General features: G+C 40.6%; 5 protein-coding genes, 3 long non-coding RNA genes and 3 pseudogenes across 16 annotated transcripts; 4 read left to right on the top strand and 7 right to left on the bottom strand.

Moving 5' to 3' along the window:
- Positions 1–140,200: 140,200 nt before the first annotated feature.
- On the bottom strand, positions 140,201–143,524 carry C27H8orf48 (chromosome 27 C8orf48 homolog). Its single transcript, XM_045810859.2, has one exon. The coding sequence runs from the start codon at positions 143,325–143,327 to the stop codon at positions 142,548–142,550; it is 780 nt and encodes a 259-aa protein (XP_045666815.2). The 5' UTR covers positions 143,328–143,524; the 3' UTR covers positions 140,201–142,547.
- Positions 143,525–190,258: 46,734 nt separating this feature from the next.
- On the top strand, positions 190,259–591,538 carry DLC1 (DLC1 Rho GTPase activating protein). 7 transcript variants are annotated; one of them, XM_045810850.2, is made up of 18 exons: positions 190,259–190,482; positions 204,559–205,703; positions 296,556–296,705; positions 311,264–311,404; positions 389,680–389,713; positions 562,177–562,248; positions 567,583–567,664; positions 574,216–574,279; positions 576,375–577,798; positions 578,257–578,433; positions 581,119–581,278; positions 581,399–581,597; positions 583,321–583,534; positions 585,118–585,232; positions 585,826–586,044; positions 586,835–587,052; positions 588,017–588,190; positions 588,945–591,538. In XM_045810850.2, exons 2-18 carry the CDS (start codon positions 204,684–204,686, stop codon positions 589,063–589,065), a joined length of 4,584 nt encoding a protein of 1,527 aa, XP_045666806.2. In that variant the 5' UTR covers positions 190,259–190,482; positions 204,559–204,683; the 3' UTR covers positions 589,066–591,538. The 7 variants fall into 7 exon arrangements, with proteins under 7 accessions (XP_045666806.2, XP_045666805.2, XP_087712587.1 ...); XM_045810849.2 differs by lacking the exon at positions 190,259–190,482 and adding an exon at positions 191,108–191,361; XM_087856461.1 differs by lacking the exons at positions 190,259–190,482; positions 204,559–205,703; positions 296,556–296,705; positions 311,264–311,404; positions 389,680–389,713 and adding exons at positions 420,022–420,290; positions 565,177–565,314; positions 565,675–565,680.
- Positions 591,539–607,235: 15,697 nt separating this feature from the next.
- Positions 607,236–627,380, top strand: LOC148107638 (uncharacterized). The gene is made up of 3 exons (XR_015721979.1): positions 607,236–607,374; positions 608,945–609,043; positions 625,203–627,380. It is a non-coding gene; the product is annotated as an uncharacterized LOC148107638 (long non-coding RNA).
- Positions 627,381–637,265: 9,885 nt separating this feature from the next.
- TRMT9B (tRNA methyltransferase 9B (putative)) lies at positions 637,266–699,286 on the bottom strand. 3 transcript variants are annotated; one of them, XM_087856464.1, is made up of 5 exons: positions 699,147–699,286; positions 667,844–668,041; positions 657,042–657,196; positions 650,251–650,424; positions 637,266–645,033 (listed from the first exon to the last, which is right to left on the bottom strand). In XM_087856464.1, the coding sequence occupies exons 3-5, from the start codon at positions 657,193–657,195 to the stop codon at positions 644,000–644,002; spliced, it is 1,362 nt and encodes a 453-aa protein (XP_087712590.1). In that variant the 5' UTR covers position 657,196; positions 667,844–668,041; positions 699,147–699,286; the 3' UTR covers positions 637,266–643,999. The 3 variants fall into 3 exon arrangements, with proteins under 3 accessions (XP_087712590.1, XP_045666813.2, XP_087712589.1); XM_045810857.2 differs by lacking the exon at positions 699,147–699,286 and adding an exon at positions 698,452–699,038; XM_087856463.1 differs by lacking the exon at positions 699,147–699,286 and adding an exon at positions 698,269–699,038.
- Positions 686,878–699,115, bottom strand: LOC148107639 (regulatory solute carrier protein family 1 member 1-like; annotated as a pseudogene).
- A 64,853-nt stretch (positions 699,287–764,139) lies between the features above and the next one.
- On the top strand, positions 764,140–768,712 carry LOC148107640 (uncharacterized). The gene is made up of 2 exons (XR_015721980.1): positions 764,140–764,874; positions 765,034–768,712. It is a non-coding gene; the product is annotated as an uncharacterized LOC148107640 (long non-coding RNA).
- Positions 768,713–851,891: 83,179 nt separating this feature from the next.
- On the top strand, positions 851,892–890,541 carry LONRF1 (LON peptidase N-terminal domain and ring finger 1). Its single transcript, XM_045810874.2, has 12 exons — positions 851,892–852,695; positions 863,755–863,873; positions 864,862–864,984; positions 874,694–874,843; positions 875,361–875,601; positions 875,702–875,798; positions 877,046–877,160; positions 880,164–880,285; positions 882,606–882,764; positions 882,858–883,020; positions 885,590–885,742; positions 888,009–890,541. The coding sequence occupies exons 1-12, from the start codon at positions 851,981–851,983 to the stop codon at positions 888,165–888,167; spliced, it is 2,316 nt and encodes a 771-aa protein (XP_045666830.1). The 5' UTR covers positions 851,892–851,980; the 3' UTR covers positions 888,168–890,541.
- A 65,050-nt stretch (positions 890,542–955,591) lies between these two features.
- On the bottom strand, positions 955,592–957,797 carry LOC123800915 (aspartate aminotransferase, mitochondrial-like; annotated as a pseudogene).
- Positions 957,798–971,441: 13,644 nt separating this feature from the next.
- Positions 971,442–981,426, bottom strand: LOC148107641 (uncharacterized). The gene is made up of 3 exons (XR_015721950.1): positions 981,122–981,426; positions 980,899–980,980; positions 971,442–972,096 (listed from the first exon to the last, which is right to left on the bottom strand). It is a non-coding gene; the product is annotated as an uncharacterized LOC148107641 (long non-coding RNA).
- Positions 981,427–1,004,681: 23,255 nt separating this feature from the next.
- PRAG1 (PEAK1 related, kinase-activating pseudokinase 1) lies at positions 1,004,682–1,055,385 on the bottom strand. Its single transcript, XM_045810855.2, has 6 exons — positions 1,055,100–1,055,385; positions 1,050,474–1,050,979; positions 1,046,572–1,048,406; positions 1,026,015–1,026,169; positions 1,014,007–1,014,764; positions 1,004,682–1,006,905 (listed from the first exon to the last, which is right to left on the bottom strand). Exons 2-6 carry the CDS (start codon positions 1,050,801–1,050,803, stop codon positions 1,005,724–1,005,726), a joined length of 4,260 nt encoding a protein of 1,419 aa, XP_045666811.2. The 5' UTR covers positions 1,050,804–1,050,979; positions 1,055,100–1,055,385; the 3' UTR covers positions 1,004,682–1,005,723.
- Positions 1,055,386–1,086,689: 31,304 nt separating this feature from the next.
- On the bottom strand, positions 1,086,690–1,087,393 carry LOC123800926 (14-3-3 protein sigma-like; annotated as a pseudogene).
- Positions 1,087,394–1,153,433: the final 66,040 nt, after the last annotated feature.

A 1,153,433-nucleotide genomic window follows, 5' to 3' on the forward strand; every position in this document is an offset into this window, starting at 1 on the left:
CTGGGTGGCACAGCGGTTAAGTGTCTGCCTTCGGCTCAGGGCATGATCCTGGCGTTATGGGATCGAGCCCCACATCAGGCTCCTCCACTATGAGCCTGCTTCTTCCTCTCCCACTCCCCCTGCTTGTGTTCCCTCTCTCGCTGGCTGTCTCTATCTCTGTTGAATAAATAAAATCTTAAAAAAAAAAAAAAAGAATAACTGTCCTATGGATAAAAATTACAAACTTTGGACAATATATAAAAATCAGATATTGAAGAACAACAAAGAATTTGGAGTGGAAAATGCACCAGGTGAGAAAAACATGTATGCTTTTATCTTGAAGTCACACTGCAATATTTATCCAGCGGCGTGGATAGAACTGAATCAGAAAAACTTCAGTCTTATTGGCTTGATGTGTCAGAGACTGGGGTTACAGAAGAACTGTAAATTGAAGGGAAAACACCATAGAGCATGGGAACCACAAAAGGATAGTTCCCAAATCTGAATATAAATAAATATAAATCGCCCCCCAAATATTTTCCTGAACTCTGAATTGTGCATGGGAGAGACTCCATGTATCCCAGGGAAAATAGCAGCTTAAAGACTGAAGGAAGTAAAGAGCTACCCACACTGCAGGAGAGACACAGTTTGGAGTTTGAGTTATGTCACATTGTAGGCATTTAGTAAATACCTCAGATTTCTTTTCTTTTTTTTTTTTTTAAGATTTTATTTATTTATTTGACAGAGATAGAGACAGCCAGCGAGAGAGGGAACACAAGCAGGGGGAGTGGGAGAGGAAGAGCAGGCTCCCAGCAGAGGAGCCTGATGTGGGGCTCGATCCCATAACGCCGGAATCACGCCCTGAGCCGAAGGCAGGCGCTTAACCGCTGTGCCACCCAGGCGCCCCAATACCTCAGATTTCTTATAAACTCACACTAACCAGGTGTAAAATCAAAACTATAAAATCAAGGATCTCAGTTAGTAATTTAACTGCTTGCTAAAATAGAACACAGTATCATTTAGAGAAAAAAAAAAAGCCTCCATAATTTATAATATCCAGTATTGAATTTTAAAAAATACTAGACTTGAGAAACTATGGGAATGTGAATTTTAAAAAGCCAGTGAAAATAGATCCTGAGATGACACAGATATTAGAAGTGGCAGATTAGAATCTTAAAGCAGCTATTACAAACATATTCAAGGTCTTAAAAGAAAATGTCGTCAGATGAGTGATGGCGAATCTCAACAGAGAAATGGAAACAATAAAAAAATAAAATTCGAGAGAGGAAATGTGGAAATAAAAATGATTTTTTTTAAGTTTGAAATCACCAGAAAAAGGAACAATTGACTGAAGACAATCTATGCGACTCTAAAGAACAGGGAGAAAGTATTATAAAATTTAAAAAAACAAAAGCCTCCATGAGGTGTGGAAAAAGTGTTATGCACTCTAATTTGAATAAGTTGAGTTTCAAAGGGAGAAGAGAAAAAGAATGGAGTGGAATTATATATATATATATAAAAAATGTCCAGGAGTCTCCCCAAATTGTTGAAAGCTACAATTTACAAATTGAGGAAGCTCAACAGACTACAAGCAGGTGAAACAAAAAGTAAACCACACTTAGGCACATAGTAGTCAAACCACTGAAAACCAAAATTAGAGGGGAAAACATTAAAGCAGCCAGTGAAAAATGAAGCATTGCATTTTGAGAAACAATGACAGGACTGGTAGCTGATGTCTAATCAGAAACAAAGAACAAGGGGCTGCCTGGGTGGTTCGGTTGGTTAAGTTTCAGACTCTTGATTTCAGCTCAGGTCGTGATCTCAGGGTTGTGGGACCAAGCCCCATGTGGGGCTCCATGCTGGGCATAGAGCTTGCTTAAGATGTTCTCTCTCCCTCTCCCTTTGCCTCTCCCCTAGCTCACACATGCATGCTCTCTCCCTCTAAAAAAAAAAAAAAAAGGAAAGAAAGAAAGAAAAGAAAAGAAAGAAAAAGAAAAAAGAAAGAGGCAAATAGACATAGATCTATATCTTTAAAAGTGCTAAAAGGAAAAGAAATAGAGATCAAACAATGCTATTTCTGGTAAATATCTTTCAAAATCAGAATGAAACAACATTTTTCGATAAACAATAGCTAGAATAATTCATTGCTATCAGTCCTGCATTTCATCAAATGTTAAAATCTTCCTTCAGACCAAAGGTAAATGACTCCAGAGGAAACTGAGAACAACAGACAGAATGAAGGTATTATGATCATGCATAAGTATAAAACACTCTTCTCTTCTCCATTCTCCTAATTTCTCTAAAAATTAACATACTGTTTAAAGTAAAAACTATCTTGCATAAGAGGTTTTAAATGTATATAAATCTGAAGTATATGACTCTGAAGAAGAAACATGCTAATGGATTTTTCGAAGCTCTAGATTTTATATGCAGTAAAATAACACTAAGTAAACAATGATAAGTTAAGGACATAATAACTGAGTAAATACAATGGCTAAAATGCTGAGAGAAAATTAAATAAGTTAGGTATATTTTAATTAAGCAGAATTATAAAATTAAGTGAAATAATGTATTTAATTAAATATGTTTAAACAAAAGAAGGAAAGAAATTTAAAGAAACATATATAGAATGAAGGAACAACAAATTGCATCACAGTAGACTTAAATACAAACATGAATAATTACCCTAAAGGAAAATGTGGTAAATGGGTTCCTTGGTGGTGCTGTTGGTTAAGTGTCCAACTCCTGGTTTCAGCTCAGGTCATGATCTCAAGGTCATGAGAATGAGCTCTTCATTCGGCTCCTTACTCATTGTGGAGTCTAGTTAAGATTCTCTCTCCCTCTGCTTTGCCCCTCCCACTCATGCTCACTCCCTCCTTCTCTCTCTCTCTTATATAAATACATAAATCTTTTTAAAAAAGAAAATGTAGTAAAAATTATAATTAAAAGAGAGATAACTTGAATAAAAATGTGAGATGCAACTAATCTGCTATCTATGGAAAACATGGCTTAAATATGCAGACATACATACTGATGAAAAGTAAAAAGAATGGAAAAGAATATACCATGCAAACATTAATTATAAGAAATGAATCAAAAGAAAATCATAAACCAATATCACACATGAATACAGACCTAAAAAATTCTTAAAGATATTAACTAATTTAAGAGAGTGATATTTTAAAAGAGCAATACATAATGGCAAAGTGGGCTTTATTCAAGAATGCAAGGTCCATTTATCATTTGGAAGGTGATCATTATAATTCCATAGTAACAATATAAAAGAGACAAATCACATGGTAATGTCAATAGATACAGAAAAATTACTCAACAAAATCCAACAGTAATTTATGCTAAACATTTCAATGAACTGAGAAAAGAAACAGCTCAGTCTGAAAAGGAGCATCTGAGATAAACATATCTAACATCATAATTAATGATGGTAGTCAACACTTTGCTTCTCAGATTAAGAAAAAAGAAAGAATGCTTGTTTTCACACATTTATCAAGCATTATACTGAAGATCAAGGCCAGTCCAACAAATCAAGAAAAAAGAAAGCAGTACATAAAAATTTTTTTACAAAAGTTAAAAAAAAATATACTGTAAAAGCTAGCATTAGGTGAATATAGGAGGATTATGGGACATAAAACATAAAAATAAATTGTTATGTTTTCATATAGGAAAGAAAAATATGGTACATAAAATTAAGAATAATTTTACTTAAAATAGTATTGAAAATTGAAAATCTTTTAGGAATATATTACACAAAGACACATAAGAACTTTGAAAAGCACAAAAAGATTACTGCAAATTTAAAGAAATCATAGAAAAGTAAAGAAATATACAATGTTCATGGAATGGAAGATTCAACAATGTTGAAATGTTAATTCTCTCAATATTTATGTATCAGTTCAACTCAGTCCCAACAAAAGTATGCCAATAAATTTGACATCTTAGAAATAATGGACAAATTCCTTTAAAGATGCAAGATTTTTGTAGAAACTAACAGGATGCTTCTGATTGTTTTAACAAAAACTCGAATGACCTAGAATAGCCAAGACAATTTTTAAGCAGAAAAATAAAGTACACTTCCAAATTTCTGTAATAAGTGCAGTAATCATGATCATGTGGTATTGACATATGGACAGACATGTAGATCAGTGGGACAGAATGGAGAATGCAGAAATAGATAGATATATGCATATATGGTCAACTGAATTTCAACAAAGCTGCTAATATAATCCAATAGATAAAGGATTGCTTTTTAATATGTTTTTCCTGAACAACTGCATATCCACATAGAAACAATAAACCTTGACCCTTAGCTCATAATATGAACAAAAGTTAATTAGAAATAAACTTAATTATGGAAGTCCATAAATTAATGACCAAACATTTAAAAAGACATTTTTCCATAGAAGATATTTGAAATAAACTCGTAAAAGGTCTTCCAATATCAATAGTATTGGTGTTGGTGTCAGTAAGGATAAGAAGCATCTGGAACTCATATATTATTGGTGGGAATGTAAAATAGTACAACCATTTTAGAATATTCTTTGGCATTTACTTTAAAGGTTGAACATATGTTTGCCATATGACACATTCTCCTAAGTATTACCTAAGAAAAATAAAAACATGTCACAGGAATTCGTATATACAGTATCTATATTAGCTTTATTAACATAACCAAAAAGTGAAACCAACTAAAATGTCAATCAACAGATGAATAGACAAATACATTTTAATGTACACATAAAATGGAACTTTACCTAGAGGCAAAAGGGGATGAACTACTTACATGACAACCTGGATAAATGTTCAGAAATAAGACAGATTTGAGTACATATTGTATTATTTCCTTTTTTTTGAAATTCTAGGGGGAAAAATTAGTCTTTGATGACAGCAGATCAGTCTTGTTAAGCCAGTGGTGTGATGAGGTTCCAAGTGAGGAAGAGGTACCAGGCACCTTGTTGGGGTGATTTAAATGTTCCATATCTTCATTGTGACAGTTGTTTCACAGCAGTATACCTTTGACAAAACTCATCAAAATGCCTTAAAAATAGTCTGGTTCACTTGGAACTCCACAGTCTGTAAGATATATTGGAATGAGTGCCAGTCCTGGGTCCCAAGAGCTCAGGGTCACCCAAGGACCTGAACCTGTCCCTTCCCTGGGAGGTGGGGTGAGTGTGTGTGCTAACCTTGAGCCCAGTGAAGACCTCTCTGGCCCCAGTGGTAATCTGTGAATTTTGGGGGAGCATGAGTGTGGGGGCCGTACCTCTCAGGGATTCCAGAAACTGAGCTCCCACCAGCCTGAGTCAGGCAGCTGCCTCCTTTCTCTACCCAGTTCTTCCAGCATTAGAGCACTTGAAGCCACAAGCAGGGAAGGGGTGGTCCCATTCCATGGACTCTCTTGTCCCTTCCATCATCTAGGGATCCAAGACCCAACCCCAGGAAGGCATAATATTTTTTGCATATAAATTATACTTCCAATAAAACTGACAAAAATAGCACACCATTTCATGCCCATCAAATTTACAAGCATATTGGCAAGGATGTGAGGAAATTGGAAACCTTGCACCTGCTAGGAAGGTTGTAAAATGATACAACCAACAGAAAAATTTCCCAATATCTAGTATATCTAAATTTGTCACATCTTACAACCCAGCAATCCCACCTCTAATATTATAGCCTTGTGAATCTCTCACTCATATTATACACCAGGAATAAAAATCAAGTATTTTCACTGAAGCATTCTAAGTACAAACAAATAACTAGGAATTTATCGGGTTTTCAATAGTGAAATGAATAAATAAGTTATGTTCTTTTCATGCAAAGGAACAGCACACAGCAGTTGAAATGAGTGCTCTAAATCTTCAAAATGAAAAGATCTGGAAAATATAATACTGAGTATTAAAAAACAGCATAAAATGCTAGATAAAATAAGGGCAGCAAAAAGAACCAGACAATCAAATAGAGTAAAGGGAATTTTGTTTTAAATGACAGGGTTATTATAATTTCTTTATATCAGAGTGACATTGATCCAAACGAAAGGTAAAAAAAAATTAATGTTGCAGGAATGAATGTAAAGGGAGGGGCAATTTCAGGAGCTACATTCTTCAGTATGAATTCAACGCACAAAAGGAGAGCAAGGATTTCATAAGCCTTTCATAAACACTAACGGTGTTATCTTTTTTATGTCATGCATATAAAACCTTTCAATTAGAAAAGAAATTTAAATTGAAAATGTAAAAATTAATGTTGAAGTAAGCAAACATCATTTTGGTTGAAGAAACATTCAAAATAAGAGATGAGACAAAAAATGGGATGGCTCATTGGAGGAAATTTTTACTAGATATGAGTATTTGGATTTCACAAGTGAAGTAATAAGGAGACACTGTAGATTACTGCCACTCTAAAAGCATTGCTTTTAAATATTCTCCTAGGTTATATCCTTCCAATTAAAAATTTTGCAGACTCAGGTTTATGAAAATACCTGAGGCAAAGCTTTTGCAAACATAATCCATCTAAGACTAGGTTTTGAGTCCTTCCCACATTGGTCTTAACTTACATGATTTAAAATACAGAAAAATCGAGATCACTAGCAAATAGTTTAGCTCTGTGGGGATATGTTGGGTTAAATTAGGATAATCAGTCTACTAGTACATTTAGATTCTCAACCTATTGATATGTGATTAATTAAGAAAGCTTTACCCTCAATTAGTTCTTGGATGCAACCTAATGTAGAGGCAGAAACATTGCTTAAGTGATTAGGAAAATCTAGCTGTACTCTGGTCTCATTCAATAAGCTTGTAAAAAATTGGGCACGCACATAGGAACTATAGATACAGTTATTCCAGATAATAAACTGAAGCAGTTGTTCTAGACATTTAACAGGCCAACCATCCACACATTTTAGTGTTTCCTTTATATAAAATAAAGCCTACTTCAATTCTTCTTTTAAAGTTCATTTTTATAATATTTTGCATAATAGATCCCAAAGGTTTGGAGGAGAAAGATTAATAGCTAAATATATGATCTGTTTTTTAATTTGCTTCAAAACATATCGAAATATACATTTACATGGCAAACTATGAAAGTGCTGAAGAAACCATCATATGCTACAGAAATGGACTAATGCTGTTCTCAAGGATTTCCAAAATGATTATATGTGAGAAATAAACAGCTTTTATCCTATAATACAAAGACCCCTTTGGGCACTATAAGAGGACTATGAATCCATGTGAGCACCACGCTTTGTCTGTAAACTGATCCATTGTCTCTTGCATACCTTTACATACTGCTGGGTTTTTCCCTCAATTATTTATGAAATACAAAATTAGTAAAATAACATTTTAAAATATTTTAAATACTGAGTAGGTTTTAATAAGTCATTTATCCCCAAAAAACCATAGCCTTAAGATGTAATTGCTATCAACTAGAGGGTTAAAAAATTTATTTTTTAATTTTATAATGGGGGTTGCAATCACTCTAAATCATATAATCTCAATTAAGATTACATCATAATAAGACTGAACACTAGTATTGCCTCTCCCATAGGCAGATGACCATGTTAATAAACCTTATTTACTCTCTTCCATGACCAAATGGTCACCAGTCCCAAATGTCTCTTAAATTCATGTCTCATGTTCCATTTCTACTGGATCCGCCCTAAAGACCCTCTGTATATCTCACTTATGGATTCTACTTGCTATGTATCCCTCTCACGCAACATACACTAGATGAATCTAACATAGTGATTCTCTATAGTCAGTCAGAAAAAGTCAAACAGAAGGGTATTTAATATTTGGTATGATTAGCTTCTGTTTCATTAGTCACAATCAATCATATTTTATGCTGTGCTTGTAGGGTGTTTTTCAGCAAGCTTTACCTGCTTTATAAATACTGATGGATTTTTTTAAAAAAGCATCTCTCTTGGTGGGTGAGCGAGGCCACTCAGCCTTTTTTCATGTATTCATTCATCAAACACACATCCATTTTTTGATTAGTTAACATATTTCAAGAGTGGCCAGGGTATGAGGAATACAAAGTGAGTAAGAATAGTTCCTGTCCTTATAGACAATGAAATACATACTTTCAATATAGTTTGATAACTTACATAAGGGAAATTTTTAAAAAAATACTTAGAACACAGGTTATAAGATGAAGAAATGTTAGCCTTGTAGTAGACAAGTGGGTAACAACATTCCAGGTAGACAGAAATAATTTATGCAAAGGCATAGAGGATAAAGAGCCAATTATAGTAGTCTGACCTTATCCACAGGGAGTTGCTCCAAGACCCCCAGTGGATGCCTGAAACCATGGATAGTACAGAACCCTATCTATGCTATGTTTTTACATAAAGTTTAAGTGACAAAGTTATATGATAAAGTTTAATTTATAAGTAGTATAGTAAGAGATTAACAATAACTAATAATGGAGCAATTATAACAATATACTGTAATAAAAGTTATGTGAATGTACTTGCCCTTTCTCTCTTTGGGTTGTGTGAGATGAGAAAATACCTATGGGATGAGTCAAGTGAGGTGAACTACCACCGCATCTGACATGGCCTTAAGTTATCATTTCACCTTCTGATGATATGTCAGAAGGCTGACGATCTGCTCCCAGACCAAGGTTGACTGGGGGTAACTTCAGAAAGCAAAACCACCAATCAGGGGGACTACTGTACAAGTACTTTGGTATGGCTAGAATGGGGCAGAGGGAGAGCTTTACTGCGACAGTCAGGAAAGTTGGAACAATTGGCAAGGACGAGACATAGAAACCCTTTTATGCCATTACAAAAACTGGCTGTTACACTGATGGCAAGAAGGAACCATTAAATGATTTTAAGTTGTTGATTGACATGGTTAGATTTGGTTTTGTTTTGTTTTTTAAGAATATTCTTGTTGTGTTTTGTAATGTGGATTTGAAAAAGAAATGCTGAGGGCAGAGAATCCTTTGAGGAAGCTACCATGGGAAACACGAGAACAATAACAAAAAGTTATAATAAAATAGAGGCAGAGAGGACAGTGTTCACAAAACTGGATACTCGACTGGAGGCAAGCACGTTTACTGATGTAAATCGGGGAACAGATTTGAAAGCATTAGATCAGTGAACAAAATGTAAGTTTTGGTGGTAGACATGTTAATTTGAAGTGCCAATGATAACCTAAATGAAAGGCACAGTAAGCAATTAAATATGCAGATCTAGAGTCAGAGTAGGGACCATTCACCAGCTCAACCCAAATGTGCACTGGCCCATGTCTAACACAGCATCACCAAGCCGGGGGCGGGGGAATAAATCCAGCTAGGATTGCTATTTCTGGCCATGTCTCCATTTCAAGGGGGCAGTTTACTGCTGTGGCCAGAAGGGTCAGCATTCCACTGACTTCTCAGTGTGTCCATTTCTTTGGCAGCGCAAATTTCTCTGCCTTAAATCATCAGACAAATTAATCTCTAAGGCTCCTTCTTCCACTGCAGCATTATTCTTTCAGTTTTGGCAACCACAGGAGCTATTCCTGTTGATGCCAACTAATAGACAAGCATTTCAACAATGTGTTCCAATACCCATTTCATTTGAGCAAATGAAGAAGCAGGCTTGTGGTTGGCAATTTGTTTATACAGCATAAAAAATAAATCAAAATAAGGGTACTGGATTTTACAAGTCTGAAAGGTGTGATGACCTTCAGGAAAGATTGAGCTAGAATTTCTCTGTTGGTGTTTTAGGGAAGTGATAACCATTTGATGTAGCCAGGAGATGATTTAATGCATTGCTAATGTATTTAACTCTGGTGAAACCAATCCATATTCCCACAGTATCCCATTGTTAGGAAAACTTTAGCAAAGATGAAACATTTTTCTCTGAAGACCCTTAGTATTATAACAAGATAATTTGATGAGTACTGAGTTGATAATTTTAGGATATGGAGGCCATCTTACATATTTTTGACTCAACCTGAATTTCTAAACTATCTGGTCATAATAATGTCCCTTGTAGATATCAGACACAGACTGAATCAAACCCAGCTCTCTCTGCCAAGTTCTTAAATCCTTTCATGATCTGGCCCCACTCAGAGATGGATTTACCATGAAGGTAATGAAGTTTAATATTCAGGAAGACCCCCGCCCCCAGCACTGTGTTCACAGTATCATATATGAAATTGACAAAAGTGAAACATTTTTTTTCTACATAGTTTTAGGATCACTGATCTTCCGGCCCTTCCTCCCATTTGTCACACTTGCCCTCATGTCAGGTGGTGTTGAAATGACTAGGGATTTGGGGGATCCAGCTAAAGGGAAGGTGAGCCAACAGCACGACACTTACTTTGTGTTTAGTGGGGTGTTTCTGTGCAATTCAAACTCACTATTGTGCGTAATTAAGTTATCGCCAGCCACTGAGGAAAACAATGGCCTCAGGAATACTTCTGTCACCCACTGTACCAACTCACCCAGTGTCAGTGACAAGAAATGCAGGGTCAGGTGACATGTAGATGTCCTATAGTGCCTGCAATCAAAATATGAGTGTAGTGGAGGAGAAACAAGATTGAAATGTACCAAGGAACATTTTGTGTAGGATTTTCCAATCCTCAGTAATTTAAAACTGTAAGCAGAGGATTTATTTCTCATGGGCCCCTAATCTAACTCATTAATAATGAAAAACAAAATGTTCAGGCTAGAGGAAAAGCAGAACTATCTTTCAACCTTTTCTGCACAAAATACTTCAAAATCATTATCACATGAAGAGGCGATTCTAGAGGATTAAATCATGTAGGAAAAAAATACTGTCATAGAGGCATGTCTGGCATTAAGTAACAAAAATATCATACATTTTTCTGGATTTTCATTAGCTTTTCAGATTTGTGGTTTGTTGTAGTTACTTTTCTTAATCCCAGTAAGTATTTCATGTCATAACTGAGATAATATACAATCATATTGTCAAATCAGACTCCTAGAATTCAGAAATCATATCTCACAAAAAATTCTATAGATTAAGCAGTTGTGAGGTAGTGACAAAGCAGACAAATGGCCAGGACTTCTAATGCAGCTCCCCAGGGATGTTGTTCTCACGTTTGGGTCCAAGTTAATAAGGATATCAGTAGGCAAAGTGAGCAGTCCCCTCACTTATAGAGAAACCCATTATAATCCTAACTAATCTTCATTTTATACATAAAGTTACATAGTTCATGAGACATTTTCCAGTAAATTCATAGACTCCAAGTTTATTTGCCATAAGGGCTCCATAAAGTCAAATTCCTTGTGCATGTATTTAATACCCCCCAGTGACTTTCCACCCTTAGAGTGTTTTTTATTATGCCATTGCCACTTTATCATTGATTTTGCTGGCTTCTCCATCTCTATTCAAATTGCTTTGATATCACCCAAGACACGATGGGTACTTCTCACACTAAGACTTCTCTGATGTGGGTAGTGTTCACTGCTGCCTGGTAATAAGCTGACAACTGTTTTCTAAGGGTCTACAATGAGCAGATATTTCAGACAGTTTACAAATGCAAAACCCAAGCTGTCTTTGCCATATTCCATTTCCGCCAAAGCTTTTGGTCTACATATGAGTCATACATAGTTATGGTTCATAACAACCAAATAGGACTGCCTATACCATCTTCTCTAACTCTTAAATCCTTTTTTCTGTTCATGACCCTCTTTCCTTCCTTCCTTCCTTCCTTCCTTCCTTCCTTCCTTCCTTCCTTCCTTCCTTCCTCTTATAACCTATTGACTTTGTGAAGAGTTGCCATCAGGATCCTAGAAGAGGAATATTACACCAAAACCTGAATAATCCTGTGGGCCTTCTAGTGTCTTCCTTATTGGCAGGGTCTGAGAACTTATTTGTCAGTTACAGGAATGTCCTCAATTATTCCAGTCCACATAATTCCCAGGAATTTCACAGACAAAGCCAAATCTTGCATTTTAGCTGGATATGTCAGCCAGCCTCTACTTGTCCTCCAAAGCCTCTTCATCTGCAGCATTAGTGATAATCATGTCATCAATGCAGCATACTAACGTGCTCTGATGGTTATCAAGTTCAAGTCCTACCTCATTGAATTGTGGCCATATACCTGAGAATTCAAATTTCCCTGTATCAAAACAGTGTATGCATGCTGATTTCCATCCCACAAGACTGCAAATTGCACCTGGCTGAAGTCCAAATCTGGTATGAAAAGAATGCATCAGCCAAGCAGGTAACATCATACAGTCCCCACCGGCCTACTGCACGTCCTGGGTAGTCTTACTTTGTCAAGTCTTTTGATTGCTTCAAAGGAACCACATTGGCTAATGCTCAATAGTCTAGTATTACCCTCTAAACACTGTCTTCCATAAGTACTGGTCACACAGGGCTATTACAAAGGGAAAGAGGGATTAAACCTCCCACCCCAACCGTTCCTTGATGAGAGCAGCAATTTCATTTCTCTCTTAGAATTCTCCATAGCTTAATGTTTATTACTACGAAGACTTGGTTCCAAAGATTACCATGGCTGATTAAAATCGCATGAAAGATGGATTTAGCACATTTTTTTGGTAAAGAATAACATCCCTGATTTGCACATAATACCCACCCCAAGCATTCACTCAGGGAAAGGGAAAGAAATTATCCCAGTCACATTTTCCAAATAGTAATTCCACCCTACGTTGGTTCCCTCCAGCTGTGCCTCTAATCCTCCCAGGTTTACTGGCATGCCATTCAGAGCACAGTTCCTACACTCTTTACCCCCACCACTCCAATATAGGAATTATTTCACACTGGGCACCAATATCTAATATTCTTAAGAAAGCTTTGCTTACCAGACCCAGGCCGCTTGACCTAATCATTGCATACCATAAAATCTCTTGTCAGAGATTAAGCAAGCAGATATTGGCCTTTCAGCCCTTGTTTTTCAGAATTTATGGCTTAGCCTTTAATGGAGGGATTAAATTCCTCCAGACAGGAAAGCTAGAGAAAATTTACCATTACACTTTAAGAGGTAAGACTCAGGCTGAGAAAGCTCCTTTAGTTTCATCCACTACAGTTTGCTGGTGGGAGACCATCCAGACGCCTTTGCCCATAAAAGTTCTGAGCCTCTTAAGGATCAGCCACAGCCCAAATAATCACTTACATTCAGCAATACACAGTGTCAGCCTCCTCATTGCTATTTCTTTTTTTAAGATTTATTTATTTATTTATTTATTTATTTATTTATTTATTTATTTATTTAGATAGCACAAGTCAGGGGCAGGGCAGAGGGAGAGGGAGAGGGAGAAAAAATCTCAAGCAGACTCATGCTGAGCACTGAGCCCACACAGGGTTCGACCTCATGACCCCGAGATCACAACCCAGGCTGAAACCAAGAGTCCCATGCTTAACTGACTGAGCCTCCAATGTACCCAATTGCTATTTCTAAAAGACCATGACAATAATTATTCTCCAGGCTTTTCTAATGTTTTTTTTAACTGTACTAATGCTTGAGCAGAAAGAATCCCCTTGGGGTTCTACAGTTACTTGAACCTGGTTTTTAGACACTTTTATAATTTTTTGATTAATTAATAGTCCTAGCTGACTTGCAAATGAAAGTAACATGTCTCCTGATGATAGAAGAAACATGAGAAGCTTTCTAGAACTGAAAAATCTGATCTTACTGATTTCATTTTTTTCCCACTGCCACCTACTCTTCTTTTACAAGTCCTGCTTTTATCACGACTGCTAGCAATGGCCAGGAATAGAATATTTCATTAATTTGCCCTTTTTTCCTGTTATGCCTTGTCTATCCATTTAGTTATCTCCATCAGATCTGGAAGGATTTCCTAAAAATTCCACTGACAAGACTTATCCCAGTAATATGCTTTGGGTTTTCACCATTTCATACAAAGGTCAGTAGGCAGCTAACTTGGCATCAAATCCTCATCATATTTTCCCCATTTTTCTTTCCAAAATGATAATAAATGGCTGTTGTGATTGGTGGATCTGAAACATGACCCTGTTTAATGCACAAATCTGAAATAACTCGAAGGATCACATTGTCAAATTAGACACACAAACCAGAGATGTTACCCAGTATCAAGCCTTACTAATGAAGAATTTGAGTAATCATGAAGCTCAGGCAAAGCAAAGAGGTCCAGGGTCTCCAATACAGCTCCCCACATGTGTTCTGGTCTATATTAATGGGTCTCCAAGTGATGTGTGTAGTCACACTCCTTACACAGAAGGAGGCATTCTTGGCACTAAACATCTCCATTTTATATTCAGATAGCTACATAGATAATGTAACAATTCCCCAGAGCCATCCCAAAAAACTCAAATTTCCATGTTTGTTAACCATAAGCCATCCTAGGGAACAAGACTTATCCTTTAAAAACAGCATTGCAGGGTGCCTGGGTGGCTTAGTTGGTTAAGTGTCCAACTCTTGATTTCGGCCTATGTCATGATCTCAGGATTGTGAGATGGAGTTCCGCATCAGGCTCTGCGCTCAGTGGGGAAATCTGCTTGAGATTCTCCCTCTCCCTTTGCCCCTCCCCCTGCTTGTGCTCCCTCTCTTGCTTTCTCTCTAAATCAATAAGTAAAATATTAAAAAAATAAAAAGAATAAAAAAGCATTCCAAACCTAATAACTCTTCTGTTAGTGAATACCACTGGTTTGCTTGCTAAGAGACCTGTCATTAACAAGTTTCCAGTGAAATTTGATGAAGTCACCATCCTTCATTCCAGGAAGCAGCCCTTTGCCTGGGAAAGGGGATAGAATGGATTATAGACCTGCTGCTTACCATTTACTTGACCATGACTAAATTTGTATTTGTAATCTTGAGGGGGTTTTTTTCCCTAAAAAAGGGGGCTCCCAAATGATATCTTTCAAATTCCCCAAGAATAGGATCCATCCCTGCCTCTGCTATATGCAAGAGAAGAGTTACAATACATTCCCATCCTCTGTCTCCTCTCGGTTCTGGTTCTAACAAACCTTTCCTGCTGCACTTCATCCAGCCTCCTCCATGCCCCATTTTCCCCATTTGCACTTGACCTTGCACTCCCACGTACTCACTGCCTGCAGCTCTCTACCTCCTTTTCTAGGGCAGATCATTCATAGCTTTCAAACTTCAGTTTTCCCTATACAAACTTTACTTCTGCTGCCCCTTGCAAATGTATCCTTTCTTTGAAATGTCATTGCTTATGCAAACTACTTGGAAATAACATTAACAGAAGTTACATCAGGGCCTCTGGGTGGCTCAGTCAGTTAAGCATATGACTTTTGATTTTGGCTCAGGTCATGATCTCAGAGTTGTGAGCCCCATGTCAGGCTCTGAGCTTAGTTGGAGTCTGCTTTTAAGATACTCTTTCTCCTTCTCCCTCTGCCACTACCCACCCTCCACTCATGTGCATGCACTCTCTCTCTCCCTCTAAAAAAAAGAAAAGAAAAAAAGAAAGAAAAGTAAAAGCTATATCGATTGAGTGCTTACGATTTGCCAAGAACTTTTCTAGGCAACTCACAGGATTAATAACTATATCAACTGTACAAAATAATAATATTGTGCATTTTATAGTCACTTAAAATGCATGTCTTGCTTTGTGTTTAACTACCTTCAAAGTGCAAGATCCTTTCACCATTCCATGGTGGATTGACCTTATTCTGCTTCACCATTTTCTGTTATGGCTTTATTTTCATATTTCTTAACTTTCCTATTAAATATTAAACACATTCCAGGCAGTACGGTGCATCTTTATCTTAATATCCTTCTTCACATTGGATAGTGTGCTATCCATGTTATAATAATTTAGTAATACTTATTGAATATATACATGAATAAATGAATTAGATAGTAAAAGTAAAGGCCACATTTTTTGCTTATTTTGCAATCCCTGAAGAGGAATATAGTATAAATATATCTATAACTTCTTGTTGGCTGAATACATGTTCTGAATGATATATTTGTTATATGTACTTATTTATACATATACATTTATCCATATTGTGTATATATTTGTACATTATATATTATATGTATTTTTTCACTACTTCAGTAGACACCCAAAACTGCAGAGACGTGAAAAAAATAGGAGTTTTATTTCTCTCTCATATAAAGCACTGATCTAGTAGGCTGAATTTTACCTTTGATCAATTAAGTCATAGTGACCAGAGAGATGGGATAAGTTCTGCCATTCTTAACATGAAGCTTTCACACTTACTGCAGACATCACCATTTCTAACCAGAACTGAGGTAAAAGCAGTAGCCCAGAGAAACAGAGAGCTTTCAAACAAGCAATATGGAAGTTAAATACATCAATTCTTTTCCCATTCTGTTGGGAAAAGTATAGTCCTATGACTATAAGAGCAGACTGGAAAATGTAGTCCCTGGCATCTCTAAGGTGACAATACGCCAGGCCAAAACTTGATCTTTATGTGGAGGCTGGAATAGGCCAGGTTATGCTTGATAACAGGCAATCCTCAACTCTCAGTGACTTACAAGAACAGTTTTATTTTTTACTCATTCTCCATGTCCATTATGGGTGAACTGGGAGCTCTGTTCAATGCTTTCTCTATGTCCTTACTCTGAGATCCTCACTGCTTGCACAGCTGTTCTCTGGATCTATGCCAGATGCTGCAATAGGGACAAAAAGAATCTAAAGTGTCTTTCATTTATATGGTCTGGCCCGGTAGTGATACATCTTACTTCCATTAAAAGTTCACTGGCTAAAATAAAATAAAATAAAATAAAATAAAATAAAATAAAATAAAGCTATTAGCCAGACCTAGTCTTAAAGTCTTTGGACCCAGAAGATAGAGAACTGTTAATATTCAGCAAGCAGCAATGATGTTTACCACAGTCTAGAAAAAGTGAAAAATAGAGTTGGTTTATAACTAAAAATATTCAACCCTGGCTGTCCCTGCATCTAAAAGAGGTGATCAATATAATTTTTTTAAAGTTAGATGCAAATAATAGGATTTCACATTTTAGGATTTGTATGATTTGCGAAGAGAGAATTTTCATAGGAGATAGTTGATAATTGCTGGTCTTTTACCCAATATCATATCAGTCCCAAGATTTTCATTAGGGAATAAACTTCCTCCATACTGAATCATATGGTTTGGATGAACTGAGTTTTTACTCAAATCGGATGGGGGACATTTATTGGTCTAAATCAATCAGCATAATCTTATCCACTTGATCATAGTGATTTGATTCAGAAGTGGGCATGTAACAAATGAGTCCAATTAGCATAAAATCAGAATTTTAATTTTAAAGTTGAGGGAGAAACACACTCTCCAAGTATAGACAAGAAAGAGGTAGCCTTGGCAAATGTTAGCACCCATCTTTCTGAGAGGGTCCACCCGCACATGAAAATTATTATTTTTGACATTGTTCAGCTGCTAAATCAAATCAACCTTAAGTTGTATTACTTAATAGAGCTTATGTTCAATCTTCTGTTACAAAATAAAGTCCTAAGCAATCAATTTGGCCTATAAGACTTTTAGCAACTTGATACAATCATAAGAAAAATAAGGGTTTATAAATCAAAATAAAGAAATGTTACTTAAAAGAAGTGACAATAGAGCTTCTCTTAACAACCATGTTGAAAAATAATTTGATGAAATAAACCAACCCACTACTTTTAACTGTATCTCTGTGTTTTGCCAAGTTTTCCCGTAGAAGAATTAATGACTCTACTAATTACAGAGAACATTTAGAATTCTTGAGATAATCTGACATAAAGATAACAAAAAGAAATAGAACATAGAAAGACAGGGGCTTGGCAAAAATTGCAAAAATCTGTGGGTTATGCAATTGACTCTTCCCTGTAAGCAGCTGACCCCTCCACAAATTATATCCAATGAAGTCCTCTAACCTGATGAATGTTTCCTATCAGAGATTTATTTTTGTAAATGAGTTCCACCTCAGGGTTTAGGTAAGGTAGAAGCAAAGCTCCACATAGAGAAGCCAGAGCCCAGGAGGCAGAGAAGACCAAGAGAACATAATTGCACCTCAACCCTAAGAATTAGCAAAAGTTTGTGTGAGGGCTTTGGACTGAGGCATGATGAAAGTTAGAAAGAAAGAGAGATGTTTGGGTGCTCCAAGAAATTAAAATGTCATGAAAAAAACCTAGATTACATTGCAAGTTACATGAATGGAATGATTTTACTTTTTCCATATTCTTCATTTCCAGATTCAACATAAGGGAGCAGATACTTTTCTTTTTTCCCACTAAGGAGCATTAAGATCAGCAGTGATTATTCACAAAACCAAACACATGCACAGTGTGTACACATGGATGAGAAGTAGTGGTCCAGAAGTATGCTTTCAATGAGCAAGGCCAGGAGTCAGGAGTCTTAAATGCTCTCCAGATTTGCCATTAATTAGCACAGGGAGCCTTCCTGGGCCTTATACGTGAGGGCATAGCATAAAGTCACCTTTGGCTCTACAAATCTGTGAATATAAATAACTTGAATGTGTGACATTTAATATTTATCTCATGCCTACTATCCATGCCAGTTACTCTGCTAGCCTTTGACAATATACTCTTAACCTATTTGTATATAGCATTCTAACTTTCAAATCCCTTCCCATACACCCGGTATTTTCCTTGTAAAAAATCTTGTGCGATAGGATGACCAATTAATAGTATGCCCATTTCCCTGATAAGGAAACTAAGCCAGAATGAGGGCAAGGGATTTGCCCAATGGTGGGTAATCAATAAATGGTTCAGCCAAACTAGAAGCCAAGACTTTTTATTCCAACCTAGGATGTTGGAACAATAACCACCAAGTAGCAAAAAGCTTTTTATTGTCCCAGAAAGAATAATGAGTGATAGAGAGAATAGATGCCCTGTGATGCCATGAACCAAAATGGAGTTATCCTGAAGAAGCAAAAATGCTTAAAAAGAGAATAATTTTGTTGAGGCAGACAAGTTTGCAACACATACATGCCAGCATTTTTATGAAGGAATAATATCTCAGGTCTGACTGAAGTAAACCATGGTCATAAGTTACAGTGCCTAAACTTCAGTGAATTTTTAAAAATATATCACCAACCATAGATTAATCCCCAAGGTCAACAAGCACTGTTTGAAACATAGGAGAGCAATCCAGAGACAGATGACTCCAAGGGAGCAAGCACGTCAAGATGTGAGTGGTGACAGGTGAAGTGCCACGAGGATCAGTATGAAGACCGTGTTGGCTCACTTTTTTTCAGACTGGGGAAACAGCAAGCAGTAAAAATGACGAAGTTTGCAAATGCTAAAAAAGAAAGGAAAAAAGAAGGAAAGCAAATCCTGAAGCAAGGGGGTAAGTTAGGAGAGCATACCTAAATTCAGAATAACTTGGACAGAACTAGAGCCCAGAGAAATTACTTACTGACTAATGTAACTCAGCATGAGCAAACAAATACAAAACGATAAGGCTAGTGACAAATATAGCATAACAAGCAAGATGCAGCAATTATGAGCAGACTCTGTATCCTCTTGAGGTTCTCAGGTACCCAAGGACGGAGCGCTATGGTAAATGAGGCAGACGCTGGATCACTGCCTGGGAGCAACAGCTTCGACCTATCAATCTCGACTGTTAGGGATGCAGAATAAAAAGGGGGCCTGGTTCCATAGCTCTGTTGCATGGTCCGCAAGTTCCTGGTTTTATTATTGCCAGATTTTAATTTTTGCCTGCTGTCACCTCTCACCTGCAAAATATTTTTTATTTTATAAAAGTCAGAATGAAAAGGTAAGGAATTTATCAAGTCCAACAGCTTTGCTTTATATGTGGAGGAGATTGAGGCTCCACACCAATTTTTGTAAATTTAGGAGATGGATTATATAGTCGCTTTGGTCCTATCAATATCTCTGAAACTTTCAAGAATGCATGAATCTCACTCCACATGTCTGCCTGGGACTATAACCTCGTCATATAAGGCAGTAACAAGGGAATACCTTCTACAATATGGATGCCTAATCCAAGCTACAGGAATTCTTAGATTTATTCCAAGTGTCTATAATGCAAATGCAATGTCTACAATTTTAACTATAATGAGCATTATTTTTGTGCCTATATTCGGTAAATGGAATTAACATTTCAACCAGAATTAGAAATGCCAGATTTAGTAGCTTCCTCAAAAATATGTTACTTGCTATAATTTCAAAATTCCCTTACAATTTATCATGGCACTTGTTACAACCATGCTATGTCTAATCCTGCTTCTGTGTCAAAGCGACTTCTGCTTAATAAAAACAATATCCCATTTTGTCCCTTTCAATGAGGAAGAGGACAGCAATCCTTGGAGGTGACTCCAGCAGTAGCAGAAATCCAAAAACACTGAAAAAATAGCTCCATTTTATCCTGGTGACAGCAGCACCCCCTAAAGAGGCATTTTGGTTGAAAGAGCCATGGGAAGTGGAAGTTTGAAAGGGGGAGCTTTTGTGAAAGATGGGGAACATGAGATTGGGCATTGTTGGAAATCTCTATAAATAGCTGCAAACATTGCTTGCCCTCCCCTCTCCTCTACCTTCCAAGTCCACTGAAACTCCATCAGGTAGTCCTATATCTAGCCCGATGTGGAATATCCAACACCAATAAGAGACCAGTAGGGGCACCTAGGTGGCTCAGTCGGTTAGGCATCAGACTCGCTTTCAGCTCAGGTCATGATCTCATGGTCATGAAATCAACCTCTGATTCGGGCTCCCTGCTCAGTGTGGAGTCGACTTGGGATTCTCTCTCTCCCTCTCCCTCTGCCCCACCCTGCTTGTGCATGCACACTCTCTGAATAAATAAAATAAAATAATAAATAAATAAATAAATAAATCTTAAAAAAAAAAAAAAACAGTAAGAGACCAGTAATAGCTGACTGAACCAGAAAGAGTACCGCTTTAGCCCCTAAGAGGGCAGCCTTTACTTAGCTCATATGATAATGGGGACCTCACATAGCCAAATCTTAACCTCTATTTTTTAAAGAAAAGCTGCAAATATGTTTTTTTAATGTAACATATATAATTTTTAAGACATCAGCAATCAATTCAGTCTTATTTTTTTTATTCACTTGGCCTGTTTATTCCTGTTTTTAAGAGGCAACTGATGGTAGTATTTGCAGAACCAGAAGGCTCAGTCTTATTTTTAAGGTACTGTATTAGCCAAACAGCATGTATCTGCAAGCCATTTGGGCCAGGATACATTCCCAATCTACTCCAAGCCAGAGTGTGTTAAGAGAATCTGTTTCTTTTTTTAATACACCTTATGACGACCTTGGAGGAGCCAATACCCTATAGGATACACTGTTTCCCAAAACTATTAGGGTTATGAAAGTGGAATTTTTCTATGATTCATCATTAGAATTTGTTAAAAGAGTGACAGGAGGCCTATAATCATCCAGATCACCTGACACCAGATTTTAATTTTTACTTCCACAAAAAAAGGAGGAAAATTAGATTTAGATTTTTAAGTAAAATTATCACCCTACAAAAAGCAAACAAAAGGTATCTTAAGTACAATCATTCTAAAAATAAAACATTGGCCACTATAAATTATTAAATTCTATTTGAGTATCAAATCTTCGAATAGAATAAAATCATAACATATGAAACTAATGTTCACAATGATACCATTATCTTTAATATGAGATCTTATAAGGTGATAGGCAAGGAAAGGGAAAGCATTGGAGTGAGCATCCTTCAGCCAAGAAGGATGAATCTTAGGTGAACAAAATTTCTGTAGCTAAAATGTAAAAGGGGCACCTGGGTGGCTCAGTCGGTTAAGCATCTGACTCTCGATTTTGGATCAGGTCATGATCTCATGGTCAGAATCAAGCAGCACAGGGCTCTATGCTCAGCAGGGAGTCTGCTTGAGATTCTCTCTCTCCTCTCCCTCCGCATGCTCTCTCTCTCTCTCAAATAAATAAATAAATCTTTAAAAAATCTTAATAAATATACAAATAAAATATAAAAGATTTACTTATAAATATTATTTTAGATCTTAGTTGGAATAGCATTTCTCAGTCTGACACTTGTATTAATCAATGTATGAATTAAAAATCAACTCTATGAAACCTAGGTTTTTAAAATTTATTGTTTTTATCCTCTTCCTCAATTTCTTACATACCCAATTTAGATGTAGATCGTTTGTTCTTTTCTGTTCTTGGAACACCTCTCTTGAAAGAGTACAAAAGTGAAGGTTAAAGAGTAAGAGTAGGAAGGACAATAACTTGTCAGTATCTAATTTTAAATGTTACCCCTGAAATTAGTATCATTATACTAGTTATTGCATTTGTATGATACCATAGGCTTAGAGTCCAAATAAAATTTGTTTGGAATCAGAAAAACCAGATTTCAGAGATAAATGTTATAATAAAAATATACAGTTTGACTTGCACATAGTTTTTAAACTGATGCCAATTCTTACTGTGATTTCTCATAGTAACAGGTGGGAAAGTAGGGAAGATACAGCTAGTTTTCCCCAATATTTATTCCCTCCTCGTTAAAAACAAAAACAAACCCCTGCTTTGTGTCTGAGTGCATTATCGCTCAGAAAAAAGGCTGCATTCTCATACTCCTCTCCATCCAGGTGTGGCCATTTTGCCAATTTCTACTCAATGGGGTGTGATCATAAGTGATTTGTGTTAACTTTTGAACCACACCATTAAAATGACGTGTGTCCTCCTCTCATCTTTTCACCATTTCCTTAGGTGGAATGCAGACAAGGTGCTGGGCCACCTTGAACTCTGTGAGAAAAGGCAATGCCCTAGAGATGGTGTAGTAATGACATAGAATGAGCCTAAATCCCTGGTACAAGGTCATCTTTGTGCCACCCACACTCACCTAGTTATGGCCAGACCACACGCAGTGCAAATTTAGGTCTATGTTATAGTAACTGAATATTCTAATAAATACAGAATTTGATTATAAAAAAAAATCAAGAATAACTAGCAATTATCATCTAGAAGTCAGAAACTGCAAAAAATGAAAATCAGTGTCTTTATTATGCCGTGGAGGAAGCATTTGGGGGAAATTATCTGCAATTGTTGGGGGGCAGACCGTGTGTCTCTGAGCTTGAGAAATTATGTGGGAAAATCACAAAATTGGTATGTATTCATTGTTTCTTGGCACTCCAACAAAATTGAACAAGAATGACTAAGATTAATGCTACCAAGTGTATACAATGAAATTGAAAGGAATTTGGTTTCTTTCTAGATAGATTTTCTCACTCTGCTATCTGAAATCTGAGGTGACCAAGAATCTTCGAATCTGGGGCATTGCAGAATTAATGAAACCAACTGAAATAATATTAAGAAGTGGCTCTGAAAAGATAATTTTAGCAGGAGGTAAGTCTGTGGCCCAGAAGTTTTCTCCCATACAAGCCAAACAATGTGAGCCAACTGAACAGCTAAAAATCAGATTAAGATTACTCCTTTCTCACCTCAGTCTATTTTCAGATGGCTGATTCTCTCTTTATGTTCACTCTGGGTATGACTTGTGCAGATTAATTCACAAGGAAGAACCTTCCAGGCAACAGTATGAGGGACCACAGATAGCAATAAACAAAATAGATTCTTCCAGGGAGCAAACCAGACGGCCTAACTAAGGAATTTCTTCAATTGCTATCTCAGGGCTTTTCTATTCCTGTCCAGTAGTCCATGATATTTTATATGGATCATTGATTGCTGGTATTTTCCATTCTTGCCTTTACCAAGTAGAAGCTTATAGTGTGGTTTTCCTATTCCATCATCATTATATATTGGATGTGCTGGGGGGCAGATAACATATCATTTAATTTAGAGGTGGTGCACTTGGAGGAGCACCTCTTTCAAATATCTAAGACTTTTAGTTGAAGATGGCCCTGGTAAAGAAATTTGGGTTATCTTTCTTGGGGAGGAGTGACTGTGTTCTTTACATGGGAAGAAGAGAATGCATCGTTATTTGTGGTCAAAAGGATGCATTATGGTAAAGACTATTTGTTTCCAAATACCTATCCTTCCCTTACCTGAGGGTAATAGATAATTAGATTTACTAATAGATTTTTAGCTGCCATTTTTAGTTGCCATAATCTTTCTAAATTTTCTCAATATCCCCAATATCATTACGACAAAGCCTTGGCCAATGACAAAAGCAATCTAAATGCCCATCGACTGATGAATGGATAAATAAAACACAGGCACGTCCATATAATGGAATATTATCCTGCAATAAAAGTGAATAAGGTCCTGATACAAACTACAACATAGATGAACCTTGAAAACGTTCTGCTAAGTGAAAGAATGAAGTCACAAAAAGCCACATATTGTATACTCCATTTATATGAAATGTCCAAGATAGGCAAACCCATAGAAAGAGAAAGTAAATTAATCAATTTTAGAGCTACAAAAAAAAAAAAGCAGAAGACAAAAAAAAAAAAAAAAAAGTAATAACTTGGTTGCCAGGGGAAGGAGGTAGTGGTTTTTTGGTGGGAGATGATGGGAAGAGTCTGAAATTAGGTAGTGGTGATGTTTGCCCAACTTTGTGCTTATACTGAAAATCACTGACTTATGCACTCTATGATTTTTTTTAAAGATTTTATTTATTTATTTAAGAAAGAGAAAAAGAAAGAACGAGCACAAGTCAGGGAAGGGGCAGAATGAGAGGGAGACTCCCCACTAAGTTGGGAGACTGATGCGGGGCTTGATCCCAGGGCCCTGAGATCATGACTTGAGCTGAAGGCAGACACTTAACCGACTGAGCCACCCAGGTGACTCCACATTCTACAATTTTTTAATGTAAATTTTATGTTATGTTAAATGTATCTCAATTTAAAAAGAAGAAGAAGAAGAAATACAGGCAACTTCCTGGTCTTGTAAAGAAGGGGACGTGCCCTCTGTTTCTCTTCCCTTCAGCTCCCAGGCTGGAATGTAAACATGCTGGTCGGAAGTGTCTTGGGTATGAAGATGAAGGCAACTCACTAAGCAGAGAGTAAGACAGAAGCAGCTTTAGGTCTGACACCACCATGTTAAGCAAGCAATCCTAGACAGCATCCTCCTGGACAGTCAGGTGGAAGATAATTACAATTCAGTTTAGTGCAAGCCCTTGTTTTTTAGGGTGTCTGTTACAGAACACAAACCTTTATTGTATTTCAGGAATTAAAAGGAAAATGACATAACTTTCAGAATTGCTGGTAAATTGTCACTATTATCTTTTAAATTCTGTCCAACCATCCATACAGAGGTTGAGATTCTAAACGGAAAGCATTTCAAGAGAGGCAGAGTAGCGCTGTGTCTGGTGCGTAAGCTTTGATGTCAGACAATGCTACACTGGAGTCCACCTCTGACACTCACTCCCCATATGACTAAGTTACTTAATCCCCCCCAGCCGTATTTTTCTCACCTGGAAAAGAAAAATTGTAATAATATCAGCTTGATGCCTAACAGAGAGCAAGAGCTCAATAAATGGTAGATTTTAAAAAAAGAAACAGCACTCACACTTGGGGTATTGTTCGAGGCTTTGATTTTTCTTCCTATATGCAAATTTTTCTCCAGGGAAATTGTTACTTTTATTTCTTTATCTTGTGCTTTTCAAATTCTCCATAGCTCTAAAATTGATTGCTGACCATACAATGAAAAATGGCTTTTTGATAAATGTTCAATATTACCAATTAGGAAATGAATAGTAGTCAACAGTTGTGATTTGTTATGGCTAGTAGTATTAACAACTAAATGAACAGGCAGAATAAATCAGATATATTTGTAATAAGCTATTTTTTAAAGCAATTCAAATTAGATGACCTTTTATATATATAGTCTGAAGATAACAGTGCTCTTGAAAAGTTGCTATTCATGCCCATGAGACTTGCAGAAACCAAACTGCAGTCTCCAAAAACCTGTGCCATTCAGCCCTGATGTATGATGCCAAGTTGCAGTTGGCAGCCAAGGGGGAAAAGTGCTAAATTACTGTACTGCCTGACACTTTTAAATGAACCTTAAATGAACAATTCATCTCTTGAGCTCAATATGCTGTAAGCATGTTACAAAATGAAACCTAAGGAAATGTCTAATCAAGAAATTTTCCTAGTCCAGATAATAAAAATTATTCCAAATGTGCATTAAACCAATGGATAAACTCAACATTTTATGAGGTACTGATTATTCAGTCTATTCTAATTTGTTACAACATTGTTAAATCAATTTATGAGTCTGACGGTTCTGACTTCAAGATTTGGACTTCTGTAGATTATTTTTGCATAAATATCATAAATTGCACTATCATATTAAGTAAGGAAGACGAGAGGAGTATAACCAGAAAACAAATTCCGGTGGTTTCCCCATTTGCTCATACTCTGAATGAAGACTAGGCTAGTCCTTGGTTCCTTAAGTCACTAGCAGATCATCAAAGCACCTCTTGCCACTATGATCACAAAACACAGAATCAGTTGACTGTTCAAGTCAGTGTAATAACTAATAAACTGCAACTTCATTTAAATACGTAGATGGTATATATATACAATGAATATTACTCAGCCATCGGAAAGGATGAATACCGACATTTTGCATCGACATGGATGGAATTGGGGGGGGATTATGCTAAGTGAAATAAGTCAAGCAGAGTCAAGTAAAGTGTTTAGCCTCATACCCAGCACGTAAGAGATTGCTCAATAAATACTTCTTATTTTTATTATCAGTATTATATATGTATTTGACCATCACATTTACTTTAATAATAATAATATTTGCATTTAAAACTCTTGACTAGTATAAAATATTTAAAACAATTTGAAATACAAGCCATGCAAAATTTATGCAATAAAAAAATACTTGACACCTTAGTTGATTAGTTCCTATTACAGGCATATTTACTGCCCTCTGGTGGCCATTGTCCTAACAAAAGAACCGTTACTAAAAAATGTAAAAAAATTTTGAATCATGGTTTCTTAGAAAATGTTATCAAACAATCAGAGGAATCACTAAACATAAGCAATTATACCTTTCCATTTGATTCTGAGAAACTAAAAAGTTCTACCTTATAAAACCATAATAATAGAAATTTGTATGCTTTTAAAAGGATGCATCTGGAGAACTTTCAAATTAGAGTCAGGAGACTGTCACAAGACTGTAGTTTTGCTGTCAGCTGAACACTTTCCCAACTGAAATTTGACAAATGACTGAATTAGACCAGTGTTTTTGTAAGGGTTGTTTTCTTCACACGTCTGGCCAAAGTTATATGGCTGTTTTTAGGGATACATATGCCAGTCTTACTACACATCATCATCATCATCTTTTCTTGACTGTACATCTAGCCTAGTTTCAGCCCAATAGTAATTCACAATGTTTCCATAAAATTTTCATATCAGTGTCAATATCCCAAACCTGAAAAGATAAAAACATTAATAAAAAATAAAACATGACTTTGTGTTTTCCATTAACACACATCCATCAGTCTTGATAATTTTTAAAAATAGAAAAATTATGGAGAGATATGTAGAATTCTGGATTTAAGTGCTGATTTTTTTTACTAATCCTTGAAAGCATCTTTAAAAAATTATTGAAGTTAAATATCAGTAAGATCCGATAAATTCTAGGGAACTTTCTTTCATTAATCTAAAGAAATTTTTATCTTGCAATTTCTTATCAAGTAGATTCCATTATGAATTTTAAATATTAGTACATAATGATGTTTTCAATTTGTATAATTGAAGAGTATATTTCAGTGGAGATCTTTTAAAATATTTTTATACTGTTGACATGGTTTAAATGAGCACCTCCTAAAAGTTAAGAAACATGTACTAAATAATCTGGCCAGGTTTTCAAAACCTGATCCTTTTTCTTTTTTAAACTAAAAAGATTTTTTATTTTTTCCTTCTTCCTGTATAGAAAGCAGTTCATATATTTTTCTTAATGACAATTTTCAACAGACCATATCTAAAGCAATAAATGTTTACTGTAATGGCTCAGCTCTCTTGCATGCAGTTTAAATAATCTCTTAAATCTCTGTTTCTTCAATCTCGTTGTTTTTGTAATATGAATTACTGTTACTATAATGACAATTTAAAAGGTACACACATTAATCTGATAAGTTGTTAAAGCTCTTACACATCCATAAAACCTTTTAATAAGAAAAAATAAATGAGCAGAATCCACAAAACTAATTCAAATTAAAATTAATCGCACAATGATCACTAAATTGCTGGTTGAAATTTAATATAATATGGTTCGGAGGCAGGTCCTTTGAAAGACAGCTGGTTCACCCCACTCGAAATTGGTTGAGGACTCTATTCTCTCCCCTATTCAAACCCCTAGGAAAATTTGTTTCATGTTGAAAATCTTGACATTTCTTAAAACTTTGCTGATAGATAGATGCTATGATTTGTCTATATTCAGAGTTTCTTACCCCCCCTTCTGAACTATAATCTGCCCTGTAGTATCTCCATCAATAAGAATCTGATGAGTACTGAATTAACTGGAATGCCACCTCCATGTGTATCAATCTATATGTTTATGCTGCAATGCCGTCATTGGCTTCTTCCTCAACTTAGAATGTTGATAATGCAAGTTAATTTATTATGCCTTATGACCACTTGCTGATATATATTTTACCTGCAGCAGTTTTAAAACTGACCCATAAATTCTTTGACAACTCATTCCATTAAGTTATGGTATCTATATCCCCTCCCTCTAAATCTAGGCTAGCCTTCGTGACTCAACAGAATAAAATCATAGAATTCTGCAGAAGAAACACTGTGCGACTTCCAAAGCTGGGCCACAAAAGATGCTGCTACTTTTCTTCTCCAGTCACTGGAATCCTCATGCTTGGAGCCATGAGCCACCGTAAGAACTGCTCGAAGAAGCCCAGTCCACCAGAGAAACCATGGGTAAGTGCTCTGGTTGAAAGATCCAGTTGCTCATTTTATAGACATTAACTTTTGTGCATTAAATTTAATTTTGGAGTCACATAGCTTAATATTGTGTTATTAAATCCTTCCCCCTTTGATCAGTACACTTTCTGAGATTTTATCAGGAAAAATAGTTGACAATGAAAGAACAATATTTCTAAAATTCTACTGTGGCTAATTATTAATAGAGTAAGTTCCGGAGTGTTAACAAAACACAATCTGGTATAAAACATTGCCCAGGGGCCTTGAAGACCCCCTGGAGGATAACTTGAAGAATCCAAACAAAAATCTTTTAAAAAGCCGATACTCTATTGTGTGGTATGTTTAATGCTAAGTATGTGTCTTTATCCAAAAAGGGTTAGAGACCGAAGGGACATTTTTTGTTTGATACTTTCGACATGCATTATTAACTTAGTCATTTGGACTTCTATGTGTTTAGCAACTCACCCAGGAAAGCTTCTTGTGGGAATTACTATATCTGAACAGCTATAATTCGACTGAATTAAAAAGATAATTGGGAAGAGGTAACCGTTTCACCTTCCCATACCACTCAAACCTAGGTAGGTAAAAAGCATAATGCAGGCTTGAGTTTTAATACTTAATGAGAATAGAATGTTGGAATAAGCAAATTGTTCTACCCTAAAATTATGAGAGAGGATATTCTGAGTCACTCTTGGCACCTGGTCCAGCCTTCTTAAACTTCTAAAATTATGATTATACACATTCTGCCTTTCTTCAGGAGGCCAAAATTCCAAAAAGGAAGAATAAAATAAAATTATTCTCCTTGACGTAAATAGATGTTAGTTGATGATAATTGAAAACACCTTCACTCTGTCTAATCAAATGTTTTGTTCTTTTCACCATCCAAACATCTAACCAAATCTGTCTTCAAAGTACATGGGTTATTTATTACATATATATATATATATATATATATATATATATATATATATATATATAATATATATATATATATTTTGTCTAGTAGTAGTATAAAGTCATCTGTAAGCATATCTACTCCTAAAAATTTGCTTCTTTGGGACTGATATGAGCAGGTTTCCAGGGGCATCAGTGACTCCAAGCACAGGGCTGAGAGGCAAATGCTGCCAGTCCAGTGAAATCCTCTCAGATGGAGAGAACCAATACCCTGAACCACAGGTCGGCCACCAGCGTGAGGCGTGCTGGTTGGGTTCTGCGTGTGCTTGCGTATGTATGCGTGTGTGTGTTTGTGTGTTTCAACAAGCATCAGCGCGGTGTCTTGAATTCTCCTTTCAATGTGTTATCTGCTCAGCATGAACATGATCATGAGAAGCAAACATTTCTAAAATTTTGTTCTTCATCATGAACAAAAATTAAATATACAAACCAGAAAGACAAGCAGACATGTCAACTGTTATTTACTTAGTATCACATATGTGCTTTTCTGATAGTAGACTAAGTATTTTAGATAAAGCTCAATCGATCCTGAAAACCCTGATTTTGCAGAAAAGAAAGTGAACCTCACTGAGATGATGCGATTTGTCTTTATATAAAAGTGATGGGTTGCAACAAAAAGAAGGGTTTGAACCTGGCTCTTTCTGATCTTAGTGTCATATTATACTACAAAATAATTTTAATGTGCAGTCCAGGACATAGTGAGATCCTTTCATTTCCATCAACAAAAATGTGACAGAGGCTCCTGGGTGGCTTAGTGGGTTAAGTGCCTGACTTGATTTCAGCTCAGGTCATGATCTCAGGGTCCTGAGATGGAACCTGAGTAGGGCTCTATGCTCAGCAGGGAGTTTGCTGGAGATTCTTTCTCTCCCTCTCCCTTTGTCCTCTTCCCACTCTCTCCCCCCCTCTCTCTCAAATAAATAAATCAATCTTTAAAAAAATGTAACATAAAATCTCTGAAGAAAGTTCTATCAATACTATATTTTAATTACATATGAAACAGTTTACCTTGCATAAGTCCCCCTAGGTTCATGCACTGCAACTTAATTCTTCTCTGCAAAAATCCATCAATGTGTAGTTTCTCTGTGAGAGGTGAAAGTAACCTTATCTAGGCTGGTCTATTGCAGGTGCCAAGGCTCTAAAACTTCATACTTAAAAATATGTATATTTTTATCCATATTATTTGTATTTCTGTTGTCTTGTGAAAATTTCAAAATGAAAATAAAAAAAAAAGTTCTTCAATTATAAGTGAAGTTAGATTGACCTGATATACTAGTTATTGAACAGGAATATGAAAAAAAATCTATTTTTATAGTCATTGACAGATTTTCCGAAGTTAAAGTTTAAAAACAGAAACTGTAATGTTATTATCCATTATTAAGACACATTAATATATAGAAAATAAATTTTCAATTTTTAAAGAAACGCATTAATATATTTTAAAAGTATCAATCTATCACTTTTTCCTTTTATACTGTAATTTATATTAAATTTTTAATTGTGACTTAAATAAATTTTACTGACATTACTGTATGTTAAAAAGTCAGTAAAAAATTTGCATTTTTTTCTGGCCATAATTATAATTTATTTCATCTCACAGTTATTTTTTTAAAGACTTATTTATTTATTTCGGGGGGGGGGAAGCAGACTCCCCACTGAGCAGGGAGCTCCAGGCAGGCTGAATCCCATGACCCTGAGATCAAGACCTGAGCTGAAATCAAGAGTCGGACTCTTGACCGACTGAGCCACCCAGGCGCCCCTCCTCTTACAATTATTATTGCAAATAATCATGTCATAGTAAAAGAAATACCAGCTCCATTAAACACGCCACTCCTGTGAGGTATAAAACATGCTTTTAATAAAATCTTTTTCTATTTAGAGTAGTCAGAAAGGATTCTGTTATTTGCTACGATGAACTCCAACCTATATGAAAAGATAATAAAAGGGATGTGTTGAAAAGAGATCTCAAAGGCCCAGAAGACTTTCTTCAGGACTGCCCCAACAGAAAGAAATAAAGGAATGGCAAGAGTATTGTGATTATTATGCTTTGTTTCTAAGACTCAAACAATATTACAATTTCACCTCATATTGATTTTTAAAAGATAGCAAATACTTCAGAGTCAACCCTTTCCAAATTTCCCTTTATCTGGAAGACCTCCATCCAACCAAGTAGTGATAGTAATACTAAGTACATTGAGGCTCATTTACGTGTCATATGAATAAAGCATACATTTTTTGCCTTCCAGGGATTTACTAAGTTATTTGGGCAGGAAGGCACATACATTAAAAGGTAAAAATTAAAGTTGCATGGTTTAAAGGGCAATATGCAAGTTTGATAGGATTGCTCTAATCATAGTAAAATATTGAAAGTTTTTAAAATGTGTATTACTATTAACTCCCATTATTCAACACTTAGTTACTCTATTAGGCAGAAAGTTCTATGAATATCTGCTTTGTATTAGAAATAATAATAATGGTGATAATAGCAAACATTAATTGACTTTCTTTTGTGCTAGATACTCTTCCGTGTGCTGCATATGCTTGACTTCATGAACACAGATTATTTCGAACCTTGAGGTAGCTTTCCACCTTAAGGAAATGAAATCACTCAATCGTTCAAAAAATAGAACCCCAAATGAATAAGTGCGTTGACAATCCTTTCAAACAAATGCTTTTTAAAGGTAACACCTTTTATAATCAATATTATTCATTTACTAACTTCTGTGGATAGCTTTACGCATTATGGATACATTTGATGTTAATGCAGGTGCTAGTTTTTCTGAGGACAATGATAAACAGGCAAGAACAAAATAAGGAGGTACACTTTGGAAGAGACAAAGAGATCACAGCTTTAATAAAACAATGCGCCCAATTGGGAGTCAACTAAAGATGAGATATTAAATGCTGAAAGGTCCGGGGGCCAATATTTAGAAATAGCTAAGAAAGTGAGTATCCAATCTTTGAGTATCTCTGCTCATTCTCTCAAATCTAAGGCTTATATAGGAGGTCAAAGTTTGGAAGTAAAATTACATTGCACCGAAATACGTTCTTTAGCAATTCTTGTGTCTGCTTCTTGAGCATTTTGCCACCCCCTCCGCTCCTTCTCCACACAGATGCCTAAATGCCTTTGAACTCCTAGCTTTGCTCTTCGCCTCAAAGCCTCTCATCGTAAAGCAACAGATTAATTTAGTCAAATGATAAAATAAATAATAACACAAGTGTACGAATTCCCTCTTTCATATAAAGTGTTTGCATTTTTTAAAATTATACACAAAAGTCCATTGAGGGGTGCCTGGGTGGCTCAGTTGTTAAGTCTGCCTTCAGCTCAGGGCGTGATCACAGAGTCCTGGGATAGAGTCCCACATCGGCCTCCCTGCTCTGCTGGGAGCCTGCTTCTTCCTCTCCCACTCCCCCCCTTGTGTTCCCTCTCTTGCTGTGTCTCTCTCTGTCAAATAAATAAAATCTTAAAAAAAAAAAAAAAAAGCCCATTGAGATTGTTCCAAACCAAAATTACAAGGTAAGTCTTCTCACAAGGAGAAAATTTCTAAGAAAATTCTAAGATCCGAATTTCAGAAAAGAGCAGTTGAGCTCCTGCTCCAGTGAAAATATTACTTTTACTTTGTAGATTTAACCAGAATCTGATTCCCATCCTCATGCCCACCTCAAAAATATCAATTACCTTAAAGCTCTAGTATTCCCCATAAACAAGAGGAAGACAGACGTCTCATGTCAGCCACTGCTACTTCCGGTTATTCCTCCAACCCAGGTTAAATGCTATTTCAGACTCATATTACTCATACAACAGCCTTTATCCTCACTCCTCAACGCTATCATCCATATCATTGAAAGCAATGCTCTTTCTCTTTAATTTCTAGCATTATCATCAGTGACTTCAATATCCAAATTAATGACTAATACATAATCCTGACCTTGTAGTCTTCTGATCTCATCTCCTATGGCCTTCAACTGTTCTCTATTCTGTCTCCTACTCACATGGTCACTCTCTAGTTACAGCTTTCAAAGTAACTCCACCTCTGTAATCCAGGCCTACACCTGCCTGACCACAATTTCTCTTCTTCCCAGTATTGTTAATCAGTTATTCTCATTTTATGCTATATTTTTACCTACTTAGTTCTCTTAATATCCCTTCTTTCTTTATATTTAACAGCCCTTAACTACCTTGACCTCTTTTCCTATAGAGCAAAAATTCCGCACCCTATCCCTTTAATAGAGCTCCCTCTACACAATTTCTTCAACTTCCTTGCTCCATTGGACCTCTGACACTCCATTTAAAGGCCAACCTTGTTTAGGTCTAATTGCCTGGCTTCTTTGTTTACGTCTGCATTTCTGGGAGCTGCTGGAGAATATCTCAGGTAGATAGTTCTGTGCCTCTATAAATTTGTGGTCACTGACCTCACTGAAAGAAAACAATTCCCAGAAATGTTTATTTCCTACTTGAAATCTTCTTAAAGTTCCCATCTTCATCACCTTTCCATCAACCTCAAATTTTATCTGACTTATTACACTGCAAAATATGCATACATCATAGAGTAACTTCTATAATTCCCACAATAAGCATATAAGCTCAACTTATTCCTTCCTGCTCTCTGCTTTTATAAGTGAAGAGCTTACCCTCTTTCTGTCCAAAATTTTCATCTTATCCTTGTGATCCCATTTTCCCCCAGGTCCCCATGCATATATTCAGCTCCTTAGAGACTTCAGTTTTCAAACACCCATTTCCTTTCCACTCCACTGGCTATTTATTACCTCTCAAATTGACTCAGTTCTTCCTCCAACCAAAGATGAAACAAAATTTATCCTGCAGTCCCCATCTCTCTCCTCCCTTCATAATCAAAGTCTTTAAGGGTTTTTCTACATGCACTCTTTGTAATTTCTCATTGTTCCTGCTTCCATTTCTCCTTCCAAGTTTCTCATGGATATTAATGGCACCAGCTCCCACTGATTCAAGAGAGCCAATTATGTGTTTCTTTTCCCAACTGCACCAGGATATAACACTGGTGGCTCAAATATAAATAATGGCAGGAATGTTTACCCCAGAGAAACTGGCAAATGCTACAAATCTAAGAATCAACTTTGTTTATTTACTGCTGCTTTGTTACCTGCTGTCTGTCTTCTACTAACTTCCAAATGCCATTTCTCAGTACTTCTCAGATGTTACTGTATACATACTAACTTTTCATTCTTTCTTTTCATACTCAGAAAGTCAACATCATCCATGTACTAGGAATTCTCACAATGTACCACTGGCCCCAAACTCATTCACAAATTGAATCCAAATTCCCAATGTTCCTCTCCATTTAAATGGCTTATGCACATGTCAACTTCGATATTTCCACAATGGAACTCCTGTTGTTTCCTTCACAAGATTGGTCCCCTCTCTAGGCCTTCTTCGGTAAATGACTTGGTTGCTCAAGCAAGAAACCTGGGTTTTGTCCTTGATTTTTTGGTCTTCCTCCACCTATCAGTGTAATCCACCTCCTAAGCATTTCAGACTTCTTTCCATCCCACTACGATTGTCCTATAGACATTAACTATAATCTGAATTACTTCAACAGGCTTTTAACTTGTTTCTTTGCCTCCAGAATTGTTCCAGCCCAATCCATTACCTACACTAGAAGACTGATGTTTTTTTAAACACACACACACACACACACACACACACATTCAGAATCCTTTCATAGTCCATAGTTCATAAAGTATCTTTTACTCTGGCCCCTAATTACCTGCGGGGGTTCATCTCTCTTCTAGTTCAGTATATGTATGTCCCAAAATGTTGACATACTTTTGCGTCCTGCGCTGTTTTTCTGCTTGTTTTATGCCATCACTCTCTACCTCCCAAAGTCCTTGGCTGCCTTATATCATACTCATTGCCTCTGACTTTTAATCCACTCATTGCATTTCTTTCTAAACTGTTATATTTTAATCCTGTGTTAGCTTTCTATTGCTGCTAATTTCCACAAATAGTGGCTTGAAACAACACAGATTGATTGTCTCACAGTTTGGTAAGTCAGAAATCTGACACAGGTTGCCCTGGGCAAAAATCAAAGTATCAGCAGGGCTAGGCTTCTTCCTTAGGCTGGAGGGGAGAATCCATTGCTTTGCCTTTTATAGATCCTAGGAGGCAGCCTTGGCTGCTGGTCCCCTGCCTCCACCTTCAGAGCCAGCCACAGAAGATGGAATCCTTCTCACATCCTATCACCTGGCCTTCTTTCAACATCTCTTCTTTGCTGACTGACTTTCCTGCCTCCATCTTCTACTTTTTGTTAATGTATGGTTGGATTCAGCTTGCTAATATTTTGTTGAGGATTTTTGCTTCTTTGTTTATCAGAGATAATGGTCTACAGTTTTCTTCTTTTGGAGTGTCTTTGTCTGGCTTTGGTACCAGGGGAATGCTGGCCTCATGAAAGAAATTTGGCAGTTTTCCTTCCTCCTCTATTTTTTGGAATGGTTTGGGAAAGATAGGTATTAACTCTTCTTTAAATGTTTGGTAGAATTCACCTGTGAAGCCATCTGATCCTGGACATTTATTTGTTAGGAGTTTCTTGACTCCTGAGTCAATTTCATTGCTAGTGATCAATCTGTTCAAAATTGCTATTTCTTCCTGATTCAGTTTTGGAAGGTTCTATATTTAGTCATTTCTTCTAGGTTGTTCAATTTATTGGGATATAAATTTTCATAATATTCTCTTATAATCCTATTTCTGTGGTGTTAGTTCTATCTTCCACTTTTGAGGACTTTGGGATTACATTGGATCTACCCAAATAGTTCAGACTAATCTCCCATTTTAAGGTGCTGAACTTAATCACTTCTGCCAAGGCCTTTTATCTATGTAAGGTAACATATTTATAAATTTTAGGGATTAGATTATGCACACCTTTCGGAGCCTGCTACAGAGCCTCAACTCCGTCCTCTCACTTAAGTTCTGTGTGTTTAGTGTACGTCATGAATATTCTATGATGACAGTGCTTTCCCACCTAATTGAAGGTAAAACCCTGCATAAAACTCTAAATAGTTTGTAGATACCTAGGGCTATAGCTAGAGACACAAAATACCACGTTTCGTCATTTTTATTATCACAGTCACAGAGAGCTAGAACAATGTCCAAACGGTGCGGTCTCCCCAGGGTTGCTCCCTCTGTTCTTTTCTGGATTGACCAGAGAAGTGAGGAAATGTCCTCTGAAAATCTTTTAAAATGAGTAGTATTTCTAGTTGGTTTCTTCTTCCAGCTTTATGGAGCTATAATTAACATATGCATTCTGTGTTTACTTCACGTTTCTTATGTGCGAACTTCAGACTTTATTAAAATGAGTGAACAGAAGACATAAATTAAAAGTTTTAAATTAACAAAACTTGTTTCCTTAAAAAAGGGGAGGTAAATTTTAATCTGCTTACTATGGCTCAGTGAAGCAGCTCCTAGTCCTAGAACTCAGCTATTTAAATGGTACATTTTTTTTCTAACCAGTATCAAAGCAATTTAATATGTGATTGGATTTTAGTGATTCTTTTTTTTTCTTTAAGATTTTTTATTTATTTATTTGAGAGAGAGTGAGGGAGAGAAAGCACAAGAGGAGGGAGGGTCAGAGGGAGAAGCAGACTCCTTGTTGAGCAGGGAGCCCCCACAAGGGACTAGATCCTGGCACTCCGGGATTGTGACCTGAGCCACCCTGGCACCCGGATTTTAGTGATTCTTAGCATCAGAATCCACAAGTTCATTCATAATTTTCTGACCATTTTTGTGATGCCTTTTATATTTATTAGAAACTCCTAAATTTGACCTTAAAGAGTTATATAGAGCCATATTTTATTTTAATAGAAATTTGTATGAAAATGCATTAGTGACTTCAATGTGTATGAAATTCTCAAAGTGTTATTTCTTTTTTCTCTTAGAAGGAAGAACTTCCACAGTTATTCCTGAATGTCACTAAATTTTTTTTAAATTTACTTCAACTGTTCCTAGTCTCAAAAAAACAAAAAAACAACAACCCCCCCCACACACACACAACTTTCAAAACAACCTGGAAAAAAAGAAAAAAATATATACATATATAGTTTGGAAGTAGTTGTTTGATACTGAAATGAAGGATAGTCACTGAAATATTTACACATTTGATACACACTTTTTCTCAAATTGCCTAAAGGCAAACATGGTGCTTGAAACAGAGTCTGGAGGTAATCTGAGTGAGGTGACCAAGTTATTGTACTTGTCAAGAAAAGTGTATATTTACATCACTGGAAAATATTCAGCTTCATTCCAATGACTTTACCCTCCACATTCCCTTCTCAATGATAAATTTTGTCTCTAAATGACTATGTTGCCTGTATTTTGTTTCCTGGTGATAGAAATAGTTCAAATTAGAATGAAAGTTTGAATCTAGTTACATGACGATAATCTATGTCCTTTTCAGACAGAGAAATATGATAAGCAGACATGACAAGAGTTATGGTGTTGATATCTCTTGAGCAAGACTTTATTTCTTGAGATTTTTTTTTTTTGCTTTTTTTTAAAGATTTTATTTATTTATTTGACAGAGAGAGCAGGAGAGCACAAGCAGGGAAAACAGCAGGTGGAGGGAGAAGCAGGCTCCCCACTGTGCAGGGACCCCAATACAGGGCTCAATCCCAGGACCCTGGGATCATGACCTGAGCTGAAGGTAGACAGTTAACCAACGGAGCCACCCAGACACCCCCTCCCTTTTTTTTTCCTTTTTGTCTTGAATGGTACAAAGTTTAGAATAAACCTTTAATAATGGCATCACTTCTTCACTTACACTTGACTGCATAAGATTTGTGTAAATAGTTACAGGGCGGGAGATTCTGTAGAATTATCAAGGTAATATGTTTCAAAATTCAGCAAATGGTAAAGTAATAATCAAAAGCTAAATCAAAGCGAGGAAGAAAATATTATGGACTGTTGAAAAATGATGTTAACTTTGTCAATTCATTAGACTATCTGCAAAATGGCAATACTGGGTAAAATCATCATTTTGCAGAATATTGCTTATAGAAAAATGATGTTAACTTTGTCAATTCATTAGACTATCTGCAAAATGGCAATACTGGGTAAAATCATCATTTTGCAGAATATTGCTTATAGAAATGAGATTTCTTTACAATTTTTAACTCCATTAAACGAGTATAGCTTGAGGTCTTTAATTATTTTTTACTGAATCTTGCAGTTTCTAGTTAGTGATTTCTCCTCAAGTTATAAAACATTAATGATCATTACAAGCACTATTTCACAAACTACAAATTAAAGTTCTATAGCATTTTTAAAAAGCCCAAGTGGCTACTTTTCCAATTACAAAGCAGCTATTTCAAACAGTTATTACATGAGAAGTTTCTAAGTAAAATCACAATGGAAACAAGGTAAAAATTAACCATATGATTCCAGCCTGAAAACATCTTAGATGTGGTGACAGCCAAATCTTTCCATGGGAAGTGGCCTTTATACCTCCCCATATTGGACTATGTTTCTTTTTTCTCAAATTATCTTGCAGAATCAGTGAGTTCCTAAAAAGAGGAACACACCCCCCAGAAACTGGAAAAGTTGCTTTTGGCAAAACTCTGTCACATTATAAAAAGAAACGTTTCTTTTTTGCATTCTGCACCCTATTGTGAAGGCTGCAGCCGTACAAAGAACACCTGAAATGTGATGCTGTCGTGAGGTATAATTCAGTTACAAAACTGAGGGTTTTTTTCCTATTCCCTTCCCTTTCCTTTCTGAAAACGCAAACTGGAAATTGAGTCTGTATTTCCTGTCTTAAAGAGGGCTGTAGCAAGAAAGAAAAACAAGTGGGGCTTCTAAATAGTTCCATTTCTGACTCTCACAGTAAAAGATGCAATTAATTGTCAATCTTTATGATGTTTTAAATTACATTTTCAGAAAAAAAGATCAGTTTTTAAAAATGGGATTACACGGATGAGGTTCCCATGAACTAAATATTGAAAAAAATGAAATATTTATATAAATATAAGAAAGATGTTTAGGTAAATATGAAGAAGTATTTCCTATTTTGATGTGGAAAATTACTACCCTTGTCTTTTACATTTAGGTAAGTGTCTAATAAAATATTATCTGTATCCATCAGGGTCCAGTTAGGAAATACCAACAAAACCAGTCATTTGAACACAGAAAATTGAATATGAAGAATTATTATTTTATAAGAGGGAATTAACTGATAAGAAGTCCAGAGAGAATCTAAAGACTAAAGGAGTAGCAGGTGTAAGTGGCAGCCACTTCTAGGTCTGAAATGGAGTATCCGCGAAAGAGAATCTCAGTAGAGAACCACATCAAGACTGATAGTATTCAGAACTGGTTGGAGAAAGGTCAACTGTCAGCCACCTGACAGCAGAGAGTTTTGCTGAGGTCTTGCACTCCAGGCCTGGCAAGCAGAAACCACCCAAATGAATCCCAGCAGCACTCACTGAGAAGTTACCTGCTGGGAAGAAGGGGGTGGGGAGCTGACCCTTGCTAGGAAGCCACCTGTGGAATGAGAACAAATCTCACTAGAAAGCTCTCTCTAGGGTTCTGGCAGAAGTTGCCAAGAAGCCACCAGCTGGGATGCCCACCCCTGAGGGGCCTGCATGCCAGGGGCAGCTCAGCGGCACATCACGAGAGCAAAAGGGAAAAGCCACTAGATTCAGGAAGAGAAGACCCTTTTTCCCATGGTACCCTTCCAGAGCCTTCTACCATAATGCTTGACATTCGCCACCCGTTACAGGAGAACTGTTTACAGAGTCCAGCTCCAGTATCACAAAGTAGGACAAAGAAAGGTGGCTTAGGGGCGGAGAAGAACTCATTGATGACAGGCACACCGTGCTTCCACGTGACTTCCATTATAATTCTGTAGGCATAAAGGAAGACGAGCATATGTTTCAAAACTCTGCATGTCCATCTACCATTTATACATATTTTGGAGTGTGTGTGTGTGTGTGTGTGTGTGTGTGTGTGTGTGTGTGATTAACACTGAGGAATGCATGCTTCTGGCCACCTCATTTTTTAGACGAAGCTGCATGTCAATAAATTGCAATAGATGATAAATAGCAGTAGATAATACAGTTGATAAACACTGAAAATCAAGAGGAAAGAATGACTGCAAGCTTTTTTCATGTGATAACAGAACACTATTTAACAAAGCCCCCCAAGAGTCATCGGAGCCTCTGGTGGAAACATTCTATGTGCTATTAATTAAGGCTTACACTATAAAGTTAGATATGAAATTTAAAAAAGAAAAACTGATGAGATTCAAATAACTTTTGTCTTATAGAAATGATTTCCATATGGCAAAGAAGACAAACCCAGACTCTATGGCTTTATTTCCCTGTATAGGCCATTATAGCAGTTTGCTCTCTGAGCAAACTTATTCCATATACACATATATGCACTTAAAAAAATCTTTTTGCCTCATTCTTATTTCAAGATGAATTTCTACACAGACTAGATATGTTTTTCTGAAAACCAACATATGAATTATACATTTTGAAAATGATTTGAAATCTTTTCCTCAACATTTTCAGGAAAAGTTTATTTTGTAGTCTTAGCCCAAATTCACTGAGTTTTTGTCACTGAATTCATCCAGCATTCCTAATTCTTTTTTTCATACAGTGAATTGCTAAAAAAAAAAAAATTAATGAACTGGATTTCTGGTTGGATTTCAGGTCAGATGTGCTTAAAGCCAGAGTTCTTCCTCAGTATTTGATTTTTTCCAATATATTTATTCAATACAGATAGGTGCTGCATTTATATCTACTGGTTTAAGTTCTGTAACATTTCACTTCCAGTCTTTTATTGTGGTAAATTGTGTTTTGCTTTCAATTAAGCATTGATATTTTGTATTATCTGGTCACAGCCAGGAAACAATGCTGTAACTGAGCAACCAATATTTGTGTGTAGTTTTCTGTTCTTAGGATGTTTTTGTTTGAGTATCAGGGTTAACACTGGCCCCATAGAATAAGTTGGGAAGTGTTCCCTCCTTTCTATTTTTGGAAAAATTTGTGAAGGATTAGCACTGCCTCCTGTTTAAATGTTTGGTAGAATTCACAGTGAAGACCTTTGGGCCTGGGCTTTTCTTGTGGACAGTTTTTGTTTATTTTGTTTTGTTTTGGTTATCCTAGTTCGATATCTTTGTGATAGGTCTATTCAGATTTTTTATTTCTTCTTGAGTCTGCTTCAGTAGTTGGTCTCCTCCTAGAAATTTATTCATTCTTTCTAAATCGTCTCATTTATTGGCATGTAACTATTCATAGTGATTGTTTAAATCATTTGACCATTATAAGGTACATAGTAATATTACCTCTTTCATTCTTAGTAATTTTAGTCTTCTCTCTTCCTTCTTAGTCAACTTAGCTAAAGATTTGTCAGTTTTCTTGATCTTACTTGAATATATTTTTGTTTTCACTTATTTTTTTTGGTTTCTTTTATTTTCTCTACTGGTTTTCAATGATCTCATTAACTTCTGCTGTAAACTCTAAACTGTATTATTTGCTTTCTTTTTTTTTTTTTTCTTTGAATCTATTTACTCTTCTTTTTCCAATGTCCTAAGGTAAAAAGTTAGGCTGTTCATTTGGGATTTTTTTTTTTTTTTTTTTTTGGACATAGATTTTTTACACCTCTTAGTTTCCCACCAGGCATGGTGCTACCTGCATCCCCTAAGTCTTGATGTCCTATGGATTCATTTTTACCCATGTTAAAGTTTTTTCTAATTTCCCTCATGAATTTTTCTTTGACCCATCAATTATGTAGGAGCATGCTGTTTATTTTCCACACATTTTTGAGTTTACCAAATTTATGTTAGCTTCTAGTTTTGTTCCATTGTCTTTGAAGAACATACTTGGTATTATTTCAATCCTCTTAAATTTGCTTGGGCTCATTTTATGGCCTTGGATATTGTCTATCCTGGAGAATGTTCCATGTGCTCTTGAAAAGAATATCTGTTCTGCTATTGTTGGGTAGAGTGTCACAGTTGTCTGTTAAGTCTGATTTGTTTATAGTGGTGCAAGTCTTCTATTTCCTTGCTGGCCTTCTGCTTGGTCGTTGTCTCCATTATTAAAAGTGGGGTATTGTTGAATTTCTATTTCTCCCTTTGTTACTTTATATGTTTTAAAGCTCTGTTTTTAGGTGTGTACATATTTTTAAGTGTTTTGTCTCTCTGATTAATCGACCTCACTATCGTCATAAAATGTCTCTATCTGTAGCAATAATTTTTGTGTTTGTATTCCTCCTTTACTCTGACTATTTTTTTTCATTAAATGAATATTTCAGTGTAAGCTTTTAATTTCTTTAAGGGTTTTTTCTGCCTTAAAATATTATTTCCTCAATGGTTGCTCTAGGCATTTTTAAATACATCTTAACCTACTAGAATCTAATTTAGATTTATATTATATTAATTCCATTGAGCTATAGAAACATTACTCCTATATAGATTGATGTCTTTTCCCCCTTTTTGTGGTATTATTATTGCACATATTTTACCTATATATGATACAATCCTGCCTATACATTGTTGTAAGTATTACTTTATATAATTTTATTTATTTTAAAGAAGTTGAGGGAAGAAAAGAAAGTATATACTTATAGTATTTATAGTATATGTATTCATATCTTCCTATATAACAGGGTCTGTTTGTCCCTGTGGTTTCAGTTGCCACCTGGGATCCTTTCATTAGCCCAATACAACTCTGCCTTTATTCACTTCCTTTGTGTAAATAACATTTCTATATGTTATAGACTAAACAATACAATTATATATACTGTTTTATACAATTTATTTTTAAATCAATTCAGAGAAGAAGAAATAACTCACCACTTTTATACTTCCCCAACCTTCAAGAATGAAATCAAATTTTGTCTAAGCCTTCATCTATGAGTCTGACTGACTTACCAGTTGGGAATTCATACTTAGATGTTAATAAAGCAAGACTAACTTGAAGAGATGAGGATTCAAGAAAAAAAATGTGCGACCATCTCCATCTTTGTCCTCAAAGCATGAAAGAAATTACAATTTGAATGTGTTAAGGAGTCACGTCCAGTTAATATTTATCAGTCTTTAAGAAAAAAAAAAACACTTCTGTATGCTGAAGTTCGATTACTTCAGTATAACTAAACTAAATCAATCACTTACACTGTTGTGTATTGAAAAAGAAGCATTCGATTTTGATGCCACAGAGTAGCATAAGGATTTCAGACCCATTTCCCTGGCTGATTAAATAGCACATTTATTTGACAATGGAGGGGAAAATAAATGACCTATAAATGTACCGTCCAGTCATGTACTTCTGTGACTTCAATAGTCACAAACATTATTACTCCATCTCCTCAGTTTTATTCTATTTTTTACTGAAATGTTAAAATCAGATATTATGTGTGGAAAGAATAAAGCTTTTATGGAAACGTAAAAAGAGGTTTTATCTGAAATAAGCAGCACTTCTCATTTTACAACCCTGATATCAAAAGAGGCTTACACCCTGACCTTGCATTTGAAAGGATGCTGTCTGTGGTGTGATAAAAAGTCATGGAAGGATTTAGCAGACTTGTAGGTTCAGGCACTAGAGTCCAAGGGTAAAAGATGCAAAAGTAAAAATATTAAAAGTAGAATGACTCCTTCCCTCTGGCAAAATCATTGCCGCCCTGAAATAAAAATTAACATCCCAATTCTTTCAAGGGAGACCCTCTGATTTTTCCTCACCATAGCCCTGGGGCCATACCCAAAGCCATCCTCCTTCTAATAAGGGATCAGGGTTACAATGAATATAGGAACTACAGAAGGAGCAGAAATACAAATGGGAATCCCTCTAAGTTTAAAAAAGACTGGTGAGGAGGTCTACAAAGGAAGGGCTAAAAAGCCAAACAAATAAATGTGGTGCAACTTAGAATAACAAAAAAGAGAAATATAAATTCAGTATATCAGGAAAAACAAAATGTGTTTCCTTAATTTTTGACACTTTTTTTTTAAAAGATTTTATTTATTTGTTGGACAGAGAGAGACACAGTGAGAGAGAGGGAACACCGGCAGGGGGAGTGGGAGAGGGAGGAGCAGGCATCCCACCGAGCAGGGAGCCCAATGTGGGGTTCCATGCGGGGCTCAATGCAGGGCTCAAAGCAGGGCTCGATCCCAGGACCATGGGATCATGACCTGAGCTGAAGGCAGACGCTTAACAACTGAGCCACCCAGGTGCCCCTTTTTTGACACTTTCTAACCTAAAGCTGGACGGAGTCTGTGAGCTCATCTAATCCTACTCCGATAGTTTTCCAGACAAAGAAATTGGTGCCTAGAAATGTTAAGTTTTTCCAATGAACATTACTTGAGATTCTTCTGAATCTCAGTTTTAGAGTAATAACTAAGAAAAGAAAACTAATACAGTAGAAAGGGTAGAGACAGAAGTTTAAGGAAAGAAGGTGTATTAAACATTAAAATAGCTAAATTTAAATCTATATTGCTTTCTAGATATATCCCAATTTGCTAAAAGAAAAATAAATCAAAGTATTAATTTTTTAGATGTTTATGGTGGTTTATAAAAGTGTTTATAGACTAGAAAATATCATAATATTATTTTAGGAAAGGACTACTTGGTTAATGTAAAAATACTGCACTTTATTTTTGATGTGGTGTGTAAGGGTAGTACCAGACACTTTCCACTAAGGAAGCAGGATTACTTTGCAATAGCTTTTTTTTAATGGACAAATAATAAATGTTAATTTCTGACAGCTAAAATTGAAGAAGTTGATGAAGAATTTGGAGACGATTCAACAATTTAAGTTGCATAAAATCACACCTACAAAGATGGCTAAACCTAAGCAGATTATTCAGGTTAAAAAAAGGAAAATTGATCTTCAATTTTCTAAAGGGATTTTACCCAGAGGATGACTTAGCATCCCTTTACCATTAAAGAGAACATAACAAGAGAATCGCTGTTTATAAGAGAACAGAAAATACGGGGAGAATATAAGGAGCATGTATTAGAAAGCTCACTTTCTATACCTTATCTCATCCGTGTATTATAGATACTTGAAGTTAGAAAACAAACAATACAAGCTGGTACATACATGTAGCCAGAAGTATTATGTTAGTGCACACGCTTAAAAAACCTACAAATTCTAAATTATCATTTTCCCCTGGAGATCTACAGAAGTAATGTCAATAAGAGGGATCAGGTTGTAATTATCTTTCCCAGAATAGATATTTACTGGTATACAGTCATTAAAATGAGGAATTATTGAAGCACTAAGAGTTAAATCTCAAAAATGTGACTTATGACACCTCTAGATGGATTTTCGTATGCTCTCAGCTATCTCTTGAAAGTATAAAATCTTCTTGGAAATCAATGGGAATTTATTCACATCTTTAACATTGAGGCTGGCATATCATGTTCTAGATAAGTAATGACTAGTACATCTTAGAGATTCAATAAATATTAGATGAAGTCCAGGGCTAGGCAGAATTATTCTTTTTCTGTTTTGAAGGGACAGAAGGCCCCATTTAGCTCCAAGGAAGGCTGCAAATGTGTTACTATTGCTGCACTTTAACACTCCTGCTAAAAATGGAGTTCAGTTAGAAAATAGGGGGCCAGGGGCCCCTGGGTGGCGCAGTCGTTAAGCGTCTGCCTTCGGCTCAGGGCGTGATCCCGGCGTTACGGGATCAAGCCCCATATCAGGCTCCTCAGCTATGAGCCTGCTTCTTCCTCTCCCACTCCCCCTGCTTGTGTTCTCTTTCTCGCTGGCTGTCTCTATGTCAAATAAATAAATAAAATCTGAAAGAAAGAAAGAAAGAAAGAAAGAAAGAAAGAAAGAAAGAAAGAAAGAAAGAAAGAAAGAAAGAAAATAGGGGGCCAATGCACATTAGGTAAGCTGCTAACACAGTCTCTGACACCCACCACACTGTAATTACAATAGCAGACCCACTTCCTCACTAGCAAAGCCACCTAAACTGGATCACTCCTTTATATTTTTATTAAGGTTATTACTATTCATAGCAAAATAAATCTAGTTTGCTCTCCTCTTTTCTGAAATTCTAAGACTTATTTTCAGTGGCTGCTTCACAATCCACATCACTGGGGCAAATAACATTTGCATTTTAAGAACTTTTAACTCAGAACAGAAGCCAACATAATGTCTCTAATTAGAATAACACTGGATTCTGAACTATGAAATTATAATGCCCTATGATTTCAGAAATTGTCTCAAATGGATCTGAAGGGAATGGACTAGACATAAGAGATTAGAACTAGTCACTTGATTTGTTTATATAAAGTCCTTTGGTTAATTTAATTCTACTTTTGCGATCACAACAACAAAATCCACTGTTGCACATATGTTCATAGTATTATGTACACCGCTAAATGTCATAGAAAGATAATAGAAGGAAAGTCAGGTCAGCCTAGATTCTATCTTCAATGGTTATTCTGCAAACAGGCAGTCTTATTTTCAGCATCTCCAAAAGATATAATACTACTTGGGTGATGTGCTGGTATTTACTGATATGCCCCTGCGTGTTGTTTTTAGCCAGCATCACTTCTGATCAGTCGGTGCTCATGTCGTTTATATTGTTGAATGTTTTGAATTTTTTGAGAAATTAAATAGATTTTGTCTATATAGTTTCAATAGTTAATTTCCTCTTTCGCACTTCATTTATTATGTAATGTATAACACGTACCACACTTTCACATGCAAATTGTATATTCTTTGTTTAAGATATGAGTATTGGAAGAAAATAGTCATATCACTCTGAATATCTTCTTTTTTTTAAGATTTTATTTATTTGAGAGAGAGAGAAGGAGCACGCATAGGGGGAGGGGCAGAGGGAGAAGCAGACACCCCACTGAGCAGGAAGCCGGACATGAGACTCGATCCCAGGGTCCTGGGATTGTCACCTGAGCCGAAGGCAGACGCTTAACTGACTGAGCCACCCAAGCGCCCTCTGAGTATCTTTTTGAAAAATATTTTATTTATTTATATTAGAGAAAGAGAGAGAGCCAGGGGAGGGTGCAGAGGGAGAGAATTTCAAGCAGACTCCCTGCTGAGCGCAGAGCCTGACATGGGGCTTGATCCCACCACCTGAGATCATGACCTGAGCCAAAATCAAGAGTCGGTGTCCCAACCGACTGAGCCATCTAGGCGTCCCTCGCTCTGAGTATCTTAAAGCAGTAATTAACCTCTTACAAACACATAAGGATGAAAGTTCAGTCAGTGCCTCTCTAAAGCAACGTTCTAAGTGGCCACTTATACTTACTGCTATGAAAAGAAAAGACATTTTAATATATTCTTTACTGGGTAAATATTAAGTAAAATAGATTCTTTTTCTACTTTATTTATTACGTTACTTTAAATGCTCGTGATAACTCGTAAATTAGAATTATAACAAACATATTTCTAACCCAATTGCTTTAGAAGTACTATCCTATTGCATGTCATTCTTCTCCATATTTTTGGTTTTCCAGAGGTCTTATGCAGTGCCTCTGAAATGACTGTGATTTAATAATTCAGACATACTGCAAAATAATGAGAATTGTAAACTATGTTGGCTGTTTAAAACTCAGAATACTTTCCAAAGATAGCAATCAACTGCAACAAGCAGAAAAATTTAATTCATTATTCAGAGTTTGACTGCCACCTACAGGGCTATTTTAGTCTTGTTTTCTGCCATTTCTATGATCAATACGATTAAATCTTCCATAATTAGATAAAACTGGGGGCAGGGGGAGAGACTTGTGAATAAAGTCATTTGGTCCACTTAAAGACTTCTCTTAAGAAAAGTTAAATGATCAGTCCTAAAGCTCTATATGGGACTTATACATTGATTCAGTGTTTATTGAGCTGTGGACTAATAAATCTCTTTTACATGATAAAATGCTTAAAAGGCTCATTTTAGGACCACAGGACAAAGCCTACATATAAAGCGATAGGAATTCAATGCAACTTATTCCTGTAAATATTGAAAATCTTAATTTTAATAAAACTACTAAATGCTTAAACCAAGGGTACTGATAGGCAGTGGATGGAACACATGCAGTTGTCCAAGACACATTACAAACAGCTTGAAGGGGAATAATAAGAAACTATTTCCTTGGAAATGTAATAATGTCATCACACCTGGAACCTAAAACAAACTGTAAGAAATCAAGTCTATGATGCGTACTGTATCTGTCTAGGCACGAGCTAAACCACTGTGCAAACCATAAGATTACCAAATACACTCCTATGGCTGCTAACTTGCGTGACTGCTGTTTCTTTAGCAATTACGGCTGTAGCCTTTCTGTCGTCTTTCCTTCTAGACAGGGTTTATGGAGATACCCTGCTTCCTGGCAGCATCCAATGCAGAGCACAGCATCCCTTCCTTAGATTGTCCCCCAAAACACCCAACACAGGCCCACGTTATATAAGGCATCATTCCAGCATCTGCTGATTGAGATGCCCCCACGGTTCCCCTTGGTGTATGTTTCCTTTGCTGCCACTGAGTAATAAGCCTAAACTGAGTCCAGATCATAGAAGGTTTTGTTTTTCAATAAATCACATCCTCTTTGCTATTTTAAAAAGTAAACTATTTTTTTATTTATTCAGTAGATCCTCTACTATCTTTTCTCCAGCACCTTGGCTCTCACCCATTTCTAATTATTACACTATAATTTCCACTGGATGGATTCGTCACTATGGTAGAATTTTACAGAAATAACCAAAATTATTCACCCCCCTGAATACGAGCTCCTGTGTGATGTGATTTTTCAGCTCTCCTATTAAGAGGTAGAGTTTATTAAATGGTCACTGGTCTTGTGACTTGCCTTGACCTCTAGAATGTGTTAGAATGACGTTGCCAGTCACCAGCCTAACTGTCCAGAGACGTTGCACACTTGTGTTCTCTGGCGTGGAACCCTGCACTGCCATGTGATAAGCTCTGACTCGGTGAATCAAAGACCAGGAGAAGCAGAAACAAGCCAGCAGGCATGACACAGCGGAACTGGCTGCTGACTGCAGACATGTAAATAAGCTTAACCAACACAGAGGCAGCCAGACCCAAGGAGCCCAACCCCAAATTCCAACCCCCACACCCATGCAATAAAGGGCTGAGGCTCAGTCACTAAATGTTGTGGTGATGTGTCCTGTAACAAAAGTTATCTGATGTCATCTCAGCAGCCAGTTTCTATTTTGCTAAATTTATGATTTTGCTTTTATCAAATTCACAATTTATATCTACTGACTTGGTAATATATCACTCATTAGTTCAAACAGAGGCAACCACGAAAAGTGAAGGAATAATGCCATGCGTATCACGTGTCCCATTAGTTTGCCTTACGTCAAACAGTCAACATGGAAAGTTAAAATTAACATACTTCTATTGAAAAGGATTAGGTTTATGGAAACTCTGAATAGCACAGGAAATAGACTATTAGTGTAAACAGCGGGCTTGCAGTAATTTACTCATTTGATTGTTTACAATAACCTATAACCGAAGCTTCTTTCAGATGAGCTATTGTGGTTTTCCTCATTATCTTTTGGTGCTTGATTTTAACTTGCAGGTAGAAATGTATGGGTTATAACTAGTAATAAGCAAAATGGTGCACTGATAACATGGCACTACTTTTAACCTCAAAGTCTTAGCTAATCTGGAATTACCAAGCTACGTTTCAAAAACGTGTGTACCTTTGAAACACAGCATTATGATGCGGAAAATAACACACTTCCTACAACCTACTGTGAAACCCAAACATAGCACAAAGTGTGATGCAGGAAAAAAAAACAAACAAACTATTCTTTGCTCCAATGCTGTGCAGGTGGAGATACAGCTGCTCTCCTCTCCTCTCCTCACTCTCAGATGATGGTTTGCACCCTATTGAAATCGGAAGAGAACTTCCACAAGGTCTTGCCATCCCATCTAATCTCCCCTTGTCGCTGTGCCCACACCTGGCTTCTCCTTGATTACTGTGAATGAACTCCTATCCTAAATCATCTCTTTTAATTTCCCCCATACGTCTTTAGTCTTTCCGTGAATTTCCACTAGAGTCTCCTCATTTTCCAGAGCTAATTCCTGTGATATTCGTATACAAATATGGAGGAAACTAGCGGTAAGCCATGGTTCTAGCACAGTCAATTGTTAGAGCAATGGGCTGCCATCTCTCCTGTGACGATTACCCTCTCTCTACTAGATCCTACTCACAGCACAGAATCCTGTCTTCTCTCCCATCTTCCTATTAAATAGTATCTCTCCTGACCCCATGTACTATGCCTGCTACACCATCATTTTATTCTTAGATAGAAAAATCTTTAAATTACTGGCTAGAACCAACTTTCATCCTTTCATTTCTATTGAATTCACTCTAGTGAGGCTCCGATCAATCCCATGCCACTGAAACCACATTTATCAAGATCTCCGGTGATCATTATGTAACCAAATCTAGTGTCCTAATCTCAGTCTTCAGTTTATTTGGCCTATGGCAAGATTAAACCCTGTCAAAGTCTCTCTTTTTTGAAACACTTTTATATTTCTCCCCACTTGGCTTACAGGGCATCACTCCTGGTTCTTTTCTATAATTCAGTGGCCCCTCTGTTTGTCTCCCTTGCTGTTTCCGCATCAGCTCATCAACCACTAAATATTTAAATAGCCCAGGGCTTAGCTCTAGGATCTCTTTTTAAATATACTCACTTCTTAGGTGGGCTTATTTAGTTTTATGGCTTTACATGCTGGTGTGTTAACATCTTCCATATTGTTTTTAAACCTAGAACTTTCACCTTCAAATGATGGTATTTGATTAATATATTGCCTAACACATATCCTAATCACAAATGTTTTTTAAAGCATGACATTTTATGACTTAAAATGCCATGATGAGCTCTGACTTCAGACATGATGGAGGAAGGTGATAGGCAAATCTTTTCCCCAAAAACACGACTATGAAGTTGGATGGACGTGTCAAAAGCAACCATTCCAGCACTTGGGAAACACTTTCCCAAACAGAAGCAATTACTCATAAAAACTACTGAGCTTCAGATATGAAGAACATTAGTGTATGGAGTTCTTAGCTGGGGCTCCCAGGCCTCCCACGGCCCCAAGCTCTGTCAGGGCAACAGTTTAATCAGAACAGGACAAGCTATGAAAACCAGCAGCTTTGCTGACTCTGCAGAGGGAGCTTCCTTGATTTAGCTTACTTCTTATCTGTTTGAGTAACAATCTCAGTGACAAGTGAACAGGAAGACCCAATGGCTCTGCTAGGCTGAGGTTATTATCTACTTTGGAACAAACAACTAACCAGTTAATGCTATGCCAACACAGTGGGATGCCGTTCAGCAATAAAAAAAAAGAATAAAACGTGGGGGCCCCTGAGTGGCTCAGCTGGTGAATCGTCTGCCTTCAACTTGTATGATCTCGGGGTCCTGGGATCCAGCCCCACGTTAGGCTCCCCGCTCAACGGGAGTCTGCTTATCCTGCTCCCTGGGCTACTCTCCCTCATGCTCATGCTTCTCTCTAATACATTTTTAAAAATCTTTTTTAAAAAAAGGATAAAATGCATGTTACTAGGGATTAATCTAGAAAATATTATGTTAATGAAAGAATATATATGCAAAAGAGTGTATACTGTATGGCTCCATTTTTGTCTAATGCCCAGAAAAGACAAATTTATAAAAACAGAAAGCAGACTGGTAGTTGCCTAGGGCTGTGGGTAGGACCAAGAACTGACTGGTTGGGAACAGGGGCTTTTTTTTTTTTTTTGATGATGAAATGTACTCAAGTTCAATTGTGATTTTAGAAAACAAACACAAATACTTCCTAACTCAGTGGTTTTCAAAATGAGCTGCTTAGTTATTTCCTAAAAGAATTTTGGAGATCTCTATACTCCATCATACATTTTTAAGTTAATACCTAAAATTCTTTATCATAAATTTAAATCAGTTCAAAGGACTTCTGAGGTAAGGTAAATATTGGCATTTTAAAATAAAACTCATATCACACTCCTTTAAACTTTATCCGCTGGATTCTAAATTCACTTTAATTATACATTTGGCAGAACTAGAACAGCATATCAACAGCTGAAAGAGAAGAATTAATCCCCATTAAACGAAGCCAATTTTTTAAAGTTCTGGGGCATTATGTTTAACATTGCATTAGGGAACATTTTGCCCCATATCTCTTCACAAGCAGCGGTTCTGATTTTATGAATGCAGTTTAATCTACCTTGTGGATATTAACAGCAAAACAAGGGAAAACATCAGCCCATGAGTAAATGAGGGGCTAAGCAAACAGTGTATTAATAGTTGTTGCTACGTACATTTCTTAAATATTATTCACAATGTCTTCTCTTAAAATTAATATATATTCAGTAAGTACACAGAGGGATTAAGTACTACATAGAAAAATTATTGATGGTTGACAGCAAGAAAACTTGCACCCAATAAAACCTAATAATAATAATAATAATAAAACATAAAAATGGATTTAATGTCTGCAGCAATCTCTTGGAAAAGTTAATGAAGAAATAAGTCCAGAAACTAAATAAATTTTCAAGAATACAACTGATTTATTTCTAATCTGTGTTACTTCTGTCTGAAGAAATAACACTGATCTGTTAGAATTAATGTGGAATTTCTCCTCTTCCTATTTCTTGAAATCACTGGAAGTCTGAAATCGAGATACAGACAAAGTCTCACCAAGTGCTTCCTCACTATGAGAATGATAAAAATGCAGGGCGTGCACTTGGAGCACATGGGTATCTTGCATCATGCTGTGTTCTGCAAATCTTGAAGTTTTTAGGATAGATAAATAGATGATTCATGGAGCCTTGAAATGAGTTTGCTTCCTAGAATAAATAAGAAACTTCTATTTTCTTACTATTTTTTAATGATGTTCTCTTTGTTGATGTTCTCTTACTCTAGGATAGAGTACAGAGAGAGAGAGAGAGAAGTGGAGGTAGTAGAGAAAGCCAGATTGGGTGCAGAGGGACACTGAGCTGCAATTTAGGTCCAGCAACAGCCTCAGCTGAACACGTGAGGAATCGGGAGGTAAATTTGTCAGTCTTGGGATGGGCATGACCCTGAGTAGGGAACCTGGCCGCTAAAGACACTATTTCAGAAGCACTCCCAGATGCTAGGGCCCATCTTTCTTTCATTCGGCATCAGAGTACCTCATCACATTCATCACTCTATACATGGAACCCCTTAGAAAGTTCTTGGATAGCCCTGAGAACACATGTACTCCATTTGTGAATGCTATTAATACCTCATTTTTTTGCAGTTAAGGGAGCATTTTATCTGACAATGCTCATATGTTCCTGGATTTGGAGAGGGATTAAATGTGGTAGAAAAAGGAGGGTCAGTGTGGCAAAGGGGACAGTTATCGACTCTGTGATTCCTTTTCCATGTTTCTCTCTGTCTCTCTTCTCTCATTATCTCCTCTATAAAACGAAAGTTTAAACAGCAGAAATCTGCCCTTAGAACAAGACCAAGACTGGAGTTGAAGAGTACGTTGTGGGGCCTTGCAAATAAGACAAAGTGTTCTTTTGAGAAGGTAGTGCAAGAGGGAATCAGATGTCAAAGATTGCTGAGAAAAAGGAATGTACTGATGGGATTCTGAGATAAATTTAGAAAGCTCCAGGAGTCATGCACAGAATGTAGTTATTTGAAGATTTTATTCTGAGCCAGTCTTATTCAAATTATATAGGTTTAAAAATAAACATTTCAGTAGTACAAAAGATGGACTGAAAAGACCGAGTAAGAGCAGAAAACCATTAGGATGTGAGTGTCAGGATTCAGGGGAGTTGATGGGGACCATGAGGGTAGCCAAGAAGATATGTTAAAATCAGTGAGACATAGTGATCTTTTGGAAATGAGTGGATGAAAGGGATGAAAGTCAAAGTAGATCTAAAATTTCAAATCAAACAGAGAGAGGAATGGGAAGAATACCCATGTGGAGGGAAATATTATATGCCTAATTTTCGACACATTGAAATTTGAGTACAAGTCAGCGGAAACTAGGCATAGATCAGGGCTTAGAAGAAGACAGTTTCTGAAGAAAGAGGTTTTAATAAACAGTAATCATACCGAATAAAAGAAACACAGTAAGTTTTTAAAATATACATTTCCAATTTTTGATTTTTCCAGTTTCCAGAGAAGATAATGGACCCATAAAGATGTCATTAATAATGCTTCTTCAAAAATGTTCTACCCAAGTTCATTTCACTTTTAGTCTTTCAATCCTTAAACTTCAGTTATCAATATTTTAATTAACTATAACTTTATTATTTCACATTAATATTAGTCATGTTTTATAATTGTACTTTCATGAGTAATAAATCAAAATACGTATAAAATATAATTTTTAACGTATAACTTTGGTTGCAATACAAGGTGGGAATATAATTTTTTGAGATTTGACAAGTGATTATAGTTTTTAATATTAATTCCACTTAATGCATTCTTCTTATCTATGGTACCATAAATTTGCTCTCACCCTGACATTTATCAAATTAATAAACAATGAATACAATGAGTTTAACTATTGGAATTAAAGGTTTTTTGGACATTATGTGTGTATCAAATTCTGGCTGGACACACTAACTAAAATTACTATTCAATCCATGTAAACCAAATGCTTTTAATTATTTTTTTAAAAGTATAGATAATCCTCCATATGTATCCTATACACTTGATTAGAGCAATGTGCTTGACAAAAGATTTTAATTATTCTCAAAGATAAAAAATGATTTTAATTATAAAGGGTAATTTCAGTAGTACATTTATTCTGTAAGGACTGAAATCACACGTGATTTGGAAAGATAAATGGAAAAATGTTTTTTGAGAAAGAATCTAAACACCCATCAAAGTCTAATGATAGATTTATTAATGGATTTATCTTATAGTGCAAAGCTGACGATTTGCTAACCCATACGCACAGATGTGGCCTTCTCTAAGGGAAATCAGGTTGACATAGAGAATTTTAGTGAATGCTCAGTACTCTTTTCATCCCCTTCCTCTATAAAACAAGTTTTGCTGAAGTCTGAACAGGTAAATAACAAATAGGTACTAAACACTAACTTGTAAAATATGAGTGCTGTATTTTATTATTTTATTTTATTTTACTTTTTAAGATTTTATTTCTGTATTTGAGAGAGAGAGCGAGAGAGCACGAGGGGTGGGAGGGGGAGGGAGTGAGAGAAGCAGACTCCCTGCTGAGCAGGGAGGCCAAGGCAGGGCTGGATCCCAGGACCCCAGACCACGACCTGAGCCTAAGGCAGACACTTAACCGACTGAGGCACCCTGGAGGCCCTGAGTGCTGTATTTTAATGCAGGGGGAATAATATAAGATGGATGTGTAGTGTCAATGTCTGGGAAGCTTGAGAGGAAACCCTGGGACTTCTGTGATCTGTAGATTCATGTGGAAAAAAATAAAACTTGTGCATCAAATCATACAAAAAGTAATTCCAGATGAACCATAGCTCTCAGTAAGAAAAGCAATAGAATAAAACTTCCAGAAGATACTATAGGAAAATATCTCCATTGCCTTGGTATAGGAGGACTTTTAAATATATATATATATATACATATGTATATATATATATATGTATATATATATTTATATACACACAAAAAGCATTAACCTTGAAGGAGAAAATCCATGGCACGAGCCACATTAAAATTAAGAAGTCTGTTCATCAAAATATATCATACAAAATACATCATGCAACTCAAATAACCAAGAAAAGCCTCATATCGAGGATGTTTCAAAAACTCCTATGAATCAATAAGAAATGTGTAGCCAACATAATAGTAAAATGGGCAGGAGGTACAAAGAAGAGACAATTGAAAATGTGCTCAAACTTCATTAGTCATCAGGAAAATTCTAATTAAAACTTCAATGAGATATCAGTACATGTGCACCAGCATGGCTAAAACTGGAAAAAAATGGCACCACCAATCCCTACCAACAACTTGGAGCAACAGGGACTCAGCACTCCTTGGAGGTGAGTGAATGGGTGCACTATTTAAAAAGAGCATTTTATTCACTGCAAATTTGAACAGACGTGTAACACACAGATCCCACAATCTACTGCTAGGTACATTACCAACAGAAATATACATATTGACATCTACACATTTACATATACATAATGACTCCAATTAAATATGTTTCCAAAGCAAGGAAAACTAAGCTATTCTATTAGAAGTCAAGATAATGGCTACATTTGGGAAGAAAAGGGGTTTAACATTTGGGAGAGGTCATAAGAGGTGCTTCTAGACTGTTGTCAACGTTCTATTGTGACTGGGACAGTGTTTGCATGGGTGTTCACTTCATGGGAATTTATCAAACTGTACACGTGTATATTTGTGTTCTTTGCTATCCTTAAGAAAGTATTTCCAAACCAGAAAATTTGTTTAAAAGTTAACAACTTTTGGGGCACCTGGGTGGCTCAGTTGTTAAGCGTCTGCCTTCAGCTCAGGGCGTGATCCCGGCATTAAGGGATCGAGCCCTGCATCAGGCTCCTCTGCTGGGAGCCTGCTTCTTCCTCTCCCACTCCCCCTGCTCGTGTTTCCTCTCTCTCTGGCTGTTCTCTGTCAAATAAATAAATAAAATCTTTTTAAAAAAAAGTTGACAACTTTGCTTTTTAAATAAATATTGATCTATTTGCAAATAAAGAGGAAGGTTTCTTGCCTGAACGGGCAGATATTTTGGGCTTAAAAAATATTCCTTCAGTGCCTTATGTGGAATATAGAAACCCATGCCATTTCACAAAACAGAGATCAACTGAATTTCACTTATTACAGGGGTAAGTGTGACATTAACAAAACAGAGAAAAAGAATTCCCATGCAAATTGGAGGTCATCTGAGCCCTTACCCATATCTTATCTTCTTCATAGAAATTTGTTTAATTCTGTGAAGCCTGTTAATTCCAAAAATGAAGGATCTCGAGAGCCTTCAACCTCAGTGCTAAATTTTTATTAGGAAAGGTATTTTTCCTTTGCATTGTTTGATAGAAATCCTGCTCTGCAAAAAAATAAAATAAAATAAAATAAAAAATCAGATCTTAGAGTCAAGTTCCTTTGAGAAATACAAAGTAATATTTTTAGAGGCCAAATTCATTTCATGTCAGGACATAATGCTGATTAGCAGCAGACAGGCAGCCTGAAAGATTGTATTTAGCAGATTAACCCGAGTCCCCCAAAGTGCCACCCACCACTGAAACTTTTTGTGAGGTGAGCTGAGAGTCCTTAGTTTTCAGGGATGCAATTGGATGCATCAAGACCTACACTTGTCTCTGAAGTAAGACCAAAGACTGAATTCCGCTCTGAGCAAAGCAAATCAATGTGAAAAGCAGTCTCTTTATTTTTTATGTCTCATGGGTAATGGTAAAATGTTGAGTGAAAGAACTGATGAAACCTTTCTAGGTTATTAAACTGCCTAGATTGCCCTTGAAACATGGGGCCCAAAGTCAGTTATTTCTGTAGGACAGAATGTTGAAGTCTGGGCTTTGAATTTGGGGCTTAATAGAGCATTAAGACATAACAAGGTAAGTGGAGAGCCAGCCAGGCCTTGAGCATGAGCCAAAATGGTTATTGGAAGAAATCAGACCCTGCCCATGGGAAGCATTCAAACCAAAATGAAACCAAATTGACTTCCTGGACTGGCCAGTATCGCAAAGAAGCAGACTGCATTGCACCGTCCCGTGCATTCACAACCAAAGCATCAAGTCAAAAAATAGATTCCGTGACCTTTTCTGCCCATAAAATGTAGTCCGCTGTGGTACAGGACTGCATACAACATGAAGATAAATCTAGTTCAATTAAAGAAAACCCCAAAGTGCTGTGAGGGAATGCTGCTTCTGGCTGGTAATCCCATTCTTAGTCATTATCAGGCTGGCCATTCACACGTGAAAGTCGTCTCCAATCTAGAAGTTACCTCACCTTCCAGCTGCCTCCCTGGAAAGCAAGGCTGTACCATTGAGGAAAGAAGCTCCTCTTGAGACCCCTCCCAAATCATCCAGATAAGGTCATTCCTCAGTAGCTCAGCCCATCTGGGGCTCGCACTTTCCCCTCTGAAGGCGCAGTGTGGTGGCAGTTTGCTTCAGGGGGCTGAGAGTGGCAACTCAGCAACACGTCAAGTGCTGCTCTGGATACAGCAAATTGCAGGAGTTTCTGTTTCCTCCAATTACTCCCAGACAGTAGCTGTGAATCTCTACTACGAAAATACTAGTGGAGGCTTAGTGTACAAACTCATAACCATCCACTGTCATTCTTACAGTAAGTGGAGGTGCATTTAATATACTGCAATTATATATCCCCCAAATTATATCTCCTGCTGTTGAAGATTTTAAGGATTGATTGATTGAATGAGAGAGAGTATGTCCACGTGTGCACACACGAGTGGGGGCGGGGCAGAGAAAGCGAATCTTCAAGCAGACCACCCCCGCCCCAGTGCTGAGCCCAATGTGGGGCTCAATCCCACAACCCATGACATCACCGCCCCAGCCAAAACCAAGAGCCCGGCGTTGAACCAACTGAGCCCCTCCAGGAGCCCCAGCCTGCTGTTGATGATTTTAGATCTTTCTTTAACTCCACCAATTCAATGTGTTATTATCAATTTGTAGAGTTGTTATGTGTTTAGGCTTACCCACAGGTCTACCATTTTCAGAGCTTGATACTCTTAGGTCTTCGTGCGGGGATCATTTGTCTCCTTCCCAGACCACATTCGTGAAACATTCCTTCAGTAGCGTCTACAGGTAATAAACTTTCTCAGTTTGTAAGTCTGGAACTGTATTCGCTCTACCCTTATTCTTGAAACATTTTTCCCAAGTCTGTAATTCTAAATTGATGTTTTCCCTCACCCTTTTAAATCTATTATTCCACAGCCTCCGGCTTCTTTTGTTGCTACTGAAAAGAAAGGCGTCAGCTTCACTTCCACTCCTGTCTGTGTAACCCATTTTTCATTCTGACAGCTTTTAAGAGCCTTAATTCTTTTTCTGCAGTGTCTGTTTTACATAGATGGAATTTATCTTAATTTTACTGGGTATACATTTTTCTTCCCCATATCTGAGGCTTATTATCTTTAATCAGTTCTGGATATTTATCAGTATTTGTATTTGTATTTATATATGTTATATATCTTTCTTTGTGTTTCTCCTGTCATTTACTCATAGAATTCAGATTATACCCATATTAGCCTGTCTCACTCTATCTTCCAGTTCTCTTTATACTGATGGAAAACAAGAAATAAATGGCCCGCTCAAATTTAAAAAATCCAAAGAGAACAAAATATCTATTTAAAAGCTGGACAGGGGCTCCTGGATGGCTCTGTCAGTAGAGTGTGGGACTCCTAATCTTGGGGGTGTAAGTTCGAGCCCCACGCTGGGTGGAGAGATTACTTAAAAATAAAATCTTTTTTTTTTTTTTAAGATTTTATTTATTTATTTGAGAGAGAGCGAGCTTGGGCATGCAAGAGAAAGCACTCAAGAGGGAGAAGCAGCTCCCCGCAGAGCAGGAAGCGGGATGCCGGACTCGATCCTTGGACTCCGGGGTCATGACCTGTGCCGAGCGCAGCCACTCAACTAACTAAGCCACCCAGAGGCCCAAAAATAAAATCTTTAAAAAATTTAAATTTAAAAAAGCTGGACAGATAAAGGGGACCCAGGACACATGCAGCAACCAAGTCTAGCACTAGCAGACCTATTAACATCATAGGTCCTAAGGAGCAAGGAGAGGGAGCGGTTTCCAACACTCAGAGAGACAGAGAGCTCTGTGTTGCAGTCACCTTGTGATAAGCAATGACTTTCTGTGGAAAAACAAAGTTAGACTGAGTCACCCTGCAGGGAGAAGTCAGAGGATTAACTCTCATTCCATCTATCTTCTCCCCCTGCTCCCATCGTCTGCCAAGGTTCCACCCTGATCGGCTCCAACTAAAAGCAGAGGGCATAGGATGTAGTCCTTACAAGTCGTCCTGGCTCAGACGCAAGGGTGGAGTTTGTCCTGACTTTCTCCTGCTTGTGGTTTTTATTGTGGGCTTGTGTTCCTTGAAATATTAATTGTAGGAGTTGTTTAAGCCTGCGTTTAAGTTCCTTTCTTCTCGATTAAGTTTGCCCTTGCTTTACCTAGGAGACAATCTTATCTTTTGGGGGGAACTGCTATGGGTTGATATTTGTATCCCCTCCAAATCTATATGCTGAAATCTTAACTTCCAAAGGTCTTGGTTAGCAGATGGGGGCTTTTGTGTGGGAGGTGTTAACGTCCGGAGGCTAGAACCTTCATTAAGTGGGATTACTGCCTTATTAAAGGGGCTCCAAAGAGATACCTTGCCTCCTTTTGCCGTGTGAGGATACAATGGGAAGCCTGTAACCAGAAGACAGCCTTCACCCAATCATGCCAGCACCCTGATCTCAGACTTCTTGCTTCCAGAACTGTGAGTAATAAATTTCTGCTGTTTATAAGCCGCCTAGTCCGTGGTATTTTGCTAGAGCAGCTCAAACAGACCAAGACAGAAAATTGGTACTGAAGGTGTGGCTGCTGTCGCAAATACTTCGAAAAATGTAGAAGTGGCCTGGGCATTGGATTATGGGCAGAGCCTGAAGATGCACATTTGAAAAACCCTACGCTGCTTTGAACAAGTGAAAGGCTAGGCTGCTGAGGGCTCAGAAAAGAAGAGCCGAGAGCTGTAGAGAAAGCCTCAGTCTACTTAGAGCATGACTAAGGGGTCATGAACAGGATGTTGGGATGAATAGTAAAGGCTATTCTGATGAGGTCTCGGAAGGAAATAAGGAACACGTTATTGGCAACTGGAGGAAAGACGATCCTCGTTATGAAGTGGCAAGGAGCTTGGCTGAATTGTGCTTGTGTCCCAGTGTTTTATGGCAGGTAGAACTGTGAGCGATGAAATTGGATATCTGGCTGAAACCACTTCCAAGCAGTGTTGAAGGAAGAGCTTGGCTTCTTTTGAATGCTTACAGTAAAATTCAAGAAGAGAGAAATGATTTGGAGACAGGGATGGTTAATCAAAAAGGAAACAGAACTTAAATATTTGGAAAATTTTCAGCCAACCATATTTAAAGAAATAGAAACCATGTTCATTAGAGAACACAAGGGGTTGTGGCCAAATTTGGGAGAGATTGGTATAGATCAACACCTCAACAGAAACTAGGAGCTCTTCATCAAGGTGGTGGGGAGATTGGTCAGCCATCTAAACAAGTCAAAACCTATTTTCCAAGTCAATGAAAGAATGACCCTGAAGGCATTTCAGAGATCTTCAGGGCTGGCCCTCCCACCACCCATCAGTGGAGCAGAGAGGAAGGCACCCACAGGGAAAAAAAAAAAAAAAAAAAATCCGAGGAAGAGCCTCTGCTGCCCCAGAGCCATCTCACATCCCTGGGTTCAGCTCTAGAATTCCAATTCTGGCACCATAATCCTCAACTGCCCAGGTCTGGTGCCAGTGATGTGGCCGCCCCTCCAGAGCGTGCTTTCTCCACCATCTTGCAGAGTGCAAGAGCCACAAAGGCACAGCTGCCTCCACCTAGATTTTAAAGAATATCCTGCAGAGCCTCCACCCATGCAGAGGGCTGCTATGGGGGTGAGACGACTGCAGAGCCGCTCTGGGGCATTGCCCGGCGGGGCCACGGGAGCAGGGAACGGTCCTCGCGAACCACACACTAGATCTGCCGGCGCGCGATTCCAGTCGCACCAGGAGAATTACAGCACGAGCTGTGCCTGGCCGAATCCGGGGGACAGCCTCCCAGAGCTTTGGGGGCTCAACTGCAGCCCCGGTGACTCCAGAATGTGGGCCACAGAGTCGAGGCGGATTGCTTCAAGCCTTGGGGTTTAATGTCGTTTGCCTTGCTAGGTTCGGGTCTTCCTTTGGACCTGTTGCCGCGACCCTCCTTATCGGTGGCTTCGCTGTATCTGTGGTTTCGCTTTCCGCAGTTTCATCATTAACTCCAGCTGGAAGCAATGCTCCTCTTCCGGCTTAATCACCGGAAGGTCTATCTTCTCTTACCTCTACGCCTCAATGCCTCGCGAACCTCGCTTCCTTCGTCACGTGGGCATTTTATCTGCTCCAGGCGTCGGAAGAAGGAGGGTGAGTGCAGTACAACAATTTATGGTACGATTTTATTATTGGTTATCGTTGCTGATCTCTGGGCTTAGCTGACAAAACTCTAGCGTCGTTGTGTAGGTATAGGAAAATACATAGTACATAAAGGGTTTGGTACGAGCTGGGGTTTCAGGCATCCCCTGGGGGCCTTGGAACTGATCCTCCGAGATTAAGAGGAACTGCTGTATGCCGTTTTTCTTTCCTATTTCTCCCTTTGATAATAGGAATGTCTATCCTGTGCCTGCCCCGCCATTATCTTTGGAAGCACATAAAGTTTCATCTGGATTAACAGTTTCATAGCCGGAGAGCCATTTGCCTTAGGATGAATGGTATTTTGAGTCTCCCTCATACCTGCTTTCGATGAATCTATAGACGAGACTGGATGTGGACTTTTGAGTTGGTCCTGGAACTAGATAAGACTTTGGCTGCTCTTGGGATGGAATGAATGTGTTTTCCATGTGAGAAAGACAGGACTTTCCAGAGGCCAGGGACAGAATGCTATGGTTTGAATATTTATGACTTCCCCCACCAAATTCCAGTGTTGGAATCTTGATGCCAAATGTGATGGTATTAGTAGGTGGAGTCTTTGGGAGTTGTTTAAGCCAGGAGGGTAGAACCCTAATAAATGGGATTAGTGTCCTATAAGAGAGGCTCCAGAAAGATCTCTAGGCCCTTCCACCATAAGAGGATTCAACAAGACATCTCTGGCTATGAACCAGAAAGAGAATCCTCGTTAAAAGATTATGGTGCTGACACCTTGACTTGGACTTTCCAGCGTCCACAACTGTGAGAAAAAAATGTCTGTTGTTTATTACCCAGTGTTACTTTGTTATAGAGGCCTAAACAGACTAAGACAAGAACACTAAGCAATCTAGCTTGTTCAGGCCATACAGGAGTTATGAAATTCAACTCTAAACATTCATATAGTTAGGAATTCTGAGGGGTATTTCCATTTTTTTAATACTAATTTTTTATTATGTTATGTTAGTCACCGTACAGTATATCCTTAGTTTTTGATGTAATGTTCTATGATTCATTATTTGCATATAACACCCAGTGCACCATGCAATACATGCCCTCCTTAATACCCATCACCGGCCTATCCCAGTCCCCCACCCCCTTCCCCATCTAAAGCCCTCAGTTTGTTTCCCAGAGTCCACAGTCTCTCATGGTTCATTCCCCCTTCTGTTTACCCCCCCTTCATTCTTCCCTTCCTTCTCCTACTGATCTTCCTATTTCTTATGTTCCATAAATGAGTGAAACCATATGATAATTGCCTTTCTCTGCTTGACTTATTTCACTTAGCATAATCTCCAGTCCCGTCCATGTTGCTGCAAATGTTGTGCAATCATCCTTTCTGATGGCTGAGTAATATTCCATGTATATATGGACCACATCTTCTTTATCCAGTCATCTGTTGAAGGGCATCTCAGCTTCTTCCACAGTTTAGCTATTGTGGACAGTGCTGCTATGAACATTGGGGTGCATATGGCCCTTCTCTTCACTATGTCTGTATCTTTGGGGTAAATACCCAGTAGTGCAATTACTGGATCATAGGGTAGCTCAATTTTTAACCTTTTAAGGCACCTTCACACTGTTTTCCAAAGTGGCTGTACCAGCATCAGCCACAGCAACCTTTTTCATGACACATCTCCAAAGGGAAGGGGTATTTCCATTTTTGACTACTCCATTCAGAGACTAGATTGAGATATACAAATACTCATGCCACCTCTCTCTGTAGGACAGATTGGCTTAACTACAGGATTCTGTTTCCTTCTGGGGACTCCAGCTTTATTTGCAAATACCTGATTCCTCATCCCAATCTATTTACACCCCAAGATTTGTACCCCCTGCCTTATTTGTGCCACCAAGTCTTCACAGACATTTTCAAGACTAAAGCTATTGTCTTCTTCTTATTCTTTTTTTTTATTAGCTCTATTGGGATATAATTGATCATAGAAATTGTGTATTTTTAGGATATACAACCTGATGTTTTGATAGATGTATACATTGTGAAATGATGCCATAGTCAAGCTAGTTAACGCATCCATCACACCATCTCAGTACCATTCGTGTGTATCTGTGTGTGTGTGTGTGGTGAGAACACTTGAGACTTACCCTCATGGCAAATGTCAAGTATATACTACAGTGTTATTAATTGTAGTCACTGTGCTGTACTTTAGACCTCTGAACTCAGTGTTTGGAAACCTGTTAGAATTTGTACTTTCTCGTCATTTCTGTTCTCAAAGGAATTCTCTCACCTTCCTGCCCTCCCCACCTATGCTCTTGGTTTTTTTGTTTGTTTATATCTGTGTTCAACACTTTTAGGAACACTGAAGTATAATCGTTTCTCTGAACATCCAGTCTGCCATACTGCTTGAGAGCAAACTCCACATTCACCTTTTGAAACTTGGTAAATGTATTTGATAAATATGCTTTGAAAAAAATGCTTGAATTCCCATTTATTTTATGAGAATTATATGTAGTTACTATCCATAATGGCCAAATGAAACGTATTTTTTTAGTCCTTGGTTCCTTGTTTCTCATATTGATCTTATTTTGCAATGTCTGAACTGTCCTGACGAAGAATCACAGGCAGTCATAGTGATCGCTTGTTCACCCCAATCACAAGAAGGCTGTAGCTCCCACTTTCACCCACTGTCTGTGGTTGTGGCTTTTCTAATGCCACCCCCCCCTCCCCGGAGGTGGTAACTTTCAAAATGTGGTCAGGAGACCATCTGGTTCACAATCACCTGGGACCCTTATATAAATGCGGACCCAGGGTCCTAAAAGCTGATAAGGATCATTACATTTTGGAATAGGTCTCTAAATGATCAAGAAGAGTCACTGAATTAGAAGAATTGTATGCAAGCACCTTCATTCTCTTTCCTAGTAGGTGCCTTGGAAAGGGATTTAAATATTGTTAGGTGGTAGCAATCATGCCTTCCTATGGAAAGTATGAACTTCTGAAAGTCCTCTGACTTTCCTGTTGAAAATGATTAAATGCTTAGTTCCAAATTCATCTTTCTTTTTTTCTATAGAGCATATGGATATTATTCACACTCTAAAATTGAAAAGCTATGAAAATATCACTTATTTAATATGGCACCCTCCCAGTACATTTTAAAAATCTAAAAATCAGTGTGAGAGAGACCAGGGGAGAAGGCTTCACGAGGCCAGTAGGACTTGAGTCAGTCGTAAGGGCGGATGCGTGAGAAAGGGTATCACAGAGGGGATCAGACGCATGCCGCAGAAGCAAGGTGCTCATGCAGCGTGGGAAGAACAGTGAAGAATCCCAACCGAAGTAAAGATCCTATTAGATAAAACAGAAGATCAGACGAGGCCGGACTGTGGAGGACCTTATACACTAGCTTTGGGACGCACTTGGGAATTTCAGCGTCTCGCAGATCCTGTAGATTAGCTGAACCACACCCAGTCCCATCCCCCTCATTCCCCGTTCCCTCCCACTATAGAGTGTATCAAGGATGCGTACTCAGTTCCCAGAATCACACTTAGAGGTGGTTGGGTGAAAGAGTTCATGGCAATGTGGTGTAAGTGGAAATCGCCAGGAGGTTTCCAGTACATCCTCCGTTTTCCTAAGAAAGGAGCAGAAGGAGGTGGCACAGCCACCTTTCCTCTTCTTCTTATTCTGAACATGGACACAGAGTTTGTATCCATCATGGGCCACCTCGTGACCATAATATTGAAAGCATTTACCTGAAGATAGAGCCACCCTGCTAATTTTGGTGGACATTGTAGATCAGCTGAACCAGTGCCAGCAGCTGACCTCTGAACTTGGGATAGAGGGAGAAGAACACACCCTTATGTTTAAACCATCCTTGGTTGAGTTATCTGTTAGATGCAGCCAGACACAGTCCTAAATTATACTTTATGAATGCGGAGAGTCTGACTTAATCCGCAACATTCTCGGGAAAGAAATGTCACTCTTTATTTTTCAAAATGGAACTGAACCTGCTTCGATCTGCCAGATGCCCAACTGGTAGAAAATTTAATGTCAGCTATGTTTGGGGGATTCCAACTTCTCCTTTTAGGCATTTTATTTTATTTTATCTTATTTTATTTATTTTTAAAGATTTTATTTATTTATTTGACAGAGAGAGACAGCGAGAGAGGGAACACAAGCAGGGGGAGTGGGAGAGGAAGAAGCAGGCTCCCAATGGAGCAGGGAGCCCAATGAAGGGCTCGATCCCAGGACCCTGGGATCATGACCTGAGCCAAAGACAGATGCTTAACGGCTGAGCCACCCAGGCGCCCCTCCTTTTAGGCATTTTAAACAGTCATAAACATTAGAGGAAATAGCCCCATATATTCTTTCCTCAGTAGTTGTCAATAATATGCCTCACGTACATGCTTCATTGGCAATCTTGGCCTTGAAGTCTTCTGTTGTAGCTCCCAACAGGTCCTACTCTTCAGTTATTTTTGGCATCTTGCAACAACCAGAAGCACTGTCATGAAACACTCAGAGTCAGATCAGGGAGTTGTACTTAGATACTCACAAAATCCATGGACGTCTCATCTGATTTCTAGGCTGAGGGCAGGTCTCCAGCTATCTCTCAGCCAAACTATTTCAGATCTCCAACCAAATAATCTTTGCCTCCAACCCATCCCTTCTGGAATGATTGTCCCTAAAACCCCCTCAGTATGCAGAAGCTTTGAAGAATTGGATATCCGTAGTCTTTAGCTTGCCTAGCAACTTTGTTTTGGCCCCACAACATAAAATCTCCTAAAGCACAGGGCAAAAGGAAACTTCATTTTTGGAGATAAGGGAATTGGTGGTGGAGAGAAAAATTAAAGAGTAGAAAACATACTCCACTGTCTTAAAAAGTTACTGAGTCATCCCAGGTCGTGGGGAGTCATCAAAGATGTTTTAAGCAAGTTAGCAGCATTTTAAGGATGGTTAACCCGGTGGTAGCAATAGCATTCATCAGGAAGGATAACTCTTATGTTTAGAGTCAGAAATTTTATAAATATGTGTTTCTATTCGAGCCAAAGAAGATTATCAGTTACACACAAAAAGAACACCGAAATATGATCATCTCCAGATGTTCTGATACACCATAGTCAAAAACGGGAAACAACCCAAGAGTGCACGTGTAGGTGAAGGGACGAGCAACATGTTGTATGTGCACACGGCCCACTATTGCTCAGTAATTACCGAACTATTGATATGTTACAATATGGATGGATTTAAAAATAAGTATGTTGAATGAAAGAAGGTAAACAAGAAAGAAGGTACATACTGTTTGGTTCCATATATATGAAATTCAAGATTATACAAGTTAAGCTATAGTGACAAAAAGCCTATTCAGTGGTCGCCTAGAGCACCGAGTGGGTGTGTGGAGGGTCAGGAGAAAGGATTATATAAGGGCACAAGGAAGCTTTTGGGGGAGACAGATATGTTCACTATCTTGATTTTGATGATGATTTCATGAGTGTATATGTATGTCAAAATTTATTAAATTATATACCCTAGAAGTATACAATGTATTATTATGTCAACTACCTCAAAAATACTGTTGGGGAGCCTGGGTGGCTCAGTCAGTTGAGCATCGGACTCTTGATTTCAGCTCAGGTCATAATCTCAGGGTCATGGGATCTCGAGCCCCATGTGGGGCTCCACACTCATTGGAGAATCTGCTCGAGATTCTCCCTCTCCCTCTCCCCCTGCTCATGCTCTCTCTCTTTCAATCTCTCTCTCAAATAAATAAAATCTTAAAAAAAAAAAAAAAGATTCTTTCTCTACCTCTCCCTCTACCCCCATCCCCGTATGTACTCTCTTAAAAAAAAAAAAATTTTAAAGGGTGTGTTTTTTGTTTATTTTGTTTATTTTTATTTTGTTTTTTTTTTTTTGTAGTACTCTTAACAGTTCTTCTCAGGGCCACTGGTTGGTTGTATCACCATAATTCCTAAATACAGTTCAAGCTACAGCCAACATACACATTTTAATATGTTTAATATAAAGATTTTTCCTCTTTTACTTTTAGAATTTTGTTTCCTGTTTCATAGACTAGAGTTAACCCAGTTTCTGCTCTATTTTCTCATGACCTTTTTTACCCCCTTCATACCAAGTTGATTTGATTTCTCAGTGTATCTGTAAAAAGGAAAAGGGGAGTTTTATAAAACTTTCTTACTGTGTAAGTCATTGTATTTTGTAATTATACGTAAATGGGTAAATGGAGTACTTTGATTCTGATTACTATGCTAGATGCTGGGGATGTAAAGGTAAATAAACCAGTCCCTGTGCTGGAGGATAAAAGCTAGTTACATCATAATATTCTAAAACTGATGCAAACTTTTACATTCAGATATAAATTCATGCATGCAATACCCTGCTCTGTTTATAGGTGGTGAAGTTAATATACATTCTGTTGGAAGGATTATAGCAATTATTTCACCAGAAAATGCAGAAATAAACAAATAAAAAGCCTTAGTCAAAAGATAACTTAGGTAGAAAAATATCTGGGGTACAAAATTCAAATTTTGAAGGTCATCCTAGTCTCTCTTGATATTTAGACCTTATTTTTCTGGCAGTTCTCTCCTAAACTCTTAGGAAATTAATTTAAACAGAGTTATTACTAGCATAGATTAGTAACATATGTGAGTATTTAGTATATATTAGTATAATATGTATTGTTAATAAATATTATTGGTATAAAATAATTATATATTATAGTTATTATATATTTTATTTATTCAATTAACATAATTATTATGTAACATACTCTGCTAGCTCTGAGGAGCTGAGGATGAATCAGACTTGTCTGAGCCTTGGAACTTCAAACTAGGGAGGGTGACAGAAACACACAACATACACACACAACCATCACACACACAATCTTAATAACTGTGAATACTGGGTACTTCATATATGCTTCATGATCTGTAAGCTTCAGAAACACCCCTTAAGATAGGTAACGTTATCTTCATTATAAACTAAGAAAGGGAAGCACCTAGACTTGAAGTAACTTTCCCTGAGGTCACACAGCTAGTAGCGATGCCTGTTACCGGGAGCTACCTGCTATAGTGTAAGAAAGAGGCTTTAAAGTCTAAAAACTACACAAGCAATTGTTGGGGACAAAAGGCCAGCATATTTGAAATCATGTATTTTCTGGAAGATGTTGGATATGTTGTTATAGTAACTGTGCTAAAGCCAAATTAGCATAAGTAGTATAAAATAAATATAGACAAAATGTGAAAGGAGCATAAAGAAAGGAGTTAATAATACCTTAAAAACACATTAACTAACATAATTTTTAAATATGGGCAAATATATAAGTGAAGCAAATGACTTCAAAGTCGATGCATGTAACTCCAATTATTTTATTAAAAATAAAAGTAATAAAAGTACAAGATAGAAATTCAAATAAGACATTTTTTAAATAATACACCTTTACCTCCACTAAGCCTTTGCTCCAAAGTAGACAGTGTTGAGTTAAAATGTCAACATGTATAATATCTTCTATTAAACATGTACAAATATATACACTTACATACACATTTCGCATTTGAACTCAGTAATGCAATCATAATGTTCTGTATCTTCTTAGATTTTCTAATCTTAAAACAGCTTTCATTTCAGAGTTATTTCATTGTTTTAAGTTCCACAGTGTCTTGCTGCATGGGTATATCACAATATATGAAGAGAATGAGTTATTTTTCAAAAGCTGATGCTTATTTGTAACTCACAAGAGCTTGTCTTTCCACATCTTTGGTAGGCTTGTCTTTAGTGTCAGCCTCTTGAATTTCCAGTAGATGGCGACATGACAACATGCTAGGAAACATGAATTGCTAATTGGACGTCCAAGTGTTTAAGTCAGCCGAAGGACTGTCTCCTTTCCAAAGTAAAAACAAAAACGAAAGAAAACAAAAAACAGCTTTCACAAATGCTATTCTGTCGTGATTTAAGGGTGATTTTGAACAAAATAGCACAACATAATCTGTGGTTCAATCTTTTGTTAATTGAAAAGCCTTGGAGGGGCGCCTGGGTGGCTCAGTCAGTTAAGCATCCACACTTGATTTCAGCCCAGGTTCTGATCTCAGGGTTGTGAGATCGAGCGCCACATAGAGTTCTGGGTTCAGTGGAATTCTGCTTGGATATTCTCTCCCTCTGCCCATCCCCCTCAAATAAATAAATCTTTTAAAAAAATAGAAATTAAACACCTTGGAACTGGGTCCTAACAATAGGAAATGGGTCAGCTGAAGGATCTGAGCACCGTAAAGTAGTAGTGGTTTTTAATGGCTCTTTATTAGTGACAGACCATTTTCACATACAATATCGCAATCAGTCCTCTCAAAGACCCTATAAGGCAGAAAGTCAAAAGTTATCTTCATTATACAGACAAGAAAACTGAGGTTCTCTTGCTTTGCAAAGGTTTAGTCCCAAAACAGGGCTCAAGTGTCTCTTCTGTCTCCAAAATACTGAGCTACTCCCAAGCCATCAGTGCATTTGCTGGAGGTATTACTGTTTTGGTGTTGGTTTTGCTCACTCGTTTGTGCATGGGAACTATACAGGATAACATTTTTAAGATGAGAGAATACATTATTAATATGCAGCTGGTACAACCAAGATTAAATCTCACCCAGTTGACAGAGCAGGAAAGAAAAGACAAAGAGAAAGATAAAGGAAAATCAGAAGGGAGTACAGGGAAAAAGTAATGAAGGTGGAAGAGGCAAGAAAACTGCAAGGACTGAAGGAATGAGGAAAGGGGGTACAAACTGAACAGACTTTCCTGTGATGTTAGAATTGGTACCGAACACTGATTACTCACTCCACTACTCACATGCCAAGCCTGATGGCCACAGCCCACAGAAATAGTGTAACTGCTCTTCTTCGTCTTCTTTTTTTTAAAGATTTATTTATTTATTTGAAAGAGAGAGAGAGAGAGCGCACGAGAGCACAAGAGGGGGAGGAGCAGAGGGAGAGGAGGACAATCAGACTCCCTGCTGAGTGTGGCCCAAAGCAGGGCTAGACCTCATGACCCTGAGATCGGGACCTGAGATCATTGACCTGAGCCGCAGTCACACTCACTCAACTGACTGAGCCACCGCGGCGCCCCATTATTGCTCTAATTCTTCAGTGTCTTTAGGGAGTGTGTTGTGTGTGTGTGTGTAAAATGAATGACAAATATATATTGAGTATTTCACTTACAAATGGGCAGGTAGAACCGGGTTCTTTAACAGGGTTTGCCCCACGTTTTCCAGTGAAGTCAAGCAATTTAATCCTCTTAAGTCCTGCTTCTCATCTGTAAAATGAGACTTTGCAATACAGAGTTATCGCGAGCCTTAAATGAGATTGTCACATAGCAGGTGAGCAAACGCTCATCTCAGTGTGGCTGATAACACAGTGCCTGTGTATTTTGGCACTAAAGCCCTAAGCCGGTGTGATCTGGCCCTTGTTTGTTTCTCCAGCCTTATCTTGTCCCCGGTTTCTCTTCAGTCACAGAAAAGACCATGTCCCTCCCCATGTCCCTCCGGGTTCTTGTTTCCTTTGTTTTGTGTGTGTTTACTTCACTTTGCTCTTTTCCTCTTTAAGCCCCTTTTCATCCTTGGTTTTTGTTCTTGTCTTGGGGTTTTTGTTTCGTTTTGTTTTTGTGTGTTTGTTTGTTTCTGGTTTCCTATACACACCAGACTGTAAGCAGCAAGGTTCTCCCCCAGCATCAGGCACCCAGCTCATCGCCCAGAGCCTAGTATGTGTCACATATTCTGTTAATATTACCATGTGAAGTGCATCGCTTCGGACTAATTGGTCTGGTGGTGTCTCTACTTGCTAATGAAGCAATCCACTTCTCTTTTGACCAAGGACCAGCTAAAACTAGGTATCCCATCCTCTCTAGTAGACCAGGGTGAACTCCGCTTATCTTTGCCACGATGTGTTAGAAATTTCAGGCCACGAAGAAATGGGTGAGTTCATCTCTGTCCACGTAAGCTGGGCGGTGTGCTGATATGGCCTACACAGCTTTCCGTGCCCTGCCAGGGTGGGATTCTTCACCATCCAGGACCCCCAAGTGCCCAGGGCTCACTTAGTCAGGGGGCTGGTAGGACTAGTTAGCATTGACAATAGCTACATTTTATGTGGGAAATCAGCCAACTGCTTCAAAGTGAAATGTTTTCTGATTACTTTTATTACCTCCCTTAGAGCAGAAATTTTCAGTATATCATCTACCCACTCTGCTCTCACCTTAATGCAGGTTAAATGGTGACATCCCATCACACACTAATTTGAGACACTAAACACACTGAATATCTTTAGAGAACCATAAAACAAGCAGAATACTTTGCAGACAAAGATGCTTGGAGCAGGAAACTCCTTAGGTGTACCAGTTTCCCCTCTCTCAATGTTATCTACATTCCCGGAAGTGATCTTCACAGCCCTTGATGCATCTTATTTAAGAATAATAGGCAACAGGGCGCCTGAATGGCTCAGTCAGTTAAGCAACTGCCTTTGACTCAGGTCATGATCCTGGAGTCCTGGGTTGAGTCCCGCATCGGGCTCCTTGCTCAGCGAGGAGTCTGCTTCTCCGTCTGCCCCTCACCCTGCTCTCATGTTCTCTCTCTCTCTTAAATAAAATCTTTTGAAAAATTAAAAAAAAAGAATAATAGGCAGCAGTCATAATTAATGAGATAATTCCAACTTTTCCACCAGGAAGGAAAAAACAATCACTGGGTAAATTCCTGAGTGTTCATTTCTATAAGAGGAGATTAGACTGAGCGTATCTCATAACTAATTCCAAACTTGAATACTAATTCTTGGTTGCACCTTAGAAAAATCCTGAATCTTGCTTTAATAAATAGAAAGTCACTTTGTAATTTGACTCTGATCATTGTTTAATATGAGTCTCCTGCCAATGTTCCTTGATCTGGGAAAGGAAAGGAATGAGCAAAGCCTCCATGTCAGTTGTCAATCTGTTTTTTCATCCCAGCCCTCTCTCTAAAGTTTCCACTTGGATTCCAACATTTCCAAATAGTACGTAAGGCACAGAGCTACAGCGTACCTGCCTTATATCCCCATTAGGTAAATCAGAAAAAACAACTACTACAAATTGAGGCACAGGATAGACATTTTCTTGCCCTGAAATACAAAGGGATTCTTACTGTAACCGGCATCCAAGACCATAATTGTTTTCTCTATATTTAATAGAATGTTATTTTATTTTGTGTGTCTACAAATTTCAAAGATATGCAAGGGATCAAATGCAAATGCATTAGCACACTTTTGTAAAACCTTCCTAAGGCAGGAGGAGTGCCTGTGGTATAAAACTTACCACAAGGTGACACTCTTTCTTAACGGAAACTTATTTGAAACTCTAGCTTATTCTGAAGTGTTAGATTTCCAAACTGGGACTGGAGAATTCACTGTATTATTCCCTGTCTCCAATAATTACATTAATTGGGTATTTTGGTAGATTAGTTGATTCGTTTTTAAGTGACAAAAGCAATTAATTTGGCTACGAGTTTTAATATATGCGTTCCTTGGAAATGATGGTATTGCAAAAAGGTTTTTCTGAATATGAAGGGCTTTGATTAAGGAAGGGCTTTAGTAGGAAGGTCCAAGAGACATGGGTTTGAATTCCAGCTCAATTGGTTTATGCCCTGAATAAATTGAAAACTTGTTAAGCTGAATGAGTCAGAATTACCTTGTCAAGAAAATGGTCATCATTGTACATTCCTCATATAGTTGCTTTGATTATTAAATTAGGTAATTTACATAAACACAGAACATAATAGGCTTTTAAAAAGTTCACCCTCATGCACATACACACACCCTTAATGCTAATATGTTCCTAACCTGTCTCTGTTTTATAATGACTTTTTCTTATTCTCTGTGATAAAAATTACATTAATCTGCTTCAGCCTTTTTTTTTTTTAAAGATTTTATTTATTTATTTATTTGACAGAGAGAGCCAGTCAGCGAGAGAGAGAACACAGGCAGGGGGAGTGGGAGAGGAAGAAGCAGGCTTCCTGCGGAGCAGGGAGCCTGATGCGGGGCTCGATCCCAGGACTCTGGTATCACGCCCTGAGCCGAAGGCAGACGCTGAACAACTGAGCCACCCAGGCGCCCCATGCTTCAGCCTTTTTAAACCAAAACCTTTTCTTTGGATCATCAAACCAAGGAAAAATCTATATTGTATTTAGGATATTAGGGAAATCTCTCATATTTAGTCTCATATCTGTCGAGTGCCTACCGTTAAGCCAGACACCTATATTCTACATGCTTAAGAAATAGCAGTGAACAGAGAACAGTACCTGCCCTAATAGGGATCAGATAATAAATATGCAAATAGAGAAGAGAAGGTAGTGTGAAAACCAACTGGTATAGAGCAGCTAACAAGGCTTCTTGAATGGGCGATATTTGAGTTAAACCAAAATGTTGAGAAAAAGACAGTCTTACTCAGAGGTGAGGGAAGAGAATTACAAGAACAAAGAGCATAAAGAGTCCTGACAGAGTAAATCTCTTGAAATGACTGAAGACAGGAAAGAAAGCCAGTGTGACAAAAGTGTGATGAATCAATGAGACAGTAGAGGGAGAAAGGTTGAAGATGCATATAAGGACTAGATTGTGCAGGGCATTGAAGATTTTATTTTGAGTTGAGATGTCTCTGGGGTTTTAAGCGAAAAGTGACTTAATCTAAGAGTTGTTTATGAGGGAACACTTTTCAGACCATGATGAAAACACTGGGAAGATTTCTCAGTGGCATTAATATTCCCCCCCCCCCCCAACACGCTATATATTTTCTCTACTCACCAGTAGAATGTAAGTAGATGTGACATTTGTCTCTTCTGGGTTAGGGCCTTTAGGAAACTGATGAGTTGTCTCCATTCTGTTTTTCCTCTTAGACCAGAAAACAAAGGTCTACTTAGACTGAGGGGCTGGGGGAGCCATAAGATGGAATGACTAATTTCCCTGAATTGCTGGATAGAAGAAAGCACCCCACCAAACTGAAACACTCTCATTAAGCTGTTTCTTTACTCCATCCCCACCTTCCTTCACTTTTCTGCTATAAAGATATTTTTCTTCCATGAAGTGCTATTCATTCCCTGCAGGATAACTAGACCCTCAATGATCCACTGCTCAAAGTCATTCTACTCTGTGAAATCTTAGCTTTCTCGTGTGTCCTGCATTTCATCTCATAGAACCTTTTTGCCTCTCTTTTCTGCCCTAGAGAGTTGGGGGGGGGTGGGGAACTAAGAGTTTAGTGATTTTGCCTGAGGGATTCTTTTTTCCTCCCTTTACGGATCAAATGCCATTCTTCCCATGTGTCTTTGCCTGCTAGCAAAGGAGCCACATCTGCTCTTGTCATGGAACAAATAACTAAAACTGACTGATAAGTTGCAGAGGATTCTGGGGCTGATAGAAATCCTATCAATTTTTGTAGGATGTATCTCCTAAAACCACTAAGGGAGGAGTTCAGGTGATGGGGGTCAAGGAATTATAAAAACTAAGGTGGATGTTATTTTACTTGTTGAAAGAGGTATTTGTTGAAAGAGAAATCCAGTGTTGAATCAGATATTTAATAAGGACATGGAACAAGCAGCTGAGAATTTAGAAGTGAAGTCATCTTCTGAAGTATCCAAACATTTGACCACAAACTGAGTTGAATAAGGGAAATTATCCAGGTTATTATAGATTAAGGTAGATGCCCAAGATTTCCCACACATCCCTGCTAAAAGGAGTCTATTCTAATCTTAGAGGGTCTAGACGGAATCTTCTGAGTAGACCAAAGTTCTCTGCTCATGGTTTAACATGTTTGGTGAAAAAGAGATTAACTGGAGGAAAGAGCAAGGAAGACATTAAGGAAACACTGGAAGGGGAAGGTATTTCACTAGAGGTTCGGAATAGTAGATGGTGAGATTTAAGAATCCCTGCTATCATGTTTAGTTCTCAACGTAGCCTAATGTCTGGCACATAATCGCTGCTGAATTCATGTAAATGGATGGATGGACATGTAGATGAACCAGTGATGACTGAATGAATGAATAGGTCAAAACGTATATCATGAGCTCCTTGGTTATCAACATGGAAGAGAGATGGAGATGGAACTGCTCAGATGCAATTAATGGTCCTCACTTAAAGATTTGGGTATGTCCCCTGTCCTCCTGCACCTCGTACTTCTTTTAAGAATCGTTCTTCACAATGCACGTTGTCATGTTAGGGAATGAAAGCAGAGCACTGACCAGCTTACGATTACCAAGGTGGAAGAAGAAGGAAGTGCAAAGCAGTATCTCAAATCACCTGGAGCGAAGGTTCTAGATTCGTAAGGAGGACTACAACATAAAGAAAGAAAAATATATAATTTAGCCTCAAAAAGATGACAACTAGAAGGGAGTTTTTGAAAACATACGGATATGATATTTGGTGTTAAAGAAAAACCTATTTCCAGTTCAACGCCTGCTTCACAGCCAACTCTGCCTTCTGCGCACCACCTATGCATCAAGACTGTATTCCTTTTTCTCCACTAGAAATATTAAGTACTTCAGCACCATAGTATGGTAAAAAAAAAATTGGCCTGTGGCTTCCTATTAAGAATACCTGTCTTTCAGAAGAAAAGTATGCTCCCACAACCATGTAAGTAATTTTTGGAACACAGCCAATAACTGGATAATTGAAAATTGGTTTATAAATAACTTGCCTTTGCTTAACAAATGCAAAGTTGATTGTCCTAGATATATGAAGTGCTAATCTTAGGGAAAAACAACACAAATCAAACAGTGAATATTTTTAAAAAGAAAGAAAACAATAAATTTTAAAATGTATATGTGGCCAGAATATTTAAAAAAAAAAATTTTTTTTTTTTTTTTTTTGAGAGAGAGAGCAGTGGCGGGGTGGGGGGCAGTTGGAGATGGGGAGGGACTTTTAAGCAGGTTCCATGCCTGGTACAGAGTCCTACTCTGGGCTAAATCTCATGACTCTAAGAGCATGACCTGAGCTGAAATCAAGAGAACGACTCTTAACCGACTGAGCGACCCAGGAGCCCTTTAACCCTTTTTTCAATAGTGAGTTTAAAGAGTCCTTAGCAATACTTACAAGCAACTTATCTGGTGTATTTTAAGTACAATAATGTGCTTAAGACGTATATTTTAATTTACTTTCCTTTTAATATAATGTCTGACTTAGAAATGCCTACCCTGAGTCCGGATCTTGGCTTGTGCCTCAGTTCTCTAGATTACCCCTAGATGGCAATACCTCATTAAAATTATAATAGTAGGTACAAGGCTGCTTAGACCCTGATCCAGAAAAATCCTGTTGAATTAAAGTGGCAGGTATGTAACCTCTCTATATATAATTTGTCTCTTAAAAGACTGAAAGAAAGGTAGTTTCTTCCTAACCAGCAAGATCAAAATGGAATGCTCACTCTGAGCCCACGTTGACCGGCTGTGGATGGTTCACTTGACCTCAGTGAATTTTCAGTCATTGATTTGACCACTCTTGGACTCACCTGGATTTTAGTTCAGTTTTCTTTTTGTTCTTTGCAGTAAAAGTTGGATGTTTTAAGATTGCTTTTCTCTTTGGCTCCCCAAGACTGATGTTAGATTTTCTGGTAGTCTGATGACTGCATAGCCGAACGGAGTGAGCTCCTTGATCATAAGACACGAGACAAAGTGGACTGGAATCTTTGTGACCTTAAGCTAGTTACTTAACCTCTCTAAGTTGGGTTTCCTTATTAGTAAGATAGGGATAATAATATCTAGTTTGGAATGGGAGTGGTGAAAATCAATGAAATATAGCATGTAAAGCAGTAAGCAGTGTCTCATACGTTAGAAGCTAAATAGTAGCTATTATATCTCTGTCTGATTTTCAGTGTGAGTCCTGCCAAATGGCCACCCAAGAACTAATCTAACTGGATAACATGAGGTGCTCCTCTTTTCCGCCATCATTTTACGTGTCACCTTGCAATCTCCATTCATTCTTCAGGAATTGGCTATAGTTTTTCTGTTGAAGATTTTCTGATTTCCATAATCAAATTAAGCTGTCCATTCCCATTGCTTCAACCAAACTCTGTTGCAACCTTGCCATGGTGTATCGTTACTTAACCTGTTTGCACATCAGTGTCTTCCAGCTGACCGTGAACGTCACAAAGTCAGGAACTATATTTTATGTATCTTTGCCTTCCCAGTGCATAGTATAAAGTACAGCACATAGTAGGTTCTCAGTAAAGGTTTGCATGAGTGAGTGAATGAATACCCTTTCACAGACCCCATCTTGACCATGTTTTAAATCTCGTAATTCCCACAGTCCTTTTTGAGTGGATTGCAAAATCAGTCTGCTCTGCACTTTTCCCAGGATAGTGGGAGGAATTGCTTATCTAGTCCCTTTGATTTGGGGCCAGAAGGAATTACTTTTGGGAAGATTGCCCTGCTGGAAACAGTAAACCTTTTACTCTTTTTTTTTTTTTCTTGATTTCCCTTTCAAACCCCCTTTGTCTTATCAAGCTGAAAAGGATGTAAGCCATGTTTCTGTGCCCACTAAATGCTCCTGCCAAAGACAAGAAAGGAATAGACAAAATTGGAATATCCTAGTTAGATTTCTGGCACTATGAATAATTGAGCTTTTTGTGCTATGATTTAATTTTTACAATTAAAAAACAGAGAAAAGAACTGCCAGGAGTTGAAAAATTCCCACTGCTGTAATAAAACCTATTTTCTACTCTACCAAATGTAATCTGACCAATAATGTGTTGAAAAAAAAAACCATGGCAGTTACCTGGCATTTTGGAGATTAAAGGATTAGATGGATTGACTGTTCCATTTGTTTGCTTTTTGTTTTTCTTTCACTTTTCAACTAGAAGTTGTGTATTTTACCTGATGAGGTTCAGTCATTTGGTTAAGTAGAGAAGTAGTCAACCTTTCTGTGTTCAACTAACATTATTAGTCATAGCTTTTTAACTGGTTGAGATGTTAATTACCTCCTATACCTCATATCTTCCTGATTGTAACCCAAATCCATTATCTGGTGGAATGGGTCACACCATCGTACATCTTGGCCAAAATTTTCAAGTGGCTTGGATATACTGGAGTGATTTAACAGGAACTTCCTATGTCTAGAAGGCTTGCAAAAACAATTTATTAAAGAAAACTTCAAAAGTTGGGATTAATTACCAAGTGGAAAAGCGTTTTTAAGAGTAGTGTAATGAGGCATAATAAGATATTTTTAATACCTAAAGTGTAACAGGTATATAGTGGTTGGTAGTCAGCTTCAATTCCATAGGGAAGGGTACTTGACTACAGGCCATCATGGCCTAGGAAAGGCAGGGAGCACACCCTCCTGCAAGGGTGTAGTCAAGTCCAGCAGTGGTCTCAGCGTATGCATGCAAATGGATATCCCATAAGGAGAGATTGTTTAACCTTTTGAAGATTGAGTTCTATTTTTTTAAAATTGACTCGAAGTGGTTTGGAGGCACCTTTGCATGACCTTACTTGCCAACCCATCCTAATTCTAAATTACAAACACACATGTCATGCATAGAAAAAGTTTTAGGAAGAAAAAAACTTCATGTTCAAATCAAGGGTTAACTTCTAAAGCTCTTGTCTAAGGAGTTCAGAAACTAAGCACAGTATCAGACAGTTTCTTTGGACCACATCTGATAATCTAGGCAGCTTATGTGCATCTCTCCTCCTTCTCTCCTCTTTTCCAGTTCTCAATATGTTTTCTACATCTGCATGTCTTATGATTTGGAGGTTACTAGTATGTAGCCACGTGGGAAAGGCAATATATTCCACAGTAATTGGTTCTAATTGATGTCACACCAAATTGTGCTTCTCCCTAACACACAACAATTGGGTATAAATACAACTTAACTGAAAGAGAAACAAGAAGGCAGATAATAAGTGTTGGTCTCGGCCAGTTTCCTAGAGCAACCATTGCTTTCCTCATGCCCCAACCATTTGGTGTTTCCGTGATTTTCACACATTTTTGGGTCAGATACAGTTATCTTCTTTGCAGTGGAAGTGGGTTATATTAAAATGCTAAAACAAATTAAAAGAATAACTTACTCAGAAAGTACCCTTGAGTAAATACATGGTGGTTAAGTATTTCATAGTTAATCATTAAGAAGATTAGTTGAGATTTGAATAATACAAATTTTATAGAGAGAGGTCAAAACCAGTAATTGTGTGACAGGTCAGAGAAAAAATGAGGAAGTCAAAATAGAAGAAACCAACCTGAGGAGTCAGAATTTCATAATGCCTTCCCAAGGCAACTTAATCAAAATTAATTTCAAAGTAAAATATCCTGATTCAAGAGCATGATTTAAATGTCTAGAAACTAGATAAAAGTAAAAGTTTAATAAAAACTTACATTTTTTTTTAAGTTAACATCTCTGATCAGAGTTTGCATGTTCCTTTCCTTGGTCCCTCAGAGATGTAAAAGTTCTTGGATTGCTTTCAAGTTCATGCTTCGACAGTCACATGCTGTAGAAGTTATTATTAGCCAAGAAATAAGAACACACCAATCCATTTTGTGCAATCCACTTTGTGCTCTAGAATATAAAGATTGCCAACCATATGGACATATTGCTATAAATAATCTTGAGTAATAAAGATCACATTTTTTTCAACTTTTATACAAGTTATTTCAATTAAAAATCACTCAAAGGTTAATGGATAATCTGACATCAAGAAATGGCAACACATCAAACTTCATTAATTCTTACACTTAATAATATAAATGATTGCTATGTGATTTATCACTAACAACTATTGAGTATCCCTAATATATAGTGAATTGAAACCTCATACTACTGAATAATTATTTGATGTTAACAAAGAACAGATTATATTGAGATCTTGTGCAATTTATAGTACATGTGATTTTTATTAGTGCTTGGCTTGTTGCTTCCAAAATTCTTCCAAATTTTTTTTATTAAAATTGTTCTGAATTGAGTTTAGTGAGCAAGATGAGTTCTCATTTTATTATCAAAGTTTCCAGCACATAATAATAAAAATCTGTGATGTAATTGTATAAATATCTCCATTGCCTGGCAATGAGAAAGAACATAAAAATAAGATAAATAATTATCAACTGAAACACACTCCAGAAAATTATCACAATGTTTTTCTTTTATCAATTCTAAATCCATTACTTTTTTTTCACCAAAGGTAATAGAACATTCCTACCTATCTGGATACAGATATACTTTTTATTACATTGATACTTTTTAATACCACTGAGAAGTTATTAGACGGACATGTTAGATATATGTTAGGAAAAACAATTCATAACAACTACAAATCTTTCAACATACCTTATTTTTCAGAAATTATATTACTAATTGGCAATAACAGACCTTTAATGTAAAAAATGTTTATCCAAGAAATACATGAAACATACATGTGCTTTAAAAATGCAGACATTTCTGAAAAACGTAGGATGAAAACAATTATCTGCCTAATCACTGTTTTTCTCCTGGCTTCCAGAGGCAAAAACACTTTGTTGTTCTGAATTCTTCTGGAAGTTCATTTCTGAATCAAGCGTTCATATTGATGCTCTTGATTTATTGACTGTAGACATTGTTGACTTTCTGAGAGGAGATAGAAGAATTTAGCTCACGTAAGCCACATTTTTCCTGCTCTTTCCCGCCTCATAGTGACTTCATTGCTTACAGATGCTTCCCTGATTGCTGTTGCAAGTTTAAATAATCAATTTAAACCACCTATTCTTGATCCATTAATCACAGCATCACTTTATCCTTGCCTGGTAGAATGAGGAACTTACCACTTCTACTCTTCCCTCCACTCTCCTGCCCCTTCCACAAATGATTTCTGCTATGTCTTTACTTTCATTCTATCATCAGAGTTGAAAATATTGATATTCAATTGTATCTAGTTAATCTCTGAAATGGATCCAGTAGTGGAGTTTAACAACAAAAAGTTGCCAAATTGCCACTGCACCTTAATTTTATTCTCAAGTTTTTCTAAATTTTCCATCATTTTAATTTAGATCATAATTTTTCTCCGAGAGGTGACTCCCAGATATTTTCATTAACTCCTCTCATTCTGTTTTGCTGGACCAATGACCTAACTGACCATCTGGGAGTCCCATTACTTCGGGCCGGAGTTACTATTTCCTGAATCCCAGTATCTTTCTCTTCCATGTTTTGCTAACGGTCATTCCCAAAAACGCTAAAGAAATGGTAGAAAGTACATTTTCTGAGATTATGCGTATCTGAAAATGACTTTATTTTACTCTCATATATGATTAATAGTATGTCTGGGTATAGAATTCTAGGCTGGAAATAATTTTTTCAGAATTTTAAAGGCACCATTGTGTTGTCAGTTAATAATCTGTACTACTCACAAGACTGATATTGACTGAGTTTTGTTTCTTTCAAAGTTATCTGCATTTTCCCTTACAAAATTATAAGAAACATTATTTTATATCACTTGTATTCTTCACTTAAAAAAATTTTTTTTAATAGCTTGAGATTGCAATGATGCTATAAATCTCTTTCCTTTTCTGTCAGCATTTCTAGTCTTTGTCCTGCACTCAGGATGTTAACCTCAATTTATTTCCCAAGACTTCATTTTTATCTTGCTAATTGTATTTTTATTACCCAAGAGATTTCTTATTTCCTAATAATGCTCCCTCAAAAATGTAGCTGAGAATACATATATGTATCAAAACTCATGGAATTTCAAATGTGTGTATTTCACTGCATGTAACTTATACTTCAATAAGGATGATTTTAGGGTATTCTGGGTGGCTCAATTGGTTAAATGTCTGCCTTTGGCTCAAGTCGTGATCTCCAGGTCCTGGGATGGAGCCCCGAGCTGGGCTCCCAGCTCAGCAGGGAGTCTCCCTCTGCTCCTCCCCCTGCTTGTGCTCTCTCTGTCTCTCTTTCTCGAATGAATAAATAACATATTTTTAAAAATTAAATTTAATTTAAAGGAAAAAAAGATGATTTTATAAGGTGGAAACTATCCAGTTAACTCCATTTCCACTGGTAACTTCTCTTAACTTTCTCATTCTTCTGAACTATTTTTCTTGGTGATCTCTTTGCTTCTCCCTTTATCAGTCTTGAAAATATCCTCCCCATTCAGTAGTAAACAACTTTTAACACATGACCCAGATTGTGTTACGTTTTCCAGCGGACACAGAATAGTATCTAGACAACTTGGCGTAGACCAGGAGGTCTACCTATTGTCTGCCCTTCTCTCTGACTTCATTTCATGGATTATCTCTCTTGTTCACTAAGTTTTGATAATAGAGGTTTTTGTTTTTGGCTTGGTTTTGTTTGGGGGTAGGTGGTTTTTTGTTTGTTTGTTTTTGCATATGTTAAGCTCATTCCTGTTACTTTGACCTGGAACTCATTCCTTCTGGCAATCTGCACACCTGCCTCCTCATGATATCTCACCTCTTCAAGGAGGCCTTACCTGACCAGATTATGTGAAGGTCTCCTCCATTCACCACTCTACAGCACTTAGCTCTATCTAAAATAATCTAGTTTTTGGTCTCCCCTCAGCAGAAGAAAGCTTCGTGATTGGTAGTGTTGTCTTTATTTACACGTATCTAATATTTTGTGACATGCTCATGTATCAGCATTTTATCAGCACCCACCCCCATATTATCTATATTAATCACTGGATCATACAATCTTGATCTTTAAAAAAAATCCTAGATAGAGTATGCATAGTTTTGGAGCCAGAAAGACCTTTGGAGTAATTCTGGGTCTCCACTTATTTTGTGATCCTTGGTAAGTTAGCTTTATATGTCTAATCAGCAAAATGAAAAATTATATTTGCTGTGGAAGGATTACTTGAAGAAATTACATGACTCTTTAACTTGATAGAAAAATAGCAGTTGCTAAATAAATTAAGTCATCTTCCCTATCTGCACTTATCCATTCCCAAGATATTGATGGAACACCTGCTATCTGCCGTTAGAGTTCCAGGTCTCCATGAAAGAGTTTCTCCTTCGTGCAGGAAACTTACAACCCTCCAATAAAAACTGTTCCATTTTTAATCAACATTAATGTTAGGATGTTTTAGTTTACGCTAGTGGGAAATTTGCCCTCTATTATCTTCCCAGATTCTTCCATATGGCAGGCTTGTGACAACGCTTTGTTTCTTCTAAGTCTTCTTTGCCCCAGCTTAAATATTCCCAATTGTAACGAGCATTCCCCATATGATACAGCTGCTATTTTCTGGGTGAATTCCTGTTTGTCATTTTTCCATGTAGTGCTTATTGCCTAGAACTTCACAAAATTCCCCATGTGTTTTCACACTAGGGCATACTGGAACAAGACTGTCATCCCCTGAGTTTATTTTACTCGTCATCACATTAACTTTTATTTTTTCAAGTGGCATCATATGAAGTCTCATGTTGAGAGGCTCCTACATCTTTCCACATATGTTTCTGTTAAATAATGTCATCTTAATGGTGCACTTTTGCAGATGACTTTTTGTGCAGTGATTCAAGATTTACAAGTTCCTTAATACATTTCAGGCGAAAAGATTTTACCTGTGTCCTATCCTATCTAATTTTCTATCATTTTAAATGGGCAACAAGTGCAAAAGTGGAGAACATTCTCAGCTTTTCCCCCAGAATTTGAATAATGGTGAATGCTAACCATGATGTAATGCATCTTGGTGTTCATCTCCACTCACTGAAAATGAAGTTTTGAAAATATTGACGTCTGGGCTTTATGCGTGTGTACTTGTACCATCTGGTGGATGGTATTTCCTTCTGGAATAAGAGAATTACATAGTACTCTAGGAAGGCAAGTTTGGCACACATAGCCATAATTATAGAACAAAATGAAAAGAACAAATTGGTCAGTAAATTTCAAATCTGTATTTATTAACAAACAAGTAATAGATGTAAACATCTGGAATGTGTAACCACTGAAACAAATTTAAATCTAATTCTTAAGTATGTCCTTATTTTCTTTTCATTAAAATTGATATTTTGTGGTATAAACTATTGTATTTTATGTTCATATTACAAATTCAGAGACTTCATTTATTGGGGTAGTTTCATGCTTAAATACATTATTTTCAGTCAGCATCTTGAAAAGCAGCAATTGCTCTAAGGTGTTAGATTAACAATTTTTTTTTTTATGTTTAGCAATACTTGTATCTTTTTTTTTCCTTTCCAAGTTTTTATTTAAATTTCAGTTAGTTAAAACATAGAGTGTAATATTAGTTTCAGGTGAAGAATTTAGTCACTTATACAACACCCAGTGCTCATCACAACAATTGCCCTCCTTAATCCCCATCACCTTAATCCATCTCCCACCCACCACCCCTCTGGTAACCATCAGTTTGTCCCCTTAGTTAAGAACCTGTTTCTTGATTTTCCTCTCTTCCACCCCACTCCCATATTCATTTGTTTTGTTTTTTAAATGCCACATATGAGTGAAATCATGTGGTATTTGTCTTTCTCTGGCTGACTTATTTTGCTTAGCATTAATACTCTTTAGCTCCATCTGTGTCATTGCAAATGGCAAGATTTCATTCTTTTTTATGGCTGAGTAATATTCCACTGTATATACATACTACATCGTCATTATCCATTCATCAGTCAGTGGACATTTGGGCCCTTTCCATAATTTGGCTATCGTTGATAACGCTGCTATAAACATCGTGGTACAAGTATCTCAAGTTAGTATTTTTGTATCCTTTGGATAAATACCTAGTAGTGCAATTGCTGGATCTATAGGGTAGTTCTATTTTTAACTTTTTGAGAAACTGCTATACTGTTTTCCAGAGTGATTGTACCAGTTTGCATTCCCACCAGCAGTGCAAGAGGGTTTCCCTTTTTTGCATCCTCACCAATACCTGTTGTTTCCTGTGTAGTTAATTTTAGCCCTTCTGACTAGTGTGAGATGATATCTCCTTATAGTTTTGGTTTGCATTTCCCTGATGATGAGTGATGTTGAGCATCTTTACATGTGTCTGTGGCCACTTGGATGTCTTCTTTGGAAAAATGTCCATTCATGTCTTCTGCCCATTTTTTAACTGGATTATTTGTTTCTTGGGTGTTGGGTTTGGTAAGTTCTTTATGTATTTTGGATATTAACCCTTTATCAGCTATGTCATTTGCAAATATCTTCTTATATTCTGTAGGTTGCCTTTTAGTTTTGTTAATTGTTTTGTTTGCTGTGTAGAAGCTTTTTATTTTGATGTAGTCCCAGTAGTTTGTTTCTGCTGTTGTTTCCCTTGCCTTGGAAGCCATACCTAGTAAGAAGTTGCTATGGCTGATGAAAAAGAGGTTACTGCCTGTGTTCTTCTCTAGGATTTTCATGGCTTCCAGTCTCACATTTAGGTTGATAAACATTTTTTTTTAAAGATTTATTTATTTATTTAAGAGAGAGAGAGAGACAGAGAAAAGGGTGGGCAGAGGGAGAGGGAGAGAGAATCTCAAGCAGATTCCCTGCTGAGTGTGGAGCCCAACGCAGGGCTTGATCTCATGACCCTGAGATCATGACCTGAGTTGAAATCCTGAGTCAGACGCTCAACCAACTGAACCACCCAGACGCCCCAGTTGATAAGCATTTTTTGAAGGTAGGAACATTGTGTCAGTTTTTAACTGAATCTAATTCTGTATTGATAGTATCTCTAGGGATGGAACTCAACTTTATACAGACTTTTATTGTTTTCCTTATCCCCCCACCCTGAAGCAGTCATATATGAGTCTTTTAAAATATAATCACCTAAAGTTTATTGGAAAACTATGAAAAACAAATTCGTTAAGTTATGGCATATGGTTGACATGGGTTGTTTTTGCTTACCTAGTGCATATTTCATCAATTTCTGGTATAACAGCTTAATTTTCCTTTGGTTAACCTCACCTACCTCAGTTTTAGTCCATATGGATTTGTTGGGACCAAACCCATCTCATACGCAAAGTATGGGAAGGTGATGCACACCTGGCCAAAGAGTTTATCCCATCCACTTAGCGATCAGGTATAAGGAATGAGCCGTGGGCATAAGTTAGAAAAATAAGCATCATTCCTACAACTTTTGTTGGAATAGGGAGAGAAGATCCATGTGTTTACTGAGATTACCAAGCAAGTAGGATATAAGCACAGGCATGTTGGAGAGTATTTTTGAAATCACTAGGAAATTATACCTAAATGTGAAAGCCCACAAATAGAAAAATATAGCTGAGAGATGGAGAGATATTTCTAAAGATATTATTTCATCATTCAGATCTTGCTGTACCTGAAAATCTATTTCTGGACTCTTTAGTTAGTGAGCCAATAAAGGTCCTTTTTTCTTCTTAAACCATTTTAAATTGGAATTCTGCCCATTTGTAATGGAAAGGTGCTGATTAAAACACACTGCAGCTCTCCAACCACTCAGTTTTCCCCAGGCCCTAGCCCCACTCTGGACAAACATTTCCAAGATAGACAATTAGATTGCCATGATAGTTATGTGCGGCTTCCAATACCCCCCCCAACAAAATATAGTTAGGTTATAGCAAGATAAATGCCAATTTCACTACATTAAATTAATTACAGTAACAATTAGAAAAAGCTGTAGTCCTCATGAGCAGGAGACAGTAGAAGCAATCCGTCAATGAATCTTTCAGCCGGAACAGTGATCAGAAAATTATGGCCCATGAATAAATCTAGCCCACCACCTGTTTCTATAAATAACTTGATTAGAACATAGCCTAACCCTCCCAGAAGACTGTTATTGTGCCACAATGGCTGAGTCGAATAGTAAAGACAGACACCCTATTATCTGCAAAACCTGAAATACTCACTATCAGCCCCTTTACAGAAAAAGTTTGTAGATACCACTACCAATGGATCACCAGCTGCACTAAAAAGGAATCAGATGTGGCCTTTATGAGCTCATAAGTAGCATTTGTCTGATCTCTGGAGCCCAGAGTCCAAAGCTACGCTGAAAATGTGTGAAGCTCAAACAGTAGCCAGTTATCTGCATTTGTATTTTAATAATCATAGCAAAATCAGTTAATCATACAACTAAAGGGACGGAAAAGGTTTTGCTAATATTTCAGGATATAAAAAAGTAATAATGTATGGTATTTCAATAGTTGAATCCAGATCATTAAATAACTCATAGTCTAAAATGGGAATTCTTATGGTGTCCATATCTGGCATAGGAACATTCAGTGCCAGCCATTTCAAATGGTTTTTATGAATCCCAAAAGAAAAGGGGAAAAAAATTAATTTATGTAAGACTATGTTGAGGTTTTATGTACAGCTATATAATGTAGGACTTCTTACATTTTTAGTATGCAGAGGGAAAAAAGATTGGAAATAACTTTCTTCTGCTATAAAGGTATCTAGAAATTTAGATCACTGAGTATTTTAACCCAGAGCTTAATTCATGGGGCTTCTGTGCTTTTGCCAGTAAATCTGTCTATGGTTGCAAAAATACATCATGATTTTAGAAGCCTGTATTTACAGAACATAAAACATGAAAATCTGCATGTGGCTGTTTTCCTCTGTGACTCTTATGCCTTCTCTGCTGGTGGAAATCTAGCAGAAAGGACAACTTTGGGGCCTCCAAAAAATGTCCCATTGATACTTCTCTTGGGAAATTTTCTGCTGCCGCCACTTAGGGAAGAAAAAGAAACATCTTCTCCAGATTTCCAGTCCATTGACCAGGGGTCTTTAAATTTTCATGCTATAATAATTATTGGGTTCTATGTCCATTTTCTGGTACCCCCTCCCAGAGATTCTGATTCAGTGGGTCTGAGATGTGACTTAGCCATCTGTATTCTAACAAGCACTCTAAAACGATTCTGACATAGGCACTGGAAGGCCTCTGTTTTAAAAAACTACTGCATAAACTTTCCTGCTTCCAAAGTAATGAAGTTTCATATCTGGTTGTATTTTAATTTTTGCTGTTAATCACAAAATGCAGAATCTCAGTAGCATTTAACAATAAGCATCTATTGTTTGAATGGCAATGAGTTGGGTGTCTCTAAGCAGCTCTGTGTATGAAGGCTGGGTTTGCTTGTATGTCTGGGGTGGGCCGACCAATCTCCTCATCCAGACAGGCTTCCACTGACACGACTGGGGCATCGCTCATCCTCCAGCAGACTGGCTCAGACACGTCCCCATGGTCATGCAAAGATGCCAAAGAGCAAGTAGAAACAGCGTAGGTCTCTACAGGCCGAGGCTCAGAACAGACTTGCTGCCACTTCCACCTAAACTCTATTAGACAAAGCAAATGACATCGTCAACTCAGAATTACAGCCTAGAAACATCTTTTCTGACACTTTAGTGGGAAGAATTGCAAAGTAGCCTGACAAAGGGTATGGGTACAGAGAGAGGTGAAAAATTGAGGCCATTTTGCTGTCAGCCTCTAAGAAATACTGAAAAAGCTCTGGACTGGAAGTGAGTAGTGAGCTGAGCCATTAATTTTATTTAGGGGGACTTGGGCTTGTGGATATGCTAATTCAAGGACATTTCTAGAATTTACATACAATGGAAGCGGAGCCGCATAACCTCTTCCTATCAAGATACTTAAGCCTATGCTGTCCTTATTTTTCCCTGCAGTACAGTGATGTATAAACAGCTGTGCAAGTTCTCACTGAGTATAAATACAACCTTGAACTTGTAGTAACGGAATACAGTGCCATGTATCCAACATGTTTGAGTTTATGAAGCCATCCAAGGAGTCCAAGTAAATAAAGGGTTTTATATGAAATGTGAAGGGTCTCAAACAATAGTTCTGAACATTTTTAAATATCATCCATTTAAAAATCAATGACTTCTTATTGTGAAAAATCTTAAGATTCCATATTTTAGAATGCATGATATCCTGGGATAACATGAGCTTAAGTTCCAAACTATGATAAAAGATACGTTTTGAGTATTGAGAGAACATATATTTTCAAAGCAGGATGTGAAATATCAACCACACATTATTTTATAGTTTTTTCTTGAATTGTTTTTATATTCTGGATAGATATTAACTGTAGCTCATCCTTATGTATTAAGATACATCATCTCAAGACTTGGATCCCAAATAATTGTATTCCTTCTGTATATATGCATATTAAAATAATAAGATTGGCTTTCTTTAAACAGTTCCTGAAATTGATGTATCGAAATTCAGTCTGGTTTTTGTTTTTGTTTAAATTCATGTGGATTAATGGAATTTTGCATTATAAAAATACCAATATATCTTTATTTTAATGAATTACCCAGTACTCTGAAAATTGAAGCTTCTGTGTACATAACATGTAAATATTTAACAGAAATCATTTTGACACGGACATAAATCAGTGCTGGGAGAGTCACTGCTCTCAAAGTAAATACAGAGAGTGAAAAGATAAATTCTTAGTCTTGTGCCTGCTCTTGTCGTGGGAGAACATGAGGACCTCATTATCATAAATAGACAACTCTTTCTTGTAAACTCACATGATCTCAGACATTTATAAAAATAGAAATTACTGGCGATAAATTCTCTTGACTTGGAATGCCACCGGAGACCTTCTGCTTAGGATTTCTTTTTCCGAAGTCCTTCCTAAGTCCTAATAATCAGGGAAGTTTCTAAGAACAAACGGGAAGGGGCAGAAGGGCTGATAGGACTGGGTGTTGAAAATCAACGTTTTCATTTCAAGAACATGTTTGTTGTTAGTAAGAGTGCAGCATCCTTACCTCATTTTTGTTACGTGGCTGGAGTTTTTACCAGCCTTTCAAAAATGCCAAGGGCATCTTCCAAGGGTACAATCAATTTGTTGATTCACTGTAACATCAAAAACAAAGTGAACAAGGTAAGAAGGCCGCTGCTAATTCGGAGCTATTTCATGATGAATTAACTAAGGCAGGTCCCTCTACCAAAAATGCCAACCACAACTGCCTATCAAATCACCACCTTACTGTAGTTCTTAAGATCTTGAAAGGCTTTACGATTTTTTTGTTGTTTTGAAAAGTTACTTTAAAAATGTAACAGTGACTGCAGGATCTGTCCTTGAAGCTTCTTATGGAATTACAGTTGCTACTTAAATTAATATGGTGGTACAGAATAGATTACAGGTTAGAACGAAGTGATTTCCAAAGAGGGATGTGAGAACAACAAAGAACACTTATATCCGATCTTAACTGGAAAGGATTGCAGACTCTCCAGCAGGAGGCTCTTTTGCTGTTCGGACAATAAAGGACTGACCTTAGGTTTATTATGTGCCATTCGTATTGGGCACCCTTAATGTATAAGTTCCCCACAGAAACCTGGGAGCGTGTGCTTTTCCACTGGTTGGCTTCCTAAGCAGTAAATGAGAAGTTCCATGGGAGCAGGGAATTTGCTTGTTCACCTCTGTATCAGTGTGACCCAAAATCCTTTTGGCAAATAGTTTGGGCACAACAAATCATCAAAGGACTGAATTACAGATTTTAGTTATTTTTAAGTTCCCTGCAAAATTGGTGATTTTATCACATGTGTACAGTTCTCATTTAAGGGTGTGCTCGGATTGCATAGTTATTGGCTTGAGACAAAGATTTAAGGCGTTCATAACAGGACCTTTTAGAGATAAGGTTTACATTTAATCTTGACAGCAGTGAACATTTATTCCTCATCTACCCACCATCACCAAGAAAAAATATTTGCCAATTTTTATATCATTATTGATTAGAAGGAAAACAAATCAAAACCATCTGAACAGTTTAATAACAATGTTGCTTAACATTCTCTACTGACTCAGTCTATACCTGGGTCTGAGTAATGAAGCTCAGTAAGTATAAACGTATCCTATGATTGAGACTTCATTAAAGCAATGTTAAGCACATGGAGGGCTAATGCTGCCCAGAGAAATTTCTCATAAACACGTAGGTTAGGACAGAAGTCAGTGCTTCTAAAAATCCCTATAGACTTCTAAGCCATACCCAAAAAAGCAAATATGAACCTCAAGAGAGGCATCCCCAATGGGACAGTTTCACAGGCCACTTCAAAATAAAAGCCCCTTGAAGGTCACCTCTGCCTTCTAGTCCTAAGCCTGTGGTCCAGAACCCGTGTGTCCTTACCCATATCTCCTGAAGGGCTCTGTAATGTTGAGTGAGCCAATGGCTAATAAAGACTCAGTAGACTTCCCTGGAGTTCTCTGTCCACATTCCACTTCCCCACCTCTCCTTGCCCTATGCAATCTAGGTTTTTTAATTTCTCTAGGTAAACAATGGCTGGAAGTGGGGAAAACAGTTAAACTCCTTTGAAAGATTTTAGCTGTTTCTTCCTCTGTTCTCCATTTGTCCCTAAACAGCCCCAAGGCAAATACCTCCATTACCCAAAAAACCACATAAACAAATTAGTAACGTTAATTAAGATTTTTAAAGCTCAAACTACACATACCTTTGATTTTTTATACCACTTTATTGAGGTATAATTGACATAAAAAAGTTGTAGATATTGAATGTATACAACTTGATGAGTATAGACATAACCTGTATCATGAAACCATCACCACAGTCTATTCCATAAACACAGTCATCACTTCCAGAGGTTTCCTCCTGCCGCCTTTTAAAAATTATTATTATTATTATTATTTTTATTAGAATCAAAAAGTAGAATGGTGGTGGCCAGGGACGGGGGGGGGGCGGGGAAAATGTAGATGCATTAGTCAAAGGATAGAAAGTTTCCATTATGTGAGATGAGTAAGTCAGTCCTAGAGATCTTCTGTACCACACAGCGCCTACAGCTAGCAACACTGTACTGCATACTTAAACATTCAGTAGGCGGGTAGGTCTTATATTAAGTGTTCTTATCGCACACACAAAAGTTAACTGTGATTTGTATTAATTCTTTAGTATAGCTCTGTCATGACTTTTCAGTGAACAGACTGCAGTGAATAATTCTAGAAATGTTTGCTTAAAAATCCCTAAGAAATGTTGGCCTGTGTTTATTCTTTTTTATTTGGCCTTTCCTTCAAGAAAAATGTGTACTAATTTAGGCAGGGAATTTGATCCACAGAGGAAATACATAAGGATGCTGAGGGAGAAACGAGCCAGGCGCTTGGATTAGCTTAGCAAAATCTAGAAAATCTGTAGTGTGGGAAAACTAACAAGCAAAGAAAAACACATGCTCTAAATATTTTACAAGTTTAAAAGCCAATTGTTGACTGTGAAGGACTCAGTCCTGGTAAATCTCCAAGCTTCTCTGCTTTCCATTTCTTCGGAATAAACTTAACAAAACAAAACAAAATATGAACTTAAAAATTCTGACATCATGTTGTTTTCTATAATCTAGTATCATAATCCTAGTCTACATGTTATTAATAATGTACAGTTTCTATCACATATTTTACTGTGTATCATAGTGTATTCACTTCTTTGAACTTTTCTAATGTTATAAATTGGAATATGTTTGTATTTTTCATTGTCATGAGAATATTTCTAGTCTTACAGTCTTAAAGATCTAATTCTTCATTCCTGTTGTCTGGATAGCTGATTTGGTTTTCCTTGAATGGAGAAAATTCTCTTTACGGGTGAGAAAGGAGCACGAACAAGTCCATCTGGGGATTACGCTGTTCCTCTCTTGTACTAGATCTTCTGTATGCCCCTACCCCCGGATCCACTCTGTGTTCTTCTCCCTCAGCTCAGTGTGGACTTCAGAGAAGGGGCCCTTACTTTCTGACTTCAGTTTTATTTGAATGGAGAACACCAGCAAGAGAATAAAGGGGGGGTGGAGAATGGGGTCAGGGATTTAACCTCCCTTTTCCCTTCCCCGGAGGGTCACCTTGGAGACCAGCAACTTCTTTCAACTAAGGAGATAATAGTTAATGTCAGGACCCCTCTTCACACAATCCCCCCCCCCCCGCCGATCTGTCTCTCCCCCCCCACCTTCCCTCTCTTCCCTTTCTTTCTCCCCCTCCCTTCCTCCCTCCCTCCCTCTTCTCAATACCATAATCTTAATATCTTAATAGCCCTGGGATTCTCACATGCTCTCTCTTAGTTCCCTTACATCTAACTTATTTATATCTTTGAAAGTAAACTAAACGTGCTTCTTCCCTAGTTCTCCAACCACTGCCTTCTTCCTTGCTCTAACAATCAGTAAGAGCCTTTTACTTATTGAAAAAGTAATCTACTTCCTCTGCCTGCAAGTCCTCACTGCCCATCACTGCCCCACTGGATCTGCTCTCACTGGTTGTGGTTGGCGTCCACACATCTAATCCTCTCAAAATAGCCTTCCTTACCCTACTTATGCCCTTCAAAGCCCAGGAGAATATTATTCATGCTTTCTTTCTCAAATAATTTTTGGTTCAGCTTCCATCATACCACTTTCTTCTATTTCCTTAAAAGCTTTTATCTGATACTCCTAGCTTAAATGCTATTGTGTTCCAAGTCTCTGTAGCCATCACTCTAATTCTATATGAGTGCAACAGTAACTATGATTTTTAATGACCAATTACATTCTGAGACTTCTTAAATATCTAATTCCAGATCTTTTTGCTAATTCGAGGCCCGTATATTCAACAGTTTCATTATCAGTTCTGATTTGATACCTTGGATAACTCCACACAAACATGTCTATTTGTTAACCCATCTTTATCTCCATCCTGTCTCTTCTCCTGAATCCTCTTGCTTAAGTAAATATGAGAACCATCTGCCCGGGGAACAGAAGACAAGAAGGCAAGAACAGTGGATTCTGGGGCATGTCACCCAGATCCTCTCTCTAAGACCAGAGTTGCTACAAGAATGCTGACAGTGTACTGATGAGTCCCTCTCCAGAAAGTGCCCTTAGCTAAAGGGAGCTTCTTTGCCCAAGGTTATGGCCCTTTCCCAGGGACAGCCCATATCCAGTGATTGTTAAATATGGAGGAACAAAGGCTCACCCTCCTGTTTCTGTTGGGGACAACTCTGATGGGTTATCCAGCCCCAGATCACCAGTAGGATCAGTGAAGTCCTCTACTGCAAGCACATCATAGTTCAACTTCTCACTCTGCCCAATCCTGCTTTCCTCAGTCTCTTACAGGTTTTATTCCTGAGAGCACTCCTCACTAAACTGCCTGCACAAAATCTCACCTCAGCGTCTCTCTCTCTCGGGAAACCCAACCGTAGAGAACAGGAAGTCAGTGCCAGTCTTCCTGACCCCATCTTTCTTATCTCCTTCCTGCAATGGGCCACACACTCTGTGAAGACTCTCTTCTGAATAATCACCCTTTCTCTGAATCGGCCTTAGTTTAGATCTCCATCACTTATTATCAGTATTGCCACAATTATCTGCTAACGGTCTGCCTGACTCCAGGTTTTCTTTCCTCCATCTTATCTCCACTCTGCTGCCATTAGTGACCTTTGCAAGTCATAAGTTCCATTGCATCACGCTCGGTTCAGTTCCACCAGAGAGCTCTCATAATGAAGCGAATTGAATTCTTGCCTGCGTCTGCAGCATCTCAGACCTTTTACTTACCTTACTACCATTACCCCTACTGTTACTATTACTACCAGTGCTGTTGCTGTGACTTCTGCCACCACCACTCCCACGCACGCACACTCACTTACTCAGAATTTCGAAAAAGTCTTATAGCTCTGCTTTTCCAGATAGTTCAAGCTACTTTGTGTTTTGCTGTCTTTGAAAACGCTAGTTCTTCTACCTGGAGTGTCTCCTTTATATGCCCCATGTTCCGTCCTTCACCTATATTTTCTCTAGCTCTTAACCTTTCATAGGTGCTTCTTGTTAAAATGCAGATTTGGGTTCAGTAGATCAGGGACTGCGAAGATAGTGCTACTAGTCAGGGCACGATACTCGGAGCAGCAAGGTCAAGTTAACTCTTACTCATTTGTTCGAAAGCAGACATGCAGAGCTATTGGTCTTTAGTAATGACGCCTGAGGAGGAGCCTTTTTACCCCGATAGCATTACTGGATACTGTTCGTATTCTCCTATAATCCAAGGGACATTGCTCAGCCATAGGGAAATATATCATGTGAGGTGCCTCTTTGTCGTAGTTGTTCTCCCTGCTGGCAGTGCCACTGGTTGTTAATTATTTTACGATGGCAGTGGGCTCTAAACGAGTGTCACCTACGAAGTGTCACCAGTAACAAAAAAAGAAAATCAATATGCAAGCAAAAAACCCCCTAGAATTAATTTAAAACATCCCAGGCAAGTTAGAGAGATATAGCTGCAACCTGTCAAAGTTAAATGAACATCAGAGGTAAGCAGCCGTAGGGGATACCGTACATCTCTTCTAGAAATAAGTGACCATTGCCTTAAAAATGTCTTATCAATATGACATCAGGCAAGCTACTAGACTAATGCTGTCATTCTTGGAAATTCATGAAATCTGAATTACAGATTTAACTTCCTTTATTCTATTTTATTTTATTTTTATTTTTAAAGATTTATTTATTTAACAGAGAGATGGCCAGCGGGAAAGGGAACACAGGCAGGGGGAGTGGGAGAGGAAGAAGCAGGCTCCCAGCAGAGGAGCCTGATGTGGGGCTTGATCCCAGGACTCTGGGATCATGCTCTGAGCCGAAGGCAGCCGCTTAACGACTGAGCCACCCAGGCGCCCCTTAAGTTCCTTTAATACCGTTCTATTAACACTTAGATATTTCATCTTTTTTTTTTTTAAAGATTTTGTTTATTTATTTGAGAGAGTGAGAGAGAGCATGAGCAGGGAGAGAGAACAAAGGGAAAGGAAGAAGCCGACTCCCCACTGAGCAGGGAGCCTGATTGGGGTGGGGTGGGGGTGCAGCGAGCTCAGTCCCAGGACCCTGGGATCAGGACCTGAATCGAACACTTAACTGACTGAGCCACCCAGGAGCCCCGTATATTTCATGTTAGTAAAACCATCATATATTTGCTAGTGAGGTTTTTGTAGTAGGTGTTCCAGGGAGAAGATGGAAAAAGGATAGGTCACAGAAAAACTAAACTGGAAAAAAATCAAATTTACAATAATAATAAAGATAAATAATAATCAAAATATTATTATTAAAATATTAGGAATAAAAAATAACTATGGCAAAAGAACTGTTTCACCAGAAGTATATGATAATTCTGAATTTTTATGCATTTGAAAACCTACCCCCCAAATACATAGAGTAAAAACTGATAAAACCATCATGAGAAATGGATAAATTCATTGTCATAGTTGAAAATTGTCAAAAATGTATAGGTCAAGTTAAAAAAAAAAGAGTTGGGAATAATTGAATTGGTTTTAGTATCTTTGGGCCATGTCTTGCTAAATCTCCCTCTTTTGTTAACACTACCATGGTGGTGACGGTTGGTGTAATGTGGAATCCTCAGAGGGCCCTGGAGCGAGTCTATCTGTTAGTGGTGGACCTAAGGAGATTTTTGGTGGTTGTTTTGAAATAAAACCATCTGTAACTTTAGCTGGGCCCCAGCTGGGTGCATTTGGCCTTCGGCCAATTAATATAGCCATTAAAATTTTTTTCCAGTTCATCTTTGCTTGACTCATTCCTTGAATTTGACTAGACTTTGACTTTTTTTTTTTTTTTAATACCAGAACTTGCCCTTTCGGGGGATGGCCCTGAATAATTGCTTTAAATCTTGAATGGACAGAACAGATTGCTTTCTAAATGAGGGCTTCCTCTGCTTTCTGAGTGGGGCTTGAGCTCAGAGGCAACAACTAAGAGAGGCCATATTTTCTTGAGTCTTTTCTCTGTCACGTTAGGAGATGAGTGAGAAGCTCCCCTTGCTTCTACTCTCATCGACTCTACCATCCGACATCACCTCAGACATGCCCTTGTCAGGTACCCAGTGAAGGGGGCTCTTCATGTGGAGGGGTATTTCTTTGTATTTACACTGCCTGTTACATATGAATCACCAGTGTTCTCCTGAAAAGTTATGGGGTGTTATTCCTTGAGGAGAGCCCCCCTCATCTTTTTACTAGAGATCATGTCACAACTACTGCTTGCCTGGTCTTTGGATGGTACCACTGTTCACTTTCTTTACCTGGCTAAGCCAAGGTAGCTTTTCTCCACAGACTAGTAAGAACCTAAGGGCAAACTGATTTTTCCCCATATTTATTGAGGTATAGTTGACAAATTGTATAACTTTAAGGAGTGCAACACCATGATTAGATATACATATATATTGTGAAATGGTCACCATGGTAGGATTATTTAACACATCCATCACATAGTTATCTTTTTCCCCTTTGTGATGAGAACATCTAAGATCTTCTCTATTAGCATATTTTGAGTATGTAATACCATATTATTAAAAATAACCACTATGATGTACATTAGGTCTTCAGAATTTATTCATTTTATAACTAGAAGGGTGTACTCTTTGACCAACATCTCATTTTCCTCACCTGCCCCCAACCCAGTGGAAAGAAGATACAGTGGAAAGAAGTCCTCTTAGATGTCAAGACAAATCTGAGTAGGTTTGGAAGATTTGTAAGAAGATGCAAAGTAGCCGTCATACATATCAAGGATTATCAAAGTGAAAGGGATTTCAGTGAGGCTGCTCAGCTCCTAAAATGTTCATTCTCTCCCCTGGGCATGGCCTGATGGTTTAAATAGTAGATGAGCTCCTGGACTACTGGCACTATTTTATACCAGTCCACAATGGGAGGCCTATTTTCTCGTTTACCTGTGGGTCATACTATGCACTCTTTGGCACTCTGGACTCCTGCCTTGACACACAGATTTTATTTAGTGTTATAAATCTGCCATCCTCCCTCCCAACACTCTTTAAGCCCCCTTAAATGGAATATTTATAGCTAATGCCCTTCTCTGCCATCAACTTAGAAAATCTATATGCAGGCAAGCACACAAATACCCAGACATACACATACCTTATACAAATATAACCAGTCTACTTTATATGTGCACGGCCTAGCATATCAACAACAACAAAAATATTTTTATAGCTCCTCTGAAGTGTAGGTGAAGTTATTGTTCAACCCTATGGGTTCAACCCCTAAACCCTTCCTTCCATTGGCAGGGGGAAATAATATATCAGAATCAGCTAGGGGACATTTTTACATCAGGCAAGTTCTGTCTGGAAATTCAGATAGATCATGCTTACCTGTTACCCAATTTAAAAATCATATCCACTTACGCCACTTTTGTTGATGGACATGTTTATTGACTATGTTAGGGCAGGGGAAAACACTGTCCTATTTTCTGATTCTGTAATCCTACAACAGTCAATTAAACTTTTCTCAGAATCAATTCTCCTAATTACGAAAAGGAGCTAAACATTTTATTCCCTAATGTTGCTTAGTAATTGGAATTATGAAAGCACTGTACTTTGAGTCAGATACATGGTTTTTAGTCTTCATTCTGTCATTAGCTAGTTAGATAGCATCGATGAAGTAATTTCTTCTCTCCAACCCTCAGTGACCACTCAATCAATCAATAAAACAGGCAGAAATACATAAAAGCAATTAGACTAGATTTTTTATTGTTCATTTCACAAGCTATATTCTTTTGAGAAGTCATGAAATCATCCCAACATAAAAAGGCATAAATAATGATATCATAAGCAACTATGTTCTTAATACCCATGTTAGAAACACAGTTGAGGCCTCCTCTGAACCTCCCCCCAATATATTCCCCATTGTATTTACTTTTTATCATGGATTTATTTTTTATCATTCCCAAGCATTTCTTGGTCCTTTACCATATATGTATGTATCCTAAACCATCACTTCCTATGAATCATAGCATGCTGGTAAATTCCTTGACAATTCGCCTTTTCCCGCTTAACATAATATTTGTGAGACCCATTCAGGAGTCTATATTAAGTCTTATTGACTCATTTTTCACTGTTTGTATTACTTTTGGTGGACATACCACAATTTATCCACCCATTCCCCTATTGATAACATTTCATTTTTCTGATTTGCTAAAACTCACGATGCTACTGTGATTACTGCGGTACAGGTTTCCTGGATTTGTCGTATGTATGTCTAGGGATGGAATTGCTGGGACATAAATTATATATATTTTGATATATATAGATCTCAAATCTACCAGATTATGACCAGCTGCTCTCCAGCCCGGTTAAATCTATTTATATTTCCTCATCAGTAAGAAGAAATCCTGTTGCTCCCTATCCCCACTATAACATTTGTTATTGTTGGACTATTTAGATCTTTCCCAGTCAGAGGCTGAGGAATGGCAACTCTTTGTGACAAATTTGCATCTCACTGATTTCTCCTGAGGCTGAGCATTTTTTTTTCATGTGTTTGTTGGCCATTCCTGTTTCCTCTTCTGTGAATCACCTTTTCATATCTTTTTCTATTTTTCTACTTCATTGTTTTCTTTTTGTTTTTGATTTGTAGTTTCAAAAGTTTATTTTGAATACTAATCTTTGGTAATTTTTTTCATTCCAAGTATCTTCCTCCAGACTGCTCCAGTTTTTTCATTTTTTGTTGTGTCTGTTGCTACCCAGACATTTTTAGTTTTAACCGTCAAATTTACTAATCATTTCCGTTAGCATTTTTACTTCATTTGTCTCGTTTAAGAAATACTTCTCACCCCACATTTTCATAAATGGTCTACTTTCTTTTATTCTAAATGCTTTAAAAGTTTTCTTCTGTTTCTTTCTTTCCTTCCTTCTTTCTTTCTTTCTTCCTTCCTTTTTTTCCGGGGGCGGGGGGCGCGTATTTACAATGCCAACTTTGTCATTGATGAAGTTTCTATATATGTCAGAGCCAATTCATGGGATTTTTATTTCTCTGTTATTGGCCTGTTTGTCTCTTTTGTCTATATTGTCTTATTCAGTAAAACTTCATAAATCTTGCTATCATAGGACAAGTATGCCCCCTAGGTTTTTCTTTAAAGTATTCTTATCTCTTTTGAGCTCTTTCATCTTTTTAAATGTATTTTTAGAGTCATCCTGTCAAATGCCAATCAAACCCCTATCAAGATTTCTATTAGAGGGGTGCTGGGTGGCTCAATTGGTTAGGTGTCTTTCGGCTCTTGAAATGATCCCAGGCTGGGATCGGGACCAGCATTGGGCTCCTTGCTTGGCAGGGGACCTGTTTCTCCCTCTGCCTACAGCTCCCCCTGCTTTTGTTCACTCTCTCTCTCTCTCTGACAAATAAATAAATAAAATCTTAAAAAAAAAAGAGAGAGATTTCTATTAGATTTGCATTACCTTTATGGAGAGAATTGGTAAAGAATTGACATTGTTATGAACTTGGTTGTTTTTCTCCATGAACATAGAATATCTCCATTAATTTTAAATTCTTTATATATATATATATTTATTTTCTTCAATATATTTTAGTAAAATATATTCTTCCCACGTTGTTTCTCTGATCTTATGATTGATTTTATCCTAGGTACTTTATATTTTTTGTTGCTGTTATGAATCATATATATGTTTTCAAAGGTTTTTTTTCTTGAATGTAGTAAATTATTTTTGTAGATTGTGTATCTAGCAAATTCAATTTATATTTCATTTAAAAATTTCTGTTATTTGTGCATTCTCTTTCTCTTTTTCTTTGAAAAAAACTTCCAGATTTGACTACTTTTTGAGTCTCCTTAAAGAGCTAGCTTCGACTTTGTTAATCCTCTCTGTTGTAACTTTTTCTGTTTCATTCATTTCACACTTATTTGTTGTTATTATCTTTTTTCTACCATTTCAGGTCTATTTTGTTTCTTCTATAATTTCTTGACTTGGATTTTTATGTCACTAATTTTTAGATAACCTTCATTTCTAATATTTGCATTTATGGACATGTATTTTTCTAAGTATTACTACATTTAATATGTGTTAAAAACAAAATTCAGCTGAGTAAATTTGAAGATGTAATTGGCTTTATTAAGTGATTCATGCGTCTGGCAGCATCCCATCTAGCAAGTAGAGGGGACCTCTGAGAAGTTGTACAAAATAGAAATTTTGGATAGGAAGGAGGATGGTGCCAGAGGTTATTAGCAAAGGGAAAGGAAAGGATTGTTTTAGGTAAGGTCACTTTTCCTTCTTAGGGGGAAGAGCGGGTGTCTAATCAGGCAGAGTGCCCTATCTTCCTTTGGGGATGTAGAGGGCCCAAGTAAAGGATTGCTGCATTGGTACTGACCAGAAAAATCCAGAATCATTGGCTTAAAATTCCACTCTAGGAGTGATTGAAACTGCAATTAAGTCTTGATTTGCTGTCCTGGGGGCAAGTGACTCAACCTTGGGACTGGTTTTCCTTTTGACATAATGCAGTAATTTACTATTATTTAATCATTAGTATTTTATGTAAGTAAACATATGTGCATAATGATATTTTGTTCGTGAATAAAGAGAATATGCCCTTCTTTTCTCCAGCTATGTCCATTTCATAAGCTGGTTAATTATGCTGTTCAGATCTTCTTTATGAATTTTTATCTACAGTGTCTATCATTACTGAGAGATGATGGTACAGTTACCCCGCCAAAGAAGAATTTTTCAATTTTTTCTTACAGTTCTAATAATTTTGCCTGTAAATGTTTGTGATACAATAAGTACAATCTAGTTTGCAATTGTTATACTTCTTAGTGAGGTTGGGCCTTTTATTATTATGCAGTAGTCCTTTTAATACCCATTTTACTTTTTTGCTCTATAGTATATTTCCTTACAGGAGTCCAGTCAGTCCAATTTTCTTTTGTTAATATTTGCCTGGCTTATCATTATCCCTTACCATCAACCTTTTTCATCCTTTAGTTTTAGATGGGCCTTATGTATTCAAGCTAACAATCTCTCTCTCATAACCGACAGTGTAGTCCGTTCATATTTATGGAGATCATTGATAGTTTTGGGTTTGTTTCTACTGTCATTACAGTCAACTTAGGTTTTTTTCTCTATTCTCCTTTATCTGTCCTGAAGTATTTTTTAAATTATTTTTAACGTTATTTTCTTTATTCATTTAGAAGTCTTATGTTCCATCTTTCTCCTGGCCCATTGCTCCTTTAGCCTTAGAAACTTTACCCACTCTATTTGTGGCCTGTGCAGATTTATCTTACTTAAAAATATATATATATATGTGTGTGTGTGTGTGTGTGTGTGTGTGTGTGTGTGAACTCAGCTATGCACTTAAATTTTTAAATTTTTATTTTATAAACAGTATTTGGATTTTTTGTTTTTTGTTTGTTTGCCTGTTTTTTATTGGGTAGGCTTTTCTTCCATACCAGTCCATTCTGTTAGCAGAAAATCTTCACCTTGTACTCCCTTTCCTATTAATGTCTCCTTCAAACTGATCAGTTGAGTAATGAGGAAGGTAACTTCCACCTCTGGATAGTGGAGACTTAATGATTATTAAGACAGAAGGGAGAAAGTCACTTTTTTTCCTGTTTTCTGACTGTCCATATAGATATCAGTAATCAAAGCTTATATGGAGGAGTAGCTCTCTAAAACACATTCTGCTCAACTCCTGTCAAAAATGTTGGTCACAATACCTTCTCGTAGACCGTGATTCTCTAAGGGCAATGAAAGAATGTCCTAGGGGGGCCTGGGTAGCTCCGTCAGTTAAATATCTGATTCTAGAGGTGCCTGGGTGGCTCAGTCCATTAAACATCTGCCTTTGGCTCAGGCCATGATCCCGGGGTCCTGGGATGGAGCCCCTCGTTGGGCTCCCTGCTCAGTGAGTCTGCTTCTCCCTGTCCCCCTGCCCTTCCCCCTGCTCATGCTCTCTCTCTCGCTTTCTCAAATAAATAAATAAAAACTTTTAAAAATAAATAAATAAATATCTGACTCTTAATCTCAGCTCAGGTCTTGACATCAGGGTTGTGAGTTCAAGTCCTGCACTGGGCCCCACGCTGCGTGTGGAGCCTACTTAAAAAAAATAAAAAATTTAAAAAAAAGAATGTCCTATATGACTTCTAAAAATTGTTCATCTCTCAATTATGTTGAGAAAAGAAGACAGAATGATTGTATGTACTTTTTCTGAAAAATCATTTTTAGAAACTGTTCATAGATTCTAGGGCATAGAAAGATGATATTTAATCCACTTTGCAGCCAGCTACCACATGTCAACCTCCCTGTCTTCCTAACAGTTTGAAATCTATGCTTGGAGCCTTGATGATGGTGGCAGAGACAGTTAGCTCACTGCCAAAGTAGAATGTTCCCCTTCCATGGTATAGAAGATGTTCTTGGAAGTGGCCGAGCAATGGGGAGCTATATTCCCAAGTCCCCTGTCCTTTGTAGACAGGTCAGACATTGGATCTATTTCTTACCAATAGAATATGAGTGAAAGTGATAGATATCCATTTCTAGACTGAGGTAGTTAAGCATCAAATGTGTGACATTCCTCACTCTTTCTGCCTTCTAGAAGCTTGATGGTGTCAGGGTTATCTTGAAATTATAAAATGGTAGGATCACAAGAGGGAACTCTGAGTCATTGCTTGGAGGAGAGCCATCTAACTCATTCTTGACTGTGACAGGAGCAAGGAACAAACATTTTTTATATTAATCCACTGAGATTTGGGAGCTGTTTATGACAGCAGTTGCCTAATCTAGCTTGTATAGTGACACTTTTTTTTAACAGGAACCTAGTACCTTAAGCCTTCAAAATTCATTGCCATTACTAGTTGCTTTTGGGTAAATATCCCCACATGGTAGGTGTTTGCAGTGAAATATTTCATATTTTTTTGCAGTGAAATTAAAACTGCATATTTTGCAGTGAAATATTTCATATCTTTTAGCTTTCAGGTTTTTTTTTATGAATAACTTTCAGGTAAGAGTTAGAAGTTTGGAGTTAGAAGTATTTTTTAGTGTATTTGGATATCGAAGAAAGTAAATTTGTTATTTGCATTCAGTTTGCTCTGTGATACTAATAGGGTAAATTAAATTATTGTTCAACGTGGTGGTAAGTAGATCCAATTTCATTATTTTAAGTGGTACTTAAAATGCTTCTAAGTCTTCAATCATTTATTATCTGAGACAGCAGATAAAAATATACTAGTTTTTCTTTTTTCCCTGTGAATGCTTATAAAAGTAAGGGACAGCTGTGTGTAAGAGATCAGCTTTAAAATATCTAGTCCAATAACTGTAATTTTACTTTTTAACAGCTGGATAAAAATTAACCTCACCTTTAAATAAATTCATGAAAATTTACTCAGTTATCTAATAATATTCTAACTATTTTATAGTTAGAATTTTATGTGAGTGCAAAAGAAAAAAAAAGATTTAAACAATGATTTAATCTATTAAGCTCCTGGTGCAAACCTCCCTCTGGGCTCACCCAATATTCCAGAAAGGAATGTGTGAGCTTTTCTGCAGACCTACACTAAGTGAGGGTCCAACTTACACCACATATTACTCAAAATAGAACTGTTTACCCTCCACTAAGGTCGTGATTAGAAGCTGTATTTGCTCATCAGATTTGAGCTGTCTTTTACAATATCAGGATGCAATATCCATAGTGCTTATTTCCATGGTATATTGTAAATGAACCTGCAAGGACGGATCATGTTCCCGTTGCTTAGAAATTCTGCTTTTATTTTATTTTTATTTTTTTAAAGATTTATTCATTTATTTTAGAGAGCGTGAGAGAGGGCACAAGCAGGAAGGGCAGAGGGAGAGGGAATCTCAAGCAGACTCTGTGATGAGCCTGAGCCTCAGCACGGGGCTCAATCTCACCACCCTGAGATCACCGCCTAAGCCGAAAGCAAGAGTTAGATGCTTAACTGACTGTGCCACCCAGGCACCCGAAACCCTGCTTTTAATATGAAGCGAGGATAGAATTAATTCACCTTATAAATCACCAGATTATTAACCCCATCTAAGTGATGATTTGTCTGAATTAATAAGAGTGTTATAATGGAAAGCCAGGCATTTTCCAGATGGGACATGTACACCCTTAGAAACATATAGGATCATTAGATTTTGTTATGATAAAATGAGTATATTAAAGCATTAATTAAATAGTTACTGCCATTTATTAGGCAGCCTGATGTGTCAGGAGTTGTGATAAGTGATTTATAAGCATAAACTCATTTGATGTTCACAGCATCCTGCAAGCTGAATTCCTATTTTATGTAAATAAATTCAGTCTCTAAAAGGATAAATAAATTTCCAAAGGTCACAAGGTTAGTTAATGGCAAAACTAAAATTTGAACATTGCTTTCAAAGCTGGTTCATTTTCCACAAAAGCACACTGCATGCCTTTCCAACTATTTGATACATTTCTATTTTGAATTGCATATTTTGTATTTTATTTACACAGAATTTAAATATGTTTTATATTGAGGTACTGATCCTGTTCCATATTGTTGGAAAAGGGGAATACTATAATTGTTATTAATTGTTGTTCTAGGAGCTGGTGACTCTAGTTTTCTGGGGCATTAGATATTAAACTACTGTAAGACAAAATTATAAATCTGTCTCTCAGTAGAAAGAATCCCAAGCAGGGAGTCCCATCTGGTGAGGTACCTCTGACACTGGCCATTGCCAGCCAATGTCAGTCCCCTTCTCTTTCTCTACTCACATTTCCGATGGTGGATATTCCTTAATTCTACAGATAGAAGTGGTCACTACCTGAGCCCCTACGGTTGAATCCTCAGTACCAGAAGCCAATTCTAGTACCTTCTTTCTTTTTGAGAAGTGGTTAGACTCAGTCAAGTCTTCAGGATGGGGCTTCTACAAAGCCTTTGCTTTCCTAAAGTTGATGTGATTTCTTGAGCTGCTGTAGTCATAGGATGGGTATGAGAATGGACAGCATCTAAGGATCCCTGCACAGAAGGTGGAAAGAACAGCTTCAGTCTGCTTGATAAAACTGTGTAATCTTTCTCAGCTCCGGTGTTCAGATAAGTAGGTCAAAAGTGCTAATACCTGATTATCCTAAAGGTACAGATTCCCTAAACACACAGAGCTTTTGAGAAGATAAAATTAGAGAATAATCCAGTAACATGTTTAGAACTAAAGAACTTCAAAATGTACATTTTATAGGCTTAATTTTCAGTATTATTTTAATATTTCAAACAAAAAAATCAGTAAAATAAAGAGATTTTTCCTGTGCCTATGTTAACATATTAGGAATAAAAGCAACATTTTGAATTCGTTCTTCTAGCTTGGGCTTTTTAAGTATGTCTCTCTAGGGCCTCAATAAATAAAATGTATGCTGTTCTCACACGTAACAGCTCCTTTCTGCCTGCTGAAATTCAAGCCAATGCAAATGTCACTTGTCCCTTCCCCCCCATACCCACCCTGGTCCCTTCTACCCAGGGAGGCCAGACTAGCATTAGGAATGAGGAGGGTAACTGGATAATGAGGAACAAAGAAGAGAGGGGATTTCTAAGACATTGGGTATAGAAATTGGGGTAAAAGAACTCTTTACCAAGTTAGATATGGTAGATATCTAGCATCCAGATAACTCCTTAAATCCAATTTTAAATAATATCATTAATCCTGTGGCTTAGTCCAGAAGGGGCACAGAAGATCACTAGGATAATAGGCTTTATTCTTGCTTTAGACACAGAGAGCTTCTAACAAACCCAGCACCATGTGGAAAGCATTCTGGTGTTCTTTTTTCATAAAGAAAAACTAAAGACACAATCACATGCTTATAATTCTCGAAGCGCTTTAAAGATGCTGTGAAATACAAATTGTCATTTCTAATTTCTCAGTATTCAGGGAAAAGGATTTGATTTCAGGCCTCCAAAAAAAATGTTCACTTGCCAAATATAAAATGAGCCTTCTCCCAGGTATAGAAATGACGGCAGTTTCTTCTGGGACACTGTCTCGATTATGAAGTACTTGGTCTTTTTTTTTTTTTTTTTTTGATCTTTTCTATCATACTGCAGACTGAAGCAGAAGTTAGAAGAACAGCTGCTAACCATATAAAAAGATTGTCCATTTTCAAGGAAAAGGTATATTTTATGAATTTAATTTTCTCTAACAGAAAACATATAATCCACCTACAAAATGAAATATGATGATTTAATTAACATCTAACTATACCTTGGCCACTAATGGATACAGTGTTCCTTAACCAGTGTCAAATTCAGAAAATGCTGCTGCCAGATTAAACCTCTCTAAAGGAGAATAAGAAAATATATGTATCTAATCCATTTATATCAGGAGAAATGACCTGGGGCAGTAATGTTATTTTCTATTAAGGTAATCTGGAAAGTGGATGGAAACCAGTTAGACAGTAATTTAATATAAGCACAACACAGAACTCAGAAATGAACAAATTTATTCCTTTACTGAAGAATGGTTAAATGGTACCTTTAAGCTTGTATTTGATCTGTGAAAATTATTTTCAAAGCCTGGAACACTGTCATTTTATGAACATTACGTCAAAGATTATTGAGAAAGTATTCCAAAACAAATTTAAAGGACATAATTCCTCTTTAGCGATCATAAAAGTCATTAGGGGAAAAAAGTCATTAGAAAGCCATCACCTTGACTTACATATTTACAGTAAAAAATTTTTTTAAATTAAGCTTAAAAGCTTTTACTAAGGGGTGCCTGGATAGAGCACTCATTAAGCATCTGCCTTTGGCTCAGGGCGTGATCCCGGCGTTCTGGGATCGAGTCCCACATTGGGCTCCTCCACTGGGAGCCTGCTTCTTCCTCTCCCACTCCCCCTGCTGTGTTCCCTCTCTCGCTGGCTGTCTCTCTGTCATATAAATAAATAAAATCTTTAAAAAAAAAAAAAGCTTTTACTAAGAATCAAATGTGTGTGCGGTATAGAGAGTAACACATTTGATCTGAGCTACTCCAGAGCCCTGAGTGCCGTCCTGCAGCTCAGCACCTACATTGTGACTCTGTCTCTGTAATCCATGAAATAAGAATGATACTCAGCAAAATAAGGAGCCTCCAGGACCCTGCTCCAAGGATTATGACCAACATTCATTCCAGTTAGTTGTCTCAGCAAACCTGCTGCTAAATATTCTGAATATCTCTCCTTTATCTAAGTATGTGATTAGGTGTATAATAGATAGTAGATACATACATACATACATACATACATATATAAAGACATAGAGACACAGATACATAGTAGATACATACAGACCTCTATAAAGACATAGAGACACTGACAAATATGCTAAAATCCTAGTAGTGATCTGAAACAAAAAATATTTAGAAACATTTTGTTTTAAAACAACCAGGACTTTGGTATTGTTTACTCTCTGTGTTGGTTTACTAAGATTACGGCTATCTCCAGTACACTAGTGTGTGTGTGTGTGTGTGTGTGTGCGCGTGTGTGTGTGTGTGTGTTTGCAACTATCCCAATCCTAAGCATTCTACATCCCTGACTTCTAACACAATAGCTTTCATATCACCTCCTGTGTCTTGATCTATGTCCCATCAGATGGGTATTAAAGGGGGCACGTATTGCAGTGAGCACTGGGTGTTATACGCAAACAATGAGTCATGAAACACCGCATCAAAAACTAATGAAGTACTGTATGGTGACTAACATCATAATAAAAAAAGGATTTTCAAAACTTTTACAAATTGATAGAGGCCTTTTACGAATTGGGAGTTATGTGTGGGTTTTTCACTCTCCCTCACATTGTCCGAAAATAACCCTTAGGTGTAACAAAGATAGAATTTGCTTGAAGCAGGAAGGAAGATACTTTTACTTGCATGCCGCTTCGCAAAACTGATACCTCATATTTTAGCTTTAGCTTTTAATATAAATGTAGAGATTTTGTTGAACTGAATAAAGAGATCATTTGATTGTAGGAGAGATATAAATTGAGACCTGTAGTAAATTAGTGCTTCAGAAAAAGCTTTGCATAAAAAAGTAAAATAAATAGAAAGGCCTGTTAAGAGCTTTCAAAAGCTTCTGAGAGAATATTTGTAGAAAGAAACCCATTTTTATGCAGAGAATATTTTCTTGTAAAGAAGGCAAGTAAGCCAATTGAATAGGCATAAAAGGAAATCAAGAAAAAAATGTCCATAGGTTCAGTGCAGTCCTGCGTGGTAACCGAGGATGAATGAATGGTGAATGTTAAGAGTTCTTCAGGTTCTAAGATTTTAAGATATGTTTGATGGTTATGCTGATTTACAAAGTCACACAAGCCATATTAGAATATAGTAGCCCCCCACCCCAAAGCCCCCAGCAGATGCTTAAAAGTACACATACTACTGAACCATATATATACTGTGTTTTTTCCTATACATACATACCTAGGATAAAGTTTAATTTATGAGTAGACACAGTAAGAGATTAGCAACAATAACTAATAATAAAATAGAACAATTATAGTAACATACGGCTATGGAAGTTCTATGAATATGGTCTGTCTTTCCAAATACCCGATTGTACTGTACTCACCCTTCTTCTTGTGATGAAGTGAGGTGATAAAATGCCTACATAATGAGATGAAGTGAGGTGATGAGTAGGTCCTGTGATGTAGTGTTAGGCCACTACTGACCTCCTGACAATCTATCAGAAGGGGGATCATCGGCTTCTGGAAGGAGGTTTGACTGTGGGTAGCTGAAACCTCAGAAACCAGAAAGTGGAAGCATGAGTAAGGAGGCGCTACAAGCGTACCTTGTCTTATTGTGCTTTGCTTTCTTGTGCTTGCAGGTAATTGTTTTTTGCAAATCGAAGGTTTGTGGCAACCCTTTGTGAAGCGAGTCTATCAGTGCCATTTTCCTGACAGCATTTGCTCACTTCGTGGCTCTGTGTTATACTTTAGTAATTCTCACACTATTGCAATTTCTTCCATTATTTTATTTGTTAAGTGATCTGTGGTCAGTGATTACAACTCACTGAAAGCGTAGATGATGGTCATCAGTTTTTAGCAAGACCATATTTTTAAATTATATACATTTCTTTAGGCATAACACTATTGCACACGTAATGGAAAGTATAATGTAAACACCATTTTTATATGCTTTGGGGAACCAAAAAAAATCACTTTATCATGATACTGATTTTATTGCAGTGGTCTGGAATCAAATCTGCTCTACCTCCAAGACATGCCTGTACTGTAGATTGATATTTCATTTATTCCATTACATTTTATTGATTAGAATATTCTATAAAATGGAGAAGGAAGTAAAGCTTAATCATACATTTCACTCAAGAAATGTTTTTTGGGGTCCCTGGGTGTCACAGTCAGTTAAACGCTGGACACTCAGTTTTGGCTCTGGTCCTGATCTCAGGGTCACAAGATCGAGCCCCACGACAGACTCTGCATTCATCATGGAGTCTGCTTGAGATTCTCTCACTCCCCTTCCTCCATACACACACTCTCTCTCTCTCTCTCTCTCTCTCTCTCAAATAAATAGATACATAAATTTTTATTTTGAAAAAAGGAAGTATTTTTTTCAATGCTGACTCATTGCAAAACCCTGTTCAGGATGCTAGGATACATCAGTAAATAAAACAAAATCTTCTTTCTCATGGAGTTTATAGTCTGTTGGGTGAGATAACTAGTAAACAAAGAAATGCATAAATAAATGCTAATGAAGAAAAAATAAAAGGTAAGAAGTGTATGATGAAGGGTGTATTTGCAATTTCCAGGGGTGGTCAAGAAAGAGCCCACGGTTTAGCTGACGTTTGAACTGAGAACTAAATGCAGAGAAATCCATCTGGGTGCAGGGTATTCCAGGACATTGGTCAGCAGGTCAAGTTCCCAAGGCAGGAGTGCCACTGACACCTGCCTTGGGGTGTCCCGGACTCCCGGAAGGCCAGTGTACCCAGAGAGTGCCGGGAGCAAGCGGGGAAGTGGAAGAGAAGAGTAAGTGTTATGTAAGGTCAGAGAGCTGGAGTGAGAGGCCAGGCTATTGTCAGCCATCTAAAAGATTTTTATTTTATTCTCAATGAGGTTGAAAGTTAAGAGAGAATTTTTTAAGATCCCTTGTTAGAGTAGGAGGATATTGGAGGGTCAGGAGAATAACATGATATGACTCATCTTTTAAAGGAAGGGCCAGGCTGCTCTGTGGAGAACAGACCGCAGGACAGCGGTGTAGGAAAGGGGAAGCCAGTTAGGAAGGTTAGCTGAGGCTCCGCTATGCTAGGGCGTAGCGGTCCAAACAGTGAGGTTGGATTATGGATATAGACTTAGAAATTGACAGGACTGGGTGAAGAACGTGTGTCAAAACAAGTTAGAACTATGTAACTGGAAAATGCAACTCTCAGATAAATCAAACAAAATGATCTGATTTGTAATATAGAAATGAGATGTATGAGTTTATATATACTTTTGGTGAAAATAATATGCATAAATCACCATAATATGAAGAAATGTCTAACAGATAACACTGTCCTGAGTTGAATAAAGTAGCTCCCCAAATAGTGAGCTCCTCCCGTCATTAAATTTTTCAAGGCAGAGACCATGTGTATCCCTCTACAGTGTTGTTCCACGCACCTCTGGTATCATCAGGTGAGGGATTATACTGTTTGGACTTAAACCTTTCTATGGTTTTCATTCCAACAGGGGGGAAATTAGGAGAAATGAATATACAATGGAAAAACTTCAAAGAAATGAAAGATACATTTTATTTTCCTGTAATCTCTGTTTCAGAATATCCTCTGTACCATAAACTTCAGTGAAATATATGTCGGTTCCTGCACGGATGCATGAATACACCCACAGCAGATTGTACATACAAAACCTTGGTCAACAAATAGAGAATGCTTTCATTGTCTGCAATAGCATTCCCTGATTGGAAACAGTCCCTTGGGTATTCATTACTGAAGATAAATCCCACCCCCTTGAAACTGCGGCTGCCCTTATCCCTTGAAACTGCGGCCACCTCACTCATGATTATCAGACAAGACGTTGCTGGTGAATCCATTTGTTCTGCTCAGCTGTAGTCCAACACAGGTGATTAACCAGGTAAAACTCTTATTCTTCCTTTTATATTTAATATCATATAGAGCAATGTATATATGCATTATTATGTGAGAGGTTTGCATAGTAACACGTCTCTGAAAATGTAGTCATAATACTTTACTCATGAGCAGACATCCTGTAAGTGGAGAAAATGCCTATATTTAAATATACATTAAAAAAAAATCTTGAGATGCGTAGGGTCACTTTCTTATATTGATTGAAGTTGCATTTGTCTAAAAACGTGTAATGCTTTCTTGTGGAAGTATGAATTTTGAACAATAATGGACAGTTGCGGTGCTCTGTTATGTAACTATTTAGAAGTATAATTGCTGCTGCATAGTTCGAAGTGAAATATTTGTTCAGTTTAAAGCAGATGATGTGGGATTTGCATTTTCATTTTTGTTTCCGTTTCCATCATCTTATTGAATAATTTCAGTACATATATCATAAAGTTATCATTGTTGTTATTGTATTGTGAAGTAGTCTTTATGTATGTTTATGGTTATTTTGATTAGAAAAATTAATTTCATAGTGTTCTTTTCTATCATAAACTTTTCATAGTATTTGATCAGAATCTATTAAATAAATCATTTGCGTCTCCTAACAATTAACTAATGTGCCAAATAGATCCAAGCATTCTCAGAGAAATCTGTTAGCAAGGTTATGTTGTCTAAAGGAGTAGCTTTTTCAAAATGCAGAGCTGCTTAATCAACAATGTTACAAATGAAATGATTGGTTGCCTTGAGGTTGAGAGCTAATTGAATGAGCAGGCAGTGTGTTTTTCCTTACAGCAACCTAGAACGCTAATGGATAAGCGAATTCTTTCTTCCCTAAAGTAATTGCACAGTCATCCTTAATTTAAAATCACTTGCATTTACTCAATTGTTTTCAAACAGGGCAAAGGTCCTGAACAGTGGTACTGGAGAGATTGAAATTGTCAATATGATGTTGAGTGTAGGACCTTTCAGTGTAAGTAATTAAAATTTACTATGGATCTTTTTTTAAATGTTATGTTGAATATACTATCTACTATGATTAGCAAGAAAGCTAATATTACCACAAATTGACCCTAATTATGATCTTATTAGTTCCTCCGGTTGATTCAATTGCTTTTCTGTTGCCGCATCATGTAAGAAATTCTGAATAAAATGTTAAAGAAAAAATTCAGTGATTCTCATCAATCAAACTCTGCCTAGATTAGCAAATTGTATTTATTTTTTAAATATTGCTAAGACTCATACACCAATAATGATGTTAGAAACTACATAGGATGTGTGACAGTAAAAGTCAGCACCCTAATGCCTAGATGAGAAAACCAAGCCCATACTTCCATTACTGTCTTTCATGCACAAGAGTAAATAATTGGAGGTTAAGTATTACTCTGTATGTTTTTAGTGTTTCATATTATAGACAATGTACAGAGCAAGATATTTTTTGCATTTTATTAAACAAAACTGTTCATTCTTCGAACTGTTTTAATTAATTCATCATCTGAAATTTAGCTATCTTAAAATTCAGCATGTTTACTTGATGTTATATTAATAGCTATGCTATCTAAAGTATTGCCACCTTAAAACCTTGAGTATCTTAATTTCTAGGGTCTTAAAATAAGTCTTCAGCCTACCTAGCAAAAAGACCTGTCCCTTAAAATCCAATTGTATTATAATGTTGTATGGTGACAGATGGTAACTACACTTACCTCAGTGAGCAGAACTTAATGTACAGAATTGTCAGGTCACTATGTTGTACACCTGAAATTAAAATAACGTATGTCAGCTATACTTCAGTTAAAAATTTCAATTATATTATCAGTACAAGTGGAAATGGTCTGATGACAGAAAATTATATTTGCTGCTGATGCTTTTATCAAAACGAATTTTTAAAATACAGGAGAATACAAAGGCCTTCCCTGAAGCCTTCACAGAATTGGAAAGTATAAAAAACTAAAATTCTTGGAAAGAGTAGGAATTTGAAACGTTTATTTTATTTTTGTTTCTTTGCTCAGTAGCCTGGAAAAGTCTTGATTTTGCCATAACTTAAAAAAAAAAATCTATGAAGAATTTTGAACATATACGAAAGCAGAGAGGCGGTGTAATGAACTTGTAGGTAGGTTGGACCAAGCGTTCATAATCAGCACATGGGTCCATTCCTGCCTCATACATCGCCCTTCAGTCTGTCCTAGTTCTCATCTTATTTTGAATTCTAAATGTCGTATAATTTCATCTGTAGATATTCAGCATGCATTGATAACAAATAAACTTTTTTCTTTAAAAATGTAGTTGACCCTTGAACAACATGGGTTTGAACTACATGGGTCCACTTACATGTGGATTTTTTAAAGTAAAAGCAGTATAGTACTGTGTTTTCCTTATGATTTTCTTAATAACATTTTCTCTTTGGCTTCCTTACTGTAAGAATACAGTGTATAATACATGCAACATTAGGAAATATGTGTTTTGGTAGGTTTCTTCTCAATAGCTATTAGTTTTGGGAGAGTCAAAAGTTAGACGTAGATTTTCAGCCATGCGGTGGGTTGACACCCCAAACCCCCAAGTCGTTCGAGGGTCAACTGTACTACAATAACATGATCACATTTTTAAAAATAAGCATCCTTAATTATCACCAAATAAATAGTAAATGTTTAACTCTCCTGTAGTCTCCTACCTGTCTTCTTTTTTTACATTTTTTTTCCCGGGATCTAAATAAAGCTCACACGTGGCAATTCATTGATTTTTTTTTCAATTTTTTAAAAATCTATAAATCCTCCTGTCTGTCTCTTTTTTTCCTTACACTTTGTTTAGAAGTCTCTGGATTTTCGTCTTGTAAGATTTCCATCTGGACTTTCTGACTGTAGTATCACAGTGTGACTTCTGTTTCTCTACCTTCTACCTTGTAAGTTGCTATTTGAGTCTAGAGAACTGCTAGATTCAGGGTCTAGTTTTTGGCCGGGAACTTCCGAGTTGGCTTTGTGTTCCTCCGTCAGGAGACACTTAGCATGTGGTTGTTTTTCTGTTTTGTGATACCAGCAGCCATTAGTGTTCAATGTTGTGTATTTTGTTTTGAAATGTAAAAACATAGAGCTAATTCTGGAAAAACAGTGGGCACATTGAAGATACTTTTGGAAAAACAACCTAAGATGAAGTATGAATATCACTTCTGGGTTAATTGGCTGGCAAAATCACCAAAGCAGGGTTGTTGTTGTTTTTTTTCTTCTATATGAACTGCAGCTTCTAGAATTTAAAATTATATAGAGTAAAAATTAAATGTCTCAGATTTCTAAGAAAATGCACACCCAGTTCCTTTCTCTATTCCCTTTTCTTCTGTTTTTTATTTCTTTGTTCTATTACTCTAGCTCTTCAGGGGACACTTAACCAAGTTTTTCAAGTTGCCATGTCATATACCAGCTTTATTGTTACCCTGATTATTCTAACAAGTACTTCCCTGTGAATATTAACTTGGTTACAATAGAAATGTTTCTAGGAATCAAAAAGACGGCATGTAGCCTGAAAAGTAATACTTGCCCTACTTATAGTGACCTGAAAAATACCACTCATATGCTAAAATGCCAACTTTTAAAAAAAGATTTATTTATTTTAGAGAGAGAGAGAGTCAGGAATGGGAGGAGGGGCAGAGGGAGAGAGAGAGGGGAAGCAAACTCCCTGCTGAGCAGTGAGCCCCATGTGCTTGGGATTCCATCTTAGGACCCTGACATCATGACCTGAGCTGAAACCAAGAGTTGGACACTCAACCAACTGAGCCACCCAGGTGCCCCAAAGCCAACTTTTTTTTTAAAGTTATATTAATGGACAGAATATTTTATTATATTAATAGAATATTTTGAGATCATTTTCTCAGGCAGGAACTTTGCATTAAAATATAAGATAGCATTTGCTTTTGGAAGATAGGAATTGGAGCTCAAGAACTAGTCAGAAACCTGATTCCTCGAATTAAAACATGGGAAGCCAGACCTAGAGCAAGGCTAACTTATTGGTGGAAGGCTAGGCATTATAGTGGAACTGCTTGAAGCTGTCACTGAGAATAACATTAAATAAGACCCAAAAGGCATCTTTCAGGTGGGGTTTGTATGATTTTATCTTAAGAGATTTGATGAAAGTGGAGTGCCATTTTTAAAAGTGTATAAGACCCAAAATAAATAAACATGTACTTGTCAGAAGTACTAAACAAGCAAAAAATGAAATACAACTTAAATTGGGAAAGTATCCATGATGATTTTATAAAATGGGCATTGCATATAAAATGAGTATATTCCATTTAGAGTGGTTAAATGAGTTTACACTGCAAATAGGCAAATACTTGCAAATGAAGGGCCTGATCAGTTGATGCTTAAGAATGTATGTATGTACACAATATGAAAATAAAATAATGAATGGGGTGCCTGGGTGGCTCAGTTAGTTAAGCGTCTGCCTTGGACTCAGGCAAACTTAATTGATAAATGTGTGTTCTAATTGCTCCCCAGACCAGCCTTTCCTCCATCTTTCTCCCTTTCCTCTGGCTTTTCTATTCCCTGAGATGCAATAATATTGAAATTAGGCCAACTATTAACCAACCGTGGCCTGTAAGTGTCCAAATGAAAGGAAGAGTCTCACATCTCTCACTTTAAATCAAAAGCTAAGAAATGGTTGAGCTTAGTTTGGAAGATTTGTCAAAAGCAGAAATAGGCTGAAAGCTAAGCCCCTTGCGCCAGTTAGCCAAGCAGTGAATGCAAAGGAAAAGTTCTTGAAGGAAATTAAAACTCACTCCAGTGAACACAGGAATGATAAGAAAGTGAAAAGGCCTTATGCTGATAGGAAGAAACTTTGCATAGCCTGGATAGAAGATAAAACTAGCCACATTTCCTTAAGTCAAAGCCAAATCCAGAGCAAGGCTGTAACTCTCTTCAATTCTGTGACGGCTGAGAGAGGTGAGGAAGCTACAGAAGGGAAGTTTGAAGCTGGCACAGGTTGATTGATGAAGTTTAAGGAGAGAAGCCGTCTCCGTAACATGTAAGTACAGCATGAGGCAGCAAATGCTGATGGAGAAGCTGCAGCAAGTTGTCCAGAAGACCTCGCTCAGATAATTCATGAAGATGACTATGCTGAACAGATTTTCAGTGTAGACAAAACAGCCTTATTTTGGAAGATGAGGCCACCTAGGACTTGCATAGCTAGAGAGAAGTCAATGCCTGACTTCAAAGCTTCCAAGAACAGGCTGACTCTCTTGTTAGGGGCTAATGCAGCTGGTGACTTTAAGTTAAAGCCGAAGCTCACTTACTATTCTGAACATTCTAGAGCCCTTACGAATTATGCTTAATCTACTCTGCCCGTGCTCTATAAATGGAGCAACAAAGGTGGATGACAGCACCTCTGTTTACAGCATAGTTTATGGAATGTTTAAGCCCACTGTTGAGATTTATTCATCAGAGAAAAATAGTACTTTCAAAATACCACTGCTAATTGACAAGGCACCTGGTCATCCAAGGGCTCTGACAGAGATGCACAGTGAGATGAACGGTGTCGTCATGCCTGCTAACACAACGTCCGTTCTGCAGCCCATGGATCAATGAGGAATTTTGGCTTTCAAGTTTTTATGAAACTTGAGTTTCATAAACAAGTATTTATGAAATACATTTTCTAAGACTATAGCTGCCATAGTGATTCCTCTGATGGATTTGAGAAAAGTAAATAAAAAATCTTCTGGAAAGGATTCACCTTTCTTGATGCCATTAAGGGCATTCATGACTCAAGGGAAGAGGTCAAAATAGCAGTATGAACAGGAGTTTGGGCGAAGTTGATTCCAGCCCTCATGGATGACTTTGAAGGGTTCAAGACTTCAGCGGAGGAAGTAACGGTGGATGTGGTGGAAACAGCAAGAGAACTAGAATGAGAAGTGGAGCCTGAAGATGGGGCTGAATTGCTACAATCTCATGATCAAACTTGAATGGATGAGGGGTTGCTTCCTATGAATGAGCAGAGAAAAGTGGTTTCCTCTTTTTCTTTTCTTTTTCATCTTTCTTTTTAAGTAGGCTCCATACCCAGTGTGGAGCCCAGTGTGGGGCTTGAGTTCATGATCCTAGATCAAGACATGAGCTGACATCACGTTAGACGCTTAACCCACTGAGCCATCTGGATGCCCCAAAAGTGGTTTTTTGAGGGACTCCTGGGTGGCCCAGTCAGTTAAGCATCTTCTTTCAACTCAGGTCATGATCTCAGGGTCTTAGGATCAAGTCCCGCATAGGGCTCCTTACTCAGTGGGGAGGCTGCTTCTTCCTCTGCCTGCCGCTCCCCCTGCTTGCGCTCTGGCTCCCTCTCTCTCTTTCTCTGACAAATAAATGAGATTTTTTCTTAAAAAAAAAAGCAGTTTTTTGAGATGTAATCTATTCCTGGTGAAAAGACTGAGAAGATTGTTGAAATGACAAGAAAGGATTTAGAATATTCCATAAACTTAGTTGATAAAGCAGCAGCAGGGTTTGAGAGGAATGACTCCAATTTTGAAAGAAGTTCTACTGTGGGTAAAATGCTATCAAAGCATCACATGCTCCAGAGAAATCATTTGTGAAGGGAAGAGTCATTCAGTGGGAAAACTTCACTGTTGTCTTATTTTAAGAAATTCCCACCTTCAGCAACCACCACCCTGATCGGTCAGCAGCCATCAGCATCCAGCAGCAGAAAGGTTGTGACTTACTGAAAGCTTACGTGATGGGTAGCATTTTTTTTAGCAATAAAGTACTGTTAATTAAAATATGTCAATTTTTTAGATATAATGTAGAGCATATTTAATATACTACAGTATAGTGCAAACGTAACTTTTATATGCACTAAGAAACCAAAAAATTCATTTGACGCACTGTATGGCAATACTTGCTTTCATTCAAGTGCTTTGGAACCAAACCAGCCATCTCTCTGAGGTCTGCTGGTATAGTTCTTGAGTGGAAATGTTGAGTCTCATTGAGACATTTTAATTACTTCAGGCTTTAATTTCCCCTAAGAATTCCTTTATTTATTTCCTCTTACTTACGGTTTCAGTCAGTGAATTCTATTCCACCCATGCCGTAAGAGCGTTTGTAAATTAATTGAAAGGTTATCAGAGGAACAGGCGTGTCTCTTCATAGTACACTTACTTAAATACAAGTCCATAAAGAAATAATTGAGAATTGCATGATTTGGAGCCCCTTACAGACTGAATTTTTGGCACAACTCCTAAAAGAAGTGAAGCATATTTTTTTTACTACCTTCTAATGACAGGGCTTAAGGGTTCTTGGGATATGGCCATCCGGGTCAGTGTCACCAACTAATAAAGCTGGGGAGTGCCTCTGATGCAGGCGAGGCTCCTTTGCAGATGTGCACATGGTGAGGACGCTAAGCCTGAGCAGAGTGTCCGATAGGCCCATACCTCGTACGAACTGATACACACACAGCAAGTTCAAGGTTTGTTTTCCTTTCTCAAATACATATTTTACTTATTACATAAGGATATCGATAATGCTTTTCCTTTCTTCAGAATTGTACTGGCTATTCAAGGACCTTTACATTTCCCAATTTAGAATCAGATGGTCAAGGTCTACCAAAATATATATATATATATATTTTTTTTATTGGAATTAAATTTACATATAAATTGCCTAGAATTGACATTGCAATATTGAGTCTTCTATATGCTTAGTATATGCATCCATTTATTTAGATCATTGTTAATGTCTCTCAATCGTGCTTTATAATTTTCTGGATAAATTACTTCTACAACTTCTATAGTTTATTCCTAGATATTTATGTTCTTGGTTTATCCTTAGTTTCTGCCTTCTTCATCAGTATTTGGCAATAAATTTATAAAAGAAGTTGAGATGTTCTCGCATCTTTTTGCTGGAATATTTTGGCTAATATAAAAATGTTAGTAAAAAACCACCGGAGCCCAGCTTCTATTTTACTGATAAACAATTAACAAAATTTTCCCCATAGATCTTGCTTTGTTTTATCTTATCCAACTTACTTTTAGTAATTTATTATTGTTCTAGGGCATTATTCTTCTTATCTGGATGTATAAAATTGTTGACATGAGTTGGCATAATGATTTTTATAGTTCTTTAATCTCTCCTGCTCTGGTGAATATATCTACTTTATTACTCCTAATGGCATATTTTTCTTTTCTTTCTTTTTGTTTTAATCACACATCAAGGGAATTTTTATTATTGATATTTTTTATAGAAACAGACCTCTTCAATCCATATGCCTCTTTGTTTTCTGAGTCACAATTTTTAACTGACATCTGTGTTAATTTATTTCGGCTACTTTTATTTTGCCTTATTTTTGGTAATTAAGTTAAATGTGTACTTTAGCTTATTTTCAATTACATTTTAGTTACAGGAAAAAAGTTTTAATTTTCTCAGTGTAACTAAAACATGGATTATTTTTACATTCATATCCTATACAGAATTTCATGTTTTCTTATCCGGGATAATTAAAATGTTAATTTTGCAACTATTCCCAGTGGCAAAAAAATTATTTCCTAATTATTTTTCAAAATTTCAGCTTGTTCATAGTGTGAGGCAAAGTTGATATAATAGTATACATGAGGGAGTTGACTTGGGGTTGATATATCGTATTGTAAGGCCACTGCCTAAACTGATTCATCACATACTGATTATTAAGGCAGAGTAAGAAAAGTAATAATAAATTTTACTTTGAGTCGTTGAAGAAAAATACAAATGTGTATCTTTGTATGTAAATGTAAATTCATTAGTGTCAGCTTATGAATTGAAGTAAAAGAACGGTAATTCACTTGTATGTTTTATTTAGCCAAGAAAGTCTTTCTTCAAAGAAAATAGGTGATGAATATGTAAATAGTAAAAGTGACCACAGCAGAGCTACTGTGATTGGGCTCAGCAGAGATGGGGAGGGATGGGCTTGTCCAGTTCTCCCCTTGGTCTACTCAGAGGGCAGCCTTTGAAAGAGTTCTAATTACCAGCATGCAGAAAACACTCTTATATTTGAAAAATCACAAGAAAGGAAAAACAGTGAAAATTTAGTTGGATTTCACTTTCTTCGTTATACTTCTCTGAAGGATCATAATTATTTTCATTTGACATTGTAATAATTCTATAAGAAATGATATTATGATATATATTCTAATTATACATAAAAATTTGAACACTCCAAAAACTCAAGGAAGTAAGCTTCTCCATAAAATGAGAAAAGGGAAGCCTAGTGAGGTTTATTTAGACAAAGGCCAGACCACTGCTGATGGCAGAGTAAAATTAGTCATCAGACTCTTTATACCTCTTTTCTTTTTCTATATAAATGCCTTTAATTCCCAATAATTTATTCAAGTCTGCACTCCACACAAAAGTAGCTAAATTTAGTTGTCTTGTGGCTTTCTAATTCTCTATATTATGTAATTTCAAATCTTGCATGTAGCAATTCAAATTAAAATAGGTCCGAATATGTCTATAAATGTGTTTTTTTTTCCTCAGTCCTTCTGTATAGTTATGAAGTGTATTTTGAGTAGGGACTTCCAAGAGAGCAAGATGTTGATTTTGAATAAAAATATCTTCCTTAAATATATATCACTTCATATATCATAATATCATTTCTTATAGCCTGGTTGATGTCTCTCATGTTTGTGCATACTGCAATTCTATTCAAGCTCTTATCTTCCATCACACACACACACACACACACACACACACACACACACACACGGATTTTTATCCTATTGTAGATATGTAAAATAAGAGTTGCTTATTTTAACTAAAAAGAGTAAAATATTTAAATTTATCAGTATGCTGAAAAGTATGGCCCAAAAAATAGGATGATGTTTTAGGAAAATTGTTTTAGTCTTAACATGGCATTAAAATTCATTCACGTGGCCACAATTAGCAGTCTTAACAAACATTGCATGATTAATTCTCATAAGTAATGGGAGAAGCAAAGCAGATGGCCCAGTCACTTTTTATGTCATTCCTCTAGTTTGAAAATTGTCCAGTGTCAGCTATAATAAAAACTTGAGATGCAAGCTGGAAATGCATCCATCTTTCATCTGTTTTTTCTTTCCAAATTAAGTGCGGATAATTTGTTTCAGCATGTTCAAAAATAATATCAATAAATTTGGTAAGAACTTTGGCTCCAATAATTCAAGTATAACAGTATTAAATATATGGCCAATAAAAGTCCAGGGGGGCATATAATATGGAAAATTAAATTTTCCTTGTCCTTGCTGGACGTCATATGAGGAACAAGATGACACCACTCATCTCTCCTTCATAAAGATTTTTATTTATTTATTTATTTGACAGAGATAGAGACAGCCAGCGAGAGAGGGAACACAAGCAGGGGGAGTGGGAGAGGAAGAAGCAGGCTCACAGCAGAGGAGCCTGATGTGGGGCTCGATCCCACAACGCTGGGATCACGCCCTGAGCCGAAGGCAGGCGCTTAACCGCTGTGCCACCCAGGCACCCCTCATCTCTCCTTCAAACAACTGAAAGCTCAAAAAAAGAAGAGAGTGTATTTGCATCTGAATTTATAGGTCAGAGTTCTAGAAGCTTGTTTTAGATCCGTACCCCACCCCCACACAGGGTAAGCAGGCATTTAGTGCAGTAGAACAGTTATATGATTCTAAAACAGTTACCTCTGTAGGTAACAATTACTAAGACATTGGCTATGGCAAATGTTTACTAAGTATTTCTTGACCTTTGACTTCTTAGCATGGCCATAGTTTGTGTGAAGGGTTCCACGTGATTACTTTTAGCTTCTTGAAGCCAGGGTTTTGGAAGGAACCTGAAAGGAACTTTCATTTGAACGGCTCTCCTACGTATCCCAATAAGTATCCCCGTTCTCCTCTCTGCCTCCTTTCTGAGCTCATCTTCCATCATTCAAAACACAAGTGGTCCTGAAAATCCCAGGGCTGCTCCTCTGCTAACTTTCTAAGAAGTTAAAGCATTATCTTTTCCATGAAAGCATCAACTAAGTTTAAGACAGATCTTTAGGAATCTCTTTATCAAACACTTGAGAAGGGTTGGGACCTTTCCACAGAATTTCTGTGGCAGAACCTGAAATTCAGAGACCCTCAAGGCCAAAGGCACTCACTGCAAGGTGTGATGAGCCACAGCAATGGAAAGGCTCTGCCAAGAAAGGCCACCCTTCTGTCTTCAAACTGTTTCCAACCTCACCATCCTACTACTTCCAGAGGACAAAGTAATAATGACATAGAAGACCACATATAAGAGTTCCTAATACTTTCTCTTCTCAGTCAGGAACAAAGTTTGTGCTGAAGCAACCATCCAATCAGACTATAAAATGTGATACTATTGAAATTAATTTATTCACTATTTTAACTTCCCCACACATAGTCTTTATCATTTGCATCTCAAGAGAACCTAGGGACGCCTGGGTGGCTCAGTCAGTAAGGTGTCTGCCTTCAGCTCAGGTCATGGTCCCAGGGTCTTGAGTTGGAGTCCCACATCGGGGAGCGGGGAGCCTGCTTCTCCTTCTGCTTCTCCCCCTGCTGTGCTTTCTCTCTCTCTCTCTCAAATAAATAAAATATTAAAAAAAAAGAATCTATACAAAGTGGATCATTTGTTATAGGTGTATTACAAATATGTATTTATTTATTTTAAGGTTTATTTAGGGAGAGAGAGAGCACATACAGCAGGGGGAGGTGCAGAGGGAGAGAGAATCTCAAGCAGACTCTGCACTGAGCACAGAGCCTGACTTGTGGCTCAGTCCATGACCCTGAGATCATGACCTCAGCCACAACCAATAGACATTTAACCGACTGAGCTACCCAGGCGCCTCTAGGTATATTAAGAATATTTAATTCAGGAAATTATTAAACCCATCAGATATATGTCTGAAGATGCATGTGTACATACATGGAAAGATAGCATATACAAAAGGAAGAGGTTTCTTAATGTTGTATTTTTCTAGATCATCTTTGAGTGACATACTCAGAAACAAAAAGTCCAGTGCCATAACATGCCATGATCATAGGTTTCTCACAATATTTACTGAAACCATTTTATTTAGGTTGATTCAACATTCCTGAGTCTATGGAGAAAAAAGTGCAGTTCTATTTAAAGATCTTCTTTAAGATACTGAAACACAGCAAACCAAAGCAACGTTTGGCACTGTATTAATGACACATATTTTTCACAATTAGTAATCTTTCTCTACTTGAGAGGATGTTTATGCTTAATGTGTATCTCTGGTAGTTACCAGCATATCTTTCACCAACATTTCTTCAACTCAACAAGAGTCAAAACATTCAACAAAGTCAGTGTATGTTTCTTACATTTTTCCTTAATCATTTCTTTGATGGTTGTAAAGTATCTTTGAAGACTTCAAGATTAAAAGTAAATTTTAATATTTATTTGATATTCATCTCATTCCTGGCCAAGCTATTCAAAATGCCAAAAGCGGGACATTTTGATGCATTGCTCCTTATGAAAATTCCAAACACAGAAATGACTTTTGATGTACTAAAACATATGTTGTTTCTGTTAACCTGTTATTTCCATTAGTCCAAGTATTCACTGTTGGTTTCATAGTTAATATCCTTTCATGAAAATGAACACATTAATAATAAAAGAGTCAGGAGGAGTGCCACCTGACATCTAGAACACTGCTCTCTTTCAAAAAGAACATGCTTGTGATTTTTACTAGCAAAAAAATTTTAAAGTTACTAAATGTGCCTTTGATTGGGGAAGAGGGGCAAGAAGCATCTCTAATTTCTTTCTTAGTGATCTTCATGCCTGTGGCTGCAAGAGAAAAACGACAATTTCACCAATGACCTTTAGTCATTCCGCTCAGATTCTCTAATGACTGAAGAGATAAATAGTGTCGGTGATTCAGACTATCCCATTTTTTCACAAGAAATAATGATATTTTTACAGAAATACATAAAAGCCACAATAAAATAGGAATCAAAGACCGGGAGTCAATCAAGTGTCCAATCTGAAAGGAGTTTTCTCAGTGTACAAGTTTAAAAGTGATGGTGACAAATTGTTGACTTAGTGTGTGTGAAATTTTAAAATAAAATAAAAAATTAGGTCATTGTTCCTAACTTGCATGAAAACCTTCTGCAGTGATCTCTAGATTGCAAGTATATGTTTCAAAGGTGGTCAGAATATTGTTTTGAAAAGTCAACGATAGGAAGGTTAAAGACCCTGGATTTAGAAAAATGGAGGGTAATAGACACCTACGGAGAAGTACTGTGCAGAAAATTGAAGAGCTCTGTGAAGCATAGATTTGTGGAAATTCCCTCAGAATGCAGGCAAGGAGGTACAAGTGATTTGGGAGAGAATCTGGTATAATGTTAGGATAGACAGCAGTGACAGAAGCAAGGAATTCGGCTGTTCCCCCAAAAGAAATCGAAACATTGGCTGTCGAATCAACAAATACAGAAGACTCTTCTAAACTGAATACAGGCCTAAGTAAGCCAAATTCTGCTAGGCAAAACCAATAAAAGAGGCCTGTATCTCAGAAGGTCATGAGGATTTTATTTGTTTAAGTCAGGAAGTCTTATATTTGGGCTTCGTGTTTATTTTGTTCAAGTTTTATTATTATCATATGGTAAGAGGATTTTTACATGAGTATTTTCTCTCAATTTCTTGGCTTGTGCTTTGTCACAATATGACGATTTCACGCTGGTGTCCAACAATGTCTCCATTATGAGCACACCCACATGGATGAAGTTAATTGTCCCCAGGACAGCCTTTCCTCAGGGACGTGTAGGACTGATTTCCTAATCAATTTTTAGTGTAGCACTTCTAAGTCTAACTAATAGCAATAGGTCTGCTTTACTAAAATTGTCAAATCAGGTTAGTCCCACAGGAACCCACTTTGAGAAACCCAGTTTTGCATCAGTCAGGAGGTGCTCCGGGACACCGTAAGAATAACCCTAGGGGCTCCTGGGTGGCTCTCTTGGTTCAGCTCAGGTCATGATCACCTGGGTCATGAGATCGAGCCCAGAGACCTGGGCACCGAGCTCAGTGGGGAGTCTGATTGAAGAGTCTCTCCTTTTGCCTCTCCCCCCCAAATCAATCAATCAATAAATCTTTAAAAAAATTAAATAGCCCTATTAGGTAAGTGACTTAAAACAACAAAAGGTTTATTTCACATTGGAGGCACATATCTATTGCTCTCTTTTATGTTGACCCATCTCTCCCGCATCCAAGCTGGCAGGTTGGTAAAGAGTGAATTGATACTGGGGCACCTCAGTGGCTCAGATGGTTAAGCATCTGCCTTCGGCTCAGGTTATGATCCCAGGGTCCTGGGATCAAGCCCCATGTCGGGCTCCTGGCTCACTGGGGAGCCTGCTTCTCCCTCTCCCCCTGCTCATGTTCTCTCTCTCTGTATCTCTCTATCTCAAATGAATAAATAAAATATTTTTTTTTAAAAAAAGAGTGAATCAATACTTAAAGCTTCCATCCAGAAGGGACACACATCACTTCCTCTCAACATGATCGGTGCAAATCAGATGGTCACAGTCCATTTCAGGGGAGCAAAGAACTGCAATCCTACCATGTGCCTAGAAGGAACACTGGAAATAGTTGATGGACAGAACTAATGGCTACCACATGTTCCCAGCTGAATTTAAGCAGTTAAATTCTCTGCTGCTCCTAAAGTGGGTGTGCTGATAAAAACAACTAAGGGATCCAGGCATTCGGAATTAGGGATGCCAGATTCCCTCTCCAAAACACCTTCTCTTGGCCTTCTCCTCACAGAATTGATGATGGCTCTTATTAAAAATCACGTCCAACTGGAACACGGATTGGGTGAAGTGCGGTAGGGAATACTGCAGTGAAATTCAGAAGAAATTTAAACAACTTTGCTACCTCAGACCATAATATCTTATTCATACGCTGAAGCTAAATCCCTTAAACAGGAATAAAAAGAAATAGCACTCAGGCTTGGAATATTTGGGAAGAAAAGGGAGGGGGCATGAGGGTGTGACCCTGTTTAAAGAGCATGACTCAGTAAGCTTTCTGGGATTAATTACGAGCAACAGATTCAAATAGATTAGTTGAGAAGCTAACGTGACCAAACCTGGTTAACGGAGATTGATCATTGCGTAGCCACTAAAAAAAAAAAAAAAAAAAAAAAAAAAATCCCAAGTCCCCCAAAACTGTGCTATGAGAAGCTGCAGGTTCAGGCAGTTGGGTCTTCTGCTGAATTGCTCCCAGTGCCCCTCTTACAAGTAGCGCTCAGGGACGTAATGAGAGAAATCTCTGCAGTGGGATGAACCTTGGCTGAAGGATTGGCTAGCCACGATTCACTTCATAGTTTCAGCAAATGTCTACTTATAAAAAATGCACTCCAGATGAATTAAGGAGCTAACGTTTTTATATCAATTTATAAAAATGGAGAAAAATACATTGGTCAAAAATTGAAAAAAACATATTAGATGGACAAGAATATTTAAAATATTTAAAATATGTAATAAGATATTTAAATATTTAAAATATTTAGTACCTTCAAAAACTAGTAAGTTTGAGGGCACCTAGGTGGCTCAGTCGGTTAAGCATCTGACTCTTGATGTCAGCTCAGGTCATGATCTCAAGGTTGTGAGACCAAGCCACATTCTTTCTCTCCCTCTCCCTCTCCCTCTGCCTCTGCCCCTCCCCATCCCTGCTCATGATCTCTCTCTCTCAAAAAAAAAAAAAATTCAATAGAAAACTAATAAGTTTGACTACCAAAAAATGAGAGAGATATCAAATTATAAATGAAACAAACAAAAGACAAATGGGCGAGGAAATTCAAGCATTATAATAGTCTGTGTCACTAAGAATGAAGTTTTTATAATTCAATAAAAAGTCATAAATCACCTAATAGAAAAAATAGAGGGAGGAGGCAGAATACTCGAATTAAAATTTTCTAAAAGTCATTCCGAAAGTCAATAAATATCAGACCCTCTACCCCACGTAGCTACTTTTTTTTATTCTACATACTTGGTCTCCTTGCTCTTTGGCTTCTAACTGTTGGATTACCCAGGGGCCTTATCTTTTATCAACAGGTGGTCCCCATGTGACCCCATCCAATTGTAAGGCTTTAATCACCATATGTCAGTGAATCAGTATCTGATCTCTCCCTCCAAACTCCAGATATTTATATCAAACTGCTGATTTTAGATCTCCACAAATACATTCCAAAGAAGCACGCATAAGCATCTGGGCTAAGAATGGTTAAGTTTTATAAACTAACACCAGCCTGTTGTTTAGACAGATGAAGGATAGCCTAATGAAGAATATGGATCATGTGGTTAAAATACAAAGAAAAACTTGGCAAGGCCTAGCTTTGGTATTTGACTTCTCACTGTGCACTAGCAACCCATAATTGTTATCAGATTCTGTTTTATGTTGAGTGGATATGGTCCAGAACTGTGAAAAATATCTTCTCTTATAGGAATGTGAGGGCAATCTGACTCTATCTATCACCTGACCTGGTCCACTGCCCTGGGGTAAACTAGCTTGTTAGGCAGGTGACCCTCTCCTTTCTTACTTATCTCAAAACTGTGTGCTTGGTCACAAAACAAAAGAACTTCCTTAATGTGGAGCAAAAGAGTAGCCATGACCCCTCCTAGCCCCCCATATTTCTCCTAGTCTAATAAATATCATTTATCCATGAAACCCAAGTCCATATCTTTAGTCTGTGAAAACAGCTGCTGAGATAGTCAAGTAGCCATAATTTCTCAATCATTGTACATTGAGCCAAAAGTTCAAGGTAAATGGTACCGAGATTTTTATTTGAACTTTTGTTTAATACTGTTTCTGTCATTTTTATGGAATATACTTTAATTTTTCTACTTTATTATCCAATAAAATTGGGGGTTTTAAATATGCTATACCCCCAAGCTATATTTTTTTGTAGTGCAGTGAATTTATATTTAATAGTCTTACGTTGGATGAACATGGCAATTACAATTTTTTTACTGCCTGCAAAACTTTCATCTTTGCTCTCTTTCCCTGGCTCTCAACGACTGTGGAGTAAATATATTCACCTAGATGTCATACACAAAATTCAAAATAATGATTTCTTCTTCCTTATGCCAAACCTCTCTGTTTCCTGGAGTCTCTCTTTCAGGTAATCCACAAAGTAGCTTAAGGTAAATAACATACTTGATACAAGTTTTTCTCTTTTGATCAATTGGTCACCAAAATTTATCCATTCTATTATCCCCAGTATTTTTCTATTTTCCATCTGTCTTCTCTGCTATTACCTGATTTCAGACCCTCATAACTGATCAGTTAGTCTAAGACAATGAGTCTTTGCAAAACGTAGCTGTAATTGGAATTACTGGCATTCGAACCAAAGATTTTAAAAATCTGGGGTTGAAGTCATACCTATATAATAAAGGTCAGGGATTTTGGATTTTAGTCTCCATAGGAATGATGTTACCAAGGCAGTTTTAAAATGTTAACCTGAAATTATATAGACATATTGGTATAAAAGTATAGTGCAGTCAGAGATAGAAGGAAAAAGTTATTCTAATTAGGACATGACTTGATAAGGGTCTAGCTATCATAGTTTTGGAAGGGAAATTTAAGGAAGAGAATGAATTAGCAAATTACTGACAGAAACTTGAAAGATTGGCTAGCATATTATTTTAGTTGTCTAATTGTTTTATTTAAATATCAGCATATAATAAAAGACTTCATTTTTACTTCCCATATAAATAGGACCTACTGCTTAAAGAACCAGCATTTTAGTTCACAACATTGCCCAATTTCAAATATAAAGTCAATGCCACATCACCAGTCAAAAGCAAACTCTATTTTTGATGTTCAAAGGTTTAGTTTTATGTTTGAAAAACACACCAATGCTTTGAATTCTATAAAGCTCTTCAAACAAAAAAAAGAACATACATGTCTCTTCCACATTTATCATTTTGTTCAGCAGAGTTTTGTTTGGAAAATGTCTATGATATCCAAAAACAAAGTTCCAGATGGAGGAGGTGAAAATAGACATATGTTCCAGCTGTTTTTAATCTCTCATTTTTTGGCTATAGTTAAAATGAAACACACCCTCTAAAAGACAGAATTGTCACTTCAAATGTGAGGGGTTCATATAGTGGCCACTCACAGACTTCTGAATCTTCTAGTAAGAATTGTACCTTGCTTGTCCATTCTTGTGTATAGGGCACGCATCTGTGGGCGCGAATGCTCGTGTGAGTATGTGTGTATAAACAATTTCCCTGAGTCGATCTTGCTCTGTGGGTGGAATGGCTACTTATGTGCACTTCCAACACCCTGCTAGACATACATAAAATCCTAAGTTTAAAAAATTCCTGGGGCCCTGGGTGGTGTAATCAGGTAAGCCTCCGACTCTTGATTTCAGCTCGGGTTGTGATCTCCGGGTCGTGAGATCTTGCTCAGCCCCGAGTCTGCTTGGGATTCTTTCTCCCTCTCCCTCTGCCCCTCCTGCTCCTGTTCTCTCGCTGTCTAAAATTAAAAAAAATAAATCTTGAAAAAGGATTCCTCTGTGTACTGTGGATACAGGTGGCTCTTCCTTAGCTTTGGCAGATTTCTGTTTTCTGGTAGCTTGATCATAACTAGGTAAGGAACAGTTTTTAGAGAATTCCACTTTAACAAGTCTTCCTTGACCAGTCTCTGCGAGCATCTCAGAGTTGGTGTATCCCTCTGGCAGTGGAACTGTGTCTCCAGCATCCTGCTGTGTTACTGTAGTGACAGTTTTGCAAGATGTTACCATCGAAAGAAACTGGGTAAATGATACATCAAATCTCTCTGTACTATTTCTTAGAACTGCATACGAATCTACAATTATCTCAAAATAACAAAAATGTTAAACACTCAGTCCAATTATTATGCTCTCAAGAGAACAACCTTCTTTTATCTTTAATATCTGCTGAAGACATCAGTATGTACCTGATGGGAACATAGACGTCGACTTTGTTCTTCCCTTCCACCCCCACGTTCCATCAGTCTTCGGTCCTGCTGATTTACTTCCTGTTTCTAGAAACCATCTATCTCTTCCTCTCTTTCTCTTTCCCACTGCTGATGCCATGTTTCAGAGCATTATTATCTCTTTCCCTGATTGACAAAACAGCCTCCAAATTGATCTTCCTGCCTCAAGCCTTATCATTCCAAAAACGTGCAGCTGTATATTATATTCTCTTGGGAAGCTTTTTAAAAACCCTATTGCCAGGGGCACCTGGGAGGCTCAGTTGGTTAAGTGTCTGACTCTGGCTCAGGTCATGATCTCAGGGTCCTAGGAGTCTGCTTCTCCGTTTCTCTCTCCTTCTGCCCTCCCCCAACTCATACTCTGTCTCACTCTCACCCTCCCTCTCTCTCAAATAAATTAGAATAAAATAAAAATACTATTGCCAGATCTCCACCCCGCAACAATTAAATCAGAATATATAGAAGGAAAGTCTGGGCCTTGGTTTATTTTGAAAGCTTCTCGGGTAATCCTAATGTGTAGCCTGGTTGTAAATTATTACCTTGAATATCTGTCTTCAACTTAAGATTCTAGAATGAAATTCTGGGCATTTTATTCTTCTGCTTTGCCACCCCCTCTGCCATGGTTTGAGTTGTGTTCCACCCCAGATTTACATATCGAAGTCCTAGCTTGAAGTACTTCAGAATGTGACTTGCCTTGGAGATAGGGTCTTTAAAGAGATAGTCAAGTTAAAACGAGATCATGGGGTGCACTGGTACGATAGTCATCCTTATAAAAAGGGGACATTTGGACACGGACAGGCACATGGAGAGAATGACATGAAGGCAAAGATTGGGGTGATATGTCTATGAGCCAAGGAACATAAAACATTGTCAGCAAATCACCAGAAACTAGGCGAGAGGCAGAGACAGATTCTCTCACACAGCTTTCTTTCCCCTTTTCCCTGAAGAATCAATATTTTGCTAAAGAATTAATAAGTTACCTGTATGGCCAATACTATAAAATGAAAATATTAAATACCATATTATGGTGTTATCTTGAGGATAGCGGTTGCAAAATGTTTTGTTTTGTTTTTATCTTACCACCACTTCGTTGTGGAAGAAAATCTCCCCCGGGGTGTGCATTAACACATCCTGACTTTGGAAAAGCTGCCATCCTAGAGCAGTGATTACCTCCAGAGGCTGTAGAAATGTCTTTCATTAAGAGATGAAGTTAGGGGCGGCTGGGTGGCTCAGTCGGTTAAGCGTCTTGTCTTCAGCTCAGGTCATGATCCCAGGGTCTTGGTATCGAGCCCCATCTCGGGTTCCCTGCTCAGCGGGGACCCTGCTTCTCACTCTCCCACTCTACCTGCTTGTGCTCCCCCCCATCGTGTCACATAAATAAATAAATCTTTATCATTAAAAGAGAGAGAGAGAGAGAGAGAGATGAAGTTAAATGGATGGGGTCTTTTCTCCAAACTTCCCCCCACTCCCCCCGTCACATGGGGCTTAGAATTTTTCCATCTATTCTACCTACTTCGCATACACACATAAACACACATAGAGGTGGTGGTTTTCTTTCTTTCTTTTTTTTTAAAGATTTTATTTATTTATTTATTCGACAGAGATAGAGACAGCCAGCGAGAGAGGGAACACAAGCAGGGGGAGTGGGAGAGGAAGAAGCAGGCTCATAGTGAAGGAGCCTGATGGGGGGCTCGATCCCACAACGCCGGGATCACGCCCTGAGCTAAAGGCAGACGCTTAACCGCTGTGCCACCCAGGCGCCCCAGGTGGTGGTTTTCTTAACGCACTAAATTTTTTTCTAGGTGACTTTGATGTGCATACTCTAAATTGCGTGAAATACAAAAAAAATTTTTTTTAGATAGGAAGACAAAATTAAAAAAAAAAAAAGATAAGGAAAAGGGGAGCTCAAAAAGGGAAATGGGCATTTCGAGGCCCAGCACCCCTGGTTAAATTCCAGAAAATTACTTGTTAAGCTGGTGACTTCTATGTCTTTAACACAGTCGAGAAGTAGCAGTTGCCACTCTCTGTAGCCACAATATTAAAATGAGCCCAATGTCTTCTACACCTTTTTGGGATTTGGAGGCAACGTAGTCCTCATTTATCAATTTTACTTAAACCTATTTATGCTGTCATTAAAAATCGGCCCATCTTGAATTGGGGCCCTTATAACAAAGGGCTCTAGAATCTATTCAAATTACAGTACAGTCTTTCTGTCTCCCTGCCCCCTGAGAATCATTCCCTGTAGAGGCTCTAGCAAGCTCCTCTCATACTTCTCATACTTCTTAAAATTTCTGGACCACCCATAGATTTTTGGTGGAGAACTACCCCTCAGTTCCACGAGAGTGGCAGTTGGGGGCTGCATACCGAGCTCTTCTGGAAACAGAGGTTCTCACAGGCCCCGAGTCTGTGAAGCTCCGTACCCTTCTGAGGGTCATGAGGCAGCACTCTACCAGCTCAGCACGGATACTACGGCCTCCTCGATAGGACAGACATGTCACCTACAAGACGGAGCAAAGTCTGCACCCTTTGGAGTATTCCACCTACAGGAGCGGGTGCCTCTTCTGGCCTCAGTCCTTGCCAGTTGATAGGTGCTAGAGGAGGTGACGCCTGTCTCGAACCCCCGGCTGTGCGGGTAGCCCTTCAGGATCAAATGAGTGAACAGCAAGGGCAGTATGTTCCCTTGATGGACTATATCAAAACTACCCACAATGGAGTTTACTGGAGAGCTGCTCCTTTTAATTCCTTAATCTGAACATCCTTGGTAAAGATTGGGATCCAGGGGCCAGCCAAGTTGGCTGAACTTGAGGCAGTCATCTCACCCTGGCCAACAGTTGGCTCCATCCGTGCATGCTTATGGACTCTTGGGCCATTGCCAGTGGTTCCACCAATGGTAGCAGCGGCAATTACTTATCCAAAGCTTCTCTCTTTGGCAAACATAACTAGGGAATCTCTTGCCTCACAGACGCTCAAAATGTAAATCAAGGTTACATATTAAAGCCAGTATGGGCTTCACTTTATCCACTTTGGAGCTCCAGGCATTGTTAGAAGTGACCACTTCACTTCTAAAAGTTTACAAAGCTGGGCTTTTGGGCAAGGGATTCAGTGGACCTTCCACCACCCTCAGCAGTCTCAGGCTACAGGCTTCAGAGAGCATTATGATGGCATCTGTTAGCAAGTTAAAATTTAATTAAAGGCAATATGGTGTATGTCCCTCATCAGTCATATACCACGGGTGGATTATAACAACAAGTTTGATTCCATTTTTGATGTTTGACAGTCAAAACTTTCAAGCCCTACCCTTCTGCCCTGCGTTCGGGCTAGCGGATAAGAAAGCCCAGGTGTTCCCTCATTTGTTACCGGCAGGACGTTCAAACCATGCTAGTCCCAGCCCACAAGTGGGAATCCTCACCTCAGCCCCACTCTCTAATCACAAGAAAAGCCAAGCCAGTCTTTTCCTTCCTTTTGAGCCATTTTCAGATCTGCTTGGGAGCCTGCCCTGTGTCCCCCCGAGAAGCCCTCATTGTGTGAGTAATAAGCCTTTTCATCACGTCTTAGACATTGTGTGGGGCCATCAGTCGTGACATCCAAAGCAAAATTTTGGTAGGACAACCCACAGCGTACTTTCTCCTAAACCTCAGTTCATACCTCGGCAAACAGTGGGCTCAATGAAACTAGGCTTTAGGATTATTTGAGCTGCCCTGATAGAGTCTGTTGCAAACTGGAAAATATCTGGATTCTCTATCCCGAAGGTTATTAATCAACTTAGAATAGAAATTCAGCTGTCTTTTCCTTTTCTGTTTCTTAAATTAACTATTTGTGTAATTTTCATCTGTCAATTCCAAAGTTAGGGGAGAGCCCACACCTTCATAGAGCCACAATTCGTATTTCTTTGCAAGTTGTTTAACTATGTTGCTGCAGAAACAACTAAGTTACTATATTAGGTTTCATCATGAAATAAACTAATATGTTTAAAATGGGAGGTATTCTGAGCTGGGTGTCCCAAACATTCCTAAACAGTTCTGAGATTGGAATTTGAATGACTCAGATGTTCAGAACTGAACTTTCTTTTCTCTCAGTCTGGCACATCACTTACTTCTGTTTCAAGGATTTCATTATTACAATGTTTGTTAAATGCATAGAGATTTGCAGATGTAGAATTTTTTTGATAAAAAAATCTAGATGACAAAACAAACTAAATAGATGCATGTTTATGTGATTTGTATATTACAGTTACATAAATTCCATATTTGTATCATCCTGTCCAAGTTGCTGGATACATTTTTAGTGCATTGGGGAAATATGTGGTTTCTTAGCATCTGCTCTGATGGCCTTTCCTTTCTGGCTATGCTGGAATCTGAGCACAGCTCTGAAGAGCTTGGAAAAAGGATATTCATTCCTTTTGAATATATTCAGAGACAATAAAAAATTTTGTTCAAGTTTAGCAGCAGGAATTTTTACCACCCTTCAAAATTGCAGAAAGTCATGAATTATCTTTAAAATTAATAATTCAGATGATTTTTTCCTATCTGAAAATGTGGATTCCAAAGAAATATTTTTATGTTCTATAAAATGAGTTCTGTATTAATTAGTCGCATACTTCTGGAAAGAGGTCTTTTCAAAAACATTCTGCTACTTTGCCACTGAGAAAATGTATGTATGTTCATGATGAAAGGGAATCCAATACATGGAAAGAGAAAGAAAAAGTATAGAAAACAGCTACACAAAAGCAAAACCTTGACAGAAAAGAGCATGCCAGCAGTTTACTTTTCTTATTTTGGTGCAAAAGAGATACTAAATCTCATGGTTTTGATACACTTATTTATTCATCCATGAAGCTTCCGTTGAGCGCCGTCATGCTCAGCTGTGCTAAGCAGCATAGATACGATGTAAAGTCTTGGCACTGGAGATGCTCACGATCAAGAAAGAAAGAAAAACATATTAAGACACAAGTGTCATAATATGAATTTATATTAATGCCTTAGGAGCATAATTAATTCTGATTAGTCATTCTTTTAAGGTCATGGGATGGGTGCGACGAAGGTGAGTTTTTAGGCTGGGTCAAAGAGTCCACCAGAACATATGATCATCTCAATGGATGCAGAAACAAAACAAAACCGTTTGACGAGATCCAACATTTTTTATGATAAGACATTTGATAAATTTAGAAGGGAACTCCCTCAACATAGGAAGTCCATTTATTAAAAAGCCACAACTAATATCATACTCAATAGTAAAAGACTGAAAGTTCTTCCCCTAAAACCTGGGACAAGACAAGGACGCCTGCTTTCTCCACTTCTATTCATAATAGTACTGGAAATTAGAGCCAGCGCAATTAGACAAAAAAAAAAAAAAAAAAAAAAAAAAAAAGAAAAAGAAAGAAAGAAAGAAAGGTATCCAAATTAGAAGGAAGAAGTAAAATTATCTCTGTTCACTGATGACATAACCTTATAGTTAGGAAGCCCTAAAGAATCCATTAAAAAAAAAAATGTTAGAGCAAATAAGTGAATTCAAGCAAACTTCCAGGATACAAAATCAACATGCAAAAATCAGTCGTACTTTTATGCAGTAGCAGTGGACATCCAAAAAGAAACTGGATTGGAAAAAAATTCATTTATAATAGCAAACAAGGGAATAAAATACAGTGCTTAGGAATAAATTAAACAAAGGAAACACATAACTTATACACTGAAAACTATAAAACACTGCTGAGAGAAATTAAAGAAGACCTAAATTAATGAAAAGACATCTTGTGCATGGATTGGAAGACTTAATATAGTTAAGATGACAATACTATCAAAGCAATTTACAGATTCAATGCAGTCCCTATCAAACTTCCAATAGCGCTTATGACAGAAACGGAAAAACCTCATCCTAAAATTTATATGGAATCTTAAGAGACACTGAATAGCCAAAACGGTCTTAAAAAAAATAACAGAGATGAAGATTTCACACTTACTCATTTCAAAACTAAGTACAAAGCACAGTGATGAAGCATGGTGGCACCAACATAAGAGTAGACATATAGACCAATGGGCTGGAGCTTAGTGTCTAGAAGTAAAACCTCACATTTATGGTGAACTGATTTTTGACAGGGGTGCCAAGACTATTTAATAGGGAAGAGCAATCTCTTCCATAATCGTGCTGGAGAAACTGGATATCCATATGCAAAAGAATGAAGCCTTATTTCACACCAGAAATTTTAAAAAAAACTCAGAATAGATTAAAGACCTAAACATAAGACCCAAGACCATAGGACACATAGAAGAAAACATAAGGGCAAATCTACATGACCTCAGACTTGGCAGTGGTTTCTTAAATATGACACCAAGAGCATAGACAACAAAAGAAAAAGTAGACAAATCTGACTTCGTTAAAATTAAAAACTTTTATGCACCAAAGAACACTATCAAGAGACTGAAAAGGCAGCCCATAAAACGGGAGAATATGTTTGCAACTCATCTATCTGATAAGGGTTTCATATCCAGCATATATAAATGACACCTTCAAGTCAACAAAATAGTCAAAACAACCCCATTTATAGCATGAGAGGCTATGGACTCTGAGAAACAAACTGAGGGCTTCAGAGGGGAGGGTGGGGGAATGGGATAGGCTGGTGTTGGGTAGTAAGAAGGGCACATATTGCGTGGTGCGCTGGGTGCTATATGCAACTAATGAATCATCGAACTTTACATCAAAAACCAGAGATGTACTGTATGGTGAATAACATAATATAATAAAAATATTATTATGAAAAAAACCCAACAACCCCATTTATAAAACAGGGAAAGGTCTTTGAATAGCCATTGCTCCAAAGATGACACACATATGGCCAAGAAGCACAGGAAAAGATGCTCAACCTCAGTAGCCAAATGCAAATCCAAAGCGAAAGGAGTACCACTTCACACCTACTTGGATGGTTATATTTTTTTTTAATGGAAAATAACAAGTGTCGGCAAAGGCACAGAAAAACTGGAACCGTTGTACATTGTTGGTGGAAATGTAAAGTGCTAGAACTGTGAAGATAATTTGGTAGTTCTTCAAAAAGTTAAACATAGAATTACCATGTGACCCAGTAATTCTGCTTTTAGATATGGACCCCAAAGAATTGAAAACAGGTGTTCAGACAGATATTTGTATGCCAATATTCATAGAAGCCTTGTTCACAATAACCCAAAGTGGAAACAACGCAAGTGTCCATCAGCTGATGAACGAATAAACATCTGATGTCCATGCATACAGTGGTCTAGTATTCAGCCATAAAAAGGAATGAAATTCTAATACATGCTACAATATGGAAGAAAGTTAAAACAGTGTGCAGTAAATAAGCCAGACACAGAACAACACATATTATGATTCCACTTATATGAAATATCTAGAATAAACAAATTCATAGACATGGAAGTACATTAGAGGTTACCAGGGACTGGGAGGAGGAGAAAAGGGGGGGTGGTTATTGCTTAATGGATCTGGAGTTTCTGTTTGGGATGATGAGAAATTTTTGCACATTGTTAATGTAAATGCCACTGAATAGTACAAATTACCCATGGCTAAAATAGCAAATTTTATAAACACATACATACCATCACAGGGAAAAAAACAAACAAAAAAAAAAAAAACAAAAAAACAAGGTACAGAAGAGAGTACACCATAAATTATCTTTGGTGTATATATTTGCATAAACACTGGAAAGATATAAGAAACTAGCGTAAGTGGCTACTTACAGTTAACATGAATATTCAGCTCATACACACTAATTAGGTTGTACTGGCTAAAATATAGGACTACTCTGTCCTGATTGGTAAGTGGTCACTCCCCAGTTCCCTGAATTTCTTCTACCTCTGCTCCCATCCTGGGATACCTGATTGTCCTGTGCTCCAGCAAGTAAAGAGTTAACTCTGGCAGGCAGGGCTCTGGCAGCATAGTATGAAGTGGGATGCTAACAGGGTGGCAGGGAAATTGTACACTCAGCCTTTTGACATCCTTTTGATTGTTTAAATCATGTAATGGTATTACCTATTTACTATAATGAAATATAAAAAATTTTTTAAAAGAGTATACCAGCTATAAAAGGCAATTAAGAGACTCTGAGCAACACAAATGCATACTTGTAAACCATAGTGGCACAAGGAATGAGAGAGCTCGGGGAAGTACAAGTTTTGTGGAGAGGCTTAAATATGGGGGAGGGGGTATCAGGGGATAAGCACAGAGGATGAGATTAGACAGGTAAACGTGGGCCAGATATGAAGGAACATCTATGTGGCATTAATTGATTCGAGCTATTTCTATTGCACTGATAAATCATTTACTATTTTTTTTAATGAAGGGAATAACTTGAACAGGTCTGTGTGTTAGAAACATAGTTCTGACAACTGTGTAGGTAATGGAGTGAAGAGGAGAGAAGCCAGGAGTGAGAGGGCTGAGATGATGAGGAAAGTGCTAACAAGACGGAAATAAGAAGTCATGGTCAGAGGATACTCAAGAAGAATGATCCAATGGTCTTGCTGAAAAAGTTAGCTTGGGGGTTGTTAATAAAAAAGAGCAGGAACAAATAATGACTCTAAGATTTCTAGCTTAGTTTACAAAGGGGGTGGATTATGACCTTTAATGGGGAATTCTAAATGGGAAATTATTCAGAATTTTGATTATGTGAAATGTGAATATATTGAGATGGCAAAGATAAAGCATGACATAATGTGGATTTCAAATAAAAAGTTAATATGAAAATGGTAATGTTTTCCATTTTATTTAGGAATGACTAAGAGGAAATATGCTAAGTTCTACAGGACAAAACTATCTTTATACATAAATGAAGGTCTAAACTCAGTCTTAATTAGAATATGATACAAAAACTATTTTATGCCGTTTTTTACAAATTTAGTTTTGACTGTGATAGCTTAGTTGTTAGACATGTAGAAAAATGACCTCTAGATACTGTCACTAATTCTAGGATTTATATTTTTATAGAGAAATAACAGGATTTCTCAGAAAGCCATCTAACGCTTTTCCCAATAAATGTATTTTCATAATGCAATGGTATTCTCGAGGGGGTGGTATTGTTTCATCAGATGAACGAGAAAAGTTTCATAAAAGCTTTATGAACAAAATGACTTTTTAGAGCACTCTCTGTAACATTCTTCCCTGAATTCTGTATCTCCCTCCAGCTACGCCCTTTCTCCCCGCACAGCTAGACTTCGGGGAGTATGTGTATTCATAGTCTTCATCTCCTTACCTTACATTTACTCCTCAGTCCACTTTGTCTGTCTGCCCAGTTTCCACAAGTGAAGTGGCTGTTGCTAAGGTCAACAGAGGCTAACACATAACTAAATTATCTCACAGGCACTCTCTGTTGCATTAGCATACTTAGCCCATCCTTTTTGGAATGTTCTCTTTCTTTGATCTCTGTAACACTACACATTTCTGGCTTCCTTTATCCTTCTATGATGGTTTCTTCTCAACCTCCTTTGCTGGCTTATTCTCTTCCACCCAGTCATTAGTTGCTGAATTTCTCAGGAGTTGCTCATAGACCCTCTTCTCTCTTTCCACTCTTTTCTAGAAAAGCTTACCGTATCTTTGACTTCAGTTTCCAACTATAGGTAGTGATTCTACCCCACGCTTTATTTCAAATCTCTAGGCATGACCTTTTCTCTAGACTGCAAGCATAAATAACCAGCTGTTTCCCAACCTTTTAATGTAAATGTTTTAGATATACCTTAAACTAACCATGTTCAAATAATCACACTCTTAAATCACTACCATCAAACAAGATCCTTTTCCAATGTTCCTTTAATGATACCTTTCATCCAAGTGCACAAGTCAGAAGCTTAGTAACATTCTTAACATTACCTTTTATTAAATCCCATATCCATTTCTTCACCAAAGACTGTTAATTATTACCTCCTAAGTATCTCTTACATCTCTGTACGTCTTTCTATCTGTACTGTCAAACCCTAGTCTAAACAACCAACATCTCTCTCCTGGATTGTTGTAAGCACTGTAGTATACCAACTACAGCATTGCCTTCAATAATCTGGAAAAAAAAAAACATTCTGAATGGAGAGTTTTTAGTCCACATATCTGTGAAGGAAGCATAGTCAAGTCTTAAATTAGTTTCCAAAGTACCTATAAAAATGATGATTATTCAGATATACAACAGAAACATTTATGCACATTACACATTATCATTGGTAAACACTATCTCCTGTTTTGGTCAAGTGGTAGAGAAAAGGTGAGTGACAAGTATTTTTTTTCATTCTGCCACATCTGCTCTTTCAAAACCATAGTATCTGATCTGACTTTTCTGATTCAGTCTTTTCCAGATTATTCTGGGGTCATCAGAAAGCCTGGGAAAACCCTCCTGATGTGCTTCTCCAATAAGGGTAAGAAAGTCTTTGGTATAAAGATGTTTGTCTATTTTCTCTTGGAGTAGAAGTGACTCCAGTAAAGTCTTCTTCTGTCGCAGAAAGACAGATTGGGCCAGTTCTCCTCTTTTTCTGTTGCAATGGGGACACCAAGAAGAAATGTGTTGCTTCGCTGTCGCCACCTGTTTTGGTGTGGTCCTCATGTTTTTTAGGTAGATTCTGTTCAAAAGTTCATCAGGGACAGTACAGCTTAAGGCATCTATCTTTGAAGCCTCTGCATCCAGTCTAAGCTGTGGCTTTTTATGTCTGCTGCTCTTTTTCTCCTTAGAGTTTGCTCTGTGACGGATCAGGTTTATCTTAACGGCACAAAAAGACTGCAGGGCATTCAGTTCTTCATCAGATACCCGAGTGATTTCTGCTTGAGGTTTAGTGTCTGATTGGTACTGTCCAGAGTTAGTTTCTTTGCCCTTGAGATAGTTGATCCATTTTCTACTGAACTTCGTTTCATTATTTTTGTAGTCTGAAAGCTCAGATTGTTTGTGTGCAGTCTTTCCACTCTCAGGTGTGCTCCCGGAGTCATGGGGCCAGGGCTGCAGTCCTCCAGAGGGGCTGAAAGAACTGGAACTCTGTACCTTATCAGTAAAGGTCTCGCCAGAAAGGTCTGCCATAGTCCTGATGTCCGTTTGGGCCAGTTCCCCTCGCTCTTCTCAATCCCTAGGCTTCTCAGCGAATGGCTGTCACTTTGCATCAGACTCGGCTCCTCATCTGCTCTGCCCTGATTTAGACAGGCTCAGGAACTAGTCAAGCCGGAGTCCACAGGGGTCGGTCTCGGAGCAGGCGGCTTAGCAAGGATCCTCTTCCGGGCTACGCCTTCCCGGCTGCCTTGGCAACGAGGGCGGGCATGCGCAGTGGGTACTGGCGCGGAGCTCCTCCTCTTTCCCCGCCCTCCCGAGCGCAACCTCTGCAGGCGCGGCACAGGCGCAGGTCCTGCTGGCTTTGCAAAGCGGAGGCTCCGTTTGCTCTGTAGCGGCTCCTCCTTAGTGCTGTTTTAAGTACAAAATCTAACAATCCTTGAGAAAAGCTGGCCAACTGTTTTTCCTCAGGGGTCTCACAAGTGTACGTGTGTGAGGCCAGTGGGGATAGGCGGCCTCAGACTAATTCGAGAATGTATGACCGGCCAAATAAACAACAAAAATGCTGGCCAAAAAGCGCAAGCAAAAACACATCTGCAGGCCATGTAGCCAGATCACCTATATGTAGACTGTCTTAGAGCAATATCGAAAGACTGAAACCATCCTGCAAGACTCCTGCCTGCGCATCTTGCACAACTTTCTGTGCTCCGGTTTTCCCAAACACGGGTTCTCAGGTTTTGGTTCCGGCAGTTCCTCGACTGGCACGTCAACACCCCTTCTCTTTATAGGATTTATTACTGCCCCTCCTTCAAGTCCCATTTCCTCGGGAAGGGCTTCAGAGCAACCCTGCTGCCCCCAAACTCTTTACAGCCTTTCTTTCATGGTTTGCAGCTATAAGATGATGCCCCTCACCCCATCACCCCGTTAGGTTAAAAACTCCATGAGGGCAGAAACCAAGCCTTTGTTGCCCAGCACTCACCAGGTACGTGACACATTAGAAGGCATTGGATGAATCTGTGAAGTAAATGCACTGAATGACTGTGAAAACAGAAAGAAATATAACTTCACACAGATCAGTGTACTTCCAGCTCGAGAACTCCAATCTTTATCTTTCTGAACCCCCCCATTTACTCTTTTACCCATGACATATGCCTTTAAAACAGCCTTTTTAAAAACACAGTAGAATTTTATTAATAACTGTTCTCATGAATTATCATATGTTGTCTCTGAAGATTGACTTTTTCTAGGTCTTAATAAATATTTGAGTCTACGTCTTACTAAGTATCTGAGATAATTTCAAGAGAATGGGCTCTCTTGGTCAGATCTCTCTCTCTCTGTCTCTCTCTCTCTCTCACGCAGTGCTGTTATTCAGGTCTAGCCGGATATATTTAATGTTATTCCAAAAAATGTTCATCTTGGCGATGAGTCAAAGGTCTGAAATGTTCAAAAAGCATCTCTCAAATATGAACCCGCTTCACATTGATGATAAAGAGATTGCAACTTCATGTATTCAACCCAGATAATATTTTATCATATCATGTTGGTCTTTAAAAAGAGGTAGCAGATAATTTGTGGATGGTTCCAAGTGATTTCCAGCATCTCAGGGGCTCAAGATTTTCACTTTTTATTTTTATTTTAAAAACCTTCCTTATTCTCTATTTATACATAATTCATCATAACCCATATTTTCCCCAAAAACATTGATCAAAGGAGCTATACTTTATAATAAAACATATTCATATCTTCTAATTAGCTAACTATTTTTAATAACTTTATCCTATATATTCTGTTATTAACTTTTTTTTTTTTTGGTAATAATCAGCATGACTGACCCAGTAAATTGTTTAATACTCCAGCATGGGTGTTTTCCAAGGCACAGTCAGTCACAGTCCTTCCAGGGTCCTGACAAAATCTAAGGTTAGTGGAACTTGTCAAAACCTCTCCTGGCCCTCTTGCCTGGGCCTTGGACACCCATGAGTACTTTGGCTCCCTCCTGTATACTGGCTCTTTTTCTTTCACAAGCGTGTGTGAGAAGTGCCAGAGAGAATGTACTTTGGCACACACGGCATAGCATCCATCACTCAGGTGACTTCCTCTGGCAAGCTTTCCTCCAGAAACCTCAGGCATCTCTTAGGGGCTGATGGGAATGTTGGGGTCCTTTACAGAAGGAATTGTGGCTGAAGATTGCCTGGAGTGGGGTGGGAGGAATAGGAAGTAAAGAGATAAATCAGGTGCTCCTGGCTTAACCCTGTGATGGCACGACTTTTATTGCCTTGCAAACACGGTCTCTTCCTTCCAAGTTCTTAATGGGGAGCAGGGCAAAGCTCTTTTTCCAGCTTTTCCTCAGCAATCAAATGTGCTTTACAGCTATGGGGCTTAACCCCAGAGAGAGGTCAAAATAAATTAGTGTTTCTGTCTGATTCCCTTTTTCTCTTCTTTCTCTTTTCTCAGAGGGAGAAGGACACACTTTCAGTTTCTTCCTGTTCGGCAAGCACTTCTCCCCCTCAGGTATCATAGCTCCTTCCTTCTCAGGTGACATTTAGCCTGTACCCCTTCCTGGAGCCATTGTGTTCAGGGTACCAGGAGGGAATCTAGTGTATGAATAAGGGAAATTAAGCTGACAAATCTTTCAACAATATTCTACCCTTTATGTAACCTTCTCAGCACTGTACTTGGTTCTGTGGATCAAGCAAAATGAAATATTATTTCTTCTCCTAAGGCTCTAAGATGAATGTGTCAGAAATCTCACTGTGAGAAACAATGTTTGCAGAGTAAAGAATCTTAACATCACTCATGTTAAATAATGATTTCAACTTAGAGGACAGTACTGGTTCTTCATTTCCTTAAAGTGTTTTTTCCTCACAAATATCTCAATTTTTCCATCCTTTTTTTCCTGTGTGTCTTCTATAATTTTTCTAAAATTGATTGTCTTATGCACAGTTGCCTTTTACTTTAGTAATTATTATCTTGCAAAGGTAATATATGTTTATTGTACTTTAAAAGATAAGCCACCAATATTGATTTCAAGTAAGTTACCTGAATTCTGATGTCCCAAAGATTATACTATAGAGACTTATAAAACGTTTTCTATTTTTCCTTGAATAATTTTTGCTAATAGAATCTAGATTACATTTTTGTTATATAAACTATTTTCTTCAATTAGTAATAATATGGCTTTTGCATTCAATTTGTAAAAGTTCTTTTTCAACATAATTTCAACATATTTGCTTTGTTTAGCTAATTAAATTATTTAGGCAGAAGGTATTTCCAGGGTTTTTTACTCCTCAGAATGATCAGAATGAATGTTTCTCAAGTTAAGTCTTTATATACATTCCTAGCTATACATTTATGATAAATTCCAGAAATTGTAATTGATGGTCAAATGTATGTACAATTTGAAAGCTTTTAAGATATTAATTCTTCCTTGCACTTTTACCCCCTGCTGTAGTACGTAAAATCTAAGATATAATATTATTTTATGCATAAATACTTCAGTTTATAACTCTAGTAGTTGAGGCCTTTCTAAAAAGATAACGACATTATGATGAGTATCACATCTAAAACTAATAATTCCTTCATATCATCTAATAATTATTCTGTATTCAAATTTCCGTGTCAAAAATGCCTTTTTGCAAGTTGCATGCTTGTATGGAGGTCTGTTCACTGCATTTGGCTGATAGGGCTCTCAGAGCTCTTTTACTCCCCAGTTCTTCTCAAGTACAAACAATTTTAAAAAGGAAAAAGAAAAGAGCAGACAGAAATTTAGCTTTCTTCTCTGTATCTACTATTCTGTTCCCTGTAGGCAGTCATTAAAGTTTTTGGCTTATTCTTCCAAGTTTCTTTTTGAAGTTATACATCAATATTCATTTGTACAACCTTTCGTACTAAAAAATATATTCCACGTACTCTACACACTGCTTTGCACTTTCTTCTTGCTTTTTTCTTAAAAACGTATCTGGGATATCACTTCCCTTCGACCTATACGCACCTTCCTTGTTTCCCTTTACAGCTGCGTTGTATCGGAGGAAGGTGCCGCAGTAATTCCCACATTTTGATGAGCATTTTGGTCTTCTAAGGAATCAAATTTTTCTTAGCATTTGGAAAGCTATATCTCCAATAAGATTTCTAGGACTGAAATTAGCAAATCGAAAATTCAGTCATGTGAGGTAGTTTTATTTTTCTTTCTTTTTTTAAACATATTTCCAAATTTCCCTCTATGAGGGATGTACATTTTGCATTGCTGCCAGCCATGTATAAGAAGAGTGGTTCCCAAGAGCCCAGCCATCAGGCTATGTACTCAGATTTATGAATTTTTGTACATCTAATGGATGAGAAATGGTATCTCAGTGCGATCTTAAATTGAATTCTCCTTATTATAAGTGAGATTGAACACCATTTTATATGTAGAAGGGCCATTTACAGTTATTTCTTGTGCACTGTCTATTCATTTTACCCATTTTTTCCACAAGACTTTTTATTTATCCTTCTGAACTCTTAAAAAAGCACTTAAAATCACTTTAATGTTGAAAATATTAACCATTTGTCTATGGGATAAGTCCCAAATGATTTTCCCACTTTGTGTTTTTATTTGCTTATGCTGTTTGCCATGCAAAAGTTGGCTTCTTTATTTCATGTAGCAAATTTATCTGTTTCCTTACTGTTCTAGAATTCTTAATCTTATTTAGAAAAATTTTGTCTACTTCCATATTATAAATAAAATCACTCGTGTTTTCTCATAGTATTTATGATTCTTTTTCTTCTCTGTGTTAGCATTCTAATCCATTTATAGTTTCTTCTCTAATATGAAGAACGAACCTAATTTTATATTTTTCTGTATGGCTATCCAGTGATCCCAGCCATACTTCCCAAAATGTTCTTCGTCAACCCACTGCTTTTAGATGCTGACTTTATCATAAATTCCCACACACACTTAGTTTTTTTTTTTTTGTTTCATTGTGGGTTTTTTTCTGGAATATCAACTTTAATACATTGGTCTGCCCTTCTGTTTCTGTATACCAACACTATACTGTTTTAACAGACTCTGTAATATGTTTTAACTTCTCATAGGGCCAGACCCCTTTCCTTCATTTTCGGGAATTTCTTATGTGTTATTTCTTTATCTTTCCAAATGAACTTTATAACCAACCTGTCTTGCTTCAGGATAAAAGTAAAAAAAAAAAAGTGTGTATATATATATATACATATATACATATATATATACATATATAAAAGTGTGTATATATATATATATATATATATATATATATATATATATATATACACAGTCTTTTATTATAATACTCTAAGTTGATAAACATTGAGGAATGTTAAATTGGGTCTTCCTACCCAGAAATATGGCCTGTCTATACAAGTGTTCAAGTGTACTTTGGCATCTTTCAGTTAGTTTACTCATTTAGGTCCTTTATGGATTTTATTTTGTTTTATTTTATATACTTTTATGCTAGTGACCGTAAAGGAGGTTAGTTCTTCCACTATATCTTGCAGCTGATTATTATTTACTTACTGGAATGCCGTTGACACCTGTGTTTTTATTTTATAGCCTGCTAGTTTAGTAAATGTGTATTGTTTATAGTAGCTGTATCTTTGTCTTGGATTTGTAAAACATATATAAACCTCTGATAGTTGAGAAATGGTTTGGATTTTGAAGAACAAAAATGATCTGTGTGACATAGAATTGTCCTATAAAATGCTACCATAGCAAAGCTCTGATAGATGGATAGATAGATAAAATATTGAAGAAATTCATCAATTAATTTTTTATTTGTGTGGTATATTAATTTGCTAGGACCACTATAATAAAATATCACAAACTGAGTGGCTTAAATAACAGAAAATGCCTCATAGTCTAGAAACTAGAAATCTGAAATCAGGGCATTTCCAGGGCTGGGTCCTCCTGAGGGCTCTGAGGCAAGGGTCTGTTCCAGGCCTCTCTCCTTGACTAGTAGATGGCCGTCTTCATGTTCATATGGTGTTCTGCCCATATGCATGTCTGTGTGTCCAAATTTCACCCTTCATAAGGACACCAGCCATTCTGGTGTCCAATATTGGCATCCTACCTAATGACCTCATTTTAACTTGCTTACCTCTGTAAAGACCAGATCTCTAAAGGGATACACATTCTGAGGTACTGAGGGTTAGGACTTCAACAGAGGAATTTGGTGGGGTTGCAAGTGAATCCATAGCATGTGGTTTTTATGAAAAACAGATTAAAGGCTAATTTAATGGTCTGCCTCCAGGCTAGAGTTTATTGTAAAACTGCTTGTGATTTGCTAAGTGAGAAAAATAGAGTAGTTAAATACAGTGACTTAAGAAAAGACCAACTGCTTTACAGGTGTAGGTAGGGCTACATTCTAGCGAGTAAGTTCGACTTTGTTAATTAAGAAGTATCTTTGTTTTGGATGAAGGCCCTTGGAGGCCTTGTGAATACAACTTACATTCTCTGATACTGTTACAAACAGGACTGGGCAGACTTTAGAGAGAGACGCTCACTTTAGTGTTTTAAGTAAGAAATTATTGCTCTTCCTGGAAAATAAAAATTTAAATTTTTAATTTTAAACAGATCTTTTAAAATATTTTGATTGAAAAAAAATAAAATAGGGCACCTGAGTGATTCGGTCCCTTAAGGGTCTCCCTTCAGCTCAGGTCACAGGTCAGGATCTGATCTTGGGGCCTGGGGATGGAGCGGCTTCAGGTTCCCTGCTCAGTGGGGAACCTGCTTCTCCTGCTCCCTCTCCCTCTGCCGCTCCCCCCCCCCCACCTTGTGCATGCTTTCTCTCGCTAATAAATAAATAAAATGTTAAAAAAAAGAAAAAAATAAAATATTTTGATCGGTATATTTCAGGGTTTTTAATGTTTTTAAGCACTGATTTCCCACTGCTCCATCGGAGTATCTGGGGAAATTCCAAACAAGTTTAGGGCAGAAATTACTCAGTTATTTTAGAAATAAATAGCTCCACTATATTTAAGTGCACCAGTGGTGATATTCTTTACAACAAGTAATGTTAAATATGAATTTGAATTGTATGATTTCCTTTACTATTTTTCTTGAAAATTCCCTGATAACAACATGATATATAGGTTTTCTAGCCTTATTTACTTCCCCTTCACTGTACTTCAAATTGAGAACGATTCTCAGCATCTTTGTGCAATTTTGTGAAGTTAGGTCCCTGGGCCTCTGGGCAATACTATTTCATACTGATATTGGCATCTAGGAAATTAATATAAATCAGAACCAAATTATCATACATTCCTCTTCAAAGCACAGAGGATGTATGAAATGCATCCAGAAATAATGTCATTAACTTAAGTTTGAGTTACATAGTTTTGTGTTTTCTTGAGGGCCAGAGGTCTGTAACTCTGGATGATGGGGAAAAAGATTGGAATTCACAGCGGTTTTCCTGAAAACTACTACATAGAATGATTTTTCTTCTACTCAGTATCTTTGCAAAGCATTTTACTGTAATTTTCCTACTTACAAAGTAAGCTTTCACTGTAAAATGAATATTCATATGATTGCATAGGGTTGAATGACATAGAAATTGCAAATAATTTCATTTGAGACCAATATTTCTGTAGAACTATTTTATTGAAGTGTTCAAAGCAATCATAAAAATCTCACTATGCTCTGGAAAGACATCTAATGCAATAAATTGAGCTCACAGACTTGACTTATTTTATCTCCTTATTTTAGATAGGCATTTTCCAAAAACAAACTCTATCACTGAAGAATGTAAGACTGTTTCTTTAGAGCCTTCCATGCTTAACTTGAAAGCTGTCAACCCAGGAGGCTGAAACAGAGCAAGATTATGAAACCTGAGTGAATAGCTCATTCTTTGCGCCCATGCCCTTGCTGCGTGCTGCCCCGTGGTACAAGCCTGAGAGGTCTGCACTGTGATAGCTAATGAAGCACTTCCTTTATGTCTCACTGACCAGAACTCTTATTTGAAGCCTGTATATTATGCCACGGAAATCTCACAATATCAGCCTTTGTTCTAGCTAGCAGAGACTGTTTCTTGTCCTTTCTGTGGCTACATTTCATGCATCAGACTTGTTAGACCCTTTACTAATAAGTGTGGCTATATGCCATTAAGCTAATTCTCGCTGTTTGTAAAGTTGTAGAGTTTGTTTTTGTCTGCCCCTTTTTATTACTACATCCCCCAAAGCCAAGAGTTATACTTCTGAAATCACATGGAGATAAAAGCGTGGAGGTGAAAGCCACTGAGCCTCCCGCAAGTCCCTCCTCTTTATTAAATATGTGATAACAATTAACATTATAAGAACAAGAACAACCATAAAATTCATCAGGAATGAAGACAATGACATCAAATGAATCAACACTAATTAGACTACCTAATCCTAAGTAAGAAGTATTAAACGTGGTCCCCTTGTTATATTTTAATATATTATTCTCATACTGTGTTATGTAATTGGACATCTCCCTTCCCTCGACTACTACTATATCGATAGGCCCCAACGCAAGCTTTGATAAAGTGACCTAAAGAACAATCGGGAGTGATTGCCGCAGCTGTCTATAAAATATGGGCTTCAGTTAACCTAAATACAAACAAGTTAGAAGGTTCATTAGCACTGATAAATTTTAAGAAGAAAAAATTATGAACCCTTTCCCCAAACTCAAGTTCTATCAGCTCCTTCATTTTTGTTTCTTGTAATATAATAGGGATAGCAGCCCCCATCTCTTGGGTGCTGTTAACGATTAAATAAAGGAATATAGACTAGAGCTTTGTTACCCAATACCAGGTAGTTGCGATCACCATCCTTGCGATTCCAGGGTAGATTTAATACGGAAGCTGAAGACTGAGATCCTTCTAGTTGGCTCCTACATTATGAGTAAACTAATTGTTAACAAGCATTCTACTTTTCTGATTCTGATTTTTTGCCTTTGTAGTCCACCCATCCAGTAAGACTTATCCAAAGCACTAATACAGTTAAATGTGTAGAAATACTTTGAACAGCAAATAACTACAAACACACAAGTTACTTCCTCAATGAAAAAAAAAAAGCGGAAGTAATTAAAGCACAGAAATTCTTGGGGTACCTGGGTGGTTCAGTCAGTTGGGCATCCAACTCCTGATTTCAGCCTAGGTCATGATCTCAGGGTTGTGAGATCGAGCCCCACATTAGGCTCTGCCCCGGGCATGGAGCCTGCCTGATATTCTCTCTCTTCCTCTCCCTCCGCAACCCCCACCTTAAAAAAAAAAAACAACCAAAACCAGGAATCCTTGAGCTCTACCATCTCAACATTTCTATCATCTTCATATTTTTTTCTAGTTGTCTGATCTCCCAATTTTGGTGAGATCAAGCTTTTCAGGTCAATAGAATATAAATGTCAGAAAAGTCAATCTCAAAATGCCAGCCATTGTTCTGGCTAATAGAAGCTGAATTCTTTCCTTTACTAAAATCCATGTACCACATTTGTTAAACTCTTTAAATGCAAATATATTTCCCTGCATATAATTTATTTTGCTTTCCTCCTCTCTTCATATTTTTATTTTTAAATTTTTTTCTCTTCATATTTTTAGATTAAAAAATGTTTTCTATCAAATTTTGTAATCTTTGGTTAAGGAAAGTACTGTTAGTGCATAAGGCTATCATCTGAACTAGCTTCAGATTTTGATTTCATGTTAGGACATACGTAATAACATTATAATATATTCACATATTATAATCATAATAATAATAGCATGAAATGCAATTATGTCAGACCTATAGTTTTTCTAATAATTGTTGAATCACCTCTCCCCAACACCTATTAAAATATTTTTTAAAGTATACCAGTAAAACTATTGAATTCTAACAAAAAATTCTGAAATAATATCCCTTTTCCCCATTCGTCACCTACTATTTGTATTGCTTAGAAGTATGTTAAAGATTCAAATTAATTTTGGAGTGGCAATTGTTTGGAGTGGGAATTGAAAATTACAATTTTGGTTTCTGCCAACTTTTTTTTAAAGATTACATGTAGATTTTCATTTCTAAGTATTTCACTATATCATAGGAGAAGATATCTAGGTGTCTATTTAATACATGACAAGTGTATCTGAACAAAATGATTAACTAGGGTAAAGAGAATTGTCATGGTACTTTGCCAATATTTCTGGCAATTTATGTTTGAGTTTTAAATTCTCCACTTTATTGGATGTTACTTAAAGTGAGTACTGTTTTTTCCATCTGTTTGGCCTGTCCGCCCCACCCCCACCTCCCAGCATCAAACTATCTCACAGTCATTTCTGCCATGGCCCAGTGACTCAGCAACATTGTGTTCTAAGGCATGCGGAGCAAAAGGAATGCCAAGCAACATACTTCCACCTATGTAGTACTCTCTTTCCCATAAAAAGACAGCAGATTTTTTAAAAAAACAAGTAATTTGATTTCCTATGCTTTTTTCTACTGTTACGAAATATCTGGAGATGCTTGTGCCATCAAAAGTCTAGAATTATTAGATATTAATGTAATTGGGTAATAGGAGTATGGTCAAGAAATGGTGGTTATGAGGTTAGAAACTCATGAAACACAGGAAGGAAACCTGCGCATGAGTCAAGGAGTCTGAATCCTTGGGATCATCCATGTGTCCTTCCTCTCCGCAGATCCCCCCAGTCACAAAATCCTGTCCTGACCGCCCCCCCCCCCCACCAGGCTGCTTCTCTTCAGTCACACCCCCGACACTGACATCCTTCACTAGATCCAGGGCACCTGTCTTCAAGTTGGCCTCACAACCTGTACACTCTTCCCATACCCTTCACTTCCTTTCTCCCTTCCTTCCACTCCAACACCTCTCCGAATAATTATCCACATTGCAACTAGGGTAGAGCGCAGCTCCCCTTCTTATTGCTTCTCATTGGTTTGTCTGGGCTGGAACCATAGCTGACATAAGTTGGCTCTTTCCGATTGAAAACAAAACAAAAAAACAGTGAAACATTTAGGATAATAGTTACTAAGGTCTCTATATAAAAAATACTTGAGAAAGAAGGAGAAAGGAAATTGCTTAAGCACCTGAAAATTCCCCTGAGAAAGAGCCTAACACTCAGTATTCAACAGCAGCTTTCCCCTGTCTCTTACCCATTGTCTTCACTGATTACTACCCATCCTTCAGGTCTCGGCTTATGCATCATCTGAGACAAACCTTTCCCTTCAACCTCTACTGCTTCTGCTTTCAGGAAACAGAATACGCATGCAGCAATGACCACATTATAAATAAGTCTACAGCGGTGTCGTAGGTTCACGGTAGGTCATAACTGGTAGACTGTAAGCCCTGCCAGGACTGCAAAAAGTCTGTCTTCTTCACCATTAAGTTCTAGGTCTTGTACATATCAGACCATCAGTACATTTTGAAAATAATAAATGAATTAGATGATCAAATCATTGATTTGTTGGTCTGCCAACAGAGGGCAGCATCTCCGATGGCTTCCTCCTGAGAAGTAAGCCTAGGCTTTCCCTGCTTTTGTGTTGCATGTAATACTGAGTCAGGTACTTGAAATAATTGGCCCGCCAGGCCTCATTCAGTAGAAGGCACACCAGTTAAATGGCCAGCCTGTGTCCACATTGGCATGTGGCCTGGCCTGAGCAGCAGCGTCAGGTGGTGCAGCCCAGTGACCTCTGCCCCAAAACCCCTTAGCAGGAGACTACAGGAAACAGCATCACGAGGGAGTCCTCCGAAGAGGCAGTATACTGGGAAGGCACCAAGCATAGGCCCCAATAGCTTTTCTCAAATTCCTCTGTGCTTTAAAATCACCTTTTAAAATATTGGGTGGTAGCCAGACCACCCCCAATGATGATTAAATCAGAATCTTTGGGGGGGGGCGGTGGACCCAGACATCAGTATTTTCTTTAATGCTCTAGGGGATTCCAGTGTGCAGCCACGTTACAGATCCTACACTTCAGGACCCTATTATCAGTGTTTTAGGACCAGGAGCGTTGGCATCACCTGGCAGAGTCTTACAAGGGACATGGTCCCTCTCAGACCAACTGAATTGGAATTTGCACATTAAAACAAAGCCTTCCATAATTCCTATGCATGTTGAGGCTTGAGAAGCACTGCTCTATGACACCTGTTCTAAATACCCTTTTATAAATAGCCCCACTTCCCATTACTACAGTATGCTAGGCCAGTACTCTTTCTCCTCTCTCTTTCTGCCATTTGCCCTTCTCCCCCATCTCTGCTCCAGCCATTCAGACCTACAGTTGCTGGATGTGCCACCCTCTTTCATTCTTAGCAAATTGGTATTTTTCACACTATAAAATACTTTAAACATTCAGAAAGTTCAGACGACAGATATAACTAGAACCCTTGCACCCACCACTAGCATGCAACAAAAATGATTGGGTTCTTTGTCGTTAAAAAGCAAAAACATGCTACAGATAGTAAAATTAAAGCTACCTGGTCATCCTAACCAGTTTTATTCCTTACCATTCCTCCCCAAATGTGTTCACTACTCCAAAACTGGTATATTTTATATCTTTCCAAACATGCTTTTTTTTTTTTTCCGCTTGGAATAACATAGCAAATAAAACATACAAGAAGCTTGACCTCAGACAGCTTATATTCTACTGTTTGGAGACATATAATCATAATAAATCAGTGAATTACATGAGAAGGTGGTATGTGAAATGGAGAAAAATAGAGCACAGAAGACTGTGAGCGAGGAAGCTCTGAGGAATTTTGTCATTTTAAATTGGGAAGATCTCTCCAAAGAGATGAGATTGGAACAGACATGAAGGAGGTCAGGGAATGAGCCATGAAGTTGGTGAGGAAAAGCATACAGACTAAGGGAACGGCAAGAGCAAATGTCTTCCACTGAGAGCAGTCTGGCATGCTTGAAGAACAGCAGAAGTGTTTGGGCTGCCTAGAGTAGACGCTAGGAATTGGAGGTTAATAGTGGAGCATGAATTGAAAACCTTATCATGTAGGGCCTTGTCGGCTCTTATAAACTCTTTGGGATTTGCTGTGAGTGAGAGAAATAGCCATTAGAATATTTTGAGCAAACATTTTAACAAGATATAGCTGGCTGCTCTGACAGATTTTAGGGGAGGAAGGGGGGAGTATTATGGTGTTGGAGTACAAAGATAGAAGCAGCAAAAGTCCAAGCAAGAGATCACAGTTTCTCAAACCAGAATGGTAGCAGTGGGAGTGGTAAGAAATGGTTGTAGTTTAGAGATATTTTGAAATTGGAGCTTAAGAGATTTCTCAGTGGCGTTGGGCATGAGATGTGAGGAAGAAGAGAGTCAAGGATGAGAAACTGGAAGGATTGAGTTATCAGTAATGCAAATAGAAAAGATTAAAAGACAAGCAATTGGTGGGGAAGACTGAAAGAGCAATGTTTGGAAATTTTAACTCTGAGATGCCTCTTGGACACCTAAGTGGAGATTTCAAGTACATACTCTCATATATAAGTCTGGAAACCAAGGAAGAAGACGGATGGCGATATAGAAGTTTGAAAGTCATGTGTATATAGATAGTTTTCAAAACCATGAGGCTGGATGAGATCACAAGGAGAGTGTTTATAGATGGGAAGATAAACAAGCGAGCCCTGTGGACTCTAATATCGAGGATAGGGATATGAGGGGATCCAGCAAAGAACACTGAGAAGGAGTAGCAAGGGAGATTCGGAGAAAACCAGGAGGACGTAGTGTTCTGGAAGCCCAGCGAAGAAAGTATTCCAAACAGAAGGAAGTCATTAACCATAGCAAATGTCCTTAAGCTAGATAAAGGCTGAGAATCAACCATCAGACTTATTAATGTGGAGGACTTTGGTGACCTGGACAAGAATAACTTTGAGTTAGGGGGATCAAAAATTCATGGGAACTAGTTTTATAGAGAACCAGAAGAGAGAAAATAGAAGCAATGTGTGTAGGTAACTCTGTTGAAATGCTTTGCTATAAAGGGAAACAATAAAAAAAAAAATGAGAAATAGCTGGAGGTGCAAGTCGACTCAAGAGAGGATTGTTTTTAATATGAGAGAAAAACAGTATGTGAGCATGCTGATGAGAAATCCAATCAACTGGGAAAATATGCAGAGGCAGGAGACAGGAAGAGAAAGGCAGGTAAGAGAGGAAGGGATTTAGTACATGCATGGAAAGGCTTTAGAGAGATGCACAGATACTTCATCTAAAATAATAGAAAGAAAGGTGATGTATATATACGTAAAAGCTGCTGGTACGTAATTTGCAATATAATGATTTATAAAGGTTACTTCATTGATCGTTAATAATCAGTGGCACATTAGTAGCTGCTACTATCAAAACTTAATATGTTAAGGTTCTGTGGGTATTGGTAGCTATTGCATTAATGAGACTAATATTGTGTAAGCTGAAGTAACAAGATTTTAGTTTGCTGTTCCTATTCCTAATTCTGTGGCTAGGTAATGACAGCCAGCTAAATTCCTTAAAAACTACTGCTTTACCTTGAACGGAAATCTTTCCTCCAATATACCATTATAGAAGGGGATGAAAGAAAGGAGAGGGTAACCCTGATCAACCCCATGATCAACACCCAGACTTGTTTGTAGGCAAATCAATTTTAAGAAACAAATATGAAGCCAGATTCCCTTAAAATTCTCTGTGCCTACATATGTCTAGAAAATCTTTCAGTGCTCCCAGAGATAAGTGTGTGCAAATTGAAGACCATCATTTGGAAGAATGAGTGCTAAACTCAAAATCTAAAAGCTCAGTTCTGGAGTGCCTGGGTGGCACAGGTGATTAAGCATCCAACTCTTGGTTTCAGCTCAGGTCCGTATCTCAGGGTCATGAGACTGAGCCCCACATAGGGCTCTTCACTCAACATGGAGTCTGCTTGAGATTCTCTCTCCCTCTCCCTCTGCCCCTCCCACTCATGCTCACCCTCTCTCTTTCTCTCTCTCTCTAAAATAAGTAAATAAATCTTTAAAAGCTCAGTTCTTAGTCTTGGCTCACTATAACCCACTGTATAAATCACTTAATTCACTGAATCTTAATTCTGTCTTTGCAAAGTAGGTGAGTTGGGCTAAGACAATATTTTCCAAAGAATTCTCAAATTAACATTCCCCGTGAAGTGTTCTTAATTAAAGAAGTTTGGGAAATGCTATAAACTATGCTGTTTTTGCAGTTAATACAATGCACAGTGGTAGAGTGAATTCACTGAGAATTCTTGTATGAGAAAAAACTGTTTATCTTCATTTATCCCATTGATTAGTTCTAGACTAATTCACTGTAAAAATGTGAGAGTTTTTTGTGTGTTAAAGAACAGATTTAAAGGATCTCTGAGCCAGAATTTTCTATGATCCTTTCTAGCTGTATAGTTCCATGATTTAAAAATATATATGTATATTTATTTTTTAATTAATGTATAATTAACATACAGTGTTGTTTTATTAGTTTCAGGTGTTAATATAGTGATTCAACATTTCAGTACATGCCTCAGGCTCATAATGATAAGTGTACTCTTAATCCACTCTACCTACTTCACCCGCTCACCCCCTCCCAACCTCCCCTCTGGCAACCAGCAATTTGTTCTCTATATTTAAGAGTCTGTTTTTTTGTCTCATTTTTTTTTCTTTGTTCATTTGTTTTGTTTCTTAAATTCCACATATAAGTAAAATCATATGGTATTTGTCTTTCTCTGACTGACTTATTTCACTTAGTGTTATACCCTCTAGATCCATCCGTGTTGTTTCAAATGGCAAGATTGAACTCTTCTTTATGACTCTGTAGTTCCATGATGAGACATGAAACATGCAGCTAGATTCAAGTCATAACTGTAGTCAACAATCTGATTAAATGAGTCATCTATTCGATAGGGTTTAAGCTAATTTTAAGACCGCTAAAGCTGCCTTAGAAATAACTAAAAGAATGTATGCAATATTCTGCTCTAAGATTCTGTTATTTCATTTCTTTTCTCTTTCTACAAAGTGCTTCTGCAGAAAACCATATGCCTCCATATATTTATTTCTTCACCATGGGACAGGAATAAGGATTATCCTCATCCTTAGTATTAAAATTCAAATCATCCTTAAACATCTCAAGCGGATCATGCCAGACCTCAGTCTTGGTTAGTGTTTCTCTATTGTATGGTTAGGGTAGTTGTCTGGCTCTCAGATCAGATTTTGGAGTCTCAGGGATGAAGATACATCACTTGTTTTTCTAATCTCAGTACCTGCCTGGCACCTCGTAAGCACAGTAAATATTTCTTTCATGAATATAGCTGTTTCTGCCTAGCCACATGGATTTTAAAAACATGCCAGATAGTCATCTTTGAAAACAATGGAAAGGAAAAAAAAGTATAATGCATTGCTAGACTGACTTTAAGCTCCAGTATTTTCCTGTGATCCTTGAAAATCTGAATGTATTACATCCCTAAATTGCCTTTGTCTATTTTGGCAGTAATACTCTCAGAGTTCTTTTGGAGATTAGTTTAATATGACCTTCCATTCCTGAAACCATGCAGGCCTATTTCAATCAACCTGTTCTTTTCCAGATGTTTTCTCTACCACATCCTTTTTATATGGTTTAAAAATTTAATCCCTCTGCTGTTTAATGTATCAACCTTTTTTAGACTAATTGTGTCGCATATATGAACTGTGTGTGTTAAGTACACAGCAATGATTCTGTGTGATTTCACTGGAATACTTCATGGATGTGTGGAAACACAGATAATTGAAATGTAATCATAGGGTTAAAGCAGCTAAATTTGCTTACCTTACCTAGTTCTTTGTAGTACATTTTAAAGAATTTTCGGCTCAGATGGAAGTACTTTCTAGTACAGTTTTTAACTTTGTGCAGGATAATGAGCTCCCAAAGAAAAGACTTTTGAAAAAGCTATTAACTTTCCTGTAACACAGTTATGTTACCTGACCTTCAGTGTTTTCTCCTAATACTTAGAATCCCATTAAGACTGATTATCAAACATAACAGACTTTAGAAGATTTGACTTAATTTCTACTTAAGATGTTATGTCCTTGCTGTGTTTTTACTGCTAATTTTTACCAGCCCCAGAGTAAGAAAATCAGTCTTTTTTTTTTTTAAGATTTTATTTATTTATTCGACAGAGATAGAGACAGCCAGCGAGAGAGGGAACACAAGCAGGGGGAGTGGGAGAGGAAGAAGCAGGCTCCCAGCGGAGGAGCCTGATGTGGGGCTCGATCCCAGAACACCGGGATCACGCCCTGAGCCGAAGGCAGACGCTTAACCGCTGTGCCACCCAGGTGCCCCCAGTCTTTTTTTTTTTAATAAGGGGAGACTTACTTCTTGGTTTTTAATATAGTTGGTCAATTATAACTAAATTTAAAGGAAAGGGAAAAGCTCAAAAAATTTGGGGAAATAAAATATGAAAGAGAAGAGTTCTTTTACTGAAAAAATAATTACAATTGTAATTTCATGCAATACATTCCAATATTCTTCTGGAACACAAAAAAGTATTTTCTGAAAAGAGAAATTCTGTTGTCAAAAACATGGGAGATGCTCCCTATGACTCAGCTAAAAAAATTAGTTAACAATAATACAAATCTGAAGAAACTAGAATGTGTTTGTTACCACCAATCTTGTTGTTTACCAATATTTTGTCATAGAAATACACCATATTTCCAAAAAAATTTTTAATTAAAAAAAAGAAATATACCATATTTCTATGCTATCGAGAAGTGGTGTCCTCTTAAGATATGTTATCAACTAAAGCCGTAGTATTGCTAATCCACAGAAAAGCTGGTCGGAGTAAGTATAGTTTCTTATACCGCCAGTACACCAATTTTTATATCAAACTTCTTTTTTCCAGAAGTGATAAAATTTAGGCATATTTTTATAATTATATTATTGTGCTTAAGGCAAATATTTGACATTATGTGAGCACCAATGGTATGCCAGGTGGTTATACTAAAAAGAATTACCTCAGGTTTAACTGAGACTATTTTTCTTGAAAAAAATATAAACAAGGCACATTAACTTTGAAGAAAAATGTCTTAGCAATTGATGTAAGGCAATTGAATATCTCTAATGGAACTGGAGTAAAAGGATGGGGGTGAACTCATTCATTTAATAATTCTCTACCATTTTCAGATGAATAATCCTTTGGGACATCTAAGTAAATGCCTTGAATATCCCTTCTTTTACTTTTCTAAATATTTATTTTGTATTTCTTATTTAAAAATTCCTTAATGTTCTCCATCATCTTCATACTTACTTGTGTATTCCAGACCCTCACATATCTCTCCAAATCTCACCCCTTATTTTCCCTCTGGAAACTAATTCATTAAACCAGTTTAATACTGGATGTTTGGCTTACAAGAACAAATGAGATAGACCCAGAAAGACAAATACTAGTCAAGTTGTGTGAGTGTTAAAAATAGCCAATATGGGAGTATAGAATGCTCTGGAAACATATAATAGAGTTAGCTGATCCAGTGTGTGTGTGTGTGTGTGTGTGTGTGTGTGTGTGGTGGGGAGGACAGTTAAGCTTAACATGAACTAATAACAACAGCAAATATGTCCTAGGCACTATGTCAATATATATATTAGCACTTAACTTCCGGTACTCAGTGTTTGGGGACTTAATATTAGCATTTCATATTTTAAGTCTTATTTTTGATCAATCTGTGTTGAAGTGTGGGGTGCTTGAGAAAATTTTAAAGAACTATTAACACTTGAATAGAATCTTAAATATGACGAAATTTCATTCAGAAGACAAAGGAGAGATAGTCCAAGAAAGGCAGCAGCCAGTGAGGAATTAATGAGATATAAGGGTGTTTTAGGAAATGGCAAGTATTTCGAAATGGTTGAAGTGTCTATGGAGATAGGTGCTAGGAACAGATATTAGAGAGAGCAGAGGAGGCAGATATATGAAGGTGGGGATTGAGGCAAAGGCACAAATAGAGGCTAAACATTTAAAAATATAAGTCAAGCTAGCAAATACTTAGATAAAATATGTTGTATTTCCCAACCTCAACAAATATGCCTTCTTGATGACTGCTGCCAGCAGAGGGAAAACCCACAAACCTTCATGACGTTGAGAGCAATAGGATGTAACCACCTTTCCTTGGAGAACAAAGAGCAACAGATGGAACGAAGTATTTCCTTAGCACCTGAAGAATGTTAGTCAGGAGAGTGATATGTACAGTTATAGGTTACGTTATGTCACTGACAGAAGTACCCATTTTCTTTGTTACATTTAATAAATGTGACTTGTGATGTGAGTAGCCTTTTAAGTTTTGAGTCCATAGCAAGAGAGCTCCTCTTACCCAAGTCTATGTGAAGGCATTTTCATATAGTGCTGAAGGCTTTGAGTTCTATTTGTAAAGCCATGGAAAGATCAACATTTGATCAATAATAAGAATCTCTAGGGGCGCCTGGGTGGCTCAGTCGTTAAGTGTTTGCCTTGGCTCAGGGCTTGATCGCAGAGTCCTGGGATCGAGCCCCACATCAGGCTCCTCCGCTGGGAGCCTGCTTCCTCCTCTCCCACTCCCCCTGCCTGTGTTCCCTCTCTCGCTGGCTGTCTCTCTCTCCGTCGAATAAATAAATAAAATCTTTAAAATAAATAAATAAATAAATGATAAGAATCTCCAGAGGGTTATAAAAAAATCTGTTCAGTTGTTTATCATGGGTTCTGAATTAAAAATACTATTATTTCCCAGCTAAACTGATTTTGATACAAGGTAATACTTCTATTATTATATCATCAGGTTTCTGTCCGATAATGTAAAATTTTCCTCATTATTTAAGTGGAGCAGTCATATGCAATAAAAGTAGTTGATTCATCAAAGGATCTTAAGAAATTACATGTCATAGGTATTTAACATATGATGATTATTAAGCTAAGAGTGTGTTTCTTCTCTACAACTTAATTTAAGAAGAAAGGCCTTCTCCAAAGACTTCTTCACTCTAGGATACATAGAGTGTCTATTTCAGGAAATGGAGGGTTGTTTTAACAATATACAGCATTCCAGAGACTCTTGCCAAGTTATGACAGAAACCATGAGTGATGAATAAAATATGGAAGATGGAAAGAAGCCTAAACCTGGGATATAATATTCCAAAGTGATTAGGGCCAATTACTAAGATGTCGACCCCGTTGGAAGCCTAGCCTATCTTCTAATGCTGGCTTTCATTATCAAAGGACAGTACAGACTGAGCGGACCCTACAATAAAAGACCCAAGAGAACAGGGGGCTTTGGTATTTCCTTAGTTTGCATGAAACTTCAGCGTGGAAGGAGAATGACATGTTGGTGATTCATGGATGAACCAGTCATATTCTGTAAATGAGACATCTGGAAGGTGATTTCAAGTTGCACCTTAAGCATAATCTTGTAAAACTCTGCAGCTAAATATGGCTTTTAAAAATGTTCCTCTGTTGAATCCAATATAAAGGATGTAATTCAGTCCTGTTATGGCTTTTTAAAGTGTTCCAAAATACTTCATCATATTAAAATAGTTTTTCAAGATTGAGATTCATAAACATTTTACATTGCAACTGATTAAAAGAAAACAAATTCTTGAATTCTTGGTCTATTTTTAATGCTAGAGAATTAAATTGCAGAATAATTTCAGGCCATGAAATTCAATGGGTATTTAGAATTTATGGCAGTCTGCAATTATTGCTGAAACAAAGATTAATGACCAATATGAGAAAAGCATTACATCTGACAAGCTGACCATGGGCCTATAAATAGCACATCCTTTACAGGATTTTCAAAACTATTTTTGACTTTATAAAAAAATAAGAATTCCAAAAAAATTGTTTTCTTAATCCCTTCCCCTATTCTCTTCAACATATCTTTGAAGCCAACGTACACGTCTAATGACTGTATACAAACCATTGTGCTTGGCTGGCATCCCAAAGAGCCTTTAAAAAAATTAATAAAGTGAAAATGGTTAATATTTATTATGTTTAGTAGGGTTTGTAGCATTTTATTCATCATAAAGTATGGAAACACTGGTTTCCAAATTGCTTATTTGCTATCCATGATAGCATAATAATTCTAAAGTTACTTTTAACCTCCTAGACAAAAGATAGCAAGCAAATAGAGTCTTTTTTTTCAAATGTGATATAAATGATATCTTAGCATAAATGGTTCAGCCAGGTGTAGAATTTTAATCTGCAGATTCCAGATTCAGTGCCTTGTCATCATTAGTATTATCATGTGGCTAAACGCTCTCTATATATGGTATAAAACTAGAACTGACAAAGTGTATTTAAAATAGAGTCCAACACTACCACAAAATCCATTTATAATAGACTGAAGTTTTAAGAGCAGAGAATAAGAAGGATAAACCTTGTCCATATCATGTACCATGATTGAATCCTGAGAATGCAGGAAGCCACTGTGGGCCCCACTTTTGGCCAGGAAAGAAAGAACTGGCAAGCAAAGGCAGCTTAGAAAAAACTCGAAGCTTTCCTTCATGGCGTTCCTAAAGTTGAAGCTTTTTCAGTTCTTCCCTTTATAGACACTTCTCTCTTACCTTTCAGTCAAATGGTCTGCTCTGATTAAAACAGGGTATCTGGAAAATTTTGATCATATTATAAATGGGGACTTAATGAAATAGTAGTTCTGAGAACTCAAATATTTTGTTTCTAAATGTTGCAACTTAAATGTAGTTACATATGCTTACATTTATAGTTAATAGACAAATTACTAAGTGCCTGCTATGTGCCACATGCTGTCCTAGCACTGAAGATACAACAGTGAACTCAACAAAAACTTGAAATGCCAGCCCCTGTGGACAGGACCTCAGGCCCGTACAGTTCCAGGGGGAGCGCTGTTAAACCGTAAATCTGTATGATAAGCATCCCCCGAAGTCAACAGTGTGCTGACCATGTAGCCCTTATGTGGCCACTGCTCTGCTTGGAGGACATGTCACATCCCTCGTTTAGGCAGCATTACTGAGCAAAGAGATGGCGAAGCGTATTGTCCAAGTAGATTTCCCAAAAGAAATAAAGCTTATTCCAAAAGGTGCCAGAATATTTTTGACTACTTTAACGGACAGCTTTTCTAAATGGATTGTACACTTTCATGCCTTGTTAAACAGAAGAGACTGATTAGACTTAACTTATTCTTAATGACTCCATTTCATCATCTTGAACATAGGCTATTAGATTGTGCTAAAATTTGGTGATTATTCTCAGGGGCATGAATCATGCACAATAGTATGCAATCACTGAGCAGCCCCAGCTGCTACACTTTTCAGTTCTTTTGTCCGCTCTCTGTAATCTCTCTCTTTATGGTGTTGGTTCTCAGATCCTCCCATCCCTGCACCTACCGCAGGTTTCATTTTCTCATGCTGAAGTACTGTGTTTAATCTACTATGTAGAGATAAGCCAGAAAATCAAACTTGCCCCAAGCAATTATATATACCATATGCCAATTATTTTTTAAATTTTTAAAAAAGATTTATTTATTGAGAGAGAGAGAATGAGTGAGTAGGGGGAGGAGCAGAGAAAGAGGGAGAGACAGAATCTCAAGCAGACTCCTCACTGAGTAGCCCAACCTGGGGCACGATCTCAGGACTCTGAGATCGTGACCTGAGCCAAAATCAAGAGTCTGACACTTAACCAACTGAGCCACCGAGGCGCCCCAACCATATACCAATTATTAAGATCATGAGGAAATACATAAGAAAAATTACTGACAAAAAAAATTTTCAGTTTGGCTGCTCCAAGCCTTAGTAGTATCTCTGGGTTGCAAATTGTTGCATTTGTCAGCTAAATAATGCATTAAGGCACTTCCTATTTGCACGTGTGTGTGTGTGTGTGTGTGTGTGTGTGTGTTCATGTGTGTGAAAGAGTGATAGAGACAATGATAGAAAAGAGTGAAATTGATTAATTTGTGTGCATATATACAATTTATGTATCTACTATACATGGGCTTCAAATGATATAAAATAACAAAATAATTATATTTGCCACTCTAAGATTGTCTATCTGTTGATGATATTGATTACTGCATTGGCTGTTTGATCTAAGTTACCTATTTCTGAAGTTAAGGAAGTTTATAAAACAAAATGTCATAATTCTACAAGGTACTACTTTAGGAAAGAAAACAAAGTTATATTTTCTCTAAGTGTAATCTCAAAAATGTTTTCCCTGCTTTGCATTTATTTTTTAATTAACTATATTTAAAAATAAGCGTTCCTAAACACCAGCCATATGCAAGACATAGTAATTATTAGAACGAGCAATATTAGCTGCTTCTTCTTTAATTTAAAACATTATTGCCAAGTAGAGTTTATCCACATGTAAAGCTAGTTCATGATTAGAAAATTGATCCATGTAATTTATATTAACAGCAAAAAGAAGAAAAACCAGTAAGAATTATGTTAAAGGCAGAAACATTTGACAAATATATGTTGAGTTAAACTTTAATTAATAGAAAATTCTAAGAAATCTACAAAAAAGCTATTAGAATTAGTAATTGATTTAATCATGTCTCAAACTATAATAATATACAAAAATCAGTTGTGTTTTTATATATTAGCAACAACCAATTGAAACTATAAAGAACAGCATCAAAAATATAATTACGGGATCCCTGAGTGGCTCAGTCAGTTAATAGTCTGCCTTTGGCTCTAGGTCATGATCCCAGGGTCCTGGGATCGAGTCCCACACCAGGCTCCTTGCTCAGCAGGGGGCCTGCTTCTTCCTCTGCCTGCTTCTGCCCCTGCTTGTGCATGCACTCTCTCTCACAAATAAATAAATAAAAATTTAAAAATATGTATAGAAATACTTATGGATAAGTTTAACCAAAAAAATAAATGGAAGACTTATAACCTAAAAACTATAAAACATTGCTGAGTGTTTAAAAGACCTAAATAAATCTAAAGACATCCCAAGTTTATTGATTGAGAAATCAAGTGTATAGAGGTGTATTTTCCTTAAACTGATCTACAAATCAAAATTTCAGAAGACTTTCTTTTAAAGAAAGTCATAAACTGCTTCTTAAATTTATATGAAAATTCAAAGGACCTAGTATAGCCAAAACAAGTTTTTTGGGGAAAAAAAGACTTACTATAAAATTACTATAATAAGACAATATGGTATTGTCGAGAAGGTAGAATTATAGACCAGTGGACCAGAATACAAAATTCACAAAGAGACCCACACATATATGGTCAACTTAATGTCAACAAACATGCAAAGTCAATTCAGTAGTTAAAGGATTATCTTTTCAACAATCCTTTGTTACTAAAAAAATCTATATATCCATATGCGATATAGATTGATCAGTCGATCAATTGATCTTGGCCCTCACCTCACACAATATGCAATAATTACCTCTAAATAGATTATAACTTAAATATAAGAACAAGAGCTATAAAACTTCTACAAGGAAACAAATGAAAAAATGTTTGTGATCTTAAATATTTATTAGATAAGACAGAAAATTTTCAAACCAAAAAAGAACTTCATCATTATGAAAAACATTTGCCCCATCCAAAGACACCCAAGAGATAAAAGGAAAGACACGGGCTGGGAGAAAATACTGAGAAAATATATGCTGATAAAATATTTGTATTCAGGGTATATTAGAGATTTACAACTCAGTAATAAGAAAACACAGAACCCAAGTAAAAAATGGGCAAAAGATTTGAATATATAATATTTGAATGTACAATATACACTTCACCAAAGAATATCGATGTCAGATAAGTACATGAAGATATTCTTAAGACCTTTATAAATATGGAAATTAAAATCAAACTAGATATCACTACACACCAATTAGAATGACTCAAATTTATAAATCTGACAATACTAAATGCTTTCCAAATATAGAGCAACAATCTCAGAGATTGTTGTATAAGCAAAATAGTTCAGCCACATTGAAGAACAATTTGGCAGTTTTTAAATATAATTAAATACACACTTAATATATGATCCAGGGATGCTATTCTTAGGTACTTATCTAACAAAGAAAACATATTTTCACCCAAAGACTTGTGTATAATGTTTGTATTAGCTTATTTGTTAGAACTAAAAACTGGAAACGGTCCGAATGTCTATCAGCTTGTAAATGGATAAATTGTGGCATATCTATATAACGTGGTACTACTCAGAGATAAAAAGGTTGACTTACTGCCCTGCATGGCGATCCAGATGACTGTCAAAACATTATCCTGAGAGAGATCAGATCCAAGAGAAAATATAATGTATTTATTTCATTTGTATAAAATTCTAGAAAAAGTGAAACTCTTTCTGACAGAAAAAATACCAATAACTGCTAGAGCCAGGGACTGAGAGAAATGAATAAGGGAACTTTCTGGTATGAATAAGACATTCTCTAGCATGTTTGTGGGGATCGTTATAGGAATTTTATATTTATCAGAACTCATTAAATTATACACTTGAAATTGGTGACTTTAATTGTATGCATATTATAACTCAACAAAGCTAATAATAACAATAAAGAAGAATTAGCCTGTTAAATTGTTCATTTGGTAGCACAGTAATATGGAATATCAGAAGATTGTGATGGTTCTAAACAGTTAATCTGCATTTTATTATATAAAAACCAATAGCAGGGAGTTTGCTAATCCTGAAAGGACTATCTGAACTCCCGTCCTGGTTTTCATCTGTGATCAGTGTCTATCCGGACATTCAAAACTATGTCTTTAGATTGCTAGTTGAACAAATCCCCAGATGAGTGATTGGCATGTCCAAGACATCACTAACTAACTGGTTCAGGTTTCTTATCTTGTCTTAGCCTCATTGCTAGCCTCCAGGAGAATTAGTAGAATACTTCAAGCCTACGAACATTTTGGTGACAACAGGAATTGATTGACCTGAATACATGCTTTTTGATCAATACTAGCAGAGGAAACATGTGACATGTCCAAAGCCTATGATTTGTCCTGACACCATTTTGTGAGGGATGGTGCTTATCTGGTTTATTCAGTTCAAGAATTGGAATGTTGAGTGGGATTTTCTGTTTAGTAACACACTTCAATCATCTCGCTTTAATCATATCTAGAGAGGTTCATTAAACTTGGCATTTCATAAAGACCACAAAAGCCGTTTGCTTCCAAGAATTGAAATTTTACTGTGGAGTGGGATGTATGGATGATAAGTGGAAGTTTAAACCTATTTTTAGTCATAGCAAACCTTTATTGAGATAGTAGTGAAGTGCTTACCTGGGACCGTGGATATGTGAACTGTGTCTCCCACAGAGTTTTAAAAATATGCCAGTGGTTAGTGTTCTAAAAAGATCTTTCTTCTCTTTACTGCTGCATTGGAAAAGATTTGAAAGTATATCCTAGCTTTTGCCAAGAAAATAACAATAATTTTCTAAATCAGCACTGCCTGAAATCGTTTTTGCCCTATCACCCCATCCTTCCCCAATACTTAGAAATCATTCACTCTGTGAAATCTTTCAATATTTAAATTTTAAAATGCACCCCCACCCCCACACCCGCCACTCTTCAATTCCTCATATCCAGGAACAAAAACAATAAAACCTATCACTGGCTGACCTGCCGAGGTTGTGATATTTAAACTGAAAGGCATTTCGTGGGCATTCTGCGTCAATCACTGGCTAGGAGAGGAAGGCTCCCACCTCAGGGGGCAGGTTGGAGGGAGGTCATTGAACCTGTTCTTAAAGTAGCTCTCAGCTTGCTGATCTCATCTCAGCTTTCACCAGAATACAATTAAAGAGATCTTTGAACAAAAGCAGAATTAAATGTTACCAATAATCTATATGAATAATGACTATGGCCAAATATATAGTAGGATGCAAAATCATTCAAAAGAATAATATTTTATGATTAAAAATAGAGACGTATGGAGAACAAAACAAATGTAAATGCAAAACACAATGACAATGTCGAATTGCCATGTATTTTTAAGTCTGAGAAGCAAATGCAAGAACAGGAAAGATTTTATGAGATGAAATTATCTTTTGAAGGCAAAAGAAAAAAAGATCTAATTGATAACATTGTTATCCACGTAGCTGGGCCGCAGAGGGGAGGACTGTTTCTTCAACCAGTATGTACTTTATTCACACATAGTACGGTGATAATAAGTGAAGAGCTGGGTCAGCCAGCTTGAGGTTCAAACCTGTCTTTACCACTTACTACCTGAAGAATGTTGGGTACACTACAGAGTGACCCTAAGCCTCTAGTTCTCCATCTGTAAAACGGGGCATTCATCTCACCCTGCTGCAGTGTTTCAGGAGGAGGACTGATGGGAGACATGCAGTCACACCCACTGATACACCATACATAGACAGCACTGGGGTCAGCTCCCCATTTCACTGGCCAAGGACACACACAAACTTCTAAAGCAAAATGGCCACACAGCGTTAAGAGTAGCTGCAACTTACTTAAGTATCGTATCCCCGCTGCCTTCAAATTCCCTAACAAAGACACAGCTTTGCTCTTGATACCACCGGCAAAGAGTGGGGTCTCCCCAGATCTGGAAACCCTAATTCTTAGTATGCTCCTGTCCTTTTATACTCAGTGCTTACATCAGCATTCCAGAAGCGCCTGCACAAAATAGATGTCTTCCCATTTACAGGAATGTTTATAAACATTGGGTCCTCCAGGTTCCTAAGACACATTCAGTCTCAGCAAGTCCCCTTCTTCACCTGGAGGGAGAAGGCAGCAACAGCGCTCAGTAGCCATATCTCTGCTCCCACTTGCCAGCATTTTGGACTACACTTAATAATACTGGATGCAAAGTTGAAGGTTGCTAAGTGAGTAGATACAGAAAGTTTTCATCACAAGAAAAAAAAGTGTCTTTGTAGCTCTGTGGTGACGGATGTTAACTAGACTTATTCTGCCATTCTGTCATTTCACAATGCAAATTTCAAATCATCATGTTGTGACTCTAAAACTAATACAATGTTATATGTCAATTACACCTCAATTAAAAAAAAAAAAAGACCAATTCCCCCAAGGAGCTTGGAGGGTCTTGTGAGGATTAAATGAGATAATCCTGTAAAGTTTTAGGCACATAGTAAATACTCAATATCAATTATTTAATAATAACTTTAAATAATTATTTAATAATTATAATTATTAAATAAGTATTTAATTATTTAAATAATATTAACTATTTTTATTCTTCATAGAGTCTTTAAGAGATTTAAATGAGGTAATTGATGTAATATGCCCAGCCCAGAACTTGGAACACACCAACCTTCCAAGAGTTAGCTGTTACCACTATTACTGTTAGTACTGTTCTTGCTGCTGCTGTCATCAGTAGAAGCCCTCACTCTGCACTGATCCTTTGCCTAAATGTGCCTCAATCTCCTAGCCTGTGTGCCCTTTTTCACTAAAACCTTGACTCAAGACTTGAGATTGTTTTGCGGCTTTAACAACTTGTACTATTTTTTTTTTTTAGATTTTATGTATTTATTTGACAGAGAGAGACAGCCAGCGAGAGAGGGAACACAAGCAGGGGGAGTGGGAGAGGAAGTAGCAGGCTCATAGCGGAGAAGCCTAATGTGGGGCTCGATCCCAAAACGCTGTGCTCAGGCCCTGAGCCGAAGGCAGACGCTTAACGACTGCGCCACCCAGGCGCCCCAACTTGTACTATTTTTGATTGAGGAACTGAGTGGAATCCTCAGCTTGCATTTCCAACATTCCCAGTATTGGAAGACCAGTCTGGGAGGTTCAGCGGTGCCATTCGTACTATTTTACAACGCTATGTGTTCCAATGATTAGCTGACACTGAGTGTACCACGTGATCGCGGTTTATTGCGGAGGGTGGAAATGACAGAACCAGAACGCAGCTGCAGAAAGGGATGCTTGACGTGGTAATAGAAAGAGAGAGTGCTATCTTCCTTGATTTTGTTCTCTTGATCTAGAAACAAGTGAGACCTTCTAGCTTGAGTTTGTGCTGCTATACAGCAGACTAGTGTGTTTGTATTTGCCATTATGATTTTTGACTAAGGATTTAATGTGCTTAAAATAGAAGCTTAAAGACTTAGAAATATACTACTTTATTAATTGCATGACTCCCAATTTTTATAGATCCTGTCAAAGTATATTGGCTATTTTGTTAAAAAAAAGATGCTAATGATTTAAAATTCCCTTACATCGGATAATACCCAAATACGATGTGTGTTCCAAAAATAGGGTAACTTTGGGACTGATTCTTAGGTGCGTGGAAACCATTTTTGACATGCAGATGGTCTAGTACTTCAGAGTTACAAAGGATTGATAAGAAGATTGAAGATGCTCTAAATATGTTTATTATTTCGTCATGTCATATAGAGATCCAATATCCCTTCTCCAAAAGTTGCCATTGGCTTAATGGCTGTAGGTCATTGTGCAAAGCTGCGCTGTGATTTTGAAATTCAGAGGTTCCCCAGGACATTGGAAGAAGGCTGTGACCATGGGCAGCGTAATCTGGGATTAGTCCTGCCTTGTAACTCACTAACTGCCTGTCAGGGTGTAAAGCATTTAATCTGCCGGGACCTCACTCTGATCATTTGTGAAGGGGAGGGGGGTGTCACTGCCTTGCTGCTTTACATAGTTAATGAGAGTAAGTAGCTAAGTAGCCAGCTAAGTAGCTCCAAGAACCTTGTTTCTTAAGATTTTTATTCCTCCTTCATTGTAGTTTCTCCTAAAAACACACACATCTTTTGCCTACCTCTGAGATCATCCAACCAAAGCCTTGAACTTCATAATTCTGCTCTGTGATTATAACCTATAATCCTTAGAATTCCCCACCCCTCCAATTTTACCTGTCACCTCTCATGAGAGAACCTCCCGACTGTGTGTCTCTGTGCAGTCGGATTCTCCTGGCTCCACGTTATGTAGGTCATGTGCCTCGCGTTCTTCATCAGTCAGTATCTACAGCTTACTTCGTTGGCCATCACTGGGGTATAAAGAGGGAGATACTGTTTATTCTTCTTTGCCGTTCGTGTCATTGATGGTACAATGAATCTCCTTTCCCCCAAAACTAATTTATAAGCTACGAGAGAGCCAGCTGCACCTGTTACCTCTGCACAGACATAGTAGCCTGGTTTTTAGGGGCCCGCAAAGGTCTTGTTCACAGTGATGTAGGTCTGCACCTCCATCCACAAGTCAGTATGTATAGCTGGTCTTATAAGGCCAAGAAGGAACTATATAGAACGCTGAGTTCTCAAAATCTAGTGATCAGATAAGCAGAATCATACAAACCAATAGACATTTGGTCATGGCTAATAATATACTTCAGACTACAGAGGACTGTATTGTAGAATCATCCCTACGATTGGTATCCCAATGTGTAGCTTTTTGGTTTGCTTTATGAGCAATCCTACCCACTACCTCATTTAAATCTTGCTACAACCCACTTTGATAGTGTCAGGCGACAAAAGCCACGTCCCTGGGGCTGACTTTATGAAGGAAGTTATTGTGTAGACACGTACTCTAATTCTTAGATGTTGGAATTTGCCTTTATAAGCATTTTCTTGAGAAGGTCTAGTCCGTTTCCTTATCAGCCAGTAAGCAGTGTATAGCAGCAGATTCAGTTTGTGCCTGCAATGTGTCTACCCTGAGTTTCAGGGAGATCCGGATACTCTTATCTGGTGGCATTTCTATTTCCTTCTCCCTTATTGTGAACCACCCCCCCCCCAAGCTTTTGTTCAAATGCTGCTTTTATATAGACTTCCTTCCCGATGACCTGTCTAAACTAGTGCACGGGCGGGCATGCCTGCACACACATGCACACACACAGACATACACACAGTGCACACATATATACAACTATTTAGTCCCTTGCTCTAACTTATTTTTCTTCATAGCAGCTGCAGTCAGAATTAATATGTATTTACTTGCTCAATGTCTGTGTTCCTCTTTAAAATATAAAGGGGAGGGGCTTTGTCTTGTTATTGATCTGTGACCAAACCTTCGTCAGTGCCTACATAACGAATTTGCAGTAAATATGTACTGAATAATTGAATGGATGATTATGAAGAAATAAGGCATCTCCTGTAATTTATATGAGTGGGAGTCATTGGACCAGGTCAGTTATGGAGGGTGGGCAGCATTGCAGGGGGCAGATAGGATGTTCAGTGTAAAGTCACCCAGATTTTCCTCCACTACAATCCCCAAAGACTCACAAAAGAGTGCAACAACAAAACTAGTTTAATAAAAATGAAACTCTGTAGAAGACTATAGGAACAAAGTCCTGGAAGAATCAATCCTGCAGTTTTCACCACTGAGAGAGAAGGCAGTGGCTTTGGAGTTGACCATGGCTGACTCTGGCTATGACAATGACAGGTAAATATCCCCGTGAGTGTGTTCCATGCCAGGTCAGCGGAGTGGTGGCATCTTTTCTGGAGATCAGTATCTTAACTTCCACTTAGGATCTGTAGGACAGGGAGCCACCCCTTAGCCTTATTTGAAGCAGGAAAGGAAGAAAATGGTACTAGCCCTATTGGAGCCAGGAGTTTGCAGGAAACACAGGCCACTTTCCAGGGACTTCCACAACAGTGTGTTCTAATTGTGTCCCCAAACTGATGTACTCTGCAAAATCCAAGTTACAATGTGCTGAGCCTTCTGTTGAATTATAATTGGTGGGGGGTGTTGCATGTGTGTGTGTGTGTGTGTGTGTGTGTGTGTGTAAGAAAAAAAGGAGAAAAATACGATCAAGAGAAAATATGCTCCTTATAATTAATGAAGTAAAAGGGGCATAAACACCTGAGATGTTGACATCCTCATTGCATACATCAAAAATGGTGAAGAAGACACAGTTAACTAGCCTCATCAAGGAAAGGTTTTTAGAGAAATAGGTGCTGTATTCTGGGAGTGCTAGCATAAATGGGAGTCAGTTGAACAAGACCTAAAAAGCTTAGAAGGAATTTGGAGATAATACTCAAAAGGATGACAATAAGAAAAGGAGTCATAAAGAATCAGAACTATAGAAACATAGTATATGAAATATTTGTGATGGAGGAGATTTTAAAAGTCCTCTTTGGAAATACATGGTTTTGGTTCTTGGTCCTTACCACCTACTGTTTGTTTCTTAAGTATTCAGAAATTCAACTTCCTTGTCCACAAAGAGTGGGCTAGTGTTGTTCACTTTTTACGATTATTTGGAAGATTAAGAAGCTAAAGGAAATGAAAGTTACAGTATGATATGTGGGAGCTGTAACTAACATTATTTCCAGCCACTAATTTTACAAATGAGGAAACTGATTAAATGTTAGCTCTTTGCGAATACTATTTCCACTACATTTCAAATATATTTTGTCCTTCCCTTACTATGTGCTAACTGTGGAAAGCAGAAACTACTAAAAATTGGAGAACATAGAAAAATATAAGCAAAATTCTATTACTCAAAGAGAATCACTGTTCTATTTTTGATATATTTTCTCCAGTGTTTCTCTCTATGGATAGATCTTTGTGAGTTTTTGTTTTTACTTTGTGGTGGTTTTATTGCCTCCCATTTAGAGTAATCGGCATTCTAAAATAAGCTTTATTAATGGGGCAGAATATTTTAACTAATGCATACTCCAAGTTTATCTGACAAGAATTCAACAGGTTCTTTCCAAATTTCACATGGAATTATGCTGCCATCAACAACTTTGGATATAATCTGGAAATAATTGGCATTTAAGGTATTTATTCCTTCTACTTACTTTATTGCTTTCAGTTTATAAAATTGACAGATTTCAGATTAATATTGAAGAGAACTTTGTTAATGGTCGAGTACAGTAGTTCAGAGATGGAGAGATGAGGTGCAACAGGACGAGAAAGTATGGTGAGAAGTAGAACAAAGACATATGGAAAGGCAGTGGTTAAGAGCTTGGGCCTTGGAGTCTGACACACTTCCCAGTGTGAGAACTTTGACAGCTTCAGCCTCAGTTACCTTATCTACACAAGGAGCATATTAATAGATCCTCGTTCCTAGGATTGCTGTCAGGTTTACATGGCAATTCCATACAGCCCTGAGAATAGGGCCTGACAGTTAATGAGCACTCAATACATATCTGTTATGATTCCCAATGTTTTAGTAACAAGAAAGAGTCAGGGAAGACAGTTCCAAGTGGAGACAGGATTGAATGATGGCTTCCTCATTTTAGGAGAAGTTGAAGTGCATGTAAGTATAGAAGGAAAGAAACAGATGAAGAGGGACGCTGAGAGATGACTTATCCCGAAAATATTTTTTAGCTTGGCAAAGTTGTGTTCAGAAAAATATTTTTGCCAGTATTCTCTTTCCCTTTCATTTTCTTATTCCCATTCCATCCCATTAAGTAGATATTCCAGTGCTCCTTGCCCCGAGGGTATGTGGGGAGAAAGCAGAGAAAGGAAGCCTCTTTGGGCTTTTGCAAGAAGCCCCTGACTCGTGTTTCATTTTGTTTTGCTTTATTTTATTTTATTTTATTTTATTTTATTTTATTTTATTTTATTTTATTTATTTTATTTTATTTTATTTTATTTTGACTCTGGGCTCTAGATGGGGGACCTTAATGAATTCAGAGCCTAGGCAAAAGATTTTAGAGAAAAATATCCAGGCTAGAGCAAGGTGTCTGCCCTGAGACAAGAAGAGCTTTTCTTGAGCTGGGAGGAGGGAAACTTGTCACTAACCAACTGAGCAACTGGAGCAGTCACCTAAGCTGATTGAAGTCCCATAAATGGATTTTTTTTCAAATACCAGAAATATATAGTGTTTTTTGTCCCTTTGTAATATATAATAGGTCTTTCTAAAACTAAGTGGGCAAAATGTTTTGATTTATCTTACTTAGAGATAGCAGGGGTGAGAATGGTTCCTGTGCTCACTATATATAGCACAAATATTTATTTAGAAGAAAGGATAAAATTTCATCCACATCTTAACTGACTTTCTCCCTGGGATTTTAGCAAAAGAGAAGTTATAGTTCATTAAAGTCCAACCATTATTATTAATATTACCATTACCACCACCTCCACCACCACTACTACTAACAATAATAATAAAAATACTAGATATTGCATTTATAGTATCAAGTCTTACCTTAAATGCAGCTAAGTGAACATCTCAAACTTATAAAATGCTGTTAGTCTTCTTGGGCCGCCGTAACAAAATACCATAGACAATAGGCTTAAACAACAGACTTTTATTTCTCACGGTTCTGGAGGCTGGGAAGTCCAAGATCAAAGTGATGGATGGTTTGGTGCAGGTTAGCACCCTGTTCCTGGTGTACAATGACCACCTGTGTGTCTGTGTCCTCACATGGCAGAGAGAGAGCTCTGGTGTCTCTTCCTTTTCTTATAAGGGCGCCAATCCCATCATTATGCCCATGAAGAGCCCCACCTTTGTGGCCTGCTCTAAACCTAATTCTGTCCAAAAGGCTCCATCTCCAAATACCATCACGGTAGGGGTCAGGACTCCAACATATGAATTTGGAGGTTGGGCAGGATGGGGACAAAGTTTAATCCATAGCAAATGCCAAAATATGTACGTATCTAGTTTGTTGGGGTTTTTTTTAGGCAAACTGCATTTGGTGATTCCAACATTAAATTCTGTAATAGGTTGGATCTGAAACTAGATTTTGTTTGTATTCAAAAATCTTGATAGAACACACTCTTCTTTTCCTTATTAAAATATGAGTACTAATGTAAAATTGGAACAAGATGTCATCTGATTTACTATATTTTGGGTCAAGTGGTGAAAGAAGTGTTCAGACAACCTGCCAGGTTCTGTTAGGTTACACCCAGAGCTTCACGGTTTAAGACAAATGCAGGCTGAAATATTGACTCATAGACATGTGGTCTGGCTGAAGTATGTGCTGCATGTTTCTGGAAACACACACACACACACACACACACACACACACACACACACACACACACACACAGCCAAGAAACACAGAAATGTCTTCAGAGAATGAAAGCGAAAACCTGAAACTGAGTATCTTGTCCTACCAATTTCCACCATCTCTTAGAGAAGCAATTAGGTATTTCCATTGTGGTTTGCATTTCAAGGAATTTTTAAAACTCAGCAGTAGGCGAGTTTCTTTCTCTAGCTTCTTATAATTCCGTTTTTCTTAAGAAATGAACGTATTAGCTTTATGACACCCGCAGTTGGTAGGTAAACACAGAGCACTTAGAGAAAGCATATAAACATGATATGAGAAAAGAAAAATAAGACATTGGTCAAGTTCAAATAAAGTTGCAAAACTGCCCTCATCTTTTGACTTTTGCCTTCCTTCCCTCAGACGCCACGATGTTTCCTTCCAGTTTCCCGAAGTACAGAACAAATGCTCAGGCCCTCTGTGCACAGATGCGCCCCTTGTTCTAAATTACCCCAGCATCTCCCCTGACCCCACCTCCTCTGCCGTTTACACTAATCAAAATTCCTATTCCTTCCAATGTATGGCAGGAGAAAAGGATTTAATTAAACTAATGCTCAAATGTGATTTCTGATAGCCTTCCATCCCTTCTCTCCCTAGCTCTTAACTGTGTGGTGTTAGGAACAGAACCATGAATAAGACATGGCCTTGTACTCACAGTAGGAGAGTCAGATGGGATTCAATTTAGGATGCAGGCCAGTAGCATATATTTATAGTACAGGAAAAACTAGGACTCTGGCAGTGACATCCCCATTGATTTACAGGATTTAGTTGTTTCATCTTTCTGGAAGGATACATGTTCCCTTTATTCTTATCTATTTGCCTTCTTTTGCCCTGAAATTCTTCTCCCTGTTGCAGGGAATGGCTTTCCTACATTTGAGTATTCAAGGGTATTCCTCTCACAATTCTCCTTTACAATAGTCCCCAAACATGAGGCATGTCTGAATAGAAGTATAAATAAAGCATTAAGAGAAAACAGAAAAGAGAGTAAGTACAATTTTTGGATCATCTGGGAAGGTGTTTACAGAAAAGCAGACATTAGAGTTAGGCCTTAGAAAAACAAAGATTTGGAGTGAAATTTTAAGACGACGTTTACTTAAAATGGAAAATAAAACAATACCAAATGATTATAGGGTACCATGCATGTCTACATATTTATACAAATATCAGATTATAAAATAATTGGTGCAATTATTTTTAAATGGTCACAATTATCTTCAAAATCCTTAACAATACTGAATCTTGCTATAGGTGTTCAAAAACATTTGTTGTGTTTAATTGATCATCTTTACTCTAATCAACATTTGGGAAAAAAATAGATTAATGCTAACAAAACTACTTGGCCCACTTGAAGAAAAATATTTCTTCTAATTCACTTATTTGCTTACATATCTTGCACAATCTGTAGTTTCTCTCTTCTTGGTGTTAAGCTATAATTATCATTATTACTGTCTTCCCACTAAGAGAAGCAAATAATCATCTCTTCATGTCTATTCAGACAAAAGCTAAAACAATTTTTCTTACTTGCAAATTTGGGGGCATACATGGTAGGAATAGCATGATTTTTTTCTCAAGAGTTTCAGTACCATCAGACTGGCTTCACTGACACAGAGCCCAAAGGAAACAGAGAGACCATCACTCAGGGGATTCTATCTCCAAGTTCAGTAAGTCTGTTGCTCAAAATGACTTTGCATGTGGAGTTGTTTTTGTCCTGAACTTTAAAGTCAAATGTCTGTGTTTTTGATAGTTCACACTTTCTACTCAAAACCCAAAATATTATTTTAACTCGTTAAAAATCTTGCAGCTCAGCAAGGCCCCAAATAAAATAGCTACTGTGTTCCTGTGATTCATTTGTCTACATAGGAACTTGGCAACCATAATCGACACTCTACTTTGGCCCATGAATAACTAATATAAGTAGAGGAAACTCTCCTACATTTTATTCCACAATAGTATTATTTTAGTAGTGAAATTCAACCTTCCAACATAAGGATAGAAGAAACGTATTATGACACATGTTTAAAAACTCTTTCAAACTGTGTTTCTAACATTTGAATTTTGGCAAAGATTTTGCTACATTCTGCCCAACATACTTTTCTCCAACCTAAAATGAGATAATGTGATTTCACAAAAGCTTTAATTTTTAAAGACTGTTTCAGGTTTTCATTTTTCATACTAAATGGAAACCTCATCATTGAAATTCATGAAAAAACAACACTGTTGTGTGTTGTTTTATCCAAGAAAATAATTAAGACCAGGATATAGAAGTAATACTATATAAATGTGTATATGTCCTATTGGCTCTTGAATAGAATTTCAAAAGTTTTTGAGAGTTTAAGAAAGAATTGTTTATGTCGTTTCAGTAAAAGGCAGTTCTAATTGTGTTCTTTATTTTTAATGGTTAACATGCCACTCCTATCAAGGCTGAAAATTTATAATCGAAATAATGATTATTATTGGATGCCCATGTAGACATATGTACTGTTATGCTTATACTTAAAAAATGGCTGAATTCAGTTGTCAAACATTTGACTAATATCTAGTTAATATTCATTTTGAATATAAATGATCATCCTACTGGTATGAAGAGTTTAAACTGGATAATACTTAAAAATTCCAAGAGTAGGGTAACCTCCGTTCCAGTAAATATTAGGTTGCTCAGTGGGAATCCTTTGGAACTAAGGACTATCTAAAGATACGCCTCTAGTTTATATAGAATAGGTGCTATTTCTTCCTTCTTGGAAGATAACGGTGAACATTTTTCAGTTCTCTGGACCTTAATCAGATAATTCATCTATGAAAACATTATAAGAAAAAAATAATACACATTCTTTTTTAAAGTATTTGTCAAAATGGACTATATGGTTAGCCATAAAAGAAATTTCAATAAATTCAAAAATTCAGATTATCCATAGTATGTTTTCCAACCATAATGAAATTAAATTAGAAATCAATAGCAAAGATAACAAGAAGAGAAAAAAACCACTATTTCTTTGGGACATAGGATGCAAAAATTCTTAACAAAAATTTTGCAAATTCAATTCAAGAATGTATATATCATATACAAGATAATTATACATCATGACAAAGTATCCTGAGAATACAAGATTCCAAGTTTTGTTTAACATTTGAAAATCAGTCAAAATGTGGCATTATTAAAAGACTAAAAAAGAAAAACTTTATTCACACTTTAAAGAAAAGTCTTATTCATAAAAAATTGGGGGGCATCCCAATATCCTTTCCTGAGTAAAAAAAAACATACTCCCAGCAAACTAGAAATAGAGCAGGTCTGGATTTCTCAACCTCAACATCGTTGACATTTTGAGTCAGATAATTTTTTGTTGTGTGGGAAACTATCTTGTGCATTGCAATATGTTTTGCAGCCAGGAGCCCACCACTCTGCCCCAGTTGTGATGACCAAAAATATGTCCAAACATCTCCAAATATCCCTGGGGAATAACATTTCTTCCAGTTGAGAACCACTGGAATAGAGAGAACTTCCTTAATCTGATAGAGGCATCTACAAAAAAATCATAATTAATGGTAATAGACCAAATGCTTTTTCCCTTAGATCCAAGAAAAGGCAGGAATGTCCACTTCACCAATGTTATTCAGCATTGTAATGCAGATTCTAACCCATGGAATAAAGCAACAAAAACAAGAAAGAAATAAAAAGTATTCAAATTGGAAAAGAACATGCAAAACTTCCTTATTCACATACAACATAAGCAATTAGGCAAAAAATCTTAGCAATCTTCAAAAAGCTACTAGAACTAGTAAGTGAGTTTTACAAGTTTGCAGGATACTAGTCACTGTACAAAAATAAGTTGTGTTCTAAACAGTAATAAACAATTAGAAATGGAAATTTTTAAAAACATCATTTACAGTAGCATCAAAATATGAAATATTTATAGATAAATCTGACAAAAATGTGCAAGACTATTAGAAAAGTATAAAACACAACAAGAGGAATTAAAAACCTAAATAAAATTTGAGATACATTGTGTTTGTGGAACAGAAGATTCAATATTATTAAGATGTTCATTGTTTCTCATTTGATCTAAATACCAAATTGATCAAGATCCCAACGGGCTTTTTTTTTTTTTTAGAAATGAAAAAGCTGCTTCTAAAATGTGTGTGGAGATGCAGTGGTCTAGATTATCCAAAACAACTTTGAAAAAGAGCAAAGTATGAATATTTACCATACTTGATCTCGAAATTTACTGTAAAGCTACAATAATCCATACAGTGTGGTATTATGAAAGAGACAAATAGATCAATGGGAAAGAGTTTAGAAATAAAACCACGCTTTTTGGTCAATTGATTCTTGTTAAAGGGACAAAGACAATTCTTTGGAAAAGTATTATCACAAATGGTGCTAGGATAATTGGATATCCATATTTAAAAAAAGAAAAAACCTTTGATCCATACTCTCATCATATAAAGAAATTAACTTTAAACATATCAAAGAACCTAAATATAAGATCTAAAATTATAAAACTTATAGCACAAAATATAGAAGAAAATCTTTGTGGTCTTAGGAAACCTAATTTCTTTACCATAAGACCAGAAGCACAATCCATAAAAGGAAAAAACTGATAACTTGTTAATTTATAAAAATTAAAAACTTTTACTCCCCAAAAAAGCACTGTTAAAAATGAAAGACAAGCTAGAAAATATTTTCAATTACCTGATAAAGGACTTGTATGCAGAATATATAGAGATCTCTCACAACTCAGTAATAAGAAAATCAACAAATCAGATTTTTTTAAGGGACAAAATATTTGAACAAACATTTCACTAAGGATATACTGATGATAAATAAGCATAGGAAAAGATACTCAGCATCATTAATCATTAGGAAAATCCTTAAGAGATACAACTATGCCTCTATGAAAATGACTAAAATTAAAGAAATGAATCATACCAAGTGTCAGCATGCATGTGGAAAAACAGAAGTTCTCAGAAACTTGTGATGGAATATAAAATGGAAAATCTACCTTAGAAAACAGTTTGGCAGTTCCTAAAAAAAGTTAAAAATCTGCCTATCAAATGAATCTACCATTCACTCCTAGGCATTTATCCAAGGAAATGAAAGAATACATGAATATGAAGACTGTACATGAATATTCCTAGAAGTTTTATTTGTAATAGTCAAATAACTTTGCCCCAATGATACTGTGCCAAATGTGCATTAGCAGATGAAAGGATGAACTGTGACTGATATATCCCTACAATGAAATACTATTCAGCCATGAAAAGGAATGGACCATGGATACATGCAACAGCATGGATGGATCTCATATAATTAATTATGCCAAGTGAGGAATCCAGAAGAAAATCCATACGTAGGATTTCATGTAAATAAATATCTAGACAATTTAAACTACCTGCAGTGACAGAAAGCAGATCAGCGGTTGGTTGGTGCTAGAGGGGGAGCAAGGAGCAAAAGGAAGGGATGACAGACGGGCACAAGGAAACTTGAAGGTGATGGATACGATGTGTTCATTATGTCAGTGGTGGTGACGGTATCACAAGCATGTGCATTTGTCAAAATCAATCAATTTGTAGACTTTAAATATGCAGGGTTTATTGTGTGTCCATTATATCTCAATAAAGATAAGAAAAAAACACAGGAGAAATGCCAAAAACAACAAAATCTAGAAGAATTGAGAGATGAATTGAGAAATAGAGATGAAGAAATTAGCAGAAGGGCTCAGCACTGGAAAACAACAGCAGAAATACAGTCTCTGAAGATGAGACACAAAAGCAGGATGTTTGTTTGCAGCTTTCAGGGTTGGAACTGGATTGCACATGCCACGTGGAAGAGTCCTCCTGCCCGTGCTTGGACCAGGTTCCATCAGAGAAATGCAGGAGGTGGGATTGTACAATTGCACAGGCAAGCATAGTTGCAAAGTTTTCATGGTTTTTGCTTCTCAGCTACCACCTGTGAGGCAACTATCTCTTATGGGTATAATTTTTAGGTGACTAAGAACAAAAAAAATAATTTTAATTTGTATAATAGTGAAAACCATAATAGTGGCTCTCTGGGGTATGCCGAATGACTAACTGAATCATATTGAACAGCCGCTAACGTTTTCACCTGTATCACCCTCACCTATAAAATCAGTCTCTGTGCACTTAGATCCAAAATTCTTTCGCCTATTCAAAAGTCCACTCCAATATTTCTCCACTCTACTCATCATCATCTTCCCCCTCCTTGGGAAGATAGCATACTGATGGAAAAAATAATTGCAAGCATCCTATTAATTTTCCCATCCTAATGGAAGCTTCTCATGGCCCCTCACCGTTACCCTGCCATTTGTTTGCTCCCCTTTGCAGGGAAACTTCAAAAACGTTGACTCTACTTGTATCTCCAGTTCCTTTCCTCAAATTCTCTTTTAAAACATGCTAATTGGGGTGCCTGGGTGGCTCAGCCAGTTAAGCATCTGCCTTTGGCTCAGATCATGATCCCAGCACCCTGGGATCGAGCCCTGCGCCCTTGGGCTCCCTGCTCAGCGGGGAGTCTGCTTGTCCCTCTCCCTCTGCCTCTGCCCCTACTCGTGCCCTTGTGCACGTGTGTGTGCACGTGTTCTCTCTCAAATAAATAATCTTTAAAAAACATGCTAATTAGGCTTTTGTCCGTATGATTCTCTGAGCTCGTACCTGTCATTATCAGTGGTGACTTCTACATTGTTAAATGTGATGGTTAATTAGTTCTTTCTCTTGTTTGTTTGTTTATATTCCCTGTTAGGGATCTCAGTCTTTTGCTTTAAATTTCAACTATATGCTCAAGGCTTGTGAATTTATTTCTCCAGCTAGACCTCTCTTCCAAACTAAAATTCATATACCCAATTGCTTCCTTGACATTTCTATTAGAAATCTGTGGTAGATGTCTCAGCTGTAATATGTCTAAAACTACAATTCTGCTTGATAGGATGCAAAATTTGCTCTACTGCTAGCCTTCTGCCTTCTCTTATTCAGATGATGGCAACTCCACCCTTGAATTGCTCAAGAAGCCTTTCCATCTCCTCTTTTCTTCTCGTGTAGCAAATTTAATTCTTCAGGAAACACTCTTGGCACTAAATGCCAAAGAAAAATGTTACCCCTGACCTTTCTCACCTCCATTTGAGCCACCATCCATGCCTCTCACCTAGATTACCTCCTAATTGGCCTCCAGCAGCTAGAGTAACTGTATTAAAATGTAGAGGAGACCTCACCACTCCTTTGCTCAAAACCTGACAAGGACTCTACTTTTCAGTCAGTCAAAGTCATTACAAGACACTACCTAACCTGTTCCTCCTTCCCTCCTTGAGGGCATCTTCTAGCTTTCTCCTTCATTCCAGCCACCTTGCTATTTTTGGAAATGGCCAGGCATAGTCTTCCTTGGGACCTGTCTATTCTGCCTGAAAATCTGTGACCCCCAGATACCTGTGTAGCCATCTCCCTCATCATTTAAAAATCTTTACTAAAGAGTCCCTCAGTGAGACCTGCCCTGATACCTCTTATTTAATCCTGTAACGCAATTATCTCTCAACCCTCACTCCCCATATTATTTATCATGCTCTACATTTTTTGCTCTCCCTAGTAATTATCCATATACTATATAATTTACTTATTTATTATGTTTATTGTTGATCACCAACCTCCTACCTCCCATTTAAGCTCCTTGAGGGCAAAGTTCTTTCATTTGGAGGGGGAGGGGTTGGTTGTTTTTAATGATGAATCCCAAGTACAGAACAGTACCATGAATATAAGAAATGCAATTAAATATTAAATGTGTGGATGGATATTAAGTATATTTCCTTATTGTGTATGCTGAAGCTCTCAAATGGTTCTCTTTTAAGGGGAAAATATAAAAAAGTATATTTATATTTTAATAGGAATGGAACAGATATCCCTTCAAGGATACAAGCTTTTGTAACCACTTCATGACCTCCCTGCCTCCCGACACTGGTGGGCCGGGAAGGTGGCCTGTACTGTAGAATAGAGTATGGGGTAAACGATGAGGTCAAATGACTCTCAAAGGGTAGAGATTTAACTGGATCATATTTTACTGAGGAGAAGGAACCTGGACACAGGCAGTTTCACCTCTTTCCCAGGTGAACAGAACATGTAAGAGGCAACATGTGGCCTCATTCTCTTCCTCTGTGGCCTCACACATTTCTGTGAGAGAAGCTAAAGAGAGTGTAAGCTCTAAGCCGAAGGTGAAGAGGGAACATTTTTTTTTTTAATAGAATGAAGTTACAGGGACATTTTTAACCATGAAATGAGAATTTTGGAGAATGTTAACATAATGCTTAGCAAGGATGCTGAGATGTGCTGCATGGTGATATTAAGTTTTCACAGAGAACAAATTCCTTGTATGACATAGAGCCTCAGCCTCTACTGGCCGGGCACACCCAGACCTTTCTGAAACAAGTCAGGCGTGGCTTGGCATCTTCATGCTTCTGCGAGTATCCTGGCCCTGCTGGACAGGCAAGGAGAATTATCAGTTTCCAAAACCATATATACTATTACGCTTGAGCCAATTATAATTTTTTAATATTTGCCAAGATTGAGGGGGTGCCTGGGTGGCTCAGTCGGTTAAGTGTCTGCCTTTGGCTCAAGTCATGATCCCAGTGTCCTGGGATCAAGCCCCACATTGGGCTCCTTGCTCAGCGGGGAGCCTGCTTCTCCCTCTGCCTGCTGCTCCCCATGCTTGTGCGCTCTCTCTCTGTCAAATAAATAAATAGAATCTTAAAAAAAAACATACTTGCTAAGATTGTTTTCCAAACTATTGGAAATTTATCAAGATACTTTATAGTTATTCTTGGGTTGTAATAATTTTCAATGAAGGGAAGCAATGAACACAATAACCCAAGAAACAGGTACAATTAGATTTGGAGAATTTATATGACTTTGCTCCTTTTGTTAGTTTATCATCAAACTTAATTGTGTTCCTTTAATAAATACTTCTGGATGGATACTAAATGTTTAATGAAAGTGGAGTATCAGAAGTTTGACAAAATGGATTTTTAAAAAACGAATAATGTACATGAATATTATTATATGCAAACTACAAAATTGTATTTTTTTCCTAAGTGGGTGTATGTCTATCAAAATGAACCTATTGGAAGAAAATACATGTAAAAAATACTTTAAAAATTAACTAGAAATCCTGTCAAATATATTCTGTTTTTATTGCTTTGACATACAGGTGGTAACTCCAATAAGCTGCAGGCAAAGTCGTGAAATACAGATTTTTAGAGGATTAATTTTCATGGACAAAATGCTCCTACATTTCTTACACTAAGTGTACACGTGTGGGTACTTCTGGAGTGCTGTAAAGACACCCATTCTCTCTCTATGTATATTAATTACAAGTTCATCATTCTAATGATGCTATTCTTTCCTACAAATGGAAAGAATCAAAGCCTACTTGCACTCACAATATCACAAATGTTAAATGTGGGTGCTGAACTAGTGATGTTTGCTACTCGACTTACAAAGAGTAAAACAGTCTTTCCACAGAATAGATCTCCCTTTGCACAGCCGAGGGGCTGTTGGACTGCATGAGAGTCCTTGAGCAATCCTGTAGAAGAAATCCAGGGACAGATTTCCTGAAGACTGGGAACTGGCCAGTCTGTCACAGCCAATGTATATTATTTAGATCATAGTACCTGGGAAGAAAGTTGATCTTCACAATAACTTCTAAGCCTTATTCTGCTATTCTTTCCTATAAAAAAAAAAGTACATAATTTCCCCACCAATAAAACTGTTCCAAATGCATACATTGGTCTCAGAGTTCAAAAGATCGATAGATTTTTTTTTTAATTTTCACAGAACAATGTAAAGATGAGAAAGGACAATAATTTAAATGGCAAAATAATTCTAGTTAAAAATGAATACTACACCAGTGATAATGTCTAATGGCTCTACATGGACTATCATCCCTAATTTTCAAAAATCTTTAGATCCAGAGGCTAAAACTGAGGCTTACACAGCTTAAGTAACTTGCATGGGGTCCTTATGGTTGTTAGTTTTGGAACCAGACTCCTATCTTGATACTCTACTTTCAGCTTTCTAACTGCCTCTATGCCATATTTTATTAGTTTATCTAGCATAGAGTAAGAAGCAAACATTTAAGGGAGTGATGTATTTAGATTTACATGTAGAAAGGAGAAGGGGACAAATACTTTGGACCCCTTCTATGTGCCTGACACCATGTTAAATATTTAGGAAATTATCTCATTATTTATCTTCATACTCATATTTGGTTAAGTCTTTATGAGAATATAAGTACTGAGATTTTTTGGAGTCAGGCAACTGAAGGATGAAAAATAAGTAAGAGTGATTAAAGATTTGGGAAGTTATCTTTCTAATAATAGAATAAAGCATGAAGTCTTACTTGTTTAGAGAAGAGAACATTAAGGAGAAAATTAGTATTAGGAGTGTCTAGATATTTATAAAGGCATTTATAAATGTATGTGAATAGGGTTTGTTGTTGCCTCAGGCCAATATAAATAGGAACAAGGCTAGATTGTATAAGGAGAGATTACAGTACTCATGAGGAGAATCTAGCTAAGGAGAATTAGCAGTGAGCTAATATTTATTGAGCAATTACTATCTACAAGAAGACCAGAGGACTAGGGGCAGAGATAGAGATAGAGATAAACAAGTTATTTTAGGAAAGAACTTACATCAGTTCTCATTCCATTCTGCTCCAGTGTTTTCCTAAGGGAAATAAATATAAATTTATAAATATATGTGTATATAAAGCTAATCCTGCGTTCCAATCTGTGAGTTATGTGGAGTTGTCCCTATTTTTAAAGGGGAATCTGAAACTCGGAAAGTTGAAGAAGTCTTCCCAATTTCGCATAGCAGTTAAGTGTGAGTCAAGCGAGGCAGTGGAACTCTCAGAGGGAGGGGAGAAGACACAAAATCGAGAATTAGAAAATCTGAGTTCTGGTGTGGACCTGGTCCCCCACTTGCCCTCATGTGATTGAGAAAAATAATTCCACAAACTTCTAGCGCTTTATTTTTAAAGTAAAAATAAGAGCACATTCAAAGATTATTGGGAAGATTAAATGGGCATGGTTTCAGTGGAAGTATTTTCAATCAATATGAATATAGTAGCTCTTCAAAGGATTTAGGAGAGTATGGACTTCCTTCTTGCCGTATGTTTGAAGTTTAAATTAAAGGAATCTAAGTGCTCATTTGTTAATCAGAGATGTTTTGATATAAACTTTTAAAACTTACTTCTGCCCACATGTTTTGGTTTGAATGCTTCTCACCTTCAAATTCACATACAATATGTTAATCTTGCCATTTCCTATTTTTCCCTCGTAGTCCATGCTTTGCATGAATTTTGAGAGATTTTAATTATCCAATAAGAAAAGAAATAGCAGCTATCATATCATACTTCTTTGAGTTACCACTTACCCAGTATTCTCTGGGGATACTAAAAAGATGGCCATTGTGATATCCAAGTATCTGTCAGTCTTTATAAAAACTAAACCCAACTGAAAATAAAAGCGAACAATGCAAACTACTTACAATGTCAGAGATGTACAGAGTGGATCTTAGGACTAAAAAATTTTGTATTTCTTGTAGCTGTCTCTATGTTACTCATTTATCATATTGAAATTAGAATTGTTCTTGTAACTCCCATTATGGGAAATCCCTAGGAATTTGTAAGCTGCGCATACCCAATAATCAGATTAATCTAATCGCCAGTCACAGAAAAAAAATGCTTAAGTCATAAACAGCAAGAGAATCCACTGATTGTAAATAAAGTAGAAGGGAGACATTACAGAGCAATTTCACCCAAGCAAGATAATTAAACTCAGAGATACTGTTTCCTGTTTCTCTGGTATAAACAACAAAGCTGCTCCGCTGGCCTCTCCACAACCTGGATGTCCCAAGGCCACATCCCTCTTCTTTCCTTCCACTTTCCCTAAGGAGAATTCTGGGTCATAAAGGAATGAGAATTGGTATAACTTCTTTCCTGAAAGGACTTGGGCTTCCTCTGTGTTGATATTTGTGTCATCTTATTATAAGACAAGCTAACATCTATTATTAATTGATGCACTAATTAAAGCCATACTTGCAGTTTCCATTAGCTTATTCCCTAAATTCTCCAGAGTTGGCTGTCTGGTTTTAATCAAAACCAAATGGTAGTCCAAGTTCCCAGCCTGGAGCAGCTAGGAGGAAGTCATTCAGTGGAGGCACAAGAAAGCAGAAAAGATAAACAGATGATAGTTCACAAAATTTGTGTCGGACAAAGGATGCAGATACCGTGAGCTGCTTTGGAGATGTGATTCAGGGACCCTGTCATGCTAGATGGAAGACGTTGCAAGTGGTTAATGTCAGCAAGACTGTAATAGGATCAAGATGGAGTCTGTCTTCGGCTTTCCCAGCACTGCGTTTGTGTGACTGGAGGATTCTGCCTGGAGGTAACGCTGCATGTGCCATGACACGACCTACTTTAATTCTGTGAAGGATTCCTGGGATGGGAGAGATTTGAAGACCACATTCTATTTACTGGCTTCTTGGGATTTTACTCACAGATCCTCTCAGGTACAGGATATAGGGCTGCAGCATTTTAAATTGTAAGTAGTGTAAAAGAACCAAAAAAAGTTTTCCTATTTAGGGGATGACAGTTTTAAAACTCTAAATTCATCTTGCTTTCATAAGAGATCTTTTGACAGGAGAACGGCAAAGGTATTTTGATGATGTTGTGCATATACATTTAATAGAGTGGGAAAGCTGTAGAGGAGGGAGAAAACTGTTTTCTTTCCTTTCTTTTCTTTTCTTTCTTTTTTTTTTTTTTTTTTGAATTCATCAGCAGTGTGGGATAGAGAAAGCTCTACGACTTTATGACTCTTCAGCTAATCACCTCGAGAGCTTTGACAAACTCCCTTCGGTTCTGTGTAAAATCAGAACTCCTAAATCGCCCAGGCGGGCTCTGCTCTGCCCCCCTCCCTCTGCTTCGTGCACTCTTTCTCACATGCACTGCTCAGAGGCAGGAAATGCTTCCCAGGCAATCTGGGCCTGCTTGTGGAGGCCCCTTTCGCAAGACATCAGTCTGAATTGAGTGGACAGAAGTCACTAGGAACGCCTCGACAGACTCCGGCTTTAGCCAAGGCTCCCTCCAGCTGCAGAGGGTGTTTTCGTGAGAATCACACTCTGCGTAAAACTGCTTAGAATAGAGCCATGATCTCAGCCATGAAATGTGAACTTATATTTTGGAGGAACTCACGGGGACGGACTTCTCTCCTAGCCTGAGTGTTGAACAGTGTCATGCCTGGGCGTTTCAGCTGCTTGTTGTCTAGGTAAGACGCTCTGTCTTTGTATTTTGAGGCGGTCTTTGAGGAGGCAGAAAGTTTGACAGAAATGTTACCTTCTTCACTCAGTGGTGGTTTCCTACGTTTGGGAGCTAAGCTATGAAATTTAGAAGTGGAAAATGTTTAGGGAGGAGAAAACTGCCAAATTGTTTTAGCACAATGTCAATTCTAAAATAGGCTCCAGAGAGGGTTTACCGTTTTCCTCCATAAACTAAGATTTTATTTTAATCCCTTTTTTTATCTTAACTTTTTTATGAATATGACCAGGTTTCCTATTCCATGGCATAATACAAAACAAATACATATTCTCACACTAAAGTGTGAGGTGTAAAGGATTTCTTTTGATCTCCCCTTCCTTTGCCAACAGGGAGAGTAGATAGCACCAGAGTGACTTTTCTTAATAATGAATCTCCGAAGACTATTCTGTGTGTCACGTAAAATATGAAGACTGGACTCCTCAGAATTTCCCCAAACCAGTTTCAACCACAGTGCAGGCTGCTAATGTACAGCTTAAAGGTTTCATTAAAAAAAAAAAAAAGTAAACACATGAAACTTCAAAAATTATTTCTATCCTAAATAGTATTTAATCTTTCAAAAATTTAAATATTAGAATTGGATTTAGTTTGTATTAACTTTCTTGGATTCCCTGCTCAGGTCATATTTGTGTGAACATTTCTGAGGAATTGAAGTAAATCTCAATGACAGCGACATTCAGTATTATTATTATTATTTTAAGGCAACCGGAAATCACTGCAATCAATGAAAAACCAGTCATGTATTCATAATTCATAGAATCATAAAATTAGATTTCCACTGGGCTATAATCTCTTTAAGGTATCTTAAATCTCGAAATGTGCAATATATGAAGAAAGAAATCTAGCAATGACTGAAATAAAATGGACTTATAATGCCTAACATACTGTTGCATTCATATTTCTGAAGATTTAAAAATGAAAATAATTATTTTATAGAAGCAAAGTAGAATGGTATGTGAAGGGAATAGATATTCATGTATATTTCCAAATCAGTTAGATGAACACAAAACATAATAAATGAAAGATGAGAGCTGTTTGACAGTTGAATCATAAGAAATCAAGTGTTTTAATTCTAAACTTTTACACAGTACAAGGTGACCATTTGTTGTATTAGCTAACTTACTATTGGATTCTATGCTAGAATAAGTTACCTAGATGTATTTTAACCATTCACTAACAATTTAAGATGTGTTAAAATTTTTAAATAAGATTAAAAATTGATTGTTCAGCATGTGAAAAATAAAATTCTGGCTTATCTGAATTATGATTTAATAAAATCCCTGAAAAGAATTTCAAGGAAGGAAAGAACATAAGAGATCACTTCTTCAAACACTGTCCTGAGGTTGCCACAAGAGAGCTGAGGAATGATTCGAAAGGGACCTATCCAAGGTCACACCGCTAGCTAGTTGAAGAGATGACAGTGGAATGCCACTTCATAATTCAGAGATCCTTATATGTACATCATCTTGGTCTCAAATAATAATTATGCAGAATGAAGTATGAATATGTCCAGTAGAAGGCTACTTTCAGACAAAACTGTAGTACCTCTTTAAAAAACAAGAAAGGCTCAAAGCTGCCACCCACGTACAGTATGGGGGGGGGGGAATCATGGTTTTAAGAAAAGAACCAAATTCACCTAACTGATGAAATTTTCTCAGATGTAAAAGTTTTCTTATGCCTTCAACAAACACTTCAATGGAGTAACTCACTGGTGACGGTTTTGTTATATTTCATGTTTATGCCAAGAAAATCAATGCATGGGCTAATAATTAAATTAACTTTAAACTGATGTTTCTTAAAAATATAGGGCTAAAAAGGAGCTTGTCTGCTATCCTCATATTCAAATGGTATCATAACCAATCTGTCTCAACCAGCAACATTCACAGATTTTACTACCCCACATCAGAATCGGTTTAAGGATCTCATGTACCCAGACATTCTTTCTTTTATCTAACCTACAGCTCTACTGCTATAGCCTATTTCCAGTTTTATGGGTTTTTCCTCAGTGGAAATATGGAAAACCTAAATGGACATAAGAAAACAGAAGTATACATTTGTGGGCCAAATAAAGCCAATTCCTTTCATCTTCCCTTGTACAGCTTATTTTCAATCCTTTAATTGGTTCATATATCTACTCTGAGCCTTCTACAAAGTCCTTCAGTTGTAGAATATAGAATTTCTTGCAGTATATAAATAAATGACTGGCGCAGTGTAAAAGGAGAGAGTTGGCTGCTTCAGCTGTATCATACTTCATATATGACAGTGTATGTTGTCATGCAGGCTGAACACTGCCCTTTCCAAGGCAAGAACCTTTCTCATAAAACTAATCTATGTCATTTCTAGCGCATGCCATTTCTTAGACAGAATGTGTGTCATGATCCTTTTTCCCCCATTTTTATGAACCAGATTGAATTTCCTGATGTTATTATACTTAAAAGATGCACTGTTCAACACTTTCAGTGTCTCCATCCTACACAGTATTGGAATGAGGAATCAATGGAGGAAAACAGTAGCCTATATAACTGCATGGTTACTAGAGAGCTTAGCAAAAGAGAATACATCATTTTATTTTTTTTCTTAAGGATCTTATAATTTAAAAGGAGGATTTTTCTGACCACCCTTAAACCTGCCCATACCGTACACCTCACTGTAAAGACTATGGGCAAGCTTTAATCTCACTCATAGAGATTGGGTCTTGTAGGCTTTAAACTAGTCTACATTTGGGACATTCTAAGTTCATCCTTTGTTTTGAGCTTGTTTCTTCTTGGAGAATGAATGAATACGTGTATGATCTTACAATAAGAATCTTTCTGTAGAAATCATTGGAATACAACAAATTTCCAAAGAGTTGGCCTAGATCTGGATCAGAGAATTTTATGATGAAAATAGAGAAATGTCAGTAATTGTACATGAGAATTTAAAGAGGATGAGAGAAAAGTAAAAACCCCCAGACTTGAAGGAGTTGGCATGACTGTTGTACCTTCTCTCCCCATGTGAGTGGTAAGTGCCTTATGTCCACAACTTAAACCAAACAAGTTTGGAAAGAAGTCCAACTCCCGACTGACTTTGGTGTGGATATAGGGATGCAACATTTACTTCCATGGTTCTATTTTGGCATTAAATTGCTAGTCAGTTCATAGAGTGTGAGAAATAGATGGACTTAGTTTTAACGAAATTAAACAGAATAAAGGTGAAGTGTGGACCTCGAGACCCAGTTAAAAAGAGATTGTTTATTTTATTCAGTAGATTACACAGTATGTAAGTCAACTTGAAAAGATTAAATAAGGACTCCCATGCAAAAAAAGTGGGAAGGCAATGTAAACCGTGTACATATGAATGTGCTCATTATTGAAGATAGACGGGTAGAAAAAATTATTGTACCAGCTAATGTTTAAAAAGGTTGTTTTGTATTAGACTGGATTAGCAAAGTGTTTTAGCAATACAATTCAAATACTTCAAAGAGAAAATCAGTCCTATAATGGAAATGAGATAGAAAGAAGTATCTGATAGATTAGAGCAAGTTTAGAAATTCAATTAATATTGCTTTTTATTCTCAGCAATTAACATAGCCTAGCATGTCAGATGCTGTCCATACCTGTTTGTCAATAAATGTTTGTGGAATAAATCAGAGAGAAAGAGGAGAGAAAGGAAAGCAAAACTGGTGATAAAGAGTGGGCATTGTGGGACTTTTTTTTTTAATTTTCCAGACATCCTGTGATGATAGAATAATTTTTACAGGGAAAAGAGAATAAGAGGTTGTCAAGAATCATCAGAACCTGAGGCCAAAGGTTAACAACAGTCTCATAAGATGACATTACAGATTCATTAAAAACCAGAAGGAAGGATGAGCATCCATCCAGAAATAGTTTAAAATTAAAAGTTAACATGAAGCCAGTGACAGCAGAGCACTAGTGAATTTTCCACAATTTAAATAGGGTGGTGAACTGAAAAGCTCATGGGCAGAGTCCAAAAACTGGCTCTGATTTGCATCTTCGCCACTTGATGTTCTGTCATTTGAAGCACGCCCCATAACTACTTTGAACTTCTGCTTTTTATTGATACAGTGAAGAAAATAATGAAAACAGTTATATCACTGGGTCATTTTGAGCATTACATGAGATTTTATATGGGCAAATTGCTTTGCACACAGTATAACAAACAAATCTTTGTTCAAAAAAGCTTAGGTCAATTAGTCAAGGAAGGAAGAAAGACTCATGGTGTTTCACATTTTGGTCAAATTGCTCACATCTATATTGAAACAACATGGGCATGCGAGGGATAGTTGCATTTTCCTACTCAGCCATGGATTCTGGGTTAAGATCACTCAAAAATTAGAGGAATCATCGTTGCCATCAGTAGCAGCAGCATCCCCAGAAGCAGCAGCAGCATGTCCTTGAACATCTAGTGAATTCTCACAATATGCAATGGATTAAATGTTGTAAGGGTATCATTAGCTTAGTATTATTATTTTAGCTTAACATTATGATTTTCCCCTCAACAGCTTTTCATTATTCCCATTACAGAGGTGAGAAAACTGAGGAAAACAAAACTTAGGTAACTAATCCAAATCACCAGGAATAAAACAGTGGTTCTTTAACAGGCATCTTACCTTCACAAAAAATGGAGATGATAACTTTTGTCCAGCAGTAGGGATTTGACCTTGAGCTAGTTACTAAGTCCTGCCAGAATTCCTCCCTATGAGATAGTGATAGCAACTACTCCATGGAGTATTTGTGAGTACTATTACCAAGGGAGATAGTGTAAGTGCAATGCCTGACCCACAGTAAATGCTTAGTAAATGGAAGTCCTTCGTTACTGTTACTATTATCATCATCATCAAAAGTTTTCAGGGTGCCTTCTGCTAGTTGGGTATATAGAGGAATACTTGGTAATAAAAACAGGCTCAACTGTACATAGGTAGATGACTAAATAAGATGAGAATTATAGATATTAAGCACAGCAGGCAAAGTTGATGTTAGAGGCATCCCTGGTAAGATACTGACCTAATAGAAGTAGCTAAGTTCCCAGTGATTTCATGTTCCCAATTTCAGTGAAAGTTGTACTTACTTGAATGAGTGAAATCTCAGTATCCTGTTGGCACCTAGCAATCCAAGCACCTGTGTGGATGTAGCCGTATCTCTTATTTGCAGTTAGTGATTACTGTGTCTACCGTTAGAGGGTTCTTAGAAATGATAGCAAAGCTAAAAATAGAAAGGGGCCACTTAAAGCAACGACACATCTCACCATGCTGGTGATAAAGCATTATAATCCGTGTCTCTTGTGGAATAGAAATGCTGCTTTGCCATTCAAAAAAAAAAAAAAAAAAAAAGCAAGCAAGCTCTCGATGAAAATTTAACTCTAAGCTATTTCCTATTACACGAAAAATTTCAGCTGAAACAAGTTTAGAGCAAAGGCAGTACTTTTCTTTGGTTATAAGGGGTTTTGTAGAAAAACAGATGTGAAGGCAAAAACCCAAATGGTTAATTATTAATGAATTTATTTGCAGAAATATCTAAGATACAGTGTAGTTCTAAATGCTCAAAGGATTCTGCCTAGGATGGAACACTATCATTGAGAAAACCGTGTACTTCTAAAAAATAGAATAGGGAAGCCCAAAGCAAATACACATACCCAGAAATTAGTGCATGTATCCATGATGCAATATTGTTCCCCATGACTGTATGAATTTGGGGATCTTTTGGAAACCAGTTGACCCCCAAAAGGTCTTAGTGACCTCAGGCAAATATGAAGTATTCCAAGATTTCCTCAAATTACATGTGGGTGACTTAGAAAATGTTAAGAGACTCTGCAGAGCTGGCTGACCTGAGCTGTGAAGTGGTAATAAGTCAAACATTGCTAATATCTGGGCTCCTCCCTGCAAAAAAATAAATAAATAAATAAATAAAAAATTAGAAATTACTGAGGCTGCATTACATAGCAGGAAGCTGAAGGGAAAAATTGGGCGCCACACGAATAATAATTTTTACAATTTTAGAAACCTGCTTTTTTATGAGGAGCTGACTTCTAGCAAACTGACAGAGTTCATTTTCACATTTGCTTAATTCCTGGAATCTTTGACTCTGAAAGTGAAGAAGAAAATTTCGAAGTTCGGTAAAGTTGTGATATACATAAAAATAGATAAATATTAAAAGAATCTTTTTAATTCAGGTACCTACTTCTTCCTTTTTTTTTTCTAAAGACCAAAAATGATGGAAGCTTGGTGTCTCTTTTGGGAAAGGTTATATACTGCTTATTCCAAGGATTTAGTTCATTATGGGTGGTATATTCTTTAAGTTACTAATTTTTTTATATCCAGACAGCCTAAATACATGAAAGCTATTTCATATATATTTTAAGCTTCACCAATTTACCAATAAAGAATTTCAAAAGTTTGTTTTCCACAGACAGCTAATGAGGCATAATGAGTAAATTCTAACATCTGACAAAATATGCGAAAGTAGATGGGTAATGAATTTGTGAAGAATTAGGATGCAGATTGCTTCCAAAGAAAAAGATGAAATCATATGGAGATAAATTCATGCATCATATTATTAAAGGTCTCTTTCTCCCACAGTCTATTTCTAACCCTGTCTGATTTGGATTAGACACCATGAATATTTTAAAGGAAAAGCACCAATTGTCTTTTACTAAAAGTTGGCTACTCTGACCCTTGACTAGACTCATAGAAATGCTTTTTTAAAAATGTGTTATCTTTTTTGGCTATTTGTTCATGCATGTACATAAAGGAATTAGGAAAAGTCCTATCTGCCTACGCCTTCTCACTGCTCCTGAGCATCTTGTATATGAAACATCAGTTTGGCAATGAAAAGTGTTCCTCTTCATGTTATCACTGAGCTGGGGAGCAGCGGAAAGATGCCCAAATGTGCACAATTTGGTCTGCTAGATAATTTATTCTTTGACAGCGCCATCAAGAAAATGAATTTCATTCTGGCCCCTGCAAATGCTCACTGTAATGAAGTTTCACTTTGAAACTAGTGAGCACACGTTTGAAGAACTGTATTAAGTTGTGGTCGTGTCTATGTTCTTCCTTCTGTTCTAGCTAATTCAGTTCATAAGTAGTTTGGGGGCCCTTTCTGTTTGCAAATGTGACTCCCTGAGAGTAGGCTAAGACACATGAAGATCTCAAATCATGATAGGATGTTCAGATTCCCAGTCTCTCCATTTCACTGATTTATCATATTAGCAACAAAATGGGTCAACGTAGAAATGTTCTTTTCTCAGTTCAGATGCATTCTTTATTCTTGTAAGAGTGCATTTTAGAGAGTTGAAACCACTTGTAATTAAAAGGAGGTTATTTTCCCCGTATCTTTTCTTCTTCCTCACAGTGACTGAGAATATGCTATGTGGTAGATATTATACATAGATATGCTTTAAAGCAGTTGTAGAAGGAAAACATGATCTAGAAATTTAACATGGGTGGGTAATTAAGAAGAAAGATCCTAAGGGAAACCAAAGCAACTGAGGCCACCTGAGGAAAGAGAAAAATAAAGAGAAACTGTCACTACTATTATGTTTTTATTTTCCCTTCTATTAAATATGTAGAATCTGTATGAAGGTGTTTAAAAACAACCTGGAAGCCAATCATGTGTGTGTGTGTGTGTGTGTGTGTGTGTGGTGTGTATACATATATTTTAAATTTTTTATTTGTCTATGTGTATGCATATCTATGTCTATGTATGTCATTTGTCTTATGAAAGGGTAAAATGAGATACCCACATTTAAGGGTTTAAGGGGTTGAATGAGAAAAGTTGCCATCTTTCTAAGTACTATGATGAGGTGTCCAGGAGAAGTTGCAAAATAATGCATTTACTCAATTAAGGTTATTTACATCTTATTTTTTGTATCTTAAAACCTCTGGTCAGGTAACATTTTAGAAGGCTATGGCTAAGAGGATTACTAAGAATATTTGTCCTGACTTGCAGGAGTTCTTAAAAGGGTTGGGGGAGGAAAAAGGCCATTAAAAAAATCACCAAGGAATCTTATGGAAAACTGCATGACATTATTGGCCCCAAATAAATACCCAAACTGGCACCTTTATTGTGCTAATGGAAGGAGGAAGATACATTTGTACTTATGAGGCGGTGGTATGGCAAGGGCTGAAGGGAATACAGGGAATAGTTGGGTCCTATTGGACATATAATAGAGGAAATGTAGACATATTTACATATCAACTCAATTTTAAGATTACTGCTCTGGAATATATTAAAATTTAGATTAAATTTAGATTATTATTTAACATGCTTCTGAGATTCAGAAATTTTTCTTTGTCTCAAGCAAATTATATTATAGAATTATAACAATTTAAATTGTTTTTAGCTGTTATTCCTATTTAGCTGTTATTCCTATTACCTTCATATTTCTAAACAATATGATTATACTATATTTTTTCCCATTTTAGACATTATCTGTTAAATTCCTGTTATGGAAAATGAAGAGTCAGTTCTCTGAGACTGTTCTTCCCAGCATCCCTAATCCCATCCCGTACAAACATTTTATACTTCAAAAATAGTTGCTTTCATAATTTTTTTTATTAAGTCAGTATTTGCTGTTTGCATTATTTTGCTGAACAAAAAATTCACAGCTAAGCCAGGTAGTGTACTATGATTATATTTCCTTTCTTTTAAAACCCTGTGTTTCCTGGAGGTAATAACTGATTTTTAGTTTTCTATGTAAATAATCCTAATTCTTCCACCTAAATTCCTCTCATTATTTCCATGGTTTTTTCCTTAGAGACATCTCTCGTAGAGAACTTTAGGATTTATGTGAAATGATTGCCTGCTAGGCCTGCTACATAAATTTCATCCTGGAAATCCCATTCCCTGGTCTTCTTGTTGAGTTTCTGACTCCCTTGTTACCATGTCTTTTCCATTTTATGTATTCTCTTATTTGGGAGGAACTATCCCTCCAGTAGCTTCTTGAGAAGAGGAGGAAATTTTTAAGGCTCCTCATATAATTTTAAGGTAGAAATAAGTTCCCATCAGAATTTTGAAGATATATTTGCCTGTCTTGTTTCCAAATTTGCTATTAAGAAATCCAGTAACATTGAGATTCCCAATGCATAATATATAACCTCTTTTCTCTCTTTCTCTGATAACATTTATATTCATTTGCTAACCTCTAAAGTTCTGAAATTTCACAATAATGTTTCTTTGTGTGATCTATTTTTATTTCTTGTATTACTGCGTAGTCCACAGATTCCCTTGAATCTGAAGACGGGTCTGTGAAATTTTCCGAAAAAAATTTTTTTTCTAAATCTCTCCCCTCGATTTTCTCTGAATGCACCTGAGAAATGTGGTTCCCCTCCAGGGTGTCAAATGGGTTTTCAAATTGTTAGTAATTCTCTGTAGTTTATTGTTGCCTCTGCTTTCTCTCCCAAAGAGGTGATTCTAGAACAGTGAAACTCTGAACTTAGCTCCCATTTGATCTGGATGTTGTGGAGGCAGAAAATTTACCACAGAGGGCCTCGTTTAGGGTTTTTCTCCTCTGGAAGCCCTACCTAACATTTCTGTCATCCCACACCACTCACTATTGAAAAAAGAAGGAATGGAGGAAGGGAGGGAGAGAGGAAGGAAAGGAAAGGAAAGGAAAGGAAAGGAAAGGAAAGGAAAGGAAAGGAAAGGAAAGGAAAGGAAAAAGGAAAGGAAAGGAAAGAAAAAAAAAAAAGAAAAAGTAGGAAGGAAGGGGAAGCTAATGACCCTCTGCTTTATGTTAAACTTTACATGGTATTTGTGGCCATGAGAAGACTTATTTTTTCTCTGCATGAGTTTCTCCCATAAAATTGTAAGCTCCTTTAGGAAAGGTGGAATATATTATTTAGGTTTATACTACCAATGTTTAGCAGAGTATCTGTGGCCCCCTGGGCACCAAATAAACAAGTACTGAAGAATTGATCTTGGCCAGGCAGCATTTCTGTCAGTTCTTCATTACTGCCCCTTGATTTCAGCAATAAGTGCTTTATTTGCATCGTATTCTCCCAGGCTGTAGAATGAGCAATGGTGATTATTATCGGAATCTTCTTCTCTAAGGACAATTGCCAGGCCAAAATACATAGTATGCATTTATTTCAGAAGCAGGTGAAAAGGAGAGCGTGATCATTTGATATGAGATATAGGCCAGTGATTCTCAAACTAGAATGTCTCCAATTGCTGTTGTCATTTAGTATAATAATGTTTAATTTCAATTAAGTTTAGAATACTGCATGGCATAAAATGCTTATGTTAAGGAGTGGTGTTACAAAATTAACTCAAATAATATGTTTGAAATTAATTCATGTCTAAACATCTTATGTACTAATATCACAAAAAGCAAATTTGGACATTTTACAAACATTTTCCAGAATTGTTACAACATTAGAGGTACATAGAGTCTCTTGTAATATTAATATAGCGGTGTTTGAACACATGCATTTAAGAAGTGAAAAATCCCCATGGAAATTCACTTCATAAAATCAACACCCTGCAATGACCTACACTTTTCCAGATCCTTCATCCAAATCCTCAGCAGCTGAGCTCATTCTGAATGGAAATGCACAAAAAGGATTACCAATGAAATATAATTTCGTTGAAATTTGCAAAATAGATAGCCGGTAGCTAAAAATATAATTTTAAGGAGAGCAATCTGGTGAGGAGACTGATAGGGAAATATCAGGTCTTTTACAAAGACATCTATAACTTATAGGATGGATTCTAGTCAATTCAGATGATTTAGAAAATGAGGCCAATATGCTCAGATGCGACTGACAATAATCAAGTACTCCTTCTTCTCAATACTTTTCTGTTCAGGCTTTAGATCATGGAGACAGATTTTAACTATAGATTTTATAAACAGAATTTCAATGGGAAGTGTGAATAACAAAGTTTGGAGAGAGAAGATTTTTAAAAAATCTATCAGACCACAGGATATGGAATGAGCACCAAAAATGTAGAGATGATGATCATAAGGATAATTAGGAAATTCTATGTCTTTGAAAAATATAGACACTATACATTCACAGGAATGGTTTGGAAATGTCCAAAGAACCTAGATGAGCAGGACAGACGGAGTTAATGCTTTCATGTGCTCAATCTACCTAATTTACAATGTCTCTTAGCAACTAGATGGCTTCAGAACTTGTTGAACTGTCTTCCTTTGACATTATAAAAACACTTATCTATTTGCCAAGGTTGAGTGAAATAAATTAATATTATGGTAAGGTCCTGAGGGTAAAACTTTTATGTAATCTGTCCCCCAAGGAGTTAACAAAACTCAATTTCTTTTTAGTAAAAGAAATGAATCGAGAATTTAGTCTCAACTTAAATGTAAATGTGGCTTAGGAATGACACAGTAATACCACTTGGCATTTCTTAAGTTAGCCTGCTCTCTCTACACTGGATAAAAATAAAGAAAAGAAAGCATCTAAAACAGAACCGCCCTATTACAACCCAAATTTGCCCATGAAAGCAGAAATTTTCTGGCCTGCATCTATGCGTTTTTTCCACTTTCCGTAGCCTCCCACACTATAATGACTTATGCATGGAATTCGGGGACTTTATATTTTCTTTTGAGTGCAAAATGAATGCCAACATGGAAAATGTGCAGGCTGACCATTTTCAAATGGTCACAGACCTTTGAGGGAACCCGATAGTATCCAGAAAGATATTTGGTCAGGCTAGGTTACCAAATTCTAGTACATTCCTTAACTCCACTGGTCTTCACAGAATGGGAATATTTACCTTTATGGCAAGTGCTTAGTCAGAATAGCTTGAAATTTTTGGTAGGGACTCAGAATCCTTTTCAATAGACTGAAGTGACCCCAAACCAGCACAGCAGTCAATCTTGTTTATGGCCGAAGTCAATAAGCCAATCCATGTTATGTGCTGAAAGTTCTTGTGTGGAGGAAAAACTAGAAATGTCTGCTCTTTTTAATGGGATTTTTCTTTTATGGTCTAATAATTTGGTTTCATTATGGAACAACATTTGGATTAGTTATTTTTGTAAAGTTCAGTTTATGTTGGTATAATTTGTTTCCTTGAACTAAGGGTTTGAATAATTCAAGGCAAAAAGGGGAAGACTACCTGGAATGTGTTTATATTCTGCCTTATCTTAGGCCTGGTTTTCTGGTTTACTTACATTTTTATGGCCAAATTCTGATAGCAGTATACAAACTAAACTCCTTAGAAGCCAAAAAGAATGCGACTGAAATTTCTGAGGAATTGTCCCAGTTGTTTTATCATGCTCACATCTTCTTTTTGGTTCACTGTATTCCTGCCGGAGGAGTTTAGATTTTATACATACTAAAGCTAGGTGGAGGGAAGGGGCACAGGTAGGATATCATTCCATGGAGACAGTAAAGTTTGTTGGCTATCTAAGTTAGAACCAGGGCCTAGTTTGAATGGGGCGTACTTCCGGGATGTATGACCTTGGGCAACTTATATAAGGTCTCTCAGCTTCAACAAAATGAGCTTGCTAGCAAGTAGAAACAGTGACAGCATGTGTGTAAATGTATTTATCCTAAGGCATGGCCAATGGTCTGTGTAACACTTTCTTATGAATTACGTGTTAATAGGAGCTAAACTAGATTATTCCATGCTTCTTACTCACTCCCTGGAGTAAATACATTCTGAGAGTTTGGGATCTGTGTTAGCTCTTTCACAAACTAACACATTGCACGTGCTGTCTCTATGGCTCAAACTGTGCATGAACAGTTCCCTGGTGGCCTTTGCTGCAATTCAAACCAAACAGCAAATAGATTTCTGTAAGAACTTGTGTTCACAAAAATAAAGCACGAAAGCATGGAAGCCAGAGCAACGAGTTTCTTCTGGTGTATTTTTAAGTACTGCAATGCAAATATGTTCTTAAGGGAGTTTCGAACATTCCATACTTATATCTTCATTCATTAGTAGGGCAATTAGTCCAGCTGCTTTTAAAGTGTTGTCATTGTTTTTTGACCAGAAATATTAAATATGAAATTTTGTTCCAATATTAGGCTACTTCTTAAAGAAGTAACATCATTAAAACTATTAAATAGAAACTTTATAAGATCTCTTACTTAATATTTCATAGCACAGATTAAATGGTGTCTTTTCCAAGATATATTTTGATCGAGAATGATGATCCTGAACTACATATATTTTTTAAAATTTTTTAATAGGTGGGGAAATGACAAAACTCACTCTCATCTTCAATCAGTGCATATGAAGTCATCTTTCATCAAGTTCCATCTCCTCTAGTCTCATTCGGAACGTATCTCTCTATCTGTTGTTAAACTACGATGACATGTCTGTAGCTATCAGAAAGAGAAGCTGGGAAGAACATGTGACCCAATGGATGGGACAGCCTTTTAATTCTGATGATTATAACCCAGCATGTCATCATGGACTAGTAGCTGACAGCTTGCAGGCAAGTATGGAAAAAGATGCAACTTTAAATGCGGATCGTAAAGAGAGGTGTGTTTCATTACCAGACTGCTGCCATGGTTCAGAGCTGAGAGACTTTCCTGGGAGGCCAATGGGTCACATTTCAAAGGAGGTGGATGAAAATGACAGCCACGAAGGTGAAGATCAGTTTCTTTCTCTAGAGGCTAGCACAGAAACACTAGTGCATGTTTCTGATGAGGATACCGATTCCGATCCATATGTTACAGATGATAAACAGATTTTTGCTACCCAAGGACAAAAAATATCAGACCAACATAGCAACAGAGGAGCAGGCTCCTCAGTAAAGACACTGCCCGTCATGGAAGGTCACCAGAGTCACTCCTGGGGAATGGCTGATGGAGCAGACTTAGCACTGGTCGAAGAAAGGGGGGAGAAAAAAGTTGTAGGCATTGTAAGTAAAAGCCTGGAGCTTTGTAATGATATCAGCTTAAGTGAAATAAAAGATGCATCTAATAAAATAAATGCATGTGACTCTTCGAATGTGAAAGATATCGTGCCCGAGAAGCAATTGCTTAATTCTGCTGTAATTGCTCAGCAACGGAGGAAGCTTGACTTCCCTAAAGATGAACATGAAAGAAACACCTGCAGCGCAGTACAGGATGAGTTCTCGGCCCTTCCTTGCACGGACAGAGGGCTGCCGTTATTAAAAACAGATTCTGGAAGCTGCCTTCTGCAGCCTCCTTCCTGCCCTAGTGGAATGTCAGCTGAAAATGGCCTAGAGAAGAGTGCTTTCTCAGAACCTCAAAACAAAAGTCTCCCAAAGGTCAACTCAGGAGATAGCATGCAGTGCATACACTTAAAGGAAACTCTGGCCACCCAGGAGCCCGCAGATAACCCAGTCAGGCTTCGCAAAAGAAAGGTAAGACACACGCACCAATCATCTGGCTTTGGGGATTTCATAAATATCCTTGTTGCCGTCCCTTATTATTTTGCTCGGATTAAAGAGATGCGTGAGTGTTTCTTTTGCCCTATAGTGTAGCTGCGTAACTCAAAGTGTCTTCTTGGAGAAACCATCAAAATCTGTAAAAATTAAAATATCGTAATAACCAATTCATCTCGCTAACAGGATTTATAATAGTTTGTGAACATTGTATTCTGGAATTGTGTTGAAGGCAGAATTGGTTTCACTTTCTTTAATTGGAATTAAATAGCCACCAGATAGCTCATAGGTCAAGGCCTGTCTGATGAGTGTTCTCTAGTTTTTAGAAAGAAAGAAAGTCATGGTATTTTCTTCATTTAATGTCAATTATTTGAGTTTATTACTTTTTCCCTTTAAAAAGTATTTTTATCATAAAGGGCTATGCATAATGTGAAAAAAGACCCCTTTACATTTACAAAGGCATTACTATCCCCTACCCCCCAAATATGCTGATGCTATTTTAAATAATACTCTGGCACATTTGCCATCAATAGATGTATCAACTTTTCTTTAACTCTTCACCAAAAAGAGCCAATAACTGAAATTATTTTTGATGCCAAGGCCCCTTTGACTAATCCTGTAGGTGCCAGATTCCCCTAAGAAGTTTCCAAGTGAGAGAAGCAAAGATTGGAGTTACAAGAAGCATGGCTTAGCTAGTAGATTCTTGGCCAAAGTTTGTCTTATCTTTAGGATTTTCTCCAAATTCTTCCAACAATGTAGTGCTTTACAATCCTGATATAAGTACAAATATAATTTCTTCTATAAATCCAACATGGTCATTGGCATTGAAAACTCCCTGCAGATTGGACAACATCCTTCCCCTTCTTTTGATATAATATTAGCCCTTAATTGCAATTCTCCTAACACAAAACCAGTGGTCCTAGTTCTGTTCAACTGGGGCTATCTACAATGAGGAAAAAAACTATCTCTAACTCTCTTTGCGGTTAAAAAAAAAAAAGTCTGGTTTCCATACACTGGTTTTGCTAACAAACTGGATCAGTAACGTGTCATAAGTTAGTTTAAATGAAGTCAAAGACTTGACAACAAAGATCAGTGTGCTCAGATTATATGACAACAGAGCATTCTGTGCTTCTGGCAAGCTTGTCCTTCCTTATATATTGTGTTAAAATATTAATGTTCCATAAAGTTGTCATGATTGGCATGCTCTGGTCACTTTTTCAGAAATGTCCATTTATCCTATCAAATCTGTTGGGAATGCAATAATGACATAAGAAATTATTAACTGACCTATGACATAGCTCCTCTAAAATAAGACAAACCCTGCCCAACTGCCGACAGAAACATTAAACATTCCAGAAACATATGCTCACCACTTGGACATTTATATCAATACTAAGAATGCTGGAAAGAATTTGCTCTTGGACATGTCACTATAGCATGGCTACATTATGAGAGCTGTAATTATAACCTATTTACAAGTTCTAACTTAAATATTCTATTTTAAGCATGTCATCATTCTAAAGTGTTATGGCATTGTCTGGTGGAATATTGGCTTTGACTCTACAGCTCATTCGGGATGCTTTGTAATAAACAGATTAAATGCACAATTTCAAGTTTAAGATTTACTCTGGAAAGGTATGATTATGGGAGAAACTTCTATAATCAAAGTCCGTAGGAATTTCTATTCTCTTTTATACTAAATGAATATTAAAATAACCTTTGATGTGGCAATTAGCCATTTTAGAACTTAACCAAAAAAAATAGTAAAACAAATTCATGAAAATATTTGGGCAGAGGTTTTCATCATTATATGTTACTGACAAAAAAAGAAACAACCTGAATTGCCATCAATAAAGAATGTTTAATCATTGCCATATATATACATATATATATATATATATGTATATATATATATATATATAGTTGGAATGCCATGTAGCCATTAAAAAGATACAGTGAGGTCTGTGTGCATTAACTGAATAATGCTCATGAGTGTATGTGGAAGAGGCAGTAGCAGACCACTATGTATAGCACATACCAACCTTATAGGACAAAATGTGTATATAGATATAAATAGGGACATAGGTATAAATCTCTCTGTATGATTAAATAAGACTATGCAAATTCTGGCTAAATAGGCATAAAATTGTTAATAGCAGTTACTTTGAAAGAATTGAATTGAAAGTGTAGAAGCAGGGGATTTTCACCTTTTATCCTATATAATTTTTATAAAAGGTGATAGGATTATGGGTATAATTCATACAATGAACAGAAGTACAAAAACAAAATAATATTAGATACATAAACTATTTGGAGCATTTTCTTCATGGCACAAAATGACCCCTTATATAGTTATGATTGTCATCACTTCTATGAAATGGAGACAGGGTATTTATAAAGTTTTTCAAAATATTGACAAGAGTTCCAAACAACTGTTCCATTCCTAATGCCAGTGAATGTCATTTAAAACAGATAAGCCTTTTGGGGAAGACACACAAACCACATTTTCATGTCTAAGGTGTTAGGTACCAGATGCCGAAAAGAATTTGCTTAATTGTCTATAGCTGTAAAACTATTTGTCAGCCATGGTGATAGCTTTAAGATTAATGCATGTAAAGGTGAAGTAGAATATAAGCTAATAAAATTTTAGTGAGAGAACTTTAATCAGCTTATTATCTGACGGTCATATGAGTGAACCAAATCCTTCACTGAATTTATAAGCATGTTTTTTTTTGGGGGGGCAGGATATAATCAAGAGTCTAAGACTTAAAAAAAAAGAAGACTAAAGTAGAGCTTCTAAGAGTGATCCTCGGAATGTACTGGAATAGCACTGTACTAGACATATCATTGTACTTTAGATACACATTATCATTCCTTGAAACCTATAAATCTTGGCAGGCATTCATTATTTTGCATGATGTATTTTTTGTTGTTTTCCAGCATTATTTCTGGCCATCAAGGATAGCTACACATATATTTATGAAGAGTCTCAAGTAGAGAGGACTGCATTTGTGTATATATAAATATGAATCTTCTAAGCTAATAATTCTCCTAAATATGATGAAATACGTCATTAAATTGAAGCCACTGAAATCGAAGGAAAACCAAGTAGATTAGGAACAGACGTGAGCAAATGAGTCAGAAGGTCGCATGGCATATGACCAGCGCTTATAGAGCGTGGGTGGGTCTTTGGGGTAAGGCAGCTGGTTAAGAGCAATTCTCAGAGACAAATTCCACAGAAATCTGGAGGAGGGAGTCAGTCTAAGAAGTGGTCTCTTTAAACCAAATGAGATGTGAAGATGGAAAATATGTAGGGAAAGACTTGAGGTTAGACTTTTTTAAAGAACTAGTGTATTTGTTCTTGATGGTGGTTAGCTAATTAAAGAGAGTTCAAAATTCAGTCTTCTCTAGAGACTATTTAAATAGTTCCCAAAGTTTTACATAACCATGATAGTTTTATAAATGTATGAACATGTTTTTATTTGCTCACATAAAACATAAACCATATTACAAAGCAATATAAACTCCAAAATATCAAGCAAAAATGATCTGAACCTTGAGAAGACACCTAATTCCACATTCGAACAAAAATCTCACATTCCAACCATAAACTAAACTCTGTCATTTATGCTATAGTTTTGACTGCCGTTGTAGAAAACCAGCATAAAAATGACTTAAACAATATCTTTTTTCTCACATACACATAATAATTGAATATAAATAGTTCTGGGCCAATATGTAGCCTATATGTTTTCAAAGCCCCAGGTTCCTTTGATGTAACTGCTCTACCACCTTGATCACTTATCGGTAGTCAAGTCAGTGGGAAGAGGAGAGAGTGCAGGGTTGGACACACTCCTGTGTAAAGGCAGAATCCAGAAGGGACACACTTCTTTTTCCCTCATATTTCATGTGCTAGAATTTAGTTGCATGGCCACACTTAACAATAAGGGCCGAGAAATGGAGTCTGTATTCTGGATAAGCAGGTGTCTGCTATAAATTCTATTATCAAAGAAGGAGAAATTTTATAATGAAGTATAACTCATAACATTAAATATGTTGAAGAACAACACCGTACCATAAATCTATTCCAGTATATGATGGCATGTCGTGAAAGGAATAAACAGGCTGCTATATGTCGTGTGGTATTTTCTATAAATACTTGATTTATTTCACACTTTCTGTGTTAAGAAACAATGAACCATGAGAGACTGTGGACTCTGGGAAACAAACTGAGGGCTTCAGAGGGGAGGGGGGTGGGGGATTGGGATAGACCGGTGATGGGTATTAAGGAGGGCACATATTGCATGGTGCACTGGGTGTTATACGCAAATAATGAATCATGGAACATTGCATCAAAAACTGGGGATGTACTGTGTGGTGACTAATATAACAAAATAAAAATTATAAAAAAAAAAGAAAAGAAAAAAGAACAATTCAAAGTGATGCTGACCAAATGCTGTATCTTTTTTAATGGAAAACTTCCCAGAAGCAAAACATTATATTGTATATACTGTACTTTATCTCTGGACAAATGTAATACATTAATTAGAAATAACTGATAAAATCAAGTATTTTCTCCTTACCCTATCTCTAAAATATGTATAAATTCAGGAAAAGTACACTCATACTTAAAATGACTTTCTCATTCCTTCTATGACCTTCTTGTTTTTTTCTGTCTCCTGAATGCTTATGTGGGAGCCTTGTAGCATGAGGAGGCTGTCATTGACCAATGCGTGACATAAAGAACATAGTAAATTATGCAAAAGATAGAATGGACAAAGATAGGAAGCCAGCTGGAAGAATTTAAAAGGGAAGGAAAAAATTGTCTAAGAAATAAAAAACGAAAAGATAGTTAAGCTAAGGCCTTAAGATATGTTGAGTGAAAGCAAGGACTAGTGGGAGAATTAGAGTTTGTTAATAAGCCTAGTATCATTTGACAAGGAAGGAAGGAGTAGAAAGCAAGAAAAGTGTGTGTGTGTGTGTATATATATATATGTGTACATATATATATATATATAGCGTTGCAGATAGATTCATAATAACAGTATGATTTTACACTAAGTTCACACGAGTTTTAAAGACACAGTCTTGTTGAATAGATTGCATTGTTTTCAAACTTTGTTTCCCTAGGTCAAGGATTAGGGCTGGCAGAGAAGTCATTACCCAATGGAAAGCTGGCATGTAGATCAATAACGTTAGGTCTTCCCAGCCATATTTTAACTGGGTTAGTGTCCCAGGTACATCTGGTAACTTCACTAATAGCTCATTGTGTGTTGTTAGGCCACTGAAATCCATCAAATTATTTCATGCCATTTAAACTGGCTTTTGCCTTATAAACAACTAGAAAGCCAAAAACATATTTGCAGATATTTGGGGCTCAAATATATTGCCTCCTAATAAACATGATTCCCCTAAAACCATGTAGAAATACAAAAAAAAAAAAAAAAAAAACAAAACCCAAAAAAACCAACCCCAAACCAACCCACATTCAATTATATGATAAAAGATAAACCAGATATAGTGTCTGATAAAACCAATCAGTAACAAATATTGAGCATTTTCAATATCTCAAGCCCTATTCCACGTATCTGGTACACCACTGCGAGCCAGATAGCAGTTCCTTACATTGTGAAGCATATAGTCCCTGAAACACTGCTGGAGTTACCAAGTAAGACTTCTGTTTGACTAACATGTAAGGCTAGCGTCACAGGGAGGTGACAGTAGTGTGAGAGAAAGAGAGAAGCGGTGGGGCACAGGAAGAGGAGGAGAAGGAAAGGAGAAAGAGAAAGAGGAACGGAGAGAAGGACAAGCTATGACAGGATACCAAGAGAAGCCCCAGTCAATTGCAAGGGAAAGCAACAATAAAGTCCTTGACAAGAAGTGGATTTGTGGCAGGCTGGAATCAGATCCTATTTCAGCATGATGCAGTTGTGGTTATCACCAGCAGGAGTTTAACAAGGAGACAAGGAACATGAATTTGAGTCCAGTGATTATAGAGCAGGTGGAGATAAATTATTGTTATTATCAGTTCCTTTGAGGAACTCCACTGAGTAGAGCTAGCCCTCCGGGGCTGTATCTCCACCAGGCTGAAGGTGAAGCCCCCATTGAGCTTCTATTTCAAGATCCTCAAATAGTTTCCCTGGGGGGACTTTGCTCAGCCAAATTAGTTGCTTGATTCAGTCTTCACTCATAGAAGACGCCTCTCTTTTATAACGTTTACTACAAAATCATTCGATCGCACCACTGCTAACTAAAGCATAAGCTTGGTGGGGGCAGTTTTGTGTCTGTAGCATTTCAAATATTTATCTGTATCATTCAGCCCCGGGCTTAGACCTCTATTCATAAGTGTTTGAATGAATGAACAGTCCTGTCATGGTAAAGGATTTATTTTCAGAAGACAAAATCAGGTGCCTACAGCCCACTTATAAAAATGCAGAATTGGAGCCATACAAACCACATTAGAAACCAGATATCCCATGCTTTGTACCATAATCTCCTATCTGTGCTCCCTGCTGGTTCCATGCTAAACCAGAGCATGATGGAGGAGGGAGAAAAGGACTATGTAAAATCTGGGTCTCTGAGGCAGCCTTCAAGTTTGATTATTATTACTGTTGGTCTCAAAACAACTAATTCATTGTAAATATTCCACCACAGAGAAATCTGAGGGGTTAATGTTATTTAGAAGCTACTCAGTTATTTCCAGAGAGGAATGGGCAAGAGTAAGTGTAGAGAAGGAAACTATTAGAATATCCATTCACATTGATTTTTAATGTATCCTTTAATTTTATATACATTTTTAAAAGATATATATTAATACAAAAGTATATATGTTACAGTTTATAAGTAAATAACATACACATGGTCACTGAGGAGCACATGATCAAAAAGGTTGGGAAGCCACTGGTTCAGAAATTCTCCAACTTTTCTGGTTTATGTCATTCTGAGGAAGTTGGGGGTGGAGTGGAGGGGAAATGACAGGAAAAATAGAGTAAGAGATTGAAAGACAAATGAGTAGGAGAGATTAAGGGATTTGTTTAGAAGGTGTCAGACAATAGTAAATTTCTTTGTAATTTATATCATGAAAACCACATAAAGTAGGGAGATTTGCTGCCAGGTGCCTCTAAGGCAGAAAAATACACACTGAATGAGAGCAATTAGATCTGGATGTTTCTTGTTCCAGATTTTTTTTTTTTTAAAGTAGTTATGATGTGTGATGGGCCTCTGATCCAAGCAGTGACTTGGACCCAAACTGCAAATTTACATTATTAGTAACAAGATCATTAATAAATTCACATGACTCAACATTAGCTTTTATTGGAACAAGAATTAATACACGTTTATGATGTTATTTTAAATAATTAATGGCTATTTCAGAGCCAGTTGCACATTAGAGGCTATCATAATGGTGTAACTGATTTAGTTTCTTCCTCATGGATTTCTGTTACTATAAACCAGGACCAACTTATTAATCTTTTAATACCAACAAAACCACCATAGGTTTTGGCTGCCTCCCTCGAAGAAATGCCAATATCCACAAAAGTTGGGATAACTAACATAGCCTACAGAACAGGGCCCTGCCTCTGTTATCTGGGCACTAACCGCAGTGATGCCAACAGACCCTATTCACTTTCTGGCTCGTGTTCTTAGAAGTAAAGTACTTATCCCTCCTGCCAACAAGATCTCTATTCCACAGATAATGTTCTGTCAAGAAAAGTATAGTGCTACTTTAGAGATAACCTTACAATTTTCAAAGGTAACATAAACAAATAGGAAAACATACTTTTATTCTTTTTTTCAGTTCTGTTTCTACATTGGCACAGGAATAAAACTAGTGATTCATGAAACTCTTTGATTTGGGGTTCTATTTTTTGAGCCACCGGAACTTGATTGTATATACATTCAAGGTTTTTATAGACATTAAAAGTTAACCCAGAGGCTTAAAAACAAAGTGGAAATAGCATTATTATTTGGTCTAGAAAATGAATAGCTTGGTCTGACCTTGATTTTCTTTTTTTTTTTTTTAATTTTTTTTATTATATTATGTTAGTCACCATACAGTACATCCCTGGTTTTTGATGTAAAGTTCGATGATTCATTAGTTGCATATAACACCCAGTGCACCATGCAATAAGTGCCCTCCCCACCACCCATCACCAGCCTATCCCATTCCCCCACCGCCCTCCCCTCTGAAGCCCTCAGTTTGTTTCTCAGAGTCCATAGTCTCTCATACTTCATTCCCCCTTCTGATTACCCTCCCCTTTCTTTATCCCTTTCTTCTCCTACTGATCTTCCTAGTTCTTATGTTCCATAGATGAGAGAAACCATATGATAATTGTCTTGATTTTCTAACCGAGAGAATAAGCTATTGATGAGGGAAAAGAGCACAGTCTAAATTGAAGGGTGTCATTTAATCTTCGTAAAGCTTATATGTCCCTATAAAAAAATGAAGACAACATTCTGTACATCATAAGGTTGCTAGAACATTAAATGAGATAGAAAATGTGATTAAACAAACTACCTGGTACAATTCCTGTAACAATCCGTTTTTTAACCAAAATTTGAGGTGAATTGACTGTTACATAACTGCAAAATTACAGAAAGACTCTATATTCATAGCATAAGTAGCAGTCAGGGTCAGTAGCTACTTTAGTTGGGAGATTTCGGGAGTGCTGCATGGCCCATGGTAAGCCTCCACACCGTCTACGCTATGGGTATGCATAGAACCAAGTAAGGAAACCAATGGACTCTGAAACCAAGTTGTTTCCCTCAGTTTAGCTTTGTAATCTTGTATGTTGCTGAACTTCTCTGTGCTTCAGTTTTTTCATCTGTATAATGGAATACTTCACTCTGTTGTTAGGAAGATTGAATGTTAATATATAGAAGTAATGAGAACAGTGCCTGACACATAGATAACACCATGGACTTTAGCTATTAGTAGCAGTAGTTTTTGTGGTTTGTTTTACTAAATTGTCCTATAGATCTGCAAATAAGCTGAATCGAGAATAGATATGGGGAAAGACTGACAAAATTTGAGAGAGCATTTAGAAAGTAAGTCAACCCACATGGACATCTTTGCTATCTAAATATCATTATATAGTAAAACCTGGAATATGCACTCATTGACTAAATAAATATTAAGTAGCTTCCCTTTCCCAGCACTTTGTCATGTGTGATATAAGATCTGGATAAAAATCATATATGCAGTATTAAAATCTATGGAGCTAGGAGTATTAGAGGCTAGCAGAGGGACCCTATCCCTGTGAGGAAGTCAAAGAAGGTTTCACCAAGTGATGCCTGAGCTGAGCTTTGAAGGGCGCAAAGGCAGTGCCCTTGTGAGAATGAAGGAAAGGAGTCTCTCTGTCCCCACTTTACTGTTTTTGAGAAGTAAAATTTTATTTTCTTTAAATACACAGATTTCAGTATTAGGGAGTAAATGAAATAAACAAATACTTCAAGAAAACCATTTTGTAAACAGTCACTTTTAAATGCTAAGGTGTCTTTTGCAAACTATTTCATGGTGATATAAACATCAAAAGCGGAGGACAGTACTTCATATGCCATACTTTAGCTTAGGCAAAGCAACTTTCTGTTTTCAAACTTATATTTTTAGTTTCTGGGCTCACTTTATGAGAGAGAGAGAGAGAGAAGAAAGAAAGAAAGAAAGAAAGAAAGAAAGAAAGAAAGAAAGAAAGAAAGAAAGAAAGAAAGAAAGAAAGAAAGAGAAAAAGAAAGAAAGAAAAGAAAGAAAAGGAAGGAAGGAAGGGAGGGAGGGAAGGAAGGAGAGAAAGAAAGAAAGAAAGAAAGAAAGAAAGAAAGAAAGAAAGAAAGAAAAGAAAGAAAGAAAGAAAGAAAGAAAGAAAGAAAGAAAGAAAGAAAAGAAAGAAAAGAAAAGAAAAAAGAAAGAAAGAAAGGGAGGGAGGAGGGAAGGAAGGAGAGGGAGGGAGGGAGGGAGGGAGGGAGGGAGGGAGGGAGGAAGGAAAGGAAAGGAAAGAAGGAAGGATGGATTTGATTTTGGCATACTAATGAGTCCTGAAAAAAAAAATGCTAGCTGTGTTAATTTGCTCCCAACTAGTATTTGGTTAGCAAAAAAAGTGAAATGAAGAACACGAACATTTGCTTGATGACAAAACATTATCGGGAGATGTACTCACAAAATGGTTCAACTCTAAAAGGGTGATGAGACAGTGATTCTCAATAATTTTCATACTCTCATAGATATGTAAGAATCGTCTGTGGAGTGCTACTAATAACTTTTTATGATGGGCAATCATAAGGTGATTTAAAAGCATAACTGACTAAAAACATAAGAAGTAAAAAAGCAAGAGAATAATTCCTTGTTTGTTAAAAATTCAATTCTGATTACAGTGTTTCACCTTCCACTCACATATTGGCCTAATGCACAACTGGAAATTTTCTTTAGAGTCACTTTGAAGTGGTACCCAAAGGTTCTTCAGTCAGAGTATAACAGATGAGAAATGTACTTCATGAATATCTGATAAAAGGTCAAATTTCAATTTTCATCTTCCCTGAGTTTAAATAAAGGAATTCTTTAATAGTAAGAGCCCACAGTCTCTCTGAGTGATGTGAATTGTCTGACAGATGACAATGTGTGCAGAGGACAGCACTCTGACCATGCTGTTCATCCTCTGTTACACAGTGAAAGATCGGGGCTCACGCTCAGTGTGCTGACAACAACCTTCATTTTCAACACTGTGATTTAAGTATTATTTAGAGTCAGTGTCAGTTTGTACCACAAAATCCATTCCATGAGTTTTTGAATGAGTTAAACTTTTCTTAAGAGAATTGTGAAGTGTACAAAGCCTATAGCAAGAATGTTAAGGATAAAATAAGTTTACTGAACAAAAATATTACATAGGTATATACATAGATGTAAATTAATATATATATATATATATAATACATATATAAAAATTACATGCCTGTATAAATTAATTTTCAATGTCTGCAGTAATCAGGCACAATCTGAGATGCTGTATTTGGCTTCCTGAAACAATACAGTCTTTATTAAGACTTGGAGTAGAGGATGTGACAAAAAACAGAGGAAGTAAGTGATCACTACCACAGGGACATTTGCAAGTTGGCTGGTGGTGTTCTACTCCCAAAGAAACAAATAGCTGAGCTCTTGGGTGCAGAGTTGTTATTTCTCACAGTATTGTATTTGCCATTGGGTATTAGGACTTTCATTTTTACCCATTTCTCAGTAACATCCCTTGTATTTTGTCTTCATTTTATTGTAAGATGGTAGCATGATGTTTAACTTCCTGTCACATGTTCATTTACCCAACAAACAGGACACTGTCCGCTTGACTAGACTGTTGTAGGCAGCATCCTACAAACAAATATGGGATGAAAGACAGAATTCGCTTTTCATAGGTTCATGGAATGTTCCAGCTAGAAGAGACTTTAAACATCCTTGCATTTCACTTTAACTGGAATAATGTGTGTGTATTGACAAGGCCAAGGAGCTATAATTTAGAGTGTTAATAGTGGTATGTCCTGTTACCAATGTAAAGTTGCTGCCCCACGGAGAAGATGCTGAGTTGCATATTATCATGGAGAAGCTATAATTTAAAAGTAATCAGAAAGAATTGGCCAACATCAAAATGTAACACAAACCTAATATTAAGGTTTTTTTGAACGATGAAAGGAAATGTTTTATCCTTCTATTTCAGACATTTGTCCACTTGGTGTGCAAAAAAGAAAAAAAAAACCCACAGCTTTAAGAATTTAACTACCATTTCAGGTATCTGCTGACGAGAATATAAAATAAATTTTTAAAAACTGAAAATAGATTCTAAAATAAAGTTTATTTTTCTCAGCTTCTCCTGGTCTCTAGTTTTATACTAAAAAGTTACTCTTTCCTGAGGCATGAATTTTCATGTAATTCAATTATTCTGTACTCTTTCCCTGTGATCAACACAGACTTTTATCATAAATATTATCTCTATCCACTTAGAAGTTACAAAGTGGTTTCTCTCAGATGTCTTCAGTGTTTGGGTTGAGGCATGATAAATTTTAAACAAGCTGAAAAGTATTTCAAACAAGTTCCATACTGTGAGCAATCATTGAGGAGGCAGGAGAGAAAGGAAATTAGCCAGCAGATTTCAGTATAATCTTCACACAAATTTTTTAAACATATTAGTGATTATGTAAAGCTCTAAATTTTTATATTTAAAATTTGACGTACACTAGAAACAGAAAGCATGCGAGGTTGTCTGTCAGCCTATTCTGGGCAACTTAAAATGGAAATAAATCTGTTCTTTACATGCAATACATTATAGTTATTGTAATCCTAAATTTCCAAACCTGAACACTGAGATCATTTATTTTATTGATAGAAAATGAATGGGATAGGCCGGTGATGGGTAGTAAGGAGGGCACATATTGCATGGTGCACTGGGTGTTATACACAACTAATGAATCATCGAGCCTTACATCGAAAACAGGGGATGTACTGTATGGTGACTAACATAATATAATAAAAAATCATTATAAAAAAAAAGAAAATGAATAGGCAATAGTCGTATTGCTTACAGGAAGCCAGTTGAGTATGAATTTTAATTTCTCTCACATAAATCTTTTCACTTTTAAGGGGCCCAGTTTACTCAGGAGATGTCAACAGATAAGTCACTATGCTGATATAGTGACATACACGTGAGCTGCTGCCCAACATCTGTGCCTCCAGTATTCCCTCCCAAAGTCTGAGCACTGTACAATACTTAGCTGGAGCTCCGGTTACTGTACAGATCACTGGAGCAAAACTTGGTGACGTAAAGTTGTTGGAGGTAGGGGAGGAAGGGTGGGGATGGTTATAGAAGGGCAAGGAGAGCTGCAGTCTCAAAGAAGGAAAATTTGTATGGTGTTATTTGTTATCAACGTACACTGAAGTCATGTAAAATCTGTTGTTGATGATGAGAGACTAAAACAGGATATTGCAAATAATAAAAATGCCCATACTGTGGTTTGATTTCCTACATAACATGAGGGCTCGCGGAAGAAATGTAAGAGTCAGTCTCTACTAAGAAGCAAGTAGTAGAAGTGTGTTAATAAAGCCTAGGAATCACTGGGGTTGGAAGGGAATGTAAAACAGCCACACAGTCATGCTTAACCTGCCAAAGAGGTGTAGGTAACACGTACAGTGAATAACCTTGACTAGGGATTTTTGTTATGGTGCTTCTGCACTTCAAAGCCAAAGAGTTATACTTGACACAGTGTTTTCAAGTAATTGTTACCGTCTCAACCACTTAACAAGAAAACTTAATTCTGAAAGAATTATTAGCAAATTCGCAAGTATTTTCTCCTGAGGTTGCTGGCCAGTCCACTTGCAGATGCCTGGTGATCTTGCTTCCACGTGTCAGTCATTATGTACCACCCCCTGTCAGGGGCAGTAGGCACCCAGGTGAGAAGCAGCAGACAGATTTTTCCTGAAGCGCACTACTGTTTGCCTTGGACTGCTTATGTTCAAAGTGACATATTTACCTTCTCCTCCTGCTCTGCCTCCGTTCTTTCTGCACAGAATTCCACTGCCACTTTGATAACACCCTTCTGCATTCCTAACCTTCTCATGAAACTTTTTGAAACCAAAAGAACTAAACAGGTACATATAATTAAGAGTGAGCCATAAGCAATATTCACACACCCCCCCAAATGTATAGCCCCATCCTTTCACTTAGGAAGGGGCTTAAAAAGTCAAATTTACTTTGGAGCAATGCCAATTAAAGTGTATCCACAGGAAGGAAATCAATCCGTTTGTAAAAGATGTGCTTCAGAAATTCAAAATGTTTATTATAAACGGTTGCTAGATCCATATTGCTACCCCTCCCCCCTCCATTTCTCTCTTTCTCTGTGCTCTAGTCATAGTGCCAGAAAGAAAGATCAGATGAAAAGTTGAGAGCTTTGGAACCCATCTTCACTTTAGAAACACTGAAGAAATACACCTGGGAGTTTAGCAGTAACTAACAATAGTTATGAATATAATTCTCCATCCTCAATATTTCTCATCCCTGTCCTCTTAATCCCCTCACCATCTCTTGCTCAAGTTACTGCAACATCATCCCAACTGATTTCTTTGGCTCCAGTCCTAAAACCCACAAATCTGCACTTCATGCTGCACTCCAAATTATCTTTATCCAATGCAAATCTGTCCCGTTTCCCTCCATGGCTTTAACATTCTAATATGCTAGACAAGGTTTTCAAGGACAGTCACATTCTGGGCCCTGTTCACCTTTGTAGTCTCATCTGTGCTTCTCCTCATCTCACATTTTTAGCCACATTAAACTCCTCTCAGTGACCTCAGTTCAGCATACACTCTCTCTCCCCCAGAAAGCTCCCCCAGCCCACCTTCCTGCCCCTGGCACTCTTCAGGTCACATCTCACATGTCCCTTCACTCAAATAGTCTCTCCTGAACCCATTAGACTGAATTGGCACCTCCTTCCTTCCAGGTGTCATCTGTGCATGCTGTAACACCCTGTACATACCTTAACCTAGCACTTAGCACACTGTTGGACCGGCCTATTCACTTACCCGTACGTAGTGATTGAATTGGGGAGCCCCCAAAAGTTTGTGCATATCCTAATCCGGGAACCTGCGAATGTGGCCTATTTGTGGAAAAGGGTCTTTGGAGATGTAATTAAGTTAAGAATCTCAAGATGAGATACCCTGTATGACTTGGGTGAACCCTACATCCAATGCCAAGTGCCCTTATACATGACAGAAAAGACAACAGACACAGAAGGCTATAAGAAGATGGGGGCAGAGATTGGAATTATGCAGCCAAGGAACACCTGGCGCTGCCAGAAGCTGGAAAAGGTGAGGAAGGGTCCTCTCGCAGAGCCTTCTGAGAGAGCACAGCCCTGCCAACACACTTTGATTTCCGGCGTCAGGAACTGTGAGAGAAAAAAGTTCTGTACATTGGGGGTGCCTGCGTGGCTCAGTCAGGTAAGTGTCTGACACTCAATTTTGGCTCAGGTCATGATCTCCAGGTCGTGGGATCAAGCCCCACCTCAGGTTCCTGCCTGAGCATGGAACCTGCTTAAGATTCTCTCACCTTCTCCCTCTGCCCCTCCCCCCAACTCTCTGCCCCCCCCCCCCCAAAAAAAAGGTCTGTACTTTTAAGACACTAAGTTTCTACTACCTTGTTAGACTCTGCCTCAGGAAACTAGGTAGTCCCCTCCTTAACAGCGGTTTCAGTTGCTGGTAGCCAATTGCCTGGGAAGCCGAGGCTCCTCCTTCTGACGCAGAATCTTGACGTCAGTAGTCGCCAGCGTAGCCCCCAAGGACTACGTCATCACCTCACGTAGTCTCGACTCTCGCCGTGTGGGCATTTTATCATCTCCTGTCTTCACAGGAAGGGTGAGTACCGTGCAATAAGATATCATGAGAAAGGGACAATATTCAAATAACTTTTATTACAGCATATTGTTAGAATTATTCTTTTTCATTATTATCGTGACTCTTACTGTGCCTGATTTATAAACTAAACTTTGTAAGAGGTATGTATGTACCGGGAAAAGCAGTACCTCAGGGGTTTGGTACTATACGTGATTTTAGGAATCCACCGGTGGGGGGCTGTTTTCGAACGTTTCCCCAGTGGGTAAGTGGTGGAGGTGGGGGGACTACTGTAGTACACAAACTTACACATTATACTAAATTCCTTGGAAGCAGGGACTAGCTTATCATAGTTTTGTCACCATTCTCGCCCTAATGCCTAGAGTGTGCATGGCATATAGATTGCACTTACTACATTCCCGTAGAACGAGAGATTGAGGGAGGACGGGCACAACACGTTGAGCATTGCCTTAATGTACAGGAATAATTCCCACTACTTTTTCACTCTCTTCTTGTTCCAGTTAAATCACTTAACTACCTCACATTATATTTCCTCATCTTTAATTTTATCTGATAGTTCTTTGGAAATTGTAATAAAAATAACTATAAACTATAGCCAATAACATGAGGGCACTTCTACAGAGACTGTAGCTTATTTTGTTTGAGAGATCGCATGCTTTCCATAATTATAAGTAATTATATGAAATAAAAACCCCTGAATCAATTCCAAGCTTTAAATTATCTCACTGCTTAATTTGAGAAAAGATGCTTCCAGTAAGATAGCATTGGTTTATTTACCAACTCCGTATTTTTATCTTTTTATAAGTAATACATGCACGTGGTCAAAAAAAAATATATATATATATATATATATAAAATGAAAGTTAAATTTCCTCTCTGACTAGTCCCATTTTTCCAAAGACTACCATTGTCAACTGTCTCCAATTCTGGTTCATTATCTAAATAACTATAAATATATGCTTTTTAAATATTTATAAATTGATGACAGTAGATAGAATTTACAATGTTCATTTGTAAAAGATGTTTCATTCATATATTTAACAAGTATTCTTGACTGCCATAACAGTTTGCTGGGGCTGTTGTCACACAGTACCTCAAACTGTGTGCTTCAACAGTAGAAATTTATGGTCACAATTCTGAAGACTAAAAGTCTGAGATCAAGGTGTCAGCAAGGTTAGTTCCTTCTGTTGGCTGTTCTGTGCCTCTCTCCTAGCTTCTGGTGGTCTGCTGGAATTTTTAGTGTTCTTGGCTTGTCAGAGATCACCTGATCTCTGCCTTAATGTTCAGATGGTGTTATGTGTGTCTGTGTCCGGATTTGCCCTTTTTGTAAAGACACTAGCCATATGGGAATGGAGGTCCATCATACTCTACTACAACTTCATAAATTGTCAACATATGAACGTGTGGGGTGGGGGGCACACAATTCAACCCATAACAATTGCTTATATTATGCCAAAAACAGCCGTTGTAATGGACTAAAACAATGGCTGACAAATTTTCTATTATCAAAAACTTACTTTTCGATGAAATTTGGTGTTTTTATACTAGTTCACAGTTTCTCCCCTGAACCTACCGATTTTATTATTTATGTATTTTTGTAAAAGATTTTATTTATTTATCTGAGGGAGAGAGATAGAGCGTGCGCGTGCGTGCATGGCGGGGGAAAGACAGAGGGAGAGAATCCCAAGCAGACTCCCTGCTGAGTGCAGAGCCCAATTTGGGGCTCAATCTCATGACCCTGAGATCATGACCTGAGCCAAAACCAAGAGTCAGATGCCAAACTGAGCCACCCAGGTGCCCCTTTTATGTAGTTTTAGTTCCTCTGGTATTTGCTTTCATGAATATGCCTGCTAAATAAAATGCTTATTTGTCCATTTGTTGATTATTTTAGGTAGTATTGTATTTCCATTTCAAAATATTAGAAGATTAGCCCTTATTTCTTGGTCTACCTCTTCTCCCCCATTCTGTGTTCTGATTTTTGTTGATAGTATTATTTTTATATTTTTAAAGTTTTAACATATACATTCTCTCTTGTGGCTAAAATTAATTGTTCCATGTTTAATTATAAAATTCAAAATCCACAGAGGCTTTATAATATGTAAATATATACTCCAGGAAAAAAAGAATTAAAACATTGAAATTGGACCACAGAGAAGCAGATGTAAGTCTTATCATTAAAAGGGAGATCACCAAGGCGTCAAGGTCTAATAGATTTTATTTTAAAATCCTTCTGATTTGCTCTCATTTTCTATGTCACACATCTTTTGTGTATCCATATTCTTTAGCTTTCTTATATTCTTATTTATTTGGTTGACATATGTCTTGAATAACTTTATCACATAGTTATGATTATTTTTTAAGTTCTTTTATATCCATAAGGGTTGTTATTTTTCCCATATTTTAATTAATTATTAAGCAGGTTTAGAACTCTAGGCTCTTTTCTTTTCTTTCTTTCTTTTTTTTTTTTTTGCCTTGATATTTGATGACATTCTTTGACTCTTCTGTGACCCAGTATTTAAGATATGAAGATCTATGCCTCACTGATAACATGTTTTTTTGTAACTTATTTTTAAATCTCCGGATGTTCTTAAGATATATTCTTTATCCTTGGAGTTATAAAATTTATTAGGATGCGACTACAAATATTTTTGCTTCTTTTGAGCACAACCTATTGTTTACTAAGATCATTCAATCTGAGAAGCTATGTCTTTTCATCAGTTTAGGAAATATTCCTTACAATATTTTAATGAGTACTCTCACCTCCCCTTGTTTCTGTTGTTTCTGCCCAGAATTCCTTTTAAGTGTTTTTTAATAACCTGTATCTGTGTCTCTTAACTTCTGTGTATTATTTGACACTTCTTTGTGTTTTTGCATTATTTATCCTGAGATTTCCTTGACTCACTGGACCAAATCAGCAGCTTGAATCTTCATATAAATTCATTTTATCATTCATTGTCCATTAACATATTTATTTCAATTCTATTTTTAACTTACATAGCTCTTTATTTTTGTTATTTGACTACCTAGTTGATAAACAGTTATTGAAAACTTACTGTGTGCCAAGCTTTCTTCTGGATATAAGAGATACAAAATAACATCTACACTCTCAAGGACTTACTTTGTAATATAGGAAAGCAGAAAATAAATCCAACAAATGAAAAGTAAGCCAACTATGGGGTAGAATGAACAAAAGAATGAACAGAATCAAAGAGTAGGATCTTAGAAGCCATGTGAAGGAACTGTTTCTAAAAGGGGAGTGAAATCAAATGTTTCAAATACTGTGGGTAGATCAAGAAGAAACGTGGCATTTAACAACATAAAGTCCATTGGCTTTCTTGTTCATAGTTCAGTGGGGGAAGATGCCTGCTTTCAGAGGGTTCAAGAGCAAAAGGGAGGATAAGAATTGAAGAAAGTAAGCAGAGCCAGCTCTTAAATAATGATTTAATATTTGCTGTAAAAGAAGATGAAGGAAGAGGGTGAAAGCCAGAAGAGGATGTGGAGTCAATAGAGAATTGTTTTTAATGTTTTAATGGGAGATATTTGGACAATATATTGGGAAGCTCAAAAAATGACCCAGTAGAAGAAATATCATTGCTACAAGAAAGGAGGCAGCTCTGAATGATGTCCTTGAACTGATAAGGGAGGAGGTGATCCAATGGCCTGTGGAGGGATTGGGCTTAGATGGAACTGAGACCTCATATGTGAAATGAGAGGGAAGGCGAAGCATGTGGAGTATGTTTTCTGCTTGCTCTTGTTCATGTTTTATAGATGGAGCATTCTCTTAAACCTCTCTGAGAACACTAATTATAGGGATAATTTAATGTGAGGTTTGGAGGTTTTTAATGTGGAGTTAGTATTACCTGAATTATTTCTTTCTTTGCAGAAGTCTTTCCCTGTTATTGATTTTTCTTAATGATTTAGTGGTTTTGGTTCCCCTTTCTTGTTAAGACTAAGGAAAATTGGATAGCATAGGTGACTGGTGTGTGACCTCCCTATCATTTTTGTAGGAATCCATGATTCTTGTAGGAATCATTTATCTCCACTTCTCATGTCTCCGTCCTATCCACACACTCATCTCAGCATTAGGAGGTACTATAATAAATTCCTTGCTATCTCCCTGGATCCAGTTTTCTTTTTCTCTTATTCTAGTTTATTCTATACAGTATAGCTAGCTATAAACTTGCTAAGAAGACATCATCACCGTGATGTTACTTCCCTTCATGACAAAGATAACCTAATATCTAGGTTTTTATCAAATGAAGATAATATCCCCAGCCTATAATTTAAAGTTCTCTATTTAGTCCTGGTTAAAATTTTAAGCTTACTCTCACTATTATAATGAGTCTTATAGAGACACATCACAAATCCATGCTCTCTGACCACCATGGACTCTTAGGGTCTCCTAGTCTCTATATACACCTAGTTGCCCTATTTCAGCATTTACCACTTAACTGTTTCAAATTCATTCCACTTTCTTTAACTTCCTGAAGCTACCTCTTCCTCCCTGAAAATATCTTCACTGAGAAAAGAAGTAAAATGAATGAAAATTAATCTTTTTAAAAATTTTGTTTGAAGGCGAACCTAGTAAGGGCCCTGATTTGGTGGTGCCATATGCATATCGAGGTTAGAGACTATGTATGTCCCTTTTGTAGGTTCGTTGATCAGTATGGTATAGTGAGAAACAGGGAGTTGTCTAGCAAATAGTTGGATGGATGGGATAGTTGAGTGAGTGTGTAGTCTCCCAGCCATAGTTGACTACAAAATTGTCTCCATTTTAGTATGATTGGTGTAAGAGAAAAGAGCAGCTTCACTTGCCATGTGTCTGGATGAAGGGGAAAAGATTCCCTTATGGTGATGTCTTCTCATTTCCACGAGTCCTCTGTGTTAATCTTCTTCAGTTTTATGAACAGGAAGGAGTGTATCCCATAATAAAATTACAATCGTTTGCATGGACATTTATTTTTGTTAATGTACTTGATCACTAATTCATTCATGTAACATTGTTTTTACCATCTATTATTTAGGCATCATGTTAGTTGCCTGGTAATCAAAGATGAAAACGTTACTATCATTCTCCTTAAGAAATTCAAAAAAACTTGAAGGATAAACTTTCATAACTCTAACTCTTAAGGAAAATACTCCATTAGTGTGATGACCATTCATCCTGTTTTGTCTGGCCACTCTGATTTATGCCTGTTGTCCCCACCTCCTGCCTACTTTGCTCCCCCTTTCACTTTCTGAAATGTCTCATGTAGGTAACAAATTAGATCATCAACTTACGTAGTAGCCATATTAAAAAGAATTGGGCTGTGGATGTGTATGTAAAAATGAAAACTAAATTTAAAGTTCTTACTGGCATAAAAAAAATCCTGCTGAAATTAGTAGAATATATTTGCTTTTGTTTTTAGTTTTCCTAATTTTTGGAAAACCTCAATCCAATCTGTTTTGATTGAAATTAAGCTTTAGATGACTGGTATAATGCTTTAAAAATATCATGGAAAATAAGGCTCTTCCAGCTGGATGTTCATAGAAAGCTGTGGAAATGCTAATATTCACAAAGCTATAAATGATACTAATTACATTTCTGAAGCAATACTAAAATACCTAATTATGTATTCTATTTAAAATTCAAGAACTATAAAATACTTATTACTTTCATTTTTGTTTATTTTTTTTGAAGATTTTATTTATTTATTTGACACAGAGAGAGACAGCAAGAGAGGAAACACAAGCTGGGGGGGGGGCGGGGGCGGAGGGAGAAGCAGGCTTCCTGCGGAGAGCAGGGAGCCCAATGCAGGGCTCAATCCCAGGACCCTGGGATCATGACCTGAGCCAAAGGCAGACGCTTAATGACTGAGCCACCGAGGAGCCCCTACTTATTACTTTTAAGTTGATCATTTCACCCATTACAATTCTTCCCTATAGCTTCTTTTTGCTTTAGGAGGCAACCTACTCACTTTCCTTATTCCCTTAATGGTAAACATACTAAGAACTGATTATCTCGTCGAAGTTTCTACACTATCCATTCATAATTCAGTGGAGAACTGGTTGTGAAATAATGACCCAAGCATGTGGGAACCACAAAAAATACAAGATTGAAGGTAATGATGAGTTTAGATTCATTCCCTTTTTAGAGACTAATTTCACTCAATGCTAATTAGTTTTCTGAGACGACATCCCAGTCTCTTTCACATCACGACTCAGTCCTTAACACCACATACCCAGCACTTGTCAATCAGCCTCAGGGTTTACATTTCCCCAAATTTATCTGATAGCTGAAATACACCAAGGAGTCTCCCCATCTCTGGAGAGATTCTGTGGCTATGGTAGTATTTTTCTTTTCATTTTGAAACTACTACTGTTTATAATCTCTATTTTCTATGGTTGCTATTCATAAAAGCATCTTTTTTCACTTTCTTTCTTTAATTCACTAAGTCAGTCCAAAAATCTCCATGGCTTCTGGGCACATGCTAAGAATAACAGGAAATTCATTATTGTAACCACTGTGTTTTAGCCAAAGCCCTGATAGGAAAGATGGCCTTTGCTGGGCCCTCAGAATCAGAAGACTAAAGTCCTTTTGAAGCAAGATCGAAAATCAAGGTTTTCTCCAGACTAAAGATTTTCAGAAATAAACTTTAATGATTAAGATATCTATACTGTATTGTAAAAAGCACCTTTTCTTCAAGTCTTTTAAAAACAAATTCCACCCTGATGCAACACAATTCAGTCAAAAAAGGAAAACCAGTTACAAATATTTAGAAATTTACTACTTTTTTTAAACTGAAATTATAATTTGGTCTTGTCTATTTAAAATGCCATTATAATTATGTCACTATCAAAATATGTTCTCATTTAATTAAGACCTGCACTTTAGTTGTTTTTTTTTTTAAAGATTTTGTTTATCTATTAGAGAGAGAGCAAGAGGGAGAGCACAAGCAAGAGGAGCAGCAGAGGGAGAGGGAGAAGCAGGCTCCCCATTGAGCAGGGAGCCCAATGTGGGGCTTGATAAGACCTGTACTTTGATTTGGTATAAAACTACAAGATACTTAGTGACCGAAAAGAAAACCAAAAAGGAAAATTTAGGCAATTATTCTCAGAGGCCTTTTATTCCAAGTAAGCGAAATTGACAAATTTTTGCGTAACTACAGAAGAGTAGCATAGAACCTGTTATTGTTTCTTATATTATAATGGAGGGGACACAGATTTAGCTCCTGGAAGAGTGTTCTCATTCCAGCTCTGACAACACCTGTGACCTAGAGCAAGCCTTTTTCCTCCTCAGGATTGTTTCCTCGTTGTTTAGTGAAGGTATTGAATTAGGAAATCTTTCTGTTCCTCCCAGCTCCCCATTTTTCTGATTCCCACATACTTGTTTGTTAGTAAATTGTGTTTGGGTCTCAATATAGTGAATGTTATTTATTTGTCAGTGTTTACTTTCAAACATTAGAATTTGTCACACAAAGTTGTCACTGCAATGGAAAGATGATAACCATGTCCCTAAAAAACAAGTACTTCAGAAATTTCCTTCTAAAAATCTATCTTCTCATCCCATGTAGATGGTTTACTCATAGATTTCACCTGAGCACTGAATGTCTGTCTCCGTCTGATCAGACTGCTGTAACAAAATACCATAGGCTAGGTAGTTTAAACCATAAACAATTGTTTTCTTACAGTCTTGGAGGCAAGAAGTCTGAGATCTGGGGCCAGCATGGTCGGGTTTTGGTGAGAACTCTCTCCCTGGTTTATGAATGGCCATCTTACTGTGTCCTTACACGGTGGAGAGAGGAAGCTCTGGTTTCTCTCCTTTTTATTATGGGGTTGCTGATTCCATCACAGGGGCTCTACCCTCATGACCTCACCTAAAACTAAGTAATTACAAAGACTCACCTCGTAATACCGTCGTGCTGAGGATTAAGGCTTCAACATTATTTGGGTGGTGGTGTGGGGTGGGGAGGACACAATTATTCAATCCACAGAAGTATCTCTCTTTACATATCAGGTCGTCATATCACCCTCCACCCCACACTCTGATGTTCAGCATCACACAGTCAGGCTCTTGGTGGTTCTCTAATTCCTTCATGTTTGTCTCTTCAACTATAACCTCTCTAAGGCAAAGACAGTTTTTTCTTTTTTTCCTTACTTTTACAGTGACTAGTATTTAGGCTCTCAGGAAATAATTTATTGATTGATAGATTGATACCTCTGTATTGCTGAGTAAATTATTTTACTAAAAAACAGTCAATAAATGTGTAAGGGCTGGCACTTAGCGCTCTGTTGCGATACTGTCACTAAAATTATGTTATAGCAATTTAATTATTTAGTAGCCAGTGTTTCTGTATCTTACGAATAAAGAATCTCTGCTATTAAAAGAAATGTTTGTGTCACCCTGATTTAGCAAATGGCATAGATTTATTTAAGACACCGGAATTCCCTGCCAGGGGCGCCTGTGTGGCACAGCGGTTGAGCGTCTGCCTTCGGCTCACGGCGTGATCCCGGCGTTATGGGATCGAGCCCCACATCAGGCTCCTCCGCTATGAGCCTGCTTCTTCCTCTCCCACTCCCCCTGCTTGTGTTCCCTCTCTCGCTGGCTGTCTCTGTCTCTGTCAAATAAATAAATAAAATCTTAAAAAAAAAAAAAAAAGAATTCCCTGCCAATTGCAGTCTGGGGATGGTTCTCCCCAATGAAGCATGACCCAGCAAACCATTAGGGGGTTCAGCTACGTCCTAGGAGACTTCAGCACTGAAGACTTCTGGAGACATGAGCCAAGTCTAATAATGTATAAAGAATTCCCAAGGATTAATGACTATTCGTTCAAGATATTTTATGAATTCTTAAGCAAGCATGAGTTAATTTCATACGTTTAGAGTAAGTTATAGAAAATTAAACATTGAATTAAAACAAATATTTCTGCAAAATTTCCAACTTCTCAGCCTCTCAGTCCCTTCCCCCAAGAAAATGAACAACCACTCCCTTCATTCAATATACGTATGTATATATGCATACTCGTAAGTCTGTATTGAGAACAGCGTTAGTTTCTTCTGGAAGGAGACTCAGATTCCTAAGGTAAAGGACACTGCTCCCAGTCTCTCAACTATTCCCTGGGAAAGTTAAAAATAAGTCCTGTTGAAAAAATAAGTTGGCACTTGTTATTTGAGAAAATTGCTTTATTCCAGGAACTGCCTCATGTAGCAGAAATTTATTTACCATCTGTGTGGACTTTAAAATTTTTCCATCTTAACTGATACACAACTGAAATAGAAACAGACTTTCCATGCGTAGGTTTTCCACAGGCCTCAATTTTTTAAAGGGTGTTAACTAAGAAACTTTTGGGATTTTTGTGGTCCCCAGAGTGGGAGAGCCCCATGACTGCCCCTCAGGTCCAAGATCTCCTTCTGGAGACAGGCCCCACACTGATGTCACCAGTGACTTCAGGTTGGGGTAGAAGGGGTGGGGGGATCTGCTAGGGAGCATTCCAGGGACTGTGCTGAAAGGCATTCTTTATTTTAAATGGCCTTTAGAACAGTTACCTAGCACATTATGTTCAAATAATAAAAATAAAAGTCCCCTGGGCAATAAATGACTTCTTCCTGAATTGCTTTTAAGTTATGTAGTCAGATAAGACAAATGTGCTTTCCTCTTTTTCAGCTGTATCAAAGGATTATTTTATTCAAATGTTTTATTAAATTTTTCCACAAGAGGAAGTAACTTTGTTCACTGAGGGAAAAAAAAAATGTGGTTGAATGGGTGGCTGAACACAAGTGGATTTATTGTTAGACCATGCTTTATATAAACTACAGAAAAATCAAGGGAAATCCATTTGCCACTTTTTATACAAAATAAGCTGCTCTGCCCGGATATTTTCCTACAGTATTGAGCTATTACACCATTATTCTGGAGGATAGAAACTGGAGTTGCTATATATATTTAATTCTCTTCACAATTAATGCTTTCCCTTCAAGAAAGCTCAACAGCTTTGGACCATTTGGATATCTCTATAGACGTTAGCAAAGCAGTATCACACTTCTCTAGACAATCAGTGTTAACTATTAGAAGGTCAAAATCATGTCAAATTATGTAGGGTATGTATTTAAATAATAGCTTTCAATCATTTCTTACTGTAAACTTTGATGTTAATTTTAACATTCAAACATAAATTTCAATTAAACTTTAAGATATGGGAAATTACACAACCTATCTATAATTTACCTTTTGTGAATTCCTATAATTTTTACTGTTTAAGCATTAAGTATGTGCCAGCACCAGACCTGGACTCTTTATATGCATTCTCATTTAATTGTCACAAAACTTACAAATTTGGTAAAAATTGGTAGATGAAAAAACCGAGGCCTTGACAAGTAACATACTTCCAGGCCACAGAGCAATTAAGTATCAGAGCTATTATTCAGAGCTCAGCAAGTCAGGCCTCCAATGCCCATTGTTCTCAGCATAGTATAGGCTATAGGATTTGGCATTAATGTGAAAAACCTAATTCTAATGGAATACGTAGGATTTTTTTAGAACAGCATTATTGATCTCAGCTTTTAAGAATTCATTTAAAATAGAGAAGACATCAGAACTTCCAACACTGTTATTTAGTTACAAAATTGAAAGGGAGGCACTTTCACTCTTTGACTTATGCATTGGAAAGTGGGCCTGTGAAAATGTAAAAAGCAGCGCTGCTATTCAGACTTAAAATCCCTGTCCAGTTCTTTCTTGCTCCCAGAAAACTGTGCTGCTGTATACAGTTCATAAAAGAAAGCGTAAGAGAGTGGATTCTGGAAATAGACAAAATTCAGTTTGATTCCTGGATCTCACCATATGTTAGATAGTGACACTGAGAAAGCAATTCAATCTGTTGGTTTTAGTCATCTATCTGGAGGGTTAGAGGAACAATGAGACGTAAGTATGGGAGACGATTATCATGAAATCTGTCACAAAGAAGGCAAATAAATGGTAGCAAAGCTGATGATGAGCTGACTCATGGAAACTGAGGGGCAGAGGTGGGCAGCACTAGGAAAATATGAGAAGAAGTACATATGTGACTGAATATCTAAGAAAGCAACAGTTGCTCTTACAAGAACAAAAACTCTGATCATGTCCTCATTCTACCTCCCCTCAGCATTAGTGTGGTACTGCTTTGTGCACTATTTTTCATGTTGTGATAGGTTTTTTTATTATGTTCAGTTAGCCACTGTATAGTACATCGTTAGTTTCTGACATAGTGTTCAATGATTCATTAGTTGCATGTAACACCCAGTGCTCATCACAACACGTGTCCTCCTCATGTTGTAATAGTGTTAAGGTAAAAAGAATATAAAATTGAGGTATAAAACAAAATCAAGAGTCCAGTGTCCCACTTAAATTGCTGCTGTATCTTGTGCAGATTAAGCTCTCCATGTCAAAATTTCTTCAGGGTATTTACCAACTTTGCTGCATTATTAAAATGCTTGGAAGGGAGATTTCTGCTTACAGCGGTATTGCCCTGAAGAAACTTCCTTTTTTAGTTAAACTAAACTCTGGAAAGAACAGATTCAGATGCCATTAGTCTCACAAAGAGTAAGAGGATCACTAATGAAGTACTTTTCTAAAAACACACCAACATGAGCTAGGGATAGTGGGAAGACCCAGAACCCTGATAGGAACCTGAGTAGTGGGCAGACAGGAAGAACAGAGTTGCCTCATCAACATGGCAACTGGGAAACTGAGTCTTGAGCGAGCCCAAGCTGCACTAGGCCCCTCAAGCTAGTTCTCCTAGCTGGTGGCAGAAGCAAAATAACTCTCTGGCAAAAAAAGTGTTCCCAATTCCCAACTTGGGCCCACAGAATTCCCACATATTAAGATAAAGCAATGAGCTTCAGTTGCAGATTACAAAACAGAAGACAGCTGCTAGGGCTGAGGGTAAGTCAGAGGGGGGTGATCAGATTTTACAAGGTCCAAGTTCCTTATACCTTTTCAGAAAATGGGGGTTGCATTAAAGTATTTTTTTAAACTTTAGATGTTATTATAATGTAAATTTGTCATGCTAAAAATAAATGATAAAATTTCAAGGAAAAGGGAATAGAACTTAGGTGAATAAATTTCAAAAAACAAAATGGGATACAAACAAAAAATCAGTTAATACCCAAGTAAAAGCAAAATATTAAAAATGGGATAAATAAAATAGAAAAATGTTATAACAGGGGCGCCTGGGTGGCTCAGTGGGTTAAACGGTCTGCCTTTGTCTGAGGTCATGATTCCACGGCCCTGGGTTGGAGCCCCACATCTGGCTCCCTGCTCAGCAGGGAGTCTGCTTCTCCCTCTTCCACCGCCCCTCTCCCCACAGCGTGTGCTTTCTTTCTCTCTCTCTCATAAATAAATAAATAAATAAATAAATAAATAAATAAATAAATAAATAAAATCTTTTAAAAAATGTTACAACAGCATCCAACTATATCACTAATCACAGTAAAGGGAAATGGATTTCAATAATCAAAAGTTTATTGTATGGAAGACACTCTAGTCAAATGCTATTTACAAAGATATGTAACGTGTAAGGATTTTTAAAGGTTGCAAGGTAAAGGAAAAGATAAAAGGTAAATACAAATGAAATACGGGCATTTAAGATAAAGTATTAAAATCGCCGCATTAAATTGTAAGTCACCAATATTGATAAAAGTTTCAGTTCACCATGACAATATAATAAGTTTAAACTGTATGCAACTAAAATGGACTAAAAATATATAAAGAAAACATTAACTAGGTAGAAATTTTGAAAAATCTACAATTTTGGTGGGAGGCTATCAGATTTCTTAAATAATGAAAATGCAAGTAAAAAATTAATAAAGCACCAGATTTAAGCAACACAATAATCACACTTAATATGATGCACATATAGAACTCTGTACCCAATAATTAGAACATATATATTGCTGTCATCACATATTCAGCATTTTGAAAATTGATACTGTAGCCTATGAAGTTTTGTCTCAACAAATTTCAAAAAATTGCTGTCACAGAGACCACATACTCAAACCACAATGCAATTAAATTAGACAATTAGGTTAGAATTTAATAATAGAAATTCCCATATATTTAGAAATTAAAACATATTTATACTGATAATTCAAGTGGTAAGCACTCATAATCGAAATTTTAAAAATAAATGATAAAGAAGATTGTGTACATCTAAACATGTGGGGGGTGCCAATAAAAGAGGTATTTGTAGGGAAATATAAAAACCTTAAAGCCCATTATAAAAGAAGAAAAGCTGAAAGGTAATAAGGCAGGTGTCTTAAGGATTAAGAAAAAGAATGATATATAAACCCAATTCAAGGGAGGAAATAATTAAGATAAAAAGAAAAATCTAGGATAAAAGCAAACATAAAATTAGGAGACAAAAAATTGATTATTTGGAAAATCTAAAATTAATATACTAACCTATGAAGTCAAGAGAGAGGGAACAAATAATATTACAAATAGAAAGTGGAATATAATCACTGATAAAGATTAATTAAAGAATATAATGTACAACTGTAGGTCAATAAACTTGAAAAATTAGACGGCATAGGCAAATTACTAAAAAAAATCACTGAACTCAACCAAAAAAAAAAAAAAATAATCTTATAATACTTTTAAAAATAATAAGCCTCTAAAATTCTCCTACAAAGGAAACACCCAACACAGATGATTTTGTAAGCAAATTATACTTAGCTTTCAAGGAACAAATCATTTCAATCTCTTTATAAACTCCTCCAGAGAATAGAAAAGAATAATCTCACTCATGAACATAGATGCTAAAACCTGAACAATTCAGCAGTATAAAACAAGATGAAACACCTTAACCAAATTAGCTTAATCCTGGGAATAAAAGGGTGGTTTGATATTAAAAAATCTGTATATATCATTTTAAATAATTATTTGTGGGTTACAGGCGGAAAAAGTATGATCATCTTAACAGATTCACAAAAATCATTTGGCAAAATCCAACATCCTTTTTTTTTTTTTAATTCAGAAAGTAGGAACAGACTAGAGCTATTTTAACCTAACAAAGTCACACTTATTTTAAGAAGAAAAGCCTACAGCAAACAGCATTTCTAATGGGGACACACTGTCATGTTTTCAACTTTATGCCAGAGATCCATACCAATATGGGGAGGGCAGTGGTAATAAAAGTCTAAGAATCAGATTTTTTGCAGATGCTATGATTTTCTACTAAGAACATCTGACAAAAATAAAATATTAAAAATAATAAGAGTTTAGCAAACCCACAAAAATTTAGAAAATGTATATTTTAAAATGTACTATTTATGAAAGAAACAAGAACTAAAAATTACAAAGAAGTAAGTCTTTATGTTATATACCTTTACATATTATACCTTATATGCAGGAAATAATAAAACTTTATTGAAAGATATTAAGGAAAATCTAAATATATGGAGGGATATGTTATACTCACAAATAGAAAGATTCAATATTGTAAAGATATCAATGCTCCCAAAATTGGTCCATATATTCCGTACAGTTAAAGTCAAAATTCTGTTTTTCAAGAAATGTGACAACTTGAGTCTAAAATACCTATGGAAAAGCAATGGACAGAGTATAACCAAGAGATTATTGAAAAGGTCATGCAAGGTGGGAGAACTGGCTCACCCAAATGTCAAACATTTTTAAACATATTGAATTAATATAATGAGATATTTATGAAGAAATAAACAAAATAACTAATGAAACAGTGAAGAAAGCCCAGAATAATCCCATGTAGGTAGAAATTCAATAGTATGGATAGTGTCCTTGAGGGAAAAGGGTCTGATACTTGGGAAATTGGTTATCAAATGGAAAAGAATAAAATTAAATTGTCTCTCCTTTCCCCTCCCCTCCCCTCCCCTCTCCTCTCCTCTCCTCTCCTCTCCTCTCCTCTCCTCTCTTCTTTTCCCCTCCTCTCTCTCCCTCCCCCCTCCTCTCCTCTCTTTCCCTCCCCTCTCTTCCCCACTCCTCTCCTCTCTTCCCCTCCCCTCTCTTCCCCACTCCTCCCCACTCTTTTCCTCCCCTCCCCTCCCCTCACCTTTCCTCTCCTCTCCCTCTGAGGTTCTAGATGGAGGATTAATGATTTAAATATGAAAGAACTTGAAATATTTTAGATGAAAATGTGAACAATACATTTATGACAAAGTAGAATAAAAAGGAATTCATAAACAACACAGAACACTAATTACATAAGAGCAGATGGATATATTTTGTATGTTAAAATTTAGAAATTATAAATTTATCAAAACGCAGTGTAAAGAAAGCATTTTAAAAAGTGCTTTCAAATACGAGAAATGCCAATTAAAATCACAGTGATTTTACACACTCTAGATTGGCACTAATTAAAAAGTCTAACATACCAGGTGTCAGAGTCGACTAGGATCAATAGAAACTTCTATACATTCTGAGTATCAGTATAATTGATATAACAATTTTAGAAAACAAGTTGGCATTATATCTTAAAGTTAAACATTCATGTACTCTAAAAATACTCTCACTCCTAAGTATATGCCCTCAGACACAATCTTGAATTTGCCCAAGAAATGTGTACAGGACTATACATTGTATTAATGTTCATAATAGTAAAAAAGTAGAAATAAGCTAAATATGCGTTTGTGAGAAAATGGATACATTGTAGAATATCAACACAATGGCATATTGTCCAGATATAAAATAAATTAAGCTCTTCAACCCATAACACTAGGTGTTTGTAAAATAATGTTGCTGAGAGTAAGGGAAGCAAGTTTCAGAAAACTACAGAGTTCAATATGTTTATAGAGCTCAAAAAGATAACTAAATATCTTACTTAGGTTAACACACACATATATATACACAATTTAAAACCTCTTTTTTTTTTAAAGCAAGGGAGTAAAAAAACAAAACTAAGAAAACTTATCAGAGTAGAGGAAGACAAGGATGAGATAGGAAAGGAGCATATAAATGGATTCAAATCACTGGTAATGCTCCAGTTCCAGAGTGAGGTGGTAGATTCACAGGCGAGTCACTGTAATAGTGTGCTTTGTAATTTATGTATCTGGGGCACACATTCCAAATCAACTGATATATTAAAATACAATAAAGAGATACTTAAATATGATCACAAATGCGAATGTGCTTTTACCATAAAGATTTAGAGAAATTTTTATTGCGGTGTTCTAAATTACTGTGTTTGAGATCTATCTTTCCTAATTCCTTTGGAAGCTGATTAAAGGGAAGGGTTATGACAGAATTCTCAGTGACACTTGGTAATATGATACCTGAATGCATCAAGTTGATGAAGAAAAAGAGAGTGTCTACCGTTGCCTTTTGTTTACATGTGTTGCTTTTTCTCTTGTGTGAGTCTAGATTACATCTGACCATGTGCACTTGGCCACAGCACTACTAACCCCCCTAGAATAAGACAAAGGTCCCTCTTCCCAAGGCTCTCAGGGCTTCAGGAAGCTTTTATTCTCTGTGTCCTCCAGCACCAACCCTACAAGTTGCCCCAAGGCCTCACCCCACCTCACTAAAAACCTTGAACTTGAGTCTTGACTCTGGGGAAAAACTTTCGCTGTATTCAAATTTCATCTTTTTTCTCCTTCCTTTTATTTTAGTTTATCTCCTTCATTTATTTTATCCCTTGGACTGTAGAAAAGGAAGTAGTTAGCTGCCATTTTTCTCCTTCTGGCTCGTCTGAGCTCTTTCATGTCACCACAAATAGAACTGCAACTCTAGTCCCAGATGGCTCTCTTTCCCTCATAGACAACTCTCTGGGGAAGGTTGATAATCCCAGTCTTAAAAGACATAGGTCCTGGGAATCCAGCAAAATGTCAGGTTTCTGTTTCCTCATCAGAGAATAATAAGCCAAAAATAATAACTCTAAACAACTATTAGAACAATGTTGCTTCCTTATGACCAGAAATGACCAGTCCCAACTTGGAGACAATGGAGCACACAAAGCTCTTTTATCTAATCTACATGAAATCTACCAAATTCACTTGTTTCAACAGGCCTCTCCAAAGCTAAACAAAATTAAAGCTTTTTCATAAACAAATACCTGTAACAAATCAATGGGAAAAACAAAATAGTGAATATCCATGTAGTATGAATACATATCAGATTACAGTCTTTTTACTCTTGAAGTGGACCTGAAGAAATTAATCTACATTTTATCAGGTCATATTTTTAAAACATCCCCTTTCTACGATTACTCTCTGTTACTTTATAGCAAAGAATTCAGAATCACCCCAAAGCAGTTGTTGTTCTTTGCAACTAATAGAATCTGAAATTTTTAGTCATAATCAAGTCCCAAATTCCAGTGATCTTATTCCCAAAGCATGAAAAACCTGATACATATTCAGTCATACAAAATTGCCATGCCAGATAACAACAGTCTTTTGGGAAGTTTCTTGAATGCTGACAACCAGATAAAAAGCATCTCGTGAACTCCTTTGCTTGTTTTTCTAATGTATAAGAGGTTATCTTGAATAGTCAAGATATTTCAATTCAAAATTGCCAGATGTACATTGTCTGCAGTGACAAAAAGAAGGGCCTGTTACTTCTGATTTATTTTTATTCTTTGCACTAATGCTACCAATGCATCATAATGACCAACAATAAAACTATGGGGTTATGGGAGCCCGGATGTAGTACTGCAACTAATAAAACATATGTTTAGTGATCTTCTCTAAAGACTGTGGGTAAGAGTGAGCTTCAACACTCTGTAAAGTTACTTTGATTACAACCCTGTTCATTTATGCTTTCAGAAGGGTAATATACTGAGATGTAAAGAATAGACACATCTGGGACACCTGGGTTGCTCAGTCAGTTAAGCATCTGCCTTCGGCCAAAGTCATGATCCCAGGGTCCTGGAATTGAGTTCTGATTCTAATTCCAGCTCCCTGCTCAGCGTGGAGCCTGCTTCTTCCTCAGCCTGCTTCTCTCTCTCTCTCCCTCCCTCCCTGTCTCTCTCCCCTCTCTCTTTCTTTCTCTGACAAATAAATATATAAAATCTTAAAAAAAAAAAAAAAAAAGACACATCTGCAGTAAGAACAAGTTGCCAGAAACAAGAATGCAAAGGTATTTTATTCTTCCTATTCAGGATAGAGTGCCAACTAAGTTCTGAAAGAAAAGGTCCCAGGAGAATGTGGGTTTTTTAATTACCCTTGGCACGTATGGTATCTGTTACTATAGACTACAGGATGAAATGGCAGCTAAAACATTGGTAGATTTTTAATAAAATTATCTTGAATAGATTTGGGTAGAATGTGTATGGACTAAGTTGAAAATTTATTTGCTGAATGATAAGACATATATACCCAACGGCCTGGCAGCAAGTAGTTATGTGTCCTCCCAGGAAAAGTCTAGAGTTGAACAACAATAAGAGTCTCATTCTGTCCCATCTGTCTCTATAATGTGGCTTTCTCCCTTATAGTGCAGATACAGAGCAGGGTGGAAAAGGAAGAAAGCTCCCAGAACTAGGCTTTCTCTCCACTACTGCTAAGGCAGATGAGCTAGATGTTATCAGAAATAAGTGTCCCCCTGATATTGTTGCTTCTAGATGCACAGAAGCATACCACTGTATGTCTTTGGTAGCGTCTTTGCATACCATGTCTATTGACTTGTATGTAAATAAAGAAGAAAAAAAGCACAGAAAGCACATTGGCATTGGAGAGAAGGGATGACCCTCATGCCAGCTCTACCACTAACTTGCTCTGTGATCTTGAGATAGTCAGTGAAACCACTCCTTGTGGAAAAAGGGACTGAATATAATACTTTGCAAGGGAACTGAGCACAGGTTGGGAGAAATGCCTTCTCTGAAGGACCATGCATAATTTGAAATCAGCAATAAATATAATTTTGTGTTTGAGAAAGGGACAAACAACTATTGTTTTTTGTTTTTTTAAATATTTATTTTTATTTATTTTAGAGAGAGAGAGAGACAGAGATTACAAGTGGGAGGGGTAGAGGAGGAAGGAGAGAGACTCCCAAGCAGACTCTGTGTAGAGCATGGAGTCAAACATGAGGCTTGATCTCCACTACCCTGAGATCACCACCTGAGCCGAAACCAAGAGTGGGATGCTTAACCGACTATGCCACCCAGGTGCCTCTGTTTTTTAAATTTATAATTATTAAAAACTATGGAAGATAAACTCTACAAAAATCTAGCCTGATGGATAGTGATAGAATATTTAATGATTATCATCGGAAGGCAGAAACATGCCCAGGGCAGTAGGAGGGTTGAGAGGGAAGGCCAAGAAGAGGCCGAAGATGTGAATGTTTTTTTAAGATGTGGAAGAAAATTACTATGTATTTTTAAATATGGAGAAATGTTGTGTGGACTGATGTGCTGAATTTTCACATAAAGAGATGGTAAATTCATCCCAAGACACCTTGGTATGAGATGCTATTTCAGTGGTAAGATGTCTTCCATTATTATCACATTATTTCTACACATATTTTTACATCCAATGGACCCTGTTTTTCACTCACACTGTGAAACATGACCACCATATTCCACAGAAGAAAAGAATGGAATCTGTCTTCAGAATCAATGCTCGTAGTACTAGTGGTTGTTGTTTACATTGTGATTCCTAAATATGCCTGGCCTTAGTAACAGATATCTACTCAACTGTGGTAATCCCTTTTATCTTTCAAATAACAGAAGTGTGCTATCAGAAAACATGGGAGGAAAGTCTCTCCCTGTGTTTCTTAATTTTGATCCATACCATCACCTCCCCAAGTATCTCCCTAAGTCTTCTTTTGTCTGTTCTCTGAACCCTATTCTCCCATGGCTGTATTCTCATACCTTTAGAGTGACACTCATTATCTTGAGCTGTAAATTTTATTTGCTTTGTCCTTTCCCTGGTAGATCCTCCAAGGTAGAGACTTTTTTCTTTGCCTTTGCAACTCCAGTGCATAATCAGATCTAAATAACTGTGTCATAATGACTAAATGAATAGATGCATAGAACATTTCCAGTGAGTTTGAGGAAAACGGTTATGGAAGTCTTTTAATTAGACAACCAACATTTGCTGAGCTTTTATCACGAACAAAGAAGGCACTTCACAAGGAGCTGCAGGAGATAAAAAGCTGCTATGAAGAGAAGAAACACAGCCCTTTAAATACCGTGAGACAATTAGACAGGCCAGCCCTTTTCAGATATAAATGAGTACAAGGCAGCATATTTTACAAACCTGCAAGGGTTACAGACAATATATATCGGGGTGAGGCAGCCTCACTGGCTGCTGACATTCATTTCTTCACGTGTTCATCAATTCTTTATGGAGTGTCCAATAAATTCCAAGCACAATCCTAGATGCTAATCTTGTGGCAGTGAGCAGAATCATCTGGGCAAGTTTCAGAGGGGGCAGTATGAAGAATTTGAATTTAATTGGAGGATGGGTAGGCTCAGGAACAGGCAGACAGGAATCAAGACGGCATTCCAGGCACATGTACACAAAGCAATACCGGGTGAGTGGAGGGGGTGTTCCCCAAGCCATCCTTCTCCTCATAAACTTATAAAAAGAATTGGGCACAAAAATCTTTTTATAGAGTATGTTATGTGGCATTGTAGTTTTAGTATGCTTATTCACAGGAAGCAGTTTTTCCATAACATTTCCCTTTTCTAGAAATCAAAGGGGTCACTATTTAGACTGGATAGGAAAAGGAAATCATAATAGCAACCCTTCATTAACTTCACTGTGCAGGAGAAGTAGGTCCAGGATATCAGCATCCCGTCCGCTGATGCCTGTGAGCTGAGGGTCCTGTGGACTAGAGAGCTTGTTGCTTGCACTCCCAGTCCGTAGACCTGCCCCGTCAGGAAAGCACAGTGCACTTTCAATGAACAAAAAGATAATACTTATTTCTCTAAGAGCGTGCCCAGTAATTAGCCTCAAAGGAGTCACTTGGTCATTTTACAGCTATGAGGAAGGAAAAGGAAAAAACATTTAGAACTCATTTATTGACACAGTTATCTGAAAAATAAAATCAAGAAGAAAGAAATCCACAACTAGGAATCTTTTTGAAAGGACCACCTTCTGACATTGGGAAAGATCCAGATGAGGTCAACACCCTCAACTTCCTGTCCCAGAGAAGAGAGAAAAAAAGACAGAGAATGAAAGAGGGGGAGGGAAAGAAAGAACTATGAAAAACATAGAGCTTCACAGAACTTAGAAATTCTCCAGAGATAAAGCAAGAAAAAAGGGGACTTTCAAGAGAACTGCTTTTTAGAGAACTCTTAGAAGTGCTACATTTAGAAAATCAAACTGTAGTTTGTTGGTTGTTTAAAATCATATTCTGTTAGGAAAGAATCCTTATTCATTAGCTGGTCACAAGAAATAGATTGATCTGTGGTCGTGGAAGGCTAACATTTTTAGCTGATTAGTCTGTTAGTTGAATTTTATTCTTCAAAAGAAGACTTCATATTTTTATAGACTGTGCTATTTTACAAAATTGGTTACCCAGTTAATAACAAATACACTTTTTGAGGATTTCTACCAAAAGTAATAAGCACACCTTTTTTTCTAAGTGAAGAAAAATTGTGAGCTTGGATTTTAGTATTTACACATGACAGGGGTAGGATAGTGGTAGAAATATCACCAAATCTGGTTTGAGGGGGGAAAATGTAATTATAGATTTAGCCCGTTTCAAAAGGTCATTTGAAGTACTTTGAACTACTGACGTATGAAGTTGTCAGCAACATCTGTGATTTCAAAATTGTAGTAGTGACTGAAAATCAGATCACTGTTTTCACATATTATACAGCATGAGCTCTGTGTAACAGGGAACAAAGTATTACTTTGGAGTTTTCTGAAATGCCAACTTAGCATTTCAAATGACAAGGGAATTCTTTAACAGGCTCACCCCATGTTAGAACATTTTATTGACTATATCTTATCAAGACTCCAAAAAATCAAAACTTCAATTAGTAGAAATCACAGTGGGCTGGAAGTTAGGGGTTCTGTGTTTTAATTTTTACCCAATTTGACCTTGGGAAACTCACTTTATCTTTTATATAGATATGTCCCTTATCTATAAAGCATGGGAGTGAGACTAGATTGTTAAAGCTCCCTCCAACTCTAAAATTATGGATCTTGCCAAAATTGCTCCACTGAAGTCGCACACCACACCTAATGGTAATAGACATATACTGCTTAAATTTTGGCCAGAATTTAAATTCTTAACTGATGACATTTGATTGTTGTATATCCATATATGACATAAACTTGATGTTCCGTAGTCCCTAATATCATTGTGCTTTGTTTTTCAAAGGCTTTTTAATAGCCCTCTCCCAACATTGGAGGATTTTTCTAGTGTTCACTGGTGACCTAGAGACTTGCACGGAGGGTCACAATTCTCATACAACTGTTAATTTACTGTTCAACCTTGTGGTTTGTGTTGGTTCTCCTTGAAACTATTCAATACTTTAATAAAGTGTTTTGGAGAAAAAGACAAATGATGATAATTTGGAGAATGATGAATAATTGCTCTTTTCAACCATTCTCACACTATACCATAATACAGAGGCAAAAAGTAAAGGTCGAATTACTTCTTGGCCAGGGAGGAGGGGAGAGTGTGGCTAAAACCACCAGATTCCCAATGAGGGTTTGTGTGAACTTTGTTTTTACTTTCAGTCTCACTTAGCATTATTTGTTTATCCTTGCATTCCCTCTGGATAACTGCTTGTATTTTATTCTCCTTAGTATCCTTAGAATTTCCTATAACACCAAATTCTTCAAGTAAAGTAACTACAGTTGTGCTGCTCTCTTAAAAATAAATATTATACTACTTCTCTCTTTTTTTTCTCTCATGGCTAATATATTTATAAAATTATTTTCTACTTCATTTTATATCTTTTGTAAGATAGATCTCATCTCTGGGTTCATCACTCCTGATTTAACATCTAAGAAACTTCTATTCATTATTATAATAATATAATGTGACAGGAGCATATTTCATAATATATAATCATATTTGTTTGACAGGAGTATGTTTTAAATAATCTAACAAAATGAACATAGGAATGGTAGCTTTCACAGTAATCTTGTTTTGGGGTGCCTGGGTGGCTCAGTCAGGCCTCCAGTTCTTGGTTTCAGCTCAGGTCATGATCTCAGGGTCATGAAATTGAACCGCATGTGGGGCTCCCTGCTCAGCATGGAGTCTGCTTCTCTCTTCCTCTCCCTCCTTCTCTGTTCCTCCCCCTGCTCTAGTACTGTCTCTATCTCTCTCTCTCTCTAAAATAAATAAATGAAATCTTTAAAAATAAATAAGTAAAATAATTTTGTTTTATTCTTTTATTCAGTAAACATCAAACAGTCTGAGTGGGGCATAGTACAGGATTTAGATATGGAGTCACAATACGCTGAGGAAGGAGAATGCATTTTAAAATGTTGAGTTCAGGGCACCTGGGTGGCTCAGTCAGTTAAGGCTCCAGCTCTTGGTTTCTGCTCAGGTCATGATCTTGTCGTTGTGGGATGGAGCCCAACGTTAGGCCCTGCGCTCAGCATGGAGTCTGCTTCAGATTCTCTCTCCCTCTCCCTCCCACTCACTCTCTCTCTCAAATAAATAAAATAAAATGCTGAGTGCAACCAAAGAATCATGCACAGAAATAGAAATGTATCAAGAGCAAAGATTTTAAATGCAATTTCTGAGTTTAGTGTAGATCATCTAAGCCACAATTAAGGTCATGTTCTAAAAATGGACAATGTTTTCAATTGTGACAACAACAAATTAAACTAAGCAGTGCAGCCATTCAAACCTATTGATAATACTGCAGATTTAATTATGTTGTCTTAAACTGATTTTCTGCAGCTTAATATAAAGGTGGAACAGTCTGTGTGAGTACCTAGAACAGTACTATAGTAGGTGCTCAATCAATGTTAGTGGAAACATGTTTGGATCTGATCCCAGCTTTCAGACCTGAGGGGCCACAGAAACCATCTTATTTGAGGGATCTACCAGCTATCAAATCCCATATGAAAGAAATATAAGCACATAAATCCTGCTTTCAAGGGCAACGTAGACAAGGCTGAAAACCTTTACATGTGAAACTGTTGGCCTATAAGCACTGCTGTGTGATGCTGGTCATGAAAGCAAAAATTATTGTGAAGAAAAAGGCAATGTGAATAGAAACAGTAGAAGGATGCAACAAAAAGGGACCATCTAGAGAAGAAGAGGCCCAAATGTTTATTAACTATATGGAAGTATCATGCAGTGCTTCTACAATTTCACTTTGCCTGGGCTGTTTTATCTACCTTGCTTGATATAGTTACTTGATAACATTGAAAAATTCAGTAAATGTCCTGAGTGCTCCTAGAAATACCATTTCTATAATATTAAAAAGACCCTTTTGAATTCTTTGTGGAAGTCGGTCATCTTCAGAAAGTAAACAGGCAGTGAAAAAAACCTTGGACTTAATTTTGAGAACTAGGTCAAATCATTTCTCCTTGAACATCAGTCCCCTTGCCAGGAAATGAGGAGAAGACCTATCTACTTTTGTAGACCTCACTGATCTGCTAAGGCAGTGAATCCTGAAGTAAATTTTTGATAAAAATCAACTGGAAACTTATTTGAATACATAATGTCTTGGGTCAGTCATCCAGAGATTCTGGTTTTAGTATGTCTGGAGAGGGGCCCAACAATATACAGTTTTTATAAGCATCCGTTCCCACCCTTGCTATACCAAAGTAGATGGTAAAGAGATGATACTTTTGTAAATATTGTCTTTTAGTATATGACAGAGGCTATAGAATAAGTACTGTACGTAACACAAATTGGTCTAAAAATATACAGGCTCAGAGACCCCTTCTGAAATTGTTAGAGATCCATGAACTCCAGATTAAGAACACCTAATCTAAGATTTTTCTGTTACCAAAAACTCTGTTGTGTGATACCTGGAAAAGAAATGATGTTTTTCCTTTTTTGGACACAAAGCTTTTTTTTTTTTCCTTTTTAGTAGTTGCCATCTCATTTAATATCTATCATTTCAATCAGTTTGTACCTTTTAAAAATTTGGAAATAAAGGCTAACCAGAAAGTCCCCCAATTTTTAAAAATTTGGTAAACTCATTCATTTGTTCATTCATTAATACAAGATATGTTGTATCCCAAACACTGTTTGGTTTAGGATGCAAGCAATAGACAAATCAACTATAAAACAGACAAAACGTCCTACCCTCATGAAGCTTACATTGTAGAGACACAGATAATATAAACAATATATAAATAGAATATGTAGAAAAGTATATAGTGATACATGAAAATAAGGCAAGAAAAATACAGGAAATGCAAGTTTAGACAGGGTTGCCAAAAAATGCCCCATTGAGGTGACATTGGAGTAAAGACCTAAAGGACACGAGAGAATGAGCCAGCTTTGCTGGTGTGGCGTGGGTGAGGAAGCTGCAGAGTTAGTGGACACAACTAGCAGGAGGGGCTTGAAATAGGAGCTGTGGGGCGGTGTGGGGGGATGGGTGTGGCTGGAGCAGAGTGAGGTAGATGAAGCCTACAGGAGATAAGTTCCAAGAAGTGAGGATCTTTGGGACCCATGGCTCTTATACTGAATGTCATGTGAGCCTTTGGATAGTTTTGAAGAGAAGAGTAACATGATATGATACTCACATTTTAACATGCCAGTCAAGTATGTTTCTGTGTGGGCAATGAGTGTACAACATACACAAATGATTTTGTGTATCTGAACACAAATGATACTGTTTGCACAGCATGCCATCACCTCCCTTTTCCTTTACCAAGGGAAAATATTTTCATGCTTGTAATATTTGTTTGTAATAGTAGTTATTATTATTAACAAATGAGTCATTTCACCTAATTTGAGGTGATGAACTGTCTACAAATTCTGATATAAAACCTTTGTCTAACTAGATTGTTTACTGTTTACTAATTCGGTCATTCAAGAAGTAATTGTTGGGAGTCCTCCATGTGTCAGGTACTTGGCACATGGGGATTCAGTAGTGAATGAAACCAACAGGATCCTAGAGTTGATAGAAGTCACAGCCACATTTGTCTGTCCTTAATAATCTATACCACCTATGTACCCCTCAGCAAATTGTCCCAATACTGCACATTGTACAAATATTAAGCTCTTTCACAGCCCCTTTTCCATTATGTACCCCTCAAGCAGTTTTGTTCCAAGTCTGACTCCTCCTTTCTCTGTAATATTGCTGGAATTTGATCATTACTATGTGAGTGTATTTGCAAATATAGTATTCTAAGAAGGCAGTGACTTATTTTTTCCTTAGTATGTGTTTCGGCCAACAGAATCAAAATTTTTCCCCAACCACTTTTTTACTTTCTCATATTACATGCTAGTTTGCTTTTATAAGATTTTTTTTTTTATGCTCATGAAACTATGACCTTGTATAAGTTTCCCAGGAGACATGATTCTCAGCATTTCGTTGGACAAACATTTGTTTTTTGTAACTACATGAACAAGCCAAGCTGCACGTAGTCCAAATAATTCTGCCTTTTTCACCACACTCTTTTAAAATGCCATATTCAAGAAATACTAGTATAATGACAACTGAGACATTTTAATTTTATCATTTAACCGTGAGAAGGATTTCAAACATTGGCACATAGAACAAAATAATTTAACAATCTGAGAAAGGCTTTTCAGCGTCTTCCCAATTTTTGGTTGTCAGCTGAATGGACATGAAGAAATATGAAGGCAGTCATATTTTGCAACTTCAGAATGTATTTATTTTCTTAAACAGCTGAAATCAATATCTTTTACATCCTAATGCATATTTTAGCAGATATTCTAATATGTATTTCAGCAGATAAAGAAGTCGTTTTTGTAATTATCTTTATAAAATAATAGTGTTTCTACAATGGTAATGAAATACTATTGAGTTTCAAATTATAGGAAGTTGAATAAAAAAGAAAACCTAACCAGGGTAGTGGCATTTCTATAAATTCTTTTGAAGATAGTCATGAGATTTCCAATGAGATATGCTTTCTTAAACCAGAGAAATGAATTGGTGGTTTAGTTTAGACTCAGTAAACATTTCTCTCTGAAAAAAACAAAATACTCTGGGCCATCTATTCTGTTAGTAAGCAAATCAGGAATTTCTCTATTTTCATAATTACAACAAACAAAAACAAATATAAATGACTACTTTATTAATCTTTTTTGACAAAATGAATATTTTAGTTATTATATATTCATAATTATATTTCATTCCTTTTTATTTTACAAATAGTTATATATATATTTTTTAAAGATTTTATTTATTTATGTGACAGAGAGACAGCCAGCGAGAGAGGGAACACAGCAGGGGGAGTGGGAGAGGAAGAATCAGGCTCCCAGTGGAGGAGCCCAATGTGGGACTCGATCCCGGAACTCCGGGATCACGCCCTGAGGCGAAGGCAGACACTTAACGACTGCGCTACCCAGGAGCCCCAAATAGTTATATATTTTAAAAACATTTTCATCTACTGATGGAAATATTGAAGAGATTCATTGTGATGTGGGCTAGTCACTTACCTGTTTTTCAGTTCTTCTGTTAAAATAAGGATTAAGTTGCCTGATAGGTTATTGTTAAGAACAAGTAAGGTAATTACTGTGAATTCATTCTGAAAGGAATAAAAGCAAGAAACTATAGGCCAATATTGTCATTTCATTATTATTAGTCATATCACAGTCATTCTCGTTTGGAAGATGCAGTTGGTCCAACTGTGGATGTAGCTGAGCAAATACAGCTGTGATAGATGATCTTGCCATTGGAATGTCCCACTGAGGTAACCCAGCAGCCCCAGAGCCACCAAGCATGTATAACTGTAGGTTTACACTTACTGTGAGACTCAAGATTCGGTCAGGTGGGATCAGCATGGTTTGGATTGATCATATGTATAGCAAAGTCAGCATTCCCAGGTCTTGGTTACCACTGTTCCTGTATGCAAGGTTCCAGGGCAAGCCTGCTTGAATTCTAGTATCATTTGGGATCACCGTAGTATACCAGAGCAGCTCAAGTTGGAGAAGAGAAAAATAATTTCAATTAGCCACCTTGTTTTCTTCTGGTGATTATATGATAATTATTTGTGAATCTAATGCTTCAGGAACTAGTTGAAAAGTAAAAACTCTAGCCATCACATTGTCAATTTGACATGAGGCTATCTGAATATTTTAATGTTTCAGTACCTCCTCTAGCCAAACATAGAATAACATGAGTTGAGTAACACTTTTATTCTGGGTGATGTTTAGATTTCAGAACAGATGTAAGTACTAAGTTAATCAAATTATGAGCAGATGTAGATATAGCTATGATCTGGAACAATTTTCAGAAATTAACTTTTAATTTTAATATAGCTATAAAGATATATGTATAAAGAAAAGTTATTTAGGGGCGCCTGGGTGACTCAGTTGGTTAAGTGTCCGACTCTTGATTTTGGCTCAGTCATGATCTCAGTGTTGTGAGATCAAGCCCTGCCTCAGGCTCCATGCTTGGAGCCTGCTTAAGATTCTCTCCCTTTTCCCCTCCTCTAAACCCTCCCTTTCTGAAAAAAAAGAAAAGAAAGAAAGAAAGAAAGAAAGAAAGAAAGAAAGAAAGAAAGAAAGAAAAAAAGTTATTTTGTATCTTGAATTTAACTTTTTTCATTAGATAACTCTTCAACTACTGCTGCAGTCTTCTTTGATCTTGTATGTAAGATTTCTAAAACTATCTCAAACAAAACTGATTGCTGGATGCAACTAAAAACAAGTCAGGCTTAATGTCAGCAGAGTCTGATTAAGAACTAGCCAATAAATGAATTTAATGCGACCTAATAAGGCAAAAGATAATTATACACCTTGTTTTCTCACATTTATTTAATCTGTTTTCCTATATCTCAAATAAATCTTAAGAAAATCTGACATACATATATGTATATCTTTTGTTTTTGTTGTGATAATCATTTTCTTAAGAAAAATTTGTTCATGGCCATTGATTTTGCAAGACTTATTAAGGAAAACTTTTAGCCTTATAGTAAAAAGTCATCAAAACATCAATAAGTTATACACTAGAAAAAGAAAAATGTTAAAAAATATATATAATTTCAGTTAAAAATAAATTTACTCTTCAAATTCTATTTTAAAACTAAACCTGTTTCATTACCTTTAATTTTAATGCTTTGTTGTAGAATTTGTCTTTGCTTTTTTAAGAATATGTTTTTAAGTTTATAAGAAATGATATTAAGAGTTGTGAATTATGATAAGGTTTGGGGAGTAAAAACTGACAATCCCAATAGCACATATAATTATTGAGACTTCCACAATAAAAGTAGAGTTGGGAAACCTGTAATCTGGTATTACAAAGTTATATCTGTCACTAAGTTGAAAAGTTTTCTTCAGTTAGAGAATACTCCATTGTGTTTTTGATCAAGATTTTTATTTTTCTTCACATCACATAACAATTTGCCATTATCATGCAAAGGCGCAACCCAGGATTTGCATCTTCTGTGTCGATTTCTGTCCTATGTTTGCCTATGATGCATATAATATCCAGTAAATAACAGATAAAATTTGACAATTGCATTTCCTGCATTAACTAAAAAAAATACCAAGACAATCTCCCCTTTGAAAGAGACCGTTATCCCTCAAATGACACTGGAAATATTGTGTCATGAATTCCAAATGTCCCTTCCTTGTTCTTGCAGAGGCAAAGGTTACCTCTATTTCTTCCTATTATATCAACTTCATTGGACTGAGCTATGTGCCAATCTCCACATCTCCAAAGACTATTATTTACTCAAGTCCAACTGTATACTTAACTTTCTACATAAAAAGAGTCTTTGTTAAGGCCAGTGATCTCTGATTCTAGGTCATTTCACAATACTGGGATGATTTTTCTTAATTGCCTCATAAGGTTAACCTCTGGAATGATTGTGGCTTGTAAGGTACGAGATGCTCATTAAATTGGCTTCCTTAGTAATCCATGAAATGCCTGCAAACTGGCCTCAGTTGCCTGTGTCCATCCTGGTCTCAAAAGAAAATGGCTAAAGGGATCCATAACAGGAAAGCACAGATCCACCCCAAACTCCCTGTAGCTCCCTGAAAATGGTCAAGAAACAATGTTGTTCCCCTTGTTGTCAAGTCTGCTATTGTACATTTGTGGCAGTATATTAGAAACTATATCGTCTACACCAAAAATGTTCCAAACTGAGATCAAATGTTTCTGAAATTAAAAGAAAAAATTAAACACTGAACATTATGGAGAAAGGATGGGGGTGGGATTAATTTTAAGGATAATGTAGAAATTATTCTGAAAAAACATTTTAGGAGATACAGGAGAGAAACTGTTTTTTCAACCCTGGGAAATCCCATGCATTTTGCTTAAGAGTATGCTTATATTCCAGGGTTTCATGATTCATTACCAACCATTTTTCCATGTGAGTGTAAGTAGATACCCACAGTGGCATACCATGGACTGAGCAATTGCAAAGGGGGTGAGTCACCTGGTAAGCAGCCTGCCTAGCCGTAATCACTGATGTTGACCAAGTCAACTAGAAGTAGTTTTCAAGATGAGTTTTATCCTTAAAATTCTATTCTTCAGAGTAAAAAATTTATTAACATTTACTTATCCATGCTGTCAATACCCTGAACCTATATTTCAGTGTACTGGGGACAAAGTTTAGGAGGATTTAAATGTACAGTATTCGGGGGCACCTGGGTGGCTCAGTCATTAAGTGTCTGCCTTTGGCTCAGGGCGTGATCCCAGGGTCCTGGGATCGAGCCCCACATCAGGCTCCCTGCTCTGCTGGGAGCCTGCTCCTTCCTCTCCCGCTCCCCCTGCTTGTGTTCCCTCTCTCGCTGTCTCTCTCTCTGTCAAATTTAAAATAAATAAATAAATAAATAAATAAATAAATAAATACAGTATTCTAAAATCTCTTAAAACCTGAAAGAGTGTACATATATGTTTTCTGAAAAATGTTAAATAAGTAAGCAGGACACTTTCATGTTGTAATAATTTACAAAGTATTGTCAAAGAATCAGGAATACCAGTTTAGCTGGGCTAACTGGAAAAAAAAAGTAAAAATAAAAAATAAAGAACAAGTAAACTACAAAAACACCTATTCCAAAATGGCAGCCACTATTAAAGTTTTCTTATATGATTTTGTACTTTAACTCTTAGTCTATCTCTACAAAAACCAAAATTGACAAAATCTAGGAAAAAGATTTTATTGTGAGTTTATGACCTAGAAGAAGACCTAGTATCTAATAAACAACTTACATTTTTCTTTTTTGAAATAGTTTTGAGAATTAGTAAAGAGTAAAAGCTCTGGAAGTCAGATTGCCTGGACAATAATCTTGTCTCCACCACTTACTAGTTGAGTGAATTTGGTCAAAAAAGATAAAATATTTGAAAATGTATCTCAAACCAATTCTCTACAACCACACATTCACCTGAACCAAATCTAGTTTATGCCAAATAGACATTACTCAATGTCACAAAAAGAGTTGATACCATAACTCATATACCTAATAAGAAAATGTAAGAATGGGATGATATTAACAGCAAATTCATACACACAAAAATGTTCAGTAAAAAGCAGCATATATTTTAATCTCAGTATGGGAGATGAGAAGACTTCCAGGGTGATCATTTTATTTCTATGGAAAATGAACTGTTTTCTGATTCCAAAAATCAACATTTGGAGAAAACCTTGCTAGTAAGTAAAGACTCGTAGCATACATCTTAGTTAATGTAGTTGAAAGCTTGATGCCTGAACACAGTAAAAGTTTGGAGGGGTGTTTTAAAGTCAAAAGAGACATGAGAGCTAAGTCCTAGTTTTGTTTAATTTACATAGGGCCAAATGTTTCTGCCTCAAATGTATGATGATTTAAATCTTAGTCATAACTAAATGAACAGGCCTAGGCTATGGTTTCCAATAAGTCTTGCCCATTGGGAAGGGTTTGTGGAAATCAGAAGATGAAAACAAGAAATGAGTGTTATTTTTTCAGTTCTCACAATTTGGAAGTAACAGAGTAAGAAAACAAATCAACGTATTTTAATGCCCAAAAGTAGTATATTACACATGAGATTCAGTTCTGTTATAGTCTTGCTGAAATACATTATATCCTATATTTTACATCCCGGAGGATTGTTGCCTAAGTGGTACCAGGACAGTATGATGAGCAAGGTAGAAATGCCATTGGTATTGTGGGCAAATATTATTTCCTGTCTCATTTTTCATGTTTCTTTGTTCTCAGTTATGGAAGACTTGTCTGTGTTCTTATTCTTTCCAGAGGGAAGTTTACCATTCTTTCACTGAATATCATAGAGCTAATTTAAGACTAACTAGCCACTGGGGAACTTTTTCTTCTCTAATTTTTAGAAAACAAATAAAAAGTTTTTTGTTTTGATGTGACTTTTCTGATTTGTAATTGATATACTACCAAATCTTTCCCTATACTGATTTTACCAGTGGGTTGATCACTATTTCAGTCAATAACCATCCCATTCCATAATGACTTAATCCATTCCCCAGCTTTTTTCTCAGGATTCTCCAAGTCTAACTTAGAGATGAAATCTGTTAAATATGGACACAAGGGTTTGAAATGTGTCTCTGTTTGTATTTCTCAGTAGCACATTGATATGCTGAATTAAATCTGGCTCCCTGGAAAACTCCTGGGTGCTGAGTATGCAGATTCCTCAGGTTTTTAATCTAGAAAAGGAGGGATGTCTGGGTTATTTTTATTTTGTTTTCCTTTTTGAGCTGTTGCACCTCAGAGTAGGATGATATCACTCAAAAAAGAGGCCTCCCTACAATAATGTCTAGTTAAGTCTGTAGTCACTGGCATGTCATAGATACTAATCTTGTCCCTACTCATTACTGTGGTTTTTGTGGAATTAACCAGATGTTCTGCTTTTTGGGGTTGTTTTAGGTGATGGCTTTAATAATTAGTGGCTCCTTACTTTGTGCCTATGTTTAGGGTAGAAAACCAAATACTATAACCTCCGCAGCTATTGTTCCATTCTCTGGTTTATAGGTTCTGTGAAGATATAGACTATGTATTTGTACTTTTATCTCTGAAGCACAGGCTTGTGTTTGTTAGTGCCTAGAGCTTCCTGCTTCCTTCTTTAGACCACTGATTTACCCTCCCTCCTCTTCTCCAAAACAGTTCTCCTTTAAAGAAAGCAGGTTAAAGATGAAATGAATATAGCAATCTGGGGCCAACTGCTTACTGATTTGGACAGAAGTGTAAAGACACCAAAAGCTTGCAATAAGATCAAACCATGAAGCAGATAAACAACTGTCTCTCAATCTCTCTGCCTGCTTCCCTCTCTCCCCAAATAGCCCCCAAATTAAAATCACTCAGTTCACAAGTTTACAAAAAAAGTGAAAGGACTAGGACATTCATGTATAAAGTCATGTATTTTCCAAATTCCACATTTAAACTAAATGTAAGTCAAGGCCATCTTGGAGACAAGCTAATACAACTTACACTTAGTTAAAAATTATAGTTTCTGCCCCCCCCAACACACACACTTTTACTGTTGATTCAACTGAATTTCTATAAAAGCCAATAAAAAATAAAGGTATTGAAAGATCACCAATTACTTGAGTATTATCTTAGAAAATGTCAAGCAAATAAATTTCTTCTCTATGTTTTCATATATTTTTCATATTTTGCTTTTGTCTTCCTTAGTTTCAGTTTTTCTGGTAAATTTTTCCTAAAGATACAATGTGTTTATGTTTTAGGTCTCCTTTTTCCTACATTTTAGGATTCAATATGTATATGTTTTTTCAAAATACCAGTTTGATACATCTATAAATGGGTCAGGAGCCTCATTCCAACTTTTTCCAAAACTGTGACAGTTTAATTTTTCAATTTTTATGGAGTCTATGAAAATCTGCCAACTTAAAACCAAATAGAGATTTCAAGTTCTGCCTATGATAGAATAGCTCATAGCAAACCAATGTTCCCACCAAAAATAATAGTAATGCTAGAAAATAAATACAACAGAAACTCTGTATATGAAGGCATCAGGGAGCTATTGAAGCAGATAGGGATTAGTGTTCAAGGTAGCAGAAACAGGGAATTGTGGAGAGGTGGCCCCAACTACTGTGAGGTGACATTCTTCTCAGACTATTTCCTCATCCTCTCAAGCATTTGACAAGAGAAAAGAGACAGAGAGCCACTGCTAAAAGGCAAGAAGACAAGAGTTTTCAGCAGTCTCATATTAAAGAGAGACAAATGTTGGCATTGAGAGGTATCACAACAGCCAAGACATGAGGAATATATGCCATGGAGAAAGGGGCCCAGGAAAATGGGCCTGATACTCAAGGTTTTACATTTAGGCATTACTGAATTCTGAGCCTATTCAGAACTAAGGAGCAAGAAGCCAAGAAGAGCTTTCAGCAGCCATAAACTGAAGTTCAAGGCTAACCAAGGAGAAGTTGATCAGTAAACCCCTCAGCTCTCACTTGGGACCCCTCAAGGGTAACATACTTGGAAGGGGAGTGAACCAGAAACAATAAATCTTACCAAGACTTCAACCCAGCCAGAAGATAACTCAGTTCCCTATTGAATTAATGTGATTGGCCCTCACTATAAATGCTTACCAGCAAATAGGTTGAACTCTCTCCAGAGAAAGAAAACATTATCCTGAGCCTTCTATAATATTTCATTCAAAATTTCTAACAGATGATCAAAAATATCCAGGCATCTCTGGGAAACTCACCCTGGAGTTATCTCCTATCTAAAATTACTGTGAAAGACAAATTAACTTCTGGATGCTATAGAATGGTGCTATATATGCCATATATATATATATGTATATATATATATATATATATATATATATATATATGCTACAGTTATTAATATCTGTGTAAACAACAGAAAGCATATTTAATCTGATAGGCTCCTAACACCTTTTTCTAAAATCTTATAATGTAAGCACATACCAAATAAACTATACATGCACTATTTATGCAACATGACTACAAAGACATGGTACAATTTATATGTATCTTTTCTACAATTAATTTTGCCAGAAACTTCAAATGAAATGAATAAGAGATGACCATAAAAACAATAAAATCTTCAATCCATTAAAAAATATATCTAGGCATCCTGAGAAATAGGAGCAAAGAAAAGCAAATAATAGAAATAGAGCCATAAGTGATGTAGATATTAAAGTTATCAGTCATCAACTTTAAAAAACTGGTTAGAATACTGAAGAGAACAAACAATAAAATAGAGAATTTTAACAAAGATATCCATAAAATTCCCCAGAGGTATCTATTAAAAAGAATCATATTGGGGGTGGGAGGCACCTGGGTGGCTGAGCATCTGACTCTTGATTTCGGCTCAGGTCATGATCTCAGGGTTGTGAGATCTAGCCTTGAGTCAGCATGGAGCCTGCTTAAGATTCTTTCCCTTTCCCTCTGCTCCCCCCCCCATGTGTGCACTCTCTCTCTCTCTCAAAAAATAAATAAGAAAAATTTTTTAAATGTTAAGAATCAAATGGAAATTACAGGTGTAAAACCTACATGACTGGAATTAAGATTGTAATAGACAAGTTTTATAAAAGATTTAACTTAGTGACCTAGCAAATCAGTAGTAGCCAGACTTATTCACAGATAAAATAATGGAATTTTTTAATGTGATATTAAAAAATATTAACAACAGGAGCATCAGGGTGGTTCAGTCAGTTAAGCGTCTGCCTTCGGCTTAGGTCATGATCCCAGGGTCCTGGGATCAAGCCCCATATCAGGCTCTCTGCCCAGCGGGGAGCCTGCTTCTCTCTCTGTCTGCAGTTCCACCTGCTTGTGCACTCTCTTTCTCTCTCTCTGACAAATAAATAAAATCTTTTAAAAATATATTAACAACAAGTAATTTGATTTCCAGAGGTGAGTGATAGAAAAAAGGACAGAAGCAATAGTTGAAGGGAATATGGTCAAGAATTTTCCAAAACAGGGGCACCTGGGTGGCTCAGGCAGTCAAGTGTCTGCTCTTGGCTCAGGTCATGATCCTGGATTGAGCCCTGCCTCGATCTCCCTGCTCAGCAGGGAGTCTGCTTCTCCCTCTGCCCCTCAACCCACTCATTGCTCTCTCTTGCTTGCTTGCTCTCCCAAATAAATTTTAAAAATCTAAAAAAAAAAAAAAGAAGAATTTTCCAAAACAGAGTAAAAAACAATTTCAAGAATGTTACAAATACAAATTATAATGAATACAGTGATATTCACTTTTAGGGAAGTTGTAATAAAACTTAAGATTCAAAAGGATAATCTTAAAGGCAAGTAGAAAGAAACAGCCTTACAATCAAAAGGTAAACAATAAGACCTAAAAGAACAAGTGACTCAGCAATGATTAAATATATAGTCCCTGCACTGTGTTAGTCAGATACAATGGAGTACACATTTGAGGAGAAATAAGGGAAAAGTCTAGAATCGTATATGAGTATTATGACTATTGGTTTATTAATGCCATGTCAGTGAAGAAAATGGGACTGGCTTTTATAGAGCCTCCAATGAGAGAAATGAAGAAAACGAAATGTACAAATCAGTAAGAAATGTAATTAAAGGGATAAAGCAAAAACTTATTACTGGAGTGAGATGACTGTTTTTCAGATTACCTTGAAAATTTTCATAAACCATAACTGTCACTAAATACTGCAGATAATCACTCTGAATCTCTTCCAAACCTGAATAAATACTTGCTCATATTCTTGTAATTTTAAGAAAGTGCAGAGTGCAATGGAATAATATTTTATAATAAAAAATAACTGGATCAAGAAAAATTTGTGAGAAGAAAAATATGGTAGCTTGTATTAATCAAAGAGCCAATATTATGTTGGTCTTAAAAATAACACATTAAAGTTTTTAACAGTGATTTTCTTCATTCCTTTGGAAATGTAGAATGCGCCTAAACCTACCACGTCAATCATTGCTAACTTCTCTTTGTCACTCATTTGATTCGATCTGCTGAAGATTGGGAATTCTAAGCCTACTCTCTGAGTTTATGATTCTGAAATATTTTTGCTTTGCTTATTAAGAAGAATTTGTGTGTTATGGACTACACTAAAGCTTAAAAATATATTGGTGTATTTATATCACAGACTTGACTAATACAATGCTTTGCAGATTCTGGATCACTGCAGGATATTGCTGGCAAAGCTTTCATCTAAATAAGAACAGTAAATCCTGGGTAAAGGGAAAGGAGAGAAATACCAAACATTTGACATTAGTTTAAGGAACTGAACCACTCGTTAGCAAAGACATGTTACAGAAATGCAATACAACAGCTGCCTTTTGGATATTCATAATATTCACTGTCATACAAAGGCTGAGAGAAGTATTACATTTTCTTCAAGAACATTTTTTTCCCTGTGTTTCTCTAAGTATCACTAGAATCCTTAATATTAGTTCTTAGTTAATACTGATATTCTTTGAAATTAACTTTTGTTTGAACACTTTGATAAAGCACTAAATACCATCTTTCATGCCAATGGACCTCAAAAGAAAGCTGGGGTAGCAATTCTCATAGCAGACAGATTGGATTTTAAACTAAAGACTATAGTTAGAGACACAGAAGGGCACTATATTATTCTTAAAGGATGTATCCAACAAGTGGATATGACAATTATAAATATATATATGCCCCCAACAGGGGAGCAGCAAGATACACAAGCCAACTCTTAACCACAATAAAGAGACATATAGATAAAAATACACTAATAGTAGGAGACCTCAACACTCCACTATCAGCAATAGACAGATCACCTAAGCAAGAAATCAGCAAAGAAACAAGAGCTTTGAATGCCATACTCGACGAGTTGGACCTCATAGATATATGTAGAACACTACACCCCAGAACCATAGAATACTCATTCTATTCTAATGCCCATGGAACATTCTCAAGAATAGACAATGTTCTGGGTCACAAAACAGGTCTCAACCGATACCAAAAGACTGAAATTATTCCCTGCATATTCTCAGACGACAGTGCTCTGAAATTGGAACTCAACCACAAGGAAAAATTTGGAAGAAACTCAAACACTTGGAGACTAAGAACCATCCTGCTCAGGAATGATTCGATAAACCAGGAAATCAAAAATCAATTTAAACAATTTATGGAGACCAACGAGAATGGAAACACAATGGTCCAAAACCTATGGGATACTGCAAAGGCAGTCCTAAGGGGGAAATACATAGCCCCATCCAAGCCTCACTCAAAAGAATAGAAAAATCTAAAATGCAGTTTTTATATTCTCACCTCAAGAAGCTGGAACAGCAACAGAGGGACAGGCCTAATCCACACATGAGGAAGCAGCTGACCAAGATTAGAGCAGAAATCAATGAATTAGAAACCAGGAGTACAGTAGAACAGATCAACAGAACTAGAAGCTGGTTCTTTGAGAGAATCAATAAAATTGACAGACCGCTGGCAAGACTTATCCAAAAGAATAGAGAAAGGACCCAAATTAATAAAATTACGAATGAAAAGGGAGAGGTCACAACCAGCACCAATGAAATCGGAAGGATTATTAGAAACTTTTATCAACAGCTATATGCCAATAAATTAAGCAATCTGGACGAGATGGAGGCCTTCCTGGAAACCAATAAACTACCAAGACTGAAACAGGAAGAAATTGATTTTTTAAACAGGCCAATTAATTATGAAGAGATTGAGTCAGTGATAAACAACCTTCCAAATAACAAAACTCCAGGCCCGGATGGTTTTCCTGGGGAATTCTACCAAACATTCAAAGAAAAAATAATACCTATTCTCCTAAAGCTATTTCAAAAAATAGAAACAGAAGGAAAGCTACCAAACTCATTCTATGAGGCCAATATTACCTTGATCTCCAAACCAGGCAAAGACCCCATCAAAAAGGAGAATTACAGACCGATTTCCCTAATGAATGTGGACGCCAAAATCCTCAACAAGATCTTGGCTAATAGAATCCAACAGTACATTGAAAGGATTATCCGTCATGACCAAGTGGGATTCATCCCTGGGATGCAAGCGTGGTTCAACATTCGCAAATCGATCAGTGTGATACATCATATCAACAAGAAAAGACTCAGGAATCATGTGATCCTCTCAATTGATGCAGAAAAAGCATTTGACAAAATATAGCATCCTTTCCTGATTAAAACCCTTCAGAGTGTAGGGATAGAGGGTACATTCCTCAATTTCATAAAAACCATCTATGAAAAGCCTACAGCAAATATCATTCTCAATGGGGAAAAGCTGGAAGCCTTTCCCTTAAGATCAGGAACACGACAAGGATGCCCACTCTCGCCACTATTACTCAACATAGTACTAGAAGTCCTTGCAACAGCAGTCAGACACCAAAAGGGGATAAAAGGTATCCAAATTGGCAAAGAAGAAGTCAAATGTCTCTCTTCGCAGATGACATGATACTCTATATGGAAAACCCAAAAGAATCCACTCCCAAACTATTAGAAGTTATAGAGCAATTCAGTAATGTGGCAGGATACAAAATCAATGCTCAGAAATCAGTTGCATTTCTATACACGAATAATGAGACTGAAGAAAGAGAAATTAGGGAATCCATCCCATTTACAATAGCACCAAAAACCATACGTTACCTTGGAATTAACCAGAGACGTAAAGGATCTGTGTTCTAGAAACTATAAATCACTCTTGAAAGACATGGAGGAAGTCACAAAAAGATGGAAAAATAGTCCATGCTCATGGATTTGAAGAATTAACATAGTTAAAATGTCCATGCTACCCAGAGCAATCTACACTTTCAATGCTATCCCGATCAAAATACCGAGGACATTTTTTAAGGAACTGGAACAAATAGTCCTTAAATTTGTATGGAACCAGAAAAGGCCCCGAATCGCCAAGGAACTGTTGAAAAGGAAAGACAAAGCTGGGGGCATCACAATGCCAGATTTCAAGCTGTACTACAAAGCTGTAATCACAAAGACAGCATGGTACTGGCACAAAAACAGACACATAGACCAATGGAACAGAATAGAGAACCCAGAAATGGACCCTCAGCTCTTTGGGCAACTAATCTTTGATAAAGCAGGAAAAAACATCCAGTGGAAAAAAGACAGTCTCTTCAATAAATGGTGCTGGGAAAATTAGTCAGCTACATGCAAAAGAATGAAACTTGACCACTCTCTCACACCATACACAAAGATAAACTCCAAATGGACGAAAGACCTTGATGTGAGACAGGAATCCATCAAAATCCTAGAGGAGAACATAGGCAGCAACCTCTACGACATCGGCCAAAGCAACCTTTTTCATGACACATCTCCAAAGGCAAGAGAAACAAAAGATAAAATGAACTTGTGGGACTTCATCAAGATAAAAAGCTTCTGCACAGCCAAGAAAACAGTCAAAAAAACTAAGAGGCAGCTCACGGAATGGGAGAATATATTTGCAAATGATGCTACAGATAAAAGACTGGTATCCAAGATCTACAAAGAACTTCTCAAACTCAATACGTGAGAAACAAATAAACAAATCATAAAATGGGCAGAAGATATGAACAGACACTTTTCCAATGATGACATACAAATGGCTAACAGACACATGAAAAAATGTTCAAAATCATTAGCCATCAGGGAAATTCAAATCAAAACCACACTAAGATACCACCTTACGCCAGTTAGAATGGCAAAAATTGACAAGGCAAGAAACAACAACTGCTGGAGAGGATGTGGAGAAAGGGGATCCCTCCTACATTGTTGGTGGGAATGCAAGTTGGTACAGCTACTCTGGAAAACAGTGTGGAGGTCCCTTAAAAAGTTAAAAATTGAGCTACCCTATGACCCAGCCATTGCACCACTGGGTATTTACCCCAAAGATAACAGACGTAGTGAAGAGAAGGGCCATATGCATGCCAATGTTCATAGCAGCATTGTCCACAATAGCCAAATCGTGGAAAGAACCTAGATGCCCTTCAGCAGATGACTGGATTAAGAAGTTGTGGTCCATATATACAATGGAATATTACTCAGCTATCAGAAAGAACGAGTTCTCAACATTTGCTGCAACATGGACGGCACTGGAGGAGATAATGCTAAGTGAAATAAGTCAAGCAGAGAAAGAGTTATTATATGATTTCTCTCATCTATGGAACATAAGAACTAGGAAGATCGGTAGGGGAGGAAGGGGATAAAGAAAGGGGGGTGATCAGAAGGGGGAATGAAGCATGAGAGACTATGGACTCAGAAACAAACTGAGGGCTTCAGAGGGGAGGAGGGTGGGGGATTGGGATAGGCAGGTGATGGGTAGTGAGGAGGGCATGTGTTGCATGGTGCACTGGGTGTTATACGCAACTAATGAAGCATTGAGCTTTACATCAGAAACCAGGGATGTACTGTATGGTGACTAACATAATATAATAAAAAAACATTAAAAAAAAAAAAAGCACTAAGTAGTCTAGAACTCGAAGTTTCCAGTGGCCATGGGGGATGAATTCATATCAGTTCAGCATAATTTAACAAATCATGGAGGACCAATGTGTGTAGCAGACAAATTCAAGACATTAGAATTACAACATGTTTATATATTGTTTCTCTTGAGTTTTTCGTTACAATTTTTTGTTTGTTTGGGTTTTTTTAGCTCAAATTTTTGCTCTATTTTTTTTTAACTACTGGAAGAACTGTAGATAATGAATGTTAAGGGGAAAGCAAAGCTAGTCTCTGTGCTCCTGGAATTACCCTCATATTCTCCTTTAGTTTCATCTCCAACTGGGCAATAGAACAAAATAGGGATTAAGGAAACATACCCAGAATACCATGTTTTTTCGGCTTCCAAATCCTGCACGTTTATCTTTTGGGGGGCTTTGAATATATTGAAGATGAATAAAATTTTTCATGATGGTAGGTTGGTAGAATTATCCCAGGGCATATTTTAAGTTTGGACTATTTGTTTATATCACATATCATAATTAGAATTCACTTTCTGAGGATGTATGAATAAAGTGCCGTTCTTGCAAAATATTTCTAGACATATATATGGATAGTGAATAGAGAGTAAAAGTAGTTTAACACAAAATGCTGAGTAGGAAAGTGACAAGGAAATTATTGTTGAAGAGAAGCAGTTGTCACTTCTCCTGTCTTTTTAAATTGACTTCCTTCCTTCTTACCAGTTACAGCATTCCTTAGGTGTACTTCTTCATCTAAAGTCCTTTCTTACTGAGCTTTTATTCTTAGGACTCACCACCATGGTTTACTTTGAAGTATTTCAATATTATTTGGAAAAGGAACTAGATGATTCATTTCAGAAAAAAATAAGCATGGCTCCTTTAGCTTTCTACTGAAATTTTAAGTATGTAAAAGTAACATTACTTTTTGTAGACATTACATTGAGATATGTAGTTAATCAACAAGAGCTGAGACAAGAATGTTTTTTTTTGAGACAAGAATTAAAATTTTTATAGGCAAACTACGTATCTCTTTATATTTACTAACATGCTTTCAAATAATAATAATAATAAACAAAGAAGTTTGTATCAGTAGTACTTGTGAAACTCAATAATACCAAGGGAAGCCTCCAAAGATTATTAAATAACTTTTAGTGAGCATAGAATTTAATTGTTTTTCTCAAGTTAAATTCCATGCAGCCTTGTTTCTGCAAGATATACATAAGTAATACAGGTTTCTATGATCAAAACAGAGTAAGAAACTCGGGCATACTCTAGCTCCACCTAGAGTACTTATAAACTTTCTTGAAAATTCATAGATACTAGAAACATATCTATAGATACTTTTATCTAGAATGTTCTGAAAATCCTGCAGTAAAGAAATTGGTGTCTCCCAAATTTATTTGACCAAAGACGTTTTCCATTCTAATGGAATGGATCTAATTGGATCATCCCACAGATCCAATGTTCACTGGAATACACTTCCAGGACACTGAACTGCTTTTATGGTCATGTTATCCTCCTGCTGGGAAGGATACTTTGAGAGTAAGTTCAAAAAGCTGTTGGTCCAGAAAAAAAAAAAATCATTTCTACCAGGTGATTGTTTCTAGAGCTATCATAAGTTTCTTCATCAAAAATGAATTGTGAAGGAAAAGACATTCTTTCCTGTACGAAAGAGGTTTAAGAAAGACTGGAACAGAATTGAGTAGCTGTGGCAGAGACTATAAGACACATGAAACCTAACAGATTTACTCTCTGACCAATTACAGAAAAATTTTGCTGGTTGCAATGGGTATCAGTGTGTGTATTGATAAGTGTAATGAATCAAGGTCAGTAGATGGAGAGTAATCATGGAGAAGAAGTGGCTATTTTGGGCAGGAGATGTCTCTGCACAGAGATGACATTTAAGCATAGACAGACCTGGAAAAAAGTGAGAAAACTAGCCTATGCACATCTAGGAACAGTTTTCTTGGCACAGGCACCCCACCTGGCATTTTGAAACAGCTGGAAATGCAGTGGGCAGAGGGTGACATGAGAAACGCATGAGTGGTAGTAATAGGGATAAGCCAGATCACTACTTCATGCTGCAGTGGATTCCGATTGTGACTGGTCGGAAGCGTTTGAACTGTTCTGAGTTTGAAAAGTAACATGAACTCACTTGTTTTAAAACAATCATTCCGGCTGTTTTGTTGAAAACTAATTCCAGAGAAATAACTAGGAATTGAAGTAGGGCAACTTTAAATTTAAAAATACAAACAAAGAAAAACCATAATATTTATTCTACCATCAGACTATAAAGATGCTATTGATTAATCACCTGTCACAGTAAAGGCCATACATGAGGACAGTAGTTCAACTTTGGTAGCATAATAACATCCCCTTGGTAGTTTTTAAAAATGCCAGGGCTAGAGTGTACAAAGAGATTCTGATTTAATTTGATTAGGGTGGGGTTTGGGACATTGATTTTTTTATTTGTTTATTTAAAGCTCTCCAGATTTCTCTGATGTACAACCAGGATTGAGAACCATTGCTTTAAAGAAAAATATTGAAGACCAACAAAATGTCAATTTTATATGATATTTAATTATGCAGTGTCATAGAAGAGAGCAGATTGACGTGTAAGGTAATTTGTCCAGAAGTGCACTCTTCCTAGGGGTTTTTTAAGAATCTCAAAAACTATTCAGTGCCCTGGACAACTTTAAAATCAGATCGGAAACCTCATTGTCTGAAGCAGGCATAATGCTTAGATGTGTCAGTATCAACTGGCCTTTAGAGATCCCAAGCAGCCTCTCGATTCTGTTATTTGAATCAATTTGTACTACATTTATGACCTGATGGTGTTTGCTGGCAGGGAATTTCATAGGTTGGAAGTTTTAAACACAGTCATCTGCAACCAGACAGCCCCCTTAATGAGAGCCATAGAGGACCCTGCAGATCTGCCTACACAGTGGTCCCTAGGAGCTAGTTACCAGAGTAATACAACAATATTATTTGCTATACGTAAGCATGAGGATCTTCTAAGCCTCAGGAATAGCCATTATGTGAGGTCATGTGTGCTGATGTGATTTGTTGAAAGAAATAAACATAGAATTAATCACGAGAAAGGAGACCTTCTTTCTTATTGTCAAAATGATTCACTTGGCTTCGATCATGTGTGAGATAGAATTCTGTGTTTTGATTGTAAGAAAATAGAGGTCGTATTTTGACATTCAAAAGATGGTCCATTGACTAAAATGTTCACAGGCATGTCCTGAAAACAGAAGAAATCAGTGTGGACCTAAAAGAGAGCCAGCAGCATGTCTAATGAAAATCAGGCCGCAGGCTTTAAAATACACTATCACTCCTTCCTCTATTTCCCTGTTTTTGTTTCACGTTGATTAATGCTTTCATTCAAGGGAAAATTGGGTCTGTTTGCTAGAGCCTTCAGTTCTCCACCTGTCAACTTGAGAAACAGTAGAAATGGCATCGAGGAGAAGAGGGCAAAAAGAGGTGGGAGCTACGTAAATTTTGAGGACAAAGTAGGAGCTCAGCAGGCCATCCGAGCTTTTGGGACATCTTTGTGACATGATGAAAATAATTTCAGCGTTTGAGGGTATATGCCTCAAGATGATTAACTCTAAACCTGTGTGTCTATAAATTAAAATATATTCTCTCCAAGTTTGCATTTTAACATATATTTTTAGAAATGCAGATTTTTATTGACTATTTTATACAAGAAATCCTCAATCTCCTTTAACACAAGAGCTGGTTCACATAACGCTAGTTTTCCCCCTAGAAAGTACAAACACATAGGGAAAGTTCCTCTTTCAAACCTTTAATCTGTGAGCATCCAGTGACCGAATACATTCTCACATTTCTAGTAGTATGTGATTTTTTTAAAATGTTTTATGCATTTTGGCAATGTGTCAAACAAATAAGCCATTATAACATCAAGCATCTTTTACATGGCACTGGATCTTAAAGATAGAGCAATAGAACAGAGCTGTGGGAAAACACAATTTCCTCCTCAGCTTGTCTGTTTTCTGCATTGTCCAGTTGCTGTGTGTTAAAAAGCTGTTTAAAAATTTAAAAAAAAAAAGGTTTTTTAGTTACCCCTAAAGGGACTTTTAAATTTTATAAAGCCCCAATTGTCCAGACAATAATTAAAAAAAAAAATCTAAGAATCTGTTTTTATGAGGGAGTCTGGAAAAGTGAAAATAATGAAGACTGAAAAAGGGTGAGTGCTTTTGGTGTGCTGACACAGTTTCTCATTTCAAGGATTAGTCTTGATAGGTACTTGAATACAGGACAGTAAAATTTGATATAATGTTATTTTCAAGAAAAGCACAAACCTGCTGACCTAATACAATAAGCCCAAATCAGGAGTAGTAGTCTCTTTTTCCAATTTATCTCTACAGAACACATGTTTCCTATATACATTTGGACAATAGGGAAAAAAAAAAAAGTGGGAAGCAAGATACCTGGAATCTGGTCCTTCCTTCCCATAATTGGTTTGAGGAAAGTAATTGTTACTTCTGTAGTCCTAAATTTCCTCATTTGTAATTGAGAAAGTTGTACCAAAGCTCTAAAATTCCTCATCTGTAGCTCTTTCTTGGTTAACTTTCCATTTGTACTCCCTTGGTAGGTTTATCAGAAAATGTGTGTATTTGTTTCCTACGGCTGTCTAACAGTGTATTACAAATTGAGTGGCTTAAAACAATAGAAATTTATTTTCTTACAGTCTGGAGGCTAGAAGTTTAAAATCAATGTGTTTAAATCTAGAGCCTACTCCCTCTGAAGGCTGTAGGGGAGAATCCCTTCCTCTCTCTTCCCATCTTCTGCTGGTTGTCAACCATCCTGGGTATTCCTTGTCTTGAAGATGCATCATTCCAATCTCTGCCTTTGTCATCACATGGTCTTCTCTCTTCTCTCTAGTGTGTCTGCATCTAGGTCCAAATTTCTGACTTCTTATAAGGACACCAGTCGTTGGATTAGGGCCCACCATAATCCAGTCTGACCCCATCTTAACTTGATTACATCTGCAATGACCCTATTTCCAAATAAGGTCATTCATAGGTACTAGGGACGAAGACTTGAGCATATCTTCTGGGGAACACAGTTCAACCGAGAACAATGTGTATGAAACCACTCAGCTACCTAAGATTATGTTTAAGTGAGATATAATCAGAATATTTACTTTCTGGTCTGTATTCCATGCCTGTTTGTTTGCCATGTCCAATAAAGCCCCTACAAATTCAAGGAATAGTTAATTTATTGACAGAGGCAGAGAGAAATTTCACTTTATTTTTTTTAACAAAACTCAATCCACTCCAGCTCACTATTACTCACTTTGAGAATTTATCAAATATTGCTTTACATTTTTATTAAATACTTAAGTATATCTTGAATTCCCAAATCTTACAAGGTATTATATTTTTTATCCACCCCTCCCCAGTCTAGTCTGGTTTCTTATATACCACAGATATTCAATAATGACTCAATGGATAGCCTATCACAGTAGTTATGGGATTCAATTTCATCCTGCCAGTACCCACCCAAAGTCCTCAGACACATCATCCTTCTGTCACTCTCATTCTTTCTTATGCTGACATGCACACACACGTGTGCACACACACACATACACTCTCAGTACATTCCCCATTGTTTACTCCCGTGCCTGCACAATTACAGCTCCAAAGATAATGCTAATAAATTTTGTGGATTGAGAATGGGAAACTCAAAAATTACTGTTTTCCTGTAAATATGCTTAAAATCTAGAGCAGTGACATGTTGGATTATGGAGATCTATTTTGTAAAAAGAACAGTGGCTTAGAAGTCGTTATTTATACCCCGAATCTATAGCTAGTTATAGGAGCACTATCTGGAATATCATCCTCATTTGTAACATCTAGAATCAGAGTTTGTTATCAAGTCCATGATTAAATTAGAGTTTGTTATCAAATCCATGATTCTGTAGGAACATCCAGTTTTCTTTCTCCTTCCAGTGAGCACAGAGTAATTGGGGAAAATTTTGTCATTTTTTATATTTGTTCCCAAAAGAGAGGTTTTTGTTTTTTGGCGGTTTTTTTTTTTTTTTTTTGAGTCAACAGAGCATGTCTTGTAAAATTTATAGGACCAAAGTACCCTGACATCATACATAATGGAAGATAATGGCCTGAATGTAATTGTGTAATCTCATTTCAGTATGTTAGTTTTAGAGATAAAATAAGTCATGTACTTGCGGTTTCTAAGGAAGAAAGCTTAAGAGTCCTGCAACTTATAATAGGATTTACCGCTTAGATATTTGAAAATTAATCAGAAAAACAGACTTAATTGTTAACTTTTCACACGTGGGACAGACATTTGTAATTGGTTTATATGAGAATAACTCTTATTTTTTTTTAAGATTTATTTATTTATTCCAGAGAGAGAGTGCGAGTGGGGGAAGGGGCAGAGGGAGAGGGAGAGAGAGTATCTCAAGCAGACTCCCCACTGAGTAAGGAGCCTGATGCATGGCTCAATCCCAAGACCCTAAGATCATGACCTGAGCCAAAATCAAGAGTCCACCACTTAGCCAACTGAGCCATCCAGGCACCCCCAAAATAACTCTTAGTCCATGCTTTTTCCTGACATTGGGCTACCTTAATAGAAATTTCCTTGGTGGAAGTGTGACACTCTCCACCCTGCCCTCCAGAGTGGGAATTCCAAAGATTTCTTTCACCACTTCCCTCAAACCTTCCTGAACACCCTTGCCCCAGAACACCCTCACACACTTTCCATAGTGAAACTTGCCTTTTTGTTCAAAGAGAAAATAGAGTCACAGGTTGCATATTTCCTTCAGGTTCCTGTCTTCTCCCCACAAATGTGCATGACTTTTCATGAATTCATTCATTCAGCCTTCATGAAATAGGAATCCCACTTCCCTCCCATATAGCCATTACCTTCACCTGTTTCCTGGATCCTATCCCTTCTACCTCCTCAGTGACTCTGCTCCATCAATTTTCCTCAATATCAATGCTATCAACAACTTCCTTCTACTGGCTCTTTTTCTCAGCTTACAAATTAGATTTAATCTTCTCTATCTTTAAAAAAGGAAAAGAGAAAAAAGGAGAGGAGGACAGGACAGAGCGGGGCAAGGAAAAGAAAGAAACCTGTACCAACTGTACATAATCATATAGCAGCTACTCCTGAACCCTTTCTTTCTTCTCAGCCTAGTTGTTTGTATGGCCAGTCTGATACCATTCTCTTCGTAATCTCACCTCTTGTTTACACCTCATGTTACTGTCTGTCACCTTCACCACTATACTGGAACTACTCCTACAAACATCACCAATCATCTCCTAGTTGCCAAAATTAAAAGGCATTTGATTCTTTTTCTTGCATTTTCACAGAGCACTTCACACTGTCTATTACCAGTAATCTCTTCCTATAGGAGAAAGAGATTTCCAGCCCTAATGTTGTAAAGCAAAGATCAACCCTAAAATTTAGAGTATTGCCTTTCTTAGTGAAAAGAATGGAACACCTCCCCAGTAATATTTATTAGAATGTAAATAAACTTTCTGTGTGTGTGAGTTATAAAACTGTGGAATTAAAATGAGAATTCTACTCTTCCTACTGGCATGAGTGCCTGCAGGATGTATTATGTCATTTAGTGATTGGTAATACATTGTTTTGTAATTATTCACACTAATTTTTCTTGGGTTTTGCTCCCAAACTCAACCACAATTCCCATGTACACCATGTTATTTATTTCTCTTTTTAGGGATATCTTCTCCTATCAGCTTTTGCTTATAGCAAAAGAAATACAGTAAATATCTTTTTTGAAGGTTACTAAAGTTAGGTCTCATTTTCAATACAACAACACATTGTTGAGTTGAATACAATAATTTGTCTGAAAGCAGATTTATTTTGGTCAAACTTAGTAGCCTGTTGTAATTGTGTGATACTAGATCTCAAGTTTAATTTGCTCCATCACTTTCAAATATCAACCTAAGAACACTTTCCAGTAAGTAGATTTTTTTTTAAATTTTTAACAAGGAAATTTGATAAGGGGGTGCCTGGATGGCTCAGCTGGTTAAGCATCTGCCTTCAGCTCAGGTCATGATCTCAGGGTCCTGAGATTGAGCCCCGCATGAGGCTCTCCACTCAGCGGTGAGTCTGCTTCTCCCTCTCCCTCTGTGATGTCTCTCACTTTTGTTCTCTCTCAAATAAATTGATAAATAAAATCTTAAAAAAAAAAAGAAATATGGTAAGGAGACAGAAAACCACTAACTTAAATATGGACAAATACAAGAGCTGTGGTGAAATGTTGCATATCAGTTTCTAAGATCTGGTTGAAAAATATTCCTTTCTTTGGACTCATTTTCTATACTAACTATAGTGGGAAGCCATTACCTTTTATCTGCTCAGAATTTTTTCATCCCTGTATATGGCTTGGCTATACTTGGCTTTAGTAGACTGTCAACCACATGACTCCCTTCCTTCCACTCTGCACCCCCTCATTCCCACCCACAACTAGCTCTCCCAGGCCTTACAGATGGGTAAGGATGTCACCCCTTCTGGCCAGACAAACCTTATCCCCCTGGCCACCGTAATACAGTTTGGGGTTTTGTTTGTTTTTTGTGTTTTTTTTCCTGAGAGAACGTTTACTAATGAAAGATTGTTTAGAAATTATTTTGAGCTCGGGGTAAGGTCTTGAGCCCCAGGTGGCCATGTTTGCCATCATACTGAGAAAGCTTACCTGGACACGAAGTTGTGAGAGACAAGAGAGAAAGAGCTGTGATAACTTTGCTTGATTCCTAAACACATCTGAGCCAGAATCTACCTCTTAAACTTCTCAGTTATGTCAGAAATATTTTTTCTTCCCTTTTAACCTGGTTTGAATAATATTTCTGTGAAGGACAACTAAAATAACTCAAAATAATGCCATAGCCTAATTAACCCTCACTTGACTTTTGAATGACATGAAAGAATTAATTGTGGATTTTATTGCTTATCCTGATTTGCTTCGTATTCATTCTCTTTTATTTTTTTCATTTATCAATGTTCTTCATGCAACTAGATATAACAGCAATTAATTGCATATGCCGTGTTATAATGCTTTTAAACTTCAAATTATATTGTGAATTTTTTTCTATCTCAGCAACTATCTATCTATCATATAACGCATTGTTTTGAATTTGTGGCCATAAAATACATTTTACAAGAAAATCTAGTAGTTTATAAAGTTCTGTATTTTATAACATTTAGTTATAAGATTGAGAATTTCTGAGAAATATGATATTGATTCTTCTCAGCCTTTCCATTCTATAGGATCAATTACCAGGTTCCATAAACCAAAGTATTTTAGATAATTTTGCCTATTTTTCTTTCAATGGAGAAAGTGAATTTCCAAGTTGAACCTCTACTTTTCACCTTCAAAACTGCGGTAGAGATTTTTAGACAGTAAGTACAGCCTCAAATCCTAAAAGCCATTTTTCTCTTTCTCCCTTTCCTTCTATCCTTCTTTCCTTCTTTCCTTCTTTCCTTCTTTCCTTCTTTCCTTCCTTCCTTCCTTCCTTCCTTCCTTCCTTCCTTCCTTCCTTCTTTCCTTCCTTCTTTTTTTAAGAGAGAGAGAGTGAGTGAGTATATATGGGGGTGTGGGGAGGGGCAGAGGGAGAGGGAGAATCTCATGGAGCCTGACGCAGGGCTCAGTCTCATGACCCTGAGAGATCGTGACCTGAACCAAAATCAAGAGTCCGACACTTAACCAACTGAGCCACCCAGGAACCACTAAAAGCTATTTTTCAAAATGTTGGCTTAAGATATCTTAAGATATCTGTGGCTCTCAAGCATATCTCCTGCTATACTTTAATGAGTAAGTCAGGAGTTTCTTGGATTCTAATGCATAACTGTTGCTTAGCACCTATCACAAATTAAAAATCCAATATTCATTGTCTACTGATTGAGAGTAATTAAGCAGAATGAGAAATACAGATCACATTTTTGCTTCTTTTCTTTAAAACCACTACTCTACATCATTGGGTTTTAAACCTCAATGTTTGTAAGAATCATCTAGAGCACTTGGTAATATGCAAGTGTCCAGTCTCACCCACTGTGATTTGGTAGGCCTTAAAGGAGATCTATGATCTAGCATTTATAAAAAGTAGCACAGTGTTTCTGCCATAGCTGTTCAATGAGCCACACCTTAAATGCACACTATAGCGTGTGCATTTGATCTTATAATTTCATTTTATTTGTCGTGATGTGTTTTCCCATTTTATCATAAACCAACAAAGTTTCTCTAATGATTAAAATCAAAGTCTTCAGAGTAATAAAAGACCTTGACTTCATTGAATCCAGTGGTTTTCTGGATTCCTATGTAACTTTATGATTAGGCAGAGATTCTACAAAGAGTAGAAGGACAGAGAAGGGGAAAGTCTCTGCCTTCCCCCACCCCATCATGTTGACCTACAGCCCTACCTTTGATCTCTTCTGTATATTGGGTTAGTGTGTAATATATTCTGTGAAGAAATTGTTGTCTTCAAGAAATATGAAAACCACAAATTAGTCTAATGTTTGTGTTTCACAGATGAGATAACCAAGTCCTTAGACAAGTTTTCTTTGCTGCCCATGAGCATAAAGCTTCTAGAAAATGTGGGAGCCTAGAGAAGCAGAAAACAAGACAATAAAATAAAAATTTATAAGATAATAATAAGATGTCCCCTTTTCTCAAAGAAACTAAAGTGTAACTGTGAGACAAGAATGGCAGAAATAGAATAAGAAACAAATAGTACTAGTGCAAATTATATTCTATAGTATGTGCTTTGGGATGATTAGAACAGGCCTTACGAAGAAAACAGAACTTGAATGAGGCTCGAATTGGAATAATAATTAGAAAGAAAGGGAACACATGGGATGTACCCTTGCACGAAGGAGGACCTTAGCATGGCATGTGAGTATGCTAAGAAAGAGACTAGACTACATGGGCCTATGAGCTCTAGTTTGAAGGAAAGGGGAAAATCAGGTTGGAATGATGGTTTACGATCAGTGTGTAAAGGAACTTTTGAAGAACAGTATGAGTAGTTCCCTCCTAATCTATTTCCTAATTTCTTAAACTTTTCGATTCCTCTATGACTCTATTCAGAAAAATTATCCTAAAATACAGTCAAATAAACAGAAGCAAATGACCAGCAAAACACTCATTGACTTTTTGAAATGGAATATATTGGGGGAGACTCAGACAGAAGTGGCAGCAGGCATGCATTTCCACCACTGCCCATCACACTGAAGTACAGCACATTGGGATCCAGCTGGAACAGACATTAGATTCTCAAAAAACAGAACTGGAGCCAAACAACCATATGACATTGCAGAAACTTTGGCCTCCAGCCCTGTTTTACCATCCCAGCATTCCTTGCTTGGGGAGCACCAGCCCTTTCCCTGGATTGATAATGGGGCTGGGGTCCGTGATATCCCGGTGGTTTCCAGATCTTTTCCACCATCTCAGCATTCCACTGTCTCGCAACTCAAGGGGCTTTTTAAAGATCAACATCATTAGTATCACCTTAAAGTTTGTTGGAAATTCAGAATCTCAGGCCCCAATATGGACCTACTAAATCAGAATCTGTACTTTAACAAGATCTCTAGGATATTTGTATATCCCTTCAAGTTTGAGAAACTGCTTTTTAAAAATTGATTAACTTTGGGGTACCTGGGTGGCTCAGTCTGATAAGCGTCTGACTTTTGACTCTTGATTTTGGCTCAGGTTGTGATCTCAGGGTCTTGAGATTCAGCCCATGTTGGGCTCCACACTCAGCGCAGAGTCTGCTTCAGGGTCTTTCCCTCTGCTCCCACCCTACTCTCTCGCTCTCTCAAATAAAATAAATAAATAAAATCTTTAAAATTAATTTACTTCAGCATTAGCTATGCCCAGTCTCTAGAGAGCTCTTTGGAGGTTATTTCCACCTGGAAGCCTACCCTGGAGGAAATCCGTCTTGGAAAACTTAACTCTTACCTCTCAGAGACTCAAAGGATAGAGGGTGCCCTATAATCTCCTGGGGAGCATCTTTTCTTCTGAACTCAAGTCACCATGGAGTAATTGGGTCAGCGTTCCTCAAAGTACTGTTCTATGAAAAACAAACAAATGGAGAAAAAGGTGCAATGTTCAGACATGTTTGAGAAATACTTAGTTAAATAGAGCTAAATGACTTTATTTACTTCAGGAATTCTCAAAACTTTCAATATGCTTATGGAGATTATGATGATTCAAAAATAATTACAGAAAGCAAAAATCATAGAAAACAATTTCACAAATTTATTTGATTATTCAAACATTTCTCTCAAGTCACAACTCTTAACATCTTGAGTGAAAAATCCTTGCTGAAGTCCTCAAGTACCAATTTGGGGAACATTAAGCTAGGCCCATGTGTGTGCTTGAAACAAAGTTATGATTAAAGTAAAGCACACAGCATCTCTTGCCAATGACATATTTTCTCATCCCATGACTTGTGTGGGCCCAGCAAATGTGTTTGCATCTGCCATCCCTCTGTTCTCTCTTGCCACTTTATCTGTTTGCACTAGCACACACTCACACAAAGACCTAGAAATCTCTGAGATTAAAAGACTAACAAGAAAAACAAAAGGTCTTTCCTTCCTGAGCTCTACATTTTAATCATAGCCCTTCCCTTGTTCTCAAAGAAGCCGTTCGTACAGAGGGTTTTGTCTCTCTGAGACCAGACTGGGAACTCTGCTACCAGATTTCTGGCCAGATGGTCAAGCAGTCAGTATATCAAGTGACCACCATGTACTTAACATTTTATTAGGAACTGTGAGGAGTGCAAAAGCATAAGAATACATTATTCCTGCATCCCAGAGCTTCAGTCTAATAAGATTAAGAGTTTGTTTCTAACAAGAGTAAAAATTGTGAAAGGCTCTAGAGAAAAGCATACAATTGAAAGGAACAAGATTTATTCCTGACCCAAAAGAGCTCATAATTTTTTCAAGAAAATAGACAAAAATGACTATCACAGAACAAGGAGCCTATGAGGGCAGTGTGAAAGAGTTGATTAATTCTGAGGGAAAAGGGACTAAGAAAGGGGTCATAGAGAGGATGACTAATAAATTATGCCCTGGAGAATGGATAAGTTATTTCCACACAGAGCAGGAAAAGAGGTGGATTCTGAGCTGAAGAGCATAGATTTTAGGCTGTCAGAGACAGAAACAGATCACAAAAGATTTAATTTTCATGTGTTAAGAAAATCATATTATGTGAAATTAGAAACAATTGGTGTGACATTATGTTGCTGTCATTAGGTGATATGCACCTTCAGAGAATGGAGAAATGAGTGAAGAGTGGAGTGATCCTCTGGAGCCGGCCTGCTGTCCCTGAGAGGGAAGCCTCGAGGGCATACAAAACACCCCAGTGTCAGGACAGGGAGCCAGGAGTCTGCAGAGAGCTGTGGAAAAAACTGGAAGGAAGGAGGCAGTGCATTGATAGCTGATGAAAGTTTGGGAAAACAGCTGGAAACCTGGGACTTTACCTAGAAAGGGGTGCTGAACTCAGGAGACAGGGAGAGAAGCCCAGTGCCACTCACCACCTTTATGCAATCACAGAAGAACAGTGCAAGGGGTGTGGGCTCAAAGCAAATAGCAGGAAGTCCTAAGTACAGGTTAAAGTCTGGACCACATCTGCTTCAGAAAAAAGCTAGGGGTAATAATACTTCAAAGTGGCAAGTTGTAGGTGAAAACTGGACAAAACTAAGAAAACACGACATGACACAACTTTTCGGTAGGGTCTCATTTTAAGTAATCTTGAGGTAAATTCTAATGACTGCAGGGAGAATTCAAGGAAATCCTAGGGTAAGACAAATGTAGGCAACTCTTTGAGAGAAGGAAAAATATAGAGAGAATTAGGCAATAGCAGTATAAAAACAGGAGGCCCTATGAGATATGAAGGATATAGGAAAATGTTGGGACACAGATCTAAGAGTAGGAATGACTGATTTCTCGATCTTCCTTGTGTCTACTAGGGCTCTCCTTGGCTTCAGTTGTCCTATCTGTTTAAAGATGAAGTTACTCTAAATGTTCTCAAGTTCTCCTCCAGCTTTAAATTCTGTGATCCTCAGAACAAAGAGGGTAGAGTGAGAAAATGAGGCAAAGAGGCCAAGGAAAGGTTCACTTGAACATAGAAAGTGTTGTCAGAAGCGTTTTATGTGAGAAATGAAGACATTTATCACAATATAGAAGTAGGTACTGAGATAACCAAAAGATAGTGGTTCACCATTACCAAGGCAGTTGTTGCTACTACTGATCAAAGCCCTTCACATCTCTGAAGCATTATGTAGTTTAGAAAATGCTGTGGGGGTTCAGAAGAGAAAGGAGGTATTTGTGGAGTGTCTACTGCTTGCCAGCTTTACGTTGGATGTTTACATACTTAATAGCTATAATTTCTTTATGGAAGAAAATTGTTACTTAACAATTACCTGAAAGATAAAACATGGGCCACTATTCAATCGGTATACAACCAAATAGGTCCACTCAATAAAAGGGAAGGAAACAGTTTTTAGGTGTTTTTTAGGGGGATAAGTTTGTTTTTATTTTATGTGCACTAAACTACAATCAGTGTGGCTATGGTAATGCGACATATTTTTGCTTCAACATCATATAATAACGATACTGACCCGATATTTCAAAAATTTCAGCGACATGCAGCAGCCTCATTCACCAGGAGGGCTTTGTAATACTCCATGTCACCTTCTGCCCAACACAGCCCCTCTGCCTCCCAGGGATTTCATTAAATGAAAGATTGATTGAGGTAGTGAACTACTTTCTGACTATACATCAATCTAAAAATGTCGGACTGTTAGTGTTGCTGGTATCATTCCCACTGGTGTTTGTTTGTTTTCTGAGTTTTCCTCTTTGGCTGAATAAAAATACTCAGTCCTATGAACTCTGAGAGCAAGATGTGCCATTCTTTTGACCCACCACACGGCTCCATCAATATTGATTTGAAACAAACCCTCTAGGGCTGTCTGTGTTCCTGGCAATGTTTCAATACTAACATGTGGTTAATTTTTTAGAGGATTTTTCCTCCCTTTCCTGTGCTCAAGAGGAGCTGTGGAGTTTGTGGGAAACAGCAGCTTGATTCGTGCATCTGTGGGGCTTGCATATTGCCCTTAGAGATAGTGACCCTTTCTTCCTAACCCTCCTTCCTTTGCTGCACGTTGTGCTCCAGGAAGTGGAAAGAAGCATACTCTAAATGCTTAGAAGCCTTTTAAGACAATATTCCTAGAGCTGTGGTGTGTGAGAAAACTCATAGAATTCTCACTTCTCGCTCTCTCTCAAAATTTAGCAGTTAAGGCATATTACCATATTTATAGACATTTAAATTCAATATGCATGGGTGCATTGTGTTACTGAATGCAGAGGTGGTTATAAATACTTGTTCAAAAGCAGGTCAATTCTTTAACAACTAATTTGTGACCAAGAGCACAAGAAATATCTTAAGGCAAATAATAGAGATCTGATTTTTTTTTTGCTATTACTGTTATTTTTTTCCAGGTGGGATAATGAGTTGTTTTGTTTTGTTTCCGAAGTTCATGAGAACTGTCTACCAGAAGAGTGTTTCTGTGTTTCTATTTTCAATAACATGAGGAAATATCTCCTTAATTTCCTATTAAATAAAATAAAGACATTTATTAGGATTATTTAATTTAGCTCCCATTTTGATGGCTATAAATTTACATTTGGATTATTTTTTCTGAGCAAATAACAGAATCTTAAAAATAATGAGATCATAATTCTTATTTTCCCCTTTGTTGGACTTTCTAAGTCTGTAATGGATCAACGCTTTCAATCCACAAAGGAGACATTTAGAATAAAATATCCAGTCCTTCCTTTAACTTGCTCTCAGTAGAAGAACTATTTTATCAGTAATGGTGACAGGCCATACTATAAGGTCTGTGCTTTCTCATGTATTTGACCTTTTAGTCATCAGCATACATTTTGGTTGAATACAATTTGAATAGAATTTAATCAAATTGAATAACGGCACACACCAAAGCAAAAATGGTGCAGAAATGACATTTCTGATTAAATAGTCACAGAATGTTTAAGAAGTGCCCATTAATTTGATATATGTAAAAATATATTATCCTTACTGTTTTATACTAGGACTCAACTATTGGCTACAAAGAATAGTGAGGTAAAACTTCACTGACTAGCAGAGTATCCTCTTCACCAGCTTGTAAAATATTTCTGTGTCTGCAGATTACTTAAATGGCAAATATAGGTTCACCTTGAAACAGAAGAGATATTGTGCCACTAGAGACCCATACAGAGGTGACCCACACAGGGGCACTAGGGATTGCAGAGAGAGCACAAAAGTTTCATGTATCTTTTTTGACTTTCAATATGGTTTTACAAAAATACAATTATTTTCCTCATGATAGTATCATAATAAAGACCTGGAAAAGGGGAGTTGGTAGGTAAAGAAAAAAGTAGATAAACACAAGCATGGTAAGCTTTAGAGACAGGGCAAAACTATCCAGTTCAATTCAGTTGAACAACTTTTCATGTGTGTTTAGTTTGTATCTTTTATTGCACTTTGTACGAGATTTTAGCCAGTGTTACACCACCCTCAATTCAATCAGATGCAAACTTATTTTATTTTTAATGTATTTTTCAAAAAGATTTTATTTATTTATTCGTCAGAGAGAGAGAGAAAGCACAAGCCGGGGGAGCAGCAGGGAGAGGGAGAAGCAGGCTCCCCGCCGAGCAAGGAGCCCCACACAGGACTCAGTCCCAGGATTCTGGGATCGTGACCTGAGCCAAAGGCAGACGCTTCATCAATTGAGCCACCCAGGCATCCCGTAAACTTATTTTATTAACATGTTTCATGTCCTGTTCCCAACATAACCTTGCACTTCATGCCTGCCATCCTTCCCATTCTTACTCAGTTTTCAAAGCTCAATTTAATTGTGGTCTTCTCTGTGAAGCTCACCCCATATCATCCAATCACAACCTCTCTCTCTCTCTTTTCTCCCTTTGGTTGCTTGTTTGCATGGCAGTCTGCTAGATGTAATATAAACTTCTTGAAAGAAGAGAGGATATGTTTCATCTCTTGTACACAATATAGTGTTAATTGATCTAATAGTTGCTCAGTAGATATGGGAAAAAATTACACGGACCTCCCTCTGAAACTAGGGCTAAAGAAAGAGAGATGAGCCAAATTTGCCCCGAGAGTAAGTTAACTACTCAAAAAGAAGAAATTTACAGGTGCCAAAATACCCTTTTGTCAACTATCATGCCCAAGAACCATGTGTAGTTTTCCTTGGTATATATATTTTTTAAAGGTTTTATTCATTTATCTGACAGAGAGAGAGAGCACAAGCAGGGGGAGCAGCAGAGGGAGAGGGAGAAGCAGGCTCCCCCCGAGCAAGGAGCCCAATGTGGGGCTCAGTCCCAGGACCCTGGGATCGTGACCTGAGCTGAAGGCAGATGCTTAACAGACCCAGTGCCCCCTCTTTGGTATATTTTAATCTTCTCTCCAACTAATCTTTTCCTGTGGTCAGAACTTGATATCACTAATCTTAGACAGGTTTTTTTTTCCCATTGGTTAAAGAGCTACACAACATCTAAAGTACTCTCCAGCTCTAAATTACTACTTTGTGGTTTGTGTCATAATTTTACCATGAAAGTAACAGAATTTTAGCACTAAGTAATGTCCTGTCTACCTTGGATTTCTGAAAAGAGAGATATTGTATTCTCTTAAACCTCACCTTTTGAAAACACAAAAAATGACTTTTAATTATTTGTTTATCCCTCATTACATATGTATTCTATATATACACTTAAAACAATGTTTTAAAGGGAAGTGAATCCCATTTTAAAATGTTATTTAATATTCTTTTTTTTTTTTAAGATTTTATGTATTTATTTGACAGAGAGAGAGACAGCCAGCGAGAGAGGGAACACAAGCAGGGGAAGTGGGAGAGGAAGAAGCAGGCTTCCCATGGAGGAGCCTGACGTGGGGCTCGATCCCAGAACTCCGGGATCACACCCTGAACCGAAGGCAGACGCTCAACAACTGAGCCACCCAGGCACCCCTAAAATGCTATTTAATATTCTTAAGCTCTCTGACTCACAAGCTTTATCAGTCACATTTTTATTTGTGTTTATTATTGATTATACAAGTGATAGCCAAGTAATTACTACCCATTATAGGAAGTAGGTACAAGTCAACACCACAGGAGATTCAAATATTATGGAATTTAACTATTTGAATTAAAAGCCACAGAAAATTATTTGTCCCTTTTATGGGCACATAGTTTATATGGAAAACAAACAAGATATATAGATAAAGAAAAATTTTTCTTCAGTGTGCTGGAGAGATTCCCCAGGCAGAAATTTGGGTTAAGAGTTATTACCATATTGGGAAAAAAGAAGGCATTGTTTGGTTTCCTTATGCACAAGAGAAAGGCAAACAAACAGGTCTTAATGATCTCAGGGAATTGGAGGATGAGTAACCTCAATATTTTGGAAGCAAAAGGATATTTTTCCAAATGTCCCTTTCTCTCAGAAGCATTATACCACAAAGACGTTTTTGAGTTTCTACTAAGTCTTGTAAGGACACAAATAATGACCTACTCTACAGCCAACACATTTTCTAATCAGTGCATCTGAAAAGTTCTCTTCGAGTAAAAAGAAAAGGGAAAGTTCCATAGCAGCTGTTCATACTTTCTTTCTGTAGAAACTAACTTTTAGAGATCGATCATATTGTCTAGATGCTCATTAAAGACTGGGACTTAGTACACAATTGTTAATTAATCAAAAAATACTTTTGAGTTCCGCTACATTCATTCTGCTGGGTACTTCCGTGGTTCCAGGAAGCCAGATGCCCCGTCTCCTCTCATGCAAACTTTTAAAATGTTGGGGAGACTAATGTGCATGAAATGCTTAATAATATAAGGGAGCTACTACTGACTGGTTATTCCTTTTTAATTTAGTAATCATCAAAAAGAGATTAATGAAGGAAATATCTATGCTAAAAGGAAACTATATACATGCTGGGATTTAATTGCCAATGATTTGTGTTCATCTTGATCAACTTTATTGAGGAATAATTGTCAAATATATTTGTGTATATTTAAAATGTACAACATGATGATATGATATCATACACATTGTGGAATGATTACCAGGATCAAAATAAGTAATACATCCATCACCTTACATGGTCAACTTCTTGTGTGTTTGTTTGTGTGTGTGTGTAGGGAGTGCTTAAGATCTACTCTAAGCACCTTTCAAGTATGCGATACCATACTAATAACTATAGTTGCCATGCTGTACATGAGATTCTTAGAACGTATTTTTCTTATAACTGAAAGTTTGTACCCTTCGACTTACATTTCCCCATTTTCCCCACCCCAAAGCCCCTGGCAACCACCATTCTAGTCTATAAAATCTACATATGCATAACAATCTCTAAAATCTTTAAAATTCTAAAAAATCAGGTCCTTTTTTAAAGATTTTACATAGAAGTTGTACCATGCAGCAGTGTCTTTCTCTGTCTGGCTTCTTTCACTTAGCATAATATCCTCCAGCTTCATCCATGTTGTCCCAAATGGCAGGCTTTCCCTCTTTTTTATGGCTGAATAATATTCCTTTAGGGGTAGTTGATCCTTTAGGGGTGGTCCATTAATCCTTTAATGGACATGCAGGTTGTTTTCATAATTGGGCTATTGTGAAGAATGCTGCAATGAACATGGGAATACAGATATCTCTGTGGGATACTGATTTCATTTCCTTTGGATATATTCCCAGAAGTGGGATTTTTTTTTGCTGGATCATATAGTAGTTCTGTTTTACTTTTTTGAGAGCTACCATATTGTTTTCCATAGAGGCTATACCAATTTACATTCCCACCAACAGTGCACGCAAGGTTCCCTTTTCTCTACATTCTCTCCAACATTTGTTTTCTCTTGTCTTTCTATACTAGACATTCTAACAAGTGTGAGGTAGTATTTCATTGTGGTTTTGATTTGCATTTCCCTGATAATAGTGATGTTGAGTACCTTTTCATATACCTATTGGCTATTTGTATATCTTCTTGGAACAATGTCTTTTCAGGTCCTTTGTCATATTTTAATCAGATTATTTGCTTTGGTTATTGAGTTATGTGAGTTTTTGTATATATTTTGGATACTAAACCCTCATCAATTTATGGTTTGCAAATAGTTTCTCCCATTCTGTAGGTGTTCCTTCACAACAGATTGCCTAATAATATCTTAAAAACTCCGACACATGTTTATTTAAATCACTATTTGGGTTAAGTACTTACCAATAGTATCAACAATTTTATTAAATTCTATCAAATTACATTGCATGGCACTAGCTGCCATTTAACTTAAAAAATAAAATGTTGTCAAATAAGAATATTTTTCTTAGTTCATTGCAAGTGTGTAACTAATCCCCTAAAACTTAGCCTTAAAATGACAAATACAGTATCATCTATATTATATTTTATATGCTTACTGACTAAAGCTCTGTACATCTTAGCTTTTCCGTATGGAGTACCATTATATCATTTCGTACAAAATGTCATTTGGCTTTATGGCAGAGAGCCAAGGTCTTCTATCTTTGGGCTAAAAGAAACAGTACAGCTATTCAGGAACTTGTCTAATCTGTAAGAAGAGAATTATAAGTCTGATAAGTAACCAGGAAGACCAAGGTATACATCAGATGGTTCCAGCCAGGACTCAATCTATTGAAAGTGATGGTCACAGAAAGATATGACCACCAGATCTCAACAAACCGGACCGCAGAGTGGCACTCAGGGAGGTAGAACCACTGGGCAAGATAAATAATCTCTTCACTTTTGAAAATTTAGTAACCGTACAATTTAGTAAACTTATTTACTGAAAGTGTGGGCATCTTTCCATATCATTAATGAGGATTTTCAATCACTAAGTTAAAGGCTTCACAGTATGACAATATATGGATATACCAAGTCTTTTAAAAATCATTCATGATAACAGAAAAGGGGGGGGAGGTACTAACAAAGTGTGTTATACAGTTCACTAACAAAATTTTTTCTGAACGGTAAACTGTTTGTGATGTTTGTCACCTTTTTTAAGTTGTAATTTATAGTGTTTTATTTTTTGTTTTAATAAATACTTTTTTACCTAATAAAAAATAATAATCACTGATGTAATTCACATTCATATATTCCTTGTGGGAATTTCAAAGTATATGGAAAAACATATAGGTTTCCTTTGCCCCCTCCCAGTTCTACTCCTACTACCAATGGCTAGGTATCATTCCAGATCCTTGTTTGTGCATCTTTATATATGCATATATGGAAATACAGAATTTTGCTTCAGGTCTGTATTTGAGTGTGTGTGTGTGTGTGTGTGTGTGCCTGTGTGTGCACACATGCATGCATATTTGTGTGCTTATTTGGTACCTAAAAGATTTCATGCTGTGGGATATTGTCCTTCACATTTCTTTCTCCACTTAACAACCTTCTTGGTGTGATTTCCTAACGAGTAGCAGAGCCCCAAGTATAATTTTGCAGGTTGTTCCCTGCACGAGGACACCAGACTAAAGTGAGAACTCATGGGCAACTGTGTTTTACTCGTCAAGCAGTAAACCCTGGCACGGGGCTGCATCCCTCCAAAGGGCCACAATTTCCAACTTACATTGAAGAGCTGACTAGGTTACTCGCGGCAATGTCAGTGCACGTGAACTCCCTCATAATTTGTCACTACTGGGTAATGATCTAAAGAATAATGGTACTATGATTTATTACATTAAATAATTTTCTACTGATGGCCACATAGGTTATTTCCACTTCTTTGACCACTAAGGGAAAAAAAAATGTTTCAGTGAATAATATTGGGCATACTAATTTTTGCGTGTATACAAGTAATTCTTTATGATAGATACCTAAAATTAGAATGCCAAGTTAAAGGACATGTCCTATTTTAATTTTAATAGATACTGCCAAACGACCCTCCAAAAAAGGCAGAAATTTACATTTCCAAAGACATTGTCAGTCTTGAGTGTGGTCAAAAAAAAAAAATTTTTTTTTTGACAGTCTGATGGATGAAAACTAATTCCGATTGTTGATTTAATTTGCATTGTTTTGATTACCACTGAAGTTTAGAGTTTTAAATAATTAGTGATCTTATATCGTAGCTTTTCTGAATGCTTTTGCCATTTTTTTAAATAATTTTTTAATTCTTCATTATGTATCCTCCAAATATTTTCTCTCAGTCTGTCAGTTGCCTTTTAACTTTTATCAGTCTTTTCATTTGTGGTTTTTAATTTTAATTCCAGTATAGTTAACATACAGTGTAATATTAGTTTCAGATGTACAATATAGTGATTCAACAATGCTATACATTACTCAGTACTGCTCATAAGTGTGCTCTTAATCCCCTTCACCTATTTCACCCATCCCCCCTACCCCCTCCCCTCTGGTAGCCATCAGTTCTCTATAGTTAAGAGTCTGGTTTTTGTCTGGTTTTTTTTTTCTTTGTTTTGTTTCTTAAATTTCATTTGTAGATTTTTATACAGTGTCAAAGAATGTTTGAATTTTTTTGTTTCAAGATTTTTATAATTAATACTCCCTCCTTTCCTTTTGCAAGAGAATTTTAAAATCAATTTATCATGCTTAAGCGTTTGTGGGTGAGATATAATATCAGGGATTTACCTAAAATATTGTTTTTTAAAAAGTAGAGAGGGATACGTAAAGTTAGCAAAATCTTAACAAATTTTAAGCTGACAGGCACATTCAGCATCAGAGTTTATTATAATATTTTTTCTGTGTTTTTATATATGCTTAAAGATACTTGTACTAAAGAAGTTTTTTGTTTGTTTCCTTTGGGATTTCTTTCTTTCTTTTTTTTTTTTAGGCATCAGCTTTGCAAGTTTTGTTTTAAAAAATTCCGTGGGAGTTTTGGGTTGGACTACTTTGGATTTAATAATTAGTTGCAAGACAGCCAACATTTCATTCATTCATTCATTCATTCAACAAACATTTATTGTAGATGATAATTATGTGCCAACCACTGCTCTAAATTCTTGGGTTGTATCAGTGAACAAAACAGGCAATGATCGCTACATTCTAGAGGGGAAACAAAGAGTATACATAACAAATTCACTTTAAAGTATGTTAGAAGGAATGATCCTATCCAGAACAATTATGTACCTCTCCATTTGTTCAGTCTTCTTTTACATCCTTTGGTGACATTTTAAATTTTCTCCGTGAAAATCTTTATTATTTCTTGTTTAGTTACTTCTAGATATTTTAGTCTTTGTTGTCACTGTGATTTATTTCTTTCTATTCTGTTTTTTATTTTATTTTTTTAAAGATTTTATTTATTTTTTTGAGAAAGAGAGACAGAGATAACAAAGAGTGAGAGAGAGAGCACGAGTGGAGAGAAGAGGGAGAAGCAGGCTCCCCACTGAGCAGGGAGCCGGACACAGGGCTGGATCCCAGGACCCTGGGATCAAGACCTGAGATGATGGTAGATGCTTAACGAACTGAGCCACCCAGGCACCCTTAGTCTGTTTTTTAAATGGCTAATCACAGTGGATAAGAATGTTCCTGTGTTTTTCTTTGTTGATTATCAGATTATTCTCTGCGATTTTTAAAGTACAAATTCTCTTCCTTTGTAATATAATCAACTCTGTTTGTTGTTCTTGGTCTTCTTGTTGTTGTTACTGTTTGTTGTTTTGTTGCTTTGGCCAGAACCTTAATCACAACATTGAATAAAAGGAGTGATAATGAGTATTCTTACTTTTTCTTAATAGTATATAAATGTTTCTACTTTTTATTCTCAAAGCTTCCTGTAATTGCCTTTTAAATCCTTGCTACCTGAGAGAGTTTTGTTATTGTTCTGCTTATTAAATCACTAACAAGTGATTTAAAATAGGTCTTGAATATTATAAATACCTTTTTTGACATTTGTGGGTTGTATTTTTTTATTATGCTGTTAATATAAGGGATTAATGGATTTCTTATTGTGGAAGCACTGTGGATAAGAATCTATTCCTATTATGTTATTTTTTGTCAGAAACCATGGAATAGCTTTCTCTGGAATCTGTTAAAATACAATCTATTTTAATGTTCCTTAATCCTTGCTATGCTTTGACTATATCTGTTGAAATTTTTGTTTTTATTTTTTTTAAGATTTTATTCATTTATTTCTCAGATTGAGAGAGAGAACACATGAGCAGGGGGAGCGGCAGGCAGGGGGAGAAGCAAGCTCCCTGCTGAGCAAGGAGTCCGATGCAGGACTTGATCCCAGGACCCGGGGGTCATGACCTGAGCCCAAGGCAGACGCTTAACCAACTGAGCCACCCACTTGTCCCTCTGTTGAACTTTTTAAAAACACACTTGCTTGGCCCCACCCTACACGTATGAAATTTGGTGGGTGGAGCCTTAGTATGTGGAAGTTTTCAAAGCTATACAAATATACCTATCATCAGCCACTGTTGAGAACTAGTACTCTAACATGTGGCTCAGAGGTTCTTAAAGCGTAGCTCCCCATATGGCAGCAACATCATTACCTGGGAACTTGTAAAAAATGCAAATGCTCCATCCCCATCAAAGACCCACTGAATCAGCAGCTATCTGTGTTTTAATCAGCTCTTCAGGTGGTTCTGATGCATAGTCATATTTGAGAACCACTGATTAACAAAAAGACAGAAGGAGAGACGGAAGGAAAGAATGAAGGAAAGAGGGAAAGAAAAAATGAAAGGAGGATGGAGGGAGGGAAGGAGGAAGAAAGGAACAAATCATCAATAAGATGATTTATCTTCTAAATTTATAGCTTAATAACAGTAAGAAGATGCCACCCATGTGTGACTTAATTGTTTTTTTAATCTACACCTGTTCATCCCAGATCTCTCAATGCATGTAAATTTGTATGGAAAGTAAATCCTCTCAGGTCACCTGTAGAGTTGAAGAAAGTGCCCTGGAGGACCAATACTGTTAATGGCTACTTGGGTAACCTGAAGCAAAGATGAACTCAAGAAACCTTAATTTTCCAATCCTGCCATTAACCGAAGTTTGTAGCTTGGGAAAGTCTTAAATTTGCTAAAGTAAGTCATCAGAAAAAAATGAGAGGATGGCGCTAGATAAATATTTCCCATACTTTCTCAGTGTGAGGACTCTTCATTTGTATCAACAAAGCCACAGACACACTGCACATGATAGTAGTGAAAAAATATACAACAGCAAAAGTTTCATCTGAATTTACTCATTCCTAGAAAATGTCATATAAAATATTAACAATTCAAGTAAATTTCCAATTCTAAAAAGATTAGCCTCATGCATTTTTTAGATTTTATTTTGTTACTGAAGAAAAATCAAAATGGGAAGTCTTAGATTTGCCTAGGATTATAACACTAAACAAGACATTGAGAAAAGGAAATATCCATTCTTTGAAGTTGTATAACTAAACTGAAGAGGCAATTACTGGTCATTCATTCAAGGAAACAACCTTTATAAGACCTCTCCATTGGAGTGACATTGTACTCAAAACCAAAGGTTTCCTCTAATATACCCAGTCATTGAGAAGTATATTAACCAAAGGAGCATGATTACATGGGTCAAAATAGAATTACCAGACAAAATTCAGAATGCCCAGTTCAATTTGAATTTCAGATAAACAACATAAAATGTCTTAATGTAAGTATATCCCAAATATTGCATGGGATATACTTATACTAAAAAAAATCTTATTTATCTGAAATTCAAATAGAACTGGGTATCCTATATTTTTTTTGCTAAACCTAGCAATCCTGGTTGCAGTGAGACAGAGCATGGCATAGTCGAGACACCAAAAGAAGTTCTGAACTTCTAACTAAGCATTTCCTAAAACATAGTATAGTTTATGTGAGATTACGTCAAATAGTATAATGATTTATTTTGATAACTTTATAGTTTAATATACATTAGGAAAATATAAAATTATCACATGTATAATATAGCATGAATATATTTAAAAATTTATTTTTAACTGTAAAAAAAGGTGAATCAAATTAAAGAAAAATATTAAGAATTATGTAGTGGTAGCCCTCAATATGACAGATATTTGAGGAACACAGGGCATTATCAGAAAGAGTGGGAGAGGTAAAATTAGAAAAGTTGACAGAAGTCAGGTCAATACAGACTTTTTTTCTAAACTAAGTCATCTATTTTTATGGAAGAGGAAGAAATTTTTACTTTTGTCTTTCTTTGTTATCCACACCTAACGAAGACCTTCATAATATTCCTGAAAACAGTTGATGGAATTTTTATGTTAAATGGATGTTTTTCTTGTTTTCAAACCGGGAATAGTCATGTCTCCTTAAATATCTGAGCCCAAGGACACAGATACTGAGAATTAAAAAAAAAAAAAAAAACCTGCAGGGATTTGCAGATATCAGGTCAGCATGATGATACAGAATAAATAATCAACCCAGAAAGGCTGACTTTTCTATCTACAAATGTACTAAGTGACCCTGAAAGTCAATCTTCAACTTTAGCACTTAAAGACTGATTTCACAATGTCTACCAAATTATTTCAGTAGAAATTATATCCCACTCCCCAAAATGGGCCTTTAAACCTAGTGGAGGACATCATTCTCAGATTTCCCTGGAATAGAAAGGAATTGCTGCCCACACAGTTCTCTTCCCGATTCACACCTGCCACTTCTGAACACTCCTTAGGACCAGCTGCATAGATGTCCTTTGAAACTATGCAGGAGACTGTGTAAACAATTTACAGAAGTCCGAGATTAAAAATGCTCTATTTGAAGCCTCATTGGAGTTTAAAAATCAAGCACTGGTCTCACCATGCTTTACAAATGGGAGGAGATACACAGGAAATGAACCCAAACACTTAAAATAAAGCTACAATTTATATAAAAGATGCCTTGTAGTAACTTTGAATGAGGATATTATTATCATCTGTGTCATCTAATACTAAAATGATATTGGCACATGTTACTGTTATTTAAAGATAACGTGCAAAAGATTTTGTGGTTGAACAGACTGTACCTGGAGATAGTTCCTGGTTTGTTTTATTACCTACCTCCTAATCTACATAAATTTCATCTTGAAATGTACCAGAATAAAAATTAAGGTTGACTCATTTAACTTGCCTAGAAATTCTGACATAGCATAATTATGTTATCTTTAGCTTCTGACTGGCTATTCAGATGAAAATCTTCACTGCTTCTGAAGGAAAAAAAATTAACTTTCTGGTTCTTTAAGCAGGATATTATTTTAAGAAAGGAAAGTCTTGAGTGAGGAATTTATTGTCCAGTGAAATGTATAACACTAATATGAGATTTCATACTAGTCCAGCTGGCTGCGGATCAAATAATTCAGAATGAAGTTGGGCCAAGTCTTTTGCTAAAAGGTCCCTTTCTACTATGGGTGAACAAGGAGTATTACCAGCCCAGAATAGCCAGTAAGATGCGTATAGAATCAAAGACAGTGTAGGGGCCAGAAGCTTGGATTATGAATCAGGAAGTCTTAGTTCTATTCCTGGCCCAGCCTTTAATTTATTATGGCTATCTATGTGATGCCACAACCCATCGACAAGCAGAACATTCAGGCAGTGCTAAATTTGCTGAGCCAAATGTCCACTATTGGGAAGCAATCAGGTCTTTTACTGAATTTTTTTGGTTTTCTTCCAAATGCTTGGCATTAGAAAAACAGAACCCCTGCATCTCTGGGGGCAACATCCTTTTCTCTAGACTTCATATTTTCCCAGTCTTTAAAATGTCTGGTAATTCTCACCTCTCCCCACTCCGTGTATGTGTACTATGTCCTGTATTGTTCAGTAAAGAGCATCTGGAGAAAGAGGTGGGTTGGAATTATCTTCCCCAGATAGAAGGAAAGAAGGGTAGTGGAGTCTCATGTTCAGAGAATTCCTTCTCAGAGACCTAGAGAGAATGACACCCTAAAAATCCTGTTTATCTCCCCCAGATCCCATTGTGATCAAAGTGACTTCACCACCCAGGGAATAAATAGCTACTGGGGATAAATAAGGAGCACCTTTCAGATTTCCCAATGGAAAACCATGTAGGTTAGCCATATTAGGCTTTTGACAAAAAATCAAATTGAATAGTTTTTCTGCAAATTTCCTTAAGTATCTATTGATGAGTTCAAGAAAGAAATACAACTGGAAATTTCTTCCACAACAGTGATATATATTATCTATACCTTGACAACAGCTAGTTACAGTGTCAAGACAACAGGATGTTTCTGTTCTTTCTGCTACACAGGCATATATTGGGAAAAGGAGACATATATCACACCGTTGACTCAAGGTCGGCTCACAGGCAACCAAATAGCTTTTCCTCATTAAAAAAGCAAATCATGGCAATCCCATTAAGAATAGCCTATTCATGTTCTAAACAGGCACTTAATTCTTAGCTGTGTTAGGTTGTATAGAACATGGGGAAATACTTGCCTACTCTGCCCTGGTCAGACAACATGTAGAGTAATATATTTAATTCTGGGCACCAACCATTAATTGGATCATTGACAGAATTATGTCATATGCAGAGAAGAGTAAATAGAACTAATGAGGGATTGGAAACATGTCATATGAGAAATTGTTAAGGGAACTGAGGATGATTCACCTAGAAAGGGAAGGAAATGGGCACAACATAGTTCTTCAAATATTTGAAAGACTCTTTCATGGAATAGACACGACTTTATGCTGTCTAGTTCTGGAGGGAGAAACTGGGAAGTGAGGAATGCAGAATTTGACTCCACGGCATTTTCTAAACAGAACTGTACAAATATGAAATAGGTAGCTTCCTAGGGAACAGTGCATAGCGCACAGGAGATGGTCAGTAAACATAGTAAATTACTGTTAAATTAAAGTGTAAAAGAACTAGTCTAGATGCACAAGTTTTGTGCATTTAATTGTGGTTATTGGTGTTCTTCTAAAGCATAGTTTCTGTATATTGGAAGGAATGGAGCCAAGTTGTAGGAGTTGAGGAGAGAATAAGTGATACCTAAATGGCATTTAATTAGTAATTGCATCCATAAAAGGAAAGCAAAATAGAATATTGGAAAGAGACCAGGACAGGGAGTAGGGAGAGATGGGCTCTATTCAGTTTGTCAATAGAGAAGTAATCTGGGCTTAGAACTCCCTGGAATTCACTTTCTTCTGCAAAGTCAGGATACTATGGTACCAATAGCCATGGTCCTACAGTTCTAGATTTCTAAAGTCTTAAATTTTGAACAAAGTATTCAAGCAAATAATGAAGTTATTCAAAGAAATATGTTTTGACTTGTCAAAAATAGAAGTATAAAGATATATTATAATGAATTTTAAGGTATTTTACAAACATAGATAATGGATAGTTCAAGGAAGGCAGATAAATGAGGACTACTAAGAAAAAAGAAGTCTCCAGAAGAACATTAAATTTAAGTCTACAATTTAGACTGAACTCTACCTGGGCAACAAAAGCAAAAGTTAAGGAAAGTAAATGCATTAAATGAATAAAATGCTTTATTTCAGTATTGACTAAACCATAGATACAACCATTGATCATCTGCTCACGTAAGCTCACAAGAGAAAACTTGGGGCATCTCTTCCAATTCTGCATTCAGTAATGTCTAATTGGTAGCTGGAAATTGGCCACGGCAGTATTTATGTCACAGAAAAATTGACACAAGCTACAGATCAGGACTTTCTTTCTATGTGGAACCTAGTTTCTAAACATTTACCAATATACCACTCCCTACTTCCAAGAAACAACTTCACCAAAGAGTGACTTCTTCTTTCACTTTGATCTCAAAATATACATGGGCATGTTATAAAAGTATTTGTTGTTGTTGTTTTTTAAAGATTTTATTTATTTATTTGACAGAGAGACAGTGAGAGAGGGAACACAAGCAGGGGGAGTGGGAAAGGGAGAAGCAGGCTTCCCGCTGAGCAGGGAACCCAATGTGGGGCTCGATCCCTGGACCCTGAGATCAGGCCCTGAGCCAAAGACAGACCCTTAATGACTGAGCCACACAGGCACCCCTGTTGTTGTTGTTTTTAAATCCACTGTAGTTAACACACAGTGTTATATTAGTTTCAGGTGTACCATATAGTGATTCAGCAACTCCTGATATTATTCATTGCTCATCAAGATAAGTGTGCTCTTAAATTTGTTATTTCCTTATAATTACCATATTGTGGGTCCAGTTTAGAGTTCTGGGGGGAAAGAAGACTATAGGACTAGAAAATAATCTTAGGATAAATTGAACTATTTAGCGTGTATTAGTCATGTGGCATCACTGGGTGTAAAGTAGGGTGAGCTTTCCAAAATGTTTAGTTGTCAATATGTGGTAAGAGCTCTAAAAGTTTAAAACACATAGTAGATCACTTATTTGCTGACATCCTACATGTGACTCCACTACAAAGAATAAATATGACCTTGTACAGTGACTTTCATAACAGAATATAATTTCACTCCTGTTTATATTCACCCTCACATTTCCCTAGCACTCATTCCTTCCCCTGTCACTCCCCTTCCCGGTGTTCCCAACCTTTTATCTGATCCTCTTACTTATCCAGCTCATTCCTGTCTCAGCATCTTGGTGTCACTCAACACTCTGCATGAAATACTATTTTCCCAGTTCTCCTCCTTGCTTTCTCCTTCTCTTTCCTCCCTCCCTCCCTCTCTTCCTGTCTTCCTCTCTTCCTTCCTTCCTTTCCCTTTCTCTCTCTCACTTTCTTTCTCTACATCTGCACCTCCATCTCTCTCTTCTACCCCATTCTTTTTCTCTCCATCATGATTTAGCCTTCACTTCCACAGAAAACTCTTCAACCACCCTATACCAAGTGGGAAACCCCTCTTCAGTGACTACGTAGCTTCTTACCCTATTTATTTGCTTCTTACACTTGTTCCTGTATGAAACCATTCTACTTATGAATTTGTTAACTTCTGTTGTCTGTCTTCTCATGGTTGACCATAATATTCAAGAAAGCAGGGATTTTTTTTTTTATCTCTTATTCACTGGTGACTATCTTGTCCCTTTAATGGTGCTTTGCCCATAATAGCTATGACTGCAGGAAAGAAGGAAGGAAAAATGGGAGGGGAGAGAATTTAGCATCTTGGCCTTGATTTGAGCAGGTTAAGTTATTGAAATACCGAAAAAATCATTAATATGTAGCTTCATTTATTAAGAAGTTCCTCTTCATGGACGATGAAGTATGAAATATGAAAGTATGAAATAAAAGCTTCAGTATAGAAGTCAACCTAGCGAAAACCTGCAAATATGCAGCTCTGTTTTCAGGCATGAGCTATTTGCTGGAATTTAGCCATGGGTATTTGAAAGCTTAGAACAGTAAAATATTAATATCTGGGCTTTAAAAACAAAGACAATAAAATTTACCCAAAGCATCTGATTTATAGTCAACTCTAGTTCGTGAAGTTTTACAAATGTACAACACAGGATACTTGTCTGTGTAATTGACACTTCAGGCTCAGTGTAATGGTGGTGAATAAGGAAGCATCCAGGAAGGAAGGGGAAAACAATAGGCTTATTTCTCTAAAGGAATATTGTAGACCAGGGATGTTTGGTTTTATTCCTTTTGGCAGAGCATTTGAAATAATTTGATGCTCAGTGCATGGATTTGAAAATGTTTTTAAAGCACAATCTCAGCATCCAGTTAATTCAAAGACAAATTGTTTCTGAGACCACTGCTGGTAGGGCTAGGACAACTCATGACATACTGCTTTATCCAGCATTAACTTAGTAGCTGGAAAAATATCAAGATACACTTTCTAAGGCTTTGGGAGATGTTATTTCACTGGCTCCCATTGATTTCATTATTATTATTCCTGAAAACATATTGCATGTGTAATGTATAACTTGACTCATCTGCCAGGTAGAAAAACATAATTTTTGTGCTTGAGGATGTTATAACTGGGAAATGAAAATCACACAAAAAACATATGTGGATATAGAGATGCAAAGAACATTGTCTTGCCAAACACAACTTTGGTTTAAAAAAGAAGGAAATTATACAAGCAAATACATTGGAGAAGTAATTAAGAAGACTTTGAATCTTCTATTAGTAAGATTTTCCATTTTCTGGGTATTTAGAAGAGAGTTAAACTGAATAATCTCCAACATTTCCAGGACTCCCTTTTAAGATAGAAGCAGGATTTTACTATAAATAATGCTCTTTTGGGTTTTTTTTTCTTTGTTTTTTGCTTTTTTAGAGAGAGTGCGGGTGCACACACAAGCAGGGTGGGGCTGGGGGCACAGAGGGAGAGAGAGAGAGAGAAAATCCCGAGCAGTCTCCAAGCCCAGCGTGGAGCCCACTGCGGAGCTTGATCTCACAGACTCTGAAATCCTGACATGAGCCAAAACCAATAGCCAGACTCTGAATCAACTCGCCTCAATAAGACTCTTTTGAATAAAACAAAGTTCTGTAACACTGAGGGATATGATATATAGTAAGGTTTAAGTCTGTTTGCAAATATCCTGGACACTCTTAAGCATAAAGCATAAAACTTCATGATGATAAGAGTCTGTAATTGTGTCAGAGCCTCATGACATGTTTTAGACAGCAGGGACGATGAAAGGAAATTTAATAATCACAGCACAGTATTCTGAACAACAAAAAAATCTTTATTTATCTTAGTTTATTCTCAAAATTGATGTCTTTGTGGAAGTGACTAACTCTCAGTTTGACATTGGGCTGTTAAACCAAACACAAGTTCAGCTTACCCAAATAACTTATCGTTAGCTTAATTAACGACTCTTTGAACAATTTAATTTAATAAACCAATTATTAGACATTTGGAAAATAATGCTCTGTAATGCTCTGTAATATTAACAATCTTCTCTAGTTCTTGTGGGTACAGAGACCCCTACAGAATTATTTAATCCATGAAATTACCCTAATAATTCCCTGTTCTTTGGGGATTCCTCCTAACGATGGCTAGAGAATTTAGGAGATTAAAAGAAAAATTCCCAAAACAAAAGGTCTGATTCAGGCAGTCATCTTACCATCCCATTGTCAATACCATCACCTGCTCCGTTGTACCCACACCCCTCAGGTTTCTGTTGTGATATATTTTCCCTTTGAGGTCTCCACTGGTGTTCCTTTCAAAGCTGATTTCATCCAGATAAATATCAAAGACAGATGAGAAGATGGCAACATGAATGACGAATGATTTTCCTCAAAAGGGCTAGCCCCGAGTCTGTTGCATCTCTCAACAGATTTTGCTTCTGAAGAACCTTACTGTGCTTTCCATGGCCTTTTTTCCCCCCACCCAATACTCTACCTAACCTTGATACCTTACACAACACACAGGGAATCTGGAAGATACCTAATATTAATTAACTTGATTTGAATATGCAAGAATAGTAAGCAGTTATGGCCTAATAACTCTATAGGGTTAATGAGAAGCTTTAGGTATTCCTGTAAGCAACAGTATTTCCATAAACATATCTCTGTATTATAGAGAATTTAGAATAGGCAACCATGATAATTTACAAAAATATATACAATTATGGGGGCTTTTTCCAAGTGTGTGAAGGAAAAAGAAGCTTGAAAAGAAATATTGACAGTGATATAGCCTGAAGTAGCAGTAAGTAAATGGCCCCAAGCAAAAACAAAACAAACAAAAAAAAACAAACATAAAAACCTGTCCACTGCACAAACTGAAATCCTGACTTCTTTGATTATTTTCCCATTTTTTTACTGTACTCAGAAATATTCTTTCAAAAATATTCTCTTATATGGATCCTTAAATGTCTAACCACAAACAGTTATTAGTATGTCATAGTTGATTTGTACCATGAAAAAAGTAATGTATACCTTTTCCCAAGAATAATGAGCTGAAAAGTAATAAATATGTATCAGTACTCACTGATGTTTTCCTTCTTCTTCATTGTACTTTTTTCCAGAAGATGTATATTTAAAATTCAAGTAAAATGCTTCCTTGGCTGTAGGTCAGTATCTTTCCAATGAAGAGCCCATTGATGATACAGAATAGAACTTCCTTTCCCCCTTGAGTAGAAGGCTGCCTATTATTCAGTGTCCTTTTTGTCACATTGAAGAACAGGGAACTTTTTATTCTTTCCAAGAAATGGCCTTTTCAGATTCTGTAACAACATGTTCTGTTCCTCAGGAAATAAGAGAAGATCGAGAGAGGGCGCGGCTGGACTCCATGGTGCTGCTAATTATGAAACTGGACCAACTTGATCAGGACATTGAGAATGCCCTCAGCACCAGCTCCTCTCCGTCCAGCACACCAACGAACCTGCGGCGGCACGTTCCTGTGAGCTTTCCTCTTTCCACTTCTTTTCCCATGAGAATGCTACCTCTTTATTTCATACAGTCCCTCTTGCAAATGAAACATCTTCGATGGGAGCACTGTATATATGTGGTCCTGATACGTGTTCCATAAAGATCACAAGTAATTCTGTGCTTGATGCAGTATTATTTAAAAGAGAAGTTTGATTAAAAAGGAAATGGTTATTATTAGTTAGACAGAAAAGAGGGTAATCTGGGGAAATTGTGTTTCCTAGAGATCAAATCATCTTTATTGTAGTTGTTTCTGTCATTGTCGGTCTTCTCTGACATCCTGTGAACACCATTAGCAATGCTACGTCTATCTTGTTTAATGTTTCATTTCCAGTATCCCACAAATTTATATTGCATGTAGAAGATGCCTAAATATCTTCTTCATGCACACATGCATGCACGGATGTTTGGATAGATGGGTGAATGGATGAATGGATGCTGGACTGACCCAGCATACTACAAGAAATAATTTAGATGAGATTAACTTGAAAGCACTCTGAAATTCACTCCATGCAACACAATGAATAGGCCAGAGGGGAGAACTTTATTCTGCTGTGCATTAATGTCATATAAGACAGACATTCCTCTGAGATTCTGACATTCAAAATAAGATTTGGAAGGCAGATTCCAGGACTGACTGTACACTTTACATATTTACTATTAGCTTTATATTAAATGGCTTAGTTTCTATATATCTAGCAAATATGATGGTAGATTTACTTTTCATTAAGCCATGAATCCCTTTTCAATTAATCTATTACTTTTACTATGCAATAATCAACACATTAAGTCAAGAAATTATGCATTTACCTAAGATCAAAGGGGTGGAAAATCCTATATATCTGAGCACCTACCAAAATAGAACTATTCTGTAACAAATTCTTTAATTAGTATAGTTCTATCATTGATTCTGAAGTTATTCAAGACTTATTCTGACTATGGGGCTGAATATTTCAAAGTAAATAAACAAAATGATAACTAACCTTGGCATATGCTAGGTATTATTCTAAATGATTTGTACATGTTAACAATTCATTCCTCACAACATTTTTCAAATGAGTGAAACACACAGAAGTTAGTAATTGTATGTGTCAGAGCTGGAGTACACACCCAGTGAGTCTTGGTCTAGAGCCATGTCATTTAACACCACAGCTTTCTTTAGTTGACTGTGGTGGATATCTTAGAGCTTAAGCAAATGAAAGATGATAGATTGATGGACAGAGAGAGAGAGAAACAAATGAAGAGGAAGAAAGGAAGGGAGGAAGGAAAGAAAGAAGGAAGGAAAGGAGGAAAGAAGGGAGGGAGGGAAGAAAGAAGGAAGGAACGAACAAACGAAGGAAAGGAGGGAGGGAGGGAAAGAAATTAGATGCTTCAACTTAAAATCTAATAAAATGAAATCTTTGTTCTTGCCTGTGATCTTCTGGATAATTTTTTCTTACCCTTCAGGATTCATCTCATTTCATCTCTACAGTGCCATCTTGCCTACATCTCCTTCTGTCTTCCCATAGAGAATCACTCACTCCTTCCGTGGTGCTGCCATAGTGTCTTACACATACTTTAGTAGGACAGGCATCCCTATGGAAGAAATACAATCAAAGTAATCTGAAGACCAACAAGAAGGGGTGTTTTAATCTTGCTTACATATGAAGGGTGTGTAGAACAATTATACTCATTTTCATCACTTTTTTTTTTAAGATTTTATTTATTTATTCCACAGAGATAGAGACAGCCAGCGAGAGAGGGAACACAAGCAGGGGGAGTGGGAGAGGAAGAAGCAGGCTCATAGCGGAGGAGCCTGACGTGGGGCTCGATCCCATAACGCGGGGATCACGCCCTGAGCCGAAGGCAGACGCTTAACCGTTGTGCCACCCAGGCGCCCCATTTTCATCACTTTTAAAGCCAGAAATAACCATATTTTTCAATAAGAGGTATTTCTTAGTAGTTCTTTGCCATGAATGTAGGCATGGGATACATTTTCTCTTTGTAAGTTGTCAGTAAGAATTGTTAATATCTCCCTATCTTTTTAATCTCTCCCCTTTCCCATCTATATTAAACTTTTCTCAAACCCCATGTATTTAGAGGAAAAAACACAACTCAGATTTCTGCTAAATGCAGCTCCATATTGTTGTCTCCATCTCAGAAAGCAAGACAGCCCTTATCTGCTAGACATGTTTCTTTGTTCAGTGATAAAGGCAAAACAAAAACAGAACAAATGCAGGTGATGATTTTAGGATTCACTTACATCTTCTGCCTCCATTTGAAGTATAAACTGGATTTTAATTACATGCACTGTCTCATGGACTATCACCACCATTGCTGAGCAGTGGTTGATTATATGAACAGAGATCCATTTCTAAGTTTTCAGTTCAATATATACTTGGAATAGGCAAAATAATACCATAGAAACCTTATGAACTTTGCAGTTTGCAGGCCTGGGTTCAAATACCAGCTCTACAACTGAATATCTAAGAATGCAAAAAAATTATTTGATTTCTCAACTTCAAGTTCATGTGAAAAAGGCAATATTATTTCCTATCTAATGGCTCATTGGGAGGAATAAATGAAAGAATATATGTTAAGATGTGTTGCACTGATCTGGCACAGAGCACGTATTTACAATGTGTTATTCCCTTTTCTTCTCCCATGTACTCACACCAGGCGCTAGGCTAAAGATGAATAACACGTAGCCTGAAACCCTCAAAACATCTTTTTGGCCTTTTGGTTTTTCTAGGTCATCCCTTGTTCTTTATTTCTTTCCTTGGTATTTAAAGCTAATTTTAAAATTCTCTCATCATTCAAAATTTTTTCCACAGGCACTTTCCATTTCTTTTGATAATTGCACCATGGAATAAAGGGATTATAGCAGCATGATTATGACCTTGATCATCTAGCAAGAAGCACTGTCCCAGATTCAGAGAAGAAACTCCCTTTTTCACACCCTTATACTCCACTGTGAATTTACAGCTTAACAGGGAAGACAAGACATAAAATGAGACAGTGATCTCAGTTTGAGATTACTTAGGAGAAAATGCTGGAGTGGGCTTTCTACCTATAATAAAGGGTATAAAAAAATAATAATAGACTAGAGTCTTTAAGAATGGCTTGAAGGTGAAAAAAAGTAAATAAAATAAGAATAGAAATAGAAACAGAATAGAAATAAAGATTTAAAGAGGCTGCCTTGACAGAGACTTGCAAGTTGGCTATACCTTGGTGGTTCAACCCAGCTCAGGATCTGGTTTTCTCCTTTGAAATCCAAATACTTTATTTGGTCCAAATACCTACTTCGTGTCAGTCTCTTAGAGCTGGCAAATGATGACCCATCTCATGGAATGAATAGGAGTATGTTATTTCATTTACCCTCAACAATCTTAAAATAAGAAGCTGAGCTTCAGAGACAATGAGTAATTTACCTAAGGTCATACAGGTGGGGAGTAGTGATAATTTACTGAAAGACAGACAGATGGTAAGATTTATTTCCACATCTGTCAGACTTCAAAGTGTGCTCGTTCCACTATATTATTACCCTTCCCAAGATGCAAATTGTTCATTCACAGTGGAATAAGTACCATTTCCAGAACCAGAATCCCCTTTTCTGACAGCCAGGGAATTTTTTCCCTGATAACAAGGTATTCTGAATATTAAGTTACTAATTGTACTTGAATTAATGTGTAAACAAGGCAGTATTGATAATATCTTCAGGTCGTTCATCTTTGCCATCGAGAAGCTTAAGAAACATATAAGCCGGAACCCATTACACTACCTTTAATTGAACTTCCAACACTGTTCTACAGTATTTTTTGGTCTTCCTGGACCTTTTCCCATAGTCCAAGGCAGCTATTCAAGAATTCTCTTATTCTCCCCAAACCTTGCCCAACCCTTACACCTATCTCTTAGCAAACATCCTTGCATTCCTCTTCACAGAGAAAATGGACCATTGACATGAACTTTGCAGCCTCACAACCGCAAATATCTATAGGTACTCCTCTTCTTCTCTCTTTTCCTCCTATGTTCTCCCTTATGAACCAAGCTCCTCTTCACCTAATATATATTCCGTGATTTATTTCTTGTCTGTTGTTCCATCATTTCTCTTCAACTCATCTCCTGTCTGAAAAATCCAGTAGTAACTCCTCAGTCTTCAGCTGTAGCATTTGATGCAATTGTGTATCCTCTCCTCCTTGGATTTCATAACTCTCGGGACTCTCTGGACTCTGGACTCTCCTCTCTTTCCTTTTCTTTCATATCCTCAGTAGTTACTTTTCGTATACTAAAGTGACTCCTCTTCCTGTTTTTACCCCTTAAATCTTATCTCCAGATTTTAAACTAATTCTCTCTATGTCTGACAGAATATTTTCTTTGGAATTACCATGGCTTATGTGATTTTTTCTTCATATCGAGACCGTTTTTGCTATCTCCAGATCTGTATATCCAGTGGATCACTAGCTACTCACTTTTTTATGCCATAATTGTACTGAGTGTGCGTCTCTACTATACTGTATTCCCTACCATCGTGGGAACTACTCCAAGATTTTTATATTCCCATTGCCTGGCACAGTTGAAGGATTTGGTAACAGTGATGAATGGAGCCTAGTAGGGAGATGATGTGGAAGATGACTTACACACAGCAAAGATAAGTCATAGGGAAATTATTAGATGGCAGTTGTAATGATAATTTAGGGCTTGTTAACCACTTAGTTTGAGTATGGTAGCTGTGGAAAAAGAAAAGAAGGAATGGATGTGAGAGATTCTGAGAGAGCTTGCATGTTATTTCTCATCTGAAGAGAGAGTAAACAAAATAATAAAGATTTGTACTAACCTACATTTTTGTGACCCTCCTTAAATCACTTATGTAGTTGTGTTTTAAGCCCCCAACAGAATATCACAGTAGCTATTTAAGGAAGTTGAACTGTGAGATCTGACAAATCAGTTTTAATGTCAGCCCTGCTGCATAATGTGAATTTGGTCAAATTACCTGCCTTAAGCCTTAACTACATCATCTCTCAAGTGATGATGATGATACCCTCCACATAGGGTTGGTGAATATTGAAGCAGGTAATTGCTGCATAGCATTGTCTTTAAAAGGTAAAAACACAATAAATGGTAGATTTTTAAAGTATTTCTCAGTTTGCCTCAGAACTGTTGTATTGTTAGAAAGGCAGAAGTTTACCCTGTTAATCACCTAATTAAATTATAAATGGGAAGGCAAAAAGAGTTCTGATATACATAAAGGTCAATTATAAATGGCTTATAAATTACCTGCTACTTACGACTGCCAATTTAATGTTGATTCAATTTGAAATTTTGCTTCCAATTGGGATGCCTTTTATTTATTTTTCATGCTTAATTGCTCTGGTTAGAACTTCCAGTTGAGAAGGAGTGATGGGAGTGGACACCCTTGCTTAACTGCCTTGGCTGAAACTTCCTATGTTGAGGAGGAGCAATGGGCATGGGCACCCTTGTCATGTTCCTGATTTTAGAGGAAAAGTTTTCATTTTTTCACCATTGAATATGATGTTATCTGTGGTTTTGTCATACATGGCATTTGTTATATTGCGATATATTTCTTCTATACACAAATTTGTGAGAGCTTTTATTATGAGAAGGTATTGAATTTTGTCAAATACTTTTTTTTTATCTATTGAGATGATTATATTTTTATCCTATATTCTGTTAATGTGGTGCATCACATTTGTTGACTTGTGTATTTTAAACATGCTAGCATCCCATTTGATCATGGTATAACATGCTTTTAATGTGCCACTGAATTCTGTTTGCTAGAATTCTGTTGAGAATTTTTCCATCTATATCAAGGATATTGACCTGTAGGTTTTTTTATTTTTGTTTTGTTTTGTTTTTCTTACAGTGTCTTTATCTGGCTCTGGTATCAGGGTAATGCTGGCCTTGTAAACTAAGTTTGGGAGTATTCCCTTCTGTTCATTTTTTGGGGAAGAGTTTGAGAAAGATTGGCATTAATTCTTCTTTAAATGTTTGATAGAATTCCTCAGTGAAACTGTTTGGTCCTGACCTTTCCATTGTTGAAAGATTTTTTTTTACTACTTTAATCTCCTTAATTATTGGTCAAGATTTTCTATTTCTTCATGATTCAGTCTTGCTTTATCTTTTTCTTTTAATTTCAGCTTTATTAAGGTATATCTGAGAAATAAAATTGTAAGCTATTTAAAGCACACATCGTGGTGATTTGATATATGTATACATGTGAAAAAATTCCCATCAGCCAGTTAATGAACACATCCATCACCTCACATATTTATCTTTAGGGTTTTTTTGGTGAGAAGAACATTTTAGTTATATTCTCGTAGCAAATTTTTTTTTTTTTAAGATTTCATTTATTTAGAGAGAGAAAGTGGATGGGGGCAGAGGGAGAGGAGAGAGAATCTCAAGCAGACTCTTCACTGATTGCAAAGCCCAACAAGATTGCAGAGCTCAATGATCTCATGACCCTGAGATCATGATCGGAGCTGAAATCAGTAGTCAGATGTTCGACCAGCTGAACCACCCAGGCCCCCTCTCTTAGCAAATTTCAATTATTATTTTTTAATATAGTCTTATCAACTGTAGTCACCATATTTTACACTAGACCCTCAGACCTTATTCATCTTATAGCTGAAAGTTTGTATCCTTTTACCAGCCCCTCTCTATTTCCCCCTTGGGCCCTTTCAGTGTTACTGGTGATTTAAAATTTCATAGCAAAAAACTATAAAACTACTCTCATTGTGAGGGCTAAGAAAAAGATATTAATATTTTTGAGTCTAGCTGTTCTTTCTTAAAACAATATTTAATGAGCATGTTTTACATGCCAGGAACTATAATGTATCAGTGAGCAAGACAGGTGAAGTCCCTACTCTTGTGATACATTCATTCTATTAAAGAGAAACAGATAGGTGCCTGGGTGGCTCAGTAGTTAAGTGTCTTCCTTCAGCTCAGGTCATGATCCCAGGGTCCTGGGATTGAGTCCCACATCAGGCTCTCTGCTCAGCGGAGAGACTATTTCTCCCTCTCCCTATGTCTGCCACTCTGCCTGCTTATTTTCTCTCTCTGTGTCAAATAAATAAATAAATTAATTTTTTTTAAAAAAAGAGAGAAACAGATAAGATTAGAAAAAGGGATGGGTAGAGGGTGGATGGATGGACAGATGGATGGATGGATAGATAAATAGGATGATGGATGGATATAATTGATATGTGATAGATAAACAAGGTAATAGATTATGAAATAATGATATACTGTGGAGGTTGAAGGGAAGAAACTCCTTTAGCTTGAAATGTCAATGAATGTTCAAGCTGAACCCTGGTTTGACAAGAAGGGGCCAGCAAAGGGAAATTCTGAGACAAGAGATAAGAAAGACATAGTTCCTGCTGTAGAAACCAGTTTGGTGTTTTAGAAGAACTGAAAAACAACCAGTATGGCTAAAGCATACCAAGAAACAAGAGAATGATAGAACATAAGACCAGAGAGTATAAATGCAGTATAGATGATATTCAACCATATGGGCCATGAGAAAGGTGAGATGTAGAGAGTAGGTACAGAGGTATTTAACTCATAGTTTTCTCAGGTTAAAATTATAGAGTGATATGTGCCTCTGTTGCCTCCTCTTGGGATTCCTCTCACCCCTAACTTTCCTTTATGCTCTCCTTATAACATAAACAGAATATTCGATGGATTAAATGCACTGCCTTTGGAGAAATTACGAAGTAATTGCATTCACTCAGCAGACATGGTAAATAATGTTGCAATAAACATAGGGGTGCATACATATTTTAGAGCTAGTGTTTTCATTTTCCCTGGATAAATACCCAATAGTGGAAATACTAGATTACTAGATAATATGATATTTCTATTTTTAAATTTTTAAGGAGCCTCCATATTCTTTTCCACAGAGGTTGCACCAGTTTACATTCCCATGAACAGTGCACAAGAGTTCCTTTTTCTCCACTTGCTTGCCAACACTTTTTGTTCCTTGTCTTCTTGATTTTAGTTATTCTAAAAGGTATGAGGTGATATCTCAGTGTGGGTTTGATTTACATTTCCCTGATAAGTAGTGATGTTTAGCATCTTTTTGTTTGTCTATTTATATGCATGTCTTTGGAAAAATATCTAAGTCCTCTGCTCATTTTTTAGTAAATTGTTTTTTTGGTGTTGAAGTGTATAAGTTCTTTATATATTTTGGATATTATTGGATGTATCATTTCCAAATATCTTCTCCCATTCAGTCAGTTGTCTTTTTGTTTTGTTGATGATTTCCTTTGCTGTGCCAAAGCTTTTTATTTTGATGTAGTACCAAGAATTTATTTTTGCTTTTGTTTCCCTCGCCTTTGGAGACATATCTAGAAAAATGTTGCTATGGCTGATGTCAGAGAAATTACTGCCTGTGTTCTTTTCTAGGATTTTTATGGTTTCAGGTCTCACATTTAGGTCTTTAATCCATTTTGAGTTTATTTTTGTTTATGGTGTTAGAAGGTGGTCCAGTTTCATTCTTTTGCATGTAGTTGTCCAGTTTTCCCAGCACCATTTATTGAAAAGACTCTTTTTCCCGATTGTATATTATTGCCTCCTTTGTCATAGATTACTTGATCATTTAAATGTGGCTTTATTTCTGGGCTCTCTATTCATTCTGTTGATCTATGTGTCTATTTTATACCAGTACCGTACTGTTTGATTACTACAGCTTTGTAGTATAACTTGAAATCTGAAGTTGCAATACCTCCAGTTTTGTTCTTTCTCAGGCTTGCTTTGACTATTTGAGGGCTTTTGTGGTTCCATACAAATATTAGTATTATTTCTCCTAGTTTTATTAAGAATATTGTTGGTATTTTGAAAGGGATTGCATTGAATGTGTACATTGCTTTGGGTATTATGGACATTTTGACAATATTAATTCTTCCAATCCATAAGTACAGAATACTTTCCATTTGTTTGTCACATTTAATTTATTTCATCAGTCTTTTATAGTTTTCAGAATATAGATCTTTCACCCCTTTGGTTAAGTTTATTCCTAGGTATTTTATTCTTTTTGGTGCAATTGTAAATGGTGTTGTTTTTTAATTTCTCTTTCTGCTACTTCTTTCTTAGTGTATAGAAATGCTGCCAATTACTGAGTATTAATTTTGTATCCTGCCACTTTTTTGACATTGTTTATACTTCTGGTAGTTTTTTTGTGGAGTCTTTGGTATTATCTATGTATAGTATCATGTCATTTGTAAATAGTGATAGTTTAATTTCTCTTTTACCATATAAATGCCTCTTATTTATTTTTCTTGTCTAATTGCTGTGGCTAGAACTTCTAGTACTACATTGAATAAGTGTTGAGAGTGGATGTCCTTGGCTTGTTCCTGATCTTAGGGGAAAAACTCTCAGTTTTTCCTATTGAGGATGATGTAAGCTGTGGGTTTTTCATATGTGGCCTTTATTATATTGAGGTATGTTACTCTAATCCCATTTTGCTGAGAGTTTTTATCATGAATCCCAAATCCCAAATCCCATGAATTCCCAAATGCTTTTCCTGCATATATTGAGATGATCATATGATTTTTAACCTTCAGTTTGTTGATGTAGTGTATAATGATTGATTGCAAAAATTGAACCATCTTTGCATTCCAGGAATAAATCCCACCTGATCATGGTGAATGATCTTTTTAATGGATTGTTGTATGTGGTTTGCCAATATTTTGTTGAGGATTTTTGCATCTGTGTTCATCAGGGATATTTATTTATTTATTTATTTAGTCTCTATTTATGTCTGCTCTGGTCTTTATTATTTTCTTTCTTCTATTCATCTTGGGCTTTGTTCTTATTCTAGTTCCTTTTGGTGGAAGGTTAGGTGGTTTATTTGATTTTTTTCCTATTTCTTGAAGCAAGGCTATATTGCTTTATTAATCCCTCTTGGAACTGCTTTGGCCTTGTGGCAGAGATTTGGGACCATTGTACTTTTGTTTTCATTTGTCTCCATGTACCTTTTTTATTTTTTATTCTTTGATTGCTCCATTGATAGCAATGGATCAAATACCAAATTCCATATTGATTTTATCTGGATGATCTATCCATCCTTGATGTAAGTGAAGTCTTAAAGCTCCCTAGTATTATTGTATTACCATCAATTTCTCTCTTTATGTCCATCAGTATTTGTTTTTAGTATTTAGGTGCTCCAGTGTTGGGTGTGTAAATATTTACAAATGTTATATCCTCTTGTTAAATTGATCCATTTGTCATAATACTATGCCCTTCTTTGTCTCATTAGTCTTTGTTTTAAAGTCTATTTTGTCTGATATAAGTATTGCTAACCTGACTTTTTTTTTCACTTCCATTTGCATGGCGAATGCTTTTCCATCCCTTTCACTTTCAGACTATATGTGTCTTTAGGTCTGAGATGAGTTTCTTGTAAGCAGCACATAGATGGGTCTTGTTTTTTTATCCATTCTGCAACTCTGTGTCTTTTGATTAGAGCATTTAGACCATTTACATTTAAATTAATTATTTTTTATTTATTTAAATTCAGCTAGCCAACCTATAGTACATTATGAGTTTCAGATGTAGAGTTCAGTAATTTATCAGTTGCATTTAACACCCAGTGCTCATCACATCACATGCCTTCCTTCATGCCCATCACCCAATTACACCACCCCCCCGCAACTTCCCATCCAGCAACCCTCAGTTTATTTCATATAGTTAAGAGTCTCTCATGGTTTGTTTCCCTCTCTGATTTCTTCCCATGCAGTTTTCCCTCCCTTCCCCTATGATCCTCTGCACTGTTTCTTATATTCCGCATAGGAGTCAAACCATATAATAATTGTCTTTCTCTGATTTACTTATTTCACTCAGCATAAGACCCTCCAGTTCCATCCATGTCGAGGTAAATGGTAAGATTTCATCCTTTCTGATGGCTGAGTAATAGTCTATTGTGTATATATACCACATCTGCTTTATCCATTCTTCTGTCAGTGGACAGCTGGGCTCAATTTAAAGTAGTTATTGATAGGTATATACTTATTGCCATTTTTAAATTTTGTTTTCTGGTTGTCTTTGTAGTTCTTCTTTGTTCCATTCTTCTTCTCTTGCTCTCTTTCTTTGTGATTGATAAATATCTATAGTGTTTTGTTTGGCTTTATTTCTCTTTATTTTTTTGTATCTATCGTAGGTTTCGGGTTTGTGATTTTATATATATATATTATATATATATATATATATAATATATATATATAAAACATCCTAACATCATATATAACATCCTAAGTTAATAGCAGTCCATATTCACTTGATGATCAGTTAAGCTCAAACCCATTGAAAGAAAGAAGAAAAGAGAGAGAGAGGTAAAGAAAGAGAAAGAGAGAGAGAGAGAAAGAAAAGAAAAGTGAAGAAAAAAAAGGAAGAAAAAGTATGTTGTTACATTTTATATCTTTTCATTCATATTTTTCTTATGTCTAATTATGGCCATTTATTTTCCAGTTAAAAAGCTCCTTTAACATTTCTTGTAAGGCTGGTAAAGTGGTGATAAATTCCTTTATCGTTTGTTTGTCTGGGAAAATCTTTATCTCTCCTTCAAATCTGAATGATAACTTTGCCAGATAGAGTATTCTTGTGTATAGGGTTTTTCTTTTTTTTTCCCCTTCAGCACTTTGAATATATCACATATGTCACTCTCTTCTGTGTGAGCTTGCAAAGTTTCTGTTGAAAATTAGCAGATAATCTTACAGGTTTTCCCTTCTAGGTAGCTTTTTGTTTCTCTCTTGTTGTTTTTAAGATATTTCTTTATCTTTAACCTTTGACATTTCAATTATTATGTGCCATGGCATGGACCTCCTTGGGTTCATCTTGTTTGGAACTCTGTGCTTGGACTTAGAAATATATTTCCCTCTGCAAGTTGGTACAGCCACTCTGGAAAACAGTGTGGAAGTCCCTTAAAAAGTTAAAAATTGAGCTACCCTATGATCCAGCCATTGCACTACTGGGTGTTTACCCCAAAGATACAGACATAGTGAAGAGAAGGGCCATATGCACCCCAATGGCGGCAATGTCCACAATAGCTAAATCGTGGAAGGAGCCGAGATGCCCTTCAACAGATGACTGGATTAAGAAGCTGTGGTCCATATATACAATGGAATATTACTCAGCTATCAGAAAGAACGAATTCTCAACATTTGCTGCAACATGGACGGCACTGGAGGAGATAATGCTAAGTGAAATAAGTCAAGCAGAGAAAGACAACTATCATATGATTTCTCTCATCTATGGAACATAAGAATTAGGGTGATCAGTAGGGGAAGAAAGGGATAAAGAAAGGGGGGGTAATCAGAAGGGGGAATGAAGCATGAGAGACTATGGACTCTGAGAAACAAACTGAGGGCCTCAGAGGGGAGGGGGGTGGGGGAATGGGATAGACCGGTGATGGGTAGTAAGGAGGGCACGTATTGCATGGTGCACTGGGTGTTATACGCAACTAATGAATCATCGAGTCTTACATCGGAAACCGGGGATGTACTGTATGGTGACTAACATAATATAATAAAAAATCATTTAAAAAAAAAAAGAAATATATTTCCCTCCTAGGTTGGGGAAGTATTCAGTTATTATTTCTTCATATAATTTTTCTATACCTTTTCCTCTCTCTTTTCCAAGGATCCCTATAATGCGAATGTTTGTTCACAGGGTGTTTCCCAAGAGATCCCTTCATCAATCCCTATTGTTTAAAATTATTTTCTCTTTTTGATGTTCAGCTTGTTTGCTTTCCATTATTCTTTCAGATCACTGTTGTGTTCTGCATCCTCTCATCTACTTTTGATTCCCTCTAGTGTGTTTTTTATTTCAGTTATTGTATTCTTCAACTTTTCTTGGTTCTTTTTAATATTTTCTGTTTCTTTATTGAAGGTCTCACTGAGCTCTTCCATTCTTTTCTCTAGCCCCCTGGGCATGATTATGATCATTACTTTAAATTCTTTATCAGGCATAATGCTTATCTCTGTTTCATTTAAAGAGAACACGAAAGAAAAAAATCAAAAAGAATAAAATTAAAACAAGACAAGACAAATTTTAAAATGTAAAAAAATTAGAATAATTAAAAATTAAAAAACAAAACAAAACACAAAACCATGGCTGGACTGTTTTCTCTGCCCCAGTCACAGGGTGACTGGTGTAAGCTGGTGGACCCTGGGCTCACTGAGACTACAAACTCCCTATGACGACTAGACCCATCAGTTATGGCATCAGGACCTGCCTGGTGTGGCATTAGGACCCTCCACTTATGGTGTTGGAAACTTTTCCTCTTGGCAGTCAAATCCTGCTCTGGCCTGGGCTTTTAAGTTTGAGGGGGAGAGCATTCCCACAGTTCCTCAGCCCTTTTAAACTCTGGCTTCTCTTTTCTGTGCCCCTGCATGACTAGGGCTGGTATGGGCTTGCGGACCCTGGGCTCACTGGAGTTACAAACTTGCAGAGATTATTGGACCCACCCATTATGGTGTCCAGATCCTGCTACAGTCTAGGCTTTTAAGGCAGGGTGGGCTTTTAAGGTGGCTTATTCTCCAGTTGCTCTGAGCTGGAGAGCTTTCTTGTAGTTCCTCTGTAGCTTGGCAGAGTTCTAGTGTTGTGTGTTTTCTGTGCTAGTTGCTCTTTTATACCGTGTTTTGTTTTTTGTTTTTGTTTTGTTCTGTTTTTTCTGTGCCCAAAGACAGAGGGACCTATTCCTGGTCCCCCAATGCTATCCCTCCCCGTTGCCATTTGCAGTATTAGGAGTGGGAGTTCCCTTTGTTACCATCCATCTTTCTTGCTGTTCTCTTCCTGTCCTCTGTCTTTAGTTGTTCAGTAGCTGTTCAGTCAGTCTTCAGTTCTTCACAAGGAATTGTTCTATTAATAGGTGTAATTTGGTATGTTCTGTGGACGAGATGATTTCAGAATCTTCCTACATCACCATCTTGAACCAGAACTCTATTATACCCATTTCCAAGTGAGGGAATTGAATCACACATGTCAAAGCATAATTCTTAGCCCTGAAATAGCCCATAGTTTATTAGGTAGACAGACACTTGAGCTAAATGATTCCAAGCCATTGTAGCTATCACCATGGAGGTCTGATGGGAACATGGAAGAAAATGAGGTGAAGAGAAATGAGAACTGTCTTTTCATTCGGTACTCACAATGACACTATTGCATGACGGGTGTTAAGTAAGTTACTCGGCTCATGTAGTGCATAAGGGGTATCTGTGGGCTTCTACCTCCTGACTTACTGCAGTACCCAGCCTGCTCCCACTACTGCCCCTTCCAATTTTCAATAAGCTGTTTAATTACTGAAGAAGTATATTACCACTTTCTCCAGTATTTGCCCTTTAAAATCAGACCCTCTGAAGAGTATAGTTTTTTACTACAAAATAATGCATGGTTACGGTTGACATTTCAGTATCAGTTCTCAGCAACGCTTTAGCATGTCAGTGTTGGGAGTAGGAGAGGGGTGGAAAGATGCTTGTAGCAGGGGGAAAAGGCCTGCAGAGAGCATGTACATGCCTTTCATGTCAATGCATTTTTTTTTAATAGGATCTGGAGTCAGAATCTGAGAGTGGAGCAGATACCACTTCAGTAAATCAGACACAAATAAATTTGTTTTCTAACACCGAATCTACCGACCTACCGCCTTCCACCCCAGTGGCCAGTTCTGGAACCAAACCCAAGTCTATGGTAAGTTATAAATGATAACAGTCAGTTTTAACATGAATTGCTGGTGATCATAAGGTAAGAGTTGATATCTCATCCATTCAATATAGAAGAAATAATCTTTGAGTCCTTGAGTGACTTGATAACATTTAATTAAGTACATCTCAACATACGTTGTTTGTTTGCTTTATAACTGATAACACAAGTACTTCACTAAAACAGGTCATGGTTCTAGAATTATGCAAAATGTGGTATCAGATTTTGTTGCTGTATACTCAGATATTTAAAGAACCAAGAACAAAAAATCTGGAGCCTGACCACATCGCTTACCAGTCAGAAAATCGCCTAAGACTAGATAGTTAGAGAAATAGAGATATATAAAATCACACACATCATAAATTTTATGTGGGTACTAAATGACATAGCTCATGTAAAGTACTTCGTGAAGTACTTGGCACAGAATAAATGCTGAATAAATGTAGGCTACCATCATTATTATCATGATGCTTCAACTTTACAGTGCTACCAAAACAAATAAAAGGAGAATTACCACACATAATAATATAGCAGGGTGAGTTGTAAATAAAAGCCATTTTCCTTTAAGTAAAAAGTTGAATGGCTACAGGAAAGCAGTATTTGACTGTAAAAGGTAACATTTATGGAGGAAGTAATTACTACTTCAAATATCTGAAGTCCCAGCAGCTCCAAAATAACCTTTCCTAGTTTAGTGAAAATCAGAGTGGCGTGTTATTTTTTTAAATGCCCATGTTAGCTTAACACAGAGAAACAAGTTTGGATTGCTTGTTTGCCTGACTTGAAAATAAAAGGCAAGTCTGAAAGAGGACTCAAAAGAGAATACTCTGAATTTAAAACATGGTTGATATGTTCAATTGCAGGAATATCTAGAGTATTTTTTCATAGAATAAATATTTATTGAACACTTACAACATGCCATGTGCTATGTTTGATGAAAGAGTGGGGGTGGAGTAAAACATATTTTCCGTCTTTAAACAGATCACAATCTAGCAGAGGGGGTAGGTAAGTAAGCAGTGAAATGCAGTATCATACTATTGGTAAAGCTGTATAGATTGGGAGTAGCAGGAACCAGTGGCCTGCTGCATAATGCTGTTGCAGGGTACAATGAAGAGAAAAGGGTCAAAAATAATGTGTGTCAACAGGCAGACTGTAATGAATTGGTGCTCTTCTTTTTCATAATGGGTAAAGAATTCTTGATTAAGATGCAAAATTAAAATATGAAACCAAATGATCTCACTTCACCACATTCTTATTGAAGTAAAAGGTAAAAGCCTCTCGACAGTTTTAACTTGAAGGTTTGGGAACCATTGGAGCATTGGCTCTTTGAACATTGGGACAGGTATGGGGCTGACATATAAGAAAAAAGTAGAAAGGAAGGTGAATTCTCTTTTTAAAGGTATTTATGCTTAAATTCACTTTTTAAAGCACCTACTATTATCCTGAAGAGCAATTATTCTCTCTCTGATATTTACTTCATGTTCATCTTTTACTTTAGAATAATTACCATTGGTGTCTGCTATTTCTCTCTTGAAACATATGTATTTTAGTGTGTGGTCACCTTATAATTTATAACAATTTATACAACTATGCATAGTTCTGTTGTTTTTCTTCAATACCCCCATGTTCTTAAACGTGCTCATGTTTATAAATGTGTTTCCACTGAGATATGTCTATATATTTTTATGATAAGCATCTATAGTAAAGTTTTAGAATGAGAGACATAAAACCATCAGTTTGGGGGGGCTTCAGTCCTTTAAAATACTTGAAGTTGGATCTGTTTCAAATTTTTCATGTTTGTTATATCAATTGAACAAATTATTCACCCCACAGGCAAAATTAAGAAATACTAAAATTGGGACACCTGGGTGGCTCAGTTGGTTAAGCATCTGCCTTTGGCTCAGGTCATGATCTCAGGGTCCTGGGATTGAGCCCCACATCAGGCTCTGTGATTAGCAGGGAGCCTGCTTCTCCTTCTCCCTCTGCACACCCCCACACACACTGGTGCTCTCTCTCTCTCTCGAATAAATAAAATCTTAAAAAAAAAAGAAATACTAAAGTCAATTATTGAACAGAAACACTTTTTCATGCCCCTAAAACAAACATTTACTGAACAGTTGTCAACTTTGGATAAAATTGTGACTCTCTACCCAGCTGTTTGGGTGTGACTTGTTACCTGGGCGCACACTCACAGCTTCCTACTGATGCCACTCATTAGTCAGTGAGCACTGAGAAACATTTTACAGCAGACTCAGCCTCAAAACACAATATTCCACTTCAAGACAACCAAAAACTGCTTAACCCATCTTGACCAATACCACAGAGAGTTAGAGAACTGTACCTGGAACCCTGTCTAGCTACTGAACTATAATTTAGTAAAATTCTCAGCAGGCCATGAGAAGGACCCAGAAAGAGACACTCCACTGTCAAAGACAACTGACTTTTAGGAAATTTCTTAAAGAAAATGTCCAGTAATGAAAATAGCTTGAAAAGCAGGCTTTTGTTTTGAGGAGAAAGGTTATTTTCGTGTGTGTGTGTGTGTGTGTGTGTGTGTGTGTGTGTGTGTGTGTGTCTGTATTTAATTTTGTGTTGTTATTGGTGTTGATGCTTTTGAGTACAATTCCTTTTTACTACAGTTTGAAAATAATTCTCCAGCTGTGGGTCAATTCTATGTTTTCAGTTGTTTCTGGGTAGGATTATTAGAATGAAGAATTTTACTTATTTTGTGAGAGAGTAAACAGATACTTTCCCCCTCATTTTGGAGCTTGGAAAATTATCTGTTTGTGTAATGGCAGTCTGGATACTTTGTGAAAAGAGAGAGAGCTCCAGTATCTTACAGAGCCAGTCTATTCACCAGGAACTAAAATTTCAAATTTAGTATTAAGTAGAAATATTAAGTTCTAAGAACACCTACTTCTAATATCCACTCATAATGAACTAACCTTCTGCTCCATAATGTCATATTTTTACAAAATGTTTACTTTTATTTCAGAATTATTTAATGTTACATTTGATTTGCTGCTGTGAAATCTATTTATAATGGTGACTAACTACCACAAACATTTGGCTTTCCTTTTGTATGTAAGACCTCTGGGTTTCTACGTGCCTATTTTTTCAATAAGATTTCTTCTTTTATGTGTATTATTAGAACAGGACCCGTGAGTAATCTTCAGATTTTTCATGAAGACGATGTATATATCATGCCAAAGAGTGAGCGTTAAAGTAGATTTCTGGGATGTATTTCACACAAAAATGAAAAAGTCGAGAGGTAGGATACCCAGTACCAAAAACCACATTAGAAAAAAGAGGCCTAGTGCTTCATGTCCAAAAAATCACCAATTTCTCTCCCAAAATCAGTGATTTGTTCTTTTGAAACAGTTTCATAATGCTTTTCTTGAGAGACACTTTCACAAACAACCCATGATTAGTCATATTACTTTTATACAAAGTGCTCTCATTATAGAATGATATATTGGCATCTTTCTGGCCATGGTATCAGTTGCTTAAGTTGATCCTGTATTCATAAATATAGGGTTGTTACATGAAAGATTTTAAAGCAGGACACTAAAACATCAGGGGTTTTGCTTTTCCTGAAGACACTTATAAGTGTACTTGTTCGTTAAATTACTAATCAACATACATTAATGAAGAGAGAAACTGAGCTCTAGATGACAAAGAAAACAGCATATTTCATTTGTAGAACAAGTAACTGGAGGAACAGGGACAGTCTAGCATTCTGTAGAATAACTGAGAGCATCGTTAAGAGCAATGCAAGGATATGTTTTCAATTTAGTCTAAATTCCCCTTCCCTCTTTGTCCCAGAAACTCCCTTAGTTGCCTTGTGATAGAATTCTAATAGCAGTGATGAAACCCTCAATCATTTGGGCATGTTGGAACCACAGCTAGACAGAAGAGTTTTGAGTATGTCCTAAACTATCTAAAGGAATTTTGAAACATATTGGCATTCATATCAGAATGTATTACGTACTGGAAAATAACCCTTTTATTGAAGACATCAAAAACAGCAGAAATTATTAACCTTCATTATTGTAATTGCTACAGAGTAAAAAAGACAGATACATCTTATTTAAGCTCAAGGTGGCAACAGTAGGTCTAATTCCACACATTGAATACACCCCTCATCTTTTCATCATTACTACCAAAATAGTGATGGGATAGATGAGGGAAAACATCAGCTGGTGGAGGGATGGGAGCTTAGGGCCGGCAGAACGACGCCCAGCCAAACACTGCCAACTTCTTTAGAGAGCGGTTCAGAATAAATCTTGCCTAAAGGCTGCCACGGTGTGATGAAAATGGAGCTCAGGAGTATGTCCTGACTACAGTTCATGATCATTTCTAGATGACTCTTAAAAAGACTCCCAATACTGCAATCAACCTAATAGTGCAACTGCTTTTACTGACAGTTCCAAAACTTGCATGGTCAGTCTATTCTTGTGTTGAAGAGAACAATCTCTCAATATGACCCCCAGCACAGCTGTTTATGCTATAGTCAGTTTAGTGAGGCATTTACATACAATCTATTACTTTTCTTCCCTCTGGATGATAGAAGCAAAATAGTAATTTTCTGGTCTGGTATTTACTTGTCAATAGCATTGTGCTCCCTAAAAGGAATAAATGTTTTGAGGTGCAGAGAAAAGGAGGGTGAAGATGGCATTAAGTAAGAATTTTGACATAAATTTTGACATAAATAACATAAATGTTATTTAAGTGCAAGTCATTAAAAAATAGGATCTTATTTTCCCTTTTTTCAGCCAATGAAATGTGGTCTAATCTACACTGTTCTTGAAATTATCAATTTATATTTTGGCTACTGTGCATATGAGAACCATAAATTGTCACTCATAGTATTTCTATGAATCTATATGTCTCCATGGTAAAAGCAGAAATTACAGGAAGATGAACTTTAAGAAAGACCCACAAGTTTTATCCAGGTAATGATTATGGAGGAAAGCATTTTTGCCTATGTAATAATAATATCAAATATAAAAAGGACAAACATTTATGGAGTGCACACTGTGTGGCAGCTATTATATTATGGACTAGCAGGGCATAGTTCATTGAATCCTCACAACAGTCTTTTAGGTAGATGCTATAATTCCCTAGAGTTTGTAGATGAGGAAACTGATATTTATAATGGCTAATCTGAGTTGCTATGGCCTCACTGCTAGGAAGGGATGGGTCCAGGATGGCACCCACATCTTCCACGCTCCTAAACACTGCTTTATGGCAGATTCACCTGCCAACCACCTGAATTCAGGATCAACATAAATTGGTTTGAGAGGTTTTATGTCGGAAACAAATTATCACTGATGTTTGAGTTATCAGAGTGCCCAAGCACAGTTTCATTGCACAATAAAGAACTGGTTCATCAGAGCATGGCATAGGTCGTACTGTTCTAACATCTTTTCCTAAATCATCTACCATATATTTTTTACATGTGTTTGTATGTATATATACATATGTATCAAATTATACATATATGTGTGTATATATATATCAGAAAATATATACATATATTTTGTGCATGGTATTAATTCTTAACCAAATAGTTCAATTTTTAATGAACCCAAATTAGTAATTATTAAGGTTTTATATAGTCATAAAATTATTCAGTATAAATTTTTATAATATCTTTATTAATTTTGTATAAGATGATTTCTAAGGATAAACACAGAAACTACAAAAGCAGATTTATTCATTGTTACCAGGTGTGGGGTGTGGTGATGTCTGTATCTGGGTTAGGAGATTTAAGGTTTGAAAAGGTATGAGAAAGGGTTTCTAAAGAGAAGCTCATAAGGTAGAAGACAGAGGTTAATGGACACCTTGGACAACCAATAATCAACTTAACTGTTGCTTCTGTAAAAGGAGGACTTCCACGTAGGCTGCTCAAAAATGAAAAATACAAAGTTCATCAAATACCGTTTTGATGAAGAGTAATTTGTTAAAGATGTCAGTGACAGTCTGGGAGTATGATATTAATTTATGATGAATTAGCCACACAAAATTAAAAAAAGAATTCTGAACCTGGAATTTATGGATGAATTTAAGAGGGTGCCTGAACCGCTGGAAGTTGTATTTTAAGTTATATATGCACACCAGCGTTTACACGTGGGAAGACTGTCGGTATGTGCATCACATTCTCAGAAGACTCTCCCAGCCCGCCATAAAGAAATGCTCATTTGAGTTTTGATGATTCAGTCAGTTATCCAGTGAGGAGATGTGATGAGCATGAGAACACCTTTGTTACAAACAATACACTTCAGGCACATTGACAGGAATTATTTCTTTCAGGTTTATTTCCTAGTGGAGAAGTCCACAGTAGCTTTTTTGCAATAAATTAGGCTATGCTTCATAGTTATGTGAAAACCAATTCTGCTATGAAATAAAGCACCATTGGCATTTGTCTCAATTATACAGAATTTCAATAGAATTAAAAATGATCCAAGAAAGAAAAGAAAAATCATCAGGGTTTTCCCATAATAGTTTCAGTGTAAATCAAATTTTATATCTAAATGTAATCACATATCTTATGCATATGATCATTAAGCTAACCTCATTATGCTTGTGATATATTAAATAGCAGGCATTAAAATTGAAAAGACGAATATAGATTCTGGAGTCCAAATCACATCATTTGAAAGTATCTTTTAAAACCCAATTCATACATAGAATTTTAGTTTTATTTGTATTTTGTTTTACCAGGGCATTATATACTGTATTTTTAAAATTATATACTATATTTTTGTTTGAATGGTTATCAGGTGGTTATTTTTAACACAGCCGGTAATTTTCCTTAATGCTGTCCACTATTTAAAACAAAATAGAGGGATAAAACATTATTGTCTTTTTTACAAAGAGGAACTGCAAATACTCCTTTTTACTGAAGTCTGGGGAAAAAAATACAAGATAATATATAAAATTAATAAGAATTTAATAGTATTTTATAATGTCACAGAAGTAAAAAAAATAACATAGTAAAGGAAAAAAATGACACACATCGAATTTTTAAAGAAAGTTTAAGTCAGCCTCTTCTAAAACATCAAAAAAATTGAATTAGTACAGTTTACCATTAATAAACACAAAAATGTAATGGTCTTAGAAGAATATCTTTTATTGTAGTGCTTTTGAATGTGGCAATTTTACTGACATAGAAAAGCAATAACATTAAAATATGTGTATTTTTAAAGAAATATTTGTCTTTGTTCACTAAGATCCTCATTGTTTATGAGAAAGAAAAATAAAGCAAAATTTATAGCTTTTTTAAGAAAAACTGAGCCACTAAAGAACTGGAAAAAAAGTGTTTTAAAAAGGACATCATTCTGTGATTATTATAATGAGATCTTTCTTAGAATTCTATGATTGTAAAGCATAGAAGAATCCATTCACATATACTGGATTTTGAAATAATAAATAAATATGTAATTCATTAACCTTGGGCTTTGAAAAATAGAAACATTTTTATAGTCATTTGCTTTTATATTTAAAATAATTCAAAATTCTCTCATTTCTTGTATTTGAAGATACATCTGTTTCCAATGCATTTACACATTAATTCATGACAGTCTTGTTTGGGATGTGTTATTTGATCTCCACAATGACCTCCTCACATCAGCCTTTTCACTTTGAATCTAGAAGTTTCATTTTGTCAAAAATAAGCATAACTCGTACCCACATACACTGATCTTTAATACTAAACACTGAGTCCATGGTATTGAAATAATTTTTTGAGTTGGCAGAATTGTTTTTCTATCTCATTTGTGTTTATTTTATAATGATCTAGTTAATTAGTTGTCCAGAGGAGAATTCCTAAAACCAAAAAAAAGTGGGGAGGGAATGGAACACATATGGATCATGGGACAGTTAGAATTGAATAGATTCCATTAGGGCAAAATAAAAAATCATCTCTGCAATCTAAGGTTTAGTCATATGAATAGTACTTTTGTGTGTTATCATCATTACAATGAGAAAAATTTAGTTTTTCCATGTGCTGATGTTACTTCTCGAATCCAGCTCATATTTTCGTCCAAGAGCAATAACAACTTCCAGTTATTTCTGGGCAACGTAAAATGGCAAGCCAGCAGCATGCCACATCACAGCAACCAAGAATATAATTCATAGCACTGAGCAGTAATAATAACCACTAAGTCATTTTCACAGTCCTTTCTCTCTTCATTTCAGACCTTGTTGTCTCAAAGCTCTAATTACATATTCAATATGTTCTCCTTTTTTTTTTTTTTAACTTTACCACTTTGATTCTTTGATTGATAATTCATTTCAGCCCTGGCATTTGACCTCAACACTCACTTCTTAAAGACAGTTGAGTCAGTTGAAATGTTGAACCAAGTACTCCATGGGAATATTCAGTAGCAGTTACATGAAGTTTACAGTTGGCGCCTCCTTAGCTCTAGCTTTGAGCTGTCTACCACATTACAAATTTCTAAATGAAAAAATAAAAACATCCACCATGCATTTGAGTATTCTGAACATCACACATCTAAATATTTGGAGTCATGTAACAAAAATATGAAAGTAAATGATTTATTTACTTCCGATTCATGATGTGTCCTAAAATACCATCGCTTGAAAAATATCAATATTCCTGACTAGTCAAGGTATTTAATGAACATTCCGTGTGCTCATTTCCTTTTTTTTTAAATCAGTATTTCATATTCTTTACATTATTGTCACCACTGCCATTTTTAGTAATTCTCTTCTCTTTCCACTGTAACAACTTCGTGTGATCCAGATGAATTTCGGATTTGTAAACTCCTTCAAAGTAAAATCAGTTGATATTCATTAAAATGACTCTCATTGTTTCCTGTTCACTGTAAATTGTTTTATCTATTTTATTTTGTTGTTCTGTTGATGCATTTTGAAGGCCCTATCTTTATATGTAAATACTATAGTAATTAACCAAATAGGCGCTTATCAAATTATCCATAATGCAAAATGCAGAGAATCATATAGGCAGGCAAAACTAACTGAATGAATCAGTGCTGTTCAGACTGTGCTCTGGGGCACCCCCAAAACTGCCTTCCTCCACCTGCCTCAACCAGACTTACTTACTTTTATTTCTTTTACATGTTGGCCTTATTAATGAGATCTTCTTTGGTCAATCCATAGCATAAATTTTGTCCAAATCCTAGACTAAACAAACTATAGGAGTGAGAAAATGTTGGAGAGTTTTTGTGTGTGTCCAGAGAACCTCTGATATATATCTATTCCATTTCCAAGATCATTGTGGTGAAGCTGCCCTCAACTTCCATGCTGCTAGGGCAAGGTATTCATTCCTAAAGGTTCATCATCACTGAGTCCCAAACTCTGGGAGATAAGAAATAAGAAAGAGCAAGAGAGAGAACTGTCTGGATCATAACAACTTTACTTTGCCTGGGTCTGAGGTTCTGCTGGTCCAGATCATTAGGTTTTAAATGTGAAACAAATGCTATACTTCAGAACATTGGGTTGTAGATAGATAGGTTTGTTAGCCATTTTGTTTGTTTGTTTACTTTGTTTCTATTGGGGCATAAAGTCAGAATTTTAAAAAACTTTTAATAGATGAACATTTAGAATTCAGAACTGGTAGAATTTCCATTTAGATATATTTCCTAAGCAAATATTAGCTAAGTATTTAATTTTACATTTGAAATTTTCTGGTACCAAAATTGTACAATCATTTCCCTACTTGTGAAACATTTATAGTTTATATATGTATTATAGTTTATGTACGTGTGAGTGTGTTTATTATATATGACACTACAGTGGACAGTTCTGTATACATTTTATCTGCATTTCTAATATTCTCTTATATAGTTTCATAGACCAAAAAGGAATTGCATATTTGTTAAGGAGAAATTTTTTTCTTACTAGTAATAGTGAACTTTCCTTATATTTATCAGACATTTGCACACCTTACTTTAATAAAAAGTAAAAAAGCAGTATTAGTAGTCATGTGTAATAAGTGATATATTCATGGCTTCGTAAAATTATTCTACATTTTACTTAAAAAGCATCTCTACTTCATAATGTAGGTGAACTATAATACTATTAATGATATGAACATTAATTTTGTGAAATCCAATTTTTTTTTCAAGAAGCTATAAGCACTTGCTATAGCTATGTGTAAGCCACTGTGCTAGGCTCTGAGATGGAATTTAAGAAAAAGGGTTGGAGGGAGAGGACGTGATTGGAATCTCTGGAATCAGACGCTGGGACCAAGAATTACCTAGAGAAGCTGTATTGATGGGGGTTCCTGGGAGATAGACATGTGTGGAAGTGAGGAACGCCAAACTAGTCAGAAGGCAGGGTTGGTTCAGCTGCGGTGCAGTAACAGCTGTGGCCTCAGCTGACTGTATGGAGCTCTCTGGAGCTGGATGACCCTTCAGCATTGTCCCACATTGAGGAAGGCGGTTAGGTCCTTGCACCAGCCAGTCATCCGTCTTAGAAAGTGATGTAACTTTGAGTGAGGCAGTTCCTTGCTGCCAAGGGCATTTCCCACTTTGGCAGCAGCAAGGCAGCTGATACCGTACCCCTGAAGAGGGAGTAGCTCCACAGTGTCCATCACACATGCCAGGACCTTCACTTTCGTAGGGTGCATTCTCTGGTACGGGCAGCAGATACCCAAACACATGGGTATGAAAAGATGTAACAAGAACAAAATTATAGTTATTAAGACCCAGAGGGAGCAACCATAAAGACAGGAAAGATGCAGGTTCATACATACTGTTCGTTGAAGGTAGAGCTCATAGAGTTTGAAAACTGACCTTTTGCAAAGGATAAGCAAAAGGAAAAAATTCAAAGTGGATTCAAGATTTACATCTTGAAGAAGCAAGAGAATGGTAGGGCCATTGACTAAGGGCATAAAGAAGCAGAGGTAAGAATGAGGGGGAGAAAAAGCAAGGTTTTTAAATCGACCTTATTTTAAGGTATAATTTACATACAATAAAGTACACCCATTTTAAGTGTGCATAGCTCCAGAATGTTTTTGGTAATAATGAAAAGAAAGAAAAACAGAGGCTAGCAGAGAAAGTTTTATTGAGGGAAGTTGTATTATCCTTTTTTTTTTGGATTGTTTTATTATTTTCCAAGAATGAGATCCTAGCTAAACATGCACTACTGAATAGAATGAAATCACAAAACAAGTTAATTTTTTATTGTACCTCCACAACAAACACCCATGTCAGCTACTTTTCTCCCTCCTTGATTAGACAAAAACTCAGAGACTTCCACGAGTCTTACTAGACATTCTTAAGTAATACAGTCACTTTAAATTCCAAAATGTAATTCATAAATCAGAAATGAGAAGGTTTAATTTCTATAATAATCAAAATGTCAATCTTCCTTTCTCCGTAAGGCTTCTCCTCTCTCTCCTAGTTTGATCCTGCTGAAGGCAGGTGACTGCATGCAGCCAGGGAAAGTTGGGAGTCGGGGTTCAGCTTATTTTCCTCACTTTTCTTTAAGCTCTCACTGAAAGCTTCCTCAAAGGCCATCCAGCTAGTGCTCACAGTATCTTTGGTGTCCTTTAGCCTTTCAAAAGCAATCCCCTCAAGGTCCAGCTAACATTCACCTGCCACCTGATACCAAAGCTACTCCCACGTTTTGTCAGTTTTTACTTTTTTTGTTACAGTAGCACCCCATCCCTAGTACCAAAATCTGTATTAGTTATCTGCTGTTGCATAACGAATCAACCCTAATTTAGTGGCTTAGAACAACAGTAATCAATGTATCATGGTTTCCATAGAATAGAAATTTGGGAGTAGCCTATTCATGCATTTCTAGTACAGGATCGCTCGTGAAGTTGCAGTTACGCGTTGCCTAGAGGTAGAAGATCCACCTCCAGAATGATTGATTACTCTCACATCGTTGGCAAATTGGTTTTTCCCCAAGTGAGTCTCTTCATGAGAAAGCTTTAGTATCCTTACATCGTAGCAGCTGGCTTCCCCAGGGTGAGAAATTTAAGAGACCAAGGCAGAAGTTGCAATGCTTTTTATGATCTAGTTTTGAAAGTCACACACCATAATGTCTGTTGTATTCTTTTTGGTCATACAATACTGATCCGTGTGGGAGGGGACTTTCTGGGACATGTGTCCCAGGAAGCAGAGCTCACTGGGAGCTGTCTTGGAGATTAGCTATCACATCTCTGATTTCCTTAATGTGGCCTTTATGTGTCTGTTTTGCAAAAATCACTTAGTTTTTGTACAGCCCCTAGGAATGCAGACACTTTTAGCTTCTAGCTGAGGCCTGTTTACACCTCTAGTCAGTGCTCTGAACTGGTCCTCAAATTATGCCTTGCATACGTCTCTGATCCATAAGAAACACACTGCCTTTTCCTGAAAGATCTAGGGAATCCAGCTGATACTAATACAGCCACATCTCCTGTGACTTATCACCAGCTAGGCAGCCCAATCAGGCCAGATCAGATTCCTGTGTCCCCCATGCTGCAGGGACACCTAGCAGACTCTCCATGTCTGAAGGGTACGTTTGAAGTCCCTTTAACCAGCCTTGAAATGAGAGCAGATACCCTACTTACTAACACTTCTTTGTAAGGCAAGATGTAGGGGGGGACTCATATAACACCAAAATCTCTCCCCGAAATCACTTCTTCCAAAATCTTCTGATTCCTGATACTATTATATCCTTGGGTGGGGGGGGTAATTAAGTGTTCTCTGACACATTCTCCTCAAAATACTTTTTGGAACCTCTACATTGTTGTCTTTATCACAACTCATTTTGGTATGAAATCTAACCATATTAGATTAGATATTAGATTAGATTAGAAACCTAATATTAGATTAGAAATAATCTAGGGTTTGGGTCCAAACCTCAGTTCTAACATCCTATCACAGGGATGTGTCCTGAGCTGTGGGTATGAGTCCAGGAACACATTTGTTCTCTGCTGGCATCTGAGAGATAAGAATACTTTGATTAAGATAAAATCACAGATTCAAGAATATGGTGGTATTTTTTGTCACTCACTAAAACTGTATAAAGACAGGACTAAAGATAAGGTACATAGAAAGGGGCATTACAAGGGCATGACTGTATGCTCCCCTGTGAATCTTTTCAAATCAATTCAATTAAAGTTGTCAGTAAGTTGGCCCATAAGGGAAGCTCTGTTACTCTTTCAGGTTGATAAAGACCTTTCAGTATTGGCATAAACAAACAAACAAACAAATAAACAAATATATATATATATATATATATATATATATATATATATATATATATATATATGTGTGTGTGTGTGTATATATATATATATATGTAATCAGGTGTTAAATTTAAAATAGATTTAAGATAACACATAATTTTGAAGGGTTTGTAAATAAAATTATATAAAATATATAATATATATAAAATGCTATATTGCATATGGTATTTTATATATATTACAAATTTGTTCACCATGGAAGAATCTTTTCATGTTTTTTAAATTGTGTTTCTATGTAATGTATTTCACAGTGTGTAAGAATGTTCCTCCACCCCAAAAAAGATACTTTGGAGAAAAATTCTAACACATTTAATTGCTTCTTGGATCATAAGTTTGATTATTAAATATATTATTTTCATATATTATTTTTTAGTCCAACATAAAATTAATATACCATTGACTTAAAGTTCTGTAGCCTTCAGATGATTGTTGGATCTTTCAAAGGACTTTCTTCTTTGGTGCCAAAATAGTACGGGGTAGGCTCTTACAACTACTAAGTTATTTTTCTTGGAATGAGGACATTTTACACCTTGAAAAAGATAATATCAAAAAAAAAAAAAGATTAACACTAGTTAAAATAGTGTCATCATTAAAACTTTGAAGAATAAAAAGCAAGGTAATTGCAGTATCTTTTTTTGTTTTTATGTTTTTATGTTTTTCTTTCAGAATGCTGCCATCTTCTGGTCAAATTGTATATTACTTTATATACAAAATTAAAGATCCACAATATGAGGCAATTTAGGTTTATATAAATTCATCTTTTATCATTAGGGTTCTCCTATTTAAGATTTGTGCCTCTAATGTCCCCAAACTAAAGAGCTTTCAATAATTTTCAGGAACTTTAGAAAGTTAAATTCACAGAAGGTGTTTCAGGACTTGGAATGCTATCAAAGTATCCATTGCACAGTAAATGCATAGGGAGATACAGATAAGGCAAAGTATCTCTAGGGAATATATGATTTTGTACTTCCATAAGAATCTATGGTTAGAGGGGCGCCTGGGTGGCTCAGTCCTTAAGCGTCTGCCTTAGGCTCAGGTCCTGATTCCAGAGTCCTGAGATCTCAGGGTCCTGGGATTGAGCCCGCATCTGGCTCCCTGCTGGGTGGGAAGCCTGCTTCTCCTTCTCCCACTCCCTCTGCTGGTGTTCCCTCTCTCCCCATGTCTCTCTCTGTCCAATAAATAAATAAAATCTTTAAAAAATAATAATAATCTATGGCTAGGGGCACCTGGGTGGCTCAGTTGGTTAAGCATCTGCCTTCGGCTCAGGTCATGATTCCAGAGTCCTGGGATGGAGGCCCACTTCAGGCTCCATGCTCAGTGGGGAGCCTGCTTCTCCTTCTCCCTCTGTTATTCCCCGCATGTGCTCTCTGGCTCTATCTTTGTCAAATAAATAAACAAAATCTTAAAAATAAAAGAATCTATGGCTAAGAAAAATTAAGCAATTTTGACATATATTTGCTATATTCATTTCTACAAACCTTTAATTTTCTAAGTAATTCATCTTGAAAGAATATTTCTATAGTATTTTATAAAAACTCTTAGTAAATGTTCCCCTTTCAACAAAGAGGATTCTTATGGTGACACCTGTCTTTTTGTCATAGAGTTGTTTATATCTGTACTTCTTTTAAAATTATTTATTAGAGGATATATAATTTAAAGAGCTAGATGTGATATACACAAGTATCTGTAACTCCCTCTATGTATACTCCTACTCCCACACTCTAGTTTTTATTCCTTTCTATTGATTCATTGAAAAAAAAACTGAAGCTCTTACCATATGCCAATCTCTATAGTAGACACTGAAAATTCAAACAGAAGATGCCATCCTTGGACATAAAAGCATGCCACTTAGTGGGTTTCTTTAGCCAAGTCCTAGAAATCCTCAGTGGATCACACAGTCCTTTACTAATCCATCAAAAACATTTTAATCTACCCTAACCAAAAACTAGTAAATCACAGTGCAAGAATGTGAAGCATCTAAAAGACTCATGAGTTATTCTTTTTGTCACTGATGCTTTCTACCAAATTTTCTGTATTCCCCCCATCATATTTACAGTTTTCTGACACATACAATCTGTACCAAATAGCCATGCAGTCTGCACAGTAATCAATATTTAATAGGTGAAGAATCTTGACACAGTGAGACCCACCGACTTGACTTACTCGACAGTATTCTCGTATACTGCCTTAGCTATTTTTCAAAAATTGCCTGATTAAAGAGGTTGGTTGTGTTCAGGGAGAAGGGAAAGGGGTGTTGTGCTCCAGAGCAGAGCATGATCTGGAGCTGACCACATTCCCTCAGACAGTGCCAAGTGGCACGGAGGACGCCCAGTGAAGGAGGAATGCTCAGAAGAAGGAGGAAGGCATGCCATTAGCAACTCCCCCCAGCTTTGCCTTATGTCACTCATTGCACTCCAGTGTTTTCTCTATGATCAAAAGGAAACAGGTAAATGATCACATGTATTGTTAAGAGGTGTGTAAGGGAATATGAAAAAGCTCCCCATATTCTCTGTAAGAGAAAACATGAGCCACTGCACAGAACATATGCTTAAGAATTCATGTGATCAGTTCCTCACAGTCACACCATTCTCTTCACCTAGAAGACCCAACTAAGACTACATAGGAACAGCTCTTCTTCTTTAGGATGCTTTTTCTTGGAGCACTTGTTAGAGTACAATTTAAAATTTCAGGCTTCACACTGATAAAAATTAGGAAATCTACAAGTCACTCTTATAAGCATCCTAGATACCAATATTTCCTGCTGTTTTGGAGCTTACATATTTTTATATAATACATACATATATATATATATATATATATATATATATATATATATATATATATATATTCCTGTATTTTCAAACCCAAGTTTAATACATTATACCACAATTACACGTACTTTATGCTCTTCTTTGAATTAGAATGGCAAACAAGCTGTGAAGTATATACATAATTTTTTTAATTCTCATCACATAGAAAAAAATAGCTATTAAAATTTCCAGTTAAAATAGTAGACTTAAAAGAATTTGAGATTGTATCAGTCTGCCCTTCGTCATACTGGTTCAGAGGTTAAGTCGAAGCTTGGATTCAGAATGTTCACTGCAGAGGATCTCAGTCCATAACAAACTACACCATCATTGACATGGCATTTCTGTTCCATTGAGAACTATTTAAAGAGGCAGAATTTTAAATATTAAAAATCGCAAATTAAAAGAAGATCCAGTTCTTTCATTTATAGCATTTTCACGCATAGCCCTTAAGCAGAAAATATCACCTTATAGATACATATTATTTGTCCCTCATTAATGCTTTTTCTATTTTTCTATTTTATGGAATTCTTTTGGAAATTGATTAGATTTACATTCAATTTTGTTAAAGCAATCCAAGCCTGGAAACAATAGTAAAACTTTCAGGGAACAAAGCAATACAGATTTATGAAATTATTCTTAACGTTTTATAAAGCTAGGCACACTTATGTATTTGTTTTCTTTGTATTTTTAATAATTCAGTTCTAAAATATTTTCATTTCAATTGAATAGTTTAACTGGCTCCTTTTAAAGGGTATTGAAGAAGAGTCCATGATTTGTGGAAGTAAATCTCTTGGTAAGGTGCTCACTGCATGATAAGCCCTCTACCAATGATAGTATTATACTTCAGTATATACAATAGATATGTTCTTTAAGTGGGATACATAAAATTATTTTTATGATGAATCAAATAATAATTTAACTATCATATTTGCACTTTGCTTAAATTCTGTTCAAGTTCTTTGAGCTGAGTCAAATTCTAGTATTTTCTGTACTAGAATGAATTAAGGAGAGGTACCATCTGTAATTGAAAAAGGGCAACCCAAGACAATTGGGTTAACTAAGAAGATCAACAGCCCAGAAAGGACATCCTTGTCCTACATGTCCCAGCATAGGATAAGGAGCAATTTACAGAGTCAGATTCCCAGAAAGATTGGAATACCCAACTGTGGAGGAAAGTGAAATATGAAAGAGCCTTTTTATCATCAAGAAAAATCCCATAGCATACTTTTGTATTCAGAATGACACTAATGAATGTGGTCATTATCTGGGAAGACAAGGATTATGGAGAAGATAAATAATTCAGTCACCCCTCTTTGCATCCATCTTAATAATTGTCATTTGGGTTTTAGCTGTAGTCATCTTTGCTGCTTCCTGTAACTGTGCTGCTTGGTTGCTGTTTTCCAAGCCATCCCATGGTGGATGCCAGGTCTTGGTGTTTATGGTATCCTACTCATCTTTCCTCACTGGAAACATTCCGGAGAACATATATTATAAACTAGAAATACATATATTCCTGGCTAATTTGTTTTTCTTGCTTCTTAATAGCTTAATGCACAGGCCTCTTCATGAGCAAAAAATCTTGTGCTAAATGGTATGTTAAGATGAGTTAATAAGACTGTTTCTTTTAAAGGGAAGCCTCTTGCATACCTCTATCAATTTTCCTGTTGTTTTTTTTAATCAGTGGCATGAGTTTTTGGTTTTGGTTTGTTTTTTTTGTTTTGTTTTGTTTTGTACTTGAGAAGATGACGAAATACTTCAGCATTTGGTTAAAATATGACCATGAAAGTTCATGAACTTTGTCTTGTAATTGTAATAATTCAAATGGCAAAAGTAAGCATCAGTTTTCATCAATGGTGAATATAAACACTTAAAAAGGGATTTCTGCACTGTGTTGGCGCCTCTGAAGAACTGATGTTCTTCCCACATCACCATAGAAGAATTTGTTTGGACATTTTCTTGGAATGCTAGTGAACTGACAACCAATCCCAGAACAATGCTGCTGTTTGTGTACAGAATGGTCATAAACAGGCTACCCACAGAAGCAATGATTTATACTGATTGCACTTCTCTCTATAAATGTTTAATTTCTATTAGCAGTTTTTAAGGAAAGCATGATTTTGAACCTTTGACTCGGAATTTTCTGGGGCTTTTAAAATGATCCGGGATAAAGGTCAATTCCCTTTGGCCCCATTTTTTTCAGATATTTAGTATCCTGTTTCCCATTATCAAAACACACATGCACACATTTTTGAAAGAAGTAACAAATGCAATATAAACAGTAAGGAGGCATAACTATTTCCCAATAAGCAAAATCTCCAATCACAGGTCAAATGGATGATACTCAATCTATTTTAATGTGTTCATTATCTGCCTCCATTACTCCCCAGTCAACATATTTTCAAGAGGACTTGGCTCTTGAGAATGAATCATTATAGCACCGTAGCTTTTATTGGATCTTTTTATAATGTACTTGCTCAGGAGTGAAAATGCTTTTAAATACCACATATTACCTTCTGGTTATTTACATTTTATTTGCTGATTCAGTAATCATTTCCTGAATGCCTACTATGTGCCCAGCATTGTGCTAAATACTAGAGATGTGATAGGCTTCCTCACGGAGCTCACGATTAAACAGGGAGACACACTGATAAACAACTAATCTGAACTCAAGGGAGGCGGGGAAGGACACTGAGACTAGTTCTGAGACAATTGGGAAAAGTTGGCGTGCATTAGGTGCTCTCACACATTTCTTTAATATTTAAGGACAGATGGATCCACCCTGGTGAAGGTGTAGAGAGCCAAGGGAAGAAATTTGCAGGCTAAGCAGCTAGTGAGAGCAAAGACTTGGAGGTGAGAAAGCCCATAGCACGTGTGGGGAGTAGCAGATGGTTCGGTCTAGCACGATTGCAGGGGCTTTGAACTCAGCGCAGCGGCCGCAGAGGCCAATGAGAGTCAGATTCAAAAGTGACTCCTACACCATGACGAGGAAGATGAGAGAACTCTAGCAAAGGACGTCAGGGAGCAGGGTGATCATACCTGCATTTTGGAAAAGTTTCTTCTGAACAGGAGCGGGGGGAACACTCTGGAATGACTCTAAGGAGAGGCACTATTTTGAGCGTTTTCATAGCAACCCAGGCACAAAGCAGAACACCAAGGCCTCCATGGCAGGAATGCTGAGGAGGAGGCATGGGTAGCTTAAAGGATATTAAGGAATTATAATCTGTATAGTAAAACAATATATTGGATGTAAACAGGAGAGAGGAAGCAAGACCTCATAATGAGTGAGCAACTCGATGATAACACCAGGACAGGGAATATCTTTGACATCCTCATTCCCTTCTTCTGAAAACAACCTCTAATATTCACCTAGGGATCTCTCCACAATACCCAGTTTATGTGGAAAGGCAAGGCTACCGCCAAGACTACAGCATGTGATCCAGATCAGAGCCAGTGCTGTGACCCATGGCCGAAGTGACGTGGGAGCATGTGCGAATGTGTGTGTCTGTGTGGCTGATGGTTGGGGGGGAAGCTAGGTGCACGTGCTCTAAGCTAGTCCAGTTAGGGCTTGAATATGAGGAATTTTGTGGGCCCAATGGAGAACAGGCTTTCTCCTCTGCATTGGAATTGGAGTCTTAAGAATATGTGAATAGGGCTACTGTAGCCATCTTCCCACCCCCCAAGGAGAAACTAAGAGTGTAAGCACTCTTCAGAAGCAGAGCTTAGGGAGGAGCAAGAACAAGCAGGTTTTGGTAACATTGTGTGAGCCCTGCTTTCTGCCACACCTGCAGCCAGTCCTACAACTGGACTTTTCAGTTATGCACATCAGTAGGCTTAAGACATATGTAGGAGAGGGTCCTAGTGAATGCAAAAGTCAAGGGCAGTGGCTAGGAGGCAGTTTAAACATGTGTCTGGAGCTCCAAGGAGAAATCTGCCATGAAGTGTTATCCGCAGGTATGTGATTTTAAACATGAAATGATCATCCAATGACATGAGAAAAGACAGAAAATCCTGGGAAACACCAACATTCAGTCATTTAGTCACTCAACAAATGCTTATCGAGCACCTTCTCTGTAACATATGGCATCAATGAACAAAAGTGATAATAATAATGATAATAAGTCTCTGCTCTTTTAGAACTCATAGGATATTGGAGGGGAAAGAAAACAACCAAAAAAGCATATTAGTATTTGAAATAATTATATGTTAAAGGAAAAGAAAGTAGGAGGAAGAAGTAGAGTGTGGCTGTTCAGACAGTGATCAGGGTGGACCTCACTAAGAAGTTTGACAGTGTTTTAAGTAAAGATTGGAAGCAAGTGAGAAAGCAGACCTATATACATAGGCTAGGAAAAGCACAGTGGACGCAGGAGCAGCAAGCCCTGAAGGCTCAAGGCAGGTGCCTGCCTGCTGTGCTGGGAAATTCAGCAAGGGCGCAGTGAGCTAGAGCCCAGTGAGCAAGGAAGAGGGACCAGGGCCTCGACAGCCTAGTGAGCCATAGCAACAACTTTCACTTCTATTCTGAGTGAGGTGAGAAGCCTCGGGAGGATACTCAGGAGAGACATTTCATGATCTGGCTTAGGCTTCAAGTGGGCCACTCTGGCTGCTGCCAGAATAGCCTTTCAGGGCAAGGGGGGAATCAGGCCGCCAGAAGGCAGGTCTGACTGTCCTGGAGATAGGCTGAGCCAAGGGGGTAGCAGTGGTGTTGGTAAAACCTGGCATAGTATATATAGTATATATATATATATATATATATATATATATATATATATATATATATATATATATATATTTTTTTTTTTTTTTTAAGGGAGAACAAACAGAAATTCTGATATAGTGAATGTCATCTGTAAAAGAAAGAAGTCCAGAATGACTTCTGGGTTTCTGCCCGGGCTACTGGAGGCATGAGAGCAGTCTTTAGAGGAAAGTGAATTGGGGTATCTGTGGAAGTTCTGTCAAGTGTACAGAGGAACACAGGTTTGAGAAAGAAGGCCTGCTTGAACACTTTTAAGTGCTACAGAAAAGCCAAGGAAAATAGATAAGGACTGAAAGCTGCCTCTTTGACCACAACAGAAAAAACAGGTCTTTGGTGACTTTGTTGAGAGCAATGGTCATCCTTTTTTTCTTTTTTCTTTCTTTCTTCCTTTCTTTCTTCCTTCCTTTCTTTTTTCTTTCCTTTCCTTTTCTTTCCTTTCCTTTTCTTTCCTTTCCTTTTCTTTCCTTTCCTTTCCTTTCCTTTCCTTTCCTTTCCTTTCCTTTCCTTTCCTTTCCTTTCCATTCTTTTTGCCAAAGTCTGTGCCAAGACTATGAAAGGAGATATATCAATAGATTGAATAGAAAGAGTGAACCTGTCCAAGGCTCAATCAAATTCAACACATCTACTTTATGCACAGTGTGCTGGGAGACGGGAAGAGGTCAAAGGTTGAAGACACAATACCTGTTCTGTAGGCACTTGGGAACATGGATAAGGCAGTCATACACAGCCTACCCTGCGTGCCCCACTTGTCTAAACATCATCAGAGAACGGTTGAGCAGGAGGAGCACTGCTAATATCAGTACCACTTCTCTTTTACTCAGGAAAAATCCAGCACTCTCCTTACCATCTGGGAGGGCTGTTTAGCATAAAAGCTCAGAGCCTATATGTCCATTCCAGATCACCAAGGTTCACCTCCCAGCACTGCCTACCCAGTACATAAATAGGAACAGCTTGAATGGAATGCGTCTTCTGATAGAACACTGGCATTTTGTAAGAATTTTTTCCACATTAAAACCTGTCTTGCATTTTCAGGTGGGTAACAACCCACTGTCTCAATCTCAAGTCCTCCGTGATCGGCCTACAGTGAATAACAAGTAACCTTATTGTGCCGTCACATGAAGTGCAAAGGCAACACTTCGATTGACTAGAAATGCCTTTACTGTGAAGGAAAAGGTGCCAAGGCTCTGTGGAAAGAAAGAGGGGGAAGAAAGAGAGAGACACTACATGACTTTGGGTTTGGCGTAATGGAAAATATACTGCCCGAGGAGATAGAAGACGTGGTGTTTAAGGGCACTTATCACTGTGGGACATTAATCTCTCAGCTCAGAAGTGGGGATCAAAACCTTATCCATTTGAAAATTCCATATCATTTCTTCCAACAAAACAGCTCTAATCTTTCCCACTCTTGAGTTTTATCTTACTGGAATCAGGTCAGCTGTTCAGAACACAGTGGTCACTTGAAGCCAGGGTCAAATATCTGGTCCTTGATTAGATTCACTAGCTTTACACACAGAAAACAGCCTGAGCGCCATCTACACTTACTCAAACCTCCACACAATGATTGATCATAACTGGGGCTAGAAGAGAATGCGTGTTTATTTCTGCGGAATTGCTCTCTAAATGGAAAACCTTCCCGAGGTTCTTGTTCTAATAATACCACATCATCCTCATCTGCAAATTTAACTCCAAGAATCTCTTGTGACTCTCTCCTCTTCTGCCTTCTTCACAATGGTGCTGGCAGATAGGTCAAGCCTGCTGAACTCAGCCTCAAGTAGCCCAATTCAGATGCAGAAAAATACAAAAGAGATGAATAAACCAGAGAGTGTGATTTCCATAAACTATGTCACTAAATTTTACCAAGAACCTGTAGGATTAGAGAAAGGAAAGATTCAGTATGCTAGTCTGTATTAAAAAAAACAAAAACAAACAAAAAAACCTTTTTAAAAAAAAAGATTTATTTATTTGACACAGAGACAGCCAGTGAGAGAGAGACAGCAGGGGATTGGGAGAGGAAGAAGCAGGCTCCCAGCAAAGGAGCCTGATGTGGGGCTCGATCCCAGAATGCTGGGATCGTGCCCTGAACCGAAGGCAGACGCTTAACAACTGAGCCACCCAGGCGCCCCAAAAACCCTTTTTAAAAACAAACTAGCACCATTTTGTTTTGTTGCTGTAATAAAGAAACAGTGCTGCACAAAGAAATAATTCAGGAAAAGATTTTTGGAAGGTGCAGGCTGCTTTTTGTTTTCCTTCCATCGAGCCCCCGGTGAGGAGAGGAGGATAGAGATGTGTGAGCTCGTGTGCACTGCTTCCCAGAACAGGATGCTGAGTGTGTCACAGGATCTTTGAGGACAGTGTGGGATCATGACCAGCAGTTCTCTGTGCCATACTTCCTAGCAGGTCAAGGTCTGGACTGGCTGAGTAAGGAGCTTCCTCATCCTGAGTCGCAAACACTGCAGGTCGCCTTTCTTTTTGTAAGCCTGATCAGATCTAACTTTGCCAGGAGACAGGATCACGGATGTTGTGAAGGGGGATGGACGCACAGCAGGTGGGTCAAGTGACCAGGACTAAAGTTGAACCCCAAATTAGAAGAGGGTGAGGGATTTTGAACAGAGAATGAGAGAACAAGGCAGTAGCACAGAATCAAAAGAGAAATAAACTGAATTGTATCCTACTTCTCTTCTAGTTTTCAGCATTCTACAAGACAGTAACATAGCCTCAAGGGGAAAATAGAGAGGAAAGCGGAAAGAGGCAAAGTTAGTGGTTGGGAGAGTGAGCAGGCAGGAATGGGGGTTTGGAGAGAAAGTGTTCCCTGTGCATACAAGAAAGGAAGGAAGGAAGTGATGCAATGCAGGGAGAATGCAGGAGAGTCTCAGCAATTTCAGAGATGGCTGTGCAGTAGGGCCACATGAATGGAGAGTGACTGATCGGAGCTCCCCTGGGATGAGCTGTAGCCAGATGACCTCCCATCAGAAAGGAAACGGAGACATTGGTCTGGAAGGGACACGGCCATGATATGATCTTCTCCATGTCCAAGGATGGGTGGGTGTACGGCCCTGCCTGCATCTTGAGAGAGCACTTGAAATGATAGAAATGGAGATAGGACCAAGTCAGGGGAAGTTCATGGACCAAAATTCACATCCTCTCTAGCTAAGCAAATTTCCTTTTTTTTTTTTTTCCCCTCTTCCTGTTTGAACTTGGGAGGAATAGCACTAGAGCATAAGTCAAGGCCTCTGGGTTCTATGACCAACTCTTCAGTTAATTAAGGATGGGACTCTGTCTCTGGGTGTCAGTTTACTCATCCTTAAAATGAGCATGTTGGAACACCGCTCAGGGTTTTAACAGTAGAAACTCCCTATTTTCATACCTCCCACCAGCCCACAAAGAACCTTGCACAGACCACAGTTTCCATGAGGCCAAGGCCATGTCTATCTTGATCATTACCATGTCACCACAGTTGGAACAGGGTCTGGCTCATCATGGTAGATGCTCAATGATGTGTGCGAGACAAATGAAAGCAGACGACCATCCATGATGCAGACCAGAGTGGTCCTGGCGGAAACATTGTGGCAGCCGGCTACCTCATCTGTCCTCTTTCACCCCTGCGGTCCCCGTGGGAACACTAGGACCGTGGGATACCCAGTTTGAACACCATTGGCTTCTCTTCTACCAATCATAATTCTTTGGTTTCTGTGTAGCACACAATGAGTTGAAGTGTAGCAATTCATCTGGTTTGGCCTAATTCACCTGACTAAAGGATCACTTTTCCCACTTCACACTCTACTTCAAAGTCTTGGTCTTTAAACTTTCTTGCTATACATTTCCCCCCTCCCTTTGCAGAAGATGAAAGCGTTTTTCCAGACAGGCCTGCTGTGAGTGACTTCATGGAAATGAATATCTTGCGTCCCTAATGTGCCTCTCACACGGGGAACTCCTCGTATTTATTTATTTTTAAGAATAGGGCTGGGAGGTTGACGTTTCCATTAGCAGTTGAGTGATTTTTTTTTTTTTAAATAAAAACCCTACTCCACTGTGAGACATGCCTCACATTCCGGTCTCCCCACTTCAGGCAGTTATGTGCTACTAAATATGCGGTGGAAATGACACATGTCTGGAAACCCAGAAGCTGCACCGTCTCACAAGTGCTTGCTCGGTGGTGTACAATGAAGGTGTTGTAAGTGGTTAATTGAGGAAGGCAGACTCAATGTCTCTCAAAAGAGAAATGTGTGGCACCTTAGGCATCTGGCATCTGTCCCTCCGATACATTCAAAGGTGTCTTATGTTTGCGGGCCAGTCACACCTACAGTGGGATAAAGGCACAGAATCATCTGACCTTCCAGAGGATCCTAGAAATGTCATAGTATCTTGAGGTGAGCTGAGGCCAGTAATCCCACCTACAGGGAAGGACAACACACCACATAAGGGGATGGATCAGTTCCTCATACATAACCTTGGATACTAGCAAGCCATGTGGTCACGTGACTGAGTACATGCTATCGCCGAGCATGTGTCCATTCCAAAGGACAGAGGTAATCTGTTTAACTCAGAGTAATTTTCTCTCAGTTTATGTCAACGAAGGTATCCCTACAGGTAAAGGCTAGTAATAGGATAGAGGTTGTGAAATGGAAATTAAAAACGGAATTGGATGGCTAAGGATGATAGTAATGGAATACAGATTGGATTGAATGTAGATCAAGTATCAGAACAGGAAGGCATTTGTCCCAGTTAAAGAAAGTGTTGAAAGTCTTTGAGCACAGATTTACCACACAATCAAACATACCAAGAGTTTAATCCTTGGCAAAATATGAGGTTCATTAAATAGGAGGGGGAAATTTTGCAAGTACCTTGAGACAACAGAGTTTCTTAAACAACAGTTTATTCTTACTGTTTTGAATTGGAGATGTGAGACAATTTTTCTTAAAATATACATGTTTCTGTGTATACAGGTGTTGACTTTTGATCCATCTTTGAAAGGTTTGGAAAGAAGTTCTAGCACATGATAGATTTATAAATCACCTATCCCTATTCCAAAAAGGGCATCCATGTGAGCATAGAGATTTATGGGCCAGCACTCGGGGCCACGAAGCAAAAGGGGCGCTAGGAATAGCATTACCCAGAGGCCAGGAAACTTAAAAATAATCCATGACTGTGAGGAGGAACACACTGGGAGAGCAAATCTGAGTAGAAAGTGGATGGGCTGCTGCTCTATGCAGAGTTCAGTGTGGCGTCTGAGATTATGGACCAGATACCACCCTAGTAGTTGTTCTCTGGCTTCCCTTGCTCTCCTGCCTCTTCTCAAAAGCTGGAATCGAGCACTGCATTATCCAAGATCTGGAATGAGAAGTCCCAGGAAAAAAAAAAAAGAAGAAGAGATGAAAGCATACATGTTTGCAAAATACACACCTGTGCGTGTGCTCACACTCAGACACACACACTCACACTCACACACACACACACACACACCCCTCCTCCTCCCTGCTGGCACTCAAGTCATAAGTGACAAAGAGACCACTGTAGGAATTCCTTTCAAATTTCAGAGAACTTCTTAAGAGTACAGAAGGAGTTAAGAGAGCATGTACCTTTGTACCTGGTTTCCTTTAGCCAAGTAAAGCAAATGCCAGGCCAGCACACATCTTTGTTCTTGATCCTTCAAGTTATCATTTTGGTGCCAAATGTAAAGAGATCCAAATGAAATCCAATTTTGCAATCACCAAACACTAAGAAATACTTGAGTGTACTCGGTGAGGTTAGATTTGATTGGTTCTGCCATGCTCCTGGGAAATGAAGTTGTAGGATTCTTTTGCATGACACTGGGGGTTTTTTGTCTGTTTATTTTTTTATTTTGATTTTATGGGGAGAACATGTGAAAATAATTTGACCAATGAGTTTAGTTCTATGTGATAGTAAAACAGTTTACAATAATTTATTCTTTGCCTTTTCCATGCCCTTTGTGTAATGAAAAGAGCAGTGACTTGGAATAATAACTAGGTTCAATTTCAGTTCTGTCACCAGGTTTATGACCTTGGACTAATGTCGTATCTGAGTTTCAATGCTGGTAATTCATAAAATAGGGATAATTGAACATAGTTCTCATGGTTACCATGAAGTTTAAAAGAAAGAGTAAATGTAAACATGTAGCATCCACTTATTCAATGATCTCTGTTAAGTCTCCGCAGCATGCTTGCTCTGGGGCTACAGAGTAGAACCAGACACAAAGCAAAGACTGCACTCAGGGAGCAAATATTCAAGTGAGAAATAGGAAACAAACTGCAAAGAAATCCCATGTGAAATACTTGCTGGTTAGTTCCATGGACTCTCGTTTGTAGATATTAAGAGAATTAGGATTTTGCAGGTAGTTGTGTGATGGTATGATTAATGTTTATGTCCCCCACTAAAGTGTAGGCTCCGTGATGGTAGAGACCAACTATTATATGCCCATACCATGCACAGAGGGGGCACATATGCACAATTACAGAATAATGAATAAATGCACTGTGATAGAGAAATAAACAGAAGGATATAATTGAGAAAACAAAGATATGAGGGAGTAAATCTTCTGCTAGGATAGTCTAGAAAGCCCTGTCTAGGAATCTGGAACATTTAAATTATGAGAAGAAGCCAGCCATGTGGAGGAAGAGAGCCAGGAAAGGAGAATTCTAGACAGGAAATATCCAGGGCAAAGGCCCTGAGACAGGAAAGAGTGTGGAATGCGTAAGGCACAGGAAGGGGCCAATGTGGCTGATGCGCGATGAGCAGCTAGATCACACAGGACCCGGCAGACTATGCTAAGTGTGAGTTTTATTCTAAGCATAATGTAAGTTCCCTTTCCTTCTTCCACGCCTCCCTTTGTATAGTTTTGTTTTGGTAACAAGACTAACATACATTTAAAAATTAGACAACAATACTGGATAGTGGATAATTAATCATGGATTATGAGAAATAGATGCCCATGTTCAGAAGTGGAAGGGATGTGAGTTAATGCATCCAGGAAAGGTTAACCTACACCAGAATTCACCTCTAATTTCAGGCTTATCCTTGAGATTATTACATTATCAGACACTTGGCTCCCCACTTTACATATCCAGAAATTTAACTGCACCAAAACAAAGTGTTCTAATTTCATACTTGGTTGCCTCCACTTTGGAGGATGTCAAGTACATTTTCCCAAGCCAGATATTACAATGCCCCAAAACACAGGCTTTTTCTCCAGTGTTATTGGTTGCCTGACAGAAGGTCAGTTAGGCTTCATTGCTTAGCCTTCATGTCCTCTAGGATCATCAAGTTCACCTTCCCTGCAGATTTTATCTGCAGTGTATCCCATAGACTAAGTACATGGTAATTCATCTCTGCCTTGTAGGCAAATTCAACTTAAGCCATTTCTTAGTACTTTCCTCCTTGGGGGCAGGAAACTGGAAAGTTCTGATTTTTCAAAATGTTAGTGGTTGGCATCTATTGTGTCCAATGGCTTGATGGCTCTGAGCTTAGATTTATTTCTCTGATTTTAGAACATTCTCTGTTCCTCTTTCTTCTTTCTTGACTATTGGAAACTATCTTAGGTCAACCTCTCAATCAAATCATTACCTGGCCCAGTGCCCAACGTCTAATGCCATGACTTCCTTATAGAAGATTACTGATAAATGTGATTGGTGAGGAGAATTTGGGCAGCACCAGTGTTGTCAGTCCTTGGAGTTCTGCCTTGAACAAGAAGCCTGTGTCTATTCCATCCTACCCCACCAGAAGAGACATTTAATTTTGGTACAGGAAGTTTGCCAAAAAAGTTCTTAGATACTTTGTCTGAAACCTTCTTTGTAATATGCAAAATGATAATATGTTAAGGAGACTCTCTCTCTCTCTCTATATATATATATATATCACCTTTAAAAGGATACCCGTAATGTGTATTAAATTCCATGGAAAATACTTGTGTGGTAAAGAAAGAAAAGGAATATAATATTGCATGCAGCATGAGCCCCACCCTGTAAAACAGCATTCAAAGAAGGAGACAAACCAAACTGCTGATGATGTCTGAATCTGGGCAGTGAGATTATGGATTTTCTAAATTATTATTTTTTCATAGTTTTTGACCTTTAATAATTTTTAAGGTGTGGATTATTTGCATAATCAGAAAAATTCAACTGTAAGAGAAAAGCAATCACACTGTGCAACCAGAATGCACAGAATAAGTGTCATTCTCCTGATTCTATGTGGTCCTCAACCTGGAACACATTAGAATTACCTGGGGAAAAATAAATAAATAAAAGGGGAGGAAAAAACTTTTTCAGGTGATGGATACGTTTATAGCCTTGACTGGGGTGGCAGTTTTATGGTGTATACTTATCTCTAAACTCCTCAAGTGGTAGATCTTAAATACGGACAGCTTTTTGTATTTCAGTCAGATCTCAAAAAGTGAGATTCAAAAAAAAAAAAAAAAAATTAACGGGAGAACTTTTAACACTCCCAGTTCACAAGCTGAGCCTTTTACCAAATAAATCAAAAGCAGAAACCCAGGCATCCATATTTTTAAGTTCCCAGGTGATTTCAGTGTGCAACCAAGGTTAAGAACCACTGCTAGACTAATTGGATAGCTTTGTGGTTTGCAACTCTGGCTGCAATTAGAATCTCCTAGGGCGTTTTTATAAGACCAATGTATGGTCCCTAACCCCAGGTTCTGATTTTAATTGGCTTATAGTAGGGCCCTGGCACCAGTATGTTCTAAATTTTTCCAGGTGATTCTGATGTATAGACAGAGTCGCACACCACTGTCAGGTAAACTAACATGAGTTGAATATTCACTCTGGGCAGGGCTCTGAGCTGAGTGTTTCATGTGCCTTGAATTCTCAGAATAATCCAAGAAGGGGTAGTATTATCCTCATCTCAGAGAAGAGGAAACTAGGACTCAGAAACATGAAATAAATTGCTCTAGGCATCCTACCTCTTTAAAAAAAAAATATTTCATTTATTTATTTGAGAGAAAGAAAGAGAGAGAGAGAGCTCAAGCAGCGGGAGTAGCAGAGGGAGACAGAGAAGCAGGGAGCCTGACTCAGGCTTACAGGGCTCAATATGACCTGAGCCGAAGGCAGACACTTAACCCACAGAGCCACCTAGGTGCCCCCCCCCCACCTCTTTTGAATCCAGGTTGTCTGTCTCATGTGGGGATAGGCAAAGAAAGCGTTCTCCCCAGTTTTGGGAGAAATGGGGAAACTGGCATACTCACTTTTTAAATTTTTAATTGTTGATGCAGTAGCTCTTCATATCAATTCGTTCAGTTAGCAGTTGTCCCATTCTATTTCCATGTAGATTTCCATCAAGTATAAATGGATCTGCAATTTTTGGGACATTCTGTTTATTCATTGCTTAACAACCTACATGGCATTAGTTAAACTTCAAGTATGTTCTGGTGCATACTGTAATGCTTTAGAACTTAAACTTCGAACTTGTTCAAATTTATAATAGTGTCTCATTGTTTAATTTTATGACACTGTCCACTTTCTGAAATCATGGCATGGTTGGTATTTTTATTCTATTTTGTATCATTTATTTGGTAATAAATAGTTAAGTATATTTTGAGACTTCCTTAAAGAAGTTTGCAAAACTCCTTAGATAATCGAAGACACTCTTGGATGTCACAAAACCAGCTTTAGGATTGCTGTTCCAGACAGATTTCAGTATCACTGGACTTGCTGAGATCTCCTCTATGACGCTTCATTTAGACTGAGTTGAGTTTTGCTGAAGTGGCTGAAATTACACTTCACCCCTTCAGATAGTCGAGATTCCCACTGACCTCAAGCAGAACTGCAGGTGCACATCGCCAGCAGAACTGGGCCCTTTTCTCTATTAATCTGAGTCCCAGGCCTTTGAAGTAAAACTCATTTGCCCAGATTTGTGTAGCATTACCTGAGCGTAACATTCCCCAATAAAGCTAAATTGATGGGTTGAGGATACAAAATAAGCCATTTCAATTACCAGGAATTCCAGATCAGCTTATGGGGCAGGTTTTGTGAGACCGCAGAGAGGCCAGAGAACAAATACTGTTTAAAAAGATCATTTGTAACTGTTTTGCTTTTGCATGATAAAATAAGCATTACCTTTCAAATAATATTGCAACCGAATATAGTCCACAAACTTGCAGTGGAACATAGTCTCAAACTGAATAACTTTGGCAGTGAGCGTATACAAAAAGGAAAAAAAAGAGAGAGAGAGAGAGAAGTTGAATAAGAAAAAAGAAATGGCCATCTTCGGTGCGGGGATTCAGATAAAAGGGAAATCTTTTAGCATTTTTATTTGGCTCCTTCCTTAGCAGGAAGTTTATGTTGTACTATAATGGATAAAATGGAAAAATATTTTAATGTTTATTCTTTAATAAAAGGGGAAAAAAAGAACTCTTATGACATCTCTTTCATCTACTGTAGATCAGGAGAAAACATAGGAGACAAATTAGTGATAGTCGATGCTGCTAAGCAAACGAATAAGAAAAAATACTTACCGGAGAAATCCTGGGCTTTTGGACTAAATGCAAACCAAAGTCATCCCTCATCCTTCTACCAAGAAAGCACTTACACTTTGAAGTCTCAGTAATCTGGAGGAAACAAAACTGATATTTTGAGATGGAAATCTGATTAGAGCTTTAACAAAGTTTTGAGGTTATTTTATTATTTATAAATAAAAACATCTATGTACATGTACTTCTATAAATGTGTAGATTTTATATGTGGATTTTGCATATGTGGGAAAGAGACCTGTTCTGACATCACCAGTTTCAGTGCACTAGTGAGTTAGATTCTTCTGACTTATAGCTCTCAGTTCCAGAAAAACGTAAGGTGGCTCAAAGAATGTTTGTTACAAAAGCAACATGGTATAGTAAGATTAGCCTTTAAAGATTTACCTGGGGATTTACAGAAAATTCTTATCTCTTTCAAGATAATGCCTAATTTATGAGAATATATATGTAGGTACTTTAATAAAATGTATATCCTAAGTGGAATTTATATTTTTTGTATTATCCAGTGGCCTTCTAATTTCTTCCAAGCATTTTTACATCTTCAGAGAATTGCAAAATTTCTAGTATGTTGTTAATCCAGGATACTCACAGGGCATTGAAAAAAATAAGTGTTTGTCATTCATCCCAATTTTCGTAAAAGTTTAACTTATCTGTCACAAAAAAATCTCAACTATTGTAATTCTCAAGAAAGAAAATTCTGAAAAATTATGAGTTGACTCATAAAAAGAGAATCAACATGTCTTCTTGTAACTTTATTCACAATTTCACAATCCTTGCTAAACCCTAAAGGAAAGGCCAAACACAATAAAATGGCAGAAAACCACTAAGAATGTGCCAGAGTTCACAGAACAATTGCCTCAGGCTTAACTTCATTGACCTTTAATCTCTTTGGGGCATCGGTAATTTTTCTATAAGGCATCTTAGAACGTGACCACACTCAAGCCTTGCATAGTTCCCCTGCAAGCTAGAGTCATAACTGCAAACATTAAACATGACTTTTGGTGCTCAAGAGTTGGGGTAAATTTGCTGAATAAGAAATATATCAGTTTTCTCTGGGATGGCGTATTTGAAATACGTAGGCGTCAGCGAGTTAGGATGTAACCTCTGACTCAGGGAAGAACTTTTCTGAGGCTTCTCTGACTTATGCTTATGAAGTGCTTTGACCCAAGAGACTTTCTAGGACTCTAAAACTAGCATCTTAAAAGTGAAATATGGCCTAGGAGTGAAAAAAAAAAGTGCACTGGTCAGGAAGTCAGAATTCCCATTATTAACATACCACTTATTAGCCATGTGACCTTCAGAAATAAAGTTTGGAAATCATTTGTTAAGGTCCTGTACTAAAGGTCAGGACTAGGTGCATCTAGAGCCAGTTTCTAACTTCAAGAAGCTCATAATTTAATAGAGAATATAAATTAACACAAATTATGATATACTTTGAGAAATGATATGCAAGCATTTGGAAAAATTCGGAAGAGACAGAGAGAAATGGACAATCGATTTTGTTTTGGGGGGTGCAGGCAGAAGCATCTGGAGAGGTTTCAGTCAGGACCTTGAAAAGTAATCACCAAGTAATCTGGTATGATGAAAATACACAGTGCAGGAAAAGGACAATTGAGATAAAATGTAAATTAAGACAGATTGTGAAAAGCTTTGAATACCTTGCTAAAAGATATTAGTCAGCCATCAGAAAGGATGATTAGCCAACGTTTGCATCAACACGGATTGAACTGGAGGGGATTATGCTAAGTGAAGTAAGTCATGCAGAGAAAGACAATTATCATATGGTTTCATTCATTTGTGGAACATAAGGAATAGCAGGGAGATCATTAGGAGAAGGAAGGGAAAATGAAGGGAAGAAAATAGGGGGAGGCGAACCATGAAAGACTGTGGACTCTGGGAAACAAACAGAGGGTTTCAGAGGGGAGGGGAGTGGGGGGATGGGCTAGCCCAGTGATAGGTATTAAGGAGGGCATGTATTGCATGGAGCACTGGGTGTTATACACAATGAATCATGGAACACAATATCAAAAACTAATGATGTACTGTATGGTGACTAACATAACATAATAAAAAATTTAAAAATAATAAAAAATAAAATTTAAAAAAAGGCGCCTGTGGCGAGGGGAGCTAATGATGTACTGTATGGTGACTAACACATCATAATAATAATTTTTTAAAAAAGATTTGGGTAACAGGCTGCTTGGGACTAAATTTCCTCATCTTTAAATAAGGGAGTTGGACCAGACCATTTATGAGTTCATGACCAAGTCTAAAAGTCTAAGTAAGATTACCTTAAAAGTTCAAGAGGAAATGCTTTGTATGAAATCTTCCAGATAATATCAATTCCTGTAAAGATAGTGCCAAATTAGTGACTGTTACTCCAAACTCCAGAAGAATACTCCTCCTTACGTCACCATATCAGTGCTTTACTGGGGCAGGGGGAGGTGGGGTGACTTTTCATTTTTTTAATGAATCAACACTACTTTGTGTTATACATGCAAGAAGAATACTTTCCAGGATTTCCAGTTGAATTACTTAAAATGTTATTCTAGAATGATAAAGCTGCAGAACGATTTGGATCACCCAAAATTCATATATTGTAGTTCTAACATCCAGTGTGACTATATTTAGAGTAAGGAATTAAAATGAAATGAAGTCACTAAGAGTGGGCCCTGATCATGTAAGAAACACCAGAGAGCCCGCTCTCTCCCTGCGTGTATACTCAGAGGAAGGCCATGTGAGGATGAGGCAAGAACAAGGCCATCTGCAAACCAGGAAGAGAGTCCTCTCCAGAAATCAAGTCTACTAGACCCTGATCTTGGACTTGTAGTCTCCAGAAGAGTGAGAAATAAATTTCTGTCGTTTAAGCCACCTGGCCTATGGCATTTTGTTATGGCCACCCAAGATGACTAATAAAGATATCAAATAAATGATATTTATTATGGGATAGATTTTTTTTAAGGTTCAGTTAAGATATCAAAACCTATTTTTTAAATGTGATTGCAGTTTTTAGAACTTTTGAATTAGTAGTGCTTTGTGGTAATTATCAAGGACTAAAAAGTACTATGCTTTTAACTGATCATGCAACTATATGATGATTATAAATACAACCCTTCCAGGGACACCTGGGTGGCAAAGTCAGTTAAGTCTCCAACTCTTGGTTTCAGTTCAGGTTGTGATCCCGGGGTCATGGTGATCTTGGGGTCGTGAGATCGAGCCCCAAGTTGGGCTCCACACTCAACAGGGAGTTTGGCTTGAGATTCTCTCTCCCTCACCCTCTGCCCCTCCCACTCGTACTCTTTCTCTCTCTCATATAAATAAATCTTTAAAAAAAGTTACAACCCTTCCAATGATGTCTTATTTCTTTTAAAATGAGAATACATTGATTTTAAACCTCTCGTTATCTACATATCTGAGCTTTGGGGTGAGCTAAATATTAGTGACATTCAAAGAACTTGATGCGTAAGTGAATTTCAAACCAAGTTCATTTAAATCTTTTCTTTTTTTTTTAACTTCTAAAGTAGTTCTGTTTATGTGCATGCCTATACTAAAAACTCTAGTAATTATTTTGGTATTCACTCAACATGAATCTTTTAACAGCTGTTTGATGCCAGAGACTGTGTTGGGCCCTAGGAATAGACAAAGGTGGGAATAATTCTGTTTTCACTGAAGCTCTCAGTCAAGTCCATAAAATAATGAAATTGGCAGTGACAGACAATAAAGTATGCTAAGGGCTATGATAGAAGTACAGGTTGCTGTGGGCACATGCAGGAAGAGCTTCTAACTGGTTAGCAGGGCCAGGAAAGGTTTCCTAAAAAGAGTTTATTTGAGCAAAGCCTGGAAGGAGATTGGCATATATAAGGTACCGATAACTATGTCAAATGAAGAAATTTTAATCAGCAGAAATTAGCCAAGCAAAAAGGTGTAGGGAATGAGTTCTTAGGCAGAGTAAACATCATGTTTGAAAGTCTGAAGTGAAAGAGCATAGCCAATTACAGAAACAAAAAGAAATTCAATATGGCTGGAGGGCAGAATCCCAAGAGGCTGAAATATAGAGAAGCATGTCTCCATGAACGAATCCATTAGCCTATTTCACTCTAAACCATCTTTGAATAAATGGAGAATTGTGTCACTGTGTAGTACAGAACATTAGAGTTGGAGGGGGCTTTTGAAAAGTAATCCTTTGTTGTTTTAAGTAAACAAGCAATAAAAGGTTGTGAAATATTTTATAGGTATTGTATATAAGTTCAAACATATTTTCTCCATCTGACTCAGAAGAAATGCCATGTATATAGCTGAGAAAGAAAAATTCTTTAGATGGTCTGAAACCCCTGACCAGAATTCCCCCTCCTCTCCATGTCCTTTCCCTGGGAGTTCCTCTTCCAGAGAACTGAGTAGGACAACCCTCACTCTGGCTTAACTTCTACAGCCTGTCTGGGTTGCAGCCTAAAGAGCAAAGCCACGTCTAGCCACCCTTCAGGACAAAGTGGTCTGTGTTAAAGACAACCAAGAAGGCAGAGTGATATCATCTGGGAAATGAAAATTGTACAGTATCCTAGATGAAAAATATCCAAAATGAACTTTTACCCATCTCTACATATCTCTAAATCAATCATGTTTTGAATTGGAGAATAAAATGGAATTTTCCAGATATTTTGATTTAATGAAAAAATTACTCAGCTTAACTATAGTTCTAGACAATTTGTTCCCTATCAAACTTATCTGTAATATATATATACATATATATATATATGTATATATATATGCTATTATATACTTATCACTTGATTTTGAAAAGTAAAAGGACTGATATGCTTATATACATGAGTGAACATTCTATTTTTAAATGAAGGATAAAATAATTCATCTAATTACAAGCAAGGGTTAATGTTTAGCCAGTGGTAAATATTTATTTGACCTCGTTCTTATCTGTTTGGTACTTTACACCACACCAAACAATGTCTCTTAATAAAAATGTTAAAAAGTGAAGCCCATCATATCTGTTCCTTTCTGTAGACTTACGTGTTCATAAAATCCTTGAGACCTTACAAATTCTTTCATCTCAAACACATTAGTCTACAGATGAGGAAACCAAAGCCAGGGAGAGTGAGTGATCTATCCAGCTGAGTGCTTCTGTGTGTAGCTTGGGTAGGAAGTAAATAGTGTAACAGGATTTGAAGGCAGACAGTCTGGCTCCATGACCTGCCTTCAACCACAGTGCTCCATTAACTCTTTCTAGTTGCATTTAGTATTTTACTCTTTTTTTCATCATAAAGCTGTCTCTACATGATTTCCTTTTATCTCTTTATAAGCATATGGAGCCATTCAGCACATAACGGGAAACACATTCTATGTGTAAAATACAACAAAATTAATCACTAATAAAGATTTATTGATTTCTTAATGGTATGCAAAGCACTACGTAGATGTTTTTGGGAGCATTAGAACTGACTGTAAAGAATGTTACTAAAGATTTTTATTTTACTCTTTATACTTTCCTGTGTTTTTAAAGTTTCCACAGGCAATGTCTGGCATATACGAATTAAACATTTGTTGAATGATTGGATATATGTTATTGTATGCATGGAAATTAATATAACTTAAAATAATTTGAAAAAAGATAAGTATTTCAACTGGCTTTACTTAGAATTTCTTTTGAGAAATGTGTCAGAACCTAACCATTCAGACAATTGCTATTCTTCTAACAGCAAACTTTTTCTAAAAAGGATCAGATAGTAAATATTTCAGGCTTTGTGGGCTACTGCAAAAGTAGCATAGACAATACATAAACCAATGTACTTGGATGTGTTCTAATAACATTTTATTTGCGAACACTAAGATTTCAATTTCATATAATTTTCATGTGCCATAACATATTTTTTCATTGTTTTTCAAACATCAAAAAATATAGCTTACAGATTATATAAAAACTGGGGAAGATGGATTTGGCTCAAAGGCATAAGCATGCAACCCTTTTCTTAGTGATCATACTGGAAACATTAACATGACACGGATTGTGCAGCATATCATTAGTGGTGAAGTACATGGATTTGGAACCAAACCCCAGCTCTGTTTCCTAGCTTTTGACATTAATTTCTTAAACTCTTTGTGATTCAGGTTCTTCATCTATAAAATAGGGGTAATAATAATACCTTCCTCATCCATAATAATACCTTCCTCATTAGTATATTGTGGGAATAAATGAATTAATATATGTGAGGCTTAAAACTTTGCTTGGTATATTATAAATACTACATTTATGTTTAGTAAATACATCACCTCATTGTTTAAAAATACTTTGGACTCCTTAAGAAAGATTTATTAAAGACAAGTTACAAATCCTGGGAGAAAACATCACCACTCTATAGTTACGTATTTTATTCATGAAAACTGTCCCTGAATTTGTCCGTTCCAAAAATCTAAATCTAAATGAAATATTTGCATCAAAAATCGACTTTGAAACTTGTTACTAGATATGACTGTTTCAATATATAATTATCTTGAAAAGGACAAATATTTCAAAAGAAGATACCAAAAAAATGAGTATTAAGTTTGAAAACAGTTACCGAGAAGGCCTTCTTGGTAAGGTGGAATTAATGCAATCATTAAAATTTGCAGTCTTCTAAGCTTTCTATCCTAACATGGACAGTTCTCATCTATGTATAATCCTTCTGCTGCTTTTCTTTATAATTACACTTCACACTTTCACATAAGGAGCTTAAACTCTTGGAGAGGAAATATACACACATAAAAGAAATTCAACTAAATGCCATAAATGATAAAGGACATACAAATAATAAAGCAACAAGTAATATGGAGGAAGGCTAAATGGATACCAGTTGAAGTAGTTATAACATCTACAATTAGAGTACATTTGGGGGTGGGCCTTGGAAGAAGGGAATACATTTGTATATTTTAAGAGAAAATATACGTGTAGTGTAAAGTGCTTTTGTCTTCCAGACACCTTCCAGTAACAGATCTGGCCTCTGGCCACAGAGGGGAGCACATGATCTAGCTTGGCTCTTCATAACCCCTCCAGTATTTTTTGGATCTGTCAAACAAGACTGCTTATTTTACTTTCTGGTCACAAACTAAAAGATATAATTCCTCATATGCTTACCGTCATGTTGCTCACTGAATGGAGAAGCTGGTGTCAGAAAAAGTCAGCAAACCAAAGACAAGCAAAGGAGAGAGAGAAAGTCCTGAGACGGTCAGATCCAGTCACCCAGAGGCCATATCCGCCTTCAAATTCAGGATGTCTGAAATGCAACACATCTTCTTTTTCCTCCCCTTATCTCTCACCATCACCTTCTCCTTTGCCGTAGTCAGCTTCACATGCCTGATCATTCACCTAGAAAACTAGGAGTTGGTCAGGTTTCCTCACCTCCCTCACCTACCCAGTCCATATCAAATCCAGATCCTTTTGCCTGTGTTTCTTTGTAATATTTACTCCTTATTTGTATCCATGTCTAACAGAAATTAGCAAACCTGTACTCCATCTCTCCCCTCTCCTGATTTCTGCTCCCAAACCCTGAGGCCACGACCTGATCCGGAATTGAGTTGGATACTCAACCGACTGAGCTACCCAGGTGCCCCTACTTCGATATTTTTAAATAACATGCTTAATAACATGCTGATATTCTTGATTTTTCCCTTTTAGTTATTTAGCTATGAAAGGTAAGGATTTCGCTCTCCTACCCCACACACACATACACACACTGTATTATATTATTATATTCTCTTATTTGAAACTTTTTTTTTTTTTCATTTTAGTTGCTACCTTTGAGTGAGACAAGGCTATGTTCTACATTCATTTCACTTATTCATTTCCAACTTCCTGTCTCTTGCTGAAATGGCAGATGGGCAGTTAACTGGCTATACAGCATAGGCTTTGAGATCTGGGAATCTGACTGCTACTTATAAAGTCATTCCTCCTCTTTTCATCCCCATATAGCTGTCCTGATCTTCCAGAGTAACTGGTACCCCCAATTCCTGAGCACTTTCAGGGCTGGTTTTTTTTTAGCTCAATTAATATATTTCCCTCTTACTGATTTTTCCCCCAAGAAGAGACCACAGCTTTTTGCAGCTTATGACATAGCTACAAACAGTCCATCTTTCCACAGTAAGAATGTTATTAATATGGATTGCATCTTCTCTGTGTCTTCCTGTCAAGTTTCTTTCCATTTTTCCCCTTGTATGTTCTTTTTCTTTCTCTCTCTTTTTTTTTTTTTAACTCTTATATTTTGGGGAGGAAATCTAAGTTAAATGAATGTGTTTATTCAGTCATATTTGACCAGAAGTATTAAATATTTTTTTAATTCGAAACCATACCCTCCATTCCTGCTATCTATACTCTTAACAAAGAAGTCTTCATAGTCTTCAGTGTCATTCTTACGGACTCTTGCAACAGCCCCCTAACTGGTAAACTTTCCAGTCTGTCATCTTTTTTTATTTTAAGATTTTATTTATTTATTTGACAGAGATAGCCAGCGAGAGAGGGAACACAAGCAGGGGGAGTGGGAGAGGAAGAAGCAGGCTCCCAGCAGAGGAGCCCAATGTGGGGCTCGATCCCAGAACGCTGGGATCACGCCCTGAGCCGAAGGCAGACGCTTAAGAACTGCACCACCCAGGCGCCCCTCCAGTCTGTCATCTTTAAGTCTACTTCCAACACAGCCCTCTGTTCATTCAACCAAAATGCAAACCTCTCCCTGTCACTTCTACTTGATCTTACTGGCTGTCTATGCTGTGCTAATACCCAACTTCCTTACTATGGCTCACCGCGTGAAGCATCCCTTCTCTCTAGCTTGGCTTTGCACTCCTTGCCACATCGTGTACCTTAATCTCCAGTAACGTGCAGCTGCTTGTGCCCAACCATCAAACACACACAAACCCCCACATGGAGATCAGGCTCTGTCCTACCTCCTTGCCTTACTACTACTTTTTTTCTTCTTCCTCCCCATTTACACCATATTTCTGCAAGTGACATCATCTCCAGGAAGCATTTGTTTTTTAATCCCTTTCTCTTGAGGATTAGAAGCCCCTACTCTGTTCTGTGCCCACAGGACAGGGACTGTTATTTATTCATCTTTCCTGATTTGCTTATGCCCAAAACCTCCTGGATGCGACCCTAGACATACTCCGGACACTTCATTTCTTTCCTCCTTCCCCTGTCTACGTACTGGAACGTGGGACTAACCTCTAACCCTCAAACTAATTTAACTGAGGGTTAACTCTGCACACTGAGCATGGTCCCAAATGGGGTTTATATTACAGAAGAGATTAAATTCCCAGACCTGCATCTTTCTTATGCTGCCACTTCCATCCAACATGGCTACTCCAACTACATCCAACCCTGTTGCTCTCGGTCTTAAAACACTAATACACCCTTAAGCTCTATTGATGACAGTTCTTGGGGCTGTATCTGATTTTCTTCAGAAATGTAAATAAAGCTTTCTTCATCACCATTATTATTAAAGTGTGGTTTGGGGTTTTTTCATAAAGTGAGAGAAAGGGATGCACTAAAAAAAAAAAACCGATTTAATGGTCACCTGTTTTTTTTTCCTTCCTTTGTTTTCCAAAATGTCTATAAAATACCAAAAGCAGTATATTCTGCTTTTAGGTATGTTTCCTCTTGTTCTGGATTCCAGAAAAAGTAAAACCTTGTCAGAAATATCTGTTGCACCTGGGAAAAGGGAAGCAAGAGAACCAATCATAGGGGCTGCAAAATAAAAAGGAGAGTGTGAACTGGGGTTTACAGTGGCAGGACCACGCAGCCACTCTGTTACCTCCTTTCTGGACACATCCCCACCCTGGACAATGGGCAACTCAATGATTCCATTACAGTAGAGGATCGCTGTACTTTGCCATCAAGTTCTTGTACCTGCAGCTCATGTTACAAAGAGCTAGAAGGACAGTTAAACTTTACGTACATGGTGGCTTAGAGGGATTTTGTTAACAGACCTGGTAATCCAGCCACCACGTCAGTCCTTTTGTCTCTGAAAAAATGATTTCAGAGTTCCATACAGCAGACTTGAAAGTGAGCATTTAGACCACAACTTGTTTACAAATTCAAACAAGTCTACATTTCATTCCGGCTGCTGATTGAAATCTTAGACTATGATTGTGAACAGTTTTTCTCTCCTCAAAGCCAGTAGACTTGAAATATGGCTCAAAATTCTAGCTGAATTGAAAGAGACTCTTCTAAATGCTGCTGTGAATCTCTTCACATAAGAAAATATGTACACTCAAAATTTAGCCAAGTTTTAGAGAGTAACATAATATTCTCCAAGGATAGCACTATATAATCCCAAAGTACAGAACTCTGGATGTGTTTTGAAAGAACTTTTCTCAATGTCTGAGATTCTTGTGAAGTCATTTCCTAATGTAGTAACAGGTATCTAGCTTATGTAGCATGATATGGCAAACGCGTAGCGCAAAACTCCCAAATAACAGATATGAATGGTTTTCTAGTATTTATACAAATAACACCTTAACACCACCAAAGGTTTACCAGTCCTTTTGTAAGGTCATCTTTTCACCCTAAGTCAATTCTGAGTTTGAAAGTGTGAATGAAAAACTTACTTCAGCTAGCCCTCAATATAACCACATACATGGATTATCTCTCCCAAGAGATCCCTCACCCTCCCCACCCCTCAAGCTGAACTGTCTCCTGGCTTCTTCCCTCCTCCTCCTTCCCTCCCAAGGTAGCCTTTAACTGCTGCTTCAAGGAGATCCATTTCCTTTACTTTCTCTTCAATTATTACTTTGTCTTTTCACTCTAGGTGAACTGACATCAATGGTCTTTTCAATTCTCAATTTGGTTGTTATGACAGCAACTCCTGACCCGTTAGGCACAGTGTATGACAGTTGGATATGGTTGAGAAGGGATAAACAAGGTTACAAGTTCTGTCCCCAGGGTTTCTCTCCTCTCAAGTTTTATCCCCATTTCTTCCACCAGTTCTTCTACCACATATGGACAAATGTGTTGAATTACTCTCCTTAAGTGCCAAATAAGAGGGGAGAGAGGGCTCTAAATTCCTGTTCTGCTTCACTGTTCGGGAATTATAGCTCTCCACCTTCTCAGTCTACTAAAGTAGCTTCATCATTTCTCATTATCCACCTGTTATCCAGTTTAGCAAAATAATTACATCATTAGAAATTGACTAAACTTAATAGGTCAGATGTATGCAAACAATTAGACTTTTTTCCTTCCACGCTGTATGAAAACTATGTCTAATTACAAAGTGAAACCCACTTTTGTGGGTTATAACTTTCTTTCCCTTATTTCTGAGCCCCAAGGGGGAAAAAAAATCTACCCAAATGATTTTATCCACATTTGCTTTCCTGATATGTCAGCCTGACTTGTATTGTTGTAATCAAGGTCATTGTGATAGCTATAGGGGAATAGTGGCTAACGATGTGCATTATTTCATCGGTACCCATTTCTACCACCTCTTTGCAAGAATGTTTTTTCTGGCACTGCTTTGTGGCAGACATCAAACCCCCTTGTCACTCTGTACTCTGTGTTCTACTTATTAACTAGAGCTTTCCTCTAAATTGAAAGTACTGTAAGGGGAGAACCTATGCCTAACTTATCTTTATACACTACTAAACACAAACTATAGACTTTTAGTAAAAATACGTGTTCAATAAATATTGAATGAGTAAATGAGTAGATGAATGAGTGTTTTATAGGACAATAACATACATAAGTTCAGAAAATATCAAAGCAAAAGAAATCCCAAGACTCTCATCACTTTCCCAAAGGAAATAGTACTAACCAAATATTTTGATGGCTTAGACCATTTGTGCTACAATTCTGGACACTTATGTAACTAAGTATTTAAAATTTGAATCCATAGTATGTCCAAATGTTATGAAATATTTAAGTTCACCTGCTACAGATTTATTTGCAGACCAATGTCTAGAAAAGGTACCTCTCTAAGAAGAATCAGGATGGTTTATCTATATATTGACCCAATGGCATTAAAACTTTGTTCTCCACTGCCAGAGTCTAACTTTCACCTAAAGACAATCCAGTGTAGGAAAAGACTATAGGCTTTGAAATTAAATATGACTTAAATTCATGCCTTTTAATTTACTAACAGCTTGACTTTGGCAGCTCATTTATTAATCTTAGACCCTCTTTTTCTTACCCAGAAAATGGGAATCCTTCTCTTCCTCCTCCCCACCCCTTCCTCTTCTCTACCCCTACCTCCTCTTCATCCCTTTCTCCTCCTCCTCCTTCTCCTTCATCTACCTTACAGACATGTTTAAAAATCAAATAAGATTATATATCTAAGTTACCTGGCATGTGCCTTGCACAGATTGGACAATAAATCCTTCTCCATCTTGTAACTTCTATTTAAAAACATTTTAGCTCTAAATGTATGGAGACATGCAGGTTTTTTTTAAAAGATTTTATTTATTCATTTGAGAGACAGCGGGTGAGCAAGTGAAAGAGCCCAAGAGAGGGAGAGGGAGAAGCTGACTCCCCACTGAGCAGACAGCCTGACGTAGGGCTTGATCCCAGGACCCTGGAATCATGTCCTGAGCTGAAGGGAGACACTTTACCAACTGAATCACCTGGTGCCCCGAGACATGCAATTTTAATGCTTTTTTTTTTTCCCATTCAGTGAACATAATCGATTGGCGATACCACATTGCATAATCCCAGGAGTTGCGTAATGGCAGCTTTGTACATGATGTTCCCGTCTCAGGCAATAAGCCATCACCCTCTGGGGAGAATAATCACTTGGTGTAGTTAACTTAGAGCTACTAACGCCACGAAATAACTGGAGGAAGCACCAAAGTGGACGACTCAGTCTCTCAAACCACTCAAATCACTGAGGAATCATAAATCCACCTCTAAGCAAAAGAAATTATAGAAAGAAATTATAGAATGTGTTTCACAGAAATATCAGGAATAAATAGCAAATAAGTATCTCTGCATTTTGGTGGGTAAAGGGTAGAGACAATGGAGATTAAGAGGGAAATTAAATCACGCTCAAGTAGTCAAAGTAAAAAATGATTATTGAGTTCACCGTAGTCACATTAAAAATAGAGTTCAACAACTCTACTCTGATTAGTCTTGTCTTTGATATATACTGTATTTGTCAATGTTCTTCAGAGAAAAAGAACAACAGAGAGACAGAGTCACAGAGAGAGGCACAAGACAGAGAGACAGACACAGGTAGAAACAGAGAAAGACTTAATTTAAAGAATTGGCTCATGTGCTTGTGGGGCTGGCAAGTCTTCAATCCTAAAGTAGGCTGGACAGGTTGGAAATTCAGGAAAGGTTGATGTTACAGTCTTAAGTCCAAATTCCACAGGGCAGCAGGTTGGAAAGTTAGACAAGATTTCTATGTTGCAGTGTTGGGATAGAAGCCCTTCTTCTTTGGGAAACCTCAGTCTTTGCCCATAAGGCTCTCAGCTGATTACAGGAGGTCCACTAACCTTATGAAGTATAATCTGCTTTACTCAAAGTCAACTGATTTACATGTTAATCACATCTTAAAAAAATATCTTCACAGCAGTATCTAGACTTGTGTTTGACCAAACAACTGGGTACCATAGATTAGACAAGTTAACACATAAAATCAGTCATTACATATCTCTTGCCTGACCAGACCGTTCACTTTTCTTGCCATTCTAATCACATAGAATCTTCCAGAGTCTCCTCCATATTTGCTATGTATTTTTAAACATTTTTTTCTGAAATATGAAGTAATAGTTTCTTAGTAACTGCATTAAGTAGTAAATTTATTATATATTAAATTGTAAATTGTGTAAATTGTAGTAAGTTAAATTGTAAATAGGGTTGTGCCTATAACCTGTCATGTATTACTTCATATTTAATATGTCCTTAGAGAGGAGGAGTAGGGCTTTACTTTTGTTTTGTCATAGCTCATCAATCATATTTAGATTTTTTTATGATTGGAAATGATTTTTAGTTTGGAATTCACAGAGTGAAAGGAAATTAACTCCTTTAATTCACACTTGCCAGATGTATCCTCTTGATCTTATATATTTAAATTTAAAGAGTGTTTTTATTGCTAAAATAAATACTATGTGGCTTATAGAAAGGCTTAAAGTTTAGGTATTTTATTATTTTACTTATTGAAAGATTGTTCAACTGACAACTTGACTGATCTCATGTTCGCATGTGATTAGAGAATTTGATGGATGACTTTGGTCCTTTATACTTCGGGTACAGATGTAATCAGTCTACTCTTGACTGGCCTTAATGGGGCCTGTTTCTCCTTGGGGCACCAACCTAAGAGCTGCACAATGTTTGAAAAGTGACTTGCATCTCGGCAGCTGCATACCAGGAAGATGAGCCTGCCTTTTTCACTTACTGCAGTCACCATCTTGACTGCCCTGCTTCAAGGCCTTCTGGCAAGGATTCTTTACAACATTCCAGCTGACATGACACCCTCATGGTGTTTCAGTCAGGAACTATCTGGGAATTCTCCAAGCCAGCAACTCTCAAAATGTGGTCTTAACAGCATCAGCATCACCTAGGAACTATTAGAAATCAAAATTTCTGAGACCCCTGAGACTATGCCTGGGGCCCAGCAACCTACATCTCAACAAGCCCTTCAGGGGATCCCCGTGCACTCTAGAGTTCGAGAGCCTGCTCTAAGTAGAGCCACAGCACATGCCCACCTCTGAGGTGCGAGTGACACTCACAACCGCATTATGGCTTCACCTACTTCATCCCTGTCTGCAGGCTGGTCTCCGTTTTACAGAAGGCAGTAGAGACTGGACAGTTCCCAGTGGTCCTGCTATATATGATCACATGCGTGAAGCCGAACAATTTCTTGAGGGTTTTCTTTTCCTTTCCTTTCTTTTCTTTCTGGTATTTGTTTATTACTCATTTCTTTTGCAGAGTGTTACAATTATAAGCTAGAGAAATTGGTTCAACAGGAAAAACAGTACTTTTGCTGAAACGTGATCTTACGTTCATTATTTTTACTCAGATCCTACCAAACACAATGTTTGCCCTAGCGTCCTGAGAATCCCTATAGCTTGATGAGAATATGCCTTTGTCAGTGCCATCGCATGGGAAACCGTAAACCTTCAGATGGACTCAGGTGCTGGTAAAACCATCCCAAAGAACAAGAACAGTTCACCTGCAACTGGGTATAGCCATAGAGCAAAGTTTAACTTTCCACGAAGTATGTCACTGTCAGATTTTAAGCTCTTCAGAAGCAAAAGCATACATTTTACTTCTTTGTGAATCTTTGATGGATGAATTAATTTGGAATTGATGACTTGGCCCAGATTGTTACTGAGTTTGGAAGAACATTGAAACGTGAAGTTTACAATAATAAAACAAGAATAGGCACTACAGTGTGTTAACATTTTGAGGAATCAGCCAGTCAAACACCCTCATTTAACAGGCGAGGAAAGAGAGCAGAAATTCACATCTATCAGACCTATGAAAGAAAAAACAACCAAAAAAAGGAGTGACAAAAAGTAAGCAGGACTATATGCAAGAGAAAAGTCAATATACAATATTGAAGATGAAATCTAGCCTAAAGCTTACCTGGAATGCCTTTAAAGGATTTGTGGATGGCTTTCTTCTGCCCTTCATTCAGGTGTTTGCTCTCAGGGCACCTCACCAGAGACGTTTCCCTGAGCCCCCATCTGAGACCTTACCCAGCCTATCATGCTCTACCCCAACCTCTGCTTTCTTTCATAACACTTGTTACTACCTTAGATTATATTCGTTGCTTTTCTTGCTGATCTTATATTTTATACTTGTTTTTTGTCCATCTCCCCTCTCTAGGAGTCCGATGAGCACAACAGAGATTTTACATATTTTATTCACTGCTGTATTTCTGTTGCCCCAAGCACATAATATACATTCAATCAATATTTGTTAAGTGAATGGAAAAGGAGAGAAGAAAGAAGTGAATATGAACCCGTGAGCCACAAATGAAACACATCATAAATTATAATAGTTATAGACTTTCTATGCCAATAATCCTTAATATGGAGAGAATCACAGTCCCTTTGTGTATTTAATGAAAGAAATGTATTTCTTAAGAAATAAATGTGCACTTGCACAAATAAATTTGGCATGCAATTTTAGGGGTTCAAAAACTAGGAGTCCCAGGTTAAGAAACTGCTTTATATTTAGGTTTACTTTCATAGAAATGAGCTTTTAAATTTAAATCAGAAATAATCTCTGATACTTAACAAAATTTCTTGGGGATGAGAGCAATCCACTCTCTGCAATTTAAAACTGAAGCAAGGATAGGGCACCTCTCCCCTGTTTCAAGCTAGAAATCAAGTGTGATTTAAAAATACACACAAAGGGGCACCTGGGTGGCTCAGTCGGTTAGGTGTCTGACTCTTGATTTCAGCTCAGAGTCCTGGGATCAAGCCCAGCATCAGGCTCTGTACTCAGTGGGGTCTGCTTGAGAGTCTCTCTTCCTCTCCCTCTGCCCTCCCACTCATGTGTGCGTGTGCTCTCTCTCGCTCTCAAATAAATAATCTAAAAAAAACCCAAAAAACAAAAAAACCACACACAGAAATATGAACAAAACATCTCAAATACTAAACTGTGATCTGTTGTCTGATATGATCATTCCTAACAACAGACCCTCTAAAAGGGAAAAATGGTAAACTGAAACTAGAGAATTATAAATACTCTATTTCTTGAGCACCTGCTATTTGCTGGCACCCTACTAACTGCTTCAGATGCATCAACTCTTTCTTACAAATACTCTGCCCTAGAAAGGGTGTCACCAGAGGCCAGAAGAGTTACATACTGTGCCTTGTCCTCTCTGACTTAGAGGCCAATTACTGTTTCATTTAAGCTACATTCATCCCTTTGTAGAGCTGTTTTAACTTTGAAAATTGCATATAGTTAATATTATGGGAAAATATTTCTTTTCATGCAGTTTATATCAACAGCAGTTGAAAAAATGGGACTCAACACTAGGGAACTCTTGCTTAATTTAGTCATTTGGTTAATGCTTAATTTAGTCATTTGGTTAATGCTGTATTAAGTTTTTCTTTATTGTCCTGAATCTCTCTCTGTCAATCATCACTTTCTGCTTTCTAGTCTTATTTCACCAAAATTTATGGAAAAAGGTGCTTTGAAGGTATAATTATGTATATACATACTGTAATATATACATTATCTTGGAAATTCCATTTTCTTGATTTGTCTTATCCTCCTTAATTCTCTGATACGTATGCAGTAAATTTGAACAATGTGGTGGGACATCAGAACCCTCCCCCTTAATTTCCATCTATTTACAATCCATTATGCTAATATGATTATTAAATCAAATCAAGGCCTTAAAATAATTACAAAATACACATTTCAGAATATCTTAATACCCTGCAACATGACCTTTGAAAATATTGGACCAATTATTTTATGTAACTATGAATGAATTCATCCTTAATTACAAATGAGGTAATTCATCATTCGGAAATGAGGCAGATAATGGGTTATTTAATTTAAAAATAATCCTTATTGAATCAAAAGTATCTTTACTTGAACTCAAAAGCCATATTGCCAATATTTAATATGTATTATAGACATAGTATCCATATAATATACTCCTTAATAAAGACCTCCTTTTATGTGTTACATAATCAAGATTTTAGCATAGCAGAAATAAAATGAAATTAAATGGTCTTAAAATATTCTGGAATTCAGTTCTATAATAAAGGTATTATCAAGCAAGTATTTGAACAAGTCTTCATTCTCTTTCTATTTTTTCCTCCAGGAAGAAGGTTATACTTTCCCTTTTGCTTTTGACTAGAGATAACTGATTTTGGTTTTGCATACTTTGTTTAATTTTCCGTTTTATCTCCTTTATCTTTAGTGATTATTTAGCAAATCACTCACTTCTACCCAATGATTTATGTATCTGAAGTATGTATAAAAAAATGACAAATTTGACCCCATTGTCTTCCTGAGGTACTATTAATGTCATATAGCAATAATGCCAGTCTGTATTTGGATGGCATACTTCATAGTGTTTTCTAATTTCTTAATTAATCATCACAACAACCCTGCAAGTACTGTTATTATTCTTATAAACAAAAAAAGATGAGATTGAAGCCAAGAGCACATAGCCAGTAAGTGACATGGTTTGTCTTCACTCCAGTCTTCTTTTTCATCCAGTTCTTTTTAACCACGCAGCAGATCCCCACTAGAGAATATACAGTTTAGCTCTGTGGGCCAGCGCAATTACTGAATCTTGACTGCCTTATCTCTGTAAGATCTCAGTAGCTATAAACTTAGCTGTAAAACACAAGCTAATCTCATGCATTGAGAAAAATAGAACTTCTCTTTTTGAGAGTTAAAAAAACTTGCCCTGGAATTGTTACATATCCTAGTCTGAAATATTAAATTACTTTAGTAAATATCATAACATGAATTGATACACCGTAATTTCTACTATTGCAATTCTACCTGCAGTCCCAACAGTAAACCATGCTCTCTCATAGTCAAGCAACTTCACCTTAGGACTGCGTTATTTGTTAGAAAAATAAATTTTATTGAAGGTTCTGCTTCCCCAGATATTTGCAAATAATGGAATATACTTTATAGATTTAGGTGAATAGTCTTCAGCTCCTAAAAGTTTCAGAAGGAAAACAGTTCAGTTGTATTTTTAAAAGAAAGATGAGCCTTTGGAAATATGCACTCTTCTTAATTTTTGGAAGGATTCTGAATAGCATACCTTTTCCTCTCCTAGCTAAAATTCAAGTATAACATGTAATAAGCTTTGCCTACGTAAATGAAAATAATGATGTTTCATAATTTGAAAAACAAGTGTTTATGAAAACCTATCCACTTGTCAAAAAAATCAGGTTTTGAAATTAAGGTTATTATTATACATATTTTCATATAGGTCCAATGAATAATGATTGATTCATTTTGCTTATTTGTATTGTCATACACGTGTGACACTTTATATCGTGTAGATAAATGGACGAGCGCTGTGATTCTATGGAACAATGGATCCAGATTTGGCTTGTTCAAGTGTTTGTTGTTAGTGTTTTCCTTAAGGCAGAATATATGATATATGTTATCCTATACTTCTGGAGGCCCATTCTTATGAAGAATAGGGGTTTTCATCAGCTTGAGGAAGGGATGACTTTACCATGAGGAACAATACGATGTTAGTTTAAAATACACTTCCGGGGCACCTGGGTGGCTCAGTCGTTAAGCATCTGCCTTCGGCTCAGGGCGTGATCCTGGCATTCTGGGATCGAGCCCCACATCAGGCTCCTCCACTGGGAGCCTGCTTCTTCCTCTCCCACTCCCCCTGCTTGTGTCCCCTCTCTCTCTGGCTCTCTCTCTCTCTCTCTCTGTTAAATAAATAAATAAAATCTTTAAAATAAAATAAAATACGCTTTCAGAAATGTCAGTCAGACTTCAGACAACCCTCCCTTAATTGTCTTCCACCCTACATCAAAAAGTAGAATGGCTTGATAGTAAACATGAAGTTATCTGAATTTTCTTGTGTGCTCACCTTGTTTTCTCTACAAATATTAGAATTCCGTAGAGGAAAATGTTGGACCCACATGTCCTTGGTTTTCATATTCTCTGAATATTGTCTTTTAAAAAAAGTCCTAGGGGCACCTGGGTGTCTCAGTCAGTTAAACATCAGACTCTTGATCTCAGCTCAGGTCTTGACCTCAGGGTCATGAGGTGAAGCCCGACACTGGGCTCCACATTGGGCATGGAGCCTACTTAAAAAAAAAAAAAAAAAAAGTCCTATATTTGAATTCTGATGTAGTTTAAAAAGATTCTATATCCATTAGCCTTATTTCATCAATCACACCAGCTGCTATTTCTCATGCTCCTTTGCTCTTCCTTCTGCAAGAGGCCTCTGAACTGTTGAAGGCCCAAGACACTGTCTCCATCCCTGTCTGCATGCTTTCTTTGGGAGATTTCGTCCTGTCCCATGGTTTTAAAAATACCTTGTAGGCTGAACACTCTAAAATGTATATATGAAGCTTAGATCTCTCTCTTGACCCCAGACTTGCCCCTCCTTATTCAACTTAGCACAGGGACAACTGGCCAGGGCTTCTGAGCCAGGTTTTCTGTGGGCTAATTTGGATTATGCCATTTATTATAACCTTAGCAGTCATACTAGCTATCTGTACTTACAGCTACAGTTGAGAAGAATGAATTAGCTATTACACTTTAAAAGGCTTCGAACAGTGTCTGGCACGTAGCAGGTACTAATAAAACATAGCTGTAATTAGGACTTATCTCCCTTTGGTTATCTAACAAGGATCTCAAGCTTAACAAGACAGGAGCAGGACAATTGGTTTCTTATCCCCTGCACACCCAGTTTCCAGCCAGAATCTCAAGCCAAACACCCAAGAAGCCATCGTTGATTCTGTTTTCCTTCAAATGCATGCTTGAAGAAGTCCTGCCAACTTTACCTACAAAAATCTCTTGATATTTTCCCCTTTCCTTATTCATGTTTGGAGACAATTGATATTTGCCTTCCATAAGTCTAGCTCAAATGACTATTGTTTCCTAGTATCCCCAGTGGTCTGCCTTCTTTCCTGCCCCTGCAGGCTATCCTCAGCATAGAGTAACTTTTTAAGCACGTTTCTGATCAAGCTACTCTTCCTGCTTTAAACCTCCCACCTGCTTCCCATTATAATCAATATAAAATGCCCACAAGTGGGGCTTGCAAGTGTGGCCTGTGCCCCGCTCCCTGACCTCTTTCCCTTTTATCCTGACTCTCTTCCATTATGCCACAGTGACTCTAGCCTTATCTCTGTCCTCTGAGCACACCAAACTCCTTTCCATTCCAAGGACCTTGCACTCAGAGTCCCTGCTGCTTCCCCATATCTGTGCAGGGCTCTTTCCTTGGTACTCAGGTGGCAACTCAAATATCTCCTCCCCAAGAGCTGACTTCCCTGAGTACTTTGGATAAAGACACCTTCTCCACCCTCTCCAAAACTCTGTCACTCACCAGCACATGGCCTTATTTTCTTTTTTTCCTCACATTTACCTGAATATGACATCACCTTACATTTTTTCATGGTTTTAGTCAGTCTGCCCAACAGGAAAGTTAGCTTCATGAGAGAAGGGGATTTTCTGGTTCTGTTCATTATTGTTTTCCCACTACTAAAGCAGTGCCTGGCACACAGAGAAGGCATTTGAAAAATGTTGTGAGTCTCACCAACTCTGGGCTTGCTACAATCTTGTAATGAGTTTCCTACTCTTAAAGTAGAGCCTGATAAAGTGAATGTGTTCATAGGCAGTGACAAATCTATGATAGGTGATGAAGGAAAATAAGTTGTTCTGGATCAGTTAGGTTGAGTTGCTGTGCATTTTGTTTTATGTATTCTAAATAAAGCTATGTTTTAAATGGGGGAAGAGATGGGGCGCCTGGGTGGCTCAGTCGTTAAGCGTCTGCCTTCGGCTCAGGGCGTGATCCCAGAGTCCTGGGATCGAGCCCCACATCAGGCTCCTCCGCTGGGAGCCTGCTTCTTCCTCTCCCACTCCCCCTGCCTGTGTTCCCTCTCTTGCTGGCTGTCTCTCTCTGTGTCAAATAAATAAATAAAATCTTTAAAAATAAATAAATGGGGGAAGAGACGATATAAAGGACACTTTTGTAACAAATTGGAGACCCATTTCTCCCTGCAGCTTTAAATTCCCACTTTGAGCAGGTTGGGTCTTAGAAAATTGTTATTCTTCACCTTAAAGAAAATTAGTGGTAAAAGAAGGCTATTTTGTAAGCAGTTTTCATGTATTTAATAATAAGGCAGACAACAAAAAAACTTTTTTTCGATTACATATAAAGTAGTAATAAGTGCTATGTGAAAAATACAATAGTCTTTTCTTTAAAAATAAAATTAAATTCAGTTAGTTATTTTACTTCAATAATTTTTCGAGACTCAGAGTGCTCCAGAAATGCTATAGCAGTGAGTTACCCATTTCTCGGCCTTCAAGGAGAATAAATAGAGATCTCATTGTTGTAACCTTCTGGACAGATTGCAGAATCACAGCACTACTCTTATGCATTCATTTCACTAGAGACTCAGTATCATTCCAAAAAGATCATATTTAAATAGATTGTTCTAAATAAACTATCTTAATTCTCTAAACGATCAGTTAACCCGGGTTAATTGATAGGTTAATCAAGTGACCCATAATTTACTCTGCAGAGAAAAGGCAAACCCAAGAAGATCACCTATATTCACTGTTTCCAGCAGCTTCCAGGGTCTGTATGCTGTGTGTGCTCTGTGGTTCTGTGGCTTTCACGTGTACTTCTTGAGGCAAGAGGGTGGGGTGGGCCGCTCAGATCCTTGGAAGCTGGAGGCAACACAAAAACCAAAGTCTTTACAAAAAGATTACATTGTGATCATTACGCTTTATTTGCTAAGGCAGGAAAACATCCCATCCACTTTACAAGGATTTTCAACAAAGGCTGAAAGCAATTTTTTCCTTTATGAAATTTAAAGCTACATTAAGGAAAAAATGCAATTTATGTTCCATTTCCCAAACATTCTGGTCACTCAAGGTTTTACTGTGTGTGATTTAGAGATCATTAAAAATGCTGAAGCTCAGTCATCGGTTTAAAATGATTTTTGTTGTTGTTTTATGGAGGCTGATGTCAACCTAACGTGGTTTGAGTCTTCATCCTCAGAAGTTACACACATTATACTGTGGTCACATTCTCAGGGCATTATGTCAAGGAACAGACTAGCAAAAGGAATAAGGCACAGAAAGGATACTATTAAAGCCACTTAAAACAAGGAGCAAGGCCTGACTTGATGCCAATATCAATATTTTACTCTTTTCGGTATGTAAAAATATTTGTACTTCTGAAATCTCAGAAATTTCAAAAAATAGGTTGTATTTTTAAACAGAAAGTGGACATCCTAAGTTTTAGGGTTTATATAAAATTTTTTTTTGGTTTGGGGGTTTGTTGATGTTTCTGTCTGCATCATTTCTGAATTAGGACACAGATATTTTAACTTTGAAAACATGTTATAGTAAACAATTCAGCTGAGTGACAAATCTCAGACATATTGATTTCTCTGTCCTTTTTGATCCTTCAAAACAATAGCTGTTTTATTTTTATTTTTTTAAAGATTTTATTTAGTTATTTGAGAGAGAGAGAGCGCGCATGCGCACAAGCAGGGGGAGCTGGAGAGGGAGAAGCAAGTTCCCCACTGAGCATGGAGCCTGATGCGGGGCTTGATTCCAGGACCCTGGGATCATGATCTGAAGGCAGATGCTTAACTGACTGAGCCACCAACTCACCCCAACAGTAGCTGTTTTAACAAAACGATATGAATCATCTTAACAAGTCCTTAGTTTGGACATGCTTTATTCTCGACCTTCTTTGGAATGACACCTTATACTGAGTCAGATTTCTTAAAATACTAGAATTTGTTCTTCATGCACCTAGGCCATTGCTTCATGGCCCTCCCTGATCAGATCTCTGAGCAAAAAGGAATCCTACAAGTTGAAACTGCCACCCATGAGAAGGATACATTTTCTCCTATCAATTATTACTTTCCACATGAAAGCAAAGAAAGTGTCTTTTTAAAAAGGTAACCGCCAGGGTGCCTGGGTGGCTCAGTTGGTTAAGTGTCTGCCTTTGGATCAGGTCATGATACCAGGATCATGGGATCGAATTGAGCCCTGCATCAGGGAGCCTGTTTCTCCCTCTCCCTTGGTCTGCTGCTCCTCCTGCTTGTGCTCTCTCTCTCTCTCTCTGTCAAATAAATAAATAGAATCTTTAAAAAAAATTAAATAAAATAAAAAGGTAACCATCCCCACTCACAAGGCCCCAGTTTAATTGTCAAGAGAGGGACTTATTTTTTTATGACAGTTAAAATCATTTCTGTTAAACATTATGCTTCAGAATTAGGGTTGACTCAGAGAAGTAAATGCCGCTTGGGTTATCTTCTGTTGTTTATAAAGAAGCGAAAACTAAACTAGGAATTTGCCAGTAGAAAAACAGCAATTTGGTACTTACAAAATAATAAAAATTAAAAATTAAAAGTTTAAGCTTATTTACAAACCATCAATCCATATAATTTTGTAGCATAACCAGTGTGAGAACCTGTTTACTCGGAATCTGGCATAAAGAAATCAGGAATCCTCTGAAACCTCTGTGACCAGAGGAACCTGACTCAGAGCAAAAGTCATAAATGAGTGAGTGAGCTTCTCTCCTACTGGCTTATTTATCCTTGAGACTTATTTTAAGCCCTTGGGGGCATTTTCTTCCCTTTATCTATACTTTTCATTTCTATTTTATTCATTTTAGCCTAATTTCATGTGTGTAAATATTTTTAAGAGCGAGGAAACCCTATCAGTAATGCTGCCTTGTGTCCATGATCGTGATGCTGTACATGTGAGGAAAGTTGCTGTAAATAGTTGTTTTCAGCTGTTGTGTCAGAGTCTAGAGAAAAGGTAAACAAGCAAACCAAACCAAAAACAAAAAAGGTGTATAGTGAGGAAAGACAGATGTATAGAATCCTAATCCCTGACTCGACAGTCACCTCTCACCCTTTTCCCGTGTGTTGTTGCACACCCTGGATCTGGGGCCTGGAAACGTGATGCAGAAGCATCATGGCCACACAATAGGAAGGTCCCCAGTTAGCAAAAGAGACCTGGAGAAAGGTAGCTGGTGACTGGTTTGAATGTGTTGGCCTCAAAACAATTACCTATAATTAATATTTGCTCAGAGCTCACAGAATATGCAACATTCTACTAATGGAAGGTGGTGTGGAAAAAAGAGGTACAGACCCAACACCAATTTTAGTGAGGAAGACCTTTGTGTTCAGTCAAATGTTCACAAGTATTGAGTTAAATATCTACGAATCAATAACCAGAATATGCATGCATAGCCTGCTGAAGTTCCACCTCAGCCAGATTTTGCCAGGTTCTTTTAGTGTCAGATGAGTCTACCAGCCAACACTGGGTAATCAAGGAAAGTTCCTTTCTCTTCCACTGCAAAGCCTCGGCATCCTATGTGGACTTTACATATCTGTGTATATATTAATCAATAAGCATTACTTACAATATGAAAGATGCTACCTTGGCATAGGGAGAACAAAAAGAAAGAAAACATATTCATAGGTCCCATCCTGAAGGATCTTAGAGTTTAGTTGGAGAAGTAAGTTGTAACAGTTTAAATATACAACAAGAATATATAAAAAGGTTTTTAAATAATAATATATATCAGAAAGCTTTTATATTAGTAGTGGTATTATTTCCTAATGATAAAACATATGTGTAAAAAATATCCGAAAGTCAGACCACCCAAAAATTCAGTAGAAAAATCATTATTTCTGGAAGTCTATTCTTTGCCCTGGGCCTTTTGAACTATCATGTTGATGAGAAGAACCTAGTTATGAATAGAACTGACCACACCTAGGTTGAGGTGATGACAAGTGGGACTTGTCTGAGGATGGCTAGGTTTCTTTTTATCCTGCAGCCTGAAGCCAGGGACAGGGATGAGTTTTTCTAGGATAGAGCCCCAGCCTTGAGTAGCCCTTCTAGTTAACCCAATGTTCTGTACCAATGTTATCACTTTTTATGTATGTCTTGATATGAAAAAATTGGGAAGCTCTGCAAGACCGTCAGATAGTTGCAACTCCAGGAAGTCACACTTGCTTAAGGAAAGTCTGGGAGAGGGAGAAAGGAGTAGGTGTTTAATTGCGTCTCCCACCTAGACTGTAATGAGCCATTCCAAGGTGGGAGCCTTATTCTTCAACTTTTTCCCAGGACTGAAATGCCTCTTGCATAATATCTGTTTAAAATGGAACTGGAGGAACCCATGTCTGGACCAATGATTCTGTTAACAACTATTTTGGCTTCCTTCTCTGCCTTTTCTCTTCAACACACTCCAGCCCAACTTCCCATCCCCATCAGGTCTCCACATCTACCTGGACCGATTTTTTCAGCCAGTTCCTCAACTTCCATGCTGCTATATCGAATGATCACGTTTTCATCTCATCTTAGAGTATCCCTCCCATTTCCAGAATGCCCCTCTCAGTTCAAAAATCTCTTCTTTCTGCCTGTGTCATCAGAGCCTTCTGGTTTCTCTCTCTCTGCTCTGACTGGTCCTGGTCAGCGTTCTCTGCTAACTTCTTGACCAACCCTCAGGTACCAGCATCCAGTCCCAGACCCACTCCCCTCCCATGTCCTACTCTCACGCCATGAGGACACATCTCCCTAGCTTCAGGCCCCAGCAAATTTATACTAGCTCAGACCTCTCTTCTGACCTCTGTGCTTCCGTAACCAACGGTTTTAAAAAAAGTCTGGTTGAGCTTCTCCAAAACTGAAGTTGGCTCCTGCTACAGCTAGTCCTAGCCGCCTGCAGCTTTCTCTACCTGCAGTACTCCATCCACTCAGCTTTGTAGGACAGGAGGCTGACTGTCTTCTTTGGCAGCTATCTCTCCAGAACTCCCACAATCAATCCATTACCAAGTGTCCGCTGATGATTTTCCCTCCAAAATGTAAGTTGGGGTTGACCACTTCTCCCATCTTCATCCCATCCCATCACTGCAGCCCGAGCAACAGTCATTTCTCCTTCCTGAACTCTCATCTCTTACCTGCTAATGCCATCTTTGGTGCTCTTCTTTCCCCATGCATTCTCTTCTGAGCAGACAAAGTGGATCACATCATCACTCAACTACCTAAAAAAAAAACCCACGTATAGATGCTGGGTGCTTACCATAAATGACAAGCTCTTATATAACCTGGACACCACCTAGTTCTGTAGCATCATGGCAGGCCAGCCTTTCTCTCGCTCACCAGATTCCAGCCACTGATTGTATTTTCAGAACTACAACCAAACCAGTGTATTCTTCTAGTGCAGCAGTTCTGAAAGCATGGTCCCCAAAGCAGCAGTAGCAGCAGCACCTGAAAACTTAGAGGAAATAGAAATTCTGGAGCCCCACCCTAAATCTACTGACCTACTGAATCTGAAAACTCTGGGAGCAGGGCCCAGCAGGTGATTCTAATGCACGATCAGGTTTGAGAACCCCTGATCTAACTAATAGGAGATGGGAATGCCTGGAAGTCCGAGTTTTACCTTTTTTTTTACTTAAACATAACTGATTTGGCAGGCTTTTTCAATGGACTTATTGGAAGAAAGATATTGGGAGCAAATATTGCTTGTCCAGCTTAATAAGCTGGCTCCGGTGGCTTTTGAGTTATGAATAGTAAGATATATACTTTATGTAAAGAATTTTGCAAGCCTTTGGATATTCCACTATACCACGTCTTGAACACTTAAGTGGAGGTAAACTGATCTTCTTAGAATTATGTTCTTAGCATAGGCAAGCCTTTCTTAAGTAAAAAGCTAGACCCTCTTACTGTCAAACATCACCTTTCAGTTTCTTGAATCATTAGTGAAATTTGCATGTTAGTGTCTTTTTTTTGCTCTTAAATCTCAAGTCCTCTGAGACTAGGCATTGTACTTTGTAATTTTGATATCTTCCTCATTGCCTTGCAATACTATGTTTTAAGTGTTTGATAAGAGCGATTCTCTTACTTTAAATTGGAATACATATAAACCACTGTGTGTTTTAAAATGTGGTACAAGAAGACAATCTTTTCCCTTAGTGTTTACCTTTCCCGGAGAATATCCAGTCCTGACCTTCATATGTGACGATGCCAAAAGTTCTTTTTTTATGAATTCTTAAATCTCCTTAGCATTTTCCAAAGAGTTCCAGCAGCTGTTTGTCTTCACAAAGGCCAGTTATTTGCTGAGAATTGTTCACTGATAGCCCATTTCATTTATGTCTCTACCTGTGACCAGGCCTCAGAAACCACCCACGCATCAGCCTCCTTTTATGTAGCAGACCAGCATTTATGGCCTTCTGAGATTTTTTCTGTGTGCGTGTAAAATCATTTGTCCAGAACATATTTAAGTGTTTGAGAAGTGCTATAAAGTATTGTGCAATTTAGTATGACTATTGGAAGCAAGAAAAAGTTTTTTCTATGTATCACATTATCCTTCTTGCCATGTGGGAAATAAGCCAACAGTCTCCTCAGGGGCCGGGCTCTGGTCTGAAAGCCAAGTTCTTTAGCCTCACTCCTTCTGTCCAGGCTTTCAAGGCTCTAAACTGACTATACAAGCAAAGACCCAAGACTAACCAACTTCTGAGATTTCTCTTTTCTTGTTTTTTTTCCCCCCAGTTTTATAAAATAATCATCATTAATTACAGGATTCTAAAAACATTTCTTTGTTGTGATCCTTACTCTCAGTACTTTTGTTGTGTCTGTTTTCTATATAATTAATCTATATGCCTCTGTAATTTCAAGAAACTCAAAATAGTTTTTAGCGTATGATGTTTAAACAGATCAATCACTTGAGTCCAAGTGATTTTATGGTAAATAATCTTTACACAGCATCAGCAAAATATTGTCAAAAGACTATTTGATACTCTCACAATTGCCTAAAAAAACATACACACACACACACATTACACACACAAACATAACACCTTTGAAATTTATCAAGAAAAACACAACTGCAACTGCATTTTGGTTGGTTTAAATTCCAAATTTTCAAGTTCAGTAAAACAGCTTGATATGGAATAAGATTCTAATCTGAAAAAAATCTTCCAATTTTCATTTCGTAAGTAAAAGTATGTGGTTTGAATTTGGTTTGGAAGCTAAGGGCTTACTCAAATTAACACAAAAAGAAAAAGAAAATTTCCCTACTGATAAAGTCAAAGCTTATTTTACAGTTACTTTTAAGAGATTGCCTGAAGACATGTCTGCTACATATTCCTCAATAATATGAGTGGCTAAAAACTCTTCGATTTGCTTTCTGTGGTATTTCTGGAGAGTCCCCTTATTAGAACTTTTGAGAAAGATCTAGAACAACATAGTGTTGTTATAAAAGGCAAAACTACAATAGCAACAACAACAAAAATTTTAAAAGATGGCCACCTTTCTACTGTATGATTAAAAAAAAAAAAATCAGTCTGATATGTTAGGATTCTGTATTCACTGTTCTCAAGTCACAGACCTGTCCTGACTGCTCCATGGCACTTCCTGGTAGGCACTAATGAAGCCACAGAATTAAATGCATTAAGATACATTATCTCACATAATTCCTAGGCCAGTTTGCTGGATGATTTACAGTAACACTGCATGAAGGTTATCTTTCAATTTTATCAGAGTCTCTCAAATACATTCATAACCAGAAAAATACTTATTTTCAAAAGAAATAATACCACCAACTAGTGAAATGCTTATTTTATGCCTCGTAGTATTACTGTGGGGATTAAATAAGGTACTATATGTTATAAATATATTAATTACAGTAAGGTATTCCTTTTGTTGCATTACCTTATCTCTGTGTATATCAATATGGTATGAATACCATATGCCTGACTGCGTATGCTCACATCATTCTTTGTTGAAAGCCTTAAAGTTCCTTAAGAGTAGAAATTAATTTTTATTATGCTATATATGGTTCCTGTGTTGACTTAAAATATACAGGGAAGCTCAATAACACAAATTAATAAATGATGACCATCAACCCAAGCAGAAACCTTAACTGGAAAGAATGAAGAAAGAATAATAATGAAGAGAGGCCAGCTTCCTGCCCATTTTCATTAGGTCTGCCACAAAAGGAAATGCTACTTAATTGTAGCAGGGGAAATTTGTGATTTTTTATACTAAGAGTATATTAATGTCTTTAAACATGAAGTAGTCTTTTAAAGGAGCCTCCAAAAACCTAGTTCCCTAGGAAATAAGATGAATTTTAGTTTAGCTGCAGTTTTGCTGATGTTTACCAAAGGTCTTCATTTAAATATATAGGTAAGTGTATTATTTATTGCTACATAACAAATAACCCCCAAATTTGGCAACTTAAAATAACAGTGAGCATTTATGCTTTCACACAGTTTCTGTGTGTCAGGAATTCAGGCCAAGCTTGGTTGATTGTAGCTTAACATATCTCATGAGGTTGCAGTTAAGATGTCTACAGGTGTAACTAGGACTGGAGAATATGTTTCTGGTAAGACTAACTCACCGGGCTGCTGGCAGGACCATCCATTACTTGCCAGGTGAACGTGGAGGGCAACTTAAGTGTCCTGGTGACAGGGAAGCTAGCTTATCCCAATGCAAGCCACCCAACAGAGAGAGCGAGGAAGAAGCTGCTACACCTTTTATGATTCAACGTCGGAAGTCACAAAGTGTTACTGCAGCCATACTCAGGAAGGAAAATGAGGCTCTACCTTTTAAAGGGAGGAGTGGCAAAGAATTTGTGGACATATATTAAAACATTACAGTAAGCTCTGTGGGTAATGCCATCTCTCTGCAGTAAAGAAATATTACCTCCTAGAACTCATATGGTTTCAGTTTGGCTAAGTATTTTGCTAACAGACATTTTCCAAAAGAAACTCAGACACTTCAGCACAAATAAGAATTATTTAAAATTTGGAACTTTAAAGATAAGCTAAAACTTTATAAGTAAGGAAACGAAGATCCAAAGTGTTTAACCTTCTTAAGTCTACAGGACAAGATCTGAGGTCCCTAGATACCCACTATAAATTCTTTGAGGTTTAATTACATGTTAAAATGTCCAGCTCTCCATGGAATTCAAGGTAATAATAAAAATTCGATGTAACATTTCATGAAGATTTGAAAGGTGGGACAAATAGATAAAAAAGTAAGAAACATAGTAAGAAAGTTTTACAGGGGATATAAGCAGATAAAAATACTATAGTACTTGCCCTTAAGGTGCTTTCACTTTAAGTAAAACAAAAAGCTTCCAAACATAACCACAACCATTAAAACTATTATTTGTTTATTTTAGCAACGAACATATTTCCTTTTTTTTTTTTTTCTGTCTTTCAAAACCAGAATGATTGAGGGGATTCAACAGTAGTGGGTACCAGTTAAAACAGCCAGTAGTTAATATCTTAAATGTTTTGACTAAGAAATTAAAGGACTTAATAAAAGTGATTTTGATTTATTTTCTATTCAGAATTTTGCTCATTGTAAAGAAGAATTCACTAGAGTTCTTGATAAAAACACAAGTTCAAAACCCCGGTGGAGATAATGCATTTGAATAGAAATATCTCTCAGGCCTACTTCAATAAATCTTTAATTTTCTAGTACTCAAGTTTCCCAAAGTGGAGAATATGTAGAAAAGTTCCCTTTGTTAATGGAATTTTGACCCAAATACTAAAGAAAAGGGCTTTGGGAATTAAAAGTAGGCTTGCCAGAGAATGTAGCACATTTACTGAATTCTTATATAAGTCACCTCTTCTATCTGGGCCATGTGGATTTGCTGTGAATCGTTATCTGGAGAGCCTACAAATAACAGCCTGTTTTAAAAGCCAATTTTTATGTTTGTTTCTTATCAAAAAAGAAGAAGAAGAAAAGAAGGGGAAGAAGAAGAAGAAGAAAAAGGAAATTTCCTGAAAACTAGATGAATTGTCCCTCTGAGTCAGGGTTCCTATAAGGGTAACTTCCTATAGAAAAGACAGTGGTTAATTGAAAAGAGGAAAGAGCCTCATTAGGTATCCTATTTAGGAATCACTTTATAGTGTCCAGTTCCTTTGACTATTTCCTTGTTTATCACATAGATAAATAAACCTAAATATTAAAAAAATATGTATGATTCTTTCCTACAATGAGATTTTGCATTTTAAGTTATTGGACTGATATCAGCTCTGTGAGTTCAGGGTACTGCTATATTGTAATCCTTAAATAGGGAAAATATGAGATTGTTTTCATATTTTTATTTTAAAGCATGCTACCAAATATTTTCTTTTGTTAATTACAGAAACTTAGACCACTGGACAAAGTTGCACCTAATACAAAAGTTAAGAGTTATCCCAGGAGGAGCCTGAGTTCTCAAAGTGAAGAATTAATAGGGCAAGTTTTTAACACATTTCATAGAGAGCAGAAATCACAAGGAGGCCATATATCCCAAATGTGACCAGGACACAGTTTAAGATAATGAAGTAGCATGTTGCTGATATTAGAGGTAGAAATCATTTGATGTAGTACCAATTTGATTGTTTGTTTAAAACCCAAACCAGCTTTTTGTCAGCCCTAATTATCAACTCTCAGAATTAAACCACAGCTTGGAGGAGATGCTGAAAGGAGTGTGTTGGGGAAGCAGACAAGGGAGGAATAATGGGACCTCATTTATCATGCAAAGTTACTCTTTAGGGTCAGGTGTGTATCACAGGCTTCCTGTATTACTTTCACTTTGGGAGAATGTTTTTTATTTTGTGGGTGTGCCTGTAATCATAAACAGTCTTATAAATGAAACAGCCACTAAATCATTTACTTTGGACCTTGATGAAAGGCATGCCCATTATAGGTATAAATCAGCCCTTTAGCATCACTGATGATTGATAGAAATACTCCAGGTCTGCAAAAGCTAGCTTCATTTGAAGTGCTCCTTGCAGCTCACAGCTTTGGTGTGAACCCCACTCCGTTGTGTTTCTTTGAGAGAGACATCACGTGAGGCCAAACTGCAGAGCATTCAGTTGGCCTCGTGAAAGTGTATAAACATTTTCTAGTGTGGTCATAAAAATTAAGTGACTTCTCCTTTTACTCCACTAAGTGTACTCTTAGCCTGTAATGTCTGCTTGAGAAAGAAGAGGTGGGAGGGGAGACCAGGCCAGGACTGACCTGTAGAAAAGGAAAAGTGCCAGGGCTTTGTATTGAACTTTGTCTTCAAGTCCCCTGCTCCTTTAGAATTTGTGGCACCCACCCATTAAGAATCTCAAAAATGATGAATGTTCAATTACTCTTTTAAGCTCACATTCCAGTTAGGTTTTTGTTTCCCAGTAATTAAAAACAATACTTTGGTTTCTCACTTTTTTTTTTCTCTTGCTGTGTGTGTATTTACGGTTATTTACAGATTCCAGGTATTTACAGAAAAAGTAATATGTCAGTCCAGAGAAACTATGTAAAGTAGGGGTTAAGAACATACACTTAATCTGTGTTAAAATCCTGAGTTCAGTTCTTGGCTTGACCTTGTACAATAAGATACCTTGTCTCTATGTGATTTCCTCTTATATAAATTGCAGTAGTGACAGTATTCCCTTCATAGGGAGTCTGGAAGGGGTCAGGGAGAGAAGCTATTTGTCACTAGTCATCTTTCAGATATAACCATATATGAAAGTGAGAACTTTGTTCTCTGCACATGCATTTCACACACTGCTAGATAAGACTATAGAAGCCAGAAAGGCAAACATGCCCTGACTCATATTAATACAACTATTCATAATTTTATGTCATTAAAAAATAACATTCCAAAACCAAGCATACTCTTACCATACAATCTAGCAATTGCACTCTTCAGTATTTACCCAAAGGAGTTGAAAACTTGTGTCCACACAAAAACCTGCGCACAGATGTTTGTAGAAGCATTATTCATAGTTAATTGCTAAAACCTGGAAGCAACCAAGAAGTCCCTCAGTAGGTAAATGGATAAATAAACTGGTACATCCAGACTATAGAATATTATTCAGCACTAAAAAGAAATGAGCTATCAAGCCATGAAAAGACATGGAAGAAACTTAGATGCATATTATTAAGTGAAAAACAACGAGAAAGGGCTTCATACTCCAGGATTCCAACTATTTGATATTCTGGAAAAGGCAAAAATATAGAGACAGTGAAAAGTTCAATGGTCACTTGGGGTTGGGGGGAGGCTGAGTTGAATAGTCAGAGCACAGAGGATTTTTAGAGCAACAAAACCATACTGTATGATTCTATAATGGCAGATACATGTCATTATAGATTTGTCCAAATCCATAGAATATACAACACCAAGAGTTAACCCTAATGTAAGCTATGGACCTTGAGTGATCGTGATGTGCCAGTCAATTAACAGATGTCACAAATGCACCACTCTGTAGAGGCTGTAGGTACTGGGTGAGGCTGTGCATGTGTGAGGACAGTGGGCAGGGAGGCAATCTCTGTACCTTCCAATCAATTTTGTTGTGAAACTAAAACTGTTCTAAAAAATAAAATCTAGTTTGTTTGGTGGTGGTTGTTGTTGTTTTTAAAGGAACAGTTTGAGACAAATGCTAAACTGACCAGGATGCCCATATAAACTGGGATTATCCCAGGTAAACCAGGGTATATGGCACCCCTTCTCATCCAGGTCAGACTTCCTGCACAGAGTAGAAGGGAAATCTGGAAGGCCAAATGGAAACTTACCAGCAAAAGTAGGGGATTCAAGTCACTAGTGTGGTTAAAGAAATGGATTTGGACTCCGTGACCTTGTTATTGGAGAGGAAGGTCCTAGAATATTTGTCATGTTATCAAGAGCAAGCAATTGAAAGGTGCCTACAGGCACCTAAAGGGCTCAGCTGCTTAGGTGTCTGCCTTGGGCTCAGGTTGCAATCCCAGGGTCCTGGGATTGAGCATGAGTTGGGTTCTCTGCTCAGTGGGGAGTCTACTTTGCCTCTCTCTCTGCCCTTCCCCCCACTTGTGCTTTTTCTCTCTCTCTCAAATAAATAAATAAAATCTTCAAAAAACAAAAAACAAAAAAAAAAAAGAAAAGAAAGGCCCCTATATAATGCGTATCTAAATTAACCCATCTTTGTTCCTCATAGGGTAGACACCTCTTACATTTTTTGACTTAATTCAGGCATGTACCTCAGAAATGCTAACAGACACCTCTTCTGTCTATGTATGCATTCTCAAAGCAGAATGTTTTTAAATATCTCAATGTTCATACAATTTACAGCTTCAAAAGCACTGAATATTTGTTTATTATTTGATTAATATCCTTACTTCACAAGCCTTTGGTTTTTTGTTTAATTTTATTTAAGCTCCATTAGTTAACATACAGTGTAATATTAGTTTTACATTTGTGATTTTTTTTTTCAGTTTCTATTTGTCCTCTATTACTCCAAGTTTTGTCTCTAGGTCCCAGTCACATGTAGTGCATTCTTGTCCTCACTCAGGTCTGTGGTTTATAGCACACATAAAATACATATTTCAAATCAAATTTTTTTAGTAAATACCACTACAATGAATATCTCCCTGTACCAAAAATGTTTTTGGCCCCCAGCCAAGAGCCCACTTACATGAAGTAATATTTGATAAGAGTAAATTCCAATTCAATGAACAAGGTTATAATTTGTCATAAAAAGATTTATGTGTATCATTTAAGTAGTTTTAATCTGTATTCTTTTTGCAGTTATGACTTAGTGGTATATGTTTTGAGTTTCTATCAAAAGTTTAGTTCTGCCAAAGGTTTTTAAGTTGAAAAGTATGAAACTATGAGAATATTAGTAAATTTGGGGTAATACAGGTGAACATGTAGGCATTGAGTTATTGACATGAAGCTAAACTTATATTGGGATATAATGTAGTAACTAACCTGGTCAAGGTGGGGTATGAGCTAAATGCTTCCTTATCTCCCAGACTTCTAAGAGACTATGTTAAAATACAACAAATAAATTCATAATGCAAATTATTTATAAGATAGATATTATATGAAATTCTGTGTTAAACCATTAACAAATACTTTGCCTCTATACCTTTTTTTAATTCCAGTATAATTGAAACAGTATAATGAATACAGTGTTATATTAGTTTCAGGTGTACAATTAGTTTCAGGTGATATAACAATTCTATACATTACTCAGTGCTCATCACAATAAGAGTACTTTTTTTTTTTAAGGTTTTTATTTTAGAGAGAGAATGACTGGGGGTGGAGGGTCAGAGGGAAAGGGAAAGAGAGAATTTTAAGCAGGCTCCACACCCAGTGAGGAGCCCAACGTGGGGTTTAGTCTCACAACCCTGAGAGCGTGACCTGAGAGGAAATCAAGAGTTAGACGCTTCACCAACTGAGCCATCCAGGCACCCCTACAATAAGTGTACTCTTAATCCCCTTCACCTGTTTCATCCATCCCCCCACCAAACTCCCCTCTGGTAACCATCAGTTTGTTCTCTGTAGTTAATAGTCTTATTTTTTTTAATTTGTCTCCTTTTTCTTTGTTTTGTTTCTTAAATTCCACATATGAGTAAAATCATATGGTATTTATCTTTCTCTGACAGACTTATTTCATATAGCATTATACCCTCTAGATCCATCCATGTTGTTGCAAATGGCAAAATTTCATTCTTTTTTATGGCTTAGTAATATTCCATTGTATGTATGTATATGTATGTGTATGTATATGTGTATATATACATCTTTATCCATTCACCTACTGTTGGACACTTGCTTTCATAATTTGGCTATTATAAATAATGATATACAATAAGCATAGAGGTACATATATCTTTGTGAATTAGAGTTTTCATATTCTTTGGGTAAATACCCAGTAGTGGAATTAGTGGATCATATGGTAATTCTATTTTTAATATTTTGAGGAACCTCCATACTGTTTTCCACAGTGGCCACACCAGTTTGCATTCCCGCCAACAGTGCATGAGGGTTCCTTTTTCTCTACATCCTCCCCAACACTTGTTGTTTCTTGTGTTTTTAATTCTAACCATTCTCACAGGTGTGAGGTGATATCTTATTGTGGTTTTGATTTGCACTTCCCTGATAATGAGTGATGTTGAGCATCTTTTCATGTATCTGTTGGCCATCTGTGTGTCTTCTTTGGAGAAATGTGTGTTCATGTCTTCTGTCCATTTTTTAATTGGATTATTTGGTTTCTTTGGTGTTAAGTTGTATATGTTTTTTATATATTTTGGATAGTAACTCTTCTTTGGATATTTCATTTGCAAGTATCTTCTCTCTTTCTGTAGGTTGACTTTTAGTGTTGTTGATGGTTTCCTTTGCTGTGCAGAATCTTTTCCTTTTGATATAGTCCCAGTAGTTTATTTTTGCTTTTGTTTCCCTTGCCTGGGGAGACATGTCTAGAAAAATGTTGCCACTACCAATGTCAGAGAAATTACTGCCTGTGCTTTCTTCTACAATTTTTATGACATCAGGTCTCACATGTAAGTTCTTATCCATTTTGAGTTTATTTTTGTGTATGATGTAAGAAAGTGGTCTGCTTTTATTCTTTTGCATGTAGTTGTCCAGTTTTCCCAGCACCATTTATTGAAAAGACCATCTTTTCCCCGTTGCATGTTCTTGCCTCCTTTGTTGGTGATTAATTGACCATATAATCGTGGGTTTATTTCTGGGCTACCTATTCTGTTCTATTTCTCTATGCATCTATTTTTGTGCTAGTACCATACTTTTTTGATTACTACAGCTTTGTAGTATACCTTGAAATCTGGAATTATGATACCTTCAGTTTTGTTCTTTTTCAAGGTTTCTTTGGCTATTCAGGATATTTTCTGGTTCCATACAAATTTTAGGATTATCTATTCTAGTTTTGTGGAAAATGCTGTTGGTATTTTGATAGGAATTGCACTGAATCTATAGATTGTTTTGGGTAGTAGGGACATTTTAACAGTATTTGTTCTCCCAATCTGTGAGCATGGAATATCTTTCCATTTCTTTGTGTTGTCTTCAGTTTCTTTCCAGTGTTTTATAGTTTTCAGAGTACAGGTCTTTCACCTCCTTTGTTAACTTTATTCCTAGGGATTTAATTCTTTTTGGTACAATGTAAATAGGACCAATTACTGCTTTTATTCTGCTACTTCATTATTAGTGTATGTTTACCTCTATACTTTTATCAGTCTATTAACCAATATTAATGTTATACATTATACAATATATAATATATATATATTATGTATAATATTATCTATCTGTATCTCCAATAGTTTCTGAATCACGTATGGAATTCATTTGAGTTCAAGGAAGTTCAGTAAGTGATCAGTCCCATTAAGAGTTCCTGTTGAATGAGAGTGGTGGCCTGACATATCTCCTATAGTTCAGAGGTCACTGAAAGGTCCCACAAGTGCAGCAGACAAATATTCTACATTTTCTGATACAGTTATGACTTGCACATATGCCCTTAAGCCCTGCTGCTCAAGGTTGCAGAACTGGGAGCCTGTTCCTCAGTGTAAGGACTCAAGAAGAATAGTGTTACTTGTTGACACCTAAGGGGACCAAGAATAGACCTATCTAGTAACAGTTGGTGACAGACTCCAAATTAAGGGTGAGGGCTTGAGGATGATAGCTTCCAAACTGCATAAAAACTTGAAGTAGCTGACCAAAAAAAGGAGAAGTATTTCTTTCAAAATAACACAGAAAATAATTATAAATAGTTCAAAGTAAGTAAAGGAAGAATGTACCTGAGGAGAAACAAGTTAATTGACAGAAGGAAGTGGAAGAAGCAGAGACAGATAACCTATGCTTCTTTGCATTATTTCAGAATGAATATGTAGTTACTTTTTTTTATCATAATAACAAACCCAACAATAGGAATAGTTTACACTTAGGGAACATTTGGGCAAGTACAGTGATAATCCTCTTTTGTGCAGTATGTCATTGAATCATCACAAATAGCCCTGAGATGTAGATATTATTTCTACCCTCTATTTAGAGATGAGGAAACTGAATTCAGAGAGTTCTAGAAACTTGTCCAAAGTCACAGAGCCAATCTGTAGCAGCGAGGAACCTAGTACTTGTTGATATCTTAGCTCTGATTTTCTATTTTAGACTTCAGTCTTGAATTCGTAATTATTTATTTTTACAGCATGTCTTTTTATTTCATTTACTTCCACCACAGCAGGCAGTAAAGGGCTGTGCATACAGTGGATACTTAATGTGTGTGTCTATTAACTGAGTGGCTAGAACGAGGCAGAAGAGGATGAGAATCTCAGAGCACATGACTAATGGCCAGGCATTCCAGGAAGGGAGTGGGGAAAAGGTCATCATTAAAGCATTTTAAGGAAAACAGTGGTATAGTAATAAATTTTAGCAGAGCCAGTTGCCTTTGTAGTGCCCATCAGATACAGAGAGAAGGAGGGTTGCACCAGCAAAAAACTATGACTCAGGCTAGAAAAATGAGGACATGGACAAAATGAAAAAATCCATTATGAGGGATACCAGGGGGAGTAAAGGGCACACATTTAGCACTGAGGAGCAGATGAATTGCTGGTTAACATTGTCCACCAAGAAAAATAAACAGCCATTCTGAGTCAATTGCTCCCTGAATAAGTCACCTATCTTGAATATCATCTTTACTGAAAATAAGTCTACATGTCTATGGTGCTCCTTAACTGTGAACTTTCATTAACCAGACTCTAAAAAAAAAAACAAAGCTTCTTTGAATAATCAGTATTTCTAAAAGGCTACCATATGCAAATCACTGTACCAAAGAGTAAAAGAATACTTTTGTAAGAACTTACAAATTGATTTTTGAAGAAGTTGCAAATATCCAAGAAGGAAGAAATAATGCAAATTTTCTAGCAAAATTTATGAACCTATTCAGGTACTTCAGCAACAATTATTTTTCCAGAATCACTAAGGTTGAGCATAAAATCAGATGTTTTAGAATATATAACTTAAAAATTCACAAAAATAGAGCAACTTACAGCAAGAGTCACAAAGTAGGATTAATAAAATATCGAAATTATATAAAACCATGTAAAAGGTAAAGCGATTATACCAAAATGGTTACTTCAATTAAACATTGCATTTAGTACTGAACTTTCATAATTACAATTGGGGAGGGAGACATGACTTGTTAAATTTTGAAAAGAATTTATAACATGAATATGTTATCTAAAGGATATTGAGTTCTGCCATGAATAATATCTTAATCAGTGATTTATTGGAAATAGTAAGTGTCCAATGCTTGATTTTGGTTCAGGTCATGATCTCAGGGTGGTGGGATTCATTAGATAGAGTGGCAAGTAGAGTCCCATTTCAAGCCCCATGACAACCCCCTTGTGGGGCTCAGCGCTAAGCGAGGAGTCTGCTTGAGATTCTCTCTCTCCCTCTTCCTCTGCCTCTCACCCCCCTGCTCACTTGCTCTCTCCCTCTCTCAAATAAATCTTTAAAAAAAAATAAAAAATAAAAAAATTAAGGTTGGAAGTCCAGCTTACATTTTTATCCAGAGAGTCATCCCACCTCTGCTCAAAGGAGTGAAAAGCACCAAAGCATCCCTTAAGAATCAACTTAGTGTTTGCTTAAACGCTTACACAACTATTTTAAGCCAAGGCCTCAAATTTCTACACCATAGAATATAGATGAAACCATGGTTTCAGTCTGCAAACCTATATATGGACAGAGTCAGTGATGTTGGCCAAAAAAATAAAAGATTCCTCAGTATGGCTGACAACTTTCATTAAATAAGACATGTCAAATTCTTTTTGGAAATAAGGATACACAATTACATTTCTCGGGTAATTATGTATGCACTTATTTCACTTTGGTCACATATATGTGTACCCTGACGACAGTCCTCATACTAGCACATTGTCTCTTCCACTGTAACTGAATTTCCTTTATCTTCCATTGAATGATTCAGAAACGAAGTTAAATTGAAATTATTCATGCAAGAGGGAAAACCTTGGTGATGTTTGACTTTACCAGTCTTATGAATAAAGGTATAGTAGACAGTGCTTTAAGACCCAGATTCTACTCTAATCTCCAGTTGGCCAACTTAAGGTCTGTAACATCGACTAAATCATTAATCTCTCTGGATCTCAACATCCTTATAGGCAAAGTGACAGAGAAAGAACTAGATCAGTGTTTCCCAACATATGGATACATAGACTACTGGTGAACATCAGCTGATACAGGGATAAATATTTTAAGTTTTAATAGTTCTTTTCATGTGTATTATAAATAATATAACCCAAAATTCAAACCCATAAATTCATGTATTTCACTTTTGTTATTTAGAACAAGGAAAAAAAAGATATTTATTTAAATTTAATATTTAAATTTTATTAAACAAATAATTTATAAGATACATGTATGTAGTTAAGGTTGAAAAGGTGGTATTCAGAGTAGTTTGGGAAACACAACTAAATGATATCTAAGTCCCTTCCACCGTGAAGAGCCTGTATTTTTAATAAAAGAATGATGACTGTCAAAACTAGAGAAATACTTTGTAAACCAAAACAGATGATATCAGATTGCCAATCAGACACAGCTTTTCAATGAACTTCTTTGTTCAAGTGGGATCAAATAGAAATCATTGACTATAACAATATCACAGACTGGACTGATTTCAAAAGAGTCTTTAAATAAAGAGATGTAAACAAACCCATTTTTCAATGTACCTTCTTTTTCTTTATGTAGTCTTTCATGTCTTTCCCAAAATATAAATCTCCAAACTCTTCCTGTTGCCCATTGTGCCCTCAATGGGCTCTTGTGCCCTCGTCTGAGTTAGCGGCTATTCCTTCACTGGGGGATGTTTTCCTGCAATTTCTAAGGACATAATTACCCGTTTTGAAATTTGTCTGTAAAATATTTTTGTGGGAACAAAAGTGAATGTTTTTAAGGGAAAGGAATAAATTACTTTGCCCTGATTCTTGCCATTTTTTAAAAGGCAAATGAAGATAATTCCTATAAAACAAAACAGAATATCCTAGACATTTCTGTGTGAACATGTCTAATAAGATATGCAAAACAAGTGCTGCCTATATAGAGAGTAAATGCAAAATACATGGTAGTGCTTTGTTGTTTCCTGCAGGACAAAAAAAAAAAAAAATCCCTTCCTAGAACATGAGTAGGATCTTTCAGTCTATCCTCGCTGCCCATTGATTGAAAGATTGGCTTTCAAAGAGCCTTCTTAACAGTAGTATTCTCTGGTTCTGATTCCAAAGAACTAAGAGAAAAAGTAATTTATATGAGTGAGGGACATAGCATATTAATGAAAACAGCACATTAAAGAGGAAAAATCATCCTCAATTTCCAACTAAAATCATCAGGAAGAAATTACATCAACAAACTGTCAGTGCACAAAAATGAATTCAGATATGACATCTATTATGTGACTGTTTGTTAGCAGCTTCTGTGTCACTGGTGTAAGTTCTTAAAAGGTGTCCAGCTGAGGTCCCTCCTGTAAGTGCAGAAAGTCATTCTAGCAGCAGACCAAAAGAATCAACATATGTCTACAACATTTCCGGAAGGCATGTCAAAACCAGCATTTCCTCTAACCATGTTTCACGTCAAAAACATAAACAGACATAGGCACAGACTAAGCTCCCACACACAGCTTTAAAAGACCTCGTTAAGAGAAAGAGAATTTTTTTCTCCCCTTTTCCTAAAAAGCTTTCTCTTTAATGGCTTTTTAAAATTCAATTATAAAACACCTTAACAGATCAACTTAAATGAAAATCTTTACTTGTAAGAAACTGCTGGAGGGTCAGTACAGCCATTAAAAAAATATTTAAGATTGTCATCCTATCATTTGAATATCACAAAGAAAAATAACAAGACCAAAAATGATTTTCTTCTCTCATTTGGAAGTTATTAGTAGACTTCCCTTTGTTCCGTTAAGAAATGAGAGAAGAAAATATGAAGTTACAGCGAACCCATATGGGCAGCAGGAAAATCCTATTTAATTGCTTTATTGCCAGAAATGTTAAATCACTTCCTGAGGATACAGTTCAAATGAAACATATGGCAACTATTAACAAAAACCCCTAATGAATTCAAAAATACGCTTTTTATAGGAGCTTTCTCATAAGCAACAGTCATACATGTTATTTAAACTGTATATATGAATATGTATTTGGTACTTTAATTCCACAAATGTTTGATGAACACTTACTCTATACCAGACTATGCAGCCACCTTGCATGGACTCTTGTTCCAAGAGCAGGAACAGATATGATACTACAGAAACTCAAGACCAAATCTAGCCATGCCTCTTCTCTGAAGTCAAAAACAAAAAGAATCTTTGGACCAACGTCTCCTTCCGAAGGGTTCAGTGCCCTAGAAAACCATTCCATTTCCACCTGGGTGGTCCTAATTATCAGCTGTCTTCTCACTGCTTTTGATGTCACACCAGTGATGGTGCTAATCATTGCCCTTGAGCACCCACTGTATGGAACTCTTCTGTCTTTCATGTACCCTCTTCAACTGGATTGTGAATTCCACAAAGAAGGAACACTTTGCCAAGGGTTTCCATACATAGGATAATGTGAGGCATGTAATTTAGGAATCAACAAATAGCTTTAATTAACTGAAAATGGAGTGTCAGCATTTTAAAAATTTATTTATAAACCTTTTCTAGAGAGAAAATTCTCCCTCAAATTCAAAGATAAATCAGCTGAGAGACATTCAGCTGTGGACTGCGTGGTTTTACTTTGAAAAGGCAGTTATAAAATTCTGGGTGCATGAAACTTTGACTTTCCTGCCTCCACATCATGTAGTTATTTCATGGAAATGAGCCTTGGTGGCTTAAAGACTCATACAGAACGTGGTGAGATTCTAAAGTAATTGGCATTGGCTACATGGAGGCTAAAATATTTTTGCCTTGTAGCACAACTCATTGCTTAACATTTTTATTAAATATTTACTTACACGTGCTCAGTAACGCACTTCGCTATCAGATAGAACAAAATATGGAAAAGGCCTGTCGCTGGTCAACCTGTGATTTGGGGCAAGACATTCAATTTGTTTAAATGCCTTGGCTATAAGAAGAGAGAACTTAGATAATTTCTAAATATCTCATACAGATATTCCTGCATAGATATTTTGTGATCTCAGTCAATATTTTATCATGGAATCTCTCCAAATTTTTCTTCTCTTGTTTCAAAAAGACTCTGATTAGTATTTTGAAGCTAGTCTTGACCTCAGAGGCCAGCATGCCGGTGGTTGTATCCTGGCTTCTATCACCGACGGTGACCTCACAAAAGTTACTTCCCTTTCCAGGACTCCGTGGGTTATTCTAAGGATTCAGTGAGTTTATGCAGGCAAAAGCTTAAAACTGTGCCTTGTCCCTATTCAGAACCTAGTAAGTGTTTGCTATTTCCTTCTGAGGCACATTCTCCATGAACATCTTTTAACTGCGTATCACCAGCCTTTACAATCTTGTCAATGGAAGGGTTTCAATTTTGTTTTCTTGTTTATTTGCTTGTCACAGAAGAGAAAATTTAATTTGAAAGACCTCATCTCCAGTCAGGGAAGTAATCCAGGGGTAAGCTTAAAATATATAGTGTGAATTTAAGTCCATTTATTTATTTATTTTTATTTTATTTTATTTTATTTTATTATTTTATTTTTTTGAGAGAGAGAGGAGAGTGAGCAGCATGAGTGGAGGGAGGTGGCAGAGGGGAGAGGGAGAGGAAATCCTAAGCAGTCTGCATGTTCTGTGAGGAGACTGTTGAGGGGGTCTCAATCTCACAACCCTGAGACCATGACCTGAACCAAAATCAAGGGCTAGATCCTCAACCAACTGAGCCACCCAGGTACCCAAATTTAAGTCCATTTTTAAACCCTTCTCAAAAAACTTACATAAGAAGTCAGCAAATATCACCAAAACCATGTGATAATTTTCCTGTAAAGGGGGAAACAGCTTTTCTATAGAGTAGAATCACAGCAGTTCTTCTTGAAGGAAAGGAAAAATAGATGACCCATCTATAAGTGAAAGGATGCTGAGGAAGATACTTAAAGCCTGTGCAATCCCTTTGATACTCTGGTCTCTGGACATGACCCTCCATTCTGCCTTTTTCTCACCTGATAGTCTCCTCACAGCTGCACCTTTGCCAGGATGCAGAGTCAGCATTCACATTCAGAAAACAAGAAGTAAACAACTAAATGTAGATAGAAATTAAGTCAAAATATACCTTCACTGTGGATTAATCTTGCTAAAATAAAAACCTCCTCTATTTTTTACCCATAGAGAGATTTGCCTCTTATTTGAAAATTGCATCAATCACCAAATTCTCTAAGTTCCAAAAGTGAGGATCTCAGCAGTAATCAATATCTCACAAAGATACAGGTATCTTGATATTTGATATTTCTGGAAATGAAGATCAATGCTATTTCCTTAGGCTTATCTGCAATTGAGATGCATGTGAACTTTCCCCTTCCTCCCTCCCTCCCTCCTCTCTCTCTCTCTATCTCCCTCTCTCTCTCTCTCTCTCACACACACACACACACACACATGCGCACACGCACGTACATGCGCACACGCACGCACATGCAACAAAATTATTTACCCATTTTAGCCTACTTTTCTTAACCCCAACTCTGAGGACTTTGTCTCTGAAGAGAAGGAGAGATGTCAGTTGTAGACATCCTGTTTGGTCAGTGGTTTGGAGTAGAAGGTATCAAATCCCAGTGGGTCAGATGGATTGAAGCCTTCCAATACAAGTTAATACCTTTATGTTCACAATATTATAAACACGAATAACTGAGGTGAATGGGAACCAGAAGTTCAACTTCCTTAATTTATTTTAGAATATCCCCTGATAGTAGAACTAGACAATTATACGTTAAAGTCTCTTGAAAACATCTTCTGAATTCTATTTTTTAAGCAATGGTAGTGATAGATGATAGTTGCTGGGAATGGAACTTCTAGACCATGCCTATCAGTAAATTGACCCATTGTCCCAATGCCCATAGAAACAAATAGTAACAGCAGTTACCTGTAAGATTTCAAATGTTTTATCGAAGCTACCACAGTTAGTCCTTTCAGCAACCTTAAGAATTAGATGTGATTGTCCCCATCTAATAAAGGAGGAATCTCAGGGTGCCTGGGTGGCTCAGTCAGTTAAGCATCTGCTTTCGGCTCAGGTCATGATCCCAGGGTCCTGGGATGGAGCCCCGCATCGAGCTACCTGATGAACAGGGAGTCTGCCTCTCCCTCTGCTCCTCCCCCTGCTCCTTCTCTCTCTCTCTTCTTCTCAAATAGATAATAAAAATCTTTTAAAAAATGATAATAATAATAAAGGAGGAATCTGAGCCTTGGAGAGAGAGGGCAGAGATTTGAAATGCCCAGAAAATCACCGGACAATTTACTTTTTCTGTCTCACAAAATAGGACAAAGAATTCTACCCAAATTCAAAGAATGTTTTGGTTTCATTTATTGCCAATATCTTTTTAAGGGTAATATGTGTTTTCAGAGAAGAAAATAATTACATGATGATTAAAAATTATTATACCTGGATCTAGTAACTTTACTGATAGTTCCCCAACTCTCATTTTTTATTTTTATTTTCAGCTTTACTGAGGTATAATTGACAAAATTGTAAGATACTTAAAATTTATATCATGGTGATTGGAATACATATACATTGTAAAAGGATTTCCACTTAATTACCGCATTTATCACTTCTTGTGTTTATCTGGTTTTGGGGGGTTTTTTTGGTTTGTTGGTTTTTTGTTTGCTTTTGGTGAGAAGATTTAAGTTCTACTCTCTTAGCAGATTTTAATTATACAATATAGTGTTATCAATTATAGTCACCATGTTATACATTAGATCCTCAGACCTTGTTCATCTTATAACTGAGTTTATATACCCTTTTACCAAATTTTCACTATTTCTCCAGCCCCCTGTAACTTTTCTACTCTCTGACTCTAGAAGTTTCACTTTTTTTTAATTCCACATATAAATGATACCATGCAGCATTTGTCTTTCTCTGTCTGGCTTATTTCATTTAGCATAATGCCCTCAAGGTCCATGTTATTGCAAATGGCAGGATTTCCTTCTTTCTCATGCCTGACTAGTATATATACCACCTCTTCTTTATCCATTCATTCACTGATGGACGTTGAGGCTGTGACCATATCCAGGCTCTTGTGAATAATGATATACTGTTTTTCCATAGTGGCTGTGCAGTTTACACTCCCACCAACAGTGCACAAGGGTTTCCTTTTCTTCACCTCCTTGCCAACATGTATTTTTTGTCTTTTTCTTATTGACCGTTTTCCCAGTTGGGAGGTAATATCTCATTGTGATTTTGGTCTGCATTTCCCTGATGATTAGGGCTGTTGAGCACCTGTTCATGTACCTGTTGGCCATCTGGTTGCTTTATATGGAAAAATGTCTGTTAGTAACTCTGCCTGCTCACTTTTCTGCTGTTGGATTCTATTTAATTTTTGCTCCATTTTTGGTCGTTCATTTTGTTCCTGATAATGTTGTGATATTTCTTTCTAGTAATAATATAATTTTGTGACTTTTTTTTTCCAGGCAATTCCAGGTATTTCAGACAAGGAAAATGCTGGTAAGTCAACATTTGGTTATGTTTTCCATCCTATTTTGAAATAAAATTCCATATTCATGTAGACATTTCATTAAATATTAAAATTGTATAAATCTCATCAATCTCTGGGCAATCTCATCAATCTCTGAGCAAATGGTATGATTGAATTCCTGAAAAATCAATTTGGTTTGCTCAGAATGTAAGAAAAAAATGTGGTTTCTTAACAGAACATTACTTTATGTTAGAATAAGATGTATGCTTCTTGTAGCCTTACTTGTAACCATATCCACAATTTTTTTTTCTTGAGGGAAAGAATTAGATGTTGCTTAGTGTACTGGGAAACAGCCTTTGGACATCAGTTGTCGATAATTATCAAGATTTATTTTGTCATCTTAAGTAGCTTATATAGTAGTCAGAGAACAAGATGTACTTATTTAAAGCTGATGCTGCACCATCAAAAATATAATTCTGAAGCAATATGAACAATTATATGAGAAAATCAGAATATGTTTCTATGCTCTGTGCTATGTTTATAACTATTTAGCAGGATCATGGGAGATGGATAAGGACTGATGAGAAACGTTGAAATGTGAAAAATCAGACTTGGATTGGTGGATTCAGGAGCTTTTAAAAAAATCTTTTAATCTTCCTCAATACTGTTTTATGTTTTATGTATTGTAATAATGATATAATAATCTTTTAAAAAAAAAACAGATTGAAGGTTTACTACCAAACTTGAAGCGTATCACTTAGAAATTAGACGTTTGTGATTTCGAAGAGTCGTATTAAGAATTTATAGTGTCATTAAAAGATGACATGACTTAAATGACTCTACACTAAAGCATTAGTTTGTCTGATGATTTTTATGTGGAGGATGTTCTCTCTGTAGTTCAGTGATCTTACTTTTACCGCTAGGTAGTTTTCACACGAAAGTTTTCATAGTTTGTATCCTTCCATGAGCTAACCTTTTCTCTCATGTTTAGGCTGTGTCTGATTTCTTTACTCTAATATGTTGAAAGGTAGCCCTTCAGAACAGAAGAAAAATATTGAACTGGCATCATGTGTCAGTTCAAAAAAAAAAAACTGTTCAGTTTAACAGGGAGTGGTATTACATGGATTAGTAGCATGTAATAACTGAATTCCAGTTATAGTCCCACAGTGCTCTAATACCTTAAATAGATATGTTAGCTGTCTAGTTGGGACAAGAAATAAATGGTTAACTAACATTTGCATCACAAAGAGAAAGAACTGTAGCCGAAGTCATGCTTTATCTTGGGTTGTAACATTCTCTGTAATTTCCAAGAGTAGCTACAATTTCAACAAAGTACATAACAGAGCAAAGTTGTCATCTTATTCCAGAATGTCAGCAAATTCTTTCATACCCCAAGGAGAAAATTAGAATTTGAATTCTGGGCTGGTGGGGAAGGGGAAGAAGGGATGGAAATGCCACTGCTTGAAGGAATGGAGAGGCAAAGAGTTTTTTTTTTTCCTTCTGCCACTTAAATGATTTCAGTGTGATAGGGAGAAGATCTTGAATTTTTCAAGCTTCTCAAATATTTCAAAGATATGTTTATTAAAACAAAGAGCTAATTAAACAAAAAGTATACATATAATGTAACCACCACTCTTCATCATAATCCAACTGCAAAAAACAAAAACAAGAAATTGTCACTTTTCAATGATCTGTTTGAGTCATTTCTATAATGCTGGGGCACAAATGAAAAGAACTGATAAATTCCATTTACAGAGGTTCCATAGGGTGATCTGTAAAAAGTAGAATCTACCAATTGATACAAATGACCTACCCAAGCTCCCTGAGACTTAACCCGGGAGGGACTAATTTGAGCAGAACCTGGCTTCTGTGTATTAAAACATTAGAGTGACTGGAATGTACTCCAACATGGATTTGATGTACATTTCTTGAGAAGTACTGATTAGTTTAGAAGGAAATGTAATTTTGCTTGATAATATAATTATAAGAAAGAAATTATTTTTTAAAAAATCAATGAATTTATATGTCAAGATAAAGGCTTGTGTTTGAATATTTTATTAACAATGGTAACAGATTGGACAATTGAAAGAGAATATGACTTATTTCAAGTTTTAAAGGACCATAACAGTCTAAGCAAACTAATTCTTATATTTCTAAACTTTATTATGCCCTATTTAAAGTATTTTCAATATTATATACAAATGTGAATCTCTTAATTCCTCCTTATGAACCTCTGTTTTTAAGCTCTGCTAGACAGAAGAATGTCAATGAAGGCAGAGGACCTACTCAATCTTCGGGGGGTTAATTGAGCTCTTAAATAGGATTAAGCCTCATTCCCGCCCCTAAGGCCTGTCATTTTTTTTTCTGTCTTGTTAAATGAATGTAGCCTATTGTTCCATATTAAGAAAGTCTATTTTTAATCTGTGTGACCTCTTATCCAAGCCAACTGGAAGCAATCCCACCAGGCCTTGTGAAGCTCTAAAAAAAAAAAAAAATCATTTTGGGCACATTCCATTAATAATTCTTGAGATACAGTTGTGTGGTTGTTTCTGTGTGTGTGTTTTAAGTAGATATCTTCTATTTTTTTTATTATTAACATGTAATATATTATTTGTTTCAGGGGTACAGGTCTGTGGTTCATCAGTCTTACACAATACACAGCACTCCCCACAACTCATACCCTCCCCAATGCCCATCACCCAGCCACCCAATCCTTCCCACCCCCCTCCACTCCAGCAACCCTCAGTTTGTTTCCTGAGACTAAGAGTCTTTTATGGTTTGTCTCCCTCTCTGACTTCTTCTTGTTTCATTTTTTTCCTCTCTTCCCCTATGATCCTCTGCCTTATTGGTCAAATTCCACACCAGCAAGATTATATGATAATTGTCTTTCTCTAATTGACTTATTTCACTTACCATAATACCCTCTAGTTCCATCCATGTTGTTGCAAATGGTAAGATTTCATTTTTGATGGCTGCATAATATTCCATTGTATATATATACACCACATCTTCTTTATCTATTCATTTGTCAATGGACATCTGGGCTCTTTCCACAGTTTGGCTGTTGTGGACATTGCTGCTATAAATATTGGGGTGCAGGTGCCCCTTCGGATTACTACATTTGTATCTTTGGGGTAAATACCCAGTTGTGCAATTGCTGGGTTATAGGGTAGCTCTATTTTCAACTTTTTGAGGAGCCTCCATACAATTTTTCAGAGTGGCCACACCAGCTTGCATTCCTACCAACAGTGTAGGAGAGAGGGTTCCCCTTTCTCCGCATTCTCTCCAACATCTGTCATTTCCTGACTTGTTAATTTTAGCCATTCTGACTGGCGTGAGGTGGTATCTCATTGTGGTTTTGATTTATATTTCCCTGATGCCAAGTGATGTTGAGCACTTTTTCATGTGTCTGTTGGCCATTTGTATAGACATCTTCTATTCTGATCCATGTTGCTATGTAAATACATCCTGGTGGAATTAATCCTGTGGCTCCTTTCCACCTCATGATGACAAAAATCTCCAAGGGGAAACACTTTTGAAAGAGCCTGCTGTCGGTTCATTCATTCCAGAAATACGTATTGAATAGCAGCATATTTTAGACATCTTATTAGGTTCTATCAAGGAAGCAGTTCATGAATAAGGCATGTTCCTTGCCCTGAAGGAACTCAGTCTCTAGTCAAGAATATTCTGTTGGGCCAACATCTTCCTTTTCCTCTTCTCAATTGAGAATTTCTTGAACCACCTTATTCAGAAAGTTCCCAAGAAAAGGATCAAAGTATCAAAATGTACATTCTCAGAATCTGAATTAATTTGTTTTTAAAAACCGTAATTAATCACATAAGTATTAATGTGTAATTGTGTCCAACACATAATATTTTCATATAACTTTCCCAATGCCACCAGCATCCGTGTGCCCCTAAAAAGTGTACCCAGTGCCTTCGCTGTATTCTCTAGCACATCTGCTTCCTATCTGTGTGGCCTTGAGCAAGTTACTTAACCTCCTCATTTTCCCATTTCTAGAGTATAAATAAAGAAGCTGCCATGTTGTTGTTGTAAGGCAACAATTTTTGGCACAAAATAGGCCCTAAAAAATGGTAGCTGTTTTTTATGATAATTGGTTGTGCTTCTAACTACCATGTGTACAAGCCAAATAGAAGCTAGCTGTGTTATGCTGCCTGTGTCTGCTCCAAGAGTACTTAAATGCTTCCTCAGGGCACCAATTAACAGTTAAGCAGCCGTCCATGTGGAAAAAAGGGATCACTTTCTCTGTAAGCTTCTGACTGAGTTAATTCAGACAGAAGTTATCACACCATGGGCAGAATTGGTCATATTTTGACCTCTCATTAGAAATTCCTGTCTATCAGGGTGAAATTGTCTCTTGTGAACAGATAATCTTCAGTCTTCACAAACAGTCTACGAGAAATGTATGTCCTGCATCCTATTTTCCTATGACTACATTATCCACTGCATCCCTTATCCCTGGGGTAATTGGACCCTGTCTTCCCAGCTCCCGTCTTCTCTCTCTCACCTCCTGCACACAATCCTGTCAACACTGCCTTCTAATCAACCCTTGTCAGCTTCTCCCTGCCATTGCATTAATGCAGCCCTCCACTTACCGGTGGACTTTCACAACAGCAACCAGAATCGGTCTCCCTACCTCAGCCTGTCATTTTGCCAGTCCACTCTCTACACCATCACCAGAGTGATATTTGAAAAGCACCACCTGGTCCTATCAATTCCTGCCTTAACACTTTCTTCATCTCCCTGCTCTCTATAGGCAAGGTCAAACTTCCTGCATCATACCTGGCCATTTGTAATCTGGAAGCAGTATAATTTATACTGGATATGTCCATTTTGTCACTCAGATCCACTACTTCTTCCCAGCTCTGTGCCCTGGAGGTTGACCAGTGTAGACAGAACTAGTGGGCTGCCCACCTTTTTGTCTTCCCTCTTCCACCAGTGGGGAGCCAGAGGTGACTGGGAGGAGAGGAAGGCGAGGCATGACTATGGGACTGTGAGGTTGGGTAGTTATCCCCCATCTGTTTCCCAAGGAATCACTGCTGCCTTCTCTTAGGTGGCCCTTTCCATACAAGTTCCCAGGTGCCGAAAACCATTCTCTCTTCTTGCCCTTCTGGCTTTCCTAATCTTTGTAAATAGTTCTGTTACTAAGCTTTTCTCAGTTTACCCAGTGTACCATCTGTTTCCTGCTAGGAGTCTCACCAATATACCTACCAATATTTTCTCTTCTTTCTCTTCCCTTGTGTTGGTTTGCTGGTTTGTTCATCGAACTTCAGCCACCTCTTACAGTCACAGAACCCTTTCTAACTCTGTAAATTTCTACTTTTGCCTGGATCATGCAACCACGTTTCAAAAAATATAGGTGATAGGCAAAGATAGAGGAGGAGAGAAATGGCATATTCAGGGGGGAAAAAAGATGTGTACCATGTTTTTCTTCATCCTAAATGAATATAGTTTCATTTAATTGTATGGGAGAGAAAATATCTACACTTATGATTTAGAATGTGTCCTCTATTGCACAGATGCATATAAATTAGAAAGTTAGCATTGCATTTTAGTCACCAAAATCTGACTCTCTGATCATATTCAAAAAGTAGCAATATAGAGTAATGTGAAATCTCCTGTAAAAAAATTAAATCACAGAACACCTTGCAAATTTTGTCAGAATGCATGCAGCCTGGAAAATAGCCAAAAATGGCAAATTTTTTGCCCTGTATATCTTGATAATTCTACTTGTCTTACTAGATCCAACAATATTATCTCCTTAATGAATTATTTCCCAGGCAAAGTTAGTCATTGATTTTTCTGTGCTCCTAGGAAATGCTATATGTTTTTTACAACAATCTTATTATCTTGCTTTGTTGTATGTCCTCATCTTTCGGCCATGATCTTTTCTAGATAAGGAATATTATCTTTCTGTCCCCTGTAATTAAAACAGCTAATAAGCACATAGTGAGTGTGCTATAAATACATGCTAACCAATGAATTATAATCACAACGATGCTTTGGCTTCAATCTTAATGATTTAATGTTGATATGGTTCTAAAAATTTATTTAACTGCTCCTCCTCCCCACCCCCAGTGACTCCTGTTACCCCCACAGCTGCCAAATATTTCAGCTGCGTAATTAATTAATGGTGTCATTTGGGGATCTATCCCATACAAATATGTAAAGGGCACCATTGAGAAAGATGACTTAGAATCTGACTTTGGTTGCATTCCTTGGTCATTTTTCTTAGAATGTTTGTATTCCTGCCTCTAGGTTAGTTCCTTGGCAAGAAAATGTTAAAATCAAGATAATGAATAATTGTAGCCTGAAACACTTGTGAAAGATAGCTTTCAGAAGCATATAACAGATTCACAGTCTCTGCAAACTTTGTGTTGAGGCTAGTAAGGCAGAACATAGAAATCAAACACTTCTTTGTGACAAATATGTGAGGGGAAAAATCAGGGTTTTCATAATTTCACTCCAAGTTCCTTGTGAACATGCTAATAACAAAGCCCAAATTTGGTGCCTTTCGGTATTAATTTTCTTGGCTGCCTTTGATCGTTGAGAAGGGAAATACAGACAACAACAAAAACAAACAAAAAACCGAAATGCAAAGATGTGCCCCCTTTTCCAGTCTGCTTATCATTGCTTGATTCAGGGAATTGTCCATGCAATGTGTTCTGCTCTAAGTCATATTTCGATATCTACAGATATTGAGATTTAATGAAAGAATAAAAATAGGACTGCTCTATTTCAGAGATTTCCTTCTGAAAAAGACTCTGCTCTATATCTGTCTCTCTTTTAGTTCAGATCAGACTGGTTTTAGTTCTGTCTTGCTAGGCTGTAAGGACCTTGAAAGACAGAATTTTGTTTTACTCAACTCATACTCCCTATGCCTGACTTTACAGTAGTTGCTTGATGTTTGGTAAATAAAGGATTCAATAAAATCTTAAAAAAAAAAATCAGCAAATGCTTTACTCCATATGTATTATACTTCCTAGAGCCAAAAGCAAAATCTTATCATTCTATTCTAAGTGAAGCACTTCCTGTGACTGCAAAGACCCCAGCTGTTTTACAGGGTTCGGCAGGATCTGACTAGGCTGGGCTTTGGCCAACATTCCAAATTCTTTATTCCCTTTCACTCTCCAAAAATGAATTTCATTATTTTTATACTAGTAGCTTATAAATGCTCACTTGCTTCACTTCTCTTAGTATTATGGTCTCTGCTTGCCTGCTTTTTTATGAGGAAGGAATTTAGGGTATGCCCACACATAACCTCTCAGTTTCTCTGAAACCTAATGTAAACTAACCCATGAAAAGTTGGCTGTGGTCGACTGGGCTGTTGAAAGAAAACATATTAGCTTTCAGGTATCAAGGAATTCATGAAAAATATAAGTAAGCTATTCTTAAATACCAAAAATCTTGAACTCATAGAACATTTTTCAATACAGATAACTTTCTGAACCTGTTTCTAAATGTTCTGTTGGTATTTCATTTATTACCAAGTAGGAAAATAAATCATATTTCCCTTTCTTCCCAATTATATTTCAAGCGACACAGGTGCATGATAATTTCTCTTTAATGAGTTCCAATTTGAATGATTTCTCTACTTGAAGTGGTCTTTCAAGGTCTCCATAGCCAAAGGTGGCTATATTTTTCTATGGCATAGTGATACTTGTGATGTATTTCTGTTCAAGAATTATCTTCAGGGGCGCCTGGGTGTCACAGCGGTAAGTGTCTGCCTTCGGCTCAGGGCATGATCCCAGAGTCCTGGGATCAAGCCCCACATCAGGCTCCTCTGCTATGAGTCTGCTTCTTTCTCTCCCACTCCCCCTGCTTGTGTTCCCTCTCTCGCTGGCTGTCTCTATCTCTGTCAAATAAATAAATAAAATCTTTAAAAAAAAAAAAAAAAGAATTATCTTCCATATCAGACTGTGAGCTCCTGAAGGCATAAACCCTCCCCACCCCGATTTCATCTTTGTCACCCCACACCCAGTGTAGTATCCTTGCACAAGCAGATGCCCAAGAAATAGTTTTGAGTCAATCCATTTATTTGATATACCCAGCAAATCCTGCAGGCACTAAGTTAATCTCCAGTCTATCAATAACCATAACTCTTCACAATTGACGAGCTTAAAATGTCTTCCTCCAAAAAGTCTTATGCATATACTGCTCCCTACTTTATCCTTTGAAGTGTAGCTATCAGGACTGTGAAGGAGTAACTAGGAACTACCAGTCCAGGCTAATAACGCAGTTTTGCATTTTGGTATTTTAATTGACGTTGACATTTTATCACTAGAAAAATGAATTTATCATTTTTAATCTTCCCTGAACAACAATTTATTAAAAGGTCCCTTTCTATCAGTTTTATTTTACAGAGAAATAGAAGAACTTTCATTTAGTTTGAAAATCATATCTAATTATTTTTAGATGCCCTCAAATACTTACCTTTATAGAGTTCGCAATGCACAGTTTGCAGTTCAGTTACTTTTATTAATAATATGAATATATAAACAAATACATACCCACAAGATAATTGTACATTGATTCTGCTTTCTTCAGAGAAGCGCATTGACTTTGGAAAGGTACATATAACAAAATATTACTTCAACCTGTCTGAGTATGAAATGACCTGCAACTCTACTGGTATGACTTTGTTTTTCTTCTCTTATTGACCCCCCTTTGGTTTGAAGGACTTTGATTTGTTTTTCTGTGGGCAAAAGTTTGAGATCAAGATCTCTTACAGATGGATTCGTAATAAGCATTTCTATTGTAGACTAAAAATATGATTTTGAGATGTGGTTCATCTAAGTAGGAAATCCAAGACAGTTATTAACAGTCATAACACATTTACTGATGCCCAAGTTAAGGCTGGTAACCATTTTGTTGTGTGAAGGCTGTGTAGAACACCAGTCTGGCTATTTCAGAAGAATGGGTCCTGGATTTAAGAAGATATTTTGTCCTGATTACTGTAATCAGATAGAAGAGATCTTAGAGAATTCTCCAAGTGACGTTTAAGCAAAATGATCCCCCAAAGCCCTCACTTGCCCACCACAGTGGGGTTTTGGTTTGGATTTTAAAATCTTTCCAACTAGAAAATGCATTCCAGTGACTCCCAACTGCTAATGTTATAAACTTCTTCTTAATATAAATTTTCAATAAATTCTTTTGTATGGATTTAAGGAAGTAGATAATGGAGGACAATAGTACAGTTCTTCACCTGTTTAATTTATGTGCCTTTTTAAGTCTGTGGTCTTCTTTGATATATTTACCCAAATGTTTTCCCTGCTGTGCTGTGATCTCCTGAAAGGTAGACATTTTCTCTGCCTCTATGTAACGCCAGCCTCTTAGAAGGATTTGACTTAATGCTTGTCGAATGAATGGTTAAATGAATGATAATAGCAAGCTGGCAAGCATTTACTCTGTGCCTGCACTTTCCTGAGCACTTTATAGATATGAACTCAATAAATCCTCTAGCAACCCTATAAGGTTAAGTGTTACTATTTTCCACATTATAGAGACAAGGAACGTGAGACTCAGAGGTTTCCTAAAATACCCAAAGTCACACTTTGTTCAAGGCAGGGCTCAAAGCAAGCAACACAGACTAGAATGCATGTTCTTAACTCCTCTGCTGTATGTAGTGGTTAAATGCCAAGACTCCTCAGGCTGGTGAACAAATTTTTCCATGATCTGACCTTGGCCTTCCTTCCCAACCTTATCTCCCATCCTCCTCTAACATATGCAACTTCCGCTGTAGCCATGGTAGCAACACCACTTTTTGCCTAAATTTGCTTCTGCGTAACTTGACCTTTGATCCTCCTGTTTCCCTTCCAGAAATTAACTCCCTCGGCTCCCAAGGTCTCATTTGAATCTCACCTTCACCATGAAGTCTTCTATGACAACTCTTGCTTGTATTAATTTCATACTTTTTGAAATATTGTCATTTTCATACTTAATGATATGTGGATTATCGTCTGTTGAGTGGTTTATTTGTCTTAGCATTGCCTCCAATAGTCTTAAACGTCTTTTTAAAAACCATTTAGGGTAACTCTGTGCACATAAAAGAGTTTATTTTAATAAATAAACTTCTTTTTTTAGAACAGTTTTAGATTCACAGAAAAATTTAGTGGAAAGTACAGTTCAAATATATGACATTCTTTTAAGGGCAAAACTGTGGAAATGGTTAAAATATCAGGGGTTAGGGGTGGGAAGGCATGAATTGATGAAGCACAGAGGGTCTGGGGGGGCAGGGAAACTATTCTGTATGACACTATAAAGGTACAGCATGTACGCTTTTCAGATGGGCTTCTTTCACGTAGTAAAACGCATTTAAGGTTCCTCCATGCCTTTTCATGACTTGATATCTCATTTCTTTTTAGCCACTGAGTAATACTTCATTATATAGATATGCCTCAGTTTAAAGAGCTTTTTTAATACATTCTCAATGTATATACTTTTTAAAAACTCATTGATCATAAAATAAATTGCCCACTCTACTCATGTTAATCTTTATCCTTTCTTCTTTAGGCAAAAGTAACTATTCTCTTAGCCATTGATTTCGATTACTTCATTTCTTTCCTGTGGAATTTCTTCAAGTTTTCAAATGAAAAATACTACTACTAAATATATGTTTTACAACAGCTGTTATTTATTGTGTACCTACCATGTAGTTTCTGAGAAGAGAGCTAGATGCCTCTTTACACTAAGCTACACGGTGCATGAGTCCCTTTGGCTCCAAAGCGGATGCTTTTTCTACCTTTTCATGCCTCACATCACCATTTCTTCCGCCTCCAGTGTTCTGGTAAAAGTATGATCAAAATTAGTAAAACTAATAATTCATATAATTTATATGATCTACATACATATTTCTGTCCTTATGCCTTTGCTCCTGGATTTTACTGCCCCCAAAATACTCTTCTATTTTTTTTCTCCAACCCATGCTCTTCCTTCAAGAACTCACTTGCGTGCCACTTTTTACACCTAGCCTCCTCCGATTACTCTCCAATGAACTCTTCCTTTGAATCAGACACGTTTCACTGCTCATCTTATCTTCTGCCCCTGAAAGGAACAGCCCAAGTTCCTTGTGACCACCTATCCTAGCCCATGCCAGAGGCCATTGGACCAGAGACAGGCAGGTAGAGGTTGAGTGGGGGGGGCATAATTGACTTAAGCTCAGAGAATACACTGGCTGACCAATGGATAATCTCTTTCACTCTTTCTGCCTCTGTCTCTTGCTTCTCTCTCTCTGTCAGTCTCTTTTTTTTCTCTCTCAAATTATGAGCTGAAGAAACAGTAAATCTACAAAAGGTGCTTTGGCTAAAAGTTCACATCAACTGTGAGGTAAAATAACAGAGGAAACCATCCTGCAAAGAGGAGCAGAATAATGGCACAATTGGGCCAAGACAGAAAAGTGAAAGACAATACAAACTAGAGAAAGAAATAAAAAAAATAGCTCCTTCCATCCCAGATGACTCCCTAGGTGTCAGCTCCAACTCTCAGGAGGTCTCTGTCCCACATCTGCAGAATACCTCCATATCCTCACGCCTCAGGCTTTTAGTTGGACTGAACGTGAATTAGTTCCTTGCACTCAGATGATTAGACATCCTTCTCCAAAGTGCATGTACAATTAGTATCAAAAATGGTCTATTAATTTTACCTGATGTCTTACATCATTCTCTGCTTCTTATATATGTGTCCTATCCCCCAAAATATGCTACAAGCAGCCTCAATGAAGAGCCATGACATATTTTTGTTTGCTATTTAGTTTTATTCCATAAGACCTACCAAGACCTAAGTATATAGTGAATGTTCAATAAAATTTTAATTTTCCAGAAGTATACAGCTTTTTTAGGCTACAGAGCTATCTTACTACTTCATAATTACCTGCAACCCATAGAACATCTGTCCCAGCTTTTAGCTACACTCGTCTACATCAGTACCATCTTATATTTATGAGATTCATGGATTTTCTCTTTCCCCTTGACCATAAATTATCTCCTTTTTAAAGCTGCTCAACTTGGGGAGCCTGGGTGGCTCAGTCATTAAGCATCTGCCTTCGGCTCAGGGCGTGATCCCAGAGTCCTGGGATCGAGCCCCACATCAGGCTCCTCCGCTGGGAGCCTGCTTCTTCCTCTCCCACTCCCCCTGCTTGTGCTCCCTCTCTCGCTGTCTGTCTGTCTCTCTGTCAAATAAATAAATAAAATCTTTAAAAAAATAAATAAATAAAACTGCTCAACTTGATCCTGAACATGCCATTTGATTTTTAATTTGCATTATAATGTGTTTGAGTCAAGTGCTGCTGCCCTCAACAATTTAATTGTTCAGTAGATTATATTCACAGTCCCTCATTCCACTAAACACAATTAGTAAAATATTAAATAATAATAGCTAACATTGTAAAACCAAAAGAAGGAAGAATAAACAAATAGGGTGTGAGACACTTGATACTTTTTTTAAATAAAGTATCTTTAAGAGAAAAAAATCAGAATTCCACTAGACATACCTGTATTCTATGACTTAGTATTTTTTAATTTAAAAAAATCACCCACATGGGGGGTATTTTGGTAATTTTTCCCCCTTAAGACCCTAAGGCTGTATTCCAGCTACAATGATGAAGACAGCAGCTTTCATCTGTGCAAAGCAGAGATCAGCCAGGTGACCCAAAGGGAGACATGAGCCTTTTCTTCTTTTATGACTATAGTGAAGTGGGAAGCTGGCTTGTTTATTACACATGGAACCTTTCATTATTTTGTAATATTTTTGAGCACCAAATTTGGGAACCTTTAAAAAGAAAAAGGCACTGAGATGGCACTCATCGTTCTGCAGCTAATCAAGAACCATCCTCCCGGATGGTCCATGACAACAGAACATAAGCAGAACAGTGACCCCCTCATCCTCACATGCAGGCAGGCCCTGGCCTTTTTGTGATGCAAATAAGAGGACCGTGACATAGAGATGTTAGAAATGTCTTTCCAAATGGAGATATTCTGACACACATACAAATATCTTCAGGCATTCCGAAAGCATTCCCATCTACAGTGTAAGCTCAGTTTTGAAAAATAACTGCAGATCACAGATATCAAGACATTTTCCTAAAGGAAACAAAATATAAAATTTCAGCAAAGTAGGTTTAGTTAGATTACAGATAGAAGTTAAAAGGAAGCCATAGTTCCTTTTTTTTTTTTTTTTTTTTTTTTTCCTGGTAGAACCTAAGTGAGCCAAGCTAACAGCACTGATCCATAGAAAGAATTCCACATCTGGAAAATCTTTGCTCCATCTGTGGTAGGTTTCCAGCCTTTTGCTCTTTCTCTTCCATTTCCCGTGACTTCGGCTTACCTCTCTTTTGTTTTCTTTAGTGTAATTATTCAACCCTTAGGGGTTTTGGGGTTTTATTTTGTTTTATTTTATTTTGTTTTGTTTTTAGGAGGAAGAAGAGCAAGGGAATACCTCACACCGTTTTTGTGATTCTCTAGAATTAGCCTCATTTGTATTTCTTGATGTGTCTACGTAAGTGATATAGATAGTAAAAAATACAAATATCTGATCAACTCTATGGAATTATATTTTAGAAATACATCAAGTAGATAGTGCTTTGATTTTTATTTTAATGGTTTTAATATTGGTTTTAAACTTCTAATTTAAGAGTCTTATTTTGTTTGTCTCAAATAATAGAGGTTAATATCATAGAACATGTAGAAATACATATTTATATCATAGCACTCATTGATATCCTATTTAATATAATTAAGAAGAGATCTTTACTGTTAAATATCATCTCACCAAATCCCCCCTAAGCCTTAAATACATTATATGGCATTGATGTTTGGATTTTCTCTTCTCGTCCATCTTTTCTATTCTTTTTTTTTTTTTTTTTTTTTTTTAAAGATTTTATTTATTCATTCGACAGAGATAGAGACAGCCAGCGAGAGAGGGAACACAAGCAGGGGGAGTGGGAGAGGAAGAAGCAGGCTCATAGCGGAGGAGCCTGATGTGGGGCTCGATCCCATAACGCCGGGATCACGCCCTGAGCCGAAGGCAGACGCTTAACCGCTGTGCCACCCAGGCGCCCCCATCTTTTCTATTCTTATCTGTCTTTATACATTCTCATGGAAATTTCACCCAACTGAAGCTATGTCTCCACAATCTCCAGCCCCAAGCCTATCAGCCAAGCCACCCTCCTCATGTTCACCTGCTCCTGAGACTCCATCACAGAAATACTCACACTCCATGTCCTGCAGTGTTTTTGCTAATACTGTTACCTTTTCCAGAAACTTCCTTTCATACTGTTTCCAAATTTCTGTATTTACCTCCCCTTTGAAGACTTCCATGACCTCCTCTGCTCTGAAATAAGCCCTTTTCCCCAGAACTCTCAAATACTAGACTCGAAGTTCTCATGAGATGTTTATTCCTTCATGTTCTTCATTATGATTACTAAAACTCATTCTCCTTATTACATCTTAAAATCCATGTCCAGATTATCTTTAAATGTCCTGCACCAACAGGACACTCACTTTTTTTTTTTTTTTTTGCTTGAAAGAAAAACAGCATTTGTAATTTGAAAATAAAGGCATACCAGGGCACCTGAGTGGCTCAGTTGGTTAAGCCTCTGACTCTTGGTTTTGGCTCAGGTCGTGATCTCGGAGTCCTGGGATCAAGTCCCTCATCAAGCTCCACATTCTGCACGGAGACTGCTTGAGATCACCCTCTCCCTCTCCCCCTCCCCCCACTAACTCTCTCTCTCTCTCTCTCTAAAATAAATAAATAAGTCTTTAAAAAAAAAAGAAAATCATACCTTTTTAATGCAAAGTTTGTTAAAATATGTCTCATAATTTTCTAGAATGCTTCTTTAAGAATTCAAATTCCTAGATACCTCCAGGCCTGCTGACTCAGAATCTCATAGGCTCAAGAATCTCAAAGGTAATACACTCCCCAGAGAGTTCTTGTCCACAATAAAGTTGAGGCATCACTGGTTAATGTCAATGAAAGTTTCCCATTTATTCTTCCTCCATATGCATCCAATCTTAATATGTACTTCGAAGTTTGTACTGCATAACAAAATCCTAAAGCTTAAGACAAATGACTGTGACAATGACTAGTGAAAGTTTATATTGTATTATAAATATAACCAAAAATATCTCCGAATGTCTATTTTTACCAAATAGTGTACTGGACTTATAAAACTATTTAAGACACTATCCTCAAAGAGCTTACAGTCAAAATGAGAGAAAAGATACATGTGAAAAGTTTATTGAATAAGCAAAGTAATGGAAGATGCCATCTTATGTCATATATTCACATATTTGCCACTAGTCACCCTAATCATTATCCAATCAACTAAAGATAACAACATGTTAAAGTAGTAAGCATAATCAGAAGTCCTACCGAGAGCAATTGGGCAGAAGAATAAGTGGGGGGAGGGGTAATAAAAGGCATCCAAGTTGGAAAGGAAAAAGTAAAAATGTCACTATTTTCGGATGCCATGATGTTATAAATAGAAAACCCTAAAGACTCCATTAGAAAACTGTTAGAACTAATAAATGAATTCAATAAAGTTGCAGGATACAAAATTAATAAAAATTTGTTGCATTTCTATATACTAATAATGAACTATCAGAGAGAGAAATTAAGAAAACAATCCCATTTGCAATTGCATCAAAAAGGATAAAATACCTAGGAATAAATTTAACCAAGGAGGTGAAAGACCTATATATTGAAAACTATAAGACATTGATGAAAGAAATTGAAAAAGACACAAATAAATAAAAAGATTTCATGTGTTCATGGATTGGAAGAATTAATATTGTTAAAACGTCTATTCCAGCCAAAGCAACATGCAGATTTAATGCATTTCCTGTCAAAATTCCAATGGCATTTTTCATAGAAATAGAACAAATAGTCCCAAAATTTATATGGAATCATAAAAAAAATCCCAAATAGCCAAAGCAATCTTAAGAAGAACAAAGCTAGAGGCTTCACCCTCCCTGATTTTAACTATATTATGAAGCTATAGTGATTAAAATAGTGTGGTACCAATATAAAAACAGAAAAATAGAATAGAATAGAGAGCCCAGAAATAAACCTATGTATATATGGTCAATAAATTTGCAACGAATGAGCCAAGAATATACAATGGGGAAAGGATGGTCCCTTCAAAAAATGGTGTTGGGAAAACTGGACAGCCACATGCAAAAGAATGAAACTGGACTATTTTCTTACACCATACACAAAAATTAACTTAAAATGGATTAAAGACTTGAATATAAGACTTGAAGCCATAAAATTCCTAGGAGAAAACATAAGCAGTAAACTCCTTCATGTAAGTCTTGGTGATGATTTTTTTAATCTGACAACAAAAGCAAAAATAAGTAAGCAGGACTATATCAAGCTAAAAAGTTTCTGCACAGCAAAGGAAACCGTCAACAGAACGAAAAGACAACCTACTGAATGGGATAAAATATTTGCAAATCATATACTGATAAGGAGCTAATAACCAACATATATAAAGAACTCATAACACCTCAATAAAAAAACAAATAAATAAATAAATAAACAACTCAATTAAAATATGAGTAGAGAATCTGAATAGACATTTTTTTAACCAAAAAAAGACATGCATATGACCAACAGGTACATAAAAAGATGCTCTACTTCATTAATCATCAAGGAAATGAAAATCAAAACCACAACGAGATATTACTTCATACCTGTTAGAATGGCTATTATCACAAAGTAGAAATAACAAGTGTTGGCAAGGATGTGGAGAAAAGGGAACCTTGTATGCATTGTTGGTCGGAATGTAAATTGGTGCAGCCACTATGGAAAACAGGTTCCTCAAAAAATTAAAAATAGAACCACCATATGATTGCGTAAGTCTGCTTTAGGATATTTATCTTAAAAATGAAAATACTAATTTAAAAAGATATATAGCCAAGATATGGAAATGGCCTGTCAATGGATGAATTACGTATGTGTGTATGTATTTGTGTGTGTGTGTGTGTGTGTGTGTGTATACACACACTACTTAGCCATAAAAAAGAAAGAAATCTTACCATTTGTGACAACATGGATGGACCTCGATGACATTATACTGAGTGAAGTAAGTCAGACAAAGAAAGACAAATCCTGTATAATGTCTCTATACATGGAATATTGTATATTTAAATTTTTCTACAGCTCTATACTTCCTCCTCCTCTTCTAGGGCTAAACTTCCGCTTGGAACAGCCCAGCAAATATTATCAAGAACCCATATAATAGAATTCTGATCTCTATGAGACTGTGAGAAAGAAATAAACCACCATCCAGTGGTGACTCTGGACAGTCAGATGGCAAAAGTACTGAATGCCTTAGGGAAAAGGGCGAGATCTCAGGTGTGAAGATGTTCAGGGAGGGACGTGGGGGAATGACACAACAAACATTACCTAATTTTCAAAATTTTATAATCCTAGAAACAGCCCAAGTGACCCTGAAAAATCAGTACCACATATTGATGAAAACTAATATAAATGTTTTAATTCTTCAGTAAGACTACAATCCTCAGCTTGCCCTTAATGGAATGTATTTTCCTTGCTCCAGGTTAACCCCAGTCCAGCCAAATGTCAGCCCATCCAACTCTCTTCGATCCCCTCTTTCTCTCGTGCTCCCTCCCTCCTCCACTAGAAAGCTGCAGGCCAGTGGTAAAGGCAACAAGGACTGGGAATAAGTGGTGTTGATGTGTGCTGCTCTTCCTGCTCCTCCTGTTGTCTAGGGATTTCCTTGAGCTAGACCTTGAGAACACATCCCTTCAGAATGCTTCCAGCCTGCTGAGCAAGATAATTCGTAACAGTTAAGTGGCGAGATACTGAAGACACCATAGACATTGAGCTGAGAGAGTTCACTTAGCTGGAGTGGTCCAGAGAGTATATGGAGGAAAGGAAAGCCTTGAAAAACTGGAAAGGGAGATCAGCGACAATTCTAAGCATGGAAGACTGTTGGCAACGTTAGAACAGTGGGAATACACAAGGCACAGTGATGCAATTTAGTAGCCCGGCCAGCTGGAGCATGGAGTTTGTGTTTGGAAGAAGAGAAAACTGGAAAAATGGGATGGGTCCAGACTCATCAGGCCTTGGAGAGTGATTGTAACTTTAACTAAGAATAGTAAATTTTATTAAATTAATCAGTGATACTATCCCAGCTGCAAAGACTGAGACATCCTTATTCTAAACTCTATAGTCAGTAGGAAAGGAAAAAGAGGCAGAAACAGTCTTTGTATTTCTTTAGAGGGGGGAGGGGCGAGGGGGAGGGAGAGAGACACCACCAAGCAGGTTCCATACATAGTGCAGAGCCAAGGTGGGGCTAGATCTCACAATCCTGAGATCATGACCTGAGCCGAAATCAGGAGTCAGATGCTTAACCACCTGAGCTACCCAGGCACCCCCAGTTTTTTTAGATGATGTACTACAATACCAGAAACCCATTAGATAATAACTATAATCACTATTTATAAGGACTTTTGATATGTATGTATTACAGGGGATTTAGCAAATGAGGTTGGAAAAGAAAGTCAAAAGCTTTTGAGTTGTGCTTTTGCTTTTGGTGATATTTTTAAAAATTGAATTCTTCTTTATTGTAATTCAACCTTTGCTCATGATAATAAATAATAAGTGATACCATTAAATAAGGAAGAGATATATGAATTTAGAGAACTAATGAAAATACCTTCTTCTAAAGATCTCCACTTTTCAGATTTTAGAGCAAATCATCCTCCCAAGAAATGCTAACCATTTCCCAAAAACAAGTTAGATAAAGAGGTTTACTTTAGAGAAATCATGTTTTACACTTAAATGACAAATTTGCCTGCTCTGTTTCCTGCCACCATCCATCCTTTGTTTTTCTTTGACTATTTCAGTTTGCAGTGTTCTTGCATCACTGGTGATCTACAGTCTTGGTACCAGGTGTGAACCATGCATTCTGCATGAAACTGCAAAAGCAAAAATGCTTCCATTTCCTTTACACATTTTTTTTCCAATTTCCAATTTGAGATGTTAAGAATGCTTACCATGTTGCTCTTCCGTGTAAATAACAAATAGTAAGAAATGTGCGAATACCAACAATTGTTTCATTCAGAGGCTGATTAAATGCTTCACAGAAAAGTGGTGTTTTTTTTTGGTTTTTTTTTTTGTTTTTTTAAAGAGTTTATTTATTTATTTGACAGAGATAGAGACAGCCAGCGAGAGAGGGAACACAAGCAGGGGGAGTGGGAGAGGAAGAAGCAGGCCCATAGTGGAGGAGCCTGATGTGGGGCTCGATCCCAGAACACCGGGATCACGCCCTGAGCCGAAGGCAGACGCTTTAACCGCTGTGCCACCCAGGCGCCCCTACAGAAAAGTGTTTTTACCTTTTCTCTCCATCTAGACACATGGGAGCTAAAGTACCACCCATTGAAACACTCGAGTAATTATTGTCTGTAGATATTTTATACATACATATAGAGCAAGTTTTCCTCGACTGTTTATGATGACCCCTTTTTCCCCCCACTCTCCTGGAGACACATACCATTTTAAAATATAATGAAAATAGAGTACTAGAAAATAAAATTGGGGGGGAAACTTAAAACATAGAAGCCAGTGTTTTATCATTAGATTCAACAGACATAAAATTACTCTGTCCAACTACTGTTAGAAGTTTCTAAATGCTTCCTTTAGATTTCTGTGCTCATCTCTGACCAGACTCTGACCAGCCATTGGCCTCCACACCGAAAAGTCTCAAAGACCAAAAGCCCAAGACAATAGTGGGTGTGAGGGAAAATTAGGGTCAGAACCTCCTCCCCCCCCCATCCTGCCCGAGTTACCAATCCAAGATTAGGGAATCAGTGCAGGTGCCACGTTTCTTAAGTCTGTTAATGAGGGTCTTCCCTCATTAACATTAAGTAAGTAAGTAAGTTAGTAAAAAAACAAGAAAAAGGAATTTGTCCAAAGGAAGCACTTGCTAACAGTCTCCACTGCCCTTCGTCATCTGCTTTTTTCTTCAGTAAGGAGTATGCTCAATATTCTCCGCAAATTCCTTTTCTTCAGGTGAAGTTTGCAAACTGCCACTTCCTGTACAGCATAATTTATGCAAAGGAGTTCCATCTCCCTTAATTCTACTGTTTTTCCTTTTCTCAGAGCTTTTCTTTTTTACTTTCTTCTCCTGACTTGTATTTATTTAGCTTTTTTATGCCAGTCAGAAGAGTAAGAGTTTCATGGTTTTTTTCCTATTTTTTCTTGCTTAAAATAATTGAGAAGAGATTTTTGGCTTCCTGTTTATCAGGAAGAGACTGTGAAAATTATATGTTCTTTTTCTGCTAATGTTAGCAAAATACCTGTTTACCTAAATAATCATATTTTTAAGATTCCATTAGGTGCCCCGGAAAGGAATATGTATCCACACAAATAACATATCCTAATAGAATAGTAGAATCCAATAGTAATGTCCTTATTGAGTTGAAATCTTTTTATTGTTTTGGTTAATAACATGCCAATACTAATAACATCACATGAAATTATACTAATAATTATTCAACATAGAATGAGTCTTTCATGATCCCATTAAAATAAATTTTCTTATTAATAATATCTAAAGTGCCTTATTATAAAACTCTCTCATACAATTTGACCCAGTAACAGCACTGGGATATTATTTCCATATATACATTCCATACACACTCCAAGCCAGTAATCACACTCTAAGCAGCAGATCCCTCCCCACCTCTCTGTGAAGACTTACATCTGATTTTCAAAGATTCAGAGTTTTAATGATTTGCTTTTATCCCAAAATTTTCAGTGATATCAGAATTTGAACCCTTAGATTTTATTTCCCAATTCTGTTACCTCTTTAAATTCTGTAAAATGCTTTCTCATAAAATCCATTAATTTTTTTTTCAATTGAGTTGTTTCTATTTTGCTTTTTTTTTCAATTTGTAGAAGTGCTTTAGTATAGATATTAACACTCTATTGGTTATTTATGTTGAAAATATTTCCATTTATCATTTTACTTTTTTTTATCACCCTGAAAATAACCCTCATGTACCTTATAGTGAATCTCACCCCACCCTCACCCTCACCCTCATTCCCAGCCTCTGGCAAGCACCAAGCTAGTCTCTATCACTGTAGTTGTGTCTTTTATAGAATTATCTGTAAATGGAAGAAGGTGCTGCCATTATTATCATACAAGTGTTTGTACAAACATATGTTTATCATTTCTTTTGAGTAATACCTGAGTGGATTTAGTTGGTAAGGGTATGTTTAACTTTTATAAGACTTTCAAACTTTCAAATTGGTTAAACCATTTTACATTCCCACCAGCAATATAAAAGAATTCCAGTTGTCCCACATCCTACCCAACACTTGATATGGTTAGTCTTTTTAATTTCAGTGTGTAGTGGTAACTCAGTGTGATTTTAATTTGCGTTTCCCTAATGACTCATGAGATTAAATATCTTCATGTACTTATTAGCTATTCATATACCTTCTTTTACAAAGTGTCCTTTCAAAATTTTTGCCCATTTTTTATAATCTGGTTATTTGTCTTTTTGTTAAATTAAATTGTAGGGCTCTTTATATATTCTAGATATATGTTTTGTAAATATTTTCTCCCAGCCAATGGCTTGACTTTTTCTTTCCTTTGCAGTATTTTTAAGAGGACAAAAGGATTTTTTGTTCCAATTTATCCTTTTTTTTATTGGATCCTAAGAAAGCTTTGCCTAACTTAAGGCCACAAAATTTCCTGTACAAGTCTTATAGTTTTACCTTTAAATTATTACTATGGTTCATGATCCATTTAGACTTAATGTTTGTTTAATGTGTAAGATAGGGGTTGAGGTTCACTTTTTTTCCATATGGCATCCAATTGTCCTAGCACCATTTGTTGTTCCCCATTGATTTACCTTGACATCTTTATCAAAAATCAACTGAACAGGTTGTATGGACCTATTTCCAAAATCTTTATTCTGTCCCATTGGTCTATATGCCTATCCTTAAATCAGTATCATACTATTTTGACTACTGTAGATTTATAAGTCTTGAAGTCAGGAAATGTAAATCCTCCAACATTACACCTCTTTTTCAAAAAAATTTTGGTTCATTTAGGTCCTTTGTATTTCCATATAAATTTTAGAATTAGCTTGTCAGTTAAAGAAAGAAAAGAACTTCTAGAATTTTGATTGGTATTGATTTTATAGATTAGTATGAAGAGAATTGATATCCTAATAGTACTGAGTATTCAAATCCATGAACATGATATATGTCTCTATTTAGATATTTAATTTCTCTTAGTAATATTTTATAAAGCATTCAGTGTATAAGTTTGGGTAGGCATATTTGTTAAATCTATCTCTGAGTATTTCATATTTTTTATCATGTTATAAATGAGACTTACTAATTGTTTATTGCTAGTAATGGAAATATAATTGATTTTTGTATATTAACCTTCAATTGTGTTAAATTCACTTTTTTTGAAAGATTTTATTTATTTGTCAGAGAGAGAGAAAGAGAGAGAGCAGACAAGCAGGGGGAGCCATAGGCAGAGGGAGAAGCAGGCTCCCCACTGAGAAAGGAGCTCAATGCAGGATTCCTGACCTGAGCCGAAGACAGATGCTTAACTGACTGAGCCACCCAGGTGTCCCTTAAAGTCACTTTATATTTCTAGTTAATCTGACTAGAGATTAATCAATTTCATTGATCTTTCCAAAGAACCATCTTTTAATTTCTATTGTTTATTTTCAATTTAAATTATGTCTGCTCTTATCGTTATTATTTTCTTTCTTCTGCTGGCAGGTCCAGAGCAGCCATTATTCTAAGGCCAGTTTAGTCCCCCTACTAAGACATGACCCTTCTAGGGATTCTATCCAAGGCCCCACATTACATGAGGTCTCATCATGCTGACTGGTGGAAACAGAAATTAATCCCAGCCCCGTGTGAGCTCCAGGATGTTATCTGCCTATTGACTTCCAATATTTTTTCCTCAAGTTTGGGAAAGTTCCTTCTACATCTGTGCAGATCAGTGTTCAGTCAAAGACTTGGAGAGACTCCTCTGCAAATCTGCAGAGCTCACAACTTTGCTCTCTTTTCTTTAGTGGTCGGACTTAGAAATTCTAGCTGCCTCAGTCTCCATAACCTCTGATGTCTGTCACCTCAAGATTCTCAGGTTATGTTTGGTTTTCCTCTCTCTACTCTGTGGCCAGAAAATACCCCTAGGCAGTAAGCTGGAGCCATGGTGGAGCGCATCTTTTTTTTTTTTTTAACTCTCTTTCAGAAATCACAGTCCTGCATTACCTATTGTGCAATTTCTGAAAAACATTGTTTTGTATTTTGTGCGTGTGGCGGGGGTGGTGGTATATCATCAGGATCCCTTCATGGAAAAAAGCTAAGGCAACCTGTAAAATAACTATGAAAACATTCAGACCTATTGGTACTGGCAGTGTTTGGGGGGTCCTATTAATAAATAACATTTATTATTAATATGGTTGAAAAGGTATAATCAATAGGTTATATTAACATAGAAAAATATTTGTGTTCCTGTTTGGTCTGACTTCAGAATTATCCCTGAATGCATATGCTCGAGTATACCGTTCAGTCATTATCCCAAACTGCTTTTGATTTTATTATTAGTATAGCATGTTATTAGAGGCTATTGATAATTGTTAAGATCCAAAAGATAATCAACATCTGGCCTTCTTCATAGAAACTGTGGCAGTGAGTTTACATGAAAGTAAAACAAAGCATTTGAATATTTATTTTTGTTTCTCGGATGGAAGTCTTTTATTCAGAATCAGCAAGAAGTTGATTTTTTTGGTTCCAATGTCAACATAAAGATATATATAAAGCTAGCATGAATTGAAATAAATACAATTTAAAAGCAATTCAAATAGTCATAATATATGCTAAATCTTAGTAAGCAGAGAAATTACATCACTGTAATTCTATGCCATAATGTTGGACTACTTTAATTCATAATATTCTGGAATTTTATGCTGTGAAGAATAAACAATAGGAGAGTAAAATGACAAAAGGAAGAATAAAAGGAATAAAAGAAAATGAAGAATAAGAGCAAGGGAATTTTCTTGCTAAATTTCCTCCTAAAGTTTTAGCTATGGCTAAAATTTATTTTACCAGTAGATATTCTATGCTTTGCTAAGGCAATATAAATTATAGACGTATTATTTCCTTAGCACTAGTATTGGTGATGCATCCTTGTTGATTTTTCTATAGAATTAAAAATATTTTAAACTTTTGAAATCATGACACAGAAAAGAAAATCTGAAACCATTACATTAAAAAAATTCTGGGAGCATCACGACTTCCTGTTCCCATTCTCTAGTACTTTTTCCTGTCTTTCTGCCAAAATTACTAATATAGAAATCTAGAGTGAACTAATCAACAAAAAATGGAAAGGAAATAATTGAGAGAGGAGTAAACTAAAACAAACAAGTGAACAACTCCAAAGAAACATATTCAAAGCAACTTGAAAATAGCTTAAGAAAAGTATAAAAATGGCCAATTAATTTACTACTATGTTAGATTCTGTGGAGCTACTTTTTAGAAGAGGAATGAGACCACCTACCCCAGTAGAGTTGTTTAACCTTTTTGTTTTAACCTTTTTGTAGTCCTACCCCACTACAGTAGGACAGGTCCCATCCTATGGGATTCTGTATGCTTTACTTCCATCTTGCCTTCTGTACCAGAATCAGGGATCTAGTCAATCCCCTTTTTAGCAATTGAGAAAATGCTGAACTAAGATCACAAAGCTGTCAAGGGGCAGGGCTGAGGTAAGGTCTGTCTCTGCCTTAGTCGATTTGGGCTGCTTTAACAGAATGCCATAAAGTGGGTGACTTGTAAACAACAGAAGTTTTTTTCTCACAGTCTAGAGGCTGTGAAGTTGATCAAGGTGCCGGCAGATTTGGTGTCCGGTGAGGACCTACTTCCTGGTTCAAAGGCACCATTTTTTGCTGAGCCCTCACATGAAGAAGGGGCAAGGAGTACCCCAGGTTCTCTTTTATAGGGCACTAATCCCATTCACAATGGCTTGACTCTCATGACCTAATCACTTCCCAAAGGCCCCAACTTCTAATACCATCACATTGGGGATTAGGTTTCAACGTATGAATTTGGAGGAGAACACAAACATTCAGCATAAAGCAGTTTCCTTTCTCAAAGACAAAGTGACTTTTCTCAGCGCAGGTGAAGAACTGTGTTTCAGAAAGCAGTTAGTAATGATATTCAGTAGTTAAAAAGGAAAGAAGGTGGGGGCTCCTGGGTGGCACAGCGGTTAAGGTTAAGCATCTGGCTTCGGCTCAGGGCGTGATCCCGGCGTTATGGGATCGAGCCCCACATCAGGCTCCTCCGCTATGAGCCTGCTTCTTCCTCTCCCACTCCCCCTGCTTGTGTTCCCTCTCTCGCTGGCTGTCTCTATCTCTGTCAAATAAATAAATAGAATCTTTAAAAAAAAAAAAAAAGGAAAGAAGGTATTATTTTGTCAGGAAGAAAAGAACATTTTTCTTTCCTCATATTCACTTCTTGTTTTATTACACCCTTATACATTTATTCAACAATATTCCCCCCACAAGTTGATTTTACTCTGAAAGTGTGATTTTGGATATATCAGGACTTGTAGAGAAATAGTCTGTGGACATCTTTGATCACTAACTCCCACTAGTTATAGAGCATAGAACCCCAAAATATACATTTATTTATAAATTTTATCCATAAATCACTGTACTTGTGTGCTCTATTAGAAAAATAGAAAAACTCAAAAGATTCAAAGATTTTCTTCTTGCCTTCCAAGGAGACTCTTGTCTGCCCTCAGGTTGGAGATCACCAACCTGAAGAAAATTCTCCTTGTGGTCTATTGGTCTATCAAGCATCAATAGATACCTAATTGATAGTGTAAACAACCTTGCCTTGAACACTTCGGTTGAAAATATTTAACAATTTATCGCAGAGGAGATTCTCAACCAAAACTGAATGTAATCCTTAGGGTTCCAACTGTAGGAGCAGATAAAATTGCCACTTGTCATGCCAAATAAACAAAATTCAAAATGAAAACAGAGATTGGCAGCATGTAACCTATATTCTAGGTGTTCTTCATTGGAGAAAACAGAAACCATTTATATAGTCCTCAGAGTTACAGAAGCCTCATACTACGAATTTTGTCGTGGGCTTTCGGAGACGTAGATACAGAACGGAGAAGTCCTTTTGTGGAGCTACAGCCCTGTGCAGACCTGTTATGCCACACAGCCACTGTCATTCACTTAACCTGTTGTCCTGTTGCAGGGGCTAGGTCTCTCACAGGGCTTAACCAAATAGGGTTTTAATGATTTCCTTCCTGCTCCAAAGACCCAGATCTAAGCATGGCATTGACTTTTCATTTCATTTCCCATCATTAGTCATATTATTTTGAAAGAATCTGCTAGCACTTTGGTTAATTCTAATGTTCTAATTACTCCAAAGGAGGCTTAAATGAGTTGCATCAGCAAATAATAGTGGCCATAAGACCAAAGTGGATTTATCCTATACAAGCTTGGAAAAGAACGTGTCCCTAACATTAGATCAAAGCGTATGGGACCTAGAAACATTATAAAATTTAAAAATTTTTTGAAGTAAGAAGACAAAAATTATAAATTAGACAAAATTAGAAAAAAAAATCTATAATACATTACCAAAATGGAATGGTTTTCTTAGATGGTAAATATTAGGGACGTACTTGAACAAGAGTCTCTGGCTTAATATACAAACAAGAGTCCCCCAGGTCAGAGAGCAGCTCCACCAATGGCTGAAACTAGCCCTGTATCACAAGAAAAAGGAACTGAAAAGCAATCAAAGCATAATGTCGCTATCTTCATTTGTCTTATAATTCCCAGCAGAATCTTGAAAAAAATCAATAAACTTCTCATATTCCCACTTTCCCCATCTGCCAAGCTGAGATAACATTAATTATGGTATACTATCCTCACCTCTCAGTCAGAAGAGACTTGGATTATTTGAAATTTGTGGAAATAAAACTTGAGGAATTATTCTATAAATGGTGAATTTTGAAAAGCACATCTTCTAATTTCTTCTAATGGCCAATAAATACAGCCAGAAAGCAAAAAATTAAAAAAATGTAAAATTGGCAGTGTATCAGTTTTTACACCATACCCATGATACGTGGCTGAGACTCATTTACAAGGAGTTGAAATATCTTTACAATGAAATTTGAATTTAATGAGTTTTTAGAAATGAGGGTCAGCCTCATTTAATTGTTGGCAACCCTACTTTGGAATATGATAAAATCAATAATTAAAGCTCACCTTGTTTGAAAACATAGCTGTGCTCCCCTTCTCCAATAGTCTGTCAATAAAAGTTACATTTAGGCTGGTCAGTTTCCTTTAAAAAATACACACACGCGCACACACACACACACATACACACACCCCTCTTAGGTTAGGTCTATGGACTGTTCCACCAAATGGAGCCTATGCTTAGAATAAGTAGGCTTTTTAAATACCTGCTGAGATGAGCTACAGTGAAGTACTAGGAGTATTGTCTTTGAAAGAGCGTGTCACAGAAGAGAAGCAGGGTATTTTAGAACACTGGAGATCAGACCAGACCTGAGTGTCCTAGCATTAAGCAATATGTGTTGACTAGGCCTTTGTTCTCTTGACTCACTGCCCTTCAATTTTCATAGCTGGGATCATCTAAAACCCCTCTGAGACTCAGGCTTCTTCCACACCATGGGCCCAGTGGTAATTTTATTTGGCTAAGATTAAAGAGTTTTGGCCTGTAGCTTAGTATCAACTGAGCCTAGATAAACCCTAATGGGTCATTATCATCACTGTCATTAATTTATGAGCAATCGAGTTGATTGGGAGGCTAATGAGCTTTGAATGCAGACAGCTCTGGGTATGAATCATAGGTCTGGCATTTACTCTCTTACCTTTCTCAAATCTCTTCTCTCTGCCCTGCAGCTTCCTCATCTCTAAAGAGGAGATAATAATACCCATAGGGGTCTATATACGTGGGTCTATCTATCTGCAGTGCTAGAAGAGTTTTTGGTATGTCAGAGGTACTCAATAAATGCTGTTTCCTGTTCTGTGTTTAGGTATAGAAAAACTTCATGCCATTTGAGTCACTTTGCATGACTCATACAATCAGCTGTTGATACTCGTGCTGGGAATGGTCGTAGGTTGTAAATCTAGACTGGAAATTTAGGTGAGGTCAGTGCTTAAGAGGAGTTAGGAATCCAAGCTACCTGTTCCTTCTTTGTGCTACCATAACACCTGGTACATGCTTTCTTTCTTTTTTTTTTTTTTTAAAGATTTATTTATTTATTTATTTGACAGAGATAGAGACAGCCAGCGAGAGAGGGAACACAAGCAGGGGGAGTGGGAGAGGAAGAAGCAGGCTCATAGCGGAGGAGCCTGATGTGGGGCTCGATCCCATAACGCCGGGATCACGCCCTGAACCAAAGGCAGACGCTTAACAACTGAGCCACCCAGGCCCCTGGTACATGCTTTCATCATATAATTTATGACACTATTTTGAAACGATTTGTGGTCAGTGGGCTTTCTGCTCAAAGACAGAGTCGATATCTTACTCATCCTCATCTTCCCCATGCCTAGCAGAGTGGGGCTCACTACTTACACTATGGTTACTTCACACTGTTCCTCTACAAACACACCTGCCCTGTTCAACCTGACCAGAAATGAGTCAGCCTGTTTCAAGGTGCCCAGACCTCTTTGAATGAGAAACATATATGTACACACACACACACACACACACACACACAGACTTCCAGTATTTTGTTTTAAAATGGAGCCATGTATTAGGCAATCAAATATTTTGAGATTTTTTTTAATGGAGAATTTTCCCTCAGGATTGGCTCCCACGGGGCGCAGAGGTCCGCATACCTCAGCAGTTAGTACTTGTTATCTCCTGATCTATGCCCAGCCCAATGATAAGGCAAAGAAGACAATATCGAGATGCACATTCTCAGTTGGAGAGACTCATGAGCTTTAACAGTTTGGGGACAATATGAGTGAAGACATGTGGGTTACTAATAAGCAATGCACAAGTGTTAGTTATAACTCATGAGCACAAGTTCCTATTTTAATTATCATCCTTTGTATAATTGAGTTGTCAAAGTTGATGAGAAAGCAGTTGCATGCTGTAGAAATTTGGGGACTTAGGAGATCAGTGTGGGTTGACAAGGATTTCATGTATAAAAATAATTATGATAATAATTAGTATTCACATGGTACCTTGCAATTTACGAAGTGCTTTTACAGCATTTTCCAATTTCGCAGAGGTTATGAACTGGCCCTGAGATACTATCGTGATGCCAATAGTAAGCCTCCATGCCAAACCTTGAAAGTTAAAAGATGGCATTTAAGGGAGAGTGAGAGAGGAGAGGATTAATACTGCATTAAAAAGCAGAAAATCAGCCAAATTCATTGGCAAGGAAATAGATTTATTCGGCATTTTAGAAACTCAAAAAACAGATCTTGTAAAAGAAGCATTTGGGCCATATTTTGATTGCATGGTGCTTGGCAGTTTTTTTACTCTTTGGGAGAGAGTTTTTGATGTGCAGTTATAATGATGAAGTTTGCTTAACTTGGAACTAAAAGATTCTCAAAACCAGGGGACATTTGAACCTTATTTAGAGGCAAAACCTAGAATTATTTGATTAAACCACTTAAAGTAAGTAGAAGTGTAGTTAGAAGGGAGATATGAGGAGGTCATTAGTGTTTCCTTTAAAACTCAGGTATCCATTTCCCAGAGAAAATCCAGACTGATCTGTGGGATGCTCACTACAGCCAGCCATATGTAGCTTCCTTCCCTCACCCACAGCTGAAGGTTGAACTTTCTCTGTCATGAACCATGACATCTAAAACCAGGAGTTAATAAAACACAAATGAGTTCATCAAATGCAAATGTGAATGAGAATTTACCTTGAAAGTCGAAGAGAACCCTACCTGCCACCCCTCGTCTCCCTCCCTTCCTCCCTCCCTTTTTTGCCTCCCGCTCTGCCTTTCCTTCAAAGGTGCAAGGTTAACCTGGCTTGCCAGGGAAGGAGACAAGTTATTAAATAGACGAACGGCCGAGCTTGTACCAAGTCAAGTTATTGGATTACACAGGAAGCTAGAATCATCTAGATAGCCAAGAAGGCAGCCCGAGCGCTGCGCGAGTGTGTCGCTGGCTCATTTGTAAGCCTTTCCAGATGTGGCAGCCGCGCGCGCTTGGCGGCCGTCCAGGAGGCCGCCTGCAGTCGGCGCTTCCCGGGCCGCAGTGCGAGCCGCAATGCCGGGATCCTGAGGGCGCAGGGCTCGCTCGCGGCTCGCCCCCGGGCCCGGCGCGCACGCAGCCCGGCCGCCCGGCAGAGCGACAGCCGGCAGCCGGCGAAGGACAGCGGCGGCAGGAGGAGGCCGGCATGGTCGCGGCGCCGGGGCTGCGCTGAAGTCCCTTGCGCGTGGATGGGGGACCCCGAGGCCCACGTGATGGCTCGGCCCCTGAGAGCCCCTCTCCGGAGGTCCTTTAGCGATCACATCCGAGACTCCACGGCTAGAGCCCTGGATGTTATTTGGAAAAACACAAGAGACAGAAGGCTGGCAGGTGAGGGGCGAGAGGGGGAGGGAGGGATGACCGGTATTAAAAGGAAAACAATTCAGTGCACAGACGCAGATATTAACTCGGATAATTAATGATCTCATCGGCTGGATAAAGTTCATCACTGTCATGGCAGTGCTTTCCATCTCCTTCCTCTAGTAGTTAAAGGTTTCTGGGATTTTTTTTTCCCCTCTAATGCCCCTCTGGGTTCTGGTCTGATTATTTCTAGATAAGGTTTTATGAGAGGTGTGTGGTTTTTTTTAACCCTGAAAAGAAAAGCAAGGTCCTTTTGAGTCAGGAAATGGGTGGTGATGAGCAGCCTGGGGCAGAAGCATCGAGGTCCGTTGTGCTGGTGGGGTCCGCGGTGGGGCTGCTCTGGCCCCAGGGGGCCTGGTCTCTGCTGGAGAGGGGGCTGGAAGGGCTGCGTGTCAGTGGAGTAATCGCTGCCCAGTGAAAGCCTGCTGGTATTTCCTCTGGCTGCCTGGAGCTGCTCCGAGTTCCAAGAGGGTGTCAGGTATGCTAGAGGCAGGCGTTTGAAATATAATAAAACATAAATACAGTGGTGCAATTCAGACTCACTAGGGCTCATGTGACAGCAACCAAATGGCAGGGGGTGTTTTAAGGGGTACACTAAAGAAACAACTTCTGCCTGATCCTGGTATTAAGAATATAAATTGATATAAAGTAGTATCTCGTGATGAAATAATCTCTCTGAATTCAAGAAAAGTATCCTAGTCCTGTTTCATGGCTTCTTCTTGTTTGCTCTGTGAGTCTCTGTATTTATGTCATCGATGTGAATGGGTCAGAGATGATATTTTCTTAACCTATTTGGTTAATCCAGTTGCTTTTCATAGTCTGTGTGGAGTTCTGAATTGTTAAAAATATTACAAGTGGCCTCCACGTGTGAAGGGATCTCTGTGCTGTGTGTTCTTGATAAAAGGTCCTTCGAATTTCACGTAATAGTCCCGACATGACTTGAAGCGGGAGAGTTTTAAGGGTTGTGATTGTGATTAACAGATTATGAAGATAACATGCTAGGTATAGCCCCTCGTAGGCTATAAGCTTGTCCTAAATGCTCATGAAAATCATTCTCTTTGTTAAACTAAACAATATTGCCCAGTACAGGACAGGGTAAACAATGTCAAGTCTAATCATAAAGTAGGGGAGAGAGAGCACAATATTTTAAATTTAGCCATTTTATTATGGCTTTTGAATAAATATGATACCTTAAAGAAATCCAACATTCTAACAAGTTTTTTTTAAGCTGTATTCTCTAGTGATAACAGTTTGCAATTGGCCACAGAAAGTTTAAGAAATAAGATATAGGAATATAAAATCCACAACTATAATTGGTTGGCCTTTAAAAAAAAAAAAGTAGATCTTCCATTGTTGTCTTATTTGACAAATGCATTGTCACAAGTGGAGAGGTTCCACAAATAATGTCTCATTAAAGACAACACAAAAATATCTTGTGGTTTGGTATTTTAACATGAGAGTAGACTAAGTGAAACATTCCTGCTTCCCAGGATTCCCCTTATATTTTCATAAATGATGAGTTTTTGACAGCTGTTAACCTCCTAGAATAAGGATATTATCCCTGGAAAGTTGCTGTCTCTGCCTTGTCATTTGTACACACACACACACACACACACATAATGTATATGGGGTAAAAAATGTAGCATCGAATGAAAAACACTTAAAGAAAAATAGTTACTTTTTATATGTGATGAAAGTCAAACATTTCCACAATTCTAATAGCAAATAGGATTTTACCTGCTCCATGTCCACTGAAGAAAGAAATTCTTTATACTGCCCAGTTTTTCTAAGATGAGTATGACCTATTAGGTAATTCACACAGTAGAGAATCCAGGTACTAAATTTGAAAGAATTTTGGCTACCACAACTGACTCATGACTGGGGACTTGGACCCTTTTCATGCCTCCCCTGTGCTTGGCACACAGCTCAGAGCTCAATCACTGTTTGTCAGAAGAAGACCAATTTGGTGCACATCCAGATCTCAAGAGCACTTACTTTTCTCCTTCTCCTCAAACTTCTCTGCACCCTACCTTCCTCCGGACCAAAGGCTAAATAATAGCTGTGAGTTATCCACAAAAAGTCCCTTCTCTAAACACCAGATATAGTCTTTAATGTATATCATACCACTCCGCCCTCTGTTGCAGAGTGGAGAGTAGTACCAAGTCCAAATCTCCTGCTTCACTTCATGTTGTGAAATTAATGAAGTGACAGGTAAACAAGTATTTTGAAGCCTCTGTGGAAAATACTTCTTCTTTTTTTTTTTAATAATATTTTATTTATTTATTTGACAGAAAGGGAGATAGCCAGCAAGAGAAGGAACACAAGCAGGGGGAGTGGGAGAGGAAGAAGCAGGCTCCCAGCGGAGCAGGGAGCCCAGCGTGGGGCTTGATCCAAGGACCCTGGAATCAGGCCCTGACCGAAGGCAGACGCTTAATAACTGAGCTACCCAGGTGCCCCAGGAAAATACTTTTTTAATACTACCTGAAGTGTTAATTTCATGATGAGCATTACTTTGATGACTTTCATCAAGTCTCTCAAACACTAATCTGAGATTTCAGTTTCTTCCAGAGGTTTAACGTGTTTGGCCATGAGACAAAGTTTTAAGTTTCCTTGTTTGGTATTTTCTCTCTGAATCAATTTCTCTCTCTCTCTCTCTCTCTCTGTGTGCATGTATGTGTGTGTGTGTCTCCCTCTGTGTCACCCACACAAATACACAAGCTCTACATAACAGTTCCTAGTTACTCTACCCCAAATGATGTCATGTGTGAAAACCATCATTTACATTACTTTACCTTAAAATCTCTTATATATAAAACAGGGATTCTGCCTGTTATTTTTAAGGATCCCTGTCCTTGTGTAAACAAAATACAGAATCGCTGCTAAGAAAAGACCTTCAACTTGTAAGGAGTGATGGAACCGACCGGCTTAATTGTATCCTCCTTTACACGGAATTGCCTTTTTCTGCCCAACCACAACCCACAGGATTTCTCTTACTCCTTTTCTCTCACTGAACATTATTCCCAAACCCACAGGTACACAGTCTCTTTCTTAAAAGCAAAAGATGCGGGCTCCTGAGTGGCTCAGTTGGTTAAGGGTCTGACTCTTGGTTTTGGCTCAGGTCATGATCTCAAGGTCCTGGGATCAAGCCCTGTGTTGCACTCTGTGCTCAGCAGGGAGTCTGCTTGAGATTCTCTCTCTCCCTCTCCCTGTGCTCCTCCTCCCACCAAAATAAAAATAAAATCTTTTATAAAAATAAAAATAAATAAAAGCAGAGGATGGCATCTAGTTTTCAAGGAATTACAACATTGAGGGTAACAGTGGGTGATGGGTAAGGTAGACAGCCCTTCTCTGGACAAACTGTGTATCCATCGTCAACCTCTTCCGTGCCCCTCACAGCTTCTCTGCTGCCTCCTCCCTCCCTTTGGGTACACAGACTTCTTGGCTTCAGGATATATTTCATTCCCGAAAACCTGTTGCCCTTTAATCCTCTCAAGTAGGGCTTCTTAGCCTTTTTTTCTGCTAATGGATCTTTTTAGCATTCTGGGGAAGCCTGCAGATCACTTCTCAAAAAAAATATTTTTTGCTGTATAAATAAAATACATAGAATTATGAAGGAAATCAATTATAGTGCCATATAGTTATCAAGGTATTCCCAACACAAAATTGTGGTATAGTAACAGAAAATGAATGAATTGTATAATAGACTATGATGTTTAAAATATAGGGAGGTAAATATCAATTAAATATTTTGTAAGGATACCAGTGTGCAGAGTGCTGTTGCTAGCTAGGAAAAGATCATTGAACTGTACAGTACTCTTTGATTCATCTCCTTGTCACCAACCATTATAGATAGAATACTGGGGAGCAACATCCATATCTAGGTCAGCAATGTGCAGACTTTCAGCTTGACTGTTTGGTGGCTGAATGGGGCCAGCAACGATGTCACATGAACATCTGTGAATGTTGATTGTACAAAACCACAATCGTGTGATCTGGAGCAGGTTTGTTAACTCCCCAAACTGTGGAATAGGAATGAGTATAAATGATATTTTGTGATATCTGCATCGACTCTAATAAGCTATGGCGAAGTCTGGTTTCTACCGGTGACAAAGTCACAGGGACAGCTAATAAATACCATTGTGTGTGAGGCAGGGGGAGGTGGCAGTTTGTGGACATTCATAATTGGAAGAAATGCTAAATTCCAGTTAGAGTTTTGTGACAATAAAAAGTGAAATTTGTCCTCATCCAAGTTCATAGACACTCTGAATTCCATTGGTAGACCCTAGATTAAGAATCCCTGCTTTATCTATACTTTGCCTTCTGAGTACTTCCAGTCAGTCATTCTCATAGACTGAGATCTGGGCTCTCATATATGAAAGGTCTGGAATTCGTTGATGTATGTTCAGCAAAGCTCTGCAAGCAAGTGTGGACTGATGTACCAGTTAGACCACCTCTAAGGAAAAATAAAAGACACTGACATTCGGACTAGAAAGAGATGGAGAGGCTAAAAGAAAGGCAAAACCCTGACTACACACATGTACAGTAGCTTTCATCAGTTTGCAAAGTGGAATGGATTAAATAAACCAGGAAGAAATTAAATATGAGCCTTTATTTAATGGCATCTCATAAGGTAAGCACAGCTTATATAGTGTAAAACCCACTGATTGTTTAAAAAGTACTCAATCTATTCTATTAGAGAAACATGACCTATAATGGGAAAAAATGTAAAAGCCTCAGCCTGTTGTGGGACATGGATCCCTACTTCCATAGCTAAACATTTTAAAGAAGAAAGAAAACTGAATTGTCTAGGAAGAAGGCAGGAAAATTTAGACAAATCTCAGTCCAACTCAGATTCAATGCACATAGAATAAATTCAAGTATCTACATTAGGTTGGATCCCCTGGGGGTATTCTGTTGAGTGTTTGGTATCTTCTGTCTTTTGTGAAACAGAGTTTTACTATTTCTGCTGACCAGGTCTGTAATTCACTAGCAAAACGAATGTTTGACATGCTCTGTAGTACTTTGGCTCTCAATTCAATGGGGCATCAGGAATTCTGGCCCACTTCCCATGATGAGAAACCACAAACACTGACTCCGGTGAACTGTCTTCTGCTCATTGGTTCACAGTGAAAAGCAAGTAAGGGCATATATAATGCCTTTTAACCAAGAATGATATATGCGTCAAAATATGCAGACTCCTCCAGTAAACAAAGGCTTCCCTGGATGGATGCAATACTATGTAACATTTGAAAGGGTCTGAGGGACAACCACTAATGGTGCTTCATGAGACCCTATCACATTTCTGGAGGGTAGATGTAGCACGTATCTGTTGTATTACATATTACGCTTTCAATAAAAGAGGAGCATGTTGATGTCGAGGTCAGCTTTGATGAGAGAGAATGTAGCGTATTGGCTAAGAGAGCTGCCTGTGACATCAGACTTGCAGGTTTGAATCCTGGCTCTTGCACTGGAGAGCTTTGGGCAAGTCATTCTTTCTTACCAATATAAAGAGGCTGATCATAGTACTTATGTCATAAAATTGTTTCAAAGGTTGATTGAGCTAGTGTGTAGAGTACTTAGAAGAGTCAGTGGCACATAGTAAAGTACTTCATCAGTTTCGTGGTTATAACCCCTCTTCTCTTTATGCATGCCCTACATCCGTAGAAGCTTCACCCTGCTAGCATGACACCACTATAATTTGTCTAAGCCTTTTGGGAAAAATAGTTCAACCAGTCCAAAAATAGAAAATAAAAGGTAAAATATCAGTGCCAAATGGAATTTATTTCTGTACCTCTGGAAGAAAAAAACAAAGAAAAATCAGATGACTTCTGTGCAGACCTTGTTGAATTCCAGAACGCAATGACTCATGAGAATAGCTGTTTTTGCACATTGGTGAAGAAATCAGACCTTGCATATGACTTTGTCAAGCTACATATACAATATCTGAAAGTCTCCCCAAGCAAGTTGGAACCTGCTTTGAAAATTGCTATATAGATGGAGCCAAACATGGAAAAGAGCACCGGCACCAGCAGGCTGCGGTTTCAAGCACGTGGCGCAGCTCTGGTATGGGAAAAAGTATGCTAAATGTCAAGGCTGCCGCTTGAAAGGGAAATTTGGCCACCTCCCTTTCTGGAGCAAAACCTCTGCAACTTTCTTCATTTAAAATAGTATGTATAAGCTGTCTGTGTATTTTGCCAAGGGTCCTTATAATTACAATAACAAAATGTGTCCGAAGTTAAAGGCGTGGTAGAAGAGATAGTTTAATTAGTCACAGGTATGCTAAGGATCTGAAGCTATATCTTGAAGCCAAAACTTGATTTAAAGGAACTGCAAGTTCTCTATTCCAGAGGAATTAATTAAGGTACAGATTGAAGTTAAACTTGTTTTTGTATATGTTTTCCAATTTCTGATTATAGTCCCTTGCTTTTAATAATAATCTATCATTTTTTATTGAAGTATAGCTGACACACATTGTTACTTTAGTTTCAGGTGTACAATATAGTGATTCAGCAACTCTGTGCAATGCTGTGCTCAGCACAAGCGTAGTTCCCATCTGTCACCATACAGTGCTGTTACAGCACCTCTGACTCTATTCCCTATGCTGTACCTTTTCTCCCCGTTACTTACTTATTGCGTAACTGGAAGCCTGTACCTCCCACTCCCCTTCACCCATTCTGCCGATTGCCCTGTCCCCACCCCTCTGGCAGCCATTAGATTGTTTTCTGTATTTATGGGTCTATTTCCGTCTTTTATTTGTTTATTCATTTGTTTTGTTTTTTAGATTACACATATAAAAGAAATCATATGGTATTTGTCTTTCTCTGACTTATTTCACTTAGCATAATACCATCTAGGTCCATCCATACTGTCTCAAATGGCAAGATCTTATCCTTTTCTATGGCTAAGTAATATTTCCATATATATATATATATGCCACATTTTCTTTATCCATTTATGTATGGATGGACACTTGGGTTGCTTCCATATCTTGGCTATTGTAAATAATGCTGCAGTAAACCTAGGGGTGCGTATGTCTTTTCAAATTAGTGTTTTTCATTTTCTTTGGGTAAATACCCTGTTGTGGAATTACTGGATCATATGGTATTTCTATTTTTAATTTTTTGAGGAAGCTCCATACTGTTTTCTATAATGACTGCACCAATTTACATTCCCACCAACAATGCATGAAGGTTCCCTTTTCTCCACATTCTCACCAACACTAATTTTTTCTTGCCTTTTTGATTCTAGCCACTTTAACAGGTATGAGGTGATATCTCATTGTGGTTTTGATTTTCATTTCCCTGGTGATTAGTGATGTTGAGCATCTTTTCATGTACCTGTTGGCCATCTGTGTGTCTTCTGTAATCTGTCATTCTTGAAGAAAGAGGATATACTGTCCAGAAGGTTCATGCTGGAATTGTTTATGTACGATAATGATGACGAATTTGCACTTCTTCTGTGTGCCTTCCTTATTGCTTGAGAACAACATCTGATACTTTTGAAGCATGTGCTTGGAATTATTGATGAAGATTTAACTAAAGTTAACCAAAGACCAAAGTTATCTATCCCCTTAATAATTCGATTCATGACTGTAGTGCTCTTGTTAACACTTCTCAGGCACAGCCAAAGATTGGGAATCAACTATGAAATAAATGTGGCACTTGGCAGTAGGTGGTCATTGTCATTTGGATGCATTCTTTATGACAAATAATATAATGACAGTAATTAGTTGTCATTTGAGTGCCTACTAAGTGCCAAAAGCTAGGCTGAAAGCTCTAAAGGCATTTTCTCATTTAATCTTTAAAATAATCCTGAGAGGGGTGTCTGGGTGGCTCAGTCAGTTAAGCATCTGCCTTCAGTTCAGGTCATGATCCCAGGACCCTGGGATCAAGCCCTTCATCGGGCTTCCTGCTCAGTGGGGAGTCTGCTTCTCCTTCTGCCTCTGCTGCTCCTCCTGCTCGTGTTCTCTCTCTTGCTCTCTCTATCTCTCTCTCATTTAAATAAATAAAATATTTTTTAAAAAATAATCCTGAGAGGTATTCACTACTATTTTTATTCCCATTTACGTATTTTTTGGTAATACCTTAAAAATCTATTAGTGAGTGTCCTTGGACAAAACTCAGAAACATCCAAATCTGTCAGTCATTATTAATTAAACTCACAAGTATTTATTGAGAGCCTATTGTATGCAAAACACTGTGCTAGATAATGGTTGACAAACAAGGCAGACTTGGTCCTTGCCTGCCAGCCATGAATAACACCTGAATTCTACCTTTGAATTTAAGAGAAGACCTACAGGGTAAAGTGAACTCTGTTGTAGTAAGGAAGAAATACACAGTGTCTCTTGGACGCTGAGACATGTCTAAAACTCATCAGTGATTTGTTCTTTAAACCAGTGATTCTCAGGAAGAGAGGAGACATACCTGTTAGGGACAGTATCAGAAAGAGCTTATATAGCTTTTAAAAATATACTTGATCTATTTATTGTTTTCATAGTACAAAATGCTGAAAATAGAGAAGGAAAGCATGGGTGAGAGGGACGGGACATGAGTACAAAGGTTGAGAACTACCAGTTTAAACTGCTGTGCTGGTCCCTTTGGATCCAGCTCCCCTCATGAGCAGAGAATAAGTTGTAGGCATAAGGAATCAGCAGGGTGCCCATCCAGGGGAGAGCTTCTCTGCAGAGAAGGAACAGGCAAGTTAGACCATCTTCCCTAGGGAACTGGCCATTCTCCTTCTAGGGACAAAGACTCATGACTTCCAAAGTACCGTGGAGCCATACATTTAATCATTTTTTAAAGACGAGATGTTGACCTTTTTCCAAAGTTTAAGTACCCTAAGTCTAAAATATGTCACTGGCTAAAATAGGGTGCTCTTGACTGATTCAGGGATTTGAAAGGTATACTTTAAATGTCTCAATTTATGGAGATTACTCTCAGATTTCAAAATACATGGGGCTATAGAACTGAAATAGATTGTCCCAAGGCTTTTGTGTTTCCACAGAATTTCTTCCAAACTGGAAGTCAGAACATGTTTTCTTTCCATCATAATTTTAAGAGAGAGAGTCATATTGCATTTTTAAAGGAAAAGAAAAATAATGATGGGTGAGTCATATTAAAAATATGACATAATTATTATATTATTAAATGTTTACCAGTAACCAAAATTATGCCACACTGAGCAGAAAAATAGTTGGATGATAGAATTCAAGGATTAAGTATATAATCATAATGAAGCTCCATATATAAGATGATCTTTAAAAATTCCAATCCACTTTGGATCGATGACATCCTAGATTGTTTTCAGTAGTTTGAAAATTAATTATCATCTATTCAATGGCGATATTAATGAAATCAATGAGAAAATTACTGAAGAAGGTATCAATTTGCATTAATACTGCTTTTATTAGCTTTCACATTTTTAATTAAAGCATATTTTGAATATTGACAATATGTTCATGTATCATGGCCTTATTTTCTCTTAGGAAAATAAGTAGTCATTCCACTAGTAATTCCAAAGAATCTAGTTAATTTTGGCTTCTTTAGCGTAGCCGGGTAGAGAGGCTGAAGGATAAAAGAAAGCAGGGAAATTTTTTAGAATGAATGTTTCACCTTCAAATAAGGGGCTTAGAAACAGAGAAAGTATGGGACATAGTTCAGACACTGAACAGTCATGAAGGCAGACAAAACATCCATCCACTGACGCAAAAAGTAACAAAGAGGGGTTTTGTACTGAATGGGCATAATCTTTTATTAACTACAAATTAGCTAATATTGATTGTGCCCTCACTATGTGAAAGACAGAATGCTAGGTGGTAGAAAAGACACAAAGATAAAAACTATGTGGACTTCAGTAGTCTAGAGTCTATTTGGCAGGGAAAAGTGACCTACAGAGAAAACAAGATTCTAAGGCCTGATTTGACATGTGTCGTATAGTACTTGCTCAACCAGTCAATACTGCCCTTCCCTCCCTCTCTCCCCCTCTCCTCTCTGCAGCGTGAATTTACTTCTTCCAAGTGCATTATAACAAAAGGATATCCACACTATTTTATCAGCACTCTCTTTTCTGTACCTTGTCAGTCATGCTCATTTGTACTCCAGTGAACATTATTTTTAAGTGAAAATTTCCTTGACACAGCTGGCTTTTAAAGTCATAATTACCGCTTTTTCACTATTGCTCATGGAAACCAAAGCATTTAAATCTTTGCAGAAAAAAGCCTCTTTGCTGCTATAAGGATATGATAGCAGTGATGTGTGTGTGCATATACATGCCAGGAAGGTGGTGTGAAGGTAAACACAGGTATTGCAGACTAAAATTGTTTTGCGTAGTAGCATTGGTCCATTCGCCCAGGTAAGTTATTTGGATGTTCCTCAATGTTTAAAGAAATTCTTACACTAGTAACTGACTCACCTGGCTGCTCCCTCCACTGAATAAAAATTGAAAAAATAAAACAAAAACATAAAGTACTCCACTATGCCTTTACTGCAGTTTACCTTAGGAAGCAGTAAGGTTTGCCGTCTCGGAGGCAGTCATTGACCTACATCTTGTATTCAATGTAACTAAACTGTGTTCCAGACCAGAAGTTCAATAAGGACTTGCGAGTGGTAGCCAGGAAGTGGAGACTGAGAAGAAGACATTTTTATGATTTGCCGGGACTCTGACCCTGACTCCTGATTGTTTGACAGTAAAAATATCTTAGTGTTGAATTTGGGGTCATGACAGAGAGGCGTCAGTTTTGATCTTCCGTAGCAGGAATCTCCAATCAGTCAATTATTTCAGTCAAGAACTGAAACACTCTGAAGAAAAACAAATTAATGACTTCTAGGCAAAACCACCAAGACATAGTAAAAAAAAAAACATGGCATATTATTGCTTGGTACAGTCTTACTTGGTGATCTCTGAGCATCCTAACACCATATAAATATCACTTTTCTCTCTCTTCTTTCTCTGTCTTTTTAGGGCATTTATTTGCATGAGCACATCTAGGCAATTTCACACACACACACACGTCTCAGGAAGTCATCACTTCAAGGAACTCCTCCATAAAAGATTGAGGATTCCTGATTTACAGGATGCTGATGTAAGAGTCATAAGGTAGCATCTGGTTGTTGACAACTTGGGGTGGAGGTGGGAGTACAGCACATTTAATGATGTCTAGACTTTGTTTTATGTTATAGATTTTTTGTGACATAGTTAGCTTTTTGCAGACAACTCAGATCACTGACTCAGCATTCAGTGTGGTTCTGTTTATCATGATCCATCATCTCTAATCTGGTTTTGAATAGCAGGATGTTGTGGGTCCAGATTGAAGTGTGACCTCTGAATGTTTTCCAGTCATGCTTGATTACTATATCCTAGAGGTCTAGACAGTGTTATTGGTTTCTCACCAACATAAACATCTGGCAGAAAAAAAAAAAAACTAGATGAGTAAGAACATTCCTAATCTACCTTACAATATGCTGTATTTAAAATAAAACTTTTTAAAATGAAGCCCATCTCGGGTAGAGAAGGATGTCATCAAACATATTGTTTTTCAACTCTGATAAGACAGTCTTTGGACTATAATTTTTCACTGATGAAAACAAGTTTGAACATGTAATTTCAGACTGCAGTAGAAATATCTTTCCTTTGTGCTATTACAAGAAGCTAGAATTTCATTTAGTGAATTCCAGCTGAATGAAATTAACACATGCATGTTGACTCATGTGTAGCACATGGGTGGACAGATGAGATGACAAACCAGTGGGGACAGGGAAGAGAGATGATAGGACCAAACCCACAGGAATGTGGGGATGGGAAGAATATCAGGTCTTCTCAAGTTTTATTTTACAGGGGTTGGTTATCATATTCTAAGAGTTATTAATTGTATTGAAACTATACAGTGGGCTTTTTCTTAAATGTATTTATTTATTTTAGAGAGAGAGAGAGAGCAGGGGGGAGAGGCAGAGGGAGAGGGAGAGAGAATCTCAAGCAGACTCCCTGCTGAGCACAGAGCCCCACATGGGGCTGGATCTCATGACCCATGAGATCATGACCTGAGCCAAAACCAAGAGTCAGATGCTCAGCCAACTGAGCCACCCAGGTGCCCCTGCAGAGGGCTTTTTTAAGAGCCAGAATCCACCAGAGTAAAGTACTGTGCCACTGAGTCACAGGGGGAAACTGGGCCCTTCCTTTATGCTGGGGCCACAGACCACGTCTAACCAAACACCATCAAAACATGCCTGCAGCCAGGAGCACCAGGTTGGAGGATGTAGAAGGATGACAAGACAACCCAGAGTGTCTGCCTTACTCTTGGCTTTTGTATGCAGGCGGAACATACAGCAATACTGTGAGAGTAACACTGGAAATTTTATACTTAGGGTATTATAAATTTGTGAGATGTACATTCAGTAACCAATTCCAATCTATATGCAACAGTTTGTGCGTAATTTTAAGCTTCATTATTTCTCTTTTTTTATTTTTGTTTTCGGTAGGGTACAAAGGGAAGATAAAGAAATGTTTTTCTTTAGTCCTTCAGTGATCACTTTTGTACATTGATGACTTAGAACACAAGACTGTGTTTCTAGCCAAAGCTCTTTGGCACAGCATAATCATTGCACAACCGAAGATAAACATAGAGGGTAAACTTCAGAAAAATTATTTCAAAATGGTGCCTGAAAATCTATTGTAAATGCCTTTTGCACCATTTAAGACAATAACAACAGTCCGGGACCGGCCCCTCTGCACATACCCCAAGGATTAGCCGGCGCATCAGAGCCAAGTTTAAGGGTCTGGGAAAGGGGGAAATAAACATTTAATTTTTAAAAAAAAGAAAAGATGAAAGGAAGAAAAGAAAACATAGTTTGGGAAGGGCATTACCAGGGAGGTGAGGGCAAACTGCCGCCTGCTGATATTGCCCTCTTAGAGACGAGGACAGTTGAATCCCAGCCACACACCCACTTTCTCAGCCACCGCCACACACATTCCAAGCTCCCGTTCTTGTGAGGCCAGTTCACAGAAAATGTTTTTATTTCTGTGACCCTGAGCATGACTCCCACTTTGCTGTGTAAAGTTTCCCCGAGTGAACCTTCATGGCCTTACGTGATTAATCCCTACCACCAACCCACACTTACCCCCAACTCTCAAACTTCTTTGTGATTATCTGCTCTTTTACTTTACTCATTTTGTACTTAAGTGAGATACTGAGTTTAATAAGTTCACAATGCATAATTTGTCCTTGTGTGTACGTGCTTTCTTTTCCTTGTTCCAGATTTTTCTTCTTATTCTGACTTAAAAATATTTTAACTGAATAATAAAACACCATTACTTGAGCTGTCCACTTCTCTCTACAGAAAAATGCATGTTTTCAAATCACAATAACTTATGTAATGTCTCTGTTTCTATGTGGAGTCTAGGAAAACGATGTTTGACAACTTTTATTACGATAGCAAGAAGCTGACCCCTATACTTTGTGCCAGTTGAGTTCTAAGGGTCAAAAGCCAAGTGCTTTTAATAACTTTTGAAGAGTAGGTAATCCTCGCTCACTTTGAAGACTGAAGCATGTACTAATTGCTTTTGTAAAATAAAGGTGATGTTGCTATAGCTAATGGTCCATGCGGTCAGACCCTGGGAAATTTGATCCCAGTAGCTTGGGTGGCTTAAGTTGCTGTTTTCATAACATACTCATTGTTTTTTGATTCAATACAGTTTGGGTAACATATGAAATTGGTATCTTTGCTTTTCAAAAATCTTTCCTCTAAAACTATCCTTAGATATCTTAATCAATTAGCTAATGGCAGTATTACTTTTGTTAAATATTTTAGACATCTAAGAAACCCATGTATCAACCACCAGTTTAAGCAATAAAACATTAAAATTACTGCTTAAGATTTAAAATGTAAGATTACTGTGTGTCCTTCCTGGATCATATTTTCCTCCTTCCTCCTCCCAACTCCCCCTGAAATTCTCCGCTCTGGAGCTTGGTGTTGAATCATTCTTATACTGGTTTTATACTGTTACTACATATTTAAGTAACCTAAGACAATAATAATTACTGTTTTGCACATTTCAAGTTTGAAGTGGTACCATACTGCAGATATCCTTTGGCAACTCATTTTGCTCAGAATTATATTTTTGAGATTTGTTCATGTTGAAACATAAAGATCATTTATTGTTACTGCTGTTATGTAAATGTGCCATAATTTACTTATTCATTCTGTCGTTAAGAGGCATTTAGGTTGTTTCCAGTTAGTGCTATTACAATTACCTGCTAAGAGTAGTACCTAGTTCATACCTCCATGTATTTATGTGTAGAAGTTTCTCTATGGAAGAGTATTCATCTAAGGAGGAAACTTGATAGTCAAAGATACGCACATCTTATATGGCCAAATTGTTCAACATGTATTACACACCTACCAATAACATATAATAGCCAGTATAGCAGAGAAATGTCGAATGTTATAAAAATCATAGAATACTGGGGCGCCTGGGTAGCGCAGTCGTTAAGCGTCTGCCTTCGGCTCAGGGCGTGATCCCAGCGTTCCGGGATTGAGTCCCACATCGGGCTCCTCCGCTGGGAGCCTGCTTCTTCCTCTCCCACTCCCCTGCTTGTGTTCCCTCTCTCGCTGGCTGTCTCTCTCTCTGTCAAATAAATGAATAAAATCTTTAAATAAAATAAAGGTGATAATAAACATTAAGTTCATTTATGCCATTCTGAGCCTGTATTTGAGTATGAAGGCATCTGAGGTAGGTGATGAGAATGGAGAATGGAAGGAAAGTCTAAGAATGAGAGGAAGTGAAAATAATGTGATTTATAGAGAACATCCTCCTATATTAAGAAATAACCTATATTAAGAAATGCTTACAAGAATACCTAACAGACTACCTCCCTCCGCTCACCCCCCAACACACACACAAAAATCTCTTGGAGGCTTTGTGAAGACCAAGGGTTCCCCGGCACCAAGTATGAAAACCTGGCAGAGGGGTCAACTATTTGAATACCATTGAAAACAACCCTGTCCTCAAACAGAAAAGAATTATCTTTAAGTGGAAGAAGCATTAATTTGCAAAAATAAGCATAGAATTTTTTAAACTCTACCCTATCAGAGGAGGAAATAATAATACTTTATTTTTAAAATGTCTTTTGTAAGAAAAGCATCACGTTTTAAAATGATGTGCATGGTAAAAACCTGTGTCTCTATCTTAACGTTTTACCGGAGAGATACTTCACTCATGATAGTTCTTTAATTTTGAAGTTTAAACTACTGAATACGGACACAGAGACCTCCGCACTGGTATTCATCAAACCACCTTGCTAGGTGTCTTTCCCCTCATCACATGGATAAGTTGGGAGCAACACACTAGACTGTGTTGGAAAGATATCAGATATCTTAAAAATAGGGATATAAGCAGCCCCTCATAGTTGCCTGGCAATATTGGTGAGTTTACAGTCTCCTTAGTTAAATAATCTCTTCTCATGTTATTAAGTGACCACAACTCATCTCTTTACAATGTAAGGTCCAAAAGGAGATAAGTCATACTTTGTAGAACATGTGTTTATTTTCTTCACCATCACATGATTATCACTTTTCCTTCTAATTTTAATGCCTTTTATCATTTCTCATGGAATATATTCCCCTCCAGTAATTCTTTAAATTTCTCTTCTTTCTCTTCTTTTCTTCAAAATATAAACCACCTTCTCTTCTCTATAGTCTCCTGATTTCAGTTTGAACTTCTAATGACCATAATTTCTATACCTCATTTACTTATTCTGTCACAGTCACCGTCAGTGTTGTTATTATTTTTAGCACACATGACATGGTTGACATTTAGAATGTATACTCTCTCCCATAGCAGTAGCACCCATACCCCAAAAGAGGGGATGGGGAAGAAATTGTAGAAAGGGTTTTTAAGCCCCCTTTTTTTAAAATACAGAAAGAATATGAGATTGAAGGGTTTTATAAGTTAATTAATTCCGGTATAATTAACATACAGTATTATATTAGTTTCAGGTATACAATATAGTGACTCAGCAATTCTATACCTTACTCTGTGCTCATGATGATAAGTATACTTCTTTTTTAATAAAGATTTGATTTATTTATTTGAGAGAGAGAGTGAGAGAGAGAGCAAAGCTGGGGTAGAGGCAGAGGGAGAGAGGGAAGTGGGCTCCCTGCTCAGCCCCAATGTGGGGCTTAATCCCAGGACCCTGGGATCATGACCTGAGCCGAAGGCAGACGCTTAACCAGCTGAGCCACCCAGGTGCCCCATGGTAAGTGTACTCTTAATCCCCTTCACCTATATCACCCATCCTCCCATCCACTTCTTTCTGGTAACCACCAGTTTGTTCTCTGTAGGTAAGAGTCTGTTTTTTTGGTTTGTCCTTTTTTTCCTTGTTCATTTGTTTTGTTTCTTAAATTCTGCATATGAGTGAAATTATATGATATTTGACTTATTTTACTTAGCATTATACCTTCTAGATCCATCCATGTTGTTGCAAATAGCAAGCTTTCAATCTTTTTATGGTTGAATAATATTCCTCTGTGTGTGTGTGTGTGTGTGTGTGTTTGTGTGTGTGTGTGTGTGTGTACCACTTCTTTTATCCATGCCTCTATGGATGGATATTGTAAATAATGCTGCAGTGAGCATAGGAGTGCATATGTCTCTTCAAATTAGTGTTTTCATGTTCTTTGGATGCAACTACGGGATCATATGATAATTCAATTTTTATTTTTTTGAGGGGGCTTCATACCATTTTCTGCAGTGGCTGCATGAATTTATATTCCCAGGAACAGTGCATGAGGGTTCATTTTTTCTCCCCATCCTCCCCACTACTTGTTGTTTCCTGTGTTTTTTACTTCAGCTGTTCTGACAAGTGTGGGATGATATCTCATTGTGGTTTTAATTTGCATTTCCCTGATGATGAGTGGTGTTGAGCATCTTTTCATGTGTCTGTTGGCCATCTGTGTGTCTTCTTTGGAGAAATGTCTGTTCATGTCTTCTGCCTGTTTCTTAATTGGATTTTTTTTTTTTTTTGGTGTTGGGTTGTACAAATTCTTTACATATTTTGGATATTAACCCCTTATCAAATATATCATTTGCAAATATCTTTTCCCATTCAATAGGTTGGGCTCCCTATTTGTTTTGTGGATTATTATTTGTTTTGTGGATTATTTTTGTTTTGTTTTGTGGATTATTATTTGCTGTGCAGAAGCCTATTTGTTTTGTGGATTATTATTTGCTGTGCAGAAGCCTATTATTTTGATGAAGTCCCAATAGTTTATCTTTGCTTTTGTTTTCCTTGCCTCAGGAGATGTATCTAAAAAAATGTTCCTACAGCCAGTGTCAGAGAAATTACTGTGTGTTCTCTCTTTGAGGATTTTTATGGTTTCAGGTCTCACATTTAGGTCTCTAAACCATTTTGAGTTTATATTTGTGTATGGTATAAGAAAGTGGTCCAGCGCCTGGGTGGCACAGCGGTTAAGCGTCTGCCTTCCGCTCAGGGCATGATCCCGGTGTTATGGGATCGAGCCCCACATCGGGCTTCTCCGCTGTGAGCCTGCTTCTTCCTCTCCCACTCCCCCTGCTTGTGTTCCCTCTCTCGCTGGCTGTCTCTATCTCTGTCGAATAAATAAATAAAATCTTTAAAAGAAAGAAAGTGGTCCAGCTTCCTTCTTTTGCACGTAGCTGTCCCATTTTCCCAGCCATTTGTTGAAGAGACTGTGTTTTTCCCATGGAATAGTCTTGCCTCCTTTGTCATAGATTAAAAGATTGAAGTTTTTCTTCAACTTCTTGGTATCTAATTTTAGCTGGACACCTAACATCCAGTGCTAGCCTCTGGGCAGTTTTCCTTGCATTGTTATTTAATGCTCGCATAACCCTATGAAGTAGATTCTGCTCTGAACCTTGTTTTATAAATGAGGAAACATGTCCAGGGATGCTATGTATCTTGCCAGAAATCACTTGATATGTCCAAAATCAAGCTGCTTCACTTTCCTGTAAAACTCATCTTTTTCATCTCAGTTCATGGCAGTACTCTGTCTCCTCTCCTCTTTCATACCCTACATCCCTTCCATCAGCTAATCACATCAACTTTACCCACAAAATGCGTGGAGAATCCAGCCACTTGTCACCACCGTCACTGCTTTCACCCTGGGCCAAGCCACCATCACCTCGAACCTAAATCCTTAACTGCGTCTTAGCTGCCTCCCTGCTCTTACTCTTGCCCCCTCCTATAATTTATTTCAAATGTGGCAACCAGAGTGATATTTTTAGACATAAATCATGTTCTGTCACTCCTCACTTGAAAACCTTCCAATATCTTTGCCTCACAATTTAGAATAAAATCCCTTCTATGGTCAAGAAGTCCTTACCTGACCCAGGCTTGCCTACCTCTCCTACTTTGCCTTCTTATATTCTTTCCCCAGTTCACTCCATTCTATGCACTTTGGCCTCTTTGCTGTTCCTTGACAATTGCTGTTCCCTCATCCTGAAAAACACTTTTCTCGGATAGTCACAAGGCTTTCTCCCTCACTCCATGCAGGTCTTCAATAAAATGTTACCTCTACTGAAAGGCCCTTCTGGGACCCTCTATTAAAATGGCATTCCCCTATCAACCAATTGTAATCCCAGAATGTTACATACGCTTGTTTATGGTCTCCCTCTCCGTCTAGAATCTAAGCTTCTCTTTGAGGCCAGGAACTCAGTATTGTATACCTAGGTATTCCTAGTGCTTCAAACAGTACCTGATATGGCAACATTTGTAGAATGATTTAATCCACAGACAATTGTATAAACCCAAATGAACACACACATACTGCTAATGCAGAAATGCATAATTGAATATCATACATTAAAATACACAAGTACATTTCGTGTAGGACCACACAGAAGGAAAAACAGATATCAGAGAGTAGATGCAACATGTCTACCTCCCATTCTTTCTGAATCAGAACACTCAGAAGCTGTTCAAATCAGTAACCCCTCCCTTGTAATCACATATATTGCTCTTTCATAAATTATTTCCGGATCATATTCTTGTTTCAACGTTGATCATTCCTAAAGTTCCAATGATATGAGAGTTACACTTGTATTCATCTATTATCAGTCTCCTTTCTCTCTCTCTTTCTGTCCCCTTACCTACCTATCCATCTATCTGTCTTTATCTGACCTATCCATACCTTTACACTCTGACCCCTTATCTTTAACTATCTAGTGGATAGGCCCAGTAAATGTTGGAGGTCTTGCAACATCAGATTCAAACCAGTTCCAAGGTTAACCTCATTCTCTGTTGCTCAGAGTCTGTTCCTCTTCTGTGGGCTGCGTTACTTCCCCTTCATTCCTTACATTAAGTCAGTCACCAGATCCCATCACTTCTACCTTCTGCGCACCTCTGTATCTACCTCTTCCTTTCTCATCCCACGTGCAGCACCATGGCACCAGCCGCCTTTAACCCTACCTCCATAATATAGTCAGTGTCTTCCAAGCTTCTGCCTGTGACTCCAGCGTCATGCAGGTCACTGCCGTCTTCATCTTGTCACTGTTTTTGCTCAAAACCCTTCAATGGCATGCAATTCCAGGCACATAAAATCAAAACAGCTCTACCTGCTGGTGATGATGCTCTGTTATCTGGCTACGCTTTCTTCCATCGTACTTGTCTCCTTACAGTTTCACCAAAGCACTGGGTTCCTTTCTCTGTCGTTGCTCCTGTTCGCCAACATGTGTAGCATGATCCCCTTAACCCAGATTTCACTTTTCAATTCTCTTGTCTTTATAATGTTTAGAACAATGTCAGCCTTTACTGATGTCCTTTTTATCTGAAGTCTTGAAGTACTTACTGATTTTTAAAATGTTTGTAATTAATTCTATGCTTCTTTTTATTTATTTCATCTTGTTGCTATTTCATATGTTAGTCCTCTCCACGCAATTAGATAGGAATCTACTTGAACAGAAGAAGCATCTCATGTACCTGTATATAGCGCTGGTATGCACCCGCATAGCATACCAGTACTTTTTTTTTCAGGCAGCATACGCACACACACCAGTTCAAATAAGTCAACATTCCCATTGCTTACTCAGAGAAAACAAGTTTACATGCCAATTCAAGTAGGGCAAGTGAGAAAGAAATGAGGGAAATGTGATGGGTTTGGAGAAGTCGTGAGATTTTTTTTAAGACTGTAATGTCTCTATAATAACCATAGTAATAATAATGATAATAATAGTAGTAATAATAACAACAACAACAACAACAACAAAGCCCTGATTCCCCAAACCCCACAGTTAGAGGCAGATTTACAATGAAGTTAATGAAATGATAGGGTCCCTCACTTGCCCATTTCCCTATAAGGTCCTAAGGGAACCCTAGCACTGTGTTCACATGTTTTTGTTAAACTTATAAAATTAAGGTCTTCTAACTGTGCTCAGTGCAGATCATCATGATTCACAGCACTGGATTGTCCGTAGGCACTCTGCATTCATAATTTCTCATGTTGAATGGTACTGAGGTGGCCGAGACCTTTTGTATCCATAATTTCAATCTGTAGCCAAGCACCACTGGAGTGACTGAATAAGTGTTTTTTTAATTATGATTTTTATGCTTTTTATTGTCTCATTGTTTCCTTAGTCACAAAATGAAATTGGGTGTTTTAAGGCTAGCTCTAGACTGTTTCCTGCCCGTATGAGAAATGACAGAGCCCTGAACAAACAGGAAATGAAGTGTCAGAAGAGATAGAAATGAATTTTCATTGAGGACTTACTATATTCCTACAGTGTACATAAGTCATTGCTCTCTTTGAGTGCTGTAATAACTATTTAAGGCAGATAATGATTTTCTCCATTGACAAGTGAGAAAACCCAAGCTCAAAATGTTAAGTAACTTATTGCAAGCCACATAACTAGAAAAAGTTTGAATTTGGACGTGAGTTCAATTCTCCTGAATCCAAAGCCCATGATTTCCTAAACATTACAGGACTGAAGCAAAAATCAGGAAGTAGATATTACAAATAAGTCAGGACATACATGGATAACCATTTTAAGAAACTAACGAAAATCTAAATAGCCTCCTACCTACATATTTTCCCATAGTATATTTATGTAAACAGAATGTAAAAATGTTATTTCTTTTCTGTACTTCTCTGTATTCTCTTGATCTATTACTGCAAGAGACTCAGAGTAAAGCTGCAGTTTCCTTTGTGAAGTCAAGAATTTATAATTTGTCAGTCCCTAAAGAAAAATGTGAAGGAGGGGGAGTTGAAAGATCTGAAGAGTTTGGAGTGTGACGCCTCGGCTGTTTATCTTCAGGTGCTGGAATGTTGTGTTTCTGTCACCCTTGCACTTATGATTTGCTGCATGATTCTGTTTGAAATAGTGGCCACTCTAAGGCAGTATGAGTGAATTTGAACTTGTTATGTTTAAGTAATTACTTCATTGTGGCTCCTTGCCATTTAACAGCCTTGGAGAAATCTGTAGTTAGTACATACATATATTTTATTTCAAAATGACTTTTGATTATTTCCCTCTTGTATTTTCTTAGATACTTTTGTAGCTAGAAAACAGCTTTGTCATTGCTTTGGTGAAATGCATACAAGCTTGCTACTCTGTAAACACATCGAGAGAGAGAGACAGACAGAGAGAGAGAGAGGGAGAGATTGCTATTAAATTCCCATGCAATTCAAGCAAGGACAGCTGGTTAGGATTAAGAGAACGTTCTACCTTCAGCATACAGCTTTCCCACAGCTTCTTTCCTCTTTTTATTTTTTATTTTTTTCTGTAGCTCACATAAACAAAGTTAGCGTCATATCCCGTATTCGGTTAACATTTTTGATACAATCAACATATTTCGCTAAATTATTTTTAATGCTGAGTACGGCAAACATTTCATTATTCAGGAATCTGCCTTTTAACCAGAGCAAGCAGTCACATGACGACTAAAACATATAAAGTAAATAACATCACGCAACACCATTGCTAGCAATAGCTTTAATGCTATTCACTTGCCCAGTAGGCATGTTAGACTTTTTACCTTTTTTTTTTTTAAGGTAAGCATATGTGGTCCTGGGAACAGCCTGACAACATTAGATAGATTCGGGGCACCTGGGTGGCTCAGTTGTTCAGGTGTCCAACTCTTGATTTCAGCTCAGTTCATGATCTCAGGGTCGTGAGATCAAGCCCTGCATTGGGCTATCCACTCAGTGGAGTGTCTGCTTAAGATTCTCTCCCTCTGCCCCTCCCCCCACTCACATGCTCGCTCTCTCTGTCTCTAAAATAAATAAATAAATAAATATATTTTTTTAAAAGATTAGATAGATAATTCTCATGAGAGAACTTGGTTTTGTGACACAAATGACCACCGTGGACAAGTTTTAAGACATCGAGGTTGCAGTGCCGCTAAAGTTTAGGGTGGAACTTGGTCCCTGATCATATCTTCCAGTACAAACAGGACAGCACACAGACCCCAAATAATAGAGGGTCCGAGACTGCAAAATGTGTTTAAAGAATATCCTTCATTCTATACACTAATCAATATGTTAGTGGTAGACATTATTTACTCCAGGTCACCTATAGCCCTCTCCAGAGAGCCTGCCCTTGTCTCTAGACTAGTTAAACTATTTTAGTAATCTGTGATAATTCACGTCGTTGTTATTGCAGTAATGTAGGCTGAGGAAGACCTTGTTTGAATTCTTAGGAACTTTGCAAGTCTGAATTACATAGTAATAAATACATGTGATCACTTAATTAACCTTCTTTAAGACTTTTTGTTTCATCCATTCAACCAGAAGTCATGAGTCAGGAGTTATGATTTGTATTCCCCACTCTGGTACTAAACCAGTTCTGTGAGACAAGCAAGTCCACACCTTATGTAATCCTCATGTTCTTCATCTAGAGAGACGGGGTTATCCAGATTTGCTATATGCCTACATATTTGTTCATTGCTGTGCTGCGTTGTAGTGAAAAGTATAGGACACAGGCTCTACTCTCAAGACAGGTACTTTAACCATTAAACATGGAAAAGGGCAGTATTCCTTCATTTAACTCATATAAATTGAGTACTTCCTATGGGTTAGGCACCCTGCCACATGCCACAAAGATGGTTCTGGACACCATTAATGCCCCCTAGTGTTGTGGGCATTACAAGGAAGCTGTCCCTGGAGTTACCTGGGAAGTGATTGTGACAGAGGTGGGGATGGGACTAGATTAATAAATTCAGGCAAATGGGACAAGGTGCAAGGAAATAAATAACTAATAATGTCATTTATTAAGCTTTTATATGGCCAATACTGCTGTAGGCTTTTCATACGTTTATAATTGACTCACAAAAATACAGTGAGGGGGATATAACTTTCCCCGTTTTATAGTGGATGAAACTTGGCAATATTTTAAACTCACTCCAGCAGGCTGTAATTCTTCTAAGATCATACAGTAAGTGGGAGAGTCAGAATTTGAATCCAGGATCTGTGCCCCTAACCAGCACTATTCTGCCTTCTAAATATTTGTTAAACGAACTTCAGATATTTTGTTAATGTGAAGTGATTTTTAGTCATATCACAACCCCAACATATGAAATCACAATAAAGAATATCTATTATATTCAGAACTTCCATCTATGAGTAACTCAGAAATCTGTATTCCTTTCCCTTACCCCTAGAGATTTTTTTTTTCTTTCTTTAGCTGTAGTTTGGTCTTTCTCCAGTCAGCAGTTTTACCAATGATATCTGGTAATGGAGGGTATGGTGAGGTTAAGAGATTGCTAATGAAATTTTGTGCCATTTTTATTTTAATCATCGTCCTAAACATGAGCACATGCAGCAGAGCCTCATTAGCTATTCGACTGTGAAAACTAGACCAGCCATCGTTTACATATTCATTCAATATAATGACTGAAGGTGAACAAAATTTAAGATATGGTTTATCTGCATTCGAATGTCTTCTCTTGTTCTTCAACTGCCTAGAAAATGTGGTGGCATATACATAAAACATAGAAATCAGATGCTCATCCCAGCAGGCGATGACTAGCTGCCCTTGAATGGGGAAGAACAACATCCTGACTTGTGTCCGCATGTCTATTAAGGTTCAGTCTCATTTTTAAATTCACAGTTTCCCTTCTGGCTATTTTTTATAAGTGGTTTTGTTTTGTTTTGTTTTGTTGTTTTTTGCCCTTTACCTTTGAGGGGGAAGGGAGAGGTGGGGGGCATGGGAGAGTGGGATTTCCAAGTAAGAGACCACAACATTCCAAGGAAATGAACACACCTAGAAAGCTGGTGTATTTGTGTAATCCCAAACCTGGTCTCCTAAATATTTGGTAGACTACTTATATCCCTAAGCTGTTATGTTTTCAAGGATTTTTGCAAAAAGGATTTTGCAAATTAAAGGGAAGACCGCATTCACCCAAACTTTAGATGGTTACTATAGTTAACATCTGGGCTATGTCCTGACGTCAGCGCTGCAGTGATGAAGTCCAGATGTTATAACTTAGTGTTTTTGTTACATTTGCTGCCTTTGTTGGTTTTTTTTTTGTTTGTTTTCCAGACTCTAACTTCTTAATACAGGAAGGTATTAGAGAAGAAGGGGAGATGAAATTAGCATATGGCATGGACCCAGAGTAACTGAATGCCTCCACTTTTAAAGCACACTTTCAGGCCATCACAGAACATGCAGCCTGTGGGAAGGCAGGATCCAGGCCTGCTTAGATCAGGATATTTCCACTCTGTTGCTATTTTCAGTTAAAACAGGCTATGTGATTGACTAATAAGTCTTTTCATGTTTAATACTATACAGTAAGGAAATAGGAAAAGGAATTAAGTCAATAATTAATATTCCAAAATGTTTACAGTTGTTGTCTTTTCATCTGATTTTAGTTTTATATATCCACATACATATATATCTTTACGCATATAAGTATCACACACACACACACACACACACACACAGTATTTATTGTTGTAGAAGAGGGGAACCATCACTCACACAACAGCAGCCACATTGCGACAGAGGCATGTTACAATGGCAACCAAGGACGGGTTGAAAAAGGCACTGTTACTCCCTAACATCCATGTGAAGAAGTTAAGAAAATCCGAATAACAATTTCTTCCCTCAAAACCAATTTTAGTTCTATATCCATTAATTTATCTAAAATATTCACAAGGCTAATCATATTTTTAACTGATTTTACTTATGCTAATGAATTCCATATGCATTCCAAACACTTTATTACCTGGTGTTAAAAGCTCAGCTTTGGTTTAACCTGAAACTATTCTTACAACTTGCTAGAAGTTACCCCAAGTTCTGTTCTGTTATTGCAGGTTTTGGAGAACAGATCATATGATAGCTTCCCATTTTTTTCAGTCCTTTAGATGATTTTGTGTGAACATTTTATAGCTTCATTATATTGTACTTGAAGGTGTACAGTGTGGTCTAACAGTGAACATATTGGTCTATGCGTGAGATTACCCTTTCTGATTTCAGTTCTTGAACAGACTTCCATTTTCTGTAAATAAATCATGAGCCTCAATAGTTGTGTGACCATGGGCCAGAACCCTCTTCTTACTCCCTCTCCTGAGCCATTACTGTTTGGTCAGAATCTTTAACAGGACAATTGTAATGGGACCTTTTTTTTGGAGCATCGTGCGAAATCTTTGCTTACTTTTCTACATGATGAACCTCTAGATATTTGACAGCAAGCAAGAAAGATATCCTCTTATCTCCAGAATATACCTCCTTCATTATTTCATCATTTTCTTAACTAGGAAAGGTTTCAAGATCTTTAAACAGTCTCTTTTAGATGCTTTCTAGTTTGTTAATAGCCCTCTTTAGTAAACAAGATACTATACATGTGCTCTGAGCAAGGTAGGATTTGGCAGGAACTCTTCCTCCCTTGCTCCAGGCCGTATGACAATGTTAGTATAACCTATAATTGCAATATGTTTACTCTTCATATTTTTGTCACCTACACCATACTGATGGTTCATTTTAAGCTTGTGATCATGTATAAGCAGGAGATCTCTTAAACATGAAATAGAATCCTCAAGCCTTTTCTCTTCTACAGCAGAGTTTTTTTAAGCCTAAATATAGAATTGGCATATGTCCCAGTTAAATCTAATCTTGTTCATTTTACATATACCTTCCCTTACCCATCGTTTCAGCCTATTGAGATAATTCCAAGTCTTTACCTCTTCATATATTAGCTCTTTATTTCAGCTTTGTGACACTCCTAGACTTTATACGCATGCCACTTGGAACTTTTAATCAGTGACTTTGGGTTTAATTTAATCAAAATACTACTTCGGACATGGTCAGTGGCAAAATAGAGATCTCTCATTAGGTTCATATTCATTTTTAATTGTCGGTACTCCTAAACGCCAGTTGCTCAGCCAAAATATGATTCTATCTAGTTGTTCCAGCACCCATTCAGTCTAAAAGACCATCACTAAAATTTCTCAAAATGCTTTGCTGATATCAGGAGGCATGCCATTCCTCTGGTCTACTCTTGTAATAACTTTATAAAATGGAATCAGGTATTATTAAGAATTGTTTTTTCATTTAATTCTTGCATGTTTCAATATTTTTAATTCAATTCAATGTTATCTTTAATAATTAACATGTAACTTTATTTGTATAGTATTTTACACTTAAAAAAATACTTCAACATAAATCACCCTCATGAAATTCTTTTAAACAGATTAAGGAAACATATATGATTATCTTCATTTTATTTTTTTAAAGACTTATTTATTTATTTTCAAAAGAGAGAGAGAGTGCGAGAGGGATGCAAGGAAGGGGAGAGAGAGAATCTCAAGTAGACTCCCCGCTGAGCGTGGAGCCCAAAACAGGGCTTGATCTCATGGACCCTGAGATCATGACCTGGGCCAAAATCAAGACTCAGATACTTAACCAAGTGAGCCACCCAGGCACCCCTAATTATATCCACTTTAAAGATTAAGAAACTGAAGTTCAGAGAGGTAGCTAGAATCCAGATCTTGTTATTTTAAGTACAGTTTGTTGGTTTGTTGTTGTTGTTGTTGTTTTTTCCATGACACCACAGCTAACAGGATTCTGTTAAATTGCATTCTGTTTGCATGGTTAGGTGCTCAATGAATATTTTTGAATAAATGGATAAATTTGTTCAAAAAGTCTTTCTGTCTTTGGACTTTGCCTTAAAGCATGTTGGCCAATTTCTGCAAGAACAGAAGTTAAGCTCCATTTTACCAACAAGTGCAGTAACAAGAGTTGAACATGTAAATAAATATAATAAGTAATTTTTTAAGAGTCTGTATGTGTGGTATTTATAATATTTACAACTGTGTTTTCCAAATCCTGGCCTACGGACTGGTGCCAATCTAGATTGAAATTCCCAATGATCTGCAGTAAAATGAGAAAATAAGAGGCAATTGTTATGGACTGAATTGTGTTCCCACGCCATGCATATGTTGAAACCCTCACCTCTAATGTGACTGTATTTGAAGATGGAATCTATAAGGAGATAATCAAGGTTAAATGAGGTCATAAAGTTGGTGTCCTTATAAGAAGAGCAAGAGATGCTAGGAGTGAGCTCACACAGAGGAAGGGCCATGTGAGGACACAGCCAGAGGCAGCTGTCTGCAAGCCAGGAAGAGAGCCCTCACCAAAAACCAACCCTGACAGCATCTTGATCTTGGACTCCCAGCTTCCAGAGCTGTGAGAAAATAAATTTCTGTTGTTTAAACCACCTAGTCTGTGGTCTTCTGTTATGGCAGCCCCAAGCTGACCAACAACAATGTACTGAATTGTTAATCACATCAAATGCATTCAGTTTAAAGCGCTGTCCTTTTTCTGCCCTTCTTACTTTTGTGTTGTTATTAATATATCCTCACTTATGAAATTATGGTGATGATAGAGGTTGGTTTTGGGTGATGTGGATGAATACATTCACTTAAGATAGCAAAGGTTAGCAATCCAATCCTGTGCCCATATAATTTGGAAATTTTACTAGTCTATGACATCCGTAAGTGTTACAGGAGACCATGTGAGTGTAGAAATGATGTTCTTTTGGCCAGCTGACTTCAACCAGGAGAACTCTGATCTACAAAGAACTAAGATCTTTGCAAAGTTTAGTGAAGCAGATGGGAACAATATTGTTCTGGCAAGGAGCAGCAATATTTTGGGTCAAAAATGATCAAATTGTATTAAAGCTTTGTAGAAGCAATATGAGTAGAGAAGAATTATTTGGTAGAACTTTATATGAAAGTATTTATTCAAGAAACCCCTATTGATCCTCTCCTATGTGCCAGATAGTGTCAGACAACGAGGATACGACAGTCACCGTGGCACATCTCATGTACAGAAGGTCTCGTGTTCAGGACAGTGAGGGGAGTACAGTGGTAGAAACGGGGCCAGTGTCCCAAAGCAATTCCAGATGAGGCCCCAACCTGGCCTCCAGGATCCTGGCGGGCAAAGGTATTTCAGGGAGAGTGGATGGCATCTAGAGAGGCAGGAAGTGGCTACATGTTCGTGAAGGAGGTGACGGAATCAGTGGAGACATTTGCTTGAAAAGGAAAGAAGAATGATAAATGGGGGTAGTTTGGGGTGGGAGATAATGGTTTTGGGGTATGTTCTGTTTTTCTGTTTATTGCTATTTCTTGTTATTTTGGTTTGGGTCATTTGTTTTTTAATCAGGGTGAGAGAGACAGGCTGAGGGGAAGTTGCCAGTTAAATTAGGGGTGAGGCGGGGGGACGAAATGGAAGCTGAAACTCTGAGTCAGGGCTAAGAAAATTGTTGAGGTAGTAATTCAGGAGACGGGTGAGAGGCACAGTGAAAGGAAGTCATCGTTAGGAGGTGTGCAGCCCTACCCCAAGACCGATGGAAGTGGGATAGAGATTGCTGTGGCAACAGATAACTTGACAAGGAGTGTCTGGGGAGCTGAGATAGATCACAGCCCATGGCCTCAACTTTCTTACTGCAGCCCGGACAACACAGTCTGCTAAAAATGGATCGGGGCTTGAGATGAGTGGGGGAGGTTTAGAGGAATCGCAAAGGAACGGAGAGGGTCAAGTCCAAAATGAGGTTAGGGTGCTTGAATTGGTAATGGCTATTATTTGCAGAGCATTGGCATTTTCTCTAGCAGTAATTTGCTGCCTTTCCAGGGGGAGAGGGAAGAAAGGGTGAGTTGCAGCTTTAATTCAGTGTGGAGGTTTTCCTGGTTGAAGGCATTGAAGAAGTAAGAATCCGGGGAATTGAAGGTACGTGCCAGGAATGAATGACAGGTGCAACCAGAAACCCGCTGTGGATGGGAGATAGGATGGGAAGCTGAGTCCAGAAGGCGGTGTCACAGTTGAAGACTTCTGAATGATGCACTCTAGGAAATAAAAGGGCATAGATGGGTGCCCAGTGATGGCCTTGGAGTTGCAAGGTTACAGTGTGTGTAGGCTGTCTCCGGAGACTTTGCCTCCTCTGGGGAGGCTGTCACAGTTGGAGGGAAAGGGAAGTGTGTGAACCAAGGGCTAGTCTTCAGTGAAGAAGGAGAAGCAATGGGAGATGCTTGACTGCAAAAGAGACCAGAGAATAAGGACTGGGAGACAGCAGCTGAGAGAACTTTTCAGAAGCCAGAGAAAGCTGCACAAGAAGCGGGAGGCGGGGTGGTGGGGGGGAGTGGCCCCGGATTTCCTTTAGGACTAGGAGGTGGAGAAACTCCTGCCCAGGTTGGGGATGTGAGCGAGCACGGGGGAACAATGAAGTGAGGAGGCCAGTGGCCCAGGAACAGGGGTGTGGGAGGAGGAAAAAGTGAGGAGACAGGAGCAAGGGAGTGCGGTGCAGCGCGGTGGGCAGTGGGAGAGGTGCTTCCGTGACCTGCTGAGCACCTGCCCAGGGCCAACACAACTGAGGACCTAAACTAACCAGGTGCCTGCTTTCCTGGAGCTTTGGTATCAAATGGTTGGCCTCTCACTTCACAACTAAAGATTACAGAGAGCAGAGGTGTGGTCTCAGATCAGGGCAAAACTACAGCTAAGCATTTACATGTTACTTACCCAATTTGCCATAAGCAATATCCCACTAAAAGGAATGCAAACCAGGAAGTGCTTTCAGCTTGGAGCAGTTCCAGGTAGTACTATGAAGCTAGTTACAATATTATTAAAATATTGCTCAGTTTGGTTACAAAATTATTCTAGAATCATTGTTAGCCTTAAGTCTGTGATAATTAGTGTTAAATACAGAGCATGTCTGTTCTTTGCACTTATTTGAGCAAACGTATAACATATCTTGGAAGTCAGACATTTGTGCTGATACGGGGCAGTCAGGCATTGTGGTTATGACAAGCAGGATTGTGTGACAATTGAGAATATCTGCTGGGGTTTCAGTTCCCATTCTGCCACTTATATAATGTTGGTAACTATGGACAAGTTCCTTTGCCTCTCTGTGTCTTAGTGTCCACATCTGTAAAATGGGCATGATATTAACACATCTACCACACAAGTTTGCTGTGAAGATTAAGTGAGTCACAAAAGCAAAGCACTTAGAAAGCTATGTGGCACACTGGAAGAGCTAAGTAAGTGTTAACAATTACTATAATTGCACATAACGTGACACGCTTTGAAAGGTATTATATCTTCTATAGTTGATCCTGCTAGCAAAGTATTGGCCGTGCTATCTTTGCACTTGCAATCGTGACCTAGTAACCACTGTGCCAGATTGCACAAGCAGATAGTAATGTTTGGCAGTGCCTGAAGTTTTGACTGTTAATGGAACAACTGGAACTGACTTTTACTTGGCACCCAACCAAATAATGAATCCTTGTCATCATTTCAGCGATGTTTTTGCCTTTTGTCTCTCGATTTGCAGTGATCATGCATTAAATACCTGTAAAAAGTAACTTCCTTCTTTCTGGGCAATAGGTGAAACTCCTTGCAACGTGATTAAGGACATGGGATATCTGGCTGGTATGCTTGTTAACAGAGGAGTCTGTTTCTGCCTGTATTTAAGAGAGACACTCAGTCTGGGTTTTGTTCATCAGAGTTTTGCAATCAAGGGTCACTTCTGGGTGGGGCACTGTACTGACAACAAAACAGGAATGAACAGTATTTATGATCTAAAGATGGGATGCATTGGCCTGATACACTGCTTTATTCATTCAACAAATATTATAAATATGTTTCAGGCACTGTGCTAGACCCTAGGATATAGTGCTGCTCCTTAGACTATCTGCAGATCCTTAAATATGAACTCAGACAAGTGTGATAAAGAGATGAGTGAGACAGTGGTATGCAAGTGAGTGTTGGATGATGGAATGTGGGTGAAGGAAAACTCATTTGACTTACTCTACTTTCATGGGTATCTACTTTCATAGGTCCAAGCACAGTTGGACTCTAGATTGGTGTGGACTGCTGTCCTTGCACTCTTTGGTCAACAAGATTTCTGAGTGCTCTTCATTTTCCAATACTTTTTGAGCACCAAATTCTTCTATTTCAGATGAGATACACACACATAAACACAATCCAGAATGTTGTCATATGACTGAATCTAGCCAATACTGGGAATACTGGTAAATGTTGAAATATTAAGAACTTCACTTTGTACTAACGGTCTTTCTGTTGTTACCTTAATTCCTAATTTTCTGTTGATCAAATCAATCCTGTCTAAATACTTAGCTGGGAATCCTATAGAAAAGGAAGGTCTAAGACATTTAAAAAGGCATGCTTTCAGACCTTTGGAAGCAAAGTGTTTTTTTCTCCAAATGAAAACTACTGCAAAAACGAAAATGTATCTTTAACTTCAGTTTCTTCCTTTAATTCGCCATTGTTGTAAAGGGACTTTAAAAATCTCCTCAGTTCCAGGAGGAAGTATGACTGGATTCCTTCTGCCTGCCCAACAGCCTTCTCTCATAATTATGCATCCTCAGGACCCCCGTCCCTGGTCCAAGTTGTAGCTCCCTCCACAGCCTGTTGAAAGTGTTATTTAAAGCATTTTAAAGTGTTTTACCTCTACCTGAATAACGTCTGATGGCGGGGTCTGGGGTCTGGACAGTATCATAATTTGGATTTCCCTTTTAAGAACCCCCTGAGACAATGATTTGGGTGCAAGGAGCGTATTTAGGATGCGGCCCCAGAGACGCATGGAAGAAGGAGGGGAGCTCTGTACGTGAGGACGGAGAGCCGGTGAAGGGCCGGTGAGCAGCTCGCGGCCATGGCCGCGTGGTCTGGCTACCATGCTGCAGAAGTCAGCCGTGTAAAACCTCCACCTGCAGTGCTCGCAGACCGTGTGGCAGCAGTTTGCATGGGCACGGGCGCTTCTGCCTCCCAAGGTCTGGGGTCTCAGCGGGAAAGCTTCAAAGGCAGGGACATCTCCACAGGCGGGGCTGGAATCTCCCGGAGGTTTCTTCGGTGGCGTCCGGTGGTGGATGCTAGCTGCCAGATGGTGCCTCGGCTGTGGCTCAGCAGAGCACCTGCACCTGGCCTCCTCACATGGCCTGGACTTCCTCCCAGCACCGCGGTCTCAGGGCACTCAGACTGCTTACAAGGTAGAACAGGACCCCAGCACAAACGTCCCAGGGAACAAGGCCAAGCCGCCTCAACTCTTCTAACCTAACCTCAGAAGTCACACAGCCAGATTGTGTTGGTTACAAGAAGGTGATGATTCTGCCAGGGTGCCTGGGTGGCTCAGTCGGCGAAGCATCTGCCTTTGGCTCAGGTCATGATCCCAGGGTCCTGGGATCGAGTCCTGCTCAGCAGGGAGCCTGTTTCTCCCTCTCCCTCTGCCCCTCCCCCCAGTTCATGCTCTCTCTCATTCTGTCTCTTTCTCTCAAATAAGTAAATTTTTAAAACATTTTTTAAGTGATAGTCCTGCCCTAATTTAAGGGGAGGGAAAAATAGAGTCCAATTCTCATCAGAAGTATGTCAAAGAATTTCCAGCATTTTTTCTAAATTCAAAACACGCAAAAAAAATTTGTCATAGTGTAGGCAACCATCTTCCTTCTTGACTAGAAGTGTCAAAAAGGAAGGCAAAATATGAATTAACAAGTAATTACAATATAATTAACAGATAATTACAATATAACATAGCATACAGTGGTAAGAAACAGGTAGATAGAAAGTATAATAGGATCACAGAGGAGTGACACTTAGCTTGGTCATGGGTTCAGAGAAAATGGATTAGCGTCAATCAGATGGAGGTAGGGAAGAGATTTCGAGTAGAAGGAATAAAAGCAGCCGCTCAGTATGTGTAGTTAGGTAAAGTGGAATGTGGAGACTGGCAGGTGAAAGTGGAAACGGAAAGTCATGAGAAGTCTTGAATGTCATATTAACAGGCAGGGACCTTATTTTTAGGCAGTGAAGAGTCATTAAGGGTCATTGTCAGCATCTAGAGTAAAGATTGTGAAAGCCTGAATGGAGTATAGCTGGAGCTAAATAGTAGGAGGTGGATTTGAGAAATATTTAAAAAGTAAAATAATGAATACTGGGGGGGTTTAGCTGGGTGTGTGGAGTGTAGGTTTACCATCGGGTTCCAACCCCAGATGCTTGGAGGCACGCTGGTTCCAATGAGACGAGGAATCGTGTAGGATGACTCGGTTAGGGAGGAGGTGGTGAGCATGAGACCCCTGTGGCCGTCCAGGTGCACGTGTCTAGGAGCCATGTGCATGTCTGAGTCTAAACTTGGGAAAGAAGGCAGGGCAGGAGAGATCAACTTGGGAATTAGCAGCAAATAGAAAAAGAAAGAGAAAGTCTAAGAAGGATACATGGAAAAGACAGCAGCTTTTTTGGCTCCAAGAATGCAGATGTTGCTAATAACTTGAAGTAGTTCATACGTGATCACCTCAATTTTTTTGATGATGAAGACAAAGTTATCTGTTGAGAGAAGGTGGAGCCCAAATACTGAGAATAATTTTTAAAACAAAGAAAAACAAATATGTATCCTAACACAGGAAAAAATTTTCTCTGTTGGTGCTGTGCAAGTCTTTGTTCCTGATATTAGCATGCCCTCTACTTGTACTCAGAAATTCTCACCCCGAGTCCCATTCACTAAATAGGCAAAAGTATTGCTAAAAACATGTGAGGGTCATACTCTGTATAAGCTCCATCACCATCACACTTGATTCATTCCTTCTGATTCATATGCATATTGAAGAATCACTAAACAAGAAAATCATTAACCATCTTCAAATTTAAGTCTTCACAAATGGAAACATCTACAATGAAGTGGAAAGAGGTTCTTTTTTTTCTGTTCCCTTGGTGTTTAGTATTCATTATTCCAAAACATCTCAACAATCCATATTTGTGTGTTAGTATGAGTTTCCTGCAGGTGATAGATACCAGGCTTCCTCTGTAAATCTTCTTACTTTTTTAGAGTCTGAATCACAAAGAATTCAGAATATGGTTGCCCTAGGAAAGATGTTTTTCCAAGAGGAATTGGCAGGGGAACAGAATGTGTTTGAAGACCAAGAAGACAAGAAGAAGAAAAAGCCTCTCCTTCATATGATCATGTGCTTACCTTAACCAGTAGATGCTAACAGTATAATTACTGTCATGTAGGCATACGCAAATTTGGTTTTTTGTTTTTGGGTTTGTTTGGTTTTTTTTCGCCTATAAAAGGGTTTCACTTAGTTAAAAGGGTTGAAAAACCACTGGATTAGGTAATCCTAATCCATGGATAATCCCCACATCTTCCCTTCAATGGCTCCAATTGCCTTCCCCAAGAAAGCTCCCATCAGAGCTCCTAGGGGTGAGCCAAATGGACAGATCTGAGCTTTGCCCGTCGTAATGAAGCATAGCAAATGACCAAAAGGCAAGCTGCTGAAAGAGAAATGAAAGGAACCCAGGGTCTGTATATTCCAAACTGGCTAATTGGCCCCTGAAAGATAGTGAGTGGTGTGCAAATGCCTCTTACTTCCTAACAGCTCAGCAGGGCCTCCATGGAAGAATCCAGCACCAACTGGGGGGTCCTGCAGAAGGGAGATTTCTCAACTGGTGTCCTTTGTCCCTGTTGAAAGAACTGAAAGCCCCTCTTCACAGTGTTACTTTGCCATTTAGAGGGCTCGGGGTGAAGGGGAAGGAGAAGGAAAGGGGAAAGCTTTTCTTACGTTTTCTCTGCTACCTCCATAGAGACTCCTACCAAAATATTAATTTTCAAGATAGCTTCCTTTTTTATGGTCTCACGGTTGAACCTGATCTAGAATATAAAAACATACAGCGGGGTATAATGAGTTTGGAAACCAGAAACCAAGGAAAAAGAAAAATGTGCCTCAAATCAGGCTGAGAATTTTAGCATAGGAAAACTTGCATACTTATGTGATATAGTAGCCTCCTGCATGTTCACACTCAAGGAGTTTCGGGTGGATATTTGCATCATTATACTCTCCTAAGTGGCCTTTTCTTAACTCTTCATTGTGAAAGCACTTCTCACATCTTTGGATAATTTGTAAGCAACCGCTTTTGTGTCAGGTGAAGAGAAATTCAGATGCGCATACAAGGTTAATATAAATCCACTATTTGACCTCCCAGAGCCCATTTATGGAGGTGTAGTATCTCTCAGCCAAATGTTGAGTCTGGGCAGGAATAACTGAGGTGGAGAAGAGCCCCACTGCCTCCCTCCCTCCTCGTGTATTTACTTCCCTTCTCCCTTTGGCCTTCCCTACCCTCTCTCTCCGCCTCTGGAGCCTCATTAGAAGCGAGAGCCTAATATTATCCAAAACAATATATAATCTAATACTTCCTACGCCGAACCACACTCACCTGCTGAGCGTGAGACTGTGGGAAACCAACAGCCCAATCTGTCCTGGGAGCGCATGTTTCCAGGAAAGGATCAGATTTTATACATTTAGGGGTTTTCCCCATTCAGAGCAAAGATATTTTCAAATTAAAGAGAATATGTATATTTCCATTTGAATAAAAATTTGTCATTAATAACTTGGTTATCCAAAGTTGCTTTAAAAAACAAAACAAAACAACTTCACCCAGTGATTTTTGCATCCTTTTACCCTACCCAAATTAACAACATCTTAAGGAAAGGTAAATGAACTCGTCCATGTGACCATCCCATGACGCAGATGAAGGTCATTTTTATGTTCCTTTGAACTGTGTCCTTGAATCTGGTTATGCTTCTTACTTGTTCTGAGGCCTCTGAGACTTAGGGGACCCTCATGGGAAAAGAGCAAATCTCCCGTCTGGTAAACGGCACGAAGGTACACCCTGATCTCCAGAGACATTACTCGTAGTGAAACTTCCATAGTAGGCTGAAGTTTGTCCCTTTGGAAGTTTCCATAAAGGGCTCAGAAAAAAGTCTCCCTAGTCTTGTTCCCATGCATGTACTGTTCATTTGAAGATGAAGATTATTTATGTTTAGGGAGCACTGCGGCCCCTTAGATGGCTCTCCAGCGGCAGAGGGCCGAAGGGATGCACTAATGTTTATCACTGGCATTGGAACAAGCATCACAGAAATGCAGGCTCCTTGGCTTGCCTCCCAAACTTTGCGTTCTGTCTGACTGACTTCAAGCCACTTTGTAAGTGGTGTTGCCGTTTGAGAACATTTCTCTCTGGGTTACAGTTCGACAGGAGTTGATATTTTTAACACCCTTCTTCTGGAAAACTTCCCATTTCTAATAGTTCCCTTCATCGGACTTCCCCTTTGAAGTAGGAGGACATGGCACAGGCCGGAGATTACATATCAGAATTCTTTCCCTCTCGAGGTTTATGCCCGTGTGTGAATGTGAATGTGTGTCTGAGCTGGTTAATTGTTTTGTTGGGTGCTGAGAGTGTGGTATAATGTTGGCCAGGATCCTGGATTCAGTCCCCGAACATTTCACACTGAAGAAGCCTGTTCTGCACCTACAGATCCAACTCATATCCCCAAATGATGTCAAATCACTTGGCAATTACACGCGTGTGGTCAGTTGGAGAGCAGGGAGTGACAGACCCCAGTCTGGTCTTGCCCTGTACCAGCTGTCTAACCCAACATGAACACCTGGCTCTAGTTACCTTGCATTCCCCTCTGTTCCGCACACAACTGGAGCAATTCCTAGCTTTGTGCCTTTGCCTGCACAGCACCCCAGGACTGAAATGTTCACCCTACTCTTCACCACTGATTTGATACTATGCGATGTGATGTTAAGAAGCCTCCTGGCCAGTTGCACGTAACTCTTGTAGTTGTTTCTTCACAGTGAGCACTAGGTAAAACATTTGCAAGTTGTTCTTGTAGACTAGAGATGCAAAGTCTATTATCTTAGGTAAATAACACCCAAAATCCTCCTGCGTGATCTCTTTTTTATATAAAAAGAGAAAAACCAAGTGGTTGTATATTCAGAAACTGACTTCCAGATCACACAGCATTGCCCAGTTTTGTTTTGACTTTCTGACTAGACTGCGCTCTGAAGGCAGGGACCTGTCTTCACTTCATCATACACTCTTCTACCACGGGGCAAAGTGCAGTGCACACGCGAGGCTCAGCATATGCCTTACTCAGCTTCTGATCCGTCCTAAGTAAGTACATGCCCCTCCTGAAAGAACACCTCAAAGAGCATGTACGTCATGGGGGAAGAAGGACTTTTATGAGCTTCCTGGAAATTAGGCTGACTCCCTTTGCTAACTGTGTAACCCAGGGCTACAGCTGGGCAGGATCTACCCAGCTCAGGGGCTCTCAGCCAAGAGGATACCTGGGAGCTGGAGTCCAGCCTGTCCTCGGGTCTCCAAGCCCTGGCGGGGAGATAACTCCAGCTGAAGAAGGGAGGCCTTTTTCTAATTTGTTAGAAGGTACTGCAACCTCACTAAGTCACACACCTACGGGGCAGCGTCTCCTGAGAGGTCACCTTTTCCCAGTTGATGGTTTTGTGTGGGTTAGCAAAGTTCAAGTATAACATAGGGTGAGGAAAGATGATCAAAATTATTTCAGCGAGCTGAGAGATTTTAGTTTTCTATTAGCACAGAGTCTATATAGCTTTCTTTTTTAGATTTCCTTTAAATATATAAAATATATCTGTCTACCAATATAAATGCATGTGTTAACATATGTATATTTATACACACAGGGAGAGAACTTGATGTGGGGTAAAAATGAAGGGAAATGCAAACCTAAATATTTAAGAGCACAGACGTTCCCAGTATTTATTAAACTCTAAAGGATGTCAGAAGGATGCATTTTTACCTGTTCATGATTCCTTCACTTATTCATTTATTCTTTCAACAGATGTATTAGATTCATACTATTTAAAAATAATTAATTATAACCCAGAAGAGATGTGCAACTTTGTATACTCCACTTTGGAGACACTGCAAACATTTCTCCATGTGGTCAGAAAGGCCAGCAAAATGCTAGGGAGCCGGAGCAGTGAAAAGCTTTATTCTGTCCTTGCATAACAGTTGTGAGTCCAGTCCTGGGTCGCTGTATGTGGTTTTGTCCACTTCACTACTGATCCCTGGAAGAGCAAGCAAAGGAAGTGAAGGCATCTAAGGACTGCTGTATGAGAATAATTTGTGTATCATCATAAAAGACTAGGGTTGGAAAGGACCTTGTAGCCATCTAAACAACCAGTCTCTTCACTTCACAGAGGGGAAATCGAAATCTGAAAAGGGGCAGGGATTTGTATTTTATTTCTTGTTTTAGAAATGTCAAATTATTTTCAGAAGCTACCATGTCTCCTCTTTCCCTCTGACTCTTAGAAGCCAGAAACATCTACCATAGCTTTGTTTTTCCAGCACTTAATATTTCACCTGGAGAAGGAGTAAATCCTTTGAGGTAGAGATAATCTCATAACAATGATCTCAAATTGCATTGATTTCGATAAGCTCATAATAAAAAGTGATTTTCGTTGCACTGTGCACAATTTATCATAAATATTCCTAATTTATTCTTTTGGTTCCATCCATCTCCAAAGCGAGTACAGTAAGATTTACTTGTCTCAGAGTTGTTACAGGAAGATCATTAGAGTTTAATAATTTTTTAAAGGAATACAAGAATCTATGGTTTAATATACTCCAAGGAATTACTGTTTTTCTTTTGTTCACTGTCAACATGAGTGTAGATAATTTCCTATGGATGTGAGTAAAACAACTGTATGACAAGGTTGACAGGCTAATTAGCAGATTTGAGATTTTAAGTTTTAATTCTGTTTTTAACATCACTTTACAAAGAGGAGCAGACAGAATCTTGTAATCATATCTTCCATTAGTTGAGATAACTATAGAATAATGCTATTTGCTGATGTCAGACAATCAACTCGAACTAAGATTGTTAAAAAGAATCGAACTAATAACTATAACCCTTGAAATTTACAGAAAATCAAGAATCTGTCACAGTAAGTGTTAGAAAGTGGATGAGATTTAAAGAGAGTATATCCAAAGAAAGGTTGATGCACCTTGATCTTGCAACATTTCATGCTGCCACAAAAACTACCACAGATGCTGCCTTTGACATTCTTTTAGTTATTTCTTTTTTTTTCTTTTTTTTTTTTAAGATTTTTTATTTATTTATTAGACAGAGATAGAGACAGCCAGTGAGAGAGGGAACACAAGCAGGGGGAGTGGGAGAGGAAGAAGCAGGCTTATAGTGGAGGATCCCGTAACGCCGGGATCACGCCCTGAGCCGAAGGCAGACGCTTAACCGCTGTGCCACCCAGGCGCCCCTCTTTTAGTTATTTCTTATATTTTACATCATTTTCTATATTTTGTGTTCACAAAACATATTTTAGATTTACTACAAATAAATTATTCAGTATTTCAAAAATAGGCTCCACATTAACTTCAGAAAATGGGTAATAACCTTAATTGCAGGGTTGTTGGGGGTTTTTTTAATTTCACTTTACCTTTTACTGCTTCTTCCTTCCTCCTACTATTAAGGTTTTGTATAATAAGTACCAAAAGTTCTAATCTTCAAACAATCCTTCTGAAGACTGTCAGCTATTTATAGTTCTTTCTTTTCTATTTTACTTTAATGGATGCTTTTAAAGCTGTTAGAAATTAAAGGTCGCCAAGGCTGAGTGTGTATGTGGCAATTTGTCCAAATTAACTTATTACTGTGGCCTGGTGGGTGATGATGAGCCATCTGGCTCCATTTCTTAGGAAATGTCCTCCATGAGAGTGATTTCTGGGAACAGGTTTAATTACCTTTCATCTAAACAAAACCTCTGGTTATCTTGTGAATTAAACCTGTGGATTAATTATTTTTAAAGGTTAGTTTAGGAGGATCTGTCCTTCAATATCTCATCTGTTTCTACTGCACAAGAAAATTGATACAAATTGTCTCCAGAATAGCTATTTTTATATGTGGATTTAGAATAACAGACGAAAGAAATTTGTCGTTCTTTGAAAATGAAAAATGATATAAATTAGAGATACCGAATATGCAAATTTTTTAGCTTTACACCTTGGAAATGCAATGTGTTCTCTCTCCATTTTCCTTCTATAGCCCCCATGAGAAAAGGTACTGCTTTAGACCCAGCTTTTACCTATCTCATTTTACAAATGTAAATAAGGCCACCATGATTCTTGGCCCATTGAATGGCACTCCACAATCTAAAAGACATTAGATACTTCATTTTCATCTGTAAATTTGGAGTAAAAGATAAAGTATACCTGTTCCTTTTACTGCTTCGTTATTAAATGGACATCCTTATAAAAATGCAAGAAAACTCAATATGCTTCCATTATTGAATTATTGAGTACCACCCTATCACAGTAAAATAACCAGAAGATAACAGCTATCGTCAATTAATTGGCTGTTAATGAATGTATTATACGTTTCTATACAACCTACTTACATGCTTTAAACAACTGGTTTTTCTTTGGGAAAACATTGGTCAAATATGATGAAGCAAATGTTAAAAGTACATAAATTACTCCATTTTCAAAATGGCTCTTTTTATTGCCATAAATTTGCTAAACCTTACCTGTTAAAATTAATATACCATGGTAATTGGCACTTTTAGTAGAACATATACAATGATTACGTATTGTCCTACCCACGTAGTACAAATGAGTCTTGAAAGGGATCTTGCTATAGGCCATAGAGCATGAGATTCGGAGTAAAGAAAAGTTGAGTTCGAATTCTGTCTATACAGTATAATAGCTGGGTGACCTGGCAAGGTACTTAACTTTCCTGGATGTCAGTTCTGTTGTTCATTCAAAAATAGGCATAGTAATATCTCATTTATAGAATGGTAATGGTGTTTAAAGGAGACCGCTTGGGTAAACCGCGGGCTGCAGTGGCTGGAACTCAGCTGACACTCTGCAAATGAGCTTTCTCCTCTCTCTCCTTCTCTGAAAAAGCAGAATAAGAGCAAGACTTCACAGACAAGGCTTGTCAAGGCCCCAGAATTCAGTCTTGCCTATCCATACCTTTACTGAGGAGCTCAAAATATCTTCTGGTTTGCCTTCTTTTCAAATACGTATTTACAAATCAGTTGTTTTGGTTTAGGTTTTTGAAGACAAATCTCTCTTTTCTGTGCCACGACTCCATGCCAGAGCAACCCCCCCAAGATTCAACTCTTCGGCATTTGTGTGCTTGATCTTCAGGAGTGTGGCTTCCACATGTAAGCCGCACAACTCTCCCGTGTTCGTTCGGTTTTAAGTGGAACCTAAGGCAGATGTTTAGAAAAGAAATTGAGTAAAAGTGTTCTACCTCTTAACAGGTATTATCCTGGCTAGATTCTTTTGCTCTAAGATGGCAGCACTAAAAAGCAGTTCTCCTCATTTTTAATATTGGCTTTGGATTTCCGTATGTACAGAACTTTTTTTCATAGGCTGAGTGTGTTGTCTTAAATTAACAGTGTAGCTAAAATATAAGTACTAATTAAGGCTGATTTCAGGATGCTAATTAGAGTTAGACTTGGATGTTTATGTAAAGGAGAGATAGACTTGAAATAGACCTATATTGCCCGCTACAAACTAAATGTTTTATTGAAACTTGCATTTGTCTTCAACTAATGGATGAGGGACCAGTATCTACTTTAGAGTTAACTGCATGCTGTTATCAGGTGTTTTGAAGACAAATAAGTTGTATGAAAAATAACTACAGCCTGATCCATAATAAAGGAAACATTACTTATTATAGCTTGTTAGTGGGTGAAACTTCTGAGACATTCAGTGTTATCATGTTAGCCTCAGAGAGAGACGATCAACAATAGAATTCATCTCTCTGCAACCAGATCCTCAATTCAAGACTCTTACTCTAAGGATTTATGGCATATGAAGGTTGTATTTATTTAATACCAGCCAGCTGGATGAAAATGAACGAGTCAGACATGTCCCAGTATCAAAACATTATATTGACAAAATATCCAGAGGACAGGCCAAATTATGCCACTTACATTCATGTGCTTAAATATTTTATTGAAACTGAAGAAATGTGATAGAAGATGAGGTGCATATTGATTGTGAGATTAGAGGACCTTTATTTGAAATTCCTATGCAGTACAATCATATCCTATGCAATTTCTCTCTATGGAATATACTCTGCGATCCAAATAAAATATTAAAAATAATATTCAGTCTTTAAAATATCTTGGTTTTTTTGAGGAAAAAAATTAACTGTTAGGAAAAAAATAAAACATTTAAATTCATTGAAATTTCTCTCAGCTAAAATTATCTGTCTAAAATGAGGCTAACAATGGCCATGGGCTATAATGAAAATAAACCAGGTTGTAAAGTATCTAGGAGTAGTCAAAAGTGTAAATAAATGCTATATTTTTAATACTTTTTTTTGCTTAGTATGCCATTATTTCTCCTAAAATATTGTTGTTCCTTCACAGAACGCAAACAAATAAACAGAACCAGTAAATGAAAGACCTTTATTTCTTTATGTTAAAAAAAAAAGTTTCACCTATAACAAGAGACAGTGTAATGAAATAAATAGCTATTTCTAAGAATTTTGTTTGATACAATATGATATTTAATGCATGAACTAACTTGTACTTGCATTTAAAATTCCAAAAATGATGAGGTAGACATAAGTCTCTTGCAAGTACCAAGGCAACATGCATGTCACTTAAAACAAATATGGTAACGGGGAGCAGCTTTTCAGCCATAGCTTTTCTCACACACTTAAGATTCTAGTTAAATCATCAGGTTGGACTAGCAAAGAAATAAGAATGACTACATATTTACTTTGTGTGTATGGCTGACGGAATCCTAAGCTGCCCCCATATGTCGTACCCCATCCCAGCTTCAGCATCTACTGGTCCAAGACTGTCTATATTCCCCCACCCTGCACACTTGGCTCTTTCCTCTCTTTTCATCCCTAACCCCATACTATGTCTGCTGTAGATATCAATGGCTGAGTGCAATGGGGCTACCTCTTTTTTTAGGAGAACAGCTGCCACCACACCGACCAAAGAACTAAGGACCCAAGAAGGGCCATTGTGATGGTCTTAGAGTCCACAAAAGTAAACACAGTGGGATAAATTGGATGTGCCAGATTTGCAGGGATTCTGGCTTATTTGGTTTCTGGAGATACCAACAGTTGGACATAGCAGCCTATAAAAAAGTCCACAAAAGTTCCCTTTGTAAAGAAAATACAACTCAGCATATCTGCGTATTAAAAATCATAGTTCATAGTTCATACTTTTGGTGAGAGCTCTCAGGGTAAAGATCAAAAAATTCCATTTGCAAACAATTAGAGGACAAGACATTTTAAAGTAATTGGAGTGCAGTGATGTTGTCCGTAAAGTATGTTGTGTGACCTTGGACAAGTCCTATCTAGTCTCCGCATCTGTTAAGTAAGAGGTTGGGCCAGATTACTGCTGCTCTATCTCCCTGCTCTATCAACCTTTAGCTGGAAGTGTACAAGACTGTAAAGAATCATGGACCAATAAACCTAAAAGAAATTCCAACTCTTTGCTTATCTGTTTTCTAAACTTTCTTCAAGGAACACAGATTCCTTTTGTAAGTTAGGAAGTAATAACTGATCTGTATCCTTTTTTAATATTTAAAATATACAGGCATAGAAACTTTAGAGATCATCTCCTTTAATAAATGAGGTCACAGAAGAGTGAGAAGGTTGAGAAACTTGCCCAGATGTACACAGTAGTCAATGGTGAATCCAGAATCCTAACTAAATTCCCTTGACCCCCAGGCTAGTACTCTTTGGTGATACTTGGGAAGCATTAAACACAAAATGGTAATCATCTCTATCAGCTAGCAAGGATAAAAACTCTCACTTGATTTTTTTCATCTTCCTATCAGAATTTTAAAGACATTGAGGACTAGCAATAAAACCAAGAATTTAAAGAACTTTTGAAGTCCACGCACTGATTTGTAAAGTATACAAGTTCTGCGAAGGCTAGCCCCACTTTCTCCTGTACTTAGTACACTGGCCCAGACTAGGAAGGTCCCTTTCCTCTCCCTGCTGTGATCCACCCCCCTTCCTTTTGCCACACCACAAGCAAGGTGGCAAATGCCCAAATCCTTATGCATGGATTCTTTCATAAAGTAATCCTGAAAATGCTGTCTGTCTCTGGATCGAAGCCACCTTGACATACACTCCCATTTAGGCAGCCTATCTCCCCTCAGCTCACCAAGTGCTAAAACCAAAAAGAGGAGAGGCATCAGCTCTCCTGGATGCTTTGCAACCTAATCTTGCTTTACAGTTTACTTTTAAAATTACCAGTATCATGAGACAAACAGACAATGACTTTTAAGTTTAAAAAAAATTGCAATAAACCAGTAAAAGCAAATTGCTGCATGAGTCCGATTTCCAAGGTGTTCTTCACTCTTGTCTGTGACCCTTTCTGGTATGCTGTCTGTTCACACCAGCAAAGACTGAATATCATATTTTTTTGAAGATATCCCATAATCACTATTGCGTAGCTGCAAGTGTAAGAGTTGGTTTATTGGCTAGTATTAGTAAAACATCAAAGTCCTTTCTTAGAAAACAGTGCTGTTCCCCGCCTGTTTGGTGTGCATGAAATCAGTGAACCTAATAAAGCAAGGAGGTCTCATTAGGAAGAGCAACAAAGTTTCCAGTGTCCTTTATGACCGTGCAGCCACCACAGAAGAGATCAAAGCCTCCGTCAGTAGTGTCTGTACATCTGTTTTCTTTTTATCCAACGTGTTATTTGGTTAGTTGTTTGACAACATCAAAGCTTTTGGCCATTAGGTTCTTTGTTCCACATGGGACTGAATTTATTTTACTAATCCATCTGGTGTAAGATATAAACGTTCCTAATAAGTGCAGGTCACCAATTTGAGGGAAATGAACAATTTCAGTATTTATCAGTAGTTTTCAGGGGACAAGTTGTCTTTGCCAGTCTGGAGTAGAGAGCCTCTTAGCTCATGCATCTTGTGAAGTTAACCATTTTCATTAAGGAAATGTCATGTAAACTTCTGAATCCAGGAAAAAGATTTCTCTCTCTTTCTCTCTTGCCTTTTCTCTCTCATTCTCTCAATGCTTTATTGAGATACAGTTCACATACTACAATTCACCCATTTAAAGTGTACAATTCAATACTTTTTAGTATATTCACAGAGTTGTGAAATTTTAGAACATCTCATCGTTCCCAAAAGAGACCCTGGGTGACATCGACGCACTGTATACCTTAACCTTGTGCAATGTTATAAGTCAATTATTTCTAAATAAAACGGAGGGAAAGATAGAGAGAAAGAAGAAAGAAATAAACTGTACCCATTAGCTGTCCGTCACTCTCCTTTCTCCCCCAAACCTCCCCCACCCCCAGTCCTAGACAACCACTAATCTATTTTCAGTTTCTATGGATTTGCCTATTCTGACTATTTCATATAAATGAAAGCTTCCAATATATAGTCCTTAATGACTGGCTTCTTTCACTTAATACAATGTTTTCAGGGTTCTTAATGTCGTAGTATGGGTCAGTACTTTATTTCTTTTTTGCCAAACAATATTCCATTGTATGTATATACCACATTTGATTTATCAGTTGATGGACATCTGGGTGGTTTCTGCTTTTTGGCTATTACAATTAATGCTGCTATGAACATTCATGTACAAGTTGTGTGTACATAGCTTTTCATTTCTCTTGGGTTATATACCTAGGGGTGGAGTTGCTGTGTCATATGGTAGCTCTATTTAGTCTTTGGAGGAACTGCCAGGCTGTTTTCCAAGGCAATGCCACCATTTTACATTCTTGCCAGCAATGTTATGAGAGTTCCAATTCCTTCACATCCTCACCAACACTTGTTACTGCCTTTCTTTTTTATTATAGTCATCCTAGAGGGTACGAGGTAGTATCTTTTGTGGTTTTGAATTGTATTTCCCATTCTTTGTGCATGGCTAATGCTGTTGAGCATTTTTTAGTGCTTATTGGCTATTTATATGTCTTCCCTGAAGAAATGTCCATTCAGATCATTTGCTCATTTTTAAATTGGGTTGTCTTTTCATTATTGAGTTATAAGTCCTTCGTGTATTCTAGATACAAATCCTTTATCCAATACATAATTTTCCAAATCTCTCTCTTTTTAATTTTATTTAAATGCTCTCTGGGAATTGTGCATTTCCTGTTTATTTAAACAGGAGACTCCTGAAAAAGGAGTCATGAGTCACAATAGAGGAAATAAAGTCTATTTCAGAATCCTCTTCTTGCCAAATACACAAAATCAAAGAGAAAAAAACTAATAATAATATTAGAACAAGCATTTAGTAAAGTTACCATGGCCATTGCAGTTTAGTTGCAACAATAATTATTCATGTTTGCATACACAATTAGAGTTTACAGAGTATCATGATATACATAATCTGTTGTAATCAGCTCTGTGAAATATTACAGTTATCCCATTTACTAATAAAAAAAAGCGGAGGGAAAGGGAAAAGGGGTGGAGACATTTAGTAAAGTATTTTGTCACACTTAAGATTAAGTTCAACCTAAATACCACCTACATAAATGCCCAAATATTCAGGTCAAAAGTTCATTAAACAAAATACAAAAGCCATCAAACCAGTTGTACGAATGATTTTTTGACAATTTATGCACATTTGTATGTGATATCTGAATATGAGAAGTGAAACAACGGTCTATGTCATGATAAATTAGCCATAGTTATAATCACATGATATAAAATATCCAAAAAACTTGAACTTTGATCATGTCTTGTAACACCTAAGTCTTTCCCCCTGACCATGTGCACTGATGCTTGGGAGCACAGTACCACCGTAGAGGCTGTATCTTCTTGAGTTTTTAACCAGCAGTGAAGCATATACTCCCAAGACTAGTACACACTACTCCGCATTGAACTTGCTGTGTGACCTCAGGCAATCCACACGCTTCTCCCAGCATTATCTTCATCATCTAGGAAATCCACTAAGATTCCTCGTCCTGGCCTGTGTGGCCTGTAGGTTCCTGCTGCATGATCTCTGAGATGATATGGATGGGGGAGCATAATAAAAGATGTGATCTCCTGGTATCTGAGTAGGAGAAAGGTAGCAATAATGACATGGTGTTACAGATCTTGTTGCGGGTCACCATGTGAGGGTCTATGTAAAAGTAGGATGAGTTGTTTTTATTAATATTATCGCTAAAGCAAGCAGGCGATACAGGTTAAGATCAGTAGGCAGTCCTGTCCCCATCCCCCATAGAGAGCACAGAGTACTAATGAACTATTTCTCATTCGAGCCCAGTTTTTTGCCCAGTTGTAATGGAGATTACTGCCTCACAGTATTAGTCCATGGAGTTCCAGTTTAGTCTATACCCAAGACTGATTCAAACCACTTGAAGGAGGCTCAGAAGCAGTCAAGTCTATACCGAGAACAATCCACTAAAATAGACCAGGATCTTTCCTCAGATCAATGCCCGAGCATTTTCCAGCATTGCCAAGGTTCCAGAGTCAAGAGGGACTCAAAGTTGTATTAGTGGCAGAAAATCAAATAGCTTCCATCCACACAGAGAACAATATCCTCTGAAACAAGCCAGGTCCCATTGTCTGACCGTAGAGAATATTGGTTATATAGACCATCCTGGAAAATCTAGGACCTAAGATTGCCATATTTTTGGGACTTTCAAGAGATGCCATTAGCATCTTCCCCCAGAGGACAGACTGGTGGCTTGGGAAGCAAAGTTCACACTTGCAGAATTTAAGTTCTGATTCTGACCATGTACGCAGACTGTGTGGTCCACTGTGGGGAAGGGTAACTGCTCTCTGAATCAATTTTAGCCCGTCTATTGGAATTTATGAATATTAAACAGAAGACTAGGGCAGATCTCTTTGGATTATAAAGTGCTATATAAATGTGTGTGCTGTTCACTATCATGTAAGAAGCACTAATTTCTGTCTCTCCTAGAATATGAAAGCATATATGAAAATACCTTTAATTTCCTGAAGAACACTAAAAATATAAATTGAAATTAATACTAACCAAGAGTGTCACAGTCAAATTGATTAATCAACTATAACAATTTTCCAAATGTGGGAAAAAAAATAAAATCTCCACTGGTTTTTTTGGTTTTTTGTTTTCGTTTTTTGCCAAAAATGGACTCTTGGACATGGAGATCTCACCTTCTGTGCGCTATACACTCAGTTTAGAGTTTTTAGCTCCCTTCCAACCAGTAGTGAGGTCAGAAATACCTGTGCAGGGGGAAGGGAGTGCGTGAAATGTTTGCCCTCTCTGCTTGTAGGTGACAGCCAGATTGTTCACATTCCTTCCTCAACTCTGTTGGACAAATCTCTTGACTTACCATGTCTGGGAAATCTTCAAATGTAAATGTGATGATGACATTGGTTGGAGTGCCTGGAGAAGGAAGCCTTTGAAAGCGTCTCAGGGCTACTTCAGCAATCCAGGGGAAACTTGCTCTTACTTAAGAGCCACTTTGCAAAAGAAGTATGATTTTCTTAAAGGCAGAACTCCCAACTTTACATAAGAATATCAGCTTTCTATTTAAAGTCACACAGAGGTATAAAAGAAAGAGACACTTCCGCCCTTTGCAACCTATGCAGCAGACTTTAATTCCTTGAGATTAAGTGGCTGGGCTCTCCAGGAATTCTTCAGATTGGCCTTTCATTTCCTGATATAAACAGGAAAACTCGTTGAAAACCTAACGAAGAAAACAAGAACAGAGCCCCTAATCCAAGAGCCCATCTTCCGTAATTACCTACAAAATTCCTTTTGGTTTTGTCCTTGGTGGTTAACTTACTTCATGTATAATACTATGATGGGGTAAGTAACTTGGCCATTGACCCTGGGAGGAGTAGCTATAGTAGGTAGAGGTGGCAGGAAGAGAGAAAATGTATAAGCACTCACTTCTACGGATACTGCCATCTCTCACCTTTACTGTACATCCTGTCCTGTGCTATTTTTGGAGGAGTGAGGAAATACTGTTTACGAGGAAGTGGCTCCTTGAGTAAGGAAGTGGGCAGTGTAGGAAAAACGAATCAGAACCTTCCAAGAATAGAATTCACCTTTGACTACCACTTCAAACTCCGCACCCCATGTCCAAGTTTTGCCAGACAGGGATACACATGTCAAAACTTGTCTGAGCCTGCTTTTCCCCATAAACAATCATGGATATTCTTCTGAAATTAATGTCACTGGCATGTGTAGCTCTCAAATACTACTTAGGCTCGCTCTCAAGTCCGTCACAAACAGATGAGTCTGCACCATTTGTTCTCACTTTGCAAAGAATTTTACATACCCCCAACAGCAGCAGAGAAACAAAAAATTAATGAGATTTAGTGGCCACTTATTTCATGATAAGCTGTTTGACCAATAGGACTGAAATCTGCTTGTGGACAATGAGATCCTTTAGAAAATAGACTCTGGTCTCGTGTACATGTCTCAAAAAAACAAGATATTCACTGTTTTTATAGAAGGTTCGCTATTTTTATCAAAGTTGCATGGTTGCTTTATAAAGTAAACTAATTTAATTTCCCCCAAAGAATTTCAGCCTCCTTGGAAGAATAAATGAGTATTTCTTGTGCTCACCTGGCTCTAAGTAATTTCTTGTTTTGTTTTGTTTTGTTTTGTTTGGCTTAACCAGCAAACATTTATTTCTCCTGATTCTGGAAGCTCAAAAGTCTAAGATCAAAGTGCTGGAAGCTTCAATGTCTGATGTGAGCCCACTTCTCTTTTCTTTTTTCTTTCTACCACCAGAATCGCCCTTAATGGTCCATCACGATTATTTTTGCTGAATCTTTTTCTAGCATGCACCTCAAATCTTTCCAGCCTCTACTATACCCCAGCTCTGGTCACTTCATTTCTCTGCTCACAGACCTTCGTCCACTGTTTTTAAAATAAAGTTCAAATGCTTCTGCTTGGCACTGAATGTCTCCATAATCTTGACCACTACTTTTCTAGCTTCCTCACATTTCTTATACTCTACATTCCATTCACCCTGTCGTGCACGTTTGAGTATGCAGCATTTTTTTTCCTACAATTTTTCCATGGTTAGCTCTTAAAGACGTCTCCTTAGAAATGCCCTATTAGCCAGTGCAAGCCATATAGACATCTCTGTTTTCCGGAAGGTGGTGAAGGACAAATGTGACATATGACATAAGCCCAGTAAAAAACCTCGGGCTCTAATGACCATCGCACTCTAAAATTGTCAGGTATTAAATGGAAAGAGTTTATGTGAAATACTAAATAACTTCTATCAAAAGATTCCAAATGTTTGTATCCAAAAAAAGAAAAAGTTGTTTGTGTCTGTCAGTTATTTTATACACCCTCAGAATGTATAGTCACTCCAAAAATTACATAATCTGATCATGGCAATTCAGGGTAAAATAAATGCAAAAAAGAAACAGCTTCTTACACATACTTTCAGTACATTTTGCTTTTTATTAGAGTTGGTTTCAGACATTCTTCACATTTTTAGGAAATCTTTTGATTTGTTTCTGTTTTACTGTGTAATTTAAAACTCTCCACCTTTTACTGAAATGTACTAACCACTGAAAAATTAAAAGCAATATAAAAATAGGAACAGTTGAAGCCAGTTTTAAAGACTTTAAGGCTAAAATAAATTTTTCAAATTATAATACTCTACTTTCATATATATGTATTCCTAGCAGACCAGTAAAGTGGAGTGCTCGTTGTTTATTGGAAATGGACATTCCAATGGTGTTAGCCAACTAAGTAATTCTTTTTTAAAGTTTCCTGTGCAAAAATGTATACAAAGAAATGTTTCTATACCAATTAATGTTGATAGTTTGGTTTGGAACATTACGTTAAACTAAAGTTAGTTTTATATGTTCTTTTACCATATTTAATGAATATCATTGGTGGTCAATTTTTTTTCTTCTAAAATTTTTAATCTTTGTTGCATTATGGAAAAGTGGCAAGGGGATGATCAAAAATAGGCATAACACAAAAAACAAGGTTTCCCAAAGGTAAATAGATTATTGTGTTTACATAAGCATTTACAGTTCTTTTAAAAAAAAAAAGCATAGCTGCCTTATGTTCAGAGATGCTGCATGAAATACCAGGCGCCAACAGAAGGACTTAGCAAGACAGGAACAGTTCCGGTCTAAGTCTAATGGGTCAGAAGAACGAATTTTATTGAGTTTCTACTCTGTGCACTGCTCTGTAATACGTGCTAGTCTTTCACATTCTCCTTTAACAAATCTATTAGTGTGACTCTCCGCGTTCTGCAAATGAAGAAGTCGAGGGCAGAACGGCGTAGAATAACAGTATCACAGGAAAATAAGCAGCAGAGTCCCCAGGGAAACTATAGTGAGAAGCAAGAGTTCTGGAATCACCAGGTGGTACTCAGATTTCAGAAACAGTTTTGCAATTTTAGCAGGTAAAATTTGGGTGCTTCTGATGATGAAGCAATCTAAATGGCAAGGTCTGAGGGGAAAATTCAAAAGAAAAAAATGTTAATATCTTATTACCTTTTCAAAGATGTGTCTAACTTACATAAAATATCAGTATACTCAACAGCATGCTGATGTGGAGTGTAATTTTCCTTTCTCAAAACATGTTTAGCGTCAGAGCTCAAAAATCTAATAGATCGTTTACACCAATCACCTTTTCAGGTTTAACTTTCCTCCATAAACTCAAGGGATTTAAGACGTGGCCCTTCGTTTAGCCTTTTTCTTTTGATAGCAAGAACGGGTGATTAAGAGATTTAATAAAAATATTTTTGAGGATGGCCTTAAGTCTTTTTTTATGTAATACAGTTCTCTGTGATCTATTCTGTTGCACAGTACCGTGAATGCCAGAGGTTGCCAAGAGATATTAATTGATGAAAATAATAAAAAGGCCTTCTTAGATATCAGATTCTTGTTTGTCTCTTAGAAGAACAGCTTGGGTTTAACTTCTACTTGGCAATGCTTTCCTTGACATTAAGAAATGGAACACCTTTGGAAGCAATTTTTCCCAGTGAACAGAATGGGTCCTGAGTGAGCATTCTGGTCGGCCGCTGGTTTCTGAGTCCTCTTCCCAATCTAGATGTCTCTGTGTGGGTGTGCCTCCAGCAGCAATCGGCTGGGTTGGTGGTGTCTAACATCCCCCCACGGAGCTGCCCCGGTGGCACAACAGTGTTTGTTTAGTTTGTAGGGAAAACTTGTGAAAGGTGGTGACCTTAGTTTAGGGCTGAGAAAACCCAATGAGTTTTAAGTGGCGTGGCGAAGCAGTGAAGACTCAAAAGATAGTCCCTTCACCATCTGCGTGGGAGTAGCCTCCCATCCTCCAGTGGCCCAAGTCTATGCCGTTCGGTTTAAAATGCTCATTGCCTAACACCTTCTGTGCGGCTGCCTTTCATCACTCAGCCAGCAGCCGGTCTTACTGACATTCTCCGCCGGGCCTGTGTGGCTCTCACTGGGCTTCCTGCGCAGGGCCCGCAATCCTACCTCCCAAGGCTATTGATCTCCATGTGGACGGCTAACAATCCCCATTTCGAACTCTGTGTATTTCAGGTTGTACTTTAATCAGTGCAATAATAAATTGATGACAACTTGCCTGTATTTAGTTCCTAAAACAATGATGTATGGATTCACTCTGGATATAGAAAAAATAAATACACTGTGTGTGTCCCCACCTCTCTCCTCCGTAGTGACACCGTATTGTAAAACAAATGTTGTAAAAATTGATGAACTGTGAGTGATCCATTTGCCTCTTTTCTTCAGAGCAATAAGAACATAATATCTGATTACAAGATCCAAAGAACATGTCATCCTGTTTTTTGTGTTTACTTATTGATAGTTATATTTAACAATCGGGGAGCATTTGGTCTCTTATGAAGATATACTTTGTGCTTTAAAGCAATTCCTGCTTGGAGCAAAATTATAGAATGTAATAGATAATAGGGTGTAAGGACACTTTTCTTTAAATGTAAAGAGCATTTCCAAATGAACCCCACTGTCCCACAAGCCATTCTGCTCAGCTTCTGTCTTTGTCTGAGTCCTTCTTTATCTTATCTTTCTTTGCTGGAAATTCAAATTTTATATCTTCTTTGTGCTCAGAAGCCTACCTTGTTCAAAAAGACCTTTATTGATACCATCACCCCTGAAATCATTATCAGTCATTCAGCTGGGTGTATTGTGGTAAAATGCACTGAACATAAAATTCACCATTTTAATCATTTTAAAATGCATAATCCAGGAGCATCTTGTACATTCACAGTGTTGCACCACCATCATCATTATATAGTCCCAAAACCTTCTCATCATCCCAAGAGGAAACCAGCATTCCCATTAGGCAGTCACTCCCCATTTCTGTAGTTGCCCAGCACCTAAAAAGCACTAATCATTTTGTCTCTGTGGATTTGCCTATTCTGGGCATTTCATATAAGTTGAATTACATAACATGTGGCCTTCTGTGTCTGGTTTCTTTCGTTTAGCATAATGGTTCCAAGGTTCATCCATGTTGTAGCGTGTATCAGTACTTCATTCCCTTTTTATGACTGAATAATGTTTCATTGTGTGATTAGACTACATTTTATTCATCCGGCAGCGGACATTTGGATTGTTTATAATTTTCAGGTATCACAAAATATATTTAGTTATTTTTTAGCTGCTATGAATATCCTTATACAAGTTTCTGTTTGAACACCCATTTTCAGTTCTTTTGGATATATACCTAGGAGTAGCATTGCTAGGTCATATGATGGTCATATGATTGTATTTTTAACTTAATAGGTAACTGCCAAACTTTTTCACAGAGGCTGCACCATTTTACATTTCTACCATCGATGTATGGGGTTCCAATTTCTCTATATCCTCACCAACATTTGTTATTTTCCTTTTTTTTTTTTTTCCCCTATTACAGCCATCCTAGTGGGTGTGAAGTGGTATCTCACTGTGGTTTTGATTTGCATTTCCCTGATGGCTAGTGACCTGGAGCATCTTCTCATGCACTTGTTGCCATTTGCTGACCTTCCTTGGAGCAATGGCTATTGATTTGCAAATATTTTCTCCCATTGTATGGGTTGTCTTTTTGCTCTCTTAATAGGGCACAAAAGTCTTAATTTTAAGTCCAATTTGCCTAGATCTTTTTTTTGTCGTCGTTGCTTGTACTTTTGGTGTCATACCTAAGCATCCATTGCCAAATCCAAGATCATGGACATTTACAGCTCTGTTTTCTTTTTAAGAGTTTTATAGTTTTAACTCTCAAATGTAGATCTTTGATCCATTTTGAGTTAATTTTTGTATATTGCCTGAGGTAAGGGCCCAACATCATTCTTTTGCATGTGGATATCTAGTTGTCCTGGCATCATTTATTAAAGAGACTATTCTTTCCCTGAACCATTTGGTTTTGAAAGCCGGAGGTGTTTTACTTAATAATTGTATATTGATTTTCTTTTTCAGTTATTCATACGTATCTGTCTTCTCTCTATAAGAAAACCATTTAAGGGAGGAGATTGATTTCTTTAATGTTTCCTATGTTTTAAGTAAGGGCTAAAATGGTTTCCAAAGTGGGAAAACAGAAGTCAAAGAGAACTCAAGATTTTGACTCAGAAAAATCAGGGTAATTTATTTAAAAGATAACTTGTAATCTTTTTAAAATATAAAATTAGTAGGACAGTCTCTGCCCTCAGCATGTTCATAGCCTAATGGAGGAACCTAGCACACCAGACACGTGTGGTTATCGAGCACTCAAAATGTACCTAATTCTGATTGAGATTTGCTGAAAGAACAAAATACACACTGCATTTCAAAGGCTTAATACAGGGGCGCCTGCGTAGCACAGTCCTTAAGCATCTGCCTTCGGCTCAGGGCGTGATCCCGGCGAACTGGGATCGAGCCCCACATCAGGCTCCTCCGCTGGGAGCCTGCTTCTTCCTCTCCCACTCCCCCTGCTTGTGTTCCCTCTCTCACTGGCTGTCTCTCTGTCAAATAAATAAAATCTTAAAAAAAAAAAAAAAAAAAAAAAAAGGCTTAATACAAAAAGAAGAATGTCAAACATCTCATTAGTCATTTTTATATAGTAATTACATTTTAAAATGATAAGTTTTTTGGTATGTTGAGTTAAATAAAATACTATAAATTTGATTTCACTGTTCCTTTTTACTCTGTTAATGTGGCTTATATTATATTTCCATTGGAAAATACTGACACATAAACAGAAAATCAAGCAAGTGTCTCACAGAGACACTAGTAAGTGACAGGGGTGGTATTTATAGCCCTTTCTTAAAATTCCATAACCTAAGTTTTTAATGACTACCCTATACAACTCAAAGTCAACCAGAAATATGAAGATAGGATTGGTGGCTCCAGTTTGAAACTGGAAGGTGAGAGAAGGGTCTGTAACACATATTGAATGCAGAACATCTTCAAGGAATACGAACGAAATGCAAACATCCTGCCCACACTTCAGATCTCATGGGGAGACATACCTGACCCACATCCTTCAACTAGAGAACAACAACAGGCTAAGCCAGTGACAAAGCCGGGGATTGTTTTGGCCCCCAGGGGACATTTGGCAATGTCTGAAAACATTTTTGGTTGTTACAACTGGAGGTACTACTAGCATCTAATGGGTAGATGCCAGGGATGCTGATAAATTTCCTGCAACATACAGGATGGCTCCTGCACAACAAAGAGTTCTTTGGTTCAACGGGCCAGTAATTCTGAGGTTCAGAAACCCTGGATTGCACTTTACGAGGGTAAACATTTCAGAGAAAGAAGAGGCAAATGTGTGCAGGAGCTCTCAGGAAGACTATAGGAAGGAAGGGACCCTTGAGTGAGTCTCTGGGAACACGGGCAGGTCCCAGTGGGTACAGGGATGGGGCAAAGTGATCAAGAGAGCATTACCAGTCAGGAGGAGTGTAGCCAGTGGTAGGAACTAGATATGGATTTGAGCAAAATCCATATCATAAAAGGAGAAGCAGCAACTAGAGAAGTGGTTTAAAATTCAGATTTGGGCTCTAACCCGTTTTTTATTCTACTTGGCAGCTGAGCAGCTTTGAGCAGATCACTTGATCTTTGTGAAATTCAGGGTCACCCTCTGTCAGTGGGAATCATTTTAATCAAAGGAGATCCTCTGTGTACAAACGATTGTGTAACCGAAAATACAAAGTACTGTTGTTGACTTTATCATTGTGGTTGTTACCAGATTGAGTTGGTTCCAGAGTGTGAGGGTTTGAAAGGCCAGCAAGGAGAGGAGGTTGGGTCTCTGGTACTATCTGGAGCAGGAAAGCCGTTAGAGGGGAGTGATGTCGTGGAAGGTTTATTTGGATATGATGTGCAGGGAAGATGGGAGCAGGGAGGGAGTATAGTGAGGAAAATCATCTAGGACACCTTTTCGGGGAAACGGCATGGATAGATGACAGGTGCCACAGGGGAGGCAGCTGGCGGAAGGTCCTGTGCCACCGTGTTCACAGGCAGCTGTCTCCCCTATGGACCTTCATCCACAACCTGCTGGCAGTAGAGTGACTTAAGCAGCTCTTCCAGGCGCACACTGGGGTATAAGTCATTTCTTTTGTAGAAGTGGACAGAAAACTAGGCAGGTCACTCCATGACCTTAAGCACTAGCCCTATGTGTCAGTGCAAACTACCTGTGGTTTCTAAGACTGAATGTTTAGTATTTTATCATCAACATGGAATTCTACAAAAATGTGGATTCTGAATTTTCCTTGAACCTTGTCTCACCTTCAACAGCTCTACCATGGTAATATTTCTTGAAGTATATGTATAAAGGAATGCATTTTCATAGTAGTTTGAGGCTTATTTTTCCCATGGTTAATACTTCAAATTCTCCCAGCCTGGCATCAAGGCAGAAAATTTCCCATAGTAATTATTTTTTTAATTTAAAATAATTTATTTTATGAGACATTTGGGAAATGGCCCAGCAGTTCTACTGTCATAAGAATGTAGAGAATGTAGAATGTGGGCTCCATTAGCATGTAAGCTTCCAAAGGGCAGGGATTTGGGGTTGTTTTGCTCACTGCCTGTAATGCTAGTGCTTAGAACAGTGCCTGGCGCATGATAGCGCTCAATAAATTATTTGTCGAATGAGTGAAAGAATGTCCGAAGGAACAAGAAGCTTACATTGTTGTGCACTCTTCCTAGATGGTTGTGTGATTCATCAAGTGCTGTGTGTGTCTGTGGTGCTGAGTATGACAGTATCTGAGCCCCAGTCTTGAACCAAGACTGTTATCAAAGCTGTCTCACTGAGACCCATCTATTGTCACTCATTCATGGCCACAAGCACTCAAATCAAGTGTTTTCTTCTCTCCTTTCTACCTCCTCTGGAACCCAGCAGAGGTAAATCAGTAAAGTTGGAAGTGGAGGAAGATAAGAGCACAAAGGGATCAAATCCCACCCCCACCCCAGCCCCCGGAAGTGGTAATTGGTTTGTCTCCCTACACCTTCCCCCAAGAGTGGCCTTTCCATGTTCCTGAAGAAGAAAACATCGCCGGGGAGGGGGTGCATCTGGCAGGACTGTTGTGCTCCAGTCAACTTGGCTGCTACAGAAATAAGGGCTCTTCAGTAAGGCTTGACAGTACGCCAGTTCCGCCAATGATAAGAGAAGCCTGAAACACCAGCAAATCACCACACATCACCGGCTGTATTTCCCAATGTGGGGCGGCAAGGCCACCAAACAAAACAAATATGACAGCTGTCCTCAAAGCTTGCCAACATAGTTCTGAAAATGTAAAATAATAATAATAATAATAATAATAATAATAATAATAATAATAAAATAGCTTTCCTAAGGAACTGTTATAACAATGGAAGAACACTAGATAGGTCATTTACTGGTACCCTCCAGAGTTAGGAGGTCCCTCAGTGGCACATTTTCCATCCTTGTTAGCCATTTTCCTTGTCATGAATAACATTTCTCCACATCAGCTTGCAAGGTGTTCCTTATGATACTTGAAGTTTTCGTTTGGTAGGAGGGAAGCCCAAGGATATTTTACTCAAAATATATCTTCTTATAAGGGAAAGCAAGCAAACAAAAAAGGTATTTAGTCTGAGATGCATTATATTATCAAATTCTCATTAAACATTGGTCTGAGATTTTACTGCACAGTTGGTGCAGACACAGTAAGGCTCCTAAAAGGTGAGGTTTCATCATTGAAGAGGAGTTCAGGAGAGGAAGGAATCTGCCACCGGGTTTCTCTTCACAATTGATTCATGAGAAAAGCCAACTTAACTAGGTTTCTTTTTTAATGCTGTGTCCTTGAAAATAGTATATTCTTGGGTTTAAAACCAGTAATTTTCCAACATCTTCCCAAGTTGAAGCTTACATTTTCTGGAAATCTAGAGTCCTGATAAATTCAGTGAGACATTCCTTTTCAATCTTTATCTAGAAATATAGAAGTATATGTTGTCAGGTGTACATATTTCAAGATACAAAGTGTATCCGAGATTGGAGTAGTGTCCTGGAAGGGGTGCAGTGCACAACTGTGAGCCGGTGTGCAGTGGCCTGGGTGTACGTAAGTGCGGTCACTTTGCATTCCTGATTTACCTATAGCCAATAATCATTCCTGAGGAAAATTGTGTTTTTGAGTTCATTATTAGGGCACTTGTGATGTTGATGCTATTATGCGGAGTTGGTTTTTTTTTTTAAGATTTTATTTATTTATTTGAGAGAAAGAGACTGACCATGAGCAGGGGGCAGGGAGAGGGAAAAGCAGGCTCCCTGCTGAGCAGGGAGCTGAACATGGGGCTGGACCCCAGGACCCTGGATCATGACCCAAGCCGAAGGCAGACGCTTGACCAACTGAGCCACCCAGGTGCCCCGTGCAGTGTTGTTATTAAAAGTCTTTCACCTTGTCTCTGAGTGAGACTAAAGAGAAAGGCAATAAGTTAATACAATTAATGTAAATAAATAAGTTTTATTTGTAACTGTGAAATTACAAATAAATTGTAGCTATTAAACTCCTACTCCATAAACGCCTCTTTTTGAAATGCAAGGATTTGAAAAGAAAGTAGAAGCCACCTTTTAAAAAATCTCTCCTATACACAAACAAAAATCAAAACAGTGCTCTAGAGTAAAGCAAATGTTGATCAGGTCAAATGAAAATGAGCCAAGTCCAGAACTAGAAAAAAAATTTGGTCAAATGGAAAACATTTCTGGACTTCTGTCTTTCAGACCTGCCTGCCTCCCAAGCTGTTATATGGTGATATTGAAAATATTTCACGTATCAGAGAGATAACACAAGGATGAAAGGCATGTTTGAAGTTCTTGAAGCTATTCTGAGAAAGCTACTTGAGAAAACATAAACCCTGTCAACAATACCATAAGCACTGTCCATCATTAAAACCAGGCAGTCACTTTTCATCCGTTTCCTTTTTCTCTCATAGTATTTTTTGACATTAAAATATCACATGATAATGAACATTTTCAAAAGCAGTCTTCTTTTGTAAAATGAGTGCCAAAAGCAATACCAAAACCAAATCCTCAAAAACCAATACAAACAGAAAATATGGTCTTAGGAAGACAGCAAACATGGATTCATTCATTCAGTCAGTCAGTCATTCATATCAAGCTGTGGCAGGCACTGGAGACATAATAACCAGTGCAGGTCTAGGGGAGGATGAGGGATACAGACAGGGATAGAGGCAATTCTGGAAGCTTGGAAGGCCAGCAAGGCTGGTCATCTTATATGGACAAATAAAAAGAATGCCATGTATTCTGTTATTCAACAGAGATGGAGGTCTTTGCAATATTAATTTAAATTCTCCATAAAGTGTTTACATATTTATACTGTAGTTTGTTTAAACTGGAGTCACTGGCTATTTCTTGGGTATCAGGCATGGTACCAGCTGTTTGTAGGAATGACTTTGCTGTGCTGTGTTAAAGTCCTGGTTGTGATTTGCGTAACCTCACTGTTGATCAGCTTTAGTTGGCAACATACAATGTGTCTGTTCTGTTAAGTTTCCATTTTAGAATGCTAATATACACAATACATAGGATCATTTTATGTACTGAGACTTCATGTAGCTATATACAGAAAAAAACACAGTCCTCGGTTTAGGGGTTTCTTTTGTTTTCTTTTCCTTTCTTTTCTTTTTAATGCCAGCCTACTTTTTTATTTTTGCTTTAAAGCTATCATGCTGTAACAAATAGTTTCAATTACAAGGAACTAGAAAAAAGAAATTGACATTTCCCCTACCAATCGTGATGCAGTATTATTATATTATTTATCTAACAGGCAGTGGGAACATGACCAGTATTTGTTGATCGCTAATATAGTAGCTTACAAGGAGTTTTAGAAAACAGATCAATATTTATCTTAAAAGTTCCCTGAAGAAGATATTGCTGTCCTTCTCTTACCTTTTATCCCTCTCACTATTTTTTCCTTGGTAGTTATAAGTCAGTGAGAATGAGAAAGCTAAGTCCATTCATTCCAAAGTACTATTATATTACTACAGATAAAATGACCTGGAATAAATAGATTTCTTAAGGCTTATATGCAGATCTTCAGACTAGAGAAAAATTTAAAAGCAGCAACAATGACAAATGCTTTATATAGTTATCGTTTTGAAGATAATGAAGGCATAAACTAATTTATTCAAAAGATATCAAAATACATGTTTAACTACCAAATCACTAAAAGGTGGAAACTTAAAGTGGCTCTATTGAACCACGTGGTACCAAATAACAAATGAGGACCATCTGCCTTGCAATACCAAAGTATCATTTTCCTTCTTTCCAAAAGTTAGAGAAAGAGCATTTCCAAAACTGATTTAACATGGCAAATGAATTTGCAGAAATGGTTTTGAAATATGGCTCTCTATCAAAGATCAAATCCTGTTATTTCTGCTCACCTTATTTCCCTTATAATTTATTAGCAGGCTTAGTGTATTTTGATTTATTTATTCTTATGAAGTTTTGCCTCCATTAAATATTATAATCCTTGTTGATTTCAGTGCTGTAACCTTTGATCTTCTCCTTTAATGAATATTTTTGTGTTGCTAAAACAGTATGTAAAAATAGCCAGAAGTGGGGGGGGGGGCATTTGCCTAGGACAAAGGAACAGGAGAGAACTGTGAGAATATGCTGTGTTTTGTTAACTGTTCTTAAAAGGAAAATAAAGGCAAGATATTAGCAAGCAATCAATAATGACAGATGGGCAACAAATTCGCTGTTCCTTCCTTACCCGTCCTGCAGCATTTAACTATAGAAACTTGAAGAAAACACACACAATTTCCTCCCTACACTGTACCCCCAAAACACACTAAAATTTATCAACTGTAATCTTCGCATTTGAAAGCCCATAATTGATTTTAATTCATTGCCTTAGACTTCCCATCCCTGTATTTAACATTTATAGGATTTTGTTATTTTTTTTTTTCTATCTTCTTCTATGGTATTTCTATGAGCAGTAGCATATTCTATAATCTCAAATAACCTTTAATTTTGTTGTCAGAGAGACTACCGGGCAGAAGTTATCTAGCTCTTGAGTGAATTTAGTCAACTGCCCAGCATCTATATCTCATCATAACTTTATTGTTCTCTACTTACAGTTGCATATTCAGTAACTCTCCCGAAGGGCCAGGCTTTTTGGGGAAAATTACATACAATTGTGGAAAGTAAGACTGCATGCACTCATAAAAATCTTTAGATACTCTTTGTAGATATATCTATAGACATCTCTAGAAAGGATTGACTATTCACAGATAAACACACATACATTAATATATATCAAGTAAAAAGTCAGAGCCTTCCTAAATAGGTAGTACCCCCCTGCCACTACCTCCCAGAACATTTTTTTTCCAGGGGAGTATTTTCTCAGAATTTAGAGGCTTTAGAAAAAATAATTAGAAAAATAGAAGTCCTCAGTGACCTTTAACATTCTTTTTATTTTCATATTCTTTAACATTCCTTATGTTCTTTACCATCACAATAATGTATTTTGTGAAATATAATTAATACAAACAATATAAATGTCATTCTCGCGACTTAAGCTCCAAATAATGAATACTGAACAATTAATTTTCTTTTTTGGTAGGTTTTATGATCTTCTCCCCGTCATTAAATTCTCCAGGTTTTTAGGAAATACTTATAAAACTATCTTGCTTCTTTGTATTTTTATTAGGCATACTAAAAAGGATGTGTGTGTGTGTGTGTGTGTGTGTGTGTGTGTGTGTACCTATGTTCAAATGTCCATTGCTGTTTTAATTTTGTAACTCAGTCCCTAAATCTGTATTCTGAAGTCATGACTCATGATTGATCTGAAACTCTGAACACTGCAGTAAGGAAACAGAAGCTTGATAGAATATTAGATAAGAAGAATTTAAAGTTGGAGAGTCATTACTGTACCTCTTGGCAATTTTAATCCCAAAACCATGCACTGAGGACAGGAAAACTAATTGTACTAGTCTTTTAATCTGAAACTGTGAATCTGAAACTTTTTTTATAAACTTTAATACTCTTTTACTGAAAAAAAGTGATTGATATGCACCAAAATTGTGTTTATCTTTGCAATGTTCTTTGAAGACTGACTGAAAGAGGGACCAGGAGGACTCTGATAACAAAAATTTTTAGCTGTTTCTAAATTCAGTTTTTCTTTGCCTAGAAACTCATAGGTGATAAGATACGAATAAGTTTTATGAAATTCATCTTAGTGCCCATACTTTGAGATTAAATCTCTTGAATTCTGCATGCAAATGTATACATGACCTTATGAAAATCTAACGTCATTTTAAACATTTTGGTACTTCAGAAAAACAACAACATAACAGCTCAAAAGTTATTGTGCAAAATACTAAATAATTTGCACTTTGAACCAAATAGCATATCAACTGATAATTTAACTTCTCAGAAGTCATAACTTACAGTGGTCTCCAAACTTTTAAATCAAGTACACACATGAGTAAAATATTTCTGTATACACACTATGTATATTATGTGTATTAACATTTTTACACTGTTGGTGGGAATGCAAGCTGGTACAGCTACTCTGGAAAACAGTATGGAGGTTCCTCAAAAAGTTAAAAATAGAACTACCCTACGACCCAGCAATTGCACTACTAAGTATTTACCCAAAAGATACAAACATAGTGATCCAAAGGGGCATCTGCACCCCCATGTTTATAGCAGCAATGTCCATAATAGCCAAACTGTAGAAAGAACCCAGATGTCCATTGATGAGTGGATAAAGAAGATGTGTTGTATGTGTGTGTGTGTGTGTGTGTGTGTGTGTGTGTGTGTAATGGAATATTACTCAGCCATCAAAAATGAAATCTTACCATTTGCAACGATGTGGCTGGAGGTAGAAGGTATTATGCTAAGCAAAATAAGTCAATCAAAGAAAGCCAATTATATGATTTCACTCATATGTGGAATTTAAGAAACAAGACAGAGGATTATCGGGGAAGGGAGGGAAAAATAAGACAAAATCAGAGAGAGAAACAAACCATAAGAGATTCCTAACTCTAGGAAACAAACTGAGGGTTGCTGGAGGGGAGGTAGGTGGGGGATGGGGTAACTGGGTGATGGGTATTAAAGAGGGCACATGATGTCATAAGCACCAGGTTTTATATAAGACTGATGAGTCACTGAGCTCTACCTCTGAAACTAGTAATACACTATATGTTAATTAATGGAATTTAAATAAAATAAAAATTTTTAAAAATCATTCCCATATCTCCAAACAGGGTTGTTCAACCTCTGCACTATTGGCATGTGGGACCGATAACTTGGCATGGGGGCTGTCCTGTGCATTGTAGGATGTTAAGCAGCATTCCACCTCTACCAGCTACATGGCAGCAGTAGCTTTCCCCGTTGCAATGGCCTGAAAACATCTCCAGACACTGCCAGATGCCCCCCCCCCCCCGCTCCCCCGGGGCCAAAGTGTCCCAGTTGAGAACCACTTCTCTAAATCATTTCTGTGTAATTCTATACTAATATATAAAGCAAACATGAAAGATGTCTATTTTTAAGGTTGGGTTTATTTTATTAGTGCCCCCCAAAAACATTTCGCTTTCCTATAAATGTTATTAATAATTTTCAGAGACAGAATCATGACAGAATATGCTTCAAATTGTCTTAAATCTTTGTTTAACAAGAGATGGCATCCTGATTCAAACTTCAGTTTATTTCAGTACTTGATTTTAAAGGCCATCAGGAGAGAAAAAGATGTGTAACTTGATATTGACAAAATGCGGCTTTTTAAATAAATCATGATACAAAAGTTTTCATCCAGTCTAACAGTTATCCAAAGTATTCTGCCGAAATTTTACTAATAAATCTCTCCTTTAATGTCTTGAAAACAAATAAGAAACTGCGTTTTTATATTTTTAACATGTATTTTTTGAAATTTCTGAAGCTCTTCATTTAGAAAAAAATTTAGCTGGTGAGAAAACTGTATTAAGATTTTTAATGTTACTTATGGGAGTTTTAATAGCTGGTGTGCATACACATCATTTTCAATAATAAATTCACGTAACAATGCACACATTTCCAAAATATTTTAAGAATGCTTTGTACATAACACAAGTTGTTGTTTGTGTTATAAAGCGTTTGCTTCCTCACTCATTGTTCAAATGTCACCTTTATCTTGGAGAAACACATTATATATAGAATTTTGAAAAATGTATGCTCAGTTAGCATAATAGTGACAGCTACTTGTCATCCAGAAATGTCAGCAAATTTGAAGTATTTGGTTTTTGTTAAAGAGAAATGAGTAACTCATCTTCAGGTTCAGGTTCTTTGCAATGAGATAACCAGTGGTTCTCTGTATGATGTATGGTTTTCTGGTCACTCCCTACCTCATTCCAAATACTGTAAAGAACTCACTATAGTTTATTAATTTTAAATTAAAATATTAGAATATCAATGTCAACCTATGGCATTTTGTGCATTTCTGGCTTTGACTTCTTTGCTAAAATAGCTCATCTATTAATTTTCCAATGTTGTCTCTATAAACTTAGCCTAGAATTCTTTCTGTGGTTAAATTAATAGTGTTTCTGCAACATATTATTTTTATTGAAAGAGTCATTTATTGAGAATATCACCTCATTGGTTTTTCTTTCCTTTACTGACTCGTAAAAAAAGTGGGAAGGTAATCATTTATATTCCATCATCGAAACAAAATTTAGCAAATATTATAGTCTGAGACCTGTTAGAAACATCTGTGCTTTCATTTAACTATACCTACCAAACCCCTTACACTACATAATTTGTTACAAAACTTGTTTCTTCAATCTTTAACAATGTTTACTTTGCAGTTGCTACCAGTGTTTGCTATTAAAGGAATGTATTGTAGCTTGACATCATATTGTTTTTAAAGGATTCTTTTAGCCATTTTTATCTTGGCATGAAGAACAAGTGTTTCCTTAATGTACCCTTAAGTCATAAGTGAACTTTTTCAAGTGTGGCTTCTAAACTTTTAGTATTAAGCGTTAGTAGCACATAACCATACATCATGGAAGAAATCAAGAGACTATGTGTTGGATGTGTAGGCTTAAAGTTTCTTGCTAATCATGATGATCTTGTTCTATGCTTATCTGATACCTCAAGGTACATTTTCCCCCAGGTCAAACTTCACTCTGAAAAATAGTGAATGCATATTAATATTTTCATAATCCTTTTGATAATTTCATGCCACGGGGGGGGGATGGAGGCAGACATTTTTCCAAATCTGATTAGACTGTCAACATACCAAGAGTTCGTATTAGGAGTTGAAGAAATATCAACTTCTTCCTCTTCACTTTGTATGAACTCATCAGCATTATTTTCAGTCAAATTTCTTTTCAAATGCGATAATATATCTTTTAGACCCCTTAAGTTTACCAAAGTTTATCCACAGGTGAATTGAAATCTATTTGTGTACTCTAAAAGTAAATGAGTACCAGAGACTGTCAACCCATCCAAACCATGAAATTCACAACCCTCCCTCAGTAGACATGACATGTGGAATAAAGGTGGGAATCAGTGTCAGTATACGTATTAAATATTAGCAATGCCTAATTTCATTCTCTGTTCATAAAAAAATAAACTATAAATTGAGGTTATCATATTTTCTGCCCAGACCCCAGAGGAACCTCTTGCATACTCACTGGGGTACAAGACTGGGTCTTTCAGGACCGCTGCCTTAGAATGAGTACTAGCCACCCTTAGAGGTGCAAATGATGTATATTAGACCACACTGCAGACTGAAATGATCTCTATTTTCCTATCTACAATTAAAACTTGCAGTGCAGTTTGTTTTTTTCTAGTGTGACCACCCAATAATGCCATCTGGTCTGTAACAGTTTCATTTTTACATGTGATCACAAAATGCTCCATTGCAAGACTTGCCAAATTCAGGCAGTATGATCAAGAAGGTGCTAAGAAGCAAGCCAGTTAGCATCATAGTTACGGTTACAGTGCAAAATACAAGGCAGGTGCTTGTACCATTAACCAATTGAAAAGCATTCTCTCCACTTAGTCATATGTAAAGGCAATGAAGGAATTTGACCACAAACATTCTCATAAAATTTTAAAAACAGTTCCCTGGCTAAGTTAATAAATGAATGGAATGGTTCAGAATTTCCAGCCAACGTGTGACAAGTAATTGGTGAAATCAGCAAAATATCTCATGACCATTTAAAAAGATATTGTGTTTTCAGATGTTTAAAGTGCAGCATTCTTTTACCAGTGATTTATTTCATTTGTAAAGTATTCTACTCGTAATGAAATGAAATAACCATGACTTTAGCTTAATAAAATATTTTATTGCATTTAAAACCTGTGAGATTATATATATATATATAGACACACACACACGTGTGTGTATATATAGACACATGTGTCTATATATATAGGAATGGGTTAAAGAGCTAAACAGCCTGAAACTGTCTACATCTACAGCCATTTATTTCTGTGTAGAAAGTTTTGGGTTTTTTAATGTGGAATTTGAGCTTTACCCATATCAATACTGAGCAACAGAATACTAAAGCTATCTTTAAAGTCTGAGGGGAAATAGTGTATTTAACCTTAACCTATGCAAAGGTTTCCCATTACCTTGACCTTCAATAACTGAAAGTAAGTGAGCTTTGTAAAGACATCGCTCATGTCAGAGGTTAGCAGTAGCCACAGGTTTTGTTTTCCAACCTCCCAGCCCACACAGACCCTGTATGTTAGCTCACACAGCAGAATTTACTGGTCCGTGGGTCCATTTGTCCTAATCCTTGAAGTTTACTACACCAAGTGAAGACTTCGGAATTATTTCTAGCTTTACCAAAATATTTTCCTTAATAAGAATCTCTTCCCCCTGAGCATTTTTGCCCCTCCAAGCCTCAAGACTTTCTTCAAAGCCATTCCCCATGATAGGCATACTACAATGATTCTGTTGACTGAAAACACTTCAAAGACCCAAGAAATTAATAATGCTTAGGAGTATGTACAAGACTTGTAATGGAGTCTCACTTTAGGGTAATAGCAGAGTCAGGGAAATGAGTCAGCACAAACCATTAACAGCTCCCCCAGTGCAGAGATTGGAATTTAAATTCACACAGAACTACAGTTGTTTTCTTATCATGTTATTTCCCATCCATTCTATTTTGCTTCCCTAAAGGTTTATTTCGTGTAAGGGACAAGGGTCCTATCTTGAAGCTATTTTAAAAGGAATTTCCTCTTCTCCCATAACCCTGAAGAACACTTGCCTTAAAAAGTAAGAGTCTGTGTTTACAACTAGTACAGATGGAGGGAGAGATATTCGTAGAGTAAAACTAGTAAAAAGGACGAGACCCCAGCCCACGCTGTCATGTCACTTTTGTTCACATACAGCTGACTCATCATTTAGACAGGACCGTACACAGCCTCCAGCTTTGTTCAACTTCTTCCTTTTCAGAGAAAATTTAGCCCTCATTTCACTTTTGGGAAATATTCAAAGTTAGAAATACAAATCACCAACGCAATTCCAAAACCGATGGGAGGAATCTAGACACTTCTTGTCACCTTTATTTCCCTCCCATTTCTAATTTCATAGTGAATTCCCTATTCGTTATCTTGACTGAGGAGAGCCCAGGTATTGTTTGAAAAAAAACATCTTCCAAATAAAAATTTTAAAAGAAGTAAGATGGTGATTATTGACACTGGATGCTAAGTTACCTCTAGTATCTTATAACCTGAAATGGAAATCACAGAAACTAGTAACCGAACAACATGTAAGTGAACACAACCTAAATACTGTGATATCAACACTACCTCTGGTTTAAAAAGGGGCAGAGAGGGATAATGTGTGTGAGGTGAGTGTTCGGGAGATGAAGAAGAGTGAATCCCACTTTCCTATTAATTTTTCATGAAAGACCGACTCTAAAACTAAAATCTCAAGCTCTCCTTGAAAAAGGGAAAGAATGTAATGTGTTAAAAGGGAGAAGCTTCTGGTTTGATAAGAGCAAAGTCATGGTGTGGGAAGTGAAATGAATGTTGACTGGGTGGATGGATGGATGGATGGATGGATGGATGATGAATGGATGGATGGATGGATGGATGGATGGATGGATGAATAAGGAGTGAAAAGAAGAAGAAGCCCAAAGAGAAGGGAGGTGACAAGCAGGTTAGGAAATATGAATAAAAGAAAGAGGGTAATTTGAGGTCTGGAAAATAAAGACCCAAGTCATTTGGCTGGTGCTCAGGAATACTTCATATACAGCATTTAAAATGTATTTTAGGGAAACTGTTAGGGACTCTTAGGTTAGTTGTGTAGATCTATAGACAAGAATGTTCAGAATACATTCTAGAGATTTTAGAGACTCCAAAAATCTCAGTGGCGTAAATTATTTTCCTTCTTAATTGCTAGACTACAATAGGATTTAAATAACTATAATAGTGACTGAATTTTAACCTAATATATTAGGAATTAGAAATTTTTCTTTAGACACATTCTCGGATATATTTTCAAGTTCTTGTAGTTGTTAAAGATCACCTTCTTAAATACACTTTCTTAATGAAGTTCTTGACTATTATCAGAAGACATAAAATATTTATGAAGCACTTGTTCATGATTTTATTTTGTTTTTATCTGAATTTTATATTCAGGTGGTCTTTATAATGTAAACTAATTAATATTTTTGTTTCTTTTCTTATTGTTCTACATGTGGAAGTTTCTTAACATAGCTTGATGTTATATATTTTACGATTTTATTTTTTCATATCAAAATTATTTCGAAAGAGAGTGGCTGCTTTGAGCACTCTGAAATGCAATTCTGAATGCTTCCTACAACCTTGAATGAAGTCCCAAACAAATCAGAAACAGGTTGTTTGGATTTTTTTTCTTCTTTCTTTTTTTCCTTTGACTGTCAGTTTGCTTTATTATTTGAAGAGTAGGAGGGGGAAAAGAAACCCAAAATAAAAACCCTACTTGTTTCATAATGACTAGCCACATGAAACCCAATGTATTCAATCATCTGAATCAATTCCATCTGTCTTCTGTGCTCTATAATTATAGTTCAGGCTATAAATGGAGAACCACAGCCAAACCTTGGTCCCATGGTCTGCCCGGTGTCAGAATGGAAACCGATCTTGTAGACAGTGTTCATGTCCAAAGTTCCACTGAGGAGAGAAAACATCAATGTTTCAGTCTACTTTCATTACGAATAAGATTCCAAAGCCAGACTACCTCCATATGAATCACAGTTCTGCCACTCTTTAGCTGGGTGACTTCAAGCAAATTATATAACCATTCGGCAGCTCAGTTTCCTTATCTATTAAATAAAGATAATAATTTGCAATTATTAATAATCTTGTAGGATTGTTATGAGAACTAAATGAATTGATCCATCTAAATCTCTTAGAACATTGACTGGTGTATTGTAAGCACTCAGTAAATGCAGGCTTTTGTCATTGTTGCTTTTCTTAAAATGTTTAATTGCCACACTTTAGTAAACAAAAACACAGTGACTCTTGTAATAGTTAGCAAAATTGAGCAGCATAGCTACAAAAAGTGGTCCTGTAGAATGGAAAGAGCATGGCTGGAGACAGAAAGCCCAGTTTCAAGCTCAGCTTCTAAAACCTATCAGCTCCATGGTTTGCTTTTTTACCCATTTCTCTGACCTCTATGTTATCATTCATAAGCACATAGAAATAACATCCTCCCTTCACTGTCTTATGTGGAAGGCATATATGAAAATAATTTTAATGTAAAATATGAGAAATTTTTAGAATGATTTAATAAAAGTATGTATACAATGCAATGATTTAATAAAAGTATATATACAATGCAATGAAAACAAAGAGAAGACAGTAAAAAGTCTGGACTAGAGGAGCAGGAAGAAATGATCCCTAAAGGAAGTGACGTTTCAATGGTTGTTCTAAAGGAATGAAGAGGAAGTTGCTAGTGAGTGTATTCAATGGCATAAGAAAAAAAAATCATGTTTGGAGATGAGTGATTAAGACGAGTTGATATGTGAAAGTCCATTCAAAGCTATAAATCGCTATTAGTTGTAGATGTTGTTTGAACTTCATGATCTAAATGTCAGGCCAAGGAGTTACAGCTTTATGTGAGTTCCTGATATATTGGGAGAAGTAACACCTCAAGAACCAGAGCAACATCTCCACTTTGCCTTTCTAAAAGGTGCAGTGCAAAACAAATGGCCAAGCTATGAATGCAAGAGAATTACTGGTGTCAGTTTGGACGGTGAATGTTTTTTTGCTTTGTCCCTTTGCCAAGACTACTTTAAAAATTGATTATTAGCTCAGACCATGTTCCTGATTGTGAATCTCTTCCAGGATTAACATTAGCTTCCAGAAGATCTTTTATTTCCTTGAAACCTTTTTTTCTTCAATCTTCACTTCTTTTTTCTTTTTAATCAATGACTGAAATACCTACCAATTAGGGACCCTGATCAATCTTATGATAGCTACTGTTAGCAAATTGTGTTGATATAATTGCATCCAAGAGCAAATAAGTTGGATACTTTTAGTCAGATTTCTTGAAGCTTTCTGAAATGTTGAAAATGTCTCAGTGACACATCACTCTCTTTACTCCACTAGATGCCCTTGTACCCTGGGTTAGAAACTATTCCCAGAGTTAGATAAAAAGTATGAAATAGGTAAGAACAGGAACTGAAATATTTTATAGGTACTCATTCATCCATCAAAAAAAAAAAAATGACTACTGAGTATATATCATAGGCCAGGTACTTTGCAAGGAGATGTAAAGAAAGACCAAGTAGAGAAAAAATCAATTGGAAGAAATTTTGGAATGGTTTTTAATTTCTCTGAAGTAGTGGAATCAAATTAAAGCCCCACCCGTGCCTCCTTTCCCAAGCATCCCCAACACTAGAAATATTCCCAGCTTATTTCAAGCCATGATTATAGGTGACTTCACTTAAAGATGTACTTAAGGATATTTTGATATTAGGTATGTGACGTCACACAGTAGTGTACCATGACTGTGAAATAGGGAGAAGTTCTCTTAGCCCCAATGGATAATCAGCACAGATTACCAAAGGATCAGGGAAGAAGAGTTTCTTTCTGTTTTCAGAGCAAATATAAAATCGGAAAGAAACTGTAAAAGGAGTATCTACTGAAAATTAAGAATTGTAGAACCACAGAATCACAGGATGGGAGGGAGCATGAACATGGTATACAGACCATTGTAAGCCTGTAGGATACAGTTGATAAATGAATAGTCATCTATCACCCAATAACAGCCTGGATCAGCAGTAATGGACAGCATAGTTTACATTGATGGCTGTCGAAATGAGAAAAATAAAGGCAATAAAGTAAAGCTTGGTGTTTTGTTTGAGAGGAGAGAGCAATTATTTTAATACAGAAAAATACAAAAGAATAATATAACAAACATCCTTGTATCCCGCGTCCAGAATTGACAAATGGGGACATTTTATCCTCTTTTGGTGTCATTTTTTTAAATAAAGAAATAAAATATTGAAGATAAAGTTGTCCTTTTCAACACCACTCTAGTCCTTTTCTCCTCTCCTCATCCAGAGGCAACCAAGCTCATGAGTTGATATTTCTTCTTCCCATCTGTGTGTGTGTGTGTGTGTGTGTGTGTGTGTATCAATTGAGTGTTTTAATTTACATAAATTATATCTTTCATAGATTTGAATCTATTGAATTTTTCTTGGTAGTATTCAAGAACTATCCATTCTTACAGTATTTCTTTTCTCTTCTTCTTAGCTTAAAACATTTTATTTTGTTAAATGGTGACAATTAAAATATCTTTAACTGGCCAAATTGAAAAGCTGCAGCCTATGTTTCTACAATGATCCTTCTACAATGATAAATACGTTTATTTATGTATTTATTTTTTATGATTCCTGAAACCTAGAAGAAGGGAATGAAATCACAGTGTATCTGCCACATGGCCCTCAAGCATCTACTTGGACAACTCCAGTGAAGGGCATGTTACTTGGTACTGTGGTGTCATCTCTAAGGAGCTGTTAGAAAAGAGTCGCCTACATGGGTCTGAAATCCATGTGTCTTCTGCTATTTTATACTTCGTATTCTATGCTCTGAGGTCACAAGGAAAAACAAGTTTAATTCTTCTTTACAGAGGTCCTACTCCTAGAGAGAGACACTATTAGATTTTCTCTGAATTTTCTTTCCTACAAATACAAGTATCCTTATTTCCATCAACTGTGCTTCATAGAACATGGTTCCAGGAACAACAAGCTGTGTTCACAGTCGCTTCAGCTGGATTGTTTGCCATTGACAGGAGCCGTTTATTTATATATGAAGGCTCAAAACTGTCACTGCAGCTGTTGCTACTTGTAACAACATGTTCGATGAGACATCTCATCTGCTTCTGATCCTGTGACACAATGACTGCTGTCTCTAGTTGCTGACAGAACACGGTAGTCGACTTCAGTAGGCCTCCCAGGGTGTCCAGGTAACCCCAAAACTACTTGGCAAATTGGTGATAAATTTGGGATTAGAACCCAAAGATTTTCAGGTTCTAGCTGTTCCTTCCCCCATGATAAACTATTACGATATCAGCTCTGGCCAAACAAATGAGAAATCGCTGTATCAAAGGGAAAAACCACACTCAGTATTTTTCTCAGTGTATGTGCACCATGTTTTTTTAAGGAAAGGTTGATTGTCCTAGGATTACTTTCTTATCCATAACAAAACAGGATAAGTCAAGTGTACAGTGCCCCTTCAAGCTGACTATGAAGGGGTCAAATTCATCGTTTCTTTTTTTTTTTTTTAATGATTTTTTATTATAATATATTAGTCAACATACAGTACATCCCCGGTTTCCGATGTAAAGTTCGATGATTCATTAGTTGCGTATAACACCCAGTGCACCATGAAATACGTGCCCTCCTTACTACCCATCACCGGCCTATCCCATTCCGTTTCTTTTTAATCCCCAAAATGGAGTCCTTGTGGTTTTGCCAGCACCGCCGGCCTCTGCCTGCAACAGCCTTGCAGATCAGGTGTGTTGACTCAGACTCAAAACAGCATTTGCAAACGTTGTTGGAACATATCCAATCCCAGCACACATAGCTCACCAGGGCCTGCTTTTACTCCAGTCCTGATGTCTGATGCCATCAGGAAAAGCATTCTTCACAAAAATGCGAGGTATTATTTGCGTATAATATTCCAAGGAGATCAGTAATGATATGTGCAAAGGGCGAGAGATGATTCATGACTGCCCACTCAGCTCCCAAGGAAGTTTCTGAAGCTGATGAATCATTCCGCGCAGCAATTGGCACGAGGGCCTTGGAAGCTGTTCTGATGGCAAAAGCAGTCCTCTCACTTTCCTGGGCAGGGTGATGCAGTCCCCTCACCCCCACCCTGAGGACCTGGGTTCCCTGGAAAAATATGGCATTCGATAAATATTTTAAACCCAGATATGTTTTCTTACTAAGAAAGTAAGTGTGCATTTCACTGTGGGTAGCTTTTTGAAAAGTTTACTCGTATTCTGAGACCAAGTGTTGGCTACTCTCTGTCACCCACTCTCCAGTGAATTACTATATTATATTTAGTGAACATTGAAGCCTGCACAAAAAATGCTGATAAGAAGCATGGTTTTATGAAGCTGTGTATCAGGCATGTTTGTGGACTTTTTAGGGGCCACAGGTATTCCCTATAGATGACCAAAATAGATGCTCATTTCCTTCAATGACTTACTTAAAATGGATTGTTGGTTGGAATCCAGTGAGTCCTGGCAGATGTCCACCTCCCAGGGTGCACCATGGTAATTACAACTTGTTGGCATTCTTTTCAGCAATTTCAGAAGGGATACCGAATTAAGCACGCAAAGAGGTTGAATCATCCTTTCATCCCCTGAATGTACTCACTTCCTCTGGTTCTGGCCAAAGCTTTTTGGAAGATACTCTTGTGAACTTCCGTTGCTGGTGTAAGCAGTAGAAAAACAGAAGGCAACAACCAGGAATGGGTGGCTACGGCAGAAACTAGGATCAATGCCTCTGACCCACTGGCGGGAGGGAGCAAAGGACTTTATCCACCGCTGTTGTGATGACGCTTCTCTCTGTTTAGGGCAGGAGGCAGGTTATCCTTTAACTTTAAAAGTATATGGGGGGTTTTTTTAAGGCTTTTTTTTTTTAATTATTATTTTTTACCATCCTACAGCCCTGAATGGGAACTCCTCTCTCCTCATTCAAAAAGGATTACTCAAGAAATGTGTCTGATGTTCAAATTTGATAAAAGATATTGTCCCTGATAGTCTTCAAAGGATTTGCCTAGTGAGGGAGAGAAGATATTATCTGTTGAAAAGTAAAAGTAATACTATGTGATAATAATATAAGAGCAGTCCCATGGAAACCCATATTCACTTGCCAAATGAATGCGGGTCAGTGAGGGTTCGTGTGCTCTGAGCAAAGGAGACCTCAAGAAGGAGGGAAGGTTGGAGTTGGGTTGGATTGGAACAGATGGAAAGGAAGAGGGTGCTATTGAGCAAGGGGATGAGGCAGGAAAGAACGAAGTCCCACAGCAGAGGTTTTAGCAAGAAGCTAATTGTATTCATTGCTCTGGCTAGCATAACAAAGGCTAGGCGGCTTGAATAACAGACGTTTATTTCTCATGGTTCTGGAGGCTGAAAATCCAAGATCAAGGTGCTGGCATTGTTGGTTGCTCCTGAGGTCTCTCTCCTTGGCTTGCAGCCTCCTTCTTATTGCTTTGTCCTCACATGGTCTTACCTCCGTGTACTTGTGCCCCTGGAATCTCCTCTTCTCACAAGGACACCAATCAAATGGATTAGGACCTACCCTAATAACCTCATTTTAACTCACTTCTTTTAAGACCTCATCTCCAAATATGGTATCATTCTCAGGTAGTAGGGGATAGGACTTCAACATATGAATTTGGGGAGACACAATTCAGCCTGAACTCTAATGAAACTCACACTTCAGAAACCCTACCTTAGCTGGACCTTTGTGGGTGTCAGGAGTTGTGGTGTCCAAAGTGGGGAGGGGAAGCTACACTGAAATCACTTCTATGTAAGTGCGTCTGGTAAATTGCCAAGAGATATCAAAACAGAAAGACCTGAATCTTCACATCTCTAGTAATTCCTTGTGATGTCTTTTCCCATTCTAAATCAATATTCACTTTTACACCTAACTTTGTATTAGTAACTAGTGTCTTTTTCTTAAAGAGGGCATCGTCCAAAATTGTGTAAACTGGGTCCACTCTTTGGGTATAAAATACACACCAGATTTCAGAGATTCACTATGAGATAAACAACGTAAAATCTCTCATTAACGATCTTTACATCAATTACCTATTGAGATGATGGTATTTCGGATATGTTGGGTTAAATAAGCTACATTATTAAAATGAATTTCACCTGTTTCTTTTTTAAAGCGGCTACGAGAAAAATGTAAAATAAAAAGGTGGCTACCTCATATTTTTATTGGACAACCATGGCTCCAAACTCTCATAACCCACCTATTCCGGGCCAAATGCTTCTCTCCTGCCCTGCTGAAGCCTAGAGCTTGTAGGAATACAAAGACCAAGAGTCTAATCTTCTTCTTCTTCTTTTTTTTTTTTTTAATGAAAGTATAGTCGACACACAGTGTTACAATAATTTCAGGTATACAACATAGTGATTCCACAGGTTTATACCCTAGGTTGTGCTCACGGGTAATCGTATCTTCTTTTACCTCTATGCTAACTGCCTTCTTAATTTGGATCTGAATGTATTTTTACCTAACTATAGTTGCATTTAGTGGTAAGGCCCTGAGTATCACCACTAGAATTCCTTGTGTTAAATAGGCTTTTTCTGTCTTGGCTGGAATTCCAATGATGTTGGTGCTAAGAGAAGAGTATTTTAAATTTGAAACAAATGACTGATAAACAAACAAAATGAATCTGTGTATAACTTCACAGGAAGAAGCTATTTTAACCTCTATTGTTGAATAGCTCTTACGTAAGAGTCATTCATAGAGAGCTGAAATGCTTACAATCATTTTATCATGGAAAATTTTTATGCTATAGAAGTGACTTTGATGACTTGATGTCCAGTATACATTAAAAATCTTTAAATAATTGTTTGAGAAGAGTCTTGGTCCAGGGGAGCAGTTTCTTTTTTTTAATATTTCACTAAAACGTACATTTCATAAAAATCCATAAAAAGTAATGAAATGAACACTCTTGTACTCCCCATCCAGCTTAAGAAATTAAGTGTCTCCACTAATTTAGGAAGTCCCTCCCACCTTCCAGAGTAACCGCTGGTCAAAATTTTATGCTTATCATTATTTTCCTTTTAGTGAAAATTTTACTACCAAAGGAGCTGCTTTAAAAGCTGGTTTAGCCATTTAAAACTGCCTCTGTTGTATGGGCCTGCTTAAAATACTTATCCTGGATTTTATATAGCAACCTAAACTCCCAAAGCAACTGTTCTATTTTTATGAATATTTTTCCATTAAGGAGAAAGAGGTGGAGGGAAGGAGGGCAAGAACAAAAAATATTATTAACTTGTATGATTGTGCTTTTATGTAAGAAAGTGCCACCACAGAGAGAAATGCAATTATTCACGCTGGAGCTAGAGGGTTGAACGGCCAAGAAAACACTAGTGAGCCACCACTGGAAATTGCATCAAAAAGTCTGGCACATAATAAATATTCCACAAATGTTAGTGGCTCTCCTGAAGAGGTAGCAACGTTGAATACCTCAAATATTCCCAGGTGATTATGATTAATTTCCTTACTCCTACTCTCTTGATGGTAGAAGTCCAGAACCTCCCTAGCCTCAGTTTGTTTCCTAAATTCTTCCTACGTTTTTACATAATGTAAAATTTAATATTGATGTAAGTGTTGGTTAACTGACATTCTCTGTCTCTTCCCTGTATCATCTATGTGGTCTTCTACCATCCGTCTGTCCATCTTGGAGTGCATACTCAAAGAATCGTAGAGTGTGTTTTTCTTCAACAGCTCACCTCAACAAATATTAATGACTGCCTACTCTTTGCCAGATGCTATATTAAACTTGCAAGACAGAATGATAAATATGACATGATCCCGGCCCAAAGGAACTTATATTCTAGTGAGGAAAGCAGAGAGGTTAAAGAGACTTTTTCACTCAACAGTTATTGAGTACCTAGTATGTGCCAAATGCTCATAGGCTCCAGGGACACACCAATGACTGAAACAGACAAACTTTCTGCTGTCTTGGAGCTTACGTCCTGCTGGTGAGAGATAAACAATAAAGAAAATAAGCAAATTATGTATTATGTATACATTATTCTTTTGGAAGGCAGTAAGTTCTGTAGGGAAGAAAAATAAAGCAGAGAAGGAGAACAGTGTAGAAGTGCTGAGGAGAAGAGTAATGTGACTGATATTTGGAATCCGGCAGTCAGGGAAGGACTCTCTGAGAAGGTGACATTTAAGACATGAAGGGTGAGGTGCCATACTGCTCTCTGGGAGAAGAGCTTTCCAAGCAGAGAAAACAGCAAGTACAAAGGTCATGAAGTGAAGGCGAGCTGCAGGTCCCTTTTTTCCCCCAGATTCCTTTTAAAGAAACATCAAAGAGGCCAGTATGGGAACAGGAGAGAGTTAAGGGAAAGGTAGTGGAAGAAAAGGTCAGAGAGGTGACAGAAGGAAGGGCCTGGTAAGCTGCTGAAAGGACTTTGATTTTTACTCTAAGTAGAATAGAAAGCCAGCAGAGGGTTATCGGAGGAGTGATGTTAGTTGACTTAAGTTTTAATAGGATTCATGTGACTGCAGCACTGATAATGACTCCAAAGGGACAAGAGTGGAGGTGAGAAAACTAGGACTGTATTCGAATAATCCAGGCAAGAGATGACATTGGCCTAGACCAGGTTGAGAGCAGTGGAGGTGATGAGAACCGGTTCAGTTTTGGATATATTCTGAGGATTGAGCCAACAGGATTTGCTAATGTTGAGTTGAGGGCCTGAGAGAAAAAGAGGAGTCAGAAATGACTAGAAGATATGTTGAAAAAAAGAAGTTGTCAGGAACCAAGATGGATAACACCTAGGGCAAAATAGGTTTTGAGGGGGAGATCAGGAGTTTATTGGTTCAGTCATTAAGTTTTAAATGCCTGTTTGACAGTTGGGTGGAATTCAGGGAAGAAGTTTAAACTAGAGATATAAATTTGAGAGTTATTAGCATATGGATGGCATCAAGGCCTTGACTGGATGAGCTCCCCAAAGAGACAGTTTAATTAGAAAAGATGTCAAAGGTGTCTGAGCCCTTGGGCACTCCAACATTAAAAGTCTGGGGGATAGTAAAAGCCAGTAAGAGACTAGAAGGTCATGGCCAATGAGATAAGAGGAAAACAAGGAGAACATACAATTGAACATTGAACAACACAGGGTTGGTGCACCAACCCCCACACAGTGGAAAACCCAAGTATGACTTTTGACTCCCCGAAGACTTAATCATGAATAGCTTAATGTTGACCGGATGCCTTACGGAAAACATAAACAATTGATAAATACGTGTTTCTTATGTTATATGTATTACATATTGCATTTTTATAATAAAGTAAGCTAGAGAAAAGAAGCTATTAAAATCATAAGGAAGAGGAAATATATTTATAGTACCGTTCTGTATTTATAAAAAAAATTGAATATAAGTGAACTCATGCAGTTCAAACCTGTGTTGTTCAAAGGTCAATTGTAGGGCTCTGGAATCCCAAAGAAAAAAGCTTTTCAAGGATGATTAAACATGATGAACTTATCAAATAATGCTAATAAGTCAAGAAGAGAAAGCCTCGAGAACTCACCATTGGATTTGAGTGACTCCAGATGAGCCGTTCTGGGGGAGTGGGAGAAGGCAGAGCCTAATTGGAGTGGGCACTAAAGAGAAAGACGTGGGATTGTGGACAGTCTAGGGTAGAAGACTCACAGTTTCACAGTAAAAACGAACAAGTAGATTAATTGAAATACTTGGAAAGAAAAGTGGATTCAAAGGAGGGTTTTTATCTGATAGAAATGACTTAGAAGAAAGGAAAAAAATGGTGATGCAGGAGAAAAAGCAGAGAATTTCTGGAGTCCTCAAGTGGGCAAGGAAGGTGGGATCTAGTCTTTGGTTACACTTAGATGAATGCATAAATGAAATCAAGGACAACCTGGCAAATAGGCACATGATGAAAGAGATGAAAATGGTAGGAAATTATCGAGCTGAAGTGTTTCCCTCTCTCTGCTCCACTCCAAAAAAAAATCATTTTTTCTTACATCTTCCCCTTTAAAACTTCCTTTTATTCCCTTAGATTATTTGAGCCACTATGAAATCCCATACCAGACATTAATAAATACATATTTCAGCTAAAATTGGAGCTTACTGCTGATAAACTTAAATATATATGTACCTTCAATAGCAAAATTAAAAAGGAGCTATTCATGCATAATAAGTAGAAATTCTAAATGAGAAAATAAAAATTCCTATCTATAGTTTATGTCTGATAGTAAAAGTTTGGATTTGCCCGTATGGGGCAACTCTTCATTTTTCAGTGTTTAAATGCAACAAGTGTTCCCTTTTCAGAAAGTTAATTTCATGTAATTGTTTGGGTTTTAGTAGGATTCTTAATGAGATATTGGTCAATATAGGACAATATAAGCCTGTTAAGAACTGAGATGAGTTGTACAATGAAGAACAATGGTATAGCTGATGTTTATATATGAATGAGTTGATTTAGTGACCAGTCCTACAACATTCATTTTTAAAACCTCTCAAACTCAACTTGATGCTTCTCAGTGAATGTTATTGCTGGGATTGTGTTCTTTCTACTCATGGTGTACCGGGCAAAGTCTCCCAAAGTGCTTAGTTTGGGGCTTGTAATTGTAATAGTTAACCTTTCTTGAGGTTTATTGAGGCACTTAGCCTTATGGTATATCTGTAGGAGGAAGATTGTTTTTAACATTTTAAAGTGAGACTCCCTGAGTTTAAATAATAAGCCAAAGATTACACCCGTGTGCACATTCCTGGGACCCTCTACTCGAACCTGTGCTATGGCTACAAAAATGAAAGCCTTGAAAATCAAAGGTGACATCCATTTACATTCTGAAAGCCACGTAAAACTTTTTCAGTGTAGTCATGTTGAAGAACAATTTAAAAGACAGGCTTACTATGGCACATTTGGAAAACAGCAAAGGATTTACTTAATCTTCTGTGGTGGTTGAAGAATTTTCAGATTTACTTTAAATTATATTTCCTCTGTAAAATTAAGCAAAGTGTAGGACAGCTATTTTCCTTTAGGTGTTATAGGTTTTTTGTTTGTTTGTTTGTTTGTTTGTTTGTTTCTTTGACATAAGTAGAGGGGTTTTTTTAATGTTTTTTTATTATATTATGTTAGTCACCATACAGTGCATCCCTGGTTTCTGATGTAAAGTTCGATGATTCATTAGTTGCGTATAACACCTAGTGCACCATGCAATATGTTCCCTCCTTACTACCCATCACCAGTCTATCCCATTCCCCCACCCCCCTCCCCTCTGAAGCCCTCAGTTTGTTTCTCAGAGTCCATAGTCTCTCATGCTTCATTCCCCGTTCTGATTACCCCCCCTTTCTTTATCCCTTTCTTCCCCTACCGATCTTCCTAGTTCTTATGTTCCATAGATGAGAGAAATCATATGATAATTGTCTTTCTCTGCTTGACTTATTTCACTTAGCATTATCTCCTCCAGTGCCGTCCATGTTGCAGCAAATGTTGAGAACTCATTCTTTCTGATAGCTGAGTAATATTCCATTGTATATATGGACCACAACTTCTTAATCCAGTCTTCTGTTGAAGGGCATCTCAGTTCCTTCCACGATTTAGCTATTGTGGACAATGCTGCTATGAACATTGGGGTGCATATGGCCCTTCTCTTCACTATGTCTGTATCTTTGGGGTAAACACCCAGTAGTGCAATGGCTGGGTCATAGGGTAGCTCAATTTTTAACTTTTTAAGGGACCTCCACACTGTTTTCCAGAGTGGCTGTACCAACTTGCATTCCCACCAACAATGTAGGAGGGATCCCCTTTCTCCACATCCTCTCCAGCAATTGTTGTTTCTTGCCTTGTCTATTTTTGCCATTCTAACTGGCGTAAGGTGGTATCTTAGTGTTATAGTTTAAACTCTTATATCTAACAAGAATTTATTATTAAGGAATTCTGGAGGGCGAGATGATACAAAAGAGAGAGGGAAAATACAAGAATTACCAAAGTGCTCCTTTTGGTTCTTTTTATTGAAAATAATTAAATGAACTCTCTTGGTAACAAGGTCGTTTTTTAGGAATAAAGCTGGGTAGCTGGATGGATGGATGGATGGATGGATGGATGGATGGATGGAAGGATGATTAATAGATATTTATATAAATATTTCTTAATGTCATTTGAACAGTGAGTGAAAAACTTCAAGGAAGGGCTCAGTTAATGTTCATTTTGCTACACCCCTTGTCAGGCCAATTCCTTATCTTCAATTTACAATTCATCTGTAATCTGTTCTAAAGCTGTTTAAAACTCCAGACTCTTGCCATATAAAAGCATGATGTTTCATGCAAGATAATAAGGAACTAAACAAATAGTTAAGAAGCACATTCTGTGAAGAAGAAAATGAATTTATGTGCTGAGCCATGTTTCTACCAATTTGTTGATCTCCTGCCTTCCCTGCTTCCATGGATTCTGACATTCATAAACAAGTCATAAATTCTTGACACGATCGTGTCAATAACATGAGTAATCTGGTTATGCCTACAGCAAATGTCAGTTTTGGCAGGGGTCCTTTATCTGAATTATTTATTGACTCATGGCATTGGACTGTGCATTTCTTAGGGAGAGCGTCAGGAGCACAGCCAACACAAGCAAAGCGTCCCCTCCTCACGTCTGTCCCTCCAGCACAGAATCCTGAGTGCCTTGTTTGTTTATCCAATGTACATTTGCCGGAGTTTAATTATAAGTCCTATTAAAAAAATACAGAGCAACAAACCTGAAGGTTATGCTTAGGTTTGATTTTTTAATAATGTCAGGCTTTAAAAGGCTACAGATCCGGAGCACTAAAGGCAATCTAACTGGTATTTATTTCGTATCTGGTGTGTATAAGCCACCGTGCTCTGTGACACAAAAAAAGATGCTTGCCCTCAGGGAGCCAACTCTCTAACTGATAAGATAGGTGCACAAACAATGAATTAAAACTTCATAAGTCATAGAGGCAGAGAGGTGCAAGCAGAGCACCGTGGAGCTGCAGAGCAACAGAGTGAGTTTGGGCTAAAGACAACAGGCAGGCCTCAGGAAAGCAGTATCCTTTCGTGGGAACCTTGAAATGTGAATTAAGGAAGTAAAGAAATGTCTGCAGACACAGTCTACATTTGGTGAGTACTCGGATTACTAATGATATATGAGTGCACCACGAACTCAAGGTCTACCTCTGGGGCTGCCCCTGATAACTCAGTAACTGAGAGCAAATCCAGGATCACCAGCCAATGACATGTTCGTGTTTTAAAGGGAATCAGACCGCATAGGCACACCGAGCATGTGTGCTGAGTAATTGCCTTTTTACCTTTTTAATAAAGAACAGTGTACGTGCAGAAAAGTGCATGTGTATGTGTACAGTTTGGTGGATTTTATACCTGTTGAACCAAGAACCCACATTAAAAAGCAGAATATTGCCAGCTTTGCAGAAGACCCCCTTTGCCCCCTTGCAGTCACCACTACTACCAACTCCCAAAGTTCCTAGGGTTTTTTTTCCCCGAAGTTCATGATTTCTAACAGCAGAGATTAATTCTGCTTTCACATAAATACAGTTACACAGTGTGCACGATTTTGTGTCCTTCTTCCCTCACTCAGAATGATGCTCTTGAGACCCATCCATTATTGCTGTGTGGGGTTGTCGCATGTGTGTTCTCATTGCTCCGTAGCGTTCTGTTGTATGGATATACTGCAATTTATTTATCCATTCTACTGTTGATGTGTGTTTGGATGGTTTCCAGTTGGGAGCTATTACAGACAGTGCTGCTATGAGCATTCCAATGCTTGTGATTTGGTGAACAGATGTATCCATTTCTAATTGGTAAATCTTTATTTGGTATCTATTTGGTAGAATTACTGTATCACAGTTGATGGGTACTACCAAACAGATTTCCAGCTGTACCAATGAACTCTCCTACTAGCAGGTTATGAGAGTTACCTTTGCTCTACTTCCAGCACTTGACATTGCCCATCTGTTTCATTTTAGCCATTCTGGTGGATGTGTAGAGGATGGTCTGTCTTTTTCTCTAAGAGTTCTTAATATATTCTGGATACGAAACCGTTGTCGGATGTGTGTATTATGAAAACCTCCTCTCACTCTCTTAATGGTATCGTCTCATAAACAGAGGTTTTAATTTTAACATGAAGCATCTGTCATTTTTCTCTTATTGTTGGTACTTTTTTGGGTTGCCTACAAAGTCATTGTCTACTTTTAAGACAGGAAGAAGTTCTACTTTTCTCTAAAACCCGTATTTGTTCCCTTTTTGTATCTAGAGCTGTAATTAATGGAATTGATTTTTTAAAATCTGACATAAGGTCAGAGTTCAGATAAGTTTTTTTCCTTTATGGATATTCAAGTGACTCAGAACCATTTTATTGAAATAGGCAAGTATTCTAATTCAGTTAAGATGTATTATACCCACTGAAATAAGTAGTAACTAAATATATCCTATCTTCTTAACTATTTCATATCATCTGAAATTTTAGTTTAAGTGTCAGGGGTGTGTGTGTGAGTGTGTGTGTGTGTGTGTGTGTGTGTGTGTGTGTGTGTATGACTAACTCAAATTTCCAGCAAATGGGAGGAAATTAGAGAAGGAATAAGCTAATTTCACTACCATAAATCTATTCTACAGATATTAAATTGGAGTAGTTTTTACTCTGATTCTGCATTTTCCATTCTGTCCAGAAATAGCACTGGTTTTTACATGATTCCCAGTCCAAGAACCAAAATTTCTCCTGGTTACACTAATGATTGGAACAGTATCTAAAATATAAAATAGCTAAATGGATAGGAATGCTGGCACCTCTGCCCTGGGTTACCACAATTCCATTTGCAGCCCTTGCTATCACTGTGCATTGTATCCTTCAAATTCCCTTTGAAAGAGTGATTGCTTAGTGATTTTTATATCAGTAAACCCCCAAACCTCGGGTGTGTTACCACATCTCTGATAGAGAAATTTGAGGGGTGTATGGCTGAAGATTATAGCACTTATAAAATTTCTATCAACAATACACTCAGTTGGCTGAGAGCTGCTGTAACTTAAATGTGCTTTTCAGTTCTTTGTAGTTCCTGTAATTATTAAAACAAGGAAAATTTTCATTTCTCAAATTAAGTAGATGACATACAGAAGACTAATGTTATATCGTCCAATATCTAGCTTTTGTTTTTAAAAAAAGTTTCAGGGGCTCCTGGGTGGCTCAGTCAGTTAAGTGTCCAACTCTTGATTTTGGCTCAGGTCATGATCTCAGGGTTGTGAGATGGAGCCCCTCGCCAGGCTTCACACTGGGTGTGGAGCCTGCTTAAGATTCTCTCTCTCCCTCCCCCTCTGCCCTTCTCTCTCCCTCTCTATAAATAAATAAATACACTTTCAGAGAATGACAGAAAATGTGGGATGTATATGGTGAATTTTCATACAACCCAAATAAATAACACAATTTGTTGCTAAAACAAAATTTAACCTCAAATCCCTCAGAATGAGTAGATGCAATAATATATTATTGTCATACAAAAATCATTCATATCATTCTGACACTCACCTATAAAAAAACAAAAATTTAAAAATTATGGGAGAGTTAAGATGTTTGAGCACTTAGTTGATATTATAAGAAATTATAATTTTTTTTAGGTGTGATCGTTTTCTTTTTTTTTTTAATTTAAATTTAGCTTTTGGAGATATGTTCTAAACATTTGTGGATGAAATAATATGATGTCTGAGGTTTACTTTCCCATAAGTCCCTGAAGTTGGAATGGAGTAGATGGGATCTGGACAAGATAGGACTGACAATGAATTGACCGTTGTTGAAGCTGAGTAATTGGTACATAGAAATTGATTATCTTTCTTTATGTTTGCTTATGCTTGAAAATTTCCACAATAATAGTTTCAAAAATATTTTACTTCAGATACTCACCAATTATGCTGAAGCAGTAGCTGTTCCTTATTTTTTGCATTTTTCTTGAACTACAATTTAAGGCTTTTCCGAGTTCGATGAGTGTCTCTCATATATGTACTGTTTTCCTAAAATTGCCTGAGCTGTTTCATTTTGGAAATTTGTTCTTCTACCTAATTTAAAAGTAAAAACAACAACACACCAACATATGTATGCCCGAATTACATATGAAATCGCATACTCATTGTAATGCATGCACACGCACAACAAAGGTGTGCTGACACAACAGAAATGCTCATGATATTAGTGGTTCAAATAGGAATTCAGCTTTTTAGTTTTGAGGGCATTTTGCATAAATCCTCTTGGCATATGGGTTCAGTAAGCAAATAAATACCTGCTACAAACAGTCTTAACATATTTATGTTAAACCTACTTCTACTCCAAGGGTAAAAACAAACAAAAACACCATGTTCAATAACGTCTCAGGGTGGTTCTCCATTTACTTGGCCTGGCCCTGCTGCCCTTCTTGCCCGTAACTGGCCCACTTTTGTCAAAGGCACTCATCCTTCTAATTGGAGATAATGGTTCAGAGAAAGACGTCTTCACTTATTCAAAGAGCATTCTTTCCAGTTTGAAGATGTAGTTTCGTTTAAACTATGTTTTTAATGGGGAGTAATCTAGTCAACAAGGCAAGTATGTATTATGGATGACACATAAGACAGTTTGTGTGCATACATAATTATACCCCACAGAGAAACATCTTCTTTGAGCACTAATTGTAAACAGAATTTTAAAAAGCCAGAGGACCCGAGGCAAGGCCAGTTATTACTGGACACATTAGGGCGGCTCTCCTCTCTCCTTGACCAACAAAACAATCCAAGTACAGTATCTTGTTCCTAGGGATCCCCACCTTGAGCCCCTGAACACAATTCATTCTTATTGATACCGGTAGTAATCACAAGTCAGCTTTCCATCTTATGCTATTTTCTTCTTGTTGCAACAATCCTTGAAGCCTTTAGCAGAGCTAGTTGACTTTTACTTCTTTAACAAAAACAGAAAAGTCCTTGCTTCTTCTCCCACACAATTTTTACCTTAAAGAATTTTATTTCCCCTCAAGAGTACAGTTTAGAGTTGCTGTGTTCCCTTTGCCGATGTGTCTTGGTTACCACTGAGACGTAGGTCCTGGCCGCTGTTAGACAGACTGATGGGCCCTGTGAGGATGTAACAAACACACAAACAACCCAAGCAGAGGGTCCTCACCCTATAGAACCCGATGACTTCCTCCATACCAGTTCATTTTAACTCTTTTTCAACTCGGTCCCTGGGCCTCTGTTCCCTCATCTGTAAAATGAGAATCATAATAATACCTACCTCAGAGGGTCATATGAGGATTAAATAATCTATTTAAATTATTTAGAACAGTGCCTGGTACAAAGTAAGCACTCAGTAAGTATCACTGAAACTGCCACTGCTGCTTGAAAGATACCGTCTGCACCCATGTTGAGTTCTCCTCCTCCTTCCTTGGCCAGATCCTGCCCTCTACCTCCAGGAAGCCTTCCGTGATCTTCCCACCTTCACAGGTAACCTTCATGGCTGCAGAGTTTAGGTCTGACAAAAGTAGAACCCATGTCTATCTTCTGGTGGAATTGTTAATGTGGCTTGTTCTGCATGTGAATCTTATCTTTGGAAGCAGAACTGTAAATTCCTTGAGAAGTTTTTCTCTATCTTTCATGGACCTAGCACACTGCTAATTCATCCAGGAAGTATCGGGTACTGAAAAAAAAAAAATTGTTAATGGAGGATATGCCATTATCCTCCAAGTGTATGATATGTTTTAATTCTTAATACAAATAGCGTGGCATCTACTTTGTTTATTATGCATTTAATAGAGGATATTTAAAGCTGAGTTTCCGATTGCTTTCTCAGCATTTATTATTTGTTTACAGGAAGGATAATTAAGGAAATATTTTAAGTTTTGGGAGTATCTTTTATAATAAAACCTCTCTTCAGAGGAAGCCTCTTCTTCTGACCTAATAATTTAATTTAAAAATAATAGGTCAACCTCCTATCAGATCTTCCTCTTAACTCACCATCAGTCTTGACAGGCTAAATTTAATTCTGCTCTTAAAGAGCCCAGAGAAATATTTCTACAGAATATCTCCTCTTCTCGTTTCAGGGCTGCCCATTGAGTTCGTTTTCTTTTCTTTTTTTTTTTTTTTTTAAGATTTTATTTATTTATTCGACAGAGATAGAGACAGCCAGCGAGAGAGGGAACACAAGCAGGGGGAGTGGGAGAGGAAGAAGCAGGCTCACAGCGGAGGAGCCTGATGTGGGGCTCGATCCCAGAATGCCGGGATCACGCCCTGAGCCGAAGGCAGACGCTTAACCGCTGTGCCACCCAGGCGCCCCTGAGTTCATTTTCTATGAATTCCTGTGACTTCCTCTGTCTGTGGCTCAAACAATGTGAATTTATTATGTGTGTAAAAAATTACCATAAACCTTTAAAAAACACAAAGTTACCATCTTATAGTTCTGGAAGTTAGAAATCCAAATTGGGTCTCAGTGGGCCCAATTCAAGGTGGCATCAGGGTGCACACCTTTCTGGAGGCTCTAGTGGAGAATGGTTCCTTGCCCTTCTCGGCTTATAAAGGCCATGCACCTTCCTGAGCTCCAGGACCCTTCTTTTATCTTCAAAGTCTTAATGCTTCCCATACTGAACCAACTCCAACCTCCTCTTCTACTCCCTCACCCACCAGTAAGAACCCTTGTAATCACATTGGCCCACCTGGATAATCCAGGATAATCTCCCTATTGGAAAGCCAGCTGTTTAGCAAACAACTCTAGCTGACAGTTTAATTCTCTGTTGCCATTAATATAACATATACAGAGGTCCCTGGGCTTAGGACACGGACATGGGGGTGGAGGGGGCAATAATCTGCCTACCACAACCATCTTTTCTATAAGGAAAGACATTCTTATTTGTAAGCAATTTTCATCCCTCATTTTTTTCCCTATCAAAAACAGAGTACCCATGAAAAGCATACTAAAATTTTCTTCAAAAGACATAAAACCAAGCCAGGTCCTGACCTGATTATAATATATTTTATTTTTATGAGATAAAATAAGAAAAAAAAGAGCAAGAAACTAGAAACAAAATAAGATCCTATGAAGTTTGCCTGTTAGAGATTCATGTCTTAAAGTGGTTACATTTATTCTTTGTTCATAAGAAACAAGGGATTATATATGGTATACTCCATTTATAAAACACTCTGTGAAAGACAAACATAGAAACAGAGAACAGATAAGTGATTTCAGAGGCTAGGAAAGAGAAGGCAGGGTGTGACTTTATGGGAGCAGCAGGACAGGGTTCCCCTGTAGTGACAGAGCACTTCTGTACCTTGATTATGGTGATGGTTGAATGGATCTATACATACACATGATGAAGAGTCATAGAATCATCCCAAAGGCATTGTTTTAAAAAAGTGCAAAAATTGTGATATCTGACTAAATTCTACAGTTAGTTGTATGACATCAATCATTTTCCTGGTTTGGGGTAAAGTTGTGTGATGGGTGTAACTAATTTTGTAACTTTTGTGTGAATCTATAATTATTTCAAAAATATGTTGATTTTTTTTTAATGTGTGTTTAAAAAACAAGAAGGAAGTGAGAGTATGGTGAGATGGTTAAAAGTTGAAGATGAGCACGTAAACATCTGTCTGCAGCGTTTAAGCTAGAAAAAGTAGACTTTATTTATGACTTAACATTTGAGTAGAGACACAGACCAGCTCAATTAATGTAAGCTCCAAAAATGCATTCTAATTCTTAAATTATCCCAAACCTCTAGTTTCATGGGTACTTTAAGTTCAATAAACTTAATAGCTTTATCCTTAATCCAGTAGCTGAAAAAAGAGGCAGAACAACGAAAGAAAGGGAAATGTTATTTGGTTTCCTGAGAAGCACCAAAAGTTAAGAAATCAGATTGGTCTGAAAAAAGAGAATATGTGGAAAGCTTAGATTTCCATCCCACGTGAGCTCCGGGAAGAACCTAGAGTGTGTCCAGAAGGATTTCTTCCACCAGTTTGCAAGAAGCCAAACTTATGATGGGGAACTTTAAGAACAGGGCTTAAATATTTATTCACTTCAATATATTCAAGACAATTCCAGAAAGCACTTTTCAAAAATATGTTAATTTTAAAAATGTGTTTCCTCAAAACTCAAGACACTTCCAAACACTCATTGTAAATGTGCTGAAAAGAAATGCAGTATCAATTACCATTTAAACATATGGGGAAAAGAAAATATTTTATACAGTCTAAAGTCTTTTTTTGTTACTTAGTGGGGGTCTGAAATCAGAGAAGGAGCAACATCAATTTGGGAAGGTTGGAAAGAAGGAGAAATTAACAAGAGACAAGGAACTCAAGATGAGAGTATTCTGGAGTTTGTTTAAATTGAATCTTGAAGCCTCGGCACGATTCTGGGAGCTGATTCCTGTGTTCTTATTGATACGGGACTTAGTAAACTCTTGTTAGATCAATTAAGCTACAAAAGGATAGGACTTCCATTTTTTGATATTCAAACAACCGTACAAGTCTGTATGAGAAGGTCACTCAAAATGGTACATATTCCTGACAAATTGATGTCTAGCAAGTTCAAATGCCTACTTTGTCACTTGCTAACTATGTCAGTTAGGAAGTCTCTAAAACAAAGTCGAGATTCCATCATCTATAAAAGGGAATTACAATAATGGCTGACATTTACCAAGGGATTGCTGTTTTCCAAGTCCGATCTAAATTCTTTATATGCATGGCCTCATTTAATCTTACTGTAACAATAACACTTACTGAAATACTACTACTTATCTCACAGGAAATGATTAAATGTGAGGAATAAATGAGCAACAAAGTGTTAAAACCCCAGCACCGCGTGTTTGGAACAGACTAGGTACTAAGTAATTGTTGATTTCCTTCCTTTGGTTTCTCTTATTCAGATATTTTGCCAGCAGTGATTTTGCTTTGAGGAGCCGCTGGCCACACCCTGTCAGGGGTCTCTTTTAGTGAGGTCGAAAGTATGTTACTGAAACATCCACCTTACAAGGCTAGGAACTTAACTCTTAAAATAAATAATTGCCTCTTTAACTCCCCAGACTCTATAAATTAGTTATAAAAATAGCACCCCCAAATGATGTCTATAAAAAGTACATTTTTCTCAAAAGAATGGCGCCATATATATGAAGCATAATTATTGTTCTTGTTGGGTTGGTGTTATTATGATCAACTTTTTTATGGGGTTGATCACGTGTAGACTTACTTATCTTCATAAATTCAGTTCGGAGCTGGTAAACTAATCCCGAGCTCTGCTCTACATGGATGCAAGCCTGCTCCCAATGACAAGCATTCTTTTATCTACAGCAGTAGGATACTTTAAGCCCAAATTTCTTCCTTCCTTCCCTCCCCAACAGGTCCTGACCTAGGGCATCACCTACACTACAAACAGTGACTTTCCCCAAGGGGTTTGAACCTCGGTGTAATCTTTAGCAATCCCCCTTGCAAGTCTTAATTAGATGTTGTGTGTTAGACCTTCCAGGGAAACCTGCTTTCTCTTGCATATAAACTAAGTTTTAAAAGGAAGTGGGGCACCTATGGAAGCTCAGTGAACGCTTTCAGTGCCTACTGACTCCACATCTATTCAAAATTTTTAAAAAATCATATGAATTGAGAAGAATAAATTTGGGTCAGGTCAGCCTAAACAGCATAAATTGTATCATTTGTGAAAGTCTCCCTGAGTCCTTTGTAAAAACCCTTGATTCTTTATTGGGAGGAGAGGGTAATTTAGTACCAGCTCTGTGTCTTTGTCTCTGGCAGCCCCAGTTGTTAACTAGAAGCAGGGAGGGGAAATCGCTTGTTTCTCCTGCACCATTGAAGGATTTCTAAATGTTTGATAAGCTTAGCAGGTTGCTCTCTCCCCCTGCTTCAGCAGCTTCTGAGATGACCCCCCCTCAAATGCTCTAAAAACCAGTGAATAAAAAGTGAAATTAACATACTCAATAAATGTGAACAGAGTTCTATTTCATCAGTCACAGAATTTCCAAGTGGTAGGAGCCCTCAGCCACAAAGTGGTGTCTTGTGGACCTTCATGCTTTTGAGCAGTGTGTAAAAGGTTAGATCCTTAGGCTAAAACCCCAGGTTAAAAGCCCATGATTGAGACCACTTCTCTCATTTTTCTTACCGGGCACCATAATAGACTCTACCCCTCAGGCACTAGATGTCTGCAAAATAGTGTCAACTCATGCTTTCTGTAGTGTATAGAAATATATTTTCAAAGTGGTCTTCTGGAATCAATAATGCATGCCTGTTTACATCTTACTGACTCTCAGTTCGTAAGACATATTCATTTCTAATTCCTTTGAAAGACTGTTTAATGAATGTTCTTCTCAGTGACGATGACTGCGTTTAAAATAGGACATTCTATTGTGTTTGTCTCGTCCTACAAGAATTGCTGGGTCTTCAAATATTAATACATAGAATTGTAAACATCATATCTTTTAGCCCTAATGAATTTTAGTATACATCGGTAGCCTTCTTTAGCATAGCATATCCTAATAACAATTAGCAAAAATTAAAATTTGAATGCTAAATAAGCTTGAAATCAGCTTTATTTCATAAATCACAGAATTTTAGAGTTTAGAGTAGCGAAATCATGAAATGTTCTTTCAGGTTCTTAATCCTTTGGAGAATTTGATGAAAAACAATAAACCAATAGTTTTTTTTTCTTTTTTTAAGTCCTGATTCATTTTTTTTTTAAAGATTTTATTTGTTTATGTGATAGAGAGCGAGCAAGCCCAAGCAGAGGGAGCGGCAGGCAGAGGAGAGGGAGAAGCAGGCTCCATCCCCAGGACCCTGGGATCATGACCTGAGCCCAAGGCAGACGCTTAACTGACTGAGCCACCCAGGCTCCCCTTAAGTCCTGATTTAGACCCCCTCTTTAATTTTTCAAAGAAAGCGATTGATATTCCACAGGCTAAGATTCAGCCAAAGCCATAAACCCAGTTCTAGCACACCCAAGTATGGACAGAAACCTAAGTACCCTGACACCTGAGCAGTGGTGGTTTTTTATTAGTAAGAAGAGCTGTTCTCTCCTGAAGTTTCCACTAAAAGCCAGCTGATAGTCCAAAATATTTTACACATATTAGTTCTAAATTTAAAAGCAATCAAACTCTACAAGGTAGAGGGGCGCCTGGGTGGCACAGCAGTTAGGTGTCTGCCTTCGGCTCAGGGCGTGATCCCGGCGTTATGGATCGAACCCCACATCAGGCTCTTCCTCTGTGAGCCTGCTTCTTCCTCTCCCACTCCCCCTGCTTGTGTTCCCTCTCTCACTGGCTGTCTCTCTGTCGAATAAATAAATAAATCTTTAAAAAAACAAAAAAACTCTACAAGGTAGAAATGATTTCCTAGTTTCGAAAAACACTCACATTTGGGGACATAAGTAACTTTCCCAAGTTCTTATAGATAATTCGACAACAGAACCTAAGTTTCAGTCCCTCTGTATCCAGACTCCAAAGGCGGGGACGGAGAGTACTACATTCCACAGCTTCCCTCTAGTTCTGGTTCTTAGATATTAAAGTGTAAACAATCTGAAAATAGCATCTAATTGGATATAGTTAATCTATCTATGAGAAACAAACAAATCGAAACTTAAAAATGACTCATATTGAATTAGGTTCTAACCTTGAGCTATCTAGTAGTAAAGCCCCCAAATTTCCAAGTACTACACATCACATTTCCTTCTGACCCATAACATCGTGAAGATAAAGATATATGCCTGTGTACTATTTCTGGACTAATAATAAACTTCACAGAAAACTCTACATCTCATTTCCTATACCCATGACCTTTTCTATAATGCACAGAGGAGTATGTGGTCCCCTTAACGTTATCATAATAAATTAAACTCTTCTATCCAACGGTCATAACCACAGGGTCACCATCAGGAAAAACAGAACTCTAATCATCGAGGCCATTTCCTGACTGCTGTGGGGGATTTTGGGGCCTCCTTAGGAAAGTAGAGAGATATAATAATGAGAAGGTCACTGGTGTGGCTCACTGACCAAAATAATGCCCATCAGTAATTGGTTTGATGTGGACTTCACATTGAATTTTAAAAGCAAATGCAAAACAGCCAGTTGTTTATTTCTCCTTTTTTGCAAGAGGAAGATCAAAAGGAGGCTTATCAGGACTGGAGACAGTTTATTTCCATCTCAGAACAAAAGACAAAAGATATTGTGTCTTTTCCTTTCCTTTGAGGTTCCTGTGACTGTTCCTTTCCACTCCCTTTCCTGATTGGCAGCAATATCCTGACCATTAATCTATGTATTTTAAGCATAAAAATCAATTTCTGAGACTTGTCTTGTTTATCTTCATGACAGGAACGATAGAAATGGCATCAAGTTGCTGCTGGGTCTAAAAGAGACTTGAAATGCCCTGTTAGATACTCCTTTCTAACACCTGATGTTACGATGAACTGGAATGTACCTGGGACAAGATTTAGATGCAGACCAGAGCTCTGAGAAGTTCATCTGGAAAATAATAGTGGCTCACCCAAACATTAAAATAGTGGGGAAAAAACCACTAATATTCAAATTAATAATTTCTTTACAGGCTTTCAGAAAAGCCTTAAAGATACTTTTTTTTTTTTTTTTTTTTGGTCTTAGACATGGCCTCATAAGAACAATAAGGGAATAAGCCATGGAGGGCGAGTACAGTGTGGCAATGTTTTTGGAAATGCCGTCACTGCGGCAGAGACCTTCTCTGAGACAACTTCTAGCATGATCCTCATTTTCAAAAGCCTCATTTTTCTTAGAGCACAGAAAATGAAGAGAGAATATGGATTTGCAATTTTTTTAGAAAACAAAATGACATTCTACATAGACTAAGGAAATGGTCCTCACTGTGTATTGTCAGTCACAGTTGTCAGTCACAGACCAAATTCTTGGATAGAGTGGCCAAAAATAAGAAGTTTAGTTTTTGCTTTTGTCTTAAGTCATGATTTCATGAAACAACAAATGTCAGGTAGACTGCCCAGTTGGAGATTTTATGGCTAAAATAATCCATGCAAGTGATGCCATTGGCAGGACTATATGGATCAAATAAACATGGTTTGGGGGGGCTCCTCCTGGAGTTACATCACTGATCCAATGGTAGTTGTTATGAGAAATTTATTTTTGTAGTTACCCTGATGACTTCTCACATAGCAAGGCTCGCGTGAAAAGCTGTGCTCTCCTCGGGAGCTGGACTCTTGCTTTCAGGCATCATCAATCAGGCGACAAATAACAGCATCAAGACCCAGTAGATAAAATACCCCACTTTCCCCCACTGAGAAGCCATTCAGTTTTAATCCATAATCCTCAGGAAAATGCCTGTAAGAACCCCAGGTAAATCCAAGGGGAGCTATGGTCCAGGTCACACACATAATATATATAATTCTGTGTAATCAGAGTCGCTTACTAAAGAGTCCCCAAATCCCTAATATACAGATTAAATTCCCTTACAACCTTTCAGAAGAAGTCTCGACCAATTAGACTTAAGAACATAGGAAATGTTAAGACAAAGGGAGGCTTAGCAAAGTCTACCTCAGTTAGCTTTTGTACCTTTATCCCCTTAACTCCCTTTGTAACCATTTGCCAAATTATCCTCTAGCCAAGTGTTTACCCTAGAATGTACACAGATTCCTTCCACTAGAAGAGATCCTTTGTTCATTTCTCTACTTGTGTAGTTCAGCTTACTTGGAGTCTTTTTATTGTTCATTCAGAGTTCAGTCCATTTCTAGGGTTTTGTTTCCTTTGAAAGTAGATGAACTGGACAAAATTTCTCCAACTCGTTTTTCATTTTCATCCTATGAAAGTGGGTTGATGGCTCAGGAAGCCTGCCCGCTTCCCTACCAGCTCTGACAAATAAGGAATTCTCTCAAGGGCCACCGGGCAGCAAATTCCCAGTGGCCTCTGGACTCACCTGTGAGCCCCCACCTGGTTCTCCGCGTCTGTAGCTTTCCTCTCCTGTAGCCAGACTTGGTATGAGATACGAGTCTTTGAAGGATTTTAAATAGCCAAGTACATCATCAGAGGTGTGCTTGAGAAAAATTAATCAACAGTCTGAATAAATTGGCTTATTTAATCGGTTTAAATAAGATGGCTTAAAGAACAGAGAAATCAGGTAGAAGACTTGTCAATGGCCCATAGTCCTGATGGAAAGTAGTGATGGCTTGAATGAGGGTAAAAACAAGGTCAGTGGGAGAAGCACTGCAGAGGCGGAATGCGTCAGGCTTCATAACTCATCAGCTACAGGGGAAGAGAATAACATTAAGGAGTAGGCAGTGAAGAAAAGATGCCAGGGTTCTGAGCCTCTGTACTTAGATGATATCATGTCCTTAAGAGAAAGACTGAGAAGAAATGTGGGGAGTTCAGTTGGGGAAATGTTATTTGGCTCTGTGCTTTTAAGGTGCAGAGATACAGCCCCTGCCCCACTCCATGACCCCCTTCCCACCTCTAAGGAAATGAGCCCTGACTCAATGGCATAATTAGTGATACAGTATCAGGATGTACCACAAGGGGCTATAATATCCATGGACCTGGATTAAATACTTTTTCCTCAGTTTGCCTTTCTGGACTTATCTAGCCATGTGAGTTAAAGAAATGGAGCCACCCTACTTCTAGCCAAGGCCACATGACCGAGTGGAAAGAGAATCACTCACTGCCACTCAGGTGTGGTCAGTTCATTGTACCAGAGCAGAGGAGTACACGAAGGTGTGGAGGCTAAGGTTTTAATCAGAGTGTCCACTGCTTCTGCTATACTCTTCAGGAAAATGTGGCTGAAGTAGCAGCTGTTTAAGTGTCAGGGATCCGGGCCAAATCTTCCCCTCCACAGGAGCCATGGAAAACAGAAATCCTGGCCATGTGTTCACCCTCACAATGGACTGTGAACAGGAATGCGTTAGAGGCGCCCCATAGAGCATTCGAGTAGACACCACTAGCTGACTGTGGAAACTAGGAGCTCAGGACTGGAGCACTTTGTGACAAGGTTAGAGTATCTCTGGAAATAACAGAAATACTGCTTCTCAGTCCATGGACCAGCCACCTGTCAGTACATCATGCCCAAACCACTTCAAATTCTTTGCCTCCTTTTCCCTTCTGAATTAAGCCACTTATCTTTCTTTCATCTACTTTTTTTTAACTTAACACTGAGAATCCATTAAGACCACAGTATAAAGTAGATTTATGAGATCTAGCAAATAAAAATATGAAATAGCCAGTAAAATTTGGATTTCAGATAAACAACGAGGTGGTTTCTTTTTTTTTTTTTTTAGTTCAAGTATGGCCCAAATATCATATGGGACATACTTACACTAAAAACAATTATGAGCTATTTGTCTGAAATTCAGATGTCATCAGGCATCCTGCATTTGATCTGGCAACCCAAGTACAAAGAGAAACCAACAGAACCAATCACAGAGCCAGATCTGTATCCATTCCGCAACTTATCTATTGTGATGGTGCTCCCCTTTACCGATTTCCAGGGCTATCACGTGCTTGTGGACTGACACCACAAAATACCTAAAACCCACCAGAAAGTGGGAAATCCATACTCACAGTCTCTGCTGATTTGGATTTAATTTTATAGCCATCATAGTTCCTTTTTTACTGATATAGTTTTGCAGGCTCTTCCACTGAATTATCCAAGCCGACAAACAACTTCAGTCAACACAAACCAGCAGTTGCTGTGTGGGACATTTGCAGAAGCTCTGGAAGGAAAAGTCCTCAAATTAAAACATAATTATGAAGAGTTTTCTCCTGATGTTTTATTATGAATATCTACTCTAACTGTATCTTGCGAGTTCCAGAGGGGTGAAATCCAAACTAAGTCTCACACTGTGTCCCATACCAATGGTCTCCAATTAATATTTTCATATAGATAGGATCTGGTTAAAGTCAATGCCACAGGAAGCCTTCAAAAGGAACATTAGGAGGTGAGATGTCACAGAAGGATCCTAGGAAACCAAGGGAAGAGATTGGGCCATATTGCCCAGTGACTGGCCTAGCTGGTTTGATGAATGAATATCGGACCACCATATTCAACCATGAGTACCATCTTGATTTGTTAGCTCCTTCTTCCCAGACTGGATAGTTTTAGCCACCTTGTTCTAGATGCAGTAAGCACTTTTCCTCCTGCTTCCTCCTGTTTCATCTACCACAATGCACCACTACCCATGACCTCCCCACCACACTCCGCACACATGAGGGGCACCACCATCCTCACTAGTATTTCCACAGGCATCTAGCCAAATTAATCCTTCAAATGAGATTTGGAGAAACCACTCCTCCTCCACCTTAATGTGTGCTAATCCTAGAATAAGGGTTTCCATTTCAAAATCATTTCTTGATCCTGGATACTTTCTCAGATGCAGTGCTAAACACTAAATTATATTCCTTTCTCCCAACTTCAGTCAGCTTATCATGCAATTCACCAATCAAACAATGTAGTACTCAGTGGATGCAGGTGAAATGTGCTGTGAAGGTGTGAATTACTATTTGGTGTTTTTGCAATTTTAACTTATATTAAAGAAGTATAGTGATATTATGAGAGGATGGACTCCAGCTGTCTACTAGCTTAGCAATGGCTAAAATCATGGGCTCCCTCGCTGTCCTTGAGCTGGTCATGTATGCCTCTTGGGAGTATGCCTGTAATAATAGTAACAATGTCTGGTTATTGCTTAGGGAGGCCAAACGTCACACCTACGGATGCTACTTGGTATCAGCCTCATACACAAATGCAGACAATGACTTTGGGAGAGATCTGCCAATTTAAGAAGTATTATGAATGCCCAGACTCAGTTGTTTAATAAAACTACAGCCTGCCACCATTTAGTTGCCAATAATTGCTTTTACTTTGATAGTCTTCAATCTCCAAAATTGCTTTCAGTTCCTCTGCCAGGGCCATACCCCTGTTTATCTTTTCCCGAACTCCTTCTTATGATGTTCCTATTAAGTAGGAAGGCTGTTCCAATAACAGTAACTACAGTGTTTGTTTTACCAAAAGTCTCCATATCTAAGCAGGCACTCTTCAGAGATGGTTCTCTGCCTTCCAGGTATCAATCCTTTATTAAAGGAAAAGAAAAACTTTTGCTAATTCCCCTCAGAATTGTATCTGTACTTTTATTCCCTGTTGACTGAAATATGATACAACAAAGCTGCTGTGAATTTAGTGCACTTTGAAATTAATTTGCATTTCATTCATCACAAAAGCATCGACCTGCGTTTGGATAACAGTATGAGTATCTGAGCGAACTAGTTTGTCCCTTCAGTTTACAAATGCTGCAAATATGGATTTCTGAACATTCTACAGGAAATGCAAGGCTCCTGCAATGGGCCCACATCCCACAGGGTAAGGAGCACTGTGTTGTTCACTGCGTGTCCTGTATCTCAGGAGGTATGCTGGCCAGGGAGTGTTCTCGGTAAGGGAGGTGATACATTTCCAGAAGTAGCAGAGGCACGTGAACCAGTCGGTCTCATGCTGGGGATGGGGTGGGGACGTGGGGCTATAATTTAGGATCTGAATCAGGGGCAGGAATGTTTCTTCGAAAAAGTGCCCACAAGGTTATGCTAAAAGATCACCACCACTCGTACCCTCTGTTGAAACATTGAAAACTGCTCCTGGGATTTTTAGCTTTATTATTGTTGCAGCTATTATGCCAGAGTTGTTAATATGCATATTTATCTGGGTTTTGGTGCTGCTTCATGTACACATAGGTGATATCTTTTTTTTTTAAGATTTTATTTATTTATTTATTTATTTATTTATTTATTTATTTATTTAAGAGAGAGAGAGAGAGAGAGACAGGGATAGCAAGAGAGAGCATGAACGGGGAAGAGAGGAAGAAGCAGCCTCTCCACTGAGCAAGGAGCCCAACACAGGGCTCCATCCCAGGACCCTGAGACCATGACGAGCTGAAGGCAGATGCTAAGCGACTGAGCCACCCAGGTGCCCCTTGGTGGTATCTTTTGAGTGAAGAAAGAGACTAGATTAGATTAGGTCAGATATAGAATAATCTTTTATAGGCCCATCTCCCGCACTGCCAGCACCCCCAATCCATCCTGATCACCCCCTTCTCCTACATACTATTTCCCAAAGGACATTAAAGGACATTGACATTCATCACCTGCTCCTCTCCCCTCCGTGATAAAAGCCCTCTCTCTTAAAGAGAGTAAGCATGCATTAAGCTTTCTGTGCTTTCAAAGCCAAACATTTCTGGAAGTTTAACGGATGCCAAGGAAGACAGAGAGAGGAGGAGAAAGTAGAGAGACATTTCCAAGGCTCTTACCCTCTGAGTGAGGTGAAATGGAGGTGGGACCGCTTAGCCGCCAAATCCAGTAGGGCAGCCCCCCTGAAAACCACGTGCAGATGTGAGCAACATGTCAAGGTTGTAAGTCAAGCTGGGACAGGCACTGGAATACTCTCTGAGGCAAACAGCATTCGGTCCACTCACCGGAGTCATTCTTTATGACTCAAAGGTTTACAGCTTAAGGCTGCTGCTGCAATGCTTGTGGTCCTCCCCTCCCCTTTCCTTGCTAGGTTTCCACTCCTGCCCTCCACCCCTCCTGTCTTGTCTTTGCCATTTTGCCCTTCAGATTCACATACCAGTTGGGAGAACATTCCAAGGACCATGCATCAGCTAACCCACCAAGGGCTCAGGGATGGAGGCAAACGTTGTCCTGGTTGCCGCCTAGAGAGACGGTGGACATGTGTGAGATCTGTTCCGTGGGACCCGTGCCAGCTCACCCAAGGAAAGTCATTAGATGATGGGAATGGGGGTGTGAGGAGGGGAAAGCCCCTGTCTGGGTTTATAATTGAGGCGATACACCTATAGGTTACACAATAAATAAACAAAGAAGGGATGTTGAAGGAGATGGCGCCTGGAGCAAGGGAGGGGGTTCTTAAGCTTCATGTTGGGGCACAGAGCTAAGAGAGCCAACTCAGTCCCTTTTCCACCCCTAGAAAGACCTCAAAGCAAGAATGTGCAGCTGTCTCCCAAGTCCTTGATAAAGATAGTGCCCCGGAGTCATTCCAAGTGACCCAGTCCTGAGCCTCTGGGGTGTTTAACACCACTGCCTGACAAGGGGGATAGTATCAAGGGCCCAGCTCTGTTTCCCTGTTTGAATTTCACTTAGGAACGGTGACCCCAAGATTTGGGGGAGTGGACGCATGAGAATTTGCTGCCTCGATCTCTTACAGTTTCTTGGGCTCCTGCCACAGTACTGGTATTTGATTTAGAGGCCTGAGAGGGAAATCAGTCCCACGTGGGTAGATAACAAAACACTCTCCACCTTGGAATCATGAAGTGGAATTTGAATCTGAAGCCAAAAATCCTATCTCTGCCTGCTTCGCTAATTACATAAATTTCCTTGCTAGATTCTGCAGCTGTTTATATGAATACAGCTCTGGTTCCCAGAAATGGCACCTCTCCACAGGGAGGTTCAGGGCACCCATGCCTGGTCTGGAACTCAGACTCCTAAATTCTAGTCCTGTTTCTGTTAACGATGTTAGGTCACCCTCAATTTATTTTACTCTTTGATAAAATGAAGCCAAACAACTGTCCTATGATGCAGAGGTGTCCCAGAAAAATGAGAGAGACAGAAAGCGGGGGGGGAGGGGGGGGAGAGTTGTGTGTGTGTTGGTTCTGAACAGTAACTAGCAATAAATAATCAATGTGGAAACCCAGATTTCACCATGGGAAGGGTCATCAAGCTTGACAGGTACCCGCTAAGATATTGTTTGACCTGGGGAAGAACAACCAGATATTTGGGGATGCATTTCCCCCCTCTTTTATCTGTCCCAGAACCTCAACACCTTGTCTGACAACAACTTTCACCTTTGCTTTCAGTGAGAATGGAGGAGTTAGGGGCAAGGTATAGTTGAATACCTGTGAATTTCCCCCCAAATGCACAAATTATTTCAACACAACTGTTTCTAAGTTAAAATGTAGCCTGATTATTCCATGAAGAGCAAGTGCATCTCTTGCTTCTTTTGTTTCTTACATGACTTTTAATAGAAACATGAACCAGTTTGACTAAATGTGGCTCCCATAAAAAAATCCTGTGCTTAACAAAAGTTAGACTCAAATTAACCCCTCTTGATGATATGAGGCGATTAGGTGGGGAACCTAGAGGTCTAATATGGTTAAAAGTATTAAGGACTTTTTATATGACGCACAGATGAACCAATAAAAATGTGACCTCTTGGCACCTATAAAAAACGATATCTTGGGTTTCTTTCAGTGAAATATTTGAAGGCTTTAAAATTTTAAACAAAGCCCAGCTGGTTTGTATGCACAAGTTCCAAACCCTGAAATATTCTCATGATATCTAGTTTCAAAGAATTCAACTACTGTAAACCAGTGAGTAAACTAAACTGGTAAGAAATGTTTTCTCTTTAAAACATTTATTTTTGTTATCAAGCATTACATATGATAAGTAAAAATTGAGAGGAAAAATGTAAATCGATCTGGTAGAAAAGGAAAAGCAATATAATCATGATCCAAATGTAATAAATATTATAAAAGCTAAGTTCCCACTCAGTGTGTGAAAGGTATACCAGAGAATCTCCAAGGATTTACATTTAGGTAGAATTTAAATAGAGTCAGATTGTTACCCATTTAAATTCTAGAGCTCAGAGCAGCATTTTTTACGAATGTCTCCTTTAGGGGCAAATGTCTCCTTTAGGGGCGCCTGGGTGGCTCAGTTGTTTGAGCATCTGACTTGATTTTGGCTCAGGTATCAATCTCAGGGTAATGAAATGGAGTACAGCGTTGGACCCCACACTCAGCAGGGAGTCTGCTTGAGGATTCCCTCACTCCTCTCTCTCTGCCCCTGCCCCTTCTCTCTCCTTTCTCTCTCTTTCAAATAAATAAATAAATCTTAAAAAAATAAATAAATAAAAGAATTTCCCCTTTAGGTCACTGTCCCAGTAATATATTTATTGTTTTTGTGAGGGGACAGACTTCTGACCGTTCTTCACTCAGTCAGCCTTGATTAAGCGCAGTCAGCCTATGATTTGGAAGCCAATAAATAGCTATGTGGTGATTAGCAATGCTTTGTTATTTTTCAAATGCTAAATTACTTTGAATCACTGCGCCCTCTTTTTCTCCTTTTTTTAAATTGCTCTTCTTATTCCTATCATTCCCTCTAGAACTGACTAGTGGCAGGGTCTGTCTTGCCAAAGCACATGTTCTTCTCTGTTGTGACTTTTCTTCTCTCCCCTCCCTCTTCCAGGCTCAGTGTCACTTCGACTTTTGCTTCTTCTTCAACCCCATCTCCTCAAATAGCATGTACATTGTCGTTGTTGTTGTTTTTAATTTTACCACCAAAGATTCTAAATGTCTCTGAGTTAATGTCTCAGAGTGTTGCAAACTGACTTGTTCATTTCTACCAAGGGGGGAAAGGTAGTTGCATGGGGTAACTGGTTTTAATGTGTAAGCGAGGGTGTGGAGAGGTGTCCTGCCTCTTCTGACGAAGGCGATTGAGTTTGCAAGGTCAGTGCAACATGCACGACAAGTTCCAAAGAGCTCGCTGTAAATCAGTCCGAAGGTTCTGTGGGAACACCTTCACACAGGGGTTTATACTTCCTTTCTAGGAATCAGATGCCAGTGACTGCAGTTAAGCCTGGCGCTTTTAGTCTGATCTGCATACCTGCAAACGATTATTCCCTCACAAGAGCAATTCTTAGAAGGTGGCTATACTTTCTATCCCTAGCGTATTCTCTTAAAATACTCGCTGATTTCAGGGAGGTTTTCACATTCAGAGGGGCCGGGGCATCAGGCTGCTCCTGAGTAGGTCTTGTAATAGTTCTTACCTGCTGGCTGCTTCCTACCGAGGGTTGCTCTCAGCAAGCCTTTCACCTAAACTCCTGAGTTGCAAACATTCTCTTTCGCCAGATCAGATACAGGAACATTTGGACTTTCCATAACCTTTCATTCTAGGGTTTATAAATATAGGCACCCACCCTTTTCCTCCTCCTAACTAACAACTATGATTAAGCCCTGGAAGGAAAGGATGGGAAGTATGTGAATACACAGTCCATCAATGACTCAAGAGTTAGAATTATCCAAGAGAGAAAATATTTGATGGGTTTCTCTAGGCTTTGATGGGAAGGAAGAGAAGAGTTTTCCTCAGGGCGTCTCACATGGCAGAACAATGTAAGGCAAAGTTAGAGCTAATATATAAAAAGCATCTGGTGCAGCCAGCACACTCTAACCTCCTAACCTTGTAATCATTTGGCACAGCGGGAAGAAATTCAGAACAAAACAAAACTGTACTCAATATCCTTTGTGTGGCTATAACTTAGAGCCTTTGGGATGGCCTTTTGGCCATCATGTTGATGGTAGGAAGTTGCCCTAGGACACAGCTTGAGGTAAGGTAGGAACTGTTGATTAGCAATGAGCTTAATAATATATTAATTGAAACTAAATTCCCTGTGGAAAAGAATAGTACTGTATTTTAGAGATTATTCATCTTGAGTACGGTATCCAGTATTGCTAGATTGCTGGGTTGATTCTCCTTGCTGATTAAGCAAAGCAACAAGAAAATACCATATTTTCTCATACTGTACAAGTCAGGAAAAGAGGGATGCCCTAGTCAGACTAAATCCAGAGATCACATTACTTTTAAAAACATCTTAAAAATTAGGAATCAGAATAAAAAATTAAACCAGACTAGTTTCCATTTCATCTTTTTAGAAATATTTCAATTTTATAAAACAGAAGCTAGTTAGGAATTTTTCATTCCATTTTATTGACTTTTGGCTTATAGTTAATACATTCAGATAAAGTTACTACTGACCTGTAGCTTTGGGTTCTTTAATTTCTCAGGTGAATTATTAAATTATAACTTCACTGCATTTTCATCAATAAGTATTAGGGGATCTCAGTTTGGGGGTAATCCTAAGTTAGCAAGATATTTAGCATGGTGAAGGCCTTCACATTACAAATTAATATGGTAAACAATATAATTTGAAATATATGGGAACTTATAAAACAAATATTAGAACATTGAAGTTTTATTTAACTGAAAGCATTTATCTCATGTTTTATTAGTGAACCTCCCGAGGCATTGAAAATGTCTGATTTTGGTGAACATGCTTTTTCTATATAAATAGATTAAAAATTTAAACTTAAAAAAAATTATAAGCTAGGACTTTTGTTGTAAGATTCTAAGATATAAGATTCTAAGATGAAAAATGCTGATGTTCAACCATATGTGCTCTCTTTTTCTTTCTGCTGGATTTTTGGAGGAGGTGGTTTTGTATGTGTCCATGGTGCAAAACCTACCAGTACCAGGATATTCACTGGTAGAGTTGTAGCAATAAAAATGGGACACATTATGGATGTCCATCAATAGAGGGCTAGTTAAGTAATTAGAGTATAGCCATATATCAGAGTTCCATACAAACTTTAAAAGAAATCATGTACATCTATATATATTGACATGAAGACATGTATATTAAATTATTCTAAAAAAGAAAAGCAAGTTGTAAAATAACTGACATCAAAATTTGTGAACAAAAACAGATGTGTGTTTATATAACATATACATACATATATAGAGAGAATATACTCATATTTGCATAGAAAATGATTTGTGTAATCAGACTAGCTACCACAATAGATGGGGGAGTTTCAGTTTTGAATTCACTCAATTCTGTAATATTTGGTCTTTTAAATGTGAGCATGTATTATATGTATAAGTTTTTTTTAATATGCAAAAAACAGGGGCGCCTGGGTGGCACAGCGGTTAAGCATCTGCCTTCGGCTCAAGGGCGTGATCCCGGCGTTATGGGATCGAGCCCCACATCAGGCTCCTCCGCTATGAGCCTGCTTCTTTCTCTCCCACTCCCCCTGCTTGTGTTCCTTCTCTTGCTGGCTGTCTCTATCTCTGTCAAATAAATTAATTAAATATTTTTTAAAAAATATGCAAAAAACAGTGATTGGTATAACAGGGTTATCTAACGTGCATATCAAAATATTAGTAGTACGTATTTCTTGATGGGAGATAAAGTGGTTTCTCTTTTTTTTTTCTTCCTTGATCATCTGTATTATCTATTTTTTAAAGATTTTTTTTAAATTTGTTTGAGAGAGAGAGAGCAGGAGTAGGGGAAAGGGCAGAGGGAGAGGGAGAAGCAGACTCCCTGTTGAGTAGGGAGCTGGACATGGGACTCAATCCCAGGACCCCGGGATCATGACCTGAGCCAAAAGCAGATGCTTAACCGACTGAGCCACCTAAGTGCCCCTGTATTATCTATTTTTCTACATTAAATATATGTAACTGTATAATAAAGAATGAATTGAAACATTTTTAAAGCAGAGAATGGGACATTCTCAGGAGAAAGAAAACTGTACAGAAGCAGCGTACTGGGAGGGAATATGCCTACAAGTGTATAACAGTCAAGATAGTTACCAAAGCTTTATTAAGTCATAAGCTTAAAATGCGTTCCTCTCACCAGCTAATTCCCCAAGGCAGAAATGGCAGCAGCTTTTCAGATAATTGATGAAGTCCCAGGTGATTGTGTGTGGCCGTTTCTTAAACATAATGACAATACAGCATTCATTTCATATTAAAGCTTACAGTCAGCCAGATTACTAAAAACGGATATTTGGGAATAATTCAACTTATTTCTAATAGTTGCCTCAATAGTCCATGGAAATTAAAATGAGTCCTTCATTCACTGTGCATGATCTGTCACTTCACTAAACCAAGATGCGTCAATTAACACTTATTTAAGATACTGTTGAAACTAATCAAATATATTGCCATTTCTTTTGCATATATATTATAAACTCGGAATTATTGTGTTCTGTTTAAAAACTTGCAATGAAGCCAAAAGAATGATTTGTAATTGTCAAGGAAAGGACACAGATTTGTCAACCATTGTTAGCAATGACCCACTACTATCTTCTGGGCCATTTCAGAACACCTCTTATGGAACAGGATATGTGAAGTGCAGGAAATGTGGCATGATTTCCACGTTTTGGAGACACTGAACTAAATTCTCCAGAAGGTCAGCTCCTGCCCCACAAAGGATGCCTCAGATTCTAGCATAGTCTCTCACTCAAGTAACTCAGACACTACATTTTTAACCTGGAGGGGAAGTTCATACTGTTCAATTAGTAAGAAACTGTAAAAAGCGAACCATCTATAGTATCACATAAAAATAGGCACAAAACAGCCACATTTTTCTGGGGTAGGGTGAACCCCCAGAGATCTATTCCTTCAGGAGCAGATCTGAATGCCACTAGCATTTATCCATGACACACGTGCACGCAGTAGGCAGCCCTACTATGTTGTTTTCTTTCTCTTTTAAACTAATTAATTTTAACAGACAACAAATGGGAATAGTATAAAATTTAAGTGCCTTTCCCCCAACATCTGTCATTCAGTCACCCATTTCTTTAGATGGCTTTTGTTTCCTTTTACACATTTTAATTTTTGATACATTTGAAAAATACTTTGGTGTAGAGAGTGGACTGTGGTCCAACTTTGTTTCCGAATGTCTCCCTCCGATCAAATATCATCCAATGATGTGCAGTGCGACATTTAATAAAATCTAAATTCCTGTGCTTATATCAGTTTCTAGACTCACTATTCAATTCCGTTGATCTGAAAGTACAGATATTGCTTAAGCTCTAGAGTTTGAATCCTTGGGTTTGAATATCTGTTCTGTGGTTTGCTGGATGCATGACCTCAGGCAAGTTTCTTAAATTCTTAAATGAGGAAATGAATAATCATAAGATTATTGGGGGCTGAACTATTTAGGAAATGAAAACACTCAGAGAGTGCATGACATACGTAGCACCAGTACATATTCTGATCATTATTCTTGAACCATACTATTACCGTTTTTATTGACATTTCACTAAATCGATGGATTAATTAAGGGAGAACTGACGGATATAAATACCAAGTCTTCCCAAGTAAATATCATGTGTTGTTTTTTTTTTATGTATGTGAGTCTTCTTTTGCGTGGACTGTCTTCAGACATCTGCTACAGATTTTTATCCATGTTTTATAAAGACTCACATTCCCTTTTCTATAGTTCATCTTTCCCAGATATTTCTCCATCATATGGTTTCAATCCCTATAATTCCTACTTATTGCCTCCCAACTGCCCTGCTCCATTTTTAGACATCTCTTATTCGAGACATCTTTTATTCAATCTTGACTACAACCTATTTCTAATGGGGTGTAGCAGGTTGTATTTCTTTAAAGCAATTAAGATTCAATATTACCTATTAAGGCTCATGCATTTTTAAGACTGGTATTTTCCCTGATGAAAAAGTTCTCTGTTGAAATATTTTTCCTATACATGAAGCCTGAGTTTGTAGAAAACATCTTGAGAAATCAGACCCTTCAATAAGATTTTATGCTTGAACCCTTTATCTAAGTTTTCGTTTCATGCACATTAAACTGTTGCTAAAATGCATGGGTCCTTTAAAGTTCAGGGGGAAAGTGTTTATAAAGATCTAAGACTGAGCTGAAGACAAAGCTATAGCCAGAGGCCTGGTTTCCTGAGAAGGAAGGAGTCCCCCACTAATCTGTCATGCTTCTGTCTAACAGGATATTAAAGCCATCCCAGGCTCCTTTCTTTTACAGCCCTGTGTCTGTACTCGTGAGCCACGTGATCAGGGGTCCACACCATAGCTCCTCCAGAGCTCCTTGCTATAAAGTACAATGTAGGAGGAATTCGAGTATTGGCAACTAAGAAGAAAAGCGAGACAATGCAACTCTTATTATTAGGGGCCATCTTCCCAATCACTTCCTGATGTAATTAGAAGAAAAATATATACCTGTAAGGGAATAATTGAGCCTGCTGGGCAAGCCGTTACAGTTCTTACTCTCTGTCAATTCTCCTTGGTTAGGATGCCTTTATTGCATTAAAGGTGAGATGAATTTTTAAAAGAAAACACTCATAATTTTTTTCTAATTAAAGAAAAAGGTTGTTAAAAATACATGCATATAATAAAAGAGATCACAGAGGCTCCCCCAACTCCACACGTGGTCCTGTCTGAACCATGTATTCCTCTTGAGCTACCTGAGAGTGTTGAGAGGGATGCATATTAACAGACACACACACACACACACACACACACACACACACACACACACACAAGTATGTGTATACATTCTAGACCACAAATGACATTCAGGTGGTGGTGGTTTTATGGGCAATACTACACCCTTCAGAGACGAATGGATGATCTAATACTGGCCCAGAGCTGACAGATCTTGAAAAGTGCCTATTACATCCTTTGGAAGAGTTCTAGAAACAAGTGGTGTGGTTACCAGCAGAATGAAATCTCAGGTTCAGACTTTGAGAGTAGTTCACTTGGGCGAGCCTTCTCAAACCAAGTGCAAACAAGAGGCCTGATGGCCCTAGCAACGGTTAATGGAGTCTTTTTCCTCACAATCCCCTGTTTTATTGCCGCCCCAGTCAGCCAGGACTTCAGTTTGTTTCTATGTCATTCCTTCCTATGTACAGATGTTCTTCCAACTGATGGTAAAGCAAGCTGAGTATATAGGACCTCTTTGCCTTTCTGAGGATTGAAGAAAAAGTACTAACTATCAGTGAAAGCTTGATAAATATGAGTACTGTCATTGCTTGTCTGGGGAGGTCAAAGGAGCAGGTCAGTTTCTATAGAGCCGAGAAGGCAGCCCGGATAGACAGTGTGAATGAGGTGACGAGTAGGCGGAGAGGGGCAAATAGGAAGATTTGATGACAGACTATGAGCAGGGCATGCCTCAGTGAAGGTTGGAGAGCAAGAGTAGAACCTCAGTCAGTTTGTCCCTGGGAAAGAAAAAAAGACTGCTCCAGAGAGAGTTTGCGGAAAAGAAAAGGAGATCGTTAGCGCCCACAGTATAAGGGGGCATCTTAGTCGCACTGTTTTGGAATTTGGGGGAAATTAAAGAAGAATAGGCTTCATATATGAGAAAAAGCTAGGAAAAAGAGCCTGATCCTGGGGTGGGATTGGAACTAGGAAAAGGAAACTTTGAAAGTCTGCTTAAATTAAGCTTTGTCCAGAATGAGGCTGTGCCCTCTGTGTGTTGTTCCTGCTGAGATTTCCAATCAGCGTCATAATAATATTAAACAGCCATTACTGACCGCTGGGTATTTGCTGTCCAGGAAGTGCCTAGACGAGTTGAGAAGTGAGGGACGCCTGGGTGCCTCAGTTGATTAAGCGTCTGCCTTCAGCTCAGGTCGTGATCCCAGTGTCCTGGGATCGAGTCCCGCATCGGGGTCCCTGCTCATCAGGGAGCCTGCTTCTCCCTCTGCCTGCCGCTCCCCCTGCTTGTGCTCTCTCTCGCTTGCTCTGTCTCTCTGACAAATAAATAAAATCTTCAAAAAAAAAAAAAAAAGAGTTCAGAAGTGAGAGCATCGAGCCTGAAATCTTAGGGTTAGGTCTTTAGGAAGACGCCCAGTTTGTGTACCACATGCACCTGTATGGACGCACACCCACGCGTCCATGCACGCTCGAGATTCAGCTGTTGCAGTTTCTCCCTATAGGTTCTGCCTGTCAGCGGCCTAGAAACCAAAGCTGGAGGTGCTGTCTCCCTGACACCCCACTTTTCTCAATCACAGAGGATACTGGTGAGCACTAATCAAACCTTCGCCTCATTGCAATAGACCTGCTCCCCCACGCATGTCCTCTTCAGGGAAGGACTCCTGCTTCCCCACAACTGTGGGATTTCCAGCTGTAGCTTCGTCGGTGTGAGCCACGAGACCTGAAAATGAGCCTGGAAGAACTTCCTTTTCTGATGTTAAGATCTGAGACTGGTGATAGAGGGAGTACAAGCTACTGGGATAGCCAATTTGGATCACAAAGTTGTTAGTACAGAGTAGCGCTAAATTCATTTTGAAAAGAAGGATGAGAAATCCAGACATACTAATTGAGGGAAGCTGCTGGTCCCACATTTGCCATTCTTCAATCTCGCCCTGGAGACTTATTGAGGCCAGAGTCTCTGCTTAGATCTGTCACTCCCCCAGGAGACTGAGACTATTGTGCAGAAGCTCAGTTCTGAGGAAAAGCCCAAATGATACTACTGATATGTTCATTTTCTGTGATAGCCTCATGAGGAAAAAAATTTTTTTGACTTTAGTATAGCTCCTAGACACAGAAAAACAAATTTACCCTATCAGGCAAATGAAGGAAAAAATATATAAATTGTGAGCTGATTGATTCATATTTAACACTTTTTTGGAGGATGCTGATGGAAGCTCTTGCCTTCACCTTGCCTAAAATTAGATAGATCATTGCAGAGAAATTTAAAATTTATACCGCATTAATCAGTGTTCCTTCATTCTTTCTAAATTTGATGCAGATTTCAAGGGATCGTTTAGGAGGAGGGCTATATCAGGACCAAATCAAGTCAAAACTAACCAGGAATGCCCTGTGACTTCTAGATTAAATTACCTGGCTTGCTTTTCCCTCTGGTTCTCTGTGCTGGGGACTATTATAAACCTTTCCATAAATCTATCTCAGATTTTAGCTTCCCAACTTTGAACATCCTAGTCACGCAAGCAACATGACACACAATTTTTCTAAGCATAGAACTGAAATAAACATGGAAGGCCTGTGTCTTAGATGTGATGTGAAAGGAATAAATTTAGACGTTGGAAAGTAGATGTTTCTTTATAGAGTCAAATTATCATTACTGCTATGATCATTATTGTTATTATTAATATTATTTAAGTTTGATAATGTAAACTAGTGTAAATAAAGGCAATAAGACAGATAGAGAAAATTGTTTTGAATAACTTACAAATCTAGATATTAAAAAGTTACTGGTTATAAAAGTATCACCGATCCACTCATTCTGGAACTTTTCAGTAATAACAGTACTACAGAGGATAGATAGTGCAATAATTAAATGAAAAAGAGTCTTTTTTTTTTAAGATTTTATTTATTCATTTGACAGAGAGAGAGACAGCCAGTGAGAGAGGGAACACAAGCAGGAGGAGTGGGAGAGGAAGAAGCAGGCTCCCAGTGGAAGAGCCAGACATGGGGCTCGATCCCAGAACTCCAGGATCACGCCCTGAGCCGAAGGCAGACGCTTAACGACTGAGCCACCCAGGTCCCCCGAAAAAGAGTCCTCTTAAGACACAAGTAAAATAGCAGTGCAATGCAATTACAGCTACAAATATTATAGTTTATTTAAGAGCCCAAACAGATGGAACACACACACACACACACCCCTAAAAATAGACTGAATTAAGGCTTCAGTTACTGTTTATTGAGTGCATAAAAATGTGTTAAGCCCCTTATAAATAATCAATTTTAATCCTTACAACTACCCAATGAGGTATTATCATTTCCATATGTTGAATGAGGAAAATAAGATTTGAAGATAAAGTAACTTTTCTAAGATAATACAGCAAATAGCTGGCAGTTTCAGGATTCAAATTTGGATCTGACCCAAAAGTTGATTTTTTTTTAATCAATGTAATCAAATGTCTCTAGTGTTACTTCTTTTTTAAAATCTTAATACCAACAAGAAAATATATGTGAATGTAAGTTATAAAATGTAATAATACGACAGCTATTCACCCAAAACCCAGACGAAGAACTGAACTATTACCTTTCCTGTTAAAGCCACCCAGCTGAGTTCCACCCCAGCATGTCTCCCTGCCTTGCCCCAGAGGTCATCACAATCCTGAATATTAATCATTCCCTTCACATTTCATGAATTGTTTTTACCACACAAGCATTTTATTTTCACTGTTGGTATTTCATTCAACATTGTTGCAAAGATTTATCCGTGTTTTTGCACAAAGCTATAACTCACGCATTTTCACTACTGTGTAATATTCCACTGTGCAAATGTGCCATTTTAAGAGATCTATTCTCTGGTAGATGACCATTTGGATCATTTCCAGTTTTTCCTGATAACAATGTTACTGCTAACATTTTTGAGTTGTCTAGATGCACATATGCAAGAGTTTCTCTAAGGGACATACCTCAGAGCAGAATTGCTGGTTAATGTTCATTCTTAAAATAAACGTAAAATTATTTTTTAAGTGGTCGTATCAATATACAGTTCCACCAGCAACATGTATAGGTTCTCCTCATTCCACATCCTTGGCAACAATTGGCATTGCCAGACTCCTTAATTGTAAATGTAGTATATGTAAAATGGTAGCTAATTATGATCTCAATTTGCATTTTGATTACTAATTGGTTTAAGCATTTTGCCATATGTTTATTCTTTTGAAAAAAATTTTTCCCCAAGGGTGGCTGGGTGGTTCAGTGGGGTAAGCAACTGCCTTCGGCTCAGGTGATGATCCGAGGATCCTAGGATTGAGCCCCGTGTTGGGCTCCCTGCTCAGTGGGTAGCCTGCTTCTCCATCTCCTGCTCCCCCTACTTTGGGCTCATGCTCTCTCTCTCTCTCAAATAAAGAATAAAATCTTAAAAAAAAAAAAAAGGAAAAGGAAAATCCTCAACCACTATGAAATCCAAGGGTTGCCTATTTGCGCCAGTCTTTATATTAACTCTTTCTAGAACACCAAAATGTTTATGCTTGACCTTATCATTTAATATTCCATGTTCTGCTAACCCCTCTCATATATTTTTAATAGGCTTTATATTTTTCAGAAGATTCAGGTTCACAGCAAAATTGAGAGGAAGGTAGAGAGATTTCTTCTATAACACCCAACCCCTCCAACATGTTTGTTTGCCTTTTATATCCTAGCTATTTTACATTCTGGAAAAGGCAAAACTATGGAGATAGTAAAACGATTGCCAGGGGCTAGGAGGAATGGATAGGTGGAGAACAGAGGATTTGTAAGGCAGTGAAACTACTCTGTATAAACTGTCCTGGTAGATACCTGTCATTATACATTTGTCCAAACCCATAGAATGTACACACCAAGAATGAAGCTTAACATAAACTACAGACATTGAGTGATTATGATATGTCTGTGTGGGTTCATCAGTTGTAACAAATGTACCACTTTGGTGGAGAGTATTGATGATGCAGGAGGCTATATAGTTGTTGGAGGGGACAGTTGGTGAGAGAAGAACATACAACAAAATACCTTGCTCGGTTATTGAATGTTATGGGAAATAAAATGAATATTTAAAGGAACTCTGCAAATGTAGAATAGTATTACATTCCAGACAGACGACATAATGACTCTGATGGTGAAGGCTGTAGTGCAAGCAAACAAGACAGCCCGCACATGTATTGTCACTTTTTATTAGTGTGGTAGTTGTTTCAAAAGTGTTTGTGTCACTGCGACAAAAGGCTTGAATCCAAAGTGTTCTAAGAGTCATATGTTGGGATGGTGGTTGAGTATTCTTTTCTGATAGTTACGATAGGTTTCTTTGAAGGAAGAATACACTAAGAAGAGAGATGAAGCGTACGGAAGTTAGGAAATGACTCTTGGTGAAAAGTGTGAAAGAAATCACACACATAGTGATACAGTCCTTCCATTTTAAAAGTCTGGGTGGGAGGATTAAGATCAAAATATAATTGGCAAATCAGAGCAGTGGCACGGAAGACAAAGAGGACTTCATTTTTAAGAAGGTCATTTGGGTGAAGACCCTCGAAATTCTACCAAAATGCAGGGCCCAAATTTCATTAGCAAGTACAGGGACCACACCACATATCTCTTGCCTCAGCGGTAGCAGAGGAGGCTTGTCCAGAAAGGAGTAGAGCTTAACTTATGAATTTCTGAAACGTGTCGGTCTGGAACAGATTCAGGAAACCCAAGAGACTAGCCCCTAAGGGGACGGAGTTCTACCATGGCAGGTGCGGTCCTGGGATTTGCAGCCGCACACTTGATGGACCACGGTTGTCTTTTCTGAGTTGCTGTGAGGCATGGTAGCCCACAGAGTAGATGCTTTTTCCTTTCCAACACGTTTGTTTTTAATGAGTAGCATTTTTGAATACTGGGTGTGTTTAGAACCCTATCCAATATAAATTCAGTGTTACATGGTATATCAAAATAAACTAGAACCTAAAGCTGAGGGGACTTGAGAGAACATCTGGTCCAATCCCTTCATTTTACAGTTGAGGAAAGAGGAGACGTCATTGAGTGCTCCAAACTCACAGTTTCACTTGAAAGCCCTGGTCATAATCATCATTGCAGAGAGACCCAGATTCAAGTTCTTGCTTTCCTAATTATTACAAGTGTGAAGTCAAGCAAGCTACGTAACCTCTCTGAGTTGAGTTCCTTATCTGTAATAATAATATTTACCTCCCAATTATACTGTGTCTACAATGTAAAATCCTGAGCTAAATGCTGTAGTACCCTTGTTCTGTCATATAAAATCATCTCTTTTTATTTATATACAACAATATATAATTCATATGTAGTGTTGTATATCATATATTATAGTATTATATAAGCACCTCAGGACCACTGATGGTGTTTATGATCAAGCTAGAAACATGACTTATATCAGAGCTCTTTCCTCTATACATGCATGGACTTCAGGATCCTCACAGATTGATTTTTTTTAAATTCAGACCATAAATTCAGTTATGAAATTCAATGGGGTTTTCTTAATTTTTTTTGCCTTTTATATGTCTGTTTTGTCAATTCACCCGAAAGATGACAATAATCAGTACAGAAATTGTTGTTTGTTCAACAATATAATATTTGTATTGGAGAGATCCAATCTAGTCTATTCTCTCCTGATAAGTCTTCAAACATCAGTCTTCCACAATTCCTGAGTCTTATTGCTAGGGCTACTTTTAAAAATGCATCATTTTTTGCCTTGCAATTCCCCAAAATGCAGTTTACTTCAGCTGAATCCCTAAGAGATAATTGACCGAGTTGGTTATGCATGAGAAACCAAACCTGACGACCTACTGCAGCCCCGTTCTCCTGTTGCCTATTAAAGTAAGTTAATGATCTGGAGCTATGTAGGGGTTTCCAGAAATAACACTATAATGACCAACATGCTGTAGTTAGCTAAGAAAAAGAACTGTCTATTTTTTTCGGGCATTGCTTAAACCCATTTCGGGCATTGCTTAAACCCCGTACTATCATTATTTTATGACCCAATCTACAATGAAGAAACAGCAACACATTACAACTCAGATGAACACAAAACATCTCCTTAGTGAAAACAAACTCAAATTTTCAAAACCATGGTAGAGAATTTTCTTTGAATAGATGCTTTAGAATGACATCTGGATATTGATTTAAAAGTCAAAGTAGGAGGAACCACATAAATAGCTCCTTTACTTTTTATATTTTTTTTGTTTTAGTTTTTTGGGTATAGTTGACATAAAATGTTGTTTCAGGTGCACAACATAATGATTTAACTTCTCTCTGTACCTTATGCTGTGCTCACCACAAGTATAGCTACCATCGGTCACCACACAACACTATTACGGTATCATTGACTGTATTCCCTATGCTATGCCTCTCTATGCTTATGACTTATTCATACAGAATACAGAAGCCTGTATCTCCCATTCCTCTTCACTCGTTTGCCCATCTCCCCACCCCCCACCCTCTGACCATCAGCTTGTTCTCTGTATTTATAGGTCTGATTGTACTGTTTGTTTGTTTGTTTGTTTATTCATTTGTTTTTTAGATTCCACATGTGAGCGCGACCATATGGTATTTGTCTTCCTCAGTCTCACTTATTTCACTTAGCATAATACCCTTTAGGTCTATCCATGGCAAGATCTCATTCTTTTTTATGGCTGCACAATATACTATTATGTATATTTTCAAATTAGTTTTGTTTCCTTTGGGTAAATACTCCGTAGTGAAATTACTGGATCATATGGTATTTCTGGATTTTTTCAAGGAACTTCCATACTGTTTTCCACAGTGGCTGTACCAATTTGCATTCCCAATAACAGTTTATGAGAGTTCTTTTTTCTCCACATCCTCACCAACACTTATTATTTCTTGTCTTTTTGATGTTAGCCATTCTGACAGGTGTGAGATGGTATCTCATTGTGGTTTTGATTTGCATATCCCTGATGATGAGGGATGTTGAACATCTTTTCATGTGTCTGTTGGCCATCTGTACGTCCTCTTTGAAGAAATGTCTATTCTGATCCTCTACCGATTTTTAAATCAGGTTGTTTTGTTTTGGTGTTGAGTTGTATAAGTTCTTTATATATTTTGAATACTAACCCTTTATTGGATATTCATTCACAAATACCTTCTTCCATTCGGTAGGTTGCCTTTTGGGTTTGTTGATGGTTTGCTTCACTGTGCAAAAGTTTTTTTTGTTTGTTTGTTTTTTTAAAAAGCTTTTTATTTTGATGTAGTCCTGATTATTTTTGCTTTTGTTTCCCTTGCCTTGGGAGACACATGTAGAAAAATGTTACTACCACTGATGTCAGACATCACTGCCTATGTTCTTTTTTAGGATTTTTATGGTTTCAGATCTCACATTTGGGTCTTTAGTCTATTTTGAGCTTATTTTTGTGTTTGTGTCAGAAAGGGGTCCAGTTTGGTCTCTCACATTAATTGTCCAATTTTCCCACCACCATTTATTGAGAAGAATGTCTTTTCCTCATTGTATATTCTTGTCTCCTTTGTCATTGATTAACTGACCTTATAAGCATGGGTTTATTTCTGGGCTCTCCCTTCTGTTCCACTGGTCTATGTGTCTGTCTTTGTGCAAGTGCCATGCTGTTTTGATGACTACAGCTTTGTAGTATATCTTGAAATCTGGGATTGTGATACCTCCAGCTTTGTTCTTCTTTCTCAAGATTGCTTTGGCTATTCGGGGTCTTTTGTGGTTCCATACAAATTTTAGTATTATTTGTTTTAGTTTTGTGAAAAGTGCTGTTGCTATTTTGATAGGGATTGCATTAAATCTGTAGAGAGCTTTGGGTAGTATGGACATTTTAACAATATTGATTCTTCCAATCCGTGAGAGTGGAATATCTTTCCAATAAATGGCTCTTTTGAACAAGGTGGTAGAGAACAATACTAAAAATAGTTTTTTACCCACAAGATGAAAGGCTAAAATGGCCATTCCGGTATTGGACTTACTTCCAGAAAAATTCAGATGTCCCAGGATTTATTTACTAGTAGATATGTACGTGCGCGTGCACACACACACACACACACACACACACACACACACACTGCACTTAGGGAGAATGTGAAAGTCAAAAAGTTTCTCAAAAATTCACTGGCCCCTTCATCAAAGAGAAGGAGCAATGGCTGATGTGAGGAGCCTGGCCACGAGGTGCAAGTGTCCTGGCTTCCCTGGAAGGTGTCATTGTGTGGGGCTCAGCTGAGGTTGGAGTCACTTGCTGGTCTGCCAGTCAGCAGCAGGGTGCCTTTGGGTGGGCCATCAAGCCTGGGCCCGTGTGGAACAGAGCTTGTTCCTCAGGCATGTGGTGCTGGGGTGCTCTGCAGGGACAGGAAGTGAGGCAGGGTTCCAGAGAGGGAACCAGAGAGGCAGGTGGGTCACTGGACTCAGCCTAGGGCAGCTCCACATCCTGTTGTAAGATAATCCCTTCCACCTTGGAACTCAGAGGTTGGTGTTGCATAGCAGTCCCCAGGTCACTGCTCTTAGGTGGGGTCAGGGCTCTGGGCGAGCACGTGCCCTTTACCCTCTTTAGCCTCCTTCCCACAGCATCTGTCTTCTCCAAGTGAGGGAACCATATTTGAGACTTCCCAAAAGGGAAATTCTAGGTTTAAGCCCTTCCCAGTAGACTCCTAAACACAATGATCAGGAAATAACCCTGAGCGTTCATTGATTCAACACATATTAATGGAGCACTTTACTATGTGCTAGGCGCTGGAGAGAAACTTCACGTGGAAAGGTTCCTTTCTTCCAGAAGCTCCCAGGATCCAGCTTTGCTTATTTGGCGTGGCTTTGTAGCTAGTGCCTGAGCACAGTTTTTTCCTTTTTGCAGTTTTATTCAGTGCTGGGAGTTCAGGTTTTTTTTTTTTTTTCCTCTAAGAAATACCTCTGTGCTCCAGAGCCCACATTTCCCCAAATAACCATTTAGTGCCAGGGAGAGGACTAGAACATCCTCCCTCCCTTTAGCTGCTTAAAGTGAATGAGGCCCACTCAGTAGAGCCATTTTCAGTGCTACTGTGATTTGTATTAATTAAATATGACATGGTCTCCTCAAAAAAAAAAAAAAATTCAATGCCCCTAGGTCTCCATCTGGTACTTTGACCCTGCTAGCTTTTTTGCAGAAGCTTCTATGGAGGCCTTCTTCAATGCAGGGCATCTCTATGGGATGTTGGGGAAGATAGAAAATCAAATAAGCTAGACTCTGAGTAAATAATGAAACCTATCATTAAAAATAAAGCAAAAAAAAAAAATCCCACGTGTTAAATGACCTTGTTTTGCAAATTGATTTTGTGTCAGCATTTCTGGCTTTAAATTGTATAGAGAAAACTACTTAAGTAAACTCCTAGTTAATAATTGAAAGAAACAAATAGGTAAGACCTTTGAATTTTGTTTGAATATTGTTAATTTTTTTGTACCATAAATAAACAAGCTTAAAAGACAGATGACAAACTAGTAAAAATATTTTACAATAAATTACAAACGGTTAATATTCCTAATGTATAAATAATATTTTTAAAATCAGTAACAAAAGGCAAAATGCTTCATCAAGAAAAAAAAAGAGCTAAAGGACTAAATAGGCATTTTTTAAAAATACAGCTACTTAATAAATATGAATTTTCAACCAGTGTAACAAAAGGACCAGAAAAAAAGTACTTGTATAAGGTACTTGGGATAGTCAAGTAGAACTCTGGTCCCAGAGGGCTGGGGGTTTGGGGAGCAGAATGGGGAATTAGTGTTAAAGAGATACATAGTTCCAGTTGGGAAAGATGAATAAGTTCTAAAGAACGCATAGTGATGATAGTTGCGCAACAGGGTTAATGGACGTAATGCCCTTAACAGTACATTTAATAATGGCTAAAATGATAAATTTTATGTTATGTGTATTTTACTACAATAAAACAAATTCAGGCAGTTTAGTATTCAAACAAATGTAGACTTAAACAGAAATGAGGTACTATTTTTGCTCATTAAATTAGCAGGCAGAATGGAAATTATAATGCTGACAATACTCAAGTGAAGACAAATGGGTACATTCAAACACTGGTTAAAAGTAAGCACAAAGTGTCTAGATGGCAGTTTAGAAATATATGTCAAATGTTCCAATACCCTTTTGGCTTCTTAGAAGTTCAAAGTACATAAGTGAATTTGCTTAAAGAAATGATCATTCTTGCTCTGAAATTTATTCTACAGGAATGTTCATCATATAAAATGCTGAAAAATGAGAAACTCAACATTGGTTAATTAATTCATGAAAATCCATAAGATAGAATATGAAGCAACTATAAAATGTCATTCTTCATTTATATTAAATGAAATGTTATTACAAAACAATATATACTGTGATCTCAATTTTATACATCAAAGTATCTGTACTTAAAAACCTGACTGAAAGGATAGACATAAAAATGGAGTACAGATGTCTGCAATTTGCCTCTGGTCGTGTGATGAGGAGGAGGTTTCATTTTTTTTTTTCTTTATGCTTTTCCATATTTTCTAAACTTTGTAGCAATGGATATTTTATAATCACAAAATTTAAATAATAAGAAAGCAAAGGATAAATATTATTGGTACTTACAAAATAATGTTGTCCATCCTTGGCTTTAAATGAATTGTTTGCTACAAGCTCAAAAAGTAACTATTAAATGGAGAACAATGTCAGAAAAGACAAAGAATCAAAGCATGCCATTAAAATTGGCTAATTCAGTGGGAAAGTAGCCCAGTTTCTTTCATGGGATCAATTTTTACTTTTCATTGGCTTGATTTTCGTGTCGTCAGAGCCCACATGAAAGAACCAGAGCAGTCAGTGGTGAAGACCCAGTGGAAAACGGGGGGGGGGGGGGGGGTGTCAAGAGCTCTGACTTGGTGCCATTACTCCTGGGCACCCTCCTTCCCTGCATGCTGAGCTGCAAGGCACTGGGCTAACTGGGTACCCGAGCTGCTAAATGAAACTCTTTCAAAGGAGACTCTACTGTAAATATTGTAATTATCTTAGGAAAGAGTGTCCATTGATTTATCAAATTAGGATTGAGAATTCAGTATATTCAAATCTTCCACTGAACTATTATAGAATTGTATCTGTACCTATTTTCCACCTAAGATTTTTCTCCTCTAAGTCCTCTTTTCATGTTTTGTTTGTTTTTGGTTATTTATTGAAGTATTTTTTATTGAGATATAATTGACATATATAATATTGTATTAGTTTCAGAGTTGAAATGTTTTATATATATAAATTATATAAATAATTATATATAAATATATATATAAATATATATATATATATATATATAAATGATCACAATAAGCCTAGTTAACATTGGCATCATACATAATCACAAAATACTCTTTTTGGTGATGAAAACCTTTTTTTTTTTTTTAAAGAGTTTATTTTTATTTGACAGAGAGCACAAGCAGGGGGGTGGCAGGTAGAAGGAGAGCGAAAAGCAGGCTCCCCGCTGAGCAAGGAACCCCATGTGGGGCTTGATCCCAGAATCCTGGGATCGCGACCTGAGCCAAAGGCAGATGCTCAACCAACTGAGACATCCAGGCACCCCTGAAAAAAAACTTTTTGAGAGAGAGAGTGTGTGGGGCGAGGGGGAGGGGAGGCAGAGGGAAAATCTTAAGCAGGCTCCAAGCCCAGCACTGTGCCTGACAGGGGCTCAATCTCATAACTCCGAAATCATGACTGGTCTGAAATCAAGAGTCAGACACTTAACTGACTGAGCCACCTAGGTGACCACATCTTGTGATGAGTCCTTTTAAGGTCTATTCTCTTAGCAACTTTCAAATATATATTACAGTGGAATGAACTATAGTCACCATGCTGTATTTTATATCCCAAAGTATTTATTCATGTTCACTGTTGTTTCACCAGCACACTGCCTTTTCCAGGGTCTAATTATTAATTGTTGAATGATAAAAGTACTGTGTCAGGCTGGTTCATATTTCAGGCTTAAGTGATTATCCCCAAAATAGACTTTTATTACATTTATGCAGGAACAAAGGTCTCCCCCTCTTAACTAAAAATATCACTGGTAGACTAAGTGGCCTTCCCCATACTTTAAACTTTTACACTGTTCAAAAGAAGTAGTCAAAAAAGTTCTGATCGAACAAGGGAGCTGCTCTAGGTAAAATTAAAAGGGGGTGAATCTATTTCACTGCCCAATCCTCTCTTTTTCTCTTCTTTCCCCATCTGACACCTCCAGCATTTGGGTTTTAAACATTTCTGCAAAGGCTAAATACAAGGGTGGATAGTGGGGGAAGAACCCAGACGTGGGTAAGGGAAACTTTTAAACATAAGTGAATATTTTAAGGACAGTCATTAATTTTCCAATTTAATTATGTCTCTTAATTGAATACCATTTAAAAATTATTTTCAAAACTTTCTATTATTTGTCTTATTTCCTTTGAACATTACAAATAAATTTTTTTCCACACTGATTTCCCAATGCTCCATTGAACACAAATTATATTACAACATTTTCCAAGCTCAGGAGGCTTTTAGTTCCTGTGGGAGAGAAATAAATTTCCAAAGACATTGCTTGGCTCATATCACTAGAGCAGAGGTTTAAACTTGTTGCCCTGGAGCTAAATGAAGCCCAAAGTTGAAATTACTCGGAATGGGTTTAGATTTTTTTTTTATTATTATTTGCCAGCATCTAAAAATTGGAATTTGAAATAAAATTACAGAAAGCTAGGAGGCTCTTGAACAGTCTTTAAACCCAGAACCACAGGGCTGCTATGTTAACATATGCCAACAATCAAGGGAGCCTGACTGGCCCTGCCCCCTTGGGGAGGGTCTGGATTCCTCAATTCTCCCCACCCCACTCTGGCTCGCCTTCCTCACCAGTATTATCTGCCTGAGTGCCTATAGACTTTTGAGTTTTACTCTTTTTTTTTTTTTTTTTTTGAATACGTTATAGTGGAAAAAATGCTACAGGATTCTTTGGGCAGTATCAATGATATTTAGTATCAATCATTAATATAGAGTAGGAACCAGAGAGGTGACCTGTTAGTCATTTAGCTTTATGTCACGCCATTTAGGAACTACCTATGTGATTTTTCTTGCCTTGGTAATACACAGTTAAATGTGAAAACATCCAAATAGGGTAGGATATCCCTGTGAGTAGTTTCCATGAACCTGATGCCCAAATTGAGAAGAACATGGCAGGAACTAAACAGCACAGGTCCTTGTCCTTGAGTCAAATTGTGGCAACAAAACCTGATTTAATTTGTGATGGTTTTTTATCGTCATGTGTTGAAGGGGTTTTGGAGGACCGTAGACTTCTGGTGGGAAAATGGGCCACTTAATCCCTCCCTGTTAGAGTCCAGTGTTTCAACACCCAATGCAAATCAGCTAACAAGCCTAGTCTAATGTCATCTACCCACAACAGAAGAAAGGAAACGTTGGGTGATGAGTTAAAGGTTCAATGAAGAAGAAGGAGCCTGAGCTGTCCTGGGGACCCTCATTCATCTGGTAAAGCACCCCTGTTTGTTGATACTTTTAATGACTTTTCTACTCCTTCTTTCTCCCAGTTTGTAAAGGCTCCTCAGATTCAGAAAGGGTAAAGTCAAGGGCTCGTTTTGTTTTGTTTTATTCTTCTCCTGGGTGATTATTTAAATAGAAATCGCATGTTTTTGTTTGATGTGCCCACTTAGTAATATGTAATAATAATGGCTAACATTATCGAATGCTTATTATGTGCTGAGCACTTATGTGCATTATTTTATTAAGTCCTCATTAGAAACCTCAGAAGATGGGCACTAGTTCAACCTCCTTTTTTAAAGATGAAGAAACTGAAGTTTCAGAGGCAAAATAATATATTCATCACACAGCTAGTAAGTGGCCTGCTACAAAAGTCCTGCTTTCAACCACTATTCACTCTTCTAAAAGTACAGCAGCCTTCAAAATGTAGCATGTCCATTTCTAAAGCGGCTAAGAATTAAAACGATGGGGGCATCTGGGTGGCTCGGTCGGTTAAGCATCCAGTTCTTAATTTCAGCTCAGGTCATGATTTTGGAGTCTCGGGATCTAGTCCTGAGTCGGGCTCCACACTGGGAACTTAAGATTCTCTCTCTTCTTCTCCCTCTGCCTTCCCTTCCTCTAAAAAAAAAAAAAAAAAAAAAAAAAAAGAATTAAAACTATGAAAATTGGATTTGGCCCAGGACACAGGCTATGTCAATAAACCAAAGAACCAAAGAACGGAAGAAGGTGATGAGATTCAGTGAAGGCCAAATGCAAAGCAATACCTCATCAAGGAAAATGTTTTTGGAGTTATTGGTATTATTAGATGATGAGCAATCCACATAGCAGAAACCTCCAGAGAAATATGATGAAATTAGAGACGACCCAGGGAAGACATCAGTAATCAAGGAGAAAGGAATGGAGTTTGAACAAGAAGAGACAAAAAAGAGTAGCATGTTTTATTCTGAAATACTTAGTGGAGGGTGGATGTATAGGGATTGCACAAACTCCTGGGACCCTAAATAAATTGAATGCAACTTCACCCAGCTAATAATTAACATTAAGATTTTATTCTGAGAGTTGATATGCTTTGGAGGAGATGCTATCTATATTTTTAAGGTTTGAATTTTTAATAAATAAGGGAAATTAGTATGTTTAGGAGGTATATTCCTATTTTGTAAATTTAAAGTACACACTGCAGCCTGAGTGGTCTTTTCAAAATGCAGACCTGGCTATGGGATGCCTTCGTCCATTAACATAGCTTCTCACTGTTTATAACTGTAAAGGATAAAACAACCCTTAGCACAAACACACAGGGAATTGAAAAGTTCTTGCCCTTACTTTTCCAACTTCCCCTTGAATCACACTCTGCCTTGCTGGCAACTGCGGGCATTTTGACAGTTCCCCCAGCATCCAAATTTCAGAGGGAAGCTCTTTCTTCTTTCTGTCTTGGGCTCTACTTCCTGCACCGTCACAGCACCTCTTTTTCACATGCTCCGTGTTGCTTCCCCACCAGACTGAAAACTCTGTGCAGACATAGGTGGGGGTACCCTTGCTTACCTTGGCCTCCCCAGCAGTTATAAGTAGGTATAAGCCCTTGAACTATCTACTGAATAGAGCCCAAACCTGAAAGGCCATTCTCCAGAACCAGAATTCTGATTTGGGTGCATTAGAGAGCCAGTAGAGTTAACATTTTTATTGTTTTTTTTAAAAACTGGGGTGAAAAAGAGTCTTCTGTATGTAAACTAAGGAATGCCTATGAAATCAATACATATTAAGCTATATTTAAGACAAAGTCTCCCATTTGCATTTAACCCTATTTTAAAAACTCTCCCACAACTCCTCTCTCCCCTCCCCTGCTTTATGTATCTCCCCCCAAAACACTATGAATATTTCACGTATTTACCTTGCTTATTGTGCATCTTCTCCAGTAGGAAGTAAATTTTAGGAGGGAAGGGATGTTTGGTTTTTTTGCACACTTCTGTAGCTCCAAAGTCTAGAACAGTGTTTGGCACACAGTAAATGCTCCTGATACATTTTTTGAATGAATGGATTTAGTAGTTTTCTTTGTGCAGAGGTAATAGGCAGAAAACACCAATTAGCCCCAAAGTAAATTTTCATGAAAACCTGGTCTGAATTTTTAAAAATCTTTCATAGGTCGTATTCAATTGTGATCTTTAAAAATGAAGCTTCCTATTCTATCAGGGGCCCCCAAATTACAGTGCCTCCAAATCACCCAAAGGTTTGTAAAAATGCAGATTATCACCATCAGATTATAATTCTCTGATATAGAGGCGGGGCCTACAAGTTGCAGAAGCTGCACTGGGTTGAGGCGCAAGGCCCATAGTTTGTAAAACACTGTGAATGTGCACACACTCTGCTCAACACGTTCTGAGTAAAAATTCAGTCCCTCTCCAGAGCAGCGTTAATTACTTACATTTGTTCTCTACCCCTGCGGGCTTTAGCAATGAATGACGAATGACCAAGGGACAGGTATCTTCTCCCCATTTTACAGATGAGGAAACACTGACTTTTCATCCCTACCTCCCGCTTCCCCTTCGTTCCGCATATTTATGAGGTTCCCACCAGGATGTAAGGCAGAATCACAGAGATTTTAAGTGTGCAAAGCTACCAAGAAAAAGAGGGAAAGTGAGCGGTATCCCGGAGTCCAGCTCATACTTCCCCGGCAAGTAAACGCCTCGAGGGTTTGCCTTCACCCCTGAGGCCAACCGTTGGACAGTTTGGGACGCTTCCCCCTGCAGACGTGGAGGCCAGAGGAAAATATTCCAGCCGGGGGCAGAACAGGCGCAGGGACGGGGGCGGAGGGCGGAGCCAGAGTACCGCCTCAGGCTGCGGCTGGTTAGCCCAGCGGCGGGGAGGAGGTAAGGGGCGGAACAACGGGGGGCGGGGTCCGGGGCGGGGCCTGAGGCAGGAGGCCTGCGGGAGGCTGCGGCCCACCACCTAGGCGGTGCGTAGGAGTCCACGCTGCCTGGCCTCGTCCCTCCCCTCGGGGGCGGACCCTCCGGGAGGGCGCGGCCCGAGGGGCGCGCGGGAGGCAGAACGCTCCAGCTGGCGGAGCGAGGGCGCTTAGCTCCTAACCCGGCCATGGCCGAACTTCGCAGCAGGAGCGACTGCTCCGGTGCTTCTCGCCCCTCTCCCTGAGCTCTCTCTCCTTCCTCCTCTGGAAAACCCTGCGTTCCTTCTGGGGCCGTGGCGAGGGGCACGGAGCGGCGAGCAAGGATGCGCTGAGGACCGCCAGCGCGCGCGTCTCGGGTGCCTCCGTGGGTCCAGGCGCTGGAGCTGAGCTGCCTCGGGCTGCCTCGACTTTCCTGCCGCGCTCCCGCCACCCCCGCCGCAGTTGATGTGTAGGGAGAAGCCGGACATCATGATCCTAACACGTAAGCTAGACTTGTGCCTTGCCGTCGGGCCAGCCGCGGGAGCCAGCTACGGAGGGGACTCGGCGCGGAGGAAATGTCACCCCGCCTTGTCAAGTCGGTGCCTGTCGTTCTGTGCTTTTAAACGGCTTTCCGAGGAGGCTCGGGACCGAGTCGCCCAACTTTCTCGGAGTGGAGGAGGTGGAGTGTGGGAAAAACAAGGGTTATAGTTTGGGGAGGGAGGTCTTAATTTCGGGCAATGACCCCTGGCTACTCACTGCTTAGGGGTCGCGGGCCGGCGCGTGGGGTGGGCTCCGGAAAGGGCTGCTGGCGCGGGGCGACCGCAGCTAATGAAGTGAAGCTCACGTTAACTTCGCTCTCCGGCTGGGGACGCGGAGTCGGGCTAGGGGTGCACGCCGGGTGGGAACACAAGGCGGGCCGGCCGCCAGCGGGGCTGAGCCGGCAGCCCTGCTATTCTTATTCTAAGTCCCAGGCGATGGCCTCTGGTTCCGAGGAGCGCGGCGCTACCGCCTTTCCACTATCTTCCCTCCGGGGATCAGGGCTGGGTGCTTGCAGCCCTTCACGAGACAAGTCCAAAATCAGCGCGGACTCCCTGAGAGTTTATTATTTAGGAATGTTTAGGCCGCAGTGGCACTTGGAAATAGCTTTTTAAAAACTGCTTGAAAGCAAATTCGGGGAAATTTTTTTTTTAATTTCAGGCTGTTTTTGCTCAAATATTTTAAACGCTGGAAAGTAATTCCAACTTAGGAAAGTCTCTGGTGGCTGCGGGCCCCTGGAGAGCGTAGAAGCTATTTAGGAAGCCCCCTGGTTTGCATGTGAGAGGCGCCTGCAGGGAGGGCTGCCCTGTGCCTTCACGTGCTGGAACATTGAATCGGGTTTCCTAAAATGCCCGGTGGAGATGCCCACACCCTTGGCTCGGGAACTGGCGCCCGCGCTGGGCGAGTTCCTGGGCCGGCGAAAGGAAGGAAGGAAGGAAGCACGCCTCCCGACCTGACTTTTTTCGTAGCGAAGTCCCGGCTTTTGAGAACCCTGCCCCATTCTGCCTCTGTGCCCCTGTCCCCATCTCCGAAGTCATGGGCTGAGACTTTGATCCTTCGGAGAGAGTTTCTCCCCTGGCCGCAGCACACTGGCCATGCCACGTGTAATTTGCAGATTATGGTTATTAGAATCCGTTCCTCTTTCCAGCGCACAGCCCCGTGTTGCGAGGGGGGAGATAGAGCGGACGGTGAGGCTGGCGAAGTAGAAACCCTGGGTCCGCGGCCTGCTAGCTAGGCGCATCTGGGAAGTGTTGAGACCTCTCTGCATCTTCTTCATTAGCAACACGGGCGTAATAACTATTTACCACGCGAGGAGGTTGAGAGGATCAAAGGAGCTAATACAAGCGCTTAGCACGTGCCTGGTACTGATGCTCCACTGATACCCAATTTATGCTAATTACTGTAGAAGGAAACTCCTGCGTATAGCTACCTGCACCACGGGAGAAGAAAACCTTGCCTTATGCTCCTTTTGAATGAGCCTTTTTACACCCAACATAGTTAGCGAATGGGTTCATTCTAGGGAATCAGAAGCTCTTTCAGCCCTTATTGGTGAGGTGGAGCCGTGCAGCCTAGGCACAGCCATCCATTGCAGAAAGCTTCATGAGGGTGGCATGCATATATGACGCGTTGGATAGAAGAAAAATCACAGCTCTGGACAAGGTAGAATACTGAGTCTCAAATTACATTTTTTTTTCCAAACTCTGTTTGCTGAAGGGATGAGGGAAAATAATAGCCCAGCAGAACTCTGAATGTAAATCTATCAGCAGCTCCAAGAGGTTGACTAATTCAGCATCCATCTGGACTGCAGGCTGGTCCTCCGCAGAGATAATTTGCAGACCGTAAGTGTGGAATTAATGGAGGCACCCAGTGCCATCTTGGCTTGCAGACTGGAGCAGATGGCCAGAGGGGTGCCCTGTAAGTCAACAGCCCCCCTAATAGAACAACTAAAGTCCTGGGGAACGAGTGTCAAATAGTTAGCAGATGTGCGTTCAGAAGTTATTTCAAGACATTTTCTGAGAAAATGTTGGCAATTCCGTGTATTAACTTTTACTGTGGCATGCCAGATTTACAGCGTGGCCCAAGCCTGACTGCATATTTTTTTCATTAGCACTACTGTTCAGAGTTTAAAATGAAGTACAGCAGACTGACTTTCTCTCCCAGCTGCTTTAAAATTTTGCTTTTGACCCCCCACCCAAAAAAAGAGGATTTTATTTTAATTCAATCTGAGTGACCCTTACACCAAACTGGCCAGAAGCTCAATGAGAAATAGGGTTTCATTGACTTACCTGTGACTTTAACTTAGCAATTTTAGTTCTTATGAGAAACACCATTTACTCCTTAAGAGTGAAAAGGTTGAATAGTTAAGCAATTGACTATGGCTAATTGAAGGCAGTGTTCCAAGGTTTCATACACTGAGCCAACCAGAGGACTTCCCATAGTTCTGGAAGGAAGGTGAGAGGCCAGTTGCCCTTTAATCTAAATCCTTTTTGTTGTTTGGTTTTGGTTATTATTTTGTTACTGTTGAGTACTGTAGTTCAAAGAGCAAAGACTAAGCAAAATTTTAGGGTGTTTTTACGTTAAAAAGGGATATTGATTGCTTCTGAAAAATATAACAGATTAATAGAAAAACATTATGATTGAATAAATTATTACTGAGAAAGAGTGAAAAATGTATGTAGTACTTAAACAGTTATTTGTAGAACTAGTGTGGGGCTTAGAGGGGATATGGCAGGCTCCATTAAGATGCCTTCCAATCAGAGGCTTGTTGGGACTCCAAGAGGTGGTTTGAAATACAAAAATAAGTACTTGAGTTTCCCTTGGTGTCCCCGTGGAGATTTTAAGCCATGATGCAATGTTAAAATGAGAGTGGTATTTTTATAACTGGGGCAGGTAAATATGCCATTTGAAAATATTCAGGAAAGGGTGATTTGGTCCAGAAGAATGGGGACATCCAAAGTACAGTGGGTGAAGTGAATTGTACATTTTTGAAGAGAGCCTTGTTCTGGACAGGATGGTCCAGTATTGTAAACACAAGTTTCTCATGCTTAACTCTCCTTCCTAGCAACAGGAAGACGGAAATGAGGCCATGCAAAAAAAAAAAAAAAAAAGGCCCTGAAGGGCTCCAGACAATACTTGACCCACCCTAGCATTTTCCCTATACAGCCAGAAGAGTTGCAAAAGTAAAAATAACTTCAGATGTTTCCCCTTCCTCTCTGGATATTGCCAGATCACTAAAGATTGAATTCTTGGAGCTTTAGAACACTGTAGTCAAACCTGGTCCCATGGTATAATGGGCATCAAAGCTCACGTCATGCCAAGGCTGTTCTCAAAATTATAAAGCAGACCTGGGGACAAAGGTGATCTTCATTTTCTGTGTTTGCATAGTTCAGTGATTAAAATTCTATGAGTTGGGATCCAGTAGAGGAAAGAATTAAATTTCTAAACATGGTCATTCCCCTGAGTTTCACTGAGCGCTCATTTTAACAGGATTGACCCCTAAGATACTTTGGAGTCCTGGGACTACAGTACAAAGGAATGATGTACAGCATTCACGACCTAAAAAGTTTTCCTTGTTGTGGTGACCCAGGTGAATTAACCATAAGATGGTCACATCCAAGCACTGTGTCCCTAAGGAGCGTAGTCCTCAGTTCCTCTTCTGAAATTAAGAGCAAAATGCTTTGCTGGTGCAGTTTTCACAGTCATCCTTCTGATTTTAGGTATTTGCGTATGGAGGAGTTCTGAGACTTAAGGGTCATTCCTCTTTTCAGAAAGACATGCTGTAAGATTGAAATTTGCTTTATAGGAATGGGTTACTGGTATGAGTGCCATCAGTGGTGTTTTCCTTCAACTTCAAATTAGTCAGAAATCTAATTAATGTGAAAGGGGTAAGATTCCCAGCTGAGTAGGGCTCTTCCTGTCTGTCTGCCCTTTTCCTTGTGGGATCCTGTGTTATTCTTAAGGATTATCATGATCAGTGATAAGGAGTAGGGAGTGGTCCTGCTGGGGGTTCTTTAATTAGATCTACTCTGTCTCAACATTTTTTTCAGTATACCTTCCTTGGCATGTTGGACAGTGAGAAAGCCTTACATATTTAGCCTGGGTGTTTTTATAGTCTCTCACAAGTAACAGTCAACTGTCTCTAGTATGAATGCTGCGTTTTAATTTTTATAAAAGAAATCCAGACTTTTGACAAAATACTAATAGTAGTGTAGAAGCTGAAATTGATCATGTAGTTCACTCTTATTGTCACATTTTAACTGTCTCCTCAGCGACCCTGGTGTGATCATTCCCTTTTTACAGATGAGGAATCAGGGGCATGGAAGAGAGCGTTCCATTCCTTGCCTCAGATCACTCACTGTACATGGTGGAGCTAGGATTTCAATCAGGTCTGTGTGGCAGTAGCGTGCAACTCTGGGAGCTCTGCTTGGCTGCAGCTGGTTCGATTTAGAAGACAATATTTGGTGGCCCTGGAGAGCCTTGCAGTCACTTTGCAGTTTCCTAGGGGGCTTGTGCTTCTAGGTGGGGAGTTACAACTTTAGGATCCAAAATTGACAAATTAGAGGTTTCTGTGCCCCCTTTCTGGGGCCTAGTGCATGGACACTTGTCTTTAACATTTGGGGAAGGAATCTGGGATTCCATTTTCTAGCTTCTCTGGACTGTCCTGAATAATGTTTTCTTCCGACAAAGTATCTGAAAATAATATTTCTAAGGGAAAATCTTCCAGATGTCAGTGAAAACATTTGAATAGCATCTTGATAATGTCCTTGGACAGCAAAGGGTAAAACATGACACCTGTCTAAAGCCCCTATCATCCAGTGCTCAGGTGGGAGGTGATTTCTCGTAATCTTTGATCCTTGTATTTTATTTTGCTACTGAACTGAGTTTCACAGTGGAAAATATACTCCTTTTCCATTCACACAAACGTCTGCTTGGTGGCCTTTTCATGTCTTACCCCCCTCCTGTCCCCAGGAGGAAAATCAAGAAGTAACTGAAGGCTGAGGTCAGTGAAGCTGGAGTCCTCAGATGCCTCTGACACCTCCCATCCACATTTTGTTCTCTTCCCGCCCCACCTTCGAGTGTCCCGCAGAGAGGATTGGAGGCAGCTTCCTGAAGCTTGTCAGAAAGGCGCCTTCCTTCTCCTTGCAGGAGTCTCTGGAGGATGTGTGAGGGACAGAAGTTTTCCACACCCTGGGGTTGTAGCATTTCCCAGGCTGCCAGCCCTGAGGAAGCGGGAGAGGAAGGGACGCTGGAGGTGAAATGGCTGCACTACAGTCTTGCCCTGCCCTTTGTCACACCCAGGTGACAAAGTAGATAGAAGATGCTAAAAATCTGAAAATCATCTTCGTCTCCAGAGTCTGGAGAAACTATAAGCGCACAGGGGACAATCTCCACCCAGCTCCCATTTTCAAACTAGATAGCATGAAAAAGGGATCTTCCATAATACTTGTGTATTTCTACAAGTTGTATCATGGGAAATTCCAGAACTCTGCAAAGGCAGCCTAGAAAAACATTGCCTCTTCCCCAGTGAGGGGCAGCTGAGATGCCTGGAAGTTCAGTGACTAGTCCAAGGTCATATGTGTGTCACGTGGTGCTTCAGACCCCTTCCTGCCCACATGTGTAAACAGAATGGGGATAACAACAAAATGAGGTCTTCATGTTTGTAGGAAAAATGTATCCATATAAAACCAGAAGCCTTCCTAAACTAAACAGATGTACCCGAATCAGATTTTAACCATTAGATCGTATGTGTCTGGGGGAGCTGGTTATCACCAGCATTTTTAATGAAAATAATTCTTTAGTTCACCTAGAAGACAGTAGTCCTTATTTTTTCTTATACTTTTTGGCACAAAACTGAGAATGTCAAATCATCTGTTGTTTCCTGTTTGAGGTTAGACATAGGAATACCTAACGGCAGCTCGTCTTCACCAGTATCTGCCATGTTTTTATTTTCTTTGGTCTTTGTGTCAGGCAATTTTATGTTTCGTTCTTTTCTTGAGTTCCTTTTTTTCCTCTGTGTCAGAATGGACTAAAACCAGAGTGGATAGTTTCTTTAGAATTGCTCACTATTCCCTTTATTTCTAATTTAAGGCTCCTGTAGCACTGCAGTTTCCACAGTGTTTCTGTTTCCCACGCTAGGGCACTATAGAACTTGGGGCAAAAGCCAAAGATTAGGTTGGGAGTTACGGAGTAGAATAAGTTTTGCTTATGTGTAAATGAAAGAATTGATGTGCCTGCAAACCTTTCATCATGGAGATGGGGGTGTTCCTTCAGGTTTGTAACCAGGTATTTTACCTTGAATCATAAATTATGAAGGAAGTGAATTATATAATCTTAAATGCTTCATTTTATGAAAAAAAACGAGACTCAGAAAAATAAGGGCTCTTCCAAGTATGTTTCCTTTCTTGAAATTGTTTTCTTAATCTCTACAATTTTCATCTTTAAAGGGTTTTGTATTTTAAGAGCTATTTCAAGTCATTTTTCTTAGCAGTGCATGGTTGGAAATGCATAAATATTTGCTTTAGAATATTAGAAATGTGTTTGCATGTATGTAAACTAAAGGTGTTTTCTTTTTTTTAAATCCACCCCACATAGAAGTGAAATAGAAAGATGTGATGACGCACTATCCGTTTCCTGAATAGTTCATTTTCACTTAAGTTTGACTTGTTTGTGCTGGGTAGTAAGTACCAATTTCTGATTAGCTGGGAGGTGTTTTCTGTTCCTGGAAATAACTGGATCGGTTTAGGTCTGGAGTACCTAAGTTCAAACCATGTCAACCATGGGCTCAAATGAATACAGAGCCATTTGCCTTTGTGAGGGAAGAGCACGTATTTTTTGATATGAAAAAAAAAAAAAACCAAAACAGTATTTTGCAAACACTTGAACTAAATGATCCCCAAAGGGGATTTCAGTTGATTTCATTTTGCATTGCTGGAGTGTTTCTTCACGTGCATAATCCCAGGTGGAGGCTTGCAGGGTGTGTCTCAGAGTTTTCTTCTTTCAAGGCAAAACCGTTTATTAAGTTGTCATCATATCATTGGGCAAAATGGGTCCTTTTTTCCCCCTTTATATCATTTCTAGGAATGTTCTTTATTAGAAAGCAACATATCTGCCTCCAGACCTCAAGCAGGAGAGAGAGGGGGGAAAAAAAAAAGAAAGAAAACTTTCCCAAATTTGCAGTTTTTTCTTGTACTGAAAAAATAGTCTGGTGATTTAAAAGTGAGAGTAATCTCTGCAGGCAGTCCAAGTATGCAGAAGGTGCTCAACCCTGAGGAGAGCAGGTGAGTTCTGGAACCTTGAGCAAATTACAAAAACTCCAAACCAGCTTCCTCATTGGTGAAGAGAAAGGATGAGAAGCTCCAAGAAGCATTTCAGCACCCAGCCCAGTACTGAGTCTGTAGAAGCCAGGATGCTGCTGGCGGCGGGAGGGGGGGTGGGGACGACATGGACACAAACAGAAGAGCTCAGTAAGCAGAGGAAAATTCAGGATTTCCCAAGTGTCTTCCTCCAATAAAGATGAATTTTAGTGTGAGGGCTGTAGACACCCACAGAAGCACAAATATGTAGCGTTTTGAGTTCCCTATAATATGAACAGAGGCTTCAGGAGACAGAACAAGGTGTTGATCTGTTAAAAACCAAATTAGAGGGGCGCCTGGGTGGCACAGCGGTTAAGCGCCTGCCTTCGGCTCAGGGCGTGATCCCGGCGTGATGGGATCGAGCCCCACATCAGGCTCTTCAGCTATGAGCCTGCTTCTTCCTCTCCCACTCCCCTGCTTGTGTTCCCTCTCTCGCTGGCTGTCTCTACCTCTGTCAAATAAATAAATAAAATCTTTAAAAAAATAAATAAATAAAAACCAAATTAGAAATTTTAGCAATAAACTTAGGTCAATTCGCCAAACTGGGGAATTGAACCAATGTTTTGAGAGAAGAAAAATGTCTCCACATGTAATTGATGATATATCTGGAAACTTAACAGTAGAAACGGAACCTATTCTAAAGGTTGTCTTAGAGAGAAGGGGAAGTTGGCATAAAGGAAAAATCAGAGTCAGAACCTTGGGGAATTTACAAAGCCTATGGCAATCCCAGGTTTTAACAGATGAGGAAATAGGTCCAGAGAGTATTTTCTCAAGGCTACTTAACAAAGCAATGCATTCTTTCCCGGACTTGTTTTCCTGACCTGTTACAGGTAATAGTTGGCCCTCTTTCTGTGGCGGATTTTTAAGAAAGCATCGAGACACTCAGATGCAGAACTGTTCTACATGTGAGTAAGTGATGTTGGCTGCTCTTTGGGTCCCCAGGCTACGGAGATGCTAAATGTGCTCCATGGGATAACCTGCTTTCCACTTCATGCCGCCTTCGTTTCTCAGCATTAGAGTAAATCCGACTGCTCGCCATTCTTTCACAAACACCTGGGCTTCAGCACCTCCTCCTGACTTCCTCTGTCTCCTTCACTGAATCTTCTCTTCCCCCATCCAGTCTTCATGTGAGATCATCACCCCTCCTCAGTAAAGGCCGAGCATAAGCCATGTGCTCAAGCAGCCCCCTCCCACCTCTGAATTCTCAGGCCCCATCGCAGTCTCCTCTGTACTCTATTAAGTATCGTAAGTTCTTAGTTTACTTTTTTTTTTTTCTTTCTTTGTAAGAAAAAGCTATGGCGTGAATAATACATTTCAAACTGGTTGCTCTGGTAGGTAACAAATAACTTTTTTAAATGGAATAGAAAAATGTAAGAATGCATTACGTATTCTAAGTGTTATTCGGTGGAACTTGTTTCAGTTGGCATATGCTTATACAAACACATGTGTTTGTATACGTAAATGTGTGTGTGTGTGTGTGTCTACACATGCATACATTTGTGTACCAGGTTATAACATACACTGTATTTCTTATTGTGTGTCCTGTTCAGAAAAATTACGACTGCTTCACTGGAACAAAAATCATACTGTGTTTATGTAATAGTTATTTATTGAGCATCTACTTTGTGTGCTGTAGGTGCTTAGACTGGATCAGAAAGTAAAGTAGACAAAGAAATTTGCCCTTTCGGAGCTTACAGAGAGAAGAGAGAGAGAAAGTGAACATAGTAAGTAAAGGTTTGGAAGGGGAAGAAAATAAATCAGGAAAGGGAGTATGGGGTGGCTGAGAAGAGGCCAGTGTGGCTGTATCAGATGGCAGAGGGAGATGGGGTGACCGACGTGGTGTATTAAGAAGCTAGGGTGCGTGCGCCATAGTTAGGACTGGGGTTTTCACCTATGAAATGGGGACTCATTGGTGCTGCCTGTACCAGGTCACTTGGGATTTAACACAAGGACCTCAGAATAGCCCTTAGGAAACCAGATCTTTCCTTAGTAGATCTTTCCACGTACTCAACCCGTGAATTACCTTTCCATTTGGCCTCCTGCTTCGGGGCAGGAACCTACGTCTGATCGTCCCCGAGCACAGTTGGCAGCACACTTAACAGATGTCCAATAAATATTGAGTGAAGGGGGACGTGAAGGATGGTTGGCTTCACTTAAATGTATGATATACTAAAATATACCTAAAGGTGGATCCGGGTCAGCTACTGTTAGGCCAAACATCCTTAGAAACTGAGTTAGTATCGACTGGTCTTCCAGAAGCTTCCTAACTGGGTTCTTTCAGAATATGCACAGCAGATGTTTAGAATGTTTTTAGGCACCTGAGGGTAGGAATGTTGTTAGTTGCTAGTCAAAATCTTTGCTGTGATTAGATAACATTAGAGTGTAATAAATATTAATATAGACATTCTGCTGACTTAGCCCATCTAGGAATTCATTTTACATAGGTAAATCCTGATAACTGGTCTTTGGCAGTTGTGTGTATTTAGCATTTATTTTTATTAACTGCAAAAAGAAAGGGGTTCATATTATAGTTTAGTCTGTTTTTGAAGGAAGGAAAATAGTAACAGATTCTCTTTTCCTTCAAACACATATATTTATGCTTCCAATGTGGAAGAGCAGTCTTTTCAGGATAGACAAATGAATTAAGAAGCCTTTCATAGGTGTGCCTCACCCAGCATGGGGAAGGTGGGACAGAGAAGTTGATGGGGTGGAGATGGGGAAATTTGGGGGCGAGGGGGAGAACAGATTAAGAGCTTTAAGGGTGAGAGAGCATGATACCTCTTGGGAACCCCAACAAGTTCAGTAAGACGAACAAACCTTGCATTTGGAGGCCTTCCAGGAGCCAAATGGATAAAGCAGAGGCCAAATTTAAGAAGGTTGCGGGTTTGCTGAGGAGTTTGGATTGTATCTGGAAGGTGGTGGAGAGTCATTGAAGAATTATAAGCAGGGGGGTGACGTAATGAATTATGCGCTTCATAAAAGCGAATCCAGGGGCTCAGGGACTCTTGGACTAGGATAGGTCATGGGCGGGGAGGGGCAGGGAGGGGCAAAGCGGGGCAAAGCGTATCACAGAATTCAGTTGCGAGACTCTGAAGGTATTCCGGGCAGAAAGATTTCCCAGCACAAGAATACAGAGAAATGTTGTCTGACTCCGTGGTTCTCAATCCTGGCTACCCTTGAATTTACCTAGAGAGCTTTTTTTTTTTAAAGGCACTGCATGGATGAGAATGAGAAAATCCAGATGCCTGGGAGTGGGTGGTGGGTGGTGGTTTTAGAAAGCTTCCCCCACGTGATGCCTACTGCCTACAGGCTGAGAGCCCCTGGATCAAGCTTTTGAAGCCATGGTTTGCTTCTCCGGTGGGCTGCCCTGTAAAGCCCTCCCGTCAGGGACAGATGGGCCGTTGGTGCCCAGCTGCACAACAGTCCTGTAAAATTGGCCACCTCAGTGGAGGCCGGAAAATTGGTAAGAATCTTCTTCCCTTGGAGGGAATCTGTGAGTTGGGGAGAGAAATGAGTTTTGTTTTGGATCAGAAAATACCACCTGCCTTCACACAGTGAATGTGCTTCTCTGTGGTTGTAAAAGCACCAGCATTTCCATGATCTTTGGTGACAGGTCTGTCATATTTGGGGGAATCAGGAATCTGAGGTTTTCTTGCATTCCTCTGATTCCCTTAGACTTTTATTTAAGCGATGCATTCCATGTAGCTGTGGCATTTGCCTTGAGTCCTGATTTTGGTAGCACGTTGTCCAAGAAGGCAAAGAGCCTGATGGTTCCCGCTGCGAAGACAGGGCACACGGAAGATGGAAGTCATGACATCCCGCTTGGACCCAATTACTGTTGCTCAACCGGTTGAGATCAGCGGGTTCAACAGAATGATGACAGGGTTGGGGGATTTCTGTTTAACTCACTGTCGAGGGGTAACAGGAAGGTAGGGTCATCCCATCATGCCAGGAAATGTGCAAATATGGACTAATGGTTCCCAGCCTTACACAAAAGGGTCTCCTGGACCTCATTCATTTTAAAACTAACCACTAAAGCTGTTTCCAATAAATATTTCCTGTTTCCTCCTTAACACATTTGTCTGTTGTTTGCTCAGAGAAAACCCAGGCATTAAAGTGACATTGTATTTCCATTGTACTTTTAGTTTCTGATGGCATTTTTGCCCAGTGGAGAATGTTTTTAAAAAGTCATCTGCATAGTTGCATGTCCTGAAGGAAAAGTCATACCTTTAGAACCAGTTAGAGGCCTCCAAAAACGGGCACAGGGGATTTAATGACTGAAGTAATGCAATGTGTTCATGGTTTTAATATTTTAAGTGTCACTCGTATATTTTTTAAGGGAAGAAACTGTCTTGCTCATTTCCTCTTTCTTTTGGCGGGGGGAAGGCAGAAGGAGAGAGAGAGAGAATCTTAAGCAGGCTCCCCGGCCAGCCCAGAGCCTGACAAGGGGCTCTGTCTCATAGCCCTGAGATCATGACCTGAGCCAAAATCAAGAGCCAGACGCTTAACTGACTGAGCCACCCAGGAGCCCCTGTCTTGCTCATTTCTATGCATCTTAGTTCTCTCTCCACTATGGCATTTGAATATAAAGAAAACTCATTTTAAGACGTTATTTCTCCGCTTGATTCCTCATCTGTGTGTCTTGGGGATGATATGAGTAATCCATGTTTTAGGATCAGTGTGAAAAGTAAATGAATTAATATGCCTTAAGTACTTAGACAGGTCCTTGCGCATGTTAAGCACTCAATAAAAGTTAGCCATTGATAGAATTGTCAGAAAGCATCTGGGAGGTCTGCCCAGAGAAGGCAGCATTTGGGATGGACCTTGAAGGATGAGTGAAATTTGACCCTGAGAAGATGGGAGACGTTTCATGCCAGGTAGTCACGGTGGTGTATGATGAGCATTGAGTTTACTTTAGCTGGGAGATAGAGTAAGTACAGGGAGCTGAAAAATTACGTTGCGTGCCTCATGGAGAGCCTGGAAAACCACGCAGAGGTGCTTAGACTCGATTTTCCAAGTAGTGGCGCTCTAATGAAGTTTGTAGGGAGAGACAGGATTGAGGCTATAGATTTGTAGGTGTAATGAGCCAGGACTGGTGGTTGGTTTCCCTGAGAGAGGAGAGAATTGGAGACGTGGAATTTTAGTTGGGAGACAAGAAGGAAAGTAATGGCTTAGTTTGGGGTGGGGGGTAAAACCAGAAGGGGTGTTCTCTACCCGACTTGGATATAGACATGGGTTCATTTCATGTTAAATAAAATGAAAATACTGATTTGTTAAAAATCAGTCTTAGGTTGAATTGTTATTACCATTTTCATTTGGTAATCGGAAAGCGGTGGGAGTGAAGTCGATAATTATTCCATTTTTTAAAGAATCAGTGACAACTTTTAATAGTTTTTCCTATGCTCTCATTCTGATTTCTACAGAAACGGTGTGTTAAGTTTTCATTTGTTTTCATTTCTTAAATGTCAAATACATATAGATTTGCCTATTTCCCGTGGTTTCACATCTAAAAGACACATTTTCATCTGTTTTAGGGTAAGGAAAGGGAGGGTAAAATTTCTGGATCTCGGCAATTCTTGAAAATACTGCTTTTTAGCCATTATAAGCCTTTAATTAGATTATCTGCTGAAGATGCAAACCTTTGTCTGTTCACATCATTTATTTCTAGCCAAGTGGCCCTGAGCACAGTGGCTATTTGGACACAGCTGTTTAAATGAATTTGTGGTCATTTGGGAGCTTTTCATTTCCTTAGTGTTGGAAAGTGAGTAAGAGAATGACAATTCAGCAATAGGCATCTATGGGCTCCTGAACTCACTCGAGGCCTTAAATGAGCAATATACATGAGAACACTCGGTAATTTGTGAAGTACTATATAAATAAATGTAAATGTTTTTTAGAAAACACCTTGCATCTTACCTGCCTCTTGGCAGGAAGCCATTTTAATTAGAAAATCAGGAACATGCTGGAAAAAGGTGGCAATATTGGCGGGTGTGAAGTGTGCCTAATTAAGGCTTTTGTGCGTATGCTGATCCAGTGTCATGTCTGAGTCTAGTCAAAAAAGAGTGGGCATTGAGAATTTCTGGCTGCTCACCACTTGTTGAGTAAAATATTAAGAAAGCAAGCGCATTTACTTTTGAACAATCTGTTGTTCAGAGTGTAACAATCTGTTCCATGGAAATAATGTCTAATTAGTCAGGAGGAGAGAGTTATTTAAAATATTTTTTTTTAAACAAACACTTAGCTTTTTTCCTTTCCATGTCTGTCTTTGAGCACGAGTCACAGAGATAGAGGAAAAAAGTTTCCTCGTTCTTTAAAATAAAACGTTGAGCTTTTATGTTTTTCCAGCAATACAGTTTTGTAGAAATTGTTTATTTTATAATTTTATGTAAAGCTGCTTTAATTTCTTTCTGAGATAAGGTGTGCATATTAATACATGAAAAAATCGTTAAGTACAGGTAATTCACACTGGACAATTCTATATATATTCTTCTATTCAGCGCAAACATTGAAGTTTTCCACATGTCTGTCATTTTATCCTCCAACCCCAAATTCACTCCTAAATCTCGTGTTTAAAAATGCTGCTTTCATCGCCATACTGAAAAGATTCGTGAAAATAAACTTGGCCATGCCATTTATTTCCACTCTAGTGCCTTTGCTGTTTTTAGTTGGGGTCTTAAGTAACTCATCAGAAGACAGCAGGTTGTTTTTCTCCTTGGATGCTCCGTAAGGACAACCGTACTTGCTTTAATGAATTTGAGTGTTCTTAATTGTCTTTCTTTAAAGGCCAAGGAACTCATGAAATAATAGGGGGGAAATGCTTTGAAACCGTTAAGTTACTAGGCTTAAGTAAGGTACAGGTACTTCTCCTAATATAGATAATCTGCCTCCATCTGGCTCAGAGGAGAGATGCCTGATGAAGATTTGAATCTCGGATAAATTAAGCAGTGTCGAGACATTTATAAATGAGTGAATCCCTTTACATACCTAAGTAGTCTAAGGTCTGTGGAAGGTAGGAAGAAGAGTTGAAAGAATATTCTTTGTGCAAGCAGAGAAACTAATGAATGTGCCCCAGACCTCCTGTGTGAGTCGGTGTTAACGGGATTGTAAATATGTACTTGAGTGAGTTTGAACACAGGGTGTCCGTTGCTCTTGGCTTTGCCGTTTATCAATACTATCTACAAGATGTTAGAACAGGGAAGTAGAGCTTTATTAGGCATTTCAAGCCTGCCAGGATCCTGGGATTTATTGACTTAATGCCCTCTGGGTCACCTGACAGCCTGGGTCTCTGCTGCTGGCTGCACCTGAAGGCACATTGTCACGGCACCTGGACCTTTGCTGCGCGTCCTCTGGGGGACAGAAGGTCTGTTCCTTTGGTCAGGTTAGTTCTCTTCCAGGGTGTCACCTGTATTTGGTGACCTTCTGATGAGGTGAAAAGTGAGCCAGGTTAGACCATCTAGGCTTAAAATTATTTAATCCCTCTTCAACCTGCTCATGATGTCCTATTTTCATCATCATTCGTAACCAGAACACACAAGCAGCAGAGTCACCTACTGCTGCGACCCCATTTTTATTTTTCAAGGAAAGATAAGTAAAAATGCCTTTTTTAAAGTCTGAAAAGGTGTACCATATTTTAAACCATTTGAATTAAGCTGACTTTATGTAGGTATATGTGTATTTGTTTATTTTGCTTATCCATTGTCAACAGATGCATTTTGCTTACTAACAAAATCAGAGTTTTTTAAGGAAGAAAGCATGCTGACGTGCACATGACTGACATGTCTGTCTGTCTTCGGTTCTGTTGCAGAAATTGAAGCCAAGGAAGCTTGTGATTGGCTACGGGCAACTGGTTTCCCCCAGTATGCACAGCTTTATGAAGGTGAGTGGAGGATGCTGGGCTTTTTTTTTTCCATATTCCTATCCTTGGTTGATGATATTACTGATCTGTGATTTATTTTCAGACATTTTATTACTTATTAAAACATTTCATTAAGAGGGGCGCCTGGGTGGCACAGCGGTTAAGCGTCTGCCTTCGGCTCAGGGCGTGATCCCGGCGTTATGGGATCGAGCCCCACATCAGGCTCCTCCGCTGTGAGCCTGCTTCTTCCTCTCCCACTCCCCCTGCTTGTGTTCCCGCTCTCGCTGGCTGTCTCTATCTCTGTCGAATAAATAAATAAAATCTTTAAAAAAAAAATTTCATTAAGAATACGTTGTAGCAAGTCCTAAGACCCCTACCACTCAAAACAAAAGCTAGGACCTTGAGAATCAATGCATCCAACGTGTTGTTCCATTAGGTCCCTCTGCCACCCCCTCCCCAAAGTAACTGTCATTTTGAAACTTCTGTTTGTAATTTTCCTGCTTTTCTTTTATATAGTTTTATGGCATTTTCTTAAAATATATATATTTTTACAAAGTTGCTTTTATCCTTATAATGGTATTGTGCTCTATGTTATCTTGTAGGATTTCGTTTTCTTCACGTCTTCTGACACTTATATTAAGATTATTCTATACTGTTTGTCCCTCTGGATCACTTGCTTTGACTGCTGTGTCCATTGTGTGGGTAGACGACAGTTTATTCACACTCACACTCTGATTGGTGGGCATTTTGGCTTTTTCTGTTTTGCTTTTGTATACTGTAGGCTTAGGAACATTCTTGTACAGTTTTGTACAAGAATGGTAGATCTGCAATAATTTGTCTTGTCTGTATACCAAGGAGCAGAATTACTGGGTAACAGAGAACACGTATGTTCAGTTTTATAATGCAGATTTTTCAAAAGTGCCTGTACCGATTTTCACCTCTACTGGTAATATATAACGATCCTGTCTGTTCATGTGCTCTCAACACTTGATATGTCAGGCTTTAATTTTTGCTGATCACATGGATACATTTTGACTTCCACTTCCCTAATCATGCATGATAATGCTCATTTCTTCATATCATCTGGCCATATGTATTTGCTTTTCTGTGAAATGTCTGTTGCCCATTTTTCTTCTGAGTTGATTACACTTTTCATAATGATTTCTAAGAGCTCTTTATTCTAAGTAGTAAGCTTTTATGGATCATGTGTTGCAGATCTATTCCCCTGGGTTGTAATTGGGCTTTTTTACCTTTGCTTAGATTTTCATTTGATGAATATTATTTCTTCTGTGGCATTTCAAATTTTTAACTAAGGAAAATGGACCTTAAAAAAAATGAAGATCTAGGCTGAATTTATACTCCTTCCATTTGTCATCAGTGCCCTCGGGGTCACTCAGATGCTGGCTGAGGATGAAGAACTCCCCAGGCTCGGCTCATCCTGAGCCTCTGGCTGCCCAGTGTGGGTAGAGCATACCATGCACATGGCGAGGTGAATAGGCTGTTCATTTATGAGGGGTTTTTATCATACTCTATGTGAAATCATTTTAAAAGAATTGTAGTTATGAACCAGTGAACTCCATTTTTTGGGGTAATTTGCAAGCAAAGGTTGGGTGAATAGAAGCAATTCCTAAATTGAGAGTAAGTTAAATGACTAGAGCTTCTTCTACGTTGAGCATTCTGTGTTTCCATAACTCTCCTGAGATGATGATACTAGATGTCTCGCATTCATTCATTCATAATCATTCATCCACCCATCCATTCAGCTAATCAGCAAGCCACTATTAATTCTACACCAACAGGATGCCCAACACTGTGGTAAATGCCACATATTTTATAAAAATTAAAACATAATTCAAACATCCAAGAAGACCTTTAAGGGATTGCCAGAATCTCAAAAAATAAACAGAATTTTGGTTGATTTACATTTACAAAATACATCTTTTTCATCACTTCAGAAGGAAGGGGGATGCTAGGAAATAGCTACCATGTGACAAAATTTCTAAAAGATCCAGTTGAAATGATGTCACTTAAATATTTTCACCAAAGATGTTCAACTCTTCTCACGATAAATAATTTTAAAATCATGTCTTTTACTCTTCTCTTCTTCTAGGATAATAACAATCAGACTACTAACTGTAACAGTGGCATTGGGCTCTCGGGGGGAGCTAGTGATCATTGCCAACCTTCTTTAACACATGAGCAAAAAGCGCATGCTGAGAGTGGGTATAGTTTGTAAGCTTGGAAGTGCTAGACGTGATCAGCAGGTTGCCTTGAGGAGGGATATGGAGTGGGTGGGTGGGTACTCCCCAGAAGCAAATCAGGCAGAGACCATAGAGATCATTTTTATTTTCCTAGCTCACGCAGCTAAATTAATTCATTACCTAACTTACAATACCTGGTCTTCTTCACTGTAGCCCAGACTGAATGTGCAGTATTTTCCCATGAAGTTGGATTCAGAATTATTTTATTGCTAGACTGTGTTGAAGATCTTATTATTCCTCCATTATAGAGAGAATATTTCCAATTCCTTTTTTTTTCTCGTTTCTCTCTCTCTTTTTTTTTTTTTTTTTTTTTGGTACTTGGTTAACCTGTGTGCTTATTATGGTGGAGTTGCTTATCTTTCCTTTAGAGAGCATTTCTGACCTATTAACATTTACAGTATCTGTGTCTTTCAGAAGGGCTTGGAGGTGGGGAGGGCTGGGGAGGGGCCACCATTCTATAGCATTCAATTCACAGCTCCCCTGGAGATGGGAAAGGTAATTGCATTTGCAGTGGCATAAGGTGGCTGTCCTTTTGTTCCTTTTGTTCTCCTGTTTAGAAATTAAATTTCCTTCAATTATGTTCATTTTTGGTGTTGATTTGCTGCCAAGCAGCACTTCTTGTGAGTGTCTGTTTGCTAAGACTCCTTTCCAGTCTCTGTCTTACTTCTTAGTGAATCCTAAAATTCAGACTGCATTTTCACGGGATGCGTTTGGGGTCTCTTCACGTTTATAAGTCTTTTGAAGCATAAGCCTGTTTTGGGGATATACTGTATATTGTTCTGGGTGATAATTTCTGCCCTTCATCCTGCCCTGCTGTGCAGGGTGAGTGTACACACACTATACACCAACCCACACATTCCTTGGCTTCCTGTTTTGCTTTGTTTTGGTCTTTGGCAATTTATACTTCCTGCCCTTAAACTCAGGCTGGAAGATTGAATCCTAACCTGAAGAACTCTGAGAACTTCTATACATCAATACATCAGTAAATCGTACATCAATAAATCATACCTTTTAAAACCCGGTCCTTTCAGAAGAGTCTAGGCAAACAAGAGAAATTTATTTATTTAATTATTTTCACTTCTCTCGTACATTTAGTCCCTGCCTACCCTAAATTTTGTCTTGTTTCGTTTTGTTTTTTAACAGAATCTTAAAGTTAATTTGGATCAGAAAGGAATCTAAGGTACAGTTCTGGGTACACGAAGTTAGAATTGTTAAAATAACAGAGTCATGGTCTCCTATACACTTCACAGACATGTGACCTTTTAATTTACATTTATAGATCTGATGTTACCCTCTGCAAGTATTAAAATTTATTCTTTAATGTCAGCTCTGTTATTTAATACTTAAAAGTTCTTGATGTCTGCTCAAAGTGAAATAAAATGTGACAATCTTCAAACAGCTTTACGGTCTGCCGTATTTACTAATAGCTTGTTCACTAAAGCCTACAGAGTTGGTCTGTAAAATAACAAAGAGTTAAATTCCTGCAGTACTAAGTTTCACATATTTCATCATAAATCTTGGGCTGCCTCATTGGTCTGCCTACTTTATTCAGGGAACAATAAAGGTAATCTAACTCTGTGCCTTCAGAAAAAAGAATCAGACTGTAACACTAATTATGTTGCTTCCACTATTTAAAAAAAAAAAAGGTACTCTTAACCATTATCTCTAGCAAATAGATTGTTAAGAATAAGGCGCTCTATTCTGTGAAACCAGTGACGGAAAGTTGGAAACCATGAAAATACAGCAGTCAACCCAAGAATTTGAACATTACTAATCACTTGCATCTCCTGAACTCCTGAGAGCCGTGTCTATCCCAATATAAAGCATTAGCCATTTCAGAGGCCATAGGGTTGGATTTTTGGTTTTTTGTTTTGTTTTTATTTTTGTTTGGTTATGGTAATCCCAGTTTCTTGCTGTACTGATGTATTTCACCCATTCCTGACCTACAGAGGTGCACAGAAGAACTCTTACTCATCATATGATGTAAGCATTCTACAGGAAAGACCAATTATACCCCAGTAGCTGGAACTCCAAAGAGGGTAACTTGTTTTTATCTAGTGGCAATTCCAGAGCTGTTGTAAATTTCCACAGTGGTGCTGCGGATCTCCCTCCCTTCTTCTTTTTTTTTTTTTAAAGATTTTATTTATTTATTTGACAGAGATAGAGACAGCCAGCGAGAGAGGGAACACAAGCAGGGGGAGTGGGAGAGGAAGAAGCAGGCTCATAGCAGAGGATCCTGATGTGGGACTCAATCCCATAACGCCCGGGATCACTCCCTGAGCCGAAGGCAGACGCTTAACCGCTGTGCCACCCAGGCGCCCCTCCCTCCCCTCTTCTTAAACGTATTTATCAACAAGGGATACAAAAGGGAGTTCTTCTATTGAGTTGACTTTTTCCCCCTTTCTCTTTTTCACTTCTGATATAACTTCTAGTATTTTAAGAGTATTGAACTCTCCTACAGATTAAGGGATTTGGGATTCCATTGTTCTCCAGCAGCTTTGTAGCTAGCCTTTTGTTTTAGGGGGAGTTCTATAAACTCCTGAAAAGCCATATGGAAGTGCTAATATTTGTTTAAAAATAGCATATCCTGAATTCTCTTTAGCTTTTGATGTCATGCAAATGGTTAGATGCCATTTCCTACCACTTGCCATTATTCTGTAGACCTTTCCTTGGCTCAGTTTTCCCTGACCTCTTCCCTGATCAAATGTGAGCAGACACACATGGAAAGACAACAGCAACAACAACCACCACCCCATGGAAAGGAAGCATCCTTCTGGTGTTGATTCTGGCTGAAACTATAATTTATAGCAGGGATCTGTTGCCTGCTGATTTGTTTCAAGGTGGAACAGTGTTTTGAACCACTTCTCTGACAAGGGATATTTGAGTCTACAGACCACTTTACATCGAAGCTCCTTGAGGACACGGATGGAATTGCCCCAAGTTGCTTTATTCTCCCATAGCACTTGATAGGAAGTAAGGTGTCCCGCGCATAGTAGGTATTCAAGAAATTACTTTTTTTTCCTCTGTTAAACTGGGCTAGATTGGAAAGAATTTAGGTGTTCAATAAATGTACTTGTTTTTATTTTTCTTACAGATCTTCTGTTCCCCATTGATATTTCCTTGGTCAAAAGAGAACATGATTTTTTGGACAGAGACGCCATTGAGGCCTTATGCAGGTAAATGGAAATGTTTTGAGTGTTTTCTTTTTTGTTGTTTTAAGAATGAGGTATTATCAAACTGGTTTTGGCTCACCTTGGTTCTGCTAATTAAGTCAGGTGTTTGATTAGTGAATGGTTGTAGTAATTTACTTCATTATAAATCATTGGCCTTTTAATTAAAATAACATCTTGTTATTTAGTATTGCTATTAAATGACACTGCCCTAGAAGGTACTCAGATAGACCATTTCATATTCGATACCATGTGATTGCTGAAACAGAGAACGTTCAGATGGTCTGGAAACTTGGAACAGGGTAATTGAGTGTACAGCCCCAGCCAGATACTCTAACAGAGTCAAAGCTGCTGTTACATTGAATGAAAATAACACATTGAGAGGAATAAATGAGGGGTAGGGGAGTTACGGCGTGGTAGCGTCCAGGAGAACCATTGTTTGAATTCCAAAGAAGCTTCTCTGAAACTCTTCAACTTCCCCACGTACAAAAAAGTAACAATAGGATTAAATGAGGTTGTAAAAGAACTCAGCACAGCCTTTAAGCTACAGTGAACAGGCAGTAAATGAGCATTGATGTGAGACGTGAATAAAACTGTCAGAAATCCTTGTTCATTGTGCTGGTGGGTCTTTTGGCTGAGGGGCAGCTGGTGGGTTTCAGTGAAATGGAAGTGATAAAACATGTAGCAGACAGTGATGAGACACTGGTAATCCTCTCCGATTCTTCATGACGTGTTATTCATCTTTAAGTTATTCATCCTGCATCATTTTCCTCAAAGCCTACAAGCTATAAAAGCTGAATTCTAGAGAAAAATTATACACAGAAAAAATTCACATATTAATTTTATGTGTAAAATTGAAATGAATTTTCTTTTATTCAGTACTTATTTTAACTTATAAGAACATCTTTACGGTAGAATGACACTCAGTATTTATTAACCCCTTTTAGACAGAGAAACCAGTAGCTCACTGAAAGTACTATTTTTTGCCTCTCTTAGGTAATGCAGTGCTTTTTGAATCTTCTACCTCAAGCAGAGATTTTAGGGAAAGATAGGTAGGATCTTTAGAATGGTGTATGAAAGAGACTAGTTCCGTGCTTGAAGACAAAAGTGCCATATTAACCACAGAAACACTGTCACTTTTCAAATCCAATGAAACGGCTGCTTAGAAATGTCCAGGGTATGTACACATTTTCTGAAAGCAACCTAATCCCAAGTCCCTCAGTGTAGCGTGTAATACCAAAGCTATGTCATCGGGAATGAGAAAATGTCAGTATTGCAGTTTGGGAGGGAAGAAGTCAACATCTGGAATATAAACTACTCCAGACATTTTTTAAATGTTTTAATGCTTAGCTGTGGGGTAGAATTAATTTATTTTTCAATTCATCATTGGTGATACCGCATATAAATGAGGTCACTCATAAGATGGATCCCAGGAAATATTTACACACTGAGTTAGATCACCCATTTCATACATTTTACGCCACTTAGTAAGTGGGTCCTCTAAACAGCAGCAATAGCTTAGGAATTTCTGGGTCATAAAAATATCACTACCATATTGCAGCCCAAAGGGGGCATGATTCAATTCTTGTATGCTTTTTTTTTCTTTTTCCTTTTCTTTTTTTTTTTTTAATATCAGTTTGAAATTTTGTTGCCCTCCTCTGAGGAGAAGGTCATTCTCTGCACTTTGTGATGGTTTCCACTGGCTCTCTGTTCTGTTCGAGAAGCCACCTCCCTTTAAAGGGAATAAATTGTGTTTATGGATCTTTCGTGAAAAGAAAAGCCTAGAAACAACTAAACCTTCGTCTGTTTGGGCTCTGCAGTGTATGCTGATTGGGTTTCTGTTTTCTCGGATGTGGAGAATTAATGTCTCAAAGGTTAAGTGTGAGGAGGAAATGAGGTAATGGGTGTTAAAGTGCTTTGAAAAGTATTAGGCCCAAAACAGAGCCCCAGATTTGAGTATGTGGAGAAAGTCTTGAGGTTGGGTTTTCTCTTCAAAAAGGAAATGCTTCAGAATTCCTAGTAACGGTCATCAACTTGTTTGTAATGGAAACCCCAAGGGCTCTTGTCCATGTCCGCACAGACTTCTCCAGGCAAATAATTCTCCTTTTGAGAAGCCTCAGCAAATGTTCTGAAGAAAACGATGGGGGCATCTTCTTTTGAAACACTCTGTCGGTTCCCAGTTGTCAGCAGAGTAGTGGGGGATACCTGTTTTACTGATGATGTGATATTCATCCCATTAGCCACACTAGCCTCTTCCACATAGTCTCTCAGCCCATGGAATTTGAGGGCCAGTAAATCATGAAGCTGTGGTGTGGTTTGAAAGTTTGTGATTTGTCAAGTTCTCTCTAGACTGACTTCTTGTAGACTTCCATCTTTTGACCTGTTGAAATATTTTGAGAAGTTGATTTTAAATACATACAATAATATGGTTACAGAAACTCAGGTGAAAAGTTTTACTTCATAAATTATTATTTAACATTAATTTTAACATTTTTACCTTAAACAAAACTTTTTAAAGTTTCTTTTAAATAAAATAATTCTTGGGGCGCCTGGGTGGCTCAGTCGGTTAAGCGTTTGCCTTCTTCTCAGGTCATGATCCCAGGGTCCTGGGATCAAGCCCTGCTCAGCGGGGAGTCTGCTTCTCCCTCTCCCTCTGCCCCTCTCCCCGCTCATGCTCTCTCTCTCTCACTCAAATAAATAAAATCTTTTAAATAAATAAGTAAAATAATTCTTACATGGTTTTTCTTTCCTGCCACCCTCCCACACACATGAATGTTACAGCTGCTCCCATGTACACATTAGTGTTCTGCTTTAAAAAATTATTAATTTTCTTACACGGATAATATTTGCTGATCTCATAGCAGAGTCTACTTAGGGCAGAAGACGTAGACTTGATTTTTTTTTCTTTTTTTTTTTTAAGGTTTATTTATTTTAGAGAGAGAGAGTGCATGAGCAGGAGGGGCAGAGGGAGAGGGACGGAGAATCTCAAGCAGACTTGGCGCTGAACACAGAGCCCAGTGTGGGGCTCGATCTCATGACCCTGAGAGCACAACCTGAGCCAAAACCAAGAGTCTGGTGCTTAACCAGCTATGCCACTGAGGCATCCCCAACTTAATGTTTTCTTGAGAATTAAGATAATATTATCTTAAAGATTTTTTTTTTAATTTGAGAGAGAGCGAGCGAGCACACAAGCCGGGGGGAGGGGTGATGGGAGAGGGAGAAGCAGACTCCCCACTGAGCAGGAGCCCAAAGTCGGGCTCAATCCCAGGACCCCGTGATTATGACCTGAGCTGATGGCAGACGCGTAACTGGCTGAGCCACCCAGGTGCCTCTATGATAATATTATCTTACTACAAAGTTTAGTAGTGACCAAAAGTTACAGTTATGAAACTGCCATGTTGTTGGGATTTGGATTGCTCACCAACATTCTTGCACTTACACTTGTAAGGGATTTTTGTATCTGTTTCCTTCGAGAGATTGGCTTTTGTCCCAGTCTTGTTAGTTTTGCTGTATAATCCAACCCCAATGATAAGGCCAAGATCATGAGAGGGTCACGTTCAATATTAATACTGGGGAAGTGGTTTGCTTGCCTTGAAGTATATACAGATAATAATACAAACTGTGACCTACTATTAGAACACCTCTTCTGAAGTGATCTTTGTCTCTGAGCCCCTGGCTGGCTCAGTCAGAAGAGTATGCAGCTCTTGATCTTGGGCTCATGAGTTCAAGCCCCACGTTGGGTGTATAGATCACTGAGATGATCTTGTCTCTCTAGCTTCTGAAAAATGTTCCATTTCACTGTTTTCCTTTGGAGTTAACAACTGACTCCTATCAACACACCAAAGAATGATGTAAATAAAGTGATAATCATATAATGATAAGTACATATCCCAGCTATCATCTTCAGTCTGCACTTTGTTGTAAAACAGCCTTTGAATGCCTAACCTATGTCAAGCAGCCTGCCACATAGTGGATTCCAACTTTCTTACTATTTCTGTTCTATTAAAAGGGAGTAAATTTTTAAAGCAATTGCACTAATTCCAAGAAAGTATCTTTTAAGAATTGGGAACAATTTTTATTTGTCAGGTCTTACTTGGAAAATTGTTCCTTTTTCTTTTCTCACATGTCTGGTACTTGTCCCTGTTTTCATTTTGAATCCGAGGCCCAAATACCCGCCCGCTTTGCTTTTATCAGCGTGCTTGCAGCTTCCTGCAGCAAAACTCAGGAGCCTTTGATGGCCCACCTTGGACTCCCTCCCCCTTCAGAGCAGGGTACAAGTTGCCCAGCAGATAAGACTGACACATTCCTGTGGAGCTGGGCCCTGTGGGGGCCCAAGGGGGTTGGAGCAACCACGCCTTCTGGACAGATGGTGTGTGATACCCGTGCCCACTCATTTGGGGAATCATACTTAGAGTGTAAGCTGCCAGTAAGATTAATTTTGGAAAAGAATGCAGGATATACTGTTTTTGAATGTCAGAACCGCCATCTTTTACTCTTGTGGCCTTGGGCAAGATTCATCACCTCTCCAAACCCCCATGTCCTCATTTTTAAAAGGAAGGAAAACAGTAATATCTGTGCCATGGGGTTGTTGTGAAGACCAAGATGAAATAACACCTATGTGGTGGGGGGCTCGGTGCCTGACCCGGAGCGAGCCCCCTTTCATCTAGCTCTAGATGTTTCGTGTCAGTGTGGTCCCTCCAAGTAGCTGAGGTCTCACCAGTGGGCATTCTTTGGAGGTCCTGGGAATAATTGAATCTTACAGAAACCCTGAGGAATAACTTCTAGGCTTCAAAACTGAACTGCCATTAGCTTAGTGCTACCAACATAAAAAAGATAATGTTGACCTTTATAAAACTAGCCTCCAGGGTCTTTTGAGTTTGATTCAAATCTAGAATTTGTGAAATGAGCCCCTCCCCCACTGCCAGAGGCTTCCATGCCTAGTAAACCTGGTTATAAACACCACTTAACCATTAAAGCCCAAATGAAGTCAAGTGGGTATTTGATTACAGGTTTGATTAATGAAACCCAGACGGAAGACTAACTGTAACCATTTCGGATTCTTTAAATCTTGAAAACATTTGAGAACTCAAACACCGCGGGGGTCTAAGTTATTTAAGTAATGTGTGCGCCTTTAGGGAGGGACCTTATATCCACTCATTTCAGAGTCTGAGCTTTTTCTTAGTTAACTTGTTTTCTTTCCCTCCCCATCAACAGAAAATTTTTCTGAACACAGGCAACATAGGCGTTCTGAGTTATCTTTGTTTATTCTATAAACAGGCTACCACGTAATCTATGAAATCAAAGGCAGTCTTATCAGTAGGCAAAAATACTTTCTATCCTTGTGCATCGAGTTGTTAGACAAGTTGCAAGAACAGAATCCCAAAGATAGAGGCTAGAAGCAATCTCCTGGTCAGTTTGAATTTATGTGAATTAAATGCTCATATCCTATGAAAAAGGAACAGTTGCAATTGTAGGAAAAACGGGGTAGCAGAGGGTGGAAGACAGCAGATATGCTGAAGGTTTATTTGAGGAATACCAAGTGTGGGTCATCTGGAAGCTGTTAGAGAGGGCTGTCCGTTCACACTTCTACAATACCATGTATTCCTGTGTATGGAAAGGCCTTCTCTTTTCAGCTATTTCATTATTTCCTGATGAGGACTTTCATTTTGGGGTTTTTGGTTTTTCGTTTTTTGGGTTTTTATTTTTTGTTTCTTTTCTTTTTCTTTTCTTTTTTTTTTTTTACTATTTCATTTTCAACAAACCTAAATTATTTCCCTAATCATAAATTAACATTACTCCTTGGCAGGTAAAAAAGTATCCAAAGTAAAACTATGACTCTTGTTCCAAAGAAGAATCTGATTCAAGTGCTGATTCTTGAACTCTGTTTTAACCCTGGAAGCTGCCATATAAAATTTTTTTCAGTAATCATTTGCACTCTTGCTGTGACTGTCCCAAACATGATCCTGTCCCATACAGGAAGTTGTAAAAAGAATTGGGTGTTAAAGAGGCTCTAATTTCCTTTCCATATAAGAACTCCCTAAATTTTTGAACAGTCTCTAAGATTATTATTTCTAAAAATTGGCTTATTTTTCTGTTTGAATTTTGATTTGAGATAGAACATACCATTTATTTTTATTTACCAAGAACACTGTTTGGCTCCTTGTTGCTGTTCCTGTTTCTATGAAAGGAGACGTCACTGGCTCTTATTTCTTGGCACCATGTGGGTCTACCTAATGGATCAACCTAGGGACTTAGAAGAATAAATTTCCTCATAGAGACTTGCTTGTTCTGTGAAGAGTAAGAAGCACCTGATAATACCATAGCACTGTGGTACCTTTTACTATAAAATAGTAGTGCTCAATCTAGAAGAAGAAGGTCAAGAAATATTAAGGTATTTTTAAACTATTCACTTGGTAAAGAAATTTCTAACGCTTCTAAATTATAGAGTAATTTTTTATAGAATAAAGAAACTCATTAAACATGTCACCTGTTTGGAAAAAAATATTCACCCATCAGTGGTTTCCTTTCTTTGCTAATATGATTTCTTTGCCCTGTAGGCGCCTAAATACTTTAAACAAATGTGCAGTGATGAAGCTGGAAATAAGTCCTCATCGGAAGAGAGTGAGTATATAGAATGTATGATAGGATGGGAGGAAAGGGGGCAGACCAAAACCTGGAATATGTGTTTTGTAAGGGGTTTTGTCTCTCAAACTCTTATTACTTCCTTGTTCCAAAAATCTACACTTTTAATGTTATAATCCAGTCAAGTTTACCAAAGATCAAGTAGCCTTATGTAACTGAAACCAGCAGTTCCAGCTAGCCAATAAATTGAGGTTTTTCCCATTGGTTGTTTTTTTTTAATTGAGATAAAATTGACACATAATACTAGTTTCAGGTGTACAACATAGTGATTCAATATTATGTGTATTACAGTGTGATCACCACAATAAGTCTCGTTAACATCCATCACCACACAGTTACAACATTTTTTTTGTTGAGATGAGAATTTTTAAGATCTACTTTCTTAGCCATTTTCAAATATACAATATAGCATTATTGACTCTAGTCACCGTGCTATGCATCACATCCCCAAAACTTATTTATTTTATAACAGGAAGTTTGTACCTTTTGACCCCTGCCTCTGGCAACCACCAATCTGTTCTCTGTATCTATGAGGGTTTTTTTCCAACTGTTCTTGATTGGAACAAATCATCTATTATTTTGCCTTGTTAACTCAGTGTCTACTACAGATTAAAGGAATGAGTCTTAGGAAATCCCAGTGAATCCTCCATTATTCCCTTCAGAAATCACAGCTAAAGTTCTTTGGGAACACTCTCTCTTCCCACATGTAACAGTAACCATGTGTCAGAGCTGCAGGGATAGAAGAAAAGGCTGGCTTGTGAGGTACTGAAGAATTATGAGAGACTGGAGGGAGGAAAAGAGTTGGGGGAGATGGAGGGAAGGGCGGAAAATCCCACACATTCTAGTCAAATGGTGGTACATAACTTGTGTGTATGAAATGTGAGGCCCTTTTATGAGATCTTAGGAGAAGAGGTGGGTGTAGTCCTGGGAGTGAGTGTCACAAATTAGAGTAAACAGGAATAAGTTTGGTCAAAGAACATATTTCTGAGTGTTCAGAGTACAGATTTTAATTATCCTAGAGTCCCTGACTTGCAACAAGCTGCCTTTTTGGGGGAGTTAAACCTTTTAAACAAATGGACTGGAACCTTAGCACCCACTGAGCTGTGGAGAGGAGTCTACAAGTCAGCGTTTCATGCTCTCCACTCCTTGTCCTGTGACACATGGGCCATGGGATATTTTCCACACCAGTGGGAAAGACATGCATCATACTGAATGGTGCCTTCTGAGGTCCCGCCTAAAAGGCTCAGACGCGGTAGTTTGTGACGCAGCATTAACCCTGAGTCCTGCCTGTAAATCAAGCATAGTCAGCGAAGATGTTACTTCACGTTTTTGAACGTTCCATGCTGTCAGGACTGGGTATTTGTGAAGCCTTGTGAAATTGCCTGGAGCATGTCTGAGGTTGAAACTTCATAGGACGCATGTGGCATTAGCTCCCCACCCCGTGTCTGGTGGGGGAGGGGACGGAAAAGACCAGGTAGGAAGCTGACAAGTAACAGACTGAAGAGATGTGGGGGCTCACCTTGCTTGGTGTCTCCACTGGTCTGTTAGGAGATCTTGTACCCTTTTAGGGTGGCTACACATTTCAGTGACCATTCTTCTTAGTGTTTGAAAACTACCTTTTTTAATTGCAAAAGAGAATATAAACACATGCTATCAACAGACAGCAAAACTGGAGGCAGACCAGAGGGAGTCCTGCCCGTTGCTGACTCCAGTTCAAAATATTTTGCATGCCTGGAATTTTCACAGATCTCAAGAGGTTTCCTCTGTGAGCAATTAAAGAACAGCCTATAGATCCAACAGTTTCTACAAAATAATTCTTACTTAGCCTGAGACACTTGGTCAGGCTTTTTCAAAACTATTAAAGTCCTGAGGTACATCTTTGTAATGTGAAAAAATAATAATAAAATAATCACCACCATCATCAAATCAAATAATAATACATAATAAAATAAAGACATAAAGGGGGAATTGACACCAGTGGCATATCATGAGCGGCATCCTGGGCCCCCGCGCGCACCCTGCTCCCTGCTGTCTGCCGGTCCCAGTGATGAGTGCCTCCATTCTGTCCTTGCAGAGTGAGGATTCGGACGAGGACGAGCCCTGTGCAATAAGCGGCAAATGGACTTTCCAGAGGGACAGCAAGAGGTGGTCCCGGCTGGAAGAGTTTGATGTCTTTTCTTCAAAGCAGGACCCAGCCCCCGGGGCCCCCGACGACGCCCACCTGAAGAATGCGGCGAGCCACGAAAGTATGCTGACGGACCTCAGCGAGCGCCAGGAGGTGGCCTCCGTCCTCAGCCTCAGCAGCACGGGCAGCGTCCCCGTGCACATGCCCCACGCCGGGGACGCGGCGACACCGCGCACGAACTCGGTCATCAGCGTCTGCTCCTCCGGCAACTTCGTGGGCAACGATGACTCCTTCTGCAGCCTGCCCTCGCCCAAGGAACTGTCCAGCTTCAGCTTCAGCATGAAGGGCCACGAGAAGAACGCCAAGTCCAAGACGCGCAGCCTGCTGAAACGCATGGAGAGCTTGAAGCTCAAGGGCTCGCACCACAGCAAGCACAAGGCGCCTTCCAAGCTGGGGCTGATCATCAGCGGGCCCATCCTGCAGGAGGGGATGGACGAGGAGAAGCTGAAGCAGCTGAACTGCGTGGAGATCTCCGCGCTCAACGGCAACCACATCAACGTGCCGGCCGTGCGGAAGCGGAGCGTCTCCAACTCCACGCAGACCAGCAGCAGCAGCAGCCAGTCGGAGACCAGCAGCGCCGTGAGCACGCCCAGCCCGGTCACCAGGACCCGGAGCCTCAGCGCCTGCAACAAGCGGGTGGGCATGTACTTGGAGGGCTTCGATCCGTTCAATCAGTCCACGTTCAACAACGTTATGGAACAGAACTTTAAGAACCGCGAGACCTACCCGGAGGACACAGTGTTCTACATCCCGGAAGATCATAAGCCTGGCACTTTCCCCAAGGCCCTCTCCAATGGCAGTTTCTCTCCCTCGGGGAGTAATAGCTCCGTGAACTGGAGGACTGGAAGCTTCCACGGCCCCGGCCACATCAGCCTGAGGAGGGAAAACAGCAGCGACAGTCCCAAGGAGCTTAAGAGACGCAATTCCTCCAGCTCCATGAGCAGCCGCCTAAGTATCTATGACAACGTGCCGGGCTCCATCCTCTATTCCAGTTCAGGGGACCTGGCCGACCTGGAGAACGAGGACATCTTCCCCGAGCTGGATGACATCCTCTACCATGTGAAGGGGATGCAGAGGATAGTCAACCAGTGGTCGGAGAAGTTTTCGGATGAGGGAGACTCTGACTCAGCCCTGGACTCGGTCTCTCCGTGCCCGTCCTCTCCCAAACAGATACACCTGGATGTGGACAACGACCGAGCCACACCCAGTGACCTAGACAGTACGGGCAACTCACTGAATGAACCCGAAGAGCCCTCGGACATCCCGGAAAGGAGGGATTCTGGGGTTGGGGCCTCCCTGACCAGGTCCAATAGGTGAGAGCCTTGCTTTCCTCTGGAGATGGGGGAGGGAGGCCCAGGAAGGGGCTGCTTCTGCTCTTGTGTGGGGGAAATGGGCTTAGGTATGGCATTCGTAGCCCTGGGGGTTCCCAAGAAAAGTGACAGACCAGGAGATTCTAACATCCAAAACGCACGGGTATTGTTTAGCGGGCATAGAGTTTCCGTTTGGGAAGAGGAAGTAAGTCTTGAGGGTGGTTGGTGGTGATGGTTGTACAACAGTGTGAAGGTATTCAAGGCCTCTGAGCTGTACACTTAGCAGTGGTTAAGATGGTTCTTTATGTCATGTGTACTTTACCACAGCGGGGAAGGGAAAAGAATGGGATGGGAGTTGGGTCTTCTCCGTTCCTAAGAGTCCAGTGAGCAGCCACTGCTGGTGTTGTGTCTACCTGTTAAAAAGTGCTCGTACTCACACCCTCCCCCGGTCTTCTCCACAGGCACAGGCTGAGATGGCACAGTTTCCAGAGCTCCCATCGGCCGAGCTTAAACTCCGTATCACTGCAGATTAACTGCCAGTCAGTGGCCCAGATGAACTTGCTGCAGAAATACTCGCTCCTAAAGTTAACCGCCCTGCTGGAGAAATACACACCTTCTAATAAGCATGGTTTTAGCTGGTAAGGGTTCACTGTGCTCAGTAAACTAATTGGAAATGTTTTTGGTCAGCTCCTTGAAGCTGTCCCAACACCGAGTATTGTGGCCTTTAGAGGTAACTGTCATCCTAATTAATCTGCCTTCTTGAGGCCATATTTGATACTGCTCAAGCCAGTCTCACTTTGGGGAATTAGTGGTGGGATTGGTTGAGGGAGTTGCAGCTCTCGGATTGACAAACCGCCGGTTGTTGGCGTGAGAATGCACTGCTGCTCCATCACGCAGTATCGGTGCCTCCTGCCCAGTGTTAGGCATAGCCCACCAGGGGCGCCTGGGTGGCTCTGTCAGGTAAGCATCCGACTCTTGATTTTGGCTCAGGTCATGATCTCAGGGTCGTGAGATCCAGCCCCTCATCCGGCTTCGCAATCAGCAGGGAGTCTGCTTGAGGATTCTCTCCCTCTCCCTCTCTCTCTGCCCCTCCCCCTGCTCACACTGTCTCTCTCTCTCTCTAAAATAAATAAATCTTAAGAAAAAAAAGGAACAGCCCACCATAGGTAAATATATGTATAGTATCAGATCATACTTATGGAAGGAAGCAAGGGAAAATTTTGTTCAGATCATAGGATGTTGAGACCAACCTTGAAATGTTTGGTGTACAGCATCTGGCCTTATAATACTCCTTGTGTATGTTTTTAGAAATTGTTTTTGATGTAAATATTGAAGCATCACTCAAAAATCTACCTGTGCTAAAAAATTTAGGTTATGTTTTTTCCAATAAAGACTCTTAAACAGTGAGTAATAAATATAAGGAATTCACTACTCTAAGATATTATACACTAAAATATACACAAAGGTAAAATTCATCAGATGAACTGTTCGTAATTACTTTCAAAAATACAACCCTTGGTGTCTGCAACATGAGACGGAGACCATTAGGCTGGATGGGTCATGGATGAGACCTAATGTGTGCATACCGTAACTTCTCTGCTGTCAGTGCAAAGAAGAGACCTGCTTCCAGATTGGCATGCAAGTGCATTTCACAGCGTCCGCTGGGTATCTGTAAGTCTTTCCATTCTTCTGAGTGTTCAGCATCCCAGTTGCCCAACCTCTGCTTTTTATAAAAATGGAGAAGCAGCCCATTTCCCTTAGTAGCAACCAGCGGTGCCCGGGAGAGTGGGCAAAGCAGCATAAGTGTTCTTTCTCTCTCCAGCTCCTCCTCTCCTCAGGACTCGTAGTGAGTTTAACTTCAGCATCAAAGCACCTCCCGTTCAAAGGCTGTTATTATGTGAGCCTTGCTAAATACAGAAGTTGTTTGTTCTGAATGACAGAAATAAGTATTGACCGGTTTATCCCCGCATGCTTCAGATTCTCTGTGGAGATCGTAATGTGTTCTTTGCACATTCCGCCGGTGGGCTTTTCTCCCCCGACAAAGCGAGTATTATACACACTTATAGCCATGATACCATATACTTAACTGTATGGAAATACAAATTTGGCTCTGCACTTTAGTTTTACCTTTCGTAGGGCTATAAACAGTAACGTGTCGTGGCCGTCGGGAAGCCCTCAGAGGTCAAAGCAGCCTGTCTTCTGCAGTGTTCCACTGTGCTTAGAGGCCTGTTTTCCCTACTGGCTATTTAAAAGTACATATTTTACATTCTCGTTTCTGAGTTGCCCACCCCCTTCCCACCAAACCCTCAAGAATCTGAAAGTCCGTAATACTTCTTGAGTTCTGGTCAGTTTCTCCAGTGAGTCTAAACCAAATGTAAAAGCCTTGCATTGTGGGATCCATGGAATAGGGAGAAATTCTGCACAAAGTTCTTTTCCTGTTTGGCCTTGCCCTTTCTTGTCCCATTTAGAGAGGTCACTTGTAGAGCTGAAATTTCTGCTTGACAGCATTAAATGCATGACATCGGTTTCCTGCTGTTCTGTATACTGCTGGGGCTAGACCTGGTTTTAGGACTCCAGGGAGCCTAGCGTAGGCTCACAAAACCTTCATTGTTCTTTTCCATCTTCCTTTAGAAACCTAAAGATGTTATACTCTCCAGGGTCATCAGCAGGAGAATTTATTTTGACTTCGGGTCATTAGCTTGGCCCCCACTGTTGAGCTCTGGAGTTGGTTCTCATTATGTTGGACCAACACCGTGTATTTGCTATTTTCTCATTTAGCGTTACATGATCCTTTTATACCTTAAATGCTTTGAAAGTCATCAAACACTTAGAAATGATTCTTGTCCATTTACAGAACAAACAGGAACATGTTTTTCAGATTCTGTTGTGAAGCACCTCATAGGGTCTTGAATGTTGTTTTCTGTTTCTGTTCCTTCCCATGCTGCCATTTTGTAAGGAAGCCCATCAGCTCCCTTAAGGATATAGACCCAGTTCTCAGAAATAATAGTGGAAGGAGAATCCCCAACAGAGAAAATGTTCTGGGTCTCGTAGCCCCCAACTCTTGGAAGATCCAGAATAACACTATCCCACGGAACTATGACTGTGGAAATGTTCTGTATTTGCTTGTGTGGTAGATACTGGCCACAAGATGGCTCGTGACTGCTTGAACCGTGGCTAATACAACTGAGGAACTAAATTTGTCATTTTATTTAAATAGCCACCTTAATAGCACAGATGCGAAGCCCACAGGGTTTACCTGCAAAGATGGATAAGAGTATACAAATAAACATCTCTCCCCACTCTCACTACTGTTCTTTAAATAGGGCTGTGCCCAAGTTCATGAAAAGGATCAAGGTTCCAGACTACAAGGACCGGAATGTGTTCGGGGTCCCTCTGACGGTCAATGTGCAGCGCACAGGACAGCCCCTGCCCCAGAGCATCCAGCAGGCCATGCGCTACCTTCGCAACCATTGTTTGGATCAGGTGAGGCCCACTGCGCACAGGTCCCACGGAGTCGTGGGGCCTCGGACTCATGCTTCCGTTCATAATTCTGTAGTGGAAATGTTGCTCCTATCCTGACGTGTAATGTTTTTCTTCCAACAGGTCGGGCTTTTTAGAAAATCCGGTGTCAAATCGCGGATTCAGGCTCTGCGCCAGATGAATGAAAGTGCTATAGATTGTGTCAGCTACGAGGGGCAGTCTGCTTATGATGTGGCGGACATGCTGAAGCAGTATTTTCGAGACCTTCCTGAGCCACTGATGACGAACAAACTCTCAGAAACCTTTCTACAGATCTATCAGTGTAAGTGTCCTCTGATCTCCACATTGTTGGCCTTGGGGAAAAGCGGCACCAGCAGAAACCTGTGGCTTCCTTTCACACCGTTCTTTTGGACCCACACGATGACCTCTTGGAAATATGTGTCATCGATTTCTTCCTTTTCTCCTTGTTTGTGGAACAGGTTTCTGTATACCCGTTGCATAATGCAAAAATAGATTTCCCTTATTCTCTAATTACTGGAGCAGTTACACACTCTTACATTCTTTTGGGGGGTTTGGAGCAGAGGGAGAGAGAAAGAGAGAAACTTAGGGAGACTCTACGCCAAGTGCAGAGCCCGATGTCAGGCTCGATCTCATGACCCTGAGATCATGACCTAAGCCGAAATCAGGAGATGGGTGCTTAACCGACTGAGCCACCCAGGTGCTCCTCACATTCTTCCATTATGATCCAGGAGCTCATGCTTTCATTTGTTTCTAGAACAGTGTTATCTAAGATGCTTAGAAGAGCAGGTACCAAGATACTTCTGTTGATTCGCAGCTATCTAGCAGGGCCTGTTGTGTTTAAAACTTCACAGGTGTCTGTGTGTTTTATCTTGCTGTAAAATGAATAAATAATCTTTTTCTGTTACACATCTCAGCTTCTGCCAGAAATACTTGGGACAACAATACCCATGCCCTTCTCACTTTTAAGTAAAGCTTAAAGCAAACAGTTGTCTAAATTAATGATCAAGGTCAGGATTACAGCATTTACAGCCCCGTGTTTTTCTTGGCTCAGTGTGGTGTTACAGCAATGTAATATAAAAGCAGCTTCTCTCTTCGTGCTCAAATTGTCTTTAAACCAGCGCGTTGGACTTCATTTTATGAGAAATGGAGCTGGTCTGGATTATTTCATTATTTGTTTCATCCTTTCAGATTTTATAAAAACACAGGTCACATTTTCCTCACCAAGGTATTTGTTATGTATTGTAACCATGGAGCTGTTTTAATCAGTTTGTCCTATGGAGCTGCACTTGAGTGACTTGATTTTTCCACCACATGCCTCCTGAAAGACAGATTGGCGTAGTAAAGGAGGCCTGAAGGTTGGGCCCAGCATTTTCTACATGTATGTTATTTTACTGACTTGTTTCTCAAGCATATATTTTTATAATCGTCTCTCCGTATGCTTTCCAAAACTTAAAGAAATTACTAGTAAAAATAGCTGTTGTTTCAAGTGAGTATTTTAGCAGCTTCCTTTCCACATTTTACAAATGAGCAGATCAGTTATAATTATGGAAAGTCCCCAGACATACTGAACATTTTGTGTAAAGGCTGAGAATGTTTTTGTCCCTTCGTACATATCTTAGATACGATTTTTCACTGAGACCAAATCAAAGTATAAATGTGTGTAATGTTTTTGGTAATCGAGAATGGTAAACTAAGGATTTCTAAAAAAATACTTAGAAAAACTAATTCTGTAAACCAAAAGAACAGGCATCATATCTGGAGTTGAACTCCGAGGTGAATTAAGGAGGATATTGGCATTGTGGGTGTTGAAAATTTTTTGACTCCTCCACAGGCAGGAAATACTTGAGGGTAGTGACGCTGGTGGTGGTCCCTAATTTCTTCCATATTAACCTCAAGTACACTCTCTGCAAGTGCTTGTTCAGAACTGAGCTGAGGTCGTTGGGGCTGATATTTGCTTTGGGACGTGTTCTTGCAACGTGCGTGGAAAAGCACTGAGTTGACAGGGAAATGCTGGTGTTGTACAGGTGTGCCCAAGGACCAGCGCCTCCAGGCCATCAAGGCCGCCATTATGCTCCTGCCTGATGAGAACCGGGAGGTCCTACAGACCCTTCTTTATTTCTTGAGCGATGTCACAGCAGCTGTAAAAGAAAACCAGATGACTCCCACCAACCTGGCTGTGTGCCTAGCGCCTTCCCTTTTCCACCTGAACACCCTGAAGAGAGAGAATTCTTCTCCAAGGTACGGGTCCAGCGAGATGTGCACACACATGCTCTGTTCTTCAGACCGGGACAGCCTACCTTTCCTTCTCCGTTGTCCCCGTGTGTTTCTTGGACTCACACCTGAGTCAAGCAAAAAGGAGTTTGCCTCCCTGCTTCACAACCCCCGTACTTCCCTCCTTTCTTCTCAGCCCCGGGGCTGTGACTTTCTAGACAGTCTGGCGGCAAGCAGGTTATGAGAGAGAGGTTTGGATACGCGCCTTGCCGTGGCCAGTGTTTGCCCTAATCCTCGTGACCTTGCCGTCACGCTTTCTGCCGGCAAAACATCATGCGGATTTTTGTTTGTTTGTTTCATCCTTTCAGATTTTATAAAAACACAGGTCACATTTTCCTCACCAAGGTATTTGTTATGTATTGTAACCGTGTAACTGACCTCCCAAACTGGATGGGAATAAGGTCCTTGCTGCCCTGGCTTCTTCAGGGTCAAGAAAGACAAGCCCCCAGCCTGTGCTGGACGTTGTTAAGGTAATTAGCTGGGTCTAAAAGAACTAAGGATAACATTGAGCCTCAAAGCCAGGACCGGGCCTAAGCCAATTGTGTGCAAAGTTTCTCCCTGGGTGTATATGAGCTGGGAGTGGCTGAAGACGAAGTCAGAGGATCTGGAAAGTATCAAAGGCTGATATTTGCTCAGCACAACCACAGGACTACACCCTTGACATTCATTCTCTTATTTAATCCTTGTAACAATCATAGGAGGTGAAGATCCTGGCTGGGAAGTGAGGCGGCAGGGAGGGTCAGTTTAATAAGTAACTTCCCACAGCTGACAGGGAAATGGCAGAGGCCATTGGAGCTTCTTACTGCCGTGAATATTTCACGTAAGGGCCTCACAGCAGAGCAGGGAAGAAAGGAGGCACTAACTGGGCTTAACCTCTTACGTTGAACCCATCCGCTGATCCTTGTCCTCAGCTCTAAAGATACTCGAGAGACACTCCTTTGCTACAGGCCTGAGGCCTAGTTGTGCTAGTGGAAGTTAGCGTTGCTGTTGAAAGCCATACGATACTTAAAGTATCTTTTTATCTAGTTCTCACGTGAACTGAGGCATTCCATCTTCAATAGGATAGGGAACTAGAGAGGAGCAGAAGACAGAGATCAGATAAGATTAAGACAGAACCTCTAGGAAACAATAGATGGGCCCCTCACCTTCAGGAAGGGGACTTTATTTATTTAAACTAAAAGAATAGTGACACTATTTACTGCATCGTACAGTGCCTCCTCTCCACGCACCCCTTGAAGCTGCCTTTCTGTCTCCCCCCCAACATACATAGACCTTCCCCGCTGCCCTATTTAAGTAGGAACCTGTTTAACATGACGGCCTTAAACAGCCCAGATCTCACTGAAAACAGTCCCTTTCATGTTTTTTGTGCTTTGCTGATAAAACTGAGGAATTTTAGTGACCAAAGTAAAGCTCTCTTGAGCCTCCTAGTAGCACATAGGCTCCAGTAAAATGTTTTTTTTTTCCCTCTCCTTTGGGTTTCCTAGAATAACACATTAATTAAAAATGCATAAATATTTGAATCTTCCCCCTCCCTTATTTCTTCTGCCTAGGGTAATGCAAAGAAAACAAAGTTTGGGCAAACCAGATCAGAAAGATTTGAATGAAAACCTCGCCGCCACTCAGGGTCTGGCCCATATGATTGCTGAGTGCAAAAAGCTTTTCCAGGTAAGGAGTTGGGGAGCCTTGCGATTGGTTGAGGATGACGTAAATCGTTAGGACAAAATCTAGGCCCCATCAGTTCATACCTTACCAAAAGATCTTTCCATAGTTGGAGATTATATACATAGCTCAAGAATGTCTGTTTCTTTCCTTTTCTAAGAACATCTTACTTATTTTATAATGTATAAGCTCATTAGAGTTAATGCATTAGCACTGAAACTTGCCTATCTCCACACCCTTGACTTAAGAAGCGAAAGCAACCAATGATCCGAAATAAATTCTGTGTCTGAGAAGCCTGTCCTCCTCCATGTAAGCCCGTATTTGTCATTTACCCTCCTACTGTGACTTTCCAAAGCAGAAGAACACCTTACATGAGAGTAGGCTTTTTAGATACGTTTATGAAGGTGATGTGTTTGTATCCTCAGGATACAACCTGGGAGGTTGGCAGGCCCACTCCTCAGTGTGCTGGAAACAGCAGCTGGAGTGCCCGCTGCCCTGAGAACCCAGTGTGTTGTCCCTGCACCGCCCCTTCCACTGATGGGCATCGGTCACGAGTACAGGCACACTCACCTCCTTTTGGTCTCTCACATCCCCCACAGGTTCCTGAGGAAATGAGTCGATGTCGGAATTCCTACACGGAACAGGAGCTGAAGCCCCTCACTCTAGAAGCACTGGGACGCCTGCGTCATGACGAGTCGGCTGACTACCAGCACTTCCTCCAGGACTGTGTGGATAGCCTGTTTAAAGAGGTCAAGGAGAAGTTTAAAGGCTGGGTCAGCTACTCCACGTCTGAGCAGGCCGAGCTATCCTACAAGAAGGTAAGTCTTGGCCCTGTCGTCAGCCAGTCGAGTTCTAGCAGTCAGGATTCAGATTCATCAGAGGCAAGACCCTGTGGCCAGCTCACCTCTCTGTGGGCATCTGTCACCCATTCCTTCCTTGTAGACCTGGCCAGCCAGGTGATTCAGTTCTCCAGGGAAGAGTGGAAGCCAGGTCAGCAAGGAATCACAGTATCTCACGCTTGTTGGAGGAGCCATCTACTGAAATCCGTTGGTTCCACAGAATCACAGTACCATTCCCTGGGCTAGATGTATTGGGCTTTAGGGCATTCTGTGACATGCTTAGGTTTTTCCATCCCCTTGCACGCTCCTCTATTCTCAGCCACTCTTTTCTTGGCCCTTTAATGAGTGGGGATTATTTGGGGGGAGAAATTAAGTTGTTAGGACTAAAAGCCCCTTGAGGGCAGGGACATCTTCTATGGCTTAGCATGATAGGCCCATGATAGTATTTCTTGACCCTGTCTCTACCACTTGGAAAAGAAATAAACAGAGCATCTGGATGGACATGCAGGCATTAGGGTGCAGATAAATGACCTCATTTTATTGCACTGACCCTAATAGGAGTCCCAGGAAAATGAATGTTAACAATTTGGACCAGAAAATTGGTCCAAGGTCAGGTTTTCTGGCCCGCTCTTGAATATACTTGGGAATACCAGCATATAGATAATAATTAGCCTCTAAACACATGACTGTAAATACAGCTGGCAATTTGCCTTCGAAATGTAGGTATGTGTGAATTGTCTTAGCACTGAAAAATACATCCTCTTTTCAGGTGAGCGAAGGACCTCCTCTGAGGCTTTGGCGGTCAACCATCGAAGTCCCTGCTCTGCCTGAGGAAATCTTGAAGCGCCTACTTAAAGAGCAGCACCTGTGGGACGTAGACCTGTTGGACTGCAAAGTGATTGAAATCCTGGACAGCCAAACTGAAATTTACCAGTATGTCCAAAACAGTATGGCGCCCCACCCTGCTCGGGACTACGTTGTTTTGAGGTGAGAGCTTCCAAACGGATGACTGTAGCAAGGATGCGCCTGGTGTCACTGAATGTGATAAGATGGTAAAATTATGTAAAATAGAAGGTATGCCTCTGAAATAGTGTTGAATCCTTCCAGATATGGAAAACATATCTGTATGTATTCTTATAGTGTGTTCATCCCTAAAAATAGTCTGAACACTTTTGGAATCGAGGCACATTCAGGGCGCCTGGGTGGCTCAGTTGGTTACGCATCCAGCTCTTGATTCTGGCTCAGGTCATGATCTCCAGGTCATGAGATTGAGCCCCACATCAGGCTCTGCTCAGTGCAGTCTGCTTGTCCCTCTCTCTGCTCCTCTTCCCACTCATGCTCTCTCACTGTCTCTCAAACAAAAAAGTCTTTTTAAAAATTTTTAAAAACACAATAAAGGAATAGAGGCACATTCTATTGAATATGCTCATTGGTAGCAGATTCTTGCCTCTTCTAGGATGGATTTTCTTGCTAGAAATAGCTAGTGAATGCATAAGCCAGGAAATCACATTTAAGTCCCAAGTGAGCTATGATTAAAGCTGAATTATATGTAATTCATAAATTCTCTGGAGACATTATCGAACGAGGAATTCCAAAAATCTTTGAGGAAACAGCACATCATTCGTCCGGAGCTTTCCAACAGAGCAGTGCTCGTTTGGTTATGCATGTGCTAATACATTTGTGAAATGTAAAAATGGTTTTCAGTCACACTTCATATTGGGTCTCTTTCAACTGACGTGTGAGTATATACGCACTGTAGCGGCTCTGTGTGCAGTTACTCATTCGAGAGCCCTTGGGCAATAGTAGTTCAGGGGATGCCATCAATCCAGGACTGGGTCACACAGCATAGGAACTGCCCCTGCCCCTCAGCTGTCTCTTCTGATAGCGGGGCCCATTTTCAACTTGGCTTCTAGGAGATTCCATCTTTTTCCCTCTGATTTTGTCTCTACAGAACATGGAGGACTAATTTACCGAAGGGGGCATGTGCCCTTTTACTCACATCCGTGGATCATGACCGGGCACCTGTGGTGGGGGTGAGAGTCAATGTGCTCCTCTCCAGGTATTTGATCGAACCCTGCGGGGCAGGGAAATCCAAACTCACGTACATGTGCAGAGCCGACCTAAGGTACGTTCTGATTCTGATTTTTTGTGACATGGTGAGGGTCATGAGGAAGATGAGACTTTTTGTCTGATACAGAGAATGGCTTAAATGAACCCTTCATTGTATCTTGTCTACTCCCTAAAGAGCAGTTTTTATAAAGTAACACCTTCCTGTTTCTTGGTCCTTGGGGGCCTGCTTCCGAATTTCGATCCCTTAGAGAAAGTGCTAATACGCTGCTTCTGTCATGCATGTAAAGCCGTAGGAAATGAGAGTCTGAACTAGCACGCCGGTGATTCTCATTTTGTATTCAAAGGTGTTTGAAAAGGTGAATATATATGAATATATATAATGTTTTAGTAATTAATCAGGCCTATACCCTGTGCCATTGATGACTCTGTGTTCATATCAGAAAACTCTTGCAATTCAGCAGTACAGCCAAAACATGCACCTCTCAAAACTTTCCAGAGTGGTTAAATTCTCATTCGCAGTCTTTACCTCTCGGTACTCTGTCAACCATCTGTGTGGTCTGTTTTTGTTCTATACACTAAAGCTTCCCTGAATGATGTCACTCAGTATCTGTACTCAATATATGGTTGCTTGAGAAACTCTGGTTCCAAAAGTGTAATGGCTGAGCCAGGAGGTTACCTTGGAATACTAGGAGTAATCTTTGCTTGTGCAGCTTCTGGACCAAGACGTGGAAATGTACTCGGAACTCCATCTGGCCTCTTTCAGTGCTTTCCAAAGTGAAGAACCCTTCTGCTTTTCCTTTCCGTTGCAGGGGCCACATGCCAGAGTGGTACACAAAATCCTTTGGACATTTGTGTGCCGCCGAAGTCGTGAAGATCCGAGACTCTTTCAGCAATCAGAACACTGAAACCAAAGACACCAAATCTAGGTGATTACTGAAGCCGAGCGGCTGTGTGCACCGTCCGGACGGTTGTTTCTGGAAAGCCCTTTGCCGGTCCTTGGAAGAATGGGTTCTGAGTCTAGTCCTGAAACTGAGAAAACTATACGTTGGAGTGTGGGGATCAACTGTAGCGATTTTAAGACATTTTTAAAGCTGCTTCCTGTTTGTTGAGGGTCTAGATTATAGACCTTGACTGGAATATATAAGACTGTGCAAAAGAAAAAAAAAAGTATTCTTATTCAAATTGCTTCTGAGAAGCAAAACTATAAATACGTAACGGAAAATAATGAAGATACTTCGTTGTCTTGTGATACTGGTGTATGTGTACCTATGTCATTTTATTTGCAGCGTGTGGCGGGACTGGTGTATCCACTGGAATAGTCGGTACTCTTGGACCTGTTTCTCACGGAGATGAGCAAAGAAGGGTTTGCACAGGGGAGTGTGTGGATGTGTGTTTGTTGCTGGCTGAATGGCAGAGACGTGTACGTCGGATGCAGTGTCTGGCACACTGGGACGCCTCCAAGAAGGATTCTGATGCGTCAGGTTCAGTTTGACCTGGGATATCTGACTGCCCGTGGACCCATCCAGAAACGGGACCCAACACCCTTGTTCATTCATTTTTTTTTTCCCGAGGTATTAAGCACATTCCTTTTTTACCAACCTCCTCTTTCCTTAAAAGTAATCGTAGTCGCTTGATTCCAGGGTCCCTTCCAAACACAGTTGGCTTTAGACCTGATTGCAAATAGTGATAGAGTTTTTAACCAGTAGAGATTAGTTCAGGGAAGAAACTACCCCCTACCCCTCGCCCTTACTAGCTCCATAGCAGAGTTTTATTTGGGGTTTTTGTGTTTGTTTTATAAGTCAAGATGTAACGACTGAACACCCTAACATCTACTCCTGAATCAAGCCTCGGAACTTTTTACCTGTTGGAATGCTTTGCATTTTCATGTTTATACCCGAAACTCTTGAAGACACACTGAAAACATAGGAAACTATGTATGTCCCAAGGAAATCCTTGTAAATTTAACCCACGGTATTAAAATTTAACAACAGGTGTTGATTGTTGTTATTCACAGCATTTCTGAAAGCTACACATACTTAATTGTTGGACTTGTCATTTTCGGCAAATAGTTTTTCTGGTTTTACAAACTTTTTTGTTTGTGGGTTTTTTTGCTTTGTTTTCCCTATAAATCTTTTTCTTTCCTTTATGATGATGCCCTTGGACTATATTTGAGTGGTAAAGGAAAATAGTTATCACGGGGGAAAAACCCAGAAAACACCAGCACAGTTCTTTGGAAGGGTGGGTGGTCTTTGTCCAGGTTTTACTTTAACCGTAATGATTGACTCATGAGACAGTATTAGTGAATTTATTTTGTATGGAACAAAGTGAATAATGTATGAATGAGAGTTGTAAGAAGGATTTTTATTTTGTTATAATTTAGTTACCATTGTCAGTGTTATTTCAAAGGTTCTTTGAAGAATTGCAGCAGTGGGGGGGGAGATTAGAGTTTTAAAATTTGAGTATTTTGGATATCAGTGTTCCTCATGAAGATATACTTGTATATTCAATTTTAATAGCTTTCAGATTTGTAAGATTGTATGTTGTATATACCATTCTATTAAGATAAACATGTACACATGTCCACTGTGCTTTCAAACATAGATAAAGCATGATAAAAATTATTATTTAAAATATACTTGTATTTATACCTCAGATACTCTTTTGGGTTTTGTACCTCAAGGCTTTTTTTTTTTCCTAATGTAAATACACTTTACGTGAATACAATCTAAGTGAAAAAAAAATAAGAGGTTTATAACTTGCTCTCTATCTGTACAGAATATAATCCGTAAGTGCACTATTAAATGTTTAAAGTAAGGGAAAGGTCTGGCCTGCTTTCCTGTGTCCTGCATCTCACTCCTACCCTTAAAACCACAGATTGCAAAAGCATATCATTCTAGCATCAACTACAATGAAAATCAGATTTGCTGAAGGAAACATCGGACTGCAAATCATTTCAAGGCCAAACTGCCACTGAGCCACTTGCTAACAAACAGGAAACCCTGGTGAAGGTTCAGGAAGCGTGGAGGTTCTCTCCTAACAAAGGTCGTTAGGAAACGATGCGGAGAAGGTTACAAGAACAAGGAGCCAGCGAGAGAAAGATGCTTATAAGCAAAGCCAAGGTCACCATTTAAGTCCACAAAAGGCCTCTTTCCCACTGTCCGGCTTTCCTGTGGAAAGGATTCCTTACATGTTTGACAACAGGAGAATTCAAAGGATGTGAATGTTCCAGGAACTCTAAGTCACCTCGAGTGCTATTGCCACGACTTACTAATTGTGGCACATCGCCCAGATTGTAAGCTCTTTGAGGGCAGGGCTCTTCTACACATCTTTATAACCCCCTACAGCGGCTTTCAGTGTTTTGTACTTGTAGGCACCTAATAAATTTATTATTTGCTAAACAGAACTCATTGAATCAGCTCCATTATTTGAGGAGGGGGAGAACCTAGGACACCGTGTGCCGGAAGCCCTCACTGGGGTGCAGCCCTGCCCGTTTCAAGATTGCAGAGAGTTGACGTGGTTAAACCTAATGGAATTTTAAAGTTTAAACTGGCGAAGACACATGGATGCTGTGTATAGAGGTTGTCGACCCTGATTGTAAATTAAGAGTTCTTTTTGATGGAGTTTTAATCATAATCTTGTTTCTCAGAGACTGATACCACTTTAGAAGAGGTTTTATTTTGACAAACAGTCTGGGCATAGTAGAGGGGAAAAAAACCAAACCTCACAATAATTTTTAAAAGACACACAGAGACCAAAGGCTGTTTCTTTTTCTCTTCCTCCAGACCTGGTTTCTTCAGAGCTAAATAAAATAAAGCACGGGGCGCCTGGGTGGCTCAGTCAGTGAAGCGTCTGCTCTTGGCTCAGGTCATGATCCCAGGCTCCTGGGATCGAGTCCCGCATCAGACTCCTTGCTCAGTGAGGAGCCTGCTTCTCCCTCTGACACTCCCCCTGCTGTGTGCTCTCGCTCGCTCTCTCTGTCAAATAAATAAAATATTCTTCTCAAAAAATCTCAAAACATCCATCTTAAGCCTGAAATACCTACGACTTTAGTTGTTTGACAGGCTGCAGAAGGTTACCAGGAGGGAGGAGACGTCCTTACAGACACCACTGAAGATGCGGTTGGCTTTGTTAGGCTACCCATGTACTTTGTCCACTCCTTGAGTCCGTTATTCAATGCCTACTGTTTACCTCACGCTGTGCTCAGTACTGAAGACACAGCAGTGAGCAAAACGTCTTCGTCCTCACAGAGCTACACTCTGCTCATAGACACTAACAGAAATGATACACCGTGTACTATGTCCTGACTCTGGGGACAGGCTCCTGTGCACTCATGGTGGGTGGCTTAAGACCTTAATTGATCAAAACTCAAGGTAGTTATACTCAAAGCATCTTGCTCACCAATTTATAGATAGAATAACTTGGAAAATTCTAAGAAAATCAGATCGTTCTTTAAGAGATTTTTTTTTTCAGAGCTGATGAAGGCAAGTGAGATTTTTGAAAAGTAAAGTCTAAAGAAAAATTAAGATGATCCAAATCAGTGCTTTCTAACATCACTAGTTAGGGGTATGTGTGTGTCTGTGTTTGTGTGTGTGTACAGGGAGAGACAAAGGCTACAGAGGTGTGTAGAACTTTATAGCACCAATCATGGGTCTTTATTTCTGTCCACTTTCCACACTTAATTTAAGCTTCACACATACCCCAAGAAGCATAAGTATTATTCTAAAATAAGGATGTACCTTAGAGAGGTAGTAACAAATTAAGATCCCGAGAGCCAGAAGAAGGAGCCAAGACTCCAGCCCAGGTCCACTGCCTCAACCATCTCTCATTTGCTGACCTTTCCCTAATCAGGAGGTAAATTTCTCATCGTAGCAGCCAATTCACATGACCCCAGCATCAGAATTGAGAACTCTAGGAAAATGAAGGTTCATAGCAAAATAATCCCATTAATCCAGGTCTCAAATTAAATTATCCCTACTACTGAGATGCTGAAGGTGATATTATATAGGTAAAAGTAAATATGAGGCAGGGTTTGGCTTCAAGTTAATGTTGAAAAGAACTTACAGTTCTGTTTGCAAAGTGAGTATCTGATTTGAAATGTACAAAGATTCCACGTAGGCCTCCTTGTGAAACAGAGGACAGATTCTCGCCCATCTGTAAGCCGGAGCAATTAGATATGTGCTCTGATTGCAACCTACCCAACCCCTCTGACCTCACATTGCTTCAGGGGTACTAGGGGAACATCTACCTACAGGCTTCTTAACTTGCAGCCCGGGACCAGAACCCTGGTCCTGTGACTTTCCGCAATATGTCATCATGCCCTTCCCAACACGCAAGCATTTCTTGAAGTAGAACTGAGATCTTTGTGAAGGTGCTTTAAAAAGCAAGGGCTAGTGAAAGGGAAAGGAGCTTTCGTGAAAGCAAAGTGGAATTGGGCCCAAATGCCTTACCTCACCTGCCTGTTGAAGCATACATTAATGATTGTAAAGCAGAAATCCTCAACAATGAGATCATGGCATGCATGTCATCTTGGTGTTCCATCAGGATGAAATTTGCCTAAGGAATTTAAATTCCATTTGCCTAAGGAATGCAAATTACAAAAGACCTCAAAGAGCCCGTGGCAGGGGAACTCAGGTAGGTCTATGCAGTTGCGATGAATTTGGGCCCATTCTCCAGGGGATGATCCATCCTTTGCAGGCAGGGAGTTTGCTAAATCACGTTGGCAGCTGTAGCCCAAAGTAATTACCCTTGCTGTGTATACACAGTTCCCATTAGAGCGGCGGTTTGCCTGTCTGGGCCCAAGGCTGTGTTGACACCTATAGTATAAACACCTCTTTGCAGAGATTTTTCATCTCATTGGACTTAAAAAAAATTAGTTCGGGGCTAGAAACATTCCTCTTCATAGGGGATTTTCATTTCTTTCTCTCTCTTTCCTCTTAAGATACAAAGCATTTTGGAAAGCAGAAAGCTTTCCTCTCTTTGTGACTCTGAGGATGGCTCTCACCAACCATGGTGAGTGACTTGATCCTGTAAAAATAGTCTAGTTCCCAAGGAAACTGTTTCAGAAAGCTTTGTAGGTTACAGGTACCTTTCAAGTACAAGTGTGTCTAGCTCAAGTCTGAACGGACTTAAGCTGCCGTGTACTGGGTGTTATAATGTGCTAGGTACTGGGACGTATGCATTACGTACAGTCAATGTCACATTTAAATTGCATAGCAGTCCTTGAAAGGAAATCTTTTAGACTCGTTTTATAAATGAAGAAGGTCAAAGAGGTCGGGAGCCTTAAAGAAATAAAGTAGCTACATAATATTTGCAAAGGGACTCAAGAAATTTTGGAGCAGCCTGTACAACAGAATATTCTGCCGGGATGGAAATACTCCCTCTCTGTGCTAAGAGGGTGCTAGGCACTGGCATGTGTGGCTGATGAGCACTTGAAATGTGGCTCACGTGACCAAGAAGCTGAATGCTTTCATTTAAATTTTGTATTAGTTTAAATTTTAATAGCTACATGTAGCTAGCAGCTACTGTGTTTGCCAAGTCCTATTTTAAAGATCGAAGAATATCCAAGGAATCCAATTCCCATCTCTCTCTTCCACCTATAACAATCCGAAAGAAAGAAAGAAGAGAGAGAAAGGAAGGGAAGGGAAGGGAAGGGAAGGGGAGGGAAGGGGAAGGAAGGAAGGAAGGAAGGAAGGAAGGAAGGAAGGAAGGAAGGAAGGAAGGAAGGAAGGAAGGAAGGAAAAAGAAAGGAAGGAAGAAAGAAAGAAGGAAAGAGGAAGAAAGAAAGGAGAAAGAAGAAAGAAAGAAAGGGAAAGAGGAAAGAGGGAGGGAGGAAGGAAGGCAGGCAGGCAGATGGTAAATATTTATTAAAATCCCCTGGCCACGTTTCAGCTCAGATAACTCACTCAGAATTCCACCAGCCACAAGACTCAAACTGCGTCTCCTCCAGCCCATGGCCAGCTTCTGAGCTTCTCAAGCTTGAGTTGATTGACCTCTTTGCTTTGCTGTTAGAGTATTTGTACGTTTCCAAACCAGAGATAAAGAAGTCGCTGATCTGAAAGAATGTTTAATAACTCAGATTATTCTGCTGTGCTACCGCAAGCAAAGTCATCCTCACAGATGTTGTTGGGACAAACAACAGTTGTCCCTTCGTGGTCTGAGCCTGTCTCCTCGGTCTCCTTGACTCTGGTGTCCAGGCTTCCTTTCATTGTGGTGACACTGACCACCCGGTGATAGCTGTCAGAGGCCAGGGTACCCCCCATGGCAGGGGTTCCTGATCCGGGTTTAGTAACAATGGGGTGTCTGAGCCTGAAAGTCAGAGGTAACAACTCCAACACAAGGATATGTCTTCGCCAAACGTTCCTAGCATTTTGCCTCAAAGGGCTATTTCTTAACATTCTCCATCCTTTTCCAAAGTCGTCAAAGATTTGTCAGATTAAACAGTATAATTTACTAAGATAATCTATTTTCTTATTTTCAGTAAAAATGCATATTATGTATAACTGATAATCAAAGCTAGAAGCCTCTTAGAAGTGTGAAATAACTTCGATAGTTCGCGATCTGAGCGTGTTCTCAGGCAAGAGCAGCTTACGAAGGTCTTTAAGGCTAAAGGCCGTCCAGGACCAGCCACTCCCTCCATGGAAGCTCAGTGAAGTTTCCTCACCCTGCACAAGCAAGCACTTAGCACAGGAGATAATTAATCAGGGAAATGGGGGATTTAATGTCACCTCCAGAGAAGCTCGTTTTCCTGACTTCAAGGGCTGGCTGATAGGATGTATTTTTTCCAATAACAAAGATAAGCCAAGCTTTATTTTGGAAGTTCACACAGTCTGTAAAGATGATTAAAGCAAAAAGAAATCGGAACCCCCAGGACCCTGTGAAATGTTGCAATTATCTCAAAGAGATAGAGAATATTTTATTCTAAGACCCAGAACACTGAAAATGGAATGTTTTTCTGCCACTTTATAAAAAAAAAAAAAAAGATGCTAACTTTCCAGAAGCAAAGTGACCTGTTTGCAGACTAATGGTATAGCTGTTGGTTTATTGGCTTGTTGGTTTGTTTTTAACCAACCGAATGCCACCAACACTCCTGAGTCAGATTGATCTCTGCCTCAGTGCCACCAGTGGACATCTCTAGTTGGGCTTTCTACCCAGAGACATCCACCAGGACTATCCAGGGACTCCCCTTTTGAATGACTTCAGTGGATAGTTTAGCCTGACATCAAGGGACCTGGGCGGGGTGGGGGAGAGGAGGGCATTTTTTCGTGATTTTCGCCTTTTCATGACACAGTAGACCTAACAGAATAAGAAAGCAGCTTCAAAGACTAACTCCATTTATTTGCTGTCATCCACGTTCTAGTTTTCTCTGATCCTAAACCCACTTAATCCCAAGGAAAGTACAAATGGAGATAAAATCAGGGAATATGAGGAACAGTGCCTCCAAATAAAACAAAACCCTCATTTAAGCAACAAAAGAAGAAAGAAGGAGTGTGAGAAGGAAGCAAACAAAAGAAGGACCAACGCAGCGTCTCTAATTACTAAAATACACGCACTAAAATCCTGAAGTCCAGATCCACCCCTCCAGCCTCTGCCTCTGGGTTTGCGAGACACCCAAAGAGCCAGACTCTTTCATGTTGGCTGATGAAATGCCATTTCTTACCTCACTTTTCACCCTAATGTCTTGGCCTCTTCCTTCTCTTGTCCTCTTGTCAGGTGGATCTGTTTCCCTCTGGCCATATTTCTTCCTTGTCTCTCCCGTGGCTTTTCCCTCTCAGTCCTGCAAACCAGCCTGACTCCAGGCCCCTCCCCTGGCCTCCTAAGTTGGCTGTTCCCTCTGTCTTCCCTCAGTCCTTTCCTTCTCCATTTCTGTCATTTCTTACACCTGAATGTGCCTCCCCTTCCCACCCCACATCCTCCAAAAAAAACCCCAAAACCAAAAGAAACCTATAAAAACAAAACTTTTTAAATTAGTTTCTTAGGATCCCTGTAATGTGCAAAGCAGAAAGATCACTTTGTGTTTCTCTTGCTTCTATTAACGTACAGATATTCAGCCTATCTCTGCTAGACAGGCCCCAGGATCTTTAGCATTTGCCCACTTTGGCCAAGGAGAACTATTGAAATTGTTCTAGAGGGAGTATTATGGGAGGTAGTAAGGCATTGGGGCAAGAGCTAATAGTCACTCAGCAAGTCGGGCAGGTAAAGGAGACAGCCATGGGGGTGCAGTCGGGGAAAGTAGATTTGGGGAAATTTTTCTGAAGTTCAGGGGCACATAGGCTGGGTTGGAAGTAACGAAGGGGCATGAATATATAGGTTTGAGGACAAAGGAAGTCCACCAATAGAGAGAGGAGGGATACACAGAGGACAATAAAGTCCCTCTTTGGGGGTGGGGGAACACAGGCTCGCTGGGGGGAAGGGTGGCTTTCAAAATGGAGGGAACATGCCTTCTTCTGGGGTGTTGAGGAAGGACAGGCTAATAAAAAGTATCTTGCTGAGTCAGACCCTCGGGGCCGTGGAGTCGGAGAAGGTTGGAGTGCCCGGGACTTGGGAGATGGCCAGATCCGAGTACCTACTTTTCCTAAAGCGAAAACAGAGGTAGAAGGGCTGTGACTGCCCAGAGGTCTTCAACCACAATAACACATGGACTAAGGCTGGCGTCGGGGGGAAGAGTCACCCCGGAGGGGCTTACGTGTTTGTCGCCAGTAAAACAGCAGATGCGCTACTCAGCGTCAGTCCTGTCTCTGCGTTTACCTCCAGCGAGGGGCGCTGACTCTCAGTCACGCCTCTGGCTCCCCTGGGGCCGGGCCAGCCAGCACTGTCAGCCCGCGCTGTTCTTTCTATTTTCCCCATCATTATTTCCCGGAGCTGGGAGTAGCCCTGGGGTTGCATGAGTAATTGTTCATTTAAGCTGGTAGGTCTGTCTGATTCTGGTTTTTCCATGTATTATCCTATTCAATCCCCACTGCAAACCTGTGAGGTTGGGAGGCACTGTGATCCCATTTTGCAGATGAGGGAACACACAGAGCACTGCTGCTTAAGTTGTTTCCCACAGAGAAGACCCATAAAGCATTTAGAGCAGAACGTGCATGTGACCCATGTAACTCACCGCCAGCACTCAGCTCTGTTAGCTGCTGGTCTTTATTATTATTCTAGAGCTCATATTGTGTCCCAGGTAGGAGCACAGACTCTGGATAGATTCTCAGAGATCAAACCACCGTTTATACTAACGGTGTGACCTCAGGAACATGGTTCATTAACCTCAGTTTTCATATATGTAAAATGGAGATAATCATAATAAATATATTACAACCATGCCCAACGCATCAGAAGCACTATGTAAATATTAGTACTTCTGAATGTCTGTTTCTTATTCTTTCCTCCTTTAAACACCTGCTAAAATAGAGCCTGGGTGGCTCAGTCAGTTAGGCGTCTGCCTTCGGCTCAGGTTGTGATTCCAGGGTCCTGGGATCGAGTCCTGCATCGGGCTCCCTGCTCAGTGGGGAGCCTGCTTCTCCCTCTGCCTCTCTCTCTCTCTGTCTCTCATGAATAAATAAATAAATCTTAAAAAAAAAAAAACACCTGCTAAAATAAACCATACATACTCATAAGATTAGTATTTTTTAAAGATTTATTTATTTTATTTAAGAAAGAGAGAGAGAGAGCAGGGGGAGGGGCAGAGGGAGAGAATCTTCGAGCAGACTCCCCTCTGAGCACGGAGCCTGACGCGTGACTCAATCTTGACCTGAGCCAAAACCAAGAGTCAGACGCTTAACGGACTGAGCCACCCAGGTGCCCCTCATGAGATTAATATGAATTAAGATTGATACTGTCCAAGCTAGAGCGGCCAGGCCCCATGGTGAAGGCCTGACGGCTTCGATTCTTCATGGAGTCTCTAGAATCCAGCACCATTGGCCCTAGAATTATGCTTGGTTAACCATTCAACACACATGCATGGAGTCCCTACCCTGTACCAACTGAGGAAAAGCACAAAAGTGTGTCACCACGCTCGAATGGGAGGTGCACATCGTTTTTTCAAGGAGACAGATCATTTCAGTACAATGTGCTATAGGGGAGACTCCACCCCGAGGCCCCGAGAAGGAGGTGACACGTGAGCTGGGTGTTGAAGGACGATGGAGGATGGGGGAGGGCATTCCAGGCGGCCTGAGGAGTCAAGCTTGGGGAGGAGACAGGGAGGGCTCTGCGTGGCTGGGGGAGGGGGTTGTGTCCCGGAAGGTTTGGCAAGAGAAGGAGGACCTGGAGAAGCAGGGGCCTGTGAGATGGAGAAGGGCCTCGCACACCATTCTAAGGAATTTGTGTCACCCTACAGGCAACAGGAAGCTCTGGGAAGTTTTGAAGGAGAGGAGCAATGCAGTTTTGTAAAGAGGAGTCTGCAGGCGGTGCGGAGGGCGGACGGAGCTGGAAGGCCTGCAGAGATCAGCAGCGGAGTCCCTTGCAGTCGATACCCACGGAAGACCATGAGCGCCAGAGCCAAGAGGGGGGCCGTGGGACAAAGTGGTAGGAACCCCTGAACACAGTCAATGAGGAGGCCGAATGAGCAGGACTTGGTGAGAGCCTCTTTGGGAGGAGAGAGAGCTTGGTGACCGGTGATGAGGCCCCGCACTCCAAAGCATAGCCCCACACCGCAGCTGGGCTAGGAGGTGATGCTGAGCCGTTGCGGCGGAGCAGAAGCAGATTGAGATGAGGATGGGAAAGCCTGGCGGGCTGTGGGTGCATGGCGGATTCTGCAGGGCCTCTAAGTGCAGCTGCGCCTCAGACAATGGGAATCTGGCACGAGCATTCTAGAGAGAAGCCTGGCCTGAGGCATGCATGTGAAGGGTAAGGGGGAACAGCTGAAACCAGGGAGGACAGGGAGGTAGACTGGCTTCAGGAAGAGCAGAGAGGCCCCGCCCGTGCTGTCCGGGGCTTGGAGGCCTAGAGGTCACCTTATATAAGATTCCAGGGCCATGGGATAGAGAGATGGGCTCCTTGATAATTATCAGGAACCTAGGGTTGGTTGGTTGGTTGGTTTTCTCTTAACTTGATGTTTTGGGCTCCCAAATACCCTAGTTTATTGGAGACAATGAATTTTGTTCATGAATCCCTTCCATAATGGGCTGGAGGCTTCATGGTGAAGTGGAATGGAAAAAAAGAGTGACCTGCGTCAACCAAAAAACTTAATTAAATAAAATAAGTTGCACATCAGTAAAAAAAAAAAAGGTCAGAAATTCGCCCTAGACTCTCTGATATTCAGACACAGTCCCTGATTCACAAAGCTTGTGTGTACCAGTTACTACTTTAATATCTTTATTTTTTTAAAGATTTTATTTATTTGAGAGAGAGAGCGCAAGCAGGGTGAGTGGCTGGCAGAGGGACAGGGAGAAGCAGGCTCCCCACCGAGTGGGGAGCCGGACGCAGGTCTCTATCCGAGGACCCTGAGATCATGACCTGAGCTGACGCAGATGCTTAACTGACTGTGCCACCCCTACTTTAATATCTTTAAAAAGCAAAAACAAAAAGGACCCCCACAAAAGGCTGATGCCAGTCATTTCTTAGCACAATAAATCTGTACAAATTGATTAAAACAGTTTGCTGATTTATAAGGAATTACATCCTCCCCAGTATAATGTTATTTGCTACCCCCAGTATGGTGATCGTCAGAAGCTTCCACGGGCAGTAACCGGTAGTTTTGATAAATTATGAGAAAACTAATAAATTAGGTTTGCTTAATGCACTTTTATTGACCAGACACCAGTTTTCAAAATGTGAAGTCGCTGAGGGTTGAAACACAAACAAAGCAAAACCCATATCCTGGCTGGTGAGGAGCTGGAAAACCCTCAGCAAGGCTCTGCCCTTACTCACTGTACTCGGGGGCGCCACCCAGCAGTGCCACAGGCATTCCCCCAGGTGACCGAAGGGTCCTGCCTGCTCACATGTCCAAGCACTTCTGTGAAACGGCTAAGTGGACAAATTTAACCCCGCCTCGCTCACTCTAATCCATGCTCCAAGAGACTCTAAGGGGGCCCCCCAGGGTGGGTAAAGTGTCCTTCCTCTGGGTTCTGTTTCGCCATAGTATTTTGTCATGGTCTGGATTTGTGCTTTGTTTTGTTTTGACTTGTTTGGGTTTTGGTCTGGGTCTGCTGCTGCCAGACAGTAACCTCGTCAGGGGCAAACATTACCTTACTTCCTTCTGTCTCCTCCACACCTAACCCAGTGCCTGTCATATGCCCAGGGCTCCAAAGAAGGTGTGGAGCAGAGCAGAGACACTCCGCTTTACAACGAGACTTGCCTTTGAAGACGGAGGACGAAGAATGTGTATTTTCTACTAGGAAAAGCTCTGGCTCCAGCTCCAGCTCCAGGCTCAGAAAAATAGAGAGGTAAGAAGGCTGTCTTGTGGTCTGCATCTGCCGGATAAGGACCAGGCCTACAGCAGCCCAGCAAACATTTCCAAACACTTAATATACGCAAGGCTCCAGGGCGACACAACCAGTAGGAGACGCGACTCTTGCTACTTGGAGCCTCCGTCTAATTGAGGGAACAAAAATCTTACAATTCATAAGTGAGTATCTTGGGGGCTCTAGGATGGCCCCCTTAGTGACAGGTGCAGACAGCAGAGAGGAAACTGACTGGTAGGTATCTTTCTTGTCCTTGTTATCAGCCAGACTCTGCGACACGATCAATCTAAGTCAGCATTTGTCCTCTGAGTTCGGACTAATGGAGCCTGGAGGAAATTTTAATTATAGAGCTAGGTTGGACAGACACATTTGCATTGGACGCTGGGTCTTTTCTTTTTTTTCCCTCCCAGAAAACGGCCACCTAGAGGCTCGCAAGGTATGTTTCTCCTCCTTCGTATTAAGATCTCAGCTATCTAGGGCTTTACCAGAGCTGTTTGCAAGTGCATTCCATCTCTCGGCTTCAAATTACTCTGACGATTGTCCTTGGGACTCTGTTCTACGTGCGCCCTGGTAGGTGCGATTGTATCTGAGCTAACTTTTCCAGTCATTTACCTGCTCACCTACTCAAGCGCCCCTCCTTTCAAAAATAACATGCAATAAAATCTGAAGACACATTTCACTCAGCGCAAGCAGCTCACAAACAGAAACCGAGACTTAAACAAGCAAAATCTTTGAACTGTCAGACATCAGTCGGTAATGGACAGGAAACGTATTATATGTAATTTCATCGCCAACCTCTGTGTTCAATCCTCACATTTCTCTTCCCAGATAAAGGGCCTCTTCTCACACTCCCTTATCTGTGCCTAAAGCCTCACCTCTGGAAGACGCTAGGAGGAGCCATGAGAGAGTTCATTTGTTTGGCCCAAGCTGGGAAGAAAGAATAAAAAGACATAAATGAAGTTGAGGCGCTGAGGCTTCACACTCTGACTCTGCGTTGAGACTCGTACGGTTAGTGCTTCTGTACGTCACTTGCCAGGACCACGGGAGGGGCCGCATCTGGGTCCAAAGATGCGATTCCAGACGGGGATTCTCCCCCCAAGTCCACAAGGAGAGTCTGGGATCCCACCAAGGCCCAAGGAGACCCCTGCGCTTGACAAATCCCTTCAAATTAATGCCCGACGTGAAAGGGCTTACAGCCTACTCGTCTGATGGTATTTTTAGTGTCAGCTGCAGCACCTGCTCAGGTGTGCGGAGGGCTCAGGTGTGCGGAGCAGCTCAGAAACCTGCAGAGACTTCTGACGGAGGGTAGGGGCTGGGGAGGGATAGGGAGGAGAGGCTTTCAGTACAGAGCTGCCCAGGTCCGTGACTCGCTGTGTGCTTCCCCGCTCGTGAGCTGCACTTCCTGAGCTCCAGTGCTCGGGTGGACTGTTAGCTCTTGCGGAGGCTGGGATGAATTCTGACCCCCTGCGAGGACCCGCCTGCCCACACTGCAGGGCTTGGGAATGACGTCGGTTTCCGTCCAGGCTGAGCTGATAGTGCTGCAGGGTGTGTGCTTATGGGGTGGAGGTGAGCAGAATTCTGCTGTCACCCAACACACAGCCCGTTACTTAATATTCCAGCCCTGGCTACAATTCGATATCACCAAGCACTGGTCGCTGGCAGTCATAGCGCTTGACCGATGGAAAATCTCAGTGAGAGCAGAATTCTAGGACTCCAGTCCTTAATGGATCTGAGCCTCTGTCTCCATGTCAAGAAATAGGAAGAAATATGTCACCAAGACGAAGGGTCAGGGGAGGCGTAAAGGGACTTCAGGTATACCGGTCCCCACGAGGGGCTTAGGAGAAACACATTTTTTTTTTTTTTTTTGTCCATAGAAATGTAAGCATTGCTGGAATTTTTTCACAGGGTGGTGGCCTTTGAAAATCCTCCAGGATGAAATCACCTCTAGTCCTCCCTGTAGAATAAAGCTGTGACTTGTTCGACGCTAGGGTGGACCCCGAACCGTTTCCTGAGAAAAGTTCCTGGCTTTGCCCGCTGGCCCTCTGCACCCCACAGCAGTCTAAAATTTCTAGTCTACAGATTGCCCCTCAGTTAACAACAAACTATGGTCTCTCTCAGTGCTGAACAGATGCCTTCCAACCCTGAGCCAGAGGCTGGGCGAGAACGGTCCCCCGTAAAGGGCTGTTTCCAAATTATTCAGTGCATCACTCTTCTTGGTACTTTAGGTTCTTTCTTTCGGGTACAGCCAGACATGGGAAAAGTAAATACTCAGACGTTGAACACGTAGGTTCCAAAGAAAATACGGAGTTGCGTTTCCATCGTGGTAGGAAGCAGTTAAGCATTTGGTTTGGATCGGCTGGGGTTTGTGGAGCCGGGGCCCCTGTCCCTCCCGGTTCCACTCTGAGAAACCTCACATCAGGAAACCGTTGTACTCCTAAGGACTGCAGAAAGCCCTTTGTCCACTGAGTTTGCTCTCACAACGGACTCTGTCTCCCCCAACCTGAGTTTTTTTGAGATGAGAACCTCAGAATCACATTTGAAAGTCAATGTAACAATCCCAGGGCCCCTAGGACCTGCCCCTCCCAACCCCCCCCCCCCCAGTCCCTCATCCTCCTGTTAGCACGCGCTTTGGTTGTGAATGGGCTCAAAGCCTTTCTGCAATCAGAAAGTCCTAACAAGCAAGCAAGTGTTGAAAATCATGTTTCAGAGGCTGCTTGTGTAAGTATATACATCTCCAAGTATATACGTGTCTCCCAGATAACGGGCCGGGCTTTGTTCCAAGTCTTCTCTCCTCTCCCCGCCCTTCACTGCTTCAGTGTCAATACACTGATCAAGTAAGAGGGTTACTAACTAAACTAGACACCCAGAACAGACCCGTACACGTTAGAAGGTACTGGAAAAAAGGTTTGTTGAATGAAAACCAGAAGATCTGTGGTGAGAAGAAACTGAAGCTTTGCCCAACAGTTTAGAAATTCTTCCCACTTTCAATTACACGAGCTCCAGTTTCCCGCCCTCATAACCCACTTCATTTTGCTCTTCCTGGTGAGTGCTCTCTAGTTTGGACACCATGATGGTGTCCCTTTGTGCCCTTTTCACTCTCTTTGGGGGGAAAGCTAAGAACACTGGATAGCAGGGGCTGGCAAACTTCTTTTATGAAGGGCCACCCAGTAAATATTGTGGATTTTGCAGTCCACATGGTCTCTGCTGCAAGTACAGTGGATCTTCATTATTCTTGGATTCCGAAGTTACGAATTTGCCCACTGACTAAAATTTATTTATAACCCCAAAAGCAATACTTGTGGTGCCTTTGCAGTCATTTGTGGACATGTGCAGAGGAGTGAAAAACGTGAGTCACCTGACACCTATGTTCCCAGATGTGAGGTTGAACAAGGTGACATTCTGTCTTCTCTTTTCAGCTCTCACGCTGAACATAAATGTCCTTTTCGTGGTCCACTTCGTGGCATTTTGTGTGCGTGTTTGGTGAGTGATTTTGGTGTTTAAAATGGCAGCCAAGCCAAGTCCCGAAGTCCTATCTAGTGCTCCAGTGCACAAGAGGGCTGGGATGTGACTTTAAAGGGGAAAAATTTGTATGTTAGAGAAGTTCTGTCCAAGAGCAAGTTGACCTTGAGTTCAATGTTAGTGAATAAACGATATATAAAAATAAAATTTCTTTAAACAAATGCACATAAGGTTATGTATTCACCTGTTGACAAAAGTGTTGTGACCTGAGGCTTGCAGAAACCTAACCCTGTATTTCCCTCAGGAGCAATGGTTCAGTATTTACTAATTCAGTATTCCTGGAGATTTTATTGAACATAATTATGGTGAATAATGATAATCGATTTTATTCAAGTCAGAATTAGTAACATGAAAGCAGGCATAGACACAATGAGCATAGGTATGTTCTAATAAAACTTTATTTATGGCTATGGAAACTTGAATTTCATAAATTTTCCTGCCATGAAATAGTCTTTAAAAAAATATTTTCCCCCCAGGGTGCCTGGGAGGCTTAGTTGGTTAAGCATCTGCCTTCAGCTCAGGTCTTGATCCCAGCATTCTGGGAACGAGTCCCGCATGGGGCTCCCTGCTCAGTGAGAAGCCTGCTTCTCCCTCTCGCTCTGCCCCTCCCGTCTGCTCATGTGTGCTCGCTCTCTCTCACTCTTTCTCTCAAATAAATAAATAAATTAAATCTTAAAAAAAAAAAATTTCCCCCCAACCACTAAGGTACATAAAAACCAGTCTTAACTTGCTGGCCTTTCATGAGCTAGATTTGTCCCACTGGCCGGTTTGCCAGTTCTTGCTGTGTGACTTTGCTTTCAGTGAATCCCACTGCTTCGGAGCCAGATCATCGTGGATTAGGGAGACCCGCACCCTCATTCTCCTGGAAGTCTCTGCCAGCCCAGCACTATCACTCTGGTGGGACCTGAGAACCTTCCTGGTGTCTAGGGCTTTGAAATCGGAGACAGTATTGAAGTTGGAGTTCAGACAGCTGGGTTTGAAAGCCAGTGTATTATTTCCTAGCTGTTTCACTTAAGGCAACTTTTCTGAGCTTTATAACTTAAGAAAGAGAATCACGGCAATCTCTTCAGATGGTAGGGCAGGTTAAAACGCACAGTGAGAAGGGGCTCTGCAGATGGGATTCCTATACCATCCTCACTCCACCGCAAACCAGTTCGCAGCTGGACCTCTACCCTTGGGGTCCTTTGAACATCACCCAAGCTTCACAAAGGAAGCAAGCAGATGCCAACAAATCTCATTCCTTTCTACCCTCCTCACCATTGCAACCCACCCAATAAACTGAGCAAGAAGGTATTTCCCTGAAAACTGTAGCCCCTTTTCTGTGGCCTCACAACATACTATTTAAAGCGCAAGGGATGTCCCCCCAGATTGCCCCCTGCCCCTTGTTTAGGCTAATGTCAGTCAGATAATTTTCAGGCATAAGCAAAAACCTGCTGGTGAGAAACCTCTCAAATGTCACTGCTTACAAAAGAGGGTAGAAAACAGAAAACTCTGTTTATTTTCCTGACCTAAAAGATAACATCGCTTCGCCCTTTCCTTTTGTTTAAGGTCAGATCAGGAGCATTCTTTAAAAGTGGCTCCAGAAGAAGTTTCCTATCTGTATATTCTTTAGCAACTTACGTTTTTAGTAATAATGATTATTAGTATTAAAAGAAACAACGATAATTTAGTCATCTGTAAAATGGAAGTAATGATTTGGATTTCAGCCTACCATTTAAAGTGATTGGTAAACTATATAGTAATGATGTTATGGTTATTATATCTAAATCCACATTGATTCTAAAGTGCCCTTCTCGTGGGTTTTATAAGTAGTGGGTGACAAAATGAAGCCAGCGCTGTGATCCCAAGGACCTCATGGCGCTTTGCAGACAAGGTCGTAGAAAAGCAACATTCCTGACACCCCACCCTCAGACCTGAGAGCTGGAGGTGCCTCAAAGTCTCGCCAGTCCTAGTCTAACGATGAGAAAGCAAGGCTCAGAGAGCGCCGTGACCGTGCGCGTCCTGCACGGAGAAACCAGACGGAAGCCCGCACCTGGCTGCGCGTGCGTCCGCGGCTGCCGCTTCCCCACTCGGCGTGCGGAGGGCGCGGGAGGAGGGAGGCGAGGCCCCGCCCTTCCCCCCGGGACGCCCGGCGGCGCGGCGAGCGGCGCGGCGAGCGCGCAGTCACGTAGCAGCCGGCGGACCAGCTCGCTCCGCGCCACGTAGCGCGCGACCCGCGACGGTCAGCGCTTGAAGAGGTAGGCAGGATGCAGCAAAGGAAAGCTCCTCCTCTCCTTACCCGAGTTGCCTCTTTCTGGAAAGTGACAGAAAATGGGACTCTGGCAGCTTTGAACAAGTAAGACATTTCGGAAAGTGTCACAGCACGAGAGATAGCAGGGCGCTCCGAGAGCACGAGTTTCTCTTGTTTTGCACGGAAGGAAACAGATTTGGCCCAAACCGACAGGCTGGGACGCCTCCTTTCTCTTAACCTGCAGCCCTCCCTGCGCCTCCCTTCCCTGACCCGCACCCCTCCGCCCTGGTTCTGTGCCCTGGCCTCGCACACCCCTGCAGTTCCACTCTTCTTATCTGGCGGCGTCAGACTTTGAACAATGCGCCGCACACGCCGGCGTCCGAGGCTAACCCCGCCTCCGGGCACGTAGTGAGGGTGTGCCTTCCGCGCGCGGCTTCAGCTCTCGGGGAGCGGCGAAACCCGAGCCAGTCCCAGGTGCGCCACCGGGAAGCGTGACTCCTTATCTCGGGAAGGGCCGCGCGCTGTCGGGCTGCCCTTCGCGGGGCCGGGATAAGGTCTGAGCCCTACCCAAAGCCCAAGGTTGGTTTCCATTCCACGTTGCTCCTGAAGCTGATCCAGAAAACGTGCACCTTTTTACAGGCGGCCCTCAGGGCCTTGCCCGCCCTCCTGTGTGAGTGTCTCAGACTTCGTGATTGCTTCTGAGGCCACGGCTCCCCTTGCCAACAAGATGGTTTTCAGAATTCTGGCCGCGGAATACAGTCTTCAAAGGAAGGGCTAATCAGAAGCACGGTGTGTTTGGGAAGGCGGAGGCTAGGACACAGCTTGCCGTCCTGACCGCCCTCCACCGTCAGGCGGCCTGGCCGGTGTCAAGCCCTTGGGCTCTTCAGGGGATGGTTCAAAAATCACCGACTTACGGATCTTTGGTGTGCTCTCAAAACCTTTTCCTCACTGGCCTCAACCGTTTCCCACCTCCACCCCCATCCCACGGTCCAGACACATCCGGGCATGATGTCCCTGTCACTTGTCCACTCCCCTGCTCCTGGGCTCTCTACTCAGATGTTACTTCCTCTCCCATGCCTTCCTCCATGCTTTCTCTAGAACCCTGTGCACACCGCACATGTAATCCACGGTGACAATTCTGGTGCACTTCCCAGGCCTTGCTTGATTTCTTTGTTGCCTTTGATGCCGTGGCCACTCCCTCTTTTTTGAAACTCTTCCCTTAACTCGTGGAATTCTACCCCACTCTTTCTCAGGCTTCTGTAACATCTTCCTCTGCTCACGTTTGAGGGTTTTCTCCCAGCCAAGGCTTTCCCTTCAGCCTTCTGTTCACACACACACACACACATCCTTCCTGTGGGACCTCCTCCACATACTCTAATACATGAACACGATTGGTTCCATTGGCAAGAAAGAAGGCCAGAAAATCAGGGTGCACCCTGGCCATGCAGTATCTGGCCCCAGCTTTCCTCTCTGTCTCCAGCTCCTTCCATTCCCCTGCATGTTACCTTCTCTGAGGTCACTCCAAATATCTTCCGTATTTAGACATTTTCAGCCCTGCAGTCACACAGGCTTGAGATGTAGTGTATTAACTATTGTCGAGAAACAAGTCGCCCCAAGACTTTTTAGTAGCTTACGAAGACAGTAATCACTTCTGTGTCTCTTGGTTCTGGCTTAGGCTCCCTCGTGAGGCTGCAGTTAGGATGTTGGCCAGGGCAACCGTCTCCCATGGGGCTGGAGGGCGATCCACGTCTGAGGAGGCTTATTCACATGACTGGTGAGTTAGCACTGGCTCTTGGTGGGAGGCCTCAGTTCTTCTTCATGCGTGTTGCTTGAATATCCTCATGGCCCAGGAACTGGTTTCGCCAGCACAAGTAATTCAAGAGAACAAGATCGAAGCGTCAGTGCTTTTTATAATCTAGCCTCTGAATTCAGTGTTATCTCTTATCGTTCTCTCTTGGTCACCCAGAACAGCCCTGATCCAGTGGGAGACAAGGCTACACAGGGCTGTGAATACAGAAGGTAGGCACGGTCGGGGTCTCGGAGGTGGGCTACCCCATTTAGTTACCCCCTTTTAGTGTAAAGAACTCTGACTCTTCTGTTCACACTCAGCTCACTGACGTAACAGCCGCTTCCTTTAAGAAGTCTTCCCCGTTGGTGAATTTCCTCTTCTGCTCCCGTTAGACCTGGAGCATATCTCCATTTCCTCCTGTCTTAAGCTGCACTGAAATTGTTGATTTACTTCTCTCTTGCCTGGTCTTTGGGTTCCCTGAGGAATAAGAGAATGTCGAAGACAATTTGAAATCACAATGTCTAGAACAATGGTGCACAGCAGAGTCTCAGTGTAATTTATACATGGAGTAAGTGAATTTACTTACTAAATAACATTTAGTAAATAAATGACATTTCCTTTCCCCAGCTAGAAATATTTTGTATAGCACTTCATGTATATCACACCCCCACTTCAATTCTCTGCCGATTGGTTTTTATATTTCAGCTTTCATATTACATTTCCCACCTGCCTGACCCCTGATGAGGTCTCTTCTCCTTTGATCCTGAAATTTTATTCTAAGAATATTTACACATTTGGTAAAGATGTAGCTACAGTGACCTTCATTGCAGTTTGCATGTGATGTTTGGCTTTGTAGAAAACCAAATTTCAAAAAATAGTGATTTGATTAAGAAGGTATGTAATGAAAAATAGACTGTTGTGTAGCCACTGAAATAATAATACAAAAAATATTCGTTGATATGAAAAGATGTTCACCTGATATTACTAGAGTAAAAGTTGTAAACATTTTAATTTAAAATTTGCGATAAAATACCTGTAAGCTACAATTGATCATTTTAGCCATTTTTTAAGTATACAGTTCAGTAGCATCAAATACATTTGCATTGTCGTGCAGCCAGTGTCTAGACCCCCTCATCTTGCAAAGCTCAAAGTCTATACCATTAAGCAACACTCCCCCCCCCATTTTCTTTCCTCTCCTCCAGCCCCTGGCAACCACCATTAGACTTCTGTCTCTATGAATGTGACAATCTGGTACCTCTCAAGGGAAATCACACAGTATTTGTATTTTTGTGCCTGCCCGTTTCATTCAGCATACTATCCTCAAGGTTCATCCATGGTATAGCCTGTGTCTGAATTTCCTGCCTTTTGAAGGCTGAATACTATTTCACTGTATGTATGTGCCACATTTTGTGTATCCATTCATCCAGCGATAGGTACTTGGGTTGCTCCTACCTTTTGGCTGTTGGGAATAATACCGTAATGAGCATAGGTGCGCCACTGTCTGTTCAAGACCCTGCTTTCAGTTCTTTTAGATAAATTACCCAGGAATAGAATTGCTGGGTTAATATGGTAATCCTGTTTTTAGCTTTTTGAGAAGCTGCCATACTGTCCCCTGTAGAGGCTACACCATTTTCTGTTCCCACCTACAATGCCCAAGGATTCCAACTGCCATGCACCCTTGCCAACACTTAATTATTTTCTGGGCACGTGTGTGTTTGTGTGTGTGTGTGCGCGTGTGCGTGTGTTTTCATAGTAGCCATTCTAATGGGTGAGGTGGTATCTCATGGTGGTTTTGATTCACATTTCCCTAATGATTAGTGATGTTGAGCACTGTAGGAGTTCTTTATATATTCTGGGTATTAATCCCTTATATGTATGATGTGCAAATATTTGATCCCATTCTGTGGTTGCCATTTCACTCTGTTGATTGTGTGGAAAACATTTTTTAAAGAGAAATGATTATGCTGACATACACACAATCGGGAAAAAACTGGGAAAACTTGCTAGAAAGTTAGGAGCATGGACTATGGAATTAAGAGTGATTTTCATTTTCTTATGTTTATTATTAGCAATTTTTGGCATAAACATCTCACTTTCACGGAAAATCTTTAAATGAATAACACCTTGATTCTAATAAAGCATAGGGCGTAGGTCTGTCCTTTGCAGATTTAATCAAGAAGGTCTGAAATCAAGAAAATATTTAGATTGTCAGCATCCTCCCGATGGGGTGCTGAGTCAAGGAGGGACAAGTGGTTTTCCTGAGTTTCATTTTGCTCTTCTATGAAATGCAAGATTTTTCCAGTTCTTCATTCCAAAGAATTTATGTACAGACCCTGTCTATAATTGATTGTCCTTAGGAAACTTTTCCCAGCGCCCTCTCTGCTTCAAAAGGCACTTGTTCTGATTTCTATCAGGTCCGTCACACCACAGTGTGCCTGGCTCCCTGTCTAGATGGGGATTTCCTCAAAATCCAGGGCTTACCCCTCTGGGCAACACCCAGAAGCACAGGGCGTGGCACCCTTGTTGAATAATGTTGCCAGATCCAAAAGGCACAGTTCTGTTTCTCAGCTTCCCAGGAGAATTTGACTCAAAGGGTCACCTGACCATTTCTTCCTGTTGCACCTGTCTCCTGTTTGCCCTTGTGTGACCCCACACTGTCTTGTATTTCCTCCTCAGTCTCTGGCTACTCGTTTTCAGTCTGCTTTGCAAAGTCCCCTTTATTCTCCAGCTGAGCTCTAAGACCGAGTTCTTGGCGGCTCAGTCCCTTCTCCTCCTTTGCTCTCCTTCCATGACCTCAGCTATTGCCATGACCTTAATTCCCGCCTATGTACCAGTTATTTCTCACCGGTATACATATATACATCTCACCGGTATACATATATACATCTCCTTAGAGCTCCAGACTTGTGTATCCAACTGCCTCGTGCTGTGTGTGTTTTCTGTTTGTCCTTCCAGATCCACGCTGTACTTTTGGTGACCCTCCTCTCTGCCCTGGCACTTTGAACTTGTGAACTCTATCAGCAGACTCTCTGACTTCCAGCTGGGCTTAGCCAATAGAAGTTTCCAGCAGGAGACTGAAAGGTCAGAGGAGAGTGAGGTCAGTAAGTTTTTTATCCCAGCTCTCTCTTTGGGCTTCACCTCAGACTGGCCGTATCTGTCTACAGAAGGCCACAGATCCTATCAGAAGGCCCTCTCCATCTGCGTCTAGCCCCCTAGACCCTCTCTCAACCAGTTACCGCCCCTTCCCCTTGCTTCCTCAGGCCTAGGCACGGTCACGCCTCCCCACCGTTCCTAGCTTCAGGACACTGCACCATCTCTTTGCTTTCCCTAAACTCTGCCCACACCTTTGTTAGAGGGTTTTTATGAAGCTCTCTTGCCCTGGGTTCCTGCCAGGACCCGGGCTCCTCCACACCTACTCCACATCTCCCCTTGGAATTCTCACAGTCTTCACAAACATGACATGTCCACCACATAACTTCTGATTTTCCTCCACGCCTCTCCTCCCTACATTCTGCCGTCTCTGCGAATGCTGGCACCAGCAGGCCACGCGCACAAGGCAGATGCCTTGGCAGTCAACGCGATTTCTCCATCTCCCCTCAGCCCCACTGTCCTCTGTCTTACCCATCACTATGTCTGGAAAATCAGCTTCCCACAGCTGGCTGCTCCTGACTCTAGTTTTCAGCGTATGTATTATCTTCTGAAAAAATCTTCCTTCACACACCAGTTAAGGGCCCTCCATCTCTTTATTCTCTCTCCACAGGCCAGTTTGTTTGCTTCTCAGGAAATTAGTATCACTTCCTAATATCACTTAAGAAGTGATTATGTATCTCCCTTGGGAGTCATGTCCCTTTGGTAGAACAGGGTGACTGCGCTGTGAAGGATAATGGCTATAGCTCTTCAGGTCACCCCGCTTGGAGGCCTGTGTTTCCTGAGGCTGATCCAGTACGGCACAGTTAATCTCTGCAGTTCCAGACCTGCGTCCGTGCTAACCTCTTCAAGGTTCCGTACCCCCTCAAAGCCTCATGGAAAACGAACCACCGGCCCTACGCATCTTGTCTACATTGGCAGAAATAAATTACATGACATCTAGGATTCCATAAGAGCCCAGTTCTACTGGCTCCAAGGCCAAGGATTTATCCTTGACTGTGCATTTGTTTCAAAGAAACTCCACTTATAAAAACAACGTGCAAAAGATGGAACTGAGATGCCTAAAATGCCAGATTCATGATTTAGTTGCTCGGCCCAGTCAGTGCACTTCAAGTTCAGAAAACAAAACAAACAAACAAACACAAATCTAAATGAAAGAACACATTTCTAAATCAAATTGCCCACCTATTTCAAAGTCCTCCTATACATGGAGTCAGACAGAAACCAGAAATACATCTAGGTGTCACCCGAACTAAACTGAAATATTTGCTGTTTTTTCCTTCTGGAATATCACCTGAAAGAGACACCCATCCTGTTTGATGTATGGATTCAGAGCTGAGAAACCACCATGGTGTTTAGGGTCCCCCTATCTGCTTGAAGCTTTGGGCTTGAACGATGCCAAGGGAATCATTACCATGGATGCTACCTTTGGGCGGGGGTTCGGGAAAACACAGAGAGATGGAGAAAGGCTAAAATGATGGGATAACTGGTCCACTCCATGGACATCATTGAGTGTTAGGGACCAGGCACTGCTTTAGGGTCTGTGTACTGGCTGTGGTTTGAACCTCATTCCTCCTCAATGACCCTCTTCCCATCGTCTTCCAAAGACACTGGACATTATTCCGTTCCTGGACTGGTTAAAAGAAAAAAACACAAAGACACCAGGAGTCATGGCTGGAACTAGTGCCTATTTTTCTAGAAGCCTCTCCTTGAGCTCCCAGCTATTTCAGAGGCATTTCCTTCACCCTTGGGTTCTAAATTCTTAAGCAGCCTATTCACCTTAGAGGAGGAGCCCTTCTCTTACGGAGACCTGGTGATTTGGACATCCTAAGCTGCTTGAGTCCTGAGTCCTGCCCCTGGGTGTGGTTAGGCCTCAGGAAACCAGGACAAGAAGAAGACAGCTCATTGGATTATAGAGCTTTGTATGGTAGTCCCCGTATCTTCGGCGTTGCTTTCTGCAATTTCAGTTACATGCTGTCAACCTTGGTCCAGAGGCAATGATGTGTCATCAGGAGGTCAGTAGCAGCCCCGCGCTGGGTCACAGCACCTGCACCTCTCACAGCACTTCCCTTTGCGTGTAGGCATTTTATCATCTCGCATCATCACGAGAAGAAGGGCGAGTGCAATACAATAGGAGATTTTGACAGAGAGAGAGAAGCTACATTCACATAACTTTTATTACAGTGTATTATAATTTTTCTGTCTTATTATTTATTATTAATTTCTCACTGTGCCTAATTTATAAATTAAACTCTATCATAAGTATATATGTATCGTATATGTAGGGTTCGGTTCCACTAAAGGTTCTGTAAGGTATGCCCTGAGGATAAGGGGGGGACCACCGTATAGTATTTATTCTATTGCTGCTGATCCTGGGGGTGGCCACCATGGTGGGGAAGGTGTTCTCATCTGATCTAAAGCTCTTCCGTTCATCTGAAGAGACTAGAGGTCACAGGTTTTCCATATTCTCAAGACTTCAGTTTTTGCCCTGGGCCTACCAAAACTGGAGGAATGAAGTCCAATCCCTGAATTGTTCAGCTGGAGAAATAGTGGCTCGGGGGTATGTTTTGTCTGGGGATACATATCTCATCAAATCAGTTCGTTGAGTACTTACTGTGTATAGATGGTTAATTTTATGAGTCATCTTAGCTGGAGTGTGCAATCCAGTTGTTTGGTCAAACATTAGTCTGTGTTTGCCAGAAAGATATTTTTTTAAGACATGATTAACATTTCTTTATTTACTTATTTATTTATTTAGAGAGGGAGAGGTGGGGGGGAGGGGGAGAGAGAGAATCTCAAGCAGACCCCACACCCAGCCCAGAGCCCAACTCGGGGCTCACCTCACAACCCTCAGATCATGACCTGAGTGGAAATCAAGAGTCAGATGCTTATCTGACTGAGCCACCCAGGCGCCCCTAGATATGATTAATATTTAAATGAGCAGATTTTGAGTAAAGCAGATGTGCTCCATCATTAATGAGTTGAAGGCCTTAAGAGGAAAGAGTGGGGTACCCACTGCCAGCCTGCCCTACAGATTTTGAACTTGTCAGCTCCCTCAAGTTGCGTGAGCTGAAAATAAAGCCCTTTCTCTAGAAACATCTTATTGGTTCTGCTTCTCTGCAGAACCCTGACTGACATGGAATGGGGAAGGTGGGAGACGGACCGGTGATCGACACGTGGCTTTCAGGTCCCCGGACTCTGCTCTGATGGCCACCTAACCAGACAATAAAGCAGAGTAGATGGTCTGTCCGTGGCCACATAAGTCATGACATTGTTGGGGAATAAGTGCTTGTCTTCACACATTCAGCTTTTGGAGTGACACTTTTAAAGCGCCAAAAGCCAAATTAAACCCATCAAGATGCCTTTGAATGTACAGCATTCCTCTTATGGAGGAAATAGCCTCACCACATCCGGGCAGTTTACGGCTGGAGCCATCCACCTGCTGCCGTCCCGGTGTGAGCGCCATGCGTTTGTCAAGTACGCATGTTGTGTTCCTGCCCCACGCTCAAACTCTGCATTCTGGGAATTAAGCAGAGGAAAAGTTCCTCCTCCTTGACAGCAGCTGCCAGAGCGTGCTTGCTTTAGTACACACTGTAAGTGCAAACCTGGTGTTCTCAGGAGAGCTGTCCGACTTCTTCGTTCTTCGGCTGTGCAGAGCCAAAGAAAAATAACCCAAATGTGGAATCTCAGCTTTTCTCTACTATTATCAATGCTTGCTACCTACCATGGAGGCCTTAGGAGGGAGGTTGCAAAATAGGATACACTATCATCTAAAAATAAATGAGCTGATATTGCATAGTACAAATTACGTTAGTTATGACTTCAATTCCTTTTATTTCTCTTCTCCATGAGTTCGTTCTGAAAAAGTGAAATGGCAAAGTTGGAGGGAAATATGTGAACAATTAAGATTTGGAATACAAAATGTAGCTTTCATCATATTCACTGAACAGCTTTTTTCTGATCAGATCTTTTTAAAAAAGATTTATTTATGAGAGAGAGCGTGCAAATGGGGGAGGGGCAGAGGGAGAGAATCGCAAGCAGGCTTCCTGCTGAGTGTGGAGACCTACCTGGGACGCAGTCTCACAACCCTGAGATCATGACCCGGAGATCAAGACCTGAGCCGAAACCAGGGGTTGGACACTCAGCCAAATGAGGCACCCAGGTGCCGCCTGATCAGTTCTTTCTGATTATCATCTTCTCTCCTGCTTGCTTGCTGCTGCTGCTACTGGGTCACCTGGCGGTGACAGAGCCAGTGGTTCAACAGCGTTCTCAAATGGTAAAAGGAGACACTCAAGGGATCGAGCAGACTCAATGAGACAGAAGGAACATTTCAAAAAGCTAAAAGGTGGATCGAACTCTTGGAAAAACCAAAGAGCTGGAATTAAGAATAGAAGCTAGCTATAAAACTGAGAATCTGAGACAAATAGGGATAAAGTGACCAACTAGAACACACCCTGGTCTTCCTGCTTCACTCGACAGTGTATGAATTTACTGTAAAGTCCTGGGCCGTCAGAAAAATGAACAGAGGAAAACTGGACAGCTCTTCCTCAGCTTTCCTGTCTTCTCTAGGATTTCCTTCTAGCTTTCTCCACCCTTGGCTACCACCTACCTTGGTAACTACCACCGATCCCCATCCTAATCCGGTCAATAGGCATGTGAGACGCATTACTCATGCATTACGTAGGGTGCTTGCTGGTGGATGGAACTGGGGGAGGCAGCTGTGAGAGCCTACTGGCTCTCTGTGACAGACTTGCCCTTTCCTTGTTAAAACGTGTTGTTCCTCAGGGCCCCAAGGGAAGGCTTGCTGTGACTCATGTGACTTTTAAATGTGACAGAAATGCAGGACCAACTTGTTAAAGCTTTTATGGAGGTCTGTTTTCACGAGACAAAATGTAGCCAAGACACACATCAGAGTTCAAAAAGGAAGGCAGAGCAACAGTGATGAAGATGTGGTCATCAGGACAGAAGGACACTGAAGCCGGGAAACACAAGATGAGTCTTTCATGTATCTCATTCCTGAGACACTTGTGATAAGCCCCTGGAGATTTGCTAAATGTGGCATGTACATTGGGCTTTAAGCACTTTATTTTTATTTTTTTTTTAAAGATTTTATTTATTTATTCGACAGAGATAGAGATAGCCAGCGAGAGAGGGAACACAAGCAGGGGGAGTGGGAGAGGAAGAAGCAGGCTCATAGCGGAGGAGCCCGATGTGGGGCTCGATCCCATAACGCCGGGATCACGCCCTGAGCCGAAGGCAGACGCTTAACTGCTGTGCCACCCAGGCGCCCCGGCTTTAAGCACTTTAGAGCCAACCCCAAAAGGGACCGTGTAAGAAGTTACATGATTGGGAAAGGGTGGTCGCCGTGGAAGTACTGATGCTCTTGGAATAAAGATTAGAGCAAAACCCACCCTCCCACTCCACGCATGGCCACCACTCCCACCCAGCTGCCTCTGTGGAGTAGAGTGAACACATTTTCTAACTCCTTTACAATAAAAGTGTCAACAGTCTGTAAAGGCAGGGGCTATTGTGGTGTAGTGACAAACAGTAGTCCCTGTCACCCAGAATTTTATGCTTTATTGAGAAGGGGGAATATGCTATGATTTAATAGGAGGAGGAGATTGAATGGATAGCTTGCACGGGCACTTCTAGGGCAGAGAGATGTTTCACATTTTATGTCAAATTTCCACCATCGGTATAAAGTGCAGTGTTCCGCACAGACACTTGCAGCCTGCCCAGCATGTCTCTTCTGAAAAACATGAAGTGGCTAAAGCGAAAGGACTCGTGAAGGAGGTACGATATACCTTTGTTGGGGTCACAATAATTCATACTTATGGGAAACATGGGGAAGGAAACAAAATCGTGGCTCTTGAGGAAGACGTAGGGAAGGGGCATTACCGCAAACAGGCCGGCTCACAGGGGGAGGAGGAGGGAAACGTTGACTTCAAGGAGAGACTGGACGCCTCCCCTGGACTAATACAAGGGTTCATCTGAAGAAAACATTAGAAACGTGCCCTGGAGATTCAGAGGACACATGCCTCCAGCAGGACCGTCAGGGCATCTTGCTAGGGTAAACGGGAGAGGAAAACAGGGCAAGAACTGTTTCTACAGAACTCTCTTAAGTGAGCAGCATAATATTTCCTCCACAGCAAAGTGTTTTTCGCAGTAGGACCTCTAAGCCATTCTTTTGAGTTTTGTGTGAGTTCTTTGCTTTTTCTTTTGTTTGTTTTTGTCCTGGAGAGCTGGCTTAAGTGACTACTGGTGTAGATGAAAGATGTTCATGTGCTCTAGAAGGGGCTCTCTAATACTCCGAAGCAGAAGTGATGCTGGCCTCGGGATGACCATGTAGGTTGAGTATTGCAGCCAGGGCAACAAGACCTTCATATTACAAATAATCCCAGTTACGTCGTTGCCCCTCTTCTCCCACCAGCCTCGAGGCAGAACAAGCAGCAACTAGTAACACCAGTGATGCTGTGGTGGCCCTCACAGGGCAGAGTGGCTTCCTGCACAAAACCCAGCTGCTCTTCTCCAGACATTCCCATCATGCCTTGCTACTTCCCCTGGAAGGTGGGTGAGGTACCATCCTCCCCAGAAGGGGAAAGATGGCGATCCTTTCAAACACAAGGAACCATGCCTTCTTTCCTCTTCCTTGTCCCAGCTTTTCAGGGGAATTCCAATTCTACCCTAACCAGTCTACTGGAAACTTAGCCTATCCTCGTTCCTACCCATGAATCACCATTATTCATAGACAAGCACAAACCTGACACCCCTCATTTTAGGGCCATCTCACTACTGGCTCACCTTTGGTCACATCAGTCTATTTTTAATCATTTTAAGACTTATGTCTTGTGCATTAATTTATTTACAAGTTTATTGCCTATTCTAGAATATAAGGGCCATGGGAGCAAGGACTTGCTTGTCCTGTCGACTCCTGTATTTTTCACGTTTAGAATAGTGTCTGGCATGTAATTGGTATGCCAAATAATTTATTATTAAAAATAGAGGGTAGAGTCAATTATAAAGCAAGAGCTTAGGGAAATAAAACATTCTAATATTAATATATGAAAATAGTTTTTACTTTTCCGACACAGAGACACCCCCCATTCTATTGAGTGCTGCAATAGGGAAATGTAGAGTAGCCAGAGCTCACTGGGAGTTGGAGAGCTGAGGAAAGAGGAGCACTGAGGGGGTGTCTCCGAGACCCTTTCAGGGAGTCTGTAAGGTAGAAACTAGTTTCATATTAATATTAAGGTGTTGATTTTTTCACCGTGGTGACATTTCTGATGATGCAAAAGCAGCAGAGAGCAAAACTGCTGCCTCCTTCCCATGTGGCATGTGGCACCAAATTGTCACCACATACTCACAGTAAAACAGATTCCAGTTTCCTTTAAGAATGCCCTTGGTAGGGGCACCTGGCTGGCTCAGTCGGTGGAGTGTACAACTCTTTATCTTGGAGTTGTGAGTTCGAGCCCCCCATTGGGTGTAGAGATTACTTTAAAATATTTTTTTAAAAAAGAATGTCCTTGATAAATCAGTAAAAATTATTAATTTTGTTAAATCTCGATCTCTGAGTACATGCGTGCATTTAATATTCTCTGTAATAAAATGGGAAAAACACAACAAGCATTTCTGCTGAATAATGAAGGGTGTTGGTTTTCTTGAGGAAAAACACTTGGCAATTAATTTGTGAGCTAAACTAGCCTTTTATTCCCCCTGGAACACCATTATTCTTTAAAATTTTAAAGTGTGAAAGCCAAACTATGGTTATTTAGACTTGGATATTTGAAGGGTATTTTCTCAAAATGAATAAAGTAAGCTTGTCCCCTCAAGTAAAACAACTGACAATATCAGTTGCCAATGATAAAATGTTAACTTTCAAGAAAGAATCAGAATTATAGAACACTTGTGTATATCACTGTGAGCTTGACGGCTTCCTTATAGACATTATTCTGATGAGATTGGTGGCAATATATTAATAATGTGATTTTGGGGGGATGTGTAATAAAATATGTCAAAATTTGGAAGATCTACATAAGTCAGTGAGGCAATAATTTTCCAAATGTCACAAAAGCATGCATGGGTAAAAGATCTATTCAAAGTGCAAAACAGATCAATGGATTTCACAGAACAGAATTTAAAAAGTTCATTGAGAAGGTTCCAGATTCCACATTAAAATTAACTTTAAAGAAACTAGCACTTACTGAGTTTGGGTGTAGTATCAAAGAATATGTGCACTTATCTTTAAAACCAATTAAAATACTCCTCCCTTACACAGAGACTGATTTTTCTTCATGAACTTCTGCCAAAACAAGATACTACTACAGAAGGAATGTAGAGGCAGAGTAGATATGGGAATCCAGCTATTTTCTATTAAGCCAGACATTAAGGAGATTTGTAAAACGGTAAATGACATCGCTCTTCTCACTAGACATTTTTCTGTTTTGGAAAATAGTTATCTGTCATAATCTACATTAACACGTAACTCATTATGATCGTCACTCAAATATTTTTAAAATTTCTCCGTATTCAGTTTTAGTATGGTAAATATTGATAACCACATCTTTTTTTAAAAAAGCTACCAGGAATCCTCAGATTTTAAGAGGGTAAGTGGATTTCGAGACCAGAATGTTCGGAGATAATGGTTTGGATAAGACTTGTAGAATTCAGCAGTGGCTCCAAAGACACTGAGGCATTTTCTCTCTTTGCTGGAGGCGGGTTCACAGTGTGAGGGACGAAGTGAATTATAAAATTAAACTGAAGGCGGGGAGGCTGATGTTTCCCGGAGGCTCCTTTGTGCCTCCGGACATGTCCTCAGGCTCTCCTCCGAACCATCCTGTGAGGTCATGGCGATTCAGTCCAAAAGAGAAGGAGGCTCAGAAGGGTTCGTTGGCTACAGCGAATAGAAGCGGGTGGCAGAACCACAGCTCTGCCAGCACTTCCCATCAGACCGGTACATCTGATAATGACCGGAAATGTTTAGGTCCCAAATACTTTCACCCAAAGTATTGGCACCATTGAGGTCAAACATGGCTTCGCGGCATCTGAATTCTCCCAATGACGGCCTTGGCATGCCGGCCTCGGAGGGCCGGCGAACACAGTGGCATCACAGAAGAGTTACCCAATTTCCTGCCAACCTCTGTAAACCAGCTGGGTCTCTTTCTAAACTCTTGGAATTGTTCTACTTCCTAAGGGAAAATGTTGTGGGTGTTCGGGGTTGTGTGTGTGTGTGTGTGTGTGTGTGTGTGTGTGTGTGTGTTGCCTTCGGTTAGGGTTTCTGGCATTTTGTGAGCATGGAACTGATTAGTGCATAGGGTCAAACAGCTTGCGCTGGGCTTCCTATGTGAATGCGAACGGTGCTGATTTCCAGCTTCCCGTTCGATAGGTTATCGGCGGCCGCCGCGGCGGGCGCTGCAGCTGCAGACGGCGTCCTTCAGTTTCCCTTCAGTTTCCTGCAGCGTTAGAGCGCGGCCTGGCTGCCCCTGCGCGCGCGGCGGCCGCCTCCGCGTGCCTTTCCTGCAGGGTTTCGGGAAAGGTGTTCGATTAGCCTGTGGAGAGTACTGGCCAGGCACAAACGCAGGTCTAGGGCCCGCTGCCGCTAGTGATCATCGGCGTAGCTGCCCGCGAAGGAGTGAGCTCTCAGGCCCCGCGCTCTGCTTCCTCGCACGGCTCGTTCCAGCCTTGAAGTTCGGTAACTCTGAGTTCTACTCCCAGCCACCACTGCCTAACGCCCCACACTCTGGTGGTTCTGAAGCATTCGTTTTTCTTCTTTCTGATTCACATTCCGTGTGTTCTTTGTCCCCTTTTCTTTCCCCCCTTGTTATCCCTACATTACAGCCTCTTATATTTAAGTTCTTCTAGAAATGTCCTCCTTCACCAGCTCTTGTTATCCAGCTCCCATTGTCTCTAAAGTAGTATTAGGATGGCGGGCTTTTTCTTAGAAAGGAGATCCAGAATGTGTTTGCTTCCTGTTCTGTTAGGGGGTTGGAGATTGGCTTCTGTCAGAATCCTCCCTCGTCGTATAATGTGGGCCGGGGAAGCTGGGCTGGCAGCCATTTCTCCAGCTCCGCTCTATTTTTATCAAATTCAGTTGGAGTTAAGTAGGCGGGATAATGGCAAACTTAAGTCATCGGCTTTCATGTCCGAGTATGAACAGCTCAAATGGAACCAGGACGGTAAACTGTTTTCCACCAGCTGGGGCTCCCCCACACTCTGTGGCCTCCCCAGAGCCTCGGGGAGTGGGTTTGGCTCCATCTGGTGGTGCGATGGGCGAAGGCTTTGCTGCCCGGATCCTACAACGCTTGAGGAAAACCTGTTCGCTGTGAACAGGCAAGCAGGAATTTAAGCAAAATAGTGGGAACATTTACAGCAGATTACTTAGTATGCCCAGAGTTCAAATTTGTTGTTAGCCTTGCAAATGTGTGTAAGTTACAGAATCCCTGGGACCGTGCAAAGCTAAGGTTTATGGGTGTTCACTTCAGATATAAGTCCTGTTGAGTTTTTAACTTTTCAGCGGGGTTTTTGTATGCTTAGGGTGGGATCCAAATGTTCCATGTTGGTAACTTATGCTCCTGTGAATAACATGGGCAAATTGCTTAATTTTTCTAAGCCTCAGTTTCTCATTTTGTTATCTGCAAACGATAGTCTCTAAGAACCATTCCAGTCCTTTAAAAATGTCAACCAGCTACAAATATTGCCAGTTTCATGATTCACGCCAGTGACTGTTCGTACTTCAGATCCATGATTTTTTCCATCTTCTGAGAGTTTAATGTTAACAAGTAGTGTAGAAATAATACCAATAATTGTCTTATCTTAAAAAAAATATTTTATTTATTTATTTTAGAGAGAGATAGAGAGGGGACGAGCGGGAGGTGCAGAGGGAGAGGGAGAGAATCTGAAGCATACTCTCCACTGAGAGGGGAGCCCAGCTCAGGGTTCGATCCCATGACCCTGAGATCATGACCTGAGCCGAAACCAAGAGTCTGGTGCTTAACCACCTGAGCCATCTAGGCGCCCATATTTGTCTTATCATCTACTGAGTCCTGCTATATCTCTGGTATTGTCTTAGACACTTCTCACATGTTCGCTTTGTTATTTGATCTTTCCAATATTCTGGCTGACCAAATTCTGCAAGATAAATATTATTATGCTTACTTTACAGGTTGGGAATCTAAGGCTACCACACCCTACCCTCCATGTTTACAAGCTAGGAAAGAAAATAAAAATAAACAAGTGAAAAATATGGCATTCTTCTAATTGTAATTCATTTTAATTCATCATACCACGATTCGTGGTGTAGAGCACAGTGCAATTTGTCAGGTTCTGACAATACCAAACATATTCAGGCCACGTAAGAGGAGATATTTCTCTGTCTTTAACATATTCATTAAGCTGCTGTCATATGGTGATTGTTAGAGAAGTAGTTAAAAAAATACATTTTCCAAGGATTCAGGAAGAAACTCGCATTTATTAAGCTCTAATACGGTACCCACCCTCTTCCCTGTGCAGTGAGCAGTGAGGAGAGCTGGAGAATCAGGTCTTCAAAGGTGACTGCCACATCCCCACTGCTGATTTGAAGACGACAGGTGGCAGGGGCTCATCAGCACTTTGCAGGAACAGCTGTGGGGTGCCCCTGACAGGGCACAGTAGCAGGAGTGTATTGTTTTTGTTGATGGTTTGTTTGAGTATTCCTTTTGATATACCAGAGTGTGTGCTTTATATTCCAGAGTGTGCTGCCTATACATTTTATTTGGAAAACAGAGCTTCCAGGTCCAATAGTATGGGAACCACTGGGCTAAATAAAGTTAAATGGGTTTTTGGCTATAGAGAAAGACTTCTTGAAGTGTTTTGTATGTCAATGTGTACTTCTTATTTAACTTATAAGTTGAATGTACTTTAACATATAAAAATCAAATAACCCCCAGTAGCTAGAGATAAGGCAGAAAGTAACTCCTGTCTCTCTACTAGAAACCTTGTCACCTAGCCACTGTTGATTTGTGTGTGTGTAAATTTCCAAGAATATTGGGGTACCTGGGTGGCTCAGTTAGTTTTGCCTCTGACTCTTGATGTCAGCTCAGGTCTTGATCTCAAGAGTGTGAATTCAAGCCCCACGTTGGGCTTCATGCTGGGCATGGAGCCTACCTAAAAACAAAATTTTTTTTTTAATTTCCAAGAACATTGTAGTAGCATCATTTTGCTTATGTGGGATAGCACATTAATTCAGATGAATGTTGAAAAAAATGCTCTGTTGGGGCACCTGAGTGGCTCAGTCATTAAGCATCTGCCTTTGGCTCAGGGTGTGATCCTGACCTTCTGGGATCGAGCCCCACATCAGGCTCCTCGCTGGGAGCCTGCTTCTTCCTCTCCCACTCCCCCTGCTTGTGTTCCCTCTCTCGTTGCCTGTCTCTCTCTCTGTCAAATAAATAAATAAAATCTTAAAAAAAAAAAAGAAAGAAAAAAATGCTCTGTAGCTGTCACCCTGAGCTATAGTCCTATGGAGCGTCTGTGAGCCCCATAGCTGCTGCCCCCTGTGGAGGCGGGGTTACATCATCCACCTTGCAAGCTCCTCCCAGCATCCTGCCCTTAGGTTACCTACCTAGTTCCAGTAGGCCTTGGTCTTTGCTATCAACAGTTTTGATGAATGATCGACCCCCCACTGACCTGACGTCCAGATGGAATTTCCTATATTATAGATATTAGTCATGAAATATTAGGACAAAAGTTATATGTTTAAGAAGTCTGTTAAGGGGGCGACTGGCTGGCTTAGTCAGTAGAGCGTGCGACTCTTATCTCAGGGTTGTGGGTTCAAGCCCCATGCTGGGTGTCAAGATTACTCAAAAATAAAATCTTAAAAAAGAAGTCTGTTAAGAATTCCTAGGTTGCTAAACACTTTTTGGGAAATCCTATATCCCGATTCATGGAATTTTACCATTTTAATAGTAACGTCTTTTCTATGTGCTGGACACTTTACATATGCTAATTTGACTAACCCTTCCAGCAGCGCCATAACGGAAGGAGCATGCAACATCTATGAAGAGGAAGTGAACCAAAGATTGGTTAAGCACCTTTCATCCCTAGACTACAAATTCCAGAATCTTTTAGCACCTCCTACTGTCTCCCTGTCTTGGTCTCTGATACCCTGTAGGACCTCCGCTTCTTGGAACATCAGCTGATCAGGACAGAGAGTTTTGAGCATTTCCTGGCCGACGACATCCCCTCCTTCCAGCAGCTCTCCCCTCCCACTCCCAGCTCACTGCTCTGAGCAGTGTCAGACTCTATAAGATGTTTCTATATTAAGATATGAAATGAAAGAAACAAAAAGTAGACTTCTACGTACACTCCAGCTTCAGTATGGGAAAAGCACACAGAAAAGAAGACTAGAAGGAAAATGGTGATTGTGTTAGAGTTGCAGGGTGATGGATTTTTTTTTCTTTTGTATGACTTTTCTGAAGTATGGCTATATGCATTATTAAATGGGAGAGATTTACCTTTTTCACGCATTTATATATATCTCTCCAAAAACTGAAAGACATCTACCAACTCAGATGGTTACCATACAATACTATGAAATAGTCTTTACAGTAGTTACTGTTTATCCATTGATTAATAATTGCTATTTACCTTACATATAAAAGTTTGAATTCCCATGAAAACTCATCAAAGAAGCTATTATTGTGCTTTTTTGAAATTAAGGACACAAAGGTAAAGAGAAAGCCAGTGATTTTTCCAAGACCACATTGCTGGAAGTGGAATTCACTATTGTCAGTCTCACAAGACTTCAGAGTGCCCTCTCAGATAAACAGATGTCTATAATGTCTGGATTTCTGTGAGCTGTTTTCACACAAATCCTTTCAGTCATTTTATCAGTCTATCATCATCATTCATCTGGTAGAAAAAGTTATTATCTAAGATCCCTATTTTCATGGTACCCCCAAATTTTGTTACTGTATGAGGATCATGTGAAGAGTGGCAAGCACATAACAAGAGTCTACAGCATCTGACAGTGCTCCTAAGTCCAGCTTCTGACATTAATTCCTTAGCAGGTGAGTTGGCCTGTCTCCAAGATGGCCCCCAATGAGCCCTGCCTCCTGGATTCATGCTCTTGTGTAGTCCCCCCCGTATCATAGCAGAGTTGTCCTGTGAGACCAAATGAACACAGCAGAGGTGATGGTCTGTCACTTCTGAGACTGGGTCATAAAACACATCCTGGCTTCCATCTTTCTTGCTCACCCTTGGATCACGTACTTTGGGGGAAGCTAACTGCCATGTCGTGAGGACATTTGAACAGTCTATGGAGATGTCCACATGGTGAGAAACTGAGGCCTCCAGCCAACAGCTCTGTCACTGAGTGATCTTAGAAGCAGTTCCTCCAACCTCCTCAAGCCACCAGGTGACTCAGCCCCAGCTGACTCCTTGACTGAAATGTCATGAAAGACACTGACTCAGACCCACCCAGCAAAACCACTTCTGAATTGTTGAGCCCCCAAAACTGAGTAGATAAATGTTTGTTGATTTAAACCAGTAAGTTGTGGGGTATCTTGCTACATGGTGATGAATAAATATAGAATTTCAGTTAATGTCTTTAGTTCACAGGACCTCAGACAGAGAGGAACTGTACTTGAAGAGCTGCACATCAGGAGAATTACCTGCACTGGGACCTGATTTAAATGGTGACATCCTGGATTTTGAGCTGATGACATACAGGGATGAGACTTTCAGGCAGCACTGGGAGGAATAAGAGTATTTTGCCTATGGGAGGAATATCATGGTTCAAAGTATGTCCCCAGATTCTTCAACATTCCTTTAAAAAGGCAGAGCCTCATTCCCCTGTACTTGAGGGTGCACTGGACTTAGCAACTCAATTCTAATAAATAGATAAAGCGGAAGCGACTGTGTGACTTCAAAGACCAGATCATAAAAGTCACTGTGTCTTCCCTGTGCTCTTCCTCTTGGAAGGCCCACTCTAGAGAAAGTCGTGAGCAGTGTTATAGAGAGGGCCACGTGACACGGAGACCTTCTGCCAACAACCACTTGAGCAAAATTTATGGGAAGTGGCTCCTTCAGCAGCCCAGTCAAGCCTTCAGATGACACCAGCCCAGCCAACCTCACGAGAAACCCAGAACCATTCAGCTAAGTCACTCTCAGAACCTAGTCCTCAGAAACCAAGTGAGAAAATAAATGTTGCCTTAAGTTCCTAAGTCTGGGGGTAATTTGTTCACAAGAGAAAATTAATGTATCAGTGGTGAAAACTACCTGGTAATATTTTCATACTTGAATTAGAAAGTAAGTTTTGAGTAAGCCTAGGCAATTTTCTTCCTATGTTCTGCAATTATTCTTGTTCCTGGCCTTCCAACATATGCTCAAAAGTTCCTTTAGTCTCTGTTATCAAATTTTTACCTAGGTTATCTCTGTCTTTGGTAGCTCTCAAAGAACTAGAAAGAGAAAGTGAGAGAGAGGGACACCCCATAAACATTGGATGGATAGAAACAGTATTACACAAAGGTAGCTGAGCTGGTTTGTATATATTGTATCTCATTATATACATATACAGTTGAGGTCAAGTACAAATAATCTCTAAGAATATACAGAAGATACAAGAAAGTCTTTAACTTTAGGTTCAAGTTAAATATTGTACCCTTGAAATTCAGCCCAGCTGTCTGGACTTGAAACTGGCTCCTCTACCATATTCATTTCCTTTGTCCTCTGCTCTCCAGGGAGAAGGGCATGGAGGAGGGCCAACTGGGAGTCCAGGAGGCCTGAGTGTGGGACTGGTTCTTTCCCGATGGGGAAGACCTCTCCTTTAGGGCCTGTTCTCTCTTCCAACCCCTCCCTGGCCCTTCCTTCCCTTCTCTCTTTTCCCCTTTCTTCATGCCTGCAGTTTAGGTTTTCAGCCCATTTGTTCTATTGTTTTGATGCTCTATGCGTGAGTCTATAGTGTATGTGTGTGTGTGTGTGTGTGTGTGTGTGTGTGTGTGTGTGTGTGTGTGTACGTACCCAGGAAGGGGGCAGTGACAAGGTAGTGGGGTGATATCTGCCACACAAATAAATAATTGCAGTATTCTGTGGTGAGCGTGTTGCCTGTTGACTGTCTACAAGGCCGCCAGAAGGACTTGATTTAAGAAAGCTAAGTGTGTTAGCTCTCCTGCAAGGAGGGGAACATCACCCTGATTGTCTCAGTCCTGTCTCAGAAAAGGAAATTCGAGCAGGGTATTCATCTGCCTTCAGGGCCTGGGCTGGGTGATTTTAAGGTGGGACTTGCAAGGTGGAATCGATCGGGATGGGGCAGAGTTCTGCCTTCATGGCTTTCTCTGATGGGAGGGCACAGAGAAATAAGGGGCTTGAAGCTACTCTTCATGCACAAGCTGTGAGTCTCGTAAGTAAACTGTTTTGTTTTTAGTTTTTTACTGCAGCCTTTTCTTCTAGGAACTTGTGTTTCCTGAAGGGACTGGCTAGGTGGTTTTCGTTTGATCCTAATATTCTGTAGTGCAGGTGCAGGGAACTGTCGGTGTCAGCTCTCCGGGGCTGCAAAAGTGGCAGCACGAAGGAGGGAGGAGTTCGTTCCTTCCGGGTGACAGCTGAGAGCCAAGAGGGTGAGGCTGGGAAAGCCTTGGGTGATGACGAGTGACTTGAGCAAGGGATCCTAAGGACAGAAGCGCGACTGTGGATTCTCCAGGGGAGCAAGCCAGGAAAGCATCTAGAGTGTACGTTTGTATAAATCAACTGGCATCTTGCTGTGGCGTATATCTGCCCTGCCTCTGTGGCTCTGGTTCCCCAATGAGGCTGATGCGGCCCGTCTGGGGACACACTGAGGAGTTAGGTCCTAGACCCGCAGAAGGATATAGGAAACCCTCAGGGCATGAAATGGTGAGGTGCATTCGGGGAACACCAGCAGGGTGTTGGTGTGGGTGTGGGGGGAGGATGATGAGGGCTGAGGTGGGAGAGAGCACCCAGACAGGAGTCCGGTATGCTGGGAGAGGAGCCGGGGGCTTTGTAAGCCAGGCTGCCCAGTCCCACTGCGCACTGCCCGGGCCCGCATTAGTGGCTCTGGGTGGGTCCTGTTCACTAGTGTGTTCTAAAAGCTCCAGACGTGTTTCTCACCCACAACCAGGCTGAGAACCGCTTCTGTGAGCAAAGCAGTGCCCCGGGAAGGTCCTCGAAGCCAGTCTGCATCTGAGGTGATGGACAGCGGCGTAGAGCTGCGGTGGGTGAGGCCGGGTAGGGGGACGCCTGCATCCCACAGGAGCAGAGCTTTGCAGGTGTCTGCAAACTCTTGCATTGACGTGGATGAGGAGCTGTGCCCGGGGCAGTGAGGTTGCCTGGTCTGGCTAGGAGAGAACCCAAGTTCTGGAAATTTGCTCCTCTAGGCTTGAGATATTTCCCTGGGGGGATGGCCTAGAGCCCACTTCCAGTCTCTGGGCTTGGAGGAATGGCACTGGACCGCTGAGGCCAGCCAGCTGTGGACACCGAGGAACCCCGGTGGGTGCAGTGTGGAGGTGGGGGTGGGGTGAGCACAGTGAACATCTGTGGAGACATGTCCCAGGTTTGCCTAAGCCTGGCCCTGACCTGGCCCTGACCGTGTCCTAACACCATCCGCCAATTCCTACTCAGATATGTTATCAGAAAAATGCCTTTGTGCAAATGAGAAATTTGGAATTTGACCTGTTGATGGTACAGATGCTTGCTTCCTAGATTTCTTCCAATTTTAAGTTTTTTCCTAACCAATAGAGAACTATGTTTTTTGCTTTATAATTAGAAAGGAAAAGGACAAAAGTGGTGATTTCATCATTCCCCAGTTAACCTTGTTGTCCTGTAGTCCCTTACAACAAATGACCGTACCACACACTTGGTTAGTGTGTTACATTTTCCTCTGTGCTAGTGGCCTTCCTTGATAGCTCTTTCCTTTCCTGACCCTTTGAAACTCAAAACTCCAGTTGTATCCTATTCAGTTTGCCCGGGACCATTATCGTTTACCTGATTTTACAGCTGAAGAAACTGTATGGATCAGAAAATTGATGCCCAGGAAGGGGCAAAAAATTGGGTCAAGGCAGTCACTCCTACCAGCAAGAGAGTGCCTAGGAATGGGGAGTAACAACTTCTTTCCCTTTCTCTCTTCCTGGTCCAAGTTCACCATGTTCTCTATGATGTTCACTTGGTCCCTGAGGACTTTCTCATCAGGCATACAGCCATGGGGATCCACTTTCAGCTGTTGAGAAACAGGTCCCTCCAAAACCTAAAATCCAAGGCGGTCAGTTCTTGGTTCTTCAACTCTAAAACTCCTGTCTAGGTGCAAGGCAACATTTTCTCCTCGTCCCCATGCTAGATTCCCCAGTCTGGGAAGAAAGGCGTGGGTCATTAAAGGCTGCAGAGATTCCCCTTGGGCTTACCCCCCAGCCCGGTCACCCCAAGGCTGACCATGTGGTCTCCATGTGGGTGAACACTGGATATTGCAGTTCCAAGAACCAGCTATAACCCATCAAATATTTATTGAGTGTTTGCCTTATGCTGAACACTGTTCTCGGTGGGGAGACAGAGCAGTGGACAGAATGACAAAACAAAATGCGTGTTCTCTTGGAGCTCTACTTCTTGGGGATGGATGGAACAGATAACATATGTAAGTAAAAGGTAATATTTGAAGATGATAAGGGCCATGGAAAAAAATGAAACCTGAAAGGGGAATAGGGGATGTGTGTGTGTTTGGGGGGTGGTGTTGGGGAGGAATGTGGTGTGCAGTTGTAGATAGGTTGATCAAAGGATTACTTTGATCACATGACATCTGAGCCAAGGCTGGAAGGGAGTAAGGGGAACATTCCTTATACTTCAGGGAATAGTATTCCCAGTAGAAGGAACAGCGAGTGCAAAGTACCTGAGTCCTTAAATGTTGGAGGAATAGGGAGGAAATAGTAAGTCCAGAGCTGAGGAAACAAAGGAAGTTAAGTAAGGTAATTGGGCCAGTGCTGTAGGTCCTGGAAGGCCACTATCAATTTTCTTCTTATGACTCCCATGCCAGAGCAGCCATGCTATCTATCATTTTGGGACTACTCTGCCATTTGGCTCTCCCCACGTGCACAGCCCCTTTCAATGGCCCAGGCCAGGCAGATGCCACAGGAGTGGATGTGGAAGTTAGGGGGTTGGGTGGGGAGGTGGACTCCACGCTGGGTGGTGGGGCATAGGCTTCAAGGGAAGCCCGGGAGTCCTCCCACTGAGTCACCCTTTCGGTCCTGTGTTCTTCTCCTGCAGTTATCTTTACCAAATTCCACCTCTCATATTTTTAAGCTGTTCATCCCGTCCACATTTCAACAGTTGATAGCCTGAGGTATTCCAGTGCAACATTAGCAGCTGAAGACCCACAGTGATTTCAGTCTTTTAGTGCCTCTAAACATATTTAATATTCCCAAAAGAATGGCCTTCTTTTTTCCTCCAGAGATAAATACTATCTACTTTCAGTCAAGTACACATCTTTCCGGGTTGTCACTCAACTGTTTCTGCCTCTGGAATGCTGTGCGTGTTGGAAGAGGTAACAATTAGCTTTGACAGCCTTCTGTTTGTTGTCTGTGCAGGAGCAGGTTGGTCTGAATCACTCCCTGGTTAGCAACTTGTTAGCTACCAGCTGTTTGGAAGACCCGCTAGTGTCCACGGGGGTGGGGGTGGGGGCTCGCCTGGTTCTGTGGAGACGTGAGCCATTGGCCAGCAGCGGCCTTCCTTCTCCAGAAGAGGGCGAGCGAGTGCCACGCTGACCACAGAGGCCTCCCCAGCAGGGTCTGTCCAAGGCCTTTCAGCCACCAGGCAGGCAGGAGGAAGCATGGGAGCCATGTTCCCCTTTCCTTCTCCAGGCTCTCTAGTCAGATGCTAGTTCATTCTGTCTTAGTTTTGCATGTCTCTTTTCATTTCTAAACCTCCTGTCCCAGCTCCTCGCTGTATCTCCTCTACCTGCCACAGGCTCCTCCCGATCTCTGTCCCCCCACCCACACCTTTGCTGATTTCCAGAATCATCTTTCTGAAGCACCTGCTCGCAAATCTATGAAGGCCCTGGAACATAATAGGTTCAAGTTTACACCCCTCAGCGTGGCATTTGGACCCTTAAAACTCAAACCGCAACCTGCTTCTGCAGTTTTCTCTGCCTTTTACCCCCTGTTACAAAAGCCACCCTTCCACATGGAATGCATAGAACAGGGGGTTTGCGTAGACAGTGCAAGCTGAGGGCCTTCATCCCCCAGCAGTGTGACTTTGGCAAGGAGTCTGACCTCTTTGGGCCCTACTTTCTACACTTATACCTGGGGCCCAGGAATACCTTCCCCTTAGGCTGGAGTAACAAGTAAACGACGCTGTAAATGTGAAGTTCTTCCCATGCAGCACCCACAAGACAAATTTTTTTTTTTTTTAAAGATTTTATTTATTTATTCGACAGAGATAGAGACAGCCAGTGAGAGAGGGAACACAAGCAGGGGGAGTGGGAGAGGAAGAAGCAGGCTCACAGCGGAGGAGCCTGATGTGGGGCTCGATCCCATAACGCCGGGATCACGCCCTGAGCCGAAGGCAGACGCTTAACCGCTGTGCCACCCAGGCGCCCCCCACAAGACAAATGTTGTTATTGTCGATCATCTGTTTACGCTGAGCTTCCCTTCCTCTTTGCCATTGTCCAAATTCCCTGACCTCTTTACCTCTCGACATTCCACCCTCTAAAGTCCTGCCTCCCTTCTGCCAACCCTCCTCTCCCTCAGGGCCCCATGGTCTCTGTAACTTCCTTTACATCAACTTGCTTCCTTGTGCCCAGAGCCGGGCAACAATCAACTCTTCTCCTGAGCACACCCTACCCAGCCGGCACTCTGCTAGGCACTGTAGGGTCCTGCAGCGAGAGGGGCAGAACAGGTCCTGGCCCTTGGGATATGTGTAGTCCGGTAGACAAAGGAAATGCTAAGGAAATAAATGTGTGCGATGAATTTCAAAAGGAAGACCGCACATGGCTCTGGGACCATAACTTCTATCTGGTCCGGGTTAGGGCAGGGGCACCAAAGGCCCATCTCGGAGATATGCATTTAAGCTGAGGTGGAACCATGATTAAATTGGGCCAAATGGAGAGTGGAAGAATATCCCAGAAAGAGAGAACTCTGCACATCTCTTCTACTCACTTTTAAGTCTACAGGACCAGGGACTGTATCTTATTCCCATAAAATCTCCAACAGTACCTAGAAAACCCGTTGCCCAGAGGACTTGTTCAAAGGTTATTGAACACAAAATACAAAGGAATGAAGAGTTTTAAAATCACCATCTTTAGAATGATGGAAAAACAAGTGCTTTCTGTTCCCATTGTTTCAGTACCTTTCTTGGGCTGGTTCTTTTAAATCAGTTACCAATATTACAGTAATAAAAAAAAAAGACCAAAAAAAAAAAAAAAGAGAGAGAGAGAGAGACCTAGATCACCTGCTTTTGAGGGCTGGGGCCTCACGAGATGGTACGGAGTTTCTTCAGGATAGCTGTGCAACGCACCTGGGAGCGAGACAGTGCCACCTGTGTGCGAGCGTGCAAGTCACTTCAGCTCACACACAGAACTCCTCCCTTCAGTAGACTGTGGGATTGGATCAGGACACCCTAACAATCAACTTCGCTTAGAATCTTCTTGTTACTTTGAAATTTGGGGGTCCAACTACATTTCTTTTGATGAGAAATTTTCATTGCCTCTGATGTGGATGACCACGGACAGCTCATCGCCTTACCTCTGTCCAGGATGGGCACCCGGGTCCCCATACAAGGTCTATGGAAGAGACCCACCATACAGTATGAAAGTGGCAGCTCCACCCACTTTGAGCCAAGCCTGGCCATAGGAATCTTTGCCAAGGTCCCCAAACCTGGGGCCAGTGCTCAGGCTTGTGGGACACATGTGGCTATCCCCAGTCATGTTCCTTCCCCTCCCAGGGGAAGCGCTAGGGGCCCAGCTCATGGCCCCACCTGGCTCCCCCGAGTGGGGCTGCTCCAGCCTTCCTCTCAACACAGCATCTCCACTGATAAACCCTTGGGGGGGGGGAGTCTGGCCTCTTAAATGCATGGATGGGGTTGACTTCATGGCCTTGTTCTCTGTAGCAAGAGAGCTCTGAACACGGAGGTCTGACTGCCGTCATTTTTCAGGGGTGGCTGGCAAGTGGGAAGGAAGGGATTTCCCTTTGTATCTCAAAATAGCATGCCCCTCATTTTACACTTAGCCAAATACTGTGGCCCCTTTCTTTTCAAGAGAAAGAAAAAGCTAGTAACTGATGGTTAAATACTGGTCACTGGTGATTTCATTTTAACCCTTGATCAGTTAAGGCTGAGAACCAGGCACACATCATCGGTTTCATCTGTACTCAAATACAGCGGTCCCCTCGCCGGGGGTTTCAGTTACTTGCGGTCAGCCTCGGGCAGAAGCAGGGGCTGCTTCTTCCGATCCTCACGCTGCGTCACAAAGCCTACGTCATTAACCTCGCTTCAGTTCATCAAGATGGCGTCGTACCAACTCGCATCGTAGCAAGAAGGGTGAGTACAGTATTTTGATAAATAGATTTTGAGAGAGAGACCACTTGCATAGAACTTTTATGACAGTACATTGATATAGTTGTTCTATTTATTGTTGTGAATCTCTTACTGTGTCTAATGTAGAAATTAAACTTTATCACAGGTATGCACGTATAGGAAGAAACATAATATATAGAGGGTTCGGTACTATCCACGGTTTCAGTCATCCACCAAGGGTCTCAGAACATATTCCGGGCAGATAAGGGGGGACTATAGTAAAAATCTTTACACCTGGGAGTCTTAGAGGCCCGTGAGAGAAGGGACTTGACCTACACGATCTAAGAGGAGAGGTTATCTTGGCAGAAGACAAAATAAAGTCGAGACATGTCCCTCTGTAGCAGGCTGATCCCCGGAACTGAATTCCATCAGCCAGAGCCAGACTCTTCCTCCCCAGAATGCTGAAGGCAGGCTGGGAGTCAGTGGGGGTGGGGGTGGGGCGGGAGGAGGGGAGAGCTCCTTTATTCCTATTTGCAGCAGGCCTTTTAAAGTGCCAAATACGACTTTGTTCCTGGAGCTCGGGGCAGGGGCTGACGTGGAGAACAATAATACCAGGCAGAAATGTGGCTGGAGCTGGAAAGGTCTTAGTCAACAACCCCAGCCCTGCCCTTTTTTTTTCTTTAATTGGAGAGACGTAAGGGAAAAAATTGTGGATGATTTAGGAAGGTGTTATTTATTTATTTATTTGGGGGGGGCCCAAAGCGGGGCTCATTCTCACGCCCCCAAGATCATGACCTGAGGCGAAATCAAGAGTAGAACGCTTAACCCACTGAGCCATCCAGGCACCCTGGGAAGGTTTTTAATTGCTAAAGGTGAATATGGCGAGTAGTGCCATGAAATACCCCGAATGGAAAGAGCTATAGATGGTGAACAAGAAGCAGTGAGTTCAGGCAATTCTGAAAATGGGACCCGGGCTGGGAGCTGTTGCATGAAAAGATCTGGAAGGAAGTAGACTAACACAGGAATGCAAACAGTGCAGCGCCTTGGGGGACTGTCCGTCTGCTTCTTGGCTTGGGCAAATCCCTCCTTCCTAGAGTCAGTGACAAGGAAGGTCCTGGCAAATATCTGGCAGTTTCCCCCGGCTGAGGCTGCCCAGCGCTACAGCTTCATGGGGACTGTTTTCTAGGCCTTGTCTCTGGGGAGAGAGGCACACAGGAAAAGGCAGGTACATGAACTTGGCGATTTCCTTCCGAGCCAACCATGGAGAAAACTGTAAAATCGGCTAGCAGATCGGTTAAGGATATAGCTCTTCGTCTGAATCTATGCTTAGATATTTCAAAAAATAGCAGATGAGCACAAAGATGGAAGGAGTGATGGTTTCTAAGGATGAATAATTGGCAATGTTCTAAAACAGAGATTTCTGCTGAAGAGTACAAGGCCCACCCGCCCGAGGCTTCATTGATTTTTGGCCGAATGATTGGTGCGGAGAGTATTTTGTTATCTGTACTTTTCATGTTTGCCTCCCGAGCAGCCACCACGAGGAGCAGATGGACGCTCCGAGATGTGCTAGCTCCTTCCATCAGGAGAATGGGAGGTGGTCAGGGTGGCGCCAGGCCCGGACACCATCTGCTGCGCGAACGCACTCCCGCTGAGCTGAACTAGGGCCACAGGAGTGCCGGGCACAGCCCCTCCCCCTTCCCTGCTCCTGTCCCCTCCCAGCCCCTTTCCTTTCCCAGCCCCTGTCCCTTTCCAGCCCCTCTCCCTTCCCAGCCCCTGTCCCCTCCCAGCCCCTGTCCCTTCCCACCCACCTCCCCTCCCACCTACCTCCCCTCCCAGCCCCTGTCCCCTCCCAGCCCCCTCCCTTCCCACACCCTCTCCCTTCACACCCCACTCTGCTAAGGAGCTGACAACCTGCAGATGCAGAGTCAGGAAAAGTGCTTGCGTTCCGAGAACGTGAAAACTGGCGTTCTTTCAATATCAGTACCGTATTTCCACACACACGTTTGGATAGTCTAATACATTTTTATTCACCTTAAAAGATTTTTATTTTAGTCAATAATATTCTTTTACTTAACCTGTAAAGACAACCTATTATTAAATGCTGAGTTTGGTTTCCTTTAAACAAAGATAATACAATTCGAATACGAATTTACCCAGTTCGTTTGAAGTATCAGGAGAGGTGGCTGTCTGAACCGATGGAGGTTAAGAACGATATCTGTCCTGTCACACTCAGAGTGGTGATAAAAGATGTAATTTTGTTCATCTAATAACATTTTTTTAAAAAGTACACTTACAATTTAAATAAACTACCTAACATATATCATAGGCATACGAATTACACCATCTTAAAGAAAACGGATTACAAAAAGATCCTCAACACCATTGATTAATGCAAATACAAGATCTTCCGATTAGTACAATAGTCAAGATATTTTACATCCATTTGTGCTTTTAAAACTATTGTTAGCTGCTTCTGGGAAAGGCAGAAGTAACTGTATATACTGTAGCAAACAAGTCGTTGCACTTTTGATACCCATAGACATGTCACCCTCACAAGATACCCATAGACGTGTCACCCTCACAAGATACCCATAGACGTGTCACCCTCACAAGATACCCATAGACGTGTCACCCTCACAAGAAGCACAACCGTATTTATCAATTATTTTTCAATTTCCCTGAAACAAAAAACATCTAATGAAATGCATTTCTATGGTAATTGATAGTTTCATGTTTTGACAAGTACATTTAAGAGGGCTACTTTTTCTTGGTCACACATGACAACAAACACTTGATGTCTAGAAATATATATATACTTATACATATTTAAGAGAACATCTAAAGAAAATGGGACAGTTTTCACATCCCTAGTTAAAGTTTCTTAGAAATTCCAGCAGGGTCCACATTAGTGAGCCTTCCCAGTTGCCAGTCCTTCCTAATGAAGTCCCTCTGCGTACGTTAATAGAAAATCTGATGGAAGTGGTATGATTCGCTCATTACAGAAATGCCTGTCATTCAGCCAAATTCCCTGCAAAGTGAGTATAAATAGGAATATAACATTTACAGGGAACTCAGCGTTCAGTTATCCTGGTGACAGATTAACGGTAGTGACCCAGGGTCTTCCCCATGAGGAGAGCATATCCAGAGAAAACCAAATGTTCCATGTGGAGAAAATATGTTGTTCCGTATGGATTTATTAGTAATGAATTGGGTTGAGGTAAGCTTTATTTTTCCCAGCTGTAGTTGATGAAGAGACAAAATATATATATATATATATTTGCCAAAGGAGGGATCCAGTCTGACCATCAGTTCTCACAGGTGGCCCAGCAGCTGGGTCATATGGGTGGCAGGCTAAGGCTACCCCCACCCGGAGATGGCCATCACAGGAGCCTCATCAGCTGAGGAAGGCCTGCATCGAGATGGGGACAGAATGTGATGGGATTCTGGTTCCTACGAATGCATCCCATCCTGTGGGACCCGTGGGGAATCAGAAATAGGACAAATCACAGTTAGCAGTTTCTCTGTGATTCGCTGTTAGGTTTCTGTGTGTTTTCCTTGCCACGCGGAATGCTTTCTGTTTGCATTACAATTCCGGTTCTTGGTTGGTGAAAGTTCTTTCAAAACATTCCTGCTCCAGTTTTGTGGACAATTGATATGGAGGTTATGTAGTTAAGCCAGTAATCATAATTTGGGGCCGAAGCCGGGAAAAGAGGAGTGGGGCATTCTTGGTTGGGGCTCTAGGGAAGTCTCTGTAGCGCTCTTCACTCCCATGGTTTTTCCATCTGCTGGATGGGTGTATGATAACGCTTACTTCATATGCCCTTTGAAGTGGCGGAATGAAGCCTGCACCTGCAACCTTTCCTTTGGAGAAGGATTACAGTTATGACATTCGAAATCCAAGTTTATATCTAGGGGAGGTGATAATTGCTTGTCACTATGTAATTTCTAATAAAAGCATCGTTTAAAACAACAGATTGCAGAACAGGGGGAAAAATTGGGTGCAATTGCAGGAGATGGGCCTGAAAAATAATTGCCAATTTATGAAGAGCCTGAATGCCACCCTAGGGGGTTTGCATTTTATTCTGTCGGACGCATTATTTTCTTAAATATGCTTTTCAGAATGCTTATGCTAGAGGATGTTTATGTGTCGAGGGTGAGCTCAGTTACATTAAGTCCAAACTTGCTTTAGGGTAGGCCTTCAGTAGGCTGATATGCACCGCGATTCTCTAGGAGGGCATTTCGTGTACTACTTCAAGTACAAAGCCGTGGTAGGTATACCACAAAAATGAAACTTCCAGCTTGGCTCCTTCGGGTCAGTTAATTTTAATATTCTGTGTATATTCAACATACCTGATGTTCATTGCCTCATATCCTATGTATCTGGTACAGACCAGGGTTCAGTCAGCAAGGAAAATGAATGAAATCTCTGAATATCCCTCAATTTTCTCACCCATAAGAAGGAAACACAGTAATACAATGTTTAAAGGGTTGAAGAGTTGGAGAGACGTGATCTCTCAGAGCATTTTGTGACAAAGACTATTTTTCTTATTAAAATCAAATTGAAACAGGGTTACAAGTAAAAAAAAAAAGGTGTAAAGGATATAAGGGATTGCTATCTGCTTATTGTGTAACTGTGACGTCTTGGTTAATTTTGCTGAAGTTCATCTGTAAAGGGGATGATCACACGCTGAAAGGCTCTTACAATCTGTCCAGCACCGCAACTGGGTGTATCACATGGTGTTGTGGTTGAGAGCAGAGGCTGGGAGCCAGCCTGCCTGCCTTTGTGGAATACCTGCCAGATGTGGAATACCTTCTGTGTGTGTGATATTCGGCAATTTAGTTCATTTCTTTCTGCCTCGGTTTTCCTGGAAAGCAGTAGGTGTGTTTATATCCCAGAGGGCTGTGATGAGGATTACACATAGAATAATTCTTGTTAGATATTAAGGACAGTTCGCTGCTCTTATTACTTCACATTTTCTACATAATAGCAGGGAAGAGCTCAGGCCTGCCCTGATTCTTCCCCCCTAGGCTGCTGCCACTTGGCCAGTGGTTAGACCCATTTCCTCCACCCTTCCCAAACTGAGCTCCATTTTAGGGAGTACCTTCCCCGACCAAGTCCCACAACTCTTGAGTTAGCCCCTCTGTCCTCCTCCAAACCCGTTTAGTTTTATAAAAAATTCAGCCGTGCTTATTTTTTGTGTGGCTATTAATATACAATTACATTAATGTTCCTAGATGATTTGGGTTTGGGTCAGTGTCTCTCTGGATTATCTCCCATATTTGCCCCTTCGGTTGATGGTCAGTTAAAACATAGAGGAATTCTTTTTTTTTTTTTTTAAAGATTTTATTTATTTATTTGACAGAGAGAGACGGCCAGTGAGAGAGGGAACACAAGCAGGGGGAGTGGGAGAGGAAGAGGCAGGCTCCCAGCGGAGGAGCCCGATGTGGGGCTCGATCCCAGAACGCCGGGATCACGCCCTGAGCCGAAGGCAGACGCTTAACCACTGTGCCACCCAGGCGCCCCAACATAGAGGAATTCTTGACATCTAGAATTTGGAAGCATGTAGAAGGGCAGACTAGCAACAAGAATCCTACACCATCCTGCGTCAGGCAGTGTGGTAAGAGTGGAGGGCCAGACCGACGTGATAACCTGAGACAGTTGTCACACGGTTTGTTAGTTACATGACATGCTGGTGTCACTTCATCACCTTAGTGACAATTTGAAAAAATCGTAATTAGAGCACGTGCATGTTGCCACTGTGATGTTATTTTGATTGCATCCTTTTCCGCGTGTTAATCAGTTTACCCCAAATCATTGGACTGTGTGTCAGCCTTAAATTGGCCAGTGAGGCATCAGTAAGCCAGCAAAGGCTTTTATTTTTTTTAAGATTTATTTATTTATTTGGAGAGAGAGAGAGCGTGCATGAGTGGGGCAGAGGGAGAGAGAATCCTCAAGAAGACTTCCCACTGAGTGTGGAGCCTGAGGAGGGGCTCGATCTCAGGACCCCGAGATCATGACCTGAGCTGAAATCAAGAGCTGAAATCACTTAACTGACTGAACCACCCAGGCACCCCAGCCAGGAAAGGCTTTTAAGGAAGAACCTTCCGGTAATCTCCCAAATACTTCCTGCTACTTCAGATCGTGGGACTCTGCAGGGATACCAGCAAGGAACAGGGAAGACACTGTTTGATCCAGTATTAATAATGGAGTCCAAGTTTTCATAGATCAGCAAAATCTAGAGCTAAACAAGTTAAGGCAGACTGAACACTAATGAGTAAGCTGTGTATGTTTAAACTCGCTTATGATTTGTATTTCCTTTTGAGGACAATCCTAAAGATGAGCAAGATTTTTAAATGATTAAGATGTTTACATTAGCCTGGCTCTTCAACAACATATATATATATATATATACACACACACACACACACACACACACACATATATGTATACACATATATATATAAATTATGTCAACTACATATATATATAAATTATGTCAACTACATTATATAATATATACATTATATATTTTAGATATATAATATATATATAATCTCCAAAGGCAGAAGTTAGAGTTAAGAGTGCTTTTCATGTGAATATACCAAAGAGAGGGTATCAACCACGGAGTGTTCAGTATTCACACACAAACTAATGTCTGGATGCATAGAATTCTTGTGCTCAGCAGATGAAGAGCAAAAGATTGCTTTTCTTGGTGGCTTCTTATTTACAGCCCTGTCAAAATTTTGTGAAAATCTTTCTCAAGAGCCATTCTAGAGAATCCTCATACGTAAAGTAGGGTGTGTGCCTAGGAGGCCACTCACACAGGTTAGGGCACAGCTGTTTTGGTGCATGGAGTTCCATGTCAGTGGTACCCTCCCACCAGAAAGAAATGACTTCAAGCAAATCTCTAGCCGCAAGTTTGGCATTAAACATACATGTGACAACAAGCTTCAAGGAGAAGAAAAACCCACCATCAAGACTTAACTTAAGAACTTCTCCAATTCAGAGAATATTTTCTTTCTACCAAGAAAACCACTTATACCCGTGTTTAATGTCCTAACTTAAGAAATGGAACCCTATGATCCAACGATTGCCCAACTAGGTATTTACCCAAAGGATACAAAAATACAGATTCGAAGGGATACATTCACCCTGATGTTTATAGCAGCATTATCAACAATAACCAAACTATGGAGAGAACCCAAGTGCCCATTGACCTATGAATGGATAAAGAACATGTAGTATATATACACAATGGAATATTACTCAGCCATCAAAAAGAATGAAATCTTGCCATTTGCAATGACGTGGGTGGGACTAGAGTGTATTATGCTAAGTGAAATAAGTCAGACAAAGACCAATACCATAGGATCTCACTCATGTGGAATTTAAGAAAGAAAACAGATGAACATATGGGAAGGGGGGGAAAGGAGAGGAAAACAAACCTAAAAGACTCTTAATTGATAGAGAACAGACTGAGGGTTGATGGAGGGAGGTGGGTGGGGGGATGGGCTAGATGGGTGATGGGTATTAAGGAGGGCACTTGTTATGATGAGCACTGGGTGTTGTATGTAAGTGATGAATCCCTGGATCCTACTCCTGAAACCGATATTGTATGTTAGTTAACTGTATGTTAACTAACTAAAATATAAAACAAAGAAATGGAAGACACTAAATTAATCTTTAATTTATATTCCACTTCTAGGTCTGTTTTCATTGTCCCTCTAATGCAAACTGTGCACTGAACACTACACATCCTCTGTCTCATATATTGTCCACCAGAGAGTCTCACCAACCAAAAAGGTGATGATGGGATCTCATTGTGAAGCCAAAAGAGATATACACATCAGTCATTTAGTATTAAAATATTATCCTTTAGGTTTTAGTATTAAAGTATTTAAGTATTAATTATTAAGTATTAAAAATAATCCTTTAGTTTTCTCTGAAAATAGTAGCCTTGTTTTAAGATAGAGCACAATCGCTGAAGGGGAAAAGAACCCAAAACAAATGAAATCTTACACAAAACAAGAATTGGATTTTTGTGCAGGATTACAGTGGTCCCTAAATTAGAAAGACTTCTGTCAAATGTCGATTCCTAATTATATCTGTCTCCTGATCCATGACATAGATTTAAACAGACCCGTGTGTACTCGGAACAGATGCAGTGACCATACAACACCCAGTCTATTCGTTTGTCTACAAAGTGGCAGAAATTCAACCTTGAAATAACAGGACTTAATTCTGTCTAAATCCCTAATATAACTAATAAAATGTCGCTTTCGATAAGATAAATGCCCAGATTTTTTTTAAAAAAACAGTGCAACAACAGATCCTCTATCAAGGACAAATATCTTGCCGCTTACTGGTGTATTTATAACGAAGCCAAAATAAAACGGTGCTTCAACCAGAGTCTCATTTCCTAAACACCCCTTCAGTTCATAAGAAAAGTCTCATTCTAGATGAAAGCTCATTAGTCAGTCTTGGTCTTATCTTAACCAGACGGTCCTGCTTTGAATGAGGTCATGAAAATATCACCTGGGTACTGGCTACTGCGTCTAGTACCCACACCTACCACTCTTTACGTGCTCACGGTGCCTTTAACACCCCCCCCCCCACGCAACATTTGAAAACCTTGTTATTCATGTATTTGGAAGCAACTCTGCTTATCATTCAGAAAAGTCCTTGTAATACTTCTTGTCCCTCTCCACCATCTCTCATTTTTCAAAAGACTTGAAGTAAGAACAAGGCCTCGGGAACAAGTTAATGCATTGCGTGATTCAGCTTACATAGGTGCAGTGGAACTGTTTACCTGTGAGTTTGCATACAGATCTAAAGTGTAACCTGAGAAGCAGAACTCATCCCCCCTTCATTATAAAAACAGAATCTTGTATGGAATTGTCAAATCACTATGTTGTACACCTGAAACTCATATAACATCGTATGTTGACTCTACTTCAGTAGTAATAAAAAAAAGTCAACACCCAGAATCTGTTAAAATCAGCATCTAATACTGACAAATGATATACATGTATCCTCATAATAATTTCACCTTGCAGGGAAAAGAAGATCCCAACCGTACTGAAGTTTATTTCCTATTGCTCCTTCAGTTCTCTTCTAGTAATAATTTATGAATACCCTTTGTCAAATGCTTTACGTGCCAGGCTCTGTGTTCACCCAAAGATTTAAAAGATGACCAACTCATCATCTCTACAAACCAAAGCATAAATGGATTAAAAATAATAAAATGGGACGCAAATTCAGGTAACCATACCAAACCTATGGTTCACCTTTTGGAGGAATTGTCTAAAACGCTCCAGTCAGTCCCAATTGTCCTTTTTCTCGGCAATGATACACCAGTTGCCGTGATCATTCCCAGAGCTCAGAACGTGCAGCTCTGCCACGTGCTCCTTCAGCAGGCCGTAGAGCTCACCTTCTCGAAACACATGGTAGTAGCGCATAAAGGCTCTGGAATCCAAAATGTTGGGCTGTTGTTCTTCGACAGAGATTGTCTCCTCCGGGTTGGAATCTGTGGAGTCAAGTGCAGAAATCCTTCTCAGGATTTTACTAGCAGAAGGGTGACCTCCTTCCACATCACCCGCATTCACGCAATTCTCACTAGCGTTGGCGCCTTCCAGAAAATTCCCATCTCCATTTCTCCTCACTTCTCCTTGTTGGTCCTCATGTAGATGTTTCATTGCGGCTGGTGCTCTCGGCCACTCCAGTTGTTTTTGAGATGTCTGCACAAACACGTCTTCATCTAAATATTGCTCTCTTGTTGAAAACGGTTCGTGGTGACCTAAGTCTAAGCTGGAGTGTCTGGAAGGCTGGATGCATATAGTATTATTGGCCCAACCTTCTGTATTTTTCAAGGGTCTCACCCTCTCAGTTTGCTTCCTCAGAGTGGACTCGTCCAAAGACCTAGAGAAAAACCAGGAGCGAAAAGATTTTCCTAACGTGTTATAGAATCCATTTTCTTCCTCCCCGTCCTTAGAAATAGCTGCACAGCATGTCCCAGCCATCAGCGGCTCACAGTCCATGCTGTGGGACCGTTTTGAATGACACTGCTCTTTAAAACAAACAGAACAGCTACAGACAGAGCAAGGAGGAGGGTAGGGATGGCTTCTTTCTGGATGTGCACATGGCTTCTTTCTCCCAGGCTGGCTGGAGTCTGAGAAAAGCCGGGAGCACAAGGCCCTGTTCCACGGAACGAGCACATCTTGCTTCTCAAAGTGCCGGTTCTTTTGTTCCATGGCCCACACATAAATCATCAGCTGGCCTCCGGGAACTAAGACCCTGGCCATTTCTTTTATTGCTCTGATTCTTCTTTGTTTTGTAGAAAAATGATGTATGACTGAAAAAGAAACTAGATCTCAGTATATATGCACAGATGTAAACTGATGCATTCAGATGCTAATATTTTCCGTATAATAATGATGCAGTTTCAACATGCAATAAAACCTCCTTATTTCCTACAGGGCAGGACAGATGGTGGGAACAGCACAGCCTTGCTTTAGGGGGGACATAATTTTTATCTCTGGCTCCTGTACTTTTTAGACAATTTGGGGCAATTATTCTACGGATTTCAGGTTTCTTCACCTATAATAAGACGCTTAAATAGTGTGTCCATTCCAAATCCTCCTAGTTCCCAAATCCTATGAAATTTGTTAACTAAAAGGACGATCGATGTGAATTAATGAAATTTTCATGGGAGCAGTGTGTTAGGTAAGTATTCCCTAGTAGAACTATGAAATAATTCCTTGCTTTAAAGAACGATTGGTACTTCTAAAGCACCAAAAGGTTAACACCACTAATCAATGTTAATAAAATTAATAAAGCAAAGAGAAGTGGAGAAGAATGTTAAAGATTGCTTTCTATTTAGATAATGCAAAGATAAGCCAGCCAAGCACAAGTCCAAATAATTGCTTATAATTTAAAAAAATTAATATAAAGTGGTTGTGTATGTATTTTTAAAAAATCAACATATAAGTCATTGTTTTACTTACAATCCCTGCAAAGTTAAAGTGAGATTCAAGTAGGACTGCCTTTATCCAGCCTTAAGTGTATTTGTTATTAGGCATATTTTAATCAAACAATATGTGGAAAGTACCAGTCTACTCGTTCTGAGAGGAGTTTGATCACAGTACTATGTCAAGAGGAACAATCAGATCGTTTTCCACAGACAGGGGTATGGCCCACCCCATGCCTCAGGCAGGAAATTGGTTCTAAGGGGAGTCTGGACACTACTGCTCAGGTATGAGTAGAAGAGGAGCAATGGAGGGGAGGCTGGGACCATTCCTATAACCCTCACCATAATCCAGCTGGTGGTGGAGGTTTTAAGCAGATAAATCTGTAGTTCACCTGCCACAGACAAATAGCAAATATCTAAAATGAGATTATTAAGGAGATAAAGCTATCAAAGGAAGATCATTCAACAGGCACACAGGGTCTTGTTCCCAATCAGGTTTTCATTCCTATCAGCACACACACCATGGTTTCGCCTATTCCGCCAGGCAGCAGTGTGAGAAGCCAGGGGTATGATGAGGCTAAACTGGGTTTGAAGAACAGGACCCCTGTGTATTTTGTCCTAGGTCTGTCGGTAACTCACCTTGTGATCTTTGACCAATCACTTGACTTTACTAGGCCTCAGACCATTGCCCACTCTCATCCCCACAGAACCCTTTATAATAGTTCATTGGAAAGCTTATATTTCTAGAGACAGAGTCTTGGGCACTAAGCTAAAAGGAGGCACAGAGGTCAGGAGGACAGACACTTAAGATGATGCTAATATTAATAATATCTCCCATGCCTTGCACCTAATTCATGCCAGAACTTCTGTGGGTATAACCTCTAAATATGATCAGTCCTTGTTATCTGCAAGTTCTGTATTTGCAAAGTTTGCTACTTGCCAAAATATATTTTAGCCCCCTAAACAGCACTCTGTGTTTTCGTGGTTGTTCGTTGACATGCACATGGTGGCAAAAAACCTCCCAGCATGCGTGTTGCCAGCGGAGATTGAACCAGGTGACCTCTGCTTCCTTGTTTCAGCTTGCCTCCTGTCAACCAGTATCCTTTCGTGGTCCATCCAGTGCCACGTTTTCTGCATTTTGTGCTTTTCATGTGTGATTTCGCTGTTTAAAATGATCCCCGAGCATAGCGCTCAAGGGTTCCTAAGCATGACATATCTCTTGGATATGTCTCCAAGAGAAAATAGATGTATTACAGAAGCTTCATTTGGGCTGTTGGCATGAGCTCAATATTAAATAAGTTTTCTTTAGGGGCACCTGGGTGGCTTAGTCACACCCCCCCCAACTCACTCTCTGAAAAAAAGCCCCAAAAAACATAAAAATTAAAAAATAAAAAATAAATTTAAAAAATAAGTTGTCTTTAAGCAGAGACCCATGTAAAACAAGGCTGTGTATTAATCAGTTGACAAAAATGCTGCATCCAGAGGCTCACAGGAACCTAGTCCTGTAGTTCCCCTGGGAGCGATGGCTCTGTCCTCACTAATTAAGTGTTCACAGAGGCTTAATAGAATATAATTACTGTGAATAATGAGAGTTGACTATGTTCCTTTTGGGGGCCCAAAAAGAAAAAAAGCATTAAAATTGGACTACTTTAATATAACCATCTCTTTTTAGCAGATTCATAAGTCTTCAACATTTCAGGATTCTGGGTGGAAGGTCTTTATATGTATTTGTTAAACATTTGTTATGTGATGATTCATTTTTAATAGTATAATATCACCCAGGAAATATCTGAATCTTTTATATTACTGGGTTTTAAACAGGTTTGTTTGATTTATTTATTTATTTATTTGAGAGAGAGAGAGAGAACACTAGCAGGGGAAAGGAAGAGGGATAGGCGGACTCCCCACTGAGGAGGGAGCCCACCATGGGGTTCGATCCCAGGACCCCAAGGTCATGACCTGAGCCAAAGTCAGACTCCTAACCAACTGAGCCACTCAGGTGCCCCTATACTGTTTTATGTTTATATTTAACATGTAATACAAATAACCTTTAGGCCAATTTTTTTGGGAAAAGTTTACAAGTGAAGATTTCTTCATTATATAAAAAATGTATTATATACACATATATATACACACATATATATACATATATGTATACATATATGTTCTATTTTAAAACATTATAAATGTAGCCAAAAATGGGATGTGAAGATACAGTTACATGAATTATTAATGTCAGAAAACTATATTGAATCTTTAAAGGATAAAAAAAAAATCCCCTTTTGTTTAAAAATCATAATCACAACTTAAAGGCAAAAATAGTAAAATATAGGGATCCTATAGCAATGTGTTCCTGCTGAGACCCCAGAAAATAGGGAGGTTGAATTCAATTACTGGATTCTAGACCTAGATGGGTAGTTCTGCAAGATTATCTTTAAAGTCCTGTTACATCTTGATATTTTATGATATGCTGTTATGTAACTTTTCCAGTACAGGTCTCATCTCTCTATCTAAAAGCATTCAGAATCCAAAGGTTCAGCATAGAGCAGAGCATTCCAACCTCAGCACTCCTGACATTTCGGGCTAGATAATTCTCTGTTGTAGGGGAACACCCACTAGATGACAGTAGGTTGTACATACACACATCCAGTTGAACTAGCCGAAAATGTCTCCAGACATTGACAAGTGTCCTCTAAGGCTGGCAGGGGCAACATAACCCCATGTTGAGAACTGCTGACGTAAAGAGTTGATTGGCACTGCTTCAGTATATTGGTAAATTGTCATAGAATTGTCAAGCTATTCTAAAAGTAAGTGGAAAGAGTGTTTCTTTTTCCAATCAGCCAGTAAAACATAATGTATCATTAGGTGTGATGCTTACCTTTCAAATCATTATTATTAAGAGACATGGAAAAGCAAAACATATATATTTCTTCATGTGAAGATTAGCAAAAAGTGCCAACATACAGAATTCTAAACAGGGAAGTAAATATATGTGGACATAAGAGAGCCAGACAATCAAAAATTTTTCATGATACGGTTCTAAATGTGAGGCCTAGCTGAAAATGACCACGTCACATTAACTTATAGTTACAGTTCCTAAAAATACATGGTGTGTTTCTGCCTAAGGAAGCATTTTTCTTCAGAGGATGGCAACCAAGTGTGTTCCACTTCTTCTGTGGACAAGCGTGAGACCTCTGTCGAAAGCAGAGAAGGACTTAACCATGTACACATGCGAGCATTTCCCAGGCTCAGGAAAGCCAGGCAGTATCCCCCTGCCCACACCGGTGCCTCAGAGGCACAGCCTGGACGTGGGGAGCCTTGCAGACCTGAAAACTAATGTCAACGAACAAAAAGAGCAAAGAATACACTTCTCTGACCTCTCCACGAATTCTCATGCTTTAGGTGGAATAACCAACCCCGAAACTTTCCTTTCACTCAGGATTCAAAGCATTGTAATGCATTGCTTCGTGTAACAGGAATCCCTCCTCTTCCTGGTTAGGCTCCAAATGGACTTAACAGTTTCAACTGCAAGTAATAGGCCCGTGGTAGAGCAGGTTTCCGTGGCAACCGTCTCCTGCCAGTCCTAAGGACTTTCAGGCCTGGGACATCCAGGCCTGCATCCCCTCGCTAAGCAGAGATAGAGTCCTCATCTAAGGTCAAATAGATCGAGTCCTCATTTCTTTAAGGAAAGACCAGTCTTACTCTGTATTTTTATCTGACAATCAGTTTTTTTATCCAGTTGTATGTAGGATCCCCTTGCTTTGATGAAGCTCATTAGAGTCGAATAGATTTTTAGGCCTATTGGAGCAAATGATTTGCTTTGCAAAAGATTTTCCTCTTTGCCAAAGAAATTGCTGCAAGTTTCCCTAGCATCCTTAAATATGACTCACGTACTAGGTTTCAGGTGTATTATGTGCCTTGAGTAAGATGAGACTTACCTGTGTATATTTCAGGCATGAAATATTTTTTGTGGTTTCTTTTCATTTGTGACCTGTGTGTTTGTATGGGCACACTTGTTAGGAAAATAGGAACATACTCCCTAGACTTCTGAACAATCTCTGGCATTAAGAGAGCTGAGTGGCATTATAAAAACAATGCAGTCCGGGACAGGGGAGGCCACCTTCCCTGGTGCCTTGTGAGTGGTGGGTGCATGACGCATCCTGCTAGGTGACATTCAGCACATTAGTTTTATAATGTTCTAATAAAGGACATACTCGTGACCTAAAGTAGGTAATATGACTTCTGAAGTTCTACTTCATGTTGGAAAAATCTGACTTCATTTCAATATAACAAAGTACAAAATATTTCAATGAGCAAAATTCCCCAACTGCTTTCTTACTCATCAGTAAAAGAAATCAGAATGAGTCATCAGAGAGAATACAATACCAGTTTGAAGGCTTGACTAGTTAATACAATCCCATGTACCACCATTAAGTACCTTTGAGATTAGTCCAAAAATCCAGTTGAAATATTTTTAAAAATTAGATCACGTGAATCACACAGACACTTCTACAAAGAATGCATGTTGAGTTGCGAGAAGGGCCTCCACCAGGTAATGTCCTTCTCACGGTGAGGAGGGAACGTGTGACTGGGCTGCCTTACCTCCTATGGAGATGATGGCATCCAAGCCTTGATCCCTGAAGGGGAGATGAAGGTTGTCACATACCATGACTTCGCATCCTCTACTCCGGGCAATCTCTACCAATGGCCCACAGTAGTCACAGCCCAGGGTGTACACCTGGCTGTTCACTTTAAGATACTTTCCAGTCCCACAACCTGTAAAAGAAAAACCTGCGTGACGTGCCGTCCTTTGTGGGAAGTGTTCTCTTACAACAAGTGATGGAAATAACTTCCTATTAATGAACTGAGACCGACGAGAGCATGGCATGAAGGTATTCCCAAAAGCCAAGGAAAAACCTTCAGAGGTCCCTTACAGATTTTCATTTATACTAGAAGAGGGAGAGGAATGGGGAAAAAGAAACGATATTTATCGAACAATTAATGAGGTCATGCCCGTAGGGCTTAGCCCGCTAGCACAACCAAAGACTGTTAGCTGGCTCACAGCAGGGAAGGAGAGTTTCCGAGGACCCCAGGAATGGGGTCCAGTCCTTTACAAAAGGTACGTTCACATACATATTTCATTATGCAAAGGTCTGTATGTGATGGCATTTTTTCTCATATTCTCTCTCCAGACACTCTTACCACTTCCTGGCCGGGTGAAACAAACTGCCCACCAGTTTTCATTGGATATAAATAAAAGAATGTATACAATAAAACATGCTTTTCAAAAATGTTGAATGTGAATGAAAAGGGAATTTCAATATCTTTTTCATCCAATCTATTGTCAGTTCTGGGTTTTAAGTCACCTCTATTGACTCAGTATGCAACTCTTAGAACCACTTTTTTCTTAAATAGACCATTTTTGACATTCATTTTCTGGTGGCAGAGACCCAAAGAATTTGATATTTACACAACCCAAAAATCTAGATCAATCAGATCTGATACTGCACTGAAGAAGGAAGTGATAGGGCTGAGTAGCCATCTTGAAACAAAGTCTTCTAGCATCTGGTACCTATCTAGTATTATATTTGCAAAGACATAGCTAATTCCTTTTCCAGAAATACTTAAAGATATCATTAGAGCTTATATTTGTGTCTACTGGCATTAGCTCTAGATTTTTCTCCCTGAAAAAAATACCACTATTCGAGAATGTTTAGTTTGCTACTTCTGAAATACGTCACAATGCTCTAATAACTCCCTCTTTATAGGCCATTCAAAATTATATGAGACACTAAAAGCATAATTAAAGTTCACCAATGCCAGCTGAGACCATGGTGAGCCTCTGAATAAAAAATAAGATTTCCAGTGTGATCATTTCAATGTAAATGATTGGGGTCTTAGAAATGTTTTAGATCTCATAGCCACTGTTCCCAAGAATGCTTATGAGAAAGAGCAACCAATATTAGAGAGGAGTTGTGGGGGAAATAGGAATCACAAAGTGTTTTAAAATGGCAGTCCTGAGTATTTCAAAGATGATGGTCATAGTTGAAGAAAAAGAGTCTTGCAAATCCGTTTTTTTTTTTATTTTAATTGGCTCAGGGGATACATTTAGAAAAATGGAAAATTACCATAGAGAGGCTACCAAAAACAGGTTTGTGATCGACTGCTCGTTATGGGGGGGTGGGGTGGGGGGAGTGAAACAGGTGAAGGGGATTAAGAGCACACTTAACGTGATGAGCACTGAGCAATGTGGAGAACAGTCGAATCACAACATTGTGCACCCGAAACTAATGTAACACTGTCCATTAATGATGCTGGAATTTAAAAAGTAAAAAAAAAAAAAAAGAAGAAGAACAGGTTTGTGGACTGTTTCAACTAGAGAGAGGTGTTTAGAGGGTATCCGGCAGTACCAAAACCACTGGGGCCTTTTCAAATCTCAGCATCTCCTGAAAGGCTTCCAGGGCCCGTGGCACCTTTGATTTATCCCATATTCATTTCTTTTTTTTTTTTTTCTTAAGATTTTATTTGTCAGAGAGAGAGAGAGAGAATGAGCGCACAAGCAGGGGGAGGGGCTGGTAGAAGGAGAAGCAAGCTCCCCGCTGAGCAGGGAGCCCAACGAGGGACTCCATCCCAGGACCCTGGGATCCTGACCCAAGCTGAAGGCAGACGCTTAACCCACTGAGCCCCCCCCCCCCAGGCGTCCCAATCCCATATTCATTTCTGATGGCGTTCAGTTTTTAAGGATAGTGGTGGATCTCCCAAGTAGGATGCCATAATTTATTTTCCAGGTGCATACACTGAGATGCTAGAGAGGGGAAGATATATTATCCTAATGAGATTGGGAATATTGCCAAGCCTGGTGACCCCAGTATCTTAAATGTGCAGGAAGCATATCAGAACATTTTTGATACTGCAGCAAGCTCCAGTACGCAACACTCATGCTGCTTTACAAAATGTCTTTAAAGGATAACCTTTCGTAGGACTGGAGCGAGCTACCAGAAAGTGTCTGCGGGCTTCCATTCCCTCCTTTTTCCACTGTGCACCATTCTCAGAGACGAAGACAGACACTTGCCCCAATTCCACGAAATGTTTTGGCACATGGTGAGCAAGTGTTTGCTAGAAATGACTAATCTGAATGTTCTTCTCAAGTTTGTAGGAACAATGACATTTTTTAAATTAAGAGGTTTTTTTGTTTGTTTTTGGTAAGACCCTTATCTGAAAGAGAAGACTCTATAGACTGTTTATTTCCCATTTTATAGACATTTCTTGAAACCGGAGATGAAGGGATATGTTTTATTCTGTAGGCATGTTCTGTGCCCACCACAAAGCAGAGGCTCTACATTTTCATTGACTCCGTTAAAGAATGGTAAATAGAGAATGACTTAGCAAATCAAATCTGACCACAGAGACTGGGAATAGGTACATACGGTGATGAGGCAAAGGGAATCTCAATTATTGAAAAGCTCATATTTATTGTGTACACAAAAATGGAATTTTCAATACCACTGGGACAGACGGTTGTCTCTGATGTCGGGTAAAAAGGTAACTTCGCTCAAAAAGAATTGGGCTCTGCTCTTTTTCCTGCTTTCTAATCTAAATAGAGCTCTCAAACCCCGGAACACGGTCCCTGACCCGCCTAACGTCCTTAGTGACTAGCGCGTTTTAGGTAACAGCACTGCCATACTGCCCAGATCCTAGCATGTCCTGAGAGACTCCTCCAGGTTCTTTTCACTTAGGCTGTACTTCCTGCTCACTTAATTCCTGATACCTGCCCTGAAGACTTAGTTGCCGTCAGGAACCCTTCCCCCACACCTCAGCAAATCAGGTCGACTGCGGAGTAGGGTGAGGTGGTTAATAAAATTTCAGTCAACTGAGAGTTGCCCCCTTCAATACTGAAGACAGCCTAGGAAATTACTGTTTGGGCGACTGGAACCCGATGACCTCCAGGTGTTGATTACTTCTGCAAAGTCTGACTAGTAATGAACTATAAATTGCTAATCTAATAGCCAGTCAAGTTGCCAGCATAACAATTGATTTTAGTGAAGCGGAAAACCTGGAAAGAAAAAACATTTCCTTTTGGAGATAGTCGTATTACCCTGCTTTCTTTTCTTCTAATCTCCTTGGGCTTCTTTCTTTTCATTTATTTTTTCTTTAACTTCGCTTTTGTTTTAAAATCTATCCCTTGGGGTGCCTGGGTGGCTTAGTCAGTCGAGCATTTGATTCTTGGTTTCAGCTCAGGTCATGCATGATCTTAGGGTTCTGGGATCGAGCCCCCGCCCCCCACCGTGGGGCTCCACACTGGGCTTAGAGTCTGCTTGGGATTCTCTGTGCTCCTCCCCATGCTCTCAGTGTCTCTCTCTAGACTCTCTCTTTCTTAAAATAAATTAAATTTTAAGAAAAAAAAACCATACCTCTCATTGTGTAATCAAAATAGTACCATTCATTTATTGAGTAGTAAAAAAAAAAAAAAGTGTAAAAGCACAAAATTTGAAAGACACAAATGGGTAAAAAAAATTTTTTTAAATATACATACTAGATAAAATTATGGAGTTGCACAGGGGCATCTAAAGAATATTGTTTGCACCATACTTTGTAGTAGCCAGACAGAGCAGACAACATGTATCTGGTTATACAGTGCTGTTATCAGAGAATGCTATGCAGCTTTTCATAGAAGGCAGCTCTATACGCACAAATGGGATGAGTTCCACAATATATGAAAAGAAACAAAAGCTAGGTGTATAACAGTTTGTATAACATACCAGCATTTGTGTAATCAAACAAGGAAAATCCACCGTATGGACACATGTGTAAATGCTTATACTTAAATATCTCAAGATTATACAAGAGGCTAATTGCTTCTGGCATGGGTTACTCGGTGCTGCGGGACTGGGGTGGCATAGGTGTCACTGTATACCCTTTGGGCCTTTGTTACTGAGCCATGTAAGCACATCACCTGTCAAAACAATTTTGAGCAATCGGTATTCCTCCTTTTTTGAATTGTTTGTTCTTATCCTTAATTCTTTTTTTTTTTGAAAGTTTGGTCCTATTCTTTCGTACTGACTTTGAAGAATGCTCTGTAGATTAAGAAATTTATCCAATTTTCTGTCAGATAAGTTGCAGATATTTTTACTTAATTTTTGTTTTTTTGACTTCATTTAGATATTTGTCAAGGTTTTTGCCCTGTAGAACTTTTAACTTTTTATATGGTCAAAGATATCAATATAGTCGATTTTCTCTACTCACAGGTTCCGTAATTGCATGTTCACCTACGTGATAAAATTTGTGACCCCCAAGTCAATACTCAAACACTTGCACGGTTGTTCACCAGCAAGCCTGCTTATAGAGCAGCAAAAAAATTTGGAAAAATTTGAGTTGCCTGAGGTGCCGGACGGGTATCTTGTTTTGGTTCTCATCCTATCAACAAATGCCCTTTCCGTGGTCTATTTAGTGCCGCATTTTTTGCATTTTTGTGCTTTGTGTTAGTGACTTCATGGTTTAAGATGGTCCCTGAGCTTAGGGTTCAAGAGCTGTGAAGAGTTCCTAAGCCCAAGATGGCTACGATGAGCCTTATGGACGAGATCTATGTGTTCAGTAAACTATGTTCAGGCATGAGTTATAGCGTGTTGACCTTGAGTTCAGTGTTAAAGAATCCATACTATATAGGCATAATGTGTCTTCAAATAGACAGAAGCATGAAACAAGATTAGGTATTGACCAGTCGACAAAAATGTTGTGACCAGAGGCTCACAGGAACCTGATTCTGCATTTCCCCTGCGGGCATAATTCAGTATTCATGAAGTCAGTGTTCATGGCAATTTTATCAACTTAATATAGGTACTGTGAATAATGACAACTGTATTATCTTTTATGATTTCTGACTTTCCTTGGTATTACACATAGAAGGGGCTTTTGTCTCTGAGGATATTTTTAAAAATAATCTCGTTGTCATCTAGTCCTTTAACAATTTCATTTTCTCATACTTAAATCTTTGCTTCATTTGGAATTTTGGGGGTAAGATATGAGAAAGTATATAATTTTTTTTAAGATTTTATTTATTTATTTGACAGAGAGACAGCCAGCGAGAGAGGGTACACAAGCAGGGGGAGTGGGAGAGGAAGAAGCAGGCTCCGAGCAGAGGAGCCTGATGTGGGGCTCAATCCCAGAACGCTGGGATCACGCCCTGAGCCGAAAGCAGACGCTTAACGACTGTGCCACCCAGGCGCCCCAAGAGAAAGTATATAATTATACTGTGGTCCCAAAGCCACTTATGGAATGGTTCCTTTTGCTCCTAACTGATGTTAAGATACTGGCACTTTGCTGACCTTGTGGGTGGCAAGAGCCCCAAAATCACTGTATCTTCTGAAACCACAGTTAAAATTTAAAAGTTTAAAAGATAGAGATCATTTTCAAAGTTTCTCCGTTTCTACATGACATGTACCCCTTTCCCAGATTCCATCCGGCTCTTACCAGCTCTAATATGCTAAAAGCTGTGGACACACATCTGTTTCTCTTACTAATATTTACAGTAAATATTTAGAGTAAATGCCAGTCAGATGGAATTGGTAACTACGGATTTATGACTCTTCTAGGCACAGTCTGCATGCAGTTTCTGGAAAGCAATTTTAGGTGGGCATGCCTCAAGTGGGAATCCTGCCATGTCTTAAACCTTAGTCTTAGATCCACTGGGTTGTGGTTTACCACTTCTTTTTTTTTTTTTTTTAAAGATTTTATTTATTTATTCGACAGAGAGAGAGACAGCCAGCGAGAGAGGGAACACAAGCAGGGGGAGTGGGAGAGGAAGAAGCAGGCTCATAGTGGAGGAGCCTGATGTGGGGCTCGATCCCATAACGCCGGGATCACGCCCTGAGCCGAAGGCAGACGCCCAACCGCTGTGCCACCCAGGCGTCCCTACCACTTCTTGATTCAGAAAGATAGCGAGCCAAAGTCCTCCAGGCAAATCAGTGGTTATGAAGATATGATCTAATTAAAGATAGGCTCTAATAATGAAAGACCTACGGAATAGTTAAGGGAAAAGATCTATGAGACTAATAAGGGGTTATGGGACCTCTTCTGTAATCCCACAATTCTGGCTCTTCTGTAGGAGGCATGAGACCGCAGTCATTGCAGTCATGATTTATTCATTCAGTGCCAGGTCGATTTTGTTGGAGGATGTGTGCAGAGGCTCTTGAAAAGGTCACCATTGTGTAAATGTAGATTTCAAGAAGTTTCCTACATTCTGACTTGATGAATTTCTGCTGTAAGGTTGAATACTCTAGGTACTGGCAAGCCACGGACACAATTTCAGACTTCTGGTTAGAATGGAAATGTGAAATGCATCGAGAAGGAGAGGCACAACAATACATTTCAGTCGACAGGGCATGAGCCCAGCTTACCTATGTCAGCGATGAGGCTGCCGGGCTTCTGCTCCTGGAGGAACTGGCGGACGCGAGGCCAGGCTTTACTCTGCAGGTCATTGAAGTAAGGCGCCGTGCTCTCATACACATGATGCACGTGCCGCTTCTCCAGCTGCACAGCTTCCTGATCCATCCTGGGAACGGGGCCACCCCAAGAAATGCCGGTCAGGGTACACACCAGAGATAGCTCATGGATGCGGATTTTCTAAAATTGGGAACCTACAACCGTCAAGGTTGCGCTGTCCTTACACTCTCTTTTACACTGCAAAGGACAAAACCTGCACTGTAACTGCACCATAATTGTCCAAAGACTAGCAAATGCATAGTTCTTACCTGCATATCTTTGGAAAAGAATGGTTTGGAAATGAGCCAGTCACCGTAAGTTCCGGTGCAAGGATCAGTCCTTCATTTTGGAAGCGTATATAAAAGGCTTACCAAATGGTTCACTCTGGATAAAATAATTCTATCTAACGCCAAATATGTTTGAAAATTTTATAGCAGGGAGCTTATCAATCCAATCACAAAGCCCTAGTGATTCTACCTTTTTAATGTTTTTGGATTCCAACCATTTCTCTATTTCCGTACTGATTCTGCTTTAGAAAAGGTGCTCATCTCCTGTCTGAATTCCTTCCACAGCCTGTGAACAGGTGGTTTGTCTGTGTTTGTCTTTTGCCCCTCAACCCCTTTCCTTCACTTATGCCACAACTGTTTTTCTAAAACATAAATCTAATTGGGTTGCTTTCCATCTTAGACTTCTTCAGAGACATTTTATAGCTTGTCCAATCAAGTTCAGGTGTCTTAGTGGGGTATACAAGGCTCTTTCTGATCTGGCCTTAACTTGCCTCTGGAAGCCATTTCTCCCCACTCTTCCTCAGCATCAGATGAGCTGTATTACTCAGTGAACCATGGTTTCTCAGATGCAGCACGTTCTCTCCCTGATCCAGGGGACCGAACAGACGCTGTGCTTTACCTGGCTAACTTCTGTTCATTGTTGACACGCACATCACCTCTTCCAGAAAGCCTTGTCTGACCTCTCATGCAGGATTAGGCAGTCAGAAAGGAGTGGGAAAATGTAAGAGCAGTCTTAGAAGCCTCTGCTGCGTTGGGTTTAATCTTTTCATTATTCTCTTGAGGCATGTGAGCGAAGAGTATCCCAGGGATGTGGCCAGGGGTTCAGCTTGTGGCTTACCAGTCGATATGAAAGTACTTTCAATCACATAAGAACCCCACTGGTGCGTATCAGCTGGTTTGGTGCTGCCCCTCGTACTCCTGTGCACCCCATGCACCCCTCTACAGATACGAAGGGCTATCCTAGTTTATTTGGTATTTTCCTCTAGTGCTAGCTGGAAGATCCTAGAGATCAAGGGCTTGTCTTATTTCGTGCTGAATCCCCTGGAGTTTGCACACAGCAGACCGTCAATAAATGAACAAACAAACATAACTGGAATGGAATCTAACCCTGAGTGCAGAAGGTGGAACTGGCTTTGGGAGAAGACGGAGTGACCCTGGAGAGTGTGGAAAGAGAGGGACCTTACACTCACGAGCTTGCAGAAGAGAGAGCAACAGGAGAAGGGCACAGTCTCTAGACAACTCCTGTGTCCCGCTCCCCACCCTCCATCCACTCAGCACCCCCACCCTGAAAAGTAGGAAGCGCTTGAATAAGATGGTGTCTCGTTAGGAACTACCAAGTGCCTTCCCTTCTTATTCCTCTTTGCATTTAAGAAATATCTTGTGGAGAGACACTTTGAGACTACATAAGTATCCTGTTTCTCAGAGTCTCATCCGCCAATTTTAGCATCCTATCCATGGGTGATTCTTGCCCAAAACAGTTAGTACTACAACCATTTCCAAATGATGATATTCTAATTCCATCATTCCTTCTATTGCAAGGAAGAGCTTTTCAGGACTTACTCTTAAGAAAACAAATTAGCAGTAGACTCTCCTTAATTACCATGGACCTGCCCACAGCCCCTGCAAAAAATCTGGCAAACTCCTAACAGAGTACAAATCTCACTTGTGAGGTCTGACAAAACTTCCACCCAAACTGAAACAGCTTATGTTGCAGCCTTAACTGGAATTTACAAAGTAAACATATGGCTGGCTATAACTGCCCACACACCAGAAAACCCAGACACGAGTGCTTTTCTTTTTAATCAAAATCTCCATAGACTTAAGTCTCCTTAACATTTTTTCCCCTCAAGGAATCAAATCAGGCAATGCAAATTTGAGGAACCCTAGAACAAATACATTTTACTTTCTTGTACTTGCACACGTTAAGTGGCAATCAGCATAAACTTGATTATCTTCAATCTGGCTCCAACTACACTCAGAATTTGTAGTATCTAAATAGTACCCCTTGGAGACCTTCCTCTAAGTCCTCTCCCAAATTGCTTGGCCTCTACCGTAAACAAAGAGCTATTTTAAAGTGTGTGAACAACAGAAATCCATTTTGTTTTTATCGTATTTCATAGTTGAGATTATATACTGCAGAAGAAAGTGCTGACCGTGAACCTGATTTGTAGAGTTGGGGCTCTCCAATGTGACATTTTTAACACTGGATTTCAATTTCCTGCAATATTTTCCATATGAATGTTATACATACAGGAAAATTCCTTGTGAATTAGGTAATGGGATTAAGCTAGTGAGATGAGTACTAAAAATAAGAGCACAGGGTTCAAGGTGAAGCTGGGGGAATAGGGTTTGGTTTAGCCAGGCTTCTGAACCTATGTGCTGTCAGATTCTAGGCCCTTGTACAAGTAGCTGATGCCTTGTTGGTGAGTCATGAGAGAAGGCAAAAGAATTTGAAAGGTAAGGAGAAGTCAGATGAAGTAGTGCACTGAAAATTCAATGAACTAATTTGGATTTTACTTGAAGTGTAATGGAAAATAGAAAGTAATTTTAAGTTGGTAGATGGGTTGGGAGGGGGTGGGTAACATGATTGGATTTACAATTTTAAAAGATGGCCCTAGGCATCTCTAATTCGAAGTAGACTAGAGTAGGTGTTGTTTTTATTTGTTCAGCCATGTTCACCATCCCCCTTGTTCTGATAATTTGTATCTTGTCCTCCCTCGATGGGCATGTGACCCACGCCTGGCCAATCATGGTATCATATCCCTGGATTTATGCCCCTCTGTAAGCCATCCCTCTCACCTTTTAGTCTTTCTTAATGCCATGTTCCTGGGCCAAAAAAGAGGGAGAGATGGGTGCCCATTGAGACATGTCCAACACCTACAATTTCAAATGCAACTTTGAGATTTGAAGTGAGTACAAAAAAGTGAATTACTTTTAATGATATTTGTAAATGCCTACCACACACATGTATAAGTAGTAAAAACATTCAGAGGAGCCAAAAAGGTTTCTCAAGAAAAGATTTTCCTAGTATCTCATGAAGGAGATGAGACACTGCACTCGACCCATAGAACACAGAGAACTGTGTGAGGCCTTGTTTTGTCACCTGGAGTGGCTCCTTGTCCCCAGGGAGGAGTCACCATAGCCCCAGATTTTTGGGACAGTTCCTATAGTAACCACTCCTAGAAAGGCAGCTCAGAGATTGGGATAATAGGCTCTAAGTTCAGGGCCCAGTCACCAGAAGGGATTTGTCTTTTGTTTGTGATGGGAATTCTGTTATATTTTATCCTGAGTTTCTTTCTGCACCATTATTCTCTCTACAGTCAGTCCTCCGTGTTTTGGCTCAATGGAAAACATACTCGTTTGTTTTCTTATTTAATTCTGTCTCCAGGTACCTACTGACTACATTTCTGAATCAAACCCTCTTGCTATGAGATAAAACAATACAGCTTTTAGAGGAAAAAGAGAGCTTCTATATAACCTTGAGGTAGGTTAAGATTTCTTCAAGTCCTAGAGAGAACTAACCATAAAAGGGAAAATAAATAAGTTAGACTATATTAAAATTAAAACATCATGGGGCACCTGGGTGGCTCAGTTGGTTAAGCCTCTGACTCTTGGTTTTGGCTCAGGTCATGATCTCAGGGTTGTGAGATCGAACCTTGCATCAGGCTCTGTGCTGGGTGTCGAGCCTGCCTAAGATTCTCTCTTTCCCTCTCCATCTGCTCCTTCCACCCTCCCCCCCACCACCCACTGCTCACACTCCTCTCTCTCTCATTCTCTCATATAAATACATAAATAAAATCTTTAAAAATAAATAAATAAAATTAAATGAAGACATCAGTAGGAGAGTGAAAATTCAACCCAGAGGATGTAAAAAGATTGTCACGGTGCATACATCTGACAAAGGATTTGTATCTAGAATATAAAGAATTCTTCCACATCATTAAGCAAGAGACAAACAACCCAATATAAAAATGGGCAAAAAAACCCCGCAGAACTTCACAGTGGGCAGGAGATGAACAGCAAACACACGAAAAGGTGCTCATCTTTGTTCATATCAGGCAATTGCAGATTCAAACCACAGTGTGATACCATCACCTGTGTGAGAGAACGGCTAACAGGAGAAAGACAGAAGATAACAGGGTGTTGGTGAGAACATGAAATTGCCAGAATTAGAATATGCTGCTAGCAGAAGTGTAAATTGCGTCAGCCTGTTTGGAAGACAGTTCGGAAAGTGACAACTAAAGCCAAACATTTGCATATCCTGTGGCCCAGAGAGTCTACTCTTTATGTATGTGTGTATGTATCCCAAAGAAGTGCACATGTATGTTCACCAAAAGACAGTCTAGAATTTCCACAGTAGCACTCGTCAAAACAGCACAAAACTGGAAAACCACGCATTACATCTATCATCAGTAGAAGGATCAAATAAATTGCCATGGATTCATAGAGTGAAATACTGTAGAGTGATAAGAATGAAAAGTCTGTGACTGTGTGTAATGAGACAGCTCAGGCTCCTAAAGATAATGTTTAAAGAGAAAGACACAGAAGACTACAGAGAGTAGGATTCCACTTATGTAAAGTACCAAAACAGGGAAAACAAATCTGCGCCATTAGAAGTGGAATCATGGTTACCTGGGGGTGTAGTTATTGCAAAGGCGCAGGGGGAACTGTCCTGGGGTGTGGGTAATATTCTATTTCTTGATCTGGGTTCTGCTTGCACAAGTGTGCCTGTTTTGTGAAAAATCATCTAAGTGTACCCTCATATATACTTTCCTGTGTATTTCAATGTAAGAAAACCCTTTTACTTTCAATTTTCTTACTATGAACTTTAAAGCATTCTAAAACTCAAAACTGAGCAGAATATCCTTTCTCAGCTGTGTTCTGCCATTGCCAAGATGAATGAATGACATTCAGTTAGTGCCTTCTGGGGGACACCTAGAAACCGGAGATCACTAGGGTTAAAGATGAGTTAGGGTATTATGTTGAGGCAGCATTCCCAAGAAACTAGATTATGTAGTAACATATAGAGAAACTATTGAGAGAGTTTTTAGCTCAGATGAAATTTAACTGAGGATTTCCTTTTTTCTCTCTCTCTTTTTTTTGGGGGGGGGAATAAAATTATAAAACTTTTTGAAGAACATAAAAATGACCTGAACAAATAGAGAGAAACCCAGTGGTTGGGATGTGGACCCAAGCACTGTGACTCAACAACCACACACTTAACAATTCGGATTCACAAATAACTCTTAAGGACATGGTCTAGGGAAATTAACTGAGGATTTCTTACTAATTTAAATAAGATGATGTCTCACGCCAGATTATCCAGTAACCAGTGAAGAATAAAGTCCATTTGCTCTCAGTAAAGATGTCATATCAGGGCAGCAGGTCAGTGACTAATTGCTTCAAGAAAAGAAACTCACTTGACCAACCCTAGATTCATGTGCTTGCTAGATACTGAATAGCTTTACCTAAATACTCAATGTGAAATTAAGGATGAATTATGTTAGCTCCAGCCTCTAAGTAGTACAACTACAATGATATACGAGGATTATGGATCTCAGTAAATGGATGGGAACAGAAATTATGTAAAGAATCCAGGAAAGATGCTGCCTTACAACAGTGTGTGGGTCCTATTCTTACTTACCATCATTCTCTAATTACCTTGTTGTTTTATCGTTACTGTTACTCAATAAGACAATTGTCAGATACTTCAGTGCCTTGTTAGAAATGTTTGGGCAGGGGCGCCTGGGTGGCACAGCGGTTAAGCGTCTGCCTTCGGCTCAGGGCGTGATCCCAGCGTTCTGGGATCGAGCCCCACATCAGGCTCCTCCGCTATGAGCCTGCTTCTTCCTCTCCCACTCCCCCTGCTTGTGTTCCCTCTCTCGCTGGCTATCTCTATCTCTGTCGAATAAATAAATAAAATCTTTTAAAAATATATATATATAAAAAAAAAAAAAAAAAAGAAATGTTTGGGCAAACTGAAATTTCCTGATTTATTACTCCTATGTTGATCAGCTGGAATGTGTAGCCAGCTGTTTACGTGGCTCTCTGCAAGTGCACTTACTGGAAAAACCTGCTGAGCTTATGGGAGAATAAAATCTTTCGGAACGATTTCACAATATTTATAAGCCTTAGAACCAAGGAAACAGCAATTTGGAGCCTAACTGATAGGTGGACGGTTAATCACCTGAACAATACAGATGTAATAGAAGAAACAGGGCTCCCCCAAACAACAAAGAAGGAGCCAAAAATAAGAGAGACAGCAGGGGGAGGAGCAGAGGGAGAGGGAGAAGCAGGCTCCACGCTGAGCATGGAGCCTGACGCAGGGCTCAGTGCCAGGACCCTGTGATCATGACCGGAGCCAAAATCAAGTGTCAGATGCTTAACCGACTGAGCCATCCAGGTGCCCCTAAAAAGTTTTTCTTTTCAGAGGTGCAAAATGGAATGATAAGGTAAAGGGGAAAGGCACTAGGGGAAGAGAAAAGAAGAAGAAAAAGGAAAACAAATATAGAATGATTATCATGTGCTTCATTTAAGTTAATGCAAAAGAAGCAAGACATGGGAAGTGGGAAAAGTAGATAAAGATCTAAGAGTTCCAATTTTATAGGGATAAAAATAAGAAAGAAGAGCTAAAATATATAATTGTATGTTTTTATTAATTTTATATCTATTCTAATTAGGGCTCAGACCTAGATATTTGCATTCTAATATTCATTGTTCATAGAATGTATTACCATTAATCAATCATTAATGGAAATCAGACTCTGACAACTTGTAACTACAAGAGAAATTTGCTTGAACCTTTGTATTAAAAAATTAAAATTCAAAATAATGCCAAAGAAGCTTAAAAACTCTTGCTCTAGAAGTCTAGAATTGTATGCTGGAGTTTAATATATTATGTTCATTTCCATTGTAATTGGAATTTGTTAAAAAGGAAATTGTCTGTGAGCCCTGCTTGTGTGTAAAATAACACATCTCCAAATGAATTCATGAGAAATTGGGATCGGCACCTTAGAACTCAATTAAATTGCATTTATAAGAAGTATCTATTCAAAGACTGACCAAAGCTGTGCAAGCCACTGTGTTTCTTAAAGCCCTTTGGGGCGCCTGGGTGGTTCAGTAGGTTAAGTGCCCAACTCTCGGTTTTGGCTCAGGTTGTGATCTCAGGGTCATGAGATCAAGCCCCGTGTGGGCTCTGCGCTCAGTGCAGAGTGCTTGAGATTCTCTCCCTCTCTGCCCCTCCTGCTTGTGCTCATGCTCTCTTTCTCTAAAATAAACAAATCTTTTTTTTTTTTCAGCCCTATCAACCTGCCTTTCAGGAAGAGTAGCAAACTTGGAAATTCTATCACAGCTAAGGCACAGAAATCAAATCACTTCAGGTCCCCCAAAGTGTTTTAAGATCTGACTGCTATGAAAGGAAGGGAAGGAGAGAGGGGAGGAGAGAGGACGCTAATGTGTGGGCCCTAAAACAGGAAGTCATGAAGGTACTGCTGAGGGTAATTTCTGGGCAGTGTCTGTTTGTTTGTTTTAAACCGTTAGACTTTAGTTTGAAAGAGCAGAGGGTCTACCAAAGTTAGTTGTGAAAAAATTATTTTGGAAATCTGAGATTCTGTGAAATATCTGATCTCTCCCCAAGCCCGAGGCCATACACTTATGACCATTATTTGCATTCCCAGATATTTTAGAAATTAAATACTATATATTTATTTATTTGAGAGAGAGGGTGCACGTGTGGAGGGGCAGGGTGGGGGAGAGGGAAGGAGAGAATCCCAAGCAGACTCCCCACTCAGCATGGAGCCCCACATGGGGCTTGATCCCAGGTCCCTGAGACCATGACCTGAGCTGAAATCATGAGCTAAATGCTTAACTGACTGAGCCACCCAGTTGCCCCAGAGATTACTTTTTAAAAATTTCTGTTTATCCTCTCTTCCTTTGAGGAACTGCCCCATCTCAGACTCCAGGTGATGCCGGGGCCTGCTCATCCCATAGGCCAAAGGGTGTACACATGATCCAATCTAAGACGGTCATTCTCTCTCCCCTGGGAAACTGATAAGAGGTAGCTGGAACCCAATCACTAATGGTACAACCCTAAAGGAAAGATCCTCAGGTTTCTTCCAAGTGTTGGCTTTCCTGAGGTTTGGTTTTCTTCTTCTATGAGCTCCTTAGTACACCCCCAACAAATCTGTCCTTCATGCCTGAGGAAGAGTTTGTGTTGATGTTTACTGTTAACAGACTCTATTACAGACTTGGATGGGTCTTTGCAACCATAGCACGCACCTCAGGGGGTGCCTCAGTGGAAGACTCGCACTGTGGTCGCCAGAGTTCCCAACAGGACTTGCCACAAATAGAAGAAAGGGCCCTTGTTGGAGCACGGTGGCACTAGAGCATGCTGGGATGGCGGCGTCACGTGGGAACCAGCGCTAGCCTAAGAGATCCCCAGAGTTGTGGTACTATCCCTGCCATCTTTGCTGTCTCTCTGCCTTTCTTTTTGCACTGCCACAACCTAGTGTCTGAGCTGCCGTTACAGCCTTCCAGTCTCTCTGTCCCCCTTGCCTTCCTCCCACTCCCTACATCTCATATATCCATAATGGTGGGAGTTTGCACCACCCCTCCTCCATTAATCATCACTTCCTGGAGACACTGTACATTCCTGTGGTAAAAGGTGACTGCAGGGACCACGCAGTATATGTGTTACTCCTGGCTTGATAGCTGCAGCTTGTCATTTTCCCTCCATGAACCCAAGAAAAGCAATTTAGAATCTCTGTTTCATGCCAATTCTGGATAAATTTCCAGATAATGGATAATGACCATTTAATAGGGTTGAAAACCCTGCAGGGGTCTCTCGTCTCTGCGGGAAGAAGCTTGTACTCCTCAATGTGGCATTCAAAGCCGGCCCCAACCTGGTCGCAGTCTGTCTTCCCAGTCTTCTGTCCCAGAGCCACATATCTCAAATCCTCAGCTTCTACCCGAAGACCTCTCCTCAGCCTTCTCTGAGTGGGTCTCATACAGCTCCTCATTCAGGTCTCTGCTAAAGCCACCAGACTGTCCTCTGTCATCTGAAGTGCTCTATCACCTTCCCTGTGCAAAATCTTACCTGGCCTTCAAAGTCTAGCAAGCTTTTTCCTCCTCCATGAAGACTTGACGGAGAGCCATAGATGCAAACCAGCCTTCCCGCTCTGTGTTCTGCATATTTATTACCTCTGTCACTCTTAGGACATTTCTCCTGATTCCATTTTGGATTCTCAATTTTGTATCTGTGCCTAATGAGATGAGAAGCTTCTGGAAGGCAGGAACTGGACTATGACCTTTCATTTAGATCTCATAGACCTTCCGATCGTGCTGAACACAGAGCAGTCACTCAGTATTAACTGTAGAACCAATGCATCAACGAGCCTTTTCCTTAGATCCTTCTGCAAGACAACAGTACTTTACTCCAGACAAACTGGTCCTCAAGTCTTTGGTCAGAAATCATAAACGCCCTGCTGGGGACCAACAGGCACTCAGAAGAAACAGGGCTAGGACCGAGCTTTTTCCCAGTTGTGTTTTCTATTTCGTGAGTTCCTGCCCTGGCAGAAGCAGTTTTACACATGGACCCCTAGGCATGGAAAAGTCACATTTTTGTAACTAAAAGCAAATAAAAGCATTGTAAGTTGTTCTCCCTTAATAAATGCCACAGGAGACACAATATTAAAAAAGAACATAAAACTGCTTTAAATTTTAAAAATGTACTCAAATTGCAATTCTAACAACAATACAAGTTGGTCAGGATAGTTCAAAAGAATTATAAAATGTCTAGGTTTTTGGTTTTTTTTACCTTTTAATCCATGATCCTTCAAACTTAACATCAACATAGTACTTACAAGGACAGAGGATACTGCAAACTTTTGTAAGATAACACCATTTAACAATGCTCTTTACTACAAAAGCATTTTGCGCTCTAAAAAATACTAAGTACGTTCTTGTAATTTTAACTTACCCTGTACAACTCTTTTCAAATTCTTTTTTTTATAATAATTTTTTATTATGTTAGTCACCATACAGTACATCCCTGGTTTCCGATGTAAGGCTCGATGATTCATTAGTTGCGTATAACACCCAGTGCACCATGCAATACGTGCCTTCCTTACTACCCATCACCAGCCTATCCCATTCCCCCACCCTCCTCCCCTCTGAAGCCCTCAGTTTGTTTCTCAGAGTCCATAGTCTCTCATGCTTCATTCCCCCTTCTGTTTACCCCCCTCTTCATTCTTCCCTTTCTTCTCCTACTGACAAATTCTTTTTACCGCCTCGTACAAAAATAAACTCCAACTTACTTTTTATGTCACATTATCATACATTTAGAATTATAGAGATTGGGACTAACGAGGTTTGCACAGTGCCCCAACACCCTCATGTTATTTGAATTGCAGTAAGAGCTAAAAGCTACTAACCTGAGTCATCTTGTGAGTACGGGAAAATTACTTCTTGCCTTTGTGAAGCATGGCAGTTTCTACCCTCAGAGAGTGATGGTTTTTGCTCATAACTTTGTCAGTGCGGAATGTAAATGAAAAGTAGTCGAGTGAAATCAAAAAGCGAGGTCTTTCATGCGATGAAGCACTTTGCATGAGTCTCTGAAGGGAACACAGGCCCTATTCGGAAAAACACAAATACTAAATGTCATTTTACATAATACAAATATTGAACCATCTACAGCTCAGGTTGACCTCTTGACCCATGCACAAATTACCCAGAGAAGAAGGGATTAGAAAGAACTGGGAATATGCATAGAATGCCAGAACTTTAAGAGCTGTTTCTGAATTCCTAAGCTTTCTATAAAATACACAGTACTTTCTCCCAAAATTACATTGCATGATCTCATCTTGTTCCTAGAATAATTACAAGCATTGAGAGTCAACTCTGAATCCCGTGGCTTAAGGAAATATATACTATTTAAAATAATATTACCAAACTGCATTAAAACATTCCAGTACAATTTAATTGCTCAATAGTTGTTCATAATATCAGCTACTTGCACATCACTTTGAGAAGTACTCCTACTTACTCTTCATTGTGCCCATTTATTTTCTTTTCTCATCATACTGTGGGTCTGTCATGAAACCCATCAGAAAACTCTTAGCTACTTTTGGGGGAAAAAAAAAAAAGACGGACCTTGTATGCCAAAAAGCACTTTGTAATGTAGAAGTCTTGGGGTGTAAAATGAGGTGTGGAGGGAAGCCTGGTGTGGTCGGAAAAGCCAATTCTGTAATACCTCGGGACTTGATTCCTTCTCTGTAAGGAAGCAAATGGACCTTCACCTAGTTTACAGTTCTCAGCCATGTTCCGTAGCCTTCGTTCGCTTTGGACGTACACCTCAGCGCCACAAACCGCACCTCTTCTTAGCTACAGTGGTTCCAGGATGGTGGGTGGTGTGCACGCGGCTTCCCCCAGGTTCTGCCTGCTCTCCACCCCATCCCAGTCTTGGTCCCTCTCTAAGAATCACTGACCTGGGTGTGCTTTGGAAAGCTTATTTTGGTCTGGACTGCGGAATATGCCCATACATTTAAACCCCAGTCATCTCTCAATTATCTCAGTATATGATCTGCACCACTGAGACCCCAAGGATTGACTTTTTAGGAAGAACATTTAAGAAGGGTCTTGAAAAAGTTATTTGTCATAGGATCTCATCTTTCCTCATGCAATTTTAGAGCCCATGGCGTGGCAACTTGGCTGTGCACCTTTCCTTCAGGCATTAGTGCCTAAATGTATTAACCTTCTCTGATATGCCCCTGAAGACGAGTCCGTAAGAGTAGTCCATAAGAAAGGAATTGTAGACAGGGCAGAAGGCATCTGTGAGCTACTTGGGTGGGAGCAGGGGTGGGGAAGCTTTTCTGTATCCCAAAATCATACCTTCAACACCTATACATATAATTCACTTTCTTTATGTTTACTAAATTATGATCCAAATTTGCCCCTGTTGAAAATGTGTGAATCATTTTATCTTCTCCAAGAAGTTGCTGGGCAAAGACAAAATAGGATAGTATCTATCTTTTAAAATGTTGAATTCCGATGAATCCTTGTACCATATTAGCCATATATCTCTGGAATAGTTAGTAGTAAAAAAAATGTATTTTCTGTACAGCAAAGGAAACAATCAACAGAACTAAAAGGCAACCTATGGAATGGGAGAAGATATTTGCAAATGACATATCTGATAAAGAGTATCCACAATATATAAAGAACTTATACAACTCAACACTCCCAAAAAAAAATAGTCCAATTAAAAATGAGCTGAAGACATGAACAGACACTTCTCCAAAGAAGACATACAGATGGCCAACAGACACATGAAAAGATGCTCAACATCACTCATTATCAGGGAAATGCAAATCAAAACTACACTGAGCTATCACCTCACACCTGTCAGAATGGCTAAAATCAGCAACACAGGAAACAACACGTGTTGAGGATGATGTGGAGAAAAAGGAACCTTCTTGCACTGTTGGTGGGAATGCAAACTGGTGAAGCCACTGTGGAAAACAGTATGGCGTTTCCTCAAAAAGTTAAAAATAGAACTACCCTATGATCCAGTAATTGCACTGCTGGCTATTTACCCAAAAAACACCAGAACACTAATTGAAAGGGATACATGCATTCCAGTGTTTATAGCAGCATTATTTACAATAGCCAAGATATGGAAGCAGCCCAAGTGTCCACTGATTAATGAAAGGATAAAGAAGAGTTGGTATATAGATACAAAGGAATATTATTCAGCCATAAAAAGGAATGAAATCTTACCATTTGCAAGAACATGGATGGAGCTAGACAGTATAATGCCAAGTGCAATAAGTCAGAGAAAGACAGATACCATATGATTTCACTCATTTGTGAAACTTAAGGAACAAAACAAATGAGCAAAGGGGGAAAAAGACAAGCCAAGAAACAGACTCTTCACTATAGAGAACAAACTGATGGTTACCAGAGGTGAGGGGGGTGGGGAATGAGTTAAATAGGTGACAGGGATTAAGGAGGGCACATGTTGTGATGAGCACCGGGTGATGTATGGAAATCTTGACACTATATTGTACACCTGAAATTAATGTAACACCGTATGATAACTATACTGGAATTAAAAAAAAGAAATCTCCTTTGGCAATAGTGTAGGCTCGTATTGCCTGGCCAGGTTCACAATGAAGACAGAGCAAGAACCCGGCTAAATATTTTAGGTATGATATTAAGCATGTAGGGCCAAATACAAGAGATATTAAGGAGAAAGGATCAAATTAATAGGACTGGGGGGGGGCCGATGAAGAGCACGTGGAAGAGGAAGTGATAATGATAATAATGCTGACATCGTAAGATGTACCACCACCATCCAAAAACAAAGCAAGAGAAAGAATGAAAGGCAAACAAAATGAAACTTTGGTGATGACCATATATAAACTGATGAACCGTTTTTGGAATTCATGTGAATATATCAAAGAAGGTTACTTAGGACTTATGCGTCTGCAGGAAGCAGGATATAAGAAGGACTGGATGTTGGTAACTGACTTGAACTGCCATGATCAGTAACAGGTGGTATTTCATGGACTGGCATGGGCTGTTTGTACCCATTCCTTACATTCTCCGATGGCAGCATTTTCCAGGTAGGGACAATGTAGCTTATGAGGGCTGCATCTTTGCAGGGTGTTGCAATTTACACGGTGCTCAATGAAGGCCTATTGTATAAATATGTGTAGAAAGGAATAGAAGAATAAAAAAGATGGCCCTTTAGATGGTGCTAAGGTCCACCATCAGAGGGAATAATCAGGGGAGGGTTCAGGGCTGGACATATCGTTTCTATCGTGTTTGGAAGACAACAAACAAAGATAGACATGAAACTCCGGAGCACAGGCTGGACTAAAGATCATTTAAAAATCATCATCCTATGTCTTGGCAGTTAGGATCGTGGGAGTGAATTAAATCAAAAGAAATTATGCAGAGTTAAGAAAAGGAACGAGGTTAGAACACCAAGGATCCCTAATACTTAACCCTCAGACATGTTAGTATTGGAGGAAAGGCTAGCCATGTGCTGCCATTAGAGCGCTACCATAATTAAATTTAGTGCAACACACACCAACCGTGCCCCTACGAGGCAACACGCGCTTTGGTAGCTCTGAGAGGAGCAGAAAATGGGTGGTCCCTCCTCTCAGGAAGCTGCAGGCTGATACAAGAGTAACACAGAACAGCCACCGAATGACAAGAGTCGGAAGCAAGCACGTGATTTGTTGATAAAAATAGATAGCGAGCAATATTAGCTTTTATAATTTGGAGTGACACTCTGGGTATTATTCCCTCTATGTAATGAAGCACGTGAAACAGGAGGCTCTTCTAATGAATATTCCCTACCCTACACAGAAGCCCTTAATGATTCCCCAGAGAGATCACAGAAGAAATGGTAGGAAAAGGAACAACTGGCATTTCTAATTAAAAATCTCATGAGCAGAACAAACTCAGGGCCTCCAACTACATAACATGTAGCGCTGGGAGAATACGACTGTCTCTCTAATCCCGGCAGGGTCCAAAGGTCACCCCAGAGTCCCTATATGTTGAAAGAAAGTGGACAGCAGGAGGGAAATATATCTTAGGAGAAAGACCAAATATTCCCAAGAATACTTTGTTTTCCTTGAAAATTTCCAAAGATTACATGTCTGAATTGACTCCATGTAGGAGCAGGATACTATCTCCAAAATCTCAGTGAAGGAAATGAAGGTCCTATCATCCGGGTAAGGCGCATGAGCGTATGAGGGGCAGGGTGGTTGCAGGAGGAGAATACAAAGTAGGAACTAAGAACTCACCGCACGGTGTTGACGATGCGATCTGTTAGCGAAGGCTGTTTCTCCACAGGCAATGAATGACTAGACCAGATTCGCTGAACTCTCTGGCAGTTCATTTTGATTTTGTAGCTTAGAGACTGCCGGGAAGTCCAATATGAGGTTTAAGGAAAATGAAACTATAGCACCCTGCCTCCTCCAGGCATTTGCTGCTGGTGTCAGTTTGACAAAACCAGCTCTGGTCTGTGTTCAGATAAAGGTAATAGGATCTCCAGAACGGCAGCTTGGAGGAGGATTGCTTTGTTACAGAATGGCAACAGCAGAGGAGAAGCAGGACATGACCCATCTTCTTTCCTCTTAGGAAAGGTTTCAGCAGGTCAGGTGACGAGGAACCCCACACTCATCTTACTGCCAAACGATTGTTCAAGAAGGAGTTTTACATGAGGACTATGGTGTCAATATAAAATGAGACATCATCTGATGATTTTCTAAGAATGAAATGGGATAAATGTGAAGATATATTATGTATTCATAAAATGTGTTTATAATACAATTGATCCAAAAGAGGTATTCATAGGGTTGTTACTAAAAAAATCTGATTAGTTGAGTTTAAGGAAGAGTCACATACATACAAAGCATTGTGAGATCTGGACGGCCAAACATCTTTTTTTTTTTTTTAATGATTTTTTATTATATTATGTTAGTCACCATACAGTACATCCCCGGTTTCCGATGTAAGGCTCGATGATTCATTAGTTGTGTATAACACCCAGCGCACCATGCAATACGTGCCCTCCTTACTACCCATCACCAGACTATCCCATTCCCCCACCCCCATCCCCTCTGAAGCCCTCAGTTTGTTTCTCAGAGTCCATAGTCTCTCATGCTTCATTCCCCCTTCTGACTACCCCCCCCTTTCTTTATCCCTTTCTTCTTCTATCGATCTTCCTAGTTCTTATGTTCCATAGATGAGAGGAATCATATGATAGTTGTCTTTCTCTGCTTGACTTATTTCACTTAGCATTATCTCCTCCAGTGCCTGGACGGCCAAACATCTTATCCTATAGATTCCACCTGCATCTCTCTCATGGGCCTCCCACTCCTTCCCCACTGCCTCAGCTTGGAGTTCCCACTCTTAACGGATTTCACAGACCTCCCCAAAAATCTCAGAAGGATATCTGGAGAACCAGAGGGGCCAGCTGGTTCTTTACTTGAAGGCTAGGATGGACACACACACACACACACACACACACACACACACACACACACATTTTTAAATCCTGTTATTTACTGTCACCATAATTGCATAGATGAATGGATAATTTACCCCAACAAAAGTTGGGAGGCCCATAATTTCAAACTAAAGAAGTCCTTTAAAATTGAGTAATATTTAGCTTTGTGAAAAGCTGACTAAACCTCCTTTAATTTTCTTATCCATTAGATTGATCACAAACCAACACTGAAATAAAGAACTAAGTTTTGGGAACCAGATTAATACGATGGTTTCCAGACCCACCAGCCCCCCAGGCTTCACAGCTCTGTGCCCTAAAGTTCATCCTCAACAGCATGGTCATTGTCACGTCTCACTCCTCTTCAGGTTTAAGAGCAAGTCCAGATACCTCAGCATGTCACATAAAGCCCCAGCCCACCCTCCAGCATTCCTGCTATGACGTTCCACTCGAAGTAGCCAGTCAGCAAACTGCTTGTTACCATGAGATAAGGACTGGGCACCAGAACTTAAATCAATGGTGGCTTCTTTCATTGAGAAACTCTTGCTGTGATGAAGGATAAAGGAATTGGTGCAGTGACTTAGCTGATTTGCGGTCAGGGACAAACTCCTTAGCTTGTGTCACCCTCTATCTTTACGACTTGAGTTTCTCTGAACACTTTAGACATTTGATGTCTTCATGCATTTTGCTCATCTGTTCCCTCTGCCTGGAACTACCTTGCTCCACTAGACTACCTGAGAGAGACAATTATCTTGGAAGGGTCGGCTTGTGCCATATTCTCTATGAAGGATCTCTCATCCCCCAGCTAGATTCACCGCCTTATGCTCCCTGGGCCTCCCCTGCATTACACGGATACACGTCGGCACCAGCACCACGGGGGCCACTGGTCTTCCTGGCTGCCTCACATGGTGTTAATGAAACACAACATTCCTTCGGACCAAGAAATTTACCTTACAGTGAAAGAATTAATAAATGAGGTCCTATCACTGATCTTACCATGGACCCGATCACTAGAAATCTCGGGCCTTTTCTAATGGCCTCGGAGAGACTCAGTTAAGGTCCACGTGGGAAACCGTATCTTCTGATCTAGACATGGGGCTTGTATATACGATTCCGATCTATGTGATATGTGACACTCTTTTTTTCCTATAGGTCTTGGGTCTGGGAAACATGAGGTCAGAGGGAAGTGAGAATTTAGGGCAATGCCACTAATAATAATTATATCTGATTATTTTTAAAATATTTTCTCTCTGTTGTTAGGGCTCTGGGTTTGCGGGTTGAGAGGTTCTCACACTCGAGGCTGTGGAGCCTTGTGTGGCAAGAGGACTCTGCCTCAGTGGCAGCGGGTCCTGGTCAGACGGGCGACTGGACCTCAGGGTCTTAAGTTCTGGAGCTGCCCTGGGGTGCACTTATTTCCAGGTCCCGTTCTCCGACTTCCTATGGGCCTCCACATCCTTTCAAGAAATTCCTGATCAGCTTAGAGATCACGAGTGTCAGTTTCTTTTGCTGTTGTCAAGAACCATGGGTCACACGGAACTGAAAAAACATTACTGGACTCATTTATGTTTCTTTCCTCCAGCTCGACTTTCAGCTGTGTATGGACAAGGACCACACCTGCCTCATGTCTTTATCCATAATACCTCTTCCTGTATCTGGCAGATTGGGTGGTGGTAGACAATTGCCAAATGAAGGAATGAAGGCTCCCAAATAGCTGGAAGCATCAGTTAAAAAGTTCTTGCTGGGGGGCACCTGGGGGGCTCAGTCGGTTAGGTATCTGCCTTCGGCTCAGGTCATGATCCCGGAGCCCTGGGATCAAGTCCCGCATTGGGCTTCTTGCTCAGTGGGGAGCCTGCTTCTCCCTCTGCCTGCCGCTCCCCCTGCTTGTGTTCTCTCTCTGTCTGATAAGTAAATAAATAAATAAAATCTTTAAAAATAAAAACTCTTGTTGGATTCACAACTTTTAAAAAGAAAGAAACAAATAATAAGTCACAAAATTTTTTAATTTTTAGTTGCGATAAAAACACAAAATAAAATTTATCATCTTCACCATTTGTAAGTATACAACTCAGTAGTGTTAAGTACATTCACATTGTTCTGCAACAGATCTCCAGAACTTTTTCATCCTCCAGAACTGAAACTCTATGCCCATTAAATAATAACGCCCCATTTCCCCTTTCCCCAAACCCTAGCAACCACCATTCCTTCCACGGGTTTGGTGACTTTAGATACCTCACGTAAGTGGGCACATACAGTGTTTGTCTTGTGACTGGCTTATTTCACTTAGCATAAAGTCCTTAAGTTTCATCCACGGATTTCCCTCCTTTTTCAGGCTGAACAATATTTCATTGTATGTACACACCCCAGTGTTTATCTTTTCATCTGTCGATGGACATTTGGATAACTTCCACCTTCTGGCTATTGTGAACAATGCTCCTAGAACGTGGGTGTGCAAAAAGCTCTTCAAGATTCTGTTTTCTTTTCTTCTGGGTAAATACCCAGAAATGGGGTTGTTGGATCATATGGTAGTTCTATTTTTAATTTTTTGAGGATCCTCCATACGGTTTTCCAGAGAGGCTGCATCATTTTACATTCCCACTGATGGCGTGCAAGGGCGTCACATCCTCCCAAGTGTTATTTTATGTTCTTTTTTAAAAAAAAATTATTCATCCTAATGGGTGTGAGGCGATATCTCATTGTTGGTTTTGTTTACATTTCTCTAGTAATTAATGATACTGAGCATTTTTCATATGCATTTGGCCATTTTTATGTCATCTCTGGATAAATAGCTATTCAAGTCCCTTTGCCCATTTTTTTTAAAGATTTTATTTATTATTTATTCGACAGAGATAGAAACAGCCAGCGAGAGAGAGAACACAAGCAGGGGGAGTGGGAGAGGAAGAAGCAGGCTCATAGCGGAAGAGCCTGATGTGGGGCTCGATCCCATAACGCCGGGATCACGCCCTGAGCCGAAGGCAGACGCTTAACCGCTGTGCCACCCAGGCGCCCCCTCTTTGCCCATTTTTAAAGTCAGGTAATTTAGTTTTTTTTTTTTTTCTTTCTTGTTGCTATTGAGTTGAAGGAGCTCTTTATATATTTTGGATATGAACCTCTTATCAAATATATGATTTTAAATACTCTCTTCCATTCTGTAGGTTGCCTTTTCACTCTGTTGGTTGTGTCTTTTGATGCAGAAAAGATTGTGTCTTTTAAGTTTGACATAGTCCCAGATAAGTTCTAAATTTTATCCTGGCGTCTACATATATTCAACAGTTACACATTCAAGGAAATACTTGATATCCATACGAAGTAAATTGTTTGGGGTGGGGTGTGGAACATTCTGATTTCCATGGGCTCATAGAAGTACATCTGCTAACCTATTTGTATTTGTTACCATATACTCCTTCCTTCTGGAAGAGAGACAAGAGACGAACTGTCCATACTTCCCTATAAAGCAAACCCACCGGCCCTATGCTAATAGCTCAACGGCTTCCTTCCTGCAACTCTCTCTCCTCTCTTGCCAACCATCAATTTTCCCTTTGCTATTAAATATTTCCCATTAATATAAAAATATGCTACAATATCTCTTAACTTAAAAAAACAACAAAACCCTCCCAGGCATGACCACAGATCACTGTCCAGTTTAAGCCCTAATTTCCTTGCTTCCTTTTATGGCAAAATTCTTTAAAAACACTGTGTCTACTTGTTGGCTTCCCTCTTACTGCCCAGTTTTCCACCGTCATGCTGATCATAAAACATCTGTCAGCCCTTGACTATAGTGCTGGACCCAGCAAATGGAGTAGGTAGGGGAGCTACTTTCAGGGAAAAAAAAAAAAAGAAGCTTTGCCGCTGTTGTCCTTTTTCTTTCTTTTTCTTTTTAAAGCTGAATTCAATTAGGCAACATATAGTACATCCTTAGTTTCAGATGTAGAGTTCAATAATTCATCAGTTGCATATAACACCCAGAGCTCATCACATCACGTGCCCTCCTTCACGCCCGTCACCCGGTTACCCCATCCCTCCACCCCCTCCCCTCCAGCACCCCTCGGTTTGTTTCCTAGAGTTAAGAGACCCTCATAGTTTTTCTCTCCCTTTTATGCAAGAAAGAGGTAAAATGCTTTTGTTTTCCCAATAATGTATCAGAGGTCCATTCCCTTTCCAGCAACCCCAAGTCCTTGCTTTGAGTGCAGACTGCAACAGTCTACGTTGTGTCGCCCACAGCCTTCGCAGAACTGTCATGTGAAACAGGCGTGATGTGCAGGTGACGTGATGTCCCTGGAGAACTATTCTGTGACACTCCTACTCCTGCTGCTCTTGTTCTCCAACTCGCTTTGTTCACAAACACCCTTATTTCTGAAGCGAAGATTCCCTGTCCAGGGTAAGATCAAGGTCCATATTGCATTCCCATCTGAAACTTCTCGTCTCCGGCTTAGACGTGCTGCCATGGAGAAGCCAGTGGCAGGAAAGGTGGAGCGGGGTGGTATCGCTTTTGGACCCCCTCCCTTACTCCCACGTCCAGCTTGCTCCAAACCTTCCAGTGCTGGAGTGTTTGGAGGGGTGGCTGGCAAGGCAACATCAGGGAGCCAGAAAAGTCCCTTTTTGACGGGAACTGGTGTGAGCTGATGTCAGTGATCTCTGGGCATGGAGGGACCTGAAGGCTGCTTCTCTATTTCGTGGAGCATTTGGTGGCCTCCGTGGAACACTTTCATTGCTTCTTTATAGACCTTCATCGCTGCAGACCTCTGGCCTGTTGTTTCCTAACAGGAGTTCATTGTCCCGCTGGCAGCTTCTGATGGTTCTCAGCAGCTGGTCACCTGCTCTACGCCTCCCATATTTTCACCCGCCATCTTGTCAGCCCTCTGATGAGATGGCAGCAGCCAGGCCGACGCCATCTGTCTGGTCCAAGGAAAACACCTTCGCTCCATCCTCAGTAAGAGGGCTGGTACTTCCCAAACAATAGCCCCTGCTCGGCTGCCATAGGCTGCTTCTACCAACCTTCGTATTTCTCAGGTGTATGCTTGACCCCAGACTACTGTGCCGTCTAAACTGCAGGGGCCACAGATCAAGCTTTCTGTGTGGTCCCCTTGAAGCCCTGCCACTTGACTTGAGGATAGGAGAAACATCTCCCTCTCTTCTCCCAAGATGTTGTGTGTGTGTGTGTGTGTGTGTGTGAGAGAGAGAGAGAGAGAGAGAGAAGGAAAGAGAAGAGGAGGGAGAACAAAGAAAGGGGGCATCCACAGTACACCAAAAAATTCTCTCTAAATAAAACCTCACCCCAGTGTCCCAGTTCTTCAACATGGGTTGGCCTAAGGGTCACAAAACCAGATTTCATAGTATTCAGCCTTAAAAAGGAAGGAAATTCGGGCATATGCTCTAACACAGATGAAACTTGAAGACATGGTATGTGAAACAGCCAGACAGAAAGGACAAATTTTGTATGACCCATTTATCTGAGGTCCCCAGAGTAGTCAAGTCCATAGAGACAGACAGCAGAAGGGTGGCTGCCAGGGGTGGGAGGGTGGGGGTAGGGGAAGGGGACTTACTGTTTAATGGGTACAGAGTTTTAAACTCAGGAAGATGAAAATAATTCCAGAGATTGGTTGCACAACAATGAGAATGTACTGAATGCCACTGAACTGTGAACTCAAAAAGGGTTAAAATGGTAAATGTTATGTATATTTTAGGACAATTGTTACAAACAACGGATTTCAACCACTTCTGCAAGTTCTGCTTGAGTATTCTAGCAAGGAGTTCCACAACATGAGAGTAACTGCCCCCTTTGGGAACATCTTTGGGCCTGCTGTTAAGTCAGTGTCCCTCCACACCCTTCTCCGCACTGCTTTGTGTGGTGAGGTGGGAGCTCTGCAAACAGCATGTCTTCTTTGTCAAGGGGCTCTGCAAACAGGGTACACCAAAGGGAGGCTGGCAGGTGGACTGGGGAGATGTGACCAGCCCCTTCTGGTTGCTTCCCGTTCCTCCTGAGTTACCCAGCAACAGCCCTTTACCCCGACAGCAGCATTTGATTGTAGTGGCAGTTGGCTAGGTCCCAGATTTTTTCCACTCTCTCAGAACCGCCCTTTGTGCCCCTCTATGAGATACCCACAGCAGCAAATCAGCACCCCTGCCAAGGGATCTGTGTCTCAACACCTCAGGGGTCTTCTCGGAGCTCTCCGGCTATCAGCACTGGCTGGCAAGGGCCCCCTTCTCAGAAGTCTTGGTCCCGACTCCATGGGTTCCCCTTTGGCTTCCCCAGGTCTGGTCCCAGCTCCGGGGCCCTCCTCCAAGCTGCTGGGTTCTGAAGAGCCCATCTCCTTCTCTTTGTTCCCCCAACACACGGTGGCAATTGAGTTGTTTTTGCTGACCTTAATTGTCCCCACTTTGCATTTAAAGCTCTCTAATATCTGTTTAACCAACTCCTTCTATCAAATTCCCTCTCTTAACTAGGGTGGTTTCCATTTTTCTGACCTGACACTGAGTGATACGGCTCTATCTTTGCGCTCTCATGCAGAAAGGGAAAGCAAGAAAATTCCAGAGCTTTTAGTACCTCCCCCAACTAGTTTGTAAACACCATGCAATCAGGTGTTTGGGGTTCACTGATGTGCACACAGCACTTTGAACACCGCCAGGCATATGGCAGATGCCCAATCATCTTCATGGGATAAATGAATAGGAAATATTTCATGTAAACATAAAACACAAAATAATTTTGGTCATGAAAATAAGCTTCTAATATATAAACGTTATAAACCACATGCCAATATTCAGGGGGAAATAAGTAGTTGATCTCTATAAAACTCTGAATTTCTTAACACTACCTGTTTTCTGTTTTTTTTCCCCCTCCCCATTGTCTTGTTTAGTAATTTTGTAAGTGGGGGTTTCTCCAATTTTTTTCTTGTACGTTAGGGCATGTTATCCATGAGATAATCACTTAGTATGATTTGTGATTTACAATAAGAAACGTATATTTGGTCTTTGACCACTGTTCCTGGCACATAGCTCCTAAAACCCTTGAACTTTACTCTAAAGAGCCCCAGGGACGTCGTTTGTTATCATATTTAGATTTCCCCTAGCTCTTCCTGAAGTAGCTTCAGAGCATAAATGTGAGATGGGTATCTTTTGTTATTAATAAATAACAAGTCCCTTTCACCCACACCTGAGTTTATATTAAGGAGGTGACCTTTGGAAAACCCCTCAGGATGAGCTGGTTGCCAGCGGAGTAGAGGGTTGGACCCATAGGCCCATTCCCCAGACCTCCAGGAAGTGAGAGGGAATGAAGGTCGAGTTCAAACAATGGCCAATGATTTAATCAATCGTCCCTCCATAACAGCCCAAAGGACGAGGTTTAGAGAGCTTCCATGTGTTGGACAGAATGCATTCCTGTGTCAGGAGAGTGGTGCACCTCGAACTCTTACGGGGACAGAAGCTTGGAGCCTTAGCGAGATCTGGGCCTTGCCCTAAGTATCTCGTCCGTCTGGAAGTTCCTGAGTTATATCTTTTATAAATAAACTGGGAATCTAGTAAAGTGTTTTCCTGAGCTGCTCGAGAGCAGATGAATCTATTCCCAGAAGGGGGTTGTGGGAACACCTGATGGACGGCCAGTCAGAAGCTCAGGTGACAAGCTGGACCTGTAATTGGCATCCGAAGTGGGGGACAGGGGCAGTCTTGTGGGACTGAACCCTTAATCTGTGGGATCTGAGGCCATCTCCAGGTAGACGGTGCTGGAATTGAGTTATATTGTGGGGCACCCGGCTGCTGTCCCAGAATCACGTGACGTGCGAGACTCCCCACACATCCGGTGAGCAGAGTGAGGTATGGCGTACTGAGCGGAGAGAAGCCTCCCAGGGGGGCGTCTTTCCTTTCCATTCATCAGTCACTAAAATATACAGCTTGACCCCTGAAACACAAATGCGTGAAACCTCACAAATAAAACTTCAAAAACAGAACTCAGAGCATTTCGGTGCGATGAAAAACACTGTATCGGGACAACGTCCAGGCCCAGCTCTGTCACTGGCATGTGACCTTGGGCAAATCATTTAGCTTCTCCAGGTCTGCGTTACTTCCTCTTAGATATGACGTGCCCTTCCTCTTTTAAGACTCTGATTTTCACAGAGAAATGTGCTGTAACGTCCCCCAAGTGTCAAGCATGATGGCCCTTGCCAGACTTGAACTTCCTCTTCTGTCCGTCCCCACACACATGACCCCGCATGGTCTGAGCCGGGATGAGGGTGCAGTGACAGAGAGGAAGCAGTCTAATAAAAAGCTTTGGTGCCAATTTCTAGTTTGTGTTCCAGATGGGGTTATCATTTTTCTGTAGCAAATACCTTCTAAACTTGGCCAGATATTTTAAAGATCCAAATCTGGGGGGTAGCATTAATATTGACAGCTGCATTCAATGTCTAACACGTTGGAATACATTGCAAAGCTCAAAAAAGACTAGGTCGGGGCAGCCAACTCTTCTATTTAAATGACATGTAAAGGTTTCAGGAGGCACCAGGCAGGATGTGAAGAGTGGAGCTCACGCTCACGGGGCCAGATCCACGAGTGCACTTTGGGATAACGGTACAGTGCTCAGCTCAGCAGACTGCCATCGACATGCTCTCTTGACAGTCGTGGGTGAGTGAGAGTACAGTATAATAGAAAAATCAATCAAATGCTACTTTAGAAGTAAAAAGTGAGGACAGATTACAAACAGGATTACATAAAAAACAGATCTGAGAACCCAAAGTTCAAGGACCGTGAAAGAACAGACTAGTCTGCTTACTAATAACAGATGTCTACAAAAGTTAACAGTAAATTTGTTTTTTGGTGTTTTCATACAATTTTATTCACAGAAGTAAAATATAGCATGCGTGTATATATATGTATATGTATACGTATACACACAAAGAGCATATATAGGTAAGAAAACCAAGTAGTACTGGAATTATCACCAGGAAAGAACTAAAGGTAAGGGAGTCTTAGTATCAAAGAAAGAGCCTAGGATATCAAATAATTCTCTCTTTCTATATTAGATGGAAATCCAGCTATAATCCAGAGGGGAGGGACTTTGGTTTTCATTAGGTAGGAGCGTGCATGCATGCTATGTGGACACTGGTCAGGTGAGGCCAGCGGAGTTCATAAAGGGCATGGCGTATATCCATCATGCCTCCACTCTTGTAGTAATCAACAGGCATTGTTAAACTGGAAAATGCACGTCTGGTGTCCCCCGTGCGCACTGGGGTCATACTTTTTGGGCTGCCTGTCCTCACCATCCTGAGGACTGGTCCCTCCCAGAGGGCGCAGCTGAACATCGAGGCAACATGTGGCCCTCAGTTCACACCTCGAAATGTCACTGTCTGAGATTCCTCTTAATCTGATTGCATTCCATCAAAATTCACACCTTGGAGTAGAGCACATGAAGAGATTTTGGTAGTTAATTAGAAGCTATAGTAGCTCTCTATGACAAATAAATCAGAAATTGCTAAACAACTAATGCTTATGAAAGGAAAATTCCAAAGAGCAAGCCTGTGGCTTTCTAGATTAAAGGAACAGAAATCAGGGAAGTGCCCATTGTGGTCCCCTTCCCACCCTCATCTTCATCAAACACGCAGCGTCCCAGGACAGTCACCTATCTCTGCAGACCTTTATAGTCTCTTAGTGTGTGTATGTCTTTTGTGATTTGGGGAGCATCTCATTTAAAGTAGAAATTCATCGTTATCCCTGTCTTTTTTTAGAAGCTGTATTACAAGGTCCTTCAGCCTATACAACGACTTGTGACAATGCTTCAAACAAATTCAAAACTCGTTCATTGCTTCGTCCCAGTTACTACTTTCATATTGACAATCACTTTTTGGAATTAAGACTGTGTTCTGAAAACTATGTTATGCTCTGCTGGCATTCTAAGTGGATTAGTGATTGTAATTCTCCTAGGAGAGTGACAGCTTCTATACTTAATTAACAAGAAAAGTGGAAAACTCGGGAGGCTTTGCCTTCCCTGGAAATTACCGATGTTTAAGGGCAGCTTTCATTAGAAAGGAATACACTTGGGTATCGTGCATTAGTGAAGAAAAGTTTAAAATAATCTACATGGGTCAAATGCTAATAGGAGAAAGTCATTTTAATGTCAATTCTACCACAGGAAAAGCCTCTGGGGTGAGCACGTCATCATTACCATTGTCCCTGTGACCTCACTGTGGTCTGATGAGCTTCAGTCCGCGTGCAAGTGGTAGGGGAGAGCAGGAGTCCAGAACGTGACTTTGAAGCCCCAACGTCCTGAGGTCAAGACCGAGCTCTGCCTCTGCCCCATCCCATTACGGATTACATTTGTTCTGAGACTTTGGGTGGTTTTTTACATATGCTTGGGCCCAAGATACTAGTATTTAATTTAACTGATCAAAGACTTCAGGGCACTGCATGTATCTTTAGATGATCATTTCAGAGAGAAAACAAATGCAGGAAAGGGTTTACACAGAATCCTAGAGGGAACCAGTGTTTGAACATGGAACCCACAGAACATTCCTGCTTCTCAATCCAATTTTTCAGGTACTGTAAAAAAGTTCATGTTCACACTACCTAGAATTTTATGACTTATACCCCCCATACATCTGGAGTATCAACCATTGGTGTTCGTACTGACGAGGAATGTTACGTGATCCTAAAATGCCTTCATATCATAGGATTATATTCTCATAACAAAATCGAAAGGGACACCGTAAAATGGAAACAAGGTCATGAACATATTGTGACCTCTATTTCTTGCTCCTGTGATTTGGGGAAATGAAGCTTTGAGCCCTCCACCGTGCACCTCCCCACTGTGCCCAACTTCTGAACAAACAGGCTCAGTTAATCTCCGAGGGCCTGACTTCCCTGATCGAATGTCCCAGAAGCCAGGGTCACTCTGAGCTTCTGCCCCATTTTGTTCCTACTCTGGGACGGCGGTGGATGGGATTAGCATGTGCCATCCGTCTCCTGTATGAGTCTGAGAAGTCCTATGCCAAATCAATATGTGCTGGGCTCCAATTTAGATGAATTTTAATAAAAGACCTATGCCACATAATTTAAAATTAAAAATAGCTGAGGTTGATCAAGGTATTTATTTTAATGACTTATGGAAATCTTTCAAACATAATACACATACTTTTGATGTCTTTCTAAATAGCCTGTAAATGACCTATTTTAAAACTAGTAACATAGGAGCCAAGTCTGACAAAGTATTAGACAAGAGTGATGCTCTCCAGGGCTTAATAGAGTGTCTGTGTCTACACCAAGTGCCATGAGGTTTTGAGTACTTCTTCACCTTTTCTGTCCTCCCCTGCTGGTGGCACTTTTCACTCTTTTACTCAGCCTAACAGAAATCAGGCAATGACATCTCTTGAAATCCTACCTAAAATAGGAAGAAAAGACTTTTGGGTCATCAGAGGGGTCAGTTTTGGATCAACCAATTTGGTGACATCTGTACTGCCCGCTCTCATGCCTTCTGGGTTCTGAGTCCATCCCTGAGCTGGATGCTGGAAAAGGCTGGCAGCCCCTGGGACCTCCTGCCAAATCCCTGGGTCCTGGCCTTCTGATTGGCAGCCTTGTGCTTTGTAACCCGAGCTCCCTGACACCATCTCCTTGCTGTGTTCACTTCGGTGCCAATTCTGTTTCCTTTATACTGAGCTCCTAAAAGCTTGGCTCTTGCAGTTCCTTCCATGGTCCGCAGCAACCCATACCTGCTTACTACCTACGACAACTGGTGCAGTGGTGGGGTTCAAATGCTTGCATCCCACACACAGGCTTTCCATTCTAAGTGCCACAATTACGAAAGCTGCATGGATGTAGGAAATACGCCAGCTAAAAGAATGGTCTAATTTGCAGGGAGCTTGCATTGTATTTTGTAAGAATATGTTTGACATTTTAAGCTTTGCTGTGGCAGTAAATTGTACTTCTTCTAGCAGCGGGAGTTATTAAGTCTGTGCCCAGAATAAACCAGACTGTTTTGGAAAGTGGAATTTTTTTCAGTTTTCATACCCCATTTCATAACTGTGTTATCTCTTCAGAGATAAGCCTATAAGGATACACAGCCTATTATTTCTAATTTCAAGTTATAAATACCATTCTTTAAACTTCACAGGGCTTCATCATAATCTCCTTTAAAAAAACAAATACAAGAGTTCTGATTCTAAATTAAAAATCAAAAATAAATAAGACCAAAGATTCAACCTGAAGCTCCTATGGCTGATGAAGGTATTTGTTGGTGATGACCTTCCAGAACTTAATGGTATCTAGGACGCCATCTTCATGGCCTGAATGTGTGTGTCTCCCCCCAAATCCATATGTTGAAGTTCTAACTCCCAATATGGCTGTATTTGAACCTGGGGCTTATAAGGTTAAAAGAAGTCATAAGGGTGGGGTCCTTAATAATGTCCTTAGAAGAAAAGACACCAGAGGGGCACCTGGCCTGCTCAGTAAAGCATGCACCTCTTAACCTTGAGGTCATGAATTCAAGCCCCGCATTGGGTGTGGAGCCTACTTAAAAAAACAAATCCAAGCAAGGACACGGGGGAACTCTCTCTCCGCCTGCACACAGAGGAAAGGTCATGTGAGGGCCCCGCAAGAAGGTGGCCATCTGCAAGCCAGGAAGAGAGCTCTTCCCAGAAACCCGATTGGCTGTCACCTTCATCTGGAACTTCCAGCCTCCAGAACTGAGAGAAAATAAATATCAACTGTCTAAGCCGGTCTGTGCTCTTCTGTTCTGGTTGCCCATCCTAAGACATGGTCTATTTTGTAACATGCACAATTATTGTGCCAAGAAAGTTGATGCTATGCCATAAAACTGTAAGATGTACCCCAATTCCCGTGATGTTAAAACGTGAAATGTTAAGAAAAAAAGTTGAAATACGGTATTTTAGAAAAATAGTTTTTAAAGAACATAAATTATGAAGATGACAGTAACGACTGAAGTTTTTTAACAGCTTTTTCCTCAGAAAGGCCAATAGTCTGCTTCAGTCAGCCGATCTCTGTTTTATGGCCTCCTAAACTGTTAGAAAATGAGATGCAGCAGCACTCATGTGTGAGAAAACCAGAGCCAAAAATGGGCAAAGAGATATAAAACCAAAGCTTAAAGTTGTATTGTTTGCATTGGGAACCTAATTCGATTTCCCCAGAAAGCCTGAGATGTTGACCAAACAGCGCTTTATCAGGCTAACTCTGCTCCTACTTTGCTAAGAAAATGCAAATTCCTTCAGTCTCCCTCCTCGCCACTCCAGGTCTCGTACATCCCTTTTCCTCCCCAGGACTGTCAGATGCCTGTCAAAGGCTAGCATCTCTGTTGACCTCATCTTTCCTGGCCTTTGGCCAATCCTTTCTCTCCATCTGCAGCCTCTCACCCAACGACCCCCTCTCCTCTCCTGAGACAGGAACAGAAAACCACACACCAGTACAAGCCATTCTCAGCCCCCCCATCCGCCCGCTAGCTTTAGATCCCCCTTTTCCTCCTTTCTAAGAGGTTCCTCTCTCAACCTGCTGCAGCCCGTGTGCTCTCGAACACCACTCTGTCTCGGCAGTCCCTCCGGTTTTCCTGCCGTGGGCTTCGAACACTAGCTCTTACAGCAACATCAGGGTTTTGAGGAAAACTGCAGTTAAACTGCACGGGCTGGCCACTCTGCTGGCAGCTCTGGGACGGACACGGCCCAGAATGTACCCTTCCTGAAGCCGTTGGCCAACCAGCAAGCAGGAAGCCTCGCCCAGCTAACGCGCAGCCCAAGTGCAGGACCCCCGATGCTGAGCAAGGCAGAGAGGCGGTGGGCGCGGGGCCCAAGGGCCGAGGGAAGAGCGGCATGCCCAGGTGGGGCCGACGTCAGCTGTGTGGGAAGAGGTTTAAGTTCTATGTCATAGTAGGTGCCAACTAATGCCATTGGTGCCACTCATAAACACCTGAGAGCCAACTACTAAAGAAAACGATATAAGCTTCTTGAGGACTACGGACTAGAATCCACATGTACGATTCTACAAGCCCAGAGGCCCAGCAAACCACTCTGTGGTCCAGTTTAAATAAACGGATCCAGGAAAACCGGAGGTACTCGGTCCCAGCTTTCTAAAGCAGCTGTTGCACAGTGTTCAACAGCCTGTAGAAATGCTTTCGTGGTGACTATTCACCTACAATAAAAATTCCTGCGTCAAAACAGAACATAGTTTTTCCTCCATTGTTTTATTGGCCAAGCATTCTTTGATGTCCTGTTTTCACGGATGAATCCTAATACCCAGAGCACCAGGAATCATTCAAAACACCAAACCGTGTGGTTGAAAGTTTACAAGCGGACAGCTGAGTCAATAGGGCCTACCTAGACTACAGCACAGAGAGCCAGCACAAGTGGTGGGATTTCTAGTAGTTTCTGCGTTTTCAAGATTCACGACCATTGTAAGGTGGTATGCTGCACATAAAACCATCAGTTTTATGCCAGAATATATCATCTCAATGGGAATTAAAAGCTTCTGGATGCACAGACTGCTAGTATGTTTCAAAAGGCTCAGATTGTCACGAGTAGGACAGATTATCAGACAAAAGATCATAAATTACTGTGGGGGAAAAAAAACCACAAAAAACCTAAATATATCCAGCTCAACATTCTGCTTGCAGGTTTCTACATATCCTGCATACATCTGGGTGTGCATGTGTGTCTGTATAGCTTTCCTGAGCTGTATGGCCTAGCCCACCTGGCCAGAGCTCTGTAGGAGGGACGGCATTCCTTGCGAGAAAAACCAGAAAGAGCTAGGTCTGCATTTCTAAGGCTCCAGAGCTTCCCGCAGAGGAGAGCCGGCAGGGAGAATCCCAGCAGGGTCTGCAGTGGGAAAACTTGAGGGCAGGCAGTGGGCGGGACCTGGGAACAGCTGGGCCGCTTCAGGACCCGCATCTTCTCTGATTTCCGGTGTGTGGGTGGATTCTGTGCACCCAGATCCAAGTCTTGAACTGATAAGGAAAGGAAGTAGTTTGCTCAGAAGTCTGACTGCGTGCGTCCTCCGCACCTGCTAAGAGCTTGGGTGAACAGTCTGGACCCAAGGTACAGAGTAGCTGGTTAGATGCTCCAGCTGGGAATAGAGACAGGCACCGCTCTCAATATTCGCTTCATTGACTTGGAGCCCCGTTCCCTGCACTTGACATATGACCACCCGGACCCCTGCAGGTGACATTTTCTACATCTTCTACCCTAGCACCAGGTGAAGTAGTGTATTCATTTTTTTAAGACATGGTTTATTCAATTTTTAACCAACATCTTGCATTGGTTAAAACTGTTATTGTTAACAAATGTCAGTAGTTTATATTAGGGTTCACTCTTGTACTGTTCTGTGGGTTTTGTCAAATATAAGATGTCTCGTGTCCATAATTACAGTATCATTCAGAATAGTTTCATTGCCCTGAAAGTCCTCTGTCCCCCCATTATTGATCTTCTACCCCCCCCCAAATACCTGGCAGTCTCTGGCCTTTTTACTGTCTCAATCCAGACTCATACTACACTTTCCAGAATGTCCTATATTTGGAAATATACAGTATTTAGCCTTTTCAGACTGGTTTCTTTTACTGAGCAATATTTAAGATTCCTTCATGTCTTTTCATGGCTTAATAGATATTTTCATCATTGAAGATGATTTTATTGTATGGATATACCACAGGTTATCTGTTCACCTACTGAAAGACATGTCGGTTATTTGCAATTTGGGGGGCGTTTACATTATAAATATCCATGTGCAGGTTTTCATGTGGACTTGCCTGTTAGTATTTCAGTCCCCACGGATACAGGTGCAGCCTGGTGAAAACAGAATTGTGGGCACTGTTCATTCTGGAAAGCTGTAAGATACGCACTTCGGGTCTGTTTTTCTCAAAGCTCCTTAGTACCTGTTGGGCTGTCGGCTACCATTTCTGATTGGCAGATTAACCTCTGCAGGTGTATTTGCTGAAGCTTGGCTCTTACTGATGACCAAAAGTTTATCAAGTTCCCTCAAGGCTGCAGTTACAGATGAATTAGTTTCTTTATTGACTCCAGAGAGGGCTGACATCTGCCACAGAGACTTAGGGAGGGAAATGTGGCAATTCCTTGTTTGTTCCAGACCTGTCAACATTCCTTTCCAGGTCTATAAATCCCTGGTGGAAATGAAAGTGCTTAAAATTTCAGATGAAGAGTTATACTTTGATGCTCCCATTTCCATGAAGGGATTATCTAAGTTGAGATCAGATGTACCAATGCTCTTGACATGGACTTTCTCATATCTACTTCTACAGCCAAAAGAAAGACATTTTTCTCAGTATTTGGAAGGTCCACATTCCCCTGTAGCCTGTCTTTCATCTCAGCTTCCAAATCAACAGATGGCAGTTGGTTCTGTTGCCTGTTTCCAGGAAGTTCATGGTCGCCTGTGTTACAAAGATGTTCTAGGTCACCTGGAGCCTCCTGTTGTTCAGTCCCTGCTGTTGATTTCCTGGTTCTTTATGCTGCTGAAGGTCATTCGCTTGACTCAGATTCTGATGTTCTAAATGCCAGCCGTTTTCACTTAGAAACATCCGTGATCAATGCATCGTGGTAGCGGAGACGAAAAACTAGCTTCTTTTCTTATGTGCAGATGGAATTTGAACCCCAGGTATTTTTTTCAGCAGGCTGTCGCTTTAAATTATCTGCAACGACTGATTTTTCTGATGAATTCCGTAGAGGCATAGCCAGACTTCAGTCTGACAGAGTACTGTACTGAAGAAGTATGACCAGAAAAATCCTGGAAAGGAAAAGAATGTTCTTTTCCCTCTATCTTTAATTTCTTCATCTAAAAACCAATATTGTGGGTATATGCCCAAAAGGATGGCAAGAAAGGGCTCACAGAGATGTTTGCACACCCACGTTCAAGGCGGTGTTATTCACAATAGCCAAAGGTGCAGGCAACTCAAGGTCCATCTACGAATGAGTAGATGAACAAAATGTGGAAATACACACGGTGGAAAAAGAGTCATCATTAAAAAGAAAGGAAACTGATACAAGCTACAGCATGGATAAAACCTGAGGACATTAATGCTAAGTGAAATAAGCCAGTCACAAAAGGACAGATAGTTTATTACTCCACTAATGTAACGTACCTAGAGTAGTCAAACTCAGAGACAGGAAGTAGAAGGGTGGTTGCCAGGAGCGAAGGGGAGAGCTGAACGGGGACTTACTGTTTAATAGGTACAGTTTCAGCAAGGCAAGATGATAAAAATTCTGGAGTTGAATGATGATGGCTGCACAACAGTATGAATATATTTAATGCTACTGAACTGTATACTTCAAATGGTTTAAATCTAAGTTTTATGTATATACTTACTGTAGTTCTCAAGAAATCAATATTGCAGCTAATGCAATAATATTACACAATCAGCACCTTAATCTTGGGTGACCATAAATCCTGGTTTGCTGGCCTCAGTCCCCATTTCTGCCTCTTTTCCTGGGGCAATCATTAATAGTGCCCCTTTCACTTTTAAAAGTATCCCAGATTGAACAACACATCATTCTGGTCACCCTCGATCTGTTTCATAATTGCATAAATCATTGCATTGACATTTTCTATTTGCAGATGTCTTAACATTCAGAATGTGCCTCCATTTTCTCAAGTTACTCTAATTATAAATTCGATGTCCTATAGAATGTTATGGGTTCTAGTTTTTTGTTTTTTGTTTTAAACTTAAAATGATACCCATTTATTAGCTCACAGTTCTGTAGGTCCAAAGTGTGGAACAACATGGCTGAGTTTCCTGCTTAGGATATGACAAAGCTAAAATCAAGATAGTGGCCAGGCTGAGCTGTCATCCAGAGGCCCTGGGAGAAAATCTACTTCCAAGCCCATTTTGGGGATTGAATTCCATTTCTTGTGGTCATAGGATGGAAGTACTGGATAGGACTGAGGTCCCCCTTTCCTTGCTGCCACCTTAACATTTTTTAAAGATAACAGACTACCTTCTGGAGAGCGTAGGTGGCTCAACTGGTTAAGCGGATGCCTTCAGCTCAGGTCATGATCCCAGGGTCCTGGGATGGAGCCCTGCATCCACATCCAGACTCCCTGCTCAATGGGGAGTCTGCTTCTCCCTCTCCCCTGCTCATGCTTTCTCGTGCATTCTCTCTCTTAAATTAATAAAATCTTTTTAAAAAATTAAGATAACAGGGGCGCCTGGGTGGCACAGCGGTTAAGCGTCTGCCTTTGGCTCAGGGCATGATCCTGGCGTTATGGGATCGAGCCCCACATCAGGCTCCTCCTCTATGAGCCTGCTTCTTCCTCTCCCACTCCCCCTGCTTGTGTTCCCTCTCTCGCTGGCTGTCTCTATCTCTGTCGAATAAATAAATAAAATCTTAAAAAAAAAATTAAGATAACAGACTAGTTTCTGAATGTTAACTAAAGATCCAAAAGCAGTCCTCTTTTCTTACAAACTCATTATTTCTTTAAATGCTAAAACCCTCTGACTTGTGACAAGCTCACTTCAGTTTCTGTAGGTTAAAGGGAGCAGATAAAAAGCCCAGTCCAAGACAGTTGACATTTTTTTTTTACCAGTCTTGGCTGCCTTTTTGTTGTTTTGCTGTTGTTAAAAATATCAGTAGATATTCCTTGAAGTCAGAAATGTATCTGACTTACCCACCATAAGCCTTTATTACTGTCTCCCCCAGAGTATCAGTCTCTCAGAGGCAGAGCCGTTTAGCACCCAGCACCAGTCCTGGTACAGAAGAGGTTCTTACCATCCACATCTTGAGTAGGTGACTAAAACAATCATTCAGTGATGTTCAAATACTAGTCTTGCTTGATTGTCCTCAAATTTTGCGTTAAAAAATAAGCCAAAAAGCCATGCTTTCTCTACCCACCTCCTGCTTCAGTTTAGCCCGTCAACGATCTCCCCAGGAGTGAGCTCAGATTTGGATGTTCTTCTACCTTATAGCACACTTGGAAAATTGAGAGATTTTGATTTTCAATCCATAAAAGGAGTGTGTCCTACAACTTAATCTGCAAATAAGCTCCATATAGCCAAAGATAAGAACTCATCCCCCTTATAACCCAGTGGGAAGGAAATCCAGGTTTTTCTCGTGAACGGTTACTAAAATATGAATGAAAGAGAAAAACTGTGGGAAGGGGGAATCAGAGATCATCATGTGTTACTGTAACATGGATTAATACTATTTATTTTCCCTTACAATTAATCAAGTAATAGTGTAATATTAGATTCCAACAGTCCCCTCCTGAGAATACACAGTAAGTGGGGCTTAGGAGGGGGCTCAGGATGGAAGACAGTGGATTTGTCTTGAAGCTGCCAAAGCACGATGTTCAATTCTGGTAGCTTGGGGTGAAGTGGCTGAGTTTTGGTGTCACCACTGGACTTGAAAGAACACGTTCCTATGATAGGGTGGTTTACCCCAGGCGGCATTTGTAAATCTGCATTTAAAGGCTTTCATCACCTACCACAGAAGATATCTGAACGGAGTGTCGCCTTTTGAGACAGAAAACTCAATTAAAAATAGATATATGTCATAGACTGACAAATTCACTAAGTTACTCCATTTGTTCCAGCTACTCTGCTCTCATTTTCTAGCTCTAAATATCAGAGGCAAATATAAAATGACTTCATTCAATAATCAAGATGCATTCCTAGAGGCACTAATGGAATTTCTGACTGCCGATAAATGATAATTTATTACGTAACGATAGTAGAGATGCAATCATATTTACTTAGCAGCTTGCAAAAACAGAATCTGACAAGCACCAGGGTATGAAGTAAGTGATTAGAGTCCATACTCCTATTTTAATCTCTAATTAACAGGTCATTTCTATCTTTGTAATCCTTAAAAAAAGAAAAAAAGCACCATTCACGTTATAGATTAAAGAAAGATTTCAGTAGAAACACAGATACATAGATAACATCTACTGAAAGAGCCAGCCTGCCAGGAGCTATCTCTTTTATCAGACACTGCCTTCTTCCTTTGTATTGCTATGCATTAAACGTCGGCTATCTGGGACTTTGGTGGGGAGGACTTTTTCAGAAATCAATTCTCCTGGTATTTGACTTGGATTACTAAATCGAAACAAAGGTAAATTATTTCACATTCAAACACAACCACATGCAGAGGTAGGTGCTTGGTAATTTTTAGTTATTTATTTGCTTGATGCTTTTTCCAGCAATTTCGACTGCAATGACTATAATATCCATCTGTTTGAAATGGAAATTGGTTAGCAACTGGATCCTTTTTGGATTCTTACAATATATCATCTACCTGCTTTAAATGAAATATGCTAGCTAAGGCTCTGATGAAATATGTTTTAGATATATGTAGGACGTGATGGGGGTGTCACTCCGCATTCTTTCCCATCTACTTCAAGGGTGCATTCCTCCATCCCGGAGGCTGGAAAGGTGTAAACTACATTTCCCAGAGTTCCTTGCAGCTAGGGTTCTGGGCACAGATCAAGCTCTCATTGAGATGACCTGGGTGAGAAGGGAGGGAGAGGGTATATAAAAAAGAGATGTCTGCTAGTTTGTTTTCGTTGTTGGCAGCTATGTTCAGTCACTGGCTCCCTGGCTGGATGGCACTTTGGAGCAGCTTCTCTGATCACTGCGCTCTTGATTGTCAGCAGCTCCTGTGGTGGCCCTGATTCCCAGCCTCCACACCGTGGCAATGATGGCAGCAGCCCAAGGGGCCCAGTTCAGCTGTGCTGCCTGGGTGTCACCTAGAGCTCAGCCTGGATCCTCTTCTCTCCTTTCAGTGACAGCCTTTTCTTCCAACATTATTGTGAGTGCCTACTTCCCATATGAAACCCCTTTCTGCTTCCAGGAGCTACGATAGTTTCTGTTATCCGCGGCCTCCCTGATCCAGGGAAGAAGGGAGAGATGAGGGCATTCAGGGCACAAGGCAGCAGGTCTGCTGCCTGGGGAGAAGTGCAAGAAGGAAAAAGTTTGTGTCCATCTGACACCTACGGTTATCCATGAAGAACAGGAAGAAGGTCAAGGGCCATACCATCCAGAACTACCCAGATGAAGCCAACACTGTAGGGCCTGAGGTTAAAGCCAGAGCGTAATTATAAAGGCTAAGAAATAATGATGGGGGCTCCTAGAGAGAGAGAAAAAGAAATAGGAAGGAAAAAATGACAAAGGAGGGAGAGAAGAAGGAAAAAGAAGGAAAAAAGGGAACAGGGAATAACAGTGAATAAAGCCATGCATATGGTGAAGAGAATCCGATGCCAAATTCTTCGCTGAGCTTGCCCGGATAGTGTTGCAGAGCAATCGCCAAGATGCACACTGCTACCGCCCGGCAGGCCCACGTCGCAGCTTCTCAGAGCCGGGCGCAGGCTTCTCACATGCACACTAGGAGGGCGTCCCATGGGCGAAATGCGAGCCAATCAGTCGTGACAGCTCTTGAACAGATATACAGATTCAAACTGGATCGATACACATATTTTGTATATTTCCAGGTCTCCCGTATACACATATAGGACAAATAAATTCGTATATACGTAAATAGGATGGCTGGAAATATGTAAAATAGGTATGTTAAACAGAAATCTATTAGATTTTTAAAAAAGAAATGAATCCCAATGGTTTTAAAGTCAGATGCTTAGTAATGCAAAGAGCTGACAAACTAGTCAATTAGGTTTGGTTCTGATCAGCTTAAAAAAATGATTGTAAGTCTCCTTTTTATAATTCAGTAGAGTAGTCTGAAAGCCTAAGGTAAGATGTTTACACAGAACAATTAAGAGTTCTACCGAGACTGTAAACCTTGCTAGAAAAGAAAATGTGTCTCACAGCAGAGGCCTAAGGTTCCAGCCTCATTCACAACATTGCCCCTTCTTCAAAGATACCCGCCCTCTCCCCGGCCTGCCCCTACAGCACCTGCCTGTGCAGAGTCTCTGCAGGGGCTGTTCCTCACATATTAAAGGCTCTTTCTTCCCCTGAGAAAGGACCTTCCTTCACAATCCCAACACCACTACTGCAAGCAAGCATTCCTGACATCCCTCCCATCTTCAGTCACATTCCCTGTTTCTGCCCTTGATGTTTTTCCTGCCTCGCACTGAGCACAAGGATAATTACAGGTTCGCCTCTGTATGACCAGCAGGCATGTGTTCCACGGGCGCTAGGTCTGTGTTTCTTGCTATTGCTTCCTGAAGGCTTAGCGTGGTGCCTTAGGTGCCTAGGCAATGCTGAATGATTGAGAAGCTGAGGGAATGTTATTGCTGCCTCATCCCCAAAGTCCAGATACCCCATTGCAAAATACATAACTGCCCCTGGGGAAACTAGGAATTGTTATCATTTTATGAGGGCCATACTTCTAATGGCATTAACAGAAACAAGCCAATTACATGTTTAAATTCTATTTCAGAATTTCACTCAGTCATCTCTCCCTCCCCTTACCATCTCATCATCATTTCCAAAAAAAAACCCACCACAGGTAACTTCTTTAACCCTCGATAAGCCAAAGGCCTACCTCGGGTGGAGGATATGCAAGTTTGACGGGGTGAGCCTCTAGCTCCCAAGGGACACTAACTCCTAGGAGTCTAGTGTATACTCTAGTGTATACTCTGAGAGCATACTAAGTGTACGAGGACAGGAGAATGACCCATTTACCCGAACATTCAGTGCCACCGTCAACTACACAGCAACCCCTCCATAGCCCCCAGGAGATGACATTTAACTCAACACATTTCTCCTTGTACGACTGCTCACAATGGGCTGACACCATACCGGGTGTTAGAGACAGATTATTCCATGTGCTTCTCACAGCCACATAGGGAAGTCTCATGATGGCCACTTCACTGGTGAGGAAATGGCTCAGAGATGGGATTCACTCCAGGTGACCCAGTGCAGACTCTAAATTCCTTCTCTTTAGTGGTTAGAAGTTTGCCTGGATGGGGAGTAAGTACCCAAAGTGAATGATGTCAACTCCTGGATACCTCTCAGCTAGGGGCTTGAGACTATGTACTCTCTTATGACATCAAGAGAAGAAAATCACAAAAGCTGAAGGACATACAGTAGGCCATGTATAACTTGCAGACCTTCCAGGGACCAAACAAGACCAGAAATAGGCTCCATTTTTATTTCTTCAGTCTGTTCCTTTTTTTTCTTTTTAAGATTGATTGATTGATTGATTTAGAGAGACTGTGAGTAAGGGGAGGGACAGAGGGAGAGAATCTTAAAGCAGACTCCTTGCTGAGTGTGGAGCCCTACCCAGGGCTCGATCTCATAACCGTGAGATCATGACCTGAACAGAAACTTAAGAGTCGGCAGCTTAACTGACTGAGCCACCCAGGCACCCCCAATCTGTTCTTAAATAAATTCCTGCAGCATATTAATACTTTCATGCCAGTTTTCTCAGAGTGCTTTCTTATTTACCTGTAAGTAGAAAGGTAAGATTGCCCAGACCAGGGCTGACAGCTTCAACAATGCATCATACCAAGAGCTAAATCACAATGAGAGCTTGACTCAATTTCTATTTAAAATACACATCAGAACATCACTGTGCAGTAAACACAAAGACTTAGTTGCATGTTTCTCTCAACATTAAGGTCCTGTATATCGCCAAGCTGGTCTGGTCCTTTGTGCCTTCTTCAAAGCAGGGATAGAGCTTTCATCATAATGTTTTTCAAATTTTGGATATTAGTTCTCTAAAGGTGCATAAGAATTAGTTACAGTGACATGCCTATAAGTATTCCCATAGCCACCTGCCAAAAATACTATAAGCATTAATACCTTCTTTGGTGTCCTCTTAACCCCCAGTAAGATTTGGCTTTAGAAAACCCACATAAACAGAGACTGAAGCTTGATTGGGAAAGCACCTCTGCCTCTCCCATTTGCAAACAGAATTAACCATGCATAGTATTGTCAATTTCATATCCTGCCGCTAAGTAAAACTTTATTACAACCTTGAACTATCTTGGTGATTTGGATATATTAACACACACACAAAAGGACAAATTATTTCCAAAGAACATCATTACAGCAATTGAACCTTTCTAGAGATAGGCTTTCTTTCGAATTAAAAGAAGATCCTATAGAGAGCTCCCTTCTCAAATCTGACCAAATGCATTAATAAAGCAGTAGCCCCTGGAGCAACCGGCTTCCTTAGTGAGGAGATGCTTTCCAACTTGTCAAGGGTCTCCTTTAGAAGTTACGTGCAATCAGTGGCCATCAGGGAGTCACTTTCATTCCTCTCAAATGATCCTCCCTTCTGAGCTCCCCTAAAGATCCTTCACCAGCACTGGAGAGTCCTTTACACTGCATTTTCATTCAGGCATCAAGGACAGAAAAACCTAGTCCTATCCCTTCTCTAAACTTCAGACCAAATTAACCATTCATTAGCCAGTAGTGTCAAGGATTCCATATGCTAATCAGTCCCATGACTGATATTACATGTAACCGCTGAAAGGAAGAGTTAAATGTCAATCGTTGCACGTAAAATTGTTAATAACCTAAACCTCAAAACGATACAGATATTTTCTAGCTCTTTGCCCACACGAAATGTTCAATATACTTTTAAGATTCACGCATACCAACTGATAGAAAGCTTTGCCCGTAGATGTTTACAGCCTTTGCCTCTTTCTGCATAAAGCGTTTGTATGCTTAACGATATTACCACAAAGAACCCAGGTAATACCATGAGATACACCTATGGCAAATATCATGCAAATCCTACCATCTCGTTTTGAGATTACTTCTTAAACTGTATTTTTTGTCGTCAGCTTTTGACTATTTCAATAAGTTCTTTCAGATCACCTAAAAAATATTGACAAACTTTCTGGTTTTAACTTAGTTCACTGCCTCCTGCTAGTTAAAAATCAATTCCCAAGTGGTAGCTTCTAAAGGGAGAGATACACGTGTATTCTATGAAAATACAAATTCATTTTCACCTTTAAGACACTAAACATGTCCCCTGCAGCTATTAAGTTCTGATTTATCCGGTGTTAACATCTGAAACACATCCCGCAATCCCCTAAGGCATGGCAGGCTCGCCTGTTTTGATCACGTCTAAGTTTTCAAGGTAAACAGGTCACTCTCGGCGACTGGAAAGACAGAGAAGAGCACGAACTCACCTAGGCGGTCAGACCCCGGGCGCGGGGACCCGAGCGCGCGAAGCGACCTGTCGCGCCCCCTCCTCCCTGGGTGCTGGGGGAGGGCGGGCGCAGGGCCGGCAAAACTAGGGTGGGAATGAGGCCCGCCGCTCCCCTCTGCAGACCATTGTCAGCACCACGGTCGCCGGGGCTGTCTGCACGGTATGGGGGCGGGAGACTCTACGGAACCGAATAGTTGCCAACGCTCTCCCGGAGCCCGGGAGGAAGAGCTGCTTTTGCATAAGAGCCGGGGGCCGTACCAGGTGTAACTTCCACCCCTTGACCTATTTTAGAGTGTGAGAGCGAAAGCAATCGGGCAAAACAGACGGAGCGCGCGCCGGGGAGCGGGGCGCCGGGACGCGCGTGCCCGAGTGGGAGCGCGCGCCCGCCGTGCCGGGGCTTCCAAAGATAAGTTACAGCGAGGGCCCCGGAGGCCTCCCGGGCCGCGGCTCGGTGAGCGGAGCTCGGGGCTGGCCCCTCCGCCCGGTCCTCCCGCCGCGGCCCGGGGCCAGGCTTTGCCCGCCCTCCCCCGCTCGCGGCCCGCGCGGGAAGCGCTGTTGCCAGGGCTCGGGGGCCTCCGGGCGGGCGCGACGACAGCAGCTGGGTGACCGCCCGCGGCTTCGGGCGCGCGATTCCCCGCCCCCATCGCCCTCCCCGCCTCCCCGACCCGCCCTCACCTCTCCGGAGGCGGCGCTTGCGCTCCGGCGGTCCAGGGACCAAGGCCCGCGGCGCCCCCAGGCCGGGACCGCTGACGGCCTCGGAGGGGCGGGGGGCGCGGAGCTGAGCCGGGGGAGTGTCGCCTCCCTGCCCGGTGGCCTGGGAACGCCCCGCCCGAACGTGCTCGGGAAGTGAGGCTCTGCGGCTCCCGCCCGGCCTGGGGATGGGGGTGACCTTCCTGCCTTCTTCCCAGGCTCTTCTCTGTCTTTCCCGGCGTGGCCCGTCCTGTGTGGCAGAGGACGCCGCCGAGGCGAGTGCACCTGGCCGGCCCGGAGCACAGCAACGCAGTACCTGGGCTGACAACAACGTGACGCTTGAGCGCGTCTTTTCTGCTTTGATTCTTGCAAACACCTACTTCCACGGAGATGATCCCATTGGGTTTATGAGATAATCGAAAATCAGACGGATTAAGTCCAAGATGCCAATGCTGGAGTCCCCAGATCTTTTCACCGAAACAGGGTGCTGCTTAACTGTTAAAAGAGTTTTGCAAAACCAGCCCCCATCAAAATAGCATCTATCAGAAGGAGGGATGGAATTTAGCTTAGAAGTTTGTGCTAAAATGGGGACACATCGCCCCCCAGCCCCCATGCACACCCTCTTGCTTCTGTAACAATAGGGTTTAACTACGTTCTGCCAGGTCCTTAGCGTGATAATCGTCAACCCCTATTGTAAACAACTCAGTAATCATCAGAGCCCTGTGTACTTAAAAAAAAAATGCACGTGCCCAATATTGAAAAATTAATATATTTAGTAATTGCTCTTTTGCCCTTTTGTGTATGAAGCTGATGCTCCCGATTCCAAGTAGGAGGGAGAGAACTTCATGTTGAGCTGTTTTCCAGGCGTGGTTTTTTGTGGGGACCCTACTATAGGGCTTGCATAGACACTGGTGTATTTAAGATGCTACTAAAAGGGCGGTGGAGATCAGCATACATAGTGTGTGATTCGGAAATAATTTGCCAGTGCAACAGTATATTGGGGTAGGGAAGGGAAGCTTTGCTTGGGCATCTTCTTCACCACGCCCAGGGTAATCAATCAAATCGACATTTCCTTTTTCTGTGGAACTCTGCCTTTTGCATTTAAAAGGGGAAACAAACAAACAAACAAAAATCATGAGCCTGATTTTACATGTTCTTCTTGAGCTGGATGCCAGCCTGCTAATGTGTCACTGCACATTTTTGTTTCTATTCAATGGGGCTACAAATGCAGTATGTCCTTGGGTGCAAGATATACACTGGATACTGTGATGTCCCTTGCCATCTTCTAGCAGTGCGGCAGGGAACAAAGCACACCTCAATTAGTATAGTGACTTGCACATAGTAGATGCCTAATAAATATTTGTCAGGTGAATGGGGTCTCAACAGAATGTAATGAATACAAAAGTGGCCCATTTTCAGTTCTGCGGGAGAGCATGAGGGAAATCAGTTACAGGTGACATGGTCAGGGAAGGCATCCTGGAGGTGGTGACAGGTGCAGGATTTTGATATGAAGAATCGGCTAAGGAATGGAAGTAAGAAAGACTGTTTGCTATGTTTTTGAGATATGGCAGAGGTAAAAGTTCTTAACATTTTCTAAGTAATAGGCTCATATTAAAATCTGAGAGAAGCTTCGGAACGTTCCTATATAAAAAAACAAATGTAAAAAGATTTGCATACATTTTCTGGGATTTCACAAACTGGCTAAAGCAGATCTGTGGAATCCCTAGAGGTCTGTGGACTTGAGTTGCAATTTTCTTATTGGGAGGCAGAGAGAAAAATAAAGAAATTATTCTATTTGAGGCCATCATAAGAGACATTTCCATGGCCACCAACAGAATTTGGGTACTGAGGGAATAGAAAGAAAAGTGTGCTATAAAGGAAATTTGTACAATAGAGAAGTATGGCACTCCCTCTCTTGAAGCTAGGACATAGCATTTGTATTCTTTTTGTACCTGAGAATTTCACTTTCATCTCTCAACAAAAAGATAAACGAAAATTGGCCATTGCCAATGCTGGGTGGGTACATGGCGGGGGGGATGGGCCAGTATTGTATTACCTCCTTATTTGTGATGTTGGACATTTTTCATGAAAAAATTTTTGATTCATTTTTACTCTCTAGTAGACATAACTAATTCTATGACATTTCTAAATTTGGCTTGCTAAATTAGAAATTTTGTATTAAAAAATTTTTTTAAAGAAGTAATACAAGTATGTCAGTCATGCCAAACATAAGATTTCAGTAGTCCCACTTTATCCACATTTTCACTTTCTGTGGTCTCAGTTTCCTGGCCATCAACTAGTCTGGAAGGAGATGGTCTTCCTTCTGGTGCATCGGAACGTCAGTGGTCACCCAAGGCTGCTTCAGGGCGCTGGGGTCTTCCCTCCCGCCCTGCGCCCGCTTGAGCTTCCTCTCCTCTCCCAGGCCATTTTATCATCTGACATCATCATCATCAGAAGGGTGAGTGCAGAACAATCAAATATATTGAGAGACAGACACCACTTTCACATAGCTTCTATTACAGTATATTGTTATCATTGTTCCAATTTAATAGTTGTTGTTAATCTCTTACTGTGCCCAACTTACAAATTAAACTTTACCAGAGGCATGCGTATATAAGAAAAAACATAGTATCCATAGGGTTCTGTACTATCCCCGGTTTTAGGCATCTACTCGGGGTCTTGGAAAGTATCCCCTGTTGATAAGGGGGACAACTGTATTATTAATAAGTAGAGTCTACTTAGAAAAAATATGTCTTCTCTTGTAGTTAATTATGAAATGTGTTGGTGATGGTTTCAGCAGAAGTTAGACCACTGTGGAGCATTTAACAAGTATTCTGTTTCTTTCTAAATTTATACTTAACTTCATTTTATATTGCTTAGTTAACTAAATTCCATTATTATATATATTTATCATATTTTATATCTTATATGTATTGTATATAAGTAGAAGTGAATATATTATATATGATAAATATAAATATAGAAAATATGTTATATAAAAATGTAACATGAATATATAAATATGTATAATATTGTCTGTTATATAGTATAATGTACTGTGTTGTATTATATATGATTATTATTACATAGCTTAGTCAACTCAGTTCCTTTGTTAATTAGCTCTGGGTCTGGCATGTGCCTCTTGAGGAGCAGATGGCAGGCCAAGGTTCTCTTGAGTATCTTCCCTGAGGCCTTCAGAGAAGGGCAGTGACAGTGGTTCCTCACATATAGGAACCATACTTACCGTCACGTGACTAACCCAACAAAGGATGCGTGTCCGTCTAAAGGAGCTGTCTAGTTTGTCCTGTGGCCTATAAGGTGATGGCTGGGAGCGTGCTGCCAAATAGATACATGCTGAAGAGGATGAGACCGGATGAGATCTTTTCCTCAGAGTCTTAGAGGCAAGGCCTGGATTTGAACCCAGGCAATGAGGGCTCTAGAGTCTGTGTTCTGAACCACTCTGTTCATCGCCCCAAGAGAGGCAAAGACAGAGTTAAACTGAGCCAGACACATTCCCGAGTTACACTGGAGGAGCAATGAATACCTTGACAACTGAGGAACTCACCCTGCTCTCCCTGGGGCTGCGTTTCCTTGTAGACCTTCCAGGACCTTCTGAGTTGCTTATGGCTGTGGAGACCCCTGCTTGTTCTTCCTTACTTTGTCATGTAGCTTCATAATAAGTAAGTAATATCCATGTAGAGAACCCATTTCTCTTCTTTATAACCTGAATGAGCATGGTTGTATGACAGCATACGAGCCGTCTCTGACACTGCTGTGACAGGAGGGAGAGCTTTAACTATCCTGCTCGTGGCCCTGTTTTTTTAGTGGTCTTCTTTCCTCCTAATAAAAACAGAAGATTCCTTCTAAGAGATGTTATTTGAAATCAAATTTCTGCAAATCCAATCACGTTTTTTAACTGAAAATTTTTTTAGTAAAGTAAATCTTTTTCCAGAAAAATTAACATTTGTTTTCTCCGCACCATTATGAAAATTATATCCAGAATTTAGCCGTTATTACTTTTCACCATTGATTTAATGGACATATGGGGGGAAATGTGATCAATAAATACTAAAACCAAATTATTTCATGTCCCTTCTGCTTGAGATCCAGTACCAGCTCTCCACTGCTTTCTAAATACCACAGATCCCATAGAACAGGCTACAGTGTCCCTCACAGCCTGGCCCCGACCTACCTCTCTGGAGATTTCTCTATCTTATACAGCCCTCAATTCCACACCTCTAGTTTCTTAAATTATGGCATTTATGTACAAATTCATGTCAGCGATTTTCCTAGACCTTGTGACTATTTATTTGGTTCTCATTGCCTGTTACAGTTCTTAGCATTTAGTTAGAGCTTAATGCATATATTTGAATTAATTAATTTGCATATGTTACAATAAGCCTCAAACTATGCTGAACGATGCTATGTAACTATTTTATTCATTTCAGCTTTGTCTATCTACTGTATGAAAAGCCCTGGTCTGATTATTTATCTATTTTTACTATAATGGAGACTTTAAAAAAACATTGTTGTGTTCTTCCCTTCATTTCTCCTCCTTTCAAAGTCAGTCTGTATTTTTGAGTAATTTTAACTAGTTTAGCATGATAATATCTTGGTGCATAAGAAAATGGGACGTCTCAACAAGTGGAATTGTAAACTGAGGTGAGGTGAGCTACAGATTAAAGGACGAAATTGTGTGGTTCTTCCAGAATGATCACCGTAGGAGACTGGAAACAAAACAGTCTGACTACAGGGATAAAAAAGCCTTTGTGATCTCATTGGTTTCAAAGGATTCCCCATTATAAACCAGTCAGACTGGCCTGGGGATTAAGGAGCTCCCCGCTGTTGATACTATCAATCAGCACATCCTAGGAATGGGAGCGCTAACCAAAAGCTGTCCTTGGCATTTGGGGTGAGGAAGGCTGGGGTTCAGTATGTCCTCCAGCTCAGTCCTAAACCGTTCACTTTTCCGGCTACCTGGTGCTCACAGAACTGGGGCTGTTGCCTTGATCCAAAGAACTGGTCTTCTCCAGACCCTTGAAGACTTCAAGCCTTCTTTGGAGTAAACAACGGATTTCCCAGCATGGAGCATAGGACAATTTCTTAACTGATAGGGTTTTATGGGCTTTCTGTCTTCCTGAACTATGTAAAAAATAGCCCTGCTGAAAATTGCAATACTTCTCAAACACCTGTCCTTGGTTTCCTGCTTGTCTCTCTCCATAATCTTTCCCTGGACAGCTTCATCTACCTTTATAACTGTCAGCAGAATTTCTGTGTAGACGAATAAAAAATGTGTGCCTCGGGGCTGGTCTTCTCATAAACCTCCAGATCCACATTGCTAGCATTCTGCTTGACAGCTCTCTCAGGGTGACCTCGGTACATTCGAATCTGAGATCCTATGTCCTATTGACCGAAGCCAGCGACTCTGCTTTCTTCTGGGGATCCCTGGCATGCCTGACACATCCTTAAGCTCTCTGCTTTTCCTCATCCTCCTTATCCCATTGGCGGCCGCCATCTGCCAATGTTGTCTTTGTAATACTTTTACTTATCTCCCTTCTTATTGTTTCTACCCTAGATGTTTATGTCCTATTACTTCTCACCTAGATGATTATAGTCATTGTTTAATCTGCTCTCCTGACTTTCAAGGCCATCTCTTCCTCAAAACCGTTTAGCTTATATTTGGAATGAATCTCTCTGTCCCGAGCATTTATCAGTCTTTATGTATATCCTGTTTATGACCCTTATCACTCAGTACTTATTCATTCATTTATGTATTCAAGAAGTATTCATTGAACATTTATTATGAGCCAGGTACTGTGCTAGGAAAACAATGGGGAGCAAAATGGATAAAATACCTACCCCCCTGGAGCTTACGGTCTAGTGGGATGATGTCCACTAATGAAATAATTACAAACATCACAAAGAAAATGTGTAGTTCCCAAATGAAACGAGTCCCTGGAAGGAAGATTACAGAATGTATCAGAACTCACGTGTGTCCCATCTCTCGCTAAAGGGAATGCAGGAGTAGGATTCATCCCGTGCCCTCAGAGCCTAGCCCAGACCCGTGCATATGAGGCATTTAATAAGCTTTGGTTGAAGGAGCAGATTCCTCTCCTTCTGATGCGTGACGCTTTCTGTGTTGCACGGTATTGGATAGAATACCCAGCAGGCGCTTCCTCGGAGGCTGAACTCAACACGCCGCCACTTACTCTATTTGTTTCTGTTTCCATTACCGCGGATCTGAGGGGCATCTCTCTCCGAACGCACCGATTTCTCTGCCGGCATGACAACATGTTAATTCCTGTGCTTCTAGCAGTGTTATCAAGAACATTCTTTACTGTTCTTACTCTCACTTGTAATACGCTCTTCTCACCAGCACGAGCCCCTCATCCTTCCTTGTAGCTCATACTGTTTGCTGAGGATGTCAAACAACATCATGTCTCTCGGATCAGGGGGCACCTGTGGCATCCCCCACTATCCTTGGTGTCATTTTCCTACTGCCTCCCCATCTCTGGAGTGATTTGGGTGCTCCTTCTGCATCCTTCTAATTTCTGCCTTGTTGCTCTTTCATAAGCCTCTGTTTGTGATCTTGTCATTTCTGGAGTCAGCCTTTAGCTGGAACAGTGAGTGACCCATGTCTCCTGGTCTGTTTCTCTCTCCCTCTCTCTCTCTCTCTCTCTCACTGTGCTGTTACATAATTCTTTTGCAAGAAGCACTCTCAGACACAGAATCTCAGGTATGATTTTTTTTTTTTGGTATGTGTTGTTTGTTTTTGGCTTGGAGTGGAGAGGGAATGGGAAAGATGACCTTTTTCATCATGGTAGGGAAAGAAAGACTATAAAAAACAAACCCAACAACAGAGAATGTGTTATATAGAAAAAAATGGAATATCTAGCATGTAGAGAAATACAGAAACATCATTTTGAAGACAATTTAGTGACCTGGAAATACAATATAATGTTAAGTAAAAAAGCATTTTGATCACTATATTGTAAATATTGTGTATTTACATATATGTATGGGGAAAATACTGGACATGTATACCAAAATGTTACTAGTAGTTTCCTCTGGGTGATGGAATTTTCATTTTTATACTCTTCTATACATTTTTTAAGATTTTACTTATTTACTTGAAAGAGAGAGAGAGAGAGGGAGTATAAGTGGGGGAGGGACAGAGGAGGGAGAAGCAGACTCCCCCCCTGAGCAGGGAGCCCAACTTCGGGCTGATCCCAAGACCCTGGGATCACCACCTGAGCGGAAGAACCATCCAGGCGCCCCTTTTCTATATTTTTTTTTTAAGAGAAAGGAATTATATGTAGTTTCGGAGCAAAACATATTCCTATTTGTAGCCACTTCCCCGTCCTCATGGATTTTATTGATATTGTATCCCTACTGTTACCAATCAAGTCTGTGAGAAGCAGTATCACATCAACATGTGGAAAGCTGTCTTGTTCCTTTCCTTTAATATTATTTTAAATTCTTGAGTGCAGTAGTGCAAATAAGTCTACTTGTTTTAAATATAGAATTCACAATTACCACAGCATTCACTTACCAAAAAGCTACTCCAGCCGACGTTAAAGACGCAGCCCTACGTGCCCCATCTTGTACTGCAGCTCGGTTACTTGTCATGTTACATCCTGTTTGTCAGGTGAAGTGAAATGTCGGCGCTCTGGCTGAGTATCTTGATTGCGTCTACCTACTGGTAATGGTAATGTGGAGCTTATACTTAAGTCAGTTCTAAGAACAATGGAGAAGTAGGTTGAGTAGGAGAAATTTGAGCAGGATGTTCCTGTTTTCCAAGCTGGGTTTCAAAGACTCAGAAGTGGAGTTAACAGTTGGTAGTAGCCTCTATTTAACTTATGTGAAGAATTTCTGAAGAACTTACAGTGTGGAAGAGGAAAGAGACAAATTCGGAGAGGCTCCAGAGGGCAGACTTGGGCCAAAGTGAATTATAGGGAAGAACATTTAGACTCCACAAGAGGAAGATATTTCTGAAGTCCTTGGGACGCCTGGGTGGCTCAGTCAGCAGTCAGTGTCTGCCTTTGGTTCAGGTCATGATCTCAGGGTCCAGTCCCCGGATCGAGCCCCGCATTGGGCTCCTTGTTCAGCAGGGAGCCTGCTTCTCCCTCTGCCTCTGCCGCTTCCCCTGCTTGTGCTCTCTCTCTCTCTCTGTCTCTCTGACAAATAAATAAATAAAATCTTTAAAAAAAAATAAAGAAGAGTTACACTTCTTTGTCACTGGACAGGCAGACAAGGAGGCCAGCTCATTTACTGCTCATGTTTGCAGGGGAAATCCATACATCAGAGAGCACGCCATGCTTCAGAGACTCCTCGAAGTCCTTTCCAGAGCTGGGATTCTTTCATGTGCTGTTGACAAAGGGTGTTGAGCAGTGGCAGAACATAAATTCTGTTCACGTGTTTGGACAAAGAACATGGCTGGTATTTTCACAACCCAGCCTTTGCAAGTCTAGTTTCCCCTTCCTCCTCCAGGCGGTTTCATCTTCTGTGTTATGGGAATGACACCGGTTATGTCTGGAAACAGCAGTCAAGCCAAGATATAAAAGAACATGGGGAGGGGTCCCAAAGATTGATTTCAGCCCATTATGAAGAACTTGGCTGTGACCAGAGCAGGGAATATGCTTTAGACCACAAAGCACCTGGGCACGGGTCATCACGGAAAACCGTGACTGCTCATATTGCTGACCTGGAATTTGTACTTCCTCTTTCCCATTTAACATGAAAAAAGAAAAGGAAATAAGATAGGCAAATAAAGATAATCAGTAGGAAGGTGATTAAAATAAAAAATCCGACCGAGCAATCCAAACAATCACAAAAGGCGAATAAGGATATTTGGGTTTGGGGAGTTTTGTGTCATGTTGTGTTGTGTTGTGTTGTGTTGTGTTGTGTTGTATTGTATTGTGTTGTCTAAAAGCAAAATTAAGTAGCCATCACCCAACAAGAATAACAAACCAGGAGAAAATGTCTTTCTAAGGGGAAGATTGCAGGTGAAATGGCCCAGAGGTTAAGTCACTGCCAAGGGGCAGGCGGGTAGGAAAGCCCTCTCCCCGTGTGTTTTCTATTACTGCTGGAGAACACATGCCCATCATTTCCAGAAGTGCTTTCGTTCCCCGAGGCAAAAGCTTTTCCACACTAACCATTCTGGCCACATACACGCAAATGTAATGTAATATAGGTAGCCTTCCCTCACGAGCTCAATTCTTTCTGATCAGAATTCAGATTAGTAGAACCTCAAGAGGACGATGTAAGAGAAACGTCAACCACGATTTTCTATGTCCGAACTGAGTACATGTTAAAAGAATCTTCTTCACGCGAGAGTTTACTTGACCGAAGAAATGTTCATCCAAAAGAGAAAGCCATCTTGCATGGAAATAAAAATGAACCTTTTTCTCCCCAAATTCAATGTATACGTAAATTCATAGATTATAGTATATGTATAAATTCGGTGTATTAAAGCCCCAGCTTTGAAGAAAATCTGAAATGGCTTGGAGTTCTAGAGCTCTGTATCTCTGATTGTCTTATTCAACTGTTAGTGAAAGTTTGCATTAGAAATTATTTGGAATTGTTCCAGCACATATTGACTCTGGCTCCAGGTGCATATTAGAGAAAGAAGGGGGAAAACAAGGATTTGAAATCATTTTAGCTCTTTACCATTGAGCTATTACTAAAAGAGAAAAAACAAATCTTAAAGCAAACAGAACAAAACAAAATTATTTGCTTCTTAGGAGATTAATTTTTAATGTTGCTGGCCAATTATACTAACATAAGAGTAAAACAAAGAGTTTCCTTAGAGAAGTCTTCCTGTCTTTATGAGAAAATAACATAAAAGAATCACATCGTGTTAATAAAGCAATTATGTGTGCATACCAAGTTTGAAATACGTAAGGGATTTTTGAGATAATAGAAAGCATATGAAGTAAACCAATGTTTAAAGATATCTGAAAATTTAGAATTATATGAAAAACAAAATAAAATCCGTAATTGCACCCGTTAGAGACATCATTATTAACATTTCGGTGCATTTCCTTCCTGTCTGTCCCTGCCCATCAAATATTTTTAAAATCAAAAGAAGGATGGTATTATATCTATTTTTTGCTTTAAATTGTATCTTTGTGCAACATATTCATTCTGTTAAGTGATCTCCAAAGCCATTGATTTTAACATTGTCATCCTATCTCCTTTTTTAAAATATGCATCCTAAGCCAGGTGGTGGACGCAATATAATGATGCAGGAACTCATGTAATCCACCGCAGAGCCCGAGGCAGCGTTATTATCATTATTCTTACCACCCTTCTTTTGTTTGTTTACAAATGAGGAAACTGAGGTAAGGGAGGCTGAGTAACTCACTCAAAGCCCATACATGATGAGGCCATGTCTTCACTTTGGTTCTAACTCTAAGGCCAATACTCTTAATGATTACGATATACCATCTCTACAGGAGAAATGTAAATGATCCAGATAGAATATCAGAAACATTTTTTAGCTTGTCAAGTAATCAAGTAACTTCCTTCAGAAGCCTAATGGAATAAATCACCATGACTTGATCTCCGGGTTGTGGGATCAGCCCTCGTGGGGCTCCGCATTGCGGGTGGAGCCTGCTTGGGATTCTCTCTCTCCCTCTCCCTCCGCCCCTTCCCACTCCCTCTCTCTCTCTCTCTTTCTCTCTCTCTCTCTAAAACAAACAAACAAAACATCACCATGACAGCTATGTGAACTGCATCTTCCCTCAGAGAACAAATACTCCTCTCTGGTCAACATCTTCCATTTTCTTTTTCACAGCTCTGAGTTTTAAAGGGGCAATATATTTGTCTCGGTGTTCGGGGAGTACGATAAGCCTAACTTACAACAATATGTGGAAACCCAGTGAACATTATGTCTGGGTTTTTTTTATAGTAATATGACATGAATCATGGACTGAAATCATATGAAGTGTCACTCTGTATTTTGGCACTTACCATGCCTTACGTTGTGCTAGTCCTCTTATAATGGGGAAGTCCTGATCCCTGCCCCTTAGTCAGCCCCTTAGTAGCTCATATCATTTCTTGCATTGCCGAATCTAGCACTTCATCTTGCAAAATGGTTATTCAACATTTGCTTGCAATATGCATGATGGTGATTCTGGTGAGCGTACCAGTTCTTTTTTTTTTTCTTTTTTTTAAAGATTTTATTTATTTATTCGACAGAGAGAGAGACAGCCAGCGAGAGAGGGAACACAAGCAGGGGGAGTGGGAGAGGAAGAAGCAGGCTCCCAGCAGAGGAGCCCTATGTGGGGCTTGATCCCAGAATGCCAGGATCACACCCTGAGCCCAAGGCAGATGCTTAACGACTGAGCCACCCAGGTGCCCCAAGTGTACCAGTTCTTTAATACTAAATACTTAAACGCCAAACAGTAGTCCCCTTATATGAATTAGCCTTTGTAGGTAATCTTGAGTCTGGCAGAGGTAATGCTTAGTAATCAACAAACCAGCTCCATTTACCTGCTCGGCACATGGGGAGATTGCCCAGCCCAGCCTCCTTTTCTCTGAAGTGGGACCATGTTCCTGTGACTTAATTCTGGCCAAAAGAATATGGACAGAAGTGATGTATGCCTTTCCAGTGTTCGTCCTTACTCCCTACAACCTCCTCTGTGACATGACCTCTCTGTCTCTCTCTCTAACACACACACACACACACACACACACACACACACACACACACACAGGCAGAATTCATATGGAAAACAGAACTCCTAGAATCACAGGTCCATGGGTCTCCATGTGAATACTAAACTTGACTGTGAGACTTGGCGGTTGTTTGTCACGGCATCTAATACCCTATCGTGTTCATCGTGCACTGAGATTCAGTGATGCACTATGCCAGTATGTGCTCTCCTACCATGTTTCTCTTCCCTTTGCTCCTGCTCGCTCTTCCACCTGATGTTCCCTCCATCCATGTCCTTACCCATTAAAACCCTACACATGACTCAGCACATTTGTGCTTGTGTGAAGCTTTGTTTCATATCAGAGGCAGAGTAGTCTTGCTAAACTGTCACAGAGCTTTGTTACCTTACTGTACGTTCCTAGCTGAGTGTTGGTCACCTTTGTATCCCTAGTGCTTTGTCCAATGGTTGGCCTTTATTAGCACCCAGTAATGCATGTCAACAAATGGATGGATGGATAGTTGGATGGATGGATAAGTGGATTTCATTTCTTCCACGGGTTTGATAAATTCTTTGTGTGTAGGATCATGGCTCATTTATCTTTATACTTCCCAGTGACAGGCATTGAACTTGACATAGAACTTGGGAGGCACTTAAAAAATGTTTGGGGAATGGCTAATGTGCCATTGACAATGACAGAGGTGCAATTTCTTTTTCTTAGACTAGCTGTTCAACAGAGTTTTAGAATTCTTCAAATATTTAATAACTTTCACAGATGGGAAATTTATCACTAAATTTGACCCAAATTCCTCCAGTTGCAATTTCAAGTCTTCCATGATTCTTGGTTACCCTATGCTCAGAGCACTTTTGAGCAGGAGGAAGTTCAGTTCTCATAAGCTATTTCTTTCTGACTGATGTATTTACAGAAGAAATGGTAATGATTCAACCACTCTAAATCAATACAGCTACATGATTTCAGGAAACACAAGGTTTTTAGAGTCTTCAATCATATATTCCTTTTCCTGTGTGGTTTCTGTAATTGATCACAGATTCTTGCTTGTATGGAGGTGGGAAAATGGGAATATAATTATTGGGGAGAAATTAGGAAGATGGCAGTAGGTGATACGGACTCTACTACCGAAGGCCCAGTAATCAGCCCTTAAGCAGAAAAGAAAATAAAAAATATTTTCCGACTATAAAATCAAGAAATATGTATCTTGTAGTTAAGGTGGTCAAAATTACATGGAATTAATTCTGAAAAATATAGCCATTATCCAAAGTAAAAACACAATCTGAATTCAGGCAACACAACTCATGGCCATGGCTGTGTTGAACAAGCCAAATTATGCCCTGAAACGCGGAAGTAGGTATCTACTGCCAAATACTACAAGGACAGCAAAATAAGCTTTTCCATTTTAATGGCACAACTAATATCCAAGTATATTTTGGTAAAAATTTACAATAAGGAAGATGTACAGGGGGAAAAAGTCCCTCTTCACAACCTCCTTCTCACCTCATACACTCTTCTTCCCAGAAGTCACCTTCGGTAAAGGTGCGGGTTATCCGTCCGGGCTTCTGAACGGTCGCCAACGCGCATTTGCCGACACGAATGTGACGGGTGCGATGGCGGAACAGTTCTTCCCTAGATGTCGTCTGCCTGTGTGTATTATTCTGCAACTCGTTTTATCTGTTCCACAACTGTGTCTTGAAAACTCTTTGCAATCCGTACGCATAGCTTTGCCTCGTTCTTTTTAACGGCTGCTGTGGCATCCATCGTGTGGATTTACAACATTGTATTTAACCATCTCTCTGCACGTAGAGAGTTACGTTAGCTCTGACTTTATCATGATGGACTGCCATGATGAAAATCATTGCATTTGTCTGCGCGCATGTATGAGTATCCCTGCAGATTGGAAAGTGAAAAGTGGAATATCTGTATAACAGAGGATATTTAGAGTATGTTTAAAATTTGGTGAATGTTCCTCAGTGCCCTTCCACAAAAACCCCACCTGTGTATTGGCCCAATTACAGTGTATGAGAGTACTCCCTTCTCAATTCTGGACATTAAAAATCTTTATAATTTTTTTTTTGCCTATTTTCTAGATTAAAAAAAAAAACCCTCATTATTCCTTTCATTTGCATTCCTCTAATTGTCAAGGACCTTAAACAACTTTTTCCGTCTATAGTTATTTTGTGAGTTACTTACTCATTTCACTTTCTCTGATTTCACTGGGTTGGGTTCTTTTTTTTTTATTGATTGAAAAGAGACTTCATAAATTCTAGATAATCCTTTGTTTGCTATAAATGTTGTAAATATTTTCTCTCAGTCAGTTGTAAGTCTTTTTAATTTTGTTTCTGTATCTTTGGTCATATAATAGCTCTAAATTTTTAGGTAGTTAAAACTATCAATCTTTTGAGCAGTGGCTTCTGGGATTTATATTTTGCTTATAAAATCTTTCTCCTTCCCATGATTATAAAAATACTTGCCTGTATTTTCTTATAATGCCTTTTTAGTCGTTGTTGTGGCTGTTATGGTGCGAGATAAGGATCATGGTCAACACGGTGGAAGGAATGCCTCATTGATGGCCATTCCACCCTCCTTCTAGACTTCCATATCACTAGGTTTGGGGATGTGAGTCCAGTTCTACCAATAGGAGGTACTTACAAAAGACCTGTATTGAACTGAGTTATTTAGAGAGAGGGGGAAAAAAGTGTATGGGCATTCCTTTGCAGGCTTGGATCCTGGTGGAGGCAGCAACTTCTGGAAGTAGCAGTGATGGTGGCTACTTCTAATTAGACAGATGGATTCCTTTTTCGGCAGCTCAGTGAGGTGGCAAAGGGCCCTGGTTCTGAGCAACAGCTGTGGTCTGGCTTCCTGATTCTGGACTCTCTTCTTGTAGTTCATGCATCCATTCCCTTGGCTGTTTAGTTCTGTGGTGTGGCTTTGGTAGGCATTCCTGGAAACGCAGCCTGGAATCTTACTCTTCACTTACTCATTGCAACATTTTGTGAACTCTACATCCTCCTTATTAAATTCCTTTTTTTAAAAAAAGATTTATTTATTTTAGAGAGAGAGAGATAGTCCCCTTATAAAAGATCTTAAAAAAAAAAACAAAGAAAGAACTATATTTTCCAAAACAACAACAACAAAATAGCGAGAGGAGTGGTATTATTTTACTTTTTTTTTTTGAGATTTACTTATTTTGAGAGAGAGAGAGAGAGATGGGGGAGGGGCAGAAAGAGAGGGAGAGAGATTCCTGAGCAGACTCCCCGATGAGCACTGAGCCCAACGCAGGGCTTGATCTCCTGACCCTGAGATCATGACCTGAGCCGAAATCAAGAGTCAGACATTTAACTGACTGAGCCACCCAGGTGCCCCATTTTTTACGTTTTTGAAAATCTCTTTAATGTCTGACTTCATAAAAAGGAGTAAGATCCTCTCTCTGCTTCTGCATCCCATCTGCTGTGAGAATGCTGTTTTGATTGAAGTGTGTGAAAAAAAATTGGCCTCACACAGATGTGTAGTTGGGAAAGGAAAGTGTTTTAATAACATTTTCAGATAAGTGTGGATATTTTTCTTTGATAGTGCACCACAACTTGTTATATAGTAGTCTCATGAGGTTAGTAAAAATGTGGAATCTGAAATGTTACCAATGAAATGTTTATAGTCGAATTCATTAAAATCCATTGATCGGCCTTTCACTTTTCATAGATTTTTACCCACACTTTGCGACATGATGCACTGGTCATTTGGCAAGTATTCCTGAGTTATGTTGACCTTCCAAGTATTAACACACTTCAGTAAACAAAATTTAAAAATTCTGCTCATTAATATCACCACTGATCTCATCAGAAAAGTTGTCAAGTATTAGAAAGCTGACAAGGTAACGTATAGTGAATACACATTCTCCAAAATTTTAATTTTCACTTAAAAGCTTAAATTTTGGGATGAGCAGTTGTTTTCTTTGAAGCAATAGGTCTACTTCATTCCATTTTCAAGAAAACATTTGCCAAATACCCAGGTCTGAATAACCGTAGTTTTCTATAATTTGTTCTTTCAAGTAAAAATAGTGTTCCATGAACAGAGTAGATGAGTTATTTTTTAAAAAAACCTTTGAGTTAATAGAGCTTTTTGGAGTTCAGAATCAAAGATAAGGAATTGTAGATCCGAACTACATGTACTTCGTTACTGATACCTACATGTGTTAGCGTGCATTTCGGGGATTATCTGGATGGGCTGAGTAATCAGTTTATTGAACGAGTATATACTGAGCGCTTGCCAGGTACCAGACACTGTTGTTCTGGGTCCCAAGTAGGACGAAACAAAGCTCCGAAACTTAGATTTTCATGAGGTGAGGCAGATTATAAACATTTAAGCAGAGAAATATAATCTCAAATAGAGGAAAACTGAAGCACAATACAGACATAAAAAATGGCAGAGGTGTGATCGAGGGGGTAGGATAGGGGGGAGGTGCGGATGGAGGGTGAGGGGCTGTGCTATTTCAGTGGGGTACTCAGGGGAGGCTGCCTTGGCCTTGGGCGAGAGATCTGTGTGAAGTACAGCAGCAAGCAAGATAAGTATCTAAGGGCTACTCTGGGCACAGAGGACAGCAGATGGTCTGGAAGCAGGTATGTTCTAGTGTGTTTGAGGACCCGTGAGGCCAGAGTGGCTACAGCAGAAAGAGCAAGGAAGAGCATGGAAGGAGAGCCTGCTGCCAGATGAAGTCTTAGAAGAACTTGGGATCCCATTCAAGCATGCTGGCCAGCCTTTGTGCTGGTAGCGAGCAGGGTGGTGGCATGATAAGGTCTATGTTTAACAGACTTATTCTAGCTTTTGAGTGGTGAAATAAGGAAGTATAAGGGTCCTGGGGCCCGGGGCTCAGTATCTATGCCCACCTCTTTCTAGAGAACGTCCCCATCCTGCAGAGACAAGAAAGCTAAAACCCACCTGCCCCGAGATAGAGTTTCTGCCAATCAGATGCATTTGCATGAGGTTTAGTGAGGCAAAGGCCATGAGCCATCTGGTTTTTCTATTTCTGCTGGAAAGTGTCGTTGCCAGGAGAAGTGGCTTCTCCTGATCACGGTGGTTTTTTGTTTGTGGCAAAGCAGCGTAGTGCTGGATGATGCGCTTGCCAGTTGAGGGATTATAGAAGCGGCGATAGCTGCCTTGGTGGCCTGGTTCTGCAGTGGGTCATCAAAGTTTTTATTGGGAGCTCAAACTGGCATTTGTTTCTTCAGTCTTCCTACTGATTCTATGAGCCATTAAAATGGCTTCTAGTGAATTTCTTTCAGCTACACTCACAAGATTAGGTTCTGGGCTCTGCCCCAGTAGAGGGGACCAAGGTAGAGACCGGAAGCCTAACTAGAAAGCTCTTTATTCCTGCAAGAGAGACAGTGGTGGGATGCTGCAGGTGAGGCTGGTGAGAAGTGCTTAATTCAAAATATAGTTTAGAGGTGGAGCCCGCAGGATTTTGATGGATTGGATGCTCAGTGAAAGAGACCGAAAGGATTGTCAAGGATGATTACAAGGCTTTTGAACCTGGGCAACTGAATTAGCTGTGGTACCACTTCCTAAGATGGCAAACTTTGGGGGTAGACCAGGTTTGAAGGGGAAAAAAAAATCTGGAATTTAATTACGTCTAAGTATGAGATGCCTATTAGATATTCACATGGATATAGAGTATAGACAGGTGAACACGAGAGATCAAAGTTCGTTGAGGAAGTGTGGAGAGAAGGGAAGGGAAGGGAAGGGAAGGGAAGGGAAGGGAAGGGAAGGGAAGGGAAGGGAAGAGAAAAGAGGGGGGCACGGAGGAGTATGTAGCAAAACAGAACGCTAGACGTTTGAAAGAGGAAGATGACTGAGCAAAGAGACGGAGAAAAGCAGCAGTGAGGTAGGCAGTGTCCGTGCTTTCCAGCCAACAACACCAGGAACATGCCCATAACTGAGCAAAGCTGAGTTTCTTACCTGTTGCAGGAAGGGGCCAACACACCCCTTGGGGAACCACGGACATCTCAATAGGAGTGACAGAATGACTCTGTTATAAGGTTTGGGCTTGTGTCCGGTGACTTTGGGGAGTGAAGCAGGGCTTTTTGGTTTAGACTAGCTGCTGTCGGGAAAGGAGGAACATTCTATGATTGGACTTCTGAACAATCTCTGGAGAAGGGAAGAGTAGAGCCAGGGCAAGGCTGTAATTGATATACAGGCAGCAGTCCCTTATAGGGGACGTGTGTGATTTTGTGGGTTTGGGCAATGTTCACGCGTAGGACTCTGTTAAGACCATGTTATAAAGCAGTTTTGTTTTTTCGTTTTGAGGCTTTGTCTGAGGTTGATGTTCTGTGAAATGGTTCATGTTCAAGAGGCGAACACCAGGGCCCAGCTGTGAATGCAGGGTCACCTCCTAACTGCACCAAGGCCTAGCTAGCTCCCAGATGCCGGGGGTGTCCTTCATCTCTCTCAGAGGAAAACCAAGAGATAAGATGATTCAAGAAGGGAAGAGCAACCAATTCTTTAAAACACGGCCAAGAGATCTGGTTAGATGGAATTGAGAAGTTCTCATCTGGCTTGGCAATATTGACTTTTTGGAGACCTAGCAGAATGTGCAAAGTCAACTGGATTAAAACTTAAAAAATCTGAGTTCTAGTTTCAGCTATTATTTTAAAACTAGCTATTTGACCTTGGACAAGTCAATTCAGTTTTCTGAATCTCAGCTTTCTGTTTGTAAGATGAAGAGGTTGACTCTGATGGTGCCTAAATCCCCAGGGAGGACAGTGGCATGGAGTCGTTACTGTAGAACAGTGGTTCTCAAACTTGAGCATGAGTCAGAATCACCTGGAGGGCTTGTTGTTTGGTTGGTTGATTGTTATTGTTGTTTTAGAGAGAGAAAGAGAGAAGGCATGCAAAGGGGGGGGGGCAGGGCAGAGGGAGAAGAAGAGAGAGAATCTCAAGCCCACTCCAAGCTGAGCACAGAACCCAAAGCAGGGCTTGATCTCACAACCCTGAGATCATGACCTGAGCTGAAATCAGGAGTCAGACCCTTAACTGACTGAGCCACCCAGGAGCCCTTGGAGGGCTTGTTAAAGTACAGGTTGCTTGGTCCCACCCCCAGAGTTTTGATTCAGTAGGTCTGAGGTGGGGACTGAGAGTTTGCATTTCTAGCAAATTCCCACATGAGGCTGCTGCTGATGCGGCTGGCCCAGGGGCCACACTAGTGACCCACCGTTATAGAAAAAAGAGAAATGGACTCTGTGTTCACACAGATCAAATCCTGGCTCCACTTTCTACGTCTGATATCTTGAGGAAGTCACCAAAACCCTTGGAGTCTCAATTGCCCCAACTCTGTGAATTTCGAATGTTGCTACACCCTACCCCTTGGTCTTGGCAGCCTCTGTTCCCCCTTTGAAGCAAGACTTAACATTTCTCCACAAAGCAAATTCAATGTCAATTTTATTAAAATAGGGTTTTTTTTTAAAAGAGGGAATTAGAAATGGAGGAAATGGTTTACAATGTGATCACTAGCAAGTAAGTTACCATTTTAAAATCCTACAAACATTTCTTTTCCATTCTGATACCTTTCCTCAGCGGCCAGCCTCTTGGTTTCCTCCCCTTCATTCTTGGGTGGGTTCCCATGTAGCCTTTTTTTTTTTTTTTTTTTTTGCCTTCTCCTCCACTCTTCTTATCCTTCCTGTCTTTCTCTGTTTTTCTTAATCAGAGCACTTTCGCTCTAGCAACTTTACTATAAACTGTAGTATTTCCACCGCATCTCAAGATCAGCCAACATTGGACTCTCAGGTGAGCAGAATTTACACCAAGGAACACTCGAGGGGTTTAAAAGGACATAAACATTTAGCTTGCATCCTCTAACACGGTAGTAAGACCATCTACCTTTATGGGTGTTTGGAGGAATAAATGAGATATGAAATGCCATGTGCCTCGCCTAGTGCTGACATACAGTATAAAACTCCATTTTTTCTCTTCCCTATTCCCAGATCTCAACTTTTGTGATTTATGATTTTAGCTTTTTATGTTCCAAGAACAGTCTTAGAAAATATCTAATTCACAGTTGGGTAGCAGTCCCAAATAAGCAGTCTTACTCACCCTGGTGTTCTTTGCCCTCTCGACACGGTTGGTAAGGACTCACAAGTGGGTTCTGATTACCTACACTGGTTGCCTTGGGAGCCAAGCATCAGGGAATGAGCTGATGGATCAAAGTATAGTAAAGACGGTCTAAAAGGCTCTTTGGATGTATTTCCATTTCCATCTCACTGTCCTTATCAAAGTCAGTTCCTACCCAGTAGCTAAAAAGATTGAAAAGCTTAAACTTAATGTTCTAGCTTAAATTCAATGTTCCAAGAGTCTTCCAACCTGAGAGCAGTAAAATATTTAAGTCTATTAGTCTTTTGGTTCCAGGAATTTCACAGAGATGCTTTTGTCAGATGATTTCCAGCAAGGACATATTAAAATGCACTGGTCTCATCTGTCTGTGAAGACCTTGACTTGGAAACAGTTTGTTGGAGGGATTCGGCTGTAGGGTCAGATGCTTCTTTTAAACCCTCATCAGCAGCTCTTCGTTTATGACATTTGAAGCACACACTTGCCAACAGAGATGGGAGGTAACTATTGATTCAAGGTATTGACAGTACTTGGCAGGACTCGGTACATGTAACCCAGACACCAAAATGGATTTTTAAATTAACCTCGCTGCTCAATCTTCTCTCCAGCCCCCAGGTCTGGGAAAATACTCCGTTAACAATCAGATGCTGGGATAATTTTTAAAAGCTACACGTACCTATGGGGGTTCCAATCCGGAACTTTGGGCTTGCTAAGTCATATTCAGCCGCCACTCTGCATCTCTCCTGCCCTCAATTATACCATCCCCTTCCTTACATTCCAGATCTGTCTCCCACATTCCTTTGGAGATGAAGGCCTCTCTGCCTTATTCATTTTTCTAGCCTCTGGAATGCACAGCATAGGGCCTTACATATGGTAGAAAGAACTCAACAAATATTTAAGCATAAAGAAGAAATCAAATACTTAGGAGATCCAGAATTTGGAGCCCACTGAAGTTGTTACAACTTTGAAATAAGATTCTTGCATTTATGTCTTAACATCTCAGGAAGCAAGCCAAAGATTCTATGTAAGAATACTCAAACCACCCCTCCGCTGCCATCTTCCATCTTGTCACAGGAAACAAGGTGTCCTCAGAGACTGCCTTAATATCCTGAAATGTGGCCCTACATTCAGAGTTACATATTCCACTTCCTAAACATCAACTTTTCAAATTTAGCACATTCCTCTTTGAGTCCAGGGTCCACACATTTGGGACCAAGGGACATCATCTCTTGGCCTTTACTTAAGGAAGGAAACTCTCAGTCCAGTCAACATGCTCTTTAGGCCATCAACCCAACTCCACATGTATGATAGGCCCACAAGGACACATCTGTGTGTGAGCCATAGAACCAGGATCGTCAAGGGACATAAAACTTCTAGGATATTACCCTGCACTCCCCTTTCATTCAAGGGCTGGATTAGATGAGGCATAATTTAGCTACATAAATCAGTAGTTACGATGGCTAAGAAATCCTCTTAGCTGAGTTGTTTCTTTTCCTTTATGTCCTTCCTTCCTTCCTTCCTTCCTTCCTTCCTTCCTTCCTTCCATCCTTTGTTCTTTCCTTCCTTTGTTCTTTCCGTCTTTCCTTCCTCCTTCCTATATCTGTAAAAAGGAACAAATAAGACTGTATTACTGTGCTGTGCCAGGATCTGTATACATTCAGCGGGGTCATATCTGTCTTGTCATTTTGATGCAGTTTTTTCATTAGCAAATGACATAATATTCCTGGTTGATTCCTCTGCCCAAGATTTCTATTAAGTTAATAGAAGAGATTAAATCAAGGCAACTGAAAAGATTTGTAATCCCTTTAATGCACTCATTCATTTCTAAATCTCATTACAGTGACAAGCCTGGGGCTTGAGTCATCTCCCTTCTCTGATAAGGAAGTTTTGTACTCGGCAGGATGCACATCTGACACACCAGTAACGTTTCAGGCTTTGACGTCGCTAAAATAGTCGCGGTGAAAGCAGATCCGCTGCCTACAGGTGTGCATAGGCAGTAACTACAACAGAGATAACGGAGGACATTTGGGGGGGGGGCCTTTCCTTCCCTTTCCCCATACTCTTTGTAAATGGATAGACAGCAATACGTTGGTAAAGAAAGTCCCAGCTGTTACACAAAAAATTCCACACAAATGACCAGCGCACCCAAGCTAGAAAGAACATCACAGAAAGGAAGACCTGTGTTTGAGAGGGATGAGACTGGAGGAAGTAGGGAAGGACTGCCCCTCTGGGGAGGAGTATGGAGGGGCCCCAGGCAGGAGAGCTTCCCCCAGTGGATAGCCTCCTGTCCACAGCTTTTTTGTTTTTTTCAACTTTCAATCCTTTGGGAAGTTGCATGGGGATGCATAGGGATGCAACTAGATATGGGAGTCTATACTCATTCATACATCAGTAGGACTTACCCTAATCATCTTAATTTATCAATATACTGGAAAATTGGAGGCAGGAAGGGGTTGTGGGAAGTAGTATAAATGCATTGTATTTCTCATCTTTCATATAGATACCAAATTTTCCATCTAGAAATCAGTAAGTTATGAAATTATGTGAAATGATGAAATTAACCACCAGAAGCACTGTCAAGTAGAAGCCAGCAAAGGGGGTGACGTTAGGGGAAGGGCTTAGGTGGGGAGAATCGAACTTTCCATTTTAAAAGCTTCTAAATAATTTTAGAAGGTCACTCTTGTCAATAACAGCTTAAATGAATTGCAGTACACCATGGAATGTCATGCGGCCATCAGAAAACGTGAGGTAAGGAAGACCTGTCTGTTCTGATGAGGAATGATTCCAGGAGGTGGAGCCGATGACCAAAATAGTTCCAGTACAATGTAGATCATATGATCTTCTTTATGTAGGGGAAAAAATCATATACATGGGACACCTGGGTGGCTCAGTGGGTTAAGCATCTGCCTTTGGCTCAAGTCATGATCTCAGGGTTTGGGATCAAGCCCCACATCGGGCTCCCTGCGCAGCGGGACCCTGCTTCTCCCTCTCCCTCTGCCTGCCCCTCCCCCTACTTGTGAGCGTTTTCTCTCTCTCTGACAAATTAATAAATAAAATCTTTTTTAAAAATTCTAAAAAATCATATACATATACAGAGCAACCTTTCTTCTAGGTTTGCCAGGATACTCTTGGTTTATCTTTTCTCCCAGTGTAATTAATATTTCTGCCCCTTCCGCATTTGAAAGTGTCCCAGTTCGGACAGTCAACTCTGTGCTGCCCTCGCCTGCCTGTGTTTGTGTAAGTGTAGAAAGCAGTGTGTGAGGGTCCACTCCAAACTGTGCATTGGAGAAGACAGACGGAGAACTTTTCTTCTTTACTGATTATATTTCCAAAACAAATTTTACAGTGAGCATGTATTACTTTGTTTTGGTTTGGTTTTAGAATTTTTTAGAGAGGGATTTGCAAATAATTCAGAAATACATTGTCCTCATAAATCAAATAATGCGTATAGAACAACGTTGATCATCTCTCCCAGCCCAGCCTCTCCTCCTGAGGTAGAAGCTATCACCTCATAAACAAATGCTATTTTTTTTAAGTAAATGGGGTCAATGTGCACAGAGACTTAACTTTACATGTTAGAGAACTATGCCTGCACACATCACCTTTATATGGTATCAGTAGTGCCATGAGCTTAATTTTGTCCCCCCAAAATTGATATGTGGAAGTCCTAATCCCCAGGACTTCAGAATATCACTGTATTTGGAGATAGGGCCTTTAAAGAGGTAACTCAGTTAAAATGAGGTCATTAGGGTGGGTGTCCATATATGCTGACCAACTCAGGGGAAAGACACGTGGAGGAGACAGCCATCTGCAAGCCAGGGGAAAGGGCTTGAGAAGTGACCCCAGCTGACATCTCGAGCTCGGACTTCCAGCCTCTAGAACTGTGAGAAAAACGTCTGTTGTTAAGTCGTGCAGTACACGGTTCTGGGCATCTAAGCAAACTAATACACGTAGTAACCAAGTGCTCTAATTTATCCAACTGTTGCCTTGTTGGAGATTTAGGGGTTTTTTTCTCTCCCTTTCTTTTTGGCTGTTACAGATACTGCCGCAGTGAGGCTTCTCGTACATCGCTCTTTGTGCACAGTTGTAAGACTTTCTTTTTGTGCACATGGGTGAGCATTTCTCTTTGATACCTGTCAAGGAGTGAAATTGCCGGGTTGAAAGGATATTCGTCTTTTAACATTTTTTAAATCCTGCCAAGTGGCCCACAAAAAATGTCTGTAATAATTTTACTCCCACCAATACTATGAGAGAGAATTTATTTCTTCACATTCTCTACCATGTATATTATCCATTTTTTAAAGTTGCCAAATTTGGAGGCAAAAAAACTCAAATTTGGTATGTATTTTATTGTATAAATTTTCCCTAAGGGTTTAATGATTATTGATTTTTTTTAAACGTAGTGAGTTTTGTATTTTTTAAAAAAATCATAGCCCATCTGCTAGGATTGTCGGGGGGGAGGGGGGGATGTGCAGCAGCTTCCTGAATGCTGGTCCTGGGACTTCTGGACTTGAGGACAGATGGTTGTGCGGTGTGTTGCTTGGTGCGTGTGGGACACGGGAAGTGGCTGACTGGCCTGGAGGCTCTTTTTGCTGTTTCCCAACCGTTACCTTGATATTTGCTGCAAGGCTCCCTCCAACTCTCCCATCAACCACCTCAAGGTGCGCTTTAATCCGACTTCCACCGCGGTGCTCCCTTACTTCTATGATCTTTCAGTCAAATATCCCATCTCCTTTTAGGGGGTTTCGCATAATTTCTGTTCAATGGAGAGCATACCAACTTGTTTTCTGGACACATTTAAAAAATACACACATCCACGTACACACTTAACCTCAGTCTGGTGTCTTTCCCTAATCTGTCTGTACAGTGCAGCCCCAGTAGGAGGGCATTTGAGATGCACAGAAGATGGATATTGAGTTAAATAATTTCATGAATTGATGGGGTGCCCGGGTGGCTCAGTCGGTGAAGTGTCTGCCTTTGGCTCATGTCATGATCCCAGTGTTCTGGGATTGAGCCCCATGTCAGGCTCCCTGCTCAGCAGGAACTCTGCTTCTCCCTCTCCCTCTGCTGCTCCCCCTCCTTGTGTGCTCGCTCTCTCTCTCTCTGTCAAATAAATAAATAAAATTTAAAATAAGTAACTAAATAATTTTAGGAATTGAAAACTAAATGGCTCCCAGAATGAGCCCCTGGTTGTGCTCAGTGTGGATTGAATAGTTTAAGATGTGTATTTTTTGGTAGAATATGGCCCCTGCATGTAAGCCAACTACTTCGTCGGATGCTTAGCTGAAGAAACAACAGTTGGTTCCCATGAGGTGGGGATAGTGGTGCCGGGCTTACAGAATAACCATGGGCTGGTCTTCACTGTGGTATCTTCCCACAGAGCCCTCAGTGGTAATTATGATTAGAGGGTATTTTACCTCGCATGTTACCTTTAGAACCCACTGCTAACAAGAAAGGTGTAACCCCGTTGTATTAACATGATCACTCATGATTTTTAAAAATAATAAAGTATTTTAGAAGAACATCTAGCTGAGATTGACTGGAAGAAAATATTGACTTGAGGGGCAAGATGTGTAAAGGAAAGAGCTAGGAAGTGATGTGGGAGCATGGAAACAATGGGCTGGAGAGCAGTGGCAAGTGGAGAACACTGGCCACACTCAGGGGAGCGGGAGGTGACATTTCTACCCAGAGCCTCATGGGAGCCCATAGACCATGAGCTGGGGTAACCCACCGCTCAGGAATTGACCAAATAGGACTTTAGGGCTATGATAATCTTTGAAATTATATTTATTGAGAAGCATAGTCTAGGTTCCAACAACAATCTTTATTTAGTCAGAGTATTGGCTAATTATTTGTGTTTTTGTTTCCAGATTCCTGCCAACAATTTAATATTGATTTTTGCCATCTGTTACTGAGAGTGTCTCTCAGATTTGTTTCAACTAAATAATTGCTAAAAATGAATTTATCCAGATCTCAGATTAAAATGTGAAACAGGGCAGAACAAAGATAAGAATTGCATGGTGCTTTGTGGGAAGGCACTTCACCACCTGTGGTTTATAATCCTGACAATTTTGGAGATAAAAGCATTTTTCAGAATATCTAATGCAGCACTCATATTGACCTGATAAGTGGGTTCAAGGACATACAATTCACTTTTCATTTATTTAAGATGCATGTGTGTGTGTGTTATTTAATCTATTATGTGAACTCACTATTAGTGGAAGAGCCCAGATTCTTCCCTGATTCCAAGATCAGTGATCTTTTTCACTGATTCCTTTGAATGAATCCTGAATCATCCCTATTTGAGTACAGATATTTACGCAGCTCTTAGAGGCCCTACGTTACTTTCATCTACCTGCAAGGATATCACGGATTACTCTATAACATACTTTGTTGATATTAACATGAAGTTGACTAAAGCAGTCTCCCATTAAGGAAATGATTTTATGGGTTTAACTTGGCATTCATTGCTTGTGTTTTAGTGAACTTGTTTGCTCACTCAGAGAAGAGAAGAGAGAGATGTGCTTTGGCTGGCCTAAAAGAAAGCAAGCATCCATTCAGTGAATTGTCTGGGGGTGCCATGTGAAAGGAATATGAAAGGAACCTCTGAGAGCTCAGAGCAACTCCCACTCAACAACCAGCAAGGAAATGGAGATGTCAGTTTTTCTTTTCTTTCCTTTTCTTTTTTTTTTTAAGATTTTATTTATTTATTAGGGACAGGGAACAGCAGAGGGAGAGGGAAAAGCAGACTCCCTGCTGAACAGGGAGCCTGACGTGGGGCTTGATCCCAGCCACCCAGGTTCCCCAGAGACATTAGTTTTTCAAAGGCCAAGAACTGAATTCTGCCAACAATGAGAATGAGCTTGGTGGTGGATTGCCCCCCAACCCCTGGTCTCCAGCAGGGAGCTTAGCTTGGGCAACACCTTGATTTCAACCTTGTGATAACCTGAGCAGGGAACCCAATCATGCCGTGTCAGACTTCTGACCAACAGAACCGTGAGCTAGTAAGTGGGTTTTAAGTTGCTAAGCTTGTGGGCATTTGTTACACAATAATGGAAAACTAACATAAATACTCAATTATATTTTAGAAATACTGAGCTAAACCAAGTTAACTAGTTTCTTCAAGAATTCTCAAGTGTATATAATGCTCACTGGAGTTCTTTGAATCTCCAAGAAGGAAATACATTGTGATATGTTTCCTAAACCACAGACATTGGTGAGGGACACTGTTCTATGAACACTGGTCTGAGAAGCTTCTCATATAGTAATTCTACTTCCTTACTTTCAAACCTGTGATCACTTGTTATCATTTGCCTGATAATGTTCAAACGTCTTTTTTTTTTAAAGATTTTATTTATTTATTTGAGAGAGAGAGTGAGAGAGAGAGCATGAGCGGGGGCGGTGGGGGGGGGGAGGGGACAGAGAGAGAAGCAGATACCCTGCTGAGCAGGGAGCCTGATGCGGGACTCGATCCCAGGACCCTGGGATCATGACCTGAGCCGAAGGCAGATGCTTCACCAACTGAGCCACCCAGGCTCCCCAATGTCCAAATATCTTAATTGGGCTTGGGAAGATTGACAACCTATGACCCCAGCCTGTATTTCCAGCATTGTCCTGTCATTTTCCCACATCTAACTTGGCTCATTCTTGTAGACCAAGTCACATTAGTTCAGGTTTCTTTGACTGATGTGTCTCATTTTTTTGAGATACATTCCAATATCTCTCCTGTGATGAGTCCCTGGACCGCAGGTAGACATGCTTGCTGTGCTCTTTAAACTCTCATTGTATCTTGTTTATAGAGCCCTTAGGTCCCACATCATTTTATGTGATAATCCCAGTTCACCTCCTCCTATGGGATTGTGAGGTACTTGAGGAAAGGGTCTATTTTTATTCATCATATTTTATGACAGAAGTGAGCCTCAGGCTTAATTTTCTGAGCTCTCTGGCTGTATTACTATTTTCTTTATAAAAATTGGGGCAACATTAGCCTGTCTCTAAACTTCTACATTTTTTTCCCTTGGATTAAAGTTTTTCTTTTTTCTTTTCTTTTCTTTTCTTTTCTTTTCTTTTCTTCTTTTCTTTCTTTTTCTTTCTTTCTTTCTTTCTTTCTTTCTTTCTTTCTTTCTTTCTTTCTTTCTTTCTTTCTTTTTTATTGTGACCAATCAGGGGAAACAAGGGAAGTAGAGAAGTGGAAACAGGAATATTGAGGCAATCATAAGGAATAAAAATGAGGGAAGGAGCAATGTGTGAAGCAAAACTTCTGAACCTGAAAATCTACCTACTTCTGCACATCTCCTAGTTGAATATTGTTCTCTTTTTTCATATACCAATATTGGAGCCTACTTTCCTTTGGTTTCACCCTTCACAGGGGCCGCTCATAACTTTTACTTCATTTTAAACTGAACACATCCTCACTGACTGCTTCACACACAGCCACCAACTATGATCATTTCACATATTCTATTTTTTTATACAGTGCTTTTTTAAAAGATCTTATTTATTTGAGAGAGAGAAAGTGAGTGAGCAAGTGAGAGAGCATGAGCAGGAAGGAGGGGCAGAGGGAGAAGGAGAAGCAGGCTCCCCACTAAGCAGGGAGCCCTATGTGGGGCTCGATCCCAGGACCCCAAGATCATGACCTGAGGTGAAGGCAGCCGCTTCACCGACTGAGCCACCCAGGTGCCCCGATCCTTTCACATATTCTAAGGAATACTCAGTACCCCTGGTATCCTTACTGGAGTTCAGTGAACAGTGTCAAACAAACTGAAAAGGCACACGGTTAAAATTGTTCTCTTCCTGCTCAGTTTTTCCAGTTTGTGGGCTGATTTTAAACACTTCTATCTAATGTGGAAACTGATGGTGCTTCATAAGGATCCCCCTTCTCTTTGCCCTCCATCCGTTGCTGCTTCTTTTGGATTAACAGATACCCCTCTACATGTCTACAGCTTCCCTTGCATTAAGTTGGGCATGGGTCTGCCATAGAATCTGGGGAAAAGTGAAGTAAAAGTCACTGGAAGTCCTGGCCCCTGAAAGATCCCATACACCCCTTTCACCCTTTCTTCCCCTACCATGGTGACCTTGAAGGCCCCATGCACTGGATGGCGCCATTTCAAAGTGGAGGAGAGCCAACTGGTTTACCTCACTTTGTGTGAAACTGCTATTATATGAAAGCCACTTGAGTTTCAGGGTTTAGTTGTTCATGTGTCAGAGACAAGCCATTACCTAGCTTTAGTCTGTTAAACATTTTTAAATCTTGAAAACCTATAAAAATTCACTGGCTGCAAATATGTAACTGAAAATAAAAGATGAATTTGGAAGAAGTCATTCAAGAAACTCTGCAATTTTTTTCAAGCGAAGCTTTGTTGTTAAAATTTAAATGCTAAACAAATGCTATAGACGCACAAGATCATAATTAAAGGAATCGGAAGGAAATACAGTTCCCACGCACAGACATAATTTTATCCAAGAACTAGGTTGTACCCCTTCCAGTATTCTTTCAGAACTCTTTAATTATAGAGATTACTAGCTCAAGAAACAGGAGGTTAAACATCTGCTTCCTAAAATGAAGCCAAAAGCTTGAAACAAATAGGCTGAATCATACTGAAATTAAAGAATGAGAGGCTAAAATTAAATATCTCCACCAGCAGCCTATACTTCTATTGAAAAAATCCTGTATCAAGGGCTCAATGGAAGAGGTGTGGCTAGGTAGTGAGGGCATTAAGACAGAGGTCTTCTCATGTAGCTGCCATTTTTGCTGAGAAGTGAGACCCAGAGAGGAACTGTGCTAATGACGTTAGAACATCCCTAGCTGGTGCTCTTTCACCATTCCCAGTAGAATACAGGTTAGTGGGATCGGAGTGGGGGTGGGGGGTGACCAGGAGGCAGGCAGGATGGAGCTGTTCTATCTCTGGAGCAGAGAGGAGACTGGATAGATGCAAATCCATTGGGCCTCATGGTGACGTCCATCGTTTAGTCCTTTGTCATAGAAACACAAGACTCTTTTTTTTTTTTTAATGATTTTTTATTATATTATGTTAGTCACCATACAGTACATCCCCGGTTTCCGATGTAAGGCTCGATGATTCATTAGTTGTGTATAACACCCAGTGCACCATGCAATACGTGCCCTCCTTACTACCCATCACCGGTCTATCCCATTCCCCCACCCCCCTCCCCTCTGAAGTCCTCAGTTTGTTTCTCATAGTCCATAGTCTCTCATGTTTCATTCCCCCTTCTGATTACCCCCCCTTTCTTTATCCCTTTCTTCCCCTACTGATCATCCTAGTTCTTATGTTCCATAGATGAGAGAAATCATATGATAGTTGTCTTTCTCTGCTTGACTTATTTCACTTAGCATTATCTCCTCCAGTGCTGTCCATGTTGTAGCAAACACAAGACTCTTAAGATTCATTCTTCAGGTAGAACTGAATCCCCACCTTCCTTTTTAATTGTGTATTAAATGTATCTATTAGAGTTTTATTTTAAAGCTTATTTTATTTAAATATTAGATGTTTTTAAATGACAGAAATTATACGTGGTTGTATAATAGGTCTGGTCTGTGTTTTTTGGTGCGTGGTGGTCAGTCAGGTGTGGTCACAAGAGGGAACACAGGACAGGCTCAGGGAAACAAAGTTTCTTATTCTCACAGGTCCTAGATGTAGGAAGTGCGGCACCCCCAGCAGGGCCACATGGGGCAGCCTCCTGGGAGTTAGAAGCCAGAAAGCAGGAGCAAAGGGAAAACCAAAGCCAGAGTCTGTAAGGCAAGGCAAGGGGGAGGGGGTAGGTTAGGTCTGACTAGTGGAATACTTTCTGAGGGCTCTAACCTATAGGGATGGTCCCTGGATGTCTGGCCTGAGGTAACGAAGGCACAGGAATATTGCCTCCTGGTGTACAGGGACCAGAGAGAGGAGGTGTGGCTCTGAATTGATTAGTTTGCACACCACAGGCTCATTTCCTGCTCAGCCTTTTACCGTCTCTAAGGATCGGCTAGCCCGGGGAGGAGAGATATCTCCTCAGCCAGAAAGGTTTTTAAGATATCAAAACATAATAAACAGAAAAATTTAAAATATAAGCAATAGAAAGTCAACAATACAGAAGCATAAAAATGAAACATTAACAATCTCACCCATACCCTCCCCCAAACCCCTTAAACGACTCCACCTTGTCTGAAGTAAAGTTAGCACTTTAGTGTGTATTCTTTCACATTTTTCCCTAGGCGAGCATATGCAAGCAAACATGTTGACGCAAATGTAGGAGATATTTTTAATGAACATGGAATCGCATCCATACATCTCTCTGCTACTTACGCTCTCACTTGACTGTATTTATTCTACATTAATAATTGCAAATGTAACTCCTTACTTTTAATAGGTGCTGAATATGTGCTGGGAGGATGTGCAAATTTATTCAACCATCTTTTCTTTATAGACATGTCCATTATTTTCAGTATTTTTTTTAATAACTACACATATGCTTTGAAAAATAACCATTCTCCATAGATCCTCATGTTCCAGCTCTTTTATTTCCCAGTGGGGTTGTTAGGTCAATGAATGCATTGTAAATGTTAATAGAAATAAATAGATAGTGACAGATTGCTTTTTCAAAATGTTTTAGCAACAGAAACTGATATCACCAGTGTGTGAAGGTGCAAGTTTTACCACATCCTGATAGCACTGGATATTATAAATGTTTTAATTTTATAAATCTGATAGGTGATAATGGCTTAATCTTTTTCATTATTTCATCTTTCTTTTTTATTTTAATTCCAGTATAGTTAATATACAGTGTACTATTCGTTTCAACACTTCCATATATCACCCATTGCTCCTCACACAAGTGTCCTCCTTAAGCCCCCATCACCTGTTTCACCCGCCCCCCTCCCACCTCCCCTCTGGTAAACACCAGTTTGTTCTCTATAGTTAAGAGTCTGTTTCTTGGTTTGACATTCTTTCTCTTTTTTTTATCCTTTGCTCATTTATTTTGTTTCTTAAATTCCACATGTGAGTGAAATCATATGGTATCTGTCTTTGACTAACTTATTTCACTTAGCATTATACTCTCTAGCTCCATCGATGTCATTGCAAATGGAACCATTTTGTTCTTTTTTATGGCTGAATAAGGGTATTATTATATATATCCTGAATAATCACCTGAATATATCACCTCTTCTTTATTCATTCATCCATCGATGACACTTGTGTGGTGAGCATTTTGGGCTGCTTGGGCTGCTTCCATAATTTGGATATCACAAATAATGCTTCTATAAATATTGGGGTGCATGTATCCCTTTGAATTAGTGTTTTTGTATTTTGGGGGTAAATAGTAGTGCGATTGCTGGATCATAGGATAGTTCTATTTTTTTCTTTTTGAGGAACTTCCATACTGTTTTCCAGAGTGGCTGCACCAGTTTGCATTCCCACCAACAGTGTAAGAGGGTTCCTTTTTCTCCGCATCCTGCCCAACACCTGTTGTTTCTTGCTTTTTGATTTTAGCCTTCTGACAGGTGTGAAGTGATGTCTCCTTATAGTTTTGATTTGGATGTTCCTGATGATGGGTGGATGTTGAGCACCTTTTCATGTGTCTGTTTGGCCACCTGTATGTCTTCTTTGGAGAAGTGTCTGTTCATGTCTTCAACCCATTCTTAATTGGATTATTTGGGGTTTTGGTGTTGAATTATATAGGTTCTTTATATATTTTGGATACTAACTCTTTATTGGATATGTCATTTGCAAATATCTTCTCCCATTCATAGGTTGACTTTTAGTTTGGTTGATTGTTTCCTTTGCTGGGCAGAAGCTTTTTATTTTGATGTAATCCCAGTAGTTCATTTTTGCTTCTGTTTCCCTTGCCTGGGGAGACATATCTAGAAAAATGTTGTTATGGCCAATGTCACAGACATTATTGCCTGTGCTCTATTTTAGGATTTTTATGGTTTCAGGTCTCACATTTAGGTCTTTCATCCACTTTGAGTTTATTTTTGTGTACAGTGTAAGAAAGTGGTCCAGTTTCATTCTTTTGCATGTTGCTGTCCAGTTTTCCCAACACCTTTTGTTGGAGAGACTGTCTTTTTCCCAGTGGATATTCTTTCCTGCTTTGTTGAAGATTAGTTGATCACATAATTGTGGGTTTATTTCTGAGTTCTCTCTTCTGTTCTATTGATCTATTTCTCTACTTTTGTGCCAGTAGCATACTATGTCGATCACTACAGCTTTGTAATAGGACTTGAAGTACAGAACTGTGATGCCTCCAGCTTTGCTTGTTTTTTTCAAAATTGCTTTGGCTATTCAGGGTCTTTCGTGGTTCCATATAAATTTTAAGATTGTTTGTTCTAGTTCTGTGAAAAATGCTATTGTTATTTTGATAGGAATTGTACTAAGTGTGTAGATTGCTTTGGGTAGTATAGACATTTGAACAGTATTTGTTCTCCCAATCCATGAGCGTGGAATATCTTCCCATTTCTTTGTGTCATTTCAATTCTATCATCACTGGTTTATAGTTTTCAGAGTACGGGTCTTTCAGCTCTTTGGTTAGATATGTTCCTAGGTATCTTATTCTTTTGGGTGCAATTGTAAATAGGATTCTTTTCTTAATTTCTCTTTCTGCTGATTCATTCTTACTGTATAGAGATGCAACAGATTTCTGCACATTGATTTTGTATCCTGTGACTTTACTGAATTCATTTATCAGTTCTAGCAGTTTTTTGGTGGAGTCTGGGGTTTTCTATGTATATGATCTTGTCATCTGCAAATAGTGAAAATTTTACTTCTTCTTTACCAATTTGGATGCCCTGTATTTCTTTTTGTTGTCTGATTGCTGAGGCTAGGCCTTCCAGTACTATATGGACTGAAAGTGGTGAGAGTGGACATCCCTGTCGTGTTCCTTATGAGAAAAGCTCTCAGTTTTTCCCCAATGAGTAAGACATTTGCTGTGAGCTTTTCATATTTGGCCTTTATTATGTTGAGGTATATTCCTGTAGACTTACTTTATTGAGGGCTCTTGTCATTAATAGATATATACTTTATCCAATGATTTTTCTGCATCTATTGAAATGATCAGATGGCTTTTAGGTTTCATTATTTTTTCTAGTTTGCATTTTTTTGACTACCGATAACCCTGAGCATCGTAGACAAAAAGCTTCATTGTTGAATTATATAAGAATACTAAAAACTATATTTTTCTCTTGGTCTCTCCCCCAGGAAGCTGGTTGAGTTACTGCACACCACACATAAGTGCAGATCCTTGCTCTTCTTCTCACACGTCTGCACTATGCATCTTCTGTCTCCCCGGAATAAGATGAAATAGAACTGTGGCCGCTTCCAAATTCCTTTGATTCAGGCTGTGCAGAGGAGATTATTGAAATTCTATTTGTTATTATCTCATCTTAGGGGATAACCAAACGAAAACAGCTGTCAGCCACTTCCTTCTGAATGTTGCAATTTATTTTCCTTGAGGAATTAATACTACATTGAATACGCTTAGCCTTTGAATATACTTTGGTTTAAAGTCATTTTGTGCTGTCACTGAGACCTGATGACACCACTCTTCTGTGGTTTGGGTATTGTTAGACCTTGTCTTGCTAAACAGCACGAATCAATGAACAATAATAATGAAGCCCTGGCTTCTCTGGGTGAGCCTAAGGTAAATAAACCCGGGATGGCTAAACCCTGACTTTTGACAGAATGGCCTCAGGGTGGGGTGGAGACTGGTGAGGTGGCAGTGGCCTTAGCTTAATAGCTAGGAGCAGCACCCCAGATCAGTGTGAGGGGATGATGCTGAAGTGGTTGTATTAGAGTTCTCCAGAGAAACAGAATCAATAGGATCGATCAATCGATCAATCTACCATCTATCTAACCGGATATTACTTTGAAGGAATTAGCTCATGTGACTGGGGAGCTGACAGGTCTCACACTGTCAGCAGGCTAGAAACTCATGTCAGAGTGGATTTGCAGTCTTGAGTCTGAAGACTGGAAACTCGGGAAGAATTTGTATGTTGCAATCTGGAGGCAGAATTCCTTCTTCTCCAGGGAACTTCCGTCTTAGCTCTTAAGGCCTTCAATGGTTTAGATGTGGCCCACCCACATTACAGAGGGTAATCTGTTTTACTTAAAGTTAATTGATTGTAAATAGTAATTGTATTTAAATACCGTTACAATAACATCTGGACTAGTGTTTGACCAAACAATTGGGTACCATATTTTACCAAGTTGACACACAAAATTAATCATCACAATGAAGTATACTTTATTTGCTTCTGATGAATTTAAATGATACGACTGCTATTTGTTTCTCTACGGAACAAGCAATTTAAAGTGGAGCCTGGCTATAGTCAAGCTATAGTCCAAGAGAGATCTCTGATGTCCCACTCATTTCTAGCATTATCTAGCTCCATGAAAAAACAAATGCAGTGACCATAAGCATATCCTGCTTTAGGAAAAGGGTAGGCAAATAAGTAGAGAATGCATGATTTTCCTGTTCTCCAAAGTACTTTGTTTTCATCTTTTGTCCATTTACCCCAATAAATTGACCTCTTTTCCTTTTTAAAGTGACTCGTATTAAGAGTGCTCAGATGAAATGGAATCACTCTTTTCTTTGGCACAGTTTTTCCAATTATTGGGATAAGACATTCTGGAACGCACAGATATGTTTTACATAAAATTTGTACCCCTGTTGTTGGCCTTAGCATCTATTGATCAAATTTTTGGAGAATTTTGAAATCTCCACTCCTACTTCACTTGTATATTTAAAAAAAATAATTTATCAAGGTGAACTCACATAAGATAAAATTAATCATTTTTAAGTGGACAATTCATTGGTGTTTAGTACACTCACAGTGTCAAGCACGCACCATTTTCTGTCTAGTTCCAGAACATTTCGATCATTCCATAGTAAAACCCTAACCCATTAAGCATCTTTCCATCTAGCCTCTGGCACCACTAATCTGTGTTCCGTGGCTATGGATTGATTTATTATGCATATTTCTTACAATTGGAATCATGCCATAGGTGACATTTTGCATCTGGCTTCTTTCCCCTCACATAATGTTTGGAGGTTCATTCACATTGTAACATACATCAGTACTTCATTCCTTTCAACAGCCAAATAATAGCCCATTCAGTGTATATACCACAATTTGTTTCTCTCTTTCTTGATGGACATTTGGGTTGTTTCTACCTTCTGATTATTCTATATAGTGCTGTTAAGAACACACTTGTTTGAGTACTTTTTTTTTTATTAATAATAATATTTTTTATTATATTATGTTAGTCACCATACAGTACATCCCTGGTTTTTGATGTAAAGTTCCATGATTCATTAGTTGCGTATAACACCCAGTGCACCATGCAATACGTGCCCTCCTTACTACCCATCACCGGCCTATCCCATCCCCCCTCCGAAGCCCTCAGTTTGTTTCTCAGAGTCTGTAGTCTTTCATGCTTCATTCCCCTTTCTGATTACCCCCCCCACTTTCTTTATCCCTTTTTTCTCCTACTGATCTTCCTACTTCTTATGTTCCATAAATGAGTGAAACCATATGATAATTGTCTTTCTCTGCTTGACTTATTTCACTTAGCATTATCTCCTCCAGTGCCGTCCATGTTGCAGCAAATGTTGAGAAATCATTCTTTTTGATAGCTGAGTAATATTCCATTGTATACATGGACCACATCTGCTTAATCCTGTCATCTGTTGAAGGGCATCTTGGTTCCTTCCACGATTTAGCTATTGTGGACAATGCTGCTATGAACATTGGGGTGCATATGGCCCTTCTCTTCACTACGTGTGTATCTTTGGGGTAAATACCCAGTAGTGCAATTGCTGGATCATAAGGTAGCTCAATTTTTAACTTTTTAAGGGACCTCCACACTGTTTTCCAGAATGGCTGAGTACTTGTTTTCAACTCTTTGGGGGTTAAACATGGAAACATGATTCCATGTTTAACCCCTTGAGAAACTGTCAAACTGTTATCCACAGAGGCTGCATCATTTTACATTTTCATCAGCAACATGTAAAAGTTCCAGTTTCTCCACATGTTTGCCAACACTTAACTTTTGTTTTGTTTTTAAATTTTATTGTATTCCAGACATCCTAGTGGGTGTGAAGTGGTATCTTATTGTGGTTTTGATTTGTATATCCTTAATGATTAGCGATGTTTTATATCTTTTCATGAGCATTTGTAAAGTCTTAATATATCCATTTCATCCTGCATCTTAGGTACATGGCAGAGTTTCTCATCTGATGGAACATATAGCACAGAAACAGATGCCAGATTATCGGCACCCTTAGCCTGTACCAGGGGAGACTTAGGTGGCCACAGTCCATGGGGTCATTCACCTCAGGCTGTGAGCAGTCTCCTCCACTTTCTCCACCGGGCCATGTAATTTTATCATTTTTTTTTGTGTGCCAGTAAATGAACAATTTTGGGAATACTGGTTTAAGGGGGTGTAGAAAACCATAATCATCTTGACCTTAGTTAATGGAATAACAAACCAACTTAGAGATGTTTTATAGAATTGGAATTTAATTTTTTCAGAAATCGTAACACAAAACTTTCTATAATGGCTCATAAGAATAGCCATCCTTAGACTCCGTTCCTAGGAAGGGCATTATGTTAATGTAACTACAATAGAAAAGCCTAGTGATATATTAAAGCAGTCATGATAAATCTTCTAACTTTGGAAACTTGAATCTTCAAAATGGCATACAATATAGGAACACTTAAAACACTAAAATGCAAAGCATTATGTGTTTATTTTGTATCATGACTTATTTTGGATAAAAATCCCAATTCTAGGCAATGTGAAGATCATCTATCTAAGGTTAACATTAGGCATGGTTAATGTCAGTATTTTGATAGCCTAACACCAGATATTTCATGAAACTGGTGTCAAATTAACAGTGATACAGATTGGACCAATTGTGGCTGGGACCCAGGGATAAGGATACCACAAGGGTGGGTTAGGGGATTGAGCAATATCTGATAAGCAGGAAATCCAAAGAAGTACCAGGAGATGGACAACTGGTATCAGGGAAGCCTGGCAGAAAAGAAGAAACTTCAGTTCATGAAAAAGACTGAGGATTGCCAGAAATCAAAGTAAAAACTTGGGACATCCCAACAGCCATCTTCTTATTGTATCTTCATGTGTAGAAAGCATAGAAAGAGATCCCATGTCTCCCCTTCTGTGTATAAGGGCATTAATCCCATTGTAAGGGTCTGTCATGACCTAACCTAACCCTAATCACCTCCCAACAGCCTCACCTCCAAATACCATAACATCGGGGATTATGATTTCAACATATTAATTTTGGGGGCACACAAACATTCAGTCCGTAACAGGCAGTGACCTCCCCTAAATCACTGGTCACTAAGCGACCATAGGATACACTGAAATACTGGGTCGATGCTGAGCCAATAAGTCAATGTCTTTAAATGGAATTGGGAATCGTAGCTCAAATGAGCTGGCAGTATTATACCCTATTTAGAGTTACGTACAAGAGCATTTAGTTGCATTTTGAAATCCTTCTAAAGCTTCCTCCAATAGTGACTAGATGTCATCATGTCAGGTTTCGGGGCAATGAGTGAAAGATGTAATACTGGATGCTCTTGGTGATGGAGAAAGCATTGAGACAGGCCCCCTAAGTCAGGGTCTCCAGCTCAGCCCAGTACTGGAGGGCAAACAGAAAGCGTTGATATGTGTTAGATTATGTGGCTCCAGGGAAACATCATTTGAAACAAGATTCAGACACTCGCATTGGGGATCATATTGACCAAGTTAACCCATCGTTAATACCTCAAATATGGGTATTAATCCACAGCTCTTTTCCCCACCCAGGACATTTCGATGCTCAGAGAAAATAGAAAATGTAGTCCTTTTAATGCAGTTATATCGGATTAAAATGAACCTCAAAGACAACCTATGGTCAATGAAATCTAGAACATAAAGATTAGTGAAGCAGACAGCGGGCAGGACCTCGGCCAGGCAGTCGGCAAGTTGATGGGTAAGCTGGTGCACGCGGCACCATGTACGCAGACATTCAGTCCTTACTGACAAGCTTCTCTCAACCCTGGCACGGAGCGCCTCACAACTCAGAGCCCAGGGGAATGGAAAGGTTCTAGGTCTAGAACCATTTCCACCCCCCACACACCCAAAACAACTATTTTTTGGGAAAAGAGTCAGTGCCAATTGCAACCAGGAAGGGAAACGTATTGGATAAAATACACTTCAGATAAATATTTTCTAATAATCTACAGGGTGACTAGCACTACGGAATATTTGCAGGTCATTAGAAAATGACCGTCAGTCTGCCCGCCCTTGTGACAGATGGCAACGCGGAAAAACCTCCCGCAGAAGTGGATGTGTTGCCATGGCGTTCTGATCATGACTTCCTTGCATTTCCTAACAACGCCATTTTACAGAAAATTAAATTATTTCATTTCTTAGCCAAGTGATAGCATGTATGAATACGGCCTAGAACCTGGCTTCTGGAGCCGCTATACAAATACGTAGTAAATCCTCTTGTGAAACCGATGCTAGAATATTATTACATACGTTAATAGCCTTTAGTCCTCACATCAAATCTCATAAGAACCAGCTTCTAGAAGAAAACCTAGCAAAGTAAAAGGGAGTAAAACAAAAACAGCATCAACAATGAAAACCTTGTTCGTAGCATTACTTCGTGCTATTATGAGAACATTTCTTGAGAAAATATCTTATCGGGACAGCAGAAACAATTTTGCAAGTTTGCTATAAACACTTTTTCTACAAATTATTGTTCTATAAATAATTTCCACAAAATTAACACTATTCTGTAATGCAGCTTTCCTAATGAGGGCTAGGTTTATTTCAGAAATTATTAAAAATATTTTTTTTCTTTTCACGTTCATGCCCCTAGGTTAGTTATTATGTATTTGGGAAGGTGAAGGTAGGGTCTTTACCTAAGAAATTATTTGGGATAACCTAGGCCTCAAAGTTTATTTTTTGTCCGTTCGACTGTTGATCACATTAATCACAATATTGATCACATTAATCGTTTCATTGCCAAATTTCTTCTTCACATTATTTTGTTTTTGAGTGTGTGTATGATATTTGTGCGGTTGGTTTGTTGTATATGTGTGGTGTGTTGGTATATGTGAGATGTATGTGTAGTGTGTTTGTATTTTACGTGTGGTATATGTGTGCATGAAGTATTTGGTGTAGTGTGTAATGTGTGTGTGGACTATGTGTGGTGTGTTATATGTGTGGTTGTGTGTGCTTGACACGTGCTGTGTCTGCTTGATATATCTGTTGTGCATGTGGTCATGTTGCTCTGTATGTGGTACATGTGTGAATAGTTGTGTGAGCGTAAGGTGTGGATTTGTGTGCATGGTTTGTGGGGGGAATGTATGCTGTGTGTGTTGGCAGTATATCTGGTGTGGGTGTGATATGTATGTGTGGTGTGCGTGGGGTATGTGCGGTGTGTATCTGTGTAAGTGTGTGTGTGAGGCATATGTGTGGTGTGTGTGTGGTGTGTGTGAGGTGCGTGAGCGGTATTTGTATGGTGTGTCTGGTGTATGGTATATCTGTGCCGTGGGTGTGCGATATATGTGTTATGTGTGGTGTATGTGCTGTGAGTGTTTGTGCGAGGTATATGTTTCATGGGTGTAATGTCTGCGGTGTGTGTACAATGTGTATGTGGTTTATGTGTGGTGAGTGTGTGTGTTTTATGTGATGTAAGTATGGCGTGGGTATGGCGTATGTGTTGTGTGTGTGAGAGGTGTGTTACATGTTTGGTGTGGATGCGGTACATATGTGCTATGTGTGGTGTGTGTGTGTGTGGTTTATTTGCCATGTGTGGGTGGTGTATGTGTTGTGTACATGTGGTATGTGTGTGCTATATGTGTGATGTGTGGTTTGTGCGTGTGTGGTGCATGTGTGTTTCTAGTTATATAGGCATCGAGTCTGCATTTCACGCTATTTGGAAGCCACGATAGTTACAAGGGGGAAAGTCCATTTTTATTATTCACTTAAAGAGCAAAATGACTGTAATAGGAATATTTTACCTTAAAATATTAACTCACCAACAATGCCAGAACTATTGAGATCACTAAAATTATGGTGAAAAATGATGCTTGCCATTTCTGTGCCTTATACCATTTCTTTTATAATATATTTGCCTATGGTTTACCCAATCTGGTTTTAAAAGGCTTTAAGAGTATGGCCTCTGGGAAACAAACTGAGGGTTTCAGAGGGGAGGGGGGTGGGGGATCGGGATAGGCTGGTGATGGGTAGTAAGGAGGGCACGTATTGCACGGTGCACTGGGTGTTACACACAAGTAATGAATCATGGAACTTTACATCAAAAACTTGGGATGTACTGTATGCTGACTAACATAACATAACAAAAAATTTTTATAAAAAAAAAAAGGTGGTGATAGGAAGATTCTTTTTTTTTTTAACCTAAATGTCTCCTCTCTCTCTAAAAAACAGACTATATGACTTCGCGAACAGCTAAACTTTTAAATTCATTAATGAGAAAGCAAGGAGTAGTTTAGCAACTCAGAAAATAGAAGATTTTGGATATTAAAATCAAAGGTCATAACAATCTCAGTACTAAATACTGAATGTCCCTAATGCAAAGCCCCACAGCACTGATAACACTGTTAAAATTCAAGTGATTTTATTCAGTTAAGATATGGTTCTTATAGAGATTTACTAAGTGTGAGTGTGTGAGTGTGTGTGTGTGTATGTGTGTGTGCACGTGCACACGTCCACAACTCCTGGTTGGAAGAATGGTTGTCCCCATGATTAGATATGATAGTGAACGTGTGCCGGGAAAGGTACATTAACTACTGAAAGAGGAAAAAGCCGTGAATCTTAGTAGTCTAACAGAAGAGTTTAGTTTTACTAATATAAAGTCCAGCTGGGTTTGGGCATTATTCAGACTTTGTCACTCAAAATCTTTTCTGTTTTATTTTTGACTGTTTGCAGTATAGAAGCAGTCTGCTTTTTTAATCCTGTAAGGCCTGAAGTTTCTAGACGAGTTGCTATCATTCTGCTTGCCAACTTGGGCAATTCTTGCTTAAGCTCCTTTCCGCGGTGAGCGATCTCAGCCTGTAACAGCCCACACTCACTGCTGACGATCTGTTTCCCTGCGCTCTGCCACAGCCGGCAGCTGGGAGACTGCCTTCCAGGTGAAATGCAGAGTCCCTGCCGACCTGGATCTTCCAGCTGCCAGCCTCTGTTCTCAGTGTCTCCCTCTCTCCCTGCCCAAATGCTAAGTCAGACTTCAGGCTGTGCCTAAAGCCGTGCTCCACGTCAATGTACCAGTTTCTGTATTAATCCTGGAAGGAGAGCCACTACAAAACATTAACCCCCAAACCTCGATTGCTTAAGAGAAGCCTGTTTCTTGCTCACATGCAGTCCATGACGGGATTTAGGAGGGAAATTACAGCTCAGATTTAGGTGGGAATTAGGATTTGCTTCAAAAAGAAGTGAGGGAGATTTTGAATCCTACTCACTTTGTTCAATTTCTGAAAAAGCCTGCTTTTACCTTAAGTGCATGACGTCTTTCTTGTGAGTCACATTTTATCCAAATGCCTCCGGCTCTTAGACGTTGAATAAAACGCCAGATCTCATAGAAATAACTTCTAGATACGTTTTCTCTATACCGGCTTCCTCCCATTCTTTTAAAGCATCAGGATGGGACTGCTCACAGATACTGGGAGGAATCTCTGATCGTGAAGGGAATAATGACCACGGCCTAGAACACGAACTCGTCCGTGCTGATTTGAAGCAGGACAGAGGCTGCGCGTGTCAAAGGTTATCCAGGCTCAGGGGTCAGGGGTCAGAGCCTCCCTAAAAGCTCAGCTCCCCTATTGATGCGCTCTGTGTCTTAGTTGCGTTTCTTAGCCTCTAGCTTTTACTATACTAGCATCCTACCTGCAGAGCAGAGCGGGGGGATCATAACTTTCGGGACTTCGCTCAGGTATCTAAGGAAAGAAGGGTAGACGCTGCTCTTAAGAAGCCGGTGATGCGGGTGCAAGGTGTGTCGTTCACACCAGGCTTAGCAGACCAAGCTAAGGCATAGCTGCGTGCATGTGCGTTCCAGCAGATTCAGGGCTGTGCGTGCATGTGCGGGTGTGCGGGCACGTGCCTATCTCGCACGAAGTTTCAGTGTTTTCACTTGCGTGCACACTTGGATTTGTTTTAGCCGAATTTCCGTTTCGATTTGGGAGGGCTTTTCTTTGCATGACCCTGCAACAACTATTCAGCTAGCAAGAGTCCAATGAGCAAGGAATTAGGAGGTACCTGGTATAAAATAAGCATCTGATACATATATTTTGTGTCATTTATTATAAACGCAGGCGGCCTAGATTAGCCCACTCTGAGTGGTGTACATTTGTCCTTTGCTCTGGGGCAGATAATTGGAGGGATGCGATTAATGAGAAGAAGAGTTACAAGTCACAGTCACGAATGGAATCTGTGATACCCTCCGTATCACTGAAGCACAGATTACGGACGTGAAAATAAGGCAGTATACGTCCAGTATGCTTAAACCTCAGACATTGTCCGTTTTTGAAAAAACAAGTTGAGATTTCTGTTTGGAGGGGGAGGTACCTTTCATTTCTGGAAGGAACGTGAAGCTGTCAATGGGCAGATGGCCCCAGGGATTATTCCTAGCTAGGGTACTGTCATACCTTTGCTAAATTTCTCTGAATAGAAAACTAGCCACTGCAAGGCAAAATGTTATTTTAATATGTTATTTATTAAAGTTACATTTATTATTACCTTAAAGAAGATTAAGGTACAAGAGTTACTTTCATACTGTCAAAAGTAATTTCTCAAACCCGTGCTATTGATGAAGCTGATATTCATCAATAAGTAAGCAGCTCACAGATATTAGTTTATTTTTATAATATCTTAAATCAATTTGATAGGTTTTTACTTTATAATGAGCAGAATATTGTGCATATCATAAGCAGTAAAATTAATCATTAACCTAGGGGTCATGAAAAATTAATTTGGAATGAGTTGACGGCTATCATGTGGGCCATTATTATTTCATTAGAGACAAACTTGCTGATATTTCTGTCCTGCTATTATGATATAATAGAGTATATATATATATATATATATACCCCCAGTTCTTGGCACAGAGCTCCTAAAACCCTTGTCATTTCTTAAGTGGTAAGAGTACTAAGAGCATCCTTTGTTCTAATACTTGGTCTTTGACCCGGGATCCACGCACTGAGCTCCTAAATCCCTTGGAATTTGCTGGGTAATAGCAGTATCTTCAGTTCTAATGAGGCGACCCTTGGTGGGCTCCTGGATGGGGGGTGGTCACCAGAAACACCAAACCACAATTAGAAGCTTGAAATTTTCAGCCGCATCCCCATTCTCTAGAAAGGGGAGAGGGACTGGAAATGGAGTTATTGATCAATCATGCTTATGTGTTGAAGCCTTTCATAAAAATCCCATAGTGTGACATCCGGAGAGCGGCCAGGGTGGTGAGCACATGGGGGGCTGCAAGAGTGGTGACTTGGAGAGGCCATGGAAGCGCCACACCACTCCCCCCTACCCCCCAACCCCGTACCTGCTTTACATATCTCTGCCATCTGGATGCTTATCTGTATTCTTTATCCTTTATCCTATCTTTTTATAAGAAGCTGGTAAACAGGGGCGCCTGGGTGGCTCAGTCGGTTGGGCGACTGCCTTCGGCTCAGGTCATGATCCCAGGGTCTTGGGATCCAGCCCCTCATCAGGCTCCCTGCTCATTAGGGAGCCTGCTTCTCCCTCTCTCTCTGCCACTCCCCCCTGCTTGTGCTTTCTCTCAGTCTCTCTCTCTCTGACAAATAAATAAATAAATAACATCTTAAAAAAAAAAGAAAAGAAGCTGGTAAACAGTGCATAAATGATTTTCCTGCATTTGGTGAGTCTTGACAGCCAATTAATTGAACCCGAGGAGGGGATCATGGGAACTCACAGTTTATAGCCCATTGGCCAGAAACACAGGTGACACCCTGGACCTGCTACTGGGGTCTGAGGGACGGTGTTGTGGGACCCATCCCTCAACCTGTGGGCTCTGAAGCTATCTTTGGGGAGATAGTGGCAAATTGGAATTAAATTGTAGACCCCAGTGGGCATTGCAGATCGTCTTTGGTGGGGGGAAATCTCACACACATTTGGTGTCAAAAGTGCCATAAGTGAAATAACAGCGTGAGAATAAGGAAGAAACACACAGGAGGAAGTTTAGGTTTTTCCTACACAACTACCATATTATATTTGTGAATGTTAATGAAAAATGCCACATGCTTTATAACCAGGGTTATTATTATCATCACTTTTTGTACATTATTAAGTTGTGTTTCTGTATCTTAAAATATTTTTTTTAAGATTTTATTTATTTATTTGAGAGAGAGAGCAAGCCTGAGCAGGGGGAGGGACAGAAGGAGAGAAAGAATCTTAAGCAGACTCCAAACTGAGCTTGGAGCCTGATGTGGGGCTCGATCTCACAACTCTGAGACCATGACCTGAGCCAAAATCAAGAGTGGACACTTAACCCACTGAGCCACCCAGGCTCCCCTGTATCTTAAAATATTTTTTTCATCAGTATCTAGACTAGAGTCTCATGTGCACGACTAACTATATTTGGTAATTGTCTGTGGCCAGAGAGAATTAATGAAGTCTCTCTAGTGTCTGAGTTATTATAGAGAATTTGGGCATTGTCTCTGTTTGATAGGGAGCTAAAATCTTTGAATATAAAAGTTACCTAGAGATGCTCTAATATCATTCTGTAATTGTTACAGATAGTTTTACAAATGAGGGAATTTGAGCTCAGAAAGGTGATGTTAATTAATTCAGAATGACCATTTCGTGGAAGAACTAGATCCAGAATCCAGGGGTGGGTCCCCACATTCCTCCTGTATAGGGGGCCTTCCCTGAATGTAAGGACTAAGTGAATGAACTGTCCACGATCAGATCTGTAAGTCAGCTGATCTGAGTAAGGCCCGTCCAGAACATCGTCCGCTAAAGCTGATGACAAATCAGTGTTGACAACATGAAGACGCTGCAGATAGTAATTTTAAGGACAGTAAAAAAAGTATATTGACTTGCCTTTAACATCTCTGACTTTACTTTCTCTAAAATTAGTTGCATTGATAGCTATCACAACCCTAACCGTAGTATTAGAAATATGTTTTTATAGGTGGAGATCTTATTTTTTTACATAGCTTCATCTTATAAGCTACAGGGCATTAGCTCTTAAAAATCCATTAACATTACGTCTTGATCCTTTCTTGTTTTTTACTTTGTCGTTTGGTTGGTTGAATGCTGAGCTGTCATTTATTTAGTCTTGTTTGTGGTTGAATATCAGTGCAGCCTAGAATGTGGCCAGTTTGCTAATAATGCTAATTAAGTTTACACATTTCTTCTTTTTTTTTAATCATTGATCGTCCACCTTGGTGTTGGACTGCTCATTATACCCCAGAGCCCAGAAATATGCTTCTTTTTTGTACATTAAGTACATCCACTTACCATTTAGAATTAGCATGGGTTTAGATCCCTTTAGACGTTTTATGTTTCAATGGTACAAAAGGATGACTAAAATAACCAAGATTCAAAAGCCTTTTTTTAGAGCAGATAATGAGCCTGATTCTCTGACGCACAGGTCACAGATGGATCCCACCGTCAGGCTAGCCAGAGAGGAAGAAAGGTGGAAAACAAGCTTTTCTTGCCTCCTGGTCAGGAACAGGTAGCCCCCTTATTTCTTCTATTCCCAGAGCCTAATGCATACCAGAGAACAAAGCTGCTCCCTGAGCCCTTTTGACTTCCCAGCCTACTCACTATTAGAGAAGCTTTTGTGATGCCGCACAGAGGACTACAGCGCTCAGGAGCCAAAGTTCTAGAACAGTCACCAGGCAAGGCCTCACTTCACTTGCTCTGTAGACAGGAGGGGCTTCTCGGAGCTCAGGGGACTTGGAGGGTCTTTGTGATGATCATTTCAGACAGAAGAGCAAGTCTGTGTTTACTGCCTGTTCCTGTTGATTTCTTTTAGGGTAGAGCTTGGGCTTTTATTTTTTAGTTTTTTATAGATTTTTTATTTATTTTAGAGAGGGGGAGGGGCAGAAGGAGAGAATCTCAAGCAGACTCCCCTCTGAGCACGAGGTGGGGCTCGATCTCAGGACCCTGAGATCACGACCTGAGCCAGAACCAACAGTTAGACACGTAACTGACTGAGCCACCCGGGTGCCCCAGGTTTGGGCTTTTCAATCAAAGTAGAAATTTAAGAAGACGTGAAGGACCAAGGCCCGAAAGACAGACTTTACCAAGATCTATAACCAGCTAGCGGCCGGGTTTACATTTATTCCTCTTTCTTCCACACCACCTTTCCTTTCTGTTTTTCCGCAGTTTCTAATCTCTACTAGCTGCTTAGTAATTGTTACTGATTTAATGTGCTCCAGTAAAGTTCATCATCATACCAAACTATGCCTGTTCCTAGTCCCGATTCTGTGTCTAACCTTGTCGTTCCTTACGACGTTGATTTGTCATTTTTGGATTACAATTTTCCGTTCAGAACTCGATTGCTTTGTTGTATTTACTCCTGTACAGAAGACATGTGAGGCCGATCTAACTCTTATTTGTAATCTTGCTTTTTCTTCCCGGACATTTGTAGTACTTTAAATTCCATTCCAGAGCTTAAAACCCCTCATGTCATTTCCAGGTGTGGCCCTGTCTTCATGAATTTTACCCAGTAATCAGTATTTATTGTTCTTTAAATATGTTAACTTAGGCTTTTTTTTGTTTTGTTTTTTGTTTAAGAAAGTTGTATTAATGAGCACTGGGTGTTATATGCATCTGATGATTCACTAAATTCTACCCCTGCAACTAATAATATACTGTCTGTTAACTAAGTTGAATTTAAATTAAAAATTTTGAAAAGAAAGTTATATGATCCTTTTTAATGGTTATTTCTACTGTGACCTTCTGTTATCTCTCTGGATTTCCTATACATTATATCTCTTGTATCTAAAGTATCATTTTCCGTCTCTTTAGTTGGTTCTAATTCTTCTGGTATAGCTGAAAGGAGAAAGAAAAATTTTGATTTACTAATAACAGGCATTTCAAATTTGGAGATCCAGAGTCTTGGGAAAGAAGGAGTGGGAAGTATTGTGAGCAATCTCAGCAGTGAACTTACGTTCTGTCCCATTTCTTCTCTATATTTTATGTGACCACTTAGGCCAATATTAAGCCCCAGTTAGTCTTACTTGACTTTCTGTAGTGCCCCGCTTCCTACCTGTTTGATCTGCTAGTGTCAGGAACGAGCCCCTTCCATGCCAGTTTTGGTCTGCATTTGGGTCATCTCCACTGTTTCTGTGGCAGCCCCATTGATCAAATGCTTTGACTCATAGAACAAAGAGTAGCTCCAAGTGGTTTATCTCTCAGCATCCCCCTAGGCATGCCCTTGCCTCTTACTCTCACCCTCTGAGTGACAGAGTATAAGTGGATTCTTTTAGGATCTTCTCAATTTCATCCCTAGGCACATTGCTTTTTTCCAGAAGGGAGTTGGCATGTTATTTCCAATGCTTCCCCCCCCCCCCCACAACTGATCCCACCTGTACTGCTTCTAGCTGAATTTCTTGACCTTTACAACATGTGGATGACACACTACCCTAGTTTGCACAACAGACAAGGCAGGCTCTACAGATGTTTCCCCAGGCCTGGATGAAGTCTTAGGTGTCCTATGTGATGCTCTCCCCCCCCCTACATATTACAGCTGACGGAATCTTTTCCATGAGGTTGGGCATACAAATTGGGCTCTTCTGATTTCTCTTTGCCATATAAATGGAATGAATAAGTAGATGAATGAATGATGAATAGATGTCAACCAGGTGAAGAATGGAGCAAGACATTTCAGGCAGAAGGAATAATATTTACAAAGAATCTGAGGACAGATACTGGTAGAAAGTCAGTATGGCTGGAGTTTGGTAGGTGAGGGTGTGATGGTTCACTTTATGTGTCAATCTAGCCAGGATGTGGTACCCAGAGATGTGGTCAAACATTATTCTGGATGTTTTTCTGAGGGTGTTTTGAATGAGATCAACATTTAAACAGATAGTCTTTGAGTAAAGTAGATTTGTCTTCATTCAATTTGAGGCTTAAATAGAACAAGAAGTCTGACCTCCTCTGAGCAAGAGGGAATCCTGCAGTAGATGGCCTTCAGAGTTGACTGCAACGTTGGCTCTTTCCTCTATCTTCAGTTTCTACCCTACAGGTTTTGGACTTGCCAGCCTCCATAATGAGCCAGCTCCTTAACATAACTCTCTTTTTTCTCTGTGTGTGTGTGTATCCCATTGATTCTGTTTCTCTAGAGAACTATTACAGAGAAGAAATATGGGTACTCAGGGTGCACCATTTATATTCTTTATTCAGAGATTAAGGATAACAGACATGATCCGATTTGCCTTTTGAAAAGGTCATCTGGCTTCAGTGACAAATCAGAGTCAAGGTATATTTTGGCAATAGACTGGATGTGCAGGATAAGGGAGACTCAAGGGTCACTGGCTTATGCAGCTGGATGGCTAGCATTGTCATCACAGATACATGGAGGGCAGGGGAGAAAGCTCTGGGCCATTGGAGATTATGAATTCAGTTTAGGACATGTTAATTTTGAGAAGCCTGTGAGGATGTGGAGAAGATAGCTGGATACACAGGTCCATACATGTGAAAGAGGTGAAATATGGACTGGAGCATTTGCTAGACCCAAAGCTTTATATACTGCTCTGCACTTGAAGCCAATGTGAAAAATATGTCCAAAGTTCATAGAAGGTCTTCGAATACAAGTAAAAGGTTCAAAATAAAATCCATAGGAAAGGTCATATCAGTGGTTCCCAAACTTTCTATCACAGACCAGTAAACTTAAGACAGATAAACAAACAATTGGGAAATTGGTATAAGCTTGCCAACTTTTGTCAACTAAAGACATTTTTTAAAAATACTACCCACTATCATCATAAAGTCAAAGAAGAATAGTTCCCACTTTCCCCCTCCCCCCAAATGGAAGAAATAGATATCCCTATACTAGGTAATTCTCTTGAAAAGGAATAAATTTAGCTTTTAAAGCAATATCCTTATTTTTATTACTTTTCTGTAAATCTGTGAAAACTTCATCTCACACGGATACTCTGGAAAAATGTGTGACAAGCAGTGGGATACAGGACTTGAGATATTTTGGCTTCATGAGAAAAGAAAGATGAAAGTTCTTCATATAAAGTTAAGTTCTTCATATAAGCTACGTGCAGCTTCTGCAGCCCCATCCCCCCATGTCTTTCTGTCCTTGTCCCTCTCCTGCCATTTGCTCTGCTGCAGAGCTCATCGTGCCCTGGGAGTGACTCCAGCTCAGGACACAGATTTCCTCCCTCCCGTCTCTGAAGGGCAGCTGTTGCCGTGGGAAAGCGCAGGCTGCTAGTCCTACATCACAGAGATCTAGAGATGTTAGAGCAGGGGAGAAACCCCCCTGACTATGTGACCAAGCTTGCTGGGTTTTGTTCATCTCCTCCAGGAGCTCTTCATACGTCCTGGGGTGTGGAACTAATGCAGAGCAGTCAACTCATTTGATGAACAAACATTTCGAGGGTCCCTCCTATGGGCTTGCGATAGTGGTATGCCGGAAATACAGAGATACAAGACACGGGTCTCTTTCTTTCAAGAAGCTCAGAGAATAGAGGCATGTGAGTGCTGTCTGGGGCCACACCTTCTGCAGGTGTGTTGATCAGGACACTGAATTGCCTTATCTGGTAGTTGGTAAAGCCTGGAGTTCCAGGCTGATGTTTAAAAGACAAGTTCATGAACTTCTCACCAAGCTCATGACTGGTGATTTCCTTTTCCCACCAAGACTCCTATTGGCGCACCTCTTGTAGGGACTGGGTGAGGCAGTGGGGAGGTGAGGCCACTCACCTCATTGTCTATACCTCTGTCTGTTACACAGCCTCCTTACTTGTTCAAAGGAAAACAAAAGTAAAAGCAACTGAAATTCTAATTGTCCTTCTTTCTCATCTTTGATCTTGGACCAGCTCTTTATTGCCTGATGCGGCTCATTGGCAGTCAGTAGAGTTGGCAAGAATAAGGTGCACTTTAGCAAGAATGAGAAGAATGGGGTAAAGGTCAGCCATCCCACTGCCAGGGAGGCCTGCTTTAGCCCACAGCATTCTGGCCCAGAGCCACTGGCACTTGGGGAGGAGGCTGAGGTAGCAGACCATTGCCACAACCAAGTCCCCCTGTGGCCAGCACCAAATCGAAGCAAAATCCAGATGCATTTGGAAAAGGTTTGGGCGGAGGAGAAGAACATGGTTCAGGTTGCCAAGTTGGGAAGAGAGGCCTCTCCTTACATGCAAATGGTGGCAGTGACCCCAGCTCCTTCCTGAGCATTGTTCCAGCCTCTGTGCCGTCACAGCGCTCTCTGAAGCCCCACCCATCCCGTGGGAGAGAAGTCCCAGCAGTGGTGGCTCCTCCCCTCCAAGGACTAGTCCCTCATCTAGACTTGTAGCAGCAGCTAACGCGGAACAGTTAACTAGCACTCTAACCCGGAACGTGCTGGTCGGCTTGTGGGAGGCTCGGTTACAGGGGAGACGCTGTCATGATCGACTTGTGGAGCTGGTCAGTTATGCCCAGAGTGCTGGCTTTGGGAAGAGGCCTGAGCCCCTTTGGTTGGGCAACAGGAGCAAAGGGTGGTCATAACGATGTCTTCTAAGCTGCGTCAAATTCCAGAACTGAAGAGGTCCAAGGTTAAACAGAGTATGCCCCTCCCTCCTGGGGGCAGGGATGGGAAGCCCTTGTGCAAGATGAGCCTGAGCCAAGGAGCACAGGGCCTGCAGCCTTGCCCTGGGAGTGAGCGGCCAGTGATAGTGTGAGCTGGGCGCCTCATCCACGGGTGCCCACAAAAGCCCCAGATTGAGGCGGCGGTGGCAGTCATATGCTTTGTCTGGTATGCTTTGTCTGGTACGCAGTAGCCCGTGGAGTGCTGGCACAGCTTTTCCCCCAGGGGAGAGGAGAGACTGAGCCCATGGCTCTGAGCTCTCCAGCCCACAGGGTTTCTTAGCCCAGGGTGACCATTGTCTATGTCGCTTGAGATGCTCTTCGCTACTAATGAGCGAGGCATCGGGGAGCAGCATTGCCACTCATTTGTACCTTTATTCTGAATCTCCTTTGCACTTTTGCTGGCCCTCAACCCCGAACTGGGGTTTTGAGGTCTGGCAGAGCACAGGGGGAAGCAGATACATACAGCAGAAGATGTTTCGGTCTGCTCAAAGCTGGGTTTAGAAACTCAAACCTGCTCTCGTGGAGGCATGTGCCGGTGACACGTAACCCAGTCTGAGATGAACAGTCTGAGGCTCTCGACTGCGGCGCTGAATTGTGGGGAGCAGAGAGAAGTTAGGTGGGGGCAGGTGGGAAGGATAAAAGCATTCCAGGCTGAAAGAACAGCGTGAGCCAAACCGTGGAGTTCGGGGATCAGTGGTGGAGTTTCTCAGTCTTTATTTTCCCAGATTGTAAATGCATCCCAAGACTCTCAGCAGAGTTTCTAGAGAGAATTGTCTGTTAATGCATTCAGTCATTCAACAGACATTTATTGAATGCCCACCAAGTACAAGGCAAAATGCATTAAAAGATTAATAAGGCTTGTTCTCTGTCCTCAAAGAACTCAGTTTATCAAATATTATTTATCAAGAGACAGGTGCAATGATAGAGGTTAGAACAAAATGTTACAGGAACATGAAGAATGGAGTGATTGCTTGTGATTAAGCAGGTCAGAAAAGCTTCGCAGGGGAAGAGATTTTGAAATTACGAAATAGGATGGGAAAGGGCCATTTGTATTGCCAAGATGTTTAAATATGTCCAGACTTATTTTAGTTTGCCCTATTTGCAAAAATGCTTCAACTGCTGAGATGCCTATAAATTAGATGTTAATTAATGAAGTGAAAATGATGTAGGGAAGAGATCCAGATTTATTTTGGATGGAAATTGAGTTCTTTGCGAAAGTCAGGTTATGCAAATAAACTAACTGCCTTTATAATTGTGAGAGAATTGGGAATGTTATTTAAATATGTTAAATATATTCTAACAGAAAGTGAATATTTATAATGCCAACTCATTTTCTCTTCAAGGTAATACATAACATCATGCATTTCTAGTTCTTTTTTGAAATATTTCCTCCTCAATATTAATGTTTCTCTTCCCCCTGTGCATAAATATAGTATATTCGCTATAGCACATTTTCTCAAATGGGAGGGATTCTACTGTGCTTTTTACTTTCTGTCCTTTCTTTAAAAAAGATGTTTCTTTTGAGTTACAACATGCAAACCTGCACAAATCTGATGTAGATGGGTTAATTAATTTTTACATCTGTATATTTTCATGTAACGATCATTCTTTTTTTTTTTTTTTTTTTAAAGATTTTATTTATTTATTCGACAGAGATAGAGACAACCAGTGAGAGAGGGCACAAGCAGGAGGAGTGGGAGAGGAAGAAGCAGGCTCATAGCAGAGGAGCCTGATGTGGGGCTCGATCCCATAACGCCGGGATCACGCCCTGAGCCGAAGGCAGACGCTTAACCGCTGTGCCACCCAGGCGCCCCTTCGATCATTCTGATTAAAATGGAAAACACTTCTAGAATCTTTGAAGATGCCTTCTTATCCTCTCCCAGTTGATACCCAACACTGCAGAGGTCACTGCTGTTCTGGTTTATCTCTGTAAATTAGTTTTGCCTGTTGGGGAACTTTATTTAAGTGGAATCATACAGAACACACTCATTGGGGTCTGGCTGCTTTAGCTGGACATTCGTATACACCCCAAAATAAATTTTCAAAACCAACAACTGGAAGTCATAACAACAGAGTATCAGAGACTTGGTATTCTCAGCCTTTTTAATTGTAGCCATTCTGGAGAGTGTAACACAATATATGTCACTGTGGTTTTAATTTTCATTTCTCTGATGACTAATTATGTTGAAAACCTTTTCATATGCTTATTGGCCACTTGGATATCCTCTTGTGAAATGTCTATTTAAATATTTTGCTATTTTTTAAAAGTTGGGTTGTCCTTCTCTTGTTGACTCTAGGAATTGTATTCTAAACATAGGTCCTCTGGCAGAATAATGTGTTCAGCATGCCTTTTCACTCTTTTCATGGTGTCTTGTTTTTGTTGAAAAGAAGTTCTTCACTTTAATGAATTTCAGATTGATCGATTTTCTCCTTTGTGGTTAGTGCATTCCATCTCCTCTTAAAGAAATGTTTGCCTCCTCAAGGGAAAAATTATAATGAATAGAAAAATTTTTTTAAAAATTTTCAGAGAACCCTCAAACTTCCATGAATACCAATTTAGATTCCCACTTTGAAACCATATTCTAAGAGATTGTTAGAACATCCTATGGACAGATAGATAGAGCCCCAAAAACTCAACACTGAAATACCAATGTGGGATGATTCCATTTTTAAATCAAAAGGGCAAGGAGCTTTGACTTTAGAGGAGCAGTTACCAGAGAAAATTGGAGAGATACATAGCAATTAGTAGAGAAATATTACATATTAAATAAGTATATATAATATGTATGTTACATAAGTAAATATTTTTGCTTCCCTGCATTTGGGGGGAAAAAGAGTGTGAAATGAGAAAATCAATTCATTTGGAAACATTGGAGCACAACCCAGTCCTTCCTCCCCTTCTATGCCCGTTAGGAATACCAGCCTCTCCCCTTGATCTACTTCTTATCACCACTTCAACACACACGTGCGCGCACGCATGCGCACGCGTGCACACACACACACACACACACACACACACACACACACGAGATCCTAGTCCCAAGGGAAGAATACGACTGCGCTATTTATAGCTTCTGAAACTTGCTCTAACTTGACAGTTCACAAACATAACAGATGGTCTATAATGACTGAACTATTATTGGCTTTGTCTATAATGGTTAATTACACACTCATTTCTTAAAATATAAAACACATGGAGACTCATTATTCTCACCAAAGGAATATAGTCATATTTTCATATTTAGTAAGTCATGTTATACAATTTTATAGATAAACAGATTTCAAATAATTAAACATATTAAAACACAATTACCATTTGCCATACTGAACATATATTTTCCAATTATCAAGTCTTTGTAAAGCTTATAAACATCAGGGTCTTAGGTAGTAGCCTGCCTTTATTAAGTAATACCCCCGAATTTCTCTCTCCAAAAATGTTCCAAATAGAGATTTGAAAAGGCACATACTAAGTTTATATGCCTTACTAGAGTCAGAGCAAATCACTGAAATATCTGAAACTGCATTTAAAAACTTGACAGGGCACCTGGGTGGCTCAGTCAGTTAAGCGTCTGGCATCAGCTCAGGTCATCATCTCAGGGTCCTGGGATTGAGCCCCCCACATTGGGTTCCCTGCTCAGCAGGGAGTCTGTTTCTCTCTCTCCACCCCACTCATGCTCTCTCTCTCTCTTGCTCACTCTCAAATAAATAAAATCTTAAAAAAAAAAAAAAAACTTGTTAGAAACGCTTTCCCTCAATGTCCAGACTAAGACAATTCATAATGCTAAAACTGTTTCTTTTTTCTTTTTTTTTTTAATTTCATTTATTTATTTGTCAGAGAGAGAAAGAGAAAATGGCAGGCAGAGGGAGAAGCAGGCTCCCTGTTGAGCAAGGAGCCCAATGCGGGACTCAATCCCAGGACCTTGGGATCATGACCTGAGCCGAAGGCAGATGCTTAACTGACTGAGCCAGCCAAGGTTCCCCATTTTCTTTTCTTTTCTTTCTTTCTTTTTTTTAAGATTTATTTATTTTAGAGAGAGAGAGAGCACGTGAGCAAAGGGAGGGGTAGAGGGAGAGGGAGAGAGAGAATCTTCAAGCAGACTCCCTGCTGAGTGGAAGCCCAACAGGGGGCTCAATCCCAGGGCCCCCAGATCATGACCTGAGCCAAAATTGAGTTGGCCACTCAACCAACTGAACCCTGAGGAACCTCCAAAACTCTGTTTTCTTGAGTTTGATCTTTTCCCAACATGATTATTTTGGGGAAAAAAATGTGCAAGAATATTAAGTTTAAGCTATTGAAAATGAAAACACATTCATTTGTTCATTCAGCTTTTTAATTCCTCATTTATGAAAATTTTTGTTCACATGTGAACAATAAATATAACAGAAGGGTGCATGGCTTGGTATGGTGGGCCTCACATGAAGAAAGCCAGTTCCACTGGGGTGGGAAGTGCTGTAGGAAGTCTTCATAACTTGAAAAATGAGTAGGCTTTTCTCTTCCCCTCCTTGTCTGCTCTGGTTCTATTTTTTTTTCAGTTGTACTCTTCACAGTTGGTCTGTTTTCCAATAATGTTTTTGTGGATGTCTTATCACTGGTGCAGCCAGTGGAGGTGGAAGGCAATATCTGGAAGATTCCTTTGTTCCCAGTCCTGCAGAATTCATACCTGCACTTGGGCTCAATGTCAACAGATCACTCATCAATAACAAAGTACTTAAGAGACTGCTTAGGATAGAAGTTTGCAATATCTCAGATTAGAGATTTACCTTGTATTTGTAGGAGAGCTCTGGAAGCCTCACTTGAGTGGCAAAAATACAGAGAATTCAAACATCTTTGGTTTAGCTTTGAAATCCTAATGAAGGTTGGGTTTATAGTTATTCATTCTGAGTTTGACTATCCCTTCATGTTCTTAAGTACATCTCATTCTGTTCTTTGTGGAGCAGGACTGCAATTCAAATAGCAAGGAGCCCAATAATGTCACTTTTGAGCAATTAGATAACCTCAGGAGTTTTAGTTTAATAATTAGGATGGGCATCCAATGGAGTCGAGGTTAGTTGCTCTTCCTCAGGTCCGGTTCACAGGGATACTCTGTTTTCCAGGGCGGACTAGTTCTCCACTTTTTTTTTTCTGTTAGACTTTTTCTGAAACTTTACAGCTAACTGTTAAACAACGTACACAGCAGAGTGATTCTGATAACTAATTTATGTCTGTTTACAAAAGAAAAATGAAGAAATATGGAGAAAGAAATCTGAACTCAAGAAATGATGTATTATTCATCCAACAACAACAAAGCCCTCTTCATTATTTCTAACATAATGTGCTAGACTCATTAATCCTGCCAAGTTATTTTTATTTTTAATTCTTTCCCAAAGGGTTATGCTGATTTTTTTTTCACATTGTATCAGCCACATTTCCTACTTCAAGATTATTTCTCAGTAGTTTTAAGTTTGGAAGACATTTTTATTAAGTGGGAAAGAATTTAGGGTTTTTTAAAGTTTGAGTCTCTCAATCAGTGGGAAGCAAGGAGTAAGGGAGTGAAAGAGGAAGAGAATGTGTGTGTTATCTTGACAGAAGCAGGGATCAAGTACAGGGGGAAAAGAGGCAATTTCAAGAAAATTACAGTTATGCTAGGCCTTTCTCCTATGGGTATTTAAAAAGTACAGATCTTCTTATGGTATAGTATTGCCTAGATCTGAGGTAGTAAGCTATTAGAAACCAGTGGTATCTAAGGTCTCTGATCACTTCCCTGCATGAAGGCATATAGACTAATGTGGAAGCGTTATAGTCTCATTTAATTACTTTGCTCAAAATATATCTTTGTTCAAAATATATCAATATTTTATTGACCTAGTTTTTGGTGTTCTCTCTTAAGAGCCTCAAACTAAAATCCCAATATTGTTATTGTTACCAGAAAATACCTTGATGTATCAACAGATAATTATAGTCCAGATTCAGGTACCCAGTGTGGGTAGAAGGGTAAGGCCCACCCTTAACTGGGCGTATTCTCATTTTGCTGTGCTACTCCTGACCCTTGTTCTAGTTCGCAAGGTCTCTAAGGGTATGAGGGAACGCATGAGGAGAGACCTCTTTACCTGTACATAATTGAAGTCGAAAGCCGTCTATACAGTTAAAAGTTCAAGAAGTTCCCTTCTTTTAAAAATCCTTTGCATTGAGTTGAATTTTTTCTTTGTCAGAGCTGATGTTCTTGCCTATGGTTAACATTTTCCCGAGACAGATGAACCTTCAGGGCTGAAGTAAAAAGACTGAATTTTATTCCAAGTGTGAAAGGGATTGTTTTTTAGTGATGTGATCTGAATCAGGCCTCTTTTAAGGCCTTGTACCTAATTTTGTTTTTGTAAATTCATATTCTATTTTCTAAAGAAGGCCCCCACGTTTTATGTTTGTTTTTTTTTAAAGATTTTATTTATTTATTTGACAGAGAGAGAGACAGCCAGCGAGAGCGGGAACACAAGCAGGGGGAGTGGGAGAGGAAGAAGCAGGCTCCCAGTGGAGGAGCCCAATGCGGGGCTCGATCCCAGGACTCCGGGATCACACCCTGAGCCGAAGGCAGACGCTTAATGACTGCGCCGCCCAGGTGCCCCACGTTTTATGTTTTAAACATGCAAAATCCTGGCTCTGCCTGGTGATATGGTATAGAAAGTGCCTAACAAAGTGCCTGGCATACATGGGGTCCTCAGTAAATGGAGGTGCTCCCCCTTCATCTGTCTCTTGCTCTCGAAAGTCGTATCTCACTCTATCCTTTTATGTTGCCCAATTCCTAGCTCAGTGACACCGTATGTAAATATTTGTCAAATGACTAATAGAAAGCAGGGCAGGAGGAAAGCAGAGAGGAAAGAAGAACCAACTCATTGGTGTTTTCCTTCTCATACCATTAGAAGTACCAAATAGCTGACTTTTTGTTTACTTTAAAAATTTAGTAAATGCAAACAAAATTCTACTAATGAGTAGCAGAGCCTTCTCAATATGTATGAATGTGGTTTTTAATGGGCAGAATGAGGAGCAGTAGACATGATTTTTATGGGGCAATATATTATTTCTGATTTTGTCAAAGTGCTGGAAGGAAACAACATTAATAAATGCAGATGATATTGTTGATTATTAAGCTAATAGCCTGCCAACCTTTTGAGAAAACTTTCAAATCTTTTCAAAGAAATTACCTGAAAGAAATATGAGAACTTCCATTGCTTTCTTTACTTTGGATAACATATATCATATCCAAAAATAAATACATTTCAGACACTTTGCAAAAATCAATCAATATTCCTGGATCCTAAGTAAAAACTTTAAAAATTAACCTCTCTTCACAATGCATTCATCCAGAAATGCTGTGACCTCCATCTGGGCAGAAATACACGTTGGGTTTAAATTTTTTTTTAAAGTTTTCTCTGACCTTGGTTTCTGGGATCCTTGCCTTTTCCTACCTTTCTGACTATTATTTCTTAATCTCTTTTATAGACTCCCATATTTCTTTTTACCCCCTTAACGCTGACATTTTCTAAAGCCTTATGTCCAAGGATTCTTTCCAAGGATTCTTTCCTTCTTTTTATGTTCTCCCTGTAAAAATTTCATCCACTTCCCTAGCTTCCTCTGCCTCCAGTGTCTCCAGATCTCTACCTTGAGCCCCAAGCCCATTCTTGATCTCATGAGCCTTTCAGTCAAGAGCTTCTGGGAGTCTAAGCTGCAGACTGCAGAGGTTCGTGAAGCACGGTTGAGTCATCTGGTTTAAGATCTTGGAGAAGAAGTGTTGTGTTCTACTCATGGGCCCCTGATGAAGCTGATGGTAGAGAAATGAAAGTCTGTGAAGCAAAAAGGTGTGCAACAAATTGTCTGCTGGTGAAATGATATGAAGGTGGATAATGCTTTCTAGTTTCTATAATTGAATATGATAAAATTAAAACAAGTTATTTCTGTTTTTGCTAATTATCAGTTGACTACTCCCCATTAATCTGAATTACAGTCATTTTTATTTCCAGTCTTTCCCTTCAAAATGAATTTTTATCATTTTTTAACTTCTCTTGAAAATGTTGTACCTACAAGTCCTGTGGAAAATAAGCCGAGGACATGGTGTTCCATCATAAAAATGATGTACAAACTTCAATTTAAAAGATAACTCTTCCATTCCAAAGCTTTACTAGAATGATACTCAAAAAGAATTTTATCCAATTAAATTCAGGTCATTGAAAAAAGTTCAATAAAGAACATTTTCTATCCAGCATTTTCATTAGATTATTAGTTCAGTTGGATTTCATCCATTTTAAATGTTGATTCTAGTATCCTCAGATCTGTTTGGGTATTAGCAATCTTGACAACATATCGATGGCAAATTTCAGGTGGATTTGTAGTCATAAAGGACCGTATCCCCTACCTCTCTATAGGTTTGTCATTAACACATCCTCACATATTTTCCAGTTCCTTCCATGATCAATACCTCCAATCTCCATGAGGCTAGGGAGAAACTCACAATTCACTTGTCTTCACCAGGAGATAAAATTTTCTGGTATAGTTAGCCACCCATGTTTGTCATGCTCTCTGTCTCCCTATAAATCTCCCTGCAGTGTAATAGAAGTTTGGTCCCAACAGTACATCGTAATGCTTCTGAGAATAAAATCTGCCATGAGCGTCTTGGTCCAAACTCAACTCCCAGTTACTCATTGAGTGACCTTGAACAAGTTATTTAATGTATCGGAGCCATTGTTTCCTCACCTTAAAAATGAGAATGAACATATGGTCTTGTGAGAATTCAGTGAATCTGTGAATCTGTATGCCTAAAGTTTCAAGTGCAAGGCCTGAGACATGTAAGTCTGAAATAAGTGGTAGCTATTATGATTATTGTTATTATTTTTGTACACAGAAACCAGTGGTCATTATCACTGGTAATTGCAGCAACAGCTGTACCCAGTACCCTCTCTCCAGCTTGCAATTTGGGAGGTGGTCCACATAATCCAAACTGCCCCTTGGAAATTTAACCCACTTCCAAGTTAGCTTAGGTCTGCATGAATCACAACAAGTTGGTTCACTCCACCATATTGTTACTGAGTGCATGTTCCAGATACGCCTGGAAGCACAGAGGATTCAGGAGTCAGCAAACAGATGGTTCTGACACTTGACTGAGGACTTTTGCTTTCAACCATGATGGAGTAACTGGTGCCAAACAAGGGCTAGTACTGCAAACTAGAAGTCTAATCAAAATCCACGAGTAACTGTTTTCAGATACTGGACACCAGGCAGTGCAGAACTGTGAGAAAAAGGAAAGAGAAGAGAAAGTGACCACAATGACTGCCCAACTCTCTGCCTGGAAGGGAGGAGCATCCAAGTAGAGCATGGCAGCCTTGTTGAGCTGAAGAGACAAGGCCAGGGCTCAAGGAAGTCAAGGCAGTAGGAATTGGCAGGCAGAGTCCTGAAGAAGAGGGATGTACACAGAGAAAGAGCTCTAGGAATTGGCCAGTGGATCCCCTGAAGTCATTAGCTGAATTACAAAGCTGTCCACACATATGGCGAGACTCTACAAAGTTGGCCACTACACGTCAAGGAAGGAACAAGTAGGGAGTTAGAAGCTGAACAAATCCCGAAGCTTACATGGGACAGAAAGACATTTGAGTTCCAACCACCCAGAGTGGAGATACCTTGCTGAGCATCTGAGCATTCAAGAGAGACCCCCCTCCCCCACAAAAGCCACATCTTAGCTAGAAGGGCTACACTTGTGCTGACTGAAGACTATTCTAGACCCATCCTAACAGAGCTTAAATAAAAGCCTCCGAAAGATCCAGTGGATCCACATAAGACATAGGGAAGAACTCTGTTGTGGTTCATTAATAAATGAATTGAGGTGAGTTTCCAAAACTGTTTTAAATAGGCAAAAATACTATCTCCAAATCCAGTTGGTTTTGCCGATGGTTCTAAAAGATAATTGCTGTACGTGATTCTCTGAGATCTGTCCATCATAGAACTGTCTTTCCAGGAAGAGTAACATATATGTATGAGATTATCTCTGGGCACATCCGACTCACAAAACTTTAAGAGGCATCGAAGCGAGACCAGGATCTGAGGGCCCAATGGCTATCGTCTAATAGCAATTGAGGTTTTTCTTCAGGGTACGATCATTTTATATAGTTATAGTAAACTGTGCTGCATAGCTTATATCATGTGAAAAAGATAATTGGGAAAGATAAACAACTGAAAAAAAGAGAAAAGACAAGCATGTGCAGTTATATTACAGAACAAAGTGTAAACAGGAATCAAATGCAGCCTGCAATCCGAGGGTGAAGAGCAATTTTGAGTGAAGAAGAAAAGGGAGCACTGCGGGAATGATTCATTCCTTCTCAGCATCTATACACTGCTCTCCAGCCTGCTTTCCTCTCTCTTCTCTGCTGTATCATTAAATCAGAGGAGGGTGCCCACGCACACAGAGGTCTGTGAAACACGTTACAACTCAGGCCATTAGCCAAAGTCAAATTAGCACTTGGGAATGGCTGCAAGCCCCACATGAAAACCTTCCAGTTCAATCAAACCAGGAAAGGGCTATGCTTCTCCCTTCAGAACGTCAGCTACTGAGCAGAAGGTAAAACATAAAAACAGGCAAAGATGTGCAGGCTCATTTTCTAAAGCCCTCCGGGAAAAACCAGCATGCTAACCAAATGGAAGACTCCCATCTGGAAGAGATTGCCAATAGCAGTTTTCAAAAACTCATGTCTACAAATGGAATATGTATTTAAGAATAGGAATAGGACATTAGACTAGATTGGGGGAAAAACCACTTGAAGATAAACTAATCTTATATATGACAGTTTTAGGAGACAAAATATGAATAGCAGTGGAAGGAAAGTAAGTTTTAGGTTATCAGAATAAATTAAAATATATAAAAAGTTAAAAAAATCCACTAATGGCTTAGTAACCTTTTTTTATTCTAGAGTCTTGTAATGAAACCATTTAAAATGATATGTTTGGCTTTTCCTACTAAATGCTTCTTTAAGAAATTTCCTCCTCAAAACTAAAGAGCTGAAGGAATTTGCAAAGTGGCTATTAACAATTACTGAAAAGTCATTAATGTTTAAAAGTCTTTGATCACAAGAGACATGAAGACCCAGAAGGACAGATTTAGAGAGATTTGCTTCTCAGACAGAAAAGGAAAACTCATCGGAAAGGCAAGAAGGAGTGTCCAGCCCACCCTCCTGTGGGGTGATGAACTTGTCACCCTCTCCGTCTATGAAGTGCTTCTGTTTGGACCAGCATGACAAGACATTCTCTTGATTTTCTTCTTGCCTCCCCACAAGCAATCTGTCAGTCTCCACCATAGGTTCTTCCCCCTTGGTCCCATATGAAAAATCTTTCCTTCCTGGGAAACACATATTCTTCTCTTTGGCCCATGCTCTAAACTCCAATTTGAAAAAATCAAATCCCATGAATATTTTTATGTTCTGGGTTTTCCTTTATAACAACGGCTTCTATAAGCTTTTAAACTAGGCGCATATGGTGTGTAGAAATATCCTTAATGAGTAAAAGTGGTGGAATTATAGTTTTGACCTTAAGATACTTTGAATATTTTCATCCCCGTGGACAATTCATCCAAGATGGCTGAAACGATTGCTCCTTTGCATTTCCCTTTAGGGTAGAACTCCGCTACTTACTTTCTAATTGAATGGTGTGTAGAAGTGATTGGCAGGTGTGACAGACTTCACCATGGCAACTCTTCTTAAGGGACATTGACAGCTGAGCAGATTGAGGGTTTGTGTTAAGAGCATAATAACCCCTAGGCTGTTCTTTCAGGGTCTGTAAGTTACTCAGAGTTTCAGAGAAGGGATAATGAATCAAATATTTTATTAGTTCAGGAAGGCTCACCCACAAAATACTTATTTATCACTTTAATTTGTTCTCTGGCTACCACACAGCTTAGCATGATCGATTTTTTTTTCCTGTCTATGGCATTTGGGTCAAGAGCTCTGATCACAATGACGTCAGTCAGGGCTAGCTTCCGGTCAACACGCAACGGGTCAAACATCGAAAGGGTCACACCCTCTCTTCATAGTGTCTCTCCCTCAAGACTGGCTGCATAATTGGAGGAGCTCGGTACAAAACAAAAATGTGGAACCATTGTTGAAAAATTAATAAGAATTTCCAGACGGCGAGAGCAGGACATTAAACCCAGCCATGGCCCTTCCAGCCTGCAGGTTGCACGCCCGTGATGGCAGCCAGGCTCCTCCTGTCTCCTTGCCCTGTCCTTCCATCATTGAGACTGATGTTTCCTCTCTCCTGCTCATTTACAATAGAGTGAAAGTAGTTAGAACCTTCCCCAAGAAGTAGAGTCTTCCCTCCATATTTTTCCTTCAAGTATATTAACAAAATAAGAAAAAAATGAGAAGCACTTTTAAAAAAACTGTATGAGAACCAGTCTTGTCCTAACACTGTGCTAGGGGTACAAGAAAAGCAGTTACGGTTGAAGGATTTATTTCTCTGATGGAAGATAACTCCTTATTGCCCTAAAAGTGCCGTGCAGATTGCCTAGGGTTCCAAGATAAAAGGACTCCATGCTGCAATAAGACTAGGAAATGGTGCACTAGAGCTCCGCATAGAAGTTTCCTCGATGCCCTACAGTTTACAAAGGAAGCAGAAGCACAGAGAAAATCTATAACCCATTTATGTCCTCTTTGTGTAAGCCAGTTTTGCCCAGACACATTTATCTAATCACAGAACCCTTTCTGTGTGGAATAACGATTAAAATCCTGGCATTAAGAACTGGCATGGAGCGTGCGCACGTTGGGAAATGCTGATTCAATGAGTCTATGGAGATGTAGGATCGTAGGAAGCGAATTTATTTGTCGAGCACCTTCTAGGTTCCAGGCACTATTTTATGCAACTGATGTGCCTTAACTCCATGAACAGAACAACCAGCCCCCGGAGGTGGTTATCATGATCCTGATTTTGTATGAGGTGAATATGTTAATTCCCATGGAGACGTGACTTCCAGGGTTGTGGGATTTTGCGCGAGTGTCTGATTCTGGAGCACAATGCCCCTTCCTCTGGAGCACTCGAAATGTACTAACAGTGAAAAGAAAACAACGAAGTATTTATGACACCTTATGAATGCATGGTCTCACTTCCGAAGGTCAAGTCTTACATAAGACACATGGAATTTTCTTAACAGATTTTTCACAAAAGAACCAATGCCTATGCTTTTTCATGCGGCCTGCTATCTGTTATGGCCCAAGCGATCAATCTTTCTCTTCACAGCAGAGCGAGGCTGAACAATTGCACCAAAGAACTACGGTGCAGAATGCAGAATACCTCCGCGGAGCCCCAGAGCTGATGAGCTGGTCTGTACTATTAAATTAAACAAATACCAAGAATGTTAGGAATCCCACTCGGTTCATTCTGGAGATAAATGTGTTAGGAGCTTAGCCTTTAAAAGAGGTGTATAAACTTTTATTAACCAGCTCCCAGAGGCGAAATGGACTTTCAGGTTTACATTAACTTCTGCTCCCATCCCGATTTATTCTCTATTCTTAAAACGGAAACAAATCTGCGAAGCTTCTGTTTCGTTCCATCTGAATAATTCAGTGTTTTATACTTGGTAGCTCCTCCAGATTTTCAGGAAACACTTAATCTTTAATTGGCGAATCATTGCACATATTAATATTAAAGGAAGTGTTCCATAAATAAAGCCAATGTGGAACTGAGGCTGCGTGGGGTCGACACTTGTGAGAGCAGACGCCGAGAAAGAGAAACACGTGGTCAGAGGGGGTAAACTCAAGAGCCGGCTTGGACCAGAGCTTACGGTGAGAGAAGACCCATTCCGAGGAAGTCCACTTCATGTCCGCACTCGAGCGAGAAGCAGAGATTTATTAAAGACACCTGGCGGGTGGCTGTAAAGCCGTCCAGGTGAAAACCCTGACAGTAACTAGAAGACCCAAGGTATAAGAGTAACCGCGTCTCCCAGCAGCTGCGAGGGCTGTTCGCCGGATCAGAGAGCAGCTTCCCTTCCCTGATGTGGCTGTGCAGCGGTCACCCATGCAGGACTGTTCCCCAAAGGGCCATAAGACCACGAGGCACCACATCAGAGAGCGCAGCAAGGGGTCGAGATGAGAGGGACAAGAGCTGGAGAAGCTCCTTCTGGAACGCACCGGAGAAGCAGCCCTGGAAATTCTCAGAGGTGAGAGGATTCTTGAGGGTGGCTAATTTCTAGGTGAGCCGTCAACGTGGGCTCTGTTAGAGCGGCAGGCTGAGGAGGGCCATCAGAAAACGCAACCCTGTGTAACAATCTAGTCTGGGTTGGATTGGTTAGACTGGCTGTTTGCTTGTGTCTCTCCAGGCCCCACTTCTAGAGCGAAAGCCTCTCCACCTGACCATCGGCGTGGGCACATGACCCTCGCTCGGCCAATCCCAGTGTGTCATGGCCACGCGTCCCTGTGACTGGTACAGGTGTGAGCACGTAACCAAGACCAAATGAATTAGCATATACCCTGGAACTTTAGTCTGTGTTCAAAGAAATAGTAACAAAATGCTTATAATATACTTGGGGAAATTTAAATACTGACTGGATATTTAATGATATTAGGGAATCACAATTAATGTTTTATGTGTGAGATGATAGTATTGTCCTTATCTTTTAGAGGTATATACAGAAACTTTAATGGATGGAATGATTTGAAATGTGATGTTTGGATCACAACGATCAGAATAATTCAAGGAGGTGAGGGTAGATGAAACAAAATTGTCCATGTTGAAGCAGGATGATTGGTACAGTGGGGGTTGTTACACTATTTTCTCTACTCCCGCGAATGCTCAGACTTTTTCATAATTATAAAAGAAAAGAAAGATTCCCAAGATTTTATCCATTGAAGCTGAAGGAGAGAAGTGCTGTTTCCTCTTAGATCTTAGATCGCTGTGCTCACAACTGCGGGCAGCCATGTTCTCCATCCCCAGACAGAGCCCATCTGTAGTCAGTGCTGAGACCATCCTGCAGGGGGAGATAGAGCCGGTGGGCAGAGAGAGGGGGCTGGCTCATATGTGGCTTCCCAGTTTATTTCTTCACATGGAAAACAGATCACCAAGGAAGCTGATCGCATATGATCCCCATTGAATATACATGCATGTATGTCAAGAAATGTAGGTATCTCTGTGCAGAATACAACACGGAGGCTCGATGGAGAGAATCATGTAAATTTTGTCCCCAAATAATTATCCAAACACCATTTACTGAATCATTCACAATTTTTCCACCAACTTGATACGCCACTTTAATCAAACCCCAAATACTTAGGTCTGTACAACCCATTATGTTCTTTTGAGCTGTCTGTTTTCACCTGTGTCACAACTATGGGTACTGTTATGCTCTATGGTATGCTGCAAAATCTGAAAATTCAAGGTCCTCTTGGAAAAGTTATTCTCATTTCTCAGTATTTTGATCTTGTCAAGTTTTTAAAAATTCCACTGGGATGTAGACTGTAGTGGGATTATAGTTATATATTGTTTGGGGTGGTGAATTTAAAGGACCTGGAATATCTTAATAAGCTTTCTGAAAATTGCACAGTTTATGTATTCTAAAAGGCCTAGATATGAGAATTCAAAGTGCATAGTATTTCCGATTTTCTTCCTGGACAAAGTCACGACCTTGTAAAATACTGAGTTCTTCATTTGATGTTTCCACTGGATTTTTTGTACAACGTTCTCCTTTATTTCAAGTACATGGGTAATGCATATTTGTTCCACCACTATTACTTTATTTGAAAAGCCTTGTCTCCATTTATTCCAAAGGTATATTTGAATTTCTGACACATTTTATCAAAGCCAGATCCTCTGTTTTTCCTTTGCCTCACTCCACTGCTTACTCCAGAAAAGGTGAGCCTATGTTTGGGAATTAGGCTCCCCCTGCTGGTAGACTTAGACCTTACAAGGCATCTTCTCAGTCTCTACAAATCCAATCGTGTATTACAGCATCTTGGACCTAAGAGTTTGAAGTGTTTATTAAGCTCTCTGCTAGGTGGTCTGCGTCGATAGGATTTATTGACATGAAACTTAGAATACCATAAAATTAATTCTAAAATGTACAAACCAGGAACTGAGGAAGAGGAGAGATCACTATAGTTTGAAGACAGTTATGTACTGGTATAGGCTTAACAACTCGTTCTCCGACAAGCACTGATGTGTAACCTTTTCTCATTTTTGTGGTTTAAATACTTCTGCCATGGTTCATTCCGCCAATGTTCGTTTCATCCTGACAGATGTGAAGTCACTGATTGTGGAGCTAGGTAAAGACACTCACAGTTGGCCCCCACAAGCCACTGCTGCTTGGAGGATGTGGGCAGGCTTGCTCTGGATTTTACATTCTGCATAGAATATGTGAGAGGCAACAGCACACAGTAAAAAAAAAAAAAAATCAGGTGCTTTCAAGTTAGATAAATGCGAACTCAAATCCAGCGCCCCTGCTCCCTGGCTCTGAGCGATGTGTTCTTTGAATTAAGTGTTCTTGACTCTGAAATGATTTGATCATACCCACCTTGCAAAATTATTCTTAAAGTTAAATAGGATGATGTTTATAAATCACCCCAACAGGACATGTATTTTTAATAAATGGCAAGTTAACTCTCCACAAAGACTCAGAGGAGGAAAGACCATCTGGGCTAGAGTACAAGATAACCAGACCCAAAGATGCTTACCATGTGCTGGAATCAGGGCTGTCACAGCCAACAGGCGTTCATATTCTCTGGTGGCAGAGACTTTGTAGTCTAGGAAGAGCCGGCTGCTTAGCTGGCTGGGAGGAAGTCATTCTGATTATAATGAAAGATACATACTGGAGGAATATGGAGCAATAATAGCAGATAAATAATACTGTATTTTGCTTTTTGTTTTCTGCATAAAAGGCAAGAGAAAGCAATTAATTCTTAAATCATGGAGAACACGTTGTCTCAGGATGTCTGGTCCTGGCCCCATAGCAGAAGGTACAAGACATACTTGCCTCTTTGTCTCCTGCTGCAGGGCTGGATTTATTTCTAGACTTTACTTTCAGTAGGAGAGGAAGCTCACATAAAGTGAGAACTTGCCCTTGGTTCCAACTTAAACCCGACAAAGACCCAAGGCCTCGTTCATCTCCTGTCTCTGTTTAGGTATTAAAGAGATTCCCTGGGGTGCTGAGGACAGGCAACCCATCAGCATCCCATAAGCCCGTTGTGCCTGGGATTCCATCAGAGGACTCGAGGGAATGGCCCAAGGAATTGAGAAAGGCTCTCAAACTCAGGGGTGCCTTCTCTTCTGTAAATTTCATTTCTCCACAACATTAAACTCACAGGATGTCAAAACTTTTTTTTTCTTTTCCCTCTCTCTGATAACTGTGTTTTGGGAGCCAGGAATGGGTTTCCAAGGTCCTTTTCCCTAGGAGGATTTCTAGTGGAAAATCTTGTAGAATACTAAGACATTTTTTAAAGCTTTGTCTTTTCAATAAAAAATGAACGGTCTATGACAAGCCGTTTTCTGAATCCCCCAACAAAGGAAGGGGGAGAGGTCACAGCTCAGGAAGTATAAAGGCATGAACAGGTTTCCCAGATTACCCCTGCCATCCTAGCGAGCGCACAGGGGATTACAGTCTGCTTCAACTGAAGCCGGAAGGAAGGTGGTCAGACTGCAGCAAAGACTTCCCGGGAGTCAGAGACGCAGGATGGACAAGGGAAGCAGGAGGAACCCTAGAGACCCCTGGGAGAGGAGAGTGTTGGTGTCCAAGGTGCGGCTGTTTTCGGAGCAGAATCTCCAGGACTAGCGTGTTCTCTTGAGATTGTTTAGATGTTTAGTGTGCATTACCATGGGGCCTCCGAAGATATTTTTAGCACATCCCTACCCCCCAGTAATAAGACACTTTTCAACTATTCCAGTAAAAAGCATGAAAAGTTACCTGACATTTTTACCTAGTCATCTCCAACGGGAATGCCCGCAAGACCACAGGACAGTATTCAGAGAATGAGTTCTAGACAGGGTATTTTTTTTTTTTTTCAGTCAAACGCAGATCATTTTGGAGGGCCCTGAGAATAGAACACTATGAAGAGATTCTGAAAACCCTAATATTTTCTTCAAATCGCCGTTGTCACTCTGAGGTTACTGTCTCCCCCTCGGGGATTATGAAATGCGGCGGTGCGTGGAGGGCTGGGCAGGGCGTCTGCCACCTTCAGAGCTGCCTTTGGAAAATCTCCCCTCGGAAGTTAGACCTTAGAAGGCCACACACAAGGTTCCATGCAGATCTCAGCTCTGAGGAGCCCTTAGGTCCTGCCAAATCCTTCAAAGTCCCTTGATTTCAAAGCCGACAGAGGAGAGGGAAGCTTATTGAGTGCATCCAATATTAGCTCTTTGTAACTGGGCTTCTGACCAAGGAGAAGGTAGGTTTTTATTTTTTAAAAGAAGACTTTTTCATTAAAAAAAAAATGTGTGTGTTTTAAAAACTTTGGGGGGTTTCAGAAAATGTAGGGGGAAGCCTCTTTAAGAAAAAAACTCAGTCTGTGTATTTGTATGTTCTCCTGATTGTTTGTTTTAATTGGAAACCGAGCTTGGTAGATTTTTTTTAAAAAAGCATTTAGCAAAATTTTGCCTTAGGGCTTTGGGCTGCTATTTTGTGGCTTATTTTATTTGAAAACTTTGTTTATTTGTTTAGAAACTGAGGCTAGGGGACTTTAAACAAAATGCAAACAAAAGGTCCTCCTTCCCTCCCTACCCCCTCCCCTACTTCAGGTCCAAAAATGTGGTAGAAGATTTCTGTAAAGAAACTTTTTTTTTTCCCTTTTGGAGTTCAGTTTGTTTGTTTTTAACTGGAAATGGGCTGGGGATTAAAATTAAATTATTTTTAGGGGCGCCTGGGTAGTGCAGTCGTTAAGCATCTGCCTTCAGCTCAGGGCGTGATCCCAGGTCCTGGGATAGAGTCCCACATCGGGCTCCTCCACTGGGAGCCTGCTTCTTCCTCTCCCACTGCCCTGCTGTGTTCCCTCTCTCGCTGGCTGTCTCTCTGTCACATAAATAAAAATAAAATCTTTAAAAAAAAATTAAATTATTTTTAAAGCCATGTCTATATTTTACAGTGGAGTCTTGCCCTGATATTTTTGTTGCTTTATCAGAGAATTTTAATTTTCTTAGCTTTTGTCTGTTACTTTGTTTTCTGTTGGAAACTGTGGCATGGCATGGGAGTTTAAAACATCGTCACGTATTGGAAAACTTTGAAAAGCCACTTAAAATTGTACAACCAGGCTTTCGGCTATGTATTTCTGGTATTTTTGTTTTACTTTAAAGCAGAAGCTTTTAATTGCATGTTGTATATTGATACCAGATGATATTTTAGTGTGAGTCGTGGTCAAATTCATTTATTCTTTATTTTATTCAACATATACTTCCTGAGCTCCTCCTCTGTGCCAGGCACTCCCTTGGGCTTTGGGGCACAGCAGCGAGCACAGCCAAGTCCCTGGCCTCACTGACGGATTCAGGCAGATGCCTGTAGGCATGCTGTTTGGCCGTAGGGGCAGGATTTGTGCCTGAGCAGTAGCTGAAGGACGACGGGCTTCAGAGTCAGATTTCCAGGCGAGCAGGAGTTGGAGGTGGGGTGTTAGTTGTAAAGTTGGGGGGACAATGGGTGGCTCAGTCGTTTAAGTTGTAATGTTGGGGGAAGGGACTGAAGCCAGGAAGGATATGCTAGAAATGGGAGTCGAAGGGGGAAAGGAAGGAGTCTGGGTTTGGGTAACTGGACTGGGGACTATGGGATCAGGGTTTTCTGGATGTCACCCACAGGATGATCTGGGAGGATTGAACGCACCCCCGTTTTCTATAGGTAGTATGTCTGTTTAGTGCTTAGTGCTGACTAGAGGTCTAAAAAGGATACCACTATAAACATGTAGAACTTCCCTCCCATCCAGAATACACACACCCATATGGAAGGGCGGGGGGTAAACTCATTTAGTCTTTCTTTTGACAAATATGTACTGAACTCTTACTCCATGCCAGGTACTCCCCCAGGCTTTGGGATATGGCCGTGAACAAAACAGGCGAAGTCCTTGGCCTATGATGGTTTTGATTCAAAAAGCTATACATCTTAATAAATACTTTTTGAAAAATGCATAGCTGAGTTAGAATCAGGTCTAGAAATGAAGATTGAATACTAATACTGACGCTCTGCTGGGATGTCAGGCCAGGTAGGATAGGGAGTTGAGTCTAATGCTTGAGTGAGGGTAGGAGCTAAGACTCCGGGTCCATGCAAGGGGACGCTTGTAACCAAAACCCCTCTGAAGAGCCAGGACATGTAAGTTGGACCAGGAAAAAAAAATCTACACATTGGCACACAGAGACAACAAGGGCAAGAAGAATAGAGAGATAAAGATATTCACTACACATGATAAAAGGAACAATTATTAGGAAGATAAATTTCTCAACCTGTATGAACCTAATAATAAAGAAAATATTGTCACAATTGCTAAAGGAATTGTAAGAAAACAGTAATCTTCAGAGTTTTAACATTTAAATTTAAATGAACTAAAATTAAATAAGCTTTAAACTTTAGTTCCTCAGTTGATCAGCCCCATTTCAAGTGCTCAAGAGCCACATGTAGCAGGTGGCTACTGTCTGGATGATACACATTATAGTGTATTTCCATCATCAGAGCACGTCGTATGGAGCAGTACTGCTATAGAATAGCTTGTTTTGAATTTCTTCCCATAATTATACCTTATATTAAATTATTTTGTGGAGTAAATACAAAGAGAAATGAAGCAAATAAGAAATTTAAGGAACAGGGGCGCCTGGGTGGCTCAGTCGTTGAGCGTCTGCTTTGGCTCAGGGCGTGATCCCGGAGTTCTGGGATCGAGCCCCACATCAGGCTTCTCTGCTAGGAGCCTGCTTCTTCCTCTCCCACTCCCCTGCTTGTGTTCCCTCTCTCACTGGCTGTCTCTCTCTGTCAAAATAAATAAAATCTTTAAAAAAAAAAGAAAAAAATTTAAGAAACAAAAAAACAATAGAAAAGATAAACAACATCAAAGGCTTATTCTTTTAAAAGATTAATAAAATACACAAACTTGAGGAAGTCTAATGAAAAAAAGAAGTCAGGAAAAAAATTATTTTTAATGAAAAAGAGGGCATAATTGTCAATGCAATAGCAAGTTTTTAAAAAGCATAAGAAAATACTATGACCAACTTTATGGGAAGTAAATTTGACGATGTAGACAAAATGGGCTTTTCCCTAGAAAATCATAACTTACAAAACTGATTCTAGAAAAAAAATTGAAGCATGAACCCAATTAATAGGCGTGTCCTATTTTAAGTTTTTAAGGAAATATATAAATCTTAGTATTTTATAAACCATGGCACTGAGTAGAAAAAAGAGAGAGAGACAGAAACAACCTTAATACCAAACTAGACAAGAACACAAAAGATAGGAAAATTATTGGAAAATCTCACTTTTGAATAGAGATGCAAATAAATTATGTCACCCAAATCAAAATGGTACTTTTGAAAACCCATCAGAACCAAGTAGAAGTTTTCTCAGGAAAGCATAGTAACACTAAATTTAGAAAATGTAAAACTCATCACAGTTGTGAATATGAAGGAAATTAATAGATTCCAGAAAGCCATTGTGCTAAACTTCAACACCTATTCATAATATGGCCATTAGCAAGTCAAGAATAAAGGATTCTGCCTTAACTTGTTAAAGCATATATCTATGAAAAACCTACAACAAACCTCCAACCTGGTGATAGAATTTAAAAATTATTTGTTCTGAATTTAGGGGTAAGACAAAATCCTTAGTCAACATTTTACTCTACTTTGTTACCACAATAAGACAATGAAAAAAAGTAAAACAAAAGGGATAAAGATTGAAAAGAAAGAAACAAAATTATTATCAAACACCTATGCTTAGCTACCTAGAAATTCCAAGTGACAATACTGGAATCTATTAGAGTTTATGAGTTCACCAATGACGATAGAAACAAAATACACAAAACCCAATAGCATTCTAAAACACCCAACAGCAGGCAATTATAAAATGTAATTCAAAACAGAGAGATATAGTTTAAAATTAGGAACAAAACTAGAAGGTATAGAAGAATACATCTAACAAAGAATTGCAGATGATGATTTTTTAATAAAGAAAATTGTTTTTAAAATGCCATAAAACCAAAATGAGTGGAATTAAAGATGTATTATCTTATAAACCATGATTCTCCTTACATCAAGCAAACACCACTTCATGATTTCAGTGAAATTTCCATCAAAATCTGAACAGGATTATTTTTGGTTATTTTATGGAATTTGGTGAGATGATTCAAAAATTCGCATGAAAAAATAAAGAACTGACAACAAGCAAGACTTTGAAGAGAAATCAGAAGAATAGGAAGTTTATACCACAAAGATCTGAATTAACTCTAAAACTTTATTACATGTCCTATTGTCATGGGAATGAATATGCAGACCAAGAAAAAAGAGCAGAGAAACAGAAGTATAATGCCCCCTCTGTAAATGTCTATAATAACAGAGGGGACATTATATAAGTTAACTGGGAAAGAATACAGCATTGAATAAATGGCGCTAGTCATATAGAGAAAAATAAATTAGATTCCTACTATATTCTAGCCACAAAAACAAATTCAAGATGGATCAAAGACTTGTGGGTGAAAGCAAAATCATGAAACTTTTAGATAACATAGGAGAACATTAGGGTATGGAAGAATTTCTTAAGACCTTTGTCAAAAGCCCAAACTATAGAAGGAAAGATTTAAATTCACACTTTCTGGTGATAAAACATGCTCAAAAATGGGGCCCCTGGGTGGCTCGTTGGTCAAGTGTCTGACTTCAGCTCAGGTCATGACCTGAGGATCCTGAGATGGAGCCCCATGTCAGGCTCCCTGCTCAGCAGGGAGTCTGCTGGTCCCTCTCCCTCTACTCCTTCCCCTCCACCTCCTCCCTCCTCCCTGCTCGTGCTCTCTCTCTCAAACAAATAAAATCTTAAAAAAAAAAAGGTGCTCAAAAGTGAAAAGCTGAGCTGTATACCTAGAGAAGTTATGTGCAGCCTAATAAGCAACGTCAGATTAAAGTGATTGCAAATCCCTTCCTTACTTAACTATGTTAAAATGTCTTTTTCTTACATTATTATTCCCCATAGAAAGTAACACCTTCCAATATGCTCTACGTTTTATTTTACTTCTTGTTTGTTTCTCCCTGCAAGAACGTGAACTCCATGAATGGAAGCATTTCTGTTTCACTCACTGCTCTATTCCTATCACCTAGAACGGTTTGGCATCCATAGCACATGCTCCACAGATACGTGCTGAATGAATGACTGAATGGAGGGATTTGTTTTTGTATTCAGTGAGTATTTTTTAAATCCTACTAATTTAATAAGAAAAAGTCAAATAACTGAATGTGAGCGGGCAAAATATATGTGTAGGAGTTCGCAGAGAAAGAAACCCAAATGGTCAATAAACATGAAATATTCAACCCCACTAGACATCAGCAGTTAAACTAATAATTAAAGCAGTAAGACTTACCCAAATGAATGAGTTAATGTGAGGTGTTGCTGATGATGTTGGGCAATAAGTACCCTTTTCAGTGGGTGGAAGTGAAACTGGTACAACTTTAGAGAACAGTTTCACGGTAAACAGAAGTAAGCTGGAGACGTGCACACTCGGCATTTCAGTAATTCAACTTGAAATGTATACTCGAGAGCACTGGTTCTCAAACAGCGAGATTTTATCCCCCAGGGGGCATCTGGCAATGTTGGAGACATTTTTGGTTGTCATACTGCAGAGGGAGGACTGTCGGGGGAGGAAGGGTCACTGGCATCTAGTGCGCAGAGGCTAAGCACCCTACCGTTACCAGGCCGCTCTCCAACAAAGAACCATCCAGTCCAAAAATGTCAGTAGAAACCCTGCCTCAGAAGCCTGACCAAAGATGCTCATAGCAATACTATTTGTAATAAGAATAATAATTTTAAAAGTAGAAACAGGCACAGTTCTTAAGATGGAGTGCCATGAAATGGTTCATTTGAGTAAATTACAAATATGTATCAACATGGTACATACAACACTATGGAGTGGGAAAAAAAGCAGATTGCACTAATACAAATTACATGATTTTTTTAAGGTTTGATTTTTTAAAAAAGATTTTATTATTTATTTGACACAGAGAGAAAGAGCACAAGCAGTGGGAGCAGCAAGCAGAGGGAGAAGCAGGCTCCCCACTGAGCAGGGAGCCCAACCCGGGGGCTCGATCCCAGGACCCTGAGATCATGACCTGAGCCGAAGGTAGACACTTAACCGACCGAGACACCCAGATGCCCCCATAATTTTTAAACCTAAACACCAGTGTAGACAATCCATACAGTCCCTGGGCCCCTGATTTAATACCCTCAGCCACTGGCCCCTGCCCTCATCAGGTGCTCCTCTTTGCCTTCCCGACGTGATGGTAGCAAGTCCTCGCACTGTTCATGATTCATTTTTTTAACACATATTGTTACATCCATATATGATAAAAGCAAAAAATGAAAAATACGTGGAAATGATATAATCTAACTTCAGGAGCATGGTGAGCTCTAGAAGGAATGAAAGACCTAGGTGGTGCTCTGACTGTGCCTGGAATGTTTTCTTTCTTTTAAGAAGGTAAGAAGATCACTGAAGCAAATACAGCAAAATATTGACATTTCCTTAATTTCCATGGCCAGTATGATAAATGCCTGTTCTGTCTGTCATCTTTCTGTATTTTATTTTTTTTTTAATTTTATTTTTTTTTTTAAAGATTTTTTAAATTTATTTATGAGATAGAGACAGCCAGCGAGAGAGGGAACACAAGCAGGGGGAGTGGGAGAGGAAGAAGCAGGCTCATAGCGGAGGAGCCTGATGTGGGGCTCGATCCCATAACGCCGGGATCACGCCCTGAGCCAAAGGCAGACGCTTAACCGCTGTGCCACCCAGGCGCCCCTCTTTCTGTATTTTAAAATAGTTCACAATGAATAACCAAGAACAAAAAGAAAGAAGGGGAATGAAAGAGAGACCGGCATTGGTTTTTAGAATGAGAAGTAAATACAAAATCCGTAGCTCTGCCCTTTGCTCCGTACAACCTTGAGGAAACAGTCAACGCTCCTGGGCGTCTGTAAAATGGGCGGACAATCCTGAGCCTCCGGCAGTGTCTTCAAACTTCGGTCACTCTGTACTGCTTCACCATCCCTGCTGGCATGCCCTCATCACCCGTGCTACGTGAGGGTTCCGTGCACAACCTAAAACCCCTTTTCATCCTTCCTGTGAGCCTCGTGCCCAGCTCTGGAAAACGCTGCTCTACTGTGGGAGACTCTCTGGAAGAAACAAGGCTCCTTGTGTGGCAACACCCAACCATGTCTACGTATGTTATACATACAGCAAATACAGCAGATGAGTGTTGGGTCTTAATCTGTATGTTTTATGTTATCAATTACTTCTCATAACTTAAAAATATCTAATGCAGTCGTTCTAATTTCACATTTCAAAAATCTATGATCTTATTTATCTAGGAAACAATACTTTAGGGGTTTTTTCCTATTTTTTCCTCTGCACTTGGATATAGTAAATATTTCTTCTACAATCTTATTTATAGCATTAATTTACTATGATAAATTTATTATTCACTTATAACAAAATGAATGAACTTCAGAGGTTCGAAAGTGTAGGTTTTACTGACTAATGATTCTCAGGTGTTCCAGAGGCGAGAGGCATCAAAGCTCCACACTTCTCTCCCCACCCCCTCTCTTGCTTCTGACACCTACTTTGGAAGGTTACTGATGATTCTTTTGGAGCAGAAGATTGGAGTCAGCTGAGAAGTAAGTGAGCAGTGCCACAGATGATGACGCCAGCTATACGTCAACAGACCGTCTTCTCATGAGAACAGGTTGCAAAACAAAATCGGTTATAGGGAGACTATTTCAGCCACACCCATGTGAATGAAGGCCCAAGGGTCTCACGTCAGCAGGACAGCCTGGAGCCTTGCTTACAGGACGCTACACGGAGCTCTTGTTGTTTGATGAGGTCCTTTTGTTCTTGGCCTTCCACGGATAGGCTCCAAGCTAGAGCCCTGTTAGACTATTTTCACTATGATCCCTGTGTGTTTTCAGTGAGGCCATCGGGATGCAAATAATTTAAAGTCCCAAGCAGTCTGCCCTTTAAAGAATGACAAGAAATGTACTTTAAAATCCTCTACTTCTCTGTCTAGGAAGCCCTTCTTTAAAAGTTTGGTAGAAGAGGGAATGGAGATCTGGTAAACATCTAAAGGTCAACTCATCCAGGCTCTCTCTGTTCGTCAATGGGATACATAAATGAAAAATTAGTACCACATATCAGGACAGAACAATCAAAAAATATTTTAATGGATTAAAGACCTAAATGTGAGATATGAAACCATAAAACTCCTAAAAGAAAACATAGGGAGTAGCGTCTTTGACATTGGCCTTAGCAACATTTTTCTAGATATCTCTCTTCAGGCAAGGGAAACAAAAGCAAAAACAAACTGTTGAGACCACACCAAAATAAAAAGCTTTTGTACCGTGAAGGAAACCATCAACAAAATGAAAAGGCAACCTACTGAATGGGAGAAGATATTTGCAAATGATACATTCATAAGGGATTAAAATCCAAGATATATAAAGAATTTATACAACTCAGCACCAAAAAACCCCCCACAAATAACCTGATTTAAAAATGGTCAGAATAGCTAAATAAACATTTTTTCAAAGAAGACATCCAGATGGCCACCAGACCCATGAAAAGATGCTCAACGTCACTAAGCATCGGGGAAATGCAAATCAAAAGCACAATGAGGTACCACCTCACACCTGTCAGAATGACTAGAATCAGAAAGAGAGGAAATAACAGGTGTTGGCAAGGATGTGGAGAAAAAGAAACCTTCACACACTGTTGGTGGGAACGTGAATTGGTGCAGCCACTGTAGAAAAGAGTATGGAGATTATTCAAAAAAATTGGAAATACCATATGACCCAGCAATTCCAACACTGGTATTTACCCAAAGAGAACAAAAACACTAATTCAAAAAGATCTGTGCACCCCATGTCTATGGCAGCATTACTTCAACAGCCCAGATATGGAAGCAATGTAAGTGTCCAACCGTAGATGAATGGATGAAGATGAGGTGTATTTCTACAGTGGACCATTAACTCTAAAAAAAGGGTGAGATCTTGCCATTTACCACAACATGGAGAGAAGGTATTTTGCTAAGTGAAATAAGTCAGAGAAAGACAAATACTGTATGATTTTACTTACATGTAGAGTCAAAAAAACAAACCAAACAAACAAAAAGCAGAAACAGACTCATAAATGCAGAGAACAAAATGATGGTTGCCAGAAGGAGGGAAGTGAAGGGTGAGTAAAATGGGTAACGGGGAGTGGGAGATACAGGCTTCCAGTTACAGAATGAATGTCACAAGAATAAAGGTACAGCATAGGACATATGGTTAGTGGTGCTGTAACAGTGTTGTGTGGTGACAAATGGGAGCTACACTTCTGGTGAGCACAGCATGAGGTATAGACTTATTAATTCACTATGTTGTACACCTGAAGCTAATGTAACATGGTGTTGTCAATATACTTCAATTAGAAAAAGTATAAATTTTATTTAAAATGAAGCAAAAAAAAAAGAGAGTTTACTCTGTACAAGATATCAGATCAGGAGCTTGGGGGCGTATATAGAAGACCAAGCTCTGACCGCTGAACTCACTGAGTTTACGTTGCATTGGAAGTGTATGGGAGGGTAAAATATGGGTGTGCACTAGAGGTAATCAGAAATTATTTTCAACAGTTTAAGAGATGCTATAGAATGCCTATATACAAGATTCACTCCCAAATAGACGGTAATGGTAATAGCCTGAGAGTGCCCAAGCTATTCTTCTTACCACTCACTGTTTGAGTGCCTACTCTGTCCGAGGCATCACATGCAGTGCTTTGGAAATGGAACTCAGATGTTCCCAATCCCTTCAGGTTTCTCTGGGTCTGTTTCTTTGCCTTGAGCTTCCATCCATCATCATGTGCAAAATCCAACACATTCTGTAATATTTTGGAGGCTCTCTGTGTGTGCATGAGAGTGGGTAATGGGTGTTACGTTCTCCTGCCTCCTCGCCCAGACTCCCTCTCCCTGACTCTTGGTCACCCCTTCCCAGCTCCCCATGTATATGTTGATCCTCCTCTGCTCCCTTCACCCCACTCATGACACACCTCCCTTCTTTCTTCCTGAAAACATCACTCACACACATGCACTGTAGCTACAGACTGTCCTGAAAGTTAGAGGGAAACAGTAAAGCATGTTAGGTGCTGAACAGATTGGAAAACATTCTAAAATTGAGTGTTGAATATTTTACATCTAATGCCTTTTCTTCTCTCCAAAGATGTCTTCCACTCAGTCCCACTTCCCTCTAAATTTCAGCCTCTTCAACCTTATGCCCCTTTTCCTGACTGACTATAGATACCCGGTTTCAAAAACTTTACTAAGCAGAGAAAATCAGTTCCTTTGAATTCAGATCTAGACTTGGTGAGGGAAGGAGTGAAAAGAATAGTTTTGCCTTTGGGATCCAAAGAAACATCAAGATATTTTCTAAACAAAAAAACCCAATTCTCTCCTTAAGAAGTATTGTTTCAGGTGCCTGGGCGGCTCAGTCGGCTAAGCTTCCAACTGTTGATTTCAGCTCAGGTCATGGTCTCAGGATCATGAGATCAAGCCCCAGGTTGGGCCCCATTCTGGGCATGGAGCCTGCTTGGGGTTCTCTCTCTCCCTCTCCCCCTACCTACCCCCCCCCAAAAAAAAAACAAAACAAAAAATATTCTTCTGTTTTCACCAATAATCCAAATGGAAGCAATCTAAAAATAACATTCCTGCTCTCCCTTAATTAGCATCTATGTATACACCTGGAACAAGTAGTGATTATTATTCCCATTTTACAGGTGAAGAAAGTGGGGCTTAAGGAGATTAATGTACATAATCCCCCCAGTTTGTAACTGATGGAGTTGGAATCCATACCTGGATTTACTGACTCTAGAGTGGCTCACACTTGACTACCTTCTTATATATCGCTGGTACAGAAAGCAAGGGCTACAGGCATTCGGGAAAAGTCAGACAGTGGCAGAAAGTAGAGGAGGGGAGACTTCAGCTGGAGAAAGAGACACGTAAGTGAGAACTAGTCCAGATATGAAGCTATAAAGATCTGAACTGAGGGGTAGCAAGGGGTAAAGAGTTTTGGGGAGCAAAGAGAATTCAAAATGTCTTCATGTTTTCTAGTTCGGATGACATTCATTCATTCATTCAACAAATAGTTGTTGCTACGGCAGGCACTATATATATCAGGCATTGTGCCAAATGTTAGAAACAGTAGCAAGAATAGGGAAGTCGGGGATGAGAGGATCAGGGGGTCTACAATCAGACACGAAGGGGTTGCTGGAGAACACACTTCCTGGTGTAATGTCCAGCAGGCAGCAGGAAATACCAAACTCATTTGCCTGCAAGATGGAGGCACTCAGAGACCACCAGGTGGCAGCACGGACTTGGAAGTGAAAGTGAAGCACGCCTGGCTAGTATCCATTAAGTCTCCTGTGGGACATCTGAAACAGATTAAAACAAAATACCATTATTCTTAGGAGAGCACTTTTTAAAAATGCATAAGTAATATTAACTAATTAAATGCTTATTTAAACATTTATCAACCTTTTATTTTGGGAGGGGATAGTTTGTTCTAAGGTACGTACATTAATATTGCTTGACTTTTACATAAAAAAATTTATCAAACATATCTAGCAGAAATATGCATATGATTAGGGCAACAGCCTTCCAGCTGGACACACATCCCCAGTATTAGTGCATTGTACATCACCGTGTTCACAGTGTCTAAGCTAAATGCTTCCTGTACCGGCAGGGATGGAAAATACTGTAACTGTGGGAACACGGAGGTTATAATACCGCTCACTGAAGTGAATGTTTTGTTACATAATTAGCACATTATTTTCCTGGTGTGTTTCATGTAGATCTGTTTCTATATTTAGCATAATCCTTCTACCCATGCTTTGTGTCCCATCCCGCCCCACCTTCCCTGAAATGAAGCACACTTAATAACCCCTTACTCTCAGGTTGTTTTGTCTTTCTCTTAACAATTAGTTCTCTACCTTCTCATTCCATGTACTCATAAATCTCCCTGTAATCCAACAGTGTGCTATTGTTAAGGGAAGGAACCAGCGTGAGGGCTCAGCATCAAGGCAGCACGGCAAAGGAGGACCAGGCAGAACAGAAACTGTACCTTCATCCTCCACACTTAAGAGCTCCTTTGGTGCATTAAAAGGATACAGTTGGTAATTAACGCCAGGCTCACACGGCAGATATGACAGTTTGCAAGTCCATGATTTGTATTTTGCTGGGCAAAGTTATTCTGCATTGTTTAGTCGATGGTAGTGAATAGTTCATTCCAACTGCGAATTCAATTCTTATCAACTAATCCGTGTCTTGACCTTCTGTAAGTCTAAATTATTGAAATTCTTCTATTAAATGGCAAGATCTCACCCTTTTTTATAGTTAATGGTCCACTGTAGAGATACACCATATCTTTATCCATATTGATCCATGGTTCATCCAGCAACGTGGGAAAAAAATCAGAAGAAACTTACATTGTGAACAATCCACCCATCAAAACAAGTGTCTGTTTCTGGGATTTGGTGGAACTCAAGAGGGCAGAAAAAGAAGAGATTTCTATAACACATGGGAAAACTGGCACAGAAAAGGAGAGGAGGAAGAAGAAAGGTGATCTAGACAAAAACACTATACCACTATGGAGAAGTATTTTACACAAAAACTCTCAGTATTATGAAAGGCAGAGAATATCAGAGAAATTGTTCCAGATGAAAAGGACAGGATGACTAGATGTGTTGTATGAACCTGGATTGGATCCTGCACTAGGAAATAAAGGAAATTATTGGGATAATTGATAAAATGAATATATGGACTGTATGTTATCAGAGCTACATTTTCTGAATTTGATCATTATACTGTGGTTATGTGAAAGAACATCCTTGTTCTACGGAGGCAGAGGCAGAAATGTTTAAGGAGGAAGGGGCATGATGTTGGCAACTTCTCAGATAGTTCAGAAAAAAAAATAGAGATGAAAAGCCAAATACCATAAAATACTATCACACGTTGAATCTAGGTGAAGTTTCAAGGCATATGGAAGCTCTTTTCACTGTTCTTACAACTTCTCCATACATTTGAAATTACTTTAAATTTAAAGGAACAATGATGGGGCACCTGGGTGGTTTAGTCGGTTAAGCGTCTGACTCTTGGTTTCAGCTCAGGTCATGATCTCAGGGTCCTGGGATCGAGCTCCTTGTCGCATGGGGCTGTGTGCTCAGCAGAGACTCTGCTTGAGGATTCTCTCTCTCTCTAAAATCTTTAAAAAAAAAAGTGACAATGATAATGATATTAATAATAATTCAGAGAAACTGGACCTAAAGCTTCATACTAGCTACATTTTTCTGCTTCAAATTAGACTAGCTCAGCTGGACAGCTTTGTCTAATCATCTGTGATCGCTACAGAATTAAATATGCTCAAGTCTGTGTCTAAAGTTTACATTAAATATTTTGTTTTAATTATTCACATATTATAATTAATTATAATATATAAGATAAATATAGAGTAATATGTTATATGATAACATATAATTATCTTAATTATATTATTAATTATGTTATATAATAATAGTCATATTATTATATAATAATATAATTATTGTTATTATTATATTATTTAAATATTTTTAAGAGAAATAGTGCAGGAAAAAAGAGACCTTTTTTCTGAATCATTGAGAGCAAGTTAACCAACCTGATACCGCAGAATATTTCAGTGTGTGTTCCTACATTTTCCTACAAACAAGGGCATTCTCCTATAGAGCCATAACACAACCACCAACATCAGGACATTAACACTGGTACATAATTACCATCTGATTCTCAGACCCTCCCCCCCACTATTGTGCTCCCACTAATGTCCTTTACCTCAAGTAGGTGAGTTCAGAACCACACGTTGGGCTTAGCTGTCTGTCCCTTTGGGCTCCTTCGCTCTGGAACTGTTCCTCAGACTTTCTTAACTTTCGTGGCCTTGGGACTTTTGAAGACAGTACATCAATTATTTTGTGGAATGTCCCTCAAGCTGTTGTTCCCTGATTAGCTTCAGGTCACGCATCTTCGGCAGGAGCATCACAGATGTGACGCTGTGTTCTCCTCGTTGCCCAAGAGTGGGGGCTCGTCAGTTCACTTTGTCCTGTTGCTGGGGATGCGCACTTTGATCGCTTGCCTAAGGTTTTAACTTCCAGACTTCTCCGATGGGAAGTTCTTCTTTTGGTCTTTGGAATTAGTAAGTATATTGTGCTTTTAGGATAAATAGCCCGTGTCTCATCAAATTTGCAATTTATTCATGTGTTTATATCAGTATAGACTCATAGTTTCCTATTTTATTCAATAGGTTACGCTTTACTAGCAATATTATTTATTTTAAAACACAAATTGTGCCAGTCTCCCCATCATTCTTTGAGTACTTTCTTAGTTTTTGACACACATACAAAAGAGTTTTCTGTCTCATCTTGTATTTTCTCTGCCCCAACCCTGGAATCAGCAAATTCTCCAAGGAACCTGGTTCCCTTTTTGTGGAATGATATTGAGAAAAACAGATCCGAGTGCTAGGAGTTTCATTCACTGTTATTAGGCATCACTTCACCCAGTGGACAGAGTCAGACAATGTATGTACACCTGTGTGTATTCTTAAATCTATTTATAAGTCTTTATCTTCCTCTCTATTTAGCGAAAAACTGTACGTTCATGCTGTTACTACCAATTCCAATCCAACACTCCCGAGTCCATTTTGTTTTCTCTCCCTCTCTGGCAGAGAGAGATCTATCTCCCATTACCTTTAATATATCTACCTATTTGATCAATTCCCCAAAATATGAACAATCTCTGCTGTCACCACTCACTCCCCATCTGGAAGCTTTCCTCACCACATTTCAGCTCCAACACCTCAAGGTTTGGCTGCCCCCTCTGCTTCCTCTGTGGACCTCATCCCAATGCTCTTAGGGCTCTGATTCTCCCCAGGCTGCCACCCTGCTCCGCAGATACACTTCTGACTTCGTCTGGGCTGCAACACCCCATGCCAGGCCACCCTTCCCTAAGGGTTTCCTTCCCACACTACTCAGGTTCTAATATAGCCTCCCCTCCCCTGTCCCCCCAGGACACACCCACACAGGGATGCCCTTCTCACGCTGCCCAAGGGTGGGAGCTCATTCTTCTTCCAGCCAACTTGTCCATTTGTTATCATTCCTTATAAAATCGATGAAAGTAGAGGCAAAATAAAATTTACCCAGAGGAATTGCCACACCACGGCAATGTGTTCATAAGCTTCAATGAAGCAGGCTTGAAATGAATTAGGTAGCTCTCAAGATAATAACCCATTAAGCTTTAAATTCTCTGAACTCAAATCCTATGAAATTTGCCCAAGGAATGGAGATTTGGTAGACTGCGTGGGATATGGAAGCCAGAATAGCAGGACCCGCTCTTTCTCTCTCCACGAGGTTACGGAACAATATCCGAGTTTCCCGGATGACATGAAGAATTCAGAGAATGGGCCTCGAAAGCTGTCCCGTTCTGATGAAATCATCTGTTGATTCTATTAGTAAACAAGCAATCAGATGTACTGGTTGTTTTCTTCTACTGAGTGGCCAAGTATTTATTTACTTGACTGGCAGGCACTCTAGCCCACCTGGCATGGTGGTGATGGGAGCCACATAGGTCTCTGCTCTGTCCCCGACTTTGAGTCGGTGTGGGTGACACCGTTTGCTTGGCCACTTTCTAAACTCCTTTCTTGGCTCTTGATCTACATCTAAACTTCCAGCTTTCAACAGAGGCAACGGAGTTCTCAGGAAAGAGAGTGGGCTTTGGAGCCAGTCAGGTATGGTTTGAAATCTAATAAAGGTAAAGCTTAGTTTTTTTCATCTGGAGAATAGCATCAAAAGTTATGCCTATTTTGCTAACTTTCAGTGAAGATTTGGGAGAGCATAAATGTAACGGGGGAAACAATTTGATAATTATGCGTGTGCTTTTTTTACTTCTTAGTTTCTTAATTCATGGCCTTGGTCCTAGGACACTCCAGGAACCCATCTGCCTGAGGGAGGGAGATTAAGATTTCTATAAAAGGAACACCAAACAAAACTAACAACAACAACAAAATGACAGATAATGTTCAGTTGCTGTCATTTAAACTGTGGTTTAGTTTAAATGAAGCAAAACATTTAGAGCTTTAAAAAAAAAACATTTGAAATGTAGGGGAAATGAAGCAAAACAAAGGCCTTTCAGGCGAGACTTTGCCACAAGAAAGGATTACCTAAATTCATTTATCTTCTTCTTTAGCTTCGAGTTTTATGTAAGACGCCAGCAGAGCAGAGGGGGAGCAGAGAGACCTACCTTTTATGTAGAGGACACAGGGAAAGAGAAGAGTCAGACAGATGGATGTGCCCTGATTTTTCCCTCTGAAATTTGTTATATAAGTCGAGTGCATGGGCTCTTATCTTGCTACTTGTCTGGGTCTCAGGAAGGAGGACACCTCATAAGCTGCCACATACCAAACAGGGAACAGTCTACCCAAATAAACTTGGGAGTGCAATGTGGTCAGTTAGAGAAATGCCTCAAAGTGTAGCTTCCCAGGCTACTCTCCTTCCCATAAGACAAGGACACCGTTAAGGCCAGTGGACCTGCCGTGGAGCTGCTGGGATAAGGCAAAGTGACCTGCAGGGAGGCTAAGGGTGGATGGTCTGGCCAGGTGACCACATGGAAGATAAAACAGAGACCCAGGAGCCAGCAGGCAGTGAGAGATAAGAAGCTAAGACAGTCTGAAAATTGACTGGCTCTGCCCAGAAGCATTGCCCAAAAGAAAGACCCATGAGTTCCTCGGCCCTCAACAGCAGGTTTGGAAGGAGTTGATCAAGCAACATCGTTCTGGAGGCCAACAGGTGTTGCCGGATGATACTCCAAATTCAACCCAAGACCGGAGGATCCCTTCCCCCCAAACCCAAGAGGTTGTGTGGCCAGCCTGTACCACCTTCAACACCACCCACAGCACCTTACAGAGAGGGAGTAATCTGAGAGACAGAGCATTTGTACCCAAACGAGACTTTTTTCCCTAGAAAGGATTGTTTTATTTTTTAGGTTGGACTAAGTTTAAACTACATTAGAGGTTGTTGTTTTTTTTTTTTTTCATCTCCCCACAGGGTGGAAAAGGGGGAAAATCTGTAAGGGGTCTTATCCTTGGTCACAGACTCAAGCCGCTACAACATATACCCTGCTTGTTCACACGATGCTCTTGGGCCCAACTCAGTCCTAACGTCTACCACCAAAATAAGCAGCCAAGAAATTGAAAACAGGGTCTGAACACAGCCAAGTCATCTTCCAAGAGTGGTTATTAATGTCCCATCTGTCAGAAGCTCCCTCTGCCAACAGTCAAACAGTATTGCCTGTGGCCAAAGATGGGAGACTATGGGAGAGCACTGGGTTCCAGGTCCTTTGTTGGTCATACTTAATCAGTATGCTTCTTTTCCATCTCTTTAAGGGCAGGTTGTTAAGACTGTTGAATTTCATGGAAACGAGAGAAAGTATTAGGGAAGTTTCCATAAGCTAACCTAAGAAGACTTTCTGCAACTCCACCCATGGTGGGCCAACATCAGCTATTCCGTTTCCAGAACTTTCAGGGGAGGACATCAGGGAAAGGCCTATATACCATGTCTGAGTAGAGACTTACTTTTTAAACAGAATCCTGTGCTCAACTGAATTCTTAGGACTTGGACCAAAGGCAGAAAACACAAAACACAAAGCAAAACATGAGAGGAAAGTGTCCAGGTCTAAAAGTTCACTTTGTGCCACCTGGAACTGTGTCATTAAATACCAGTGATTCAGCTTATGAAGCTACCTTGCCAAAACAGTGCCTTTAAAGGTACTTGGAACATAATTTGTGTTTAATTTTAAATGAAACTGATTAGAAACGTGTATGTTTTATTTACCAACAAGACCAAATTGCTGGGTTTCTGCCCAAGCTTCACAGGTGCAGAAGTCTATGTAAAAAAGCCCTAATTCTGAAGACAAAATAGGAATTTTCCTACTGGCAGTTCCCTTCTTGGTTAATTAGATGCTTTAGGAAGAAAAAGGTTGGCCATGTTATCTAGAAGAAAGTGTTATTAGAGACAGCATTATATCCTAAAAACATTTAATACCCTGTGTTCTGGTCGCTAATGTGCCATCTGGAGCAGCTACTTGGGGAAAATTACAGCAAACTGATAGGAACATAAAAAAAAAAAGCCTCAGTTTATTACAAAGATAAAACTCTCTTGATGAAAAAAAATAAGCATGTCAAGTGCCATTTATGAGTCCTGATTTGACAGACAAATACAGGGGACGAAGGGTCACAAGACTTATCTCTTACTAGAACCACCAGCACATTTGTGCTCTTAAAAGCCAAGGAACTTCTCAGAGACCCATTTCCCTTTTTGTAGAATAGAGATAATATTTCAATTTTATTTACTTATTTTTAAAGATTTTATTTATTTGTTTATTTATTTATTTATTTATTTATTTATTTAGAGCACGGGGAGGGGCAGCGGGAGAGGGAGAGAGAATCTCAAGCAGACCCCACACTAAGTGCTGAGATCATGACCTGACCTGAAACCAAGAGTCAGCCACTTAACTGACTTTAAGTGGCTAAGGTTAGGGGCACCTAGGTGCCCCTAGAAAGGCATTTGAAGTGACGATTTAGACACTAGCCATCAATTCCTAGGTGTCATACTTCCTTAATTTTCTGTCTTATATGAGGATGGGTGTTCTGATTAATGAATCATTGTGTTCGTAAAGTCCAACATAAGTTAACTTTCATTATAATAACCTTGTTTCAAAAAGCTTGTCATGCTTTCTACCAATTACATTAGGATGAGAAGAAAGATTGAAATACTTAAGAAGGTGTTCTCCAAAACAAAAAAAGGGACAATGGTGAATACACCTGCTATTTACACACTTCTTGTCAGATGCTACAAAATGAGGTAGAAAATGAGGACAAACTGCTGGCCCCACAAAGATTATTTAAGCTCCATTGGGGACCACTAGGAAGTCAACTCCAGCAGAATCATTTTGGACCAGAAGGAGAGCAACATGGTACCTTCATGGTAAATGGCCTCCATTTTTCCTTTAGAAATGGCTTTGGATTTTTTTTTTACAATGGGTGTTCTGTAGGCTTAGGGATGGAAACTTCTAATGGCATGATTCATTTCTGATTTCGTTAACAGAATTACTCACCATTTTTTGTTTGAGAAAAAGCATTCACCATGCTGAAGCCTAGAACTTGCTTAAAAAGTAAGAACACTTCTAGCCTCAGACTCATAATTTAGAAGCCTAAAATTTTGCAGCTCTGAGTTGTAAGCCATTCAAGAGCTTCCATGATCTGATCTTACCATTCCTTTCCAAAATGTTCACCTCACCCTCTCCCATTATCCCACATTTCTATATAGCTAGAATGCGAGGAGTTTTGTTTGTTTTGCTTAATATCCCTACATTTTCTTTTGTTTTACTGGCAAAAATTTCTTTCTTCTCAAGTTGTGACTTGTTTATATCCCTCCCTTCCTTCTTACAAGCTGTATTTAAATGACATTTCTCCTGTGAAGCCTTCCTTGCATCTCCATCTACCCCCAGCTAGACGTGATCTCAACTTCGCTGCTACATTCCAACAGCAGTTAGCCAGTACATCTTTTGTAGGGAGACTTTGTCATATTCTAGTCCGTGTTTGTGATTTCTATGCAACTCTCATCTTCCCTAACGGTGATGATGGTAGTAAGAGCAGCTACTATTGCTCTGAGGGCTCACTGTGCTATAAGCAGTGTGCAAGCTAGAGCTTGAGTCTTGCAGTCCTTCTATAAAGCAAGCACCTTATCTCTATTTCACGAATGAACAAACAGGTTTAGAGAGCGTAAAGCAGCAGGGTCCAACATCCCAGGGCCAGCAAGTAGTAACACTGGGACTCAACAAGACCTCCGTCCAACCCCAGAACCCCTTCTCTTAGCCACTGCCCTATCACCAGATCCAGAAGTTCTTTAAAAGGGTGGTGGAGGAAGCTCACCACTGAACACCTAACCTATACCTGGCACTGGAGCAGGAACTTTCATATGCATTCTCTCATTTATCCGTGACTTACATGGTATAGTCTGCACTTGGCAGTGGGGAAAACCAAGGTTCACTACAAATATATTTTTTGAAAGGGAACTACCTAGAAAAAGCCACCTGTAGTGCATATAACTGATGAAAGATTGAGCGCCAGAAGATACACACACGTCCCACACGTCAACAAGGAAAATAATAACTACTTGGCAAGAAAATGGGCAAAAGACATGAACAGGGCAAAAGACATTCAGCACAGAAGAACCCGGAAAGACCAAAATCACATGAGCTGCTGTTTGGACTGTTTCAGCTTACTAGAAATGAAATACAAATCGCCACCACGAGATGCCGTTTCATGCCTGTTGAATTGACAAAAATTAAAATGCCTGACCACCTGACATGTGAAGGTGATAGGAAGTTTGTATTCCTAGGTCCCATAGGCATTGCAAAACCTCTCTCTGAAATGGTGGTACCAGTTGTCATTTCCGTTTCCATTTCTAGTATATGAACCCTCCTATGACTGCCAACATTTGGAGTTGTCAGGTGTTTCCATTTTGGTCAGTTTGAAGAGTGAGAGATGGCATCTTGTTGTTTCAATGTGTACGTCCCTTCATCCTAGCAAAGCTGAATATCATCTCCTCTGGGGAAGGAGATAGAGGATGAGATTCGGCCTTATACTAGCCTTCTGTCTCTGAATAACAACACCACAGACTTCATAGCTTAAATCAATGCGCTTTTATCATCTTTCAGTTTCTGGGTGTTAGAAGTCCAGGCGAGGTTGTGCTGGGTTGTCTGACCAGGGCCCAAGGCTGAAATCGGGGAGTCAACCCAGCAGTGCTGACATTTAGGAGCTGGACTAGAAAAGAGTCCAAGCTCCGTTGGGTTGTTGGTCAGGGTCATTCTCTTGCAGCTGCAGGATCATGGTGGCCTGTTTTTTCGAAGCCAGCGATGAGGAGAGAGGTTCTCTGTTGTTGCAAGTCTCTGACTTCCAGACGCTCTTTCAGAGGGCTCCCTGATTAGACGAAGCCCAAACAGGGTAATCTCCCCTTCAGCAAACTAAAAGTCAGCTGGTTAAGGACTCTAATTATATCTACAAAATCCCTTACTCTTTGCCATATAATGTCACTTAAGAGAGTGACATCTCATCATCTTTGCCATATTCTGTGAATTAGAAACGAGTCAGAGGTTCTGTGACTCAAAGGGAGGGGACTATACAAGAGTGTGGGTCATTGGATATAACCCCAGGACATGTCCACCACAGGGCTAGAGGCTTGATTTTGCCTAGGCTATGTTCTCTCTCCAAAAAATGGAATCTAAATTTTAACATTTATTTAATCTTGATGTTGCCTACACAGATACCTGTTTTATCATTTCTGGGACTTTTCTTTATCATCAAAGTAGTAAAGTGTAAGCAACAAACTTTTTAAAAAATTAATAACTAAGCTCACCAATAAGGGACATTTTAAAAGACCAATAAAACAGAAGAGGAGGGTGCAGAAGGGGTCAGGTTTGATGATATCATCACTTTGTCTAAACACCACATTCTGAGAGCCCATGATTACTTTTTTTGGACTGTTTTAAAAACCAGTAGGTCCATGGATCCAATGTCCGCCCTTCATGCCCAATCAACAAAATACATCCGTGTTATGTTTTTATTTGATGAAACAGGAGATGAGCTCCTTTGGTTCCCCACTGCTGATGTTAGTTACTGGACAGCATCTGGCTTATTTTCAGAGCTGCCAGCTAAGAGCTACTGCAAATCCAAGAAAACCAGGACTCCAGATCATGAAACACATGTTTGGTCACATTCCTGCAGAAAGAAAATTAACCCCACCTCCAGTAACTTGTTGACAAAGTCACAGAAATTGATACTGTCAGGGAAGCGTCTAGTCAAACGTGGCTGGAGTCTGTGGCCTAAACTCTAAAAATGCATTTACTTTACTATGAGTTAGCAAAGCATAACAAGTTTCAACAAGATCGGAACAGACTGGAGGTTTGAATTATATAAACACATTTTGGTGCCAAGAGAAAACACTGTAAAGTAGTTTAAGCAACTCAAAGAATAGAGTCTGAGTAAACTTTTAAGCAGGGAAGGAGAAACCTGTCCTTTTCTAGAAACTTAAGGAATGGTAAAGATATCAATAACTGATTTAACATTTTCAAACTCTTTCTTGACCCCCTGCTTCTTTTAAATTGTTTATTTGCCATTTTATTTGCATTTACTTTAAATTGTTTTATTTGTTTGTCTTACCTCTTTCAAAAAAAATTAGGTGAGAACAAATAGAAAAATTGGAAGGCTCCTCTGGAAAGTTCTCATCTCAACCTTCTTTTAGCTCCATCCCTATGGAGAGTGAGACGATCAGAGTCCTCCAACTCTAGGCATAAATGGGGCCCAAAGAAAAATCACACCATGTGGGCCTCTCTATTGATTTCTCTAGGAGATAGGTTTTCTTTGAATGAGGATCATCTTGATTGGGAAAAGAGGTTGCGACAGAGCATCCCAGGGGCAGGGAAAAGAGTAAGCCTGGTGCCAGTTAAAGGAATTGAGCATTGATTGTTGTCTGTGAGTTTCTGGTGTTTTGCTCTATGCGGCACAGGTACCTCCTCTTCTCCTGTTGGAAACTGCTGAACCATTACCCTAACACTACTATCGTCGTTCTGTATTGCTCTGTTAATAAATTACCTTATAACTCAGCAGTGTAAAGCCACAAATCTTTATCATCATACCTCATTTCTAGGTTCAGGAATCCAGAAGCAGCTTAGCTGGGTAGTTCTGGCTCAGGGTCTCTCGGGAGGCTCTAACCAAGGAGTTGGTCAAGGTTTCAGTCATCTGAAGGCTTGACTGGGGCCGGATGATCTGCTTCCAAGGTGGCTGCCTCAAATGTCTGTTGGCCACAGGCCTCAATTCCTTGATAAGTGAGCCGCTCTGTAAGCTGCTATGGCGTCTTTCTGAGATAACAGTTGCCCTCCCCCAGAGGGAGTAATTTGAGAGAGTGAGGCAAAACTACAAAGTCTGTTATTCCTAGCTTTGGAAGTGACATAGCATCCTCTCTGCAGTATTCTGTTGGTTGCACAGATGAATCCTGATACGATGCGGGAGATCACACAAGGTGCGACTCTCAGGAGGCAGAGATCACTGGAAGCTGTCTTGTAGGCAGGCTACCGCAACCACTTGAAATAATGACTTGTTGATACTTGCTTCAATATTTCTCTCTCCACATTTCAAGTGATCTCTTTTCCCTAGTACGTTGAAGTTTTATTGTCTTTGGAATTAAAAAAAAAATCTGAAAGTATATAAATGTTAGGGCTGGACTTTATATGTTGCCCCTCCAGAAGTATGTCTACTTTATTTTTTAAAGATTTTATTCATTTATTTGAGAGAGAGGGAGCACAAAGGGGAGGAGGGGCAGAGGGAGAGGGACAAGCAGACTCCCCACTGAGCATGGAGCCCAGTTCAGGGCTTGATCCCAGAATGCTGGGATCATGACCTGAGCCGAAGGCAGATGCTTCATCAACTGAGCCACCCAGCGCCCAAAGAAGTATGTTTACTTTAAAAGAGAGGTTTCTTTGGGGTGAGGGAAATATTCCAGAATAAGATAGTGGTGATGGTTGTACAACATTATGAATATGTTAAAAATGATTGAATGATATACTTTAAAATGCTCAGAATATGTGATGTGAATTTCCTTGGGATGAAAAACAATTTTAATCGAGGGGGTCTGATAACATTCATATCAAATTTGCTTATCCAGAAAGACTTAGAGCAGCTTTTAGCTCTTTATATTCTGTTGGTTCTCTCAGCTCAAAACGCAGAGTATGATTAATCCAGAAACTATCAGGTCCTGGGAAAAATGATTTATGGAGCTCACACTTAGCATAGTTTGGAGTCTATTGGAAGTAACAGGAAGTACTAGGGCAGTGTAATGGCAATTTCATAAGAGCACCATTGACTCGCATTCCTGTGATCCAGCTCACATGATCCTTCCATCAGGAAATACGTACAGCATATCTTATTCTGGCCTAACAAATGTTATCAGTAGATTCGTGCATTTGCCCCAAAATCACTTATGTCAGGGCATTTTTTGCATGATCTGTGATTTCACTTGGCAGTCATCAGTTACTTGGAGAGAGGCTCCAGATTTTCTTCCTGTATTTAATACCATCTGTGGCTATGAGACCAAGTCTGCCAAAGACCCTTGATCAGTTTTTGTTGTCATGCATGCACCATCCTTATCAGTGATCAGGAAGACAGTCAACCTCAGCTGGCACTGATGGCCACTGTGTGCCAGGCCTCCCATCTACTGCATCACCGGATATTAACCAACAGTCCCGAATAGTTCTTAGTCTTGAGCCTCAGACTGGTTACATGACTTTCCCCAAGGTCATCCAATCAGTTAAAAATATATTACCTGAAATAAAATGCCTAGGCACAGAGCATTCTGCTTTGAAGCAATTCAATAAACTGTAATTAAATTCAACTGAAAATAATGAAATTGACCTCATCTGACTTGATATGTACAAAGATTGTGTGCTAGCTGGAACTCTCCCTTCCCATTTACCTAATTCTCCAGGACCTAACCCTTATCCTTCTGTGATTCAGAGGAAGATGCATAGGAAATAGGGGTCAGTGAGCATGTGGCTTTCAGACAGGTCATGGTCTTCTCTGCTCCACCTCTCCCTATCTCTTCTTTTCCTCTCTCCCAGCAAGTCCAGAGCAGAGTTGCTTGCATGAGATCAAAGCATGACGCTGCTCGTACATGTTGGTCAAAGTCATGGGGTCAGCACAGCAGATTGGCTCAATCCTCTCAAGGCCCCGGGAGCGTTTTCTGTCTCTTGGAGGCCTTTTCCAAGTTCTGTTTTTCAGGTTTTCTGTGGCAACTGGTAAAATAGGGAAGTATCGACTCACAAAATTGGATGGCTCTATCATGTGATAAAATGTTTTGCTTCTTCCTGCTCTGCATTGATATCTTTTATTAACTAGAATCATAAAATATCTTATGTATAAGCATAAATTGAGTAATAATGCAACTTTCGTAATCACTGAATGCTCATGCCTTGGAGAGAGTCAGGGAAATGTGTCTCAGGGTGCAATGGCACCCAGCTATACTGACATAAGGGAACTTAGGTCAACACTAACGTCAAATGAAGAGAGACACAGGAGACTTCAAAATGTCTCACTAACCGCAATGAGATTTGCTGCTCCAATTCGCAAAGAGGCAGCTAGAAAGACATTCCAGAGGTAAAGGGTCAGAGAGTTTGCAGAACTCTGGTCCTTCTGGGAAGTGAAGAAGGGAACATGCGGAACACAAAAAGCCTTGTCCTGGGGCTTGCAAGTGGAGCCTTCTGATAATCCCAGAATTGCCACTATGACCCGAATCTGCTCTTTGGGACCTTTTACAGATGAATAATCCTGGGGTCCAGCACAGCCAGGGCCCAGAAATCTCTCTGAAAGGAACTTAGTACATATTTGTGCTTCGACAAAACCCATAATCCGCAGTAATCCCCTTTCACCAGGACTGAAGGGGAAAGGAGGAAAGGAAAAGGAACCTGAGAAATTACTCATTTTTTAGGGCGATCATGATAAACAGGTATCTGCATTAAGAGCCTGGATATCAAGAGTGTTTAATTTGAGTGTCTCCACAGTTTGGGGAGGAAGTTTGAAACACTCTTACGCACCAAAAGCAAAATATTTTCATTGGTAGTCTTTTGACTAAGGATGATATTAAAAATATTTCATAACCAGTAAAGTCATAGAAATTGATATGTAAATTTAAAATTTAAAAACATAACTTTATATACTCTCAGGAAAAAACCCTAAACATTCATGTGTTTTTTAAAGTCACTTGCCAAGTGATTGAGTTGTGATAGAATTCCTTAACAATTGGGGCACCTGGGTGGCACAGCGGTTAAGCGTCTGCCTTCAGCTCAGGGCGTGATCCCGGCGTTATGGGATCGAGCCCCACATCAGGCTCCTCTGCTATGAGCCTGCTTCTTCCTCTCCCACTCCCCCTGCTTGTGTTCCCTCTCTCGCTGGCTGTCTCTGTCTCTGTCAAATAAATAAATAAAATCTTAAAAAAAAAAAAAGAATTCCTGAACAATTGTAATAATTTCCGGATTATTTATTTATTTTTAAATACCGTTTGTATGATCTTTTGTTTGACATGGCCGTCACTAGCCACATGATGGCCCCGTCGGAGCTCTAATTTATTAGACACACGTTTCCTCCACATCAACTTCCTCGTTACATTGATCATGACAAGGTGATCTGTGATGTTGTGGAGTGCGTGAGGGTCACTGTCTCTCATCTCAGCTCTCGGATCTCCCCAGTGTTCTCTGGGGCTTTACTCCTTTCTTGCCATGCCCTCTGACCCCTCATTATCCCAGACAGGACTGCCGGGACAGGTTGCCCACCAGAAGCCTATCCTGGCATAAGGGAACCATAAGGTGAGAGGAAGGTGGGAGGGAAAGAGGGAGTGAGGTGGAGGAGAAGGACTTATCTTGGTCACTAGGAGTCTGCCTCTTTCATCCATCCCCCCTCCCTCGCCAAGGTGGTGGAAGATGGTGGCTGCAGGTCCTATGTGGGTCAACCTGTGGTCAGCCTGTGCGGGTTAGAGCTCAGCTACTGAGCAATATACAAGCGAGGTAAGAAAAAGGGAGGAGAATAAAAGAAATGCAAATGGAAGTTACTAACAGGTGGGCAAGTGCTTTGAGGTAAGAGGGAGGCAAGAGGGCTGTGGCTGAGGCTTGGTCTGCCTCCGGAAGGAGAGGGCAGGAGGGCATGCTGAAGGGACACCGAGCTCCTCTGTCCAGCAGTCTGTCCAGCAGCTTGCCATTGGTGTCCAGCCAGAGGGAAGTTCGCGTGGTTACTTCCTGGGGTGCTTTCCCTCTGGCTGTTAGAGGTCTCAGGTAGATTTCCTCCCCCATAGTCGTCTTCACTGTGCTCAGGGATCCCCTGCTACCCCATGGATCAGGAGAAGGTATCAACAAGTTCCCTCAAACCATCTGAGAGAACCCAAACAAATACCTGCTATGCCCACTAGCTTCCCAGTTTCTACCCACGTCTGTGCCATTCTTCATCCCTTGGGCAGTGTTAGGCATTGTTTGGGGAGTTTACCAGAAACCTCTTCCTCAGCTCTGCTCCATGCCCATCCTCTCTCACCCAATAATTTTAAACCTAGAGAGAATTCTCCAACACCTGAAACAGAACATCTTTGGCAAGGTCTGTAACCCTACTCTCCTATGTTCAAACCAGAAAAATGTGTTAGAATTGTTGTACGTGCAATTTCTGAGACTGTGTGTGCTGGATTTATATTATTATTGTTACCCTTATCACAGTTACTGTTATACTAATAATCAATTGGAATTTATATGATTCAACATTTTTGTAATCCCCAACCATACTGGTTGATGTCAGCTGAATCAGCTCTCCCTGGGGCTATCAAATACAGGAACCTAAAAGTCTCTCAGCCATTTACCAAAGAATGTTCTGTGGATTCAGCAAATCTATGCAGTATATTGGGGAGTAATATTTTGGGGATGTTAAGCCAATGTATTTTTCTGTTATTTGAAATGACTAGTTCCTGAGTTACTCCATGGTTCTCATATCAAGCGTCACTCCTGGACAAATCAGACCACAGAACTGCTTTCATGGTGTAGAGGGGATGCCCTTACCACACAAAAGCTGAGTTTTCATGAAGCCAAGTATCTTGAAGGAAAAATGTGAAAATGTGGAAATCAGAGAGGACTATGAAGGGAAAGCCTACTTACTCTGAACCAGATGGACCCTGGGAGGGGACAGGAGACAAAGGAAAGGAACATAGGTCATCACCGTTGTTTTAACCTCTCCTCCCCTGGCCAAAGTAGCATAGGGAAGAGATGGGATAGATATGATAAGGGGAAAGCCAAAATCGGAGGGATTTTTAAGACCCGTACCTTTTTTGGAACTCAGAGAAAAGATCACAATGTGATGTGGCCTCAAAATATTGTCAGCCAAGTTTCCCGGGCCAGTATTTGCTGCCTTGCTAGCAGGGACATCTGGTCTCCAGTTCCACTGGTGTTAACGGTCTCCTGCAACATCTATGCTTGGCAGTGACTAGGGTGCTATCAGCACCAGTCCTGATCCAAGGCAGGATTTGGCCCTTGCTTCTGGCTAAGTGACCTCTAAGCTTAGCTTTCTGGCTCTCACAGAGATCCTATGCCTACTCAAAATCCTTTCGCCGTATTCCTTTACTGTGTAAACAGTATGGAGTATGGTTTTCCTTATTGGCGACTATGAACTGTGGTTAAATCATAAAATAACACAAGGAATGGGATCCTGTAAGGAACTAGCTTGAGCATGTGAAATTGATTGAGTGGAGATGTTAGGGTACCAGTATTTGAGGTTAGACGACTCTGCAGCCGTAAAACACTTAATAAAGCTATCACCTATTGTACTTTTGGTCACAGATAGGACAGAGTGTAGTATTAGAAGAAACAGGAGGAATGATTTAGGATGCTTTTGAGGGTGGTCTACTTTTGTAGCTTTCACAAAGTCCTGCAATAGAAATATGAGCTTAGGCTGAAGATGACCATCTGAGAGTAGAGAGGAAGGCTGGAGACTTGAAGGAGATAAAATTGGAGTGAAAGGCAAGCCTAATAGGCCACACATTTCCCGAATACTTCCCATTAACCATTCTCTAGCCAAGAAAAGAGAATACAGTGTTGGGAAATGCTGGTTCATGGCTGGTGCCTTGCTCACCTAAGACTATTATTTTGAACAAATTCAAGGCAGATGCCATTGATTCAAGACCAAGAGACTAGACCAGGCCCCGAGAATCATGAATATGGAGCATGGATTCTCAGACTCAAAGATTATACAGACACATGCTCTGGCTGTAGTCATTAGCTCATGAGATAGATAAGAAACAAATCAAACCTATGCCTATGACATTTTTAATGGAATTATTCTCTGGAGAAGCCCCAGTATTTACCAACATTAACCAGAGGTTGTTCACCTTCTTTGGTAATGTCCACACCATGAAATCTCTGTTTAGGGTGCTGGATCATGAGACGCTATATCTGAACCTGAAAAGACCTCACAACATCCACAGACACCAGAATTGGAGTTGGACATATCAACTGACAGAGACACGGGGTTGATTTCCTTTAAGAAATCAATCATTGTAATTCACACAGGAATGATTATCTTTGGAAATGTAGATAAAAGAGTGTGTTTAGATGTTGAGTGACCAAAGGGATAGTCTGTAACAGAAATAGTTATATGCTTACCCTACAGCTACTTTGACTATTTTGTTTTTGTTCAGGTAGACACACTTATGCAAAATCATGAACCAGGTGGAAGATGAGCCCAGTCTTAGGGGCAATCTAAGTATATCATGGTGGCCCTCTTCCGTTAACTAGTGATTGATTCATACAAAGACATGGCGATAATTCTGGCCAATGAGGAAAGAGGAAAAGTCTGGTGGGGAGATCTTTTGTCCTGAGTAAGACACAAAAAAGAAACAGTGCTTCTTCCTTTAGATATTGTTGTTTATGAACATGTTACCTGAAACGGCAGTTATCTCTTAGCCAAAACACACAGAGGACAGAATCATACAGAAATGGACCCAGAAATACTGATCATACCATGAATGGTGCCGTATTCCCTTGAACAGATTTTTTTAAGGGAGACAACAAAGGTCTGTAACATTTAAACCAGATGGTTTGAAGTTTTCTATATTTGTATTCCAAGTCATTCTAATGATACAGTTCACAAACTTAATGTATCATCAAAATCAGAAGGGACTCTTTTCACACTGAATATACACCAACAGGTCATTATACAACATCCCCCTCTCTTTGATCCTTCTCTCAAGTTGAGAAATAACTGATTATAAGTTTTTATGAAAATACAAAGAGCCAAGAATAACCAAGACAGTCCTGAGGATGAACAAAGTTAGAGGACTTAGACAACCTTATATCAGGTCTTACTTTAATCATCTTGGCCTTGGTACACAGGTAGGTAAATACACCAGTGGGAGAGAACAGAGAGTCCATAAAGAGACACAAACATACCCAGTTGTTTGATTTATGATCAGTTACTCTACACTGCAATATGTTAAGATGGTCTTTTGAATAAATGGCATATGGATATCTGGATATCCATATAGAAAAATCAGATGGTATTTGGATACCATACAGAAAAAAAAATAATTTTACCTCTTTTTTCATACATACACAAAAATCAATTCCAGGGGCACCAGAAATCTGAATATGAGAGAGCAATAAAGCTTTCAGAAGGTAACATAGGCGACAATCTTCATGATCTTGGGGTAGACAAATATTTTTTTAAATGGTACACCAAAACCATAAAGGGAAAGACTGACAGATGGGACTACATTAAAATTGAGAGCTAAAAGACAGAATTAAGAGAAAGAAAAGTCAAGGTACAAATGGACAGATGTGTATCTGACAAAGATATACAGAAGATATAAGACATCAGACATGAGATGCTTATCTGAAAAAGAATATATAAGGAACTCCAACAAAGCAATAAGTACAGACAACCCAATAAGAAAATGCACAAAAGATATGAAAATAGACACGTCCCGAAGGAGATATCTAAATAGCTAATAACACTTGACTAGATGCTCAACATCAGTCGTTGTAAAGGAAATGCAAATAAAAACAACAATGTGATACTGGTACGGATGACCCAGAAGGACTAAAATTAAAAGAAAAAAAAGCACTTGTAACAAAGTATCAGTATACATGAGGAGCAACTGAAACTCTCCTATACGCTGATGGGACTATGAATTTGGAACACTCTTTGGCCTTTCTACTAAAACTGAACACAGTCATACCTTCTGACCAGTGGTTTGCTGACAAATGTTTCACCCTCTCCAAGTGTATTTCCAAAATAAGTGTTGATTGATATTTTTGTTTATGTTCACAAGATAATAGTGAAACCAAAAGGACATATTTTGTAACTTTACTTGTCAATTACATGAGTAATTCTCGGCTAAATGGGATGATAGTTTTCAAATATTCCGAAATATTTTCTCAATGTTTATGCTATTGACAATGTAATGGCTAGGGATAGGATAAACATTTATGCTTACTCTGCATTATTCATAGTTTTCCCTTCTTTGTTAAGTCTGATCATCAACAAAACACTAAGTCAAAGCCTGATTTTTAGTGATTGCCAATTTCCATTGTGTATATATCGCTACCAAAGCCAATGTACTGTGGCCAATAGGATGCTCTCGAATGCAGAGTTTGGAAGAGATGCATAGTAGCACCTTATTATATTCTATTTCTACCATAAAGACCTAATAAATGCAAATAACCTCAAGGAAATAGCAAACTACAGTAAAAATTAGGAAATGAAGGGTTTTGAGCATCTATCACTATTGTTTTTTAAATTATTTACTTTATCTAATTGTAAGTTTATGTAACTTAACTTTTAATAGTGGCTATGTTTAACAACTAGATTGCAAATTTCTTCAAGAGTTAACGGTGGGTTCTTATAAGTTGGTATAAGCCTGCTCCAGCACACTGTTGTTTATGACCCAGAAATTACACTTCATATGTATTCACAGAAATATGTACATGTGTTCTCTGAAGGACACGCACAATTTTTATTGCAGCAGTATTCTTCATAGTCAACTATTAGAGACAACCCAAAGGTCCGTCCAAAATAGACCAGAAGATAAATTGTTGCATTTTCATACCTTAGCGTACAAGTCAGCAGGAAAACTGGACAAATTACCCCTGCTTCACCCGCCTCAACAAACAGAATGTTGAGCCAGGTACAAAAGAGTATATGCTGTCTGATTCCATTTGCATAAATTCGGAAAAGAGGCCAAATTAACCTATGGTAATAGAAGTCAGATAAATGGTGGTTTTCTAGGGTGGTGTAGGGTAGGGTGTGACTGGCCCGTGGCTTTAGAGAGGCTTCTGGAGTGCTGGTAAAATTTGATTTTTTTTTCCCCAGGTCTGACCCCTCACGTGGGTTCAGCACATTCAGTCTCACTGAGCTGTACCCTTTGGGCCAGTATGCATGTATGTGACACTTCATAAGAAAGTTTACATCTAAAAAGTCACTTGGGGTGTGACTTTTCGCATTGCTCACGCCTCCAAGAGAGAATAGTATGTGATATCCCCTCCTTTAAAGGGAAGGAACTGATTTTCACACAAGTCTTAAGAGTAAAGGTGAGGAGCTGCTTGTTGAGTCTCTGGATGAAAGGGAAACACCTTGGCCCCTACCTGGGAATATTTTGCCCAGAGAGTAAAAAATACATGGTTATAAGGGCATCGTCTACTCTAAGAAAAAATATATAAGATCAGATTAAATTAAAGTTTAGAGAAGGTAATAGAAACTACCCCAAAAAGGTCAGGGATTCAGTTTTAACTGACGTTCTCAGGGATTCCAGAGTATCAGAAAACCTTGTGGGATTATCACATCCTGAACCAGGGCGGATGGCTTCCACAGGTGCATAGAACGTTGCCATCTCCTTACTGCAAATGTTCTGAGTGAGATCTCCCAGGAACAGTGATTCTGCCCTCCCGGCTTTGTCTTACTCTATCATGAAAGCATTCTGCCCTGTCTGAGGTTTCCTTGAATATATAAATTATTCTCTGTAGTATTTGGCTCTGTTTACGAACAGTGCTGAGAACAAAGGCAAACTCTACAAGATCGTTAAAATGATACAGGACTTCTGAAATGTTAAAGAAATCGATCAGCCAACTACATTTTAAACAGTGGAATATTCAGGAACTTCTAGAAGGTCATCCTTTAAAGGCATTTAAGGCAAGTAATGGCTTTAAGGAGAAAGAGAACAAAGCATTTGGAAGACTGCCTTGTTTTGTCAATGTTCATGAAAAGAGAGTTGTAAGATCAATATTCACCCTTTCATGTACGCTTTTCTCAACATTTTAACTACCAAGAATTGCTTATTGAAATCTCAGTATCCTTCTATTCCCATATAAGATTCTGTATATCATTATAAATAATTCATTTTCTTTTATTTAAAAAGACATATGATTGCTAAAGAGAACATCTACCCACATGAAAGAACGAGTACAATCAAAATTATACAATAAATTCAATCTGAAGGAAAAATGACATTTTAGTTACACTGTACTAACTCAATAAAGATATGACTTTAGGGACTTTTGCAAAATGGAAACTAGCATGCAAATTCCTATTACTACCCCCCGTGCCTCTAGAGACGTGGGACACCAATGTATAAACCACAGCCCTGCTCTCTGTATTGTGGCATCAGAGACTTTAAGAGTAGTGGCTTATATATAATGGATGTGGAGTAATCCTGGATATACCATTAATATCTAGTCTTTAAAAAGTCTTTTACTGGCATTTTTCGTCTTTTACTTTGCGTTAAAACACAGAGAATTGCTATTAAAGCAAGATGGACATTTTTCCATGGCTGAATGCTTCGTATTCAGTTTGTGAATTGCTCCCACTGACAGGGATTCTCCTCACCGCCTGAAATCACTTAGTTGACAGTGCAAGGGAACCAATAAAAAAAATTCTTATTCTTGCAGGTAGGGAGCTGAATGCGGTGGAGATACTGTCTAAAGTAAGGAATGAGATGAGATGCCAAATTTCAATTACTCACATTAACTGTGTTTCTCTTTAAAGACAATAGCGGGGGCTCCTGGGTGGCTCAGTCGTTAAGTGTCTGCCTTAGGCTCAGGTCCTGATCCCAGGGTCCTGGGATCGAGCCTCATGTCTGGCTCCGTGCTCAGCGGGAAGCCTGCTTCTCCCTCTCCCACTCCCCCTGCTTGTGTTCCCTCTCTCTCTGTCTCTGTCTCTGTCAAATAAATAAATAAAATCTTAAAAAGAAAGAATAGCGACATAGCTTTTATCATGGAGCTGCTCCCAAGCAAACTCGGAGCTCCGTCCACCATGACATCAGACCGCCCAACAGATAATTAAGGGTTCTTTAGTGTGGTGATGGCTTGCATTATATGCTCCCAAAAGACATGTTGAAGCCCTAGCCCCCGTAAAAAGGGGGAAACATCATGTGATGACAGAGGCAGAGATCGGAGGGGTGCAGCCACAGGCTGGAACACCAAGGATCAACAGCCACCAGGAGAAGCCAGGAAGGGGCGAGGAGAGATTCTGTCCAGAGTCCCCGCAGCAGCAGGGCTCTGACTCCTCGATTTCAGACTTCAGCCTCCAGAACTGGAAGCAAGTACACTTCTGTTGTTTTAAGCCACCCAGCTTGTGGTCCTTTGTGACAAAGATCCTAAAAGACAAACAAGTGTGAACACTTCAATTTCAATTAAAGACCAAAAACATGGGGACTCATTCCCCTGTCATGAAAATTGGGCTCCCATCAATGAGCTGGTTTATTTGCGCAAGCATTGACCTAAGAAGTAAAAACAATAGGGTCTTTTCTGCAGAACCACTTCTCCATGGTGGCCGTCACTTTGTAGACCCCAGTCTAAAAACCTCCTCCTGGGAGATCAAACCCCCGTGTGACTCCAGGTCCCTTGAAGACACACACTTTTTATTCCACAGCTGATTTAAGACTTCATACCAAATACTCCCAGCTGGTATTGGACAGTCAAGAGAGAGGTCAGTGTCAATCCAAGAATGACAATGCTATTGGAATTAAAGCTTACCGAGCAGTACCCGGACTGGGAGCAACTTAAAAAAAAAGAAGACGAGGAAGAAAAATCGCCTCGTTCCGTGAACGCTAAAAAATAAAACACATAGTTTGCCCTAAGAGATGGGCAAATATTTCCCACTGGGACCTGCTGAGTGTTTCCAAATCACGCTACAGAAAACCGGCCCAGGAACAACTCCTCCTCCTCGGGCGGTTATGTCATTGGATGCATTTCAGAGAGACAGCGTCCTCTTTCTCTGGGAGAGTCTCTGGGTGTATTTGCATATCAAATCCTCTCAGAGAGATTGTAGTTAAAAACATAAAACGTGTTTTAGCTAACATTGTATGTCCCCAAATTCTTTCACTATGACACCCTTTTTTCTTATCCCAGTCCTTAATATCTAGGAGTACACTTTGAGAAACAATGGGCTCTTGCATTCCTCGATCCCACTGAGCACAGTAAAGTTCCCTAAAGCAAGAGAAAATGGAACTATTTACTGTGATGTGGGTACAGCTGACTTTCCAGAAGAAGCATGCGCGAAGGGATTTCCTGGCTTACCGAGGATGAGGTATGGGTTCAGGGCCATGGGGCCTTCTGCAATTTGGGGGAAGGGGGGGGGAGCAGGACCCTTTAAGGAAAAGAAGACAAAATGACCACAGAACACAACACCATTTCTTTCCTATTCCTTGGAATAGTCCCAGGCTAGCAAGGGTTTCTGAAGCTTATGCTTCATTAGCTATGTGGAAAATCCACCTCTGCTTCCAATATGGTTGGCTATATGAAATAAAGTCAAAACTCCAATTAGTGGTGGCATAAACAAGAGGGGAATGTGTTTCTCTCTCGCGTACGAGTCCAGAGATAGACACTACAGGGATGATGTCGTCCTGTGAGGCTCCTTCTATCCTGTTACTCTGTCATTCCTAGAATGTTGCCTTTGGCACCAAGTCCCTGGTGCAGGCAGCAGGATTGAGAAAGAGCTGGAAGACTGGACATGCCCTGAACTTTAGGGAGAGGCTCTGTGAGGTGCATCTAGAGCTCCTTCTTGCATCCCATTGGCCCGAGTTTTGTTACGTGGCCTCCCTTAGCTGTATTCCAGATGGTCAGGTAGCTTGGGTTAATGTCAAAGATTTTATTATTAGAGAAGATGAGGAAAATCAGTACTAAGACATCTAGCAATTTCTGCCTCCTATCTCTCAATCTCTGTCTCCTTCTCTCTCTCTCTCTCTCTCTCTCTCTCTCTGTGTGTCTCATTTACTCTTTTTCTTTCAGCTTTTTTAAGGTATAATTTATCTCTTTAATTTTTAGATGGACAAACTCAGAGCTTTATCATCTAGCAGTAATATCTTGTGCACGGAGGCACTAATGTCCCTAAAACCATCAGAATAGGCTTATACAGTCTGTGTTGTTTCTTAGAAAATCAAAGGATGAAGTAAACAGAAAATAAAATAGAAGAGATTCAGGGGCACTGGGTGGCTCAGTGGGTTAAGCGTCAGCCTTCGGCTCAGGTCATGATCCCAGGGTTCTGGGGTCCAGTCCCATGTCTGGCTCTCTGCTCAGTGGGGAGCCTGCTTCTCTCTCTCCCTCTGCCCTTCCCCCTGCTTGTTCTCTCTCTCTCTGTGTCAAATAAATAAAATCTAAAAAAAAAAAAAAAAAGATTCATGGATCGCAGGGGTTCTCACATTCTCTGTAAGCAAAGGCAACATTTCATCTGCCTGTGAGGCCCCACAAGACCTGACTGGGCGTGAGGTGAGGGGGTGTGAGTGAGAGGAAGCCACCCCAAGAGGGGAGCCGCTGCCAACCTCAGGCCCGCCCCACCCCCACCCTTGGAATCCAGGAGAACTTGGGAGCCGGAGGGAGGGGCACTGACTCCAGTTGGCTGAAAGAACCTCAAAGCTTTTATTTTTTTCGGGATGGAGGGAAGCAGGAAGGTACTTCACAGGAGGAAGATTTAAACAAGAAAATCTGGCCTTGGGTTGCTTGGAAGAGAGATGCGAAGTGCAGCACAGTCTGGGAAATTGGAGCAGGCTGATTTCTGACTCTGAGCTGCACCGTTCCCATGAACAGCAGGGTCTTTCTGCTCCAGAGACTCAGCACTTCAGCGGGCAGGGGAGGATTCCGGGAATCGTCTCTGGGCTTTTGGCAGGCTCGCCCCGGGCCAACCGTGTGCCCCTCCAGCCTGTAGGGGTCGGAATCCCTCTTCTAGAAGAGCCTCCTGGAACAAAGGGGCCTTGTCCGGTACCTCCGGCTTTGGGGCAAATCTTTGCCTTCCAAGAGGGTGTAGAGTCCATGTAATGCAAGCTTCCTATACTCACAGGGGGTTTTTAATTTTATTTTTTTCCAAACTGAGCTTAAGAGGCGTGCGGTCAAAACTAAGACGCACTTACGGAAGGGGTCTGTCTGCTCCGCAGAGGTGTTCAGACACCGTTCCAAACCCGGATGTGGCAGAAACCTGCCCTAGAAAAGCAGAAAGGCACAGGATATGGCCTGTAAAGGATCGTCACTGCCCTTAATTATGTAAGACATTTCAACAAACTATTCATTTTGTAAGTCTGTTAAACTATCTTGATAAGAAGAGTGTTCTCTAATAGAAAAATCAGATTAAAATCTAAAGAAAATAATTTTTTAATAATAATTTTTTATTGTGTTAGTCACCATACAGTACATCCCTAATTTTTTATGTAAATTTCCATGATTCATTGTTTGCGTATAACAGCCAGGGCTCCATGCAATACGTGCCCTCCTTACTACCCGTCACCAGAATTCTTAACCAGATGGAGGGAACAGTTTTGGCAAGGTCTGAACTTCTGGCAATGGCCAAGCAGAAGTTAGGATAAATGATTCGTAGGTTATAATGCTCTATTCCAATAAAGCACTGTTTTGAGACATGCATTTGAGATATCTATCTATCTATCTCAGGTCATCTGATATTTTGAGCAAATTAACACATGTAGTGTTCTACGCTATTGATTAGCTAATTTATATGGGGCCCTTCTTAGGGAATAGCCAGAAATGATTTAGTATGATATGAACTGCTCTAGAGAATCCAGCTGTTCTGGGACACGTAAGTTCATGGCATTGGTCACGTATGTTGTTTGCGTGCACCGTACAAGGCATGGGGGTGGGGCTGGAAGGGATCCAAGAATGGGCGGCCCTTGTTGCTGCTGCAGCAAGTAAATTATCCAGGGGGAGGTGATAACTCGGGTCCGCGAAGAAATATAACTCACCGTATTTTGGAATCAATGCTAAAACATGTCTATAAGCGGTAATAGGAGGCAGTGTTCTTGGTGACTGACGTCCTGTGTGCCAAGCATTGTATCATTTCCTTGAGACAGATTACCATGACATGATGCCTCTGTGATATTTAAGAAAACCAGGTCAGAGAAAATGGTAGGTAACTTGCTGAAGATCGAAGCTCAAAGGCTGGGGAGCCAGGTTTTCATACTCAGACTGCTAGATCTTTGCTCTTTGCACTCTAAGATGGGCTTTGGGCACAACAGTGAGGGCTTGACTCCTTCTGGTTGGGGCAGTTACAGATGGTCAGATGCAAGTGCCATCCGAGCGGGTCCTGAAGGATACAGAAGTTTATGGCAGAGTGGTAGGAGGGGATGAAGTGAGCAAAGGCGTGGAGACAGAACAGTATAGAGGCTGTTTAAGGAACTTAAAGGAAGTCTAATTTGGTGGCAGCTTGGCAAGTAGTGGGAGGTAAAATGACGATGAGGCTGACGCTGGGTGGGAGTCTGGCAGAGTCCAGTGGTGACAATTCGTGTATTGAGTTTGGCCTGGGGCAAAAACCAGCTCTCTCGCCTGATTTCCTCTGGAGAATAGGGATTGAAGAGACTCTTCAATTCACTTTCCAATTGTGTGTCGATGCTTCCTTGTCTTGGAACCTTCATTTCCCTCTTGCTATTTCCTATGTCTGTCCATAAGGGAAGTGGACACTTCCGTTTTCTGCCCACCCCCCTTCCTCCACCAGCTCCTGTCCAAACCATAGCACCAGTGGTTTCCTGTCTGGGGAGCACATGAGACTCCCACTGGGCCACTTTTTACCTGTGGCCAGAATGCCTTTGTGGTAAAGGACAAACCCACCCGAGTTGCTCTGCTGCTGATTCCAATGTCCAGTGGTAGGCTCTATGCTTCTGGCTGAGGACATTGATGAGCCCCACTGTCTTGCAGTAAGACCTTCTTATCTCTTTCCAGATGTGTTTCTGGAAGTTAGGTGGATTTCCTGATACTCTTAGACTCAGGGACAGGGAAAGAAGGAGAAATGTCCTTAGATTTCCTCGCTTCAACCTTATTCTACAAATCTGCCTTGCATTGGGATTACTGAGTCCTTGCCCAGCTATTAACGAATTGGCATCTTGTTTTCCTGTTGGTTTTTGTTCTTTATGTGTATAGATTTCTTGGTTAGAATCTTCACAGAAGGGGGTAGAGGGAAGGAGCAGGAATGAGAGGGGAGAAAGAGGAGGCGGAGGAGGCTGGGGAAGAGGAGGGCAAGAGCTTCATTATCAGCCTCAGGAAAGGCAGAGGCTTGAGGGTTGATGCCTAGGGGGAGACTGGCAAAACTCTCTGGCTTCAGGGGTTTGTTTTTTTTCTAGCTCCATATCCAAAAGAAGGACAATTTTCCAAAATTCAATTTAATTTGACAAATACTTGCTGGGTGCTTAGGACATGTAAGAAACTCTTCTAGATATTGGGAGTGGGTTGGGCAAGGGGAGGAAAGAAACAAAACCGCTTCCCTCAAGGAATTCAAGTAAAATTGAGTGGATTTAGTTTATCACCGAAGTTTAGTGGGAGCATTCACTTCTTCCAATTTACTGCAATCTCTACAAAATATCAAATGACAAATTGACTCATAAGAGCTCCTAGGAGTGAGAACTGGGTGTCTTCCAGGGGGTTATATAAGACAATACCGTTTATAAAAATGAACACTTTTGTAGTTTTTCTTTATTCTGAAAGCTTCGGTTACCCTTCTCACCTCTGATAACTTTTAAAAATCATGCAGAGATGCTTCCCAACGAATGCTTATGTCAGCAAAGACAGGCCACTCCCACTGCCCACGATCCAGTCCATCCCTGCTCTTTTAAAATCTCATCACAGATCACAGAAAACAGATGTTCAAAATAATCACAAAGGAACAAATAAGAGATTTCCAGGATCTAACACTTTTTAAATTAGATCTGAGAAGACACCATTCCAATTGTTAGATCTAGCTTCGCGTTAGAACATAATCCTTAAAACAGCATTACTCTGGAAAAGTCTTTGCAATATTGTTTCTCACTATTCAATATCATCTTTGCCTCCTCCTGGGCCTATTATGTTACAAGACAGAATATAAACTTGATTCTTCATCACAGAAAATATCTATAAACTTCTACAGGCATATCCTTAATATGTTTTGCTTGTTTTATGCTTCTCTTAAGATAATTTTAATGCTTCTCTTAAGATAATAATTATGAGATTGATTGGATGTTTGCTGAGTGGTTCCAGCATTCCGTGACTCTAACCCAATGAAGAGTTTCAAAGAGAAACTAAGTCCTGAGAGATATGAGAGGTACCAGGGAGAATCACACATATGCAAGCCTGCGGGAGACTGAGAAGGGAGAGGACAAAAATCAGGTGTCACTGCTGCCCTATTGACAGTGGGCCCCGAGATATACATCATCCAACCATTCCTTCCCCATCCTTCTCTCCTCTCAGAAGCCAAGAAAAGAAGCTAAACCCGTAAGTGCACTTGTTATGTCTTTGACACGCTGGAGTGGGGGAATGCAATAAACACAGTGGATAGCAGCAGAAGAACATTGAGTCACATGGGTTTCCAAAGCATGCCCTTCATTGGCAGAGATCATCGGTGACATTTCGTCGCACTCTCAGTTGTCCCGTTCCTGGCACAAAGACAGCAGAGACATGCTGTGGTTTTCCTCGGTATTCCTCGGTTAGTACATAAGACACCATAGCATTTGCTTCTCATAGGGAAGAAAAAGGACACGAAATTGAAAAGAGGATTCTCTGCTGTTGCCATCAGAAAACACCTGCGTTTCAAAGAGTGTCTCTACCCTGACCAGGGCGAAAATCTCTGGTTCATTCCCATTATGCCTTTAAGTGGAGGGATGGAAGGTAGGGAGATGAGGTGGTTGTCCTCTTTGTTGCCCGCCAAGCTAGTTACCAGGGGCTTTTACTTTGTCTATCGCCTGGTTTTCTCCTGAGGACTAACTCTTAATTTTTAGAATTCCTTTTAAGTTCACATTTCTGGGTACCATTTGTTCCTAAAATAGCTGACCCTTGACCTGGTTCGCTTGTTCGAAACCCTGGCTTTCTCTCAACACTGTGTCTCCAATTGGATACTTAGTTTTTTCTTCTTTGACTTTGGCTCATTTTACTGCCATCTAAACTCTGATTCGAGAAGCCTAATCTGACAACTGAAAAGAACACTTAAATATTCATTAATTGGGATTCTCTTTACAACTGTGTTGTCACTTATATTATGCTTTTTCTGCCTTCTCTAAAATTAATATGGCTTGTCATGAATTTATTTGAATACTTTTATATGTTTGATTTTTATAAGTCTTCCATGTTCGAATAGGTAGTATTTTTGCATAGTGACACTGATAGCTAAAACAAGAGACCTCCCCCGAACTAGTATGTGATTGGCTTACCACTGAGCTGTATGTAGAATTCGGATTCCATAATTTGCTAAAGCTTATCGTAAGAACATAGGGATTTGAACTGAGTCTTGCCAGGGTCAGTCCATCCCAGTGTTCAGGTATGAACAGTTACCTCCAGTAACATGCCGTGGGAATATGCAACTGTCCTACTTAACAAGCTGGCAGTAACCATATCCCAAAGAGCTAAGAGCAATTTATGGCCCTTCTAGTCATGAATTTGTTCATGCCTTTTGTGACTCCATTTCTTTTTCCTAAGAAAACCACTTCTGGGGGCACCTGGGTGGCGCAGTCGTTAAGCGTCTGCCTTCGGCTCAGGGCGTGATCCTGGCGTTCTGGGATCGAGCCCCACATCAGGCTCCTCCTCTATGAGCCTGCTTCTTCCTCTCCCACTCCCCTTGCTTGTGTTCCCTCTCTCGGTGGCTGTTTCTCTCTATGTCAAATAAAAAAATCTTTAAAAAAAAAAAAAAAAGAAAAAAAAAGAAAACCACTTCTGCTGTAGACATCAGTCACTCTCTTTGTACCATAGAGAGAAATAGGTATGGAAAATGATGGAGTAAGAGAAAATTTCATTATTTGTGCTAATAAAATGCAATACAAGCATGGTTTGACCTAGAAAAGCAGACATAGAAACAATTTTAAAATAGGTTTATACGTTTTGTGCCTTTAATGTGATGTAGGGGAAAGAATATAGACTTGAAAGTCAGACCAATCTAGGTTTAAATGTCAACGCTGCTCTTTACTATCTTCATGACCTCTCTCAACCTGTTTCTTCATCTGTTTAAAAAAAATTAATATTTATATTGCAGATCTGTTGTTAGAATTAAGTAATAAGTGTACTCAGTAGTTAGTAGATAATAATGTAGAAGTAGAAATAGTTACACTAATTTGGTGTATCTCACTTGGAAATAATATTTCAATAAAAGCAATGAGGAAGGAGGGAACTAAAAGAGTCTAGTTTTGTTTGACCTTGGTAACATATAGGCAGAACTCTCAAAGGGAACCTGGTAGATCTTTGCTATCTAACACGGTAGCCACCAGCCACATGTGGTTATTTATATTTAAAATTTTAAATAAAAAATTCAGTTCCATGGTTGCACTAGCCACAGCTTAAATGCTCAGTAGGCACATGTGGCCTATGGCTGCCATATTGGATAGAGCAGATGGAAAATATTTCCATTATTTTCAAAAGGCCTATTGTCAGTGGTAGTCTGGACCTGGAGACTGTCTAGAGACTTTGTTGCTTCTGTCCAAAAGCAACTCTCCAGGATTAGCACCCTTCCACAGTGCTAGGAGCTAGATAATTCCTGTTTCTGGTTTTCTTTTCCCACCACATCAGTTGGCTCCTCAGTCCCTGACCCCTTACCCCATCGCACGAAGCGCCACGATGCATTCTTCCTTTCTTATGCCATCTACCGGAAGACTTTTGTCTCAAGGTATCTGTTCACTAAACCCGGTTCAGATTTTAAGTCTGGGGAGCAGAATATATAATCCTTAAACAGGAATATTTTAGTTTTCGACTGAAAAGTAATGATTGAAATGCTTCTCATTATAGAACTTCAGGAGGGAAATTTGGGATTGGGAATGTACCCTACACCCTTTAAAAACCATAGTATATTTGGGTGGCCACCTAGTTCTCCTAGGTTCACAGCTGGTTCTAGTCTGGCTGCACCAATTGGCTAGATTACAACATGAAATATCTCTTAGAGGGATCAAATTTTGAGAGACAAACATGGCAGTCATAGTCAAGTAGTACATTGTTTGAAAAGTTGGTTTCTTATTCCACACTTACTATGTGTCACATCATACTAATGAGGCCTGTGTAATAATGAGTATTAAATGGTTAAGCAGTAAAACCTTGAAGTTCTGCTGCCAGAGAGAGCGCTTAATGGTGTTTTACTGAAAATGTTAGCACAGTAGAGGGGTCATATCTGCTCAGATCAGGTCAGAAAATTACTCTTCCTGCTTGAAGTTGCCAAGTTTTAAATGTTGCCGTTGCCATCATAGGGCATCATAAGGCAGACTACAGAATTTGAATCACAGGGAGAACTGCAGGGTCAATCATAGAGAGGGGAGACATTCCCATTAGGTGGCCAGCACTTAGCAGGGATCCTGGGAGGAAAGCAACCAACCCCTTTATTTTTTTTTTTTTTTAAGAATTTTTTTTAAGATTTTTATTTATTCATTCCACAGAGATAGAGACAGCCGGCGAGAGAGGGAACACAAGCAGGGGGAGTGGGAGAGGAAGAAGCAGGCTCATAGCGGAAGAGCCTGATGTGGGGCTCGATCCCATAACGCCAGGATCACGCCCTGAGCCGAAGGCAAATGCTTAACCGCTGTGCCACCCAGGCGCCCCCAACCAACCCCTTTAAATATAGGTGGTGAAGACTGCATCTAAATCCAGCACTTCGAACATTTATACTACAAGAGACTGTTTTCTGCCTTTAATACATGGAGTGACAACCTCAGTACAAAACACCCTAGGACTAGAATCAGACAAAAGATATGTAAAAGATATATATGTATATATATGCATATATATTATATATAAACTTCAACAGAACCTGGAGGCTTAATATAAGATGAGAATTCTGACCAAATTAGAACAGAAATAATTCTACTAGTCACATCAAGGAAGGAAGTCAACAAGTCAACACCTGCTGGGAAGAAAAGGTGTAAATCAGTATTAAAATCCCTACTGTAGGGGCGCCTGGATGGCTCAGTGGATTGAGTATCTGACTCTTGATTTCGGCTCAGGTCTTGATCTCATGGTTGTAGGATCAAGCCGGCTGGGCGTGGAGCCTGCTTAAGATTCTCAGATTCTCTCTCTCTCTGTCTCTCTCCTCTCTTAAAAAAATCATTAAGCTTTGTAATTAAATGTATATAGTTCATGATGTATAGTTGAAATTAGTCTTTTTCCAAGTAATTATTTGGGTTTTTACAATTCTTATTAAAATTCGTCTTCTCTTCAATAGATAGATGGCCATACCTCATATCCAGCACTCCTATTCATAGATACTTGGATTGGCTGGACACAACTGATGCTTGAATTTGAGACTATGTGCCCTAAGTTGCAATGTGAGTAAAAGGGTACTCTACCCAAACATATCTTAGGTCTTGTTCCTGCTCGGCCAGCTAACATGAGTCAGGTGTTACAGGGAACACAAAGTTGTAACACAGCATTTCCAGCAGTTAGCAGTCTAGAGAATGTGGGGTCTCCCGATCAGATAGGGGGGCACCAAATGTGGGGCGATGGTGGTAGAGGCTGGTAGAGGCTGATGGTGATGGCAGTGACATAATTCACCTGAGGCAGAACAAAAGTGGTAGAATTTTACTGAATACATTTCAAGGGAGCAACAGGCAGGACAGTAAGGGAGAGACTGTCTGCCAGGAGGCAGTGGTGGGGGCTGTAGTTAAGGGGGAAGGTGGGGAGGTATGGGAACATATAGAATTCTCCTTTTTTAGTAACTGTGTCCAGGTATAAGTAACCCATTGGTCAGCTAAGGCTTATGGATATTTTGAGGTGGGTCTCCTAATGGGCCTGTTTGTAATCAGCTGGGGGGAGGGTGTAGGGGGTCACCGTGGACCCTCCTACCTTACTTACTCAAGCTTCCATTGTTCAAGTTGATTGCCTAAACATGGCCTTTACAGAGAAGGTAGAAAGACTCACAGAAAAATGGACTCTGGTTTGCCATAAGGAAAGTAACTACTACTCTAAAGCAAATCTGTTTTGTGGAAGCCAGTTGGTCAAGCAGCTGACTCACTAAAAGCCATTCAGCGAAAATCACTTCCATCAACTGTTACATTACTGAAGGTTTTTATTTTTCAATTGTGCCTTCTCCTCAGCATCACCTCAGTCATCTCACCATGAATTTCTAGGCCCAGCTTAGTGGGATGTGAATCTCAGGTGTATTTCAAATTTTGGATACTAGAATACTTCTTCAATGAGTAATGGGAGCTTGACTTTAGTGCAACCCACTCTCTATTTTTGAGGACTTAGGTCCTATCCCAGATCTTTCCTATACATTTGTTTCTGCTTCCCAGGGAAAAACAACAAAAGACCTGGCTTAGGACATTGGTCTCTCAGGGTCCGTTCGGTCAGATGGTTAGATGATCATTCCGTGACTTGGCTTTTAGCAACTGGGTCATCCAGTGAGGTGGCCATGAGTCAAGTGCTCTTTCAGGAAACTGAACAAAGTCAGCTTCACTTCTTTCTCATCCTAAAGATGACGTATGCATGGGAGCCACCATCAAGAATACTCCAGATAACCCATGACATGTTTTGACCTGCGCATTGATTTTTCTCATACCGTTTAGATTAGTGTTTCTAATTCGGGGTCATTGCCATACCAGCTTCATGATTTCTGCAATATCCTCATAGTTAGTTAATATTTTACTTAAGCCGACTCAATTTTTAGTTTTAATTCATTTGTTTTAAAGGAAATTTTCATACTGTTGTGCAGAGCAAAAATATCTGTGAATTCACAAGTTTGGCATGCCAGTTATGTATTTTTTAAGTACACATAAAAATACATGACTATTTGGATAAGAAACACTCATCCCTGAACCCAAACCCACCTCGCATATCGTTAGAGATATGAATCCACATTTTGGGAAAAGAGTTTAAATGAAAGGCTGAGGAGCATGATGACGTAACACCCTGCATAGCGCAGCCGCCTGCACACAGCACTGATCGCACCGGACCAGGCGCTCTCAAGCTTCGCTACACCCTGACTCCACTTCAAGCCAGTATCTAAGTTTCCCCCCGGAGAATGAGACCCAGGCATGGTATCTTATAAAAGCTTTTGGTTGATTCTAAGTGCAGCCAGGATGGAGAACCATTCACTGGACCTTATCCTCCAAGTCCATCCCATGAGGGCAGAAGCAAGAGGAGTTCAATGCTATAGTCCCTATGACGAGAACAATCGCTGCCCTGAGACAATGCTGGGTTCGTTAATATTCTAAGAGAAATAGTTAACAGAAAGCAGCGACTACCTACCTTCACCTGGGAAACAGAAAGATGACTTTTTTTTTTTAATGATTTTTTATTATGTTAGTCACCATGCAGTACATCCCTGGTTTCCGATGTAAAGCTCGATGATTCATTAGTTGCGTATAACACCCAGTGCACCATGCAATACGTGCCCTCCTTACTACCCAACACCGGCCTATCCCATCCCCCACTCCCCTCCCCTCTGAAGCCCTCAGTTTGTTTCTCAGCCTTAGTGAGGTAAACCAGTAAGACCAAGACTGAGAGGGCTGTCCCAGAAGTCTGAGCTCTAAGTAAAGAGATTAGGAATCTCCTTGAATTGTATGTTTTGTTTTTCTCTTGGGATTCCCTCTTTGCTACTCTCTGCCCTGTGGTCCGAACAGGATCTCTGAGACCGAATCTATCCTCTTTGTTCTTGAGTATAGTCACCGACTTGCAGCCGCCCGCTCCCCTCCCTCTTGGCTCTTAGAATAAGAAAAATCAAATTCCTGAGCCAGTTTAACAGGGCTGCTAACCTCCCGTGCTGGAGTTTTGTCCTACAAAAGGCCTGACAAATAATGATAGCTTGTTTTAAAAAAGTCTTCAGTTATTGTATATGTTTCTACAACAGACGAAGGAAGGAGTGCTAATCATCGCGAACCTGCCTCTTCCTCTGCCCCTCCCCGCCCAGGCGAAGCGAACTTGAACACACACAGTATGAGCTTTCACTGTGCTGGCAAGGATGTTTATAAATGTGTGTGTGTGTGTGTGTGTGTGTGTGTGTGTGTGTGTGTGTGTGTGTGTGTGTATCCAAGGGATCTAAAAATAACCCAAGTGAACTAAGTAAAGTAAGTGTATGCCATGCTTACCAGGAATATTAGGAAGCAAAAGCCCTTCAATATCTGAATTAGCTCTGGCACTGTTTCAGGAAAGAGCTGGCTCCCATCTCTTGCATAAGACTTATGTAAGAGATTAGATGTGGCGCCTGAACTATTCCAGTTATCGACAGCTGGGGAGGGGGGCAGGGTGCTACATTGTTGTTGCTTGCTAAGCTCTCTCCATTTCAATAGCTTCTTGTCTATAGAAATAGAGCATCTCTAATTCTTAAAAAAAAAAAAAAAAGACAAAAGATAAGCTTAGTTTTTCTAGTCTTTTTCTAGCTTTTTCTGGTCACAGAAGCATATGGAGAAGTAAGCCAAAAAATCAAAGCTGTGGTACGGGCAGTAAGTGAGTTAGAAACTGGGGAGATATTTAAACTGGTTCACAGGTGAGCAATAACAAGAACAGCAGTTTTACGATTAAACCTGAAACTCCAGGCCGCGCTCCACACATAGCTATCGCTTATCACTGAAGAAATAATTTTCCCGTATCTCAGAAAACAGCTCCTCAAAATTGAGAGCTCACAATTCATCGTCATAATCATTATATTCTAAAACAGATTTAGACCAAATCCGATTTCCAGATATTTTGACCAAAATAGAAATGAAAAGTCAGACATGACTCAGATAGCCTTCTCTGTGTATAAGGTTGTGCTTGATTCTCATTTATAACATATAAAATTTTTCTCTTGGAGCTATGTGGTGTAGAGACTAGAAGCTGAATGTTCGAGTCAGATCCACCAGCTTAGGTACAAATATAAGCATCATCCCTCACTTGCTGTATGACCCAAGAAAATTGCTTAGTTACTGTAAGCTTATTTCCTCAATTGTAAAATGAAAACAACAGTATCTACCTGTCAGCGTTGCTGTGAGGATTTATATTAAAATAACCAACGTATGTTGAATGCTTATATGAAATGTGATTTATAATAAGAAATATATATTTGGTCTTCCAGTCCAGTCCGTGGTACAGATTTCCCCAAACCCTTGGAATTTCCTGAGCTAAAAGAGGGGTAAATGTGTCTTTTGTTATTCATAAAGACTCCCTTTCAACCCAACTGAGTTTATGTTAATGAGGTGACTTTTGAAAAGTCCTTAAGGATGCCCTCCACGGAGGACAGAAGGACCAGAGGTTAAATTGGTCACTGATGACCAATGATTTCATCAACCATCCTACATCCTGAAGCTTCCATAAAAATGCAAGAGGGCAGGGTTGGACAGCTCCCAGGTTGGCGAATGCAAGGAGGCACTAGGAGGGTGAGGTGCCTGGAGAGCTCATGGAAACTTCAGCCCCTTGCCACATACTTGGCCCTATGAGTTCTTCCATCTGGCTGAGTTCTGTCTTTTTATAATAAACTAATAATCTAGTAAGCGAGCTGTTTTTCTGAGTTCTGTGAGCGCTGTCACTCTGGCAAACTAATCAAACCCAAGAAGGGGGTCATGGGAACTTCTGCTTTATAGCTGATTGGTCAGAAGCACAGAGGACAACTGGGACTTGGCATTGGTGTCTGAGGTAGACAGGGAAGGAGGGACAGTCTTGCAGGACTGAGTCCTTAGCCTGTGGGATCCGACACCAATTCCAGGTAAGCAGTGTCAAAACTGAATTGTAGGACACCCAGCTGGTGTGGCAGAATGGCTTGGTGTCGGGAACCCTTTTTCCACATTTGGTGACCAGAGTACACAGGTAAAGAGTGCCAGGGTACAGGATTTTTTCTAGACAGTTGACTATGTAACTGACATCATCTAGAAAAAACAAGTCATCTAATCCTCATATGAATGAGGTATCTACAATGAAGCAGGTATTATTACTGCCCTTCCTTTGTTGATAAGGAAACTGAGGCCCATGTCACCCAGCTTGTAAATTGGGTTGGTAGGATTTGAACTGAGGTTATGGGACTAGAGCCTGCGACTGTGTGAGGTCACAAATACATTAGCACTTAGCAAACCAGCAGGCCCACATCAAATTCTCCTGAATGGCCATTATACTTACCTCTCCTTCTTCTAGATAAGAAATTTGGCAATGGGGGCGCCTGGGTGGCACAGCAGTTAAGCATCTGCCTTGGTTCAGGGCGTGATCCCGGCGTTCTGGGATGGAGCCCCACATCAGGCTCCTCTGCTGGGAGCCTGCTTCTCCCTCTCCCTCTCCCCCTGCTTGTGTTCCCTCTCTCGCTGGCTGTCTCTATCTCCGTCGAATAAATAAATAAAATCTTAAAAAAAAAAAAAGAAATTTGGCAATGAAGTCATTAATATATGTCCATGAATCTTCAGTGTCCCTGCTGAGCCAGGATGTAGCCTCGGGTGGGCTTTGCCGCCGTTTTGAGTGACCTTTCTGCAATCCCAGCAATCTCAGACACTGAGAATGACTCCAGGCTTCCCACTGTCCCTAGGCTGAGCTTCCACAGAGGGACCGTGGGGCTGGGGAGTGGGACTTTCATACACTGTATTTTGAAAAGCTTGGAGTAGAAGGAATTGAAAGCAGATCTGGTGATCTATTAAAAGCTAGAATAATTAAAGCAAGCCTAAAATATCTGCGTAGAGAAAACTCCTGCTTGATAGTAGTTATCAGGGAAAAGAAAGTCTCCACACGCATTGGGTTTATGAGCATGAAGACATTAAGTCATGGTTGCTTTAAAATGAGGTGTGGTCAGTGTCATAAGACGTCTTTAGAAACCTTGTACAATGAGAAGTAGATAATGCTTGTAAACTAACCGCAGTCCACCCAGAGCAAAGATCAGGTAACTTATAACTGATCATTACAGTCTGCCTTGGAGTATATCAACTTTCCAGAACCTATAGTTGGAATGAAAAAAAGTGCCTTTCCCCCAAGTATTCCTAGGTGAGAGGGAGGTTTTAAGTAAACTGTGCTGATTTCGGGGTCTCTCCCAAAATCTGAAACAAAAAGCTGCTCAGCGCCCCTGGAATGGGATAGAGGATTACCAAGGCAGGTGGCCCAGCCTCGTGCTGTTCCCAAGGCCCTGGCTCCCCTGAAACCTCTTTCAGTGAGAAGCACGATTTCAGAACTCCCATCATGTCATGAACCGGGGGCTTTGGTGGAACTGACTCTCACTTGGTCCTTATAACTTGTTATCACGGCTGTGCGCCTCGGGAATAGAAACTTGCCCAAATGCAGTGAATCATGTATAAGTCAAAACTATTATCCCCAAGAGCATTACAGCTCTGCTTGCAGATGAGGGAAATAAATGTTATTCAGCCCCCAGAGAAGAGTTCTGCCACCTTTCGTTTCTTTAGATCTGAATGGCTCGAAAGGGACACCTAATCAAGGATTCACGGCTCGGTACAGTCTGGGTCTATGAAGTAGTTTCACGTTTGTTTTAGTATTAACTCTCTTTCACAGTGCCCAAACACATCAATTGCTAATGAATGACTCAACTTCACTGGGTCAAGCGAAACAGCGTTATATCCAAATAGACGGAAAGCTGAAGGAGGCTCCTGTCAGCAGGAGGGGGGTGCAGCCCCCCTCCTCCCCTGGGTTCTGCCTGGTGTGCCCTAGGCTGTGGTGAAGAGTTGACTTGTAGCTGAAGGGACAGCATCAGTGTGAACCTGTCTATTAAATATTAAAAATGCTTACTTCCCGTCTTTTTTTAGATGAAAAGCAAACAGATATAGAAGTTCTACAGTGAGGGGCACCTGGGTGGCTCAGTCAGTTAAGCGTCTGCCGTGGCTCAGGTCATGATCTCAGGGTCCTGGGATCAAGTCCCGCAGCGGGCTCTCTGCTTAGCAGGGGAGTCCACTTCTCCCTCTCCCTCCGCCCCTCCCCCAGCACATGCACACACTCTGTCTCTCTAATAAATGCAATCTTTAAAAAAAAAAAAAGTTCTATTCTCACACAATCCCATTTTGGACACCACCACTCCCTTAAGGCATAATTAAAGAGTTACAGAATGTTGAAACTAGAGCTCCTCCAAACTGTTTTAGGGATTGGGGTGTATAAAGCACCGGTCCTTGGAAGTTTTATACAGAGTGGTGTCTTCTGCTTCCCCAACAAACTGTCCATGGAAGTTACAATTTCCTGCTTTTCAGCTATTGTTCTGCTCCTACACAGTTTGATAGTCTTGCTCCCCGAGACTGCAGAACTGGCTGTCCTTGCTGTATGTGGCAGGCCCATGACGGACGGACCAACTCTAACACAGAAGAGCGATAGCCTCAGTTTGCTAAATACTGTCATGGAAGTGGACCTCCAGTCGCCAGGGAGCAGTGGGATGTGTGGCCGCGAACGCAGTGCACTTGTAGGTCAGATCTGCTTCTGTGCACAAAGATCAGTCATCTCGGGTCTTGTTTAGATATGGTGTGATTAAAATATTTAGGTATGATTAAGATAATTTTAAATAGATTTTGAAATAAGAATAGAAACATTAAAAAATCACTGTCTTGTTTGTGCACAAATAATTTTATTTGCCGCAAGAGCTTTTTATCGTATGGCTTTAGCAGCGGTGGACATTTTCCCTGAAGATGAGCCCACAGAGGACGTGTTGATTTGGGGACAGCACTAACATTCTGTGAGAATCAAAGAGGATTCTCTATGATTCATGCCACCGTGGAGATAGTTCATGGCTGAGGAGGCCAGAGTGACTATCCATGAATATAAGACCCAATCTAATATGAACTATTTCCAGACTTTTCTTGAGACAGGTGTGTATTAATAAAAAATTGAGGAGAAGGATGAATTTGATTATCCCTTAATATATGAATAATGGCAACTCTAAGACCTTAAGTTGTAAGTGCAGCTGGATGTTACGTTGGTGGTTTCAGAGTGTCAGTCAGCCCAGTCCTCTACTTTGTTGCAACTAATACCCATCAGCTTGGGAACTTGAGGGCAGAACCTTCCATGCTACTTTTCCTTATTTTCTGAACTCTGTTGCCTACCTGCAAAGCAAGTCATCTTGCAGCTCGCAGAAATTACTCTGTTTTTTTTAAGATTTTATTTTTAAGTAATCTCTATACCCAACAGGGGGCTCGAACTCACAGCCACAAGACTGAGATTCGCATTGTTCCACCAGCCAAGTGCCCCAGAAATTACTCTTTAGTTAAATTCAGCATCCAAGAGAAAGTCCCCACCCTTATGTATATCTTGTGGTTGAGAAGGTGAGCAAAGTAATAAATGTGTCTTTTAGTGACTTGATGGGATGGATTATCTCCTCTTGGACTGAGTTTCTAGAACTCTAGTCAAACATCAAGTGGCACTGGTATTGGAGAAGCTTTTGTATGTTTGCATGTTTTCAAACATACAAAGAAATTGAAGGAATAATAGAATATATGTGCACCCATGTCATGGATTTAATATCAGTATCATTAACATTTTATTGTCTTTATCTTTCTATCTATGTATTTATACACACACACACACACATTTTTTCCCAGTATGCATTAATGACCCTTGCATAATTGATTATTTCATTGGTAGTTGTGGGGCCATAACCTGGATTACTGGGTAAGGGTTTTCCTACTTGATACTGGGGCCCCCTATTTCGTCTTGACTTCCTTCTCCAGACTCCCCTCCTCTAAAACCCGCAGGATCGTGGGAGTGTCTGACCAGCCACTCATCAGATATTTTACTGATCCCCTGTTCTATTTTTCGGAGGGACAGATATTTACCCATAGTTTTCTAATTATGCCTGAATGTCCTGGCCCATTACTGGGCTGGGACTTCCTACAAAAATGGATGTCCATAGTCATCTTTGGGACTTATGCTGAAAACTATCTATGGAACCCACTGGGGGCTCTCTTAACATCACCTTCACCCATTCCAACACAAATGCTAAAAGACTGGGGTTTCCTAGTCAGTCCTGACATCTGGGGTCAGAGAATTCCTTGAAGAGCAATATCAACCACACCCATTGTAATTGAACCTAAGGACCCCATACTACCCTCATAAAGAAAACAACACCCCCTCAGACCTGAAGCAAGACTGGAGCTACCACCCATAGTTACCAAGTTTTTAAAACATGGGCTTCTTGTCCTCACAACTTCACCTTGCAACACTCCCATCCTAGCAGTTAAGAAAAAGGACAATAGCTATCGCCTAGTCCAGGACTTGCAAGCCCTTAATGAGGCTGTTATACCCTGATATCCAACCATGGGAAATCCATACATTATACTAGGCACTATCCCCCAAACAGCCTCTGGTTTATGGTCCTGGACCTCAAAGATGCTTTCTTTTGCATCCTACTGCAATTCCTGTTTGCATTCAATGGGAACCCCTTATGGGCCACCCAACAACTTATTTGGACCGTACTTTCGAAGGGATTCAGAGATAGCCCCCATCTGTTTGGATTCTCTAAGGATTTCTAAGACTTACAACTTGAGGGGGCAGCTATCCTCCAATATGTGGATGATTTGCTCATTTGCTCCCCTACTCAAGAGCTGGCCGTCCAACATACGGTTCAAACCCTAAACTTTTGGGCAAAAAAAGGATATAAAGTAGTCAAGTCCAAATCTCAATTGGTACAGCAGCAGGAGTCCTACCTGGGAGTTATCATAACCCCTGTGAAAACAGTCTTTCCCATAACAAATCCAAGCCATAATTAACTTATCCATGCCTCCACCCATAAACAATGAGGCCTTCTTGGGCCTTATGGGATACTGCAGAATCTAGATTCCCACCTACGGTCTTATTGCCCAACTGCTCTATGAGGCCCTAAAAGGCAAATTAGACTTCACTCCTCTTAATTGGGGGCCTTTGCAACAGTTAGCTATGAACAATTAAAGAGCCTCTTAAGCTGCGCACCTGCAACAGGTCTACCCCACCCAGCAAGACTTTCTAACTTTATGCCCATGAAAAAGAGGGCATCACTCTGGGAGTTTTAATACAAAAACTTGAGACCACTGCCTAGCCCATGGCTTATCTTTCTAGGTGGCTTGACCCCACAGCCAGAGGATGTCCACCCTGCCTCTGAGCCCTCAGGGCCCTAGCCTTACTAACAGAAGAAGCTCTCATATTAACATTGGGAGCACCCATACAGATCCTCAACACTCATCAAATTCCAGACCTCATGACTAATCAGGCATCAACTTGGCTCTCTGACAGCAGATTTCTACAAACCAAATTCTACTACTAGAAAACTCTCAAATATCAGCCTGTACTTGTAGTGCTCTCAGCTCCACTACCCTACCATCAGTCTCAGAGCATGACACAAAACCCTCCCCTCCATGCACAGGGATCATTTCCATATCCACAAAGCCTAGGCCTGACCTCACCAACCAACCTTTACAAAATCCTGATGAAAGGTAGTAGTAGCTTCATGGAAGAGGGCCAGAGAAAAGCTGGTTATGTGATAGTGTCCCTTCATTCTACCACGGAGGCCCCAGCCCTCCCAAACAACTCGTCAACTCAACTAGCTGAACTCACTGCTCTTACTAGAACAGTAGACCTGGCTAGGGACAAGAGGGTTACCATCTACACTGACTCCAAACATGCCTTCTTAGTCCTACATGCCTATACAACCATTTGGGCAAAAAGAGAATCCCTCACCTCCAAAAATACACCCATCAAATATGCAACTCACATAACCCACATGCTTGAGGCTACACACCAACCCAAGGAAGTGGCAGTGGGCCATTGCACGGGTCCTAAAAAAGGGGACTCAGAAATAATACAGGGCAATGAGACTGCAGGTCAGGCTGCCAATCAAGCAGCCTTCCCTACAGGGGGCCCTCATACCCAGCCCTCTACCACTGCCACAGCCCAAATATACAGAAAAGGACAAGGCCTGCACAAACAAAAAGAATTTTTCCCTAGATGACAGCAGATGGTGTTTGTTAGATGGAATCTTGGCTAGTCCTCAAAATCTTCAATGGAAACTAGTTAAAGCCCTTCATGACTCCATTCATTTAGGGCTAGATGCCTCACGGACTCTCATTTCCAGAACATTCCAAGGTAAACTCTCCCAGATAATTCAACAAATAATTCTTGCCCCACCTGCACATATATAACAACCCCCAGGTTGCCTGTTGGTCACAGTTAACCCAACCAATAAAGAGGCAAGGATCGTACCCAGGAGAAGATTGGCAGTTGGATTTCACCCAGATGCCACCCTGCAGGGGATACAAATACCTCCTCATGCTTCCTGACATCTTCATAGGGTGCATGGAGGCATACCCCACATGGACTGGTACGGCAATTGAAGTAATCAACAAACTCCTAAAGGAAATCATCCCTCGATTTGGTCTCCCAGAGTCACTTCAGGTGACAGTGGGCCCTCCTCGGTGGCCACCATAGTTCAATCTGCCTCCAAAGCACTGGGTATCAAATACCACCCCCATTGTGCTTGGAGGCCACAGTCCTCCAGGAAGGCAGAAAGGGCCAACCAATACCTAAAAGGTATTGTTAAAAAACTCCCACAAGAAACATCGCTAAATTGGAAAGAAGTGTCACCAATCACCCTTCTCTGTAGAACTCCCAAGGAGGCCCTCCACGGGTGACCTTTTCTAACTACAGACTTCTTCATCGATCCAGAGACTCCTGGAATGCAAACTCTCCAAATTCCAGCAGGCTTTACAGGAGTACAGCCTAACAGTTCCCACCACCAAACAAGAGGGGCCTCCACTAGATGAACCTGGTAATCAGGTTCTGATCAAGGTTTGGAAAGATGGCTCTCTTGCCGCAGTTGTTCTCCAAAACACATGTGCCGTGGATCTGCTGTCAGCGGCCCAAGGAGGAACCTGTCTATTCCTGTAAGAAGAATGTTGCTTTTATGTCAATAAAACCCTAGAAGTCCAACAAGATCCATGGGAACTTACAACTTGTACCACCAAACTTGAAAACCAATATACCCAACCCCCCGGGTGGAATCCCTTGTCCTCCTTATGACAATGGGCTACACACTTTATTCCCCTTATCTAGGGGCTCTCTTGATATTACTCTTTCAACCCTTACTAATCAATATAGCGGTATCCTTTGTCTTCTCCAGATTACAGGCCATCAATCTCCCAACGAATCCTCAACCAAGGATGTCAACCTTTAGATGCCTGTAACTCTCTCCCTTTCGGAAGTCCCTTGGATGGACAATGCCAGCCACCACCCCCTTCTTTCCTCAACAGTCAGCAAGGGATAGACTCCCAAAATCTTCTCAGTTCGAAGAAGCCAGAGTGGTCATTGCCCCAATTCCCAGTGATTTGGGGTCCAATCACTTGAGGGGGGAATGTTAGGCAGTCAGGCACGAGCGAGGAGGGATAAAGCAAATGCTGGCCACACCCTTGGAGCCACCCTGAGAGTTAACAGAACAGGAAAGGCCTAACCACAGAGCCACACAAAAGCCACAGGGGGACTTCCAAAGAGCTGAACATGCGCACAAAAGGTGCAGCTTGCCCTTAGGTAACCCTAAGTCACAACAAAGCCCGTTAGAAACTCATAAATATGCAATATATAAATAAATACAATTATAACAATGCATCATGGATAGGCATATGCGCAGAAGCCAAAGTGTATACAACCACCAGCTGTCGATCAAAAATGTCAATCAAAGTCAAATTTACATATGCAAAAAACAGGCTTAAAAGGATACACCTGGTGCTTCTTGGGGCCATTGCCACCCTGGCTCCAGCATTGGCCCACTTCCTCTTTTGCAAGTGTATTATACTTACCTACTCAATAAACTCTCTCTCCCCATTCTGTTCTCAGGTTGCCAATTCTTTGGTGCATCAGGGACAAAAACTGAGCGACCCAGTAACAGTTGTTAAACGGTGATTTTCAGTCTATCATTTCTTGAACATATATGAGCTGGCATTCTTCTAAAAAAAATCCTTTCTATCACTCAGCAATTGATGGTAACTACAATTCCTCTCAAAAAGACATGGTAAAGGATTATTTCTATTTTTACTGAAAAAAAGTCAGAGTTAAGACCAGAGTAAGAGGTTAGCATAATAGGAGGCTCTGGTGGTCGTAAGCAGTTCTTTTTCTTCCTTCCTCCTCTTCTCCCTTCCTTGCTCCTTTCTTTCTCTCTCTCTTTTCCTTTCTTCCTTCTCTTTCTTTCTTTCTATCATTGTGGACTCATGAATTGTTGTTTATTTACTGAGTTACAATTACAGTCACAATTTTTTTGAACCTCAAATAATCTAAAATTTGGCCAGTTGGACACCCTTCAAACTATGTCTTTGTGTATATGCTTTATTTTTTATTTGAAATAATTTCAAACTTATAGAAAAGCTGCAAGAACAATTCAAAAAGCTTTCTCATCTTGCCACCTAGTCATTAACATTTTACATTTAATTTCTCCTCTCTGCTGTTTATCCTCCCTGAGCCATTTGAGTAAATTGTAGTCTTGATGCCCATTAACTACAAACACTTTAGTGTGCATTCCCCCAAAACAAGGCACTCTCCTAGAGAGCTGGGGGACAGCTACCAAATCGGGAAATCAGCATGATACAATATTACCATCATCCCTAACTGCTTCAGTGGCCTTTTCACAGAGAAAGAAATTTAGTGCCCGGTTCTTGGTGGAAAGAAGGCGATTTAGAATGTTACAATATGCAATCTAAAAATGAAATATCTGTTTCCTATATAGTGTTTGCACTTCTGGTAACTGTCTAGAACCGGAGCATTATTTCCCTGAATATCCTTGGATTAAGGTCTTGTGGAAGAAGATAAGTGAGAAAAATTAGCCATAAATCTGGTTCATTATTTTTGCTTTTCTCCAGCAAAATACATTCTTTTCCCATATAAGGACATAAACAACTACAAACAGTTACAGATTTATCTAAGAGCAAGGCTTAAAAAGAAGATTCCCAAGCACATGTGCGGCCTTGCTGACTTTCAGAATGCTTTTACTGTACTCGATCTGTGGACCTGCAAACCTAGAACTTACATTCAAGTTTTCAGATATTGTAAATGGGCTCTGGGTGCTGATCTGTACGTAGCAAAGCCGACTTCTCGAGATACTGGTGTTGAGCTCTCTCAGTGGTCTGTAAAATATGAATATTGGTGCTTGATATCCCCCCCTTCACCTTTAAGGCATTTTTATTATTTTGTTTTCTATCTCCCCCATACTGTTCTTAAAAAAGGGTTATTCTCTATTTAGCTTTTGAAAGTTTTTTTGTTTTTGTTTTTAAAAATATTTTATTTATTTATTTGACAGAGAAAGAGAGAGAGAGGCAGTGTGCACAAGCAGGGGGTAACAGGAGAGGAAAAGGGAGAAGCTTGCTCCCCACTGAGCAGGGAGCGTGATGCGGGGCTCGATCCCAAGACCCTGGGATTATGACCTGAGCCAAAGGCAGATGCTTAATAGACTGAGCCACCCAGGTGCCCCTGTTTTTTGTTTTTTGTTTTATTTTTTAGAGAGGGAATGAGAAGGAGGGGAGGGGAAGAGGGAGAGGGAGAGAGAGAATCTTCAGCAGGCTCTACGCCCAGCGCAGAGCCCCAAGAGAAGCTCCATCTCATGATCCTGAGATCATGACTTGAGATCAAGAGTCAGACACTTAACCCAATGAGCCACCCAGGTGCCCCTGAAAGTAATTGTTTTTAAAGATGAGACCAGTCAGGGGCGCCTGGGTGGCTCAGTCCTTAAGCATCTGCCTTCGGCTCAGGGCGTGATCCTGGCGTTCTGGGATCGAGCCCCACATCAGGCTTCTCTGCTGAGAGCCTGCTTCTTCCTCTCCCACTCCCCCTGCTTGTGTTCCCTCTCTCGCTGGCTGTCTCTCTGTCAAATAAATAAATAAAATCTTTAAAAAAAAAGAAAAGATCAGTCAAAGTAAACTGCGAGGTGGTTTAATTACTTATTAGTATATTTTTGTGAAATTCTTAAATTATAACTGATATATATTGAAAGATATATATAACTGACATGTATCACTATTGTAGTTATACTGTATGTGACATACATAACTAATACAGATATATAACTAACATAGATATAGATATTTAACTAATATAAATATATAATACACTGTTTGTGAAACATCCTGGTCATTGTTTTCAAATCAAAATACGTCATTCATGGATCAAATATTTATATGCCATAGATTCTAGGGCTATTCTATTTTAAACCCATCACATGATTTGTTACTTTTAGAGTTGGGTGGTATAGACACTCACATAGCACTTCAAGGTTTAGGGATTTGTGGCTTTCATAGCCTTCTGTTTTGAGTGGCCGTGGCAGGATTATGTCAGAAGCTTGGACTATCCCTTCTTCGTTCATCCCTTCCTTTCCTTCATGTGCTTACCCAAAGTCATAAACATGTCAATTCTTGACGCACCAGGGGCAACTGTCTTGGTGGCTTCTCTCATGAGCTTCTCTCCTCAGCAGCATGCATTCCAGTGCATTCTTTCCATAAATAATGAGGTCCCCAACCTTCTGGTCCCTCTCAGTCAGGACAGGTGAGACTCAGCTGTCTTTGGTGGCTTGCTGGCTACACTGTTTTTAATGTGAGTTTGATTTTAACCCTCTCCTTGTTGTCCTCAGGTCATTAAATATTTTATGGTCTTTTCCTGATCTCAGGCCCACCAGCTCTTTTTTCCCCACTTTATCTGAGGTGTAAGAAAAGCCACATGATTTGTCCTTTTGTCAGTACTTAGAACTATATGATGAACACACACAGAGTAAACAATACCTTTGATATAAAATACAAATATTTTCTCAATATATGTTTGCATACGTATTGCTCAGCCATAAAATCTATTTGCAGTCCAGAAATGAGGAAGCCCATTTATGTCTCTGTTTAAAAAGCCTTGTGAATTTTTGTTTTCCTGTAAATCCTGCTCTTCATAAGGGGTACAGGCCCATTATGGAACCAGGGATCCCAAGTCATTGCCAAAGTGAAGTGACAGCTCACATCTCCTGAATGAATTTGTTTTGATAACAGCCCCTTAGATTACATGTTGTTTACAGCCCTTCGTGAGACAGACAAGAGGGTGATAGGCAAGCAGTAGGACCCGAGTAACCACAGGGAAGCATCAGGCTTTCCCATGTACATAAATACGTCCAGCCATGCCGTCTGACACGTAGACGAGCTTATGCTTCCCCACTTCCGGACTAAGCAACAATTATTTTTACTTATTTATGACAGCCTATCTCCAAAAAGAATTTGAGGCAGCTTGCAAAATTGATTAATAGCTGTCGGAAAAACAGACTTCAGGGCCAAAGTCGGATTTTTTTTTTAATCTGGAAGAAAGTTTCACCACACTAAGCATAACAGTTGATCAATGCCAGGAGTGAGCTAAAAATTGCACGGGAAGACTCATTAATGCTCATTATGTACTTTCTGAGCTCTGGAAATACAAATGCACTTCAAACCCTCCATGATTTAGCAGGTTACATCAACCTAGACCACTTGCAATCATGGAGATGTTGTTGACAGCTTCAGAAATAAAGGACATCTGTGTAACGAAACATACAAAGCTTGCCTTTTAATAAGAGCCACTCCTTGCCCAAATAGAAATTCAGTCCAACTACAAACAGAATTTTCCTATAAAAGGAAATATGAGATTTGCTGATTTGTTTTTTGCCAACCTGAAGAATTACCACACCAGGAAGAATTCTTTTTTTTTTTTTTAATACATACAAAGATTTCCCCTAAAGAAGACCTAGAACTATAGGATGATGTTGCATTTCCCAGTATGAAATCTCTCATTATGGAGGTCTTAAGCTGTCTTGGATTTTCCAAAAAAGCATGTGGTAAAATATATCCCAAATCTGAATATTCTCATCCAGTCCCCACCATTTCTTGCTTGGACTATTGCAGTAGCCATCCAATTGGTCTCCTTTCTTCCAAGCTCATTGAACTAAGGTCTGTTCTCTACGAGGCAGCCAATGTAACCTCTGAAGGTGGAAATCACATCATAAACTCCTCTGTTCAAACTTTGCAAAGGCCGTCTTACTCAGTCATGTCATTTTGTTACATCTCCTGACCTTTCTCTTTTACTTGCCACTCTGATCGCATATCCTACTCCTTGAGCCTCTCTATTATACTTCCAACACACTGAGCCACTCCTATCACAGGTTCTTTGTACTTCTGTTCTCTTTACCTGGACATTCTTCCCCTAGTTACCCCAACAGTTTCTGCCCCAAAGCCTTCAGGATTCTATTCAAATGTTACGTCACTGAAGGGAGCCTTCTCTAACTGGTCACCTTATATGAAACCGTGCACATCTGTCAAATCTTGCTTTCCTCTTCTTCTAATACTTGATCATCAGCTGGTGTATTATACATATTTTTATTAATTTGTTTACTCTCTCTCCCAACTAGAACAGAAGCTCTTATAAAGTCAGAACTCAGTTTTTATCCTTTCGCATTGTGAGCATTTTGTATTCTAGATCATTGCTTCGCCAAGTGCTCACTGTGGAATGAACAATTCCATTTATCCACAAGCTAAGATGTGGCATTTATTTGCTTCTGATTGAAATTCCAGTTGAATGTGATAATACTGGTAAGTTCATCCAGATCAGAAGTCTGATCAGAAGTCATTTGGGACATCTGCCTGGCTCCGTCAGACGAGCATGCGACGCTTGATCTTGGGGTTGTGACTTTGAGCCTTGCGTTGAGGTAGAGATTACTCAAACAAATACACCTAAAAAAAAGAAGTCAGGGGCGCCTGGGTAGCGCAGTCATTAAGCGTCTGCCTTCGGCTCAGGGCGTGATCCCGGCGTTCCGGGATCGAGCCCCACATCAGGCTCCTCCGCTGGGAGCCTGCTTCTTCCTCTCCCACTCCCCCTGCTTGTGTTCCCTCTCTCGCTGGCTGTCTCTCTGTCACATAAATAAATAAAAACTTTAAAAAAAAAAAAGTCATTTATATGAGAACATCATAACCTTTTTTTTAAAATCATTATCTCTCAAGGGGTCTTTTTAAATTTATTTTTTTCCTAGTCACCCCCATGAAATTTTAATACCATAGATATATTTCTTTTATGTGCTGTATACGTCCACATATCTATATATCTGTGCTTTATGATTAAGAGTAAGATATTTTCATACAGTTCATAAGAAGTAATTTTTGCCTCCAATGAGAATGCATGATCGATATCTGCACTGACTAAAATTGGGAAAATTATTACTTAGTATATCCATCTCAAATATGGGGTCCAGGGGCCCCCGGCTGGCTCAGGCAGTAGAGTACACAACTTTTGATCTGTGTGGGTCACGTGTTCAAGCCCTGCATAGAGCTTACTTAAAAAAAAATACGGGGTCCATAGTAGAAAAATAATGGTCCTATTTGACTTTTAAAAACAGCAGAGAACCATGTGAATAGGTGTTAACTTCCACCCTTACCTTGCTGGGCTATGTCCTCTATGTGCCAATTGTATCCCTTTTGCCAGGTAATTGACAAACTGTGGAAAACACAGGAAATCTGCACACAGAGCCTCTGCCTTTAGTTTCCGGGCTGGCTTGCTAGCTAGATTGATTTTGATAGTATGCCGGCTCTGTGTGCACTCTTTATATTACTCAGTGCTTTATGATGTTTCTCCTGCCTCATCCACGAAAGAAGTCAGACCACAAGCATGCAAGAATCAAACAAACGAAAAGCAATAATAAAATAACACAAATGAAACTATGAGAAGTGTGATACGCTAAGAACTATGTCTGGGGTCTTTACCAGTGGTTCCTGACACAGAACTTCTAAAACCCTTGGAATATTCTGAGTGATAGCAGTGTTTTTGTTATTCATAATGAGCCCCTTTTAATCATACTTGAGTTCTACTCTTTGTAGAGCCTTAGATGGCTTTGGAATGGGGGCTGGTTGCCAGAGGAACCCACGATGTGATTAGAGCGTTGGAACTTTCATCCTTATCCCCAGGACATCCAGAGAGAAGAGAGGGGCTGGAGAGTGAGTTCAGTGATTTAATCCTACGTAGTGAAACCTCCATAAAAGCCTCTAAATGGCGTGATTTGGAGAGCTTCCAGGTTGTTGAAAGAGTCAGGGTACTGTGAGGATGACCTCCTCAGAGCGGGCGTGGAAGCTCGCCAGCCCATGCCCCCACTGCCTACCTTGCCCTATGAATCTCTTCCATCTGGCTGTTCCAGAGTTGTATCCTTTATAATAAACTGGTAACTGCAGGTCAAGTGTTCCCCTTGAGTTCTGTGAGTAGTTCTAGCAAATTCTCAAAACTGAGGTGGTGGGCGTGGGAATCCCTGACGTATAGCCAATTGGTCGGAAGGACAGGGGGCACCTGGGGACGTACGTCTGGCATTTGAATGAGGGCAGTCTTGTGGGACTGAACCTTGAGCCTGTAGAGTCTAACCCTAACTCCGGGTAGTTAGTGTCAGAATGGAGTTGAGTGGTGCGACACCCAGTTGGCGTCCAGAGACTTGGAGAGCTGGTTGTTGGTGTGGGACACACCCGCACATTTGGTGTCAGAATTTTTGGGAGGAAAAACATCCCAGATGATCTCGTGGGATCTTGGATTGCATCTTGGAAGGCCAAGGCAGTATGGAATTAAAGGCCAGGATGACCAGAGCCTGGGATTTCCAGTGTATTCCGCAGAACCCTCAGAGAGGTGCCTCAGAGGCTGCCGCAGGGATGGAGAAGGGGAAGGAGCATATGAAATAAACGAGACCATTCAAACATTGTGTATTTTATCCTCCAAGAAATATTCTGAGATGATTTCATTTCATTTAATATCTTACTCTTAATCATAAAGCACAGATATATAGATATGTGGACGTATACAGCACATAAAAGCAATATATCTATGGTATTAAAATTTCATGGGGGTGACTAGGAACAAAATATATCTAAAAAGACCCTTAGGAGATAATGATGTAAAAAAAAAAAAGGTTATGATGTTCTCATATAAATGGCTTCATTCAGCTGTATTTAGGAGATCGTTAAGATTTAACGCGACATACGACGGCTTTTGGTGCTCGCCCCAGCCACGCCTGCGCCAGTCCTGAGCCTTCAATTTGGCTTCACTACTAGTCAGTTTGATTATGTTGTTAATATTTTTTCAAAAAAAGTACACAAATGATACGTTTTCTAAGTGATTGCATTTCTTTTTTTTTTTTTTAAGATTTTATTTATTTATTTGACAGAGATAGAGACAGCCAGCGAGAGAGGGAACACAAGCAGGGGGAGTGGGAGAGGAAGAAGCAGGCTCCTAGCAGAGGAGCCTGATGTGGGGCTCGATCCCGGAACTCCAGGATCACGCCCTGAGCCAAAGGCAGACGCTTTAACCGCTGTGCCACCCAGGCGCCCCAGTGATTGCATATCTGAATTTATCTTTATTTTGCCTAAAATATAACTTGGCCGCCTAGGAAGAGCTGGAGCTCGAATGATTTTGCTGCGGCATCACGTAGGAATTTCTCCTCGCCAGTTCTCAAGAGGTGCAAAGGCAGATGAATTCTCACTTGTTTTTCCCTTTTTTGTGAGTGGCTTGTCTTTTGACCCAGGTAGGATTTAAATTTTTTATCCTTATAAATCAAAACATGCGCCAGGATGTGTCTCTTTGTATCTTCTACTTCACGTTTGCCTGGAACTCAAGGACTCTTAATCCCCATATACAGCTCTTAAATCACCATCCAAAAGTATTTTTCCGGCCTTTTTTCCAAAAGCCAACTCACCTGTGTGGCAAGCTCAGTTTTCTTTCTTGACATCCTTTCACATCTATTCACTCTTTTCATTCTGTGAAAATTCGTTTGTTTCCATATCCCCAATTCATTTTCCTCTGCTCCCGTTGCGCCCTACGCACTCCCAAAGATGACTTCAATGTTCCGATTACATTCTTAGCGCCTTTTCCATCCTTTCCTACGTCATTAATGACCCTCCCCTCAATTCGTCTCTTTTACATTTTTCTCTCATCTTGGACCATTCATTCCTCACACAACTTTCATTCCCTAGAAGCTTTGCTGTCTCTCATTCTACCGAGAGTGTTTTACTTCTGGTTTCTATAATAAATCATGTTCAGAGGTATATTTTTCATCTGTCTTCCTGTGATATTTCCTTTAATTTTTTCTAAGAAAAGTTTTACAAGCCCCATTTAGTTTTTGTCTTTACTCGTATTTTAATCCTCATGGACTTATTCAGTGTTTGCCAACAAAATATGCCAAAAATGAATCACTGTTGCTCTGCCCTCTGAATGTAGGTAACGAACACATTCCCTTCTCAGATCTTTAGTTGAGATAAGTTGATAGCTATTTCAAATTCCTAATAGCTAGTCATCTACTGCAAAACAATACATTATTTTTTCCATCCCCAATTTCTGATTCCCTGTAACTGAGCAACCAAGTAAATAAAACACAATTTCCAGCAGACCACTTTCCACTCCTACGTTGTTTTTTTTTTTTAAGATTTTATTTATTTATTCGACAGAGATAGAGACAGCCAGTGAGAGAGGGAACACAAGCAGGGGGAGTGGGAGAGAAAGAAGCAGGCTCACAGCGGAGGAGCCTGATGTGGGGCTTGATCCCAGAACGCCGGGATCACGCCCTGAGCCGAAGGCAGACGCTTAACTGCTGTGCCACCCAGGCGCCCCATCCACTCCTACTTTTTTAGCTCTTTACCCATGAGAACCGCAGCATCTTCGGTGTGACTGGGGTGTTGATCACAACCCTGTTTCCTCTTCTTCCTGGACCAGACTAGCTATCTCAGTTCCCTTGCAGTCAGGATTCTAGCCGGAGGAATGTATAGAAGTGAAGTATAGTGCTTCTAGGTCTGAGCGAGCAAAAGCTCCTGTCGGTGGCCCACTCTCTCTTCCCACGTCTGCTCGCTGGCTGTTGATGCTCAGGGAAACATTAGAAGCCACGTGTTTTTTCTTGCGGTATAATTAATACACGAACACCTGCACATATTTGGTGTATACAGTTTGGTAAGTGCAGACATATGCATACACCTGTGATAACCTATCCATCCAAAGATAAACCAAAACATATCCATCACCTCCAAAGGTTTCTTTGTGTCCCTTTGCGCGCGCGCGCGCGTGTGTGTGTGTGTGTGTGTGTGTGTGTGATAAGAACACTTCACAGGAGATCTACCTTCTTAATACATTTCAAGGTGCACGAGGCCATATTGTTCACCGGGGCACTGTGTTGATAGCAGATCTCTAGAATTTATAGGTCTTGTATAACCGTTAACTTTATACCCTTTGAACAAGTTCCCATTTCCCCCCACCTTCCTCCCCAAGAAGCCACACGTTTAAGAGGGCAGAGCCTGTGGCAACTTGGATCCTTGAGTCACTGTGTGGAGCAGACCTTGCCCTGCCTCCTCATCCCCATCTTGCAACTCCATTTGGACGACTGCGTGAGAGAGGAAAACACTTCCACTGTATTCACTGAAATGTTGGGGTTAATTTGTTTCTAGAGGGAGTGTACTTAAACCAACATACACTGTATTTCTTCTACCCCTTCCCACCACAGTTATTTTGGGGAAGTGGCTGGATCTGGATATAGACAGACATGGAGAAGAGGGTGGGAATTTTGTAGGGAGGATGACAGTGCATAGATTACCTCTCAATCCATCAACCTGAGAGGAGGGACACAGAGGCCTGTATTCTAGCGTGTACAGCCCGAGCATTTTGAGCTATGCACCATTGTGAGGTATTTTCTTATGCTGTATGTGGTTTTTGCTCTTTGAAGGGAAGACTGAAGATACAGAGAGGCAAAGAGTACCTTGATACGTCTTCTCAGTACAGCTTTATTTTCACTGTTGGTCATAAGAATTCTGTCCTCATACCATGTGTGTTTTCTACCAGTCCTTGGTTTTGGCAATTCAAGTATTAAAAAAAATTTTTTTTAACTGTTGAAACAGACACCTCTTGGAGCCTGTGGCCTACTCCAGAGATGTGCCGTTCCTTCAGGAACCTCCTACGTGATCTCCAGGGTCACACTCATCAGCCACGGAAGAATTAGATGTTTCAAATAAGAGGAAAGGGACGACAATATTGACCTTCGATGGGAAGACCATAATCAATAATTTAGGAACATGTTTTGAGCCGGTGAATTATTGTTTAGAGTGCTTTTATCATCTGATATTTAAATAACAGCAATAGTAATACATTACATATATGATGAATGTTAGATTATAGGTTACAGCTTTATCATAAATGATCTATTTGGTCAAAAAACATCCCCTAAAAATTCAGGAAAAATACAAGGGAAAGCAAATTAACGAGTAGCAGAGTAGAAAAAGTCAAGGAAAAATTTAGATGCACATAATGAAACAAATAATTACCAACGGTAATTTTGCATTTTATTTTACCTGAAATACACCCCTTAAAAATTATAATGTCCTTTGTGTTTTAAAGGCAAATTATATTTTTAGATACAGTAGGAGAAAGTACTCAAATAGTTCCCCATTTGTTCTCTTTCTGCTTTCCTCCTGTGACCCATAGTCTATACCACAATCAGGATGGTGGCTTTTGTTTTTAATATAAATAAGATCCTGTCAATCCCCAGTTTAAAACCTTTCAGTGGCTTTCCTTTCACTTGGAATATAATCCACATCCTTTTTGCTTGAGGAATCTAGATTCTGACTCCTCTCCAACTTCTTCTCGTTCCTCATTTTTCTCCACCCCTAAATTTCCTCGGCCACTCTGGCCTTTCATTAGTTGCTCAGATACATTGAATTCTTTCCCACCTTGGATCTTTTGCCCATGCTGATCCCTCAACCATGAAGCCCTTCCCTGCACAGGTCAGAAGGCTAAACACATCTCTTGTTAACACACCTCCCGAGGTTAGGCCTTCTCCGAGCCCCTGCATATGCACGAGGCTCCCACTGCTAGATATCCAGTTTTAGCAACATATCTTTCAGAGCACCGTGCCACATTTGCCACTCACTAGGTCAATGCGCTAGACTGTCCTGCTAGAGTAGAAGTGCCATGTGGGCAGTGAAGGGAACTCAGGGCCGTGGCCGGTGGCAGTACATTCACATTGTTGTATTGTCATCCAGAGAACTTTATTTTTTTTTTTTAAGATTTATTTATTTATTTGACAGAGATAGAGACAGCCAGTGAGAGAGGGAACACAAGCAGGGGGAGTGGGAGAGGAAGAAGCAGGCTCCCAGCTGAGCAGGGAGCCCAATGCGGGGCTAGATGCGGGGCCTGATCCCAGGACCCTGGGATCAAGCCCTGAGCTGAAGGCAGGCGCTTAACGACTGAGCCACCCAAGTGCCCCTAAAGAGAGAACGCTTTTTTTATCTCATAGATGTGCTCAATAATATTTACAGAAAGAAGAGATGAGAGGCCTTTGTTCCCTTTTGTAAAGTGAAGGATCCTTTGCAATGTTAAAAAAAAAAAAAATCCCTCCCAATTTAACCACTAGAGAAGTTCAGGCTTTAATATGCCTGATTTTCATTAAAAAAACACCTATCAGGTAAGCACACAGAAGAGCTCTAGAAATACTTGTAGGCAGGAGCTGGGGAAATCAAGGGTTGCTTGTAGCTCTGAGTGAAAAGGCTGAGAAAAAAATGTGACTAGGAAATTAGGTAAATTAAGGGCATAGGTAAATAACATAGAACTAGCATATACATTTAAACTGTCTTTGGCCTCTAGATACAGGGAGATCTTTTACAAATGAATGATTCTTTAGGTGCTGACTTTCCTTTTAACGTGGGCTGTCAGAGGAACATGTGGCCATTTGATTACATAAACAAGTAATTGGAAGTGTTTTTACTCTAAGACAAGAAACTACCCAAGAGATGACTTGTCCCTGAGAAGAGTCGTTTAGGTTTGATTCCTATGAGAGGCTTGCAAAGCTGCGAGATCGTTAATTGACTTGAAACTCTTGCTGCCAGATGAAATCCTGGTGTGTGTTCACGGTGCTCAGAGGATTCCGCTAGGAGTTTTGAAATTGGGGGAGGAGGGAGACATACAAGCATCTGAAAGAAATTCTTTTTCAAGGTAATAAAGAGGAGTCAAAGCTAATTAGAGGCCATAGAGGACACGTGTACAAATAATTACATATGTACATGTGTACGTAAATACTAATTAGAGTAAGTGCTGAAGTGGTGAGGGGGACTAACCTCACCTGGTTGGAAGACGGTGTCTCGAAAACAGTGATTTCACATCCCTGTAAACACTCTTCTGAACTAACACAATTAGCGTGGCTGTTGCTCAAATTACATAATTTACAAGTGACTCCTTCAGACCTAACATTAAGCTCCGTAAATGCCATTATAAATGATTATGTCGAAAATACTTCATAATGAATTTTTAACAAGAGACCTTCATGAAGGTCACCACCTATGCAGCCAGGTCAGTATTTTTTTTTTTAAACCTCAACGGATTTTATAATTGCTTAAATCAAACGCTAACTAATCAATGGAAATTAAAGACAGATGACCATCCACTCAAGGGAAGCGGTCAAAGGAAAAGAACTGAGTCCCTCTCCAGGAGGTGTGTTCTGCAGGTGCTGGTACGAGATACCAGCAGAAGGCTGCGCTGTCCGAGAGTGCTGAGCTCTGCAGAACTCTTCTGTTCCCATCAGGTAGCATGACATCATCTGGCTCCTGCTCTGGGTACTGATAGTATGTAAACATGCTTACGTAAGGGAAGGAGAAATAAACACGCAACTGATATGCAGTGCCGGCCGCCGATCGATGCCAGAGTGTGCCTGTTTTGAATCATGCTTTATGTACAACACGAAACACGGCTTCGATAAATCTGTACGATAAGGTGCAGGCTGTGGAGCAGAGGGCATCGAAATACACAGTGTGGTTATGTGTTTATTTCATCTTAATTGGAGTGTCCATTCTGACACAGATGCTTATGGGACAGCTGGTTGATGTCTCGCTCTACTACAACACTGTATTTGTAGTCAAGCCATGACCTTTATTAGCATTGTAGGTGGAGTTAATTGTCCTAGATGGCCCCCCTTCTTCCAGTTCCTTCTTCCCAGAAATGCCCGGACACATCCTGGTTGCCGTGAAGAGCATTGGCTCTGGGTTGGAATCTAGACTCCACCTCTTATTAGCTGTGCAATTCTGAATAAATTACTCAGTGCAGTTTCCTCCTTGGTAAAATATGGATAATAGTACCTATCTCAAAAAACGGGTAAGCAGATTAAAGGAGGTAATGTAGCCGTGGTTGGCACAGAGGAGCTAATAAATGGTAGCTGCTTTGATTATAGACACCCAGGTGCATTTGATGATATGCAAACCAGGCTTTATGGTCCCCTTCAGGGGAGGGAGCTCTCTCACAAACAGGAGCAGAGGGGGCCCCTCAACCACAGGGCTGTCTCTGGTAGGTCAAAGGCCGCTTCCCTGTTACTTGCCGGCGTTACCTCCCAGGCAGTTTTTTTTTCTTTTCTTTTTTTTTTTTAAGATTTTATTTATTTATTTGACAGAGAGACAGCCAGCGAGAGAGGGAACACAAGCAGGGGGAGTGGGAGAGGAAGAAGCAGATTCCCAGCAGAGCAGGGAGCCTGATGCAGGGTTCGATCCTAGGACTCTGGGATCACGCCCTGTGCCAAAGGCAGACGCTCGACTGACTGAGCCACCCAGGCGCCCCTCCCAGGCCATTCTTTTTGTAACCTAATCTCTATGCAGCCTGAGTGGGCCTTCAGGGTCTGGCCGCCAGACGCTCTCAGGTGGAAACCATTCCTGGGCAGAGATCACGAAGGGTCCCCATGCCCCTGCTGGGCACATGCAGTTGGGGCAGAACATGGACTTGAGAGCACACACTGGCTCTTCCCTTCTTTCCCACTCACACCTTCTGGAGCCCTGATGTCTGCTGTGCTGCTCGGCCCTTGGGAGCTTAGCTCTCATTCGTGGTTAACTAAGTAACAGTTAATCATACTCCTGACCTCCACAGAAATTCGAGGGAGGCCCTGTTTCTTGTACGTGCTTTAGTTTGCTTCCCGAGGAATGAGGACTCCCTCCTTTACCCCATGTTGTTTCATTTCTGGGCTCACTGTGGCCATGATAATCAGAGGCCCTTGCAGACACTGTGTAACTGGCCATGCATTTCTACCGTTACCACCCGTCTATCACAAGCACAGGCTAGGATGGAAACAAAGTATCCCAGATCACTTTTTCTGACCATCTTTCTATTCATAAAAAAAAGAAAAGAAAAAGCCTTTTAAAATGACGCACAGGCATATTTTATTTAAACATACAGAAGTTTGCTTTATTTTAACAAAGATCCTATTCAGTGGATAAACATGTTTTAATCACCTCCTATTCTTCCTGTTGGTGAGGGAGGGATTCCTGCCCTAGGGTTACAGGGATGGCCAAATCGATGACACCCACACTGGACGGCGGAGACCCACACAAGCTCATGAGTCATAGACTTGAAGCCCAGAGGAGGGCACTGATGTCATGCGGGGCCACATAGGAACAGAATGAACAGCTAAGGGCTGTGGCAAGCTGTCTTTGTAGTGTCAAGAGAGGGAAGTGGCATGTGGCTCCCTCGGGGGCCTGTTTGAATAATTCTGCTAGCTAGCGGGGGACTGAACCCCGTTCCTTCAGGTTAAATAAGAACAACCTCTGTTTCCTTGAGAAGGAGCGTTATTTGGCAAGGGAAACCTTATCCATGAGGTCTGCTAGGACATTCAAGGCCCCCTGCAATTTCACCAGATGTCGAGGTGGTCCATAATACAGGGCCTTAGTTTTAGGCCTTATGCCAGACATGTCAGCATTGTGAACCTCTCATTCTGTTGGTGTAGAAACCAGAGCAAATGGATTTCCCAACGGTGACTATCATTTGCCAAAGGGCCCTATTTACTGTAAGAAAGAAGCAATCATTTGGTATCTTAGGCAATAAGGCATTTTATTTCCTTTCCTTAAATGTGTATGCTGTTTCTCCGTCAATCTAGTCCCCAGTCATTAAGAGGGGAGACAGATAAGTTTATGTTTCCCAATTTGGACACCGTCTCGAAATAACAGAAGGATGTGTCATTTTCTTTTGTACGGTACAGCCACTGCTTCGTGACCTCCCCACCCCCAACCCACTGTTGAAAAACAGTTGTCTCCTCCTACATGTTTCACGGCATATTTGTATTTATATTTTTGGCAACATTATAAAGCTTTGGAAGCTCAGTGCATGCCCTCTGCTTCACCAAGGTAATTATCAGAAAGATAAGAACAAAGAGGGCTATTGTCTCTCTTCTCTGTCCCATCCTCTGCCCCTTAGGTTATGCAGCGCTCACCCTACAATACAGCTGCTTAAAAAATTAGCTAGACTGTGTATAGCATTATAAAATCCGATCTTTTAAAAATCCAAAGGTTTAACTGGTAGACACATAAAACAGTGCCTGGCATACAGTCAGCTCTTATTCCAACATTTGTTAATGAGGTGAATGTCTACAGTAGGTAGACATTAAAATGAACAGCACATAGTTCAAAAACGACGAACACACCTATATGAGAAACCTACGGGCCTACTTGCTGACTCTCAAGGTCCGTTCGTAAGTTGGACCATGTACCAGGGTTCCTCTGAGTGAAGATCCTGGGTCACCTCCATCAGAATCACTTAAGATGGTCCTATCCCAGTTTGTCTAAGGCCAAGAATCAGCATTTCCGAGAGCACCCCTGCTGATTCTTCAGTCCACTGCAGTTTGAGAGTCACTGGGCTACATAATTAAATAGGTACATTTTAGAGAAAGGGAAGGAAGGTGCTATAGGTTTTTTCTGTTTGTGTTCCTTGAATATTCATATGTTGAAATCCTACCCCACAAAGTGATGGTATGAGGAGGTGGGGTCTTTGGGAGGTTGGATTAGGCCCTCCCCAGAGTGAACCCTTGTCCTTTCTGCCATGGGAGGTTCCAGTAGGAAGACGGCCATAAATGAGGAAGTGGGCTCTCACTGGTCAGTGAATCTGCTGGCGCCATGATCGTGGCTTTCCCAGGCTCCAAAACTGTGAGAGATAAATATATGGATTTATAAGCCACCCAGTGTATGATATTTTTGTTATAGCAGTCCAAACAGATTAAGAAAGAAGGTAAGAGACTGCTCTTCTGACCATCATAGGCCCACTGAGTCACAGTTTCACTCTCGGTGTGAATAAACGTGTTTTCGGATTCTTCCATCACCTACCAGACTCTTCTCACCAACACACATACCTGAATTTCATGATGAAAAGAGATGTGCCTTTGAATTGTGCTTTATGGTGTTTTTTTAAATTCTTAAAATATCTTTTATTCATTTTTTTGAAAATACCTATGTCTCCATGCTTTAACTCCTTTTTTGATAGGCTTCAAAATTACTCTCCTTCATCTCAGATATGGTCCCAGTGATCCCTAGCCCCTGTCACACTGAGATGACTGCATGGTGGCCTCTATGCCGACTCCTCCGCCATCTTGGATTTGATGTTCACCTCTCTGTGCAGTAAGGCAGGCTTTGAAGTTCATGAAGAACGCTTTCTGCTTGAAGATCCTGAACTAGTGGTATTTCATCTCCTCTTAATTTTGGGATAACCTGGACTCCTTTGTGGTAGGACTGAGACTGGTGTTTTCATGGGAGAGGAGTTGGGTCCTCAGCCTCCTGGGCTGCTGGGGCTTTTTCCTTTTCTTCACCCCTCGTGTTAGGGAGCTAAGGAGCTGAAGAAGGATGCTGTTAGGGTTGTCTGTCTTCACCAGTCCTACAGTGCTGGAATGGACTTGTGGTGGAATTCTGTCCTGTTCCTTTCGCTCCCTCTGGGCTTCAGCCTTGGGCTGGGGGGCTCTTGGGCTTCCTTTCCATCCACTGTGTAGACTTCACTCTGCAAGACTGAGACGAGAGGTGCGGTGGGGCCTTTAACTGCTTCTGCAACAGGCTTGCTGGTCGTCTCTGCCCTGCAGTCACCACACACATGCTACCCACAGGGCAGGGACCAGCAGCTCTTGCTGACATGCTGCAAGTATGCACTAGAAGCAAGCACTTGCTTCCACTATGTGAAGACCTCTGAGGCCATAGCATAAGCACCTGTCATGGACATGCAGGTTCCCTTCCTGCTGGATCCATGAAGGCTCTTCCTGCTGCTGCCATATTCATATGCCAAGTCTGTATTCAGTTGCCTCCCTGTCCGCGGCCCTTGCTGTGGTGCTGGTCATTACCACTGCTGCCCCTCTGTCAGGCACTGTGGGCTCTATGATTAGGAAAGGGTGTACTTCTGTGGGGCGCCTGGGTGGCACAGCGGTTAAGGAAAGGGTGTACTTCCGTGAGCACAGTTCATAATGACAGGAGGTGGCCCCAAACACTTCAGGGACGATGGGGAGGCTCCTGATGTTGACCTGATGGTGACACCCTTGCCCACGGGGCTCTATAGCCACTGGGCTCTGCTTCAAACCCATGTGTGTCCACTGTGTCCTCCGCTGGGAAGGCCTGGGTAGAGCTGTAAGCCTCCATGGTGGTCTTGGGGGTAAACAGGGTTTCCCTAGTGAAAAAAAAAAAAAATTCCTTGCACCAGAAGGGGACACAGCTGAAGGTTAAAAATGTGGCCAGTGGCAAGCTTCAGGCGGGGCTGTTGTTTCCCATGACTTGGATGGCTATCTTTACAAACTGCAAGGGAAGCTGCCTGGTTAGCCCCAAGGTCTCAGTAGGCCCGAGGCCTCTTCCAGGGTGTCTTCCCCACCTGGCATGCTTCTAGCATGTGGCCGGCTGGGCCAGCATCACAGTATCAGGTGTTGCTGGGCTGGTGGATGTGAGGCTCAAGGTCACCACCCGCACGCGATGTACATCGATCACTTCTCTTTTGCTGATCTGGATAAAGTGTCCCTCAAAGATCAGTGGGTACTTGAATATCGCACGCTGTCCCTTGTACAGTTGTCGCTGCAGCGTCCCCGCGGAGGTGATACAAATGCTCGCTACACACTGCTTTCCGCTGTGTAATATGGGAACTCAGACTCGCTGCTCCGGGCTATCTTTTACCAAGACAGCTCCCTGTGGCTCCTCCGCACCTCCTTCACCGCACTTCACAGGCAGGCCCCCAGCGCTCCCCAGGCTTGGATGACAGGTGGCCCAGTCTGGTCTACGCAGACCCCGTTTGGCTCCGGAGCGCTCTGAGGGGAGCAGCCTGGAAGGTGTGGGGGCGCTGCTTACCCACCACTCAGCCCTTTGCTGCCTGCCGGGGACAAGCTTGACAGACTCTCCGAGGGCAGGCGACGCAGAGCCGCCCCCTAGGGTCCCCACCGCTCCTGCTTTTCATCCCTCAACCTGAGCCAATCGCAAACGCCCGCCTGCCTCCAGAGCCTTCCATTCAACCAACCCCGGGGCCACCTTAACCCTCTCTTGCCCATTGCGACCTACCAACGTCACATCACCCTTTGTCCTCGTTCGGCAACGGCAGGCCCCTCGGGGTAGGGACTCAACCCCCCCCCCAACTCAGGGACCCCGCCCAGGCCCGGGGGAAGCGCAGCGCGCATGCGTAGACACCGCCTCCACAGGGACTGGAAAACCTCGGGGGGGGGGGCAGGGCTTCTAATTACAAAATTAAAGATTTCACACGTGGGCCCAAACTGCATGGTTTTCCACTGGAAAATTATCAAAAGGCAGGGGATGTATTTGTTCAAAAATTACAGTCTCTCAGAGCTGGAAGAGACTTTGGAAATTATGTATTACAACGCCCTTCATCATACACAGAGTTGGAGAAACTTTTCCCGTAGGTACGCAGAATCCAGGGGGCTTACCAACCCTGGGTGAGATGCTTTTTCGCATTACTGCGTGCAACAAGGTGTCCTTCAACTGACACCATCTCTGCATTTGCAAACTTCTCTTATACATATAAGTAGCTCCTTTTTTTTTCTTCAGATAAGCACAAAACAAGTTTATCATAGAAACAAATCCAAAACAGTCTTTGAAGCAAGTTGTTTTAACAGATATACAGTGGACCCTTGAACGATATGAGAGGGGTAGGGGTGGGTAGGAGCCCTGACCCCTGCCTGGTCAAAAATCTGAGTATAACTTTGGGCTGCCCCAAAACTTAACTGCTGAGAGCCTACTGATAACATAAACATTCTATTAACACGTGTTATATGTTATTTGTATTATATACTGTATTCTTACAATAAATCAAATAGAGAAAAGAAAATGTTATTAAGAAAATCATAAGGAAGAGAAAATACATTTATAGGACTGCACTGTATCTATGGAAAAAGAATCTTCCTGGATGTGGACCTTCACAGTCCAAACTTGTGTTGTTCAAGGGTCAACTGTAGATGAAAGCTTAGTATTCACAGCCATTGCAAGCTGCATCTGAGCTATCTAGCTATCTATATTTGGAGTCAAATAACTTGGCCACATCAAATTTAGGAGAAACAAAAACGGAGCTGTTCTATTACTCAGAATGCCCCTTCTGCTCAGAAAGGTTTGATCTAAATCTGGAGAAGCACTTGCTGAGGGATAGGCCTTAATTCTTTTAGGCCTGAGTTGATGTAATAGCGGAGAATGACACGGTGATACCGGGATAAATAAATCCTCTAAAATCACTTATAGTGAAGTCACCCTGGTAATAAATGGGTTTGCAGGAGGCTTCGGTTCCCTCCACACTGGATGAGAAGTGTTGTTACTGAACAAATGAGTCAGGGTCCGAGTTGTCAGGTCCTGAATTTTTACAAAGATCGGGGTCAGAATCAGATTTAATTAGTGGCCTGAATTCTGGGAGTTCATATGAACTAGCCAGTTAGGAGTGAGAAGGGGTCATCATAAACCGATACACATACAGAACATTTCCTATGCTTCACATTTTACATACAGCTCCCGTCGAGACATTTCTGATTGCAAGCCATTTTATTCGAAGTTATTATGTGTTTGTGATTTGGTTTCCTAAGGGAGCTAATGGGATGAATTAAGACAAGACATAAGAATGTAGAACTATCTTACGGGGTTAGGTCTCTGGACCATCCAGCCCAGTGTTCTCTTACTGACAGAAACACCAAAGGGTAGATCATGAGAAAGCATCACTGTCTTTCTGGACGAACCTGAAACTTCGGTTAGGCCTGATTTCCCTTAGTAGTATTTTATTGTATCCATCATTCTTAAACTTGTTCAAAACTATTTATTTTTATGATAGTTTTTAGTACCAGATGACAGAGTCCGTGTTGTTTACTTAATTTATTTCGCTTAAGTCTGAAAGAATGTCCCTTCATCTAGCTATTTCAGAATTGGAAAAGGGATAGAAAAACATCCTTCTCTCTTGTCCAAGGCCCTAAGCCAGCCTGGCTTAGAGCACGCACTGGACATTGAATAAAGATGGTCTGTAACACATATCCACCTGATACGTTCCATATCTTCCTCTTCCTCTGGTTTTCTCTTAACTTTCAGCCTCTGACCTGGTGGCTCATTCCACCACTATGTCCTTGCCCTGACTCTCTCATCTGTACATTTTCATCTTCTGGTTGTGAACTCTTCCATCACCTGAAGTCATCATCTCTTCTTTTTCAGAGGACTTGTGGACCATCTTGGGACACAGGTCATCTGGCCTAATCTACTCATGGGGATCTGCTTACCTAACATGCTGGATCTCCTGCACCAGCTCAAATGCCTACCCTACCCAAATAATGCATTCCAGTCTTTCAGAGGAAACTAGACACGTGTTCACTTCATACACGTCACCCATTCTTCTATGAATCGCAATTTTACATTTTTACAATTCAATAACTCCGATTGTAAAAAAGTCACACAGGAGCTGAAAATGAGCCAAATGAGGGGTGAATGCTGTGTTTCGAGGAGCATACTGTTTATGTTTTAAGGTGATTACCCTGTTTGCTGTGCTGATAAGAGAACAAAGGGGTTTGGAGCCAGTTAGAAGGCTGTGGCTGTAATCCAGGTGTAAGATGCTGCTGGTGACTTGGACCAGGGAGGTGGCAGAGTGAGATGGGGTCAGGTTCTGGATACATTCTGAAGGTAGAACCAAAAGGATTTGCTAGCCTCGTGTATGTGAAATATGAGAGAAAGAGAGGAGCTGGGGATGGCTCCAAGATTTTTTGACCCATGTAGGCATCCCACCAAGTCTTCTCAAATCCTCAAAGACTTTCTACTCTTCCAGTTTTACAGGCATTTCTAAATAATAATAGTATAATCATGCTAGATTCTATCCAAATTATTACTGCTTTATAATTTTCAAGTTATTAAAGCTTCATTTTCTATGTTAGGTGGTTATACAGTTGACCCTTGAACAATGCAAAGGATAGAGGTACTGACCCCCTGTGCAATCGAAAACCCAAGTATAAATTTCGACTCCCCCAAAACTTGGCTGCTGATAGCCTACTGTTGACTGAAACCTTATCAATAACACAAACATTTGATTAACATATATATTGACGTTATATGTATTTATACTGTATTCTCACAATAAAGTAAGCTAGAGCAAATATTAAGAAAACCAGAAGAAAAAATACATTTACAGTACCGTCCTATATTTATCAGAAGAGATTCACATGTAAGTGGACCTACACAATTCAAACTTATGTTGTTCAACTATATATTTCTTTGTTTTCTTGATGTGTATGTACATACATAGTGTTGCTGAATATAATTTTCTTTATAGCTGTTTCCAGTTGCAAAATTCTTATCTAAAGAATACCCAAACTGGTTGTGTTATTTTAGGAGGAGAAATGTTGGTGACTTGGGCCAGGGTGACTATGGGAGTGTGGAGAGGGGAAGGGAAGGGGTGAAAGGTCAGGGGGCTCAGGGAGCAGTGAGAAGGGGTCAGATTCTCAATATTCTGAAAGCAGAGCGAAAAAGATCTTTTGACAGACCAGGAGGGAAGTATGAGACAAAGAGCGGAGGAGTGGAGAAAATAAATTGTGCTAGTGCATTAGTGGTAAATATATTTTCATCACTAACAAGAATGAAGAATATTAGGTGATATCATTAATTTGTCGGTGACTCATTCAACAATGATTGTCCAGTGTCTTTTCAGTACCCTGGGTGCTGGAGACACACTGGTGACCACGATGGGCAGAAATCCCAGCTCTTAAGGAGTTTACATTCTCGAGGGTGGAGACAAATTATATATATATCAGATGATGATAAATGCTAAATGCATGGGGGCAGGGTGCAGACAAGGAAGGAGGATAGAGGTACCAGAGGAATTCTTATGTGGTTAATTCTTAGAGCTTGTTAAATAATAGATGAGATTTATTCCTGTGTCTATTTTTTTTTCTAACAGCTTGATACTGGGAAATATATTCATTTTATGAATTTGACTACCAATAAAATAGAATGTGGGTTACATACTTAGTATTTCTAGACTTTTTAGAGTATTGGAAAGAAGAATTAAGAATGGTGCCCATGGTAAGGGTAGTGCTCCCTGAGCACACTGACAGTGTTCCCCATGAAGATAACAGAATAGTTTAATAGTGAGTAGTAAACTGTACTTGCTTCGACAGCAGTCACTGCAGACAATTGGGTTTAGATATCTACTTAGCATCACCTCTATTTAACCTACTCAGGTTGTCCTCATTAGGGCTTTTCACTTAGAACACCATTATAGCAATCATATACTGTATTTTTAGCATCTTACATAAACTTCCCTACAAATGCCCAAGTTATATAACCACCCCCCCCAACCCAGACTTTTCTCCAGCCTCTCACGGAATTACAGTAGGGGTGCGGTGGGAGATCCCTGTTCTGTGACTGAGAATGCTCATGTCATAGAGATTGGTTCCCCGTGACCTGGATGGGGCTGGGTGTGCCTCAACAAAGTGTGCTTCCTGATACCCCCTTCTTCTGTTCTCAGCCTAGCCTCTGCTGTTACATTTTCGCGTAACAGGTGTCGCCTTGCTGTGTCCCTGAGCTTGGAAGACTCTGCCTCCTCTCAGTTGTGTTCAGACAAACCCCTAGGGCTCAGCGGCGGGGCAGAGGCACCCGAGAGATGGTTCCAGTTCCCTCGTTTTACAGATGGCAAATGAGGTTCAGGGAGGCCAGGTGACTTCCTCCCAGATAGCACAAAAATGGGTGGCCCCAGGTCTGCGGATTGCCCCTCCGGTAGGACTTCCATTAAACCAGGACTTTCTCAGATCTTAGTGTTCTCATACACATAAAATGAGGGCTGTGAGAAGTGGTCTCTGAAGACCCTTTCGTCTGTGCCTTATGTTCAGATATGCGAGTGGGTGTATACTGATTATATTGGACTTTAGAGTTTACTGTTTTCCATGCAGTGACTAGAATGTTACCAACTGCAATAAATCAGGAAGAGGACATAATTTTGCCTGGCTCTTTAAAGCTTAAATTCAGTCTTTCTTTTTTAATGGTAAGAATGTGAAGAAACAAATGGTAAATTCACCCACGGCAAAAAAAAAAAAAGAGGCTCAAATACACATCTTCGGCTGACTCGTGTCCAGGAAAAGCACTATGTTACGTTATTCTTAAATAGGAGTTTACCTAACTATATCAGGAAAAGTCTCCTTCTGGTGTGGCAGGGGGGAGGGCAGGGATACGAAGGGAACGGTGGTGCTAAGCATTTTCCAAGTTAGGAAACAGATATGCTTTTCTTCTTACTCTCTTACATAACTGATCTATTTTAGAAGACAACACTAAAAAACTGAAATGAAATACAAATCTCATGATTTTACTACTTTGTTAGCAAAGATAGAAGCAAGGAACGCTCACAGGAAAAGAGGGGAGAGCTTCACCCCAGGGTACTCCTGCTGGCCAGGAGGCTGGCTCACGGGTTCCCTCTCCTCCACGGCAGCCTGCCTGGTGAGCCAGAGACCAAAGTCCAAATTTTAGAAAACGAATGAAGAAAGGTACTAATTTTTCTCTCCTCTTAATTTAAAAGGCAGTCCCATCGAAGTGCATACATAACCTCTTTTGGTGGCACAGAATGATGGAAGAGTGACCTGTCTACAGCCAGTGATTGTTTTGCCCCAGACTTCCTGTTTCAGAGGGAAATTGTGCAGCACACAAAGGCCACAGAGGCGGTACAGCCTCTTACATAAATAAGTTACATAAATGAGAACCAGTTATGTAAATGTATAAACCAGCAAACATGAATTATAACCATTCACAAATGCCAAGGAGATCACGGCAAGATTCCTCCCACAGTCCCATTTTTTTCCCCCTCTCACATTATTGTAATTATACCATTTTATTTCACACCAGAATCAGAGGTGGTTATCTGTCACATTAATAGGGAAAAAAACTCCAAAGGACAGATGCTATACATCACACTATTTTCTGAACCATACATTTTACTTTGGGGGGAAATTCCATAATAAAACTTGACTTGAACTATATCTGAAAGAAATATAAGTGTATTTATCAATTTATACTTCATGTGTAATCATGAACACATGTGTTAAGTATTTACTATTGTACATTTTTGGCAGCTGCTAAGGACAGGAATGTATCACCAAAAGTCAATGTCCATCTACATACGGATGTTTGTTTTACCGCTTATTGTTTCAAGTCTGAAATGAGTATGCGGGCATCTGACTAAAGTCATTCTTATTAATATTGAGGGAAGGTAGTAATATGGGGGGGTGAGGATTAAATTCAAGGTTACACTTATGAATTAATCCCAATATTCCCCACCTCAAATGGTTAGCAGTTGCTCCTTGTTTCTTGGCTACAGTTTGTTTCAGGTGCAATGTGAATGGTAAATGAAACTGTTTGCCTCTGCACCGAGTTGGAGTGGGAACCTCAGCTAGCTTTTTCCTTGTTCCTTTTGGGGCAATATATCTACATCTTTTCTGAAGTTACAGAATTTGCTCATTGTGTAGTAAAAACATATGTAACTCAAAGCAGTTTTGAGCCTAACTGCCTGTTCCATATAAAGAAGGATGTTAATTAAACGTTAGCCAATTTCAGGCACAGCACACTCAGGTTAACATTCCATTTACCAGCTTCCTTTACTTTGAAAATCTCGTGTAATGTATTTCTACAATCTAACAGAGTAACCTAACAGTGAAATGAGAGAAGGAAGCAGAGCCTCTGTGTGTTATTAGCTGTGTGATTTGGGGCAGGTAACCTTCCCTTTCTGGGCCATTGTTTCTAACCATCTGAAAAAGGACTAAAAGTTCTAAGTCACTTCCAGCATTAACAATCTAGTAGCCTATAATCAAATCTATATTTTTAGCTGAGAGCTTTAAACTCTCTGACATCAAGTTTAAAGGAAATATAGTCCATTATACAAAACCCAGATCATTTTTTTTTCTTCTGTTGGCGATACCGCAGACCCTGCTTGGGTTGTAGTTTTATTGTGAATGACATATGAAAATTATTCATCTTGGTGGTTTCCCTTTAAAAATGTCAAATATAGGCCTTAGCCAGCTGTGGAGCATTGAATGAGATGTGAAGAGTGCTGTCTGACACCTTGGGAACCTGCGGGTTTTCTTCCTCCAGATGGGGGTGAGTTTTAAACTGGAAAGGCAGCAGTAACTTGCCACTGTGGAAAACTGCCTTGCCGTCTGGAAGCAGTCTGCTCAGGAACGTGGGTGGGGTTATTTTGTTTCTAAAGTTGACCTAGCCTGGACTTGAGGAGTCAGTAAGTCATCAGACTGACTTTGCGCTTTCTTAGGTCCTCTGCCTCGATATGTCCATCTGTAACTTGGGTGTAAAAAAATGCAGAAGTGCACCTGACATCTACTCGGGGAAGCTCCCACTGGCCCGGAGGAGAGGGCGGGTCCCCACTCAGGACGTCAGGGGAGTGCTGGCGATCTGGGCTTTAGTCCCGGTAGGCAAGCCGCCGGCAGAAAAGCACCCACGAAGCAAGCATTAAGGAGAGAAGTCTTGGCAGGTGAGGGTAGGCGTCCAGCGAAAAGGCGAGGGGCGGGTGGAGGCCTGGGCTCCTAGAGCCTTTGTTCAATTACAAGCCAGGCCCCTGTTTCGGGAGAAGCCAATTAGATCCCCGCTGGGGGATCATCTGACCTCGCGTTCCTCCCCAGGAGGGGCTTCGGAAGGGGCGGGGCCAGGCGGTAAGCTCCTCCGGGACCCCAGGCGCAGGCCGTGCGGGGGAGTCCCGGGCACATCAGCGAAGCTCCGCCCCGCCCCGCCAGGCCCCGCCCCCGGGGCTTCCCGGGCGCGCGCCGCCCCGCTGTGTCCGCGCGCCACGCCCCCCAGCTCGCGGGCCGCGTGCGGAGCCGCGCGCCCCGGAGGCTCCGCGACCGTGGCGGCGGGCGGCGGCGGAGGAGCAGCCCTCCGCGGGCCATGTCTTCTCCGGACGTGGCGAGAAGCTCCCCAGGAGGGAGCCGGGAGATGGCCCCCACGCCGCGGAGCCGGGGCCGGTTCTGGGAAGTGGGCGGCGGCAGCGGCAACCGGCTGGAGCGCGCGGCGGCGGAGTCGGAGCGCTGGGAGCTGCTGCTCCGCCGCGGCGAGCTGCTGGCGCTGGGCGGCCACCTGAAGGGAGCGCTGGAGGCGTACGCGGCGGCGCTGCGCCGCGGGGCCCCGGTCAGGCCCGAGTGCCTCGGCACCCTGGTGGACTGCCTGGTGCTCAACTACCGGCTCCGCCACGGGCTGGGCTGGAGCGCGACCCTGGCAGCGGGCACGGACCCCGGTGCCGGCGGGCTGCTCAGCTGCCTGGGCTGCCGGGGCTTCCTGAGCGAGCCGGTGACCCTGCCCTGTGGCCACAGCTACTGCCGTCGCTGCCTGCGGAGAGAGCTCCGTGCCCGCTGCCGCCTCTGCCGGGACCGGCTGCCGCCCGCCGCCGCCACTGATGCTGAGGGCACCACCCCGCGGCCGCCGCCTCTGGCCGCCGCCATCGCCGCCTCGGGCTTCAGAACCAGCGTCGTCCTCAACCACCTGGCCGAGAAGTGGTTCCCGGGCCAGCGGGAGCGAGCCCGCGCGGCCGGCCGGCTCGGGGAGCTGCTGCACCAGGGGCGCTACCGGGAGGCCCTGGCCGCCGCCTGCGAGGCGCTGCGAGCAGGTGACCGTGCGGGGATGCGGCGTGGGCCCGGCCGACCCCACCCTCCTTTCCCCGACGGGCGGGCTACCCGGAGCTGGTCTGCGCCCCAGGGAGGCTTCTCTGCCTCACCGAGGCCCGCCTGCCTCCCGCTTGTAGGGTTTCGGGGTCCTGGAGGGTGTGGGAGGGGGCGGCGCCCCGGGGTGCTTCGGTCACAATGGGGATCGCCTTCGGAGCCGACTGTGACGCGGCGCGGGGAGGGGCGCACAGGCTCGGGGTTCCCTCGGCCGCGGCCTTGCGGTCTGAAGGGAGCGTCCCGAGCGGAGCGGGTGGTCGGGGCGAGGCCGCAGGAGCTCGGGATGGGGTGGAAGTTGGGCGAGCCGGCGCGGCCGCTCGCTTCCTGCCGCGCTCTTTCCTGTAATTGGTCGGCCAGGCCCGGCCGGGCCGGGCCAGCCGCGGGCAAACGACCGCCGGGGCGGCGAGAGGATCTCCAGCCGAGGCTGGGCGTGTAACGTTTACCGTCGTACCCCACAAAAGTCACTGGGGCAATTGGAAGCCGCGGGAGGGCAGAATTGCATAAGCTGGGTGGGGTGGGGGGTTGTGTAACGGGTGACGTCGGGTGGGCGTGGCGGGAGCTCGGCGCCCGCATCCAGCTCGGGGAGGCCCCGCCGGCCACTGGGCTTGGGGTGGGTGTCGGAGCTGCCCGGGGGTGTCCAGGCTTACCTGAAAATGTCTGCAGCATTGGTTCCTCCTGATGGTTTACCTATCTCTTCCAGATCATACTTATTTCGTAAACACACGTGTGCTTACTTTTCGAATACCCCTAGTTCACGGTAAAGATGAAGAGGTAGTCTCTGATGAGTTCTTTGACACGCTTGTTTGCCTTTCCACTCTTGATCAAGCTGTGGGGAAAAGCCTTTTAGATCTTTTGTCTGTTTCTTCACCTCCGAGAAGCAGCTTCGGCTTCCAAACCTAGGTTAGCGCTCTTAAGGTGGTTTTAGGTTGTAGAAGGGGACACTGCCAGACTTACCTAGGGAGCATGGAGAGTTCTTTATTATCGGTGGTTCCCCCACCAGGGGGGATTTTTACCCCCCAGGGGACATTATCTAGAGCAGTATCTGGTAATACCTGGAGACGTTTTTGGTTGCCACCCCTCGTGGGAGTAGTGCTGGTTCATCTCGTGGGTAGAGGCTAGGGATGCTGCTAGTGCCCCGGACAGCCTCCCACACAGTTACCAGGCCCAAAATGTCAATAGTGTCGCTGTTAAATCTTGTGTTAAATAAGCATATTTCAAGATGGGTGTCTTTACTGGCATGAAATAATGTTGGAGGGACTAATCCCGGAGAAAGTAGACATCTAAAATATAAACTGATATTAGGTATTAGGTACATTTTAAACTGTGTAACTGAAACTCTGTTTTTGTTGGTCTTTTATCCTAAGTGCTTAGTCATTTTGAACTAATGACAATATATTTTTTAATACCTTCAGAGTTAAAAACATAAACTTGGCATATTTTCATAGTCTTTCAGTGTCTTTATGGGCAGTGTAGACAGTCATAAAATGGAGTAGAACAACAGACCTAGAACAAAAGAAAACTAGTTGGAATACAAAATTCTGATACAGACAGCTCCGCCTTTCTGGGTAAAAAGAGTTTGAGTGAGGAAGTGTAGACCATCTAGGCCATGGTCCTCGTTTTAAAAATGAAACAGAAGCTAGGGCGGTGAAATGACTTGTCTGCAGTCACACAGCTAGCTGGTTGTAGAGGCAACATTGTATCCTCCATTTCTCCTACATGTTGCACCAGGGTTGGTCCTGGCTTTATAGCTCATCCACTGAAAATGTTTGACAAATTTCCTGGAAAGTTTTCTTTGTTGCTAGGATAAAATAAAGGCTGAAACTTACTGATAGCACTATGCGGTATTAAATGCTGCATCTATAAGAATTAACTGAGGCACTTAATAAGAATTCAGGTCTTATCTACAGACCAGTGAGCACACGTACTAATTTAATGTCTGGCTTAATGTTCTATAACCAGTCATCTTAATTAAGGAAGATTTGGGCCCTTGGATTGAGGATATTATTTTTAACAGAAAAAAAAAACACCCCATATTTACTCTCCTTTTTTAAAGACAATTTGCATGGTCAGCATGGGAATTTTGCCTATTCAGCTACTTAAATCTTACTTTTGTGGAACTAGAACTCAAGTCTTCTTTCACCTCATTAGCCTATTCTTCCCTCTTCTGAGGTCTTTCAAAAATTAATTCCATACTCAAAAATCTGTGTGAATGTTACTAACAAGGATAACTTTTCATCCCATACATTTTTAGTGCAACATAGGGGAAAAAAGTCTTAGAGTTAACAAATTGTAGTTGGTAAACTATAGATATCAAGTGGGGTAAATAAAAATGTTTAGTAGAGTTATAAATCTGTAGTTAGGCTTTACCTTTTTCAGAGTCAGCTAGTTAACTGGATAGGCATTTGAAATGTGTTTATGTAATTGTACAGTTGTAGTTACTAATGACACTTTTCATTATTGTTGATAATGAAAAAAGACCTTCACTATAATTTCTTTGTAGAATTCTTATGAAAAACTAAATATTATTAACTAGAATAAGATAATCTAGTCTGCAGTTAGCCCACACCCGTCCAAATTTATCCCTGTTGACAAGAAAGGAAAGCTTGAAAACCTTTTCCAAAATCAGAAGTTTCCCATTGAGATTACATAAGTTTCTGTTGAATTGAAATATATTTAGATAACATTTAATCTATTGATCTTTTGGTATTAACTCAGATGTTTCGTAACTTTCTGTCTCTTTAGTATTCAGGGCTATTATGTAAAAGTCTTTTCTGTGTTGAATCTTTATACTTAAGGGCCTATTGAAATGATCCCACTTTGCTATTTTCCTTTTATTTTTAATGAATTTTTACACTGACTTGCCTTCTCCCTATATACACCCCTGTCTCCCAAAAGAAGACAAAAGAACACTAATTTACAGTTTGACCTGGTTTTGAAAAAATAAAGATCATAAGGGGGAGAACAGTTCTTTTAAAATACTTGTAAATTTTTGTCTTTAGTATTAATTATGTAGTTATTGCCTATTATCAAGCATTTAAAAAAATGTTATGTATCATTTGATCTTCACAAAGAATCCTATGGAGTATCCTTACCTCAAGGAAATTGAGGCAGCTGGCAGTGGAGTTGCAGTGTGGCCTAATGGTTAAAGCTGTTCACCTTGGCGGCTGACTGCCTGGGCTTGCGTCCCAGCGCAGCCCTCCGCTTGCTCTCTGACCTTGGGCCGGGTGTCTAACCTTTCTGTTTTGGTTTCCTTATTTGAAAAGTGAGAATAGTGTCTCGTAGCTAGATAACTCATAGAGAGAAAACGGTAGTAACACGGCTGTTGGGAGAATTGAGATGTAAAGTGCTTAGAATGGTGCCTGGTAGAATAAATGCCTAGTAAATATTAATTAAAATTCTTTTAGGGGCGCCTGGGTGGCTCAGTTGGTTGAGCATCTGCCTTCCTCTCAGGTCATAATATCAGGGTCCTGGGATCCAGCCCTGAATTTGGGAATTGGGCTGCCTGCTCAATAGGGTGTCTGCTTCTCCCTCTGCCCCTCCCCCTCTGCCTGCTCATGCTCTCTCAGGCTCTGGCTTGCTGTCTCTCTCAAATAAATAAAGTCTTTAAAAAAATACAATTTTAAAATGTAAAAGTTGTGTTACAACTAGAAGATGATTTAGCTAAAATTAAAATCTGAATTTTATGATGTTAAGTCCTGTTCTCTCCTCTCTCCCACATTAATAATATTGCCAGAATCAGGGTTAAATCCTGATTCTAGCCTATATATGTGAATCAGTAGTAATATTTTAGCATCCATCAATAAAATTCAGATACTGAAAGGCTTTAGTTATAAAAAGATGAGTCAAATTATAGGTAAATACTGAATACACTTAAAGAAGATGTAAAGGTGTTTAGTATCTTAACTAGTTCAATATGAAGAGATTTAAATTTAATTAATCAGTAAACTTAGTATGTCCTAACTTAACCTGTAAAACACTTGGAACAGTAAACATTGACATTTATATGGTGTTTCATAGTTCACAAAATATTTTCATTTCCGTTATCTTAACTGATCCTTACAAAAGATCATGTGAGGTAGGAGGGCAACTTTAGCATTCCTGACTCACAGACTGAAGAAGAGAGCTCCAAGAATTTTAAGTGCCTTTCTTGAGGCAAGTAAATAACCAAGTTAGAACTGAAAGCAGAAGCACCAGGTGTATGGAGATTGCTTCTAAGACTCAAATTGATTTTAAAAATTAGCATATAAATCATAAATCTCACACATTCTTATTCCCCAGGTATTTACTGAGTACTTACTACATACATGGCATATTTTAGGTGCTGGAAATACAGATGTGGACAAAATAAACACCCTGTCTTTATAGAGGTTGTATTCTTTTTTAATTTCTTTTAAAATCACAGCAAATTGGTATTTATTGAAAAGGGGTTTATTGCTTAATTGACCTCTAACAAACTGAGCCTATATACAGTAGATGTCTGATTCACCTTTTCTTTAATTCAGAAGTCACTTTAAGGATTTTTGCAATGCCTCAGGGTCCCTACAAAGATCAGTTACAATGGCATGTTCTTATTGATCTAGAAGATGAGAAAACGGGTTATGTAAATATTAAGTGCTCTGTTTTAAATAATTTCCATGTTTTTAAAATCTGTTCTTTATTCATCAAACAATGCAAAATTTACCAAAACTCTTTTATCTTAGATTTCTAGTTATTTGGTGTATTCAGAATTGTTTTTCTATTTAGTGGACTATTTCTAAGAGGCTTAGATACATTCAAGTGAAAATTTAAATGAATTTATATAGTATTCTATGCCTTGCATTGTAAAGATATTTTTTAAAACTGTTACTATGTTTAACTGTAAAAGGTGAATTACTTTAATTACATTTAATTACTTACACTGTAAAATGCAAGACAGAAGCTTCTGTTCAAATTCCCACCACCTCCACCCCCGCTTTGGTAGGATGGGATCAGTCTTTTTTTTTTTTTCCTTTCCCTTCCTTTTGTCCAGTCTGTACTACCAATCCCTAAAGATGTTTCTCACCTGGCAAAGCTTTATTTGGGTAAAAAAAAAAAAAAAAAAAACTTCTTTCTAATGCCTTGTATTGAGGGCTAATCTCATTGCTATTCAACTTACTTTGAAATATTTTGTAATATTAATAATATGTCTTGTTTATTGAGCATTTGTGTGCCAGGCATTGTGTTAACAGTCAACATGCATCGTCTATGTAGTCTTCACAATAGTCTTAAGACGTAGGTGTCACCAGCATTGTATAGGTGAGGAGACTGAGTTTTAAAGAGTAAGGTAAACTGTCCAAACTGGAATCTAAACCCAGGTGTTCTGAATCCTATGGTTATGATCTTAAGTATGCCAAACTACTATTCTTAGACTTTGTTAATCAATCACTAATAACTTGTCAATTGGCAGCTTTTAGTTTAATGATTTATTTATTTTATTTTAGAGAGACAGAGAGCATGAGGTGGGGGGAAGGGGCAGAGGCAGATGGAGAGGGCAAGAGAGGATCCCAGGCAGACTCCACTGAGCGTAAACCCTGGGTGGGGGCTCAATTTCAGGGCCCCAAGATCATGAGCTGAAATCAAAAGTCAGCTGCTTAACACACTGAGACACTCAGGGGGCTTTTATGATAACCAAGCCCTACCATACTGAACTTGAAAGTAACAGAAGTAAAGAAATTTGGCATTTTGGTTAGCCACTGAGATTGTTGAAATAGCTCAACATATAAATCTAAAAAAAAGACACTCAGAAGAATGAGTAAAAGATTATGAACGTGGAATGTTTATTCTTGTGCATAAACAGTCTAGCCAATAAATATATAGTTTCAAAGGTCAGACTTATTAAATGCACATTAAAGCAATGATTTTTTTTTTTTGTATTTTTCTAGGAAACAAAAATACACAGCTTTTGGGAGTGTAAAATAAGTTTTTATAAAGGGAGGGCTAGCAGAATGTATTGAAACGTCGTATATATAATTTTCTACACAGCCATTCAACTTTACAGACAGTGACTAAGGAAATAGATATGTAAAGGCATACAGATGGTTGTTTATTGTAGTACCTTTTTTTTTTTTTTTTTAGATTTATTTATTTTAGAGATAGAGCACACAAGTGGGGAGGAGGGGCAGAGGGAGAGAATCTCAAGCACACTCCCCGCTGAGTGTGGAGCCAAAGCGTGGGCTCCATCCCAGGATCCTGAGATCATGACCTGAGTGGAAATCAGGAGTCTGACGATCAACCAGCTGAGCCACCCAGGGGCCTCTGTGGTGCTTTTTATATTAGCAAACATTGGAAATAAAAACTGCTGAGTAGTGTATTTTTAAATAGATTGTGAATTTGGTAGGATATTTTGCAACCATTTAAAGTTATGTGGATTTAATTACATTGACCAAAAAGCAGGTTGCAGACTGTATTTAGGGTAGAGTTCATAAAACTATGAAATTAAAAATGTAATCTGCACACATAGGAAAAAGCTATAGGTTCTAGGCCAACACTGGTTATTTCTTAATGGAGGGAAAAAGATGTTTCTTAATATTGTAGCTTTTTCAGATTTTCTAAGTAAATGTTCTATAACTTTTATAATCTGAAAAAGTTTCTTGAAGATGAACTAAGGAAACAACCTTAGGATTGGAGCAAAGATGAGTAATTGGGATTCTGGAGTTTCCTCAGCCCGTGAAATGCCTCGGCAGCTTAAGATCTGGTTTCTTCAGATGTGAAGCAGAATTTTATCTCAGTTTTTTTATGTGCCTGATGACTGGCAATATTACTGGGTCTAAGAGAAGAGAAAATGGGAGCATGAATTAAGGAGCATAAGGGGATAGATTTTAATGAATTTCCCCTTGTTCAGCAAACATTTAGCAAAGCCAGGATTTGAGGACACAAAGACAGGAAATAATGGAGGGAGCTCAAAAATAGATTTTAGACTGAATGCAGTGCACATACAGTGAAGGAACACAGTCCTAATAGCCAGCAGTTACAATGTACCAAGCCGTGTTCTGAGTCTTTTGCATGTATTAACTTTTGAGTAATCCTGTGAGGTAAATACTGTTATTTGCAGAGGTGAACAGCAAGAACTCTGGAGCCAGACCGCCTGAGGGAGAATCTTGAATCCACTACTTCCTAGCTTTTTGATCTTGGGCAACTTACTTAAACACTCTGTGCTCAGTCTCCTTATCTGTGAAAATGTGGACAGTGTTAGACCCACATAGGGTTGTTCTGAAGGTGGCAAATCATTTAGAACAGAACATAGTAAGTGGTGTTTCTTCAATAAAAATAAATCTTAGAAAACACCCTCAATTTTGTAGCTGAGGAAACAGGTACAGAGGTGTTTGCCAGTTTGCCCCAGGCACAGTGGGTAAGTGGGGGGGCCAGAAGTTGAATTCAGGCAGTGTGACCTCAGAGCTCCTGCTCTTGATCCTTAGTGATGTGCCAAGTGAGGGTAGACTCAGAAGGAAGCATCTGGAGAAGAGACTGGTGAGCTGAGTCCTGCTGGATGAGAAATAGTTCCCCAGACCAAGGCTAGGTGGGGGTATCGAAGTAGAGCTCTGACAAGGAGGGAGTTGTGTGAGCCAAGGAAGGAGGCATGAAATAGAATGGCAGACATGGGGCAGGGTGAGGTTAGGAATTACTGGAGCCTAAACTGGGAGGTTGATAATGACAGGAAGTAAGGCTGGAGAGAGGGGCAGGAGCCGGGTGTGTAGGAATTTGTATGTTGTACTAAAGTACCCATCTAATCATCTGGATGGTGAAGATAAAGGTAAGACAGGAGGTAGGGAGAGTGGTTAGCAAGTTATTGCAAAAATCTTAGAGATTTGGATCCGGACCCTTACTAAGGCTGTTAGCAGTAAGATTGGAAAAGACCAGGGACAGATTGGAGAAAGATTATGGGAGGTAAAATTGACAAAGTTGGGGATTTGATTTGAGAAGTCAGTGGTGTTACTAGTAGAGAATACAGTAAAAATACTTTTTTTTTTTTTTTAAGATTTATTCATTTGACAGAGCACAAGCAGGGGGAAGAACAGAGGGAGAGGGAGAAACAGGCCCCTCGCTGAGCAGGGAGGCCGGTGTGAGGCTCGATCCCAGGACCCTGGGATCATGACCTGAGCCAAAGGCAGATGCTTAACTGACTGAGCCACCAAGGTGCCCCAAGATTTTTTTCTTTTTTCTTTTTTCTTTTTTCTTTTTTAGTGGAAATGTACTGAGTTTGAGGAAATTATAGCAAGCAGTTGGAAATTTGGTGAATCTGAAGGCAGGTTGAAAAGCTCAGAACTGAAGATAAAGATCTGGGAGTTAAATCATGTTTTTAGTACAGTTAGCCTAAACCACATCTTTGTATTTCTTTACTTTTTCAACAAATTGGGTCTGTAATATGCCAGGCACTAGGGTACCTGCAGTAGTGGCCTGAGAGGCCCCTCCCTGATAGCATGCTCAGTGAGGTGACTTGTTCACTCCAGGGTCCTCAAGGCCAGGTGGAGAACATACTGGAAACATTTGTTGACTCTTTCAAACTTGGAGTTACTAACACAGCTGGGCTGATAGTTGCTTTTTGGGTTTTTGTTTTTGGGGGGGGGTGGTTTACAGTTGCCTTTTGCAAAAGTTTACATGGAGGGCAGACACTGTTTGATGATTCAGGGGTCTCAACTAGTGCATTTGACTCTCTTAGAGTTAAGGGTTTGGAATAAGTGGGTGGGGTGACCCTAATCTCTTAAGAAGCTTTAGGAATTTCAACTCACTTGATGAGGTGTTTTTTTCCCCCTTATAAAGTCATTTAAAATAATTATTCCATTAAGATTTGAAGTTCTTAATAAAAATGTTACCTACGAAGAATTGGGGAACAAGACTTTTAAAATCTAGCCTCTTGTCATTTTATGTGTACCTTTTCTCTTCTTCCAATACATACTAACTTTTTAGGCCCACCTTTAGGGATCTCAAGAGCCTGTGTTTATGTTGAGAGGAGAGGGGAAACGGTCTTTGTTCACTTTGGTCAGAGTGGAGAAGTGTGATACCTTGGCTGGGTGTTGTCAGCAACAGAGGCGTCCTCGGACACTGGCTTCAGTGCTAACCAGAGGAGGCTGGACTGAGAGGTGAAGGCATTGATGAAAGGGTTTGATAGTCAAAAGTTTCGAATGTGCATCTCATCAAGTGTGATGCTGGGGGGACCTGCTCTAAAAGAAAAAATTGAAATAAAAAAGCCCCTAAGGGAACCAAGAATGGGAAGGGCTGCTTGCTGCAACAGTGAACTTCCTCTCTGAGATGCAGAGAAGGGGGTCTCAGGGATACTGTTGGAAGCGCCCCAGCTCTGGGGGAGCAGTCCTTAATGGGTCAGGGTTTTTTTTTTTGTTTTTTGTTTTTTTTTTTTTGATGCTTTTGCATTGACTGCTCATTCTTGGACTATTTTGGCCTGTGCTGCTCTCAATTTTCTGAACTCCAGTTTTTTGTCAAATCAAGATTACATGATCCCATTTCACAATAAAATAAAATTTTCTAATTGGATTGTAAGCTCCTCAAAGACAGGGATAAAATAAAATCTTTTGAACACCTACAGGGTCAAGTTTTGTACCAGGGCTCTTCATTCTTGATTGATGAATCATATTGAGCTCTCAGTTTCCATGTGTTTTTATTCAGAGATAATGGTTTCCAATTATATTACTTTAAGAAACAAAAGACAAAATATTCTAGACATGTCTTTTTTATTTAGGAAGCATGAAATATTTTCTTGAAATATTTCATTCTTCTTTGAAAATTGTCATTGGTATAAATTCGAAGGAACAATATAGTCCCAATTCTTAAGCATCAGCTGAAAAAGGCCAGTCTCATTGCTGAGAGTTATCTGTAGGAAAGCAATCATTTAAAAAGTAGAGTGAACCAGGGAGCTATTGCGTTTTATAATAGTTTTTTTTCTTTTTTTAATGAGGCATTATGGGTCTTTATACCCTTTTCACAATAAGTGCTTTATTTCATAAGCATATATTTTTGAAGGCTTCAAAGATGAATAGCTTTAAAAGAAGAGTCAGATTAATTTTGTCTGTAGATGTGCTGAAGATTAGTTTTTGGCTTAGACTTCAGTTTTAAGAATCTCTGTACCTGTAACAATTGATGGTAGTGTCACGGATGATGCCAGCTGACTGAAATTCCGAATGCCAGCGGATACGAATTCGGTTTCTCAAGTAAAGATGTAGAGGATGGTAGTCAAATTATCAACAAAGCTTTTTTCTCTGAAACATTTGAAATTAAATCCGTTTGGGAATGATCCAATACCATTTTTGCTAATGGCAGGAATTAAAATTTTGACCTCTTTAATTATCAACCCATTTCCTCCAGAATCAGGACCATTGTACACGCTCCTAAGTTTGAGCCTTGGTCAGGCTTTGTTACTGTGGGATATCTGTGTGCAGTAGTTGCACAGATGGTTGTTTGTAAGTGAGCATTTAGAAATTAAGGTATAAAAAAATAAGATTTAGGGGAGCCTGGTGGCTCAGTTGTTAAGCGTCTGCCTTCGGCTCAGGGCGTGATCCCAGGGTCCTGGGATCGAGCCCCACATCGGGCTCCTACGCTGGGAGCCTGCTTCTTCCTCTCCCACTCCCCCTGCTTGTGTTCCCTCTCTCGCTGGCTGTTTCTCTCTCTATCAAATAAATAAATAAAATCTTAAAAAAAAAAAGATTTACCACAAAAAGGCAAATCTTCTAAACATCTAAGACCTGTTTTTCCAATCTGTACAGAATGCCCTATTTTAAGAAAACACTTGTTTTCTTAGAGGTGATTATTCATATTATAAAATATTTCCAGTACTTAAAAACCATCATTTCCTGTGCTAAAATTGTCTACATATAGTCATACGATAGAACTTCTAGATAAAATTCGACATGTAAGTGGGTTGCACCTATACTCTACTTTGGTGGTTGTTGGCTGGAATCACTGAGTTCTTAATCTAGTATGTATTTTGTGGATTGGATAATAATATTTTAAGAATAAACCTTTATAAAATATTTGTTTCAGAGCCCAGTGATGTGACTCTAAAAATTTACCGAGCGGAATCATACGCTGGTCTCCAAGAGTTTAAAGCAGCCATAGAAGATTTAAATGCAGTTCTCTTTCAACTGCCAAATTGGCCTGAGGTAAAGTTACTGTTTTACATTTACATACATTTAAACATTTCACCTGTAGGGAACATGCATTTGGTTATGGTTAAAAGTTTTAACGAAACAGATTTGTTGACTCTTTAAATAAAATAGTTCTAGAAATCTAGGGTTAGTGTTTTGAGTGGATGCCTATCTACCAATGTTTTAAATCATAAGAGACCTTTGTTTCCTAACAAAAGAACAACCCGATTTTAAGGCACAGAGAAAAAAGATGAGAGACTTGAGTATGCATAATTTCCTCAAAGAGATACAACTGGTCCCACTGTAAAAATGGATCCAAATTGAAAATCGATGGAGGAGGTATATGGATGAAAGAGAAGAGGTCCTTCAGGCTGGAAAATGGAGGCATCATCGTGGGGACCAGATGAGGCAGTGATTTAATACAGTGAATGGGGACAAAGGAGGTTGCCTTGCCATATGCTTTTAAAAAAGACTTGAGGCAAATATATGTAATCCGTTTACTAATTTTTTTTATCAAAATTGCCAAGGCAAATCAGTCATGTCGCATATAAGTTCTTTAAGCTGGAAGTTACTATTTTATATGACTTTTTCCCCATTTGAAACCATGCCTTTGAGTCAATATAGTGAGGATGCTCTAAAAGATTATAAATTAATACGAAAAACGATACCAATCCCATGCCGGCTTGCTGGTTAGTACAAGGCGAATACGTATTAAGGATAAGACAGAAAATGATCTGTATGAACAACTTTAAGACTTAAAAAAAAGAAAGAATCCTCTGGATTTATTACTGAAGTGATGTAATTAATGGTTTTGAAGTCATTCCTCCGTAAGTGCTTCTCCAGGGAAGTGTGTAAATATACCCTTGAAATGCTTTGGGCTCCTCAGAGTCATTCAGAGTTTCAAAATGCACATTTCCAAGCAAACCGTTTTTTTTTTCTTGATACTGATTTTTCAAAAAATAATTCTGTCAGTAAAAGTTATGTATTTGTGCTTTCATTGCAGGTCTACTTCAGGAAAGGAAAAGTACTCCAGGATGCTGGTTTTTTAAGCGATGCCTTACAGCTGTTTCTTCAGTGCTTAGCCCTTGATGAGGATTTTGCGCCTGCAAAGCTGGAAGTAGAAAAGGTAATCAGTTTACCAATTTTAATAGTTCAAGGCCGGTCTAAGACACAGGTGTTTTTAAAAATGCTAATTAGAAGCGAGGTAAGAACATAAGGAGTCCAGTGGGTCAAATTTAGTAGCAATTTGACAAGTGGTTTTCAGGGTCATATACTTAGCGTGTAGAGTTTTTACTGAAATCAAAACATTTTATTTGCACGTATTTAAACGTTATTTTTGCTTGAATTGAGGTGTTTTCTACTAGTTTGATTGGAGCCAAACTAATCATCCTTAATTGTTGTCATGATATTCCTGCTCAGAAAAATTTTTTTTTAATTAAAGCTAAACTGGTACATAACATCGTATACGTTTCCATGTACAACATTATAAGAGATCACCACTAAAAGGCTGTTTGCCATCTGTCACCACGCAGATGCTCCCTTCCCCATTTCACCCAACCCCCTTCCTCTTTGATAACCACCAATCTGTTCGCCATATCTGTGAGTTTTTGTTTGGTTTGTTCATTTCTTTTTTGGGTTTTCTTTGTTGTTTTAAGATTCCACATATGAGTGAAGTCATACCATGTTTATCTTTCTCCATCTGACTTATTTCACTTAGCATAATACCTTCAGGGTCCGTTCTGTTGTCACAAATAGCAAGATAGCTTTTTTTTCCCCCCGGGCTAAGTGGTAGTCCACTGGATATGTATACCATGTCTTTATTCATCCAACCATTGGTGGACATTCAGATTGTTTCCATTTCTCAGCTATTGTAAATAATGCTGCACTGAACATGAGAATGCACACATCTTTTCAAGTCAGTGTTGTTGCATTCTGAAGATAAATAGCCAGAAGTGGAACAGCTACACACTACAGTTCTAGTCTTAATTTCTTGAGGAATCTCCATACTGTTTTCCATAGTGGCTTTGCCAACAACTGTATTCAGGGTCCACTTTTCTCCACATTCTCTCCAAGCCTTGTTATCGCTTATCTTTTTTGATAATAGCCATTCTAACCATTGTGAGATGATACCTCATTGTGGTTTAGATTTGTATTTCCCTGATTAGTGATGTTGAGCGTCCTTTTACGTTCCTGTTGGCCATCTGTCTGTCTGTCTTTGGAAAAAAATGTCTATTCAGATCCTCTACCCTTTTTTAAATTAGGATTTTTTGTTGAGTTGTAGGAATTCTTTATATATCTTGGATATTAATCCCTTATCAGACACATGATTTGCAAAAATCTCCCATTCAATAGGTTGCCTTTTTGTTTTGATGATGATTTCTTTTGCTGTGCGAAGCTTTTTAGTTTGATGCAGTCCCATTGGTTTACTATTGCTCTTTTCCTTGCCTTTGGAGTCAGATTCACAAAGTACTGCTAAAACCCATATTGAGGAGCTTACCACCTATGTTTTCTCCTGGGAATTTAACGGTTTCATGTCTTCTATTCAAGTCTTTAATCCGTTTGAGCTTATTTCTGTGTATGGTGAAGGATACTGGTCTAGTTTCATTCTTTTGCATGTGGCTATCCAGCTTTCCCCAGCACCATTTATTGAAGAGACTTGTTTCTCCATCGTATGGTCTTAGCTCCTTTGTTGTAAATTGTCTATATATGTGTGGGTTTAATTCTGGTACATTGATGTGTGTGTGTGCATTCTTATGCCACTATCATATTGTTTTGATGACTATAGCTTTGTTCTGTAGTTTGAAATCAGCATTGTTCTCCTTTATCAAGATTGCTTTGGGTATTTGGGATCTTTTGTGATTTTCTACAATTTTAGAACTATTTGGTCTAGTTCTAGGAAAAATACCATTGAGATTTTGATAGGGATTACATTGAATCTATAGATTGCTTTGGGGAGTATGGACATTTTAACAATAGTAATTCCTCCAATCTAAGAGGATCCCTGGAATAAATCCCATTTGATCATTGAGTATGAACTTTTGCTGTATTTCTAAATTCAGTTTGCTAATATTTTCTGGAGGATTTTTGCATTAATGTAAGTCACTGATAAGGGCCTGTAATTTTCTTTTTCTGTGGTTTCTTGTCGGCTTGCTGGCCTCAAAATGATTTGGGGAAGTGCTCCTTCTTCAGTTTTTTGGAAGAGTTGAGAAGGATAGGTATTAAATCTTTGAATGTTTGGGGGCACCTGGGTGGTTCAGTCGTTAAGCGTCTGCCTTCGGCTCAGGGCGTGATCCCGGCGTTCTGGGATCGAGCCCCACGTCAGGCTTCTCCGCTGGGAGCCTGCTTCTTCCTCTCCCACTCCCCCTGCTTGTGTTCCTCTCTCGCTGGCTGTCTCTCTCTCTGTCAAATAAATAAAATCTTTAAAAAAAAAATCTTTGAATGTTTGGTAGAATTCACTAGGAAGCCATCAGGTCCTGGACTTCTGTTTGTTGGGAGGTTTTTGATCACGGATTCAATCTTCTCACTAGTAACTGACCTACTCAGGTGTTCTGTTTCTTCATGATTCAGTCTTGGAGGATTGTGTGTTTCTACAAATTTATTCATTTCTTCTAGGTTGTCCAGTTTGTTGGCATATAATTGTAGTAGTGTCTTATAATCCTTTATATTTTGGTGGTGTCAGTCATAACATCTCATTTCTGATTTTATCAGAGCCCTCTTTTTTTTTTTATTTGACAGGTTTTTTTTACTTTTTTTTTATTCTGGTATAATTGACATAGTGTTATATCAGTTTCACGTGTACACTATAGTGATTCAACAGTTCTATACCTTACTCAGTGCTTATCATTTTAAATGTATTCTTAATCGCTTCATCTATTTTACCCGTCCTCCCATCCACTTCCCCTCTGACAGTCACCCATTCTCTATATTTAAGTCTGTTTTTGTTTCTTCTTTTCTTCATTTGTTTTGTTCTTTAAATTCCACTTATGAGTGAAATCAATGGTATTTATCTTTCTGTGACTGACTTATTTCATTTAGCATTATGTCCTCTAGATCTGTCCATGTTGTTGCAAATGGCAAGATTTCATTCTTTTTTATTACTGAGTAATTGTCCATTGTGTATATACACCTCTTCTTTATTCATTCATCTGTTGCTTCCATAGCTTGGCTATTGTGAATAATGCTGCAATAAACATAGCGTGTATACATCTTTTCGAATTAGTGTTTTGTTTTCTTTGGGTAAATACCAAGTAGTGGTATTATGGTATTTCCATAGTGGGTCATATGGTATTTCTATTTTTAGTTTTTTGAGGGACCTCCACAAACTTTTTCACAGTGGCTGCACCAGTTTGCATTCCTATCCATAGTGCGTAAGTGTTTCTTTTTCTCCACGTCCTGGCCAACACTTTTTATTTCTTGTGTTTTTGATTTTAGCCATTTGACAGGTGTAAGGTGATATCTTATTGTGGTTTTGATTTGCATGTCCCTGATGACTAGGGATGTTGAGCAGCTTTTCATGTATCTCTTGGCCATCTGTGTGTCTTTGGAGAAATGTCTATATATGTCCTGTGGCCATTTTAATTGGATTACTTTTGGGGGTTGGTGAGTTGTGTAAGTTCTTTATATATTTTGGATTTTAACATCTTGTTGGGTATATTATTTGCAAATATCTTCTCTCATTCAGCAGGTTGTCTTTTTGTTTTGTTGATGCTTTCATTCACTGTGCAGAAGCTTCTTATTTTGAAGAAGTCCCAATAGTTTATTTTTGCTTTTGTTTCCCTTGCCTCAGGAGACCTACCTAGAAAAGTGTTGCTATGACCAATGTCAAAGACATCATTGCCAGTGCTATCTTCTAGGATTTTTACAGTTTTAGGTCTCACATTTAGATTTTTAATCCATTTGGAGTTTAATTTTGTGTATGGTGTAAGAAAGTGGAAAACAAAAAAAGTGGTCCAGTTTCATTCTTTTGCATGTAGCTGACTAGTTTTCCTAATACCGTTGGTTAAAGAGACTTTTTCTCATTGGATAGTCTTTCCTGCTTCGTTGAAGATTGATTGTCCATATAATCGTGAGTTTATTTCTGGGTTTTCTATTCTGCTCCATTAATCTATCTGTCTGTTTTTGTGCTAATACCATACTGTTTTGATTACTACAGCTTTGTAATATACTTGAAGTCTTAATTGTGATGCCTCTAGCTTTGCTTTTCTTTCTCAAAATTGCTTTGGCTATTTGGGGTCTTTTGTGGTTCCATACAGATTTTAGGAGTTTCCAGTTCTGTGAAAAATGGTGTTAGTATTTTGATAGGGATTATATTAAATCTGTAGATTGCTTTAGATAGTACAGACATTTTAACGTTTGTTCTTCCAATCCATGAGCATGGAATGTCTTTCCATTCCTTTCTGTCATCACTTTCTTTCATCCATGTTTTATGGTTTTCATAGTACAGGTCTTTTACCTCTTTGGTTAGGTTTATTCCTGGTATCTTATTGTTTTTGGTGCAACTGTAAATGGGATTGTTTTCCTAATTTCCTTTGTGAGTGTATAGAAGTGCAACGGATTGCTACACATCGATTTTGTATCTTGCAACTTAACTGAATTCATTTATCAGTTCTAGCAGTTTTTTGGTGGAGTCTTTGGGTTTTCTATATAGAGTATCATGTCCTGCAAATAGTGAATTTTAATTCCTCCTTACCAATTTGGATGCCTTCATACCTTTTTCTTAATCTGATTGCTGTGGCTAGGACTTCCAGTACTATGTTACATAAAAGTGGTGAGAGTGGACATCCTTGTCTTTTTCCTGACCTTAGGTGGAAAGCTCTCAGGTTTTCATGACTGAGTATGATGCTACCTATGGGTTTTTCACATATGGCCTTTATTATGTTGAGGTGTGTTCCCTCTAAACCTACTTTAAGGGGTTTTATCATGAATGGATGTTCTACCTTGTCAAATGCTTTTTCTGCCTCTATTGAAACGATCATTTGGTTTTTATCCTTTCTCTTATTGATGTGATGTATCACATTGATTGATTTGTGAGTATTGAACCACCCTTGCATCCCAGGAATAAATCCCATGTGATCATGATGAATGATTTTTTTTTAACATGCTGTTGGATCCTGTTTGCTAGTATCTTGTTGAGGATTTCTGCATCTATTTCCATCAGAGATACTGGCCTATAGTTTTCTTTTTTTGTATTGTCTTTATCTGGTTTTGGTGTCAAGGTAACGCTGACCTCATAGAATGAATTTGGAATCTATCCTTCCTTTGGGTTTTTTGGAAGAGTTTGAGAATAGATATTAACTCTTACTAAATGTTTGGTTAGAATTCCTCTATGAAGCCATCTGCTCCTGGACTTTTGCTTATTGGGAGGTTTTTAATTACTGATTCAGTTCATTGCTAGGAATTGCTCTGTCCAAATTTTTTATTTCTCTCTAATGCAAGAGCCCTCTTTTTTTCTTTTTAGTCTTGACATTTGTCAATTTTGTTAATGTGTTCAATGACCCAGCTCTTAGTTCTTTAATCTTCCCTCTCTTTTGTTTGTATTTCATTTATTTCTGCTGTGATCTTTATTATTTCCTTTCTTCTAGGACTTTGGGCTTTGTTCCTTTTTTTCTAGCTTCTTTAGGTATAAAGTTAGATTGTTTGAGATTTTTCTTATTTCCTGAGGTAGACCCCTTAGAACACCTTTTGCTGCATCCCAAAGATTTTAGTACATGGTACTTCTGTTTTCATTTGTCTCTAGCTATTTTTAAAATTTCTTCTTTGATTTATTTGATGGACCATTTGTTGTTCAGTAGCATGAGGTTTAATCTCAACATTTTGGGTTTGTTTTTTCCCCTTGTAAGTAATCATTAGTTTCATACCATTTTGGTTGGAGAAGATGCTTGATATGATTTCAGTATTCTTTAATTTGAGGCTTGTTTCCGGCCTAACGTGGTCTATTCTGGAAAATGTTCCGTGTGCACTTGAAATCTTTGGATGCAATTTGGATGCAATGTTCTGTATATATCTGTTATGGTCTAATGTGTTGTTTAAGGCCAATGGTTCCTTGTTAATTTTCTGTCAGGATGATCTATCCATTGATGTAAATGGAGCAGTGAAGTCCTTCATTATTATTGTCTTACTGTCAGTTTCTCCCTTTAGGTCCATTTTATTTGCTTTATATATCTCAGTGTTCCTATATTGGGTGTATATATGTTTATGAATATTATGTTTTCTTGTTGGATCTTGTTTATCATCATGGAATACCCTTCCCTATTATTGAAGTCCTCGTTTTAAAGTCTATTTTGTCTGTTATCCATTTGGCTGTACCAGCTTTCTTTTCACTTCCATTTGCTTGGAACATCTTTTTCCATCCATTCACTTTCAGAGTGTGTGTGTCCTTACTTGTGAAGTGAATCTCTAGCAGGCGGCGTATAGATGGATCTTATGTTCTTATCTATTCAGGCACCCTGTGTCTTTTGACTGGGGAGTGTGGTCTATTTGCCTTTAGAGTAAATCTTGATAGGTATGTGTATATTGCCATTTTGTTAATTCTTTTTTGGCTGTTTTCATCATTCCTCTCTCTTCCTTTCTTCTCTCTCTTACCTTGTGGTTTTATGGCTTTCTTTAGTGTTACGCTTAGGTTATGTTCTCATTTTCTCTTGCATGTTTACTGTCAGTTTTTGCACTGTGGTCACCGTAAGGTTCATATAACTTCCTTCGTATGTAATGGTCTGTTTTGAGTTGATAGCAACTTAAATTTGAACATATTCCAAACTTTACATCCCCCCCTTCTGTATTTTTAATGTCACTTTATACATTTGTTTATTTTATGCATCTCTTAACCAGTTATTCTAGTTTTAATTTTATGATTTTTGTCTTTTAAACTTCATACTTGCTTTATAAGTGATTAATCTACTTTATGTTTTCCACTGAGATGTTTACTTTGATATGTTTTCTTCTTATTAATTAGTGCCACTTCTTCTCAGTTCAGAGAAATGCCTTTAACATGTCTTGTAGGACCAGTGTGGTGGTGATGTATTCCATTGGCCTTTGCTTGTCTGGAACACTGTTAATCTGTTTTTTCAGTTCTGAATGACAGTCTTGCTGGGTAAAGAATTCTCAGATGGAAGTTTTTTCCTTTCAGCCCTTTCAATAGGTCATGCCACTTCTGGCCTGCAGAGCTTCTGGTGATAAGTCTGATGGCCTATGGGGTTTCCCTTTCATATAATAAGTTTTTTTCTTTTGCTGCTTTTAGGATTCTCTCTTGAAATTTTTCTGTTTCCGTTCTAATGTGTCTTGGTGTGGATCACTTTGGGTTCATCTTCTTTGGAACCCTGTGCTTCCTGGACCTGGAAATTCTGTTTTCTTCCACAGGTTAAGGGAAGTTTTCCAGCCCTTTCTCTTCTTACTTTGGGACCCCTACTCAGGAATTTTTATTGACCTGCTTTTTGCCTTTAATTTCTAGTCTAAGTTTTGCTTATCTTCATGGTTGCCCATAGTATTGCCCCAATTTGTTCTGCCTTAATTTTCTCAGTAATCCACATATCACTTTCCAGGGTTTTTTTTATGGTGTGTTAGCAGGTGTTAAATAAAAAAGGGAGGAGTTCTCTGATGAAATGACTTTGGGGAACATTGGCTTAAACCAAGTTAAATAGGTTTCTTCAAAAGTTTTCAGAGGTTTTGCTATGCTAACATGAGAGTAGCATTCAGCTTTTATCAAACATATTCACAGAGCATCTGAAAAGACGAGAGTCTTTGAAGAATTTTTTTTGGAAAATCTACCCTGATATCATTGTAGTGCCGTCACGATGCTCTCCTCAGTATCCACAAAACATGCCACATTATTTATCATCTTGATAGTGGTTTTTACATTGTGGCTTTTTGTCAGAATCACCTTGGGTGCTTGGTAAATGTAACGATTCCTGGACTTCACCACAGACCTTTGGAATTAGAATCTCTGGAATTTGGGCATAGTTTTACAAGCACCCAGGGAGATTCTTGTGCACTTGGAAGTATGACAACTTTGAAATTTTTCTCCGATCCCCGATGCCTTATGAAACAGCTAACATCAGTATATCCTCCGTGAGTTTGTTTGCACATACATTCTAGCCCATTGATTAAACAATTGTTTACTTAGTGTGTATTCTGGCTTTTATATTTGTTAATGGTCTCTCCTTGGGAAGACTGCAGACTTTTTAAGGACTTCTAATTTTGCATTATCCATGCTACAAAATACCCTTCTATTTCTGTAAATATTTAAAAATTGACCTTTAGGTCAGGTTAGGTGAATGCAAAACAGCTGATGCTTTGAAATATTTTTCTCCCAATATGCCTTTTGTAAATTGTGCTATATTTTACATGTAATGCAGTCCAGTGAATCTTGGAGATTATGCATCCATGTGACAGCACCCCAGTTAAGATGTAGAATATCTCCATCATGCTAGAAAGTTGTCAGCCCCTTTTCAGCAAATCCCCTATATTCCTGCTCCCAGAGGCAACTACTGTTTATTACCATAGAGTGGTTTTGCCTATTCTAGAACTTCACGCAAGTGGAATCACACAACATGTACTCTTGTGTCTGGCCTTTTTTTTTTTGCAGAACACGATGGTTTTGAGATGCATCAGCAATTTTTTTTTTTAATTGTTCACGAAGTATTCTATTGTAGAAACATACCACAATTTATGGTCTCAGTTAGTGATTTTCATTTGGGTCATTAACAGTTGCTGGTAATGAACTAACATTCTTGTACAGGTCATTTTGTGGACATGTTTTTCTATCGCTTTGGTAAATCCCTAGTGGATCTGCTGGGTTCTAGAGTAGGTGAGTGTTTAATACTTTTTTTTTAAAACCAGGAGAAATGTAAAACCGTACAAATTTTAAAATGTTTGTTCATTAAAGGGGGTATTTCTTGACCTCCTACCAGATAAGCACTTTTATTTACATTGAATATATCTCCTTTTTATTTACATTGTAATGATTCATGAGTAATCTCATTTTTGTGAGTTTGAGAGATAGTACAACTGAAAAACCAAACTTTTGGATTTAGACTTAAGAAATGCTCCGCTGTTCATTAAATACAACTTATTTGACAATCAAAAACACTTGAGTCCTCATTTCTTTCTAGCCAGGTTCTTCTCCTAACCTACCGTGTTTTTTTGTTGTTGTTGGGTTTTGTTTTTTTATTTTTTCCCCTTGGGGAGTTTAGATGTATAGATGTATTCCTGATAGAAGCACCCAGAAATTTTAATATGACAGCTGCCTTCCAGGTTAACTCCCAGCTATTACGGGTTGCCATACGGTGCTCCCATCCCAGAGCTGGGCACTGGTAGCTGCCCGTGCAGGTTACTTGTTCAGTGAGAAGCTAAATTTAGTATAAACGTGTGGAATTTTAAGCGTTTTGTAGTTAGACGAGTTCTTTAGTTCACTTAGACACTCTGAGTCCAGCCTTACAATATGCTTTGGGGTGAACCATGAACCATTTTGACAGGATAGGACTCACTAAAGTTCAGAGGTAAATGTTTTCTACTTCCCTTAAAATCTCTTCTTTTTACAATCCTTCATTAAAAAGTCAGTTTTAATTTTGGGTACCTTCTCAGGCTCGTAGTATAGCTGCCCCAACGCCTTCCTGTTGAATTACTTCTTAGAGGTGATATGACCCCCATGTAAGGCACACCTTGGTTTTACAAGACTTTCAAATAATTTGGCAGTTCTGCTTATTACTTAATCTCTTCCTCCTCTGCTCATTGAAAACAATGTCTATGAATTTTCTAAAGTTTCATAAATATTAGATAACTTGAAATTATCCTTAACCACATATTTTATATTTTCCATCACTTTTATAATATTTCTCTTACAGATTTTATGTGATTTACTATCACCTGAGAACTTAAAAGAAGGCCTGAAGGACTCTTCCTGGAGCTCACTGTCATGTAGTAAAAACAAACCTTTTGGTTTTCCTTCGGTAATGGCAGAGTCTCACTCTGCCAGTGAGTTTAGTCCAGAGCAGGTAAGGGGGGAGAAAGGATTTTCATGGCTTTAGTGCATATGTTTCTTTACACGCTAACATTTTCACTTTCTTTGTCTGGAGTACTAGAATCCGCGTAGGCACTTTTAATCTATTCGGCACTGTCTTAGATTTTGTAGCCTTTTATGTTACACTAAATGTTTACGTAAAATATTTGTTCATTAATCGCAATTTTAGGTCACCCTGCATATCAGAGAACTTTGCCTTGTGGAAAATGTGAAACATGGTATTTCTTTTGGTTGCCTCAGGGTTGGAACAAGTATATTAGCATAACTGCGTAAGCCTCATTATAACATATATCGGCTTGATGTCCAGGGCTAGGTAATTACAGGTAAACGTCATTTATTTATCAGGGTTTTAGAATTAAAAGTTGGTGTTTTTAATTGAACAGTAAAATGAACCTTATGAGACATTGGAATTTCATTTCCGTTGATTCTTGGCGAGAGCGATAAAGGATAGTGAAGAAATCTAGTTACCCTTGTTTATTGTATTTTTGTAGAACGAAGAAGTACCAGAGGGCACGTCAGAGCTTATCAGAGCAAACTTAAACCGTGCTTGGTCAGCACAGGCTATAAATTCAACAGAAATGCCTGCCAGAGAGGACTGCTTAAAAAGAGTGTCCTCAGAACCTTTACTCTCTGTTCAAGAAAAAGGTGCTCTGCTGAAAAGAAAGTTGTCTCTTTTAGACCAGGATGTGATTGTAGACGAAGATGGAAGAAATAAGCTTAAAAAACAAGGAGGTAAAGATGTCACTACAGTCACGGAGAACACATTGACTTATTTAGAATGGTCTTTAAACTTTTTCCTAAAGATGATAGTCCTGTCTCTTTGTTTTAATAGAAACTCATAATGAAGTCTGTGCATTTTCATTAACTTCTGGTGACATCCCAGAAGAATTAATTGACGTCTCAGATTTCGAGTGTTCTCTCTGCATGAGGTAAGTACATAAAGTTTTATAAATGATGACTATTTTATATTAAATAAAATACAGAGTAGATAAAGTTAATCCACTCTAATAGGCATTGCAAAGTGACAGACTACTGGACTAAATCAAAAGACAGAAATACCTTGCACGCCTTGGGCAAATAACTGAATCTCTGAACATTATTTGGATTTTCCTTACTTAGAAAGTAGGGTCAGTATTTGTGTAGCCTCCATTGCAGGTGTTTTAAGAATCACATGACTTAAATATAAAAAAGTGTCTAGGAAATTGGAAAGTACTAGAGAAGTTACACATATTGAAATGTAGAGACATCCATGGTTGTAGATTTGGGTAAAAATTCTAACATACGTATATGATTCTGTCTTGTTTTTGTATCTTAAAAAGGATTTTATAATTAAGTAAAATTGGATAAAGATTCTCCATTGTGCATAATGCTTGTAATTCTAGAAGACTAATAGTTTCGAAAGAACATTTTCCACTTAAGTTATGGTAGAGTCAAGGGAACAGTGCGTGGAGAATCAGGAGACCTGGTGCTGGCCACGTCAGGCCGGTCGCTGAACTAGCTGCGTTCCAAGCAGGTCCCCTACCCCTGAGCCTTGGCTTCTTCAACTGTGAGTTGAGGGTAGTAGGCCAGATGACTTCTCAAGTACCTATGTATCTAACGATACTTCTAGGAAATTCAGAAGTATCATGTTTCAGGAAAGAATTAGAATGTAAGTAAAATCAGTTATTCTGTATTATTACATACTGTAAGTCTAATATTTAAGATTCAACTGTAAGGTTTATTGGGTTATTCTTTTTAATGAGTTTTATGTAGTAAGGCTTTTATAAACATATTAAGCCATTTTAAAATGATAAAATAAGAAGCTATGCAACTAATAATAATTGTGAATATTTTACATTTTTCTTTTGTACATAGTCACTGAAATCTGGTCTGTGTTTTACATTGATTGTACTTCTCAGTTCGGACCAGCCACATTTCAAGCGCTCGTAGCCCCATGTGGTGAGGGGCTGTTCCATTAGTATAGCTGTAGGCCCTTAGCAGGGGACCCCTGTTGATGAGAACTCCTAAAAGGTTCAGGAGGGTATAATTATATTTATCACTGCCCCTTCCTTCCTCCCCTGCCCACTAGACCCTTCTTCCTCCTCCTTAGAGATTAGTGTTACGGTTCCATTACGTGTTCACTTTTCCCAATGGATAGTTTACTGTGAAAACTAACAGGTATTTTGGTTGATTTCAGGTTGTTTTTCGAGCCAGTAACAACCCCCTGCGGACACTCATTCTGTAAGAATTGCCTTGAGCGTTGCTTAGATCATACACCATATTGTCCTCTTTGCAAAGAAAGCTTAAAAGAGGTAAACATTTGTATATTTATCTATTTATTGGTCTTAAGCTTGGCAACATTGATTTGTATTTGGCCACAGAAATAGCGATTATCATGTTCAGAGTAAATTATGCTAAGTGACCAAGAAAGATAATGTTTCATTACCCAAATGCTAGTGCTGGAGAAATGTGAGTTGAGAGAGCATAGGGGAAAGTAGGGCAGTCCTGGAGGCCACGCCTATGTACTTATTTTTTTAACAAGGTGGGGGATGGTCAAGTACCTGGTCTAGAATTGGTTCCATTTTAATGATAACAGTACTGGGGAAACCCAAGTGCCCTGCTTTCCACCCTTAATAATAGGCTAGATTTCAGCCCTAGTCCTACCCCCTTAACGAATGGACCAACTCTGTCCAACAGAATTTTTTGCATGGATGGAAATGCTCTATATCCGTGCTGTCCAGCAGGGTAGCCACTAGCCACAACTGGTAATTAAGCACTTGAAATGTGGCTAGTGTGACCGAAGAACTGTATTATAAATTTTAATTAATTCTCATGTAAGTGGGCTCGTGACTGGTGGCTACCCTTTGGGCAGCCCAGCTCTAGAAAGTGGTATACTGGACAGAAGAGAGGGAGGCACAGCTTCCCACGCCCCTTGTATAGTCAATGGTCAATGCTAGTAACCTGTGTTAGGGAAATAGCTAGATCTCAGGTGCATATCTTCTGTAACCAATGGGAAGACAACATTCTCCCAATCCTGCTTGGGTGACTGGAGCCCCCATAAGGTGAGGCCCAGGTGTTAGAATTCTAATCTCCAAATGCGAGGATAGCATTGATCAGGGAGAGTGATCCTGTTTCTGGTGGGTGACAAGATCGCTTAAAGAAAAAAGTACCTTCCAAATTTATGAGCGAAAAATTGATAAAGACATGTTGCAGTTGAATGTACGTAGTTATTTCCTATATAGAAAACGCAGCTCTGTACAGATATCATAATAGCATATGTGTAGTATTACATTTGATACGGGTCTTACATAACAAGCCGGTATGTAAAACATAAAACCTATACAGAATTTTCAGAAAGTCCAGAAACAAGATAAACTCATTTGTAAAGAGTTAGTTACATTTCAGCGGATACACTTTCAGGTGACGTACTCTAGTCATGCTATTTTTTCCTGTGTTTCCAGGTTTTTAGATACTCTGTAGTATATTTATTATGCTTTCTCTCAAGTTAATAACTAGATACATGGCTTTAAATGTAGAGATAGCTCACCTTAAAAAATGTCTGGAGTTTGAAGGAAAACAAAACAAGCATATTATTTAAAAATACAATTAACATCCTGTTTGAAAATAACTTTATCCTATGTCTTAAAGATACCCTGTTATATAATAGGTAAAATCTAATATATATATTTTAAAGAATAAGTTGATATGCTCTATAGTTTTACATTTTTCCTACTTGTCATTTTTTTTTGCTCATTTTTTCATTTGAATATATTTTAAAGATAGGATTTTTGTAGCAGCATAATAGTCCATTGATTTGACATTTCCCTATCGTTGAGTATATAAGTTGTTTTGTTCTTTTTTTATATACTATGCTTTGCGTCTTTGACTATTTCCTTAGGATAAAATTTCTGGAAGGTTGAATTATTGATCAAAAGCCATATATTCATAAGACTCTTGAAACCAATTGCCACATTGCCTAGGTCCCCCAGAAATATTGTACAAGTTTAGATTCCTATCGGTAATGTAAAAGAGGTGGTATTTCCCCAAATTTAGTACATAAGTATTACATTATATATTATTATATATAATATATAGCCCCATGGTTTTCAAAATGTGTTCCCCTTCACCTGGGAACTTGTTAGAAATACAAATTCTCAGACCCTACTCCAGAGCCGCTAAATCAGAAACTCTGGGCTAGGGCTCAGCAATCTGCATTTTAACAAGCCCTGATTCATGCTAAAGTTTGAAAACCACTTCTGTTACCCGTTTCCCAACCTCTCGCATTCCCTCCTCCTCCTTCTCTGTTCTTCATTGGATAATGATAAACCCTTATTTTTGCTGCATCTGTAGATTGAAAGTATGGCTTCTCTTTATCTTGTGATTATCTCCCAAGAGTTGTTCCTGGCTAGTTGTAGGAAATTTATATTGGTCATTTTCTTGTTCCAAAATTCTGTACACACACTCTGACCTGGTGCCCGGCCTTAGGCAGTTTTTAACTCACCTACAGAAATATAATGTCTCCTTGTCCATATAGTAACGGTGCAGGATGTGATAACTGCCTTTTATGTGGTAAAGACGGTAAAAATGGGCTTCGTGGGAGACAGAAAAATAGTTAAGGCAGGCTTCATGGAAAAGGTGAAGTGGGAGCCAGACCTCGCAGGACAGGCAGGCTCTAGAGAGAGGGATGGCTTTTAGCAGTTGGAATAGAGAATGACAGAAATGCGCTAGTGGCAGTTTTTCCGAGTGTTGAGGGAGTAGGACACATGTCCCATTTTATATAGAGTCGGGGGGAAGCAACCTCTCCATGAGGGTCTAAGTGAGAGGTGACAGCGGAAGGAAAATCTGAAAGAAAAATGATCGGAAACTCTGCCACCGAAATCGGGAACAAAAAAGGGCATCGTTGTGCCTTTCCTAAATAAGGCACGTGCCCTCTTTTCTTTATCCCTTAGCTTATTTGTGTTTCTCAGGTAAAATGCTAGTTTGAGTACCCAGGAGCTGTGCGATAGGAGTTGGCCTCGGTGGGCAACTTGAGGGCAGGGCAGGCGTGACTGCTGCTAAGAAAGGGTTGTGGCCACAGCAAGACAAGGGTCTTCTGAACAGGGCACAGTCGCCACTGCAGCCGTGGCGCTTGAAGGGTCTCGGGCACAGCCTGGGCACGTGGACCTGTTTAGCACCATCCATTGTCATGTTCCCCCTCACCCATTAATTCAGAATCGCCTGTATAAATATGTAATTAAGGCTTTATTCAGTTCAACTGTTTTGCCTGTTTTATACCGTAGGAAAAGTACTGGAATGTAAATAATATTGTCTTTTAGTATCTAGCAGATAGGAGGTACTGTGTCACACAGCTGTTGGAAGAATTGATAGTGAAGTATCTGCCTGATGAGCTGTCTGAGAGAAAAAAAATATATGATGAAGAAACTGCTGAGCTCTCACAGTAAGTTTCTTCTCATAAAGTTAACGTAATCCCCGCCCTTTGACACAGTAAGGCGGGCCGTCCTCCCAGCAAGCTGGATCCTGTCTGGCGTTCAACCCAGTCTAGCCAAAGGCGTACTTAAAACACATCCTGGTCAGCTTCCCCTCTCCTCCACAGACGGAAGTTTTTAAAGGTTTCTTTGGTAACTTCCAGACCTTCCACTGGAGGTTGTCCACTCAGCTCTTTGCCCCCAGCAGGCTTTTAGGCGGAGGAGGGATTTCCTACAGTGACTTCAGGCAGTGGAACGGGGAATGGAGCCTTCAGGTACCAGGCAGGGCGAGAGGAGGCTTGAGGAGAACTGGCCCTGATTGGCAGGCACGGTAGCCAGTTAGAGGTCGGGAAGGGGTGGGACCTTGAGGCCTCAGACTGAAATTGGAAAGAGTGATCGAGGAGGGGCCAAATTCTCCATCAGTGAGGATTATTGACGGGTAGCAGATTAAGCTGGTGTCAGGAGGGAACGTGGGGATAGAGGGGTACAGCTGGTTTAGACCACAGTGAAGAGCGAACCCACCATGGCTAGTCGGGGCTGGGTAGGTTGGACCTGCTTTTGTTGCTCTGTATTCTTTCTTCCTTGTCCTTCTCTTCCGTTCTTTTCCCTTCATGTCTTTCCCTCTTGCTCCAGTCACATGAGTCTCTCTAAATTTCTTTCCTAGGTATTTAATTTCTTAACTCTTTTTCGTTCACTCTCTTTGAACTGGACGCACTAAAGAACAGAACTGCAAATTTTACATGCCGTTTTTACTTAATACCTTTTTGTTTCCATTATTTTTCAAAATACATTTTTTCTTACTTTCTAAGAAAAAATTGTGCTTGCAAACTTAGTATGTGTCCACCGACTGTCTTCACTGGGCCAGTGGCCTTCCATAGAACGATTTCCAATCTTCTCTTTACCGAAATGGATACGGATTTGTCCTCCATGGAACGGTTTTGTGTGATTTTATGATAGAATATATTCTGATATGATTCTGAACCTATCGGATCAACCCTGCAAAAAGCTGGACATACGAAAGCCTCAGACGTACTTTTGAAATCCTAGAGTGACACAACCTGACAGATGAAGTAGTAATGGGGGCCGAGTGAGATGCAGAGAAGTTGGAGCGGGGAGGCTAGCTGCTTACTAACGGGCTGTTTTTAAGAGATACTTAAAAGTTTTACTAATAGGTATACTGTTTGTCAACGTACGAACTGAAAGAAAACCAGATAGAGTGCTCAGTGACGGTAGAATGCACATTTTTAAAAGAGGAACTAGCACTTGCATTATGAAATAATACTTTTACACGGTTTTGTCTTTGTCTTTTTGAAGAAAAACTAGAAAATATTATAAATGAGCCTGTAGGGGGGAGGAGGGAGGTCACAATCTATAACCCGAAAGGAATCACCGTGGGCGTTTTGTATTTATATATATTAAAATCTGCAAGGATATATGCCAAACAAAAATGGGGCCATTTTATTCATGTTATAGTCTCCTTTTCTTATTTTTTTCCAAGTCAACATGTATAGATCTTTTACTGAAAGCACAGTATTTCATTTTGTGGTTATGTCAAATTTTTTTTTTTTTTTTTTTTTTTTTTTTACTAGTCCCCTCTTCTAAGTTTTGGTTGCTGTATACAGTGTTAACAGAAAACATTCTTAAAGTGCTTGTAGAATTAATTATTTCTAGAAGTTCAAAGGATATGAACTTTTTAAAGTTTTTGACGCGTGCAGCCAAATTCTTCTTCAGCATGGTTGTACGGTTTCAAACCGCCCTCCACCCTGCCAGTTTTTCCCACCAGCTTGCCAGAACTGGGTGTTGCCTTTATCCTTATTTCCTGCCAATCTGGCAGTGAAAAATATTCTCTAATTTTAATTATCTGAAAAAAGTTACCGAGTTTCTCTGATAGTGCATTTGAAGTGTTTTCAAATGCACTACGAATCTTAAGGATTTGCTTTTTGTCTATTGTAGGAGCTCATTTTTTCTTCGCTAAGAGTATTTTATGGATAAAAGATTCACTGTTACAAATATTTTAAACAGGTTTTTAATACAAAATATACTTTTTATTTGTAAAGATACTTTAGCTCTATATAATAACCTGGTACCTTAACTTCAGATTTACTTTTATAAAAGGATCACATAGATTTTTAGTATTGATATTGCATCTGTGTGATCTTCATGAAGGAGATGCTGATTCTTGTTCTTGGCAAAAATAAAAATCACCTCATTTAGAGCTAATTTTTTATAATGTTGCAAGCTTCACTATTTTTATGTTCTGATGTGTGATAATGAAACTTTTTTCTTCTTCAGCTTGACCAAGAATGTTCCAATATTTGTTTGCACTATGGCCTACCCCACTGTGCCTTGCCCTCTTCATGTATTTGAGCCAAGATACAGATTGATGATTCGAAGAAGTATACAAACTGGAACTAAACAGTTTGGGATGTGTGTCAGTGATACACAAAATAGGTATGTTTTTTTGTACATAAATGTTTTTGTTTATATTGAGAACGTGCACGCCTGTTGCTTAAACTCGGGTATTAATCAGAATTTCTCTTTTAGTTTTGCAGACTATGGTTGTATGTTACAGATTAGGAATGTCCATTTCTTACCCGATGGAAGGTCTGTGGTTGATACTGTTGGAGGAAAGCGGTTTAGGGTTTTAAAAAGAGGAATGAAAGATGGATATTGCACTGCAGACATTGAATATCTGGAAGATGTTAAGGTATGAAAAAATGCTTTTTGAGCACACCTCGGTACACTGTGCCCTAGGCACTGTACGGGCGCACAGGCTGATCTTTTTTAAAACAGTCCTTCCTATCAGAGATCCTCATCGATAACTTGTAGAGACGAGCTCTAAGTTACCTTTTTCTTATCTTGCTCTTTCTCGCCGAGAGTTCCAGGCGAACTTGGGTGTCCGGAACGTAGATCTTCATTTCTGCAGGCTCTGCAACCAGCATGGTGCCTAGAAGCAGGTGGGCACGGTTGGCACCGAACAACAGCATTGACTGAATTGAACTTTCAGCCCATCTAAATTACGAAAGCTGCTAATCCCTGCCCTTTTTTAATTAAATTCGGTAGTCAAGACTGATACAATCGGCAGACATAAACGTAAACACAAAATCCTTTAAAAACTGTTGTGTGTGTGTGACAACTTTCATGATAAGAGGCACAGCTGGGTGATGTGTTCAAAGTCTAGGGCCCCACGGAGAAGGTGCCATCACTATATTTATCGGCACTGGCTTATCTGGGGAGGTTTACTGCGATAATCTTCTTGGACAGGGTTCATGTGGCCCTTTTGACGTATCTAATTCACCATCTGCAGTTGGTTTAGGTACCAAATTAAAGGCAGTTTCTTTCGGAAGGACATTATAAAACCGTCGATCTTATGCTCCCACTGTTTTGGGCCCTTCATTTTTAATCGTTTATTGAATGTTGGCATTAAGCGCTTCTACAAACAGAAGCTCATTGAATTTTCAAAACTCAGCTAGCAGATGAGGAAGGTAAAATAAAGTGTTAATTTGCCGAAGAGCCTACAGGTATAGTAATAAAAGCGACTGAAAGCTCGCTCGCTCGCTCCCAAGTGCTGTGCTTTGTCATGGTGCTGGATTGCCCGTCCTGCCTTATTATTAAGATGCTGTGGGGACACTTTTGGCCTATTGCACAAAGTACTGTGTGAGTTGAAATTCTGAGCTGACTGATACTGTCTGTGCCTCAGGCATGCGTGATGCTTGGTTCACGGAAGCATGTGCTACAGGCAATATTCTCCGTGAAAGTAATGCCCCGTTTTAGCTTTTCGTAAGTTTACATCTTCACATATGGACTTGATGACATCTTCACATATGGACTTGATGTTTAGAGACCGTTCTCGGTCCTTGGAGTCTTCGGACTAATAATTTTTCCTCATCCTAATGCCTCATCTATATAATGATTTCTTGTCTCTTCTGGAAAAGCTTCTCAAATTTGTTCTTACAGCAAAGCCTTTTCTTTTTTTCCTTAGTGTCTGTAGTAATTCTGTCTTCTGTGACTTCTCCTGAAGTCTTGAAGTTCTGCTTGCTTTTAGCCGGCTCCGTTTTTCCATCTCAGGCACTTATCCTTTGTGTCATTCCTTGTTTTCTCCAGCCTGTGGTTTGTTTCCTTGAATTTTGGCAGGGTGCAAAGTAGGTTTCTTTTTTAATGGTTTTAACCAGTCACAAGTTTATTTCTATCAAATACCAATGTGTGTTAGCAGGGGACTGAATCTTGTGTAGTCATTCCAAGACCCGAATTCAATTGTGTGGTCCCTCTACCTTTTATTCACAAAATTTACCAGTTGAACTGTTTTTAAGTCTATAGTTCAGAAGCATTAAGTACATTCATATTGTGCAAAAAGCAGGTGCTTTTTAGTTTTTTCATTTCAAATCTTTCAAAAATAGAAAGTATGTTTTCAGAGCCCCTTTGTTGTTTTTATAGTGAGTCATTCTTGAAGTATGAAAGGCTGAGTCAGGCCTGGTATTTGTTCAGATGAATTAATGTATGTGAAATAGAGCGCTCCCTGGCACGGAGCGGGTGGGGTAGAAGGTGCATGCTAAAGAAATCAGTGTAAGATGGATGAGTTAAGGCTCTATTTTCTCTCCTGTGTTCTGTGAGGCTACTCCTTCTGGAGCTTTGTCTGCCAGGCTGATGCATTGAAATTGTGTGTGTGCAGTTTGGTGACGCAGTAGGGGGCAGGGAGGGGTGACGGGGGGCAGCCGCAGCCCTGGCCTGCACAGCGAGCACTTCATCGCGGCGTAATTTATTCTCTTCCTTTGACATACTGGTTTGTCTGTTGTTGTTTTAATCCAGTTCCCTGGTAAGAGGTGTCGTCATGCTTGTTTTCCATCCTATTACTGCTTTCTGCCATGTTATCCATGCCTTAAACCCCCCCCTTTAATTGTAGCAACTGTATTTTTTGTTGTTGTTGTTCCATTCTTTTCAAAAGCCATTAATCCATAAAGACAAAAAGGAGTTCCAAACTCGTGTAGACCTTTATCCAAGAACTCACTCAGGAGTAGTGCTCCCAGTTGGGGGCTGTTGGGGGGGTTCTGCAGTATTGCATTTCCTCATCGACCAGGCGGGGTGGCGCTCAGCTGGTGTGGCTTTCATCCGGCCACAGGCACTAGGGGAGGCAGAAATGCAGAATATATATTGCATAATACTCTGATCCAGCACTGAAATAGGTACTGCCTATTTTTAAATTATTTTTCATTTCTGTAGGGTTAGTGATAATGGACAGGAAGACTAGACACAAGTCTTACTGACTGTTGTGTTTCTAGGTTGAGAGTGAAGAGGAGATCAAGACTCTCAGACAGCTTCATGACTTGGTATACTCACAAGCCTGCAGCTGGTTTCAGAATTTAAGAGACAGATTTCGAAGCCAAATTCTTCAGCACTTTGGCTCAATGCCCGGGAGGGAGGAAAACCTTCAGGTATGATGGCTTTGATATTGTTTCCAAAAGTCTCACTTTTTAAAATAAACTCAAATAAGATTTTAAAGTGTTTTTGTTTTCCCTTTGGCACAGCATTTCCTTTGTCCTGCTGTCTTTAAAATCATGACCCTATTTTCTAGTGCAGTGGTGTCCACTACAGTTTGTACAGGAATGGGGAAGGACAGAGTTGTCGGCTGAGGTAGCTGTAGCCGTGACTGCACGGAAGGAGAAAGCCCTGAACGGGGGATTTGCTTGAACGAGGCATAAGGAATGAAAGGTGGAACATTCTAGTAAAATGGTACCCACCTAGTAAATTGGGATTAAGAGACCTAGTTCCTTGGAGCCAGTCAGCTGTTCTTCTTTGACAGTTGAGAGATGTCTCATTTTCTCTACTTTCTAGAAGTCTTCTTTCATCTCCAACTTTTTTTTCCTTGCTACTTCAATTCATTTGTGTCTCTTCACATTTAATACTTCGGTCCTCAGGAAACTATTCTGATGGTCTTGCTCAAGTACTTAGGGTTTACATGTCTAGAAGGCACTTTCTGTGCAAGCAGACCAGTGCAGTCGGCACTGTAAGACGCACAAAAAGAAGTATCCCCGTTCTGGAAAATCTGATGATAGAGCCATCCAAACACTAACTTTTAGAGCTAAGCATTTCGAATTGGATAAAATGCTGATGGTCAGAAGGTAGATTTCCTAAGGGAATGGCTATAAATAAGTGGATGACGATGGAGAGAGACTAGATCCCACTGTGATGGACACTGCCTCTCATTCCGTTTTTCAGAGGCTGGCCCAAGTCTGAGTCCCAATTGAATCCTTCACTGGAACTTAGAATTCTAACATCTGACCGTCTCCGAATCGAGTTCTCCTTCCGTGTCCCGCATCCTAGCAGTTGTCCCACATCTGTTTGTTTGATCCTGGCCACCTGAATCTGATTAAACGTGATAGAAATAGCCTTTGATAATCATAAAACTGAAGAAGTAAATTTTAAATGTAGAAACTCAGCCTTACTTTCCCAAAGTTATTTCATTCTTCTAGCACTGCTTTCTGGTAGTATCGTTGGGAGTTGAGACTTGGTCAGGAAAACAAAAGCAGCCACGCCGTATAACCCAGGCAGGGGGTGTTTATTGTAGGGTGTGGAGTTGACACGGCTGTTGGCAGAGCTGGAGGAGTGAAGATCAGGGACCTCACTGACGGGACACAGGAAGCCTGCCACCATAGGTCTCGGCCTGACGCAGGGAGTGCCCACCAGTATCAGTCTGTAGCAGGCGGTTCTTAATTCTCTGAAAGACTCCTGCAGATCTGTCAACACTTTGCAAGTTTCTTCTCTTCCAACCTCCACATCTCACAGAAAAGTCTAACCCAGAACCGTGTGAGGGGCTGTTTCTGACCTCTCTGAAATGCAAGAAGGAGGTGGTAGGATGCTAAGAACAGATAGTCCACAAATATAGCAACTTTAGTTTGATTCTAGAGGGATCCACATTGCTCTCAGGAGCCCCTTTTGTCATTCTGAAACCTCAGGTTCTATTAAAAAGCAATCCAGTGTGCAACAGAAGTGGCTTAAAAATTCTTTTGTATAAATTCCAAGTTCTTTCAATAGCCACTACTCAGCCCTGCAACGTCAGAGCGACTTCTTTGCTGGAAATGTTTATTTTTCAAACAAAACTAGAGACTGAGGCCTTTTCTTATATCTTGACTAGGATCCCACAGTGCTCTGAAGACATTTTTAAATATCAATTAGCTTAATCCTTTAAATATGTACTTTTAAGTTCTCAGGACAGTTTTGTCCCTGCGGCACACATGGCAGTGCCTTTCTCGTTAAGGGCTCGGCTACTTTTCCCCTTGCTCTGTCTCCTCACATTTACTACTTCACTCCTCATGCAACTGGAGATAATGTACTGTCACCACTGGGAGGTGCTGCCGCTGGCATCTTAGTGGCTGGAGGTCAGCCGTACTGCTGAACAGGCTGCCGGTGCACAGGATGGTTCCCAAATGCCAGCAGCCTGAAGCTGAGAAACCCCTGAGAAAACGGAAGGCAGCACGTGCAGAGGAAGGAGTGCTGGCCAGAGAGGTCTGGATTTCAGTCGTGGACAGTTCACATGTCTGGTGGTCAGTTTCCCCACTTACATGGCATAATCGCCTTCCTTACGTGCCTGTTAAAAGCACTCGAGATAGGACTGGACACACAGTGAAGACTAGCTTGTTGGTTACTGTTTTCGTCACTGAGGTGTGTAGTTATGAATACTATCAACGTGATTATTTTTAGGCAACCCCGAATGGACCCGCGTGGTGTTGGTGGCTTCTCGCCGTTCTTCCTGTGGATCCCCGATACCAGCTGTCCGTTTTGTCGATGAAGTCTTTGAAAGAACGCTTGACAAAGATACAGCACATACTGACCTATTTTTCTAGAGACCAATCTAAGTAACTGCTTGGATCTTCCTTTAAAGTTACCCTAATCCGGCTGCGTTGACGGCCAGATTGTCTGCTGCCTTTTGCACATCCAGTGCTGGTTTGAGAAATGTAATGAAATTTTTTTTTTCCTTCAACCTCCTGAATCATGTGGTTCTGCAAATGAATACCTTCGACTAGGACTTAGACCACTAAGAACTTGCACAGAAAAACACGCACTGAATGTGTGTCAAACCTCTACATTGTGATGAAGTTGCACTATGTACCATATTCTACGACGAAACGAGAACTGTGTGTATGTGGGGTGTGTGTGTGCGCGCGTGTGTGCATTTTCTCTGGCTTTAAAATTTTAAAAGAAAAAAAAAAAAAGCCATAGAGAGCAGAGCTTGCCGAGGGTTGGTTATTGCCCAAGTTTACAACAGTAGCGATGCAAGTTTTTGCAAGTTGAATTTGCCTCAGATTTCTCTGTCCTAATGCTTCTGTTTGCACAAGTATGTAAACTATGGTATTGAGTATCTCTCTTGGTTGGAAATACTGCTCTTGCCGAACTGTCTTGACTATGACACAGTTTCTTATTTATGTAAATACTTGCATCCTAGAGGCCAACAGGCTTTGGATGCGGAACCTAGAGCCAGTTTTCAGGAACAATTGCAAACCTGCCATGGTACTGTGCATCTATTCATAAAACACTTAAAACTGTGAAAATATGGTTTACATTTAATTGTACATAAAGGTAAATGGAGAACTCAATTCAGTACCAGTTAGTTTGTACATTTTAGGGGGCTTTTCACATTAACTGCCCATCTATATAATTTATAGTTTGACACGATGTGTTTAAAAGAATTACATAGGATAAACCCATTAAGGATCTGGGGGACGAGAAGAAGATTAATGTAGAACTAAGCTTTTAAAGTATGTTTTATTTTTTAATTCTGGTCTTGGTGCAAATGTTAGTTATGCCTTATTCATATCACAGTTAGATCACCATGCTCGGACATGGTTTATATTCATGCTGCCCGAGATACTTTTGTAATTATTTGTTGCAAACTTGTGACTGTCCCTATTAACTTTCTTTTATGTAAGTACTTTGTAAAAGTTTCTTAAACTTTTGCTTTTGCTTATTTAATTTTGAATAAAAGCTAAATTCATAATAATTTTTTTCTTAAACTTTAGGTGTCATAAAGATCAGATGAGTTTTGCTTACTGTTTTGTGACATGAGATATAAGATTATAGCTTTCAAAATACTTTTTTGGGTCATTTTTGACCAAACAATGCAGTGTCTTAAGGCAGCTTTAGGCTGCTATTTTTCAACATTTAGAAAAGCCATGTCCCTTTAGGATAAAGACAAAATTCTTCATGTTATCCCCATTTAAGACTCCTGATTAAACATCAGGCCCCAATTTCCCAGGTAGGATTTTCCAAATATAAATAAGCCACTGAACAGTGAATATTCTTACAAAAAATACATTCAGAAATGACGGCCTAGTGAACCATCCTTTGCCCCCACAATTATGCTGAGAATTTGTCTAAAGAGTGGGCCATTCCCCAAAAGTACCTTATCAGTAGTTCTGAAGTGTTAAACTTTCTTACAATAAACTATCAAATGCCTGTTGAGTAGTGTCCGGAGTAGTAATATACATGCCAGGTTTACCTGTAGTTCTCAAACTATGTAGGAGAAGGAAGTAGATTTACCAGGTGCTGAATCTACATTTATGATACGTGCACGCAGACGCACAAATGGGCATGAAATGATCTCGATATACGTGTACACACTGGTGGGAATTCATGAGTGTTGTCATGTCTACAGATTCACCTGGATCCCGGGACAATTATTTTCCTGTTGTACCTTAGGAACCATTTATCCAGAAAGGGAAACAAATCCGACAGAGTCTAAGTGACTAAGTGCTGTCACTTTTCAACATTAAGTCAAAGTAGCTAGTTACTGCTCTTCTCTTCATACGCCTGTCCCTACACGTCCATATCTTCCTGTTCTTCAAGGAACCTGGATGCCTTCACTCAAAACAGCTCTGAACTCTATAGCGCCTTCCTTGTACTTTGCGAATGGCACTTACAGGAGGTACTGAATCGTGCAGAAAGCCTCTCGTGAGTATTATGACTGGCGTCTAGCAGTCTAGACAATTTAGTAGGCTGACCACTGAACTGAAATGCCAATTAAGAAGAGAGACCGCATAGGGGCGCCTGGGTGGTGCAGTCGTTAAGCGTCTGCCTTCGGCTCAGGGCGTGATCCCAGCGTTCCGGGATCGAGCCCCACATCGGGCTCCTCCGCTGGGAGCCTGCTTCTTCCTCTCCCACTCCCCTGCTGTGTTCCCTCTCTCGCTGGCTGTCTGTCACATAAATAAATAAAAAATCTTTAAAAAAAAAAAAAAAACGAAGAGACCGCATAAAGATGGTTAGACTGAGCGATACCTCTGCCTTCTCTTCTTCCCCAAATCCGACAAAGTGACAGTAAAAGAAATGAAATCTACTGACATTGTGAAACCAAAAATCCACCGATTGACAAATGCTTTTGAGGAATTTCTGATATCGGGGAACAGGACATGATCTAGAAGACAGAGGAGAACACGGCTTTGCAGAAGTAGAGGACGATACCCCAAACTAGAGGAGGGTCTTAGAAAACTCAAGAGGATTTCTTGGGGAGCTAATACCTGACAAAGGTAGATCACGTGGCTTCTTCCCTACTCGGGCTGAGCAGTAGGCAGCAACAGCGGTTCTCTCGCCAAACTGCAGAATGCGGACATTGGGCCAGAGAAGACCCATGAAACATCAGCTACAGCTCCCCAGTAGGATGGAGAGCCCTCCCGCTAAGACTGCAGACTCCCGAACTACCTCACGGGGCCGTGTGTTCCCGGGTTCTCCCACAGTCGACAGAGGCAGGCGACCTGTGACTGAACCAGCAGTCCCGAAAGAATGAACAGGGGTCCCGAATGACAAAGATCAATAGACAAATCCCAGAAATTTGAGGAAAAACTCTAAATTAGACAACAAACTTAACAGCCTTAGATTTGAGGATATGTAATTCCAAAAAATCTGGAAATCTAAAAAACGTTTTTAGACAAAACCTGGTACCACAGAAACATTCAATAGAAGTTTGTTGAATCAGTAAATGAATCCTAAAAATAAGTAGATGAGCTGAATAGAAGAATGAATGCAAAGAATGAATTAATGAGGTAGGAGGTTGAATTGGGGCCCCTTCCAGAACATAAGGAGAGATCTGTTAAAGTAGGAGACATGGAGGATAGATTCAAAATTTTAACATCCATCTAATAGAAGTTTCTTAAGGAGAGTGGAAGAGAAGCAGCAAATAATACAAGTAATTTTCTCAGACTCAAGACAAAAATCTTGCTTTCTCAGGGACCAAATTGATCCATTTAAAAGGAAATAACAAGGCAAACCTACACAGGTAGACTGAGGACAAACAGAATATTTGTGGCCTTGCCAGTGGCATTGATTTGCAATGAGAGGACTGGTCTCATGATGTGAATTCAATATGCATTTTCTTCATAAGGCAATGCTTAAATGCCAACGCTTTAAAAATTTTAAGCATTTTTATACATAAAACATTTATAACTCAGCTTAATAAATGAGTTCTCTTGCAGACCTGCCTCCAAAAAGCTTTTGGCTGTTCACCAAAATTAAATGTATGCATAAGGATTTTGGGGGGTCATGATTTAGGGTACTTAAAAGAACATACAGGCTTACTTTCAAAATGGAGTAAGACCATATTTAATCCACAGAAAAATGCTGTGAAGGAGGCATTCTTGTACAGATGAGAAAACTCAAAGACGAAGTGGTTCAGTAATTGTCAAAGGATTTACACAGCTAATGTGCGGTGAAACTGACTTTGACCCTGGGCATCTGGCCCGACCTTACTGCCATATGAAGTTATAATACATCTAAGAAGATCAACGTATAAGGAAGGGTCTGGAAATGATTCACTTGACTTTCTGACACAGCAGGCTTCACATGTGACAGGAAGTGCATTTTACAGCGATGAAATTAGAACTTGTTCATAAGCACCTCACCCAGATTCTGAGATGGCCGAATCCGGCTTAGCCATACTTTTGGGAGCAGTGTAAATTGCTAACAATCTCTTTAAGAGATTGCAGTGTATCAAGGATCATTAAAATGGTCATATTCTTTGACCCATCTTATTTTAGAGGAAGTACATTAATTCAAGAAAATAGAATCCACGTGAATGATGGTATTCTTCTAATGTTTCTAGAACAGCAAAAACTTAGAAACAACCAATGCCTATTATTGGCAACAAATAGACTGTGTGAAAAAGTACAATTCAGAAGTATAATTATACCATGATTACCCTGGTATATTAAAAAAGTAGAAAATACTGTGTAAAAGTGAAATCAATAAATCAACGGGTAATACAGTTTTCTTTAGAAATCCTGTATGTCTTTCCTGTAGGGATGGCCAGCCATCTAGAGCTTAATCTGTTCAATCTACAACTACATGACTCCTGGGATTTACTATTTGAAATTGTGACCCCATGAAACTTTGTGAACATCCGGGTTGTACTGATCAACTTCGTCATGTTTCAAGTACACAAAAGCTTGAAGGCCAGAAATTGGAAACAGTCAAGTAGTAAAGAATGATTGTAGAGGCACAGATCTTTAAAAAACCTCTCAGGGTATTTGGCATTGTCCTCTCACTGTTCAGTATTAGGAAATGTGAAAACCTATGGTAACCATAGTAACCGAAGGACTTCCAGGAAAGATGGCCGAGTAAGAGGATGCTCAACTCCCCTTGTCCCACAGACACACCTAGATAACACCCAACCAGTGGAAGTAACCCAGAAAGTGACCCACAGACGGGCAGAACAAACTCCCTAAAGCTGAATGTCAAGATGCCACATCAAAAACAGTAGTAAGGACAGATGAGGTCGGACACCGAGCTGACCTATGAGATGGTCCACAGCGGGGAGGGGGACCACTGCAAGCACAGAAAAGGGAGAAGTACAGACCCCACGCCAAGCACCCCAGGCATGGGGGACCCATGGGAAGAGGGACACTGGGAAGAGGAATCCCCCCAACATTTGTTTTTGAAAACCAGAGGGGCCTAACATCTCAAGTTCATATAATCAGTGGTATAACACCTGGAACTTTAAAAATCAGCAGACTCCACTCTGGGAGAGCAGGAATACAATAGGAAACTGAGTCCCCATCCTTAAAGAGACAGTACAACAAACATCCACACTGAGATATAGCATAGAAGCAGTTTGAAAGAAGACTGGGGTATACAGGAAGGAAACTTAGTTACTCACCTCAGAACATGCACTGCAGGGGCAGGGTCTTTAAGAGACTTCTCCGAGAACAAAAGAACTGTCAAGATACCACCTCCTTCCCCACCCCCCAGCCTAGATACCCAGACACCTCAGGAACCAGTGCAGCTCCCATACTCTCTCCCTGGCTTGCTCACAGTGAAACCAGCTCCCCTGTTCTCTTACAGACCCAGCCCCTCTAACCCACCATCAGCAGGAGACCACCCAAAGTGGTGCTACAAGCCTGGCAGTGTACAAGCAACCCAACAGGGCCAAGACCACTCCAGAGTGACTCAAGCCACTGAAGAGGGAAAATAACCACACATCAGTTTGACATTCGTCCCAGCAATAGCTGGGGAGCAGACATCTGGTCTGACTGCAGGCCCCACCCACCAACAAAGGCCTCACAGGGGACAACACGGAGAGCGCTGACAGGTTAGTGCTGTCACAGCTCTGGCAGACATCTGGTCTGACTCAACACAAGCCCGAGGCAGCCCCAAACTGGCACACTAACTTCACGGGCATCAAATCCTGCCCACAATAGGCAAAGAAAGCCATTGCAGATGACTGAAGTCAAACACAGCTCAGGCACATGGGACATTGTCCTGCAGGGCACTCTAAGACCTCTTCTTCCTTGCAAGAGCCGGAGACATAGCTGACTTAACGAACACCCAGAAACAGACACAGAGAGTTGGACAAAATGAGGGGACGGAAGAATAGGTCCCAAATGAAAGAAGAGGACAAAACCCTGGGGCCTAAATGAAATGGAGTCAAGTAACATGTCTGATAGAGAATTAAAATAGTGATCATAAAGGTACTCCCTGGCCTTGAGAAAAGAGTGGAGAATCTCAGTGAGACCCTCAGCAAAGAGACAGAAAACACAAACAAGAACCAATCAGGAATGAAGAACTCGATAACTGAAATTACAATACACTATAGGGAATAAGTAGTAGACTAGGGGAAGCAGAAGAATAGATTGGTGACCTGGAGGAGGGAGTAATGGAATCAAGCTGAACAGGAGAAAGAAAAACATTTCATAAGAAATAAAATGAGAAGAGACTAAGGGAACCCAGTGACCCCCACCAAGCGTACTAATACACACATTAAAGGGACCCCAGAAGGAGAAGAGAGAAAAAAGGGGGCCGAAAATTGAGAGAAATAGCTGAAAATTTCCCTAATCTGGAGAAATAGCAAAAAATAGTGATAAAGAGGATTTTAAAAGTAGCAAGAGAAAAGAAAACTTTATGGGGTTTCCCTTCTGTGTAACACTTATCAGAGGCTTTTTCAGTAGAGACCGCACAAACCAGAAGGCAGTAGCATGTTCAAAGTGTGGAAAGAGAAACACCTATGACAGAATAGTACACCCAGCAAGGCTATCATTCAGAACAGGAGAGAGAAAGAGTTTCCCAGACCAAAAAAAAAAAAAAAAAAAAAACCTTAAAGGAATGCTTCACCACTAAACCAGCCTTACAAAAAAATATTAAAGGGCACTCTTTGAGTGGAAAGAAAAATCAATAAGCAGGAATAAGAAAAGTAGGAAACACAAAAGCAAAAATTATATCTATAAACATCAGTCAAGGGTTTCAATAAAAGATGTAAATTATGACCTATATATCTAAAATGGGGGGTGAGGGAGGAGAGGAGTAAAAGTTTAGTGCTTTTAGAATGTGTTCAAACTTAGCCACGAAATATAGACGGCTATGTGCACAAGATGTCATATAGAAACCTAATGGTAACCATTAAATAATAAAAACTGGTAACAGAATTGCAAAAAATAAAGAAATGGAATACAAATATCTCACTAAAGCAAGCCAATAAACCATGAAAGAAGAGTAGAGAAGAAAGGAAGACAGAAAACAATCCTACAGCAAGTAACAAAATGCCAGTAAGAACACACCTATCAATAATTACCTTGGGCGGAGGGGTACGGTGTCTCAATCAGTTAAGTGTCTGACTCTTGATTTCCGCTCAGGTCATGATCTCAGGGTTCTGAGAACAAGCCCCATGTAGGGCTCTGTGCTGGGGTGGAACCTGCTTAAGATTCTTTCGCTTTCCCTCTACCCCTCTCCACTGCCTGTTCATGCTCTCTCTCTCTCTCTCTCAAAAAAAAAAAAAAAAAAAACCTTGAATGTAAATGATGAACTAAACATTCCATCAAAAGACACAGGGTGACAGAATGTATACAAAAGCAAAACTCATCTATCTGCTGCCTACAAAAAACTCATTTCAGACCTAAAGACACCTGCAGATTGAAAGTGAAGGGATGGGAAAGCAGTTATTACGCAAATGGAAGTGAAAAGAAAGCGGGGGTAGCAAGACTCATATGGGACAAAATAGACCTTAAATAATGTAACAAGAGACAAAGAAGAACACCACATCATCATGAAGGGAACAATCCAAGAAGATATAACTATTGTAAATGTTGATGCACTCAACATGGGAGCACCCAAACACATAAAGCACCTGTTAACAAAGAAAGTAATTGATAGTAATATAATAAGAGCAAAATGCGTTAACGCCCCACTTGCACCAATGAATAGATCCTCTAAACAGAAAATCAACAAGGAAACAATGACTTTGAATGACACATTGGACAAGATGAACCTGATATAGTCAGAACATTCCATCCTAAAACAGCAGAGTACACATTCTTTTCAAGTGCACAGAACATTCTTCAGAATAGATCACATATTAGGCTGCAAAACAAGCACTGACAAATTCAGAAACACTGAAGACATTCCACACATCTTTTCCAACCACAATGCTATGAAACTAGAAATAAAACACAAGAAAAAAATGGAATGAACACAAATACATGTAGGTTAAATAACATGCTACTAAAAAGTAAATGGATCAACCAAGATACCAAAGAGTATTTCAAAAAAACACATGAAGACAAATGAAAATGAAAACACAATGGTCCCAAATCTCTGGCATGCAGCAAAAGCTATTCTAAGAGGGAAGGTGATAGCAGCACAGGCCTACCTCAAGAAGGAAGAAAAATCGCAAACTAATCTTACACCTACAGGAGCTAGAAGAATGACAAACCCAAACCAGTGAAATAAAAACTAAAAAAAGAGAACAAATTAATGAAACCAGGAACTGGTTGTTTAAAAGAAAACTGATAAACCTTTATAGATATTCATCAAAGAGAGAGAAAGAGAGAGAGGACTCAAAACAGAAATGAAAGGAGAAATAACCAACACCACAGAAAGACAAAGGATTGGAGAATATTATGAAAAGTTATATAAAAAAATGGAGAATCTTGAAGAAATGGATAAATTCCTACAAACATATAACCCTCCCAAACTGAAGCAGGAAGAAATAGAAAATTTGAACAGACCAATTACTGGCAATGATATTGAATCAGTAACCAAAAAACTTCCAACAAAGAAAAGTCCAAGACCATACAGCTTTACAGGCAAATACTACCAGATATTTAATGAAGAGTCAAACTATTCCAAAAAACAGAAGAGGACAGCAAGCTCCCAGATTCATCCCATGAGGCCAGAATTGCCCTCATACCAAAAGCAGATGAAGACTCTACAAACAACAACAACAACAACAACAACAACACACACACACACACACACCAGAAATAGAAACACCCAAAACAGACAAAAACAGACAAAACTATAAGCCAATTTCTCTGATGAATGTGGATGCCAAAATCATCAAAAAGTATTAGTAAACCAAATCCAACAGTACATTAAAAACAATCATCACCAAGACCAAGTGGGATTTACTCCTGGGCTGCAAGCATGGTTCAATATTCCCAAATCAATCAACATGATACACCGCATCAACAAGAGAAAGGATAAAAAGCATATGTTCATCTCAATAGACACAGAAAAAGCATGTGACCAAGTATAAAGTCCATTCATGATACCTCAACATAATAAAGTCCATATACAAAAAACCCATAATTAACATTATAATAGTGAAAACTGAGAGCTTTTCCCTAACATCAGAAACAAGACAAGAATGTTCACTCTCACTACTTTTATTCAACATAATATTAGAAGTTCTAGCCACAGCAATCAGATAAGAAAAGGGAATGAAAGCCGTCCAAATTGGTAAAGAAGTACAACTTTAACTATTTGCAGAGATATGATACTATATACAGAATACCTTAAAGAATCCATCAAAAAACCTACTAAAACTGATAAATGAATTCAGTAAGGTCGCAGGATACAAAATCAATATATAGAAATTCATTGCCTTTCTACACACTAATAATGAATCAGCAGAGAAATTAAGAATAAATTTTACTGAAGAGGTGAAAGACCTGTACTGTGAAAACAAAAACATGGATGAAAGAAACTGAAGAGGACATAAACAAATGGAAAGATATTTCATGCCTGTGGACTGGTCTAAAGAACAAATATTGTTAAAATGTCCATATTACCAAAAGCATTCTACAGATTTAATGCAATTCCTATCAGAGTACCAGCAGCATTTTTCACGGAATAATAATCCTAAAATGTGTATGAACCACAAAAGACCCTGAATAGCCAAAGTGGTCTTGAAATAGAAAAACAAAACTGGAGGTATCATGATCCCAGATTTCAAGTTATACTACAAAGCTGTAGTCATCAAAACCAAATCAAATTGCTATCATATTTACTCCATTGAATACATTTAAAAACAGTCTTATACTGTTTTAAAATATTGTTACTATAAGCTGAAAATTGAATTTTGTCATTATCTAAATTTATGATAAAAACTATACTTCCACTTAAAACATGTGAAGAGGAACATTGTTTTTCAAATTTTTTAGGGACTTCATGAGCAAAAATATTTGAAGACTACTTGTGTAGACCACCTCTTCTCATGAATTATTCTGATAGTCTCTCCATCGTTTACCCCCTTCACCACTTCAGGAAGAAGGTTTCTAAAATTCTGATCCAATCATCCTGTTCCTGGGCTTGAAAACCTCTGATGCTCCTTGTCAGCGGAAGGATAACGTCTAACCTGTTTAGCTCTGCCCTCAGCCTACAGCGCTCCCCAGCCTCTTACTGCATTTTTGTCACAGCTTTCTTGACACAGTCTCCAAGAACCCTCCTCCGATACCCCTATGCACTGGTATCTTGCCATAGAAGCCATATTCTTTCATACAATACCGTGAAAATTATCCTCCAAGGCTGAAAAAAAAAAATCACTCTCCTGCTAAACAAATGCCTAACTTCTCAAGCAGCACGAATGCTCTTCTGCTTTACCCCTATATTAATTACTTGCTTCCTGTTCTGATTATAACATTCATCATGTATTGTACTTTTTCCATGTTTTGTATTGTTTACTCAGATTTCATGTAGGATATTCTTATCCCCTCATGTAGTTTCAACTAGCAGAGATCCAAATTAAAACAAAAACAACAGAACAATGGCATAAAACATTTAAATCAGAAAAATCTCATATGTTTATGTGCCCCATATTTAAAAGAGCTTCTGCGTTTTTTGAAATGCCTTTATTGCTGAGTACGCAATGAATAATAACCAAACTTTAATCCACTTGATTCATTATAAACCAGTGCCACTGAAATTAGTCAAGATACTCCAAGAAAGCAAAAGCAGATCAGATACTTCCAAAAGGCAAAGAAGGAAGGATGAGAGAGAGGGAGGGAGGGAGGGAAAAGGTGTGTGTATGTGGGGCTACTGAAGTGAATTTTACTATCACCAACAAATTGAGTATGAAGGTAAAGAAATCATGATGTGGTGGCATACAGTGTAAACCATTGTTGAACAGAACATGCTAGGACATGTCTAAGCAAGGACAAAAAGAAACAAAATGGCAAGGTGAAAGGTTTTAAGAACTTCTTACGTAACCCAGGGAGTAAAAGAAAAACATACCTTTAGTTCCAAGAATATTTCCACATCAGTGGAATTAGAAAACACCTGTGATTTACCTCTTGCACCCAAATGCTGAACCCCCAAATAGGGCCGTAAGTGGCAAGTGAAATAGTTGCAATAGTTGCTATTAACCGAGCTCCTCCTAAGTACCAGATACCACAGCAGGCGTGCGTGCGTGTGTGTGTGCGTGTGTGTGTATGCATAACAAAAGAACACAAAATCAGTCTGGCAAGTGACCTAGATTTTTACCTGGAGCCCCCAATTTAAAAACAAGAATTCCTTTGAGTCTAATAGCTTGTAAGGCTAGGACTCACCCTTGAACACTATAGTTCATTTTTCTTAGGTCACGGGGGACTTTTTTTTTTTTTTGTAAAGATTTTATTTATTTATTCGACAGAGAGAGAGACAGCCAGCAAGAGAGGGAACACAAGCAGGGGGAGTGGGAGAGGAAGAAGCAGGCTCATAGCGGAGGAGCCTGATGTGGGGCTCGATCCCATAACGCCGGGATCACGCCCTGAGCCAAAGGCAGACGCTTAACCGCCGTGCCACCCAGGCGCCCCTACACGGTGGACTCTTAATGTGTAGATTCAGACCTCTTATTTCTAAAAAGTTCTCCTGAATATAATTCTAAACAATAATTTGATTTTCTTCTATTGGCTGTTCTTCCCTATCTTCTATATCTCTTACTTTCTCTTGTATCCTTCTTACCTTTTTGTTTTCAGTTCCCTACACTGTTTTTATTATCCTCCTCAAAGTCAGTCAATATATTTACTTAAATGTGTTCTTATTTGAGCATAATGTAATTAAGTCCTCATTGCTAAGATGACTTTCTTCTACTTTCTATCATATTTCAGGTTAATGCTGATTTTTCTTTTTTCTAGAGAGGCGGGAAGAGGGGGGAGGGGCAGAGAAGGAGGGAGGGATATCAAGCAAACTCCATGCCAGCATAGGGCTTGATCTCATGACCCTGCGATCGTGACCAGAGACAAAAATCAAGAGTCAGTTGCCTAACCAACTGAGCCACCTATGCCCCACAGTTAAATGTGGTTTTTAATGTTTTGATTAGAAATGTTCTTTAATCTTTTCAAATGCTACCTTAATGATAAGAAATTCATTCCAGAATATTGTGTTATAATTTTTCTCTATTTCGTAGGTTTCTTAAAAATCAGATTTATTCCTGGCTCCACAAAGATACCACAAAAAAACTATAGACCAATATTCCTTATGCACATAGATGCCTTTGTTTTGAAGAATTGAACAAACCAATCCTAAAATTAATGGAAATGCTAAAACAATATAAAAAAGTCGAAGTACTCACACCTCCTGATTCCGAGATTTACTACAAAGCTGTAGTGAACAAGGCGTGCACTCTGCTACGGCAGCCTCAGGACATTAACGCAGCCTTCACTTCAGACTGATATGGATTACGATGCAAAGGCTGTGTGCAACTGCTTGAAAATGTCCTTGTTCAGATTAGAACTGATTCTAGGCACTAGGGGAGGAGAATTTGTAGGCAGAGATAAAATTGCCAAGGAAGGGACTTAGAGAAAAATCAGCAGGTCAGAGTCAAAATAATCATGCTTTCGGATCCAGGAACACTTATTTATAAATCCACTCAGACTAGCTGGTAAATGTGAGACAGACAGGAAAACCCACCCATCCACCCCAAGTCAAAATATCGGAATGCTTCCAGCACCTTGGACGTATACTAGTTACTCAATAAACATGTACCGAATGACTAGCGAGCTGGATATACATGAAAAAATCATTTCATGTTACCAGCAACTTGGTAAGGTTTCAGACTGGGGGAAAATGGCAGAGAAGGAGCATCACAGGCTCACCTCGCCATTTGGATACACCTAGATAACACCCAGTCGGTGTAAATAATGACCCAAAGACTGGCAGACCAGATTCTCCAAAGCAAATGTAGAGAAGAGGCCACATCAAGGAAGGCAGAGGAGGTCAGGAGCAAACTGCACTAAGGTCCGTGTGAGGGAGGGGTGTTGCAGGCACACAGAAGGGAGAGCGAGAGCAGTAGACCTAACAGCAACCACCCCAGGTGCAGGGGACTCACACTGAGAAGACCAATCCCTGACAACATTTAGCTTTGAAAACCACAGGGGCCTAACTGCATGAGTTCTTACAATCAGTGAGGCTTAACACCTGGAATTTTAAAAGTCAGTGGGCTTGGCTCTGGGAGAGCCAGGAGGGCAATAGGAAACTGAGCTCCTGCCCTTAAGGAGACAGCACAGCAAACAGACCCACTAGATACAGCATAGAAGCAGCAATCTGAAAGATGCCTGGAGTGATGGAAAGATTTATTTATTAATATCAGAGTGTATGCCAGAGGGGCAGGGATCATTGGAAGACTTCTCCTAGGACAAAAGAGCTGCCAGGTGCCACCTCCCTCTCCTGCCCCCCAGCCTAGATACAGCAATATCTGTGGGAACAAGCACAATTCCAACAGTCTACCTAGCTTGCTAACGGTGTGCCTCATGCCCGAGTTCTCCTGTGGACTCGCCCCCTCCAACACACCTTCCAGGGGGTTTATCCAAACTAGCACAAGAGTGGCGCTGTGCAAGCAGCCACCACAGGGTCAGCACCACCCCAAAGTGACTCCTGCCACAGGGCGAGGGGAAGAAAAACATACACCAGGTCAACTGCTGCCCCAGCAATGGGCTGGGAGCAGTCAAATGGTCTGACTGAAGGCCCCACTCAACAACAATACCTTCTCAGGGGACAACACAGGGAAAGCACCTGCCGCTGGGCACTACTGCATCCCTGGCAAACACCTGGTCTGACTCGACTCAAGCCCAAGGCAGCTCGGACTGGCCAACAACACAGGGTTCAAGCTCTGCCCACAACAGGCAAAGAGAGCGATTGCAGATGACTCGTCTAAAGGCAAAAGTATCTCAGTCACAACAGTAGGACTCTAACAACACACATAGGAGACATCCCCTGAAGTGCCAGGTTCTGGTGAACAGGGGACTTGTACTGTAGGACACTATAGGACCTCTTCTTCATAAGGCCACTACTTTCAAGAGCAGGAGACTTGGCTGACTTTCCCAACACACAGAAATGGACACAGAGTTAGACAGAAGGAGTAGACAGAAGAATATGTCCCAAATGAAAGAATGGGACAAAAACACAGCAAGAGAGCTAAACAAAATGGAGATAGGTAATATGCTTGATCGAGAATTTAATGGTCATAAAGATAGTCACTGGACTTGAAAGAAAGAGTAGAGGATCCCAGTGAGGCCCTCCACAACGAGATAGAGAACATAAAAAAGAATGTATCGGAGATGAAGAATTCAATAACTGAGATCGAAAACATACTCCAGGGAATAGATAGACTACAGGAAGCAGAAGAATGGATCTGCAGCCTGGAGGACACGGTAATGCAAAGCAATCAGGCTGAAGAGAACAGAGGAAAAAAAAAATTAAAAATGAGACTAGACGAAGGGAACTCAGTGACACCATCAAGCATAGCACCATTTGCATTATGGGGATCCCAGAAGGAGATGCATCAGAGTAAAGAGGGCAGAAAATTAGAGAAACAACAGCTGAAAGCTTTCTGAATCTGGGGATGGAAAAAGAAATGCAAATACAGGAGGCACAGACAACCCCCAAAAAATCAACCCCGGGAAGTCCAGTACCAAGACACATAGTAATTAAAATGGCAAAAAAGTGATTAAGAGAATTTTAAAAGCAGCAAGAGAAAACAAACAAAGCCAGTAACGTACAAAGGAGACCCCATAAGGTTATCAGCAGATTTTTCAGCAGAAGCTCTGCAGGCCAGAGGGGAGAGGCATAATATACTCAAAATGCTGAAAACAGAAGAACCTGCAACCAAGACTACTCTGTCCAGCAAGGCTATCATCCAGTACAGAAAGAGAGATAAAGAGTTTCCCAGCCAAACAAAAGTTAAAGGAATTCATGGCCACTAAGCCAGGACTACATGTAATGTTAAAGGGGATTCTTTAAGTGGAATGGAAAGACCATAAGCAGCAATAAGAAAAGGAGGAAGCACAAAAGCAGTAAAATTAAGGGTATCTGTAAAAATCAATCAAGGGATTCAAAAAATAAAAGGGTGTAAGCTATGGCACCACATATCTAAACTGTGGTGGCAGGAGAGGAGTAAAAATGTAGTGCTTTTCGAGTAGGTTTAAACATAAGCAATCATCACCCTAATGTAGACGGCTACATGCACAAGATGTTATATAGAAACCAAACGGTAACCAAAAATGAAAACCCAGTGATATCTAAAAAAATAAAAAGAAATCCAAGTATACCACTAAAGAAAGCCAGCAAACCATGGCAGAAGAAAGCCAGAGAAAAAAGGATCAGAGAACTACAAAAACAACTGTAAAACAAGTAACAAAAATGGCAATAAGTACATACCTATCAATAATTCCCTTTGAATATAAATGTACTAACTGCTCCAATAAAAAAACATAGGGAGACAGAATAGATTTAAAAAAAGGAAGACCCATCTACACGCTGCCTACAAGACTCATTCAACACTAAAGACGCCTGCAGATTGAAAGGAATGGAAAAGCAGTTATTATGTAGATGGAAGTGAAAAGAACGTGAGTAGCAATAATTACATCAGACAAGATGTAATTTTTATATATTTTTTATTTATTTTTTATTTTTATTTTTTTAAAGATTTTATTTATTTATTCAACAGAGATAGAGACAGCCAGCAAGAGAGGGAACACAAGCAGGGGGAGTGGGAGAGGAAGAAGCAGGCTCATAGCAGAGGAGCCCAATGTGGGGCTCGATGTGCGGCTCGATCCCATAACGCCGGGATCACGCCCTGAGCCAAAGGCAGATGCTTAACCGCTGTGCCACCCAGGCGCCCCAGACAAGAGACTTTAAAACAAAGACTGTCACAAGAGAGAAAGAATAACACTACATAATCATAAAGGAAACAAGCCCACAGAAGATACAATTGTAAATATTTATGTACCCAACATGGGAGCAGCCAAAACAAAGCAGCTAATAATAAACATAAAGGAAAGCACTGATAATAATACAGTAACAGCAGGGGACTTTAACACAGCACTTACATCAATGGATAGATTATCTAAATAGAAGATCGACAAGGAAGAGGTGGCTTTGAATGAAATGCCACACCAGATGGATCTAACAGGTATATTCAGAACATTCCAGCCTAAAACAGCAGAGTACATATTCTTTTCAAGTGTACATGGAACATTCTCCAGAATAGATCACATGTTAGACCTCAAAGGCCTCAACTAATTCAGACAGTTTGCTGTCACACCAGGCATCTTTTCCAACCATGCTATGAAAGCAAAAAGCAGCCACAAGAAAAAAGTCTGGAAAGAAAACAAATGAAGGGAGGTTAAATAACATGCTACTAAACAATGACTGGGTCAACCTTACATCTAAAGAAGCTAGAAAAAGAACAACAGACAAAACCCAAAACCAGTAGAAGGAAGGAAATAATGATTAGAACAGAAATAAATGATATGGAAACTAAAAATACCCTACTAGAACAGATGAATGAAACCAGGAGCTGATTCTTTGAAAATATAACAAAATTGATAAAGCGTTAGCCAGATTCATTGAGACAGAAAGAGAGAGGGAGGGAAGGAGAGAGAAAATTCAAACAAAATGAGAAACGAAAGAGAAATGACCAACATCACAGAAAGACAAAGGATAAGAGAATATGATGAGAAATTATATGCCAACAAATTGGATAACCTAGACGAAATGGATAGATTCTGAGTAACACAAGCTCCCAAAACAATCAGGAAAAAATAGAAAATTTGAACAGACCAATTACCAGCAATGAAATTGTATCAGTAATCAGAAAACTCCCACAAATAGAAGTCCAGGGCCAGATGGCTTCACAGGCGAATTCTAGCAAACATTTAAAGAATAGCTATTCTTCTGAAACTATTTCAAAAAAATAGGAGAGGAAGGAAAGCTTCCCAGTTCATTCTATGAGGCCAGCAAAACCCTGATAACAAAACCAGACAAGACACTATAAAGAAAGAGAACTACAGGCCGATTATCTCTGATGAACATAAATGCCAAAATCCTAAAAAAAAGTATTAGCAAATCAAATCCAACAGCACATTAAAAAATCATTCATCACAATGAAGTGGGATTTATTCTGGGGATACCAGGGTGATTCAATAGTGGCAAATCCATGAACACGATCCTTCCCTTGCTGATGTGATATATTTTAAAGATCATTTTAATAGATGCAGAGAAAGCATCTGACAAGGTACAATGTCCATTCATGATAAAAACCCTCAACAAAGAAGGTCTAGAGGGAACACACCTCAACATAGTAAAGGCCATATATAAAAAACCCATAACTAACATCATACTCAGTGGGGAAAAACTGAGAACTTTTCCCCTAAATCAAGAACAAGATAAGGATGTCCACTCTTACCACTTTTACTCAACATAGTACTGGAAGTTCTAGTCACAGCAATCAGACAACAAAAACAAATAAAAGACATCCAAATTGGTAAGGTGGAAGTGAAACTTTCACTATTTGCAGAGGACATGATATTATAAACAGAAAACCTTAAAGACTCCACCAAAAAACTACTAGAACTCATCAATGAATTCACTAAGGTTGCAGGATACAAAATCATTGTGTGGAAATCTCTTGCATTTCTATACACTAATGATGAAACAGCACAATGAGATACTAAGAAAACAATCCCATTTACAATTGCATCAGAAAGAATAACATATCTAGGAATAAACTTAACCAAGGAGTTGAAAGACCTGTACTGTGAAAGCTACAAAACGTGGATGAAAGAAACTGAAGATGACACAAATGGAAAGACAGTCCATGCTCGTGGACTAGAAGAACAAATATTGTTAAAATGTCCCTACCACCTAAAGCAATCTACACATTTAATGCAGTCTCTATCAAAACACCAACATTTTTCACAGAGCTAAAGAAATAATCCTAATTTCCTATTTGTACGGAACCTCAAAAGACCCCAAATAGCCAAAACAACCTTGAACAAAAATGGAGGTATCACAATCCCAGATTTCAAGTTATATTACAAAGCTGTAGTCATCAAAACGGTTGGTACTGACACAAGAATAGACACATAGATCAACAGAACTGAGAGCCCAGAAATAAACCTATGCTTATATGGTCACTTAATCTTCAACAAAGCAGGAAAGAATATCCAATGGGAATAAGTGTCTTTAACAAGTGGTATTGCAAAAACTGGACAGCTACGTGCAAAAGAATGAAACAGAACCACTGCCTAACACCATACACAAAAAGAAACTACACGTGAGACCTGAAACCATAAAAATCGGAGAAGAGAGCACAGGCAGTAGTTTCTCTGACATTGGCCACAGCAACGTTTTTCTAGATATGTTCCCTAAGGGAAAGAATGCAAAAATAAACTAGTGGGACTACATCAAAACAAAAACTTTTGCACAGCAAAGGAAACAATCAACAAAAATAAAAGGCAACCTCCTACATGGGAGAAGATACATGCAAAATGACATATCTGATAAAGGGTTAGTATCCAAAATATATAAAGAACTTGTACAACACCAAAAACCCCCAAATTATCTAATTTAAAAATGGGCAGAAGACATGGACAGCTATTTCTCCAAAGACATACAAATAGCCAACATCCACGTGGAAAGATGCTAAACGTCACTAATCACGAGAGAAATGCGAATCCAAACCACAGTATCTCCTCACATCCGTCAGAATGGCTAAAATCAAAAACACAACAAACAAGTGTTAGCAAGGACATGGAGAAAAAGGAACACTTGTGCACTGTTGATGGAAATGCAAACCGGTGTAGCCACTAAGGATAACAGTATGGAGATTCCTCAAAAAATTAAAAATAGGGGGCGCCTGGGTGGCACAGCGGTTAAGCATCTGCCTTCGGCTCAGGGCATGATCCCGGCATTCTGGGATCAAGCCCCACATCGGGCTCCTCCGCTGGGAGCCTGCTTCTTCCTCTCCCACTCCCCCTGCTTGTGTTCCCTCTCTCGCTGGCTGTCTCTCTCTGTCAAATAAATAAATAAAATCTTTTTAAAAAATTAAAAATAGGACTACTATATTATCTAGTAATTTCACTACTGAGTATGTACCCAAAAGACATTAAAACACTATTTCAAAAAGCTATATGCACCCCTACGTTTATCGCAGGATTATTAACAATAGCCAAATTATGGCAGCAATCCAAGGGTTCATTGATAGATGAACAGATAAAGTGATGTATATACATATATATGTATACATACACATATACACACACACCCATACACACAATGGAATATTAGTCATAAAAAAGAATGAAATCTTGCCATTTGCGACAACATGGCTGGATCTAGAGGGTGTAATGCTAAGTGAAGTCAGTAAGAGAAAGACAAATACCATGATTTTGCTCATCTGTGGAAGAAACAAACAAGCAAAGAAAAAAGTTACAGAAAATATTTTTTTAAAGATTTAGAAAGAGAGGGAGAGAGCATGTGCATGTGTGAGTAGGAGGAGGGGCAGAGGGAGAGAATCTTCAAGCAGACTCCCCACTGAGCATGGAGCCAGACACGGGGCTCCATCCCATGACCCATGAGATCACAACCTGAGCCAAAACCAAGAGTCCAATGCTCAACTGACTCTGCCACCCAGGTGCCCCCCCAAAACATAGATTCTTATAGAGAACCTGATGGTTACCAGAGGGGAGGCAGGTGAGGGAAATAGGTGAAGGGGACTGAGAGCACACTTACCATGATGAGCACTGAGTGATGGAGAGCGTTGCTGAGTCACTATATTGAATACCTAAAACTAATATAACACTGTATGTTAATTATACTAGAATTAAAATGTTTTTAAAAAAGATTTTCAATATTAAAACATCAATGGGATCGGGGAATAAAAAAAAATTTTTTTTTAAAGATTTTATTTATTTGACAGAGATAGAGACAGCCAGCGAGAGAGGGAACACAAGCAGGGGGAGTGGGAGATGAAGAAGCAGGCTCATAGCAGAGGAGCCTGATGTGGGGCTCGATCCCATAATGCCGGGATCATGCCCTGAGCTGAAGGCAGGCACTTAACCGCTGTGCCACCCAGGCGCCCCCAGGGAATAAAAATTTTATGAAGTCATAGGTATCTGTGTATTTATTGGGAAAATGCAGTCTGTAAGTTATTTTCATTCTTAATTTCGCAGATTCTAATGCCACCTGTGTTTCATATTGTTGGCAATGTATGAAGGTTAGGAATGCCAAATAGAGAAAATCTAGATCACTATAAGTGACACCCTCTTGTTCACAGTTAGACCTTGGGTTCTAAAGATATGCGTTAGCATCTATCTTGTTTCAACATTGGGACAGGTACTTGGGATACTTGAATTAGCCTTTTAGAAGCTTATAGTTTTGTAGGAAAAACAGGTCCATAGATGTGTCAAGTGCCCAATTAATGTGCCAGGATTGGCCTTGCTATCTGGGGAGGTGGCAGCTGTGAAGCAGATGAAGTGAGCATAGCAGGTAAGTGAAAAATGGCCGGCATTGGACAGGGGGAGAAATGGGGAGGTGGGGGGGGGGGTAGTGGTTCACATAAAGGCATCAGAGGAACCACAAGGAGTTTTGTATGGCTTACAGTGTGGCCAAAAGGAGAGTGGGGGAGGGGAAAAGCGGACCTAGAAGCCATTGAAGCAGTGGGCGATGTCAAATTACAAAGGCATTAGAAAGAACTAGAACTTTCTCCTAGAAAGCATCCTTTCTCAGATATTCACCTATTCATCTCACCGTGATGTTTTCCCCTATGTGACAGAGCACAAAAAGCTATTCACATTTGGCTGACCCCATGTTATTTCTGCACTCAAAAGTTTATAACAAAAATATCCGCATCCAGAATATCAAAATATCTTTAATTAGTAGATGAAATTGGTTGACCAATTTACTGTTTGTTGAGATTTGCTATGTATATATAACATTTAGAGAGACCCTAAAATCTCATGCCTGTTGATTTTAAATCTCTGGGTTGTTCAGAGATGTTAAGAACAAGATTTATATGTATTTTAACTTTTTAATTCAAAGTATGACATATAGAAAAGTGAACAGACCATAAATGTATAGCTTAATGAACTATCACAAAATGAAGATACCTAGTTGACGAACAAGGACATAACTACTACCTAAAAGTTCCTCTTGTAGCCACTCTGAATTACTAATCTCACCTCCTCCCCAAATTTAACTACCTTAATTTCTAAAACCATTGATTCATTCTGCCTGTTTTTAAATGTACAAAAATGGAATCATATTCTGTGTCCAGCTTATTTCAATCAATATTATAGTTTGCACATTATCCTTGCTGTATAGCATTCCATTTTATAAACCTACCACAATTTATTTCTTCTACTGTTAATAAACATGTGTGTTACATTTTTTTTTTTTTTGCCCTTATCAGTAATGCATGTGTGTATATGTCTTAATGAGGACACCAGCATACATTAGGAAGGTCAAAAAATGCTCTAAGTGTGGTGGCATTACTGTCAGCTATTCGGAAAATCCAGGAACTGGTTGGGGCTGGGTTTGGCGCCATCTTGTGTTCAATAATGGAAGCTTGATTTGCAATGTAACCCAAAGTTTGGAAGGAAACATATTTCTCAGTTACGCTGTGGGGGAGGCTAAGTCTAAGACATGTCTTGACTTTTTACCGCATGGGGGCACCCAAAGATTTGGAATGAAGTGAGTATGTATACACAATGCACATTTTGATTAAGTCAATGTCCATAAGCTTATATATGAGTTTAGAGTTTAGATATGGGGATGTTCACACAGATATCAGAATGTTATCTTTTCCTAATTGAGGAGAAACTAGAATTTCTTACCGAGATAAAATTTTCCAATCTGCTCATAAAAATGTGTCAAGGAAACACACATACCCCATTTCTCCTTGGGTTCATCTGGTGATTTGTCCAATGTTCCTAATTTTTAAAAAAATTCTGTCTAGATGGTTTCTCTGTAGAGACACATAAGTGCCACCTAGTGTTCGGGAAGATCAACTGCAGGCTGAAATGTCAAGCTTTTAGAGCCCTTTCTAGCCTGTTTCCTGCACAGTCCTTGGGGGCTGGAAAAATAAGAGGAAATAAGGGGGCTTGCTTGGAAGTGTCAAGGCTCAGACCTCCTTCCCTCCCCCTCCCCCAGAAAGGCTTGTAAATGCAGTGAAGAATACTGCCCAAACCCTGGAAAGTGTGGGTTAGGCAGACCACCCACCACAAGCTGATTTAGAGGGTTATTCAGTCGTTTGTTTTAATATTGGTATAATGCACATTTTTCAAAGAAAATTAAATAATATAGACATTTAAAAAGAAGCAAAATTTTCCCATCATTCTAATTACCCAGCCCTGTAAGCGCTCTGTTCACTGTTTGGACATGTTTTAGACAGAAGAGGCTTACCAGAGGTTTCTGCATCCTAAATTGGTAGAAAACTGGAAAAAAACCAATGCAGTAGGAAGCACCACCTGCCACATTTCCTCAGTTGTAGCAATAAATATTAATAAATCTAAAAATTCCCCATGAGCTTTCAAAGATTCAAAATCTGTAAAAATTGACACAAATAGATGAATAAATACCAAATCTCAAGCTTCATGCTCTAGTAAGATGATACCATTTAAAGATAAGATGTGGCACATTCTTCAACCCAATCTTACTAGTTTATACCCCATTTGGTTGATACTTTCTTGCTGCTGATGGTAAAGTATGAAATACTGCAGTGAGTTGTCAAGTTGGACTTTTTAAAGATTTTATTTATTTGAGAGAGAGAGTGAAAGAGCACGAGCAAAAGTAGGGGGAGCAGCAGGCAGAGGGAGAGAGGGAAAGGCTCCCCACTGAGCAGGGATTCCCAGGACCCTGAGATCATGACCTGAGCCTACGGCAACATTTAACTGACTGAGCCACCTAGGCGCCCCACCATGTTATTGTTCTTTATGCCTCTTTTTTTTTTTAATAATATCTTTTTATTATGTTCTTTATGCCTCTTAATGACTGTGCTTGACACTGTCATTCCTGTGGTCCACTCTGACTTCTGTCACATTTTAAATTCAAGCCAGTCCCTGACCCCACAGCCTGAGAAACACCCAGGGCCAGGAGAGCTTTGGCTATAGAACCACCTTTAAATTTTCTTCCAGGGCAATTGTGATTTCTGTATTCATTCACACAACGAACATTCAGTAGTCCCACCAAGTGCTTGACAACCAAAGTAACACCAAATCCCTGCCCTCAAGGACAGCTCATTATAGTAGAAACAAGGAATGGAGAAACACCTGGGGTATTATGTGGGGTATTATGTGAATTCTAAAAATGCTCACTTAATTGGTGTGAGGCTGTGAGTGTTGGGTTGGGTGGCAATGGTGTTGTACAAGGCTGCTGGAATTAGGGACTCTAGGCTGTCTTAAAGAGGAAATGTGTTTAACTGGGGGAAGAGGAATGAATCAGATGGAGCAGCATGAGCGAAAACCTAGAATTCTCTATAAACTACAGTAATTACTAAGGAAGACGGGTACACTTGGGCACAAAAGCCCAGTTAGCCTGGGATGATTCTGCCAACGTCCCAGACGAGAAATAACTCAGATACTATCTGAAATTTCATAAACTTCCCTACATCAATAAGCACATATAATGTTTGATTACCCCATAAATGCAAAGAAACACATACATTGATCTCTGCTGCAAACTTATTAGGGAATATTAGCTTATGTATTAATAAAATAAATGTTGGGAGTTTAACATGATGAGAACGAGAAACTAGCAATTAGTTTATCTTCTTTGTAGACTGTCTGGGGTTAATGCCTTTGATTTTAGGGCAAACCTAAGTGGCAAGTCATGAAGATTTCATCTCCAGTAGCCTAAAAGAACAACTTGTTTACAAATTCGGATAGGGTGATTGTGTCAAAGGAGCAAAATCACGTGTTTGGGTGGCAAGAGGAATTTTCAGAGTGGTGCTGTTTAACCTTGATGACTCATCAAAAGGTATTATCAGATAAGAAAAGAACTCTTTATAATGAAGCCCAATTCAGGAAAAAGGCCAAAGACTCTTTGACACAATAAGACCAGGATGATAGTTTACAAGGAATCTGGTCAATGTCAGGCTAATAGAAAATATCGACATTCACTGAGTCGACTGGACTGTGTAACATTTGAAAGAAAACTGTAAAGCAGATCAGATGTAAGATTCACTAAATGTGAAGGATCCACAGTCTTGGAAAAGCTCATCCAAACTCCCGATACAGAACATGGACTTCCTTCTTCCGTGATAATGTGTAAATTAACAGTTCCATACATACCCACTGTATTTTTAGTTATTTCTGTTGTGCTGTGACCTTCTCCATTAGACAGGAGCCCTAATGGAAGAAATGGCTTAGCAAAATTTGAAAAAGAAAAAAAGTAAAACTCTGGGCTTTCTAGGGAGGAAGCAGAGTGCATTGCAGGGAATATACCACAGTCACGCACAAGCAGGTCCCTGAGATGGTGCCCTGAGCCCATCCACCCCCTTGCATCTACGGCAATCCTAGAGAAAAGGGCAGGAGGGAGTGTTCAAACGGAATGAAATGGTTTTCAACACCCCAGGAAAAAAAAAGGACTAAAAATACAAAGTAGGTTTTTTTAATCAGTCCTTTAAAAAGGAAGAGCGAGGGAGCGTATTCTTGAGGCAATATTAAAATATAGCATAAAACTATAATGAAGAATAAGAAAAATGTGGTATTGGCCTAGAGCAGACAAGTAGATCAATGGACTAGACCCACATACCATTCATTACAGTGTCATTTCACCTTAATGAGAAAAGGTTAGGTTATTCAATAAATAATGTTGCGGCCAGTGAATTCATTCAGGAAAACATAGTAAGATTATTATTGTACCACAGTTAATTCCTGAAGAATAAAGTGCTAAACATAAAAAAGTAAGACGAGTTTTGCAGAAAAATATACAAAAGTCTATTTTAAGTTGCAGGTAAGTAAGACACAAAACCTAGATAATTTTGACGACATACTTATTACACACTTCTGTATAATTAAGACATCCTCAACCTAAAAGACAAAACTGATTAGAATATTACAAGTGTAAGATAAAAGCGTCTATGCAGAACACAGAAATAGCTCCTATAAATCAGTAAGAAAAAAATAATCCAATATCCAAAAGATATGAATGGCCAATTCAGAGAACATAGAATAAGAAATACAAATGATAAACTGTCCAACCTCAGTAATTTTCAGGAAAATGCAAATTAAGATAATAATGAGACCTCATTTTTTAAAAAAGATTTTATTTATTTATTCGACAGAGATAGAGACAGCCAGCAAGAGAGGAAACACAAGCAGGGGGAGTGGGAGAGGAAGAAGCAGGCTCATAGCGGAGGAGCCTGATGTGGGGCTCGATCCCATAACGCCAGGATCACGCCCTGAGCCGAAGGCAGACGCTTAACCGCTGTGCCACCCAGGCGCCCCATGAGACCTCATTTTTATAACCTATTAGGCTGGAAAACAATTTAAAAGACCATTAGCACCCAGTATTGGCTAAGGTATGGGGAAAATGGCACCACTGGACTCTGTGGGTGACAGTGTAAATTTGTGTGTTGGGAGGAAGAGGCAACCTTTGGATTTTAAATTAAAATGTTCATATTCTGTGATCCAGAAATTTTGTTTTGAGGTATATTTCTTGGAGAAAGAGTAAAACACCTGCAAGGAAAAGGATTATAGGATGTTTATAGCAGTGTTATTTGTAATGCCAAGAAATAGAAAACAGTTAAATGCTCATCAGAAGAAGGAATAAATATGCTATTTAGTTCTGGACAACAGAATATCATGAAGCATTTAAATATGAACTCTTCAGAATACACACTCTTTTCAAGTGTACATGGAACATTCTCTAGAATATATCACATGATAGGTCACAAAACAAGCTTCAAATTCAGAAGGACCTAAGTCATACTATGCATCTTTTCTGACCACAACACCATGAAACTAGAAATTAACCACAAAAATCTGGAAAGACCACAAATACATGGAGGTTAAGCAACATGCTAATAAGCAATGAAAGAGTCAACCAAGAAATCAAAGAAGAGGGCGCCTGGGTGGCTCACTTGGTTAAGCGTCTGCCTTCAGCTCAGGTCACGGTCCCAGCGTCCTGGCATCGAGTCCCACGTCAGGCTCCCTGTTCAGCAGGGACTCCGTTTCTCCCTCTCCCTCTCCCCCTCCCCACTTCTCATGCTCTCTTGCATGCTCTCTCTCAAATAAATAAGTAAAATCTTTTTTAAAAAAAAAAATCTAAAAATGCATGGAAACAAAAATGAAAACTCAACAGCCCAAAACCTTTGGGATGAAGCAAAAGTGGTTCGTAGAGGGGCGTTTATAGCACTACAAGCCTATCTCAAGAAGAAAAGTCTCAAATACACTAACCTGACGTCTAAAGGAGCTAAAAAAAAAAAAAGAACAAATGAAACCCTAAACCAGCAGAAGGAAGGAAATAATGAAGATTAGAATAGAAATAAAGAACAGAAACTGAAAAAATAGAACAGATCAATGAGATTATTGCCTGTTCAAAAGATCAACAAAATTGATAAACCTCTAGCCAGACTCATCCAAAAAAAAAAAAAAAAGACTCAAACAAAATCAGAAATGAGAGAAATAACACCACTACCAAAATACACTTGTAAGAGAGAATATGAAAAACTATCAGCCAGTAGACAATCTGGAAGAAATGGATAAATTCCTAGAAACGTATAACCTCCCAAAACTGAAGCAGGAAGAAATAGAAAACTTGAACAGATTGATTACCAGCAAGGACATTGAAGCAATAACAACAAAAAAACAAAAAACAAAAAACCTCCCCCAAAACAACGCCCAGAACCAGAGGGCTTCACAGGTAAATTCCACCAAACATTTAATGAAGAGTTAGGAGCTATTCTTCTTAAACTATCCCAAAAAATAGAAGGAAGAAAACTTCCAAATTCATTCTATGAGGCCAATATCACCCTGATACCAAAACCGGATAAAGATACTACGAAAAAAGAACAACAGGCCAATATCTCTGATGAACACAGATACAAAAATCCTCAACAAAATGTCAGCACACTGAATCCAACAGTACATTAAACACAATCATTCACCACGATCAAGTAGGATTTATTCCTGGGATGCAAGGGTGGTTCGACGTTCACAAATCAACTGACATGACACATCGCATCAACAAGAGGAAGGATAAAAATCTTATGATAATTTCAGTAGACACATCTGACGAAGTACAACATTCATTCACTATAAAAGCCCTCAACAAAGTAGGTCTAGAGGGAACATACCTCAACTTAATAAAGGCCATATATGAAAAATCCACGGTGAACATCGTACTCAATGGGCAAAACTGACAGTTTTCCTCTTAAGGTCAGGAACGAGGATGTCCACTCTCACCACTTTTACTCAACATAGTACTGGAAGTCCCAGCCTCAGCATTCAGACAATAAAGAGAAATAAAGGGCATCCAAATTGGTAAAGAAGAAGTAAAACTTTCACTCTTTGTGGATGACCTGATACTCTATATAGAAAATCCTAAGAATTCCACCAAACAAAACCTACTAAAGCTGATCAATGAATTCAGTAAAGGCACAGGATACAAAACCAATGGGCAGAAATCTGTTGCATTTCTATATACTAATAATGAAGTAGAAGAGAAATTAAGAAAACAATCCCATTTACAATTGCACCAAAAATAATAAGACACCTAGGAAAAAACCTCAAGAGGAGAAAGACCTGTACTCTGAAAATTATAAAACACTGATGAAAGAAATTGAAATAACGCAAAGAAATGGAAAGACATTCCATGGTCATGGAATGGAAGAACAAATATTGTTAAGATGTCTATAAAACCCAAAGCAATCTACACATTTAATGCAATTCTTACCAAAACACCACCAGCATTTTTTCCAGAGCTAGAACAAACAATCCTAAAATTTGTATGGAACCACAAAAGACCGCAAATAGCCGAAGCGATCTTGAAAAGGAAAAGTAAAGCTGGAGACATAATTCCAGAGTTCAAGTTCTATTACAAAGATGTAGTGATCAACACAGTATGGTACTGGCACAAAAATCGACACCTAGATCAACGAAACCGAATAGAAAACCCAGAAATAAACCCACAACTATATGGTCAATTAATCTTCAACAAAGCAGGAAAGAATATCCAATGGGAAAAAGTCTCTTTGAAAAATGGTGTTGGGAAAACTGGTCTGCTTACTCGCAAAAGAATAAAACTGGGTCACTTTCTAACACCATACACGGAAATAAACTCAAAATAGGTTAAAGACCTAAATGTGAGACCTGAAACCTATAAAAACCCTAGAAGAGAGCACAGGCAGTATGTCATTGATGCTGGTCATAACATTTTTCTAGGTACGTCTCCTGAGGCAAGGGATATAAAAGCAAAAAGAAACTATCGTGACTACATCAAAATAGAAAGCTTCTGCACAGCGAAGGAAACAACCAGCGAAACTAAAAGACAACCTCCCGAATCAGAGAAAATATCTGCAAGTGATATATCCAATAAAGGGTTACTGTCCAAGATATATAAGGCAAGTACACAAATCAACACCCAAAAAACAAATAATCCAATTAAAAAATGGGAAGAAGATACGAACAGCTATTTCTTCAAAGAAGACACCCAGATGGCCAACAGACATATGAAAAGATGTTCATCACTTACCATCAGGGGTTGCGAATCAAAACTACAATGAGATATCACCTCACCCCTGTCCGAATGGCTAGAACCAAAAATGCAAGAAGAAAGTGTTGGAGAGGATGTGGATAAAAAGGAACCTTCTAGCACTGTTGGTAGGAATGCACACTGGTGCAGCCACTGTGGAAAATATATGAAGTGTCCTCAAAAAGGAAAAAATAGAGCTACCCTACGACCCAGTAATTGAACTACTGGAAATTTACCCAAAGAATACAAAAACACTAATTCAAAGGGATACACGCACCCTGATGTTTTTAGCAACATTATTTACAATAGCCAAGATATGAAAGCCGTCAAAGTGTCCACTGATTGATGGATGGGTAAGGAAGAGGTGGTATATTTTTATACACACACACACACACACACACACACACACACACACACACACACAAATGGGACATTATTCACCATAAAAAAAAGAATGAAATCTTGCCATTTACAATGACAGGGATGGACTAGAGAGTATAATGCTAGGTGAAATAAGTCAGAGAAAGATGAATACCATATGATTTCACTCATACGTGAAAAATAAGAAATGAAACAAATGAGCAAAAGGAAAAAAAAAAAGAGCAAGAGAGAGGCAAACCAAGAAACAGACTCTTAACTATAGGAAACAAACTGGTGGTTGCCAGAGGGGAAGTGGGTGGGGGGTTGGGTGAAACAGGTGATGGGTTAACAAGTACCCTCCTTAGATGAGCCCCGGGTGATGTGCGGAACCGTTCAATCTCTATATCGTACGCCTGAAACTAATGTAACACTGCATATTAACTATACTGGAATTAAAATAAAAAATAAAAGTAAATTTTAAGAAATGACAATGAACTCTGCTGCCATGGAAAGCTCTGTAAGAACGTTTCCCAGAATGGGATAACCGGTCTCTTTACTGAAATGTTTACCAAGTACCCATCATAATACGTGGTCTGAAAGGCCCCACCAAGATACATCATTGGGAAATCACGCAACACCTCTTTTCTTTTTCTGAAAATCCCATTAGACAGATTTCCCCCACTTAGCTTTGTTCTCAACTTTAAATTTCTTTCATCCCCTATTTTTTACCTACTTTTTTATGTTCATGGAATTTTGTGGAATTCATGGAATTTCTTCAATGTTAGCCTTCAAAATTTATGACTTAAATTACCACTTTTATAAATTTCAAAGAATTCTCTTTTGTTTTCTTTAAAAAAAAAACACATTTTCTTCTGACACTGTAAAAATTAATAATAAGTCTCACTAAAGAGTCGGGAGGTTTCCACAGGGGGAGCTCCCACACCCTACCAATTGTACTCAATTGCAGACCCAAACGTGGATTTGACCTTGCACATGGATACCTTGCTACTCCAGCCGGAGGAAGAGATGCTTTCCTCATTGGCAATAGCTCCAAAGAAAAGCCACCGTACTTGGAACTCCTGGATTATTCCTATAACTTGTGTTCCAAGTAGCATAAACTCTATGTATATTTAACTCATTAAACTGTGTCCCCTAGCTTATAACTTGACCAATTATAGCTTGACATGTCAACAGAACACTGACCCTGGGGAAACGAGGAACCAGGTTCCCAGAAGATTAAGCTTGACCATGCTGGAAAGCAGCCTTCCCTGATGCCAGCAAGTGTGCTTGAGTCCATATCAAGAATGCTGCCCGGGCACACCAACCCTTACCACTTCTCTGTGCCTCTCCCTTCACAACCCCCTGCTTGATCTGGGACTTGGGAGATGGTCTTTGGACATGAGTGCGCCATCTTCCCATACTGCCAGCTCCCCAAATAGGGCAACCTTTCGTTTCCCACTAATGCTTGTTCCTTGAGTATTGGCTTTCCAGCAGCAAGCAATTGAACTTGGGTTTTGGTGACACTCGAATGGACTTTTAGTTCTTAACAGCCTTCCCGACTTAACCCTCTTCCTCCTGAAAGCGTGCCTCTCCTTTGTCCTCAGACCTGCCTATAGTTTTGCCACAGCTTGTTTATTTTACTTGGTGATCAGAGATGGGACCTAGAGAAGACCCCCGACAGCTCCAGGGTGGGTGAGCAAACAGGTGCAGTACCCTTGGAGCTGTTTTGGCTCATTGCTTCCTCGCCTCTGAAACTCCCTCTATCACCTCCTCTCCCGAACCTATTACAATGTGCTCCTTTAAAGTCAAGTCTTCTGAAGATCTAAGTAGAACCCAAGTTTCTGATCTTCCCAGGTCTAGGCTGAACTGAGAGCCATAGTTAAAGAACTTCCTGAAATTTCTGAGCACCTCCATTGGTTTGCAAAGAATTTAATGTAGTTATTTAAACTTACCAACCTGGTTTCTCAATTATGTATCAATTGGTCCACATGCTTGTTGGTGAGGGCCAGGCTAAACATCGGATGAAGCTAGCTCACGGAGAATATCCTAAGTGGATTTAGAGAACTAGATCCCTAACTTTCGGCAAGATGCTAGAAAACCTGCTGGGAATCTTCACAGAGCAATTATAATGACTTTTCCTGAGTCTGTTGACTGAAACAAAATTCATACTCATGCCCAAAAGCCTGATCAATCCATTCACGATTATTACAACAAACTCCAAATTGTCTTTAAAGAAAATTCTGGTCTTCCTTTAAATGCCGAAATCACCCGGGTAGCATTTAACTTTACTTATTCATGAGCTAATCTGGGATCTTTTCCTTTTAGTTAGAGGGACCAGGATAAAATGGAAAAGGAGGTCCACTCCAGATTTAATTGACCTGGCAAACCAGCTTGCTCACATGCTGGATCAGTCAGCTGGAGGAAGGACTGCTAACATTTTCAATGTCCAACTCCAGTCAATGAAGGTCCTTCAACCAAACCAGAAGCTATCATTGCAAGAAGCCAGGACTCTGGAAAAAAAAAAAATTGTAACAAATTTAAGAGTTTGGATACCTTCAGCCCTCTAGCCAACCTTTTCAATGTCCTCTTAAGCCCCGATGATGGGGCTCTTCCCAATCCTCTCTTAATCAGCTTGGGGACACTACTCTCCAGACTGGGGATGAATGTCTCTGTCCTCACGGACACTAGGGCTACACTCTCAGTGCCTAACCCCACTGCTTAAAGCAGCCCTGCCACAGAGCCCCCCAAACAGCTCGGAGAGTGGGAGCCTCTGAGAAACCTCAGCGGGTTCCCATGAGCCTATCCCTTTCTGTAGGCCTCTGAGAGATTCACACTCTTTTCCCCTTATTTCTTCTGACTCTATTCATTTACTGGGCTGAGATTTCTTAGAAAAATATCACACCACAACATTTCTCAAAAGGGGAAAATAATTCCAGTATTTGACAGTAGTACCCAAAATGATGAACAAGGGAAAATAAATGAGCCCTTGCCATCTTGTCTATGTTCAGTCTCTGACGACACTCCAGCTGAGTCTGGGGTTGCTACTCATTTATTCCTATTGGATCAGCTACCATCCTCTCTATGGGCAAAACCTTCAAACGAGATTGGCAGAGTCTACAGCATACCTCCCATCAGGGTTCAAATAGATACCTCAAAACCTCTCCCTAGAATTAATCAATACCCTATAAGGAAGTCTTTCAGGGCATCAAGCCCAGAGCCAGGACTACAAGGCTTGGGCCCTATTACTCCCCGTACTAGTCCCTGTAACGTCCTTATTTTACCGGTGAGAAAACTTAATGGCCCAGGATGGAGGTTGTCCAGGACTTCCGAGCACTAAATAGCATTGTTATCCCTCGGCATCCTATTATTCCCAACCCTCATATGCTGACATCCAGTCCCACTAAAAGCAAATTTTTCATTGTAATGGACCTATATGGTACATTTTTTAGTATTCCAGTTGATAAGGATAGCCAGGGTCTTTTTGCCTCCACTTGGGAAGAAAGGCAATCCATCTGGACACCAATGCCCCAGGGCTACACAGAGTGTAACTTTTCACAAACCTCAAAGGCGGTCAAGTTTTTGGCAGACTCTCCTTTGTTACAATACGTAGATGGTTTGCTTCTCTGCTTCACTTCTCAAACCTCTTCAGAGGAAGACAGCATCCACCCCTTAAAACTTTGGGGCTTAAAGGGACATAAAGTCCCCAAAGACAAGTTGTGGTTTGCTCAAACTCAGGTTAGATATTTAGCGCCCCTGACCTCAGAATAAGGACTAGATTTGGATCCTGGTAGAGTTCAAAGAATCCTGAGTTTCCCAAAACCTAAAACTAAGGGCCAGTGATGAGGCTTTCTTGGACTGGCTGGCTAGTGTCAAAATTGGAATCTAGGATATTACACGGTTGGATTTCCAGGGAAGAGAGCAGAGTGGGAGGGTCCTGAGCTCACCTCATCCCACGGATACACCTAGATGACACCCACATCAGTGTAAATAACCCAGAAAATGACCCCAAACCCGAGAGGCCAGGCTCTCCACGGCTAAATGTAGACAAGAGGCCACACTGAAGATGGTAGGAAGGGCAAAGACACATCCCAGAGTTAAAAGGAGCTGCGGCACTGTCTGTGGGAGGGAAGGACGCCTGCGGATGTGAGGAGAAACAGACCCTCACACGAGAAACCCCCAGGCACAGGGAATTCAGGTGGGGAAGACTAATCCCTAACATTTGGCTTTGAAAACCAAAGGGGCCTAATTTCACGAGTTCTTGCAATCAGTAGGGCTTAACACCTGGAACTTTAAAAATCGGCAGGTTCTGCTCTGGGAGAGCCAGGAGGGTGACAGGAAACTGAGTCCTCACCCTTAAAGAGACAGCACAGTGTACAGCCCACAGAGGTACAGCATAGAAGCAGCAGTTTGAAAAACTCTTGGGGTATCAGCTAACCCCAGAACATGTGCTGGAGGAGCGGAGATCTTCAGGAGACGTCCGAACAAAGGAGCTGGCAGGCGCCACTTCCCTCTCCCCACCCCCCGCCTAGATCCAGGGACACCTGTGAGAACAAGAGCGGCTCGAACTCGCCACCTAACCTGCTAACAGCCCGGGGCCCCCGTGTTCTCCTGCCCCCTCCAGTCAGGCCTGGGCTCCAGGGCTCCCACAACAGACCCCCGCAAACCTTGCTGACACCACGGGCCCCATCCCCAGACTCTTCTGCAGACCCACCCCCTCCCCCAACCTGGCCAACCTCATCCCAGGTTCGTGGGTTCCCTTCCCCAGGGGACCACACCCGGCTGACACCATACACCCCCCTCCAGCCCCGCGGGAGAAGTTTTCTAAAGTGGCTCCGGGTTGTTGGGGTTAACGTAGAGCATGAAATCGGCCACAATGCCTGGCTTGCTACAATGTAACACGGAGGCCCTGAAGGCAGGGAAGGTTTCCCAGAAGGGCGCAGGCCTTTGAAATGCCAAGGCCTACGTGAGGGCCATGCTGTTGGAATGCTGCGGGAGTTGCCTTCCCGAAACGTTCCCAACCCAAACAGCCGCCCTGTGACCTAACACGTGGGCATTGTCCCTTAGGCTGTGTTTAGCAGAACTCAGAGAACACGCAAATTAGCATTTCGTATGTCTCCCGTGAACAGATGCTCCCAGTGTCAGTAAGACCCCTTGTCACACGCCGCGTGCTTGAGGAACAGTGATAAGGATTAGTGAGTATCCTGAAGGACCAATAAAAGCAGGAGCAAAGAAGGGCAAATGCTCTTTGCCTTGGAACACTGACCCCCTTGCCTTCCCCTCTCTTTCACAGCAAAGTTTGGAGTCATCTCTCATCCGTTGGTACAGGGACTGCTGGCCATCCCTGGCACCAGGTCCCTCCCGCAGCAGACCCGGAGCCGCTAACACTGTGTGCCCCTCCCCTGCATTCTCCTGAGGACCTACCCCCTCCGATTAGATGGTCTCCTGCCGGATGCCTAAGTGGTACCAAAGGCCTGGCAAGTATGCAAGCAGCTGTGACAGGGGCCAGCACCACCCCAGAGTGACCCCTGCAGTGGGAAGAGGGGAAAGATAACCACACACTCCAGTCCAACTGTGGCCCCAGCCGTGGGCTGAGGGCAGACATCTGGTCTGACTGCAGGCCCCACCCACTAACAAAAGCTTTGCAGGGGACAACACAGGGAGAGCCCCCTGCAGTTTGGTGTGACCTCAGTTCCGGCAAATGCCTGGTCTGACTCAACCCAAGTGCAAGACAACCGCAGACTGGCACACTAACACCACAGGGACCCAGCCATGCCCACAACAGGCAGAGAGAACCATCGCAATGACTGGACTGATGGCAAACACAGCTCAGCTCTAACAGCAGGGGGCACGCGACAGAGGAGACACCCCCGAAGGGCCAGGATCTGCTGAACAGGGGACACTGCACTGCAGGGCACCACAGGACCTTTTCTGCATAAGACTGCTACTTTCAAGAGCTAGAGACATAGCTAACTTTCCCAACACCTAGAAACAGACAGAGATGTAGACAAAATGAGGAGACAGAAGAATATGTGCCAAATGAAAGAAGAGGACAAACCCAGCAAGAGAGCCAAACAAAATGCAGATAAGTAATATGCCTGATGGAGAATTTAAAGTAATGGTCGTTATAAAGATACGGGACTGAAGAGTAGAGAACCTCAGTGAGACCCTCAAAGAGAAAACATAAGAAAGGACCAAACAGAGACGGAGAACTCAATAACTGAAATTAAAAATACACTGCAGGGAATCAACAGTACATGAGAGGAAGTCAATGAGTGGATCAGTGACCTGGAGGACAGAGTAATGGAAAGCAATTAAATTGAACAAGAGAGGGGGGGAAAATAATAAAGAATGAAAACAGACTTAGGGAACTCAACGACACATGAAGTGTAGCAACATTCCCACGATAGGGATCCCAGAAAGAGAAGAGAGTAAAAGGGGCTGAAAATTTGAGAAATAACACCGGCAAACTTCCCAAATCTGAAGAAGGAAACAAAAATCCAGATCCAGGAGGCCCAGAGAGCCCCCAACAATATCAAAGCAAGGAGGTCCACTCCAAAACACATATTAAAATGGCAAAAAGTAGTGATAAAGAGAATTTTAAAAGCAGCAAGAGAAAAGAAAACAGTTATATACAGTAGAACTTCTATAAAGCTATCTGCTGATTTTTCAGCAAAACCTTTGCAGGACAGAGGGAGTGGCATGACGTATTCAAAGTGCTGAAAGAAAAAAAAAAAACTTGCAACAAATACTCCATCCAGCAAGACTACCATTCAGAAAAGGAGAGAGAGAGTTTTCAGACAAAAAGTTAAAAAAAATTCATGACCACCAAGCCAGCCCTACAAGAAATATTAAGGGGACTGTTTGTGTGGAAAGACCATGAGTTGGAATAAGAAAAGTAGGAAACATCAAAGCAGTACAATTAAATATATCTATGAAAATCAGTCAAAAGATTCACATAATAAAAGGGTGTAAAGTATGGCCCCATATACCCAAAACGTGGTGGGGGGAGGAAGAGGAGTAAGAGTTCAAACTTAAGTCTAAATCAACCTAATATACACAGCTATAGGCATACAATGTTGTATGCCTCTAATAAAGATTAGAGCAGAAATAAATAGAAACTAAAAAAAAAAGAGAGAGAGAGAGAAAGAACAGATCAATGAAACGAAGCTTGTTCTTTGAAAAGATCAAGAAGATTGATAAGTCTTTAGCCAGGATCATAAAAAAAGGGAGGGGAGGACTCAAACAAAATCAGAAATGAAAGAGGAGAAATATCAACCAACACCCAGAAAGACAAAAGATTATAAAATATCATGAAAAATTATCTGACAACAAATTGGACAGCCTAGAAGAAATGGATAAATTCTGAGAAACACATAAGCTCCCAGAAATGAAATAGGAATAGAAAATTTGAACAGATTACCAGCAATGACACTGAATCAGTAATTAAAAAAGATTTTTAAAAACTCCCAAAAAACAAAAGTCCAGGACAGGATGGCTTCACAGATGAATTCTACTAAACCTTAAACGAAGAGTTAATACCTATTCTCAAACTATTCCAAAACACAGAAGAGGAAGAAAAGCTACCAATTCAATGAGGCCAGCATTACCCTGATGCCAAAAGTGGATAAAGACACTATAAAAAAATAGAGCTACAGGCCAGTATCTCTGATGAGCATAGATGCCAAAATCCTCAACGCGATATTAGCAAACCAAAGCCAACAGCACATTAAACAAACAAACAATTCACCACTATCAAGTGGGATTTATTCCAGGGTTGAAAGGGTGGTTCAAAATTCACAAAATCAACATGATACATCACATCAATAACAGAAAGGATAAAAACCACACGATCATCTCAACACATGCAGAATAAGCATTGGACAAAGTACAACATCCATTCACGATTAAAGCTCTCAACAGAGTAGGTTTAGAGGGAACGTATCTCAACGTAATAAAGGCTACATATGAACAACTCACAGCTGATATCATCCTCAATGGGGAAAAACAGAGCTTTTCCCCTAAGGTCAGGAACAAGACAAGGATGTCTACTCTCACCACTTTTATTCAACGTAGTACTGGAAGTCCTAACCGTAGCAATCAAACAATAAAGAGAAATAAAAGGCATCCAAGTTGGTAAAGAAGATGTAAAACTCTATTTGCAGATGATACGATGCTATACATAGAAACTCCAAAGACTCCACCAAAAAAACCTACTAGAACTGATAAATGAATCCAGTAAATTCCAGGATAAAAAAGTCAATGCTCAGGAATCCATTGCATTTCTATACACTAATACGCTAATAATGAAGTAGTAGAAAGAGAAATTAAGAAAACAATCCCATTTACAATTGCACCAAAAAAGAATAAAATACCTAGGAATAAACTTAACCAAGATGGTGAAAGACTTGTGCTCTGAAAAGTATAAAACACTGTTGAAAGAAATTGAAAACAAAACAAATGGAAAGAGATTCCAGGCTCATGGACTGGGAAAACCAATATTATTAAAATGTCTATACTACCCGAAGCAATCTATAGATTTAACACAAATCCCTACCAAAATACCAAAAGCATTTTTCACAGAACTAGAGATTTGTATGGAACCACAAAAACAAACAAACAAAAAAACCCCCAAAAAACCCTGAATAGCCAAAGCAATCTTGAAGAACAGTAAAAGTGGAGGTATCACAATCCCAGATTTCAAGTTATATTACAAAGCTGTAGTAATCAAAACAGTACGGTAATGGTACAAAAATAGACACATAGATTAATGGAACAGAATAGAGAGCCCAGAAATAAACACATACTCTCATGGTCAATTAATCTATGACAAAGGGGATAAGAATATGCAATAGGAAATAGTCTCTTCAACAAAAGGTGCTGGGAAAACTGGACAGCCACTTGCAAAAGAAGAAAACAGGACCACTCTCTTACACCACACACAAAAATAAACTCCAAATGGATTATGGACTTAAATGTGAGACCTGAAACCATAAAAATCCTATAAGAGAGCATAAGCAGTAATTTCTCTGACATTAGCAATAGCAATGTTTTCCTAGTTACATCTCCTAAGGAAAAGGAAAGAAAACCAAATATAAACTATTGGGACTATATCAAAATAAAAAGCTTTTGCACAGTAAAGGAAACAATCAGCAAAACAAAGAGACAGCCTTCTGAGTGGGAGAAGATATTTGCAAACGACATAGCCAATCATGGGTTAGTATCCAAAATATAAAGAATTTATATAAACTCAACACCCAAAAAATAATTAATCTAATTAAAAAACAGGCAGAAGACATGAACAGATATTTTACCAAGGACATGCAGATGGCCAACAGACACATGAAAAGATGCTCAACATCACTCATCACCAGGGAAATGCAAATCTAAACTACAATGAGATATGACCTCACACCGGTCAGAATGGCTAAAATCAGAAACACAAGAAACAACAAGTGTTGGCGAGGATGTGGAGCAGAAGGACCCCTTGGGCACTGTTGGTGGGAATGCAAACTGGTGCAGCCACTGTGAAGGGTCCTCAAAAAATTAAAAATACAACTACTCTATAATCCAGTAATCCTGCTACTGGGTGTTTACCCAAAGAACATGAAAACATGAATTCAAAAATATATATGCACTCCTATGTTTATTGCAGCATTATTTACAATAGCCAAATTATGGAAGCAACCCTTGTCCATCGATAGATGGATAAAAAAGATGCTGGATAGATACAATGGAATATTAGCCGTAAAAAACCAATGAGATCTTGCCATTTATAATAACATGGATGGATCTACAGGGAATAATGCTCTTACTAGTCAGAGAAAGACAAATCCCATATGATTTTACTCAGATGTGGAATTTAAGAAACAAAACAAAGGAAAAAAGAGGCTAACAAAAAACCAGACTCTTAACCAGAGAGAACAAAGTGATGGTTATCAGAGGGGAGGCGGGACAGAGAGATGGGTGAAATAGGGGATGGGGATTAAGAGTAAGTACACTGACCATGACGAGCACGGAGTACAGAATTGTCGAATCACTATATTATACACTGGGAACTAACATAACCCTGTATGCTAACTCTACGGGAATTTTTAAAAATTGGATTCCAAACTTGTCTCTTTAGGCTCAGCCTCTGAATACTTTGGTAGAAAGGGATAAGCCTAACCTTACTATTTGGAAACCAGGAGTGACACAGCCTTTGAGACGCTAAAGAAACGTCTCACAAAGGATAAAATGGTAAATATCGTGCTGGGTACGCTACCACAACTGCCTTTGAAGTCACTGAGGCAAAACACCCGTACCTTTGGCCATTTCAGCCCAACAGGCTGAGTTATATGCCTGTGCCCGCACTTCAGCTTCGTTTTAGCCAAGGGTAAAACCGCACACATCTATACCGATAGTCGGTATGCCTTTGGGGCAGCCCATGATTTTGGAACAGTACGGAAGCAATGAGGTCTCTTTACATCCAATGGGGATAAGATTCAAAATGTCTCCTTTGTCCAAAGTGCAGCAGATGTCATACTTTTGCCGGCAGCTCTAGCTGTTACTAAGGTGCCTGGGCATTCAAGACTCAACTCCCTGGAGGCCAAAGGAAACCACTCTGCTGATACTTCTGCCCAATATGCTGCTCTCAAGGACACCAATAGCCAAACCTCTGTCATCCTCCAAAGGGAATTCTTTCAAATGATAATTGGGAAAAATTGACCAGAGATGCCCAACAATTGGACCCAGAAAAGGAGAAATGCTATTGGAAATCTAATAACTGTTGCTTCGATAAAAAGAGAGAAGTCTAATTTGGACCAAATGACAATCCAGTCCTACCAGAAATTCTAAAATTCCCACTACTTACAATTGTACATGCATTAAATCATTGGTCTCCTGACAAAATGATAGCATCCGTGAGCCAATATTGGTGGATAAATATTAAGAAGACTACAAAAGCGTCTACCTTGTCCCACTTGTCCAAAATATAATTCTGGGAAACCTGTCCATACTGCCTGTGGGTATTTTAAATTGCCCAATGGACCATTCGAGTTTTGTTTGGCAAATGGATTTCATGCAACTTCCCCCTTCTCATGGACACAAGTATGTTTTAGTCATGGTTTGCAGGTTTTCTCACTGGACCAAAGCTTTCCCTTGTTTAGTCAGGCCAATTCTGTTAGAAAAAATTATCCCTACCCGGGGAACTCCTCTTGAACTGCATAGTGACTGGGGAACCCGGTTCCCTGGCCAGGTGCTCCAAGTCTGTACCGTTTGGCTGGTTTTACAACATTTCCATTGTGCATATCATCTTCAGTTCTCGGGGTTGGTCGAACATAATCACTGCACCATTAACACTCAATTGGCAATATATGCCGAGACCCTCCCAAGACCTTGGCCAAAGGCATTGCCACTGATCCTTCTAAATCTCCGACCCACCCACTTTGGAACTTATAAACTCTCACCATTTAGATAGTCACAGGACGTCCATTGCACTTGGCTCCTGCCTCTTTCGACCCAGAGTTGATAAAAGAGATATACTTCAGTACCATAAAGGTCTAGATGCTTCTATTAAAAACCACCACGCTTTGGTAGAGCAGTCTTCACAGGGCACTCCCAGGTGCAATGATCGTAAGCATTGCACCTTGCAACTTGATTTTGTCTATTGGAAAAGACACCTCCAGAAAGACTGTCTTCAACTTCTCGGGAGAGGTCCTCATCAGGTACTGCTCACCAACCCCTGGCCACCAAATTCCAGAGGATAACCTCTTGGATCCATGGGACACATCTAAGGAAAGCACCAAGCCCTGACAGGGCCCACACACCATCTGGTGACCCTAAATGTAAAGGTTTCCTGGAACTGAAACAGACAAGAGCTGGGGAGGGACAGCTTTCCCAAGATGTCCAGACCAGCCTGTATACCTTTCTCTGTGATTCTTCTATTTCTTTTGTGGAAAGAAAATGCCCTTTATCCGCATTTCCCAATCTCTCGCAAAAAGGGGGAAACTTCAGGGGATCCTGGGTGGCTGAGCCGGTTGTCTGCCTTTGGCTCAGGTCATGATCTCGGGGTCCTGGGATCAAGCCAGTGCATCGGGCTCCCTGCTCAGCGGGGAGTCTACTTCTTCCTCTCCCTCTGCTCCTTCCCCTGCTCCTTCTCTCTGTCAAATGAATAAATAAAATCTTGAAAAAAAAAAAGCAGGGAGGGGACCTCTTCTGATTATAATGTTTTCAAAAATAGCCTCATTATGATCCCGTGAGCATTTCTGAAGGGTTAGAAGGTTCAGAATTCACACAACTCTTCCTTTTATTTGAACTATTAACGGGCTCTGGATCCTTATCCAAATCCATCATTTCTGAATTTACAACTTTACAATCCTATGTGTGATCAATAATGGTCTGTAAGCAGCTCTTTTGAAATAATGATACGGTTTTACAATGTCTTTGAAGTTTTGCTATTCTTGGAAAAAAATTCATTAACTTTTGCTTTGTGTTTGTACGTGTGCTGTATCTTTCTAAATGTGCTTGCTTATTCCGTTCCATGCTTCTGCCTCACAGCCACTGCAAGAGGAGACTTCCAGGAGGCACTGGTGAACCCAGGTTTGCCTTCACAGGGAGAAGGCTTTCCTCGGAGTCTAAGTAAGTGCCAATAAAGATTCTCAACTGGCTACTTTCAGACCTAGGGTCCTGGTTCAGAACCAATGTACAGTTTGCAATTGCCGTTTCACTTTTGATTCTAGCTTATCAATCTTTTGCAGCAAGGATGTGCCCAATAAAGTGATGCTGGCTCAGTGCCCACAATCTGGGGAAGACACAGGCGTCCGAGGGCAAGTGCCTGAGCAGCTCTCCCTTCTAACCCTCCCTGTTACCCAAATGTGGCTTCAGTGGTTTCCAACTGCTATGCACTCCCCTCCCATGTGAGAGAGGACAGCCAGGAAAGGTCCTTCCTGACACTGAGAGCTAAAGCCACAAATTATAAAGAAATTGACTGTTGATCAGCAACGCTTGCAAGGAAAGATCTTGACCAGAAAGGGGAAACATGAACATCAGTAATGGGAAACCCCACTAAAATGGAGTTGGGAGGTTTCCGCAAGGGAACTTTCATACTCTACCGCTTGTAGTCAATTGCAGACCCAACAGGAGGTGGGCTTGACCTCGCAAGTGGATACTACTCTACTACTCCAGCCAGAGAAAGATGTTTTTCTCATCCCCCAGGCAACAGCTCAGCCAATGAGAAGCCACCACACTTGGCGCTCCCAGCTTACTCCAATGGACTTTGAGTTCATAACGGCCTTCCCAACTGACCCCTCTCCTCCTTAAAGAAGCGTGCCTCTCCTTTGTTCCCCAGACTTGCCTCGAGATTTGTGTCAGCTTGTTTGTCCTGGACCGCAATTCTCTTTTATTCCCAAATAAACCCATCTTTTGCTGGTAAAATAACTGGCCATTTATACTTTAAGGTCAACAACACTATTAAGTGGAACTTTTGTCCCCCTCCTTATATATTGTTTCCACTAACTTTTCATTGGTTTTGATCTTCGTTGTTCATATTGCTGTTTTCTCTGAATTTGTGAGGACTTTGGGCCATCCACTCATTTTAGAGACTCAAGCAAGCAGGGATTTGTTGTTGAATGTTGGCTTCATGGAAGACAGCAGCCTTCTCCCTGAGGGACTTCCCTGGATGGCTGGAGTTTCCCCCAGTGCCCTTCAGTTCCTCTAGAAAAGAACATGGGAGCCGAATGTGGGAAGGAGGTTGAGGAAGCATCATTCAGGGCGTGAATTTTCCTTCTTTATCTTCCGGGTCTAAGCTGGGCCTGCTGTCCTTGAATTCACATACCCTGAGTGTAAGCATCCGGATTCCTGTAGGGTAACAGGGTGAAGACGGTTTTAATCCACTGTCTTTTCTTGCCTCTGGCCTCCCACCCGTGTTCATAGATCATAATGCCTCAGCACGGAGCGCCTGCTTCCATCCATTTACACCCGCAGGCTCTTGGTCTGCACTTCCTGTTAAGTCAGTCACCAACTTTCGTACTCTCGGTCTTCTTAGTATTTGAAGAATTTTTCCCAAATGTGGGAGATAAACATATTTGGCCATTTTATTTTTAAGTGGAAACCCCAAATTAATCTTGGTCACCCTTAAACGTGGGGATAGTTGTTCAATGAAGAAAATCAACTCACTAGGTCTATACTTTTTACCACTAGATGGTGCTGTCACATCTAAAGAGGAGACGCAGGACCCATGCCCTCCGTTTCAGGGGAAGCTGGATGGATCTGTTGTTCTTCAAGACTACTCTCATTTGGACAAAAAATATGCTCTTAGATAAGGCCATGGTGTTTTTAAAGAACTTTTCTATTAAAAATATCCTCCATATTACAAGGGGAACACTTTTTAATCATAGTCTTGGAAGCCTGAAAGACGTGTAAAGATTGTAACTGGTTACTGCTAGATGTGAAGTCCTAGAGGTGTTCTTAACACCCAAGTTCAGTTCTCTCATGTATGAAATGAGAAAATAACTATGTCAGAAGGTGGAAGAAGGTCAGCAGTGTATCCTCAATCCTGAGAGGGCATTTTTATACAAAAAACAAGCAAGCCACTCCCTACGGTTTATTCAGAATAACTTCCTGGCAGGTGGGATCCAGCAGAGATCCACCCCAGAGTCAGTGTCCGCCCACCTGGACCTCAACCTGCAGCTTTTATGAAGTGACGGGCGATGATGCGTCACAGGGTAGTTATCTAAAGTCGTGTCATGTGAGGCAGAGAATCTCTGCTAATTACCTAAAGTGGCACCATCTGTGTGCGAGAGGGGAAAACAAGATGGAGGACCCAAGATGGAGTCGGTGTTGTCAGCACTCCTACATTCTGCTCCCAACATCTTTACCGCCCGTATAATCTTTGTATGCCAATCTTCCATGAGGACCCTAGAGCAAGATATCGGGAGGGGATGTGCATCCCTGCCCCCCAGCAGCAATAAAGAGCAACATGAGTGACCTGGTGAAGTGGTCCTTTCCTCAGACTTAATGGTTGTAGCAACTGTGAGCTTCACTGTAAGTGGGGGTCTGTGACAGGGAGACACTTCCTGAGGTGACAGAAAGGAACATCAGCAAGGTGAGGCTAGGGGCCATAAGACAAATGTTTTACAGGCAAGAGATAGGACAAATCTCATTTTAGCAAGGTAGCTGTTTGGTCTCCACGAGTCAACACCACACCTGGCTTTCACCATGGCTCATTCTTGAGGTATAGGGGTGATGACCTAGCTACTTTCTGCTGGAAAGGGGCACAGATCATGATTTGAGCAATGAAACGGGCTTGCATCCAATTGTAGATGTCCCCTAGTGCTAAGCTGAGCCCCACCCTTCGTAGAGCCAGTATTTTGGACCTCTCCTGGATCACCTGAAATGGCACCCGTTCCACATCTCATAACAAGGTACATTAGGTCAGTTAAGCAGTTGTCTCGTTTCAGGAGCTGGGCCTGCAGCTGGGTTTTCAAAGTCAGGCCTAGAGTCAGGCAAGCGATCGGGTAGAAAATGAGCCAGATTTGCAAAGAAACCAAAAGGCAGGATCCAGCTTGGTTTTATAAACAATAAACATTCAAGGACAACTAATCAGAACTAGAGTCTAACACCCACAGAGGTAGGTTACAGAAACAATTTTCTCCAAAGTCACCCCCACTTCTAGCAAAGGTAGTGAAACTAAGACTAAGTTGTTTGTAAAACAAGTCCAGTTTTAACAAACTTGGCCTATTTACATAAGGGCAGCAAGAACAGTGACTAGCCATTTAGATTCTCTTAAATCGGCTTTGCTAGAGCTTTCCATAAGGAATTTCAGAGTGAGCCTTTAACAGCCGTTCAAGGCTAAGAGCCAAGCCAAATACTCGCCATCAGACTTGCCGGCAATATCTATAGGTTTGCATTACTTCCTGTCTTCTCGAGGTCTCCTCAAAATCTCCTGAGGTTCCTGAGCCTGCCAGGAAGGGACTTCCCTTACTCACCTGGTAAGGCTCCCAGGAACCCTGCACTCAAGTTACCAGGCCAATTTTTTTTTTTTTTTTTCTTTTTGCGCCAAGGGCCTTCATTGGCTCCATAAAGTCAACCTTGGTTCCTCAAAGCTGTCTGGTCATATCTGAGTCTGTGCACGTCTCTCTCAAATACAGCATTTCAGTCAGAGCCTTGGGAACATAACCAATGTCTCCAGTGGTGTCAAAAGGAGAACAGATTCCTATTGAACTTATGCAAATAATAGTTGACTTCCCATTTTGTCCTTGCCACAAGCCCCGGCCAAACCCTCTGGATATGAACTTCTGTTCATAACTCACATCTGGCATTAATACCCCCTGGGGTGTATTTGTTTTACTACCATTTTTGCCATTAAGAAAGCCTCTTGTTTAGCACCCAAACCCTGTTGGCTTCCCTTAACCAAGGCATACAAAGGCTCCATAACTGTGCTAGAATGGGAATAAAAGGTCTCCAGTAATCCGATAAGCCAACAGGAGCCTGTCATTTCTTTACCGTTTTCGGAATTGGGAAGGCTTGCATTTTATCAGTGACCACCACCAGCATCACACCTTGGTCTTCCCCAGGAGGACACCCAGGAGCTTTACGGATGGACCCAGCCTTTGGATTCTGTAGGGATTTATCTCCCATGCTCACGGCTTTAAGTACACCTAGAATGACTGCTTGAGACAGCAAGGATCAGTCATCCCAAGTCACGCAACCTGAATTCACCTGTTGTAGTTAGATCCAGGTCCTGCAGACCATGTACACCCAAAACATACTCCGGAATGGGCGAAAGCTGCGCTCGAAAACAGTGGGGAGGAAGCCTGCCAACCTGTAGGCAAAGACTAGTTTGCCTGCTCTGGATCCTTCATCCGCCATAACCATCAACAGCTCTTGTTTCTCCCCCAAGCTTTGCGGGATTTCCCTAGATACGTGTGCCTGGCTCGTGTCTAGCAGAGCTAGGACAGGCTGTTCGTGGGACACCAATAAGTGGCTGATTCCACATGGGGGGAGCCCTCTGGTTGCCCCCTATTGCTCACACTAGAGGGCAACGCTGGCCTAACCCCTGTCTCTAGTAGTAGGGGTACCCACCCCCTAAACTCCTCAGTGGAGGGGCATTCAGTGACCCGCGTGGCTTTTTTGAGCCTTCCTCCAAGGGAGAAAACTGCTTTGCCTTAGCCAAGGCTCTCAACAGGCTCAGCAGCGCTGAATCTGGTGCTTTAGATCTTCTCTGGTGGTGGTGGGAGGGAGCCAGATAATCTTAGATCTCACCACAATTGTTTACCAGAGAACTTGACAGGCCCCCTTTCCACCATTTTATCGTCGGCACAATCTTGTTTCCCCCTGTGACAATTCCCTCGGTCTTTCTCAGGTCAACCACCAGAGTGGCTCCTATAGCAATGGGCCAGTTAACCCCAGGGGCAAGGATACTCAAATCCCAGACATTGTCCCCAGGGCTGACTGTAAGGGACAACCTTTCATACCAGAGCAAAGAAATTCTGTGTCTGGGCCTCTAAAACGGGGGGCAGAGATACGATGGTTCATTCCGAGTTCACCAAACATTTCTTGCAGTTCTTCCAGAGAGGTCCAGCCTAGCAGGGAGGGAACAACCCCTTTCCCTTGCGCAGGTTATCTTAACGAAGGCATTTATCCAATCAACCCAATGAGCCAAGTGCCTACGATTCTCACCCATGCCTACGGTATACAGGCTTTTTTGAAAGTCAGGTTGAACAGTGATGGAGACCATTTTTGGTATCTCAGACCCATTTAACATAATTCCATCTCCCCCAGGATCCCACAGTTGAAACCCCAGCTGCCACTCTCAGCCCGTTGGCTTACAGTGGCTCAGCTCCACCAACGGCAACCCCCCCACATCCCCCCCCCCAACGCCCGCCCCGACAAGGGGCTCTCCCCCGACAGGGACAACGGGCGCTGGCCCCTCGCGGACCTCGGGCTTTCCCCCAGCTCCGCCCTTGACCCCTGCCTGCTCGGTTTTCGGTGCCCTGCTGACTAAGCTAATTGTTAGAAAGTGGGGGAGGGACAGCAATGTATCCTCCAGACTGAGAAGGCACTTTGAGACCGAAAAAGGAAGCGAGCCACTCGGTACTGATCACACAGTCATTCAGGATAACTTACTGACAGGGAGACCCTGCAGCCGGAGGATCCAGACAGAAGGCAGGCACGCTCCAAGCACGTCTCCATCCAGCCCGGACCTCCGCCCGCAGCTTTTATGGGGGAGGGGCACGTGGTGGGGTCACATGGTAGTTACCTAAAAGTGGCACACCTGGCGCCCTCTCTGCGAAAACACTAAATGGATGACAGGTGCCGCTGCGGGACCCTGGAATGGGAGGCGGCGGGGCTCCCAGCGGAGGCGGGGGCAGCAGCATCCCTGCCTGGGGTCCCCGCCCTGGTGGGGGCCGGCTGACGCCACCGACGGCGCTCCTGGAGGCAAGGCTGAGAACAAGAAGGGAATGGCCTTCACCAAGCTAGGCCACCCGGTCAAGGACATGATCAAGTCCCTGGAGGAGATCTATCTCTTCTCCCTGCCCACCAAGGAATGTGAATCATTGACGTTTTCCTGGGGGCCTCCCTCGGAGACAAGGTTTTGAAGATTCTGCCGGTGCAAAAGCAGACCCCAGCGGGCCAGCGGACCAGGTTCAAGGCGTTTGTTGCCATTAGAGATTCCAGTGGACGCGTTGGTCTGGGTGTTGAATGCTGCAAGGAGGTAGCCACTGCCTTCCATGCGGCCATCACCCTGGCCTAGCTCTCCATCGTCCCCGTGCAGTGAGGCTACCAGGGGAACAAGATCGGCAAGCCCCACGCTGTCCCATGCAAGGTGACCGGCTGCCATGGCTCTGTGCCCGTGCTCCTCATCCCTGTCCCCAGAGGCACCAGCAGCATCTCAGCCCTGTGCCGGAGAAGCTACTGGTGATGCCCGTATTAGTGACTGCTATACCCCAGCTGTCCTGCCACCATGGGCAACTTCACCAAGGCCACTTTGATGCCATTTTCAAGACCGACAGGTATCTCATCCCTAATCTCTGAATAAAGAGAGTGTCCACCAAGTCTCCCTATCAGGAATTCACTGACCATCTTGTGAAGACCACACCACAGTCTTCACGCAGAGGACCCGGGCTCCAGCAGTGGCCACCACATAGTTTTATTCAAAAAAAAATAAAGTGAATTAAAGCCTACTAAAAATAATAGAAAAGAAGGAAGGAAGAAAAGGAAAAAAAAATGGAAGGAAGGAAGAAGAAGAAAGGAAAGGAAAGAAGGCAGGCAGGCAGGCAGGCAGGCAGGTTGGCCGGCCATCTGTGCACCGGAGGATTTCTACTAGTTAGCCAAAGTGGCGCCACCTATGGGCCAGAGAGGAGAACCAGATGGAGGACCAGAGCTGGAGTCAATTGTCAGCACTCCCACACTCCATCTCAGGTTTTGTAGGAGTTAAATATTTGTTGCATATCTCACAGGGGCATGTAGTGGGTGCATGAAAAGTGCTAAGAATGGCAACACTGAATAAATACTAGGCTTTTAAGATGATCACTTCAAAGGTCAATATAATTCCTGGCATCATTAGTTTAAAATGAATTATTTCTTCTCTCATCCATATCTTACTTGAATGATAAAGGATTTTCCCCCCAGTGAAACAATGATTGTGTTTTTCTAAAAATCTGCAGATGGTTATATGTGAAAGTGCTATGCGTCCTGTGAAGTGTTCTCAAGTCAGTGACCCCCCTGACATGGGCTCAGACCTTGTGCGCTCAGCGGGCCACAGCAAGGACATCTCTGCGTGTGTCTGGCCAGCTCACGTGGATTTCCCCTTCTGTGGGAATTGTCTAGGATCCTCAGAAACTGCTTGTTTTTACGAGGAGACACCTTCCCAAGTCCTGGTTATGGAGTTCTTCCTTCAGTTCCATTAGAAACCACACTCTCTACAATGAACTCCTTAATCTGCTTATCTTAGTTTCATTTGGATTCTGTTACTCATAACCAAATGAACTTCAATGCAGTAAGGTGAGACAGTACATTTTTCTTAGGGATGGAGCTGGTTTTGCCTGAGAAAAATACCTTGCAAAGTAGCTTAGAATTGGTGGTACAATCCCTAAGCTGGTCCTTGGCAGGAAAGAGCTGAGCGGCTGCCGAAGGATCCAACAGGACTTTGACGTCGGAGGAGAGCAGAGCCTTGTGTGTGTGTGGCCGCTGGGAGTACAGGCCAGGAGACTACGTGCAGTCCAGATCCCCACGAGTTAAACAATTCAGCAAAAATGGAAGGTGATCCAGAGGTGACCTGAAACCAGGCTCCTCTGCCCAAACCCTGAGAGAACTGGTGGGACTCCGAGAAATCACAGCCCATGGAGTAGCTTTATGCCACTTTTACTTAGATTTCAAAGGTTAGGCTTCTTCTGACACTGGAATTACACCTTCGAGGACAAATGTGAATAAACAGATTTTCAGGTTTAAAACCATCAGTTGTTATCTTACTGTCACCCCTTAATATCACCTTAAATTTGTTTCCCCTAAATGTTCTACTTCTGTTTAACCCTTAGTAATGATCTCAGTTATCCACCCAGTTGGCCAAACCAAATACATTCACTCAGCATGTGTTTACTAGCATCTTCTAGGCACTGAATTTACAAGTTGAATGTCACGTAGATTCACGGATCTTAAAGTCTAGCAGCAGGGAGAGAAGCTTTACTGCAACAATAAACAAGTCGTGTAAAACTGTCACCCGTGCTATAGAAGAATCAAATAGCATCTAAAGAAGAACGGGGATGGGTGACCTATTTTTGATACCGTGGTCAAGGAAAACATTTTTGATGAGCATGAAATGCAATCAGGCATGGAAAGAAGGCTCCAGGTGAGCAGACAGCATGTGTGAAGGCTCTGAGGTGGGAAAGATGGGTCATGTCTGAAAGGCAGGAGCACTCTTTCAGAGTTGCACCCCTGCGTCAGAGGACTCGGGAGAGAAAGCCCTTTCCAGAAATTCTTCCATTCCAGTGAGCAATTCAACCACCCCTTCAGGCATGATGCTAGACATACTTCCTATCTTTTTTTTTTTTAAAGATTTTATTTATTTATTCGACAGAGATAGAGACAGCCAGCGAGAGAGGGAACACAAGCAGGGGGAATGGGAGAGGAAGAAGCAGGCTCATAGCGGAGGAGCCTGATGTGGGGCTTGATCCCATAACGCCGGGATCACGCCCTGAGCCGAAGGCAGACGTTTAACCGCTGTGCCACCCAGGCACCCCCATACTTCCTATCTTTAAATCACTTCGTCCCTCTCTGTCCCAGAGCACAGCACCAGGCTGGGAGAGCTGATTTCACACAAAATGTGATATCACCCTTAGTTGTGACGTGTGTAAGAAAGCTGCCACCACTAAACTCCATGCACTTGTCCCACGGAGGCTACAAGATGACCGGTGTGACAATACGTCCTCATTCCTCTTTGCTTCCAGAAGCTGCGCGGAAGACTGACCTCGCTGTGTTGAAGCTACACGCCACAGCCCACCGAAGCGCTACACTGCGCATAATCACCAGGAGGCACGGTAGCTCCCATGGGATCCTCCGATTCCCATGGAAAAGGGAGAAATCACTAGAAGACAAAGCCGAAGTGCTACAAAGCGAAGTGGAAGGGATCCTCTGGGGGTGACGGTAACTCACGGATGGGAAGGATGTTCTTTGCCTTTTATAACAATCCCACAACACTTGGCTTGCAGAAAAGTCATGACACTAAAGTTCTCAAGTTACTGAAAGGAAATCTTATTCTTCATGTGGGAATGTTATCACCATGTCCTCAGTGCTTTCCTGGAATTTCTATGATCTGATCATGGGTGTGGCAGAAAGACTTTCAGATGATAAGCAAGAAATCTGGGTCTTCTCCAAAGCATGTGATCTTGGGCAAATCTTTACTCTTGGGGGCCTCATTTCCCCCATCTCTATAACTAAGGACTCAGAATAAACGTTTTCTGGCATTTCCTCCAGGTCTAAATGCAGTGCTACTATGGGAAAACACCGTGATGTGGTAAATGTTTGGGGAACATTGAAGTCAGCAGAGCTCGATGCAAATGTTAAGACTCAGTCATTGTTGGGCTCTCAAAAAAATTCTGAACCTTTTTAACCTCAGTTTCCTCGTTTCTAAGCCAGAATCATAAAATTAATACAAAACTGAATTACATCTGGTTGAGGTCAAACGAAATGGCAGAGGGGAGAACTTTGTAAACCCCAAAGCTCAGCATATATGGGAGTTTTATTACTATAATTCCAAAGATGAAAGTAAAAATAAACAATACCAACCAACATTTACTGCTCATCTTGACGGCTGTGAACAGGGGGTCCCTTAATCATCATGACAACCCTATGGGACAGTACCGTTACTATCACCATTTCCTGGAGGAGGAAACTGGGGCGGAGGCATGCAAATGACACACCCCCAACAAAAAGGCCACACAACTGGGAGGTGGCAGGAGGCCGCTGTGCTCCAGGCCAGAGCTGGGCTTCTCCACCAGTTCTAATCTGAAACACCTGATGTGACGGACATCATAGGCTTTTAAAAAAAATTCATTTATTTATTTTAAAGAGAAAGAGCGGGAGCGGTGGGGGTGGTGTCGGAAACAGAGGAAGAGGGAGAGAGAGTCTTAAGCAGACTCCATGCAGAGCGCGGAGCTGGACATGGGCTCGATCTCACAACCCTGAGATCATGACCTGACTCAAAACCAAGAAACCAAGAGTCAGATGCTTAACTGACTGAGCCAGCCAGGCGCCCTGGATCATTGTAGGTTTAATGTGACCACAAAGGATGGTTAATTCCACTCCAAGGCTTCTTCAATCATATCTTAAATTGAAAAACATATATATATATATATATATATATATATATATTTTTTTTTTTTTTTTGGTAAAATTATCCCAAATGATTCATGGATTCACAATCTTGCAGCAAAATATATTGGTTTTAAAACTTTTCCTAAAAGTCATATGTTACAAGAAACCAGGAGGACCACCAAATAGAATTCCTACTCATAGAGACATTCTGGAAGGGAAATGTAGCAAGTTTCAACATACAGTTCCAAAATCTCAGAAAACCAAAAATACACACACAAACAAAAAACAGCAAAACAGTGCCCATGCTTAAGTTTTTGTATATAGAACCTTAATCTCTGTGAAGCCATCCCATCTCCCTGCCCCCATTCCCAACAAGCACTTAGGAAAAACGTCCGTGTCTCAGTCTAACTCAGGCTTCCCGCACAAAGGCTGCGCTAATGACAGGCATGTTTCTGTGGCAGAGTTTCAAAAGCAGCAGGCAATAATTTAATTAGCTCTAAGTCAATAAATCTCCATGAACTCTAGCAAGTCAGAAGACCATAAGCCTCACTAGCAATTATCAGCAAAAGATTATTCATGTAGAATCATGATGTGTAACATTTGGCAATACCCAACATGAAATATTTATGATTTTCTGAGAATGACTAACAATGAAGAACGGCATTAAAATGCATCAGAATTAATTCTACTAGGATCCTTGATGTGGAAAAAAACTCACACAAAAGGATATAAAACACAGGAAACCCCCAATTGATAAATGGTCAAAGGATAGACAATCCATGAAATAATTTCACAGGTGTTTTGAAAAGTTTTTCTCAAAAAAAGTGACTGCAGGAATATTTTAGGTAGGAAAATGTAATGTAATCCTGGTGGGAGTGGATGGCACTGTGTTACTGTGTTGTAAATAGCTACTTGTCATATAATTCCCTTGCTTAAATAATCCCTTAACATTACAAACCCTCAGAATCTGCCCAAAATCTCATCTATGGATGTTAAACACTGCTTTGGGTTAAGAGATGATTTTCAGCTTCGATGGAAGTATTCTGATTTGAGACTCTGTCAGAGTTTTCATCAAAAAATCTAATGAGATAAGCCAGAGGAGCACGCGTACTGGGCACCCGGCTTTACCTCCCTCGAGGTGCACGCACCACCCCCCACACCCCTGCAACACCCAGCGCCATTCAAACCTAGCAAATGTGCCCCGGTTCTTTGAGTCTGGCCCCTTGACTACCTCTAGGAAGTAGAATGCAAGATTTCTCCCCTACAAAGCTATAAAAACAACTTCAATTTTCAAGAGTGCTAGGCTAGCGGAATGTCATTTTTCCTGCATTCTCATAGGATTGCTCTTGTTTTTTAAGTTTTCACTCCCCAGTCCGCTGACCTTGCTAATCGGCACAGGTTCGGGTGGGCTGTGAGTGATGGAAAACTCAAAATAACATTTTCTTAAATAGGATAGAAGGAAGAGTCCAAGTAGGGCGTAAAGGGCTGGTGTGACGGTTCGCCGTGAGCCAGAGCCCCTCCATCTTCTTGCTCGGCAGTCCTGCCTCACCTCGAGGACCAGGATGGTAAAAGCCACAATCCAGGCAGCAGGATGGAGGGAAGGAAAAGGAAGAGAAAACAGCTATGTGCACACACTACCTTTACAGGAAGGGTCTTTGTGATGGTTCTAAAACTTATCCACAAATCCCTTGACGCGGCCAGCAAGAACTGGCATAGAGGGGCACCTGGGTGGCTCAGTCGGTTAAGCATCTGCTTTTGGCTCGGGTCATGGTGCCAGGGTCCTGGGATCAAGTCCCGCATTGAGTTCCTTGCTCAGCAGGGAGCCTGCTTTTCCCCTCTCCTTCTGCCTGCTGCTTCCCTGCTTGTGTGCACGCTCTCTCTCTCTCTCTGTCAAGTAAATAAATAAAACCTTAAAAAAAAAAAAAAAAAGAACTGGTGTAAATACGTTGCCTCCCCTTGAACCTGGCCAGGCCCTTAGAAGGTGGCAAGAGTGATGCCGTGCAATCTTCCAGGTGGGTAGAAATGGACATGAAACCTCTACCAGTTTCTCTTGGGACATTCATCCTGGGAGCCTGCAGCTCTCGGGCGGGACCCCTGACTACCATGAGGTGTCCATGCAGAAGGAAGAGAGAGGAGTGGATGGGAAGAGAGGTGCAGGGGAGAGGGACAGAGGCTGGCAGGGAGGGCGAGAGAAGCTGGGAAAGGCAGCTTATTTGATTATTCTGGGCTGTTAAAATTCCATTGCTGTTATGAAACGGGAGAACAAATATTTGAGGACAAATCACAGTCTCCGCCACGATACAGATGCGGCAGCCCAGCAGTTTTGATAAATGTTTACAATTTCTTGCAATTTGGCAATACACAAATTTGGACCCCAGAAGATGCAAGATTATCAGACTTTACAGATATCTATATAGATACTGAACGCTGACCACTCCTCCGTTTGCCTTGGGCAGAAAGTACTCTTGAAATACTTCTTGTTTGCCCAATTCTTTCCAGGCCTTTTTTTCGGATGAAAAATATTTTTTTTTAAAAATAAAGGTAATATATAAAGCACATAAAACCCTCGAGTGGTACAGAACAGTGCAAAATGAAGAAATCTTTGTCCTTCGTACCCACCCCAAAACCTCAGTTCTCTTTACTCAGAGGGAACTACTGTTGTCTGTATCTTGTGAATTCTCCAGAAATTTCATTCAATGACCATACTATCCATCGGTTGATCTCAACAAACAAGCCTGTACTAATGAAGTGTACTACAGATACTCCCAGAAGCCTTCCAATTTTTTCATATAAAAGCACCTTGGAAATCTTCCCATGTGAAATAAAACTTTTCATTCATACACAAAACTTGCATAATATATTTAAATTCTAGAATTTCATAGATTTTGACACACGTGAACACTCATGAAGCTATCACCACAATCAAGATAATGAACACATTATCACCTCCAAGTGTTTTCTCGTGCCTTCCCTCCAGCTCCACCCCCACAGCAGTCAACAGCTGATCTGCTTGCTGTCATTATAAATTTGCAATTTCTAGCATTTTCTGTAAATGGACTCATATGCTAAGTGCTCTTCGTGTGTGTGTGTCCAGCTTCTTTCACTCGGCATACTCATTTTGAGAATCAGCCATGTTGTTGCATGTATCAATAGCTTGTTTCAGTTTTTGCTGAGCACTAGTCTATTACATGGATACACCTTAATTTGCTTATCCATTCACCTGGTGATACATATTTGGCTTGTTTCCAGTTTTTGCCTATTATGTATAAAACTGAAATGTCCGCTTGAGTCCAAATCATTGTATGGACATATGCTTTCATTTCTCTTAGCTAAATAAACAAGAAAAAGAATGGATAGATCATACGGTAGGTGTATTTTCATCTTTTTAAGAAACTGTCAAAAAGTATTTCCAAATTGACTGTATCATTTGCCTTCCCAGCAGCAGTGAATGAGAGTTCCAGTTCCTCTACATCCTCATCAACTCTCAGACTTTCACATTTTGGACATTCTGGTAAGTGTGTGCACAAACTCATTATAGCTTTATTCTGCATTTTCCTGATGACTGCTTATCCTGAGTATCATTTCACACGTTCGTCTGCCGTTTGTATATCTTCTCTGGTTCATTCAAATCTTTCGCCCAATTTTAAATTGGGTTATTTTTCTTACAATTGTGTCTTTGAGATTCTTAACATAATCTGGATGGTATGGCTTATCTTTTCATTATCTTAGCTTTCTTCAAGAGTAGAAATCATCTTTGATGATGCACACATTATCAATTTTTCTTTCTTTTTTTTTTTTTTTAAAGATTTTATTTATTTATTCGACAGAGATAGAGACAGCCAGCGAGAGAGGGAACACAAGCAGGGGGAGTGGGAGAGGAAGAAGCAGGCTCATAGCAGAAGAGCCTGATGTGGGTCTCGATCCCAGATCGCCGGGATCACGCCCTGAGCCGAAGGCAGACGCTTAACCGCTGTGCCACCCAGGTGCCCCCACATTATCAATTTTTCATTCATTGGTTGTGTATGTAAAAAAAATCTTTGCCTAACCCAAGGTCACAAGTATTTTCTCCCATGTTTTTTCTTCTAGGAGTTTTATAGTTTTCATTTTATATTACTTTATATTTGGATCTATCATCAATTTTGGGTTAATGTTTATATATAGTGAGATACAAATCAAGGTTAATTTTTTTTCATATGGATATACACTTTTCCAGCACCACTGGTTGAGAAGACTATCCTTTCTCCACTAAATTGCCTTTTCAATTTGAAAATTTGAAGAAACAAATGACCATATGCATGTGGGTCTATTTCTAGATTCTATTCTTTTCCGTTGATCTGTTTATAGTCACTACTGTTTGGACTGTTCTGCCTTTATAGTATGGCTTGAAGTCAAATAGTGTAAGTCACCCAACTTTGTTCCTTTTCAAAGTTTTTAAAAAATTATTCCAGATATTTTGTATTTCCTTATAAAGCATATAATCAGCTTATAAATTTCTACTAAAAAAGTACACTGGGACTGCATTGAGACTATGGAGCAATTTTGGGATAATTGACATCCTGGACTATTACTATGTATCTGCTACTCTCCCCATGGACAAGACTATTGAGTTTTCTGACCCATGAACATGGTATATATCTCCATTTATTTAGATGTTTACTTTCTCTCAGCAATATTTTGACATTTTCAATGAACTGATCTTACACATCTTCTCAGAGATGAATCCCGAAGTATTTCATATTTTGTTACTATTGTCAATGGTATTTTTAAAATGTTTCAATCTCCAATTGTTTTTGGCTAGCATATGGAGATGTAACTGATTTCTGTATGTTGACCTTGTATCCTGCAACCTTACTAAATGCACATATTAGTTCTAAACATGTTTTTGGTGGATTTCCTAGGATTTTCAACACCATCGTGTCATTAACGAATTTCACTTCTTTCTTCCAAATCTGAATGCCTTTTATTTCCCCTTTTTTCCTTATTGCACTGGCTAGAACCTCCTCTGTAGTATCGAATAGAGGTGGTTCAAACGCACATTCCTGCTTTGTCCCTTACCATTAAGTGTGAGGTTAGATGTAGGTTTCTCATAGATACAGTGTATCTGGTTGACAAAGTGCCCTTCTATTCTGAGTGTATTGGAAGCTTTAACAGGAATCGATGGTGGATTTGACAATGCTTTTTTGCATCTATTGAGATAATCATATATTTTTTCTTATTTAGATTGTTGATATATTTACTTACATTGGTCAGTTTAAAAATGTTAAACCAAGTTTGACTTCTTGGGAAAAATTCAAGGTCTCCGGCCCCTTTCAATGGCTCCGGGATGCAGGCATTGGCACTCTAGCCGCAGAAACTGCATCCGTGCCTCCCCAAAGCCCTCCTCACGCTCTCCTTTCCAACTTGAAACCTCAGCTCCTGATTTTCTCCTGGTCTTCTTCATGGACAATGTGGCTTAGATCTACGTTCCTATAGCTTTCATCTCAGCTTAACTTCCAAGACAACACTCCCAGTATTTGCCTTCTGGCAGGGAACCTCAGAATTTGGGGCCAGAGGCACAACCTCAGGCTTTGTGGGACCAACTAGGTTGTCCCTCCCTTTCCAGCCTCTCTCAACAGACTGGCATACAATTTCACACATTTATTTATTCACCTGTAATTTTATTAGCTCTCTCATTTATAACACAGAACGGAAAATTACAAATAAAAAGAAGATATATAGTCAAGTACATATATGATTACATCTACAAATATATACATTAATATGTTACAGAATTACATAAATTAAGCATAAAGTAAATTAATGTAAATATGCACATTACTTTGAAATGTTAAATACCAAAAATCCAGTGTGGAGTAGAATAGAAAGGAATTTCTTTTATGTCTGTGGTTTGCTTTTGCTAAATAATGTGTGACAATATGGCAGAATAAAATGGAAATCTAATAAGGTTCAATATTTCAGATTCCTAACTTTTTGATATGATTTTTGTGCCTGTGTATGTGACCGAGGGAAAAGATTGCTGAATGTAGAAAACTTGTTTCAAAAGGCCACAAAAAAGACTATCACGTAAAGCAAAGAGGCTAAGCCAGATAGAGTAAATGGCCCTGAGGAAATGGCCACAAAGAAGAAAGTTAGGAATTAGCAGCACGGGCAATATTTCTGAATACAGAGACTAGGAACTATGGACTGTTACCCACACTGCAAACACTGTGTTCTCACAGTAAGCTTTCATTTGGTTTTCTGGACCTCAGGACACAGTTCTCCATGGAAACAGTGTTTTAACAATTTGCAGGCTGGGCTTTGAGACCAGTGGTCCCTTTATCTATTACGTAGCTAATGTGCTAGATATTGACAAACAAAAATGGTAAGAAAAATACCACCGTATTACCAGGAATGAAAAAAAAAATGAACATGAAAGAAACTATTGAGTACTTTATTTTAGAAGTGTAAACTCTATGGGCTGCTGAAGAGGAGTCACGTTCCTGTCATGTGGCTGAGGAGATGGAAAAAGACCCAATCATGGGGAGCCTGGGTGGCACAGCGGTTAAGCGTCTGCCTTCGGCTCGGGGCGTGATCCCGGCATTGTGGGATCGAGCCCCACATCAGGCTCCTCCGCTGTGAGCCTGCTTCTTCCTCTCCCTCTCCCCCTGCTTGTGTTCCCTCTCTCACTGTCTGTCTCTCTCTGTCAAATAAATAAATAAAATATTAAAAAAAAAAAAAAAGGAAAAAGACCCAATCGGATTCTGAAGGATATTTCTGGGTTTTAAAGATCTGTGGCACTACTTATCACCATAAAATTTCTGGGGAAAATACATGGATTTTCCTTTTTTTTTTTTTTTTAAAGATTTTATTTATTCATTTGACAGAGAGAGAGAGAGCACAAGCAAGGGGAGGGGCAGGCAGAGGGAGAGGGAGAAGCAGGCTCCCTGCTGAGCAGGTAGCCTGACACAGGGCTCCATCCCAGGACTCCGGGGTCATGACCCTAGCCGAAGGCAGATGCTTAATGACTAAGCCACCCAGGCGCCCCAATACATGGATTTTCTTACCGCAGTTGCTCTTCTTTCCCTCTTTATCTATGATTTAAGGGTTTTTTGTTTTGTTTTGTTTTGTTTCCTTTACCTTAGAGAGGTAATAGGGAACGCAGTGGCCAATAGAGAGATTCTCTCTTGTCTGCCAGGGTGGAACAGAGCAAGGCAAAAAGAACAATTAGAGAGAGGAGTGTCTTACAGAGTATCGACAGAGTGGAGGCAGCAAAACTAGGGGGATGTGACCTTCTGAAGGGAGGAGGAAGAAGGAAGGATGTGACCTAACCGGTCTCCGTGGGCGTTGTCAGAGGACCAGGACCACGGTGGCACCTGCAGCCTTGAGCGGGGCAGTGAGGAGCCTTCAGAGAGGGACCCCAGTGGGGTGTGTGAAGATCACATGCTTATCATCTAAAGAGAGAAGACCTAGCATTGAATGAATATTTAGTTTTTAAAAACCATATCAAACTATTACCTTTCAGTTTCAAATGCTTTGATATAAGGTGCTATCCAAAATAGGATTCCTTTTAAAAACCATGGATTGAGTGCAAGAGAAAGGGCATTACTGGCAATACTTTTGGCAAGCATTTCTTTTATACCCACACTAAGCTAGGGACAGGGGATGTCCACGACACCGTTCCCTCCCTCGAGGAGCTCATGGCACATGTGACGATGCAGACATAAACTCATAGTTGCCCTGCGAAGTGACAAGTGACATTTAAAAGAGATAATGTATGCACTGCTATGGAGGACCAAGGGGGAGCAGGACCGACAAAGCAAAAGATTCCAGAAAACTCCATCCCAGATCACCGAACTTTTGACTTGGCCCAGAAGGACCTCCTCTTGGCAAGCTCCTCGAGGTCATTATGCTTACAGTTGCTGCTGTCTCTTGCATTTTCTTCCTCCCTTTACCCACGTCTCCCTCAGCCACCGTAGTCTTGGCAAGTGGCAGGGGAAGGGGAGAAAACCGCTTCATTAGTGGAGCCATTTTACATCATAAGATTGCTACATCTGCCAATGCAGATAGAAAAGCCTCGGTAAAAATAGCTTCGGCTAAAAATACCAAGTCAGCTACAGCGACCCCGAAGCAATTCTGTATCCATACTTGTTTCAGGCCAAGGCTGAAATCAAGGACAGCATATGGACTCCACAGCCTCCATTTGGGAACGCCAGTGCCATCTTCCCACGAAGCAAGTACCTGCTTGGAATTAGTATCATCAGCTGAGGTGAAACAGAATCACTATTCAGAGGTTATTAGCACAAGAGACTGTAAAGTAAGGCCATGGATTGGTGTGTAACTCCTGACCATCTATGACGGAAATGAATGAAATTCAATTTGAATTAATGAAAATGAAAGGAACAAAGTCATCTCTTTTGGGAAGAGACACAAACGGCAGGTTGGGGGATCAAATCCCAAAGATAACAAAAACAGCTCTATTGGTTGTATGAAAGCGAGAAGAGGACCAACAGCCTAATGAAGGTGCTGGCCCCCAAAATCTGGAAGCCAGGCTTCCCGGGGAAGAAGCAGGAGGGAGAGGCTGAGAGTTCCTTACACCTCAAATAGATAAGAGAGGCACATAATGAACTACTGGGACGTCATCAAGATAAAAACCTTCTGCACAGTAAAGGAAACAGTCAACAAAACAAAGAGGCAGCCCACGGAATGGGAGATGATATTTGCAAATGACATTACAGATGAAGGGCTGGTATCCAAGATCTATAAAGAACTTCTCAAACTCAACACCCAAAAAACAAATAATCAAGTCGACAAATGGGCAGAAGACACGAACAGACACTTCTCCAAAAAAGACATATGAATGGCTAACAGACACGTGAAAAAATGTTCAACATCATTAGCCATCAGGGAAATTCAAATCAAAATCACTTTGGATTACCACCTTACACCAGTTAGAATGGCCAAAAGTAACAAGACAGGAAATAACAAATATTGGAGAGGATGTAGAGAAAGGGGAACCCTCTTACACTGTTGGTTGGGATGCAAGCTGGTACAGCCACTCTGGAAAACAGTATGGAGATTCCTCAAAAAGTTAAAAATAGAGCAACCCTATGATCCAGCATTTGCAATACTAGGTATTTACCCCAAAGATATAGACGTAGTGAGGAGAAGGGCCATATGCACCCCAATGTTCATAGCAGCATTGTCCACAATAGCCAAACTGTGGAAGGAGCCGAGATGCCCTTCAACAGACGACTGGATAAAGAAGATGTGGTCCATATATGCAATGGAATATTACTCAGCCATCAGAAAGAATAATTACCCAACATTTGCATAGACATGGATGGAACTAGAGGGGGTGACGCTAAGCGAAATACGGCAAGCAGAGAAAGACAATTATCATATAGTTTCACTCATATGTGGAACATAAGGAATAGCATGGAGCACATGAGGAGAAGGAAGAGAAAAATGAAGGGGGGGAGTCAGAGGGGGAGACGAACCCTGAGAAACTCTAGACTCCAGGAAACAAACTGAGGGTTTCAGATGGGAGGGGGGGTCGGGGGATGGGTTAGCCCAGTGATGGGTAGTAAGGAGGGCACATATTGCATGGAGCCCTGGGTGTTACACGCAAACAATGAATCATGGGACACTACATCAAAAACTAATGATGTACTGTGTGGTGACTAACATAACATAGTAATAATAATAAAGAAAGAGACGCATACATTCTCCCTCAGATGGCTCCAGAACTAAGCAATAAGTGAAGAAAATCAGATTGAGACCATTTCCAGCTGGAGAAATCTTCATCACTGCCAGCCATGGAAACGGTCATTTCTGGAAAAAGGCACCTGACCAGGAACTCTATTCCTGAAGCCTACTCCTTTTTCACACGTTCAGGAAGTATTCATTGAGCACCTGCCATGTCCTGGATGTTTTCCTCTGCTTTGGGGCAAAATCCCTGAACTTGAGTTCCTCTCAGCATACTTCTAGGTTAATTAGAATTTTCTAGATATGATGCATCCAAAACAAAATATAGAAAAGAAGAGGACAGTGAGGATATAAAAATAGCTGCCATTAGTTTGTTTTAATTAAAATGCATTTCTTGATCTCATGGACGGCCTTTTTAATAAGTGAAAGTGATGCTTTAAACTTTAAAATAATTTACTAATAACATAGTATTTTATCGATTTTGTGTAGTGGAGTTCCATCACTGAAATAGTTTGAAAACCACTGATCTACGCTAGTGTCCTACACCTGATAGGAATCCCTTCCAACAGCCTGGGTCCGTGTTCATCTGTCTCGTCGCTCCAGGGACAATGTAACCCGTGCCATTTTCAGATGTTCTACCAGAAATTTTTTCTTTTTACCTTTGTTACCTCACATGTGGATTTTTTGCTGAGCGACCCCTCACTTTGCTTTCCACGAAATTCCATGGCGTCATCTGTTTCTGTTTTGCTGTCACACCTGTTATTACGGAAGCTCCTATGCTTGTATGATCTAGTTAGGCTTGGCCAAAGGAACGACTCCAAAACTTCCAGGCTTAAAACAAAAGCAGTTTAGTATCATTTCATGATTCTGTGGGTTGACTGGCGCTTTTCCTGGCCGTACCCGGACCTGGTCGCGGGTCTGCATTCAGTCGGCTGCTGGGCTGGGGTGACAGGGGTCTCGGTTCCCCTCCCGATGGTCTTTCCACCCTGCTAGCTTGGGTGGCTTTACAGCTTGTCGATCTCAGTGTAGCTGGACTTTTTACATGGCAGCTGGCTCCCGAGAGAGTTGACGCTGCCAACCTCTTAAATCCTGGGCTCAGACCTCCCCGAATGTCATTTCTGTTGCACTCTGACCGGGACAGAAGTTAAAGCACGTAAAACAAGTTGTAAGGCCAGGCCGATTCATAGGGAGAGAAAACCGATCCCACCCTTCCACTTGCTTCGAAGCAGCAAGAGCCAGCAGCGACGGTGAGAAGGTTGGTGGCCGCATGTGCGTACAACCAACTGCAGCCCAAAAAGCGTTCTCTTCTTCTTCTATTGGTTCTAATGGCCAAGAGAAGCTTATGGCTGTGGTCCTCCAACGTGCTGTCATCGCAGAGCTGAACACATTAGTCTTTGAAGACCTTTAAACTCAGATAGGGTCTTTTCCTCCCTGCTAATGTATGGGAGGCAAAACTTAACCTCTATCTTTTTTGGGGTCTCCAGCTGGGTCCAAGAATTCAACAGACATAAGATGGGTTAACAGGAGAAAAGTATGTGCATTTCTTTTCACATGTACACGGAAGTCTCCACACACATACACAAAACAACAACAACAAAGAAAGACTCCAAGAAGTGGCAAAATATAAATGCTTTTATACCAAGTTGAACAAAGACAGGCAATTATGAAAAAGTAACTAAGTCACACGAGGAAGCTAAAGGAAGATGAGAATTATTTAACGCAATCTGTGTGCAGAGAATCCTCTCGGCCTCTACTCCCTCGTCCCCGGTGACAAGAATGTTTCTTTCCTCCTGATACAGAGGGGACATCTCTCACGGGGGAGTTTTTCTCTTGCTTTCAGGAAGAAAAGGATTGGTCAGGGCACCTTTCTTGGTCCTGCTGTTTTTCAGTGCCTTCGGCTCCAAATAATCCTTCCACCAAAGGGCATATTTAGTGTGCCAACCCCACGAGGCCTGGGCATCTCCGGTTTGTCACTAGGACTTGTCACCAAGCCATAGTGGCTTGCTGCTTTTACTTACCATGTTGAAAAGCTGGATGACCAACTAGCCTTTTTCTAAAGCTACCAAGCACCCCCCTGCCCCCGCCACCTTTTTTTTCAATTTGGTAGTTTTTCTTCCCAATCTTTTGCTAAATGTCATTGATTGGTTAAAGTAGCTCTTTCGAACATTCTTGGTGATACTGAATTGGTCCTCTGGGCCGATGAGTACTGTCTTCTGTGCATGTGCTTTTCTTAACACGTTTTCGATTGTTTCTGTGGTTGTTTCCATGGTGATCGTGTGCTTCTTCAAATGAGCCTTTTCACAACCTTATTGTTTTCGCATTTACTGGAGGTAATGGAGTAAAGAATGCTCCTAAAAGGACCTACATACCAAATGTAAGTATAATAAACACACACTAGACTAACGGTAATGCCAGGGGCAAAACGCTATCGTTTCGCTATGTTCAGACTAAAATGACGGGGCATGACTGTTACCGCCCTCTGCTGGTTCATGTCTTTGCTCCAAACGTAGTTTTGCTCCTCTTTGTGATGGCTTGCAAGTTCCAAGTTGAGTAGGAGTTTCCGAACGTAACGAGAAAGAACAGTCTTTGGGAGACTCCATGGAGTATGATTCACTGTTTTACAAGCACTAATTGTCTGCTTTTAGAGTGCTTAAGTACTCGCACTTACAGTCAATTTTTAAAGTAATTGTGTTTTTGTAAAAATAGCATTTTATGAGTTGAATGAGTCTTGAAAACCGTGGTTAACGTAGTTAAGCCATCCTAGTCGAATGATAATCTATCAATTTTTTTTTTTTGAGAAAAAAAGATTCTCCAGCATTTACAGCAAATAATTTTGGGTTTAGTTTCGATGTAAAGACACTTGCCCTAATTCTATGTACCTCTTTTGATGCGACTACAAAGTAAGCTCATTCTCTCTCCTCATTTTGACCACAACTCAGCCTGTATTGGCTCTAAAAGAGCCTTTCCACGTAGTTCTGGTCTAACACGGCTGCTGTGCGCGCAGCTCCCACGGGGAACGTTGCCCTTTCTTCCGTGGGGACCCGCTGGGCCCGGAACCTATTTCTGCTGCTCGTAAGTTCCCTTAGTGAGTGTCCTGGCCCCTCCTCCTGCTGGTGGGGAGGCCCCGCGGAGGTCTGTCTCTATGAATCACCGCAGCACCCGCCTGAGGGCCTTAATACGTGCTCAATAAATAGTCCTTGGAGAAAATAAGTGTCCCTGACTATGCCTCAGAGCCTGGACCACCACCACCTGCGCCTCCGTTGTCTGGCTCCGGTTCAGGTCTTTTCTAGGCTCTGCAACAGCTCTGTAGAAGTGGAGGAAGTCAAAGTGTTTATTTTGATGATGACTGCTATTTTTAATTTGATCAGTGTCGCTTCATAAATGAGGGCGGCCAGTGGCTGCTCCTTTTTATTACATTTCCACTGCAACTGCAATATTTAAAGGCTTGTGGAGAAATAGCATCTCCTGCGTTGTGAGCAAGAAGCCAGGGAGGTAGCCGGGTGCGGGGGACAGCGGGCTCAGGAGCGCTGTCTGTGCCACTGCCTCCGGTGCCGTGTGGCTTTGGAGGTCCCTCCCGCGTGGGCTCCACTTCCTCGCCCTTCAGCGAGAATCGGGATTGGATGACCTCTCAGCTTGCAGCCCAGTCTAATGACCTTGGCTTCTACTGAGGTTCTGTCATACGGAAGAGCCGTGACTTGGGTCTCTCTCTTGTCTTCGGACTCCTGGGCCAGGGATCTTCCCGTGGCCCCAATTCGTTTCTCCCCCTTCCGTGCTTTATAGAGCTTCTACAGTTAGAAGCAACTTCGCTTTGAAAACGTGGTACTAGAGCGCTAATTTGAAGGCACTTTCTACTAGGATTCTAGTCTCTTTTTCTTGATGTTTGATAGCTACGCTCGCTTATAGCAAATGTTCCTTTTTCCATCTTGAGTTTCTCCTCTTTCTGCAATACTCTGCTTTTCCTCTGATTTAATTGAATTCTGTTTCTGCTACCTTTCCAAAGCACTAAATTTTCCTTAAGTCAAAAGCCTGTGAACATATCTTCCACAAACTTCATGAATGTTTCACTCTGCTTCGTCATGTGAGTCACTGGTGGAAATCTAATACAACGAGAGAATAAATGAAATAAAGCTTCCTAAAATAGTTCCCTCATGTCGCTCCCCCATGAAAAGCCTACATTCTATCTTTCCCCGAACTCTTCTTCATATGTTTGATCCCCACTGGGCAAAGGCCCAGTGGTCAAGGAGAGAAGCCTGCATTCAGGAGCTGCTGGCTGCTGAGAAAGGCGGGGAAGGGAGTAAGATGTGAAATTATGGCAGTAAGCACATAAGGCTTTTACAAAGGGGCTTGCGTCAAAACTGAAGTGTAGGTACCAGGACAAGGTCAAGGTGAGGCTGTGTGGGAGGCGGCTGTTCTGAGGCTAGAGGATTCTACAGAGACATCTTGGTGGACTCATGAACATAGGGATAGTAGCCGCTGCCATGGGATCTCACTGGAAGGCTTGGTAAAAGAGAAAAATAAAGATTCAGAAACAGAACCCTAAACACCTCCGACTTTTATAGGACGGATGGAGTATAAGAAGCCCACAACAGAAAACTGAGTGGGAGAGGATGAGGGCATAACTGTATTGAACATTCATTCATTCATTTCCTCAACAAAAACATACAGTGCACTATTTCAGGACCTGGGAATTCAGCAAGGATAAGAGAAACATACTTTTTCCCCTCAAGTTTGAATTTTGAGGAGAGACGAACGTTCAACATATAATTGCCCATTGACTGAATTACTCTTTGGAAAAGTATCATAAGGTGGCATAGAGCTTGCATGAGAGAACATGGCAGGACAACTGCACCCATTCCAGGGGATTCGGGAAGGTTCTTCCTGAATAAGTGAAGTTTGATCTGACTTCTGAAGGCTGAGCCAGCATTAGCTAGGTAAAGGGATGGCAAGGTCACCTCAGGCAGACAAAACTGTGTGTGGACAGGACAAGAGAATCAAGCATTCAAAGGATGGAAGGACTGATGGGGTTGAGAGGCAGAGGTCTTGCAGGACAGAGCCTTGAGAAGAAGCCGGGTGACTTAGGTAAAGCACACAGCCTAGGAGATTGTTCTCTTTATCCTACAGGAAGTGGGATATCTTTTTTTTTTTTTCAGTGCTACAGTAACTTTTTTTTTTTTTTAAGATTTTATTTATTTGCGAGAGAGAGAACACAAGAGAGAACGAGCATGAGGGGGGAGGCAGAGGGAGAGGCAGCAGCAGACTCCTCGCTGAGCAGGGAGCCCGACGTGCAGCACGATCCCAGGACCCTGGGACCATGACCTGAGCAGACCCTTAACCGACTGAGCCACCCAGACATCCCTACAGTACCTTTATTTAACAGAGGAACCAGGCTGCAATAGTCTGCATGACTGGAGCAGATGGAGATCATCTTTCCAAAGGGTGAAGCCTGAGCCCAGCTGGCAGCACACGGAGGTTAAAACCGAAGCCCAGATATCCTCTTTCCCGGCCGTGCCCAGCGCTGCCCGCTCGCGATGCGAGATGAGAGATCGCACAACCACACTCAATGAAGGAAGAGGTCCAACTGGGCAGAGGCGACATCCCGACAGCAGACAAACGCTCCTCGAAGAGGATGCGGAACCAAACGTGCAGTCTACCCTCCGCTATTCTCCGAAGAGCAAGGCCAGTGGAGGGGAGGAGCGGGAGATCATGTTCTCCATTCTTCAAATAAGTAAATCCTACAGGATGGGGTTGGCGGTCCATCAAGCAGGAGACTAGGATGAAAATCTAGACTAGCTAGCGATCTCTGTGCCTAAAGAAAAGAAGAGCAATGGTAAGGGAGAAGAGAGGAGTGTTAAAATGCCTGCAAGTATTAAAAAGAAGAGCCCCCTCTCTTTTTTTTCTTAAATAAGACAGGAAACGGCATCTTGTCTTTTCCTCGCAGCAGCTGCAGCACACCCGCTGGTTTTCAGGCAGCACGATCTCTGTAACAGGGGCTGTTGATAAGCTTGCTCGCTCGCTCGATTGCGGGGGGACAAACACGAGGCTGCCTGCGAATGTGAGAACTCGCTCTTCCCACAGTGCCTCTTACAGGTGCTGATCTCGTGCTGGATCTACAGAGGGGCCCCCAGCACCTTTAGGTGCTGCAGTTAAAGCTTCTGGAATATCGCAGTGGCACAATCGACTGGTTTTGGGGGGCTGTGTCTTCCTTCTACATGTAAAAACTCGTTTGGACCAGCTAGAGTTAAAGTATGAGCAGTAGTTTGGGTTTTGAGCCACAGAGTTTCAGACACCAGCCACAGATCCTCTGCCTGATTCCACTACACGTTCTTTTCTGAGAAACACATTCAGTGGTTGAGTGTTAAGTACTGTGGTTGAAAGACATGACCTGCTCGCCACCACCTGCCTCCTTCCTCCATGTGACTCGCACAGCAGCGGGGTCTGCAGGCAGGAAGGTTGTGTCTGTTCCCTCTCACCCAGGAAATTACTGGGGGACCTGGTGAATGGCACGGACAAGGTGGCCCACGTTGCCCGAGGTGACCCCTGTCGCAGAGATGCAGCCGTCCTTTGTCATGCAGATGAAGAACTCCTTGGTCGTCCGCTCCACCTGCTCAGGCTTCAGTCCTGTGAAACAAAACACGCCATCTGGTCGGTCAAGGGCTGCCAGCTGTGGGAGGAGCCCTCCTTCTCCGGGCTGGAGACCAGCTGAGTGCGCATGCTCGTGGTGCAGCCGGCCGCGCCTTGTACTTCCTGCCGCCATTGATTTGCAGGCCAGGGCCGGTCAGGATAGTTGAGGCAATCCATGCCCCGTTGATTAGAGGGTTGGAATACGCGGGATGGATTAAGAGTTTCCACTGTGACTCCGCCCTGTCGGCTTCAGCATCTCTACAGGCCACAGTGAAGGCTCCCACAGGCCCACCCATGTTCTTGGCCCAGGATTGGCAGAGACCAACATCAATGCCCTGGTCGATGAGATGGCGTACAGCCCACCATCCTTGTTACCATCACCACTGGGAAAGCCTTGGTCTACTATGTCAAAGAATGCAAAGAGATAGTTTTTCTTCACCACTGTCGCTATTTTCTTCCACTGCTCAGGGACAGGGTCCACTCCCGTGGGACTGTGGGCACAGGCATGCAGGAGAAGAACACTTTGCTGTGGCATTTTCAAAATGTCCTCTATAGCACCTGTGAGGTCAAAGCCGCATGTCTTGGGGTCATAGTATTGTTTTTTTTTTTTTAAAGATTTTATTTATTCGACAGAGATAGAGACAGCCAGTGAGAGAGGGAACACAAGCAGGGGGAGTGGGAGAGGAAGAAGCAGGCTCATAGCGGAAGAGCCTGATGTGGGGCTTGATCCCATAACGCCGGGATCACGCCCTGAGCCGAAGGCAGACGCTTAACCGCTGTGCCACCCAGGCACCCCTGGGGTCATAGTATTGTTAACCGTGGAGCTGCATGCCCGCGTCCCTGAAGATGGGTGTGTGATTTCTGCAGGATGGTTTGGACAGAAAAATATCTCGACTGAACTTTAAAATTCGTTGCAGAAAATTGGCTCCAATCCTCAAGGCCCCGGTTCCAGAAAGGTCTGCAGGGTGACATACCGGCTGCTTTCAACACTTGGGTGTTCTCACCCAGGGCTACTTCTGCAGATGCCTTAACAAAATTCAGCACGTCCTGCAACAGGCAGGTATTCTTTGTCCAAATTTTTTGCAGCAGTCTGGACACGAGTTGCCCATAAAGCTTTCCATTATCATCCCAGCAGGCACCAACCCCCGGATGCCTCTTTTTGCTGTTGGTGTCTCTCTTAAAGGCTTCTGAGACTCCCAAGATGGGATCTAGAGGCCCCATCTCCACATGGGTCCACCAGGATCTGGCTCCAGCAGAAGCCACAGCAGCAAGGTCTGGGTGGAAGGTGGTGGCGACCCTGGGCAGGATTCGACCAGGATGCGGCAGGGCCATGGCAGCGGGAGGGGGTGGGGGGTGAGGGGAGGGAAAGCAGTGGATAGCTACATGGCAGGGCAGAGGGCCACAAGTGGGACGTCTTTAAGCAGGAGAATAACGTGATCATATTCTGACTTTAAAAGGTTAGTGTGATTGTGGTGTTTCTTTCCCATAGAAGTGTGTGTTCTACCTCTTCCCGAACATCTCAGGACACCTACCATACACTATGAGTACGTGCGGAATAGACACCTGACGGTGATGAAGGAGCAGAGAAACGAGCTGGGCAGACAATGTTCCTCCATGTCCTCTGGGTTCCTAACAGCCTTAAAGTTCCCTAAGCACTTCTCTTTCTTCTTCAGCCAATATTGGTTGAAGGGAATCCCATCTGTAGAAATATTCTTCGTCATCTGCACTTTGTTAAAATAAACTCGTTTCTTTCTGTTTATGTGCTGCCTAGAAATCAAGTAGAGTCAACGATCAGTTTCCCTCCTCTGTGGAACAATTACTGACTGAGCACCTGCTAGGTTCCAGGCATTGCACTTGGCTTTAGGAGGAGTCCAAATCACCACACCAACAACAAGGTCACTTCAATAACAAGGGATGATCATATTTTATCAAAAGTTCATACGTAGTAGTTATTCGGGGGGTACTCTTAAAGTATTTTCCAGTAAGAAATAAAGTACAAATGACAGTTCAGTTTTCAAACCAGTCCAGAAAATCTTATGTAACTTTATGGTAGTAACTAAAGAATGAGCTCAAGTCCCTTCTCTCTCTCTCTCTCTCTCTCTGTGTTTGTCTGTCTGTCTTGATGGTAAAGAGGTTGCACAATGTTTCTTTTCTACATATGAATTTCTAGCTAAAATTCTGAAACAGATGAGGTTTACCTCTGGTTTCCTTCCATTTCCTTTCTACACTCTGTCATAGTGGTGTCTTCCCTGTAGACCCCCGCGCCTCCCGCCTTCTCCTGCAGCCCGGCCTTGAACTAGCCCCCTGCCCATGTGCAGCTCCGCACTCAGGACAGCCCATCCCCCAGAGGTGTCCTGTCTGTTTGGACAGACGCACTTGTATCACCTGGCGTGAAAACCAAATACATGGCTGGGTGGAGGTGGGCTTAGAGAAAAGGAAGTGCAGAGGACTAAGGGATTTACAGTCTACAGGGAAGACAGACATCAAACAATTACCTAATTATAATTGGGATAAGGATAAGACGTTTAGGGTGCTATGAAAGCATATAATACAACCAAGGCTGGGATTAGGAAATGCTCACTGAGAAAATCGCATTTAAGGTGACCCATGAAGCATGAATAGGAGTCTTTGTATAACATAGAGAAGTCCTATTCTTCCATGTGAGCTCCTCTTTTGTTCTCATCTAAATCCCTGGTTCTTCCATAAATGTCCTGGGCTCCAAAAGCACCATCGTTACCAGATCAACCCCAGGACAAGTACACTGACAAGGCGTCAGCTGCCCTGGACTGGGAGCCCCCAGGGGAATCATGTCCACCATCTACACCCTTCTGACCAAGAGTCAGATTAATTGTGTCACCCAGGGAGTCTAAACTGCGTGTGTTAAGAAAACAGGCTTCGGAGTCGAGCCACAATGGCTTCAAATCCTGAGCCTACCTAAGGAGCCAGACAACTTTGGAAGCATTACTTAACCTCTTCAAGCTCCAATTTCCACCTCGATAGAAAACATGGCTGCCTTTTATTTTTGTATCGATAGGATGATTTGACTTCAATAAGCAGAAATCCCTGCTTAAACCGGCTTATACAATAAGGAGATGTATCGTCGTCACAGGAGTGGTGGTAGATCAGAACCCTGGTTACACTTCTCTGAGATTCTCTCAGTCCACCCCTCTCCTTGTGTGAGCTTCAACCTTGGGCAAGTAGCAAGAGTCCAGGAATGAGATTAAAGGTCATCATGGACTAAAGAAGAGAAGTTTCCTTCCATGGCTCTCTCTTAGGAGTAAGGTTACATTCCCAGAACCTCTGACACCTTCTCCATCAAGCTCTGTTGGCCAAAATTTGGTTATATGCTTCTTCCTGAGACAGAAACGGTCGAAAGGAATGGAAGGATCCTCAGACAAACCAGAGCCAGCCTCATGCTGAGCACGAATCTTACAGACCCAACGCTTCAGAAACCAGTAGTCCACTTGGGCCCTTCAAGCTTTCTGTCTCCAGCTTCCTTCTGCAAACATAACCAGCATGCCCCACAGATCCCTGCTCTGCCCAGCCCACCCTCAACAACAACTCACCCTGAACACTGGATCCCAACAAGAGCTCTGGACAATGGGGACCCCCTTCCATCTTGGAAAAGCCAGCCTCAGACTTTTTCAAAGCCTTCTACTAGGCAAATCTAGAGCAACCCTACAGGAGAAAGCCTGCTGGTGGTGGTGGGGTTGGTGTTCGTTCCGAACTATTTTAGTTCTTCAAAATGCAGTCAGCATGACCTCAGGTAGCTGCCTCCTGATACTCTCCCTCGGCACTTCGCCTCTTCTAGTTTGTTTTTCTAACCCATTTGGCACCTTACCTTAGTTTCTACTTGTTATCCGGCCCCTGGGATTGCTGACCCAGTGTAGAAAGTTTGTTTTGGCTCTGACCTTGCATTCCTCTGGGGACGTGACTTTCAGTATTTACCTGTCTCTACATGGTACCGCAACTGCCAGCAACAGGTGCCTCATTCTTCGGCCCCATCCCGACCCACAGACCGAGGCCAGTCCCGCCTGCCCCAGGAAGGCGATGACAGGAGGGAATTCTGTGCCGGAGACTCATCTCTCCCTCCCCTCCACCCCGTGAACACTGCTTCTTCAGGGCTCTGCACATGTAGGAGGAAAGCAATCTGGCTGAATCGATTGCATCTTGTGTGTGAATTATTAATACCTGTTGCACCCTTAAGCTTGTATTTTAAGCCTATTTCTGGGTTTTATTTTTGAATTTTTATTATTTATTTATTTATTTTAGGGAGGGGGCAGAGGGAGAGGGAGAGAGAGAATCTTTTTTTTTTTTTTTTAAGATTTTATTTATTTATGTGACCGAGATAGAGACAGCCAGCGAGAGAGGGAACACAAGCAGGGGGAGTGGGAGAGGAAGAAGCAGGCTCATAGCGGAGGAGCCTGATGTGGGGCTCGATCCCATAACGCCGGGATCACGCCCTGAGCCGAAGGCAGACGCTTAACCGCTGTGCCACTCAGGTGCCCCAAGGGCGAGAGAGAATCTTAAGCAGGTTCCACACCCAGTGAGAACCCGCCACGAGGCTCGATCTCAGGACCCTGAGATCACGACCTGAGTCAAAACCAAGAGTTGGACGCTTCACCGACTGAGACACCCAGGTGCCCCTATTTCTGGTTTTTAGAAGTAAGCAAAGGTAACAACATAAAGCAAAGTGTTCAGTGTTGGGGGTAGAAGATGTTTCAGGCCGGTAGAAGTCACTCCTTCCTGGGAGGTGAAGCCTCCCCAGGTTTACCCTCAGCTGCCTCTATTTTTACATTGCTTACTCTACTTCTGAAATCACGGAGCCCATAAATGTTTCCGTTTTTCGAATGACTTCTATGGTCGTCACAGTGGGTACACAGATAAGGGAAAATACGCTCCATTTTCTGTGTGTGCCTTGGACTATGGAGTTATGTGCTTCCCATTCTAGCTCTGATTATTACCTCTGTGTTTTTCTGTCTCACTTAATAGAAGAGCTCCGCAGAATGAAAGGCAAGAAGGGGAATAAATTAGACTTATCTTAAGAAAGGAATGTTAGGTTTTAAAGTGTAAAATAAGTACTTAATTGTGTCTTGAATTTTAGTACAGTACCCCCCCCCCCCCCCGCTTGTCTGTGGAGGATACATTCCAAGACCCCATTGGATGTCTGCAACGAAGGCTGGTACCAAGCCCTATATATACTATACTTTTTTCCTATACACATGTACCTGTAATTAAGTTTAATTTATCAGTTAGGCACAGTAAGAGATTCACAACAGCAAGCAATAAAAAAACCCAATTGTACAATATTTGCAATATACGATTATTACAATATATTAAAAATTATGTGAATGTGGTCTCTCTCAAATATCTTATTATACTGGACTCACCCTTCTTCTCGTGATGATGTGAGATGATAAAATGCCTACATGATGAATAGAAGTGAGGTGAGTGACGCAGGCGTTGTGATGTAGCCTTATGCGACCTTGACCTTCTGAGGATACATCAGAAGGAGGAGCGTCTGCTTCCTGACCTTGGTTGACCAACTGTGACTGAAACCACGGAAAGTGGCCTTTAACCCCAATCCCTGGTGCTTGGAATTTCCTGGGTACTGGGAGTGCCTTTGGTTCAAATGAGGAGACCCTGGGTGGCCCTGGACAGCTTCAGGATGGGGGCAGGTCACCAGAAAGATCACACCGTGATCAGAAGCTTGGACGTTTCGGGGTGCCTGGGTGGCACAGCGGTTGGGCGTCTGCCTTCAGCTCAGGGTGTGATCCCAGCGTTATGGGATCGAGCCCCACATCAGGCTCTTCCGCTATGAGCCTGCTTCTTCCTCTCCCACTCCCCCTGCTTGTGTTCCCTCTCTCACTGGCTGTCTCTATCTCTGTCAAATAAATAAATAAAATCTTTAAAAAAAAAAAAAAGGAGCTTGGACGTTTCATCTCCATGCCGCATTCTCAAGCGAGGGAAGAGGGGCCAGAAACCAAGTGAATAATTAATCATATCTATGTGATGAAGCATCCATAAAAGTCTCTAAAGTGTTCCAGAGCTCCTGGGTTGGTAAACGCATTCATGTGCTGGGAGGGTGGCACGTCCTAACTCCACGGGGACAGAAACTCCTGTGCTTGGGACCCTTTTGGACCATCCTCTGTATCTCTTCATTTGCGTCCTTTAGGATATTCTTTATTATATCACAAACTGGTAAATGTCAGTGTTTCCCTGAGCTCTGTGGGACATAACAGCATATTGTTGAACCTGAGGAGGGTCACTGGAACCCCCAATTTGTTGTGGCCGAATCAGAAAGAAGTGTGAATGACCCGGGGACCACTGCCTACAGTCAGCATCTGGAGTGGGGCTGCCTTGTGAAACTGAGCCCTTAACCCGCGGGGTCTTCTGCTCACCCCAGATAGACAGGCTCAGAGCTGAGCTCAATTGTAGGACACCCAGCTCGTGTCAGAGGATTGGTCAATGTGAGAACACCCCCCCCACATCCGCTGTCAGAAGTGGGGTGAGTGCAGAGCAGAGGAATAGAGTTTTCCTTTCATTTAGTAACGGGTGGTTATCAGGGTCATTACCAGATGCTGTCTGGTTGTACACATGGACCACATGTCGCTCCCTGAGTCAGAGATGCATATGAAATTGTGTGTGATTTGGGGGACTCTAAAAATGGAAAAAAATATCTGTAATTAACCATTTACCCGCACTTCTCACCAAACCTGTCCTTGAACAGCAGAACAGGAGCCTCTGAAATGATCCACACAGATCCTTCTTTCGACAACTGCCGAGTCTGGGTCAGCAGGAGTGACTCCAGATGTTGTTATAAAGCTGACTCATGAGAGGTTTGAATAAACTGACACAACTTCTCACAATACATCAGATCTGTGTAACTCTCATAACATAAATGGATAGGACAATACGAGGGCAGCACAGGAAACAGACTTGCTTTGGGGTCTGATTTCGTGTCCAAATGCAAGGACACAGGGACATGACTAAAGTCGAGAAAATCTCCATGAGCCAACGAACCATTTTCCAGGAGCTGCTGAGGACCAGCGACAGCGAGTTACACAGGAGGACGGACGTGTCCGCCACTCTCAAGTCCACACCGAGGCCAGTATGCAAGTTTGTTTCAATCGGATGGGCTTCGAGTTTGAGAATAAGCACATTGTTGCTTAGGATGTTTATCTTCCTTCCTAAAGTGATACTAATTTTGTTATCGCAAAAAAACAAAAATGGATGATTTCTGGAACATTTATCTGTTTACCGCGGCAAAGCCAGGAAATAGGTCTATTGACATTCAAAATAAGAAACATATTTGCAGCTAGGGGGAGAAAAACAATAGGAAAAAATAGTTTCCAGAATTGAATACCTTTCAAGCGTTTATAGATACTTTGTTTAATTTGAAACACTGACAACAGTTAAGTCAAATGGCATTGTACTTTTTATTTTCTGTTCGAGAAGCACAGACTGAAAGGAGCCAAAAGACTGAGAAATTTAAAGCTACTATAAAATGGCCCTCATTTTTCTTAATTAAAGAGTGTGCTGTTCTGACTCAGAAACGGGCCTGAATCAGTGAATGTTTCATAAGAAATGTCATTTATGGCCACCCTTGACAGGGATAAGAGAATTAAATTAAAAGCCTTAAAGAATTTTAAAAAATTAATAAAGACTAATCACTTGGTGTTCATTCATTATTTGTTTATAAAGACTACCACAAGGGTCGTTTCCATTTTTTTTTTTCAATGCATTTGCTTTAGCATTTAATAAACACACCCGTTCTTTGCTTATCCCTGGCAATGCAGTCTGTCTGGAATGACACGAAATTCCAGATTAACGGAGTCCAAATTAATGAACTCTGTTGGCCTTGCCTGTATCAGGTCAGAGGTAATCAACTGCTGATTTGGGGGGGGGGGATTTTTTGTAACATTCCCAGAAAAAGAATTCGTAGCTGCCTGACAAAATGATGGCACATTTCTCCTGTGGCCGCCAGAGGTCTACTCACCACTACAAATACTCCAGGCCCTGCGGCTGATGCTGTGAGCCAAGACAAGCCGTGCGGGCAAACCCACCGGGAAGAAACACAGGCTCTCCGGCCATCCCCCAGACCGACTGAATCAGAGGCTACATTGTAACATCGCTGGGCATCGCTGGTGCAGGAAAGTTTGAGAAGCACCATTCTAGGTTACAGAAAGAAAACACTTCATGTTCTATAACTGATCAGAAGTAGCAGAATTGAAAACTCAGAGGATCTTGCCACCTAGTTCCAAGCTGGATCTCCTGTCACCAGATCAGCTGGTGACCACTCTCTTAAGGGCTCTCTTCTTAAAACCACTTAGCCCGAAGGAGCGCCTGGGGGGCTCAGTCGGTTGAGTACCCTACTCTTGATTTCGGCTCAGGTCATGATCACAGGGTTCTGGGATGGAGCCCTGAGTAGGGCTTCGTGCTGCGGGGCCTCTGCTTGAGGATTCCCTCTCTCTCCCTCTGCCCTTCCAACTGCTCACACACTCTCCTTCTCTAAAATAAATAAATATTCAAAAAAAACAAAAAACAAAAAACAATTGTCCTAAAGTGTTTCTTTTATGCAAACTCTATTCCCAAAAATTATCATAGTCATGAACGTTTCTTGTTTAAGCTCTGATTTATAGATATTTGGAGCTGAAAGGGCTCTTAGATTTTCTCATTGTACAGAAGAAAGCCCTGGGCAGAGGATTTTCAGAATATGGCAGTCTCAATGAGATTCCCCTTCCCTCCATTTCCAAATCCACAAGATTTGCCTCTCAAGAGCGAGGATCTACTATGGGTGTAAATGAGGCCCTGGACTCTCAGTGGGGACTCCCCGTCCCTGAAACTTCCCTTGCTAAGGAAGTAGTGCTGAGCTGGGTGAGCTCGGAGAAAGGCACTGGGCTAATCAATCAAGATGTAGACCCCAGGGGTAGGGTGTCCGCCCTATTCTACTTGAGAGTGTCCAGATTCCCCAGGGACATAAAAGTTTGGGCAAGTCTTCCCTGCCATGGGTGCTGGGAGAGCCTAGGGTGACCTGAGAACAGGGCTGCTTCCTAGGTGCCTCAGAGAGGACTGTCTGCCTCTGTACTAGGCTCACGGGGACGAGACCCCTTGGCCTGAGAGTTTCCTGATTTTTCGAGTAGCTCTAAAAAAATAGGCCTGAACTCCAGTTGGCCAATGGAGGGGAAAAAAAAAAAAAAAGAATCAGGGACCTAAAGATGTCCAGAAGCCAAAGAGGACAAATAGATTCAACAATCACATTGCACACCCAATGGAAGAGGCCTGCTGGATCAGACAGATGGGTCCCTAAGTTAAAAAAATTGAAAGAAGCACTTAGGAACAAAACTACTGAATAACAAACGAAAACCTCACTGATTCGGTGCATGAATGCAGAGGGTTGATGGTGATGGATGAGATCTGTGTTAGTGGCCTGCAAGACTGGGCACCATCCACAAGTCACAGAGTAAAACATGCCACGAGCTGGAAACCACAAGGTGACAGGGTGAGAATTTGGGAAATGGATGCAGGATACCAACCATTTGAATAATAGACATTCTAAAAGAAGAAAGAACATGCGAGGTAGAAGAAATAATTTTAAATCACTTAGGAAATTTTCCTAAGCCAAAGAAAGACAAGTTTGCAGAGTAAAAAACACTCAGAGTTTTTGGTTCGACTGATGAAATGAACACATGCTTAGTCATATCTGGGAAAAACAAGTTTCTAGGCTTTTCCTTTTTTGACTGTCGCTGGACTTCTTATCTGCAACACTGGAAGCTAGAGGAGATGGAAAGAACCCCCAGATTCCTATACTAGGCTTTTGCAGTTGTTTACCTGTTAAGGTGAGCGGAAGATATTCAAGGACATGCACTAATTCAGAGAATAAATCATAGAACGCCCCATCTGAGGTAAATACTCGAGAAAAAGCCCTTTCCAGACACCAATGAACTGGACAGAGACTTCAATACAAGGAAAGGGAAAGTAGGAAAGAATCAGAGATAAATAATGCATTGGTTTTTAGAAATACATCATTAAATATTAATGGTTAAGAATATAATGTGTAACATAAATCTTGCACACGGACCCTGAAGACAAACAAGCACACAGACAGTTGTTAAGTAAAACCCTATGTCCAACTATTTCAGCAAAGCCTCAGAATTAAGAGTGCAAGAGGAAGTAAAAACATTCCAGGGTTTAATTAGGGGGCTAGAGATGCCTGGAAGGAGGAGCAAAAGGGAAAATGAAAGAATTCTGAAGATTTCGTTCCATTAGGTTATGAGCAAAACATGATGAAATCAGAAAGAGGAAATCAGTAGGGAAAGAGTGGGTCTCGGTGGGAGAAACAGCTTTGAAATAATAGGGCAACAGAGGCACTCGGTTGGCTTTCTAGTGACCGGAAAAGCCAGGTCATTAGTTGAATGGCACATGATGGTAAAACTTCTAAATTAACAAGATGAAAATGGAATGCATAGCCCTATGATGAGACCAATAAAAGTAAGAAACGAAAACAAGGAAAAACAATGTTAAGCGAAAACTGTAAAGTATCAGAAAAGGAATAGGGTTTCCTTTCCTCTGCGTTATTTGCCTTTTTGTCTGGCACTTGTCTTCCTTCTTAAACTAGATGCGAGCTCATATATTTCCTTCTTCTTGAAAATGTAAGCATTTAGGGCTTTTTTTCCCTTTTCCTAAGTATGGCTTTAACTGCAATGATATGTAGCATTTACCTTTCTTTGTAATTCTATTTTCTAAAAAGTTGAGACTACTTTTGACCCGCTGATTATTTATTCTTATTTCTCCAAACCAGGTTCTTTGAGGGATGCAGTGAGGCATGACCTTTTTGGTATTGGTGTCTGATTTAATAGTGCTGTGGTCAGAGATTGTCATCTCTATGAAGCAGATTCTGTTTTATTTTTTTAAGATTTACTTATTTTAGAGAGGGAGAAAGAGAGAGTGACACAAACAGGAGGGGCAGAGGGAGAGGGAGAGAGAATCTCAAGCTGACTCTGCATGGAGCACAGAGCCTGAGATGGGGCTCGATCTCACCACCCTGAGATCACGACTTGAGCTGAAAATAAGAGTCGGACGCTTAACCGTCTGCGCCACCCAGACGCCCCTCTATATGAAGTAGACTTTAAAAATTGTTTGTTGATAGTGGCTTTATGGCCCCAAATATGATTTTTTAAAAAAAGATTTTATTTATTTGACAGAGAGAGAGACAGCCAGCGAGAGAGGGAACACAAGGAGGGGGAGTGAGAGAGGAAGAAGCAGGCTCCCAGTGGAGCAGGGAGTCTGATGTGGGGCTCAATCCCAGGACCCTGGGATCACGCCCTGGGCCGAAGGCAGAGGCTTAACGACTGAGCCACCCAGGCGCCCCCCCAAATATGATTTTTAGATATAATGACCGTTTGATCAAGCTTGCTTTTTCTTGCCTGCTTAATCCATCAATTGCTACAGAGGTAGTTTTGGAATCTCCCACTGTCATGGTACGTAAATTTCATATGTACATTTCCTCTTGTAATTCTTCCAAATTTTGCTTTATATATTCTGAGGCTATTTTATTGAATCTATACAAATTTAGAATTGCTGTAATTTCCTAGTGAGTTGAAACTTTTATCAAATGTAGTGATCTTCACTGTCATCAATGCTTTTGCTTTAAGGTTTCTTTCATCTAAGATTAAAATGGCCATCCTACTTTTGTCTTTGTAGAATTTGCCTCATAATTCCTTCCCCTATCTTTTTTTATTCAACCTTACTGTGCTCTGAAGTTTCTTATAAACAGAATGTAGCTGTATTTTTCTTTAAAAAAAAAAAAGATAATGTATTTGAGAGAGAGGGAGTGTGCAAGCAGGGAAGAGCAAAGAGAGAGACAAAATCTCAAGAAGATTCCCCGCTAAGCATGGAGGTTGACATAAGGTTTGATCTCATGACCCTGAGATCATGACCTGAGCTGAAATCAATAGCCAGATGCTTAACCGACTGAGCCACCCAGGAGCCCCTGTAGCTGGATTTCTGAAAAAATCTGGTCTATTTTTATCTTTGGACTGGAGATATTCGTCCACTTATAATTACTGTGCTTATTATTTCATACTTTCTAATTGTTGTCCCCCCTCCCATCCTGACCCATCTAGGTTTATCTTCCTTTAATGCTTTTCTTAACCTCCTTTGGATTACGTTTTTGTTCCATACCTTAATATTGTCTTTCTAGTATTTTCTAAGTAATACTTTGCTTCTATTTTTTAGTAGTGACCCAGAAAATATAACATGGATATTTAATTTAGCAAAATGTAAAATTAACCAATGGCTTTACCCTCCTCCAAAAGCATTAAGAGTCTTAATTAGTTTTTTAAAAAATTTACCTCCCTTCTGGACTTCTTTGCTATTTTTGCACAGAAATTTAGATCTATCTAAATTTTTGTAGCCTTATACATTAGGCATTATTATTATTATTATCAGTCAATGTTAATTTTCTTTGTTGACTTTTTTGCATCTCAGACTTTTTCTGGGCTCATTTTCCTTCTCTCACAAGGAATTTACTTTCGAAAGGGTCTGCTGATCATGACTTTTCCATTTCTGCTTATCTAAACGTCTTTTTTTGACCTTTATTATTATTTTTTAAAGATTTTATTTATTTAAGAAAGAGAAAGCACACACAAGCAGGGTGGAAGGGCAGAGGGAGAGGGACAAGCAGACTCCCCACTGAGCAGGGAGCCCAATGAGGGGCTCAATCCCAGGATCCTGGGATCATGACCTGAGTCAAAGGCAGACGCTTAACCAACCGAGTCACCCAAGTGCCCTGACCCATGTTATTAAAAGAGATTTTACTGATATGCAATTCTAATTGAATAATTTTTCAGCACTTTGAAGATATTATCCAATGTCTTCCTGACTCTCCTCGTCCTTGCTGTCGATTAAATTGTCATTCTGTTATAGATTTGGTAACCAGGCACCAAATCTGCCTATTGCAGAACCAGATTCACCTGTTGATTTGGTCTCCTGTTTGGTTAGCATCCCCTTTCCTTCTCAAAAGTATCCTGCTTTGGATGATAAATTTTGTAGTTAGCCAATTATTGGGCAATCTATCCTTTCCCTCTGGCTACTTTTAAGATAGTCTTTCTTTATCTGTAGAGTTCTGCAATTTTGTTATATATCTTAGTGTTGGATTTCTTTCTATTTACCCTGTTTGGGGTTGGTTGGGTTTCCAGACTCCTAAGACACGGTGTTTCCATCAGTCCTAGACAATTCCCAATCACTAACTTTCCAAATTCTTCTTTCTTCCTGTCTCTGGTTTCTCCTTTAGGAAGCATTAGACATATTTTAACATTGGCCAATTTTGCTCCACTGTCCACATCCCTTAATTGCCCAGATTTTCCATTTCCCTGCTTGTCTCTGCTGTCATCTGGGAAATGTCACCAGCTCTATTCCGCCCATCATCGACTACGTATACAGTCATTAAGTCTCCAATTTCCAGGTTTTCATCTTAACGTATTCATTGGTTCTTTTTCACATCAATCTGGTCGATTTTCATAATCTCTTATTACAGTGTCGTTCTTTCAATTTGCCTTTGTCTCCCTGTAAGCATACTAAACATACTTATTTTATACCCTTCGATAATTCCAATATCCATCATTTTTGCATATCTGACTCTACAGCTTCCTGTTTCTGCTGAATCTTCCTTGTAATGGCCCCCATCCTCCTTCCTCATCTGTGGGAGGGAGGTCTGGTTTTAGAGGGTGAACGTTCTTCCAGTGGTCTGGGAACACTTATTCCCTTAAGGGTCTTACCATCTCAGGACCACATTAAATGTAAACTTACGGTTTTTCAGACAGAGAGTAGAAATTCTACCCCTAAATACTTGTTAGTATGGTCTTGAGGTTAGAAATTTTCACAGAGTTTTTTCCTACCTTCCTCAAGTCACATTGCACCAAAACCAATATTTAGGTAGGTCTGCTCACTATCTTCCTCTCCAAAGCAAGTTCTCGGTTCAAATTGAGCATGCCACTCATGGAGGTACAGTTTTATGAAGAGGGTCTCATATGTGATCTCTTGCAGTGTTCAGGCTCTAGGCTTTGTCTCCTAATCCCCACATGTGGACTGTTAAATTTCAGGCTGTCACCAGGCCACCAAGATACTTCCAGAGAAACGCCAATGCCAGTACGTGCCCCATGGATTCAAGATTTGTCATTTCTGAACATTAGAGAATTTCCTTACTTCTACCAGCTACGTCACGTGGTATCTATCTAGCTATCGTCTATCTATTACCTATCTACCCATACCCATATGTTTATGCAAATATACATCTAGGATTTTTAGATAAGTTATACTTAAGTAAAGAGATTTATCTGAATATCTTGTCTGCCTTATTTCCAGAAATGGGACCAGTCTTCTGTGAGCGTGTGTGTGTGTGTGTGTGCACTTGTTGGCTTGCTCAAGAGAGTCTAACACTTCACAGGACCTTACCCTACTCCTTGAATGATTTCAGTGTCTCGAGTGAACTGCCTCACTCTCATACCCTTCCTCAACCTTCTCCTTATACCCCAAAAGCATTCTACGATAGGTTTTCGCTTTGACTGGATTTTTGTCATATCCAGTAGCAAGAATGCAGAGGCTGTTCTCCAATGGAAATATAAAATGATAATCACATGCTTCAGTGAATTTCTGGGCTACCGAATAATTTAATAATGATACTAACTAATGCTTGCCAAATACAGAAATGAAGGCACGAAAAGAAAAGGTAGGTACATGTCAGTAACCCAAAAACATAGACATCCCTATGTCTTAGAGGACACTGGGATATTGACCATTAATAACTGATTATGATAGGTATTACAATACTTTGAAATGACACCCCAGGTGTTTGAAGTATACTTTAAGTAAGGAAAAGTATCTTCCACCTAGGCGAGCCACTCTCTTGACTAGGGAAACATTTTTCAAATCCTATAGACAAACACGCAATGACAAAGCATAATATCAATAATTTCTTTAATACAGTAATTGTTTGAGTTACATGTAAGGCTTCCGTCCTTGCCCTTCATCCCTTCCTCCATTTCCTTCTTTGTTCTCCGTGTTCTAACTTTCTGTCAGAAGCTACCTCACAGTCTTCTTTTTATCAAGCTAATTGTGTCACCTACTTGTTGAAACTCTACGTGTGCGGCTCTGTCTGAATGTCAAGGCAGTATTTACTACATTCTTCCCACTTTCTTAAATCACGTGTTGTAATGTGCTTGTCCTTGGATGACTTTGCTCAGAAGAAACTGACTGATCTTTCTCTGAGTGTTACTCCGGGTCACTCTGCAGACTCACTCGTGTTGTGTCATTCCATCACATGCCTTCTGTCATTAATATGCAAATCTAGGAAATGAAGGAAAGAGGCTTCAGCAGTTAAATTGCCTCGAATCAAATTAAGAAATTATTGTGGGTACGTTTTGGTTTCTTAACTGATGGATGCGTGGCAGGATAATTCACTGAAAGATTAAAATGCATTTCTTCCTGTTTCCTTCTAGTGTTCATAGTTCTGGGCGCTGGCCCTCACTGCAGGTGCTTCTGGAAGGGCAGAAAGCGGAAGCTCGTGGAGGGCAACACCTCCACCAGCCTTTTACAAAAGTCGGAACTCACTGGATTCGATGTATTCTGTGCCCTGCAGAGGGAAGAAACTCTTTCTGTTATTTTCTTTCTTCTTTCCTTCCTGCCTTCCTTTCTTCCTTCTCTTTCTGTAGTGAGATCATAAGGTACAGATGTATTGGAGACCCGCATGCTCACTTTGGCAGCCCCTCTGGAGGAATCCGTGTGGTGTAATGAGACCCCCGTGCTTTGTGGCAGAGCAAGAAGACGCTCTGATTGAGCTGAGAGTGTGCTCCTGTCTGGGGGTCACAGGCTCGGAGAATTGTGTGATCAGCGGTAGCCAGGATGGGCTCAAAACACAGGTGGGTCCTTCTCCCTTTTGAGTACCATTCAGGCCTTCTAGACTCTTGGTGTCTTAGAGAGGGGAGAGGGACATTGGTACCCATAGAAACAGAATTTTCTGCTGATCCCCTCAGAATGGGGATCCCAAATAGAATCACTTTAAATTAGGGAGATGGTTGCATTGTGGTGTCCATGAATTGAGGTTTGCAAATGCATGTCCTCCACAAGGATCTGTCATAGAAGAACAGCACTGTCCTGGCCCCACGGCCACGAGGAAGTGGAAGGTCTTGAGACAAAGATACCCACCTTGGAGATTCTACCCACCTTTGAGAAAATGTATGTGAAAATCTGTGTAAGTATAAAGCGCGAAAAGTGATTATAATTTTAAAATAAAATATGTGTCAGGTATTGCTTGAAGGACTTGGAGTCAGAATTCCCTATGAAACAGTACTCAGAAAATTGCTTTAGAGATTTACATAACTGATTTCCAAAACGGAATTGTAACCCGAAACATCATAGTAGAGCTTTAAAACAATTTCAGGGGGACCTATATGCACTTTGAATCTCACATTTGTCAATCTCCCTGCACTCTATGAATGTTCTTCATCTGCTTGAGTTTGGTCGAGCCAATGAAATGGCCATTTTGTTGGACAAAAACTATAGACTCTCCGTGATTTCATATAGTTTTCCTATATTAGTGAGAAGACTTCTGGTTTCTGGTCAGACATGGGAAGAGCTTGCAACTCCTCACTTCTGTCTTTACAGGAGAAAAGCTGGGCAAAGTAAAGATCAACAGCTCTTCTTAGATCCGTCAGAGGATCAAGGTCCTAAGCCAACTGTTGCCCCGAATACTGGAGAGAGGGACAGGTAGGTAGGTAGAGTCACAGTTTGCTTTGAGAGTTAGAAACTCCTGCTAAGACTGGGCCCCCCAACACTTTCATGAATTTGACCTCCAGGAGCTCTGACAGGTTCTCCTGTGAAGACTGAAGAAAAATCCCCTGTGTGTCTCGCAGAGTATTTTGAAATATACCCAGAGCATTTTGTTCTCCTTAACAAAGAATGCCCGAAGGGAAACTATTTTACCAAAGCTTCACCTATCAGCCTCACCCACTCCAGCTCCCTCACTGACAGACTGAGACCCAATCACAGGATTATAAACGCCTCCCCCACCCCCACCCCTCGCCGCCACACCAGCGGGGCTTCAGTATTGTGATTGGGGAGTACCACTAAAGGACTGCAAGCCTCAGACTCTATTTAAGAGTTTTTAGGAAAACCAGAAGACAACAAGGGCCACAAAAGCAAGGACACTTAAGGGAATTTTAGCCTCAGACACCACAGCTAGAGCAAAGAGCAAACATGGCCTAACTCCTGGCCAGATAAACATAAGGCCTTACACGAAGGCCTCTGTACCTCAGCTCTTTTTATCTCACGTAATGGGAGAGGCTCTGGTAGTCAGGAAGCACTCAAGGACTATCTTAGAGGTGACAGTGGGGACACACTGTGCACCATTTCCCCAGCATTTAGATGCCAGTTACCCACAGGCTACGTGCACCATTGCAAAAAAGTCCCAAAGAGACATCACCCAACTTGAAGGATGTCCACCAAGTTCTGGGATCACAGATTAGCAGTATGGGGAGGATTCATCTAGGGCTGGTCCAACCCTCACTTGCAGGTGAGAAAACTAAATTCTAGAAAGGACAAGCACTGCCCTATATCGTATAAATAGTGGGAGAGTTCCATCTAGAGTCGGCTTTCCTCTCTGAAGACATGTATGTGCAACCAGCAAATTGATTAAACAGGCTGGACTCTTGGGATGTTCACTTAAAGCTAAGTTTATTTTTTTGTCTCCTGCTCTTCCTGTATATTTGCTCAGTGGTGGAAGTTTCTTCCTGACCTCTGAATGAAAAAGACATTTACTTTTCATCAGCAAGTTCTCAAGTTTAGTCATTTATAGTGCCCAGGCCTCCGTAATGAGCAAAATTTCAAATTTGACTCAGAGTAAAAATCTCACGCTGTCCCATCCTCCCGTGCACACACCCAAGCCCGGGCTGCTGAGGCCTGACCCCTCACAATGGGAAGGGAGGGCTGGGTCCGGTCCCCTTCTCTTTCTGCTGCAGACATTTCTGACCCCATCAGGTTGATGCAGGGAGAGCAAGAAGTGGGAAGTTTTAAGACGGTTATTTGCTCTCTGAGTGCCGAAACAGTTGAAGTCTGACTCTTTTCCCTCCTGGGAGCATTTCTGAGAGCTTTCTGAGGACCCTTCCCAGCCATCGGCAAACATTTTCTATAAAAGGCCAGGTAGTAAATTTATTAGGCTTCGTGGGTCATACAGTCTGTCTCCGCTACTCAGTTCTGCCACAGATAAGACATCAAAGAGAGGGTGTGGCTGCGTCCCAGTAAATATGTCTTTACAAAAGCAGCCAGCCAGCCTGTGGGCTATAGTTTGCCAATTCCTGGGCTCTCCCACCTGGGGCAGCTCCCATGGAGGGTTCTCTCGCCCTGGGCAAATGGCATTTATTTTGTGGTTGCTCACTCCCCTCTCAAGCCTGTGGAAAGAGGACAGCACCTCTAGCTTCTCCTCTCCTGAAGGCTGGTGCTTTTCTAGAGGCCCCCTGAACAGGTTCAAAGGCAAGACTTCATTCTTTCTCTTCAGCATGGGCTCACCAGATCAGGTCAATGGGAAATGCTCATGAATTGTTTGTCTACTCAAAAAGCTGAGTTGACCAACCCAACAATCTCCTTCACTCTGCCATCAGAATAGATATCTGGGCACTTCTGGACCTTACATTCTTCAGTCACGAGTCAGATCCAAATCCACTCCATCTAATGCTGGGACACAAGGCTTCTAAGTGGTCCTTCCCAGCCCCCATGCTGCTTGGCGTAAGAGGCACGGGCAGAACTTACAACACACTGGCAGCAATCTCCAAATAAATAATCTCCACAAATCCCTTCAGTCTCCAACCACACAACTCTTTTGGCCCTTGGCATAGGTGAATTGTCTGACATAGTTTAAAATTTCCATGGGATTCTATATCTCACAAGTCACCCAGCACATGGCATCTATCATCTTCCTGGGTCAGACAAACCAAGACAGGAGGTGCCCATTTTCACACTGTGTGAATGAAGCCCCCATCCCAGTCTGGTGCTCAGCAACCATCCGTTCCTATGTTTCTCTTCCTTCCATCTGAATTCCAGTCCCCCAGCATGTCCCACACTGAGGTCGTCTCTTTCCCTAACACAAATGTTTATTTTTATCGTAACGAGGCTCTAGAAGGTGTGATGAACACACAACAAGTTAATTCATGCGAGTTCACAATCTCCCGCTTTCCCCCCTGCACGGATTCAATGGCGGGGAGGAGTGGGCAGAACAGGAGAGGACAGATTTGAGGGGAGAGAGGAGAAAGACACAGTGAAGAATAGTTGTGAGGCAATTATGTGGAGGGAGGAAAGACATGCTGGGGGTGACAGGGCGGCTGCTGCAGTGAAAACTCTGGGGGAGGAATTTTTGGGTGCTTGGCAGTATGCGTTACACACTCCGTGAAACCACTGAGCCCCCCTTTCAAGAAAACTTGTAAGAAATATCTGTATTACTCTTGGGATGTTTCTGGAAGAGTCTGCACTTGTTATTGTCAGGGAGGATTGGTGTCAGCAGAAACAGGCTTCAAGGGGGCTGAGCTCTACTCAGGCCGAGTTCCGAGTTGTTTGAGAAATACAAGTATGGACACTAGATTTTAGTGCCCGTGTACGTCTTACCAGTCACCTTTAGGGAGGGTATCCATGTGGCCCAATGGATCCTAGCAGGCCCTGTTACTGTCTCCTGTCCCAGCACAATAACAAACAACACTGTCTTTCACTCTCAAAAGTGTCCTGGTTTGGCTGACACATGGTATGGCCGCTCTTCCGGTAACGGACAGCTTGCAACCCTATTGATAAGGCCGCTCTTCCGGTAACGGACAGCTTGCAACCCTATTGCGGTGCTTCTCAATGCTCACAGTGCTGAAGATTCAGACACGTTTTCTATTGTGAAAAAATAGGAGTCATCAATTATTTCTACTGACAAGAGCAATTTGTGACTTAAAAAAAAACTGCTCCAAGAGTCGGTCACACATTTGATCCTCACAGTCTGGGGAAATGAGGAGTAATTTAATCAGCCCCTGTTGCAATGGAAGGGACTGTGATTCAGCATAAATTGGCCCGAATGCTGCTGTGGCTCATCAGCCTGGAGACGCTTCAGCCTCAGTAACGCAGGCAACCGATCCTGTCCACACGATCCTAGCTCCCTGCACAAAGACCTCCCTCCCCTTCCTCACAACCACAATACTTGCGGGACTTTCCCAATAAGCAGCTTGTGTGCCACATACCCCCAGAGACGTCTGCCACGTCCTTCATATCATACTCTGCCTCTCCCTGGTCCGGGGGAGCTGCCTCCCGGGTACTTGAAGGAGCCACATTCTTGCCATAGCTGATTGAGTCACATGTAAGGCTCTTTGTCTATACCAATGTGCCTCCCTCGTTCCCCCACTGTGCACCCCCACCCTGCTGTCCATCCTGGGGGGGGGGGCGTGCAGCAGAGCTGGGCTCGACGGAGAGGCTCAGAGAAAGGCTCTCTGCTGGCCACAGTTGGTCACTGGCTGCTACAGCAGCAAGCTCGTGCAGGGGGGTCCTTCATTTTCTGGCTCTTAATCCTTATTTCTGTTGGAGCTCCAACCAGGCCGAAGGGCTTGGTAGGAAACTCTGTGTAATTTTTATTCTCTTCTCTCCCCTCTCCACCCACTCTTTTTGGTCAAAACAAAGCTCCCAATCACATCACTCCACGCACATGGATACTTGGTGAGGGGCACGCAAACTTGGAAAAGTGTCCGATACCTCACTCCATCCTATCACATCAGAGTTTTTCTAATAATTAGAACTATTTGAAAATAGAATGGCGTGCCTGGTTAGGTCATGATTTGTCCATAATACCAGCAATTTTCAAGGACTACCTGGATCTGGGTGCTTCTCCAGACTATTATAGGAGTCCCTTCATTGAGTGAGAACTTCAATGTCAAGGCCACCAGGATACCTGCAATTCTGGGTCTGCTATTCTAAAATTAAGCTACTGACTATCCACAGACAGACTTCAGAGATGTGACAAATTTTGTTTCAATCACGGTGCACGGATTAGATCATGTGACTTATAAACAGGAAAAAGAGAATGGACAGAAGATGTATTTTCTAGGCAAAGACACCCTTTTGCTTACATGATTATGCTTCTCCCCTCCCTCTTAATTTATTTTTTTTAAAAGATTTTATTTATTTATTTGACAGAGATAGAGACAGCCAGCGAGAGAGGGAACACAAGCAGGGGGAGTGGGAGAGGAAGAAACAGGCTCATAGCAGAGGAGCCTGATGTGGGGCTCGATCCCGTAACGCTGGGATCACGCCCTGAGCCGAAGGCAGACGCTTTAACCGCTGTGCCACCCAGGCGCCCCCTCACTCTTAATTTAATTAATACTTTGGTTTGAGACGAGCCATTCATTTCAGACCCTTTATACTCTTGACTTACCTACTTAGACCTGAATGTCAAACCCTTTTATGCTATACTTTATAACAGCGCAGAGGCTGTCTGCAGTGGCCTGGTGATGGATGAGCCCAGCCCCTGCCCTGTGGTGTGTGTGGCAAGGTGCCTGGTACGCTCCACTTCCCCTTCAAGGAGATGGGGTTGGGAGGTCTTTTATCACTTCCTACTTTCCCGTCACATACTATTCATCAGGGCAGGATAATTGACAGGATGTATACCGAGTTATGAGTAATAGTCTTTCCCTAGCAGCACCTAATCTTTTATTTGGTTGCCGTTGCCATATCATTAGCATTTCTTACCAGGGCAAGAGGTCTGCCGAGCGGAAGAGCTGGCAACCGTGTGAGGAAGTGAAGGCACAGCAAAGGTTACTACTTGATTTCCATTTGCAGAAAATGCACGACTTCGGAGAATCGAAGACATCCAAGGCAGTCTAAATAGTTTTTGAAGGCTTAGTCACACCCTCACATTTAAAAATATAACCTTACGTAAGCGGGGCGTATGCAGACCATATGTGATATCCAAACCCGTTCACTCCTCTGCGAATGAAGGAGCTGCGTCCAACCCTGGTGCTCTCCCTCCACCTAGCAGTTTGCTAGGCACTCAAGCGTTATGAACACGGAGATAATGAATTCTAGAAAATGTAACCATCAAACCGCCGTCATTCAAATGTGTTTATGCATATAAATATTTGCATTTACCCCGCAAAGACCATATAGTCAGATATTAAAAAATATATATTTCCTTTTACCTGCAAATAATCTAGGAGAGTGACTCTGCTCTGCTGGGGCAGAGGGGCATGAAAACATTGCCAGCCGAGCCAGGTCTGGCCAACTGGTGCTCCTCTGCCTTCCGGAACCTTCCCCGTTCCATTCCCCCATTCCCAACCCCATTTCCAAAGCTCTCCTCCGGTTTGTAACTTCACAGTGAGGCTTTTTGGAATTTTGCAGCTCTTTATGTGGTTCTATAATGTTTTTGGAGAAAAGCTAAAGAAAAAGAGAGGGAGAGGAAAAAGAGAGGGAGGGAGGGAGATTTCATTCCTTGTCTCTTTATTACCGTCTTTCGCCTTCCCTGATTCTCTATCCTTGCTGTCTCTTTAAAATTATTAAAACCACCTTAAGTCTAAAAATACAAGAAAAGCACATATTATGATTCACTACTTATGCAAAAATATTTATTTATTAGCCAGCTGGTGGGACTGAGGCCTACTACCCTGCACATTTTTTTCTCCTCTGGCCTGCAAGCTTCTATCCCCGTTTGGGTTACAGCACAGGGTAATACCAGCAGCACGAGAAGCAGCCTTGGAAGACCAAAGTCTGAATTCCTGTCGAGCTATGAATTCCCCATTTCATTTCTGCCATGCAGATTGAAGATTTATGCAAATACACACATATGTAGATACACATATTTTTATGTGATGATATTGTCGGTAAAAACTTCATTCCCTTCTTTTGCTTTATTCGGTATAAACTGGCAGAGATTTGTTTTGCCCCAAGTTTTCCACAACTAACAGAGTTGATTTTTTGAGGGCGGAGTAATATAGTTTATTTTTGCTTTCAAATAAACAACCGACATTAGGAAATCGAGGTGTATCGTGTGTATAAGCCTGCGCCCCCGGAGCGGGAGGCAGCCGCTGCTCCTCGCTTACTCTCTGTTGTGTGAAGAGATCATCTAAATCCCTTGAGTGACTGTTCAGCTAAAATTTAGAGTCTCTTAATCTTATATTTGATGCTAAACCAAATAGGCCCTTAGGGAAGAATTAAGAACAAGCCAGACAGCATAAAATTCTTATTTTGTTAAATTTGAAGAGTCTCTGTTGCACGAGCTATGACTGGAGTGAGAACTCTGTTAGTGTATATACTGTCTGCCCTTGAAAATAAAGCGCTCTAGGACCCAGACAGACTAAAGAGATTCAGTACTTTCATCTTACTATTTGCCATTCAGAGTATTGCCCTTGCAGAACCCAGAATGTCACTGAGATTAATAGATAAGGTCATGCCTCCAAGACCACAATGAATCAAAACTGGGGTTGTGCGGGGTGGGGGTGGGGGGTAGGGAGAGGAGAGGTGAGTAGCAAATCTTGACCTAAATGCCATGAGCTTTCTTTTGTACTCGCGAGTCTTGGATTTTGTCCACAGAACACTAACATTATCCAAACAATAGAAAATAGAGAAGATTCGTCGGTAATTAGCAAAGCTTTAAGGAAAAAAAATGAACATGAATTTCTAAGAAACGAATTTTTTCAACACTAACTCTTCTCTGGGTTGATACTGTCATAACTTAAGATATGTTTTCTCGTCTCAGAAAAATTATTTTTTGTGAACACATTTTTCTTTTTAAAACACAGATTCTGCCTAAAGTCTAAGTTGAAATGAAAGTAACCCAAATCCTTCTCCATAAGGCTCGTTGAATTTTTTTGTTTTTTAAGGTCACATGTACAGTAATCACTTGTATTTATTGCTCTTGCCACAAATTTTCCCCAAGGATTCTTTGGGGTTTGTTCCTACATTTATTTGTGAATAAGATTATTTCTCTTTTTTTACAGTTCTTCTGTGTGGATATAGTTTTGCTAGATGCTTCAGTAACTACCAGGCCCCATCATTGCTTCCAGACGCTACAGCAGCTTTTATTCAGCACCAGGGTTCTGGTGGGGACTTGCTGCCTCTTTGGGACACCACGCTGCGCGCATGGGGGCTGAGCCACACTCCTGCTGGGCACTGCCAGGCTGCTGGGTGCTAGTCTCTGCCCTCCTGTGGGCGCCACTGCTTGCCCCGTTCACTTTCCCCCGGTCACCCCAGAACCCACACACGAGGCCCTGAGATACTGAAACCTCAGCTTGGTTGGGGGGGTTCTGAGTTGTAGAACGTTCCTTGGAAAAGTGGGAGAGGATCTTTACCTTCCTTTTAGTGCTATACACCTATAAACTGGTCTAGAAATACACACCCCAGTGTTCTGTGAAACAGTTCTGTATTCACTTACCATTACTTTGCTCGTAATCTGTTCGAAATGAGATTCAGGCCTGAATGAGTCCACGGGGCTGCAGCAGGAGACGATCTGGAAGCTAAACACAGCCATCACTCAATCTCTAGTTTTATAAGGAGATCTGCCTGCTCCTGTTTCTATTAGGATCGGTTTTCTGTATCTGTAGGTTTTTCTTTCCCAGGACTCATTTTGGTTTTCATGTAAAAAGACTGCTACTTACCCAGGCCATGTCTGAGTCCCAAACTTGGACTTCAGGGGGCATGACACTCCAGGTAACGCAACCCTCTCTGGCGAGAACAGGAAGAGCACGAGGCAAGAATTCTCCCAAACCCCTCAAGGAAACTTATTCTTTGTAAACTTCTGTTATAATACACGCAAGCCACTAATTCCTATCCACTGCATGCAGCCATTCTTCACTTCTCTTCTCTGTGCCTCAGTCTCCCCATCTGTAAAGTGGGGATAATAAGAGTACTCAACGCAGAGGGCTTCCGTGAGGCTTAAATGAGTTAATAGTTTCGTGCTTAGACAAGGGCTTACAGGGTGACTGCTATTTAAGTGTTAGCTATGATTATTTCCCTAGCTTTTTCGGATTCATTGTGTCATATCCTGTATTTCATTAGCTAACACAGTGGTTTTCACAGGTGACCTAAGTTTGTTTGCTTTTCCCTTTCTCTTTTTTTATTTTTGTCTCCCTACTTCCCTTGTGAGGATTTTCCTTTAAAACATCCTTCCTGCTTTTGTTTCACTTGTTTCCTAGGATTCCTGATAGGGTTGCTTTCTCATTCATGTAGCTGCTGATCTCAACTCAGTTTTCCCTTCCCGCCCCAGGCAAAATGAGAAGGCAGGCAGCGCTTGAGAGTCAGAGCAAGGACAAGCACGACTGGTGCCCGGGGAGGCCGGATCTAGGAGGGAGGGACGTATTAATTAATTACCCCAGAGGAGGAGACGGAGGCGGCTGAAAGCAAAGCGTGCCAGGCTTCCCCAAGTTCAGGGACAGGATGAGACTTTCAGACCTGAGGAAGGTCAGCAGGTGGAAGTCCCAGCCCCGCCCCTGCTTACCGTGAGCCCTGTGTGCAGCAAACCCAGGGCCGCTCAGCTGTGGGCTTTCTCCAAAATCAGCGTGCTCCTCCAAGCCAGGGCCTTGGGCCTCGGGCCTCGGTGCATTCTTTCCTTCTTCCCGGAATGAGGGCCACCTGTCTTTGTGGAAACCGTGCTCAATCTTTCAGGTCCCAACTCTTGGCCAAGAGCCCTCCCGCACCACTTCCTTGGTGGCACGTGGTTTGTTCTGCTGTCCTTCCCTCGTGCCACCATCACAAAATGTACTGGGGGTCCTCGTGATGCCACGGGAGCTTTTCCCTGAATGCCAGCGGGATCCCCGGCAGGCTGGGACTTGGGGTCCCCAGGCCTGCGAAAAGGTTTGGCACACAGTGCCCACTCAGTCTGGTGGTGGTGTGATGGACTGAATGATGGAAGAGGGAAGATGAGAAAAGAGACGAGGTGTAATAGGTGAGATTGTCCTTGTGGAAAGGTTACAGTGAGTGTCGGTAGCAAAACGCCCCGTCAATCTAGGACGGTAGGAGATCTCCATGTTGTAAGAAGTAAATGAGAAGGGTGGGCAGAGAAGAAGTCAGTGCCTTCCCTCCTGGGAGTGAGGCCCTTGGTGGGGCCTCACCCTGAGAACCCCTACCTGGCTGGCGGGGCTGGGGCTCCTCCACCAAACCCCCACGGCTCCCGGGGGTGGCTGAGGTCAGGTTCACAGCTCTCCACCCCTTCCGGCTATGCAACCTGCCCCTCCCAGGAGCAGGAGGGACTCTGAGAACAGAGCCGGGCTCCTGCTTACCAAGCAGCCACGGTGAGCATCCAGGGCCAGCAAAGCCAACTGGCTTCCCCACCTGCCCAACGGTTTCTTTTCCCATCTTGGGCACCGTCCTTCAGGCCTACCCTGCTCACGGCAGTGGCTTTTAGAGCCCCTCAGAACCTGGGGCCACGCTCTGTGCTCCAAGCAGCCTACCTGCCCCGCTCCAGGCTCTGGGCCCCTCAGCCTCACCCCGGCCCAGAGGCCTCAAGCCCAGGCGCCGGTCCCATCTCAGTAAGGCCTGTGGCACCTCTGTGGAAACCACCATGAAACAACAAAAATTGAACCGAGTAACTGAAGATCTTATTCACTCTATTTAAAAAATGATTTATCAATAGGCAGCATCCCATCTAGCAAGTAGAGGGGAGCTCTGAGGAGTTGTATAAAATGGACGGTTTTTCTAGGAAGGAGGTGGAACAAGGAAGTTATAAGCTAAAGAAAATAAAGGACTATTCCAAGTGAGGTCTCCTTTCCTTTGAGGGAAGGGCAGACGGTCCTATTAGGAGGATGACCTCATCTTCCCTTGGGGGAAGGAGGGGGCCCCTGTGACAGATCATCTCATCGGTGCTGATCAGAAATTTCCTAACTGGGGCCCCTGGGTGGCGCAGTCGTTAAGCGTCTGCCTTCGGCTCAGGGCATGATCCCGGCGTTCTGGGATCGAGCCCCACATCAGGCTCCTCTGCTGGGAGCCTGCTTCTTCCTCTCCCACTCCCCCTGCTTGTGTTCCCTCTCTCGCTGGCTGTCTCTAATAAATAAATAAAATCTTTAAAAAAAAAAAAAGAAATTTCCTAACTGATCAGTTAAGACGACATTTCTGGGGGAGGCTGAAATTGCAGATTGGTTAGGTGTTAAGCCCTGGTTTGATGATTTGGCCTCAGTGATGCCATTTTGGGCCTGTGGTTTTCTTTTCAACACTACTTTTATTTTTTTTTAAGTCATAGGCTGTGTCCCACAATTAGGTCCCTGTAGTCGTCCCCCAGCTGCCGGATCTCATCTGTGAAAGTGCTGAGCTCATCAGTGCCATTTCTGAGTCCCTGAATTGTTGAGTTGCAGTCCATCCTGCTGAGAAAATGGGACTGCAGGGAGAAGAGGGAGAGACCTATGGAAAAGGGGGCAAGTGCAGACCTCTCATTCCTCAGCCCCGTGAGTCCATATTTGCTGACTGCCTACCATGGGCCAGGAGTGAGGCACCCCCTGACCCTGACCTCCACTTGACCTCCACTGAGCACACTCTCCCTTGCTCACAGAACTTGCGTCTGGAGACAAGTGGCTTCCCCCTACGGGCTCCCAAGAAGCCCGGAAGACCAATCCCAGCCGAGGCGCCAACGCAGGTTTTGATTGGTTGGAAAAAGCTGGCGCAGACTCCGTGAGTGAAACGTCGGTCCCGCCCAGCGCCCTCGCGAGGAGAGTGACCTGCTTGCTGTTGGGGGGGAGGGGCAGCCCGGCTTTCCTCCTTGCGGCGCTTCTGGGGTGCAGGTTTGCTCACAGCTGGGCAGGGCTGCTCTCATGCCCTCTGACTCACACCCGTGACAAGGGAGGGTGTGTCGCCTAGAAGCATTCCATCAGGCTGACCTCAGCCATGGGCCCCGATCTCAGTCCCTTTGCGAGGGCATTCGGCTCGGAGCTTAGTTCATGACCACTGCCACTTCCTGCCTCCCGTCACACCTGCTCCTGTGAATTCGGCAAGTGCCACCTTCTGAGACCCGTTTACCCCGAAGGAGACCTGTGCAGAGCAGACCAGGAAGGGGAGCTCACCAGAGCAGTGCTTGGGGGGGTTCTGTTCCATAACTGGGGTCACTTGTGGGACAGTAGGACAGGTTCTTGGTCACAGGCACCTGTGTGGTGATAGAGGGTGCTGAGGAACCCTCCCCTTCAGCCGGTCTGGGGGGAGCACCAGGAAGGCAAAGAGGGGCTTCGAGAGAGGGGTGGATCTGGGGGGATTCTTCCCTCTCTCCGTGAGCCCGTGTGGAGAATCTCAGTATAGGTATGAAAACAGAGCCCTCTGAGGGGCAATGGAAAAGGTTAGATTGGTTCAAAGGACGTAAAAGGTCTACTGACTCAGATGAAATGTTGAAAGAAAGCTGAAAACGTAGGCCTCGCTTGGCTCCTGAGTCACTGCGTAACCAGATGATGCGGTGACTTTGATGTCCTCCTGGTTCCTTCTTTATTTAAATGGAGCTGGTGTCATCTCCTGCCATCACCCAAAAGGAGACAGAAGGAACATAAGCACTTAGACGGTGGTGGCATTAGAGTCAAAACCCACTAGAGTTCGGTTACGCCAAAGTGGGACTTGGGCTGACCTGATATACGACCAGGGAAGAAGAGGTGTGGTGGAAAAATTCCTTGGCGGGTTTCAGCTGCTGGGTTAGGATTTCAGATCTGCAGCTCTGCCCGGGAAGGTGGGCAGATCAGAAAAAAATGCACTGCGTCCCCTGAGGGCTGTCCCCCTCGACAGGGCAGACGGGTCAGCTGGCAAATTCCGACGGGTCGGGGAACACTCAGGGCGGTATTTGAACAGGTAGAAAGTTCTCCCCACTAATGGAAAGTGGAAATCAAGGGAAAGCCAAAGAGGGTGAGAAAGAAAGATAATGTGAGAAGAGGAAAGAAGAAAAAAAAACCAATGTCCGGTGTAGGGGGACTCATTGTCAGGAGAAAGCTAATGTTAACATTTGAGGCAGTCCCTCCTACAGTAAGCCATTCAGCCATCTGGAGAGGAGGGGTGGTGAGAGAGAACAGGATCGAGACTCTTCTTTAGGGCCTTAATTGCTAATAGTGGCTGTAGAGGATTTTAATCATTCCGATATTTAAATAACTTTAGCCATAAGTTAAAAGAATGGTTGCATCGAGCCCGTATGCCCATTGTGGACAAGGCCCTCAGAACACCTACCCCAGGACCACTGACCACATGGAGGACTTGAGCCACACCAAAGGGAAAGATTCTAATTCTAATTCTAATCAGTGTGCCTCTGATTAGGGTCCCCCTGGGGGCCAGAAAGGCCTCCTCCATGCATACAGCCCTCAGCTGGGTCTGCTGGTGTTTAAAAAGAACCGTCACGTCTACTCCCTTTTTAGGCTGCAATGAGCCATTTGTCTAAGGAGACAAACCTCAAAATACTGTCAGACTGGCCCTTTGAAGAAGCATAGCGGGTTAAAACTTGACAGGAAAGATAAATCCCTGAATTCTCAAGCTAAATGTCAAGACAAGGCACTGGGGTGGCATTAACAAGAAAGTTCCCTGCCGCGTGTAAAGTGCAGAGCCGCTCACCGCTGAACAGACAGAAGCAATAGTCATTTGTTTTTTTAAGGGGAAAGAGCGTCCGGAGAGCCACAAAACTGGAAAAGACATTACAGATTATTTTCTAATGTAAACCCTGGGTTAAATTGTTCCCCAAAAGATTTCAGATGGACTGATTATAACAAAATAAACATATTTATAAGTGTTACTAATAATGAGGTGGTGCTTGAGAGACAGAAAATTAGAAGCTGTAGTTTTAATTAGTCTATAAGGAAAGCCAAGTTTTATAACTGGGCAAGAGACCCGCTCCTGCTATGGAAGTCAGCCCCGGAGCCTCATAACTATACCTTCCCGTTCTCGGCACAGTCTGTTTCTGACTCTCTACCCCACCGAATTCCTGCTACCTGGTGTAGTGGCGTCCTTCACCTTGGACAGATGCATGTTAGAGTAGGGCCACAGTGGAGGCCGATGATCATATTAGGAACCCCTCAAAGACCCTTTACACACATGTCCCAGGAAGGACGGTACATGGGGACTTTCAGTACAGGAATGCTCAGGGAGATGAGGAGGAATTTTAAAATGTGAAGGCCAGGGTGCCTGGGTGGCTCAGATGGTTTAGACACCTGACTCTCGATTTCAGATCAGGTCATGATCTTAGGGTCGTAAGATCGAGCCCCTCGTTCGGCTCTGTGCTCAGTGCGGAGTCTACTTGAAAGGTTCTCTCCCTCTGCCCCCCCCTCTGTTCACTCTCTCTCTCGCTCTCTGTTTCTCAAAAAAAAAAAAAAAACAAAAACGAAGGCCAATAAGTTGAAGTCTTTGTTAGGACGGTAAATGAATGAAGAATTTTATGCAAAACAATTTCCTATGTGTAGCAAGAGATTTAAAATGTTCATATTGCCTCCATGAATTTCTCCCAAGAGAATCATCAGAAATGCTCCCTCCCACCACAAAACAACATTTTAATTTTAAAATTAAAATTCAAAAAGCTGGCCAGGCCAAGTCGTGTGGAGGAACGGGACCTCTCCTACAGCACACGTGAGGATATGGAACGGTATACCCGCTCTGGAAAACTAAAATGTGAAACTAACACATGTCCTACGACCCAGTCATTCCACGACTAGGTATTTACCCAAGAGAAAAGACACGAGACTTGTCCATAGTGTCTTCTCAGCAGCAATCCGATAAACCTAGAAGCGAACTCAAATACCCATGAAAAGTTGGTGAACACCATGTGGTAAATCCATGCGCTAGAAAGCTGCTCAACAATAAAAAGGAAGGCACAAGGGATACACCTAACAGTATAGATCGGTCTCAAAACAGTTAATGCTGCAGGAAAAGGGTGCATATTCTGTGATTCCACGTGAACACAATTCTAGCCAAGTGGAAGGTAACGTAGAGTGAGAGAAGGCTGTGAATGGCTGCTTTGGGGTGGGATGAGCGTGGGCTGGGCGGGGTGAGTCAGGAGCGAAGGATTACATGGGCCACAAGGAAACCTTTGGGAGTGATGATTATGTTCAATCTCTTGGTTGTGGCATGATTTCGTGGGTGCATATCCACGTCAAAACTTACCAAATCTGGGGACACCTGGGTGGCTCAGTAGGTTGAGCGTCTGACTCTTGATTTCGGCTCAGGTCATGATCTCAGGGTCGTGGGATCGAGCCCTGCATCGGGATCCCTGCTCAGTGCAGAGTCTGCTTGAGATTCTCTCCCTTTCCCTCTGCCCCTTTCCCCTACTTGTGCTGCTCTCTAACTAACTAAATAAATAAAACCTTTTTAAAAATTACCAAATCTGAAATTTAAATATGCACAGCTTAATTATATATCACGTAAATATACAAAATAGCTGTTAAAAAATAAAATGTCCTTTTCACCTTTCTCTATCTTACATTATTTTAATTATCCTTCAAAATTCACCTCTGTATGTCTTCCTCTGGGATCTTTCCCAGTTCTTCCCCTCCCTCACCTCAGAAGGCAAAATTAGCTTTTCCTCCTCGGTAGTCCCTTGTACCTTAGCTCACATCTCCATGATAGTTCATTTGTACGTGATAGTTCATGTTCATGTCGCTCTACTAGTTCCTTTGTTGCCTCTTCTCTTTAACTATGCTGGGAACCATTCCTGTCGATTGTCTAGTCAACATAAGGATACTTAGAAATGTTTATGATAAAAATAACATCCTAAAGATTACATGACAATGCCATGGGCTCCTAAGTGGAAAGGTACTACAGAACATAACAAATAAATCACAAAGAAATGCATCTTTAACTAAAGACAAGCAAGTCCTCTGTACATAAATTCGGAATGCCTGGCAGAAACAGAGGGAACAACGCAGTTTACTTAGCATAATAGTGAAGGAAAAGCTGGGGATAGAGAACTTGTCTTGGACTTGGATTTTGCATGTTAACTTTAAAAATGTCTCCCCTTTAGACTGCCTTCAATTTCTAATCAATGTTTTCATTCATTGATTAGGGATTAAAAGTTATAAAACACTGTATTTTTATTTTTATTTATTTATTTATTTATTTTTATTCGACGGAGATAGAGACAGCCAGCAAGAGAGGGAACACAAGCAGGGGGAGTGGGAGAGGAAGAAGCAGGCTCATAGCGGAGGAGCCTGATGTGGGGCTCGATCCCACAACGCCGGGATCACGCCCTGAGCCGAAGGCAGATGCTTAACCGCTGTGCCACCCAGGCGCCCCAAAACACTGTATTTTTAAAATTTGAGTACAGTCTAAAAGCTAGAGACACTGTCTTGGGCTCCCAGTCACTATCTAGGACTTGGAGGAGTAAAATTATAAATTCAAGACCACAATTTTCTTTATTAAACTAAATCTTTTGGGTGAGCTTGGAAAAACCAATTAACCTACTCTTTTTTAATTAGACCATTTACCAATCCACTGACCTGAAAGTCGCAAGACAGAACTAGACAACTTCCCCCTCCACAAGCAAGCCAACCTCTCAGACTTCCGTTTCCTCATCTTTTACATGGGAACAGCAGCACTTGTATGCTCTGAATTACAACGTGAAAACACTTAATAACACAAGGTATGACCCAGCAATTCCGCCCCTAGGTATATACCCCAAAGAGACGAAGACATCCGTCCACACAAACACTTGTACATGATGTCCACGGAAGCTTTATTCCTGATGGCCAAAGAGTGGAAACAATCCAAATGTCCATCCACAGTGCCCATGGACAAATCAAATGTGGCACAGCCACACAACGGAACATTATCTGCAATAAAAAGAAATGAAGTATTGATACATGCGATGGCATGGGTGGAACCCAAAAATATGATACTGAGTGAAAGAAGACAGTCACAAAAGAGCTTATATTGTATGGTTCCATTTATGGGAAATTCAGAATAGGCAAAACTATGAAGACAGAAGGTAGATGAGGAGTCAAGGAGGCCTGGGGGAGATGGGAGCTTGGGATATGGTAGCTAGCATGTGGGGGTTCTTTTAGGAGTAATAGAAATGTTCTAGGGGCGCCTGGGTGGCACAGCGGTTAAGCGCCTGCCTTCCGCTCAGGGCGTGATCCCGGCGTTATGGGATCGAGCCCCACATCAGGCTCCTCCACTGGGAGCCTGCTTCTTCCTCTCCCTCTCCCCCTGCTTGTGTTCCCTCTCTCACTGGCTGTCTCTCTCTCTGTCAAATAAATAAATAAAATCTTAAAAAAAAAAAAAAAGAAATGTTCTAAAATCGGTTGTGGTAAAGAAATAAAATAAAATATAATTAAAATAAAATAAAATAAAATAAATTGTGATGGGTGTGAAACTCTGAATCTACTAAAAGCCATTGAATCGTGAACTATAAATATGTGATTCCATGGCAGGTGACTCATATCTCAGTAAAGTTTTTTAAAAGGAAAGCATGTATATGATAATTGTTCGGCTTGGAGGTTGGCAATCTAGAGATATAAAAGGCACGCAGCAGCACTTCCTACACTTGAATGTGCACACGAGTCACCTGGCGAGCTCGTTTAAAGGCAGATGCTGCGTCACTAGGGCCTGTGTGGGCCCTGAGATTCAGCGGTTGTAGCAAGTTCCCAGGGAAGCAGAGGCCACTGCCTCAGGGGTCACGTTTTGAAGGATGTAAAAGATGTAGAGAATAGTCTCTTTTTTTTTTTTAAGAATCTGAACAAGAATTGGTGAGATGTCACCCAGAAAATAGTACGAAGCTATGTTTGAGGGGCACCTGGGCGGCTCAGATGGTTGAGCGTCTGCCTTCGGCTCAGGTCACAGTCTCCAGGTCCTGGGATCGAGCCCCACATCCGGGCTCCTGGGCTCAGCGGGCAGTGTGCTTCTCCCTCTGCCTCTCCCCCCTGCTCGTGCTCACTCTCTCTCTCTCTCTCAATCAAATGAATAAATGAAATCTTTTAAAAAGAAGAAGAAGAAGATATGTTTGAGAGGCGTGTGTGCACCAGCTTCAAGTACTGGACAACTTTGTGAGGCTTGTCCAAGTTCCAGTGGTTAGGACTCTCTGCGAAAATGACCATCACTTCTTTCAAGCCCTGACTCAGTACTGACTTATTTTGGCCATTGTTTCCGACTATCCCTATCTTAAGCCAATAATCTTTTCCTTGCTTCGATCCATCTCATGTATAAAAGTCACAGGATGTGGGCATGCCTCTGATCTCCAGTTTTTCTCACAGGGCCTCCCTGTCCTTATTAAGGATGCTGGACAGGCAGTTCACAAGTCAGAGTTAGGGTCTTACCTGGGTGTAAAGGTGACTTAGGGAGACCTTTTAGGATTTTCATAGCTCTTAGTAAGTGAACATTGCTATAAATGTCTACCAATCAGTCAATGACTGAGGAAATTGCTCAGGGCTCATGACATGGGACAGTGATCACATTACAGCTCAGTGATTGACAGAGAGAAACTTCTCACCCTAGGATTGTGGCATGTCGCATGTTTCACTGACTTTTGAATGCAAACAAATTTCCTGAGGATGTCTATGGACGCAAGAATGAGTTATATAGGAAGACCTGTATATTTCTATGTCTAATGTATTGTTTAAAAAATCTAATTGTAGCATCTCTCAAGATCCCAGGTTTTACCAAGAACTGAATAGTAGCAACTCAGAAGCTTTAAAAGAGGTTTTATGAACTCTATGGCACACCCAGCAGCCTCTGCACTCTTTGGAGACCTTTAGTTCTTGTCAAGACCCTCATACTGTCTTTACTTCCTTCCACCTTTCTGGATGTTGGGAGCTGGGAGAAAGGCATGGCACCTGCAAATCCAGGCTGCTGCAGCCAGAAAGAGTCCATTGCAGTCAGCCCTTGGCTCCGGATGCAGAGAACATAGCTGTTCTGGGCCAAAGTAAACACTTCCCCATCTGGGAGGCCCACTGAGTGACAAGCAGCTTTGATGTAGACATCACCCACCCCCCCCGCCCCCGAGAGCTCTTTGTTTGGAGGCAGGGGTGGGAGAGGGAAGACGTCTGTCTGCTGAGATGTCCTGCTCTCCTATTTTTGCTTCCTGCAACGAGATCCTCATGAGTTTGGGGGGAAGCGATTACCCTGGCACTTTAAAAGGAAAGTTGCTTCTGAAACCAGATTCTTCTTGGCAGCGTCCTGGCATGCTTTTATCAGGGCTGATGAAGTAATTTGCTGAGGATTTAGCTCACTTTCACAGACCTTTCTGACCAGAAATGGAGAGAAACCAGACAGAGGTTTGAACTCCACCCAGTGTGGCTGTCAGGGACCCTGGGATAGGTTCATGAGGTTTATGGATCCCTTCCTCCCAGGATAAAGGACATTATTTTGGAAAATTGAATTCTTGACGTAAAAACATAACACTGAGAAGCAGCTCGACAACAAAGCACCCTTGGGCCATGGCCGAGAAATAAGAGTGTGTCTGAAAGCTCATCCAAATCTGGGGAAACCTGTATAACGAAAATTTCCCCTCAACAACGTTCCTGTAAAATCACTGACAAACATTTCAGTGATTCGTAAACTTATGTATACTTATGGATTTAGGTGGTTCTCATAAAATCTCACCTTAATTTTTGCCTAAGCATTAAAGAAAAATGTGCTTCCTGTAGAGGGAGTCCCATGTATAGGGACTTCCGGTATAGGGAGTTCTCTATCGCAAGTCGCTTAGTAAACGCGCTGCCTGTAGACCTAAGATCGCAGAGTGTTCACCATGCCTTTCAGCATTGAGCCCCACTATCCGGAGCCCCATGGAAAAGGTTCAATTGCTAGGAATGTTGGGACAGCCTCATTATAAACCAGAGATGTCCCACCCAGCTGGTATCATACTAATATTCAGACTTAGCCTTAAGAAAAAAAATCTCACAATACAGAGTGAAAAGTTAGCAGCGTGCGAAGTTTAAAGATTCTTGCTCCTTTTCTGCCCAGGTAGCCTCAGTTTGGTGCAGAAAATGGAATTTGGTGTTTTATAGCGGTTTGGCAAAACAAAAGCAAAAACAAAATGAACAAAAAACTTGTACCACTTCCTTTGTCCAGCTTGCCCTGCTTGAGGTTGGCCACCAGGCTGAGCAGCCCGAGAGAGGGAGACCTCTCAGGAAGGTGACCATGGAGTCCCAGCTATTTCAATGAAGACATGCTGCCTGGGGGCCCAGAAGCAGGGCCTGGTGCAGGGCCTGGGAGGGGCTCAACTGGGCAGTGACCTTGGACATCCCCCACGTGCCCATCCGACAGGCCCCATGAAGCCTCCGTGAAGTAGAGGCCGGTGGTTTGGCAGAGCTAATGGCCTGGGAATAGCAGAAGGTCCAAGAGAGAATGTGCTCCCTCGGGGGTAGTGCAGGAGGCATCACTGGGAGTGCATCTAGCGTAATTCAATTGCAAATGGTTCTGATAAAACTTGTGCGCAACTGTTACTACCCACCTCATCGCTACACATTTCACAGAGGTGGATGGTATTTGCATGACATGCCTAAAATACATGCAATGTTCCTTTGAATTTGACTTGTGAAATTAATAACAGAGCACTACACAGTCACTATTGTACTGGAAGCTGCCCAGCAGAGAACAGACAGGGCAGCTTCGGCGTGGAAGACAGAGACTGTGGGGGTCCCAGTGCAAAGACAAGCGCACGGTCCTTCAGAAACCAAGGGGTGGCTGTGTGGTGGTGGGGAGAACGCCAGGCTTGAAGACAGATGACCTGGTTCCAAGCTGAGTCCCGTCACTCACCAGTCATAAGGACTCTCAGGCAAGTCACTTAGTCTCCCTGAAGCTCATTATCATGCTCTGCACTTGGAGAGATTTATGACCCTGGAGGGGTGGTGTAAGGCAGGTCTGTGAAAGTGCTTTCTCAACTGGAGAGCCCTGAGTGACTGGGGAGATGCCATCTTTCTAAAGCTGTGGTCAGAGTCATCAACTGTAAACCATGCATCATCATAAATGTTATTGACATAGTTATTAAGCACCTAACGTATAGAACATAAGGGGCTAAGAACTGGGGAAACAAAATGGTTTCAGACATGGTCACTGCCCTCAAGGGGCTCATAGTCTACTTAGTGAGGAAGAATACACTACATTGCCACTCTCGTTATAACAAGATAAAAATACAGTACCCGTCTCCCCAAAAGTGATCAGTGGTGGGTCAAGAGTACTGGGTCATGGGGGTGCCTGGGTGGCTCAGCCGTTAAGCATCTGCCTTCGGCTCAGGTCATGATCCCAGGGTCCTGGGATCGAGCCCCGCATCGGGCTCCCTGCTCGACGGGAAGCCTGCTTCTCCCTCTCCCTCTCCCCCTGCTTGTGTTCCCTATCTCGCTGTCTCTCTCTGTCAAATAAATAAAATAAAATCTTAAAAAAAAAAAAAAAAGAGTACTGGGTCATGAATGACCCAGGAGTGAGTAAGTGCAGAGGAGAAAGGGACACTAGCTGTCATGGGCAGAGTAAGACTTGAGTCGAACACTGAAGGACAGCCAGGACGTTGATGGGCCCCAGGGGACACCTGGCCACATACATGGAACAGTGGTACTTGGTGGAGAAGGGAAGGCATGGAGCCTCACTTTATCAATTAATTGATCATTCCAGACCTCAGTATGCTCTTAAAATGTAGGTCACCTCACTGGATTCCTACATATATCAGATAAATATTGTGAGAAGGTAAAGTAATATTTCAAATACCAGAACTTTAAGTCTTTTGGAACAGAGAAGTCAGGCAAACAAACAATTATTATGCCATTCATTGTTCTCTAATGTTTTCATTAGGTGCCAAATGAAAATTTTCTGTTTAGGCAATCCAGGGAGTCTGTGAATGAAAGTTTGCCTGTTATGTCAAAAGAAAGGCAGAGCAGCAATACTTGTATCAGACAAACTAGATTTTAAACCAAAGACTGTAACAAGAAATGAAGAAGGGTACTATATTGTTATAAAGGGGACAAGAAGATCTAACAATTGTAAGTATTTATGCCCCCCACTTGGGAGCACCCCAATATATAAAACAATAGCAAACATAAAGGAACTAATCAATAGTAACGCAATAACTGTAGGGGACGTTAACACCCCACTCACATCAACAGACAGATCAGCTAAGCAGAAAATACACAAGGAACCGAAGGCTTTGAAAGACACGCTGGACCAGCAGGACTTAACAGATATATTCAGAATATTCCATCCTAAAGGAGCAGAATATACATTCTTTTCAAGTGCACATGAGCCATTCTCCAGAACAGATCACACGCTAAGTCACAAATCAAACCTCAACAAATACAGAAAGATTGAGATCACACCATGCATCTTTTCTGACCACAATGCTGTGAAACTTCATGTTGACAATAAGAAAAAATTTGGAAAGACCACACATACATGGAGGTCAAAGAACATCCTACTAAAGAATGAATGAGTCAACCAGGAAATTAAAGAAGAAATTTAAAAATACATGGAAATAAATGAAAATGAAAACACAATTGTTGCAACCTTTGGGATGCAACAAAAGTGGCCCTGAGAGGGAAGTGTATAGCAACACAGGCCTACCTCAGGAAGCAGGAAAAATCTCAAACACACAACCTCACCTTACACCTAAAGGAGTTAGAAAAAGAACAACAGGGGCGCCTGGGTGGCTCAGTCGTTAAGCGTCTGCCTTCGGCTCAGGGCGTGATCCCAGCATTCTGGGTTCAAGCCCCACATCAGGCTCCTCTGCTGGGAGCCTGCTTCTTCCTCTCCCACTCCCCCTGCTTGTGTTCCCTCTCTCTCTGGCTATCTCTATCTCTGTCAAATGAATAAATAAAATCTTAAAAAAAAAAAAAAAGAAAAAGAACAACAAATGGAGCCTAAAGGCAGCTGAAGAAGGGAAATAGTAAATATTAGAGCAGAAATAAATGATATAGAAATTTAAAAAACCCAGTAGAACAGATCAATGCCAGCAGGAGCTGGTTCTTTGAAAAAATTAATAAAATTGATAAACCGTTTGCCAGACTTATCGAAAAGTAAAGAGAAAGGATCCAAATAAATAAAATCACAAATGAGAGAGAAAAATAACAACCAACACCACAGAAATACAGACCATTATAAGAGAATATGACAAGAAATTATATGCCAACAAATTGGACAATCTAGAAGAAACAGATACATTCCTAGAAACATATAAACTACCAAAACTAAAACAGGAAGAAATAGAAAACTTGAACAGACCAATAACCGGCAAAGAAATTGCATCAGTAATCAAAAATCTCCCAACAAACAGAAGTCCAGGGCCAGATGGCTTCCCAAGGGAATTCTACCAAACATTTAAAGAAGTGTTAATACCAATTCTCAAACTATTCCAAAAAATAGAAATGGAATGAAAGCTTCCAAACTCATTCTATGAGGCCAGCATTACCCCGATTCCAAAACCAGACAAAGACTGCACTTAAAAAAGAGAACTACAGGCCAATATCCCTGACGAACACGAATGCAAAAATTCTCCACAAAATACTAGCAAATCCAATCCAACAGCACATTAAAAGAATCATTCACCATGATCAAGTGGGATTTATTCCTGAGCCGCAAGCGTGCTTCAGTAGTTACCAATCAATCGACATGATACATCACATTAACAAAAGAAAGGATAAGAACCATATGATCCTCTCAATAGATGCAAAAAAGGCATTGACAAAGTATACCAGCCACTCTTGAGGAAAACCCTCAACAAAGTAGGGATAGAGGGAAACTACCTCAAAATCTTAAAGGCCGTATATGAAACACCCACAGCCAATATCATCCTCAATGGGGAAAAACCTGAGAGCTTTTCCTCTATGGTCAGAATAAGACAGGGATGTCTTTCTCACCACTAGCACTTCACACAGTACTTGAAGTCCCAGCCGCAGCAATCAGACCAGACAACAGAAAGAAATAAAAGGCATCCAAATCGGCAAGAAAGAAGTCAAACTTTCACTCTTTGCAGATGACATGATAATCTGTACTCTGACATATTCTATGTACTCCAACAGACCCCACCACAAAACTGCTGGCACTGATACGTGAATTCAGTAAAGTCACAGGATACAAAATCAACATACAGAAATTGGTTGCATTTCTATATATCCATATTGAAGCAGCAGAAAGAGAAATCAAGGAGTCGATCCCATTTACAATTGCACCAAAAACTATAAGATACCTAGAAATAAACCTAACCAAAGAGGTAAAGGACCTATACTCTGAAACCTATAAAACACTGATGAAAGAAATTGAAGATGACACAAAGAAATGGAGGAACATTCCATGCTCATGGATTAGAAGAACAAATATTGTTAAAATGTCTATACTACCCAAAGCAATCTACAAATTCAATGCAATCCCTATCAAAATGCCATCAGTATTTTTAAGAGAGCTAGAACAGACAATCTTAAAATTTGTTTAGAAACACAGAACACCCCAAGGGCAATCTTGAAAAAGCAAAGCAAAGCTGGAGGCATCACAAGTCTAGACTTCAAGTTCTATTACAAAGCGTAATGATCAAAACAGTATGGTACTGACACAAAAAATAAATACGTAGATCAATGGAACAGAATGGAAAACCTAGAAATGAACCCACAACCATGTGGTCAACTAATCTTCAAGAAAGCAGGAAAGAATATATCCAATGGAAAAAAGACAGTCTCTTCAACAAATGGTGTTGGGAAAACTGGACAGCAACATGCAAAAGAATCAAACTTTCTTACACCATACACAAAAAGAAACTCCAAAGGGATGAAAGACCTAAAGGTGAGACAGGAAACCATCAAAATCCTAAAGGCGAACACAAGCAGCAGCCTCTGACATCAACCATAGCAACTTCTTATTAGATATGTCTCCTCAGGGAAGGGAAACAGAAGCAAAAATAAACTATTGGGACTTCATCAAGATAAAAAGCTTCTGCACAGCGAAGGAAACAATCAACAAAACTAAAAGGTAACCTATAGAATGGGAGAAGATATTTTCAAATGACATATCTGATAAAGGATTAGTATCCAAAATACATAAATAACTTATAAAACTCAACACCCCAAAAATAAATAATCCAGTGAAGAAATGGGCAGAAGACATGAATAGACATTTTCCCAAAGAACACATACAAATGGCCAACAGACACATGAAAAGATGCTCAACATCACTCATCATCATGGACATGCAAATCAAAACTACAAGGAGATATCACCTGACACCAGTCAGAATGGCTAAAAGCAACACCACAGGAAACAACAGGTGTTGGTGAGGACTGTTGGTGGAAATGCAAACTGGTGCAGCCACTCTGGAAAACAGTATGGAGGTTCCTCAAGAAGTTAAAAATAGAACTACCCTATGATCCAGTAATTGCACTACTAGGTATTTACCCCAAGGACACAAAAACACCGATATGAAGAGATACATGCACCTGGCTGTACACCACAGCTTTATCAACAATAGCCAAATTATGGAAAGAGCCCAAATGTCCATTGACTGGTGAATGGATAGAGAAGATGTGGTGTGTGTAGGAAATCTTGCCATATGCAATGACGTGGATGGAGCTAGGGAGTATTATGCTGAGCAAAGTAAGTCAGGCAGCGAAACACAAATACCATATGATTTCATGCATATGTGGAATTTAAGAAACAAAACAGATGAACCTAGGGGGAAAAAAGAAGAGAGAGAGGCAAACCAGAAAACAGACTCTTAACGATAGGGTACAGAGGATTGCTGGGGGGCGGGGATTAAGGAGCGCACGTGTTGCGATGCACGGGGTGTTATATGTGAGTGATGAATCACTACATTCCACACCTGAAACTTAAAAAAAACAACAACAACAACACCGGCCATTCAGGCATTCCTTTCTTGGTGCTCAGACCTCAGGGGTAGGGAGTCAAAACTAGACAAAGGACCTGGATTACACAGCCCGTTTTTGTTCGCTAAACAACGTGGTGTCCATTTCCAGACACACCGCAGGGCCATAGCCGTTCTCAGGGCCTGTGGACGCTCTTACTCACTTCACTCTGGGACTATCAAGTGTCTCTCTCCTCCATCCTTCTTTCCCTTCCGGATAACTTTAGAGGTACCACCGAGGAGAAATTCCGCACCTGGACGGTGCTCACGCCGGCCTCGGCACACTGCCTCCGCAGAGCAGCTCCCAGACGCCTGCGCGCGCCCTCGGGAAAGTCCTTTTCCGGCGCACTCGTGGGCCGGCTGTTAGAAATGGTTACCCCGGGCGCCTGGGTGGCACAGCGGTTGAGCGTCTGCCTTCGGCTCAGGGCTGATCCCGGCGTTGTGGGATCGAGCCCCACATCAGGCTCCTTCGCTGTGAGCCTGCTTCTTCCTCTCCCACTCCCCCTGCTTGTGTTCCCTCTCTCACTGGCTGTCTCTGCCTCTGTCGAATAAATAAATAAAATCTTAAAAAAAAAAAGGGGGCGCCTGGGTGGCACAGCGGTTAAGCGTCTGCCTTCGGCTCAGGGCGTGATCCCAGCGTTACGGGATCGAGCCCCACATCAGGCTCCTCCGCTATGAGCCTGCTTCTTCCTCTCCCACTCCCCCTGCTTGTGTTCCCTCTCTCGCTGGCTGTCTCTATCTCTGTCAAACAAACAAACAAACAAACAAATAAATAAATAAATAAATAAATAAATAAATAAATAAATAAAAAAAAAGAAATGGTTACCCCACCAGAGCTGCAGTCCCCGTGTAGCAACGCCCTAGGCTTTCTTCATTCCAGCGCTTTCTCCAGGGGGCCGCTGCCTTTTCAGGGCTGCAACAGAGGGGCTGCCCAGTGAGGAGCGAGGAGCCGGGGCGCCGAGGGGGCGCAGGCGGAGCGGGGCGCAGCGGGAGCGCCGCTGTCTAACGTGCCATTCACGGCTGGCGGGAGCCAGCAGCAGGGGCGCCGTGGGCACTCGCCAAGGAAGGTGCTCCCTGCTCTGCCCGCTCCTGTGCCTCCGCACCCGCAGCGCGGCTCGCCACCCGCACGCCCCTCCCCCAGCCCTTGCCGTCCCAAGAAACCGTTCCATGGGACAAAACGCCCAGCAAGTTCCCTCATTCTACCCCGATTTAATCAGGTACTTGAAACAGCGCATGACTCATGTGGGACTCTGCCAAGACCAACAGCATCAGGCTTCTTTTGTGTAAGAGTTAGCTCCAAGTTCCAGAACCGATTTCCATGAGTGGAGTCCTTGTTGCTTACATTGCCGCGCTCTGAAGTCAGGGAAAGAGAGGACCACACTGGAGGCACAGAAAAGCCAAGCCTCGGAGAGTCACACAATCTCTTTCTTCTTTAAACTCTTTCTGGGAAATTATCCGGGAAGTACTTTCCTCGAAGACCTGGCCATCGTCTCTAGGTTGGGTTTGCCCTAAGGGATCAATGCAGAGTTTATCAAAGAAGAATTAGGTTCCAAGGACAAAGACTAGCAGAGTCAATCCAGAGAGGAGTAAACGCCTGAGGATGAATTTCATCATGTCCCTCAGGGGTCTGCTGCTGAAGCTGACTGCAGTTTGGGACGAGTCTCAGGGTTTCCATCTGGGAGGAAAAGCAGCCTGTATCTCCCAAAGAAAATAAAATGGGTTGTCCTAAGAGCCAAGGGGCACCACCAGTAAGGGATCATTAAAATGTTGATGAATTAATGCTCTCCAAGCAGTGCGAATGATGCTTTTACCACCTTGGTGGATGATGAACTGTGTTCATTCTCTGAATAAAGTGAGAGATCAAGTCCCCTCCTTGCTTTAAGAAAGTTTTCGTTGAGGGAGCCTGGATGGCTCGGTCGGTGAAGCTGCTGGCTCTTGATTTCGGCTCAGGTCATGATCTCCGAGTCCTGGGATGGAGCCCCGCATCAGCTCCGCGCTCAGTGCAGAGTCTGCTTGAGGCTTCTCCCCACCTCTCTCCAACTCCCTCTGCCCCTGCCCCCACCCTAGCAAATAAATCTTTAAAAACAAGTTTTTGTTGACACACTGCTAAGAGAGAAAAGCAAAGTGCTCTTGCCCCTCTGGTATACTAACATTTGTGTAAGAAAGAAGAAATAGTCTTATATCTGCTCATTTGTGCTAAAGAAACACAAGAAAGAGAAAGAAGAAATTCGTGAGTTTGGTTACAACAGCGGATAGGTGGAAACCAGGGGAAAGGATGGAAGAAGGGGACAGGGTTTGAGGGAGGGATACTTCTCTGAGTACATCTTTTTGAGTAGTTTTGGCTTTTAGTGATATTTTACATACTCAAAAGAAATAAAACCAGTAAGACTGAGGGGTAGGGGAAAAGAAATCTCTGTTACTTCTTTAGGAAAATAGAAAATTGTCTCCATCATTATGATGATGGGAATGGTCACTAAAGAAAGGACAAAAATGAAAGGCACAGTTCTTTAAGTTTTTCTGACTTTTTAAGGAATCTCTTACAAACTGAAATTGAACTCTATACCACCTAGAGTTCTACGGAGTCTCCACATCCCTGGAAATCTTTAAGAATAGAACAGACATACACACGTCTGTATGATTCCAGGAAAGGGATGGTAAGAATGATATCCTAGCCTGAATGTTCATCCCTCCAAAATTCATATGTTGAAATCTAATTCTCAAGGTGATGGTTTAGGTCGTGGGGCCTTTGGGAGGTGCTTAGGTCATGAGGGTGAAAGCCTCATCAGTGGGATTAGAGCACTTAAAAAAGAGACCCCTGAGAGCTCCTTTGCCCTTTCCACCACGTGAGGACTCAGCAAGAATGTGGCCACCTATGACTGGGAAGTGGAAACTCACCAGATCCAAATCTATTGGCACCTAATCTTGGTCTTCCCAGCTTCCAGAACCATGACAAATAAATTTCTGTTGTTTATGAGCCACCCAGTCTATGCTACTTATTTATACAGCCTGAACAGACCAAGAGTCATGAATCCCCTTCCGGCGTTTGTGGGAAGTATCGAGGCTGGTTCCAGGCAAGCAGTAAAGCAGGTGGTTTGTCTCCGAATCTTGCTTTCTTTTTTTTTTTTTTTAAAGATTTTATTTATTTATTTGACAGAGATAGAGACGGCCAGCAAGAGAGGGAACACAAGCAGGGGGGGCTGGGAGAGGAAGAAGCAGGCTCATAGCGGAGGAGCCTGAGGTGGGGCTCGATCCCATAACGCCGGGATCACGCCCTGAGCCGAAGGCAGACGCTTAACCGCTGTGCCACCCAGGCGCCCCACCGAATCTTGCTTTCTTATTTCCTTTCTTCTTGTTCCTCCTTAGGCCTCCATGCTTCGTTCTATCAATCTGTCTCCATGCCTGATTATCCTTGATAAGGCAGTAAGTCAGAAGTCTGAAGAAGAACCTTTAAGAACATAAACGTTTTCATGGTCTAAGCACATCCAGTGTTCAGTACGCTGGTTTTGTTGTTGTTTTCTCTTTGTTTGTTTGTTTGTTTTTGAAATTACTATACTCATTTCTGGTAAAGGAGGTATAAAGATTGGAACTTAGCATTTTATAATGTATGATCAAACTGTATGTTTAAATTCCCACTGGTATAATTCAATACCAAGCTGGTTAGTTGGCCTGCAGAAAGCTCCCGAGTAAGCTTGACTTTGGCTTCCCCATTCCAGAAAGCTGAAACAGGTGTCATCAAGCTCTGGGAGGAAAGCTGTGGATCAGAGAAGACTGAGCATCCAGGACTCAGGAAGTTTCCAAAAGGATCATGGAAATTCTGGCCGGACCCCAGTTCTCCCTAAATAAATGATATCATTTTGGAGTTCATTTGGACTTCTTTCCTGAGGCTCTGGAACCCATCTGGCTACCTCCTAAATAACCTTCCAGAGTGAAAGCCCTTCCATAATATCTTTCGTCTGGTCTCTTTGGCTGTCCCTTAACCCGCATTAATTAGCATTGGAAAAGAGAAGAGTAATTTGTTAAGATATTTACCCCATGGAACTTGCCCCACTCGTTTTATTCTTGTCTTCTATTTTTAGCAATGACATCAGTTGGGTTATATTTTGGTTTCTAATGAATCAATTCCATTCACATCACCCTCTATTAAATATGCCAAGCAGATTTTACATGACAAATGTACTACTTTTAATGAGATTAATAAGCTTATCCTGAGATCTTCAAAGATTTATAGATAGTCAGCAGAGTGGGAAAGGCCCGCCTCATTTATTAGCTGTATATTTAAAGAACGGATTTCAGAGAAGTCATTAAAGTAACATGTGTCTTCCCTCTTCAGAATCGTTACAATTGTTTGTGTGCAAGTGCGTATCACAAAAGAGCTTTCTCCAGTCCCGAGCTCTTGCAAACCAGGAAGTGTTACACAGACTGGCAACTACAGCTCCCCAGAGCCCTGTCTTTTTAGATCTAAGCCATGTGTTATGATAAATAAATAATCCCTGAAGTGCATATCTTGCTTCTGGCAAGGCTATAACAATTTAGATGTACAGCTTCATAACGCCTACAGGAAAGAACTTAGGAGAAGAAAAAAGATTCCACATCTTGGCATGAAAAGGGGAAAGGCCCCGTTAACAACCAAGATTACAAATGTGAAAAGGATATGGGGGTGACCTGACTCAGAGCTGGGGAGAAAAAAAAAATCTGGAGATTTAAATACCAGTAGCTGGGGCTCAAGCCAAGCAAAAAGGAGGAGAGGAGTCCACAGATGCCAAAAGTATTGAATAGCCAAGTGTTAGGAGCCCAGCATCATACCGAAGTCCCCGCTGCTTTCTCAGCCCTGCGGAACAAAATATTGTTTCTGGACTTCGTCTACTTAGTGCTCGAGCGTTCTGGGAGATAAAGCTGTGTGTTGAAGGTGTATTTTGAGGCCAATCCCCCCCCCCTCAATTACACTGAGCCCCTGAATTTAGAGTGGCTAAAGCTATTTGCCCAACCGAAAAGATGTAGTTACACGAGTTACCATTTAAGGAAAAGGCCAACAAGCTATGAAGATGAAGGGGTGGCAAGTACCCATATAATCACCTCGATGGAAATAGGCTTGACTGTTATCCCCTCGGATTTCACCAGTAGTGAATATAAGAATTGCCCTATCTAGGAAAATGTCTTTAAAACAAAAACAAAAACACTGTGATTGGGGACATTATCCGATGTCTTTAAACAAGGAAATCCTCGACAAATTCCCTTCCACAAAGAATTCTGCAAGCATCTGTTTTCTGCTTTTTCTAGGTTGGAGGACAGCTCAGAAGTCAGTGCGAGGTTTGTTATCATTCTTCTCGATTGGACTTTATCGTGATCATTTCTTCTCACCTTTACTTTTGGATTCATTTTGGTTTTAAAACCTTTTCTACAATCTCATTTTTTCCCCCTGAGGTGGGTGGCATATACGAAAGGAGTCATTCATTCAGAGATTTAAAATGTGCCTCTTCAGACATGCGTTTCCAAGTGGCACTGCATTCCCTTGGCAGAAGGTTTCCTCTTTTCCCATTGTTTATTTACTTGAAGCGAGAAAAGACGAAAAAGCAAAGGACAGTAAATTGAGGGCGGAGGGTGTGCCTGGAAAATTCCCAGGAATAAACCACTGACAAAATATTGCCCCCGAAACAGATCGGTCCTACGAAGAATTATGATTTCCATATTCGAAGGCTCTTTTTCTTGTACAAATAGAGTTGAAGGGTGGCTTATCCAGGTCTTTCCTCCATGCTCAAGCAACAATTGACAAGGCAGGTGTGCTGCGCAGGAACTGTCTTCACAGCTGTCGCAGGGAAATGGGGGTGTATTTATCTGCAGTCTGAAAGGAGTGAAATTAATATGCAGAGGGGGACCTGTGAGATTTCCCTGTCCTGGTTGCTAACCACATTCCCAGATTTCTAGGACATCCATTAAGATCTTTGCATTTACTTTACAATTGTCCATAGTTATTAACAAGGTTTTAGAAATTAATTAGCTCGCAAGGTGGAAAATTACCCTTTAGATAGAAATCCGAGGGTCTTGGGGCTGCCTTCTTTCAAATGAGTAATTAGTAACATTTTGTGTGTCTAGTTTGTGGAGGAACGATCCAGTGTTTCCTAAGTCTCTCCACGTGCTTTAAAGGCACAGTGACAAATATTGACCAGGGTAGAGAGTAGGTGCCAGTAAGCGTGTTGAATACAGGAGTTTTACAAATGGAAACCAGGAGGAGCTTAGGACAGCAGGGAGATTACTGGTCCGGGAGCCGGAACACCTGTTTTATTCTGGCACTGCTGTTCTCTAGCACCGTCGAGGCAAGAGGCAGCATGCCGCCCATCCTTCCCCATTCCCTGCCCCGAGGAGGCCATTCCTGCTAACTCCATCTCCGGAGCCCCCCTTGGGCTTGGCCTGGGGATGACAGGTGGGAAACAGAGGGTGAATAGCTAGTTCTCCCACTTCAGCCCGTTTTTTTTTTTTTTTTTAGATTTTATTTATTTATGTGACAGAGAGACAGCCAGGGAGAGAGGGAACACAAGCAGGGGGAGTGGGAGAGGAAGAAGCAGGCTCCCAGCGGAGGAGCCCGATGTGGGACTCGATCCCAGAACGCCAGGATCACGCCCTGAGCCAAAGGCAGACGCTTAACGACTGCGCCACCCAGGTGCCCCTCAGCCCCTGCTTTTGCCTCATCACCTTTCCTTTTGGCTCTTAACCCCGCTCACGCCTCTCTAAATGGCCCCATTCAAGTTTCTTCATTTGAACCATCTGGGGTGGATTCTGCTTCAGCCAGGCCTCTGACCAGTACAACTGGCAAGCAGCTTCAGCACGCTGGAAATGATCCGGAACAGTGGGGTTGAATTCTGAACCTCTGCTGGGCTCACAGTTGAGTCTGGGTTCTTTCTAAGAGCCTGCTGGGTGGGGAGGGGAGCAGGGGAGGTCAAGTGGTGGCCATGCGCCCCAGGCCCAGGGGCCTGCTGCCCTCAGAAGTGTGAGATACGGACACCTCAAGTGGTCTTGAAGCCACTGCTCAGAGGCTTAGATGCAATTCAACGCCCCAAGATACTAACGTGCTCAGGCACTCTGCGATAAAAGAGGTTTGCTAATGACTCAAACCCCAATTGTTTTTTTAAATGAGGGATTTTTTTGTTTGTTTTTTTAAAAATAGCCTTTTGACTAGAGGGTGAAGTGATCCCATGAGGAGGCAGCGAAGCCAGAGTGCAGGCTTCGCTCTGTTGGCAGAACTGTCCCCAGGCCCTGGCGCTGAGCCAGAAGTGGACATAGTTGCAGGAAGAAACGGGGGACCTGGGGACGAGGGGGAGGCCAGAGTGGGCAATGACAGCCGCAGTCTTTCATATTTAGATTTTATACATATATATTACATTCATGTATGACAGTCGTTTGTACCATTTCCCAGGGGGAGGAGACGTTGCCCAGGCAAGGTAGGGCGCGGGGGCGGGTCTGGGGTCGGGCAGGGAAGCGGGCGGCTAAAGTGCGGGGCCAGGCGCTGCGCTCACAGAAGCTGCAGGAGCTTCAGGGACTGTAAGAGGGCCCCCGGCTCTGCGGACGCCAGATACTGGCAGCACAGCCAGTCCTCCAGCTCCACCCCGCGCCTGCGGTCCACCGCCCTCTCGGCAAACTTCATCATCATCAGGGCGCGCTTCATGTCGATCCAGTTGTGCAGTGTGCCGCACAGCACCTCCTCCGACGTGCCCGGCTGCTCCACCAGCTCCCGCCGCGGCCCCCACAGCAGGCACTGCAGCACCCGCTTGGCCTCGCCGATGCGGATGCGCTTGATGGGGTCGGCCTCCAGCAGCAGGTGCGCGAGCTGCTGCAGGCCCGGCGAGTAGAGGGACAGGGCCGGCAGCGGGGGCAGGTCTTCCTGCCGGTAGTCCTGCTCCCGCAGCTGCGCGCGCACCTCGAACGGGTTGGGCTGGTGGAGCAGCTCGTAAATGAGGATGCCCGTTTGGAACTCATCGAACTTGCGGTACTGGGAGGCCGACACGATCTCGGGGGCCAGCCGGGCCTGGCTCTTTTTCTGCTGCAGGTTGGCGGTGCCGCCCGGCTTCTGCTTGGCCTTCAGGAAGTTGCTGATGATGAGCCGGGGCAGGTACTTCTCGCCGGGCGCTTCCTGGCAGGCGGGGGCAGCCGAGGGACCGGGAGTGACACCGGTGGGGGAAGCGGCAGCGGGGCAAGGAGAGGGAGCAGCAGCCGGGGAAGGGGATGCGGCAGTGGCGGCGGCACTGGAGACAGGGGGAGCGGGCGTGGCAGAGGTGGGGCCGGGGGAGGCCTGCGGGGCGCAGTGCACCAGCAGCAGGTTCTCCAGGCACAGGTCCCGGTGGATGATGCCGTGCTCCTTCAGATGCTCTAGCCCGTTGCAGAGCTGCAGAAGCAGGAAGCACACGCGCCGCTCGTAAGCCTCAGGTTCCGACTGATGGCTGGTGGCTGAGTCCCTCACGAAGTCAGAGGCCGTCTGGTGGGGCACCTCTGGGGTGATGACCACCACGCAGTCCTGCTCCTGGGCAGGGGGGTGTGAGGGCAGTGCAGGCAGAGAGTCCTTGGGTGCGTCCGGAGAGGTGAGCATGCTGGAGGGCACCGAAGCCACGAAGTGGCCGCAGTCCTGCTGGATGTTGAAATGCACGGGCACAGAAGGGCTGCAGTACGAGGCTGTCTTGGGCTCAGGGGTTTTGCAGATCTGTGGGGAAAAGGCAAAGTGAGGTCAAGAATGGACTCCATCAACCTGCTCAACAAATGGTGTTGGGACGTTTTGGTATCCATCTGCAAAAAGGTGAGCTGAGACCTTATTCACACCGTACACACAGATTACCTCAAAAGGGATCACAGGGACTTCAGTGTATGAGCCAAACATGCACATTTTAAAAGAAAACACAGGGAGCTTTGCGACTTTGGGTTGGGCAAAGAGTTGTCAGATACCTCCCTGTCCACAAAAGAAAAAAGTAGATAATGATCAAAGTTCTTCTTTTTTGCTTCTAAAGATACCATTAAGAAAAAGAAAAGACAAGTCATAGGCTGGAGAAAATACTTACAAAATACATAGCTGATACATGATTTTCTAAATAAAATGGAACAAAAAATTCTTACAACTCAATAATTAGGAGATAAGTTACCCAATCAAAAGACAGCAAAAGATATTAATAGGCATTGTACCAAAGACCTATGTAAATGGCCATAGGCACCCGAAGGGGTGCTCATTAGGGAGATGCAGGTCCAAGCCACAGGGAGGTTCTAGTGGACGCCCGCTAGAACGTCTATAATAAGAATGACGGACAATAACAAGTGTCTGGAAGGATGCAGAGAAATGGGAACCCTCCCACATTGCTGGTGGAGTGGAAAACGGTGCCATCACTTTGGAACAGGGTTTGGCAATTTCTTTAAAAGTTAAACATAAAGGTGCCTGGGTGGCTCCTTGGTTAAGCACCGACTCTTGATTTTTGGCTCAGGATGTGGTCTCAGGGTCCTGGGATAGAGCCCCTCATCAGGCTCTGTGCTCAGCGGGGAGTCTGCTTGTGATTCTTTCTCTCCCTCAGCACTCCCCCCCAATTGCTCACTCTCTCTCAAATAAAGAAATCTTTAAAAAAAAAAAAAAGGTGAAACATGAAATGACTACACAACCCAGGAGGAATGGGGTTCCTGCAGAGCGACGTGCAGGGTGGCACCCAGGTACCAGCAGGAAGACATCCTTCTGCCCATGGTGTGGGCCGGACAAATTCTCAGGAAGTCAGACCGGAGTTTACACAGGCTGTCAGCCTGACTCCCCGTCCCTTGCACCCTAAGGCAGCCACCTGACAGCGGATATGTCCAACCACGGGGGACGCTCCCTTCTTGGGGAATCTCAGGGACAGAAGCAGGCCCCTCGAGGACGTGGCCAAGTTCCCTCAGGCTGCCCCAGTTTCTAGATCCAGGTAAATATGCAAGGCCTGCGTGCCGCCATGGCCTGCAGGGCCAGCCGGTGTTACTGGCAGTGCTGGATGGAAGCCACACGCTGTCCTCCGAGGGTGAGTCACAGAGCCGAAAGAGAACAGACACTCTCCAGGGTTAGGGATGCCCAAGTGCCCAGGGCACCCTCAGAACTGAAGGGAGGAATAAACCAGCCGGTGATCTCAAGCTCCTCTGGAGAATCCCCACGACCACCCCTCCCCTGCCTCCCGACATCGTCTCCTCCGCATGACAGCACCAGCCCCCCGTGCCTCTGGAGCACCGCTAATCCTCCTGCAGCTGCCCCAGCTGGAGAGTCTCCAGCAGACATAATGACCCTGGGTCAGGCCTCGATTTCCCTGCAAGTACGTGAAAGGGACAGAAGACAGCCGGTGGGCTCCTCTCTCCCAAGAATACAGTGCAGCCTCGGCCACGCTTTACGGAAAGGTAAGCATGGGTGTGCAGTCCTGCAGAGAAAGGCCTCGCCTCTACCGTTACCATACCAGCCTACAGACGGCCCAGAATCACCCTCCGGGCGGCTGCCTTGCCACACACGAGGCATCCAGCCGTGTCTGTGCAGCGCCATGTGCTAACAGGGGACGTTTTCAGGAGTTCTGTTGCAAGCATCTTCTCGCAGAGATTGATTTAGGCTGCAGCTATCCAAACCTTCTCAGCATAAGAGAGTCCAGCCTCTGAGGAAACTTTTAAACACGATGGGGGGGGGGCAGGTAACACATTAATTTAGTAATCCATTACAGAAGTGAAACAGAAATAAAATGGCAGCACATTTTCTCCCAGACACTGCTTCCTATTAACACTAACAGGAATGATTCTGGAACACATGGCGGGGGTGGGGGATTGTTGCAGACTCCTGGTTCTAGCCCACCCAACTGTATCTGGATTTTAAATGGCAGTCTTCTGAAACACTATTGAAGGAAGGGAGGGGCGCCTGGGTGGCTCAGCTGGTTGAGCGTCTGCCTTCGGCTCAGGTCATGATGCCTGGGGTCGAGCCCCGTGTCCTTTTCCCTCTGTCCCTCCCTGCTGCTCGTTCTCTCTCTCTCTCTCTCAAATAAATAAATACATAAAATCTTAAAAAACAAAAAGCAAAACAAAAAACGAAAGGGAATTTGCTGCCCTCAAAAAGTGGTCTCGCATCTCGATCCCAACCACTGTGTACGGACCTGTCTGCCGTGCCAGCCGGGGCTACGTGGGCAACGTGCTGCTGTGGTCAGGGTCACTCTCCTCCCGTGAGAGCTTCTCAGCCACCACAGACCCCAGCCTAACTCTTGCATGTGTGAGGCACTGGGGCCTACTAAGCGTTTTTCACGCAGTGTCTCGTTCCATCTCAGACAACCCGAGGAGGAAGGAGCCACTACGGAAGAGGAAACAGGCTCCAAGGGGTTAAATTATTTGCCCAAGATTGTACCAGTGAGAGGTGTTCCGGGGCCCAAAAGTATGGGCTTGGGCGTGAAAAAGACCTTGGCTTAACTCCGAACTCTGCAAACACTGGCAAGTGACAATCGATTCTTGCTGTTTGCAGTGGTCTGTTCTATTAAGTAGCCCACAAACACGTTACGAGTGAATGCTGACCCGTCGCTCCTAAGGGAAACGGCCAAGGCGAAGTTCTTACAAGCGTCTGGTCACAACATTTTACCAACGGGCCAGTGCAGAACCTTGTTTTGTGCGTGTTTCTGTTTAAAGACGCGTTAGCAGCAGACACTGCGGATTCACGGCCAGCACTGTAACTCAGGACTGAACGCAGTTTACTTAACGCTCTTGCAGACACACATCACAGCCTTCTGGCACTCAGGAATGCCAGACAGGACTGCAGCGCTCGGCCTGGTCATTTTCAACAGTGAAATCATCAACACGAAGCACAAACGTGAAGAACGAGGCAGTAAAGAGACCACAACAAGGACACTCGTTCACGGATGAGTGCTGAGACAGGAAGCCAGAGCCTTGCCTTGTCACACCCGGGCTGGGAGTTCATACCACGGGTGACACAAATTTCCTCCTACTCTGTGCGTGCAGTGACCACAAAAAATGATTTGGGGTTACACATAAATTTTAGAGAGTGGATTCAAAAATACGGAATCCACAAATAATGAGGATCAACCCGATGTGTCCCAGTCTGGTTTCTCCTCTGCAATCAGGGCCGTGATCCAGGTCCCTGCTCCCAGGGCCACTGTGAGCCGTCCATGACACGACGCAGGTGTGGCTCTCAGCATAGTGACTGGCCCACGGTGAGCACGCCCTGGGAAAGGTTGCTATGGTGATTGCTCTGCAGGTCTGGCTGGAGCCATGTGGTGAGGCAATCCCGAGCCAGCTTGTGGGTTATTGTACAAACCTGGAGGGTGCAGCTGGCCAGGGCCTGGGAAGTGTTTCCAAGGATCCCTTTTCTCAAGGGTATCAAAAGCCTGGGCCCAGCAAACACCACTGACAGTTTGCACAGACGTGTGAATGAAGGAGCAGAGTAAATGGCAACGGGGGCTGGATGCATTTCAAAATCGGGGACCTAGTCCTCTGCTAGGACCCGCAGCTTCCTCACTGCCCCGCGTCCGAGAGTCAGCACAGTACAAAGGTGGGGGGGGGGGCATGGGCGGCTGCCCCCTGACATCCTTTTTTACCATGCGGCAGGGTGGGTGTGGGCAGAGGAAGGGGCGCAGGGGTGGGGAGCCTTCTTCTCCACCCTCATCCCCTCCACTTCATTTTCAGGGAGTTTGTGCTTGGGTTTTAGTGCAAGACCACACAAACCTTTGGTTCAGCTCAAATTTCAAACGCTTTGCTGAGCCAAGTCTCACTTTAAACTTCGGAGCCACAGCCTCATTCGTGGTGAAAAATCTGGGCGAAGTCACGTTTGTTAAATAAAGAAGGCCCAGCTGGCTTAACACAGGTCCCTAATTACCGAACTGGAGTTCGAGCTGACTGAGGAATAAAGCCTCCCCGAAAACTCACACACAGCTGATGATTTCTTCTTTTTCCCCTACCACGTATTCCCGGAGCAGGGCTGCAAGAGCTGGCTTTAATCTCCCGGCTGCGGCAGGGCGCCGAGCTCGTAAACAGAGGGCCCGGCATTTCATGGGAGCAGGTGCGAGCCTGCTTTTGCTAATGGGGACTCGCCAGCAAGGCTCCTGCGTACCAGGCACAGATGAAGTGAGCCCCGCAACAGGGCGGCGGCGGCGCGGGAGGGGGGACCGCTGGGTCCCGCGGATTCCAGGTGACTGTGTTCCGTCTAGACTGCAGCACTAATGAAGTGGGAGAGCTGCACGTGGGAAACGAGGTTCCAAAAGCCCCCACCCCACAATTACCAGGCCAGGAGCACTTGCAAATTGATACTGTTGTTCCCTAGACTCTGGATATTTGAAGCTCTTCTCCGAATTTCCTTTTCGTACATGACATAGATAGTCCCTGGGCTTCCAAGTCTCGGGCAAAGTCAAACAGGACACCCAGGGAATGTCTTCCTTAGAGGGCCAGGGCCTAGCTTCTCGTTTCCTTATGGTTTACATTTCTAATGAATGGGGAGGAATGCCCGTTTCTCACCTCCTCTGGGAAAGCTGGATTTTCTGCATTGTTCTTCAGAGAACGTGGCTAACTCTGCAGTATTACAGGAGGTCCTAGATCCAAGCTGCACATGACAAGCACTTAGAAATACAAAAACCATGGGGGTGCCTGGGTGGCTCAGTCTGCCTTCGGCTCAGGTCATGATCTCAGGGTCCTGGGGTGGAGCCTCGTATTGGGCTCCTGTTTCTCCCTCTTCCTCTGCCTGCCACTCCCCCTGCTTGTGCTCTCTCTCACTCTCTCTCTGTCAAATAAATAAATAAAATATTAAAAAAAATAAGATGAAAATGAACTTATTAAAAAAATATATATATAAAAACCAGACCCCTTTGTCCCGAGGTTCTGATCCGGTGGAAGAGGTTGTGCCAGGCAGCCCCTGGGTTCTTGCAGCAGGGTCACATCATGGTCTAGCCAGTGGCAAGAGGCAGTAAGCCTGTTCCACCAGGTTCTTTGCTCCTCAAAATGAAGAGGCACTGAATGAGCCCAGATTCAGCCTCAGGAGACAGGTGACAGGGGCCTATGCCCTTTGACCCCAGGGAGGGGTCACCTCCTCAGGTTTCCCGGGGCTGGCAAGAGCAAAGCACCCCCTCCAGGCACCTCCCTGCCTCAGCCTTCCAGGAGCTCACATGTACGGCCCTTTCACCCTTTCACTGGCTGGGATCTGGGCCGACAGGATAACAAGGCTTCTCACGTTCAGCTCACCGAGCGTCCACTCACTTCCCCTCGATTGGATACGGCACCATCCTAACAGGAAGGGAAACACTGGGATTGTTTCTTTTTTGCTTTAACTGGTGTTGGGGAGTGGCAGGGCAGGATCGCTTATCAAGAATGTAGCTGCTGCGTTTAGATAAAAAGAGACCACGAGATTCAAGAAATGCACAGACTCTCCCCCAAGACGCTGGCGTTTGCCTCCATCTAGTGCCTGCCATCTTGGCCACACCTGCCTCGTCTTTGGGGGCCTTGATTTCTGGACCATCAGCTGGATCCTCCTTGTAGCCGTACAGCCCCCACCACCCTGTTTTTCCCTAAGAAGTCAGCAAATAATTAAATATAGCCCCCTGAACATATAAATCAGAGGTTACCCATCTGTCTTTTAGGGTGGTGTCACCAAGTTCTTCAGAGAAAAAGCTCAAAGTAAAGTCACTGCCATTTTCCTTGGCCAATAATCGTAATATTAACAAACAAACAAACAACAACTCTCCACTGGTAAGCAGGAAGCTATGCTTCCTCCCCAGACCATTTCATGTTAGTTCACTATCTGCATTTCTTTCTAACTGGAAATTAAAGAATATCTGGGGACAGGTGATAGCAGAAAAGAGCTCAGCGTTTCCCTCCTTGCTCCCCACAAAGGCTTCCATTTACAGAAGAGCTCCAGAACCACTAGGTATTCAAGGGATGCCAAAAAAGATGAGAGAAGGGGCTGCCTGGAAGAACCAGAGTGTGTGTCAGAGACCAGAGTGGCCAGAGGGGTGTAGACAGCCCGGCCAGCTTGCTGACAGCCGCATCCTGAGACAACAATGGGGGGTGGTAGCAACAGCCCTGATCCAGTGGCAAAGATTCAAGAGCTGTGTCACCTTGGGCTTGTCACCTAACTTCTCTGAACTTCCTTTTTCTTAACCAACAGGGTGGTAGCAGAGGTGTTGCAGGCAAAACAAAGCAGCATTCACTTCCATCTCAGCCACCGGCTAGCTGTGGGCAGACTACTTAATCCTTCTCTGATTCCCCATCTGGAAAAACCATCTGCAGTGTGACGCTGTGAGGTTGTGGAGTGAATACACCTGAGAGGCCTGTTGCATAGCAAATGCTTCATCTATGCAATTACTCTTATTGCTCAAGATGATGCTTAGGTCTAGCACTCTCCAGCTCTAACATGTGCAGAACAATATCTTCATTGGCTATCTCCCTTCCTAGATTATAAGCTCCATAGGAACCTTATGTTTATCTCTATCTACTCAGATCTTTACAAAATACCTGGCATGCGGTAGGCACTCTGTAAAAATCTGATGAATAAATGAACTCTCGGCTGCCTTAAAAAGACAACTTGTTTCCCTAATCCAACTAGATCACATAGGCAGAGGAGAATGTTACATTCCCACTACAAATCTCCCCGCACTGTACTGTGTCCTGGGCCAGACTGAGGGAGAAATCGGTGAGCACTAAGTGTTGGCAGGAAGCTCAGGCTTCAAGCCTGAACCTGCAGCCCGGACAGGTGAGAGGCCTTGCTCGAGCTGCAGCCTAGTCACATCCAGGGCCAGCCTGCTGCAGTGCAGAATGGAAGCACAGGGGGTGGGGTGGTACCTACTTTCACAGCGTAGGTGCTGCCGGGGTCCTCAGAGCAGGTGGCACAGTAATAGATGGCATCCCCAGAGTCACAACAGGGCTTGTTACAAGTCAGTTTGAAGAGTGACCAGTTATTCTCGTTGAAGTGCAGCTCCTTTTTCTGGCCGCCCATGAAGAGGTCCTCGCACTTGGCCACGAGGCGGACCAGGGACTGGGCATAGAGCCCCCCAAGCTTGGCATAGGTGCCCTCCTTGCTGCTGATGCTGCTCAGCAGGCTGTGGAGCTGAAGCTGGGTGCTGCTGGTGGACGCCTGGCTGGACACGCTCAGCTGGGAGGACGAGGCCGAAGGGACCCCTTTGCACTGGAGGCTGGGGCTCCCGCGGCCACTCTTGCTGCCCGCCAGCCCTGGTATTGGCACCCAGTGGCCGTTGCCTTTGAATGTTTTCTCCAGGGGCTCAGAAGAGGAGAAGATAGGATGATGGCGGCTCCCAGGGCTTGAGGAGTAGCTGAAGCGGGGCTCTTCGTGGGCACAGACGTTGGTTTCTGAGTGGCTGAGGTTCAGCTTGGGACTCGCTGTTCTTGGCTTGGGGGAGCCTTGGGTCCAGAAGAAGCCATCGGGTGAAGAGGCTGCCCGGCTCACTAACTTCTTCTGGGGGAGAGGTGGGGGTTGTAGGGGGCCACTGGGGGACACATCCTCAATGGAGCCAGAAGGGAATGGAACAGGAGCAAAGAGCTTCTTCCCACTGCTGGTGGGCGAGTGTGCTGGCTCGGACGAAGGGCCTGAAATTGAGAAATAGCAACAATCAGGCTAGAGGCCAAGGCCACTCAATTCTGGGGCCCTGCTGTCAAAGCAATTTATTTTATTTGTATCTATTTCTCAGAGACAACAAATGTACAATGAACAAAATTCAAAATGCAAAAAAGGTGTATGGTGCCAACGAAGTGTTCCTCCTTCCCTGTCCCTTAGCACCCAGTCCCCCTCATCGGAGGAAACCACTGCTGGCAATTTCCAGGGATCCTTCTGGGGACTTGCCAAACAACAGATCAGATGTACAGATCTATCCAATTCTTTTTAACAGTGATCCCATAATATATCACCCTATGCACGTATCATAATTTAACTGATCCCCTCGTGACGGACACCTGGGTTGTTTACCAACATTTTGCAAGCAATGCCTACAACGGCAACAGCAAACCTGAATGTGTGCTTTCAGTGGATTTTTTAAAAGTTAACAGAGGTTAATAGAGAGTACAATTTACCTATAGCAACCCCCCCCTTTTTAGTGTGTACTTCTTTGAGTTTTGACAAACACCCTGGTGCCTTGGGGGGCAGGGCAGACCCAGAAATGTCTTAGAAGGAGGAGGTACGTGACTTTATAAATGAAGAAATAGATCTCAAGAGAAAGCAAGTCTTTCCTAGACCCCCAATTCCCATAGTGGGGCACAGGGATGCTGACCCTGGTGGGGGACAGGGTGGAGGAAACTCCATCACGGCCTCAGCCCCCTCCCCCACCCCCAGAGCATGGGGATGTTCAGACACATCACAGACGGTGAGCTGGAGCCGGTCTAGACCAGACGAAAGCCGCACTTCACTCTTTATATCAGCCTAGAAAACAGGTTTCACCATGAAACAAGAGCTCAGGTAAAAACATGCAGGGAAAATGGCACAACCACTGGGCACAGGAAAGGGCAAACTGAAACAGTCTCTCACTCTCAGAACTGACTGGAGGATGTCCCCACTATTTTGATAGCAGCTTTTAGGGTGGTAACAGAAGCACTCACTGTATTCATAGGTCGTAAAATGCCTCCTAGAATCCCGAAGGTTAAAATGTGAGAGAACTATGGGTCTTACATTCGAGGAAGGCACCAGGGACACGTGCCCCTCGTGGAGTTCCCCAAGCCATGTCATCCTATGGGCAGGGCACGTGGTGTCTCTCTGCACCTCTCCCCACCTGAGCAGAATGACCGGAATGCAGGAGCTACAACAAACACACAGGCCCCAGGCACACAGTGAAAGGCCCCCAAGGAAGCAAACTGTGAGTTCCGCGTCGAGGCACACCATCTTTCTAGGTCTGCTCCTGCAGAGTTAACCGCTTTCTCTGCCCACGCTGAGTCCCCCTCTGCGTTCTCTAACCAAAGTGGGGACAGAAGGGGCCCCCGAGGAACAAGCAAGGGCACTGGGCCCCTCAGATCAGCACTGGGCTTCCTTACTCAGGACATTCCATAGGGAGGAGGGTCCCTCTCCGGAGCAAGGTGAATGCACAGGTCATCAGGGCTCCTCCAGCCCCGGGCAGAGCGGGTGCTGACATCTGTGCCATAGCTTCACTGATGAGAGTAGCATCAGGTTGCTGACAGCAGGGGCCTCCCATCCAGGCCAAGCCCAGATGCAAAGCTCGCAGCATGGTCAAGTGGCTGCATGCAGCTTGACGAACACAGGAGCCGGGAACCGACAGGTTCACGCAGAGAGAAGCCTGCGTGGCACAGCAAGGCGGTCGGACCCCACACCAACACCTTCCCTGCCTCTACTATCTCTCTTCCCAGACCCTGGAGAAAGCACAGTGCTTCTCTCGCTCCCACGTCTGCACTAGGCGAGCACTCTCGCTGCCCCGTGGCTTATCAAGATCACAGGCCGTTTTCCTTCCCGCCTCACCCTGCGCTGCTAATGACAGGCAGGGCACCTGCCAGCAAGGCTGAAGGAGAGTTTATACCCTTCCAGGAGGCCAGGTTGATTATAAACCAAGCAGCACTGGCACGGTCAGGCCAGCCAACTCTACACACCCGTGTAGGCTCCCCTCACAGTCAGAAGGGGGGCAAGCGAGAGCCAGGCAGCCAGAGGACGGGAGACCCTGATCGCAGCTGATCTCAGCAGGTTCTGGAAGGTCCCCTACCCCACACTCTCCAGGAAGAAACCTTTCTCCTCTCAAGGGTGCAGTCAGCAGTGGGGGCGGCTGAAGGCTAGGGCTGCGCACTCACTTCCTCTCTGTTGTCCTTCTAGCAGAGGCTGAGAAAGCAGGGGGAGGATCCCTCGCTAGCTCCTGGACTGAAAAACGGAACAGCAAGACCCCTTAAATATGGGGCTCTCAAAGGACACTAAGCCTCAGCCACCAAGGAGCCAGGTGGTGAGGAAGAGGGCAGCCAGGAGGAAACAGGTCCGTGTCCTGGCCTTTCTGCACTCTGGACGGCGGAACACGTCGAGGCGTCTGATTCTCCATTTGTCACCGACAGACAGAAGAGGTGGGGGGACGAGGGGAGGCAGGGGAGTGTGATCCGAGTCCCTGGTCAATGCTTTAATCCGTGTCTCCAGTGACAGGGACAGCCTGCCTACGGTGAGGACTCCTTCTGGTCCCCAGTCCCGCTGGCCGGGGTGTGTCTGACAAGTCAGTTTCTGGCCGAGTCGCCGCTTTAATAAAGCCTATTTCCCCATCTTTGGCGGTTTGCCTTCCCTGCCCTCCCTGTACAGCTCTCCAGGACACCCCCATCACAGCCTTTTCTGCCTCAACTGTGGTCTGAGGGCAGACAGCAGGGCCAGCCCCGAGCTTGCTGTTGCCCTCACCCGGCTGAGTTCCCTCCTCTAAAAACTGACCTGATGGCGTCACAGTGAAAGTCCCTTCCGGCAGGAAGAGTCTATCATTTTGGCCACTTACTCCATTTTCAACCCCTCCCAACATGCATTTGGTCTCAAAGCTCCCCCTGAAATAAAATACCTCTAGTTCCCCTACCTCTAGTCCCCTCAGCTGCCCCTGGGGTCAACTTTTCAATCTGTAAGGATAGCAGGAATCATAAAAAAAAAAAAAAAAAAAAGTCTGTAACACTTCTTTTTCCCTAGATTCGTAAAGAGAATCAAGAGGTTCTGCTTTCCCACCAAAAATAACTTGTGTGTTCAGGCAGTTGGGAAGGAAGTGAGTTTCTCCCTGACCCTCTGGGTGTTCTCTTGCTCTCCCGTGGGAACTGTGTTAGTCAGCGCCTTTGATCACATCTACAGGTAAACCCGGCAAGGAGCACTGGGTGTTAGGTGGAAAACGGTTCATTTTTCTTTGTTTCTTAGATGCTCCGTGTTTGTCACCCAACAAAGCACGTACTGATCAGAGGATGGCACTGCCCCCCAGTGCTGCCTGACCACACACATCCCCAGCAGGGCGGCTGTAGTTCCCAAACCACATCCAAGGAAGTGAGGCTCCCCCGAAATGTGCACCTTCCCATATAATTGGGCATTACGTACACATATGGTGATTTTGAGGTAAAAAAAAAAAAATGGCCTAATTCTGTAAAAGGCACAATCACCTTCCAAACTGAGGCATCCTTCTTAACTTAAGGTTTTCCTTTCCCTTTCCTTTCCTCTCCTTTCCCTTTCTTTCTTTCTTGCTTTCTTTTTCTTTCCTTCCTCCCTTCCTTTCCTTCCTTCCTTTCTTTTTAACTTACGGTTTCTTAATGTTTTTCTCCAGATTTGGAACCACAGCTAGTGACAAGATCATACTTCACTCTGAGAGCCCCCGGCTGCCTCAGGACCACATAACAGCCCAGCTGGTAGTTTTCCCAGGGCTACTCCGAAAGAGATGTCAACCTGTGGCCCTTCTCGATGAAACTGTGATTCCTCCACCATGACACAAGCAGTACCTACTTGCTATGGGACCAGAGGGCACCCCTAAAGACCCACTCTGATTCCGCCAGTTTCTTCGCCCTTTCATGGGGGAACCTTCTCATGAACGTGGCTGTAGGCAACATAGCAGCCAGATTCTTACTTACAGCTGACCCTTAAAAAACATGGGGTCAGAATGAATGGGTCCACTTATATGTGGTTTTTTTTTTACATAAATACAGTACAGTGCTGTACATGTATTTTCTCTCCCTTATGATTTTCTTTCTCTAGCTTGCTTTATTGTAAGAATGCAGTATATAATACCTACAGCATACAAAATATGTGTTAGTTGACTCTTCATGTTATCAGGCTTCTGGTCAACAGCAGGCTATTAGTAGTTATGTTTCTGGGGAATCAAAAATTATATGTGGATTTTGACTGTGCAGGGGTCCTATGCTTTTGCCAAGGTCAACTGTATTTGCAACAGCTGCCACACTCCGCATTTAGAAGAGCCAGAAAGAAGAGGGGACAGAAACCTAAAATAGTTGCAAAAGCCACAGGCAAACCACTGGTTCAGGAAACTGTGCCTTAAAAAAAGTCCTGGAAAAACTTTGGCCAACAGCCCGTATTCTCAGGACTCAGATTCAATAGCAAAGAGAAGAATTCAAATATATCCTGGTTTTATGCTGGTGTTAGATCACCCTGTTTCCAAATTCTGGCTTACAGCTAAGAGTGTAAAAAAAGGTGAGAATGGAAAATACTTTTCTGGGAAGTTTGCCTCCACCATAGTTACATCATTGGTAGGTTTTTAAATGACTTTTCATACTAATCGGGCCAGAGAGCTCCAAACCCCCATTCCTGTTTTTCTTCCAATTTCTAATTCTGCATATAAAGCCAGCAGCCAGCTATAGACTAGAACACTCCTGCATCTCTGTAATGTGTGCGTTTCAGAGGAGAGAAAGTGTTTCCGGTGGGGAAGCTACACATCACGTACGAGGCCCTGGGTGGGATCCTAAAAAGACCAAGGGGAAGGTATACTGGTTTGGTGCCATTATATTTAGAAAGCAGAGAAGAAATCGGGATTTCAGCGGTTGGAATAAACAGCTTAAAGCCAAGGCAGAAATGTAGGCCAGAAGTTCAAACGTAGTACTGCGATGTTTTCTTTATTATAGAGTCCTCTCTTCTTGCTGGGTTTTAATAGGTACCTTCATTGTTCTCGTCAGCCAAAATGAGAGGTAAGCTTAAGGAGGAAGTGGTCAGTCCAGTTTTGAGCTGTGTGAATGAGCCCGTCTGGCTCCCCCGGCGCACAGCGCTGCCTCCCGACAGCAGCTAGCCAGAAAAAATGTGGAGGCCAAGGGGCAGAGTCAGGGCCAGGAGGACCCAAGCTCCAAATTCTTAGCTTTTGGGTCTGGCTGCTCTCCAACTGCAGGTGAGGTAAAGCAAACTGAATTTTCTTTTGTTTGAAAAACCTGGGGGTGTTCCATGGATCACTGTTTAAAATGAGGATATAGATTGTATGGATGGAAATGGCTGCGTAGACCTATCCATTCATTCAGCTCATGTTTCCTGATCACCTACTACATGCGAGGCATAGGGAACAAAACAGAGGGACCAAACCTCTCCTACGGCCTGTGGCCTCCTTCAAACAAAGCCATCTATGCGGGCACCTTGCCAACGGCGCACAGAAGTGGTACTCTGGCAGGTTTCTGCCGAACCCCTCTTCCCACCCTGTAGACGTGAAGTGGGTGGCGGAGGGGAGGGTCCAGCCTCACGTGTAGCTTTTTCCTCCAAGGAAAAATTGGCAACCTCTTGTTTAGTCACGCAATCAGACAGGCTCAACTCTAAATGTTAAAAAAAAAAAAAAAAAAAGCAGCCAAGTACCCCTTCAAAAAGAACCCTTGCTTTCCTGAGAAGGTAAATGTGGTCTGAAAATGGAAGCACATTATTAACATTTTACCACTGGCAGGAAAATGTGGCACTCGTGAGGAGTCTCTCTGGAACACTTAATCATCCCAAGAAACAATAAGCAAGATGGGAATGCAATTTACATGCAAAAGAGGAGAAGCCCAGTCTCAGTTTGGAAACTGGCTTATGGCAAACATTCCATGCCCACCGCCTCAGCGTGGCCCCAGAATCCTGCACTTTCCGTCCCCTGTGAGAACACAGTATCAGTAGGGGTCTTCTTTCCAAATGAACAGTAAAATTACCCGTTAGTTCAAAGCACTTTCCCATCCTGTTGATGGAGGCGTGCATTGACATTTTAAGGGACCATTTGGGAACATCTATTTAAAATGCATATGTTTTGACATATCAATTCCACTTCTTCTAAGAATTTATCTTACAGATATGCTCACCAAATTATCTTAGTGTGTCATGGGATCTTACTGGAGACTGGTACTGAAAATCACCTAACTATGCATTGTTGAGAGAGGGGTTTAACTGCTTTCCACAATGACAAAATACGCAGCATTAACAAAAACGAGATCAATTCAAAGGTTCTGATTTGAAAGACTTCAAGATATATTAAGTACAAAAATGTGTTGAATTGAGGTTTATGACATTTTAAATACCGATAAAAGGGGAGACTGGGTGGCTCAGTCAGTCAAGCGTCTGCCTTCGGCTCAGGTCATGATCTCAGGGTCCTGGGATCAAGTCCCACATCGGGCCCTCTGCTTGGCGGGGAGCCTGCTTCTCCCTCTCTCCCTGCCTGCAGCTCCCCCTGCTTGTGCTCTTTCTCTCATGCTGTCAAATAAATAAAATCTTTTAAAAAATAAAAAAAAATAAATACGGATAAAAATTTCTGAGAGGATATAGAAAAATGCGCTCAAAAGGTGTCAAAGGTGGGAGCGCATTTAGAGGCCATCGGATGACTTCGACTTTTCATTTCATATCTTTCCCCATCATGTGAATTATTATCAGAGACATGTACTGATTTTACTGAAGTAATAATAAATATTTAAAAATTCAGTTTAAAGGGAATAGTTTAAGGTAAAGCTTCACTTTTGTGATATTGTGAGGGCTCAGGCCACAGACATTCTTAAAAATGAGTACCTCTTCCTTTAGGATTGCTTCTTCATCCTTCACGAATCAATCTCCGAGAACAGACCCCATGACTCAGTCTGTCTCCACAGGGGTGGCCTAACCGTGTTAGAGCCAAACACCAAATGGAATATATTAGACCAAACCCACCAATTGAAGATCAAGTGCTCTGACAGCCTGTTTGATAGTCAGAACACACTATTTTCAGCTAGGGAGTTTTAGATGCCTTTTTCAGGGCCACCTTTTCTTCTTGCAGAATCTGCTCAGTGAAGGTCAGGCTGTCACTCCTGACTGATGTCTGATCTTTGTGGACTTACTGTCTCTCCTCTGGACAGATCCGCCCTCCCCTCCCCACCCACTTCCTGGCTCGATTTCTCCCCCTGGCACTTCAGCCGTCGGACACACTGGCTACCTTAGTCCTTTACCTTTCTCCTTGTCCATCTCTCCCCACTTGAACGTGAAAGGAGGAACTGGGCATTGTCTGTCACTGCTGAATGTTCAACATCTAATATTGTACCCGGCACAAGGTTTGGATTCAACAAATACCTATCAAATCAATGACTGAACTAATGTATATATTTAAAAAATCCTCTTGGGGGGAGGACGCCTGGGTGGCTCAGTGGGCTAAGTGGCTGCCTTCAGCTCAGGTCATGATCTCAGGGTCCTGGGATCGAGCCCCACATCAGGCTTCCGGCTCAACAGGGGGGAGTTTGCTTCTTCCTCTCCCTCTGCCCCCGCCCCCGCTCCCGTTCATCTGCTCTCGTGTGCACGCTCCCCCTCTCTCAAATAAGTAAATAAAATCTTTTAAAAAAATGCCTCTTGGCATTATGACTGAGGAGAAGAAGCTGACTACTGTCAAGATATTTCATGAATCTGGCTACACCTCTGGACCACTAGCCACGAACACTGACCTGGTTCATACCTTCCTGTGAATTCGTACCTATGTTCACTGTGTGGCCAGACCTCTTCCCTACTGCTGGTGCCAACAGCTTCCATTCAACAGAGCACTTTCTCGTCTCCTGTACTGTGGGCACCTGGCATCCAGGGTGGTTGTTACACTGTGGCACTGAATTTTACCGTTATCCTAAATCAAAGGGGAAAATGATCTTAATGCGACATTAGGTTCATTTACATAAAAGGAACCATTTAAAGCATGGGCGTCTGCTGATGACCTTGGTAGTGATCATTCAGCGGAAGCTGTGTTGCACAGCTATTCACTGCAGATCACCTCTTGGCAGCAGTCACAGATCTGTCCTCACGCATGCAGTCTGTCCCTCCCAAACCAAGCATAAACCAAACAACTGCTTCTATGGATTCTTCCTTCCACCGAGCTGACTCACTGTTCACTTGAATTGCCCGCATGGACAAATGGGATAACAGATGTGCTCTGAGGGGTATGGCATGCGATACAAGCATAAAGAAGTGAAGTTAATATTGATATAAAGAGGATAGTTTGTAAACATAAAATTTAGACACACTGGTTTTTAAAATGCAACAAAGTTATAAATTTCAATTATGTTTGTTTTTCTTACAAAAAAATGTTTAAGACTTATTTCTTTATTTGAAAGAGGGGGAGAGACAGAGAGAGAGAGAGAGAGAGAGAACATGGGTGCACACATGCATGAGGGAGAGAGGCAGAAAGAGAGGGAGAGAGAAACTTTTGCAGACTCCGCACTAATTGCAGAGCCTGACGCGGGGCTCAGTCTCATGACCCTAAGATCAGGACCTGAGCCGAAACCAAAAGTTGGACACTTAACTGACTGCATCACCCAGGTGCCCCTTTTCTTATAAAATTTAAAACTTTTTTTTCTTGCCACAAAACACAAATAGTAGAAAACTAACTTTAACCACTACCCCTGATAAGCGTCCAAGAAATTTACACAAACTACTGTTATGATACACTCGAGAATTATTTTGTCCTCAGTTCACTCTGGACGGCCTCTTCTGCATATACAAAAAGTCCGTGAAATGCATCTCTTTTCATTAGTGAATTCTTACTGACAAAACAAATAGTCTCGTGCTATCTTTTGACTTAACATATAGTATTAGAGAAGTAGACGCTACATTCCGGTCTCCAGGAAATTTAGCTTGAACTGACTCTCCCTCTCTTATTCAGATCCACTCTCTCAGCTTCAGTACTAGATACAAATAGTCACAAAAGGCATGATGGATACATATTTCAATATGATTTTTACAAGGTAAAAGCGAGTAAGAATTCATGGGACAGAAGGGTTCCTCCCATTTCGTGACCAGCGTGGTTCTCCATAGTCTCCGGATTCGTGTTTAACAGATGTGACAAAGGGAGGCTGGACAAAGAAAATATGACCTGGGTACAGAGTCATAAGCAGGAGCAGGAGCTGGAAATGGTTCACTCTGAGGACCCAGAGCCTGCTAACAAGGTTTATACTTTTTGTTGATCTAGGAATCCGAATTTTGAAGTGCATTCCCATTGAATAACTGGCTCATGATAAAGGCAGAACCACGAAAATATATTCATTTTACTTAGAAAATGTCTGAGTTAGTTGGCACCATCGTACTCCTGAATCCCCAGTGGCTCTGTTATTTTCCACTTCCACACACCGGTTTTGAGAGCTTTGTACAATCCAGCCTCTACCTTCCCACCAACCTCCGGTCCCATTTTCGCCTTCCCTGCTTCCACTGAAGTGTGTCGGTCCTACCCTTTTCCCAGCGTGCCCTGCTAACCCTGCCTTGGCTCCTCCTTTGTGTTTTCACAACCTGCAGAGCCCTTTCCTCCCTTCTACCTCCTCAATTCTAACCACACTTGAGACGTGAGCTGAAGTGCTATCTTCTCCCAATGCCTTCCCTGAACCCTTCCTCAGTCCTCATTGATTCCTCTCTCTTCTGGAAGCCTTGATAAACATTCATGTTCTGGGAAGCCCAATATCCTAGCTTAGACCAGCCACCCATGGGTCACGTGTTTTAGGCTTGTCTTCCTAGCTGGACCTGAAGAGTCCTGAGAGCAAACATGATTTGCTGGTTCTGACTAGCCAAGTGCCCAGACAGTTAGGTAGAGTTCTCATTAACATGAGCTGGCTGGTAGCCAGTGGGGCTCCATGGTACAGTGCTCCCTCAGAACTGGTCACAATCCCCGAGAGAGCACGTCAGGGCACAGAGTCCAATGGTTCAAGTGCCCAGCCCAACCCTCTGAGGAATAACCCACCTCATTGAATTTTTGCACAATTGGATGGGAAAAGGGAAAAGATGTAAGCCCAGGAAAATCTGCCGAGAAAGAAAGCCCTCCTTTGCTACATGCCACCCCAATCAAGACTAAGAGATTTCCCGTTTTGAAGTCTGAGCTGTCAGAAGGTTCCCATAAGAACATGCCACAGACTGACAGACATATGCTCTAGACTTAGCAGTACTCATCTTTCCCATAGAAATGTGTTGGTGATTATGATTTTATGACAGAAGCCTCGACTCCAAAATTGCCTACCGGGAAGAAATATTTCCATAGGAGTGAGAAAGGTCGTCATGTTAGTACATGTCAAAACCAAACATGCTAAAGCGAGTTTAAGAGAAATGCAGGAGAAGACACACAGGCACACAAAGAATGTTGAAGTGGTGAGAGGTTTTAATACTACCCATCACATAGGGCGCCTGGGTGGCACAGTTGTTAAGCATCTGCCTTCGGCTCAGGGCGTGATCCCGGAGTCTGGGATCGAGCCCCACATCAGGCTCCTCTGCTGGGAGCCTGCTTCTCCCTCTCCCACTCCCCCTGCTTGTGTTCCCTCTCTCGCTGGCTGTCTCTATCTCTGTCAAATAAATAAATAAAATCTTTAAAAAATAATAATAATAATACTACCCATCACAACTACGGAAACACAAGAGTTCCTTCTCAGGAATGTGCCCAGTCAGGACATACCCACATAGTACGCCTTAGAGCTTTCTCCAGGGACTGGGATGGCTGGTAGTCTCATGAAGCCTCCGTGCTTTATTTCAACCAACATTTATGTAAGCAGCTGCTGTGTCCAAGTAAGTGTGTGCATGTATGCACACGTGTGCACACTCATGCACGTGAAGGAGGGGACAAGATGGCGGCGAGGGAGAGAGAGAAACGTGGAGGGTAAAAACCTCAGGTTGGCGGAACCTAATCCCACAAGAACCAATCCCGAGGACGGAAATGGAGAACAGACCTATATATAAATGGCTCATCACCCCAGGAATCTGTGGACACACTGTGCGTCAGTGGAAAGGGCAACGCGGGTTGAGATGCCTCATCATGTATCCAACAGGGAATTAACGCCAATGGCTCCTCGGTGGAGTCTACCTCATGGGGAAAGCAGGACCAAGATGGTAGGTCTAGCTCAGCCATTCCAAATCCTGGCCGTGAGCCCAGGGCTGGCCTCCCAGACTCGGGAGAATCTAAACCTCCCCGTCAAGGTCAAGTCTGTTACCTCCATCGCTGCAGGTCCTGGAGTCCGAGGCCAGGCTGTCCGTGGAACCCGTGGTGAAGCTGACGTGGACCCTGCAGGGCGGGCTGAGGCTCTCCGCAGAGCCCTGGCTCACTTTTTCCAAATCAGAGCTGCTCTTGTTCATCTTTAAAAGGTGCCTGGAAAATGTAAGAACAAACAATAAAAGCAATTAATTTGGTTTATATTCAAAAGCCAGGTGATGTATCATGAACCTACTATGCTCCCAAAGCCTGAATAGTGCCAGCAGGTTTTGAAAAAATGATTTTGGGAAGAGAGAACGGGCACTCTTTTGAAACCTTATGCACATGAACGGTAGGAAATTTCTCAAGTGTGGTTAGGAGTGAGTCTATGAAATTTAGACAAATGCCAAAATCATGATTTGGGAGGAATTGCCTTCATATTCTGACCCTGTTGGCCAAAACGTTTACGTCACCTATTATACACTGTATAACATCTCTATGAAGAAAAACACGAACATTATCATACGAGTCAATGTATAGAGATAAACAGAGATTGGGTAGCTTTTGCAAGATCACAGGACAAGTGAATTGCAAATCAGGACTAAAAAGGTGGGATTTCTTTTTGCCTGGTACTCTCTTGACAGAGCTTCAAAGGGTCTAGGTTGCTCCTTGGAATTAAGGAAAACTTTATATCAATTTAACCAGACTTCTAGTGTAATGCTCAGAAACATGTTAACATAACCCTTCTTCCTGAAGTACAGAATCCGCCCTTAGGCTTTCTATGAAATCTTGCTGCATTTCTAAGACAACCCTTACCAACCTATCAGGGACCGGAATACCAAGTTCAAGAGAAAAATCACTTGCCTTGGAGAAAACACTGCCATTACCAGGTAGAGCGGTTAGCTTATTGATTTCTCCTTCCCTTTTTCCAAGGACTACATGAATATTCACTCCGACCTGACATTTTCGCCACAAAGTGAGGCAGACCACAATCAATCTAGCTCTCTCTCCCTGTTCGTGGTAACCCAGATTTGTCTGCACTGATATTTCCTGATGACAGTCCTGTTCCCACCGCAGCAGATCTATATCTCGATATCTGCCGTAGGAAATATGCAATGCAGTATTGATCTGGCATCAGAACTGCTTCATTTAATGCACATGACCTTATGGGCAAGAATTTATCGATTGTTCTTTCTGTTCAACATCGCCAGGCCCTGTATTGGTCTTTGCAGTCACGGGGATCCTGTGCTGATTACCAGAAAAGTTTAGAGAAAGTTTGTTAGCCACCATGAAAATACTCTTTAGGAACACGTCCTTCTCCTCACCCCCAATTCTTAGAACCACATTAAAAAAATATTTTACAGCTGTCCAGTGTAAGTTGTGACCGGGAGGCAAGGTTATGACTAATACTACTCCTTACATTTTAATGTCACCGTAGGGCTCTGGAAATATGAGATCCTTAGGAAGTGCTGTAGCAATAGATTATCTTTATTTTACCCTCTGGCAAAATAAAATCATATAAAGTTTTAAAAAATATTTTCATTCTCATCAGGTCCATCAATCATGGCTTTTGCAGATAAAGCCTGGATATGCAGTTGTGAGTAATGACAACTCCTCGATCTAGGAGAGAAGCCAGCTCTGTGGCAATGCAACTACCCAGCCCCTCCGAAGTGGCCTCTGGAGTCTCTTGGTCCTCAGGCCCAGAAAACGGCCAAGGGAGAAATTCCAGCACCAGAGCTGCTGAGCTGGCAGAGCGCCCCATTCTGTAAACCTACAAAAACACTGAATGAAATGTATATAAACAGATAAAACTAAAAAATATGTAAATATGTGTTTGTGTGAGTACACACACACACACACACACACACACACATGCTTGGATATATGTCCTTGAGCAATGTTACTCATATCACTAGTAGTGAATGAATGGCTAAGTCAATTTAGTGAGTCATGGCAATTTACCAGCAGTTTATTTTAACAAAATATGCTGTTATGTGACCGGAAAATATGAAAATATTATAGTAAGGATTTTTGAATCATTGTTTTGTGAAACTTTTGTTTCACGTGTGTGCTCGTTGGATCATGATAGTAAATGTATTTCTTATTGTGGGTCATTGTTAAAAAAAGGCTAAAAATCATTGCTCTGGAACAGGGGTCAACAAACATTTCCTTAAAGGGCCTGGTGGGCGACATTTTATTTTATTTTATTTTATTTTATTTTATTTTATTTTATTTTATTTTTTTAAAGATTTTATTTATTTATTTGACAGGGAGAGAGAGACAGCGAGAGAGGGAACACAAGCAGGGGGAGTGGGAGAGGAAGAAGCAGGCTCCTAGCAGAGAAGCCCGATGCAGGGGTCAATCCCAGAGCACCGGGATCACACCCTGAGATGAAGGCAGACGCTTAACGACTGAGCCACCCAGGAGCCCCTGGTGGGTGATATTTTAGGCTTATGGATCATGTGGTCTCTGTTACAACTACTCAGCTCTGCTGCTGGAGCAGAAAAGCAGTCACAGACTATCTGTAAATGAATGGCCATGTTTTCAAATAAAACTTTATTTACAAACACAGATGACCACACTGTAGATGGTAGATTACTGAGCTCTGCTTTAGACCAGCCTTGTCCAATAAAATATAGTGCAAGTCATATATATAATTTTAACTTTTTGGCAGCCTAATTATAGGCAAAATTGTTTTTTTTTTTTTAAAGATTTTATTTATTTATTCGACAGAGAGAGAGACAGCCAGCGAGAGAGGGAACACAAGCAGGGGGAGTGGGAGAGGAAGAAGCAGGCTCATAGTGGAAGAGCCTGACGTGGGGCTCGATCCCAGAACGCCGGGATCACGCCCTGAGCCGAAGGCAGACGCTTAACCGCTGTGCCACCCAGGCGCCCCTATAGGCAAAATTATTTTAACAATTTCTTTTATTTAACAAAATATATAAAAATACTATCATCTTAATAGGCAACGAGTATAAAAATCATTAATGAGATATTTTATTTTAATTTTTTCATTCTAAGTCTTCAAAGTCGGGTGTGTATTTTATACTAACAGCACAATGTAATTTAGACTAGCCACATTTTAAGCTACTGGTTATTGCACTAATCAGTGCAGATCTAAAGAAACTTTCGTACAGGGACAAGGCTTTTCATGGTGTTACTAACAGCAAAAACAGAATCATAAACACTCCAGTATCCATCAATAAAATAATGGATACATTGTGGTATAGTCTTATAATGGAATATGATATAGAATTCAAAAATAAATGAACTTGACTTTAATGAACTAATATTGAAAGGATTCTTAAATGTTGAATGTTAAGAGTAGCTTGCTGCAAATAAAAACCACAATGAGATAATCACCTCACACCAGTCAGAATAGCTAGTTATCAAAAAGATAAGAAATAACAAACGTTGGCGAGGATGTGGAGAAAAAGGAACCTTGTGCACTGTTGGTGGGAATGCCGACTGGTACAGCCTCTATGAAAAACAGTATGGAGGTTCCTCAGAAAATTAAAAATAGAACTACCATACGATCCAGTAATTTTACTTCTGGGTACTTAACTGAAAAAAAAAAAAAAAAAGAACACTAATTCAAAAAGATTTACGCACCCCTATGTTTATTACAGCATTATTTACAACAGCCAAGATATGGAAGCAACCAAAGTGCCCACTGATAGATGAACAGATAAAGAAGAGGTGGGACATATATACAATGGAATATTACTCTGTCATAAAAAAGAATGAGAATTACCATTTGTAACAACATGTACGCACCTAAAGGGGCATCAGGCTAAGTGAAATTAGAGAAAGACAAAAATACGCTACGATCCCACTTGCAGGTGGATTCTAAAAAACAAAATGAACAAACACAAAACAGAAAAATGGACTCATAAAAACAAAGAACAAACTAGAGGCGGTCAGAGGGGGAGTCAGTGGGGGGGAGGGTTGAAATAGGGGAAGAGGAGGAAGAGGTACAAACTTCCAGTTATCAAATAAATCAATCACGGGGATGGAAAGGACAGCATAGGGAATATAGTCAATCATATTATAATAATTCGTAGGGTGACAGATGGTAACTACACCTCAAGGGGAGAATTTCATAATGTACGTAAGTGTCAAATCACTATGTTGGTACACCTGAAACTAATACGATATTGTATGCCAACTCTACTTCAATTAAAAAAAAAAAGTAACTTACAAAAGTTTTCAAGTACAGTGTGATGCCATTTAAATATATTTTTAAAAATACATAATGATGCTATAATTTGTTTATCATATATATGCAGTAAAATGGAACTAATACTCATCACCTTCAAGACAGTGAATCCTCTAGGTAACAATGGGAAAAGGAAACAGAAACTAGATACGAAGTGATCTTCCACTAGACCTGAAATATTTTATTTTTGAAAAATCTAAAATGACAAAAACTTTAATAACACTTGAAAAATTTTTTGGAGGACACATGACAGTGAAATTATTCTTTGAATGTCACTGTATGCTTGAAATATCTGATAAATTGAAAATGAACATTTCTAGAAGGAAAGAAAGTCACTAGGGCCTGCATGAGCCCAGGGATGGCCGCTCTTGTTGACCTGCTGCCGAGCCTCTGAAAGGCGAGGGACAGAAAGGATGACCCAGCAGGCTTTCCATCAGGCCCCACTATGGGACAGGCAGATTCAGTGAAGGTCAGTAATAACCACAGAAGAGCCTTACCGATGGAAAAAGTTATTTCTCGGACCTAACCACTCTTCTGAGACTTCAGAAATCAGTTCTTTCGCAGTTAGTCACTATGAGGGAGAAGTGATAGTTCTGAATTCACCGAGTGAATGCAGAAAAAATCAGACTATTCTTGGGGCTGCGGTATAAATCAGCAGCATACACACGTGTGTGTATGTGTAGGGAAGTGGCGAGCCTCCAAAAGTAGACAGTGGTAAATCTCGGTATCTAAGCACAGGGGGCATTTTCATGTCTTCATGGCTTCTGGGAATATTACTGTTTCTCTACTAAAAGGGCTCGAGAAGCCCAGGCTCCCACCAGGTAACAAAAGCCCAACAGGCATCTGCAATGCTCTGGGGTACATGGGGAAGAAAGCGTAACCCTTTCTCACAATAGCAAAATCTTGGGAGTGATGACTCTTTTATATGAATTGCATCAAAAAATCTTCCATCTGGGAAGCCGGTACAATCTGCACTCTTAGAGAATTGCCATTTTAAGTAGGGAATGAGCGACACTACCTCAGATTTCAGAATGAAAGGGGAAGCTTACCATCAGAGCAGAGACTGACAATCAAGTTGTTTTTGTGTGTTCCATCTATGTATGCAATAGATTTCTTACGAATCCCCGGAAAAGGCTCGATATTCCAAAGGTGACTTTTCTGAGCCCTGTTGGATTGTTCTGTCGGACCTAAGGCCAGATGACCACCCAAGTGCGCCCAACGACGCACAACAAGACTCTACTGATTATTTCTAAAGGCGAAGCTTTCCCCTCAATAATGAGCGTTTGATCTGATGTTCATAAAACTGGTGCCAGCCATCTAGAAGACGCAATGTGATGGCATGTCATTTAAGGAAGTGGCTTCAACGGGCAGAAACCACATACTCCGGTCTTTCCTCTCTGGGTGGTGAATAACATTCTTATCGGCTGCAGGGAGAGCACGGCCTGCACAGATGTCTTCGCTCACGCAGCGTGATAAACGACTTGTTCTTACTCAGACTTCCTTCCCTGCCTCCCGTTGATTAGCCACAGTCACAGGAGAGTAGGATGAAACACCCGGCCAGCGGCCCGGGGTCCTTGGAGACTGAGCCCTGCAGCTGCCGCCCGGAGTTTTCAGAACGGCTTTTCCCCCCATTGTCCTTAGCGAAAGAAGTCCAGCCAGAGTTTTCTCCCTACTGTATGGGTAGAAAGCTGGAAAAAAATAATCCAGGCGGAAGAGCCATCTGCCAGACTTCCTCATTCATAGGAACAAGCCTCATCTAAAAATACCCCCGAGCTTTTAGAATGTCCGAAATTCTTAACGGAGGCCCGGCCCAAGTGTGTGGAGGGGACGGCGTCTCAAGCTTCACGCGGCCGTCAGGGTCCTCATCGGACGGCACAGTTGGTAAAGTGTGACGGAGGCCCAGGTTCCTTCTCACTGCCCTGACTCGTGTTTCGTTCACACGCATTCGGTTGAGAGCCCTTTGCCTCCAGAGCGGAAGCTCAGGAAAACCCAAAGAACACTAGCACGCAATCTCAGACTCGGGACTCTAGACCCTGGTACACCTGCACGCCGAGCCTTCGGGTTGGTCAGATTCACTGCTAAGTTTGGGGGTGACTCGGAGAAGACCTCTGAGCTAGCTCTGAGATGCTACAGAGGCTACACCCGTTTTTTAAATTGCTGAGAAGTGAAAACAGACTAGTTTTAGATGCAAATAAGTCAAGTCATGCCTAAATCAAAGAATGAGAGCCTCTTACCATCCTAGACTCTGGCCCGTCGTGCCATCCTCATCGGCATGGCCCCCCAGAGCCCAGGGGCGGGGTGGGCCAGTGACTGCGGGGTCCCATGGAGCAGCCCTGAGGAGGAGGGCCAGCTTCGGTGACGGTGGCCGGAGCGCCTTGTCAGCCAGCTGTGAATTCACTGCTCAGAGCTCTCCTTTCCCCTCAGTTCCTCTCTGACTTTTCTATAAAATGCACTTCCTGCAAAAGCACAGGAAAACAGGGACGGCTCTGCCTCTGACCTGCAGCTTTAATCTCCAATTGTCTTGTTGGGCTCCGATGTTCGGAGCAATTCAAATACACTCTGAAACACAGTCAGCCTCACCCCACTCATTCTCTACTATGTGGCCACATGCTAAGGTCAAAATCATTAAATGATTCAAGTTGAAACACTGAGCTTGCCTGGTGAATAAAAGCACCTCTTTTTTTTACTTATGTCTCTATTACCTGCAGGGTGTCCCCTGTCCTGTCTATCCTGAATGGGATTCCCAGGTTTTTCGAGAAATAAATTTTGACTGCCTACTCTGTGGTGAGCACTGGATTAGGTGTTGGGGATACAACAGTGAGTAGAGATGATGCCATCCTTGCTTCAACAAACCTACAACCTGGGAGATAAATACTTATCAAGCTCCTCTAAAAAAATAGAGAGAGGGTTCCATCTATACCTTCAGAATAGATTTGCAGCCTTGGGGTTGAGCACGCTCACTCCAAGTCTTTCTAAAACACGGCTCTCATAATGATGGTGGACCGTAATGAGCCCTATATAGAGCTCTTGTAAGTATTCTTAACCTCGGCCACCATATTGGATCTTGGGTTCTCTATGGTGACTGAAACACACACCCCAGATATCCTTTGCCAATCTCAATTTCAAACATTTTCCCCCGTTGTTTATATATTAGAACATATGGCTAGACTTCTCATTTGGGAAAAAAAAAATATTGCCATTTTGTTTAATATACTACTATTTCTCCTCATAAATCCTTTGCTCCAATTGGGCTAATCTCTCATTGTCCCCAAATCACTCTGCAATACTGTCCCCTCCCCATCCTGGCTCTGACGAGACAACTGTCTCTCCCTTTCAAACCTTTACATCCTCAAGACCCAGGGTCAGTATCACTTACCTACAAATCCCTCCCAAAGCATTGCAGCCTTTTCTGACGGGCCCGTCCCCTCTGGAGCACACAACGCACAGTCTGATTCACATCACCGGGCATTAGGTTATAATCCTGGCTAGATTATTCTAATTGTTTCATGTGAAATAGGCTTGTTACCACGCCCAGATTATAAACTGTTTGAGGAGCTGTGTCACACTCAGAATATACTGGAACGCACTGTAATTAATAAATACTTCTTGACTAACTTTATCTGCCTCTGTTTCAATAACTCGGTGTAATCTGGGAGCATAAATGTTTCCTTTTGGTAAAGAATTACACTTTCCTAGCAAAACTTGCAAAAGGCAGGAACACTGAGCAAACACCCCTCAATAAAGCTGGATTCAATACCCCAATCTTTCTCATATTTACAAAATACAACAGTCCCAAAATACCCTGAATTTGTATAAATCTCGTAATTAAAAAAAGTTTTTGTTTCAAGAGATGGGATGAGAAAGGCAGATAACTATACTGAAAGGTTTTTATTGTTTTTATCTTTGATTCTCTTTGATGAAAATGCTAAGGGAGTTATTTTCCAAGTATCTTAGTGTCTCTAATATACTGAAAGGGCTAATAAGTCCAGTCTACTCTGGGGGCATGTTTACCCCCTGATTTATTAGCATGTATAAAGATAGGAAATCAGTTTCGTTTTCGGTCAGATGACCTCAATGTTCCCCACGGTGCAGGCCTATTAATTTGCATACGCAGTTAATGCACTAGTGACTTCCATAGCTGTACAAGCTGAAAAACCCTTTGGTTCAACCTGACAGTGAATGCAGTTTGCATTCAGTGGAAACCAATTAAAAATAGGAATAAAGCCATATTTATTTTTAAAGATAGGGATGTGCACACGTACATTTAAGTCAGTTGTTAGTTTTAGGGAAGGATAAAAATGCTTGAATTGGTCAAATGGAAATCTGAAGGCATTTGCCCTGACTGTATACAGATCTACTTTGGCACTGAGAGATACAAATGTTTTTAAAAGAACAGGTCTCTTTCAGGTCTCAGAAAATTCAAGTTCCTTCATCTGCGGCCCGGGTCGGCATGGTACTCTTTTGTGCACTTTCCTATAGAGAAGCTCTGGGCTGCCTGGTGTCAGGGGGGAAGGAAGGCAGAGGTTTGGAGTTACCTGGCCTGGGGAGCTTTGAGCTGAGGCTGAGGACAGGCCAGGAGCTGTCAGGGAGTAGGTAAGAGAGACCCCATCACCAGTGCACTACACTTTATCTCCCATATACTCACCTAAGAACAGAGGCCCTGAGTCCCAGCCTGGAAAGTCAAGGAGGAAGCTCTTACAGGTGTTCACACAGGGGTGGAAAGGACGAGAAGATGAAAAGGCGAGGAAGAACAAATGGGCAACCGAGCACCTGCAATCCACAGAGGGGTACCCTGACTGCCAGCCCTCCTACAGGCCAGCACAGTGTGGGAGGACCCGCAGGAGCCTTTGGGAAGAACAGCTGTGCAAGCATTTGCTGAACTTTCCAGACGGATTTCAGAGTCATCTAGGAAGGCTTCCTGGTGGGGTGGTTAAGACCATGAACCCGGGGGCTCTGCTGCCTGGTTTGGATCCTGGCTCCACTGCTTACTGGGTGGGTACCTTAGAAAAGGCTCTTGAGCCCTCTCTGCCTCAGCTGCCCATCCAGCCCATTTCTCCCAGTATTGATCTCCCGTCACACTCATCTCATGGGGCTGCTGGCAAGATGCAATGAGTTAATATTTGTTACGTGCCAAAAACACCAGGTGCACCAGGTGCACGGAAAGTGTTCCTTATACAGAAAGATGGATGGATGGATGGATGGATGGATGGATGGATGGAGAGACAGAGACTGAGGGAGAACTTCAGCAGCCTCCAGTAAACTGAGTAATTCTGCTACCTGGACAGAAGCAGAAAACAGCACATGGCTTACAGATCTCTCTCATACCTCTACTTTTATTATGGTACTTGAAAGAGACTCAAAGGGGGCGCCTGGGAAGTTCAGTCAGTTGGGTGTCTGACTTCAGCTCAGGTCATGATCTTGGGGTCCTGGGATGGAGCCTGGCCTTGGGCTCTGTGCTCAGTGGGGAGTCTGCTTCTCCCTCCCCCATTCTCCCTTTGCCCCTCCCCCAGCTTGTGTCATCTCAGGGGCACTAGCTCTCTCTCTCTCTCTCTCTAATACATAGATACGATCTTTAACAACAACAACAAAAAAAAAAAAACAAAGAAATTAAAGAAGAAAATTCCTCAGGATGATGCTTTGAAGATACGCATTATTCTAAAGGAACTAGGAAGAACTGATCTGTCCATCAACCAGACCTCTGTGTGAATCTCCCACTCAAGACATTGCTAATTTGTACGGCAGCCCCAGGCTTGGGGCTGACATACTCCACAGCTGACCAGGCTGCTCAGCTCCATTACACACAAACTAAGAAACAGAAGAACCTCTTTTATTATATTAGCTTTCCTCTCCCATGCAAAAAAAGAACCTCCCATGATTCCTTCTCTCTTCACACCACCTCTCCACCCCCAACGGAGGACTCTGGTGATTGAGTAAACCAAAGCAGTAGCAAATTCTTACTCACCAACTTGGGAATGACTCCTATTCCTGACCTATTCCTCTTGGAACCCATCCACCAATACAATCAGTGCCTGACCAGAATCTTTCTGTTTCTAGACTACTGGTTTTGGCAACGATGCTTTCAGAATTATCTTTCCCTCTTTCTCTTGATTCAGCAAATGCTCCAAGTCCACTTTGTTGACCCAGTTTCTGAGCCCAACTATTGGCTTAAGAAATCTGTGTGTATATATTAGACATTGTTCCTACCCTCCTGGCTTGGGGGAGTCGGGCTACTTGGAACAAAGCCCCTAGATGATCTTCTCCACTCCCCACTCTGGCCCAGTCTGTTGCCCAAAAAGGATGAGGTTTCTTTCCCACTCCCAGGTCACCTCTTCAGCCCTCTGTTAGCTCCTCCCTCCCATCTCCCTCAGCCCTGGCTGAAACCTCCCCCAACCTAGGTAAGAGTTTTGGTCACCCAATTCCAACATGGCGGTGGGGGGGAGGGGCCCTACACCACGAATTCTCACCAGCTGGGTGTCCTACCATACAACTCAATTCTGACACTAACGAGCCAGAGACAGAATCAGATGCTGCAGGTTAAGGGCTCAGTCCCACTAAATTGCCTCTGTCCCAGATGACAATTGCAGGTCCACGTCACCACCTGTGCTCCTGACCGACAGGCTACAGACCGGAGGTTCCAATGACCTCTTCCTTGGGTCTGATTCATTTGCTAGAGCAGCTCACGGAACTCACAGAAACATTTCACTAGCAGAATATAACCCAGGAGAGACGCACAGGGCAAGGTGTGGGGAAAGGGCGGGGAGCCTCCATGACCTCGGCAGGTGCACCACTCCACCCACATCTCCACAGGTTCACCAACCTCGTAGCTCTCCAAACGCCATCCTTTGGGGGGTTTTATGGATGCTTCATTATAGAAGATACAGCTGATTAAAGCATTGGCCACTGAAGACTGATTCAACCTCCAGCCCCTCACTCCTCCCCAGAGGGCAGGGGGTGGGGCTGAAAGTTCCAACCCTCTAATCACTGGGCTGATTTCCTGGCAACCAGCCCCCATGCTTAGGTGGGTTCAAAAGTCACCTCATTAACATAATAAAACACACCTTTATGGCTCCTAGGAAATTCATCACCTAGCAAACTCCATGGCTTTGAAGAGCTCTGTGTCAGAAACAGGGATGGAGACCACATTTTTATTTCTTATTATAAATCACAATATCGTACTAGGTAGGTTCAAACATTTTCAATTTTCACTCCTATACCAGGCAGCCCACTGCCTCTCTAAGAAAGCGCATAACCGTGCAGCCTGGGGCCACAATTAATTCATGCTTCCTGCTTGCAGCAAGCTCTTGGGGCTCCCTGGCAATCCTTGCACTTGACCTCCCACTCTCCAAAGCAGCTATTCCAAACATTCACCATCTTTCTTGATATTCTTAGTTGCCATTTTATTTCTTGCAAATACATCCTCTTTCTCCATGATTGTCTTTCTTTGTTTGTATTTACTTCAAGTGCAGAGAGGGGAGATCACCTCATGCCTCAATTAATGATACACCTTCACACAGATCTGCGTTGTTTTAGCTTTTTCCTTCATCCCCATCTCTACGCTAATTCTCTATGTTCCCGATTTCCCACTTCCGGGTACACACTCTCTTTCCTTGGATATATATCCTTGGATTTATCTTTTAAAAAAATTGGTGTTACTTTGTGTGTTTTCAATTTATAGAATTACCTTGTGTTACAGATCGTGCTGTGTTTCTTAGTTATTTCACTCTAGGTAATTTAAGGTTCATCCACGTTTCTGGACATATATCCAGCCCATAACGTCTGACTGTTATTAAGCATTTCATTGCATACTCATGACGTTTTGCTTGTCCGTTTGCCTAGCCACGAAGAGCCGGGATTGCGCCAACTACCCTCTTCTCTGAACAGTGCTGTGATGATCTTTATCCTATGTGTTCCCTTACCGACCCAAGTGTTTCTCTGAGGCATACACTGAGAAATGGAGATTGCAGGCACATGATGTATTCTTGTACTGAATTTTACTCACTCACTCATATTAGCTCCACCTATGCCGAGTCCTCAATATTTAGTCACAACCAAGAAAACTTCAGACTCTGAACTGTAAGAAGAGTCTCTTTCATTCTGTTTCTCCGCTTTTATAGGAAGTGTGGACAAGCATTGAAAGTAGGATAAGAAATAGGATCAAGGGGCTGGATTTAGGATTCACTGGTAGAGACAATTTCTTTTCAAGTTTTGGAGAGGACATGAATATAGAGAAGGCATTCTGAGAGGTTTGAAGGGAGGTCATGAAGTAAACGTAACAGATCAGTGAATATTCTCGTCCCGGCTTTCTTGTCCTTGCTCCTTGGGATACACGCTCTGTCCCGAAGTTGAGTATCTCTTTTTTTTTTTTTTTTTTTTTAAAGATTTTATTTATTTATGTGACAGAGAGACAGCCAGAGAGAGAGGGAACACAGCAGGGGGAGTGGGAGAGGAAGAAGCAGGCTCCCAGCGGAGGAGCCCGATGTGGGACTCGATCCCGGTACGCCAGGATCACGCCCTGAGCCGAAGGCAGACGCTTTAACGACTGCGCTACCCAGGCGCCCCAGAAGTTGAGTATCTCTTAAACAGACAACCTAACTCATCACCAGTCAAGAAGATGAAGAAAAATTATATGTACTATGTTTTATGAAAACATATCTTTATATTATAATATATTTATATTAAATTTATATGATAAATCTATAATATTTATATCATATTTATAATATGGAATTTTCATTTTCAAACTATCCCTCTAAAAGATGAGACATACTTCCTGCCCCTACACCCCCATTCTCCCATCGGGGAGCATAGAAAACCAGTGCTACAAACCAGAGAGGGTAAAGCTAAGTGAACATGCATTACTTAACGGGTGGGTAATAGACTTAACAGTAACTCTTACTTACTCAAATACAGATGTTCAAAAAGGTTAAAATTCATGGGATATTCATAATCACTCATGAAGAGAAAACAAAACCTTTGGCATTACGTCAGAACTTTGAGGTTATAATCAAAGAGAGAACCACAGTCTGCCCAAGTTTGCTTAGGACAGCCTGGGCTGTAGAGAACACAGATCCTCTCCCAGGTATAAAACCCTTGAATTAGTGTAGGGAATAGTTACTAAACCTAGACTGACAAATACCTGGCACACATGTCTACACTCCCTGCTGGCATAACCTGCTGACAGTCCTAACTGATCATGGTGAACTTTCCTGGGGGAGGGCACATGATCTTCCCCGTTTTCCACGTGGGGCTCAGGCAGCTACTCCGGTTGACCAGCACTTTGGAACTGGTGTGGAGAATGCAACCGGACTGCCCTCAGGGTTCAAGAATATGCCGTCACAAAATCTTCCTTTTGAGCTCCACATATTAATAGCATGATTTGAAGTGACAACCCCACTATGATTAGTTTTGAAATTCCAAAGCCTTCCTTCCTTTTTTCCTGATCTTCAGGGTCCTATTACTTATTAATATGTCAAGTTATCCATGTCGTTGTATTTTTTCATTCATTCTGACTGCCCTGTGGTGCTCCCTGAAGAGCAAGAGCCATTCTGAAGGGCGTTCTACAGCCCAGGAACATACATAGTAACCCTGCCAATTATTTGCCTTGGTTTTAGACTTCAGATACGTTTTTACAGCACAAGCATAAATGAGCACAAAGTGGCTGAAAACCAAACTACCAGGAAGTCAGGGGGTCATCTGACACTCATAGGTACTGGACAGTAAGATGAGTAAAAGGGGAAGGACTTCTTAAAGCAGTCTTCAATCTGCAGGAAGTTCGCCTTCCCCCCCCCCCCCCCGAAGAACAGTTGTTTCTATGAGTCAGCCCATTAGAGAAACGCAGAGAGTAAGCCACCCAAGGCATTAGACAAAAGCTCATTGAAGCAGGAAGTTTTACAAACTTGCATGGAAATAGCAGGAACACCCTTAACGACCAACAGTTCTAGGGAATGTGTTCAAGAGTCAACATAAAGAAATAGTGAGCAATTTGAGTACAGGGGAGGAAGACCGATCTCAAACTCTGAAGGTTATCAGCTGCAGAGAGGGCCGCTGAGTATTCTCTGCAGTTGGTCTATCAACCCTGTTCAGAGGAAGTCCTTTCACGAGCACGCCGGCCCGATCCTAACGCAGTAACAAGCGACTCACACCACAAACAGATAATTTCTCACCAGCTGGTGAAGTCTACACCCAAAAAGTAGGCTGGCCATTTTAGGAAAAAGTCCCTCTGATCACCTAATGTACAAAGGGGGCTCGAGCATATGGCCCACACTCGTGTTTTCCAACCCACCGCAGAAAGCATGACAAATCTCCTCGAAGCCAAGAGAAGGGAAACCACACCTCGAATTCCTTGCGACTCACTGGTAGGGAGAAAGGTCCTTAGGTGATGACTACCTGCAAGGAACATTCTTGGGGCAAGAGAGGGCTGGCTCCACACACCTGCTCAGCTTCGGGGAAAAAAAAAAAGAGCAGAGTATGAACCCAGTTGCAAAACTGAAATGTATAATCATTCATTGGAGAGAAATTAATCCATGAAAGGATGCATTGTGTCCATATGGTGTTTGCCCACCTTGAAACATTAATAATTATTAACTTTGGCTTCTCTCACTCAAGGTGACAATGTTCTACTGAGCAAGGCTAGGCACAGAATTATAATGGGATGTCCAGTGAAAAATCAGGCAAAGATCTGTAGTTCTCTCTGGCCTTTTGTTCCCCCTAATTCGATGATTCTGTATTGAATACCTACTATGTTCCAGGTACTATGCTAAGATATCCTATGGGAAATTCAAAGAAAAATACATGAAACACGGTTCCTATACTCCCAGGAATTTACGATTTCTTGAGGAGATACAAATAGGGATCCGATTTAACGTGGTGCCAGACATACTGTGTTAACTGCCCAAACAGGGTACTGGGGCAATCCAGAAACCTGAGTGTCAGAAAGATACTTGGGTACAAGAATTTAAGGCTACTTGCTCCTTTTTCAACATTTCCTGATGTGTAAAACATAGTGCTTTTGGAGAGAGTGAGATAAGCCACGCATGGTCTCCGCCTACAATTCAACAAGCATTTCTTGAGCATCTATTATGTACCAGGCACCAAACAGGATGCTATGTTATTACAGATGGCTGAGCATGCACTTGACCTTCAAGGAGCATCTGCCTCCCCACACCATCCTGCCTTTTTAAAAATAAATGGTTATCTATATACCTGTACTAACCTTGATCTTGAATCGGGTCAAAAGACACTTAAAGGAAGGAGTATTCTTTCGCTCCTCCTGGACACCGAGCTGAACTTACCTCTGTGTTACCCAACAGAATGAGAATGTGCTGAGAATCCAGTTGCTACGATAACCAGTCTCAACAAAGGGAATCAAAACAGGGGGAGAGCCCGTGGTGGTCATATGACACATCTGCTGATTTCATTTATACCCACTCAACCCTCAGGGGCCTTAAGGGGCAGAACCCAGTCACTGATGTTTTAGCACCTTATACACAGCATAACGGAAGGTAGGCAGTTAGTAGACACCTGATGAATTACAGAAAGAATCTCTAATCCCCAGCCTTAACCGTGGATGTATGCTCCAAATTGGAGAGAAGTTACAAAATATTTGATATAGACTACTGTTCAACTCTGTGATTTTTTTTAAAAATTACAGTATAGAAATATAGGAATCAGTTTTAATTCTCCCTGGTCTGAACAGCATCACGAGATGTCTGGTGTTTTCAGGCTCTATCCACAAACTCAGGGGAAGAGGCCAACTATTCGTTTACCCCTGGCAGGGAGCAGGATATAAACGTGCATTGCTGATGCGCTGAGTTCTGTCTGCCGAACTCTGTGTGTATGTGCGGGAGCACTCTCTGTCCCCGAAGTATCCCCAGTATGCATTCTTCCCTGGATCGATTCGACCTCCAGCCAACTTATTTCAGCTTTGTCAAAAAGGCTAAACATAGGGAAGATTCTCAATGCACATGTAGTGCTTTCTAATACAAACTGGGATTTTCAAAATGCCACAAGAAAAGCCCACTATGCATCAAGACTATGGGCTTTCCTAGTAAATTGTTGTCGTTCTACCGTAATCCACTGTAGCAGAAAATGCGTCAAGAATAAAGTGACTGGAGGGGTGCCTGGGTAGTGCAGTTGTTAAGAGTCTGCCTTCGGCTAAGGGCATGATCCCGGCGTTCCGGGATCGAGCCCCACATCAGGCTCCTCCGCTGGGAGCCTGCTTCTTCCTCTCCCACTCCCCCTGCTTGTGTTCCCTCTCTCGCTGGCTGTCTCTCTGTCAAATAAATAAATAAAATAAAATAAAAAAAAGAATAAAGTGACTGGAGCTTGACTCAGATTGGATACGGAGTCTGGAGATAAATATCAATCTCGATCATTCTACTCCCATCCTTGGGGCTTATGCTGAGAGGCCTTGTTACCAAGGGGCCACATGATGACATCATTTTGATTTTGATTCCAATGGCCCAGTGGCTACTTCTGTGGACAGAAAAGAGCTCTCCTCTGTGACACTGTCACCACCTGTCTGCCGAGAAGTGACGTGGGAGGGAGAGTGGGGAATCAAGAGCGAGCAAAAGCCCAAAGACAGACTCAGTCTCTGCTCCCCAGAATCCCCGGAGAGGAGGGAGAGAACATAGTTAAATAGTGGGTTAAAATTACAAAGCATGAGTGAAAACTTCAAAAGTAAATCTCTATCACTTTCTTAGGGAAACTCTTTTCTTTTGGTTAGTCTCATCTGGGGCCAGACCTCTGGCCCCTGACACCATATAAACCTCTCTTAGTTCTTATTCCCCCGCCATGCCCTTACTCCTCCTCTGAGTTCGGGCCTCTCATCCTAATTTGGGGTTTCTCTGTGAACTTCCTGTCTGCACTAATCAGAGCATTCTCCCTCAACTGACCTTGTCACTCAAAAGCCATACGTCTTTTAAAACCAGGTTGCGGGGCGCCTGGGTGGCTCAGTCGTTAAGCGTCTGCCTTCGGCTCAGGGCGTGATCCCGGTGTTATGGGATCGAGTCCCGCATCAGGCTCCTCCGCTATGAGCCTGCTTCTTCCTCTCCCACTCCCCCTGCTTGTGTTCCCTCTCTCGCTGGCTGTCTCTGTCTGTCAAATAAATAAATAAAATCTTAAAATAAATAAATAAATAAATAAATAAATAAATAAATAAATAAATAAATAAATAAAACCAGGTTGGCATCTGCGAAGAAATAAAAGGCAGAAATAAATTTGACTCTTCTGCATCTTAATTATTTCCCCCGGCACTACTGCTCTCATGAAACTGCTGAAGTCTTGAACATGACATTGAAACTAAGAAGTCCACACTTGTTTCCCCGTAGGTCTTAGCCTCCTCGCCAGCAGGACTTGTGAACCCTCACCTTCGAACTCTGCCCTAAACTGGGGCACTAAATTGCCCCAGAGACTCGGTGAGGTCCGCCAGTCTAAGCTGGCGAGCCTGAAGGTGTAGACGGTTGCCTTGGCAGCAGCAGGCACAGAAGAACCCAGACTGTGTTTCATCCGCTGGGAGGAACACTGGGGGCACTTCAACACCTCTCAAGGGTATAAAATGGGCATTGAGAGCCTCATGGCATTACAGCAAGAGACTTCTCCAGAACCCTAATGGAAGCTTACAGAGGACAATATTTCAGACAGAAAAGCTACTGCAAAACACCCAAAACAAGACCATAGGAAATTCTCAACATCTTTTTTTTTTTTTTTTTTAACTTCAAGCCACGGTCAGTTTTGTAAAGAAGGACCATTAGGCAAACCAGAAAATGACTCTTTGTTCTTCCATAACAGTCCAAGGAAGCAGAAGGAGCTAAGTGAATGTGTGGAAAGTAATACTGTCCTGCATGAAAACAACCCCTTTCTTGAGAGTGTTGAGTGTACATAATACATGTCATGAGATTTGCTATTTTTGTTTGTGGGTGAGGCTGATTCTTAGAAATAGGACCCATTAACAGATGGGCCGTGCAAAGAAACTGAATTAACCTTCAGTGTCATTCAAAGACCTTCCAACATTTTCCATCTTAGAAAATTGACACCAGCCTGCCATTGTTACCAGTGTGGTACTGGTATTGGTCCTGGATCAGCTGTGGGCTGTAATCGCATGAATAGTCCAATTTGCCATCACCCTGACCTGCTAGATTTGAAGACTGTGGGTTTCTGGCACTCTCCTCAGAGGGATTCAGTAAGTACTGAGTTCCAGAATTAAAAGTCAGCTTATGGTCCCAAGCTCACCCTCTTTTCTCCTCACGAGGGAGATATGATGATTCAAGAGATGTCAGTAATGCTTAAAACACCTTCCTCAAATGACACTATATATGAGTTTGTTTTATTTTAAATAGTACCACGTGCTCTTTGCTCTCTTCTGGGTTCCCTTAAGTTAATTTTATTTCCTAGATTTCTTCCCCAAAAGTCTATTTCCCCCTGGAAATAAGAACTTTTTTGGTTTGCTCCTTTTTCTTGTTTTTAAGAGCTGGAACCCAGAACCTCTGAGATCCCACCTGGTTTGAACTGTATATAATCCAATGGGTTTATCATAACTAACTGGGCCAAAAAACTCCGATCTCAACCCACATGCTAATGCAAACTCTACCTGAGTCACGTGGCTGTGGTGACTAGGGTTTCTCCAAGCCCTTAATTCTTCCATGAAAAAGGTTTAGTTTCTTCTCCCAGGAACTAGGTGGTGTTCAGGCGGTATGCCTAGGAGTGGGCTAGGAGGTTCCCACAGGGTGCCGATGTCCCAGTACAGTCAATAGCTCGAGGGGGCTTTCGCCTGCATAACAACTAACCTCTCTATTGGAGTCTGCTCACCTCGCTTGAGTCTTTCAACAACAGGGTGTATGAAAGTACTGTTATTACCATCCAATTTTAGGGAGGCTCAGTCATGGTAAGTGGCTTGCTCAGGATCACTCAGCACATAGATACGACAGGTGCAGTATAAACTTGATTTTCTGATCAAGTTCAAAGCCTGTGATTCCCACTAACCTACCCAGGCCTGAGGCAGACAGATCCAATGCCCATGTTTTACTCTCATGCCTTGTTCACTTCCTGCACCTGCTGAAGTGTTAGGAGCAGAGCCGACCAGGTACAGTTGTGTAACCTTGGCAGGTGACTTCAGCTCCTCCCACCTCTGTTTTGTCATCTGTAAATTGGGGATGGTAATTCCTACCTCTTGGGGCTGTTCTGAAGATCAAATGAGTTAATAGGTCTAATTCCCTTAGATCCACGCCTGGCCCATAGTAAGCGCCATATAAATGGGAGCTATTCTTAGCTGCTGGATCCCTCATTCACTCGGGAAGTTAAAACTGTAGCCAAAAGGGGTCTGCAACCACCAGAGGATCTGGAGGACGTCTACGCCGCATGGCAGGTGGCCAATGCAATACCAGAACAAAGCAGTGGTCACGGAAAAAGCCCGTGTTAGAAAGCATCACAGCCTGAGATGCCTTGATGTTCAAAGTCAAGTGTCACAGCTGCATCTCTCTGTGGTCAGCTCCCTGCTCCGACAGCAGCCCGAAGGCACATGAGCTGAAACAGAATCACCAGAAATGACACAACTAGAAGAAGCCTGTTTGGAAAGGCTGTCATTTAAAAAATAACAACAACAACAACACAACCGGTTTCTCCTTTCCCTGATAAGAATCCCTTTTGCTTGAATAAGAGAGAAAGTTTTTGTTTTTTTCCCCAGAATTCAAATTCCATGCACAACTCAATACCTTTAAAAAGGCACGTATTTTTCTGGGGCCTTGGAAAGGTACTTTAAACCGGCAGGAGACAGCCGTGAAGCGGTGGAAAAGCTGTGTGTTTCGGCACGCTAAAACGAACTCCTTGCCCCCTAATACCCACATCTGAAGGTTACTAACCATGTGCAAAGCCTCCTATTCTGCTCTTGGCTCCAAGGCCTGCCTGTTTCTGGAGCACACATTTGGCAGTGCCCGCGGGCCTCCCCATCTCTCTGCCTTTCCAAATGCTACCGCACAGCCTCCCCTGGCCTCCTTCTGCGTGTCTAAATAAACGGCGGATCTCCGCGTTTCCCCGAGGAAGCCTGCTAGAGAGGCTTCGGAGAGATGGGGAGGAAAAGAGCAGCAGCTTATGCGACTCCAAGCACCGGGAAAGGGGAACGACTTGGCATGCTTCTTGGGAAGCTTCATCTCAAAACGCCAATCCCGGGCAGGGCAGTGCTTGTAGGCTTGTTTGGGGGGCACACACATGAACGACTCGGGAACTGACATCAAGGCGCAAGGGCCTTCGGGCAGACACCGGTGCCCGGAGCGTAGGACTCCGAGCTGGGGCCTCAGGGCTTTGGGTAAAGGGCAACAGCAAAGGTTTCTAGAAGGGCCCCGAGTTACACGCAGACCATCGTACTCACCTCGACTTCGGAGGCGGCGGTGGCGGTGAGAATACCTCAATCCTGCTTCTGTCCTTGGGGAACTCAAAGGCAAAAGAGGCCGATTTGCTCATGCCAGTCCCGACTTTGCCGCTCTGCCCAGAGGAGCCGTCCGTGGGGCGCAGACGGTGCCAGGTGGAGGAGTTTGAGGGCTCTGGGGTGCCATTTTCCATCTCTCTGCCCCAGCTTTGACTCAACAGCTCCTGCTCCACCTCGTCCTCTTCCTCTATCCGGCACTGGCGGCTCCAGGCCCCGGTCTGGTACCGGGGCCTCCTCTGGTCCAAAGCTGAGGCTGTGGCCGCAGGCGGGTGGCACGGGACAGAGTCACTGGCGGCGACGCCGTTGGCCCGGCAGGAAAAGGCAGGGTCCGTGGGGCCCCTGAAGGAAGTCGGGGGCCCAGTACCACCAGTGGAGCTCCCCTCGCTGAGGTCAGACAGTGGGGAGGGAGACGGTGACACCGGGGACCCTCCGGGGCTACTCCTGGACAGCTTGGGGGGAATGGCGGGCTTCCCCTTGGGCGTGTTCTCACTCGCGTCGAGACGGTGGCTTTCTCGGGAGCTCAGCCCCTGCCCAGCTGAAGCCTCCTCGTCACCTGCCTCGGAGTCCTGGCTCACAGGCCCACGTGGCCACTGTACCCCCACAGCAGAGTCGGGGCTGCTCAGGTAGATGGTCCGGTGGTCCTCTTCCGGATGGGCTGCCATGACTGTGATGGTGGCTGCCACCTGGGGAGCCATATCTGGGCCTTCCCTGTCCCGGCCCCAGCCAGATGCTGCTTTCTGAGCCCAGGCATTAGCTGTCCGTACCTGGCCCTGGCCCTGGCCCTGGCCCCGAGCAGCTGCTGCCTGTTCCGCTGTGGCCTGTGGCTTAGAAGGTGCTGGAACCGCCTTCTTCCTCTTGGTGCTTTCAGCATAGATGGGTTCAGGCTGTACAGCCTCCCTGGGGTGGGCTGGAGGCTGGGGCTCCCCAGTCAGTCCAAGGCAACTGTTAGAGGTCACCACGTGGCAGCCTGAGTCCTGCTGCTTCCCTGGCATGGGTTCCTTCATGAGGGAGCAGTAGTCACTCTCAAGATGGGGGGTGAAGGGGCTGCTGGCCCCGCTGCTGGCACTCCCACAGGAGAGGCCGTCTGAAGAACTGGCAGCCTCTGAGGTGAGGGACGGCTTCTTGGGACCCAGGCGGGGCGGGTTCTCTGCTGGGCCCTGGCTGCAGCACTCCCTCGGGATGCTCAAAACCCGCTTCTCCTCCTCAGGGAGCCCCTCACACACTCCCTGCTCCCAGCACAGTGGTGAGCGGTCCCCTCTGCCAGGTCTGCACCGAGAACTCTCAGCCTGTGAGGTGTCCATGGCAACGGGGCTCCCGGGGCAACAGTCCAGGATGGAGCAATACTCCCCCCCTTCGCTGTCCCCTGAAGGTGAGCACCTTTGATCGCTGTCGTCCTCCGAGGGCAGGGACTCCCGCAGGGGCTGCGGAGAGAGGCAGGGCCCAGGGCCCTTGTGACAGCCAGACGTCATCCCAGCAAAGACAGCCACCTTCTGGCGGAAGCTCTCCTGAGTGGAGGTCAGTTCTTGGTAGGGAAACATGGGTTTGTCTTCTCGCCCAACCTTCTCACTGGAGAAACTCACTGGGTGGGAGGCCGTGTTCCGCTCGCCCCGGGCCTCTAGGCTGTGCAGGCCGACCATGGCATACGTGGGGGGGCAGCGAGCGTGGCCCTCTGTGGACGCGGAGGGCCCGGCGGGCTTCTGGACACCACGGAAGTAAACTATCGGCACGTCGTCCTGCTTCGGGAGGGGGAGCTTGCCAGGGGCTCGTCTCCAGATGACCTACACAGCCCCAAGGTTAAAAGACTTACATTAGACCTTGTCAGAGAAAAAAGGAAGAGAGAAAAAGTGAGAGGGAAGTGCCCCGACATTGTCAACGGTCTTCTGTGCTGCAGCGAGGAAGCTCTCCAGCACGCCCACCTTCTGATCTCCCCCCAGACTCTCTTCATTGCTGGGGCCCCCTGGAGCCAGTGGTCTTCCCAGACACTGAGCTGTGCTTCCCACCTGGGGTCTGTAATTCTGTAGGCTTAAGTCTGTGAGGTATGGGGGGGGGGGGGGGACCTCTAAAAAAGAACATTCTGCCTTTTCCCTCAAAATGGCCCGATGAGATAAACTCTCTGCAGACCTTTGAAAACAGAGTTTTGAGTTTGGATGAATTTTTGTTTTATGTTTGTTAGTTGTTTGATAACTGTGTCACAGTACAATCCTGAAGAAACCAAAGTCATGGGGCTTTTTTAAAACAGCTTGGGTGGGTGCGGGGGCAGGAGAGTGGGGGGTGGTTTCTGAGCTGGGTCCCCAGCTCCCTTGCTCCTCTCTGGGCCACGCCAAAGAGCGACTCCCCCTCCAAGTTACAGGCAGTGACCTCAGCTGGCGTGGCTGGACTAGTTGAGCTCTGGGACAAAGATGTGGGCCCGTCACGGGGCGCCCGGGTGGCTCAGCTGGTTAAGCGTCCAACTCTTGATTTCAGCTCAGGTCATGATCTCGGGGTCAAGAGATCAAGTCTCGTGTCAGGCTCCACACTAAGCCCGGAGTCTACTTGAGATTCTCTCTCTCTCTCTCTGTCCCTCCCCCCACTCATGCACACAAACACACACACACACACACTTTCTCTCTCTCTCTCTAAATAAAATCTTAAAAAAAAAAAAAAAAGATGTCGCCTGGTCATTCTCATCACTGAAGTCACAGTCCCCTTGTCCTTCTCTTCTAAAGTCTCCCCTACCCCAAAACCTTCAGAAGCAGCCTCAAAGTTGGGCATTCGCCTCCTTTCCAAGATGATTCTGAACTGAAGGAGTAGGGTCCCTAGCTTATGTCTGTGAAGACCAGAGGTACTGAGCACAGCCCGGAGAATGGGTGTAACCAGCTCATGACACATGGAGCGGTTCTGAAGGGACATGGAGCTAAGTGCAACCACAGGAAATGCCTCTCCTCAGTTAAGCCTCCTCCAGTTTAAAACTGCCCTCTGATATCACACAGGCTCAATCACTCTTCCTGATCCACTCAGTATGATGATTTAGGAGAACTAGAATAGGTGAAAAGGTCAAACAAGTCCCAAGCAGTTCTCAGATGTTCTAGACTTCCAGCTTCCTAGACCTGTCTAGAGGCAGCAGGCTTTACGTGCCCTCTAAATCATTATACCCCTGCAAGGGGGACTTGTGGGCTGAGCAGAACGGTCTAATCTCTAGGGATATAACTGTCTCTAGCGATCCCAGGTCAAAGCTGCTAAAATCCAAGCTTCACCACTGGCTATACGAACGCTGCCTGGGAACTGGATACGAAGAAATTACTGCTAACACGTTAAGTGTGACCGTGGTATTGTGGTTCTTTTTTTTAGGAAGACTTTATTTTTTAAAGACATGGGTGGAAATGATGCGAAGTCTGGGGTTTGCTTTAAAATCACAAGGCGGGGAGGGTGGGGCTGGGGGCAGAGAGGAAGCAAGATGGGGCCAGGAGTTGATCTGTGGACACTCTTGGTGGAGGGCTGCGGAGGCAAGGCATTTGTTATGCAATCGCTGCTACTCGTGTATGCATTTTAAACTAGCGATGAAAAAACTTGAAAAGAATTTTTTTAAAAAGCTGCATTTTTGCGCGTCTCCAGATACATAATTAAGACCATCTCCGAGGCCCCTTGAGGGACTGGACCGATGGTTCTCAGCCTGAAGGGACAGATGGAAGGGAGCGCAGATAGGAAAGGAGGGCAGCAGTCAGGAAGGAGCAGTCGTGGGGCAGGCTGACGGGAGGCCAGCCCGCGGGAGCCTTGCTCTAACAGCCCTCCCTGGCTGCCGGCCAGCCATCCAGCCTTACAACCAGAGCAGCCCCTGTAAAAATACCACAGCGGTTACTCAGCCTCACCTGCGAGACGTCGGCGCTCAGGTTCGCCTCCGTCCACACCTCGGAGGCGTCGGAGCTCATCATGGTGGGCTTCACGGCAATGGTGGGCTTGGAGTAGGGCGAGCCGTTCACGCCTTCATCTTCCAGGCGGCAGTTGTCAGGCCTGGGGGGCAGGCGAGGCGGAGGGGGCAGGTGGCTGGCTCGTGGCTGGGGCTGGCCGGGCGCCAGCTGGTGGTCACTCCTCAGGCAGAAGCAGTTCTTGCAGGACCCGGGCTTCCAGATGTGCTCCACAAAGTCGCTGCACGCAGACATCTTTGGGCTCTCGGGGTTCAGTCGGACGGTCTGGTGCATCTTGAGCCGACGGGGCGCTGGTTCATCTTGCGCTCGGCTCCCCGGCGTGGTCTTCTGGAAGGTGGACGCGGGCCACAGGGCGGCCTCCTGGAGCAGCAGAGCCCTGGGCGATCAGAGAGCTGCCGGAGCTGAGGACGGCTGCATGACCAGCCAGAGCCTGCTTAGCTCAAGGGGGGCTTGTAGGGAAAAGGGAGGAGGAAAGAAGGAGAAAAAAGGTAAAGATTAGTATTCATGTACTCGGAGGCCCTCACCTATCTGTCCTAAGGCTCTTAGTCACTCTCCGGTGGGGCCTTATCAGAAGCGGTAAAAACCAAACATAACTCTGTTCCAGGAGTACAGAGCACAGTGGGCATGTCAGTCCCAGGGCTGAGGTTTGGGGGCTGTGACAGGAAGAAATCGCACAGGGTTTTAGATGAGAAACCTGCATGGCATCCATGCATTGCCTGCTGTCATGCGCCTAGAGCTTGGGACAAGAACGACAAAGTCATACAGCAAATAAAAATGGTGGCTTCTAGAGGACAAGCCATAACTTTTCACCAAGGACTGTGTGAGCGGGCAGGTAGGCCTGGGCCCTGAGCCCAGCGCTGGAAGCCATACTTCTGGCCAGGTGGATACTCAATGGATGAGAAAGGGGAGAGGGGTGGGGCCGGCCTGCCCCTCAGGGGAACTGGGTTGGGAGGGCCGGCATCTTGGGAATCTGCCCTCCTCCCCTTACTTCATAGACTTTTTTCAACCCAGTGGTGAGGTCCACAAAGCTGGGGCTGCAGGCCAAGGAGGGAAACAGAAAGACAAATGCCTGATTACCATAGCCCTCTGGTCTAAGGGTGGCTGGGTAAAATATAACAAAGGGAAGAGATTATCACACAATTGTTTTTCCCTACGATTTACCCCTGGGGGTAAGGCAGTCTGCTTGTTGCAAGAGTTGTCTCTGACAGTCAAACAGGGAGCAGAGAGTTGGCCCAGAGAAACTAGTAAATTCACCTGCTGAAAATGAGCTCAAAGGGTTGCAGATATTAACCAATTAGCCTGAATAACACCCCGGCAGTTATCCCCATTTTACAGGTGGAGAAACAATGGCAATGACATAAACTAAGACTTGTCCGACAGACACATGGAGTTCGGTGGTTCGAGAAGGCAAGGCGAACTGTGCTGGCAGCCCTTCAGCTCTTCAGGTCATTCATTATACAGAGCGGCTCCCCATCACCTGTTGGCTGCTCGTCACTCTTCTTTCCTCATTTAAATGAAATGTTCATGAGGAAATCATCTCTATAAACCTCAGGCAATCAGATTGTCAACAAAAAGGGAGTTTTGCCTTGAGGTTTGCTCTCCACTTTCCTCTAGTGTGAACCTGATTTGGGGCTGATGCCGTCTAAACTATCAAAAGGACTAACCAGGTGGAATGAGCCAGGAGCCCGTTCCAGCATCTTTGGGGAGAGTGCTCTCTTTCCAGTGACCCACACTCGCAGACAGGGGTGCTTATTCAACAAGCACTGCAGCTAAATTCGCCTCCTTCCCCTCCCAAGTTCACCGTGAAGCCACTGCCTCGAGAAGCTAAATGAACACTCTGAAATAAAGACAAGTGTCTGTCTTTCAGCAACTGTTCGTAGGGTCTTACGCATCCCTCTGTTCAAGATGATTGTGGGTGAGGGTCTTCTCCTCCCCTAAATACACCCAAGTAGTGGGTTCATGCCTCACCAAGCTCCCCAGAAGAGGTCACTAAGCTTCAACAAGCCGAGGAGGATACCAGGGATTTTTCTTCCTCCCAGAATCTTGAACCATGGGGAGTTTTAGGCTCTGCTGCTAAATTCTGGAGGGGCGGGGGAGTGGAGGAAGCACACTGGTGTTCAGAGAGCAAGTGTCCACATCCCTGCCCCAAGGTGGGGAGTTGGTCCTTTCCTAGAGAGTGGTTGGCTTCCGGAGCACAGGGAAAGAGAGGCTCCCCTTTACCGCAGACCAAGGCTCCCGAGCCCCCTGGATTGGATGGGGAAAGAAAACTTAGAAACCCATTCTGTGGGGGCCTCTCCTGTTCCTGCAGCTCCTTATAAGGCTGAGCTATCTATGAAGGTGGGTGTCCAACCACTTCCTCAGGGCTGCCACAGACTCACAAAGAGGCAGTCTGGGGGGGGCCACCCTTCATTTCCTCCCCAGCAGGCAACCGAGCGCACAAACTCGTCATGTCTGCTTGGTGCCAGAGTGCCCCATTCTTTGTCCCCGATGGCCCACAACTGCCCTGGGACTTTGGGAAGCTTCCTTCAGAACCCTCGCCAGCTTACACACACTCTCTCTGCTCCCATGCGCAACTCTGAAATTCTCTGACACCGACACAGCTCTCCACACAACTGCTCAGAGATGCAAAGGTTTTTAGGGGAAATCTTTGAGTAAGAGAACAGAATGAAGCGCTAGCCTTCCACCATCATTGACTCACAGCATCCTGTTAAAACTGGTTTTTCAGTCACAGCAAACAGAAGTTCCCATCATGTCAAGCCAGAAAAGATTCCAGTTCTGTCTACAGAGCTCTATGCCTGGAATTATCTCCTATTTGTTTTCAGTGAAAGATGGTGAAAAACTCAAGTGGCGCTCACAAAGCGGTAACGGCGCTTCGCCTACCAGTGCCAACTCTCCACAGCCTGGGAGTGGTACCTTCCTGCCCACATTCCTTACCTCGGAGGGGAGGCAGCCCCCAGAATTATGCAAATTGCCCCATTTCAGTGGGAGGCAGCAGTGTAAGATTAGAAAAAGATCCCAGCATTCTTTCTGATCCAAGTCCCGATAAAATATCTTTGCCTCTGCAAACTTCTGCACTAGATTTGTGGCTACAATTTGCAAGACTGAAGTTGTCAGACACACTCCCATCCCATTTAAGAAGAATCTGAAGAATGGTGGCCAGATCCATAAAATTAAATCTTTTGGCTCAAAACGGCTCTCACACTGGAATCAAAGGTTGTTTATGCCTTACCCTGAAGTGACAGAATTCCAGAAAATACTCACCTAAAATAAATAAATAAATAAATAAATAAATAAATAAATAAATAAAGATATAGATATAGATATCAATTAAATTAATGCAACACTGGAAAAGAAAATTACATATGAACGTGTCTGGATTTCATTACTGCACTGGCAGGGGTTGCCCAGGCAGAAAGAACAAGGTGACAACCTTAACACCCACCCAACACACACGCAGAGGGTGTCATGATATTCGCCCAACTTTTTTATTTTATTTTTTTCCTTCTCCAAGGCTATGTAATCTAATCTCAGCCGTAGGAATGTGATTTTCATGGGTTAGACCTACTACAGCCTAAACCAGTTAAGGAGGACGGCCGAATTCCACAGGATCCCCTGATAACAAAGTAGCTGCAGAATCCCCCAGGGCTTCCTGTCAAATTTCCCTCTCAAAAAGGGAAAAAGGTTGCTACCATAGTTCAGGCCAGTGATCAATAAGGTCCGTGGAACCTGACTCTGCCCTGATCTCATTGCAAAACTCCTGGCCCACAGACCTTTGGGCTTTCCTCTCCGGCTCTGCAAAGCCATGCCCTCGCTGGCTGAGCTCTACCTGAGAAAAATAAACACGTGTAGCCGGCCCTGCCTCCATTCCCATTTACAGGACCTGAAAGCGGAGAGGTGGAGAGGTTCTATTTGTGTGTGTGTGTGTGTGTGTCCCCGGCTGGGGACACAAGCGGCACAAGCAAAGGTTAAGAACGTGCCCACAGTACGCCTTTCAGAGGGCTCAACCAGGGCTCGGGAGAAAGGCATCATCTCGTTCCCTCTGGGGACTCGGATGCTGGCATCTAACCCGAGGCAGCACACGAGGCGGCTACCCTGGGGCCCCAAACCATCTCCCCCCCGGGACCCCGGTCCTAGCATCTCGGGCGGGCTCTCCCTCTCCGCCCCTTTGACAATACTCCTGCCTCAAAAATGAAGTCTTCCCCATCAGCAACTCGAAAAGCGCTTCAGTCTCTTGCCCCAAACAGAACAGCAAGCCCAACAAGACCAGCTGAACAGTCGGTTTCCCCTCCCCGAACTCAAAGGAAAGTTTCCCCGTTTTAAACAGCGCGATTCTCCAATGAATCGAAAACACCCCTCCGGCACCCGTGTGCTCCAGGCGCAGCGCATCCAACCCCGGGCGCACGCGGTCCGGACGCTCCACCCTCCGCCAGCGGCCGCCTGTCACCCCGGGGGACGCCGACAGGGGGTCGCCCTCTCGGCTACCGCAGCGCTCCCCCGGAGCTCCCCTCTGCGGCCACGTTCGCCAGACAAAAAGAGACTGGATTCGGAGAAAGCGTCGCGCGGGCTCACCTCGGGGCCGCGCTCCCCCGGCCTCGCCGTCGGTCGCCGAGCCGCCAGCCGCCCCGCCGGGCGCCCGGGAGCATTGTTTGGAGAGTGAGTGCGCGCGGTGCGTGCCCGGCCGCGGGCGGGTGTCTCTGCCTGGGCCGGGAGGCCGGGTGGCAGCTGCGAGCGCGGCTCCGCCCCCTCCGCCTCCGGTTACGCCGCGCGCCCGGGCTCCCGCCGCACCTCCGCAGTCCCGGCCGCCGCCCCGCGTCCCCCCCACCAGGCCCGCGCGCCTCCGGCTCGCTGCCGCGGGCTGCGGCTCTCCGGCCCCGAGCGCTCCAAACTCTCCCCGCCCCGCCCCTCCCCTCCTCTCCTCTCCTCTCCCTCTGCCACCCGCCCGCTCCGGGCCAGGAGGCCCCGCCCCCGGCTCGGGACTGGGCGCCTGCAGACCCGCGAGCCGAGCCCCCCCTGCCCCCGCCCTGGAGGCGGCGGTGCGCGCTTCTGCCACGGCGAAGGTCGGGGCTTGCAGCCTTTCTTCGGCCACAATGTCTGTATAGGTAGCAGAGATGTCCTGCATCCCTTCATCCAGCCAGCTCTGCGAGACCCCGGGGCTGGGAAAGCCCGAGAGCTGGGGTGGGGGAACGAGAAAGCGAGGGGTCGAGACGGGTCGCGAAAGCTGCGTGGGCACCGATATTGTCCATTACAGTGGAGGGGGAGGAGGGTGGGGCACCAGGGAGCCGGACTGGGAATCCCGACCGCGGATTCCAGGTCCCGCTCAGTCCTGGGACTGAGCGTCCCGCAAATTGCTTCATCCCCAGGAGCTTTAGTTTTCTGGATGTAGAAGGAAAGGAGAGAGCTGGTCTTCCACCTCGCTCGGACGGACATCCAGGTCTTCCGCGAGCCAATATTACACCTGTGTTTACAGTTTCCCGTAGGTGACTCACTCACTGAGATAGACTGAGTTCGAGATAGTCCCCAGACTAAAAAATCTTGTAACAGAGAGTATGACAGCCTACCACCTAGTCAGTCCCCTCCCTTCCTCCAGCTGCCTCTGAGAGGCTCGCACCTTGACCTGGGTGTTCCCTCACAGAGTTAGCGAGCGCAAGGGTCACCACCTTAAGCTGCCTGGGTGGGGGCAATGTGGTGAAATAGAATAGGAAGAAGACCCTGAAAAGAAACACCTGTGGCCTCTTCTCTAACCCCGCCTCTCTCCCCAAAGAGGTAGTATTGTAACTCCAATTAGGTCCTCTGCCCTTCTTCGGTCCATAGGGATGAGCCCTTGAGCCTCCACCCAGCTGAGAGGAGGAAGACTGGTTTCCCTTGAGATTCCTGTGCTTTCCATGAGATCTGGCAGTGACAGCAGGACTGAGGGGGTGAGAAGGTAGGTAGAGTGGAGACAGGGAGAAGACCTGTTCTTGAGGTTTGGCTTGGGTGCTAGAAAAGGGGAAGGTAGAGAGATATAGGGAATACTTCCTCACGCTCCGCTGTCTTAGTATGAATAGAATTGGAGGGGGGGTGGCATAGAGGGATGGAAGGGGAACTAACATTGGTTAAGTACCTACCCTTTGCCGAGCCACCCCATGAGAGGGACATCATCCACATTTTATAGGGAAGAAACCTTACGCACAGAGGACCCCATAATTTGCCAGGGCCCATCAGCTGAACAGTGGTATAATACTAGGATCAGAAGCAACAGCCGTCTGGCTCCACTAGTGGACAGTTCCACTCTGCCGTGCTGCCCTCTCCAAGTCCTGACAGTCCAGCCCTCTTTATCTTTCTTCTCAAGGAAACCATGTGAACAAGCATGGAAGGAAAACTCTGGCTAGCCTCCATCAGCATCCAACAAAACTGAAGGGGCCAGGCCTCCCTTTCCTATAAGACCCAGCGGGGGAGCTGGGAGGGTGCTGGCGATAAGCAGATAAGTTCAAAGTGGTCTGCACTGGAGAAATACAAAAATGGCATAAGGATGCGCGTGCAACTCAGTTACAGCGGGAGACGGCGCACCCCGGGATTCGAGAAGTTCCTGGTTCCCATGATTCAGGCCAGATGTATCATTTCTTCCTCTTTAAGGCCTGGATGGGAACAGGATTGAGCCTATAGGAGGCATTCACGTTCCCACTTGATTCTCCTCTCCTTACTTCATTTGTCCTTAAGACAAACAGGCTGAAGAGCGTAATTATAAGAAGCAAAGGCAACAGTGTGGCAAGGTTGGCAGTTCTGCGGCGCGGGACGGCAACTGAAGGGTTAATTTAGTCTTTCTGCAGAATAAACCGTGTTCCCAAGCATTTTGCTGTGCTCACACAAAATAAATGCATTATCCTGTAGTTGCTGACATATCACGTGCATCTTTTTATGCCAGCGACATGGCCTTAAAGATGGCTTCATCTTGCCGAGTGAAAAGAATCAAAAAGTACTTCAAAGGACCCACTTAGATCCACATAAAATACACATTCTCTTATCCAGTGCTCCACCAGTGACTGGTAAGTATGTTATCTCCTCAGTAAAGCTGTGGTAAGCTCATGCATTTTAATAAACAATTCTTGCTCGGACTTCCACACTGCACCCTGCAATGCAGTGCCATTTGCGTGTACACAGCATTCCGCTTCTGGCTACTTATCAGTCCATTTCATGACACTTCTAACTGCAGGGCTCGGCTTCCCTGATATAGATCAGATCTTGAGGAAGAGCAAGTTACTTCATGGTTTTAGTCCGTGAACACCAGTCTGTATAAGAGAGCAGTGAAATTGGGGGGAATCAGGACAAAGGCTGGGACAGGTGGTGCTTTGGGGGTAGGTAATCTAGTTATTTGACATTAGAAAGGCAAAAAGGCAGAATGAGGAAGTGGACACATTAAAATATACTGAGAAGAGGCTAGCTGGGGTATTGGAGGGGTTGGACAGTGGGAAGATTGGACCACAGTAATCCCATGCCTGGTCTCTCCCCAGCCGGAGAATAGACCCCAAACAACAGAGAGGTGTCTCTCCCCTTAAAGGGAGAAAGGGGTTCAGTTTTAGTCAACAAACATTTATTGAGCACCTTCTACTTATGAAGGGCTGGATGAAGTCCTACGGGGACAATAGAAGGTCTGTGAGCAGGAGATGATGCAGGGGCAGTGGGAGCTCAAAGAAGGAAAAGATGGAAACCCAAACAGTGGTTTCACGGAGGCAGGGGGCTTAGGAGAATGAGAAGGATTTCCATTTGTGGACAATGGGGACTTTCCAGACTGAGAGGATGGTATCCACAAAGGAATGGTCGTGAGAGAGACAGGAGACTGCAGAGATATCCCATCCGGTCTGGCTGGAACGTGGTTGTAGGAGACAAGGCTGAAACTACAGTGTGGGACTGGCAGGAAGGAGGGAACCTACCAACCAATGGGAGAGCATTGACTTTTCTGAACAACCGAATGATGTCATCCAAGTTAGTTTTTCATTAGCTCTAATGAATCTGGATCTTCTAGCCCAGATAGGTTAGGAAGTGGGAGAGGAGGTTGGAGACAAAGAGACTGGCTTGGAGTGTCTGTGGTCCAGATGGGAGATAAGGGGCTGTGATAAAGGAGGCTGCAGTGGGAATGGAAAGCAGGGATGTGGGATGGATGGTTTGGAAAAAGACGTGAAGTGGAGATCTGGCTACTGGCTACTTAATAATTCACTGAGGACAATAAGATATTTACAAATAATTGCTTACATTGCGGAGCATTCGCTTTGTGTCAGGCCCTGTGTGCGAAGGGGTTCGCATGCCTTTTCTCGTATGAAGCTCACAGAAATTCCCAGGTAGGTGCTGTTATGGGGGGGAGGAAGGAATCAAAGATAACCAGCAGAATTTTAGCCTTCAGAGACTGGTAGACTAATGGTTTCACTAGTACAGCTAGGAAGTCAGGGCATTTACTCTATGGTCTCTTGAGTCTGGTGTGTTTGGCAGCCAACTGGGGAAGGAAGGTATCCCGCCAGCTGTGGCATTTGGAGCCATAGAAAAAATGGAGGACGTTGGAGAAGAGATGACATGAAGAGGTGAAGTGTTGGCAAACACGATAATCTAGAAGAGGCCATGGAGAAAAGGAGCGTGGACCCTCTCTTTGAGACCTTCTGAAACCCAGAGCAGTGTGAAGAGGGAGAACAGCCAGGGAGGAGGTGACGTGAAGGGAATTCAGGTTGGAGTGAATTGTGTGAGATGGAGAGTGTCTGAGGCCAGCTGAAATTCTTAGTCACTCTGTGTATAACAGCAGGAAGTTCCAGTGGACCCCATGGAAGAAAGGAAATCAGTGGGGAGGAAAATGGAATAGGAAAGGTGGGCTCTTCGATAGGGCTGTCAGTCCAGAAAAGGGCATTTAACAGGGGGAGGAGGACGGGCTGCAGATGAGATAGGATGGAATACCTGGAAGCCATGGGCAGGTGTCCAAAACCACCCGGGAGGGGATTGGGCAGGGAAGAAGGGAAGGAAAAAGGTCTTCTGAAAATTTGCTGTGAGGAGCTCATCTGAGTTTTTTCTGTGTGTAGCTGGAGGCTGGTCTTCTCAGTGAGCCAGCCAAAGGTTGGTCTAACAAGCATACACAGCCCCACTCCCCTCCTTCTTTCTCCCCAAGTGATAATCAGCTCTTTTGGTTGCCAGCCCAACTTATCTCTTTCTTCTCTGAGCTGTGGAAATTCAAGTAATCTTATCGGTTAACCCATGTCCTGTGATTATGGCATCACATCCTTGTGTCCCAGCTTTTTAAAAAACCTTTTCCAACATCCCATCCTCCCCCCGACTTTAGTCCTAGGCAATTCTCCACAGGATAAAACATTCTAAATAATTTACAGTATCATATTCCAAGCACTGAATAGATTTTTTTCCCCCAAACTGAAAGCTATTATTTAAATAACTGCTGGATGTCAGAATTTCAAACCACATGGGACTGAGAGCCCAGGGTTCAAGATTGTTATGATCTTCCTTTGTGCCCAAGTGACACAGAGCTCGGATGTCAAGTGTTGAAGAAGGAAAACACTTCCTTTTTTCCTTTTGTAGAAAAAACACAGTTAGATGCACTTACGTAACGGACACCTTATTGCAAACCTCATTTTTTTTCCAAAAATGTTACTGTTATAGGTTGAATTGTGTTCTCCCACCTCCCAAAAAGAGAGATTGATGTCCTAACCCCAGTTTCTCAGAACATGACCGTATTTGAAAGTAAGGTCTATAAAAAGGTAACCAACTTAAAATAAGGTCACTAGGGTGGTCCCTAAGCCAATGGGACTGGTGTCCTTATAAAAAGGAGGAAAGAAACAGACACCCAAAAAAGGAGACTGTGTGAAAATACAATGGGAGAAGAGGCCATGTGACTGAATCGATGCTTCTAGAAGCCCAGGAAGACCAAGAATTGCCAGCATACACCAGAAGCTAGAAGAGGCAAGGGTTTTACTCCAGAGCTGTTAGAGAGAGCCTGGCTCTTGCCTCCACCTTGATCTCAGACTTCTAGCTTCCAGAACCTTGAGACAATACATTTCTGTTGTTTTAAGCTGCCCAGTTTTTGGTACTTTGTTACAGCAGCCCTAGGAAAATAATACGGTTACTAAAATGAAAATGTGCCAATGAGTGATATACACTACTGCTTCCAGGCAGAAGATAAAGATTTTTCAAAAATCAGCTCCAAAGAACATGACATACAGGAGATGTGTTAATTAATGTCCGCTGAGGCTATAACGGCAGACAGTTTTCTGTAATAAGGTCAGCATGTCCCTTTGTTCAACCTGCCCCAGGAAGAGAATGGTCGTTCTTTCATTGATAGCTCCCTCTTTCTCTGGTTTCAGGGCCCATGGTTAGGAGAAAGTCCTGGCTCCTTACCTGTGTTGGCATTTGCATGGTTGAGAAACTCTTCACCTCCACACCCAGGCAGTATGAATTAAGATGTGTTTTAAAGCCCATCAAAGGATTGTTCTGGGTCCACATACACTTCCAGAGATGTCATAAATGGACAGGAGAGATCATCCAGGTCTAATCCTTCAGGGACAAATGGAGACACTGAGGTCCTCAATGACTGACATGACTTGCCCCAGGTCTCCTGAGCCATTTCATAACCTTGTTCTTCTGAGCTTTCAAGGTGGTTTGGTTTTCATGTGGACTCACTGTGAGTTAAGGGTGTGAAAATGAGAACTGTTTGAGGAATTAATTCATGACTCCCACTGCTTGACTTTCTGACTGAGCTGGAGCCAGGGTTGGAAAGAAGCAGAATATTTGACGGTGGGAAGAGTCACAAAGAAAAAACCCATTGGAAAGATCTGCTTCGTTGCCCTAAAGAAAACCTCCTAATGGTACAGCCAGCCACTTCGGAAAACAGTTTAACGGTTTCCTAGAAAGTTAACCATAACTTTGTCTTACGGCCCAGCAATTCCACTCCTAGACATCTACCTAAAAGAAATGAAACTAGGTACACACAAAAACTGGCACACAAATGTTCGCACAGCATTATTTATAAGAGCTAAAGAGTACAAACAACCCGAATGTCCATCACCCGGTGAATGAATAAGGACATGGTCTGTCCATACAGGGAAATACCATTCAGTAATAAAGCCAAAAAATCCTGATACACACGACAACACGGATGAACCTCGAGGAGGTTATGCCAACTGAAAGCAGCCAGGCACCAAAGATGACTTAACGTGCAATTCCATTTATGTGAAATATCCGGGAGAAATAACTTGAAAGAGACAGAGCGTGGATGAGCCGCTGCCTGGGCCAGGGAGTGGGAATGGCGTCTGGGATCGGGGATTGATTGTCAGTGGGCATGGGGGATCTTTCTCCAATGACGAAAGTGTTCTTCAACCGGATTGTGAATCATGATTGCACAACTTGAAAAATGGACTAAAAACTGGTAAATCGTACACTTAAAAGGGTTGAACTTTATGGGATGTAAATTATACCTCAATGAAGTTGTTTATAAAAAGAGAAAGAATGGAATATGATTCAGCCTTAAAAATGATGGAAACGGACATCAAGTGGGATAACGTTACGCCAAGTGGGATAAGCCAGTCACAAAAGGAAAATTGCTGTATGATTCCACTATATGCGAGGTTCCTAGAGTAGTCAAATTCATGGAGAGAGCAAGCAGAATGGTGGTTGCTGGGGGTGGGGGGGAGGGGGGCGTGGAATGAGTGGGGAACTATTGTTTAGTGGGTGCGGTTTCCTTTTGGGAAGATGAAAAAGTTCTGGAGACAGATGGTGATGATAGTTGAACAGAAATGTCAATGTGCTTAATGCCACAGAACTGTATATTTTAAAAAGTTAAAATGGCATATTTTATGTTGTGTATACTTTATATAATTGAGAGAGAGATTGAGAGAAGCACCTATACTCCTACACGTGAACTGCCTATCTCTGAAAGATGAAACAGGTCTGAGAAATCTCGTGTTTTCTTTCTTTCTTTCTTTCTTTCTTTCTTTCTTTCTTTCTTTCTTTCTTTCTTTCTTTCTTTCTTTCTTTCTTTCTTTCTTTCTTTCTTTCTTTCTTTCTTTCTTTCAGTAGGCTCCATACCCAGTGTGGAGCCCAATGCGAGGCTCAAACTTACAACCCCAAGATCAAGACCTGAACTGAGATCAGGAGTCAGATGCCCAACTGACTGAGTCACCCAGGCATCCCAAATCTCATGTTATCTTTAAGTCAGTGAGCCTTAGTCATTCAAAGACCATCAGTTTTTAGGGGCGCCTGGGTGGCACAGCGGTTAAGCGTCTGCCTTCGGCTCAGGGTGTGATCCCGGCGTTATGGGATCGAGCCCCACATCAGGCTCCTCCGCTGGGAGCCTGCTTCTTCCTCTCCCACTCCCCCTGCTTGTGTTCCCTCTCTCGCTGGCTGTCTCTATCTCTGTCGAATAATAAATAAAATCTTTAAAAAAAAAAAGACCATCAGTTTTTAAACTCCTGTAGGAAATAGATCGATCCGTAATTCTATAAAGTCACAGAAATTCCAGGCCTATTCGCCACCTGATAACTCATGGATGAGAAAACATCGCATGCTTTACTGTTCAGCCACCCCACCGCTGAGCGTCTTTCTCCCCATGTCTCCCCCAAGTCCGCTTTGGTTTTGCATTTCATTAGTCAGCCGACTTCTGAGTGTCCTGACCTCTGTGTTGTTTTTGTTGACTTCACCGGAAGGCTTCTGTGTAACATCACCTCTGAGACCTAGTTATCATTTGCCAAAACCCAGCCACGTGAATGTCATTATATGGACTGTATCTGAGGGGTTTTTACTTACAAATGTGAGCCAGTGCTCTCAATCAAGCTTTCCGAGGCATGTTCCATGGTAGAAGAAAAGAAAGGTTTCTGTTTTATTTATCTAAAAAGAACACATCATTTACCATCTGTTGTAAAGTTTTATAAGCCTGTTGAAAAGCAAACTGTTTCCTTTGCTTATTCACCCTTACAGCGAGGTGGTCTTTTCTTTTTCCCTTCTTTTTTCCTTATGGTTCTCATAGGAAATACACTACAAAAGGATTGAAAGACAATCTTTTGGGCACTTAGAACGTTTTACCAATAATCAGCATTGGCCCTTTCTAGGAGTAAAATCCCATTTTGATACAGCAAAAGTGACTCTGGGGACATCTTATTTCTCTCCATGGTCCACCACATGGTGAAACCAAATACACTTTTACCTGCTTCCTCCTTTCGTGTTTCTGAGAGCATGAACTGCGTGAAGAGACAGATGGTGCCTGGTTTCTATGCTGGGTGGGGTAGGGTGACATGGGGGAGCAAATAAACCTTCCTCTCTAGGACCTGTATATACATGCAACCTTCCTTCAATTTCAGGCCCACACTATGTAATTGACATAGATTATCTGTAGCCTATCTATCCAACCCCAGAGCCTTCTCCAAACACTGGCCTTTACTAGCAGACTACTTCTCCCCAAGTCATAATGTCCTAGAATTAGCATTCTCATGTGGGGAGGACTTGCATAGTCAGAACAGTCAATAATCAAGTATAGAAGACTGCAGGGAGAAAAAGTGGCTTATTTATTTGCCAGAACCCCTGTTTAAACTCCCAGACAGCATTGCCCACAGTATCCTCCTTGCTGTACGTTGTGGAGTCGAGGTGGTCTGCTTGTGGGTTTACATCCCTAACTGGTTCTGACATATCAAGAGGGTGGCTGAGAGGCTCCGGGAGGGATGCTTGGTAGAATGTCTAGTGGTCACAGAAGGTAGCAGAGTCACCAGTCTTTGCAAGTGACCAATGAGTGGGGGAGGGGGACCATCATATCTGGAAAGGGGGAGGGGAGCAAAACCTTCAACTAATTTACTGGAAAGCCCCAGGCTTTGTTAAGGAGGCTTTAGGATAATAGCTCTTTTGACTGACTGTTCAGTTTTTTCCCCCCTTTCAGAAGTGGCAGTGGTGGCTGGCAGGGAGAGACATATAGAGAGCAGGGCAGGAAAGGGGTCAAAAGACACGTGATGGGGCTGATTAACAAGTAGGCTTTTTAAGCAGTGGCCAGGGGACACCTGCAGCTCTTCCAGACTTGCTGGCCCAGTAGGGGTTGTTTGAATGAGAAAACAGCTTCCAAAAAGATGTAACACAAGAGCATAAAAGGGGAAAAGAAAAATGTGCATTTGTGAGATGAGGGAATTGTAGAGTTTTACCTCTGATTCTTCTCCAAAGAAACCTTTTATTATCCAATATTCTCCTCCATAGGTCAAGGCTCACAAGATGAGGAGAGAGGACTCATCACCAGGGCACATCGCTGGTGTTTTGCTCCAAAAGGAATTTGCTTTCAAACAGACATGCATTCACTAATCTCTTTTCTAAAAAAAAAAAAAAGAAAGAAAGAAAGAAAGAAAAAGAAAACCACAAACACAAAATCTCTTCCAACTCAGCTGACTGAGTCCAAGTGGGGATGACAGCAGCATTCACTGGCATGATCCCACAGAGCTAGTGTCCAGAATGAAAGTAAATGTGACTTTTCAAATCAGGGCATAGTGTTGCTTTGTTTGTAATTCAATTAAAGATCAGGCATTACAATGTTATTGTATGACAGAGGAGATAACACAGAGGTTCACATCTCTGGGCTATAATACAGCAAAGCTGTGCCTCACAGATTGGCATTACTATCTAGAGAAAGCCAGAAGGGGACAGACAGCTCCTGATCTCCAAGGGGCTATACTGAGTGTGGTGGCTGGTGGGGGGCAGGCGGGAGAGGAGGAAAAGAACAAAATTCCCATACCTTCCATAGTTAACCGGCTTAGCCCAGAGCTATACCAGATGATTAGGTCTCATATTTACTGATATTTGCTATGGGTAATAGCGCCTTCCTTGATAAATACCAACTGTGAGATCATACACATGAGATGCCCACCTGTCTATCTATCTGTCTCTCTATTTATCTATTTCTCCCTATTGAGATGCTAACTTGCCAGAGAAGGTCAGCCCCTTAAATTTGTTTTTAGCCGGACTTGGAAGGAATTAAATTATCACAAGCATTATCATTGCCACCTTTGGAAAGCCTTTGCTGACTCTGGAACAAGACTAGGATGTTCCCTCTTGGTGCTTTCCCTGGCCTCAATGTCCTTGTCTGTAAATCACAGTAAGTGATACCTTCCTCAAGGGGTTGTTTTGAAAATTAAGCAAGCTATGTAAAATGCCTAGCTCAGAACCTGGGGTCTTACTACACTTGGGCTATTTTAACAAAGTGCCATAAACAACAAACATTTATTTCTCACAGTTCTGGAGGCTGGGAAGTCTAAGATCAAGGCCGCTTCAATGTCTGGTGAGAGCCCCCTTCCTCGTTCACAGAAGGCTGTCTTTTTGCTGGGTCCTCATATGGTGGAAGGGGTAGAGGAACTCTCTGGGGTCTACTCTGTAAAGACACGAATCCCATTCGGGAGTGTTCCACTCTCATGACCTAATCACCTCCCAAAGATCCCACCTCCTAATATCATCCCTTTGCGGGGTAGGTTTCGAAATATGAATTTTGGGGGTGAACCAAACCATTAATCTACAGTACCTGGAATATACTACACTCAGTCAGTGATGGGTGTTGTGAGAGCATGCATCAGAAAGTTACATCCATTCATCCGTTCATTCAGCACATTTTTATTGAGGACACACCGTGTGCCAGGCTCGAAGCAAGGTCCTGATGATACGGTGATGAGCTAAACAGATAGGCTTCCTGACTTTCTGAATTGGACAATATAGCGGGGAGCAGGGGATTGGGGGGATGGGCAATGACACAGCCAAACAGGACCATGCATTCTTTTTAATTATATTCCCTTTAAAATGTTTCTTATTGAAGTATAATTAACGTACAGTATTCTATTAGTTGCAGGTGTAGGGATTGTGCGTTTTTGGTGGCTAATTATGACAGGTGTTCTGAAGCAACAGTGGTCTATAAGGTTGCAGGGCAGGGGAACTCCACTGCCCAGGGAGTTAGCGAGGTCTTCCCTATGATTGATATGGTGCCTGAGGTTGCCAGGATGACAGGGGAATGCTTGGAAGGTGAAGCGGGGCACAGAAGCAGGATGTGGGAAAGGGTATCTGTTCTGTTGTGGTTTAATGTCATATTCTTGCAGGATCAGGGTATTTATTGGTATGGATTTGGAAGAACTAAATTCTCGCCCTTTTCCTGGCATGTGAGTTGTTCCCTCTGGCATCACAGGGATTGCAGACAAAGCAAAGGACAGAGGTTAAGGGGTCTGCAGGGAAGACACCTGGGGGAGGATTATGGAGGCAACTCGGAGGGCACCAGCAGGATCCTGGGGTAAACCCATGGAGCACTGGGCTGAGAGTCAGGAGAACCGAATCCTGTTCCTGGCTAGGAGTTCTAGTTTACAGATGAGAAAACTGGGGTTCAAAAAGACTGTGTGTTCACCCAGGATCTACGCCTAGTAGGTGGTGGAACACTTAGACCACAAATCAGGCCTTTTTATTCCAGGTCTTTCCTTAATAAAGCTCAATACTATGAGAGATGCCCACGGTGCTTCCTTAACTGTGTAACAAGAAAGCAGGAGGAGGAAGGGTAAGGTAAGGTAAGCAAGGAGAGGAGAGACGGAAGAAAAGAGAGACGGAAAGAAAAAGAGAAAGGATAAAAGAAAAGAAAGGAAAAGAATCTTAACTGTTATTTATGACTTTTCCACTTTGGAATATGTCCAATTTAATCATTTATAGAGCCATTAAAATCCACATCAGAGCGATCCCCAATTGAGGGTTTTGTCTCCATCTCATCGTAAGGGCAATCACTGGGAAAGATACGGGACTCCAACACCATATTATCATAATGGTTATTTCAGCCAATGCTCGGTTATCTGTGCCAAATGCAGGGCAAGCCGTGGAGGCATGAACCCCGCAGAGAGTTCAAAACCGTTCTGAGTCATTAGCTCCAATAAACTCGCAGCTCCCAAAGCAGCCCAGCCGAAGGTCTCTGCTGAGCCTCATTCCCTTACCCTCTTCCCTGCTCTTGTTCTGAGCCTAGAGGTTAAGAAATTAAAGACAGCACACACAGCAAAGCTTTCCTTTGCCCTCAGGGGAGCCGGCCAGCTAAATCGCCAAGCTGACACTGGCGTCTGGAGTCTAGGCAGTTCCTTCTCCTTTCACTGCTTGCACCAAACCGTCTTTTGGCCGCTCCAAGTGTAAAGCAAATATGCTTCTCCCGAAGGCCTTTTTGGCATTTCCTTATTCCCTTAGCCACAGTGCCTGAAGACGCTGTTCTTCGTGCCAGTGTCTGCGTCAACCGCCCTCCCCTGCCAGGCACACTGTTTTTCTGTTTACACTTTCGTGAAAAATGTAAATGTGTTGTCCTTTAAACATAATATCAAAGCCTCCAAGGTGTTTATTTTTTGCTTCTCTGTTAGAAGAAAGGAATCGTGAGAAAAATTGTGCTTTGTGGTTCTCATGGCATTTAAATATTTTAAAAATAAAATATTAGTAAGAGATGCATATCTCCTGCTCACCAAAAAAAATCTTAATTTGATAAAACGAATGTTTAAAAAAGTAGAATCTGGGGTGCCTGATGGCTTGGTCGGTAGAGCATATGACTCTTGATCTCGGGGTTGTAAGTTCGAGCCCCGCACTGGGTGTACAGATAACGTACTTACTTACATATATACATTTCAAAAAAATTAAAAAGCAGAATTTGCTTTGTGTGTGTGTGTGTGTGCGTGTGGAATAGGGACTCAGGAGTGACTTTGGAACTTGTTAACAGCTCCTGGGCTCTGTGTGGGGTAGAAGGAGAAAGAAGCTAAAACTGAGATACTCTGAGGTGACACTCCATACAAAAATAAATCACCTATAAAAACAGCATATTAATAGTACACGTATTTTAAACCAATGTTAGAGTAAAGCAGAAAGATCTTCTCAACATTTATCCCAAATTCTATCATCTAAGACTTTTTGAGAGGAATATCTAGGAATGTACAGACCAGAAAATACAGTGGCTTTCTAAGACCATCGAGAAAGAAAATAAGGCCAGCTCCTGTTAGCCTACAAACTCTTTCAAAGAAAACCAGACCCCTTTTAAGCAGCAAATGACCCTATGTTAGGGACGAGGCCATTAGAAAACATTTGTGTTCAGAAATGTCATCTGTGTGTCATGGGATCCCCAGTCTAAGATCTAACTGACTGGCTATGATGGGTTTTATCATTAGAGAATAATCTCATGGACTTCAGAAAAGAAAAGATATTGTTGCCCTTTGTGATGCTAACACCAGATCAGGATACAGACACATCCCTAGTTTCTCTTACCAACCCATCAGGTGTGTATAAACTACAAGGTTATATTCACACTTTTGAAATACATATATATTTAGTCTGTATCTTTTAAGATTAACAAGTTCTGTAAGGCTTCCAACTACTTTGCCAAGTAATACTTATTTTACTTCCTCCAAATGCTGTCACTTTCTACCTCCAAAGGGTAATTCAACTTCCCCTTTGGGCTCCAAGGAAGCAATTCATACTCTCTTCAGCCCTCTGATCCCCTCAAATCTCTCTGGGTCTTCCCCTCAGCTTCCATACCTAGTTCACCATCGACGTGCCTCCTTGAATCTGTCCGCACCAACAAACGCATTCACCGTACTGATGAGTTTTTCCTTCCATATTTTTTATGTTAATCAGTTTTACCTATAAAGCTCTTTTCTCACCCCACCAGCCCATCTAAATTCTATTCATCTTGCAAAATTCATTTTGGGATCATTGCCCCCCACACTTCCGCCATGTCCTTTTGCCCTTAGCTCAATCTACTGTGACCATCAATACCATTTACGTTGGTCCTCTTTTCACCACTTCCATGCCTCCTTTCATTGTTCTTAACCATTTTACAAGTTTATTTCTTGCTCTTGCCTTGGCAGTCACAGCCCAAAGGTCAGAAACCTTGATTTACACTCATTTCTTGTCCCTCTTCACCCGTAGGAGTGAACTTTACATAGAAGAAGAGCTATATGTGTGTCTTAGAGTCTTTGATGGTTTCCCTGCCAATCTTTGTCAAGAAAACATTTAGTCCAAGTCTGTCCTCTTTCCAAGTTTTTTCCCCACCAGGATCGTTTTCTTGCTGTCTACGGACACGAGATACCTGAGAGAAAAGCAGAAGCTCATTATTTCCTTATGAAGAAGCAGAAAAGGGATTCAGTGGACTATCGCATGGGTGGATGTAGACCATGCGGTCTATAGCACATCTACAGACCTCACGGAGGCATCTGACGAGGAATTCCATGATATCTTTGCGTGAAAGAAGGAAAAATAAATTGTGTTGAACCCAAGTCATTTCTGGACCTTGAAGCAGTCATCAGTCATTCTAAATAAATCCACTGGCCTTCTGTGTCAGTTTCATAGGCTTGTCTTGACACATATAGCAGGGCCAACATTCAGGGTGCCGACAAGAGTCTGGGTTCTCCGCCTTGGTCAAGTCCATGACACCTGGCTCTCATCACCACGTTTCTGAGCCAGGAGCCTCACCTTTCCCTTATGCAGTCTCTCACGTTACAGGCTCGATGTTAAGCCAACCACAAAGTGATGGGTTGCCAAAAAGTCACTACAATCTTCGCCCCATTGCAATGGAGGGTGATGGGGTACTGGGCAGAGCTAAGGCCTAGCAGAGCCAAGAGTCTTGGACACTGTTGATAAGAAACAGTAAGAGCGTGGAGGCTGCATCCCCCAGAAAAGAGGATTTGGTGTCAAGAGGGAGCAGCAGGATTATATTTCATCTAATCATGCCCGAAGGTAATATGGAAGCGGGCCTTCGTTTATATGAAAGCTAGGACTAGTGAGCGTAAATCATAGGCAGCCTCGGTAAGTTTACGGACACTGACAGCAAGCTCCCCCCATTGATAAGATGTAAGGACTTGAATTCAGATATTTAATCAAGATATTATGGAAGAGAATCCTGCTTTGCATGGGACTAAAATGTAGGTGTTCCCTAATGCTATACACAAATTGCTCTAAGTCCAAGCTCCTTGGAGTCTATTACGTTTCCATGAGATACAGGAGCTGTAAAGAAATACGGTTGCAACTTCAGATGTATAGATGCATCAAGATTTCAGGCAAAGGCAGGATTTGGAAAGGGGGGTGTATGGGAAGGTTTTTCCAGTATCAGTCCTGATATCTTCCTCGGAGTAGGTCTTTCTTGAGAACATGGCGGTGATGCAGAAGGTGATACTAATTCTGTTTCCTCCTTCACATCCAGTATACCAGTCAATACATTCACCAGATGTCAGGCACCTAAAACCTCCAAAAGTTTGAAAAACACACATCAGTTGCTCTAAATGTGTCCAGCCTTCTTTCCATGTCAATTTGCCATGAATAGGAGTAGCAAATAATTAAACTTTGGGGGAATTATTCTATGAAGAAAAAGTATCATTTGTTGAGTTATTTTCATACATACTATCACATTTATTCTCTAAAATAATTCTATAAGATAAGCATCGCCATTCCAATTTTACAGTGGACAGAGTTGGGGAAAGCCAGCAACTTACACAAGCTCACAAAACCATTAAGTTGTGGAGCTTGTATTTCAATCTCGGCCAGCCCCAGTCATATATCCTGCCTATTTTTGAAAGAAGGCAATGTTTAGAGATGCCCGTTACTTCTGAAAGGATGGCTTGGCTTTACAAGGATAGAGCAGTCTTTGCTTAGTGGGCAGGAACTCTGGCTTTGGCAGTGGTGTGGGTTTGACTATCGCTCTACCCTCGAAATAGCTGAGTGCCCTTCAGCAAGTTCATTAATTTCTCTAGGTCTCTATATCCTTGTTTGAAAAACGGGAGCGCTCATAGTACCTTCCTCACAGGGCTGTTTTTAATAGTCAATGAAATAATACACGGAAAGCACCGAGCACAGTGTGAACATAGAAAGTAAGTTCCAGACATTGTGAAGAATATATATTCTTCTTTACCTTATATCTCTCTACTTGGAAGGGAGTTGGCAGGGGTCAAAAGACATCAGTGAAGAACTAGGTTATAGGGAAACACCATAGGAGAGAGAGACAGGACAAGCAGATCGTTCCTTAGAAGTTAGACTTCCTGGTAACAGTAGCGTTCTTGTTGGCTCTAATGGATTCCTCTGTAAAAGGTTATCTTCTGTCGATGGTTCTGAGAGTCTTCCCAACTCTCCCTCAGCGCCTGCCACAGCGCTCACAACGTGCACCGCCTGACTTGCCCAGGTGAAGAAGAAAAGAGCACACAGCGCAGAATAGGCAGCAATCTGCCACAGACACCGAGTGCAGACCGGGGTGATAAAGAGCCTTGGTGATCGTGGTGCCCTGTGTTGTCCGGAGGACTGCGGGGCAAGACGCAGGTGCAATCCCAACGCGCCGCAGCGGTAACAAATGACTTAGACACATTCCCCCGGGGGAAGACCCCCTTTGGCAGAGAAGAAAACAGATACAAAACCCCAGCAAATGAGGGTCATGCTTGGCACCAGGAAAGGAAATCTTTAAAGATATTCCAGAGGTTGTCCAGTGGCTGAGGCCACTGTTGATGCAATCGGAGGTCCTCCCTTCCACCTCTAAAGACCTAGCCGCTCCTATTTTTCCTTCAGCTCCCCCTTCCCGCCCCTGTCAAGCTTCTGATTTTACTTCCCCTCGCTGTCTTACAGCAACTGGGATTTAATCATCCTGTTTCTGCTAACAGTGCCTGCCTTTCAGCCAATTGCAACTTTGGCTGGCACTTAAAGTGACACATCGCTGTCCCTGCAGTTCCTTGTTACCTCATTCTGGCAGCACCCCTCCCCCCACTTTTGTAGCCCTTCAAGGCAAATGAAAAACATGTCTTTTTTCTTTTTTCTTTTTCTTGTTCCTTTTCTTTTTTCTTTTCTTTTTCTCTTTCTCTTCTTTCTTCCTTCCTTTCTTTCTTTCCCTTCTTTCTTCCTTCCTTTCTTTCTTTCCCTTCTTTCTTTCTTTCTTTCTTTCTTTCTTTCTTTCTTTCTTTCTTTCTTTCTTTCTTTCTTTCTTTCTTTCTTTCTTTCTTTCTTTCTTCTTTTTTGCCTCCCTGCTATACATTCCTGTGGCACAGTCCAGACACAAGAAGAGGGAAACCAAACGTACTCGGCTGGTGTCCCTTCAGTGCCCTTATGAAGCCGGAACAGAAAGGAGGCTCCTCTTCCCAGGGGATCACGCCTGCAGGCTCTTCGTGCACCGAGAAGGTTAACACCGACTTGAGTTTTCCACCTTCAAACAGATAGTGAGAGTGTTTGAGAAATAAACCAAAGCACTGGCAAATCTTGGTAGAGGCGTTTAGAACTGGGTGGAGAATAGGGTTTGCCCTCTGCTGCTCCCTTCTTCCTCCTCCTTCTTCCCTCACTGTTCCCCTGAGGTCTGGGAGAGCATGACGGGTTAGCCGTTGCCATTCTTTCACAACTGTCATTCTGCATTTGCCGGGAATCCTTGTCTTTGGCTCTCTCCAGGAGTTGGCATTATCCTACATCTTTTTCTTCGACATCACATTTATTGAGCCATAATTTATATATAGTAAATTCACCCTTTAGAGGTGTTGCTGTTCTATGAATGTTGACAAACATATGCAATCGTGGGACCACCACTACGATCAAGATAAAGAATAGTTTCATCACCCCAAAAAGGTCATTCATGTCCCTTTGGGGCCAGGTCCTTTCTGCCATCTCTGGCCCCTGGCAGTTGCTCATCTGATTTCTGTCCCTAGAGTTTTGCCTTTTCCAGAATATCATATTAGGAGAATCATACATTATGCAGGGTTTTGTATCTGACTCCTTTCACTCAGTATAAGGCTTTCGAGATTTATCTATGTTGCCCCATGTAGTAGCAATTTGTTCTTTTTTCCCCCTCTCAGCAGTATTCCATTACGTGGATATACCACAATTTGTTTATCCATTCACCAGTGGATGGATATTTGATTTATTTGTGCGTTTTAGTGGTTTTGAATAAAAATTGATTTCAAAGGGTTTTTTTGCAAGTTAAGTCAATATTGTTTTTAGTAACTTACCATAACTTAGTCACAGAGCGATTAGCAACTGTACTTTTAGTCTGATTTGATATTAAGAAATCAACCCTTGGGGCGCCTGGGTAGCGCAGTCGTTAAGCGTCTGCCTTCGCTCAGGGCGTGATCCCAGCATTCCGGGATCGAGTCCAACATCAGGTTCCTCTTCTGGGAGCCTGCTTCTTCCTCTCCCACTCCCCTGCTGTGTTCCCTCTCTCACTGGCTGTCTCTCTGTCAAATAAATAAATACAATCTTAAAAAAAAAATCATCTTTTGCCTTTACAGCGGAAATTGAGTTGTGAAATATGACCAGAACCAGGGTGGGCCGGCCATGGGAACCTGTCACAGATGTTCCACGAGGGAGCCTTCTTTCTGTACTTGTCATTTCAGGCCCATGACTCTCCACAGGGAGAGCAGAACACAGCTTCCTTTTCATATCTGAACAGGCAAACGTGCTGCTGGCCGAAGGGACTGAGAAGCTGGTGGCTCTAGCTGCCCTAGATCTCCTAGTCCCTTTTGCAATAAAGCTATGATGTGAATAATCATATGTGAACAGGTTCACCCAGAGAAAACTAGGGGCTCAACTTGAATTCTTCAAACCCTGCTACATACTGAAAAGTGCACACCTGAGAAGCAAGAAGAAGAGCACCCATAAAGACATCAAAGTACCAAGATACGTGGAGTGCTGATTTATTATGTAGTGTATGCACTTAAAATGGGATTTTTCTTTTAGATACATTTGCCGCAAGCATCATAGTGTTGCAACATGTTGTGGTATCGGGTTGCAAAACTATCCCTGTTGAAACTTCTCTCTCTCTCCAACCTCCTTCTTTTCCCAGAAGAAGGGGGGGAAAAGCAGAGTAAAGGGGGTAGGGAGTGGAGAAGGGAGCAGAAAACTTGAGTAATTATACAGCACTCTTTATCTTAGAATCTCGAAAATTCTTTTCAGAATCAATTCACTTGCTCTATTACCTGATTGCCAGGACACGGAGAACTAGGGAGGAACTAGAGTGGATTTTTGTGGAGAACCACAACATGGTGGTTAATTTTATGTGTCAACTTGGCTGGGCCATGGGTTGCCCAGATAGTTGGTCAAACATTATTCTGGATGTTTCCGTGAAAGTATTTTTGGGATGAGATCAACATTTAAATCTGTGGATTTGGAGTAAAGTGGATGACTTCCATCATGTGGGTGGGCCTCGTCCAGTCAGTTGCAGGCCTGAAGAGAGCAAAACCTTGACCTCAGGAACAAGAAGAAATTCTGCCAGCCGACTGCCTGTGGACTTGTATGGCAACTTTCCCCTGGGTTTCCAGCTGGCCCTGCAGATGTTGAATTTATCACCCCTCCACAATTACCTGAACCAGATCCTTAAAATCTCTCGCTCTCCCCCACCCTTCTCTCTCTCTCCTCACACACACATACGCACATATATACACGTATCCTGTTGGTTCTCTGGAGAACCTCGACTATTACACACCGCAAGTCAGTAGCGGATGGAGTGCAGCATTGAGGACAGAGGCTCTGCGGCCAGTGATGTGACTTCAAATGAAAGCTCTGCCAATCATCAGCAGCTGTGTGCTCCGTCTCCTTATCCGGGCGACAATTCTACCTGCCTTATGGAAATGTGAAGGAGCAAGGGCTCTGCGAACCTAGCTGCAACGATCATTATAATTAATATCTGAGTCCGAGTGACACTTCTCTCAAACTTGGCCCACATAATCAAAGACGTGTACTGCTTCTAGAAACCCTGAAAATAGCAGTGTTCGAAAGTTTTGGGAGGACCGAACAGTTGTATCTAGGTAAGCATTGCTATCAAGATTTATCTACTTGTTATCGAGTATTCGGAATGCATCAATCACCCTGCAAAGAGTTTTACCTAATGTAATCCTCCAAATACACAATAAGCATTGTTATCCCAATTTTACTGGTGAGGAAACAAGCAGGTTGGCAAAGAACCTTATCTGAGGTCACACAAGATAATAACACAGCTTTCAGGGGACTTGTGGCCACGATATCAAAGCAAAAGCAGACACACACACACACACACACACACACACGTACACACGTACACACGTACACATACACACACAAACACATAAACTCCTAAAGAATCACAAATCTTGCACAGCTGGGAAAATAATGAAAGACCATTTCTTCCAACCCTCCCCCAGGCTGTAAATCTCTTATCTAGCATCTGCTTAAACAAGCAGTGAGCCTCCGCTGAATATTTTCTGCCCAGGAACCCAATGGCTCCTGAGGCAGCTCTTTATATTCGTGGAGAGCTCTAAATGCATCACCTTTCGTTGCTTTGTTTGTTTCGTATACAAGCCCAATCTATTTACCAATGTCTTCTCCCCTTTGGCCCAATCCTGTGCCTGGGAGCCAGGCAGGCTATTTGCACACAGGTATGTATCCCCCTTGTCCAATTCATCTTAATTTGAACGATCTATGTGGCAGAGCAATTTTGCAATATTAACTAGTTTTGTTGGTGTGTTTGCTTCCACCACATTTCTAGGTACCTGCTTTGTCCTTCCTTCATAAATCACCTAGGACATTCCTGCCTACTGCCTCGAGGAAGGAAAACAGCAGAACACTGAGCACAGAGTCAATTCTGGGACACGGCAGAAAGAGCGCTGCGTTGGAAGGAACGGCCCCTGTAGCAAGGAGGGATGGGACACCAGTGTGCCTGATGACCAGGGCCAGCCAGGATGACGAAAGACCTCTCTGGGATGCCTCCCCAGGTGGGGAATGTCCAAGGACTAGATGAATCCCAGATGCCACCATGCACACGACGATCCGGTATGAAAGGGCAACCAGTATTAACTGGGTTACAGTCTCTACCACTGAGTAAAGGTATGAAACAAAATTTTCGTTGGGTTATAGAAAAATCTAGTTACATTCCTACATCGGCTCTTATCCGGCACTGAAAAGGAACTAGAGAAAATGATTCTTCGCTTTGAGACTAGTCCTATCGCTGGAAGGGTCTAGATATAAGGGTGGGAAATCACGGTCCCATGGAAATACCGCGAGAGTCACGGGCATATACTTTTATCTTCCATTGGTTCCTCAACTCACTCTTTTCAGTTGCCAATATTCCTTCAAAAAGCATTTAGTAAGTGCTTGGTGTATGCTGGCCAATATGCTAATCACTGGAAAATCAAAGACAAGGGAGCCCTTGTTACCAGGAGGAAAACTAAACTGTGGGCAAGCACGATTGAATGACAATATTAAAGTGGTTTAAAAACGTGTAAGAAGGTCTCCGTTTCCCTTCCTCCGCAGACCTGCTTAAAGCAATTACCTGAATTTTTATCATTAAAAGTGACTATTAGGGAACCAAGGTGCTACTGAATCCATCTCTTGAAGCATGTGAGACCCTGAAAAAGTCAGTCAGGGGTAGAAATTCTAAGGAGCTGAACTTTATAATGGTCAGAATCACCCTGTGGAGTGTAACTGTCCTCATAGTTCGTAGGCAGGAAGGCTAGGCAGCGCTGGGCTTGCTTGCTGAGGACGGTGGCCTTTTCCAGGTCAATGCAAATGCATGAGATACGTAACATTATTGAACAGTGGCACTCGGGGCTTGACACATATTTTTTGATTTAATCCTCACGGCAAACAATGAAATAAGTATCATTGTTAACCACTATTATGGATAAGGAGATAAAAGGCTTAGAAGGTAAAGTAACATGCCTAGTGTCACCCAGGTAATTAGCAGCAGGGCAAAAATTCAAATCCGGGTCTGATCCAGAACAAAAGCATTAACCTGCTATATATTATTGCACCTTAAAAAAAATGCAAAACAGGAGGCACCTGGGTGGCTCAGTCGTTAAGCGTCCGCCTTCTGCTCAGGTCATGATTCCAGGGTCCTGGGATCGAGCCCCATGTCGGGCTCCCTGCTCGGTGGGGAGCCTGCTTCTCCTTCTCCCTCTCCCTCTGCCTGCCATTCCCCGTCTTGTGCTCTCTCTCTCTAATAAATAAATAAAATCTTTTTAAAAAATGCAGAACAGTCATTTTAAAAGCTGAAGAGTTATAGATCTTTTTTATATTTCTGCTAAATCATCAACTCTAATAGGAATCAGCAAACCCTTTTTGGTAAATAAAGTTTTATTGAAACACAGCCATGAGCATGAACATACGCCCATTGGTTTATATATGTCCTATAGCTACTTTCATGCTACAATGGCAGAGTTGAGTGGTTGTGCCAGAGACAGGATAGCCTGTAGCCCCGAAAATATTTCCCAGGCTCATTCTAGAAAACTGTTGCTGACCTATATATAATACAGAGAAATACGACAGAAATATCACATGTAATTTGACCAAGTTATGTTCTCTTTAATCAGGAAGCCCTATCTTCCACATCTATCTTGAAGCTGGCCTCCTTGTATTAGATTAACAGGATTTGAGGGGCATCAGACAGTCTTGCTAGGTCTCTGTAACCCAGCTTACCATGTTTGAGCAGAAGGTAGTCTCCCTGTGCAGCATCCTTCTGGATCTATTATGAGTGCCAATATCATGAACAGACTTCTCAAGGATCTCATTTTTTATTAGTTTGGGAATTAGTAATATGGCCCAAACACCTTTGAGAGAAGGACAAAAATAATTACTTTAAAACTTGGAACATTATCTGGGTTTGGGAGCGACAAAGTAAGTGATTCTCCTGGGATTATCTCTTCTGAATTATCACAAGTCATGGCATGCCAAGAAAATTACTCTCAAAAGCAAAGGAAACGTGTCTAGGTGGCTGTTACCCTCATTTACAAAACAGTGTTTATGCCATATGCAGAGATATGTCCCCACACATGTACACACACACACACACACACACACACACACACACACACACATTTCAGGCACACCAGTTGAGGTTTTTTGTTTTGGTTTTTTTTTTCATTCCTGTGTTGCTTCCAAGAGACCGGAGTTAGCCCTGTCTTCATTCTATGGCTCTTCTGTTCCACTCCGAGACTGACTGTACGTGCCTTGGCCTTTTCCTCTTGTGTTGAATGCACACTGATGATCTCAGAGCGCGTTGCATTCAGTCTTGCAACTCATTCTCCACCCCAACAATTTCCCATCACCCCTCCTCGTCCCCATTCTCACTGCTCTTTAGATTTGTTTCCTGGACAAACGTCCAGGCAGTGACTGGGACAGTCACGCACCGCTAGAGTAATGACACCATCAACAAGCTTCAGGGGGTGCCCATCCTCCCCGAGCGGTGGTGCCTGCCGTGAGATGTGATAGGAACATGGGGGTGGGGATGGGAACAGCTAGTTATCCTGGCACAAGGGATATTTCCCGGCAGATCTGATTAGGATCTTAAAGAATGAGTAATAGGTGTTCCCAAGAAAGTGAAGAGAAACCATATGGAGGGGCGGGGAAGAGTCTGGACCTAGGGACGCGCGGGGTCACGTGTTTCAGAGAGCCTTCCCTCTGATTGAACTCCTGGCTCCGCCCTACTGCCCCCTGCGGCAGGTGCAGACGCTGCCAGGGGAAGATCAAGGAAGCCATCCATGGGAATGAGGAAGTGCCTTCTGACCTCTGACCTCTGTTAAGCTCTCACTTCTCTCTGTCTGTGTCTTCTTCTGCTGACAGTGCCTTATGGTGGGAAACCTGCGGTCAGCGTTTTCCTCCTTCTAACTCGCAGGGTGGGCTCACCCTGCCGGGTACCGAATTCCCTTTATCTGGACTAGACGAGAGGCAAGATCCGCCAGTGGTACATTGAGTCAAAGAACTGCCCTCAGGACTTTTCTTATTTAGTGAAACTATTGTTGACAAACCAAAACTGCACGCCGACTCCACGCCCACCGCTTATCCAAGCCAGGTAATATACTAAGCGCATTGTATAAGTAGCAGCGTCTTTCTTTCCAGAAATCCTTGGCTCCGGAAAAGAGAGCTCAGATGTCGGTCTGGTGGTTTCATAAACATCTTGGATAAAGATTCATGTGGGCGAAGTTTCTGTGGGATCTGATTTAAACGTGAGACAGCGCCCAGTGGGGCATGTATAATTCACGTGTAAATACTTTTTCTCTCTGGTGTTCACACCCTTAGAAATGTCTCTTTGCTGAATTAAATAACAAACAAGAATTTTAATCAAACACTTCCTGAATAAGAACTTTAGAAAGACGACTACTAACTTGGATCTTTGGAAGAGGGGGCTGATTAATAGTCTCAGAGCTCACATGTCAGTGTTAAGATTTGTTGGCGGCCGTTGTCAAGCCTACATAATATGGTTTTGTGTAGTGACATGGGCACTGCCTTACACAGCAGTGTGACATGGGTCCATGATATTCAGCACATTTTGGAGCAAAAGCATGACACTGAGACCCTTCTGACAGGCTCCCATTTTGCCCCTTTTGGCATTACAATGGGGATATTGTTTTTCCAAGACAGTCATGAGACCAGCACTATCAGATTATGGCTTCATAGCTATTTATCACTTTGGGTTGATGTAAAAACCAGGCATTTCTAATCACTCTCAGCTTAGAAAGGCCACAATGTTATCAGAGAAGAAAGTTTTAAAAGAGATATTGGAAAAATTATTTCACAAACTTTTTTTAAAATTTTTTTTAAAGATTTTATTTATTTATTTGACAGAGAGAGACAGCCAGTGAGAGAAGGAACACAAGCAGGAGGAGTGGGAGAGAAAGAATTGGGCTCCCAGTGGAAGAGCCGGACATGGGGCTCGATCCCAGAACTCCAGGATCACGCCCTGAGCCGAAGGCAGTCGCTTAACGACTGAGCCACCCAGGCGCCCCTATTTCACAAACTTTTTAAACCTTTAAAGAAGTCTGGCTTTCCCCTCAAATATTTGGCTAACGAATGCACGAAGCAGTTGACTGTGATCACTTTTCTAAACCTCTTCTGTTTTACGTACTTAATGTGGGGAGGGTCAGAGGACAGAAAGAATGTCACTGTTTCTTCCAGGATTTATCACAAACACCTTGGTTTTTTGTTCTGTTTTGTCTTTCTACCTCTAGGAGGTTTTAGAAAGAAAAGTCAGGACAGAATAAGAGGGAAGGCTTGGCTGACTCGGTTACATCTGATGCATTTGTCAATTGACTGAAATGATCAGATTTCAGATGTCCCTCTGGGCAAAGGAAGCAATCCCCTGAAAGTGAGAGCCAAGTGTCTGGTGAGGGAGGGGATGACCCCCCGGTCCTGAGTAACAGTAGTGAGGATGTCCCCCACCCCGAGGAACAGTCTTTTGTCCTGCGTTACCCTCATAAGCACCCTTCGCACACCTCTAGCCTAATAGCCATATAATGAGGATTAATTATCCGCCCATCACCTGCTTCTCCTACTGGACTGTGAACACCTTGATACCAACCCTACGTTATTTAAAATATTTTCCCCAGGGGCACCTGCATAGCTCAATCAGTTAACCATGTGCCTTCCGCTCAGGTCGTGATCCCAGGGCTCTGGGATCAAGCCCCGTGTAGCTCCCTGCTCAGCGGGGATTCTGTTCTCCCCCTGCCTCTCTCCCTCCCTCCTGCTTGTGCTGTCTCTCTCTCTTAAATAAATAAATAAATAAAAGCTTTTAAAAATATGTAAGTAAATAAAATGTTTTCCCCAGGGCACCTGGGTGGCTCAGTCAGTTAAGCATCTGACTTCGGCTCAGGTCATGGGATCAAGCCCCACGTCCCCCATGTCAGACTCCTGGCTCAGGGGGCAGTCTACTCCCTCTCCCTCTGCCCCTCCCTCTCCCTTTGCCCTTCCCCCTTCTTGTGCGAGCGTGCGCTCTCTCTCTCTCAAAGAAATAAATAAAATCTTTAAAATATTAAGTAAATAAAATGTTTTCCCAAATCCTGGCCAGAGTAGACACTCAGTAAGCATTCTGGAGGAAGGATGGGAGGGAGGCAGGGAGGGAATGAAAGGAGGGAGGAAGAGAGAGGCAATAGTTCACTTACAATGTCTAAAAAGGTATTGGACAAAGTAGAGCGTGTGTTTAGTTTGAGGAGCCATTTTATTAAGAACCAGTTATGATTTACTCAGAATTAAAACACAAGTTACAATTTCACAGGCACTATAGGCCTTATGTAATGAGAGATAAACACAATACATTTTGAAAGGCTTTCGAGTACTAAATATAAACTAAACTGATGAGATTTTTCATCCTCAAGAATTACCCGGGATATGAGCTTTGCAAAGAGTAAAAGGTAAAAAAGGGGGACATTGCTGAAATGAGGCCAAGTGGATTATTTGCATAAATATTAGTCACTACAAACTTCCAAAGGATTTTAAAAGTGAACAAAGAATTATTTCTAAAGCAAAGCAGTTTTATTTATCATCCTTATATATTATGAAAGCAAAATATTTTAGTAAGTTCTACCGATGAGTGGCTGATTTAATTCTTTGTCAATGAAGTTCTTTTTTTTCCCAACATGGATAATGTAAATATGTTGGTTAATCATTAGAGACGCCCAGTCTTTGTCTTTGTTCTACTCCTTAAGTAAGAAGATTATAAATCCTTGAAGTTTCCTTGGAGTTATCTTAGGTAAAGTCCAAAGTTTAAGGTAGTGTTCTCCACACCATAAACCATGCTACCAAAGTACCTCTAACGGCAGAGAAGAGTCAAAGGACACCTTGAAATTCTAGAATATTCTTTACTCAGCTTGCCTTCAACCTATTTCTTTAAAGATTTGTCATCTTGGCCCTTTAATCCATGAGCTATCTAGATTTTCAAAAAATGTGTATATTTTTTTATTTCAGAACGGTTTTAGATTAGAACGCTCACAACTGTGGTACAGAGAGTTCCCATACAGCCTACACAATTTCCCCTATTATGAGCACCTTACATTATATTAGTAAGTTCATTTGTTACAATTAATGAACCAATATGGATACATTATGATTAACCAAAGTCCTAGTTTACTCAGATTTCCTTAATTTTTACCAAATATTCTTTTCTGTTCCAAGACCTGTCCAAGATACCACGTGACATTCCGTTGTCAGATTTTCTTAGGCTCCCATTGGCTATAACAGTTCCTCAGATCTTCTTTAGATGATTTTGACTCAGATCTTCCCTCAGTTGGGGTCTGCCTGATGTTTTCCTCATGGTTAGACAGGGGTTAACGTATAATCAATATGACATCACCGTTGCTGTTGACCTTGGTCTCCTAGCTGAGGTGGTGTTCATCAGTTTTCTCCACTTCAAAGTTGCTCTTCTCCCCTCTTTTCCATACTGTTCTCTCTGCAAGGAAGTTAGGAAGTTGCCAAGCACAACCCATATTTAAGAAGTGGACAGTCAAGCTCCACCTCCTGGAAGACAGTACAGAAATTATTTGGAATTATTGAGATTTGTCTCTTTTTTACAATTTATTTATTCAGTCATATATTTATAGTAGCAATAGGCTTACGGATATTTTTTTCCTTTAGATTATAATCCAATTCTACTTTATTTTGGTGCTCAAATTGTTCCCCTTTTGGCTCTCATTAGGAGCTCTTTGAGTTCGTTCCTATGTCCCATTGACGTTTCCCTGTCATTGCGGGGTTTTGTTTTGGGGTTTCTTCTTCCTCCAGCATTTTTTACCTTTCTGGCACTGTAAGATACTGCAGGCTCATCTTGCGTGTTTCCCGCTCTGGTCCTAGAATGAGCCATTTCTCCTAAGAGTCCTGCCTGGTTCCTTTCACTGGAGAATGCTCTAAGAGACCAAGATTCTAGGGGTCCTGGCTTCTGGGTCCTCTCAGCTGACAGAGCAAGGAAATAGGTGTGTGTGTCCTAATTCCTATATACATGTCTATAAATACTTGCACATCCATATGTATCCCAAGTACGTACAGATACATCTCTACCCATATTCAACTCAATGGAAGCTCATACAGCATTTCCAATGTGACTCCATTAACACACGCACCATGCTAGCCTTCTCCCTTTGCTTATCTGTCAACTCTCATTCCAACAGCGAGAAAGCTGATTCCAATCACTGGTTATCCTCTTACTGATTTGTTCATTCCCGGCGTACACGTGTAGCAGGAACTATTGTTAATCCGCGTCCCTGTGGAAAACAACTTCATCAGCTAGAGCACAAAGCTTATGTACAGCTCCTCTCACCTTTGGTCTTGCAGACTCCGCTGATTTCCGAAGTTACTAAGGTCAGGACCAGCCCCACCCTTCCCACCCCACCCCCAGCACACATCCCCTTTTCATGCATTTACATTCTGCTTTGCATCCTTGAGATCCCTGGTCTCCCAGATGATTTTTTAAATTTTGCATACATTCAGGTTCATGCTTACAGATTTATTTTAATATTAAAATAATGTTTGGGGCGCTTGGGTGGCTCAGTTGGTTAAACACCGACTCTTAATCTAAGCTCAGGTTTTGATCTCAGGGTTGTGAGTTCAAGCCCCTCATTGGGCTCCACCATGAGCATGGGGCCTACTTAAAAAAACAGTAGAATAAAATAAAATAAAATAAAATAAAATAAAATAAAATAAAATAAAACAAAAGTTTTATTTATTTATTTTTTTAGGATTCCAATTCCTTTTCCAGTTTTTAAAAAAAAATCATTTTATTTATTCATGTGAGACAGAGAGAGAGAGAGCACAGAGGCAGAGGGAGAGGGAGAAGCAGGCTCCCCGTTGAGCAGGGAGCCTGATGTGGGGCTTGATCCCAGGACCCTGAGATCATGACCTGAGCCCAAGGCAGACGCCCAACCACCTGAGCCACCCAGGTGCCCCAAAAGTTTTAAATTATGTAATAACCAGCGAAACTGACAAACCACAGAGATGTATTAATCCAACAGATACCTTCCAAGCGCCTCCCTCACATTAGGCCTTATAACAGTGCCTCTCTGAGGGGCTTTATGTTGTAGTGCCCTTGGAGCACCCCCGGTGCATCCCGGCAAAACCAGGGCATAGGCACGCCAGCCCAAGACGCACAGACTAAGGAAACTGGATTGTGTGATTTATGGCCACATCTCTAAAATTCTAGGATTCTCTAGATTTGTGGAACCCTATCTCCCTCAGTGGTTCCAGAATCTGCAAAAATAATCTATTTAGAGAATTGCATTTACATAAAGTTAGAATTGTTGTTGTTTTTTCCTTACTGCTCCTTTGCTCCTAGTAAGAAAGTAGTTTAAACTGCAGGGGAGAATAGTAACTACCGAAGTCAACTACTAGCTTTTGTCTAACACGAATGCCAGCAGCACAACTTCAATGATCATCCCCTTTGTCATTCTGGGTGTGCTGAAAACAATAATTAAGTTGCTCTGCACTTGCAAGTGATCTTCCGTATTGTTGTTTTATGGGCTTTCTTTGTTGCAGCCGCCACATTATCTAAACAGCTAATGAAATTGCGAGTGTAAAATTATGCCAATAAAGAAAGGAAAGGCAATCATTGCTTGTGACTCTTATCTTTGGGGCTGGGGAAGAGGACTTGCTGGCATTAGCAAATTCACCAATAGATTAGCTTTCTTGAGGACTTTAATGTTTTGTGAAGCTTTCCAACGTCACCTTGCCTAACTCCTAGGGTGGCCATCCACCTCACGGTTGTATAAGGTTGTCCCCAGTGGGCAATGCTTACTGCTAACACTGCCACATCGGGTTGAGGACTTGGTAGGAGCAACGCCCCGGAGTTGTATGATTGGGAGAAAAAGTAGAAAAGATAGAAAAGATGAAAATCTTGATGTTTACCTAGTAAGACACTGGGCTATATCTTTTGAGGTGCAAAACTCTGCCCCACTGGAGAATACAAGCACTCTTTTGGGGGTGGAGCCTCCCCTGGGGTAGGAGGACGATTTAGTACGATCTTTCAGCACGTTAGTCATGGGCCAAGTGACTGCCTCTGTGCAAAGGGAAACCGGAACCCGGAGAAGGAAGGAATCCAGGAGCTGATGCTTCAGCTTGAGGTGCGACCAGGTGCTGAACAATGCTGAGTAGATGTAACGATGGAACTCTATTATGAAGAGATAGAAAGTGGTTTCCCCCCAGACTTTCCAGGATATTACTGTTGCTCATGGGAGGTAGGTTGACTTTGTCGTCCACACACTGGCTTTTAAAAAACTAGGAGCGAGAACTAGCTTTGTCAGTCAAATCGAGCTTACTTGAACTTGTGTCCACTTGGGGCTGAAAGGAAGTAATAAGGAAAGGGATGGCCGGGCCGGGTCCTGCAGCCTGGTCTGTGTCATCGCCCATAAGAGCCGTGATTTAAGGTGACCTGTGCCAGCCACTGGGAGAGCTCCCATGGCTCCAGTGATTGCTGTGCCCACGCTCTGAGGGGCGGGAGATGCCTGCTTAGAAGAAGGGTGGGATTTACCCCAACGAGAAGAAACAATGATCACTCGTCCTGGCAGAGGAGAAGGGTGGGTTTTGGACTGGCAAGGTAAGGTTCCTTTTTTTTCCCCCCCATGGGAACTGAGTTGGACTTGGACTCTGAGGTGTGGGGAGGCTTATGGAAACTAAGCCAAGGTGCAGAGGTTGGGTCTCAGTCTAAAATGCCAACGGTATACATTTCTAGAAGCAGTTGTGAATTTCACTTAGCTTGTGGCCAAGTCTTCTGCTCTCCAGTGTACCACGTACCATGTGTAGGTGTACCATAGGGAGTTAAGGACAACCGTGGCCTTCCTGTAGCCTGCAGAAAGAGATGCGTAGCATGACAGAGAGGACTGGATGACTGGCCTGGAAGAGTTGTACTGTTGTTGTTGCTGTTGTTGTTGTTGTTGTTTGTTTTTTGGGGGTTTTTTTTGGTCACAGGCGAACGTCATTGGGAGGAAACATGGTTACATACAATAGGCATGCTTTCCCTCTTATTATTGGTCTTGCACACACACACACACGCACACACTCATCTCCAGCTTCTTTTTTTTTTTTTTTTTTAAAGATTTTATTTATTTATTCGACAGAGATAGATACAGCCAGCGAGAGAGGGAACACAAGCAGGGGGAGTAGGAGAGGAAGAAGCAGGCTCATAGCGGAAGAGCCTGATGTGGGGCTCGATTCCATAACGCCGGGATCACGCCCTGAGCCGAAGGCAGACGCTTAACCGCTGTGCTACCCAGGCGCCCCTCATCTCCAGCTTCTACCACACACATAGTCCAGGTCTCATCCACAGGGTGGGACTCTCTCAATTCCTAAGACCCAGAGACAATAGGGGCAGGAGAGGGTCAAGGGGGTGAGCCGTGACCTGGTTCACAGGTGGGGGGTCTCAGGAGCAGAGTTCAGAGAGCCATGGTGGGGCCTCCCACCCCATACTAGTCCTCTCATGGGGAGTGGGAGCAGGGCAGGGCAGGGGGCAGGAGCGGCTCAGTTCTGGGGCTCCTCAGGAGCCTCACCCCCTTTTCCTTGGTGTTGTGAGCCATCCCCAGCCTCAGGCTGTCTTGCAGCCACTGCATGATGATGGTGAGGGTGTGCAGGTCCGCCATGGCCTCGTCGAAGGGGTTGTTGGCCAGTGAGACAGCCTCCTCTGGGCTGTTGGTGACCTCATAGAAAAAGACCAGAAAGCTCCTCCAGGCCCAGGCAGATGGGGTTGGTGGCAGCATTTCCTTGCTGATGTCTATGGTCTCCTGGTAGGCCCACAGGGCGGGGTCGATGATACACTTCTGGTCCCCATTGGAGGTGACCTCAGCCAGGTAGGGTATAGTCCTTCAATTTCAGGTGGAAGACCCAACTTTTAGCATGACCAGTGTCGTTGATGAGGTGGTGTCCAGCAGGCCCCCCACAGTGTCGCACACCTTCTCCCAGTCTCCACCTTCTCCCAGGACTCTTGTACCTCCGGGCCCTTCTCTACCTAGCCCTCCTCATTGCTTTTCTGCTCAGCACGGAGCAGGCCCCTCCAGGCAGCGCCCTGGCCCCCCACCACACCCTCATGGGCCACTGAGAGAAGGTTTCAGTCTTCATGGGGTGGCTCCTCCCCTTTCCCATGGCACCCTTCATGAAGGCTGCCATGTCCCCATAGCCTTCACCTGCTCTGCCAGCTTGGCCTTCTGGATCACAGTGGCTCCCTCCATGGCTCTGGGGATAGACAGACAGGCAGTGGGCTAACTGGCTGCCTGGAGACCAGTGCCAGAGTCTGTCACAGCTGCACTCTTGTAAGGGGCAACAGCAGTAAAGGCTGCAGGCCAAGAAACAAGAAATAAGCAAAACCAAGAACTTGTTCCAGAGAACATACATTTTGGCACCTTGAGAAGCCTCACGCTAACTGGGAGGCATGGGACGAGGATGGATGTGGGTGCCGGGGAGTGGGGACTGCATTCAAGTAACTAAACCTGGAGGGGCTCATGGCATTAATGTCTTGGGAGTGCAAAGATAGTAACCTGCTTTCAGGTCAAGGTCATAGTTTGGGATGCCAGGGGCAAAGAGGTCACACTTCATTTTCATCAGCTTCTTAACACTTTTCTATAAAATTTCTACCAAAGGTTTGCTATCGCTCATCAGAAATAACTTCTATACTTAATTTGAAAAAACTAACATTTAAATATAGAACAATATTGGGGCTCCTGGCTGGCTCAGTTGGTTAAGCGTCTGCCTCCGCCTCAGGTCGTGATCCCAGGGTCCTGGGATTGAGCCCCACATCAGGCTCCCTGCTTCTCTCTCTGCCCCTTCCCCACCCTGCTCATGCTCTCTGTCTCTTTCTCTCTCTGTCTGAAATAAATAAATAAAATCTTTAAAAAACTAAAATAAAAAATAAAAATAGAACAATATTTTAAATATTTTACGATGATGGCAGTCTGTTGGAGCCACGCGTCCCCTTCTCCGCAGAGCCCCTCGCGTGTGTGTTCATGGGCGCACACATTCACTGTTCTCTCTCGAACATCCCCGTGCAGGTGGAGGACTTATGTTCTTACAGTCTTAAAACCTTCGATGATAACTCACACTATAACAGCAAAGGTAATAAAGCGTGTAGGTGGAAGCTTGCCAAACATTTATAGAGGACCGTACCATTCATAAAGCGCTTTGAAAAGATTTGATCTCACTTGAATCATACTTTTCAGCAAGGGTACCGGTAGAGGTTTCTTTCTTTTTTGTTCTGTTTTTAACCAAAGGTATGTACGACAGCTCATTTAAACAGACTAGGCAGATGTTAGCTCCGACCAGCATTCTGGAATCAGCACACAAGGAGAACTGTGTTCCATTTCCTTTTTTTGGTATCACAGGCCTTGATCTCTAAGCAAATACATGAAGTGGGTCTCTATACTCTGAGTGGAAGTAAGGTAATCATTGACATTCGAGACTCTCTGCTACTTGACACACTTTCACAATAAATGTCCAGCCACTCTACAAACTAAGTTTCTACCGTGGCGAAGAATTATCCCCTTGAGGGGCCCTCGCAGCTCTGTTGAGGTGTTTGGCAGCCTGCAACGTCTCTGCTCCTTTTTCAGTGTCCCTCAGAGTGCCCAGCTCAGAGATCGGCCCAAAGGCAGTGGTTACTGTTCTTTGCTGAACCGGGAAAAACAAGGTAATTGTCACCAAAGAGGAACACCGTCAGTCCTAGGTGTTCGCTAACAAGCGACAGATCCTTTTAACTACTATGCAATGTATTCATCATCATCCTACTCAGAGCTGGAGAAACTGAGGCTGTGATATACTGAGGAATACATATTTGGTCTTTGTCCTCAGTTCCTGGCACAGAACTCTAAAACTCTTGCAATTTCCCTAAGCAAGAGTGGTAATTACCCTTGTAATTTCCTGAGAGAGGGCATCTTTTGTTACAACATTCGGTCTTAGTCCCTGACCCCAAACACAAGCGTTTTAAGCTGTTGGGATCTCTGGAGTGGTAAGAATGTGTTTTGTATGCTAATGAGATGACTGGTGGTTGGGGACCCCTAGATAGCTCCAGAAGGGGGGCTGGTCCGCAGAAAGACTAAGACATGATCAGAGGGTTGGAACTTTCATCCGCACCCCCTGACTTCTGGCGGGGTGGGGAGAGGCTAGAGATGGAGGTAATCACCAGGGGCTATGGTTTAATCAATCGTGCCTATGTAATGAAACCTCCATAAAGGTCCTGAAACTATGTTGGGGGTGGGGATGGTCAGAGAGCCTGCTGATTGGTGTTCACCTCAAGGTGCTGGGAGGGTGGCGAGCCTGGAAAGGGCATAGAAGCTCCAGGCCCCTTACTCACGTATCTCGCCCTCTGCATCTCTTCAATTTGGCTGTTCCTGAGTCGTATTCTTTATAATAAACCAGTAATGGTAAGTAATGTGACTTCCTAAGTTCTGTGAGCCACTCTAGAAAATTACAGAACTCAAGGAGGGGGTTATGGAAACCCCCAATTTATAACCAATCAGTTAGAAGTATGGGAGGCCCCCAGGACCTGTACTTGCATCCAATGCCGGGGGCAGGGGTGCCTGGGTGTCTCAGATGGTTATCTTTTGGCTCAGGTCATGATCCCGGAGTCCTGGGATCAAGCCCCGCATTGGACTCCCTGACTGCTTGGTGGGGAGACTGCTTCTCCCTCTCCTTCTACTGCTCCCCCTGCTGTGCTCTCTCGCTCTCTCTGTCAAATAAATAAATAAAATCTTTTAAAAAAATAAAGCAAGGGGCAGTTTTGTGGGACTGAACCCTTAATCTGTTGGGTTTGACACTGCCTCTGGGTAGTTAGGGTCAGAACTGAATTGAATTGTTGGGCACTCACTGGATGTTAGGAGTGTTGGAGAATTGCTTGGTGTGGAAAACCCACATTTAGTGTCCTAAGAGTTATGAGTAAAAATGGTTTATAGAGGCTCAGAGCAGTTAACTTATTTAACTTCACACAACACGAGAGTGGGAGAGCCGGGATTTGAACCAAATACCATGATGTCCCCTGTTTTATCTGTTTAACTGCTGGAGCATTTGTATGAATGTTAACACTGATAAAACATGTATTTTGCAAGAAACCCACACAATAGCACCTCAAAATGAATATTTCTATAACCTTCACCAGAGAAAAACCAGCCTAAAGACACCCCTGAATGTCACATTGAGTTTATATGACTGGAGTGCTGTATCTGAAAATTAAGGCCTGGTCCCAGGTTCCCAATGGACTAACAATATCATTTCTCACAAGATACATGGTCTCTCACAGTGGCTCCTTTTCTTCTACCCTCTCAAAACATAAGCAACTCATTATCTGTGTTTTTGCTTCTGAGATAACAGGAAGCTTCCGGAGATCACATTGTTTGCTTCAGTGGGAACAGTTGGGAGAACGGTATGAGAAAGAGTTGAAGGATTCCACCACCGCAACCACCCCCAGCATCATCGGGGTCATCACCGGCCTCATCCGGGTCTCTTAGGCCAAGACGAATGTGGTAGGTTTCTCGGCCGTAAGTGAGTACCACATCTATGATTTTCCTTTCACTAAATGTTGTATCCCGTAATTACCCATGCCTTCCAAACAGCAAATATTTTAAACAGGACTTTGACAGGGCATGGACTTTGAGTAAATAAAAGCAAATATCGAAGCCGCATTAATCGCAGAGGTAGTTTACAAACTTCTCTGTTTGATCACATTCTTCTCATTGTTTATTTAGAAGTGATCAGCTTCAAAAATGTCTTTGAAGTAAGTTTGAATCTCTATTTTCCTGACTCATTCCCTTCCCACTGCTCAAAACCTACACACTCACACTTGTTTCTACAACATTTAGCTCTTGCTTATGGATTTACGTTATATGCACACGAATGTCTCTCCCAAAGCCTGGTTTTCAAGGTTCACGATTAATATACTGTTTGTCTAATAAGCCGGTGATCAGCCTGGGTCTCCACATTGTAGCTTTTCATCTATAATGACCTATAACATAAAACAAACCCTCTGCTTAAAAACTGTAACTGATCAATAATGACTATTAAGATTAACTTCTTAACCTATTAGATTTTGAGCACACAGATATTGTCCTTTTCTGAATATCAGTATGAAAAGTCTCTAAGAATCCATCTGAAACTGCCCTCAAAGGCTGTGACATCTCTTATGTAGGGTGGCAAACTATCTCTATTCAAAAGGGATTTGATTTTTGAAAAAGGCCTCATTCAGAGGCAAGCTGTTGAGTCAAGGGAGTAATCAAGCTGAGTTTTGGTTAAAAATAAGCTTTTACTAAAATATAATGCAGTGATTCTCAATGGGAAATAAAAATTCTAGGGATGGCGTGTTGGTGATATATTTTGAAAATGCATTCACAGATGTAAAATAGGAAAAGAAAATCCTGATTTCATTACATAAACAACAAAAAATAAATTTTTTTAAAGTTTTATTTATTTATTTATTTATTTATTTATTTATTTGACACAGAGAGAGAGACAGCCAGAGAGAGAGAACACAAGCAGGGGGAGTAGGAGAGGAAGAAGCAGGCTTCCAGTGGAGGAGCCTGATGCGGGGCTCGATCCCATAACGCTGGGATCACGCCCTGAGCTGAAGGCAGACACTTAACGACTGAGCCACCCAGGTGCCCCCCAAAAATAAATTTCGCCTTAAGATTTCAACACTCTTAGGTGATACGTCAATGATATGGTTGATGGTCATTTTTTTCACATTTCAAAAGCTGTATACATTTAAAAAGGTTAAAAAATATTGTAATAAGACTGTGTTTCTTGTGTGGCTCCCAGCCTGACTTTAAAATTCACAAAATAGGAGTCCAGAAATATTTTGAGAAATGGCAGCTTCATTGAAATACAGCTATAGTCTTCTAGTGTAACTGTTTTGAAGGTTAATGCTCATTTTTATACTTATTTAAAGATTATTTATTTATATTAGAGTGAGAGAGAGAGAGAAAGAGAGCAGGCGCAGGGGGTGGGGGGTAGGGACAGAGGGAAAAGGAAAGGGAGGAACAGACTCCCTGCCGAGTGTGGACCCAGACTTCCAGACTCCGGCTCAATCCCAGCACCCTGAGATCATGATCTGAGTGGAAGTCAGACACTTAACCGACTGAGCCACCCATGCTCCCCTCATTTTAGTATTAAAGTTCTAGTATTCTCCCTTAAAAATTAGATTAATACTTGATAATCTTTCTTATCCAGATGCTTCCTCCAAGAATTGAAGGGCTTTGCAAACTTCAGAATAAATTTTTCACCATCCTTATGAGAAAAGAACAAGTCATATAGGGGTTTTTATATGGGTTCCCAGGTTCTCTGAAAATTTCAGATCCTAGAGAAATACCAATTGTAATTTACCATAGTTTGGGTGTTTTTTTGCTGGTGGCGTTTGGGGCCAAACTTAGTCCCAGTTCTAAGTTAGTAAAACTGAGAACCTCCAACTTCTGTGGACATATCTAAGTACGCTCACGATTTCTTCTGAAGGAGAGTGGGTCTTGCAGATTTTAACTAGCGTCCCCAGGCTGTTTCCTGCCCGGACAGAATCACCTGGAATTATCAAGCACCATAAAACAACAACAACAACAACAACAACAACAACAACAACAACAACAACAAAACACTGTGATAGAATCTAAGTAAAGAAAGACCCGTATGCTGGCTCCTGTCCTGTAGTTTCTCTACTGTCTAATCAGAGACGCAGGGTGGGCGTCACGTGTGAATCCTTTCTACCTCCAAAATGGAAACAGAAATGTATTTCCTGCCCCTCATAAATCCCCTGTTTTGGACATACAGGTTTTGCCAATGTCCAATTTCTAAGCAAGAAAGTAGCCAGTCCAATGCAGGGTGTCCACCGACCACTGTTTCTAAGATCTAAGACCCTTTGTTTCAGCACCGTGTGGCACATTTGTGTAGCGGGGCAGCTGTGCGTTCGTGACGATCCATTGAAGTCAAATGTTGGGAAGGAATTCCCTGATGGGGCTCGGAACATGATTCAGCTATTTTTAGGGTTTCAGCTGCTGTCCTAAGCAGTTCCATAGGATCTAGACGTTGCCCTCCTTCCTTCTATTGAGATAATTTGGGAAATGGGTATTAGATGGAATTTTAGTCTTTTTTAGAGCACTATTGCTGCTTGAAAATAGACAAGTTCTTAGGCTTCTTTCTACCAGCCTGATAAAGTGTAGTTGCTGCCTCAGGTTTGGGGTGCCTTAGGAAATTGTGGGAAAATCAACCAAAGGGATGGAGAATCTTGTACCGCCATCACTTTATGGGTGACTCAGAGAGTGAGCCTCACTTAGGATCCTCTTGCAGGGCAGGTTTCACACTGGGCTCTGCTGAGTGTCACTGTGAGGCATGACTGTGAGGGGGAGGGGCGGGCATAGCCTCCACACCCCCTGGGGTGCTTGTTAAGACCTAGACTCTCAGACCCACCCAGATGTTAGAGGTTCTGATCAGCCCATGTTTTATCCACTCCCAGGCGAGAATCACATACTAAATAAAGCTTGAGGAACACTGCTGACTCGGGTTCCATAGATCTAGGAGTTGGAAATTGGGGTTCTGGGCTGTCCTCACCCCCATTTTGAACTCATCTATTTTATACACTGGAATGCTTTCATTTGAAGAAGCGCTTCCATGACCAGAACCAAAACCAGAACCAAACCCTAAAAATCTTGAGAAATGATGACTCCGGCATACATATCTGAAAGATAGCTTCTCATGCTTACCTTCACCGATGATTTCTTTCTGGTGAAAATGCAAATGAAGGCATAAGAAAGTGATTTTGTCCAGATAACTTCAGGACAGAGAAAGCCACTTACTTAGTCTACCGCAAGGACACAGCTCTGTACCTCCAGCTGCAAGTGATTTGTGCAACTCAGGAGTTCCTGAAGCCCCCCACGAGTGTTAGCGTGCTAGCTGAGATTAAAGCTTTACCCTCGGTTGCACACCCAGGACTATACCCGCCCCCCTCCAGTCCTCAAATCTGGCCTTCAGTTGAAGAGCTCCTCATTTCAGACGAAGTTTCAGAATGTGCCATATACAAACGTGATTATGGAATGCATTCCGCACGCTGGTGTTTAGGTCGCACAGCACGAAGACATTAAGAACGTGTTAATACAGCCGTTTGCAAGACAACTTTGTATTGCCGTTTTTGCTTTCCTAAATGTCTGAAGTAAGTCTTTCTCTTGTGTCCAATTTAGCAAGCAATCTAGATGGGGAGAGCGACTAGTGGACTTTCACATTTTAAAACCATCCAAAATTCATCTAACATTCCAATGAGTTGCATATGTTATAAAAACTCATTAATGCGATTCAGGTCAATTGGGTAGCATAAACACTTTAAACCCATTAAATATGATACATAGTTATCTCACATATTGATTTATTAAGCACCTAGTATATACAAAGCTTATACTAAAAATATTTCAAGAGCTACAAAGAAAATAATATACTTAAGTCAGGCCTTCAAGAAGTGTATAATCAAACAGGATATAAGAGTAAAGGAGGGAATGATCACACTACACTCGTAGCAAAGGCAAGGATTAGAGCTCTGTTATTATACATGAGAAAGGGGAAAGTCAGAGGGCTTTTTTTAGATGTTTTACTCCCACAAAGGTGAGGTACACAGTTTAAAGATGGTACATTTTACCACGGGTTCCTTGCTGTATTTGTGTATGTGTGTGTTTGCACACGTGTGTACATGCACATTTCTCTGGGTATTTGGTTCTGTATATAGTTTTTCTCCTGATTTTTAAGTCTTTAAAAGATATCTTGCTTTCAAATGCGTATGCACTAGAAAATTTTAGAGCTAACCCAGAGGCAATTACTGTTGTGAATTTCCAGTGCATCTTTCAGAGATATCCTATGAAAATAGAAGCATAACATATGCACATATTTTTGGTCTCTTCTTTTTTAAAAAAATGAATAAACAGTATGCATGATACACACCATTTTTGCTTTTATCTTGGAGATTATTTCAAAGAATTACCTACACAGCTACTGCATTTTTTAAATGGCTGCATAGCATTCAATTATCCAAACTCTATTCATAGCATTTTACTATCCATGATTGTTTTAACCAATTCTCTATTGATAACCATTTACAATGTTTTTCATTTGTTGCTATTTTTGTAAATTCCTGGAAGTAGAATTGAGTATATCCATTGTATTCCTTAAATGGTTGACTTGGGAACTTTTCAAATGAATATAAACTTAAAGTCTAAAATCAGTCAGCATCTTTACCATTCTCACAAACTATCCAATCTATAAACACTTCAACTTCAATCACCTCCTCTTTACTTCTATACCATTGTTGTATTTTAGTTCTTTTTTTTAACTCTGGAAGAATATACTATCATTATTATTATTATTAATTTCCCACATTAAAAGTTTACATATACGGACAATTTTGCTAATTTTTTTACCATTTTTTTCTTTCATCCTAGACCTTTTGTCTGGAATTAGTTTCTTTCTATATGAAATGCTTATTTATAAGTTGTAGCAAAGGTCTGTTTCTTGGAAACTCTATTAGGTTTTATTTGTCTTAAAATATCCCTATTTCATCCTCATAGTTGAGTGATAGATTGTAGATATAAAATTTTAGTCTGTGAGTTAAATTTTTTTCGGCATAGTGAAAATTTTATTCCACTGTCTTCTGATTTTCATTGTTGCTGTTAAGAAGTCAGCTGCCAGCGTAGCTTTTGGACGCCACTTCTTCGATCATATTTTCCTTCTGGCTGCTTTAAGATTATCTCATTACTTCCCTTCTGCAATTTGATTATGATAGGTATAGCGGTAGATTTTTAAAAACTTAACTTTCTTTGAAAATATCTTTCTTTTTAATTTTTTCTTTTTTTATTGAAGTATAGTTTACATCCAGTGTTATATTAGTTTCAGGTGTACAATATGATTCAACAATTCTCTACATTACTCATCAAAATAAGTGTATTCTTGATCCCCTTTCCTATTCACTGCCCACCACCACCCCCCCCCCCCCCGCCTCACCTCTGGCAATAACCAGTTTGTTCTCTATTTAAGGACCTGATTTTTTTGTTTGTTTCTCTTTTATTCCCTTTGTTTTGTTTTGTTTCGTTTCTTAAATTCCACATATGTGAGATCATGTGGTATTTGTCTTTCTCTAACTGACTTATTTCACTTAGCATAATACCCTCTAGGTCCATCCATGTTGTTGCAAATGGCGAGATCTCGTTCTTTTTTTATGGTTGAGTAATATCTCATTGTATATACATGTGTATTAATCTTTTTAGTATGAGTATTGGAATCTTTCAACAGTAACAGAAAATTATGAGCCATTTTCAATTTGATATTGCCCCTTCTCCGTTTTCTTTATTATGTCCCTCCAAAATTCCAACTGTGATTTTATGATTCTACAACTCACTCTGTATTATAAGGTTCTTAATGACTTTTTAATTTTTTCTACCTCATTTCTTTCCGTGCTGCATTCTGCGTAATTTCTGCTAAACTATTTTCTATTTCACAAATTGGTCTTAAACTGTGTCTACTATGAATATTGGGCTTGACTTTCAATTGCTTTATTTTTTTTTAGACATTCTTTTGGAGGCTTTTGAATCTTCTTGATTGATTTTACAATCTGTCACTCATGCCTTTCATTTATGTGTTCCTTGTGATACTGACTACGGACTTATGTTCCCTAGAAGTTTTGAGTAATATTTGAGTCCTTGGTTGAAGTTAAGTTCCTTTGAAAAGAATATGCATTTTCTTCTACCTGGTACCAGTAGGACACTCCCAACTAAGGGCTACTTTAAAATCAGTTGTAGATTTGAAGTACTGTGAATTTGGGCTGAAAATTCTCATGAAAACTGGATTATAGTTATGAATTCTCAGGAGAAATATTTTTTCCTTCAACCCAGCTTCAAGGCTGAAAGAAACAAGTACTTTTTAGCAGTCCTTTCTGTGGTTTCTGATTTGTCTGATTTCCTCGATTGTTTATAGGTTTTCCTTTCAGATTCGTGTCTTCAGTTGGGCTCAAGGCTTTATTTCATGTCTTACACATTGCATAGTTGTTAAAAACAGGAGTTCAAAGTAATCACGGTTTAATATATTACCCCAGAGCAAAAGCAGATTCAGTGTTTAGTTACCTCTATGTATTTCTCCTTTTAATTAACTTTTACCCTCCATTGATTTTTTTTTCCTTTCTGAGGATTATCTTTAAAAAATAAGCAAAAATAGCATCTATCTTTTTTATTTTCAGTGGAAAGGTAGATTATGCTGTCTCTTCAAAATTATGTCAAGAAACAGCAGTCTATAAAATTCTCAAGTGCTGAGCCTCAGTTTCTAATTACTTCCCACAGACACTTCAATTCTAGCCTCTCTGAGGCACATACTAAAACCACAGTCATGGGGGCAGTTACGCTACAATACACTGGGGAAGCCAGTGCCCATCTGAGGGAAAAGGAAGGGTCTATACTCCTGCTGCAGCAGCCAGGCTACACTGGCCCTGTATTTCTCACTTGCCCAAGTTAGGAGGATGTTGTGTGAGTTTCTCCTACTACCAAATATTTCTGATGCTACTGAAATTTGTTACCTAATACTAATTTTATGACCAGCTTTGAAGAAAGTATTAACTTTAGGTCGAATGAGTGTGTGTGTGTGTGTGTGTGTGTGTAGGGTTCCGGGCACAGGAATAATCTGGTGAGTGTCTTAGTCAGCTGGGGTTGTCATAACACAATACCACAAACTGGGTGGCTTAAACAACACGAATTTATTTTCTCACGGCTTGGAGGCTGAAAGTCCCAGATCAAGGCCTGACAAGGTTAGTTTCTGGTGACTACTCTCGTCTGGCTTGCAGATGGCTACCATCTTGCTTGTGCTCATATGGTCTTTCCTCAGTGTGAGCACACACACGCACAGACTGAGAGAGAGAAAGCGTGATCTCTCTTGTGTTTCTTCTTGTAAGGAAGGATACTAAACCTATCTAATTCAGTTGGATCAGAGCACCACCTTAACTTAACCTTAATTTCTTCCTTACAGGCCCCATCTCCAAATATAACCACACTGGGGGTTAAGGTTATAACATATGAATTTGGGGGGACACAAACATTCCATTTACAACAGAGTCTCGTCTGAATTCACTTATATGAATGGAGAGGTTTAAGGGAGTATTTCAGGTTACAATTTGAGGCAGTGACATCCAATTTAAGACCTTTTGGAGGGCTTTGCTCTATGTTTAATTGCTTTGATACACTAAATCTGTGTTTACCAAAGGGAAATGGATACTCTATCAGGAGAATAAAACGTTAGCGCTCTATTTATAATTATTTCATCTCATCCTTTTATAATTTATTTTGTGGTGTTTCATAATACATGGAACGTATTGGTACAGTTTTACTTACATGCAATTTATGTAATCATAAACACACTTATAACAAGGAACATGCCTAGAATAGTTACGATGGGTGTGCATCACAAAGGCTCAGAGAAACAAAGATGGCTTTTTTCATGGTGTAAGCATCCACGAACACAGTTAAGATATTAAAACTTGACAGCAAAAATAGGTCACAAGAAAAAAAAATCATCAAAGAAATAGGGAAGGTTGATAGGAAGGAATGAAAAGGGTAGACCATGGCACCCCAGCACAGAGGAAAGGAAATGGGAAATGAGAATGAAAAAAATACTATGTTTATGCCCCAATACCTTTCAGCTGTCTGCTTTGTGTGCCCAACTTATTCTTAATAATCACTCTGGTGGTGTGTCTCCAACTAAGCACAAATGATAATCGTGCAAGTGTTTGCACTTGTAGGGTACAATGATTTCTTGCAGGGGGCTCTGAGTTGCTCAGAGTTTATCCTGAACGATCTATGTGTTTCGTTCGATGAAAGAATAATGTTTGGCCTTGACTCAAACATTCTTTCTGTTGCTTGATTAGAGGATTGAGAAGCAGAGTTAACTGCACCTCCATGATACTCTTGAGGTCCTGGAAAACCCATTAACTAATTTTTTTGAGAGGGTATTTTAAAACTTGATGTGTTGAATTCCCTTCTGAAAAGGGAAAAAGTAATCAGGGGATTGGCGACCTTGCAGTAATGGGCTGGGAAGGAGTCCTCTATGGGCTTATAAAGAGGCCAAGAGCCTCGGCCTTCCCTAACTGGCCCCCATGAGGCAGGTAGAGTTTCATGTGTAGCCTCGAAATTGCCCCAAAATCAGAATGGCCGCTTCGAATCAGTTCTTGCAAATGGTCAGGGCTTGTCTCTCAGAGGCAAATGCACAGACATACAATGCCCAAAGAACAAAGTCCTCGTTAGCACCAACACTTGCAGAGAATCTGGTGTATTAAAGGGAGGGGAAGATTTTCTGTCTCTTAGGGCACCACAGAGAGACATCCTAGGTACGGGGGCTGGATGGGAGCAGGATGAGCCTAACTCAATTATTTTATTCTCTGCTGGGTGTCGAAGGTACAGAAACGAGTAAAGCAACATCACTTTCAGGAAGAATGCACACACAGTACAGGGACTCAGTAATTTCCCCACCGTTTTCTTTCTTTTTTTAAAAATGTATTTATTTGAGAGAAAGAGTGAGAGAGAACAAGAAGGGGGAGCTGCAGAGAACAAGAGGGAGAAGCAGACTCCCCGCTGAGCAGGGAACCCAACACGGGGCTCCATCCCAGGACCCTAAATTATATATGCATTTGGACATATGCACTTGGTTTTCCTGAGGAGGTATTTTTTACTTGCGAAAAGGTCTGTGATCCCCCAAAATGGTAAGAATGTTGGTCTCAGAGGAATTAGAAGCCCACACATGCTTTTTCTTGGAAACCTTTTCATTCAGAAAGGGTGTTAGTTCTTAGACAGAATGGCCGAAGGTGGGCAGAGTAAAATAGAAGGAATTGGTACACCTTTTCAGAGGTCAAGCCCTCTCTTACCCCAGTGCTAAAACACTCCCAGGCAGTGGCATCGGTGGTATTGGGAGATTCTATTTTTAAAGACTTTCAGGCTTTTTTTTTTTTTTTTTACATTCACTTAGCTGACTGATAGATTTCTCATGAAAATCAAAATTTGTTAAATCCCAGCATAAGCACTTTGAATAGAAAGAGAATGCTCTATCATAATATTTTAAAACTTTCCTTCTCCTGCACATCTTCAGGGAAGACAACTCTATGCTGAGAATAACATGTGGCAGGGCACTGATTTCTGAGAGCCGTTACTGTAGCGGTTAAGGGCACAGACTCAGGAGCCTGAAGGCCTGGGTTCAAGCCCCAGCTCCTACGATCTGACACTATTTCACCTCAGTTTCCTCGTCTGTAAAATAGGAACCGCAATAGTGTCTGCCTCATTGGGTCGCTGTGGTTTAATGAGTTAATGTATGTAAAGTCCTTAGAACAGTGCCTGATGCATTGTAAATGCTACATTTGTGTTTGCTAACATTCTTTTTTTTTTTACAGGATTTATTTATCTATTGAGGGAGAGAGAGACCACAGGCAGGGGGAGCGGCGGAGGGAGAGGGAGAGAGAGAATCTCCAGCAGACTCCCCACTGAGTGAGGAGCCCATGCCAGGGCTCGTTCCCACCATGACCTGAGCCGAAATCAAAAGTCGGACCCTTAACCAACCGAGCCACCCGGCACCCCTACTTTTGTGTTTGCTAACATTCTTAATAATACTTTCCCCACCGGTTCCCTCTTATACCTTACCCCTTCTGTCCTTCAGTAATTAGACTGTAGCAAGTGATCATTGACCCAGGGAAGGGATCTGATAGAAAAGATCAGTGGGAAAAGTCTCTGTGGCCTATGAATTTCAAAAGAATAGACTCTGAGGAAACAGAAACAGGGCAGAGGTAAATAGGCAGATATCAGACGAGAAGTAGGAAGGCACCCCCGCTTCACCCCCACATACACACCGGCTGTGAAAGGGTGTCATAGACTGGAAGGAGAACCAGTTGGACCTGTGGAGTCATGAAAGCACAGAGCTGGTAGGTCTCTGAGGAAGGAGGCCATGAGTCCTGGTCCCCATGTCAAATGTTAGGGATGCTGGAACCTAAAACCAAACAAACAAAAACGAAACCAACCAACCAACACAAAAACCTTCATACGTAAGTTCATAGAAGCTGAGACCAGAGCGAACCTGTGTCCTATCCCTTTAAGGTTCCAGGGAAGTGGCCATGACTATTGAGTGCAATTTGTCAGCTGTGACCTCAGCCAGCCTACAGGGTTCCCGGGCCCTATCATGGTTTTTCGGCCCCCAAGAGCGGCACAGCGGATGTCAATGAGGCCACCTCAGCAACCACATGGTGGGCGATCATGTTAGATGAGATGGGGTGGGGCTTCCCAGCGGGAACCAGAATGAAACGATGACACTGAGGACAAAGAGCAGGTACGCCCTCGCTCAGACAGTGTAAGCCTCAGATGCTTAGATGCTGCGCTAGGGAAAAGGGAGAGGATGGAAAATGGACTCTGCTACCCTAAGGGGGAAAAAAATGGGACTTGAAATAGAAATTAAATTGAATTATGAAAATATCAAGACACTTTTTCCCCCCCGTTTAGATTTGCAGACAGAGACTCATACCTGCTGTACCTGTTTCCTCCATGACTCAGACATTGGGAAAACGAAGTCAGTTTTGGCTTGGAAGATTTTACTCACCACTGGCAATGTGTGAGTCACCAGGGCATGTCTCCACTGCCTGTGAAGGCCCCACAAAGATGAGAAGAGCCTGGGAACTTGGGAGCACATGAGATCACAGTTGTAGCCCATGAGGCTGGGGAGGAGGGGACTGTAAGCATGTCGTGGGGAGCTCTCGATCATGAGGGATGAGGAAGAGGGGCGTGGCTCAGACCTTTGGACCTCTATGCAATCTCAACATTTCCAACTGTTTTCCAGCCAGGATTCTCTAGACAAATATTAATGTCTACTGTATTCCAGGCTTTGTGTTGGGTGCTCGGAACGTTCCTGGGTGAATAGGACAAGGTTCCTGCCCCAGATGGTCCACTCTAGTCTCTCAAAGAGATCCTTCAATGTCAGGTGGGCAGCAGGTGTGATGGGAGCCCAAGAGGAGGAAAAAGAGGGTTCCTAAGCTGGGTCTTGGAGGATAAATGGTGTTCATACAGCAGACAGAGATGAGTGGGACAGAAATTTCTGCAGACGACACAGCCTGGGCAAAGGCATGCAGGAGAAGAGCAGCAGAGAGAACACAGAGAACAAAGCAGCCAGCATCTCTGAGCTGTCAGGTCAAGACACTGATTGGAAAGACAGAGTTCGAGATGGGAGCTTGGGCCGTGTCATGGATGCCTTGAATGCTATGATTAGGAATTTAGCCTCTGTTCTGGAGCTGACAGGCTACTGACAGGTTTCTGGCAACAGAGTGGGATAAACAGGTTTATATTTTACAGCGACACGTCTGGCTGCATTTGGTGGACAGATGGGAGGGGACGTGAGGGACAGCAAAAATGCCACTGAGGATTGCTCTGCAGGCCTCTTGCTCACCAGCCAGCTCGAGCAAGTCCCTAGGTTGGACCATGGGCTTCACAGACCCATCCACCAAGTCTTGCTTGTAAAAGAAGTTCCAAAGGAGGTTTTTGACTAAATGGGAATCCTATTCCGACTAAAAAGGATCAGGCACATCTGAGCTGAGGGCAGGGACTTAGGTGAGCTTTTAATGACTGAGAAGGGCAACAGACAACTCTCCTTGGCTTCCAGACCTCCAACCTGTCTCCCCTCTGGCAGCCTCAAGATCTAGGTTCCCCCACTTGCCAGCTTCCCGGCCTGGCTGCTATGTGGAGCTCCACCCCCTCTAACCATCCCTGTCCAGCTGTGTCCTGCCCACTGTGGCAGTGATATTCTTAGAATGAGCAAGCTGGCCATCTAGCCTGTGATCCCACTGGATCTGACACTGGACCTGACAGGCAAGCATCTCTGCACCTTCCAGAACTCCCAGCTTTAGCCCCAAAGCAGAGTATGAAGCATTAGCCTGCTTTTGGACGATTGCAGATCCTTACTTACTCAAAACTGCGTTTTCATAATGAATAGTATGTCTGGGGGTTGCGGTAACTTGATACCACCTCTTGCTAAGTCATTTGGCTGCATTTCTGAAATACTGTTCTCAGTTCTGACTGACTTCAGTCTGGCTCTCCCAATTCATTATTCATGCCTGTGTCTCAGATTTTCACATCCTCACAGCCACCGGTGGCCCAGCAATATTGGCTGGAAAGAAGGGAGTGGGAAGAAGTGGGGGAAATGGGACATTACAGAGGAAAACCTGGCCAAGGGGTGTGGGGGCACACGGCAGTGGGACCCACCTGTGGACGATGAGATGCGGGGATGGATAGGTTAAGAAGGAATAAGAAGGGGGAAAAGGTGTCAAGAGACAAGAGAACAGGGCAGAGAAAAGTGTGGTGCTGCCCTGGAAAAGGGAATTATGTGACATGATTGCAAGATCAAAATGCGGCGCTCGCTCTTGATTACATTAGTTTATCTCTGCCGCACAGCCCTGCGCCGCAAAACGTAAGTCGGAGCTGGGGAGGCACAGGCAAATGAGCTCGCGGTGCAGGCTTCTGAGAGACACGAGAGCGGGCTTTGCTGCGGGCCTGCAGTTTTCTTAGGAGCCGTGATGATTCTCTTTAAACAATAGGGAGGATCCCCTCCCCTCCATCGAACTCCTCACTCTGTAGGTTGCGTATATCTGGTTAATTACATTGACTGTTTCAGCAGCTCCTGTTGGAACTGTGGCCCTACTGACTTCTGCACATAGAGGGCTGGGCTGGAAAGGGTGCATAGCTGAGGAGACTCAGCTGACGGGGGTGGGGGTGGGGTGGGGTGTGTGTGTGACAGCAGCAAGCCTAGCAATGCTGGCGGTGGAGAGACCCTGGAGCTCCCCTCGCCCAGCAGTCCTGCACCCTGACTGCACGGAGCCAGACTCACCTGGGAGCTTAGGGAAAAAATACCCAAGTCCGGGTTCCACCCCCGGAAGTTTAATTTAACTTGTCTGGGGTCAGATCCTTGCATCACTATGAAAAAAAGAAAATCAAGTGAGTCTACCATGTAGCCAATGCAGAGTCCCCAGATTTAGTCCAAACTTTTCATTTTACAGCTAAGAAAACGGAGGCTCCCAGAGGTGCTGTCGCATGCCCCTGTTTTGACAGCTAAGATAGCCAAGGGTCTCCTGATCCCCCAGGCCAGTGTTCACTCTGCTAAGCTACATGCTTTTCGGCATCAGTGCCTTCAGGCAGGACTTCTGACCCTTCGTATGAAGAGGCGACTGAGTGGTCACTCCCTAACATGGCCATCTGGAGCTTCATACCCTCCAGGGAGGTTAATTCCAGCTTGCTGAACATTTTGCAATAGCCGGAAGAGAGGTCAGACATGTAAATCCCTCCTGCATGGCATCACACACACTGAGTGTCCCCCAGCCCACCACACATGCACGTACCCAGGCACGCAAAGACTTAGCATTGCTTCGCTTGCATTTGACGGCAGGTGGCCTTGTTTCCGAAAGGTATTCACTGCTGGCCATAAAAAAATGCGGAGTGACAAAAGTGAACCAAGGGAGCAGTAGTGCTGATATCCCATTCCAGAAGCATTGCCTTTGATCCTGGCTGGGGCAGAACATTTCTCAGAAAGCTTCAGAGTTCCTACACATTTGACTGAACAAGGGGACCTGGGGATGGTAAAAGTGAACTCTGAAGTTGAGAAATCAGGCAAAGGGATGCACATCTTTCTTTATAGGAAAAATCCAGATTATTGACAGCATGTGGACTTTCAAACGTAGAACACCCTGTATAGCTTTCTCTTTTTAACATCAAACTTCAAATGGCTTTTCCTTTTCCTTTAAAGATATTTTTACAAAATAAATAAAATAGCTTTGCAGCCTAATAATACTCAGGACAATTATTCTGTGATAAATTATAAATAAGAGATTAATTTGATTTCATACAAGGCTGCATGCTGTTTTGGAAGCTCTTTTGGTCACATGTGAGGGCAAAAGGAAAAGATAACAGAAGAAATAGCTTAGCATGGGAACAGCATTCTTTAACACTTGTTTTCATTCATGCTTAAATATAACTGAGCATGGTGTAGAATACTGTTTTTCGAAACAATGATGTGGGGTAACTCCCCCTCCCACAGAATGTTTCCAGGTACATCTTAAACCTTAGATCATGGAAGATGAAAACAGAGTCTCATAACACACCTGTCAGGTGGCAACGTTCACTCCTGGCAGAAATACCTCCCCCAAATGTTACAGCCAGAGGCTTAATTTACATACCATGGAATTCATATTCATGTGCGCCCCATTTAGGCTTCATTATGTTTACAAATCTTCTGACGAATGAGAAGTCAATAACCAGAAGAGCTGTAGATGCAGAAGCAGATGAAAGATAGAGGACACCATGCATGACAATAAATGTCAGCCCGTGTATGCAGCATTACAGAGTCTCAGACCATGACCAGCATCAAGTTAACCTATGGGTGCAATTGGCAACTATTTACCTTAAAATGGGACACTGGAAACTTAAATTGCTTAAAGACAGGCATCCTATCAGTGCATTATTGAGATTTTTATGGCTTCAGTGGGCAATTTCACTACCTTCCCCCAAAGTTTTCCAGGCAGAAATCCTTCCAACATTCTATGGGAAAGGAGAGCTTATGACTGCAGACCCCCACGGGCCCTTGGACCCTGTGCAGAAGATGGCCTAACACCTACAGGCCGAACAGTACTGTTGTACAAAGGTGTGCCATCCTGTCGCGTCACTGTGCATTTTATCATTATCATCACTACTATTTATATGTTTGAAAGTTTTTTAATTTTAAAAAGATATTCTGTACTTGCAGAGGCTAGGAACTATTGGCATAAAATTGGGGGCTTTGGTGACCCCTTTATTTGTGTTTTAGTGTATTTCCGAAACTGTGTTCTGAAGAAAGTCTTGGTTCTCTTCTGTATGGGTTTTTTTTTTTTTTTCTTGGTGGATGGGGCGTCTATTCAGATACAATTCCTTATTGCCCCTCAATTTTCATAAGATAATGCAAAGCCCTGTGGACTTCATAAGCAGGGTTGAGTTTCTGCCTTTCAGTTTCTTACCTGCAAATCTAACCCTGTACGTTTTCTACCTGCTGTCGTTCATTGGACCCTTCCTACGTGAAACACCAGACTCACGGGTAGGCAGATGTCCACGTCTGGCCAGTTAATCTGCTTCACGATCCTCAACCTGGTGATTGCTCCAGTGGTGGGGACATGACCTACACTGGCCTGCTTTAGACTTTGTCTATGGATTTTCTAAATTCGAAGTGGAGAATAGTTTTTCTCTTTCTTCTTGCCTTGCGGGCTCTTAAGTGCCTAGAAATGGTGCCTGGCACATATAAAAAGTCCCTTCTCACCCTTGTTAACAGGGTGTGCCTTCAGAACTGCTGGTGACCATGGCCCCCTTCCCTTGAAGGAGCCTGAATGAATGGAGCAAATGCAAACAAAAGCTCAGATGAGAGGTGAAGAAAGAAGTCTAGTAGCTTTCACGTGAACTCTCCTTTCTATAGTCTGGGGCCACGGGCAAGTACTTCCCTGTTCTTGGTTAATCTGAATTGACATTCTGCCATTTGTAATGAGAAATTCCAACAATAGAAGTAACATGATGTTATTTGCCAAATGCCTAGAAGTTAGGAATAGAAAAGGTAAAGAATAAGGCAGGAGTCTTGAGTTAGTAGAGTGGATGCTGGGACCAAAACAGAAATCCTGAGAGGCAAGTTTTAGACACGATGGTAATGAACTTAAATTTTGGCATTTTGAGTTTGAGGATCTTGGGATCTTGGGATTTTTCCATGTGCAACTGCCTTTTAGGTGTTTGGAAACATGCATAGAAAGTGCAGGGAAGAGTTCAGAGAGGGGGATGCAGATGGGAGTCAAGAGAACGGAGCTGGGGCTGCAGCACGTGGCACCAGATGTCAAGACTGAGACTTGGAGGAGGCAGGAGGCATGGAGGAGAAACAGGCAACAGGAGTGATGTGCCCAAGGACAGAAGGACAAGGAGAATCAGGATCTAGAACGTGAGAGAGGTCAACACTAACAACACTCTCAAATGAGGCCAAGAGGCCGGGCTGGATGAAAGCCTAGAAGAGGCATCGCATTTTACAAGTTGTTTGTTGGTATGCCTGGAGAGAAAATTTCAGTGTAGCAGGAGCCAATCCCAGGCTGCACGGGGTTGAGACATGGACGGGAGCAATGGATGAGAAAGGTGAGGGCGGGGGAGGGGGGGTAGTGAAAAGCAGGAAAGGTGTGGTAATTCCATAGTTTCAGTGGAATCAGATTCCCCCCCCCCTTTTTTTTTTCTTAATTTTCTTAGGGGTAATTGTGATATAAGCACATTTGCATATTGAAGAGGAGTCAAAGAGCAGAAAAAATTACATCAGATGGGTAATGATTGAAGAAGCAAGCTAAAGAAGAAGTGATAGAGGATAAAGGAGGAGACTCAGAGAGCAGAAAATATGTTTCCTTACTTAGGGCCACAGGGTGAGGGAAAATGACCATGATGAGCCTGGGAAAACTTAATGTAGGAAAGCGAACGCTAGTTGGAAGTCCACCTAATGGTGTTGATCTCAGCAAGACAGATGACAAAGCCCACACTGCATGATGGATGCACGAAGGAGCTTTGGTGTGGACAGAATCTGAAATCACTATGAGAAATTAATTGAATTTATTATAATAATTCTGGAGCAGCACTGAGATTAGAAAGAACAAATTGGCAGTGGATTCAGTCCACTTCTACAAGCAGCCTGAGATAAGGGATGGCAAAAACCAAAGCTGTGTGTGCCCACTCCAGTGGAAAATCAAGGAATGAGGACATGGAGGATGCCAGTGAGTCTTACGGAGCTAAGGGGACACATTTGTCTCAGTTATTAGCTTGATATCAGGGACTTGTCTTACTGTGAAGGCAGTGTAGCCCAGTATCTGGCACTTTAGGGATAAGCAATAAAGATTTATCTCATTGAGTAAAAAGGCACTCTAACTTTTATGATGTATTCTTTCATCTCGTTTCAGCTCTGAAACACAGGAATCACTTTCCTTTCTTCTCCACATTTGTTCTGGCAGTTTGATGAAAAAGAACAAGATGTTTTTGGAATCATCCCTGTGGAGAGATAGGGTGGTGATGGCAGTGGGATAAATGTGAAGAAGAAATTCAAGAAAAAGAAAAGAATGTATTTGCAGTAGCATTGTGAAGAAGGAACTGAGGGTGTTTGGTGTGTGCTCGAGCGTGTGTGTGTGCGTGTGCGTGTGTGTGTTGTAGACACAGTGCTGATGGTTGGAGCTGAAGCAGTGCATGAGTCAAACGGGGAAGGATATAAAGAGATAGATGGTAAACAAGCATCTCTGGGTATTATGTAGGGTGACCACCTGTCCCAGTTTGCTCAGGATGGACAGTGGACATGGGACTTTCAGTGCTCAGATGGGAAAGTTCCAGAGAGATCAAGGTGATTGGTTATCCTAACATGTGCAGAGACGCACGGACAAGTATATTCAATATCCGTTTCTCCCTAAATAGAATTTAGGGAGCTTCAGAACTCCTGGAGACTTTGTGGAAGTTGGTACCTTAGGAAATCCTCTGAGAAGGAACATTTGATTTTTATCGGCAGACTAAAAATGTTCACTCCACAAACTATGCACGTTTCTAAACTGAGCTTCTTGGAAGATTCCTAAAACTTCTAAATAATTGATCTGAAGCTAAAACTGTAAGGCCAGCCTTTATGATGACATCTTAGATATACTATCTTATTGCCCCATTTTAATTTTTTTATTTTTATAAAGATTTTATTTACTTGAGAGAGAGAGACAGAGAGAGCACAAGTGGAGGGGGGAGGGGCAGAGGGTGAGGGAAAAGCAGGCTTCCGGAGCAGGGAGCCCAAAGCGGGGCTTGATTCCAGGACCCCAAGATCACGACCTGAGCTGAAGGCAGACACTTAATGGACTGAACCACCCAGGCGCCCCCTATTGCCCCATCTTTATACATAGTATTTTTTGTTAGAACCTCAAGGAGTTGGCCTTGAGGCTATTCACCAACTTTTTTGCAGTCCGGTTTACAGAATACTGGGGGAAATAACGGATTCTCTTTTTCTGCCCACCCTCCCCCAGCTAAGAAAACCGTGGTGAGGACCACCTATTGTCTTGAATGTTAAGTCTTCTACTAGGTTAAACACCTGGGTGTTTCCTAAGGCCAAACAAAACACAACCACGCAGAGTTTTATTGGCCTGCTTTGGTGCTGATCTGAACGAAAAGCTGAATAAAATGCATCAACATAATAAGCACTGTGGATGAAATCTGACAGAGAAGAGACACATATATAACGGAAACATAATTGTCTTTAATTTAGAAATTCACAGTGGATTCCAAGAGAATAAATAGAGCCTCCTCCTGGATCTTCTTTAACACTTCCTTAACACTAGTCAGTGAATTCAGGAACATTAACAATTCGATGGTAGTAGAGGGGTGAATGGGTAGGAGGATCGGGCGTATGCGGAACTTCTCTTGGGGACAGGGAACCTGCAGTGGACAGTTAAGGAAGTAGTGGTGGGAAAAACAAACACGAAAATTCTGAGCAAAAGAAATAGTGGTAACTCCTAGCACTCAAAATTATTGATACTCTCACACACTAACACATTCACATAAATGGTATGAATGACTTACTGCTTCATTCAGAATTCTTGCTCCAAATCAGTGGGTCTCAAGCTTGGCTGCACATTGAAATTGCCGGAGGAGTCTTTAAAAAGCTGGTGCCTGGGTCCAGTCCCAGAGATTCTGATTTAATTGCTCTGCGTTGCAGACTTGGCACCGGACTACTTCTGTGGAGTTAAGATGGATAGCCACCGTGCTAGCAACCAGGAAATCAGGATAAATGGCCGAGTTCAGAGGTTCTTAAATTGTATATGTCTAAGAATCACCTGGAAGGTTTGGTAAATAGTTTGCAGGAGCCATCCTCAGACTTTTCTGATTCACTAGGTTCAAGATGGGGCTGGGGAATCTGCACCTAACAAGCTCCCAAGGACTGCTGGTTGGAGGACCACACTTCGAGGACCACTGGCCTGGGTGGATCCTATGTTATCATGTCCTGAGACAGCTAAGCCATTCAGCACTCCTTGTGTGCCCCACAGAACGAAGAAATAGAGCTCTGAGGATCTTCCTCGACATGTGCTTGGAGGGCACGTCCCACGTTAATTTGTCCGGCTCCCTCAAGCCAACTGCCGGGGGGTAGGTAGCCTCTCTTTTTCCAACCTGGAAGTGTGAGGCCTTTATTCTTTCCTGCTCTCGTCGATTTTTTGGAAATCATCTGATTACCATCACGGGTGTCAGGTGCCCCAATCCACAAGCTGGACCCACAGGGCATCTGGAATCCTGCCCCGGGTAAGGCCCACGATGTTCGGAAAGCTTGGTGGCCCACGCACGGCAGCCCGCCGTTTCCGGCTTCTCCAGGTCAGTCTCAGTTACCCGCAGTCAACTGCTGGCTAGAAGCAGAGTCTCCTCCTTCTGACGCTGCAGCGTCGTGACGTCAGGAGCCGCTAAGGTTACGCCACGACGCCTACGTCATTCCCGCCGCAGCCTCTCATCTCCTCGGCATCATGGCCTCACTGCATCTCAAGAAGTGGGGTGAGTACCATGCAAAAATTTGTTATACAATTTTATTATTGGTTGTTGTTAATTTCTTACTGCATCTAGTTTATAAATGAAACTTTTTCCTATGTGTGTATGTATGAGAAAAAAATCTTATGTAGAGGTTTTTTTTATTATGCCTGGTTTCAGGCAGCCGCTGGGGTCTTGGGATGTATCCCCCGTGGGTCGAGGGATGACTGTAATGGAGTAAGTCCTAGCTCCATTTGGGGGGCATTTACTGTGTCAGAAACTACGGTGGCACTTCACTCACATCATTTAATTTGACACTTAAAGTCCTTCTTGAAAGATGAGAACTATTATACCCATTCTACAGAGGAAACAGGCTCAAGCAGGGTGACTTTCCCATACCTTAACGGTTGAGGGAGAGAGGGGAGGAGGGATGTGTGGCTGGCCTGGCTCCAAAGCCCGTACCTCCCCAGCATACCGTTCTGCCTCCCTCACCCCAGGTAGAAGATTGTGGCAGGAGGAGCACTGGACCCGGGCTGCTGAATGCCTGGCTGGGAACTCCTAGACGCAGCCGACTGGCTGGCAGCCTTGGACAGGTTGCCGAGTGCACCCTACCTGCCTCGGTCCTCAGATCTTATCTATGAAATGAGGGTGTTGGACTGGATCGCTAAGGTCCCTTCCCACTCGTACTTCTAAAAGTCTCACTGCCGCTAGTGCAGCAGTGTTACACCCTCTCATGGGACTCTGCCCTGCCTGGTGATCACATTATGTGTGCAGCCGACCTGTTTCCAGGGAGATCTCTTCCCAAAGGTCCAGGTGGAGTTACCGTGGCGCCACTCAGCCAAGGTAGCTGGAGGTTGTGTCCACCTCTCTGAAACCCCCTTGATGACCATTTATAACCCAGGTGTAAAACGTCCATTTTCTGGTGAAACCTGGTATTCACTTACCTGGGACAGTATAGGATTGAAAACTGGTCTCCTAAAACCCAAAGGACAGGTGTTCAGAAATCAGACACTCTAATGCATGGCCCCTCTGGCCGTCACCCTAGAACACCAGCCTTGGAGGTGTGCTCCCTAGAGGAGGCCAGCTTGTGGGGCTCAGGTCTCTTGTCACCCTTCTCCCAGGGCCAGCAAGAGTGGTGTGATGAAGGAGGTTATAGATTTGTACTGTGATAGTTACCAATAGCGTGGCTTATTGCTACAAATGATACACAGAATGAGGTACCACTTGCCCCCGAGAAAACAGATTTGGACCTGAAATTAGGAACCTTAAACGATAGTGAACGGTTTTGTTCCAAAAGAGCCTCATTCCTCATCTGTAATGTGGGAGGAAGGGGTGAGGAGGGTCACTGATCTCCAGCCCTTCCAGTTTTAGTCCTCTCTCAACCTCTGTGAGGTTTTGATAACAGATCAGAGGGTAAGCAGATGCAAATAGACAAAACAAGGGCTGCGGAGGGGATGGATGCCAGGCAACCTGCTTCCTAAGCAGCCAGGTAACGTAAAGGTTTTCTGTTTTTGTTGTTGACTCTTTATTTACATATTTATTTTTTTAATTGTATAAAATACCCAAAACATAAAATTGACCATCCAAACCATTGTGAGGTGAACAGGACAGTGGATTGAGTACCTTCACATTGCTAGTGACCATCACCACCGTCCAGCCACAGGACTCTCTTTATCTCTAAAGATATGTTAACAGTGTTTGCAGAACACTAAAAATAATGTCTCAAAAAAGCAATAGTGTTTTGAGTTTATAAGCCTCCTTTGTGGGAATTCAAGGCATTTCACAAACATTATCACGTCTGTCCTCACAATGACCTTATATAGAAGCAGAGAGAATAGGAGAGTGGGCATATCAGAGAGAGAACGAAAAAGAGGGGGAAATGCAATTTTGCTCCGTTTCACCATGATCCAAAGAGGCTCTGAATCACCCAGGGTCTCAGTTTTCAGATAGCTGACAATCTTAGAACTCGGATCAAGTATCAGTTCAATTTTCAGTTTCCTGAGACTGTGATTGTAGTGTTGACCAGAGAGAGAAAATATATTTTTGAAGCTACAGGATAGCGTGGTGTTGCCATCTCTTGTGAGAGGATTTTTTATCACAGCACATTGCTGGGGTGGGTGTGTCAGTCTGGGAGTGGGGACTGGGGGGACAGGCATGCTTAGGCAGAGGCCCCAGGGAGTGCATTACTCTTTCAGGTTCTCTTGGTCTCTGAGCAGCTGCTAATAGTGACCTTTGGGTAGTAAGGGCTGACTTGGTTGTAAGGCCAAGAGAGGAGCACTCACATGTGCAAAAGTTTTCATGGTCTGGGAATTAAAGCTGCATGGCTTCAGGTTGCATGTGCATGTGTGCGCATGTGTGTGTATGTGTGTGAGTGAGCAAGAAAGAGAGCGAGAACGTGAGCAAGCGCCAGATGTAAAAAGTATACAAGAGAAAGTATGTGATTTGTCCTGGTTGTGGATGCAGGATCAGATGGAGAAGTTAATAATCAAAATTAGTACCTTCCATTTTTTTTTAATTTGCTGATTCTTTTATTAAAAATGATAGTCCCTGTTGGAAAAGGAAAAAGAAGAAAACTGCATTCATGTAAAGTTGTGTTTCAATTAGATTCAGCCTTTTGGTGACTGGAAAATTTCCAGTGAATTTCCAGGAACAAGAAAATGTCACTTTTCCAGGTGCAGAATTTAAATCCATGCAGTCCAGGAACAATCATGTGTAAATAAACTGTGATTAAAAGACAGAAATGAACCCAAGAAACAACTTGGCAATTAGAGCCAAACAAGAAGGATACTGTCATTTAGCCTGGAACGTACTTTTTCAGTTCATAGGGAGAAGGAGTCTCCTTCTGAGTTCACAGCATGTATAATTAATTGGTCTGGCAGTCTCCACTCAAACACTTATATATTTAATTGGTTTCTCACTGAAAGCACACGATAAATATTAGCTTTCTTATTGTGACTTTTGTCGTTGGCCACATTCTAGTGGATCAGTGGGGAGGCCAAGAGTAGTTGTCTTCAGATATCCTTCCTTCCTTCGCTGCATTTATTTGGAATCTGCTTTGGACCAGCCCTGTGCTGGGAGCTGTGAGTAGGGTTTCAGCCTTGGCCTTGGTGGAGTTTACAAACCAGCAGAGTGAGACAGACATGTAAAGATATTGGTGCAACCAAGTGTCATTGGTGCAGTGAAAGAAGACTATAAAAAAGGGGTCAAAAGGTACAAATTTCCAGATATAAAACAAGTCCTGGAGATACAATATACAGCATGGTGACTGCAGTTAATAATATGTATCGTGCATTTGAAAGTTGCTAAGAGAGTAGATCTTAAAAGGTCTCATTACAAGAAAAAATTTTCTAACTTTGTATGGTAACGGATGTTAAATAGACTTATTGTGGTGGTCATTCTGCAAAACATACCAATACTGAACCGCCTCTGTACACCTGAAACTAATATAATGTTATATATCAGTTATATCTCAATAAAAAAAGTTTGTGCAGAAAGTACAAGGAAGGGATTGATTAGCTTACGTGCGTGGTGTGTAAGGAACTGAGGAAGGCTTTTGTAAAAGATGACATCTAAGTTGTGGTTTTTAAAAAAATAAATCATAGTTTTCAAGTCTGGAAGTGTATGGGAGGATTGATTAGAGGCTCCAAAGGCAACGTGGAGCAACTGAAGTGAAGGTTCAGACTCCCTACATGATCTTTACAAGAGGATTACCAGACGGAATGGGGTTTGTACTCTTGGAAGGGAGCTGGCCATGAGCAGGCGGTCAGATCCTCCGAAGGGAGGAGAAAGGTGAAATTAAATAATGGAAAGAAGGAAAATGACAAAAAAGAAAAAATAAATGAGAAAAGTTGAATGGTAAAGAGTAAAGACAAGTGGAGGGTTGAGAAGAAGCATATCTTAAACCCCAAATGAAGAACTACAAAGTGATCAGAGTTAAGCCAGAAGATCAATAGACAGACCTTTCCAGTTTCAAGCTAGGGATGATATGGCCCACATCCGGCCGAACACCTAAACAGAACTAGGATAAGACAGTTCTACCTAGGCAGCACAGTCTCAGAAAGACCAGAAGCCATAATTTTCTTTTTGTCACATGCAGCCTGGTCCCAATTCTGGTGGAGCTGTAACCCCACGAGGGAGGGAGCCCTGGATGGGCAGTAATGAGGTCCATCCTCTGCCCTTTGCCTATAACCTCTCTCAGGAGAAGAGTGGGGAGGGGGCCAAAAGTCCCAAGTGGCAGAAACCCTACTAGAATCTGGCTACCGCTGGGAGACTGGTTGTCTGTTTTCACCTCCCCTTATTAGGTCTATCATGGCCAACTTTGTCCTAGGACATAAAATCACAGAACCACAGAATTTTAGTGTGAGAAAAAAGTATGAGTATCTCCTAATCTAATGGTTTTCAAACTGTTTTGATCATTTACCCAAAGCAATAAAATAATTTGAACATATAGCCTCAATTCATGTACATTTATTCATTTTTAAATGCCATATGTGTATTTCTATACTAGCATATTTATTTAAAAATATATACAAAAATTATATTTAAAATTAACAAATAAATTTATAATAATTTCTTCCTATGCCCTAATGGATTGTCTTTGTTCCCTCTGTGGTACATGAAATCTATTTTGAAGGCAACTCACCAAATTCTACCAGATGTGTTCATCTTCTCTATAAAAGTCTTTTCTAAAAGGAAATCTAATCTTCCCTTGAACACCTAGAGGGACACCATTCCATTTTTGGAAACTTCTGGGAGTTCCCTAGTTACCATGTCCCAGATGGTCAAGGGAGGGGCTTCTATACAGGATCACACCTGGCATTTGGTCCAGACCTGAACACCTCTCTGGGCATGCAGAGGGAAGGAGCCCTTGCATTTGGCTCTCCCTGGGTCCCAGCACCATTGAGTGCCAGGGCTGTGAAGACAGCAGGAAGGGCCTTTCGCTGCCACTGTAAATATTATTATTGCCTCTGGTATGCAGAAAAGCAAGAGGAGCAGCGTTTGCTGCTTCCAGGTGGCAGACGAACAAAAATGAGGCTGGGGTGGGAGGAGACAGAGGGGTGTCTGGGAAAAAGAGATCAATAAAACCTCACTAGTGTGCAGTATTTACCATAAACAGTCCAGGGTTGTTTGGGGTAGGGAAAATCGTCAACAGAGATCAGTTCTCTCTCAGTGACTATGGGAGCAGGTGTTCCAGAAGGAAGGATAAAGAGGGCAGCCTTGGTGGGATCGATGATCAGACTGATGGCAGCAGAGTCACTGAACGTTCATGTGGATGGGCAGCCAGTGCACAGCACACAGGGCCCCCTGCCATTTTTTAAACAAACATTGCAAGACCTAAATTGCCCAGCATTTACATATTTTTAGACTGTGGACTTTCCTCAGTTCTTCAGTGGAGTTTTCCCAGAACTCAAAAATGCTACTGGTAGAGCTGGTTTGGGGCCAAGTATTCTTAACTGACGAAGAGTGCAGAAAGGCCTAGGTAAGATTAAAAAAAAAATTCAGGCATGTCTTACTCTAAAACCTATCAGGACTCTCAGAGAACTGACTGGAATTGCTTCTCTGTGCAGCTTTTTGTGAAAGCAGTTGAGAGAGACTCTTCCAACAATTAAGCTGATGGGGGATTCAAAATTCTCTCTCTGCCCCCTTCCCTATTCCACCTGCTTTTGAATGACAGACTACGCTGGATCCTGAGGCCAGACTTAAAATTACTGTGACTTTTAATTTGATTTCGTGAGTGCCCCATGTTGGAAGCTGTTCTGAGTTTTGGGGAAAGGAAGAGCCTTCAGGGTCTGGGAAAGAGGAGAAAACTCAAAGGGAAAACAAGTTGGTTTTTGTTGGGGTGGGGGGCATGGGTTAGACCGTTTGCATGCCTGGAAATGTTCTCCTAACTTTGCAATCCCAGAAATGTGTCTTTCTGCCCTGAGGGTATAAGCGCTCGTGGGGATAAGTGTGTATTCTAGGTCTGGACAGTCGTGAAATGCATCTCCCTGACAACAGTGACTGATCCAAGGGTTGGCCCCATGACCAAAACAGGACCTTATTGAGGTCTGATGAACAGATATGCTCCCATGATTGTAAATGGGAGGGTATAAATTTGCAGCTCTTAGACACCATGTTATTACCTGCCATGTGGAGAATTAGAATGAGCCAAAGACAGGTGGAGATGGAAGATGGGTTAACGCATTCGTGAGGATACATGGGCAGGGAGAGGGTCCTGGTAGCAGGGAATCAGCCATGTCTCGCTGTCCTTGCAGCCCAGTGGAATCCATCAGTGAGTCCTTTCATCCCCACCTTTGAAATAGAACCAGACCCTGATGACGTGATGACATCTCATCATTTCCTCCATGACAACCTAAGTTCAACCAGCACAGTGTCTCCCCTGGAAAATATTAGCCTCTTACCTGTCCTCCTGCTGCTGCTTTGCTTCTCCAAACTCAGTTTCCCATACAGTGAAGAGGTCATTTGGTTGTTTGCTTGCACGAAGTTTTGAAACATTAATTACACCCTGTCACTCCTCTGAATCCTTCAAAGGATTCTCATTTCACTCAGAGAAAAGCCGATGTCTTATAGTGGTTTACGCTGCAACCTGCTGTCCCCTCTTCTCTGAAGCTCACTGGCCTCCTCACTGCTCTTGAACAAATCATTATCCTCTGAGGTGGATATCTTTTTATTTTTGCATGTATTTATCTCTCAGTTTTGTATTGCTGTTTCCACTGCTGTATCCCACACATCCAGGGGACCCCAGAACATGGTGAGCACCGTGAATTCCAATGCTGGCCTCTACAATGCTGGCTCCCTCTGCTCTTCCCTTCATTCTGTTGACTATCCTAGAGTCCTCCCCAGCCACCTGAGCCTACAAATTCCCTCTTCTGCTTAAGCTACTTTGAGTTGTGTTGGAGCGATGCCATTTTTAAACCTAAAAATTTGAGGCGGGCCTTTTTTCCCCAAGCTTTTGATGTTGGTTCAATTGAAGTGTTCTAAAGACGCCAAGAGTTGAGCCCCCCCAAAACTTAGAGCTTATTATTATTTTTCATAATAATTATTTATGCTTAGATTGTGTGCTCTTAAAATTTTGCTGCATTCTGAAGCCTGCCTTAATATGTCTTGGGGACAGCATTTTCCTTTGAAAATTTATGACTGAAATCAAACCTCATTCAGTGAGCAAGTGGGATTTGATTTAGAAAACTTCTGTGTATAGTCAACATTTCAGTCAACTTTTGCTGTTTTGAAAAATGAGAGTCACTGGGATGCTAGCATTCCATTTCTTTATCATCTGGATAATGTGGGGCTCCAGTGGGAGGACAGGTGATGAAACATCCAGGAATCCCTTTTTTTTTTTTTAAGATTTTATTTATTTATTCGACAGAGATAGAGACAGCCAGCGAGAGAGGGAACACAAGCAGAGGGAATGGGAGAGGAAGAAGCAGGCTCATAGCGGAGGAGCCTGATGCGGGGCTCGATCCCATAACGCCGGGATCACGCCCTGAGCCGAAGGCAGACGCTTAACCGCTGTGCCACCCAGGCGCCCCAGGAATCACTTATTTTTTTATCAGTAGTTATAACCCCTGTCACTTCCTTTAGGCTGGAGACCCCTGGTTTTCCTTCATGTGTCAGAATCCCCTGGGTAGCTTTTCAAATCCCTATATCTAAGCCTCACCACAGCGCAATGAAATCAGATCACCGGGGGTGGGAAAACAACCGCGAAAACACTAGGCAGCATTTATTGAGCACATACTACATGCTCATGCTACATGCCTTACACACATGATCCCATTATATTTCCCAGCACTTCCATAAGGCAGCACCATTATGATGGCACCTAGACACAGGAGGGGCCATTTCGGGCTGATTGAGGTTAAGTAGATTGCCCAGCATCCTGTAGGATACAGGGATGAGGACCAGTGACTAATCCAGGCACCCTAATGCCCCTAATGCCAGAGCCCAAGCTCTTTTGGAATTTGGTTTTCAATTTTTATAAAAAATAAAATACACATAGTTTCAAGAATCAAATGGTTCTCAGAGCTCACTACCAAAAATGCCACTCTGTCAGTCCCCCAGTGCCACCCCCGACTGTCCGGTTTCCTCTTCTCAAGGCTATCACTTTCAGTTGTTTTACTTTTTCTTTTCATATGTATGTGTATGTCTCTTACCATGATTGTTTATAATGCGACCTTTGTTTTTTTCAGTTTTAAGCGTTAGCCCAGATCTTCCCACACGGAAGATGACGGCATAGATTTTGCCGCCCATCCCTGCTCGCTTCTGTTTAGTTGCACCATGCTTTTGATTATATCATAACAGATTACATTATGTAGATTACGTAAATACTGTTTTCAGCTGAGCTGTGTAGTACGCTCACTACATGGTTATGCTTTCCTTTCTTAAACAACTCCATGCTTGTTTCTAAGTTGTAGTATCTGTTGTTATCTCTCTGGGAATGATAAAGATCAATTTCTTTCTTGTTTGTTTTTGACAAGGGTGGGGAGTAATTCTCATGCCCTTGCATAGTATTTGTTTACACCAGGTTGCTTTTTTCTGTTTATCCTTCCTGGAATCTGCTTTTCATATGTGAGACCTGCCTCAGATGTCCTGTGGTCCTTGGCTGTCTGCTCCTAGGTGTTAGAGGAAGCCTAAGCATCACACTGCGAACTGTGTACCTGGGGGCGGCTAGCTGGCTTCACTGTGCATTTCCACAGGAACCAAGCTCAGTGTCTTTGGGTCTTTTCTCTCAGGCTGATTGTATTCCCAAAGAAGGATCTTCCAGTCTTCTCTGGAAAGAGTGTTACCCTGGATTCCAGCACTTTCAAAGTAGGGAGGAAGTGTGAGGATATTTCAGTTAATCCTCCTGTTTTCAGCCAAGTATTCTAGCCCACAACTGGTGGTATTCACTGGTCTGTAGATTCTGTTTTGTCCTTCCTGGAGAATAATCCTCCAATCTCCTTGGGGCAGGGGTGGGCACAGGGAATTCGTACAGTGTTGGGAAGAGGACTGTGCACCTCACTGCTTTGTAAACAGACTTTTAGCCAACTACTCCCTTTTTGGCCCTGCGTTCACCCTCACATCCAGTGGTAACTATGCTAACAATTCCTGAGGCTTCTCAAGGTTCTGGATGCAAACTGAGTTGTCTCCCAGATTCCCCTGCTGCTGGCTTAGAATGCACCTGCTAGAATATGCCAAGTGAGTTATCATTCATGCTTGTGCTTTTTAAAAATACTACACATATATGCACATCTCCGTTCCCGTATGTGTGCGTGTATTTCTTAGATTATCTTCTGTCCAGTCTCTTTGTCCTAGTAACTTAATGCCTTCCCCTCATTCTACCAAGAATGCAGATAGGAGTGGAGTTAAATAAGTGTGATCAATCATCATCCTTACAGAGGAGTCAGAGCTCTTCACTACTTCCATCAGAAGGACAGACAATCAGCTATTTTCACACTACTGAACATCGGTATCAGCACTTTCCAAGTCCTTGATCCATTGGCTTTTCTCAGCCTGGTTAGACAGATCATGAGACTATCATAAGCCCATTGCACAGATGAAGAATGGCATGCAAACAGTAAGTTCCTTGCCCAGGAGCACATCACAGGTCTCCTGACTTCTAACCTGGTACCAGTTGCATGTTTCCATATTGTGTCCTGGCCTGTGCTCAGGACACCATCTGCCACTAGGAAGGATGATGTTCTCGGTTCCACCAGAGATTATGGGAAGCCACGATCCTGTTTATCACCTTGATTCAGATTTCAAGTTCACTGCCTGAGTCTACAAAGAAGAGAAATAGAAGAGGGAAGCCTGGCCTAAAATGCTTTTATTCCATCCTGGCCCTTCTTTATCTGCTCCAAGTGTTAAGGCTGTTTAACATTAGCAGATAAACGCGGAGATGACCACATTTGTGATACAAAGGGGGATGAAAGGCATAGGGAGTCCCAGGCACTGGAAGAACGAGGAGAACAGGGACCTTTGTTCCCAGGCTGGAGAAAGCTGCCATATCGAAACTGAAATGGGCCCACAGGATGGCATTTGGAAGCCAAATGAACTACAGCTCTTTAAGTTAGTGAGGTTAGTGGTTCAGCTAATGTGGAAACACAGGCACTCCCCCACTGACCCAAAAATCCTTGCAATTCATGGCTTAATTCGTTGTGAAGGTGATTTGTGCAGTTCATTTTTGAAAATAGATCTGGGTAGCTCTGGTTGGTACACATGTCCTTTGTGGCCCTCCCTTGAGGCTTAAGAACATGGGCAAAATCCAGCTCTTTGCCCTAAATAATAAAAAGAGACCAAAGGATAAAAAAAAATCCAAACATCACAGTGAATGGGCTAGACTTAGTAAGGCGCATGCAGAAAACCACTGTATTTTCTCCCTGGTGTGTTCAAATCCATTTGGTAATTCTGTGGGTTGGTTTATTCCCCATTGCTGGGGGAAAACTCGGGTAGGTCCAATGACTTTGTCCCTGTTAGTTATAAAAAGTCCTCTGGGTTCTCTAAGTCCCAAAATGAGTCTCACTTTGAAAATTAAGCATTTCAATAATTAAAATGGCCAGTCCAGCATATATCTTTAAATCATCCAAACCTAAAGCTTTTCTCCTCCTATTTTGTGCCTGCCTTGGGTTTAAGGTCTGACATTAGGATTTTCCCTCCTATTCCTGCTGCACAAAACTGCTTCTCGTTTCTTTGAGGCTGAAGCTGGGGCAAGGGAAATATGAGAAGGAGCTAGAAGTCCTTCAGAAGGGGCACAGATGTCATCAGACAGCAGATCACACATGGGGCATGGCAGATGACAGGTTTTGCTTCTCTCTGTTTGGGGCACTTTTGGGTTGTGAACCTGATGGTAGGGGCAGTGCTGTTCCTCTGGGCAGCTCCTTATGATAGCTCCCTCCGTCTTGGGACCTCTGCATGTGGGTCCCTCTGTTGGATCGCAGTGCCCCTCCTGGAAGCCACGTGGGTCTTCCAGGGCCTAAGGGGACCATGAGCAGCACTTCACACTTCCCGCAGCAATCCCTCTGCTCTATCCCTTGACTCCTCCTGCTCAGGCCAGTGCAGCTGTACACTCAAGAAGGATGCAACCAAGCTAAAACTCTGTCACCAAGCTCCACTCTATTCCTGGCAGCACTTTCCATGACCTAGAGAAGGGGGAAGTTCTCTGTCTTCCTCCATGGGGGTGGGGCTGAAATGAGCAGCATCCTGATGACCCTCTCTGGCCTTTTCAGCATCCACTTCTGTTGATATAGGTGGGTGATTCCAGGTAGGTGATGGTGTTTGGTGTTTGACTCCTCTTTTTCCCCCTTTGGATGGTTTTCGAGGCCTGCAGTGGCCTTCAGGAGGTGTAGTCAGTTGAAAAATGTCCCTTAAAGATATCAGGTGACTATTACCTTATATACCGAAAGACATGGTTAAATTAAGAGTCTTGAGGTTATCCTGGATTATCCACGTGAGCTTTCAATGCAATCATAAGTATCTTTATAAGCAGAAGGCAGAAGGAGACTTGACACATAGAAGTTGAGGAGGTAATATAAATAGGAAGAGAGAGTTGAGAGAGCTGTGGCCACAAGACAAGGAACGCCAACAGCCGTCAGAAGCTAGAGGAGGCAAGAACTCGCCTGCCCTGCCCTAGAGCCTTCTGAGGGAGCACAGCCCTGGTGATGCCTTGACTTCAGCTCAGTGATACTTACTTGGGACTTCTGGCATCCAGGGCCATGAGAAAATGCATTTCTGTTGTTTTAAGCCACCCAGTTCGGGCTGATTTGTTACAGCAGCCACAGGAAACTAATACAGGTGCCTGACCTAAAAGTAAAGCAGAAAGAATCCCATTTTTAAACTGTTGTAAAAGAAATGATTTTAAAAATTGTCTTAATGCCTCTGACAAGGACTACTTCTCACTCTTACAGGTCAGTGTTGATATATTTGACTTTTAATGTGTGTAGATGAATCTGGGGCATGTGATTTGACTGGCAGTGTCTCTGCATTTGTTACTGCTTCTGACTGAGTGACAGTAGGGTCTTCCTGAAGGTACTTCATCACTTTTCAGCCTGTGTAATTCTTTCTTCAGCATTGCCTCTATAGACAGAACCTGCTTAATGGTCCCATTCTCATGTAGCATCCTTGACCCAGTTATACTTAAAAATAACTGTATACACATGTCTGTTTCCTTCCTTGGGAGGTTTAACATTAATTTTCCCCCAGAGGAGCTCCCAAAGATAATATCAAACAATGTACCCTGCGCACTCACTGGAGGAAGGAGGATTCCCTTATAAGAGGTAAGAGATGTGATTGACACCTTTGATCCTCAGCTGTCTCCCAGTTCTGGCGTCCTTGCTGTTGACTCACAGAAATGTCAGTTTCATACTAGAACTCCAGGTTTTTAGTTCAACACCCAGAGTTCACAGGTGAAGCCATCAAGGCCTGCTGAGTTCACCGGAAGAGTGGCATAGTCATGAAGGGGCACTCCCAGGGCCATACTTGCTGCATTCTGCTGCTCGGTCACACTCTTCCCCTTCCTGTGCTCATTTCCTCGTTGCTATGGAGAAAGGGAAGGCAGGGGTGGGCAGCATCATTTGCTCATGCAACAAACAGTTGTTAGGCAGCCACCAAAGCAGATCTCCTGCTAAGTGCTGGAGTTATCAACACCAGCCAAACTGCCCCAGACTAATGGAACTCGGTCAGGTGAGCTACACACTTCCCTCAGGTCCCCCATTCAAGCTAAGACTTACATGGAAGTCCACTATATATAACAGAGGAAAGCAGAAGAGTTGTGGTTGCAGCAGACACCAGGGGAGACGGGCTGGGGAGAGAGGCAGAGAGTAACTAGGTGCCCCCCAAATTTGGTACTTCCTACACCCAACAATCCCAGGGTGTCTAGCAGCCCAAAGGCTCAATGGTCTCCTAGGTTGAAAAGTGCTGTTTTAGAGCCCAGCTTAGTGAAGGGGCCACAAGTCCTGACTCTGGAGACATTCTGCTCTGTTTCTAATCCTGACACTGCTGCTTCTAAGCTTTGGGCTCTTGTTCAAATTACTTAATCTCTCTTTGTGTCAGTATCTTCTTCATCAGTAAAATCAAGAAAGTACCTAATTCTAGGGGCGCCTGGGTGGCACAGCGGTTAAGCGTCTGCCTTCGGCTCAGGGCGTGATCCCGGCGTTAAGGGATTGAGCCCCACATCAGGCTCCTCCGCTATGAGCCTGCTTCTTCCTCTCCCACTCCCCCTGCTTGTGTTCCCTCTCTTGCTGGCTGTCTCTATCTCTGTCGAATAAATAAATAAAATCTTTAAAAAAAAAAAAAAGAAAGTACCTAATTCTAATACTTCCTAACTCCTTGGGTGTTGAAATGATTAAATAAGTTAGTTTATTCACACCAGGCCTGACACAAAGTTAGTCCTGAAGAAATGTCAGGTAATATCATGTATGCGTTTGTGAATTTTCAACCCTCCACTGTCCACTATAGCTGTCTTCATTCTCCAGTCAGGGTGAAAGATGTCAACAGAACATACTTGAAAGTTTAGGAAAGTTCCACTCCACTTAAAGCACTTTGATGAATGATCATATAATTCCTGCCTTCTACTGGACAGAACTGAACTTCAACAAACCCTGAACCTGGTTGGAACAAAACCCAGTCAGAGGGCATGTGAGGGAAACCATGTGGGTTTCATCTCACTCTGCCAAAGAGTCAGAAGGAAATTGCTTTTATTGGCAGTTATGGCTTTGCCACTAGAGAGGAAGAAGAAAACTTGCAGAGCCCTTGGCCAAGACCAAGCAAAAACATGAATGACAAAGCCTGGGAGTGACCTGAAGAAATGAACTTTGGAGACTGGGTAGGAGTTGAGGGGCGGAGGAAGGTGGAAGGAAACAGGGAGGGAAACAGGCTTAGACAAGATGTTAGGGGTGGAAGGGGAGGAAACAGAGGAGGCTACATAGGTCTTCTTGCTAAGGACAGCTCATCCTGTGGTACAGAGCTGTTGTTCAGGGCCTCGGGGGCCTGCATCCTGGACAATGGCAAGCAGATGGGGCCTGGAGGGCCTGCAGATGACTCTGGGGAAGCTTCAGCTGGTGCCAGATGCAGCTGAGGTCGGTGGCCACCTGTGCTCTGGCGCCCACGCTACCCACCTGGCCCGTCTGCATTTACTCAATCCACCAATTACATCTGTAAAGCCCCTGGGGCTCCAGATCAAGTTCCTAAGGAAGGCTGACATCAGACCCAAGGAAGGAGTACTTTCTTTCCGGTTCACATTCTAACCAACAATGCAGCCTGTGGCAGGCTTCCCTGGGTTGCAAAAATTGCAAGGAATATGAGACTGGGCTGAGTCCCCAGTTCCTGCCCAGGTGCCCTCCTACCCATTTGTCTAAGCCAGCTGTGTGAGTCCCGCCAGAGAGAAGGGGTATTGCGAATTCCCCACCCTGCTGGACAATAACCCTGTGCTTCCTGGGGGAGCATCACTTCCGTATATAAAGTGAGACGTGGGAATGAACTAACAAGGGACGTTAGTTCATCCCTAGCATAGGGATGAACTAACAAGAAGGAAGATTAGCATTGGATATCTACAACACACCAGACGTCATATCTAGAAATTTACATACGTTCTCTGGTTTTTCTCAGCAATGATGGTTCAAGGTTGGGGTTATCATTTTCACTTGAAACCCAGGTTCACTGATTTCAGTCACTTGCCCAAGGACACGTAGCTGGATTCAAACCAAGCCTGTCCTACTCTAAAGGAGTTCTTTCTCTCACGCACGTGGCTCCCAATGCTGTTTTTGGACTGGTGGTGGGGAGCTGCTCAAGGCTGCATATGTCTAGACCCACCTCTAGAGACTCTGAATCTGAGCATCCGAGGTGAGGCTGGGGAAATGTGCCTAGCGGATGTTTCTAAAGCCCACTTAGTGATTCTGATACTCAGACACCAGACCTCTGAACCACACTGCCTTCCCAGCAGCATCTCTGATTGCTGCTTAAAGCAGCCCTAGTGCTTATAAAGGGCCTTAAAACCTGAGGGAATTTCATCTGTTAAATCTGCCATGGCCCGTTATAATTCCCTTTTCCCAGATTCCTGAATTTCCTGAGAAGAACCATGGAGACACCTAGTCTCCTGCTTCCCGCTGGATTTGTTTTACAGCCCTCTTAAAGATGGCTGAATTCCATAAACTCAGTCAGGGATTTCTTCATTTAACAGACACTTCTGTAGCAGTAACTATGTGCTTGGCAGCACCATAAGTGCTTTACTCAGTAGGCAACCAGTTCTCATTATTTGTGGTAGTTACGTTCTATAAAGTCGCAGTGAATGCTGAATCAGCTTAAACTGAACCATTGCTCCTAGAGGAGATCCAAGGGTAGGTTCCTGCAAGCCTCCAGTCACCACATTTGCGTCATCCTCAGTACACAATTTGCTTTATGTGTGTTTCTGTTTAGTAGATATTGTTGACTCATTAACATTGAGCTCATGCCCAACAGCACTAAAACTTGTGCCTGAACGAAGCTTATCTATGGCCCATCAGAGCCTTCTGTGCTTACAAACACTACACAGCACTTTAGGGCTTTGCTAGGGGGCCATTTTAAACAGCAGAATCCCTAACAAAAGACACAAAAATGCAAAAACATGGCACTAAATAGACTTCAAAAATGACACTTCGAAAATAGACTTCAAAAATGACAGTTGAAAGCTGAAACAAGAAGGCAGAGTGTCAGTTTTGTTCAGTCTCAGCTGAGACTGTGCACATCACAACACACATTCTTCAGCATTGCATGTGTCTGAGAATGACCATGAAAGTACCATAGGTATTGATTTGGGGGTTACAAATAAACTCGTGGCCTGTATTCACTTGTTTAATCCTCCCTACAGTATGAGGTAGGCACTGTCATTGCCCCTCCCCAATCCTGATAACCTTTAGAAAAATTTATTAGCAAAATTCAGAAATGTCACTGCCATTTTAACAGATGAAAAATCAAGTCACAGAGAGGACAAGTAACATAGCTCAGTCCAGCTTTAAACCCACTTGACTCCACAGCTAACCCCGCAGCTCTGCTGCCAGACTGCAAACTCGAAAGCTTCTCTCTGCGGACTTCAGAGCCTGTCCATCAACAGGACGCTGATAGAATTAAAAAGGACAAAAATAAATAATTTTGCATGGTTATAGGCATTACTGGATATTCATTAAGGCTGTTGTCTTGAGTCCCCTTAAGTTTGGGTTTCTCAAAGAGTCTTCCAGTTCTCCCCCAGCCTCAGAGCCATTTGGTGTAATGCAGATTCTCCAAGACCTAATTTAATTGGAGTGGGGTGGGGACCACATCTTTAGTAAGTACCTCAAGTCTGATGCTTTAGGATTTTGAAAGTACTATCTAAAATTCAGCACTGGGGCACCTGGGTGGCTCAGTCAGTTAAGCGTCTGCCCTCAGCTCAGGTCATGATCTCAGGGTCCTGGGATTGAGTCCTACATTGGGCTCCCTTCTCAGTGGGGATTCTGTTTCTCCCTTTCCTGTTCCCCTTGCTTGTGCTCTCTCTCTCTCATAAATAAATAAAATCTTGAAAAAAATAAAATAAAATTCAGTATCTTCTTGAAGAAAAATTGTACATCGAAAATAACATTCATGAAACTTGTAACATTCAGAGTCCTTCAGACCTTTTATCAAAAGGCCACAGCTTTTTTTTCTTAATAAAATAATGGGGGAGAGTGGGTCCAATAAAGATTATTAGAAACTCAATTAAAAATTAGAAAGTATTTTTTTTAAATGAGTTGCTTCAAGATACCAAAAGTTAAAGAAAATTTGGTTTACCCCAAGATCTATTTCTTTCTGAAGAGTGGGTCCAGACCTAGCTCAAACTCATAAAATGCTTTGGCATGGGAAGAAGCAGGTTGTTATCCCTTCTCTATTTATCAACCATCCCAAGATCTGATCTGGCCTTTAAAAGAAAAAAATATTACAGCTTTACCTGAAAATAACGGAGACACTAGATTAACCTGTTAATGTGCTTTTAGAAATGTGAGCACTTAAAATAATGACCGACTGAATGATTGTGACGCCAATATGTGCACTTGTCAAAATCCACTATATTCCTGTGGTCTGTATACTACACTTCAGAAATTATACTTCATAAAAATACACAACAAAATTAATGACTGCTTTTGCATAAAGTCTCCTTGATTTTTCTCCTTTCTGACTTTTCATAGAAGCCAAGATCCATGTGTGCACCAACTTATTCTCAGATTTTGTTCTCACTTGTTTAGTCCTGTGCAGAAGTCAAAGGAGTAATAGGCTAGAGGAGCTGCAGAAATATTCACCAGCTTAATGTTACCTCTGGGAAGAAGGGATAGGTACGGACTTGCCATGTCTTCTGCCGTGTTCGTCTTAAAAAAATGGAATGCACTGTGAATTTTTCAAAGAAACGGTTATGCACCACATCAAAGGACCTAACTGTAAAACTAGCTCCCATCCAAGGTTCCAGGCATCAGGGTTCCAGGCATCTCAATGGTTGCAGAGCCTTGGCGAAGCACAGTCTTGCTTCTGTGAGACATTCTGTCTGGGCAGCCATCTGTTAACGTCATCTCTTCCTGCTACACCAGCTCTTCTATCATCCGGGAGCTTGGAAGATGAATGGGTGAAGGAGTACCATGTAGTCATCTCTGATCATGAACTGAACCTGAGGGCTCTGAACTATGGGCCTGGATGGAGCTCTTTTTCAGACACTTGTCTTTTTAGCAACATAGGTTTAGAAATTAGAAAATGGGACAAGTTGCTTTTTATGTACAAAAGGAAGGCCACTGACCCTGGCTTGTTCATGAGGCAACAGAATGATTGATGCTGACCTGTCTTTTCCTTCTTGACTGCTTCCCAGGGGAGGAAGCACACATAGTTGAGTCACCAGCCAGGGTTCAGAGATAGAACAGCACTGTGGGTTTTGTGATGGGGGAACATACTCCCCAAGCAATGAGCTGCCCCTGATTGCAATGCTTTTCTCCAGCTAAGGGATTTGTTCCCTGGGACTCTTGGCTACATTGTATAACAAGGATTGCCATATGGAAATCATAAGCATTTCAAATTTGTGTTACCCCATATTTCTGTCAATTTACGCTCCCAGTTAGAGGGGGTTAAGAGAGTCAGCCCTCTGATAGCCATGGACATGGCCAGACTTTCAGTGTCTAACACTAATTACTGTGAATAACCTTAAGGTTTCTTATCCTTTCATCCCTCATACCTGGAAATCTGTACAAGTTTTTGCCTCAGGAACTATTCACATGCTCATTTTCATGCGATTGATGACCTCCTTTCGAACTCACTGCTCTGCACACCTGTATGATAAGTTTTAGATTCTCAGAGAAGTTGCATGATCTAATAGCTTTGAGGGAATTACAAGAACTCAAATAAAAGTAGATAATTAGCAATTACACTAATAGATGTCAAAATACCTGAAAGGTTCTCAGTTGGCTTTGGATGCCCAAGTAGAAATCTGATTCAAATTATTAAATCATTTCCTTAGCACATTTGTAAAATGTGGATGTGTGTTTGACTATATATTTTTAATTCTTTTTTTTTTCTTTTTTTTGTTTGTGCTAGTAGCCCTGCAAGTTGGCTGGGCCCTAAATCAATCTGTTATGAACAAGTAGGCAGCAAGAAGAAGAATGCCTTTCCGCTGTAGTTTGGGGCCACTCCTCAATTTTCAGGACCATGCCAGAAAGATCAAATGGCCCCTGGATTAGCAGCCTCTGAGAAACCAAAGCTGCAGAGAGCACAGGCCAGGGCTCGTCTGACAAGACTTGGCAGTCCTGACACAGAATTCTCTCTGGGTAACCACTCCCTTCTGAGCAATGCAAATGCCACGCAAGTCCTCAGCCTTAAGAAAAATTAGCAACATTCACTTTAAGAAAGAAGGGACAAATGTTCAAATGTATCAAGCCAAAAATTGAGCATATTATATGACTTCACACAGTACCAAAGCTAGATCATATACACAGTGTATAAAAAGAGCAAAATTTTTACCCTCCCCAGGGACTTAGGATCTAATATTTCTCATATAAGCAAAAGATGAAAATATAGTATAATCCTTCTTCTCTTGAGATTAGACATCACGTGTTGAGGGGGGAAATGTCAATGAGGGAAACAGAGGTTTGGAATGTGGAAATTTGCATCCTGTTGCTGTTCTGGTACCGGAGAGCTCTACATGTCAGCGATCTACCTAGAGGTGAGGAGGGTTAATGACTCACCCTCTAAATTTCCCTTTCAGCTTCTGGCACTCTGATTCTGTTGCCTCTGATTTCCTGTGCTAGCAACAGAATTCAGGAGAAATGTGAACAAAGAACATTCTATGAGATGGTTAAATCATTGCCATCAAAGCCATCCATTGCATCAGAGGAGGACAGTGCCTGGTAGCGCAACCTAGCACATCATGTTAGAAAAATATCTGTATGTTAAGGAGGGCACATATTGCATGGTGCACTGGGTGTTATACGCAAATAATGAATCATGGAACATTGCATCAAAAACTGGGGATGTACTGTATGGTGACTAATATAACAAAATAAAAATTATTAAAAAAAAAGAAGAAAAATATCTGTATGAATCCAAGACCTTTAAAAATAAAACTCCGTCATTATACACCTGATAGATTTTTTCATGTTTTCACCAATAGGCAAAGGAATACAGAAAGGAGTTGCAAGGTGTCTCTTACCCTTTTGATTGGGTACTAAGGAATTTTGCCACCAATATTTGTTTGATATGTCCTCTTGTTCTTCATCTCTCCACTTCAGTGATCGGCCGCAAATTTCTGCGCTTGAAAACACGATAGACAAGCATAGTAGGTAAAGCAAGAAATGTCAGTGCCAAACCAACAAAAATTTATTGAAGATCTACCACGTGTCAGTCCTTGAGCTAGAAACCAGAAGGATATATGTCCACATTCCCAAAGAAGTAAACTAGGATTCTTTCACGTGAATTTCTCGTGAAATCTAAGAAGGCTTCATGAAAGAAAGAACCAGAGCACTTCTTTGTTAAATGTAGCTGGACCTCAGCTCACACCGACAGTTCCTTCATAGCCATAGAGGATTATTTTAACCCATTCCTTTAAGGACAAGATGTTCTATGATAATTATATTTTGCAAGTCATTAATAAATTAAGCCTAGACTGAACAGCGTCTGAATAGTGTTTCTTTGTGTAGGGGTGCCTGGCTGGCTCAGTTGATTAAGCATCCAACTCTTGGTTTTGGCTCAGGTCATGATCTCAGGGTCATGAGATCAAGCCCTGCATTGGGCTCCACACTTAGCAGGGAGTCTGCTTGAGATTCTTTCTCTCTCCCTCTCCCTCTGCCCCTCTCCCCCTCTATCTCAAACAAATAAATAAATAAATCTTGTTTTAAAAAAAGTTTCTTCATGGGGCGCCTGGGTGGCTCAGTCGTTAAGCGTCTGCCTTCGGCTCAGGGCGTGATCCCAGCATTCTGGGATCGAGCCCCGCATCGGGCTCCTCTGCTAGGAGCCTGCTTCTTCCTCTCCCACTCCCCCTGCCTGTGTTCCCTCTCTTGCTGACTGTCTCTCTGTCAAATAAGTAAATAAAAATTTAAATAAATAAATAAATAAATAAAAATAAAAAATAAATAAAAAACATTTCTTCATATAATCACCATGTCCTAACATATTTATAAGTGAAATTATTAATTTAAACCAAAATGATAAAATGAATTTTGTCTGGTATAGGGTATTTTGGATTGGAAGAAAATCATCAAAGGCCCTTCTAGCCCTCAGGTTCTATACTTCCATCCTACTTGTTGTTATTTTAAATATATTTATAACCCATTTTTTAAATTAAACTTGTTATTTTGGGCTAATTATAGATTCATGGGAAGTTATAATAAATAATACAGAGAAATCCCATATATCCTTTACCCAGTTTCCTGCAGTGATAACATCTTGCAAACTGTGGTACAATGTCACAATCTGGATATTGATACTGATACAGTCAAGATACAGAACACTTCCATCCTCATGAGGCTCCCTCATGGCCATCCCCACTTTCCTCTCACCCATCCCCTGTTTGATCCCTGGTAACCACTAATCTATTTTTCACTTTTATAATTTTGTTCCTTCAAGAATTATGTAAGTGGAATCATATAGTAAGTAACCTTTTGGTTACTTTTCACTCAGCATTATTCTCTGGAGATCCACCCAGGTGTGTATCAATATTTCAATCCTTTTTACTGTTGCATCGTATTCCATAGAACAGAATTCCATAGTACAGTACAGTATGAATATACCATGGTGTGTTTAGCCATTCGCCTATTGAAGGACTTTCACCTGTTGTTTTTTATTAATAAAAACATCCATGGATAGGCCTTTATGTGGACATAAATCTTTATTCCTTTGGGAGTGTAATTGCTGGGTCATCTATGGTAACTGCACGGTCAGCTTTTTAAGAAATTGCCAGACTGTTTTCCAGAGTAGCTAGACCATTTTCCACTCCCATCAGCAACATCCGAGTGATGCAGTTTCTTCACTGCCTTGCCAGTCTTTGATGTTGTGACTATTTTTTATCTTAACCATTCTGATAGATGTGAAGTGATAGTTCATTGTAGTTATAATTTGCATTTCCCTATTGGCTAATGCTGTTAAATATCTTTTCATGTGGTTATTGAATCTCTGTATATTCTCTTTGGTGAAATACCTGTTCATGTCTTCTGCCCATTTTCTAATGGGGAAATTAGATTTGTTGTTGTTGTTTTTAAGATGAGTTTTAAGACTGTTTTATACAGTCTAGACACTAGTCTTGTGTCAGATAAGTGGCTTACAAATATTTTCTCCCAGTCTGTAGCTTATCTTCAAATCCTCTTACCAGGGCCTTTCACAGAACAATGTTTTTAATTTTGATAAGGCCAGTTTATCAATTTTTCCTTGTAGAAATTGTGTTTTGGTGTCAAGTCTAAGAATCTCTTACTTAGCCCTAGAAACAGTGGTTTTTTCCTATTTTTTCCCTAAAAGATTTATGCTTTTATGTCTTACATGTGAGTCCATGATCTGAGTTCATTTTTGCATAAGGTGTCAGACAGTGAGGCTTACATTTTGCCTATGGATGGATGTCCAATTGCTTTAGCACCGTGTGAATTGCTTTTGTACCTCTGTGTCAAATATCGGTTGGACTTAATTATGTATGTCTATTTCTGGATTCTCTATGTTATTCATTTGCTTGGACTGCCATAACAAAGTATCACAGACTTTGAGAGCACCACAACAGATATCTATTGTTTCACAGTCCTAGAGGCAAGAAGTCTGAGATCAAGATGTCAGCAGGTTTGGTTTCTTCTGAGGCCTCTCTCCTTGACTTGACATTTGTCTTCACATGGTCTTCCCTCAGGATGTGTTGTTTGTGCCCAAATTTCCTTTTCTTATGAGGACACCAGTTATATTGAATTAGGACCCACCCTGATGATCTCATTTTAAAACCTCTTTAAAGTTCAACAAATATGGTCACATTCTGAGCTGCTGGGGTGAGGGCTTCCGGATGGTTAATTTTATGTGTCAAGGTGACCAGACATCTGGGCAAGCATTACTCTGGATGGGTCTGCAAGGGTTTTTTGGATGAGGTTAATATTGTAATGGGTAGACTAAAGCAGATTGCTCTCCCGGATATGGGCAGGTTCCATCCAATCAGTTGAAGTTCTGAATAGAACAAAAAGGCTGACTCTCTTCCTGTGAGTAGAAGATAACTCTTCCTGCCTATCTGCCTATAATCAAGACATCAGTTCTTTGGCTCCTTCTAGTTCTTGGGTCTGCAGGCATTCGGACTAGAAATACACCATTGGATTTCCTGGTTCTTAGGCCTTAGGACTCAGACTACACCCTCAGCTCTCATGGGCATCCAGGTTGCTAAATGAAGATTTTGAGGCTTCTCAAACTTGATAACCCTGTGAGTCAATTGCTTCTAATTTTTGTTTCTGAAAAAATAACAATTTCTGTCTCTGTCTCTCTTTCTCTCTCTCTCTGTCTCTCTCTATATAGAGAGAGGGAATATTTATATTTACATATATGTACACATATGTATAAAAACTACACACTCAGGCCTTTGAACTCACACTGAATTATGCCACTGGCTTTAATTCTTTAGCTTGCAGACAGCAGATGTGGGATTTCTCACCTTCTGTAATCATGTGAGCCAATTCCTAAAATAAATATATATATTTGCAGCCTCTTGTTTTTGTTTCTCTGAAGAACCCTGACTAATACAAGACTTTAACAAATGAATTTTGGGAGGGATTCGGTTCCACCCATAACATTTAATCCATTGCATTGATCCTGAATCTGTCTTTCTGGCAGTACCACACAGACTTGGTCACTATAACTATTTAATAAGTTTTGAAATTTGGTAGATTGTTTCTTCCCACCTTTTTCTTTTTCAAAAGTGTTTTAGCTATTCCAGTTCCTTTGTCTTTTCATATAAATTCTAGAATAATTTTGTTTGTATCTACAAAGAAAATCTTGCCAGGATTTTGATCAGTTTGAAGTGAATCAATTTGCTGAGACTTCCAATCCATAAACATGGTATATCTCTATATTTATTTATTTATTTTACCAGTATGGTATACTGTTCAGAATACCAGTCTTGCATATGTTTTGTTAGATGTACACTAAGCATTTAATTATTTCTTGAGAGAATACAAATGGTATTGTATTTCTAATTTCACTGTCCATGTGTTCATTGCTAGTATATGGAAATACAATTAATTTGTGTATGTTTATTTTGTGTCCTGTGTCCTTACGGAACTCATTTATTCTAGGAGATTTTGGAGATTCTTTGGGATTTTCTACAAAGACAATCATTTATTTGCAAAAAGGAATACTTTTATTTCTTCCAGCACTATGTTGAACTAGAGTGGTGAGCAGACATCTTTGCCTTGTTTTTGATCTTAGGAGGAAAACATTCACCTTTCACCATTAAGTGTGTTAGCTATAGCCTCTTTGTAGATGATCTTTATCAAGTTGGAGAAGTTCTATTGTTATTTTTCTGAGTTTTTAAAATCATAAGTGGATATTGAATTATGTGAAATGCTTTTTTTACATTGATTAATACAATGTGATTTTTCTTCTTTAGCCCTTTAATATAGTACATTATATTGGTTGATTTTCAAATATTGAACCAGCCTTGCATCCTTGGAATTTTATTTCTTGATGTTTTGTTAAGAACTTCTGTATCTTTAATTATGAGGGATATTGGTCTATAAAGTTGTTTTTTTTTAACTGTGCTGTCTTTATATGATAATGTAATATTAACTTCATACAATGAATTGGGACATATTCATTCCTCATCTGTTTTCTGGAAGAGATTATATAGAATCGATGTTAATTCCTTAAACATTTGAAGTTTTTTCCAAGTGAAGCTTTCAGAGCCTTGAAATTTCTGTTTTGGAAGTTTTATTAAAAATTCAATTTACTGAGGCACCTGGGTGGCTCAGTTAAGTATCTTTGGCTCAGGTCATGATCTCAGGGGCCTGGGATCTAGCCCCGCTTCAGGCTCCCCACTCATAGGAGAGTCTGATTCTCCCTCTGACCCTCCCCCCCCCCCACTCATACACTCATGCTCACTTTCTCCCTCTCTCTCAAATAAATAAATAAAATCTTTTTTTAAAAAAATTCAATTCACTTAATAGTTATAGGGCTGTTTGAATTATATATTTTCTAGTGGGTAAATTGTGGTAGTTTGTGGGGTTTTTAAAGAATTGGTTCATTTCCTCTAAGTTATTAAATTTATGTGTGTACAGTTGTCTATAGTGTTCCCTTACTGTCCTTTTGCTATCTGCAAAGTCTGTAGTGATATCCCCTGCTTCATTCCTGATATAGGTAATTTGTGTTTTCTCTTATTTCTTCATTGGCAGACTTACTAGAAGTTTGCCAATTTTATTGATCTTTTCAAAGAACCACATCTTTTTAAATTACTTTTATGGGTTTTTAAAAAAAAATTTTAGTTTCATTCATTTACACTCTTCATTACATCATTTTTCTGCTTGCTTTGAGTCCATTTTGCTCCTCTCTTTCTAGATTCTTCAAATGGGATCATTGGTTTGAGACTATTCCTCTTTTCTAATGCATGCATTTTAGTGCTATAAATTTCCATTCTAGTGCTGCTTTAACTGTATCCCCCAAGTTCTGATATGTTGTATTTTCATTTTTATTCAGTTTAATATATTTTGCAATTTCCTGTGAGATTTCCTCTTTGAGCCTATTTCCTAAAGTTTCTTCTTTTATTATGTCTTACCTGTTTAGGAACTTCGTTTAGCCATTTTTTTAAGGTAGGCTGTTGACAACAAGTCCTATTAGTTTTCCTTTATCTGAGAATGTATTCATTTCCTCTTCATTCCTCAAGGATATATTTGCTGGATATAGGATTCTTGATTGGCAGTTCTTTTCTTCTGGGGCTCGAAATACATTGGGCTATTTCTGGGTCTTTGGATTCTGATGAGAAGTATGCTGTCATTCTAATTGTTTTTCTATGGATAAAGTGTCATTTCTCTCTTGCTGCTTTCAAGGTTTTTTCTACTTATTTAGTTTTCAGAAGTTTAATCACGATGTGTCATTGCATACATTTATTTGGGTTTATTGTGTCTGAATTGTACTCAGGTTCTTCAATCTATAGGTTTTTATCTCCTGCCAAATCTGGAGAGTTTTCTGCCATCATTTCTTTAAGTACGTTTTCAGCCCTGCCCTCTTTCTCCTCTCCTTTCAGGAGAATAATGATATGAATGTTAGATCTTTTGTTAGAGCCCACAGGTTCCAGAAGCTCTGTTAACTTAATTTTAGCTTATGTTCTCTCTCATTCGGATAGAGTGATTTCTATTGTTCTCTCTTCTAGTTCTCTGCTTATATCCCTCTAATCTCCCTGTGCTCCTGGTGAGCTTTTTATTTCAATTATTTTATTTTCAGTTCTAAAATTTCCATTTGGTCCTTCTTTAAATTTTCTATGTCTTTCCTGAGCCTTGCTATTTCTTCACTGATGCTTCCCATTTTTCCATTTGCTTTTAGTGTGTTCTTAATTTCTTTCTGAAACATTATTATGATGGCTGCAATAAAATCTTTGTCAAATAATTCTAACATCTCTGTCACCTCAGTGTTGGCATCTGTTGATTTTTCCTTTGTCCTTCTTTTTAGGATCTTCCTGGTTATATGATTTTCTATTGATCATGTTGATGAATGATTTGCTATTGAAAGCAGAACATTTTTGCATTTTGTTATGTGACCCTAAATCTTATTTGGACTTTCTGCTTTATTGTTTTTTGGGTTTTGTTCATTTGTTTGTTTGCTGACACCACTCACTCCAGTAGGGGAACAGGAGTGTCTTTACTGAGAGGTATATGTGGAAGTCCAGGTTTCTCACATCCTCTGTTGATGTCTGAGGAGGCAGGGATGGGAGAATCTTTGGTACTGTTGGTTGGGAGTGGGTCTTCACTGACTCTGAGGGAGGGGAGGCCTCATTACTGCTGGTAGATCTTGGAAGTCCCGATCCCCACTAGGTTTCCCCTGACACCACCCTAGACAATAGGGGGATGGATACCTCAGTTGGATACCTCATTACTGCTGTGAGAAAGAAGGGCTAGGCTCCCCATGTTGCAACAAGAGAGCCTCATTATTGGTTCTCTGTTTGGCTTTTTCTGACACTATCTCCACCTTGTGATAGCCCGTGTGGGTGGAAGTCCAGTCTTCCCACTCAGTTACATTGCCATGGATGGGGATGAGGCTGCAGTGTGTTTTCTGAGGTGTTTGGAGTACAAAGGTTATTGTATGCAAGTGCTCCGACTTGCTTTGGCTAACGAGAGCAGGCTTTTGTTGGGGGTTTCTCTTGTCTGCACCACTGGGTAAAGAAGCCTTATCTGGCTTTTTCAGCTCCTACTCTGTGATATATGAGACCAAAAGAAAACCCAGTGAATGCTGTGGTATTCCTCAGGTCCTTAGGTCCCTAGATTTTCTGCCTTCCTTTCTCTACCATCAGAGTCCTCTTATGTTTATTGTAGTTGTACTTTGCAGGAGGAATAAATCTATTTCGTAGACATCTATTTCATATTCCAGGAAGTAGAACCTCTAACCTACATTATTTAAAAACAAAACAAAACAAAACAAAACAACCTTTTTTAATAGTCAAAGCTAGAATAACTTTTCAAAGATTCTCTAAACTGTAAACTTTTATTCATTTGTTTACTTACCAAACGCATTGACCATCCCTGATGTACCAAGCACTGAACAAGACAGACAAGGCCCCTGCTTCTGTGGAGCATACATTCGAGCGATAGAGACAGCCATTAAACCAGTAATTACACAATTATTCTGTTGTGGTCTGGAAGATAAAGGTCAGCTTACCTGTGAGTTATCGTCATGGCTATCATGGAAAAACACTCATTTAGGGCTTTATCGCACATAAAGATGTACAAAGAAAAGAAAACCCAGTCAAATGTTTGGTTCTACTAACTTATTTAAGAAGCAGTTTTAGTCTTGGTCACGTTCAAAAAGGCAGTTGCAGAGGTGATTGTTTTCTTTACATATCTAAATATAATGTCAATGAAAGAAGCTGCCTCCCACGTTTATGACAAGACTGTGTTTAGTTACTTGGCATTAACCACTTAGAGCACACAGATGATTCCCACTCCCACCCCCTCGGCCCACACAAATGCCAAAAAAGCCTGGTTTTCTTTCAGTCTTCCCCATTTCTGAAAACAGCATCTCCATCCACCCTGCTGTTCGAGTTCCAAACCCAAAAGTTGTTCTTTCCTTGCCAGTCCCCTACCCCCATCCAGGCTAGCAGCCCTGGCCAAAATCTCCAACTTCTCTGAACAGGACTTCCACAGGAGCTCCCAAACTGGTCTATCTGCCTTAACTCTGCCTCATAATCATTATCCCATGGCAGCAGAGTGTTCTTTCTAAATCTTGAACCAGGTCATGTCATTTCCCTGCTGTAAACTCTCCTAATGCTTTCCTAACACACTTGGCATAAAAGTCAAGCATCCTACCCTGGATTTCAAAGTCTGCCTTGAATTCACATCTGCCTCTCTCTCTTTCTCTCTCTGTCTCTCTCTCTGTCATCTTGAGCCTCAGTCCCCTTTGCCCACCATATACCATCATAGCAGCCATCTTTCTGGTTTACAAATACCACCATGCTTGCTTGCCCTTTGTACTGCCTGGTCTTTCTGCCTGGAATGTTTTTCCTGTTAACCTTTGATGGCTGGCTGCTTTTTTTTTTTAGATCTCAGCTTAGATTTTATCTCCTCTGAGAAATCCCTCTTGACCAGCAAATTTGATGTAACCCCTCTGGTATTCTTTATCAAGTCCCCTTTACAAAAATTCTCAACATATGCATCACCTATTCTTTTTCTTAGTTATTTATTTGTTTTCACTCTATTTTGCCCAGTAAAATATCAACCCCACGAGAGAAGAGGGCCACTCTCTGTCTTCTTCAGTAACCATAGTAGTAGCTCAGTAAACATTTATGGAATGGATAAATGAGGGGTCTGGGCCCTTCTCCCATTGCTGTGGAAGACCTGATGGAGAATAGACTCAAATGGCCATGGAAAGATAGAAGAATAAGTGATAGTAAGAATTTACACATTGACATCGCCAGAATCATTTTGTTTTTAACTACTTTAAGCTTTCCCTTTGCAGAGCCATTTTTAATAAGCCAAAAAGTCTTCTAAGTATCCCCTAAATGTAATACCTATGCATAGCTGCCTACATAGACGCCTGTCCCGAATGTCCCAAATGTGAAAACTCTTGTCACAAATAGTCCAGATGAGCACTCTGAAAGGCAGAACTTCTTCTCTTATAGGACCTGTGTTCCTTCTTGGGATAGTGCAGCAAGTCCTTGCAGGTCAACAGCCGTGGGTCCAGGAGCAAGGGTGGCCACACTGAGAAAGGTGAAGGGTCTCAGAGGGTTACACCCTAAGTGACACTTTGCCCAGACATCCTTGGTTACAGTTGACAAGTATTTGAACATGCCAAGAAGATTTTTAGATATAATCATTCAAACTATGGGCACAATTATCTTCTCCATCATAGCTGGAGCAATTACATTATGGCAACACAGAGGACATTTAAAAATAAATGGAAGGATTGAGTGTATTTTGTAGAAGTAAAAGCTGTGGAAGAAAAAATAATAAGAGTTAGGTCTCCCAGGTTTTACTGCTCTTTTTCCTGAAGATGAAGGGGCTTATGGTATAGAAGTTAAGCTTAGGCATCTCCATGAATCAGAAGAGAATGATTAACAGGAAGACATTCAGCAAGGACCTGTCAAGTATATTCCTTTGAACAGAAAGGAAATAGGCTCTTTCCTCAGAACTCTCATCTGCCATCATGAAATCCAGTACCAAAATTAGCCCAAATTACCCTCAAAATTAGCCTAATCAAGGAGCGAAGCTTAGTTAAATCATGAATCATATATTCAGCAGTGGTACTAGCAAACTCCACTTTTAACAAATCAACACTGTTTAAGGATGTTGAAAATCTAGTAATAATAGTAATGATAGCAATAACAACATTAGTAACAATAATATCTAACATTTAATAAGCACTGTGCTAGGTACCCTTTCTAAGGACTTCATTATTAATAATACTATAAATTGATATTTATGTTATATTAAGTCAGCATTAGCAAGTTAACATAAGTTAGTAAGTGCCACCCAGTGATCTGAACGTTTTACATGTATGAATATATTTAGCCCTCATAACAACCTTATAAGGTAGGTACTATTAATATGTCCATTTTATAGATGAGGAAATTGAGGTCCAGAGGGGTTAATTGATTTGCTCAAGGTCACAGACCTGTGAGGGGCAGAGCCAGGCTTTGAACTTAGGCACCCTGACTCTAGAGTCTGCTCTCCTACAGACAACATAAGGCCTTTGTAGTTGGCCCTCAGCCTACCCACATTGCTGTAGTTGTGTACACAGCATGGTTGTTAAGTGCTGGTAGGAGGGGCACTAAGCAGGGAAGGGAAGGACCAGATATAGTCCCTCCTCTCAAAACATTAACAATGCCATGGATATCTGAGAGAACATTTAAGTTATACCCTTAGACATGATTAAATGCCAAAAAGCATGGACCAAAGATTTCCAGCCTTGTAGTCCAGGATTCATGAGGGGGTTTTGAATCTTTAGCTGTACCAATCATTGTCCCTTGATGAATAAATAGTCTCAATCATATATGTACAACTCTTTTTAAATGTATGCAAAATATATGATTATGAAAATATTCATTTAAAAGTTACTAAGTTTAGGTGATTGTGATGATTCATTTTCTCAACTAACAGATATTAAAGGTACATGACTAAGGTATACATAGAATTTTTATGGAACAAAGTTTGGGAACCATTGGCTGAGTAAATGCTTAGTGGTGCACAGGAAAATGAGAAGCGATGTTGGCTGAAGTGGTTAAGAAGGCTCTGTGGGAGAAGTGGAGATTGGACTGTGATTGGCTATTATATCAGTCAGCTATTACTAGTCATAAACCACTCCCAAATCTTGGTTGTATAATGTAATAAAGACTTCATTTTGCTCACTACTCTGGGTCTGATGTGAACAGGCTCAGCAGGACTCACTTATGCATCTGTGGCCAGCTGTGGCAATCTGGGCAGTTTGGGTGATCTTGGTTGGGCTCTCTCCCCAGTCTGGGGCCTTGGCTTGGCCCACTGGGCTGACTCTGCTCTGTTGCATTGTCTCAAACTCCAGCAGGCCAATGGAATATGCTCTCACAAGGTCATGGTGAAGGTAGAGGAACTAGAGACAGAGCAGAAGAGTTCAAAGGCTCAGGTTAGCAACAGTCATATTGTCCCTTCCACTGCATTCTGTTGGCCAAACCAAGTCACAAGACCAAGTCAAATTCAAGGAGCAAAACGACTTCTTCATCTCTTGATGTGTGTAGCTGCAAAGTCACATTGCAGAGAGTGTGGATATAGGAGCTAATGGAGCAATTGATCTACACGTATTAAAACCGAGAAGACCATTTGATAATTGAGGATTTATAGGTACTTTTGGTGTATGAGAGTAGTGTGTTTTCTTGTTGCATTTCACAAACAGCAGGATGTTAGACTCTGTGGTATAGGTGAAAGGGACACTGTAAAACCTCTGACCAGAAGATCTTCTGTTCTACAGTGAGACCCCCTTCAGGTGTCATAGAAGGGAATGCTATGCGAGGACTCCAGGACCTCGTTTGGGCTCAACCAGAAAGTGGTATTGGTTATTCAACCGTGTTGGTCATGAGGAAAGAAGGAAGAATGGGGGCCACGGTTGTGCCATGCATGTGCCATATCTTTGCCACTTTGGCCTTAGGACATCTCTAACTGTTTGGAGTACTCTCTTCTGCCAACTCCTAGGGAAGGAGTGGCTATTTCCACGGGAAGCAGAATTCCACAGTGGCAAGAACACGAGGTCTAATCTAGTTCTAAGATTAGAACAGTACTAACAGAACAAAGATTTTTGTGTGTATGTTCTGGTCATCATCTGAAATACACACAGTGATCATATTGTTCAAAGCAAATTTCATTACCCACAGTCCTAGGCATGAGTTGCTTTTTTAGAACCTTCTTTGTTTCAGATTTGCTGAGTTATTCAGACTGTTAAAAAGCTAAGTGCATGTAAGAGCCCTAAATCAAGTCATCTGTCTAGAATATTTCCTTTGAGGAAAGTTCCCTTTAAAACCTTTTTCTCTCACCCCCCCCCTTTTTTAAATAAAAAGACTTCAAAGGGTAAATTGTTTTATTTTTCCTCTAATGGTATCCTGGAAAGAAGAGGCAGCCTTTTGAAATGCATGTCTCTTTGTAAATGCCAGGCGAAAAAATATGCACAGTTGTTATCAGCTCTTGCCATCAAAATTCTTTAATTTAAAGAAATATTCAGCTGCCTGAAATCAACGGTAGGGTTGAGTATCTTGTGGGTGGTATTTCTTGGTGCAATAAAACAGCATGCAAGAACTGATATGCAACTCAGGATGGAAAAAATGCAGACAGCGAAGAGTAGAAGGCACGCTGAGACTGGGAGAGGAGAGGGTGTAGATGGTGGGCAAGGTGGAAGGGGAGAGAAATTGACTGCAGAGCAGCAATTCAGTGATTCCCATTGCGGAGAGTTCAGCAAGCTGAAGATTTTACTATAGGTGTCTAGAAGTGGATGTGTCATTAAGCTTTCTCAACCAAGAGACCAGCTTATAGGAGAATATTAACCCCTTACACTTAGACCACTGTTTCAACTTTTCCCTCTAGCGACTGCTTTAAAAAGGTCATGTTATCCTCCAACCCAGAGTCCCTCAACCTTGACACTATTGACATTTGGTGTTGGATAATTCTTTGGGGAGGGGGACTGTGCTGTGCATTGCAGGGTACTTACCAGCATCCCTGGCCTCTCTCACATCAGCAGCACCCTCTCCATCCACCCCACCCCACCCCAACACACATACCCAATGACAACCAAAAATGTCTCCAGATATTATTAAGTCTGAATAATCCTGATTGAGAACCACTACTCTAATACGTTGGACCACAAACTGCTGAGCAAAACATAAATTGCTAAGAAATCCTGACAGGCAGATAGAAACCATTGCTATTTTTTTTTTTTTTTACCCACCCAAGGAAGGAAAATTACCTTTAATTTCTAACCAGAAATAGATAATTCCTTCCATTCAAATCCCAGGATGATAACAAGGCAGAGCTTAGCTCTCTGTAAGAAATACTGTAAACTGTATTTGCAGCTTTTGCTGTGGAATAAGTGACCACGAGTCAGTCACAGCTGGTAATTTTTAGGGTGACACACAATTCCATGAAGAGAAGGTAGTAGCCAGAACCCACTTCACTAGACTCCTGGGGACACCGTGAAATAGGTTCCATCTGTGCATCGCCCCTAAAATTGTAGGTCAGAATGTCACCCTGTAAAACCAAATGGGAGGTTCCACCATGGACACAGCAGGAGAATTAACTTCCCTCTTTCACCTTCACATAGACTAGGCCACTCTCACCTTTGTGGCCCCATTGTGTTTGATTCACATGTCTGTCTGTTATCCACACAGCTGTTTATTGCCTCTCCCTGACCCTCCACTGAAGCCTGATCTCAAGACCCAGAGATTGTGTTTTATTTCACTAACATGGTGCCTAGTAGGCCCTTAATAAATAATTGATTAAGCCCTTACAAACTCACCGTAGGTGAATTCAAATGGCCACAGAGTTTCTAATGTTCTCAAAAATTATTTCCGCTAGTAAATCACTACTCCACAGCTGATGTTGCCAAAAATATGTTGGGAACTATAAATGCAGATAACTTATTCTCCTCCGTATATATTTGTAAATATACACAAAACAAGTAAACTGCATCTCTGTGCAAACCTACAATAATTACATAAAATACGTATATATTTGTGATACATGTGCCTACCTGTATACTGTGACTATATCGCATAACTTGTGAGAGTAGTTTGTGTTTGAGCACTATTCATTTGCTCCAATCAGTGTGTGTTGAAATGATAATACTCCTGAATAACAAGACAGTGCAATGAACAACTACTTTTTTATGCAAGAAAAGACATTTTTGGGGCATCAAATAAATGTTCTTTGTAAAAATACACATTTTTACTCCTATCTTGCACTTAGTGACATCTGAAATAAACCCAGAGAAATACAGTACTAGACTACTGGGAAATCCCTGTCATTTTGTTAGAAATCTCCGAAGAAAAGGCTCTGGTAAAGCGTAAATATGACAGCTAATTTCAACAGCTACCGTCAGCTGCTGTGCATGTTTCACTAACACAAGACGCTGAGCTGGGAATCCGCAAGCCTGTGACTGAATTAATAAGCCTGGCTTCCTTTTATGATGAGCGTTCCTTGAGGGCATGCTAATAATGGGCCTCCTTGTTCTACTTCAGATAGGGAATGTCAGAACAACAGTTATAATAAGACCTAAGATGTGAAATGGCCTGTGGACTTTTCAGTTTTACAGCAAGCTCTTTGGTATATGCTTGAAGCTGGTTACTCAGCTGAGGCTTTTCATGAAGTCCACGGTCCAAGGGAGCCTTTCCGCTTCTGCAGGAGAGCTACCGGTCCTGCGCCCTCGCCCCCTCCCTCCCACCGCCAGCCACGGGACTGGCGCGAAGAGTGCTGAAGTCACTTCCAAAAGTCAACTGTGTTTTTCAAATGTTTCTTGTGGAGAGTGGAGGAGCTATCACTGCGAGAGCAGTAAAGCTCGGTTTGTCATTTCAGTGGCATCTCATGGCCCTCCCTGAGGCATGAGAGCTTCCATAGTCCCGGTGGATGGTGAGTCAGCCACGGGATGTGAGCCTCCTGCCCCACAATGTGAAACTAAAGCAGAAACGTCTGCAGGCAAGCACCGAGGGTGTAGCACCGATGCAGGGTGCAGCACGGACAGCAGCAGGAGTGAAGCGTGGCCTGAGAGCAGAGCGCTCCAGAAATACCAGCCACTTGAATGGATGAGGATACGTCGGGCAACACCCCTAAATCCTATTGTAAAGTACATTTAGTGCATGAAAAAGCAAGCTAACAACTCAAACCTCCATATTACAAAAAGGTTCATTTTATGCTTTTTTAAGGTTTTATGACCCTCTCAGGACATTTAAAATGCAACCGATCAAACAGTGCAGGAACGTTTCTTCCTTTGCTTCTCTGTGTTTTTCATATCTTTTTCCCAGAAATAAACACATATTACTCGTTGAAAAGGAAAAACAATAGAAGTAGTTTCGGAAAAACAATTTAATTTACCAGAGTGGCATTTCCACATTCATTTTGTGAAGTAAATTTTATTCTTAGAGCCTTAGAGCGGGAGCGGCTTCACTTGTGCAGCAGCTGGGCACTAGCCACGACCAACTCAACAGCCTCTTTGTGGGATGAGAAAGCCGAGGTCCAGGCAAGTGAGCAATGTATCCACAGGCACAGCCATCATGAGAACAGGTGGACTCGGAACCTCGGACTCCTTTCCCAAGAGTACATACTTAAATGAAAGGGCCAGTGAGGTTGAATGTAAAAGACAGTTAATGCTAAATGGAGTTACTGGATTCTAGAATGCTTCTATAGATTATCTTTGGTTTCTTTGGGTATGCAGACATGTATGACATCCAATGGTAAATAGCAGGACTATCACCATCATGTTCATTACCAGGTACTTGACTGGAATACCTGAAACCATGATAATTAAGCTTTTTCTTGGGAAAAAAATTCAATAAGGTGTTCACTTTTCTGTATTGTGTGTGCCAAAACTGAGTCTGCAGCCGTATTATGTAGTACAAATCAATTTACCCACACCTCCAGCATCAGTTTTCATGGGGAAGAAAGCAATTAAGATTTAGAGCAGGTGCTGCTCTGACTATTAATTATAAACCCTGTGGAACACATTGAAATGTGCAGAATAATTCTGAGAAACATCTCATTTTAAATTGGAAATGTTTCCTTGCCTTTTAAGGGGACTGTCTTAGGCAAAAACAGGGTATAAATATTTTAATATATGCAATAAAAATTTGAGGTTTTCTGAAGCTTTGGTTATGAGGGGACTTGATTCTGTTAAATGATTCTAGGGATGAATAGGAGGTTGCGAACGTAGCAAAGTAAAATTTTGATATTTATAATAAAATTAAATAAAAGTAGCCCAAGTCAAGAGAGAAGAGGTCTATGTTATTCATGGCTTGTGTGGCTCTGGGGTGTTCCTGGCTCCCAGGGGTGCAGGGAACAACAGAATGAGAAGTTGAGTTACCACAGAATGGCTGGTGAGACTGTTTTCCTTCAGTCCAATAAAGGAGCAGTGAACGTGGGCACGTTGGCTCTGAGAAGCAGTTCACAACCAGAGGAGCATGGAATGCCCAGGCCCAGAATACCAGCTCTCGATCAGTACAGCACCTTGAGAGCACACTCTGCCTCTCCCCTACATTGCTAGAGAAGCCTCGTCAAAAACACATCGTATTCGCAAATAGGCAAGAGAGAGTCTCACTAGAAATGTGAACCCACGTGGGAATTACCTAAAACACTGGGTAAATTAAACACTCTGAGGGAGACACCAAAACTTATAAACAAAAGAACTAAAATAAAACAGAGCCAATAGAGGAAAGAGACTAAGGCACTAAAAAAAAAAAAGTTATTATGATATCTTTATAGGGGCTAAGGAGATCATACAGCCCTAAAACAAAATTAGGTTGTATGAATCATCATCACAGAAATGGAAAATGAGAACCATGATGATGGAAATAATAATTTCAAGAGATGGACTAATGGTAATAGAGACAAAGCTTAAAAACAACATGCCGGAGAATGAGCCAAGAAATTGCCTGAGAAGACAGGTCAAAAAAACAAAAAGAGGGAAAATGGAAAAATGAAATTAAAGTATTAGCATTCCCAAAACTGTAACATCTATCCCAAGGAAGAGAATAGAACAAAGAAAGGGAAGCAAGTAACCTAAAAAATGGTATGGGACTATTTCCTGGAGTGCAACTATAATACCATTTGGTTAGATTTTTTTTCTACTCTCAGAAATTAACTATATCCGCAATCACCATAAATTAAGTGGATAACATTCACCTGCTAAATCCTGTCAGACTAGGCAAAAAACAGAAACAAGATAATTTGATGACATGCTGCTTATAAGAGACACAAACACGACACAGAAAGAAATCTTGGGGGAAAAAAAACCTTCGAAAAAGATTTACAAAACAGATGGTAACAAAAAAACCTCAAGTGTGACAACATTATATCAGACAAAATAGAATTCAAAGCAAAAAGAAAAAGGCATCAAAAGAAACAAAGAGGATATATTTCAGAGTCTGAAAAGGTGCAATTATCCAGGAAATTATAACATGAATCCTAATGTAACCAGCAAATTGCCTGAGCTACATAAAGCAAGAACTGGTACAAGTACAAAAAAAAGAAGAAAATTTACAACCCTAAAGGGAGATTTTAAAATATTTTCCACTAAAATGGATGAACAGTCACAGATGCATAGGATTCGAATGACATAATTAATAAACTTAATCTAGTATGCATATATTACTTATTACAAAATATTTACAGTCACACAAACAGTATGTGTGTGAATATAAAACATATACACAGACTTTGTAAACATACAGAACATGGAACATTCCCCCAAACTGTCTATGTATTAACAAAAGGAAAATCTTAACAAATTTTGAAATTTCTAATCAAGCAAAAATTAGACCACACTCATTGACTATAATGCAATAAAATCAACATCAAAGAAATAGAAACAAAAAGTTCCAGAACAATCCAACTGGAATTTTAAAAGCTCGAAAACCTTTCAAGTTAAAGGAAAAACCAAAACAGAAATTACTAGCTACTTAGAAGTGAACTACTGTAAGAAAAACACATCCAAACCTGCGGCATACAGGCAATGCTCAGAGGAAAACATATGGACCCCAGTGGCCTTATTGGAAGAAAAGGCAAGATTCCTTCATTTATGAGGGTTTGAAACCCAACTCAAACTGGTTTAAGCAAATGGGAAAACATATTTGCTTATGTAATTAAAGAATCCAGGGTAGACTTCAGACTGGGGAAGATCCAGGTGCTCAACGAATATCATCAATTTCTGTTTCATCTGGGTTGCCATCATTCTCAGGTAAACCCCCCCAGTGTGACTGCAAAACCATGGTCACCTGCAGTACATGTCCTGTCCATTCTTAGCTCAGCACTCTTGAGACTAACTTCAATGTGACGACTTTGAATGAGGAGTGGGTCTGTCCCACTCAAAACAGAAATACTAAGTAGGGGTGGGTAGGAAAAGCAGTGCAATAGAAAAGACTGAAAATAAACTAAGCTTGTACTTAAAGAGTAAGAAAGATAATAAAGCAAACCCAAAGACGTAAAAGAAAAAAGTCAACTAATTAAGCAAAATGTTATGAAATATGAAAAATTAGTGGGATTGATGAACAAAACAAAAATTCACTGCTTTACAACAACATAGACAAATCCTTGGCAAGTCTGATCAAGAACAAGGGTAAAAACACATAACATGAGCAAAATTAGGGTTGAGAAAGAACAGAACTCAAGAAATGGACTATAAAAGAATACTTTTAGGGACTTTAAATAAAAATACAGGTGAAAGAGATAATCTTCTGTGAAGATAAAAAAAATTAATTGAAAGTTGGTCTTCTAAGACCTGACATGAAAACACAGATACACACACACACACACACACACACACACACACACACACGCATCCTAAAAAAAGCAGTCCAAGATACATACCTAATAAACGCCACTAAGTTTGGAATTTGGGCAAGTACATTCTACCAAACACAAATATATATACAACCAATAACACATAAATTGTTCCAGAGCTTAGCAAAGTATAAGAGCCCTCTTAATTCATTACATGATTTTGGCATGAGTCTGATGGCAAAACCAGGCAAAGCCAGTGTGAGGAGATGATATGCAAATGTCACATATGAACAAAGGTGCAAAAAATTCTAAATAGAATATCTACAAATTGACTCTTGCAACTAATAAGAAAACTCAGCAAGATACGCAGATTCAAGATACACATGTAAATGGAGGTAACATTGTATTCGCTGGTAATAACCAATTGAAAGTTTCAATGAAGGACTCATATTTTCAATAAAAACAAAAAATAAAGTGTTTAGGAATGTCCTAAGAATAAGAAATATGCAAGACTTAAATGGAAAATTCTATAACATTTCCAGAAAGACATGTACTAAGAACTGAGTAAACAGATCATCCAAGTTCCTGTACGAGAAGAGGAAGGTTCATCAACTCCCCCTTTAACTTCCGTACTTCTTCTAAAACTGGCTGCCTACAGATGAGGAAGACACCTCCTCACCCAGAGGGATGGTCTCAGCCCACATAATTTCAGGACTAGGGGGCCTGCTTGCTGGGAGCTCTGCATAAGACCGTGGGGACAGGTTCTTCTGGCAGATTCTCCTTAAGTATATTATCAAGTTGCTTTGTTCTCCCCTGGAAAGCAAAGCAGCGCCCTCGCCCCCCCTCCCAGCCCCCAGGGTCCCCTGCTCTTTTCCTGCTCTCAGTGGCAGGTCTTCTATGACCCATTTCCCATTCTCTAACAGTTACATGTCCATTTTGGGGAAAGGAGGTATTTCAGAAGCTGCTTTCAGGGACAGAATGATTCTCCGCTCTGCTCCCTTGTCACCCCTTTATCCTTCAGCTAATCTGCAGATCAGTGAAGAGGAGGGGTGGGAGGAGGGCTGAGGAACTCAGTTACTCTGTGGAACTCTGTTTGAGGTGGTCACGGCCGCTTCTGGGCCTCTCCATCACCTCCCCACCACCACTAACAGGTGCCGAGCACACTCGGTGAAAGGGAACACCTAGCTGCAAAGGCAACAAACACCAGCTATCCTCTTGCCCTTGTGTCCCATTTGCTAGCCTTCAGGTCCCAAACCCCATTCTGGCACTGGCCTGCCCATCAGTAAGAGGGACATCACCTGGAGCTGGAAGAAGAGGAGCCATAGTCTGTCTGCATTTAGATAAGAATTCCCCAGAAGCCCCTGAATGGGCTGGGGGTTATACTCTACGGAGACTGTAATCCACTGGGGAAAAAATTTGTGATACTCACTAGTAGTCACTATCATAGTCACTATGCATCTGCCCTTTTCCCTTTGCTCTCCTACTAACTGACCCTCATTCCTCCAAGTTTTCATTTGCTTCTGTTTCTTACCTGCTTCCCACTTTCTTTCTGAGCTGCTTCTGCCAGTCTTACACCCACACTGCCCTTCCTGGTTTTTGTTTGTGTTCATTTTTATTTGTACTTATTCTTCCCCGCCCCCTCCCTTTTTCCTGCATTGTGGTCTAACCCAATTCACAGATTCTTGAATTGGAGCCAAAAAAGATGTTGTCTTTGGCTCATCCCTTCTACTTTCCTCCCCACTAAGCCTTCTCTCCAGCCTCCCGCCCCGCTTCAGGCTCAGCATTTTCTGAGGCCAAGAGTCAGCACAGGGAGAGGGCTGGACAGGAGGCACTGGGGTTGCAAACTCAAGCCCCACCCCCCCAGGCAGGTGATATTGGTTTGTGAATGCGCCAGATGGCACACTGGCAGGCGCATGCCCAACGAGAGGGAGCAGCTGCTACTCAGCTCCCCTGATTGGTGCCAGGTGGGAGCGCGGGCCTGGAGCTGCCAGAGCTCTCAGTTTTTAAGAAGCCAGAAATGTCTTTGTTATCAGAAACATCTCCATGCCCAAACACTATACAGTTCTTTAGCTAGGCCTGGAAAACTGTGGGAGGGAACTACTGGCTGTAGCTCAAACTTATAGCTTGTTGAAGATTGTTATCTCCCACCTGGGGAATGGTGCTCAAACAAAGCAGAGAGCAGATGGGAGTCCCACAGGAGGCCTGGATGCCCCCCTCCTTTCTCTCTCAGGACTGACTCGCAAACCTGCTGGTATCTCTCATGCAGTTATAGTGTGTCAGGCCCTGCAGTGTTATCCCAAGGAATCCTTGCAAGATCCATGAAAGTGGGCTTGCAATATACAGCAAATAAAAACACAAGACACCATTAAATTTGGATTTTTGTGTGGGATATACTTATACTGAAAATTTACTTCTCTGAAAATGCAATTTAACTGGACATCCTGCATTTCATCTGGTGACTCTACATGGGAGTGAAGTACTGTCTTTATCTCATTTTGCAAAAGAGGCTCATCACTTGTGAGTTGCCAGAAGTAACATAACAGTGAATGGTGCAGTCAGGATTCAAACCCAGACCAGTTCATTTCCTAAGCCCACACTAAACCTCCACGTTAGTGTTTCTTTCTTGGTTCACTGGTATCATGGGTCCAGGGATTAGAGAGTAATACCCAAACTATTTTTTTTAAGTTAATGACAGTCTTAAACACTTGCTAACTTACTAGTTATACAGATAAAAGTTGGATCCTCAGTTGAATAGGCCAATTATAATGAAACATTTATAAGACATTCTGGAAAATTTGAACACAGACTAGATACTTAATTACATTGAAAAAGTAAATGTAATGATGGAATTGTGATTTAGTTTTTGGTGAGAAATAGTCCTTATCTTTTAGAAATGCATATTGAAGTATTTATAAATGATATGATGTCTGGGGTTGGCTTTAAAATAATACACTGGGGATAAATGAAGGATAGAAGCAAGACTGGCCAGGGGCATCTGGGTTGAGTGTCCAACTCTTGGTTTCAGCTCAGGTCCTGATCTCAGGATTGTAAGATCGAGCCCTGCGCCAGGCTCTGTGTTCAGTGGCGCTCAGTGCTGAGTCCACCTAAGATTCTTTTTCCCTCTGCCTCTCCCCTCTGTGCATTTGTGCTCTCTCTCTCTCTCTCAAATAAATAAGTAAATAAATCTTAAAAAAAAAGAAGACTGGCCATGAATTGATGGCTGTTGAAGCTGGGTGGTGGATACATCTGGGTTCCTTATACCACCTCTTTCTCTGTACTTTTGTGTCTATTTGAAAATTTACATAATATGAACAAAACTTAGACCTGTTTTCCAGCAATAATTACAACTAAAAGATATTTTTATGAGATAGACTAGTTTCTCAAGTAAGCATTTATTAAACAAAAGTCCAAGTACTCTTTGGGATTCCTGAGAATTGTATTTTCTTTGAAATAAGTGTATATAATTTTCAAATTTGAGAAATCCCAAATGCCACTTTATTTTAAATATATACAAATGCAACAGAAACACTTCCAGGATTTTAAGGCTATTGGAACTCTATTTCTTTGACGTTAAAATGGATAAGAGCTGCTTCTTTTTTTTTTTTTTTTTAGAATTTTCACTGTGTGGGTGGGTGACAAAACTTCCAGACTATGCAACCAGATAACTGCACACACCTCTAACATATGATGAAGGAAATTCCAAGACTGCTCTTAGTTTTATACAATATGTTTGTCCTGGAAGTATCTACTGAGTTAGAATGGCAGGACTGGGAAATGGCCTCATGGCTCAAAAATGTTGGGCCAAGTGATGGTGACTGCAATGGGCCCTGACTTGCGTCTAGCCTCAGACAAGGGTAATGCTGCAGAGAGCTCGCTGGTAGGAATGTGTCCTGCCCCTTGGACAGCAGCATTACCACTGGCCGCCTTCCAAGCACATGCCTGGTCATCATCTCTATGTGTGTTCTGGCCTTCAAAGGCAGAAACAAGTTTGTTCCTCCAAGAGCTTCCCATAACTGGGCATAATTAATAGTCATGGGGAGAGGAAGAAGGAAGACAGGCAGAACAATCGCACAGTATGAGAAAGCTGGGCAGAGAGGTAGCATTGAATAGGCTTAAGTTGTGGCGGGCTGTCAGAAATTGCCCTCAGGTGGAACTTGGGAGAATTTGGGCAATAGATACAAATGCTTCCCAGCCGTGTGCCTTGGGATAGCGATCCCTCCATTGTCAGGGCCCCAGGCTCTGCCTGGGTGACTAGACACCCACGGATGGTCATCTTCATTGAAAGCTGTCTTATCTGGGTTCCAAGTTACCTCCAGGTGACATCAGTGTGCCACACAGATGTTGCCATTTTTCACAAGTAACATGATCTGAAAAGCGTAATATAGAATTTATATTTACATTTGCACAGAAACAGCCAAGCAGACCCAGGACGCCCTTGCCATTCACTACCCATTAGTTTAAACTCCATGTGGAAGGAACTTCAGGTCCAAGGCTGCAAAACTACATGGCTTCCTCAGGTGAAGGACTAGTTACCATGCTGAGTTTATACCACCTAAGTACATAGCCATGTTGAGATAACCAGTCTGAAAGACCCATGATTATCTTTTCTCATGGAGCCGTGCCCTGCAAAATTACTGTCAGTG

Source organism: Ursus americanus, chromosome 27, assembly GCF_024610735.1.
Source record: "Ursus americanus isolate L20-20 chromosome 27, mUrsAme1.1.p, whole genome shotgun sequence".
NCBI lineage: Eukaryota > Metazoa > Chordata > Mammalia > Carnivora > Ursidae > Ursus > Ursus americanus.

What these genes read in the sequence shown, in the direction of transcription:
- DLC1 (XM_045810850.2), top strand. Translation starts at nt 204,684, where the DNA reads ATGTCTGTAGCTATCAGAAAGAGAAGCTGGGAAGAACATGTGACCCAA. An exon ending in AGTGCAAAAAGCTTTTCCAG is followed by an intron (nt 585,233 to 585,825) that starts GTAAGGAGTTGG and finishes CATCCCCCACAG; the next exon opens with GTTCCTGAGGAAATGAGTCG. An exon ending in ATGTGCAGAGCCGACCTAAG is followed by an intron (nt 588,191 to 588,944) that starts GTACGTTCTGAT and finishes TTTCCGTTGCAG; the next exon opens with GGGCCACATGCCAGAGTGGT.
- PRAG1 (XM_045810855.2), bottom strand. Translation starts at nt 1,050,803, where the DNA reads ATGCACCAGACCGTCCGACTGAACCCCGAGAGCCCAAAGATGTCTGCG. An exon ending in CAGGACCTGCAGCGATGGAG is followed by an intron (nt 1,014,765 to 1,026,014) that starts GTAACAGACTTG and finishes TCTCAATTTCAG; the next exon opens with GCCCTTCGTCCGAGCCAGCA. An exon ending in GCAGCACCTACGCTGTGAAA is followed by an intron (nt 1,006,906 to 1,014,006) that starts GTAGGTACCACC and finishes TTTTCCCCACAG; the next exon opens with ATCTGCAAAACCCCTGAGCC.
- C27H8orf48 (XM_045810859.2), bottom strand. Translation starts at nt 143,327, where the DNA reads ATGGCAGACCTTTCTGGCGAGACCTTTACTGATAAGGTACAGAGTTCC.
- LONRF1 (XM_045810874.2), top strand. Translation starts at nt 851,981, where the DNA reads ATGTCTTCTCCGGACGTGGCGAGAAGCTCCCCAGGAGGGAGCCGGGAG. An exon ending in CTGCGAGGCGCTGCGAGCAG is followed by an intron (nt 852,696 to 863,754) that starts GTGACCGTGCGG and finishes TATTTGTTTCAG; the next exon opens with AGCCCAGTGATGTGACTCTA. An exon ending in TAAGCTTAAAAAACAAGGAG is followed by an intron (nt 875,602 to 875,701) that starts GTAAAGATGTCA and finishes TTGTTTTAATAG; the next exon opens with AAACTCATAATGAAGTCTGT.
- TRMT9B (XM_087856464.1), bottom strand. Translation starts at nt 657,195, where the DNA reads ATGGATCAGGAAGCTGTGCAGCTGGAGAAGCGGCACGTGCATCATGTG. An exon ending in CAGCCTCATCGCTGACATAG is followed by an intron (nt 650,425 to 657,041) that starts GTAAGCTGGGCT and finishes TTTCTTTTACAG; the next exon opens with GTTGTGGGACTGGAAAGTAT. An exon ending in TGCCATCATCTCCATAGGAG is followed by an intron (nt 645,034 to 650,250) that starts GTAAGGCAGCCC and finishes TTTCTTTTTCAG; the next exon opens with TCATACATCATTTTTCTACA.